Source organism: Schistocerca nitens, chromosome 4, assembly GCF_023898315.1.
Source record: "Schistocerca nitens isolate TAMUIC-IGC-003100 chromosome 4, iqSchNite1.1, whole genome shotgun sequence".
Taxonomy (NCBI): Eukaryota; Metazoa; Arthropoda; class Insecta; order Orthoptera; family Acrididae; genus Schistocerca; species Schistocerca nitens.
In genome coordinates this window covers 605310636-606464068 of record NC_064617.1, presented here as the reverse complement: position 1 = coordinate 606464068, position 1153433 = coordinate 605310636, and the positions used below count along the sequence as shown (strand labels likewise).

General features: G+C 43.6%; 1 non-coding gene and 2 pseudogenes across 1 annotated transcript; all 3 read right to left on the bottom strand.

Moving 5' to 3' along the window:
- Window positions 1-230824: 230824 nt before the first annotated feature.
- On the bottom strand, window positions 230825-230942 carry LOC126254215 (5S ribosomal RNA; annotated as a pseudogene).
- Window positions 230943-674458: 443516 nt separating this feature from the next.
- LOC126253801 (5S ribosomal RNA) lies at window positions 674459-674576 on the bottom strand (annotated as a pseudogene).
- Window positions 674577-699895: 25319 nt separating this feature from the next.
- Trnap-cgg (transfer RNA proline (anticodon CGG)) lies at window positions 699896-699969 on the bottom strand. The gene has a single exon. It is a non-coding gene; the product is annotated as a tRNA-Pro (tRNA).
- Window positions 699970-1153433: the final 453464 nt, after the last annotated feature.

The window sequence follows — 1153433 nt, the reverse complement described above, 5'->3', positions numbered from 1 at the left end:
TCTCACGCGGTCTGCACGTCCAGCACGAACGCTGGTCCAACTGAGGCGCCAGGTGGAAATGGCATGGCAAGCCGTTCCACAGGACTACATCCAGCATCTCTACGATCGTCTCCATGGGAGAATAGCAGCCTGCATTGCTGCGAAAGGTGGATATACACTGTACTAGTGCCGACATTGTGCATGCTCTGTTGCCTGTGTCTATGTGCCTGTGGTTCTGTCAGTGTGATCATGTGATGTATCTGACCCCAGGAATGTGTCAATAAAGTTTCCCCTTCCTGGGACAATGAATTCACGGTGTTCTTATTTCAATTTCCAGGAGTGTACATAAATGTGACCATCTGTCAAAATCCTGAACGACCACCTTTTGCAGCACGAACGTGCAGCAAGAGAGTCAGTGGGTTCTGGATGGTACCGCCAGGGATGTGGAGCCGAGTGGACTCCAGAGCCGTGGCCAGCTGCGCAACGTTTCTCGGTTGTGGAATCTTGGCGTGAGAAGCCCGACCGAGGTGGTCCGACAGATTACAGATTTTGCTTACATCCTGTGGGTCTGGTGGCCAGGGAAATATGGGAAACTTGTCCTGGTGCTCTTCGAACCGCGCACGTACAATGCGTCTTGTGGAACACGTGCATTGTCCTGCTGGTAAATATGCCATCGTGCCGAAGAAAAACAAAATGCATACGGGCGTGGACATAAGTTTCCGATGCATACTTGTGTTGATCCGTTGCGCTTTCCAGAATGAGATTATCCAGGGAATGCCTGCGGTCTGGACCCCTCCGACGACTGTTGTAGGGGTTGTTTGCTTTTAGACGTTTCACACTGTACACGCCAACGAGCATCTGTCCGATGGAGCATAAAACGTGATTCATCTGAAAAGGCCATTTGTCGCCACACATTTGACGTCCACTTGCAGTACTGGCTTGCAAGTTCCAGCCTTTGTCGTCAATGAACAGTAGCCGTCACGCCAGCATGGACGCATGAACTAGGCACATGGTACGGGCACCCACATCTAGAAACGTTCGTTGAACAGTAATTGAGGAGACACTGTTGGTAGCTCCTTGATTCATCTGGTGGTCAGTTGCTCATTAGTTGCTCTTCTATTCGCCCGAACACACCTGCGCAGCAGTCGTTCACCAGTATCATCTAGGCCCGTGGTGCCCCACGGTTCCTTCGGCGCCGGTTTTGGATAGCGCTGTTGTGCCTTGCACGGTATAGTTCAACAATGGCAGCGAGGGAACAGTTTACGAACTTAGCTGTTTACGACATGCTTCCAGCCTTGGTCCGAAAGCCAATGAGCATGCCCTTTTTGAAGTCAGACAGATCGCACCGGTTGAGCATTACGACGACGACTGCACTGTTTTCCGCATCCCCCGATACGCTTTGTTTACTCCACTATTAGTGCTGCCACGTGCTGTCTGTGAGTGGTCATTACACGTTGGAGCACAGGGGGTGGTCACATTAATGTGTCTGGACTGTGTATAAACGGATTTGTAAGTGAAAAACGGTTTGAGTACAGAGATGAAGGCCGGCCGAAGTGGCCGTGCGGTTAAAGGCGCTGCAGTCTGGAACCGCACGACCGCTACGGTCGCAGGTTCAAATCCTGCCTCGGGCATGGATGTTTGTGATGTCCTTAGGTTAGTTAGGTTTAACTAGTTCTAAGTTCTAGGGGACTAATGACCTCAGCAGTTGAGTCCCATAGTGCTCAGAGCCATTTGAACAGAGATGAAGTACCCGTGCGTTGTGTACTTCGGGGAAGTAATCTACTTACTAGGAAATAATTGGAGGAAGTAAAGTCACATCTGTATCTAGCGAGCAGATTTACACAGTGTGATGGAGAGTACTAGTGGAACACTCACCCCATCTCTCCCCCTCCCCCCTCGCCTGCCCCCTCCCCTTACCGTATCAGTCTCGAATGACGTGTGGGATGAACAAGTGCCTTAAGCCTCTGAATGAGCCCACGTTTCTCTGACTTCCCTGTCGTGGTCATTTCGCGAGCTGTGTGTGTGGAAAGAAGTAATATCTTATATAACATATTCACTTTTCTCTTCTTGTAATTTTCGTTTAATTAATTCCCAGTAAATAATTTCTTTAACTCTGTTGACTCCCTCTCGACTTCAGGGTATGGAACGTTGTGTGATAAACAGTTAATTTTGTCCACGACTATGGTCTGGAAATAGAACGCTCATACTTTTATTAATATAATTCAAAAGACAATGAAAACAGCTTGATATTTACCTTTTTTAAAAAGACTTTGACCGGTTAAAAATGTATGTCTGCGACTCGAACCTGCCACGAAGTTTCAGATCAGCGCACACTCCACTGCAGAGTGAAAATTTATCCTGATTACTTTTGATTCATTTGATACCTTTTTCCTCGCAGCAGTTCACTGGTCCGCGACACTGAATAACAGATCATGTCTCCCTCATATTTGTATTAAAACTGCATATTCCGCCATATATGTAGACTTGTATGTAACGGCGGATTAAAGCATGTTTACATCCGATTATGGTTAATGGTGTTTCGACACTTCGGCGGTGCACTAAAAGGGAACTCTGTGTTCATCGTCTTTTTCTTCAGAGAGCGATGGGCTGTGGTCTGAGTCATCTTTGACTAAATTTAGTCACTGTCATTCTCTTTAATGTTTATTTGAAAATTACCGATCTAATTCCTAGTTACGATAGAAGCTGAAAATAAAGAAATGACCTGTCTCTTCTTGAAACGTTCGCTCAGGAATTTTACTTAATTGAAGAAGACAAATCTCTTACAAACACTATGGAGGTGCTCAGACGATTTGATTGACGTCATGTGGCGCTGCATTATGAGGAGCCGGCCGAAGTGGCCGTGCGGTTAAAGGCGCTGCAGTCTGGAACCGCAAGACCGCTACGGTCGCAGGTTCGAATCCTGCCTCGGGCATGGATGTTTGTGATGTCCTTAGGTTAGTTAGGTTTAACTAGTTCTAAGTTCTAGGGGACTAATGACCTCAGCAGTTGAGTCCCATAGTGCTCAGAGCCATTTTGCATTATGAGGAGGATTGTGTTTTACAAGCTGGAACTGCACGCCGCTACCTCTTCTTAAGCTGTTACTGGCGCTCTTCTCGCTTCAGAATATCTTGTAACAATTTAATTGATAACTAAAAATATTTCATAGAAGTTTATTGGTCTCCAAGCTTGTACGTCAAGTGAGAGTAACCAGTTTGGGTCCATTCGACCATCGTCCCATCTGCTGTGATCACAAAGTAATCTGTCACAGGTTTGACAGTTTAATAGCCGGAAAGCGGTTATCTTATAATTGATGCGCAACCGTGACGGAAAATGAACTATTTTAATATGGAAGGTTGCTAATCTTATTGGTCAACAGCTGTCCCCGTAATCAGCTGACTGCTTATTAAACCGAAATCTGATATACACTTACACACACAAACCAACGCAGCACTCTTATTCCAGCTCCTGAAACGACAAAAATTCAGTTGTAGCGTGAGCATTTGTACCATGTAACTTCGCTCCTGACTTTCGACTTAAACCGGGGGCTTACGGAGGGCCATCGTCTGTTTGTGTTCCGAAACATAGCGGTCGTTGCCACATCTGCGTATCCGCTTCTACTGCTGCTGCTTGGATGGAACAGGAAGCAATGGCAACGGCATCTAGTTGCGAAACGAACGGATTTCCTGCGAAAAGTGGGGCGCAACTTATCGGAATACCGAGAAACGAGCTCGTTTTCATTTTACATGTGATGAATAATGTCTGACCGAAGTCTAACCGTGCATCAGTGCCCCGAAAAACAGGAAGGTTAATGGATTATCACCCACGGACTGTTAACTCTTTCGGGTAGTCGTCGTCCTTCCTCTGACATATTGATTTTATGATTGTTTTTGTATCTATGTCTCTGCCATAAACAGAATACTGCTGTTGTGAAAAACTGAATAGTACAAGCAGTAGGAGTTTTATTTTGGTGTCTGAGAACATGAAGTCAAAAGTACCGAGTCGTTATAATTGGAGTGCAGCTACTCATGGAGTTCAAGCGTGGGATGTAATTATCGTACGGCAGCGAAACTTGGCAGATATGCTGGTGCGTTAATGCGGAACCGATTTACGCTGGAAAAGAAATTAGTTTAGTTTTGGCCACCAGGTGGAAGTCTGGCGCCGTACACTGTATGACGGTATGACATCGATGATGCCATTTGACACGCCATAATGTGAGTGAACAGTGCGGCTATCGAGAAGAGGGAGCGAGCACTGTTAGTGAAAGTGTTTTATGTGAATGGCAGCAATTACAGTGCTCCACTGGGAGAGCGTCGCCGACTGGAAAGTATGAGGAGCGGCCCGATGTCATTAAATGGTTTAAAGAAGATGATAATGAAATTCGGATACACGAGGGAGCTTGGTGTAGCATCCGGAAGAGGATGGCGTCCCACCCCGGTGAAAATTATTGAGTTTGCTATTGCTGTAACTGACCATGCATCACGTGCATCGGGTAGTGCTAGTGCTCGTCCAATGTCACGAGAATTGTCCGTCCCATGGTCAGCAGTATGAAAAGTTTTGCGGTCTGTTTTACTCTGGCACACATACACGATCCAGATGGTGCAGCACCTGAAACCTCATGATCCGCAGCAACGTTCTGAATTTGCTCTCCGGTTTCCCGTACGGATCGAAGATGACGACATGAGACCGGACCATATTCTATGGAATGAGGAGGCACATTTTACACTACAAATCGCAGTGAAAATACAGAACTACCGAATTTGGAGTACTGTTAAACCAAGTGGTGTGCACGATGAGCCATTGCACTCGCCGTATGTGACTGTGTGATGTGAATTCACAAGTCTCGGTCCGTTGTTCATTAAAGAGAATGCACCAGAGGGCTTGACAGGTGCACCGCGAGGTCGATACCTCCTTGTACAGCGTGTTATTTCTGCTTTGGGAAAGGGCAACTGTGTGGAAACCTCTGACTTCGTGCAAGATGGGGCAACACCTTGTTAATATGTGTACATTTCTATTGTCTATTGTCGAACCACAATTTATGAAAGATGTTTATATTTTATTAATAGGATTAATTAGGAATAATTAATATTTGTCATGTTGGAAATAATTGTGGTAGTACTGTTGACAAGAGAGACCGCAAATTGATATAATTTTAAAAAGGGCAGGAGAGACCGCGTATGGATACATTTTAAGAAAAGTGCGGGAAAGACCGCGCATTGATACATTTTGTAATGGTAGCAAGGATTGTCTGCACCAGAAAGCATTGTTGGCAGGAGAGACCGCATTTTAGCGTTCGTAGGAAGTCAGTAGTAAGCGAGATGTGAAGCGAGTCGGTAGCAGGTCTGAAGCGAGAGGTTGAGAGGAGTGGTGTGCCTGCCAGCCACTAGCTATGATTTGTAAGAGATTATAAACGGATGTACAGAGACATCAGCTATTATCATAAGATAAACTAATATTATTGAATTAATTTTTTGAGAAACTCATGACTACTGAAGGTATATTTGCGCATTGCTAGTTGTAAGATTATTGTAAAAAAAATAAGTCCCATTTGAACGTTTGTAAAATCATTTCATTCAGAATATAATTAATTTTTGCCAGCAATATTGCATTACTGTTTATAATCCATCCCAAAAACCATCAACGTAAAACTTTGCAAAGTTTTATTGTTGTCAATAAAAAGTGTAACTATGAATTACGTAACTTCAGTCAAATTAATTAAAGAATAACGTCAGCTTTGCTATTAAAGAATAATGTCAGCTTTGGTAATAAATACTGCCACTTATTATGAAAGCCCAACAGCAGCTAATAGAGTATAGTAAAACAGAGTAAGTATATTCATGTCGCAGTTCGATGTAGCAGTCAGATGACGATCCAATAACAGTAAAAAAGGTAAGGAACAGTTGTGGGTTATTGCAGATAACGACTGAGGGCCACGACGACGACACATTCTATGTTTCGTCGAAATAATCAGAAAATCACTTTTAATAAGCGCCAATTAAATTTGTATGCGAAGATTGAGAAAGAGAATAAATTTCAAAGGGAAGATTTCATTTGCTGTTATTAAGCAAGAGATAGAAATCCTAAGGAAAGGTTTCATAGGATATTGTTGAAGGGAAGGTTGCGTAACAAAAGAGATATAGAGGAGACGGGAAGGTTTCAACGTCATGTCGCTTGCCCAGTGAGTGCTCTGCTTAATGCAACCTTCCACGAACGTGTTATCCGCAGAGCTTTCCCAGATGAATGGCCTGCAAAATCACCTACCCTGAATACATGTGACTTTGGCTGTAGAGATATCTGAAAGACCACGTTTACCAAGAACACGTTCGGTCTTTACCTGTTTTGAAACCCAGTATACAGGAACACATCGTTCAGATTCCATCGGAACTGCTGTGAGCAACTGTTGATCACGTCGTTTTTCGGATGCAACAACTCGTCGACGTCTCCGGTGCTAATACTGAACAAATTGTGCAAGCGCCAGTAATAATAATATCAACATAATGCCTTTATGACTTGCTTGACTTTTCTGCCCACGCTCCGTTAATAAACCATTACATATGGAAACATTTCTATATGCCTTTCTTGCCTTCACAGCGTCAGATTTGCATCAGGTGGCCAAAATTGGAATTAATTTTTTTTTCCAGCGTAAATCGGTTTTGCATTGATGCATTAGAATATCTATCGAATTTTGCTGCCGTACTGTAATTACAGCCCATACTGGACCCTTCTGAGTAGCTGCAATTCATTTATAACCACTCGGTAGGTGTCTGCCATAAAAAGAATACGGGTGTAGTCAGAACCCGAATAGTATAAACAGTAGAAGTGTTATTTTTATTTGTGAGGACAGGAAGTTAGAAGTAGATGCAGCCGCTAGAGCGGCGATCCTCAGACAACTGTCGGAGAATGGTATTTACCTGTGGTATTTACAGGTAATCACGCAGTAACAGCATGCGTTCTCAGAAATGATAAGTTCACAAAGGTACACGTATCACATTTCTTTTTTTTTTCTTTATTGTAATTTTAAGCACCTCATACAGGCGGACTGAGTATCACATTGGAACAACCGAAAAAAATTGTTCAAATGGTTCTGAGCACTATGGGACTCAACTGCTGAGGTCATAAGTCCCCTAGAACTTAGAACTACTTAAACCTAACTAACCTAAGGACAACACAAACATCCATGCCCGAGGCAGGATTCGAACCTGCGACCGTAGCGGTCGCGCGGTTCCAGACTGTAGCGCCAGAACCGCTCGGCCACCATCGGCCGGCGGAACAGCCGAAATAAAATGTTCAAACGTACCTATGTTCGTCTAAAATTGTGAGCCATATGTTTGTGACTATTACAGCGCCATCTATCACTAAGCGAAAAAAGTGGTCCAACTAAAAGATTCATATTTCTTTACGTACTACACGAATATGTAATAAAAATTGGGGGTTCCTATTTTTAAAAAACGCAGTTGATATCCATTTGACCTATGGCAGCGCCATCTAGCGGGCCAACCATAGCGCCATCTGGTTTCCCCCTTCAAGCTAGACGAGTTTCGTTCTTTGTACTTTTTCGTTTGATGCTTTTAGGACCGTTGCTATTCACAATATACATAAATGACCTTGTGGATGACATCGGAAGTTCACTGAGGCTTTTTGCAGATGATACTGTGGTGTATCGAGAGGTTGTAAGAATGGAAAATTGTACTGAAATGCAGGAGGATCTGCAGTGAATTGACGCATGGTGCAGGGAATGGCAATTGAATCTCAATGTAGACAAGTGTAATGTGTTGCGAATACATAGAAAGATAGATCCCTTATCATTTAGCTACAAAATAGCAGGTCAGCAACTGGAAGCAGTTAATTCCATAAATTATCTGGGAGTATACATTAGGAGTGATTTAAAATGGAATGATCATATAAAGTTGATCGTCGGTAAAGCAGATGCCAGACTGAGATTCATTGGAAGAATCCTAAGGAAATGCAATCCGAAAACAAAGGAAGTAGGTTACACTACGCTAGTTCGCCCACTGCTTGAATACTGCTCAGCAGTGTGGGATCCGTACCAGATAGGGTTGATAGAAGAGAGAGAGAATATCCAATGGAGAGCAGCGCGCTTCGTTACAGGATCATTTAGTAATCGCGAAAGCGTTACGGAGATGATAGATAAACTCCAGTGGAAGACTCTGCAGGAGAGACGCTCAGTAACTCGGTACGGGCTTTTGTTAAAGTTTCGAGAACATACCTTCACCGAAGAGTCAAGCAGTATATTGCTCCCTCCTACATATATCTCGCGAAGAGACCATGAGGATAAAATCAGAGAGATTAGAGCCCACACAGAAGCATACCGACAATCCTTCTTTCCACGAACAATACGAGACTGGAATAGAAGGGAGAACCGATAGAGGTACTCAGGGTACCCTCCGCCACACACCGTCAGGTGGCTTGCGGAGTATGGATGTAGATGTAGATGTTATTTCGTGAGATATTTGGCCCGGTCACTATCAATGTACCACCCTGTATATATATATTATGACTTTTGAGCAGTATTAAGGTAAATACATTGTTTGTTCTTTATCAAAATCTTTCATTTGCTAACTAAGCCTATCAGTAGTTAGTGCCTTCAGTAGTTAGTGCCTTCAGTAGTTAGAATGTTTTATTTAGCTGGCAGTATTGGCGCTCGCTGTATTGCAGTAGTTCGAATAACGAAGCTTTTTGTGAGGTAAGTGATTCATGAAAGGTATAGTTTTTTGTTAGTCAGGGCCATTCTTTTGTAGGGATTATTGAAAGTCAGATTGCGTTGCGCTAAAAAATATTGTGTGTCAGTTTAGTGATGATCAGAATAAGTAAAGAGAGAACTGTCTGAGTACGTTCAGTTCTGCTCAGCTGTTTGAAAATCAGGTAACGTAGACGTTTACCAACACAGTCGTTCTTAATTTTTGAAGGGGAAGTTTCAGTGTGCCTTGCCCTCCCTTGAATATCCAAAGTTTTTCTTAGGCACTACAAGGCCATACTACTGCGGACTTATATGCTGCAAATTTTTATGGGTTTCTTTCAGACGAAATGTCACTTCGGCAACTGTTGTTGTAAACATAATGCAATGAAATTATTTTGAGTTGTAGACTGCGTCATATTGTGAAATGATGAGCAACTAGTACAGGAAACTTTCATCTTGGTGTAGGGTGGTTGTAATTAAACGTTCGCTACCTGAGCTGGTGTAGACGGAAAACTATTTACAGTATGGGTACCCAACTTTATAGGATTGACGATCAGGCCTTGCGCTGCAGGATTTGCGTTGTTGGTAGTGTTAGTGTGATGACTTGCCTTAGGCGACGATCGATACTGGCACGGCGACGCAGGGTTGAAACACAAGCAGCAGTGTGCATTGCAGTTGCAAACGGTCTTCAAGGATCTGGACGGGGCGAGCAGGACTTTACTCTTACAGATGTTTTACCAAAACAACCGCAACAGTACTGCTACTCTTCGCGACTATCGATGCATTAAGGGAAAACGGAGAGGTTCTCTTTCCGCACCGGGGTTAAAGAACATGTTTGGGAAGTTCGAATTAAGTTATGATTTGGGAATTGCTTCTGGGAGAGGCCGACGGCCAACTGCACCACAAACTATTGAAGAATTATTGTCGCCATGGTGGAGAATGCTGGTGAACGCAATGTGCGATCTTCAAGTAGTGCTCGAAAGCTGAACATTCCGTGGTCCACCGTTCAAAAAGTGCTGCGAATAGTGGTGAAGTGGTGCCTCTAGTGTGGTTGCGGGCTGCCGTGGATGCAGATGGCTGTCACACTGAGCAACGTTTGCGACCTAGAACATGTATAGGGTATGGTACGCAGTTTACAAATATTACCCTCTCGTATGGAAATTAAAATGTGTTTCTTTCAATGGCTTATTCGTTATTTCCCTTCCGCATATCTTTACTAATGTTTTCATGAAGTTTCATTGCCTTAACATTATTCGTTTTAATGGGAGCCCTCTCAAGTAGCGAAAGTTCAATTATAACTATCCTGTAAGTAATACCCCTAATACTATGCAACTTTAACGTATTTCTTAACGCCTGTCCCCACAATTTGTTGAAATAAATATGAATTAGATTTTTCGGGAGCATAGGGAAACAGAACTAATATTCTTCATAGATTGTTATTCAGGATGGAATTTTATACCACTACTTCGGCGTATCGGGAAGGAGGTGCCTTTGTGAAGTGGTCCTGATTCCTGCTGTGTATTTTAGTGTTTACGACGGTGCCTGATAGCATATTAACAACTACCTAGATCCCTAGGACTATTGCTAAAAGACTATGAGTAACCTGCAAAGGGCTCAAATCGTACACACAACAATAAAAGTTTTGCATCACCTCGGTTCCTAGAGTTCCGGAACCTGTACAGTAAATTGGAATAGAGATCAACACAAACATCATTTCTGCCCTTGTTATTGCTCATGAAAACCACACATAGCACGTTGTTCCACCATACAGCGAGAGCTTCAGACGTGGTGGTCCAGACTGCTGTACACACCAGTATCTTTAATACCCAGTAGCACGTCCTCTTGCATTGATGCATGCCTGTATTCGTCGTGGTATACTATTTACAAGTTAATCAAGGCACTGTTGGTCCAGATTGTCCCACTCAACGGCGATTCGGAGTAGACCCGTCAGAGTGGTTGGTGGGTCACGTCGTCCACAAACAGTCCTTTTCAATTTATCCTAGGCACGTTCGCTAGGGTTCACGTCTGGAGAACATGCTGGCCACTCTAGTAGAGCGATATCGTCATTCACAAGATGTGCACGATGGGGGCGCGAATTTTCGTCCATGAAGACGAACGCCACGCCAATATGCTGCCGATATGGTTGTACTATCGGTCGGAGGATGGCATTCACGTATCGTACAGCCGTTACGGCGCCTTCCATGACCACCAGTGGCGTTCGCCGGCCTCTCATAACGCCACCCCAAAACATCAGGGAACCTCCACCTTGCTGCACTCCCTGGACAGTGTGTCTAAGGCGTTCAGCCTGACCTGGTCGTCTCCAAACACGTTTCCAACGATTGTCTGGTTGAAGGCATATGCGACACTCGTCGGTGAAGAGAACGTGATGCCAATCCTGAGCTATCCATTCGGCATGTTGTTGAGCCCATCTGTACCGCGCCAATGACGTTGGGAGAGAAGTTGCGCGTCATGCAGCCTATTCCGTAGTGTTTGAGTCGTAACACGACGTCCTGTGGCTGCACAAAAAGCATTACTCAACTTGGTGGTGTTGCTGTCAGGGTTCTTTCGAGCCATAATCCTTAGGTAGCGGCCATCCACTGCAGTCGTAGCCCTTGGGCGGCCTGAGCGAGGCATGTCATGGACAGTTCCTGTCTCTCTGTATCTCCTCCATGTCCGAACAACACCGCTTTGGCTCACTCCGAGATGACTGGACACTTGCCTTGTTAGAGAGCCCTTCCTGGCGAAAAGTAACAATGCGGACGCGATCGAACCGCGGTATTGACCGTCTAGGCATGGCTGAACTACTGACGACACGAGTCGTGTACCTCCTTCCTGGTGGAATGACTGGACTGATCGACTGTCGGACCCCCTCCGTCTAATAGGTGCTGTTCATGCGTGGTTGTTTACGTCTTTGTTCGGGTTTAGTGACATCTCTGAACAGTCAAAGGGACTGTGTCTGTGATACAATATGCACACTAAACGTCTATCTTCGGAAGTTTGGGAACCAGGATGATGCAAAACATTTTGATGTGTGTAGAAATGAAGTACATATTTTTATAGTAATAATAATGATAATAATAATCATAATAGCAGTAATAATGTAGCCTAGGTTTTAAAAGACTTTGAAATCACAACAGAACAAAATACAAAATAATGTGCTGAAAGAAGTAACGTACCAAATAGACTTGCAAATATGCAAACATGAAATAATATGAAACATAGAGGACAATAAAACCCGAATACGGGTCAACAAATATGTGAATAGGTTTAGATACGTGGGTGACTGGATTGAAGCTAAAGAATGAGATAAAAATTTCTTGAGAGTGAGAGCCAGGAAAATGATAATAGCGGATTTTTAAACTCAAAACATTTTCAACCACGAACCCTTACTTAAACCTTGTTTTTTCAACTTTCTAAGTAAGTTTTCACGGGATAGTTTCGTCTATCATCAAACGCCTGCCAGTTCAGTTTCTTCAGCATCTGCGCAACAATCTTACATGGCTCAGATAAACCTGGGAACATTTTCAAAATATTTCATCTGAAACTAAAATAATCTAGAGGAAATGAGTGTGAAGCCAGAAGACGCACAAAAGTGAAACATCTTCAGGACAGCTATAGAGAAGTTTTGGACTTTCCAAGATGAGGAACACCATACTTGAGACAGTAAAGGGATGAACAATTGGCTCCAACGAAAGAAATAAGAAATGACAACATTTGGTGTAATTGCCGTAAGGTTATCGTAGTTCGTAGATGGTCGAATAAGGGAATAAAAAAAGAACCTATCTCTTGTCTACTCTTTAATGATTTGTTTTGCGTTGTTTCCACATAACAGGAGTCAGGAAATGTGAGTGGAGGCTATTCTTTTGACGTCAGTAAATTATCAGCAACTCTTCAGCTCTCTATAAATCCAACCTGACGTACTACTGTTGTTGTTGTTATTGTTGTGGTATTCAGTCTGAAGACTAGTTTGATGCAGCTTTACCTGCTGCTCTATCTTGTGCGAGCCTATTTATCTCCACGTAACTTCTGCACCTTACATCCTCCTGAATCTGCTGACTGTATTCACCTCTTGGTCTCCTTCTACGATTTTAAGACCATACACTTCCCTCCAGTACTAAACTGGCGATCGCTTCATGTCTCAGAATGTGTCCTATTAACCGATCCCTTCTTTTAGTTAAGTTGTGTCCCACATCTCTTGTCTCCTCAATTCTATTCATACATCATTAGTTACGCGATTTACTCATCTAATCTTTGGCATTCTTCTGTAGCACCACAAGTGAAAAGCATCTATTCTCTTCTTGTCTAAATTGTTTACTTGCCATGCATGACTACACTCCAGACAAATACCTTCAGGAAAGATTTCCTAACACTTGAGTCTATATTCCATGTTAACAAAATTCTCTTCTTCAGAAACGATTTTCTTGCCATTGCCAGTCTAAATTTATACCCTCTCTAGTTCGGCTATCGCCCGTTATTTTGTTGTTCAAATAGCGAAACTCCTCTACTACTTTACGTGCCTCTTTTCGTAATCTAACTCCCTCAACATCATCTGATTTAATTAGACTACATTCCCTATACCGTTGTTTTGCTTTTGCTGATATTCATCTTATATCCAACGCTGAAGACACTGTCCTTTCCGCCGGCCGGTGTGGCCGAGCGTTTCTAGGCGCTACAGTCTGGAACCGCGCGACCGCTACGGTCGCAGTTTCGAATCCTGCCTCGGGCATGGATGTGTGTGATGTGCTTAGGTTAGTTAGATTTAAGTAGTTCTAAGTCTAGGGGACTGATGACCTCAGCAGTTAAGTCCCATAGTGCTCAGAGTCATTTTTTTGAACTGTCCTTTCCGTTAAACTGTTCTTCTGAGCCGCTTGCTGCCTTTGACAGAATTATAATGTTACCAACGAATCTCAAATTTTATCTCCTCTCCCTGAACTTTAAATCATGCTCCAAATTTTTCTTTGTCTTTGTTTGTTGCTTGCTGAATGTGCAGATTAATACACTATACCACGCATTTTACACTCGAAAAAGAGAAAGAAAAGCTGTACCCCTGTCAACTGACACGAACCTTTGAACTTCACCAGACCGCTAGGGCGATCGGGCAAACATTGAGGGGTGGGTCCAGATGGGCCAGATGGATTCAGGCTGGACGTGCAACGCGAATCCGCCAGTACAAGACCACTGCGAGCAGCTGGTAAACTACGTATTCCGACGATTCTAATTAGCAACGCGCCGCACCTGCAGCGGCGAATCTGCATTTCGGAGCAAGCGAGGCGTGTCGTAGCCAAACAATGCATACAGCGCCAGTCAAAGAGCCGCCCGGGGCCGGCGGCCGACGCGTGCTTCGCGCGATGCAATCGAAGCAGCGCGCGGCACGACGGGGCGGGGCGTGGTCCCCGAGCACCCGATCTGCGACCGCTGCCAACCTCTCCCCCCACCGACTCCCGCGCAAGTATTCCGCTTGCCTGCAGTTGCATCTCCGCTGCGCTATCCCCCGTACATGTGATGCGCTGCGCACCAGTAACGTTGTATTCCCTTCCTTCTACATTCGCCCGTGCTGGGAGTATCGCTCTACCTACATCTACATCTACTACATCTACATTTATACTCCGCAAGCCACCCAACGGTGTGTGGCGGAGGGCACTTTGCGTACCACTGTCATTACCTCCCTTTCCTGTTCTAGTCGCGTATGGTTCGCGGGAAGAACGACTGCCGGAAAGCCTCCTTGCGCGCTCGAATCCCTCTAATTTTACATTCTTGATCTCCTCGGGAGGTACAAGTAGGGGGAAGCAATATATTCGATACCTCATCCAGAAACGCACTCTCTCGAGACCTGGACAGCAAGCTACACCGCGATGCAGAGCGCCTCTATTGCAGAGTCTACCACTTGAGTTTGCTAAACATCTCCGTAACGCTATCACGCTTACCAAATAACCCTGTGACGAAACGCGCGGCTCTTCTTTGGATCTTCTCTATCTCCTCTGTCAACCCGATCTGGTACGGATCCCACACTGATGAGCAATACTCAAGTACAGGTCGAACGAGTGTTTTGCAAGCCACCTCCTTTGTTGATGGACTACATTTTCTAAGCACTCTCCCAATGAATCTCAACCTGGCGCTCACCTTACCAACAACTAATTTTATATGATCATTCCACTTCAAATCGTTCCGCACGCATACTCCCAGATATTTTACAGAAGTAAGTGCTACCAGTGTTTGTTCCGCTATCATATAATCATACAATAAAGGATCCTTCATTCTATGTATTCGCAATACAATACATTTGTGTATGTTAAGGGTCAGTTGTCACTCCCTGCACCAAGTGCCTATCCGCTGCAGATCTTCCTGCATTTCGCTACAATTTTCTAATGCTGCAACTTCTCTGTATACTACAGCATCATCCACGAAAAGCCGCATGGAACTTCCGACACTACCTACTAGGTCATTTATATATATTGTGAAAAGCAATGGTCCCATAACACTCCCCTGTGGCACGCCAGAGGTTACTTTAACGTCTGTAGACGTCTCTCCATTGATAATAACATGCTGTGTTATGTTTGCTAAAAACTATTCAATCCAGCCACACAGCTGGTCTGATATTCCGTAGGCACTTACTTTGTTTATCAGGCGACAGTGCGGAACTGTATCGAACGCCTTCCGGATGTCAAGGAAAATGGCATCTACCTGGGAGCCTGCACCTAATACTTTCTGGGTCTCATGAACAAATAAAGCGATTTGGTTCTCACACGATCGCTGTTTCCGGAATGCATGTTGATCACCACAGAGCAGATTCTGGGTTTCCAGATACGACATGATATGCGAGCAAAAAACATGTTCTAAAATTCTACAACAGATCGATGTCAGAGATATAGGTCTATAGTTTTGCGCACTGCTCGACGACCCATCTTGAAAACTGGAACTTTCTGTGCTCTTTTCCAATCATTTGGAACCTACCATTCCTCTAGAGACTTGCGGTACACGGCTGTTAGAAGGGGGGCAAGTTCTTTCTCGTACTCTGTGTAGATTCGAATTGGTATCCCATCAGGTCCAGTGGACTTTCCTCTGTTGAGTGATTTCAGTTGCTTTTCTATTCCTTGCACCTCCGTGTACTTAGGAGAGTATCTCTAGCTTGTCTTAGTTACTACGCAAGACGAACGTCATATAAAGTGAAATGATAATAAGAGTGTAGGAAGTCTTCTCCCTGATGTAAGAGTACGTTTATACACTGCTGGACACCCAAAATGGAACACCCTAAGGGAAGCATCCAAATCAGGTGAAATTTGCTGCATGCGTTCGCGGCGACGAGATATGCACGTGATCGGCATTTCAGCACATCACGAGCACCAGTAGCGCCATATGCAAACGCTATATAAAGACGGAACAAACGGCCTTGTGGGCGTATTGTAATTATTCTTTCGTGCGGTTGTTTAAAGCAAGCAGCTTCAGTATGCCTCATAGAAGAAAATGGTTCAAATGGCTCTGAGCACTATGGGACTTAACATCTGAGGGCATCAGTCCCCTGGAACTTAGAACTACTTAAACCTATCTAACCTAAGGACATCACACACATCCATGCCCGAGGCAGGATTCGAACCTCCGACCGTAGCAGTCGCGCGGTTCCGGACTGAAGCGCCTAGAACCGTTCGGCCACAGCGGCTGGCTGCTAGGTGGAGAATGCTATGAAAGTATATTTCTTCCCATCGAAACACAAACATGTTCCACGCGTGACAAATTAAAAGATCGACAGAGCAGTCAAGGATACATACATTCCTCAAGGCATTCATGGAGTCTTGCTTTACCCTGCTGGAATATGCAGTTTGGTACTCTAGTCGTGAAGGGTATGACTAAAGGGATTACCACTCTAGCCAAATGCTGCCCAGCATTCAGCCTACTTTCAAAAAATACTAAGTGAGACTTTTTATCCCAACCAATTGCCCAACACACAATGATACCACGAGTTCTCGAGGTATGGGTCTCGAAAACCTCTTCTTCCTGTGATCTTTTACCCGGTTATCTGACCTCCACAGATCGATGCGAGTCCAATCATGGAACACGACAGAATACCTCTCAATGTCCGAATTGACTCTGGCGTCACACCAAGCAAGTCTCTGTTGTCTGCCGCTCGGTCTCGGGCGTCTTGTCACGGTTCGCGCGGCTCCCCTCGTCGGAGGTTCCAGTCCTCCCTCGGGAATGAGTGTGTGTGATGTCCTTACCGTAAGTTAGTTTAAGTAGTGCGTGGGCCTAGGGGCCGATGACTCAGCAGTTTGGTCCCATAGGAACTTACCAAAAGTTTCAAAATTCTCTGTTGTCTGTGGTATGTTGTGAGCTGTAATGGGCGCACAGCAAACTGAGATCTCAACCCAGCTACCAGTAATCGGTTCCCGACAGTTCATTGTGAAACTCTGCCTACATTTCACCTTTTATCATCGACCTATTTGTCAGAGTCAGCTGGAGAATGCTACCGATCTGCTCACCACACTGTTGCCCTGACTCCACGACGTCACCAGTCGCTATGCAGTCAGTTGCAGTAATGACTCCATGCTGTTCTACGAAGCCTCTTCCTTCCGAGCGTATGAACACTCATCAAACCACAACACTCACAGAGAAAACCGGAGGATTAATCAGGTCCATATACACATAAATACTATCGAACTCTTTCAAAACTTTACGTGATGGAAAAACACTGAAAGTTGTTGTATTTATTCATTGTTTTAGGAATAGTCTATCAGTGCAGGAACTTCATAACAATTGTATGATGTGAAGGCACCTGAATTAACATGATGCAAATGTTTGCAATAAACGAATAAATGGAAGTTTTTATCTGAAGAGCATTATGCCATTCATCGTCATGCACCGCTTTAAATTTTTATTGCGTTTCTGAGATCAGTTCTTTCGTTAACTCTCTTACATCGTGCGAACCAGTGGCGGAAGACACTGATGAAGGTGATCGGCACGGGAGATGTTGTCGTCGATCAGGATATGTGTCTAGAGTGGCGTCCAGGAGTCTATTCTCGTCGTAAATGCTGTGCCTCACCCATACATGCACTAACCGGTCGCCCATGCTGCGATATAGCAGTTATTCCGCATTGAAAACTACTAGGTCACGGAGTGAAAAATTGATGTTGGTAAGAAGGAAGACGATTAGCGTTTAAGGTCCCATCACTGACGAGGTAATCAGAGGCAAAGGACAGTTTGGAAGTGAGGGAGGATGGGGAAGGAAATATCTCATCTCCTTTGCAAAGGAACTATCTAAGTATTTACCATAAGCGATTTAGAAAAATCATGAAAAATCTAAATCTGGTTGTCTGGACAGGGATCTGAGCAGCCATCGTCCCAAAAGAGAGTCGGGTGTGCTAACCACTGCGCTACTTTTCTTGACGCCAGAGGACACCAATAACACGAAAGCTGCCACTTAGTAAGCTGAACTACTTCTGCGGGGGTCTCAAGGAAAATTACTTGTGGCTCTAAATTTACTTCGCCCACGCCATTCAGTTACTCTCTCTATACTACTAATTGGGCATCACACTTTCGTGACTCTCCCACTTTAATTAAATGAAAGCGCAAAAACTGTCAAACGATCTTTGCAGAGCAGAATCTGAACGTCGGTTAAAAGCCAGTACTGAAGCGTCCTTCAATCAGACGACTGGCTTGTAGCATCTCTCCACGATAGTCTATTTATACAGTAATTAAAGCAGTCCGAATCTGAAGTTAAAGAAAATTGCAGACATTTTATGAAGGGAGGGGACTGCCAAGGGGGAGGTTACCATGAGAAAAACATTGGACAATCAACAAAAGGATAACGTTCTACGAGTCAGGGCGTGGAATGTCAGAAGCTTGAACGTGGTAGGAAAACTAGAAAATCTGAAAAGGGAAATGCAAAGGCTCAATCTAGATATAGTAGGGGTCAGTGAAGTGAAGTGGAAAGAAGACAAGGATTTCTGGTCAGATGAGTATCGGGTAATATCAACAGCAGCAGAAAATGGTATAACAGGTGTAGGATTCGTTATGAATAGGAAGGTAGGGCAGAGGGTGTGTTACTGTGAACAGTTCAGTGACCGGGTTGTTCTAATCAGAATCGACAGCAGACCAACACCGACAACGATAGTTCAGGTATACATGCCGACGTCGCAAGCAGAAGATGAACAGATAGAGAAAGTGTATGAGGATATTGAAAGGGTAATGCAGTATGTAAAGGGGGACGAAAATCTAATAGTCATGGGCGACTGGAATGCAGTTGTAGGGGAAGGAGTAGAAGAAAAGGTTACAGGAGAATATGGGCTTGGGACAAGGAATGAAAGAGGAGAAAGACTAATTGAGTTCTGTAACAAGTTTCAGCTAGTAATTGCTAATACCCTGTTCAAGAATCACAAGAGGAGGAGGTATACTTGGAAAAGGCCGGGAGATACGGGAAGATTTCAATTAGATTACATCATGGTCAGACAGAGATTCCGAAATCAGATACTGGATTGTAAGGCGTACCCAGGAGCAGATATAGACTCAGATCACAATATAGTAGTGATGAAGAGTAGGCTGAAGTTCAAGACATTAGTCAGGAAGAATCAATACGCAAAGAAGTGGGATACGGAAGTACTAAGGAATGACGAGATACGTTTGAAGTTCTCTAACGCTATAGATACAGCAATAAGGAATAGCGCAGTAGGCAGTACAGTTGAAGAGGAATGGACGTCTCTAAAAAGGGCCATCACAGAAGTTGGGAAGGAAAACATAGGTACAAAGAAGGTAGCTGCGAAGAAACCATGGGTAACAGAAGAAATACTTCAGTTGATTGATGAAAGGAGGAAGTACAAACATGTTCCGGGGAAATCTGGAATACAGAAATACAAGTCGCTGAGGAATGAAATAAACAGGAAGTGCAGGGAAGCTAAGACGAAATGGCTGCAGGAAAAATGTAAAGACATCGAAAAAGATATGATTGTCGGAAGGACAGACTCGGCATACAGGAAAGTCAAAGCAACCTTTGGTGACATTAAAAGCAACGGTGGTAACATTAAGAGTGCAATGGGAATTCCACTGTTAAATGCAGAGGAGAGAGCAGATAGGTGGAAAGAATACATTGAAAGCCTCTATGAGGGTGAAGATTTGTCTGATGTGATAGAAGAAGAAACAGGAGTCGATTTAGAAGAGATAGGGGATCCAGTATTAGAATCGGAATTTAAAAGAGCTTTGGAGGACTTACGGTCAAATAAGGCAGAAGGGATAGATAACATTCCATCAGAATTTCTAAAATCATTGGGGGAAGTGGCAACAAAACGACTGTTCACGTTGGTGTGTAGAATATATGAATCTGGCGACATACCATCTGACTTTCGGAAAAGCATCATCCACACAATTCCGAAGACGGCAAGAGCTGACAAGTGCGAGAATTATCGCACAATCAGCTTAACAGCTCATGCATCGAAGCTGCTTACAAGAATAATATACAGAAGAATGGAAAAGAAAATTGAGAATGCGCTAGGTGACGATCAGTTTGGCTTTAGGAAAAGTAAAGGTACGAGAGAGGCAATTCTGACGCTACGGCTAATAATGGAAGCAAGGCTAAAGAAAAATCAAGACACTTTCATAGGATTTGTCGACCTGGAAAAAGCGTTCGACAATATAAAATGGTGCAAGCTGTTCGAGATTCTGAAAAAAGTAGGGGTAAGCTATAGGGAGAGACGGGTCATATACAATATGTACAACAACCAAGAGGGAATAATAAGAGTGGACGATCAAGAACGAAGTGCTCGTATTAAGAAGGGTGTAAGACAAGGCTGTAGCCTTTCGCCCCTACTCTTTAATCTGACATGTTCCACATCCTAGAGGACCTCCTCACTACGGATCAATTGGAATGAAAGTAAATCTAATCTAATCTAATCTAATGTACATCGAGGAAGCAATGATGTAAATAAAAGAAAGGTTCAGGAGTGGAATTAAAATACAAGGTGATAGGATATCAATGATACGATTCGCTGATGACATTGCTATCCTGAGTGAAAGTGAAGAAGAATTAAATGATCTGCTGAACGGAATGAACAGTCTAATGAGTACACAGTATGGTTTGAGAGTAAATCGGAGAAAGACGAAGGTAATGAGAAGTAGTAGAAATGGGAACAGCGAGAAACGTAACATCAGGATTGATGGTCACGAAGTCAATGAAGTTAAGGAATTCTGCTACCTAGGCAGTAAAATAACCAATGACGGACGGAGCAAGGAGGACATCAAAAGCAGACTCGCTATGGCCTTAATTTGAGGAAGAAATTTCTGAGGATGTACGTCTGGAGTACAGCATTGTATGGTAGTGAAACATGGACTGTGGGAAAACCGGAACAGAAGAGAATCGAAGCATTTGAGATGTGGTGCTATAGACGAATGTTGAAAATTAGATGGACTGATAAGGTAAGGAATGAGGAGGTTCTACGCAGAATCGGAGAGGAAAGGAATATGTGGAAAACACTGATAAGGAGAAGGGACAGGATGATAGGACATCTGCTAAGACATGAGGGAATGACTTCCATGGTACTAGAGGGAGCTGTAGAGGGCAAAAACTGTAGAGGAAGACAGAGATTGGAATATGTCAAGCAAATAATTGAGGACGTAGGTTGCAAGTGCTACTCTGAGATGAAGAGGTTAGCACAGGAAAGGAATTCGTGGCGGGCCGCATCAAACCAGTCAGTAGACTGATGACAAAAAAAAAAAAAAAAAAAAAAAAAAAAAAAAAAAAAAAAGTAGCTGTCAACACACAAACCTGTCATAAAGGAGTAATATCGTCATTTAAGTAATACACTCATACAGTAGCCGGACAACGTCAGAAGATGTCTCCCGCAGATGGAGACGAAACGTCAGGTGGAAATTTTATACATCGACCACGACCTCTCATCCCGGAAGTTCCAAATAAGTAATAAACTACTAAAAAGCAGCTTAGAAATAAGACGAAGTATCATGAGAGTAAATGTTACCTGCCTATTACTACAGTGGTCATTTAGTTTTAAAAATTTTTCGTACAGTACTTCCGTTTTGCAGTGACAGTAAAAATTAAAAATGAAAATAATTAAAAAAATGTTTGTTGGACTGCTTTTAAATCCTATAACTATGAAAGTACATTGCAGAATACAATTTTATTAGCGGTGTATTACTTAAATGACGATATTACTCCTTTATGGAAGCTTGCATATCCGCAGCTATTGCTACTGTATAATGTTTATAAAATATCTGTAATTTTCTTTAACATCAGATGTGGACTACTTTAACTACTGTAAAAATTTCTGATAAGCGAACTGTATAATTTTTGTAATGTAAATGCAAACAGTAACATCTGTTACCACGCTGCCACCTAGCGGCCGTAAGAGGTAGCTTGCCTGTCACATTGCCAGATTCAGCACAGCTCCAGATGAGCATGTGTGTGGTCGCTCGTAATCCGCCACAGCTGCATGGCAACACGATTGTAAATACTGATTATATTGATTACATACTGACTGTTTGTCACCTACCTTCTGGGAGAGCTTGCATTTCTAAACTATTTAAATTTTCAACATTGTCAAAATATATGACGTAATTATGAAAAATGTGAGGTATGTTACCTATATGTAAAATACTGTACTTAGGTACTTAATTGCTACTGGCACGCAGAGAATGTTTACAAATGCAATATGTACTATGTCATATTTCAGATCGAAAGATGACGGCAAAATACCGGGTGATCAAAAAGTCAGTATAAATTTGAAAACTTAATAAACCACGGAATAATTTAGATAGAGAGGTAAAAATTGACACACATGCTAAGAATGACATGGGGTTTTGTTAGAACAAAAAAAAAAGTTCAGAAAATGTCCGACAGATGGGACTGGACAGCAAAACTTCAGTGACTGCGCATGACAATCGTGTTACAGAATCGCATCATCCCCAGCCTGGCTGATAAACACCTGCTGGAACGTACGATGTTTATGCAGGATGGTGCTCCACCCCATATTGCTAGACGCGTGAAAGATCTCTTGAGCGCGTCGTTTGGTGATGATCGCGTGCTCAGCCGTCACTTTCGCCATGCTTGGCCTCCCAGGTCCCCAGACCTCATTACTTGCGATTATTGGCTTTGGGGTTACCTGAAGTCGCAAGTGTATCGTGATCGACCGACATGTCTAGGGACGCTGAAAGACAACATCCGACGCCAATGCTTCACCATAACTCCGGACATGCTTTACAGTCCTATTCACAACATTATTCCTCGACTACAGCTATTGTTGAGGAATGATGGTGGACATATTGACCATCTCCTGTAAAGAACATCATCTTTGCTTTGTCTTACTTTGTTATGCTAATTGTTGCTATTCTGATCAGATGAAGCGCCATCTTTCGGACATTTTTGAATGTTTGTATTTTTCTGGTTCTAATAAAACCTCATGTCATTCCAAGCATGTGTGTCAATTTGTACCTCTCTATCTACATTACTCCGTGATTTATTTAGTTTTCAAATTTATACTGACTTTTTGATCACCCAGTACTGTTGAAACCGGCCATCAATTCAAAATAAATATTTAAATGCGCTCTTGGCTCTGAAGTATTTCTTAAAATATTATCTCTCTTTCTGTCATAGGTCCCATCTAGCTGAGGCTTCGTTTATAAGCTTGCCAGCTGCTACAGAACTCGTACCGTGTTTTACACGTAGCGGAGACAAGGTTAGAGTCGCGCTGGCAGGCGATGGTGGTCGATACGGCGAGGGCGAGAGGTGCAGCCTCCGGCGACGCAAGTGGTGGATGACGAGACCCCGATACGAGTGCCCTCATACCCGCGGGCGAGATGCTTCGTCCCGATATCGTTAATCGAGGTTGGCTGCGCGGCAGATATTGGTTGGTGGGTGGGTGGGGGGGGTGGAGGGCGTTGGCCACGTCGTGTGGCTCTGGTCGGGGTGTGGAGGCACGTGATTCTCATTAGCACCCTAATATCTCATCCCCTGAAGCGTCCCTATGTTTTTAACGCACGGGGCCGCCGTGTTGCGGGGGAAGAATCTCACTTTTTTTTTTGTTTCAGCTAAAGCATCCATCACGAAGGGCTGGGCTCGCTTTGTCGTCTACCCTAGGAGGGGTACGCTGCTGCCGGACGTATGGGCGCAGTTGTTGCCGATATTAACATCCTAGTATGGAATAAATCACAGCCGCTGGCGTTTTTCTCTCTCGGCTTTATGTTTTGTTTTCCTCAGCAGATTGCATCATTTTCCGAGTAATTTTACGAGTTTTCATGTTGGAGAAACGCTGCGGGCTTAATGACTGCATATTTCTAACATGAAAAATTGTTCAGGCTGACATGACGCGAGTCGACATTTATCAGATCAAATATGTGCAATTTTTCGTCATCCTGTGCTACCGAGGGCAAATACGAGTTTTTTTTTAAAGACGTCCGATCGGTCGTGGAATTAAAACTACAGTTTAAATCTGATGAATATTTGTGCAAATGTGTTGCATAATGTCTCTAGTATGCCCAACCATCACGTCACGTCGGACTTTTCAGCTTTAATGCACAGAGAGCACGTAAAGATGACTACAACAATAAAATCTCCCGCCAAGTATGAAGTGCGTGATGTCATTAAATTTATTCATGCTGAGGGGTTCCGTCTGATTACATGCAGCTAAACTAACATACACTACTGGCCATTACAATTGCTACACCACGAAGGTAACGTGCTACAGGCGCGAAATTTAACCGACAGGAAGAAGATGCTGTGATATGCAAATGATTGGCTTTTCAGAGCATTCACACAAGGTTGGCGCCGGTGGCGACACCTACAACGTGCTGGCACGAGGAAAATTTCCAACCGATTTCTCATACACAAACAGCAGTTGATCGGCGTTGCCTGGTGAAACGTTGTTGTGATGCCTCGTGTAAGGAGGAGGTATGCGTACCATCACGTTTCCGACTTTGATAAATGTCGGATTGTAGCCTATCGCGATTGTGGTTTATCGTATCGCGACATTGCTGCTCGCGTTGGTCGAGTCGAATGAGTTAGCAGAATATGGAATCGGTGGGTTCAGGACGGTAATACGGAACGCCTTGCTGGATACCAACTGCCTCGTATCACTAGCAGTCGAGATGACAGGCTTGCGTCACAGACAGGAACGCCTGCGATGGTGAACTCAACGACGAACCTGGGTGCACGAATGGCAAAACGTCATGTTTTCGGATGAATCCAGGTTCTGTTTACAGCATCATGATGGTCGCATCCGTGTTTGGCGACATCTCGGTGAACGCACATTCGAAGCGTGTATTCGTCATCGCCATACTGGCGTATCATCCGGCGTGATGGTATACGGTGCCATTGGTTACACGTCTAGGTCACCTCTTGTTCGCATTGACGGCACCTTGAACATGGACGTTACATTTTAGATGTCTTACGACCCGTGGCTCTACCCTTCATTCGATCCCTGCGAAACCCTACATTTCAGCAGGATAATGCACGACCGCATGTTGCAGGTCCTGTACTGACCTTTCTGGTTACAGAAAATGTTCGACTGCTCCCTTAGCCAGCACATTCTCCAGATCTCTCACCAACTGAAAACGTCTGTTCAATGGTGGCCGAGCAACTGGCTCGTCACGATACGCCAGTCACTACTCTTGATGAACTGAGGTATCGTGTTGAAGCTGCATGGGCAGCTGTACATGTACACGCCATCCAAGCTATGTTTGACTCAATGCCCAGGCGTATCAAGGCCGTTATTACGGCCAGAGGTGGTTGTTCTGGGTACTGATTTCTCAGGATCTATGCACCGAAATTTCGTGAAAATGTAATCACATGTCAGTTCTAGTGTAATATATTTGTCCAATGAATACCCGTTTATGATCTGCATCTCTTCTTGGTGTAGCATTTTTAATGCTCAGTAGTGTAACTGTCATGAATGACACCAAAGTGCGGCACTGGTGCAGGAACTTTGAAGCAGGACGTACAGACGTTCATGACGCATACGGTCAGGGAAGTGAGCACCTGTCAAGTGATGAGCTTGACCTAAAAGTTTTCTGAGTATCATACCGCGTTATAATGTAAGAAACTGTACTGGAGAACCTAACATTACGGCCACGGTTACAGTCGCCTTCTTCTGGGTCTACTGCTGACCCTTTAGACCCAGTAGGCCCAGATGAAGGGCGAAACGTTGGTTTCTCCAGTACAGTTTTTTACATAGCGGTATAATACTCAGAAAACCTTTATGTCAATTGACTCTGGCCAGGTAAGTCTACGCAGATATAGACCGATGATCTTTTTCCGCAAGTGGATCGGGTGATCCGTGAGTACCGTCTACGAAGTGCAGTTCAGTACAAGCGAAGAAGAATGTTCTCACCAGACATTGTCAGACTTCATGACGATGCACGGTCGCGCACTGCAGCAGCAACAAAGACGCTCCGGCTGATTTTTCGAAAGGAAGTGGCTGATCGCCCACCGTACAGCTCTGACATGACTGCTTCTGACTTTCAGCTTTTTGGTCACTCGAAACGCTAGCTATGAGGACAGAATTTTGGCACACAGACAACGAGCTGCAGAACAGCGTAGAGCACTGGCAGAAAGCACATACAATTGTCTTCTGTAATGATGATATTGGGAAGCTGGTACAAGACTACGACAAATGTCTAAATCGGAGCAGCGACTATTCATGGAAGTAGCTGGAAAGTGCAGCTAAATGTTGCAAATAAAATGTTTTTTTCATTTTCGCCGTGGTTTTCATTTTGCGGACCTCGGAAAAAATTGGTTCAAATGGCTCTGAGCACTATGGGACTTATCTGCTGAGGTCATCAGTCCCCTAGAACTTAGAACTGCTTAAACCTAAGTAACAAAAGGACAGCACACACTTCCATGCCCGAGGCAGGATTCGAACCTGCGACCGTAGCGGTCACGCGGTTCCAGACTGTAGCGCCTAGAACCGCTCGGCCACACCGGCCGGCTAACCTCGGAAAAAAATAGCCCTCGAACATTTGATTACCAACAAGTGTGCGTGTACTGTCTTACTTGTTTCGAAACCTACAGGATAATGTTCCTGCAAAAAAGTACTTATATAACCACTGAAAAACATAAATTATGAAATCAAAAGAAAACATTTTCATTCAAAGCGAACAGTGTACTAGAAAACCTCGTGTTGTTACGCTATCTGTGACAAAATGATGAATCATAGCGAGCTCAGTATTATACTGAATTTCCCTTTCATTTTAATCTTGGACCAGTGGTAGACTTCTCAAAAATTCCATCTGCACATTCGGTGGCAGTCGACCCTGAAAACTTCTAATGAGTGTTTCTCTATTAACGTCATCTTCCTTATTTATTAGTTCCACACTTTTACATTCCTTAAATTCTGTTTCTTTTTCAGGGTAGAGTGACTACGTATTCTCTGTTACACTGTAACTAGTTATCAGTTTTGCTCGCACAAGGTAAAAAAAGAGAAATGTATTATCTTGTACAGACGTGATAGGCAGATGTTGGTAACTTTTTTGGACTGTCTTGTCCTTTTTAAATTTCAGCACTACCATATGTCAGTATACGATCAAACGGAGTAATGTTGCAGATGTCTGATTGGTTTGAGAAATGACTGACCAACAGAACCCACTATGTTATAATGGACAGAGAATGTTCCACAGAAGCGAAAGTAACGGACGGGGTACACTGTCGACTTTGATGAGGACGTTCTCCGTGAAACAGAAGAAAACCCAACGACTAACACTCGAAACACTGCCTATGCCCATGCTATAAAGTGATTCTGGGGAAACAATACTACACGTTCAGTTTCATCGCGAGTTAATGGCAGTGCAGTCCCGTGTGATAAGGCCTTTCGTGCCGTCGGGGATCATCGGTGTTTCCTAACAGACCTCTTGTTTTAATTTTCGCCTCAGATGAAAGTATGAACGACCATTCCAGCGGTGCTCTCCAGATGTTCTCTTAATAGGGTCTGTTATTACACTACAGCATTTGAGGGACACCCATCATGTTGATACCACAATGTTTGCCTTATGTCCAGTGAAACGTCTTCCAATAACAGCGACAGTATCATAGCTTAATAACTCGAGATAATTAAATGTATTTGGATTTCTATCAATAGAACAGGGGTCAATGATACGGGACTGAAAAAGACGCACGACACGTTGGTAGACCAAGTGCCTTGGTTTTATCCAGTTCTTTGAGTCAACGTAGATTGCCAGTTGACGACGAGTGCATATTGCAAAAATTGTCGTGCCAATGGTTGATAAACGATGGTTCTTCCTTCAAATGGTTCTAATGGCTCTGAGCACTATGGGACTTAACATCTTAGGTCATCAATCCCCTGGTATTTAGAAATACTTAAACATAACTAACCTAAAGACATCACAAACATCCACACCCGAGGCAGGATTCGAACCTGCGACAGTAGCGGTCGCGCGTTCCAGACTGAAGCGCCTGGAACCGCTCAGCCACACCGGCCGGCGGTTCTTCGTTAAACAAAGTTTTGCATAGAAATGCCGCATCACTCAGCACTATTGCTAGATAACATTCGGAGAACTGTAACCAATTTTGGAAGTCATTGCCATCAAGCTGTACATGCAGCGAAATGTGAGAAGGATGAAATGCGATGAAACGTAATGTTCGCAAGGGGCTTGTTTGTTTGATCTCTCTCGTACTTCATAGATGCCTCTTAGCGACATTTGTTTTGTGAGTTACTGCTGCTAAAATGTTAGTTTCATTTCTTTCATCAGCTGCTCTTCCTTTTTCCGTGGCGGATTTTGCCCCGCACACTTCCAGTTTCTAGAATTATCTTTTTAAAATGTTTAGAAAGACAGATCGTGAGTGCGTGGCACGATCTGGATGCTCTGCAGCATACAACCGCACCGCTTCTCTAATAGTCTGGCAACATTCGCCATAAACGAAATTTACTTTTTGACTGTCGTATATATTGTGAATGTCTTAACAGGCCTACGAGCAAGTTATCTAATTGTTACAACAGCAGAACTCAGACTGCTAGGCTTCAAGCGCTCACATAAACACAAGAACAATACCATAGTTCCGTGTCTGCTTGCATTTGCTATAACAGGGCTGAAGTTTGTGGCACCTCTTCTCCTGACGACGGGAGACTGGTTTGAGGCACTGTTATCTTGATAGTACTTGATCACGTCCCATACACGTTACGTCGTTGAAATTCTCTTAGAAGTTTCTTTCAAATGCCACAGAAAAAAATATGTAGTTCCATTAGGAAAAAAATAAAGTCTGTTTCGTAATTCGTCGAGTATAAACGATAAAAAATACTCGAGAACTTTAGGAAATTTGTCAGGTTGTGCATCATAACTTGGCAAAAAGCGCACCTCGATATATTTATTAATTCCGAATATATCTGGAGTGGCGCGTCTTAGCTGCCTAACTGTATACCGGATGTCTTTCCCAAGAGTGGTCAGTCGCTATTTCTCTGGTGGTTAGAGAGAGGTATCTGTAATTTCGCTTTTCAAATGTGTCGTTGGAGCCAGCGCAAACAAATATTGCTCATCATGTCTTTCATGCGACGCTCAGTGTCGACGGAAAGCGATGATTTGTTTCACGTTATAAACAAAACGATTTTTTAAGTGGAATTTCACTTGGAGAAGGCCGTAACGTAGTAGTCTCGTGCAATATTTGTTTACTCCGTGTGTGTTAACAGGGCAGTAAAGCACGACGAATAACCAGTACTCAAGCACTCCCTGCTGATAGCTATTGCCTCGCAACAGCTTTGCTCAGACGCTGCTGGTATACTTAATACATCGATAAAACAAATATCGTACTAGACTAGTTTGGGACAGCTTTTTCGAATGGAAGCGTAAAATTCTGGTGTAAGAATAATTTTATTTGTGACGGGAAAAAAACCGACGGTTTCTGTTGACTTTGAGTGTCGCACGAAAGACGTAATGAGAGATTTTTGCTTGGGCTGAGTTCAGGTACACAGTGCTAACACAAAATCGCAGATATCCGCTGAAACACCAGAGGAAATGCGCTTGACGACGACTCTTAGGTACACAGACACGTGTGAATGCGTAGAACATTGGACCTCACAACACTATTTCTTGACGACAGGGGCACTCTAATTTTCAGGTTGTCCATCAGGCGTACTTGCGTTTGGAAATGCGTGCCAGTCCGAGATTGATTCCCGCGAAAGTTCACGGCCGGCTGAGGCGAGAGCCACGTGAAAGGCGCTCGGCCGAGGGAAACCGAACAGCCGCGGGCGGAGCTCGCCTGATGGCTGCGGCCGTAGCCGCGAGTTTCCAGTCGCCAGCCGCGCCTGACACGGCCCTGTCGTCCCCATTCTCACCTCCAGACTTCAGCGCACAGCCAGACGCCGTCTCTCCGGGCTCTAGGGAGGAACTCGACACGGCGCCCACCAACAACCATATCCACGACTACGCGGGACATCCTGCTACATTGCAAACAGAATTAAAGAATCACTTTTTGGAAACCCCTTGACTGCCTTCCATAAGTTTGAAATTTGGCTCAAAAGTGCCTACAACGCGCTTCCGTAATGGTGGAAAAGCGTCACCCACGGCTAGACGACACTTGAAACAGCAAGGTGTCGACACATGCAGAAAAAAGACCAGAGCTTAGGACATGTGCCGTGTAAACTGATTTAGTTATGTCACATTGGCACCAAATTTCACCATAGTTCTGCCCAACACAATTGTGGATGTGTAACAGACTGGGAAAGTCTTCACATCCCCTCTTAACCACATTTGACCCCGCCTTTAGAAGCCTCTGTGCTGAAGGTCAGAAATCACGCAGTTTTCTTATGAGTGGCTAAGGAAGCCATTTCAGACCCACCGTCGCTCAGAATCGACACGACAAAGCCTCAGGGGGTGGCATAAATACCGTCAATGAAACCACCCCTTTCTCCGGGGCGTTGATCCTTATCCATTTCGCGGTTGAAACGACGATTCGCAGTGTGGTGAGCATAAGGAAGACGTTCTTCACAACCACTGATACTGCTAACACCCGCGGACGTTTCAAACTTTCTCTAAGGGCTGCATCCCCAAGGAACGTGATCGCTTTCATCTGGAGTGTAGCGCGACCTCAACTTTCTTCTCCTGTACAGGTTGGAACCGCAGGAGAACGCTCAAAGCCGTTCGACGAAATTTGAACGTGATCCGGAGCAGCAAAGGGTACTCACCCTTCGACACCCCTTAGGAGTAGTTCGCCTACTATCAAGTGCAAGAGCAGCCGCCAGGCTGAGCTGCTGTCGAAGTTTCTGACTCATCCATCTGTAACGTGCTCAACAAACTTGTTTGGATTGCACCCAGGGTGTGGCCTAACTGGGGAGTCTTAAAAGGACTCCATGCCGTTTTATTCACGCACATGTTAATGTTGCACTCCAGCGTGACGACGCCACAGGAGGGCGGCAATCAGCAAGGCTGAAAAAGCAAAAGTACCCTCTACTGCTTCGGATCATGTTCAAATTTCGTGGAATGATTTTGAGCGGTGTACAGAAGACCAGAGTTGCGGTGGCGCTGCACTTCAAAGTGGTGCAACGACGTTCAGTGGCGATGCAGCACCACAATATACTTAGAGAAAGGCTCTAGCGTCCGAGGGCGACAGCAGTGTCAAAGTTTGTCACGAACATCTTCTTATTGCTTATCGCACTGAGAATGGTGCAAGTTGTGTGAAAGGTACAAATACAACGTCTCTAAAGAAAAGGGTTGTCTGCAGCGGCGGCTAGCCAAGCTCCAGGCAGTCACAACAGCACTCTGACTCGCACCCACTTGCTTTCTTGGACGAGCCTGAGAGTTCAGCGACACTAAAACCTATAAAACTTGTAGAAATCGTTGAAGAATTTATAAATATGAGGGGCAGGCAAAAAAAAAGAAACGAACACCCGGCTCAACTGGACAATCCATTCAAAAGTAGTCACCACGTATGTTATCAGTCGGACGAAGGCTCTACGCTTCAGCGATTTGGTTGGGAAATAATGCAACGTCATCCATACAGCCGGATCGTTCACCGCAACCAGGAGAAAGACTTGCGTGGACGTTGGTTTCAGTCGGACGAGGAAGCGCAAGAGTGGATGCGGTTGAGGATTCGTCAGCGGTTGACGGCGTTCTGCGAAACAGGTCTCCCAGTGGCATAAATTTACATGTAATTCAATAATTCACTACACTACTTATATGAATGCGGTAAGACTGCCGATAAACCGATAGCGAAGAGTGTTTATCATTAAGCAGGCAAGAAGAAAACAGGAACCGGCTTACAGTTCCTTGTTAGCGGATAGTTTACCACTGGCCTCGTATAAACACCAAATCATTCGTAAAGTGAGGGTAAGGCGTTATTGTTGGTGTTCCGTCGGGCGTATCTAGTCGCTGAACCTTGTGGCCCAGTGAGTATTTTTCCATAGGTATATGATGTTTGCTAACAAATTGTTTTAGCCCCACGGATAACACACTATAAACTATACGTTCATCAGTCATCTGCTCCGCGTATGTACACAGCGCTGAAAGGATTCAATGAGTCCAAATCAATACCTGTTGCAACATACGTTCTTTTATTGAAACCAAAAATTGTAAACGAATTCATGTTATTGGATCACTCATTTAATATCAAGGAAGTAAGGATAACTACGGTATATATGCTCGTCGACGACTGCGTTATTACAGATGGTGCATAAGTTCAGATTCGGGAATAGCAGGTAACAAAATCGCCCAAGCCACTTCTAAGGAACCATCCCTGCATTCGCCTTAAGCTATCTGAGAAATTACGGAAAACGTAAGTCTGAATGGTTAACGAGAATGTGAAACGCCCTCCTTACAAGCAGGAGTCCGCTAAGCCACCTTGCTCTGTCATTTAATGCAATCAGCAGTTAAAGAGAAGGCACATAAGAGGTCCAGCTTCAAAAAAGGTCGTTAAAGCTTATCGTATGAGTAATGTACTTGATATAATGACTACCATGAAATGATGCTTACGAAATAATTATGACAAAATCATGGAACTAGTTCCCACAAGGAATATATGCATGTTGTTGGTGCCTAATGACCCGTGGTGCTTTGGAAGCTTAGTACGTCGCTGGCATGAGTGAAACCACGAAGAATTCTCCTTCGCCAGTTGGAACACGATTCAGTATTATCCACGAGGAAAAAGCGTGTGTAGGTAGTCATACGTTATTGGGAACGTTTTCGGAATACGCTTCTATTTCTATGCATAGCGGGTTGCTAAGAAACCAGGGTGCTGACTTCATAAGTAAACTCATTTCTGCCACTAGCGTTTTGAAATGATGATGACATTATACAAAGCAGCGTGAGATACTCTAAATGCTTTCGTTTGAACGCATTTTTTCTCATTCCAAGTCATGGATAATGAAGTTACCCAATAGTTCCTTTGTAATACAGATAGCCTGAAGATTCGCCAATATAGACTCAAACAGGGTGCTGAGTAATAAATAAAAAACAATAGCAGCTCTTGTATATAGAATAGAATTCCTGAAATGTAGTTGAATCAGAAAATACGAATAATTACATAATTACTTCTTCGCTGGCCTTACAGTTATACTGCTCCTATATACATAAAATCATGTCAGATGGATGTTGAAATTTTATTATCACATTAGAAGATTTTAGCTTAGTTGAGCGTTAAATATTGGTATCACTCATATTTGTGCGTTTTCATACATTCGCGCAATTGTTAAGACACAGGACCGCTATGCGGGAAGTATGTGGTTAAAGTTCTGTAGTGATTTCACAGGTGGTAGTTAGGTAGGTAGAACGTAAGAGCACAGCTTAAGTTGTTGCGACTGGAACGAACAACAGTGACTCTTAGAACCATTATGGTCTCGTAAATTTGGCGCTTCTTTCAGAGTATGTTGCAATTTCTGAGCGGTGGATAGGTTGGGACCAAAGAGCACATTTAAATTTATTCCACATTCCGCTCTACATCGTATCGTACGTATTTATGTATGATTGTGTCATCGTACATCTTACTACAGATAGCGTCATTGGTTCCCCCATTTTATGTAATCAATTAACATACCCTGTTGCCATCTGCTATCCCCTGGTTATCAATTTTTTCTTAAAATTTCATTTTCAGCTTACGGTATGACAAATTTTGTGATTATTGGTAGTAGATATACCTCTTGTTTATAGTTGAACATCATTAACATGTACTGGGAAACCCAAAGTCCACTAACACTTGAAAATTCAGTACTTCAAGGAATAATGTAAACTGAGAGGGAAAAACTGACGCACATCTTGAAATGAGATAGTACTGAAACAAAAATGGTACACAAAAATACCAGCAGTTGGCGCTTCATATGATATAAAAGCAATAATTAGCATAACAATTAATTTCCAGTGAAGACGATGTTCTTTATAACAAATGTACAACATGTCGGCCGTCAATCGTCAAAAATACCTGCAGTCGAGGAACAATCTGTCAACAGCAACGTACAGTAAATCAATAGTTATGGTGAGAAATTGCCGTCGGATGTTGTCTTTTAGCATCCCTAATGAGGTCGGACGGTCACGTTAGACTTGTGCAACTTTAGGTAATCGCACAACCAATCAGTACAGAGATTGAGGTCTGGGGACCTGGGACACCAAGCATGACGGACGTGGCGGCTCAGCATGCGATCCTCACCAACTGATGTACGCAAGACTTCTTTCACACACATGGCAATATGCGGTGGAGCGCCATTCTGCATAAAATTCGTACCATCCAGCAGGCGTTTGTCAGCAAGGCTACGGATGATGCTACACCCTCTCTCACTACGGTTCACTTTATTCCCGATTCTCATGCGGCGTCACTGACCTGTTGCTGTCCAGCGCCATCTGTTGACCACTAGTTGCACCCATTTCTGGTTTCAATAAAACGCCATGTCATTTCTGGCATATGTGTCAATTTTTAAGTTTCTTCCTATATTATTCCGAGAATTAGAGACACTTTCAAATGTTAACGGACTTTTGGGTCACTCTGTATATAAAAAAATGCCTACGTCTTTTAACAAGTTTATGGAATCTACCAGTTTTACCCCGTTTGCTTAATCAAGCAATAGATCTTTCCGCATATAACAGCACGTTACAAGTATGATTACTCCCCTGTTTTCTCCCCACTAAACCTCTCCCTACCTCCCTTCTCCCCCCCCCCCAAGTCCTTTTGTATTCCCCTCCTCTGCCTCCCCCACTCCCTGTCGCGTCTGCCCCCCACCCCTCTTATGGGTCCTCATCCTCCATCAGCTCCTTTCCCGGTTCCCCCCTTCGCTTTTACTCTCCTTTCCCCCCTTTTTTGTTTTCCCATCATCTGTCCAGTTTCCCCCCACCTGCTCTCGGCTGTGGTATGTCACATTTGCCAACTTCTTAGTGCAGTATTCCAGTGACTAGTCAGTGTTGTTCGTCTTTCTCGTGTTGCGAACAGAAACCATGCTGTCGCTAGGTGTGAATTTTATGTCTTTTGCGAACAGAATCCAGACTGTCGCCGTGTTTTTTAATTGTCTGTCTATTGTTTTACCTGTCTGCTTCGTATGTATTTTATTAGCATCATCATCCCTCTGTTCTTTGTTTTAAGTTCCACGATTTCTTTTCGCCATGTTACTCTTTAAGTCTCCGATTTTATCGCCTGTTTTTCTTATTTATTCTCTTCATCTTTCTCACAAAGTCTGTAGGCTGAAGAGCGGCATACTAAGCTGCTGCCAGCCCGCCCCCTTGGGGGGGAATTGAAATTCAATAAAGAAAAAAAAATGATTACTCCTTCATACTACAACCAAATATGGAGAAAAAGTAATCATAGTTCATAGAAGAAAGGGGTCCCAAAATTTTCAGTCAGCTGATGACTGGTAGCTTAGGCGTTCACAAGAGGAAGCGTTTGCAGTTTAACGGAACTACTCTTGAAAACAATGTTAGAAAATACGCTTAGAAAGTAATAGATCGAACGATTGTTTGAAGGAAATATGATAACTTCACACCTGTAGTTTTGCAGGAAGAGGAAGAGGAAATAAATTGATTAGGGAACTAAAGGCCACAGAGAAGGGAGAGGTAATGTGGGAAAGTGTGTGTGGGGAGGCATCGCGCGGGGAGCACAGCGGGGCTCCCTGCGCCGTATTTATGACGCGCGATAATTCCCGAGCCGAGCCGAGCCGCCCCCCGCCGTGCCCCATCAGGAATTATCACCGAAAACCCGCATAAAGTGCCCGCCCGCGCCCTCCCACGTAGAGCCGGCACGAACTCCCTCTCCTATGCAACAGCTCGCGTGCCAGCCTCGAGTTGTATGGAGGTGCTATGTACAATAGTGGAATTCGAGCGCTGCGACCATTGCGTGTATGAGAAAACGCAAAAACATCCCACCAGCTCTGGCGCGCTTGCTGGTGTTTGTTAACGTTGTCGAACGCTCTACCTCGCCTCTTCCCTTCTGCCTCAGCATTTTTTTTTAAAAAATCAGGTTGACTGAGTATAATTTCCTACGCAATCACAATGCGTTATTGTAAACGGCGAACTACTTAGGTCGAGGTTTCCTAAGACATCTTAAGAGGTCAAAAAATCTTCGTAAATCGATCTGTTTCCTGGAGATACGCGTAAGATGACAATACAAGTGCTGGCCGCCTTACCAAAAACGTGTTACAGCCCGCATTCCCTCTAGTATCCCTTTCGGCTTGTAGTCAAGGAAAAGAAGAATTGTCACCGTTATGTAAGGAACTTGGTACTGGACTATCAAACACTACATTCCCAATAATTTCTTAATTGTGATCATAAGCGGAACACCTGTTAAACTTAATGCTCTCTCCGAAATGCGATTAGTGCACAGTTGAAGCTGAAATCCTAATTTTTTATTTGAATATTAAAATATAAAAACAAAGGGTAAAACCATAACACAAAGAACTGAAAATTGTTGATTATCTTTCATTCCCATCAGTTCCAAATACAAGATGGTCATAATTAAAGTGCAGGTGCTTACGGAGGTTCAGTGTGGGCTGCACTTATCGTATGGCAGCGAAATTTCGTAGACGTGCTACAGCGTTAATGCGGAGCCGATTTCCGCTAGCAAATCAGTTCCAGTTGTGGCCACCAGGTGGAAATCTGGCGCCGTACACTGTTTGTACGACATCCACGCTGTCATTTGACAAGTCGTAACGTGAGAGATTAAGAGAGCTTCGGACGACTCAAGCTCAAGTAATGCAGAAGGGATCGATAACGTTCCATCAGAATTTGTAAAATAGTCAGGGCAAATGATAACAAAACGATTATTCTCGTTTGTGCGTAGAATGTATAAGGCTGGCAATATACCGTCTGACTTCCGGAAAAAATATCATCCACACAATTCCGAAGACTGCAAAAGCTGATAAGTGCGAGAATTATCGCACAATCAGCTTAACAACTCATGCATCCAAGTTGCTGAAAAGAATGGTATATAGAAGAACGGAAAAGAAAATTGAGGATGCTATAGATGACGATCAGTTTGGGTTTAGGAAAGGTAAAGGCACCGGAGAGGCAATTCTGACGTTGCGGTTGATGATGGAAGCAAGGCTAAAGAAAAATTAAGATACTTTCATAGGATTTGTCGACTTGGAAAAAGTGTTCGACAATGTAAAATGGTGCAAGATATTCGTAATTCTGAGAAAAAATAATGGTAAGCTGTAGGGAGAGACGGGTAATATACAATATGTACAAGAACTAAGAGAGAATAATAAGAATGGACGGCCAAGAACGAAATGTTCGGATTAAAAAGAGTGTAAGATAGGAATGTAGTCTTTCGCCTCTGCTGTTCGATCTGTACATCGAAAAAGCAATGATGCAAATAAAAAAAGGTTCATGAGTTGTGTTAAAATTCAAGGTGAAAGGAAATCAACGATACGATTCGCTGATGACATTGCTATCCTGAGTGAAACTGAAAAAGAATTACATGATCTGCAGAATGGAATGGAAAATCTAATGAGTACAGAATACGGACTGAGAGTAAATCGATAAAAGACGAATGTAGTACGAACTAGTAGAAATGAGAACAGCAAGAAACTTAACATCGGGATTGATGGTCAGGAAGTAGTGGAAGTTAAGGAATTCTGCTCACTAGGCAGCAAAATAACAAATGACGGACGGAGCAAGGAGGACCTCAAAAGCAGACTCATAAAGGGCATTCGTGCCCAAGAGAAGTCTACTAGTATCAAACATTGGCCTTAATTTGAGGAAGAAATTTCTGAGAAAAGACGTTTGGAACACAGCATTGTGTGGTAGTGAAACATGGGCTCTGAGAAAACCGGAGCAGCAGAGAATGGAAGCATTTGAGATGTGGCGCTACAGACGAAAGTTGAAAATTAGGGGGACTGATAAGATAAGGAATGAAGAGATTCTGCACAGAATCTGAGGGGAAAGTAATGTGTGGAAAACACAGGGACAGGATGATAGGACATCTGTTAAGACGTCAGGCGCTGACTTCCATGGTACTAGAGGGAGCTGTTGAGCGGAAAAACCGTAGAGGAAGACACAGATTGGAATACATGCAGCAGATAATTGAGAACGTAGGTTGCAAGTGCTACTCTGGCATGAAGAGGTTGGCAGACTAGAGGAATTCGTGGCGGGCCGCATCAAACCCGTCAGAAGACTGATGACTAAAATGGAACGTGAGGCTATCGAAAAGAGAGACCGTACACTGTTAGTGGAACTGTTTTAAGTGAGCGGCGGCGACTGCACTGCAGCCTTCAGAAGGCATCGCCGAATGAAAGGTCTGAGGAGAAGTCCGATGTCATTAAATGGTTTATAGAAGATCATAACGGATAATATATCAGGACAGCTTTTATGTTTTAGAACCCCACAGTCTAATTAAAAGCTCAAGAAAAGAACTTCCTAGGACTGTAAAATGTTTAGTTGACAATATGATGAGGTTTCTGAACATTTGTGCTTGCAGAAATTCCACGCCCAAGAAAGATTGCTGCCAACTGCCAGAGTTCCAAAAGAGGAGTCTCTTGATTGGAGATCTTTAAGATTCTAACAGTTCGTGCTTGAATATGAATTTACTGAATCTGTCCCAAACCGCCGGTTAGAGTGGCCGAGCGGTTCTAGGCGCTTCAGTCTGGAGCCGCGAGACCGCTACGGTCGCAGGTTCGAATCCTGCCTCGGGCATGGATGTGTGTGATGTCCTTAGGTTAGTTAGATCCAAGTAGTTCTACGTTCTAGGGGCCTGATGACCTCAGAACTTAAGTCCCATAGTGCTCAGAGCCATTTGAACCATTTGTCCCCAACCTCATTTTGGCGTTAGAATTTTTCTTAGTTTCCTGTGTTTCGGTATTGTCATGTGACAGAATTTTTTCTAAACTGAAACTTATAACAATTATCTTACGTCTATTACGAGTCAAACTCGATTGTGTAGTTTGGCAATTTAGTCAATCGAAATTACTGAAGGTGAAGGTATCAATTTTGAGGACACAATTTCAAAATTTGCGCCTATCAGCCTATCAGCAAGAAGATCTTTGGTTGTTTCTACTGCTTCATTAATAATGGATTAAACATTTTTTATAAAAAATTCCTTTCTACTCATTTTTAACATTATACTTTGCTTGTTTAACAATGTTTATCAAAAAACTGCTTTCCCCTAAAAAATTCTAATTCTTCTTTCTTATATGGAGTGTGTCGGTGAGGGATGCGGATGAGAGTGACCACACTGGATGCCAAACTACTTAGCTTCGTCACTGCTGAGAGTGAGGGTACCGGTGGGGGGGTGGCGGGGGGAGGGGGGGAGGCGAACTGGAACGGAAATGCCGGCCGGGGTGGCCGAGCGGTTCTAGGCGCTACAGTTTGGAACCGTGCGACCGCTACGGTCGCAGGTTCGAATCCTGCCTCGGGCATGGATGTGAGTGATGTCCTTAGGTTAGTTAGGTTTAAGTAGTTCTAAGTTCTAGGGGACTGATGACCTCAGCAGTTAAGTCTCACAGTGCTCAGAGCCATTCGAACCATTTGGAACGGAAATCCAGTTACATACGGATGTCAAGAAAGGGAGATAAAGGTAGGCTCGGGGGAGCATTAAATCGAAGGAAAGATATTCTACGGACGACGCGACGGGGAAAGTGGTGGCGGCTCGCAGTCTCATAATGGGGAGCGTTGTGGCGCGGCCGGCGGGCACCGCGCGACCAAAGGTCAAGGCGGCACGCGCCGCATTCCGCAGCGGCAGCCGCGGCCGGCCGCGGAGGCCGCTGTGCCCGCCCCCGCACTCGAGCGGTAGGCGTGCCTGCCGAGCTTGGGATAACTCGCTGCACAGGCGGCCCCGCCGATTTCTGTGGAGCAGCCGAGGCAGACCGCTCTAAGTACACTGGTGTGGAAAACCTGAGGACCAAAGTAACTCTCGCACGATCTGTCACTGCCAAGTGACATAGCTCGATGAAACTTGGACCATACATATACTGAAGAAACTGGTATAGCCATGCGAATTCAAATACAGAGATATGTAAACGGCAGAACAAGATGCTGCGAACGCCTATGAAAGACAACAAGTGTCTGGTGCAGTGGCAAGATCGGTTACTGCTGCTACAATGGCAAGTTATCAAGATTTAAGTGAGTTTGAACGTGGTTTTATACTCGGCGCAAGAGTGATGGGACACAGCATCTCCGTAGCGATGAAGTGGGGATTTTACCGTACCACCATTTCAAATGGTTCAAATGGATCTGAGCACTATGGGACTTAACATCTATGGTCATCAGTCCCCTAGAACTTAGAACTACTTAAACCTAACTAACCTAAGGACATCACACAACACCCAGCCATCACGAGGCAGAGAAAATCCCTAACCCCGCCGGGAATCGAACCCGGGAACCCGGGCGTGGGAAGCGAGAACGCTACCGCACGACCACGAGATGCGGGCGTACCACCATTTCACAAGTGTACCGTGAATATCAGGAACCCGGTTTTAACAAATCTCCGACATCGCTGCGGCCGGAAAAAGATCCTTCAAGAACGGGACCAATGACAACTGACGAGAATCGTTCAACGTGACTGAAATGCAACCCTTCCGCAAGTTGTTGCAGATTTCAGTGCTGGGCCATCAACAAGTGCCAGCGTGCGAACCATTCAACGAAACATCATCGATATGGGCTTTCGGAGCCGAAGGCCCACTCGAATACCTTTAATACCTCTGAGCACTATGGTTGGGGGGGTTGGGTTGTTTGGGAAAGGAGACCGGACAGTGAGGTCATCGGTCTCATCGGATTAGGGAAGGATGGGGAAGGAAGTCGGCCGTGCTCTTTGAAAGGAACCATCCCGGAATTTGCCTGGAAATCACGGAAAACCTAAATCAGGATGGCCGGACGCGGGATTGAACCGTCGTCCTCCCGAATACGAGTCCAGTGTGAGCACTATGGGACTTAACTTCTGAGGCCATCAGTCCCCTTAGAACTTAGAACTACTTAAACCTAACTAACCTAAGGAGATCACACACATCCATGCCTGAGGCAGGATTCGAACCTGCGACCGTAGCGGTCGCGCGGTTCCAGACTGAAGCGCCTAGAACCCCTCGGTCACTCCGGCCGGCGAATCTACACCTACATCTACATCCATACTCCGTAAGCCACCTGACAGTATGTGGCGGAGGGTACTTTGAGTACCTCTATCGGTTCTCCCTTCTATTCCAGTCTCGTACTGTTCGTGGAAAGAAAGTCTGTCGGTATGCCTCTGCGTGGGCTCTGATCTCTCTGATTTTATCCTCATGGTCTCTTCGCGAGATATACGTAGGAGGGAGCAATACACTGCTTGACTCCTCGGTGAAGGTATGTTCTCGAAACTTCAACAAAAGCCCGTACCGAGCTACTGAGCGTCTCTCTTGCAGAGTCTTCCACTGGAGTTTATCTATCATCTCCGTAACGCTTTCGCGATTACTAAATGATCCTGTAACGAAGCGCGCTGCTCTCCGTTGGATCTTCTCTATCTCTTCTATCAACCCTATCTGGTACGGATCCCACACCAGTGAGCAGTATTCAAGCAGTGGGCGAACAAGTGTACTGTAACCTACTTCCTTCATTTTCGGATTGCATTTCCTAAGGATTCTTCCAATGAATCTCAGTCTGGCATCTGCTTTACCGACGATTAATTTTATATGGTCATTCCATTTTAAATCACTCCTAACGCCTACTCCCAGATAATTTATGGAATTAACTGCTTCCAGTTGCTGACCTGCTATATTGTAGCTAAATGATAAAGGATCTAACGACCTTCGCTGACTGCACGACATAAAGCTCTACCCCTCGCCTGAACCCGTCAATAGCGACATTGGACTGCGAACATGTTACCTGGTCGGACGAGTCTCGTTTCAAATTGTATCGATCGGATGGACGCGTACGGTTATAGAGACAACCTGCATGTAAGTAGGGGACTGTTCAAGCTTAGGGTGGCTCTGTAATAGTGTGGGGCGTGTGCAGTTGGAGTGATATGGGACCCCTGATACGTCTAGATACGACTCTGACATGTGACACGTACGCAAGCATTCTGTCTGATCACCTGAATCCATTCATGTCCACTGTGCATTCCTACGGACTTGGGTAATTCCAGCAGGACAAAGTGACACCTCACACGTCCACAATTTCTACAGAGTGGCTCCAGCAACACACTTCTGAATTTAAACACTTCCGCTGGCCACGAAACTCCCCAGACATGAACATTATTGAGCATATCTGGGCTGCCTTGCGAAGTGCTGTTCAGAAGACATCTGTACCACATCGTACTCTTCCGGACATTTTGACAATTCCCTCCAGCACTACTTCAGACATTAGTCGAGACCATGTCACGCCGTGTTGGGGCACTTCTGAGTGCTCGCGGGGGCCCTACACGATATTAGGCCAGTGTACCAGTTTCTTTGGCTCTTCAGTGTATAAGGAACTGCTTTGGTCTAGTCCAGAAGGTAACTGAAAGGAATACGCAGTGAGACGAACAGAAATGACACTTTTATTCAAAGAAAATAATTGCACTTAAGTCATCTCGATTTATGATGGTGCCCTGGACATTACAAAAGGCGGGACACGGATCTTAATAGGGCGTATGATTACCGCAGACAGCAATGTATGCTCTGCTACGTCCTCCCGTACTCGAAACAAGGTTGGCAAAGAGTTCTTTGGATAGGACACAATGTCTTTTTCCGTTGCTTCAACTGCCTCGTATTGCGGGGCCCGCCCTATGACATCACGCTATGTGACGTCCAACTTTCTGTATCCGACTGGAAAACATCTGGAAAGGTGCTCCCGCACTTCCATTCATTTTCACCTTGTTGGTAATATGCTATATTACTTCACCTAGCTCACCCTCATGTTCTTGAGAATGGTGTAGATGCCGCATTTTACTTTTTCGTGCAGTTTATATCCAGAACGAGTTACTGTGCCGAGCTGCGCTTTTCGCTGCGTTGTGACGAACATTGGATACCGTGTCATTCCCTGACAGTCGCTGTGTTCGTCATGATCGATTATTCAACCTGACGATGATGGAGTCCTCCTAAATGGGTACTGGTGTACGTATACTAGGCTGATGTCAAAGGCGAGTTATTTTCCCGTGACAGCCGATGTTTTCCAATACGCACTGGGAAGAAGTTTTTGAAAGTGGTCACAGGAAGCAGCACCATACATAAGCTGCATTACCGGGAAAGAGCCAATAAGAATGCCTACATTGTCCTTCCTGTTTCTGACTGTCTCGGTGTCAGCTAGAGACGATACGCCAGGTGGTTATAATTAAAGTGCAGCAACTCTCGGAGGTCCAGCGTGCCCTGCTATTATCACATGGCAGCGAAACTTGGTAGAATACTGATGCGTTGATGTGTAACCGATTTACACTGGAAAACGATTAGTTGCAATTTCGGTCACCAGTTGCAAATCTGGCGCTGTGCAGCATCTCGTCAACGTCTCCAGCGCACGTATTGAACACATTGTGTACGCACGAGTTAATAATAAAATCAACATCATGCGTTTCTCACTTCTTTGACCTTATACTTTTTTTTTGTGTTTGACCTTTTCTGCCCACGCGACGTTCCTAATTCATTACAAATGAAAACATTCCTGTAAGTCTTTCTTGCATCCACAGCGCCAGAGTTGTACCTGCTGGCCAAAATTGGAATTAAATTTTCCCAGCGTAGGCCGCTTACGCAATAACGAATTAGAATATGTACCGTGTTTCATTACTATACCAGAATTACAGCCCAGACTGGACGTCTGTGAGCACCGGCACTTCAGTTATAACCACCCTGTATTAACTATTAGCGTTGCACACATTCCAGTCCAGTCTTCGAATGTTGGAATCTTTCTGAGTGTTATTAGTTTGCTATAGGACTTTAATTATAGAGTTTGGAGTAGTGAGAGGTTAAACTCTGTCTCGAGGATCAAAGCGAGGTTGGCGCTCCTTATTTAAACTTGGAGTATAAACGTAACACGGCAGACAATTAATCCAAGCGTTTCAATAAGAGTTTCCGACCGAATATACGGAACAGTATGTCGCGTAATTCGTCTCCCGCGCTACACGTCCCCTAGTGTGCACGGATTATAGGCGCGGCCGCGAGCGGGACTTTGCGCGAGGACACGAGAGCTCCGAGGGCGAATGAAAACACCATTTCAAAGGTGGCGAATTGTCTGACGTACGCAATTGTTTTTAACGTCTGTATCTGCGAAATTATGACACCGACCTTGATTTCTGTGTATATATCATGAAAAGGTCGTGATGTGAAATAAAAGGGGCATTCAAATGAAAACGAGACACACGAAAAAAGTAAGTAAACTGTTAATATTTCAAAAGTAATCATCAAAATTGTTAAAACATTTATCCTACTGTGAGACAAGACAGTCAGTGCCATCATGGAAAGATATATGCGGTTGCCTACTGTGAGGTCTTGCCCACTCGTTGCTTATAGGGTGCCCATAGGATGCTGCGATCTCGGAATGCTCTACAATAATTCAAACAAATAACATTAGTAGTTTTATTTCTATAACATTTGAAGTCATCAGTCCCCTAGAACTCAGAACTACTTAAACCTAACTAATCTAAGGACATCGCACATATCCATGCCCGAGGCAGGATTCGAACCTGCGGCCGTGGCAGTCGCGCGGGTCCGGACTGAAGCGCCTAGAACCGCTCGGCCACCGCGGCCGGCTAGTAAAGTTCTTGCTATACACAAAGTCCGAGTAAGCACTTGGTACGGATCACGACAATCTGATAGCGTAGCCGGCTAGTAAAGTTCTTGCTATACACAAAGTCCGAGTAAGCACTTGGTACGGATCACGACAATCTGATAGCGTAGCCGGCTAGTAAAGTTCTTGCTATACACAAAGTCCGAGTAAGCACTTGGTACGGATCACGACAATCTGATAGCGTAGCCGGCTAGTAAAGTTCTTGCTATACACAAAGTCCGAGTAAGCACTTGGTACGGATCACGACAATCTGATAGCGTAGCGCTGATGTCCTTTGCACACTGGGCCGATCTGAGCGGCCGAGGCAAACAGGAGCGGCGTTTATATTCACTTCTTCTAGGTGTCGCTCTTGGCGCGGCGCGGTCCAATTCCGCGCACCACTGGCGTTTCCTCACCGCCTTCTCTGCTCTTGCGTTCCGCATCTTCGTTCCGTCGCTTGTGGTTACGCCACAACACCCACGCAACCATGAATGTACTCAGTTGTACACCTCTTCATCCGTAGCAAATGGATGTCCACGAACGTTTCTCTTCAGGACTCCAAAAAAGTGGAAATCGCATTGAGTGAGATCGGGACTGTATGGAGGATGTGTAGCCGTACTAGAAGCAACCTCAGCAACATATGGGCGGGTCCATATATTATTAAAGTTGTTTCGACAATGACGCCGAAGTTTTGCTGGGAAGCCTTTTACACATCCTCCATACAGTCTCGATCTCTCACCATGTCATTTCCATATTTGTGGTATCCCGAAAAAAGACATTCGTGGCCGTCGATTTGTTTTGGACGAAGAAGTGCACGCCTGGTACAAACTTGGTTACGTAGGCAATGGCAAACGGTTATGCATGAGGGCATTGACTATCTTGTCTCACAGTGCGATAAACCTGTTAACACTTGGCCGTTCGCACGTCTCGTACAACCTTATTCGCTTGGCGCCGGCAGTGCTAATTCGGATTCCTTGGCTTGTCGGCGGCCGTTCTTGACATTATCAGGAGTTTATAAATTGTTCAAAAAATGGTTCAAATGGCTCTGAGCACTATGGGACTTAACTTCTAAGGTCATCAGTCCCCTAGAACTTAGAACTACTTAAACCTAACTAACCTAAGGACATCACTCACATCCATGCCTGAGGCAGGATTCGAACCTGCGACCGTAGCGGTCACGCGGTTCCAGACTGAAGCGCCTAGAACCGCACGGCCACACCGGCCGGCCTATAAATTGTTACGTTTTACTAATATCATCCTTAGTTCTCATACGTAAATAAATACAAAATTTGTTTGTTTCATATATGTGTTTATTTGCATTGTCTTTGGCACTTAGTATTTCTCTTTCATATGATATGCAGCAAAACAGTCTCCAAGATCCAACGCAACTCCACAAGACTTCCATACTAAGTTTGTTGTTGTTTTGTTTTTGTTTTTGGAAAATACATGGCAGTTTCTTCGTTTTCTTTTATTCGTTTCGGAAATACGTAGGCTGATTAGTTGGTGTTGCTTTATGTGACCGGGAAGTCTGTCAACCGCATCATGACGAGATGTACGCGATGTAGTGGCAACCTCCAAGTTTTGCTCCGCCCATTCATTGTAAATAATCGTATCATCTCTTTCTTCTGCTTCACCTGTCCCGAGATGGCTGGGTGTTTGTGTTATCTTCCTCATTTCATCTTCATTCATGAAAGTGGCGGGACTTGACTGAGCAAAAGTTGGAAATTTGTACGGGCGCTGATAACCGCGCAGTTAAGCGCTCCACAAACCAAACATCATCATCATCATCTTTCGTCTGCCATGATGAAAGTTCACAAGTACTTATAAAAACAAAAAACTTATTGACGTGTGTAGCTTATTGTTACCTAAAAAAAACACCAACACATGCCAAAAGATACTAAAGTGCTGTCGCCGGCCACTGTGCGATACTATGCTGACGACACCACTGTGGTGTCGCCGGCCGTTGACCGCTATTACGCGCACGACACTACTGTGGTGTCGTCGGACAGCAGAGTGTTAACAGTTGTGGCAATTACTTTCGCAAAACTGTAAACACTTTATTTACTTGTTTTCCATTTGTCTCGCTTTCATTTGACTGCTCCTTACAGATCGGAAGTTCAGCAAATGTCATGCTTTCCGTGCACCTTCGTGATTGGACAGGAAAGGGGGAAAAGTGACAGTGGATATGACGTATCTTCCGCTACACAGCCTAAGGTGACTGGCTCTGAGCACTATGGGACTTAACTTCTGAGGTCATCAGTCCCCTAGAACTTAGAACTACTTAAACCTAACTAACCTAAGGACGTAACACACATCCATGCCCGAGGCAGGATTCGAACCTGCGACTGTAGCGTTCGCGCGGTTCCAGACTGTAGCGCCTAGAACCTAAGGTGACTTGCTGAGTGCCGGCGTAGGTGCAGAAACATGGAAAATCTAAATCTGCATCTCAGGACAGCCCTATGTGAATCCTAGTTAGGTAGTTAATTACTTGTTCCGTAGATCAAATTCACGATAAAAGATGATGTGGAACGTGTCAACAAGTATAGAACACTTATAAATGTGGGGTGTTCTAAAGGAAAAGTACGAAACAACAGAGTGGGTATAACTGAAATCTTTATTGCAAAATAATCACCAGAGGCCTGAGGATAATTATCCCACTGTATCACGAGCGTAAGGATTCCGTGTTTCCAGAGTTCCTGTGGCTATGACAGGAGCCAGTCCTCCAACATGTCCTTCAGTTCATCGTCCGATCTGAAGCGCTTCCCTTTGAGCTGTCTTTTCAGCGGATCAAATACATGGAAGTCGCAGGACGATATGACTGGGTTGTATGGCGGATGCTCTGGCTCATTCACTTGAACTTGGCCACTGCGCTTTGTGTGACCTTTTAGACATGTGAATGCGTGTTATAGTGGAGCAGAATCACACCCTCCACGAGCAGCCCAAGCCGTTTGCTGTTTATAGATTTGCTTGGGTTACGGAGAATCTCACAGTCCACACTCTGTTAATCGTTCTGCCCTACTCCAGGAATGTGATGAGCATCGGACTTAGGACGTCTAAAAAGACGGTGAGCGGCATCTTACCTTCTGAGAGCACAGCTTACAATTTTATTGGGGTACGTGACGGTGCTACATTCGCGTCCGTAGATCTCTCACACCACGTTATCCCAAAGTCGCATAGGCAAATTTCAACCGGTTTGGTTGTTATGCGTTTCGTAATTTTTCATTTGAACAATCCTTATACATCTAAATAAAAAATAACATTTGTGGGGCTGCATGCTGGCCATTTACAGTTTTTTAAATGAATACTTTTTCTATTAAAAAATTCACGTTTGGTATAGAAGGAGCTGTTCACGACAAAGCTCTTTAATCTACTTTTGAAAACATTTCGGCTATGTCAGAAATTTTATTCCCGTGGGTAGATTGTCAAAAATAATTTTATAGCTGCATATTTTACCAATTTCTGTGCCGAAATTAGATTTATTAAAAGGTAAAGCAGATTATTTTTCTTTCCAGTATTGTGCTAGTGAATATCTCTGTTCTTCTCAAACTTGTATGTCTATTGAGAAACCTGGCCTGGTGCGTTTCCGATTCGCATCGTCATGTCGATTACCACATAAGTACAGTCAAATTCATCAGATGTCTTCCTTATCGCGTCATTTCTGCTGCAGACAGTTAAAACTACTCGTGCTTCGTGCCCGCTCATGTCATTTAAATTGTATGAACCACCTGTGGATCATAGCATACGATGTAGCGTAGCTGCCTTTAAAGCTGTCCAGCAAGTACTCCGTTTCTCTCGAAATTTTTCTACGCGGGAAATAATTCTTTACAAACAGTTGGAATCCTTTTAGTAGGGAAACATTTATTCTTTCAGAGAGTCTCAGAGAAGTTGTTTTTATAACCCTACTAAAGCTAGTATCTAAGCAAAAAGACTGTCGGCGCCGGAGATTCCAAGACGATTTCACGTCTAGTTAGTGACTTAGTAAATGTCATTTCATGTTTACGAGCACAAAGCTATTTAACTGGGATTTCTGGTCGAAGCTCGAAATGGAATACTCAGTTGCTTGTGCTTCTGTGTGTGTTAGATGTGGGGCATTGTCTTTAATTGTTCTAGTAGTAGGATTTTCAGTGCTAGAAGCGATTTCTGCAGAGGAAGACGACGGCAGTCTCACCTGCCATAGAAAGATCACGGAGAAATTAAAAATTATGACTTTTTTTATATATTTGGCATATTTCACTGCACACAGTATTCTACTGAAATTTTTCTCGGATTGTACATTTAATAACTTTGCGTCGACTGCTTCTACAGCGCGCGCGCGCGCGCACACACACACACACACACACACACACACACACAGACAGAGTCCATATAACATGCAAACATCCTTTTGATACTGTCGTCTAGTTTTTTCTCTGTGTAAGATGTTTTTTGCACTGCAGCATTGTACAAGGCACGTAGTTAATTTAGGTTTACTGTTTCAAAGCATTTATTTCTTCGATGTTACGAGTTTAGAGGATGCACCTTCGCCATTAGATGGTGTACATTCTTTCCTACTGAAGAGAACCATATTCTTAGAATTTGCGCAATGTGCACTGTGGAGCGACGCTCACCCGGTGATAACCTGTTTGTTGAGCGCCCGTAAACTCCTTGCTTCCGCGGAACTGACACCGAACGAAAAGCCAAACGTTGTGAAATTCAGTGCATGACATTATCTAACAAACGTAAGTAAAAGATACGCTTACGATGATCTATGCAGCTAAGTGACTTTACTGACTATTTTTTTGTTGAAGCACGCCAGAGTCAATGGCATGCGTTGCATAAAGGACAAATATCCAGTAAACGGAAACGACAATATTTGTACATCACGCGGAAGTGGAAAATCTGATTCCAGACTGTTCGTGAATACTGCACAACCGTTTCTCACGCAACTCCGACATAGCTTGCTTCAATGATAAGATCAGGAGGTAAACAGAATGAAACGTGCAATTATCGCTTCTCACATAGGCGTGGAAATACTGTCTGTAAAACACAGCCTTGCTGACAGGTAATTTTGTTACGCAACACAACCTCATCCCGACGCAATTCACTTGTGGAGAGTATAGCTTCTACGGGAAGGAAGGAAGATCATGGTTCAACGTTCCGTCGACAACGGGATTGTGATTCAAGGATGGCGAAGGAAATCAGCCATGCCCCTTCAAGGAAACCATCCCCGTATATTCCTGGAGCGATTTAGGGCAATCAAAGAAAACCTATATAAGGATGGCCAGACGAGGTTGTTTTCCTCCTGAATACGAGTCTAGTCTGCCAACCACTACGCCACTTGCTCGGTGATTCTGTGTAAAAGACAAACGACCCGTAACAGAAGTATCTTCTTGTAGATGATTATGTTGGATTGTGGGGCTCTCAACTCCGCGGTTATCAGCGCCCGTAAAAACTCCCAACCTTTACTCAGTCCAATGTCGCCACTTTCATGAATGCAGGTGAAAATCCCTGACCCCGCCGGGAATCGAACCCGGGACCCCGTGCTTGGGAAGCGAGAACGCGACAGCGAGACCACGAGCTGCGGACTCTTCTTGTAGATGTCACTCATTGGGAACCATGAACTTTGCCCAGGAGGTGGATTTTTGTTATCGTTTCAAGCAGTTTCATTTCTCTCTTTTTTACCCATTCTGTGCGTAATCTGCAAGATTCTATGAATGTATATGGATTCCGAAATTTCTCCAGTATATCAGAAGATGACTGTCATCTATTTCCTGAAGCGTACAGTTCAAGATTAATTTCAATTGTCTGTGTGGTGGTCTCCCTCAGATCAGCTAAATGCATTTAGGTTATGAAGCTTGTCTCAGAGTAAGCCCAGTACTATCCATTCACAAGATTGGGCCACATTGAAGTATACCTCATACTGGTTAAACATTACTTTCTTAAACCAAAATTGACTTTATACGCTCATTTGTAGCCTGTTGTACCACATGGGTGTTCAGGATGAGAAACCCGACAAAAAACCTTTATTTCAGGTGAATACCCGTTTATACAAGATGTATCAGGTTTCAGTGCAAATATTTTTATAACTGGTATGTTAGTATGTACACTCATCAGAGTATTGGTTGTTTTTCCTCTGAGTCGAACTGTTTTCTCACACATACCTCACAAACTTTCCGAGCCAATGTTTTTTGCATGGGCTGTAACAGCGCCACTAAGTGGACTACGCCTGTCAGTGTCGACTAACTGTGTTGCATCCACACCTCCACATTTCAACACTTGACCTCCTGCCCAGAGTAAAATAAGCATTAATGTCTTGTTCTTGCGACATGTACTTGGAGATACTAACCAACCTAAAACAAACACAACTTTAGATATAATTATTAGTCTACAAATGACGTAAACACTAGTGTAATGTGGTTCAGTACGCTATCGTCAGATATCAATAAAAATATCTTCACTTCCACCCATTATACCCTGTATACACTACAGAAATGTATGAGTATGCCAAGGTATTTTACAAATTTCAGTACAAATAGTAGTAGTAATAATAATAACAAACACCTCGCGCCTCTTCGGTGATAACCAACGTAACACTGCATACAAAAGACAATGGCTGTCTGGATATAAGCTCAAATTTGTCTTACTTTCTGCTTCGTCTTTCCACCGGTGGTTTGTACAATATTCTATGGTGTGTCTTTTTACTCATTTGTGAGTAGGCTTATTAATTTCGTAATGAGTTTTTTCATTCGCATGCTATTCAACATAAGCATGTTGTTATATGCATATTAGTTGTTGACGCTGCATTCGCCTTGTACAGTTGAGGAAAACTGCTGCAGCTTTATTACTCCACTGATCTTTATCTGTAAGAACACCTATTTGTTTTCTGTTTAATACGAGTCTGAGAACAAAGACCAATGAGGTCATTGTAAGTGAATCTTTCGAAGACTTATATCACCTCTGTACTATGTAAGACTCATTCGCTTTGTGTCCAGCAACTATCGTTGAGCTGGACTGTGCAACGAAGGAAGAAGTGAAAAACAGATCAAACAAGTTGAATAGGCTGAAAACCACCAAAAAATCTTTATTTTTTATCTGACCTTTTGTAGCGTTGTGACTGTTGCCAACGAATAAATCTCAATATCATCGTTAATTGAGGCAACTGCTGCTTCGATTTTATCTGACTTGTGGCCCTTGCTCTATCAGTCAATATAGTAACATATAATTTTTTAAAGTCCTGAGCAAATAAGCAATAAGGAAAGTTGTTGCACATGGATAAATGAACGACGGAAGGTCCAAGCATTCGTCATTGACATTGCAGGAAAACCACCCACGATATCATTTACATTTTCTGATATTCATTCTCTTTGAGGAACATGTTGGGTCGATCTGCTCGCCTTTTATGATTAAGGAAAATAACTATGTAAGAACTTCCAGCATGTTGAAATAATTGCAGGTCAGCAACTTCTGTACTGAAAATGACCGTATTGCTCCTAAATATGTACTCGAAACTTTGCACTACGAGAAAAGTGACACAGTTGTCAACACTTGTCTTCAAATGATATTTCGAAAATGAGACTCACGATTGGCGAGCCGAAGAGTAGCCGTCTCGAAAAGACTTTGTAGAAACAGACGACTGTTTGGAAGTTCTGCTTGTATTACGACGTCAGTCTAAAATTAAATTCATAACAAACGTTAAAGTTTTCATAAAGGAAAAGGGCGACAAAATAGGTTATTTTTTCCAAAGGAGGCCCCAGAAATTAGTGCGAGGAGCTACCAATGAACTTTAGTTGGTTCAAATGGCTCTGAGCACTATGTGACTTAACATCTGAGGTCATCAGTCCCCTAGAACTTAGAACTACTTAAACCTAACCAACCTAAGGCCATCACACACATCCATGTCCGAGACAGGATTCGAACCTGCGACCGTAGCAGTTGCGCGGTTCCGGACTGAAGCACCTAGAAACGCTTGGCCACCGCGGCCGGCGAAATTTAGTTGTCGACCGTAAGAGTGAGAAATATTTTAAGAAAGCGGTTGTAGCAGATCGCGCTGTATGGAAAGTCGTTCAGAAACTCAAGCCAGTGACACGGTAAAAAAAAAAAAAGGATGCGTCTTGTGGGCTATTTAATCATTTAGTAAAAATGATGTGGATTTGCGGGGAATGAATCTTTATGAATTACGAAGCGCCCTTAAATTTATCAGGAAAAGTCAAGAGCTGCGGTAGTGATTTACGAATCCGTAAACGCCCACCTTGTCTCTGAAATCGAAAACGATAGTCCCATAATAAAGAAGGGTCTCGGCGTTTCTAAAACGCTTGTATCTGGTTAATTTTTCTACGGAAAGAGAAGAATAATAGGGCGTGTGTACAGAACCCGTGCACCTAAGAGCACAGATTAATACGATAACTTGCACCATTCTAGCTGTATCAGAGATCCATCGTACAACGAAACAGGGCTCCAGAATGTCTGCATGTGAACCTCCAGGAGCATATAAAGAGACGTCTGTCATTTCAGTGGATTGGGCCCACACCGACAGCAGAGAACGTCTTTTGCGCAGGGTAGCCCACTCGCAGGAGTACTCGTGTAAACGTCAATGCAAATTTTTGTCTGTCCACTTCCACCAATGTTACCGGAATGAGAAGGCGATGACACAGTCAACGAAAAGAGTGAGAAATTGTGGTGACGAAAATCTTTAAAACAACTGCCTGTATCACCGACGTCAATAGTTAACGTATTAATGCAGTTAACAGTGGAGTTAACCTTGGCATCTTGTTTACATAGGTGTTCCACACTCCTTTGTAGAATTCATTCTGCATTTCACTGTTGTCGGCCTGGTTTTCATCTTTTTACATCACCATGAAGGCGGATGTAAATAATTTTATGTTGCCTAGTGACGATCGGTTGAGTAAAGGTTTTATGTCGTCAGTGCTTCTTACATATGTCGTTCTTCACGTATACAGGTGTTACAAAACTGTTCGCTATATATTTGTGAATCGTAATCTATCTCTGTACTTGGAAAGTCACTGCACAGTGCATAGCGCAGTGTACAAAGGCGTGCTGGTAGGTAATGCCTCAGAATTTTTTATGTGAAAACTCTGAAAGCTTTTCTACATCTTTCCTCTTCATGTCTACATGTTTGAAACCCTCTAACGCTAGAGGTCCCCGAATTGTAGCGCGCAACATGGCGGTGTGGAGTGTAACTGTGTCGGTCAGCGAGAAACAGCGTATTGTAGTCGAGTTTCGAATTCAAAGTGTGTGTCCAGCCCCCTCTACTTCAGAATGACAATGCCAGACCACACACGAGCGTTGTGACACCTACAACAGTCCGACGCCTTGGGTTCACTGTCATCGATCATCTTCCATACAATCCCTGCTTGGCCCCATCCGATTTTCATTTGTTTCCAAAACTTAAAAAAAAAAAAAAATGGTTCGAATGGCTCTGAGAACTATGGGACTTAACATCTATGGTCACCAGTCCCCTAGAACTTAGAACTACTTAAACCTAACTAACCTAAGGACATCACACTACACCCAGTCATCACGAGGCAGAGAAAATCCCTGACCCCGCCGGAATTCGAACCCGGGAACCTGGGCGCGGGAAGCGAGAACGCTACCGCACGACCACGAGCTGCGGACCCAAAACTTAAAAAAACACCTTAGAGAAGTTAGCTTTGTAGTGATGAAGCGGTGCAAGTAGGAATTATGTTGTGGCTTCCTCAACAAAGTCAAAAATTGTACAGTGATTTATCAACTAACTGGTCTCTCGTAGGGAGAAATGTGTTCGTCAGCAAGTTGACTTCGTTGAGAAATAAATATGTAGAGATGAATGACAAATATATAGAATTTTAACGCTTGTTTTATTTAAAAAGCTTTGAGTTTTCACATAAAAATTTGGAGGCATTACAACAATAGCGATTTTATGTCGTGTTCGACTCTCGAAACTCACGAGAGAAAAATTACTATCTATATCCCTTGGTTAGCACGCTAACCTCTCTCATCGTTTTCTTACTAGCCTGTTCGAAAATTTTAATGGCAGCAGAACTGATGCAGGCTTTAAGAGAACAACGTCACCTCTTTTCCAGAAGGTTAAATGACCCATCAAGTTTTTCTTCTCACCTCAACGGACGCAGCTATTATGCATTCCTTCTGAAGATCTCACCCGTGCCACCCATCTCTAACAGCGGTATGAGGTGTCATCTTGACAGCAACTTTGCGGTCGTGTAGAATTGACCACTAAGAGCGCCTGTCCTCACGTGTCTTGATATCTTCCTTTGAAGGCATATCAAGAAAAATGGTTTTAGACAGACAACATATTCAAAGAGTACCTCGACGTACGAATTGCCACGGCTGCCAATACCAATCAGGATACACTTGGAGCTTTCAAACGCACACGACTCTCTAGAGCTTCCTCTGAAACCAGTGATCGTACATTCGAACACTATCTCCAAATTCCACAACTGGTAATGGCATGTTGTCTAATCTGGTAAGATACCTACGTAAATGATCCAAGTAATCACAGATTGAGCAATCGACCATTCACTGCGTCCTCTGGTAATCTGAACCAATAGTGCCCGCCGGTGTGTCCGAGCGGTTCTAGGTGCTTCAGTCTGGAACCGAGCGACCGCTACGGTCGCAGGTTCGAATCCTCCGTCGGACATGGATGTGTGTGGTGTCCTTAGGTTAGTTCGGTTTAAGTAGTTCTAAGTTCTAGGGGACTGATGACCTCAGATGTTAAGTCCCATAGTGCTTGCTCAGAGCCATTTGAAGCATTTTGAACCAATAGCCAACCAAAACTTCGAAGAGTTGTTTCAAATTATCGGGCAGTTACAGAAAAAAATATACGATCACCAGGAACTTCCAAAAATAAAAAATAAAATAAAACAAAAAATTTGAAAGTAAAACAAAATAAAAATAACGAAGTCTGAAAATTTTACGTCATCCCCTTTACGAGATGTGCGGCAGCACTTGCAAAAAATAACCCTGCGTAGGCACTCTGCATTGTGTTCGTGAGTCTCTTACAGTTAACACAAGCGAGTACAAGCTCCTAATTCATGTATGATTTGTTTTGTAATATCCTGAAGAGAGGAAGGACGTACACCTTTCTTAGCCAAAACGCGCAATAGAAGGAGTATCTTTCCAAAATGGATGTTCACTCTGCAGCGAAGTGAGCGCTCGTCTGAAACATTCTGCCAGATTAAAACTGTGTGCCCCCGCCGGAACCTATGCGTTTCTCGTGGCTGGAATGAGTAGAAAGGCAAAGGTTCCGGGTTCGGATTCTGGGGGCCACACTGTTTTGGAGGAGGCTGTGCTTCGCCAGACAACCACCTTACCAGGACTGGGGGCCTGCTGCGATCAGAGGAGCTCCCGCGGTGCCGCATCGGAGTCGTCAGCGTGGCTGCCCGTGGAGGTTAACATCACTCACTCCAGATGCACTGCACTCATCTCGCGAACCGATACGCTCGACTGCGCATTAACTGAGGCACCGCTTCTCATGTCCAGCACCGATACAGGGCCAAACTGTCCGTCCGCGCGTACCGTCCGGCCACTTGGGTTCGTGCTGAGGGGCTGACTGCGGCAGCGGCGGCGGCAGTCAAGAGGAGAAGCGAGGGAGAAAGTGGACGCGGAGGTGAAGGTGGGAAGGGAACGACGCGACGCTCAAAAACACGGCGCTCGGCTCTGCGCCGCGCCTTTCTCCGCTCGCCCGGACGGTCCCGTCGGGGCACTTTTCATTTCCAATCTGCATCATCCGGCCGTTCCTTCGTTCCGTCCAGACCGCCCCTGGATTGACGCCGGTTATTCGTTTTTGTCCAGAACCACTGCGCGTGCAATGCGACTGCGCTTTCTCCCCACCTGTGACACCTGCTCCCTCCACCCCCGTGTCGCAGCCTCTCGATGGCGTGTCATTAGTGTCCGCCGTACTTTTTAGCTCTTGCCGCGACAGCCACAAATGAGCTGCGGTTTGTGACGCCGCTGGCAAAGATCGAACGGTCACTGGAGGACAGTGTCCCACTTCTGAAAAGAGCGTTGAAATGTCTAACACCATCTGCAGATCTGCTGTTCGTGTTGTGGCCGAAGAACACGTTTTGCTTAGGAGGTAAAATCTTCTATGTTGTAGGCCATTTCAAGAATATTTTGTCTGTACAAAACGACAATATGGAGGCTGCGACTGTTGTTAATACAAATAAAACGATTTTCAGCATCAGTCATTCATTCATTTTGCCATTATGCGTTTCGATGATTCGCACATCATCTTCAGTTGTAGAGTTTCTTAGTTAATAGCTAGCGTTAGTGAACATTGACGGTTTCTTCACAACAGTAAACCAAAGGCAATGTAGGTTATGGAGCGTCTTGTGCTGGTGACAAAAATTAGTTTTTACAAAAGGTACTTTTAAAAACATGAATATATGAGAGTAAATTGTACTTGGAGGAGCAGTGGAGCCGTAAAAAGTCTGCAAACTGCTACTTGTTTTGTGTCCTCTCTACTGTACAAACTTCAAAGATGATGTGCTTGCTTACATTGGATATAAAAGTAACTAGAGATGCAATAACTGTGGCTCGGTGATTCGTTACTCTACACCATAACTCAACTATTATATTAAATGTTTATGTATGCAAAAATGTTTTCCTTTTATCTTACAAGTGTGAAGGTTCTGCAACAGAATATGGACAAGTATATAACTCAGTTATTACATTAAATGTCTATTTATAAAAGGTTACGATTGTCGAGATGTACACCAAGCTCGACGAGTGATAACTGGCGTTAAAAAAAATAATTTTTTCAACTGTCTGATGATGAGTATTCATCCACGAAACCATATTGTTTCAAAGTACGTACTCAGAACTAACTGTCAATTCAACGTATTAGCGCTAAAAGGGTAAGTTTAACACAGGGCTTTAAAGGACAAACCGTCATCTAAAACTCCCCAAGACGGCGGACAGGCTTCCACTGACGTCTGTATCGGCATACATAATGCCATACGTCTGTGTTTTGTCTTCGGCCTCTGACGGACATTAAAAGAAGTGGACAGAAAAAATGTACTGATAATATTAAATTACTCAATAAGTCTATGGGTAAAAATGGCGGAGGTTTAATCTGAAATAGGTTTTTCTTCGTTATTTAAATGAAAGTGATGTATCTGCTCTCTCTGGTTATTGATGGGGTTGTAAACACGCATTAATCTACGTGGTGCAAACAAACTAAAATTTAATTAATTGTTTTTGTGTCTGGAAATGTTTATGTGTCGTCTATTACCATGGCAGGTGACGTCTGATGCAGTCTCTAAGTATTAATCACGAAATGTTTACAAAGAGTTTAAGAATTTTTCTCATGTCAATTTACGGAATACAGTTATGACTGTGAGGAATATCTCAAGTGTTCGATCACACTGCACGTCGTAGTTGAGCGTACGTAGGATAGTTTCAGTATTATAACACCTGTTGTAAATATATACTGTATTAAGATTATAATTTTTTTTACTGACTTCTGATGGATTTTGAGTGCTGGAACCGTGATATTCAGCTCACATGTTACAGTATCGGCAACTGAGGCTGTGTTTTAGAAGAAGTTTGTTTTCATCTTGATCGACAGCGCAGTCACAAATACACGCATCACACGCACTAACAGGGACTGTATCAAATGGTTCAAATGGCTCTGAGCACTATGGGACCTAACTCCTGAGGTCATCAGTCCCCTAGAACTTAGAACTACTTAAACCTAACTAACCTAAGGACATCACACACATCCATGCCCAAGGCAGGATTCGAACCTGCGACCGTAGCGGTCGCGCGGTTCCAGACTGTAGCGCCTAGAACCGCTCGGCCACCCCGGCCGGCGGGACTGTATCTCTTTGATTTATGTTTCTAGCGGCAAGCATCAAGATGTTCTACCAACACTGTTCATTTGACGATGATGGTTATGCGTGTTGTGTAACATTACGACTTTTCCGCAGAGACACGACAGCGAGACATTAAACGCTAATTTTCCTTTCTTTTTAACATGGATGCGTCCAATACAACGAAAACAAGCCAAAGTTGCAAACTACACTTTTTTTAAATTAACTAGCGACTAGTTTAGGACCGGGACCCATTTTCAAATCTTCGTAACATAATCATGCATTTCCGAAAATGTACAAAAACACGTCAAAAATGTGCAAACGAACAGTTACAGCGCATTCAGATAATTGTAATTTTAGGTGGTTTACCGTTGCACTGATTAACAGAAGTTGATGACCCGCAATTATTCCGGCATGCTGGAAGTTCGTATGGATGCATCCAGATTCTGTTCACGTCAACTTAAGTACGAAGCCAGCACTCCATCCACAATATGTTCAGTGACGGCAGGGCATTGATCTCAAAACAGCACAAGACCTCCCGACCACTCGGTAACGAGATTGTCGTCTGTGGTTTCTTTCTGAAGTACGGGCTGGTAGACCGCAGGTACCGAGTGCGAAAGTGAAACAGGTATGCAGGAAAGCTTATTAACACCCGAGAGCAGTGAAACCCACTTGAACGAGCTTGTGGGACGTGAGAGGAAGTCACTACACTGTAAACTCTGATATCGCTAGTGAAACTAAAATCGCAAAAAAGTCGTTCACTTTGGAAGATTCTGTAGCCCAGCTTTGGGGTGGGGGGGGGGGGGAGGCGGAGGGCGGGATAGGGGCGGGGGAACTAGCATGGCGACACGACGCATCTATAGAGGGTCATTCAGCTGCCCATCCGGAAGCCGTTTTATGTAAACCATAATGTCATATTTCTCCTTCATAAACCATATGCGAGATTATCATAGCCTCTCGCTCGCTATATGCAATTTATTAGAGCTACAGAAAAAAATGAACAGGACTTTTTTGTAGGAAATTCGATGTATTTAAATTTTATACTGGGAATATTTTAGCTCTAGGCCATAATTTTTGAGTGATTTAAGAAAAACGTACGAAAGTGACCTTCAAGATCACCTCCACTCCCACACTCAGCCCCCAACGGTGTAGATTTCTTCTTGTATGTTGTTCATGGCACATCCTCCTACCACTTTGCGAAAATTTACGACTGCACGAATTATGTGGCAAAAACGACCTTTTTTCGGCTTTTGACTGGCCTTATTACGCCATCGGCTTAGTGAAGCACTCACAAATTGTAAAAAACTAAGATTTGTATAAATTTTAGCTAACAATTTTGTGAATTTTAACAACATAAAATCAACAATTATATCGTTGTAATCGTCAGGCATTCTGACTACGAAATTACAGTGTTTATAAAGGGTGAAGTTTGGAACGAATTGTGAATGTAATTAGTTTTAGCGTCACGTTTATAAAAGTCGTTCCTCTACTTGTCTGTCCGTCCCGATAGCTGATTGGTCAGCGACACGGATTGCCGTCCTACGGGCCCGGGTTTGATTCCCGGCTGGATCGGAGATTTTCTCCGGTCAGGGACTGGGTGTTGTGTTATCTTCATCATCATTTCATCCGCATTCGGCGCGCAGGTCGCCCAACGTGGCGTCGAATGTACCTGCACCAAGGCGGCCGGACCTCCCCCGTAAGGGGCCTCCCGGGCAATGACGCCAAACGCTCATTTCCATTTCTACTTCTGACCAACTAAAACATCTGGTCATGGGTTCACGAGAGACTGGCTTACCACCAGTCGCCAATCACTGCGATTGGTAAACTCTGACATACGAGTTTAAGCATCATGGAATGTGCTGTGGGTAGGCGGAAGGCCTTCCCAACCAGACATTACATCCGAGGGAAGCGGTTGTATAACTCATGGGGGGCCAGCCTTCTTCAGGACAAACACAACTGGGCAACTATCCACCCGGCCACCAGGTGGCATCCCAGGTGCCGATATAGGCCGCTGGCCCCACGGACCTATTCTCCTCCGTGGGCCACGTGACTGAAAGTAGTGTCTAAGGAATCCTAGCGCTTGGGCTGCATTTAAACCCACTCTGAGTGGGCCGGGCACCGAACACAGTCGCATTCCATCAATCGGGAACTCACGTTGGAGCCACCCTAACTACGACGCCATGTTTCGTGTTAGTGATCAGCTACTGGACTTCTAAGATTTCTTGTCTTTCCCTCTGTCATACTGGAACTTTGAAACTGAACTGTCCTTATAGGACTTTAACTCGTACTGTGTCTAAGTGTACAAAACTTTAATTTTGGGTTTCTCGTTTTGGCTTGAATTCTGGCTAGTGTAGAGCTTTGTGAATTTTCTAATTAGTGATATTTTCTAACTGTGTCTGTTTTCTTCGTACAGGTTTTCAACCTTCAGACAACATTGTTGCTTATTCATTCTCCCAAGAAGGTACTGTTTTCGTTAAGGCTTTTGGCCACCTAAAGATATTACTACTGTTTTACTACTTGAGAAGAGACTTTCTTTTCAATACTGTTTATTCCTCATTCACGAAGTAACTGTTTTTGTCAAGTGATTAATTTTTACGTTTTACTTTAACACACGTCGGAGACGACGTATTTTTTCTCGCTAAATAAACTTCGTTCTATCAAATTTATGTGAACATTTCCCGACGCTCAAACCAGGCAGACAGAACAGAACGATGTGCCCTTATCTGTCTTCCAAGTTCAGATCGATCCGATACCCAGCTGGGTGAGCTCCAGTCATTGCTGCCAGAGTTGGCAGCTCTCAGTACTGAACTACGCACCCAGTATACTGTCAAATCACCTACAAATTCAATCTAACATTCTTTTTAGTATATTGCAACCGGTCAGCAAGTAAAATGTCGTTACTTGCTATCTTTGCTGGTACTGCAGTTTTAATGCCCAATATGTAATAAATCAAGGCTGCAGCTGGCTGTGAGCCACACGAGGTTGTTTATGATCCTAGAAGAATATGTACTTACCTTACGCGACCGTTTTTCCAGAAACAGTCAACTAATGCATGAAAATTCATATTGAAAGACCCATTTGATTGGAATATTTAATCGACATTAAGGAATATGGTAAACGACAGTGTTAGTGGTTGTCAGCACTCGACAGATGGAACATTGCTCTTCATTTACCCTTGGCGCAGATTTGCATTCCTTATATAAATGAAAGGACGTTGAAAGCATTCTGGACAGTGCAGGAGCACAAGGGCTGTCAAGGGAGTAAAGATAGGCTATCTCGCTCTGAACCCTTTCGTTGATGGGCACCGGAGGGAGAGGTACAGGTCAATAGCCCACTTGCTGGACAGCTCTTTGTATTTGCCGCACTGGGGTGCACAAGCATCGTGGACGAACATAGAGAGGATCTCCAGTGGTGTACGAGCCCTATGCAGCAAAACATTTTAGAACCCCAAAGAGTGGGAGGAGGAGAAATGTTTTAAATGGAGGCACTACGGTGCACAAAAGTAGAAAGCTAAGTTTTTACCTGTAAAGCACAGACGTCACTCACAGACATTTCGAAAATAGGATGAGGACCCACAGTTTTGGGCCTCTGAAAGAATGAGCTGCTGCTGGACATGTTGTCTTGACAAAAACTAAATGTTTACGCGGTAGAAGAATCGCAGGGAATGGCTCACATAAAAAAAAAAAAAAACGAGAGCTCAGACAGGGAAGTTCGGCTGTGCTGACAATGACCACCCCATTGGTTGAAGACAGAGACGGAGAGAGAATGAGGCGACATTTTTTTGCATAAAATTTTATAACGCACTTTACCGGTTAACTGGAGAGAGGATACAAATCTGGATACACTAAGCGACGTGAAATGCGGCAACGCGAGGTACCTCGTAGAAAACATTCGATCAAACATCACATCTTCTTGTTCTACACCTACTTCACCGGCTACTTCATCTGTCGAGAGAAGCCGCCGGGCTGTCACCAACGGAGCTGATGTAGCGGCTTAGAGAAAATTCGAGCTGATTTGCGTTTTTCCAATGGAGAGGGTCGTTGGTGCCGCCAATGATTGGTGTGCAACTGTTAGAACCTTACCTCCAACCCTTCTGTCAGATATACCAAGGTATTTTAGGTCCTATTGTCATTGTCTGTCAACTGTTTATACATAAATTTATCGGAATAAATCAAAGTTTGAGGCGTGTTTTTTAAATAAGTACCGTTTTGAAATTAAAAAAAAAGACGTGCTAAGATATCTTAATAATTTTATTTTTGCATGACAGCCTGTACCTTAATCTACGCACTGACGCCATTACAGTCTGATTCTTCCTTGTTTACGTTGTGTACTGAGTGGTTAAGATGCCTCCGATAATCGTGAGTCCCGCCGACTGTGAAGTACGGGCGGTTATAAGGTTTCTTAGTGCTAAAGGCCTAAAAGCGATCGATATTCATCGTGAGATCTGTGCAGTTTACGGTTCAAATGGCTCCGAGCACTATGGGACTCAACTGCTGTGGTCATCAGTCCCCTAGAACTTAGAACTACTTAAACCTAACTAACCTAAGGACATCACACACATCCATGCCCGAGGCAGGATTCGAACCTGCGACCGTAGCAGTCGCACGGTTCCGGACTGCGCGCCTAGAACCGCGAGACCACCGCGGCCGGCCTGTGCAGTTTACGGAGAAAACATTATGGGTGATGGAATGTTAAGAAAGTGGGTGAGAGCATTTAAAGACCGTCGCACAAATGTGCATGATCAACAACGGAGTGAGGCCTTGCAGTCATGGACTGTGCGGCTGCTCCTGGCGGAGGTTCGAGTCTTCCCTCGGGCATGGGTATGTGTGTTTGTCCGTAGGATAATTTAGGTTAAGTAGTGTGTAAGCTTAGGGACTGATGACCTTAGCGGTTAAGTCCCATAAGATTTCACACACATTTGAACATTTTTGAACAACGGAGTGGGCCTCCTTCGGTCGTTAAGGAAAGTTTGGTGCAGGAAATTGACAATAAGGTGAGGGAAAACAGACGCTTTACGATTTCCTCCTTGCGGAATGACTTTCCTAATGTTTCTCGTAGTGTTTTGTATGGCATTGTGACCGAGTACTTGAATTACCGAAAATTGTGCGCACGTGGGTACCGAAAATGTTGACGAATGTGCACAAAACCAAACGTTTAGACAGTGCATTGACTTTTCTTGAGCGGTACCACAACGACTGTGATGATTTCTTAAGCCAAATTGTTACCGGCGATGAAACATGGGTGACCTACGTCACACCAGAATCAAAGCAACATTCCATGGAAGTTGAGCAAGGGCATCGTTTTGCTGCAAGACAATGCCCGTCTGCATGTGGCGAATCAGACCAAAGATCTCATCACATATTTTCGATGGGAAACTCTAGATCATCCTCCGTGCAGCCCCGATCTTGCGCCCAGTGACTACCATCTGTTCAAAAATGGTTCAAATGACTCTGAGCACTATGGGACTTAACATCTGAGGTCATCAGTCCCCTAGAACGTAGAACTACTTAAACCTAACCAACCTAAAGACATCACACACACCCATGCCCGAGGCAGGATTCGAACCTGCGACTGTAGCAGTCTCGTGGTTCCGGAATGAAGCGCCTAGAACCGCTACCATCTGTTCCTGCACTTGAAGAAACACCTGGGCGGTCAGCGGCTTCAAGACGATGACGAAGTCAAAACAGTGGTGATGCAGTGTTTAACAAGTCAGGCGGCAGACTTCTATGAGGAGGGTATTCAAAAACTGGAACAACGTTATGACAAGTACCTCAACAGTGAGGGAAATTATGTATGCATCCAGATTTGTATCCTCCTTCCAGTTAACCAGTAAAGTGCGTGTTGTGTACATAGTTCCGCGTAGTCAGTGCGTACACAACTTTCCCACTAGAACGCGCCCCGCTAAGCACAACAGCGCAGGCGCAGCGCTCGTCCGTCTCCGCACTACGAGATGGCGCTGCCTTAGAGACGGACCAAATTCTGCTTCCGCCGATCCGCGTATTAATATGTAACGCAGCCAATGAGATTGCTGCTAATGTAGAACCTTTTTTCCTCGCGTATCACACTCGCGCAGTGATACCTGAACGCGTGAGGTATTATAACAAGTGTACAGACCTCCGATTAGTCAGACTGCATTAGTCTGCATTTGTCTGCACCAATCTGTACCAGTCTGCACCAGTCTGTACCAGTCTATAGTCAAGTTTCAGTCTGTGCGTAATAAGATTACCATATTCCTATACATAGCCATGAAGATAAATGAATAGACACTTTGTCAAGTATCAGAGATATGTGAGAATAAGATTAATGTACCAAGACCAAAGGAACTTCAGATTGTCAGTTGTAAACAGCATCCAGAATCAAGTTACGTAATGTCTATGCTTTTTATTATTTTAATAAATGTGTGTGAAAGTTAATCAAGTTCTGTTTAAAATTGGTCACCGTCAATCTGCTACTCTAAGCGTGCAGGTGGCATTTCTATCGTCTGACCTAATGGCAGAAGATAAACACGCCACGATAAGACCACGAGACATATTGCTGACACTCGCCTACTTCGGTAGAGCGACAAGTCAAATAATCTGATGGTGTGTGTACCGAAGGTCTTACAGAACGAACACCACAGTGCGTTATAAAATTTTATGCAGAAAAATGTCGCCTCATTCTCTCTCCGTCTCTGTCTTCAACCAATGGGATGGTCACTGTCAGCACAGCCGAACCTTCCAGTCTGGCCTCTTGGTTTTTTTTTTTTTTTTTTTTTGAGGCATTTCCTGCGATTCTTCTATAGCAATTCTTTAGTAGTTGTAGGGTTCCTAGCCCATTATTTTCGGAGGGTGATCGGTTAACAGATGTCGGAGGCAGGGCCCACTATCATATTTTGACATAAAATTAACAGCCACTCCCGAGTGATCTCGAGCACTTACCCAGTGAGAGGTGCTGCGTGTCGCGGAAGACGTTGGCTTCGCTGACGCCCCTGGCGAGCTGCAGGCGCAGCTGCGCCCTGGCGGCGGACGCGGCCGTCTGCGGGGGCGGCGGCGGGGGCGGCGGGGCGGGCGCGTCACCGGCGCTGACGCTGGAGCTGGGCGCGCTGAGCGTGGCGCTGTCGTTGTCGCCGTCGCCGTCGCCGCCGGCCGTGCTGCCGCTGTTGCTGGCGCTCTGGTCGCCGGCGCTCGCGCTGCTGCTGCTCACGGCCGCGCTCTCCTCGCCCTCGTCGCCGCTCGTCGACGGCGACGTCACCGGCTGGTCCTCGTCCTCGTCGTCCTCGGCCGCAGTGCGCTCCGTTTCGTCCTCGTCGGCGTCCTCGTCCTTGACCACCACGGACACCACCTCGGGCACCGTGTGGTCCTCCTCGGGCGTCACGCACACGAACTGCACCTGCTTCTTCTTGCGGTGCTGCTGGTGGTGCTGGTGGTACTGCTGGTTCTGCTGCTGCTGTTGCTGCTGCTTGAACTCCTGGAAGGTGGGCAGGTAGAAGTCTCCGCCGACCACCTGGCTCTGCGAGTGCTGCAGCTGGTGCTGGCCGCGGTGCCTGTGCTGGTGCCTCGAGTGCGGCACGGGGGACCGGGAGCCCGAGGTGGACGCGGAGCGGCTCATCGTCGCCCGGTCCAGCGAGGCGGGCTTCTTCAGGATGGACTTGATGGCCGACGGCGACGGCAGCGACCCCGGGCCGGCGTTCACGCCCGCCGCCACCGCCGCCGCCGCCAGCAGCTCGCTGTCCGTCACGTCGCTGTCCGATGTCACGGCTGCCGACTCCTGGCGGCAGAACACACAATCGTTGCAGTCCTCGTAACACTTCTACTGTTTGATACTGCCTGAATCGGCATCTAGGAGGCAGCATCCGTACCTAATATATTTCAAAAAACCGCGCATAAAAACGGGATTTTACGGTGCTCGTACCCCGCGTTCTATTGGTGATAAAACGGTAAGGTCAAGTGTTTTGGATAGCATTTCGTCTAGGATGGCAGTTATAAGAGTGAAAGGGAAGCAGTGGTTGGGAAGGGAGTGAGACAGGGTTGTAGCCTCTCCCCGATGTTATTCAATCTGTGTATTGAGCAAACAGTAAAGGAAACAAAAGAAAAATTCGGAGTAGGTATTAAAATCCATGGAGAAGAAAGAAAAACTTTGAGGTTCGCCGATGACATTGTAATTCTGTCAGAGACAGCAAAGGACTTGGAAGAGCAGTTGAACGGAATGGACAGTGTCTTGAAAGGAGGATATAAGATGAACATCAACAAAAGCAAAACGAGGATAATGGAATGTAGTCGAATTAAGTCGGGTGATGATGAGGGAATTAGATTAGGAAATGAGACACTTAAAGTAGTAAAGGAGTTTTGCTATTTGGGGAGCAAAATAACTGATGATTGTCGAAGTAGAAAGGATATAAAATGTAGACTGGCAATGGCAAGGAAAGCGTTTCTGAAGAAGAGAAATTTGTTAACATCGAGTATAGATTTAAGTGTCAGGAAGTCGTTTCTGAAAATATTTGTATGGAGTGTAGCCATGTATGGAAGTGAAACATGGACGATAAATAGTTTGGACAAGAAGTGAATAGAAGCTTTCGAAATGTGGTGCTACAGAAGAATGCTGAAGATTAGATGGGTAGATCACGTAACTAATGAGGAGGTATTGAATAGAATCGGGGAGAAGAGGAGTTTGTGGCACAACTTGACAAGAAGAAGGGACCGGTTGGTAGGAAACGTTCTGAGGCATCAAGGGATCACAAATTTAGTATTGGAGGGCAGCGTGGAGGGTAAAAATCGTAGAGGGAGACCAAGAGATGAATACACTAAGCAGATTCAGAAGGATGTAGGTTGCAGCAAGTACTGGGAGATGAAGAAGCTTGCACAGGATAGAGTATCATGGAGAGCTGCATCAAACCAAGCTCAGGACTGAAAACCACAACAACAAACAACTTCGACTAGGAACGATTTCTATACCCAACAATCGTCTTAGTATTACTATCCCACAGTACAGGGTCAAAGTATCAATATTACACGCTTCTTGCTGCTTAGACCGCTTTTTGTTTCTTGCAAGAGGACATGAGGTAGGTTGGTTGGTATGGGGTAGGGGACCAAACAGCTATGTCATCTGTCCCATCGGATTAGGCAAGGATGTGGAAGGAAGTCGGCCGTGCCCTTTCAAATAAACCATGCCAGCATTTGCCTGGAGCGATTTAGGGAAACCAGGGAAAACCTGTGTCAGGATGGCTGTATGCGGGTTTGACGTGTTTAGTCAAATGGAGAAAACTGGTTGATTATTTTTGCACTCGATGTGGCCTACTGAGTGCTTGATGAGACTTGTGGAGGCACCGCTAGTACATGCGCGGTTACTCCGAAAACAGCACAGAAACGGTCTTTTTTCTATATTTTCGCCGTCACCAGCAGACCAAAAGCCAGACGAGGATTGCAAGACGGCTAGGCAGAGTAAATGGTTGAAATTTTTATGATGTGTTTCTAAGCCCCCGATCTCTGTTAACCTTGAAAATTTTCTTGATATCTTCGTCCATTTCGAAGATAATAAGGTTCAAAGTTAGCCTAATTCTACAGGTAAAATACCTGTGTTGTTTGTGTCAGATTCCTTATAATTCAGAAGAAACTTCTTTTGTGTGTATTCATATCCAGTGCAGCGCTTATATTCGCACGTAGCATGTTACTGCCACTTAACGACAATCTCAAACATTTGTCAGAAAATGCCTGTGAATGGGATTTCACATTCAGAGAAGCATAACAAACTGTTCCAAAGAATTTGTGGAAACGTGTGTCAACGTCCGGTATGTTAAATTTATTTTTATACAGGCGTTACATGTGGTCTTATTGCATGGCTTGAGATCTTCGTTTTCGATGTAGAAAACAATTAAAATCATTTGCCACCTATTGGCTGTGTTGTGCATAACAGCGTCAGGTGACCCCAAAAAGAAGGAAGTAAGCATCGGTGTCTCAGCGTTTTCTAGTGAGATAGACAGATGGCAGTTGTCATTTGTGGACGTTGTATTCAACCAAGCACATACAATGCGACATATTAATGCAATTCAGGTTGCAAGGGCGGTCTGTTTGATCCAAGAAGGATGGACTTTCGATCGTGTTGTTGTAGATACCAACGCCTCTCCATGTGTCATCCGTAGGCTGCGGACACGCTGCTAGGAGACAGATCAGTACACAAGGCGAGTTGGACTAGGTCGCCTAAGTATTACGACCCACTGTGAAGACCGATATCTGGCCATCTCTGCGTTGCTGCATCGTACTGATACCGCCAAAGCACTGCAACACGATCTCAGATGGGCCACTGGAGGTGCTGTGTCTGTTCAGACTATAATGAACAGGTTGCGAGAAATGTTGGGAGAGGCTTCAGTGTTGACAGCCATACAGATCTTGTCGTCGTCCATGGTTACCTTACCTCCATGCAGTACATCGAACCGATCCTGTTGGACCATGTGGTGACTGCTGCATACGTGGGTGGCGCTGAATTCCTTCTAATGCCAGGGGCTATGTGGCGGGTGTTAGCAGGGACGTCTTGCATGCCTGGACATCGAAGCAGTGGAACGGCCTGCTGCGAGTCCCGACCGAAACTCCACTGTGCTGATGTGGGACATGCTTGGCTCAGGTGTTCGTGGTCCTCCTGTTCCTTCGCAGACTTCCCAAGAACTCTCGCGGCCTCTTACTGAGGAATGGGAACGGATACCACAGGATGACATCTGTATACTTACACGGAGCACGCGACGTAGGTGTCAGGCAGTGATAAATGCTCACGGAGGGCATACACGTTTCTGAAGCTGTCAAAGTCCGACGGAAAGAACCGAGGATGACGGGATGAATTATTGGTGCTACTTTGTTTTCGACACTTGTCGGACATATCAGTTCTTTTTATGCAAATGATCGAGGATGTAATGATGTTTTGTTGTGTACTTAATTTGTGAAAGATGAAGGTTTAATTTGGTCACATTCCCAGTCCTCAATTATAGCTCATGGAGTATGGCAGACGCCCAAAGTCATGTTACCCTAACTCTTTTGAGCAGTGTATTTAAAGGCAGCACTAAAACTACAACTGAAGAGAAATAAACTTAATAGTTCTCAATAACCAATCGGTAGCTGCAACTCTTGCTAACGAAATGAGTAAACATACTTCGTTCATACATCATTCAGAATAAAAGTCGAAAACGAATGCAATAATGTCTGAGCCGGTCACAGGCACGTAATGTGCATACGATGACTTATGTGTGTCAGTCACCTTACAAGGTGTGGAAAGCGTTCTCTAGTAGGCCGAAAATGGTCTATCTGCTCATAATGACCTACCGCAGGCCCACATTTCCGACGCGACTTTCATCAGAGCTCCGATAGAAAGCTGATTGCCATCAAATCGGTCAAAGCGTGAGAAATTTATGCCTCACGAATTCAGGCCGACTAATATCGGCGATACGATAAGCGTGTAATTTTTATTAACAAACGTCCGACCAAGTTTAGATCGTTCGCTAGTTTCTCTCGGGCTGCTCTTCCTGGTCTTTAGTATCTGATTAGGAAGATACGTTATCCGGAACGAAATCCAGCTTTCTTCTGTTTTATCGCTAAGTGCAATAGAATAATGTAAACAATGCGGTCCCTTATTAGAATAATTCAGAGATAACCATCAACCTTTGTGGGCCTCAGAGCCGCCACAGGGATCCCACTTCTCGTCCTCAGAATCCAGAAACAGCGTGTATGGATTATTCCGTCATTAGTATTTCAGCATATCGCTTAGAATGTCTGTTATATGTCCCCGAATTAGTACTCTTTGCATATCCTTCCCCTTCATTGCTTCTGTCCTAAGTAGGACACAGCAAACCGAATGGTGCAAATTTCCTCAAAGAAGTCTTTTTGAGAAATAAACAGTCGTATTGACATTATGCTAAAGGTGAGTTCTCGCTCAAGAAAATTGGTCGCTCAGCTCTCCTCACACTAATTCAGTCTATTCTACTGTCGGGGCAAAAACATTAGACACTTACATCTCTTCTCCAACCGTATACACCTGAGTTCTTTGCACCACAGTAGGATTCTAAACGTGTTACAACGCTTACCTTACCGAATCACTGACGCCATTGTTTGTAAATGTTTGTCAATTACAAAGCTTAATCAGTGCTGATTCAAATACTTTTCAATTTTGTTTCTTTGTATGTGCTCATTATTTTTGTTCCTCACTTTTGTGCGCAGGTTGATTCACGAAATACACTCATTATTGCTTATGAGATAAAAGGAGTAAAGGTGTAAACAAAAACTATTTTAGTACAAAACGTTTGACTTAACATCAAACAATGCAGTTCTTCTCAAAAGGGCACTGCAAAAACTCTGCAATCACTATGCAAAAAATGGTTTTCATACTTAGCTTTTTCCAAATCACATAGCATTTTTTTCTCCTCTAAGTTTCCAGACACATACTTCGGCACCCCTCCCCCCATTCCCCCTCCGCCTCCTCCCCCAAATATAACTTGCTGACACCTCCTAATTTTAACTTGCCACAGATGCCAACGATATTCACAATAATAACAATCATAAAATACGTAAAATGATTTAATTTAATTACAGTTATGCAGTTCAGAGGAATACAGCACTTGAAGAGCACACGTCGGAAAATTGGAGAAGCGCTTGTGTCACGTAACTGATTTAACAATTATAATACAATAAATTCACAATTTTGACGCCAATATTTACACATTATCAAATCTAAGCGTGTATTCGCCATTATCAGCACTACACCTGGCGTTGCTGTTGTGAACACAGACGCGGTTGTAAATGCATGGAATACACTTTCTTCCAGTTGTTTCCATCCACATTCGAGAAAGTCAGTATTTCTGTAATTGCTACTTAGTGGAGGGTATTTCCCCTCCTTTTGTTTGCTGGTCCGGTACCTATAGATTCACGAACTGTGTCGGGTTAGTTGTTTTTAGTTGGTGCAGTCGGCCTGCGAATGTGCGTCCTTACCTCGCCGGAATATCAGTTGGTCAGCCTAAATGGGCAGGAAACTGATGAGCATCCTGCGTTAAACGTACTTGTAATTTTCTACGATTCCTTCCTATTTCGAGACTGTTTCTTTTCATGCTACTTTACTCTCCATATCTCAGGCCAGAATTTAGAAACTAATATATCGAAAATATAATTTTTTGGGTTGCAAAACAAACTGCGATTTTGATCTTTTAATTTTCATTTAAATATTTGTTTATATCGAACCGGTATTCGGGTTATTGGGCCATCGTCAATAAACAACTGACTAGGGCCCACATGATATAGTAATGTGTAGGAAACCAAGCATTAGGAACAAAGACGCTACAACGTAAGCAGTATCTTTGGTCATAACACTAGTTGAAAAACGTCAGTCGAGCGTTTATCACTCATGTTATGCAACTAACATGTTAAATTACAATTTACAAAATGGACAGTATCAAACCCAGAGCATAACGAAAACATACAATATTAAAATATACAAATGGTGTGACTATAATACTAAACGTTGATGGACCGTTATACTGTTTGCTGCAGTTAACAGGCAAAGGTGTAACAGATAGACTGGCGGAGTTTTACTTAGCTGGAGGTTACACGAGTCTGATTGCACTTTTACTGAACATGTGGTGAAGAAGAGCCGTAGATACAAAGTCAACACAGAAGTGCTATATAAGCCAATAGAGGAAAAATATGTAGCCTGTCGGAAGTACTTGAGGTAAAGAAGCATTTAGCACAAAAACCCCACCTGGTTCCAAATGATCTTTCACAGCTGAGCACATCCCCACTTTTAAGCTTGAGGTGATTCAATCAACCACCACGCACTTTCTGTCTTCAATCCAAAACATTCACTTGCACAGACTTGTACAACATATCTGTCATTATGCCTTAGATTCCACAATGAGTTTTTCACTCTGCAGCGGAATGCGCGCTGATATGAAACTTCCAAGCAGATTAAAAATGTGTGCCGGACCAAGACTCGAACTTCTTTTTCGCAAAAGGCAACGGTCCCGAGTTCGAGTCTCGGTCCGACACACAGTTTTAATATGCCAGTAAGTTTCATGCCTTACATTGTTTTTCAGAAAGGTTCAAATGGCTCTGAGCACTATGGGACTTAACATCTGAGGGCGACAGTCCCCTAGAACGTAAAACTACTTAAACCTAACTAACCTAAAGACATCACACACATCCATGCCCGAGGCAGGATTCGAACCTGCGACTGCAGCGGTCGCTCGGTTCCAGACTGAAGCGCCTAGAACCGCTCAGCTGCAACGGTCGGCCATTGTGTTTCCTTAAGACCTCTAGTATTAAATTCATAGGACTTGTATATGTTAACAATATTTTTTGTTGTATACTGTGTTTGATATATCCGCCACGTATACTGTAATTTAACGTGTTTGTTGCATAACACTCGTGACGAACTCTCGATTTGCACCTAATGTCACCACCAAAGGTGCTTTGTTGATAATACATTTTTGGTTTCCTACACACTAGTAAGTTTAGTCCTAAATGTGACATCAAAAGAAAAACCGATTAAAAATAACCAAAAATCAGTAAAATTAATACGCAGGTTGACATCGAAGTTTTCGCGATGACATGCTTGGATAAAATCTCCTTGGTTATCAGACTGGTCACATCGGGGTTAAAACTCGAGCTTTCGGAATGTGATACCATCTTTTTCATGAGGAGACGAACTCTGCTTCCTTTACGGTGGCTTTACAGCATGTGACTGGTTGGATAATATATAATATCGCTAAGAATTGTAAAGCCTACACACGCCATGGTCGACTGCACTGAAGGTTTACAACGCCTCCCTGTTGCTGAGATTTGTGTATCTGAAGTTAATTGAGGTTATGTTCTATGATATTCCACTTGGTTCTACACAGAAAAAAGAGAGTTTTCCGTGGCTGGTTTAGAGGTAAAAAGGACAAAAAGAACCTAGAGAAAACTGTGGGCAAAGAAGTGACTAATGCAAGGAAAGTAATTCACTCACATTTTTTTACTTAAGGAGCTGGAAGCCCATGATTTTCGTAATTATCTAAGAATCGATGAAACATGTATTTTGGAGCAGCTGAATATCATCAAACAGTTCTTAATGAAAAAGAACATAGTCGTGAGAGAAGCTGTAAGCTGCAAGGAGAGGCTGTTGGCTACATTACGATTTTTAAGCACGGGTAGAACTTAAGAGGAGCTCAAATTCAGTCCTGTGGTAGCCCCACAATTATTAACTAAAATGATTTCTGAAACCTTCAAGGAGATTTATAGTTGTCTGAGGAAATAGATCACGGTAAAGCAAAATAAATAAAATAAAAGGCGTTCATTTTAACGTCATTAATTACTTTATTTATGAAGCATAGAAGATCATGTGTAAGTTTAAGAAACTCGTATCAAATTCAGGTAAGAAAGACTAGACCTGGTGGCGGCGAGCATCATCTAATAAATACGACACACACGTGAGAAGTAAAGTAACGGTCAGAATTGTAAAAAAAAGAAAAAAAATCCCACACCCTGCTCTTCATAGCTAAGGTCTTGGATATAGGCTAGACTTTTTTAACACTTGTAACCATGAAGGAAGTATGTTTTACGATTTAACTTCCATTAAATGTCGATAATTCTGTTTTTAGATTTGATTTCCGATAAGTCAACGGACTCTTATTCTCTCTATGTGGCACAAGAAAGCGTAATGGATTTTTTAAATAATGAAAAAATGTTCAAATGTGTATGAAATTTTATGGGACTTAACTGCTAAGGTCATCAGTCCCTGAGCTTACACACTACTTAACCTAAATTATCCTAAGGACAAACACACACTCCATGCCCGAGGCAGGACTCGAACCTCCGCCAGGACCAGCCGCACAGTCCATGACTGCAGCGCCTTAGACCGCTCGGCTAAAAAAATAATGAAAAAAAGTGCATAATTGCTTGAGTGTCTATTGCTATACTCCTCGCAAGACGTGTCGCACAAACGGCTGCAGTCTTTAACTTTCTCCAGACAGACTGTCCTTACAGTTTCCTCCGTCTCTCATCCTGTCGTATCTATTATATCAGCATTGAATCCTCGACACAGTGACAGAAGAGGAACTTCCGTCGGGTTGTTGGCATGAGAGCACTACCGACGGCACAGTTTATTGCGTGGAGTGCTGGAGGAGGGGGTAGGGGGTAGCGGGTAGGGGAGAGGTCGGCTGCCGAGTGGTACTACACGCGTGACATCCCGACAGAGAAAGTTCGTCGGTCGGTCCGTCAAAACGCCTACACACATCCAGTTTGTCGGTCGGTCGATCGATCGGATGGTGCGTGTGTAGGTTCATTGACGCCTTCCGGATGACGTCACGCCAATAGAAACTCCACCGATCAACCACAAGCTTGAACACCACTATGAAGTAAACGCACTTTGCTCCTGGCAGAATCAGTCCTCAGACCTCATCACTACCACTCTTCCATCTCCCTCCATACCCACCCTTCTTTTCGTCTAAAATCCACCGTCCACACGACAGATCTTTTCCAGTTTCAGTGAAAGTGCACAGTGCTCGTTTTTAATCGCCAGTGTATCTTCCGTCATGTTTAGTGTCTTTTCAAGGTTTTTTCCCACGTTATTTGTGTTCTTAAAGTGTTTCTCAGTTGTTCTTAATTGCGCTGTCTGTCCATATTTTTCACTGTTCCTAAACAGTTATCAGTAACTATTACAATATTTATATTCTCCCACTCACGTCACCTTTTCGAATAATTTTAAATTCATTGCATATATGTCTCCTTGTTGTTGTTGTTGCCGGCCGGAGTGGCCGTGCGGTTCTAGGCGCTACAGTCTGGAGCCGAGCGACCGGTACGGTCGCAGGTTCGAATCCTGCCTCGGGAATGGATGTGTGTGATGTCCTTAGGTTAGTTAGGTTTAATTAGTTCTAAGTTCTAGGCGACTGATGACCTCAGAAGTTAAGTCACATAGTGCTCAGAGCCATTTGAACCATTTGTTGTTGTTGTTGTGGTCTTCAGTCCTGAGACTGGTTTGATGCAGCTCTCCATGTTACCCTATCCTGTGCAAGCTTCTTCATTTCCCAGTAACTACTGCAACCTACATCCTTCTGAATCTGCTTAGTGTATTCATCTCTTGGTCTCCCTCTACGATTTTTACCCTCCACGCTGCTCTCCAATGCTAAATTTGTGATCGCTTGATACCTCAGAACATGTCCTACCAACAGGTCCCTTCTTCTAGTCTAGTTGTGCCACAAACTCCTCTTCTCCCCAATTCTACTCAATACCTCCTCATTAGTTACGTGATCTACCCATCTAATCTTCAGCATTCTTCTGTAGCACCACATTTCGAAAGCTTCTATTGTCTTCTTGTCCAAACTATTTATCGTCCATGTTTCACTTCCATACATGGCTACACTCCATACAAATACTTTCAGAAACGACTTGCTGACGGTTAAATCTATACTCCTTGTTGTTTTGTTTTAGCATTTAACTGGGCGTTGAGCTCTATGGTTTAGGAGCGGGTTATTTGTAGCGGCCGGCCGGTGTGGCCGAGTGGTTCTAGGCGCTTCAGTGTGGAACCGCCCAACCGCTACGGTCACAGGTTCGAATCCTGCCTCGGGCATGGATGTGTGTGATGTCCTTAGGTTAGTTAGGTTTAAGTAGTTCTAGACTCTAGGGGACTGATGACCTCAGATGTTAGGTCCCATAGTGCTCAGAGCCATTTGAACCATTTTATTTGTAGCGCTACCACCCCCACTCCCCCTCCCTCACCCCGCCCGCAGGATGTGAGGGGCGGATGAAATAACAATAAAGGAAAAAAAAAGAGAAACGGCCGGCAGACAGTCATCTCCTGAAGAAGGGGATGTTAATGTTCGAAAATTCGAGTTTTAACTGCAATCTGACGCGGTCTGAACACCGAGAAAATTTTAAACAAAAACGCAATTTGTTTGTATTTCAAACTTAAATACGAAGAGGTGAAGGGGAAAAGTAGTAACTATGAGAAGTGACCCTTTGATTCGCTGTTTACTCTTGTGAATGTTGACCTCGAGTGCTGCAGAATTATAAAGTGACTAAAAGCAGTAGAGCGTAGGAATAGGTGGGTTGGAAGACGGAATGAAACCGGTAGGATGAGCGACGGCTCGTTGTGACTGACCTGCCGGGGAGGCTGCTGCGGCTCCGGAGCGGACTTCTGGCGGCGCGGCGGCCTCCTGGGCCGCGGAATGAGCGACGCCTGCTCTGTGCTCCTGGCAGTCTGTAGGGTGCCCCGCGGCGGCTGCAGCAGCTGCTGCTGGTGGTGGTGGCCGTGCTGGAACAGGTGGTACTGCGTCGCCGCCGGCTGCGGCGGAGGGGAGCTGCGGCCGAAGTTGAGGTTGGTGAAGCGGAAGTCGCCCCTGTTGGGCTCGTCCTCTTCGGCGTCCTCGTCGCTGACGAACTCCCCGTCGTGGCGCTCCTGCGACGAGCGCGGGGAGTACGCCGGAGAGGAGCCGTTGAAGAGGCGGATGCGCTGGCCCGCGATGGTCACCCCGCCCGCCGCGGCCGCCGGCGACCGGCCCGACCTCGTCGGCCTGTCGGCGCGGCCCACGTTGCTGTTGATGTCAGTCTTGTTGCGGTTGTGGTTAGTGTTGCGGTTGTTATTGAAGCGCGCGCCGGACGCCGCCGGCGAGTCTTCGTCGAGCGCGTTGTCGCTGAGTCGGTCGCTCAGGTCGTCGTCGTCGACGAGCAGGTCCTCGACGGACCCCGCCGCCGACAGCGACGGCGCCATCCGCCGCCGGTCGGGCCCGCCCTTCAGGTACTTGGCGATCAGCTCGTACGCCGTCACGTCGCACTCCAGGATCGACTTGCGCTTGTCGCTCGAGGGCTGCGTCAGTCTGCGAGGAGAGAAGACAGTCATTCTCAGCGGTGGGGCACGTCTTGTGAAGGTATCACTAGTTCTCTAATTCTATGTATTATTAAGGATCGCTGCTACATGTATAACCTCTGTTTTTTTTCCAATCGTATGAAGATTAACAACTTCGCTCACTGTTGAGAGTTTTGTTTTGGTATCTATTTCAGTATATTTTCTTAATATTGCTAGATATTTTTCTTCTTTTACTTAAATGTACGTGGGCGAGTCAAATAAAACCTTAAATAGTTTTTTAAATATTATTTATTGGGCAGAAGCAGCACAAAACTGTATCACTTTTCAACATAATCTCCCCCACGCTCAATGCAAGTCCTCCAGCGCTTACAAAGTGCATGAATTCCCTTAGAAAAAAATTCTTTTGGTAGTCCGTGCAACCAATCATGCACCGCGTGGCGTACCTCTTCATCAGAACGAAACTTCTTTCCTCCCATTGCGTCTTTCAGTGGTTCAGACATATGGAAATCACTTGGGGCAAGGTCTGGTGAGTATGATGGATGAGGAAGACACTCAAAATGCAGATCTGCTATTGTTGCATCTGTTGTACGGGCAGTGTCGGACCTTGCATTGTCATGTTGCAAAAGGACACCTGCTGACAGCAATCCACGTCGCTTTGTTTGATTGCAGGGCGCAGATGGCTTTTTAGGAGATCAGTGTATGATGCACTGGTGACAGTGGTCGCTCTAGGCATGTAATGCTCCAAAAATGACGCCTTTTTCGTCCCAAAAGAGAGTCGGCATAACCTTCCCTGCCGATGGTTCTGTTCGAAACTTCTTTGGTTTTGGTGATGAGGAATGGCGCCATTCCTTGCTCGCTCCCTTGTTTCCGGTTGGTGGAAGTGAACCCAGGTCCCGTCCCCAGTAACGATTCAAAGCTCCGAAGAAGTTCTTCACAAGCATCAGCACGTCGTTCTCTCATTTCAGGAGTCAGCTGCCGTGGCACCCATCTTGCAGACACTGTTAAACTGGAGCACATCATACACACAATGTGGTGTGCTGACCCATGACTAATCTGTAAACATGCTGCAGTGTCATTCAGTGTCACTCGCCGGTTTTCCTTCACTATGGCTTCAACTGCTGCAATGTTCTGTGGAGTCACAACTCGTTGTGCCTGACCTGGACGAGGAGCATCTTCCATTGAAGTCACTCCATTTACGAACTTCCTACTCCATTCGTAGACTTGCTCCTGTGCCAAACATGCATCACCGTACTGAATCTTCATTCGTCGATGAATTTCGATAGGTTTCACACCTTCAGTACGCTAAAACCGAATAACAGAACGCTGTTCTTCCCTGGTGCAAGTCGCACGTGGGGCGGCCATCTTTATGCTGATACTGCGACGGTATGTGTGCATCTGCACTATGCTGCCACCTACAGGCCATTCTGCACGCTGTTTGTAGCATGCTTGCCAACTTACAGGATAACGGCGCGAAATTTCGATTTGTTATTACAAATTTAAGGTTTTCATTTGACTCACCGTCGTGTTTCCGTACTTCTGACGTTCCTTTAGTCCGTACTCGGAACTTCCGTGACATCGCGAGAACTCCCGTTCACGGCCACGGCAAGAACCAACGAGCTCTTGCGACGAGCGCCTTGCGAGATAAATTTCGCGTGCAGCTTCGATCGGAAACGTTTATTGCCCAGCACGCTTTCTCCTGTTGAGCCTAATTCCAAAATTTCCTTCTTTACAGTGGCACAAATTATTCTAAGTTTGTGTCACATAAGCTTCAGTTGTTTCTATACTGACTGGTCTTCCGCATTCGCCATAAAAGTAACGGTGCAGTCGCTCTAAATAAGGGCCGCCGCTATAAGACTGATCCGTGAGGCTGAGTTACACTTCTCATTATTCTAAAGCCAACAATCAAAGCTCTGTAGCAACCCATCCTTCCAACCCATCCTTCCAACGTCAGATCAATGAAGTTAAGCGCTGTCGGCTCGGCCAGCTCTTGGATGTGTGACCGTCTGGGTCTGGCGAGTGCCGTTGGCAAGCGTGTTGCACTCAGCGCCTATAAGGCATCTGCCCGAAGAGCTACTTGACTGAGAACTAACAGCTCCGCTCACGAAAACTGACAACGGGCGGGAGGGCGGTGTGCTGACCACAACTCCTCCGTTTCCACACCCAGCAACGCCTATTGGTTAAGGATGAAACGGTGGTCGCTCGGTACCGTTGGGGCGTCCCGCCTGTTCGAAAGGAGTGCAGTTTAGTTTTAGAAATCCAGTTTCTGTCAGAAACATTCCGAGAGCCACCACTAGATATGAGTAGGTGCACTGCTCAAGGTTGAAACACTGTCTCCAGACGGCTGCTAACAACTTCCGGCAGTAATGATGCAAACCTCCAACCACGTCGCACAACTTAATGCACGATCCCACTGAGCTACGACTAATTCTAAGAAGCGCCACTCATCTGTATCTAATGAACCCTCCCGATATGCAGATCCCCCCCCCCCCCCACATCCAACTATTCACATATCAAGTGATAAACTGGGCACAACGGAAACGATTTAAGGATTAATTGCTCTAACAAATGAGTCGAGGATGTGATCATTGGGAAAATCAATCGGAGTAAACCGAGTGGGGTTCTTCTATCTACTGAAAACTTTACTTTGACTATAACTTCTTGTTAAAAAATGCAAAAAGGGAAACACAAACATGATCAAGAAATAATACTATAAATTGTCCAAACCAACGGCGATAAGGGAACATTGGAACACAAAATCCTTGCAATAAGTTCAATTAAATGTAACCACTGAAAGGAGAGGCTGACGGGGAAGAAGTAGTGAAAAGAATCTTGTACTTAATACGCGCTCCACAAAAGTAAATCTAAGATACAGCACTGCATTATGGTGGTATCGATCTACTGTGCGGTACATGGAAATCCCATGCAGGAACCGCAACAGCCTGAATCATAAGTGATCTATCAAACATCAAGCTAAATTCCATCAAGATCCCCTCATCTTTCGAAAAAAACTGTCTGGTCACTCTCATCTCACATTCCCCTTGGCAGCGTGCACTTAAAACTGATTCTTCGTCACGAGAAGGGAGACTGTGTCCACTGGCCGCAGGATCGAACGCCAATATCAAAATCTCAGAACGAAGATACCCTCCCGTGCACACTTCTCTAATATGAAAGTGAAATGCTCGTGTAGAAGACGGAGTCCCAAGTAGGAGAGGGTCTCTTTCGCCAGTAACACTCAAAACCTCGGCCAGTAAGTATCTCTTATATAACTCTCCTCGTAGCTCTGTAGAAAAGCCTCCAAAAATACTTAATTGGCAGTCATAAAGTTTGTTAGGTGGGCTTCCAGTGGGATGGTATGTAACTTTCCTTGCCCTCTCTCCTCCGAAAACTTTATCTGCCCGCTAGCAAACCTCTCATTTTTCCTGCTTAAACAAATTTTCACTATTTGATAACAAAATCCTGCTCTCGTCAAATGCTGCTGCTCAGCCGAAGGCAGCAAGCCCACAATTCCTTTTCGTGGGAAACGGTTACGAAGTCCGTCTTCTTTTTTAGACCAGTTCTCGGCTTCAGAAACCGGGTCAACAACCTCCGTGCCCCGGCGAGAGAAAGTTTCACCGGCTTTTTTCAAAGCAGGCTCAGCATTCCGCAAGTTTTACACTCTCACGGAACTGACAAGCTGTTATCTGCCCTTCCGACCGACCGCACTGTCCTTTTATTACTAGTGTCCGGCCTGCGGCCAGTAAACACTGCGGCGGCGTAACGCACCGGTCTCCTTCAGTCCCAGTTGCTTCTTTATTCCACTTTGCTGCAAGATATTCCACGCAGTCCATCCGATGGGCGCTTGCCCAATTTCAGCGTAAAAGTCAACCTGCTCCACCAACACAGCGGCGCCTACGGTACGGTGGTTGGCAGAACGTCAGCTGACCACTGGGACTGGGCGCGCCAAGGGTCGGGGAGGTGCCCTGTGGCCGCGGCAAGGCTCTTAGAAGTCGAGTTAGGCAGTCCGTATGGTGTCTCCACCTACCAGTTAACAGGACCCCCGTTGCTGCGATAGCTCGCCGAGACTCGGCTGATTTACCAGCTTAGTGCAACATGCGGACCAAATACTCATTAAACGGATACACAGGGTGGTTCATTGATAATGACCGGGCCAAATATCTCACGAAATAAGCATCAAACGAAAAAAACTACAAAGAACGAAACTCGTCTAGCTTGAAGGGGCAAACCAGATGGCGCTATGGTTGGCCCGCTAGATGGCGCTGCCATAGGTCAAACGGATATCAACTGCGTTTTTTAAAATAGGAACCCCCATTTCTTATTACATATTAGTGTAGTACGTAAGGAAATATCAATGTTTTAGTTGGACCACTTTTTTCGCTTTGTGATAGATTGCGCTGTAATAGTCACAAACATATAAGTACGTGGTGCCTAGTAACATTCCGCCAGTGCGGACGTTATTTGCTTCGTGATACATTACCCGTGCTAAAGTGGACCGTTTACCAATTGCGGAAAAGGTCGATATCGTGTTGATGTATGGCTATTGTGATCAAAATGCCCAACGCGCGTGTGCTATGTACGCGCTCGGTATCCTGGACGACATCATCCGAGTGTTCGGACCGTCCGCCGGATATTTAAGGAAACAGGAAGTGTTCAGCCACATGTGAAACGTCAACCACGACCTGCAATAAATGATGATGCCCAAGTAGGTGTTTTAGCTGCTGTCGCGGCTAATCCGCACATCAGTAACAGACAAACTGCGCGAGAACCGTGAATCTCAAAAACGTCGGTGTTGAGAATGCTACATCAACATCGATTGCACTCGTACCAAATTTCTATGCACCAGGAATTGCATGGCGACAACTTTGAACGTCGTGTACAGTTCTGCCACTGGGCACAAGAGAAATTACGGGATGATGACAGATTTTTTGCAAGCGTTCTATTCAGCGACGAAGAGTCATTCACCAACAGCGGTAACGTAAACCGGCATAATATGCACTATTGGGCAACGGAAAATCCATGATGGCTGCGACAAGTGGAACATCAGCGACCTTGGCGGGTTAATGTATGGTGTTGCATTATTGTAGGAAGGATAATTGGCCCCCATTTTATCGATGGCAATCTAAATGGTGCAATGTATGCTGATTTCCTACGTAATGTTCTACCGATGTTACTACAAGATGTTTCACTGCATAACAGAATGGCGATATACTTCCAACATGACGAATTTCCGGCACATAGCTCGCGTGCGGTTGAAGCGGTATTGAATAGCATATATCCTGACAGGTGGATTGGTCGTCGAAGCACCATACCGTGGCCCGCGCGTTCACCGGATCTGACGTCCCCGGATTTCTTTCTGTGGGGAAAGTTGAAGGATATTTGCTATTGTGATCCACCGACAACACCTGACAACATGCGTCAGCGCATTGTCAATACATGTGCGAACATTACGGAAGAGGAACTACTCGCAGTTTAGAGGAATGTCGTTACACGTACTGCCAAATGCATTGTGGTTGACGGACATCATTTTGAGCATTTATTGCATTAATGTGGTATTTACAGGTAATCACGCTGTAACAGCATGCGTTCTCAGAAATGATAAGTTCACAAAGGTACATGTATCACATTGGAACAACCGAAATAAAATGTTAAAATGTACCTACGTTCTGTATTTTAATTTAAAAAACCTACCTGTTACCAACTGTTCGTCTAAAATTGTGAGCCATATGTTTGTGACTATTACAGCGCCATATATCACAAAGCGAAAAAAGTGGTCCCACTAAAACATTAATATTCCTTTACGTACTACACGAATATATAATAAAAAATAGGGGTTCCTATTTAAAAAAAACCGCTGTTGATATCCGTTTGACCTATGGCAGCACCATCTCCCTTCAAGCTAGACAAGTTTCGTTCTTTGTAATTTTTTTCGTTTGATGCTTATTTCGTGAGATATTTGGCCCGGTCATTATCAATGAACCACCCTGTGTATCCGTTTAATGAGTATTTGGTCCGCATGTTGCACTAAGCTGGTAAATCAGCCGAGTCTCGGCGAGCTATCGCAACAACGGGGGTCCTGTTAACTGGTAGGTGGAGACACCATACGGACTGCCTAACTCGACTTCTAAGAGCCTTTTTTCGTTTGACGCTTATTTCGTGAGATATTTGGCCCGGTCGCGATCAATGTACCACCCTGTATATGAATGCGTAGTTTCTGTCCTTTCGGACATATGCGAAAGAACGGACACCACGAATTCGTATAATTGATGAGTTTTATTCGCCTCGATGGGCAATGAATCCACCACCTTCAGTGCAGATGCACATTTACGTTCGACCTCCTGCGGGAATCTCAAAGTAGAGAGCGTCAAGGACTTGGACGGGAACTGCGGGTAGATGGCTCTCGGTGGGAGTGTGTCCGGATGACGCAGTGGTTAACGGAAATTTGGAAATTTGTGGAAAGGTCTTATGGGACCAAACTGCTGAGGTCATCGGTCGCTAATCGTACTCACTATTTAATCTAACTTAAACTAACTTTGGCTAAGGACGACACTCACACCCATGCCCGAGGGAGGACTCGAACCTCCGACGGGGGGAGCCGCGCGGACCGTGCAAGACGCCTCATACCACGCGGCTACCCAGCGTGGCAGTGGTTAACTGAAAAGCCCAATAATCAGGAGATCCCTGTTTCGAATCATGATCCGGCACACATTTTCACTCGTCGCCATTGATTTCGCATAAGGTTCCGATGCAGATGACGTTAAATATTACCTTTCCTTTCCTTTCTGCAACCCTCCCCTCCCCCCTCTTCCAACGCCTTCAATTTTCATAAACGGATATACAGTACTGAAGTCATGTTCTGACCTCTGGAATAATCAGTGTCCCATTTGAATATAAAATCTAACTTAAGCGTGACTGAGGAGTGAAACACTGTAATAAGAAGAATGAAACGACAGACTGGCTCCACTATACGGAGCAAGAATGCAGTTCTACGTCGGTAAGTCAAAAGGCTTGTAAAAGCACTAAACGTAAATGAAATTTATTTGCCTCAATTAAACACTGACAAATTTTGTCCACGAGGAGAACACGGTAAGTGCCATAACCTGATTTCCCAGAAACTTCGACCCTTGAAAGGAGAGTAAAAATAAGCGGACACGTGTCTCGACTTATCCGTAGATGCTAAACCGTTCCTGAGAAAACGGCAGTCAAAGTTTACGAGGTACTTTACGTGCCGTTCTCTAACAGCTTCAACCGTAGCGTTGCACCGTCGATAACATCGCGGCTTCACGCTTTTGCGTTCTGTGTTCGAAACCCGATTACCTTTAATTTTTTTCATTTTTTTCATCTGTCTACCCATGTCCGCTGAAAATTACTACACGAACTTGTAAAACAATAAATACTTGGGAAAAATTTCAGACTTTTGTGTGCCTTGTGAATAATGTTGGTAGTGCTGCGTACTTGTTCTCGGGAAGCAAGTGTAATCGTTTATTCCTTAACCCTGCAAGGAGGGTCTTGTATTCAATCAATTCTGACTTACCCTGCTAATTTTCTCCACTTGAGGTTTTCGGTAAGGGAAATACATCATTCCCAAATTAGTTTTCAAAGCAAACAGACACCAATGGACCACACAAACATATATAATAAGTGTATGTCTCTGATTGTGAAACCCAGTTGTAATTTTACAATTAACATAACGCCTTTGTATCCCATAACTTGTTGGGAAACATTCGTGTAATGATCCTTTAAGGAGATGGCTAGATAAATGAGAAAGAAAAAAAAATTAAAACAATAATTGGGTTTCGAACACAGTCTAAAAAATTTACAACTAGCTGCGTTGCGACTTCACAAACCTTAAGTTGAACTTACTGTACGATAAAATGGCGTCGAAAAGCTTGGCCGTAATTGTATCAGAATTGGTCGAATATTTACAAATGAGCTGAGGCACATGTTCGCTTATTCTGATCCCTGTTTTTTCTGAACGAAGTTTCTGGAAAATCGGGTTATGGCACTTGCTGAGTCCTTGTCAGTGGAGCACTTCCCCCAGTTAGCTAACGGTTCCGCGCTCGGTATTAACACACTTCTTTTTACTGAGTACTTGGCCTGACACTGAAAGGCGACAGTCACCCAGAAAACCGCAAAAAATACTAAACAGAATTCCATGCACATCCCATACTTGTAGTCTTTTCGTACTTGAAATCTAACTTTGATGATCACAGAAAACACTAAATCCCAACTTCATTTAAACACATTAACACATCTCAACACCACAAGGATTGACAGCGAACTACCAGATTTCGCGAGCTCCAAACCATTCCAAGAAAATTTAACGGTTAGTCCTTTCAGCCTATATTGTCGGTCTAGCAAATAGCTTGGAGAGAGAAAGAGGTTGTCTTAGATTTTTGGCGTGCTTTGATATCGAAGTAATTTAAAAATACTGTGACATGCGGCTTTCTAGGTGATATTGCTACACGTTTATTTGTGCTTTTGCTTTTTCTGAAACCGCGTTGGCCCTCTAAATTTAAATTCAATTTTCCCTTCCACTGTTCGATAAAGTGCTCTTGTGAGCTGTTTTGATTATGTGATATGAGAGTGATAGTGTGGCATTTTTCACCTCTGTCCTGACTTGCTTTCTTTGGAAGCGTTCTAATTACATTAAAAAAAGCAATTCAACGGGAAGTAAATGTATGTATGTTAATAAATAACTTATCTATTGTCGAATAATTTGATTAGTACTGTTCATATTGGTAGCAAACATAATTCAAGTTGCATTACCTCAGTAAAATTAACGGCTACCCTTATCTATTTCTTTGAGCACCATGACAAGATTTTAATAAAGATCCAAAGCTATGCACCAGGTTAAAAGTTGTCTGTGCTACCTTTAATTTTTACTAAACTTTTGTTTGCTGCTAGTGCTAGAGCGACCATCAAAAGTTAAATTAATCTTATTGCAAGAATACTCCCGCGCGAATATATCAACTTTCGTAAGGGACAAAAAGCATCCTTTCCATAAAACTCAGCTGTGACGAAAAAATACCGTTCGACAATTCGCTTCGTTCTCTGATGCAATTTATTTTACGTGGAGATACGTTGCAGGACAGGTACTGAACCTTGTGTTTGTTAGATACTGAAAGCGAAGATACTGATATTACATTATGTAACTGAAGGAACGACCAAACTATCAAGATATATTCCTCGCCCACTGAGAAAAGAATATATAGACTTTGGTCAGGAACCGATTAATTTCGATGTTAGAAGTCATATCCTACAACTGTTTGTAGTACGTTAATCATGGGAAAAAAAGAAACAGAAAGTACCAGTGTACCACATGAAACTCTCCGTTAGGCCTCGTTGTTACTTTTCGGTTCATAGTCAGTGTTTTGAGTTTCACTACGTCGACTCTGATGTTGACATGCAGCATTAAATGAGTAACTGATCTTTACAGACTTGGGGTTTACTTAACTGTTTACTAGTGTTTGTTGCGGTGCAGTGAAATGGCAGGGTATAATAACGTAAACAGTAATTCCGTACGTCTCAGTGTTTGTGTTGGGAGAGATTTCCATAACGAAGATGCTCTGATAGGTGTACATATAAGCCAATTAGTCCTCGTCTTAGGGAACGAGGAGTGTTTAAGCCTACTGCTGGATATTAGGAGAAGCCTAGCAGAACCAGGGCACCGCAACTGGAGGAGACGGTTCTTCATGCAGTTGACGATGAGTCTAGTACATAAGAGAAGCAGCTGTAACGTTGAACGTATTGGCGAGTGTTACACGATAACGTTATGAATCCATACAATTTGCAGCGTGTGTAGACATTGTTAGCAGCTGGTACAGCTACACATATACACTGTTGCAAATGTTTAATCAACAATGGGTCAACTCTCATTTTAGTACAGCTGTGCTTCTGACGAATGGGTTACCGTTTCAAGTTTATCAGATTGTAATTTTTTGTAATCATTACTTATGGGCTGTTATAAACTTCACGCAGTTGTTGAAGCAGTTCATCAACGATGACTTTTTGTCAATGTTCAGGGCGACATTGTGGGTAATGTTATGGCCTTTACAGTGCTTGAATAGAGAATACGAAATCATACCCAATACTACACGGATACATCAGTTCAGTCGGGATTTAATGCGACGATGGATTAATCCTTGTACCATTTTCTTCTTTTCCACCATTTTTCCGATTTGGTTAAAACAGTCCGCCACGATTTCCTCTCGTGGCAATCTCTTCATCTCAGACTAGCACTTACACCCAGCGGCGTTAGTTGTTCGATTTATTTATTATCTCCACCTTTCCTCTAAGCTTTTTGGTATCCCTGTTTATGCTTATAGACGAAATATTGAAAATTCATGTAAGAAAGAGTTTCACGTGGGACGCTGGTATGTTCTTTCAGTCTTCTGGCTCTCTTCAGTAGCGAGGTGGACAAGTGTGGCTCCCTAAATCACTGTAAGGAATGTATCTTGACCACTATTTCCACCCCCCCCCCTCCCCCAATGACGGATATTCCTATGCGTCAACAGCGAACCCACTATATGTTGAGGGACTGAAGGTAATGGGAGGTGTACGAACAAGAAGGTTATCTGTGTTGGTGACTAAATCTATGAGTTATTATCAGATTCTGGAAAAGGCCTACAGTATCACAAAGACCCATTCAGATTAATGTAAAAAAAAATATCGGACGACTTATCTGATAAGACACGGTTGTAAGATGCTGAGCAAAAATATACACAAACGAATAGGACAAAAATTGAAGGTCAAAGCACAAGCGATAAAGACTAGATGTAAGGGATAAGGGAGACTAAAAAGAACTGAAGAAAGGAATGGACACGTCGTTAGCACGGGATGTTGCTTACAGATAAATAAAAGTTAAGAAAAGGCAAAAGTAGAAATAACGACTTGCTTAACATAAAATCGTGGAATGGCATAGTAGTGGTAGAACTGGAAGAATTAACCTATCTAGGAAGCAAGCTTGCACAGGATGGCCGAGACAAGAAAGATGTCAAGCTAAGAATATTTAATAAAAAGAACTCTGATGGTATTAGATATTAATGTGCAACCAAGGAAGAAATTTCTGTAAGTGTATGTATACGACACACTATCGCATGGAAGTGAAATGTTAACGATCAGAAATTAGGACAGTAAGGAAAAGAAGCATGTGAAATGAGTTGTTACTAAGAATGTTGAAAATTAAGTAGACGAAATAATGATAAAAAATGACAGACGAGGAAAGAAGTCTACGGATCACACTTACCATGATCATAGACACATTTTTGGGACATCTGTGACGATCGAGTGTAATTAACTTGGTACTGGAAGGAGCAATACACAAATAGTAGAAGCATAGGATGGCTAGAATATGGAAAGCAGATTTTAGTGGATTTGCGTGTAGCAGTTACGTAGAGATGAATAGATTAGCATAAGTTGGAGGCAGCAGTGAACCTGATGAAAGACTGATAGATTAAAAATAAAATTATTGCTGAGGCCTACCTGCCTCTTGCAACTGCTAGTTTGTTGTCCCGAATTCCCACTTACAATTGTAGCCGGCAAAATACGACCACCTGCCGTAGGCAGTTTAAGCTAAACTACGTACTCTGAAAGGAGTGGAGTGGTTTCTCTGCTCTACACATTCACTGGACGCTCGGTGAGTTAGAAACGACGAAATAATTCACTGATTTGAATATGTCTTGTTTCCTTCAACGCTATGGAAACCTTATGTGACTCCGTATCTTAGGCAACAAGCAGAGCTTGAGAACAAGGCTGAGCGACTAAGGCTTTTCCTCTCCTTACGAGAATCAGAATACAGCGTCTAGGCCTGGTAGGGTATAAAAGAGGCGTGAAAAGAAAGCGTCACACATGCTGAGTGATCCCTGTGGAGGACACGGAGATTTCACGTACTTGTGTGAGACAGCGTTATCAGCACTTGACAGGGTTTGAAAAGGACGTCAGGGTGGGTTTCCATTTGGCCGGTTGGTCGGACTGTGTAATATCCAGATACGTGAGACATTAGATTGTGGCAGTGGCTCGATTTTGGTCTGGACTGGAACCTGAGGGCTGGCATGCTCGTCGTCGATGTTCTGGTCGAATATGTCTGAGCACTACATCGCCTCATTGTGCACCAAGCACATCATAGCCCCTTCACATATGCGTTTGCCATCTGAAAGCAAGTAATGCAATCCCTACAATAATTTGTGTCGTCTCGCTCCACTGGTCGGAGACTAGCAGCACCTGAACCAGCAAATTACCGTCCCATTCGTTGGCATGTACTGACGGTGAGTAGCGTAACGAGTATCGCGGTGACCTGGGAAGAAGTCCCTTTCTTTCACTGTTTTGGAGAGGCACAGCGGTTTTACATCTCGTGTCGCGGCGTGGGGCGCCATCGAATGACTTCAGATTATTGCTGGTAGTGATTGAGAAACTCCCATGGCAGAACCGTGTCACAGACATCCTGCGTCTTCAGGTGTTACCTCTCATGTGACATTATGGTGGTGCTATTTTTCAGCAGGATAATGCTCGCCCATATCATGTGTCCCCAAAAAATGTCTGCGTAAACCTGAGGTCTTGCACGTGATCAACAAGATCACCGATAGAACAGGTGTGAGCCCAATTTGGATGTGATGTCAACTCCATTCCACTGAGCCAGTACCTAGGATATGAATGACCAGTTACAAAAGTTGTGGGTCAACTTGCCCCAGGAGAGGTCACAACGGCTTTATCCAATCCTTCCCAACCGGACCACTCCAGAGGAGGCGCAACGTCATACAAATAGGTCAGCTCATACTGCCAAGCCCTTTAAAAATTTGACTCGATATTGTAAGTACTGAAATAAAATTAGATATACTCTCAGCACGTGAAATTTCGTTTCATTTCCTCCTCACTTTATGGTTGTTTCACTTTTCTTGTCAGCAGCGTGAACTCTCTGTATAATGGCTGCAAAACATCATGTGTAATTTTTTATTTTGCTTTTTCTCGGAGCGTCGGCAAAACAGTGCACACACTTATATCTGCTGTGTTTCGTAAACAAAGGAAATCGCTGGGCGGAAGCGCCTGGCCGAATGTCAACCGCAAAACGTTGCGTCAGGCAACAAACGTCAAATTCACGCTTGAAAACTCTCCGTCAGATTACGTCAGAGTCTTGCATCCCTTGGCTCTGACACAGGCGCCACCCTAATGATTTTCTGTCAGAGCGTAAGAGGCCTATAGGGAAAGCTTGCTGGCTGCCGACAGCGGGAGGGAAGAGGCCCACAGGACCGACTGCAAGGTGGTAACGGTCGCCTTAGGTGGTGCTTCGACCACCGTGAAGTCTGCCAACCTCCCTCTTTCATTCCTTTTTAACTCAGGATTCTACATTACCTTAGTCTGGTGTCACTGTTATTTGACAACTCTTTCAAAACCGACCAGAATAAGCTGCGCAGATTCTCGGTGTTAGGTATTGAAGCACTTGACTCTGTCGTCCTCCGGAGAAGGCTAAAATGATCTTTTAGCAGCCAGTTACAGCTCAAGTTTCGGCATGGTCGACTTTGGTGGCTCCGTCGAAACACGAATCAGCTTGGTACCCTCCCCCTGGTCGGATCGGACCTGCGATGCTGCATCTTGTATGCTCCGGTAAGACTGGGTGCGCTTATTCCAGCATCGGTGGTATTTGCTGCTAATGTGCGATCAGAGAGGCTGTAGCACAAATGACATCAGCGTATCCTAAGCTTAGGTATCCTGACAACAGCTGGCATAGTGATGTGGTTATCTATACCACATCCAAGTAACGGCCTTAGCAGAGGGTGACACGGCGAACTGAAGGCTTCGCGTAATCCTTAGGATTTGAACTGCGAATTTTCTTCTTAATTATATTCGAAGAACAGTAGTTCACTATAGAAACTTATTTTGTTCCGCCCTATCCCATTTTTAATATTCACAATTTTAAAAACGGGTAAGACCTGAAACTTGTTTCGATATTACATTTCTGTTGTAATATTGTTTAATGATTGTATTGTTTTACGCATGGCAGTACGTTCCCTGAAAATTAAGACATCTTTCATATACGTTACTAAACTCTAACATTTCACATTATTACATCTCTTGTGCAGGATTTTCAGGTACAATTTTGCTTAGTTTCATGGTGGTAACATTTATTGTTTTGCATGAAGCATATTGAAAATGTCAGCTGCGAGAAGGTAACTTCTAAGATGATATCGAATCAACATAACGTGAAAAGAAGTCCAAACAAAAAACCTTCAGTTTTGAGAGCTCCGGTTAAGGACAGCGATGCTGGGTCATTTTTCCGCACGAAGTTAGATGAGTTGTTTTCCTTCAGTTTCGAGCTTACTCACAAGGGAACCTCCCCATCGCACCCCCCTCAGATTTAGTTATAAGTTGGCACAGTGGATATGCCTTGATAAACTGAACACAGATCAATTGAGAAAACAGGAAGAAGTTGCGTGGAACTGTGAAAAAATAAGCAAAATATACAGACTGAGTAGTCCATGGGCCACATAGGCAACATCATGGACAATGTGAGCTCAGGAGCGCCGTGGTCTCGTGGTAGCGTGAGCAGCTGCAGAACGAAAGGTCCTTGGTTCAAGTATTCCCTCCAGTGAGAATTTTACTTTCTTTATTTTTACATCGTTATTATCTGTCCGTTCGTTCACTGACGTCTCTGTTCACTGTAATAAGTTTAGTGTCTGTGTCTTGCGACCGCATCGCAAAACCGTGCGATTAGTAGACGAAAGGACGTGCCTCTCCAATGGGAACCGAAAACATTTGATCGCAAGGTCATAGGTCAACCGATTCCTCCACAGGAAAACACATCTGATATATTCTATACGACTCTGGTGACGGCATGTGCGTCACATGACAGGAATATGTTGTCGACCCACCTAACTTGTACACTTGGCGAATGGGTAAAAAGATTCTTCTACCTTGCCCGATTTAGGTTTTCTTGTGGATGTGATAATCACTCCCAAAAAAGTGATGAAAACACAATAGTTTGTCACATAAACTGAAAATAAAAAAAAATTAAACTTTTCACTCGATGTAGGATTTGAACCAAGGACCTCTCGTTCCGCAGCTGCTCACGTTACCACGAGACCACGGCGCTCCTGTGTTCTTAGAGTCCTTGATGTCGCCTATCTTCCCATGAACTACTCAGTTTGTATATTTTGCTTATTTTTTCACAGTTCCACACATCTTCTTCCTGTTTTCTCAATTGATCTGTGTTCAGTTTTTCAAGGCCTATCCACTGTGCCAACTTATAACTAAATCTGAGGGGGTTGCGATGGGGAGGTTCCCTTGTCAGACGACACTTTGTGTAAAATATGAACTGCATCAAAAAGTCTCACAAAAAAGAAAAGGCCAGGTGCAGTAAGACTTGCACCAGGTGATCAGGTCTACCTGTCGTGAGTCCCTCGCCACGCGACACTTCATTTGATTTCAGGTCTGGGACACGTAAAATTTTTAGGGGCATTAAATACCTACTCCTTCAAGATGGGAAAAATTGTTTCTTCCCTTCTTATTTCTATATCCAGACAATTATATACGGCGTAACAGGTATAAGTGCAGATAGTTTTATATGTGATACCTTAATACGTTCACACATCAATGTATTGGTTGTTTTTCCTCACACTGAACAGTGTTTTCACAATACGTCACCAATTTTACGAACTGATCTTTTCTACACAGTTACACTGCACCCTAAGTGGACTACGTCTGGCGGTATAGACAAACCATTTTGCGTCTACGCATCCACACTTCAACACCTTTCTTACTGGCCAGCGGAAAATAAACATTAATGGCCTGCCCTTGCCACATGTACTTGGAGCTATTGCACAACACAAGAACATACGACTTGTAATAGGTATAATTGTTATTCTAAAAATGACGTAAATACTGATGTAGTATTGTTCAGTACACCGTCCTCAGCCACCAGAACAAATATGTGGAGTTATACCCTGTAAGTAGGCTGTCTAGGTTTTTATGTTGGTAACGCCACGTAGCGCTCTATATGAAAATCACTGACTGTGCTGTGTGAAGTCTGTGTTTGGTTTGCATTGTTAGAATATTTGCTATTGTAGTGTTGGGCAGTTGGATGTGGACAGCGCGTAGTGTTGCGCAGTTGGAGCTGAGCCGCTAGCAGTGGTGGATGTGGGAAGAGAGATGGCAGAATTTTGAGAGAGGACGACCTGGACGTGTTTCCATCAGAAAGAGTAAATTTGTAATATTGCATATCATGAACTGATATATATATATATATATATATATATATATATATATATATATATATATATATGTGTGTGTGTGTGTGTGTAAAGAGAGAAATGTCTGAGTACGTTCAGTTCTGCTCAGCTGTTTGAAAATCAAATAACGTAGGGGGTTTACCAGTACAGTAATTCATAAATTTTTCTAGGGGGACGTTTCAACCCGTCATGCCCTGTATGTGTACGTTTTCAATGCAATCTAATTGCAGTCGATTTCCAAGCTGAAAGTTCTATCTCCGGGCACAGAAATCAGATATCGGTATCGATGTACAGTACATCTGTAGGTATGAAACGTTCTTTTCGTCCATCCTCGAAGTTTGCAGGACGTCACAAGAAGTTCTATGGGGCGGCGGTCAGAATTCTTGTGCTCTTTAACATATCACGTGACGTACTGCTCCGCTGATTCGATTGAAAACGTTTACTGGCTGATATGAATTAACTGTCTGCTCTGTTACAGGTATACTAACAGTGTAAATAAGGGTCCTCAATCTTTCTCAGACCCTTGAGACGGGATTAAAGTTCTCACTATTCCAAAGGCAGTAATTAAGATACTAGATATATTTTAAATTTTCTGTTTATCTTGTATTTTTAATTGTTTTGTAATTATTCGTATTCAATAGCAATTTTGCGTATTGCTCTTTTCTAGATTTTTAGCTCTGACGATGATTCAGTAGAGTCAAAAACGGTTAGCTGTAATTTATCTACCAAATGCGATTACGAGATTTGTAAACAAAAGGCGTACACCTCGATCACAGGATGAGCTGCAGACATTGCCAGATAAAATGGGGCATCTCATCCACAAATCAACGTATATGAAAACACTTTGAGGGTAGATATAGGAAGTAATAATTCTATTTCTTTACCATCATCAAAATACGAGGTAATGTTTTCGAATTTTATTCTGTTCTCAATATCGGCTGAGGTATTACATGTCATGCAGTCGAGAATATTACTAACCCGCCAGGGTAGCCGAGAGCGCTAACGCGCTGCTTCCTGGGCTCGGGCAGACGCGCAGGCCCCGGATCGAATCCGCCCGGCGGATTAACGACGACGGCCGGTGTGCCGCCCAGCCTGGATGTGGGTTTTAGGCGGTTTTCCACATCCCACTACGTGAATACCGGGCTGGTCCCCACGTCCCGCCTCAGTTACACGACTCGCAGACATTTGAAACCAATTCACACTGTTTCACGATTTACACTAGACGCAGACAGCTGGGGTACACTAATTCCGTACCGGGTGGGGGGGGGGGGGTATGGGATGGCGGCAGGAAGGGCATCCGGCCACCCCTTAAACATAACCGTGCCAAATCCGTACTTGACCCTGCGCACAAGGCGGTAGCAAAAGAAAGAAAGCAGTCGAGAATATTACTCTGTCGCCTTACCCGTTTCGTTGACGCAAGTTTCAACCCTCTGCCGCTAGAGGGCTCCGAATTCTAGTTTGTAACATAGCAGTGTAACTGTTAGCGTAATTTGCCACGCGCGGCGCTCATCGCTAAGAGTGCGAGCTACGGCCGGGAGTGAGGTTTCGCGCGAGCAGTTTTACAAAGCACGGACGTAGGAAAGGTCTGAAAGACTGCTTACTTCCTAGCTGGAGAGGCAGTGTGGAGAGTGGAGTACGCACCTGAGGTTGATGTTGGGCGACGGGCTGCGGCTGGAGCGCGCCCGCCGCGACGGCGAGGAGCTCTTGGCCCTCGCGCGGTGCCTCCTGGTGGCGCCGGGCGACGCCGCCGACGCCGGGGACAGCTTGTGCGGCGCCTGGGGCGAGCCCAGCAGCGCGTCGCCCAGCCGGTTGCGGCGCACCAGGTCGTACGGGTCGGGGGTCACCACCAGCTGCGGCCGCACGCGCGCGCCCCGCACGGCCGTCGTGCCTGCCGGCGCAAAGCGAGCGTCACAAAACACTCATCGTGTCGGCACCTCCGCCTTCCAAGTGGTACCTCTTCGAGACTGCAAGTCGAACGATAATACGAAAGTAACTTAGCGTTGTAACTTCTCACCTCCTTCTGGGGCTGACGACGACGATTTGAGTCTTTCCGAGTGTTCAGCCTGATGATCGTTTCTGACTAGCCCTATATCCCCAGAGGTGGCTAATCTGTGGTAACTCTGAACAAACAGCCTCTGAATCATAGATTAAAACCGTGTGCCGGACCGAGACTCGAACTCGGGACCTTTGCCTTTCGCGGGCAAGTGCTCTACCAATTGAGCTACCCAAGCACGACTCACGCCCCGTCCTCACAGCTTTACTTCTGGCGGTACCTCGTCTCCTACCTTCCAGACTTTACACAAGCTCTCCTGCGAATCGAGTCTCGGTCCGGCACACAGTTTTAACCTGCCAGGAAGTTTCACATCAGTGCACACTCCGCTGCAGAGTGAAAATCTCATTCTGGAAGCCTCTGACTCATCCTCTCACAAACCGATCTGTTTCTTTCGGTACGTAGATCACACATTTGTGATAACGCACCACGGAATGAAGAAGCCCAATGAGTTCCTTCTTCATCTGAACTGACGCCACCCTGACGCCATAATTCACCATAGAACTGGAGAAAGGTGGACAGAAGCTCTTGTTTGATGTCACAGTGAGACGGCAGGTAGATACTTCACTTGGGCACAGGTCTACTGGCTCTGAGCACTATGGGACTTAAGATCTGAGGTCATCAGTTCCCTAGAACTTAGAACTACTTAAAACTAACTAAGCACATCACACACATCCATGCCCGAGGCAGGATTCGAACCTGCGCTCGTGCGGTTCCAGAACCGCTCGGCCACACTGGCCGGCACAGGTCTACTGCAAGCCGACCGACACTGACCAGTAACCTCCAGGCTGACAGCTACCGCCATCCTGATTAGAACATTGGCGTCTTCAAGACTTGATCCACAGGGTCCACACACTATCAGAGGAACGGAACTTCAACATCTACGAGACATACTGTGCAAAGGAGGCTAATCTGAAAACCAAATTAAGAGTCCAGTAGCCTGTCAACTTCAGAGCAAAAAGAAGAAATAGAAGAGAACAAACCAAAGACATTAGCGGAGTACACCCTATGAAGGTGCTATCACTGCGAATATCAGCAGAGTTCAAATGGCTCTGAGCACTATGGGACTCAACTGCTGTGGTCATAAGTCCCCTAGAACTTAGAACTACTTAAACCTAACTAACCTAAGGACAGCACACAACACCCAGCCATCACGAGGCAGAGAAAATCCCTGACCCCGCCGGGAATCGAACCCGGGAACCCGGGCGTGGGAAGCGAGAACGCTACCGCACGACCACGAGATGCGGGCATCAGCAGAGTTATGAAGAAATTTGGCATCGAATGTGTGGAATGTTCAGTCAGTAAGACAAGTGGCCTACTTGTAATGCAACATCCCTTGTGAGTGTAGGTAGTCGTACGTTGGTCAAACAATCAGAACATTGGATCGAACACCGTGGAACACCGACCACCGACGCCTCATTAGGCTCGGATAACCCAGTAAATCTGCGGTAGTGGAACACTGACTGGAATACAGGCTCTAATAAATATTTTATTTACAGGTTGCTAACGTTGGCATGTTGAGATGTGTAGCTGTAGTTCGTGCTTGGTTCAGCAGAAGGCATCACTCGCCAATATCATGCATGTGTGTTGCAAAACGGAGGACAAAGTCCTGCTGACGTCAGAGCAGAGAGTGAAGACTGTATTGTTTGACACGAAAACAAAGAGTACAGCAGAGACTCGGCGAAGTCTTCGTGCTCATTTTCGTACGTGGTGGACTCGCTGCAGACAGACAATGTATAGACTAGCCACAAGACGAAAATCATGGAGCAGATTCGCAGGATCTGGGACAGAATCAGTAACGAAGCGACTGAAATCAAGGTCAGGGAAAACATGATCAATAGGGTCGCTGGACACGAACTCAGCAAGGCATGGAACGACATGCACCAATCACTGAGGAGCGACGGCATCTACACAGAGTGAAAAGAGAGTCCGTTCCAGCCGCTTGAATCCTGATCGATTTTCAACCATCCATACAGCTGTGTGCATGCCAACAATGTGCACTAGTGTTCAGGCAAACTTCAATTGCTAGCCAGTCTTCATAGCGACAATATGTCGACTGAAGTGAAACGAAAACCAGTCACAAATTACTGCAAACGTTTATTCGAGTACTCGCCTTTTCCCCACAGCTTCACACTTGTATATGTTCGACATATATACGGAACACATCTTCTCCGACCCCTCTCTATGTCCGCCGGCCGGAGTGGTCGTGCGGTTCTAGGCGCTACAGTCTGGAACCGCGAGACCGCTGCGGTCGCAGGTTCGAATTCTGCCTCGGGCATGGATGTGTGTGATGTCCTTAGGTTAGTTAGGTTTAAGTATTTCTAAGTTCTAGGGGACTGATGACCTCAGAAGTTAAGTCCCATAGTGCTCAGAGACATTTGAACCAACCCTCTCTATGTCCACCTCCTCCTCAAAATGGTTCAAATGGCTCTGAGCACTATGGGACTTAACTTCTGAGGTCATCAGTCCCCTAGAACTTAGAACTACTTAAACCTAACTAACCTAAGGACATCACACACATCCAAGCCCGAGGCAGGATTCGAACCTGCGACCGTAGTGGTCACGCGGTTCCAGACTGTAGCGCTTAGAACCGCTCGGCCACTTCGGCCGGCTCCACCTCCTCCTCTGTCCACCTCATTTTTCCACTCTATGTTTCTATCTCCTCCTCCCCACTATTTTTGTCTCTTCATCTGCTCCTCACCCAGACTTTGTTCACTTCCTCAATCCCATCGCTTTGACCATACCTTCATCCCCCTCTCTCCGACCATAACCTCCTTCCTTCTCTCTTTTCAGCTCTGTCTCCCCTTCATCCTTTTACACCTGCTTACTACCCCTCTACACCTTCCACCTCCCATATGCATCTCTCTCTCCTCCCCTCTCTCCGTCTCTCTGTCCATTTCCTTCTCCCACTCGCTCTGTTCATCCTCTTCTCTATCTAGCTCAACCTGTCTTGAGCCATCCTCGTCAGTCTATGTAGCCCCAGCAATTCAGTTCAATAAAGGAGGCTAATACTATTCCCAAAACATGCCTGTCTTGCATGTTGTTGGGCCCTGGAAAATCGTTTCTGCCTCTGACATATAGGATGCCGTGCAAAGCATGTCGATTTAGAAGGCTGATACTTTTCCCACACAACGTGCCATTCTTGCAGGACAGCCTCTACAACAAGTACTGGAAAAAACACGATTTTGAGAGTATCTCTAACCCTATTGTGGCTAGGGATTTATAAACCTCACAGTGCTGATACCTAAGACCCCTGCCGGCCGGTGTGGCCGTGCTGTTCTGGACGCTTCAGTCTGGAACAGCGTGACCGCTACGGTCGCAGGTTCGAATCCTGCCTCGGGCATGGATGTGTGTGATGTCCTTAGGTTAGTTAGGTTTAAGTAGTTCTAAGTTCTAGGGGACTGATGACCACAGATGTTAAGTCCCATAGTGCTCAGAGCCATTTTAACCTAAGAGCCCTGCTGTTACTGTCCTAGATTTGGTTGAAATCGACCCATAAGTTTTGGAGGTGATTCTGGACATGTACACACACAGTCTGCTCTATAAAACATAAGATATGGAAGCTAGTCTTGCATTAGGTGTATTAAATCGAAATTTGATAAGGTAAAGAGGGATGTTGCATATTTTACGCTTTTAATAAAATGAAAAGCACTTGATGCTTTTACAGACACACATGTCATCATTAAAACGATAAATTATCCAAAAGCAGATATGGGATAAAAATCAGTGTTTGAGAGAGAGGTGTTTCACCAACTCCTTTTAACATTTATGTTGACAGAGTTATTAAGAATTCGAAAGCAGGTAAATATCCAGGTCTTAAGTTAGGTAATTCAATAATCTTAGTGTATTGTTGTTTGCAGATGATAAAGTACTAATACAGGAAAGTGAAGATGACTGCTGCCTTACGCAATGTAAAGGCTGCATTATGTAGGGATGGCAGCTGGCACACTATGTAAGGAACCACCCAGGCCACAGTCAAACTTGTGGAGCGACTTTTGGGACATTTAAATGCCAGCCACGAATACCTGTAGAAGAAGATGGGCTATGATGCAATGGCACTACGCTAGTAGATGCAAAGAGAGAATAGCATTTCTGAAACACCTTGCTCACACTGCAAACTTACATGGCAAGAAACTTAGAGGCTGGAACCCACCACTGTAGCTGAGGTCACAAATGCACACCCTTGCAGTAGTGCTCGATTCGAAACTTGGTGGTGGAAAACCTCATTGTTTGAATTTGGCCAACGAAGAAATGAGAAGTGGTGCCGTAAGGTTTCTGATTACTAGTCTTTGTGGCATTCTCCTGGGTTAATTTCTAAACCTATCTGCAGTGTTGCTTGAAGTGAGGGCATGTGACACTATTGACATATATCTGTCCATAGAATGGGACGTTAAGCTTGGTGCACATTTAGCGCTGTTCAAGAGTAGTAGGCTATGGATTAGGCTATGCGCCAGCACTGGACTTAAGCATCCCCGTTTCCTTCATTGATAACAACACAAACCCAACACTCTTCACAGTCACCCACAGTCAAACACTACTGGCCATTAAAATTGCTACACCAAGAAGAAATGCCGATGATAATGGGTATTCATTGGACAAATATATTATACCAGAACTGACATGTGATTACATTATCACGCAATTTGGGTGCATAGATCCTAAGAAATCAGTACCCAGAACAACCACCTCTGGCCGTAATAACGGCCTTGATACGCCTGATGATTGAGTCAGACAGAGATTGCATGGCGTGTACAGGTACAGCTGTCCATGCAGCTTCAACACGATACCTCAGTTCATCAAGAGTAGTGACTGGCGTATTGTGACGAGCGAGTTGCTCGGCCACCATTGACCAGACGTTTTGAATTTGTGAGAGATCTGGAGAATGTGCTGGCCAGGGCACCAGTCGAACATTTTCTGGATCCAGAAAGGCCCGTACAGGACCTTCAACATGCGGTCGTGCATTATCCTGCTGAAATGTAGGGTTTCGCAGCGCTCGAATCAAAGGTAGAGCCACGGGTCGTAACACATGTGAAATGTAATGTCCGCTGTTCAAGGTGCCGTCAATGCGAACAAGAGGTGACGGAGACGTGTAACCAGTGGCACCCCATATCATCATGCTGGGTGATACGCCAGTATGGCGATGACGAATACACGCTTCCAATGTGCGTTCACCGCGATGTCGCCAAACACGGATGCGACCATCATGATGCTGTAAACAGAACCTGGATTGAATAAAAATCTCTCGGTGTACATGCCGCGTCACAGTTTTAGCCCTGACGACGACCATGGAGGTAGTGGTCGAAAGCTTGGAGTTTTATCCAGAATTGACGCGGCATGTACACCGAGAGATTTTTATTCAAGAAATTCGTCGCGAAAGACTTCGTAGAACCTGGATTCATCCGAAAAAATGACGTTTTGCCATCCGTGCACCCAGGTTCGTCGTTGAGTACACCATTGCAGGCGCTCCTGTCTGCGACGCAAGCGTCAAGGGTAACCGCAGCCATGGTCTCCGAGCTGACAGTCCATGCTGCTGCAAACGTCGTCGAAATGTTCGTGCAGATGGTTGTTGTCTTGCAAACGGAGACATCTGTTGACTCAGAGATCGAGACGTGGCTGCACGATCCGTTACAGTCATGCGGATAAGATGCCTGTGATCTCGACTGCTAGTGATACGAGGCCGTTTGGACCCAGCACGGCGTTCCGTATTACCCTCCTGAGCCCACCGATTCCATATTCTGCTAACAGTCATTGGATCTTGAACAACGCGAGCAGCAATGTCGCGATACGATACACCGCAATCGCTATAGGCTACAATCCGACCTTTATCAAAGTCGGAAACGTGATGGTACGCATTTCTCCTCCTCACACGAGGCATCACGACAACTTTTCACCAGGCAACGCTGGTCAACTGCTGTTTGTGTACGAGAAATCGGTTGGAAACTTTCCTCATGTCAGCACGTTGTAGGTGTCGCCACCGGCGCCACCCTTGTGTGATTGCTCTGAAAAGCTAATATTTGCATATCACAGCATCTTCTTCTTGTCGGTTTAATTTCGCGTCTGTAGCACGTCCTCTTCGTTGTGTAGCAGTTTTAATGGCCAGTAGTGTATCTTGTAGTGACGGTTAGTGAAGGCGCCACAAGCTGGCAGCGGTACGCACCTGCGTGTGGCGGGAAGAGCGGGCGAGCGCCGCCGCACTTCTTGCAGACAGCGGGCAGCCCCCTGCGCGACGCGTGGCCGGTGCCGGCGTCCGGACAGCAGCAGGTGCCGTGGCGGCCCTGCGGGGGCGGCGGCGCGGCGCGCACCGATCCGCCGCCCCCGCCGGCGTACACCCAGGGGTCCGCGTAGCGCATCGAGCGCGACAGAGCGCTGCCGCCCCCCGCGGAGAGCGTGCCGTACTTGTGGCGGTACTCGTTGAGCAGGTAGCCGCCGCCGCTGGGGTCGGCGCCGGGGTCGCTCAGCTGGCGCGTGGGCGGCGGCTGCGAATGGTGGTGCGGAGGACCGGGGCCCGCCAGCGAAGGGCTGCGGCCCCCGGCGCCCCACCACCGGCCGCTGCGGCCGCTCTTCTCTCCGGACACCACCTACAATACGCCAACAGCAAACCACACCTTTAGCCTGACGCAGTCGTCCCAAAAGATACAGGGTGGCGCACCAAATGTCATACGTTGATATTTTCTAATAACTACTTTATTTACAGGATGACAATGCTGGAATGTTGAGACGTGTAGCCGTAGTTCGTGCATGTTGCACCAGAATGCAGCACTTGCCAATACCACGCATTCGTGTTGCCACCCCTTCAGTTTCGTAAAATGACGGACAGAGTCCGGTTGACGCTAGAACAGAAAGTGAAGACCGTGTTGTTTGGCGCGGAAAGGAAGAGTGTAGCAGAGACTCAGCGAAGTTTTCGTGTTCATTTTCGTACGAGGTGGGCCTCGTCAGACAGACTGTATATAGACTAGCCACGAAATTTGAAACTGACATTTGGAGCAAAAGCATCCTCGTGCCGACACAGAGAATATCGAGACTCCGTGAGTGGCTTTAACACAAAGTCCTGAGAAATCCACGAGCTAAGCTTCAGCTGAACTGGGCATCTCACGTAGTTCTCTTCAGAGAATAATTCATGCCAACGTGAATTACTCCTGTAGAAAATGATAGTGTTGAACAAACTGACGGAGAAGTACAGGATACGTCGATTACAGTGACTTCGGCTTTTGGAAATGATGAACTCTTGATTCACAGCATATGGTTCTCTGACACGGTATACTTTCAAATGAACGGTAGCGTCAATTGGCAGGCTATCAGATTTTGGGCACGAAAAGCTCCTGTGTTGTACACGAAACTGAAAATTATGGAGGAAATCTGAGTGTATGGGGAGCGATTTCCAGCGATGGAATCATTGTTCTCGTCTTTTTCAACGGAACAGTTAACACTGCAGGCTACATGGACTTATTGTAAACAAATTTTCTGCCACAACTTAATGCCACAGGATTACTATTGTGTCTCTCTGTTTAGAGGCACAAAACGCGTGGGTGTTTTCAGCTCGTTACTAAATGCAAATAAGTAGGAGGCCGAGTTGATAGGAGCTGAAGGAGTCCAGGTTGCAATAATATGCGGTACGGCACACTGTTAGAGAGAAGGATTATTATTCAAGAAACACATAGTACAATGAAATTACTTATCTTCATTAGTTTGTAGGACTACAGCTGCGGCTATGAACTGACAATCTCTTAACATGGAATACCATGAACTAATACAACATAAAATGGTTCAAATGGCTCTGAGCACTATGGGACTTAACTTCTAAGGTCATCAGTCCCCTAGAACTTAGAACTACTTAAACCTAACTAACCTAAGGACATCACACACATCCATGCCCGAGGCAGGATTAGAACCTGCGACCGTAGCAGTCGCGCGGTTCCAGACTGTAGCGCCTTTAACCGCTTGGCTACTCCGGCCGGCAAATACAACATATTCTCGGGGACTAAGCCTGATGGGCATTCCTCAGAGAATCAATGCAAACAATGCAAACTGGCTGAGGGCCGATTATGAAAGTGCGTCTGCCTAGGTTGAAATCTAGCGAAGAAGTCAACGAGGCACACTCCAGTTCCGTCGAGCTGCACAGCCCGCTAGAGTGCGCTCTGCTCGGCAGACGACGGGTTGCCAACCTTGTGTTGGCGCGGCGTTGTAGTAGTATCTGTGGCAATGATACTACAATTACCAATGGTTAACGAAAGACAGAGCTCGTCCTTATACAGAAAAAGTTATTCTGAATTTCCTGCACGAACGTTTCGAGCATCCTGTGATGTCCCCTCGATATCCAGAACGTTTTAAGGGTATTTCAGTATTGCCACCAACAGCCCGGAATTAATCCCTGTGGTTATTTTTTATGGGGACATCTGAAGGAGACAGCCTAACGTACGAAACCACGTTATCTCATGCAACTGCACGCGGCTATCACTACTGCCTTCTAGGGAACCAAGACGACTTGTGTCGTAGAGTGTGCGATACATCGAAGAGGTAGGACGTCAACAAAGTGGACATACTGAGTATGTACTGCACGCCCACTGAACATACACATTCTCATCGTTAACTTAAAAAAGAAAAAAAATTACATGATTTACTCGTTAAACGTTAAAGAAACAATTTTCAGTGTATGATATTTCTCGTGCCGTCCTGTAGAATAAAACAGAGTGTGTGTCTTTAAAACCTCCCACATTTGAAACGCCCGCGACAACACTGCAGTACATATATTAATGAAATTGCGCCATTTGCTAGAGCGTTTAAAATAATTTAAATTCCGCAACAACGTGTCAACTGTTGTCGCCAGTGTACAGCATGATCGCATGAAGTGAAAACCGTGATGTCATAGAAGCGCGCACAAGCGTTAATGTGATTTTCAAAAACAAAATCACCGATTACTGTCCAAAGAAATTATCATAGGTGATAAGGATGTGATTCAACTGATGTGAGAACAATTAAGGAATGGTATCGCAAGTTTCTCTCAGCTGGAAGTGTTATGAAACATTCTGCCCGTACACGACGCAGTGTAGCTAGTAGAGTTAGTGGATGACATCTGACAAGCGTTTCTGACAAACTCACGTAAGTGAACTGGGCAGGCATCTAGGTGACTTAATGTACCCCGAGTAACACTGCATCGTATAGTACGCCAGAGGCTTCGCTTGTATACTTACAAAGTGCAAATTCTGCAACATCTGCTGCCGAACAGCAAATCATGCTGACAATAATTTGCTACGGACATACTGCAGCCTGTTGATATGAATGCCAGCTTCTCAGATGAGGCAACCTTTAATGTATTTGGAACGGTTAGCCGGTATAATGTTCGGATTTGGGGTTCGCAATACGCGTACGCTATCACTGAAAATTTTCGTGATTAGCCCTAAACTGAATGTCCGGTGTGGAATAATGCCACATAGAACTGTTGGACCAGTCTTCTTTGCAGAAAACACAGCGAATGGATGAGTGTATCTGGACATGTTGGAGCACATACAAGACTTGCAATAGAACATCGTCTATCAGCAAGGTGGAGCTCAGCTGCATTTGTCAATGGCTGTTCGCAAGTTCCTGAATACGAAATTTCCCACTCGCTGGAGGGTACGTGGAGGTGCCATTGTCTGCCCTCTAACGTGACTGAGACGTCATCCCGCTGAATTTCTACTTGTGGGGATTCGTGAAGAACCACGTGTATGCGACCATAGTGGACGATATACCCGTGTTAAGACGTCGAATCACTGACGCCAAAGGACTACTGAAGCTGACGTGTAGAATCTATGAATATGGAGGCATCCTATCATCCACACAGTCCCGAAAATGGCGAGAGCAAGTAAGTGCGGGAACTATGGCACATTCAGCTTAACAGCTCATGCATCCAAGTTCCTGACAAGGATAATATAGAGAAGAACAGAATAGAAACTTGAACGTTTGTTAGATGACGATCAGTTCGGGTTTATGAAAGGTTTATTAACCAGAAAGCCAATTCTGACGTTGCACCTCATAGTTGAAACAAGACTTAAGAAAAATCAAAAGACGCTCATCGAATTTTTCGATCGTCAAAAGCGTTCGACAGTGTTAAATGGTGTAAGGTGATCAAATTTCTCAGAAAAATTGGAGTAAGCTGTAAGGAAAGACGTGTAATGTATAATACGTACAAGAACTAAAAGAGAACAATAAGTCTGGAAAGACTGTAACGGATGGCTCGGTTTAAAAAGTGTGTAACACCGGGCTGCAGCCTTTCGCGCTTACTGTTTAATCTGTACATCGAAGAGGCGATTGCGAAAATAAAAGAGTGGTTTAGCGGTGGGATTAAAATTCAGGATGAAAGGATATCAATGATAAGATTCACTGATGACATTGCTATCCTCAGTGAAAGTGAAAAAGAATTATAATGGTTCAAATGGCTCTGAGCACTATGGGACTCAACTGCTGAGGTCATTAGTCCCCTAGAACTTAGAACTAGTTAAACCTAACTAACCTAAGGACATCACAAACATCCATGCCCGAGGCAGGATTCGAACCTGCGACCGTAGCGGTCCTGCGGTTCCAGACTGCAGCGCCTTTAACCGCACGGCCACTTCGGCCGGCGAAAAAGAATTATAGGATGTGCTGAATGAAATGAAGAGTCTAATGAGTACAAAACACGTACTGAAAGTAAGCCGAAGAAAGACGAAAGTAATGAGCAGCAGAGAAATGATATTAGCGATAAACTTACCATAAAAATTGGTAACCACGAAGAGAGGAAGTAATTATGCTAATAGGGAAGCAAAATAACCCATGACGGAAGAAGCATGCAGGGCATAAAGAAGACATAGCACAGTCAGAAAGCGCACTCCTGGCCAAGACAAGTCTACTACTATCAATTTAATTTGTGGAAGAAATTTCTGACAATGTAAGTTTGGAGCACAGAATTGTATGGTCATGAAACATGGACCATAGGAAAATCAGAGAAGACGAGAGTCGAAGATTTAGCGATGTGTGCTACAGAAATATATTGAAATTTGTGTGGAATGATACGATAAATAATGAAGAGATTATTCTCAGAATCGGCGAAGAAATCAACATACGGAAAAGAAGAAGGATCAGGATTATACGTTTTAACACATCAGGAGGTAACTTCCATCTCACTAGAGGGAGGTGTAGAGGATAAAAACTGTTGAGTGCAAGTGCTTTCCTGAGACGAGGAGGTTGGTACGGGGGAGGACTGCGTCACGGGCAGCATAAAACCATCAGAAGAGCGACGTCTCAAAAACGAATGTACTCTTCAGGCTACGCTTTGACATGCGAGTTAAGTGCACGTTCCGGAAGGTTTTGGTAGGCTGCTCCTACGGAACACAGCTCTTATGTGCACGTAGAAGGTTGATGGTACTGAACCTAAGTTCATAAGTATCTCGTCAGGGTGTACTAAAAACGACAACATAAGTGCCACAGAGTTCCTCGAATGATTACACCGATGAGACAAAAGTCATGGGACAGCGATATGTACGCATACAGATGGCGGTAGTATTGCGTACAGAAGGTATAAAAAGCGGAGCTGTCATTTTCACTCAGGTGCTGTACGTGAAACGCTTGTCCGACTGTATATAGCCGCACGATGGAAATTAGCGAAGTCAGGAGGCGGAATGGTAGTTGGAGCTAGACACGTGGGGCATTCTATTTCGGATGCCGTTAGGGAATTCAGTACTGCGAGATCCACAGTGTCAAGGGTCTACCGAGGATGCCACATTTCAGGCATTACCTCTCACCACGGACAGCGCAGTGGTCGACGCTTTTGACTTAACGACCGAGAGCTGCGACATCTGTGTAGAGTTGTCAGTGCTAACAGACAAGCAACTCTGCGTGAAATAACCGCGGAAATCAAATGACCTGCGTGGATACCTTTGCTAACATCACACATCGCCTACGGTGCCTCACCTGGGCTCTTGATCATATCGGCTGGATCCTAGGCGACTGGAAAACCGTTGCCTGGTCAGACGAGTTCTCATTTCAGTTGGTAAGAGCTGATGAGACGGTTCGATTGTGGCGCAGACCACACGAAGTCATGGACCCAAGTTGTCAACAAGCCACTGTGCAATCTCGTGTTGGCTTCATAATGGTGCGGTCTGCTTTCAGCAGGTCCAACTGAATCGATCATTGACTGGAAATGGTTATGTTCGGCTACTTGGAGACCATTTACTGCCATTCATGGACCTCATGTTCCCATGACAATACGATGTGTCATCTGGCTACAGCTGTTCGTGAATGGTTTGAGGAATATTCTGGACAGTTCGAGCGAATGATTTGGCCATCCAGCCCCCCCCCCCCAAAATGAAACGTATTGGACACTTATGGAACATAATCAAGAGGTCAGTTCGTGCACAAAACCCTGCACAGACAGCACTTTCCGGTTGTGGACGGCTATAGAGGCAGCAAGGCTCAATATTTCTGCAGGGGACTTGCAACGACTTGTTAAGTCCATGCCACGTCGAGTCGCTGGACTATGTCAGGGTAAAGGAGGTCCGACACTGTATTAGGAGGTACCCCTTGATTTTTGTCACCTCAGTATACATGGAATAAGAGAGTGTCGTTACATTAATTTGGTAACAAATTCCAGGCGTTTTAGGGGCGTTTGCTTGGTAATGTGCAGCATCTGTAAGTTAGTTCTTTTTCATTGAGGTCCAGTTTATCGGTTTTCGCAACACGTTTTTTACGTTAGACAGCACTGCAAAAACACCTATTCCGAGATATAAATGGACGTGACGGGAGATCGGTAGTTGTCTCCGACACTCGAAAATCTGACGACATTGCTAACAGTTTCAGTATCAGAAAAGCGAATTTCCACCATTTACTTCGTTTTTGCATAGCAATGAGAAACTGTTCGGTTTTTTTATTTCATTGCTGATCGTTGTTGTTCAGACTAATCTAATTTGTCGGCATACACGGTCCAACAGGTCGGACTTATCGTAATTCGAGCAGAGCCTGTTTTCGAGAAACTTCTCAGTGCATGCTTCAAAAATGGTTCAAATGGCTCTGAGCACTATGGGACTTAACATCTATGGTCATCAGTCCCCTAGAACTTAGAACTACTTAAACCTAACTAACCTAAGGACGTCATACAACACCCAGTCATCACGAGGAAGAGAAAATCCCTGACCCCGCCGGGAAACGAACCCGGGAACCCGGGCGCGGGAAGCGAGAACGCTACCGCACGACCACGAGCTGCGGACCAGTGCATGCTAAATGCTTTTGCAGGGTTTTGTAAGGCTGGCCTAGTTTTTCAGAAGGTCTGCCATAAAATCTCGAGATATTTTATTGAAATGAGTGTGGTAAACGATAGTAGACACATTCTGCCCTGAGGCAAATCCAAACAGAGGAATGAGATTAGCAAAAGAATGTGCACAAGTAGTTGCAATACCTGTGAATGAAGAAAAAGCCGAAATGGTTAAGCTATTCTTTGTGATAGTTCTGAAACTGGTAAATCATGGAGTCGGTCGTGAACTCACTTTTAGTTTAGAGGAGCACTTAGGACACAGAACGCGGTTATCATACCGCGCGTCACTTCATTAAGGCAGAAGATGTGATCAGCAAAGTTATGTTTGATGTGCGGAGAGCTATTCTGAAAATGCAGTCAAATGTTATTTCGCGGACGCGAAGTAATATCGTTACTTCCGCTGTTCGTGTGCGAGAGTGCTGTGATATAGCATACGCTCACGCCACTACCCTGCAACGACGATCTGCTAGACAGTGGAACTAGTAACCAGCTGCAGGAGACGTTGGTCGAGGAAGGTACCTTAGTAACGTTTGTCGAAAAGAAAATAATTTTTAGTTACCGTGGAAACTCAAATATTAGGTTCTATGTGTCCCATTCTTACGACATTCCTCGTGGTTCGCAAAGGTGGGTGTTACGCGTGCGCTTAAAATCGAATTAATTGTGACGAAACGACAAATAAAAAAATATTGTTGTATAGAAACAATGATGGATAAATTAAACATTGTGCCAGTTGCCCACAGATTTAAAATCTGTCGCTGGTTCTATAGTCAGAAGGTAAGCGCGCGACCGCGCCATCTCTTATAAAATGACTGTATGAGCCGGCCCCGTACAGGAGCGGCGCGCGCAGACTGTCGTGGTCTGTTTGTAAAGCTTGCGGGTCAACGACGGTGTTGTAGACTAGAGATATTTGTCACCGGTTTGAGAAGAAGGAGATCTTGCTGCTGACCGTTAAAATGAAGTGACAAAAGTCACGCCATACCGATATGCATATATACAGATGGCGACAGTATTGCGTACACAGGGTATAAAAGGACTGTGCATTGACAGAGATGTCATTTGTACTCAGGTGATTCATGTGAAAAGGTTTCCGGTATGATTATTGCCCCACGGTGGGAATTAACAGACTTGTAACGCCTAATGGTAGTTGGAACTAGACACATAGGGCAATCCATTACGGAAATTGTAAGGGGATCCAATATTCCGAGCTCCACAGTGTAAACAGTGTGCCAAGAAGCCAGCCGCTGTGGCCGAGCGGTTCTAGGTGCTTCAGTCTGGAATCGCGCTGCCGCTACGGTGTCAGGTTCGAGTCCTGCCTCGGGCATGGATGTGTGTGATGTCCTTAGGTTAGTTAGGTTGCAGTAGTTCCAAGTCTAGGGGACTGATGACCTCAGATGTTAAATCCCATAGTGCTTAGAGCCATTTGAACCTTTCTTTGTGCCGAGAATACCACATTTCAGGGCATTATCTCTCACCACAGACAAATCAGTGGCCAAGGCAACCAACTGCAGCGGCTTTAGAGTAGAGCTGTCAGTGCTTACACAAAAACACTGCGCGAAATAGTCGCAGTAATCAATGTGTTAATTACGATCGTATCCGTTGGGACAGTGTGGTGAAATTTGGCGTTAATGGACTATGTCAGCAGACGACCGACGCGAGTGCCTTTGCTAACAGCACAACATCACCTGCAGTACATATCCAGGGCGCGCGACCCTATAGGTTGGACCCTAGAGACTGGAAAACCGTGCTGTGGTCAAATGAGTCCCGATTTCGGTTGGTAAGAGCTGATGATAGGATAGGACTGTGGCACAGGCCCCACGAAGTCATGCACCCCAGTTGTCGACAAGGCACTGTGCAAGCTGGCGGTGGCTTCGTAATGGCGGGGGCTGTGTTTACATGGAATTGACTGCGTCCTTTGGTCAAACTGAACCGATCATTGATGGAAAATGGTTATGTTCGGCTACTTGGCGGCGACAGTTTGCAGCCATTCATGGACTTGATGTTCCCGAAGAATGATGGTATCGTCACAGGGGCGCAATTATTCGCGATTAGTTTGAAGAATATGGTGAACAATTCGACCGAATGATTTGGCCAAACTGGCTCAAATGGCTCTGAGCACTATGGGACTTAACATCTATGGTCATCAGTCCCCTAGAACTTAGAACTACTTAAACCCAACTAACCTAAGGACATCACACAACACCCAGTCATCACGAGGCAGAGAAAATCCCTGACCCCGCCGGGAATCCAACCCGGGAACCCGGGCGCGGGAAGCGAGAACGCTACCGCACGACCACGAGCTGCGGACATTTGGCCATCGACATGAATCCCATCGAACATTTATAGGACAGTTTGTGCACAAAATCTTGCACTGGCAACGCTTTCGCAGTTATGGATAGCTATAGAGATACTATGGCTCAATATTTCTGCTTGGAACTTCCAATGATTTGCTCGAACAGTCCACGGGTATACTGCCGGTTCATAGTGTCCAACGGGCACAATATTTCGGCGATCAGACATAACGCCATCGTCAGGTGCGCTGACGAACTGAGCTCAGTTTGACCAAAGGACGCAGTCAATTCCATGTAAACACAGCGACATGTCTGATCGCCGAAATATTGTGCCCGTTGGGCACTATGAACCGGCAGTATACCCGTGGACTGTTCGAGCAACAAATACGCCGGGAGAAACTTAAGAATCATACCAATGATTTGTTCAGTCCAGGCCACGATGAGATGATGAACTGCGCTGGAAAAAGGAGATCCGACGCAATATTAGAAGGTATCCCATGATTTTTGTCACCTCAGTGTGTTTTACTTGGTTTTGAGGACAGAAAGTGAACCACTGTTGGTACCGGAGTTGATGAGAGTGGTCGGAATGTGTGGAGAGATTTGATGTTTGCTGCTGCTGGCTATTCGGAGCTTTTGGTTTCCTTCCCTGACATATCTTAAGACACAAGAGTGATTTCTGAATGGTTTTAATTTGTATAACACCCTCTCTATTTACTTTACCACATTGTCAACTGTTTTTAACGGCATGTGAGCGCAGTGCTCACCATAGCTGTGTGCTATCGTGTTGAGGGGATTTAACTTGTTCTTAGTGGCCTAAATGTTACTGCATGGTATTAATACCAGTTCATTTTCAGACTGCCGTCTAACTATTAAACTGCTTAACCTTTGTTATGGATGGATAATAAAACCGAATACTCCTGAAAGGAGTATAACATATGTGCTGCGACCAAAATTTCTTTATATTTATTTATGTGGAGACTACAGTGAAGATAGAGCATGTACGGAATTTTTGGAATGGTTTCATAGCCCACAATTGTTTAAAAATTTGAATGATTGTATTTAACAAGATATTTTCAGTTTTTTGTGTTAAAGGTCCAAACTATTAAATGTTAGCTGATGTTATGTTTAAATGAGCTAGTGTCTGATAACTGTCTGCCAGTTGATTTTAATTGTGGCTAGCAGAGCAAAAGAAAAAATTGTCAGTAAAGCGTGTATTCAGACTGATGTAATTTGTGCATTTGAGGACAGATGTATAATGAAAGATACAGCCTGTATGTAATTTAGTCCGGCCTACCACACCATTCCTCTGTAGTAAGTTCGTGATTTACACTGGTTTTGTGTTTCGTTGTCCACCGCAAAGGGGATCAACACAGACATCGAAGCATTTGTTGGTATGATGTCGAGCTCTGTAATACACGTTCGGATCAAGAGGAACTTGCGATACTAACTATAAGTTTTGACCAATGACGTAGTGGAACGTCACTTCTTGGTGTGCGTTCTGAATTGCATTTCCACACAGCGCTAGTTTAGTCACATTTTCGTTATACTCGAGATATATTATCTTTCCAATCTCTGCTGTAAATGACAAACGAAATACTGTCTCTTCTCTTTCGGAGTGAATTACAATATTCAGTCAATATATCAGTCCTTTCTTCTTTATAATAAATAAAAAATTCGTATGATTTTTGGCGTTCGCTAGTACAGCTTTAGTGGTTTATTAACGAAACTCAATTCGTTTCAGGCCGGCCGGTGTGGCCGAGCGGTTCTAGGCGCTACAGTCTGGAACCGCGTGACCGCTACGGTCGCAGGTTCGAATCCTGCCTCGGACATGGATGTGTGTGATGTCCTTAGGTTAGTTAGGTTTAAGTAGTTGTAAGTTCTAGCGGACTCATGACCTCAGAAGTTAAGTCCCATAGTGCTCAGAGCCATTTGAACCATTTGATTCGTTTCATTTCCAAGAGTTTAAAATTTCACGATGTTTGGTTTATTTATTAGTGATTGATCATATCAGTTGTAGCTCAGACTATTTTTTCCTGATAAAGAAAATTCTAGCAGTCAACATTGTATTGTTTATGTTTCAAAATACCGCCAGTGATACGACGTTGTAGTCACCATGTTCTTTACGTCGCTTGTCGCATGTTCACTACGCCACAGGTCAAAGCCTGTGGCTATGTCAGTTTCATTTAGATCTCTGTAAGATTGTCACAACACATTGGAATCCGCAAGACGGCGAACCCTACAGCCTAAGAAAATAACTGTCATCGCTGGTTTCCGCATCACATATTCATGTAACTTTCTCCTGCGTATCGCGCGCATGTTTCATTTCTACCGTAGCGCCGGCCCTTCTCTGAGCCCGTGACCCCTGCGAGGTCGTGCTGGAGTCTGCGGGTAGCGGCGCACCTCCAGTGAAAGCGGCCACTCTGCCTTCGACGAGGAGGAGCGGCAGGTTGCATCGGGAAGCGCAGGTGCCTCATGAAGCGGATGCTGTGGGTTCGTGGGGCACCTCGGGCGTAGGCAGGAAATTTAAACGTGCCGTTAGTGTGTGTGTGTGCGTGTGCGTGTGCGTGTGTGTATGTGTATGTGTCAAAGCTATCTTTTTCCTCAAAACGAAGCGCGGACTACCCAGATTACTCTCATCTATATGGTGAAAGGGTACAGTACCGCCCGACATTGAAAATAGGTACAACATTCTTCGTTATTCTTGTCAGAACAACATATTTTTTCTAATAATAACTCAATTTCAATTAATACAGTGAAGCCGGATACCAGTGTGGGAAAGAATGACAATTTATTTATTTAATTGATCACATGTGCACTCCCACAAAATAAATCCCTACATCCAGTTTGGTGAGATCTGTGAAATGAATGAATGTATGGTCGTCTGCTAACCGCAGATAGTGAATGTGAATAGATGATCATCTTTGAGACGATCCTTTGGCTACCTTTGGTGGGACCAAAGAGATGAAATTTACCTGAGCTTTGAGCGCCTGAAATGTGGCTGACCAATACGGTAGCAAGGTGCTCCCCCACTTCGGCAGAGGTGTGAGTGGACCTGAAGAACGGCCATGTTTCAGCACTCTGCCGCTGGATCTTGTGTTGTTAAGACCTGTCTTAGGTGTGCTCCGTAAAGACAAAAGAGTGGAGACATGGTATGCATGTGGAATATTTAAGAGTAGTTTGAAATAATAATTTCTCTATTTCAGGAACTTTTGTGGGGAGAATTAAATGTCAGGCAGGTAATATTAATGGGATCGTAGTAATCTTCGGAAGTGACCAACGGTCACAATGAAACCACGTGTAGCAATAAGTTGAAATACTTCCGTGTGCTTAAGTTAAGCTGAATTACTGGCGTGTGTACTATAAGTTGAAATATTTAAGAAATAGCGTGTGCAGGACTTGAAATTAGAGGCGAGTACTTCCACGTGGTGAGTACTGTGTGAGTCTCAATCTGTGTATGAGACAAAGGATAAAGAGAAGTACTCGTCCATGGTATCAGTTGAGGACTCGTGTGTGTGATGAATATGTTCTTAATATTACTTTGCGTGATATGTTTCCGTGTGATGCTTGATTCAAACTATAATACTCTGAGAGAGAAGCAAGGTGAGTCAGCCGTCTATCCAGCAACGCCACTTGGCTTGCATTGCACAGGAAGACGTGCATATATCTCCAGAGTTCATAGTAGGAAAGTAGAATTATGAAGTGGGGCAGTGTCGTGATAATGTTATATTTCATGTTGTAGTGTGGTGTATGTCATGTAATTTAAGTATGTGTGGTTTGCATGGGAGAGTAGCAAGGTAGTTTCAGAGGTAGTGGGTTATGCGTGTTCCTTTTGTACCGCTCGGTCTGAAGGAAAGTTTCGTGATGATGATTGTGAGAGTCGAAGTGTGAGATATAATAAAAGATCCACCATCCTATCCAGAAAGTGCACTGTAGCGTTAAATAATTACGAGACCATAAGATAGAGATTCACCAATGTAAAGCCATGCCCACTGGGCAGAATTTCTCATGTGTTATTGTTGTAGGTTATAGAATTTGTGTGTTTAGGTTATAGAATTTATCGGAATAAATAAGATAGTGAAAAGAAAAAAATTGGTGGCCTTTTCCTTCGAATTGTATGTTGTCACGATATCCAGAATTTATAATGTGTGCGCCACTCATATTCAGTGCGATGGCCACGTGTTGATAAAAGCCGTTAAATAAAAAAAAAAGAAAATGTGGTATTGCCAGTGCGTAGTGAACAGTCAGAGTTCTGTAAATTACTGATAGTCAGATGTGCGTTTCCGTTGCGTATTATTCATACAGGAGGATAATTTGTAACTTAATTGTGAGTACGAGAGTTCATGTTACTCGATAAATAAGAATGAATCCACTCGCTTGGCAGACCACTCATCTTGCAGGCCTGACTGCTTGATGCCACAGTATGAGCAAGGCATGTGGGTGCCTCTCAATGGATACTCTGCAAGTGACATTTAAGTGCATGGCAGAGGGTTCATCGAACCACCTTAACAATTCCCTGATATTCCAATCTCGTATAGCGCGCGGGAAGAATGAACACCTATATCTTTCCGTACGAGCTCTGATTTACCTTATTTTATCATGCTGATCGTTCCTCCCTATGTAGGTGGGTGTCAACAAACTATTTTCGCATTCGGAAGATAAAGTTGGTGATTGGAATTTCGTGAGAAGGTTCCGTCGCAACGAAAAACGCCTTTCTTTCAATGATGTCCAGCCCAAATCCTGTATCATTTCTGTGACACCCTCTCCCATATTTCGCGATAATACAAAACGTGCAGCCTTTCTTTGAACTTTTTAGATGTACTCCGTCAGTCCTATCCGGTAAGGATCCCACACCGCGCAGTATTCTAAAAGAGGACGGACAAGCGTAGTGTAGGCAGTCTCCTTAGTAGCTCTGTTACATTTTCTAAGTGTCCTGCCAATAAAACGCAGTCTTTGGTTAGCCTTCCCCGCAACATTTTCTATGTGTTCCTTCCAATTTAAGTTGTTCGTAATTGTAATACCTAGGTATTTAGTTGAATTTACGGCTTTTAGATTAGGCCGAAGTTTAACGAGCTACTTTTACCAGTCACACTTTTCGTTATTTAGGGTCAGCTGCCACTTTTCGCACCATTCAGATATTTTTTTCCAAATCGTTTTGCAATTTGTTTTGATCTTGTGATGACTTTATTAGTCGATAAATGACAGCGTCATCTGCAAACAACCGAAGACGGCTGCTCAGATTGTCTCCCAAATCGCTTGTATAGACAAGGAACAGCAAAGTGCCTGTAACACTACCTTGGGGAACGCGAGAAATCACTTCTGTTTCACTCGATGACATTCCGTCAGTTACTGCGAACTGAGACCTCTCTGCTGACAGGAAATTACAAATCCAGTCACATAACTGAGACGATATTCCTGAAGCACGCAATTTCACTACGAGCCGCTTGTGTGGTATAGTGTCAAAAGCCTTCCGGAAATCCAGAAACATGGAATCGATCTGAAACACCTTGCCAATAGCACTCAACACTTCATGTGAATAAAGAGCTACGAACACAATATATGTTCCAAAATCCTGCTGCATATCAACGTTAACGATATGGGCCTGTAATTTAGTGGATTGCTCCTACTACCTCTCTCTGACTTAGTGTTTAATAATGAGAGCACTTAGCGACACCTAACAAGCTTTAGACATAATTTCAAAGTCTTTCTAAACTTGTTCTCATTTACGTGCTTAACATCAAATAGTTTTACACATTAACTCATTTGTAAAGTAATCAGACCTTTGAAGCTGTTTTATACATGACTGGACAAAAATACCGAAACGCTAAAAGCACAACACATTACGGTGTAGGAAAACCGTCGGCATTCAAAAGAGCTTCCATTCGTTTCGGAATGGATAAATAAAAGTTCTGTATGGTTTTTAATGGAATATTATACCATTCTTCCTGCACAAAAGTGGCAATTTGAGGTAAGAATAATGTAGATGGATAGCATTCGGGCACCCTTCTCTCCAAAGTAGACGGCAAACGGTCATACTATTGAGACCTGACGACTGTAGGGGCCAGGGCAGATGCGACGATTCTTCCTCGTGCCCACAAAAACTGTGGAAGACGATGCGGCCTGTGTGAACAGCGGCCCTGTCGTCCTGGAACACAACATCGCCGTTAGGGAACAAACATTGTACTATGGGACACACCTGGCAGCTAGCTCCAAACGTAGAGAAATGTAAGTTACTGCAGATGAGTAGAAAAAACAGACCCGTAATGTTGGAGTACAGCATTAGCAGTGTGCTCTCTGACACGGTTACGTTGTTTAAATATCTGGACGTAACACTGCAGGGCGATATGGATTGGAACATATGACGATTGTGGTAGGGAAGTCGAATGGTCGACTTCGGTTTATTGGGACAATTGAAGGGAAGTGTGGTTTAATCGGTAAAGGAGACCGCATATAGGACACTAGTATGACCCACTCTTGAGTACTGATCGAATGTTTGGGATCCGTGCCAGCTCGGAGAACAGGAAGCCATCGAAGCAATTCAGAAGCGGGCTGTCAGATTTCTCACTGGTGGGTTCGAACAAGGAGCAAGTATGACAGAGATTCTTCGCGAACTCAAATGGGAATCCCTGGAAGGAAGGCGACGTTCTTTTCAAGGAGCGCTACCGAGAAAAAATTAGAGAATCGGCATTTGAAGCTCCCTGCGGAACTATTCTACTGCCACCAACGTATATTTTGCGTAAGTACCACAAAGATACAAGAAATTAGGGCTCATACGGAAACCTATAGACAGTCGTCTTTCCCTCGCTCTACTTGTGAGTGGAACAGGAAATGAGATGACTAGTAGCGGTACAGGGTACTCTCCGCAACTCACCGTACGGTGGCTTGCGGAGTATCTTTGTAGATCTAGATGTAAAAGTAATCAGCGAAATGATCACATAATCCTTGGCAGTAATTCGATCTTTCAGACTAACCCCGGGGCCCATGGAATGTCAGGCTACAGCTGTTCGAATCATTATCGAAGCCCCGCTATGTTTCTCTCTTGCGACGTAAATTTCGCCAGAAGATCGATGTCAAACGAGATTCATCCGACCAAGTGAATTACCTTCACTGTTCTATAGTCCAGGTCTTATGGTTTCGGTGCCACTTTTTCCTGTTACGGGCATTTGCATCACTGATGAGTGGTGCCGGCCGATGTGACCGAGCGGTTCTAGGCGCTTCAGTCCGGAACTGCGCTGCTGCTACGGTCGCAGGTTCGAATCCTGTCTCGGGCATGGATGTGTTGTGATGTCCTTAGGTTAGTTAGGTTTAAGTAGTTCTAAGTCTAGGGGACTTATGACCTCAGATGTTTAGTCCCACAGTGCTCAGAGCCATTTGAACCATTTGTAATGACAACAAGCATAGAGGCTACTTTCAGCAATGTCATATAAAACTGAGACCATTTTAAAAAGATGTAATAAGACCACGTAGTATCATTGCAGCAATAACGGAAGTTTAATTATGTCTATAACGATTATAAGTATTGTCAAAGTTCATCAAGCCAGAAGTTTAATAAGAATTAACGATATGTACGTAAGACTGTGATCACATGACTCCAGTACCCTCTGGCGATAACTTTGTCTCTGTAGAATGACGGGTCTTAGCATGGTCTTTGGTTGCGATTTGTAACAATTATGTGTCAGTGCTGAAAAGTACGTAGTATGCTGCTTAACGAATGTGCAAGGGTTAGGAAGCTACCTATTAGTAAGGTTTTTGCCTACATGACGCATTGCGAAAATTGTTCTTGTAAGCTTATTGGTGTGCGCAAGACCATATCTGTAACATTTGACTTGTGTATCTGTGGGAACGTGTCTGTCCCCACATAATACGAAACAAACATGTTTAAGTGTGGCACACACATTACCAATATCATGTAAGTAATTTAAACAACTATTGTAAAACGCAAGCGTGATGTTATCCGTTAATATGTCTTAGCTATTTACGGTACTTTTGGTTTTATTTTACAGACATGTGGTAATTTTGCAAACATGCCGAAACTGACCAGTAATGTAATTCATAAGCATAGTGTATAAAAGAAATAAAACTGACAGCCTAACTGGTTAAAATGGTTCTATCATTGTTTATTCCGTTGCGCATAGCTTTTTCATGAATAATAAGAGTATGAAGAGTAGCAGACCAGTTCCCAGCCCATCAACGTGAAACAGAATGTGTTACTTGCATTTGGCGTCCCTTGTCCCACGATTTTCGAAGTCTGGAATCTTCTGATGTCCCCCTCGCTATTCCGTTTTACTGTCCTAGTACAGCGAGCGATTCTGTCGGTTAAAGAGGACGACGTTATTCAGCAGTGGATATCGAATGGCAGATAAAGTGTAGCGTACGATTCGACCCGTCAGATTTGACCTGCGACGTTATACTGGATCCGAAGATGCAACATACACAACATTTTAAAATGGCGACAGTACTCTTAAACGTTTCCATGGCGGTGAAGTGTGATGGCGAATTATAGAAACGAGAAAATAACTAAAAATAAATGTACAAACTAACGGGACAACCACGGGAAAATGGGGTGCTCGGTGGGGAGAAGCTAACATGTAACGTAACAACCGCAGAATCACAGTAACAGTGAAATGTAGGAAACGCGACAGAGCCTGTATCATTTATAGGAAACTAGGTATTCTGATTATAGTCTAAGCTGTAAATACATCAGATTTAATTCGTAAGTTGACTGTTCAGGCGATATTTTCTTGTACAAATATGAATTTTAGTTGCGCTGGTGGTTTTACTTCAATAATTTGACTTTGGATTTACTGTCAGCGTAGGTCGAAGAGCTTTCTGATTGAACGATGTGAGAAGGAAATATTGCAAACAGTCCAGACTTACTAAATATGTTCTCAGCATTTCTGGGAAGAGGACACAAACGGAACATTGGTTTCGTGACTCCGTATCAAGAAAAATGCTCAATTACGAAAGCAGCTTTTTCACATCCCACACCTCGCTTCGAGGTTATTGGAAACACCTAACAAAAAGAAGATTACATTAACGAGGCCACATACGTTGTATTACTGGATAAAATGTGCCTTTAGGATAACGTGTCCATTCGTCCCGTTTTTCCGGGATAGTTCTGCTTTTCTATTTTTTCCCAAAATGTCTCCCTGTCCCGAAAGTCTTTTGGGGACGCTGAAACGTCCCACTTTTCTGTGATTCCGCTTGGCTAAAGTATTTTATGCTTCTGGATGTTTGATTTGCAATTTACTGCTCATTGTGCAAGCATATACGCTAGGACGCACCACTTTTACAACTTGCTGTACAATCTCTGTTTATTTACTCTTAGTGTTTTGCTCTGTCGATAGTATCGATTCATGTTTACTGTTTCATGAAGAAAATACGAAAGTGTAATCTTAACAGAAATATAAAAAGTGAATCTACTTTTACCACTGGCAGTGGAGAAACTGCACAATGCATGTTGTGCGAACCAAACTTTGCTATTGGACACAGTGGAAGTGTTTTAAAACAAAAATGCACTGCTTGGCAAAATACCCAAAAGTGTAAAGTACGGTGACAGTGCAGCAGAAAGATTGTTAACGGTCTTTTTGATCATCTGAATGCATGAAGAAAAAATTAACTTCTGTGTCCATTAAATATGGTCAATACAATTTGTGTCCCGTTTCCTTCATTAACTGTCACAAAATTTTTTAAAAACTTTTAAAATGCGCCGTTTTTTAATAAAACTGAAATGGACATCGTACTTTAAGAGTAGAAAAACGTGAAAATACATTCCTGACACTGTGTTATTCACGAAGACACTGTAACATTTTCTATTTAGGACAACTGTTGAATACACAAGACAGAAATTAAGAACAAGGAAGATTTGTAAACAGTAGTCTGCTAATGTTTAGGGACTGCTGATACGGCGGCGGTGGCTTCAAAGCAATGTACAGCGTAAGTCTGTTGCGCCACCTCCCCTTGTTACACCTCCTTGATGAAGGTATATGACCTCCGTGTTCCAATGGTTCAAATGGCTCTGAGCACTATAGGACTTAACATCTGAGGTCACACATATCCATGCCCGAGGCAGGATTCGAACTTGCGACCGTAGCGGTCGCGCGGTTCCAGACTGAAGCGCCTAGAACCGCTCGGTCACAGCGGCTGGTGACCTCCATGTCTAGACCGCATACATCCTTCACAATATAAACTCGTGACGTCATGCACGGTGCGGTGAATCGAAGCCGACAACTGGAATCGCACACTAGAATTGATTCCAAATGGCTGATGGTGACAGAGTTAAACGATACCGTACCAATCGGACGTTAACTCATACTCGCACTGCAGAAATCAGCAGCAGACGGGACGGGTAGTTGTTTCAGATGTGGGAGCTGCTTTTTTGTCCGCGGCGATGTCGCGGCATCTCCATTACTGTGGCAGGCCATTCGCGGTTGCTCAGTCGGCTGCCCGAGTCTCAGGCTAGCAGGCTGTGTCGGCCTCTAAATCTTAATTAGGCGACTGTTATGCAAATTTAAGCCCAATGTGCCGCCAGCTACCGCGGAGCCATGGCGACACGGACGTACTTTAATTGCATTTCACCGTGCGTCCGTAAATCTGTTTACCCAGAGGCAAGAAAGAAAAAGGTTGCTTCTGACACTTTGCAGAAGTGGCGACGATAATTATTGCCGAGAACAAAACTTTCCAAACCTGGCTTATGAAAAAATTTCGAAAAAAAGAAAACAAAATAAATTTTGAGTTTTATTCATGCTCCTAGTTCCACTAGAGGACGGGGTCAACATTAAGAATTGAACGAGAGACGGAATGTGTGGCTGCGCAATACGAGTTCTATTTCACGTTGTGGCGCATTCCTCTGCGAATTCCGGCACGAGTTTCAACTGCGGAACGAAATCTGCGCATGCCGTAATATCTATCCGTTCTGTCGGAATGCCGTGCTAGCGATCAGATAATCCGTACCCATCTCATACACGAGGACACTGGCACGTAATACATACTCTTCCACGCGCACGCTTGTGTGAATGATGCCCGCAGCTAGCACGAGGTTCGCACACCCGTTCTCATTCCAAATCGACTAATTTCTATGCGTGAACCACAACCCTGCTGTATAGGTCCTTTTAGTGGTTGCTGCACAACCAACGCCCTGCTCTGTCCTAGTGTTTTCATCATTCGAGTTGGAATTTTCGTGACACATGCCGGCAGCTGCAGTTTGCATTTAAAAAATCTCGAGTATTTCTAGCCAGTTAAAATAAAAACTACATACGTGTTTGTGGTAAACCTTTTTCATTTTTCGACATAGTCTCCTTTTAGACTTACACACTTCGTCCAACGCTATTCTAACTTGTTGATCCCTTCCGAATAATAGGAATTGTCCAAGTCTGCAAAATAGCTATTAGTTGATGCAATCACCTTCTCGTTTGAATGAAATCTTTGTCCCGCCAGCCATTTCTTCAAATTGGGGAACAAATAGTAGTCCGAGGAAGCCAAGTCTGGAGAACAGGGGGGATGTGAAACGAGTTGGAATCGTATTTCCACAAATTTTGCGACCATAACTGCTGGTATGTGTGCTGGTGCATTGTCGTGTTGGAAAAGGACTTTTTTGCGGTCCAATCGCCGGCTTTTTTCTTGCAGCTCGGTTTTCAAACGGTGCAATAACGATGAATAATATGCGCCTGTAATATTTTTTTCCCTTTTCCAGATAGTCAATGAGGTTTATCCCTTGCGAATCCCAAAAGACAGTCGCCATAACCTTTCCGGCCGAAGGAATGGTCTTCGCCTTTTTTGGTGCATATTCTCCTTTGGTAACCCATTGTTTGGATTGTTGTTTAGTCTCAGGAGTATAGTAACTTATCCATATTTCATCCGCAGTGACGAAACGACGCTTGAACAGTTGCAAACCATCCTTGCAACACTTCACACGATTCAGTTTTGGTCAAGCGTGAGCAATCGCGGAACCCATCTTGCGGATAGTTTTCTCATGTCCAAATGTTTATGCAAAATACTATGCACTCATTCATTCGAGATGCCCACGGCACTATCAATCTCACGCACCTTAACTTTTCTGTCATCCATCACCATATCATGGATTTTATCAATGATTTCTGGAGTCGTAACCTCCACAGGGCATCCAGAACGTTCAGCATCACTTGTATGGCCATTCCGAAAATTTTGAAACCACTCATAAACAGTTCTAATCGAAGGTACAGAGTTACCGTAATGTTTATCAAGCTTCTCTTTAGTCTCATGAGGCGTTTTTCCTTTCATAAGGAATGTTTAATCACCACACGAAATTCTTTTGCGTCGATTTTTTGACAATCACTCGACTTCCTTGGTTCACACGAATGCCAAACACAAAGAAACAGACCAATATGGCTGAAACTTGGTGTGCGTTCTTTCCAAAGAAGCTACTAACTAAACATGACCTCGATATGCGCTGGCAGTGCCATTTCTTGTACTTCGCACGGACTTTTCAAACGCCCCTCGTATAAAGCGTATTGGGGATGGGGGTTGGGCGGTGACGAGGCGGGAAGGGAGAGGGGGCACGCGGGGAACAGTCCAGTCGTTGTCGTAATGCGGAAACGGATCGATTTATCTGACGTCCAGACGAGCATGATCATTGATTTTCGGGCCAAGAGTGGAAGCATTCCCAACGGCAAAGTCTGTAAACCATTTGCACATCGTCGTGGTTAAGGTTTACCGTGTGTGGCAAATGAGGCTATCCAAAACAGGCGCCGAGGCACTCGTGGTGCACCACGAGCCACAGATGGCAGGCGTGAACGACAGATGGGGAGATGTGTACGGGCGGACAAACGTGCAACTGTTGAGCAACAAACCGCCCAGATGAACCAATGGGGTGTGTCCCCTCAACGACCGATTGGCGAAAATTGCGGCGTATGGGCCTACGTATCAAGTACCTTGTTTATATACCCATGTTGACAGCTGCTCATCGGGGACGAAGTCTGGCATTTACACGCGAATACCGCAACAGGACTTCCATTGACTGGCGACATGTGGCCTTTTCAGATGAATCACGTTTTACGCTCCACCAGACAGATGGCCTTTGGCATATGCAGCGTGACATGTCTGAGAGCAAACACCTTGAAACAATCGTCGGTAGATTTCAGGCCGCAGGAGGGAGCGTTGTAGTCTGGGAAATGTTTTCGTGGCGTTCCCTGGGTGAACTCGTTATTCTGGGAGTCACAATGGGCCAACACAAATATGCATTTATTCTTGGGGACAATATCCACCCTACAGGCAGTTCGTTTTCCTCGGCACGACAGCGTCTATCAGCAGGACTATGCAAAGTATCACACAAGTCGCTTCGAAGAGCACCACGATGAGTTTGCCTTATTCCGCTGGCCACCAAACTCCCCGGATTAAAACCCAGTCGAGAATACGTGGTATCACCTCCATCCGGTTGTTCGCGCCGTGGATCCTTTACCGAGCAACCTAGCGCAGGTGGCTTCGAAATTGGAGTCGCAATGGCTCCACATCCCTGTCGGTATCTTTCAGAATCTCATTGACTTTCTTCCTGCACCTCTCGCAGCGGCCCGCGCTGCAAACGGTGGCTATTCAGTCTTCTGACAGGTGGTCACATTAATGTGACTGGGCGGTGTACTATGAAAGGATTATCGTCTATTCAATACTAACTACAGAGCGACTTCAGACTTCTCCATGCTCATGAGCTTCACGCATCCACTTCGCTCGTGCTCCACTCTCATATATTCATCCTTATCACGGTCTCCTTTTTCCCCTTTGAACACAGCAAAATCAACTTCCTTAGTCCATCTACCAGTAATTGGTCTGGCTACGTCTCCTGCTATCTTATGTTCGTTTTCTTTACAGTCATGACTCCGACTCACAGCCCAGTCTCTTTCCTGATCCATTTCTTAGTTATGTCTCTCGTCGAGATTCCCTAGTTGCATCTGTCTATTGTATCCATCAAGTCTGTGCGGTAAGTTCAAATTGGTAACAAACACTGATGGAAAGATTTCTATTCCAGACACAAGGGAGGTTTAGTTTAAATAACTGTGCTTAGTTTAATACAATCGTTCCTCATCATTTTCATTCTTCTGTTAATTTCCTTAGCTGTCCATGTAGTCGCTGTCTCCAGCGGCTCTAAACACAAAAACCCATCAACGGATTCTGTGCCTAAATTGCTAATTTGTATAACTTGCTTTTGAACGTCCTGATTACGTATTATTTAAGCATTATGACAACTGATTTTCAGAAGTTTATTCTATGAAGCCCCTGCATTAGTTGTTGTTTGTATGCACTGGAAAGAAACAGTGCAAAATCGTGAACAAAACGAAGGTATTTCAGATATGGTCCATAAACACGCATTCCTCCTCCTACCTTTTCATTTCAGCGATCTGCAGACTTCCTTTAGCACTCGATTTTTGTAAAACTTTTCTAAAAGGATAATCTGTTGAACTGTAGGAATTGAGAGAATATTCTTGCGCATGAACCAGCCTTACTGTTTATATCTCTATTGACGAAGACACTACTGCGGTGGATATGCGGTGCTGTTATGAGATTTCTCAGCGTTTTAGATCTATACAGTGACATGTTATCTAAGCGGACCGGTGTTGGACGTGCTCCATGAAACTATGGTACGAATTCTGCAATTTAGGACGTACAAAACTTTATTCGATAACGTCGGTAAGTTTTAAGAGGTTTCGTGGACGGGTTTGCCGTTTTTAGAAAGTTGAGCTCACCAAATACTAATGACACGTTTAGACCAGCATTTGGCGTACCTACTGCCAATCATCTGTAACCATAAAAAATGTAAGATAATCCGGGAAAGTATACAAAGCTCCTCCCTCTCCCCGCCCGTATTATCCGAATATTGCATCAGGGGACATACATTGTTGTTGTTGTGGTCTTCAGTCCAGAGACTGGTTTGATGCAGCTCTCCATGCTACTGTATCATGAGCAAGCTTCTTCATCTCCCAGTGCCTACTGCAACCTACATCCTTCTGAATCTGTTTAGTGTATTCATCTCTTGGTCTCCCTCTACGATTTTTACCCTCCACGCTGCCCTCCAATGCTAAATTTGTGATCCCTTGATGCCTCAGAACATGTCCTACCAACCGGTCCCTTCTTCTCGTCAAGTTGTGCCACAAACTCCTCCCCAATTCTATACAATACCTCCTGATTAGTTACGTGATCTACCCATCTAATCTTCAGCATTCTTCTGTAGCACCACATTTCGAAAGCTTTTATTCTCTTCTTGTCCAAACTAGTTATCGTCCATGTTTCACTTCCATACATGGCTACATTCCATACAAATACTTTCAGAATTACATGCATTGCCCAAATTACACTCATGTACAGAAAAAACAGAACACCTTGAAGGATTAGAGACAGGACATTCATATTTACGGGACATGTACGTTGTTACTTTGTGCAGAAATGATTAGCATTTCAGTCACCTCGGTTCAGCATGTGTCCTGTTGCCTAATAAGCACAGGGTCCTTCGAGGGCCGTGTTTCATGTATGATGGTGTCGATGCCTGTAAGGTGCGAATGACGTCCTGTGGCATAGCCATCGATGCTGCCTGATGTTCCTAATTCCAAAGTTCGTCTGTGGTGATTGGCACTGGGTCATAGCGCGACACCCGTCGTTTCACACATTTTCGATTGGCGACAAGTGTGGTGATCTGGTGGGCCAAGACAAAAAGCTGACATTCTCTGACACTAGGAAGGCAGTGTTCGTGCAGCAACATGTGGTCAGCCATTGTCTTGCTGAAACGTGGCGTCTGGGATATTGCGCAGAAAGGGTATGGTTAAGGGTCGCGGGATGTCATTCGCGTATGTCACACTGGTCACAGTGCTCTGGACAAGCACCAACTGTCATTTGTACCCAAAAGCACTCCACACCATAAGGCCTTGAGTTGGCGCTATATGCCTTGTGTGATGCAGTCACTGAGATGCCGCTTCCCTGTCTGTTACAAATCAAAATGCGGCCATCATTTTCAAACAGACAGAACCTGAATTCGTCCGAAAACACTATCTGATGCCATTCCTGTCCTCTGTGACGTCGTTCCGTACACCATTGCCGTCTTGCATGTTACTGCACATTCGTCAAAGGTAGACAGAGAAATGAACGACGCGCGCGTAAGCCATGCCACAATAAACGGCGGCGGCCTGGTACCGTTACACTGTTGAGCTAGAGCCGACGAGGACCCACATCTGTCCTGAAATGCCATTCGGATGAGGTGTCGATCTTCTTGGAGTGGTGGTCTGGGTGGTGCGACCTGACGGTCTCGTCGTGTTCTGCGTCCTTCCCTGAACCATTCGGCACACACCCGTTGCACTGCCGAAACACTTCGCCCCACACGAGTAGCAATTTCCCGGATGGTTGCATTATATTCTCTTATGCCAGTAATACGCCCCCTTTCAAACTCACTGATTTGAAGGTACGGTTCGTGCATAAGCCCGCGACACATCTGCTCAATGCACACTGATCCATTACCTTTGGTTTATAGTAAGAAGGAGAGCCGCAGGCACATTTTACCCGCAGGTGGTATTGCGCCGCGATACCGATACTGGCACTGAACCTGACGGCCAACATGGTTCAAATGCTAATAACTTCTGCAAACAAACAAAAAAATAAAAAATAAATAAAAAAAAGGTTCAAATGGCTCTGAGCACTATGGGACTTAACATCTTAGGTCACAGAACTTAGAACTGCCTAAACCTAACTAACCTAAGGACATCACACACATCCAAGTCCGAGGCAGGATTGGAACCTGCGATCGTAGCAGCAGCGCGGTTCCGGACTGAAGCGCCTAGAACCGCTCGGCCACAACGGCCGGCCAAATCAGTCGCTCGAATTGTCTAGAATTTTCTTCAAATCAGTCGCGAACAATTGTGGCCCGGTGGCACGGCACATTTCCATCCACAAAAAATCTATCGTTGTTCGGGAACATGACGTCCATGAACTGCTGCTAATGGCCTCCGGGTAACCGAACATCCAGAGGACCCACTCCATTCCATGTAAACAGAGCCCACACCAATATGGAACATCCGTCAGCTTGCACCTGGTTTCGGGGGGTCTGCGCCACTCTCTAACCCTACCATCAGCTCTTACCAACTGAAATCGGGACTCACCTGACCAGCCCACGGTTTTCCAGTCATCTAGCGTCCAACCGATATGTTCGCGAGCCCGTGAGAGGCGCTGCAGGCGATGTCGTGTTGTTAGCACAGGCATTCGCGTGGTTCATCTGCTGCCAAAACCCATTAACGGCAAATTTCGCCGCACTGTCCTAACGGGTATTTTCGTCAAGCGTTCCACGTTGATTTCGGAGATTATTTCACGCAGTGTTGCTTGTTAGAACAGACGACTCTAAGCAAACGCCGCCGCTCTCAACCGTTAAGTGAAGACCGACAGCCACTGCGTTGTCCGTGGTGAGAAGTAACGCCTGAAATGTGGTATTGGTATTCTCGGCACACTTTTGACATTGTGGAGCACGGAATGTTGAATTCCCTAACGATTTCCGATATGGAATCTCCCATGCGTCTAGCTCCAGCTACATTCCGCGTTCAAAATCTGCCAATGCCCGTCGCGCAGCCGTAATTGCACTGGAAAGCTTTCCACATGAATCACTTCTGCAGAACATACTAATGTACATGTTCTATGAATATGAACCTCCAACCACTAGTCGTTCAAAGTGTTCTGTTTTTTTTTTTCTGAACATGAGTATATCATGGGGAGGCACGTCATAGACTAGGAATATATCTGTGATGCCATCTATGACGCTATGATGCAGCATTTCGTGATGCGGAGTAATACGACAGACTGTTCATACCGTACAGCAGTAGCGATTCATAATGTTTACCTCTATGAAAAACCAGTGTTACCGGGTTCGAACATACGTTCATCATTGTCTTTCAGCAATGATTACTATTCATATTGTTGTTATGATTGTTGTTGTTGATGCACTAACAGTGGCCATTATTATTCAAATTCTTTGGGCCGTAGGACAAATCGTCCAGATGCCCCATCTGTTTGACTGCCTTATCCATAATATTATAAAAGTTGATGTATGTACGTTTGTGTGTTCCAAATCTTCTCCTAAGCCACTTCACCGATTTCATCCCAATTTGGTACACGTATCACTTATTGTCTCGTAAGAGTCACTGTGCGGGTAAGAACCACATCCCTCTCAGATGAGTCGAAGTGTGGGTGAAAAAGAAGCTTAGCTCTCGACGCGCAAATAGCCAGACTAAATTCACCCAGTATTGGTGAATGAGAGCACTTAGTGACTTGCTACCAAATTTACACATAATTTCAACCCTTTACAAGACTTTTCCTCGCTGGCGCTCACCACAAAATGATGAAAGGAAAAAAACTTACTTTACTAGATTTTTATTGTTCATGTAGTAAAACTGTCACATCAGGTGTGACGTTTGGGTTTATTACTTCTTTCCTAATAACTCAATTCTCAACACATTTTGCGGGCAGTATTCACATTTACCACTGAATTTACTTGCAAAAATATATCATTCTACGACAAATAGTGAGATGACGTCATAAACATTGAGCTGTGTGAAAATGAAACAGCAGAGCGTAATTCGCTGTACAGATTAGAGATGTGTACAAACATAAGTGAAATTTGTTAAACATATGTGAAATATGTATGACAAGTGCGTATGAGGGCAAAGCTGCGGGTAAAATGCTCTCCCTAAACCTCTAGATCGCTTTATACCAGACTTGGTAGACATGCTACTTATTGTGCGGAAAGACGCGCTGTGGAGGTAAGAACCAGCACCCTCCTATCGGGGTGGAGGTGATAATGTGAAGAGAGACGGGGGAGGAAGATGTGGACAGACAGAGGAGGGGGGGGGGGTGTAGGAGGAGATGGGCACAGATAGGCGTGAGGGGGAGATGGACAGAGAAAGAAAGAGAGAGAGGCGGGAGGAATAGATGGATTCAGGGGGAAGAAGGAGACGGATTAATAGAAGATTGGAATAAATACATACTCTGGAAACACCGGCTTCTCGACAAGTATTAAACAGAAAAATCAAATACATAGACGCAATGGTGTAGAGATGTGGTGTAAACATATGTCATTTCAAGAAATGGAAGCGAGTTATTGCTGCGTTATACAGAAGCAGTTGAAAAAGAAAAGAAAAAGAATTCACGATAAGATTACGGAGATTAATGCCATTGCGTTTTTACTTGTATTTTGAAGAAATAATAAAGAAGTTGAAAACAATGTTGGCAAAAACAAAACGCAAGGGGAACAGGTAGGACAACAATGCGAAGTTCGACTAGTATAACCGTTGGGTGGGTAACTTAGCGTACAATTTGAGTTCAAAATAAAATAAGCCCAAACGAAACTGATAGGGCAGAAAGGAGAAAGGACACAGATGTTCAAAAGTGGCTCACTAAGGAAACAGGATTATTCAAGACGTCGAAAGCAGTGAGGACAGCAGAAAGGAAATGTCCATGTTTGGTTAAGAGCTCTCTGTTGGCGCCCATCTCGAAGACCAGAGCTGCCGGTATCCTTCCGTTCTCAGAAGGCAGTGCCTTGACAGTGACCTCGATTCGGAACGCGATGAGAATCGATTGCATCGTAAGGCAGGAAGGAAGGAAGCGAGTGAGTCTTGCCGGCGGAAGGAAAAGCCTATCTGTTGTGACGTGAAAGTGTCCCCAATATCGTGGCACACATCGGATGACTGGCGCGGAGGCGAGGCCTGTGCGGCGTCTCTGCTGCAGCAGTAGTCAGGAGAAACTGGCAGCGGGCAGCGGCGGCGACGCAACAGGTGTATGTCCTGCGCTGTTAGCCGTCTCCAGCCTGGAGGGCGTAATCCACCTCTTTCTGTGACGTAGAAGCGTATCCGCCTAGTCTGAAGAGCAACTGAGCTACAACAGTTTGCGATCAGACTTGTCTACACCATTCGCTGATTTAACAAAAAGTCATCGGACAGCGAGATCCACTTATACAGATGGCAGTAGTATTGCGTACACAAGGAATAAGAGGGCAGTGAGTTGCTGGACCTGTCATTTGTACTCAAGTGATTCATGTGAAAAGGTTTCCGACGTGGTGGTGGCCGCATGATAGGAATTAACAGATTTTGAAGTGAAATGGTAACTGGAGCTAGGCGCATGGGACATTCCATTTCGGAGATCGTTAGGGCATTCAGTACTTCGAGATCCACTGTGTCAAGAGTGTGCCGAGAATAGCAAATTTTAGGTGTTATCTCTCACCGCAGACAACACAGTGATCGAGGGCCTTTACTTAACGACTGAGAGCAGCGGGGTTGGCGTTGAATTGCCAGTGCTAACAGACAAGCAACTCTGTGTGAAATAACCAGAGAAATCAATGCATGACGTACGACGAAAGTATCCGTTAGGACAGTGCTGATAAATCTGGCGTTACCGGGCTATGGCAACGCCCGAGAGTGTCTATGCTAACCATAGAGTAAATATCTCTGGAGTGAGCATTGCGTTCTGCGCATGTTGTCAACATTAAACCAGGATTGCCACGTGTTTTCGGGACTTCGCTGTGCGTGTGTGCTTTCTGCAGCGTTTGAAGTTTATAATATCAAGAGTTTTTGTTGTGTTTCACCGTTTGTTGATAGTGTAATAGCGAGGATGAATTACTGTTGTTGCTACGGATGCAAAGAAAAATATGTGAAAGGAGGGATAGTAACTTTTCATGGGTACATACCATGTAGCTCTAATTATAGTTATCATATTAGTAAGAGACACTGTATATGTTTAAAAATTTCGAGACGCCTTATAATTAAGGCTTGATTCTGTAGACCTATTTTTCTACGATTTTATGACTATAAAACAGATATTGCGGCTCGTACAAAAGCTTAAAAACAATCGCTTCCCCTCGTAAATTTGCTAGTGGAACAGGAAAGCGAAAGGTTAGTTGTTTCAGTAAATACTATCCTCCATGCATTTATCAGTGACTTGTCAATTATGTATATAGATTACTCAGCCAACTATTTATTTAATAAACTGGGAGCAAGTAATTAAAATGCGTTAAATAAATACCTCAAACTGCCACCAGTAAGAAAAATTGTGCTTCAGGTCGCAAAAACGAGAAAATAAATACGCAGAAATACAAGAAAAAAGGACGAATTAGCAGGGATATAATCGCTAATGTGTGGCAAATTCGGTGTTTTTCGGACGCTTGCAAAAGTACTAACGTACTGACAAATCGTTTTGTAGGACTATCACTGCAAAAATGTATGTCAGGCTCTGTAATACTATAAAGTGCCGTTGTTGTTGTGGTCTTTAGTCCTGAGACTGGTTTGATGCAGCTCTCCATGCTAATCTATCCTGTGCAAGCTCCTTCATCTCCCAGTACCTACTGCAACCTACATCCTTCTGAATCTGCTTAGTGTATTCATCTCTTGGTCTCCCTCTACGATTTTTACCCTCCACTCTGCCCTCCAATGCTAAATTTGTGATCCCTTGATGCCTCAGAACATGTCCTACCAACCGGTCCCTTCTTCTCGTCAAGTTGTGCCACAAACTCCTCCCCAATTCTATACAATACCTCCTGATTAGTTACGTGATCTACCCATCTAATCTTCAGCATTCTTCTGTAGCACCACATTTCGAAAGCTTCTATTCTCTTCTTGTCTAAACTATTTCTCGTCCATGTTTCACTTCCATACATGGCTACACTCCATACAAATACTTTCAGAAACGACTTCCTGACACTTAAATCTATACTCGATGTTAACAAATTTCTCTTCTTCAGAAACCCTTTCCTTGCCATTGCCAGTCTACATTTTATATCCTCTCTACTTCGACCATCATCAGTTATTTTGCTCCCCAAATAGCAAAACTCCTTTACTACTTTAAATGTCTCATTTCCTAATCTAATTCCCTCAGCATCACCCGACTTAATTCGACTACATTCCATTATCCTCGCTTTGCTTTTGTTGATGTTCATCTTATATCCTCCTTTCAAGAGACTGTCCATTCCATTCAACTGCTCTTCCAAGTCCTTTGCTGTCTCTGACAGAATTACAATGTCATCGGCGAACCTCAAAGTTTTTATTTCTTCTCCATGGATTTTAATACCTACTCCGAATTTTTCTTTTGTTTCCTTTACTGTTTTCTCAATATACAGATTGAATAACATCGGGGAGAGGCTACAACCCTGTCTTACTCCCTTCTCAACCACTGCTTCCCTTTCATGTCCCTCGACTCTTATAACTGCCATCTGGTTTCTGTACAAATTCTAAATAGCCTTTCGCTCCCTGTATTTTACCCCTGCCACCTTTAGAATTTGAAAGAGAGTATTCCAGTCAACATTGTCAAAAGCTTTCTCTAAGTCTACAAATGCTAGAAACGTAGGTTTGCCTTTCCTTAATCTTTCTTCTAAGATAAGTCGTAGGGTCAGTATTGCCTCACGTGTTCCAATATTTCTACGGAATCCAAACTGATCTTCCCCGAGGTCGCCTTCTATCAGTTTTTCCATTCGCCTGTAAAGAATTCGCGTTAGTATTTTGCACCTGTGGCTTATTAAAGTGATAGTTCCGTAATTTTCACATCTGTCAACACTTGCTTTCTTTGGGATTGGAATTATTATATTCTTCTTGAAGTCTGTGGGCATTTCGCCTGTCTCATACATCTTGCTCACCCGATGGTAGAGTTTTGTCAGGACTGGCTCTCCCAAGGCCGTCAGTAGTTCCAATGGAATGTTGCCTACTCCCGGTGCCTTGTTTCGACTCAGGTCTTCCAGTGCTCTGTCAAACTCTTCACGCAGTATCGTATCTCCCATTCATCTTCATCTACATCCTCTTCCATTTCCATAATATTGTCCTCAAGTCATCGCCCTTGTATAGACCCTATATATACTCCTTCCACCTTTCTGCTTTCCCTTCTTTGCTTAGAACTGGGTTTCCATCTGAGCTCTTGATGTTCATACAAGTGGCTCTCTCTTCTCCAAAGGTATCTTTAATTTTCCTGTAGGCTGTATCTATCTTACCCCTAGTGAGATAAGCCTCTACATCCTTACATTTGTCCTCTAGCCATGCCTGCTTAGCCATTTTGCACTTCCTGTCGATCTCATTTTTGAGACGTTTATATTCCTTTTTGCCTGCTTCATTTTTATATTTTCTCCTTTCATCAATTAAATTCAATATTTCTTCTGTTTCCCAAGGATTTCTAATAGCCCTCGTCTTTTTACCTACTTGATCCTCTGCTGCCTTCACTACTTCATCCCTCAGAGCTACCCATTCGTCTTCTACTGTATTTCTTTCCCCCATTCCTGTCAATTGTTCCCTTATGCTCTCCCTGAAACTCTGTACAACCTCTGGTTTAGTTAGTTCATCCAGGTCCCATCTCCTTAAATTCCCACCTTTTTGCAATTTCTTCAGTTTTAATCTGCAGTTCATAACCAATAGATTGAGGACAGAGTCCACATCTGCCCCTGGAAATGTCCTACAATTTAATACCTGGTTCCTAAATCTCTGTCTTACCATTCCATAATATATCTGATACCTTTTAGTATCTCCAGGATTCTTCCATGTATACAATCTTCTTTTATGACTCATGAACCAAGTGTTAGCTATGATTAAGTTATGCTCTGTGCAAAATTCTACCAGGTGGCTTCCTCTTTCATTTCTTAGCCCCAATCCATATTCACCTACTACGTTTCCTTGTCTCTCTTTTCATACTGTCGAATTCCAGTCACCCATGACTATTAAATTTTCGTCTCCCTTCACTACCTGAATAATTTCTTTTATCTCATGATACATTTCTTCAATTTCTTCGTCATCTGCAGAGCTAGTTGGCATATAAACTTGTACTACTGTAGTAGGCATGGGCTTCGTGTCTGTCTTGGCCACTATAATACGTTCACTATGCTGTTTGTAGTAGCTCAGCCGCACTCCTATTTTCCTATTCATTATTAAACCTACTCCCGCATTACCCCTATTTGATTTTATATTTATAACCCTGTATTCACCTGACCAGAAGTCTTGTTCCTCCTGCCACCGAACTTCACTAATTCCCACTATATCTAACTTTAACCTATCCATTTCCCTTTTTAAATTTTCTAACCTACCTGCCAGATTAAGGGATCTGACATTCCACGCTCCGATCCGTAGAATGCCAGTTTTCTTTCTCCTGATAACGACGTCCTCTTGAGTAGTCCCCGCCCGGAGATCCGAATGGGGGACTGTTTTACCTCCGGAATATTTTACCCAATAGGACGCCATCATCATTTAACCATACAGTAAAGCTGCATGCCCTCGGGAAAAATTATGGCTGTAGTTTCCCCTTGCTTTCAGCCGTTCGCAGTACCACAACAGCAAGGTCGTTTTGGTTAATGTTACAAGGCCAGATCAGTCAATCATCCAGACTGTTGCCCCTGCAACTACTGAAAAGGCTGCTGCCCCTCTTCAGGAACCACACGTTTGTCTGGCCTCTCAACAGATACCCCTCCGTTGTGGTTGCACCTACGGTACGGCTATCTGTATCGTTGAGGCACGCAAGCCTCCCCACCAACGGCAAGGTCCATGGTTCATGGACCGAAAACTACCAAAAATCGAGTGCATCTGAACTATGACACCTATCGCAAAGAAGCGGAATGTAATATCACTTGCCCTTAAAAGTTACGTAGCTGGTTTATTCCCGGTATCAAATGGATACTGTTAAAATGTCTGCACAACATATATAAATAATCCACGACACGTACGAAAAGAATCCGTCTGTACTAGGGATGTAGTGACATTCTAAATATACAGGGCGCTATACGGCCAAAACACACGACGTCCCGAGATCACGTGACCGGGCCGGCAATGTATGTTGACAACACAAAATCTGTTCTGCGCATGTGAATGCTCACTCCAGAGATATTTACTCTATGATGCTAACAGCACATCATCTGCAGCGCCTCTCTTGGGCTCCTGAACATATCGGCTGGACCCTAGACGACTGGGTCGGATGAGTCCTGATTTCAGTTGATAAGAGCTAATGCTAACTTTCGAGTGTGGCGCAGACATGACGAAGTCATGGATCCAAGTTGTCGACAAGGCATTGTGCAAGCTGGTGGCTCTATAATAGTGTGGGCTGTGCTTACAGGGAATAGCTTGGGTCCTCTCGTCAAACTGAACCGATCATTTACTGAAAATGGTTATGTTCGGCTACTTCGAGACAATTTGCAGCCATTCATGGATTTCATGTTCCCAGACAACGATGTAATGTCACATGACCACGATTTTTCGGGGCTGGTTTGACGAACATCCTGGACAATTCACGCGAATGATTTGGCTACCCAAATCGACCTACGTGAACCCCATTACACATTTATGGGATATAATCGTGAGATCAGTTCCTGCCCAGCATCCTGTACCGGCAACATTTCCGCAGTTATGGATGGCTGTGGAAGCAGCATGGCAGGGGATTTCCACCACCTTGTTGAGTCCATGCCACGTCGAGTTCCTGAATTACGCCAGGCAAAAGGAGGTCCGACACGATATTAGGAGGTATCCCATGACTTTTGTCACCTCAGTGCACACTCACAATGAGCGGGACATAGGATGGGCACAAAACTAAAATCCCTCGTAACTGTTAACTGGCAGATCATACAATACGGGTTGTGTTGGGCGTGTGGATTTGCATCAGTTACGCAACAGGTCCTGTGTTGCCCTGTAGATATACACTACTGGCCATTAAAATTGCTACACCACGAAGATGACGTGCTACAGACGCGAAATTTAACCGACAGGAAGAAGATGCTGTGTGATGCAAATGAATAGCTTTTCAGAGTATTCACACAAGGTTGGCGCCGGTGGCGACACCTACAACGTGCTGACATGAGGGAAGTTTCCAACCGATTTCTCATACACAAACAGCAGTTCACCGGCGTTGCCTGGTGAAACGTTGTTGTGATGCCTCGTGTAAGGAGGAGAAATGCGTACCATCACGTTTCCGACTTTGATAAAGGTCGTATTGTAGCCTATCGCGATTGTGGTTTATCATATCGCGACACTGCTGCTCGCGTTGGTCGAGATCCAATGACTGTTAGCAGAATATGGAATCGGTGGGTTCAGGAGGGTAATACGGAACGCCGTGCTGGATACCAGCGGCCTCGTATCACTAGCAGTCGAGATGATAGGCATCTAATCCACTTGGCTGTAACGGATCGTGCAGCCACGTCTCGATTCCTGAGATAACAGATGGGGACGTTTGCAAGACAACAACCATCTGCACGAACAGTTCGACGGCGTTTGCAGCAGCATGGAGTATCAGCTCGGAGAATATGGCTGCGGTTACCCTTGACGCTGCATCACAGACAGGAGCGCCTACGATGGTGTACTCAACGACGAGCCTGGGTGCACGAATGGCAAAACGTCGTTTTTTCGGATGAATCCAGGTTCTGTTTACAGCGTCATGATGGTCGCATCCGCGTTTGGCGACATCGCGGTGAACGCACATTGGAAGCGTGTATTCGTCATCGCCATACTGGCGTATCACCCGGCGTGATAGTATGGGGTGCCTTTGGTTACACGTCTCGGTCACCTCTTGTTCGCATTGACGGCACTTTGAACAGTGGACGTTACATTTCAGATGTGTTACGACCCGTGGCTCTACCCTTCATTCGATCCCTGCGAAACCCTACATTTCAGCAGGGTAATGCACGACCGCATGTTGCAGATCACTACTCTTGATGAACTGTGGTATCGTGTTGAGGCTGCATGGGCAGCTGTACCTGTACACGCCATCCAAGCTCTGTTTGATTCAATGCCCAGGCGTATCAAGGCCGTTATTACGGCCAGAGGTGGTTGTTCTGGGTACTGATTTCTCAGGATCTATGCACCCAAATTGCGTGAAAATGTAATCACATGTCAGTTCTAGTATAATATATTTGTCCAATGAATACCTGTTTATCATCTGCATTTCTTCTTGGTGTAGCAATTTTAATGGCCAGTAGTGTACATTTGCATTAAGGGAGAACTTTTTCCAAATCCATAACTGTCTCCCATTGCGACGCTAAGTTCGCAAATCGGCACATAGCTGCCTACAACATTTCGTGTAATGATGCAAAAGTGTTGTGCCCTGCGGCGTCATGCTCGGGCTCCACAACGCATCAGACAGCAAGGCGTTGACACATGCGAAAGAAAGCTCAGGGGTCATGTGAGGTGCAAGGTGGGTTAATAATGTCATATGGTAGCAAATTTCATCAAAATCCAACCCAACACCACCGATCGTGTGCCACTCACATTTCACCCCTGCGTTTGACGCCTACGCGATGGAGGTCAGAAAGGCGGCGCCCTGCGTTGAAATCACGTTGTTTTCGTATGGGTGGCCGAGAAAAGCATTCTAGTCACACTGCCGTTCAGAATCGAGTCGAAATGGCCTTATGGGATGGCCCTTCCCCTGGGGCGTTCATTGACACATATTTCGCTGTCGAAAACGACAGCTAGCAGTGCAACGTCCTAGACACATATGACCCTGCTGACGCCCTTGGAGGATTCAACTCTTCGCTAAGAACGCCGCAAGCCAGCAACCTCCTTGAACATGATGATACCCCTTTGGAATGTAGTGCGATGCTGTGGTATGCAGGGTGGAACCTCTAAGGACCATACAAAACCATCACTCGAAATCAGAAGGCAATCCGAAGCAGCAAGTTTGCTACTTTTTTTTTTCAGCCCTCCCGTTTCGCTCCCTCTCGTGGCGTGGTCACAGAGGGGTTCGACACTTACTCAACAGCAAAGTGTCCCTCAAAGACCACCCAGTTCGGTAACATTCTTGGTACCACCGGCGCACCTTTGTCGAGAGTCTTAAAAATGTGCCTGCACTGACAGAATCCGTTCTGAACGACGCCTGCAGGCAGGTAACCTGCTGCTCTGTACCCTAGTAGCAGGCCATCCGGAATTGGGGGGGTGTCGAAGGCAACAACCTGTAAAGAACGTCTTTCCATGGAAGTCCTGAATGAAATGTTTCCAGGCACAGTTACTTCTCGCTTTGGGGACTTCAAATGACAGCAAACTATTACTTTTTGTGAGGATATCTTCAACAGAAAGTTTATGAGCAACGCTCAACCAGCATCGGCGAGCTAAAAGACAAAATTCGAGAGTGCATTCGGGAGATTCCAAACTACACTTGAGGCTAGTTATGTTGTCTCTTCTCGAAAGAGTACATGAATGTGTTATTGAGAATGATGGACACCTGTGAAATGTTATTTTCAAGAAATAGCGATACACACTAATTCTACACAAAACTGAGAATGTATCCTTAACAAAAAAATAAGTGTGTACACTTACTTTCAAAACCGTCAGGTGTTCCTGGGGAACCCTGTATTAATACTCGCTGATGACAGGGGACGTACAGTCGCTACTAGAAGCACTGTACCCCTCAGCAGGCCTTTAGATATAGTGTTACTTGGGAAAGTTATATAAGGATGGAACTGGGATTCAATTACGTCTGACATCTTCTATCTGCAATAGATTGTCTTTGAACTGTGACGGTTCAACTCCGTTACGGCCGCGAGCAGATTTGATCGCCCGACTAACCGCAACTTATCAAGGAAGTGTTTCCGTTGGTTACACCCGTCGAGAGAGCGTTCCTCGGCCGCTTCGACGCTGCTGCCATCTCGTGTGGTGTCAGTTGCTGTGTGGCGACCAGCAGTGAACACGGCAGAAACAACATAGTCTGCATGGGCATGTTTTGTTGGATGTCCCAACCTGACGGGAGCTGGGAATCGTCAACGGATCCCCCACGCGGGATATGACGACGTGACATTAACCTGCTCTTGTCTAGACGCAAGATGTTGCTTGCTGGGAAGTGCAAAGTGGCAAGCTAAGCCGCACTGGGGGGACTCATTTATCATTAGTTAACATTAAGAGACTCGTTTCATCTTGTGCTGCCTGTTGCTTGGCCGTCACTGGGCGTTAGGTCAAGAACATTCAGCAGCTTCAGTTGCTTTTGACATTTAATTTGATCGTTTTATTTTTTGGTGGGCCCTGTTATGAAAATGGGGTTCTATCACACTTTATGTTGCGGTAGTTTTGCAGTGATTAGTGTGATCGTTAATGATCGTTAACTTGATATTTATACTGTTGTGTATTGTTTTTGTTTTAATGGAGGATGGGCGTCAGGTTATTTCTTTAATTTTGTTCTTGCCTTAAATATTTGAAAAGTTTGCTGAAGTTCCTAAGTAACGGTATTTTGTATCATTTAAATTACTGTAGCTTTTAGGTTACTATAAAATTACTAAGGGATGCTAAATATATTGTTTTTATAGACTGTACATTTTGGGGGTCTTTCATAATGCTTGTTGTAAAACAATGATTCTGTGACTCACCTCTTGGTTAGATATTCACTTTAATGCATGGGTTTTTGTGCCATTTAACCCTTTCATAGTTAAAATATTTTTTTATGTATTTGTAAAATAAAAGGTGAAAAATTATCTTCTTTTGCGATAAATAATACATTTTCACTACCCACAAAATTTTTAAGTTGGCCGATTTTGAAAACCGGTGTAGTGGGAGGCAAGTTTCCCACGGACCTAACTAGATGCATGTTTTCGTGTGAGTATAAGATTTATCAGAGTTAAATTTTTAATTGAGAATGATTTTATCAGGATGGCTGTTATGGAAAGATCTGTAACAAATTAGTACCGTACCAAAATAAGTTTATTCTCCTGGCAATGAAAAACAGGAAATACTGCACACAAGTTTTCAACATAGCCTTTGATAACGGCTTTGACATACCACACGAATGTTTTCTATATTCTACGAAGTTTTCTGAAATATATACGTCCCACGGCATACAAATTACGTACAGATCAGCAGAATTACTGAGGTGTGTAATGATGTTTCAAAACAACGTCTGTGGTGTGTAAGAAAACGCAATTAGTTACGTGAGATTTTCTTGGAATGGAGAATATGGTGATTCGATCTGATTTTCGTCAAAGAAACGCACTGTACTGCCTATAAACCTACAACGCTTCATTTAATCGCTTCACCCCATACTCCGTAGTTAATTTCTCTAAGTTACGAAGGGCATCTCGCTAGATGATAACAGTAGACAGATATGAGTATAGACTTCCCAACGGTCAAAACTGCATATCAGTTTAGTGGGACATATGTATCCGTTCAATCACGAAAGGGCTAATAAAAACTGTTTCATTGCGGAATGTTGTTAAGCACACCTCTCGAACACAGCACCACCACTCGCTCCACCGTCACAAAAACAGTTCATCAATAATCGCTCAAGAACTGACCCAGCGTGTTTTTGTGAGCTCCAGCCGGGCACGATGACAGTAGTGCAGAATCCAGAGGTGTACAAATTCTCCTTCCAGCTAGCTTGCCCCTGTCTCCGCCTCAACCAGCTAAGCCTACCGCAACGGAGGCAAAGGAGTATGTGTGTACCCAAGCACAGCGGTTAAATGAGGCCAGCCTGAGTTTCTGATAGCCTGACAAGTTTCACGGGACTCGTTCATCCTGCTGCACCTGACAACAGGTTGCGCCATCAATCTGAAGTGACTGGCTGAGTATATGACTGCGTGGGAATTTACACTGCAGCTCTTTTATCACAAGGGCGGGATCAGCAAAATGAACAAACCAAACTTATAGGAAACTGAGGATAAATTAAGAATTAGGGAATATATATCAGTCACAGAACAGAAGGCAAGTCCAGCCGGGGAAAAGTTGTATGTTTAAGAGGTAGCTCCAAATAAATCGGTAAGCGTCTCGCTATGCAAATTGTGTAAACAGTTACTAAACACTGTTCCGGGAGCCTCGAGAATGTGACATGTTTGTAAATTTGACCAGGAGTTTCCTCATTCCATAAATATTTTGAAAGACGACAAAGTCTTGATGGCTGAGAAGTGTGTGGAAATGTGTGCCAAGGACTTGACCCATTTAGCAGTGTAAGGACTTTCAAAATTTAGGGCAGTGGATATTAAAAACCATTTTCTGGTGGTATGCAGTGTAGTGCGAAGAAATCTTAGTATGAAAGAAAAGCTTCTTCTCTCAGACGTGTACTTTTTAGATTAACATAATAAGAAAAACGAATTTGGTGTTTGCTAAAATTCGTTTGCGGAATTTAGAATAAATTATTTTGGCCACTTAGAATGAATTCAGCAAACGCACAATGCACATCCTGGAAAAATTAATTAAAATTGGTATAACTGGAATCATATATGGCTGGAACACATTAAGGTTACTGCAACTAGACTTTCAAGACCTTAACTTAGCCTGCGTTATGGCACTTTCAGGTTTTTAGGTACGAAGGATCTCTAGTTTCAGAGGTGGTTGTCACTACTACAGAAAACATGGGTTAGAGGTGACCTGATAATAGTTCGAACTGAGAATAGCCAGTGCTAGAAGAAAGGAGGTGAAGTTTCAGAGAGAACCGCTCGTATCGAAATAAATAAATAAGTCCGAAATACGTCGAAAAGGAAAAGAAGGACAAACAAAATCCACCATATTCTTGCTTAGAACGACCCAGAATGAATATACAGTTCATTGAGCCTCGAGTATTTTCATTAACTTCCGAACCCTGCTGATAACACTACAATGAAAGCGCACAGATAGAGAGCACAGCAGGAAGAGGTGCGGACAGGTGAGACTCCTTTCACATGCTTGGGTTGGGCACAGCTCGGCTTGAATGGGAGTAAAGCATCATGTCCCTTCTGCTGACGAAAGTGCGGTACCTTTCCTGCCTCGCTAACAAGCAAGCACGGGCAGGTTAAAAGCGGAGTGTGTACACCTCTGGGGCAATCACAGCCTGCCGAAACGCAGGGCGGCTGCTCACAGTTCTTTGTAGTGTGCGAGGCGTTGACCGTGAAAGCGCTGCGCCTTGTTCGGCAACAGGTTGTGGCGGGAGGGAGCAGGGAGGGCACCGGGAGTGGCGGTCCGGGCGTCGAGCCCCTCCTCGTAACTTTCGTTTTCGCCGCTGCGCGGCCGTGCCTGGCGCACCTGCCGCCAGTTCCAGTTCCAGTTCGGCGGCTCCAGAAACTGGGCCACGCCGGTGCAGTCACCCGCCACGCCCATCCGCGGCTTTCCTCTCGCTGCCACCACGTCTGCGTCGCTCTGAGCTGTAATTTCGCTTCGGCGATAAATTCATTTCTCCTGTCTTTTTGCTGCATTACACACTCATCGAGTCTCACTTTCTTTAATAAAGTACGTGATCAAGCGATTTATTTATTGCAGTGCTGATCAGAGGTGGGTAGTTCCTGGGTGTTGAGGTAGTGTTGACTTTGTAAAATCTCGTTTGTAATTACTAGATCTATCCAGAAAGTAACAGACAATTTGAAATAAAAATTAACAAAACGGAAAAACCAAATTTTATTATTTACAGTTTTAGGTACACTCTTAAACTATTTTTCTGCATAATCACCATTCAAATCGAGGCACTTATCACATCGTGGCGCACGTTTTTCAAGACCGTCTCTGTAGATATCTGTCGCCTACGCTTGCAACCACTGCTTTATACCGGCATGCAGTTCGGCGTCAGTATCAAAGGGTTGGGTAGCGAGCCATGTCTTTATTGCTGGGAAGAGGTGATAGTCGATAGCCACGGAATCCGGGCTATATGAAGGGTATCAGACGGATGCCATATTCCTTCACTTCCGGAAAGCGTTTGACTCGGTGTCCCACTGCAGACTCCTAACTATGGGACTCCTAACATATGGGATTGGTTCCCAAATATGTGAGTGGCTCGAAGACTTCTTAAGTAATATAACCCAGTACGTTGTTCTCGATAGTGAGTGTTCATCGGAGGTGAGGGTATCATCTGGAGTGCCACAGGGAAGTGTGGTAGGTCCGCTGTTGTTTTCTATCTACATAAATGATCTCTTGGATATGGTGGATAGCAATGTGCGGCTGTTTGCTGATGATGCTGTGGTGTACGGGAAGGTGTCGTCGTTGAGTGACTGTAGGAGGGTACGAGACGACTTGGACAGGCTTTGTGATTGGTGTAAAGAGTGGCAGCTAACTCTAAATATAGATAAATGTAAATTAATGTAGATGAATAGGAAAAAATCCCGTAATGTTTGAAAACTCCATTAGTAGTGTAGCGCTTGACACAGTCACGTCGATTAAATATTTGGGTGTAACATTGCAGAGCGATATGAAGTGGGAGAAGCATGTAATGGCAGTTGAGGGGAAGGCGGACTGTCATCTTCGGTTCATTGGTAGAATTTTGGAAAGATGTGGTTCATCTGTAAAGGAGACCGGTTATAAAACACTAATGCGACCTATTCTTGATTACTGCTCGAGCGTTTGGGATCCCTATCAGGTCGGATTGAGGGGAGGACATAGAAGCAATTCAGAGGCGGGCTGCTAGAATTGTTACTGGTAGGTTTGATCTTCACGCGAGTGTTACGGAAATGCTTCAGGAACTAGGGTGGGAGTCTCTGGAGGAAAGGAGGCGTTCTTTTCGTGAATCGCTACTGAGGAAATTTAGAGAACCAGCATTTGAGGCTGACTGCAGTACAATTTTACTGCCGCCAACTTATATTTCGCGGAAAGACCACAAAGATAAGATAAGAGAGATTAGGGCTCGTACAGAGGTATATAGGCAGTCATTTTTCCCTCGTTCTGTTTGGGAGTTAAACCGGGAGAGAAGATGCTAGTTGTGGTACGAGGTACCCTCCGCCACGCACCGTATGGTGGATTGCGGAGTATGTATGTAGATGTAGATGTAGATGGAACACCTCCTATCCGAAACCTCGTAGGAGCTCCCGCGATAAGATTGGCTGTATATGGAGGCTCGATGTCGTGATAAAGAAAACTTTTGACTTAAATTTTCCCTGACACTTGTTTTGTATCGCCCACCTGGTCACAGTTTGACAATGCCTCTCTCAGTTAACTGTTGTGCCACGTTCAAGGAAATTAACCAGAATCACTCCCTTAGAGTATAAAGAAACAGTAACCATGATCTTTCTTACTAACAGCGTTTGCAAACACTTTTCTTATTTCCTCCATTTTGTTTCACTACACTTAAGATACTATCGATAACTTTACCATTTTTCTCGCAATCTTCGCGGCAGGTCAGTCTCTGTTTTTTTGTGATATTTCACTAGGATTTTGGGAGCCACCTATCTGAAAATTTGTCGTAACCAAGCATCTCTGCACATTTTCATGCTCGAAACTCCTTGAAATTTGGGGGAAATGTTGCGAAAGTTCTGTAGTCGTGAAACAACCATTTCACGAATTTCGTCGCTGAATTTCATTACCAGTGTGTCAGTCGCAAGGCCTCGCCTTGAAAAGTGGTACGGCCATTTTTGAAATCAGTGCACCTTCGCCTCGCTCGGTTTTCATTCATTATTCCTTTCCCGTACACATCACACAGGTCACTACAAATTTCAGGTGGTTTGCAGTTTTTTGCCATCAAAAACCTAAGCGCAGAACCCACCTCAAAAGTGGCAGGATTTGCTATTTCAGCGCACATTTTAACAAGTCGCAGAAAGCAAAGTAGCAGAGACCCATACCTCACGCTATCACCGCTGGATGTATACTGAGTGTAGGAATGTTACGGCATATGGCGGCTGTAGCCCCACCCTCCGCCGCGACAGACCAAAATATCTGTTGCTTTTTGGATAGCTCTCATGCACATAGGTGTTTAAAAAAAGTGTCACGTATTTCTACAGGAGGTATTATTGATCAAAACTACAAGAAAAGTTCCTATATAATTATGTGTCCGGTAAACTAGTGCCTGTTGAAATATGGGCCGTTGGTGTTGCTTTATTCATCAGCTCTTCCGTCAGCAAACCTCCGTGCCCCATTACAGGTCTGAAGATTGCTTCTACGACAGATTGTTGATGATCCTCAGATCGCAGCCTCCATTTTATTTACAGACGAGACAGAATTCAAAAGAGATGGAGTACTAAAGGATCAAAATTCCCATGTGTGGTTCAAATGGCTCTGAGCACTATGGGACTTAATTCTTAGGTCATCAGTCCCCTAGAACTTAGAACTACTTCAACCTAACTAACCTAAGGACAGCACACACATCCATGCCCGAGGTAGAATTCGAACCTGCGGCCGTGGCGGTCACGCGGTTCCAGACTGTAGCGCCTAGAACCGCTCGGACACAGCGGCCGGCTCGCATGTGTGAACCGATGGAAATCTTCGAACAATCTTGGAGATGAGGCACCATGACAGCTTCGGTATCAGAGTATAGGCAGGAATTGTAGGTGAATCATAGGGCCATACACTTTTATCAAACAGAGTAACAGGTGCTACGGACCATCGATTTTTGCGCGATGACTTACCAACACTATTGGAGAGAGACAAGACTAAGGTTTATGCCTCAAACTCTGAGAGCTGTTTCAGCATTGCTTATAGTGGAAAACTGATATAGGTCTTGACCACTGTATTTCCTGATTTTATACTGCCATATGCGTTTCGGTGTGAAAGGCTCAGAATATCTTTAACACATTCTTACGTAAAACGAAACAGAATTTGTCAAACATGGATATAGAGTATCTGGTCTACATTACTTGATGACATCTCCGTGTGGAGGCTTTCAAAGAGGAGAGATAACAGCTCAGGAGAGAAGCAAATAACAGATTCCATTAATGTGCATTTTCAACTTCTCCCCGCGAATTGAGTAATCCATTAAATTTCGGACATGCAGCTGCGATAATAATACTTCTTCAACTGATATTTCGGCCGGCCATCCTCAGAGTGAGTCGCAAGACTGGCGAAGAGGTTCCCAGCGCGGCCTTACATGGTCCACGGGAGCGATACTTGTTAAGGTGATCTTCCGGCGTGCTGCGAAGTTTGCAGCCTTACCCGGTCCTGTGAAGGATGATTTATTGCTGCTTAAGGCGGTTGTATATCGGATTTCTTGCGGAAATTGTGATTTTCAGACAATACGTACCGTTCATGATAGCTGCGTGGAACACTGAAAATATAGAAGATACAGATGATTGCAATAATCAGACAAGTCAGATGTCGTAGAACCTTGTATCGATAAAGGTCATTCGATTAACTATAGTGACGTGAAGACTGTAACATCCACGGCTTCATTTAGGATTCTGTTTTGAACAAAGCCATAGAAATTAGGTTAACTGATAACTTAATAAATAGAAATAATTGTTTTAGTTTGGATAAGGCTTGGATTCCGGATCTTGATGTAATCAAATTGCAGAGAAGTCTTCATGGTATAAGCAGTATATACATCGATAAGCGAATCTAATGTCTGAACGCTTTCACCACAGGTGGCGCGAGTGTAATTGTACATCTTTGCCGCCGGCCAGCATCTGTGACCTGCGTGCGCAGTACCGCCGCGGTGGAATATATAAGGCCGCGCTGGCACCTCGTTCCAGTGTTGCTACTCGCTCTGAGGATGGCGAAGAAAGCAGCAGTCAGGTGACCAGGGCGTAGCGCCGTCGCACTAGTACTCACCATGTGCTGCTGCGCCGGGTAGTATAGCTGGGGTGCGGGTGGCGGTGCGGGGGCGGTGGCTGAGTCGTGGCGCCTCATGGCGGCGGCTGCCCGCCCTCGCTCATGCCGCGCTATCCCCTGCAACACGACCACACCGTTTACTGCACTCACACCGCCCACTCCACTCGACAGTTCAAATGTGTGTGAATTCCTATGGGACCAAACTGCTGAGGTCATCGGTCCCTAGACTTACACACTACTTAAACTTGCTTATGCTAAGAACAACACACACACACACACACACACACACACACACACCCATGCCCGAGGGATGAATCGAACCTCCGGCGGAAGGGGCCGCGCAATCAGTTCATGGCGCCTGTAACCGCGCGGCCACTCCGCGCGGGACAAAGACGACACAAGCGAGCAAAGAGTCGGTCAGTAAAATACCCTGATTCGGTGTGGGAATTCCGCAGTCATATTCGTGGCCTTATGCTAACATCATCATCTACTTTCAAACGAATCCGCCGAGCCTGACGTCCCCGTTCCACGAACGGATAACAATAGCCAAATCAGTTTGTCCCACTATACGTAAGCTTCCGTCCCCTTCTTTCTGTGTTTCAATTGTAATTGGCAGTTGCAAATTTAATTATAGGTAATCGCAGATTGTTTAACAGGGAATGAACAACACATAAATGGGTGACGTAGAGATAGTCACGAGCTGTGATCGAGTGCCTGTGCCAATTCCTCTTTCGATTATAATGCAAACTTCTTCAAGAAGAATGTAGTACTTCCAAATCCAAAGAAATAAGGTGCAGACAGGTGTGTAAATTAGCGAACTATCAGTTTGGTAAACGATGGTTGCAAAACAGAAACACAAATTCTTTACAGAAGAATGGAAAAACTGGTAAAAGCCGACCTTGAGCAAGAGCAGTTTGGATTCCGGAAAAATGTAGGAAACGCCAGGCAGTTCAGACCCTACCATTTCTCTCAGAAGATGGGTTAAGGAGAGACAAACATACGTTTATAGCATTTTTAGACTTAAAGACTGCCTTTGAAATTCTGAAGGTAAGCAGGGCTAAAATAAAGGGAACGAAAGGCTACTTACTTTTTGTACAGAAACCAGACGGCAGTTATAAGAGTCGAGGGGCACGAAATGGAAACTGCGGTTGATAAGGGAGTGACACAGAGTTGCACCCTATCCCCGACGTTATTCAGTCTGTACACAGAACAAGCACTAAAGGAAACGAAAGAAAAATCTGGAGAAGGAATTAAAGCTCAGGGAGAATAAATAAAAACTTTCAGGTTTGCCGATGACATTGTAATTCTGTCAGAGACGTGAAAGGACTTCGTAGAGCAGCTGAATGGAATGGACAGTGTCTTGAAAGAAGGATGTAAGATGAATATCAACAAAAGCAAAACAAGGATAATGGAATCTAGTCGAGTTAAATCAGGTGATGCTGAGAGAATTAGGGGCCAAACTGCTGAGGTCCTCGGTCCCTAGGCTTACACACTTCTTAATCTAACTTAAACTAACGTATGCTAAGGACAACACCCAAGGAAGGACTCGAACCTCTGACGGGGGGAGCCGCGCGAACCATGGCAAGGCGCACTTGACCGCGCGACTACCCCGCGACACTTAAATTAGTAGGTGATTATTACTATTTGGACAGCAAAGTAACTGACGATGGCCGAAGTAGAGAGTACATAAAACGTAGACTGGCAATGGCAAAAAAAGCGTTCCTGAACAAGTGAAGTTTAGTAACATCGAATACAGATTGAAGCGTTAGTAAGTCTTTTCTGAAAGTATCTGTATGGAGAGTAGCCATCTATGGAAATGAAACATGGACGATAAACAGTTTATAGAAGAAGAGAATAGAAGCTTTTGATATGTGGTGCTACAGAAGAATGCTGAAGATTAGATTGGTATCTCATGTAACTAACGAGGAGGTACTGAATGCCGCACGGAGTGGCCGCGCGGTTACAGGGGCCATGTCACTGACTTCGCGGCCACTCCCGTCGGAGGTTCGAATCCTCAAAAATGGTTCAGGATTCGAACCTGCGACCGTAGCGGTCTTGCGATTCCAGACTGCAGCGCCTTTAACCGCACGGCCACTTCGGCCGGCTCCGAATCCTCCCTTGGGCATGGGTGTGTGTGTTGTTCTTAGCGTAAGTTAGTTTAAGTAGTGTGTAAGTCTAGGGACCGATGACCTCCGCAGTTTGGTCCCTTAGATATTCACACACATTTGAACATTTGAACAGGTATTGAATAGAATTGGAGAGATAAAATATAGTGACATGCCGGACCCAGTCTGCACTGGTGATATTTATGAGAGTGCCTCTTTTTTCACTGCAAGCATGATCGAAACTAGCTACATTTTAGGAAGCGAATATTTGGGCCTTGTAGAAGTTTTCCACGTTTTAGTATACCCTATTTTTAGAGTTCGAATCACTTGAAAGTAATTAAAGCGAGACGACTTTAAGAGAACAAGAGGGGAAAATACGTAACATTGAAAGTTTATACAGACTTTTCGAGGCTACACTGTAAAAGGTATTACGTAAAAGTAGAATGTGAATTACGCATGCCACAAATTATTAACTATTGGATTAGAACTTATCATCAAGATAGCATGAAATGTATAAAAAGTCTATATTAGACGGTGCGGGAGACCTCCTTCATATTGGAATTTCAGGTATGAGTTGTGCAATCGAATGGACTCTCTTAGTTATGCGACCAATATCTCATATTCCATCGAGCGATTGTATGAATCTGTCACAAACAGTAATTTTATTCTTTTGTGACCAATACTGTCTAGAGTGTTGTAGCGCCAGTGTAATTCAAGTTTAGGATTTGAGCGCGAGTGCGTTTTGTAGTGGTCAAGTACGAGCCAAGTGTGTCAGTGAGTCGCGTAGGGAGTGGGAGTAGACAAAATCTTGAGCGAAACAGAGTTATATTGGGTACAAGTGAATAAAAAAGGTGAAATAATGTTGACGATAGGTAAGAAGCGGAACTGACGTGAGAAGAAGAATATAAACCGGAGAATTGAGAGGAAAAGATGGGACTGATAAGATACTAAGTAACTTACGCTTTGGTTTGATAGTTCAAGTGTTTAAGGTAAACAACTGTGTGTGTACCGATGAGAAACATTAACTTTCTTATGCTACGTTTAATCTAAACTTCAGTAGTTTCCAGGATGGCACTAACTAGACTGAAAATTGTATTGTAAAAGCAGTGACAGTAACTGTAATTACAAACGTTGTTCATCAAAGTTATTGAAAGTAAATAATGTTCACCCTTATAAAATATTAAAGTGCAATGGACCATAATAAAATGTTTTTGTTATTGCTGTGTCCTTCAATCAGAAGAAAGACCGGTTTTATGCAGTTCTCCGCTCTACCCAGTCCTGGGCAAGCGCCTTCATCTTCGAATAACTATTGCAATCTACAGTCTTCTGAATCTCTTCTCTGTACTCTTCTATTGGTTTCCATCTATTATTTTAACCCTACCCCCACTTCCCTCCAGAACTAAATTGGTGATCCCTTGATATCTCAGAATGTGTGTTATCAACGGATCCCTTATTTTACTCGTGTCATTTAATACACAGTAAAAGTGAAAAAAAATTGAGTATTTCTTTGGAGCAACTACTGAACCAATTCCAGATGGCTGAGAGTCTATTCATAAATTACTTCAGAAATGAGGGACAAATGGAGTTAACTGAGAAGTGACCTGACATCCACCCTCTTCGTGAAACTTTTTTTTATCGTTATAGCAGCGTATGACACCACTATTTCCTTCTCTGTGGCTCTGACCTCTTCTGCTTACAAACCCTGACGTACCAAACATCGACCGGCAAGCGGAGCAAATCAAAGAACACGCTGTTAACGTCGTAACAAACAAAACGCTCAGTGAGTAGAGTAAGTAGAACCGATTTTTGAGACAAAGAAAAGTCCTGTCATTAGTACTAATACAATTCCAAGACTCAAATTAGATTTCATTTCATTTAACTGTCATTACAGTATTAACATGTGAGCCAAATTAACAAAGAAACTATGGAACAATTAAAAAACAAGTGTGTGTTCCGGTTCGCATATTCTGATAAAAATTCAGCACTATTGTTACAAGATAGAATAAAAAATAAGTAAGTGCACGGAATTCAAGATAGTTTATGAAGTTCTTTGACTGTCTTTATTTCAGTTTTCCATATATATTTCAGAGCGAAAACTGTCGTCAGGGTTTCCATTATTTATTGGAGGTTTTTCAATATGACTTTGCGAAGCAGACGAATCCGAAGGAAGTTTTGTTATAAAATGGCTCTGAGCACTATGCGACTTAACTTCTGAGGTCATTAGTCGCCTAGAACTTAGAACTAATTAAACCTAACTAACCTATGGACATCACACACATTCATGCCCGAGGCAGGATTCGAACCTGCGACCGTAGCGGTCACGCGGTTCCAGACTGAAGCGCCTAGAGCCGCACGGCCACAACGGCCGGCGGAAGTTTTGTTATAACACAATTCGGAACACACATTAACGCTAGCAAAAAAGGAAGCTACAGTGCTATAAAGTACATACGTAAAGTACATGCGTATTGAGAGAACCTGCTTCACTTGTGGTCTATGCTGAAATTTCTCAGAGATTATTGGTTTTCGTTTCACAAATATATCGTTAACAAACAGAAGTATGAAAACACTGAAGATAAACACCCCATGTGATCAAAGGTAATCGCTTACAGTAGATCCATTTTAAAGATATAATAATGTCTGAGAGATTATTGTAGCCTATTAGATTCACCAGGCAAATATACGTATTAGAATACGTTTTTATTCGAGTTATAGACAACAGTGATTGTATTGGAAAGGATTTTGTGGTGATTTTGCGATCCAATTAAAGTTTAAGACACTTTTTCCGTAAGGAACTGCGTGGTAGGGTTTAGAAAGCGAGATTCACAGGTGCAACGATTGCACCGAACAATGGGGCAGCTCCGGATGTGGCACAAGAGTTTCTTCATTGTGGACGGAAAGGAAAGGAAGAAGCGGCTGGAGGCCAGGAATGGCGAGAAACCATTCCGGCATTGAGCAACTGGGGAAGCCAGTAGCACCAACACTGCCTCCGCACTACTGCTCCGTCGGGTCTGTCATTTCTTATGATCCTCAGCTATGCTCTGAGCTTAAAGCGATTTGATGCTTTTAGATAAGAGTGTTATCGCGGTCCATCCAAGTCGTGACATTAAATGTCTGCAAGGTGTTTTGGAATTCATCTCACATATTGTTATGTACGAACTCCGGTATTAGGGGTGCCGTGGGAATTTCTTCTCGTTCAGGAGGGCTAAATGGCTGAGCACTATGGGACTTAACTTCCGAGGTCATCAGTCCCCTAGAACTACTTAAACCTAACTAACCTAAGGACATCACACACATCCAAGCCCGAGGCAGGATTCGAACCTGCGACCGTAGCGGTCGCGCGGTTCCGGACTGTAGCGCCTAGAACCGTTCGGCCACTGCGGCCGGCGTTCAGGAGGGACTTCTTGCTATTAACGTAAGACGTACTGAAGTTGATAAGGATAAGAAAGCGACAGTGGTGACGAAGAAAGCAGAATTCTACAGTTTGACTGATAGTGCCCAAATTACCGATGGAAGCGCACGACGCCGAAGGGAGTGTGACAGGAGCGTTATACCCTAAGAGGAAGAAGCGATGTAGCAAGAATAAGTATTTTATTGACAGTTTGCATAAACGTGCTATACTAGTGAGAGTAGAAAGTGATAAGTAACACGAAGTCTTTTCAGACTATATTCCACTGAACTATATATCATTGTTAGTAATGAAACAATCACAAAAATTGTTCCCTCTAGGAAAGGTGCATGTTTATACGAAAAGGAAGAAGATTACGATTTAACGTACCGTCGACAATGACGCCATTGGAGACGGAACAAGCTTGGGTTGGAGAAGGAATTCAGCCTTGCCCTTTCAACGGAATCATGCCGCCGTTCGCCTTAAAAGATTTAGGAAAACAAAGGAAACCGTAAATCTGGATGGCCGGGCGGCTTATTGAGCCGCAAAGTGTTGTGTCTTCTCACAGCGCCAGCCCGCTCGGTTGTTTAAACGAAAGTACCGTGTGGACAACAAAACGTATCTGCGAAGAGCGCGGACTATATTTACATTCCATTTGTATGACAAAACGGAGCGTCGGAGTTCAAACCGTCTGTGCTTTACCACAAAAGACTCGGACTGAAGAAAGATACAGTGTGAAGATATGCTGAGAAAATACAATAACCAAAAGTGTCGATCAACATTTAAGTGTTAGCAGACGTTTAAGTGGGGGACTTACATAAAATTGACCGAAAATATAAATTTTCAATTTTTTATTTATTTCTTAGTAGGACTCGTGGGCAATACGTTCCCAAAATTTTAATGAAAGTGCCTAAAAATAATTAAATATGTAACCGCGCCTTCCTGCCACGCACACTTCTAGAAGCAACACTTCAATACTAGCTCGGTGAACAACGATTCCGTGGATTACTTCCAAGCAAACTTGCAAAGGATAATCTAAGAGGCTCTGATACATACTCTTTGGTTTTACAGATCTTCTGTGACGGTTCCATATCTTAGAAACAATTACAAATCAACTACGTGGAAACGGTGCTCTGAAACCAGATTTTCAACTGCTACAGTTGTCAGAATTGCCAATTTATGATGCAATTCTTGTATTTAATGTTGGGTATGTAGGAATAATGAAGGCATTAGAGAGAACAGGCTTTAAAATAGTAAATGTCACGCAGTTGAAGACCTGGTAAAGGAAAGTAGGCAGAAAACAAGAAAGGAAAGGGGACCCTGAGTACAAATCTGGGACCTTCTGAAGTGATGAAATAAGAATTTACGTTATACTGAACTTTAAATTGCATTTCGTGAAAATTACGTTTTTAAAGTCTATGTACCATTTTTCAAGAATTTATGACGGCTAGAATCACGAAATGTTGTACACTTATTTCTATAAGCCAAATATATATATATATATATATATATATATATATAGTCTCAAAGGTAAATGTTGAAATTATGAATGTAAGCTGAGATATGGGGCAAAGTGTTTCGAATTTTGGATGGATTTTATGTTATACTTACGTGTCATTAAAAAGTTATTAAATTTCCCTTATTCGCTATGTTAAAAAACGCTAATGAGGGATGCTCTTATATGCAAAGAGATTAAATAGAGAAAATTTTTTACTAATCTCTGGAACAGTTTCTGCGTAAGAGGTACATATATTACATTCCGAAAACAAAATTTTTAAATTCCACAAAAAAGTTGACTGTATAATCCATGGAATTTAACAATAAATGTGTTAATTTCGCGTAAAGAATGGTATAAAATTTCATTGACGTATCTTAAGAATTGTGGATTTAGTGCATCCTTTAAATAGTATGTATTTTTCATTAACGTCTCAGCGTGAGTTCGTGAAAGCGCCTTCTTACAACAGAAGACGCTCTTGCTGTCTCTATATCCCTCTTTCTCGCGGGTGCTGCGATTTCGGTTCTTCAGTTTCCTTGTCGTAAGATACACAAAAAATAATGATCAATAACACCATTGTACTGATGGTGCTCCTTCGTAATGACATCTCAGAAATGAGACGAAGGAAAAGATCGGCCAGAAACTCAAGGACGAGGAGGGGGAGGTGACAGGATATGTTAAGTTTTCTTTTACAGAGATATGATAAGGTCCTGTAAGAGCTTCTCTGACAGGACTGTCAGATTTAATTGTTTGCATTATAAGCCTCATACTACCATTTCCTCCACGTACGGACAACCGTAAATAGTGCTCATAATATGTAGACGAGTAAAATAAAAGTAGCGCTGTCATTAACACAATGTTCGTTTGGAAACCACAGTGCTTTGCTAGAGGTGGTCCTATTGGAGACGGTGTGCTGTTGTCTTCTTCCGACCTTTGAACGCACTTATCCAGCCAGCCGTAGGGGATCTACAGCTAACGCTGACTGCGAGTCACAGTGCACGTTAACAATTCGGCCAGGAAACAAGTGGTAAGTGACACATGAAAATCCTAAAACTTATTCGGGGATCGAACGCGAGAACTATGAAGTCGCGTAATCTGGCATTTTATGACGGAGCCACAGAGTTGTTATGCAGAAAAGCATGGACATGTAACTCAGGGTCCTTGGAATAGTAATGGGGTCATCTGCGTTTTCTATTTTTCAGCCCTAAATGGCTTTTATTTCACTTCGCAAATCAATAATAAAAGTTTTCGAAACTCGGTGAGCGCTATTTGTTTTTTAAAGACTCAACTCCGCGAAAACTGATGCATTATTTGCCCAGTCCTATCTGTAGTCCCAAATGGCAAAATACTTGCACAACACGACACCCAGCTCGTGCTAACCACTGTCACGCACAGCAAACAAACTTGGACATAGAAGTCACACTTTGCAATGAAAGAGATTAAGCTGGCGAGTTATGAGCGCTTTCCTGATTAAGACAGCGAATATAAATCTCAGTGTATCACCATACAACAAAGGCAAAGGAAATTAACTCACATTATTGAAAAAAGTATCAAACAAATGTAATTTTATTTAATTTTATTACGTCGTAATAATTAATCTTTTGATATAATCCCCAAATTACTTTTCACCAAGAGTTATGTAGTAGTTAAAGGATATTTTTCTGTCACTGATTACAGCAAATGATTGAAAATGCGCGTCCGCAGCTCGTGGTCTCGCGGTAGCGTTCTCGCTTCCCGAGCACGGGGTCCCGGGTTCGATTCCCGGCAGGGTCAGGGATTTTCTCTGCCTCGTGATGACTGGGTGTTGTGTGATGTCCTTAGGTTAGTTAGGTTTAAGTAGTTCTATGTTCTAGGGGACTGATGACCATAGATGTTAAGTCCCATAGTACTCACAAGGGAACCTCCCCGTCGCACCCCCCTCAGATTTAGCTATAAGTTGGCACAGTGGATAGGCCTTGAAAAACTGAACACAGATCAGTCGAGAAAACAGGAAGAAGTTGTGTGGAACTATGAAAAAAATAAGCAAAATATACAAACTGAGTAGTCCATGCGAAGATAGGCAACATCAAGGACAATGTGAGGTAAGGAGCGCCGTGGTCCCGTGGTTAGCGAGAGCAGCTATGGAAGAAGAGGTCCTAGGTTCAAGTCTTCCCACGCCTGAAAAATTTAATTTTTTATCTTCAGTTTATGTGACAAACTCTTACGTTTTCATCACTTTTTTGGGAGTGATTATCACATCCACAAGAAAACCTAAATCGGGCAAGGTAGAAGAATCTTTTTACCCATTCGCCAAGTGTAAAAGTTAGGTGAGTCGACAACATATTCCTGTCATGTGACGCACATGCCGTCACCAGTGTCTTATAGAATATATCAGACGTGTTTTCCTGTGGAGGAATCGGTTGATGACCTATGACCTTGTAATCAAATGTTTTCGGTTCCCATTGGAGAGGCACGTCCTTTCGTCTATTAATCGCACGGTTTAGCGGTGCGGTCGCAAAACACAGACACTAAATTTATTGCAGTGAACAGAGACGTCAATGAACGAACGGACAGATCATAACTTTACGAAAATAAAGAAAGTAAAATTTTGAGCTGAGGGAAGACTTGAACCAAGAACCACTCGCTCCGCAGCTACTCCGCTAACCACTGGACCACGGCGGTCCTGACGTCATATTCGCCTTGATTTTGCATATCTTGCACATGGACTACTCAGTTTGTATATTTTGCTTATTTTTTCATAGTTGCACACAACTTCTTCCTGTTTTCTCGATTGATGTGTGTTCAGTTTTTCAAGGACCATCCACTGTGCCAACTTATAACTAAATCTGAGGGGGGTGCGATTGGGAGGACCCTTGTCAGAGCCATTTGAACCATTTGATTGAAAATGCGATTAAACTCTTGAGTTGGATCGCGTTTAGAATTAACGCTCGGCGAACGCAAATGTTATTTTCAGAGAGAAAAAAGCAGCCTCCTCGTTGGAGGTGGAAATTTAAATTAAATTTCGCACCGCCTGTGCAGCAGTACTTTTACGGCTTACACTTCTGCCCAGTATCCATTACAGCAGAAGAGCGAGCCTCGGCCAAAATGAACGCTTTTGTAATGTTTCTGTGCTCCGTGTTCAGTGCAAAAATAAACGAAGCTAAGAGCATATGAGTGGGAAATATGAAATGAAATATATTGGTTTACTGGACTGACCTTAGGACAACTGTCGTGAATGACTTTCCAGACACAGCTTTTTTTTCCTCGTGACGTCTGTATACTCACACATTACTTCTGTTTGATATTGACACTAAGTGTTGATAAAAATCGCGTTTGTTATAAACGAGTGTGAATGTATGTGGCAAACGACATTTCTGAAGCTCTGACCACTCGACGGTAAACATAAACTAAATACTATGGTCCTTCAAAATTATGTCAGTGTAATGAATCTCAGAGAGGGCTGCGTAACAGTGGCGATCGCTTAAAAAGTCAAGTATTACAATTTTCAGAGAAAAATAATAAAATTGCATTACGAGACCTGATAATGTGCTTCGTTTTTAAAACGTTTAATTGAAATATGAAAGAGTTTCATTTGGCCTTAAATGTTTTTTTCCGACGGCTGGGAACAGCCTCCTCAATTTAAGGGTGTTCGAGCATCTTCCGTTGACCAGGAAGTGAAACAGTCCGAACGACCGACGAGTTTGTGGCAGAACTTCAGGATACCATATTTACCAAACAAGCACGCTCGATAGTGTATTATCTCGACTCTGACTGCCACATTTTTATCACAAGTTTTGGTGATAGCTTTTCGGTCCATGACCGCCATGTCTATATATCCATTGCACAAAGTCGCATTTTCACGAGTCTTCAGACTTGTACATATAGAGTTCCATTAAGTTTCTCTGACGTCGCTTTAACAAACGCTGAATTGTGCAATCATCATTTTAAGAACTGCCGAAAAATTCTGTGACAAAAGAGAAAAGTGCACCGAAAGATAAAAAACGAAAAGTCGAGACAACAGTTTTCTAGAAACGTAGCAAACCACATTCAAATTTGGCAGACTCGTTGGTAAAGAATAATTCAGCTCACCTCTGGACAGACGAAAACATCCGAAGAGGGCTAAACGTGTACATATTGCACCGAGCGAGATGGCGCTCTCTAGGAGGCGGTGGTTCCAATTCCAATCCTATCGTCTAGATTTAAGTTTTGGATTGTTTTCCTAAACTGGTTTACCCAAACGCCGGGATGTTTCCTAAGAAATCGATAAGGCCAGTTTCCTTAAACGCTTTTACCCGAATCCGATCTTAACTTCTTCTCTATTGCCCTCAGCGTCGACGGGACGCCAACTCTTTATCTCCCTTTGCTTTTCACATATTACGTAGAAGAAAGTACTATTCCTTCATAATAACGAACATACACATAGACTACGTATCGGATCTTCGTGTGTTTTGTTTCCATATCTATGCAAACGACCTGGTTATTGAAGACGTTTAAGCTGGGATAGATCTTCATTTTACACTGTCTAACAAATATTATATTACTGTGGGAATTAAAGAAGTGAAATATAATTGTATTAAATTGATGTCCTAATGGAAAACCAGAATTCTCTTAAATTTTGTATTTGCTTCATTAGTCCTTTAACTTTTGAATGCCGCACCCCCCACCCCCTTCGTACACTGTAATTCAGAAATAACTTCCAGTTTCTTGGTTGATAACATTTACACCTACATATATATTCCGAAAACCACTGCACATTTCATGGTAGTGTGATGTATACGTCAGTGTTGGGGATTTGCTTTGCTGCACCAGTCATCGGTTGAGGCTCTGTCGCGCCCTTATCTCCCTCATCTCATTCTCATTGTCACTGTGTACATATCAAGCTATTCTTAACCAACTGTTTTTCGACCTAAAAAACAAATCAAAATGTAAATAAACTTAATTACAGACCACTGATGATGCTTTACCTCAATAAAGCGAAATGTGTCTGGTGAAAAAAATCACACATTTTTGTAGTTGCAACGACAGATCAAAAATACTCTCATGAAAGTTATGCTACACTGCAAGGGTTTGATACAGGTTTAGATGCAAAGCATGCTGATAAAGCAGACTGGAAAACCTTTTATTGCCCCAGACATGTAGGCTGCACTGCAAAGCGGGTTGATTTGGCAGAATGATACTGGTCTCACACAATGTGCCCGTTGTGCAGGGCAGCCTATACGCTTGGTGCTGCAGAAAACATGTTTTTGCCCGTGTGTCCACTCATACTAGAATTAGGAGTTTATAAATCCCACAGTGGTGATATTTGTGAGGCCTGTTATTTTTGTGCCAAATTTGATAGAAATCGATACAGTGGTTTGGGAGGAGATCCAGAAGCATTGATCCAATAATTTTAGAAGTACATGTGTCATGTAATTGATTTGAGAACTATGATATCAACAAGCTCTCAAACCTTTGACAGCTTAATAATTTAGACAACATAAAATCATAATTCAGACTTACTGTTATTAGTATTTCACTTAATACTACGACTGTGAACACGGATCTGGAGTTTACGGCTATGAGGGAAATACTGTGTCTTTGAATCGCTTGCCGCCTACATTAAGCAATGTCAGTATTTCGATGATTTTTTTTTCACCTAGAAGAGGGTGTTTTCCTCCCTTTCATCCTTTGCTAAATTTCCTGTTGTTTACAGATTCTATCTGCGCACACACGAACCATGCCGAATTTGATGTTGATGGCAGGCATGGTCACTATGTGAATGTGTACGTCTCCTGCTTGCATGCACTTACGTCAAATACCCTCTCTCGTTGGCAGTACACCCCGCAAGCTACTCGAAAATATCCTGTGTAATTTCTAAAAAATTTTGACATTTTAGCTAATCGAAGTTTCCACTCTAATTTTTTCTCCAAAAACTAGCTAAGAAACTTGGAAATATTATGTTACAAAAAAGGTAAACGGTTTTGGATTTTTTTTTTTAGGGTTGGGTCACGATTCTCACACCCTGTTTCATGGATAGGCGCTTGTCTACTAGGCAAGGATTATAAATTCTGCAATAATAATCTAGAATTGATCGCACTACCGTCGTAAAAATAATCTGCATCTCTACTCCACAACCTACCTTAAAACATGTGGTGGACTTTCCCCCATTTTCTGTTCCAGTTATGTACGGTTCGCTGAAAGAATAGTTGCTGACAAGCCGCCGTGTGGGCTGAAATCTCTGTAGTACTATACTTACGGTCATTTCGTGAGATATACGTAAGAAAAGTAATATATTTGTTGACTATTCTAGGAAAGTACGTTGTGGGAACTTTAACAGTAATCCAAATCGTAATGCAGAACGGCTCTCTTGCAGCGCCTGTCACTGAAGTTCGTTGATCACCTCTGTGATGTTTTCGTGCTTACTAAATGAACCTGTAACGAAACATACTGCTTTTATTTGGGTCTTATCTATTCCCTCTATCAGTTCTCTCTGTACAGATACCATACTGACGAGCGATGTTCATCTACTGGTCGAACGAATGTTTTGTAAGCTGCATTCTTTGTTGATGGACTAAATTGCCAGAGGATTCTTCCAAAGAATCTCAGTCTGCGATCTGCCTTAATCTCTATTAACTTTATGTGCTCGTTCCACTTAAGATCGCTCCATACGCATATTTCTAGATATTTCACGGGATTAACTGCTTCCAGTGATCCTCCTGAAATTTTTTAATCATACAATGAAGAGTCTTTTTAAGTATACATAATGCGTTAACTTTTTTTGTTGAGGGTTAATGGCCACTTCGCGTACCAAGCATCGGTCTTTTACAAAATTCAAAAGGCTCAAATGGCTCTGAACACTATGGGACGTAACAGCTGGGCTGGTCAGTCCCCTAGAACTTAGAACTACTTAAACCTAACTAACCTAATGACATCACACACATCCATGCCCGAGGCAGGATTCGAACCTGCGACCGTAACGGTCGCGCGGTTCCAGACTCTAGCGCCTAGAAACGCTCGGCCACCCCGGCCGGCGGTCTTTATAGTTCTTCCTGAATTTCGCTATAATTTTCTAGCCTTGCGACTGATCTGTATACAAGAGCATCATAAGCGTCAAGCCTCACGAAACTTCCGACATTATCTACTAGTTTGTTTATATATACTGTGAAAAGTTATGGTCCCTTAGCACTCAACTGGGACATGCCTGAAGTTACTTTTACCTCTGAAGGCTTGTCTCCGTTCAGAGCGACATGCTGTATTCTGTTTGCTAGATACTCTTCAGTCCACTCATACAGTTTGTCCCATATTCCGTACGTTTTTATTTTGTTCATTAGCCTGCAGTACGGAACTGTATCGAATGCCTTTCAGAAGTCAAGGAACATGGTATCCACCCGAGCGCCTGTATCTACTGCTTAGTGTGTCTCGTATACAGAGCGGGCTGGGTTTCACACGATGGTTGTTTACGGAACCCATATTGTATGCTATTTCCCTTGCAGATACCCTGTATCTTCCCAGAACTGCAGATACGCTGTATCTTCTCAGAACCCTTCCAGCAAATCTGAGGCTGGGTTTACACTAGCAAGTCGCTTGCAGAAGTTACTGCTGCAAGTTAGTGCTAGCCGCTTGTAGCTATGTTTACACAGCAGCGCAAGAATTAAGAAAGATTCTTCCGCAAGTTCTTTGGCAAGAAACTTGCGTTAACAACTTGCTGATACTGTTTACATATGCTTTCAGTACCACTACGAGTGTCAGCCGAAGTGTAAAATGACAAGTAGGCGGGTGAGATATGCTGCATCTCTTCTAATTGTAATGCAAAACGTGAAAAAGAAAAAGAGAGGTATTTGGGTTACAGAGTAGATAATGAGAAGATCGCAAAATGGTGCCTATGATAACCTTTTGCAAGAACTTAGTATGGAGAGCATGGGTACTTTCGAAAACTGTTGCAGAATGTCCTCAAATGATCTGGAGTATTTGTTGATGTTAATAGTGCCCATCAAATCAAAACGAGACACAAATTTCCGTACTGCTATTTCAGCAAAGGAACGTTTGCTAGTCACTCTACAATTTATAGCTACCGGTTAGCTACGAATAAAATAGGCATTTCATTTATTTATGTGAAACATACAACCAAAAAAGTTTGAATTTTGAAATATTTGAGCCGGCCGAAGTGGCCGTGCGGTTAAAGGCGCTGCAGTCTGGAACCGCAAGACCGCTACGGTCGCAGGTTCGAATTCTGCTTCGGGCATGGATGTTTGTGATGTCCTTAGGTTAGTTAGGTTTAACTAGTTCTAAGTTCTAGGGGACTAATGACCTCAGGAGTTGAGTCCCATAGTGCTCAGAGCCATTTTTTGAAATATTTTCTTTGTAGGAGACTCATACAATTCCCTAATGTACTTGTTTCATATTCCCGTTAGCACGATTCCTCTGACCGTACCCGATGTATGTACAGCCATTTTCCCTTGAAAAGGGAATATTATTTGAAGGTATGTGAAAACACAACAATGAAATAAAATTTTTATTGAAATAAACTGAATTTTACAGAATTATATGCTTATAAAAATGTTTTTTCTAATCCTCATAAAATGGAAAGTGACAAGCTAATTAAATAGAACATGTAATAGTTACACATCGTCTTTTTCTAGACTCCTAAAACAACAAACGAGTGGATGCAGATGGCAAAGGGGTTGTGTCTTCAAGTTACGCGACTTTCTCTGTACTTCTTTCACAGATGTGTCGAATATCGACGATTTCATTTAATGCGCTCATCTTCTTCACTCTATCCTTAAAGTCTCGGTTACGCACGTTCAATATTTCGGGTTAGCTTCGGCTTCAATAAAATGTTCTGTATCCTGCTTCTTTCATTCCCGTTTCTCCTCCATTCCTGAAATTTGTTTGCATATAATACGTAAGATGGTTGTATAAAATTAAGTCACCACTTCAAGTAAAATGTTAAATATGAGTGTTATGCAGACGACATACTATAACTTGCGCTTCCTACTTGCAGGAAATATAAATCCTAAAAGCTGCAAGTTACTTGCGGATACTTCTTGCGTGGTGTTCACACTGGAAGAGGAAAACGTGCAGCAAGTCACTTCCGCAATAAATTGCTACGGTCGCAAGTCGACTTGGCGATATGTTTACACTCGCAAATCGCGCGGCAAGTTCCTCCGCGCAAGTAAATTGCTGCAATAACTTGCTAGTGTAAACCGAGCATAAGTCTTGCACTCGCCTACTCGTATCACGCGTCCGTCCCATTTCGTATCACTTCTTAGTATTACCTCTAAATACTTGCACGCTATGACGTGACAAACATGTTCTCAACTAATGTAATGCGGTAACGCCGGATTCTTCCTCTTTTTTACATGCATAACACGCTGCGTTCTTCGTTGAAAAGAACCGAACAGGCTTTCAGACAATAGTGCACAAGATTTCTCTCTCTCTCTCGCTCGCTCTATGTGTGTGTGTGTGTGTGTTTTAGAGGAGATACACAGTAGACACTCCGCGTCCGAACAACAACGCAGTTAGCGGAGTGGCTAGGGAGCAGGTGAGGAACGCAACGCCGGCAAATTCCCGCTGATTAGCCGGCGGTATGCAGCAGACGTCGGGTAGGCCCGTTAACAAGGGACGGCGGCTGGCGGAATACCTCATTAGACTCTGGCCATAGACGGGGTCTCGCCGGTTCCTCGCCATCTCCATTACACGTCGCATTCCTCCGGGGCAGGCGCTGAACGTGTCCGGTCACCTGGCAGCCGCGTGGCTTATTCAGTACCGGCGTCAAGCTTGTCACGTACCCTCGCCATACCCAACTATTGCACTTGAAAACAAAGAAAAATGTTGCTACTCAATCACATTCCGCAGCGCTCACAAAATTCCTACGCGGCCTGTAAGAGAAAATGAGGGAAATACCGGGAGGTAATAACAACGGCCGGCCGGTGTGGCCGAGCGGTTCTAGGCGCTTCCGTCCGGAACCGCGCTGCTGCTACGGTCGCAGGTTCGAATCCTGCCTCGGGCATGGATGTGTGTGATGTCCTTAGGTTAGTTAGGTTTAAGTACTAAGTCTAGGGGACTGATGACCTCAGATGTTAAGTCCCATAGTGCTTACAGCCATATGAACCATAATAACTACCGTAAAATTTCCGGCAATAGAAGCAACTTGCGGGAGATCCCTGATCTGATCGGACTGGAGTAAATTTAGATGCAACACGACTTACAGTTAAAGAGAAGAACTGTGATACTTCATGAGTGTAGTGAAATATCAGTGCCGGAACACCGATCTCTCACCAAGTTTACCTCGACAAAAAGTAACTTACATCGCTAGGCTATTGAACACCTTGTCCTCTCATTTCGCGATCTTTACTGTCATTTTTGTTGTGCCTAACTGTTTTCAGTTACGTGGGTTTTCCGACCATGGTGCTTCCGACTGTTCTGCAGGGGTCGCAGGTACCGTGGGACTTCCAACCAAGCAGGTGGCACCGTGGGTTTTCCGACCGATCAGAACCTCCCCACTGCTGATTTACGCGTCGTTCGCCAGTAACTGATGTGTTGTCACCGCCAGCCCTCGCCGACAGCCTTCGTTTCCGCGTATTTTCGTACGATACACTGTGATTAATGGAAATACGTAATTAGAACGACGAAAGGGAAGCCGTGTCTCTTCTCAAGAATGTCCATCGCTATCGGGTGTACAAAAACTGTGGCGAGTGTACGAACTGGCTGAAATTCCGAACGTAGTAAGTGCGGAGGTCGAATAAAAATTTCAAATTGCAGAATTACGGCTGAGCGACTACATTATTACTCATCTGACGAAGCAGGTGAGCAGATTAAGAATCGAACGTGTAACTGCAGGAAAAGAGACTTCAAGAGACAGTGGCTGTTTTACCAAAATTTTAAAGAGGACTCTCAAGATTTGAAAGATAAAGTTTTAGATTTCGTCGGAAACGTGTCAGATTATGCGAACTCCAAGATTGCATTGCGTAAAGCAGGAAGGGAAGCTATGGGGAAGACTCAGAAGTCTGGCATTAGCTCCGAGCTTCAACTGAGCGAAGACAATTTGAAATTAACAGAAAGGAACAGTTTTTTGAAAATTGTCAATGGGTCCGTTGCTGACAAAAGAATCCTGGTTGTGAAGAAGCGGAGAAAACAGTGTGTGAAAATGGAACTGTTGTTATGCATGGGACATTCGACAACTGTTCGAAACAGTTGAAGCAACTGTACTACATACACTCTGACATCGGAAGCACAGCTTAGCTCGCAGACGAAAGATCTTTTTTCGGGTTGGAAAGAAGATGCCTGTGAGGTCACGAAAAAGTGCAGAATTAGACTTTGAAATGGTACAATTAAAACTACGAAAACAGTGTTCCCCGAAACGTACCTTTCCGGTTGCAAGTTTCACTTCAGCAAAAGTCTGTGGAAAAAACCACAAGAACTGGGTGTAACACAGGAATACAAAATTGTTGAGGCTTTCGTGGCCACTTGTTGACAAACTGCCTATTGGCTTCTGTCTCGGGTTCTTCGGCCGACGTTCATCTAATGATTTTTCTGACGTTTCGCCAGCACGAGTGGCTGGCATTGTCAAAGCTTCACCCTCCATTGCCGGTGGTGAACTGGCAATGGAGGGAGAAGCTTTGACAATGCCAGCCACTAGTGCTGGCGAAACGTCAGAAAAATCATTAGATGAACGTCGGCCGAAGAACCCGAGACAGAAGCCAATAGGCAGTTTGTTAACACAGGAATATACGGACGAGAAGAAGTCCTATTATTTTGTCGCATGTTTGCTGCAGTGGCACGTCTTCCACCAAGCGGTTTTGTGAAGCGTGGATAGTAATGGTATGGATCATCCTCAGACTACATCATCAATCATTGGATGAAAAATCCTAGTGTACAACTGAAATGTTGAACGTTTTTAACCAGCGGCAGAGGACCACGAATGCCGGCGAAGGTTGTCACAGAAAACAATTCCTCAATAACTCAGAAGCATCCGAACGTGTACTATTATGATAAATAAGCCGAAGGAGAAACCAGTAAATGATGTATTAGAAATTGAAAAAGATTCCATTGGTCTCTTTACCAAAGGAGAAAAAGCTACATAGATCCTGACGAAAGGTTAACGGACATTATAAGAATACATAATGATTCAGAGATTCAAAAAGAGGTCTACAATCTCTGGCTTTCTTACAAAGAATTGATTAAAAAATTAAAATTCATACAGTAAGATAAGAAATTTAATAATTTAAATGATAATTAATTGAAACCACAGGTGCCGTCAGGTGTTGTTGATATACCTCAATGGGGACGGCCGAAAATGTGTGCCCCGACCGGGACTCGAACCCGGGATCTCCTACTGAGGGTTTCAATTAATTATCATTTATTCTAGAGAAGCTGCCCGGTCATCAATGGTATCTGTTCTTTCGATAAACAGTTACTATCTTCATTATATGTTTAATAATTTGTTGGGGTAACGTTGAAGAAAGAAATAGCAGATAAAAATAGAAAAATAAGAAGTTAAAAATAAAAATATCATTTAAACATGTGTATGTTCTATGTGTATGGAGAGTCCTAAGCCTCGATAAAATACGAAGAGATGTTCTTATTACAATGCGGTAAACAGTGCTTCCCCCCCCCCCCCCCCCCTGATGCGGCTTTCTTTCGTGGTCGGGAAACCCACGGCTAAAATATTACTGATTGTTAGGGACAGCTCGGCCCAAAACATTATTAGTCAACAGTATTTCATGGTAGCGAGAGCCAACAGGATTGCATCGGAAGTACCACGGCGTGGGTCTGGTATTCGGGTCACGTGGTGTCCCTCCCTCACTATGAATGAGACGCCATATTAGGTACATCGTATTTGGGTGTAATTCACCTGTCATGACAGTATGCCGTTCCAAGGCAACGGGTCAATGATGAGATGTGTGGTGTCACCGCCAGACACCACACTTGCTAGTTGGTAGCCTTTAAATCGGCCGCGGTCTGTTAGTATACGTCGGACCCGCGTGTCGCCACTATCAGTGATTGCAGACCGCGCTTCGCCACACGGCAGGTCTAGTCTACAGAGACTCCCTAGTACTCGCCCCAGTTGTACAGCCGACTTTGATAGCGATGGTTGATTGCCTACATACGCTCTCATTTGCAGAGACGACAGCTTAGCATAGCCTTCAGCTACGTCATTTGCTGCGACCTAGCAAGGCGCCATATTCAGTTACTACGTATCCTGAATAGATAATATTGTGAATCATGTACCGTCAAGAGCGACGTTCATCATTAATGGATTAAAGTTAAGTATCATACTAATTACGTCCGATTTCTGAATTCTAATTCCATCTCATGTTCCAGACCTCACGTCAGTATAGTCCTTCCCTCCTCACGCCAGCCTGCGTGAACCTAAACGCGTGCATTTCGGCCTCCACTAGTAACACGGTGTTGGCTCTTCTGCCAAAACAACAAGATGTATCACAGACAAGTCACTCCTGGTACGATTTGTTATGATTAAATGTCAGTTAATGTCACTTCGGCTGCGAAAGTTCTAAGGAGATTTGGACATGAACAGTGTAATAAAGCCAAAGATTATTAGCTAGCGCTGTAGATCTGTGGTTAGAGACATGCAGTAGTAGAACAGATGAATGTAGGTTCTCGTTCTGGATTGTACAATTTTTTTTCTTCGCGTTTGTAAGACATTCCGAGACTTTCTTATTCATGAAACAGAAGTACGTTCTGCAATATTTGATCTCATTTAAATAAAAGAGCGTACACTCACAATAACGAGTTTCTTCCATTTCGTAATATCAGACAGATTAAAAAACGAAAGATGAAATTTCTGCGAATGAAACAACTAGCAATGACGTTTATATTGCTCCTTGTCACAAATACGTGACGTTTCTTCCGAGTATGTCGCGAAATTCGAGGGTGTGGTTAGCCGGAGTTCTAAGACTACAGCTTATATGACATTATTATGTAAACTGGAGGTGGATGGGAAGGGGGAGAAAGGAAAGAAATAGTAGGGAAAGGAATTAACAACGCCATCTGCATAGGGACTTTATGCGGAGTCAGCGCGACGAGTGAAAATGTGTGCCGAACGGGATTCGCACCCAGGCAGTAGCATTTACGACTGCGCCATTGGAACAGTGTCCATTGCAAATGCGCTTACCATCTTGGTACGCCCCTCGGCCGACTCACATTCCCACCTAGTGCCATCTATCCGCAGTTCCCTCCAAGTCCTCCTTGCTCGCTACTTTGAGATTCCCGCAGCGAACGCGATTGTACGTTCGCACTGAACGTGGTGGTTCATTGCCCATCGAGGCGAATCAGTTATATGAATGCGTGGTGTCTGTTCCTTCAGATATGTCCGAAGGAACAGAAACCATGCATTGATACAGTATAATTAAATGACACTTCCATTCCTGCCTGTCACAAATATTTGCTGTTTATTTCCGAATATGTCACGATTTGTTGACGGTGTGGATAGGTAGGAACGTAAGCATAGCTTAAACTGCTGCGAACGAAACGAGTAGAAATTGTTATATTGCTAGAGAAGGCCGAAATGCACGCTATAAGCTCACGCAGGATGGCGTGAGGTCTGAAACAGGATACGTAATGAATGCTATAAAGAAAAGTACGTAGCTTCTGGAATACTTAACTTTAATCCATCATTAGTATACATCGTTCTTGATGAGACATGCTTCATACGATAACTATCAATTGCTATGGCGCCTTGCTAGGTCGTAGCCATTGACTTAGCTGAAGGCTATTCTAACTATCTGCTCTGCACATGAGCGAGGCTTCGTCAGTGTGCATCGCTAGCTAAGTCGTCCGTACAACTGGGGCGAGTGCTAGTCCGTCTCTCGAGACCTGCCGTGTGGTGGCGCTCGGTCTGCGATCACTGACAGTGGCGACACGCGGGTCCAACATGTACTAATGGACCGCGGCCGATTTAAAGCTACCACATAGCAAGTGTGGTGTCTGGCGGTGACACCACAGAAATCATATTTATAGCTTTTCTTGTCACAAATATTTTGCTGCGATTGAATCCGTCGTAGATTTGGCGGTCATGACAAAGCGAACACCACACAGCGATTGAGGTGCGTCACGTGACCGACTTTCCGATTTCAGCTATTGTTATTCTCGCTTCGGGTCAACCTGTCCCTGACGATACGTGAAATATTTGTGGTAGAAAACACGACGTTACGTTACAGGTCGCACAAGCACACAGCCGGAAGGCTCACGACACCCTGTTCTCGAAATCAATCAGAGGAGGAAGAAAGGAAGCTTAAGTGTTTGCGTCCTGTAGCATCGAGTTCATTAGAGACCAATTAGAGAAGGTTGAGAAATGAAATCGGACGCGCCATTTCGAACGAACCATCCCAATATTTGCCTCAAGCGATTTAGGGAAATCAGGGAAAACCTAAATCTGAATGGCCGGGCGGGGTTTTGAACCTCCGTATCCATTTCCAGTGTGCTGACCACTGCGGCAATTCGCTCGGTCATTACTCACACAAACTGCTGCATTACAATGAAGTTAGAATTACTCTCCTCAAAGCAATGCGTGTAAAGTAATTAACACTCGTAAAAGAACTTTCCTCGCAGAAGGCAAGGTTACAGATTACAGGGAACTTTCAAATTGCCAGAAAATTTCAAATGAGTCCATACCCCCACACAAAAAAGCGAAAAATTCATTCTGATTCGAAAACTATGAATATACAGAGTGATTCACGAAGATATTAAAATATTTGCATATGTTATTCTACAAGTAAAACTAAAGAAAAAAGTTCATGTAAACATAGGACCGCAAATGTTTAGTAACGGAGTTACGGATAGTAAAAGATTTTGCCTGAAATTTATCATCGCTAATATGAAGCCATCGCAAAACTTCACGAGTATAAAACATGACCCAGACGTGTATCTGTGTAGTTTTCCAGAACATCCAGAGAAGCAAAGACGTAATTTCGTAAAATTTTTGATTTATTAACCACTAGGCCCATTTTTTTTAAAAGTCCAGACAATTTCACAAAGTTTTCAACAGAAGTTACAGAGAATTTATTTTTGGAAAGATGGTAATAACGTTAACTGAAACCGTATGAATGTGTCAGATAATCTGCTTTTATTAGTACCATAGCAAACGTGAATTCATGTTAAATCGGAAAAGACAAAGCTCAGTGTTGAAGAAATTGAACAGTGTACATAAAATTTCACAATACATTCACAACAAATGTTCAAAAATGTCTCCACCGAGTTCAATGCATTTAGCTGCAGATGTATGAACACATTTTATTGCTCGTTTCAGTTTCACGGGGTTGTTCTCAATTACTTCTTTGTTTCTCTAGATGTTCTGGAAAACTACTGCAGATACACGTCTGGGTCATGTTTTATTAGATTCACCAGACCAATAACAACAAACAGATGGAAATTGTGGTTTACTTTAACCTCATACAGTTTTGCGATGGGTTTATACTAGCGAAGTTGCGAAATTTCAGGCAAAATCTTTTATTAGCCGCAACTCTGTAACTAAACATTTGAGAACCTATGTTCATATGAACTTTTTTCTTTAGTTTCACTTGTAGAATAACATATTAAAATATTTGCATATCTTCGTGGATCACTCTATATAGTGAATATACATCCATCACCAGAAAGGCAGTTTTGACGTTGCGGTTGATAATGGAAGCAGTATTGAAGAAATATCGGGGCACGTACATTGGATTTGTCGATACAGAAAAAGCGTTCGAAAATGTAAAATAGCGTTCGAAATTCTGAGAAAAATATGGGAAGGTATAGGAAAAGAAGGGTAATACACAATATATTCAAGAACCAACAGGGAACAATAAGGCCGGAAGAGCAAGAACAAAGTGCTCGTATTAAAAAGGGTGTGAGGCATGGATGTAGTCTATCGCCGCAACTTTTCAATCTAGACATTGAAGAAAAAATGACGGAAATAAAAGAAAAGTTTAATTAAAATTCAAGTAAATAAATATCAGTGATAAGATTCACTGATGACATTGCTATCCTCAGTGAAAGTGAGAAAGGGTTATAGGATCTGCTGAATGGAATGAATAGTCTACTGAAAACAGAATATAGATGGAGAGTAAATCAAAGAAAGACGAAAATGTTGAGAAGTAACAGACATGAGAACAAGGGGAAACCTAACATAAGGATTGATGACCGCGAAGAAGATGAAGTCAGGGAATTCTGCTACCTAGGCAGCAAAATAACCTATGACGGATGGAGCTAGGAGATCATAAAAGGAAGACTAGCGCTCGCAAAAATGGCATTCCTGACCAAGAGAAGTCTACGAGTATCAAACATAGGCCTTAATTTGAGGAAGAAATTTCTGAGAATGTACGTTTGGAGTGCAGCATTGTATGGTAGTGAAACATGGACTATGGGAAAACCGGAACTGAAGAGAATCGAAGCACCTGAGATGTAGTACTACAGAAGATTGTTGAAAATTAGGTGGACTGATAAGGTAAAGAATGTGGAGGTTCTCCGCAGAATCGGTGAGGAAAGGGATATATGGGAAACATTGACAAGGAGAAGGCATAGGGTGACAGGACATTTGTTAAGACATCAGGAAATAACTACCATGGTACTAGAGGGAGTTGTAGACGGTAAAAACTATAGAGGAAGATAGAGATTGGAATACAGCCAGCAAATATTTAAGGATGTAGGTTGCAAGTGATACTCTGAGATGGAGAAGTTGTCACAGGGGAGGTATTCGCGCACGCCGATTCAAACCAGTTAGAAGGCTGTTGACTAAAAAAAATATTTTCAGTGTGTCGGTTTCTAAAGATGCTGTCAATATCCACACAAAGTAAATATCCACTTCAGTGCTATGCATCATGGATGACATTATATCTCTGAGAATAAAATTTACATTTCAGTTATCGTATTTTACACATTCGTAAATTATTCTACCAGTTCCCAGTGGTACTATAAAATTTGCACGACTCGTGTAAGCTCCATTAAAATATTAATATTGTTTCCAACTATTTTACTTAACCGGTACATTACAACTACAAAATTTTAAACTATTCATTAAAAGGCATGAACGGCTGAAAATACGATGTACTCTATGTATTTCAACCATGTCAGTTTCATATGTCTAGTAGTTTTAAAAGAATACTACGCACTTCTGTACTTTTTCTCATTTCTGGATCTGCTTTGCAAACAAACAAGTTTTCCCGTTGCAGAGAGGTCTGTAATCATGTTACTGTTACGATTTTTTTCACCACAGTCTCCCATTATGATAAAATATTTATGAGAAGAATGTAATACACTATGTAATAGACGCAAACCTGAAGTAGCGCTATCAATGTTGACAATAACGTAGAAGATTTATATTTGCCGGCATAAAAATTAAACACGATTGTCATGATGATTTTGGGATCTATGTTACCAATAAAACTAGATTTTTGAGCAGATATCAGTAACTATCATGTAATGAAGATGATTTTTGACGCGTAAGTGCCGGCCGTTGTAGCCGAGCGGTTCTAGGCGCTTCAGTCCCGAACCGCGCTGCTGCTACGGTCGCAGGTTCGAATCCTGCCTCGGACTTGGATGTGTGTGATGTCCTTAGGTTAGTTAGATTTAAGTAGTTGTAAGTCTAGGGGACTGAGGACCTCAGATGTTAAGTCCCATGGTGCTCAGAGCCATTTGAACCATTTTTGAACATTTCGGCCCTTCTGATGTTGCCGAAGTCAGCTATTGGAGATGTTAGTGTGAAGCAGTAACGGCAAGGAAGAACCGCAGCTACACCAAGACCAGCACACCTCATGTACTGACGGAGAGGAACCATCGAGCATTGCAGTGGGAGATAGTAAAAAAACTACAGCTGAAGGAAACATTCGTGCTTCCAGCAGTCTGAGCAGAACAATGATTGTGCGTAGGGAGTTACAAAGAACGAAGGTACAAAGGTCGAGCAGCTGCTCATAAGCCATATATATAGTCAATGCTAAGCGAAGTGTGAGATTGTGTAAAGAGCGACGATACTCTACAGTAAATGACTGGAACCGAGTGATTGGAGTGATGAATCATGCTGTAGCCTTTGGAAATGAGATGGGACGATTTCACATTGGTGAATTTCTTGAGAACGTTACTTGCCATCACGTGCAGCGCTAACAGTAAAGTGCGGAAGAGGTGATGGTAACTTTTTGATGGTCAGGGTGTCGTGCTTAGGAAAACGCTAAATACAGGAGGAAATGAACACATGTTACAGGACTGTGTACTACTACAGCCTGTCGCGGTGGTCTAGCGGTTCTAGGCCGGCCGAAGTGGCCGTGCGGTTAAAGGCGCTGCAGTCTGGAACCGCAAGACCGCTACGGTCGCAGGTTCGAATCCTGCCTCGGGCATGGATGTTTGTGATGTCCTTAGGTTAGTTAGGTTTAACTAGTTCTAAGTTCTAGGGGACTAATGACCTCAGCAGTTGAGTCCCATAGTGCTCAGAGCCATTTGAACCATTGATCTAGCGGTTCTAGGCGCTCAGTCCGGAACCGCGCGACTGCTACGGTCGCAGGTTCGAATCCTGTCTCGGGCATGGATGTGTGTGATGTCCTTAGGTTAGTTAGGTTTAAGTAGTTCTAAGTTCTAGGGGACTGATGACCACAGATGTTAAGTCCCATAGTGCTCAGAGCCATTTGAACCAATTTTGTACTACTACACACACACACAAAGAGAGGAGATAAGAGATATGTACAAATAGCAAAACTTGAAACTGACCAGCAATACAAGTGGCAAACCTGGCACAGTTACATGCATGTCTGACTGCTGTCACAGTACACAGTGAAAGTATCCTGTACGTTGCAAAAATGTTTGTTGAGCCAAAATTGTTATAATGTCGAAGACGAAATAGAAATAACAGTCAAATGGTGCGAACATTATAGTTTATGCAATTCTACATGGCTGTGACTCAATAGGAATTGTCATCTCAAGGTGTGGAAAGACGAAGACTTCGTAAGGGATCTCCTCGATAATTTCGTAGCTGCTAAAGTCGTTGAGATTATTGTACAAGATGTTTCCCGAACACTGAGCCTTCTCCCGTCAAGAATTTAATAAAAATCCAACAGCTTTCCTGTAAAGAACCATTGTCACGCTCGGCCGATAGAGTGAAGTAATATAAATTTGTTTAATTTTGGCGTCGGAGGGCGAGACTCTTTGGACTTGTGACTCGGGGAAACAATTTCGCCCAGTGGCGCTAAAGGGCCTCAGACGCGAGCGGAAGAATGCAATAAAGGCGCCGGTCCGAGGCCCGGTGGTCCGCGCCACTGTCCCGCCGTATTGTAGCTGCGGTCGGCAGGCAGGCGCAAGCCGCTGTGTGGTGGGGTGGCAAATAAACCGGCCGCAGTGGCCGCGCAGGGCAGGGCAGGGCACGGCGGATGAATATTTATAGGGCCGGCAGAGGGCGAGCGGCGCGTGAAAAGGTTGCGGGTAAATCCGGCCCGGGGCCCTTTGAGCAGCCGCCGGGTCGGTTCGAAAAAAAAAATGGCTCTGAGCACTATGGGACTTAACATCTGAGGTCATCAGTCCCCTAGAACTTAGAACTACTTAAACCTAACTAACCTAAGGACATCACACACATCCATGCCCGAGGCAGGATTCGAACCTGCGACCGTAGCAGTCGCGCGGTTCCGGACTGAGCGCCTTAACCGCGAGACCACCGCGGCCGGCGGTCGGTTCGTGTCGGATCGCGGTGGGCTGGGTTGGGTTTGGGGGGCGGAGCCGGTCGGGGATTTGCAACCCTGCTAATGCTCTCGCGCCGCGGTTCATTAGCTGCGTTTTCGTTTCCCTGCCGCCGCGATGGAATTAATTGCATGAAAGCGATCCCTCCCCGGCGCCGAGAGCAGAAAATCGCCTCTCCTGAAAAACGCGTATTCGTCGTTTACGGAAACCTTTACTGTTTCACGCGAAAGACTACAGACTTTCTCGTGATGAAATTTATTGATGATAATTATTTATACAAAATACACGGTAGGTTTAGGAATATGCATTTTGTAAACCTATGGATCTGTACGCAATAAAAGCAATCTCCACAAAATACGGAATATTCGGCGTGTAAGTGCAAATATTTCAATTGATGACTGCAGGCAGTGTACTGATCAACAATACATTAGAATTTACTTCATTTGCGGTCTAATGATTGTAGCTATTACGAGTAGTATGTTTTTAGGTTTTTAGGGCCTGAAAGTACGCATTGCACAGCAGGGCCATTGATGTTTATTTTCCCATGGGCAGCAGGCCAGGTATTTAAGTGTGGACATTGGACGTTGAACAGATGCTTTATACTGACACGCATAGTCCACTGCACAGCCCAGTTACGACCATGCAAAAAAACATCAGGTTGTAGATTACGTGATGAATTTTTGGGAAGACAGTTACAGACAGAGAAAAAAATACCTAACATACTGACGTAGGTACATATTAAGGCACCAGTTATCATAATACCTGTACCTGTGTCCCTACACCCTGTATGATATTCCTTATATTTACCGTAACATTATAACGCCACAACCTAATACGAGGTTGATAAGAGACAACACTTTGCTATCAGGCACTCTATATGTATCAAAAACTATAATCATACTTACGATACAAAATCGATTTAGAAGAAGCCGAATCTATAATGTTTCAAAACATTATTTAAAAAACCTAACTGGATAATCAGAAAAACAGGAAATTTTATTCTCTTATAATTGTAATCCTAGAGTATAACAGGTCAATAGCAAGAAAAAATTTCTGAAATAAAAAAGAAATATATTAAGATCTAATATCAATTTATTAGGAAGTCTTTTTCCGTTAGTACCTGTCTAGAGTGTAACTTTATTCGGTAGTGAAACGTAGATGATAAAAAGTACAGACAAGAAGTGTGGTGCTACACATGAATGCTGAATACTGGGTAGATCGGGTAGCTAAAGACAGTTACTGAATCGAATCAGGGAGAAAGTCGTTTTTGGAAAAACCTGATTAAAAGAAGTGATCAGTTGATAGGATAAACGCTGAGGCGTCAAGGAATAGTTAATTTAGTAATTTTCTTTACTTTATTGAATTTCAGGAGGTGCCTATACAGACATCTCGACAGTTGGATGTATTTAAGACGATACGAACGTGAGGATAACACAACACCCAGTCCCCGAGCGGAGAAACCTCCGACACGGCCGGGAAAAGAACACGGGCCCCTTTGCTTAGCAACCCGCCGCGCTGACCGCGCAGCTACAGAAGTGGACGTTAATGCAGTAATGGAGAGAAGAGTGGACGTAAAAATCGTAGAGGAGATAAAGTATTGCCTACAGCAAGCAGGGTCAAGCGGGAAGGTTGCAAGAGTTACGTACAGGTGAAGCGCTTTTCAGAGGATAGCTAGCCTGGAGAGGTCCATTAAACCAGTTTTCGGACTGAAGACCATAGTAACGACGACAACATGAAATTAGCTGTTATGACAAGTTCTTGTAAAACCGTACCTCATACGGTGCTGTTCTTTTAGGAATATCTAAATCTCAGAGTTGGTACTGACTTCGTCTGTAAGAATTCTGTTTTGTGGACTCAAGCCTCCATAAATACTACTGCCGCGTCATCTTTTTCAGCGTGTGAAGAGCAGTAGCATCCTCAACGCTCGGTTTCTGCAAAGCGTCTGTTTTGCTGTCAGGCCTTTACAGCCCTTCATTTTATTCAGTTGGTTTAGTATGGCAACTAAAGATGGCTCTGTGTTGATCGTGTGCGGTTGTGGAAGCAGCTGACAGTCCGTAAACTGTTAGCAGCTGTATTGGGCACTTTGGCTCCTTTTGGCGGCTGAATTTGCGAAGACCGCTATCTTCGTTCAACAGGTGAAAGTGCAGCTTGAGGTCTGCAGTTTTGTATCCAGAGCCGACAACATTAACTCTGGTCAGGACCCAGCGCTTTGCCTCCGATAACTTTGTGACGACGTCAGGGCTGATGTTTTACTCTGCGCTGTTTAGGCGGGAGTTGTAGGACGCCTGAGTAGGTCAGACGTGCACTGCACTTAGGAAGCAGCCATTCGGTTAACAAAGCGCATGTCGCATGCTTGTGAGGATCTGTAGCGCGGATGTTAAGCATGCAGCGGAGAAGGGGTAACTGCTTTTATTACAGAGCGGAACACACGTCCTTGTAAGGCAGAAAAAATGCAAACCTAATTCGAGCGATTCAGAGTAAGTTATTATGATTACTATTATTAATGGAGATAATGTGATGTATTTGTAACAGAAAGCTGGCTGAAAGTAAAAATAAACACCAGTGAAATTTCACATTTCGATCGGTATACCAAATGCATAGGTTGCACACCAATTACTGGCTGCAGATTCCTTGACTTGCGCCATAGTGTGGTGGGGTTTCGGGTTCCGCTGAATAGGTCAGGAGTTCACTACACTCAGCTGACGGCTACACGGGTAGCGGAGGCTGTGTGGCATGGACTGGGCGGTTTTTTAGGTTAGAAGGCCTCGGGAAAGTACGGGGTGGGCTGCAATCTCAAAGGGTGCATGGCAAATACAGGACGTGCTTGGATCAAGGAACAGTCGGAATTGTAGTTGTAAATTGTTGTAGTTGTGCTGGGGAAGTCCCTGAGCTTCAAGCGCTAATAGAAAGCAGAGAAGCTGAAATCGTTATAGGTACAGAAAGCTTGCTAAAGCCTGAAATAAGTTCTGTAGAAATTTTTACGGAGTCTCAGACGGTGTTCAGGAAAGATAGATTAGGCAGAATTGGTGGTGGAGTGTTTGTGTCTGTCAGTAGTTTTTTATCTTGTAGTGAAGTCGAAGTAGATACTCCGTGCGAATTTCTATGGGTGGAGGTTATACTTAACAGCCGAACTAAGTTAATAATTGGCTTCTTCTACCGACCCCCAGACTCCGATGATATAGTTGCTGAACAGTTCAGAGAAAATTTGAGTCTCGTAACAAATAAATACCCCACTCATACGATTATAGTTGGTGGGGACTTCAACCTTCCCTCGATATGTTGGCAAAAATACTTGTTCAAAACCGGTGGTAGGCAGAAAATATGTTCCGAGATTGTCCTAAATGCTTTCTCCGAAAATTATTTCGAGCAGTTAGTCCACAAACCCACGCGAATTGTAAATGGTTGCGGAAACACACTTGACCTCTTAGCCACAAACAATCCAGAGCTAATAGAGAGCATCATGACTGATACAGGGATTAGTGATCACAAGGTCGTTGTAGCTAGGCTCAATACCGTTTCTTCCAAATCTACCAGAAACAAACGCAAAATAATTTTATTCAAAAAAGCGGATAAAGTGTCATTAGAAGCCTTCCTAAGAGACAATCTCCATTCCTTCCGCACTGACTATGCAAATGTAGACGAGATGTGGCTCAAATTCAAAGATATAGTAGCAACAGCAATTGAGAGGTTCGTACCTCATAAACTGGAAAGAGATGGTACACAAAACAGGTCCGAACGCTGTTGCAGAGGCAACGGAAAAAGCACGCAAAGTTCAGAAGAACGCGAAATCCCGAAGATTGGCTAAAATTTACGCGCGAAATTTGGCACGGACTTCAATGCGAGATGCCTTTAATAGGTTCCACAACGAAAAATTGTCTCGAAATTTGGTAGAAAATCCGAAGAAATTCTGGTCGTATGTAAAGTATACAAGCGGCAAGACGCAGTCAATACCTTCGCTGCGCAGTTCCCGAGGGTCTGTTACCGACGACTGTGCCACTAAAGCGGAGTTATTGAACGCAGTTTTCCGAAATTCCTTCAGCAGGGAAGACGAATGGAATATTCCAGAATTTGAAACACGAACAGCTGCTAGCATGAGTTTCTTAAAAGTAGATACCTTAGGGGTTGCGAAACAACTCAAATCGCTTGATACGGGCAAGTCTCCAGGTCCAGATTGTATACCGATTAGGTTCCTTTCAGATTACGCTGATACAATAGCTCCCTACTTAGCAATCATATACAACCGCTCGCTCACCGATAGATCTGTACCTACAGACTGGAAAATTGCGCAGGTCGCACCAGTGTTTAAGAAGGGTAGTAGGACTAATCCATCGAACTACAGACCTATATCATTGACGTCGTTTTGCAGTGGGTTTTGGAGCATATACTGTATTCAAACATTATGAATCACCTCGAAGGGAACGATCTATTGATACGTAATCAGCATGGTTTCAGAAAACATCGTTCTTGTGCAACGCAACTAGCTCTTTATTCGTACGAAGTAATGGCCGCTATCGACAGGGGATCTCAAGTTGATTCCGTATTTCTAGATTTCCGGAAGGCTTTTGACACCGTTCCTCACAAGCGACTTCTAATGAAGCTGCGGGCCTACGGGGTATCGTCTCAGTTGTGCGACTGGATTCGTGATTTCCTGTCAGGAAGGTCGCAGTTCGTGGTAATAGATGCAAATCATCGAGTAAAACTGAAGTGATATCAGGTGTTCCCCAGGGAAGCGTTCTGGGACCTCTGCTGTTCCTGATCTATATAAATTACCTGGGTGTCAATCTGAGTAGTTCTCTTAGGTTGTTCGCAGATGATGCTGTAATTTACCGTCTAGTAAGGTCATCCGAAGACCAGTATCAGTTGTAAAGCGATTTAGAAAAGATTGCTGTATGGTGTGGCAGGTGGCAGTTGACGCTAAATAACGAAAGGTGTGAGGTGATCCACATGAGTTCCAAAAGAAATCCGTTGGAATTCGATTACTCGATAAATAGTACAATTCTCAAGGCTGTCAATTCAACTAAGTACCTGGGTGTTAAAATTACGAACAACTTCAGTTGGAAAGACCACATAGAAAATATTGTGAGGAAGGGGAGCCAAAGGTTGCGTTTCATTGGCAGGACACTTAGAAGATGCAACAAGTCCACTAAAGAGACAGCTTACACTACACTCGTTCGTCCTCTGTTAGCAAATTGCTGCGCGGTGTGGGATCCTTACCAGGTGGGATTGACGGAGGACATCGAAAGGGTGCAAAAAAGGGCAGCTCGTTTTGTATTATCACGTAATAGGGGAGAGAGTGTGGCAGATATGATACGCGAGTTAGGATGGAAGTCATTAAGGCAAAGACGTTTTTCGTCGCGGCGAGATCTATTCACCAACTTTCTCTTCCGATTGCGAAAATATTTTGTTGAGCCCAACCTACATAGGTAGGAATGATCATCAAAATAAAATAAGAGAAATCAGAGCTCGAACAGAAAAGTTTAGGTGTTCGTTTTTCCCGCGCGGTGTTCGGGAGTGGAATGGTAGAGAGATACTATGATTGTGGTTCGGTGAACCCTCTGCCAAGCACTTTAATGTGAATTGCAGAGTAATCATGTAGATGTAGATGTAGATGCAAAGAAATCAACAAGGTAAGATAAGATAATGGTCAGAATGGATAAAGATAAGCGCCAACGGTGAGAAAAGAAATAGTAATGGGGTGTTTTTATCGACCAGCGACAAGAGGTAAATTTGAAACACTTACTGCGGTACTCTAGAGCACAGTATCTACAGGAGTTGGACAGAAATATGGGAACCCCTAAAACAACACATTATCAAACTTATACTTTGCAGGAAATTCGCTGGCATTCGAAAGAGCTTTCAGTCGCTTCGGAATGGAATAATACAGTCCCTGTATGTTGTCCAAGGGAATATTATACCATTCTTCCTGCAAAATAGTGGCAAGTTCAGGTAACGATGAAGGAGGTGTATAGAGATCAAGCATTCTTTTGTTCAAAGTAGACCATAAAGGCTCAGTAATATTGGAGTGTGGTGGAAGTGGTGACCAGGGGAGAGGTAGAAATTCATTCTCGTGCTCACAAAACCAGACATGGACGATGCGAGCTGTGTGAATAGAGGCCTCGTGGTCTATGAATACAGCATCACAACTGGGGAACAAACGTAGCATTTGATAGACCCGATCAGCCAAAATAGTCACACAATGCTTGACAGTAATAATACCTTGCAGAGTAATAATGGGACGATACGGCTACCCAAATCATCACCGAATCCCCGTCATGTTCAACCTTGGAACGTAAACTCGAACAGAAGTTGAAAACAGTGTGAAACAAGACTCATCTGACCAAATGACGTCCTGCCATCGGTTCATAATGCAGGTTTTATAGCTTCTGCGCCACGTTTTCATGTTACGAGCATTTTCATTACTAATGTGTGGTTTCGGAATTCGGTTTCGCCCTAAAATTGCCTGCTTATGGAGCTTCCTCCGTGTTGTTTCGATGCTGACAGGGTTCGCGAGTGCGACATTGAGTTCTGGAGTGACTTTGGCAGCTGTCACCGCCTTACCTTTTCGTCACAATCCTCTTCAATGAGCGTCTGTCCAGATCACTCAGCACACATTTTCGTCCGCCTTGTGACTTATCGGATGATGACTTTCGGCTTTCCCTGTATGCGGTGTAAATCTTCCACGCGATGCCTCTTGAAACACCGAACACTTCGGCTCCCCATCACGAGAGCAACAGCAATTTTCCGGAATTCGAGTTCATTTAGGTCCGACGTAAGGCTCTGAACACTATGGGACTTAACTTCTGAGGTCATCAGTCCCCTAGAACTCAGAACTACTTAAACCTAACTAACCTAACGACATCACACACATCCATGCCCGAGGCAGGATTCGAAACTGCGACCGTAGCGGTCGCGCGGTTCCAGGATATAGCGCCTAGAACCGCTCGGCCACCCCGGCCGGCTCCGACGTAAGGCACCAACAATTACACAGAACGCCTTCCTGACCAAGACTGACCCTTGCAACGTATTGAGAACACTGCAGACGTGTCTGTCGTTCGTGTTCAGATAAAAGAGAGCTACATGCAGACTTGGCTAGTCTCTGCATTTATGTTCAGGCATGCATTTCTCGGTCATTTACATTTTTTTGTCCAATTCGTGTACATCTACAACTACGTCCGCTGTACGGTGCGTGGGAAAGTGTATCTTGTGTACCACAGCCGTTCACCAAGTTTCCTGTTACAGCCGCAAATGAAACACGGGAAGAAAGGCTGTTCGTACGCCTTCCTATGTGCACGAATCCCTCTAATTGTATCCACATGGTTTTTAGTGAAATATATGTGGGAGGCAGCAGTATGTTAGTTCAAATTTCCTAGCTGTTTAAAACTGTGCGCTAGACCAAGACTGGAACTCGGTAGGGCATTTGCCCGTGAACGGAAACGGTCGTGAGTTCGAGTCTCCGACCGGCATACAATTTTAATCTGTTAGGATGTTCCATAGCAGCGCACAGATCGCTGCAGAGTGAAAATCTTATTCTGATATATCTTGCTTGAGTGTTCTAAAAACGAAAACATTCGAAATTTTAAGTTTTAGCAACTTTGTAATAGGCATGCATATTCATAGTATATTTTTAAATGTAGTTTTCAGTGTAATGCTGTGTTGAAATAAAACTAAGCGAAGGTACGAAACGCTGTGGGCCGGACGAAACCTCGTTCATACTGATACAATGTGACGTGCAAGACTGACTCCTTAGGCAACCCGCGCAGCGCAATGTCTGCGTGGGTAGCGGCACAAGGCTTTGAAGGCATTCACGATCGAGTTTAACACTGTAGCCTATGTTCGTGTACTGCAGATCACTGTAATAGAGGAAGTACGGAAATTCCCCATACAAACCTCTAGGTCTTGTAGAGGGAGTGAGTAGATCGGACATAAGTTCCTGTTCAAAATATTATGTATTAACGCCGCTCTACAAGTCCTAGAAGTGTGTAACTGGAATTTGCGAACATCTTGTACAGGTGTCCTGCAGATGCTTTTTCACTGTATCGTAATTTTGGACTTCAGAAAAGTATGGAACTACAGTTCAACACAATGCGTCTTTCGTGTAGTTTAATGGCACGAAATAACACTTTATTTGTGAATTGTACTTTGAAGTCAGAGCTTCAAACTTCCGACATTTAGAGATAAATATCTACATTCTGTTAAAAAAGGATAATACTTGTGAAACAGCAGGAAGAGACGTATTTGGAATATGTGGCTGTAAATTTTTTTTAAATAAGTGAGAAAAAACAGAAAAAGGGACTAAATGTATAATAAACCCCAAAGAGAGGCAGGTCTCTCTCTTTCTCTCATATATGCACTCACGAGAGATTGCCTCTGTTTAGCAACCACGGTACGATTTCAATTAATATAAAGTGAGAGCGCAAAAGGAGTACCGTGTATGAAAATAAAACCGTATAATTGAAAACCTGCAATCAGACTCAGAGATTGGCACAGTTTTCTACGTTTTATTTCCCTCATTACCCTAGTTGATATGATGGGAACCTCTGCGAACATGTCTGCCAATAATAGGCAAAATTAACTTTGCGTTGGCTGCATCAGGAACACATGTTCACTGTATCGTCTAGATTATTAAAGTAACGAGATTTAGAAATGATTGCAGTTTTTTTCCTGTCCACCTTTACAACGTTTGTGTACATCTTACTGAGAATAATTGTTTGGCGTATTAATGTTCCAACATTAGTATGTCCGGAGATTGTAAAATGACATACATGTATTACTTTTACTTACGAAAATCATTCAAGTATATAATACAATCTTTTCACTGTAAAGCTTTGTATTTTGAGACCTATTTCATCTCAATAATCAGGACTATTAACGTTTAACTAACGGCCGTTAAATGATGCTGACTTGCGTAACGAACCAATCTTGTCAGTAAATGCTGTGACGGAAGTCTTTGTAGTCCCGCTTACCGGTACAAGACGTATACTTCCTGAAAAACTAAAGTGAATTTGTGGGATGAAAGAGCGACTTAAGCACCGTAGCTTTGGAGATATCTACAGTTATTGCGTGTAATTCAAAAGAGACACATATATCACCTTCACTGACTCGGAAGCTACGCCTTGCCGCTTCGGTGTACATTTGTTTAGATTAGATTAGATTTACTTTCATTCCAATTGATCCGTAGTGAGGAGGTCCTCCAGGATGTAGATAACATACAAAGCACCAAGACCACTGACTCATTACGGATTAACTCGGTGAATGGGAACACAGAGTATCATCTCACAGCCATCTAAGTAACTAGATAATGAGATAAAAAATGAATATTGTTATCAAAATAAAGTCATTTTTATAAAACTTATCAATTGATACATTGTCTTGTAATTTCATATTTATATACATATGTTAGATAAAATCCTATGTTATTCTTGTGTAGAGGTGATTATCAGTGCTCATATGAAGCAGAAAATAGTTTGTAGTAAGATATTTACAGCATTTGCATCGACAAGGAACAAGGAATTCAGCTTACAAGGCAAAGGGAGTCAACAGCTGAAGATTGTGATTCCAGAGTTCATTATTTGAAAGTGCTTCGAAGAACTGTTTTCCCTAAACAAGTCGTTCTCGTCGGAATGTTTTGTGCTTCATCCTCCATTCACTAGCTTCATTTTGGCGCGAGAAAAAGAGGTTGAGTTAATTGTATTTCCGGTGAAAGCAGTTTAAAATAGATTTTTACTTCTATAAAAAATATCTTTCATACAATTTTAACTCGATGGAAAGCAAAAGTGCCAGAACTAAAGATTTAAGTATATCTCGAGTATTTTAGACTAATTATTCATTGAAATTGTTTGCAAAAGCTCATGAAGAGTATTAGATTTGTTTATAGCCATTCTTTATGAGAAAAACAGTGGTGGAAATACAACACATTCTGTGTTTGGATAGCAATAATAACGTTACGTAGAAAGCAGGCTTTTAGCAGACTATGATGAATTCTGGAACAAAAAAATACACTTAACGTTTGCCTTGAAAAACTGTCGAATATCAGCACTAAAGGAGAAACTAATCTCATAAGAAACATGAAATCTGAGTGAGTTGGAAATTTATTCTTTTCTCTGCCGGATGAATAATGTCCCCCTTAACGCAGGAAGACACAAGATCTATTACACGGAGCGACTGTCAGTGTGAATTTCAGAGAATTGTCTCAATACCCCTTATTAAGTGACATACGAGTATCTTTCGTACAGTGGGCGGTACTCGAATGGAATATACCTTCTGAAAATGGTTAGTATTCTCGTAAACAATAAACTGAACGTTCATTGAAGTAAGCAACAATTATCAGATCATATAAAACAGTTTTCACAACGTTATACCTTCGTGCATTTCTTGTGTTTTGGTCTATTTTTTGCGAATTGTCTTTTGTTTGCTGCGAATGCGTGATGAAAATACTACAAGACAATTTGAACTTGTCCCTAACACGGCAGCATTTATTTGTTCCTGAAAAATGACTGCCTTGATGTAAAGCGGGGAGACAGAGCTAGGGAGCGTAGTGAATGTGGCATTGTGTGACACAACGAAGTAGATTCGTCTGGCCAGATTATAGATCTGAATCAGTGGACCACCTTGCAGGGAAGTTAGAGCCTCGACTTCTTTCCAGACCAACGTCAGACATCACTACCTTCTCTGGTTTCGGTTTCTGAAGAAGCATTGGGTGCCGCTCCTCCACAGACATTCAGATAACTCACTTAAAATGTTTCCAGCATTCAAGCTGTCATAAACGCGAAGAGTGGGCACATCCCATATCGATGTCCACTAAAATGTGTCCCTATACTTTTGATCAGACAGTGCACCTGCACAAGAAGTTAATAGTATTTGCTCCATAACCACGCCAGTCATTATCAGAAAATGCACAATCGCAAAGTACTGTTATGGGAGACTCTTAACTAAATAAGCCACCAGAGATAATTATATATTCCTCGCGGCAAACGGGGGGGGGGGGAGGGGGGGGTGATGAGTGCAATCGGTAAATAAACAAGGAATCCACAGATATTCTAAAAGCTGTATATATCCCAAATTTCCTCCCAGACCACCGCATCGATTTCATCTATACTTGGTGGTAATCACTTACTGTCTGTGAAGAGCTACCTACCTCTCATAGGGGTGTGGCTGTAGGTGAAAAACAGGCGTAAATCACAACGCGCAAATAGCGAGATTATATTTATCCAGTAGTAGAGAATAAGAGCATTTAATTTCAAATCTTTACGACTTTTTCCACTCACGCCCCTACAAAATGATGACAGGAGAAAAAGGTTATCGCTTACTACATTTTTGCTGTTCGTGCAGTAAGGCTGCCGCATCAAGCGTGACGTTTTAACTCCTTACCTCTTTACTACAAACTCTATTCGCAATACGTTTTCTAGGCAGTATTCACACATACCATTAAATGTATCTGCGAACATATATCATTGCAAGACACATAGTTTAGGAGGTGTGACATCATAAAGACTGAGGTGCGTGTAAAAATGACACATTATGCATGACATTTGAATTTATTCCTTTTTTACTACTGACTCTATTCGCAACAATTTCGCAGACAGTATGCGAATAGACCACCAGATGCACCTGTAAAATTTTGTCATTATACGACAGATACGTCACGAGATACAATGTCACAAACATTGAACTGCATGAAAACGAAAGTGCGGGACGAAATCCGCTAGAGACATAGGTAAAATATGTGTACCAATATGTGCGAAATTTGTTAAATATGTGTGAAATATATGTGACATGCTTGTGTGCGGGAGGAAAGCACCTCCTCAAACTCTGGATTGATTTCAGCCAGACTTGTTACATATACTACTTACTATTTGGGAATAAATGCTATGGAGGTAAGAATCAGCGATCTCCTATTATTGGGGAGGAGGTGATATTGTGGAGACGGAAGAAGAGATGGACGGCAGAGAGTGGTAAGGACGAAAGATACACAGACAGGGCGGAGGAGGAGATGGACGGAGAGAGGGGTAGGCGAAAATAGACAGAGAGAGGGAAGAGGAGGGGATGAACACATAAAAGAAAAGGGTGGTGGTGAATAGACAGAGGGAGGGAGAAGGAGGAGGGGGTAGACGGAGAGACAAAAGTGGGGGGGGGAGGAGATTGGCAGAGAGGGTGGAGGAGCAGATGAGTTATCAGAAAAGCTGGAATGAATGCATATCTTGGCAACGCCGGGTACTCACAAAGTACCGGGTGATCAAAAAGTCAGTATAAATTGGAAAACTTAATAAAACACGGAATAATGTAGACAGAGAGGTAAAAATTGCCTCACATGCTTGGAATGACATGGGGTTTTATTAGAACAAAAAAAAAACACCACGTATTGCTAGACGTGTGAAAGATCTCTTGCGCGCATCGTTTGGTGATGATCGTGTGCTCATCAGCCGCCACTTTCGTCATGCTTGGCCTCCCTGGTCCCCAGACCTCAGTCCGTGCGATTATTGGCTTTGGGGTTACCTGAAGTCGCAAGTGTATCGTGATCGACCGACATCTCTAGGGATGCTGAAAGACAACATCCGACGCCAATGCCTCATCGTAATCCCGGACATGATTTACAGTGCTGTTCACAACATTATTTCTCGACTACAGGTATTGTTGAGGAATGATGGTGGACATATTGAGCATTTCCTGTAAAGAACATCATCTTTGCTTTGTCTTACTTTGTTATGCTAATTATTGCTATTCTGATAAGATGAAGCGCCATCTGTCGGACATTTCTTGAACGTTTGTATTTTTGTGATTCTAATAAAACCCCATGTCATTCCAAGCATGTGTGTCAATTTGTACCTCTCTATCTACATTATTCCGTGATTTATTCAGTTTTCAAATTCATACTGACTTTTTGATCACCCGGTATAACAAGAATCTAGCGTGTAGGGTGCTCTCCCTTTATGGCGGGTTGCAGGAATTTCTAAACTAGCGGACTTGCTGGAAGCTAGAGGAGCCCTCACAGAGCTGGCAGTCCTTGACCAGGAAGCCGCTGCTGCCTGCTGCTGGCTTATTTGCATACCAGGTGTCGGCACTGGGGTTCAAGGATAGCACGAGACGGAGCCGCTATTTCTAAAGTACATCTACTTGTTGCCAATCGCTACCGCACGTGCATAACGTAAGACTCGCCTTTTCAGGGAGTTTCCGATGAAGTGGCTTCTGACATCTTCGAGGTTTCTTGCAGCAGAGCTTGCGTCCTTTCTTTTACATGACTGGCCAGATGCTTGTGAGAGGTCTCAGTAAGTGTGCAGGACTTCCGGAATGTTGTTACAACAAACCCATGGCTTCGAATCGCCCCTCTCAATTCAATGCCCCAGGAGTACAGATCTCTTTTACTGGCTCAATCCATCTCTTCATAGACATTGTAAGTAGACAAGATCTTTTAAAGCCAATACATTCCCTTTGTTTCCTTGGAAACTGTAAGTATGGTGTTTTTGTATGCCACATGACAAATAGATTTTAACTGTACTGTTGTTTTGTTATTGTGGAAATTATCGGCAGAAACTGACAGGGGCAGTTGGAGACGGTGTACTAAACGTTTAGCGACGAACATTTTCTGGTTCTGCGGTCGTATCTCTGATTTTTTTGAAAGATAACTACAAAGATTTTTAAGATAATTCCCACTTATTGTTCCGTGTCAGTTGCACATTTTTAATTAGATTACATGTTTTGATCACTAAGGTCATCTTCAGATCTAAGAAGTTGCGTCAGCAACCGGTCTTGTCTAATTAGAACCACACACCGCACTACTGTAGGTTTTTTAAATTTTTTGATCGCCCCTCATAATATGTTACATCGTGAGTAGTATGGTATAAAAGGTTTTGTATTATTTGAGGCGACTGGTTTTACATCATCTTGTATGCTGTTGTAAATTTTTATGATATCTGTTGAAGGTCCGTGGACAGAAACCGGTTGTAACTTGTAATGAAGAGCTCTTTATCAGTCGTTCTTGGCGGGGAAAAGTGACGTTTTTTAAAACCTTAACAAGCTGTGGGATACTATCTGATAAAAAAAATTGTTGGTCGATGAAATGGGAGAGGCGGACTTTAATTAGAGAAGTGTGATAGCAACGTTATTCTTCTCTATAGCCGGCCGAAGTGGCCGTGCGGTTAAAGGCGCTGCAGTCTGGAACCGCAAGACGGCTACGGTCGCAGGTTCGAATCCTGCCTCGGGCATGGATGTTTGTGATGTCCTTAGGTTAGTTAGGTTTAACTAGTTCTAAGTTCTAGGGGACTAATGACCTCAGCAGTTGAGTCCCATAGTGCTCAGAGCCATTTGAACCATCTTCTCTCTATATATAAATGATTGGGCGAACTGCGTGGGCAGCAATCTGCGGTTGTTTGCTGATGATGGTGAGGTGTACGGTAAGCTGAGTGACTGCAGGAGCGTACAAGATGACTTAGACTAAATATCTAGTTGGTGTGATGAATGGCAGCTGCCTCTAAATGTAGAAAAATGTAAGTTAATGCGGAGGAGTAGGAAAAACAAACCCGTAATGTTCGGACACAGCATTATTTGTGTCCTGCTTGACACAGATACGGCGTTTAAATATCTGGGCGTAACGTTGTAATGCGATATGAAATAAAACGAGCATGTGAGAACTGTGGTAGGGAAGGCAAATAGTCGACCTCTATTTTTTGGGAGAATTATATGAAAGTGTGGTTCTACTGTAAAGGTCACCGCATATAGGGCGCTGGGGTGACCTATTCTTCAGTACTGCTCGAGTATCTGGGATCCGTACCATGTCGGATTAAAGGAACATGTCGAAGCAATTCAGAGGCGGGCTCTAGATTTGTTACTGGTAGGATCGAATAACACGAAAACGTTACGGACATGATTTGAGAACTGAAATGAGAATCGCTGTAGGGAAGGCGGCGTTCTTTTCGAGGAACACTAATGATAAAATTTATAGAATCGGCATTTGAAGCTGACTGCAGAACAATTCCTCTGCCTCCAAAATACATTGCGCATAAGGACCACGAAGATGAGAGAAATTAGGGTTCATACGGAGGCATATAGACAGGCATTTTCCTCGCTCTGTTCTCGAGTGGAACAGGAAAGGCTCAAAATTGGCTCTGAGTACTATGGGACTCAACTTCTGAGGTCATTAGTCCCCTAGTACTTAGAACTAGTTAAACCTAACTAACCTAAGGACATCACACACATCCATGACCGAGGCAGGATTCGAACCTGCGACCGTAGCGGTCTCGCGGTTCCAGACTGCAGCGCCTAGAACCGCACGGCCACTTCGGCCGGCAACAGGAAAGGCAATGAATAGTAGTGGTGCAGGGTACGCTCCACCACGCACCGTACGGTGGATTGCGAACTATCTATGTAGATGTAGTCCGCAGCTCGTGGTCTAGTGGCTAGCGTTGCTGGCTCTTGTTCACTTAATTCCAGGTTCGACTCCCAGTCGTGTCGGGGAGTCTCCGCCCAGGAACTGGGTGTTTGTGTTATCCTTGTGGTGTCACCGCCAGCACCACACTTGCTTGGTAGTAGCCTTTAAATCGGCCGCGGTCCGTTGGTATACGTCGGACCCGCGTGTCGCCACCATCAGTGATTGCAGACCGAGCGCCGCCACACAGCAGGTCTAGTCTAGAGAGACTCCCTAGCATTCGCCCCAGTTGTACAGCCGACTTTGCTAGCGATGGTTCATTGTATACAGACGCTCTCATTTGCAGAGACGACAGTTTAGCATAGCCTTCAGCTACGTCATTTGCTACGACCTAGCAAGGCGCCATATTCAGTTACTGTGTCTTCTGAACAGATAATATTGTGACTCATGTACCGTCAAGAGCGATGTTCATCATTAATGGATTAAAGTTAAGTATTCAACTAATTACGTCCGCTTTCTGAATTATAATTCCTTGTCATGTTCCAGACCTCACGTCAGTATAGTCCTTCCCTCCTCACGCCAGCCTGCGTGAGCTAAAACGCGAGCATTTCGGCCTCCTCTAGTAACACAGTGTTGGCTCTTCTAGCAACACAACAGTCCTCATCATCATTCGCGAAGTGCCGAGACTGGAAATAGAAATATCTGGAACTTGTATGGGCGCTGATGATCCCGATGCTGAGCGTCCCACAAACCAACATCATCATCATCTAAGTAGATGTAGATATTTGGCGTTGATTGGCTATGTTGTGTATCTTATTGGGTCTGATCTTGTAATTCCCCCAGAACGAGGACTGTATGTTTTGGTGTTCCTAATTCCTCCTACGTCCAATTTTATGTCTTATTTATTGTAGATCCATGCGGTTTAACTACATGGGACAAGGCCCGTGCCCAATTAAGAAGTGCACCATGTTGCGGCTTGGATTGACATGTTTGATTCTCAACTGTTTCTAGATGCCGGGGACAAACGCACAGACTCTTCCTCCCTCGTCACTGACTTCCGATTCGCCTTTCCAGGTGTCCGTTCGGCAGAGTTTTTAAGTTGATGCGTTCGCACAGCTCGGTCTAATTTTTCGAGGACCTCTTGCAGTAGAGCTGTGGGTGAAGGACAGCCGGCGAGCCGCGAGGCGGAAGTCGGGTGCCGTAGCGAGGCGCCGGCACGCGGTTTTCTCCCACGGAGGCCGCGGGCCGTTTGCCGACGGCACCCCGCCGAACCGGCAGCCCATTGTGTGGTCCGCCGGCACTCGTTCTCATGGCCGGTCGGATTGTTCTGCGGCCCGGCGGACTACGGCAGCACGTATTGTCTTTGGCTTCCGCTGCCTGCGCGGCGCAGAGCGGGGACGGAACTGTCGCGGCAGGCGGCTTTAGGCCCCGCACGCTGACGTAGCACTTGCCGGCGAAGCTGTGAATGGGGTCGTCCACGGGAGGAAACGTAGAATTCAGCCAGCTCTGAAAGGAGTGTCGTGCATTGTCCACCGTGTTCCAGAACTTGCTGGGCAAACCGCTGCCTCCTCGTCCGCGCAGATTTTTCTGTAATTGGAATGATACTTGTGTGAACGATGGTAAATTTCGGGATAAACATTCTTTTATTAAGAAGGTTTACAAATAATAAGGGTTTTCTTCTGCATTTAAATCTGTGTTCTGCAAGTCGTCTTACAGTGCTTGATGCAGTGAGCTTCGTATACCATCTACCTCTACATCCATACTCCTCAAGCCACCTGACGGTGAGTGGCGGAGGGTACCTTGAGCACCTCTATCGGTTCTCCCTTCTATTCCCGTCTCGTATTGTTCGTGGAAAGAAAGATTGTCGGTATGCCTCTGGGTGGGCTCTAATCTCTCTGATTTTATCCTCATGGTCTCTTCGCGAGATATACGTAGGAGGGAGCAATATACTGCTTGACTCCTCGGTGAAGGTATGTTCTCGAAACTTCAACAAAAGCCCGTACCGAGCTACTGGAGTTTATCTATCATCTCCGTAACGCTTTCGCGATTACTAACTGATCTTGTAACGAAGCGCGCTGCTCTCCGTTCGATCTTCTCTATCTCTTCTATCAACCCTATCTGCTACGGATCCCACACTGCTGAGCAGTATTCAAGCAGTGGGCGAACAAGTGTACTGTAAACTACTTCCTTTGTTTTCGGATTCCATTTCCTTAGGATTCTTCCAATGAATCTCAGTCTGGCATCTGCTTTACCGAAGATCAACTTTATATGATCATTCCATTTTAAATCACTCCTAATGCGTACTCCCAGATAATTTATGGAATTAACTGCTTCCAGTTGCTGACCTGCTATATTGTAGCTAAATGATAAAGGATCTTTCTTTCTATGTATTCGCAGCACATTACACTTGTCTACATTGAGATTCAATTGCCATTCCCTGCACCATGCGTCAATTCGTTGCAGATCCTCCTGCATTTCTGTACAATTTTCCATTGTTACAACCTCTCGATATATCACAGCATCATCCGAAAAAAGCCTCAGTGAACTTCAGATGTTATCCACAAGGTCATTTATGTATATTGTGAATAGCAACGGTCCTACGACACTCCCCTGCGGCACACCTGAAATCACTCTTACTTCAGAAGACTTCTCTCGATTGAGAATGACACTGCGTTCTGTTATCTAGGAACTCTTCAATCCAATCACACAATTGGTCTGATAGTCCATATGCTCTTACTTTGTTCGTTAAACGACTGGGGGAACTGCATCGAACGCCTTACGGAAGTCAAGAAACACGGCATCTACCTGGGAACCCTTGTCTATGGCCCTCTGAGTCTCGTGGACGAATAGCGCGAGCTGGGTTTCACACGATCGTCTTTTTCGAAACCCATGCTGATGCCTACAGAGTAGATTTCTAGTCTCCAGAAAAGTCATTATACTCGAACATAATACGTGTTCCAAAATTCTACAACTGATCGACGTTAGAGATATAGGTCTATAGTTCTGCACATCTGTTCGACGTCCCTTCTTAAAAACGGGGATGAGCTGTGCCCTTTTCCAATCCTTTGCGACGCTACGCTCTTCCAGAGACCTACGGTACACCGCTGCAAGAAGGGGGCAAGTTCCTTCGCGTACTCTGTGTAAAATCGAACTGGTATCCCATCAGGTCCAGTGGCCTTTCCTCTTTTGAGCGACTTTAATTGTTTCTCTATCCCTCTGTCTCGTAACTTCCCTCATTTCCTTTCTCAGCCGTGAACGGTGCGCAGAAAGAAAGAGCGTCAGTAGTCTTCTGTACGAGCTCAAATCTCTCCAGTTTACCTTCACGGTCTTTTCGCGAGATGCACAGTGTGATTCCGTGATGATGTTACAAAATTTCAAGGATCATGGAGAAGGGTAAATGTATCATTTTGAAGTAAGTGACCTTGGTGAGGAAACGACAGAGTTGAAAGTTATAATCGTAAATCGTTTGATACCTCTGGCAGTGGAATACATGTACCGGTACTGCTGTTGCTGAGATTGTTTGGTAGGAAACTTTTAGAGATGGTAATAAGGACCAAAACAAGGAAACGATATCTAGTAAACACGGGCTCTAAAACGCGTATCATAAAAACTACGAGTACTTATTTAACTTAGCTAGTGTGAAACACATCTCTTCTACTGAACAAGTGCTCAAAGCTGTGGTATGAATTTTAGAGCCCATGTTTGCTATGCTTTTTTCCTTGTTTTGGTCCATACTACCTGCTATAGGGCTCTGATTAGTGAGTTTGCGAGTATCAAAAAATGGTTCAAATAGCTCTGAGCACTATGGGACTTAACATCTGAGGTCATCAGTCCCCTAGAACTTACAACTACTTAAACCTAACTAACTTAAGGACATCACACACATCCATGCCCGAAGCAGGATTCGAACCTGCGACAGCAGCAGTCGCTCGGTTCCGGACTGAAGCGCCTAGAACCGCTCGGCCACAGCGGCCGGGCGAATATCAAAATATGTGACATAAATGGCCAAATGTTTTGATTATATTGGCTTAGAAGCTTAAATTTTTTACACCGCCAAAGGACCGTAGGCAATATGTGACACAAATGTGAGTTTTGTACGTTTCCGCGTTCCTGAGAAAAAGAATTCGTAACAGACCGACAGACAGACGGAAAACAAAGTGATCCTGTAAGTGTTCCGTTTTTACCGATGAGGTACAGAACCATAGATTTCCAACAGTTATTTTGTGATGGATAAAGTAAAAAATCTGTAACTACTACTGTGAACAGTCAGTGAGTTGGACTTCCTTCGCAGCAGCCTATACGCTTCGGAAGCAAAGACGCCACAGCTTCTGCGAGGTGCGATACAACGAGGCGGCGCATGCCTAGCTGCAGTTAAAATCCCGTTACTGCATGCAAAGCGGTGCAGGTGTGGGCTGCGCCGCCAATCCAGTCTGTCGATAGCTTCCCGGCACCGGCGGCAGACTTCCAAATCGGATTTCAGACAGCGTGTCCGGCAACGTGGGCGAGGTCTTCCCGTGACAAGTAGAGTTTTGTCCAGCATCAGGTAAACCGCAGAAAGTAAAAGCCTAGGGTGGTTCATATTGCTTTCGCAAGTCCACATGGATTACGGGATACTGTGCGACATGACGCAAGTCCATAGGTATAGTCTTGTACCGGCATCTATACAAATACTCCGCAAGCCACCATACGGTGGAAGAAACTTCTAGTGACATAGCCATTTCCCCTTCCTCTGTTGCATTGCGAATGGTTTACGGGAAGAACGACTGTCTAAGAAATCCCGTTTCACCTTTAATTTACACTACTGACCATTAAAATCGCTACACCAAGAAGAAATGCAGATGATAAACGGGTACTCATTGGACAAATATATTATACTAGAACTGACATGTGATTGCATTTTCTCGCAATTTGGGTGCATAGATCCTGAGAAATCAGTACCCAGAACAACCACCTCTGGTCGTAATAACGGCCTTGATACGCCTGAGCATTGACTCAAACAGAGCTTGGATGGCGTGTACAGATACAGCTGCCCATGCAGATTCAACACGATACCACAGTTCATCAAGAGTAGTGACTGGCGTATTGTGACGAGCCAACCGCTCGGTCACCATTGACCAGACGTTTTCAGTTGGTGAGAGATCTCGAGAATCTGCTGGCCAGGGCAGCAGTCGAACATTTTCTGTATCCAGAAAGGCCCGTACAGGACCTGTAACATGCGGCCGTGCATTATCCTGCTGATATGTAGGGTTTCCCAGGGATCGAATGAAGGGTAGAGCGACGGGTCGTAACACATCTGAAATGTAACGTCCACCGTTCAAAGTGCCGTCAGTGCGAACAAGAGGTGACCGAGACGTGTAAGCAGTGGCACCCCATGCCATCACGCCGGGTGATACGCCATTATGACGATGACGAATACACTCTTCCAATGTGCGTTCACCGCGATTTCGCCAAACACGGAAGCGAACATCATGATGCTGTAAACAGAATCTGGATTCATCCGAAAAAATGACGTTTTTCCATTCGTGCACCCAGGTTCGTCATTGAGTACACCATCGCAGGCGCTCCTGTCTGTGATGCAGCGTCAAGGGTAACCGCAGCCATGGTCTCCGAGCTGATAGTCCATGCTGCTGCAAACGTCGTCGAATTGTTCATGCCTGTCATCTTGACTGCTAGTGATACGAGGCCGTTGGGATCCAGCATGGCGTTCCTTATTACCCTCCTGAACCCACCAATTCCATATTCTGGTAACAGTCATTGGATCTCGACGAACGCGAGCAGTACTGTCGGGATACGATAAACCGCAATCGCGATAGACTACAATCCGACCTTTATCAAAGTCGGAAACGCGATGGTATGCATTTCTCCTCCTTACACGAGGCATCACAACAACGTTTCACCAGGCAACGCTGGTGAACTGCTGTTTGTGTGTGAGAAATCGGTTGGAAACCTTCCTCATGCAGCACGTTGTAGACGTCGCCACGGGCGCCAACCTTGTGTGAATGCTCTGAAAAACTAATCATGTGCATATCACAGCATCTTTTTCCTGTCGGTTAAATTTCGCGTCTGTAGCACGTCATCTTCGTGGTGTAGCAATTTTAATCGCCAGTAATGTATTTGTTTTTTTTTTTTTTTTTTTGGGTCGTGGTCTTTTCGTGAGACACACGTGGTGGGAAGTAATTTGTTGCTAGACTTCACTTAGAACGTATGCTCTCGGAATTGGAATAGTAACCCTGACCGTGATACACTGACCTCTCTTGTAGCGTCTGCTACAGAAGCTGTCGAACATCTCCATAACGCTCTAGCGCCGACGAAACGACCTGTTGAAATGGCTCTGAGCACTATGGGACTCAACTGCTGAGGTTATTAGTCCCCTAGAACTTAGAACTAGTTAAACCTAACTAACCTAAGGACATCACAAACAGCCATGCCCGAGGCAGGATTCGAACCTGCGACCGTAGCGGTCTTGCGGTTCCAGACTGCAGCGCCTTTAACCGCACGGCCACTTCGGCCGGCTCGACCTGTTGATGAAAAGTGCTAGTCCCGTTAATCGTACTTGGAAAGCATCTGAGAATCACGAACAGTTGTCAAGAATCGGTCCAGTGTTTCGTCAGCTACTTCTTTCATACTTGCATATGGCTTTGACGATCAGCAGCTGTAAGAATTATTATTCTAAATTATTCACTGAACGCGAATTTCGTGACACTAGCTGCAATGGGCATATATGTATCACCCAACTGTGACATATTATGAAAATTTGTGCTGAGCCTGGACTCTCACCTTGTCTTCCGTTTATCGCGAGCGGTCGCCTTAACAGTTTCAGCTATCCACGCATTCTTCCCGGCCCGATCCAAACCTTCACATCTCACTGTTCACATTCTTATATCGTATTTTAGAATAATATTTCATACAGCTTCTGATCGTCGAGTCATGTGTACTATATGCCGAGACGGGGCATTCGACGATAAATACTCTCGATTCTTTGTGGCAGTGTCATTCTCCCTGAGAGGGATCCATCTAATGAAGCGAAGTTAAAGGCAGACACACAAAGACTACGGTATAAGGAAGTGTACCTAGCCGATACGCTTAAGGGGGGTAGGACGTCAAAGGGGCCGACTTGGAGCAGGAGAGGCACCACATTACATTTTATTTTCTACTGTCTATACTTTTACATATAAATTCATAAAACTTTGTCAGCATGACCAGGAAGGATTCAGGATTCACACTCATAGCAGTGGAAGTGAAAAAAAAAATAACAAAATAATTTTTTTTTAGGTATGAAATTTCATCAGTTTTTCAATTACTGTTGGCTGCATTTGTTGCTATAGGTACATTTTTCTTCACAAGTAAGAGAGATTCTTTGATGAATTTTGCACAGCATACAAACCATACTTACAGGCGTATGAAACTCTAGAATTTTCCAAATCTATTCAAAACTGTGGTAAAAATTGAGATGATTAACTACAAAATTTGATTTTTTTTCTAAGCATCAAGTTTAAAACGTAACAGCTCATTCATTTTTTCATAAATTAAATAGATTCTAGAGTTTCAGACACCTGTAAGTATGGTTTGTATGCTGTGCAAAATTCATCGAACAGTCTCTCTTACTTATGAAGGAAAGTGTACCTATAGCAACAAATGCAGCCAATAGTAAGTGAAAAATGATGAAATTTCACATGTAAAAAAAAATTTGTTATGTTTTTGAACTTCGGCTGCTACGAGTGTGAATCCTGAATCCTTCCTGGTCATGCCGACACAGTTTTATGAATTTACTTAAAGTATAGACAGTGGAAATTAAAATGTCCTGTGGCGCCTCTCCTGCTCCAAGTCGGCCCGTTTGACGTCCTACCCCCCTTAAGGTGACTGCTAGCGATAAGCTGGAGTCCTGGTCTGGCACTAATTCTCATATGTCACATTTGGCTAATACCGATTACAGCTGATCTTATGAAATTTTTCTTTCAGCGAATATCTTAGAACTTCTTTCATGGATGACCTACATTTCCTTTTCTTCCAAGGTATACCAGTCTGACGTCTGCTTTTCCTTTAATTCCAGTTTAAGTCCCTTCAGGCTGTTACTCCTAGACATTTTACGGCTGTTACTGTTCCACAGAGCCTTAACCAATGACGTAATTGAACAATAATGGCTCTCTTCGCCTATTTATGAGCAACATGCTACATTTATTGATGTCCAGGGCCAGCTGCCAGCCGCTGCACCAATCGTCGATCCCCAGCAAGCCTTCCGACAGTTATCTGGAGTTGCTACCTTCCTGCTGACAACAGCATCGTTTTCGAAAAGTTTCGGACAGCTGCCGATGGTACCCACTAGATAATTTATGCACAGGCTGTAAAGGGTATAAGTGCAGATATTTCTGTATATGCTACCTTAAGATGTACGCCAATCAGTGTGTCGGTTGTTTTTTCTCTGCGTCGAACAGTGTTCCCACAAACACATCACCAACTTTACGACCTGATATTTTCTGCACAGTCGTAACTGTATCATTAAATGAACCACGCGTATCAGTACAGACTAACTGTTTTGCGTCCCCGTGTCCACTCTTCAACAACTGACATGCTGGCCAAGGGAAAATAAGCATAACTGGCTTGCTCTTGCCACATGCACTTGGAGGTACTAACCAACCTAAAAACATACTACTCCCAAGAGTTATAATTATTAGTCTGTACATGACAAATACTCATGTAATGTTGTTCAGAACACCGTCCTCAAGTCACCGATAGAAGCCCGCATCTCGTGGTCGTGCGGTAGCGTTCTCGCTTCCCACGCCCGGGTTCCCGGGTTCGATTCCCGGCGGGGTCAGGGATTTTCTCTGCCTCGTGATGGCTGGGTGTTGTGTGATGTCCTTAGGTTAGTTAGGTTTAAGTAGTTCTAAGTTCTAGGGGACTGATGACCATAGCTGTTAAGTCCCATAGTGCTCAGAGCCATTTTTTCACCGATACAAATATCTGCACTTATAACCCTGTTAACGTAAACAGTAACGATCTGCAACACTTTCTTGGGGTCCTCCAGAAACTGGCTCTGCATCTGTCGATTTCGTCCCACTGAGCTTCTGTCTCATTAGAAAGCCCTGAATCAAGCCACAAATCTGGTTCGATAATTAGTAAGCTAGTATTCAGTTCACTAAACGACAGTGCGGAGTTGCATCCAGTGCGTTGCGGAAGGCAAGGAACACGGCATCGACGTGGGTGCCTTTCTCTACGGCGCTCTGGTTTTCATGAACGAATAGAGCGAGTTTACGGGGTTCATGCTGGCTCTCATTCAAGAGATTTTCGCCCTCCAGAATCATCATGATGTGTCAGTATAGAACACGTTCGATAATTCTGATTGACGTCAGCGATATCCACGCATATTACAAAAATGTAAGTGTATATGTACGTTTCACATATCCTCCTAAACCACTGGACCGATTTCAATCAAAATTGATACATACATCCCTTACTAGTAGGCAAAAATCGCTATGGGGCTGAGAACCAACTACCTATCACAGCTCAGGAGATCCTAAAAATGAGATACATGACAAACTACTGCATCATGTATGACATTTAAATTTATTACTTTTTTGGTACTAACTGATAACATATTTAGATATTTCGCAGGCAGTAGCCGCAAATGCTGCTGAATGTACCTACATAAATATATCATTGTACTATACATATTGCTACTGATATGACGTCATACACACTGAGATATGTGGAAAAAATGCTGCATCATGCTTGAGGTTTTAATACATTTCTTATTTGTTACTACTAAGACACTCTTACAGTTGAGTCGTCTTAAGGAAATCCCCGACACTGTGCAGTCCTTTTGATCGCTTTCAACTACGAAGGGCAGACGGCTGTAGGTGAAAACAACAGCCGTCTGTAGAGTTATGAAGTGATATGTAAAACATTCTCGGTATTCTTGCCGCGTCAGTTCTGGATAAAATCTCGAACTTTCGACGATTACCTCCATCATCATCGTCAGGAGCTGACTGTCTTCACTGCTGCTGTGGTAGCCTTTTTATAGCCCGTGGACGGACATATAAGTGCCGTCGCAAAAAACTTCGTTCCCTTATGAAGAGATGTTGCCATGGAGACCTTTACAAAATAGCGTTGTAGACACGCGAAGCGGCTGTGCTCAGTACATAAACTGTCCCGGATCATCTCAACCGAGTTACTGCAGGAGTACGTATAAGGTTTCGGTTCAACTGACTTGCTTCATTACTGCGTGAGCTTGCACTTGCGAATCTGAGCTGGCTGGTGAGTTGGCCGTGCTGAAGATGATGGACTGCCAAGATCCGTCTGACATCTCTCGATTGTCGAACGATTCCCTCCCCCAAATTCAGAATCCGAAGAGAATCAAAATGAGATTGAGACTCCAGAACATGTATGAAACAGCGTACAGAGTGCGAATCCCCAAACTTGTGTTCTGCTGCTTCTGCCCTCGCGCTGCCGCCAAAAATACATGTAAGCCAAACTGAGGGACTGTCTCTACCCTGACCAGCGGGGACCCTCGTCTCAAAATGTGGTGATCATTATGCAGAATTTCATGACTATTTTCGGAAAGTTACGAGTTCCGGCAAACGGTAAGGCACAGATCCTAGTGTTTTCGAACGCCAACCAATAGGAAACCGGCTTGGTTTTCTCCTCAAATCTCCACGTGGACTGTCTTTTTTAATAGCGGCGCCAGCAAGCCGTCGGCATTCTACAAAGTTGGTCCTTAAAGGTGCTGTTATGCACTCTCCATGTTATGAACAGATCGTATTGTGCTGGGTCGCCCGGAGTCGCTCGCTGTCCAAAGCCTGACGTCTGGTAGCCCCCAAACGACTACGCGTGTGGTCACCGACAGTCGCGAGGCGCGCTGTAGAAAGCTGTCGCTGCCTTGCGGATGTGCTACGGGCTGCAAGGTGGGCCACGTCGGCCAAGCACCCCCAGTTCGCGGAAACGTTAATCCTCTCACACGGCACCAGCCGTCAGCCCACCTGAATGAGCGGGACGAAACGGCGCTCAGCCACGGCCACACAAAAGTTAGGCGTCCGGGCGGTTTCTGGAGCCAAGTCCTGTCCTTGTCTCCCGTCGAGTCGTTATGGAACCCTTGGCCACGGCTCGGCTGTTCTGCTCCCTAACTACGGATAGTTTCACTGCCAAAAGACACATTAAAAATAGGGATGGATCACCTCAGCAATCATCTGTGACTCTTTACGCATAAAAAAAGAAAATCTGCACATCGCTTTATTGAATCAATATACGGGGTGAGTCATATTATCGACCAAAAACCTCCGAAGCGACGTAGATGACGCTGCGACAAGTAGTTTGACACACATGGGGCCACAAATGTCAGGAAATACAGTAATAGTGAGTGACGTATGTATAACATGTGGCATCACCAGATGAAGTACTTCATCGTAGTCAAGTATTCACGTCGGTGTGGCTCCGGGTCTATGCATGCGACCTCAGCGCGTGGAGCACAGTGTTTGAGTCTTGCTTCTAGCAGGCAGTACTTTATCCATTTTTTTCGAGTCATCAGTCTTCTATGAATTTTATCCATAGTGGATGCTGTTGAACTCCGTTACCGTTCCTTTATAGGGTGTAGAAAAATTTCCGCTATCAGCCACTGTGACTGGTAGGAGAAATTTTTATACATCCCATCAGTCTTCTGATTGGCTTGGAGCAGCCCGCCACGAATTTTTCTTCCGTGCCAACTTCTCCACCTCAGGGCAGCACTTGCAGCCTACGTCCTCAATTATTTGCTGGATGTATTTCAGTCTCTGTCTTCCTCTACAGTCTTTCCCCTCTGCAGCTCCCTCTAATTCCAAGGAAGTTATTCCCTCATACCTTAATAGACGTCCTGTCATCCGATCCCTACTTCTTGACAGTGTTTTCCGTATTTTTCTTAGCTCTCCGATTCTGCGCAGAACCTCCTCATTCCTTATCTTATCAGCCCACCTGATTTCCAAATCCGTATGTAGCACCACATCTGAAGTGTTTCGATTCTCTTTGTTCCGGTTTTCCCAAAGTACATGTTTCACTGTCATACAACGCAGTGCTTCAAACTTAGATTTCCAGAAATTTCTTTCTGAAAATAAGGCCTACGTTTGATACTATGTTGGCCAGGGATACCTTTTTTGCTAGTGCTTGTCTGCTTTTCATGCCCTCCCTGCTCCAACCATCGTGGGTTATTTTGCTGCCTAGAGAGAAGAATTTCTTAACTTCATCTACTGCGTGACCGTCAATCCTGACGTTAAGTTGCTCGCTGTCTGCATTTCTGCTACTTCTCGTTACTTTCGTCTTTCTCCGATTCACTCTCAAGCCATGTTCTGTACTCATTATACTCTCCATTCCATTCAGCACATCATGAGCTAAGATTTATTGCTGTGTTTACCAATCTCGAGGTCGCTGCTGATTTATTGCAATGTACAAAATGTTCAAATGTGCGTGAAATCTTATGGGACATAACTGCTAAGGTCATCAGTCCCTAAGCTTACACACTACTTAACCTAAATTATCCTAAGGACAAACACACGCACCCATGCCCGAGGGAGGACTCGAACCTCCGCCGAGATGCAAAGTACAGTACAACAAAAACTTACCGTATTGCGTCACAAGTAAACGAGAATAAGCTTCCCAATCTCGTCGTCGCCAGTAAGTGACATACGTACTCTGTACTAAATAATGTCTGTAAACAAGGAAAAAGAAACAAACAAAAAACGATGGGACAAAAGGAAAGAAACACAAAATAAAAACAGCTTTTGCTTGGTTGCAGCCAGTACAGTAATTTTGTAACTTCTTCGTCTACAACGGACCACATTTATGAAAGGTGTTCGAAATATTCAGCGTTGTGCAGCAATGTGTAGCACTAACCCCTACAGGCGACTGTACGATCTTCAAGCCCAACCGCAGTACGTGCGGCGAGGATACCTCATCTGGTGCCGTCGCCTGTTCAACATTTTTGAGATCTTTCTCAAAATTTGCTGTCGCAAGGAAATAAAATAAAATTACTTGGCGGAGCGGTGTCTACGTCCCTTCAGTCGTTTTTAAACGTTTATAAGAATCACGCTGTATGTGCTGAATAAGAAATAAACGTCAAACTGGCTGCAGTCGGACGCATTTCCTAAGTAACAACTAAGTAAAAATCGTAAGAGCAACGAAAGGTGCTCTTCGTTAGTATAAGTAAAGCCTCTGGCAACAAATCCCCTACCATATTCGGGAAACGTCCACTACAGTAGCAACATCGTGTTAAGAACAAGCCGCCAGGCGCATTTGTGTTAAGTTGTGACACCAAAGAGTCTATTGCCACTTACCGTTCGGTGTCTGCTCCATTACTCCGTATCCTGTCTACATAACCAATACAGCAATGGATAGCTTTGATTGAAATGCGGCAAAGCTTCCGCACAAACCGCGTACACTGTCTTTAGACAACTGCATTTGTTAGGAACCGCATCATGTGAGTGTGTCATTGCGCGATTCAGAGTAGTCGAGATTACAGTCCACAGTGTCATATTACGTAATCACCTGCTACCATCCTACAATTTTTACAATACTTTGAGAGCTGACACTAACTATAATTGAGTTGCCGGGCTACATACAACTGCGCCTTGCTCGTTCTATTGCAAGCGACCAACGCGGAAATGTGAACGAGACTTTTTCTTAAACAACGACTCCCGTTCGTTCCCAAAATCAGTATAGTCCTTATGACGTCAAACTGATGTTCGCACACCTCGTAAACGTTCGTGAATAATCAGTTGACAGTACGATCCCCTCTTGTTTCTATGAACCCGGATATTTCGGTATTACCTTATCGTAGAAGCAATTTTAGAAAACAAAGATACTTTCCTTTGCCGGCCGGAGTGGCCGTGCGGTTCTAGGCGCTCCAGCCTGGAGCCGAGCGACCGCTCCGGTCGCAGGTTCGAATCCTGCCTCGGGCATGGATGTGTGTTATGTCCTTAGGTTAGTTAGGTTTAATTAGTTCTAAGTTCTAGGCGACTGATGACCTCAGAAGTTAAGTCGCATAGTGCTCAGAGCCATTTGAACCATACTTTCCTTCAGATGTTCACTTATTTCTGTAATTGGGTGAATCATTAATTATAAAACATTTAGCGAGCGCAGGCGTTTGCCTGCATAGGAGCCATGACCATTAGAAATTAGAAATGTAGAGCAGCCAGAAATCACATGTATATTTTCTTTGTTTTTGTATGTTTCATTTTATGTATGACGTACGCACTATACGCAGCCCGATATTTGTAAAGTGCAGCCCTCGGGTGCATAATTTTTTAATATGCTCGCGTTGGTCGAGTGAAACATGTATAATTAAAGAAAAAGGTACATGGAACTTGTGGGTAGTCTACAGTTTTAATTATAAAACAATCTGAAGCCTACAACGGCCTCATCACCGTTTCCAGTACGTGTCGGTCCGGCGTTTGTTCTCACACTGAATCTGCCACCTGCCGCTATGGCACGCCGATGGCTCTTAGCTCTGCTTCGTAATTCACGAAGCGTGCCTTCTTACAGCAAGTCTCTTACGCGTCGTTAAATAAAACTTTTCTATGGTGCCAAGAGTGACTTGTTCCAGTGCAAAATAAATAAAGTAGCGGGGAAAGGAGAGTGCTAGTTCTGAACGAAACGCCAAATATACAGGATGTTAAGAAATTCTGCTTTCAAACCGACAGATACGATGACGAAAATTTCGTTATGCAACCAGATGTCGGGAAAGCGTACTGAATACGGAATACCCAAGAAGTCACTGGGGTGACTGAGAATAAAACGGTGGTCAATGTGCTTCAGCCCTTTATTGTTCTGATCAATATTACCATAAATATTCAAAACAAGCGTTGTTAACTTCATCACAAACCGGGTGTGGATGTAGAAAAGCGTTCCATGTCAAACGGAAAATATGTGGCATTTTCTGTATGTTTGTGGTCGGTGCAGGAATTCTTGTGATTAATTTTTCCTCTGAGTTCACAAGGGTAGAACATACCTCGGTTTTAATGTAGCACCAGAGACCTTGCATGCCATGCGTAGTGCTCCATGTCGTGTACTACGACCATAATACACTACAGTGCTACATGTTGTTTACTGGCTCACTCAATACGAACGTCAATATGTCACAACGGTGCTTACGAGCACCTCAGTGTCTTTCGCCACGGGTGTACCTACGCTTGCCTAGTGTTCACTCAATATGCGGTTCCGACACCTGGTTACACACACACACACACACACACACACACACACACACACACATATATATATATATATATATATATATATATATATATATATATATATATATATATATTGCCGCAGCCAGTTGTGCTAGGTTTCTTGTGCATGACGCGAACATCACGATCGCATTGGTCGTACAGAGTCTCTACTGGGTTTAAATCCGGGACGCTTTGGTGGGCAGGAGAGTACGCTATAGTCATCCTGGAGCTCTGCGAACCCCGCACGTATATGGCGAGCTGTGTGATTTTGACAGGTGGTGACTTTAACGTGACTGGACAGAGTATATATATGTCCAGTCACGTTAAAGTCACTACCTGTCAAAGCCGACCGGAGTGGCCGAGCGGTTAAAGGCGCTACAGTCTGGAACCGCACGACCGCTACGGTCGCAGGTTCGAATCCTGCCTCGGGCATGGATGTGTGTGATGTCCTTAGGTTAGTTAGGTTTAAGTAGTTCTAAGTTCTAGGGGACTTATGACCACAGCAGTTGAGTCCCATAGTGCTCAGAGCCATTTGAACCATTTGAACCACTACCTGTCAAAATCCTGAATAACCATCTTTTGCAGCGCGGGGAACTGCAAGACGTGCAGGAAGAGTCAGTGAGGTTCTAGAAGGTCCCAACGGGAATGTAGGACCATACCAACTCCATTTCCGTGGCCAGTTACGCTAGATTTCTTGACTGAGGTGCATGACGCGAACATCACGATCGCATTGGCTGCACAGATTCTCTGTTGGGTTTAAATCCGGGGCGTTTGGTGGAAGGAGAGTACGCTTAGTCATCCTGGAGCTCTGTAAACCCCACACGTATATGGCGAGTTGTGTGAAACGCTAGATTGCTGGTATATGCCACAGTGCCGCGGAAGCACCAACTGCATGTTGGGATGGACACGGTTCTCAAGGGCAGAAGCATACGTGTGTTGATCCATTGTGCCTTTCAGAATGGCCAGATTACCCAGGGACTGCCACGAAAACGTTCCCCATAGCATAACGCTACCACCTCCGCCCTGGACACGTCCGACGATTGCTGCAGTGTGTCTGCTTTTAGGCGTTTCACGCCGTAAACACCAAGAGCAATTTCTCGGATGGAGCACAAAACGTGATTCATCTGAAAAGGTCACCTGCCGCCACTTAAGGGACGTCCTGTTGCGGTATTAGCGTGCGATTTCCAGCCTTTGTCAACGGTTAACAGCAGTCAACATGGGTGCATGAACCAGGCTTCTGCTCCGGAGACTCATACGCAGCAACGTTCGTTGCGTGGTCGTCGCGGAGACATTATCGGTAGACCCTTGGTTCACCTGGGCAGTCAGTTTCTTAACAGTTGCACGGCCGTTGGCCAGTACAAATTTCCTCAGCCGTCGTTCACTCCTGCATCTGTGGTTGCTGGTGCATCAGAGTTGCCTCGGCGACGGTTTTGGATAGCGTCTTACCATGCACGGATTGTTTTAACCACGGCGGCACACGAACAGTTTACAGACTTAGCCATTTCGGAAATACTTCCATCCTTGGCCCGACAGCCAATGATCATGCCCAATTGGATATCAGGTAAATCGTTGCGTTTCCGCGTTACGACAAGGACTGCGCTGTTACTATATCCCCCTACTAACCCCCGACTCACTTTTTATATCCTCCGCTGCTAGTGACGTCACCTGCCGTCTATGAGTGGTTATTGCACACTGACGTCGAACCTAGTCGGTTGTTAGATTAATGTCACTGGATGTATATAGTGTAGTCATTGTGCAAGGTGGCTATAATTTCGCACCTTACAAGCGCTCATCCACATGCTTTCCCGTGAACTACAACCACAATTAGGTATCATTTGATAGGTTGTACATCGTATATATGAATATTTAAAGGAGACTGACATTGTCACCTACGCCTTGTAAATAATTGTTAACGCCTATTGCATGAAAGGTGACGGAGTGTCTTTATTATAAAAACGGTGTAATGAACGATTGCCTATACTAGAACGCCAGTGGATATGAAACGGCAGGCAGAACTCAAGCTCAACGGGCAAGTCTTCAGGTCCAGATTGTATACCGATTAGGTTCCTTTCAGATTACGCTGATACAATAGCTCCCTACTTAGCAATCATATACAACCGCTCGCTCACCGATAGATCTGTACCTACATGTTGGAAATTGCGCAGGTCGCACCAGTGTTTAAGAAGGGTAGTAGGAGTAATCCATCTAACTACAGACCTTTATCATTGACGTCGCTTTGCAGTAGGGTTTTGGAGCATATATTGTATTCAATTATTATGAATCACCTCGAAGAGAACGATGTATTGATACGTAATCAGCATGGTTTCAGAAAAAATCGTTCTTGTGCAACGCAACTAGCTCTTTATTCGCACGAAGTAATGGCCGCTGTCGACAGGGAATCTCAAGTTGATTCCGTATTTCTAGATTTCCGGAAAGCTTTTGACACCGTTCCTCACAAGCGACTTCTAATCAAGCTGCGGGCCTATGGGGTATCGTCTCAGTTGTGCGACTGGATTCGTGATTTCCTGTCAGGAAGGTCGCAGTTCGTAGTAATAGACGGCAAATCATCGAGAAAAATTGAAGTGATATCAGGTGTTCTCCAGGGAAGCGTCCTGGGACCTCTGCTGTTCCTGATCTATATAAATGACCTGGGTGACAATCTGAGCAGTTCTCTTAGGTTGTTCGCAGATGATGCTGTAATTTACCGTCTAGTAAGGTCATCCGAAGACCAGTATCAGTTGCAAAGCGATTTAGAAAAGATTGCTGTATGTTGTGGCAGGTGGCAGTTGACGCTAAATAACGAAAGGTGTGAGGTGATCCACATGAGTTCCAAAAGAAATCCGTTGGAATTCGATTACTCATTAAATAGTACAATTCTCAACGCTGTCAATTCAACTAAGTACCTGGGTGTTAAAATTACGAACAACTTCAGTTGGAAAGACCACATAGATAATATTGTGGGGAAGGCGAGCCAAAGGTTGCGTTTCATTGGCAGGACACTTAGAAGATGCAACAAGTCCACTAAAGAGACAGCTTACACTACACTCGTTCGTCCTTTGTTAGAATATTGCTGCGCGGTGTGGGATCCTTACCAAGTGGGATTGACGGAGGACATCGAAAGGGTGCAAAAAAGGGCAGCTCGTTTTGTATTACCACGTATAGGGGAGAGAGTGTGGCAGATATGATACGCGAGTTGGGATGGAAGTCATTAAAACAAAGACGTTTTTCGTCACGGCGAGATCTATTTACTAAATTTCAGTCACCAACTTTCTCTTCCGAATGCGAAAATATTTTGTTGAGCCCAACCTACATAGGTAGGAAGTTCATCAAAATAAAATAAGAGAAATCAGAGCTAGAACAGAAAGGTTTAGGTGTTCGTTTTTCCCGCGTGCTGTTCGGGAGTGGAATGGTAGAGAGATAGTATGATTGTGTTTCGATGAAACCTCTGCCAAGCACTTAAATGTGAATTGCAGAGTAATGATGTAGATGTAGATGTAGAAGGAACGTACATGTGTTGGTCCTGCTTAAAAACAGGAGTAGCTAGACGGACGTCGTGGTACCTGAACTCTGGAGCACAATAGGGTGACGGCCTGCCGCTATAGTAGCAGGACCAGAAGGACAACCGGGAACTCTCCAATTCTTGGACGCAGGTGAGAGGAACGAAGAAACGGCACATGTACAAATGTTTTCAAATGTGTGGGAAATCTTATGGGACTTAACTGCTAAGGTTATCAGTCCCTATGCTTACGCACTACTTAACGTAGATTATCCCAAGGACAAACACACCCACCCATGCCCGAGGGAGGACTCGAACCTCCGCCGGGACCAGCCGCACAGTCCATGACTGCAGCGCTCGAGACCGCTCGGCTAATCCCGCACGGCGGCACATCTACATCTACATTTATACTCCGCAAGCCACCCAACGGTGTGTGGCGGAGGGCACTTTACGTGCCACTGTCATTACCTCCCTTTCCTGTTCCAGTCGCGTATGGTTCGCGGGAGAACGACTGCCGGAAAGCCTCTGTGCGCGCTCGAATCTCTCTAATTTTACATTCGTGATCTCCTCGGGAGGTATAAGTAGGAGGAAGCAATATATTCGACAGCTGATCCAGAAACGCACCCACTCGAAACCTGGACAGCAAGCAACATCGCGAGGCAGAGCGCCTCTCTTGCAGAGTCTGCCACTTGAGTTTGCTAAATATCTCCGTAACGCTATCAAGCTTACCAAATAACCCTGTGACGAAACGCGCCGCTCTTCTTTGGATCTTCTCTATCTCCTCTGTCAACCCGACCTGATACTGATCCCACACTGATGAGCAATACTCAAGTATAGGTCGACCGAGTGTTTTGTAAGCCACCTCCTTTGTTGATGGACTACATTTTCTAAGGACTCTCCCAATGAATCTCAACCTGGCACCCGCCTTACCAACAATTAATTTTATATGATCATTCCACTTCAAATCGTTCCGTACGCATACTCTCAGATAATTTACCGAAGTAACTGCTACCAGTGTTTGTTCCGCTATCATATAATCATACAATAAAGGATCCTTCTTTCTATGTTTTCGCAATACATTACATTTGTCTATGTTAAGGGTCAGTTGCCACTTCCTACTAATGCTACTGAATGATAAACGTTGTTGTTCAATATATATTTATTAAAGTCAACCCTTTTAATACAATTGTCTATATTTCCTGACTAAAATTATTAATCCATTGCCCAATTCTGCCCCTTATTATGACCGCGCTGTCTAATATCACTAACACGAAATTACTGACATCATCTACGTACCAAACACTAGAAGACACAACTTTCAAAGATGATCTACGGCGGTGTGGAACCTCAGTGGAAATAAACTTACGTGATCACAGCTGTTTAGCTTTATAGCCCTACAATCTGCACCTTGGAAACCCAAGGTTTTTTACTCAGAAACGTACCATTGTACGATTATAGGTTTTCCCTCGCAAACTTTCCGCGCTGGACGACAAAAGACTAAAATATGGTTGGTCGAAGTTCGGAAGAATCTGTAGAGAGGGAGAATATTCCGTGGTTTCGGGAATATGATTAGCTTTCGAAATTACGAGGGTGGGGAGTCGAGCCTTGCTGGGAAGCCAGCGGAGGAGAGACGAGGTCTTCCGTTGTGAGCCCCCGTGTGTGAGCGCTGTCTTTGTCTTTGCTCTCAGGAGAGTTTATAGTTAGAACAGTTAGGCACTGTACTGTTGCGAACCTATACGATTCTGGACTTCACCTCCGGGTTGGAAGTCGTCGTTGAGTACGCAGCGTTCAGTAATTGAGAGCACTTCTTCTACCTATACTTCCGTTGAGACGTTATCTGAACTCAATCCTTGTGGCTGGGAGTTCGCGTTTCTCGTCTGTAGAACACAGAGAGGAGAAGACAGTATTAGAGTATATTAGTCAGAGGACCGCCTTCTGCCGTCCTAGTGTTTGAAAGACTATATTTAGGGCTGGAGTTCTTCCATCGTCGCAGACGAGTACGAGAACCATCACTTCGACGCACCGGACGCAGTACACACGGTGATATCGGAGATTTTAGGGCTATAAAGCTAAACAGCTGTGATCACGTAAGTTTATTTCCACTGAGTTCCCACACCACCGTAGATAATTTTTGAAAGTAGTGTCTTCTAGTGTTTGGTACGTAGATGATGTCAGTCATTTCTCGTTAGTGATATTAGACCGCGTAGTCATAATAAGGGGCAGAGTTGGACAATTGATTAATAATTTTGGTTAGGAAATATAGGCAATTGTACTTGAAGGGTTGATTGTAATCTATAATTGTATATTTAACAACAACGTTTATCATTTAGTAGTATTAGTTGCCTTTTATCATTAATTTATGTTTAGATTGTAATTTATATGTAAAAATGAGCATTAAGAGAGCCTAAGATCTGCTTCAGGGGGTAGTGAGACAGGGCCAAATCATCATTTTAGCGTTTATTATTTTCCGTTGCGCACATTCATTTTTACATCCGCCTGGAGAAGCATCTTGGATCTGCAATATCTATCCGCAATGCTATATGCAAATTAGTAAATTGATATTAAAAGAAATGATCAAAGGAAGTATCAGGATCAAAGGAGAGCTTGATGAATGGTTTGTTATTTTCAACAGTTCTCGCTTGAATGCGCTCGTGCCTGTATCTCTTTGTGGCACGCGTACGTTGAAGGCTCAAGCAGCAGATCTGTACGTACACGATAATGGAAGCAGCCGGCCGTGACATTTCTGGAGCGACCGTCCTGGAACTTGTCTGGAATGATTCACTGTGTGTGCCGTGGCAACTGAAGTCACGCCTTTCGTACTCAGTAATTTAGGTTCTCCGCCATACCTCTGCTTCTGCCCTTTAAGGGACCAACCCCACATTCTTTCCCCGAAACTTGCGAGCTGAGATCGTACAATACCTTTAGTGGCGTTACCTCACAAACGCCCTGCGTTCCTTCTGTACGTGAACAACGTTAGAATTTCATAATTTTGCGATAAGAGCAAGTAAAGTAAAAGAGCTTCGTATCCAGAAGAAAAGAGGGGTGGATAAGGATTGAGAGACAACTTGTGTATGAAAGGTGGGAATGTGTGGCACCGATATAACGGAACGTTTCTTGTGATAAGTTCACTACCATCTCTATAGCTGAGTGTCAGACCACAAATGAATAGGTCTTAGGATGCTTTACTGCAACATACAGCTTACTTTACCTCCGCCAATGGTTTACATGTGAACAAATAACAAGTGGCTCGGTCGTCGATAGTCCACGTTAAACTGTGGTAGGTCTCCCTACAGCTGTGTGGATAAGCTGGTTCACAGGTCGGAGGAAGGGACGGCTTCCCATCTCCGATAGGCTGGCAAAACACGGTGGTGGTTAAATCTACTTCACAATTGTGGACAGCGTTAATTTCATTCATCCTACACTTTTCAAGTGCTGCAGGCAGAACGGGTTGAGGTGTGTAGATAGGAATACTATCTGCTGTAGAAGTTAACATACAACTGCTGTTCACAAAAAAATCAGTATGATAGTTTTTGTAACTGATGCCTGCCGTCGCTTATGTTTTCAGCATCCTAGTGACACCCGCATACATTTCGTGATACCTTCACGATCCTTGGATGTCATTTAGCCACGAGACGTATGTTAAGTGAACGAGAGGGTCGACTTGTGGCATATATAATAATATTCTAAAATCTAAATTTATCGTCTGAAACTCCTTTCCATATCTTTAAATTTTATCTTAGTTATGCGACAATGAACAAGGGTGTGCCTAACATATCGGACACGATTGAAAGAAAAACAGCCCTCGGTCACTATTTTTAACGAATTTACCAGGTTTCAACACTGCTAGGAGTGTCTTCCTCAGAATTTAAATCAAAGAATGGTCTATATTCTATAACATGGTCACAGAATTATGACTAAAAACGTATGATTGAGTATAAGTACGGAATCACTGTCAAAGACTGGCAGTACTTATATGTCATTTATAAAATAATAAATATGCCAAAAGGGCATTAGTCACAAAGATATTTAAGATAAAGAAAACTGTGATGGCGAGCTACTAAGGATTGCTCGTTACTTGCGTGGTGCAGGTTGCAAAACGGACTCATACTCTATCATACGTTTATAGCCAAAATTATGTGACCATGTTATAGAATATAGACCATTCTTTGATTTAAATTCTGAGGAAGACACTCCAAGCCGTGTTGAAACCCGGTAAATTCGTTAAAAATAGTGACCGAGAGTTGTTTTTCTTTCAGTTGTAACTATTCACGGTCTCTCAACGTGCAGCCATGTACAAAATTTTTTGATATCGTACACGCATTTTATAATTAATTTATTTTTGTGCTTCTGTGGCTCACCTCGTATTTGTATACCATCATAGGTGCAACAAGCCTTTACCGAATTCCGAATGTTATTTCTCTATATTTTCAGCCAAATAGTGGTATTTACGCTACAAGGGCGAGATGAAAAAGACTGAAGCTACCTTGTTTTTAGGTAATAAATGCGCTTTAGTGTAGCCATTCTTTCCTTTTGCCTCTGTGAACAACTCAGATTCAGGAAGATCCGCAATTAATCAGTGGTTGGCGTATCCTCTTCACTGGAGTCGGAAAGTTTTCCAGCCGCAATTTTTTTAGACGTTGATGTAGGAGGAAGTCAGTGAATGCCAAATATGACTACAAAGATTCGACATTTAGTACTCCAAATCTTTCTGTTTCCCCGTAGCCAAACAACAATTCGGGTAGCTACATTGTTCTAACGAAATGTGATTTTATTTCTTTTGAAACACATGCTTATTCTCACATATACTTTTCCTCAACGAGTAGGCCGAGAAGTTTACTTTAACACTTGTCAGTTGTCATTAAACACTTTCAAAGGTACTCAGTAACGGAAGATTCCTGTTGCAGCCTGTAAAACACTACCCATAACCTTAGCGGTATATGAAGCCGATTTCCGCCGTTGTTCTGAGTGATGTTCAATCTCATGAGTCCTCATCTAGTTCACAGCTACAAATCAGCACTAGAATCACTTGCATTCTTTTTAAAACGGTCCAAACATTACTGAAACATTTGTTTTGGTTTTGTCCAATGTTTAACTAACCCGGCAGCCACCTTGCGCAAAGCTTTCACGCAGTTATTTCTTAATGTCAGATGTACCGTTTTCTTCCTTCTTACACACATAAGGCGTCTACTATTTTACACACATTTAATCGCCAATCTCCAATATCACAGTCTAGTTCAAAAATGGTTCAAATGGCTCTTAGCACTATGGGACTTAACATCTGAGGTCATCAGTCCCCTAGAACTTAGAACTACTTAAACCTAACTAACCTAAGGACATCACACACATCCATGCCCGAGGCAGGATTCGAACCTGCGACCGTAGCGGTCGCGCGGCTCCAGACTGTAGCGCCTAGAACCGCTCGGCCACCCCGGCCGCCTAGTCTGGTCTTTCATCAAGTTTTATTTATATTTGCAACTTCAAGGCATTCTGCATGAGAACCGCAGTCAAAAGAGATACACGCAAGTTTGAATTCAGTTGCTCATAACTCAACTGTTGGAAATGAAGGAGCAGATTACTCATAAATATTTAACATGTTGCCAATCATTTCCTTCTGTTACAAACTGTACAAAAGTGTCACGACGGCTTGGTACATGGCTTGTCCATTTAAAAGCACGCACACGTATTTGACTTCATTAAGAAGACGTGCAAGCAAAAATGCCCCGCAATACGTAGCCTCCACAAGGGAAACAAAATTTCATTGATATCTTCTTCCTGTACTTACTAATGCGAGAACCTTCAAGTTTATCATTGTACATTATTTTCTTCGTTACCTCCCCTTTCTTTGTATTTCAGTAACTCTTATCTCCGCCGGCCGAAGTGGCCGCGCGGTTCTGGCGCTGCAGTCTGGAACCGCGAGACCGCTACGGTCGCAGGTTCGAATCCTGCCTCGGGCATGGATGCGTGTGATGTCCTTAGGTTAGTTAGGTTTAACTAGTTCTAAGTTCTAGGGGACTAATGACCTCAGCAGTTGAGTCCCATAGTGCTCAGAGCCATTTGAACCATTTTTGAACTCTTATCTCCCTAGAAAGTGTCCGCAAGAGTCTCCATCTTTCTCTAACGTGACTAAATTATGAAACGCAAGAGGTGTTCGGTGTTTACTGCTATAAACTGTATGAATAATACTGTGAAGCTTACGTGCGGAGGTACCGGGTGGTTATAATTTAAGTGCAGCCACTCGCAGAGGACCAGTGTGGGCTGCAGTTATCGCATGGCGGCGGAACTTCGTATATATTCTAATGCGGCAATGCGGAACAGATTTACGCTGGAAAAAACATATTTCCAACTTTGGGCACCAGGAGCAAATCTAGCGCTGTGAAGACAAGAAAAAAGTGTAGAAATGTTTCCGTGTGTTATGAATTAAGAATGAGACATGGGTAGGAAGTGTCAAACAAGTGAGAAAGGTATGATGTTGATGTTGTTATTAGCAACCATTCACACAATTTGTTCAGTATGAGCACTGGAGACGTCGAGGAAGTGCTGTATAGCGGCAGATTTGTACCTGGTGGCCAAAATTAGAACTAACTTTTTTACAGCGTAAAGCGGGTCCCCATTAACGCATTAGAGTATCTACCAAGTTTCGCCCACACTGGGCCTCTGTGAGCAGCTCCAATTTAATTACACTACTGGCCATTAAAATTGCTACACCGCGAAGATGACGTGTTACAGACGCGAAATTTAACCGACAGGAAGAAGATGCTGTGATATGCAAATGATTAGCTTTTAAGAGCATTCACACAAGATTGGTGCCCGTGGCGACACCTACAACGTGCTGATATGAGGAAAGTTTCCAACCGATTTCTCATACACAAACAGCAGTTGACCGGCGTTGCCTGGTGAAACGTTGTTGTGATGCCTCGTGTGAGGAGGAGAAATGCGTACCATCACGTTTCCGACTTTGATAAAGGTCGGATTGTAACCTATCGCGATTGCGGTTTATCGTATCGCGACATTGCTGCTCGCGTTGGTCGAGATCCAATGACTGTTAGCAGAATATAGAATCGGTGGGTTCAGAAGGGTAATACGGAACGCCGTGCTGGATCCCAATGGATCCCAACGGCCTCGTATCACTAGCAGTCGAGATGACAGGCATCTTATCCGCACGGCTGTAATGGATCGTGCAACCACGTCTCGATCCCTGACTCAACAGATGGGGACGTTTCCAAGACAACAACCATCTGCACGAACAATTCGACGACGTTTGCAGCAGCATGGACTATCAGCTCGGAGACCATGGCTGCGGTTACCCTTGACGCTGAATCACAGACAGGAGCGCCTGCGATGGTGTACTCAATGACGAACCTGGGTGCACGAATGGCAAAACATCATTTTTCGGATGAATCCAGGTTCTGTTTACAGCATCACGACGGTCGCATCCATGTTTGGCGAAATCGCGGTGAACGCACATTGGAAGCGTGTATTCGTCATCGCCGTACTGGCGTATCATCGGGCGTGATGGTATGGGATGCCATTGGTTACACGTCTCGGTCACCTCTTGTTCGCATTGACGGCACTTTGAACAGCGGACATTACATTTCACATGTGTTACGACCCGTGGCTCTACCTTTGATTCGATCGCTGCGGAACCCCAAATTTCAGCAGGATTATGCACGACCGCATTTTGCAGGTCCTGTACGGGTATTTCTGGATACAGTACTGGCCAGCACATTCTCCAGATCTCTCATCAATTGAAAACGTCTGGTCAATGGTGGCCGAGCAACTGGCTCGTCACAATACGCCAGTCACTACTCTTGATGAAGTGTGGTATCGTGTTGAAGCTGCATGGGCAGCTGTACCTGTACACGCCATCCAAGCTCTGTTTCACTCAATGCCCAGGCGTATCAAGGCCGTTAGTACGGCCGGAGGTGGTTGTTCTGGGTACTGATTTCTCAGGATCTATGCACCCAAATTGCGTGAAAATGTAATCACATGTCAGTTCTAGTATAATATATTTGTCCAATGAATACTCGTTTATCATCTGCATTTCTTCTAGGTGTAGCAATTTTAATGGTCAGCAGTGTATAACAACGCAGGATGTTGTCGTCTGAGCCAACTGCGCGCCGCCGTGTGGAGTATCTGGCAGTCGGCTCGTGCGCTGGACTGCAGCGACAGAGCGGTACCGGGCCGCAGGGCAAGAAGTGGAGCGGACTGCGGGCTGCCGGGCACTCCCTGACGAAAGGAAACTTGGAGCGCCGTACTTGGCGAGCGTCGGCCATTTACAGATTCCGGTTCCGTGACTCAGAGATGCGGCCGCTACCGGCCCCTACCCGCCGGCCTTGACTGAGCCGATCTACAGGGAACTACCAATCCTGCCAGCAGAAGGACCCAACCGTGCTGCTGGCTAACGAGGGCGTACTCCAACCCGTCATATCGAAATCTAGCTCCAGTCTTTTACTCAGTGGCAGTCACATCTCTCAGAATTTTAGCTTCAGTTTATCCATGTTATACGGAAACAGTGGTTGAGAAGCAAGTGAGATTGGGTCGTAGACTGAGCGAGCAGTAAAGGAAGGCAAAGAAAAATTTGGAATAGGAATTAAAGTTCGGCGAAAGAAAGAAAAACCTTGTAGTTTGTTGATGACATCGTAATTCTCTCTGAGACAGCAAAGGACTTGGAAGAGCAACTGAAAGAATGGATAGCGCCTTGAAAGTTGAATATAAGAAGAACATCAATAAGAGGAAAAATTGTATTGTTGTTTTTGTGGTCTTCAGTCCTGAGACTGGTTTGATGCAGCTCTCCATGCTACTCTATCCAGTGCAAGCTTCTTCATCTCCCAGTACCTACTGCAGCCTACATCCTTCTGAATCTGCTTAGTGTATTCATTTCTTGGTCTCCCTCTACGATTTTTACCCTCCACGCTGCCCTCCAATACTAAATTGGTGATCCCTCGATGTCTCAGAACATGTCCTACCAACCGATCCCTTCTTCTAGTCAAGTTGTGCCACAAGCTCCTCTTCTCCCCAATTCTATTCAATACCTCCTAATTAGTTATGTGATCTACCCATCCAATCTTCAGTATTCTTCTGTAGCACCACATTTCTAAATCTTCTATTCTCTTCTTGTCTAAACTATTTATCGTACACGTTTCACTTCCATACATGGCTACACTCCATACAAATACTTTCAGAAACGACTTCCTGACATTTAAATCTATACTCGATGTTAACAAATTTTTCTTCTTCACAAACGCTTTCCTTGCCACTGCCAGTCTACATTTTATATCCTCTCTACGTCGATCATCATCAGTTATTTTGCTCCCCAAATAGCAAAACACCTTTACTACTTTAAGTGTCTCATTTCCTAATCTAATTCCCTCAGCATCACCCGACTTAATTCGACTACATTCCATTACCCCCGTTTTGCTCTTGTTGATGTTCATCTTATACCCTCCTTTCAGGACCCTGTCCATTCCGTTCAACTGCTCTTCCAAGTACTTTGCTGTCTCTGACAGAATTACAATGTCACTGGCGAGCCTCAAGGTTTTTAAAATTGTATTGCAGTCGAATTAAATCTGGTGACGCCGCGCGATGTAGCCACGCGGTCAGAGGCGTCTTGTCACGGTTCGTGCGACTCCTCACGACGGAGTTTCGAGTCCTCCTTCGTGCATGGGTGCGTGTGTTGTCCTTAGCGTAAGTTAGTTTAAGTTAGACTAAGTAATGTGTAAGCCTAGAGACCGATGACCTCAGCAGTTTAGCCCACAAGATCTTACCATAAATTTCCACATTTCCAAAACCTGGTGAGGCTTAGGAAATTCGATAAATAATCGAGACACTAAAAGTAGTAGATGAGCTTTGCAGAGATGAAATGTGATATTTGGGCATTAAATTAATATGATGGCCGACGTAGAGAGGATATGAAACGTAGACTGGCAATGGCGAGAAAACGTTTCTGAAGAAGAGAAGTGTGCCAACGTTGAATATAGATTTAAGTGTTTCTGTAGCACGTCCCCTTCGTGGTGTAGCAATTTTAATGCCCAGTAGTGTATAATATCCTACTGCCGGGCGACAATCGCTGACCGGGTAAGAACCACCTACCTAACAAGTCAGTGGGATTTGGGGTGAAACTGAAGCGTTGTCCACGAAGCGTGAAGTCCCAGACTTTGTTGATCCCCCCCCCCTTCCATCAGCCACCGTCCCGCCATTCTCTTGATTTGGGGCATCTTGTATTGATAGGGGCGGACTGGGAAGCTGACATTATAGTAATGGCATTGTGGGAAAAATGGCGCTCCACGAGGCGCCGCGTCAAACGGCATCGCAGGCTTTTAATTGTGCTTGTGACGGGCGACGGGTTTGACACGTCACTGCCAAGTGTACTGAACCCACTCGCTGCCTAAATACGGCCGCGGGGGGGGGGGGGGGGGGGAAGCTGATGCGGGAACCGTGCAGTTAATTAGCAGCCCATTACAGAGGCAGCGGATTATTACTGCGACGCGCAGGCGGTTTTCTCTCTGAGAGTCGCATAATTAATCCCATCGGTGGCCATCGCTTTCCTGAGTAGGGCGGAGGTCGCGCGCTGGTTTCCACACCTCTCCACCCCCCCCCCCCCCCCTAAACCCGCTCCATCTATCTATTTATGTCTGGCGTTCCTCAATATTCACGTGGGTGACTGTCGTGCAAAAGCCTTCTATATCACTTCACGCGAAACCGAATACTGCTCTGTGCGTGGAAAAAGGATCAGCTGGCCATTCCCCCTAGGTCCTCAAATAGAATAAAATTATTTTAAAGGGAAAAGACAGTTGTTCTCCCAGTTCGAGGGAACAGCTAGAGCCGGCTGTGCGCCGTCGCTCCAGCTTATGGATACGTAGTTGTCGTTTGTTGGCAGGGCCGTTTCTACCACTAGGAGAGACTTGGCGGCCGTCTAGGGCGACAAAATCTTTGGGGTAAAAAATTGCGAAAAAAATTAATTTCGAACCAAAAAGTGAAAAAAATTGAGCAAATGAAGACAAGAGATGGCAAACAGGAAAAATTAAAACACCGAATTATATTCTTTTGCTTACTTTGACGAAAGTAAACACACTGTCTCTACCAACTTCAAAACTAAAGCAGCTGCTGGCGAGTATGAAATGGAAACAACGGAAAGGGCTAGTGACTTTAGACAACCACAAAATCCATCAATCACCGAAATTCGAACCTGGACCCATGTCGGACGAATCATCAGAAGGCAATGGCTTAGACCACTGCGGCTAGTAAAAGTTGTAGAACTTAGGATTTATTCCTTATACTAAAAATGTTTCAATTAAAACAAGAACGGAATAACACCACGATTATTCAGACGATCTACCCTGATGCTTCTCAGTGTCTCCCATCAGTATAGGAAAGATTCAATGGTACCAGAATATAGTTCCTCACATTCACTTGTCTATTTCCTTGCAATTAAATACGTAATTAGTGTTAAATTTCAATTCACTGGTATGTGCAGCTCAACTCTAGTTTTAAATATTAACTACATTTTTCCTATTGCAATTATTTTGGGAAATTTCAAAAATTGAGGAAAAAGATAAGAAACTGAGGACATTTTTGAAGCAATTGAGGATATAGAATGAAAATGAAGACAATCTCGAGGCAATGAGGAGGACTGGCGACTTTAGTTTAATAATTAAAAGTGTTGTATTGCATTGTTGTGCCGTTGGTTGTTGAAGGTGATGGAGGGGGATCGGGGAGACCGATGCTAGTAAAAAAGAGGGGTCGTTATTTTCCAATTCTCTCATAAGGCGGTAAAACAGCTAGCAACAGCCCTGTTTGTTGATCGACACAGAGCACCTTGGAGGGGACCGGCCATGGTAGCCGTAGTGTACGGTTGCAGAATACGGTCCGCTAGCACAGGTGTTATCTGTGTGCGATCGGGCGGAACAGACGTAGCTGTTAGGCACTGCCTATACTAGTTGCTGATTGTAGATGCTTCCCAGCACATCACTGATGGATCTGCATGGCGGAAAACAAGCAATGCACGAAAAGGTAAGCGTTATGTTTGCATGGAAACAGTTTTGGTTTGCGTTGGGACAAGTGGCTCATTTACTTGCATGAATCTGCGGTTCGTGACTGTGTCATGAAGTTTTGTACATTCAGTGGCAACAAGGCGCCCGCACGCTTAGGAATTTTGTTTATGTTTTAAGAAGGACAAAAAATGGCTTCGTGTTTCATTATGTAGTTTGTTTAGTGTAATGTTATAAGTTCTTTATTTGCTAGCTCACTTATTCTGGTGGCGGTAATTTTTCTCTAACTCCCACTCAAGGCGATGAGTAATACATTATTTCTTCATGATTGTGTTTTGAACTAAGCAAAGATTTAAATAGGTTTTGAATTTGTTTAACCTTGGTATTCGAAGATCTGTTTCAAAGAAAGCTTCCTTAGGATTTTCCTGTTTAGAGAATTTTAATTTTCTTTTAAAAGTCATGCCACTTTTACCTGCAGTTCATTTAGTATAGATAATATGGTTAACTTACTGATTGCAAAGTTTTATTAATTATAGTTTTTCTATTGCGGCAAGATTCGCCGAGTAAGTTTTGATCCTTTTAAAGTGACTTTCTGGTTTTTGAATTCCGGCGTTACTACCTAATTCATCTGTTACTGCTACGTTCTGCAGACATTTTACATATGAGTTTGAGGTTTCTTCTGAGCCTTGAATTTGTCAGTGTATTTGTAAGGGCAGCTGTCAGGAAGGCTCTGGGCGCCGTTTGATTGTGAAGGCTACGTCATCCGTTGCATCTGCAGCGTCAGTGTCATTTGAATTTGTTGTAAAATGTGCAAGCTATGATATGGTATAGTTGTTTGTTTAACTTACATATTTATTTGTAATTTACTATTAAATAAATGTCTGCCATTTACTTGCGTTTCTTCTGGGTCTGTGTACACGAAACTTCGAAGTCCGAATTGAGCATAATTGCCAATTTTCTTCAATGGTATTTTAGCGACAGCTAATTTTTTATTTTCGAAGTTCAAGTTGTGAAGCTGAACTTGAGTTTACGTAACTGAATTTTTCAGCTGTGTTTGCGGATTCGTTAGCCAATTCTTCTGTATTGTTTTAGCACGGACGTATTTACAAATATTTATTATGTCAACATGGTATTTGTAATGAAACTCTGCTGCTTCTTATACAGAGTACGGTAGACCATTTCGCAAGTGAAGAGCACCAGATCCAAAATTGTTTACTTGGGTTTTCGCTAAACTACGTTTGACTGGTGCAATGTTCAGCAGTCATGTTTCAACTGAGCGTGCAAATGAACAGTGTGTGTATGCACTGGAGGACATCGTTCAGTTGGTTTAATGTAGTCCTTGAACAACCACACGAAAATCTACGTACAACAATATAGCGGACATTATGTATGCACGGCCTTTATCCTCGTGATTTATCGCCTTTTTATTGGTTTATTTCAGATCACCGCGTAATTCTGGTAATGGTGTTTACTGATACAGTGTCTTTCCACTCGTGACGGTATCAATAAGACCCGTGACTGACATCGATGGTTCAACGAAAACCCATGTGCCCAATTTGGAGACATCATCAAGAAAACTTCTCTATAAATGATTGGTGTGGTATGATAGGTGCTCAGTTGATTGGGGCTCTTGTGATCTTACAGGGTCACGTTATCTAGACTTTCTTGATAATGACCTTCCAGCGTTATAGGAAAAGGTTCCTTTGGTTACAAGGTTGCCTGTGTTCTTCCAGCATGACGGGAACGTGCATATTGCACTCGGCACATGACACATAATTTATTGTTTAAAACCAGGATTCCCCGGAGGGATCTGCAAATATGGTCACGTTTCTTGGCAACCAAGGTACACGGATACTGCCTCTTTAAATTTTTGCCTGTGGGGTCGGTTGAAAGGCGCTATCTACAAAGAAAAATTAATCACAAAAAACGAATTGATCGCTCGGGTTATGGCTAATACTGCCCTCGAAAAAGAGCACCAAGGCGACCTCAGAAAAGCACCATGTGGTATTGTCAAGAGAATTCGAAAGTGCGCTGAAGTCGGAGGTGGAATTCATGAAAATAAATTTTGAATTTAATAATTTGTCTTTGTTAACACGTGTGAGTCTTTGCTTGGGTTATGCCATAACAACTGAATCTCTGCAATCAATAAAAACTGACCAAACGTTATATGGAATGATTTATTATTTTATTCATGGCTGTGATTTTCACCAACTGTAGTATATATTTCAAAATAAAATTCAGTCGTCAGTTGTAAATCATATTATTTCGCTTTACCGGTTTCGACAGATCGACTTGTCATCTTCCGAAGCCTACAGAATTAGGGATATTGCAAATTTTCAAGCCTTGACTGTACATTTGTGTGTGGTATAAGAAGTATATTACAGAAATTTGCTTGGTATTGGTTTAGCATATGTCAGTATTTTCTTAATAGAAAAATGGTTCAAATGGCTCTGAGCAGTATGGGACTTACTTCTGAGGTCATCAGTCCAATAGAACTTAGAACTACTTTAACCTAACTAACCTAAGGACATCACACACACCCATGCCCGAGGCAGGATTCTAACCTGCGACCGTAGAGGTCGCGCGGTTCCAGACTGTAGCGCCTAGAACCGCTCGACCACACCGGCCGGCTCTTAATAGAATCATAATGGAATCATACGTCCAAAAATGTGCAAAATGTGCATATTGTGTGTGATTGTTGTAGATGGTCCGCAGCTCGTGGTCGTGCGGTAGCGTTCTCGTTTCCCGCACCCATGTTCCCGGGTTCGATTCCCGGCGGGGTCAGGGATTTTCTCTGCCTCGTGGTGACTGGGTGTTGTGTGATGACCTTAGGTTAGTTAGGTTTAAGTAGTTCTAAGTTCTAGGGGACTGATGACCATAGATGTTAAGTCCCATAGTGCTCAGAGCCATTTTTTTGTTGTAGATGAATAGCCATTGTCTATAGATATAGATCTAGGCTTCTGAAGATGACAAATTAAATTGTTGAAACCGATAAAGCGAAATAAAAACATATTTGCAACTGACGACGAAATTTTATTCTCAATTATTTGTACGATTTTAATCGCATTACTCTATACTACCACCATCTAAAATGTTTAGCAGACCACTTGGTGCTGCAGTGACAGCCGCTCTCGCTAGTCGGCTCGCCGCTCGCCGAGTGGCTGCCACCTGCGAGCCTCGCAACTCTCTGATACTTTTTGTAGACCGTCAGAAAAGCTAGAAGCTGCAACAGCCTAGGCTTCGGTGCTGGTGCCATGTAACGCCATACATAAAAATGATATATGCTTCTTCATCCTATTTACGTTCGCAGAACATTCATCTGGTTATGATGAGAAACTTTGATGAATTGGTTTCCTCACACCTGCGAAGGTTTCTGTGACGTGAAAGAAGATTAACACAGGAACATCTGGAGAAATTACACTCAGATTTTGTGTGTACATGACTAGGTATTTGTATAATCATATACTTAAATAAAGATGTGTGTGTGTGTGTGTGTGTGTGTGTTTATGGTAGACATACTACTTATTATCTGGGAAGAAGTACTGGGGAGGGAGGGGGATGGTAATAAGGACCCCATAAGGTTCAGGGTGGGGATGAAAAAATTTGGTGACGCCTGACATCTAGGCTGCACTGCACGACAGACATTATGCGGATAGTATATTCCGAGGCATTATTTTTCAGCACACTCTCGTACTTGTGGTATTAAAGCATGTGGCATGATATTTGGCCCCGAAACATGGTGTGGTTGATGTGTTGAACAACACAGATGAAAACACAGATCGCGCTTCATACATTCAAAGTATTACAGATCAACTAATTACAAGGAAAAAATACAAATAGGTCATTTTCGGATGTTTCTGCATGTCACCCTTCTCATAATCATCTCCATTCCAAGCAGTACCATGGGTATGCCGACCTGAGTGGCCGTGCTGTTCTAGGCGCTACAGTCTGGAGCCGAGCGACCGCTCCGGTCGCAGGTTCGAATCCTGCCTCGGGCATGGATGTGTGTGATGCCCTTAGGTTAGTTAGGTTTAATTAGTTTGAAGTTCTAGGCGACTAATGACCTCAGAAGTTAAGTCGCATAGTGCTCAGAGACATTTGAACCATGAGTATCTTACTCTCATAGTATTTTTTTATGTAAACAATGAGTCATGTATTTACCAAATTTGGTTGGAATTGCTCCAAGCGTCCCTGAGTTACGCTTTTACATCATGCCTTTTTCTTCAAAGCCCTCAGCCATAGGGGTGTTAAGGGTGTTTTACTGTAACAGTAAATCTTTCCAGGTTGCAAGTGGTATATCTGCAATGTTGGTAGAAATTAATTCAGACATTACAGAGATATGCTAACATATCTTTGCGCCCTCTCTGCCCTTTTCCTCAAAGTCTTGGGGTGAAAGACGTCATCGTGACTGTCACCAAGGAGTCTAGTGACCCTGAACAATATGGATTTGATACTTCTACTTGTCACATCTTTACACTCCCAACCCATTCCCAGGGCTGGTTAGGATATATTACCCCACAATATTTTCTAGAAGGAACTAGTCAAAAAATAGTTCAAATGGCTCTGAACACTATGGGACTTAACTTCTGAGGTCATCAGTCCCTTGGAACTTAGAAGTACTTAAACCTAACTAACCTAAGGACATCACATACATTCATTCCCGAGGCAGGATTCGAACCCGCGACCGTAGCGGTCTCGCGGTTCCAGACTGAAGCGCCTAGAACCGATTGGCCACTCCGGCCGGCAGGAACTAGTCATTTACTCGTGGCTTCAATCATGGACACAAACAGCACATGTATTGCAAACATCTCCTCCTCCTCTCTCTGTCCATCTCCTCCTATACCATCTCTGCCCATCTCCTCCTCCCCTTTCTCTGTCCACATGCTCCTGGTCACCCCCTGTCCATCTCTTCCTCCTCTCTCCTTATCCACCCTCTCATCCCCTCTGTGTATGTATGCATGTCTCCTTCCCCCATTCTCTGCCAACCTCCTCCTCTATCTGTCCATCTCATCCTCCCTCCTCTCACTCTCTATCTCTTTCTCCCTCCTTTCTCTATCTATCTCATCCTCCCCCTCTTACTGTCCATCTCCTCTTTCCCTTCTATTCATCTGTACACATTCGTACGTATAGCTCCTGGAAGGAATACCGATGCAGTTTATGTTTGTACCACTTACTATTATTACAAATGGCTGCGGCTCCACCTACTTTAATTTATACTAAAAGCAACCGTTTTATTACCTCTGTGGTTTCTGGTTAGTATTTTAGCTGTCTTTCCAGCTTCTTACAAGCTCCCAGGTTTGTGATTATCCTTTTACTACGTTGGCTGTGAAGACAGCTTCGGACAGTGATGTATGCTGAACAAGACCAGGCCTATACAAATATCCTGATATTACAAAGTAAACCTGCAACACCTTATGAACACTTTATTTGCTTGTGGCTTGGTCTGAATTTTCCCAAGGTTCAAAAAATGGTTCAAATGGCTCTGAGCACTATGGGACTTAACATCTGAGGTCAACAGTCCCCTAGAACTTAGAACTACTTAAACCTAACTAACCTAAGGACATCACAGACATCCATGCCCGAGGCAGGATTCGAACCTGCGACCGTAGCGGTCGCGCGGTTCCAGACTGACGCGCCTAGAACCGCTCAGCCGGCTTTCCAAAGGTATTAGATATATGAAAAATACTATTTTTCTTAAGATTGGTCTAAAGTTACCTCAAATGACTGCGTAACTTTTACCCTAACATGGCACAGTTAGTGTACCTTTTCACTTTCCCAAGCACTCCACTACTGTAAAGGTAACATGTTACAATGTCTGTTGTGATGTGTACTTTATTTTGTGTCCAGTATCTTCAAAAAATGAGAAAACGTGGTATAAAGTTAGTCACTTTTCACACTCACGACCAATTTCTTTTAAGTTCATAAACGTAAAATTATATGCGCCTCACCGCTGCAATCTAAGATACAGAAATAGCGATGTATAGGGAAGAGTGAGGGAGGATTAACGTCAGTCGCCGTACTGCCATTTGATAAACTAATATAGGAGAAGACCCTTTGGCTGTAGTTAGATCACTACGGCGGATGTTGCAGATTGGGCTGGAACCGAACAACCCGAAACGGATTTGCTCCAATAGCCATGCCGATACGGCTGGCGCAAAGCTGATTAGAGGGAAGAGTTTCGACACGAAAGTTTGAGTAGAAACTGCAAAGTCAGCGTATCTGATGACTGGCTCTCTCGCCACGAGATGGGAGACAGTCTTGCGCGCTCATGAATAATTAATGTGAGCGTGGCTGCTGCGACGGGAGACGGCACAACGCCAGTCGCGGAAGAGATCCGCCTCGCCTGCAACTTCCTGCTGGCATCTGCGAGCTACACTTGAGCTGCGCAGGAGCACTAGACTCAGGTGCCGAAGGAAACGCGCTGACTGTGTTTACGGCCATCTTTTCACTACTGTTCGCTATACACTTTCACTGCCAATGCGGCTTTCCTGACCTACTTAGCAAGGACAATCGTCTGTCGACTTAACTACCCTTTCAAGTTCGCCACTTTTGTCGACGCGGGAGATAAGCTGGTTGTTTAGCTGAACAATGGTTCAGTGCTTTGTCATTTCGCTTGCCTTCTGCTGGAGACTAGTTGTCACGATCGGAACGCGCCTCATGTGACACTAGTGAGGTAACTTCTTACTCTCGTTTTTCAAGCAGTCTGCTTTTCACCTCATTTTCTGTTCTTCGTCTCATCGTATCTTAGCTTAAACTCTTTTGTGTCTAGATATCGTAACACTTATGCACAATATCGACTATATTTCTTACGCGCAATTCTGTGTTTTCTTATGCTAATTTACACTGAAGCGGCAAAGAAGTGGGGATTTTCCCTTATTACTATTTCACAAGTGTACCGTGAATATCAGGAATCGCTATGGCCGAAAAAAATCCTGCAGGAACGGAACGAACGACGACTGAAGAGAATCGTTCAAGGTGGCAGAAGTGCAACCCTCCATCAAGTTGCTACAGATTTCAATACTGGGCCATCGACAAGTGTCAACGTGCGAACCATTCAACGAAACAATCGATATGCGTTTTCGGAGCCGAAGGTCTACTCGTGTACCCTTGATGACTCCACGACACAAGGCTGTACGCCTCACCTGGTCCCATCAACACTGACATTGGATTGTTGATGACTGGAAACATGTTGCCTGGTCGAACAATTCTCGTTTCAATCTGTATCGAGCGGACGGACGTGCACGGGTATGGAGAGAAACTCATGAACATGGACTCTGCATGTCAGCAGGGGACTGTTTAAGCTGGTGGAGGCTCTGTAAGGTGTGGAGCGTGTGCAGTTGGCGTAATATGGGAGCCCTGATATGTCTAGATACGACTGTGACAGGTGGCACGTACGTAAGCGTCCTATCTGATCACTTGCATCCATTCATGTCCATTGTGCATTCCGACGGACTTGGACAATTCCGGTAGGACAGTGCGACACCCCAAACGTCCAGAATTCCTACAGAGTGGCTCCAGGAACACTGTTCTGGGTTTAATCACTTCCGCTGGTCACCAAACTCGCCAGACATGAGCCGGCCGCGGTGGCCGAGTGGTTCTAGGCACTTCAATCTGTAACTGCGCGACCGCTATGGTCGCAGGTTCGAATCCTGCCTCGGGCACGGATGTGTGTGATGTCCTTAGGTTAGTTAGGTTTAAGTAGTTCTAAGTTCTAGGGGACTGATGACCTCAAAAGTTAAGTCCCATAGTGCTCAGAGCCATTTGAACCCCAGACATGAACATTATTGAGCATATCTGGGATGCCTTGAAACGTGCTGCTCAGAAGAGATCTCTACCCCCTCGTACTGTTACGGATTTATGGACAGCCCTGCAGAATTAATAGCATCGATTCCCTCCAGGACTACTTCAGACATTAGTCGAGTCCATGCCACGTCGTGTTGCGGCACTTCTGCGTGGTCGCGGGGGTCCTACAAGATATTAGGGAGGTGTATCAGTTCGTTTGGCTCTTCAGTGCAGTATTTGTGTTTCAATGTTCTTTGACTATCACATTTACAAATAACTGCTTTTATTTTCTCTAAAGTTATTTAACAAGAACTGATTTGTGAATTTATCTTTTGAAACTATGTTCTTTTATAACATTTACATCTTTAAGTAGTGTGTGCAAAATCTGTTCTTGGAGAAGGTACGTAGGGCCGTACCGAATGTAAAACCTGGGGGCAAGTTACTCCGCAGGGGAAAACAGTAGGCGGGAATAAATTGTTAAAGCCACCTCATGTCCAAATCAACTGTGTTTCTCCCTTATTAAGAGATACTGTGCAATGAACGTTATCTTTTTTGCTTTGGTACAGACAGTGCACGTTAGTGTGAGACATTTCGTTGCCAAAAAATTTTAAACTTTCATCTGTGCTGCTTACCAATACTTGCTAATCCCATTTATAAAATGGTAAAGTCACATACAGCAGTTAGTTTTCTTGATTACAGTATATTTGCTTGGAATCACTTGCTTAATTAGGCTGGCGATCATTTTTCATTTAGATGATTACAATTTTACTTTACAACTTTAATAACATTGGTTCAATCAACGCTACTACAACTGCCTCTCCCTGTTAATAAGTAATGTATCTGGTTACGAAACAAAGTCCTATTCCTTAACTCCTTTCGAGGGAGAAACATTGTCGGGGACTTAGTTTCGCGGTAGTAACCGGTAGTGTTATAATACCTACAGCACACAACATACTTGGTACTTTGCTTAAGCTACCATCAAGCTGAACGTTACTTTGAACATTGCTTTACTAGGCACGGCTCTGTTGTGTGTCCACATTCCGGGGTTTTCCGCCCACTGGTTCCTCCAGCACTAAGTCGAATATTCTGGGATGCTGTAGCAGATGAGCCACTGACCTGTTATCGCCAGAGGTAAGGGTTTCCCTGGGGGTCGCTCCTCTTCCATTATTTCCAACGCTTCAGTTCGCACTTCACCGTGGCACTTAAATCCTTCATGTCTTTAAAAAAAATCTATTGAACAGAGGCAATATTTACCCCTTTGCTTAGTACATTTGTAGAATCACGAAGGATCAACAACAAATGTTGTAGCTGAATATAGAAAAATGTAATTGGGGAATTCGTTTGGACGTCATAACCATAACTTTACGCTCTTCTATGGTTCCTAGTTTTGTGCAAGTCTATCGACCTGACCCCAGGTTCACTGTACATTTTCTCATTATTACGAGTAACAGTCATTTAGAATTGTGTAAATGGTAATCCATTCGCTATTTAACTGTCATTTTATTTGCTTCTGGATTAAATATCACAATTTCGGCTTGTAGCCATTAACATAAACTTTTCAGCATTAGTGTATTATTACAATATTACAGCTTTTATTTGTTCTCCTTGAACTTTAATCGCCTTTCCACATAACTCTACTGTTTGCTGAATGTACAGATTAAATAACATCGGGAGGAGGCGACGACACTGTTTCCCTCCCTTCTCAACTACCGTTTCCCCTTCATGTCCTTCGACTACTGCAATCACACTCTAAAACTGAACTCCGACCGAACAGGCCACGGAGGCCCAACGGTACCGATCGGCCGCCGTGTCATCCTCAGACCATAGGAGTCACTGGATGCGGATATGGAGGGGCGTGTGGTCAGCACACCGCTCTCCCGGCCGTTTTGTCATTTTACGAGATCAGAGCCGCTACTTCTCAATGAAGTAGCTCCTCAGTTTGCCTCACAAGGGCTGAGTGTACCCCGCATGCCAACAGCGCTCGGCAGACCGGATGGTCAGCCATCAAAGTTCTAGCCCAGCCCGACAGTGCTTAACTTCGAAGATCTGACGGGAACCGGTGTTACCACTGTGGCAAGGCCGTCGGCCCAATCACACTCTGGGCCTGTAAAATTGTACGTAATTTTTATAGCGGGGAGGAGGAAATTAGGCTTTAATATCCCGTCGACAATGAGAGGCGGTGCACAAGCTCTGATTAGGGAAGCATGGAGAAGGAAATCGGCCGTCGCCTTTCCAAGGAATCATCCCGGCATTTTCCTTACGCGATTTAGGGAAATCACGGAAAACCTTCATCGGAGTGGCCGGACGCTGTTCTGAACTGTCGTCCGTTCGAATGCGAGTCCAGTGCGGTAACCACTGGGCCACCTCACTCGGTGTAATAATAATAATTATTATAATGGGACGTTTTTCAAGGCTGTAACAGGCTCATTTTCTGCACTGTTAAAAAGGTTAAGTCGTTTGCAGCAGGACACAGCTTTATTCCTTTGTTTGCAGTGTACGTGGAAAGCTGGCCTGCCGTCAAAGGTGGCCAAAAAACAAGCGTTGCATGTAAACGCGCCGAAGTCTGGCTGGGATGTTCTGTTCTCCGTTTAACTTTCCGGTGTAAATAACTTTCTCGCGCCAGGCGTAAGGCTGCAGGGCGACGGCGGCGATGGACGTGGCTGTTTGTGGCAGCACCGAACCCTTAATGGACAGCGCGCGGCTGCCTGAAGTTGTACTGCGGGCACGGTCAACTTTCGATGAGCGGCCTGCAGGGGCGCTGCAGCAGAAGCCGCCGTTCCCGGCTCCCCGTCAGGGATCAGCACATAACGCGACGTACGCTCGGCCACGATATTCATCACATCACGAACCTGTTCTGGCGACATTTCCTTCTGACCTTTTGTGCCTCTTTTTTTATCGTTTGACGCCACTGTCTCCTTCTGATATACACTACAGGCCATTAAAATTGTTACACCAAGAAGAAATGCAGATGATAAACGGGTATTCATAGGACAAAAATATTAGGTATACTAGAACTAACACGTGATAACATATTCAGGCAATTTGGGTTCATACATCCTGAGAAATCAGTACCGAGAACAACCACCTCTGGCCGTAATAACGGCCTCGATACGCCTGGGCATAGAGTCAAATAGAGCTTGGATGGAGTGTACAGGTACAGCTGCCCATGCAGCTCCAACACGATACCACAGTTCATCATAAGTAGTGACTGGCGTATTGTGACGAGCCAGTAGGTCGGCCACCATTGACCAGACGTTTTAAATTGTTGAGAGATCTGGAGAATGGGCTGGCCAGGGCAGCAGTCGAACATTTTCTGTATCCAGAGAGGCCCGTACAGGACCTGCAACATGCGGTCGTGCATTATCCTGCTGAAATGTAGGCCTTCCCAGGGATCGAATGAAGGGTAGAGCCACGGGTCGTAACACATCTGAAATGTAACGTCCACTGTTCAAAGACGTGTAAGCAATGGCACCCCATACAATCACGCCGGGTGATACGCCAGTATGGCGATGACGAATACACGCTTCCATGTGCGTTGACCGAGATGTCACCAAACACGGATGCGACCATCAAGATGCTGTAAACAGAACCTGGAGTCATCCGAAAATGTACCGTTTTGCCATTCGTGCGTCCAGGTTCGTCGTTGAGTACACCATTGCAGGCGCTCCTGTCTGTGATGCAGCGTCAAGGGTAACCGCAGCCATGGTCTCCGAGCTGATAGTCCATGCTGCTGCAAACGTCGTCTCGTCGAACTGTTCGTGCAGATGGTTGTTGTATTGCAGACGTCTCCATCTGTTTACTCAGGGATCGAGACGTGGCTGCACGATCCGTTACAGCCATGCCGATAAGATGCCTGTCATCTCGACTGCTGGTGTTACGAGGCCGTAGCGATCCAGCACGGCGTTCCATATTACCCTCCTGAACCCACCGATTCCATATTGTGCTAACAGTCATTGGATCTCGACCAACGCGAGCAGCAGCGTCGCGATACGATAAACGGCAATCGCGATAGGCTACAATCTGACCTTTATCAAAGTCGGAAACGTGATGGTACGCATTTCTCCTCCTTACACGAGGCATCACAACAACGTTTCACCAGGCAACGCCGGTCAACTGCTGTTTGTGTATGAGAAATCGGTTGGAAACTTTCCTCATGTCAGCACGTTGTAGGTGTCGCCACCAGCGCCAGCTTGGTGTGAATGCTCTTAAAAGCTAACAATTTGCATATACAGCATCTTCTTCCTGTCGGTTAAATTTCGCGTCTGTAGCACGTCATCTTCGTGGTGTAGTAATTTTAATGGCCAGTAGTATGCTTGTAGCGGTTGTTGGCTGTTGTAGACGTTGGCTTGAATACTAATGAGGGTTAATTTTAAGAAAAATGCAATAACAATAACTTGCGCAGTTTCTCTGTTTCCCTGCAGGTGTCGTGGTTTGTCATTCACCTACCTGTCTCTTGCTGCCCCGATCGTGGCTGCCACGGAACTAATTCTCCTCTAGCAGGGATTCAGTTGATCGCTAATCAACATAATCATTAGGACAACAGAGGGAAGCTACAGACAAGAGAAAATGCGTCTGTTCGGATAAAATCTACTATATTGTTCCTCTATTAACATCTAATACATTGGTGAGGTAGTCTGATACACGGGTATAACTGTACATTTATGAAAGACGTGTCCTATTGCTCCATGCTGCGGGACATATACACTGAAGCACCAAAAAAACTGGTGTAGACATGCGTATTCAAATATGTAAACAGGCAGAATGCGGCGCTGCGATCCGCAACGCCTATTTAACACAAGTGGCTGGCACAGTTGTCAGATCGGTTACTGTTGCTACAATGGCAGGTTATCAAGATTTAAAAAAGTTTGAACGTGGTGTTACAGTCGGCGCACCAGCAATGGGACACAGCATCTCCGAGGTAGCGATGAAGTGGAGATTTTCTCGTACGACCATTCCACGAGCGTACGGTGAATATCAGGAATCCCGTAAAACATCAGATGCAAAACCCCACATGTGTAGATCTGTAGTAACCTGAATCAGAAAATTACTTATGAGACAGACACACCCTTAAGACCCAAGGTTAACAAGTGTATATGAACAGATTAATTAACGCAATGGAATATTAAGGTCCCATTGTGGATCCTAAAAGGGGGGGAACTGCATAATATCAAAAATGAAAGTAATCGTATTTAAGGTGCTAATAAAAACCAGATTTGAATGAGCACATTAATTTATTCAAACAAAGCACAAATACAGAAATGCGCCTACTACGTGACAATAACAAAGGTTAAAAAAACAAAAATGAACAATAAGCTTCAAATCAAGTGAATCTCACGGTTGTAAAGTTACTTCAAAAGTTTAAAATGGACACCCGTAACTGCGACTGATGTTATGAAATAACTCATGGTTTTCGTACTGACCGATTACAGTGACTGCTTACCTGTGTCTTAAGTCGGGAAAAACGCGTGCATGTACCAGTGCACTGATGGACGTCGAATAGTTGACTGCCAGTACTCATTACGGTATATTGATAATTTTTACTTATGGACCATCTGACAGCAACTGAATAAAACACAATTTTAGTGCCATACGCGTTTCGCCTTTATTTTCTGCAAGGCATCATCAGTGTCCTGGAATATGTACATATGTTTGCTATTTAATTTACATTTTTGTCACTCTACCTATAGGTTATAAACAATTCTGGTGGTTGGTATTTCCTATTATGTAATAATGTTGGAAATGTACTTACAGGTTGCGTGGACAATTTCTTACATATTACGATCCTGTTGCATTTTTGTTCTTCTTCTTATGAATGCAAATTTGCGGCTTTTTTTACCACATTCCACAGCACTATGAACTGAACGCTTGTTTCAATGCAGTGTTTTCGTTTCTGTTGCCGACTGTCAAATGTTTTTGCCAAAGATCGAATGTTTCGAGTGTAATTATTGAAGTATCTGTGATCTGTTCGTGTATGTACGAGGGCGGTTCAGAAAGTAACCTCCGATTGGTCACAGTGCGGGTTGTGGGGGGAGTAGCGACGCCATCTGTGCGTTCACGCACTCAACAGGTCAGTCGGCATCAAGCCGTGGTCGAGTGAACGTCGTACCTGCGCTAGTTTAGTTTTTGTGGCAGTTTGAAATGTGTGCTGCAATAGAAAACCCCGCCAAATGTGAAGTGCGTGCTGTCATAAGGTTTTTTACAGCCAAAGGATATTCTGCAGCAGCTATTCATCGTGAGCTTTGTGCCGTGTACGGACCAAGAGTTATGAGTGAAGGAGCTGTCCGTGAATGGGTACGTTTATTTAAAAGTGGACGAGAAAACGTTCATGATGAAGAGAGGAGTGGTAGACCATCATTGGTGACTGACGAACTCGTTCAGACAGTTGATGCAAAAGTTCGTGAAAATCGACGTTTCTCAATGTCGGAGTTGTCTACTGGTTTTCCACAGATTTCTAAGACTCTCTTGTACGAGATAGTGACAGCAAGATTGGGTTACCGTAAGTTCTGTGCACGATGGGTGCCCAAAATTCTTACCGACCACCACAAAACTCAAAGAATGGCCTCTGCATTAGACTTTCTGTCACGTTATGAGGACGAAGGAGAACCATTGTTAAACAGAATCGTGACCGGTGACGAAACCTGGATTAAGTACGTGAACCCTGAGACAAAAGAACAATCAAAGATGTGGGCACATTCAAATTCGCCTACCAAACCAAGAAAAGCCTCGCAAGATTTTTCTGCCAGAAAACTGATGGCAACGGTGTTTTGGGATGCCAAAGGGGTGTTGTTGGTTGAATTCATGGAACGTGGTACGACCATTAATCAAGACGTGTACTGTGAAAAGTTACGACGGGCTATACAGAACAAACGCCGTGGTATGCTGACTTCCGGTATCGTTTTTTTGCACGATAACGCCCGTCCTCACTCTGCTCGCAGAACAACGGCCCTTCTTGAGTCCTTCAAGTGGGACGTTATCAACCATCCACCTTACAGCCCAGACCTGGCGCCAAGTGATTATCACCTCTTCATGCATTTGAAGAAATGGCTCGGGTCACAGCGGTTTGATGACGACGAAGAGCTCAAAGATGCGGTCACAGGCTGGCTCCAGGCACAAGCGGGCGATTTTTATGCAGAAGGAATTTCAAAGCTTGTGAAGAGATACGATAAGTGCCTCAATCGCTATGGAGACTATGTAGAAAAATAGTGCAAAGATGTAGTTGTAAGATGTATATATTAAAATATTTTTATTTAACTTGGTGTATTTTTTTAAATCAACCGGAGGTTACTTTCTGAACGGCCCTCGTATTTGTGTGTGCGTTTGTGTATGTGTGCGTGTGTGTGTGTGTGTATGTGTGTGTGTGTGTGTGTGTGTGTGTGTGTGAGTTTTTTTTTTAGGTGTGATATAATTTTTTTGTTCTGTGCGTGTGTGTTTTGGTGTGGTACACGCAACCTGTAAGTACAGTTCAAACATTACTACTTAATAGGAAATACCAACCACCAGAACTGTTTGTAACCTATAGGTAGAGTGATAAAAATGTAAATTAAATAGCAAACATATGTACATATTCCAGGTCACTGATGATGCCCTGCAGAAAATAAAGGCGAAACGCGTATGACACTAAAATTGTGTTTTATTCAGTTGTTGTCAGACGGTCCATAAGTAAAAATTATCAATATACCGCAATATTGCACGCAACTGAGGAAGACAGGACTACAAAAGTTGAAGATGCCAGTACTCACATTAAATTCTGATCAGGGGTTGTCCTAACGTGCCAGTGCTGCTATTATTGCTCACCATGAATCCCAGCACAAGACGAACATTGTGCTGCCTCATTCTCTCGCGCTCTGAAGTATGAGTGTAGGATCGCACATCTACAGACTAGAATGTAGGAACCGCAGCCAGCCCCTCATGTAGTGACGGCAGCCTGACGAGATATGCTCTGCACCACAACCCTGTCAACGTTCCGTCTTCTCTATTTGATTCGAACAGCCGGCTCTTTCCTTCCTGCCAAGACAGCATGACAACCATTGATTTTACAACTACTCTCTGTGCACCAATGGCATAGCTGCTTCTTCAGCAAAATATCCCACTAAGAAAGCATGTCACGTTTAAAAACTCCAGTGACTTCTCTATCCTTCTGCCGTCTCTAAAAACTTCCCTCTACGTGATTGGACCTCATGATGTCACACGTGTTTTACCAATCGACGTTTTTTCATCCCGGTGCTGGGCTCACTTCTCAGGTCCTGGGAAAGTCAAGGAACTGTACCCAAGGCTAGCTGCTAATTCTGTGGCATCTTCATGTTTTATGGAAAGCTGGAGTGCTAAAGGCACTGTTCTTGGCACGGGCAATGTACTGGTCTCCTGCTGACAAAAGTTCTTCGTCCCATCCCAAAGCTCTGTGCTTGGCTGGCCAGAGTGGAAACGTGTCGCAAAACAAAACAATAGCTGCAGCCCACCAGGGAGTCAGCCTGACAACACTTCTCTTTAGTTCTGCAAGTTTCGCAGGAGAGCTTCTGTAAAGTTTGGAAGGTAGGAGACGAGGTACTGGCAGAAGTAAAGCTGTGAGTACCGGGCGTGAATCGTGCTTCGGTAGCTCAGTTGGCAGAGCACTTGCCCGCGAAAGGCAAAGGTCCCGAGTTCGAGTCTCGGTCGGGCACACAGTTTTAATCTGCCAGGAAGTTTCACTTCTCTCTATACCTGTTGTACTGCCCGACTCTGTTTCAATGATTACCTGTGTCCCAGCTGCACACCGATGATTGATTTTTTCTGCCTTGATGAATAGTTCATTTCTTCTTTTAATCTTTGCAAGTTTTCATGTTAATAGAGCTTGGTAAGTGTCCCCGACCAACGAACATTACAAAATGTTCAAATGTGTGTGTGGCCGGCCGGAGTGGCCGTGCGGTTCTGGGCGCTACAGTCTGGAGCTGCGTGACCGCTACGGTCGCAGGTTCGAATCCTGCCTCGGGCATGGATGTGTGTGATGTCCTTAGGTTAGTCAAGTTTAAGTAATTCTAAGTTCTAGGGGACTGATGACCACAACAGTTAAGTCCCATAGTGCTCAGAGCCATTTGAACCATCAAATGTGTGTGAAATCTTATGGGACTTGACTGCTAAGGTCCATCAGTCCTTAAGCCTACATACTACTTAAGCTAAATTATCCTAAGGACAAACACACAAACCCATGCCCGAGCGAGGACTCGAACCTCCGCCGGGACCGGCCGCACAGTCCATGACTGCAGCGCCTTAGACCGCTCGGCTAATCCCGCGGTGCTTCGAACACTACATCGGAGAATCTGAACGCCTCATTATTGTAAATTGGTAGCAGTAGATACGCAGAGATGAAAAGATTCGCTTTGTCGTGATATTACACGGACGAAAATGCGAATACTCAATAACTAGATTGTGTTGAGAAATGGAGAGGAAGATGGGAGGATTGGCAACGAACTGGTTGCAGCGCCAGGCCACAAACTACACTCTTACGGAAGAAAAGACGCATAACGAAGGTATTAACCTAATGTATCGGATATCAGTAGGTGTGTTGTACAAACAAATGATCACAATTTTCGTTTGTGAAGATATTTCTCTTTAATAAATTACCCATTTTTTCTGAAATTGAAATATTTGTCTGTCTGTACATGTGCACCACATTTATCAATTTCCTTCCCATTCTGATAATTCCTTCGTGGTGTGTCCTTTTTTTTTGCCTTAGTGTACATCAAAATAGCTTTCTCTTGGTTTACCGTCTATGCCTTATTTCTGTTAACAACGCAGTTTGTTGCCACGTTTGAGTTTTGCCTATCAACGTTGAACAAGAATAATAGGTACCTTTCACGTGCAGCCATTCGACTGCCTGAAAGACGTACGCATCCGAGAGAAGTCTTCCGGCGACGTGTCAGTTCCTCGTTACGCCCGCGTTACATCACGCATCCCGCTGCGCTCTCTTGTTTCGGACTCGGGCAGGCGTTACGTTCCGCGAGTAATTTGAAAATTGCGTCCGAGTCCATTACGACAGAGGGAACTCGCTTTGATCTGCGATGCTCCGGGCGCGGACAGAAAGAGCGAACGAGCGGAATAAAGGGTCCGTAATACTGCGCAGATTCGGACACCGTGACGTCATGCCGACCCGAGGGAGCGTGTGCGTCACTAGGAGAGGCTAGCGGGGTCGAAATGCAAAGAATTGCGCCAAACAGCGAATGCAGAAAAAGTGCCTCGGCAGCCCCTCATTCGCGCGAGCGGCATTGTTCCTCGGCTCGAATTCACCACGTGCGAACTGTACTGTGACTTGTCTCCGCGCTTTTTCCGCTGCTGGCATTAGCTTCAGTCTCGGCACCATCCCAGACTACACAAAACGCACTCATCAAATTATTCGGCAGATTATCTGGGGCGAGTCTGTTACATTTGAGTACTGGTAATCAAGAGCAGTTATACCGTTATGAAGCTGTGTGGGTAGCCCCTTAACAGTTTCGCATCGTTTTGTTTTACTTTAAGCCTCGTTTTTTGAGAGGGACGTCTTGTAGAAATTTTAACTTGCTACACTAACGAGCCGACTAGGCAGATGTGTATAATAGCCCGAGGTTCTTAACGGGGAAAGTGTACATAGCTACGAATACGTGATGGGCTGCGATCACAAAGACCCCGATATCGATGGATTCCGACGACGACTGACGTCAGCCGAAGACAGCTGATCTTTTCAAATCAGTATGCCACTACTTTCGCGGTCATACTGTAACGGATCTCATCGCCCAAACCTTCGTACTTCAGACGAAATTCAGTGAAACTGACCGACGTTCTCATACACGAAAGGTGGAAAGTGAGGAACTGAGAGGTTTAGTTGAAGAAAGTGTGACACACTGAGGATGAAAAAAAAATCGTAAGCGGGATATACGTCAGAATCTATGTACTGAAAGAGCAGGTTTACTGGAAACCACAAGTATGGAAAATCTTTATCGGAAATTTTAGACGTAAATTATAACCTCAAAAAAAATTTGTTCAAGTGAGAAGGGTGGCGTATATTGTGCTTAAATTCACTTGGTGGATCTTTTTGGATTGTGATAGGTGAGCATTAGCTGTCTGCAAATTATTAATACTGTTTATGCCAGTAGGATGGTGACTCTGTTCTCTGAAGCACTTTACAAATGTTGTGTATATTTCCATAATAAAAATTTCACTCCGTAGTGGAGTGTGTGCTGATATGAAACCTCCAGGCAGATTAAAACTGTGTGCCGGACCGAGATTCGAACTCGGGAATTCTGCATTTTAATCTGTCATGAAGTTTCATATTAACGCACACTCCGCTGCAGAGTGAAACTTTGATTCTGGAAATATCCGCCAAGCTTTGCCTAAGCCATGTGTCTACAATATCCTTTCTTTCTAGGAGTGCTAGTCTTTCAAGCTTCGCAGGAGAGTCTCTGTGAAGCTTGGAAGGTAGGAGACGAGGTACTGCCGGATGAGGTGAGGACGGGTCGTGAGTCGTACTTCGGTATGTCAGTCGGTAAAGCGCTTGCCTGAAGAAGGCAGAGGTCCCGAGCTCGAGTCTCGGTCCACCACACAGTTTTTGTCTGCCAGGAAGTTTCTTGGTGTGTTTCCATTTTCGACTGTTTTAGGTGTTCAGAGTATTTTATTCTAAAATTTATGATGCTCTTTCACACGTATGCTCGATGACAGTAATTGAAGGTTTACAGACGTATGTCTGCAAAACTACAAATAAATACAGCAGAACAGTGTGTTTGTACTCTAGCTTTTTTGAGGTCACCTTGAATCATCTCCAGTATGTAAGACAACGTTTCTCACTTCGTCTCACATTTTCGTAAAACCTGTCTTCTTATTCCATTGACTGAGGACAGAATGCATAGTACTCGTCACATCCTTTTCAAGGCAGATGCTCATTTACCTGTACTTGACGTCTTTTTAAGAGCAAAAGCCGCGTTGTCCATTACAGCTGTTGCAGGGGCAGGAAACTGTTTAAAAAGGTTCCTGAACAACGGAATAAATCGTGTGTGGTCCATGTCTTCATGGTAATCACTTGCCATTTTCGACCGGGAACCTAGAAGTGCATCGGGAACAAAACCACTGCCGGCCGTTGTGGCCGGGCGGTTCTAGGCGCATCAGCCCGGAACCGCGCTGCTGCTACGTTCGCAGGTTCGAATCCTGCCTCGGGCGTGGATGTGTGTGATGTCCTTAGGTTAGTTAGGTTTAAGTAGTTCTAAGTTCTAGGGGACTGATGACCTCAGCTGTTAAGTCCCATAGTGCTCCGAGCCATTTGAACCATTTTTGAACCACAGTGCTTAGAGCCATTTGAATCATTTTTTGAACAAAACCACTCGAGGAACCTGCATGGACCACAAGTGATCTTGCTCCTCTTCCCGTAGGCTCATGACCACTGCTGCTTAGAGTGTCATCCGTCTAGCATTTACTGACAGCTTCTCCGGCATTAATCCACGTTTCCTGTAGCCATATTATGGAAGGATTGTCCTTGCGCACAATTTGGTTCAAGAATACGCTTCGAGCCGTTACAGTATGTGCCTTTTCTGACAGGACTTTCCGTCCACTTAAAGCTTTGTAGCGGAAGCCCATACTTTCTAGAACAATTTTCGGTGAAGTTTTCCCAGCTCTCAAAATTCGCTATCTTTTAACGACACTAGCAATTTATCTACGGTAGGGTACTCTTTCCTGCTGTGGTAAGCTTAAATAAGCCTGGGAATAGCATCAGTCTGGAAAGAATCAAGTCAGTGACTGGATGAGGATGATTTTTTCCTTTCCAGCAGTCGCTAAAAATACATTATCTGATCCAGACGTCTGGGAATCATTACGACTCACTTCTACATCTCTCAACTCTTGCCGCAAGCCCTGGTCTAGGGTGCGGGGGTGGCGGGGGGGGGGGGGGCTTACGGCAAAGTGGGGTATCTGCACCGGGTAGTAATTTTGGGGGGAGGGGTGCCAATTCACATTCTTGAAGAGAAAAACCTTGTTTCACAAAGCACCTAGCACCCAGCGCACGTTGGTCCATCGATATTCATACGATTTTTAAACGCATGCCTGTTGGTTATTGAACATTTCTGAACACATTCTAAGTTGATTTCTGAACGAATCATAAGTAGATTTTTGAATGTGTGCACAGTGTACGTGATGCCTCTGCCAGGGGAATCTAAGTCGCATCTAGGAATAAGAAACTTTCCCGCAGACAAAAGGGAGCTGGGCTATACGAACCGAACCGAATAAACTCGAACGTGTGAATGCCAATTGGTGTGTGTTTATGAGGCTGATTGGGTGTGCGAATGATCAGCGCTGTTATAAGTATTAGCGAAATCCATAGATTCAGACTTCCATAGTGGAAATAAACGACTAACACGAATAACAGGTAAGAAATATTACATATTAATCTTCTCGGTGTATCCAAGAAAATGAAATTTTGATAGAAAATTTTTGCCATATCGCTACGCTACTATGAGCCAGCTGTACAGTCCCCGGTTAGCAGTCGCTTAACTTCTATTTTCGCAGTTGCGCGGAAAACGCGTTGTACGAACACATAATAAAGTCTAACCGGATAATAAACGCGGGATAACTAAACTGGTTATTCTGGCAGGCTGAGGTGATATTAACTGGAGAATAAGTTTTCACAATGGCAGGAATAGTTACAGAATTAATGATGACAATATTGATTGTCAGAACAAGGAAAGAGAAGAAATGGGGACATCACAGAAATTATATGGAAGAATATGACGATTCCAAATTTATACAAAAAATTCGTACTCTAGTTTTCGATCTCATGCTTGAGAGACTGGGGCATAAGAATGAAATGTGAAACTATTTCCTAACAAAAAAACGTTTTGCTTGTAGTAGGCCTAATAGGCATTTGCTATTGGTATTTCGTGAATTATACTCTGTCGCGTTATTTATGTAAGTAAGGTAGATAAAAATGGGCATTTGTGCTAAAACAGTATCGCTTATTTGTCCTGTGTTACACCTGCTGCAATATTAGAAAGGCTTATTTCGTTTCATCTAACAGACAGTGACAAAATAGACGTAATCAAATCGAGAAACCACACCAGTCTTGGTACTACTCGTATTAACAGCTTTTTCGGTATCAGGCAATGGCATTTCGTTTTTTCATATAGCAAAATGTTTAACGAACTTTGATGAGGTAATAGATTATTTTGCAGAAAGGAAAGCACGCGGTGTAAAGCTATAGGAGAAAATGCTGGGACCCAAGGACTGAAGAAATTACTGTATTAATTGTCTCTTGTCTTTACTGGTTTTATGTTTCCCATATTTAATTTTTTCACACAAAAGAGAAAGTTATTAGTTAATAGACAATGAAAAGTGCAAATTTTATAAAGAGTTCGTATTCTCCCTGTCACAAATAATCCCACTCAGTACTTTTTTCTTTTTTTTTTCAAAGGAAGGTAGTAGGTTAAACTGGCCCGCTGGGAGCAGGAGAGGCGCCACAGGACATTTGAATTTCCACTGTTCTGAATACAGATTTGACGGTTTCCACTGCTGCATTACAAAATACACTCCTGGAAATTGAAATAAGAACACCGTGAATTCATTGTCCCAGGAAGGGGAAACTTTATTGACACATTCCTGGGGTCAGATACATCACATGATCACACTGACAGAACCACAGGCACATAGACACAGGCAACAGAGCATGCACAATGTCGGCACTAGTACAGTGTATATCCACCTTTCGCAGCAATGCAGGCTGCTATTCTCCCATGGAGACGATCGTAGAGATGCTGGATGTAGTCCTGTGGAACGGCTTGCCATGCCATTTCCACCTGGCGCCTCAGTTGGACCAGCGTTCGTGCTGGACGTGCAGACCGCGTGAGACGACGCTTCATCCAGTCCCAAACATGCTCAATGGGGCACAGATCCGGAGATCTTGCTGGCCACGGTAGTTGACTTACACCTTCTAGAGCACGTTGGGTGGCACGGGATACATGCGGATGTGCATTGTCCTGTTGGAACAGCAAGTTCCCTTGCCGGTCTAGGAATGGTAGAACGATGGGTTCAATGAGGGTTTGGATGTACCGTGCACTATTCAGTGTCCCCTCGACGATCACCAGTGGTGTACGGCCAGTGTAGGAGATCGCTCCCCACACCATGATGCCGGGTGTTGGCCCTGTGTGCCTCCGTCGTATGCAGTCCTGATTGTGGCGCTCACCTGCACGGCGCCAAACACGCATACGACCATCATTGGCACCAAGGCAGAAGCGACTCTCATCGCTGAAGACGACACGTCTCCATTCGTCCCTCCATTCACGCCTGTCGCGACACCACTGGAGGCGGGCTGCACGATGTCGGGGCGTGAGCGGAAGACGGCCTAACGGTGTGCGGGACCGTAGCCCAGCTTCATGGAGACGGTTGCGAATGGTCCTCGCCGATACCCCAGGAGCAACAGTGTCCCTAATTTGCTGGGAAGTGGCGGTGCAGTCCCCTACGGCACTGCGTAGGATCCTACGGTCTTGGCGTGCATCCGTGCGTCGCTGCGGTCCGGTCCCAGGTCGACGGGCACGTGCACCTTCCGCCGACCACTGGCGACAACATCGATGTACTGTGGAGACCTCACGCCCCACGTGTTGAGCAATTCGGCGGTACGTCCACCCGGCCTCCTGCATGCCCACTATACGCCCTCGCTCAAAGTCCGTCAACTGCACATACGGTTCACGTCCACGCTGTCGCGGCATGCTACCAGTGTTAAAGACTGCGATGGAGCTCCGTATGCCACGGCAAACTGGCTGACACTGACGGCGGCGGTGCACAAATACTGCGCAGCTAGCGCCATTCGACGGCCAACACCGCGGTTCCTGGTGTGTCCGCTGTGGCGTGCGTGTGATCATTGCTTGTACAGCCCTCTCGCAGTGTCCGGAGCAAGTATGGTGGGTCTGACACACCGGTGTCAATGTGTTCTTTTTTCCATTTCCAGGAGTGTATACGCATTTGAATTCCACAGAGCGAACTACAGTGACATGCAAGTGAAGAATGTTGTGTGAAGAGGAGTGGCACTGCGCTTTGGAACACTTAAGACCAAGTAACATGTCTCACATTTCTTCGAATATATATATATATATATATATATTAGTGGCACACCTCGACGTAACAGATAGTTTTTGCCCCCGTTCGGAAAGATCGTAGATCCAGGGCTCTTTAGCAGTAATGTAACACTCCCTTACTTACTATTCCCTTGCACTAAGTCCATGAGTTTTTGCTGTGCGTTACACTACTTTATCGGGAGGAACCGACCGACGCCTGTCCATGAATACTTACACGTATTCTTTCTCCTGCTCGTAAAACTCACGAGTTCTTCTTAAGGATTCCAGTGCCTGGCTGTTTAGTGGCACACCTCGACGTAACAGATAGGCACTAGGCGAACGAACCGTTTTCTGTGGCATTTTTCATGTATCAAGATTTTCTAAAGAACAGACCAACACAATCACACGATAGAAACCAACTGCAACGCACATTGTTTATGGACACACAAAACACAACCGGCAACGCGGAGCTTTGAGGTCACGACCGGAAGCGATTACTGCGCTAGGTTGGTTCGTGCCGCATCTGTCACCTCGCGCTTCTGAGTCTTCACTTGTCAAACTGTTCTGCTGCCAATCTGAAACGCATAAGTCGAGTGGAAAGTTTCATCGGCCTCGGTTTAATTGGAAATGTTTTCTTTCTTCGCGCACGTTGGATCCATTTGTTCTGTCTTAATGGACCGTTGTCTGTGTGTGTGTGTGTGTGTGTGTGTGTGTGTGTGTGTGTAAGAGAGAGAGAGAGAGAGAGAGAGAGAGTGAGAGAGTAGTAGTGCACGTTTACGTATAGATTCCACAAGCCACCATGCCTTTGTACGTACCATTGCTAGTTATTCCCTTTCAGTTCCACTCACTCTCAAAGAGAACGAGGGAAAGGAAAGACCGACTCTCTATATGCTTCCTCATTTCACTTACTTTGTCTTCGCGGTTCTTACACGAGATGCATGCTGGCGACAGTAGGATCGTTCTGCAGTCTGTCGAAAATGCTGGTTCTCTAAACTTTCTCAACAGTATCGCTTCGCCGGCCGGAGTGGCCGAGCGGTTCTAGGCGCTACAGTCCGGAACCGCGCGACCGCTACAGTCGCAGGTTCGAATCCTGCCTCGGGCATGGATGTGTGTGATGTCTTTAGGTTAGTTAGGTTTAAGTAGTTCTAAGTTCTATGGCACTGATGACCACAGACGTTGAGTCCCATAGTGCTCAGAGCCATTTGAACCATTTTTTTGTAACCTGCTTCCTTTGTTTTCGGATCGCAATTCCTTAGGATTCATCCACTGGGTCTCACTCTAGCATCTGCTTTACCGACGATTAATTTAAATGGTCATTCAATTTTAAATCACTCCTAATGCCTACTCCCAGATAATTTATGGAATTAACTGCTTCCAGTTGCTGACCTGCTATATTGTAGCTAAATTACAAAGGAACTTTCTTTCTCTCTATTCGCAGCACATTACACTTGTCTACATTGAGATTCAATTGCCAATCCCTGCACCATGCGTCAATTCGTTGCAGATTCTCCTAAATTTCAGTACAATTTTCGATTGTTACAACCTCTCGATATACCACAGCATCATCCGCAAAAAGCCTCAGTGAACTTCCGATGTTATCCACAAGGTAATTTATCTATATTGTGAACAGCAACGGTCCTACGACACTCCCCTGCGGCACACCTGAAATCACTCTTACTTCGGAAGACTTCTCTCCATTGAGAATGACATGCTGCGTTCTGTTATCTATAAACTCTTCAATCCAATCACACAATTGGTCTGATAGTCCACATGCTCTTACTTTGTTCATTAAACGACTGTGGGGAACTGTATCAAACGCCTTGTGGAAGTCAAGAAACACTGCATCTACCTGGGAACCCGTGTTTATGGCCCTCTGAGTCTCGTGGACGAATAGCGCGACCTGGGTTTCACACGATCGTCTTTTTCGAAACCCATGCTGATTCCTACAGAAAAGATGTCTGAGGTCATCAGTCCCCTAGAACTAACTAACCTAAGGACATCACACACATCCACGCCCGAGGCAGGATTCGAACCTGCGACCGTAGCGGTCGCGCGGTTCCAGACTGAAGCGCTCAGAACCGCTCGGCCACACCGGCCGGCGCGAATTGATCGAATCTATCGGTAACAAACCTAGCACCATGCATCCATACAATGACTGCTCCAAAATTCACCGCGCCACGGAGACAGATCAGGAGAGTACCACCTGCGTTCCTTGATCCTTGACGTTTACTCCACTGACGATGTCATCTTTCAAAGGGTAACCGTCCTTGGGACAAGGTCACAATTGCGCTAGAGTAGTTTGAAGAGGATGAAAGTGAACTCACGTTGGCGTCTTGGCGACCAAATTTGCATGTCTTGAACACGATGGAACATATCTGGGGTGCCACAGGGCGCCCACTCCGCGCTCACAAACCACGGCACGGGAACAGCGTGGCCTGAAGTACTTCCGGAAACCTACCAAGGACTTGTCCTAGGCATAAACACTTAATACTCGGTGGACACAATTTCCGAGTTGGAAAAATCGTTTGAAAAACATGCAACAGAAAACACCATGGGGAAGGAAGAGAACAGTCGCGATAAGAAAAGAGGGCTAGAACAACTCCTTTGAAAACTTCGGCTCTGCATTACATACAAAAGCGGCAAATTGAAAGTCTTACAGTCTCATTAGAAGTAAAAGCATGCATTAAAATTTTAATGTCGCATCGACCTTCTCCGCTGTGAAGAAAGGTAAAAGTCTAAAAGAGAGGAATTCTTCCGCACGCTTTTCTGGAGTCTAAGTAAAACCTTTGAAGTTACGAGGTGCCGAATCTATTTCAGAAACGCTGTAAACAGCAGTGATATGACAATGGGAAGCTTAAATGGCTTCAAAGTATAGGAAAATAATACAAAACCAGCCGCAGATACAGTAAACTGTGACCATCTTCTTGAAAAATCAAGGATTAATATTAAAATTGTTGAAGTGACTGCGTAAAGTATAGGAAAATAATACAAAACCAGCCGCAGATACAGTAAACTGTGACCATCTTCTTGAAAAATCAAGGATTAATATTAAAATTGTTGAAGTGACTGCGTAAAGTATAGGAAAATAATACAAAACCAGCCGCAGATACAGTAAACTGTGACCATCTTCTTGAAAAATCAAGGATTAATATTAAAATTGTTGAAGTGACTGCGTAGCTCAGTCATCTAAAAGCCTTTGTATGGTGGATGAAACGTACACTTTTAAAATTTGTTCCACTTACAAAGTATTTGCCATCTCTTGAATGAAGCTTACATTTTGACGTTGTCGAATATACCCGTATTCTACGATCCATTAAAAAAATTTCTAGTTCCATTTACATACTGATCAATCCCAACTCTGACTGACATGGATAGCTTCACATTGCAGTTGCAGTTTTTTTCTGTACTGCGGTAAACAATAATATAATTCCTCCACAGTTATCATTCTCCACTATATAAAATCATTATCAAGAATTGAACCGTCTGTGGTTTTTGTGTACTGGAGTTTTTTGTTCTGTCCATCTTATTTCTTGTTTTGACTTTCGTTCAGTCAGGGGACTTTGTTGTTCTGCTTTGTCTTACTCTTGTCGCATTCCCTTTTCATTTGTTCCTGTGTTTCACCATTTCTTCGTTCAGATTAAATGTGTTTAATTCTTTCGTGATGTTCTAATTTCTCTAGTAAAGCTCGTCTCTTCCTTTCTATCCTGTTGATTATATACTCCTAAGTAAACAATTTATCTCTTCCAATACTTTTAAAATACCAGCAAGTCGATATGTGTTCCTGCCATCGCCAGAAATTTTTTTAAAATTTTTCTGTAGGTTAAAAGGGGAAACATGATAGATTAGAGTGTAATCTACCGTCGACATCGATGCCATAACGAGACTAGATCATCTGGACATGAGGGGAATGAAATAGGCCCGGTCTGTTCAGAACAGCTTTTTCCTCCTTTCGCCTAAGGCGGCTTAGGAGATAATAGAACTTTAAAAACTGAGTGGCCGAATGCTGCTCCTTCAACTTATAACGTAAATTTAAGGAAGTGCAGCATCGACTGCGTCACTAAAATTTTGGGTTGGTCCGTGAAGTCGGATAGTTTAATTGGTAGCGCTCTGTCGCGCGAGGCAGAGAACCAGATTTTAGACTCCGTCATCCCACGGATTTGTCACGTCATAGCAGCAAATGCGCTTTGTTAGTACTGAATTGCCGGCCGGTGTGGCCGAGCGGTTCTAGGCGCTTCAGTCTGAAACCGCGCGACCGCTGCGGTCGCAGGTTCGAATCCTGCCTCAAGCATGGATGTGTGCGATGTCCTTAGGTTAATTAGGTTTAAGTGGTTCTGAGTTCTAGGTGACTGATGACCTCAGATGTTAAGTCCCATGGTGATCAGAGCCATTTGAACCATTTAGTACTGAATTAGTGAATCGCTTTAAACAACCACGACCTATAAAGTATTAGTTAACATTAAACTGAAATTTAGGAACTACTGAGCAGTCACATCATGTAAACGTGGTGTAAACATGACACATAAATGAGCTTGCTGTCCAGGCCGTGAAGGCCTAGGGGATGTCGACCGACCGCCGTGTCATCCTCTGCCTTCTGGCGTCATGCGGATGCTGTATGGAGGGACGCCTCTCCCGGCCGTTTTGCCGACTTTCCAGCCCCGAGAGCTACTACTGTTCAGTCAGGCGGCTCCTCAATTGGTATTAAGATGTTAAGTGCACCTCGTACCACTCCTCCCACTAAGGAAAACTCCGTGGCAGTACCGGGAATCGAACACGGGTCCTCCGCATGGCAGCTACACCGACCACTCAGCTACGGATAGGGACAAAGATGGTTCATGAAATGGAAATGAAGTCCCATGCTTCTTTACAGAGCGTAGGGGAACGATGCGGGAAACCCACACCGCCTTACTAGGCAAGGTCCTAATGGAGGTGGTTTGCCGTTGCCTTCCTCCGACCGTAATGGGGATGAATGATGATGATGAAGACGACACAACAACACCCAGTCATCTCGAGGCAGGAAAAATCCCTGACCCCGCCGGGAATCGAACCCGGGACCCCGTGCTCGGGAAGCGAGAACGTTACCGCGAGACCACGAAGAGCGGACAACATGGTTCATAGTTCCCAATAATTTAATTTAGTGGTTATGCAGAGATACAAACGACACAGTGATGCAGAAATGAAATTGAAAATAACGGAAAAGTTTGCACCGTAGAACGAGAAACGAAGTTGTTTAAAGTCAGTGAAATGTACTGGAATGGTATAAAACGAAGTAAAAAGGTATTTTGTTTCCCAAAATTAACATTAAAAATGTAGAAATAAATCAGTAGACATGTGCAGCTTTCATTCATTTCCGGAATAAAGAGTTTTCACCCGTCTGATTGGGAAATTTAAATTTTATGAGACGTGAAATTTCTGTCACGTTCATCAGGAAAGTTATTAGTAGTTCCTTTCTCATGTTTACGGTAGCTTCCAGAAATCTTCTCCATTGTCATCTGCTTTTCACTGCCATCTTGTAGTACTAGGTTTTCGTCTGTGCTGCATCCTATTAACTGACTATTCTTTGTGACTGCCTACGCTGTAATGAGTGCTTTCGTCAACGACTCTTTACCCAAAGCCTTGGATTGTGCTTAGAGACGAAGAAAACATCTCTCGCTGTAGCTCAAATCTTCGCTTTGTCCCCTAGCATATATTCCCTTATCGTTTGGGACATTTAGAAGATGGAGGCATGACTCTTAGATTTTGTCTGAGGTATTACTAACGAGCAAGCTAAATGACAAATTAGACATGTGGGTAATTGGTTGCCTCAGACTATTACAGTTAGAGAGTTGTCGTAATAAGTACACAAATTAATCTTAAAAAAATAAATAGAAAGTTTTCTCGTAGCATAAGATATCGCGTCGACAAGGAGCTCAACCGACGTGAGTCGGAGGATGTGATGCTACATTTATTTACTTATAGAATTAAGTTATAAACTGAAATAAGGAAAACTTTTGCCTCCAGATTTACTATGTTCTTAGGCGAGAGAAAGACAGAAATTACATATATTTTACTCTGTACAGGAGTAACTTTGGGCTAGTTAATATTAATGAAGCTCCTTTCAAACTACAATTATTGATGATCACCAAGAGGATTGTGAACGTTAGAGAGGGCCCTTGGTTTGAAGAAACAACGCCAGAAGCAAAGGGATATCTTTGTCAAAGGTAGCTGGCAGTTCGGCAACGTAGCAGATCCTCTCAGAACTCGCTTGTAAGACGGGCATATTTTGTTTCAGCAACATCCGTTTAGGGTAGCAATACAAAAGTATGCCTATCCTGCTGGGTTGCTGATTTTTTTCTGCATAGTCAGAAAGGACTCGTGATGGGTGCCATGTTGGCGAAAGTAGGAGTCACGCACTTAAAGGAGCCCTTTTAAAAAAGTATGAAGTCTTACTACTCGCGAAACGTTAATGATCGACGTGATTTACTCGATTGTAAGACGACTGACTGCCACCGTCTGCATAAATCAGCGAAATGCTGTGACCTATAGGGTGGCTGGCACTCCATCAAGCTCCACTGTTATTTGTCGTTACCACTATTTATCTCTCTTTTAAGTCTCCACCCTGTAGTGACTTTCTTGATGTCTTCTGTAACTTTTCTTTTAACTGATGCTTGATCAGATGTGAAAACTGATATTGAATACTAGCACATCCTTTTCTCCCGATTTAAATTATTAATATTAGTTTACTTGCTTGTAAATCGCTTCTTCTTCTTCTTTTTTTCTTCTTTGGCGTTTCTCCCTTCCAGTTAGCAGCCTCCGACCTCCGCAGACCTCTTTCGTGCCATTCATCGATCTTAGATTTCTGTCTTCCATTGCTTCCAGTATGTATTGTTCCCGCTGGCCTTCCTCTCCTTCTTCTTTTGGTTGACTTCCAGTTTAAAATCTTCCTTGGCCATCTGTCGTGCCCGTATCTCTCAAGTATTCTTGTCTCTGAAGTTTTTGCTATGGAGCACGTTATCTTCATTCGTCTCCATATCTGCTCATTTCGTATCCTATCTTGCCTCGTTAAATGCACACATCTTCTCATATAGTCCATTGCCACTGTTCTAATTTTCTCCCTAACGTTCTTGTTACAGTTCACATCTCAGCTCCATATAAAACTTTTGCAAATGTTAAGAAAGCGAAATACATTGTCATGACTCGAATTTGGGCTCCTCTCATTGTTATGATTGGGGCATGGGCCTTCCTGTTCACCTACTTTCCCATGATGAGCTTTGTTTAATCCGCCGGATTGACAACTTGGTTCACGCTTGTAAGCAGGATCGTTAGATGCTGTAGTTCCACATGCTACGGCATCACAATCTTTGGATTCTACTTGTTAGAGAATGTGCCTGGGGGGGGGGGGGGGGGGGAGAGAGGGACTAGGTGAGGTCCCTAACACCACAAACATACGCTCGGCTTGAACGAAAATGGAGAAGGAAATAGGCCGTTTCCTTTTCAACGAATGTGCACAGCTTGTGGTCTACTTTTTGCAGGCAATGTGGCTCACCGTGTTCCGTGAGGGGACTGGCCATCCTCCGTAATAAAGAAAAAAAAAACAATAAAAAATGGAAACTAAAAAAAACTGAAGTTTTTATCGGTGGAATCTGAGAGGTGTTATGCGACAGCCGCACATAACCACTGGCGATTAACTACGAAGAAACAGATCGAAAGAATGACAATAAAAGAACGGTGATTAGTATGGCCGCCTCTAGATCGTGGGATCCTGGGTTCGGTTCCCAGATGGGTCACAGATATTTTTCGCTCGGAAGCTGGGTGTTTCTGTTGTTCTGATCATTTCATCTGATCTTCATGACAAAGACTCACAAGTCGCCGAAGTGAAAGAAGATTAATTTCTCCGTCAAGGTGCATACATGTACGTATTTATATGAGTGGTATCTGTTTTTTCGGACATGTCCGAATGTGCGGATACACTCGCTCGACTGAACCCTTGCGGGATTCAGCTGAATAGCTGCGAGCAAATAAGGGATAATGGACGGATCACACTACATCTATAGTGTGCGGCGTGCGGTAATTTGGACTGGATGGGAGGAATGCTCGGCTGGCAGAGGCGGTTCAGGCAAACGCTGTGGAGAAGCGGAGAGTCAGGGATTGAGTCCTGGTCCAACACAAATGTTCACACGTCATCGTTGCATTTAATGCAATGCTGAGCTCTTAAAATTTCTCTTTCATGCTTTAAAACTGTACGTACCACTCTCGAAAGGTGACGAAGCAGATCTTGTTACACAACACCCAGAGACGAGCCGCAGACTATGACTTCGCATAAAATGCAGGGCTATTCTTGCAGACAACGCCACAAAAAGCGACTTAAACGCAGCGTCTCAGTTGCCACAGAATTTCACTGGCGTAACCAACACATTTGTCACCCAAGACAGATACGGGGAGCCTGTCTCATGAATCCTCTCTAAAGCGTCAGTTTTCATCACTGACGATGGCGCAACAGCTTAGCAGAGGATGCGAGGTACTGAGGTCGTGCTCCATGCTGGACACACGAACGCGCGGCATATAGCGGCGCAGACCAGGGCAGAACGGCCCACAATGGAGCACAGTATTAGTAGGTGTGCACCAATGCTCCAGTGTGTGTGTGTGTGTGTGTGTGTGTGTGTGTGTGTGTGTGTGTTCGGGCGGGCGGGAGTCGATAAGAATGAGAAACGGGAACGTCGTTCAGGCAGAGCGCGCACGAACGAACCATTTCCTCTGATGTAGCGACACATCGCGAAACTTGTTCGTCGCTGCTGAGCGCAATTTGGCATCCACACGTGACCCGCAACGCTGCGCCTAACCTCTTTCCTCGGTTTCGTGCAGCGCGGCGCAGTCCGTGTGGGCGCAGCTTTAGGTGGGGGATCGCCTTCCCTTTGTCATCGATTCCGCGTCGACATCTACATCATAAGTCAAGAAGAGAGAAAGAGGTTTTATTGCGAAGTTGGAATGAGAGTTGGTGCAACAGGAAATAAAACCATGATCATCATCAAGTTTTATATTTGATTATTTTAAATATAAATCTGGATCCAGATCAAGTCTCCGAGGTGCTATAGTGATACGGATCCTTTCTCATACTCCTCACTCAAGAAATAAATACATACGTATGTTGGTAATTGCACTGTAAGGTTTTTATGTGAGAGCGAACTTCAAAGCTTCGAGTCTAGCAGAAGAAGCAACACATTTCCTAACAGCCAAAGAAGACATCGGCCCTTTTGCAAGATGCATTTAAGAGGAAAGACGATAGAGGGTGACCACTAACGATGACTTGATCTTCAAGGAAATTGAAACGAATAATTAAGTTATCTTCTAAATTGAAACATAAACATCCCCAAAACAAAGTAAATATATTACTGCATAAAAATACTGTATAACCAGATGGTGGTTTCTGAAATCTGACCTTTGTTTGGATTCCTGAATGAAATGAAATGATCACATGACACTGATGGCTTGGAGTTCCCACCTGGAGACATTCGGTCCCGCCGAGTTGCAAGTCTTTTCATTCGACGCCACGCTGGGTGACTTGCGTGTTGATAATGATAGAAGGATGACGAGGACAATGCAATATCCAGTCCCTCATGGGAAAGAACAGTCGATCTGTCTGCGAACCGAACCCGGGCCTGCTGCATGGCACTCAGACGCGCTGACCACTCAGCGAAGGAAACAGACTGGATTCTTCAATGAATTACTATCTAAGACAGGGACAGTTAAAAAGGCTGCATAGAGTTGCAGAAAGAAATATTTCGTGAAATATTTGTACAGTAAAAAATTACTTACTTCATATCAAGTATTAGCTAGTACGATGGCTTTCAAACACGAAGAAACTGTTCCGTCACAGTTATTCGACAAACTCACTGATAAGAATTAGATATGATGACCATCCATGGACGTAATTGGCAACATAAAAAATTTTTGTACGTTTGTTATTTATGAACATCTCTGATGAAAGAATCTCTTAATGCCAAAACTGATGAAGTGTTGTTTTCTTTGACACGCAGACATTTGAACAGTTTAACTGTCCATTCGGTAATACTGCGATTCGTTGTTATAAACTGCATACTTTCTTCTTTAATAAAAATTTTACCAAGGCTTATATTTCAAATAATAAATTAGCCTTCATAAGATGTATTTTGATCAGATTTAAAACATTGTTACAAGAAAATTTTAGTGAAGGCCCGTGATTAACTCCGTTCAGCAAACGCACTTCCACACTAGCAGTTATAGGGGGGAGAGCGGAGAACTGGATAATTTAGCGGCATTTGTAAGTTAAAACTACGACAGAGTAAGATTTTTTTTACTACGTAATTTATACAGCACAAAAGTTCTTTTCTTCTCGTTCTGTTGCAAGTACTACTATTGACTTCTTCAGTTGCAGATTTTTTAAATGATACCTTTAGTTGTGTGTGTGTGTTTTCCAAATCTCCTCCTCAACCACAGGAATACACATATCGCTTATTGTCTGCAAAAACTCGTTGTCGGGTTAAGAACCATCTTCCAGTCAAATTTCAGGAGATATGGATAATTTACCGGCATTTGTAAGTGAAAACTACGACAGAGTAAGATTTTTTTACCACGTAATTCGTACAGGGCAAAAGTCATAAACATTGAGATGAGTGAAAGACTGCCGCATCATGTATGGCGTTTAAATTTATTAAAGCTTTGCTACTAATTCTATTCGTAATAAATTTCGCAGACAGTGTCAACGTATATACCTAAATACACCTACAAAATTATATCATGGTACCACACCTGGTTCACTCGACTGACGTCATAAAACCTGAGACGAGTGAAAAACTTGCGCAGTGGGCATGACGTTTAAATTTATCACTTCTTTGCCACTAAATCTAACCGCAACACGTTTTGAAGACAGTATCCACATATGACGCTGAATCTAACTACACAAATATATCATTTTACAACACATAATTCTAGAGATATGATATCATAAACGTTGATATGGATGAAAAATTGCCGCATCATGCATGAAGTTTTAACACATTTATTCCTTACTGCTAAAGTCAGACAATCCTACAGTCGAGTCATATTAAGGAAATTCCTGAAACCTGGTAGCGAGCACTTTTGACAGCTTTCAACCACGAAGCGCAAACGGCTGTAGGCGAAAACAATCGCCATCTATAGAGCTATGAAGAGACGTTGCGATAGAGATATTCACAAAATAGCGTTATAGACACGAGAAGCAGCTACACCCAGCGTATTGAAGCTGTCCACGGTATTACACTAAAACAGTCATTTTTTTTTGTTTTCGTAGCTAACAGAAAATTAGCAAAACGAATATCCGGTTCATTGCTTGGTTGTTATCTAGCAGGAAGTAAAAGAGAGGAGGAAATGAAAACTAGGCCTGGAATAAGATTCGTTATATTATTGCGCCTCATTCATCTGTTTCAAATACGTCGTTGGGCGTCATTCATTTGTTTCAAATAACAACCAACGGCGGCAACACTAGCAGCTTCAACTGAAATTTTTTGGATGTTTTCCTTGGTCGTAAGGCGGAAGCCGCAGCTGTCCCCTTTAATTCTCTTCAAATACGTTCCTAATTAGAAGATATAAAACAAAATCTCCCCTCCCCCCTCCCCCATTCCACAACAAATAAATAAACAGTGCCAAAACACAATAAAGCAGTTAGAAGTTCAGGCCCCTATAAAGTGTTTCTCTCTGTGATCTACCCACCTCTCTTACAGTTGGGAATGAAAATATTAAAAAGAAGAAAAAAAACTGTTTCAAAGGTCCACAACGAGCATCATTATTAAAATGTCAGACAGGGAAAGGAACTGAGGACCGGCAATCGAGGTCTATTAGCGAAAGTTCTTAGGTCAGCCTCCGCCCGCAGCTACTGACTGCCTCTGACAGTACCAATTATCGTAATGGCCATTGCCCCGCGGAAACCACATATTAGATAGGAGTCAACCGTAATTAGAATTCTCAATTATTCTCTTCCACGTCTCTTTGAATTACATCACACTCGTTACTGCACTACCAACAACATAATATTTGAGGAAAAACCTCTTCTATCGCCATATTTCTCTACTCAGTAGTGTGTTCTGGGAAACTGTGGGCAAGCATCCCTATCTTCTACCACGCTGCACTCTTATTACGTAACAGAACTACTCTGCACTCACATCATTTCATAAACAGCATGACCCTGGCTGTTGCTTTTCTTTAGCGTACAGCTTTTTTAAAAGTGTTTGGCTCTATAAACAAAGGCATCACCTATCAAGTGTCTCTTCTTACTTATCTCGAACAAGAAAGCTTCAACTCATAGAACGAAGGGCCAAATCCGCATCTGACGCAGCAACATTTTATTCTTCGCATTAATGCTCATGTTTCAGTAAAATACGTTATAAGCTGAGGAAGAGCAATTACAAAACTATGAAATTTACGGTATGTCTACATATTTGTTGGTAGAAGGTGGGAAGATATAGAAAGACCTACATTTCGGACCTGTCCTCTTCGGAAAATGTCGGTAACTTAAGGCGCACTGCTGAACGGGAAGAGAGAACTGTTTCTAAATCAAGTATTTCTGGAATAGAAATGCTGCCAGTATTCTAGAAATTACTTTCTGAGCGCTACGAACAGGCGTCGTGCGACAAAATTATGCACAGGAAGGGCACGAACTTTCACCGTCAGCTTGCTTCGCGACCGCAGATTATTTCCGGTTTCAGCGTCTCACCTTTGTAGATAAATGGCGAAACTCGGTAACAGTCACGAAACAATTCTGTCATTGAAATCCCGCGCCAAGCGTATCCCGAAAGTGTCTGGCGCTACTTTCCATTTATCGTGCAACCAACACTTCGGGTGGGAAGCACCTTACATAGCAGCGTGCGGGAGAAGTTTCATCAATAGATATCCGCCAAACCTCAACAGTAGGTATTAGCTTATAATAACAAGCTGTACGTTACTTATGCTAATAAAAAATTAAACGTTTTAGATCATTATTCCCTTGCCAAAAAGTACTATAAACTTGTGTAACATTGACCATAGAAATGTGTGATAACCTGTAGAAGTGCAAATAACTCTTATACAGAATGTCTGCATAAACATGGGTCTTATATCATAAACCTATCTCAAATCAAATATTCAAATGAAATGTCCCATTCAAGCTGAGCCCCAAGCGGTTATTTTACATACCACGTATTTCAGAATTGGTAGCCCGTTTCTGTGAACTGTCGTTGTGCACAACGTTTCTTCCTTCTTGTCCCAATCGATAACTGTCAAAGGAATACAAGAAGTACTGTAACTAGAAAGCAATCATTGCAATACCTCTAAACTTCAAGTGCATTCTGAAAAATACAGAAGTCAACGACGTGAGATACATTTTATTATCATATCTACATCTACATCTATACTCCGCAAGCCACCTGACAGTGTGTGGTGGAGGGTACCTTGAGTACCTCTATCGGTTCTCCCTTCTATTCCAATCTCGTATTGTTCGTGGAAAGAAAGATTGTCGGTATGCCACTGTGTGGGCTCTAATCTCTGATTTTATGCTCATGGTCTCTTCGAGAGATATACGTAGGAGGGAGCAATATACTCCTCGAAACTTCAACAAAAGCCCGTACCGAGCTACTGAGCGTCTCTCTTGCAGAGTCTTCCACTGGAGACTGTAACGCTTTCGCGATTACTAAATGATCCTGTAACGAAGCGTGCTGCTCTCCGTTGGATCTTCTCTCTCTCTTCTATCAACCCTATCTGGCACAGATCCCACACCGGTGAGCAGTATTCAAGCATGGGCGAACAAGTGTACTGTAACCCACTTCCTTTGTTTTCGGACTGCATTTCCTTAGGATTCTTCCAATGAATCTCATTCTGGCATCTGCTTTACCGACGATTAATTTTATATGTACATTCCATTTTAAATCACCCCTAATCCCTACTCCCAGATAATTTATGAAATTAACTGCTTCCAGTTGCTCACCTGCTATATTGTAGCTAAATGATAAAGGATCTTTCTTTCTATGTATTGGCAGCACATTACACTTGTCTACATTGAGATTCAATTGCCATTCCCTGCACCATGCCTCAATTCGTTGCAGATCCTCCTGCATTTCAGTACAATTTTCCATTGTTACAACCTCCCGATATACTACAGCGTCGTCCACCAAAAGCCTCAGTGAACTTCCGATGTTATCCACAAGGTCATTTATGTATATTGTGAATAGCAACGGTCCTATGACACTCCCATGCTGCACACCTGAAATCACTCTTACTTCGGAAGACTTCTCTCCATCGAGGATGACATGCTGCGTTCTGGTATCTAGGAACTCTTCAATCCAATCACACAATTGGTCTGATACTCCATACTTTGTTCATTAAACGACTGTCTTAGTCAAGGCATTCAAAAGATAGAGCGATTTATGTCACGTGTTTTCATACTCGCATACTCATTCACCAGAACCTGTAGGGTACCTTTCGTTGATCTAGAATAATGAAATAAGGTAAGAAGAAAGGTTTCGCAGTATACGCAAAGAAAAAAATCGAAAACTTAATTTGTAACTGTATCACACGAAAAGATATTTCTTTTGTCTTTTGTTATCCGACGTCAAATTTGAAATTAAAACAAGCAGTAGGTCTGCATTCAGACTGACTGAGTCACAATGGTAAAAGTCAAACATGAGGCAAGAAATGACTTTGTTGATCACATGACGGGTTTAGGAGTTAACCCATCATCAGATATCCAGGAGCGATTACTGCACGTAGATAAGGTATTTAAAGTCCTGTGTGTAACAAACATTCGCAGACTAGTCTGCAATCGCTCCTGGATATCTCATGATGGATAAATTCTGAAACGCGTCTTGTGAGCAACAAAGTTATTTCTTGCCTGATGTTTGACTTTTACCACTGCGACTCAGTGAGACTGAATGCTGAACTGCTGATTATTGTAGTATTGGTCGCCTGCCTCCTTGCAGGACTTCGTCACATTTGTATTATTGAATACAAACATTTTCGAAAATTTTGGAATCCCTGGCACCGACATGTTGCCGGTATCAGTGTCGATAACAAGCAAACACGATGGCGTTCCCCATTCCCAGAATGGATGAACTGTCTATATAAATAATTAAGTTTGTGCTTAAACCTTAGTGCGCGAATACTGGTCGCACCTGGCCCGTTTTTTTCTTTGGATTCTGTACACTGTATCATTTACAAGATTATAGGTGTATAGCATCATTGGAAAATAGGGAGGTTTTATTTTTAAATTAAATAAAAAACTCCATTTATTCAAATAAAAACTGCGTCTGTTCTAAATGAAATAGAAGGAGCGCCCTGGGCTGTCGGCTGCGGCTCCTTGGATGGAAACTTAGTAATTCTTTTCCACAATCTCTTACATATTACATACTCATTCTTCTAGAGAACAAAAGGAGTTGTGAAGGAGAAAATTTTTTAGTTTGTCTACAGATTTCACTTTTCTTTCTGTAAAAAGTTCATATAATTCGATAGGGGTTGAATATTTTATTGGCAGCATCATCCACCCATTTTTGATCTGATGTCAACCTTAATGTGGAACAGCGAATGTAACTTTTCGTAATGGTGTTGTAATTGTGTACATCGTTGTTCCTTTTGAACTGTAGTGGGTTATTTGCATCAAGCTTCATGTGTTGTGGTTTTCACTACAAAGACAACTTTGATTCAGCTCTCCATGCTATTCTATCCTGTGCTAGCTTCTTCTTGTCTGAGTAACTACTGCAACCCACATCCTTCTCAATCTTCTTACTATATTCACCTCTTGGGCTTGCTCTACGATTTTTACCTCCCACGCTTCCTTCCAGTACTACATTGATGATGCCTTGATATCTCACAATGTGTCCTACCAACCGATCCTTTCTTCTAGTTAGGCTGTGCCATAAATTTCTTTTCTCCTCTATTCTATTCAGTAGCTTCTTATAAGTTAAGAGCTCTACCCATCTGTTCTTCAGAATTCTTCTGTAACACCACATTTCCAAAGCTTCTATTCTCTTCTTGTCTAAACTGTTTATCGTCCATGTTTCACTTCCATACATGGCCACTCCATATAAATACTTTCAGGACACTTAAATCTGTATTCGTTGTTAATAAATTTCTCTTCTTCAGGAAAGCTTTTCTTGTCATTGCCAGTCCACATTTTATACACGCTCTACTTCTGCCATCATCAGTTACTTTGCTGCCCAAATAGCAAATCTGATCTACTACTTCAAGTGTCTCATTTCCTAGTCTAATTCCCTCAGCATCACCTGATTTAATTCGACTACATTCTATTATCCTCGTTTTGCTTTTGTTGATGTTCATCTGATATTCTCCTTTCAAACACTATCCATTCCGTTTAGCTACCCTTCCAAGTCCTTTGCTGTCTCTGACAGAATAACAGTGTCATCGAAAAACCTCAAAGTTTTTATTTCTTATTCCTGAACTTAAATCCCTATTCCAATATTTGTTTGTTTCCGTCATTGCTTATTCAATATACACACTGAATAAGATCGGGGATAGGCTACAACCCTGCCTCACGCTCTTCTCAACGACTGCTTCCCTTTCATGCCCCTCGACTCTTATAACTGCCATCTGGTTCCCGTACAAGTTGCAAATAGCTTTTTGCTCCATCTATTTTACCCCTGACACCTTTATAACTTGAAAGAAAGTATTCCTGTCAACATTGTCAAAAGCTTTCTCTAGGTCTGCAAATGCTATAAACGTTAAGTTTGCCTTTCTTTAGCCTATCTTTTATGAGAAGTAGGGTCAGTATTGCCTCACGCGCTCCTTCGTTTCCACGGAATCCAAACTCGTCTTCCATGATGTCGGCTTCCACCAGTTTTTCCATTCTTCTGAAAAGAATTCGTGTCTGTATTTTGTAACAATGACATAAAACTGACAGTTCGGTAATTTTCACACTTGTCAGCACTAACTTTCCTTGGAGTAAGAATTATTATATTCTTCTTGAAGTCTGAGGGTATTTTGTCTGTCTCATACATCCCACTCACCAGATGGAAGGGTTTTCTCACGTCTGGCTCCCCCATGCTATCAGTAGTTCTAACGGAATATTGTCTACTCCCGGGGCCTTGTTCCGACTTAGACCTTTCAGTTCCCTGCCAGATTCTTCACGCAGTATTATGTCTCCCATGTCATCTTCACCAACGTACTCTTCTATTTCCATAAAATTCTCCTCAAGTACATCTCCCTTGTATAGACCCTTTATTTTCATCTGAGCTCTTGATATTCATACACGTGGTTCTCTTCTCCAAAGGTCTCTTTCATTTTCCTGTAGGCAGCATGTGTCTTTTCCCTAGTGATATATGCCTCTAAATCCATACATTTGTTCCCTAGCGATTCCCGCTTAGCCATTTTGCATTTCCAGTCAGTTTTATTTTTATACGTTTGTATACCCTTTCGCCTGCGTTTTTATATTTTTTCCTTTCATCGATTAAACTCAATATCTCTTTTCTTACCCAAGGATTTCTACTAGCCCTCGTCTTTTTACCTACTTGATCCTCTGCTGCCTTCACTATTTCGTCTCTCAAAGCTACCCCATTCTTTTTCTGCTGTATTCTTTTCCCCTGTTCTTGTCAATCTTTCCGTAATGCTCCCTCTGTTACACTCCACATCTTCTGGTTCTTTCAGTTGATCGAGGTCCTAACTCCTTAACTTCCTACTTTTTGCAGTTTCTCCATTTTTAATCTACACTTAATAACAAGCATCTGCCCCTGGAAATGTCTTACAGTTTAAAACCTGCTTCCGAAATCTCCATCTTCATGAGGGAATGCATATACATGTTGTGAAGCTGTGGTCGAAAAGCGTAACTCCTTATACAGATGTCTACAAGATGACCGTGGGTGAGCACCATATATTATTTCAGCATGTTCTTGAGCAATAAAACCTTTCTTTCTCGAATTTGTCGAAGATGAATTATCCCACGACATTATCCCATACTTGGGTGCCGTCGATTATCAGAGCAGGACCCGTCAGAGACAGACGGTTATTTTCGAATACGCAGTGAGCTATAGGATTCTGTGACATGCGTAATTACTTTGATCCTACATGGCCACCACCTACTGTTTGCAATCCATGCGCTGAGTAAGCAGGTGTAGGGAGAACTTGATGGCTGCAGCTGGGCGTGGATCTGCGAGTAAAATCTTCTCTTCTGCACCGCTTTCTGAAGGAGAAGACAAAAATTTTGCCTTTTTTTTCGCCGTTAGGGGGAAAGATTTATCACCGCCGCAGGCATGCATAGAGCTCCGTCAGGGAAGGAATGAAATATGGAAAATTACTCCCGGCCCGGCGTATCTCTGACGTGAGGCCGGCGTATATGCGCGCCGAGGCAGCCTACTCACCCGGATGGAGGTCTTTTCCTCTGAGAAACTCGGCACTCCAATGTGATACAATGGCGCTTTTTAGCGCGAGATATTCTACGGACCTGAAATTACAGCTGCGCGATTTTTCGATTTCCGAAGGACTTTGTTCATGCTTTGCTACTCTTTCCATGCTAGACGCTTTAATAAGAAATTTGCAGAGTGTACAGTGGCACTGGCATGTGATAAAATAGATGCTTTCCTTGTTACTGTTGTGGTCTTCAGTCCGAAGACTGGTTTGATGCAGTTTCCGATCTAGTACATTCTGTATAAGCCTTTTTATCTCTGCATCTTACATCCATTGAAACGTGCTAGCTATAAGCACGTCTTGGTCTCCATATACAGTTTTTAGCATCTAAGTCTCCCTCCATTAAAAAAAAAGATGATTTATTGACGCCTGTTAACCGATCCCTTCTTTTAGTGAAATTGTGCCACAAATTATTCTTTCTGCGGAAAGTACCTCCACGTTAGTTATTTATTCAACTCATGCAATCTTAAACGTTCTTCTCTAGCACAACATTTCGAAAGATTCCTTTCTATTCTTGTCTGAATTGTTTATCGTCCTCATTTCATTTCCGTACAAGGCAACATTTCAGACGAAAGATACTACTTAACACTCAGATTTATGTTCCGTGTTAATCTCTTTTTAATTTCAGAAATGCTCTTCTTACTATTGCCAGTCTGCATATTATTTTGCTGCCTAAATTTCAAAACACATGCACTTGGTGTGTCATTTCCTTACTTGATTCTCTCAACGACTCGTGTTTTAATTCGACCATTAAAAAATATTTGATCAAGTGAACATCCGCAACTGGGGAATATATTTGTAGAAGAAAAATCCGCTTCAATTGCCAGTAATTTCTTTATTTATTCAAAGAACGGTTTCGAAGCATAAAGCTTCATATGCAGGTGCCATCAGCTGCGAACAAGAGAAGAGGCAACTAGGGTACACGTACTACAGGGTTCACATACCAAAATTAAGCTACAGTTGTGAGAAGTGATGAACTCGCATAATTATGGGGACTTTTCACAACTGAAGCTTTCATTTTGGTATGTCTACCCCATAATCGTAGAGGGAGATCAAGAGATGAATACACTAAACAGATTCAGAAGGATGTAGGTTGCAGTAGGTACTGGGAGATGAAGAAGCTTGCACAGGATGGAGTAGTATGGAGAGCTGCATCAAACAAGGCTCTGGATTGAAGACCACAACAAAAACAACCCCATAATACATGTATGCTAGTAGACCACCTCTTGTTCGCAGTTGTTGACACCTGAAGATGAGGCTTTATGCCTCAAAACCGGTAGTGGAATAAATTAAGAAATTAGTTGCAACTGAAGTGGCCCTTTATTCTACAATTATATTCCGTTAGCCTAGTTTAACTTTCGTTGATGCTCATATTTAAAAACCGCTAAGCTGCTACTTATAAAGTAATACTCTGTTTTTTACAATTTCGATCATATAATCATCTTCAGGTATCATTAAATTGTTTACAACAACCAATACAGCTACATTCTTATTATAGCGTAAAATAAAATAAAACCCATCCTGTGCCAGTCCGGGCAAATATGACATAACCAGTAGTTCAGTATACTGATACATTTAATCAAGCCTCGTATGCTGTCATAATTATGAATGAACTCGCAAATTTCGATTATGGTTCAGCTGCAGCAGTAGAATATTTCAGAACAAATGAAAATCTGTGTCGGACCGGAACTCGAACCCGGATTTCCTGCTTGTCGCGAAAGGCAGCCTTAACGACATCGGCTATCCGGGCACGCAGCCAGGAGCGGACCAAATCTCTTTTTGTCCCAGTGTTACTCTTCTGCAGTGTGTTTTAATTAGGTTCCACTTTTTCGTATGTAATGCGTTCCACATACTGTCAGGATACATTTTTTGCAGAGAGAGAAAACTGCAATTGCAGTGACCGCCCAATATGTATCGCAGATACCCACCGAGGTTGAGACTCGTCAGTTTTCATTGGAGATAAGATGTTACTTAAATAAGCGCAGCTAAAAGTCTGTTGCGTCGATTCAGTCCCTATCAGCTGAGTAGACGGTCACCCTAAACAATTCAGTTTTCGTGGTGGCTAGACAGGAATTCGCCCTGTGATCTTTACATAAGCTCCGCAGGGAGCTGAACTTGCTTCCAAGGGGGTGTCGAGACCCTGTTACTCGTAATGAAGTGGGAGGCGAAGTGCTCTCCCGTAACTTTCCATTAGGGACACCTCCCACACGCCGGGGAGTTAACACGACACAGCCTGAAAATGAAAAGTATCCCGCCTCTCGGAGGCTTAAAGGAAATGCTGCTGATAATTATTCTAAAGCGCCCAATAAAAAGTAGGTGGCAGCGACGTTTAACTAGATGAGAGATACGAAGAGTTTTTACTTTTCGCATTTACCGTTGAACTCAATAACTTTTCTCTCCGCTGCATTTTAAAAGTTTGTTCTTGTTTTGTATTCTGATGTCGGTCGTTCTACAACCAGAAGTCATTGTAGCAACGTTACGTTTCAATGGACTTGTTACTGAAGGCACAAAATTCTCTAACTTACGAATGACTTCAGGAAATATTGAGACATCATCTCTTTGTACTCGGTGGTTATAATTTAAGTGTAGCTAATCACAGTATGGGCTGTAATGCGTTAATGCGGAACCGATTGACGCAGGAAAGAATTAATTCCAATTTAGGCCACCAGGTGCGAATCTGGGTCTGGTAATGCAAGAAAGGTGTTTAGAAATGTTTCCACATGTAATGGATTAGGAATGGGACGTGAGCAGAAAAGGTCAAACAAGTGAGAAAGACATACGTTGATTTTATTATTAACCGCCGGTTACACAGTTTGTTCACTATGAGCATCGGAGACGTCGACGAGATGCTGCAGTGCGTCAGATTTGCACCTGGTGGTCAAAATTGGAACTAAGTTCTTTTCCAGCGTAAATCGGTTTCGCATTAAGCGCATTAGTATATCTAATAAGTTTCGCCGCCATGCCCGAATTACAGCCCACACTTGATCTCGGTGAGTAGCGGCACTTTAATTATAACGACCCAGTATTGTGTTACTTTGTTTTTGATCTGGAATTCGAATTTTTCCATTTGCAATTGCCTTTAAACTGTTCTGGACGGAACTTCTTTCAATGAAGTCATTTAGCGAACCACATTTAAGAACATGCCGTCTTCTCATTGGAGTCTACTTCTTCTGTAGAGCTGTTTACGAATCATATTGTGCTGACTTTTTCTCGCTGGCTACATTATATAAAATTCAGTTACATCCTAATCTGTTAACGTAAAGTAAAAGACAAGATACTTTTCAGTGACGTAAAATATTTATATGTATGTACTACAGAGTTTGCCAACGGCCTTGTCGCAGTGGTAACACAGAAGTTAAGCGCTGTCGGTTTGGGCTAGCACTTGGATGGGTGACCTTCCTGTCTGCCGAGCGCTGTTGGCAAGCGGGGTGCACTCAGCCCTTGTGAGGCAAACTGAGGAGCTACTTGAAAAAGAAGTAGCGGCTCCGGTCTTGTAAACGATCATACGGCCGGGAGAACGGTGTGCTGATCACATGCCCCTCCTTATCCGCATCCAGTGACGCCTGTGGGCTGAGGATGACACGGCAGCGGGTCGGTACCGTTGGGCATTTCAAGGCTTGCTCGGAAGTCTATTTTTTTTTTTTTTACTACAGAGTTTAGTTGCTATGAAGTAGCACTTGACTTTTTACGCTTGCTAGATCTTATTAATCTTGTCACCTGGATGACTGAAGTTGAATATGCAAAGAACTAGGCAACCTGGAAAACTTAGATTTAAAACGAGTAAAAAATAATTGAAACAGACAGAAGGAGATACCTATTCCGTGTAATACTACACTACACGCAGCTATAATACCAAGTACGTGGAGTGCCTTAAGCTGCAAATAATTCGACAGCAAAGATCGAACTGAAAGGAGAAATCTCGACTGAAATAAATGTTGTACTTAAGAAACATACAGGCTTAACAGGCCAGAGGAAGCAAAGAGAGTGATGAAATAGTGAACCCGTTTGACCATGAAAATTACATAGTATAGAGCCGTTTGGAATCTTATGACTTTTTGTATCGTATACTTGACAAGCAATAATGTAATGGATTCATGAATTAACGTGCTTTGAAAGGACAGGGCTACATGGTGTTTTGCTACACAAACTTTGACAAACAAAAATGATAAGTACGATTGACCTATCCTTCTCAGTATTTATGTTCTCGTATCATTTGTGATGTATCCGCTTCTCGTTGAGCCTGTCTCTAGTACATACTTTATACCACGTACTCCCAAAAAATGGTTCAAATGGCTCTGAGCACTATGGGACTCAACTGCTGTGGTCATAAGTCCCCTAGAACTTAGAACTACTTAAACCTAACTAACCTAAGGACATCACACACATCCATGCCCGAGGCAGGATTCGAACCTGCGACCGTAGTGGTCGTGCGGTTCCAGACTGTAGCGCCTTTAACCGCTCGGCCACTCCGGCCGGCCCACGTACTCTCAGTGCGTCACTTGTTTTCGTGGTAGTGGTAGTATCTGCTGAAAGAAATCCTTTTATTGCAGTGTCAGCATGTCTTCGAGAAATAAAGGTAATTTTGTACTAGAATGTGTTCAGAATACAAATATTTTTCACTTTTAATATGTTGTAAAATTTTGCTGTTCTGACTCAAACCGATTTATTAAAATTTAGTATTTACTGTTGTACTGTCCCAGCACCTTGCATTAACCACCAATATGTATTCTTACTTAATATGGAAAGTCAGGATCGAGGAAGCTACCGCTACACTTAGGATGATGAATGGAAGACCTGTCAGCAGCAACTAGAAATTCTTTTAAGCGTTCCACATGCAAGTGAGGGCAGCACTTTGTCTGAAACTAACCATTTACCAAAAACTCTGCAGAAGAATAAAAATGTGCTTGTTTGTTTCGACAGATATTTCTAGTGCCCATGACCAGTTGCTAATTACACTTCAAATGGTGAACCATCACAAATGTCAACTAGGAAGGACAATTTTTCGTCGAGAGTAGATGAAGACAGCGTATAAAAGATGAAACATAAAAGTGTACACCACTCCATAAGCTCGCAGTAATATTTAGCGCAAATACGATAGTATAGCTAGCTATTTAGCACTACGTTAATGACATGTACGACAAGTATCTTCATTCAGTATTGCATAGGTATTCTGTCCAGTTAGGACAGAGTACCAGTTTTGTGACAGAATACTCCAGAGTTACATTCCGTGTCGAGGTGTATTTGCTTTTTCTTAGTTTTCTGATTTTAGATTAGATAGCATGGTATCTGACTTATTAATCGTTGTGTCGCAATTACAACAGGGCTTAAACAAAATATATCCAGTAATTCAGTAAAAGCACCGTCCACAAGCCCTGTCGCGCCCATCGACACCGTCAGACCGCCGTGTCATTCTGTGCCACATAGCGTCATTGGACGCGATATGGAGGGGCGAAGGGGTGAGCACACTGCTCTTCTGGTCGCTGTCAGTTTCTGTGACCTGGAGCCTGCTCTTCTGGTCCACAGCCTACGGCTGCATACTGCGAGACCCGTCCTCTACAGTAGAAATCATCAGTTTCGTAAATGAAGTGAGGTGTTGAAACTTGATGTTTCAGTAAAATCAGAAGCCATAATCCATCAGAGTTCTGCAGTCTTATCAGCTTGAGGAACTAACTGGCACAGGTGTTCTCGTAATGGTATCTCTCGCCCTTAGGCTCCACTGTAAGTTGCGCGTCACTCGATAAGCTCACACAGTTTAGCGGTCCGGTGACTTCCCAGAGGCAGCAGTCTGGCGTAATACCGGAGATCAACTGCTGACACTCTTGCAGATGGACGTCATCCGACTTGTCACGTACGACTCGAGTGATTCGCGATCGATATGCCTGATAACCCACTCAGGGGAATGGCTGGGCAGGGCTTAGACAGCCTGGCTACGCGACGGGATCTGAATGATTCAACGCATCGTACGCGCTGCGCCGAGGTCGAGAAATCGATACTAGGCGACACATCCGCTCCATCGGCCGCTGTTATTGCCTGGGGAGGGAAGGCAACGCAGGCGAGGGCTGCTAGATGGACTTAATAACGCCGGGGGAGCCACTGATATGAACAACAGGGCGGCGCCCGCTTCCTCTTCTCGCCTTTCCTCACACCACGGGCCAGCACGCCGTACACTGCACCAGGCAGCGGCCGCGAGGCACATTACGGTACCGGCACACGTAAAGGCGATTCCTCCACAGAACGCGTTGTCTCATTTTAAGTCCTTCCTTTCGTATCGCCGTACTTGTTAGTGCATATTGTTAAGAGATTACGGCCTAGCGTTAACAGACGATGATTTTTTTAGGGCCGATCGATCGCGAAGTGAAAACCACAGTGAAGATGAAACAAGTTTTGTTTGTAATATTTAACTACGTCTTCCGGTCGATAAGAGGCGAAAGCCCTCGAGATTCTCGATTCCTGGGTTGGACGAACTGTCTGTGTACATAATTAAGATTTTAAGGTACCATCATAGCACTTGTGTTACTTGCACATGGCCAATTGATTTACCTCCGCTCTGACTTTGATGTTTGTCATAGGACCGGCCGCGGTCGCCGAGCGGTTCTAGGCGCTTCAGTCCGGAACCGTGCTGCTGTTACGGTCGCAGGTTCGAATCCTGCCTCGGGCATGGATGTGTGGGATGTCCTTAGGTTAGTTAGGTTTATGTAGTTCTAAGTTCTAGGGGACTGATGACCTCAGATGTTATGTCCCATAGTACTCAGAGCCATTTGAACCTTCCTGACAGCTGCCGTTGTCATAGCGTTGTTCCAACTCTACAATATCCTCGCATACAAAGCAGCCGCCTGCCCTTTCCGCTAATTCTTTACACTTGTCTCCAGCTCGTTGTCTGTGGCAAAGTGTTATCCTCAGAGCCAGCGGTTCATATGAACAAAGAGAGAAATCAGACGGAGCCAAGTTCGGGCTGTATGGTGGGTGATCAGACACTTCTCCATCGAAAACTCTGTAGGAGCGTCTTTGTTGCAGCGGCAGTGTCCAGCCGAGCTTTGTCATGGAGGAGTACTATCCCTGACGACAACATTCCTCTTCGCTTGTTGTGAACTGCCCTTCGTAGACTATTTCCTCGAGTCGCCTGATCCACTCGCTGAACAATGTCATCGGTTGAGGCGCGCTTCCTACCGCGACTGCCTGCATCAAGAACGTCTGTACGTCTTGTTTCAAAGTTCCTGCACCATTGTCGCACTTTGCTGTCACGCGTGACTGTTACGTTACGTGGGCTGCATGAAATCAGGCGGAACCCCTCAGTATGAAGATATCGAATGACAGCTACACTTGGCGGGAGACACTAGTGTTCTAGGCACCTTTACGTTCTCACTGTCTGCTCAGGACTTAAAATTGTGATTTGGCGCGATCAGCGGCATACTAGAGGCACTGCGCAACACCTCTGTGCAAAGCTTCATAAGATTTTCATTGTGGTATTAATTTCGTGGCCGATGGGACCTTGACAAAAAATATTGCCCTCTCAACTCAGTGCGCTTCGTTTAATGTTTTTTCCATAGAACAAATTCTGTGGGTCCATGTTAGGTCACGTGATACAAAAATTAAAATCAGAAAAATTCTGAAATAAGTCTTTGGCATAGAGGTAGGTAGAGCAGAGATATGTATGCTGGCCACCAAGTCTTGATGCTGAATTCTCTCTCTCTCTCTCTCTCTCTCTCTCTCGCTCTCTCTCTGTCTCTATAATATGGATGTCACGACAAAAGATTGGAGCGGTGAACTCCGAAGTTCGATACTTTAAAAGTAGTGTGGTATCTGTACGTATCCACAAAGGTGGTAACATCTACGTAATAATAAATAAGGTAAAATAACTGGCGTGTGTTAATTAAGTTTCGCGCTCTCGTGGTCCCATACAAACCTAATTGAGTATGAGTATATAGACAGTTCATGCAACAAGGGAACAGAGAATCTGTAACACTTATGCCTCTTACCGACTTTGATATTGACAAGATGTCGGTCCCGGGAATTAAAAGACTTCTGAGAATTTTTTAAGTTTGAAGTCGGACTACAAACGACGAAAGAAACATCTTTTCGTGTGATATAATTACAAGTTAACGAATTTCTGATTTTTTCCTTTACTTGTACTGCGAAACCTTGCTTCTTACCAAATTTCATGATTGTAGGCCAAAGGGAAGTACCTTATAGAATTTGATGAGTGGGTGTTCTAATGGCTCTGAGCTTTATGGGACTTAGCAGCTGAGTTCATCAGTCCCTCAGAACTTAGAACTACTTAAACCTAACTAACCTAAGGACATCACACACATCCATGCTCGAGGCAGGATTCGAACCTGCGACCGTAGTAGTCGCGCGGTTCCGGACTGAAGCGTCTAGAACCGCTCGGCTACCACGGCCGGCGATGAGTGGGTGTGCGAGTATCTAAATTCAACAGACTCGCAGCAGTTCACGTCACCATACGTCCTTATAAGTGTACAGGCAGAAATGTCCTTCTGCCGATACACCTATAAGAACAAATAGCGGCGTGAAATGCTGCGAGTCTATTGAACTGCAACGAAAATGTACTGAAGAACGCTATTTATAGCCAAAATTTGCTATCATAACAAAAGCTAAAGGGATTGCGGCTGATTGCTGTGTGCCTGTCCTTCCTTATCAATTAACTTAACTTTGTAATCTAATGTAAAAAAATTGATTTAAATAAAACTTTAGTATAAACATCAGAAGAAAATCGCGTAATATATTTGTGTAAACAGCTCTTGTGTTCCTAAAAAACCAAAAAATAAAATAGAATAAATGAAGTATTTCATCTACTGTCCAGGAAACTTTCACGGTGCTCTCCATTTAGTGTTTTATTTATCAACGGCAGCCAATAAGGAGAAGCCCTTTCGAATCTCAAAAGGAAGTGGCCATGTACCGTTTACGGTAGCCGAAATCGGCTTCGCCTCTTTCAGTGCTGGGCTACTAGATTCCATCCCTAGCCCTCGCTGCTGTTTTGTCCATGCGTCCATTGTGTAAAATAGTGGACGCACATCTTAACAACAACAATACACTGGCGCATAAAATCGGTTGGACTGCTTCTAAATCAGTCAAAAGATGCAGAAAAATACCTTCTCGCGTTTGGACAAAACACACCTTCATGAAAGAAGTGAAGGTCTTGTATCTTGAAACATCAGAACTTAATTTATCCTAATTGGTTCTTGCAGGAGCTCTGACTGGTTTACATTTGTAAATTTATAAAACAAAGAACACAAGCCTTCGGCAGGAAACGTGATTCTAATTTAGATCACAATCCACTCGCGCCCTGAATGACCATAGTCAGATACTTAGCATCTTATTCTGACATTCTTACTTACTAGTTCCCAATGGTCCTATTAAATGAATAAATTTGAGTCTGATGAAAGATATTGCACTTGAACTTACAGTAACTACGGCTATTCTTTGACACGTTAATGCTTTCATGACGTACACAGTACTGAAAATGTTAACTTTTGAAGAATAATGAAATGCAGTGCGTAAATCCCTGTAAACTACCTGATTTTAAGTATCAGGACATGTATTAGCGGACGTTAATAAGGGATGTCTCTACTCTTTGCCTTTATTACAGCTTGAACTCTGCTGGGGCACTTTCAATGTGTCAACGTGGAGGAATGGCAAACCATTCTTTGTAAAGAGCCGAAACCAAAGATGTTGGTGACGTTGGACAGTTGATTCTGGAGCGAGGTGGACGTTCTAACTCGTCCCAAATGCGTTTCATTGCGTTCAAGTTGGGACTCTGTGTAGGCCAGTCCATTTCAAACCATTGCCTCGCAGATGCTCCTTAATGACAGGGAGCATAATCATGCTGATACATTCACTATGATGATGATGTGATGGGCCTCAACACCGTGGTTACCAGCACCCTGACGAAAAGTCAGCATGGCAGTCTCGCGGTTTGGGACGAAGGCTGTCTCTACATGCGGAGCAATTTATAATGAATTAACGTCTGCTTCTCTTTCCCACCAGTTTTTGGATTAGGCCTGACAGTTCACAAAATTTCACCGCCCTTGTAATACTGGAACCAGTATCGGCGAGAATGGTGGGCAGATCGCCATCGAGACTGAGGGCTGACCTGATATCAGTATATAAGACACATGCTGCCAAAATATGCTGAACTGAAAGTGCACACCACAAGCCCACAGAGTGGTGGATCCTCCAGCCAATGTTAAAAGGGTGTGTCCGATGCGCGGCCTGGTAAACAGAACCTCCTTCCAGCGGCTGACATGAAGCCCGCCATGCCTGTGTGGTCGATTTGAGCGACAGCAGTTTGATTTTGGTCGCCTTCAAACATTCAGTCTCTCACTGACAGAAAATGAGACGACGGTGTGCATCGAGATGGGACATTGACGGACACCGTCATCCCGGTATGCTTCCTTTTGCTGCTTTGTCGGCCATGTCGTTTCCCTGTATCCCAATGTGGCCAGGTACCCAGCAAACGGTCACCTCCTAGGCACGGTTCTGAAGCGGCTGTAAGGAGTCACGAATGAGCTGAATCAATTGGTCTACCGGATACCTCTGGAGAAGTGCTTGTAGTGCACTTAGCGATGCATTCACTGTCTCCGAACGATTCCTTTACTGCAGGCAGTTTACCATTTTGGGAAATGCAGTTTAGTGGCAGGGCATGATGTGACTCATCAGTCCAAATCACTCGTTTCCAGTCATCCACTGTTCATTGGCATCGCTCTTTCCTGTCCTATCCATTCCGGTGTTACTGCTTCTCTACTGATTTTCTACAGACTTGAGGAGAGCTTCTGTAAAGTTTGAAAGGTAGGGGACGAGATACTGGCAGAAGTAAAGCTGTGAGGACCGGCCGTGAGTCGTGCTTCGGTAGCTCAGATGGTAGAGCACTTGCCCGCGAAAGGCAAAGGTTCCGAGTTCGAGTCTCGGTCGGGCACACGGTTTTAATCTGCCAGGAAGTTTCTACACACTTCTTTTATGCTGGTGGTCTCGCCTCTCCTGACACCAAGTGACCAATTCCGCATTACATACGGGTGTCCACCTACTTTTGATCAGATATTGTACATTACCTTTACCGCAAGTCTGAACCTTTTCTGTCGGAGGAAGTAGGCTATTTTTAACAACTGTTTTATGTTAGCCAAACTTTTTGGTCGTCAGACTAAAATGTATTTAGTTGATAGTACCAATGGGAACTTTTAGGTAAGAATAATAACAGAAGAGTATGTTAAGCACGTGAAGATAAGCTACAGGACCAGAAATGATAAGGGCTTTAAATAAAAACCACGTATGCGATTCCTTTATAAAGAGGTTGTTGTAGTACAAGGAGTAAGAAAAAACAGCACATTCTAGACCTGTTCTGAACAGAGGCGTTGCCCAGCGTGTGTCTGAATTGTCGACTGTCTTCTAAATTTTTTTTCTGCTTCTGTCAAATTCTAAGCTTGGACTTGTGCCGTTAAGTAATTAAAAGATGATGCAGGCAAAATTACTTTACGCTTGTCTTTTTGCTTCCTGCCAAATCACATTGTATGAATTAAAGGCAACAGCGTCGGTGATTTTACGTATAAATATTCGCTTCTACGACCTGCGGTACTCCCCTTATTTGCACAGACAAACTCTCTGATTCGTGGGATAACTCTTCTCCGGACTTCTTCATTTACTAGATAAATATTTACACAAAATATGTCGAGATTAACGCCGTTAAATTGAGATTAAATCTGTAGACATATACTTCAGAGTTAGTGATGAGAAGGTCTCACGCTTCTAATGGAGATCAAAAGTAACGCGTGGACGTAATCTAAAGTTTAATTACATTTTTAAGGCCCTATTAAACCGAAAGCAACTGGAGGAAGCGACAAGGGGATTGAGCACTTATATTATTCGCAAATTACTTCCGACAGAAAACTAATTAAAGTCCTTTTCGGCGGTCATTATCTCGGGCGACATCCCTTCTGGGTTGAATGCATCAAGCGGAAAAAGAACTAACATTTGAAGAAGAGAACTTGACTGATGAAGCTACTCTGGGACGACACAATCCTTCTCTTTCAGCTCGTCGTACAAATGGAATGTACTGCCTAGAATCAAACGGACATTGACATAGCATCATTCAGTTAACTTGTAATGTGGAAAAATCGGAGGCTATGGACAAAACATCGTATGTATTGGTTGCGCGGTATGCGTATATTCGAACACTTGCGAATACTGTGTTAACAGAAACCGATTTGTGCTTATACTGTGTGGTACAATTGCTTGTCTTACGTAAGAAAAGTTCAAGAAATTGAATTGCCTACCATTTAAAAAAAAAATGAAACGGATGCACAAGCAGTTCATTTTTACCACGCTTAATATTTGAATAGAACTGAGAGTAATCTTTTTCGCTTACAAAGAGAGCTCTTCGCACTGGCCCTTACTTATCTTTCATTTATCACGAATCTCCCGTGCAAAGCCCCAAGCAACTGGACAAGAGAGCAGGTGAATTGTTCATGCAGACCCGTCAAATTACAGACAATATCTCTAACATCGCTTTGCTGCAGATTCTAGAAATATTCAGAATTCCATTATAACAAATTTCCTAGTGAGCGAGAATCTTCTGTCCACGAACTAGCACAGTTTTAGAAAGCATCGCTCGTGTGAAACTCAGCTTGCTCTTTTCTCACATGATATACTGCGAACTATGTATGAAGAGAAACAAAAGGATTCCATATTCCTAGATTTCCGAAAAGCATTTGACACGATACCCTAATGCAGGCTGTTAATGAAGGTACGGGTATACGGAGTAGGTTCCCAGATATCTGACTTCTTCAGTAATAGAACCCAATATGTTGTCCTCGACGCCAGTGTTCATCAGACACAAGTGAATCGTCAGAAATGCCCCATTGGAAGTGTGATAGGACCGCCATTATTTTCTACATACTTAAATGACATGGCGGACACAGTGGCCTGTTTGACACAGTCACGTCTTTTAAATATCTGGGTGTAACGTTGTAAAGGAGTATGGAATGGAACGAGCATGTAAGGAGTGTGGTATGGAAGCCTTAGGTTTATTGGGAAAATTTTAGGAAAGTGAGGTCAATCTGTAAAGGATACCGCATATAAGTCGCTAGTGCGACCTATTCTTGAGTACGACTCGAGTGGTTGGGATCCGCGTCAGGTCCGATTAAAGGGAGACATCGAAGCAATTCAGAACCGTCTGGCCAGATTTGTTACCGGTAGGTTCGAATAACACGCAAATGTTACGGAGATGCTATTATGATTCTGGTTCGATGAACCCTCTGCCAAGCACTTAAATGTGAATTGCAGAGTAATCATGTAGATGTAGATGTAGATGCTTCGGGAATTCAGATGGGAATCACTGGAGGGAAGGTGACATTCTTTTCGAGGAACACTACTGAGAATATTTAGAGAACCGGCATTTGAAACTGACTGCTGAGCGATCGTACTGCTGCCAACATGCACTTCGTGTAAGGACCACGAAGATATGATACGAGACATTAGGGCTCATAAGGAGGCATACAAACAGTCGTTTTTCCCTCGCTCTCTCTGCGAGTGGTTCTCTGCCTCGTGATGACTGGGTGTTGTGTGCTGTCCTTAGGTTAGTTAGGTTTAAGTAGTTCTAAGTTCTAGGGGACTGATGACCATAGATGTTAAGTCCCATAGTGCTCAGAGCCATTTGAACCATTTGAACCTCTGCGAGCGGAACGGAAAGGAAACGACTAGTGGTGATAATACTGTTTAGATTTTCAGGAGTATGTTTCAGTGTAAAAGTGGATGTGCGTATTTCAGAACTTTCCGACATCTGTTGGAGATTTAATTTAGTTTTATCAAATAGTTCAAATGGCTCTAAGCACTATGGGACTTAACATCTGAGGTCATCAGTCCCCTAGACTTAGTAATACTTAACCCTAACTAACCAAAGGACATCACACACATCCATGCCCGATGCAGGATTCGAACCTTCGACCGTAGCAGTAGCGCGGTTCCAGACTGAAGCGCCTAGAACCGCTCGGTCACAGCAGCCGGCTTAGTTTTATCAACAGCTCGTTAGAAGTACGACTGCTCTTAACTGTAATGGAAATGTTAGTCGTAGTGTGCTCTTGGGTGATCCTCATGCAGCTACTTCTGTTAGGGGTTTTGTCTTACACTAAACCTCACTGTAAATTTTAGCTGGCTCATTTACACTAGCGCTTATGTGAAATAATAGTGGTGAAGCGAAACGCATTATTTGCAAACAGTTCCGGTGGGTATGTACATAGATGTGAATTATTGTCGTTTAGTTGGAAGCTACAGCTCTTTTTGAATCACATCAGTATGAAAATACTAATCTGTTACTGGGTGTAAGGATGTCGTGAAATCGTCCCCCTAAAACAGCAGCATAAACAAATGCACAACGTTCTTCACGAACTGTTCTTCGACGGAAGACAATAAGTAAGTGGCAGAATATCCACGAAACCTGAACTATTCCGCACATTCTCCACATGTTACATAATGTACCGTGATGGAAACCCATTGAAGCACTTGTATGGCCCACATGTGTGATTAACGTTAGGTGACATTCGGTATTTGTGAGTATGCCAAGTAGATCATAATAATAGGAACGCATACATTCTGAAGCGTACATACCTTTGGTGAAAGGGGTAGTGTAGGGTTCTGACATTTTAGACAACATTTCAAAAGTTGCATTATCTGTCGTGATACAAGGTGTAATACTGCGTAGACGGTTAACCCCTTTCTGCGCCACGGACACTCAACCTCTTTTCTAATTCATTATGCAAGTAAGGAAGGCACACTACGGTATAAAGGCCCATTTACCACTAGTTCCTCTCCGTAGCTTCCAAACTTCAGTCACAATTATCAGTCGCAGTATACTGCGAGTCCTATTCAATCTTGGCCACCTCAAATAATTTGTTGTCCAGAAGCAAAATAAAAAAAAAAATATATCAAAAGAATATTGTTTAGCTGCTATGGGACACTAACTAACATGATTGCTTTTGTTGTAACAGTGTCCGTTACGAAGGTATGAACAGCAGTGCGTCTTTTTTTTAAAAAGCACCCCATATTTTTTATTCGGTAAATTATCCTCCTCAAGACCTGTTAGAAAATGTATTACAGTGTAGCATTCACGTAAACATTATATTAAAAAGTGACACAAAATTGGCTTTGATTCTCTAGTAACAGCACACAAAGCAGGTATCTGGGGCAACTTAACTCTTTCGCTTGCTAAAACTGACAGTAAATTTATGGAAACATAAGAAAATTCACGCCTGTCACAGTCAATCTTCTTTAGTTAAAGGTGTGTGTGTGTTTTGAGGGTAGAAACTCTACACACATATGGAGAACGTAAGTTAGCAGAACAGTAATTGTAAATAACGTTTTCTTTTATTTGTAATACAGGTACGCGCAGTACAGCACTGTAGTAGTTTTTAAATATATACAACAAATACAGTCCCTGATTGAAAATTGGATCATGATCACTTTTCTTTTATTGTGGTCGAAGGTAGGGGGCAGTGGCACTCAGGGAGAGAAACCCTGCAGGGAGGGTAATCTTGAAAAGAACCGACAGGTGTTTCCTCTCTTATTTTTGCGGTTCAGGATATGGAATCTTTCGACCCAGCGCACCGCTCTCCTCCTAGAATTCGCACGTGTGATGTCGTGGTTATTTTTAACCAAGTGCTGCTTTGGCGGTGATCGACATAAATGGAAAACACTATACGTACCACTGAAGAGCAAAAATTTGTCCATTCACTTTTAGTACTTTCTGTAAAATTACTGCCATTTTATACGGAACATATGCTCATTACAATATTGTTTCGTATATATAAGGGGTGATTAAAAAGTTTCAGTTCTAAGGCCATACAATCTACAATCGCTATGCCAACCAGGCAAAATCACGGTGTGGCCGAGCGGTTCTAGGCGCTACCGTCTGGAACCGCGCGGTCGCTACGGTCGCAGATTCGAATCCTGCCTCGGGCATGGATGTGTGTGATGTCCTTAGGTTAGTTAGGTTTACGTAGTTCTAAGTTCTAGGGGACTGAAGACCTCAGCAGTTGAGTCCCATAGCGCTCAGAGCCATTTTGAACCAGGCAAAATCACCGTGAGCACTGACGCAATCATCCCACCTACGCATCAGGTTGAAGATTCCAGTTTGCTGCGTGAAGAGGTCAATAACTGCCTGCTGCACATCCTCGTTCGACATGTATCGTCGGCCCTTCAAGCCTTTTGAAGGGACTGAAGGCGTGGTAATAGCATGGCGAGATATTAGGGGGGTGAACAGGACTAAAGGCGAGTGCTCGAGTGTCTCCCAGTTGAGTTAGCGTAACCTCTGTGTTACGACATTTGTGATATGGGGACGTGAGTTATCATAATTCAGCAGCACCCCTTGTTTCAGTTTTCCCCTGACAGTTCACCATAATTGCTTGCCATAGTTTCTCCAGCGATTGATGTCTAGGAGTGTTTGCCCTTCGGCAGTGATGAAAAGAATAACAGAACATTGGTTCTGTTTGGAAGCAACTGATAAAAACGTCACCATAGTTCACGTTTCTGCATTTACCGCGTGCACTTCGGGAAGACACGAATACGTCACAAATCCCTTACCTGTATGTCAGTGTTTATATACCTGGATCGGAGTCGCGGTACGCTGCATATACGCTACAGCAGCAACGCCTTCAATCGAAACCTTTTTGATCGATCCCTTATAATTCACCATCCGTCTTTTTCGTTTTTCTGTTTTAGTTGGTTAACTTGTACCTTTTGAGTCTGTCGTCATAAAAGCAAACACGAACTTCCTTGCCGACGTCGTCTCTCTGCAGAACACGTGAGAAACTTCTGAACGGAGCAGTCTAATTTCGAATACACCAACGGGACCGTGAGAACGCTTAATTAGCAAAGATGCGACAAAGCTCCCGGTGTAGTGGTCGGAAAATCCGACAGATAGTTACAGTCCCTGGGGTTCGTACTCCTCAAACTACCGTAGTTTAAATACAAAAGGTATTGGGAGCACACAGTTCCAAGTGAGGCACGGGGAAATCGTGCAGCACCAGTACCTGGAGCTGACACTAGACATTCGTTTCGTTGTTGACAACTGCCGTCCCTTGGGTTGGTTCTAGTAGCGTTTGTCGTGCAATTCGGAATGTACTCCGCGTATATTTGGTATGCCTGGGAATTCTGATGGAAGATTTTGGTATTAGACGTAAGGGATAGACCTTATATTTGACTACGTATCTGTGTGACAACACGATGAATTACACGCTTAGCAGCTATCTATTTTGTCTACATACGGCTAAAATCACAACATGTAGATACGAAACGAACTGGAGGCACACACGCATGCACGGAAAACAGTTGCACACTACATTTGCATTTAAATGTTTCCTCCGAAAACGAATTATGTCTAAATTCATAGAGAAGACGGAACATATGTTCTGTTTTATTTACTCTTAACAGATGATTCAAGAGACAAAGAGAAAACATTTCATACAATGAAGAATAACGAACTGTGATGAAGAAGATTTGCGCACAATGCAAGAAGCGTTACGAACACGCGTTTAGTCTGTGAAGATGGCAACATCGACAAACTTTTACACCAACGCGTTAAAAATTAGAAACAGGATCTACAAGTGTGCAACCTTTAACGAGTAGTTTAAATTTAATGGTATATCACGTCTGGTCAATTATGACCTATCAGGCCATTTTAAAGTCAAGGCACAGTATAGTCGTTTCATTCCGATCTTCGAAGAAAAGAAGCGAACAGAAAAACGCAACACGTACATCAAGGAGAAGATTTATCAATATCAATGAAATAATCCATCACATCTTTACATAATTATTGTAATACGGTTCTGCCTTGAACAAACACAAATTCTTCTTGTTCTACACCTAAAAAAAAAGTTACGGTGAAGTTTCACAATCAGTGGGCTCATTTATTTTGTGACACATAACTTGTATCGCTGAAATCAGCGTAATGCAACATAAGTGAGAGCTGTCTTTCCAAGCTCCGTCAAGGAATGGAACGGGTAGAAACCTTAACGTAGTGAAAAATTTAGTGTGCCTTCTCCCAAACTGTTCATGGTGATTGTCGTAACACTGATGTGTATTCAGATGTAGATGTTATTAAGGAAAGCGTCTGACACTGTCAGACAAATGGGTATAAGATGTATGGAAAAACGTTAATACATATGTCCAAAAACCAGGAGAGAACAATAAGATGGACTCTAAAAGAGAATTGTTCGGATTAAAAAGGACAGAAGACTTGGAAGCAGTTCAACAATGACGCGAATAAGGGAAAGATTTAGAGGTGGAATTAAAATTCAGGGTGAACGGATAGTAATCATAAGATACGCTGATGCCATTGATATCCTCAGTTAAAGCGAAAAAGGGATGCAGGACCTGGTGAATGGCAAGAACAGTACAATGAGCACAGAATACGGACCGAGAGTAGACCAGACGGAGAACAGCATTATGAGAACTAGCAGAAGTGAGATTAGCGAATAACTTAACATCAAAATTCGTAACCACGACCTAGACGTGATGAAGGAATTACGTTTACTTAAAATGAAAATAACGCATGACGGTCGGATGAAGCAGAATATAGAAAGCAGAGTAGCACATGCAGAGAGGGCAGTCCTCGCTAAAGGAGGTCTATCAGTATCGAACACAGAGCTTCGTCTGAGGAAGCACTGTGTGAAAACGAATAATAGACTATGGGAAACCCGGAAAGGAAGGGAACTGAAGAGCCTGAGATGGTGAAATTTGGTAAACTAAGAAGAAACGAGTCGTATCTCCGCAGAGTAGTCAAGGAAAGGAATGTATGAGATACACGAGCGAGACGAAGGTTCATGATGATGGGGCTGTGTTAAGACATCCAGAAATAAATTCGATGATAGTACACTGAAGTGCCAAAGGAGCTGGTATAGGCATGCGCATTTAGATACAGAGATATGTAAACAGGCAGAATACGGTGCTGCGGTCGGCAACGCCTATATAAGACAACAAGTGTCTGACGCAGTTGTTAGATCGGTTACTGCTGCTATAATGGCAGGTCATCAAGATTTAAGTGACTTTAAACGTGGTGTTATAGTCGGCGCACGAGCGATGGGACACACCACCTCCGAGGTAGCGATGAAGTGGAGATTTTCCCACACGACCATTTCACGAGTATACCGTGAATATCAGGAATCTGGTAAAACATCAAATCTCCGAAATCACTGCGGACGGATAAAGAACTTACGAGAACGAAACCAACGACGACTGAAGAGTTTCGTGCAACCCTTCCGCAAATTGCTGCAGATTTCAGTGCTGGGCCATCAACAAGTGTCAGCGTGTGAACTATTCAACGAAACATCATCGATATCGGCTTTCGGAGCCGAAGGCCCACTCGTATACCTTTGATGATTGCACGACACAAAGCTTTACGCCTCGCCTGGGCTCGTCAAAACCGACATTGGACTGTTGATGACTGGAACATGTTGCCTGGTCGGACGAGTCTCGTTTCAAATTCTACCAAGCACATGAACGTTTACGAATATGGAGACAATCTCATGAAGCCATAGACCCTGAGTGTCAGCAGGGGTCGGTTCAAGCTGGTGGAGGCTCTGTAATGGCGTGGGGCGTGTGAAGTTGGAGTGATATGAGACCCCTCTTACGTCTAGATACGACTGTGACAGGTGACATGTACGTAAGCATCATGTCCGATCACCTGCATCCATTCATGTTAATTGTGCATTCCGACTTGGGCAAATCCAGCAGGACGGTGTGACAGCCCATACGTCCAGTGCAACGTGCTGTCCAGACGCGATCTCCACCCCTCGTACTCTTACGGGTTTATGGACAACCCTGCGGGACTCATGGTGCCAATTGCCTCCAGCACTACTTCAGGCAATAGTCGAGTCCACGCCACGTCGTGATGCGACACTTCCGTGTGCTCACGTGGGGCCTACACGATATTAGGCTGCTGTACCAGTTTCTTTGTCCCTTCAGTGTAGAACAATATGAAGGGCGCAAAAACCATTGGGGTAGTCGGAAAGTAGAATAGGTCCAAATATAGAGCAAATAATCGAGGACGTCACTTGAAGTGCTTTTCTGAGACGAAGAAGTCGTGACGGCCTTCATCAGGCTTAAACGTACAGCTATCAAAGCACCTCTGTCAGCTTCAACGGGACGGAATTCTGGCGGCACAGCCTTCCATGTGCGATTCTCTCAGAGGAAAACGTTTCCGCTCAATGTTGGTGCAGGCGTCTCGGGCAATATGAAGTTGGCTGGCGCCGTGGAGGACGAGACGGTAGATCCGGATCTCTGAGAGGGCGCCCTGCAGTATGAATTAGTGATGACGCTCCGTCGCGACCGCCTCATTCCGACAACCGAGCCCTGTGGATTTCTTTCGAGTGCGCCGCCACTCTTTCCGCCTTTGAAGGGACCTACCAGGACTGAGGACAGATGGCTATGGCGTGTTCTACATTAAAACTGCCTGTTTGTCAAATTTATTTTCTTCTCTCTTTTTCTCTTCATGATAGGACACGTTAACATTTCTATCCGGATATAGAAAAGTGAAAAAAGGAAACGTGCTGAACACACTCAGTTTGTGTTGGACAAGTGCTGAGTAGCAAGAAGAACAGAATATTTTGTCACGATCCGAACGACAAACGGAGCGATGTGTGTACAAACTGTATCTGTAATTTTGCGATGGAATGTTGCTTCTCCACACCATTAATGGTAGCTGGGTAAACATGCGTAGATTTTTACTTAAGCTGGCTAGGGTGCACAAAAAGTCATGCAGCAGGTGAAGAACGACTTCATTGATACCAAAGTATGCAAGGCACGTTTCGGAATTATTTGCACGTTTAGAATCCAAGTGCAAAGGTAGCACATGGACAAGAGAGTTACCAGTTGTGTACGTAACTTGAGATGACAGACTACTCACACTTTACGTCACGCCTTCATTAACAGCTGAGAACCTGGTAACGTCTTCACATTCTGCAACCGTTTGGAATATGAAACAGTTCGCGCATTTTGCTTGCTTTCAATCTTTTCACATGCCAAATATTCTGGTGATTCGGTAATCATAATTCTGATGTCTGTAGTCTAAGAAAAATCTAGAGCAGGGGTTCCCAACAAAATTTTCTCGAGGACCACCTCATCGAGCATGACTGGTAACTTGTCATATCACAGTATCAAGTACCTAAAAAAGCCAAATTAAAACTCTTTTTATACGTTTTTTATTTTTGGTACTTAGAAAGAACATTGACATATTCGTTATAGGAAAAATATTGAGCTTAAAACTTTTTCAACTTAGCCATCATTGTTAGTGTTAAGTTTTTTATTATTGCTCAAAATCTTTGTCTTCAAATCTGGGTGTTTAGTATAACAAACTCCTAAAAAAAAATAAAAATTGAGTATAAACTGAAAATGACAGGAAAAAATTAAAACTGAGTGTATTCGTCTTTCAAGTGTACGACACTTGAGATTGCATTGAGTAGACATGTGTGAAAAATAAGAAAACACTAATTTCGTACAAGGTATTTTTTATTTGAAAAAATACAGTTACAACAGAGTACTCCATCATATACAGTTAGTATTAATTTTCAGTTATTAATGAAATGAGTTCAATCTGACCTTTGAGTCCATTACTTCTGTAAGCCTTTCTAGTTTTAACGAACCACTATTTAACTAACGGTCCATCTTTAACTACGCGAACTGTAGCTTCCGCGAAAAACAACGCTGTACAAACACTACTGTTTTAATACAGAATATTGAATATGTAAACAACACGGTCTGTGAAAGCACTGGCAATAAATTAACAATGGCCGATTGTCGTCTGAAACGGGAGTTTCTGTGTAAAGTGACTGTCAGTTGTCAGCTGCAAAGAGGCAGCGCGCGCAGTCTAACGGCATAGAGCAGAACTATTTGCCTCTATCTAATTCTAGTTTTGCGCTAGTGTGTGCTTATGTCCGTTGGCTCTAGGAAGACGCTAGACGCAGAAGTTAGCGTTCGCTAAAGCTCTGCTCATGCAGGAAGCGGCCAAAACAAAAAATCTGTTATCATACGAAATATATTTTATATATTTTTTTATTCTAATAGCATCTTGCGGACCCCTCTTTCATAGCTCGCGGACCCCTGGGGGTCCGCGGACCACCTGTTGGGAACCACTGATCTAGACTGTTGGTGATGTATCTTGACAGCATCAACATAAGGAAACATCGTAATAATTTCATTTAGGACCCCTTCTGCGGATTTTTGCAACTTACTCCCAGATTTATACTGAGTAACTTTAATGTATTGTGTGATTTGTTACATTTTCCGAAGCCTAAAAGTATTGTAAGTTCACGTCGTCTCAGAAATGTTGTGATAAGCTACGAGAGGTTCTAGAGGAAGAAATTGAGAATACGAACCCATGTCCGGAAACGTCATCTATCAACGCTGCTGAGCGCCGAAGTTACAGGTGCCGGGGCCAACCTCTACGCCATCCCTTCAGCAGGAAACGTGACTTTATACACTGATAGACCAGAGGCGGAACGTCTCGCAACGTTCTTTGTTATTTAGTGACCACGACTGGTTGCCACGATCTCTACTGAGAAGAAGGAGCTAGCTGCTGCGCAGAAATTCCTTATCTGCTATGAATGTGATGCTCTGTTGCCTCGGTGAAGGACGGTTTTAGACATAGGTTTCCATCTGCAGTTTATTTTTCTCCTCTGCGCCCCAAAACACTGAAACTTTTAGAGGTTTCCAGGAGAAAAATAAACTGTGGATGGAAACCTGTGTCCGAAAGAGTCCGAAGTTGCTGTCCATGCATCAGCACGGCTTTAGAAAGCATCGCTCCTGAGAAACGCAACTCGCCCTTTTTTCACATGATATCTTGCGAAACATGGATGAAGGGTATCAGACGGATTGCCATATTCCTTGACTTCCGGAAAGCGTTTGACTCGGTGCCCCATTGCAGACTCCTAACTAAGGTACGAGCATATGGGATTGGTTCCCAAGAATGTGAGTGGCTCGAAGACTTCTTAAGTAATAGAAGCCAGTACGTTGTCCTCGATGGTGAGTGTTCATCGGAAGTGAGGGTATCATCTGGAGTGCCCCAGGGAAGTGTGGTAGCTCCGTTGTGGTTTTCTATCTACATAAATATTCTTTGGGATAGGGTGGATAGCAATGTGCGGCTGTTTGCTGATGATGCTGTGGTGTACGGGAAGGTGTCGTCGTTGAGTGACTGTAGGAGGGTACAAGATGACTTGGACAGGATTTGTGATTGATGTAAAGAATGGCAGCTAACTCTAAATATAGATAAATGTAAATTAATGTAGAAAAAAGAATCCCGTAATGTTTGAATACTCCATTAGTAGTGTAGCGCTTGACACAGTCACGTCGATTTAATATTTGGGCGTAACATTGCAGAGCGATATGAAGTGAAAAAAAAAAAGGCAACAGAGCATCACACTGATACGAGACAAAGCCTTTCTACGCAGCAGCTACCGCAGAAGTTTTTTCTATTGTATTCACAGACTGGATCTCACAGATGATTAACAACGAATCACATGGAAATTACACTTCCTTCGGATTCCTTAAACGGATTTGTGTTAGCACCTGCCTTCTTAAAGGCTGGCTTTACGTCTTCGTTCCTTACATCACCGCAGACCGATATAATGGTTGTTATTGATCTCAGTAGTCGTACAGTCAACGATACCGTCAGATGTTTACGTCTATTTACGCACATAGCATCACATTTCCTGATGTTCAGTCAGATGCTAATCGTTTCAGAAGTCGTTGGCCATCTGCATGTCCCCCCACACTTCGTAGTACTTTTCTACCGATATCACTGGCCAGTCCACAACTGCGTCAACTGTGAACAGCATCACTGGTCTGCAGACGTTATCTGCCAGGTCGTATACATTGAACGTAGACACCTGTGATCCTATTCACAACCTCGAGGTATGCCAGACACAACCTCCTATTCCGACGCCACCTCCCCAGCAACACACCAGTTTTATTCGCCAGATTTTGAATATGAGATTGCCAGAATTGTTCACAATCAGTGTGTGGCCTAAGAATATTTGAAGTTATGCTTCATACATCACTGATACATTGTGTGCGAGTGCAAGGTCAGTTTAAATTGTAGTTTTTATGTTAGAACTCTTCCATTTGCTCCGTGAGTACACGAATAGCTAAGTAACAGCTCAGTACACACCAAATAACTGGATTCCACAACACTACCGCAACCCCAAGTGTATATCCCTGACATACAAAGTTCACCTTTTAGTATTTTGTTTACTAACAGCCGCTCACACAGAGCAGATGACACGATGTTCGCTGAGTAAAAACGGCAACAGAAAAAAAACCACAGAAAATATGTCACAAACAGCGACAATAATACCCAGAAACACGCTGTAACTTACAATAAATAAGGTAGTATGAAAGTATCCATAGAAAACTATATTTCAGAAAACGAACAGTAAAAATGTAATAATGTGCCACTGTGTTTGTATAGCCATGCTATTTTCTGCATGTTTTAGATTAACAAAACCCACTGATGATGGTGATATTTGTCGCCGAAACTAGTTTGGGAGAATAAAGAAATAAACGAATAATAAGGTGTTTTGCATCACGGCGGACTCAATTTCTGATATTGTTGTTTTTCTAAATTGTATTGCGTGTAAGAGACAGGGTTTTAGGGTATCAGTGCAAATATTGTGATCATTGGTACCTTGATATGTATCCACTTCAATGTGTAGTTGTTTTTTCTCTGTATCTAACAGTTTACCAGCAAACACGACACAATTTACTACCTGATGTTTTATGCAGGTCATAACTGCACCACTAAGTGAACTACGCCTATCGCTATAGACTCACCGTTTTCCTCCCACATGTCAACACGTCAACGCCTAACCTGCGCCCAGGGGAAAATACGCGTTAATGGCTTGCGCTTGGCACATGTGTTTGGAGGCACTAAACAACCTAAAACCATACCACTCCGAATAGCTGTAATTATCAGTCTGCAGATGATGTAAATACTGATGTAATGTTGTTCAGTATACTGTCCTCAGTAGCCTAAAAAAATGGTTCAAATGGCTCCGAGCACTATGGGACTTATCTTCTGAGGTCATCAGTCCCCCTAGAAGTTAGAACTACTTAAACCTAGCTAACCTAAGGACATCACACACATCCATGCCTGAGACAGGATTCGAACCTGCGACCGTAGCGGTCGCTCGGTTCCAGACTGTAGCGCCTAGAACCGCACGGCCACTCCGCCCGGCTCAGTAGCCTAACCATATATGCTTTTGTACTCTGGTATGCACTGAGTTCTGTCCCCAGATTCCTATGAACACTCTGTTTGTATCATTTATTAGCCTATTTGTCACGAAATTTAGAGAAGATTACTTTCGTCGTCCGCAATAGTAAAAATGAACTTGAAATATTGCATCTGATGACAGGCTATTCTCTTTTGTGCGGGAAATGAAGTGAGCGATTCATTTAATGTTGAAACGTTTTTAATTTTTGCAGAGCTTCATTATCTTCTAAACTGGGCACATGATACAAGCCTTGTGCGCACCCTCTTAATGGGCAAAACCCTCGCTCCGTCACTTCCTGTCTCCAACTCTACGGCATCCCTTATCATTATTTTGCAGACGCTGAGCATCGCGTATTTCCTGGGCGTCTGTGAATTTATGGCCACCTCATATGTATTTCATGCCTCGCTCCGCATCGAAGACGCCAGAGATGCCGCACTGGAAGCAGCTACTCTGCGTCGCCAGAGAAAAAACGAAAAGATTCGGAAAAAGTAGAATAATATGGGCCTCGAGGTGGAAAGACGTATTCTATTTCGAGATCTGTATGTACACTCAAGCTTTAAACGACTTCCTCTGTCATTGTAATCATCAGTTATCTGCAAGCCGTCTGGTACTACAATCAACTAGCGGAATTATGTGACGGAGAGGTCACGAAGTCACGGAACTTCAATATTCTACCAGAGACTACGTCGATATCTATTATGACGGAATATTATTAGTGATACTGATTTCGTTAGAGGGTGGATAGATCAGATACTCTCCAGTCATTCAGCATCAAGCGTCCGTATCCATGCACCACTAACGGTATAGCCTTTATCCCGGATAAGTTAATTTTACACACTATGATCCCAAACAGCTTCTCCGATAATAGAATCCCAGTAGTTATGCATTACACAACATTTTTTTTTTTGTGTCATCAGTCTTGTGACCGGTTTGATGCGGCCCGCCAAGAATTCCTCTCTTGTGCCAACCTCTTCATCTCAGAGTAGCACTTGCAACCTACGTCCTCAATTATTTAATGGATGTATTCCAGCCTCTGTCTTCCTCTACAGTTTTTGCCCTCTACAGCTCCCTCTAGAACCATGGAAGTCATTCATTCATGTCTTAACGGATGTCCTATCATCCTGTTCCTTCTCCTTGTCAGTGTTTTCCACGTATTCCTTTCCTCTCCGATTCTGGACAGAACCTCCTCATTCCTTACTTTATCGGTCAACCTAATTTTCAACATTCGTCTGTAGCATCACATCTCAAATGCTTCCATTCTCTTCTGTTCCGGTTTTCCCACAGTCCATGTTTCACTACCATAAAACGCTGTGCTCCAAACGTACATTCTCAGAAATCTCTTCCTCAAATTAAGGCCTATGTTTGATACTAGTATATTTCTCTTGGCCAGGAATGCCTGTTTTTCCAGTGCTAGTCTGCTTTTGATGTCCTCCTTGCTCCGTCAGTCATTGGTTATTTTGCTGCCTAGGTAACACAGTTCCTTAACTTTCAGCTACTTCGTGACCATCAATCCTGACCTTAAGTTTCTAGCTGTTTTCATTTCTGCTACTTCTCATTACTTTCGTCTTTCTTCGCTTTACTCTCAAACTATATTCTATAGTACAGAATGAGATTTTCACTCTGCAGCGGAGTGTGCGCTGATATGAAACTTCCTGGCAGATTAAAACTGTGTGCCCGACCGAGACTCGAACTCGTAAGTAAAGTTTGGAAGGTAGGAGACGAGATACTGGCAGAAGTAAAGCTGTGAGACCGGGCGTGAGTCGTGCTTCGGTAGCTCAGATGGTAGAGCACTTGCCCGCGAAAGGCAAAGGTCCCGAGTTCGAGTCTTGGTCGGGCACACAGTTTTAATCTGCCAGGAAGTTTTATATTCTATACTCATTAGACTGTTCATTCCATTCAGCAGATCATCTAATTCCTTTTCGCCTTCACTCAGGATAGCGATATCATCACCAATCGTTTCACTGATATCCTTTCACCTTGAATTTTAATCCGACTCCTGAACCTGTCTTATTTCCATAATTGCTTCTTCTATGTACAAATTGAACGATATGGTGAAAGACTCCATCCCTGTCTTACTTTTCAATCCGAGCACTTCTTTCTTGATCGTCCACTCTTCTTATTCCCTCTTGGCCCTTCTACATATTCTATATTACCTGTCTCTCCCTATAGCTTACACCTATTTCTCTCTTAATTTCGAATAACTTGCACCAGCAAACGTGTCGAAATCGCGATATTCAATGTAGCGTCGGTGCATTGCGTAGCGATCCGAAATCGTTCCTATTTGCTGACCAATATAATCGCTACCGCACTCACAAGTAATGTTATAAATTCCAATAACATGGAGACGAAGGCTATCAAATGGTTCAAATGGCACTGAGCACTATCCGACTTAACTTCTGAGGTCATCAGTCGCCTAGAACTTAGAACTAATAAAACCTAACTAACCTAAGGACACCACACACATCCATGCCCGAGGCAGGATTCGAACCTGCGACTGTAGCGGTCGCTCAGCTCCAGACTGTAGCGCCTAGAACCGCACGGCCACTCCGGCCGGCTTAAGAAGGCTATCTTTAACTGAGCTATACCCATAGTGGTGGATGGAAACGGGAGCTTGTTGCTGAAAAGCTATCCTCCGTTTAACGGCATCATTATCGCTGCTAATGTTCATCCACAATAAACACCGACATAATATCTAGTCAACATATGAAATTTCGCGGCTTCGTGAGGTATCCAGCTATATAAAATACCACAAAGTCTATAGGCAACTCCTGACAGTGACGACACATGAAGTCGTCGAAAGCTTTAGTTCACATACAAATATGACTCTGCAAAACGTCCATGAAACATTTATCCATGGATTCTGTCGTCTGAACTTGACGGGAAAGGCACAGAAGGTAATTGAAATAGGAGTAAATTTATGTTGAGTCTGTATGACTCAGGTATGTAGGAAAACAGTGTTTGAGAAAAAGTCTACGATGTGACATATACAAATTTATTTTTTTTATACTGTCTTAGCGCGGCCACTGCTTCGCTCGCTTAGACTGTATAGTTTGCAGGAGGGACTTTTCTGCTTTTTGTTAATCGAATTTGTCCGTTGTTACTCCCATTGCTCATGAGTAAATCTACACACTGTGTAAGTAGGCTGTTTGCTATGTAAGTAGGCTGTTTAGGTTTTTATGTTGGTAACGCGACGTAGCGCTCCGTATGAAAATCACTGACGGTGCTGTGTGCAGTCTGTGGCTGATTTGCATTGTTGGAATATTGCTATTGTAGTGTTGGGCAGTTGGATGTGAACAGCGCGCAGCGTTCGGTAGTTGGAGGTGAGGCGGCAGCATGTGGGGAGAGAGATGGCAGAATTTTCAGAGCGGACGATCTGGACGTGTGTCTATCAGAAAGAGTAAATTTGTAATACTGTATATCATGAACTGATATTTTTTTCTCTATTAAAATCTTTCATTTGCTAACTATGCCTATCAGTAGTTAGTGCCTTCAGTAGTTAGAATCTTTTTTTAGCTGGCAGTATTGGCGCTCGCTGTATTGCAGTAGTTCGAGTAACGAAGATTTTTGTGAGGTAAGTGATTCATGAAAGGTATAGGTTCTTGTTAGTCAGGGCCATTCTTTTGTAGGGATTATTGAAAGTCAGATTGCGCTGCCCTAAAGAATATTGTGTGTCAGTTTAGTGTTGATCAGAATAAGTAAAGAGAGAAATGTCTGAGTACGTTCAGTTCTGCTCAGCTGTTTGAAAATCAAATGACGTAAGAGGTTTATCAGCTCTGTAATACATTAATTTTTCAAAGGGGATGTTTCAACTGTGCAAACAGTCTAGTCTACGCAAAGTAAGCTGAAGAGAGCGTATCAGAATTTAATAAAGCAATTCTTCGCGTAAGATTTGCACAGTTAAGAAAAAAATTAATTGAATTTGTACATTCTTCTGCAAATTGATCGTGTAAAAATTAGCAATCAACAGTGTCATCTCAAACGGAATTGCTGTACTTGGAATCATATTTAAACGTATTAGCTATTTTGTCATCAGCAACGATTAATTTGTGTAGTAATTACAACAAAAATAATTTCACAAACATTATTAGGCATAATGAAAATTTAATATATTATAGATCCATTTCTTTTTCCATGTAATTTTTACAAAATCAATTTGTCGTGGCGACCATTAAATAACTTTCTCTGACTGAATTCACAAATTGCAACACATTCTAAACTTTTCACGCTAATTGAGGTCATAGGAGCGTAGTCTTTTCCAGATATACGTCTGACCAAAAAGCGATTATGGTATCTGGAATCGCAGATTTTTGTTAATCCTGTCTTTTGAGTTCTTGTAGTGGTATTTCCATAGTAGCTTCCATCCCCTAACATACGTGGTTTTTTTTTTCTAACCGCAAAGTCATATATCAGTTTCCATAGATTTAGCTTTAAAAATGTTTTAAAATAATGTAATATTTTCATAAAAGTTTACAACCCCTATTTTATCCCCTTACAGGTTGAATTTCCGAAAACAGTGAAAGATGTATTTTCTCTGTAACAGTTATCTGCCACACTGAAATCTGTGACGAGGAAACAGCTGTCAAAATTTGACCCTAAACATTAAATGCCCTCGAACCACATTCTTCGGAGACAGCATTAAGAGATTCCTATGGATGAGCGCCAACAGTTAATTTAGCTGCACATTTGTTACATAAATAGTTCTAAAAACGGAAGAAGCACACTGTTAAAGTGCTCTGAATAAAGCTTTTCACTAAACAGACAAAAGAATTGGATCGTCACTCATTAAAAGAGTTTTCAGCAAAGTTAAGTGCGATTCCCATCGCTTAAGTCGTCTAACTGAGGTGAAAAACAGTTGCTTCTACCTCGAGAGACTGTCTGCTAATTTTCCAGCCTCAACGTTCACAAAAACGCGCAGCTTTTCGCCGCTGTCGATGTGGCTTTTATGATGAAAAGGTAATGAGAGCGGACACAGAGATTGGCGTGGTTTTGTCACCTGTATTTCAGGAAGTACGAGTAGTCTGAAAAGGACTCTTTGATTCCTGCTTCCTGTAACAGGCTACAAAGAGAACTGCTTTTGGTAAGCTGTTTCTTTTTTTTTTTTTCATCGAGTGGGCGCCTCTCTCTCTGTCTCTCTCTCTCTCTCTCTCTCTCTCTCTCTCTGTGTGTGTGTGTGTGTGTGTGTGTGTGTGTGTGCAAGTGAGTTTGTCAAACGCGCAGTAATCCAACCTATGGAACACAATGAATATCGCCCACTGATAGGAGTCTGATGTGTTATGACGTGTTTATGAACGATGTGCTTCAAGCGTACCTTTCCAATTGGCGCATAATTTGCTCGAATGAGTGCGCAAAACCATCCACCGCCTTAACCAAATTAATCAACCGAGTAGCAGCTAGCTGTTCGCCTGAGGGTTATAGATTCGAACAGAGTAGTTAAAACCTACAGCTGTGCCTGGGGTGTTAGGCGATTGAATTATTTATGACGAGAATGCGTTCGTGTTTCCGTGGCTCTCGTGGCAGAGTGCAAACCAAGCGCGCGAGTGACCAACTAATGAAGTGTCCCGTCACGTGAAGATCCGTTATACAACGCGGCTTTCGGGTCAGCGGTCTTCCACTGCAGGTCATTAAGTAATTTAGCTCTGTTCCGCTGTATATAACACAGTCCGCAAGTAGAAACACGGCGACAAACATTAGCTTGTATCCGATATGGCAGGAGCCAGAGAGAATATCGTCGAACAGTGGACAATATCATTTTCAAAAAGCTACAGCATACACGTCGTATCCACATGTTCTTTCCGGGACTGGAACTCGAAAAGGCAACTGACGCTCCGAGGAGAGAGTATTTTGCTGGAGATGACAAATTTACTTATTCACTGGGTTCAAATGGCTCTGAGCACTATGGGACTTAACATCTGTGGTCATCAGTCCCCTAGAACTTAGAACTACTTAAACCTAACTAACCTAAGGACATCACACACATTCATGCCCGAGGCAGGATTCGAACCTGCGACCGTAGCGGTCACGCGGTTCCAGACTGAAGCGCCTAGAACCGCACGGCCACCCCGGCCGGCTAATCACTGTAGTTTCAAGGAAGTTTCTCATTTGTGTTTTTGTTCGGTGTTGAAAAGATGTTATTTTTTGATGTTTTTCGTGTCGGAGGGTTGGCAGAATATTGCCATTGCCTTGAAAACACTACTGATTTGACATTTCTTTGCAGCCTTCGTAGAGAACAAACACTGTGAGAGTACGTGAAGGAAGGTCATAGCACTGAACAACTTCCTCTGCAAAGCAGCCAGCTTTAAGTAGGGATCGCAAGCCATCTCCCTGTGGACAAGTGCTCTCGCGCTTTGCTTTTCAGTAGCATAATTTGTTGCCAAGCGTGAAATTCTATCGATGAAATATGTTGATACCGTAATATCTTAAACGTCTCGAATCATCATCGAGTGTCCAAATACGAGTACAACACCGTGGCCGGCAGGTGTGGCCGAGCGGTTCTAGGCGCTACAGTCTGGAACCGCGCGACCGCAACGGTCGCAGGTTCGAATCCTGCCTCGGGCATGGATGTGTGTGATGTCCTTAGGTTAGTTAGGTTTAAGTAGTTCTAAGTTCTAGGGGACTGATGACCTCAGAAGTTAAGTCCCATAGTGCTCAGAGCCATTTGAACACCGTGGACCACATGCGTATACAGGATGACCCAAAAGTCCGTTAACATTTGAAAATGTAGTAATCCTCGAAATAATGTGTAAAAATTGACACAAATGCCCGAAATGACATGGCGTTTTATTGAAACCTAACAGGAGTACAACAAGTGGCCAGACAGCAACAAGTCAGCGACACCGCGTGAGAATAGTGTATAAAATGAGCTATATTGAGATTGGGAGTCAGATCATTCATAGCCCGGCTGATAAATACCTGCTGGAAATTGCGAGTTTGTGCAGGATGGGGCTCCATCCCATACTGCTACACGTGTGAAACGTCTCTTGCGCACATCGTTTGGTGAGATCGCGTTCTGAGCTGGGACGGCCGTCACGCTTGGCCACTCATGTCCCCACACTTCAGTCTGTGTGATTATTGGTTGTGGGCGTGCATGAAGTCGCATGTCTACCGCAATCACACGACCTCATTATGGGTGCTAAAAGACGTCAGATGGCAATTTCTTACCATACCTACTTGTACACTGTGCAGCGCTGATCACAACATTTTTCCGCGACTCCAGTCTTTTTTATGAATGACGGCCGACATGTTGAGAATTTGCTATAAAGAACATCGCCTTTGCTTAAAATCAATTGTTACGCTGATGATTGCTTTTGTATCATATAAAGTGCCACCTCATTTCAAGCATGTGTGTCAACTTTATCTCTCTACCTAGATCATTCCGTGAAGTGCAGAATTTTCAAATGTTAACGGACTTTCGGGTTAGTCGGTGCGTTATCCCGAACAGTGACGTTGCAGCTAGATTTCAGCAGACTGAACCGGGATATTCGCTGTCCAATGCAAGGAAACCATCCGTCAAAGATCAGTCAATTACGAGGTTGGGGTCTCTTGGTAAGCCCTCCTCTAAAGACCTCGATGACGACGAAGTCTTTTGGCCATTGTAGAGCCGTTCACGTAGCCCCATCAACTGCCCAGCTGATGAAATGATGGATGCCGGCGCCTCTGGATAAAGATGAAGAATTCCGAGGAGTTACCTACCCGCTCAGAACTAGAGTGAAATACACGGTACTCTCTGAACCGCCTTCATATGTAGCAAGGACTAGACGCTGCTGTTACAGTGGAACGTCTGCTAGGACACATCGTGTTTGTGTGGGAAAGTACAGACCGTTGCCCAAAAACGAATTGCAGGACGAAGGGCGATGTAATTTTCACAAAACCATCTTACAGAGATATGAGTATTTTTCTCGTCTTCTATCATGAAACGCATATAAGATACATTTAATTACACAGCATGCTACGTGATTTAAATCCTCTTATTTGGTGACACTTTTGCAACTCTCTGACAAGCCAAAAATGTAGCTACGAAGTGGCTATTTTATGTGTTGGCCACATGCGGCTTGGCGTCGCAGCTGCCTGTCAAATTTGGACTTGTAGGAATGTTACTAAATGCGCAACGTTTAACTGCTGCATACTACAACGGACGAAAGTGATATTAGTAAGCCATCATATTTAATGAGCCATCTTGTTGGGGTCAGAGTTGAGCAAGGGACGCACTGTACATTATCCACTGTTTACATTCTGTCTTTACATTTTATCTGTCTCAGTGTTTGTACATAATACAGAAAATAAACGGAAGACACTAATAAGTGAAGTTTTGTTGTAACAGGTACCACTAGTGAAAAAATCTCTATGGGACATATTTTGTCAATATTATGACCGAATACTCCGTGCAGAAAGTAATATTTACAGCTTTCAAATGTTTTTTCTATCTCACTAGTGTCTTCGTGAATGTTAGTCAGGTCTTACCTATCTAACGTCTAATAAACTGAATACCTGTTTGTTGAAAACTATTTTACCCCTGAACTTTGAAATTATTCGATCACAAAAGAACGGAGAAGTTCACTAATTAAAACTATTTGACTAAATTGAGTGTTGCGAGTACAACTAACCAAACAGCTAATTATGCATCATCCATCAGTACAGTAGAAGACATGGAACGTGGGTATCAGCAATTTAACTTCACTTTGATAATCACTGAAGGCCCCCTGTTTAACATGCCAGTGGAAGAAATAACTCATGAAGCCATTTTATGAGGAAAAGTTGTCAACAACTACGTCACTGGAATAACTCAGAATTTTTCCTTGACTTTTGCTGTGCAGTGGTATCATTCATTATTCTCCGCATGATAAGACGTGTGGTCTAAGTTTTAAAACAGTGTGTTTTATTTACAATGCTCTTTTTTGACATTTGTGCTGAGGTCGCAGATTTAAAATATCGCTTGGAAAAGTGAGTTTTTTTACACACTGACATTATGGACATCGTGAAAAGCAATACAATCACGGAGAGGAGAACAAATGGGTCGCTACACTGTAAATGAATTTGAACTAAGTGTTTGTGACGTGAACGGGGTAGGGCTGGTTTAATTATGGTGTCGTTCAAAGGCGCACAAAAAGTCATTTAGCTCGAAAAAGTTAATGAAACAGTATGCAGTAATTAATTTTGAATCGATATTTCCAGACACTATATTCTGAAGAGTGATGCAGTATGAGTACCTTAGGAAGAATAATATGAACGTAATGTCTCACGTCGATGAACAGATTAACTAAATTCTTTAAAAATTGTCGCATATTACTTCTTCACAGATGCAAGGTTGTAAAGTGCACGTTAAATGTTTTGAGCTTATAATCTGATCTGTTAAAATCGACACTGGAATTTCAAGAGCACGCCCTAGCTTCTTAATTCTAGGTCGTAATTTAAGAGATTGAGGAGTAGATCCTAGACTTCACGGTAAAAGAGGTCGAAGTACTCTTTAGTTTGCCTTCCCGAATTGTGAGCACAATCCCAAAAGATAAAGATGCAGAAATACCTTTCATTATTAATGTTATCTGGCTAGTGCAGTGACACAACCCCTATGTTACTAAAATCAGTTATATAACAGAAAATGAGAGATTTATCGAGTGTTTTAAAAAAATTGATCCTATTTCGCAAGACTACATGTTTAAATGTTTACTTTGGCACCAGTTGTAAGTTTCCGGGTGAATGATTTCTCTAGTGCAGGTAACTTGCTCGTTCGTTACCAAGTATACGTCTAGTCAAAATGGAACGAGGGATCTTTGTCATGCATTCGGTGAAAGACATGGAACATTTGTGAAATGTGTATGGAAACTTAAATCCTAAAAGTAATTCTCAAACTTACTCCGAGGATACTACGCGTGTAAAACGTATACCATTTCAAAATTTGGTGGTTCTTTTAAAAATAAAATTATTCTAGTCGCAAGCACAAGATAAAATTTACTCAAGTTTCTATCTTAATTTGCATAGAAGAGAGAGACTTCTGAAATCAGATTTATATTTTCGAAACATTTGAAGAATCGTATATTATTCTATACGCTGTATAGTATACTATACACTGTATAGTATAATATACTGTATATTATACTGTACACTGCTTAAAACAAGGACTGGTTTCGGTAGGGTAAAGGCACCAGAGAAGCAGTTGTGACGTTGCACTTGTAAATGGAAGCAAGACTGAAGAAAAATCAAGGCACGCTCATAAGATTTGTCGACCTAGAAAATGCGTTTCACAATATCAGTTGGTACAAAATGTTCGAAATTATAAAAAGCTTTAGGGAATGGCGCGTGATATAGAATACGTACAGGATCCAAAAGCGAACAATAAGATTGGAACACCAAAAAAGAAGTGCTCCCATTAAAAAGGGTATAAGAAAAGGATGTAGTTTCTCGCCCCTACTGTTAAACCTATTCATCGAAAGTAAAGACAAATAAAGGTTAATGGGCAGTATTAAGATTAAGTGTGAAAGGGTGTCAGTGATAAGATTCACTGACGAGACTGCTATCCTCAGTGAAAGTGAATAGGAATTAGACGATCTGTTGAATGGAATGAACAGTCTAATGAGTAAAGAATATGGACTGAGAGTAAATCGAAAGAAGACAACAGTAATGAGAAATAGCTGAAATGCGAGCAGCGAGGCGCTTAACATCATAATTGGTGAGCATCACGGAGTATGCTAAATCAAGGAATCTACTACCTGGGCAGCAAAATAACCCATGATAGACGATGCAAGGAGAACATAAAAGACAGACTAGCATGGGCAAAGGGGGCATTCTTGCCCAAAAGAAATCAAAAATAGGCATTAATTTGAGGAAGAAATTTCTGTGAACGTATGTTTGGAGCAAAGCATTGTGGGTAGTGAATCAGGGGCTGTGGAAAGCCAACAGGAGAGAATCGAAGTATTCGAATGTGATGATACAGAAGAATGTTGTAAAGTGGGTGGACTGATAAAGTAGGGTAGAGGAGGTTCACCTGAGAATTGGCGAAGAAAGGAACATATGGAAAATACTGACAAGGAGAAGGTAAGGATGATATGCGTTAAAGCTTCAGCGAATAACCTCTTTGCTACTAGAGGGCGTGTAAAGGGTAAGAGGTATGAGGGAAGGCACAGACTGGGATACATCCAGCAAAAAATGGAAAAAGTCAAGGATTCTGTTTAGCGAGTCCAATACAAAACGATACAATTGTCATTTGATCGCTTTTCCGCTCTTCCGTTTCGGATGTTTGAAACTGTATGTGTTAAAAGTGCCGCCAGAAACAAGACAACTTCCGGCCTGCCCGGTCCTACACGTGTTCGCGAGGCCTAAGCGCCCCACCCTTGGGGCCGCCCGCCGCCAACCGCCCTCCGCCGTTGCCATGGCGACGGCACTTTACTAATGCAGGGCGGGGACGCCTGCTGGCTTATCGGCCCGCCGCCTTCGGAACTCACCAATTGTGGAGAATTTACTAGCCTGTGGGTGGGCTGAAACAGCCAGTCGTACAATGAGCTCGCGAGGAAGCGAAACTGGATGCAATCCGTTTTGTAGCAGGTGCAACGCCACTGTGCATTATGGGCAGAGCGGGTAAAGTTGGCTGCGGCGTTGCCAGATTTCTGCGCGCGCCTCGCTGCTGCTCGCTCAATGAATTCTGCACTAGCTGCAAGAGCTACCCAGTAGCTGGTTTCGGGACGGGTGAAGGGGGTGGAAGGTGCATATTAGTTACGTGACGAAATACTTTTGATTTTGCATGACAGGTGGCTCTGGGTACTTTTTCCACTACTTATTAACCATAACATGCACTGGATTTCTTCAGACTTCAAGCACGCTATTTTAGAAATCGGCAGTGTTGCTGAGGATACCTGTGCTGAGCTTTTCGTTGAAAAAGACAATTTATACTGAGAATGCGCCCATAACAGAATAACTTTAGAATATTTAATTTTATCCATTGTTTTTCAGTGTTTCGTCCGCGACTGTTTTACTTTCGTAAAATGAAGAAAAAACCGCCTTCAGTCACAAGCTGCGTTTATTTACTTTAGAAAATGTCCTCTTCCAATATTAGTGTTGACAGTCCTGTTGACGAGAGAATACAGGATATGCAAGGGACATTTTGCCTTCCTGTGTGCAGAAATATTACATATGTAATATAGTTATATGGAATCAGATGAATCACTGTTAAACTGAGACCGAAGAAACTTGCACATTTGAATTTTGCTGTTAATTTATCCAATTAAATGCAGTTAACTATAACCGACTCTTTTAGGACCAGTGCAGCATATATATTGGTAGTACTTCTACCAGTCATGTAAATGTATTAATTATCTAGCTATACAGTGTGTACCTTACAGCTTCCACTGTTTACTGTTTTTCAACTGACCTAATGCAATTCAACATACCGTCTAATTCCAAAACATTTTTTTTCTAACCACGAAACTGTGCTGAGAAGTAATGCCTCCCAATTCCACACATAAAAACTCTTGAAGGTTTTTAAATAAAACGAACGTTACTAACATTCTGCATCTTTATTCTTCAAGTCCACAAATTTGCAGCCCTCTGCTGCTAGAGGGCACCGAATTGTAACGTGTAACGTGGCGGTGTGTAACTTACATAACAGCGAGTTGTGATCGAATTTAGGATTCGAAGAATTCGTCCACACATGGAGCACGCTCTCCCTTACCTGTTTTTTCAAGTCCCTTGACCATATTCTTTAGCCCATTTATTACACACGTCTTCCTTGCAGCTGTTGATGTCGGCCATTTTCTCAAAATGCATCGCTGCCATTCACATTCTGGCAGCTTCAGTGCCATACTTTCACATAGCGGCAGAAAGTGGAACTAATTTTTTCTTTTCAATGTACTCCGCGATCGCGAGGATTGATGAACATACTTACGATGTTTCGCGTCCTGCGATGTATACAGCCTACATTGCTGCACTCGGAAAAGCGTCAATTAAATTGTAACCACCGAGTAGGATACCCCATTGGCATCTGTTCCACTTATACTCTTTCTTAACCTCGTCATTTGTCTTTGTCACCGCCATGCGGCATTCAATCTTGCAATGGACAGGGTCATAATGATTCGCTCATTATTGCGTACTTCGCGGAAAGAACTTGAAGGCAAAATAAGAAGGACTCGATTCGACGCGAAGGCCTGCTTTCAAGTGTTCTTCCCGCTCATCATTCGCGACTGGAACCGGACGGGGCAAAGTAGCATTAGTGCCTAATGTATGCTTCGTCACAGACCGTAACTGCTTGTGGAGTATAAATATAGAGAGGGGCGAGAGCGTTTTTCTTTTCCGCCCTTCATCCAGCAGAGCCATGTCCCTAACGACCTCGTCGACGGGACTGTAAGGTTAATCTTCCTTTTTCCCTTAGAGTTTTCAGAGCAGGACAGGACTAATGGAAAACGGCCGCCGATTGTAAGTCCTCGCCTGACAGCTCAGGTGTTTGGCAGCAACGCTGCGAGATGAAAGGGAGTTGGTTCGAGACCCGGTGTAGCCCACAGTTCCAATAAGTTTAGCAAAGGAGGGTAAGACGTACGTTTTTGCACAGGGGGAAAAAAGGTATTGGTACATATCTGTTGAGTTTACTGCAGCGAGGAACGTGGGGCTGCATAAAAGTGTCGTTGTGCGGCACCGAACTGCGGGCGGCAGCCGTGGACTGCTGCTCATTTGAATGAAGTGCGGCGCTGCCGGCAGGGCAGGGCGCACGGCGCTCGCATGCCGATGTAAATGGCTCGCGCTAACCTATCACGCCGGCAAAGCGCGCGCCAGGAATGTGGGTTAACGTCGGCGTTACCGCAGGTGCCTCGGGCGTGGCGCGGCGCAAGGGGCCCACGCGCCGACACACAGCAGTGCCGGCAACCTGCCGTCACGTGGCGGCGTCAGCCTTCCCTTTCCCACTGACAACGAAAACGTACATCCGGTGGCTCACCGATTTTACTTTCGCACGATTGTAGTACACAGGTACACTACTGCCCATTAAAATTGCTACACTACGAAGGTGACGTACTACAGACGCGAAATTTAACCGACAGGAAGAAGATGCTGTATATGCAAATGATTAGCTTTTCAGAGCATTCACACAAGGTTGGCGCCGGTGGCGACACCTACAACGTGCTGACATGAGGAAAGTTTCCAACCGATTGCTCATACACAAACAGCAGTTGACCCGCGTTGCCTCGTGAAACGTTGTTGTGATCACGTTTCCGACTTTGATAAAGGTCGGATTGTAGCCTATCGCGATTGCGGTTTATCGTATCGCGACATTGCTGCTCGCGTTGGTCGAGATCCAATGACTGTTAGCAGAATATGGAATCGGTGGGCTCGGGAGGGTAATACGGAACGCCGTGCTGGATCCCAACGGCCTCGTATCACTAGCAGTCGAGATGACAGGCATCTTATCCGCATGGCTGTAACGGATCGTGCAGCCACGTCTCGATCCCTGAGTCAATAGATGGGGACGTTTGCAAGACAACAACCATCTTCACGAACAGTTCGACGACGTTTGCAGCAGCTGCGGTTACCCTTGACGCTGCATCACAGACAGGAGCGCCTGCGATGGTGTACTCAACGACGAACCTGGGTGCACGAATGGCGTTCTCGCTTCCCACGCCCGGGTTCCCGGGTTCGATTCCCGGCGGGGTCAGGGATTTTCTCTGCCTCGTGATGGCTGGGTGTTGTGTGCTGTCCTTAGGTTAGTTAGGTTTAAGTAGTTCTAAGTTCTAGGGGACTTATAACCACAGCAGTTGAGTCCCATAGTGCTCAAAGCCATTTGAACCATTTTGCACGAATGGCAAAACGTCATTTTTTTGGATGAATTCAGGTTCTGTTTACAGCATCATAATGGTCGCATCCGTGTTTGGCGACATCGTGGTGAACGCACATTGGAAGCGTGTATTCGTCATCGCCATACTGGCGTATCACCCGGCGTGATGGTTTGGGGTGCCATTGGTTACACGTCTCGGTCACCTCTTGTTCACATTGAGGGCACTTTGAACAGTGGACGTTACATTTCAGATGTGTTACGACCCGTGGCTCTACCCGTCTACAGTAGCTTGCATTTTTCTACATTTAGAGCGAGCTGCCACTTACTAAACCAACTACGTTTTGTCTAAGTGATCTTCTATCGTTCTACTGTGACTCAACGAGGACACCTTCCCGTACACCAGAGCATCATCAGCAAACAGCCGCAGATTGATGCTAAACCTCTCCGCCGTATGATTTATACATATCGAAAACAGTAGCGGTCCTATCACACTAGGGCACTTGCGGTGAGCATTCTATATACGGTCCAAGCTTCATCAAGCTACATTTCTTGTGAGTGATACATCATTCGAAAGTCACTTTGGACCTTAAGTTTCTCTATAGTGCTCCTCGTGAAGAACGTCGCCTTCCGCCTAGAGATTTACGACAGGTGGTCCGTCGTAGCGATACAAATCAGGAAAATCTGTCGTCCTTCGAACACAGGCCTGACAGAACTAATCTTAGCTGAGTGTGTTACGGCCACAGCTCGACGCTTGATGCTCTCGTACTCCTGTGGGACTGTATTCAACTTGGTCGTAAAATTGTGAACGTCGATTTATCGGGAAAGCTTCAGAAGCGTATAGTACGAGTGCAGCCTTTGTTACATCTACAATGACGATGTAGGACACTACAACGACTGCCTACTGCGACACTAAATACGGCCTGGCGGCGATCCGGGCACTTGACAAGGTAAGGAAAGTACATAAGCGCAGCAAAGACGAATTATAATAGCGATAACGCGGGCTCAAAATGGGGAAATGACGACATAAACGACTTCTACAAATGGCGCCTGGGAACGAGCAACTTGGATACGGTGAAGTTGGTCTGCTCTAAGTGTCCTGTTGTCGCGAGAACCTATGGAGAGAGGACGGTGAAATCAAGAGTAGGCGATGAGGTGTTGAATGTCATCACAGAACTTGGAGGTCAGAGGTTTGCCTGCTCTGTGAAGAATGATAGTGTCGATATGTGGTAGATCTGACAGCATGTTGCAATGCTGGATCAAGCACTTAGTGTTTCGGAGAAAATCATACGGAGCACTTTGCTGAATGTGAGACTCTGGAGCAGACGAATTCTACGAGTTCCCATGTTGATCAAACGGCATCGTCAGTTCCGACTGCAGTGGTCACTGGATCAACGAGAGTGAACCGTGGGTAAATGAAACAGTTCGCCTTTTTGGAAGAATTACGTTCCTTCTTACACCAAGTTTGGTGCAGTATATATTTGGGGTGTGTGAATAGGACACATAGACATGTAAACAAGAAGAAACTCATCTCTGTAGCCGAGGTCGCTAACGCACGCTTGTGCTGTGGCTCTCGACTCTGAGGTAAATCGGTTCGAATCCTGGTAGTGGATGAAATGATCACCACGCCAATGTCCTAGATGAAACGATCACCAGACTTCACGCCAATGTCCTGGGTTAAATTCCAAACCTCTCTGCTGTGTCTCGTGAAGTTAAGACATATGACACTGTTGACGGTGGTCCGTCCGTCAGATGGGAGATTAAGGTCGGCGGCCCGCATGCTGCTATTCGAGAGGAATACCTATGTGCTGGCACTGGGTTTCACCTCTCCCTTCTCTCATCATCGCCAACACAGAGACATACAGACATGACAAGACATGACACTACACTGCACCACACCACCCACCTACACACACACACACACACACACACACACACACACACACCGTTAGTCATCTGCACTTAACAGTTACCCACTTACTTGCCGAAGGAAAGGTGAACGAAGGATAGGGACAATCTTCCCATTTGGGCGGTAAACCTGCCATTCGAGTTCTCTCGGCCATTAATGCCGTGCGACTTTAACTTTTTTTTTAACAAGGAGTGCAAGTATACTGAGAGCTGGAAATAGATTTATACGATTTGCCGCCGGATAATGTTATGTAAGTCCCGCAACATTTCATCGAAACAACTGTTCCTCATCTTCAGGTGGTGGCAGTTGCTGTTGTCGCTGCTGCAAGTTGCGACTGGCAATACTTCAAAGTCACGAACAGCTGTTTCGACGAAATATTTGTTGGAGTTGTCCAATGTTATCCGGCAGCAACTCGGGAAGTATATTTCCAACAGATTCGTCGGAGAAGCCTGAAAAGTCACGTACAGAAAGCTATTTGCTCTCAGCTTTCACACTTTCATGCAATTTATGTACCATAAAAAAAGTATCCCGGCAGGAGAATGAAGTCCCTTATTGGGAAGTATCTTTCAGTCAAACTGCCTTTGCTCCGAAGAGGATTTTGGAGAAAATCAGCAGCGTTATCACTTAGTTCACCACACATGAACTCAAACGAATTTTAATAAACATGTTGCATAAATAACTTCATCTCAGCTTCAGTCAAAATTTTTCACACATCACGTTATTGTACATCGGCTTTCTTTATTTTTTAAAATAAATGATTGTGCTCGAGAGTGTCTAGCGTTCAGGTATCATCATCTATCCAGAATTAAAACCACATGTGAAGTCGCTGATTCATACTGAAATTCTGTTTTGATGGTTCACTTTACTTCAGCGTTCTTACTTTACCAGTTTGGGAAAAGGTGTAACAAACAACATGTCACAAAGTCGTGCACTAAATTTTTTAATTAATAGCTGACCGGAAGCTGTGATCCCATAATTAATGAACAGCAGAATATAAATCTTTGACCCACGTGGCAGCCCGACAGATAATGGGATCGTTAGCGAACCTGGCTTTAATTATACGGGCGCTGATGGGGTGCAGTGCGGTACGGTCAAACGAGTCACGTGTTCTTTTGTTGCTATAATCCGCGAGAGTCTGGCGTATCGCGTTGCTCGTTCTCATGCACCCCCCCGGTAGATTACGTATAGCGCTTGTTAGCCGAGCTCTGCAGAAAGGTCTAGTTTCTATGCAAGTGATATGTGATTATGTGTGCCAGCCGCGGTGGCCGAGCGGTTCTAGGCGCTTCAGTCCGGAACCGCGCGACTGCTACGGTCGCAGGTTAGAATCCTGCCTCGGGCATGGATGTGCGTGATGTCCTCAGGTTAGTTAGGTTTAAGTAGTTCTAAGTTCTACTGAATCTGTCTGTTTACAGTAGGTAGTATTGCATTTGTTATGTGTGTGGATGTGTTATTATTGCTGCTGTTTTGTGTGTGTTTGTGTGTGGGTGTGTGTGTGTGTACACGAGGGAGAGGGAGAGAGGGAGAAAGAGAGAGAGAGAGAGAGAGAGAGAGACTTGGTTATCAATTACATTCTTGTTCACTTCAAGGGCTCTTATTATATGAAAGTTTTCCTGTAATGTCAGCAGTTGTATTGATGTGATTGTTCACTTTAATAATTTTCATGTTCCGTTCCACGTTAGATGGTTCATGTTTTATCAGCTATTCGTGAAAGGCAGAATGGGCATTTTCATACTTCCAGCTTCTTACGTGTTCTGTATACCTGGTTTTAAAATTCCTGCCTATGATTCCCAGGTACACTGTTTTGCATTTTAATTCTAACTGGTACACACCACCTCTATGGTATTTATGTGGTTTGTCTAATGCCGTTTGTAAACGTCACTGGAATATATTTCTTAGTCTGTGTGTCGTCCCAGCGACATTTGTGCCGTAAAGACATTTAAGATAAAAAAAAAAAAAACTTGGAACGAGAAGTGCATCTCACGACGGAATCATGTACATGAATCTTATGTGTCGACCACATAGGCGGCGTAAAATATCCATGTTTTATAGTAAATATTAAATTTTAATCTTAGTATCAAGGAGTAAATTATTTATGTAATAACCTCTATGATGAAACTGCCTGGCAGATTAAGACTGTGTTCCGGACCGAGACTCGAACTCAGGACCTTTGCAAAGGTCCCGAGTTCGAGTCTCGGTCCGGCACACAGTTTTAATCTGCCAGGAAGTTTCATATGAGCGCACACTCCGCTGCAGAGTGAAAATCTCTTTCTGGAAACCTCTATGATGTTAATAAGGGAGGAGAACGCTACTAGATTGTTCTTCTCTTCGTCTTTCTTCGCTTGTTTCTGGGGTTAAGGAGGCGACATCTTGTAGCACAAAAGTAATGTAAGCATTTATGCTGTTAACTTTGTCAATATAGTAGGTGAAAGTTTATGTGTGAGTTATTTCGATGTACATTGAGCCCTCTGTCATGTCCGTTGCATTGAATTAATTTTTCTTAAGACATTTGCAGCTCCACAATAATAGCGGCCGGTGCTTGAACGGACGCCATTACGCGTAGACCTAAAAAGCGAAATAATGGCGAAAGCAGGGAGACCGCCTGCTTTAACATTTAACAAACATTTTTTCACAGCAATGAGCCGCAGCGGAGAGCAACATTAGTTTTAAGATTTTACTTTTCAGGTTACGCCGAGAGCCAGGATTCGACTACCACAGCCCGAATATGATGGCAAGAGGAGTATTCTTCTAGTGTTGTGTGGGTCCACAATAACTTCAATCTTTGAGTCCATGCTCTTTAAAGTACGAATACGTGGAGGCTAATTTACATACTGCTGTACTTCCATTCTCACGTAATATTCGTGGAAGTAAAAATCAGTTAACAATTTTTTCATATTGGACCACACAATTACAGTTACGCGTGTTTTTACAGTCATCGAATAAATAAATAAGTATACTCCCCTCTCGAAGAACAGCCACTTCATCTGTAAGCAATGTGAAATCCTTTTTCTTTAGTATAGTTGGCTATTTCGGGTGTTGTTTTGGGTTTGTATGCTAAAGTGTACCACTTTTTCTGTTAGTTATGTATGATTGTTTCTGCTTTGTTTTTCTGAGTGTATTGTAATGTCTGTATTGTTCTGCGGTTTTGTGAGGTTTGTGTTTTCGGTTTGCTTTCATTTTTCTTTAGTTATGTTTTGCTTTTTGTAGCTGAGTCTGTTATATGGATGTTATTACCATTGCTTTTTGCTAAGAGTTATACTGTTCTTAATTTAGCAAGTAATTTACTAGTACACTAGATGTATAGATAACAAGCTTTATCGCTTCAGTCCGAAACCGCGCTGCTGCTACGGTCGCAGTTTCGAGTCCTGCCTCGGGCATGGCTGTGTGTGATGTCCTTAGGTTAGTTAGGTTTAAGTAGTTTTAAGTTCAAGGGGACTGATGGCCTCAGATGTTAAGTCCCATAGTGCTTAGAGCCATTTGACCCGTCTGAAAAAGCTTTATCAGGTTCACTGCATGTATGGCGCTGTTAATAGAACATTAAAAAACAGAGAAAGAAACAAAATAAACTCATAAAATTACTGCTGTGACGTCTGCTGTACTGAAGTGAAACTTGGGGTGCCACAAAGAGAGAAGAACAGAATAGAGACAGCTCAAATGAGACTTCTAAGAATAGAGAAAGGTTGCATCACCAAGACCAGATTAGAAATGAACAAATCGTTAAGAACTCAACGTAGAGGGGATAAACATTGTAACAGAAAATAACAGAAACGTTTGGAAAGAGTATGTGAGCAGAGTGCAGAAAAAGAGACAGACGAAACAGTTCTTGAGATACAGTCCGAGGGGAAACGAAACCCTGGTAAGTCCAAAATGAGATGAGCTCAACAATAACCTTTCCGAACGTAACACGTACATTGCCTCAGTGAAGATATGATGATATGACTATTGACCACCTTCAGATCTGCCATGAAAAGAAAAACCAAATACAACTAATGGACGATCTACCGATCACAAAAAATAAATTAAGAAATAATGAAAAGGTACTAATTTCATATAGGAATGCCTGCTGAAAAGAATTACATTCGATCTTTTATGTGAAAACTCTTAAGGCTTTTTAAATTAAACAAATGTTATTATGGTACTACATCTTTATTCTTCTTATCTACATATTTATTTCTCAGCATATTCACCCTGGCGATGAACAAATTTCTCCGAACGAGAGACTAGTTAATTGATACTACCATGTCGATGGAGCCACAACCTCACCTTTTCTAACACCGCTTCATCACTATCGAATTGAAATTGGCGAAGGTGTTTTTTACGTTTTAGAAACAGATGAAAATCATTTGGGACCAAGTCGGGACGGTGTGGTGGACGATCAATGACAGTAAACACAAGGCATCAGATTGATACAGATGTTGCAGCGCTCGTGTGTGGATGAACTCTTCGAATTAGGTTTATATATATATTTTGGGGGGGGGGGGGAAGTCTCTCACACACCGACATAATTACTTTACACACTGCCATGTTACACCTACAAATCTGAGCCCTGTAGCGGCAGAGGGCTGACAATAAGCAGAAACTAAGAATAAAGATGTAGGGTGTTAATAAATCTGTTTCATTTAAAAAGCGTAAAGAATATTCAAATAAAAAAATAGGATTTATTACTTTTCAGCACGGGTCCGTATGTATAGAAAATACGAGTTTAAAAATGTGGTAAAACAGACCGGTTTAAAACACACGAAGTCTTGTACTATCCAATTATAGTACAGCCAGAGCGGTATCATTATGAAAAATAATCAAAATTAGCCATTCGTCGACAAGCAGATTTAATAATATAGTGGAAACTGGGCGACAATGTCGGCAGTGTCAGAACGTGAGAGGTGCCCTTGTTGACAGCAAACTGTGGTGCAGTTGCGACACATCGAACATATCTGTGACGTAAACTCGTCAGGTACAGGCTACTGTACATATATGTGACATATGTACGGAAAATTAAAAAAAATACAATTAGTTAGTGTTCTGGAACTAAAATGTGTTAAAAGTTGTTAAAGAAATAAAACGAAATGCATTAGAAAAAGAAAATGAAATCAATGTTTTCAAATTATTGAAAAATGTAACGGCTAAGTGACAATATATTATCACGAAAAACTATGGCGGAATTTTTATGTAACTTCGATATTACACCCGTGCGTCAAATGTAAAGAGCTAAGAAATTACATAGATTATAAAAAGAAGCAAAGCGAACAAAACTTAAGACAAGCGTAAGTAATCAGCGACCTCCGTTGACGAAGCCGTTGGAATGCGGCGAAAGCAAGTACTGCCCGGAGTTTACCTGCTGACAAGATTGTCTAATCCTTTTGGCTACTCTGGTTTTATTTAAGTCTGAAACCGTATATTGTAATAGCGATGTCGACGGGTCGATAAAGCCTCTTTCAACTGATTGCCGTTGGAAACATGTTCGACTATAGCAAATTTTTCTGTGTGAATCATCTTATAAACCTAAGGAACCCTTCGATGTGAGGGCTTGTTTGCGTAATTGTGTAACGATGACCATGTCTGTGGCCTGTGTAGCTATGTCTAGTGTAATGCCTCCTCAGGGCAGTTTTTCTAATGCAACTGTAACCATTTATTTTGTGCTTTTTTTGGTTCGGCTCCGAAATTTGCAGCTATATTCAGTGAATTACCTAATTCGTGCTGCCGTTTTGTATGTTGACTTTTGAGTGCTAAATATTAAGCTGTAGATTAAAGCTTTCTGGACCGCTTTCTGTGTGCTGTCTTCGGAATCTATCCAATAGACTGCACCGTCATATATCGGGCTGCAGCGTATTGGCTGAAGGTGGAAAGACTTGACAGTATAACTATCACAGCAGGGGTAGAAATAACAAACGAAAGGCACTTTTAAGAGGTGACGGTCGGATACAGGCTACGGGAGTGGGACAACAGTGATAAAGGTCGAAGAGTTTATACTTTACTACACAACACCGGGAAACGCTTAGAATGAGACATACCGACCCAAGGAGACTGTCCTGACAGGTCATGGCCTATATACAATGCATTTACGCCGCAAGCATTGCAAAGAAAAGGAAAAATATACATGTGGGGAGAGAGGTTCCCCAGAGCACGTAGTAATATAGTTTCTCACATAGTCCAGACGAGCAGAGCACACTTACGAGGAGTTATAGAGTGCGATTAGAGACGAAACACCATTGAAGTAAGACAATTGCACGGAAGACTCGATCACAAAGGCTCAGCGCCCTCAGTACATAAAAATGATGACAGAATATATCTGACATGAGACCTAGGACACAACGAACAATCAACATAGCAGATACCTCAGAGGAGCATGGCCAAACTGACCAACTAATAGGGCAGATGACATTTTCTTTTACAAAATCTAAGCCTTTACAGGTTATTGTACCTGTAGAGTAGATATTGAGTTAATGCACGTAGCTTAGTAACAACAAGAATCTGTGGTGGGCACGGGGCTTGATGTCTTTCCGAAGTATCCCTGGCCCGACTGGACTTCGGTGGGAAGTATCTTAAACTTATCCCTAAGCTTTCCTACCATCTTTAAACCACTTCTGATTTCAAAAAATTACTAACAATATTACTCAACATCCACCGTTTCCCTTAATTTTTCTTTGTAACTCAGTATTATTATTTCGATTTTTATTGTCGAATACAATATTCCGTGACAGATGATAGCCAGGGAGGTACCGGCGAAAATAAAGCTGTGTGTTTGGTGGGGGGGGGGGGAGGGGCTCGTAATATCATTGTCTCCGAAATGCGAGGCTTCCAGGACTAGTCCCTATCCGGCACACAGTTTTAATCTGGACGGGACTGGAAAGTACAGGTAAATGAAAACCATGGGTGGTGAAAAGGAGAACTTGGCATCTATGTTGCTGCACTGAGTCAAAGGCACTGAAGGCTATGTAAGGATGTACGCACTTTCGCGATAACGTTGACAACAAGAACAGCGGTGTGTGTGACTTTACGATATCGCCGGCGGGTGATCGCTCAGCCTGCTGTGAAAGAGAGCGGCCGACACGCGTGCTCATCCGCTTAGCAGGTTGCCGAACCACGGAGCTCAAAGGGGCGAGGCAACCTTTGTAGAACCAGTTTTAAAAATACGGGCGTGCCATTTTTCATTGACGGTCAAGCGAAAACAAAAACTGCGCTGTGAGTGAGTTACCTTCTACCATGTAACACGCTGGACAGCCGTATTTGGCCCAGTTACTTTTAGTCGTGTGTAATGGAAGATGAAAATCTTTAATGTATTTGAATAACTGTGTTAGATGTTTGAGTATACAGAATAAACGTGAGGCACAATGGATATATGTCTCGCTTGTAAACATAAAAAGTGAGGTAAGATATTTTTCTACGATCCTGGATTACGCGTTTGCACGTACCCATGTGATACTACAAAAGTTGCCTACATTTAGTGAGGGATCTAGGAATATACCGTGTGGTTATAATTAAACTGCGGCTACTTATGGAGGTCCGGTGTGGGCTGTAACTATGGAATGGCTACGAAACTTGGCAGATATACAAAGGCGCTAATGCAGAACCGATTTATGCTGGAAAAAGTTGTTCCAATTTCAGTCACCAGGTGCAAGTTTTGTGCTGTAAGTCATCTCGTCGACGTCCCTCGTGCTCATATTGAACAAATTGTGAAAGCATCGGTTAATAATAAAATCAACACTGTGTTTTTCTCTCTTGTTTGAATTTTTCTTCCCGCTTCCCGTTCCTAATTCCTATATATGGATACATTTCTGTACGTCTTTCTTGAAGACACAGCGCCAGATTTGCACCTGGTGGTCAAAATTGGAACTAATTTGTATTCCAGCGTAATTCCGTTCTGCATTAAAACATTAGGATATCGACCAGGTTTCGCTGCCATTCTTTAATTACAGCCTGCCTTGGACCTCAGTGAGTAGGTGCACTTTCCTTACAAACATCTTGTACTAAACTACACCTGCATCGCTACCTCTCGGTCTGCGAAGACGGGATTAGACTAATTGCAATGTGTGCAGAGGATTTAAGCAAGGATTCTTCTTATGCTCAATGCGAGAATAGAGCAGTGAGAATACATAATACGTAGTACAATGGGAAGTAGCCCCTGCAATAACTTCACAGTTGTTGGCAAAGTATCAATGTAAATAGACAGATGTAGAAAGACTGTTCACAGCTGCTGCATACTGGTAAATATATTAAGTTGTTTCTGACTAGGTATAAATAAAAGGAGGGGTGGGTCTGCAGGTATGACCCCCAGGAGAGTATAACTGGAGTACTAACCACTGATGTAAAAGAATATTATGATTACCGAGTATTTTAAAATTTTTATATATTTTATTATTGTTAAATTCTAGGCTTCTGTGGCATCGTAAATGTGGTAATGATAGCAAATTACGTTTGGGAGGGAGGAGAGACAGTGTAAAATTGTGACACCCCCTCCACCCCTCCAAACCCAAGACCTGAATCCTTGAGTCATGCCTCTGCGCCTCCAATGATAGACATAAAAAATGCTATGATGTTTCTACATGATATGTGCGTTCCAGAGCGATGCCATGTTCCTTTGCCTTTGGATTACAACATGCGGCGTTTATACAAGTTATAAATAGATTTCTTACTGAACATCTTCCAAGCGTACTTACAGTTGGTCCAGTAGTGAGCTACGCTTCAGGGGATCTTTCCTTCTGAAAACAAAAGAGAGAAAACTTTGTTACTTTGAGATTAATACAGTTACGTTAGCTGCAAGCAAATATTAATGAAAGGAACTACATGCATTGCGATAACATTATGTGTTAATCAAGCGCATAGCATGAAAAACGTCACGATTCTATACATTGTTATTAATGAGCAGACAGCAGACTCAAAGAACACAAAGAGAATATTTTAATCGAAAGCATTTATCAATATATTGTTTCTGTGCTGTCCTCGTCACAGTTCGTAATCAAATTAAAGCTGTGAAACAAAAGAATACAAAATCCGCCAGTGCTCAAAAGAATCTCTCTCTCTCTCTCTCTCTCGTATCTTTTCGCACGTCTCCAAAAGAAATTATTCGAACGACAGTTGGACAAATTGAGAAATACTCAAGTATTAGGGAGTCATTAAAATTCGATTGATATTGCATTGTCACGTCTCGTAAAAATGTTTGCACGATCGGAAGTCTTTCAGAAATTTTACACGATGGCACACAAATGTTCTATACAGGATGTCTCAGATCCCACAGACAAGATCTCAGAGGTTATTGACGGATGCTTCCATAGTATTTTGCTATACGGGAGGCGTGGTCTTCGGTGGCTCGTTACAGGCAAATAATTAAGTTTGATTAATTCGTTTGGTTACTACGATTACTTATGTTTCTGAGAAAATACCTTCGTAACAGTGGAAAAAACAAGTAATATGTAATCACCAAAACTTAGAACACAAGAAAAGATATGCGATGGCGCTGGGACTGTTTACTGTGCTGTAGTAACAGTTTCACATATCGTCGACGTGCCGCTTTTCCGTTACGTTGAGTGAACTCGTTACGCGCGATACATATCAAAGCTAATTCTTCGTCAGTACACTTATCTACATTGCTGTTTATCACTGTTAATGAACAACTGATAGTGTCAGGATAACAAGCACGACACAGAGCCGAGCAGTTTTGAATGCAAACTTGATAGCAGAGAGTAGAGTGGACAGAAAGGAGACACTTTGTCGCGGGAGAAATTTTGTTAACAAAAGTCTAGATCACTTTTATATAACTGTTGTTATCGCTGTAGCCCATTTTCAGATTTAAAACGAGAATAAAAAGGAAAAGAAACATTAATTACTCCCTTTCGTCTAACTATAACCTATTTATAGTAATATATAAGATATATGTCCGCCCCTCGTGGTCTCGCGGTAGCGTTCTCGCTTCCCGAGCACGGGGTCACGGGTTCGATTCCCGGCGGGGTCAGGGATTTTTCCTGCCTCGAGATGACTGGGTGTTGTTGTGTCGTCTCCATCATCATCATTCATCCCCATTCCGGTCGGAGGAAGGCAATGGCAAACCACCTCCATTAGGACCTTGCCTAGTAAGGCGGTGCGTGTCTCCCGCATCGTTCCCCTACGCTCTGTAAAGAAGCATGGGACTTCATTTCATTCATAAGATATATACGAAGCCCACACCTACTACAGTAGTACAAGTTTATATGCCAACTAGCTCTGCAGATGACGAAGAAATTGAAGAAATGTATGATGAAATAAAAGAAATTATTCAGATAGTGAAGGGAGACGAAAATTTAATAGTCATGGGTGACTGGAATTCGAGTGTAGGAAAAGGGAGAGAAGGAAACGTAGTAGGTGAATATGGATTGGGGCTAAGAAATGAAAGAGGAAGCCACCTGGTAGAATTTTGCACAGAGCACAACATAATCATAGCTAACACTTGGTTTACGAATCATAAAAGAAGGTTGTATACATGGAAGAACCCTGGAGATACTAAAAGGTATCAGATAGATTATATAATGGTAAGACAGAGATTTAGGAACCAGGTTTTAAATTGTAAGACATTTCCAGGGGCAGATGTGGACTCTGGCCACAATTAATTGGTTATGACCTGTAGATTAAAACTGAAGAAACTGCAAAAAGGTGGGAATTTAAGGAGATGGGACCTGGATAAACTGAAAGAACCAGAGGTTGTACAGAGTTTCAGGGAGAGCATTAGGGAACAATTGACAGGAATGGGGGAAAGAAATACAGTAGAAGAAGAATGGGTAGCTTTGAGAGATGCAGTAGTGAAGGCAGCAGAGGATCAAGTAGGTAAAAAGACGAGGGCTATTAGAAATCCTTGGGTAACAGAAGAAATATTGAATTTAATTGATGAAAGGAGAAAATATAAAAATGCAGTAAATGAAGCAGGCAAAAAGGAATACAAACGTCTCAAAAATGAGATCGACAGGAAGTGCAGAATGGCTAAGCAGGGATGGCTAGAGGACAAATGTAAGGATGTAGAGGCTTATCTCACTGGGGGTAAGATAGATACAGCCTACAGGAAAATTAAAGAGACCTTTGGAGATAAGAGAACCACTTGTATGAACATCAAGAGCTCAGATGGAAAACCAGTTCTAAGCAAAGAAGAGAAAGCAGAAAGGTGGAAGGAGTATATAGAGGGTCTATACAAGGGCGATGTACTTGAGAACAATATTATGGAAATGGAAGAGGATGTAGATGAAGATGAAATGGGAGATACGATACTGCGTGAAGAGTTTGACAGAGCACTGAAAGACCTGAGTCGAAACAAGGCTCCCGGAGTAGACAACATTCCATTGGAACTACTGACGGCCTTGGGAGAGCCAGTCCTGACAAAACTCTACCATCTGGTGAGCAAGATATATGAAACAGGTGAAATACCCTCAGACTTCAGGAAGAATATAATAATTCCAATCCCAAAGAAAGCAGCTATTGACAGATGTGAAAATCACCGAACAATCAGCCACAACGATAAGCCACAGCTGCAAAATACTAACACGAATTCTTTACAGACGAATGGAAAAACTAGTAGAAGCCGACCTCGGGGAAGATCAGTTTGGATTCCGTAGAAACACTGGAACACGTGAGGCAATACTGACCCTACGACTTATCTTAGAAGAAAGATTAAGGAAAGGCAAACCTACGTTTCTAGCATTTGTAGACTTAGAGAAAGCTTTTGACAATATTGACTGGAATACTCTCTTTCAAATTCTAAAGGTGGCAGGGGTAAAATACAGGGAGCGAAAGGCTATTTACAATTTGTACAGAAACCAGATGGCAGTTATAAGAGTCGAGGGGCATGAAAGGGAAGCAGTGGTTGGGAAAGGAGTGAGACAGGGTTGTAGCCTCTCCCCGATGTTATTCAATCTGTATATTGAGCAAGCAGTAAAGGAAACAAAAGGTATTAAAATCCATGGAGAAGAAATAAAAACTTTGAGGTTCGCCGATGACATTGTAATTCTGTCAGAGACAGCAAAGGACTTGGAAGAGCAGTTGAATGGAATGGACAGTGTCTTGAAAGAAGGATATAAGATGAACATCAACAAAAGCAAAACGAGGATAATGGAATGTAGTCGAATTAAGTCGGGTGATGCTGAGGGAATTAGATTAGGAAATGAGACACTTAAAGTAGTAAAGGAGTTTTGCTATTTGGGGAGCAAAATAACTGATCATGGTCGAAGTAGAGAGGATATAAAATGTAGACTGGCAATGGGAAGGAAAGCGTTTCTGAAGAAGAGAAATTTGTTAACATCGAGTATAGATTTAATTGTCAGGAAGTCATTTCTGAAAGTATTTGTATGGAGTGTAGCCATGTATGGAAGTGAAACATAGACGATAAATAGTTTGGACAAGAAGACAATAGAAGCTTTCGAAATGTGGTGCTACAGAAGAATGCTGAAGATTAGATGGGTAGATTACATAACTAATGAGGAAGTATTGAATAGAATTGGGGAGAAGAGAAGTTTGTGGCACAACTTGACCAGAAGAAGTGATCGGTTGGTAGGACATGTTCTGAGGCATCAAGGGATCACCAATTTAGTATTAGAGGGCAGCGTGGAGGGTAAAAATCGTAGAGGGAGACCAAGAGATCAATACACTAAACAGATTCAGAAGGATGTAGGTTGCAGTAGGTACTGGGAGATGAAGAAGCTTGCACAGGATAGAGTAGCATGGAGAGCTGCATCAAACCAGTCTCAGGACTGAAGACCACAACAACAACAACATAAGAGAGATAAGTTAGTGGTATACCATGTTATGTAACATACACTGTCTCATCAGAAGTAACCGGACACCCATATTTAATACAGAACTGACCACAAAATTGTCACGAGAAGCGGACGCATCAGCGTAAAACGAGGAGCGAAGTACCTTGTTGTTAGTAGCGGAGCAGTAAAAGCGGAATGGCCTCGTCAGGAAGGCTCGGTGATTTCGAACGCAGACTAGTCACTGGAGGTGACCTGAGTAACAAATCCAATCAGGCACATTTCAACACTCCTAAAACGGGCCAAGTCGATTGCTCCGATTCTGAAGTGGGCACACAAAGGAACAACCGCAACTAAACACAATCCTGGCACACCGTATGAACCGACAGACACGGATCGTCGAGCACTTAGGAGGGCGGTTAAAAAAGTCACGTGAAATCAGCGGAAGGAATCAGTTGTTCCAAATGGCTACTAGCTAGCACTGCAGCTAACACAGTGTCTGTGCGTAGGGGGTTAAAAACAATCGGATACTATTGTCGAGCAGTTGCTGGTAAGCCATTCGTTTCAGGAATAAAAACTAAGCGAAGCTTGAGATTTTGTGAAGAGCAACGCCACTGAACAGTGGATGACTGGAAAAGAGTGGAGTCGCTAAAGACGATGAACCCTGAGACAATTCGATAGAAGGGTTTGGGTTTGGCGAATGTGTGGATAAAGTTACCTGACATCACATGCCATGTGAAGTGCGGAGGAGGTGGTCTTTCGGCATGGATGTGGTTTTTGTAGTTAGATCACTTACTGCGCTTAGAAAAACGCAGCTTTTCTCCGCCTGATTAATTAATGGTGTGAAAAGCGTCGGTAGAACACCCGGAAGCATACCATTAATGCTGTTCATAATGTCCGTACTAGATCATACTGTAGCTTGCCTAAACAATGGCACATACGGATTCACCATATTGTTGGCTGCTGTTACATTTTTTTAGAACAAGAATTTAGTGAAGTCGATAAGAGATGATGGTGTGGTCTACCATTTGTCGTGAAGAACACGTTATGATGGTGATGGTTAGTTAAGCAACGTCCGATGCCAAAGACAATGTGTCGCTACAGTTGAGGAAGTCGCCGGACCCAAGGCAGTCAGGTGAAAGAAAAGAGCGGACATCGCGCTGTGTAGCTGTTCTTCAAGTGCGGCCCACCGAGCTCTAAATTAAAAACAAACAGCTTCGTGCAATGTTCAGAGACGCCATTAAAATTTCTCGTTCTCTTGAAATGAGCTCTGTGCTTTTCTCTCACAGCAGAAACCACTGTGTGGGTGTACGTTCTCCGTTCTTATTGTGCGTCCGCGGCATACCTTTTCGCATATTTTCGGAAGAAGTAGCGAGGTATTATTGTTTCACGTTTGCGTTTAATTAATGACAGTCCTATTCCTATTTCATTTACAGCTGTGCGGACAGTCACCCCAGATGCTGAATAACGTTTGCCTGTTTCGTTAATTGAAACCACAATGAAATACAATGAGCTCCGCTACGATGACTGTCCTTTAGTGGATTTTGAAAGAAACAGAAGAACAGATCATCTCATCTCAGTAATCTGACGGAAGAGTATCCAAAGACTACACTGTTACTGGTCTCATACTCCGCCACTCCACCGACAAGGAGACGTAATTGGAGAATGGCAGGATGTGGGCACTTGGCGCCTGCGTAACCTGTTCGCGGCAAGCACATGGCATGCGATGGTAGCGGGTCCGTTCAGAAAATAAATACTCTTCCCGGCGAGTGGATCGGAAGTTCGTACACAGAGGAACCAAAACTTTATGGCCATAGCCCACCGCGAGATAGAATGCCACCTAGAGGTGTTGTGGGCACATGGCACTGTGTGGAATGCATAGAAGCGGAGCATAGACGAATGGGCAATCGTCCTAGCGAGAACAAAGACCACGAATCGGGAAATCAACTGATATGAATTATAGTGCAGACTGCTATACACTCTAAGGAAAAAACAGGAAGAAAAAAACAGTCGAACCACGAAGGAATTACCAAATATGCAGCAATCAGTCGCAAAATCATGTTTTATTTATTCACTTTTGCAAATCGATTTCAACTGATTAACAGCCATCGTCGGTGCTACAAATACAAGAATAAAAATAATTAATAACAGTGACCAAATGAATAAATGTACAAAAAGCAACGTAAACCAATTAAATGTAGGCGGACGCATTAAACCATTTAAAATGAACATACAACTTTACCTTTCAACCAATATGTGCCCTGAGTAGTAATACTGTCTTAAGCAGAGGTCAAACATAAAGTGATACATCGAGAATTGACTATGACAACGAGAAACCGTAAGGGGGCACTGCAAAGCAAACCTGCCATCTATGCGAAAAGACACAGCTAAAATAAAAATGAGAAGAAGAAAAAAGAGGTATGACATACCAAGTGAGGTAAAATGTAATGATATAATATTAAAATATTTACATGAAATGGATATATTGACAAAGATTTTGTCAGCCACATAGTACAGTTATATACGCCAAAAAGCGATTGTACAAATTAGTAAAAAGGAACAAATATAGATGAGAAGCACACCATTGAAAAAATTTTTTAAAAATTTAAAAAAAAATTATTTATCATATTTTTATCCAAGAACAAAAGTTAATCATAATGCCAAAACGTAAAACGGTGTTGGCATCCATCTAGCGTACAGTTAATGACATTTAGGAAAGTCGGACTTTTTTCCCCAGATGGCGCCACATTGCTGAATGCACATGTAATGTAAACTAAGTTAAGATAAGAGAATAACGGACACGAACGATACAAACGTATTAATGAAAGGCCAAATGCAAAAATAAAGTGCTAGTACACTTCATACATGGGAAAATTAACACTGGCTAGATAGGATGAATTGAGAACCTATGTAATGTATTCAAGAGGAAGAGCTTCACAACTTGAGCAAGTAAATAACGCATTTCTCCACCTCTGGACCCCTATCAGCTCGTTATTCAGCTTGTCATTGATAGAGGTGCTCTCCAATTAGCTCGTTAGATCGTCGAAATCGTGAGATGATTGGAGGGCACTTACCAAAGCTCCAAACGTTCTCAGTTGAGGAGAGATCCAGCGACATTGCTGGCTAAGGTAGGGATTGGCAAACACGAAGACAAACCGTAGAAACTCTCGCCTTTTGCGGGCAGGAATTATCTTGCTGAAATTTAAGCCCAGGATGACTTTCCATGAACGGCAACAAAACGGGACGTAGAATATCGTCGACATACCGCTATACTGTAAGGGTGGCGCGGACGACAACCCAAGGGGTTCTGTTACGAAAATAAATGCAGCCCCAGACATTACAGTTAGTCGGGCCGTTTGGCGGGGCGGCAGTCAGGTTGGTACTCCACCACTGTCCGGGGGATTGTCCAGACATGTATGAGACCTGGAATCTCATTGACTGGACTAGAATTGTCTTCTGTTATGTGTTCTACTTTGAACTGAGCTCCGATGAGCAGCAAAGACGCCACAGAGAGCGGTGGGATAATAATTTGACTGTCGCCCGCCATACACCCTGACAACAAGGAGTGAAGGTCTCGGATGCCATTTCTTTTCTTAGCATGGCCACTTCGGTTGACATCTGCGGCACCTTTACAGCACAGCGGTACGTCGGCGATGTTCCACGCTCACTTTGTTGCCCTTCACGGCAAGCCGCCTTGGGCTTACATTTCAGCAAGATAATTCCCGCCCGCACACAGTGAGAGTTTATAACGCTTTTCTTCGTGCCTGTTAAACCCCACCTTCACCAACAAGATCGCTGGATCTCTCTCCAACTGGAAAAGTTTGGAGCATTATGGGCAGAGCCCTCCAAGCAGCTCGGAATTCTGACTATTTAACTTGCCATTTGGATACAATTCGGAACCACATTCCTTAGGAGGACTTCCAACAACTCTATCAATCAAACGTAAGCCGAGTAACTGATTTCATAAGTGACGGAGGTGGACCAGCGCATTATTGACTTGCCCAATTTGTGAAAGTCTTTCTATTGAATAAATCAGCCTTTTTTTCTAAAATTGTAGTCATTGGTTTATGCATACATGTACATCACATCTCCCAATTTCCGTCCCATTCGGGTAGTTCCTTCCTGGTTTGTCTTTTTTTTTTGTGTTACAGTGTATAATAATCTGCACTTTGTCGAAGTCACTCGTAGAAGTGGATTTCCCCATTCGTGACCTGTATCGTAGCTCTAGAATGATTCCCCATTCGTCTCTGCTCAGCTTTCGTGCTTTTGTCTTAGAGTTCAATATGGTGTCTTGGAATGAGTATCTCAGAAATGGTGAAGCTAGTCGGCTGTTCACATGCTGCTGTCGTGAGCATCCATCAAAAGTAACTCAAGGATGATGAAACCATGAATAGTCGACAAGTTTTTGGACGTCAAAGCCTCACCACGGAACGTAGAGGTCGGAGGCTTAATCGCTCAGCAAAGCACGATAGGCGGCATTCTGTGACAAATCTGACAAGATAGTACATTGCTCGGTAGGCATAAATGTTGCGGAACACACCATGCAGTAAACATTGCTGAAAAAGGTTCTCTGAACCATTTACGTCGTCATTACCATTTCATTGGACAATGGATTATCACGATTGGACCGCAAATCAAAGGAAACATGTTTCGATAAGATCTCACCCGATATTGAGAACAGAATGAAACATTCAGAACCAGTATTTTCAGCACACCCTCGTACTTTGCTTTTGTGGACCTGGTCTTTGATTGAGAACTCTGACTGTGTGTTGTTGTCTAAGACAATTCTGGCTTTGTTCATCAATGCTGATTAGTCTTCTGTGTCTGGCCATCGCAGAGTTCGCTGTCTCCAGCACTTCGGTGTTCAACTTTGTGTCGACTTTGGTTTACACACATTACTTTTTTTTGACGTTATATTTTTGTTCCCTGGGAGTAACCACTTGCCTCGCAGTTGTCCAATTTCTGGATTGTTTATGTTGTTGTATCGTGTTTTGTGCAATCTAAAAATGAAAATGTTCATTTATCATGGCCCTCAGAGCTCTGTCTGCTGGAAGACGTTTGAACTGAAACTTTAAAAAGACAACTGCCCACATGCAGCAAACAAATATGTGATGCTATCCATCAGTCCACCTAAAGATGAGTGTGTAAGCCCTCGAACCGAGTCTTGCGAGAAAAAGAAATTGACTGACACGGGTAATGGCTTTAATTTATGTTATGTGTAATTGTCCTCCTCTGAATTACGTTGGGACACGGGGCTTGCTTTTAGCAAGAAGTCGATCTAAGAAAGCAAATCAAGTGGCCATTGATAACCAGTGATTTCGCTTAATCGCATAAGGCCTGTGTCAGCATTGTTTTTTTATCCGGACACTGCCGATTTTCTTCCCCACCCATCCGCAAACGCAATTCATTCTCTGTTTCTAGTACTTCATCGCTGAAGGGATGTTTAAACATCTTTTTTTCTTCCTGTCTTTCTACATTACGTCCTCTCTGTCATAAACACTACTAATTTCTTGTGGATTAAAGCAATGAATATATACACTACACTTTCTTCCATCATTCTTATTAAATAATAATTAGATTAACGGCTGAGAAGTTGAGAAACTGTGCTGGCATGCAAGACGACTGGAAAAAGAAGTCTTAAGTAAAAAAAGAAAATGTAGATCATGTGAGAGAGAAATTATTTTCGAAGTAAATGCAATGGATTCGTTGCATCGGCCACCAGCTGCATTGGCTGAGGTAAATGTCACTAACACGGTTGTACTTTTTGGTGACTGCCCAAGCTCTTCAATCTGAAATAGAGTTATTATCAGTGGATCAGTCAGCATACCGCCAGCTGATCAGCTGGTGATTTCTCGCATTCTTTAATTCCTTAAAGAAAACGCACTTCCTTCTCTGCCTCCCGTTCTTTGGAGTCTTGCAGTTAGGCGTCTCAAGATCCGTCTTCACTGGTCATCGGGGCTCATTTCGTAGCGGGACTCATAACTGAAGACAATGCTACTCCAGTCAACGGCCGGAGACGTGTCTGCAGACGCCACGGACCTCAATAGGGTACCAACCTAACCGTTGCCCACCATACGGCCTAACAATCAGGAGTGAAGGTCCGGAGTGCCATTTGTTTTCGTAAGAGGACCCCTTTGGTTTTCTTTCGTGGCACCCTTAGAGACCAGCGAAACGTCGACGATATTCTACGCCCCGATTTTTGTCTGCGAGCTTGCCAAACTCTAAGCTTGGCCAGCAAGGTCGCCGGATCTCTCCCCAGCTGAGAACCTCTGGAGCATTATGGGCAGGGCCCTCCAACCACCTCGGGATTTTGACGATCCTGCCCGCCAACTGGACAGATCTTGGCAGGATTTCCCTCAGGAGGACATCCAACATATCAGTCAACGCCAAGCCGAACAACTGAATGCATAAGGGCCAGAAGTGGTCCAACGCGTTATTGACATACATTACAAATGTAATGTATTGCGAATACATAGAAAGAAGTATCCTTTATTGTATGATTATGATAGCGGAACAAACACTGGTAGCAGTTACTTCTGTAAAATATCTGGGACGATTTGAAGTGGAATGATAATATAAAATTAATTGTTGGTAAGGCGGGTACCAGGTTGAGATCCACTGGGAGAGTCCTCAGAAAATGTAGTCCATCAACAAAGAAGGTGGCTTACAAAACACTCGTTCGACCTATACTTGAGTATTGTTCATCAGTGTGGGATCCGTACCAGATCGGGTTGACGGAGTAGATAGAGAAGATCCAAAGAAGAGCGGCGTGTTTCGTCACAGGGTTATTTGGTAACCGTGATAGCGTTACGGAGATGTTTAGCAAACTCAAGTGGCAGACTCTGCAAGAGAGGCGCTCTGCATCGCGGTGTAGCTTGCTCGCCAGGTTTCGAGAGGGTGCGTTTCTGGATGAGGTATCGAATGTATTGCTTCCCCCTACTTATACCTCCCGAGGAGATCACGAATGTAAAATTAGAGAGATTCGAGCGCGCACGGAGGCTTTCCGGGAGTCGTTCTTCCCGCGAACCACACGCGACTGGAACAAAAAAGGGAGGTAATGACAGTGGCACGTAAAGTGCCCTCCGCCACACACCGTTGGGTGGCTTGCGGAGTATAAATGTAGATGTGAACTTCTCTATCTGTGAAGCGCTTTCTCTTGAACAAATCATGCATTTTTTCTGAAATTGTAATGACCTGTTTGCCTATACACGTAAATCACGTCTACTATGTCCGTTCCATTAAGATAATTACTTCGTGATGACTGTTTTTTCTGAGATTGTATGTTGCTCTCAGGATTTGTTTTTAAAGGAAGGGTAGCATTCTCCGCTTGGAGTGTTGGTAAATGTATTTATTCACAACGATCGCTACTTCCGCCTGTTTTGCCATTTTCGAGTGGTAGCTTATGAAGTGCGTCAATGCACTTTTAAGACACTTTCCTCGAGTCATTCTCGTTTACATATTCCATGGGTAAATAAAAGAGTCTTTATAAAAGGACGTATCACTTCATTTAATAACGTTCTTTTAGGAGTAACGAATACTCCTGTCGTATTATACACAGATAAAAATGGTTGACACGGTAACAGTGTCCTCTTAAAAGGAACGATGTCTTGATACACTTCATAGTGAAATAGCAGTGGAAAATGGCCTTGTAAGCCGAAATCACGTGCGTGCTGACTAAGTACAGTTATTAACAACCAGACGCAAAATATTGTCCTTCATGAAATATTGCAGGATTGAGGGCACGAGTAAACAGGAAATATTTCTGTTTGCAAGCGCTGCATAGAGTTAGGTCGCTAATGTGCTGGAACTGTGCTGGAGTCTACCTGTGAGTCTGTGTGTACAGCGTCTGATTTTATTTCGGTCTGAACGGACTTTTGAAGACTTATGGAGAAGAATTTATGAAGCAGAGCAGTGAACAGGATAGAAAAGTTCAGGTTAGAAATCGGAACTACTCGAGTTTTATCGTTGTGGTCGACATGGCTGTTACCAGGCGACTAATGTAAAACGATTGAAGAGGACGGGTTGCGAAAGCGACTGTCAGGGCAGAGAACAGTGGCGTCGCTGCGTGGCGACGGTAGGCAGTGACCTGCAAGTGGGGCGTGACCCTAGCGGCGGTAGGGCGCGCCGTGGTTGCCCTGCACCTCCTTCCACAGGGTGTGCACAATTAACGAGGCTGCTCCACGGTAGCCTCCACGGTTCCGTCGCACAGTGCTCTACGGTTGTGAGACATAACCGCAAGTAACGAAACAGGAAATACGCAGGCACTTCATGAAGTAACTACACATGTCGTCCCTCGCTAAGACTACTGTGGCACAAGAGTAGCGCACTATCAGAAGATACATATTCCGGATTTCTTGCAAACACAGTTCTGCTACTGCGACAACAGGTGCACCAGTGAGCGACTGCCATAAATATTATTCAAATCACAATTAACAGTATAAAAGATCAGTGTTTAACAAAGAATTTATGTAACATTGAGAGTAATAGTGCAGCTACCTACGTGAGTCTATCGTCTCCGTCTGTCTGTCTGTCTCTCTCTCTCTCTGCAAAAATATGTATTTATCGGGCATTAACTCCTACAGTTTTAAACAAACCACGCGTATTTTTGAGCTACCTGTGTGTGTTGACAACATAAATTGTTACAACCGAACCTAGTATCTTTACTCAGATTTATGTACCTTCCTTACAACATTAATGACTGTTAGTGTATATTTTAGCTGCTAGTACGAGTGTCCGATTTATACCCGACGTCATAACTTACACATATTTTCATTCATTATTCCAAACGCTACACATAAAAAATGGGTTCAAATGGCTATGAGCACTATGGGACTTAACATTTGAGCTCAACTGTCCCCTAGACTTAGAACTATTTAAACCTAACATCACACACATCCATGCCCGAGGCAGGATTCGAACCTGCGACCGTAGCAGCAGCGCGGTTCCTGACTGAAGCGTCTAGAACCGCCCCTCAGCCACAGTCGCCGGCCTTTTATAAAAAAGGACAGAGAGAGAGAGAGAGAGAGAGAGAGAGAGAGAGAGAGAGAGAGAGAAAGACGGACAAAGACGGAGGCGGAGAAAGACGGAGACGGAGAGATATATTAGCTGTAAAAAATCTCATGAAATTAGCGGAAGAAATCATTCGTAATTTCCGAAGTGCTACCAGCGGTCCAGCTAGCAAAGTGACTGCGGCAAGGAGTTAAAAAGAAAAGTGTGCAGTGGTCGAGCAGCTTGTCTTAAGCCAGCCATTTCTGTTTGTCATTGTTAAGCGACGCCTTTTGTGATGTAAAGAGCTACATCACGGAAAAATAGATGATAAGAAACGATTGATTTGGAAGTGATGAATCACGCTATACCCTGTAGCAATCTGATGGAATGGTTTGTGTTTCACGAATGCCTGGAGGTCGTTAGCGGCCATCATGTGCAGTGCCATCAGTGAAGTGCAGAGGAATGTTCAAATGTGTGTGAATTCCTAAGGCACCAAACTACTGGGGTCATCGGCCCCTAGACTTACACACTACTTAAACTAAATTGTGCTATGAACAACACACACACCCAGGTCCGAGGCAGGACTCAAACCTCCGGCGGGAGGGGCCGCGCAATCTGTGACATCTCGCCTCTAACCGCGCGATAAAGTACAGAGGAGGTGGCGTTACCGAATAGGGAAATTTCCAACGATTAGGATATGTTCTCCTTTTTGCGCCGAAAAAAAAAAAAAAAACCTAAACGCGGAAGGATATGAATACATTTTACAGCACTGAGTTCTGCCTACAGTAGACAAACAGTTCTGAGATGACGATTGTTCTTATCAGCAGGACTACACACCCTGTCATAAAGCAGCATCTATGAGCGAATTCATTTATTTGTTTGTTTATTTTTTGTCATCAGTCTTCTGACTGGTTTGATGAGGCCCGCCACGAATTGCTCTCCTGTGCCAACCTCTTCATTTCAGAGTAACACCTGCAACTTCCGTCCTCAATTATTTGCTAGATGTAGTCCAAACTCTGTGTTCCTCTGCAGCTTTTACCCTCTAAAGCTCCCTCTAGTACCACAGAAGTTATTCCCTGAAGTCTTAACGCATGTACTGTCATCCTGTACTTTCTTCTTGTCAGTGTTTTCCATTAGTTCCTTACTTCGCCGATTCTACGCAGAACCTCATCATTCCTTATTGTTAATAAACAGTAACATTCCTAAAATGGACTGGCCTGCCCAGAGTCCTGACCTCGACCCAATGGAGCACCTTCGGAAGGAGTTAGAATGTCAACTTCGTTCCAGACCCGACAGTTCAAAATCACTACCTTCACTGATTTCAGCTTCTGAGGACGAATGGGCTCTCATTCCTGCACAGACATTCAGACAAAATGGTTCAAATGCCTCTGAGCACTATGGGACTTAACTTCTAAGGTCATCAGTCCCCTATAACTTAGAACTACTTAACCCTAAATAACCTAAGGACATCACACACATCCATGCCCGAGGCAGGATTCGAACCTGCGACCGTAGCGGTCGCGCGGTTCCAGACTGTAGCGCCTAGAACCGCTCGGCCAACCCGACCGGCACATTCAGACACCTCATTGAAAGTGTCCCTAGCAGAGTGTCCACTAATAGGTGTCCTGACAGATTTGATCAGATATTGGATGTTATGTGAATGATCAACATCAATCTAACGCAGACTGAAAAAGTCTGTAACCTTTCACCTAATTAAAAAAAAACTGTGTAGTTCCATGCTTGTGTTAAAATTGTGCCCAAGTTCCTCGCTTCATTCATGTAGAGGATATAGTCTTGCGATAGGGGAAGAATCTGTATGAAACCCGCAACACTGTCTTCCGCGTAGGAATGTTCAATGATCATCGTTATTTACATAATATTGAAGCTGTGAATGTAAACGTCGATGTTTCAATATAGCTTCTGAAGCGTTTGATACATCGTAGCATCGACAAATTCACTATTTTCGAAGTTGGAAAAGAATTAGGCTGCTTGTTACCAGGGGCAGCATTTTTTTCGTCATTTAAACTAATCTTTTTATGTACATATATTATAACGACACTACTGCAACACATTTGCGACTGATCAGACTTTGCTATGAGGGAGGAGTAGGAGGGGGGGTGGGGTGACAAGGAGGATTATGTTTCAGCAAACAAAGGCAAGAATCTTTGTTACTGTTGTAGCTAAGCGTCGGCTAATGCCTTTTAGCTGTGATTCAATCCATGCCTTCGTGGTGTCCAACACTACGTACCCGTATTGTTGGTGTGAATGTTAATTTTTCCTTTATGATACGTAGTATTTAATCTGAACAACGTAAATATATGTAAAGGAAACAAGTACAACCACAAATGAGATTTCTCAGATGCTTGTATTCTGTGAGATTTCTAATAATAATTTTACTCTTTCGGTTTGTTGCTTTGAAAGATAATTATTACTAACAATAAAAACTTTCAACTTCCTTTCATTTTCATTGATTCGGTGTTAACGGTACGGCAGTGTAGCGATGTTAAATTCGCCGACGACCGTTGTCAGTGGTTGTTGTTGCTTTTTTTTTTTTTTTGCACCTTTTATCATTAACGTTGTCACGAAAGGAATTATAACAATGGAGAAGAATTTCTCGTTGAGTTGAAAGTGGAGTGAGCTGTAAGATTCCGTTTACACCTGGATCATTACTGGAACCCCAAACAAGTAATAAAACAACGTTACAGTGTGTAGACAAGACGTTGTGCGACATGTTCGGTTGAGTATTGTTGTATATGTTGACTAATAAATACGGTGTTAGTTCTGCCAATAAAATTTTTCAGGGTTTGTGACCGCATTGTCAATATATAAAATCGTCCGACGTTTTGATCATGTTGCAATTGACCTTCCTCAGTGTGGTTTACTTACATCCTGAGGAAAGCCATTTGCAACAGTGGCCGAAATGTCAGAGAATTTTATGTATTGGCTATGCTGGCAAAAACGCTGAAAATCATTATCGATAGTGACAACGGCAGCGGAAGCCTACGCTTACACAATCATAGATATACTAGTATGCTGCTTCTTATGCCAGGCTATAAATTTGTAATTTAAATCGATGTTTAAGCCATTTATGTTTAAAACAACATCGCATAGGGTAGGGTTGGGCTTTCTGAATCATGGTGCTACGTGGATAGGAATAAGGAAATATTCTATGGCTCAGTTCGTGTGAGGAGCTCGGACGTCATTATGTTAGAGGACTGTTGCTTGCACAAGCGGCAAGAAGGTTTTTCGAAATATATTTCATCCGCACAGCAGTCATCCAGAGGCAAATAGAAGTAAGCCAGTATTACTTATAATAATCCGCCATGTAATATTAAGCCTGTTAAAATCAGGTCTATTATTGAAATACATGAATGATGGTTATAAACCTTTCCGCTACCCGTTGTATAACGTCCAGCAGGTCAGTTAACAGAACAAGTAGCGACATATGTTGTAAATTCGAGCAGGTGCTTGCATCTAAAAAATAAGGGAATAGAGCCCTGTGGATCAGTCTTCGTGGGGTTTTCTGAACCGGAATATAAAGTGTGTTATTTCTTCTGTATTAAAGTGTTTAAGTAGCCTAATTACACAGAATAATCCCTCAGCATCCATTACAAAATTTGTTTTTGGTAAAATTTTCGACGTCACCTGGAGATGTTGAGCTAATTTACGAAATGCTGTGATTTGAGTGCACGAGAATTTTCCCCTTCAGTCCCAACAAAATACTATCAGACAAGTTACATCTTACGCCCACATTCCTGAGTGATGAGCCCTGCTCCGTCACCACAGAATTAGAAGCAAACCCAGGCCTTGCGACTTCATCCAAGCAGCCAAGAAATTCGGAAACTCAGAGCTCGGCATCATCATCATCATATTCTTCTGTTTTGCCGGTCCAAACGTAAAACACCGTAACCACACGAGCGAGGACAGAGGGAAAAAAGAAGTCAGCTTACCATCTCACTAGATCAGTGTATCTCTTTCATACAAGAGGGAACAGAAAACTGCGTTATAAATACTCCCAAAGAAACAAAGTCACGGGATGCAAAAATGCGCTGGATTTTCAGGAGCAACCTTCAAATCCAGAATCATCACCTGAAGCTGCGTCGGAGGAATGAAATATACCTCGTGATTTCTGTAGCATAAAATATTACGATCCTAGATATGTGAAAAGAGGGGAACGGATAAAGTTGTTGTTGTCGTTGTTGTGGTCTTCATCCCTGAGACTGGTTTGATGCAGCTCTCCATGCTCTTCTACCATGTGCAAGCTGCTTCATCTCCCAGTACCTAATGCAACACACATCCTTCTGAATCTGTTTAGCGTATTCATCTCTTGGCCTCCCTCTACGTTTTTACGCTCCACACTGCCCTCCAATACTAAATTGGTGATCCCTTGATGCCTCAGAACATGTCCTATCAACAGATCCCTTCTTCTAGTCAAGTTGTGCCACAAACTCCTTCTCCCCAATTCTATTCGATACCTCCTCATTAGTTATGCGATCCACCCATCTAATTTTCAGTATTCTTCTCTAGCACCACATTTGGAAAGCCTCTATTCTCTTCTTGTCCAAACTATTCATCGTCCACGTTTCACTTTCATACAATGCTACACTCCATACAAATACTTTCAGAAACGACTTCCTGACACTTAAATCTATACTCGATATTAACAAATTTCTCTTCATCAGAAACGCTTTCCTTGCCATTGCCAGTCTACATTTTATATCCTCTCTATTTCGACCATCATCAGTTATTTCGCTCCCCAAATAGCAAAACTCCTTTACTACTTTAAGTGTCTCATTTCCTAATCTAATTCCCTCAGTATCACCCGACTTAATTCGACTACATTCGATTACCCTCGTTTTGCTTTCGTTGATGTTCATCTTATATCCTCCTTTCAAGACACTGTCCATTCCGTTCAACTACTCTTCCAAGTCCTTTGCCGTCTCTGGCAGGATTACAATGTCATCGGCGAACCTCAAAGTTTTTATTTCTTCTCCATGGATTTTAATACCTACTCCGAGTTTTTCTTTTGTTTCCTTTACTGCTTGCTCAATATACAGATTGAATAACATCGGGGAGAGGCTACAACCCTGTCTCACTCCCTTCCCAACCACTGCTTCCCCTACATGTCTCTCGACTCTTGTAACTGCCATCTGGTTTCTGTACAAATTGTAAATAGCTTTCACTCCCTGTATTTTACCCCTGCCACCTTCAGAATTTGAAAGAGAGTATTCCAATCAACACTGTCAAAAGCTTTTTCTAAGTCTACAAATGCTAGAAATGTACGTTAGCCTTTCCTTAATCTATCTTCTAAGATAAGTCGTAGGGTCAGTATTGCCTCACGTGTTCCAATATTTCTACGGAATCCACACTGATCTTACCCGTGGTCGGCTTCTACCAGTCTTTCCATTCGTCTGTAAAGAATTCGCGTTAGTATTTTGCCGCCGTGACTTATTAAATTGATAGTTCGGTAATTTTCACATCTGTCAACACCTGCTTTCAAAAAGTGGTTCAAATGGCTCTGATCACTATGGGACTTAACTGATGACGTCATCAGTCCCCTAGAACCTAGAACTGCTTGAACCTAAATAACCTAAGGACATCACACACATCCATGCCCGAGGCAGGATTCGTACCTGTGACAGTAGCAGCAGCGCGGTTCCGGACTGAAGCGTCTAGAACCGCACGGCCACAATGGGCGGCGTGGGGACTGTTGGTCGTAAGCAATTCCGCTGTGAGAAATGCACGTAACAAGCTCTGTAACAGTTAAAAATTGTAATATTCCATATTGTGTGTAATTGTATGACAGTTTGCAATGATTCACGTAGACTCATCGAAAAATCAGATATCCCCAAAAAATTTTAATTTTTTCGTTGTTTCATCATTTTAAATTTTGTTATTTGGGGTGAAGAAGAGCAGATCTTCAATCAATGCACCTTTATCGTAAAAAAACGTAAATCAGCATCTTATTTGCCATCACCGCACATCCCTATTTCCTCGTAGGGCTCACATTGGGGAGAGTTATGTGGCTAATGCGACCCACCTACAGCAGAGGGCGGCGAAGTTCTGTAGAGTGGGTACCGCCCGCGTCCTGGCGCGTCTGATCGGAGTGGCCCGGCCGTCTATTAAGAGAGAGGCGCTCAGCCGTTTGCCGCCGGTAGAGAGAAGGGGTCTCGAGGCGGCTGCGTGCTGAAGGTGAACGTGAACGTCTACGTGCAGCGCCGCTAACCGCCGTGAATGGGACTCTGCGGCCATGAAAGCCAGCCGGCTGCCTCGGCGCGCCCCGAGACACCACTCGAGCCACTCAGCTAATTAGGCGCCGAGTCGCTCCCTGGGGAGCGCGTGCTTTCCGCCGTAACACTGCCACCCATATCGCTATTCTCCACCGCTGCTGTCTGAACAGCCTCCTATTGTCACTAGACGAGTCAGCCACAAGCATCTCTGTAATGTCGAGTCAAACGGGAACGTTTAATTAATGAGCGAGCTGAAACGAGCAACGAAGGGTGTAGGACGTTCCAGAACATAAAAGGTATTTTAGTGAATGTTTTCGACCTCAGTTCTTAACTTAGGTGTGACGAAAAAAGAAATGCCACTTGAAGCTCTACTGTGGTCCAAAGCTGGAAATCGGGGAGAACAGCTGTTACATATTTTACTGTGGAGAAGAGAGACTTTCGACCAACTTTGTTGTATGGGAGCGAAAGCTGGGTGGATTCAGGTTACCTTATCAACAAGGTTGAGGTAACGGGTATCAAAGTAGCTAGGATGATTGGAGGTACTAGTAGATGGGAACAATGGCAGGAGGGTGTCCACAATGAGGAAATCAAAGAAAAACTGGGATTGAACTCTATAGATGTAGCAGTCAGGGCGAACCGGCTTAGATGGTGGGGTCATGTTACACGCATGGGAGAAGCAAGGTTACCCAAGAGACTCTTGGGTTCAGCAGTAGAGGGTAGGAGGAGTCGGGGCAGACCAAGGAGAAGGTACCAGGATTCGGTTAAGAATGATTTTGAAGTAATAGGTTTAACATCAGAAGAGGCACCAATGTTAGCACTGAATAGGGGATCATGGAGGAATTTTATAAGGGGGCTATGCTCCAGACTGAACGCTGAAAGGCATAATCAGTCTTAAATGATGATGATGATGATGATGATGATGATGATGATGATCATGATGATGATGAATAGAGACTTATTTATTCTCTTACTACAGGGTTATTACAAATGATTGAAGCGATTTCACAGCTCTACAATAACTTTATTATTTGAGTATTTTAAACATAGCTGCGCTACAGCAACGGTTCCACGTCAAAAGATTAAAAAACAGCCGACCAGTTGCAAAGGATAAAGTAATCTTTACCTAGGTTTCAATAGATATAAATCTATCTTCTTCAGAAGACGGCAATATTACATTAACATGGAGTGAAGTATCTTAGTCGTTTTTGCAAACATTTACATAACTCAGTTAATCCAAATAAAACATAGCCCGGAGAACAGGGTTTGTCAGACACATAAAAATTAAGAACATAGTAGTTGAGATATTTTCACAATGCTTTGCACACACATACAAAAACTCAAAAAGTTTTTTTAGGCATTCACAAATGTTCGATATGTGCCTCTTTAGTGATTTGGCAGACATCAAGCCGATAATCAAGTTCCTCCCACACTCGGCGCAGCATGTCCCCATCAATGAGTTCGAAAGCATCGTTGATGCGAGCTCGCAGTTCTGGCACGTTTCTTGGTAGAGGAGGTTTAAACACTGAATCTTTCACACAACCCCACAGAAAGAAATCGCATGGGGTTAAGTCGGGAGAGCGTGGAGGCCATGACATGAATTGCTGATCCTGATCTCCACCACGACTGATCCATCGGTTTTCCAATCTCCTGTTTAATAAATGCCTAACATCATGATGGAAGTGCGGTGGAGCACCATCCTGTTGAAAGATGAAGTCGGCGCTGTCGGTCTCCAGTTGTGGCATGAGCCAATTTTCCAGCATGCCCAGATACACGTGTCCTGTAACGTTTTTTTCGCAGAAGAAAAAGGGGCCGTAAACTTTAAACCGTGAGATTGCACAAAACACGTTAACTTTTGGTGAATTGCGAATTTGCTACACGAATGCGTGAGGATTCTCTACCGCCCAGATTCGCACATTGTGTCTGTTCACTTCACCATTAAGAAAAAATGTTGCTTCATCACTGAAAACAAGTTTCGCACTGAACGTATCCTCTTCCATGAGCTGTTGCAACCGCGCCAAAAATTGAAAGCGTTTGACTTTGTCATCGGGTGTCAGGGCTTGTAGCAACAGTAAACGGCAAGGCTTCTGCTTTAGCCTTTTCCGTAAGATTTTCCAAACCGTCGGCTGTGGTACGTTTAGCTCCCTGCTTGCTTTATTCGTCGACTTCCGCGGCTACGCGTGAAACTTGCCCGCACGCGTTCAACCGTTTCTTCACTCACTGCAGGCCGATCCATTGATTTCCCCTTACAGAGGCATCCAGAAGCTTTAAACTGCGCATACCATCGCCGAATGAAGTTAGCAGTTGGTGGATCTTTGTTGAACTTCGTCCTGAAGTGTCGTTGCACTGTTATGACTGACTGATGTGAGTGCATTTCAAGCACGACATACGCTTTCTCGGCTCTTGTCGCCATTTTGTCTCACTGCGCTCTCGAGCGTTCTGGCGGCAGAAACCTGAAGTGCGGCTTCAGCCGAACAAAACTTTATGAGTTTTTCTACGTATCTGTAGTGTGTCGTGACCATATGTCAATGAATGGAGCTACAGTGAATTTATGAAATCGCTTCAATCATTTGTAATAGCCCAGTATTTTATTTCCAATCTATTCTTCCACTGTTTGTCAACGATTACCAAGCTCTAAGGCTGAAGCTGGAAGAGCCTGGAGATGAAGCCTTCGTAGCTTCGAAAGCAATAGCAAATAATGTGAAACAATAAACACAGCTGGTGGTAACTGTATACACTGAGGTCACAAAAGTCATGGGATAGCGATATAAACAGGCAGTGAATTGGCGGAGCTGTCATTTGTACTTAGGTGGTCCATAAGAAAAGGTGTCCGGCGTGATGGTTGAAATTGCTCTAAGCACTATGGGACTTAACATCTGAGGTCATCAGTCCCCTAGACATAGAGCTACTTAAACCTACACTACTGGCCATTAAAAGTGCTACACAAAGAAGAAATGCAGATGATAAACGGGTATTCATTGAACAAATATATTATACTAGATGTGATTACATTTTCACGCAATAGATCCTGAGAAATCAGTACCCAGAACAACCACCACTGGCCGTAATAACGGCCTTGATACGCCTGGGCATTGAATCAAACAGAGCTTGGATGGCGTGTACAGGTACAGCTGCCCATGCAGCTTCAACACGATGCCACAGTTCATCAAGAGTAGTGACTGGCGTATTGTGACGAGCCAGTTGCTCGGCCACCATTGACGAGACGTTTTCAGTTGGTGAGAGATTTGGAGAATGTGCTGGCCAGGGCAGCAGTCGAACATTTTCCGCATCCAGAAAGGCCCGTACAGGACTTGCAACATGCGGCCGTGCATTATCCTGCTAAAATGTAGGGTTTCGCAGGGATCGAATGAAGGGTCGAGCCAGGGGTCGTAACACATCTGAAATGTAACGTCCACTGTTCAAAGGGCCGTCAAAGCGAACAAGAGGTACCCGAGACGTGTAACCAATGGCACCCCATACTGTCACGCCGGGTTATACGCCACTATGGCGATGACGAATACACCCTTCCAATATGCGTTCACTGCGATGTCGCCAAACACGGATGCGACCTTCATGATACTATAAACAGAACCTAGATTCATCCGAAAAAATGACGTTTAGACATTCGTGCACCCAGGTTCGTCGTTGAGTACACCATCGCAGGCGCTCCTGTCTGCGATGCAGCGTCAAGGGTAACCGCAGCCATGATCGAGCTGATAGTCCATGCTGCTGCAAGCGTCGTCGAACTGTTCGCGCAGATGGTTGTTGTCTTGAAAACGTCCCATCTGTTGAGTCACTGATCGAGACATGGCTGCACGATCCGTTACAGCCATGCGGATAAGATGCCTGTCATCTCGACTGCTTGTGATACGAGGCCGTTGGGATCCAGCACGGCGTTCCGTATTAGCCTCCTGAACCCACCGATTCCATATTCTGCTAACAGTCATTGGATCTCGACCAACGCGAGCAGCAATGTCGCGATACGATAAACCGCCGTCGCGATAGGCTACAATCCGACCTTTATCAAAGAAACGTGATCGTATGTATATCTCCTCCTTACATGAGGCATCACAACAACGTATCACCAGGCAACGCCAGTCAACTACTGTTTGTGTATGAGAAATCGGTTGGAAACTTTCCTCATGTCAGCACGCTGTAGGTGTCGCCACTTGCACCAACCTTGTGTGAATGCTCTGAAAAGCTAATCATTTACATATCACAGCATCTTCTTCCTGTCGGTTAAATTTTGCGTCTGTAGCACGTCATATTCGTGGTATAGCAATTTTAGTGGCCAGTGGTGTAACTATCCTAAGGACAGCATACACAGCCATGCCCGAAGCAGGATCCGAACCTGCGACCGTAGCAGCAGCGCGGTTCGGGACTGAAGCGCCTAGAACCGCTCTGCCACAGCGGCCGGCTGCCAGGCGTGATTATGGCCGTACAACGGCAGTTAATAGGCTCTGATCACTGAATGATAGTTGGAGCTAGTCTCATAGAATGTTCCATTTCGGAAATCGTTAGGGAATTCAGTATTCCGAGATCCACAGTGACAAATGCGCCGAAAAGAAAATATCACATTTCAAGCAGTATCTCCGACACACAAGGCACGGGCCCACAATCGAGAGCAGCAGCTTTTAAGCTGAGTTGTCAGTGCTGGGAGACAAGCAACGCTGCGTGAAATAACCGCACAAATCCAAGTTGGACGTTCGAAAAACGTATCCATTTGGACAGTGTGGCGTTATTTGGCGTTATGGGCTACGGTAGCAGACGACCGACGCGAATGCCTTTGCTAACAGCACGACATCGCCTGCAGCCCCTCGCCTCGGCTCGTGAACTTATTAGTTGCAATCTAGACGACTGGGAAACGTGGCCTGCTGAGATGAGCACCGATTTCAGTTGGTAAGAGCTGATGACAGTGTTCGAGTGTGGCACATACTGGATACGGTTATGTCTGGCTACTTGGAGACCGTATGCAGCCACTCGTTCCTAAACAACGACGGAATTTAAATGGACGACAATACGCCACGTCACTGAGCCACACAACTGTTGAGTGATTGGTTTAAACAACATACTGGGCAATTCGAACGAATGATTTGGCAACGAACATCCCTCATCATGAATCCCATCGAACGTTTATGGGACATAATCGAGAGGTCAGTTCGTGCACAAAATCCTGCAACGGCAACAGTTTCGCAATTATGGACTGCTATAGTGGCAACATGGGTCAGTACTTCTGCAGGTGCCTTCCAACGACTTGCTGCGTTCACTCTACGTCGAGTTGCTGCACTACACGACACCATATTAGGAGGTTCAGATGGTTCAAATGGCTCTGAGCACTATGGGACTTAACTTCTCAGTTCATCAGTCCCCTAGAACTTAGAACTACTTAAACCTAACTAACCTAAGGACTTCACACACATCCACGCCCGAGGCAGGATTCGAACCTGCGACCGTAGCGGTCGCGCGGTTCCAGACTGAAGCGCCTAGATGACTAGGATACTAACTACTGCTTCCCAATATATGTGTTCCTTATTCAATTTTGTCCTTGATGCATACATATATTTCTTCTTCAAACCTACAGCTCAATCCATGCAATCAATAGTAGAAATATAAATAATAATGACACTTGCTTTGGTCCAGAAAAATTCCCATTATTCGTGAATAACTTGGCAGAAGCAATATAAAATCTTGCTACTAATAGAGTTCAGTGTAGGAGGAGCCTAAAGGACGTACTTGTAGCCAACTCCCTCTACTCAACTGGGGAATTTCTTAAGAGAAACGTACGATATGTATATTTTAGGAATAATATCAAATAATGCATTACATATCTTGCGACTTCATTACAAATTCAGTGCGACAGTGCAATTCATGGTAAATAATTGTTGTAAATATCATTTTTCTGTAATAGACCAAGAATTACACTGAAGAGCCAAAGAAGCTAGTATACGTGCGTAATATCGTGTAGGGCTCTGCGAGCACGCGGAAGTACCGCAACACGACTTGGCACAGACTCGACTAATGTCTGAAGTAGTAGTCGAGGGAACTGATACTATGAATGCTGCAGGGATGTCAGTAAATCCGTAAGAGTACGAGAGCGTAGAGATCTCTCCTGAACAGCGCGTTTCAAGGCATCCCAGATATGCCCAATAACGTTCGTGTCTGGGGAGTTGGGTGACCAGTGGAAGTGATTAAACCCAGAAGAGTGTTCCAGGAGCCACTCTGTAGCAATTATGGACCTGTGGTGTGTCGCACTGTCCTGCCGGAATTGTTCAAGTCCGTCGGAATGCACAATAGACATGTATGGATGCAGGTGATCAGACATGATGCTTACGTACATGTCACCTGTCGGAGTCGTATCTAGACGTATCAGTGGTCCCACATCACTCCAACTGCACACGGCCCACACCACTACAGAGCCTCCACCAGTTTGAACAGTCCCCAGCTGACATGCAGGGTCCGTTCGATACAATTTAAAACGAGACTCGTTCGACCAGGCAACATGTTTCCAGTCATCAACAGTCCATATCTGGTGTTGGCGGGCCCAGGCGAGGCGTAAAACTTTATGTCGTGCAGTCATCAAGGTTACACGTGTGGGCCTTAAGCTCCGAAACCACATATCGATGGTGTTTCGTTAAATGATTCGCACGCTGACACTTGCTGATGACCCATCACTGAAATCTGCAGCAATTTGCCGAAGGATTGCACTTCTGTCACGCTGAACGATTATCTTCAGTCGTCGTTGGTTCCGTTCCTGCAGGATCTTTTGCCGGCTGCAGCAATGTCCGAGATCTGATGTTTTACCGGACTCCTCATATTCACGGTACACTCGTGAAATGGTCGTACAGGAAAAGCCCCACTTCGTCGCTACCTCGGAGATGCTGTGTACCATCGCTCGTGCGCCGACTATCACGTTGAAACTCACTTAAATCTTGATAACCTCCACTGTAGCAGCAATAACCGATATAACAGCTGCGCCATATACTTGTTGTTTTATATAAGTATTGCCACCGCAGCGCCGCATTCTGTCTCTTTACAGATCTCTGTATTCGAATACGCATGTCTATATCAGTGTCTTTAGCGCTTCAGTGTATATCATGTACGTCAGTGTATTGAACATTTAGATGTTCGTTACGAGTTCGTTATCTCCTTTTAAATGGAACATTTACTTGGGATCTGTGGAAAATACATTGGTACATCTATTTTTCTTTGCAAATATTCTTGTTTTCTTACATGTTCTACATCCTGGAGGACCCCGCACTATGGATATATTGGGACGAAAAGTTAGGCGACCGTACTCACGACTCCAGAGTGTACCGCACCACAGTCAATAAGCCGTGCGCAGTTGCTGCATGGGTTGACAGTATGAACTACACCGAGGTCCTCCAGGGGCCCCAGCTGTCAACCCATGGGCGCCACGTATGTGGACAGTGATTGGTCTCATTAAATACCGGACCACTGAGCTACGGTGGACAGTTCTCACCAGCGCGCCGAGTCGTGTACAGTATCTGGTCACTGCCGAGTCTAAGAGCTGCATCCCGAGTCTACAAGCCGCAGTGTTCTTTCGTCGTCTCCGAGACACAGGCATCGTAGGCCAGCTCTGGACTCTACGTAGGCATCACTCAGAGGAATCGTGACAGGACTTCAATATTTCAGAATAATACTTTGTAATCATTTCAAACGCCTAATTGTGCTGAACATTTCACAAGAAGATGCATCATTTAAGTTGAGCATTTCTTTATATTTAATAAATATCGTTTTATTACTAATTGTTGGGGATTTTTCTGGTTGAAGATAACCTACGCCGTCCTCCTGCAGTCCCAAAAAAGGTACGTCTAATCTGGTATAAGCCAACAGTTCTTGGTCACGTCAGTGGCAACTGAAAGCAGAACGGCGCCTGGAAGCAGAAACATTAACAATTTTCTCGTTTGGCCCGGTGCTTTACTGTGTGGCCACGGGCGCGAAATAAACAAAAGCAGCCGTGCGCAGCGTAATCTGTAACTCAGCGCTCGACGAACGGGTTAGCAAAAAGAGTCCAGGTTGAGAGGTAACTCTGTCTTTGTTCATACACAAAGGATATAGAGATAAAGAGACCTGTGGTGCAGACAAATGGGGAAATTAGCACCAGAAGCAGCACTTACTGGACTCCGGCATCCGCCGTCGTTACAGAAATTTACCAGGTATAACTTATCGATACGATTTAGAATATTTCTGCGGAAACCGTTTGAAAGCACGTTCATTTATATGTACAACCTCATCCACTTTTATTTTACGTAAACTGCTGCTTTGTTTACGATTCGTTTTATGGAGGTATCTCAACGCCATGAACAAACTTTCAGCGTGCGGCAGTTTACGACTGTTTTCACAAATCGGACGAAAATCCACTTATCAATTACTATTCTCCCTTATGTATAAACTCAAAAAATGACGGTTTGAAGAAATACAATCCGTATGGCGAAACATTAGCAGCGTGTTTACGAACGCTCGGCCAGTGAGTATGTAACGTAAGAACACTGTAATACACGTAGATAATACAGTTATATTTAGGGTCACAAGTGTTACGTAACCGAATGTGAAATAGATATTCTTTGAATATACAGGATAATATAAAACTAGGTGCCCTTCTTTGGACTTTTAGATGTCCACAGTCAATCCTACTGGTAAGGATCCCAAACCGAACAGAAGTACTCCAGCAGAGGACGAACATGTGTAGTGCAGGCCGTGTTTTGCAGGCAATTTGTTGCATCTTTTAAGCCATCTGCCAATAAAATGCAGTCTTTGGTTTGCCTTATCCACGGCGTTATCTATGTGATAGTTTAAATTTCAGCTGTTCGTAATAGTAATTCCCAGGCATTTAGTTGAATTGGCAGACTTTAAATTTGTGTGATTTATCGTGAAACCGAAATTTAACGCATTTCTTTTCCTACTCAACTGGACGACCTCACACTTTTCCTTATCTGAGAGAATTTCCACTTTTCGCATCATACAGACATTCTGTCTAACAAGGGGAGGCCGCCAATTGTGAAATTCAGATTCAATTCATAGTGCGCATAATAAAAGCTCATGGCCAGAGGTGTAATGTGGCAAAGCACCAAGATGCACTTCTCAGCCGTTGTCGAGAAAACCTACAGTTAAAAGAAACCGCTGCGGTGAAATACTCTCTACGATTAATGATTTTCTACAGCGTCGTGGCGCAGCGGTAAGCGCTCGGGTTCGTAATCCGAAGGTCGCCGTATCGAATCTCGCGGCATGCAATTTTTTTATTAGTTTTTTGTAATTCAAATATATATATATATATATATATATATATATATATATATATATATAAACTATTAATGAATTGCTTAAACTATTAATGAATTGCTTATGCATGTTGGTGAAGGCGGATCGCTCTCCAATTGTACCGCCTCCATTTTTCCGTTTCTTTAACAGGGTGTACCAAAGCTCTCCCGTCCGCACTGATTTTCGACGATGTTATAAGTTGCGCTAGGGACCGCATCTACCTTCTTACGAAGTTTGCAGGCAACTACACTGTTATGCGGCTGCTCGTTTCGGCCCATTCAACATCTGTCATTCAAGTGTAACGAGCGAGTAACGGAGTTTATATTTCATACCTGCCACAGCAAATTTGTGTTCGTGGGGTCTCTGTTCTAATTCGAACGTTTGACTTACGCTATACGTATTCGTTTCGGAATATCGTTTCTACGTCTTCCGTTAACTATACGTGGTTAACAGTATGAAGACAATTAATAACATTTGTGAAATACAACTTTGTTTGCGGAAAACATAATGATGTTCGAAGTCGCCAGTTTTTCCACGAGAAACGACTTTCAACAACTTATTATATGCATAACTGTTGCAACTGATTGCCGGGAATTATATATATATATATATATATATATATATATATATATATATATGTGTGTGTGTGTGTGTGTGTGTGTGTGTGTATAAACACATTTTAATTACAAAAAACAAATACTAAAAGAAAAAAAAGGTTACATGGCGCGAGATTCGATCCGGCGACCTTCGGATTACGAACCCGAGCGCTTACCGCTGCACCACTACGCTGTAGAAAACTATTAATCGTAGAGAGTATTTCACCGCAACGGTTTCTTTTGACTGTCGGTTTTCTCGACAACGGCTGAGAAGTGCATGTTGATGCTTTGCCACATTACACCTCTGGCCATGAGCTTTTATTATGCGCAGTATGAATCGAATCTGAATTTCACAATTGGCGGCCTCCCCTTGTAAGTCATTTTGCAGCTGATTTTGATCTATCACTATTACCACTCCGTCTACAGGCCGCAAGTGGCCCATCGGGAGCATTAGACCGCTGTGTCATCCTCCGAGGAGGATGCGGATAGGAGGGGCATGTGGTCAGCACACCGCTCTCCCGGTCGTTATGATGGTATTCTTGACCGAAGCCGCTACTATTCGGTCGAGTAGCTCCTCAATTGGCTTCACTAGGCTGAGTGCACCCCGAAAAATGGCAACCGCGCGTGGCGGCCTGGGTGGTCACCCACGCCCGACAGCGCTTAACTTCGGTGATCGCACGGGAACCGGTGTATCCACTGCGTCAAGGCCGTTGCCGATCTATCACTATACTAGGCGATAAATGACAGCATCATCTGCAAACGATCTAAGAGGACTGCTCACATTGTCTCCTAAATCGTTTATACAGATTAGGAACATGTCTTTGAGGAACGCTGGATATTAATTCTTGTGTAACCGATGATTTTGCATCAATTACTACGTACTGTGGTTGTCCTGACAGGAAATCACGAATCCAGTCGCACAACCGAAGCGATACTGCATAGGCTCAGTCTTATTTTAAGTCTCTTGTGAGGAATGGTGTTAAAAGCTTTCTGGGAATATAGAAATATAGAATAAATTTGAGATCCCCTGTCGATGGCACCCATTACTTCGAGGCACATATAAAAAGCTAGTTGTATCGCGACAGACTGCTAACCGAAGGGTCCCGGATTCGATTCCCGACAAGATTGGAGATTTTTTCGGCTCGGGGACGGGGTATCGATTGTATCTTCCTTACATTCGTATCGTCATTATTAACACGAAAGTCGTCTCATTCACATTGTGGCATCGTCTTTTCTCTATTGAGATGTCAGCATGGACAATAACCAAAAGCCAATAAGCTGGAATAAAAAAGGAGGTAGTTGTGTTTCGCAAGAATATGTTTTCTAATTCCGGTTATTTTCCTATTTTGGGACGTTAAGGTGATCCGATAATGCTGTATCTCAATTATCGGAAATTCTTCTCGTTATATTTTAGGGACAATGTAGATGCTCCCTTTCAATGAGGACAGTAAAATCGTGAGCGCTCACAGTCAAAGGGTGGTAAACTGAACGTTACGAACTGCGAAAGTTCTTGTGAGAGAAAAAGTGAAAGTGGGAAGCGGAATGTGGCTCTGTGGCACAGAGAGTGACGCGAGGTACGACAACGCTAGCGTAGGCGGTGCGTTTCTGCGGAGCGAAGCACTGCGTCTGTGCCACAAATGCAACGGCTTTGTGAGTGTCTCGCCGTCGTTGGGTAAGAAGCCTCTGCGCAGGTGTGCAGCGTCCTAAAAACCGCCAACCGAGCGCACAGTGGCCGACGGATCGCCAGCTACGTCAGAAGCAGCTTAGGGCGCCGCGGCCGTCTGTGTAGCGTGTAGTCGGACGTGTCCACGGCAACGCAAAGCAAGAGTGGCGCTGCCAGCAAAACAGGCCAGCGAGGGAGTTACCCGCTGCTCCTGTCACACGCGTAGTTCTGTTACTAGTGCACTCTTCTAGAGGGAGAGACGGCGAGTGGGCGGCATTTAAGCAGTTCCGTCTCGGGACCTGGAAACGCATATCGACGAGGTGCTGGTGACGTCACAGCGTGGAATTCCACGTTCAGCTACACCTCGGAGCGTGAAATAATGAGGCGGGCATGTCAGATTTTTGCCTCGTGCAGAGCAACGTGGCTACTGAGATGCGACATCGTTTTCAATTCAGAAGGACGACTCTGGAGCAGCCATATGATACAGGGTGCGACAAAAATGTTCGGCACAAATTGCAGACGCATTCCTCAGACGTAATTATGCTATGCGAACATGGGTCTGGAAACGCTTTCTTTCCATGTTATAACTCATTTTCTGCAACTTCCGGTAATTTACAAGACTGATTGCCTACCGAAGTCGCTGGATCCAAACGGTACATATCGAACGTGCGATTCTAAATCGGTCATGGGACTCTGGTGGCGGGCGTTATGGTCAATTATTCGTGACCGTCATTTTTATCTGTTTTCCGTCGTTCCCATAGTTGATCTAAGTTACATATCTCCGCGAATTAATGGCAAAAAAGGGAATTTTTCCCGTAGCGTACACATCACATGACGATAACACCGACGAGGAGTAAGGTAACTCATTTCCTTTGTAATTACAAGTATTTTTGTAACGGTCATCTTTAGTCATTGCTGTAGTGACCACCGTAAACATACTCATAACGCCCGCCACCCGAGTCGTCGCATGCGTCCACTTTTCCCTGCAAACGCACGTTGTGTAAGTCTAGGTACTGGAACAAGTACAGTTCGTCTCTTTGTCCTGGACGCCCTTCTCTTTTTATGGTAGGCTTGAAAGACTTCCACACCTGCTCAATATTCTGGGTGCGAACACTGGCGTCATCCGAAGAGACGAACTCCAGAGAATGGTTCACGAATTCGTGGTCGAACCTTCAGCTATTAGTCTTGTACGACTGAAACTCGTCTGTGATGACTTTTGTTCCAGGCAGTATGAAGTGTTTTACGAGACCCACTAAAGTCACCTTGTCTCGGGACAATACCCTCACAACGAAACACTCGCGGGACTCTCTTTCTATCCCACCGAATACCCAAATATGATCTATTTCACTTTTAGAAGGTCGTCTTCTCTGATTCTTTTGTCTAGCAATATGATATTCGTCTACTTTTACAATTTTATTCGCTCCACAAATTGGCACACTATCATTTGTCACTAACACGTAACAGACTTCTCGGCAAAACCCGAAATAATCACACACAGTATTTGCGGATAACTCATTCTGATGCTGTGGCTTGCAACGTGTAAGCTCGAATCCAGCACGACACAAGAATTACGCTCGTCTGAATGGATAATTTGGAGTGCTCGGACCATGTATTTTTCCTGATGCTGGTTTGCTTTCCGCAAAGTCCGAAATGAAATTGCAACGGTATCTCAGTGTCGACACTCCTCTTACGAAGTTTTACAGACTTCGCAGCACCACAGTCAACACTGTCCCTCCTTTCCTCGTCCGGCAGAAGTCCATATTTGCGGCAAAAAGTCAAACATGTGTCTATGCTGGATATGCATGGAATTAGAGTTTTCCATGTCAGTCCGCAGAAGATACGTGAGAAACAGCAGACATTACACTCGCTATCGACAGAAACCGTGAGGGTTTCCCAATCCAATCACAAATAATTACGGCGGGAATGTAATGTACACGAACTAAAGGAACAACGGAAAACTGATAAAAATGACGATCAAAAATAATTGATCATAACGCCCGCCACGACACTTCCATAATCGATTTACTATCGTACGTTCGACATGTATCGTTTGGACCCCTCCCACTTCGATAGGCAATCATTCTTGGAAATTACCACGCTTTCTTTCCATGTTATAACTTATTTTCTGCAACTCATTAATAAAGAGAAAGAGACACGAAATGACCTTACCAGCATACCACATGCAACTCTTTCTCACAGCAGATGTTCAATATGCCCCCCGCGGTCATTGATACATGCATCAAGCGCCGTCGTACTCACTCGCTGATGTATCCCTGGAGTAATGCTTACGGTTGAGCGCGACCGCCATTGCCGTCAGCTAATCCATACATCAAATTGGCATCTGCCATCTCTACGTTTGTGTACACTGCCACTGCACGAGCAAAGTCTGTGATGGACTCTACGAAGTAACCCCTGTGCTTGCAACGGTCGTACTGGTACCGTTGATGTTATTTGTAAACAAGCAATGACGTACGTCGCATGGCAACAGGGACATGCAAAACAAAACACTGGCGGTGTCCAAAGTAACCAGACGTCACTAAGAGTGCATGTTCTCCATGATTCTAATGTTGTGTTCTTGTGTGTTTCCTACGGTTAATGAGTTTGAGAAAATGAGCTGTAACATGGAAACAAAGCGTCTCCAGATCGATGTTCATGTAACATAATTTCTTCGTCTACGTGTGAGGAATGTGTCCTGCAATTTGTGCCGCACATTTTTGTTACACCCGGTATGGCGTTATGTGTCGTATTTGGTGTGTTCTGTTTATCATCTGTATGTGGTGTGAACGCAATGATCCGTACTTTCTCTCCAGGTGTACTATGGCCCCAGCTACTTGCATATCTTTGATTGCCGATCGATCGTCTAACACTGCATTGTCCGTTTTCTCAATACTTTGACCTGTTTCAGAGAATGTATTTTCTGGCGCGAGGTTGTCTTTTGTTTGGTTCACTCATTTCACAACCATTGCTTTCCTTTCATGCCCCTCGACGCTTGTAACTGCCGTCTGGTTTCAGTACAAGTTGTAAACAGCCTTTCGCTCCCTGTATTTCACGCCTGCTACCTTCAGAATATCAAATAGGTTGTTCCATTCAATGCTGTCTAAAGCTTTCTCTAAGTTTACAAATTCTATAAGTGTAGGTTTGGCTTTCCTTGACCTATCTTCTAAGGTAAGCCGCAGTGTCAATCCAAATTGATCTTCCCCGAGTCGCCTTCTACCGGTTTTTCCATTCTTCTGTAAATAATACGTGTTAGTATTCTGCAGCCATGACTTATTAAAGTGATAGTTCGGTAATTTTCACACTTCTCAGCAATTGCTTTCTTTAGAATTGGAATTTTACATTCTTCTTGAAGTCTGAGGCTATTTCGAAGGAAGGAAGATTACGGTTTAATGTCCTGACGTCATCGAGGTTATTAGAGTGGAGCAGAAGTTCCTATAGGTCCAAGGATGGGGGAGAAAATCGGAAATGTGCTTGAACCGTGTCGGCCGGGGTGGCCGAGCGGTTCTAGGCCCTACAGTCTGGAACCGCGCGACCGCTACGGTCGCGGGTTCGAATCCTGCCTCGGGCATGGATGTGTGTAATGTCCTTAGGTTAGTTAGGTTTAAGTAGTTCTACGTTCTAGGGGACTGATGACCACAGAAGTTAAGTCCCATAGTGCTCAGAGCCATTTGAACCATTTTTTTTTTTTGTATGAACCGTCGTCGTCCCGAATGCGAGTTCAGTGTGCTGACCACTGGATAAGAGTATTTTGCCTGTCTCATATATCCAGATGCAAGAGTTTTGTCATGGCTGGTTCTCCAAAGGCTATCAGTAGTTCTGATGGCATGTCGTCTAATCCCAGATTAGGCAACTGCCTAATTCCACCCTACTGCCATGTCAAAACCTTACGACGACTGAACACCGCGACACTGAATTCCTCCTGATGTCGTTACGGACACGTTATGTGTTGAGAAAAGCATGTAAGAGGAGAAAAGTCGAACGGGGTATCATCCTAGCAACAATTCGGGCCTCATGTGCAGAAACACGGTGACATAAACGACTTTTAGAAAAAGGTTTATTGTTATGTCCCGCCACCTGGGAAGGAGTATTTCGGAAACACCGAAGACGGTCGGCTATTCGTGGGCTACTGTCGTGAGCAACTGCAGAAACTGGTTGGCGGATCCCGAAACCACGAGTGGCGACAAGGTGTTGGACGCTCACGCCTCATCATAGCTCAGGGGCTTTCCCGCTCTACAAAGCAGTATGTGTGACAACTAACGACAGAGCACAATGCTGGTGCAGGAACAATGTGACGAGTACGACACTGGCTGCGTGCTGTTAAACGTGGGACTCCACAGAAGACGACCCCTGCGTGTTTCCATGTTGACCAAACGACGTCGTCAGTTACGATTACAGTGTGTACAGGATCATCGAAACTGGACCGTGAACCAATGGAAAGGCGCCGCCAAGTCGATGGTCGTCTCAGCATACGCAGTCGTCCGGGCGAAGGACTGGCTGCTCGAAACTGGCAACGGGTCACGGAGCAGGCCCCTGGGGACAATATTAACATTTTTGCGGACACCTGCATCTCTTCACGCTTGAAGTCTTCCCCGTTGGCGATAGCGTGCTTCAGCAGGATCATTGTTTGTGTCAAAAGGCCGGTAGCAGGTGACAGTGGTTTGAGGAGCACGAGCGTGAACTCGCAAACAACCGGCCCATAATTTACGGGAATTACCTGACCTGTTAGTAGATATGTGGTACCATGTACATCTGGTAACTTATCAAGACTTGTCGAATCCATGCCACTTAGAATCACTGCTGTTTTTTGTTTTAAGCAAGAAGTCATAATGTTTTGACGCATCATGCCATTTTCCGTACAGCAATGTGGAAAGATCAACAAGTGATGACGTCGCATATTGCTGTCGAATGGCGTAATACCTGAAAACCTCAGGGGTGAGGTTCTACAGCGTGATTGTAATTAAAGAGCAGCTAGTCACACAGGTCCAGTGTGGGCTGTAATTATCGTATGGCAGCGCAATTTTGTAGATGTTCTAATGCGTTAGATTTACGCTGGGAAGAAACTAGTTCCAATCTGACCACCAGGTGCAAATTCGGCAAGAAGAAAAGATGTATAGAAATGTTTCCATATGTAATGGATTAGAAACGGAGCATGGGCAGAAACCATCAAACAAGTGAGAACAGAATAATGTTAATTTTTTCATTAACTGCCGCTTGCACAGTTTGTTCATTATGAGCACCGGAGACGTCGGCGAGATGCTGTACGGAGCCAAATTTGCACCGGTGGCCAAAATTGGAACGATTTTTTCCAGCGTAAATTGGTTTCACAGTAACGGATTAGCATATCTACCAAGTTTCCCTGCCATACGATTATTACAGCCAACACTGGACCTCCGTGAGTAGTTGATCTTTAATTATAACCACACAGTGTTATAGCATACAAAAGTTCATATCGTGGACGTGGAACCTCACCTCTGCGATTGGAAAATTTTACGGCTTTCCACTGGAATGTGGCTCTACATAACATGTTGATCTTCCCACACTGCTGTGTGGATCTTAAAATGTCGACAAATGGAAGCTCGTTTTCTATGCTTGATAAGGCCCAAGAGGTTGAAACTAGATGACGTAATCGCAAATGAAATAATGTATGAGAGGCTATCAAGTGATGACCGAGAACCCGCCATAGCGGGACATGAAATAGTTCTATTCAAAAGTAATCATCACAAACGTTAAGCTATTTATTCCACTGGGAGACGAAATTATCAATTGTTACTTTAGAATGCGTTCCGCAGCTGACGGGTCCACAACGGCATCCACTCTTTCACTTTCCCGTGCGATTAAAACCGGCGTTCATGCACGTCATCCTTCATGTCACCAAATATGTTAAAATCAGACGATGAAATATCCGGGCTGTACAGAGGATGTCGCAGTGTTTCCCAATCAAATCGCTGCATTGTAGCCTTTATCCGATTGGCAGTGTGAGGACGGGTGTTATCGTGCAACAGGATGATTCTGTCCGACAGCATTCCGACATCCCAAGGTCAAACGGCAAACCCACCAGTGGAAATATCCCACATCTCGACCGCCAAATAAATCCAAAGTTGTTTACACAAGTTACGGTAAGATCATGATGACCTCCTCCGACAGAAAGGACCCTCTGCTCATCGAATTCCTCGAGAGTGGAACCACAATCATTGCGCAGCGCTTCGAAGACACTTTGTAGAAACTGCTATGCGATATAAAGTCAGAACGTCCGGGAATGCTGTCGTACGGAACCATCTTATTGCTAGATAACGCCCGCCCCCACACTGCCAATGGGACTAAGGTTACGCATCAGCTATTAGGTTGAGAAACACTGCGACATCCTCCGTACAGCCTGGACGCGTTACCGTGTGATTTTCACATCTTTGGTGACCTGAAGAAAGACATGCCTGGACGTAGGTTTCAATCGGACGAGGAAGTGCAAGGGTCGATGGGGTTGTGCATCCGTCTACTGCCGACCGCGTACTACGAAACAGGAACTGGTCGTCTCGTCCCCCAGTGGGATAATGTTTTAACGAATGTGGTGTTTACTTCTGAATGGAACCATTCCATGGTCCCGTTAGGATGGTTGTTTGGATTTCATTTGACTGCCTCTTATTTTTGAAATCAGAAACAGCTTCACGGAGAGAAATGACTATTTTCGAGATATTTAATGGGACTGTGGTTTCTAGCATAACTGTGTTTTCACCTATGGCTAGAGGTTTACAGAGTCCTATATGTTGATGGCACGTTTGAATCCAGCTGCTCTTTACTTTACTGTAGGAGAGGGCTACTTCTAAATCCTGACCAACGGTGGGCGTGGTTTCGTTGGTGACAGCAAGTACAAAACACAGGATTTATGGCAGTTATCAATCTGAAAGCAACGCACACTTTATAAAAAGCAGTATAATTTGGCACTTTTCGGATGGAGTGGTCGGAGTACAAGCACGCGTTCACCACCTAGGGCAAGGTCTGCTGCGGGAGGAGAAATGGGTGGAGGGGAACAACCGCCTACTGCTCGCAAACTGGAATCAACATTGCATTCATCAAGTCTACGACAATGCTACATGGCTCCGACGCGCTTTACTGTTTTGTAGCTAATGTTGGCAGCAGACAGAAACAGTCCGCACCGGCCCGGAGTCACCCGACTTACATTGATTCTACTGCTCCAAATGTTCAAATGTGTGTGAAATCTTATGGGACTTAACTGCTAAGGTCATGAGTCCCTAAGCTTACACACTACTTAACCTAAATTATCCTAAGGACAGTCACACACACCTATGCCCGAGGGAGGACTCGAACCTCCGCCGGGACCAGCCGCACAGTCCATGACTGCAGCGCCTCAGACCGCTCGGCTAATCCCGCGTGGCTACTGCTCCAAACAGTGCCAGTTTATACTGTGTGTATAGTACGTTACTGGACCTAATGTACCACTACAGTACTGACAAAATTGCACTGATATCAGTATCATCTCTGTGTCTCGTCGAGGAACTTTATCTTTGCTCTGAAATTTCGTTCATATCACGGAATTCGAAGTTTGTATAGTTGGAACACATTCAGTGAAGTGTAACAATCATAGCCGACCAAGGGAGGCCAATTGTAGCTCATACCTGACAATGACCAAACTGTACAGTGGAAAGTGTTTCTTTTGAAGTGCATTTGGCTGTGAACATTGTAATGGTTCCACCTGGGCATTTGCTCAGTTACAAGGATTTACTTCGTTCGCCTCGTAAGATTGGCCAATTTCGGCATTGCAGGCCATTCTCAAGCGGTCAACAACATTCAGCAGCGGGTAGTCGAATGTAGTGCATTTGTTGACACCTATAGCGATTCAGAATGGTCTGCAAGGCTAAAATTGGCCAATCCCACGAAACGAAATAAAGTAGATAAGTGCTAATTAAGCAAAAGACGAGGTGGGAGTATAACAATGTCTTTCAACTGTTTTGCGGGTGTGGTACCCCCACATAAAGGAGGTAATTGTTGCACGTGGCGAGCTAGCGACCTGGGACCTCTGTGTGATACCACGAGTCCGGCTCGCTTCTCCCCTCGTGGCCGCAGACACCCCCTTCCCCCCCCCCCCCATAATGCCTGACGTTGAGTAATCGCCCCGGGCTCAGCAGCATGGTGCAGGCAACCCCCTCGCAGGGCGTGGTCACCAGCGAGGACTAACCCGGTACACGCGCCTCTGCTATCGACTGCCTCCCCGTTAGGGTCCCCAGCCCTTTTATGGCTCTAGAACGCAATCTTTTACGACCGTAAGAAATTGGCTTTTAATCTCATCGCAGAGTCGAAGGGGCTCAGTCTCAAAACATTTCCGCAATCAGAAATAGTGCTTCACTGTTTCTCACTCAAATTTCTGTGATACAACAATATTACGAGAGGATGCAATTTATCCATCATTGCACAGAGCTTTGTTATCAATGAATTTCTTTTTATTCGATTCTTACTTTTTTAAATTCGTAAACACATTTTGCAACTTGTAGTTAACCAGGCGCTGGAACGAATAGAGGGGAAAAAATACAAAATGCAGCCCAAACCTAGAATATGCGAAACAGACTGTAGAGGCGATGGGTGTATTAGTTATGTAGAGATAAACAGATGAGCAAAGGAAAGGAAAAGGTGGAGAACAACATCAATCCTACTGCGAGATTGGTGACATGAAACCGAAAAGGGCTAAATGGATTGAATACATAAATTATGGGGAATGTCAGGATGTTCCCTTTGAAACGGGTAAGTATAATTAATAAACAACGTCCAAAAAGTTTAGTGTGCCATCCTGTCCGTGTCCGTATTGAGTTCGAGCCAGTGCTCCATCTAACCAGTTAGCAGGGCGGCCTCTCTAGAGAAACAACATATACCAATAGTAAAGCAAATGAATATCCTGAACGAGTCTGCGATCGTTTTGGATACGTTGTGAATAAAACTGCCACAACCGCTTAATTTATTTGTTTATTAATTACGCCGTTTCAGCTGCTGCTATCATCGCATAAACGACAGCATCAGAGCAGTCTATTCTGGAAGAAAACGATATTCCTTTTGCGGAGACGGTGATTGATTTATAATAAGGTACAGTATTGTGAGCGGCCACAGCAGTGATTGCTCAGAGGAAGGCTCAGAACAAGGACATGGACAAGGTCTCAGAATCTTCTCTGATAAGACCAAGATAATGACAAACACAAATAAAAAAACACAAAACATATTAAAGTGGGAGTGCAAACAATAGAGATCGTCAAAGAATTCAAATACCTTGGAAATGGATCAGCTAGAATGATTTCAAAAGTTGAACTGGCCTTCCAATTCACCAAAAAACACAAGTAACAAAAAATCCCTCTTATGGAATGCAAAAATCAGACACTATAAAATAGTAATGAAACCGAAAGCTCTATATGCAGCCGAAACCTCGTCCACTACCAACCATGGCCCAGTTGAAAGGCTGGAGATTAGAGAAACGACGATATTAAGAAAATTCTTTGGTTCCAGATTTCACAACAAACTAATTCTCATAAGAAATGAAATCTTTTATCAAACTACCCAAAGACTCTCAGACACAAGGAGTAAAAGAAGAATTGATTTTTATGGACACATCCTCAGAATGAACCCAAATAGATGTTTAAAATAATTTTGACTATTTCCACAAAAAAAAAACCCAACCAAATCGGTTTAACGAAACGGAAAAAGACTGAATAATAAAATAAAGCTGATGTAAACGGTTTTATTCACAAAAAACGCCAAACCCTAAAAAATAACCGAACTGATTTTAGCATCTCGTCTTACTATCTGAAATGGCCATCTATTCTGGCAAGGAGATGACGTAATTTCTTTCTTTAATCACAGCCAGTCATCATAAACAGACTGTCATGAGGCTATGGATTTCGGTCTTCAATGACTATCTGCAAATCTGATTAAAGTAGAAGTCATACATTCTTATGTTTTAATCAGATCTGAAGGTGTTATTACAGATCGAAATCGGAAGTCTGACCACGTTTCTTTGCGACCATTGGCTGAAATTAAAGAAATAAATTCTGTACGTCCTGGATCACTTTATTTGCGACTGTATCGCAGCTTGTAGGAAGTGACCTCACCTTTCCTGACTTCCCATTGGCGCATTGTGACTTCCGTAAATTGTCTACCTACCTTGCTACCGCCCGCCGTTGTGGCCGAGCGGTTCTAGGCGCTTCAGTCTGGAACCGCGCGAACGCTACGGTCGCAGGTTCGAATCCTGCCTCGGGCATGGATGTGTTCTGATATCCTTAGGTTAGTTAGGTGTAAGTAGTTCTAAGTTCTAGGGGACTGATGACCTCAGAAGTTAAGTCCCATAGTGCTCAGAGCCATTTGAACCATTTTTGAGCTACGCGTTTCGCCTTATTTAGGCATCTTCAGGTTGATCTTAATTTGGTATTTCTTAGAACGATCCTTCAGACAGTGTAGCCAAACGACATCGTCGAATACATCAGGCCAACATCGCCTTCGTTAAACTCAGAAAAACCTTTTCTAGATGGACGCGAGTGACTCCAAGACCTGCATAACGCGTTCCCGTCCACAGGAGCGAGTAACAGAATAAGATGGGGCTTATTCTGTTACTCGCTCCTGTGAACGGGAACGCGTTATGCAGGTCTTGGAGTCACTCGCGTCCATCTAGAAAAGGTTTTTCTGAGTTTAACGAAGGCGATGTTGGCCTGATGTATTCGACGATGTCCTTTGGCTACACTGTCTGAAGGATCGTTCTAAGAAATACCAAATTAAGATCAACCTGAAGATGCCTAAATAAGGCGAAACGCGTAGTTGAAAAAAGAAAAAAAAATTACAACCAAGACTGTTTTAACCAATACTGTTAAGCACTGGTTTGCTGTATGACACATATGGATTGGAAGAATTTCTATACTGAAACGCCTCCCTCCCTTCGCTGGCAATGGATAATAATCAGGTGAAGGAACTGCAAGTGGTTTCGGTCGCCGGGGACCCTGGAGACGTGTGGGGCGAGAGCGGACCGGTGACCCGCAGGGCACCGGGGAAATCTAGCGCGCCAACCCTTTAATACAGAATCATCTTAGCTGTGAGCAGGATCCGCCCGTCTCTTCGCACAGAGAGACCGAGGCCAGAAACAAAGAAAAAGACCGAATGGTACAGGCAGCTCAGTGTCCCAATTTATTTATTTATCGTATAGCAATACACATACAAAAATTAGAAAAACGTATATACACAGCTCTCCAGCACAAAGTAACACAAACAGGAGCAGCTATATAAGGATATCAATACGTTTTACGTTTGTTATCCCACCATTCGTAGCTGCCAGGAAAGCTTCGAAAGGAGCATTGTACGCACGTACGGGACATGTTGGTACAACATAAGCAACTGTCTGTCGTTCCGCAGCACGGTCACACGATGGTGATAACGACTTGTCCCGCTTGTGGAGAGAGTCAGCACAGCTTCCGGGCCCATTCGAATGCGGTTCAGCATAGTCCAAAGTACGCGATGCCCGTACAATCCAGGGGGTTTCTTCTGAATGCAGGGGAGTTTCAGGCACTGTGGAGGGCAGTTTTGTTGCCAGCAGCGTTTCCGTTCATGGGAGATACTGACTCAGATTCCGTGAGTTCTGGCTGTGATAAGAGTGGGATGTATTGATCTTAATACCTCTTTCGTTACCCAGGAAATACGTCGTTCAGCACTGAAAGGTCGGGGTTATCTGCAGTCTTCTGACATTCTCGAAGCAGCGCGCTCTTCCGTCTGTTATGAGGAAGTGGAATGTGGATCACGGTAGGTAAGCAGTATGTGGGAGTAGATCGTATTGATTCATTAACATTGTGCATGTATTCGTTAAGTTGTACGTCTACCTTTTCTACTTATCGACTATTAAGCCACACAGGCGCACAGAAATTTGCTACTGAGTATATACCTTTCCGGATGCCGATACTCGAGGAGTGTCTCCTGACGTTCCACAACTAGTTCTTCAGAGTTACTGAGGAGCGTCCCGTTACCCTATTGAGTTCGCCAATGTTAAGAAGTAGCGCAGCCCTGTATTGTAAGGATTTTAATTTTTTTCGCAGCCCGCATTTTGAGAACGACCAAGGTTCGTCGCTCACTGGTTACCGCCACAACTCAGACCCATTCAAAAGGTTGACGCTGCGCTGGAAATGTAGCAGGTGTGTCGGGCTAATTCAAATGACTTCTTTAGCCGCCTAATCATCACGGAAAGCTCGTTGAATGACCCTGAAACAAAGAAGGGAACCAAGCTGTGTCCGTAGGGAGCAAACCGTCGTGGAGCACTCTACCGGAATCTCCTGACGAGGCTGAAGGAAGCTAGCAATACGAAGCATTGCGGTAACTGTTCAAGGTGGTGTCTTTTCTCTACGACAACGCTCCAGCTTATTCTTCACAGGACACAGTCAAACATGCTGCTCCTTTGGGGCTATTAAATGTTACTTCCCCTTAATCCACCTCCTCTCCCCGTATTCTCCTGACATGACACGTGTCAGTCAGTTACTTCTCCCTCTTTCTTCGGATGAAGAAACCGTTGCATGGTAGGCATTTACGAAATGAGAAAGAGGTCATTTTCGAGAGAGAACGTTTCCTACGTAGATAAAATGCAGACTCCTACAAGTAAGGCATCCCTCAGGCATTTAAGACGACCGTTCGCCCTCAGGAGCTCACTTCGTCAGCGCACCTGACGATGGCGACATGTCTGATCGCCGAAATATTGTACCCGTTGGACACTATGGACCGGCCGTACACCCGTGTACTGTTCGAGCGATAATCCCTCATATAGTACGTCGCTCGAAAAAATATGTCGCATAAAAAAGCGTGAATGCATAGAGAAGCATCATGTAACGTTGCTGCTGTCATTGATCACGATCATATCCTACAAATCATAGGTGGAGTGCAACCGGCAGATTCGATATTGCTAGATTTTCGGAAAGCGTTTCCCACGGTGTCCCACTGCACACTGCTGGAGAAGGTCCGAGCATACGGTTTAGGTTCTCAGATACGTGACTGCTCCAAGTCTTTTTAAATAATACCAGTACGTTGTCCTCGACGACGAGTGTTCATCAGAGACAAGCGTATCGTCAAGAGTGCCCCAGGGAAGTGCGACAGGAGCGCTCTTATTCTCTCTGTACAGAAATGATCTGACGGACGCTGATAACGCGGTGGTCTACGGGAATGTGCTGTCGTCGTGTGGCTGTAGGACTATACAAGGCAGACAGAATATCTAGTGTGTGTAATGAATGGCAGCTTGCTCTAAATGAAGAAAATGTAAGTTAATACGGGTGAGTAGGGAAAACAATCCTATTACGTTCGAATACAACATTAGTAGTGTGCTGCAAGAGGCGACAAGTGCGAAAATTATCGAACAATCAGCTTAACAGCTCATGCATCAGAATTTATAACAAGAATGGCATACAGAAGAATGGAAAAGGAAATGAGGATGTGTTAGATGACGATCAGTTTGGCTTTAGGAAAGGTAAAGACAGCTGAGAGACAGTTCTGACGTTGCGGTTGATAATGTAAGGAAGACTGAAGAAAAATCAAGACAAATGCTCGGATTAAGCGGGGTGTAAGACAGGGATGTAGTCTTTCGTCCCTACTGTTCAATCCACGCATCGAAGATGCAGTGACGGAAATGGAGGAAAGGTTCAAGAGTGGAATTAAAATTCGAAGTGAGAGGATATCACTGGCAAGATTCGCTAATAACAATGTTTCTTCGGTGAAAGTAAATTACAGGATCTGTTCAATGGAATTAAGTCTGCCGGCCGGTGTGGCCGTGCGATTCAAGGCGCTTCAGTCTGGAACCGCGTGACCGCCACGGTCGCAGGTTCGAATCCTGCCTCGGGCATGGATGTGTGTGAGGTCCTTAGGTTAGTTAGGTTTAAGTAGTTCTAAGTTCTAGACGTCTGATGTTAAGTCCTATAGTGCTCAGAGCCATTTGAACCATTTGAATTAAGAGTCTAATGAGAGCAAAATAGGGGTTGAGAGTAAATCGAAGAACGACTAAAGGGACGATAAGTGTCGGAAATGAGAACAGCGAGAAACTGAACATCATGCTTGGTGATCACGAATTAGATGAAGTTAAGGATTTCTCCTCCATAGGCAGCAAAATAACGCATGGCGGGTGGAGCACGGAGGACAGAAAAAAACGCACTAACACTAGCAAAAACGGCTCAAACATAGGGCTTAAGTTGGGCAAATGCTACTCTGAGATGAAGAGGTTGGCACAGGAGAGGAATTCGTGGCGAGCCGCTTCAAACTAGTCAGAAACCTGATAAAAAGTGAGCCTCTTTGACACAGTCACATCGATTCGACTTCGTTTTTTTGCGAGAATTTTAAGGAATTGTGGCTCATCCATGAAGGACACGGCGGGTAGAACACTAGTACTACCCATTCTTGAGTGCTGTTCGAATGTTTGGGATCCCCAAGGTGTTGGGTTAAAGAAACACATCCAAGCAATTTAGAGGTGTGCTGGTAGATCTCCTACCGGTTGATTCGATTGGCACGCAAGTATTAGGGGCATGCCTCGGAAACTTAAATGGGAATTCCCGGAGGGAAGACAACGGTCTTTTCGAGGAACACTACTGAGAAAAATTAGAGAACCGGCATTTGCAACTGACTGCAGAACGATTCTATTGTTGCCGACGTACATTTCGCGTAAGGACCACGAAGAAAATATGCGAGAAATTGCGGCACGTATGGATGCTTTCAGACAGTCGTTTTTCGCTTGCTCTGTTTGCGAGTGGAACAGGAAAGGAAATGATTAGTATGCTACGTGGCACCCTCCGCCAAGCGACATTCGGTGGATTGAGGAGTACGTAAATACGAACACAAAGTTTAAATGTACAACAGTTTAGTCGAGACAGTTTTATTTAAAACTGTTCAAGATGCAATTTTGGAGCACAGCAGTGTATGGCAGTGAATCATGAACATTGAGAAAATTGGAAGAGAATCGAAGCGTTTGAGACGTGGTGCGACAGTAGAATGATAAAACTGGTTGGACGGATAAGATAAAGAATTTGGAGGTTCTCCACAAAATCGACGAAGAATGGAACATAAGGTAAACACTGACGAGAATAAGGGACACGATGATAGGATTTTTGTTAAGGTAAAAAGGAACAGCTTCCATGGTACTAGATTGAGCAAGAGAGGGCCAAAATTATAGGGGAAGACAGGGATTGGAATATATCCAGCAAATACGTCGACGGGAAAAAGCAGCACGAAGAAGGAGTTTTGAGACATAAAGCAAAGTTAGTAGAAGTGTTTTGACATCTGACAGATTTTTGACCAGTCACAAAAGAGTGATGCTATTTTAGCGCCACAATGAGGATAAAAATCAGGTATGCTTTAAATACACGAGGTAACGGCCGTGAGCGTTAGTTACCCTTGAGATTGGGAGCGGTTAGTTGATGTCAATCAAGAATGCTTTTAGGATGACACAAACGCCGTTATCAACACCTTACTGAGTTTGAACGCGGTCGTGTTAAAGAGTTACGAGAAACTGGCTGTTTCTTCTGCGATATTGAAGGAAGACATGGCAGGAATGTAACCACTGTACATGACTGCTGGCAGCGGTGTGCAGTCGCAAGATGACCAGACTCGGGGCGGTCACGTGACACTACCGAGAGCAAAGACCATAGTGTTCAGCGAATGGCTCTGGTGCATTGTACTGCATCTGCAGCAGCGATTTGAGCAGCATTTGGAACCACAGTGACACAAAAAACTGTTACAAATCGGTAACGTCAAGGACAGCTCCGTGCCAGACGCCCATTATCGTGCATTCCACTGACCACGAACCACCGCCATTTGCGATTTCAATGGTGTCAAGCGAGAGGTCATTGGAAGGCAGCTTGGAGATCTGTTGTGTTTTCTGATGAAATCTGGTTTTGCCTCGGTGCCAGTGATGGCCGTGTGTTGGTTAGAAAGAGGCCAGTTGAGGGCCTGCAACCAACCTGTCGACGTGTTAGACACGCTGGACCTATACCTGGAGTTATGGTCTGGGGGTGCAATTTTGTATGACAACATGGTTGTCCCACGCACCATCGCTGCGAATTTGTGCGTCAGTCTGGTGATTCGCCTGTCGTACTGCTATTCATGAGCAAAGTTCCTGGGTTTTTTTCCAACAGGATAACGCTCGCCTAAATACCGCTGTTGTAACCCAACATTTTCTACAGAATGTCGATATGTTGTCTTATTCTGTTGCACCATCAGATCTGTCTCCCGTAGAGAACATGTGGGGACATCATCAGACGACCGATCAAGTGCACTGGGCATGTAACTCCATCCCACAAAGTGGCATCCGGCGCTTGTACAACACAAAGCATGCACGTCTGCATGCTTGTATTCAACATTCTGGCGGTTACAAAAATGGTTCAAATGGCTCTGAGCGCTATGGGACTTAACATCGATGGTCATCAGTCCTCTAGAACTTAGAACTACTTAAACCTAACTAACCTAAGGACATCACACAACACCCAGTCATCACGAGGCAGAGAAAATCCCTGACCCCGCTGGGAATCGAACCCGGGAACCCGGGCGTGGGAAGCGAGAACGCTACCGCACGACCACTGGCGGTTACACCTGTTACTAATGTACGAGCATTTACATTTGCAATGACTTACTTCGCGATTGCGTTAGCCTTTGATCTTGCAAGGTTAATCACTTAAATATGTTATATAGACAAACGTGTTCCCGAAATTTCATTACTGTACGTTAATTATTTTTGGGGTGGCGATTTTTTTTCGTCAGTGTAATTGAGCACGTAGGGAGCAAGTGATACGCTGAGATGAAGTGCTTGGAATTCGTGGCGGGCCGCATCAATCCATGATTATCATAAAAATAAAATAAAAAACCCTTTTCTCAACAAACTAAATCATGTTGAAGCTGTGAGACACCCTGGGCGACTATGAGGGCTTTTTGCAGCATGCCCACGGTGTTAAACAGGTAGCAGCGCTGACGCTAGGAGCGAATGCTTGCAGACTGGTTCTCTGGCTGTCGTTACTGACCTAGCGTGGCGACGGGCACGCCGCCAGCAACTACGCGCGTGTCGTGGGTCGGGCTGGGCTGGGCTGGGCTGTGCTGGTCTGGCACCGTTAGGCGCCGAGCTGACGCAACTCCCACGTCCAGCCGCCTTCAAGTCGCGCTACAAGTAGCACTTCACGACTGGCAGTTGCCCGCCACTCGTGTGAAACCCCTACCGCTTCCTGGCCTACCATCTTATGATGTGAATCGCCTACGGTGATGAAAGAACTGCAGCGGACGAATGAACTTCCAACGCCCCTAACTGATTTTTACACGTGATAATTAAAGCCCAAAATGAATTTTCACTTTGGAGTGGGGTGTGCACTGCTTTTAAACTTACTGGCAGATGAAAACTGAGTGCCAGACTAAGACTCGAACCTGGAACCTTTGCCTTTCGCTAGGAGCTATCCAACCAGGACTCGAAACTGGGAATTTCGCAGGGAAGTACTCTACCGACTGAACTATTCAAGCATGGCTCACGACCATGCTGTTACAACTTAACTTTCGTTGCCGTTTTTAAGCCGTTTCTCCGAAATATCCTTTCTCCCAGGAGAACTTCTGTGAAGTGTGGAAGGCAGGAGAAGAGTTACTGGTGGAAGCAGAGCTATGAGGGCGGATCGTGTGTCATCCTTGGATAGTTCAGTCGGTAGAACACTTGCCCGCGAAAGGCAGAGATCCCACGTTCGAGTCCCAATCCGGTATAGAGTTTTAGTCTGTTCGGAGGTTTCAATAACTTAGGTATTTATTTTAGTCGTGAAAGAGCGTGTTCCCTTTGGATTAAAGGACTTGATGAGGCTCTGTTGGTGCCATTATAAGCAGATGGATGGAGAAATTTGAAAAACTACCACTCTGTATGGCTATTATTCGCAAGAATTCGATGTTTTCAAGCGATGCGTTAATAGTGTAAGTTTTGTTCCATTACGAAGACAGCATAGTGGCCTGAAACACGATAAACTATCGACACAGCCCTTAGAAAGTTTCCCGTTAGTCACTACAGTACTACGCTTTAAAACTACTGAGTCTTCTGCATCAATTCCTGTCTTACTGTCAAATTACTTCGATAATGAACTAAACTTAAGCATATGAAGTTAAGACAGATTCTCTTGGGTTAAGGTGGCTCACAATAACACCTCACTGCATACTTGAATTGTCAGACATAGCAACCCTTTTACAATGATGTTACAACAGCTTACTAAGAGAAAGCGCTAACTTGTCCACACAGCAATCTGCAATATGAAATTTGTATGTTGGTGAAAGAGTATGAAGTTTGTAAATTCTATTAATTAGATGTGTTAAAAACACTCATTTAAAATGTATAACCTGTGCTACGATGAGTCCGTTTTAAATTCAACGTTCAGTATTCTCTGCTCTGAATCGCGCTGTATCATATATCAACGCTCAAGGTAAGCATTTTGAGAGTTTGATCTGCCGTAATAACAGACACACGAACCATACCTGAGTTACGTGTTTGGTACACTTGGGTAGACGTTTTTGCGACTTCCGCTTCACACCACGGGATAATGGTATGCGATATTGTTATCTTATTACTATTTGATCAATCTCCACATGTTACGTCGTTGAAGTCCTCTTCGAAGGCGGTCTCCAAGACACAGAAGAAACTATACACGGTGTTAACTAATATGTGGAAACGTCTGGGGAATGGCTATAGGACTTAAAAAGAAGCAAAGAAGTTCATATATACGAGGGCAGTTCAATAAGTAATGCAACACATTTTTTTTCTCGGCCAATTTTGGTTGAAAAAACCGGAAATTTCTTGTGGAATATTTTCAAACATTCCCACTTCGTCTCGTATAGTTTCATTGATTTCCGACAGGTGGCAGCGCTGTACGGAGCTGTTAAAATGGCGTCTGTAACGGATGTGCGTTGCAAACAACGTGCAGTGATCGAGTTTCTTTTGGCGGAAAACCAGGGCATCTCAGATATTCATAGGCGCTTGCAGAATGTCTACGGTGATCTGGCAGTGGACAAAAGCACGGTGAGTCGTTGGGCAAAGCGTGTGTCATCATCGCCGCAAGGTCAAGAAAGACTGTCTGATCTCCCGCGTGCAGGCAGGCCGTGCACAGCTGCGACTCCTGCAATGGCGGAGCGTGCGAACACACTCGTTCGAGATGATCGACGGATCACCATCAAACAACTCAGTGCTCAACATGACATCTCTGTTGGTAGTGCTGTCACAATTGTTCACCAGTTGGGATATTCAAAGGTTTGTTCCCGTTGGGTCCCTCGTTGTCTAACCGAACACCATAAAGAGCAAAGGAGAACCATCTGTGCGGAATTGCTTGCTCGTCATGTGGCTGAGGGTGACAATTTCTTGTCAAAGATTGTTACAGACGATGAAACATGGGTTCATCACTTCGAACCTGAAACAAAACGGCAATCAATGGAGTGGCGCCACACCCACTCCCCTACCAAGAAAAAGTTTAAAGCCATACCCTCAGCTGGTAAAGTCATGGTTACAGTCTTCTGGGACGCTGAAGGGGTTATTCTGTTCGATGTCCTTCCCCATGGTCAAACGATCAACTCTGAAGTGTATTGTGCTACTCTTCAGAAATTGAAGAAACGACTTCAGCGTGTTCGTAGGCACAAAAATCAGAACGAACTTCTCCTTCTTCATGACAACGCAAGACCTCACACAAGTCTTCGCACCCGAGAGGAGCTCACAAAACTTCAGTGGACTGTTCTTCCTCATGCACCCTACAGCCCCGATCTCGCACCGTCGGATTTCCATATGTTTGGCCCAATGAAGGACGCAATCCGTGGGACGCACTACGCGGATGATGAAGAAGTTATTGATGCAGTACGACGTTGGCTCCGACATCGATCAGTGGCCGTAGCATTGAATGGAGATTACGTTGAAAAATAGTGTTGTGTAGCTAAAAGATTGAGGAATAACCTGGTGTATTTCAATGCTGAATAAAACAACCCCTGTTTCAGAAAAAAAAGTGTTGCATTACTTATTGAACTGCCCTCGTACATGTGGTCAATGATTACAGACAATTTTTTCTTGTCACATATTCGCTTCGTTTCTGTCTTTTTGATTTCAATTTTCCAGCTTGGCTCTACAGGTAGTTTCTGTTACCAAATTTTGGTTGCTTTCGCGTGTTAAGTAAAAACTTTACATTCATCTTAGTTGACATGGTACTAATAAATAAATAAATAATTTTATTTCTGAGAAAATACACAAAAAATTCAAACGCAAAACTTAAAATTAAAATAATCTAGAAAAATTATTGGTATTTCCTGCACTGCTATCGTGCAAGAATCGATATCGATGAGAGGTAAAACTTGTCGAGGTTCTCGACATTTATTTACAAAATTAAGTTTGTTCGAAACTCTCAGAGCGCAGGTCGTACTCGCACTTGGCGACTTTTTTTCTATAGGGGGTCTTGCGTTTCATTAAATACAATATTGCAAGTTCAGAAATTATTTTTCATCATTTTTTTCTTCTTCTTCTTCGTCCCCTGGCGTTGTCTTATCTTCACTGGATTCGCACACATGGGGGCACAATTGGTAGAAATGCATTCAGTGTAAAGCAGCCGACATTGTACCTATACAACCTGGACGTACAGATTAGGGACCTGCTGGTGAAATTTATGTATTAATAGGCAGTCGCAGAATCTTAATATTCTTTCATCCGTTCGTTCGTTAGGGCCAGTGATGTAAGCTCACGATTAAAGAGTGATCATTACACTCAGCTGCATGTTTCGCGTATAGTTCAGCCATCATCATCATCATCACCATCATCCGCTATTTCTGACATTACATGATGTTGCCTCTCCAAGTACTGGATTCAAACACGTCTGCAACTTCTTCTTCCATAAGAAATGGTCGTGGACAATATTCATCTTCTGCGGGTCTTCGTCTCATCGGTCTGGCGGTCTGCCTCTTGATTTGTCTGTCTCTGTCTCCTGGAGCCCATTCCAGCATCACCTCTGTCCATCTTGTGGAGGCGAGGCTGGCCCATTGGCATTTCATATTAGCTGTTCTTTCCAGGATGTCTATAACGTCGGTAACTGACTTGAAGTGTCTAGAATGAAATTTTCACTCTGCAGCGAAGTGTGTGCTGTTATGAAACTTCCTGGCAGTTTAAAACTGTATGCCGGACCGAGCAAGTGCTCTGCCGACTGAACTACCCAAGTAAAACTCACAGATTTACGAGTTACTGACGGAAATAAAGCTATGAGGGCGGTTCGTGAGTCGTGCTGGGCTAGCGGAGGCGGTAGAACACTTGCCCGCGAAAAGCAAAGGTCGCGAGTTTGAGTCTCGATCCGGCACACAGTTTTAATCTGCCAGGCAATCTGATGTGAAGTTTTCTGTCCTTTCTTGATCTTTCTTTGGAATCCGGAAGGTAGACTTTCGCATGCCTCGCTGTGTGGCCCTAACTTCCCGTCTTGTTCTCTTCTTGTATTTACAGGAAGTGTCAAGATCTCTCATCCGTAAGTCAACATGGGGAGGACACATTGATGATAAATAATTTCTTTTTTCCGTTTTGTTGCCGTGTTTGACATAAAGATAGTTCGGTGTCTTCCAAATGGCTGCAAGCCTAGGGTCGAAAAGATTTCCGATCGTACATCCATAATCATATTTACAAGCTGGTCGAGATAGGTGTATCCTGTGAGAGTGCCCAGTAATGTACTTTCGAGCTGTACGTTTCCTACCGGGTTCCATTTATTAGGCACAACTTTTGTCTTGGAAAGTTTTATGATCATTCCCAATGCCTGACATTCCGAGGCGAGATACGCTGCTACAGCTCTGGCCAGGAGTACTGGGTGATGCCTGATATGTGGCTAGTCTCGTGTAGCGCGCTCTCTCTTAACATTACAAAATGGCAACGCTGAGCGTACGTAGTTGCCTAGTCGAGCGCCAGTACAGCATCCCATTCCTTAATGAGTTACTGGTATCGGCAATTTGAGTAAGTAAAAAAGTGTATTTGATGGTATTTATTTACTGAGTGGAAGGGTCTGTATGAGTTGGAAAATGGAAGAACAGGAAGAAAGAGAGATGACCCCTGTGATATGTTTGACGGACTTACAAACAACTCCAACAAGACGCACTTTCTCAGCAGAAAGAATGCTACTGAAAAAGGCAACTGGGTTCCGGCGGCAAAGCAAATCCATAATCCGTAACATCTGTAATATTTAAAACATCTTGTAGACAATGATGGTGAAGTGTTAGCACCTACATACACGCTCGTTGGGAAAGATTTGTAGAAAGTAGACGTAATCCACGGCGATGAATCAAGAAATGAAATGATATATTACCGAAAAAAACGACCATTGTAAAGAAAAGCCCTTGCTAATGTACAGGCTATTTGTGCTGCAGCTTGCGGCGTTTGTTTAGAGACTATACAGCGCTTGTGTCGTGAGGGAAAGTCCACAACGTTAGCTTCTCCAGAAAAAAAAACAACACAGTTCTTTAACGAAACTAAACGATTTTGATAAAGACATTGTCAGGCAGAGAGTCTACGAATTTCACGTCGATGGTGACTATCCAACATCAGAAAAATTGAGAAAGAAGTTAATTCAAAAAATAAATTTTACGGGATCTGCTAGATCTATGAGACGCAAATTAACCAGTACAGCATTTAAATACAAGTGTTAGAATGTTGGAGGACAATTTTTATCTGAACGCAACGATATAGTGGCCTGCATAATTAAATTTTTGCGGACAATGAATTCGCTGCGTATTTCGAGTGACATACAACCTGTATTAAATTTGAATGAAACTTGGGTTACTCAAAACCGTTCACTAAAGTACATCTGGCAGAACTGGAGTCAAAGCGGGGTCCTTAAGGTACCTGTTGGGAAAGGGCCAGACTGATCGTCGTGCTCGGGATGTCAGCGTGAACTGAATTTCTTAAAGAAAGTAAATTAGTTTAAAAAAAGATGTAGCAAAGCAGACAAATCAGCAGATTATCATTCTGAAATGAACAGAACTAAGTAAAAAAGTTGGTTTGAGAATAGTTTTTTGAATTTATAGGAGGAAGGTTGCATTATCGTCAAGGACAATGCCAAGTATCATTCGATAATCATGAACCGAGCTCCTACAACGAAAACACAGAACGCTGACATAGCAGCTAAGTTGACAGCGAAAAATATTGCAGTCTTACCTACAGACATAAGAGCTTTGATGTTGGATAAGGTTCGCTTAAACAAAGAAGAACTTATTTATGGGCTAGATGTACTAGAAAATGAAAGGGGGCGCCATGTAGTACGCTCACCGCTCTATCATTTAACCCGACTGAGCGCACATGTGACCAAGTCGAGAGATAAGTAGCCCCAAAAAACAACACGTTTAAAATCTCAGGTGTTGAAAGATTACTTCAGGAGGCCTTTAAAAACGGCACATCGTACAGTGGTGGAAATGTGTTCAGCGCGCGGAAAATTTACAGAAAGAAGATTTTGAGATAAAAAAGGCTTTTGAGACACCGTAAGAGAGCCTAAAGTCAACTGCAATAGAAATCAACAACCACAGATGACGAGAGCAGGGAAGAAGAAGACGAATAAGAAAAATTGGATGACGAAGATGAACCAAGTGACGTCAATTGAGATGGGACATCTGAGATGTTTTCCACATTTATCTCAATTTACTGTGCTGTTGTAACATAAACATTTCCTAAGTAGCAATGTAATAAAACAGCGTATTGTAAACGAGTTGCATTGTCAATGTTTCGGATTAATTCATGTCCAAAACTAACGTATATCAGAGTGTATTCCATAGACAAATGGTGCGCTCTCAGCTACTGTACTTGGATTTGGGAAACAAGGTAGTACTTTGCAGCAGTTAGCGACGTAATAATCTGGTTTTATTGCAGATATAGATGTCAGCTATTTTACAGCTAACATCAATGTGTTTAGAATATGTCATATAGATAAATTACGCATTTTCGTTACCATGCTTATTTGCTTGGTATTCCAGTAGTTATATTTTTATCCCGACACGCGTTTGCGTCACAGATTTACGTACATTTCACCTTCATACAAATAATAATTAATGTTCCTAAAGTAATTTTACACATAATGTACAGCGAATAACGAATTGAATAACAAGGCTTTTAAAATGTTTTTAAGTTCAAATAGTATACATTTCCATTGCTTACATAACGATATGACTGACATACCCTAAATCCATATTTCACTGAAAAAAAAGGAATTGTATTGAATTTTACCAATGCAAAAACTATTACAACGAGTAATAGAGGTGCACTTTATTATGAAGTGCTTGTGACTCACAGTCTGGTAACAGCGCTCTAATAGTCACCCGCCATTACCGGAGTTGCAGCGTACAATAGTTCTTCAGAATCATTTTCCAATAGCTCAAAGTCATCTGCAAATCCCAGATTGTGAAGTCTCTTTCAGTTGATTCTAACTCATTTTCCTTCCCAGTTCAATTTTGACACTGCCGTTTCCTGGACGACGGAGAACAGCTAGGGATTGATGAGATTACTCTGCATCTCCCCTCTGTGAAATGTAAACTCTTGACGTGGTTCTCTGAGAATAACAAAAACTGTACAAGTTTCACATTTGTATGGGGTGGGATGTTAATATGGGCATAGAACACAGATATGTGCTATCACTCATGTATTTACAAAACGATTTTCTAGACTGCTCAAGCGGATGTGACGCACACAGTCTTGTGGTGCAGTAAACTGGACTCCAGATAAAGACGTGGCATTAAAAAATTATCTTCACCAATTATTGTTTGTATGTCGTTTATTCGTATATCAAGGTTGAAAAGGTCATCACGAACAAGCGCCTTCCAAAGGAAAGACTCCCGGCCGCGTGTTGTTGCTGTGCTGTTCTGGCTGGGGTGGGCAGTGCGCACCTTGTATTGAGCGCCAACAGGGCTTTTAGCTACCGCCCTTGCATTTCCCCCAAACAGTCGGTCGGTTCCTGCATGCGTGACGCAGGGCCGCGCCCATCCACACAACCGATGCCCTCTAACCAGAGTCGTCGGTGAGTTTTAGAAAGGTCTCCGTCCGAAGTGGACTAACCTTTAACTTCTTTTCGTTGCTGTATAATTCTTTCTCACAATAACGAGAGGAAGAAAGGTAACAGTGTGGACAATGAATAAAACCTCAGACTGGACAAAGATGAGGACGCATCATAAGCAACCATCCTGGTACACGCTTCAAGTGATTTAGGGAGAAGCCGGCCAGTGTGGTCGAGCGGTTCTACGCGCTTCAGCCTGGAACCGCGCGACCGCTACGGTCGCAGGTTCGACTCCTGCCTCGGGCATGGATGTGTGTGATGTCCTTGGTTAGGTTTAAGTAGTTCTAACTTCTAGGGGACTGATGACTTCAGAAAATAAGTCCCATAGTGCTCAGAGCCATCTTTTGATTTAGGGAAACAACGGAGCAACGGAAAATGTGTATGAGGACAGGTAGAGAGCGAAGCTGTTCCTTCCGATCATACAGCAGTACCTACAGCAAAGAAACTGCTCGCTCAGTGTCCATTTGATGTTTCACTTAGCGTTATCTGTCATTAAGATCATGTTTCTCACATACAAGTGTATGCCTTTATGTAGCGTCCAGCGAAGGAGTCCCTGGTTTCAGCACTAAACATCAAATGGTTCAAATGGCTCTAAGCACTATGGGACTTAACGTCTAAGGTCATCAGACCCTAGACTTAGAACTATTTAAACCTAACTAACCTAAGGACATCACACAAATCCATGCCCGAGGCAGGATTCGAACACGCGACCGTAGCAACAGCGCGGTTCCGGACTGAACCACCTAGAACCGCTCGGCCACAGTGGACGGCCACTAAATATCTGAAAAAATTAATGTCGATACACGAGTTCAACAAACGTTGTTTTTATTATGAAAGCTGTTGGAATTTTATACAGAAGTTTCGAAATAATTCGAAAAGCTACTACGAGATGGTGCTGTAGTCGTAATACGGACTGCCCACAAACAGTGCACCATAGTTCAGAGCGATAAGTTCCACGGTTGAAACGTAAAACGAAGTTAACCTACCGAAGGAAGGGGTGGAATGCCACAGGATAGAACAGAGTCCTACTGCAACAAGCAGCAGTTCTTGAACACGATTTAATGTTCCAAAATGACCCAATACAAAAGCAGTTCTCAAACTCTTCGTCAAATTGCAAAGGACAAGCTGATGATCCAGCGGAGAATGTTGGCTCCAGACAAACTGCAGTTACTCCTGAAAATGTCGCCACGGTTTCTGGAATTTTTCAGCAAATTCCAACGAAATCCGTTTGAAAAATTGCAGCAGAGACTGGTTTGAAGCGTTCCAGCACGCACAAAATAGTGAGACAGAGCCTACTCGTGTTTCCATTCAAAATACGAAGCCACCAAGCCGTACGTGTAGGAGCTATGCGACAAGGGCTGAATTTGCGAACCAGATTCTTACAATAATGGATAATGACGAATTTGATGTTGGCTGCATCTGGTTCACAGATGAAGCACACTTCCACCGGAATGCAATCATGAATAAGCAAGCTTGCGGTTTTGGGGTTCCGAAAATTCCCATTGGTCCGAAGTGAAACCACTGTATTCTCCAGAATTACAGTTTGTGCTGCGGTATGCAGCAGAGTCATTATTGGCCCTTTTTTAATGCGAGAAACGATCGCTACTGAATGTTACGTTGCAATTCTGGATGAATTTGTCGCCGTACAGCAAGCGTTACAGGATCGACCAGGTACCGAGTAGTTCATGCAAGATGGAGCCGGACCACATCCCACCGACCAGATACACTCCTGGAAATGGAAAAAAGAACACATTGACACCGGTGTGTCAGACCCACCATACTTGCTCCGGACACTGCGAGAGGGCTGTACAAGCAATGATCACACGCACGGCACAGCGGACACACCAGGAACCGCGGTGTTGGCCGTCGAATGGCGCTAGCTGCGCAGCATTTGTGCACCGCCGCCGTCAGTGTCAGCCAGTTTGCCGTGGCATACGGAGCTCCATCGCAGTCTTTAACACTGGTAGCATGCCGCGACAGCGTGGACGTGAACCGTATGTGCAGTTGACGGACTTTGAGCGAGGGCGTATAGTAGGCATGCGGGAGGCCGGGTGGACGTACCGCCGAATTGCTCAACACGTGGGGCGTGAGGTCTCCACAGTACATCGATGTTGTCGCCAGTGGTCGGCGGAAGGTGCACGTGCCCGTCGACCTGTGACCGGACCGCAGCGACGCACGGATGCACGCCAAGACCATAGGATCCTACGCAGTGCCGTAGGGGACCGCACCGCCACTTCCCAGCAAATTAGGGACACTGTTGCTCCTGGGGTATCGGCGAGGACCATTCGCAACCGTCTCCATGAAGCTGGGCTACGGTCCCGCACACCGTTAGGCCGTCTTCCGCTCACGCCCCAACATCGTGCAGCCCGCCTCCAGTGGTGTCGCGACAGGCGTGAATGGAGGGACGAATGGAGACGTGTCGTCTTCAGCGATGAGAGTCGCTTCTGCCTTGGTGCCAATGATGGTCGTATGCGTGTTTGGCGCCGTGCAGGTGAGCGCCACAATCAGGACTGCATACGACCGAGGCACACAGGGCCAACACCCGGCATCATGGTGTGGGGAGCGATCTCCTACACTGGCCGTACACCACTGGTGATCGTCGAGGGGACACTGAATAGTGCACGGTACATCCAAACCGTCATCGAACCCATCGTTCTACCATTCCTAGACCGGCAAGGGAACTTGCTGTTCCAACAGGACAATGCACGTCCGCATGTATCCCGTGCCACCCAACGTGCTCTAGAAGGTGTAAGTCAACTACCCTGGCCAGCAAGATCTCCGGATCTGTCCCCCATTGAGCATGTTTGGGACTGGATGAAGCGTCGTCTCACGCGGTCTGCACGTCCAGCACGAACGCTGGTCCAACTAAGGCGCCAGGTGGAAATGGCATGGCAAGCCGTTCCACAGGGCTACATCCAGCATCTCTACGATCGTCTCCATGGGAGAATAGCAGCCTGCATTGCTGCGAAAGGTGGATATACACTGTACTAGTGCCGACATTGTGCATGCTCTGTTGCCTGTGTGTATGTGCCTGTGGTTCTGTCAGTGTGATCATGTGATGTATCTGACCCCAGGAATGTGTCAATAAAGTTTCCCCTTCCTGGGACAATGAATTCACGGTGTTCTTATTTCAATTTCCAGGAGTGTATTTCCCTTTTTTCACGTATAATTCGAGAACAGAGTCACTGCATTGTTTTATTGCACTTTTACCGGCACAGGGATGGACTGGCCTCCATATTCGTCTGATCTGATATCTTGTGACTGCTTTTTGTGGGGCACATTGGAAGAAACTGGAATAACAAACCGAATAAGTAGTGATTACTTTACTGTATTTCTGAATTGTATTATTTGGCACAACATGACAACAATATTAAACACGAATTATTTTCCTAATAAAATTAAAACAACTTCAGTATGCCGTCGAGAAAATGAACTCCTTTTTACCTAGGTTTCGGTCACTTCTAAGAGTGCCTTAATTAGAAATAAAATACTTAAAACTGGCATGTCACGTATAAAATAAATATGAAGCGATAATGCTTTAGTCACAAAATATTAAAACAGAAAACATAGAGTCAGCCACTAAGGGATGCACCACATGTCGAGCTGCGGTAGCATCAGACTGAAAAATATTATGTATATCGTCACGAACCGGCTTTGGCTTGTTAGGTAATACTCCGATGACAACTGAATGTCGCAAACGCAGATAAAATGACGTGCGACTTACATATATATTACTTATGCACAAGATACAGAAAAATTCAACAAAATGATGACATACAGAGACTTCACAAAGGAAGTGTTACATACACTATGTGATCAAAAGTATCCGGACACCCCCAAAAACATACGTTTCTCATATTAGATACATTGTGCTGCCACCTACCGCCAGGTACTCCACATCAGCGAACTCAGTAGTCATTAGACATCATGAGAGGTAGAATGGTGCTCTAGCGGGTCTCACAGACTTCGAACGTGGTCACTTGTCATATGTCTGTGCGCGAGCGTTCCACATTCCTAAGCAACACTAGGTCCACTGTTTCCGATGTGATAATTAAGTGGAAACGTGAAGGGTACTGCACAAAAGCGTACAAGCCGACCTCGCCTGTTGACTTACACAGACCGCCGACAGTTGAAGAGCGTCGCAACGTGGAATAGGCAGACATCTATCCAGACCATCACACAGGAAATCCAAACTGCAGCCGGGTCCACTGCAAGTAGTATGACAATTAGGCGGGAGGTGAGAAGAATTTGGATTTCATGGTAGAGTGGCTGCTCATAATCCACACATCACGCCGGTAAATGCCAAACGACGGCTCGCTTGGTGTAAGGAGCGTAAACTCTGGACGACTGAAAAGTGGGAAAACGTTGTGTGGAGTGACGAATCACGGTACACTGTGTGGCGATCCGATGGCAGGGTGTGGGTATGGCGTCATCTGCCAGCGTGTGTAGTGCCCACAGTAAAATTCGGAGGTGGTAGTGTTACGGTGTGGTCGTGTTTTTCGTAGACGGGGCTTGCACCCCTTGTTGTTTTGCGTGGCACTATCACAGCACAGGCCTACATTGATGTTTTAAGTACCTTCTTGCTTCCCACTGTTGAAGAGCGATTCGGGGATGGCGATTGAATCTTTCAACACAATCGATCACCTGTTCATAATGCACGGCCTGTGGCGGAGTGGTTACACGACAGCAACATCCCTAAATGCACTGGCCTGCACAGAATTCCGACCTGAATCCTATAGAACACCTTTGGGATATTTCGGAACGCCGACTTCGTGCCAGGCTTCACCGATCGACATCGACACCTCTCCTGAGTGCAGCACTCCGTAAATAATGGGCTGCCATTCCCCAAGAAAACTTCCAGCACCTGATTGAACGTATGCCTGGGAGAGTGGTAGCTGTCGCCAAGGCTAAGGCCGGGCCCTCACCGTATTGAAGTCCAGCATTACCGATGGAGGGCGCCACGAAGTTTTAAGTCATTTTCAGCCAGATGTCCGTACACTTTTGATCACATAGTGTATTTACATTATGCAGAAATATTACATGTAACTGCGCAGTCTAAACACTCTAAATGTTTTCGTTTTCGTATCTTCTTCATAAATGATACTTACGTAGGGTGCAGGTAATTTATCCATGTTTGCGACATTCAGCTGTCATCTGTCGATGGTCAAAGAATTCGAAAGCAGGTTCGTCATCAAATAAAAAAATATTTTGCAGAACATCAGGAAACTGTTTCATATTCGATGTTAAATTTATACTCTGTAACGGGCCAGCGAAGACCACAGTCCCTTATATCAGAATATTCACGAAGTGTCGCTGAAAAGTCTGGTTTAGGCTGTATAGCGACGTGGAAAGTTTTTTCTTTTCGAATGAAGCGCAGGTATGTCGATTAAATGTGAATTAGTCTTTCTGCAATCCTTCCACTCCGACGATGTGTCTGTCTCCCACGTATTTACGAAGGAGCTGATTTTCGTATTGGCAATAGCTTTGTTGGACAATTGGTCACGAAGACTGTCACGCACAGCTGGAGGCCGCAGACACACAATTGCTGCACACTCGAAGTCCGACGATCGCCGGTGCATTGAAGTACAGCACGCGATGGTTAATTCCAAGTGTTTGAGGTTGCGGCGTTCTCATATCGATTGTGTGGCGCCTGAGGAGCTCACGCAGGGGCGCTCGCAGCTAATTAATGGGCTGGTCGTCGCACACCCACGCACGTCGCACGCACACGTGCACACACACACACACACACACACACACACACACACACACATCCTATGCTGGTACAGGCGTTGACACCTCCAGCCCCAGCAGCCGCGTCGCTTCGCAGTTATATGCTATTGTGCCTGAATTTGCAACATAATGAAGTCTTAGCATCATTGTACTCTTCCTTATTCCATTCTTCCCTGTACTGAAATTGTGGTAAAGTCCTCTATCCCCCTTTACGTTCCCGACGCCTATTCGCATCGTCAAACTTCCGCCCTGCCTCCAAACACGTATTCATTGCTAGGGGTACCCATCGAAGCTAAGAGCCGCTAATTGTCTGGTGCTGTTCTATGGCTCCTTTCTGTAAAATTATAGTAATTGTGCCTCAACAACTTTCTCGATCATCCGAATACAATCCCCGAGGCCCTTTCCCTTCCACTCTGTATGCCGTAACAAGGCGTCCACAAAAAGATGATTAAAGATGAGAATTTACACTGTGATTACATGCTGTTCCAAGGGCAGACAGTCTGTAATTTATTAAGGAGATTTTGTGGTACTATACATGGAGCTCTGGGAGAAAAAAAATGAGGAAATTTAATTGACCTTTTTAGCCGCGCATGTTAAACATTTGGTTGGGGAGTAAGTTTGAAACGTTCTTCCGTAAGTTTAATAAACACAGCAGATGACTTTAGTCATCAATAATACAGTCTCCTTCAGTATTTACAACAGTCTGCCAGCGCTGAAGTAACGTTTCGATTCCACGATTGTAAAAATCTCGTGGTTTCGTGGCGAAGATTTCGTCGAGCCATCTTCGGAGCGCATCTTCGTCCGGAAAGGAAGTTCATTCAAGGTTGTTCGATAGTGAGCGGAAAAAATGAAAATCTGATGGCGCAGGATCAGGTGAAAAAGGTGAGTGCAGAATGACTTGCCAACCCAATTCCTGTATGCAGTCTTGCAGTATGTGAGCGGGCGTTATCATGGAATAGCATCACCCTGGTCGTTTTTCTTGGATTCCGTCCGCAAGACGTCTCAGTTGTTGACTAAAAATGTGAATGGTGATGGTTACACCTCGGGAAAGTGATTCGTAGATGCATAACATTGTCTTATGTTGATGCGCCAGGTCTTTGTGCGGGAAGTTTGGTGCTTTGTTTGCGCTCAACCACTCCTTTCTTTCCCTTATGTCAGTATAAAGACACCATTTCTCATCACCAGTGACGATACAGGATAGCCATTTGATAACGAGCATACACAGATGCAAATATAGACACTAGCTGATTTTTGTAATTTGGCCTTAGAGCATGTGGTACACGTACACCCGATTTTTTAACCTTCCCCACTGCTTGCAAGTGTTACACGATGTTGGAATGATTACAGTTGATCACATTTGGCAGTTCTCGAGCTCACTGGTGCGGATCATTGTGGATTAATGTTTTTAAACGCTCTTCATCAAACCCAATCGAACGTGTAGAGTCACTAATGCCGAAACGATCTTCCTTAAAACGAGAAAACCATCTTTTTGCAGTGCCCTGTCCAGTGGGATTATTCCCATACACGGCACAAATGTTTCCGGCTGCCTCTGCTACTGTCACCCTCTACTGAACTCAAACAGAAGAATAGGTCGGAAATGTGAAGATTTCTTCTCTTAGCACACCATGTTCTAGCGACCACAACTCCACTCAGTACGACAAAATGACAATATGTAAAGTCAAATAGCAACAGTGAAGCACAAATGAAACATGACAATCGATAAATAAACCCGTAGCAAACGGAATACGAACATGCAAAACACATACGCTACGAACTTCTGCATCAGCATGATATATCAGCCAAAGAAAGTTTCATTGAGTATGTTTTGTTAACAGAAAATAGTTCAAAAGTGTAAGTTAATTCTTAGCATTGGTTGCCCAGTAACACTGCTGCCTCAATATTTATCACTCAAATCTCGAGCTGTTTAATAGTAAGCAATACATGGTTCAAAAACGTCTGAATGACATACGAGGTGCGGCTAGAAAAAAACCGGACTGATGCTGGAAAAAACATTTTTTTACAATTATTTACAATTTCATGTTATCTCCTTCAATGTACTCTCCTCCTCGGTCTCTACACCGCTCCATACGAATTTTCCACTGTTCATAGCAATGCTGCAGATCATTTTCGGTAAGTCTAGACATTACTTCCGTCGCTTTTTCTTTTACTGCTTCAACAGTCTCAAATCTAGTTCCTTTCAAAGCTGACTTGACTTTAGGGAAAAAAAAAGTCACAGGGGCCAAATCAGGTGAGTAGGGTGGATGATCTAAGATGGGAATGTTGTGTTTTGCCAAAAACGTCTTCACTGACAACGCACAGTGAGCTGGGGCATTGTCTTGGTGAAGGATCCATGACTTTTTTCTCCACAAATCGTTCCGTTTTCTCCGTACTCGCTCAAGTAGGGTAGCCAGGACGCTAATGTAGTAATGCTGATTCACTGTTTGGCCCTCTGGTACCCAATCAATGTGAACAATCCCTTTGATGTAAAAAAAAAAAAAAAAAAAAAAAAAACAATCATCATTGCTTTGAATTTCGATTTTGACATTCGTGCTTTTTTTTGTCGTGGAGAACCAGGAGTTTTCCAATGCACCGATTGGCGTTTAGTTTCGAGATCGTAAGTAAAAAACCACGATTCATCGCAAGTAATAACATTTTGTAAGAAGGTGGGATCACTTTCAATGTTTTCCAGGATGTCAGAACAAATCATTCTTCGGCGTTCCTTCTGTTCAATTGTGAGACACTTTGGAACCATTTTTGAACACACTTTGTTCATGTTGAAACTTTCATGAAGAATCTGCCTAACACTTTCCTTGTCAACTCCTGTTAACTCAGACACTGCTCTGATTGTTAAACGGTGATCTTGTCGAAGAAGTTTACCGATTTTTTCAATGTTTGCATCAGTTTTTGCTGACAATGGTCTGCCAGTGCGAGCGTCATCACTGGTGTCTTCGCGGCCATCTTTAAATCGTTTAAACCACCCAAACACTTGTGTTCGCGATAAACAATCATCGCCGTACACTTGTTGTAACATTACAAACGTTTCACTTGCAGATTTTGCTAGTTTGAAACAAAATTTGATGTTAACACGCTGTTCTTTCTGTACACTCAACATTTTCCGACGCACAGACAAAACGTCAACTACTTAAAACAGACGCCACGGGCAGACTGAGTGCAGGAGGCAGATGAAACTCGAGCAGTAGGCGGAGCGAGAGTCACGTGACAGGCCACGCGACTTTCAGCCTCATTGCATTCGTTTTATTGTTTCACCAGTACTAGTCCGGTTTTTTTCTAGCCACACCTCGTATATATCATGCTGTTTCTTCGTGAAACTTTATCATGTTTCGTAATTGTATACATACGGATGGTTAGCTTGTTACAGACGGTGAAATATATCTTCTGGTAGCCGACGCTTACAATTCTTGAATCTGATAACTACTCTAGTATATAGTAGTATAGACCCCGTCTCCAGGCCACAAGTGGTCCATCGGGACCATCCGACCGCCGTGTCATTCTCAGCTGAGGATGCGGATAGGAGGGGCGTGTGGTCAGCACACCGCTCTCCCAGTCGTTATGATGGTTTTCTTTGACCGGAGTCGCTACTATTCAGTCGAGTAGGTCCTCAATTGGCATCACGAGGCTGAGTGCACCCCGAAAAATGGCAACAGCGCATGGTGGCCCGGATGGTCACCCATCCAAGTGCCGGCCACACCCGACAGCGATCTGACGGGAACTGGTGTATCCACTGCGGCAAGGCTGTTGCCTTATAACTACTCTGGTAACCAATAATAAATTCTTTGTAGTGTTGAACAAGAACAGTGTCACTGATCTGGACTTGTACGTTTGGTTCAAGAGAAATAGCAGGATGTGTGTGTGTGTGTGTGTGTGAAAAAGAGAGGGAGGGGAGTAGCAGTCTGTTAAGGCACTGGACGGACGAGTCTTCGAAAATTCCCGTTTCTTCACATCTGTGTTGTTATCCTGCCCTAATATTTCAGCATTTCTCTAAATCACTTGAGCGAGTGATGGGACGGTTCCTTCGAAAAGACTGCCGGCGATTTCCTTTCCCAGGCTTGTAAGAATTGCGCATGAGTTCCGTGTCTATTTACTTCACTATCGGCTGGGTGTTGAAATATAAACTGCTTGTTTTGTAGGAGTGACATACACTACTACTGTTTTGTTCGCCGTTCAGGAGATATACTGTGTGCAGTATTTTGCAATAAGTTCAGCGGAGTCTTATATAACTTTAAAGATCGAGCATTTTAAGATTCGGAAAAAGTATTAAGAATCCTGGAAATTGGATTATTCTGTGAATAAAGTGGCTTTGCAATACCAGTAGGTGACGACTGAAATGTAATAGGGAGAGAATATGCGCGAATGTACTTTCAGAGCAGTGCAGCTCCTAAATACGAAGAGGTCGGATTATTATATTGTGGTTTCTTGTTTAGATAACTTAGCCTTGATCCAGATGGACTGTAGCAAGGCATTTCAGTTTCTCTGGAAATGTTTGACTATCGGAGTATAAAGTGCTGAGTCCATAATATCTGACGATATTCTACATTTGGTATCAGATTCCAATTTTTTTTTCTTTGGCTCTATGTCAATTTCTTGTTGCAGTCGCTTTTGCCCGTGTCATTACACCTATAAAAGAAACATTAGGTGATTATTTTTGTGTCTTACTAGCATCTGGACTTTCATTAACGTATTACTCATTTACGTTTTTCTATGAGAACACAGCACATTTGTTTGGTTCAATTGTTCTGGCATCCTGACGGCTCTTTGTCACTCTGCTTAGGCCTTAACTGGTCTGTCTTGCAGTTTCGAAGTTTAATTCTTTGACATCACACGCGGAAGTGTGATACGTGAGCCTACTGTATAGGGTACAGTGGTTGCTGTATATATCGACAAAGATAGTAAAAGCACATATATGTTCACATATTCAAATAAAGCCCGTTTCGATAATATTCTTCTCGGGTGTGCAGCCGGATCATAACGCCATCTTGACACAATATTTTAGCGGTCCATCTGGCCGGCGGCCAGATGGACCGCTAAAATATTGTGTCAAGATGGCGTTATGATCCGGCTGCACACTCGAGAAGAATATTATCAATTATGACGCCGAGAAAGCCTTCGTAGTCACAAAGCCTGTTTCCTTGTGGTCACTTTGAGCTACAGTTAGGTGACTCTTAGTCAATATAGATGATGATACGCCTGAGGGCTTTATAATCCTGGCACCATCGTAGACACTATTACACTGAAAGCCATCTTAACATGAGAAAACTTTGGAGTAGACCTTATTCTTTTGCAGACAACGCCAAGAGTACACTAACGAAGAGTGGAATTATTTATTGATTTTTTAGAAAATCTGTAGTTCTGTTGTGACTGAAATACAGTACTATTACGGAAATCTTCATACTGCATCCTGCAGGAAGCTGTGTAATTGATGATGTTATGTAGTGGATATCTATAACAGAATCTGCGAAGGAAATTTGCTGACAGTTGCAGGTTGCTTGACCCGACTTTTTCGCGCCTACAGCTCAGCAAATCAAGGAACGCGATTATTTACATATTGACCAGCCAGCGCATTATGACCACCTAATTAATAGCCGTTATGTCCACCTTTGGCACGGATAACAGCGGCGACGCATCGTGGCATGGAAGCAATGAGGGAGTTGGCACCAGATCTGCACACACGTCACCTAATTCCCGTAAATGCTGGGGAGGAGGGCGATGAACTCTCACGCCAATTTCACTCACATGCCAGATGTGTTCGATCGTTTTCCTATCTGGTAAGTTGGGGGCCAGCACATCAACTGAAACTCGCCGCTGTGTTCCTAGAACCAGTTCACCACACTCCTGGCTTTGTGACACGGAGCATTGTCTTGTTCAAAAACACCACTGCCTTCAGGAAACATGATCGTCATGAAGGGGTGTACGTGGTCTGCAACCGGTGTGCGGTACTTCTTGGTCGTTATGGAGCCTTGCTCGAGCTCCACTGGAGCCGTGGAAGCCCACGTGACTGTTCCTCGGAGCGTAATGGTGCCGCCGCCAGCTTCTCTCCGTCCAGCAGACCATTGCGCCAACGTTCAGTGCCGATGGTCACGTGCCCATTTTAGCGGCAGTTGCCGATGTCCTGATGTTAACATTGGCACACTAATGAGTCGTCGGTTGGGGAGGCCTCTGTGCGTTCGGACACAGTTGTGCTCTAGCCAGCATTAATGTCCGATGTTAGTTCCGTCACAGTTTGCCGCCTGTCCTGCTTGACCAGTGTGCTCAGCCTACGATGCCAGAGATCTGTAACGACGAGTGGCCGCCTCATCCTACGACATCTGGACGGGGTTTCACCTCGGTTTCGACACATTTTGATGTCACTCACCAGAGCACTCCTCGAACACCCGACAAGTCGTGCAGTTTCCGAAATGCGGTTCTAGTGTAGCAGGGGATACAACCCGTCGGCTTTGAACAATGACGTCATTCCTTAGTCATAGATAGTAATGTCTTCACTTCGAGGCATAGATAATAAAGCAGTTCTGTGTTCTAATAAGCGCTATCATTAAAATAATTGAATGTGAATCTAAAAGCGATCGCTTGATATTAGATACAGATGCTTCAGTAGCTGATAAGTGTTTTTTGGCTTAAAAAAAATCTCACGAGATAAAATAAACTGATCCTACTTTATTAAGCAATCAATAAAAAAACTAAACTAAAACATAACAGCAAAAGACAAGTGAAACACAAAGGTTAAATAAACAATCAAAACATATAAAATGAAACAGGTTGCAAATGTAACGTACGTGTATTTCCACCTATTCGTAAGTAGGATCAGTTTATTCTATCTCGTGAGATTTTTTTTTAAAGCCAAAAAACACTTATCAGCTACTGAAGCATCTGTATCTTCTAATGGGTGCGGGAGTTCCGACTCCTGGGGAGGTGGGTGGGTGTGAGTCGGAACTCCCGCACCCATTAGAAGATACAGATGCTTCAGTAGCTGATAAGTGTTTTTTGGCTTTTTAAAAAAAATATCACGAGATAGAATAAACTGATCCTAAGATACAGATGCTTCAGTAGTTAATATTTTTTTTGGCTTTAAAAAAAAATCTCACGAGATAGAATAAACTGATACTACTTTATGTTAGTAATAGCGGAGACGAAATAAACAGCACATCTACAATTTGTATCCCGTGTTCCACTTAGGGTTTACTGAAGCGGAGGATACATCGTTCAGGTGAAGAACAGGACAGTAATGCTAGTGAAAACGAAGAAATCGCCTTACGACAAACTCGTATTCCGGACTGTACTTAAGCAACACACTTCGAATGAGCTTTTAATTTGTATCGGGTGTTTCATTTGCGGTTTAGTGCAGCAGGGGATACATAGTTCAAGTGAACAACAGGACAGCAATGCTAGTTGAAACTAAGAAATCGACTACGCTGAACTTGTATCCCGTACTGCACTTAAGCAATACAGTTCAAAAGACTTTCGAGATACAACTGACATACATGTAACGTGATGTATTCTTTGCTAGTAATTTCATTCATTTCTTTCCATTGTATTTTGCGGAGAAATACTAAGATACAAACACGCGATATCGTTAACGTGAAAATACTACTGGCCCTTACATATGTGAAATAAAGTTTATCTCTCTCGCATTCCTTTGTTTCTCAACATTCTCCTCAGCTCTTTCATCTTTGTAATACATGCTCTCTGGCGACTTGTGACGTCATTGTTCAAAGCCGACGGGTTGTATCCCCTGCTACACTAGACCCCGAAATGCTCGTGCCGAGTCTCCGGGCCATCACAATCTGTCCTCGGTCAGATAGATTGCGCGCCTTCCTCAGCACGCTCGCTTACGCTACACGCACCGTGCGTGTGTCTGGCTGTCATTCCTCGCCAGGTGACGCTGCTATCGCCTGGACGGTTTTATATCGATGGTAGGTCGGTAGTCGTAATGTTCTGGCTGACACGTATACGTATCTATGGCAACGTCTCAGTGTTATCACAGATTCATACATGACTGTCCACACGCATCTTCAAATTTTGTTTCAGGCGTAAGTCATGAAAAGGAAAGTGCTGGATACAGAGACAAATATTTTTCTCAGATGTTATCGCTACCTATCGAGAAACGAAGTTATATAGCAGAAGATCTGGCGCTGTGGGATGTTTGCACCTAAATTAATTTATTCATCTGCCACCAATTGCAATCAATTGTGGTGTAGAGACAGCAGAGCATAGGGTTCGTTCAACGATTTAAAACAGATTTTGTTGACCTTCTAGACAGTTTTAATTTTTTATTTCAAATGAGCGGTTTCGTTTTACCTGAAGCGTCGTCAGATTTGACTGTATCGGTTACAGGTGTAAACCGTCCAACTTATCAGCAAAAATTTGCATGGTACTTCACTGGTTCTTCTCCGAGAACAGGTAGTCAGTTGTTTTTCTGCTAAGGCGCGAAAGGTCGTAACAGCGAATATTGAGCATGTGGTAAACAGGGAAAAGGTTCGCTGAAAGCACGATGTGGCTCCAGTTAAAATTAAAAATATATTTTCGGCCTGGTAAACATTTCACTGTTTGAGCGCCAGTCACCGAGTTTTCCAGTCCGTGGGAGGCGTGTATTTTCGTATGTGACCAGAAAGAAAACAAATCCTCTTCTCTAATTATTTACATACGTGCCCTCTGTGAGGCACCAAATGTATGTTTGCCAGCGTGACCATATCTACCGGCCTGATGAGTGGGTCTGCAGATAAATCAAAGTTTAACATGCGTTGTCCGGCTGCAGAAACCGATCAGTGTGTACGTTAATTCTGTAAACTAAAAATTATTATATTTCATGTTCATTTCAAGTGGAGCGCTTGTCATAACTGTGCGGGAGAAAAAGGTAAATCAGCTGTACTTCACATTTAATTCATTATAAACTCTGCTCTGGCAACCTATACATTTTTTCCCGATATTCCCTCCCTCCACCTCTCCGTTTTTCTCTGCCCCCATCCCCCCCCCACCTCCCGTCTCTCTCTCTCTCTCTCTCTCTCTCTCTCTCTCTGTGTGTGTGTGTGTGTGTGTGTCTGTGTGATTGTGCGTGCGCGAGGGGATATTGATGTGAAACACTACGGGAAATTTATGTGAAACAGTAACACTTATCAACAGACCATCTGCCGAACTTCAGTCAAAAGCAGTCATAACTATTATATTCGGCACTAGCGTGGGTTTTGTTTATTACCAACAACAAATTTCGCGTCAGGTTCGTCAAACACTTTCTCTAAGAAACATTCCCGGCACTTGGTGTTCACTTTCTGTGTATTTCAGAAAAATCCAGTGACCTCTGCAGAGGTAAGGACACTTCCGAAATTTGCTTGTTGCATGTGTTGAGAGCTTCCATGTTCCTCTAGTGTAACTCTACAAAAGCTGTTATCAAATACTGCGGTGTTAACTAAATGTAATCAAAAGATTTAGAGAAGAAGAGAGAAAATTCTGTCACACGAAAGTATCCTGCCAATGGATTACTAGGACAAACAGATAAAAGAAGTAGAGGAAGGGGATATAAAAACGCAGAAAATATTGGGATATTTCTGCTTCAAACAGATTACCAGTTCAGTGTTGTACGTACTCAGAATAAAGTGACAGGCGCCACAATTTTCGACAGACAGTACGTCCACAACTAACTAAAGTTGAACAAATTAGATGTTAGGGACGAATCCACAGGAGTACGTCAAAGGAATCCCTACTCGGAATGGTTTATCGAAAACAAAACGGAATCTCAACTCCTGAATTACAACACGAATGACTTGTGCCTACACACTCAAGACTTGAAATAGAGGTGTCGTGGCTGTTAAATTGCCTTCTTCCCGTACAGCAGTAAGGTTGCATCGCAAATAGTCTTGGTGCACAATGTGTTTGTTTCTGCTGCTACTTCCAAATGATGACGTTTTTGATATGCATTGTGAGGCCATAGCTGGTGCGTGTAGCCACTTACACAGTTGTCCGAAGGAGGTCAAATTGTCTTTACGACTGGTTCTTGTGCTGTGCGTATTTCGTATGAAGTTGAGTGCCGAGAGTAGACGTTGCCTTGACTGTTTACTGGTATATCTTTAGAGAGCGAAAGTACATGAAAATTTTATTTATCATTCTTCATGTTAATAATCGAAGCAGACGAAATGAATTAAAATTTGTGCTGTGGCCCCGACTCGAACAAGGGTCTTCTTGCTTATTGGGCAGAAATGCTAACCATTACGCTACCACAGCACGATGATCAACATCGCTGCACGAACTACCTAAGCTGAGTGCCCTCCCCAACACAAACTTCCATTCATTTTTCCCTTATATATTGTCACTACTGCCAGGGCTCTCCGATATTGGCAGGAAGACCCCGGTTCGAGTCCCGGCCGCAGCCCAAATTTTAATTCATTTAGTCTTCTTCGATTATTATCATAGATAATAAAAAGAGACTTAAATGTCCCAGGGAAATATTTAGTTACAAGATCTATTCTTCGTTTGTGATATACTGCAGCGAACAAACTATTTTCGTTTGATAAGTATTGTATGTCATTTATATACCGGGTGTCCCACCTTAGGGGCGTCAGGCGAATTTTGTTCGATGTTTCGGCAGATATTTGGAATTTCGCTTTTGCAACGTGCAGCTGAAGACACCCTGAACAAAAACTGCTCATCACGTCTTTGGTGAAACGTCCAGCATCGACGGAAAGCGTCGGTTAGTTGCCCGTTACACACAATGTGAATTTTAAAGCGGTGACCCGTTCGACAGGGAAGTTCCAGATTAGTTCTGTGCGATATTCGTTTTATCGATATGAATTAATACGATCGGTAAAACATAAGGAATAACCAGGACTGCAATATCGACTGAGCTGCGCTGTTGCACTGCGCTGGCAATCAGAGCGGATCCGCGCGGTACTGTAGCTGTTTGAGTACTGGTTATTCTTCATGTTTTATTGTCCCTGTTAAATCATATCGATAACATTAATATCGCAGTGGACTAATTTCCAATCGCCCTATCGAATGGAGACGCAAAATTCCTCTTTAAAAATAACGGGAAAGAAACCGATCCTTTCCGTCGCTACAGGGCGTCACATCACGAATCCGATGAGCAGTTTCTGCTTGGGATGACACCAGCTAGACACTGCAAGAAACCAATTGCAAAGACCTGCCGAAACACCAAAGGAAATGCGCCTTACGACCCTAAGGTGGGGCACCCTGTATAACTAAAAGCTGTTATCATCCTGAAGGTTGGTCGACCACGACCATGTCGTATTGGGCATGGTCCTATTGGAGATGGTGTGCCCCTGCCTTCCTCCGACCTTTGAAATGACTTAACCAATTACAGGGGGAGCTATAGCATGCTGTGGACTTAGAACCACAGTAGGCTACAACTCGGCACTTATCACATTAACATCGTCTGATGGGAGATCTAACTCCAGATCTTTGGATTTATAACCTGACACTTAACCACTCAGCCACATTTATGTACCCAAAAAAGTCCATTTTGACATATCAGTAGCGGCTTGTCTCCGGCTGGTAATCTCACGTAACTAGTACCCAGCGTTTCCCAAGTACACATTTATTCCAATCTATTAGTCCACCTGCCTCTTGTCCCTGTTCAACTCCTCCTCTTTCCTCTCTCTGTCCATCTCCTTTTCTCCCCTCCCCCTGCCCATTTTCTTTTCTCCCCTCTCCCTACCCACCTCCTTCTCTCTCCTCTTTCTGCCCTCTCCTCGCACATATGTGTGTCCATATCCTTCTTCTTCTTCGCTGTCTGTCCACTCCTCTCCTTTTCTCTCTCCAGGTTATCACGCTCACCCCAATAGGACGCTGATGTTTGTTACCCCCATAGGATATCTTTCCATATCGTATCTGATATGTGTATCAAATTTAATTGTTATCGTTCCAAGGCTTTAGTATGAGCTTTTTACCCTGGGTTTGCCCGCGTACGCACATGACAGATGTATTTAATACATTTCACACTTATTTGTAGACATATTTCAACTGCATCTCTAACGAATTTCGTCCTGCTGTTTCATTTGCACGCGACTTCATGCTTCTGAAGTTATATCTCCTGAGGTTTGTGCTGTACAATGATAACTTTGCAAGTACATCCAATGGTATATGTGGCTACTGTCTACAAAATGTGTTCTGAATAGATTTTGTAGTAAAGAAGTAATCAATTAAAAAGTCTTGCATGGTGAGGCAGTTATTCACGCTTCTCAGTGTATATGTCGTTATACACTCGAACTATGTGCTTTACAACGATATATTTTTGCAGGTACATTCAGTGGGGTTTATATGTGAATACTGTCTGCAAAATGTGTCAAGAATGCAGTTAGTAGTAAAGAAGTAATAAATGAAAACGTCATATTTCATGCGGCAGTTTTACTGTCTGAATAGCTAAAATGTAAGAGGTAATTTTTTTCCGTTCGCCATTTCGTGAGCTCTATCAGAGAGAAGAAGTTTCATAAAGATTTGAAATCATGTGTAATGTTTGTTGCAAGTTACCAAGGCTCTCGTTATGAAATATTAGATGCTAAAATGTAGGTATTTGCGCGTCGTGGGCTACTGCCTTTTCATACCCATCTCCAGCCCTTTGATAGGTAGGTGGTTCTTATCCCCACTGTCATTCTTTCCAGATAGCGAATGATATATGCACCAATTTTGGATGAACTCGGTCCAGTGGTTTAGGAGGTGATGTGAAAATGTTCATACATACACAGGGTGTTTCAGAAGTGATGCTCAATAATTCACATATGGAAAATACAGGCCAAAGGTAACTAAAAAGCTCCGATAAACATGGGCCCACAAATCAACAGCTGTCGAGGCGCATTTTCTGTTGCGGTTCATCAGTGTCTAGGAACAAATGATATCTCTAAACTTTAAAGTAGGTGTTCGAAATGTTGTCCATGCGTCTGAATGCAACATTGAACTCGTCTCTGAAATGAGTTGCGAATCCTCTCAGGCAGTCCCGAGGAATTCTGTAAATGGTGGAACGCTGCTTCAACCCGCAAGCGTAATTCCTCAAGTGTGTTGACTTTGGTTGCGTAGACCAGGCTTTTGACATGACCATACACACAGAAACCCATGGGATTTAAATTCGGGTACCTTGGAGGCCATGTTACAGGCCTTCCTCTACCTCGCTAATGTTGACCATAAATCCGAGTTAGAAGCCGACGCACTAGTAAATGAAAATGTGCTGGAGCACCGCCATACATGAACCACGTGTTCAAGCGTTGATTCAGTGGGGCATCATATCCATCTGGAAGTACAGTCCGCAGAAATTGCATGTACTGCTACCCTGTTAGTCTCTGTGATAGGAAGTGTGGTTCAGTTATGCAGTCTCCGAGGAGTCCTGCCCAAATTTTCAACGATTAACGCTGCTGACATCTTGATACTAATGTTACGTTAGGATTCACATCGGCCAAATGTGACAGTTTGCCGGTACAGCACAGTGCACGAATGGGGAAATGGAAGCGGTTGCGCAGGCGTAGAGATAGTCGATCCCAAACCTTGAGATGCCAATGTAAATACCGCGGAATCCAGGGGCGTTTACAATTGGTTCCCAACTCCAATTAATGCGATACCTCGGCAACGGTTGATTTGCGGACCCATGTTTATTGGAGTTTTTTTAGCTACTTTGGGCCTGTACTTTCCATGTGTGGGTTATTGGCCATCACTTCTGGAACACACTGTATACATACATACAAACATACATAACATGTAAATCCATTTTTCTAGTAGGTATGGATTACGCTTTTTAACTTACGACACGAAAGATTGTTACCAGAATACAAGATCTTTCCAGGACACTCACAAATCGAATCTATAGGTTGAAAGAAGTCTACACCCGCACTGGTTTGTTTCATAAGCGCCTCAGTCTTCTGTTTCCTTCGAAAGTATAGCAGCCGGCCGCTGTATCCGGTTCTAGGCGCTTCAGTCCGGAACCGCGCTGCTGCTACGGTCTCAGGTTCGAATCCTGCCTCGGGCATGGATGTGTGTGGCGTCCTTACGTTAGTTAGGTTTAAGTAGTTCTAAGTCTAGGGGACTGATGACCTCAGATGTTAAGTCCCATAGAGCTAAGAGCCATTTTTGAAAGTATAGCACGCACCACCGCCGACTGTGCGCTGAATTTATCTCTGAGTAGCAGCGCTTGGTATGTGTAGCGCAGCTCGAGGTCATTGCCTCTCAAGAGACGATCAGCGCGAATTTCAGTCAGAACTTGCATGATATCAGGAAGGGACATCATTCTACTTTTTAAGTTTTGGTACCGACTAGACACTGGTCTGATGTTTCGTCTTGTTTCTACATTTATTTGGATGAGATCATTATATGCTCCTGCCATAAATACAGTTTTCCACGTATGTTTAACTTACGTTGCGTGCAAGATGTAGTACTTTTGAATCATATTTTTTGCACCGCGTGTTTATTTCAATTAGAGCCCGCATCTCGTGGTCGTGCGGTAGCGTTCTCGCTTCCCACGCCCAGGTTCCCGGGTTCGATTCCCGGCGGGGTCAGGGATTTTCTCTGCCTCGTGATGGCTGGGTGTTGTGTGCTGTCCTTAGGTTAGTTAGGTTTAAGTAGTTCTAAGTTCTAGGGGACTTATGACCACAGCAGTTGAGTCCCATAGTGCTCAGAGCCATTTTTTTTATTTCAATTAGACGGTGAGTATGGCTGTTGCATTCTGACGACGGCTGCAGTTTCCGCCAGCAGTCACCTTTCAGATCAGTCTTCTACGTAATTTACTCGATAATTGTTGGGGTTTGAAAATTCTTATCCTCGTGTACTTAGATTCAGATTGTATAATTTGGAAAGGTATTAGCATTGCACAAGTCTCTGTCTCTAAGGTGAGAACCATTACACAAAGCATTCGCTTAACCATGCAGGATTAGTGAATCAGTATTCTGCAGAAAGACATCTATAAAACCTACGTTGCAATTGTAGTTAATATCCTCCACACCAGATCATCTTTACACAGGATTAAGCCTGAAAACTGGCCATGAATCAATTTAAAGTTCTTTCACAGCAAAGTTAGAAGACAACAGGTAGCTTTTAAGGATCCGCTGTCGATTCTTCGACCTAGGAAAAGGGGGAAAAGGACAGGTGACGAGGCTCCCACGCACTCTGAAAGGGCGCTACCACCGGCTGCGCGAGAAACTTCGAGTTTTCTTGCGCTGCCGCCCTTCCCTGGAAACGGCGATAAGCGCCTGCTTTGTTGGTCCCTGCAGAGGCTTGCCAACTGGAAGGGAAAGCGAGGCAGTTACGTCGGGCCAGGTGAAATGTCCGGCCGTCTGGAAATGTTGGCCCACGTGCAGGAATTCACGGTGACTTGCAGACCGTTTGGTACTTGTTTTTGATAGCGTCGCACTTTTATGGCTTTTCAACCGGCTGTAAGCCCCAGACTAGCACGAGCTAAGGGAGTATTACTCGATAAGAAAAAGTCTGCTAGTATCAAACATAGGTCTTGATGTGACGGAATACTTTCTAATTATATAGCTCTGCGAACAGCATTGTATGGAAGTGAATCACGAACTGTGTGGAAATCAGAAAAGAGGAGAGCGGAGAGTGTTTGAGATTTGTTACAGATGGACTAATAATGCAAAAATGACAACGTTCTTCATGGGATCGGCGAGGCAAAGAGTATTTGAAAAACGCTGACTAAACAAGGTGATGAGTTCATCAAGGGATAACTTTCGTGGTACTAGAGGATCCAATAGGTGACAAAAGTATTGAGTAGCGCTGCTTTAAATCAACAAACTGTTAAGAACATTTTGTTAGAGCTTAGTCCCGATACCAACTTAGTAAGCATACATCCTTTTTACTTCTTATGAGTCAATAATAATGCGATGTGCTACGGTAATATCAGATGTATAGTTATTTTTAGTTTAATTAAGCACCATGCAGCGGTGTACAGCTGAACCCTTTATTTACACAGGTGATATAATCTATGTCACGTGTCTCTGCAGCAAAAATGTTAAATATTTAAAGAAGCCTAACGATTGCGAAATTTATTTTTTGTCATAATTTATGCTACTGTAAGCTAAGACCAACTTTACCGCCAATTAAGCGATATAACTTAAATGTCGTCTCTGTTATTTAATAATCGTAAACACACATTTTTCTTTATTTGTTTTCTTAGTATAAAATTACTATCAACTCTTTCTTTTCCACCTTTCGCCTGTACAGATTTCTTAATTTTCAGTTTTTTAGTTATTTCCATCAAAAAGAGTTTAGCAGGTTACACCCATCTAGTAAGGCACAATACGAGTAAGATGCATTTCTGAACTGTTATGCTTTAAGGTAACTAACAGAAAAACTTAATATATTTGCTTTTCCTTTTTAATGTAATTTTAAGATACCTTTTCATTGGTGCTTCCTTTTTACATCCTTCGGCTCTCGTGGCTGCAGTCTGGTTTCTGTGCGTATGTTAGTCAACATTTCGCTCTCCGTTTAATACCCCTGATAGATTCAGATTTTCGAAGAGAAATAAATAATTGAATATGGAAAACCATTCAGTGTTCACACAACAAGGGAGTTCTTCGAACTACGTGTGATTTGAATGACACTTGTGCCACTCGCTGAATGTCTGAGAAACACATGCTTTGCGTCTTTTTTCAAATCACGACATCATCATGAGTAACGTATTCAATAAGATGAGTAAGGCTACTATAATGATTTAATAACCATAAAACGGTGTAAGCCGTATGTCAAAGCTAGGTGCAAGCTGTCTGTTGATCGTTTCATTATATGGGTTCAGTAGAAGGCATCTGCAGACGGAGCAGAAAACAGCGGGGACTTAAGTGATAACTCGGAGAAAGAATTTCTAATAAGCGATGTATACAGCCAACCAGTTGCAAAAAGCTTGCTGTAGTAAGTTTTGACCAGGTATCAGTACCACCGAGGATATTTCTTTCGGAAGGAATGGAGTCACATTACTTAAATTATGGACTAAAAGGCTCAAATTAAATAGCAGCAGTCATAGTTTAAGCCGTCCATGAAGAACAGCAAGATTAACTCCACAGGTACAGCTTCTTATAATAACAGACATTGAGTTCAACCAACTTTAAAACTATCGGAGAAAGAACGAGACGAGATGCTTACACGGAATAAAGAGACTGGCTCAGAGAAAATTGTTTTCTTTCTTTTATGGGTGGGAGGGTGGTGGTAGGTGTTTGGTTCTGATCATGACACTGGACTGATGCGGCTTGCCACGATTTTCTCGTCATTGCCAAACACTTCTTCTCGAAGTTTTCTGTCACCTATTGCTTCTTCTAGTGGCACGAAAGTAATCCCTTCATGAACTCGTCACCTTGTTTAGTCAGCGTTTTCCAAATACCCTTTGCCTCGCCGATCCCATGAATAACGTTGTCATTTTTGCATTATTAGTCTATTTAACTTTCATCGTCCATCTGCAACAAGTCTCAAAATCTCTCCACTCTCCTCTTTTCTTGTTTATACACTTGGTTATCTCAATTCCTATGAATAATTAGACTGGAAAACAGAGATTATTTGTATAAATTAATTTCAATAGTAATTGTTAGATTATATGTAGGCGTACATGAAGTACAAAAGAAAAAGACGATAATATCGGTAAGTCGTAATGTAGTCTACACTGAAAGAAATTCGCAGTTAAATGTTAGAAATTCAAACACGTACATGTAACATCCTAGCGATATCTGGATCATTGTACTACGTATACATCTGTCAATTGTGTAATCCTTTAAAGTTCCATGTACTCACATATTCGAAACGTGTGCTGGACAGGCGAATCGATACTAGCAAGTTTTTAACCCACCACTTACGCACGTAAACGTTTATTATTTACTGAAGCGCTCCAGATAGTAACATAGATGGGAGGTGTTCAGAACATGACATTGCAATCCTGCATTGGCCGGGACTGCCGTGGTATAGATAGTGAAGTAGCGATTCATGTTCACACAGTACAGGAAGTGGAATTTGTATTGTTAACATTGTCAGGAACTGTCATGAGTATCTATATAGACACTTTGCGTATAGAAGTTTTACTCTACTTATAGTAAAGCACATGAGGCACCGGTCATATTATTCCGTCATCATACGAGAACTATGGCAATTAATATGCGACTAGGGAAGACAAATTTAACTGCGGAACATCTTTTAACAAAAATCCACCCAAATGATGTACATCCCTAAGCTTTACAAACAACTAAGAAATGCAGAAAGACGACACTACTGGAAATATTTGAAATGAATAAACATACAACACAGAATGCCAGTTTAGTTTTAAGCGACAAAAACAATATTCCTTCATCCCCTCCACTCTCCTGTTAAACTGTTGAGCGTAACGATTTCTGCATAACATAACGAAATAATATTTTCCTTTGAAAACACTCCATCTTATGATTTTATGTATATGTGTCGTAATATCTATGTAAGTCGCGGCTCATTTTATCTGTGATTCCAAATTCCATTGTGTCCTGGTGATAGTCTAAAATGCTAGATGCTGGTTCGTGACGAAGTTAGAGGGCGTGCTGAAAATCAATGCCTCTGAATTTCCTATGTGAAAAGCTCTCATAGCTTTTCAAACAAAACTAAAGTTATAACATTACTATTACATCTTTATTCTTCATGTCTACGTACTTGCAGCATGTGCTGGCGTAAGCTGTCGCCAGAATACCAGGCAGCAAAAATGCTGCGAAAACATCGGTTGTAGGCGCAAGCAACGCGCCTATCAGGAGAGCGGCCAAAAACAGACTCGCAGGCAACGCGCCGACAACGCCCTCTCGCGCTGCGGACCGGAGGACCCAGTCAGTCAGCCATCCAATGAGTCATCGGGACAAAAAAAAAAAAAAATTCAAATGGCTCTGAGCACTATGGGACTTAATATCTGAGGTCATCAGTCCCCTAGAACTTAGAACTACTTAAACCTAACTAACCTAAGGACAGCACACACATCCATGCCCGAGGCAGGATTCGAACCTGCGACCGTAACGGTCGCGCGGTTCCAGACTGAAGCGCCTAGAACCGCTCGGCCACATTGGCCGGCTCGAGACAACAGTCACAGCCCACTGGGAGTCGCAGTCGCAGTCGCAGTCAGCTCAGCCTCTAGCTCAGAGTTACTCAGTACCTGGCGACCGGAGCAGTCTACATAGCGGACTTTTACTTCACCAGCAGTGAGGCTAACTTGGATGGTTACGGAAGAGCTTGTACCACAACAACTGGGCTATCTTAACTTAATAGAGAACCCTGTTAGTATAAGCGTGCAGCTGTGTTATAAAAAGAGGCTACCAGCCACCAAACAACATCCTCTCCATGATTCGCATGGTACAAGCCTACAGTGACAACGGGACGACACAAAACAGCACTCTGCCTCTAGAGGGCTCCAATTGTAGGGTGTACCGTTGGGGTGTGTAACGTAACTACGTCGGTGTGTGGGAAACAGAGCGCTTCAATCGAGTTTCGAATTTGGGCAGTTCGTCCACTCGTGTAGTACCGTCTCCTACACAGCATGACAAAGGGAGACCACACACGAGCGCTGCGACATGTTCAAAAACCCCGACGCCTTGGTTTCACTGTGATCGATCATCCTCCATACAGCCCCGACTTGGCCCCATCCGACTTTCATCTGTTTACAAAACTTAAAGAACGCCTTCAAGGACTTCTCTTTGATAGTGGTGAAGCGGTACAAGCAGAGGTGAAGCTGCGACTCCGTCAACAAAGTCAAACATTCTGCAGTGTGACGGTATCAACAAGCAGGTGTCTCGTTGGAGAAACGTGTGCGTCGCCAGGCTATGTTAAGAAGTAAATAGACACGAAGAATAAAGATGTACATTGTTCATAAAGTTTGTTTTTATTAAAAAAGCTCTTAAGAGGCATTACTTTTCAGCACGATCTCGCTAATAATATTTTCAGACATCAGGAAAGTGCTTCCTTTTTGATATTAGTCATTTTCTGCCAAGCACGACGAAAAATTGAGTTCACTTTCGTTGGAGAGGTAGAAGACGGCATGAAATTCCACATTACGGACGCAAGCACGCCAGATGCACATCTGAGAACGTGATGAGTACAGTCGATACTGTGTCGATCAGCAGCTAGACCGACTCGTAAAATTTCTCGGTTTTCTGAAGTGTATTCGATTTCTTTTGGTTCTAGAGAGCAGTTATCGTTTCCTTGAAATTTTTGATTCTGTTCGTTAGTGATCTCCGACAGTGCGACCTGTGCGCACATCTGGCACACCTGTTGTGTACCCAGAAGCCGGCAGAGGCTGCATCGTCCCTCACGGCCCGTGACTCCGGCTTGGTCGCGTCTCAGCCGACCCGACAGTGCTCGGCCAAACGGAACGCTGTCCACACTCCACTTGCGCCGTCTCAGCTTGGGAACGCAGTCGCCGGCGTGACGTCACAGTAGGCCAGCTCAGACACCGCCGTCCTGAGTTCTCACGGGCCACACGCGTTCAGGGTATCCTACCGGCGCGCGGTGGGCCAACTTGCTTCAAAACGTGAGCAGAACAGAAACGGAAGTATGTTCCGACATCAGCGCCGCGAAATCTCGTGTAGATTGGAATGTGTCATATTTATCCAGTGCTGCATGGCATACCAGCCTCAAGTCGATATGATATGTGCCTTAACAGTTGACGGCAAACAATCAATTGGACACCGCAACATTTTTCAGACAATGTTTGTGTGACCTGTTTAATATCTTACAGCGATTTTGTCCAGTTTTCAGGATAATATAAGATGGGTAACACTTCAGAACATGTTTTTAACAGGTGTAACGACGTATACCGACTTTAAACTAAACTGCTACCGATATTATCCAAAATCGCTGGCCACAAAATTTCCTCTGCTTGTCTCCACTTCTGTAAATGGCTCTTCTACTACCATAGTAGTACGGTTAACGAAGTCAGATATATCTGAGTGCACATATTTACGCATTTTTAGTGGACGATCATCTTTCTACCTTACGGCAGTGCCACACGGTAAAAATGGATTCCTCGTTATGGCAGTAGTCTCGAAAACTATTAATTGCACAAGAAAAGTCATCAGGGTTTTCCGTAGAATTCTTGCGGAGCTGCTCAGAATCATCAAATGGCTGGTGATGTGCATATGGAATGCATTTTGATGCTGTCTTCTGGAGTTGTGATTTCTTTTTCTCTAGATAAGAGCAATTTTGTCTCTTTTTCGATAAAATTCTTTGTCTGACGATAAAAGTAGATAAAGCATGGTTGAACTGCCCGAATGCGTACGGTGGCAACACTTTAGTACCACACTGTGGTAGTCCATCTTCCCTCTGTCCAAAAGAGTCAGTACGTAGATCGTTGGCAGTAAGTTTCCTGAAAGGGTTGTAACATACTGCGCTATGTACGAGTGAGTTACTTCGATCGTATTTCGGGTTATTTGCATTGTAAGTAAAGTAAAATTGAAAACGAAAAATAGTTTATCACTCTGTATCCTTTCCGCAGTGCCAATCGCTGCCTGCAACCTTCGCCAACATACGTAAATGGCTAACGCCTCCCCCGATCCTCGCTGAAAATCCGATATTCTCCAAACGCTCGGTCATTTGGAGCTTCCACTGTGATGGAAACCAAGCCGGCGGGCCGCTGTGGCCGAGCAGTACTAGGCACTTCAGTCCGGAACCACGCGGCTGCTACGGTCGCAGGTTCGAATCCTGCCTCCGACATGGATGTGTGTAATGTCCTTCGGTTAGTTAGGTTTAAGTAGTTCTAAGTCTAGGGGTTCAAATGGTTCAAATGGCTCTGACCACTATGGGACTTAACATCTATGGTCATCAGTCCCCTAGAACTTAGAACTACTTAAACCTAACTAACCTAAGGACAGCACACAACACCCAGTCATCACGAGGCAAAGAAAATCCCTGACTCCACCGGGAATCGAACCCGGGAACCCGGGCGTGGGAAGCGAGACAGTACCGCACGACCACGAGCTGCGGACTAAGTCTAGGGGACTGATACCTCAGATGTTTAGTCCCATAGTGCTTAGAGCCATTGGAACCATTTGAGCCCGCCTGCATACGGCGAAAGTTTCTAACGCTTGTCTTCGCGCTTGCCAGACCCGTCCTTGGCCAGCAAGGTCGCCGGATCTCTCCCCAAATGAAAATGTTTGGAGCATTTTGGGCAGGGGCCTCCAACCATTTCGGGATTTCGACGCTCCAAGCGCCATTTGGATAGAATTTGGCACTATACTCCTCACGAGGACTTCCAACAACACTATCAATGCCAAGCGGAATAACTGCGTAAGGGCCGGAGGTGGATCAAGGCACTATTGACTTGCTCAATTTATGAAGTTCTTTCTCTCGAATAAATCATTCAATTATTCTGAAATTATAGTCATTTGTTTGTCTGAACATGTACATCACATCTACCGATTTATGTCCCATTCCGATAATACCTTCGTGGTACTTTTTTTTTGCCTTAAAGTGTATATCTTGGTATTTACGAGTATAAATGATGAGAAATTCGGCGTCAATTTCGGTCGTGCTGCAAGGTGCAGAAAGTTTGTCAGTGTTGCAATGTGCTGTTAAAATCATTCGACTTTTTATTTTTTTGTCTAAGAAAAGAGTTGTTCGCATCAAAATTGTGATTAAAATACTCATGATATCAGCCGCATTTCAGTGAAGTTCTGTATGCAACTCACAATTCATCGTAAAGAATTCCTAATGCTATACTATCTATCCGTTAGCAGAAAACAATTTATTCTAGTTGAACTTACAATGGGAAAATGAAAGCGGGTGCTCAAAAATTTTCTTCACTTTCTATGACAGGCAGTGCTTGAGACTTTTATCCAAAGGCTTTTTTTTTCGTGAACTGCGAAGGATGCAGCTGGGGGTGGTTGCAGCACAGAAAGAAAACCCAGGAGAGCTCTATTTCCTTGCTTTATACTAGCTAGGTTTTTTAGACTTTGTTCGTGAACTGTTATTATCTTCAGCTCACCGAGCAAGATTCATATTCTCTATAAATGGGGTTAAAATACTTGTTCGTCGATCCAGATTTAGTCTTTCTATAGTTCCCCTAAATAACACTGCTTTGATGGTTCCTTCAAAAAGGTCACATCTGATATTCTTCTTCATCGTCGCCAATTTAATTAGTGGTCCGTCGTCGATAGAACATCAGATCCCAGTCTTTCTTCGTTTCCTATGTGGACTTCGTTTCTACTTTCTAAATATTCTGTGCCGTGAACAGTCCCTTATATTGTGATCGCACGTGATCCCATCAGAGACTAGTCACTTGTAATTTCTCTTTTGAATGAATGTCCGTTAAAAATTATGTACTCTCATCTTGAAACACTTTAATATACGAGAAATAAATGTCTCTCTGATAGGGGCATAATCTTCTACATCGTTAAATTGTGTTGTTTTGCAACGAAATTAATTTTAATTCAAATCGTGCATTTCCACGACACATTTCTTGCCGTCTCAATACAATACCACATTAAGAAAATTGAAACTGAAATACGCGCAGCATAATTGTTGAACTTCTGAGAAAAAATGACTGATAATACAGGGTGATTCAAAAAGAATACCACAACTTTAAAAATGTGTATTTAATGAAAGAAACATAATATAACCTTCTGTTATACATCATTACAAAGAGTATTTAAAAAGGTTTTTTTCACTCAAAAACAAGTTCAGAGATGTTCAATATGGCCCCCTCCAGACACACGAGCAATATCAACCCGATACTCCAACTCGTTCCACACTCTCTGTAGCATATCAGGCGTAACAGTTTGGATAGCTGCTATTATTTCTCGTTTCAAATCATCAATGGTGGCTGGGAGAGGTGGCCGAAACACCATATCCTTAACATACCCCCATAAGAAAAAATCGCAGGGGGTAAGATCAGGGCTTCTTGGAGGCCAGTGATGAAGTGCTCCGTCACGGGCTGCCTGGCGGCCGATCCATCGCCTCGGGTAGTTGACGTTCAGGTTTCATAACTAACCTTTTTCGTAGGACTCTCCATACAGTTGATTGTGGAATTTGCAGCTCTCTGCTAGCTCTGTGAGTCGATTTTCCTGGGCTGCGAACAAATGCTTGCTGGATGCGTGCTACATTTTCATCACTCGTTCTCGGCCGTCCAGAACTTTTCCCTTTGCACAAACACCCATTCTCTGTAAACTGTTTATACCAACGTTTAATACACCACCTATCAGGAGGTTTAACACCATACTTCGTTCGAAATGCACGCTGAACAACTGTCGTCGATTCACTTCTGCCGTACTCAATAACACAAAAAGCTTTCTGTTGAGCGGTCGCCATCTTAGCATCAACTGACGCTGACGCCTAGTCAACAGCGCCTCAAGCGAACAAATGTACAACTAAATGAAACTTTATAGCTCCCTTAATTCGCCGACAGATAGTGCTTAGCTCTGCCTTTTGTCGTTGCAGAGTTTTAAATTCCTAAAGTTGTGGTATTCTTTTTGAATCACCCTGTATAGTTCTGAGGATAGATATTTCCCATATTTTTGTGTTATTTAATTAATAAAACATAACTGATGAATGTCGATCTTAAAATATCAGTTATGTCTTAAAGGAGAACAAATGATAACACATGTGCCTCATTTATCTTCAAAGTAAAGCAAATTCCACACAAGTCAATTTTTATTGATAAAATGTTCCTCTATTGCAGGTCTGTTTCATAAAAATAAAAAACAATAAAAACAAAAGTTCTCAGGCCGCAGTGGAAAACTAAAGTATCTTTCCTGTAAGTTTATGTTAAATCTAGAGAAGATAAAACTGTTTTCAGACCTACGGAAAAGTAATTGTCAAGACGATCACAAAACTAGTGTACTGAGTGCATCAAGTAGCTTGTTGGAACCGGTACACGAATATTCAGACGAAAAACCAGTCATGTGTATACAAGTAACTCATGGAAACATTACCGTTTTGTCAGATATCCTACATATCACACTGTACACTTAAGACATGAAAGTCTTTTTCGTTTCAGATATATTTCAGTATTTATTTTAATGGAAATAAGTTTCCTTACAGCTAGAATTTTATTCATTTTTAGCGTTTGTCTCATGTGTGCACTATCGACTTCGAGACGATATCGTCTCATCTTCTTTTACCTGTTAAGCAAGCTTCACGAATCGGTTGTCGCAAGTAGTGTAAGGCATTCATTCGTGGTACGGCATTCGAATCATGAAGCATGCAAACAGATGCACGAAGATGAGACAATATTACTTCGAAATTCAAAATAAATAAGAGCTGAAAGTCCTTTGGATATTCGGTACGTAGCCGACTCCACAATAAATTTTCGGTATGGTAATCACTGGTTCTTTTACATAGAAAGGGGCAATGTTTTAACTAGACTCCAATAGCGTATAGTCCTGTGTTTGGTTATAATATTATTTTTGTAATTAAATAGCTAAGGGTTTTTATATGAATTCATTATCGCTTTGTTATTAATTCGTCCGCTATTTGTTTCATTCAGAAGGGGTTTTCACAATAGTGTAAAAAAACGCTCGGTGATGTTAATAAAATGGACACATTTCCAGCGGCTGCAAATATTCTAACTACACACGGTTGAAAAGAGCGGATATTCAACTTCTGATCTACGAAAGATAAGAAAAGGTCGAGCCTTTTAACGGTAAAAATCACTCAGATTACAACACTCTTCAGGTATAACTATCCGTTACACAACAGCTATAAGATATAAAAACTGTTACCGAGAACTAATGGATACTGAAGGATCTTTGGTGTATTTCAAATGGTATTAAATGTTCAATTTCTATTGCCAGTAAATTGAAGGCGATGTGACTGTCTTTCATTTAAATGATACGTAATGCTGAACGGCAACTGGAATAGAACTATTAAAAAAACACAACATAACAAACACAGCATAACAGTGCTGCTTCTTGAGCTACAATGTTCTATTTCCTATTCGAGCACATTTTACGAATATAATCAGCTTATGTTGTGCAACTACATTCGCTTCACGCACCCAACAGAAACCAATTACTTTGTCGCAAAGGGAAAGATTGAAATTTTGCCAGGAGTGACATCCCATTTCCGCACATCGCAAATATTTCGTCGCCTAAAAAGTCGGACGGCGGAAGTACACAGATTGCTCTTCTGAGTTCGACTGAAGATAAAAAGAATAACTCTTTCGGCATTGCTCGCTCGTTTATAACGTTTCTACCGATTTCAGTAGCTATGGTCGATATGTATTCGACATGAACGACGTGTATTTGTGCCGGAAAAGCGTAACGTATTAAGTAATTCTACTCGTCGTTCCAAAAGTTGTGATTTTGGTAACAACGTAGTGTAAACCCCATAGAATGTAGAATAGAATTTTCTAATCATTCTTTTGTTAATATGTAATGATCAACTGTTAATAGACAAAAAAATATGTTCATGCCTAAAGATCACAACAACATCAAATTTTATACGTGACATCCTCATTTCTTTCAAACTGCGGGAAACTTTCAGCACAATTTACTTGTGGAAGCTGTTATTTGCCGTATTATTAGAGTTATTAATAATTCATGTTTTTTCAGCAAGTAAATGTTATGTTTATAATTTATGTGCAAGAGTTACCTCGTAATTGTCAAATGTTTATATATGTGTTAGACACACTGTATCACACGTCATAAATACCTTCCTAATTTTATATTCAGAGATTTGTTTCACCGTTTCGCAAAATTATGATGCGCTTCTGAAATAAGACTGTTTTCTTTCCTGTTGAACAGAAATGACCTTTGCATACATTTGGCTGACACGTAACTGACAGCCTGCAATCTCTGGAACTGTAGTTCAGTTCATTACATAGAAGCTTTTATTGTTCAAAGTCATTGCGTAATTTCCTCTTGAGATAAAAAAAATGTATCCTTTGAGAGCAAAGACATCTACCACCGCCTCCCCCCCTTTCCCCTTCGACCCGCACCGGCACTACATCCCCACCAATCTGGCGCAGCTGTTATTTGGATAAGAAAACGTTTATACTTCCAAAACACAAAGGAAAATCGAAGATTGAATAAAGACAATATTATGAAACGCATAGATTACTACTCACCCATACAGAGGAGACGTGGACCTGCAGGCAGCCACAGCAAAAAGCCTGCTATACATTTGAACATTTGGCCAGAAGGACTTCTTTTAAAGTAGGAGATACACACATACAAGATCTCATTACAAAAACTGCGCACTGCTTTGTTTACTACAAGATTACTCTTATTATATACTAATACTCTTATTATATACTAATATTGAATCGGACAAAACTTGTTCACTTTGATTATTTCAGTTATGCTCTGTAGCATTAAATTTTTGCTCAACTTTGCGCACGAACGAGCCACGTTCTTGGCCCATAAAAAAATCACCACAACGATTTGCGTACCATCTCAGTGTTCTAGTTGTGCCATTCCTGTACGCACTGTTTCGCATGGCATTTTAGGTAGGGACGTGGACACTGAAAATAAATTACGCTTTATGCCCAGTGAACAGTTGACAGAAAAAGATTTACAACTAGATAACGCTTCCTTACCCATTGCGCAGAAAGGTAGCCACTATTCCACTGGTTCTTTCTTCAATAAGCTTTAGTTATAAAAGAAAAACGCGAGAGACAAGCTTCGGACATTGAAATGTATGTGACAGGCTCTCTCTCTCGGATAATAACTAGGTTTTCTCTCAGCTGTTTAGAACTGTATTGCGTAATTGTTCTTTCTTCAATAAGCTTTAGTTATAAAAGAAAAACGCGAGAGACAAGCTTCGGACATTGAAATGTATGTGACAGGCTCTCTCTCGGATAATAACTAGGTTTTCTCTCAGCTGTTTAGAACTGTATTGCGTAATTGTATTTAAATAACGTTGCAAATCTCTTTCCGTTTCATATATCAGATAAGTATTTTGAGAATTAAATGTATTGTAAATTATTCCGTGGCTGTGAGAGGAAACAAAAAAAAAAAAGTGTGCCAGGAAATAGTCTGTTACCTGTTACGGAAAGAGTGCCCCAGGGGCGCAAAAAACAGAGCTGCGTACCGTCACGTTGTCTTACCACGTGAGCTGCACACACATTCAATTACCCTTGCGTTGATGGTAATGTGAGCGCAAATTAGGTTGGAAAATTAAATTTACAGTTTGTTTTATTTTCCCCTGTAGCGAGTGAGCTCACGATTGCCGTACGAAAGTAACGACGCTCACATACAAGTATTTTTAAAGAGAACTGGACCGAAGCGCCCTATTGGTTTTCGCGGTGTAACGAGCATTCGAAATACGAGGGTAAGTCAATTATTATCCGCAATTTAGTTATATTTTTGTTTATTTTGGTAGTACTGTCATTTTGCGTTGATGACGCATGCTTTGTTTGTTTGTTGTTATATCTTTGCAATTTTCAAGCTGCTAGGTTAGTTTCGTTATCGTTGCCGTGCTGTTAATTACGGCTGCTCCGCTGTCTATTTGCACCAAAGAAGAGCAACGTTCAGTGATCCGTTTTTTGTGGTCGGAAGTCGTATCAGGAGCCGAAATTCATCAAAGACTCGGTATAGTACGGAAACAGTGTTATGCCACGACGGAGTGTCTACGAATGGATTGAAAAATTCCGAAATGGTCGTACAAGTGTTACGCACAATGAAGGAGCCGGACGACCGTTGACCGCCAGAAATGAAGAAACCATTGAGCGTTCACGTGAAATGATTCTCTTGGACAGACGATTAACTATTGACGAAGTGGCACATCGTCTGCAAATTAGTCACGGTTCTGCCTACGAAATTACCCACAACAGACTTCGGTTTCATACAGTTTGTGCAAGATGGGTCCCAAAACAAGTCACACAGTTGTATAAACAAACGCTCTTGGACATCTGCAAAAAACATTTGGATCGCAATGGTAACAAAGGGGACAACTTCTTAGACAGGACCATTACTGGTGACGAAACATGGATCCATCATTACGAGCCGGAGAGTAAACGACAGAGTATGAAATGGAAACATCCAAATTCGTTGTGAAAGAAAAAGTTCAAGACCCAACCGCACGCAGGAAAACTGATGCTTGCGGTGTTTTGGGACGCACAATGTCTAGCACTGGAACATTACGGGGAAAGGGGCACAACAATAAACAGTGTACGTTACAGCGAGATGCTTACTGCCAGGCTGAAGCCTGCAATTCGAAGTAAAGGCCGAAGTTGTTGTTCAAATGCGAAAATTTTAGGTTGGGCTTTGCTGTGACTGTTTTTGACGTTAAATGAAACAACAAGTTTACTGTTACCAGTCAAAGGAACTATGCGCACTGGAGGTACTCTATTTTACTTATTTTATGTTTATCCTTAGATATACGTTTAATTTTTTGTCAAAAGTAACGAAAAACTATGTTCTAAAATAGAGTTTTGTTTTCTCGACTAGACAGTGCCACACGTTACTCCAAAAAATCGTAATACAACACACACAAATGTCATACTAACAAATGTAAATCCACCTGATGATGGAGGCTTCAACCTCAGAAATGCGTCGTGGAGATAGTTAAACTGTGACTGGTAACAGTAAACTTGTTGTTTCATATAATAAAAGGTGAGTGTTGTTGCACGACAATGCCCGTCCGCATACTGCTGCCCACACTGCTGAAACGCTCCAGAAAATCAAATTTGAAATACTGGATCATCCTCCATATAGTCCCGATCTTGACCCTTCTGACTTTCACTTGTTTGGTCCACTCAAACAGGCATTAAGGGGCCGTCGATTTGCCTCAGACGAAAGCAGCGAAAGAAGCGGTGCATTTCTGGCTCGCAGCTCAACCGAGAACCTTCTTTTATGAGGGCATCAGGAAGCTTCTACAACGATGGACCAAGTGCGTTGAAACGCAAGGAAGCTATGTCGAAAAATGATGTTCTTGTAAGTTTCCTGTTTGATTTCAATAAAATTTTCTTACTACTTCGCGCATAATAATTGACTTATTCTCGTAGAAGTAGACATTGTGTAAACGGTAGTTTGCATCGAGGCATCTCACCGTAAAGAAAGCATTTATTGTCCGATTTCACTGTAACAGTCCGTAAAGTGATGCAACAGGATAACACAGCCTGTAACTATATGGAGGATACAGGATTTAAAATGCTGTTGATGTTATGTGTCGATATGTAACGTAGGTTTTTACTGACTGCTTCAGATAAAACGTGGAAATGTTTATTTATCTTGTCTGTACTATGTCTGAACACTGTGATTACATACTTTTTGGGATGATTCAGACAGAAATAATCTTTACTTACCTCGAGAAATAACGTTCCTTCTCTGCCAGACTTGAAACTTAACTTATGAGAGATAAAATATTTTAATGAGAGATAAAATATTTTAAGACAAAAAATGGCAATTGTTTTAAGTTTCTGCCGGAATCTAATTTACTGCTTAAGTAAATATGATCCGAATCGTGTCTCGAAAACCTAAAATACACCTGTTATCTGTAGGAAATAACGTAGTTAACATTGCATATAGAACAGTAAGGCTCGCTGAGGGATATTTTGAAGTGACATTTGTCAGTGCGGACAACAACAGTAGGTGAACAATGCCGTGGTGTGGGAACAACGGTCCGCCATTGGATAAGATGAGCAAACAGTGGCGAAGCTGAAACGTGGAAGGATCACAACACGCTAAACTCGATACGAGATGTCTTACGACGGCACCAAGAAACGTCTCTTGCCGTTTTCGTTTTCCAAAGAGAGCAAAAAAACTAGCGAAGGAGTATTTGTTACAGCAAAGCATACGTTTGTATTCGTATTTTTGACATCACAAGGCAATTATAAGCGGTCTCCATTTCTACCTAGCCGCATCATTCCAGCCCTACCCTGTCCCCCCCCCCCCCCCCCAATAGTTCACTTTCTTACTTCGTTGGTTATATAAAGGGTGAATCCGAATGGAGATATTTTCCAAGAATTTTGGTATCAGGGATCCGTGGTCTGCGATGCCTCTTAACGCAGTAGCAAAGGAACTATTCAAATCATAAGATCCTGGACTGAAACACCCGCACGGATAGGCACGCGCGTTAGCATGCTGCTTCCGGGATTTGTGGAGGCGCGCCGATCCCGGATCGGATTCGCCCCGAGGATTAACGATGTGGTTCTGCGTGCGGCCAGGCTGGATGTGATTTTTAAGAGGATCCCCATATCCAGCTAGGCGAATACTGGCTGGCACCACACGTTCCGTCCCAGGTACACGATTCGCAAACATTTTGAAGACGTTATCATGCTTTCATATGGGATAACACTAAACGCACACAGATGGAGTACACAAATTGCGTCCCAGGGCAGAAGACGTGGCGACAGGAAGCATATTTGGCCACCCTCTATCACTAACATTACCAAATCCAGATTAATAAGCCGACACCGGTAAGATAAGGATAAGTCCGCGAAAAAAAAAGATGTAGTGCTGGACTGAATCAGAAGATGTTGAGGGAAATACATTAGCAAATAAGACACGAAAAGTACGCTAATAGATGAGTTCCGTTATTTGGGGAGCAAAATAATTGATGATGGCCGAAGTAGAGAGGATATACAATGCATACTGGTGACAGGAATGACAGCATTACTGAGAAAGAAGTATTCGTTAACGTCGTATGCAAATTTAAGTGTTACAGAATCTTTTCGGAATGTTTTTGTCTGGAGTGTAGCATTATACGGAAGTGAAGAGTTTAGACGATAAGGAGAGAGAAGTTTTTAAAACGAGCAGCTGTAGAACTGTAGAAGAATGCTGAATTTTAGATGGGTAGATCGTGAACCTAATGAGGAAGTTACAAAAAGCTTCACGTTTCAAGCAGGCACAGCTGTGGAAGTACACCTTGAGAAATGAAGAACCGGAACAGCTAATAAATCTTTTGCTTCAATATAGGATCATTTAACAGTTATTGCGGTTGTTCACTTATGAGGATAACGAGGAGGTGCTAAATCTCATTGGGGAAGAAAGAAATTTTTGGCGCTGCTTGTCTAAAAGAAGATATTGGTTGAGAGAACACATCTGAAGCATCAAGAAATTCTCAGCTTGTTGTTTGAGGGAAGGTTGAGAGGAGAGGAGGAGGGGGAGGAGATAAAAAATGTAGACAAAGGGCTGAGTACAGTAAGCAAGTTCAAAACCACGTAGGTTTGCCGCAGTTATATGTATATGAAGAAGTTTCCACAGCAACAATATGGAGAGCTGCATCTTCTGACTGGACGCCACAACAACAAAACCGTAACTACGATTTATTCGGTTTGCTACCCCAATTACCTTGGTTTCTGTGAAACTGACTTGACAGCAGCGAAATAACGTCTCAAAATCATGTAGAAATTTTATAAATTACAGACGGTCACCATTTGTAAAATCATTTATTTCTACGACCCAAGACTGCAGTTTTGGTCATGTGGCCATTATGAAATGGAAATAGTTGCTTCTTAGCACATGTCAAAATCATATAACCTACATGCGTGTCATCGTCACTCCGTAAGTTGGATATTTAACCGTATGAACGCTAAATTTTTACAGTTACAGACGCAGCATCGGATGTGACGATGACAAGCATTTACGAGGTGCGACAATAAAGTAATGAAACTGATTTTCTTTGCAAGATGTGGGAACCATGCAGGCTTGCATAGGCACAATATCTTTGACCTTGGTCTATAAGCTGCTTCTAGTCCAAGCAGCACATCGATGCAACTGCTCAGTCGTGAGTTGTGCTGTAATAAGTTAACAAGTGTTTTTGTCACTCGTCACGGAAATGGAACCGCATAATATTGCGCAACGGTATGCCATTTCTTTTTGCGTTAAATTTGGTGAAAACGCGACAACAACATACGGTAAACTTCAGAAGGCTTTTGGAGAGAAGGTTATGTCAAGTGCTCAAGTTTTTCATTGGCATAAAATGTTTAGTGAAGACAGAACGAATGTCGAAGATGAAGATTGCAGTGGACGACCATCAACCACCACTTGCCCAGGGTGCGTGAACTCGTGCGATCTGATCGAAGATTATCCGTGAAAATGATTGCAGAAGAACTGAACATCAATCGAGAAACGGTTCGTCTAATAATAACTGAAGATCTTGGTATGAGAGCCGGCCGCTGGTGGGCGAGCGGTTCTGGCGCTGCAGTCTGGAACCGCGCGACCGCTACGGTCGCAGATTCGAATCCTGCCTCGGGCATGGATGTGTGTGTTGTCCTTAGGTTAGTTAGGTTTAATTAGTTCTAAGTTCTAGGGGACTTATGACCTCAGCAGTTGAGTCCCATAGTGCTCAGAGCCATTTGAACCATTTTTTTTGGTATGAGAAAGATTTGTGCAAAAATGGTTCCTTAAAATCTCAAACCACAACAGCGAGAAACACGGAAAAATGTGGCAGCCAATCGGTAAGAGCAAACGGAAATCAATCCAGAATTGTTGAGCCATGTTATCACTGGTGACGAAAGTTGGCTTTTTCGGTACGATCCAGAGGCAAAACGCCTAAGTTTGCAATAGTGCTCAAAGGGATCACGCAGACCAAAAAAAGCTCGCCTGTCAAAGTCAAAAGTGATATGCATGCTTGTGTGCTTCTTTGATTACAGCATTTACATAAACAGTGGGTGCCTCCTGGACAAACAGTTAACCAATATTACTACAAAGAAATTTTACAAAGACTTCGTAAAAGAGTTCTTTGTGTCCGTGCCAACATTGCTGATAATTGGATTCTGCATCACGATAATGCGCCATCCCATACTTCTGTCAGTACAGCAATTTTTAACCTCAAAACAAATTTCAGTACTACCACAGCCACCTTATTCACCAGATATCGCTCCGGGCGACTTTTTTCTATTTCCAAGAGTCAAAACGGCGGTCAAGGGAGACCTTTTTCAAACAACACAAAATGTCCAAAAAGCTGTGACGAGGATCTTGGAGGATATTACAGAAAATGAGTTCCAGAAATGTTACCATCAATGCTAGAAGCGCTGTAAAAAGTGTGTGCCATCAGAAGGGAACTACTTTGAAGGAGACAACACAAAACTTCACTAAAACGGCAAGCAACATTTTTTTCACATCAGTCTCATTACTATATTGTCGCGTTTTAACATGCGCTAAGGCACAATTCTTTCCACTCGATAATAGCCACATGGCCGAAACTGCAAAAGTGGGATGTACAAATAAATGATTTTACAGCCAAAAGGCGACCATGATGCTTTTTACAGAAGAAACACACAGAAATCACAAAAACGCACAACACGAAACTCAGAGCAACGTACAGACGAATAGATTCTGTCAAGTGACTGCCGTCGCTGTGAGAATAGGTCTGCTGCCACGGTACCGTTTTGCCGACTTTCCACCGCCTTCAGCGAACCAATACACGGCGTGCGTATCGGCGAACATGTTCGTCAGTAAACCTGCTTAGGCTGCTATGTATCACTGTTAAACGTAGAACAAATATTACCGGAAAACCAAACTCCGAGACAAAACCGAGTAGTACTGAACGCAAACTGGAAGACGCAGGGTAAAGTGGCTATTACTTTTGTCAGCACCAAATATCGTGAGTGAATACAGTAAGTTTGTTTCCAGACAAGGCTCACAGAGCGTCCCGTAGACATCTGCACTGCTGTGCAGATTTCTAGTGGAATACAGATACAAATGATGATGATGATGATGATGAGATACAAAGGGTAAACAGAGGTAAGAAGTTGAACGAAATGCAATTCCTCTGTAATGTTTGATCGGAGACCACGGAATCGTTATACAAAAATAGTCAAACATGTGTAAATAACTCTTGAAATTTAGTGGATGCAGTTTGGATGCATCTTGTATATCTTTTACTGTCAGTTTCAATTGAATCTCTCCTGTCGGTTAATATTCAAAGTGGAATTAAAGATCAGCTGACATCATTACTTATTCAACAAAAAACATGATCGCCGTTCGTGAAAGACATCCATCACTAAGAATTCCAACCACAAATCATTGTTGGTTCATAAATTCGAGAAAAATCGGTTCTAAAACTAGGGGATGATCGTTTTTTTTTTTTCAATATTACACAAGTTTTCTTTGTTTGGCAAAACCATCGCCAAGCGTATTCTGTTATAACACGTTCCAAATTAGTTTGATGATTATCAGGCCTGACAACAGTTCATGCGAAAATTACTAGCTTTTTTTTTTTGGATTCTGTTTCAGTGGTGGTTTCAAATCTGTAGTTTTCCTTTTTTTCTAATTCGCCCGAAAGCACTACGAGACATATGACAATTTCTATACTTATTGGTCAGTAAAGAGGTTTTTTACAGGAAAAGATAACACATCGAATCTAATAAACTTCTCTTGGAAAATAGCACCAAATACGGAAATATGAGAGCCTAACAATAAAAAATGATTTATGTAAAGAACCATAAAAAAAGCGCAGTCCGTAACTATGATTTATTTCCAGTATAATGACAATCATCAGAAGCAGATTTTTTGCACCTGAAAGGATCAACTGCGGGAAATGGATATACTCGTACGTACAATAATGTGTTAGTATTACAGAGCAGATGCTAAGAAATTTTTCTTGCGAGTAACCGCGAAATGCAGATATGTATGTACGGAAATATTGTTACTTTACTTAAGACAACACTTGCTAAGTAAGTGCATAATCATTACTCGTGCAACTATGGGATTGGAGACTTCGTCATCAATCAGTAGCACGTCCAGATGCATAATCTAAACTTTCTAATCCAAAGTCTTCACAGTTTCAATTGCAGCTCATATTTTGTGCATGAAATTTTCCGAGTTTTCCGGTGTAATTATTGGACGAAACGTAATGGACAACGCTATCTCCACGTCGAACATCCGAAGCACTCGTGTTGCTCAATAAGTTAACAAATTTTCATGGTTCTGTTTTGCATTCGAGCACAGTACGCAAGGGAATGGATTATTTGTAACAAGGAAAAATAGCCAATAGCTCTACAAGAGCTCGAGTGTTCTCTATACCAACGAAGAAAAATTATCGTGTATCTGGCTGAAGTGAATAGAATGCTAACAGTCCCACACAGGGTACACGTCATTGTCACAACAAACCTACTGCACAGATATTACTTCAACAGTTGTTACTATAAAATAAAAGACTTAGCCTAACTAGTGCAGCTCTCACACAAATACAATAAATATTTTACATAGTTTTTAAGCACACGTTCTACGTTTCAGTATAGTTTAACTTTCCAATTGATTATACAAATAATATTATCCACAAATACTAAAGTGCTCAGACAGTAATTACATAAACAGTTTCTTACGCTCCCAACAGATGGCGTTACTGGTTACAGTCCCAGAAAAGTGGCGCATATTTTGAAATATTCCAAATCCTATTATGGTTTGAGGTTAACAAACTAGCGAATAAACTTTATGCTGTGCTTCAATGCTTCGCAAGTGAGTGACTTTAAATGTATGTTACTGTCTTGATATAACTGTGTCGTTACACAGTGAGTTAGAAAATAGATACATCGATGTTGTGAATAAATACACGCACACTAATGTGCCTGCTTGCACTGTAGCATCCTTCGTACAAGCTTCCAGGAAAGACGGCATGGAGATCATTAGGCTGGAAAAAGAACTCAGATGGAGAACTGTCTCCACTAGCCTCGCTATAGCAAGGAAGGTAAACCATAACACTCCTTTATTTATTCAGTTAGAGTGGGTGAATCGTTTTAAGAATCAACTCCACGGTTTGCCTTAAATGATTTAGAGACAAATAGACAACTCAAATCACAAAAAAACTTCCCACTTTATTGCTTCCAAAGTGACACGTCTTTCCGTGCTTGGAGGATGGCTTTTTCATGAGTGTTTAAGGGTAAAGTAGATGCCACTAGAGAGCAGCACGAAAGATCTTTAGCAATATCTGCTCATTTGCGTCGCGTGTAACCTGCTCTGGCTAGTGGACGAGAGTTGCCCATTGCTTGCCGCCATTCTGTTAATAACGGTGAAACGCAGAGTTGGTGTGTGACTTGCTCTCTGCTCCACACTGCCCGCGTCTAATCGTCTGCTGTACCGTTTACGCCGTGTATGAGTACATCATGGCCGTATCCGGATGTTCCCACGACGCACACACACACGCACACACACACACACACACACACACACACACACACACACACACACACACACACACATTGCACTTCAAGAGCAAACAGCTCATTGCCTGATTTTACGTTGTATACTGAACGATGGTCCATAACTTCTAGAGTTTACTTTAGCTTTAGCCTAGAAGTCTTGAGGATCGCCGAGAAACACTTCACGAGCTCCGAAATAGAATGATACTACTTATCAGCACGATATGTTTCAACATAGCGAGAGATGGTCCACTTAAGCACAAAGAGGCTATGCTCATTATTATGACCATTCATTTCACAGAAGTAGCAAGTGTCTGAATATTCTGGCTGATCTACGATTATTATTAAGTGCAGTGCAGTAATTCTCATTTTCCTTCAAAATTTACGTTGAAATTATTTCTTATGCATAATGTCATAAAGGCATAATCTATGGAATACACCAAACAAATCGGAATTTAGTAGGAAAAATAATGTGGCCTCCAAAAGAAGCTGAGTCATCAGTGCAGCAACAGCACGGCACATAAAAAGTAACATCTGAAAAAGCTATGTGGACGCACAATAGCAGCCCAAGCTTTTACGTCGCCAGCCTCGGTTTGATTCCCAGTGTTTGTAATATTCAATTTGCGGATTGTGTTCTTACAGACGTATTTAGCTTTATCCAAACAGTGTAGTAGTTCTCATTTTCCTTCAAATTTTACGTTGAAATTATTTCTTATGCAGAATGTCAAAGGGATAATCTATGGAATACACAACAAATCGGAATTTTGTAGGAAAAATAATTTGGTCGCAAAAAGAAGCTGAGTCAACAGTGCAGCAACAGCACAGCACATAAAAAGTAACATCAGAAAAGAAACACCGTTATATGATACGAAGACGGTAGTATCCTCCCAAACTAATGACATGTATGGTTAATATATGCAATCATTTTCGTCAGTTGCTACTTCAGTTATGCTTATCACAGAGTTCGTTTCATCTGTCATTTACAACGAATTTTTATCAGTTAATACCAAAGATATTACAACTAATCACGTTAGGTAACTTCAGTGGTCTACAAAGAAATAAGAGATAAATGTTTAACAATGAATATGTTGTTATGAGGTATGCACCGCTTCCTGGCGGCACATCTTAATATTGTCGATTACAAAATGGTTCAAATGGTTCTGAGCACTATGGGACTTAACATCTGAGGTCATCAGTCTCCTAGAACTCAGAACTACTTAAACCTAACTAACCAAAGGATATAACACACATCCATGCCCGAGGCAGGATTCGAACCTGTGACCGTAGCGGTGGCGCGGTTCCAGACTGAAGCGCCTAGAACCGCTCGGTCACAAAGGCCGGCTGTCCATTACAGAATTCAGCACTTTACGTCTCTTATGCTTCGTGTGTGCCCATTGGGCTCTTGTTTAATCCTTTGAGTTCCAACAATATAAGAAAAAATCGATTTGAAAATTTTTCGCGACATTAACCTTTGTCATCTTGCCGTTATGGTTTCACTTTGGAACCACTGTGATATAAACTTTTCAACCACCCATCATTTCATGAGATATATTTGAAAACAATCTCGCATTTTTCCTAGACATTATCCCTCATCTCGAAATTTCATTGAGCTCACAATGCCTAAAACAAATTATAGTGCTAAACAACAAGCAAAAATGGGCCTAAATTTTATAAATTTATATCAAAAGCAGATCTTACTCCAATGGTTAAACTTCGACATTACTCATAACAACCGGCCGGAGTGGCCGAGCGGTTCTAGGCGCTACAGTCTGGAACCGCGTAACCGCTACGGTCGCAGGTTCGAATCCTGCCTCGGGCATGGATGTGTGTGATGTCCTTAGGTTAGTTCGGTTTAAGTAGTTCTAAGTTCTAGGGGACTGATGACCTCAGATGTTACATCCCATAGTGCTCAGAGCCATTTGAGCCATTTTTTTCTAGGGGACTGATGACCTCAAAAGTTAAGTCCCATAGTGCTCAGAGGCATTTGAACCAGTCATAACAGCATCAATACAAACTCAAATTCACGTTACAATAATTTTATTCAGAATTACTTCCACTGTCAATGATCTTCTTAGTGAGACAAAAATGTCACTATCTCCTGCAACCTCGTAGTACAATCTCCTACAAGCACGTAGCATAATCTGCCGCGCGGGATTAGCCGAGCGGTCTAGGGCGCTACAGCCATGGAGTGTGCGGCTGGTCACGGTGGAGGTTCGAGTCCTCCCTCGGGCATGGGTGTGTGTGTTTGTCCTTAGGATAATTTAGGTTAAGTAGTGTGTAAGCTTAGGGACTGATGACCTTAGCAGTTAAGTCCCATAGGATCACACACACACACACACACACACACACACACACACACACACACACACACCTCCGCGCCGACTACTGCTTTGAACGCAGTGAGTGACTTCTACAATACACCTACGTCCACAGAAGTACCTCTGCGTACGTGCGTGTTTGGCAAAATCATGGTCTTCTTGTATAAAGTATAATGTTACTCTCGAGCGTCTTATTCAACGAGTTCTTCTCAAGTATGTCCGTGGCTATATGACTGTGCACTACATAGAGTGACACAACGGGTTATAATATTATATGATTAAAATTCAGAAAATGCTCTTCTGCTGATGATTTCAGGTAACCATATGGATGTAGATGTTGACTTGGAAATAAAATCATCCCACACAAGGGATACGATCGACAGCAACGTTTATTACGCTGCTCGTGTCTTACGAAGAAAGCACAAGCCCTTCCTTGTTTATCCCGACCGGCCCGTCACGTGCAGCCGTCCTTCGCAGACACCTGCCTGCATAACGTGAGCCAGCACGCTACGGACCGCGCGCTGGTGCGCTGGCTTCCTCCTCGCCGCCACTTACTGGCAGCCGCTGCTCCGCCAACACCACGCAACTCGTTAGCCGCTCCCCAGACCGCAGCCACGCTCTTTACAGCCCCTCATGCAAAAAGCCGACATCGCTCTAACGGTCCTCAAGTGCGAACTGACGGCGTCACTTTACCACGGAATTTTCGCGTTTTTCTGTTCACCTAGAGCCGTTATATCTACAACGGTCCTAAATGCTACTCGCTGCAAAAGCCTATGCTTTTTGTCCTGTATACACTGATGAGCCAGAACTTTATGACCACCGACCTACCGTCGATATAAAACCGTCCAGGCGATAGCAGCATCACCTGGCGAGGAAGAATTGCTAATGAAACACACGGACTGCGCGTGTAGCATCAGTGAGCGTGCTGTCCGTGTGTAGAACGGGGAAGACGCGCGATCTACTGCATGTGAGTTTGACCGAGGGCATATTGTGATGGCCCGAAGGCTCGGCACGAGCATTTAGGAAACTGAATGACTTGTAGGGTGTTAGAGGGAGCTGTAGTGGCGAAACAAATGTGAAACCACGTCCAGACGTCGTGAGGTTGGGCGGACATCCCTCATTACAGATGTCGGACGTCATAGGCTGAGTAAAACAGGACAAAACAGGACAGGTGGTGATCTGAGGCGGAACTAGTATCAGACTTCGATGCTGGGCAGAGTACATGTGTCTGAACACACAGTGCACCAAACACTCCGAACGATGGGCCTCCGCAGCCGACAACCCATGCTGTAACAATGTTAACACCTCGACATCGGGTGAAATGGGGACGTGACCACCGGCATTGGACGTTGGTGCAGTGGCGGAGCGTTGCATGGTCTCATGAATCCCGATATCTTTCTCATCATGTCGATGGGACGGCGCGAATTCGTCATCCTCCAGATAAACAGCCCTTGACGCCTGTACTGCGGGACGGAGGCAAGCTGGCGGCTGCTCCATTACGCTCTGGGGAGCATTAACGTGGGCATCCATCTCTCCCGAGGAACTCGTGAAAGGCATCATGACGGCCAAGTAGCATCGTAAATTGGTTGTAGACCCCGTAGACCCCTTCATGACGATCATCTTTCCCGATGGCAGTGGCATTTTTCAACAATATAATGCGCCACGTCACTAGGCCCGGAGCGTGATGGAGTGGTTGCCCTCCCAACGCGCCAGAACTGAACCCGATCAAGCACATCTAGGATGTGGTTAAACGAAGCGTCAGAGATCGTCGTCCCACTCCCAGCATCTACAGGAATTATGTTACGTATATGTGGTGCCAACTTCCTCCAACGACCTACCAAGGCCTCATTGCTTCCACGCCACGAGGAGTCGCCGCAGTTATCCGTGCTAAACGTGGACATACCGGCTATAACGTAGGTGGTTATAATGTCTACATCTACATGATTACTCTGCAATTCACATTTAAGTGCTTGGCAGAGGGTTCATCGAACCACAATCATACTATCTCTCTACCATTCCATTCCCGAACAGCGCGCGGCAAAAACGAACACCTAAACATTTCTGTTCGAGCTCTGATTTCTCTTATTTTATTTTGATGATCATTCCTACCTATGTAGGTTGGGCTCAACAAAACATTTTCGCATTCGGAAGAGAAAGTTGGTGACTGAAATTTCGCAAATAGATCTCGCCGCGACGAAAAACATCTTTGCTTTAACGACTTCCATCCCAACACGCTTATCATATCTGCCACACTCTCTCCCCTATTACGTGATAATACAAAACGAGCTGCCCTTTTTTGCACCCTTTCGATGTCCTCCGTCAGTCCCACCTGGTAAGGATCCCACACCGCGCAGCAATATTCTAACGAAGGATGAACGAGTGTAGTGTAAGCTGTCTCTTTAGTGGACTTGTTGCATCTTCTAAGTGTCCTGCCAATGAAACGCAACCTTTGGCTCGCCTTCCCCACAATATTATCTATGTGGTCTTTCCAACTGAAATTGTTCGTAATTTTAACACCCAGGTACTTAGTTGAATTGACAGCCATGAGAATTGTACTATTTATCGAGTAATCGAATTCCAACGGATTTCTTTTGGAACTCATGTGGATTACCTCACACTTTTCGTTATTTAGCGTCAACTGCCACCTGCCACACCATACAGCAATCTTTTCTAAATCCCTTTGCAACTGACACTGGTCTTCGGATGACCTTACTAGACGATAAGTTACAGGATCATCTGTGGACAACCTAAGAGAACTGCTCAGATTGTCACCCAGGTCATTTATATAGATCAGGAACAGCAGAGGTCCCAGGACGCTTCCCTGGGGAACACCTGATATCACTTCAATTTTACTCGATGATTTGCCGTCTATTACAACGAACTGCGACCTTCCTGACAAGAAATCACGAATCCAGTCGCACAACTGAGACGATACCCCATAGGCCCGCAGCTTGATTAGAAGTCGCTTGTGAGGAACGGTGTCAAAAGCTTTCCGGAAAACTAGAAATACGGAATCAACTTGAGATCCCCTGTCGATAGCGGCCATTACTTCATGCGAATAAAGAGCTAACTGCGTTGCACAAGAACGATGTTTTCTGAAACCATGTTGCTTATGTATCAATAGATCGTTCCCTTCGAGGTGATTCATAATGTTTGAATACAATATATGCTCCAAAACCCTACTGCAAACCGACGTCAATGATATAGGTCTGTAGTTCGATGGATTACTCCTACTACCCTTCTTAAACACTGGTGCGACCTGCGCAATTTTCCAATATGTAGGTACAGATCTATCGGTGAGCGAGCGGTTGTATATGATTGCTAAGTAGGGAGCTATTGTATCAGCGTAATCTGAAAGGAACCTAATCGGCATACAATATGGACCTGAAGACTTGCCCGTATCAAGCGATTTGAGTTGCTTCACAGCCCCTAAGGTATCTACTTGTTCTGGGTGATCAGTGTAGAAAGTCGGACGTCGGAACATATCGTGGAGCCGACTTTGACATGGTGGCCGCGAGGGATGGCCACGCGGTCAGGGCGCCTTGTCACGGTTCGCGCGGCTTGCCCCCGTCGGGGGCATGGGTGTGTGTCTATGTTGTCGTTAGTTTAAGTTAGATTAAGTAGTGTAACACAAATTTCCAATTTTTTCGACATGTTGTGAACGCGCGGACGCGGCCGCCGATCAAAACATGGTGTTCAGAGTAGTTTCCAAAGGCTTCCTATCATATGTAGGAACATGTGAGAGCTCTATGGCGTTCTCAAATGAAATATATGGTTCGAGACTAGCATTACAAGCTTCTGTGAGGCCTGCGTGATGTATAGTAGCATTTTGGAGCAGAGTGTGCGCCGTTTAAAATATCGTGGCAGATCAAAAGAGCGTACTGGACTAGGACTGGAGTATGGGAGTTTGCTTGTCATGTAAAATTCTCTTAAAAATCTCAGCTACTCAGGCGCGACTCACGACAAGCCATCACAGCTTTACATCTGTCAGTAATTGGCTGCTAGTTTTCTTTAGACTTACTTGCGGGACTAGCACTGCATAAGAAAAGGTTGTTGTTGTTGCTGTGGTCTTCAGTCCTGAGACTGGTTTGATGCAGCTCTCCATGCTACTCTATCCTGTGCAAGCTTCTTCATCTCCCAGTACCTACTGCAGCCTACATCCTTCTGAATCTGCTTAGTGTATTCATCTCTTGGTCTCCCTCTACGATTTTTACCCTCCACGCTTCCTTCCAGTACCAAATTGGTGATCCCTTGATGCCTCAGAACATGTCCTACCAACCGATCCCTTCTTCTAGTCAAGTTGTGCCACAAACTCCTCTTCTCCCCAATTCTATTCAGTACCTCCTCATTAGTTATGTGATCTACCCATCTAATCTTCAGCATTCTTCTGTAGCACCACATTTCGAAAGCTTCTATTCTCTTCTTGTTTAAACTATTTATCGTCCATGTTTCACTTCCATACATGGCTACACTCCATACAAATACTTTCAGAAATGATTTCCTGACACTTAAATCTATACTCGATGTTAATAAATTTCTCTTCTTCAGAAACGCTTTCCTTGCCATTGCCAGTCTACATTTTATATCCTCTCTACTTCGACCATCATCAGTTATTTTGCTCCCCAAATAGCAAAACTCATTTACTACTTTAAGTGTCTCATTTCATAATCTAATTCCCTCAGCATCACCCGACTTAATTCGACTACATTCCATTATCCTCGTTTTGCTTTTGTTGATGTTCATCTTATACCCTCCTTTCAAGACACTGTCCATTCCGTTCAACTGCTCTTCCAAGTCCTTTGCTGTCTCTGACAGAATTACAATGTCATCGGCAAACCTCAAAGTTTTTATTTCCATGGGTTTTAGTACCTACTCCGAACTTTTCATTTGTTTCCTTTACTGCTTGCTCAATATACAGATTGAATAACATCGGGGAGAGGCTACAACCCTGTCTCACTCCCTTCCCAACCACTGCTTCCCATTCATGTCCCTCGACTCTTATAACTGCCATCTGGTTTCTGTACAAATTGTAAATAGCCTTTCGCTCCCTGTATTTTACCCCTGCCACCTTCAGAATTTGAAAGAGAGTATTCCAGTCAACATTGTCAAAAGCTTTCTCTAAGTCTACAAATGCTAGAAATGTAGGTTTGCCTTTTCTTAATCTTTCTTCTAAGATAAGTCGTAAGGTTAGTATTGCCTCACGTGTTCCAACATTTCTACGGAATCCAAACTGATCTTCCTCGAGGACAGCTTCTACCAGTTTTTCCATTCGTCTGTAAAGAATTCGCGTTAGTATTTTGCAGCTGTGACTTATTAAACTGATAGTTCGGTAATTTTCACATCTGTCAACACCTGCTTTCTTTGGGATTGGAATTACTACATTCTTCTTGAAGTCTGAGGGAATTTCGCCTGTCTCATACATCTTACTCACCAGATGGTAGAGTTTTGTTAGGCCTGGCTCTCCCAAGGCTGTCAGTAGTTCTAATGGAATGTTGTCTATTCCCGGAGCCTTGTTTCGACTTAGGTCTTTCAGTGCTCTGTCAAACTCTTCACGCAGTATCATATCTCCCATTTCATCTTCATCTACCTCCTCTTCCATTTCCATAATATTGTCCTCATGAACATCGCCCCTGTATAGACCCTCTATATACTCCTTCCACCTTTCAGCTTTCCCTTCTTTGCTTAGAACTGGGTTTCCATCTGAGCTCTTGATATTCATGCAAGTGGTTCTCTTTTCTCCAAAGGTCTCTTTTATTTTCCTATAGACAATATCTATCTTACCCCTCGTGAGATAAGCCTCTACATCATTACATTTGTCCTCTAGCCATCCCTGCTTAGCCTTTTTGCACTTCCTGTCGATCTCATTTTTGAGACGTTTGTATTCCTTTTTTCCTGCTTCACTCACTCTATTTTTGTATTTTCTCCTTTCATCAAGTAAATTCAGTATCTCTTCTGTTACCCAAGGATTTCTACTAGCCCTCGTCTTTATACCTACTTGATCCTCTGCTGCCTTCACTATTTCATTCCTCAAAGCTACCCATTCTTCTTCTACAGTATTTCTTTCCCCCATTCCTGTCAATTGTTCCCTTATGTTCTCCCTGAAACTCTGTAGAACCTCTGGGTCTTTCATTTTATCCAGGTCCCATCTCCTTAAATTCCCACCTTTCTGCAGTTTCTTCAGTTTTAATCTACAGGTCATAACCAATAGATTGTGGTCAGAGTCCACATCTGCCCCTGGAAATGTCTTACAATTTAAAATCTGGTTCCTAAATCTCTGTCTTACCATTATATAATCTATCTGAAACCTTTTAGAATCTCCAGGGTTCTTCCATGTATACAACCTTCTTTCATGACTCTTGAACCAAGTGTTAGCTATGATTAAGTTATGCTCTGTGCAAAATTCTACCAGGAGGCTTCCTCTTTCATTTCTCGGCCCCAATCCATATTCACCTACTACGTTTCCTTCTCTTCCTTTTCCTACTGTCATATTCCAGTCACCAATGACTTAAATTCTCGTCTCCCTTCACTACCTGAATAATATCTTTTATCTCATCATACATTTCCTCAATTTCTTCTTCATCTGCAGAGCTAGTTGGCATACTGTAGTAGGCGTGGGCTTCGTATCTATCTTGGCCACAATAATGCGTTCACTATGCTGTCTGTAGTATCTTACCCGCACTCCTATTTTTTTATTCATTATTAAACCTACTCCTGCATTACCCCTATTTGATTTTGTATTTATAACCCTGTATTCGCCTGACCAAACGTCTTGTTCCTCCTGCCACCGAACTTCGCTAATTCCCACTATATCTAACTTTAACCTATCCACTTCCCTTATTAAATTTTCTAACCTACCTGCCCGATTAAGGGATCTGACATTCCACGCTCCGATCCGTAGAACGCCAGTTTTCTTTCTCCTGATAACAACGTCCTCTCTAGTAGTCCCCGCCCGGAGATCCGAATGGGGGACTATTTTACCTCCGGAATATTTTATCCAAGAGGACGCCATCATCATTTAATCATACAGTACAGCTGCATGCCCTCGGGAAAAATTACGGCTGTAGTTTCCCCTTACTTTCAGCCGTTCGCAGTACCAAAACAGCAAGGCCGTTTTGGTTAGCGTTACAGGGCCAGATCAGTCAATCATCCAGACTGTTGCCCCTGCAATTACTGAAAAGGCTGCTGCTCCTCTTCAGGAACCACACGTTTGTCTGGCCTCTCAACAGATACCCCTCCGTTGTGGTTGCACCTACGGTACTGCTATCTCTCTCGTTGAGGCACGCAAGCCTCCCCACCAACGGCAAGGTCCATGGTTCAGGGGGGGGGGGGGGGTGAGGTATCGTGGAAAAAATGATTTAGCTACAGCACAGGGCAATGCTCGTCCAGCATCGTTAAGTATGGAAGGTAGGAGGGAGTTAAAGGAAAGCTTGTGGGACGGGTTGTAGCTTGTGGCTGAAGTAAGAATGTTTCCTGTGAAGGGCAAGGTTCCGAGTTCGAGTTCCGATCGGGTACATACCTTTAATGGGCTAGGAACTTCAATAGCTACGTTGTCATGAACAGTTTCGAAATTGGGCGATTCCTCGCCTCTTGTTGGTTCACACAGCGTGAGCTGATCAAGTAGGGACGCAGCTCCTTTATCTGTCGCTGGAGTGGGAGTGGGAGTGGGGGGGGGGGGGGCAGAGAGAGAAAGAGAAAGAGAGAGAGAGAGAGAGAGAGAGAGAGAGAGAGACTGCCAGGATGTGATGCATGCAGCCTCCACTCCCACTCATGCGGCCCACACGGCCACCGCTAAGGTGCGCGCCTTTCTGGAGAGGGTCCCTCGTTCCAGTTTTCTCCCTCTCTCTCTCTCCAGAGACAAGCAGTGACTCATTTCCGCGTTAGTTACCGGTACCTACACAATTCAAACACGCCCAACATCTTCCTACATGCGAGGCACCAGCATTTATGCCCACAGTTCCGCTATGCTCTCTCGATGTCTTGCATGCCCCTCCTCCCAACCACTTCCCCACCCCATTGAACTTCTTGTTTGGCTTAACCTTCCGTGTAAGATTTCAAAATAATTCTCTCTGTCAATTGCAATATCATACTTGTTTGATTCTGAAAATATGAATCTAGCTCACTGAAATACTGTAGTCCGCCCCCCCCCCCCCCCTCCCTTAACTGAGTGGTTAGCGAGTCTGACGGGCCCGGTTTCGATTCCCGGCCAGGTCGGAGATTTCCTCCGCTCGGGGACCGGTGCTGTGTTGTCGTCATAATCATTTCATCGCCATCGACGCACAAGTCGCTCAGTGTGGCGTCAAGTGAAAAGTCACGCAACTCTGCGGCCGAACTTCCTCAGGTAGGGTTCCCGGCCATCAATGCCATACGATCATTTGATTTCAAGTACTGTGGTCTGAAATCACCTCTCTGCGCTCAGAAAATGAATATGTATTAAAAAGATTCATACTATTTCATAAGACTATATTTTTTTCCCAGTCACTGCTTAAATTATGAATAAAAATTATTTACAATCACGGCCGAAGACTCACAATATAAATGTAAGTAGGCTGTTTAGGTTTTCTTATTGGTAACGCCACGTAGCGCTCTGTATGAAAATCACTGGCTGTGCTGTGTGCAGTCTGTGGCTAGTTTGCATTGTTGTCTGCCATTGTAGTGTTGGGCAGCGGCAGCTGGCTGTTAACAGCGCGTAGCGTTGCGCAGTTGGAGGTGAGCTGCCAGCAGTGGTGGATGTCGGGAGAGAGATGGCGGAGTTTTGAAATTTGTAATACTGGATATCTTGAACTGCTATGTATATTATGATTTTTCAACACTATTAAGGTAAATACATTGTTTGTTCTCTATAAAAATCTTTCATTTGCTAACTATCCCTATCAGTAGTTAGTGCCTTCCGTAGTTTGAATCTTTTATTTAGCTGGCAGTAGTGGCGCTCGCTGTATTGCAGTAGTTCGAGTAAACAAGATTTTGATGAGGTAAGCGATTTGTGAAACGTATAGGTTAATGTTAGTCAGGGCCATTCTTTTGTAGGGATTATTGAAAGTCAGATTGCGTTGCGCTAAAAATATTGTGTGTCAGTTTAAGCACAGTCATGTATAATTGTTCTAAGTAAGGGGACGTGTCATAAAGAGTCTGCCTCGATCTGTCAACAGCTTTGTCAAAGAGGTTGGAGGAGTTGACAGAGGTTCAGGGCACTCTCGTGCTCTTGGGATGGGAAACCGACCCCAAAATGCGGAAGGATCAGTAACGATCAACGATATGAAGACAACAGAAACCATTGCATTAAAGGAATAAAGTTTATGATGATCTGTCCGTTGGCAAAAGATTCCTGATTAGTCCCTCATTTGGACTTCGGGGAGAGCACTGCCAAATGGAGGTATCGTGAGAAAAATGAGTATCCAACGAGAAAGTAACATTCGACGGGCTGTGTGTGTAATGTTGTAAGTTCGAACTTCACAGGGAAGCTAGAAAATCTGAAACGGGAAATACAAAGGCTCAATTTAGATGTATTACGGGTCAGTGAAGCTAAATAGGAAGTAAGATTCGTTGTGAGTGGAAAGGCAGGGCATAGACTGAGACACTGAACAGTTCAGTGATGCGGTTGTTCTCAAAGCAGGACTACATACCGACGTCACATACCGAAGTCACAAGATGAAGAGAAAGTATGTACGAGTGTTTAATGGGTCAATCGGTATGTAAAGGGAGATGATGATTAATAAGCAATGGGGTTGGAATGCGGTTGTAGGCGAAGGAATATAAAGAATACAAGGAATAATTTGGGCAGGTAGTAGGAAAGAGAGAAGAAAGGAAGAAATAAGTAGGTAATGATGACTAGCAGAAATGAAATTTTGGAAATTTGTATTAAGGACTTATGGGACCAAACTGCTGAGGTCATCGGTCCCTAAGCTCACACACTGTTTAATCTAACTTAAACTAACTTACGCTAAGGACGACACACAACCATGCCCGTGGGAGGACTCGAACCCCCGACCGGGGGAGCCGCGCGGACCGTGACAGGATGCCTCAGAAATGAAATTAGTGATAAATTTAAAACTGGTGGCCAGAAAGCAGACCAAATGAAGGAATGATGTAGCCTTGGAAGTAAAATAACAGATGACGAACGAAGTAAAGAGGACATAAAAACCAGACTAGTACGGACAAAGCGGGCATTCCTGGCTGAAAGTAGTCACTTGGTATCAAACGTAAGCCTTCACCTAAGGAAGATGTTTCTGAGAATGTACGTTTAGAGCACAGTTTTGTATGGAAATGAATCCTGGGCTGTGGGCAAGTCATAAAAGAAGATATCCAGCCGTTTGAGACGTGGTGTTATAGAAGGCTGTTCAAAATTAAATGGACTGATAATGTAAGAAGTGAGAACTTACGAATCTAAATTGAAAGTTTAGCTTAGCTCCAGTTGTACGTCGGTGGTTTATGTGGCTACCACTACGGTTCTTCCTGACGCAGTTAGTTCGCGCATTCATCTGGCTTTTTCCACAATTGCGACAGGCTGCTAAAAATTTCATTTTAATGCAGGACGGAGCACCACCGTCATGTCACCTGCGTGTAAAACCATTTATTACCAATAAGCTGCCTGCATTGACCGTAATGGACGCACGGATTTCTCAATTCTCACCATTAGCCTCCTAGATCGTCTGATCTGACGGTGTATGAGGGTTCGTGAGAAACTCCCTCTACGTGCCTCCCATTCTACCAATTTTTCCAGCAAGAGCAGGGCATACGTTAACTCTCTACACGCTCACAAAAATAACGGACGAGCCTGACTATCGTCAAGATGTGTGAAATGCGTCCGTTGTAGGACACATTAAACATTTATAAAAGGTAAACGAAAGCTTTGAACCTAAAGTTAATTGTAAGAAATACTCCATGGTGCTAAGTGCATACTTGTTAAGTTACATCGCTAGAAATTCGGATGATTCTTTTCAAAGTAATAATTTAAAAAAATTGTTCTCCTGTGCGTAAGTTAAAGTTGACCCAAATTTTCTTCATGTGGACTTTTTTGGGAAATCGGATGAATCTTTCTAAAACACGCAGATTACTCTTCTGGCAGCTACAGCAATGCCTAACAGGGAAAGCACCCCAATTCGAATGGCTAAAACCGAATAATAATGATTTTAGAATACTTAGAGGTGTTGCCGTATCAAGAAACAAAGTCATTTACCTATATAACGCAGCATGTGTTAACAATCACAGTTAACGAATCTACAGAAGCAGAAAGCGCTGAAGCAGTAACAGAGTGTAACAGACTTACATTTCTAGCGGATTCACAGGAGTCATAAACTTGTTGTTATTTTAATAATGGATGATACTCTTATCCGAGAGGTTTTTAAAAATATTTATTATTAAAGTCTGCATTGCAAATATTAAGGGTTGATTATTAGCTTCGATGATAAGCAGCTATTATCGTCAGATCTAAAACTAAAATAAAAAAAACATTAGTAATTAACCATTTCTTTAGATGATAAAAATAGAAAAATATTACAAACAAAAACAATTGAATTTGTACCTGAATATTGAAATTACATAGCTCGATATTATTGAAACTATAAATAGTGCCTGATTAAACGTAGGCAAAGTTATACAATGAAGGTAACAGCACAAATGTACACTTGTGAGAAAATTTCGTGGCAAGATGCAGAAACACGCGACATGAGTGATGAGTAGGGCAGGAGAAAGGTAGGACGGAAGAGAAAAAAAATACTGATACTGCGCATTGTTAAAATATAACACGAATTGTCTAAAAGACATAATGCAATTAATTTGACATTAAGAAGCAAATTAGACTCTACACTTAACATTAATACAAATACGTCTTGTTAAAATTTATAATGGCATCAAATGCGAGAAAATGCTAAGTATTCATCTTCAGCCCAATACTTAAATGTGCTAAAATTCCACAAAGCAACAAGCAATACTAATGATTTCTCTATTAATGTTAAGATAAACCGCAACAGTTTGAGCATTATTCATTTTATTGCCAGTTTCGCTCTTTAGGTGACAACATTTTCAGGTATTCATTTCCCTGGTGGCAGCACGTTAAAAGATTCAAAGCTCCACTCACGACCCAGCGTCAGCAGAAAGGCGATTGCAGCGTTTGCTAATTATTTCAGCGTTACTCATTCGAGACCCGCAAATGACGATTTAAACTAGGGAGTTCTCCTGTCAAAAAAGGTGTCGTTTCAGGTAGCCGTGTAGCATAGATTCTGGTTTCTGTATCCAGGACACGTGATCCAGAACTTTCCCTCTCCGCCAGGCAAATAGCCAAGAATGCGAGTAGTCGGGCGGCGGACGTGCTTGGCTGCAAACAGGTCAGGCTAGGGCCGTCGAAATTTTTGTGACAAGTGAGAAAAGAGAGAGAGAGAGAGAGAGAGAGAGAGAGAGAGAGAGAGAGAGAGAGAATCTGCGACAAGTCGGCTGGCAGTGGAGACCGCTCCCGCGGCAAAAATCACAAGCGGAGCGAAATCACTGTCTGTAGAGCCTTATCTGAAAGTGGAGAATAGTGGACCTCTGGCGGTCGCTATGTACACTACACCAGCACGGTCTGCTGCCTCGTAGAGTACTTGGACAGAAGCCGGACGCTCCTAATATACTGCTGCATTTTGGTGGTTTCACAACATACCTGTACACCGCAGAGCTATTTATGCGACCACGAAGATGAGATTTAATCACGGCAGTTTTCCTTTTCCTTTATTTCGTCTACAACTTAGAAATTCTGACCCATGTGAGTGCAACAACTCAGATTTGGGAACATTAATCACTTAATCTTCGCCTTGCCGAAGTGAGAACAACACCGAGATCAGTTCCTCCCAGAACTTATCAATCTTAGGATTCCATTCCCAACAAGCATTATTAGTCTTCTAATACGGAATAAATTGAAGAAAGGCGAAAGTAATGAGTAATAGCAGAAATGAGAACGGCGAGAAACTTAACATCAGTATGGCCACAAAGTAGACGAAGTTAAGGGGTTGTGCTACCTAGGCAGCAAAATAACCAATGACGGGCCGCGCGGGTTAGCCGCGCGGTCTGGAGCGTCATGCACGGCTCGCGCGGCTCCCCCCGGTCGGAGGTTCGAGTCCTCCCCGCATGAATGTTGTCCTTAGTGTAGTTAGCTTAAGTTGGATTAAGTAGTCTGTAAGCCTAGGGACCGATGTTCTCAGCAGTTTGGTCCCATAGGAACCTACCACAAATTCCAGAAAACTAATGGCGGACGGAGCAATGACATCAAAAACAGACTATCACTGACAACAAGGGCATTCCTGGCCAAGAGAAGTCTACTAGTATCAAACATAGAGCTTAATTTGGAGAAGAAATTTCTGAGAATGCATGTCTGGAGCACAGCATTGTATGGTAGCGAAATACGGACTATGGGAAAACCGGAAAAGAAGAGAATCGAAGCATTTGTGATGTGGTGCTACAGCCGAAAGTTGAGAATTAGGTGGACTGATAAGGTAAGGAATGAGGAAGTTCTGGGAGGAATCGGAGAAGAAAGGAATATGTGGAAAACACAGACAAGGAGAAGGGATAGGATGATAGGACATCAGTTAAGACACCATGGAATGCCTTCTGTGGTAGTAGAGGGAACTGTAGAGGAAGACAGAGATTCGAATACATCCAGCAAATAATTGAGGACGTTGGTTGCGAGCAAGCGCTACTCTGAGATGAAGAGATTGGCACACAAGAGAAATTCGTGGCGGGCCGCAACAAACCAGCCAGAGGACCGATGACTCAAAAAAACCGGAATGATGGCGTAGTGCTTCGATGCCTAGCAAGATTTATTTTCGTGAGCAATTCCAAAATCTGACCACACAACTATAGACAAAATGCAGTCAGTATTTTTACTTAAAAAAATCGTTTACATCGTAAAGAATAGTGACGATTCGAACTTGATTTTTATTATTGCAGTGCTTAGACATTAAGCTTGCCTTTGTTTAGCCGGTAGCGAAGGAACAACGTTTAGTCAGGGTAAATATATGTTCCTGTCTAAGTTAAAGAAATTGAAATTTTAACTGTTAGTGGCTAAATAGTGTACTCACGCTGAAAGCCAAATAAATTGAAAAAATAGCCAAACAGTGGAGAGAGAGAGCCTCGTCCTGCGTGCAACTGGAATCCAGTTTAGTCATAACATTATTTCTTCCTTTCTTTTTCTGAGTATCGAGGCAATATCGATAATATTAAATGCAAAGTACTATCCGACTCCAACTTCTAAATGGCAAGAGAATGAGTTGCAGCTTGGTGAAGGATTGATCTAAGCAAGACCACGAACGCGGTCAGAAGACAGGTGAAGCCAAATGCGAATCTAGTACTTCAGCTCAAGACGAGCACGCTCGGCATTTACGAAGTGAATTTGCGGGTGATGAAGATACGGCGATCTGTATTATCAGCTAATTATTTTAATAGCCTTGATTGCAATAAAACATTATATTATAATTTTCTCATAACCGGCTCGGTTGATTGACAACCATCTTTAGAACATGCTTACTATGGAGTCTGTACCTGAGCACAATGTTGCACATATCATGGTTATTAAGTTTAACAACTCCATAATGAAAAGTTAGTCAAGCCCGGTTGTTAACGTTTAAAACCTGCAGAAGTCTTAAGCTTCCAGGATTTCACGCGAAAACTGTTTTTACCTTTGAATTTGGCACTGCTATAGTTGTTGCTTCAAGGAGTGCTCATTCGATGAATCAGTATCTGTAATTTGATCAGTCTTCACGAAGGCTAGTGATAACACTGAAATCTGTCCTCCTCAGTAGCTGTGCTGCCAGCACAGCAGTCTGCTAACCAAAGGGGCGGGGAATCGATTCCTGGCCTGGTGTTACGTACATCAATATTGCCAGGTATACATGCGCTTTATGGAGCTGATGAAGAGGTCTTCTATCAACAGGGCGGGGCGCCACCACAGTACCAGCTAGCCGTACGAGCTTTGCTGGATGGCAATTTTCCGGGGCATCGTACTGGACGAAGAGGGGCCATTGAGTTCGCTCCACGGTCGCCAGTTCTAACACCTATGTAGGCTTACTAGTGAGGAACTGTGAAAGATAACTATCGATGTAAGGAACTTCGCCAGAAGATTACAGCGACATGTGCAGCGATCTCCACTGTAACACTGACTGACGTAGTTGCGGCGACCGCTCGTCGTTCTGTTATGTGTATTGCCACCAATGGTGAACTGAACATTTAAAGTAACCATGTGCTAAACTGAAGGCTGTACAACTTGTGTGCTCAATTATTAAATGTAAAATAAGCACATAAGTAATACTTTTCGTGCCTTAAAGTGTGTATACATTTTTCTGGCGGATTCTGTATTGTGAGATTATGGCTCAATGAAAGTGTTCATCTGATAATATGACGTTCTTGTGTTCGGGCCGTGCTCCCGGTCCCGTACAGAACCGATTAGCGAAGTTCTACTGCAGTAAACCTCTCCGTGATGGACAACGCCCCTCTTGTAACGTCTTCTACTGTACTTAGTTGAGAGTCTCCGTAACGCTCTCGCACTGACTAAACTATCCCGTGACGAAACACGCCCCTCTTCGTTGGATCTTCTTCTTCTTCTTCTTCTTCCTCTCTCTCTCTCTCTCTCCCTCTCTCTCTCTCTCTCTCTCTCTCTCTCTCTCTCTTCTATCAGTCCAGATTGATGAACAATACTCAAGAATCGGTCGATAAAACGCCTCGTAATCCACTTCCTTCGTGGATGAGTTACATTTGCTCAAGATGAATCTCAGTCTGGCGTCTATTTTTCCTACTTTTCTTTTTATGAAGTCGTTCCTCAAGCAGGATGTCGCGGAGTGGTGTCCAGAGCGCGCCGTGACAGAGGCGCGGTGAAAGTGAGGCGAGGCCACAGTGCCCAGCCACGGGCCCAGCCAGCATCCGGCTCTGGGCAGCTCGACGGTTCACAGCTGGCGCGGCCGCGCGCGTCTGCGGCGCTACTCCCTCACTTCCTACTGGCGTCCGGGTCACACGGCACGGTAGGAGCGGAAGACGATACCTATAAAGCAATCCACCACGCGTATATTTCAGGGAGTTTGGTTTTCGAGTGGTTTTACACTTGTCGGGTAACGCTGTACTGGTTCTGATTCAAATGTTAGCATCTCGACACAGATTTCTCAGCTGTTTTCTTAACGGAATAGTTTCGTCATACAAAGTGATCGTCAATTCCTTCTCCTTCTTCTCCTCCTCCTCCGCTTGGCATACCTCTAACCAAAAAAATGAGTAAGGCTTATGGAATTTTCCAGGGTAAATTATTTGTTGATGCTGTCGTCAATCCATTCATCTATACACATTATAAAAACAGATGTACATACGTACGTACCTATGTGATGTGTTGGCAGAAGAGCCAACACCGTGTTGCTAGAGGAGGCCGAAATGCACGCGTTTAATTACACGCAGACTGGCGTGAGGTCTGGAACAGGTCAGAGAAATAAGACTAGCAAAACAGGAGGTACTGGTAGAATACTTAACTTTAATCCACAATCGGTGTACATCTCTCTTGACTGTACATAATTTCCATTTCAATATACACTGGTAATGGCGCCTTGCTAGATCGTAGCAAATGACGTAGCTGATGTCTATGCTAACTATCGTCTCGGCAAATGAGCGTAATTTGTCAGTGAACCACTGCTATGAACGTCGGCTGTACAACTGGGGCGAGTGCAAGGACGTCTCTCTAGACCTGCCGTGTGGTGGCGCTCTGTCTGCAATCACTGACAGTGGCGACACGCGGGTCCGACGTATACTACCGGACCGCGGCCGATTTAAAGGCTACCACCTAGCAAGTGTGGTGTCTGGCGGTGACACCACACTATGTATGCATGTATGTTTCGTATTTGCTCCTAAACCACTGGATAAATTCAACCAAACTTTGACATCTACATCCATATTCCGCAAGCCACCTGACGGTGTGTGGCGGAGCGTACCCTGAGTACCTCTATCGGTTCTCCCTTCTATTCCAGTCTCGTATTGTTCGTTGAAAGAAAGTTTGTCGGTATGCCTCTGTGTGGGCTCTAATCTCTCTGATTTTATCCTCATGGTCTCTTCGCGAGATGTACGTAGGAGGGAGCAATATACTGCTTGACTCATCGGTGAAGATATGTTCTCGAAACTTCAACAAAAGCCCGTACCGAGCTACTGAGCGTCTCTCTTGCAGATTCTCCCACTGGAGTTTATCATCTCCGTAACGCTTTCGCGATTACTAAATGATCCTGTAACGAAGCGCGCTGCTCTCCGTTGGATCTTCTCTATCTCTTCTGTCAACCCTAGATGGTACGGATCCCACACCAGTGAGCAGTATTTAAGCAGTGGCCGAACAAGCGTACTGTAACCTACTTCCTTTGTTTTCGGATTGCATTTCCTTAGGATTATTCCAATGATAGTCAGTCTGGCATTTGCTTTACCTACGAATAATTTTATATGGTCATTCCATTTTAAATCACTCCTAATGTCTACTCGCAAATGATTTATGGAATTAACTGCTTCCAGTTGCTGACCTGCTATATTGTAGCTAAATGATAAAGGACCTTTCTTTCTATGTATTCGCAGCACATTACACTTGTCTACATTGAGATTCAATTGCCATTCTCTGCACCATGCGTCAATTCGTTGCAGATACTCCTGCATTTCAGTACAATTTTCTATTGTTACAAACTCTCGATATACTACAGCATCATCCGCAAAAAGCCTCAGTGAACTTCCGATGTTATCCACAAGGTCATTTATATATATCGTGAATAGCAACGATCCTACGACACTCTGTGGCACACCTGAAATCACTCTTACTTCGGAAGACTTCTCTCCATTGAGAATGACATCCTGCGTTCTGTTATCTAGCAACTCTTCAATACAATCACACAATTGGTCTGATAGTCCATATGCTCTTACTTTGTTCATTACACGACTGTGGGGAACTGTATCAAACGCCTTGCGGAAGTCAAAAAACACGGCATCTACCTGGGAACCCGTGTCTAAGGCCCTCCGAGTCTCGTGGGCACTTCGCACTTGGTACACATATCACTCGCTGTCTGGAAATCATCGCTGTGAGGATAAAAACAACCTGCCTTTGGTGGGATAGGGGTGGGGGTGGAAAAGCAATGTAGCCCACGACGCGCGAACACCCACACTAGTCATCTCCTGTTTGAATTAGGGCACATCACTTTGGCCCAATGCACCTTGCAGGATGTGGATGAGGGGAGGTTAGTGATGCAGCAAGACGTTGGTTCCGACGTCGACCAGTAGAGTGGTACCTTGCGGGCGTATAGGTCCTCCAAGTAAGGTGGCGTAAGGCCGTCTCATTGATCGGAGGTATGTTGAAAAATAGAGTTTTGCAGTTAAAAGAGTGGGAAATAATGTGGTGTATTGCAATCATGAACAAAACCAGTCTGCTTTCGGAAGAGAAAATGTGTTGCATTTCTTATTGAACGCAACTCGTACTTCTTGAAATTCTGAAGCTAGCAGGGATAAAGCAGAGGGAAGGAAAGGTTATCTACAACTTGAGAAATCAGACTGCAGTTTTAAGAGATGAATGACTTGAAAAATACGTTAACCGAGGAGGAAGTGAGATAGGGAAGAAGAGAAAGACTAAGGTTCGACAACGGTAAGAAGGTTGGAGTCGATGTCGGTTGCAGTAATTGTGCAGAGAAAAGAAGGGAAGGAAGGAATTAAGGAAGGAAGGAAGTAAGGAAGGAAGGAGGGTGTAAGGTCTCATCGACGACAAGGTCATTAGAGATGGAACACAAGCTTGGACTGGAAAAGGATGAGAATGAAATTGGGCGTGCTCTTTCAAGGGAACCATCCCGTCGTTTAGGAACAGAGGACTCGCAGCAAATCTAAATTTGCATGGTTGCACTGGCGTACTCTTTAATAAGAGCCCAGGTTTCCAATTCGCTCTAGATTTATTGTTGCAACAGTGCATATGGAGTACACGAAATGATTACATGTACAGATCAATAGCACAAGCGGTTCTGACGTATCAGGTATCGAGACATGCTGAAACACCAATTTTAATATGTGCTGTAGCCTCCAAGACGACAATGTAGGCGCCGCCTGTGGCATGTAATTGATCATACAGATGGCGCATATTATCCTGGGATACGTTATGCCACGCCTGCTCGACCTGTAAGAGTTGTTGGCTGACGAGTCGTACGAGTCAATTCTCGTCCCAACATACCCCACAGTGTCGACTGGAGACACGTCCGGGGATGGTGCTGGCCGTGGAAGATGTTGCACGTCTTTCAGAGCACGCTTAGTTTTGCTGGCAGTATGTGGGCGAAGGTCATCCTGTTGGAACACCACATCACCTTCCTGTTGCAAGAACGGCAAAAGAACGGGTCTAACAACATTCTGCACGTACCGAGCACTGGTTAACCTCTCCTCCAGAAACACTATAGGCTTATAGCATCCCGGACCATAAGGCCTGGGGCGGGCAAGTGTATTTTGGAGGAATGCACTCTAAGAGAAAGCGCTCACTAGGTCTACGTTCTTTCTTGCAAACAACCATCACTTGCGTGTAGGCGGAATCAGGTTTCATCGCTGAAGACTACCGTGCGCCATTCCAAGTGGTCCTCTGACGGCACCAGTCGATGCTGTGGAAGACAGGCTACAGGTGTGTGTGCCTGCAGTCCCACTGCTAATAACCGGTTCACGATAGTCCGTTTTGACAGGTCTGAGCACACAAGCCTTCTTATATGTGCTGTGGTAGCTGTACGATCTGCCACTGCTGCCCTTACAATACGACAATCCTGGCGGGCGTCTGTGCTGCTCGGACGACCAGAACCTCGTCTACGGGTGTGAGAATGTTCACTTGACCACTGATATAAGCATCGCTGCACAGCTAAAGCAGCATGTCCACTTCATATGGCAATTCTCCGAAAGGACCATCCCACCACTCGGCTTCTCCGGGGTGAGGTTGCCTGCTTGCTTCACACGTTTGTACCATGCTGACACTTCTGGCTGTAACCATTCCCTATTAAAGGGTAGACACAGATGGCACTCTGACAGTTATGTCACTACTATCCCCCAGGAGGCACATGACGTCATCAGATGAAATCGACGGCGCACTAATTTTTTCCGCCAGTGTATACAATAACGGTCCGTTAAACTGATGCCTGTGATTGTGTACCTGCATACATACAGGGAGTGAGCAAAACCTGGCGTATTCACTGAGAATTGTGTGTGTGTGTGTGTGTGTGTGTGTGTGTGAGAGAGAGAGAGAGAGAGAGAGAGAGAGAGAGATTGCGGGGGGGGGGGGAGGACGGGGAAGGAGAGGGAGAGGTTCAAAATGGCTCTGAGCACTATGGGACTTAACATCTGTGGTCATCAGTCCTCTAGAACTTAGAAGTACTTAAACCTAACTAACCTAAGGACAACACACACATCCATGCCCGAGGCAGGATTCGAACCTGCGACCGTAGCAGTCGCGCAGTTCCGGACTGAGCGCCTAGAACCGCTAGACCACCGCGGCCGGCGAGAGGGAGAGAAAGGGAGAGAGACTGTGCTACAGGATGTGCATAAAAGCCGACGAACCTCTGGACTGAATTTAATTGCAGTATTGATTTCCAGTTTTCCTGTTAGGGAACTGCTATCGGACAAAACGGTCGATGGCGTTTGCGGGCGTTGTGGTACTTCTAGCGAAACAGTTCTCCAAAGTTTTTATTTTTTGTGGAACTGCGTGCGCTCCCCTTTAATCGGAATTCATTTCCCAGAGGGTCTTCCGAGAGTAATGTAACGGCTGCCATATAGAACCACCCCTACACCGCGACGGCTTGCAGTAGTGAGGGAACGCGACGAAGGATACAAAACAACTAGGCTATGCTGGGACACTGATATAGCAGCTCATCGTGGAATTATGGCATGGCTTTATGTAGCTTATTGTATTTCATTAACGTTCCAGGGTATTCAGTTAAATTGTCACGTTGTATGGTAGTATCTTACCATTTCTCTCTCTCGGGTGGCGATTCATCATTAGAAATATGATTCTGGGTGCTCGCTAAAACGATTTAATAGCATATACTGATCAGCTTTAATTTTGAAGTGCTATTTTAAAGTGGCGTCTAATGTTGCCCGGCCACGAAAGCTGTAAGAAAAATTTGAAAAAAATGCTGTATAACCCCCTTGATTGGTTCAAATGGCTCTAAGCACTATGGGACTCAACTGCTGAGGTCATCAGTCCCCTAGAACTTAGAACTATTTAAACCTAACTAACCTAAGGACAACACACACATCCATCCCCGAGGCAGGATTAGAACCTGCGACCGTAGCGGTCGCGCGGTTCCAGACTGTAGCGCCGAGAACCGCTCGGCCACTCCGGCCGGCTAACCCCCTTGAACTGCTGGAAAAATAATTTACTTATACAACCAGTTTCAGTCATTTGAGCATCTTCAGGTTCATAAAAGTACTCACAGCATCACGTTAGGTGAAATATAAAATGGATGTCTTCAGATGATAGAACTATGAATAACATGTTGTTATCATATCGTAATATCGCAATCACGCAGTCGATCTATAAAAACTGTGCTATGGAGTGTACTTATTCACCTTAAAACTGTGATCGACGTTAACTCTGAACAGATTCATACCACTCAGAGGCGACAAACCGCCCTACTTTGTAACTTCACTTTAGTGTTTGCATGTAAGACTTCCCATTGGCAAAACAGCCGAAAGCTGCGTTATTCCAGTGTCACTTTGGTTGTTGTTAAACATAACTTTTGCGCTTCCGCAAAAAGAAAAAAAAATCATGAAACGTAAATACAATTCCTCGAAATTTACTGCAGGTTTTTGTTGGAAGCAGTTCCTTTCGACAGTAGTAAACTTCGAGTGCTACTGAAAAATTTTAACAGTACAGTGCTAAGTAATACAATTGCGATATGATTACAGCCTCGATGCATTTCAAGAGTATGAGGTGGGGACCGTATAATTTCAATTTTGAACAGGAGCTCAAGCCGGGAATTTTATTTTTGCGTGCTAGAAGAACATTGAGTGAAATAAAGAAGTTCGCTTTACTGCATTTCATGTCTCTGGCAGTTACTATACGTGTAACCTACTAACTAAATCAGTAACAATGGTCAGTGCTCAAGCAATGTTTACTATGGGACTTTCATTTGTACATTACAGGTCTTTCCTCGCAGTGACGATCTGCTTCCACTTCCACTTCCACTTCCGTTTCCACTCTTACGCTGAGCATAGTACTGAACTTGACTAATTGAAATTCTGATAAAAGATATAAGCTTTAATTTTTAGGTTTTCGTTGAGGCATTAGGGCGCCGAAACAGAAATCTCTGAGATGCACTTAATGGTTTCAGGTATCAAGTTTTCTCCTGTCAAGAGGATATAGTCAAGGTCCAGTCACATTAATGTGCCGAGCGGCCTAAGGCGCTGCAGTCTTGGACTGTGCGGCTGATCCCGGCGGAGGTTCGAGTCCTCCCTTGGGCATGGGTGTGTGTGTTTGTCCTTGGATAATTTAGGTTAAGTAGGGTGTAAGCTTAGGGACTGATGACCTTAGCAGTTAAGTCCCATAAGATTTCACACACATTTTAACATTTTTGAACATTAATGTGACCACTGCCTGTGTTCGACGTCATCGTCAACAGCCACTCACAGACGACAGGTGGCAGCAGTAACAGTGTATGGTATATAAAGCGTGGCGGGGACATGCGGAAAACTGTGCAGTCGTTGTCGTAATGCCGAAACGATTTATCTTACGTCCAAAAGGGCATGATCACTGGCTTTCGCACCAAGGGTTTAAGCATTTCGAAACTGTTAAGCTTGCAAACTGTTCTCTTGCCGTCGTGGTTAAAGTATATTGTGCATGACAATATGGCGCTATCGAAAACCGGTACCAACACACCTGTTGTGCTCCACGGGCCATAGATGACGGAGGTGATGGCGACTGCGGACATGCGTACGAGCGAAAGACTTGGAACTGTTGAGTGACTGACCTTCCAGGTAAACCAAGGGGGCTACCAACAGTGTCTACTCAACAACCGTTCAGAGAAAGTTGCTGCATATGGGCCTCCGCAGCAGGCTCCTGATTCATGCACTCGTGCCGACAGGTGTTCATCGATGATCTAAGAAAGAAATTTGCAGGCCATTACGGCTACTGGACGTCCACTAAGTGGCGACAGATGGCCTTTTCATAAAAAAACACGTTTTATGCTCCACCTCACAAATGGCCGTTGGGGTGTACGGCCCTGATACAATCATCGGAAGGGCGGAGGAGGGACCGTTATGGTTTGGGGAATGTTTTAGTCGGTTTCCCTGGATGATCTTATCATTCTAGTAGGCCTAGCGGATCAACACAAATAGACATCTATATTAGCGGACCATGTTAGCCCCCGGCTGCAGTTCGTTTTCTCCTTGGCACGGTGGCATCCATCAGCAGGACAATGAAACGCGTCAGACAGTTCGCAGTGTACGTATGTGGTTCGAAGAGCGCTAGTATGAGTTTACTGTACTCTCCTGGCCACCAAACTGCCCGGATTTAAAGACAGTCAAGAATATATGGGTCCACATCCAAAATTCAAATGGCTCTAAGCTCTATGGGACTTAACGTCTGAGGTCATCAGTCCCCTATACTTAGAACTACTTAAACCTAAGGACCTCACACACATCCATGCCCGAGGCAGAGTTCGAATCTGCGAACGTAGCAGGCGCGCGGTTCCGGACTGAAGCGCCTAGAACCGCTCGGCCACTGCGGGCCGCCCGGTGTGGCCGAGCGGTTTTAGGCGCTTCAGTCTGGAAGTGCGCGAGCGCTATGGTCGCAGGTTCGAATCCTGCCTCGGGCATGGATGTGTGTGATGTCCTTAGGTTAGTTAGGTTTAAGTAGTTATAAGTTCTAGGGGACTGATGAACTAAGATGTTAAGTCCCATAGTGCTCAGAGCCATTTGAGCCACTGCGGCCGGGTGGGTCCACATCGATCGGAATTTTCGCGCCATGGATCCTCAAGCGAAAAACCTAGCGTAGCTGGTCACGGCACTGTATACGTATGGCTTCACATCCTTGTCGGTACCTTCCAGACCGTCATTGAAACTCTTCCTGCACTTCCTGCTGCAAAAGCTGGTTGTTCAGACTTTTGAATTCCCGGCGGAGTCAGGGATTTTCTCTGCCTCGTGATGATGGGTGTCGTGTGATGTCCTTAGGTTAGTTAGATTTAAGTAGTTCTAGGTTCTAGGGGACTGATGACAATAGATGTTAAGCCCCATAGGGCTAAGAGGCATTTGAACCATTTTTTGAACCAGACTTGTGACAGATGGTCACATTAATGTGACTGGACTGTGTATAATTCGAGTCAAGATGGCTAGAATGTTTATCATGTTTTGCACACTTGCGTGCCTTGTAATTTTAAGCAAGCAATTTTTTACATTCTACTTTTGCGGTAACGTGTATAAGTTAGTTACTGCAAAGTTTGGTGTCGCCTAAGCAGGCCACGCCAGAACTAGTTCAACCCAACGCAGAAGAGGCCTCATTGATAGCAATGAATGTGTGTGCTGAGTAGCGCATGAGACATAGGACCACACTGTTAACAATGCGCCAAGGGAAGATATCCTGGCAACCCTGGAATCTACAACTGAAGCTGGTAGTTAGATATCTAATGTTGATCGATTCATAAATGTGGAATGCTGTGTCAAAGCCATGTATCTTTTGCAGAGATGGTGATTTATATTTTGTTTGTTGGATTTTTTAAATTTGTAGCAATAGTTACAGAGAAAATACAAATTGTGATTTATAATTTGTACGAAACATGCCTTCCAAGCATGCCTCTCACTAGCAGATTTGTAGCATGTTGTATTCCAGACCCAACGTATGCAAAAATAAAATGTTGTCGCAAAAGTACTCTAATTTATACAGGAGTTCTGCACGTAGTACATGTCACATTGAAAGTGTACTAGCCTTGTAACTGACGGATACTGATAATATCTCATAAAATCACAGATTTTGTCCAATTATTTCTTCGCATAATGAAGGCAAATGGAATACAGGAACAAGGTTATCTGGGAATGAAACCTTCCAACATAAGATGAATTTCCAGTGACTGTCTGAGCTACTAATCAGTAATGTATAATTTCGCACTTTACCGCGAACACAACAGTTACGACGAATAGTCCCTTTGTGGACAGTAGTTAGAGGGAATTCCATTTTAACTCACTGTACTTTAACAGTTAACCTAACCCTCCACACCACGTGCCGCGAGTCATAACGAAGGTGACTTGATCGACTGTTAAAATGGTTGCATACCTGCAAGTGTAGCTTCTCTACCGAAAAAAAGTCTCAAAAGACTCACTTATTATGTCAATGCCCTTGTTATTTAGTTATATCTCTGCTGCTGCACTTGTAGCTCAACTTTAACCTAAGTTAATAGCATAATGAGGTGCGCACATCGTTATCATAGAAAGATGTCAATGTTTGAAGCCCGGACGCGTGTAGTCCGAAGTCCAGGTACTTCTCACCTAGTGAGATGACCATTGGAAATCATTGTGCACAATATGTCGTATTTCAATCAGAAACATGAATCTGTGGGTAAAAGTCGTAACAAATCGTGCAGTGAACGTAGCAAAACTGAACCTAGCTTCTGGATATTTGCGTAAACGACAACCGAAAGTACTGTGTGTACCAGTTTTCTTCGGGAAAACAGAACACTTGGGAAATTACAGTGTAGCGGGCTTTGTTTCGTTGAATATTGTTTGATGATATCAAAACATAAACGCTGAAAATCGAAGAACTCAGATAAGTTCTGCTGGAATGCACAGTACTGACAAGCTACCGCAACAAAAATTACTACCGAAAAAAAAACCACGGACTGCAAAAACAATCCGAGGCTAAAACATGAGCTATAATGACATTTACAGTGACAATGGACAACATTAGTCGTATACGAGTAAATTCAGACTGTGTCGCGCTAGATGTTACTTTTCCCTAACGGCTTTGACCAGCAGAGAAGGCAGAGAGACCAACTGCTGCACTCGTATCCTTCCTTTGTTATGGAGAACATAGACTATCCTTTTACTACTTTTCCGATGTGTTGTGTTTATCGTTTTAGTTTGTTTGCAGTCAGTTTCGAAGCAAATCACGGTATCATCAGGTATGGAACACAGCTATCGACGTGACATGCCACAGCAACTATATCCCGGTAATGTACCTCATCAACCTCTAACGTGATAACTATAAGAATACAAACACTTTTCTTTAGGACAATTAACTATCTACGTCAAGCTTAAACATAGCATACGGACAACACAATGTCGGCAATCCAATGTATCACAGCAAATCTGACTGGCACCGCCAGCTGAACTCATACGGCCTACGAACTAGCAACAGCAGGGAAACCGAACACATGTAAAACGCAAACCAACCCCACTTGACTCTGTACACCGAGTGGCCAGATGTATGACCAAATTAACTCCGAGATGACGTCTTTGGCATGTTACAGGTACGCTGACGTTGAAGCTGGCCCAGGAGGCATCGTTGATGCACAACTGCGACCTATCCTCTACCAGCATTTCGTAGAACTCGAGATACTCTTAAATCGCTTTCTGTCTACTATCCCCTGGGTGATCGCATGCAGACCTGCTGACATCACCTCACACCTACATCCTACGATTCCTCGCAGATATGACAATAGAACGTTTTTTGTTGGTCGCCACGTTAGTGTAAGCGTTCGGGTGCTCCACTTCTTTAAAAGTATGACTAAGAGTTGCAAATTAGGGACAGAATAACCTTTGTTCTCCTTAACAAAATATTTCACAGCTGACGTCCCCAACTTCTTACGCCATGGAAGCAACAAGAATAACCTTCCTTAGAGCTGCCTTTGATGTGTTTTCTTTTGCTTAGTTTTGAGTAGCATTAACAGCGAAGACTATACATTATTTAAATAATATGGAACTTTAATGAGAGAGCTATTGCTGCTTTGCTGCGCAAATGATCGACTGCTTGTTTAAAAATCTCTCTCTCTCTCTCTATCTATCTATCTATCTATCTTTCTCTCTCTCTCTCTCTCTCTTTATCCCCGATTCTCTCGTGGGCGCCGCTGTGGCCCGTGAGCTCAGCTGCCGCCCATTGTGTTAAATGCTTAATGCAGCGCAGCCTGGAACTTCGCGTCTCTGCGGGTTTGCACGGTATTTACCAAGTGAAGCAATATTTAGCTGGCCTCAAATTTCGGTGCAAGTACCCCTGTGGGAATCTAGCGTTTCGCACTGTGACCTTACCGCAATCATTTGGCGATGTTAGCCTTCTGTAGAATCAGGAAAAAGAACTTATTTATGAAGTTCCAACATGCTGATTAGAATAGGACCAGCAACTTGGGGTATTAAAATATTTGTTTTCCCTCAATATCCTCACATTTGCGAAATAGTCATTTCTTTGTGGTTACAAGTTTCAGACAAACACATCCATTTCCAAACCATGACTTACAAAAGATTTTATGGTGTTAACAAAGGCAGAATTACAACGTATCCACATGGCTGAACATAGAAGTTGAACGTTACATAGGCACTACAAAAATTTTACACCGGTTTGTGTTTTTTTTACGTACTATAGACGTAAGTGTAATCATACAGTTGCCACGAATGTACACGTGAGTAACCAAATACATATTACTCTTCACCATTAACCATTACACAGACACAACATAAAAAAATTCGTACGAGCATATAATGTGAATTCTATCCAATGAAACGCAGCTACTGTAGTCGCCTCTTAACCTCGGTAGAGGTCACTAACGTTGGTGTGCGCCAGCCTCACACGCAGTTGAAACATCACCTGCACTTTTAGTCAGTGGTAACAAACGACAGCACAAACCTTCACTACATATTTTCCAGTTAATAACAGTCATTTACATTTCTCTTACATATTTAACTGCGACACATCACGTGTTATAATAAAACTAAAGCAGCCCCACAATACGGTATTGCGTACTCATATTTCGCGCCAGTCGCATAAGAGTGGCGCAGGTAGCGCCGCAGTGGGGTCGTGTATCCGGTTTTGTATTAGACAGGTTTTGCAACTGTCGTGATTGTTAGTTACCTTTGAGATTTCGTATGGCATCAGGAGCACTCTTGTGGTTATCTCAGCCACCCCGACTGCAAATTTGTACGTCAATCTGATGATTCCACGTATTGTGCAGCCCTTCATGAACAGCACTCTAGAGGGTGCTTTCCAACAGGATAACGCTCACCTATATACCGCTGTCGTAACCAGACATGCTCTATAGAGTGGCGACATGTTACCTTGGCCTGCTCGATCACCAGAATTGACTCCAATCGAACAGATATGAGATATGATCGGTCAACACCAGCGTCATCCACAACCAACATTAACTGGCATATACTGACGAACCAAGTGCAACAGACATGGAATTACACCCCTCAAACTGACATCCGGCGCCTGTACGACACAATGCAGATAAGTTTGCATACTTCAATTCAACACGCTGGCAGCTACACCGGCAAATGTTCCAGCATTTCAAATTTGCAATGCCTTATCTCGCGATCACTTTAACCTGTGATTTTGCAAAGTTAATCACTTAAACATGTTACCTAGATAAATGTATTCCTTAAAGTTCACTACCGTACGTTATTTCTTGGTGGTGGGATTTTTTCAGTCGGTGTAATACCATGCAACTAGCATATCAATGTTGCAAGTGATGATAAAAAGAAAGAAAACTAATGGCATACAGGGCAAATAGTACAGGAAAAAGACCATTTCAAAAACGTGCACAGGTTGAAAACTGAGCAAGAGATGATGCAAACAGAATGCCCTTCACAGCAGTAGTGATCGACCCATTAATGAGAAGCAAAGTAGCTGTTGGCATTGTTACTTAGGAAGTTCCGAATCTGTAAAATGGGGTAAGCAATCCCTTCCAATACAGTGGGAGCAAGTGAGCACAGAGTGTTCATTATAATAGATCCATTAAAGGTGGATAATGATTTGCAGTGATTATTTGGTGTGTAGGCTGAAGGTCGTAGTATAGTTTTCCGTTGTGCGACATGTGCCGGAGGTTCGAGTCCTCCCTCGGGCATGGGTGCGTGTGGTGTTCTTAGCATAAGTTAGTTTAAGTAGTGTGAAAGTCTAGGGACAGATGACGTAAGCAGTATGGTCCCTTAGGAATTCACACACATTTGAACACTTGTTAGTTGCACTTTCGAGAGGGGCCCAGCTGAGGTGTTTGAAACTCGAACGCATGTCTGTCAGTTGCAGAAACGGAGTACAGAGATAGGGATTTCTTACCCTCCTCTGCCGACCTTCCAATAAAAAAAAAATAACGCTTTACAGAAGGAATCTGTGCAGTCTCAGTAACAGCCGAGTGCCAAAGCAGGAACGAGGTACAGGTTTTCCACTCACAGTTACAGATAAACGTTAGCAGCACTGGAAAGCTTCAATTTACGCTGATTCGATCTCCTGCGCTCACATTTAGATTCGTGCAGCTAAGCTAACGCAAAATTTCACATTCGAATCCAGTTAAATGTTCACTTCCTTACTTTTTTCACAACAAAAGGAATCGCGACTATATCCAAATGAAGAGAAGAATTGTAGCACGCATCCAGATATCCGTCACTAACCACTCTGTTTATATTGTTGTCAAAGTTAAATAATTTGCCCTTTAAAAGAATATATGTCCACTGACAGTCAGCATCAATTACGGTATTAACTAATATGAGAACAAAGTGCGTGATCAAAAGAGGGATAGTTAATGCCACAACAAGTTTGCAAATACTAACTGAAGAGGCTTAACTTACCTGAAACGCAGCTCATCGGAAGGAACTCCTATAGACGAGGCAATCTGAAAGAAAATGAGACAGGACGTTAATGACGGTACTCGCAAAAAAGTAATCGTATATTTAGAAAAAAAGTACTATTTTTTACAGAAAACGTTAATAATGATTGTATATTTTACCTTAAAATTTATTTAGTGAAGCTGTTGAGACACCGTTGTGTACTAATTGTATGTGCAAGTTTTTGTAAAACACTTATTACACTGTTTGAGCATATCATAACAAGTATAACAAGTGGGGCAATTTTTGTTTTCTTGCGTGGAAAGTTTTAGCACAGTTGTCAAATAATACTACTACTTTTATAGCAGCACAAAAGTGTTGTCTTTCCTATAGTAACGAAACAATGATTTTTATAGCAGTCCCTGTCACGAAAGATAATGTTACAGGCAACACAGTTTCGTTCGCTACAAATACCCTTGGGTGAAAAAATTTCAGTGTTGCGTCTTATTACATCTTCCTTCTGAAAGTGCTGGTATGGAAAGAAAAACGGTTATGGCTTAATAAATGCGCCTAAAATAGCAGCTTTAACCGGGGGTAGAATCACAACGTGATAAAGAGTCTTTACAAGTAAAAGTTTCAGTGTGATTTATCATGGAAAAATGCCAGAATACCAACAACTGTCGATAGGTCAATTTACTGCCGTTACCCCTCCCATTACCGACAGTTTCAATTAAACGCACCAGACAAAATATTAGTGAACCTGTAGCGACATTTTCTCCATTGCTAATTAACAAAATGTATTTTAATGAAACTTGTGTCAAATGAAACTTTCTTTGTTATATATATTTATGGGTGTATCGACGCAAATGTATAGAAAATGTTACGTAAGTAGAACGTGTAATTGAATTCCCTTTAGAGACTTAAGGGACTTATAGTGGGGACCAAGCCGTTTAAATGTAGCATAGGAACTCATGTCCATAGACGTACCGTTTTCCTGGTAGGCGCAAAATCATCACACATTGCTCTCTGATTCCTGCTGATTGTCCTCTGGGTCCGATTACAAGTCGTGTTCGATCTGACGACCGCCAAAGTCTCTACCATGTTCCGGTACACGATCACAGTCCCTAGTCCTCCAGTAACCACCTCAGCCATAAACCGCGCTAGTAGGTCTTCCGCGAATGCCACAGGAGTCTCGTAAATCATGCATGACATGTGAACTAACAGGTAGTAGTCTTGTGGATTAAAGTCGGGAGAAAGAGCTGTTGCCCACATCGTTGGTACAGATGATATTGGCCCGCAAGTGAAAAATAAAGTGATACGCCGTTGTATTGAAACCACATGTTTTGACTCGCATGGGTTGGCACATCTTCCAAGAGCCCATGCGGTACGCCACAGAGAAATCGGCAGAGGGAGGCCTTGTGGAAGAAGGCAGGCCCCACTCACACGTCTAGATATTCAGATCGTATCGCTTGCCGCTTCTGAAACACGTGGCTGAGCACGGCACGCACGCACCACGCGGGTTTGCATCAGCTCACATATGGCTGGTGTGAGAACTGAGAATACCTTGGTGCCACGAGATGTCACTCCAAATGCCAATTAAATAATGTAACGGATAATAATACATGTATTACACACACATAATTACTATAAATGACAAATTACATGCACAAATATTCCTCATGAATCAGTCAATCTATTGGTGAAACAAAAGAAAAATTCGGAGTAGGTATTAAAATCCATGGAAATAAAAACTTTGAGGTTCGCCGATGACATTGTAATTCTGTCAGAGACAGCAAAGGACTTGGAAGAGCAGTTGAACGGAATGGACAGTGTCTTGAAAGGAGGGTATAAGACGAACATCAACAAAAGCAAAACGAGGATAATGGAATGTAGTCGAATTAAGTCGGGTGATGCTGAGGGAATTAGATTATGAAATGAGACACTTAAAGTAGTAAATGAGTTTTGCTATTTGGGGAGCAAAATAACTGATGATGGTCGAAGTAGAGAGGATATAAAATGTAGACTGGCAATGGCAAGGGAAGCGTTTCTGAAGAAGAGAAATTTGTTAACATCTAGTATAGATTTAAGTGCAGAAAGTCGTTTCTGAAAGTATTTGTATGGAGTATAGCCATGTATGGAAGTGAAACATGAACGATAAATAGCTTAGATAAGAAGAGAATAGAAGCTTTCGAAATGTGGTGCTGAAGAAGAATGCTGAAGATTAGATGGGTAGATCACATAACTAATGAGGAGGTATTGAACAGAATTGGGGAATGGCTCTGAGCACTATGGGACTTAACATCTTAGGTCATCAGTCCCCTAGAACTTAGAACTACTTAAACCTAACTAACCTAAGGAAATCACACACATCCATGCCCGAGGCAGGATTCGAACCTGCGACCGCAGCAGTCGCGCGGTTCAGGACTGAAGCGCCTAGAACCGCTCGGCCACCGCGGCCAGCTATGGGGAGGAGTTTGTGGCACAACTTGACAAGAAAGAAGGGACTGGTTGGTAGGACATGTTCTGAGGCACCAAGGGATCACAAATTTAGCATCGGAGGGCAGCGTGGAGGGTAAAAATCGTAGAGTGAGACCAAGAGATGAATACACTAAGCAGATTCAGAAGGATGTAGGCTGCAGTAAGTACTGCGAGATGAAGATGCTTGCACAGGATAGAGTAGCATGGAGAGCTGTATCAAACCAGTCTCAGGGCTGAAGACCACAACAACATTGGTGAAAACGTTATCGAAAGTCCTACAATAGTTCCTGAGAAACAGGAAGAAACACGCACCGGAGGACTTAAATTTATTATTTAGATCTACAGTCTTCGAAAGCGACCATGCGCTTATTTAAAGGGGGTGACTAAAGTTTTTTGCGGTAAGATTAAATATACCTCGGAATCCATAGAGTATACGTCATGTAATGCTTCCATTCACGTCTGTTTATACTGCAACATCTTGAAGTATGTGCTACATCCTGAAACACGCTGCAGGCTGAAGTCATGTTTCTCGTGTAAACCAAAAATATCGTTCATAAGCAGCACTGTGAGTCACTTGGCGAACACCAAAACCGTGTCACATTTTAAGTTCGGACCGACATGTGCGCGGATTCCAGCACTGCGCCTAAAAACAGCTGTGGCGCAGGCTTGTCAGTTGCTAGAGCGGTATGAGCCAGGAGAGGTGCGGGGCGAGAGCCCAACACAAAGCCCGTTGTGACGCGTGAGCTGCGGCGCGTGTCTAACGCAGGTGCGCGAACACACACACACACACACACACACACACACAAGCACGCGCGCGCGCACGCGCCCAGTACTTGCCTGGAGGTGGGACTCACCCCTGGCCTTTGTACTCGGCTTCTTACTGTCGCGGTCAAGTCCAGCTGCGCTCTTAGCTAAGCAGCTTTCCCAACCGAGTGCTTAGGGACCGGCTGCGGGCTGGTTTAAGCCACAAGTGTGGCGAGATCTATACTCGGTGGGTAGAGCCCGCGCTCTCTGCAGACGCCGCGGCGAGGCTAAGTACAGCGAGCTTCCATTTGGCCCAAAGTTACTGCCTCTGTTGCTGCTTCGGTACGTTCCATACGTTCAGAACACCGAGAGTTAAATATTGGCATAGACGTGGAAAACTGTGAGCCAGCATTGTGGTCTTTGCATGTCAGAGGTCTGAACTACTGATACTTCGTGAATTCCCTTTTTGTTCTCTCCTTTAATTCTGCTTTGCAAGAAATTTATCATGAGATTTCCCAAAATGCACATTCCCTCTCCAGATTACGATCGCGTGGTTACATGATAAAGTTGTCGTAATATTAGAATCAAATACGATATTAAATTAGTCCTGCAGCATGTTCTATTCAAAACACACATTTGATGATGCTACTCTGACACATGATAACATCGGCAACGAGACGCCACGACCCGCAGAGAGTTGCACTGACATCATGACAGTGAGTCTCATACTGCGACTGCGGCCTAAGTATTTGAGCGTCTTACCGCGTGAGACAGTCATAAACCCAAAATAGTTTACTCAGCCTCAACTCTTTCGTGGAAGCCTACAGCAACCATCCTTGATAATGTGGAAGTCACCTGAGTGGGAAGAAACAAAACGAAATTGTGCACAGTAATCTAGAAAGAGTTGACTTTTGTAGGAACATTAGCCGTAACGCTGCACCACCTCTCTGCGGTTTCTCACCGAAAAATTACGCTCATTCTAAACATGTTTACTGTCTACCTGTTTTGAAGACTGTTTTCCTATCATGTTATACTTCTTATAAAACACTTATTTTTGACACTCTTGAGTTTTGTACTTAATCGCTTTTTTGAAGATACTGTTCTATCGAGTATTAAGTAACTGTTTAAATTGTTTTATGTAATTGGATGATTTTGTCTCAATACGTCAACTTAATTAGCAAACAAACATAGGAATCATACAGCCAACTGATTGCAAATAACTGTTTTGTACAATCACCTACGTTTCGACAACTCTAAGGATGTCTTCATTAGAATGAAATTTTGAGAAACCGTAAAATTACTTTGCGAGAAGGCAATGGTCAGAGTCTGGAATAGATATGCTCAAGCTAAATTAAAATAAAAGACGTTCAGCCTTTGGCACGTATACTCATATTGTTCCTAGCAAGGCATACGTGCCTAAGGCTGAACATGTTTTATTTTATTTTTGACTTGAGCACATCTGTTCCAAACTCTGACCATTGCCTTCTCGCAAAGTAATTTTACGGTTTCTCAAAATTTCATTCTGATGAAGACATCGTTAGAGGTGTCGAAACCTAGGTCAATGTGCCAGGCAGTTATTCACAACCGGTTGGCTATGTGATTCCTCTGTTTGAAACTTTTATACGGCTGCAGAGAAAGAGTCATGTTTAAAACTGTTAATTGTTTAAGTTACTTTTCCCGACGAGCCTCTTATACTGCACATTGCTAGCGCTACCTCCTGTGAGTGGTTGTTGCACGTTGACGTCCAGCATAGCGGTGGTCACATTAGTGTGACTGGGCCGTGTAACTATTAATCATTGTCTACTGTCTATGGATTTATTTTACGCCCCTTCAGCTGACGCTTTAACCTAATTCGGGTTTTAGAACCTTTACACATCCATGTTTGGGAAGATGGAGAAAATGAACTGAATTAATAACACAGTTTACATCGCTCACTTCCCGAAAAGGGGACTGTCACATGTCTTTCTTACTTTCCTTATTAATATTGACTTTCTAAGATACATTCAACGGTCTTGTTTCTGTTGTAGCCTATAATGACTCCCAAGATTAAAAATCTTTCACCTGTTAAATTTTATAGTGCCTAAATATAATCCCTGTCCCTTTCTCTCTCTGTCTCTCTATTAATTTGTAGGACGCCTGCTGCTATCACGATTTGGCAAACATATTTTAACTTCGTGGACGGATTCTCTTCCTGTCACTTGTCCTCAGTTAACCGAGGGGGCCGCGCGGAACTAGCCGAGCGGTCTCGGGCGCTGCAGTCGTGGCTGTGCGGCTGGTCCCGGCGGAGGTTCGAGTCCTCCCTCGGGCATGGGTGTGTGTGTTTGTCCTTAGGATAATTTAGGTTAAGTAGTGTGTAAGCTTAGGGACTGATGACCTTAGAAATTAAGTCCCATAAGATTTCACACACATTTGAATTTTTTAACCGAAGGGAGGGACGTTTTGTGCACTGTTTACCTCTAAATCGTTTAAACTCAGCTGTGTTATCGTATTTTAAGTGTTTGTGTATCGCCTCCCTTAGTAGAATCATAGCCCATAAAAAGTTAGATGGTACCAACGTTTTCTGGGATGAGCTGTGTGGCTGGCATACGGAGGACCAGGGATCGATAAGCGATATTGTGAAGAAGAGAAAAAAATTCCTCAGTTTAACGGCAAGATATACAACATTGATCCTCGTGAAGGTTATCGAGGACCCTTTTGCATTAAGGTATTAACGAACGGGATACAAATGTGCTGATTGTACGGTACTGCGACTCCGCCGTCCAGTGATGGCTAATGTGTAGAATACGCCATTCCAGTGATGCGGAGTGACAATTAACGTGCGAAGGGGCACTTGACGGCCGCCACAGGGATTATTCAACGTACGCTCCAACAGGGAGAGCAAACATTATTTGTCCGGCCGGGAGGGTTGCGAATGAGGACGTTACGCGCAATTTATCCCGGTCGTTATCTCGCACCGCCCCTGCTGGACGACGGGTTGCGGGTAGCTCTCCCCGACAGGGGGTGTCGTAATGGAAACGGTACACCGCCGCCGCCGCCCCTATCACTACTAATGCAATACTGGCCGGCTGTTTGCGTAGCTGGTCACGTGGCCACCGTGGGCGGAGAAGCAGCTCCACAAAAACCGGCCTTTCACACGTACAGTGTGGCAGGGCTCGAACTTGACGTGTTTAAAATCAACGCCGAAGAGGTAACGGCACACACTGCTGCAGTCGAGGGTGTGGTGAGCTTCGCTCGGACAGATACTGTGGTACCATTTGCACGTCGTTGATTTTTATCTTTTTCTCGGCGACGCGAAGGGACTAATGACCATGGTTTCCATTAGCAGCATTTGAAATTACGCTATTCAACCAAGTGCAGGGAGAGCATTTCGCAACAAAATGCGGTCTCGCCTCTCCACTGCTCAAAAGTAGTGAACAAATGCGAAAACCTATAGCTTCTATTGTGTCATTCTAAGAAGCAGAGAACTACACACGAAAATACGCTTCAGTTACAATTCAAGTAATCGCCAAGTGAACGTTCAGATGAATGTTTGGAGCATTGTGAACTCTGAAGTATAACGAACGTCTATGAAAGAGGACAACCACTGTGAAGTCTACTTGCGCAAGAGGCTGTACAGTTTGAGAGTCTCTAAGGTTGTAGATTCTACAGTAATGAATACTACTCGAGGCAGTTCAGGTGAAGAGGAATGTACGTCTCTGAATAGGACTATCCCGCAAGTTAGAAAGACAAATAAAGGTACATGGAAGGTAATTGTGAAAAGACCTTGGGTAATAATAGGAAGACTATAGATGAGTGACGACAGAAGAGAATAAAAAAATGTAGGAAAATAAACGAACACAGTAATATAAGCTGCTCAGGAATGGAATCAGTAGGAAGGACAGAGAAGCAAAAGAGAAATGGCTGCGGGAAAAGTATGAATAAATGGAAAATGTCGTAGAAAACTGTTTCAGCATATACAAAAGACAATAAATCTTTCAGTGACAGTAAAACTAAAGCCGTCAAAATTAAGAGCGAAAAAGGAATTCTACTCTTGAACACACGGGACGGATAGGTGAAAAGAGTATACTGAGGACCTCTACGAGTGGGAGAAACTGTCTGATTACGTGATACAAGGCGAAATGGTATTCAGTTGGATGATTTCCAGGATCCAGTATTAGAGTCGGAGTTAAAAAGAACTTACGAAAATTTATAATTAAACAAAACAAAAGGCATAGATAGTTTGTATTACAATCGTTTCCTCATAGTCACCTCCCCACTGACAGCTCTCTCCCGGATATAAAGATAAAGGGTTATCTGGAATCTTTTGCCACTGGAGGACGCATCTCGACCCTTTTTCAGTAACATGCCACATTTCCTGTGGGCACGTGTTATGTACCTTTAATGCTGTGAATTCCTCAGTCTGTTGCGTCCTCATACCGTGGACAAATGGTGGTGCTATGGATTTCTCAGGCAGCCATTACTAATGAAAATTTATGCATTGGCCGGAACAGAACCGATGCCGTGTATGATTAGTAATGAAAGACGTTACCTGCAGACCACGGTGAACTTCGGATAATTTATGGTAATTGAAAGCCAATGATAGCCGTTGTATGAAGCGAAGGATAATCGTTATATGAACATAGCTCCATTAATACTTCGTTTTCTAGTCACTGCAATGTGACGCACAAAATTTCATTTAAAGCAGATATTAGTTTGACTTATCATTTGCTGCATTTCGCAAATGGTCATCAGTTTTCCTGAACACTTAGCTTCCGTACCACTACGTTGCTGGATGTACGCGATGTACAAAGGGGACTCGGAGCATTTCACCGTCCTTAGAGCCACACATTGCTGCACGCTCTCAAGGTAAGTGGGTGGGTAAGAGGTGGGTCACCCTTTCCAAATAACTCACTGCACCTCTCGTTGCAGCCGGGTCACATTTACCGTTTACGTATCAACTGTCAGTCTTTATACAGAGTGCTACACGAGTAATAGCGAATATTTTACGAGGTGGTTGTGTAGACGAGTTCGAATAAAACATTCCCGGTAATGTGTCTTCGCAAAGAGATCAGATTAAGTTCAAAGCCAATTTTCATACATTTGCTCTTCGCGCGGAATGTACTGTGGAATGTTTTTGAAAACACCACGTGTAGCTTCTCAAGGGTTGCCTTCGAGTTACTTTAGGGGGACAGCACTATTAATAATCGGTACGTTTAACTGGCCTCTTGTTTTCACTTTTTCTTAGTAGACTTCACTTTTCAGCTCTCCCCACAGGCTAAAATAAAGGGGTAACGTCTGGGGAACATGGTGGCCAAGAAACATATCATTTCTGCCGACCCATATTCCGAGAATGTTAAGTTTAAATGATGACCACTAGAATGTGCCTCGTCATGCTAACAGAACATATCCAACCAATAACGCTGAAAGCTCGTTTTCAAGAAAGTCTAGATAACGGGGCTGTGTAAGACGATGCGGCAACACAAGCCCAGTCAACTAACTGATTGCATATCATATCACAACACCCATTTACAGATAAGTGTTCGCCTCTACCCGCGAAGGCATGTGAATTTTCGTCGAACCACCGAAGTGGTAGTGATATCGTCAAATGAGTGAAAGTGCATCAGTATATTACTGGGAGTACTCGGCGATTTGCATTTTCATCTCCTCCTCAGAGATGATGAATCTGCTGTAGATGAGAGAGGATGCGCATACATAATGTCCGCCAGATTCGTTTTGTTGAAAAAAACGTACTAGTAGAAGTTCTGTCAGTGTTTGTACAAGTACTGCGTTGTACTAGCTGAACAACGACTTCTATTTCTTCCACACACCGTTCATTCGCTCGTTCAGATACGTCTGCGGGGCACCGCACCGGACACTCACAGTTTGGCGAAAATACGAATAAACACTCCTGAATCTGCTCCTTTGCGCTTTGGAAATCGTCTACCGTAACCTCTACGAGCAGTACGATAGTTTCCATTACAGAATCCGTACACAAATACGTAGATATTTCAGAAAGTAAGTTACAGATGTCTCACGGTAAGACCATTGCTCAACAAAAATGGCGTAGTGTCATAAAAGAGTAAATGGTCCGGGTTTCCTGCAGAGACAGCTTCACTGCGGCACGGGTAACAGCTGCATCACAGCACCACAGTGTGAGACTGAAATGGCGCGGCAACTAGAAACCTCCTGCAAAGTATGCGGTACAGTACGAATCTACATCTACATCTACATGGTTACACTGCAAATGGTTCAAATGGCTCTGAGCACTATGGGACTCAACTGCTGTGGTTATCAGTCCCCTAGAACTTAGAACTACTTAAACCTAACTAACCTAAGGACATCACACACATCCATGCCCGAGGCAGGATTCGAACCTGCGACCGTAGCAGTCCCACGGTTCCGGACTGCGCGCCTAGAACCGCGAGACCACCGCGGCCGGCGGTTTACACTGCAATTCACGCTTAACTGCCTGGCAGAGGGTTCATCGAACCATTTTCATGTTACTTCTCTACCATTCCACACTCGAATGCCGCGTGGGAAAAATGAACACCTAAATCTTTCCGTTCGAGCTCATATTTCTCTTATTTTGTTATGATGATCATTTCTCCCTAAGTATGTAGGTGTCAACAAAATATTTTCGTATTCGGAAGAGAAAGTTGGTGATTGAAATTTCGTAAATATGTCTCGCCGCAAAGAAAATCGCCTTTGTTTCAGTGACTGCCACCCCAACTCGCGTATCATATCAGTGACACTCTCATCCCTATTGCGACAACACGAAATGGGCTGCCCTTCTTTGCACTTTTTCGATGTCCTCCATCAATTCTATCTGGTAAGGATCCAACACCGCGCAGCAGCATTCCAGAAGAGGAGGGACAAGTGTAATGTAGGCTGTCTCTTTAGTGGGTTTGTCGCATCTTCCAAGTGTTCTGCCAACGAAGCCCAGTCTTTGTTTCGCCTTCCCCACAATATTATCTATGTGGTCTTTCCAATTTAAGTTGCTCGTAATTGTAATTACTAGGTATTTAGTCGAATTGGCAACCCTTAGATTTGTGCTATTTATCGTATATTCTTGTGGGTGAAGCGTCTAAACCGCATACACTTTCACCGTGACATTCTGGCGGTGTATGGACCAAATGCAACGCCACGTACAGCCGTAAGGAAATGGTGTCAACAATTTGATCGTGGCCGTGCAGACTTGGATGACGCCGATCGGAGAGCGCAGATCTTAGATCATGAAATTTGCATCTTTTCGGCAGCTGAAACAATATCTGTGGGGAAGGGATTTCCCAACAATGAGGACGTTCACCCAGAGGTTCTCGGATGGCTTCGTGACCAAGAAGCGGATTTCTGTGGTCCAGGAATTGATCGACTGGCAAAACGTTCCGGCTGTTGCTTACAATGATTTCGTGACTATGTCGAAAATTAGTGTCATGTGTGAGTGTCATTGCAGTGTATTGCAGTATTCAGTGAACGTTACTCGGCCTGCCATAATAATGTGTAACTTACTTTTTTAAATCCTCTCGTACCAAAACGACGTACTCAGCATTTGCAAATAACGCTGCTTAAACGATACAACTGAATTGGCCAGCACATGGAAACCACATTTGGCAAATTCAAAGATATAAACTCGAGCACAAATTCACAAATTAAACTTTAAAATGAAAATGCCAGTCTACCAATAAGGCCGTGGGAACTAGAAAAACAACACGCGAGATGAAAAGATGAAATATTGTGCGTGTACAAAACGCGTCTGACTGCACAGCCGAGCATCATCGAATATTTAGTAAGCCGGGAAAAATTAAACAACGTGACCAGCGCCACAACTTTAACACTAAAATTGTGACCGGGTACTATCGGTATTGTCTTCCGCGTTTGATAAGTCCTCCCATTCATCACACCGAGCAGGAATTTAATGCATTTCCTTACGCTCGACCGACGGCGGAACGTTCTTGCAGACAGTGATGGAGCGCCTCGGCTCGCGCAAGTTGTAGAGGCGCGGGCGACGGTTCACTTGGCCAGCTGTACAGCCAAAGCCGGCACTCGAAACTTCAGCCTATTTGTGTGGTGTTCCGCACCGGCGTTCCTCTTCAGGGCAGTAGCTGCGGTGAAATGTGATTGCACCTGCGGAGCTGGTAGCGAGCCCGGGATTGCGGCCTGCGCCTAGCGCACTCAGTTACGCCGACGAACCGGAACAAGACGGAGCGCTGCCGGCCGCGACTCTCTCCGCCAGAATGCCAAGGCTGTGTGCACGCGCGGTGCCGTGCCGTGCCGAACCAGCCGCCGCCGTCCCACCAGCTGCTGCCCGTGCGGCTCACTCACCTCTCAGGTTCTCGCCGCAAAATCTGATGCTTGCAAAGAAGAGGGGGGGGGGGGGGGGAATGCCAGCACTTGAATGGATGTTCTTCACATTCTGTTTGCTTGCCAACATGGCAATATACAACAAACAGTTGTCGAGATATTCGAACTAAAGGTTACAGGCTATAATGGAATTAGTCAGTGATATAATTTTATCTTTAGTACACAAATCAAAACATTCAATAAAGTCACCACACAATCCAGTAACATTTTTCCCAGAACATTTTGATTTTCGTTTACATTCAACAGACGGTTAAGCACAATTTGGTCGTATTCAAATGCACAATCATTTAATGGAGAGCTGATTCAGGCGGAAGGTTGTAATACAAAAAAAAAGAAGAATATCGATAATGGTTTTTATTATTATAATTCTTACAATTCTGTATGACTACACACAACATTTACACTGAAGCGCCAAAGAAACAGGTATACGCATTCATATTCATATACAGAGATATGTAAACAGGCAGAATAAGGCGATGCGGTCGGTAACAAGTGTCTGGTGCAGTTGTTAGATCGGTTACTGCTGCTACGACGGCAGGTTATCAAGATTTAAATGAGTTTGAACGTGGGGTTATAATCGGTGCATGAGCGATGGGACATAGCATCTCCGAGCTACCGATGAACTGCGGGTTTTCCCATACGACCATTTCAGAGTGTACAGTGAATGTCAGGAACCCGGCAAACATCAAATCTCCGACATCGCTGCGGCCGGAAAAAGATCCTTCAAGAACAGCACCAACGACGACTCAAGAGAATTGTTCAACGTGACAGAAGTGCAACCCTTCCGCAAACTGCTGCAGATTTCACTGCTGGGGCATCAATCGATATTGGCTTTCGCAACCGACGTTGGACTGTTGACGACTGGAAACATTTTGCCTGTTCGGACGAGTCTCGTTTCAAATTGGAAGATGGACGTGGACGGGTGTTGAAACAACCTCATGAATCCATGGGTCCTGCATGTCAGCAGGGGACTTCGAAGTTGGTGGAGGCTCTGTAACATGTGGGGCGTGTGCAGTTGGAGTGATATGGGAGCCCGGATACGTCTAGATACGACTCTGATAGGTGACATGTACGTAAGCATCTCGTCCGATCACCTGCATCCATTCACGTCCATTGTGCATTCCGACGAGCTTGGAAAGTTCCAGCAGGGCAATGGGACACCCCTTACGTACAGAATTGCCACAGAGTGGCTCCAGAAACACTCTGCTGACTTTAAACATTTCCGGTGGCCACCAAGCTCTCCAGACGTGAACATTATTGATATCTGGGATGCCTTGCTACGTGCTGTCCAGAAGAAATCTCCAACCCCTTGTACTCTTACGGATTTATGGACAGGCCTGCGAGATTCATGGTGTCAATTCCCTTCAGCACTACTTCAGACATTAGTCGAGTCTATGCCACATAATGTTGCGGCACTTCTGCGTGCTCACTGGGGCCCTACACGATATTAGGCAGGTGTACCAAATGGTTCAAATGGTTCTGAGCACTATGGGACTTAACATCTGTGGTCATCAGTCCCCTAGAACTTAGAACTACTTAAACCTAACTAACCTAAGGACATCACACACATCCATGCCCGAGGCAGGATTCGAACCTGCGACCGTAGCAGTCGCGCGGTTCCGGACTGCGCGCCTAGAACCGCTAGACCACCGCGGCCGGCAGGTAGGTGTACCAGTTTCTTTGGCTCTTCAGTGAATAACGTCAGCCATCAGTGGTATTAATTACACACAAAAATGTCTTTGCTTGAATGGATCGAGTTTACAGAGCTTTGTATAGCAAAGTACATCGGTGATCTCTTTGTCTTTTAACGCGTTTTACGTAGTTGTTATTGAGAAGGGTGTGCTGATTGCCAATTTGGTGCTAAAATAGACATTTTTGATCGAATTTTCTCATACAGAAGGACTAGAAGGTGCGATATGTTTTATTTGGTAAGAACTTTCTAAAGCCAAGATGGCGCAAATGTTTCTTTGCTTAGAAACAACTCGTTTCGACAGTCTAGACTCTCATCTTCAGGTGTTCAAAAATTTGTGTAATGAAATCTGTTTATTTTGAGTTGGACCTCATTTCAATTTGTCGGGTAGATAAAATGTAGCACATAATATAAACTTTTGTCCTAATAAGACATTTAAAATCAAGAAGCTCATTTGCATATGGCCGTGTTCATGTACATAGCGGTCACAGATAATAGTTACGTCACAAAAACACAGTAAGCAATAAAATACACTGTAGCACATTTGTTAACGTTAGCAAGACGTGATCTAATTATCGAAGATCCACCCTAGACGGTGTATAAGGTACAACTCAATAAATAACTATTTAGAAAGTTTTTACAGTCATTTTTATAGAAAAGTTGTTTTGTAACTCAATAATTTGTGTGGTATGGTGTGTTCTTCAATGCAGAGTATTAAATGATGGAAATAGTCAAGAGAAAAAGCTTTGCAACAACTCATTTGAACTTGAAGCTTAACCACATTTACGATCGTGGATCTCTTCTTTTCAACAAGGAAATATACTTCTAGATATACGCCAACGATAACTCACCAATCTTTTTTACTGAGAACTATTTACTCATACCACACCAGTATTCGCCATTGAAGTTTACTGAAGAGCTTCAGTTATTACTTCTATTCCAAAAAAAAAAAAAGTAGGTTAGAAGGGAGACGTCATTTCTGCTGTTCTGTGGACGGAAGCTGTAAGTAGGCTGTTTAGGTTTTTTTATTGGTACCGCCACGTAGCGCTCTGTACAAAAATCACTGGCTGTGCTGCGTGCAGTCTGAGGCTAGTTTGCATTGTTGTCTGCCATTGTAGTGTTGGGCAGTTGGCTGTGAACAGCGCGTAGCGTTGCGCTGTTGGAGGTGAGCCGCCAGCAGTGGTGTATGTGGGGAGAGAGATGGCGGAGTTTTGAAATTTGTAAGACTGGATGTCATGAACTGCTATATATATTATGACTTTTGAACAATATTAAGGTAAATACATTGCTTGTTCTCTATTAAAATCTTTCATTTGCTAACTATGCCTATCAGTAGTTAGTGCCTTCCGTACTTTGAATCTTTTATTTAGCTAGCAGCAGTGCCGCTCGCTGTATTGCAGTAGTTCGAGGTTCGAGTAACCAAGATTTTTGTGAGGTAAGTGATTTGTGAAACGTATAGGTTAATGTTAGTCAGGGCCATTCTTTTGTAGGGATTACTGAAAGTCAGATTGCGTTGCGCCAAAAATATTGTGTGTCAGTTTAAGCACAGTCATGTATAATTTTTCAAAGGGGACGTTTCAAAGCTTCCGAAAATGTTTCCCTGAGGTAAGTGAATGGAATTGACAAAAGGAGAAAACATAAAAATACAGCAAGTAAATCAGAGAAAAGAGGATACAGACTTCTAAAAATGAGACTGACAGGAGCTGCAAAATGACACAGGACTCTTGTCCAGAGGAGAAAGGCAGAGCTATAGAAGCATACATGACTAGAAAAGACAAATGCTGCCCATAAGAAAATGGAGTGTGACCTTCGGAGAACAGAGAGGGAGCCGTATGAATGTCAAGAGCTCAGAAGTTAACCCAGTGTTAATCAAAGAAGGCTGAGAAGGGAAAGAAATATACACTAAGTCTACAGAAAGGAAGACTGTATTATGAAAAAGATAAGGTAAACGGAGATGGGAGTTAAGTTGCTGCGACAGGAATTCCCCAGAACACAGAAAGACCTGATTCAGCACAAGGCAGGCAGGGTAGACGACGTTCCATCAGAATTATTGATATCCTTGGTAGAAACAACCATGAGAAACTTACTCCTCGTGGAACGAAAGGTATAGAAGACAATCTTAAAATTCAAGAAGGTGTCAATATTACCGATCCATTACTTTAGTAAGACACGGTTGCAAATTAATCACGCTAACTGTTTTTGGAAGAATTGACAGACTGCTCGAATCTCAATTAGATGAAGATATTTGCGTTCCAGAAAAATGAACATGGAATCGATACTGATTTTACGACGTATTTTAGAAACAGATTGAAGAAGGGCAAACCTGCGTTTGTAACATTTGTGGATTTAGAGAAAGAGTCTGAAACGGTTTTCTGGAATACACTCTTTAAACCTCTGACGTTAGCAAGAATAAAAAATAGAGAACGTTAAGCACGGAGTGTGAAATCTGTGGAACCTCTCTGCAATGTTATTCAGTCTGCACATAAAACAATAAAAAATCAAGGAGGTATTTGTAGAGGAAATTAAAGTTCAGTGTATAGAAAATAAAAAAAATGCAGTTTGTTGACGACATTGTTTGTCTTGGGAGGTCAGCTGAACGTGTCTTGTTAAAACGTTACAAGGCGAACATCAACAAATGTTTGAATGTGGGACATGACCTCTCTGGGTATTTCGCTGTGAAGAAGGATGTATGGAAGGGGAAAAGGGTGTTGCGAGACGGGGCGGGGACGAAGAGGGCTGTCTTTGTACTTGAATAAACGTCCCTCACTTTCTCTTTGCTTGTCAACAGGGCAAGTAGCGTACACACTACTGCTTCCAAATACTTGGTAGTCGGTTCATTCTAGCTACAGGTTGACGTCGGTTCTGCTGTCCTGTCAATGGATGCCTTCGAAAATATTTTTTTCCTGTAGGTGCAAGCAGGTATAGGAATTTCCTCCACACAGAGGATTTCCGTTCAACAGAGTATACGATCTGCAGTGTTGCTTCGCAGTGACGGTGATGACCCTTCGTGCGCAGTCACGTTGCAAAATGGCTGCCACGGTTGTAAACCAACCTCAACTGTAGGCAGTCTTAGGGAATTCCGCTTGCACAAAATTCAGCATTTATTACCTCATTAGTTATGACGAGGTACATCTTATAGTCAGTGTTTGCAATGAGATTTGATGACTGGGTGTTGTGTGATGCCCTTAGGTTAGTTAGGTTTAAGTAGTTCTAAGATCTAGGGGACTGATGACCATAGATGTTAAGTCCCATAGTGCTCAGAGCCATTTGGACCATTTTTTGCAATGAGATTGCGACCGTGTTTGGCTCGTAAGTGAAGTCGCCAGCTTTGTAACTGCGCTACGTCTTGGTGTCTATGTACGTCATATGAAGAACTAGGTTTCATATCGATCCGTTAATGTTTCATGCACAGTAATTTTACTCTCTTCATCATTTCACTATTTGACTTTGCAGTCTGATTCATGCCTTTTTAAAAACTTTCATGTGAGCTGTATTATGATCTTGGTATTGACTATAAGCGTCATGTTGTATTTTGTCACTTTAAACAACGCCATCTATTGGTTTGTCATGTAACTAGTTACTCATTTTCTCCATAAGGAAAGCCCTTATCGCTTTCTGTTGTAACTCCACTTTATTCTTTTACATTACAATTCCTTGTTGGACATATCGTAAAAGACAATTTATTAGTCTTAAGTTTACTTCGTTAACTTCTACTATAGATCTACATTTTTTTAAATTTTTGGACACAAGTCTATAGGTAACATATCGCTGCGCTGGTGCCCCCTTGTGGATAACTTGAATAAAGACCATCTAGCATTACCATCAATTTTCACTTGGCTGGGGCATACAGCGAGGAACAATGGACCCGTGTGCCAGCGTTGTCAACAGTATTTTAGCATGAAGATTATTTATATTTTTAAAATTTATTAAGATTGCTCCATAAAATTAAGCAACGTGATTGTAACATTTATGTAAACATTACCTAATGATGATCCCTTGTAGCCTTCGAAAATGATGTAATATCGAAACGCGCAAGGCAATTTCTATCCCATAAAAAGTGTGGTTGAGACAAGAGAAGTTTCAAGTTATAATAGACTGTTGAAATCTATCTAGAGACGACGGGGCACTTAAATTAACCTCATGTCGATGTTCGCATCGACTGAGTTTATAAGGGACCAGTGTAGTGAAACGTTTCTTAGCGCCTGTCGGCCGCTGTGGCCGAGGGGTTCTAGGCGCTTCAGCCCAGAACCACGCTGCTGCTGCGGTCGCAGGTTCGAATCCTGCCTCGGGCACGGATGTGTGTGATGTCCTTAGGTACTTAGGTTTAAGTAGTTCTAAGTATAGGGGACTGATGACCTCAGTTGTTAAGTCCCATAGTGCTTAGAGCCATTTGAACCATTTCTTTCATAGCGCCTGATATAAGTGTCCGATCTGTGTTCAAAATGGTTCAAGTCTGGTGGTTCTCAGTTTTTCATTACAGAGGCCAACCGGCTCTCTGACCGAACACGCTGAGCTACCGTGCCGGCTATCAACTGAGCTACGCAAGCACGACTCACGCCCCGTCCTCACAGCTTTACTTCTGCCAGTACCTCGTCTCCTACCTTCCAAACTTTACAGAAGCTCTCCTGCGAACCCTGCAGAACTAGCACTCCTGAAAGAAAGGATGTTGCGGAGATATGTCTTAGTCACAGCCTGGGGGATGTTTCCAGATTGAACATCCCCCAGAAGTAAAGCTGTGAGGACGGGGCTTGAGTCGTGCTTGGATAGCTCAGATGGTAGAGCACTTGCCCGCGAAAGGCAAAGATCCCGAGTTCGAATTTCGGTTCCGCACACAGTTTTAATCTGCCAAGAAATTTCATTACCGAAAGTACTATTTCCAACGATCCATATCAACAAGATGTGTGCGTGGTCCGACTGGGGTCAAGGGTTTCATGCTTGGTAATGGGTGTTTACGGTATTTGGTTTTGTGCCTCGTTGTACGCAGCCTGAACCAGTCCATAATTTCCTTCACTTGTCCACACAGACGTTCTGACGCAGTTGCTGAATCCACAGAGGATCTACCGTTCTGTGAGTCCACATTCCACACGTTGTACGCAAATCCGAAAGAACGCCCTGCTAGGGACGCTACAGTTTTGACAGGCAGCAGTGTAGGACGTGGACGGAGGTGACTCGGAACGCCGCGGAACCGTTGCGTTACGTTGCGTTCCGTTACAGGCCGCTGACGCCCGATCACCTTGGCTCCGCTTTGACGTCAGCGCGGCCGCGCCGCCGGCCACGGCTCAACACACTGCGAAAAATCGCAGCAGCGGCGTCACGCTTTCCGTAGCGGGCAGGCCTGACATAGCTGCGCTATTCATATCCGCAAAAAATAGCGCTGACAGACGCCGACGGTGCTGCAATGACGCAGAGTGAAGTACTTTTATTTTAAGTCCCTTCAGGTAACTCTTCATGGCTGAAGTTTTATTGTTTTTGTTTGCCATCAATTCACATGCAAGATAATTACAAGATAATGTATTTTCGGTGAATTGCAGTTTCTTGCTATTATTTTCAGTCTTCCTCTGTTTTGTCTAAATCGCGTTCTAACTTTTACTCATTGCAGCATTCTTTACATTTTTCACACACTCTCATTCCACGACTTTTGTCACCTACTAGAACTGCCATTTTGATTCTTCTTCCGTCAGCTGATTGATGCATAATGCGTGTTAGATCTCCATTACTCTTGGATTTATCGGTGTTCTCTGTCCACTATTTGTGGCAAATACATACACTCCTGCGATTCATGAGTCCACTAACTACCCTCAGTGTTTCACTTCTTAGTAGATTTCTCGTAGCTCACACTTAATGTGTGCTTATTAAGTTTCCATAGTAGTGGAGAATTTGTTACTGTAAGGTCGTTTACCCAACGTGTTGTAGAAGAGGCACACATTTAGAATTCAAAAAAGGACAGCGAATGCAGTTAAATTCCGCAAATTTATTTCTCAAAAAAAAAAAAAAAAGTTTTCATTGGATATGCTTTCGTCACCACTGAAACACACTTCGAAATAGTTGTTTACAAAACACTGCTGATAAACACAGGTTGATATGCTCAAACCAAACGTATATGTGCGGGAGATCTCCTAGAGTAGTTATAAAAGACCTTTTCTGTTTCTCAAAGCTTTTTAATAATCCAAGCGATTCTTTCTTTCTCTTTCTTACTTTCTCGGGGCCTGTGTCCCGATTCAACGCGGGGTCGACCTTGTTACTATTGATTTGGCAGTGTTAGTTGCAGAGGGTGGCCAGATGTCCTTCCTGCCGCCACCCCGAACCCCTCGGGACGGAATAAGTGTACCCCAGCTGTTTTCCTTCTAGTCTAAGCCATGTAAGCGTGCGAACGTTTTCAAATGTATGCGAGGCGTGTAACTGAGGCATAACGTGGGGACCAGCCCGGTATTCACCTAGCGGGATGTGGAAAACCGCCTTAAAACCACATCCAGGCTGACCGGCATACCGACCCACATCGTTAATCCGCCGGGCGGATTCGATCCAGGGCCAGCGCGCCTACCCGAGTCCAGGAAGCAGCGCATTAGCGCTCTCGGCTACCCTGGCTGGTGATCCAAGCGATAATAGATCGTGAAATGTTTCCTGCCGGGATCCCAATCAACGCGTTAAGATACTTCTGCATGGTTTTATATTTAACACCATTGAAGACTTTTCGTATCGTCTATCACTTTCTTGGACTTACACATATTCATTAATTTACTTTTTCGTCAGTAACATTCAATAACGGTGTTATAGCCTGTGAATGATGCAAACCGTAACATAATACTATTGTTGCGTTAAAAATTTACGCAATAAGTTTAACTGGTGACATTGCTTCCTTCTGTGAAAATAAAGATGAATTATTGGACGTTACGAATGGAATGAAGGGTGTACTGAACACAAAATACGGCCCTAGAGAAAATAAAAGAAATACGAAAGAGGAATAGCAGAAATGAAATCTGATGTGTCGGCAGCTGGGCCAACACCTTGTAGATAGAGGTGGCTTAATGCACGCTAGACTAACACAGACGGGCGTGAAGTACTGGAACAGGATACGTAATTAATGCTATGAAGAAAAGTACGTAGCTGGTATCATACTTATCTTTAATAACTCATTGTGGTACATCGCACAAAGGAGACTTTAATTACAATCACTGTAAGGCTAATGGCGCCTTGCTAGTTCGTGGCCATTAACTTAGCTGAAGGCTATTCTGTCTCTCGGCTAATGAGAGAGAAAGGCTTCGTACGTCTAGTCGCTAGCTCTGTCGTCCGTACAACTGGGGTGAGTTCGAGTCAGTCTCTCGAGACCTGCCTTGTGGTGGCGCTAGGTTTGCGATCACACAGTGGCGACACGCGGGTCCGACATGTACTACAGGACCGCGGCCGATTTAAGCTACCACCTAGGACGTGTGGTGTCTGGCTGTGACACCACAAAATCAGTGACAACATTGACATCAAAACGTGATGACGAACTGAGAGAATTCTCTTAGGTTGGAACGGAAATAGCGCATGACAGGCGATGCTAGTAGGACGTAAGAAACGGGCTGGCACCAGCAAAGACAGGCCTCGCTAAAAGAAATCTAGTAATATCAGTATAGGCATTAAGCTGAGGAAGAAGTTTCTGCGAATCTACGTCTGGTTCTACAGCATTGAATCATGGACAGTGGACAATCCAGAAATAAAAGCGCTTGAGATCTAGTGTTACACAACGGTGGTCGTGCGGTAGCGTTCTCGCTTCTCACGCCCGGGTTCGATTCCCGGCGGGGTCAGGGAGTTTCTCTGCTCGTGATGACTGGGTGTTGTGTGCTGTCCTTAGGTTAGTTAGGTTTAAATAGTTCTAAGTTCTAGGGGACTGATGACCATAGATGTTAAGTCCCATAGTGCTCACAGCCATTTGAACCAACCATTCACACAACGTCATTTTATAGAGGTAGAAGATCAACCGAGCGCTACTATTTTTCTGTGAACTTTATTTACAGACCGGTTTGTGAAATTTATATTTCCGTTATGAGTGCTGCACGATGAAAGAAAAAGTTGTTAAATCAATAGTGAAATATAAAAAGTAAACACTGGCCATTGCTCTCCACGAGATTGAAGGTATATATCTGAATGTGAAATTGTTAAGTTGTGACATGATTATTGTTGTGCTTTCAGTGCCACCCAACCAAATTTTCAGCAAAATTGGTTATTTTTCGGTATATAACCTCAGTGGCACACCCAGAAAATGAACCTCATCACAATTCAGATTAATGTAATGCACACGTAACTGTAATACACCCGATGATGGGAGCATGCTGCCGAAACGGGTCATACTAATTAAATATTAGTTAAACGTAATTATAAATGTACGGTAACTTGCATACATAAATACACTGCATTTCATTCTATAAGGAAAATAAGTGGGAAATGTGGCGTAGTAAAAGGACATACCGACACCATTACGTGTGCATTTTCATTGCAGAATATGTTTTACTTTATTAGTTGTCGTCCGTTTACGTGAGTACATGAGGTGGAATTGATACAGTCAGGTTCTGAGTTGGTCTATTGAGCATCTTTACAAAGGCCGTCTTGGGAGACGCAACCCATCGGATGTGGACTTAACAGAGCGTACCGTTTGAAGGTTTAGTACAAGAGGTCAGGCGGAGCTCTTCTGCAACGTATACGTTCTCGTCTGTGGAGGGTAGAGCGCGCCCTGTGCTGTCGGGTTCACCGTCCGCTGTGGGGCGCTTTCCGCCGTGAAGTGAAGACGCAGCGTATTGAGTGTCGCGTCTTTTGTGCTGTCTGGCGTGGTGTGAGAGTCAGCGCCCTAGCATCTCGGGCTGGGGCTCCACTGTAGTCGCTTTTGTGAAACCCCCCCGCTGCCAACGCGAAGCTGGGTAACGCCCCTCCGTATGAGACTATCGAACTCTGCGTAGCGTATAAAGGGTGGTAATAGTTATAGATTCAAAACGCTCTAAGAAAGAAACCACTGGCCAGAACGACGTCAAATGAACGGAATATTATCAAAATGGTTCAAATGGCTCTGAGCACTATGGGACTTAACTGCTGAGGTCATCAGTCTCTTAGACTTAGAACTACTTAAACCTAACTAACCTAAGGACATCACATACATCCATGCCCGAGGCAGGATTCGAACCTGCGACCGTAGCGGTCACGCGGTTCCAGACTGCAGCGCCTAGAACCGCTCGGCCACTCCGGCCGGCACGGAATATTATCTACGAAGGGGAAAACGTTATCGGGCGCTCGGTATGACTGTCTCAAAGCAGGATCGCGCGTTGCTCGTAAAGCTCTTTTACAAGAACAATGACTGTGCGCCAGCAGCTCTGCAGAAGTCCCGGGCACTCACGGGTATGAAGAAAGGTATGGGTCGATGTCTGCCAAGGGTCTGGAAAAACTGGTTGCGAAGGACAGGTTCTTTTGAAATGTAATGTGGCAGGGGGAGGAAAATAACTGGTCCGACGTTAGTGGACGATGTGGCCACAGCATTGCAGGAGGGATAGAGCGGTGGTATGCAAACATTAGTGCATAGGCAACTGATCGTTTGGACATGCCTGGGAGCATCGTGAATAAAATCGTACCGTTCCCTAACCTAGAGAGAGTGGTCAAACTCGCCCCAGGCTGCTTGAAATTACAAACAACCCCGTGCTACAACGGGGACCAATGCACAGAGTGCAACCAAGCTTTTACAACAAACAGGGAAGTGAAATTAGCTAACTGAAATGACATATACTTCCGTAAGTGCACCTATTATCGGCTGCAAAGTGCCCAGTGGGCGATATATCTACACTACCAAAACAGCTTCTTTCTGAATTTCAAAACGTAGAAAAGAAATGTCCCCTTGACCATTTGAACCGCCCGAAAGTGAAAGTAACACTGTTAATTAGAATCTTGGAATGTTCAGAAGGACAGAAATTCAAAATTCAACGGCTGCAATGCAGGCACTGCATAACGTTCAAATGAGCAGAAATCCCAGGAGAGTCCCCCGCAGTTCAATGTTCCGGCTCACGATATTCGTCAAAATCTGCTACAGAACGCTCCGCACTTTCCATGTCACGGAAACAAGGCGTCTAGTCTATTGTAAGTAGGCTGTTTAGGTTTTTATGTTGGTAACGCCATGTAGCGCTCTATATGAAAATCACTGGCTGTGCTGTGTGCAGTCTGTGGCTGGTTAGCATTGTTGTAATATTCGCTATTGTAGTGTTGGGCAGTTGGATGTGAACAGTGCGTGGCGTTGCGCAGTTGGAGGTGAGCCGCCAGCAGTGGTGGATGTGGGGAGAAAAATGGCGGAGTTTTGAGAGCGGATGATCTGGACGTGTGTCCATCAGAGACAGTAAATTTGTAAGAATGGATGCCATGAACTGCTATATATATTATGACTTTTGAACACTATTAAGGTAAATACATTGTTTGTTCTCTATCAAAATCTTTCATTTGCTAACTATGCCTATCAGTAGTTAGTGCCTTCAGTAGTTTGAATCTTTTATTTAGCTGGCAGTAGTGGCGCTCGCTGCATTGCAGTAGTTCGAGTAACGAAGATTTTTGTGAGGTAAGTGATTTGTGAAACGTATAGGTTAATGTTAGTCAGGGCCATTCTTTTGTAGGGATTATTGAAAGTCAGATTGCGTTGCGCTAAAAAATATTGTGTGTCAGTTTAAGCACAGTCATTTATAATTTTTCTAAGGGGACGTTTCACTATCTAGCGCACAATGCTCGTTTAGGGGCCGTATGTCCCGCTTACTCTGCACTGCCACAGAGCCACTGCCGGCACTACAGTCTCCCGTGCAACTTCCAGCTTCGTTCGGCAACCTCCGCTCTCGATAACGCGCTGGTTAAGAAATACCTCCTCCACGTGGCGTGTATTCGCAAGTCACCTACCAGCGATTTCGATGGAATCGTTTGTGGCGAAGCAAAATCGATTGGGACACATCAGTTCTAGAGATCTTTTCAAGTCTCAAACATCTACGATGCATATATATGTAGACTGAAGTGACGAATGATAATTTTATACCAAGGGCAGGATTCGAACCAGAGTCTCCTGTTCACTAGACATATGCGCTAAACACTACACCATCCTGTCACAGTGGCTTTTCATATCTGCACCGACCACCGTAACACACCTCCCTCCTCAATCCAAATTACTATTCACACTTCAGCCCACTTTGGTATTCCCCCGAAACTCGAACAACATTAATCACATGAAACTGTATGGTTCCAGAGACCTTTTCAAGTATCAAACATCTTTGATGCGTATGTGCAGACAGACATGATGAATCAAAATTTGTACTAAGGCTTGGATTCGTACTGTGTCTCCTGCTCACTAGGGAGAGGTTTTAACTACCATGCCACTATGGCACAGTGGCTTGGCAGAACTGATTGGACTACCCTAGCATGCTTCTCGCTTCAACGCAAATTGCCATTCAAATCTCACCCGGAGCAGCATTGCAGAGTCTCGCCGACTGTATTGGAATAGCACCTCAGCATCGAACGAAGTGGGGGACTCTTCTTGAAACCCAGGCGTAGGTGCACTTCGTGTGTAACCGTACAGTTTCAGAGACTTTACAAGCCTGAAACATATGTGATGCATATATGCAGGCTGAAGCGATGGTTAAAGTATCTATGCCTGGGTTTCAGGCAGGGTCCCAGATTTTGTTGGATATTTAGGAGCTATTCCAGTACAGCTGGAGAGCCTCTGCAACGCTGCCAACAGTTTAGAGGGAATAGCAAGAGGACTGAGGTACGAATGGACTGAGAGAGGAGGGGGCGGGGGGGAAGCGTGCTAGGGTAGTCTGTACTGCTGTGCAAAGCCACTGTGCCAGGGTGGCGTTGTGGTTGGTGTATCTGCACAGTGATCAGTAGACTCAGGTTCGAATCCCGCCTTGGTACAAATCATTTTCATTCGTCGCGTCAGTCTGCATGTATACGTCAAATTAAATATAAATACAAAATGGCAGTCGGAGACTATTGGACGGCGGCGTCGAGCAGAGGGGAGGAGGGAAGGGAAGTCTGTGCAGCCCTGAGGCAGAGCAAGCAGACCGCGACGGCCTGGCCGCGCTTGGCCAGCTGTGGCGACTTCCGTGAGGACCGGCTGCGGCCGCACTCCACTCACATCCGCGGTCGTCACCCTGGACTGACATCTTCCACACGTATTCAGCGAGTAACCGCGCAGTGAACTACGTGAGGGTGACTGCCGAGCACCCTTGGTCTAAGAGTACAGTCTCTGACTCGTAATACCGGATTAAATACCAGCTACTGCTTCAAGTCTGAATAAAAATCGTCAGCAATGACAGCCGAGGGCGCCCGGTATAAGGAAGGACACATTCTCGTTCTGCTAAAACTTTACCGGAGAGACCAGAGACAGTTTCAGGTCAAACAGTGGGAAACTGCACTTGAAAGGTGTAAGAACCAACAATGATCAGCGGCATGACAATGAAAGCCACTGCGTTCAAAGACACTTTTTGTGTGTTCACAGGATATGTGCCTGTAATTGAAATAGTCTCATGGTCTCTCCATTGGAAAAGATTCCGGATTAGCGCCCGATTCGAAAGTCCAGGAGTAGACTGCCAAGAGGGTGGTGACCATGAGGAAAAAATGGAATACGAGTAGGAGCGTGGAATGTCACAAGTGTGAACGTAGTAGGAAAGCTAGAAAATCTGAAAAAGGAAATTAAATGTCTCATTCGCATGTAGTTGGCGTCAGTAAAGCGAAATGGAAAGGTGATAACGATTTCTGGTCAGACGAATGTAGGAGAGTATCGACAGATGCAGAAAATGGATTAGTTATGAAAAGAGAAATAGGGCGGAGAGTGTGCAACTGTGAACAGTTGAGTGATAGGCTTGTTCTCATCAGGTATGACAGCAAACCAACGCCGACAACGATATTTCAGGTACACACTCCAATGTCGCAAGCAACAGATGAAGAGATACAGAAAGTATATGAGGATACTGAACGAGTAATTCTGCATTTAAAGAGAGCTGAAACACAAATGGAAATGGAACGCCGTTGAAGGAGAAGAAATAGAAGTAGGGGTTGCGGGAGATTATGGGTTTGGCATAGCGAATGAGAGAGAACTTGTGCAATAAATTTTAGATAGTAATAACGAATACTCTGTTCAAGAATCACGAGAGGAGGAGGCACGACTGGAAGAGACCCGGAGGCGCGGGAAGATTCCAAATGGATTACATCGTGATCAGACAGACATTCTAAAATGAGATATTGGATTGTAAGGCGCACCCAGGAGCAAATGCTCATGTCACAATTTAGTAATGACGAAGAATAGACTAAAGCTTAAGAGAATTGTCTTGAAGAATAAATGCGGAAGCAAGTGGGACACCGCAGTACCGAGTAATGAGAGGCGACTGAAGTTCGCTGAGGATGTAGATAAAGCGATAAGGAATATCACAATAGGCAGTTCAGTAGAAGAAGAATGGTGATTTGTAAAAGGGAAATCACAGATGCCGGACAGACAAACAGAGGTACAAGGAAAGTACCTGCGAAGAAACAGTGGATAATAAATAAAACTTCAATTGATCGACGAAAGACGTAAGTACGAAAATGTTTAGGGAAAGGTAGGAAGACAGCAATATAAATGTCTCAGTAGTGAAGAAAATAGGAAGCACAGGGCAGCCGAGACGAAGAAATAAGGAAAAAAAGGTCATAGGAAGGACTGATTCAATACATACAAAGCCGACATTAAAAGCAAGAGTTTCAACATTAAAACTGCAGTGAGGATTCAACTGTTAAGTGAGCAGGACAGAACGGATAACCTGAAAGAGTACAGTGGAAGCCTTCGAGATTATCGGTCAGACACGCAGTTTTAATCTGCCAGGAAATTTCAAATCAGTGCACACTCCGCTGGAGGATGAAGATTCATTCTGGAAACAATACGTAACTTGAGTAAGTCCTTATCCATTAGTAGCTCAAGAAGGAAACCGCTGCGTCGTCGTGCCCTGTGCGACAGAGATGTGGAATCCTTGCAGACACACACTGTGTCATTTACACAATGACTCAGCATGTTTCGGAACGGATGAAGCAGTGTGCTCGATCAAGACAGGAGAGGTTGTCAGACTGTAGATATGAATAAACTTGTGCGAAAATTAGAAGAAACGCGGAAGAAACTACCATTGACACGTATACAATAAATAAAAATTTTCTTGATGCTTCATGAATAGATTTGCATGACGTTCTATAGCAAATGGAACGTACGTTTTGTAATTGCTGAGTTTCCAAATTTTCTTTTGCCAATATGCCACCAACAAGGGCATCGAGTAGTCCCGCGGAGGAAGGATTTGATTATCTCCTTTACAATGGAACCAACCCGTCATTCGACTTCACGGATTTAGAGAAATCCGGGAAAGAATAAATTCAGACGAACTGACGTAATTTTAACCCATCTTCCGTGCAATACGAGTCCAGTGCAACCTCCGTTAACGTTCTGAGGGGATTGCTAAGCGTACGCTGGATTCTGGCGGCATAGAAAGTAAATAAAAAAAACTAGACAACTTTGGGAAGTAGAAAGTATGGTTCGTGATGTCACTAGGGAACTTTCAGAACTTGACTGTACCTGATGTGTATGCTCCCAGTAATGTTCATATGCGATTTATAGCACGCTGTCGAAATATGACCCGACATTGTTGAGTGTGATTCTAACTACAGTTATAGTTTCAAAACGCTGTAACTAAAGAACTCCGCTCAGATAGACGTCAAATTTGAAAGGAATATTATCGAATAAGGGCGAAACGTTATGAAAACAAAAAGATAATTAAGGAAAATGTTCCTGCTAAAAGGTGCTGTAAGCGTCACAACACGAAAGGGCCGGCTACAAATGACAGGTGAACTGCAATACGCCGGCAATGGTGTGAGTTGCACATTAAACCAAGCGTATTGTGCATGTGCATGACCGCACAAGTTTCGCCTTCAGCGCCAGCCTGAAGTAAAAAACCGCAAAAATGCACCAATGACATCAATTTTTAATTATCCCGAAGATAAAAACCGAATAAAGCTACAAGGAAATCGATTTTTAAATGTCCCGAGGCCAAAAACCGCAAAAGGCAACAATGAAATCGGTTTCTAACTGTCGTGAGATTGGCACTAGACAGTTTCAATATGCTGTCCACCGTTTTCTGCCACAAGCTGAAATCATGAAACACCAAGTTCCACTACAGATCGAAGAGTCTCAGGGCTCACGTTCAGCTTGCGTTGCGCATTATGTGTGTTCACTTAAGCTACCTTTGTAATCGGACCACTGAACACAGAATCTTTCAGATAAGACCACAGCCACTAGTCACATGGAATAAGATCGGATGATCTGGACGGCCGGGCTGTAGGGAAATGACGGCTGGATATTGTAGCATTTCGAAAATACCTCTGCAACAGCTGCTTCAGTGGCTGGATAACGCTGGCCCTACCCACACGTCCACACCGATGAAGGGCTGGAATGTCTGAGCGCAAAAGACTCTCATAGGGTTTACCAGTGACTGTACACATAACAGGGCACAATTCCTCGAAAAAATATGGCCTATGACAAACGATGCCGTCAACCCACACCACACATTTGCCTTTCCAGATGAAGTGGCTCCGGTTGATGTGCGAGCGGATTTTCAGTTGCACACATCCTGAAAAAATGTGTACTGATATGTCCTTGGAGATGGAAATGGGCTTCATGTGCCCACAGAATGTTCCTTTGCCGTTCATTGTCCACTTTTATACGAGCAAGAAATGCTACAGAAAACGTTTGTCTTAATGACAGGTCAACATAAAGTAACTCCTAAACGTAGGTCATTTTGTATGGAGGAAAAGGTAGCCGAAGACTAATAGTTTGTCAGGGTTCGCGCAGCTACCCCCGTCGGGGTTCGAGTCCTTCCTCGGGCGTGGGTATGTGTGTTGTCCTTAGTGTAAGTTAGTTAAAGTTAAATTAAGTAGTGCGTAAGCCTAGGGACCGATGATCTCAGTAGTTTGGTCCCATAGTTCTTACCACAAACTTCCAAATTTCCGTGCTGTTGTGCAAAGTCATTGCGCCAGGGTGCCACAGTGGTTAGAACATCTGCCAAGGGAACAGGAGACCCCTGGTTCGAATCCTGGTATTGGCACAAACTATCATTTCTTCCTTCGGTCTGCATGTGTGTATCGCGGATGCTTGAGATTTGAAAAGGTTTCTGGAACTGTAGTACTACATAAATATTAGCAAAGATTTGCTAAACCTTGTAATTCAACATTCAATGCTGTCAAACGACAAGGATACTCCTGGTGGTGCTGCACGTGAAAACTGGACTCCCTCTCCCCCCCCCCCCCCCCCCCCTTGTTCTACGTGAGGGACCGACAGTTTTTAACGAGTGATACTACACAATACTGTGCTACTGGTATCTAACTCCTCTGCCTGCCCACCCACCACCCACATTCTTCTATAAAAAGTGAAACCCAAAGAAATTTGGATGCATCTGACTTGATCCTACCTTTTTTTGGTCACTAAGATGACATCAGCAGGGTTCTGCAGGACTGCACATGTACTTTCTTCTTTTAATGAAAACTCAGACTCTCTGTCGAACCTAGTCTGCCCCACAAAATCATCAGATTTTAATGTTTGGGTCTATCTGAAACAATGGATGAAATCCAGCAATCACCATCCTCACAATCTCATAGCTTTATGGTATCTAATCAGTAATGAGAAATTATTTGTTCGGTTTGTTTATCATCGAGTGGCAGCCGGTTGTAATGTGATACAGCACATTGTAAATATCACACTAAAAGTGTGCAATTTCCCTTCGAATGCGATCATGACGTTACACTAAAATTACGCCATGTAGTTTCGAATGCATGCTGGTATGCAAATAAAGTGGACGAAAATACGTTTTGTACCGCTGTCTCCAAGGTAACTAGTAATCAGTGTCTACTGCAGAAATGATGGTCAGTTGTACTACGATGAATACAGAGAAGTGACGCAGCTGTCTGTTTTCGACTGCGTAACACACTGATGAGACGTCATCCCTTCTGGCACTATGAGTGCTACGTTAGTCATAGCTCCAGGTCAGTATTTTTCTTTGAGATTGGGTGTGCAACGGTGTCGTGCAAACCTATGTAGTGCAATAGTGTTGTACCCGAATATTCTAATGCTTTGAGGGGGAGTTTACCAATATTTGTTTTTTTATTTTATTCCTCGCAATATTATAATTTTAAATACATTTAAACAATATAATTTATATATGCAAAATTAATATATTTAACTTAGTTACGTTTATTACCCAAGTCAAAAGGCTATAGGCCATCACATTGCAGCACACTGGTAAAATTTTGCATGAGCCGCCAGTGTTATCTTCTAAGATAAGTCGTATGGTCAGTATTGCTTCACGTGTAGCTGGAACATAGGGAATACATAGGAAAGGAGAGCGAGGTGAGAGGAAGAGACGTAGTCCGTAGGAACGGGGAAGTACCGATCGTTGGAGGTGCACCAGAGGTAGCTCGCTTTTCACACGAGACGTGAAAGTGTGCGGCCGCTGCTGCCAAAAGTAGCCAACCACAGGGCGAGGTGAGGTGAGGTGAGGTGAGGTGAGGTGAGGGAGATGGCGGTAACAATAACAAAAGCGGGCTGCACGGCCGCCAGGCTAGTGGCGTAACAAAAGCCTCTGTTTCCCTTCCGCCCTCAGCCACCGCGAAGGCGGGGTTCCCCCTGATAAAGAAGCGCCAGGAGGGGATGGCCCGCCTCGCCCCCACGACTTCCCGCTGATTAGGCGCGCTCCCTCCGGCCAAAGGAAGAGTGCTTGCTCGGTGGTCCCTCCGCCACGAGTCCCTTTCACTTCGCTGTTCTTGGAGTACTAGACGAGAGGAAAAGAAAAATCCATTCAAGACACACCCTCTCTCCCCGTCTGCTTTCCCTTTTCATGCGAAATGCTATCCACCCTAGGCTCGCGCCTCCCATTCTGTCGGCTCCGGGCAGAGGGGAGCAGCACAATAACTGAAAAACGTTCCGCCCACTACTGCTTACGGGATGTACATACACTCCCACGCACACACACACACACACACACACACACACACACACACACACACACACACACGCACGCAGGCAGAGGGGGAGAAAGAGAAAGAGAGAGAGAGAGAGAGAGAGAGAAAGAGCAGACTAAATGTAGGGTGACAGTACAAATGTATTGGGTTGATATACAGGGTGTTACAATTTCAGGAAAAAATTATTCACACACAAATAAAGAAAAGATCTTATGTGGACATATGTCCGGAAACACTTAATTTCCATGATAGAGCTCATTTTAGTTTCGTCAGTATGTACTGTACTTCCTCGATTCACCGCCAGTTGGCCCAACTGAAGGAAAGTAATGTTGACTTCGGTGCTTGTGTTGACATGCGACTCATTGCTCTACAGTACTAGCATCAAGCACATCAGTACGTAGCATCAACAGGTTAGTGTTCATCACGAACGTGGTTTTGCAGTCAGTGCAATGTTTACAAATGCGGAGTTGGCAGATGCCCATTCGATGAATGGATTAGCTCGGGGCAATAGCCGTGGCGCGGTGCGTTTGTATCGAGACAGATTTCCAGAACGAAGGTGTCCCGACAGGAAGACGTTCGAAGCAATTGATCGGAGTCTCAGGGAGCACGGAACATTCCAGCCTATGACTCGCGACTGGGGAAGACCTAGAACGACGAGGAAACCTGCAATGGACGAGGCAATTCTTCGTGCAGTTGACGATAACCCTAATGTCAGCGTGGTCAGCGTGAGAGAAGTTGCTGCTGTACAAGGTAACGTTGACCATGTCACTGTATGGAGAGTGCTACGGGAGAACCAGTTGTTTCCGTACCATGTACAGCGTGTGCAGGCACTATCAGCAGCTGATTGGCCTCCACGGGTACACTTCTGCGAATGGTTCATCCAACAATGTGTCAATCCTCATTTCAGTGCAAATGTTGTAAATTTTCACAAACAACATGTGTGGGCTGACGAGAATCCGCACGCAATTGTGCAATCACGTCATCAACACAGATCTTCTGTGAACGTTTGGGCAGGCATTGTTGGTGATGTCTTGATTGGGCCCCGTGTTCTTCCACCTACGCTCAATGGAGCACGTTATCATGATTTCATACGGGATAATCTACCTGTGCTGCTAGAACATGTGCCTTTACAAGTACGACACAACATGTGGTTCATGCACGATGGAGCTGCTGCACAATTCAGTCGAAGGGTTCGTACTCTTCTCAACAACAGATTCGGTGATCGATGGATTGGTAGAGGCGGACAAATTCCATGGCCTCCACGCTCTCCTGTCCTCAACCCCCTTGACTTTCATTTATGGGGGCATTTGAAAGCTCTTGTCTACGCAACCCCGGTACCAAATGTAGAGACTCTTCGTGCTCGTATTGTGGACGGCTGTGATACAATACGCCATTCTCCAGGGCTGCATCAGCGCATCAGGGATTCCATGCGACGGAGGGTGGATGCATGTATCCTCGCTAACAGAGGACATTTTGAACATTTCCTGTAACAAAGTGTTTGAAGTCACGCTGGTACGTTCTGTTGCTGTGTGTTTCCATTTCATGATTAATGTGATTTGAAGAGAAGTAATAAAATGCGCTCTAACATGGAAAGTAAGCGTTTCCGGACACATGTCCACATAACATATTTTCTTTATTTGTGTGTGAGGAATGTTTCCTGAAAGTTTGGCCGTACCTTTTTGGAACACCCTGTATAGGTTCTTAGCGTTTTTCCGTAAATGTAATAAACACAGCAGATAGACATTACAGAGACTTCAATTATTAAAAATATGTTGCCTTTCACTATTTACGTCTGTCAACGCTGTAACAACTTCTCGATTCCGCGACTGTAGTCGTGGAGCCATGTTCGGAGCGCATTTTCTTCCGGAAAGAAAATTCCATGATGGGTCTTGTATAGAGAGCCGAATAGCCGAAAATCTGAGGGCGCAAGATCACGTGAATAAGATGGGTACGGAATTACTTTTCAACCCAACTCCTGTATAGCGTGTTATGTCAATCCAGCAGAATGCGGGCGGGCTTTATCGAGGAGTAGCATCACTTTATGGGTCTCCCTGGTCGTTGTTCTTCGATTTCGTTTGCAGAAATTCTCAGTTGTTGACACCAAATGTCATCAGTTATGATTAAACCTCGGGAAAGCAATTCGTAGTGCAACACACTGTCGCTGTTCCACCTGATGTGGAATACAATCTTTTGGAGATGAACGGGGGTCTTTGTACAGGGAGTTGTTTCTTTGTTTGGGCTCAACCTCTCCTTTCTTTTCCTTATGCTAGCGTAAAGACACTATTTTTCGTCACCAGTAACGATAGAGCATAGGAATGGTCGGGGCTGTTCACGAGCCAGTTGATGAAGAACAAGCAGAGATGCAGTTACGGCAACCCGCTGATTTATGTGATTTTGGACTAGAGCATAGGTACCTATACCTCAGATATTTGAACCTTCCCGATTTCATGCAGTGGTGGACTGATAAGGCTTAATCACTTTTGGCTTTTTTCTTGTATACTAACGTTTTTGCATTTTTCGCGTATACTAACGTGGGTCATTATGGATTAATGTTTTTAAGTGATCTTGATTAAACACTGAAAATCTTCCAGGAAGTGGAGAGTCACTAATGTCAAAACGTTTCTCTTTAAAATGAGAAAACCATTTTCTTATCGTGCTCTGTCCAATGGCATCATCCAAATACACGGCGCAAATGTTTCTGACTGCCTCCGCTGCTGACATCCTCTACTGAACTCAACCAAAAGAATACGTCGGAAACGTTCTGATTTCTCCACTTGGCAATCCATTTTCTAACGTCCAAAGCTCCATTCACTATCACCAAATGGCAGTAAGTAAACTCAAATAGCAACAGTGAACTACAAATAAAAAAGTTACAATCGATAAATAAACCCACAGCAACTGGAATACCAACATGCAAAACAAAAACGCTACGAAATTATGTACCAACATAACAGAAATAGCAAACTAGCTCGCAGTTGGTATAACATGTGACCATCTGTCATATTAATATCGACAACGGTCTATTGACTGGCGACTACATTGAGTACTGTGTGCACAGCGACCATATTATAAATAAAATAAGAAAGAAGGTCAGCATTGGCAGTAATGTTGTTGATTTATTAACAGCAAAATCGATTTTCGGTCACATAATGATCATCTTCAGTGCTTTAGCGTACAAATTAAAGCTTGTAGGCACTGGTGTCTAGTTATTAGTAGTAGCAAAAGCTATGATCGTTTGATAGCTTCTGTTGCTGCTAACATTATTGGCCTTGAAGAATAAATTTCTGAGAATGTACTTCTGGAGCACAGCGCTGTATTGAATAGGAATCATGGACGATGGGAAACTTGGAAAAGAAGAAAATGAAACAGTTTGTGATGTATTGTTACAGAAATGTGCAAAAAATTAGGACTGAAAAGAACTGGTTGCATATTTTACAATAAGCGACGAAAGGAAGCTTACGAGTGTAAATATGGAAATGAATATGGTTAAAAAGGGCAAACTTCTATGAAGTAGGAATGTCGAATATTTAAACAAGCTTCTAAAGTGGAACGTAGTTTACACAAAGTTCCGTATGCATGATAATGGACTCATACTAATTTTTTCACTGTCGATATTATTCATTCGCATTAAATGACTACAAGGATCTTAACATCATGTTCAAATACATGGTACACCAAGACACCGCATAAACTCATAAAAAAGATAACCACTCTAATTAATTTTCTTTCAAAAGGCCAATCCTTGCTTCTAAAGCCACAGCTTCCTCTCTTCAGCAGTTCTCTTCATCTCCGTTCCATCTCACTTACCATATTTTTTTAAATAGGATGTTTTCGGTCCTCCTGTCGTTTCCTTCCCTACGATCTTGTCTTCGAAGACGTTTCTGAAAGAATATCATCTAATTAAGTGTCCAGTGAGTTTTCATTTGCAGTGGCCTATAACTTACATTAGCTCTTTCTGCTCTCTCATTTATCGTAGAACCATCTCATTCGTCTTTCTGCCAGTCAAGACAGTTATTGTAATTCTCGTCCAGTACCATATTTCCGCAGCTTTGAGACGAACTTTCTCCTGCTTTGCTAACGTCTATATTCCACATCCGTATGTCAGGACTCTCCATTCAAAGGTCTTTGCAAACTTTTTTTTTTCCTTAGTCTGGACGCTTACGGCTCTTGGCCTCCGATAGCCTTGTCTCAATTATCTTCAGACATCTGTTATTTTCCTCCACAATGCTACCGAGATAGTGAAAGTCGGTTATTTTCTCGAGTTCCTCACTGCCTGTTCTTACGTCAGTCTTATCTTCACTTCTTTTCTTGCCTATAATCATAATTTTTATGTTATTGTTGCTTATTTTTTAGTTTTGTTATCTCATGTTTAATACCTTAAGCATTTTATTTAGTTCCGTTTCCGAGACTGCCACTATTGCAATATCATCGGAAAATCTTATGCAGTGATCATGCATACCATTGAATTTGACTCCACTCGTCTTTTCGTCGTTGTTATTGTCTCCTCAATTAACATACTAAATACGAAAAGTGAGAGAGATCATCCCAGTCTTATTTCCCTACTGATATTTGCTTCTTTCTTGCTACCATTAATAACCAGTTCAGTACCGTGACTTTTGTATACTGTATACTCAAAATTAGTCTGCTCTCCTTCCATTTATGTTGTAGTTTGCGCATTGCTTTAAATAATAACTTTCAGTCAACCATGTCAAATACCTTTTCTAGGTCAGTAAATGCTATACGCTTTTCTGTTTACTTCTAGACTTCTTTCCAAAATTTGACTTAGTGCCAATATTGCTTCCCACGTTCTTTTTCCTGACCTGAAGCGAAATTGTTCCTGTCTGTAAATATTGACAGTAATAGTTCCGATGCGTGTGACGGAGGGGCTACTGTTCTCTAATTTGCAGTCCTTTGCATTTGTTCTCTGGGAAAAAGCAATAGTTCAACTTCTTATGAAGTTTGGTGGTATGATACCTACTTCATAGCATTTCGATGTCCCAGTAAATAATCTGCTTTTGATCTTACTAGTGTTATGTAGGAGCTTTGAAGAGATGTCATCTAAATACATTGCTTTATTTGATTTTAACCTGTTTAGTGCAAGAAAGACATGTTCTTTTGCTGTCGGTGGTCTTCTATTGTTTCAATCAATTAGGTTTTCGTCTTGCATATACTCATATAAATTTTCAATTTCAGCACCACTTTACAGGTCTTGTGTATACTCTTTCCGCCTGTCATATCTTTTATCTCAAACTGCAGCTTCCCATTTTCTTCTTTCACAATGTTACTCTTGGTTCTCTGACTGTGCTGCAACAATTTAATCTTGGAGTAACCTTCATCCTGTTGCCCATATTTAAAGTCATCTTCTATACATTTGCTAATTTTTCCAAGCCATTTTTCTTTCCCTGAACACCACATTGCTCCTATCTTGTTTTTGTCTGATTTTTATTCATAATAAAGTATAAAATATAAGCACCTTCATATGTAACTATTAACGAAATCTAAAACTCATCTCAGTATTAATATATGATTTATTCACTTAGTGGTCACTAAACGCACTCATTAGGTAAAACGATAAAAAACTGACGTAAATTTTTATATTATTCTGGTATAACGTAACGTCTTCTTTTTACAACGAAATTTCTTCCGAAGATACACGTAAAAATGCCAGCTGACAACAGTGTTTGTAAAAATTGTATTTATATTGGTCTGTGGTGGCAGCGAAATTACAGGCGACAACGGGGTAACTGTGTTACCGCCGTAAGTTCGCTGTGAATAATGGCTTGAATTTTATTCCTTAATTTTGATAGCATTGCGGTAATAAACCGCAACCTGAAACTTGAATTGGAATGGCGATTTCGTTAGCACTTCCGTGTGTACCATAATCTCTTCTAATCGCTATGGTTCTCGCGTGTTACTGGGAGAAAGTTCTTACACATTCATATAAGATGAAAAAACACGTGAATATAAAATACTGATATAAGCTCACAAAAATAAATCTTAATCGCCATTAGAACTGTAAATTCGTGCATAGCTGAGTGTGTTTTAAAAAAAAGTTGTCGAGCTCTTCAGAGACTGAAACGCCAGCAGTAAATAAACAATAGCTTTCTGGAGAAAATCTAAAGGTTTTACTCCATCTGAAGCAAGAAATTTCATTTCTGCAGAAAAGGCGTTTCATTTCGTTACAGGAACAAAAGACGCTGTCGGTCTGTTCTGTGGACTCTCACTTCCCGCAATTTCCCGTTGCAAACGACTACAGAAGCGAGTCAGCTTAACAGAAACGGCGCAAGTGAAGAGACAAAAGTATGCGAAGTGAGAAAAATGCTTTTAGAATGGCAAGAAGCTGCGCTACGGTGAAACAGGGAACAGCGGAAGTTATGAGACCGGAATCAAGGATATTTTAAATTGTAGCATGAAATTTGTATACAGTGCATAAAACATTCCTCTCTTTAAATCTGTTCTACAAGAGCGTCAATTGCGAAAGACTGAAAGAAAATATTCGTTTACCGCAGATATCAGTAAATCATATTATGAATCTTGCTGCCATTCTCATGTAAGTGAGATGCTTCGTAGAAAGAAATATCTGCGGTACAAGCTGTACTTAGTCGTCATTTTCAACCTGAATTACAGGTTTTGGAAAAGTATCAACGTCGGCTACAAGCGGCGTGGGATGGCGAGAACCAGCTGAAATAAAATCTCAGGACGTCTTCAGGTGCAATGATTTTATTTTACTTTACTAACGAGAATGACGTCATTGTCCGCAGCTCGCGGTCTCGCGGTAGCGTTCTCGCCTCCCGAACACGGGGTGCCGGGTTTGATTCCCGGCGGGGTCAGGGATTTTCACCTGCCCCGAGATGACTGGGTGGTGTTGTGTCGTCTTCATCGTCATCATTCATCCCCAGTACGGTCGGAGGGCGGCAACGGCAAACCACCTCTATTAGGACCTTGCCTAGTACGGCGGTGCGGGTCTTTCGCACCGTTCCCCTACGCTCTGTCAAGAAGCATGGGACTTCACTTCCAATACATAATATATTACATTATAGTATAGTATAGTTACCATACTCTTTTCGGGTTTGGAGACGGATCTTCCAATTCACACAATATTTGGGGAGTCTAACTGGCTTTCATCTTCAGGAAAAAAGCTCAAGTCCAAACTTAAGGCATTATTGGCTGGGAGACCCCTAGGGGTAGCTTCAATCGCCTACTTCGAAAGGTTTATGTGTTCGCTCACAATGCCACCTTTCCTTCGCCAAGTGTGAGCTGTGTGTGCAAGTGTATCTGGTAGGTGACTGTAATCGATGTATGCAGCGTGGTGTGATGATGATGATGATGACGATACGGGAGAGGGTGAAAACCTGTGCCGGCGCGTAGTCTATTCATCTCGAACAGCACCAAGGGTACCTCTGGAACGTCTCCGTCATAGAACGCATCAATATAAACAACGTCACATACCCTCACCTCATGTGGCACAGCGGAGATTGTCCTCACCTTTGTCGTAAAGGCTAACGGAAAACAACCAAAGCATGTGTCGTACCCACGCGGCTACCCATCATAGTATTGGTGACGCCCGACGTTGCGAAACTCCGGTTTATCTGACAAGAACAGGCGTATTCAACGAGGCAAGGCTGTTGTGTATCTTCAGCTGAGACGCAGCGCTTGGTTCTGGCCCACAGAGGGTGTTTCAAAACATCTATTAGTGGCTTCTAGGCGTGGTAGAAAAGAATGAGTAGCTAAAAGTTTGATAAGGAGTTCATGAACGGAAGTGTATCATCTGGATGTAAAATAAATTTGGAAATCCGATCACATTCAAATTACCCGCTTCACGGAACGATAAGTGATGACATAGCTGCATTATGCACGTATCAAGAATGTTTCCCGGATCGTCCAACTCATCACATTTTATTTTCGTCCTACTACTACAATGTGTGTGAGTAACTAGCACTTTCTCAACTAGGAATGCTGACTGTGGCTCTCCACGGACGCACAGCTGGGTTTGTGGATCGCGTGTGTGAAAGCATGTGTCGCAGATACACCTAGTGCAACGAACAACGTGCTCGCCGCCTGGAGCAGTTCCTGTAGAATACCGAAATCTAAGATAATTCACTCCGCTATGTGCGTGCCGTGAAGCCAGAGAATTGAAAGTCATCTGACCTTCGACATTCTTCAACATCCATCCTGTACATTACTGGACATGGGTTCCCAACCAAAATCTTGTCTACATCCTCTGTACAAATCTTAGAAGCCTGTAAGCGGTACAGATGAGACAGCGTGCGTTATCAGTGTTTTCAAAACGCCGCGCATAAAGAAAGAGATTTTTCCAGGGCTCATACCTAGAGTTCTATTGGTGATAGAAAGGTATGACAGGTGTTTTGCATAGCCCTTGGGATAGGGACCATTTGTATACCCACCAAAAGGATCTTATTACTGTTCAAATGGGTCTGAGCACTATGGGACTTAACATCTGAGGTCATCAGTCCCCTAGAACTTAGAACTACTTAAACCTAACTAACCTAAGGACATCACACACATCCATGCCCGAGACAGGATTCGAACCTGCGCGGTTCCAGACTGAAGCGCCTAGAACCGCTCGGCCACACCCGCCGGCCGTGTTACTGTAACTACCCTACAGTATACGGTCGATTTTTTAATATTACATGCTTCCTCTAGCGTAAGCAAAGGGAGCCATTCTGTTTATTCTTTTTGAATTGGATATGGTCTACGGTGGGCCTTAACTGGCTTATGTAGTTCATGAACGGTTCCTGTGGAAACCCGATAAAACCATTTTCACCATTTTCTCGACGTCGTCAGAGGATATCTAAAATAACTGCAGCAATTTGCTCACATTTTAACGGTATATTCTCTCTGCATTTATCTAGAATTCCATCTTCCCGTTTTCAAAATATATTTACGCGTTATCGAAAAACACCCCAAAAACTTGGTTGTTTGGTACCACAACTAACCTGCGGATTCCAAGATGAATTTTCCTAATATTCCGAACTGGAAAGTTCTTCAAAATTTTCTTGATATCTTCATCCGTTTCCGAGATGCAGAGGTTCAAAATTATCCTATTTGCACATGTAAAGTACCCACATTAAATCCTGTGTGAGGCGAAGACGAAGTTTATAAAGTGACATACACTATGTGATCAAAAGTATCCGGATACCCGTCTGAAAATGACTTACAAGTTCGTGGCACCCTCCATCAGTAATGTTGGAATTCAATATGGTGTTGGCCCACCCTTAGCCTTGATGACAGCTTCCACTCTCGCAGGCATTCGTTCAGTCAGGTGCTCGGAGGTCTATTGGCGAATGGCAGCCCATTCTTCACGGACTGCTGCACTGAGGAGAGGTATCATGTCAGTCGGTGAGGCCTAGCACGAAGTCGGCGTTCCAAAACATCGTAAAGGTGTTCTGTAGGATTCAGGCTAGGACTCTGTGCAGGCCAGTCCATTACAGGGATGTTACCGTCGTGTAACCACTCCCCCACAGGCCATACATTATGAACAGGTGCTCGATCGTGTTGAAAGATGCAATCGCCGTCCCCGAATTGCTCTTAAACAGTGGGAAGCAAGAAGGTGCTTAAAACATCAATGTACGCCTGTGTTGTGATAGTGGCACGCAAAGCCCCCGCCACGAAAAACATGAAAAACACGACCACACTATAACACCACCGCCTACGAATTTTACTGTTGGCATTTCACACGCTGGTAGATGACGTTCCTCGGGCATTCGCTATTCCCACACCCTGCCACCGGATCGCCACTCGTCACTCCACACAACGTTTTTTCCACTGTTCAGTCCTCCAATGTTTACGCTCTTTACACCAAGCGAGGCGTCGTTTGGCATTTACCGGCATGATGTGTGGATTATGAGCAGCCACTCTAGCATGAAATCCAAGTTCTTCTCACCTCCCGCCTAACTGTCATAGTACTTGCAGTGGATCCTGATGCAGTTTGGATTTCCTGTGTGATGGTCTGGATAGATGTTTGCCTATTACACATTACGACCTTCTTCAACTTTCGGCGGTCTCTGTCAGTCAACAGACGAGGTCGGCCTGTACGCTTTTGTGCTGTACGTGTCCCTTCACTTTTCCACATTACTATCATGTCGGAAACAATGGCCTAGGGATGTTTAGGAGTGTGGAAATCTTGTGTACAGACGTATGACACAAGCGACACCCAATCACCTGACCACTTTCGAAGTCTGTGAGTTCCGCGGAGCGCCCGATTCTGCTCTCTCACTATGTCTAGTGACTAGTGAGGTCGCTCATATGGAATACCTGGCAGCAGGTGGCATCACAATGCACCTAATATGAGAAACGTATGTTTCTGGGGGTGTCCGGATACTTTTGATCACATAGTGTAGTTCGGAGAAAAATGGTGTGAAGTGTCTCCGTTATCATCAGAAGGATTCTGAAAATCCCTTGTTGTAGTTGACGGTGATAATAAGAGAGAGATTGTATGACGATGACAAGGAGGAAGAGACAGATAGAGGTAGTGAGAAGAGCAATAGGCGTGGGAAGGAATGAGTGAGATAATAGCGTTAAGAGAGAACAAGGGGGAGAGAGTGACAGTGAGAGGAGAGAGTAGCAGTAGACAACGAAGGAGACTGTGGCTATGGGACAGGAGAGACAAAAAAATAATGACAATAAGTTAGGCTGAATGAGTGAGTGAGAACGGACTAGCGGCAGTGGGTGGTATGAGCGACTTACAGGGATGGGCTAGAGGGTGTGAGCGAGCTACGATTAGGGGAGCTTGTGGGAGTGACTGTGAGTTGCTTGTTAAAAAGAGCGCGAATATTTTCACATAACCTTGTAATGTTATTCCTGAATTAAATTTCACCCAAATTTCTATCTTCAGTCAGGCAGAAGATTGGTCTTTTTGAAACTCGTTGTATTTACTAAAAATTTATCGCAACATTATATTGTATCGTAAAGAGAAAATTATGCAAACAAAACTTTTATTGTGATCGCTTCAACAGTGTGGCAGACGGGGTGATCGCATTCTAAATAACTCGACCAACCCTTACAGGTTAAAAAAACAGCACAATAACAGCTGCGCATTGCGGATAATGCGATACGAAAGTCCGGAAAATTTTGTTTAAAACACAAAAGGATGTGGAAATCCTAAGCTCTGCGCTGTGCGAAAGAAGCGAGGGGTGGGTGGGGATGGGGGTGGGAAGGGGCGTTGGATGGGGAGCGCTGCTGGAAAACGACATGTGGGCGCTTTTCCAGCCCGCTGAATGCGGAACGCGTGCCGAGTCAGCACAATGCAGCCTCGTTTTGTTTCGGCGTATTTCGCGACTGCATTACGTGCTCGCAGCTCAACACCGCTGTAGGCCAGCGGGCACCGCCTGTTGCACGCGGCGCGCGCCAGTTGCCTGATGGGAATTCCGCCCAGGTCCGCGCCGTTTCAAGTGGGACCATCAGCACATGCGCGGTTTTCGACTACGGGGAAGCGCAGCTACTTAACGCGTAGGTCTGTACTAATTACAGGATTTGCTGCAAGCTTATTTGTTACTCCTCTCCGTCTGAGATCCCCCATGGACTATTGTCTACTCACTAAATTCATTTTATAACAACAGCTTTGAATACTCAGGAGGAAATACAGAAAAAATAAGTTTCGTGTAACGAACGGATCTTATTAAAAAAAATACCCCATCATATACACAGCAAAATGAGGCATGTCGTGCTGAACTCAAAACCTTAGAAATTAAGGAACATGACTTGTTTCGTTTTCCTTACTCTCCTACATGACCACTGTACGTACATTAAATGTAAAAACGCAATGGTAAAAGCCAAACATCATGAAAGGAATTAATGTATTACTAATATGATGCGCTTCCGAATTTATCCATCATCAGATATCTACAAAAAATCAGAGTAAAAAAAAATAGTAAAATCTAATAATGGATTGCTAATACTTTCCACTTTGAAAACAGCTAGCACAAAACTACACTACTGGCCATTAAAATTGCTACACCACGAAGATGACGTGATACAGACGCGAAATTTAACCGACAGGAAGAAGAAGCTGTGATAAGCAAATGATTAGCTTTGCAGAGCATTCACACAAGGCTGGCGCCGGTGGCGACACCTACAATGTGCTGACATGAGGAAAGTTTCCAACCGATTTCTCATACACAAACAGCAGTTGACCGGCGTTGCCTCGTGAAACGTTGTTATGATGCCTCGTGTAATGAGGAAGAAACGCGTACCATCACGTTTCCAACTTTGACAAAGGTCGGATTCTAGCCTATCGCGATTGCGGTTTATGGTATCTACATCTACATCTACATGACTACTCTGCAATTCACATTTAAGTGCTTGGCAGAGGGTTCGTCGAACCACAATCATACTATCTCTCTACCATTCCACTCCCTACATCTACATCTACATCTACATGACTACTCTGCAATTCACATTTAAGTGCTTGGCAGAGGGTTCGTCGAACCACAATCATACTATCTCTCTACCATTCCACTCCCGAACAGCGCGCGGGAAAAACGAACACCTAAACATTTCTGTTCGAGCTCTGATTTCTCTTATTTCATTTTGATGATCATTCCTACCTATGTAGGTCGGGCTCAACAAAATATTTTCGCATTCGGAAGAGAAAGTTGGTGACTGAAATTTCGTAAATAGATCTCTCCGCGACGAAAAACGTCTTTGCTGTAATGACTTCCATCCCAATTCGCGTATCATATCTTCCACACTCTCTCCCCTATTACGTGATAATACAAAACGAGCTGCCCTTTTTAGCACCCTTTCGATGTCCACCGTCAATCCCACCTGGTAAGGATACCACACCGCGCAGCAATATTCTAACAGAGGACGAACGAGTGTAGTGTAAGCTGTCTCTTGCATCTTCTAAGTGTCCTGCCAATGAAACGCAACCTTTGGCTCGCCTTCCCCACAATATTGTCTATGTGGTCCTTCCAACTGAAATTGTTCGTAATTTTAACACCCAGGTGCTTAGTTGAATTGACAGCCTTGAGAATTGTACTATTTATCGAGTAATCTAATTCCAACGGATTTCTTTTGCAACTCATGTAGATCACCTCACATTTTTCGTTATTTAGCGTCAACTGCCACCTGCCACACCATACAGCAATCTTTTCTAAATCCCTTTGCAACTGATACTGGTCTTCGGATGACCTTACTAGACGGTAAATTACAGCATCATCTGCGAACAACCTAAGAGAACTGCTCAGATTGTCACCCAGGTAATTTATATAGATCAGGAACAGCAGAGGTCCCAGGACGCTTCCCTGGGGAACACCTGATATCACTTCAGTTTTACTCGATGATTTCCCGTCTATTGCTACGAACTGCGACCTTCCTGACAGGAAATCACGAATCCAGTCGTACAACTGAGACGATACCCCATAAGCCCGCAGCTTGATTAGAAGTCGCTTGTGAGGAACGGTGTCAAAAGCTTTTCGGAAATCTAGAAATACGGAATCAACTTGAGATCCACTGTCGATAGCAGCCATTACATCGTGCGAATAAAGAGCTAGCTACGTTGCACAAGAACGATGTTTTCTGAAACCATGCTGATTACGTATCACGACATTGCTGCTCGCGTTGGTCGAGATCCAATAACTGTAAGCAGAATATGGAATCGGTGGGTTCAGGAGGGTAATAGGGAACGCCGTGCTGGATCCCAACGGCCTCGTATCACTAGCACTCGACATGACAGGCATCTTATCCACATGGTTGTAACGGACCGTGCAGCCACGTCTCGATCCCTGAGTCAACAGACGGGGACATTTGCAAGACAACAACCATCTGCACGAACAGTTCAACGACGTTTGCAGCAGCATGGACTATCAGCTCGGAGACCATGGCTGCTTTTACCCTTGAAGTTGCAACACAGACAGGAGCGCCTGCGATGGTGTACTCAACGACGAACCTGGGTGCACGAATGGCAAAACGTCATTTTTTCGGATGAATCCAGGTTCTGTTTACAGCATCATGATGGTCGCATCCGTGTTTGGCGACATCGCGGTGAACGCACATTGGAAGCGTGTATTCGTCATCGCCATACTGGCGTATCACCCGGCGTGATGGTATGGGGTGCCATTGGTTACACGTCTCGGTCACCGCTTGTTAGAATTGACGGCACTTTGAACAGTGAACGTTACATTTCAGATGTGTTACGACCCCTGGCTCGACCCCTCATTCGATCCCTGCGAAACCCTACATTTTAGCAGGATAATGCACGACCGCATGTTGCAGGTCCTGTACGGGTCTTTCAGGATACAGAAAATGTTCGACTGCTGCCCTGGCCAGCACATTATCGAGGTCTCTCACTAACTGAAAACGTCTGGTCAATGGTGGCCGAGCAACTGGCTCGTCACAATACGCCAGTCGCTACTCTTGATGAACTGTGGCATCGTGTTGAAGCTGCATGGGCAGCTGTCCCTGTACACGCCATCCAAGCTGTGTTTGACTCAATGCCCAGGCGTAGCAGGGCCGTTACTACGGCCAGAGGTGGTTGTTCTGGGTACTGATTTCTCAGTATCTATTCACCCAAATTGCGTGAAAATGTAATCACATGTCAGTTGTAGTATAATATATTTGTGCAATGAATACCCGTTTATCATGTGCATTTATTCTTGGTGTGGCAATTTTAGTGGCCAGTAGTGTACACACGAGCGTACATTAGCGTTTCCAGTTGTGTGTGAAACAAAATATTTGCAGACTAGTGACATAATTCTGCAGAGTCCGGACCAAGAAGACATTTCTGCCGCCAGGTGACATTGCAAAATGTGTAGTGGCGCCAAGGACCATCAAGTACTGTACATTTACTATACCGTGTGTTTGATGGCTGTGAAACAACTTATTGTAACAGAAAGACTTTCTTTATCCAATGGTAATGACTTTACAGTGATAAAATGTTACGCAAAACATTTGTTAAATTCTGGAGTGTTACGTGGCGTCACACATCGTCAAATGCTACAAACACAACTACTGTGCGATATGATAAGTTTTTGCCACTGCGTCTCAGTCAGGCTGAATGCAGAGTTGCTGATTATTAGAATAGTGGTCGCCTGTCTCGTGCATGACTCTGTCACATTCATATTGACATGAGATGTATCTCCACGCTTAACTACTTGACAGGCAAACATGATCCAACCTTCAGTGCTAGCACGTACAAATACCTTTCCAACCAATTCCAACCAAGATTGTATAACTATCAGATTGTGCTTCGAATTTGTGGAGCTTGGAGTACAAAGAGTTTCTCGTTTTGGCCAGCTCTGCCGCTGCGATGCGAAATAAAAAGAGGAAACGTGATACGACCTGGAAAGACTAGTTCATAACACGAAAAACGTATTTCATTAAGTTTTCATTAAGTTTACTTTGCCGAGGAGGGAACATATGTCCACAAGATTGGTCGAACTATTACAGAATCTAGAGATTAAAAAGGGAGAAACAATCACGAGGCAAGTTTTAACGCCACAGTGGCAACAATATTGCGAAATCTCACTTGTTGAAGGTGATATGAAGTCTTCTGTTTTTTCCTGCCTGATGTTAGAAGAAAATTTTTGGAAATTTGTGGTAAGTTCCTGTGGGACCGATCCCTTGGCTTACACACTACTTAATCTAACTTAAACTAACATACGCTAAGGACTCGAACCTCCGACATGGGAAGCCGCGTGAACCGTGGCAAGGCGTCATAGACCGCGCGGCGATTCTGGAAGATTTTACCTTTTTAGCAACGACACATTTGTCTATGACAAAGTTGACTGCTTTGTATTTTGTGAATAGTGTAACACACCGCGTAGTGACAAGCTTTCGGTTTAATGCTCATAAACAAGGCTAAATTTCATACACTCGAATAAACTTTTCTAGTAATAAGCGACTCATTTGCATCAGATTGCTCGGAAAATTGCTGGTTGAGAACCTTGCCTCTCAGGGCTGCACATTCCACCAACCCATGTCCACATTCATATTGCGCAAGCCACCATACGGTGCATAGCGGAAGACTACTACTAGTCAGTTCCTATGGTGTTCCACTGGTAGACAGAGGGAGGGAAATACGGCTGTCTCTATGCCTCCGTATCTTATCTTCGAGTTCCCTACGCGAAATGTCGGCTGACGGCAGTAGGCGCGATCTGCAGTCAGTTTCAAATGTGGCTTCTCTAAGTTTTATCAATGGTGTTCCCCGAGAAGAACGACGCCTTCCCTCCAGGGATTCTCATTTGAGTTCCCGTAACACTTACGTGTTGTTCAAACCTAGCGGTAACAAATCTAGCAGCCCAACTCTGAATTGCTTCGATGTCTTCCTTTGTTCCGAGCGGGTGCGGATCTCAACCAATCAAGTAGCACTCAAGAAGAGGTTGCACTGGCGTCTTACATGCTGTCTCGTTTACAGATCAACCACACTTTTCTAAAATTCTGCAAATAAACCGAAGTCGACCATTCGCCTTCTCTGTCACAATACTTCCATTTCATATCGCTTTGCAACGTTACGCCCAGATATTTAAACGATGCGACTGTGTGAAGCAGCACACCACTAATTCTGTATCAGAAATATTACAGGAATGCTTTTCCAATTCATCCGCATTAACTTAGATTTTTCCACATTTAGAATCAGCTGCCATTCATCATACCTGCTAGAAAACTTGTCTAAGTCATCTTGTATCATCCTAAAGTCGCTCATCTTCGCCACCTTCCCATAAACCACAGCCTTATTAGCAAACAAGCGCAGACTGTTGCTCATCCTCTTCGCCAGATCATTTATGTATAAACAGAATAACAGCGGTCGTATCATACTTCTGTAGGCACTCCTGACCATGCCCTTGTCTCTGATGCAATCCAAATGCTTCAGCATTATTAGGCCCAACCTACAGATGGTCAAACATGCTTGCATTAAGTGACTGATCATGCATGCATGAGAACCTTCCAGTTGTATGGCTCCCTTTATGCAAACGACATTCGCCTCCTTTGCGTTTTCGTCATTACCCTTCTCTTTTCCTCGACTTAGGTCGCTAACACACTATAAGCAGGAGCACTGTCTCGCTTGAATTTGGGACTGCTTAGGGCTATAGCTTTGTTGATGACTGAACAGAAAATTTCTTCTCAGTTTGTTACTGACAGAGAGCACGTAACACTGTTGGTGACCAATCCGTGGGATGGGGAGCCGCAGAGATACACTTCCATTTGATGTTCTATACCAGACTACTTTCCGGCGGCAATAGCTATTCGAGGCACCCTTCCTCCCGTGAAACTCACTAATAACCAATGGCCTGACAGCTTTGTGCTGCTCCGGGTGTGGACGTACATTAATGTTAACATGCTTTTAATCCGTGCCAATAAGAACTTGTCTGGACATCAGAAACGTACTTGGAGGAAATGATTTTATATTGTGGTCTAGGATTCCTGATGTTCAGATTGTATTCGTAACTTACGAAAGTAACAGAAAAAAGAAGAGAGTTTAAAGTACCCACTTATTACGAGTTAATAGAGCACAAGAAGGCATTTATTGCGGGAAGCTCTAGGAAACAGACGAATCCTAGAGCACATATCTCAGTTTTTCATTTCCTGTAGCCTACGTGAATAATAAGGATTCGTCCTACGAAACGTCTATCAGCATTAGCGTACATTTAGCCTGGTGAAACGGAAGGACGGCGGAGGAGGAGGGGAGGGGGAAGGCGATGGCTGGTGCTGCTGCCTTTTCTGGACAAATTTCAATTCATAACTTATTAATAAATTAATTATTAACTATCAATAAAAAGCTATACTCATAAAAATAAACGCGACTTCACTTTGGCTGGCCATAACAGTTTGATCTGAAAGTAAACTTCATCACATTTGGCCGTAAGATAAGAAATGTTAAAAACACAGCTTGAAGAACAGAAAACGAATATTTGGCCCTAAACTGACGGCAAAATATATGTAGCTGTAATGTTTCATGCACAGTATATGCAAAAAGTAACAAAGAAATGCGTACTATTAAGGTACAATGATTCACCACAGGTGATGACAAAACAGAACGGAAATGATAATCAGAAAAACGAAGACTGTAATGACAAATGTTAAAATTTACAGTTACTGCAACCACGCAAACAATTCTACTTTCAGCTTGTGATTCGCGAACGGTGATCACCAAATTCTTTACAATAAATGTCCACGAAAAACTTCACAGAATAAAAACATACATAACTCATGTACTCGTATATCAGTTAGATTAACCTCTGAGTAACTGGCGTCTTTATAAAACCAAATGGTGACGTATTTACAAGCAGATAACCAACACAAAACTCTACAAAAAGAAAATGCACATGACATGTACATCAGTTAACTTAACACACGCCGAAGCCTTCACACATCGTTGACGCAACTGGCGCCCCAAACCTTACAGAATCGAACAGTGGCCACCCGTGACCAGTAACTTCATCTGTTTGGAACCAGCTAACAGATTAATGGTATTGGAATGCGGGAAGCTTCACAATTTAACCTCTCAATAAAATGTGCATGTTCTTTGCTTCACAATACCCACATGGATATAGACAAACACTAGCTCAGGTGCGGCAAGCAACACTAACACAATGAAGTAGACAAACGTGATCTCAAGGACACCAGAAAAAAGAAACCACAACGCTGTACGAATCGCAATGGGCGACAAAACAACATGAGGTCCCAAATATGATGTATCTGTTGTAGAAGCAGGTTAACACCAAGATAATCTTATTCTGTCAGTTTATCATTCACACCGACAGGGTCTTGACAAGTGTTACATGTATCTGGTCGCCATACCCCACGCACACACATCAGCGAGAAAGTGGCAAGCCGACAGTTAACGTGCAGCATCCATCCGGGTGTCGTATTTGTGACACGACACCAAAGTAGTGACAGGCAGACAGCCTGCAGTCAATGCCGGTTACGCCACAACATATGTACGGGCGCCGTAGAGCGCGCACGCCGCCGAGAAGTGGCAGATAAACCGACAGGCTGCACCCGGCAGGCACGATTCAGGACTGCCCTCATCGCCCACGGTTGCAGCCACAACTCCAATACGCAAGCTGGCTGCCGCCCAAGGCACTGTAGCGGGCACTTGTTCCCTTCCTCGTTCGGAGGCTCTTCCATTATTGTATGGATGAGTAAGTTCGACGTTAGCTTCTGACCAAAAAAGACAAACTGAATCGTCTGAAACGAAGTTCCTCTGCTACGTAGCATGACACTGTCTCCGAGATAACGTCGAATATTAATATCAAGCAGGAATTCAATGTGGAGTCTCTTTGAGAGCCCGAACCAGCCAGTTGTGCTGCACTTCCCTCTCAGCCACAGACAACGAGCCCCACAGCGCATTTGCTGCGAGTGACGTGCTGGCACGGCACACAAGAACTTGGACGTTAGTGTTCACTTTCACCCACACTTATAATATTTACAACAAGATGGTCATAAAAATGGCCTAAAATTGTAAACAATACTTCTGTTATTACCTTCATAGATTACTCAACCAAACTATTTCCTGACGACTAGATCATAATAGGCAATTCTACAGAAATATAGCGAATTGGAAAGGTTTCCACTACGTATGGTATGCTAGTTTCCCTTGATAGCATGTAAAGGATTAGAACCAAGTGGACAAATACTCGAAAAAATATGTGAATATAAATATTTGCGGTATTATCTAAAGTTTACAAAATCAGACGATGCTGAAAAAAAGAAAAGAAAGCTTTTGTGGCACATTTAAACATAGCGTTCAAAAGGAAATCTCGCTCAAACTGTACAGTACTACAGCGCTTCCATTACTGTATGGGTGAGTAAGTTCAACAAACTGAATCGTCTCAAAAGAAGTTTCTTATTGTATAGCGTGATACTGCTTCCTAGATGATGTCGAATATTCATATTAGACAGAAATTCAATGTGGAGTCAGTTACAGACTTCATAAAGACATACCGAATAAACTGGCTTCTTCGTATGGACAACAGAATCATTAAGATTCCTTTGCGGTACATTGAGACATTCTTTAAAAAGGTGAGATGAACAGTTCCGAGGTGGAATAGGCCAATAGGTCTAAACCACGATGATAATGATGATTATTTAAAAACTACTTGTTAGGAATGATGGATGTGTTTCTTGATCAGCCCCTTTGGATGGTTCTCAAGACCCTATAGAAATAGATCAGTAACTCCGTTTCTATCAACCTTGGAGTCATCACTTGAGAAAGTGCGAAATAATACAGAACACAAAAATTGTTTGAGAATGGCATTTCTTTTGCTTGTTTTTGCATTCCGTTGCGGTAGTATCTCTCCCTTTTTTATGCACGCCACCTGAGTAGGCCGGCCTTCACGTCTCAACTTACAGAGGCAAGCTGGGAAAGGCGCACCACCATCTTGTTCTACAAACGTCTAACGGCAGCGGGCTACGTCGGCAACACGCTGATCCTTGAGACAATGTTCGTACTAAGGGGGATCAGTTTCCCCTTTTTTACACTTTTGATTCTCAATCTTAAGTGGGAATTGGATATCTGTTTCCTCATACGCATTATACACGTATATGTGTGTTGTTTATGTTCAGTTGCACGAGTGCTAAAGCTAGAAAGAATAATATCTGATTAAATTTAGAGAAATAGGCAGTTGAAGGAGAATAGAAAGGAAAGAAACAGAGGTTGACGTGAGATTATCTGGAGAATAAATGTATGAAAATGAGGATTTCAACGGTTAGTATGACAGTTAGTGAAAAAGGTGTGTATAGGTGGAGTAAAGAAGTAAAGAAAGTGTGACTTCAAACGATTACATTTGTTTAGATTTTGCAAGCGATATATGCTCGTAGAGGAACTAATGTGTGACATATAATTGACGGATGAATCTGGATTTCTTATGATATTTATAAGACTTGACATGGTCAAGTATATGGCAAATAGATCTAAATTTTCAATGAAAACTTTTTAATTGTCTAGATCGCAAATTTATACAGTGATATGACCTGTTTCTATTGTGCTAGCAATCATCTCAGGATCGTTAAAGACCGTTATCGCGTGTCACTAGTCACGTGCTGAACAATCAATTACTGATTCATTACAACTCAGTACTTGATTGTTCATCTGACAAGTTCTTGAGAGTAATGACATTTTTATGATCTGAAGGTGACTGCTGGCACATTCTAAATCAGGGATGTCATTGAAAAATTTGCGGTGAAGACAAATAAAATTACGGTGAGGAATGATGGATCGCTAAATATTATTTTTGCGAATGCATTTCACATCTAATTGTTTTGTGTGTCTTTTCTGTTATATGAAGGACTGTGCTCCTACAATAATATATCGGTCGTTGCGATTAAACATTGAAAATGGGCGATTGAGAGTAAATTAGAAATATTGGGTTCACCTGGATATTGCTTAATATGCTGGTCCGGGTTCATTTAACAAGATCTGTTTGATTAATCCAATTTGTTATGCAAGAGCTACAATAATCATTTTAGTATATATTCGTGGAAAATCAAGAAAGGAACTACGTCATCGTGGCAGAATTGACGAAGGTAGAGATTGCAACATCAGTAGCAGTCTTCATACTCTACGAAGAGGGAGAGACTTCTTCGAAATGTACTGATAGCAAAAGTGAACAAAATTAACTGTGTCACGTGTACATAGCAAGAAGCAATATAAAGTATAAATAAACACTTCCTTCTATTGTGTAGAAAAACTTAGACGCAAACTCGCAGGCAAAATTAGCTGAAAATTGACAGATTTCGCACCCCCAACTCTCAGATGTAATTAAAAATTACAACGTATATTGGTTCAAATGGCTCTGAGCCCTATGGGGCTTGACATCTGAGGTCATCAGTCCCCTAGATTTAGAACTACTTAAACCTAACTAACCTAAGGACATCACAAACATCCATGCCCGAGGCAGGATTCGAACCGTTCGGCCACAGCGGCCGGCACAACGTATATTCATTAGCGACATATTCAAAGATAAAGTTCTTTGCAACCAATAATAAACTAGTTAATGGAATGCAACATTACAATTTTAGGTAGCAAAAACTATAATATTTTGTAATACACACATCAAAAAAAGTTTTGTATAACCTCGGTTCTCAGAGCTCCGGAACCTATACAGAAAATTGGAAAAGAGATCAAAATAAAAATAATTTCCGTCCTTTTTACTGTTCATGAAAACCCTACATTGCATGTTGTACCACCACACAGCGAGACCTTCAGATGTGGTGGTCGAGATTGCTATACACACCAGTACCTCTAATACCCAGTAGCACGTCCTCTTGCATTGCTGCATGCCTGTATTCGTCGTGGCATACTATCCAAAATTAATTAAGGCACTGTTGGTCCAGATTGGCCCACTCCTCAAAGGCGATTCGGCGTGGATCCATCAGAGTAGTTGGTGGGTCACGTCGTACATAGGCAGCCCTTTTCAATCTATCTCAGGCATCTTCGATAGGGTTCAAGTCGGAGAACATCATGGCCACTCTATTCGAGCGATGTCGTTATCCTGAAGGAAGATATTCACAAGAAGTGCACGATGGGGGTGCGAGTTGTCGTCCATGAAGACGAATGCCTCGCCAATATGCTGCCGATATGGTTGCACTATCGGTTGGAGGATGGCATTCGCGTATAGTGCAGCCGTTTCGGCGCCTTCCATGAACACCAGCCGTGTACGTCGGCCCACATAATGCCTTCCCCCCCCCCCCCCCAAAAAAAAAAAAGTACATCAGGGAACCTCCACCTTGTTTCACTCACTGGACAGTATGTCTAAGACGTTCAATCTGACAGGGTTGCCTCCAAACGCGTCTCCGACGATTTTCTGGTTGACGACACATGCGACACTCACTGGTGAAGAGAAGATGATGCCAATCCTGAGCAATCCATTCGGCATGTTGTTGGGTCCATCTGTACCGCGCTGCATGGTGTCGTGGTGGCAAGGATGGACCTCACCATGGACGTCGGGAGTGAAGTTGCGCATCTTGCAGCCTATTGTGCACAGTTTGAGTTGTAGCACGACGTCATGTGGCTGCACGAAAAGCATTATTCAACACGGTGGCGTTGCTGTCAGGGTTCCATCGAGCAATAATCCGTAGGTAGCGGTCATCCACTAAAGTAGTAGGCCTTGGGCGGCAATAGCGAGGCATGTCATCGGCAGTTCCTGTCTCTGTATCTCCTCCATGTCCGAATAACATCGCTTTGGTTGACTCCGAGACGCCTGGACACTTCCCTTGTTAGGAGCCCTTCCTGCCACAACGTAACAATGCGGACGCGATCGAACAGCGGTATTGACCGTCTAGGCATGGTTGAACTACAGACAAGACGAGCCGTGTATCTCCTTCCTGGTGGATTGACTGGAACAGATCGGTTGTCGGAACCCTCCGTCTAATACGCGCTGCTGATGCATGGTTGTTTACAACTTTGGGCGGGTTTCGTGATATCTCTCAACAGTCAAATGGACTGTGTGTGTGATACAATTCCTACAGTCAACGTCTATCTTCAGGAGTTCTGGGAATCGGGTGATTCTAAACTTTTTTTGATATGTGTATATAACAAGTGCAGATGTTGTGTATTTGAATAAATATGTTGTACATGCGCTGTGAATGCAGTTTTGGACCGAACGAAATATAAGTAGCAGAGGACGTAAAAAAAAGTCAAGTAAAACGATAGCCGATACAGTTACAGCACTGTCACCGTAACGGTTGCCTGCTCTACTGAGAACTGACCTGCTATCATCATCCTGCATAATAATGGTTTGGAATAAAGGCAGCTCTCTCGAGCAAGTGTCAGTGAAACTCCAATAACCTTCATGTATGTTGCCTTCTGTCCATCAGTCACTTTGTCCACCACGAGTAAGATTTTTCGTCGAGACCTTTGCTTTTTGCTAGCATGTGCTCTACTAAGTGAGCTACCCAAGCACGACTGACGGACCGGGTTCCCACAAATGTTGTGGCAATACGGAATCGATGGGGTCTCAACGACTCCAAGGGACTATAGGTCGAGAGAATGTATTTTGCACGGAGATACACCCACTATTAAGTCTTAACTTGAGACGGAAGTAGGCAGAAGCACACAGTGAGTGGTCCATCCGACTGGTCAATACAAGGCACAGGAATAAGATCATGACACCTTTTCCATTTCTGCATACAGCATTACGAAGGACGTATCCGTTTATGGAGGCTCCGAGGAGATCGAACTTTGCTACTGTCGTAATATGGGCACAGTATCTAGCATGATGGTTTGGGGAACCTTTGGGTCCACAAGACTGTCACTTACGGTTCACACAGACGGTAGTTTGGAGTATATTCCTGACGTATTAAGAGCAGTGGCTTTGCCCCATCTTCGAGGTCTCTATGACGTTATCTTTCAACAAGATAACGCAGGACTGCATGTTGCCGATGCTGTCTTGACTGCCTCGACACGGATGGGGTACGACTATCGCCCTGCTTAGCATATTTTACATATTTTTCTCATTCTGGTCAAGAAACTGGCACGCCACCACTCGATAGCCACTACGATTGATGAGCTTTGGCACAGAGCTGAAGCAGTGTGGAGCATCGTTCACTCATCTGTCATCAAAGATCAGTTCGATACGATGGCCAGTCGGGTTAGAAACATCACTACTGCTTAGGGTACTAAATTTTGCACCATGTGTACGATGTCACCTACATATTTAATCTTTTCCTCGTAGTATACGTCTGTTATACGTATAGGAAAATTCCGCTATTTGCTATCTTTCCTGGTTTCGCAATGTTAATGACCACCGGTGTATAAACTAAGCATTTCAAGAGATTTTGCCGCGAGGGGTAGCCGCGTGGTCTAAGTCGTCTTGTCACGGTCCGCGCGGCACGCCCAGTCGGGGGTTCGAGTCCTCCATCGGGCGTGGGTGGGTGTGTCGTCCTTAGCGTAAGTTAGAGTTAGATTAAGTAGTATGTAAGTTTAGGGACCGATGACCTCAGCAGTTTGGTCCCATAAGACCTTACCACAAATTTCCAAATTGTAAGAGGTTGTAAACAAACTGAAGGAGCTAGCGGAGAATTCGGAATATAACAACTTTGGAACAGGAGCTTACGGCTGAGCGGTGGTGCGCCTTTTCTGGCACACCAGTTCTTTGGCACGACTATCGATTAGCCGGCTGTACTACGATCTTTGCGCCTGTTGTGATCTGGCGGCGGGTATTTGCGGTCGTGGAGTTGGTCGTCGGACTCGCTACGAGGCGCTAGGGTGTGCTTGAGGGGACGAAGGAGCAAAACACGCGGGATCGGCCAGCAGCGGCGCGGCCGGTCTACCTTGCAGGACGGTCGCGAGCTTGTGTTGCACCTGCCTGATGTCAACTCCGGGCGTTGCTCGTCGCATTGCTTTTGTGCCTCTTTTCTCGGACAGACCCATTCCTCGAGACCATCTCGAACAACGCTCTCCATCGAAGGTGTAAGTGGCTTTGGTGCCTTCGTTTCGTGGAACCATTTGCGTTGTAGCGACTGTCACTTGTTGGTTTGTTTCCCTAATGTATGTGTTCTTGAAGTGAGAGCAGCCGGCAAGGTGTGTGATCGCATGGAGACCAGCAGTCACTACTTCCTTTAAGGAAATAAGCGTCCCCAAAAGATGTAGTAACTGTAAGGTATTGAAGATATTAGCTCATAGTCTAGTTGTGATTTTCTGCATACCAGGCTTACACAATTGGCAGTTACACTGCAGACCTATGCAACGAAATTAAGGTGCACAAACCTAGTTTTGTTGTGAAGTTGTGCATTTGAATGACGTGATATTATCTGGAAACTGTTTCCATTTCATCTTTGTACACATTGTCGGCCTTAATCATATGTGTAAATATTGTTGGGTATACTATGAGAATGTAAAGATCTGATATAATTTTACAGCACTGATATTGCTGCAAAATTTAAGTAGTTTCTATTGAAAGCACTTACCGGTTTTTAAACTTATATTGTTTATTGATCTCTTAACTTATATTAATTGATGTTTGCTTGGTGTTTGCCGTGTTTTCTGCGGTCCGTTTGCGTTCCAGTTTTCTGAGAGTTGGGGTGTGTGGGAGCGGCGCCACGTTCCGCTTCGGTGCACAGAAGTTGTGACGTGTCGCCTAATGGGAAGTGACTCGCGGTTGGGCCCCGGAGTTTAGGTGTTGTTTTGGACGGTTGGTCTCCTGCTTCCGGCATTTTAGGTTAAGCCCCCTTTTCCCCAGGGCAGCCTGGCGTCACTCCCCATTTGATAAACATTTAACATCTCTCATGTATTTTTAAATTTTTTTTAAATTTGCTTGCCAATGAATTATATTAGGTGTAAGGTATTGTGCTGGTTGCGTTACTGCTAAGAAAAATTTATCTGAGCCACCTTTTTAAATTACTTCAGATTTATTGTTCATTAAGTGATTCTAATTTGCTGCTTGCTTGAGAAGGAAACTATTGGTCATTGTTTTTAAGACGGCCACGTGTTGATTCTATGTTAACTGTTTTATAAATGTGGTCTTGAACAAATTATTGATCTACTAATTGTTGTGTTTAAGGAGTGACATAGGGGCCTTGACCTTCCATGCTAATCCCGACTTCTTAAGCCACGACGGCCTTGATAGTAGTCCCGAGTCATCGAAAGATTCGGAATAACAGGACCAACAACGGCATCTTGAATCACCCTGCATAAAGTGCAGACCTCTACAGCGACACTACCCGAAGACCTTGCAGGCGAATAAATATGAGAAGCCACAGAAGCAAATGTGTCGTCGAGACCTGCTCGTTTACGGCAGCTGTCAGTGAGACGTGAGCAGCTGATGTCTAGCAGAGAGCTCCCTGCCGCCGGGCGACCTCTCGGCTTGGATGACGTCGCCGGTCGCTGACAGGCCGACCTCCGGCTGCCCGCTCTCCTTACGCCCGGACAGCGTAAACACGGACGCCGAGACGCCGCCACGGCGACCCACACACGCACTGGGGCCGGCCGCGACGCAACCACACGAACTGATGGCGGTACTGCGGAATGCTGCACGACAGCACCCCGGTACACCAGCTGGCAGATACAGGTCGATACATTACAGGTACAACTACACTCGAAATGGATGTGGGCATTACTAATTAGTAGGTCAGGCATAAAACTGATCAGCACGTTGAGAACTGTAAAATGTGGTATGTGAATGGTCTTTCGCTTTCGAGCACCCTGTCGTGAAGAGCATACACTGATAAGCTAAGACATTATGGCCACAAGTCCGAGAGTGCTCAGAGCCACTGTCCACTGCGAGACTGAATGTCACCTGGAAAAGTTCCGGGTACGCGACGCGGTAAGGAATGTATATAAGCGGAGCAGAGAAGAATGGGGAATCGTTCAAGCGTAAATGGGGGAATTCATTGACGTCAGCAAATTAAGAATGGGGAAGTTTGTCGGCATCTAGTTCCGATCATCTTGGAAACGGCTAACGTTGTTGTCTTACCACGTGTTCCTATCATGACCACGTCTGAAAAATGGTAGACGGAATGTGAAACTACGAGTAGGCCACAAGGTATTGGACATCCACATTTCGTAGCAGAACCTGGAAGTCAGAGGCTGCCCATTCTGTAAGACAGGAGAGGCAGCGATCTGTCGCAGATCTAATGACAGAGTGCTAGGCTGATGCATGAAAGATTTTCGGATCACGCAGTTCAAGGCACATTTTTTAATTTGGGGCTCTGCAGCAGCCAAACCCAGCGTGTTCCTGCACGCAATCACGATTGCAGAGGCAACAAGATAACGATATTCGATCGTGGATCAACGGCACCTGGTCGAAAGAATCGCTGCAGCAAGTCGATTCGTCGTGTCTGGATACCCCATCATCCAGGGGAATGGATGCTCGGAAAATGCACCGCGCCGTGGACGCAGGCCGTTTAAGGCACTATTATGGTGTGGGCGAGACTCGCCTGATCTTCCATGGGACCTGTGTTAGTAAGGCACTATGACATCCGTGCACTAAAAACCGCTTGCAACCCTCCACGCTTGGTCTTTCAGCAGGATAACTGTCCCAGTCACAAAGTCAGAGTCGTGCTATTGTGGTTTGAGTAGCATGAATGTACACATGTTCACGACTTCGCCACCAAATTCGCCTGATTTGAATTCGATGGATCTCATCATCGGGCGCCATGTTCGCGTTCACAAATCACAGCTCCAGTAATTTACGAGAGTTACGTAGCTGTTCAAATGGTTCAAATGGCTCTGAGCACTATGGGACTTAACATCTGAGGTCATCAGTCCTCTAGAATTTAGAACTTAGAACTACTTAAACCTAACTAACCTAAGGACATCACACACATCCATGCCCGAGGCAGGATTCGAACCTTCGACCGTTGCGGTCGCGCGGTTCCAGACTGGAGCGCCTAGAACCGCTCAGCCACACCGGCCGGCTACGTAGCTGTGTGTAGACATGCTACATACCTACGAATATCTACTCGGGGCTTGTCGAAGCCTTTCTACGCAGAATCGCAGCTGTAACGCGTTCCAAATGTGGTCAAACTCACTACAAAGCTGGTGGTAAAAATGTCTTAGCTCGTCAGTTAAGTTTTGGATGCGAAAGTAATGAGTCCTGAATAGTGAGCTCAACCGTATCGTCGCTCGGCCGATTGTCATCGGTACAATCTCTCGGTGTCTTAGAGGCGTTCTGGTGTGGCTCGAGTAATAAAAGGCCTCTGTAGGATACTAACGGCCGTTTCCTCTCCGTAGATATGAGAATAAAAAATTAAATCACAGATACAGTTACTCATACATGGGCTGGCAACGCCATACGACATGAAGAGAATAAGATAAGAAATCGGTTGGAGGAGCTTCGTCGTTCGGCAACGTGACTTACCTTAGTTTTATAAAACTAGCCCTAACATACAAGTGTGATTCCTCGTAGACATCGTACGGAGTTAATAATCCATACTAACATTAATCACAAAATATTTATTGTTTATTACTGTAGAAAAAGCATGAGATGGAGGCGTTAGTCTGACTAACGTAAATAAATTGGAAAATTCAAATAAACTTCAAATGTTCAGATGTGTGTGAATTCCTAAGGGACCAAACTGCTGAGGTCATCGGTCCCTAGACTTACAAGCTACTTTAACTTATGCAAAGAACAACAAACACGCCCATGACCGAGGGAGGACTCGAACCTCCGACGGGAGGGGCCGCGCTATCCGTGACGTAGCGCCTCAAACCGATTGGCTACTCCGCGACAAAATTAGAATAATTACAATAACAAACTCTCGCATATATTAATATCACGTGTAGCATCTGTTGCACTTAATACAGCTACATATGACTCTAGGTCTGGATCGGAAATATTGAGAAAATAAAGAAATATTTGCCCTTGTTAGGTGAATGAAAAAGCTAATTTACTAACTCCTGATCGCGTGTTAAATATTGAACGTCCTCTTGTCCTAGCATGTCGCCATCGTTAAATGTCATCTCCGAGAAACAATACTTCCACCTCTTAAAAGAATTTTTCTCCTCATCTAATCTTACACATCAGTGTGGTTAACTGGAACTACATTTCGATTCGAGAATTCCGCTCGGTGGAATTTTTTCTGGGCGGGAATATTGTCAGTTTTGCCACTGGGTTAAACTGATCGTCACGTGTATTTGAATGCGGCGGCTTATGACATTTCCACACGCGTCCAGCCCAAGGTTAGCCACTCACTCAGCGCTCAAATGTCAGCCAGGCAGCTGGCGGAGGGTTTCGAAACGATTGACCGTAGCAGTGGGGCGGAAGCGGCGCCGAGGCCGCAGCCGCCTCGGAAGTCACTATTCTGGCTTCCGTCCCGCTGGCCCCGCCACCTAGCGACCGCGCGCGGAAGCTGCGGTGGTACCACCGCCAGCGCGCGGATGTGGGAAAACCAACGCTGGAATGCAGTATTACCTGCTTGCGTCGGTTCGGTAAGGGACGCCCTCGGCCTGCGACATGAAATCGCTCCACTAGTCAGCTTTACGGACCTACAACACTCTCGACTTCAATGTCTGCGTTCGTTTTGAGAGTTCCATAATTCTACTACTACTGCTACTACTAAGTGATCAGGCCCAGTGGACCGCACGCATCTACAAGTTTCCTCCTCCACTGTAGTCTGTCCATTGCTGCTATCCGCCATCCGTTCACATCTATTGACACTTGGTTTAAATCGTCATGGAGTCCATCCCTCCAACGCTTCTTGGGTCTCCCTGGCGGTCTCTTTCCTGTAGGTGTGAAATCCAGGAGCTTCCGAGGCCATCTGTGATTCTCCATCCAGGCCACATGGCCGGCCCACTGCATTCGTTTGGCTTTGACAGTTCCTGCTGTGTTGGGCTGCTGGTATAGTTCCTCAAGCTCTTGGTTGTATCTGATCCTCCATTCCCCTGTATCTGCATCCAGAACCAGACCGAAGATCTTCCGAAGCACTTTTCTCACAAAGACAAGGAGCTTATGGAAGTCCTGCTTCCGGATACTCCATGTCTCACAGCCATATAGAACAACAGGCTGGATCAGGGTTTTGTACAGTCGAATCTTGAACTGTGTAGAGAGATATTTCCGTAACTCAATCGATAAAAACGGAACCCGTATGGGATCTCTTCTCCTCCCTTCACCCGGTGGTAGGTCCCCTTCGGTGCAGTGATTTTGAACGTTTTCGTTGGGGTGTCAGTGTTACTCCAGTTCCGTGTGCAGTGCTACGTTCCGCCAGCACCACCAGCGTCGCCAGCATCATTCATTTGTGTCCCCACTGTGGTGTTTCTTTGTTTTCGTGTCGACTCACAGTGTTCATTTTCCGCATGTGTGTGTGGCTCTCGTCTATGTTGTTTTTAAATCTAGCGTTTATACTCCTCTATTTTTGTTCTTGTTTATTCATCAATTTATACCATTCTATGTTATGTGTTCTTTTCTCATTTGACTATGTTTTTTTTTCTGTGACTCTCTTGGATGAAGAGCGGCGTACTGTGCCGCTCCCACCCCGCCCCATTTTGGGGAATCAAATAACAACAAAGAAACACACAAAAAAGGGATCTCTCTGTTGTCCATCTGTCTGCCTATCTGTCAGTCGGACTGTCCAAAACTCTTTCTCTCAGGAACGGTAAACGTATCAAGTTGAAATGTATGAAATTTATATCACATATTAAGGTCTACAGTCCTTTGGCGATGTAAGAAATTGAAGTATTTAAGTCGATGCGATCAAAAGATACAGCCATTTATGTCACATATTTTAATACTTGAAAACTCACTCATCAAAAACTACAGGGTACTTCCCATTCACTGAGAACCATGTAATTTGCCAGTAAGTTAGGTTTCACACTATAACAGAAGGAAAAAATCCAAAAATCGTTAATTTGTAGTGATATGAGATGGAAAAAAAAATTGTCATTTGTTACCCGACTCTTGTCTGTCTGTCTGTCTGTTAAGATCAATTTTTCTCAGGATCGGGTAGTCGTATGAAGTTGAAATTTGTATCACATACTAAGGCTTGAAGTCCCTTGAAGGTGCAAAAGATGTGTGCTTCTAAGTCAATGCCACCAAGAAATAGAAGCATTTATGTCGCTTATTTCGATACTCGCAAAGTCACCCATCAAAACCTATAGGGTACTCCCATTGGTCTAGAATCATGAAATCTGGCAAGAAGAAATGTTTCACAGTGCAAGTAAAGGAAATAAATCTGAAAATTGTTAGTTTATGATTGTATCAAACGCAAACGCAAAGAATATTACTTTTGTTGATTGTTATGGGACTTCAAATGTGAAATTAAAACCTTCTCGAAAGTCTTGGAATCCGTGAGACTGATGTCTTGCTAATATCAGTGTCTATAACAGGCAAAATCATCGAGATACTCGATTCCCGGAATTGATGAAATTTCTACATTATTATTAACTTTGTGTGAAACCCTCAGTGCGCGAGTGTTTCGGCAGTTTACCAACAGTGTAGATTACGAATGATCTGAATCATAAGCGAAATACCCTAATGTTACTTTTACGAAGTTACTAAGGTCTACAACTTCATTAACATCTCTAATGTATTGTACTCTGACAGTAACAGGCAAACTATTGTTTAATGTTTTAAGCGCTTAACATATCTAAGCAAAACCACACCTGTGACGTGGAAGTAGTGTACTGTTAGCGCACAAGGGGCATCGATTTTCTCAATGAGGTGCTTGTTGCCGTTAATATAATAGCGAACTTAAGTTGCGGATCTATTGCTTGTTTAAAAATTTTGATGGATTTCACAATTTTACGGAAAAATATTGTCCTCGTATTACTGTTTACGCTGTGGTTTGGCCTCTGTCAGCTGCAGTGCTCCAGTGCGAGTCATTGTTAAGATTTATGTCTTTTTTAGTCTCTCGAATTACATATTTCTTTTTATTGTTTAAGAAGACGGTGAAGAGGAAATCTTGTTCTGTCTATTCGATCATCCGTTTTGGCAGAATACGAGCGCTGGTTAAAAGTAAGAGCAAGAAGAAATCACTTCCTGGCTATTTGATCATTCCGTTTCAGCAGAATAAGAGTGGTGATGCAAATAAGGGCAAACGAATCATTTGTTGATACACTACTTTTGCTCCAGTTTCTTTTGTCTCCAGTCTTCTGACTGGTTTTTAGTGCTCCTTGTGATTACGACTTTCGAGCGATTTTTTTCACTGAACTACAAACTAAACCTAGACAGCGCCAAGTAGGATCAGTAAAGAGTAATTTCATTTCTCCTGTTCGGTAGAACGATTTTCCAGTTACCCCTCACCTGTCATGGCGACAGGTCACGGCTTGGCTTCTTGGAATGTTCTCTCGAATTTTGTATTCAGCTGACTGCTGATTCTATGCTGAGACCGTTTCAGCAGTTTGTTATATCTACTACCAAAGAGTAATGTTTTTTTAAAGGAAAATGGGTTCCACACTAAATATAGAACCTGTAATGCATCAGATGAAGGATGGAAGTTGAAAGCTTCATTTAGTATACGGAAGGATAAAAATTCGTGTCAGTGGATGGGGGAAAACTGAAGTTCCATCTTGGACGCAGTTAATGTTACTCAGGTATCACTAAAATTTTTATTCTGGAATATGGCCCTTACGGCGCTAATAATGTTCGTGTGAACATTTAAGAAAGAGGGAATTCAAATGTTTCAAATGGCTCTAAGCACTATGAGACTTAACATCTGAGGTCATCAGTGCCCTAGACTTAGAACTACTTAAACAGAACTAACCTAAGGATATCACACACATCCATATCAAAGGCAGGATTCGAACCTGCGACCGTAGCAGCAGGGCGGTTCCGGGTGAAGCGCCTAGAAGCGCACGGTCACAGTGGCTGACCAAGAGGGAATAAATAGCTGTACTAATTTCGTGGATCGTCACCAGGCCCTCGGCTCGGGTTGAGCTCTTCATGATATTCTACTTGGAAAAACAGTAAAGATAACATTAAAAGTTTTTGGATATGGTTCCACGCCGTACTATGAGAAAACTATCAATGAATAAAAACCGACGTTTCGGTTACGGTTGAGTGATCTTCTCTTGCGCCTACGGTACACCGAGAGGAATCCCACTGCAACGTCGGTTTTTATTCACGGATAGTTATTCCACAGTATGACGTGGCACTACATTCATTTATTTTATTTATTAACGTTACAGAGAGGCCACAGCCCTGGAAACTATGGTGGGTCGTTTGCTACTAAAAAATCTGGTGACAAACTGCAGAGAAAGGCTCTTCGTCTTTTTTGCAGCTTCTCGCAGTGCTATTATTTTTTTGTCTTTTATGTAACAAAAACTGTGCGTTTATGTGCTGCTTAGTGTTGCTGATATACCATCGGTGATACGGCTAAACATACTCCATTTATCTTTTTTTTTTTATCGTATGGGACCAGACTGCTGAGGTCATCGGTCCATAAGCTTACACACTACTTAATCTAACTTAAATTAACTTATGCTATGGGCAATACACGCACCCAGGCACGAGAGAGGACTCGAACCTCTGACGGGGGGAGCCGCGCGGACCGTGACACGACGCCCTAGACCTCACGGCTACATTTATCTGACTCTTAAAACTTCCACGAGACTTCGATTTGTCATACGTGTGCGAGTGTGCCGCATTGTAGCGTTACGTGTTCGGGAGGCCCATGTTCCCCACATTCACAAGTATCACTTCGGCTAAAGCCAAAGCGGTGCAGATGCGTAGGGTTGTGGTCATGGTCCACAGTAAGTGTACCATACCGCGACTTGGATCAGCGTGCCTGAATCTTGGCCGTTCCCAGATGTTCGGAAAGGAGAAAACCCGAAGGTTCCTATTCCGTCTCAACACTCCAAAGATTTAACTGGCGGTTTTCTGTAATATGATCCCCTGTTATATCATGTACTTTGACCTGTCTGCCCCTTTTGCGCCAGTATACTGCTGCTCTGTGTCTAATGGCTATGTCAATGGGGCATGTTCCAAGTGCAACGCACAGGGCTTCCACGGACGTGGCGCCAGTACACCTCTTTGCCCACGCCCCATAACGGTTTTTTGGAACTTCATTGTAGATGACCAGCAGCTGTTTATTATTTTTTATGTTTTATGCATAAAAATAAACAACTGATGGTCATCTACAATGAAGTTTCACAAATATTCGACAGGTGTAAATTCCCACCTCGTCACAAATCTAAACAGGTTTGTGCATTGTGAGAGGCAGTCGATGTGCCCAGGCGCTTGTTGTGAAGCACGTAATATACTCAAAGAGGGCCCTATGACACGTTCGTATCATGGCACGACACTCAGCAAAAATCTGTGTGAACTCAGTGTGACTTACATCGAAGAGTTTCACAGTGCAGTTCAACCAGTCAAATGGGGAAAGAAATGCCGCCGTCTTACTGGAGTGGTTACCGCAAATGGACGCGGCTACTGGGGCACACTTCGAGTGCGGAGAGCGTGATTAGCTCTGCTGCAGATTGCCTTCTTCCGGTATTTAGCGACCTATCCAGCGATTGGCGAATCGTGCCGGCGGCATCTTCTCATTAAACAACGAACGGACAGCTTGGGGTGGGGTGGAGGGTGGGGGGGGGGTAATCATCCTTCTCGCTCGCCTTTAAACTCTCCCGTATCTCTTCCTCAGCTCCTACGCCTACCCATCAAGTCTTCCTAGTTGCTAATTCCGATAGCGAGGTTACCAAAGCACACGGAGGATGGAGAGCTTGATTTTCATCAGACCCGGCGTCTCACTTAATGGTTCGGTGCTTCGATGGTAGCACGGAGCCCTTAATTACAGGAAGGGGTAAATATGGCAACCACGGTAAACGTTGCAAGAGAAGCTCTTCCCAAAGTTCACGTATTTCTTGTCGCAGCTTTGTCGTATTCGTTCGCGGAATGAAATTATGGTCCCCAGATGAGTCACCCGCGCTTCAGACGCAGTTCTGTACTAAACATTTCTACGGCTTGTGTAAGGTGTAAGGGTGCAATGATAAATGAATAGCTTGCCAGACTAGAAAGCACATAGAGAAGTGAAAAGTTGTAACGACAATTACACTCGTTTTTTTATTCACACCTAAAGTATTAATTTAAAATGTTTTAACGGAGATAATGAATCTTAATCGGTTCGTTGAGTAGTGAGAATGGGGCACAGAGTGGGAAAAGTTCTATTTCTTAATACGTTTATAAAAATTGTTGTATGCCTACTGCAAAGACTAGATTTGTTAGTTTGCAGTTTTTAAATCGTTCGCAGTGTTACAATCATTTACTCCGTGGGTTAAAGTTTCCTGTTAAATTGTTTTGTTAGTCTGTGGACGTGAAACATTTTATTGCAGTCATATGCTCAATCTAGGGCCTCAGTTATGACTGTTATACTGATAATTTTCTCTGGGGATGTTTATTTAGGCTCCTTATGGCGGTGCTTCGCCTGAGCCAAATTGTGAGACCAGCACACGTCTAGGTTCAACTTTAACCCTCAGACTGGAGCCTATGAAATAACTTAAATAAAATCCGCCACGAGATTGCGACTACGAGTTATGTGGTCGATGTATCGTCTATCTCTCCATTCATCTTTCTAAACCTCCTTCAGACGCCGGCCGCTGTGGCCGAGCGTTTCTAGGCACTTCAGTCCGGAACCACGCTGCTGCTACGGTCGCAGGTTCGAATCTTTCCTCGGGCATGGATGTGTGTGATGTCCTTAGGTTAGTTAGGTTTAAGTAGTTCTAAATTCTAGGGGACTGATGACCTAAAATGTTAAGTCCCATAGTGCTCAGAGCCATTTGAACCATTTGAACCCCTTCAGACGATACATTGGCGCCGTAGTTAAGACGACAGAAAACAATGTCTCAACGATTATCAGTGATATGACAATTTACTTTAGTACAGTTGAATCGTACTGGGCTGTATTTTCGTTTATGCTGCTTCTTTTAAAATGTTTTTTGTCCAACTGTAACATATGAGTATTTGCCATATGTTTTCCGTCCGCCCGCCATACTCTAGTGGCTGCACTACTTCGCAGCCTCTCCTCCTGCAAGTTCAAAATGATTCAAATGGCTCTGAGCACTATGGGACTCAACTGCTGTGGTCATCAGTCCCCTAGAATTTAGAACTACTTAAACCTAACTAACCTAAGGACATCACACACATCCATGCCCGAGGCAGGATTCGAACCTGCGACTGTAGCGGTCGCGCGGTTCCAGACTGACGCGCCTAGAACCGCTCGGCCACACTGGCCGGCCTCTTGCAAGTCAGCCACCGCTTGACAACGGCATTTGATCGAAACAGGCCAGTAGTGAAAAATACACAATCATTACAGTCGACGGCAGAAATGTAATGTCAGAGATGTCAGTTACATGACAGAGTAACAACGTGAGTTTAACTCTAGTCATTGTTTGTGTTCAGCATTTTGATTTCTTATCACGTTCTCATTATTGTTGTAGTAGTACTGCTATTTCTTTATTTTAGTGTCATAGATCACAGTATGGCACACAAGGGATATACAATACGCTCTATTATATATGACGCCGCGGCTACTGTACTTGTTTGAAGACGGTTTACTTACTGGCACCGGAAGATGGAAAGTAGCTCAGCGTGTCACGGCTTCCAGACGGCTAATTGATTCAGGTAAGCGGTGTCGGTACACGGCGTGCCGCATAAAACACGGCCGTATTGTTTCCCCCCAGTAGGAGGGACTGCGGAAGGAGAAGTAGATCAGAAGAGCGGCCTGCTGGCATTGTGTGGCCGGCACGCGACCCGCGTGACCGCCCGCTGTCAGCCACGGATCGAGGAGTGGCGCTCCAGAAGAACCGCTGGGCGGCTGAGCGAAACAGAGCGCTGGATCTCCAGCCCAGCTCCTCCGGGACACGCTCACTTGCCCCATGGTTTCCAGCGCTGCGTCTCTATCTTCTGATCTACTTTATTCTGCAGATTCAGCTATCGAAGGATATAGCAGGGTGTAAACAATTTCCAGCCAAGTGCACCCAGAAATGACTCCCCGTGCTAATTAAAGCTCTGTGCAAGACTGGGCATGTAATCTAGGCCCGAACGTGTGGTTGCAGTGGTTTAGCCAGTACATCTTACTACGAGGGTCTGACTTCGTATCCGTGAATTCAGATTTAGTTTTTATGCGCATGGAGCCGTTACAGAATGGGAGGAAAAAACCACATGCAACCGCCATTTGGAATTGACTTCCTCGTAAAAGGTCATTGCTCGGGTTGTTGTTGTTGTTGTGGTCTTCAAGTCAAATACTGGATTGAAACAGCTCTCCTTGCTACTCTATCCTGTGCAAGCCTTTTCACCTCTGAATAACTACTGCAACCTACATCCCTCAGAATCTCCTTAAAGTATTCATCACTTGGTCTCGCTCTATAATTTGTCCCCCACCACACACACATCCCTCCATTACTAATCTGATCACCAGTTGATGTCTCAGAATGTGTCCCATAAACAAATCCCTTCTTTTGATCAAATTGTGCCACATATTTCTTGCCTCCCCAATCCTACTTAGTACCTCCTCATTAGTTCATGATCTACCCACCTAATCTTAGGCATTCTTCTGTGGCATCATATTTCAAAAGCTTCTATTATGTTCTTGTCTAAACAGTTTCTTGCCGTCGGTGTTTCACTTCCATACATGGCTACACTCCAGACGAATACCTTCAGAGAAGACTTAATAAGATTGAAATCTGTATTCGATGTTAATAAATTTCTCTTCTTCAGAAACGCTTTTCTCGCCATTGCCAGTCTACATTTTGCATCCCCTCCACTTTGGCCATTATTATTTTGCTGCCCTAATAGCAAAGTATATCTACTACTTTGTTTCGTTTCCTAAACTAATTCCTTAAGCGACAGCTGATTTAATTCGGCTACACTCCGTTATCCTCGTTTTCCTTTGTCGATGTTCATCTTATATCGTCCTTTCAACACCCTGTCCCTTCTGCTAAACTGCTCTTTCAAGTCATTTTCAGTCTGACAGAATTACAGTGCAATCGGCAAACCTAAAGGTTTTTCTTTTTTCTCGCTGAACTTAAATTCATTTACTGCTTGTTCAATGTACAAATTGAATTACATCGGGGTAGTCTACACCCCTGTCTCACTCCCTTCTCAACCGTTGCTTCTCTTTCATGCCCATCGACTCTTATAAGTGTTGTCTGGTTTCTGTACAAGTTGTAAAGAGCCTTTCGCTCCCTGTGTTTTATCCCTACTACCTCAGAATTTGAAAGAGAGATTCCTGTCAACATTGTCAAAAGCTTTCTCTAAGTCTATAAATGCTGTAGAAGTAGGTTTGTCTTACCTTAATGGCCGGCCGCGGTGGCCGTGCGGTTCTAGGCGCTGCAGTCCGGAACCGCGGGACTGCTACGGTCGCAGGTTCGAATCCTGCCTCGGGCGTGGATGTGTGTGATGTCCTTAGGTTAGTTAGGTTTAAGTAGTTCTAAGTTCTAGGGGACTGATGACCTAAGATGTTAAGTCCCATAGTGCTCAGAGCCATTTGAACCATTTAGCCATCTTACCTTAATCTATCTTCTAAGGAAAGTCGTAGGGTGAGTATTGCCTCACGTGTCCCTGAATTTCTCTGAAAACCAAACTGATCTTCCTGGAAGTCGGCTTCTATCTGTTTTTCTTTTCTTCTGCAAACATGACGTATTAAATTGACAGTTCGGTAATTTTCATTCATGTCAGCAACAGCTTTCTTTGGCATTAGAATTATTAAATTCTTCTTGAAGTCGGAGGTTATTTCTTCTGTATCATAAATATTGTACTCCAGATGGAAGAGTTTTGTCATGGCTGGCTCTCCCAAGACTGTCAGTAATTCTGACGGAATGTCGTCTACTCCGGGGACCTTGTTCGGAGTTAGGTCTGTCAGTGTTCAGTCAAATTCTTCTCGCAGTATCATATCTCCCATCTCATCTTCATCTACGCCCTCTTCGATTTCTGTAACACTGTCTTCATCTCTCTTGTATACACGTTCTATATACTGCTTTCATCTTTCAGCCTTGAGCTTTCCCTTCTTTGCTTAGTACTGGTTTTCCATCTGAGCTCTTGATAGTCATCCGGCTGCGTCTCTTTCATCCAAAAGTTCTTTAATTTTCCTAGTGAAACATGCTTCCCGTGAAACATGCTGCCCCTCTTCAGGAATCAGGCCTTTTTCTGGCCTCTCAAGAGATACCCCTCCGTTGCTCACAGCAGTACGTAAAGCTGCAGAGCTTGAGTGAACCATGTCCATCCCTACATGCAGTTTGTTTCTCCTCTGCACGATGGCATCTGGCAGCAGGACGATGCAATGTGTCACACAGCACACAGTTTACGCGCGTCGTTATAACAGAACAACGTGAGTTTACCCTACTCCAGTGGCCACCAGACACTCCGGATTTAAATCCAGTCGAGGACCTGTGGGGCCATCTCGATCGGGCTGTTCGTCAAACGGATCCTCAACGGAGAAACCTAACGTAGCTGGTCGCGGCACGTGAGTCGACATGGCTCCACATTCCTGCCATTACCTTCGCCAACCTCATTCACTCTTTTCCTCCACATCTCGCGGCAGTCAGCCCTGCAAGAGGTTGTTTTTCAGGCTTTTGACAGGTAAACGTTAATGTTATAGGACAGTGTGCGTTTGCCTAATTCACGTAATATTCTACAAATCAACAGGTATCTCGTACTACACAGTTTCTAGAGTAGCCTACGTTCTTCCTCAGTTTTCAGGCTCCACACCAAATTTTATCGAAATCGGTTCAGCAGGTTAGTCACTAAAACGTAACAGACAGAGTTACATTCCCTTTTATAATATTAGTGTGAATTAAAATTTCAGTTACGAAAGTTTTTACGTGATCCGATTTTGATGAATATAAAGCCTATACGGTGCCGCAAGCTATGCTCGAGTTACCTATGGAATCTCTATGAAAATTCGTCCAGCAGTTTTGCAGATGCATGTTCAAACACACTGACACGACAGTTTTACCGATTTGTTATTAGCACAGATTTAGTCTATAGTATTACATGCAGAGGTATAGACGTAATAGACATAAACTGAAAGTTAAAAGAATTAATAATTTCGCAAACGTTATAGACGTAAAATAAATTATATGTCAACGTCAATGTTCAATCCATTCCACCGCCAATGCAGAACCCTCCAGGAAGTCCGTCCAGTTTCCCTTATAAGAGCGGAAAGGATATATGCTGCGAAAATGGATTTTCTCGGTGAGCCTAACTCACAATCCAGAGAGATTATTTTTCCCCATTTTTGTAGTGAATGTGTGCACTTGCCACGTTCATTGTCCATCTTATTCTGTGGCGAGCACAGGAATAAAATTATGTGCGATTAGTACATCATAGAGAAAGTTTTAGGAATTAATAATGAAGTAGCCGATGACTCGTCGTATTTAGGTAAATTGAAGATGACCACTGGATGAAGAGCAGAAGAAGTAAACAAACGAACAAAAAATCGCCTGATATGCTTATTCTAAAATTCAAGAAGGTTTTTATCTGATGACCCGTGCAGTTTCCTACCTGACGGTAAAGGAGATTCTCTGAGTGGATGGAGTGTTGGCAGGGCAAGAAACGATGAATTAATGAAGTAGTTGTACGAAGGGGTTACTGTTTTTAATAAATTAATCAAAGGAATTTAAATTGAACTATTTAGTCGTCAGTACAAAAAAAAATACAAAAATCTAACAAACCCAAATCTAAAGACATAAAAAACCCTATTTTATCCACTTGGTACGATTTTTTTTAACGAGTTTTTCTCAACCCTGAAACAAATGGCGTGGGCTTTTGCCCAGTGGCACTATGGCCCTTCACGATAACTCTCGTCGCCAGTGTTGCGCTGGCGAACGGTTTTCTTCTTCACTTTACGTGAGATATTTTGTAACATTCTTCTTATAGTTCGGACTTGGTCCCAAGTGATAACAATGTTTCTTTCACAAACTGAAGAATTTTTTGGTCGGAAAGCACTATGAAAATGAGAACAAACTAACACAGGATATCAGTGCATGTTTCAACTACTTGGTGGCAACTGAGTACGCAGACAGCATAGGAACGTTTGTGGAGCGCCACTACAGATGTTTGAATCTGAACGGCGACTACATAAAAAAAAGAGACAAGAGATCAAAATATGTTGTAAAATAACTTTTCTTTCATTATACTGAATACAAATCTCTGGAGATACTGGTGTTCTTCGCTTTCAGAATAACCTTCGTAGGTTATTAAAAACCAGTCTCCGATGTGCCTAAAAAATTACACAATTATCGGAGTTCACTAGTGACAATGGCATATGGGCTTTCTACGCTCAGCAGGCGACGGACAAACGTACAGCGCCCAGGAAAATGAACTGATCACTGAACAGAGTGGAGTGAAAGACGTATTTATGACTGTAATGAAAATCAGGTGGAATTGTGCGAGACGCGCACCTAGGTGAATAGATGGTAAATAGACCAAGTTTTCGCTGGCTGATAAAGAAAGGGAACACACCGAAGCGAGGTGTTAGTGGAAGGTAGACAGACGACTTTACAGAACATGCGGCAGCGACGAAGTTGTATGCAGAATAGTTGAAGACTACAGATCAGAGGTGACTAACTCTATAGAGTTGTTTCAAACTTTTCACAATGTATATAAATGACCTAGTAGATAGTGTCGGAAGTTCCATGCGGCTTTTCGCGGATGATGCTGTAGTATACAGAGAAGTTGCAGCATTAGAAAATTGTAGCGAAATGCAGGAAGATCTGCAGCGGATAGGCACTTGGTGCAGGGGGTGGCAACTGACCCTTAACATAGACAAATGTAATGTATTGCGAATACATAGAAAGAAGGATCCTTTATTGTATGATTATATGATACCGGAACAAACACTGGTAGCAGTTAATTCTGTAAAATATCTGGGAGTATAAGTGCGGAACGATTTGAAGTGGAATGATCATATAAAATTAATTGTTGGTAAGGCGGGTACCAGGTTGAGATTCATTGGGAGAGTCCTCAGAAAATGTAGTCCACCAACAAAGGAGGTGGCTTACAAAACACTCGTTCAACCTATACTTGAGTATTGCTCATCAGTGTGGGATCCGTACCAGGTCGGGTTGACGGAGGAGATAGAGAAGATCCAAAGAAGAGCGGCGCGTTTCGTCACAGGGTTATTTGGTAACCATGATAGCGTTACGGAGATGTTTAGCAAACTCAAGTGGCAGACTCTGCAAGAGAGGCGCTCTGCAACGTGGTGTAGCTTGCTCGCCAGGTTTCGAGAGGGTGCGTTTCTGGAAGAGGTATAGAAAATATTGCTTCCCCCTACTTGTACCTCACGAGGAGATCACGAATGTAAAATTAGAGGGATTCGAGCGCGCACGGAGGCTTTCAGACAGTCGTTCTTCCCGCGAACCATACTGGACTGGAACAGAAAAGGGAGGTAATGACAGTGGCACGTAAAGTGCCCTCCGCCACACACCGTTGGGTGGCTTGCGGCGTATAAATGTAGATGTAGATGTAGTTTACGGTGCTTGCGATTGTTGGAGAACAGTCTTTACAGTTAAATTTGTAAAATGTATCGCTGTTTCATACGTATTTGCAATGCAAAGTGATTGCTACTGAACAAACGTATGTAACGACATGGAGGAACATGTAGCATATCAGTGGCCCAGCGACGAGAGAGACTGGTGTAGCGTTTGTCCGACGAAAAATATTATGTTGCGGGTGCACAAAGTGTTTCACATGTGTAAAGAAAAAATTGTACCGAGAATCATCCGGAACACCAACACAGCTATCGTGAAGTGTTTCTGCAACCAATTTATGTTACGCAGCGCTGCTAAATGAAAGATGCAGCGAAAAACTGGAATTTGCCGAAAAACTTTACCTAGGCTAAAGCAGAATTACATATCAGAATTTGTCGCTTCATTTTAAAATGGTTCAAATGGCTCTGAGCACTATGGGACTCAACTGCTGTGGTCATAAGTCCCCTAGAACTTAGAACTACTTAAACCTAACTAACCTAAGGACAGCACACAACACCCAGCCATCACGAGGCAGAGAAAATCCCTGACCCCGCCGGGAATCGAACCCGGGATCGCTTCATTTTAAAATGTATCTGATTCACTGTAAATAAAGAAGGAAGATAATTAATTGTACTGGAGCCACGATTTTCAAATATTGGCTCGGCTATTTCATTTGATTTATTACTGTATTGTGTGCTCTACAGATCTCATTGTTTCCGAAGTAAAATGGATGTTTGCTAATGAAACAAGAGCTCTAAAGAGGACACTGGAGGAAGCACGACGCTGAAAGCTGTGTTTCACCATGATAAGGAAACACCAAGAATAAAAGGAACGTGAGAATTGGAAACAACAGCAAGAGACCAGGTTTTGCCCGTAAAGGTCATCTGAAGGCTGTAGGGTATTGGTTAATAGTCATGTATGACCACTCGAAAATAGACGGCTGTAGTGTTCGAAACATTATGTGCGTACAAGCAATACTTAAAGTAATGTGTATACTTTCTACAGTATTAAGGGAATAATACGAAAATACGTTTTAGTAAAGTAACGTGACGAAGGATAATAATTTTTTGAACTGAATGGCCTATGTTGTAGTAGTATCGCCGCTGAGTGTATTTTTCTCATTATGTAAACTTGTAGCGTGCAAATGAAGTGTGGGAACTGCTGGCACTCAGTATTCATTATCAAGTATTCCTTCACACAGTTGGCATATTCGCAAATTAACGTGTTACTCTTTACGGGATGTAAGAATGCCTTTTGCATAACATAAAATATAAGCGATGTAAGTGATACTTTCCTGCGGATGAATTCAATTTTGCAGGTTTTGGTTTTCACTCTTCGCTTTGATTGTTTCTTTCTTTCTGGAATGAAGGGGTAGAAACACAAGCATTTCTGAGAGATACGTTTTTACAATTTCTTGTGGGTAGCAATAGAGAATGCGGAACGTAAGTTGCATTATGGTTTCTCATAATTAATGTACATAAGATACACCGTACTCGTTTTTCCTGCTATGCCTCTGATATCATTTATTTCGCCAATGCTATATTGTACATTTGCTCAACTGTCTGATTCTTGGATGCAAACCGTGTTCAAATGTATCTGGTCATTTCTGAACTACTTAAAACGAAGTAGACTTGTTATAAACTTTCACGCAGTTGGAGTAAACCTCCGGTGGTGTTAAACCGTTCACAACCAAGAATTCTAAGACGGTATTCTAGTTTAACCATTAGTACAAAACACACGCAACAAGACTACTTGAAAGAGTCATTTGAACAAAACAATTCAGCTGAAAAAAAAAAAAAGCTTCACACAGGACTTCCGTCATCAAGTAACATAACAAAAGAGAAATTCTTTGATATCAGGATCGTCTATGTTTACAGTATGGGCAAAATAAACCGCATGGGAAATGTGGGATGCTCCTTAAGATAGGCAGCCGAGCAAATCTACACACACGGCTGGTGCCGTAATTCGGGTTATCTATCTAAAGGTGCTCGACGTACTTTCCAGGACAATTTTACTTTGTCCTCTATGTGCAGATACTCTGCAAGCCATTCACCAGTGCATAACGGAGGGCATATCATAATAGTAGTATCGATGTTTTTTGCTATTTCATTGGGGTATAGAGCGAGAGGAAAAATAACTGTCTGTCTGTACGTACCCTAAACTCTTATTGTTTTCTTATCATTCATATACATCGTCCAGCATAGTGGTCACACGGTTATCTTCGGATAAAGAAATTTCGCTAGAACTACGTAGCTTTTCTTGCAAGAATGATCATTTACGTTCTGTGAAGAGTTTATTACATTTTGAGCTGTCACCGCGAAACACGCCGGATATCGTGGTTGCTGCACAATTTCAAACGACCTGCTACATCCCACGGAACGTGATCCTCATCGTGATTTGTGACCTTAGCACTCTCCAGCGACAGTTCTAAGATGCATTTGGCGCAAAAACCACACAGTTTCTTTGCGAAAACAGACATGGGTAAATAGCTGTATAAACTTTATTGGTGAATGTTGAAGAACAGCGGAGAAAATCGCAAAGAAGATTCAGGACTTGTCTATGGCTTGAACACCGAATTGCTGGTCGAGGAGTGCTACATAATGCTGTGTAACGATCTGAGATCCATACGAGAAGAAGTTATTCATTAACTCAATTTAGTCTTCATCCCACTTTCGATACCAAACTGAATATACCGCGTACAGTGTCTATTTTATCAGTTTGCGCATGCGTGATATCCGTATTCTCTATGTTGCATTGACTACTAGCACTCTGAAGTAACGTATTTGGTCACATAGATCTCAATATCGGAATTCGTTTCGTAATTTGATTTGAGTGGAAGAAGAGATTATTTCGAAGCTGTTCACCATCATTGTAAAAGGTACTCCCCGGCAAGATACAAGCATAGAGAATACATGAAACCACGATACAAGCGTTTATATTTAACAGAGAGTTTACCACTGCAAAAACTTCCATTGCGTAACTGGTGTTACTTTCTCACACGCACTGGAGGTCACGTTAAGCTTCTCTGGCGGAACATTTCAGTTGTTTCCTTTGCAACAATAATTTCAGCAAATACCTTATTTACAATAAATCACATCCACTTTTGAGACAATACTTCTATTAAATTTATAATGAAGACCCAGAATCACATAGAAAGCGAAAGATGGAAAAATATGTTTCGTAGGAGATGGACATGAACTGGATACCTTTGTTTTGACAGCTCACAGCTCATGACGCTATCAACTGTACTGTAGCTTCGACATGGCAGCTAGCCCTCCGGATTGGTGCATACTCGTTAAAGATTGCACACTGGTCAGACAAACCATTATGACCACCTGCTTAATAGCTTGTTTATTTGTCTTTAGAAAGAAATGCATCACTGATTCTGTGTATCAGGTTCAAAATTGTTCAAATGGCTCTGAGCACTATGGGACTTAACATCTGTGGTCAGCAGTCCCCTAGAAGTTAGAACTACTTAAACCTAACTAACCTAAGGACATCACACACATCCATGCCCGAGGCAGCATTCGAACCTGCGACCGTAGCCGTCACACAGTTCCAGACTGTAGCGCCTAGAACCGCACGGCCACACCGGCCGGCTGTGTATCAGGAATTTGAAAGTTTCTTAGTACGCTTGTGGAGGTATGTGGCACTCGATGTCTACGCACAGGTCATGTAATCCGCGTAAATAAAGGGCCGCTGATTTGCGTACGTTGTGATGGGGCCCGATAGTTACCCGTAAGGGTCCCATAGCATTTACATCAGGCGAATTTGGTCGCTGAAACATCAACGTGAGTTCGCTATAATGCTCCTCAAACCGATTTAGCATGGTTCTGGCTCCCAGACAAGGACAATTATTCTGCTGAAAGATGACATCGCGGTCGGGGAGGACATCAAGCATGAAGGGATGCAGGTGGTTCGCAGCAGTCAGCGTGTCTTCGATTACTAACACAGGCCCCATGCAAGCTCAGGAGAACGTCTCCCATAGCATAATACTGCTCCAAACAGGCTGGTCCGTGGCGCTCTGCGCGTTTCGAGCAGCCATTCACCTCGATGACGGTGTTTGTGGAGACGACCATCGACAAGCTGTAGCGAACGTGTTATTCACCCGAAGATCCGACACGTTACCATTGATCGAAGGTCGAATCCCGATGGTCCCGTGCCCACTACAATCGTAATTGACGATGTCGTTCGGTCAACATGTGAACACGTAGGGGTGGTCTGCTGCGGAGGTCCATGTTCAATAACGTACGATGAACGGTGTGGTCCTAAACACTTGTTCGTACACAAGAGATGCCACAGATTGCCATATATCCTACTTTACACAGCAGACAAACTTACGAACCCCACGTCCTGTGAAGAGTCATGGACGTCCAATCATTAAGCACATATTGGTAGTTTCACTCTCCTTCTACCTCTTTCAGTACCGAGCGAGGTGGCGCAGTGGTTAGACACTGGACTCGTATTCGGGAGGACGACGGTTCAATCCCGCGTCCGGCCATCCTGATTTAGGTTTTCCGTGATTTCCCTAAATCACTCCAGGCAAATGCCGGGATGGTTCCTCTGAAAGGGCACGGCCGACTTCCTTCCCCATCCTTCCCTAATCCGATGAGACCGATGACCACGCTGTCTGGTCTCCTTCCCCAAACAACCAACCAACCAACCTACCTCTTTCAGTAGATGGCTGCGACAGCAGCATTTGTATATTCGATCAGCTTCGCCGTTTTCGAGGTACTCGTTCACTGCTTCTGCGTAATAACATTCTGCCCTTTGTCGAAATCGCTACTTTCAATGGATTTTCTTATTTGTAGCCTACATCTTCGCTAGGGTGATCCCCCTTCCGTGTCTGGTCCGCTTACATACTTTTGTTACCTTGTCAAGTTTCCGCAACGCCACGAGGTGGCACCCAACGTCGCGGTGGGCAATGGTCATAATGTTTTAACTTACCAGTGTATCTACACCGAAGAGCCCAAGGAACTGGTACACCTGCCTAATATCGTGCAGGGCCCCCACGAGCATGCAGAAGTGCCGCAACACGACACGGCGTGGCCTCCACTACTTTCTGAACTAGTGCTGGAGGGAACTAGCCCATGAATCCTGCAGGGCTGTCCATAAATCCGTATGAGTACGAGGGTGTGGAGATGTCTTCCAAATAGTACGTTGAAAGGCATCGCAGATATGCTCAATAATGTTCATGTCTGGGGAATTCGGTGGCCAGCGGAAGTGTTTCAGCTCAGAACAGCGTTCGTGGAACCATGTTCACGTGTGAGGAGTTCGGCCATCAGCGAAAGTGTTTAAACTCAGCAGAGTGTTTCTGGATTCACTCTGTAGCAATTCTGGACGTGTGCGGTATCGCATTGTCCTGCTGGAATTGCGCAAGTCCGTCGAAATGCAGTATGGACATGAATGGATGTAGGAAATCAGACAGGATGCTTACGTACGTGTCACCTTGTCAGAGTCGTATCTAGACGTATCAGGGGTCCCATATCACTCCAACTACACACACTCCACACCATTATAAAGCCTCTACCAGCTTGAACAGTACCCTGCTGACACGCAGGGTCCATGGATTCATGAGGCTGTCTCCGTACCTTTATATCGTACGAGTATATCGTGCTTACGGCAATACATTCTTGACAATGATTAAACATGTAATTTTCTCCATTTTGAAGCATGACAGAACTCTCAGCTGTCTCTTTATCAAACATCATATCCAAGTGAGCAGGTCGCAGGGTTGCCTACAAAAGTGTACCGAAAAGGAATATATCCGGATTTTTTATATGAAAATTCTTAAAGCTTTATACGTAAAACAAACGTTATTAACATTCTATATCTTTATTCTTCATCTCTACATGAGGCCTATCTATTTCTCAACGTAGTCACACTGGCGACGAATACAGTTCTCCGAAAGAGAGACCAGTTTGTTGATACCGTCATGTAGAATGTTTGACTCGGTTGACGGTGGCACATCACCACCTCTGCTTGCACCGCTTCGTCACTAGCAAAGAGAAGTCCTTGAAAGCGTTCTTTAAGTTTTGTAAGTAGATGAAAATCGTATGGTGCTAAGTCGAGACTGTATACGGGATGACAGTGAACCCAAAGCGTCAAATTGTTGCAGATGTGGCAGCAGCGCTCATGTGTGTTCTGGCATTGCCATTCTGAAAGAGAGGGTGCTTCATGTGTGGACGAACTCTTCGAATTCGATAGTCGGTTACAGCACGCTGTATCTCACGCACCGACATCGTTACGTTACACGTCTCCGTGTCACATGTTACAATTTGGAGCCCTCTGCAGGCAGACGACTGTAAATATGTAGATATGAAGAATAAAGATGAATAATGTTGATAACGTTTGTTTTATTGAAAAAGCTTTAAGAGTTACCACATGAAAAACTGGGAGACATCTCTTTACAGCACGCGCTCATAAATTATAACAGAAGCAATAATCGGTCCCTTACCAATTTTACCCAATTTTATCGCTATACCTGTAGATGTACGAGTACACTGTGGTATACCTCCTAATATCGTGTTTGACCTCTTTTATGCCCGGCATAGTGCAGCAGCTCGACGTAGTATACACTCAAGAAGTCGCTGGAAGTCCCGTGCACAAATATTGACTCATGCTGCCTCTATAGACGTCTATAATTGCGAAGGTGTTGACAATACAGCATTTTGTGCACGACCTGACTTGTCGATTATGTCCCATGAATGTTCGATGGGACTCATGTCGGGCGATCCGTCTCGCCAAATCATTCGCTCGTTTTTTCCACAATGTTCTTCAAACCAATTGCGAACTGGCCAGGTGACATGGCACACTGTTATCCGTAAAAATTCCATCGTTGTTTGGGAACATGAAATCCAAATGGTCTATTTCTAATCAATGATCGGTTCAGTTGGACCACAGGAACCAGTCCATTCCACGTAAAATCATCCCACACCATTATGGAGCCACCACCAGCCTGCAAAGTGCTTGGTGACAACTTTGACTTATGACTTCGCGGTGTTTGCGCTACACTCGAACCCTACCATCAGCTCTCACTAAATGAAATCTAGACTCATCTGAACAGGTCACTGTTTTCCATCCGTCTAGGGTCAAACCATTATGACCACGAGCCCAGAAGAGGCGCTGCAGGCGATGTCGTGCTGTTACCAAAGGCGCTCCCGTCTTTCTCTGCTGCCGGAGCCCATTAACGCCCTATTTCGTCGCGCTGTCCTAACAGATTCGTTCGTGTACGCCCACATTGATTTCTGCGGTTATTTCACGCTGTGTGGCTTGTCTGTTAACACTGACAACGCACCACAAATGCCGCTGCTCTCGGTCGTTCAGTGAGGGTCAGCAGCCACTGTGTTGTTCGTGGTGAAACGCAGTGCCAAAATTTCATATACCCGGCACACCCTTGACACTGTGGACCTCGTAATATTGTATTCCCTAACGATTTCCGAAATGGAATGTCCCACGTGTCTTGCTCCAGTCACCATTCCACGTTCAGTGTCTTAATTCCCGTCGCAGGGCATAATCGTATCGGAAACATTTTCACGTAAATCACCGGAGTACAAATGATAGCTCGGCCAGTGCACTGCCCATTTATACCTTGTGTAAGCGATACTACCGCCATCTGCCTATGTGTAGAGTGCTATCCCGTGACTGTTGTCACCTCAGTGCAGCGACCTAGTGCTAGAACGCAGCGAGTCCTTATTTACTTGATTACAAGTGATGAGTACAGTGTATGTGGGAATGGCTAAGCAGCACTAACAAGGGACCCTCACCATCGCACCCCCCTCAGATTTAGTTATAAGTTGGCACAGTGGATAGGTCTTGAAAAACTGAACACACATCAATCGAGAAAACAGGAAGAAGTTGTGTGGAACTATGAAAAAAATAAGCAAAATATACAAACTGAGTACTCCATGCGCAAGATAGGCAACATCAAGGAAAGCGTAAGCGCAGGGGCGCCGTGGTCCCGTGGTTAGCGTGAGCAGCTGCGGAACGAGAGGTCCTTGGTTCAAGTCTTCCCTCGAGTGAAAAGTATACGTTCTTTATTTTCGCAAAGTTATGATCTGTCCGTTCGTTCATTGACGTCTCTGTTCACTGTAATAAGTTTAGTGTCTGTGTTTTGCGACCGCACCGCAAAATCGTGCGATTGTTATTGAAGTCGCGAGCTACATTTGCTGGATTCATCTTGCCCACGTAATACATCTCACGTATTTAATGTACTCTCGTCCAAAGTAGCGAACAGACAACTGCCAGCCAGGGAGCCTCGGTAGCAGGAACACTCTCTCTTCCGTGCGCGGTAGTCGACTGACGTCGTGTGTTTCGATGTTTGTTTAGGTGTAGCGTCCCCATACTACGGCGCAGTTACCTCGCATCGGACGGACGGATGAACGGACAGATAATAATTGTCTGAAAATAAAAAATTAAACTTTGCGGTCGAGGGAAGACTTGAACAAAGGACCTTCCGTTCCGCAGCTGCTCCCGCTAACCACGGGACCACGGCGCTCCTGAGCTCACACTATCCTTGATGTTGCCTATCTTGCGCATGGACTACTCAGTTTGTATATTTTGCTTATTTTCTTCATAGTTCCACACAACTTCTTCCTGTTTTCTCGACTGATCTGTGTTCAATTTTTCAAGGCCTATCCACTGTGCCAACTTATAACTAAATCTGAGGGGGGTGCGGTGGGGATGTTCCCTTGTAAGCATACAATCGGGCCATGCCGCACCCCGCCCCTCGCCGCCGCCCGCTGCGGGCAGAGGTCGCGCAAGTCGACGACCTGAGCCCGCCCTAGCCTGCGGCGCCGCGTGCAGTCGCGGACAAGCTGGTCATTATTTCAGGTGGCACTCGTTACGTCCGGCAACCACCGCGCCGCTGTTTACGTACCTGAACCCACGCCTGCTGACTTCTCTTTTTTACGCCTGTTCCGTAGTGCCGGTCGCGAGCAACACGCCAACCGCTGACAGGTCGTAAGTCGACACATTCCGTGCGCCGCTGCAGAAACGCGACGCTGGTGTCTCTGCAGCCGAGTCTTACTTCGCTTATAACAAACACTCATTGCTGCTTCCGGCACTCTGTACTGCGCAGCTTGGAGGGGCAGAAAGTACTAAAGCAATGCACTGTCTTTACCTCCATTCCAGTCCCTGCTACACCGTCAAACCTTATATTCGGTTACATTATTGGTACTTTACGTCTTTTTCATTGTTCTCGTTCAACAATCATTTGAAATGAAGTTATGAGATATATTCTCTCTCTCTCTGTCTCCCTCCCTCAAACACACACACACATCAGCTTTTTACTCACAAAATTGCCCATGTATGCACATGTCAGAAATATTGCACACATCTGCTCCTTCCCCTCTCTCTTTCCCTCTCCTCATTCCCTACCTCTCATAAGCCTTGCCTATCCACTTGTATACCGTCTGGAATGCACTCTGATGCTACACTCACAAAATGCTGGTCCTGAAAACAGCTGAGATGTCAAGCATTACCAAACGTTTTCACCCTTACCCCAGCCACCACCGAACAGCCCGACAAGAAAGCGAGTTGATCTTGCATTGCCATCCAGTTCTAATCTGTAGCTCACTGGGAAGTTAATTCAAAATCTATTGCAAAAGGTATTGCTGAAAGTAGAATCCGTGTTCTTCATTGCCTCTGAACTGATACTGCTTTGCTATAAAATAGATTCTAGGTTATCTCCTATAAGGGCGAGCTGTGCTATATATCACGCTGGTAATCAGTAAATGAAATGACCCCACTCATATAGCTCGATGTTCTGCATGTTATACTGTGAGACTTGGAGGTGAGCCAGACCTGGTGTAATGGACGTTTCTCTGGTACAACGGCCAGGCCGAGTTTGATATGCAGTATTTTTACCCTCGTTTGGCCAAATGCTGTGCTGGCTCCGCCTCAGGAAATACCACACACAACCAGTTACAATACGATAACCCACAGAACAAAGCTAATGCACAACACAGACAGATCGCACACACTTCTCTTCCTTAGATTATCTGACGTCTGTGGCTACAGGAAGGGCGTCTGGGCAGCTCAAATTTAAAATGAAATGAAATTTGCCAAAGCATGACAACATAGTGGGCCAGTACAAAAGGAAACTCTAGGGAAGAGAGGTTGTCATTATTGTCTGAATTATAGTGAACGTAAAAACATAGTGAGCCACTTTATGAAAAATGAGTAGCTATAGCGAAGATCGAAGAACTTATTACTCTTAGGGCAGAAAAGAGATTTGAAATTCAAAACTTTCACTTGATCTGAACCGTCTGTTCGCGACCCTCCGCGAACCCCCGCAACCCTCTGCTTAGAAACTGCTTTTGGCGTCGCCGAGAGTGCTTTCACAAGCAGACGTCCTCCTGGGACCAACCATCAGTCATGAAGTAGGAGCAGCTGGTCGCACTTGCCACGCTTATGGCTCTGAGAAGAACGGTGGGACAGCCGCTCCATGACCCGTCTGGTGTCACGCTTTTGCTTGTGATATGCAGAAAGGAGATTAGGTGACTCGGCCAGGTTTTCTTTTTCCCTGACAAACTGACGGCGCGCTGTTTTTCTACTTGCCGCTGAAAGCTTATGAATTCTGTGAAAGCGCCATCCATCTTTCCGTTTTCCGCACCCTGACAAGAAGATAGATATCTACAATACTTCTGATTGTGAGCTACTGGTTTCGTATAGATGATTCGGCTGTCTCAGATGACTGATACCACGCCGGGCGCGGATACAAAGAGCAGTAGGGACGACGGGTAGATTTCTCATAGCAATACCACGCGGCTTTATTCACGGATCTATTGTATTTCACAGTGTTCATTTTTTATGCCAGCCAAAAGTTAACGTTGTGCACCGAACTCTTAAACTATACCGAACATGTAACAGCGTTTCTGTTCAAATGAATGGAATAGTCGCGTTGTTCCAAGGTAAACAAATTATTATTACTATTTTAAAAAGAGTTATTAACGTAGTTTATTATTACTAAACTTTTAAAGTCTGAAGAACTTTAAAAGAGAGTGTAAAAAGAAAAGTAGTGTTACATTACGAAATATATTCACATTATGCGACTATACATTGACGTCAATTGTTTGCGACAAATGAAAATTTGTGCCGGACCAGGATTCGAACCCGGGTTTCCCGCTTGTCGTCAGCTGTCGCCTTAACCACTTCGACTATCCCAGCACACCTCCAGAACCGATCCACGCTTTGTCACAACACTTATGCTCGATTACTTCTTGGTTCCCGCACAGAGAGACAAATATTATTTCGTCATTTCAGCCCCTTGAAACACTAATACATCGTTGGTAGTTACAGTGTTTGCTTTATACGATGTTTCTTCACAATACAATGTCCTTCAGACATGGATGTATGACACTGTAACCATCAACGATGTGCCTCGATGGGCTAAAATGAGGATGTAATAATATTTGTCTCCCTGTGGGATAAAAAAAAAACAAAAAACAAAAAAAAAACAGGTGAGTGAAGTATTCCACGATGCTCTTAAAAGAATGTCATCTGACGTCATCTCGGACCAAATGCCGAGAACAATGAGGAACAAAATGAAGGAAAGAGAAAGTGTTTAAGGTGACCGATCGCGAAAAATCTAGGTTCGAATCCCGGTCCGACACAAGTTTTCATGTGTCGCAAACAGCTGACAGCAATCATAATCACAAAATGCAAATCTATTTCGTAATGTTTACCGAGTTCGAATAGTCAGTGACGGTGTCTGTTCCTTCAGACATGCATGCATTTCTGAAGGTCGTTTTATTGTGAAGAAAGACACTGTAGAAACATAAACATTGATAGCCGTTAGTCATATGACATCGTTCTCGGGGATGTTCAGGAGGACAGATTCAGCCACCTAATGTGAAACGGTTTTTTGTGTCTTTTGCACACAGTGTCACCTACCTTTCGCGAAGAGTGAGAATGAGTGTGCGAGTGCATCTGATAAGTGAAGGTGATTGTAACGGGTGTGTGTAGTATGGTGTCATGTTCGTGTTGGATGATGATGATGATGATGATGATGATAATGATGATGATCATGGTGCGAGAAGCGAGAGGGTGAAACATGGTGCTGGCACATAGCCTACTCCTACCGGATAGCACCAAGTGGGGCTGTCGACCATAACGTCCCCGTCCGACAGACGGGTCACCGCCAACTGTGTCAAAGGCCCTCTCTTCATGCAGAGAGGTTTGGAGTTTACACAGATGTGACAAAAGTCGTTTGATACCTTCCAATATGGTATCGGACCTCCGTTTCCCTGGCGTAGTGAAGTAACTGTATGTGGCATGGACTCAATAAGTCGTTGGAAGTCCCCTGCACAAATATTGATCCATACTGCTTCTGAAGCCGTCCATAACTGCGAAAGTGTTGCCGGCGCAGGATTTTGTGCACGAAGTGACCTCCGAATTATCTGCAATAAATATTGGATGGGATTCATGTCGAGCGATCTGGGTAGCCAAATCATTCGCCTGAATTGTCCAGAATGTTCTTCAAACCAATCACGAACAATTGGGGGCTGGTGATATGGCGTATTGTCATCCATTAAAACTCCATTGTTGTTTGGGAACCTGAAGTTCATGATTGGCTGCAAGTGGTCTCCAAGAAGCCGAACGTAACCATTTCCAGCGATGATCGGTTCAGCTGGACCAGAAGACCCAGTCCATTCCGTGTAGACACAGCCACAGCCTTATGGAGTCAGCAGCAGCTTGAATAGTGACTTGTGTCCAAGGCCTCGTGCGGTCTGCGCCACACTCGAAGCCTGCATCAGCCCTTACCAACCGAGACGGGACTTATGCGACCAGGTCACTGTTTTGCAGTCGTCTAAGGTCCAACTGATATGGTCACAAGCCAATGAGTGGCTCGGTGGGCTACGTCATGCTGTTAGCAAAGTGCTGCCCACACCCCGTGTTGGTTCATTGACGGAACCGTTAACTTAACGAAGCAAGCCCACTGACAAAAGTGAGGGTGACACAAAGTATATTAGAGGGCGAGGGAAGTGATAGTAAGAAATTGTGACTCTTAGACTCCCCTCCACCCCCGCCCCACCCCCCACCACCTAAAGCAGCTTTTTTTGAAGTACCGGACGGTAGCGGCGTGGCGGTGCCTAGTAGCAGCTGCGGCGGACTGGTGCCGTAACGGCGCGCTAACGGTCCCCCAGGGCCAGCCGTGCCGTGCGCACGCCACAGCGGCTGCTGCTGCGGCACAGCTGCGACTAGCGCGCAGCTGTGAACGGCGCGGCTGCGCGCGAAAGTGACAACTGGCCGACACGACGCAGCTGCCGGGTTCGTGAGCGCCACGCTCGCTACAGTGCCCTGCTGTTTCGCAGATTGCCACTCACTGCATGCCCTGCAAATATGCAGTATGGGAAAAAAAAAGGACATCAGAATTTTGCGGTCTGCAGCCGAAGGTTTGATTTCATTCAGCACTCGATGCTACTAGATCCTGTGCAAGCCCCTTCACGCTCGTGCTGGCTAGGGCTGTGTTTGAGCGCGACTCTTAACTGTTCGAACAGTTTTCGTTACTGTTCGGAGATCTCGGGCTCTGTACCATCTCTCGCTTGGTCAGCGATCTAGCGACTGTTGTTTGGTATTACTCGCATGTCCTCGACCGGTCCTAGCCTCTTTAATGCACTGTGGATTTTAATAATAAAAAGAACTGAGAAATACTGACTAAAATATCTTCCAGGGTGCAGCTCACATGCAACAACGGGAACTAATACATAAATAAATAACAGATAGCAATCGATTCTGTCAAATTTTCCAACTTTCTCTCATGACGCGATCTAGTGACAACTGATGGCATTATTTTCAAGACTAGTCTTGGGTTGTAATTTACTATCGCGCTGGCAGTTACAGTCATTTTGCCACGATATACTTCATTTGTTACTCATTCACTTATTGATTAATTTTCATCCTTGTTTCATCTGGATCTTGTTTTCGAAACTGATTTGTAACGTTTTTAACCTTCTGTTGTAATGGTATGTATACAGAGATTGAAGCGCTAATTTGCAACCCGCTTCGTAAATTTTTAGTCTCTCATAAACAAATAAATAATAATTCTGGGTTCAGTCAAGTCATTTTTGTTTCGGAGGACAACATTGTCACCTTTACTTAACAATCAGCATAAATGTTTATACAGGATGCTCTGAAATTCCCCTCACAAACTTCTAGAACTTGTACAGGGGGTAGAGTACATAATATTTTGAACCGGAAGCCATGTCCGGAAACATACAGCTTGACTGCAAGAGTCATTTGAAAACAAGTTGGCGACACCACCACTTTTACAAGCACTTTATTAGACGTGAGCTAGTGCATCACATGTTTTACATTCGTTGCACGCTCAATTGCTCCTGTGCTCTTGACGTGTTCTCTTCAACCTGACGGAGTAGGGCCTCTTCCTGTTTGGGTGTTCGTCTTGTTCTTGGAGCACCACAGTCACGCCTGCTGGCGATGAAGGTACCCCTTCCCTCGAAGCCGTTGCATAATTGTGGCGAAAACAGAATGCGATGGAGTCGGACGTTGTGGATAACGATCCTGACATAAGCGACGACCAGCTCTTCCATTATCTTCAGCTTCGCCATTCAGATGGGTCATGTCGATGTATTCTGCAAACTTGTACCCAACCTCGTTGTTCTGACACTCACAGAGACATGAATGAGGCTCAAACCAGATCAGAGAGGTAGGGCAGACGTCAAATGACATCAGCCGATCCCACCTAAGTGCCCCCCCCCCCCGCCACCCCTCCCCCTCACCATCAAGTCTACCCTGTTACATACATACTTAACAAACATATTTCTAAACGGCTGTAGCAGGGAAACGCTACATCTCCGGAGATGAGTTCCAAACAAAAGTGTTGTCTACTCAGTCCCATCTACAATTACTAGATATTTGTAATGCCAATTTTAATGTCACCCTGTATCTGCGTATATACTTGTATTACATGAGAAGTCTTACTACAAATTTATTCAGATACTACATTAATTTCTGCAGTGGTACGATTAAATGTTATTTCCTTCGGAGTTTCACGAAATTTTCAAATTTTATACAGAGCCATAGTTTGTTGTTGTGGATAGTACGTAGTTTCTCGAGTATCCCTTGAACTCGCGCCAAGAGAGTCAAATGTCACGTGACTGTTTGAACAGGCTCGATATTGACCGAACGCTGATATGTATCGGGAAACCTCGAGCTTGTTCGAACGCAACTATCGGTTGCCCAGCCCTAATGCTCTCCCTCTCCCTCTCTCTCTCTCTCTCTCTCTCTCTCACTCTCTCTCTTTCTCTCTCTCACTCTCTCTCTCTCGCTCGCTCTCACACACACGCACAAAATGATTCCTTTACGGCTCAGAGTTTATCACATCAACCAATCTCCCCAATTAGATTTTCCAGTAGCTTTTTAACTTACTTCTCTGCGATAGGCTACATTTACTTACGCTAAGGTCAACTACAGGTCTTCTTGCACATAGCAATCAATATATGGCGTTGCAGTTTTCCTACATTCAACAGAATCGCACAAGAACAAATTTCTGGAGCTTCTGGCGTTATTCATCTAATGAACAGCAACGTCCCTGTAACACACCCTTTTGCTATGCCGTACGTTATTTTTAAAGCTGTCGATTTCGACCTGTTAAGAACGACTTGTTGAGTCAGTACTGAGAAAATTTCGCATCTTGTGATCTGTTTACCACAAAATCTTTCGGGACTACTTTATCTTATTGTGAAGCCGTTAATGTGCCATTAGGCACCGGTGAAAGTACAGAACAGGCATCAAATATTCGTTGTCAAACATATGAAACACATCTTCGAACACTCATGTTGTCAACATTTCATTGATGAGCTATTTGAGGAAGTATTTCCATGTTTGCTGGTTGCTTTTTACTTTTGACGGTGCCTAACGGCAAACGCGTATTAACTATAGTAACTTGACAATAGGATATGTAGTCCTGAAAGATGTTGTGATAAATAAATCACAAATTGTCGACAACTACTGCGGAATTACTGATTCGCGATGCACTTGTATAACGGCTTTACAACAGACGACTTTATCTCCATGTGTTAGGATGTCCTCATTCTAGGTAAACTATCAACTGTTCCGCCATAAAGATGGTAACCCATAGTTTATCGCCTCCGTGCTCCTTATACTTGAAGCAACATTCCGAAGATACGGTCGCAGACGTTTTCACAACTATGGGAAGGCGAGTGCCTATGTCGTATCATCCCAGGTAAACATCGGCAGCAGTTACACCTTAATGTATGAGGAAAACGTTGATGGCTATCTTGTATCAGCAGTCTTACAGGTAGGAGACTTCCTATTCAGTTTCTGAAAGCTCCTCTTCACATATCAAGCTTATGCACGATGGTTCTCCGGCTTATTTCAGCTAATATGTTCAACGACAGACATTTACCATCAAAGATAACTAAGGCGTTGGATAGTCGACAGATGAAATCATCAGATTTCTATATAGGGAGATATTTAAAGTCCTTAGAGTACGAAACAGCGAACAGTGGCAATTCACGACTGCTTCATGGATATAATTCACAATCAGCCCCTTTTACACGAAACGCTTTCTTCTGACAATCGACTACTCGTGCCAAGTGCGCCTAACGCAGCGTCACTGGTCGTTTGGTAAATTCTCCCCACTGCGTAGAAGCGGCAGAATAGGATAGGTGTCGTCCAAACATTTCAAGACATTAACATTTTTGGCTCCAGAAAATATGTACATACAAACAAACTGTATTTAGAAGATAGTACATACTGCCTTTTTATTTAATCTATTATTTTTTCTTTTCTTTCGAGGTGCCAAATAACTTCCAAAAATATTTTTCTCCTTCAATACCAGTATACCATTTTTCACCTGCTTACGTTCTTATTTTGACATAATGTACGTGTTTCCTTGTGAAGGTATTGTAAAATCTAAATAACCTTCTGTTATTTGGTCTCCCTTGAAGATGAATAAGAATACTTGCAGGAAAAATTTAAATTCCACGTGCAACCTCTGCAATGACTCGCTATAAGAAAAGAAACAATAAAATGTTGTTTAGAAAGACATAAAGGGTTGGGTTGTTTTGGGGGAAGAGACCAAACTGCGAGGTCATCAGTCTCATCGAATTAGGGAAAGATGGGTAAGGAAGTCAGCCGTGACCTTTTCAAAGGACCCATCCCGGCATTTGCCTGAGGAGATTTAGGGAAATCACGGAAAACCTGAATCAGGATGGCCGGAAGTAGGATTCAACCGTCGTCCTCCCGAATGCGAGTCCAGTGTGCTAACCACTGCGCCACCTCGCTCGGTAAAGACATAAAGGCACAAAATCATTGATGATAATATGAATGAGCAAAGCAAGAATTGGGTAACTTGGGATGTTACGAGACAATGCCCCCGATCCTTAGTTCTGAGAATGAACAGTATCCCTCTGAGTTTTAGAACTCGGAACAATCAAATGATAACTGATCTTTGCAACATGATTTGTGGCTGATTTACGTGCTGGCATTTGTCGTACACCGATCGCGAGCAACAGATTTTTACCATAAAGAAGATTGTGTAAAATGAGCTTACAGTTGCAATAGAGTAGACTAGGAACTCTTTGAACATCTGTTGTGATTCATTACAGAGCTGGCCACACCAGTTGGCCTCTGGTTAGTGTTTTAGAAGTACGAATAAACCCGTAACGTAAAATCTATAGCACTGTTATTGTAGCACGTTAATACACAAAGCTGGTAAGTCAGGCATTTCCAGAGCTGAGTTAATGCAACGTTAGCTTTGCCTTTAATTGACTCGCTGTAATAAGTTTGTATATAAATTGCAGACTCACTCTGTATATACAGTGGCGGTGATCATCGTATGCATTGCTCTTTGAAACTGTGACTACACTACGTCCATTTATGAATAAATTGTGTATGAATAACAGCGCGGCCTAATTACCCAGTGAATTTGATGGATGTCTGGTATCGTCGAAAAGAACGTACACGCATTCTGAAACGTCAGAGGCAAGCAGGATTTAAAATGGGAATTTTATAGCCTCTGTAATCACAGGAAATTGTTATTGAAAATCGTATGAATGAGATGGGTATGTTACCAATAAAATATACATGAAGACACAGCCCTCGTGGTGAGCGCGGATCCGATGCGACCCGTAGTGACCCGCTGCCCGAGGGCGCATGCGCACTCCGAGAAATCCGAGCGGGCGAACATAATTAGCCGTTACCGCGGCGCCGAGGGAAAGCAGGTATCCGGGCGACGGTTAATTCCCTCGTAAACAGCTAACACACGCTACCAGAGGCGCTCCTTTGTCGAACATAAGGATGTGTAGTTCTTGTGCGTCGTCTGACTGGGGGGGCATTTTTTTCAGTGGCAGGGCGCTGAAAACCATGCTAAAGGTGTAGCTAGCACCTCATACGTAGCGTTCACAAAACGAGGTGCACCATATCGCCATCACTTTCAAATCCACCTTTACATACTTAGCAAACACGTGAAAAGTGCATGGTGGAGACTATTTTGTACTAGTATCAGCCGTATTTTGTGTCATTCACGTACTAAATGAGGAAAAAAGTAACAACTGAATGCCTCCTTAAGCGCCCTAATCTACAAACGTACTCTGGAGGACATTTTATACAGAGTGTTACAAAAAGGTACGGCCAAACTTTCAGGAAACATTCCTCACACACAAAGAAAGAAAATGTGTTATGTGGACATGTGTCCGTAAACGCTTACTTTCCATGTTAGAGCTCATTTTATTACTTCTCTTCAAATCATATTAATCATGGAATGGAAACACACAGCAACAGAACGTACCAGCGTGACTTCAAACACTTTGTTACAGGAGATGTTCAAAATGTCCTCCGTTAGCGAGGATACATGCATCCACCCTCCGTCGCATGGAATCCCTGATGCGCTGATGCAGCCCTGGAGAATGGCGTATTGTATCACAGCCGTCCACAATACGAGCACGAAGAGTCTCTAAATTTGGTACTGGGGTTGAGTAGACAAGAGCTTTCAAATGCCCCCATAAATGAAAGTCAAGAGGGTTGAGGACAGGAGAGCGTGGAGGCCATGGAACTGGTCCGCCTCTACCAATCCGTCGGTCACCGAATCTGTTGTTGAGAAGCGTGCGAACACTTCGACTGAAATGTGCAGGAGCTCCACCGCGCATGAACCACATGTTGTGTCGTACTGGTAAAGGCACATGTTCTAGCAGCACAGGTAGAGTGTCCCGTATGAAATTATGATAACGTGCTCCATTGAGCGTAGGTGGAAGAACAAACTAAAATGAGCTCTAACATGGAAATTAAGCGTTTCCGGACACATGTCCACATAACATCTTTTCTTTATTTCTGTGTGAGGAACGTTTCCTGAAAGTTTGGCCGTACCTTTTTGTAACACCCTGTAGAGTGTGGCGAAAGGTACTTCTGGTACCACTATTATTTACGCCCTTCCCTGATCCATGTGAGACTGGTGCGTCGGAAAACCAACTGTCGATAAACTTCAGTATGAAGTCTGATTTCTCTTAGGGTCTCACGTTGGTCAATTAACGTCTGTGCAAGGGGCTTCTGTGGATAGTACTCCCTCTGGATTTCAACAGTGAACCTCTCCGTAACGTCTGTCACTGGAGTTTGTCCAGCATTACTGTGACGCTATCGCAACTTGCTAAACGATTCCGTGACGAAACGTGCCACTCTTTCGTTGTATTCTGTCAACTTGTGATGGTTCTCTGATGACGAATAATACTAAGGAATCGCTCGAATGACTATTTTATAAAGATTATTGCAATGAGTTTCAGCGTGACGTGTGCTTTTCCTTCAGTTTTAACTGGTCATTCCACATTAGGTCACTCCTGACGGTCACCCCTTGGTGTATTACGGTTGTCGTTATTTCCAGTGGCTTAACGCCAACAGTGTAATTGAACACTAATGGAGTTTTCGCTTATTTATGTGCAGTACGCTACATTTATTTCCGTTCTGGGCCAATTGTCAGTGCCTGCAGCCATCATTGATCTTATGCATGTATTCTCGCATTTCGCTACATTCAACTGGGTTTAATATTTCTATAGAGAACAGCGTCGTTTGTGAAAAGTCTCATGGAGCTTCCGACATCATCTACTAGATCATTTATATACACTATGTTCCAAAAATCCTTGCATCAGACATCTAGGAGTGATGATCACGTCTCGAGGAAAAACTTTCGTTAGAGACAAGACGTTCGATGACATTTCCAGGCGAAGCTAAGCTTCTTTTTACTGAATTCACTAGCCCTGGAACGACGAGATTTCACCTAACTACTAACCAGATGTGCTGCATCTGCATACTATAAGGGGCGATCAAAAAGTTTTCGTTCTAAAGTCACACCAACTCTCTGGTTACATGTCTGTACTTGTAATCCCACATCGGAGTCGTGCTGGCTTGCATATACGCTGCAACAACGTCTGCAAACGTAAACTTTTTGATCTCCCCTTATACTTACCCCAGTAAATTGCCAGACTGATTTTCAGAAAGAAACCACGATAAAGAGTGTCTTTTTAGAAGCGAATTTTCTTCGGCCTGCGACCTTTCACTCGGAGAGGAGTAGATGACTGTATCATATGCAACACGCAATGGCTGAGTGCCCACTCTGTGCCGCCTCTCAAGAGCACAACCAATGATGAAAGATGCCTAGCGTTGCCGCGATAGCCAACATTTTATCTCAAACAAGAGGTGTTCCCCATGACGTGATACATAACCGTTGGACGTTTGATGCGAATACTTTGAGACACCCCGCATACAACGGGTCTATAACGCCAGTTTGGTCCGTCTCTGCTGATGCGACAGGATATTAAACCCTAATCTTCCTTACTTTCCCTTTTCGTACTCTCGAAATTACCTTTACATTTGTCGAGTTTGTCCCGTTAAGAACAACGTGCTGATTTCTGTCCGCTAGGAAATCCTGAACCCGTTAATAAATCTGGTCCAGTACTAGATAAGCTTGTATCTTTGCACTAAACGGTATTTCAGAACTATCGAATGTATTCCGGAAGTTGAGGAACACGACATCCACGTATGTGCCTTTGTGTACGACAGTCTGGATTTCATGGCCGAACAGAGCGAACTGGGTTCCGAGAAATCCCTGTTTACGGAATTATCGCGTAACTTTTTTTCAAAAGAGAATGAAATAAATTATTCTGATAGTTGGAAATGAAAATGTTCTGTTAAAAATTCTCTTTTATGTTGGTTAAAAGCCACAGCTAATAGTTTCTCTGGGCGCTATCGCCAGGAACATCATACGTATTCCGACGTGAAGACATCCGTCTTACTCACGATGGATTTTTTAAAAAATCTTTTTTTTATGTTTCGCTATAAACCAGTTAAATAAACTGCTCACTTATTTCTTTTTCTGTGATGCTTGATGCTCCAGTATAGCTGCCTATGTGCAATGGCAGCGTATACACTAATAAAAATTATTATTCATAAAACTGTACCTCTGGTGTAAAAAATGAAATGTAAAATATTACAATATGCCGTTCTGTATTTATTAAGATTATTATCATTACTTCTTGCAAGAAATGACTATTAAAAGCGTGTTTATAATTTTATCATTAATGGCGTCGCTACACCAATTAACTTACACAAAATGGCCAGGGCAACATTTAATTATTACGTAAATGAATCATGGGTCGGAGAAGGTACTTTTTGCTACCAACAAAAAACACATTCTACCATAAATGATTGCATATATATTTCACAAAATTGATAATAACGCTACAGATAATTATATTAATTATTTACAGACCGTGATCTCTATGCGACCGTCAGATAGGACGTCAGAACCAACAAGACCACGAAGACAAAGAAGAAGAAAAAGAAACAAAATGTCCTTTTCTTGTACACTACGATACAGAGAGAGCAATTATTGCACATCTAAGGGCGGAGAGATCGGTTCCACTGTTTATGAATATCGATAAGTTAACTTACATTACTTTTTTCCGGAGGCTATGCTATAGAATCCATGTTGATTTTTATAGAGGAGGTTTTGGTTCCCCAGAAACGTAACAATGCGTGAACCTAAAACTTGTTCAATTGAAGACATTAAGTCTGAAAATGAGTCCATGATTTTGGCACTTTATTTTACAGATCTATCTTGATCACACAAACTTTTCCACTCCGCTGTTACTGATTTCGGCCACTGCCATCTTCAGATCTGTTTCAAACAAAAACAGGTTGTAAAAATTAAGTTCAGTTTGCTGACGCTAAATCTATAAAAGCCTGGTTCTACATAAGAAAGATAAAAACTGTTTACATGATTAACACCCATGTATACCAGCCATATATGCCATAACACCTTCTGATGTAGTATCAACTAACCATGTAAGTACATAGTAAATGCTGTTGATGATCAGAATGCGTCTGGTATTTATACAAAAAAACTGAGACCAGTAGAGGGCACTATAGCTAGGGTACATGATTAACCACTACCGCAAATGTAATGATTAAAATGCTAAATTCGTAATCATTAATTAAAATTACTTCACACGGCAAAACGAGCGTCTTACAATAAAACATGTACTGACCTACTATATGTGGAATTAGACCCATACTGAAAATCCACATTAAAAGTGCGATTACTGAAAATGTGAAGCTTCTAGCCTGGCAAACTAACACATACAACCGTATAAAACCCAGTATAAATATTTTAAGAATAAAATCACATCTATAAAACGCAATCTTCCAGCATGACAAAACGCTAACCGTAACCGTAAGTGTAAGGTTCCATAATTCTAATGCAGCATGACCGTCTTTGAAAACGGGATTGACCTGTTTTGTTTTTTTTCTTCTTTTTTTCCCAACCGTTTGGTGGCTTTCGTTGTCTCCAACGACCTATGATAAACTGCTGCTAGAATGGGCGTTAGTTCTTTCGCATGATCTCTGTATCTGTAGATCTCACAGAAATTTCGTCCGGTCCCGATACCGTTCGAAAGTCGAGCGACTGTAGTTTAGTATCCCACGACTCCAACATGCTTCTCACCTGGTTGTTGCAAGATGTACGATAGAGGCAGGATATTTGTTGCACAATCTAGCTTCAATGCCGGTTCTCTAAAGTTATCAGATTATGAACTTAAACAGGAATCTGTTGGAGGGAGGAGTAGTTTGTTTTGCGAAACTCTGAGTTTCACTGCTACTCCTCAGTTTGCGGCGTCACGATTGTGCAAGCAATTCACATTTCAAGAAAGCTTGAATTCAGTACACGGGAAATAGTGTCCAGGTCATCTACCCTGCCGTCATGCTGTGACGGTAATTTCCTGAAACAATCAGATTTTAACAGTGATAAATATAAAAGTGCTGCCACCACAGAAGCTAAATCGTTACTGCATATTGAGAACATGAACATCTCTATTCCACTTCATATCCATTTTGACTGATAACCGAAGAGTAATTATGTCTTATTTAGGAGGCAGTTCAAACAAAATAGCAAAGATGTTTAAAACGAGGATCACTTTAGCCACCAGCAACAACTTTAGGAAGGAAATAGTACATGACATTTCAAAACCAGCTGAGAAACTGAGCATATCAGGAATTTGCAAAGTAGCAGACAGCCATTGCAACAAATGTTACGTTGGCCCAACCGACAGATATTTTCAATGCCCATTTTAAAGAAAACAGACTTTTTAAGACTTAATAAAATCAACCAAGTCAGCTATAGCGAACAGTATGAACGAAGCAGGACACAGCTTTGCAAGAAATAACGATAACAAATTACTACATATTCAGAGAAGAGCTGGAAAATAAACGGAAATACTCATCCTTGACCACAAGTGGAAAATCGAGATCATAAACGAAATGACAGAGTTCAAGAATTCACATTTCTTCACCAACTTGTATTCAATACTGTTAAAATAGGAAACAAGTAAAAATTAAGGATATATATGAACTGTGTTCAAGCATTACCTTCGCAGTTCTTTAACATAATTTTTACACTCTCATTGTTAACAACAAATTATCATAGTCTCTCTTATTGTAATATGTTTCGTCAACCATCAGAGACGCTACAGCAAAACGTGCAGAAAACATTACAAGTGACTGACTACACCACGATCGACAAATTTGTTTTGATAGCCGTCTCGTTTCTAGGGCCCAGTAGAGTTAACTGTGATATCCTGTGTTAAGTATCGTTGGCAAGTTAAAGAACAGTTACTAAGAAATCATATCAATGAAGATGACTGAGCACGCCACAATAAGACAGCCACTTCATATAAAAATAATAAGTTTTTTTTTTAAATATGCGAACAGCAGAGTAACATAACGAAGTGAATATTTTCTCATATCTTGTTCCTCATCCACAAGATGACCACGGCACATAGCGAGACTGTGCAGAACAACTTTAGTATTTACGTGTACTTTTGCTATATGTTTTCGTAATGACATTGTAATCTGAAAATGAGTTTCATACCTCAAAATATGTTGCTCTACTAAATAATTTAAGTAGTCAACAGAACTTTGTAACTAGTAGCAGTCTCTGAAAAATCTAATCAGGTTCTACTCCATTTTATAGCAAAAATATCCAATGCGACATTCAGTGACCAGAATGAAGTATTGTGTTTTATGAGTCAAAACGTCTTTCAACCACTAGACTTGTTTCCATAAAATTCTGATTTTAAGCGATTACTAACTATACTGATTTATGTTTCGGATAGTTTCACAAAATAAGTCATGGTAGCGGCATTGATCCTTCTGAAAAGAAATAAAGAGTGCCCACAGGAAAGAGTTAAAATTAATCTTGTATATGGATCCTTCAGTTACTTCTTGGTAGAGCAACTGCATATTTAAGGTTGAATAGTAAGTACACTGTTTTTGTTCCACCGATTTTTATTTCTAGTTTTCGGCTTAAGGGCAATCTTCAGGTAACAATTGATTGGCGTCTGCAAGGGACCCTAGTTCTTAAGTAGCCAATCATTACAAGCAAAGATACATCAACTTGCACAGCCAAACTTTTTTAACAAAATTACTCTCTACGCAACGGGCAATATTAAGCGCAATAAATTGTTAAACTACACAGAGTTACATGTTATAAAGCTATAATGCTAAAGCTGGTGAGTTCTTGACATTGCTTGAAAAATGGTTCAAATGGCTCTGAGCACTATGGGACTTAACTTCTGAGGTCATCAGTTCCCTAGAACTTAGAACTACTTAAACCTAACTAACCTAAGGACAACACACACATCCATCCCCGAGGCAGAATTCGAACCTGCGACCGTAGCGGTCGCGCGGTTCCAGACTGTAGCGCCTAGAACCGCTCGGCCACTAGGGCCGGCTGACATTGCTTGAGAAATTTAAAATTAAGCTAGAAGTTCTCCCAGTGAATTCAGAACTCAGCATTTACATATAGCAGAAAGAGGCGAACGAAGCATAACCCATTAGGAATTTGTTTCATCTTGTGGGCTCAGATCCAGTCTCCACTCCGTAGCTTCTTCATAACACTGTGACAGATCGCTGCTCGAGCCAGAGGCATCATAGCTACAGAAGATATTTTGATTTACAGAATTGCACCGGCGAGCTAGGAAGACTTGGCTGCGTTTATTGAGAAATGACATAAGATAGTGTTGATGTAGATTCGACCTCCGTTTTCTATGCGGCGCACTCAGCTACAAAATTTACAAACACGCTAAAAACCTTCACCGTCGAGAGAGAGTTGCACGCTTGATAAATATCTACACAGCCAAAGGACGGCAGTGTCCAACTAATTACACCAACGCAGTACGATATTCTCACATACTGAGGTTACCAAAGTCATGGGATACCTTCTAATATCGTGTCAGACCCACTTTCACCCGGCGTAGGTACTCGACGACGCACGGGCTCAACAAGTCGTTGGAAGTTGCCTCTATAGCCATCTATCATTGAAGAAGTGTTGCCTGTGCAGGATTTCGTGCACGAAATGACTTCTCGATTATGTCCCATAAATGTTCGATGGGCTCCGTGTCGGGCGATCCGCGAGGCCAAACCATTCTCTCGAATTGGGGCGATCTGGCTGGCCAAACCATTCGCTCGATTTGTCCAGAATGTTCATCAAACCTATCGCGAACAATGGTGGCCCACAGACATGTGCATTGTCATCCATAAAATATCCATCGCAAATGGCTGCAAATGGTCTCCAAGTAGGCGAACGTACCCATTTCCAGTCAATGATTGATTCAGTTGAACCAGTGGACCCAGTCCACCATGTAAACATAGCCCAAGCACTATCGACCCACACCAGGTTGCACGATGCCTTGTTGACGACTTGGGTTCAGGGCTTCATGGGGTCTGCGCCACATTCGATCCCTGCCATCAGTTCTTACGAAATCGGGGCTCGTCCGACCAGGCCACTGATTTCCAGTCGTCTACGAATCCCGGAGGGGCTCTGTAGGCGTTGTCGCGGTGTTTGCAAAACGCTCGCGTCGGTCATCTGCTGCCATAGACCATTAACGCCAGATTTCACCACAATTTCCTAACGGATTCGTTCGTCGTATGTCCCACATTGACGTATGTGGTTATTGCACGCAGTTTCACTTGTATGTTAGCGCTGACTATGCAAACGCCGCTCCTGTCGGTCGTTAACTGCAAGCACCGGCCGCTGCGTTGTCCGTGGTGAGAAGTAATGCCTGAAATGTGGTATTCTCGGCGCACGATTGACACTTTGGATCTCAGAATACTGAATTCCCTGACGATTTCCGAAATAGAATGTCCCCTGCGTCTAACTCCAACTACTATTCCACGTTCAATGTCTGTCAGTTCCCGTCGTGCGGCCATAATTACGCCGGAAACCTTTTCACATAAACCACAGCTCCATAAATGCACTGCCCTTTTACTCTTTGTGTACGCGATACTACTGCCATCTGCATACCGATATCCCATGAATTTTGTCACCTAAGTGTTAAGTAAGACATTCCCATGTTGCCCCCAAGGAATACTGAGTCGGGGGATGAGTATTTGCGGGCGAACACAGATCTGACGGCTGCACTAGAGACGGCGGAGAGAAGCTGGACAACACAGCTCGGCTGGATTCTGGAGAGGCGGGAATGTAGCGCTGCAGGGAAGTGTTTACAGCGGCTACTGAAAGCGGGCCGTGACAGCGACAGCCCGTGTCTGACGCGGCACTTAGCCACGGCAGTTTGCGTTACAGATGGAGGCTAATAGGCAGATCTGCCTCGGCATTGGTCCCCTGCCAGCCGTGGGGCTCACAAACCGCTCGCTGGCGAGAAACGTGTCAGGGTTACGCACGCGGACCTCACGATTCACAGTTGTGGGCGCTGAGGCGTTCTGCGTGATGTGGCACTGTGGGACTGGAATACGGGTCTAGGTGAGTTGTAATAGGGTAACTTCTCTTTTATTACAGAGAAATCGGCCGAAATCGTTTGACTGAAGGAAACAATACTATGCATTTCCAGAATGAGATTTTCACTCTGCAGCGGAGTGTGTACTGATATGAAACTTCCTGGCAGATTAAAACTGTGTGCCGGGGCGAGACTCGAACTCGGGACCTTTGCCTTTCAGGGGCAAGTGCTCTACCGACTGAGCTACCTAATCACGACTCACGCCCCGTTCTCACAGCTTTACTTCCGCCAGTACCTCGTCTCCTACCTTCCAAACTTTACAGAAGCAAGCAAGGCAAAGGTCCCGAGTTCGAGTCTCGGTCCGGCACACAGTTTTAATCTGCCAGGAACTTTCATATCAGCGCACACTCCGCTGCAGAGTGAAAATCTCATTCTGGAAACATCCCCCAGACTGTGGCTAAGCCATGTCTCCGCAACATCCTTTCTTTCAGGAGTGCTACAAGGTTCGCAGGAGAGCTTCTGTAAAGTTTGGAAGGTAGGAGACGAGGTACTGGCGGAAGTAAAGCTGTGAGGACGGGGCGTGAGTCCTGCTTGGGTAGCTCAGTTGGTAGAGCACTTGCCCGCGAAAGGCAAAGGTCCCGAGTTCAAGTCTCGGTCCGGAACACAGTTTTAATCTGCCAGGAAGTTTCAATACTTTGCATTGTTCTACGGCGTAATGTAATTTTGACTCTGAGCTCAACCATGTGGTGGACCAAGATCGCGTTTCTCGGCGTCCCCATGAAGTGAATAACAGAAACTATCGGTATGCCATCTCTCTCGGTGCTCCTGCTATTACATAGTTAAAGAACACATTTCTGTAGGCTGTTAATAACGAAAATAAATTCTTGCTTTGAGTTCAAATGGTTCAAATAGCTCTGAGCACTATGGGCCTTAACTTCTGGGGTCATCAGTCCCCTAGAACTTAGAACTACTTAAACCTAACTAACCTAAGGACATCACACACATCCATGCCCGAGGCAGGATTCGAAACTACGACCGTAGTGGTCGCGTGGTTCCAGACTGTAGCGCCTAGAACCGCTCGGCCACCTTGGCCGGCGCTTTGAGTTCGCTGTCATTGTGAACTTCTGCTGATAATACTTTCTAGGTCACTTAGCGTTTTTCAGCTATGTGAGACTAGGTTCAGTGGCAGTTACAACGAAACTTACGCTGAAGAAGGATGTAAATTAAGATCGTGGTATGTATATTACGCACACAATTTGGGGCAATTTTTTACGCTTATGATATCAATACAAATGTGTGATAATAGCCTTTTTGCATTTTACGACAGATATGCTAAGATCAGGTTTAATTTGCGTAGATGTATCAATTTTCCTTCTAAGGAAGAATGCGAGCATGGTTAGCGTGTTGCGAATCGTACTGGTTTTTTACAAATTGTGTAATCTGATGCTTCTTGCCTATCAGTATGACGCTGAGCAATAGAAGTAGAAGTTAGTATGCTAAACACCTGACACAGAATTAGTTACGCTAACAAACATTGACACATTTACCCTCTGACACGCAAGAAAAGAAACGTCCGTAAACGAGTTAACACTTTCATGATTCTACATAACACTGGATTTTCTATTTACTATAAGAAAATTAATATGTATAAGCCGGAACTTTATTTCTAATCTCAATATTTTTATTGCTAAACAAATAATATTTTTTTAACTTTACTACAGCCGCTACTGGATATCTACAATCTCATGATTTTGGAGTCAACTGCTTAGCGTTGCTCTAAGTACTTAACTCTTTCTATAAAATTCCCATTTCACTCAACTTCATTCGGACAGCAACTGACGCCGGATACAAAGGAACGCAAACTGTCCAAGCTAAAGTCAGAACATCCCCCCCCCCCCCTCTCTCTCTCTTTGTGTGTGTGTGTGTGTGTGTGTGTGTGTGTGTGTGCGTGCGTGGTGTGTGTTCGGGGTGGGGATGGGGGCCTCTGTGTATCTTCGGTACGACTGTCTCATCAGTATAAATGAGAAGGTTACAAACTGAATCTCCTCATCTGCAGCAGAATGTCCGCCGTCCCACTTCTATGAACCTTGTACAGAGGCGATTTACCACAACTGAAGCTGTGAAGGCGGGTGGTATATTCTGCCCGGATAGCAGTCAGTAAGGACTTTGCGAGCAGTCGGCTAGGACCTGGATCCAAATAGCGTTCTGGAACACAGTTTCACTCTGCTGCAGAATACCGCCTTATCCAACAAGTGGAGTGATTCGGTTCAACAGTGTGAGTTGTTGGCTCACTGTGTGTTACAGACGATCTGCGAACGTTATACGTGCAGAGGTCAGTTCCTGTTGCTTTCGGCTGGCGCGGTGAAATCCGGCGCAGTGTAGCTAGGCGTCGCCCTCAGCTGGTGCTGGTATGTGCAGAATGCTGTCGTTACGTCACAACGGGCTGGAGTGATGGAAACCGGAGTCTTGGCGGCGTCTCACGACTGCGGACCGCAGAATAGTAAGCCGAGACACTTTGCGGTTGCTGACATCACCTCAGACTCGCCGTGCGACGTGAACATGAACGCGCCCGCAGTGCGCAGTTTCGGCTCGCTTTCTGCCCTAGCACCACTGACGTGGAAATTTTCGTCGCAGTAACCGAGTATAATTCCCTTTTCTTTCGCAGAAGATTCATTTGTAGGTTAGTCTGGCTAGCGCATTCCACGATGACAAACAGCATGGCAAACAATGCGGACACCCTCGGCAAAATGTCACGATCAATAGGTAGGCCGAAAACATCTGGAGGCTTAAGCTGTGATGTCGATGAAGATAATGATTTGCTCTTATGCTCCACGAATTCCTTGCTCAGCAAAAAGTGTCGTGTGGCTGGGGAAGACGGCAGGTCAGTCCTGTTGATAAAAAAAAAGATCGGATGTACAGAGTTACAGACCAATAATGCTGACGTCTGTCTTTTGTACGCTGGTAGACCAAATTCTAAGCTCAAACAGTGTTGCGTTCATGTGGAAAAACCAGCTTCTCTCAGAGAATCAGCACAATTTTAAAAATCACACTTGTGATACGCAGCTTGTTTTATTCAGTCACGACGATTTGCAAACAATAGATGCACGTGAACATGAATTCCGTTCCCAATGTTTCGTCAGGCGTTCGACAACGTGCTCCGTCGCCGACATCTGACCAACATACGACAGGCCTTCGCAAATATGTCATTGGTTCGATGAATATATTAATATAATCCTGTACGTTATAATGGGCGACTAAGTACAAGAAAAGTGTGGTATGCAGAACTGCACGCGCACTACCCTGATATGAAGAACATCCTACGCCCCTGCATGGCCCTCTAAACCAGCCGTTACAAACCTGTGGGACTGTTTGGAACAGTGAGTGAAGCGTAGTGATGACCATCCCCGCAGTTGGGAAACTCTACGGGATCTAGTCAACCATACGCTCTTCCTCGCCGAACTGGTACCATTATGAAGGATAAAGGCGGTGTTACAGCGTGACTTCTCCTGGGGTTAATTAATTTTTTGTCCCAAGTGATCACAAACCAGAACTAACAAAGCACGTCCCCTCACAGGTGGAGAAATTGCGTGACCAGAGCGTGGGCATATGCTTCAGGACACGCACCAAGGACTACCTATGCAGTCACGACACGCCTAACTGCTGCTGTATAGCATGTCAAAGAAAAAACAACACGCCATTAGGCAGATGGTCCCACCGTGCTGACTACCCGGCGTACTATTGGAAATGCTGTGCTGCGCTCGGTTGTAAACACCAGAGACACGTTGCTGAAACCAGTAGGCTAGTGCTCGACGCAATGAGATAGTCGTCTTGGCAGCCGCTGCTTCTGGTCAACAGTTATATTAAAAAAAAAAATCCCTTTTTCCATTTCGAATGTTCAGTTGCTTTCTCTGAACACTAAACATGAATAACAGAATTACTTCGATTGAAAGAACCATTGCTCAACGTAATGCGTTGATTAAAGATGACATAGGGTGCCTTAGTGCAATATCCGCCGAGAAGATCTGGAACATATTGCTCAGTGAAGAGATGAACAGGCAATCAAAACTTGCGACGACGATCCAAAACGTGGAGGAATCAGAGTCATTTGTATTTGTATTCTCTCTCTCTCTCTCTCTCTCTCTCTCTCTCTCTCTCTCTCTCTCTCTCTCACACACACACACACACACACACATGCACGACTCCACAAAATGATATGGAATGCCAATGCAGCCTGTGACAGTTCCGCCTTTCATCTCTAGAAATAATATGTAATCAAGAAGATCCCTTGGTAACAAAGGTTTAAGGGATTCTGAAGTGGACGATAATTAAGGTGCGCTGGCGTTTTTATTAAAATCAGTTGCAGTCATAAATAATTGTCAGTAATCAAAAGATGACTAACTTGCGACTGAATTGAAAGACTCGCTTGCTATTGCTCAGCACTGTTTGACGAGAAATTGTAACAAAAAAAAAAAGGTCAGAGTTAACATCCCGTCGATGAAGTTATTGGATCCTGAGGGTAAGGCTGGGAAGGAATTCGGTCGGGTTCAAGGGAATCAACCTGAAATTTTCCACAAGACTTTCGGGGAAAGATCACGGAAAACCTAAGTATGGATGACCGGAGGGGAAATTGAAGTCCATGTCTGCCGGATGCGAGTACCGTGCCTTAACCGCTCTCACGATTTCGTTTTCGTCTAAAAACAAGGAAGCAGTTAAATAATTATTGAAATGTTTGGCACACTTGAACTAGTGACAAAACTTCGGGAGGACGACTGTTCAATCCCGCGTCCGGCCGTCCTGATTTCGGTTTTCCGTGATTTCCCTAAATCGCTCCAGGCAAATGCCGGGATGGTACCTCTGAAATGGCACGGCCGACTTCCTTCCGTGCCTTTCCGTAATCCGATGAGACCGATGACCTCGCTGCCTGGTCTCCTCCCCCAAACAACCAAACCAAACCAACAAAACTTCGATAGTTGAAGATTAATTCTGGGACGAAGGGTAAATTAATCAAGTAATAAAAATATAGTTTTGACTAATTTTCGTTTGGTAACAGATTAATGAACGACATACTGCGCCCTGAATCTATATTTCAACTCAATTTTTATCTCGCACCTACAGTTTTGTCAGCATTTCTGAGTTCATTCTAACATAGAAAAATATCAAACAACATGTACGAGTACTTTGAATGAAAGTAAATTAATTTGTCAATATTAGCAAGGGTTTTACTGGAGTATAAACATGAAAACACTTGTTTATTCTATATCAGTTGTTTGTTAGTCTGCTATTGTTTCCTTTCTTTCTTCTTCTTATAGCTTTTTCTCTGATGACTTAAATATCGTACATCTTGGTGAAGTGACAAATAGCAGTGTCCCAACATATTTTATTCCAGCAGTTCAACTACAATCTTTCCATTGGATTGATATCGTAAGGAAAGCACTCATGACTTTCCTGATTTACATGACACAAATTTTAAGGGGAAGATGACCGTTCAGAAACTGAATCTTAAAGCTCACTAAACAACTCAACTTATTGAAAGTTTCCAGAATGTTGAGCACAACAGAAATATAATGCAAGTCCTTTTTGCTACGTAGGAGTTATCTTTCGGTCACAGTTAATGTTGATTCAGATTTGACACTGAATATCATTTTGATCCTCATAACCAAGTGTGAGAAATATACATCTTTTGCCAAATGGGCAATGTTCCCCTGATGTTTCTTAATCACAAACACCACGAACGTAATAAAAACTGCCAGTTGGTTTTATAACCGCCAACAACCTTCCATGACGAAAGCGTTTACATTACTAACTGTCGATGGCATTTTCATTACAGCTGAACCCTTCTTTTTCAGCGGTATGTTTAGGTGGACGCCTAAAAATCTTAGTGGTTACATGTGGCACAGGAAAATGTAAATGAGGTGAGGGGGAAAAGCATTCGTCTGAAAGAGATGGTGGTCACGTAACGGTTTGAAAGAAATCTGGTCACCGCAAGTAGAGGACATCGTGGCGCGTTGCACAACATGCAGCTACTCATGTTGCGTAACACACTGGATGGGACGGCCCAGTAAAATGTGTGGAGAGCGGCTGCCGCTGTCTGGCGCAGGGTTCGCTGCTCAGATGTGCGTACAGATCGAAGTCGTCATGCTGACAGGCAGTGGGGCGCATCCACAACAGAGGGAAGCAACGGGAGTGTATGATAGAGCTGGATTCTGCACGGGGCCAACCGTCATTTAAGTAAACGATTAATGTGCTAATCTCATTAGACGCTGACAGTTACGCCCCACGAGACTGATTAAATGAGTCAAGCGGAGCTCCTTGATATTTTTTCTTTTCTCTAGGAGAGCAGTACGTTATTGAAAATGAATGCATGTTGCTGTTAGGAATCCTCTGGCCACAATGCTAGACGTAACTTACTTGTCACCCGCTGCTGTACAACGTGTCGTTCTTCAGGGAAGGACTAGCGCTGTTTAACCTGAAACAAGCGGAAACAATAACGTAAGGGAACATTGAAGAAAGAGATGCTAGTAGTATGATTATAATACTAGCATTTTTCTAAAGTATATATTCCATAAAACTCTTTCGTACGACATAGGTATCGAACTACTGGCCATTTTATTACACAATATTTTCAACAAATGATGCGCTTGTGCTCTTGTAATATCGAAGTTCGTAATTAGACTCAGAGTTGAGCAGAAACTCCAAGTTAATCCTTACGTCTATAATGCAACTGGTTATTTTGCAGTCTGTGGATGAAGGAGAGGCTCATATTTTAATGATTTTTAGTGTACGGCGAAATATGGTTGTATTCATCGCCGCACAACAACTCGTAGAACAATCGACTTCTGAAAATTCTCATCAGGTACATCAACAGACTCTGCACGATGTGAAAATAGGAGTGTGATGTGCTTTTAGTGAAGCACAAATTACTAAAGCGAACTTTTTCCTCCAATCCATAGCTTCTGATTGGTGTGTCAACAATATATTGCAACCTTTGTCCAGAGAACTAACTAGTAATGAAAAGACCTACACTGTTATTTCACGCAAGGCAAAGCAAAATCAAAAACAGACAATGACTATGAAGCTGTCACGTGGTGTTCCTCAGTATTATCCTTGTTTTTTTGTTAGTTCTCTAAAAAATAGGGTGTAGTGCATTTTCCACAAACCAATCATAAGTTATCGTTTGGTGAACAAAGATAGGTCTAATAATTCTTGTTGCACACTGAACACCACGCTCATGTTTTCACATCTATCACACAATTTTTTTTCTCTCTCTCTTCTTTCTCAGTTCATTATACAATTTACTTTGAAACGTCTCAGTATATGCGGAAATCTGTTAGTTGTGCTTGGAAATATCTCTGTTTTATTTTTTATTATTTTTCAATTGCTCTGTTTAAGATCAAAAAATGTGCATATAGTAGAACATATAGTATGAAAGACAATATTTATACGTAAATATTTTGTGGACATTGGAAAGAGAGCTGTATGAGATAGGGAAAATACATTATTTGTTCTTGACTGAGTGGACGTAATCAATGGTCGCCAACGTCTGTGAACAATAATGGTAAGTAATGACTATGTGTTGCGGTAAGAGTAATACTGGTACAACTTTGGTGCTTAAAAAATATTCTAGTCACTTCATGGAAGTACTATGTGACAAATGAGACGATCCTGAATACTGCGAAGCTACCGAGCATCAGCGCCACTCATAGGGAACGGCCGACTGAGGTGGCTAGGATACTTGCATCGTATGGAATACACTTGTCTTTCTCGATGCACGCTACTTAGTGGGACAGCATTTACCAGGAGACTGCCTCGATGTCTTGCACTGCATTCTGAAGATCACACCAAGTGCGACGAATGGGAAGAGCTAGCCCAAGACCGCAGCAGATGGTGGGAACTCAAGGATGGCAGCAACTTCCCCAAAGGCACCTGCCTCAACAATTTGGCCGTGAAACGAGCGCGAAAACACGTGATTCCTACGAACCCATCTTTCACGACGATACACAATTGCCCTAGCTGTGGTTACCAAGTGGGCCTTCGCATTAGACTCCTGAATCGGCAACGAAAGCGCCCGAGCAATGCTACTTGAATCTACCACGACGAAGTATACGTCACTGATAGCTGCCCAGTATTTTCGATAGCGTATAATTTTCAAAAATTACAATACTATTCTCGTTCTTCGGGAATATATACAAATAGGAGGATCGAACAAGGCATCCAGCAAACAAAGAACAGAAAAACTTCAGAAAGCATACAAACCACAATAAAAGAAATGTTTTAGGGCAGACTAAACTCAGGTACTACAGTACAGTTGTACTACCAGATGCACTCTACACGTAAGAAAAGATCACAATCGGAGCAGCAGACATCAGAAAGATAGAAAAAAATAGAACGTAAAATCTAGAGAAAAATTTTTGGAGCAGTACACAGATTTGGTATATGTACGAAGAGACAGACACTTATATGAACACACAGACAGACACACAGACATGATCGCTGACTAACATTATATGGACTCTTATATAGAATCAACAAAAACAGACTCACAAAGCGGATTTTGATATAGAAAACAGTTCAATAAAAAAATCAATAGAAGAAACCAACTGGTTTCAAGAAACAGAAGAAGACCTAAAACAAGCAATGATCAGTATTGACATGATAAATGAAAGACACAAATTCAGAAACAAAATTATGAACTCGAAAACTTAAGTAAAATTAAGGAAGAAAACTGGCAAAATATGTACAGAGTAAAGGGAACAGCAACACAGGTTTTAGGAAGAAAGAATCAAGAAAAATGAATGATCATGTAACATTCAAGTTTATCTTTGTCCTGGAGGCAAAATTGCCGGCCGCGGTGGTCTCGCTGTTCTAGGCGCGCAGTCCGGAACCGTGCGACTGCTACGGTCGCAGGTTCGAATCCTGCCTCGGGCATGGATGTGTGTGATGTCCTTAGATTAGTTAGGTTTAAGTAGTTCTAAGTTCTAGGGGACTTATGACGACAGCAGTTGAGTCCCATAGTGCTCAGAGCCATATGAACCATTTGAGGCAAAATTGTGTAATAATAATAAAATTTGTGCTTGCTTAATGGTAGCGTAGTGTGCTTGAGTATGTGTGTGAATGCTGTTCTGTGGCTCTGTTAAGTAATTTAATGCTTAAGTGTAGGGCCGATAGTTCTTATTATACAATAAATCACTGACCACAACTGCGATTTAACTTGGTTATACACACATAAAAAAAGTTTTGCATCACCTCGGTTCTGAGAGTTCCGGAACCTGTACAGAGCCGGCCGCGGTGGCCGTGCGGTTCTAGGCGCTACAGTCCGGAACCACGGGACTTATACGGTCGCAGGTTCGAATCCTGCCTCGGCTATGGATGTGTGTGATGTCTTTAGGTTAGTTAGGTTTAAGTAGTTCTAAGTTATAGGAGACTGATGACCTAAGAGGTTAAGTCCCATAGTGCTCAGAGCCATTTGAACCATTTTTTTTTTTTGAACCTGTATAGAAAATTGGAATAGAGATCAACATAAACATCATTTCCGCCCTTTTTTATTGCTCATGAAAACCACACATTGTATCTTGTGCCACCATACAGCCAGACCTTCAGAGGTGCCGGTCCAGATTGCTGTTCACACCGTTACCTCTAATACCCAATAACACGTCCTCTTGCATTGATGAATGCCTGAATTCGTCGAGGCATTCTATCCACAAGTTCATCAAGGTATTGTTGGTCCACATTATCCCGCTCCTCAACGGCGATTCGGCGTAGATCCCTCAGAGTGGTTGGTGGGTCACGTCGTCCATAAACAGACCTTTTCAATCTATCTCACGCATATTTGATAGGGTTCATGTCTGGAGAACATGCTGGCCACTCTAGTCGAGCGATGTCGTTAAGCTGAAGGAAGTCATTCACAAATGTGCACGATGGGGGCGCGAATTGTCGTCCATGAAGACGAATGCCTCGCCAATATGCTGCCGATATGGTTGCACTATCGGTCGGAGGATGGCATTCAGTATCGTACAGCCGTAAGAGCGCCTTCCATGACCACCACCGGCGTACGTCGGTCCCACATAATGCTATCCCAAAACATCAGGGAGCCTCCACCTTGCTGCACTCGCTGGACAATATGTCTAAGGTGTTCAGCCTGACCGTGTTGCCTCCCACCGTCTCCGACGATTGTCTGGTTGAAGGCATATGCGACACTCATCGGTGAAGAGACCGTGATACCAATCGTGAGCCGTCCATTTGGCATGTTGCTGGGCCCATCTGTAACGCGCTGCATGGTGTCGTGGTTGCAAAGACGGACCTCGCCATGGACGTCGGGAGTGAAGTTGCCCATCATGCAGTCTATTGCGCACAGTTTGAGTTGTAACACAACGTCCTGTGGCTATACATGTCGCATTATTCAACATGGTGGTGTTACTGTCAAGGTCCCTCCGAGGCATAATCCATAGGTAGCCGTCATCCACTGCAGTAGTAGACCTTGGACGGCCTGAGCGAGGCATGTCATCGACAGTTCCTGTCTCTCTGTATCTCCTCCATGTCCAAACAACATCGCTTTGGTTTACTACGAGACGCCTGAACACTTCCCTTGTTGAGAGCGTCTCCTGGCACAAAGTAACAAAGCGGACGCGGTCGAACGGCGGTATTGACCGTCTAGGCAGGGTTGAACTACAGACAACGCGAGGCGTGTACCTCCTTCCTGGTGGAATGATTGGAGCCGGCCGAAGTGGCCGTGCGGTTCTAGGCGCTGCAGTCTGGAACCGCGAGACCGCTACGGCCACAGGTTCGAATCCTGCCTCGGGCATGGATGTGTGTGATGTCCTTCGGTTAGTTAGGTTTAACTATTTCTAAGTTCTAGGGGACTGATGACCTCAGAAGTTGAGTCCCATAGTGCTCAGAGCCATTTGAACCATTTTTTGGTATGACTCCCTCCGTCTAATAGGTGCTGCTCATGCATGGTTGTTTACCTCTTTGGGCGGGTTTAGTGACATCACTGAACAATATCCACAGTGATACAATATCCACAGTCAACGTCTGTCTTCAGGAGTTCTGGGAACCGGAGTGATGCAACACTTTTTTTGATGTGTTTGTTATATGCTTTCATCGAATTTTTTCATTTCACAAATACACAGATGAGGGCACGGTATACCTACTCGTGCTACATTGCCCCACTTCCGTTGTTGATGTTGTAACGCGATGTTTGGTGTCTCAGCAGCGTACGGTCAGTATTCCTACTACGAAAGCTGTGTAGTAAAACCCACCGGCGGCATCACAAGGTATGAGAGTTTATGGTGCTGTATCACCTTTCTGAAGTGCTAAGTGGCGTTAAGGATTTTTTTCTAACTGCCTTAATGTTATGTAGTTGTGTTATAATCCATATGCTCCCTGCCACAGTTCTTCTAAGGGACAGTAGCGAAGCTGTCGAGCGGAGCTTCCCTTTGTAGTATCGGTTTCCGTGCAACGCAGGACACAGTTCTGCCATCAAACGTGAAACACTCTCTGCTCGATGTAAATAACCCGCTGACTTCCAGCGGCGTTATTACCTCGTGAAATACAGCGATTCTCGTCAGGTCACCGCAGTTAAGCAACGTCGGGCGTGGCCAGTATATGGATGGGTAACGAGCTATTGGATGCTTTCCCTTGCCTTTGCGGCAAAAGGGTGGGAAGGATAGTGGTATAAAGCCCGTGATAATCAGTCTTTGTCCTGGATTAAATTCCAGACCTCTTCGCAGCGCATCATGAAGTGAGGGCAAGTGTCGCTGTTTTTAGCGCTCCGTCCGTCGGATGGGCCCCTTTGGTACTACTGCAGAGGAGCTGGCTATTTGATGGCACTGTGTTTCAACCTTCAACCTCTCGCTTTTCTCATCACACACACACACACACACACACACACACACACATTACAGTCACCAGATACACTCAGTTACAAAACTCTCACGCTTCGCGATGGGAAGATGCCACCCCGCGTGAAGGCGTCAGCACTTAGGCGCTGAACCTACATTTCGGTGTGTCCCAGCCAACCATGCAATACTACTTCACATTTTATGCGCTGATTGCCCATTACATTCGCCAGCAGTTGTATGCTTGCTCAGTTGTCAGTCAACCACAGCAAGTCGCAGATTTTCCAGACAATTAATGCGTCCACAGGTATGAGCAGCAGCCAGGACGAACGTGCCGAAAGCGGTGCCTGGAAGGTGAGGAACGCGCTTGGCTCGGGAACCTCCCTGTGGGAATAATTGGCGCAGCGGGCCGCCTACGGCAGCGGAGCCAACGCCGCGCTGCCAGCGACGCGGAAAGTGAAAGTGTGGAGCGGAGTGGTGCGGAGCTGGGCGGAAACCGCTTGCTGCCGCCACGACCCACACTCAGTTTTAACGTCTCATTCTACGCTCTGAGGAAAGTCATTACAACACAGCTGAAACCTCGGCCAGTTTAGTATTTTAGCATTTTATACACTCCTGGAAATTGAAATAAGAACACCGTGAATTCATTGTCCCAGGAAGGGGAAACTTTATTGACACATTCCTGGGGTCAGATACATCACATGATCAAACTGACAGAACCACAGGCACATCGACACAGACAACAGAGCATGCACAATGTCGGCACTAGTACAGTGTATATCCACCTTTCGCAGCAATGCAGGCTGCTATTCTCCCATAGAGACGATCGCAGAGATGCTGGATGTAGTCCTGTGGAACGGCTTGCCATGCCATTTCCACCTGGCGCCTCAGTTGGACCAGCGTTCGTGCTGGACGTGCAGACCGCGTGAGACGACGCTTCATCCAGTCCCAAACATGCTCAATGGGGGACAGATCCGGAGATCTTGCTGGCCAGGGTAGTTGACTTACACCTTCTAGAGCACGTTGGGTGGCACGGGATACATGCGGACGTGCATTGTCCTGTTGGAACAGCAAGTTCCCTTGCCGGTCTAGGAATGGTAGAACGATGGGTTCGATGACGGTTTGGATGTACCGTGCACTATTCAGTGTCCCCTCGACGATCACCAGTGGTGTACGGCCAGTGTAGGAGATCGCTCCCCACACCATGATGCCGGGTGTTGGCCCTGTGTGCCTCGGTCGTATGCAGTCCTGATTGTGGCGCTCACCTGCACGGTGCCAAACACGCATACGACCATCATTGGCACCAAGGCAGAAGCGACTCTCATCGCTGAAGACGACACGTCTCCATTCGTCCCTCCATTCACGCCTGTCGCGACACCACTGGAGGCGGGCTGCATGATGTTGGGGCGTGAGCGGAAGACGGCCTAACGGTGTGCGGGACCGTAGCCCAGCTTCATGGAGACGGTTGCGAATGGTCCTCGCCGATACCCCAGGAGCAACAGTGTCCCTAATTTGCTGGGAAGTGGCGGTGCGGTCCCCTACGGCACTGCGTAGGATCCTACGATCTTGGCGTGCATCCGTGCGTCGCTGCGGTCCGGTCCCAGGTCGACGGGCACGTGCACCTTCCGCCGACCACTGGCGACAACATCGACGTACTGTGGAGACCTCACGCCCCACGTGTTGAGCAATTCGGCGGTACGTCCACCCGGCCTCCCGCATGCCCACTATACGCCCTCGCTCAAAGTCCGTCAACTGCACATACGGTTCACGTCCACGCTGTCGCGGCACGCTACCAGTGTTAAACACTGCGATGGAGCTCCGTATGCCACGGCAAACTGGCTGACACTGACGGCGGCGGTGCACAAATGCTGCGCAGCTAGCGCCATTCGACGGCCAACACCGCGGTTCCTGGTGTGTCCGCTGTGCCGTGCGTGTGATCATTGCTTGTACAGCCCTCTCGCAGTGTCCGGAGCAAGTATGGTGGGTCTGACACACCGGTGTCAATGTGTTCTTTTTTCCATTTCCAGGAGTGTATATTTTTTGACATTATACGCAGAAGGATTGTAATGAGGTCGCGAAAGCCCACGTATTACTACATCTACCGGTCGCTGTGGTCGAGCGGGTTCTACGCGCTTCAGGTCGGAACCACGCGGTTGCTAGCGTCGCAGGTTCGAATCCTGCCTCGGGCAGTGATGTGTGTGGTCCCTTTAGCTTAGTTAGGTTTAAGTAGTTCTAAGTCTAGGGGACTGATGACCTCAGATGTTAAGTCCCATAGTGCTCAGAGCCATTTGAACCATTTTTGAGGGTACATTTGGTACCACTGTCTCTCCCCCCACCTCCTTCCTTGTTTCAGTCACAAGTGGTGCATGGGATAAGAAGTTGGTAAACCTCTGTCTTAGCTCTAATTTCTCAGATTTTTCTCGTTGTGGTCATTTCACGAGATGTTTGCAAGAGGATGTAATATGGGACATTCAGTACACAAGGGAATCGAGACACAATAAGAGAGTTTTGAGAAAAACACACAACATTTTTGCAGAATAATTAATTACAGGGAAAAGGTTACACTATTTCAGAATTTTCTGAATGATAGGAGATAGTACTTCTCTCGTTCGATACGAGAAAACATTATACAAACTATTACATGCTTATTTGAATAAAAAAGTAAAATTCTGGACGTGATTATTTTGTGCACCGAATGTATTGTACTTATACCTTCCTCTTTAGTCTAGTCTACAGGTTTTATTAGTGAAACATTAATTAAAATACATTTCTTGAAGATGTGATTATACTTTTATTTCCGCCGTGTGCTTGTAACTAAAATTTACAAACAGGTAATTTATGCAGTTAAGATTCAAAGGAAAATGTATGTACTTTATAATAATGTAATTTTATTTCTAGAGAAGTTTATTTCCTCATTGTACTGTTCTACGCAGTGCACGGTCCTTACATCAGGGACATACGAGCATTTGGGGACAGCTCTAATGTAACTTTATACGTTATAGGGAGATGGCTCTCCTTTTGACAGTGTTAGGTAACCAGAGTGTACTTTGGATTCTGATGAGGGAGCTCTTGTCGCAGTGGCAGTGTAGGTTCTCGAAAAACAATGATGCACACACAGTAGTAAATCCTCCATTTCCTTTTCCTTCACTTTTGTTACTGCTCGCCGAGGGGCATGTCACTAAAGTATGTCACGGGATAGTTGGGCTTCTTCCTTAAGTCATCTTTGTCAAATTGTACATCAGGGATCTGAATCTGCTTAACCATCAGTACAACAGGAGCTTCTAATGCATACTGTAAACATCTCATACTCAAGCAGTTTTTGCTACAACCATCAAAGGTTTTTTTCTGTTCGTTACTGAATTCTTCAAGTTTCCGGGGGATTGAAAGTCAGAATTTCATGCCACTGACTTCAAATCTTGGAGACATTTTCTATGCTTTTCTAACGATATCTGCCCAATCATTAGATGTGTAAATGTGTGAAATTTTCCTACTGGCGCTCTCCACTAAACCAAAATCACTATAGTTAGTTATAACTACGTAACAATAAAAAGTCTAGTCTGTGTAGAGCACCTGAATCTTCATTTGATTGGGGGGGGGGGGGGGGGGGGGAAAGGGCTCTGAGCACTATGGGACTTAACATCTATGGTCATCAGTCCCCTAGAACTTAGAACTACTTAAACCTAACTAACCTAAGGACATCACACAACACCCAGCCATCACGAGGCAGAGAAAATCCCTGACCCCGCCGGGAATCGAACCCGGGAACCCGGGCGTGGGGAGCGAGAACGCTACCGCACGACCACGAGATGCGGGCGGGGGGGGGGGAAGGGGGGAGGGGGCTTGCAAAAGGACTATAATTGTATTACATCTGTGTTACTGAAAGTGCGTTTTATCATAGATCACCGACGGTATGGCTCATGCGGTAAGCACGATATTAGCATTTACTTGTCGTTGATTGCTGTGGTGGCGTATATACACTGGCATTTGTTAAGCACGAATTAGAATGGGGAAAATAAAATGCTGAGTGACATTGAGGTGAGAAAAGCCATGGGACAGCGATTTGCAGATGTACAAATGGCGGTGGTATCGCGTTGGACCCTACACAACTGGAAAACCGTGGTCTTGTCAAGTTAGTCCCGACTTCAGTTGATGGCAGCCGATGGTTGGGTTCGAGTGTGGCGGGGACACCACGAAGCCTTGGACACAAGTTATCAACAAGGCACTGTGCAAGCTGGTGGTGGCTCCATAATGGTGTCGGTTGTGTGTACATGGAATGGACTGGTTCTTCTAGACCAGGTGAACTGATTATTGACTTAAATGGTTATGTTCGCCTACTTGGAAACTATTTGCAGTAAACAACCGTGATATTTTTTTATGGATGACATTGCGCCATATTACTGGGCCACAACTATTCGCGATTTTTTGAAGCACAAATCGAGCGAATGGTGTAGCCACACAGATAATCCGACATGAATTCCATCGAACATTACTGGAACATAATCGAGAAGTCAGTTCGTGCAAAAAAACCTTGCAGCGGTAACACTTTCGCAATTAGGACGGCTATGGAGGCAGCAGGGCTCAATATTTCTGCAGGGGACTTCCAACGACTTATTGAAACCATTCCTTGTCTAGCTGCTGCACTACACAGGGACAAGGGGAGCTCCGTCACGATATTAGAAGGTATTCTATGAATTTTGTCACCTCGGTGCGCGTCCATAAAATAATTTCCAGGACGGCATGCCGATATGCTTATAGTTTATGAAAACACCTATAAACACGTATGTAAAAAGCAATATGGTACTGTGTTAATAGTTCACGAGAGTGTTCTGCAAGACGGAACGTGCTAAATATAAGAATAGCAGGAGTGATTTCATTTTCAACAGTCCAAAAGGCTGGGACAGGTTGTCTATTTTAAGTTTAGAATAACGGCTGTCGTTTGGAAATTATGGAAGTAAAATATGCTCAGACACGTGGCCTTCTGCTGCTCGAAGGCACGAGGTAATATTAATCACCTCATCCGAGGAACAAATAGACAACAACAAACAGTTGCAATATATCTCCATGTTGTTCGTCGATAAGTAGCTGTACGTCTGTACTTCTTCGTCCTACATGGTCGGGTGATGAAAACGAAAATCGCCACCAGTCAGGAAGTAAAAACTAAGTTAAAAATGGAATAATAGCGGAAAAGACAATGGAAGCATCGTGATGAGCTGTTACAGAAAGATAGTGGAATGAAGTAAACTTATAAAATAAGGAATGTAGAGATTCTATACAGAAGGATTATATAGCTAACAATAAGAAGGTACAGTTGATGTGGCATCCGTTAAAACGTCAGAGAATAACTTGCATGGTACTAGAGTGAGACGCAGAAGCCAAAGCTGTAAAAGAAGGCTGGGTTTTGAATAAGTACGACAAATAGAGGTCGTGGAGTGTTAACTGCTACGCTGAGATGAAAAGTTGGCATAGGATAAGAAATTACAATAGGCTGCAACAAACTAGTCAGAAGACCGTTGACGCAAAATAAAAACAAGAAAACAAAAAAAAAGGAAAAAAAACTACGTGTTGCAGCTGTTTACTGTCCACAATCGATTCTGTTCCCGACACAAACAAATGCTCGGTGAGAACATACTGATGCACATCAGACTTTTCTTTTGGACAGTGCACGGATCTGATAGTGCTGTAGACGTTTGTGCTATATGTAATAACGTATGAAGAACGTTGCTTAGGAATTTGATCCGATGTATTCGCGATATTGATCACTCGCCAAATAAAATCATCAAAGGGGAGGTAAGATTGGAATTCACATGTGTCTTTATAGGAAAAGGCTACGGAATGAGCAACAAATGATTGGAGTGCACTGACTAAATCATCCACACAATGTGAAGTACGAAGCTACTTTGGCAAGACGCCAAGGATGGTTAGACGAAGATTTTAGGTACACACCCACAAAATATGGGTGCCGTATTGTTACCACTGAGAGAGAGAGAGAGAGAGAGAGAGAGAGAGAGAGAAGTCTCGCTTCTGGCTGCAGCTCGCTGGAACGCGCTCTCTAACGGACGTGAGGCCCGTGGGACAGTTCACACCATTGTGTGACCCCTCACTTCGCACCTTCGCTACAGTTTCTCCTCTGACAGCGATAACAACTTCTGTTCGGGCATGAGAACTTACTGTACTGTAAAACTACGGTACTTCAGACAATGCTTTCGCGTACGTCCATCACGCACACTCTAATGTCAACATGTGGGCCATCATCTACAATTTCATGCCATTGCAAAAAGTGGTATTAATACACTATATTTCACAACACTGCGACAACTGGACGTTACACGAGGGAATCGTTATTAGAATTCACAGGTGTTCTGGAAATAGAATCGGATGAGGCTTTTTATTCAAGAAACCTTTGCATTTCGAACTTAGATGACATTACATTTATCCTGGCTGTATCCGGTAAATATAACTGAAGAGTTCCCTCGTGGGTCACTCCTCCTATTCTGTTGAGGAGTCCCTTGAAAAATTAAGCTGATTCTTATGTTGTATTGTTCATTGCTTTTCGTAAACTTATGGCTTGACTTTTTTTGGGTTCATAAACATGTTATTTTATCTGTTATTACTTTTATGTTGTAATTTCACGTAGTGCCCCGTTCCATGACCTTGGAGATTTGAGCCTCAGTTGGGCCCTACAGAAATAGACGTGTAAATAAAAAAAAATGCAGGGTGACAAGGCTGTGACATGACACATAATATGCGTCACAGTTTTCGTTAATTCTCAGAGTACAATGTGGTCATTTTTTCTGACCTATGCAAGCAATTTCCAACATTATTAGCAGTCGAAATATGACACAAACTTTCTTTTTTTTCTTTCGTATTCAAATGTAGAGGAACATTTCGGTTGCTGTATGTCTTTTAGACTTTGGACTGTTAATCGATGAACTACATAGTAAAGTTATTACTGTTTTGAAAATAAACTGGATTAAATTTATATATTTCTAGAGATAATTTGCAACTTTCAACTAACTATTTATTTATGTTTAAATCATTATCGTTGAATTTTTGCCACGGGAGAAAGACAGGCAGTTTGAAATTCCTACGCTACTGGTAAATCAACGGATATGAAGCAGTCGCTTGTTTTCATACAAAATCATCGTATATGTGTCAGTGACATTTTAAAGTATATTAGCGGACGAGGTGTGATTTCTTCACTTGAGGGCACATAGTAAGAATTAGGAGAGATTGACTTCACAAATTAGCAATGGTTGTGTTAACAATGACAGCACTACTGAAGTTACTAAAGTTATTAAACACGGTTTTCCGAAATTCCTTCACCGAAGAAGATGCAGTAAATATTCCACAATTAGAATGAGGAACAGTTGCCAACAAGCTTAGTTTCGAATACGATGATACCCTCGGTGCAGCGAAGCAACTTAATTCAATAATGACAAGGGTTCTGGCCCTGACTGTTTACCAGTTAGGTAACAAATCCTGTCGATAGAGGATCTCCAGCTCCATATTTCTAAATCTCAAGAATATTTTTGATACTGTTCCTCACAAGCAAATTGCGTGTCGTCTCAGTTTAGCGACTGCATTCAGGATTTACTTTCAGAAAGGACACAGTTTTCAGTAATTGACGGTAAGTCATCGAGTGAAACAGAAGTGATATCTGGCGCTCCCTTAGAAAGTATTATAGGTCCTCTGCTGTTTCTAACAAACGATATGGGAGACAATGTGAGCACCCCTCTTAGATTGTTGGCAGATGATGCTGTCGTTTACAGTTTAGTAACGTCGTCAGAAGATCAAAACGAATTGCAAAATGTTTTTGGCAAGATATCTGTATGGTTCGAAAAGGTGGCAATTAACCCCGAACATTAAAAAACGTCAAGTCCTTCGCATGAGAACTAAAAAGAATCCGTGAAATTTCGGTTACATGGTAAATAATACAAATAAAAATTTTATGGACTCATCTAAAAACCTAGGTATTGCAATTAAACTGGAACCCCCACATAGAAAATATTGTGGGGAAAGTGGACTAGAAGCTGCATTTTATTGGCAGAACACTTAGATGTCACAGGTCTACTAAAGAGACTGTCTACACTGAGCTTATCCGTCCTCTACTAGAGTATTACTGCGCAGTATGGCACCATTAAATAGGACTGACGGTGGACATAGAAGAAGTTCAAAGAAGAGCAGCCCGTTTAGTACTATGGCGAAATATGGGAGAGAGTGTCACGGACGTGATGCAGAAGTTGGGATGGCAGTCATTAAAGCAAAGAAGTTTTTCGTTGCGGCAAGATTTTTAAAAAAATTTGTAACACCAACTTTTTCCTCCGAATGCTAAAGCGTCTTGTTGACTCTCATCTACTTAGTGAGTAAAGACCTTTGTATTAAAATAAGAGGAAAAAGAACTGGCACGGAACTTTATTTTTACCACGTACTGTTCGGGTAAGGAACAGTAGAGAGATAGTCTGAAACCGATTCTGTGAACCTTCTTCCACGCAACTGGAAGCGAACTGCGGAGTACTTATGTAAAAGCAGATGGCAAGTGTGGATGTAGAAAGTATTGTTAAATTGCCATAAATCTGAAATATTACTTAAGGCAACAGTTCTTTGTATAGTAATTGCTGCTTTAAGCTTTTGACAGGAAACGTTATTAATAATCATTATTACACATGACGCCCTGTAATCAAAATCATTGTGAATTACAACGAAAGTAGAATTTAGCACCGTAAGTAATTTTTTTTATTTCTTTACCATGGAGATGCTTGACGGGACATGTGTTGTGACATCAGGAAATAACTTCTGTGTTACCAGAGGGAGCGGTAAAGTGGACGACAGAAACTGAAGCATATACATAAGTAATTGAGGACTTTGGGTGTAAGTACTACTCCGAGTCAGAGAGACTGACGCAAGAGGAAAATGTTTCGTGCTGCATCTAGCCAATCAGTAGACTGATAAATAATGAAAGATAATAATAAAACTATGACAGATGTTCACTCCTACAACGATTCTGTTAGAACACCACAAAGCGCTCCTCGTTACAGATTTCCATCTGTTTCTGTGTTACTTATTACACAGTCACTATAGAAATAATCGTGAAATATCTTACAAAGACAATCTTACTTATTTAGCTTAGAAGTATTGAAAATTAACCGAACGGGCGACGTTACTCGGTTAGTTGTTTACCTGAAATTTCTATTAGACAGGAAAAGGAATCAAATTTATCTATTGTAAAAAGTGAAATTAATTTCGTTTACATGTTTTTAAGAGTATAAATACAATGTACAAGGTATATACAAGGTCCATGCGCAAAATTTATTTCACAAACTTATGCAAACATAAAACACGAGCCGCGCGGTCTCAGGCGTCTTGTCACGGTCCGCGGCTCCGCCCTCCCTCCCCCCCCCCCCCCCTCCTCGGAGGTTCGAGTCCTCCCTCGGGCATTGGTGTGTGTCGTCCTTAGCGCAAGTTAGTTTAAGTTAGATTAAGTAGTGTGTAAGCTTAGGGACCGCAGTTTGGTCCCGTAAGACCTTACCTCAAATTTCCAATTTTTCCATAAAACACGGATTATTTGCGGAGAGCAAACAAATTCTACTCCTTTCCTATTAATGTAGGAATTATAATGAAGACACTCCTTCCTGAAAAGACATTTTTCTGCAGACTTTAAACCCTAACAACATGTAGAACAAAACAGTATATGTTACCGTCCTTTGTATTCATTCGTAAGTAGTCCACAATATTATCTGCTTCGTATAAGACGGAACGGAATGACTGTCGATGTAGAGAAGTGGACCAAAGTATGATTTATAAACGATTAGTAATGATGCCAGTGTTACTTATTCACTGTCCAGTCACATTAATGTGACCATCTTTTGCAGCCTGGATTTGCAGGAAGAGAGTCAATGACGTTCCAGAAGATACGAAGAGGAATGTGGAGCCATGACGAATCCAATGCCGTGGCCAGCTGTGCTAGGTTTCTCGGTTGAGAATCCGTGGAGTGAACAGCCTAATCGAGGTGGTCCCACGGATTCTCGACTGGGTTTAAATGTGGTGAGTTCGATGGCCAGGGGAGTACGGTAAACTCATCCTGATGCTCTTCAAACCACGCAGGTACACTGCGAGCAGTGTGCCAAACCTAGGCTTCCAATGATCAAGCGATTTTGCGACTGCGCTTCTGCGTATGAACTGTAAAAGACTCTTACACACGGCCACTGAGGAACCACCACAGAACCAGGTTAGGTAGTATCCGGCGGCTCCAAATGGGACTGAATACATCGTGGAACCTGAACCGCATAAGAACAGAGGTGGCTCCGGTGGAAACATGACCAGGTGGGGTACGTAACGTGGACGATAACAAGTGCAATTTTGATTCTGTGCGATTTTGATTCTGTGAAATACATGGAAAACGTCCTGGCCTGTCCAAACTGTCCCTCCAGATTCAACCTCGACGATTTGCGACTCCGGATGTTGGTGTGTGGCTGGACCTGGCCCAGTACTGGTGCGAAAGATAATGACTGGTTTTCGGACACGAAAACGTAAAGTCTCGAGAATCCGGTCTGATCATAACAGGCAATCAGGAAAGATTTCCACGTGTAAAAACATGAACTACATTCCTATTGACGAAATTTAAAAACGTTATGATCTTAAATTTCATAACTACAACCTATTACTTGTACGAGTCACATCATAAAATGTTTGCAGGAATAACAAGATAATGCCAATGGAATTGTCATACAAACTTAGGTCAAATGACTGGAACTATCAGTAGAGTACACGAAATAGCTACTCAAAAATGTAAGTTGCCTTTTCTTGAATATCACCCGTTAACGATCTGCCCAATCGGAGCAGTGGGAATCATTAAGATGGGAAATTAACAAACCCTGAAGAAAGGACGACAACTACTTTACGAAAATCATCTACAAGATTTATCAGACTAGTAGTAGTAATGATAACAATAGAAACAATAAAGTGAATCACAGCCGGAAGTTTGTGTAGCGACGTAGCACAGTGGCAGGTACTGCAATCGCGGTTCCGGAAAGGCGGTCGGCCTGCTGTTGTTGTGAGCTCAACCACAACCTCGCGCAGATGGCTGGCGTTTAGTGGTTCTCGAGGTCGCATCCTTGAAGGGTCGGAGAAGCCGTAATTGCGTGGGCGGGGAAAACTGGCGCGTTCCATTATTAAGCCGCCGAACGACCTCTAGCATTTGAGAGCAGTGATTGCAGTCCGGCATTACTGGGACCCATAGCCGCAGTTCAGGGTTAAGTTTGCCAGCCGCAAGTCCAGATGCCTCCTGAATTACTTAATTTTTTATTTTCTTTTATTTTATTTTATATCTAGGTGAGCATTTGGCGTTCCAGTCTTCTATTAGTCCATCTCCTCTTTCCCCCTCTCTCTGCCCATCTTATACTTCAACCCCTCTCTGTCCAACTACTCCGCCCCCTCTCTGTCCAACTCCTCGTCTTCCCATTCTCTGTCTATTTCCTCCTCCACCCGTGTTCATTTCTACCTCTTTCGTTGTCCATCTCTTCCATTTTCCTTTCTCTCTCAACCTCCTCCTCCCGCCTCTTTCTGCACATTCCCCCTCCCCCTCACTCTGTCCATCTCCTTCTCCCCCCCCCCCCTTCTCTCTCCATGTTATCATGCTCACCCCATTCGAACGCTGTTTGTCCTTACTCCTACAATATTCTTTCCAGATTGTAACTAATATGTGTACCCAACTTGGTTGGAATCGTTCCAGGGGTTTAAGATGAACTTTTTACCCGTGGCTTTACCCGCTTACGGATTTTCACATATATTTAACATATTTCACACGCAATTTTACACGTATTTCGCCTATATTTCTAGCGAATTTCGCCCTGAAGTTTCGTTTTCGTGCCACTAATTTTACTGGTACATTCAGTGGTGAATGTAAATACTGTCTGAAAATTTCGCCTATATTTCTAGCGAATTTCGCCCTGAAGTTTCGTTTTCGTGCCACTAATTTTACTGGTACATTCAGTGGTGAATGTAAATACTGTCTGAAAAATATGTTGCGAAAAATGTTAGTAGTAAGAAAGTGATAAATTAAAACGATATGCTTCATGCAGCAGTTATACTGCATGAACAGCGAAAACGTAGTAAGAGATAAACCTTCTTCCTTGGGTCATTTTGTGGGGGTTTTCAGCGAGAAAAAGTTTCGCAAAGTTTTTTTCAAGGCACTAAGAGTTCTGATTCTCAGATACTGGGTGACTTAAATTGTAGTGATTCGCGTGCCGTGGGCTACACTGCTTTCTCACTCCCAACATTTTTGGTGGGTAGCTGGTTCTTACCCCCACAACGATGGTTTCCAGACAGCGATGCGTGTACAGAGTTTGGTTGAAATTGGTCTAGTGGTTTAGGAGAAGATGTGGAACATACGGGTATATGTACATCCATTTTTATGGCACGTATGGGTTTTGCTTCTGTTTTCTGCGGGCGAAGTTCCTTTGAGGCCTACTCTCAGAAGACACTCATGCCGTAGATATTTTTTCAGATAGTCATCATCCCTGTAGAATTGAAATGTCTATATTTTTCTGTAGTTGTAGAAGCGTTTCGTCACTGATGTGAAGATTTTTCGTGAGTGTTCCTATAAGCTACGCTTATATTAGCGAAGGGCTGTGTGGTGTGTATACGTCATAGTTTTTCCTGCTCTTCAGGCTTCTCAATCTAGGAGGCGCGAATAGCAGTAAATAAATGGTAATGAGTGGTTGCTGATCCACTTTTGTGTTCGATCCTGAAGTAACTAGACTGAATCCTGGTGATGATAATGATACAAATTACTGGAACGAGACCGTTAAGAATACGAGAAACGCTGGCAAACAGTTTTTGGTCAGCAGGTCGGGTTGAAAATGTTGGTCAGACCGTCGGCTGCTTAGTCTGGCAGCTGGCTTTACACCACTGATCTGTCCGTCAAAAGATTAGTCGTATTCGAGTGTTGGCTATTTTGTGGTACTGTGTGGTGTAATCTTAACTCAAGTGCATTGATGCGTCGCATAGCGAGGTGCTGAATTTCCTTGTTAGAGGCTCTGTGTACTTCTTCTATTACTGTTGTTGTTGTTGTTGTTGTCGTCGTCGTCGTGGTTGTTATTAGAAGTGGTGGTGGTGGTGGTTGCTCCTTTTCCCTATTACTATCGAAAAATCCCATGCAGACTGATTTAGCACCAACTCTGAGTAACTACACGGTACTTTCCTCTCTTCTGGTAAATATATTAGCAAGGTATGGATTTTACGTAGACTTATTTCTTCAACTGTTCGAGCAGCTATGTTTCTAACATTATTTGTCCCCATATCTTTTTATGTAGTCAGCAAATGCCTGTAATGCGCTGGTGACGAGGCGCTTGTCGACGTGACAGGGTGCAGAGGTCTATAACCAACGTCTCTGGCAAGTCATCCATCGTTGGGAAAAATGCGTCGCAGTGAAGGGGAAGCGTACAGACAAGGATTGCCATTATCAGCGAGTTTCTTGCTTGCAGCTTTATTTTTTCTACTTAATAATTAAATCCTTACGTCTGACCTGGCTGCTGCAGACAACACGAGCAGTGTTACGAGTGTGTCATCTACCGAAAGCTAAGCTCCCGGCAATATGAGCGCTGCGCGTTGTTTGTGGCTTACAGGCAGCGGTGCAGGCACACAGGACAGAGCAGACTGCACTGTTTGCCCGTACACTGTACTGTAGTGTACTGTGCTACTGCCAGCCATAGCCTCGGGCGGCCGCAGAATGTCATGGGGTACCGCACCAGCCCTCCATGAGGGTCAAAGTCGAGCCCTGCGCTCGCAACAGTTTTTATGACACTTCGGACCTAACTCAAGCTATAATCGCTACAGTTTTTCACTAAAACGTTAAAAATTGACGCACTGTCAAAAAACGTCCTAATCAAGACTCGATTCACTTATGTGCAAACAACTAGTGCCTCCTGATGGTGTCGCAAATTTCAAATGTCGACTGCAAATGGATCCTGATTCACAAGTGAAGGAAATGGAAAAATTAGGAATTCTATCATACAGAACGTTTTTATCCAGTCAGCTGTACAGGCCGAATAACTTTTTTGTTTGTTATTTTCTCCTTGCTTTTGTTTCAGATTCTGACGTGGGAAGGATGGGAGATTGATCACGGAAAAATTCAGCACCGTGCAACCAACCAAAATTATGGAGCTTTACTTGCAAAACAATGATAACCCCTCCATGGGGTGCTCGGTTCCTATTTGAGATCGGAACATGGGGAGGACATTTCTTTGGTTTAACTCGAACCAGCAGCCATTTGTATAGCCATTCCAATATCTGTCTTATTGTAGCTATGGTACAGTGTATTAAGCTGGCGCCCAGCAAAATTGTTCGAATCTATTAATTCCTTTATCAAAATATTTTAATTGGGCTGAAATTAATGCTCAGCTAATGGCAACATTTGCATGTACACTTTACGTATCAAAAATCATCTTCGGATTTTACGTGCAAAAATAATCACCCTTAAATAACGCCGGACTGGAGCGAGACTGGTTAACCGGTGTATCGGTCCTTAGTCTAAGATAATTTTCAACCGTTTGAAAAAATATTTATTCGTTTGAATTTTACGTACAAAAATCTCGTTTTTCTGGGAGGGTTTTGAAGCGTGGCACTTCTATGTTTAAAACTTGTGCGAATCGGTACAAATTTTGTACGAAGGTAGACAATACGTTTAATAAATGGTCGTCCTGTTGTTTTGTGAAATCTTTATCTGTTGCCACGATACAAGGAACATGTTTCCAAAGACAACAAAAGAAAAGACTATAGCGGGACAGTTGTCACCCATGTCAACAAAAATCTACATCGGTTGCCAAACTATGGCAGTCTATTGCCAAAGTTATGGTTGATTAGAAGTTTGTAACCAGAATGATAAATGCTCCTATCGTAGCACAATGCGAGTATGTGCTGGGCAGAGTTAGGGATGCAAAGAAAGGGAACTAGCTTTTAGTCTTATATGACAGCTTCATACACCTTTAAATCAAAACATATCTACATATTTGGGCTCTTTTACTAGTTAACCCTATTTCCTAAGAGCAGAGAGTTGTCTCAGACACACTGCCTGTTGTATGTATGGTGAGGGGTGTAAAAACAAGTGGATACAAATTTATGTGCTTCTAGAGAGTGGGATATATCTACAATACTAAGTATCCCAGAGAGAAAGCATGCATCCTAAACTTTAATGACACGTTATGTCATACTGAATGACATGAAAAATGCCAAGTAAGATGACATGATGGCATGTGTCATGTTATATACGACATGACATCACGTATCATGTTACTTTACTTGACACGCTGCATTACATTACCTGACGTGGGTAGTAAAAAAGTACAAATGCTTCAAGATGCTTTGATTTAAATGTCTTCAAAGCTACCAGATAAGTCGTTAAGTTGGTTCCATTCTTTTACATCCCACTCTATACCCTGGACATATTTGCCTTTTTTGTACTACGACAAAGTGCATTTTTCATTCTGGCACAGAAATTTGTCTAAATCATTTTGTAATTCGCGTTGGTCTTTGATGACTTTACTTGACGGTGAACGACAGAATTACCTGCAAACAATGTAATAGGGCTGCTCAGATAGTCTCCTAAGTCGTTTACATAGACGAAGAACGCCACAGGGCCCTAAGGCTTCCTTGAGGAACCCAATACATAAATTCTGTTTCGCCAGCCGGCTTCCCGTCACTTACTATGAACTCTGAAGTTCCTGATAGGGAATTGCGAATCCAGGCGTACAGCTGAGACGATACTCAGATACACCAGTCGATTAGAAGCCGTTGTGAGGAAGGAAGGCAGAAATCTAAAAGTATAGAATCAACTTATCCGCCCATTACTTCGTGCGAATAGGGCGCCAGTTCTGTTTGGAAAGAACGAGATTTTATCATTTCGTGCTGGTTATGTGACATTAATCGTTTTCTCCGCGTTGTTCCATAATGCTGGAACACTGCATATGTTCCCAAATCCTACTACAGTTTGATGTCAGTGATGTGTCTCAAGAACTTTGTCAAGATTAGTTTTTTACGATCATTTGCTAAAGTCCATGCTTCTGTTTTATTCAATTTCTATTTACCGATTTCGCTTATGCAATCTTTGGCCCAGCTGTAGATGAATGTAAATGAAAATAGAAAATAAACAATAGTTGAAAAATTAAGTAATTGTTGTAGAACAACGGGAAAGTGTTTTCAAAATGGTTCAAATGGCTCTAAGCACTATGGGACATAACATCTGAGGTCATCAGTCCCCTAGTTTAGAACTACTTAAACCTAACTAACCTAAAGACATCACACACTTCCATGCCCGAGGCAGGAGTCGAACCTGCGACCGTAGAAGTAGACTGAAGCGCCTACAACCGCTCGGCCACAGCGTCCGGCTGGAAAGTGTTTTCTTTTCGGTATTATAGTCATGTTTTTCTAGACACCGACGGAGAATTCAGTTAAAGTTATAACCTACTGCAATATGTAAACATTACACTTACAGAGACACCTGCCTAAAGGAAGGCGTCGCGACGCCACCACCTGAGCTTACTTCTGAGACTTGTTATCACTGCTGCGACAGCACTGAAACGCACGTGCTAATCTCCGCCCACACCTACTACGCCGTCACGTCGGTTCCTGGTACGAGACGTGCAAATCCCCAGCGTAGACCACATCTCCAGCGTTCCCATCAACATCGCTTGCGGTTAAAGCATATGGCCAAAACTTCAATGTAACCTAAGACACTATAGAAAATGGAGAACGGACTCTGTCGAACGTTCGCTTCCATTCAGCGTAGAGAAAAAAATTGCTCCTGCGGAAGTATCTGCAGGCAAAATTAAAATAACACTCAAAAATCCAGTTTCGAGTTACGCGAAAACGTAAGAGAGCAAAAAACAGGGAGCTATTCATCGTAGGTAAACAAAGTCTGCGCTCGAAACGTCTGCTGAATCCACCTTCATTTCGTTTATTTACACAATGAAGTCTGCTACCTGGACTAGTAAGGCGGGATAAATTTTATAACGATTGCGCCTCTATCACTTTTATTTATTTGCTATATTCGGTAGAATGCGTGAGGGTGCCTCCCTTTTTATTGCCCAAATAAAAACTACATTTTATTTTCTGAATATAGCGCAGATTACGTTCGTACGTACACGGCCAGCATGTTACTACAGAATTTAATTATTTTAGAGGGATTTAAATACGCAAGAGGACTTCAAGAAGAATTTATTTGTAATTTTATCTGTTTCAAGCTCAGTACTGATGTTAAAATGCTTTGGCATCAATAACATCAAAAATTACCTAGAAGATCACATTATAGCAGCAGTTCAGCTGTTCTGAGTAAATATGACTATCGTTATGTCATGTGTGAAGGCGCGCAGTGAAATACAGGAAAATGAGGAGATAGACCCTCTGGCCAAGGAAGCTGTGTACAACGATGAAGTGCCACATGACAATGTCCTTCATTCCACAAGGCCTAGAATTAGGACCCGGTGGGACGAAAACTTGCAGCGGTCTTAGAAAATTAAAGGCAGACGCTACGACCATTTGCACCTAATCTCTCATCACGTCCTTGGTAACAACATTGCAGATACAGCAGAAACCTGGGTAGTGACATTAGCATGCCTTCCATTTAATAATGGAAGATTCCGCCGGCCGGATTGGACGAGCGGTTCTAGGCGCTACAGTCTGGAACCGCGCGACCGCTACGGTCGCAGGTTCGAATCCTGCCTCGGGCATGAATGTGTGTGATGTCCTTAGGTTAATTAGGTTTAAGTAGTTCTAAGTTATAGGGGACTGATGACCTGAGAAGTTAAGTCCCATAGTGGTCAGAGCCATTTGAACCATGGAAGATTCCGGCAGCATCTCTAGCACCGCAACATGACACCATTTTTCTCATGTGAATGCAGTAGGCAGGAAGGTGTTAACCACATTTTCTTCGTTTATGAAGAAACACGACACTCTCACAGAGTGTGATGTCCTTCGGTAACGCGAACATTGAAAGCCCAAAAGACCAAAACGTGAGCAGTCTCCCATCCGATTTTATAGCAGGAAGATAAATAAAAATATAAGAAACGATTTACTTTTACAACACAGTAAAAGAATAAATATGCTTTATGCTAGCAACCCTTCTTTTATATTAACGAAATTATTTTATTTTTTAGATAATGGTATTAATTTCAGGTAAAAAAATGTTAGTTGTTGCTGTAATAGTACTTTTCACGTGCGTCATTTCAAAGGTTTCAACCTGCTAACAATTAAATGCTAAAATCGTCCTTTGTGGGTGATAACCAAAAGTCATTAAGAAAAATAAAAAAATAAAGACTTTAAACCTGGTCATGTACATTTTAGGCTATGATATTCAGAAGCAGTCAGAAATGGGCTAAAATGTCCATGAACCGGGTTCTGCAGTATTATCTCCGGCGTTAATGCTACGTGGCAAATCCCTGTCACTAGACTGGTCTCCGGTGAAGATTATGGGAAGTAGTGGACTAGTGAACTCTGCATTTTTGAGACGTGGAGCATCCACCTCCTGATACAGACACTGTTAGCGCATACTATCGTATACAGGTAAGGGCAACGCTAGAAGAATTATAGCCAAATACAATAAGCCTTACAGAGAAACGCTACTTTTTTTGTGAAGAGACTGGCAGTTGACGCTCAACATAAACAAATGTACTGCACATAAACAAGTGGAAAGAGCCGTTATTATAGGTTATGAGCACATGATTTACGACCAGTGACTGGATGCAGTAAGATTCATTATATAGTGTGTCCCAGAAATGTTGTGACAAACTTCGACGGGTTGTAGAGGACGTCCCGTGAAACAAATCGAGGATAAGAACCCGTGTCCGAAAACTCATCCAACAACGCTACAGAGCTTTGGAGTTACAGGGGCTGGTACCTATTATTGGGCCGCCTCTTCGGCGGCAAGCGTGACTTTGTGCGCTGACGGACCGTAGGCGGAAGTTCTCGCAATGATGACCGTTATTCGGTGATCGTGACTGATTGCCACGATCGCCAGTGGAGAGGATGAAGCTAACTGCTGCGCAGAATGGCCTTGTCTCCTACGAATGAGATGCTCTGTAGCCTTCATGGACGACCGCTTTGGACACGGGTTCCTATCTGCAATTTTTCTCCTGTCAGTCTCTAAAATCTCCAATATTTTTCTCGAGAAAAATAAGGCCTGGTCCATCGTCACCACTGGTGATCGTGGCAATCAGTCGCGATCACTGAATGACAGACAACATTGCGAGACGTTCCATCTACGGTCTGTCAGCGTACAACGTCACGTTTACTGCCGAAGGGGTTGCCTAGTGGCAGGCGCCTGCGCCTATAATTTCGACACTCTGTAGCATCGTCAGATGACGCGGTCACATACAAAAAGAAAAAGCGTCTTCAGGCCACGAGTGGCCTACCGGGACCATCCGACCGCCGTGTCATCCTCTTTGGAGGATGCGGATAGGAGGGGCGTGGGGTCAGCACACTGCTGTCCCGCTCGTAAGATGGTATTCTTGACCGAAGCCGCTACTATTCGGTCGAGTAGCTTCTCAATTGGCATCACGAGGCCGAGTGCACCCCGAAAAATGGCAACAGCGTATGGCGCCCCGGATAGTAACCCAGCCAAGTGCCGACCACGCCCGACAGCGCTAAACTTCGGTGATCTCACGGGAACCGGTGTATCCACTGAGGCAAGGCCGTTGCCGACACGGTCACATAGCGGTTCCTATTCTCGATTTGTTCCTCGAGACGCCCTCTACAACCCCCGAAATTTGTCGCAACATTTCTGGGACATCCTGTACATGTGGGACTACACATACACATCGACTTAAAGTGGAGCGACCACGTAACTATTTTGAGGAAAGGCAGATACTGTACAGATTTTTCGGAAGGGTTCTCAGAAAATGCTTACAAAATATTCGTTCGACCGAAACTTGAGTATTACTTATAAGTTTGGGACCATAGGACTGGTAGAGCAAATAGAGAAGATCCAAAGACTAGCAGCGCGTTTCGTCACAGGATAGTTCACTTAGCAAGAAAGCGTCCCCGAGACGATCAACCAACTGTACTGACAGGTGCTAAAAGAGACACGGTTTGTTTTATTGCTAAATTACAAGAGCATATCTTCTTGGCGGAATCAACTGACACATTGCTCCTCCTACGTTTATCTCACGGAAAGATCACGAACTGAAATGAGCACCGATCCAACTCGAACGCTCACCAACAATCGTTCTTCCAGCGCGCCATTCGAGACTGAAACAGGAAAAGGGGTGACGTGACGAAATGGACGAAATGGCTCTGAGCACTATGGGACTCAACTTCTGAGGTCATCAGTCCCCTAGAACTTAGAACTACTTAAACCTAACTAACCTAAGGACACCACACACATCAATGCCCGAGGCAGGATTCGAACCTGCGACCGTAGCGGCCGCGCGTCTCCAGACTGTAGAGCTTAGAACCGCTCGGCCACTCTGGCCGGCTGGGTGACATGACAGTGGTACATAAAGCACCCTCTGCCACTGGGTTCCCAGTGCAGATGTACCGGGTGATCAAAAAGTCAGTATAAATTTGAAAACTGAATAAATCACGGAATAGTGTAGATAGAGAGGTACAAATTGACACACATGCTTGGAATGACATGGGGTTTTACTAGAACCAAAAAACACAAAAGTTCAAAAAAATGTCCGTCAGATGGCGCTTCATCTGATCAGAATAGCAATAATTATGATAACAAAGTAAGACAAAGCAAAGATGATGTTCTTTGCAGGAAATGTTCAATATGTCCACCATCATTCCTCAACAATAGCTGTAGTCGGGGAATAATGTTGTGAACAGCACTGTAAAGCATGTCCGGAGTTATGGTGAGGCATTGGCGTCGGATGTACCGGGACATCTCTAGAGATGTCGGTCGATCACGATACACTTGCGACTTCAGGTAACCCCAAAGCCAGTAATCGCACGGACTGAGGTCTGGGGACCTGGGAGGCCAAGCATGACGAAAGTGTCGTCTGAGCACACGATGATCACCAAACGACCAGCGCAAGAGATCTTTCACGCATCTCGCAATACTTTTTTTTGTTCTAATAAAACCCCATGTCATTCCAAGCATGTGTGTCAATTTTTACCTCTCTATCTACGTTATTCCGTGGTTTATTAAGTTTTCAAATTTATACTGTCTTTTTGATCACCCGCTAGCAGTACGGCCTCAAGGTATGTTGCGGTTCGTGGAATCCGGTGATCGCTATTTTAGGCGTTTGATTCTTGACTCGCAATGCTTTTACGTGGCTTCATACCCGGATCCAGCTGAAATAAAAGGGGTGAGTGAGTGCAGCAGCAGCAGCGGCTGCGGACACTTCCTATGGGAACGCCGAGCGCGGGCGCCGCATTCTCTAGGTGGCGCTCAGTGACCGTGTCGGTACTGAAATGTGAGTCCAGCTGCAATGGCGGCAGCAGTGTGTGTGTGTGTGTGTGTGTGTGTGTGTGTGTGTGTGTCGCGGACACCCGACACACGGAGAGGCGGCGTCACGCCCTGCGCCCCGGCCGCCAGCCACCAGCGGAACCCGATCCGCGGCGACTGGGGTGTCTGGTTGCATCTGGTGTGCCTCTTACCGGAAAGCCAGCCGCCACGTGGCCCTCGCTGCAGGTGGCACACAACACACCGCCCAGGAGCCCAGTCCTCTGCCTTCATGTGCCTCGGTTCGTGCCGTCCGCACAGATGGCAATGACCTCAAGCTGGGCAGCTTGAAGGGTGTAGAACGTCTACTTCGAAAAAATAAAGTTACGTAATTAACTATGTGTGTCAGTTATTGCTTTTTTCCTCTCTTAAAATGGCTCTGAGCACTATGGGACTTAACTTCTGAGGTCATCAGTCCCCTAGAACTTAGAACTACTTAAACCTAACTAACCTAAGGACAGCACACACATCCATGCCCGAGGCAGGATTCGAACCTGAGACAGCAGCGGTCGCGCGGTTCGACTGTAGCGCCTAGAGCCGCTCGGCTACTCCGGCCGGCTCCTCTCTTAAGCTTGCACAGTTTAAGAAAAGTTGTTTCGCCAGACACGTTAGGCTGTTACAACGGTCCAGTCACATTAATGTGATCTATGCTGTATTTCGACGTGCAATAACCATTTACAGATGGCAGGTGCCAGCACTAGCAGTGGAGGGTATGTGAAGTTTTTCGGGTGTGGGGGGGAGGGGGGGGGGAGGACGCCGACAACGCGGATAGCTGTACAGTCGTCGTAATGCGGATGGTTCAAATGGCTCTAAGCACTATGTGACTTAACATCTGAGGTCATAAATTCCCTAGACTTAGAACTATTTAAACCTAACTAACCTTAGGACATCACACACATCCATGCCACTGCGCATTGATCTTGGTCTGCCATGTACTCTGGATGACATTTTAACCGATGACCCATGAGGAGCTGCTCGCGTTCTTCATTTTATCCACTTGACAAAACTGTCTAAGGAGATTTGATTATGCTGTTTTCTTGTAATCCCTGCCTGTTAATGTGCCTTTTATAGTGTTGTCCAATTAGTTGCTGTTTTAACCTTGTTCCTCGCAGTGCATTCATAACTAAGTCTGGGCGCTAATGACCACTGTAGTTGTGTGCCCTAAAACCACAAAAAAAAAAATGCTCAAGGCATGATTCGAACCTGCGACCGTAGCAGCAGCGCTTCCAGACTGAAGCGCCTAGAAGCGCTCGGCCACAGCGGCCAGCCGTAATGCGGAAATGTAACGATCTATCTGACGTCCAAATGGTCATGATCATTGGCTTTCGGGCCAAGGGCGAAACATTTCTGAAATGGCTGCGTTTGCAAACTGTTCACGTGCGCCGGCCCGTGTGGCCGAGCGGTTCTAGGCGCTTCAGTCTGGAACCGCGCGACCGCTACGGTCGCAGGTTCGAATCCTGCCTCGGGCATGGATGTCTGTGATGTCCTTATGTTAGTTAGGTTTAAGTAGTTCTAAGTTCTAGGGGACTGATGAGCTCAGATGTTACGCCCCATAGTGCTCAGAGCCATTTCAACCATTTGTTCACGTGCAGCAGTGGTTAAAGTATACTGTGCATAGCAAAATTGCGCTATCCAAAACCGGCAACGAGGTAACAGTGGTCCACCACTGGCACTAGATGACAGGGCTGAACGAAGACCACGTGGTGTTTGCGGTCGACTAAAAGCAGCCGGCACCTGTATCGTGCACCCGGGCTGACTGCCGTTCATCGACGAAGGCTGGAATTTGAATGACAATAGAGTAACTGGACGTACACTGAGTGGCGACCAGTGGCCTTTTCATATGAACCACGTTTAATGCTCCATCGAACAGGTGACCGTTGCCGTCATTGTAAAACGTATGAAAGCAAATATCCTGCATGAGGTATGTTCTCGTGGCATTCCCTATTTGAACTCGCCATTCTGTGAAGTACGATGGATCAACAAAAGTATGCTTGCATCCTTGTGGACCATGTCCACCTATATATGCAGTCTGTTTTTCTTTGGCACGAAGGCATCTACCAGCAGGACAATGCAACGCGTCACACAGCTCACAGTGTACGAGCGTGGTTCGAAGAGCACCAAGATAAGTTTACCTTACTACCCTGACCACCAAACTCTGGCCGGCCGCTGTGGCCGAGAGGTTATAGGCGCTTCGGTGCGGAACCGCGCAGCTGCTACGGTGGCAGGTTCGAATCCTGCCTCGGGTATGGATGTGTGTGATGTCCTTAGGTTAGTTAGGTTTAAGTATTTCTAAGTGTAGGGGACTGATGACCTCAGATGTTAAGTCCCATAGTGCTTGTAGCCATTTTGAACCAAACTCCCCCGTTTTAAACCGAGTCGAGAATCTCTTTGATCACCTCAATAGATCTGTTCGCGCCATGGATCCTCAATCCAGGAACATAGCGTAGCTGGCCGCTGAACTGGAGTCCACATTGCTCCAGACCCCTGTCGGTACCTCCTACACACTGACACTCTTTGAACACACCTCGCAGCGGCACGCGCTGCAAAAAGTGGTTGTTCAGACTCTTTACAGACGGTCACATTGATGTGACTGGATAGTGTATTTACAAAGAATCTCCTGAGGACATTCCGTAAAAATGTTATACTTGATTTCTGTGTATTTTGCGTGTCCTTCGTAAAAGTGGCGTACAGTTTACTTAACGCGTTTATTTCTCTCATTTACATGACCTGAAATCCACCGTTTTTTCCCTCGTTGTTATCAGAGGTTGAAGTAGAAAGAAACTCTTATTCACTTTCACCTTTTGCGATTTTCTCAGCTTTAACAAACACGCTTTTTCTTCTGAAAGTAATGAAAAAGCGGGTCTCACATTACGAAAAATCGTGAAAGTTTGGTGTGGAAACTTCTTCTCGACTTCACCCTCCGATAACGCTTGCTTGGGCACACGCGACGTTATTGCGTTTCTGTAGAACATTTTCCGTCCAGTACTACGTACTAGATTCTGCTAATCAACTATTATTTGCGAATATAGGCTGTATGGTAGTGCCTTATCTGTAGTCGGCGATTTGGTACATGTTTGAGCACCTTTTGGAAACCTACAAAGACTGAATTTTCCTGTTCACCAGCATCTGTTGTGCTAACATTCTTCTCCGTCTATGTTTGATAGGTATATTTTACTGTAGTCAAAATACGTAGAGACGTACAGTATCTCAGTACTTCTTTTATTTTTGTTGACGAAAACAAATTATCCGCCGGAGTTAATTCACTTCAGATGTGTTTCTTTTTGGATGGATATGCCTTGAGCAAACACAATTTTTTCTCGTCTTAGCCACACATGTTCCGCTGAAGTTACAGTATCATCACTGGGATTTTCTTTTATTTCCAGTCTATTAAACAACACGAAAAAAATGCCCTTTACTATCTGTAATGTGTTTTGAGGTAAAAATAAAATAAACTTATCAGTGATGTTGCTGTATCTTCAGCGGAACATTTCTGAGTAAATGAAGGAAAAATTGTCGAGACTAAACTTTTCACTATGCATCGAAGTGTGCGCCTGCCCGCGAAAGGCAAAGATCCCGAGTTCGAGTTTCTCTGCGGCACACAGTTTCAATCTGCCAGGACGTTTCAGAGAAAGTTGTGTTTACTGAAGGCAAATACCACCCAGAAACAAATTTATGTGCAAGAAAACATGCACATAAGAACTTACACCTCAAGAAGAATCATTTCAGACAGTTTCCTGTACATCGGCCATCTTGTGCGAACTTGTGATAAAATCTTCGCGGGTGATTAACCGAGGGCCTTGTCCCAAAGTTTCAATGATGACAGCTGAAGAAAACTCCACAGGCCAAGACCGTTTAAAAAGCATCTGATTGTCTGAGTGGTTTCGACAGAGCTTTAAAATGCAGTGAAGCGGCAAAGAAACTGATATAGGCATGCGTATTCAAATACAGAGATACGTAAACAGACAGAATACGGCACTATGGTCGGCAACGCCTATATAAGACAACAGGTGTCCGGCGCAGTCGTTATATCGGTTACTGCTGCTGCAATGGCAGGTTATCAAGATTTAAGTGAGTTTGAACGTGGTGTTATAGTCGGCGCGTGAGCGATGGGACGCACCACGTCCGAGGTAAAATGAAGTGGGGATTTTCCCTTACGACCATTTCACGAGTGTACCGTGAACATCAGGAATCCGGTAAAACATCAAATCTGCGACATCGCTGCGGCCGGAAAAGTTCCCGCAAGAACGGGACAACGACGACTGAAGAGAATCGCTCAGTGTGACAGAAGTGCAACCATTCCGCAAATTGCTGCAGATTTCAATGCTGAGCCATCAACTAGTGTCAGCGTGAGAACCATTCAACAAAACATCATCGATATGGGCTTTCGAAGCCGAGGGCCCACTCGTGTACCCTTGATGACTGCACAACATAAAGCTTTACGCTTCGCCTGGGCCCGTCAGCACTGACATTGGAGAATTGATGTCAGAAACATGTTGCCTGGTCGGACGAGTCTCGTTTCAAATTGTATCGAGCGGATGGACGTGTACGGGTATGGAGACAACCTCATGAATCAATGGACCCTGCATGTCAGCAGGGCACTGTTCAACCTGATGGAGGTTCTGTAATGGTGTGGGGCGTGCGCAGTTGGAGTGCTATTGGACCCCTGATACGCCTAGATACGACCCTAACAAGGTGACACGTATGTCAGTATCCTGTCTCATCACTGCATCCATCCATGTCTATTGCGTATTCCGACGGGCTTGGGCAATTCCAGCAGGACAATGCGACATCCCACACGTCCAGAATTTCTAGAGTGGCTCCACGAACGGTGTTCTGGGTTTAAACACTTCCGCTGGCCACCGTATTCCCCAGACATGAACATTATTGAGCATATCTGGGATGCCTTGCAACGTGCTGTCCAGAAGAGACCTCCAACACCTCGGATTTATGGACAGCCCTGCAGGATTCATGGTGTCAGTTCCCTCCAGCACTACTTCTTCGAGTCCATACCACTTCGTGTTGCGGCATTTCTGCGTGCTCTCTGGGGTCCTACACGACATTAGGCAATTGTACCAGTTTCTTTGGCTCTTCACTGTATTATTATATTGAAAAATGAATATGCAATGTGAAACGTTTTGCAGCACCGATGAACAATATGTTGTAATATTTTAAAGCTTAAGATCCGATGATGACAGCGCAGCTTTGTTGAATCCGGTGACATAATAAAGTGCTTTTTAGCGATCTTCGTTTGTGAAGTTTTCTTGATTTATCATCATTGAAACGTTGCAAGAAGACGACGCCACTACTCGGCTGATCACTCGAGACGATTTTATCATTGGAATACCTCGAGAAAGCCTGCAATCACATTGTGTGAACTTTTTTCCTACACAAAATTCTCTCATTTTCAAAGTATCTGCAGGCTTCACGTAACATTTTCACTCCGATATCCCCTGACTACGAGTGTCGTAAGAGGCTATTTATGGCTACAGGTGACACTTCCGCAGGTCCCGGCGGTCTGCTGGAACTGACATAGTGTCGGCCGGAAAGCAGCTCCAGGGATCGGTAGCCGCGGTAATTGGAGTCAGCCATAAGCACCGGGCGGGCCCAAACGACTCCCGGATGCCATTAACGCTCCTTTGATGGCGCGTAAATATCTGCCACCTGGGTGCCGACAGAGCAGCCGCACAGACGCTGGACCACTCCAGTCGCTGCTAAGACGGGAACGGCGAGTGGAGGGGGAACGTAGGTTGGCCCTCTGCAAAGCCATTTCGAGTTTCCAGTCCATAGGTCTGTACATTCTCTCTTAGCATTGATCCAGTTCCATTCAAAAGCGGGAGTCCAAAAAGGACAGAGTGATAGCCGGTATTGTTTAACGTGAGAGCAAGCATTCCACGGATTAAATGAGCCAATGGAGAAAATGTTTCACTAAACAATAACGAAGGATTTACATTCTGTTATTCAAAGTAGAGTAACAGTTTTTTATTGGTGTGCACGAACTTAAGAGTGAAAGCAAGGGGTCCCAGATTTAACTGAATCTCTCAATTATGATCTGATGAAGTGATTGCACTGTGCTGGTTATGTATCATTCCTGACCACGTCGCCAGTGTTGTCCTCTTGACTAATGTGATGCCAAGTTTGGTCTGGAATCGGGAGATGACACTTTTTCAGCGCGGAGGTAGCTGATTGGTCTTTCTATAAGCTTAAATAGGAGGGCGAGTAATTTCCACGTGGTGGTGGGTGTTTTCCAGCTCCTGTTGGAAACAAACTTTTGAAAGACCCCAGCGGAAGCATTATTTTATTAAGGAATGATATTAAGTGGATCAAAAATGGCAGTGGAAATGTTTGCAGTTTGCTCCTGAGGTGGATTGACAGAAAGGAGTGGATGCCAAAAGCTATCTCGTGTAGTGGTTTTGGAAATAGATAGAAGGCCGATGGACCAGGCGGCCGGTCCTTTGTAGCGAAGGTGATGCGTTTGGAACGTAGAGTATTTCAAGGGGGGGGGGGGGGGCTGCTTATCCTTCGTGGTCAACAAAGTTAATTTTTGAATACAAAAAGACAACAATCATTGGGAGTATGCTTCCGTGTGGGTGGGTGGAATTCTGTTCCTTTTCTGTTGTTGTTCTGGGTGGATGTCCCACTGTAGTGAACGTGCAAGTGCTGAGTATGAAGATACGGTATAGGAGAGCGTGGGGTTGAAAATTAAATTAAAAATAGTTGGCTGGAAAATGTCATGAGGTATTAGGTGAAGTTGTTTTTTCTCTGCGCAGGAAGGGGCCCCTTCCTGGCGGACATGTGAGAGTTGTATCTCAATTATAGAGTGACTATACAGGCTGCATGTATCGTGTAGTGATGGGTTTGTGTTGTGTGATGATGATGTTCAAATGCGTGTGAAATCTTATGGGACTTAACTGCTAAGGTCATCACTCCCTAAGCTTACACACTACTTAACCTAAATTATCCTAAAGACAAACACACACGCCCATGCCCGAGGGAGGACTCGAACCTCCGCCGGGACCAGCCGCACAGTTCATTACTGCAGCGCCTTAGACCGCTCGGCTAATCCCGCGCGGCGAGGATGATGAGGATGATGATACGGAAGAGGGTGAAAAGCCGGTGACAGTACATAGTCTGCTCCTCTCGAAATGCACCAAGTGTGTTTTCGAACTTAAGTACCAATCCGACGGACGGGTATCGCCATCAACAATGTCACAAGCCCTCACTTGGTCAGACATTGCAGAGAGGTCTGGAATTTAATCCAGAATCTTGCCACTCAGATTGGCGATCTGCCACAATCTTTTCTCTCCTTCCCCGCCAAATAATGGCAGTGAAAAAAACAGGAACATATCGAAGCTTCCTGCATATTAAAAATGTGTACCACAAGGGAACTCAAACCTTTGCTTTTCGCGGGCAAGTGCTTTACAAACTGACCTATCCAAACACGATTCACGACCCACCCCCACAGCCTCACTTCCACCAGTACCTCATCTCCTGGCTGCCATATTTCATTCTCTTGCATGCCATGGGGGACTATCACTCCCGGGAGAGGGATAAGACGGAGAAATGGTATAGCCGCAGCCTATGAGATTTTCCAGATAAGTTTTCATTCTGTAGTGGAGTGTGCACTGATTTCAAACTTCCTGGGAGATTGAAACTGTACGCCGAACAATAGGGGAGAGGCACTGGCGAAAGTGAGGCTGTGCTGGCTGCTCGTGACTCGTGCTTGGACAACTGCGAAGGTACAGCACTGGTCACAGAGAGACGAAAGTCCGAGATCGGATCGCGGCCCAGCACACTGTTTTAATCGGAGAGGAAGTTTCAGAATCGTGCACACTCCCCTACAGAGTGAAAAGTCATTCTCGGAATATATCAAGACTCTCTTTTCTTTCGTGTGAAAGCATTTAAAGGCTCTGGTTGTAGCAGACACAGACGTCTCAGTCGTAAGCAGTTTTCGGAATCAGAGATCATTTACAGTTCTGTAAACTCATAATTTGTATATTAGTTACATTCTTAATCTGTGCTGTAAAGTATATTTCAGTTCGTGTATCATCCTTGCTTCAGCTAAACTTCATTATTACTTTGTGAGCGCAACAATTTGGAGGTGGCATGCTACAAACGTCAGGGTACCCAGGCTAAGGTAATCCTGTTTTTTAAGTTGAGTAGCAATAGACAGCAATGCATAGAAATGAGTGATTGTAATATGCGACTATTGAAGTATAATATCGTATAGTTTAATTACCTTAGGATTAACTTATTTTAAGCAATTCAATTTTCACAAAGTGGAAAAATTGCCACTTCGACCGAATTGAAAGTGGCCATTTAGTTGTAACCTAAAAAATAAGGATGAAATTATTTTAACAAAGAACTAAATATACTTTATTGCAAAACATGATTCGAATTATTTAAATATTTATTTCACAAATAAAACTGAAACTGCATTCCTCAACCCCTGTACAGAGATGGTGGGCCCAGAGGGAGCAAAAATGGTACTAAATCCACAGCTCTTCTGGATTGTTATTTGGAAATTTCTCTTCGCAGTACATGCATTCTCTGTCTTCATTGTTTCTGTCAAAAAGCTCTTCTAGGTATGCGTTTCCAACACTTCGCAGTCTTCTTTTTACTGACCTTTTTTCCGGCTCCTTTCGTTTTCCCTTCTGTTTATTTTCATTTTATTCTCTTTCGTTACTTAACGCTCCTACGTCACTGTTATAAGGACTTGCTTAAGTATCACCGGGGAGCCCTTTTTACGGCCGTCGCTTCTACGTTTTCCCTCTCCACAAAGTGCCCAGAAACCATCGTCGAGATGGTCTCTTAGCCCGCATTGAAGCCATTACACAAAAGCTGTATAGTCCCTAATCGCAAAACTGATATTACAGTAACTAAAGTGAGGTTATAGGAAGAATCAGTTAAAGCATTTCCCGGGCGATCTCCACCTCGCCTCTCCCCTACTACATTATTCAGATGTAGGAATAATTATAATTAACGCAGCACCCCTGCACAAACTATCAGGTACCAACGCTATCTACAGTTTGTATAAAAGGGAATATTATGCAGCGTATGGAGGCTCCGAAAGGAACAATCGTTGCAAGATTGCATTCATCGTCATACAGACGCAGCATCTGATGCGAGGATGTGTGGTGCCATTGTGTAAACTACACGAACACTTCTGCTTCGGGTAGGTGGTACTTTAGACAGTAGCCATAGCATTTCTGACGTATTAAGATCATTGGGGGAAGTGGCGACAAAACGACTATTCACGTTGGTGTGTAGAATGTATGAATCTGGCGACATACCATCTGACTTTCGGAAAAATATCATAAACACAACTCCGAAGACTGCTAGAGCTGACGAGTGCGAGAATTATCGCACAATCAACTCATGCGTCCAAGTTACTAGCGAGAGAAATATACAGAAGAATGGAAAAGAAAATTGAGGCTATGTTAGATGAAAATCAGTTTGGCTTTAGGAAATATAAAGGCACCAGAGAGGCACTTCTGACTTTGCGGTTGATAATGGAGGAAAGACTAAAGAAAAATCGAGACACGTTCATAGGATTTGTCGGCCTGGAAAAAGAGTTCGACAATGTGAAACGGTGCAAGTGTTCGAAATTCTGAGAAAAACGGGGGTAAGCTATAGGAAGAGACGGGTAATATACAATATGTACAGGAGCAAAGAGGCAATAGGAAGAGTGGAAGACCAAGAACGAAGGGTTAGGATAAAAAAAGGGTGCAGGAGTGGAATTAAAATTCAAGGTGAAAGGGAATCAGTGAAACGATTCGCTGATGACATTGCTATCCTGAGTGAAAGTTAATAATTACATGATCTACCGAATGGAATGAACAGTCTAATGAGTACAGAATATGGACTGAGAGTAAATCAATGAAAGACGAAAGTAAAGGGAAGTAGCAGAAATGAGAACAACGAGAAACTTTACATAAGGATTGTTTTATCTATGAAGTTGAGGAATTCTGCTACGTAGGCAGCAAAATAACCAATGACGGACGGAGCAAGGAGAACTTCGAAAGCAGACTACTACTAGAAAAAAGGGCAGTCCTGGCCAAGAGAAGTCTACCAGTATCAAACATAAGCCTAAATCTGAAGAAAAAACTTCTGAGAATGAAATTTTGGAGCACAGCGTTGTATGGTAGTTAAATATGGACTGTGGGAAAATCGGAACAAAAGAAAATGGAAGCATTTGAGATGTGGTGCTACAGACGAATGTTGTAAATTAGATGTACTGATGAGGTAAGGAATGAGGAGGTTCCGCGCAGAATCGGAGAGGAAAGGAATATGTAGAAAGCACTGTCAAGGAGCAGTGACAGGATGATAACGCATCTCTTAAGACATTAGGGAATGACTTCCATGGTGCTAGAGTGAATTGCAGAGTGCTAAAACTGTAGAGAAAGACAGAGATGGAGTACATCCGCCGGCCGAAGTGGCCGTGCGGTTAAAGGCGCTGCAGTCTGGAACCGCAAGACCGCTACGGTCGCAGGTTCGAATCCTGCCTCGGGCATGGATGTTTGTGATGTCCTTAGGTTAGTTAGGTTTAACTAGTTCTAAGTTCTAGGGGACTAATGACCTCAGCAGTTGAGTCCCATAGTGCTCAGAGCCATTTGAACCATTTTTTTTGGAGTACATCCAGCAAATAACTTAACTGAGAACGTAGGTTGCGAGTGCTACTCTGAGACGAAGAGGTTGGCACAGGACAGGAATCCGAGGCGTATCGCATCAAACCAGTCAGAATACTGGCGACTGAAAAAAAAAAAAAGGTTGACAGATGTGGCCTGTCTTCGTGTCTCTGTGACGTTATATTTCAACAAGATAATGCAAGACCATATATCGCCGGTGGTGTCCTGACCTACCCCGATGCAGAGGGTGGTCGACTTGTTCAGTGCGTTCTACAGGTGTCTGACCCTTTGGAAACATCTATTACTGCGTTGCCGAGAAACTGACACGCCATTTCTTGCCAGTTTACTGCGATTGATTATCTCTATCAGAGAGCTGAAGCAGCAAAGCGTGACGAGTCCATAGCTGTCATCCAAGCTCAGTTCAACTCTATGGATAAACGGGTTAGAAGAATTTTTTCTGCCCAGACCGCAGTCCTGTATACGACACAAATCAAAAAAAGTTTTGCATCACCCTGGTTCCCAGAACTCCTGAAGATAGACGTGGACTGTGGATATTGTATCAGAGACACAGTCCCTTCGACCCTCCCAAAGATGTACACAACCATGCATGAGCTGCGCCTTTTAGACGGAGGGGGTCCCGACAGCCGATCAGTTGCAATCATTCCACGAGGAAGGAAGAACACGGCTCGTGTAGTCTGTAGTTCAAACATGCCAAGACGGTCAATACCGCTGTTCGATCGCGTCAGCATTGTTACGTTGTGCCAGGAAGAGCTCCCAACAAGGGAAGTCTCCAGGCGTCTCGGAGTGAACCAAAGCGATGTTGTTTGGACTTGGAGGAGATACAGAGAGACAGGAACTGTCGATGATATGCCTCGCTCAGGCTGCCCAAGGGCTGTTACTACAGTGGATGACAGCTACCTGCGGATTAGGGCTCGGAGGTACCCTGACAGCAACGCCACCATGTTGAATAATGCTTTTTGTGCAGCCACAAGACGTCGTGTTATGGCTCAAAATGTGCGCAATAGGCTGCATGATGCGCAACTTCACTTCCGACGTCCATGGCGAAGTCCATCTTTGCAACCACGACACAATGTAGCGCGGTACACACGAGACCAACAACATGCCGAATGGACCGCTCAGGATTGGCATCACATTCTCTTCACCGATGAGTGTCGCATGTCGGAGATGTGTTTGGAGGCAGCCTGGTCAGGCTGAACGCTTTAGACACACTGTCGAGCGAGTGCAGCAACGCGGAGCTTCCGTGATGTTTTGGGGTGGCATTATGTGGGGCTGACGTACGCCGCTGATGGTTATGGAATACGCCGTGGCCGCTGTACGATACGTGAATGCCATTCTACGAACAATACTGCCACCATATCGCAGCATATTGGCGAAGCATCCGTCTTCATGGACGCCAATTCGCGCCCCCATCGCGCACATCTTGTGAATGATTTCCTTCAGGATAACGACATCGCTCGACTACAGGGGCCAGCATGTTCTCCAGACATGAGCCCTATCGATCATGCCTGGGATAGATTGGGATAGATTATGGACGACGTGACCCACTAACCACTCTGACGGAACTACGCCGAATGGCCTTGAGGAGTGGGACAGTCTGGACCAACAGTGTCTTGACGAACTTGTGGATAGTATGCCACGACGAATACAGGCGTACATCAAAGCAAGAGGACGTGTTACTGGCTATTAGAGGTACCGGTGTGTACAACAATCTGGACCACTACCTCTGGAGGTCTCGCTGTATGGTGGCACAACAAGCAATGTGTGTTTTCATGAGCAATAAAAAGGGCGGAAATGATGTTTATGTTGATGTCTGTTCCAGTTTTCTGTACAGGTTCCGGAACTCTCGGAACCGAGGTGATGCAAAACTTTTTTCGATATGTGTATATTTCACAATCAACATACCGCCAAGTCAGAGATTTAATTACGTAGCCTATTCTTCCCACGCATGGTAAGCAAAATTTCACATTTGGCAATCCCTTTTCTAATTTTAATTACTAGCTGTGCGTGAAGGCCATTCTCTAACGTCGGTTCTTGAAAAGGCACTCGGCCTCTGCAGTTGCTTCAAGTTTTCCTGTCTACGTGGATCAAGCAAAGAAGCCAGTACGCTTGTTGTGAAAACTGTGAGGAGGCTGTCAGCTACTTTGCACCGGGGCGAGGAATTTGTCAGCCGGTGGCCGCCTTGCCGCGCCGTCCGCTAACAGATGAAAGCTGTCTCGCCGTCCAGGAGCGTGCACCTTCCACCGCATCTACGTGAATAATCTACTCAGCCACTACTGAAATTGACCTACATGACTCTAGGTGAAAGCTAGGATAATTCCTAGAACATGGACGCCGCTACTACCTTCCTGTAAATCGGACTGAGCTAGTGCAACGTAGCCGGCCGAGGTGGTCGACCGGTTCTAGGCGCGACCGTGACAGGTTCGAATCCTGCCTCGGGCATGGATGTGTGTGATGTCCTTAGGTTAGTTAGGTTTAAGTAGTTTTTAGCTCTAGGGGACTGATGACCTTAGAAGTTAAGTCCCATAGTGCTCAGAGCCATTTTTTTAGTGCAACTTATCTAATGATCGTGATTGGATGGTAACCGGAGGAAATATCGTTGGCAAAGCAGATATTGTTCACCGTATAGAAATTTCATTAAGTTTATAATGTCAGAAATTCCACCTGTCACCTATCCTGCCTACAGGCTTAACTCAAAGTACCAGTATCGGCTTTATGTGACGTTTCAGTTGGTTACTAACAAATTGTCGATTGAAATATCTCTTGCTACTCTTTATCGTTATGCGGAACACAATCTGCTGATTTCACCTCAGTTTTTTTAATTTGTTAAAGCGGTCTTTTATTTCCTTCTGCATTCCAAGTATGCAATGTCAGTTTCTCACTCCATATTTTGCACCGATTTCCTAATAACATTAAAATACCAACTTTAATCAGATTTGTAGACAGCCCTTATTGCTTTATTTTGGGTAATTTCGTGACAGTAGGTTCATTTTTTCTTTGTAACTTTATGAAGTCTCCGAGTATTGTGTGCCAAGTTTCGGATGGTGCACAGCACTTACTCTTTTCCGTTTTCCACACGATATTAATAAATGCATTGTGGCCGACAACTCTTTGGTCCAGTTATAAGGTACTTCGTTGACCATAGCCTACGAAGTAACATCCAGGAAGCACTAATTGGTTCTGTTAGCTTCCAATGACGCCACTGAGCCCTTACGAGCAGGTGGTAGGTAGTGCACAAGATGAAGTAGCTTTCAGGTTCTACGTCGCTCAGATTTCGCCGAGTAGGACCATAACGATAAAAGAGCTGTGGTGCAATACTAATCTGACAACGTTAGATAAATTTTCCTCGATTTCACTAAATCGTTTCCATGACTGATTTCTTTGAGAAATCGTTGGTGATTTGTCCTTCCTTTCCGCATCTACAGTAATGCAACTGACAACGATAAAATATGAAAAATGAATGCGACCATAACAAAGAAAAACTCAAGAAGGCAGTAGCACATAGCCCGAAGAAGTTACGTTCTGCAAATATAGTGTGCTTTTAAAACGTAGAAAAAGAGGCTAGAAACGTATGAATTAATGTTCTATGTTGAGTGCTAGCAGCTTTACTGGTTCTTCCGAGCGAGATCTGATTCTTACGCTTCATGTTCATTCTACGTTTAAACCAAAAGTGTCCTGCGTCAGTTAGTAAAGTCATATAGACATCGACAGGTGGAAGTAACACTTTCTACGTACCATACTCACGTATTCACTACTGATGACGCAGGAATTAATTTATGCTCATAATTCTGAGACGAATTTATATACAATCCAACGGATACCCATAGATTACGTCTGTATACTTCAATAGCTTCTTTGTTCATACTGAGTAGTCAGAAGTACTTTATAGGAAATGGTCATTTACCCACACCGCTATGGTTTTATTCTCTGCCGTAAGACGGAAACATTCTCTAGTTCCTCGTCGAATGTTCCCTCTTCAAATATTTTGTTGTAGGAGTAAATATAATTCTTTCATCAAATTTACTTATTAAAAAAATGGCTCTGAGCACTATGGGACTTAACTGCTGTGGTCATCAGTCCCCTAGAACTTAGAACTACTTAAACCTAACTAACCTAAGGACATCACACACATCCATGCCCGAGGCAGGATTCGAACCTGCGACCGTAGCGGTCACGCGGTTCCAGACTGTAGCGCCTAGAACCGCACGGCCACTCCGGCCGGCTTTACTCATTATTTATTTATTTATTTATTTTTGTAAAGGAGAATGATCTTGAGGAAGACGTACTTGATAACTGAAATGGCGCACCACTTTTATGCATTCGGATGGGAACGATGTGTCTTAGACAGTTTATCATGTTACAGAAAAACTAAAAAGACATAAAATAATAAAAGCCTCACTCTGAAGCTAATGTAAGTCATCACTATTGTGCAAAAACAGTCAAATTATTAACAACAGTTCACAATGAGAAACAGTTCTCTAAATCCGTTTTGAAAGTTAAAAATGTGATTTACGGCGGTACAGATTTTTTCGACCCTGTCTTGAAGATAGTCGTACGATGTCCAACAACGATTACGTAGTGGATACAGTGAAATTCACTCCAAAGTTAATAACAGACATTTCCGAAGGATCCTGGAAGCTGGGGTACAGGATTGCAGACGTCTGCAGTACACCTGTCTATTGTTAGAGCGCACACAGCGCTGCGGAGGTCTTACAAATGATTCCGGCATTCTACACCACTCGAAAGCTGAGGCTAATTACTTCCCGAGGTCATAAGCGGTGTTGGCAACTCTCACTTTTCAAGTCACAGAGAAGTCGTGCTTGAACACCGCGTAATTAATGAATTCTCACGCACGTAGCCATTAGCCTCCTTGATACCTGGAAGACAGCGTAACTAATCTTTTCTCTTCGTGAGGAAAGTGCAGCATCTGTAGTGAAAGAGTCTGATGCTTCAGATGAAGTTCGTGTCCTGCACTGAATAAGCCAGTGTCAGGAAAGATGCCTTCTCAAAGAAGCACACTAGGCCTTTTGAGAAAGAGATGTGATATTGGACTATTATTACTGACGAGGACGAGAAAAAACGAGTTTTGTCACAAGAGTTGCATACGTACAAGTATAATGCCAGGTAGAGAGCTGCACGAGTAAGAAAATGGTGTCCTCATGTGCTCTGCATTCACGACTCACTTGTTCACATTCACATCGCAAGTGCCTTATCCGCCTTCGCCAGTGTTAAAACTTTGTAAAACACTGTTGTCCGTTCAATGTGACAGTGCTCCGGAGGTAAACGGGTCCCTTTTCTCTGCTCAGCTGTACCCATCCGCTTTCATATGGTACATCCACAAACACACTGGTCCTGCAGGGCAGACGACATGTCACGCGTTACCAACCTTTTCCACTCCCACTCGCACCTCCATCCATGCAGCACAGACCGAGAAGAAAGCGAGTTGACACTGCATTGTCATCCAGTTCTGAGTTACTTGTCAAATTTCAAGTCTCTGGCTTATCGAGGAGTTACTTGGAAATCAGTTACAACATTTGTATCAAACAGAAAGACAGACAACAGAATGACATAATGAAAACCTTCTAAAACAGATGAAAATCCTACTATTGATACTGTCTGTCTTAACTCTTAACGACTGAATAATTATTATTGCAGATGTTGACATATACATCTATCAGTAACAGCATCGGTTCAGGCTTTTATTCACAAAATGTGTACTACTACGGATGCTCAGAAATCTTGGTATCTGAGCACATCCCTGCCTACAAATGAATGCAATCTTCTGATCGTTCAGGACGGTCGATGAGGATAAGATACCTTAAAAAAGACGTTAACTGGAGCTTTCCGACGGATTTCACCATCTGTCACAGTATGCCACCAAACAGATTAAAATCAACAACGAAGTGGGAAATCATTCATTTTTAATTCGTGGGGAAGCTTTCAGTTGTTTCAAGGGACGCAGCCCGGTATAAAAACGCAGAACTGGTTTCGGCAGGGAGTTTTATGGTAATGAAGATGTGCAAGAACAGAAGCATTAGATAACAGATATTTTAGAAACGAAGTCATATTCCCACTTCTAGCTAGACGCAACGTAATCAGACACAAGGGCAATTAGATCTTTTGCGCGGAAACTATAATTCTGAAGTAATGTCTGCTGTAGCAGAAGATATCGGAGAAGAAACTTCATATTTGCAATACGGTCGTAGCGTGTTGTCAGAGATGTGTCTTGTCCCAAAGCATGACGTTCTCCAATCAATTAAGGTGGAGAAATTAATTTATTGTTGTAGGCGCCAAATTACAGTAAACGACTTGAATGCATTTCATCACGACAGTTAAAAAATTTATTTTACACAGTTCGTCTATATTGCCATTATCAGGCCATTACCAAGTGGCAATTGCAATTGCAATTCGGCTTCCTCATTTTCAGTACTGCATATACACTGACCAGGCGATACATTCCGACCACCTGCTTAATAGTACGCTGGTCGCCCTCTGAAGAGCTGTAAGCAGCGATTCGGCGTGACACGGTTTCGACAAGTCCTTAGTAGGTTATCGGAGATAGGAGGCAGCAGACGTGACGCAATTTCCGTAAATTACACGACAGTGGTTTGTGGTCGTGGAGTTGGCACTCGGAAACGTCCAAGAACGTGTTTCATTGGTGTCAGACCAAGCGAATTTGGTGCCCAACACATCGGGAGTTCACAATTGCTCTCCTCAGAATACCGCAGTACGATTTTGGTTTAGTGACACTGCAGTGTCTTCGTGGCACACCGTTTCTGGACAGTTATCATGCCGCAGGACGTCATCCCCATAGGGGAAGACATCAGACGTGGAGAGATGGAAGGAACACAACCGGCCTGCATCCGTGGCGCAGTGCGTGTTTCTAGTAGCCGTTCGCGTAGATGACGGCGCATCCAAACGCGACTCTCGATCCGGTGTAACAAGAAACGTGTTTCATCCGACCACGTGACACGTCTCCAATCCCAATCGTGATGACCTCGTAACTTGTAAGTAGGCTGTTTAGGTTTTTATGTTGGTAACGCCCACGTAGCGCTCTGTATGAAAATCACTGACTGTGCTGTGTGCAGTCTGTGGCTGATTTGCATTGTTGGAATATTTGCTATTGTAGTGTTGGGCAGTTGGATGTGAACAGGGCATAGCGTTGCGCAGTTGGAGGTGAGCCGCCAGCAGTGGTGGATGTGGGGAGAGAGAGAGATGGCAGAGTTTTGAGAGCGGACGATATGGACGTGTGTCCGTCAGAAAAAGGAAATCTGTAAGACACGATGTCATGAACTGATATAGATGTATATATTACGACTTTTGAACACTATTAAGGTAAATACATTGTTTGTTCTCCATCAAAATCTTTCATTTGCTAACTATGCCTATCAGTAGTTAGTGCCTTCAGTAGTTAGAATCTTTTATTTAGCTGGGAGTATTGGCGCACGCTGTATTGCAGTAGTTTGAGTAACGAAGATTTTTGTGAAGTAAGTGATTGATGAAACGGTGTAACAAGAAACGTGTTTCATCCGACCACGTGACACGTCTCCAATCCCAGGCCATTCTTTTGTAGGGATTATTGAAGGTCAGGTCAGTTTACTGTTGATCAGAATAAGTAAAGAGAGAAATGTCTGAGTACGTTCAGTTTTGCTCAGCTGTTTGAAAGTCAAATAACGTAAGAGGTTCACCAGCACTGCCATTCATAATTTTTGTAAGGGGGTGTTTCAAACTCACTGCAAATATAAGTGACGATATCACTGGGTCAACTTGGGACACGCTCGGATCGTCTGCTGCAAACTGCGTGGTCAGCAATGTGCTCTGAAGAAATTTTTTATTGGTAATTGGGCTATGTGTGTCGAGTGTGAGAAGGTTCCGAGATATGTTTCATTCGTCATGTAAATGTAAACATTGGCATAAAAGTGCACTTTTACAACACAGTTTAGACTTTTAAGAACTGACAAACATATAAGGAGTGAAACTTCCTGGCAGGTTAAAACTGTGTGCCGGACCGAGACTCGAACTCGGGACCTTTGCCTTTCGCGCGCAAGTGCTCTACCATCCGAGCTACCCAAGCACGACTCACGCCCCGTCCTCACAGCTTTACTTCTGCCAGTACCTCGTTGTTGCTATGTAGGCATGCCAAGTTCCACAGGGCGAATTTTAGCCGTGTTTATTTTTACTTGTGACAAACCTGTTTGCAATTTTATTTTTGACAAACTTAAGTGGAATGCGTAATACACTCTCCACTAACATTTTAACTTGGCATGAGGAATGAAGGCACAATGGAACAGGACGTGCAACAGAAGAGTTTTACATGTCAAAACCGTCCAATAAAAAAGCAGCTTTGAACGCTGTCTCGACTATAAAATATTCTTTTACACTACATAATGACCACTCCTTCTAATTTCTCGTTACGAGTAATTTCAGTCAAATGCGCTCCGAAAAGAGAGCTCTGTCACAAGTAACCACCAATCTTGCTATACAGAGCGAATAGCTCTCAGACGTCCACGTTCTGTGAAGAGTCGTGGATAAACAATACCTTGTCGCCCACCCGTGCTTTCATCGTGCCTCAGCCACTTTTCACGGACGCTTACGGTAGCAGCACGCAAACAGCCGACTGGCTTCGCCTTTTCCGAGGTGCTCATTCTGAAGAGCCGGGCCGTAACAGTCTGCCCTTTCCGACAGTCGTTTACATTAATTATTTTCCCCATTTTTAGCTCTTATTTTCGCTAGAATCATTCCCAATTACTCTCAGGTTACATACTTTCCTTGCGGCGCCACATGCCCGCAAGTCACCGGGCGACATTCAGTATCGCTGTCGGCAGTGGTCGCAATGGTTTGATCATAAGTGTAGATGTGTGTTCAAATGTGTGTGAATTCTTAATGGACCAAACTGCTGGGGTCATCAGTTCCTAGGCTTACACACTACTTAAACTAAGAAAACACACACACCCATGCCCGAGAGAGGACTCGAACCTCCGGCGGGAGGGGCCGCGCAGTCTGGCGCCTCAAACCTCACGGCCACTCCGCGCGGCTCATAAGTGTAGCTTATGATGGTGTGTAATGAACAGCCTCGAGGAGCTTGACCCTGTGATCTACTGCGCAGGGGTACCCAAGATTCCTGAAAAAACTTTGGGAGGTACTTTATTTATCTGACGCGCACGAAATTTCAGATATTACTTTTAAATCAGGCTGTACTAATGTAATATTACGCTTTAGCGGTTTACATTTACTGTCTATTGTACTTTGGCTTATGAATTGTTCACAGCAGACTATGCACCTCACACAAGAAATGAAACATATGACTTATCGGTTTCTCTCTGTGCTTGGATCGCGCGCAGTCGCAATAGAGATGAGTTTTGCCAATGCCCTCCTTCTCTCTATGAATGGTCAGTTGTCGGTTAGCTGTTCACAAGACGTGAGTATATTAGTGTGTGCCTGATATTAGTCCTCTGTTTTACATAACCACTCACAGACGGCACGTAACAACACTAGCACTGGAGGGTATACAAAGTATTTCGGAAGGACGCGGTAAACTGTGCAGTTGTTGTCTCAATGCTGAAAAGGAGCGATTTACCTGACGTCCACAAGGACATCATCATTAGTTTCCGGGTCAGGGGTGGGAGCATTTTCGGAACGGCTACGTTAGTAAGCTGTTCGTATGCTGCCGTGATTAAAGTATACTGTGCATGGCAAAAATGCCGCTATCTACACTCATGCTCATAAATTAAGGACAATGTTGATACATGGTCAAACAACGCTCTGGTGGGCGGTTTGCGGGTTTAAATCACCTCGGGGTATGACCATGCGATGCATCTGACGTGCGGTCGTCGCACGGTGGCGCTAGCAGCAGTCCATATACGCAGAGGTGTGTTGGTGCATGTCAGAGTACGGTGCAGCGAGCAAGTGTGCAGACATTTTCAGACGTGGTAATGGTGACTGTGTGTTGAAAATGGCTCAAAGAACACATATTGATGACGTTATGAGGGGTAGAATACTAGGGCGACTGGAGGCTGGTCAAACACAGCAGGTCGTAGCACTGGCCCTCCGTGTGCCACAAGGTGTGATCTCAAGATTATGGCAACGATTCCAGCAGACGTGTCCAGGCGCTACAGTACGCGATGTCCACAGTGTACAACACCACAAGGAGACCGATGTCTTACCATCAGTGCCCGCAGGCGGCCACGGAGTACTGCAGGTAGCCTTGCTCGGGACCTTACCGCAGCCACTGGAACAGGTCTCCAGACACACAGCCTACAGACGACTGAACAGATATAGTTTTTTCGCCCGGAGATCTGCAAGGTGCATTCCAGTGACCCCTGGTCACAGGAGAGCCCGTAAAGCCTGATGTCAAGAACACAGTATATGGTCATTGGAACAGTGGTCCCAGGTTATGTTCACGAACGAGTCCAGCTATAGTCTGAACAGTGATTCTCGCCAGGTTTTCATCTGGCGTGAACGAGGAACCAGATATCAACCCCTTAATGTCCTTCAAAGGGACCTGTATGCAGCTGCTCGATCACCTGATCCAGAGTATGCCAACCCGTAGTGCGGCCTGTGTACGTGTGCATGGTGATCATATCCCATACTGATGTCGGGGTACATGCGCAGGAAACAGTGGCGTTTTGTAGCACTGTGTTTCGGGACGGTTTTCTCAACTTGTCACCAATAGCGAGGACTTACAGATCTTTGTCGTGTGTGTTCCCTATGTGCCTATGCTATTAGCGCCAGTTTTGTGTAGTGCCTCGTTGCGTGGCACCACATTCTGCAATTATCCTTAATTTATGAGCATGAGTGTAAAACCGGAGCCGAGGCGACAACGGTGCACCACAGGTCATAGATGACAGATGTGAACAACGACTGCGCAACTATTGAGCAACTGACTGCCTAGATGAACCAAGGGGCACCAGCAATGTCTCCACAATGACCGTTGAGCGAACACTGCTGTTCCTGGGCGACGTAGGCTGCAATTTGCACACCAGTACCGCAACTGGACATCCACTGAGTGTCGACAGGTGGCATTTTCAGGTTAATCACTTTGTATGCTCTGTAGCACAGACGGCCACTGGCGTGAATGGAGTGCAACGTCTGAAAGCAAACACTCTGCATGCAGTATGCCTGGGGAATGTTTTGGTGGCATTCCCTGGGTGATCTCGTCATTCTGGAAGGCACAAGGGATCAATACAAGTATGTATCTACCCTTGGGGACCAAGGGTGGATGCAGTTTATCTTTCCTCGGCATCACCATTAGCCGGCCGGGGTGGCCGAGCGGTTCTACAGTCTGGAACCGCGCGACCGCTACGGTCGCAGGTTCGAATCCTGCCTCGGGCATGGATGTGTGTGATGTCCTTAGGTTAGTTAGGTTTAAGTAGTTCTAAGTTCTATGGGACTGATGACCTCAGTAGTTAAGTCCCATAGTGCTCAGAGCCATTTGAACCAGCCATCACCGTTACACAGCTGGCGCTATACGTGCGTGGTTCAAAGAGCACCAGAACGACGTTAGCGTACTTCCTTGGTCACAGACCTACCCAGATTGAAACCCCCTAGAGAATCTGGGGGATCACCTCGATCGGGCCGTAGATCCATATCCAAGAAACCAAGAGGAGACGGCCACGCCACTTGAGTCGGCATGGTTCCACATCCCTATCGATCCAATCGATACCTTCTAGAACCTCACTGACTCTTTCTGCACGTTTCGCCGTGGTTCAGGCTGCAAATGGTGGTTATTCAGGTTTTTGACAGGTGGTCACCTTTCTGTGATTGGGCAGTGTAGCTGTTCCTATAATCCAGTCCAAACAATTGTGATTCTCATACTTACGTCGAATTTTCTTCCTGCTTATACGGTTCTGTATGTGAAATACGTGCATAGGCATGAAAGTTTTAGATGCATTTTTTTCCTATGACGAATACAGTATTTTCTCTCTTGTTTTTCCCACTTCTATATCAATTTGTTCCTTAAAGTTCGCCACATTTACGTAATTTTTTGTCTCTGATTACAATGATACTTGATATTTCTACCGAACTTGCCAACTGTGGAAAATAAACAGAAAAAAACAGTTGTGTCAAAATACAATCCTTCAAAAAGATAGAGAACTTCAATTACACTCATTAAAGCATTAATTTCATTTACATGATAACTGACATGAAGAATGGGACGAGAGTATGTATTACTTTTATTTTTGGAACAACGTTACCCACAGAAGAATTGGAATATTCCGTTAGAGGAGCTGAGCCGGCCGGTGTGGCCGTGCGGTTCTAGGCGCTTCAGTCTGGAACCGCGTGACCGCTACGGTCGCAGGTTCGAATCCTGCCTCGGGCATGGATGTGTGTGATGTCCTTAGGTTAGTTAGGTTCTAAGTTCTAGGGGACTGATGACCTCAGATGTTAAGTCCCATATTGCTCAGAGCCATTTGAACCACTCAGATGTTAAGTCCCATAGTGCTCAGAGCCATTTGAACCATTTGAGAGGAGCTGATTTGACCTTCAATTGTCTGAGCCTCAGTGGAGGCATCTGTGAAGTAAACCCAAGCTGGCTGTCAGAGCGGGGCAACGAGGCCGGCAGCGGATATTTGGGACGGTAACGGGCACCATTACCATAACACGTTTTGTCTCGCGCCACCTTTCACTGCTCCCATTCGCTGTGCGTCCGCCGAAAGGGGTCGGGAGAAAACTTTGTTATTCAGATCTCAGGGCAGGGACTTACCTCATCTTCCGCAAAACAACTGGGAAGCAGGAACAGTCGTGTGCAGAGAAACACTGAGCTGTGTGTATGGACAGTGGAAATACTTTTAGAGAAGACACGAGATATTCACTTGAGTACGTCGAAATTAGTTCCTCACTTTTTTGAATATGCGTCCTTTGTTACGACCCACTGCGAGCGAAACAGGTTGACAAACGCAAAATTAAAAACTGAAAAAAATCTGTAGCACGTACTGTTAAAGAAATCGTTGTAAGCAAAGGAACAAGCGAAGATAATTTTCCTCACAGCCTTCTAGGCTCACCTGCAGTTCGTTCCGATTATATGAAAGAAAAATTAATGCACAAAAAATTTCTAGAGTAGAGAAGGTGCGGAACACAGCATAGAAAGAGGGGACGTGGCAGGTGCAGACATCCGAACAAACGTTTTGATAGTATACTTCTAGCCAGAATTCGATTATGAAACTTGGCTATGTTACTGTTAAACAATCAGTCTAACAAATTACGCAATTTAAAAAATTAGAAGTTTTTCGCAATTTTGCCCTGCATGTATCGTGAGACAATTATGAAAACAAAATAATTATAGGTACGTTGAAGAAAAGCCGCCTTATGGTTCTCGAGAGAGAATAAGATTAATTATGAGTATTAATGTTGATTCACTAATAGAACAATCGCAGTTGTGACTCCGGTAGATTTTTTTTTCCTTTAACAATGTTACTGTTCTTAGTCTATGAGGGGTGATCAAAATGTTTCCGTTGAGGCCGCACAGTCCAGAATTTGTATGCCAATCAGGCAAAATCACCGTGAGCTAAGGCAATCATACCACCGACGAACTAGGTTGAAGATCCCCGTTCGATAATACACTGTGCCCTGCTACATGAATAAATGTCCATAGCTGCCTGCTGGGAATACTCGTCCGACAGGTATCGTAGACCCTAGAAGGCCTTCTTTTAGGGATCGAAAGCGTAGTAATCGTACGGTTAGATCCGAACTATAGGACGGGTGGTCTAGTGTCTCTCACTTGAGCTATCGTAACTTCTGCGTTAAGACAGTTGCGATACGGGGGCGTCTGTTATCACGAAGCAGCAGCATCCCTTATTGTAGTTTTCAGGGACGTTGCGCCTTAACTGAGCGCCGTAATTTCTCCAGCATTGAGCGTTACCGTTCCCCAGAGACGAGGTTTCTGAAATCAATAAGCAGTGGGCCCTTGTAACCAAAGAAGCGCATCACCTTTCCAGCAGATGATTGGTGCTTGACGCACCATTCCACAGAGATGGTTTTCGACAGGCATACTGCCCCACACACATTCCTTCATTCTCCGATGGATGGCTACCGATATTTGTCCTTCGGCAGCCAAGAAAAGAATATCAGCATGTTGGTGTGTTTGAACGCATTTGGTAATCACATCGCTGTAGTTTATGTTTCTACACTTACCGCACGCACGTCGGAAAGACGCGAATACCACGCTAATCCTTAGCATATATATCGCTGCTTGTATACCAGCATTGGGGTTGCATATACACTGCAACAACAGCTTTAAAAGGAAACTTTTTGATCGCCCCCGTATACTTCCGTTCGGAAAGATTCTGTACAGTCCACGTCGAAGCAGGAATTCGGTGTCTCTGCGCCACTGCTCTGTTCTAGGAATTCGTTGCAGAAGAAAAGACAATTTTTGGTGATGCGACCAGTTGTGTGCACGTAAAGAAGTCGAGGAGCACTTGGGAAGATCAGGACGGCTCGGAAGCCGGACAAAGGCAGGCACGGAGCCTGACAAAAGATTGGGTGGCGCACGTGTCTTGTAGTGCCGTAGAGGGGCGGGGGTGAGGCAAAGCGAGGCTTGGCTTGTGCAGAAGAAGGCTGGGCTTGAGTTTCAGCGGCGTCTTTGTGCGGCCTCCTTTCATGTCAGCCGCTGTGGCGCCACGGAGCGCCGCTGTAGATTTTCCGACACGAAGATGGCGGCTCTGTGCGCTGCTGCCCTCACACGCACGCACGCACGCACACACACACACACACACACACACACACACACACACAGTGTTATCCCTCACATCCCTTGGGGACTTAGTTCAGGGATGTAGTAAAGATCGATTCACTCTTGACGGAACGGAACGGGGCGTCAACATCAAGGTTTACGAGAACAAAGTTTTAACGTTGACTTTCGTGGGCGAAGGGATGAGGCTGCTTCGTTGTGCTTACAAAAAAAGTTAACCTATTCTCGCAGCGTTCACTCGTGTTACAGTACTCCGTTTCATGCTTTTGTTCAAATGGTTCAAATGGCTCTGAGCACTATGGGACTCAACTGCTGTGGTCATAAGTCCCCTATAACTTAGAACTACTTAAACCTAACTAACCTAAGGACAGCACACAACACCCAGCCATCACGAGGCAGAGAAAATCCCTGACCCCGCCGGGAATCGAACCCGGGAACCCGGGCGTGGGAAGCGAGAACGCTACCGCACGACCACGAGATGCGGGCCATGCTTTTGTGTCTTCTTAGTCTTTATTTTACTAGCTGTTGTGTTTTCGTGACGCTTTGAAATAGTTCTGTCATGACTTGGATATTTTTTTTTAAGAGCTTTCTTTAACGGAAGAAGCCAATATCTAAAAGCGATAATTATTTAGCTTTTACAAGTCCTGGACAAACAAAAAGCCCAGCCTGCGCATAAGTAATTTTCATTGAACTGTGAAAAAGTCATGCCTATCGAATGAGGAAAGAAACAGTTGTTGGTGCTTAAAAAAGTAGCCAGATGCTGGTAGGACTCATGCTCTGAGGGTTCCGTATAAACGTAATTATATATATAGACAGTCCATCAATTCCGGGGGCCGCGAATATCGACGATTTTTGCCGTTATCTGTATTGATACCGGCCAAGTATCAGTTTCGGCAATTCTAAAACTTTCTACAATCTTTTAAGGTTGAAGTCTTATAACTAATGGTAAAAGAAATATTATTTTCGTGTGATATAATTAAAATTTAACAATTTCTCGTTTTCTTCCTTTAGTTTCATTGTGAATCCTTGCTTCTTGCCAAATTTCATGATTTTGGGTAAACGTGAAATACCGTATAGGTATATATAAAAATATATGCATAAATGGCCGTATACGTTCACCACCAAGGGATCATAGGTCACAGAATGTGGTATAAAATTCAACTCGACACGTCTACCCGTTCCCGAGAAAATGGCATGTTAACAGGCGAACGGACAGTGGGATAAAAAATGCCAAAAAATATTTTTTTCGTGTGATATAGTTACACATTAAGACTTTTCTTATGTTCTACTTTCTTGTACATTTGAAACCTTGCTTCCTACCCAATTCTTGATCCTAGGCCAATAAATATTCTGATAAGTAAGTTTGCGTGCATCAAAATGTGTGACGTAAATGGCCATATCTTTTGATTGTACTGACTTAGAAGCTTAATTCTTTTACACCCCCCCCCCCCCCAGGGATCATAGACTATAGTACACTCCTTAGAAAAATGGCGTTTAATAGTCGAACCGACAGACAAACGGGGGGGAGGGGGGCGACAACAATGTGATCCTACCAGATTTCCGCTTTTACCGAATGGGGAACAGAATCCTGAAAAGCAACAACACAATAAATGAGGTGGAATGGCTCAATGTATTGCCTTCTAAATACTTTTTTGGTAAACTTTTACTCGCATATTTTATCTAACAACTGAATGTCGATATTTTGAAACTGTTTCGGTTCTCAGTAGTTTGTCATACAGACTTTGTCAAGATACGCCTGCTAAGATGTTCGTTTTGGCCATTCATAAACTTTATCGTTTCTAGTTCCATAATTCTGATACTGTATCTCATAATCTGTGCTAAGTGACTTTGTACTGACGTTCCGTCCATTGTGAACACACCAACATTTTAATGGGTCGTTGCCTTCCATATCATTCCGTTGACTTCCAGCTCGAATCGGCCTTGAGGCGATAAAATAGTTAGCGAGACTTTGTCTAGTTCTATTTTGCTGCGATCAGCCGGAACAATCGCTGGGTATCACGCAACACACACCCATGCTAGAGAGTAGAAATTTAATGTCGATCACCATATGTCTCAAGGACGAAAGAGCTGTTTTTCGTCGCATTGTATAGCCATTTGAGTCACGCAAGCTCCAAGTCAAATTGATTAGTCAATATAGTAAATGGTTCAAATGGCTCTGAGCACTATGGGACTTAACATCTGTGGTCATCAGTCCCCTAGAACTTAGAACTACTTAAACCTAACTAACCTAAGGACATCACACACATCCATGCCCGAGGCAGGATTCGAACCTGCGACCGTAGCGGTCACGCGGTTCCAGACTGAAGCGCCTAGAACCGCACGACCACAACGGCCGGCAGTCAATATAGTACACCATCATGCAGAGGATAATTATAGTTAAATTCGCTACTTGAGCCAGTCTAGACGGGAAACTATTTAACATGCGGGTACCCAATTGTGTAGGAATGATTTTCAGATTGGGCCCTACAGGATTTGCGTTGTCAGTAGTGTTAGTGTCGAGATTTGCTGTTAGGCTGGAGCGTACTTTTGTAAATGGTGAACATTGTGCCTTAACAGTTTGTTAATTAGTGCATCAAGTGACGCATTAATAGTACATGACAGTTGTAAATTATCAAGCACTCCTGCTGGAAAGGATTGTATCAAGTTAAGCAAATCTTTTTATTCATTCATATAATAAAGTGAACTAATATTTCGTGGGTTGCAGCTCCCACGTGCCAGATCACAGAACAATCAAAGAACCCACAGTCATGGCCGGAAGATTGTAGTTTCGTCTATTACTTATATCGGAGGAAACAAGTTCAGTGTTACCTAATCCCGCCCGTAGGACTCATATATGATTACAGACACTGTGCCTTTGCGAAGTGTTTATTACGTTTCCAGTAAACAAACACGCAACGCATGCAGGAAACATATTTCTGATAACACCAGACGAAAGACATTATATAGAGATTCGCTAGAAGGAAAACAAAGCAACGAATTGAAACCGGTATTATCCAAAGGATTTAGATAAGAACCATGGACTTTTTCCCTGAAGGCGGCATACGAATGATGTCGAATTCCCTACCTCGCTCCGGAATTCGTCAGAGCTAGCCAGCCGGGGGTGAGAATACAGATCACCTTGTGAAGTCACGCGCTCAAGTCCGCGAGCGGAGACCCATGCGTCTCGGTAGCAAGTCAGTGATGGCCAGTCACATAGCGCCCCTTGCTGGCGCCCGCTTTTTGCGCTCACCCCGCCACCGAGTGCGGCCGAGTGTGGTTTCCGGAGCAGTCCATTAAGCCGAAAGCTGGTGGCTATGATGTGATGCTTAGGAAGCGGCTATGAATCCGAAACAGCAACGATTACTCCATTTTGATATACGTGCCTGCAGTTACTGTCCGTTCATCCCGAACCCTCACCCTTTCCAAACAGAGAGAAATCGCTGTCGGCGTTTCCTTGTCATACATAACGTCCCATTTAAGCAACTGCTGATAAGAAAACGAATTCGTTAAACCAAAGAATGAATATAGTATTAGCTATACCAACTTCGCCGTAGTTGTGTAATGTTTAAATGACGATTAGCTTGCTCCTCTTCTGTGTTTCACCCATTAGGCAACTTACTGCCTGTTAAGTCTGTTAGGCTACCTAGGTCGTCACTTTTCTCTTTGTTTCGTGCTTCGACTGGCAGCCTTCTTCAATCTATTATTAGTAGACGTTCGCACCATATTATTCTGTTTTGTTTTCTTTTTTTTCAGTTTTTCCTGTAGGCTAGCTGCATTTAATTCTTTTTTAATATCAACATGTTAATTCTGTCCTTTCTGTTATGTGGTTTGGCAACTCTTAAAAATTTCACAACTGCACGTTGACTATGGTCCACTACCAGAATTAGTTGTGACTTCTTGGCGGAGGTTCAACGTTCAGAAACTGTCAACTTTCAGAAACTTCCAGAGAGATTTTAAATCGCCAAACAGCCATACGGCTCTGACATGTGTGTTTCATTTTGTCTGATTTTGCTATCATATACTCCTACAATGATAACTACATGTCACTTGACTTGTCAATATTATCTTTTCCCCTGTCGGTGTTATGTATTTTTCCGGCAGCGTATGACATATTAATTACTCATAGTCTTCTACGGTAAATGCTATTAACAAAGACATTGACAGGAAATTCTGCTTATAATTAGCAAACAAGAGACTAAATTATTAAACTAGTTCAGTACTTCATTTTATCCTTTTATGCTGATTCGTAACATCGAAATCATTCTGCTATATTCGTGTGTAATTTATTTGCTGTCAGTGTAAACGTTGCTACTCTCAATCCTTCCTTACATCTGTGCTACGAAGCAGATATTAGAGCAACTTTCTAAGAAAATTCCAAATAATTCTTATTGAACGAATTGTTGGTGAAATTTCATAGAACGCTTGACTATTTTGTCTATTTTCCTAGCAATCGGCTGGAAACCGGAAGATAAGTAAATACAATTCGAGATCTCATTCTCCTTTCTTCGTTTAGCTTCCATGCTTGCTGTGGCATTCATGCTTCCGTGTTGCCGCTCGTTCATTCAATATAGGTGATGCCTGGATGTAAAAATTTTTTTATTTACTTCAAACGTTGGTTCTGCAGATGGCATTAATGTACTAAGTGATTACGTCGTAAGATTCTATTATGAGAGCTAGTCTATTGTGACAGGCAAAAATTTATTTTGGAGAGGGGAATGAATTTTACACTGCCCCCCCCCCCCCCCCTTAGTTGTGGTTCTCATCATTATCGTGATGGTGACATTTTAACCGCACCTGCAGTTATGATATGCTAATTCCCAGTGAGTGAATTAGCTATTTCTAGACTCTCGCTTGAGGTAACCAAGAATAACCGAGGTACCGATGTAATTGGCACCTTCGCTTCGAAGGATACGCTAGCATTAACCATCCTAATGACTTCAAGCACTACTTTACACGCCGATGCGCTAGACTTTCTTTTATCTTTTTACTGTCATTTACGTACGCCGCAAGGGTTGTGTAGAGTGTGCGGCTTGTGAAAAGGAAATTGTTAGGAGACTTGGTTTTGATTTATGACAGCGTTTATGGTAATCGGACACGCATTAGCCTGCGCTCCCGCGATCGGCAGGGACCGTCGACAAAATGCTGACCAATTTCTGAAGACCTAACTCCCGCTAGTGATACAGTCATTAGTAAGATATCTGCACGGCAGAAGGAAGATCACAGTTGTCCTTCGTAGTGTTCGATAACGAGATTTATCATCTTAGATGTGTTTCGAACACAACGTGCGCATTAAATATTCAAACACGATGTAACTCACACCAGATTCGTAATTAACTTTTCAAAATTTCTGTGTCAGTATTTGATTATAACGCTGTATCAAAAATACACTATGTTGGTCTATCATACGGCGTAATACACCAGCGGAACGTCTAAATTTTCTCTACGGAACATTATGACGAACTTGGGTCTCTTCATTAAGTTTACCATTTCGCTTAAATATTCCCTGACTTGTTCCCATTCTCTTGTGTTTCTGGTCTCGTGTACCACGATTTAACTATGTTGAGGCACAGCCCACACCTGACAACTGTCGATTTTCTATTCTACACTTGACAGTCAAGAACGTCTTTGCTTTATGCAACACCTATGAAAATGGTCACTGAATAGCCCTAAGAGCCTTCTCACTACTTATGCCACATGAAAAGATAGTAAAAGGCTCTGAGCACTATGGGACTTAACATCTGTGGTCATCAGTCGATAGTAAAAGGGTCGACTCCTATCCTTCAAATGATCTCTCATGCATCTCTTGTTTTGCTTTCATTACTTTATAACCAAGGAAAATAAGAAAAACAAAATAACTTGGTTGGTGCTTACTCTTCCTCCTCTTCATCGCGTAATGCGTTCTCTCTCTCCGTACTTACCCCACATCAGATATGCTTAATAATCTGTGATTCACATTTCAGTTCTTGTCTGTCCCGCAGTTTCTTCCTCCTTTCCTCCGATTCGGACAGTCGCGTGCCCAATAAGACCTCTGATGTTCATTTAATTTTCAGCACACGAACTGTTATCCCATTACAGTGTTTTCCAGGTCTGTGTCAGCTGGGCAGTCAGTTGCTAACAGTTGCACGTCTATTCACCCGTAACTATCTCTGCAGCCGTGGTTCACCCCTGTCATCTATGGCCGTAACAGTAATGTCGGAAATTGAGTCCGCCTTGATGCAAAACACCTTGTTATTCGTTATTTCTTTATTATCCTAAACTAGTTTCGGCGACGAATATCACCATCATCAGTGGTTTTTTTTAATCTAAACATGCAGAAAATAGCATGGTTATACAAACACAGTAAAACGTTATTACATTTTTACTATTCGGCTTTTGAAATATAGTTTTCTATGTATACTTTCATACTACCTTATTTATTGTATGTTACAGCATGTTTTATGTAATTATTGGCGCTGTTTGCGACATATTTTCTGTGCTCTTTTTTTCTGTTGCCGTTTTTTACTTAGCGAACATCATGTCATCTGCAACCATATGAACGGCTGTTAGTAAACAAAATACTAAAAGGTGAACTTCGTACGTTAGCAATATGTACTTGGGGTTGTGGTAGTGTTGTGGAAACCAGTTATTTGCTGTGTACTGAGCTGTTACTTAGCTATTCGTGTACTCAAGTTGGATGGATGGTATGTGGCTGCTTTTATATACAGAAAAACAAAACTTTCGCACTTTGTTTCTGATCCAGAATAATACGTCATCTTGTTGTTCGCGTGTGTCGCGAGAGGTGTATCGCTTGTGGCGAGAAAGGCTATGAAAAACTGTAGCGCGAATTACGACGACTTCTGTTCATTATTTATGTCTCTGTGTGTGATGGGGAAGTGGTTTTTTTTGCGTGTGTGTGCTTTCTTTTTTGTGTCTTTGGTCAGTTCCCTCAGAGCGGTAAAGAGTGTGTTGTTACAAAGTCTTGTGTTTTCATTTATTACATTTTTCCCTTCGACTACAGCCTTTTGTATGTGGTAATTTTCTTTTATTGTTAGTTGTCGGTATAGACTGTTGCTGTTTCTCAGAATGTGTAGATCGTTTTCGATATTAGTGGGGTTATGGTTTTTGTTCATTAGATGTTCTGCAATAGTTGAATGTGTGATGTCACTTTTTAGAGCTCTCATGTGCTCTGTGTACCTCGTTCGGAAATTTCTGCTTGTTTGTCCTATGTATTGGGCCTGACAGGAGTTGCAACTGAGTTGATATATAGATTAAAAAACCCCACTGATGTTGGTGATATTTGTCGCCGAAACTAGTTTGGAATAATAAAGAAATAAACGTACAACAAGGTGTTTGGCATCAAGGCGGACTCAGTTTACCGTTCAAATGGTTCAAATGGCTCTGAGCACTATAGGACTTAACATCTGAGGTCATTAGTCCCCTAGAACTTATAACTACTTAAACCTAACTAACCTAAGGACATCACACACATCCATGCCCGAGGCAGGATTCGAACCTGCGACCGTAGCGGTCGCGCAGTTCCAGACTGTAGCGCCTAGAACCGCTCGGCCACACCGGCCGGCGACTCGGTTTACGATATTGCTGTTTTTCTATGGTTCAAAAATGGTTCAAATGGCTCTGAGCACTATGGGACTCAACTGCTGAGGTCATTAGTCCCCTAGAACTTAGAACTAGTTAAACCTAACTAACCCAAGGACATCACACACATCCACGCCCGAGGCAGGATTCGAACCTGCGACCGTAGCGGTCTCGCGTTTCCAGACTGCAGCGCCAGAACCGCGCGGCCACTTCGGCCGGCTGTTTTTCTATGAAAACACGGACCAAATGGAAGAGTTCCAAGATAAAACCATTATCTACGGCTGTATTGCACTAAAGTTGCCTCGCCTGGGTTTTACCAAATCATTATACTTTAACCAAGGCGGCACACAAACAGTTTACAAACTTTGCCCTTTCGGAAATGCTTACACCTTTGGTCCGAAAACCAGTGATCACTCCTGTTAAATTGCTCCGGTTCCGCATTACGACAACGATTACATTGTCACCTGCCGTCAGTGAGTGGTTATTGCACGTTCACGTCCAACACAGGCGGTGGTGACCTTAGTGTGACTGGACCTTGTACCTGCATAAATTGCCCAGAACGGGCGGGGTGGTCATCGAAATACCGTGCAGAGAAATGGGAATAAAAAAGACGGCAGAGCAGACGAAGCGTCTCCCTTGTTGTCTTCCGCGGCGGCCTGACGTCGGTAGCCAACAGCTGCCGGCGAGCCGCCTGCGACGCGGACCGACTCCACAGAGCTGCGCGACGTAATTACTGCGGATCCGCGGCGACTGGCCGACTCAGGCTGTGCTGGCCTAATTGCCGCGCACTGCGTGGGCCCCGGCACGCCTCGGCGCAGGGCAGCCTCCGTCTGCCGGCACACAGGCGAGGTCGTCCCGCTCTGTAATTGCCTCTGTCTCTCATTCGGCGCCCTCTGGCCGCGCTGGTACACAGCGCTGCCGCTCTCGTGATCCTCGGACTCACTCTCAACGCTGCAGACAGTTATTTGTCTTCTGCGGCTACCGTGTAGTCGGCAGTTTGCAAAATGATGGAGCGACAGATTTTGCGGGCCTCTTCGGGCCCTGCAAAGGCCTCGAATGTACAAAAAATGTCGCAGTTCAGTCCATGCTTGCGTGTCGTCTGGTCACGCCACAGAAGGAACTGCGACTCAACATTCGAATAATTATTACACATAAAATAATAAAAGCATCACGAATCTGAAGATGGCTCAAATACTGGCATTTATCGTTCGGTGTACAGTGTACGTTTCCACATACTGTACTTACAGCAGTTACTATCGCTAATACTGATATCCAGCGCCCCGAATCAGTGACATAACTTGGGTAAATGGTGCCCAGGGCAAACTTCGCACTCTTCCTACTCCGTCCCCACTATCACCAGTTGTCCTCTCCCCACTTTCTTTATGTTCAATCCCTTCTCCACCCCTTCTACCACCCGACTTTGCTAGTTCGCTATTATTATTATTTCTTTACTTTCTCAGACGTTAAGTCTGGTTGAGAATGGAAAGTGACGCGGACCTTGATCAAGCGTCACTTCCTATTAACTGTACGGTATGTGTTATATTGCATTTAGGAACTTTCGGGTAATTGAACATGTATCAATAATTACGGATTTCTGTAGTTGTATATATATGTTTGGATGTAGCTGTATTGCATTGATGTACTGGTGGATATTGTGTGGTATGACTCCTGTAGTTGATAGTATAATTGGTATGATGTCAACTTTATCCTGATGCCACATGTCTTTGACTTCCTCAGCCAGTTGGATGTATTTTTCAATTTTTTCTCCTGTTTTCTTTTGTATATTTGTTGTATTGGGTATGGATATTTCGATTAGTTGTGTTAATTTCTTCTTTTTATTGGTGAGTATGATGTCAGGTTTGTTATGTGGTGTTGTTTTATCTGTTATAATGGTTCTGTTCCAGTATAATTTGTATTCATCATTCTCCAGTACATTTTGTGGTGCATACTTGTATGTAGGAACTTGTTGTTTTAAAAGTTTATGTTGAAAGGCAAGCTGTTGATGTATTATTTTTGCGACATTGTCATGTCTTCTGGGGTATTCTGTATTTGCTAGTATTGTACATCCGCTTGTGATGTGATCTACTGTTTCTATTTGTTGTTTACAAAGTCTGCATTTATCTGTTGTGGTATTGGGATCTTTAATAATATGCTTGCTGTAATACCTAGTGTTTATTGTTTGATCCTGTATTGCAATCATGAATCCTTCTGTCTCACTGTATATATTGCCTTTTCTTAGCCATGTGTTGGATGCGTCTTGATCGATGTGTGGCTGTGTTAGATGATACGGGTGCTTGCCATGAAGTGTTTTCTTTTTCCAATTTACTTTCTTCGTATCTGTTGATGTTATGTGGTCTAAAGGGTTGTAGAGGTGGTTATGAAATTGTAGTGGTGTAGCCGATGTATTTATATGAGTGATTGCTTTGTGTATTTTGCTAGTTTCTGCTCGTTCTATAAAGAATTTTCTTAAATTGTCTACCTGTCCATAATGTAGGTTTTTTATATCGATAAATCCCCTTCCTCCTTCCTTTCTGCTTAATGTGAATCTTTCTGTTGCTGAATGTATGTGATGTATTCTATATTTGTGGCATTGTGATCGTGTAAGTGTATTGAGTGCTTCTAGGTCTGTGTTACTCCATTTCACTACTCCAAATGAGTAGGTCAATATTGGTATGGCATAAGTATTTATAGCTTTTGTCTTGTTTCTTGCTGTCAATTCTGTTTTCAGTATTTTTGTTAGTCTTTGTCTATATTTTTCTTTTAGTTCTTCTTTAATATTTGTATTATCTATTCCTATTTTTTGTCTGTATCCTAGATATTTATAGGCATCCGTTTTTTCCATCGCTTCTATGCAGTCGCTGTGGTTATCCAATATGTAATCTTCTTGTTTAGTGTGTTTTCCCTTGACTATGCTATTTTTCTTACATTTGTCTGTTCCAAAAGCCATACTTATATCATTGCTGAATACTTCTGTTATCTTTAGTAATTGGTTGAGTTGTTGATTTGTTGCTGCCAGTAGTTTTAGATCATTCATGTATAGCAAATGTGTGATTTTGTGTGGGTATGTTCCAGTAATATTGTATCCATAATTTGTATTATTTAGCATGTTGGATAGTGGGTTCAGAGCAAGGCAGAACCAGAAAGGACTTAATGCGTCTCCTTGGTATATTCCACGCTTAATCTGTATTGGCTGTGATGTGATATTATTTGAATTTGTTTGGATATTAAGTGTGGTTTTCCAATTTTTCATTACTATGTTTAGGAACTGTATCAATTTAGGATCTATTTTGTATATTTCCAATATTTGTAGTAACCATGAGTGGGGTACACTATCAAAAGCTTTTCGGTAATCAATGTATGCGTAGTGTAGCGACCTTTGTTTAGTTTTAGCTTGATATGTCACCTCTGCATCTATTATCAGTTGCTCTTTACATCCTCGTGCTCCTTTGCAACAGCCTTTTTGCTCTTCATTTATAATTTTGTTCTGTGTTGTATGTGTAATTAATTTCTGTTTAATGATTGAAGTTAATATTTTGTATATTGTTGGTAGGCATGTTATGGGGCGATATTTAGCTGGGTTCGCTGTGTCTGCTTGATCTTTAGGTTTCAGATAAGTTATTCCATGTGTAAGTGTATCAGGGAATGTGTATGGTTCTGCAATGTAACTGTTAAATAATTTAGTTAGATGTGAATGTGTTGAGGTGAACTTCTTTAACCAGAAATTTGCTATTTTATCATTTCCAGGGGCTTTCCAATTGTGAGTAGAATTAATTGCTTGGGTGACTTCATGTTGCAAAATTATCACTTCAGGCATTTGTGGTATCATCTTGTATGTGTCTGTTTCTCCTTGTATCCATCGTGCATGCCTGTTATGTTGTACCGGGTTTGACCATATGTTGCTCCAGAAGTGTTCCATGTCTGTTATGTTTGGTGGATTGTTTATTTTAATGTGTGTGTTATCTATTGTCTGGTAAAATTTCTTTTGGTTTGTGTTGAATGTTTGGTTTTGTTTCCTTCTATTTTCACTTTTTTTGTATCTTCTGAGTCGTTTGGCTAATGCTTGTAATTTCTGCTTCTTTTCGTCTAATTGCTCTGTCGCTTCTTGTTGTGAGATTTTACCTAACCTTTTTCGTTTTTTTCCGAGATTTCATTTCTTATAAATTGTGTTAGCTGTCCGATGTCTTTTCTCAGTTTTTCTATTCTGATCTGTAGCCTGTGTTGCCATGCTGGTTTTGTGGGTTTCTTCTGTGTGTTGGTTGGTTCTGATCTCTGTCTAGTGTGTATATTTAGTGTAGTGAGTGCTCCTATATAAACCAGTAGTTGTAACTCTTCCATAGTTGTGTTTTCATTTATTTTGTTGTGTATGATTGTGTTGATAGTTTTTATTGTTGTTTCGACTTGTGGGTTATTTGGTGGTCTATGCAAGAATGGTCTAATGTCTGTATTTGTGTCTTTGTATTCTATATATGTTAGCTGAAATTTTTCTTCTATATCTAGCATCTGTGTCACTTCGTGTTCTATTTGTGCTTGTTCTGGTGGCTGTCTTAAGATTTCGTTTTCCTCTGATTGTTTAATTGGTGTGTGTTGTTCTTTGTTTGTTTGCTCTGGGATGTTTGAGTCAATTACTGTGTTTTCTTCTTCTTCTTCTGATTGCACATTATTTTGTTCCAGTATTTGTTGTACTTGTTGTTTGATGTTTTCTAATTCTGACTGGGGTATCCTGTTATTTTTGATTATTACACGGATCTGATCAGCTAGTCGTTGTTCTGTTAAAAATTTTAATTCTGGGTATCTGGTAATAAATGTTGTGTATACTTGTGATCTGTATCCAGTTGTGTTGGTTCCTAGGTTTGTTGCTTGGTAATAACAGAACATGAGGTGTCGATTAACTTCATCTGACCATCTCATCCTCTGTCTTTGTTTTCCTTCTAGGGTGGTTGCAGGAAGCATATCCTGCAAAACACCTCTATTTGGATTTAAATCATTTTCCAGTTGGCCAGCAGTGTCGTTACCATTGTGGGCGGGCATAGGGTTCAAGCGTCGTCCCCGACCATGACGGCGCTTGTCCGAGGCTTCTTTAGTTCTGTCCTGAACCAACTAATCACACTAAAAGGGGGGTTAGCCCTATTAGTGGTTTGTTCTTTTCGTCGCCTTTTACGACTGGCAGAGCATACCGGAGGCCTATTCTTTTCCCGGGCCTTATTATTATTATTATTATTATTATTATTATTATTTTGAGTCATCAGTCTCCTACTGGCCTCATGCGCCCCTCCACTAATTACTCTCCTGTGCCAAACTTTTCATCACAGAATAACACTTGAACCTAAGGCCTCAATTATTTGCTGGATGTATTCCAATCTCCGTCTGCCTCTACAGTTTTTGCCTTCCACAACACCCTCTAGTACCGCTGAGGTTATTCCCTAATGTGTTAACATCCTATCCCTTCTTCTTGCTAGTTTCCCATATGTTCCTTTCTTCATCGATTCTGGAGAGAAATTCCTCACTCCTCATCTTATCAGTCCGCCTTATTTTCGGCATTCTTCTGTAGCACCACGTTCCAAACGCTTCGAGATTCTTTTCTGTTTCGGCTTTACCACTGTCGGTGATTCAATACCATACAGTGCAGTGCTCCAAACCTACATTCTCAGAAATTTCTTCCTCGAATTAGTCTGCGTTTGATACCAGTAGACCGATTTTGGCCAGGAATGCCCTCTTTGCTTGTACTCTGTTTTTTACATTCTACTTGCTACGTCAATCATAGCTTACTTTCCTTCCGAGGTCTACTTCGTGACCTTCAGTTTTAAGGTTATATTTTGTTGCTGTGTTCATTTCTGCTACTTCTAAATACTTTTATCTTTCTTCGATGTACTCTCAATCCATATTCTGCACTCATTAGACTATTCATTCAATGCAGCAGACCTTGTGATTCTTCTTCATTTTCACTGCGTATAGCAATGTCATCAGTGAATCTTATTGACGTCCTTTCACCCTCTATTTTAATCCCACCCCTGCACCTTTATTTATTTCTGTCATACCTTCTTCGATGTACAGACTGAACAGCAGAAGCGAAAGACTGAATCCCTGTCTCACGACCCTCTTTAACCGAGCACTTCGTTCTTTGTCGTCCAGTCTTTTTCATCTTTCTTAGTTCTTGTTCATACCGTATATCACCTCTTTTCCTATAGCTTACTCCTATTTTTTTCATTATTTCCAACGTGTTGCACCATTTGACATTGTCGAACGCTTTTTCTAGGTCGCCAAATGCTATGAGCGTGACTTGATTTCTGTTCCGTCTTGCTTCTATTATCAAACGCAACGCCAGAATCGCCCTCTGGTGTCTTTACCTTTCCTAAAGCTATTTTAGTGGGTCAATAAAGCAAATCACCATGAGCAGTGGAACCTCATTTATCTGACCGACTGAGATAGCGCAGTGCGCAGCACGTTGCCGTCGCATTAGTATGGTGACCGTTCAAATCCCCGTCTAGTCATCCAAATTTAAATTTTGCTTGAGTTCTCTAAGGCGCTTAAGGAAAATGCCGGGATGGTTCCTTTAAAAGGGCACGGCCGATTTCTTTCCCCAACCTTGCTAATTCCAGCTTGTGCTCCGTCTCTAATGACCTCGGTATCGACGAGACGTTAAACACTAATCTCCTCCTCCTCCGTTGCAGCGAGACCTTTTCACGAAATTCCGATCACCAAATTTCTCCGCCGATTGCGAAAATATTTTGTTGGGGCCCACTTACGTAGAGAGAAATGATCATCGAAATAAAATGGGAGAAATCGAACTCTTACGGAAAGACATGGGAACCTGTTTTTCCCGCGCGCAGTTCGAGAGTGGAGCGGTAGAGAAATGAGTCTGGAGGTGGATCGATGAACCCTATGCCAGGCACTTAAGTGTGATTGTAGAGTAGTCACGTAGATGTTGTAGATGCCAGCGAGATAATATGTGTCCGTATACTGAACCTCGTAGTTTTCGTATCGAGGAAATTTTTCTTTGTTCCGGTGTTCCTCATAGCAAGAAAACGAAATTTTCGGCAAGCACAGCGAGAGATAGAGTTTCTCGCAACGCGTTTGCCTCACAATGATGAAAGCAACCGCCCGGCTGTCAGAGATACAACTGAAGTCGGACTTGACATAATGACGGAGAGACTTGCAAAGTGACTCAAGCAGATGTGCGTAACCTCCCGGAACCGCGGCAATTTGCATAACTTTCGTCGGCGCGAGACCTCGACCTCCGTTCGTTTTCTTCCCCGACGTGACGTCACGCCTAATACGGGGACGCGGGCTGCGGGCAGCGTTGGCTGCAGGGGCCAGCGGCGTCCTGTCAACACGACTGCTAGAAAGCAGCGGCCGGCTCGCCGCTTCGGGAGGGAAATCGCTGTTTGCCTGTCCGGCACTGCGCTACTTCCGAGCGGCGCCGTTTCAAAAGTAGGCATTCGCCCTCAGTTCCGACGCGGAGTCACCAAAGTGTCTCATCCGGCTAGGAGGGGTCTCTCAGCTGAAGACACGTGTGACATCAGTAAAAAATAATTTCATGCGTGTTCTGCACTGTGCTTTCATCTCTGTCAATACTGTAACGTACGCTGAAACGCCAAAGAAACTGGTATAGACATGCGTATTCAAATACATAGATATGTAAACATCTACATCTACATCTACATCTATACTCCGCGAGCCACCTTACGGTGTGTGGCGGAGGGTACTTATTGTACCACTATCTGATCCCCCCTTCCCTGTTCCATTCACGAATTGTGCGTGGGAAGAACGACTGCTTGTAAGTCTCCGTATTTGCTCTAATTTCTCGGATCTTTTCGTTGTGATCATTACGCGAGATATATGTGGGCGGTAGTAATATGTTGCCCATCTCTTCCCGGAATGTGCTCTCTCGTAATTTCGATAATAAACCTCTCCGTATTGCGTAACGCCTTTCTTGAAGTGTCCGCCACTGGAGCTTGTTCAGCATCTCCGTAACGCTCTCGCGCTGACTAAATGTCCCCATGACGAATCGCGCTGCTTTTCGCTGGATCATGTCTATCTCTTCTATTAATCCAACCTGGTAAGGGTCCCATACTGATGAGCAATACTCAAGAATCGGACGAACAAGCGTTTTGTAAGCTACTTCTTTCGTCGATGAGTCACATTTTCTTAGAATTCTTCCTATGAATCTCAACCTGGCGCCTGCTTTTCCCACTATTTGTTTTATGTGATCATTCCACTTCAGATCGCTCCGGATAGTAACTCCTAAGTATTTTACGGTCGTTACCGCTTCCAATGATTTACCACCTATGGCATAATCGTACTGGAATGGATTTCTGCCCCTATGTATGCGCATTATATTACATTTATCTACGTTTAGGGAAAGCTGCCAGCTGTCGCACCATTCATTAATCCTCTGCAGGTCTTCCTGGAGTACGTACGAGTCTTCTGATGTTGCTACTTTCTTGTAGACAACCGTGTCATCTGCAAATAGCCTCACGGAGCTACCGATGTTGTCAACTAAGTCATTTATGTATATTGTAAACAATAAAGGTCCTATCACGCTTCCTTGCGGTACTCCCGAAATTACCTCTACATCTGCAGATTTTGAACCGTTAAGAATGACATGTTGTGTTCTTTCTTCTAGGAAATCCTGAATCCAATCACAAACCTGGTCCGATATTCCGTAAGCTCGTATTTTTTTCACTAAACGTAAGTGCGGAACTGTATCAAATGCCTTCCTGAAGTCCAGGAATACGGCATCAATCTGCTCGCCAGTGTCTACGGCACTGTGAATTTCTTGGACAAATAGGGCGAGCTGGGTTTCACATGATCTCTGTTTGCGGAATCCATGTTGGTTATGATGAAGGAGATTTGTATTATCTAAGAACGTCATAATACGAGAACACAAAACATGTTCCATTATTCTACAACAGATTGACGTAAGTGAAATAGGCCTATAATTATTCGCATCTGATTTATGACCCTTCTTGAAAATGGGAACGACCTGTGCTCTCTTCCAGTCGCTAGGTACTTTACGTTCTTCCAGAGATCTACGATAAATTGCTGATAGAAAGGGGGCAAGTTCTTTAGCATAATCACTGTAGAATCTTAAGGGTATCTCGTCTGGTCCGGATGCTTTTCCGCTACTAAGTGATAGCAGTTGTTTTTCAATTCCGATATCGTTTATTTCAATATTTTCCATTTTGGCGTCCGTGCGACGGCTGAAGTCAGGGACCGTGTTACGATTTTCCGCAGTGAAACAGTTTCGGAACACTGAATTCAGTATTTCTGCCTTTCTTCGGTCGTCCTCTGTTTCGGTGCCATCGTGGTCAACGAGTGACTGAATAGGGGATTTAGATCCGCTTACCGATTTTACATATGACCAAAACTTTTTAGGGTTCTTGTTTAGATTGTTTGCCAATGTTTTATGTTCGAATTCGTTGAATGCTTCTCTCATTGCTCTCTTTACGCTCTTTTTCGCTTCGTTCAGCTTTTCCTTATCAGCTATGATTCGACTACTCTTAAACCTATGGTGAAGCTTTCTTTGTTTCCGTAGTACCTTTCGTACATGATTGTTATACCACGGTGGATCTTTCCCCTCGCTTTGGACCTTAGTCGGTACGAACTTATCTAAGGCGTACTGGACGATGTTTCTGAATTTTTTCCATTTTTGTTCCACATCCTCTTCCTCAGAAATGAACGTTTGATGGTGGTCACTCAGATATTCTGCGATTTGTGCCCTATCACTCTTGTTAAGCAAATAGATTTTCCTTCCTTTCTTGGCATTTCTTATTACACTTGTAGTCATTGATGCAACCACTGACTTATGATCACTGATACCCTCTTCTACATTCACGGAGTCGAAAAGTTCCGGTCTATTTGTTGCTATGAGGTCTAAAACGTTAGCTTCACGAGTTGGTTCTCTAACTATCTGCTCGAAGTAATTCTCGGACAAGGCAGTCAGGATAATGTCACAAGAGTCTCTGTCCCTGGCTCCAGTTCTGATTGTATGACTATCCCATTCTATACCTGGTAGATTGAAGTCTCCCCCTATTACAATAGTATGATCACGAAACTTCTTCACGACGTTCTGCAGGTTCTCTCTGAGGCGCTCAACTACTACGGTTGCTGATGCAGGTGGCCTATAGAAGCATCCGACTATCATATCTGACCCACCTTTGATACTTAACTTAACCCAGATTATTTCACATTCGCATTCGCTAATAACTTCACTGGATATTATTGAATTCTTTACTGCTATAAATACTCCTCCACCATTGGCGATGCGGTAGGCAACCCCTACACAAGACAACAAGTGTTTGGCGCAGTTGCTGGATCGGTTACTGCTTCTACAATGTGCGGCGGCGCGGTTCCTTCCGTCCCTTTACGACCAACCTGTCAATATTGTCTCAGCAGATCATCAGTAGGGAAGCCGAGCGAAATCTACTGTACTTCGACGTGAACCAGGCTGCAATTAAAGTCACTAATCTACGTTTCAGGAGAAAGTTTTCACATGAAATGGAAGTTTGGAAATTTTGTCCTTAATTAATATATTCTGAAACTGCACGTGGTCTCGCTGCAGCGTTCTCGCTTCCCGAGCACGGGGTCCCGGGTTCGATTCCCCGCAGGGTCAGGGATTTTTCCTGCCTCGAGATGACTGGGTGTTGTTGTGTCGTCTTCATCATTATCATTCATCACCATTACGGTCGGAGGAAGGCAATGGCAAACCACCTCCACTAGGACCTTGCCTAGTACGGCGGTGCGGGTCTTCCGCATCGTTCCCCTACGCTCCGTCACGGAGTATGGGACTTCATCATCATGAGGTGAACAAGTATCACTGCCAAGCCCGTGCTAGTCATAACGCAGTGACTCACAATACCTTTCACTCACGTTAGCAAGTTTATGGTGTTGCATTTCCCGAAAACGTAATACCTACAAAAATACGGACTGTTTTTAATTGAGAATGCTCGACAAATATTAAGCCTGTAGGTACCTAATGCAGTCACAGTTTTTAGCCACCGACCTGCTCAATACGCCACGCGGAATTTATGTCTTTTCTCTTCACAAAATTCACTTAAAAATTCCGAAATGTCTACACACTCATCGGAATAACTATGCCGTCACTTTACAACACTTTTGATGTATGAAAGACTGCTAGATCCGGCAACATATCATTTCCATCGGAACTACTACTACTACACACGTCCGAACCGTTTCATGGCTACGCTCCGACTCCTCTCTAGAATACTCTGTCTTCTCTAACAGCAGTGAAAGGCGCGCGAAGAATATTGCTTTACCATTGGTCAGTTTACTCAACAGCCAATAGAAAAACAACATTCTCGCGCGTCAGTCCGCGCTTTTCATCAATAACCAATCGCAAAAAAGTAAACCTAACGACTACACTTTTTATCGACGTAATTATCTAATATGCTGAAGTTTTGTTTATGCAAGAAGGTATTTACTATTGTTATTTATACCTGAGTTAACTTTCCCTTTACCATAAACTTACTTTACAAATCTATTCTACAAAAAACCCCTTTGTCCAATCCATACTCCCTCGAAATGTTCCCACTCTAAATCCCACTACATAACTCGTTAAACAATTATCTTGGTATTAACCTTAAACCACACTCACGCACTATTCATACTGATAAAACACATTTATAACATCATACATACACAAAAAGACATAATAACACTTGCCGGCCGTTGTGGCCGTGCGGTTCTTGGCGCTTCAGTCCGGAACCGCGCTGCTGCTACGGTCGCAGGTTAGAATCCTGCCTCGGGCATGGGTGTGTGTGATGTCCTTAGGTTAGTTAGGTTTAAGTAGTTCTAAGTCTAGGGGACTGATGACCTCGGATGTTAAGTCCCATAGTTCTCAGAGCCATTTGAACCATAAAAACACTTTATGAAAATACTAGAACAGTTTATGAAAAACATACTATTACTTTAGTGCACTCTAGTGGGCACAATCGAAACTAAATCACAGTCCCCTATCCAATACTGTCCTCTATCGGCTCATACATAAACTACGTCTCGCCTCACCATCTGTCACTATCCAGCTCTGAGACACATCTCCGACTTAACCGCCTCCAAGGCAGGATCGGTATACGGCGCTACGCCTCAAATGGTAGGTTATCAAGACTGAAGTGAGAGTTTGAAAGTGGTGTTACAATAACGATGGGACACAGCATCTCTGAGGTAGCGATGAAGTGGGGATTTTCACGTACGACCATTTCACGAATGTACCGTGAATATCGGGAATCCGGTAAAACATCAAATCTCCGACATCGGTGCGGCCGGAAAAAGATGCTGAAAGAACGGAACCAACGGGGAGTGAAGGAATCGTTCACCGTGACAGAAGTGCAACTCTCCCGCAAATTGCTGCAGATTTCAATGCTGAGCAATCAACAAGTGTCAGCGTGCGAAACTTTCAGCGAAACATCGCTATGGGCTTTCGGAGGAGAAGGCCCCTCTTGTACCCTTGATGACTGCACGACACAAAGCTTCACCCAGACGTTAGATTATTCATGACTGGAAACATATTGCCTGGTCGGACGAGTTTCGTTTCAAATTTTATCGAGCGTCTAGGACTTCCTCTCAGCGACCACACCGACACCGAAACGGAAGATAACAGAGAGCAGGCCGAAATACTGAATTCGGTCTTCCGAATTTGTTTCACCGCGGAAGATCGTAACCCTGTCCCTCTTTTCAATCGTGCGAATGTCGAAGTGGTAGATATCGAGATAACCGATCGCGGAATTGAAAAGCTGCTGCAGTCGCTTAGTGGTGGAAAGGCTTAAGGACACTATACCTACACTGCTGGCCACCGTAAATGCAACACCAAGAAAGACAAGAGGTAGCACAACAAGATTTATTTTGTAGATAACATGTTGACTAAGTATCAAATGATTACGTTTACAGACGTCTGTGACATGTCGTTCCTGCCAGAATCAGTAGCCAGAGTAGCTGCCATTGTTGGAGATCACCGCTGCCACACGTCTCGGCATTGAGTCAAAGAGACGTTGGATGTGTTCCTGGGGTACAGTAGCCCAAGCAGCTTCCACACGTTGCCAAAGATCATCTGGTGTGGCAGCTGGGCATGTAATCTGGGTCACTCGTTGAGCAACCATGGACCACATGTTTTCTATCGGCGAAAGATCCGGAGAGTGAGCCGGCCAGGGAAGCACTTCAATCTGGTTATTGACGAAGAACCTTTGGACAATGCGTGCCACGTGTGGTCGCGCATTATCCTGTTGAAATATGGCTGTGGCCAAGCTCTGAAGGTAAGGAAGGACAACTGGCTCCAGCACCTCGGATATGTAGCGCCGGCTATTTAAAGTACCGGCAATGCGTACTAGAGGCGTGCGAGAGTAATATCCAATACCGCCCCATACCATAATACCCGGTGCAAGACCAGTGTGGCGGTGCATAATGCAGCTGTCCAGCATCCTCTCTCCACGGTGTCTCCACACTCGAATCCGACCATCGTGGTGCTGCAGACAGAAGCGTGCCTCGTCAGTAAAGACAACGTCATTCCATTCTGCCGTCCACATCCGTCTGACATCACACCATTGGCGACGGAAACGTCTGTGGTTCTGCGTCAATGGTAGACGAAGCAATGGACGTCTTGCGGACAGACCACTCTGCTGTAAACGGCGTCGAATGGTACACGCAGACACTGGATGATGCGTTACAGACGCAATGTGCTGTACTATGGTTCGGGATGTCACTGAGCGATCCGTCACTGCCATGCGCACAATTTGCCTATCAGCACGTGCAGTGGTGCACCGAGGTGAATGCGATCGACCACATCGGTCCGTCGTACCCTCCTGCATCCAACGGTCACATATCCGCATTACAGTTGTTTGGTTTCGTCCAACACTACTAGCGATTTCTCTGTATGATAATCCACAATCTCGGTAAGCCACTATCCTTCCTCTGTCGAACTCGGATACTTGATCAAACGATGTTCGCTGTTGTCTACGAGGCATAACTGATCGTCTTGTGAAACAACCACAAGGTAAACACACCTGCCGAACGTACACTCGTCTAAATCGCCAAGCCTTAAATGGCGCTATGAGGTGGCGCCACAGGCGCGCGTGATGTGCGTCTGCGCTGAAATTCTAATCAGTTGCATATCTCATCGCTGCAAACCCATGGTGTAAATTTCACTTGATTCGGATGCTTCCTTCAGGGTGTTGCATATACGGTGGCCAGCAGTGTATAAGATTCTATAAAGATTATGCGAAAGAACTTGCTCCGTTTCTAGCAGTAATTTATCGTAGACCGCTTGAGCAACGGAAAGTACCTAACGACTAGAAAAAAGAAGCGCAGGTCATTCCCGTTTTTAAGAAAGGCCGTAAGACAGATAGGCCTATATCGTTGACGTCAAACTCTTGCAGTATTATGGAACATATTTTACGCTCAAGAATTATGACGTTCTTGGAAAATGAACAGCTCCCCTATAAACATCAACATGGATTCCGCAAACAGAGATCCTGCGAAACTCAGTTCGCTCTGTTCCTCCATGAGCTCCACAACGCAGTGGACAACGGCGCTCAGGCTGATGTCGTGTTCCTTGATTTCAGTAGGGCATTTGACAGCGTCCCGCATCGCCGTTTAATGAAACAAATACGAGCTTACGGAGTATCGGAGCAGACCTGAGATTGCAGTCAAGACTTTCTTGCAGACAGAACTCGACACGTCGCTCTTAACGAAACTAAATCGACAGATGTTAAGGTAATATCCGGAGTACCACAGGGAAGTGTGATAGGACCGTTGCTGTTCATAATATATACAAATGATCTAGTAGAAAGCGTCGGATGCTCTTTGAGGCTATTCGCAGATGATGCAGTTGTTTATACCAAAGTAGCAACACCAGAAGATGGTAAGAATTTGCAGACCGACCTTTAGGGAATTGATCAATAGTGCTGACTCTGGCAGTTGACCCTGAAAGTAAATAACTGTAACATATTGCGCAAACATAGGAAAAGAAATCCACTACTGTACAGCTACACTATTGATGACAAACAGCTGGAGACAGCGTCTGCCGTAAAATATCTAGGCGTAACTATCCAGAGGGACCTTGAGTCGAATCACCATATAAAACAGATAGTGGGAAAAGCAGACACAAGACTCAGATTCATCGGAAGAATCTTAAGGAAATGTAACTCATCCACGAAGGAAGTAGCTTATAAAGCGCTTGTTCGCCCGATTCTTGAGTGTTGTTCATCCACCTGGGATCCCTATCAGGTAGGACTGATAGAGGAGATAGAGAAGATCCAGAGAAGGGCGGCGCGTTTCGTCACGGGATCATTTAGCTGGCGAGCGAGCGTTACGAAGCTAAACAAACTCCACTGGCAGACGTTACAAGAGAGACTGTGTGCATCACGGAGAGATTTATTGCTGAAATTTCGGCACAGCACTTTTCAGGAGGAGTCAGACAACATATTACTTCCCCCCACATACATCTCGCTTATTGACCACGAGGAGAAAATTCGAGAAATTAGAGACAATACAGGGGCTTACCGACAATCATTTTTCCCACGCACTATTCGCGACTGGAACGGGGTTGGAGGGATCAGATAGTGGTACCGAAAGTACCCTCCGCCACACACCAATAGGTGGCTTGAGGAGTGTGATGTAGATGTAGATTGGCGACTGCTTTGGTACACGTGAAAGTTTGATTTCGAAGATGAAGGAACCACTTCGTGGCATTCGCTTCAGAACTGTTCCACAGATTCGACAGGCAGTAGACCGCTCCATTCACACCATCAACAGAACAGGCTCTGCTAACGGTATACTTCGCCTTCCACATCGCTGGCAACGGGTTACACACAACGCTGGTGACTACTTTGAAGGACAGTAACAGGTGCAAACATGTAACTCTTTTGTATCAGCTGTGAATAAATAGTCGCCACTATTTAAGTTCCAACCTACTTATTATTATTATTAATACTAAAATTAAATACACGTCCTAAAAAATAGGACCAACAGGGATCGAGATGGAGACAATTCGTTTCAATTTATTCTGCGCAACACCATTACCAGTGCCACTCTTCACATCAGTGTTTGCAGTAGTCTTGGAAACCGGCAATGCTCCTCGACAACTGTAACGTGTTATCCCGTAGCGAGGCATCTCAGTCGTTTCGTTTAATACAATTACCTGCGCAGCAACCCGAATCAGACTGGCAGCGAGACCAGAAATCACAGAGCTTACATACCGCTGTTCGGTCTTCCTCAGGGCCGTAAGGAAGGCAGAGGTAATACGGTCGAAACGTTGATTGAACAAAGTATTTTATACAGTGATGCGGTACCACACGAAGTGTAAGTAGGCTGTTTAGGTTTTTATGTTGGTAACGCCGCGTAGCGCTCTACAGGGTGTTACAAAAAAGGTACGGCCAAACTTTCAGGAAACATTCTTCCCACACAAATAAAGAAAATTGTTATGAGGAGATGTGTCCGGAAACGCTTAATCTCCATGTTAGAGCTCATTTTAGTTTCGTCAGTATATACTGTACTTCCTCGATTCACTGCCATGATTTCATACGGGATACTCTACCTGTGCTGCTAGAACATGTGCCTTTACAAGTACGGCACAACATGTGGTTCATGCACGATGGAGCTCCTGCACATTTCAGTCGAAGTGTTCGTACGCTTCTCAACAGCAGATTCGGTGACCGATGGATTGGTAGAGGCGGACCAATTCCATGGCCTCCACGCTCTCCTGACCTCAACCCTCTTGACTTTCATTTATGGGGGCATTTGAAAGCTCTTGTCTACGCAACCCCGGTACCAAATGTAGAGACTCTTCGTGCTCGTATTGTGGACGGCTGTGATACAATACGCCATTCTCCAGGGCTGCATCAGCGCATCAGGGATTCCATGCGACGGAGGGTGGATGCATGTATCCTCGCTAACGGAGGACATTTTGAACATTTCCTGTAACAAAGTGTTTGAAGTCACGCTGGTACGTTCTATTGCTGTGTGTTTCCATTCCCTGATTAATGTGATTTGAAGAGAAGTAATAAAATGAGCTCTAACATGGAAAGTAAGCGTTTCCGGACACATGTCCACATAACATATTTTCTTTCTTTGTGTGTGAGGAATGTTTCCCGAAAGTTTGGCCGTACCTTTTTGTAACACCCTGTATATGAAAATCACTGGCTGTGCTGTGTGCAGTCTGTGGCTGGTTGGCATTGTTAGAACATTCGCTATTGTAGTGTAGGGCAGTTGAATGTGAACAGCGCATAGCGTTGCGCAGTTGGAGGTGAGCCGTCAGCAGTGGTGGATGTGGGGAGAGAGATGGCAGAATTTCAAGAGCGGACGATCTGGACGTGTGTCCGCCAGAAAGAGTAAATTTGTAACACTGGGCCGGCCGCGGTGGCCGAGCGGTTCTAGGCGCACAGTCCGGAACCGCGCTGCTGCTACGGTCGCAGGTTCGAATCCTGCCTCGGGCATGGGTGTGTGTGACGTCCTTAGGTTTAAGTAGTTCTAAGTCTAGGGGACTGATGGCCTCAGATGTCGAGTCCCATAGTGCTCAGAACCATTTGAACCGTTTTTTTTGTAATACTGGATAATATGAACTGAAATATGTATTATAACTTTTGAACACTCTTAAGGTAAATACATTGTTTGTTCTCTATCAAAATCTTTCATTTGCTAACTATGCCTATCAGTAGTTAGTGCCTTCAGCAGTTAGAATCTTTTATTCAGCTGGCAGTATTGGCGCACGCTGTATTGCAGTAGTTTGAGTAACGAAGATTTTTGTGAGGTAAATTATTCATGAAAGGTATAGGTTATTATTAATCAGGGCCATTCTTTTGTAGGGATTTTTGAAAGTCAGATTGCGTTGCGCTAAAAATATTGTGTGTCAGTTGAAGCACAGTCATTTATAATTTTTCTAAGGGGACGTTTCAGAAGAAGGATTTCAATTAGAATATTATTTCAACCATTGACGGTGTTCTTTTTTTCCGCCAGTAAGATGTTTTACGTCGCTGGTCATTTGCATGATGGCGGCGACGTCGTTCCGACAGAACAGCACGCAACCTCACTGTGTGCGTAGACAGCGTTTGCAGTGGAGGAGGACTATCAGGGTACATGCAGGTCGTGATTTCGTGAATACTGGACGCAGATTTCACAGGTTTTTGTACGAGTGGAAAACTGCCAGGTCGCACAGTTTTCATACGCCCCTGTCTCCTGAAAACAAGCGCGACACTTCTTTTGTAAGCGTACTGTGTAGAAACGAAGAACTCTGCTATCGAAACGAGGTTTGTAAATCCCGAAGCGCAGGGCGCCACCTTTCGGCAGGGAGCGGCGGCGCGGCCGCGGAGGCGGTACCCGGCGGCCCCGTCCCGTCCCGGCCGCCCCTGGCGCGGGTAATTACAGGGGAGCGTTTCACGGCGGAGCGGCGCGCTGCAATTTTCTCCGCGCCGCGAGTTACGGCGTGGGCTTCGCCGCGGCTCGCACCTGCGAGATGGCGGCGCTGCTTCTGTGGCGCTCTCACGGGGCGCTACCGTGCGGCCCCATCACAGCCAGCCGGCCGCACTGTTACGCACCTCATAAGCATAAACAAGTCGCCGCCCGCGCTGCGGTGGTGCCCCGTGTCGCCGTAATCCGTTTGTTCTGGTGCGACGCGACTCGCTGACGAGCAGCCGGCAGTTATTTACTGTCACACCCCTTACGAGCAAAAATGGGGCCATAATTCTCGCGATGGTGACTCCACTCGTAGCGATAGCGTGAAATTAGCACCTGGAAAGTTCGTTTCGTCCATCTTCGGAGATTCCGTACCGTCGTCCGAAGTCTTACAGGCCGCCAGAACCATAATTCAAACCTCGAGCCATCCTCTTGCCGGACGTGTTAAAAAATGTACGTCCACAAGGAGCTGGTGACGTCACAGCGTGGAATTCGGGGTCGGCGTGAAATACGGGTCCCGCAAGGAAATTCTCACGCTAGTTGCGAATTCTCGGCTACATTCTCGACCAAGCTGAGAATCAGAATATCAATAAAAAGGTGGAAGAGGAGGAGGAGGAGATCAGCGTTTAACGTCCCGTCGACAACGAGGTCATTAGAGACGGAGCACAAACTCGTATTAGGGAAGGAAGGGGAAGCAAATCGGCCGTGCCCTTTCAAAGGAACCATCCCGCATTTCCGTGGAGCGATTTAGGGAAATCACAGAAAAACTAAATCGGGACGGCACGACGCGGTTTTGAATCGTCGTCTTTCCGAATGAAAAGGTACCCAATCAAGTCTTGAACTTTGTCATACACTGAGGTGAGAAAGGTCATGGAAGACCCATACTGCCTGCCGGTGTGGCCGAGCGGTTCTAGGCGCTTCAGTCTGGAGCCGCGCGACCACTACGGTCGCAGGTTCGAATCCTGCCTGGGGCATGGATGTGTGTGATGTCCTTAGGTTAGTTAGGTGTAAGTAGTTCTAGGGGACTGATGACCTCAGATGTTAAGTCCCATAGTGCTCAGAGCCATTTGAGCCAAGACCCATCCGCACATTTACAGATGGCGGTACTAGTGCGTACTCTTCGGTATGAAAGGGCAGTGTATCAGCTGAGCTGTCATGCGTACTCAGGTGATTCAGGTGAAAAGGTGTCCGACATGATTATGGCCGCACTACGGGGATTAAAAAAACTTTGAACGCAGAATGTTAGTTGCAGCTAGACGCATGGGACATTTCATTTCAGAAATCGTTAGGGAATTGAATATTCCGAGATCCACAATATCACAAGTGTGCCGAGAATAGCAAATTTCAGGGAATTATCTCTCACCACGGACAACACAGTGGCCGACAGTTTTATCTTAACGGCCGAGAGCAGAGGTTTGCGTAGAGTTGTCAGTGCTAACAGACAATCAACGCTGCATGAAGTGACTGACGAAATCAATCAGGGACGAACGACGAACCTGTTCGTTAGGATAGTGATGCGAAATTTGGCGTTAATGTGCTATGGCAGCAGACTACCGACGAGACTGCCTTTGCTAAAACCACGACATCGCCTGCAGCGCCTCTCCAACTCAAATTGATAGTTGATGGTTGGAGAGACATCACTGTTAAAGGTAGTTAGCGAAAGCCAGTTATAGATGTTGGCCACTGATTCATCGTGAATACGGATCGTGTTAATTCCCTACCCCAGCCCCTCCACTCAGCTAGGTCCTGCAGACGGTGCACTGTAGCACAGAAACTGGCAGCCATACAATAAATGACACGATGAGGTTGGCTGTAGGTGTTTCATTTCCTTACATACGAAAATGGTTATGTTCGGCTAATTGGAGACCATTGGCAGTCATTGGTGAACTTAATTTATCCAAAAAACAATGGGATTTTCATGGATAACAATGCGCCATGTCACCAGGCCACAATTGTTGGCGACTGGTTTGACGAACATTGTGGACAGTTGAAGCGAACGTTTTGCACGCAAATCGCCCGACGTGGGACATAATCGACAGGACAGTTTGTGCACGAAATCCTGCACCGGCAACGCTTTCACTCTTATGGACAGCTGTAGAGGCAGCATGGCTTAATATTTCTGTACGAGACTTCCAACGACTTGTGGAGTCCATGCCACGTAGCATCCCTGCACTACCCCGATCAAAAGTAGGTCCGACACGATAATCGGAGGTTTCCCACGACTTTCGTCACCTCGGCGTGTGTTATCGAGAGCGTCTGTCTGTTTAAACTTACAGTTACGAAGTGTTAAAGTGATCTCCAATGGCAGCTCGCTACCCGCTGGAGACGGCCGCTGCAACTCTTAAGACCTGTACTGTCATGTGGTGTGGCGTGAGGCACAGGACTCGTACACCTCGTTGGCCCCGGTGGAATTTCACGTTCCGCCACACTGCGAAGCGTGAACTGAATTATCTGCAATGTCAGATTTCTGCCTTATGGAGCGGATCGTAGACAGTGAGATGCGTCCTGGTTTTAAGCCACAAGCGCAACTTAGGACACTCCACACTATATGGACTTTAACTCGGTATTTGGCCTTTACGTTTTTTTTTATAATAAAATGACAGGAAAGGCTATCATATTTTATGCTTTTAGTGTTGTAACTTGTGTGCTATGAAAGTTTACCATTTCAGAGCTACTGCACGATAATGATGAATCAAAAACAAATCGTCTCTGGTACAATTTGTCATAAAGAACATCTTAAACAATGAAAGTTGTAGATACAGCCGTTAGAAGTGTTTACCATATAACTGAGTCACTACAACCTTGTCCGAAGTCTTAGCGTAGTTGATACCATACTGCGAAGGAAAAGTAATACATTCGCAACTAGATACTTCAAGACTTTCTCACCTTTTGTTTTCTAAAAGATTCTGGCACTTTAATTTAACAGAAGTATTATCTGCAATAGTCGAGGTTATTTAGCCGGCCGAGGTAGCTGAGCGGTTCTAGGCGCTACAGTCTAGAGCCGCGCGACCGCTACGGTCGCAGGTTCGCCTCCTGCCTCGGGCATGGGTGTGTGTGATGTCCTTAGGTTAGTTGGGTTTCAGTAGTTCTAAGTTCTAGGGGACTGATGACCTTAGAAGTTAAGTCCCCTAGTGTTCAGAGCCATTTGAGACAAGTGATGTTATTAATTGCAAATAGTGTATTTGCTGCAATTCTTCTTGCACAGGGCAACGACTGATTTTTTTTTTCTCAGTGGCCAGAAATATTAACGTGACTGCCAGTCTATGGTAAAAATACACTGAAAGCTTTTCACGTTACGAAACTTTGTGAAAAATATATCTACGCTTCCCTTGGTTTTCTGGACTGCCTAATGTTTGTATCTAGCCGGTAAAGTTTTTTAGTGATGTTGAACAGCTTCGAAGAATGTCCTCTTCCATTCGAATTAAAGTACGAAACTAATCTCGATCTTGAGACCTATCTGATGAAGTATGTTTCTTCAGAGTGGTGGTAGTCAATACAAAAATGGTTCAAATGACTCTGAGCGCTGTGCGACTTAACTTCTGAAGTCATCAGTCGCCTAGAACTTAGAACTAATTAAACCTAACTAACCTAAGGACATCACACACATCCATGCCCGAGGCAGGATTCGAACTTGCGACCGGAGCGGTCGCTCGGCTCCAGACTGTAGCGCCTAGAACCGCACGGCCACTCCGGCCGTCGTTAGTCAATACAAAGTAGAGAATATGGACATTGTGCGTGCGCAAACTACAATATTGATATTATGATTAAGCAAACTGACTATACTTTCAATACATTCAATTTAAAACCGAAAATGAGATGGAAATTCAATTGCGTAAACCTCTGCTAGTATATATATTTCCGATGGTTGTACAGTATCCTGTATTATTGTTCTGCCACCAATTCGTTGTTCAAGCCAGCAACGAGTGTAGAATATTTTTCGCAATTTTTTGCGGTGCTCTTCGACAATTGCTGACAGAGTTAAGGCAGCTGTTTAATGCGCATCGAGCGGTTCTAGGCGCTTCAGCCTGGAACTGCGCGACCGCTACGGTCGCAGGTTCGAACCCTACCTCGGGCATGGGTGTGTGAGATGTCCTTACGTTAGTTAGGTTTAAGTAGATCTGAGTCTAGGGGACTGATGACCTCAGAAGTTAAGTGCCATAGTGCTCAGAGCCATTTGAACTTTTTTTTTTTTTTAATGCGGATCCGTTTTCGTAAATAAATTGTTTGCTTTGTCCATCAGATGCAGCCGGTCGCGAACCACGATGCGGACGACGTCTCGTGAGATGTAGAAGGTCATTTCCGAGCGTGCAGCAACCACGAGTGACACCACGTCTGGCGGGCTTCGCTATGAGAAACACGTCCCGTGTGAGGATGTTCGGCAGGCCGACACAGTGCTCCGCAGATTTACTAGTAAACGTTTATTGCGGACCCGTATTAATCCTTCGCATTGGCGGTCTATCAGAACAATCTACGAGTAAAACCCAGTTGCGCGCTGCACGTTGAACCGAAAACTTATCACTGCTCCAAAGTAAAGGCTCCAGACAGGCGTTTTGGAATTTGCGCTTCAGACACGTTCATAAGGTCTGTCGGTTCTAAAGAACTTTCGACAATGCGCAATCGTGCAAGATGTTCGAAACTCTTATGCAAATAGATGTAAGCTATAGGGAAAGCCGGCTTATGCGCAATACGTACAAGAACCGCAACGGAACAATAAGAATGGAAGATCGATAACGAAGTGCTCGGATTAAAATGGGTGTAAGACAGGGATGCAGTTTTCTGCTACTACTGTTCGAACTATAAGCCTAAGAAGTAATGACAGAAATAAAAGAAATAGCCAAGAGCGGGATTAAAATTCATGTTGAAAGAACATCTGTGATAAGGTTCGATGATGTCGTTGCTATCCTCAGAGAAACAAAGATGAATTATAGGATCGGCTGAATGGAATGAACAATCTAATGAGTACAGCATATGAATTGACAGTCAACCCAAGAAAGACACACGTAATGAAGATTACAGAAATGAGACCAACGTTGGTGACCTCGAGGCAGACGAAGTTAAGGAGTGCTGTTACCTTTCAAGTAAGCTTGTTCATACTGAGTACTAAGGGGCGATCTGTAAAGACAACTTCTAAGCCAACATCGCATTCGTAAAACATTTATTTACGAGGTCCGGTTTCGGTAAACAGAGTTACCGTTACCTTACCTGTGGTAAACAGGAATCCCATAACTCTATTTTGGGACGTAGTAATTCCGTATGAACGTCTTGATCGCAAAGAACTTTATGACGCGTTTCGAGTCGTCGTCATCAGATAACTAGGGAAAAAATTATACAAAGGACAAATTAGAGAAGCTAATACATAATAACTACAAGGCCAATGTAACATCAACAATGGAAGTACATACTAAGTACAAGTACTTACTGTAGGCTTAGGAAAGCTCATACTAGTGAGTAACAGAAGAGAAACATACAATCTAATGTGCAATTGCCGTTAGGCGTATTAGCAAAAGATGTTACTTGGTTCTTCGGTGGTCCTCCCATTACCAACCTCTGCCTGTTTTCCTACACACCTTCCCCTGTCCCTCCCCCGTTCACCATCTGCCCCCTACCCTGCCCTCGGTGCCTCCCCCATAGCCACTCCACCTTGTTCCTATCCATTACCGTTTTGTGACAGGGTTTGTTTTTGACATGACCCACCTATGGTATCATTAGGTTGACGCTTGATTGCTTTCTTTGGAAAACTGTAACTAAAAAATTGCAATGTCTTCCTTTATAACGGTGGCCTTTGCATTGCTTCCTCTTTCGATTGAATACTTGGACATTGTGCCAAGTTGCAAAATATGCTGTACGATCTTTGTGTATGTCCCATGACAGGTTTTGAATCATAACGTATTCTATTTTACCTGTTCATTGACTATATGACGCTTACAGAAAAAAGATGTAATGCGGTAGGAATAATTACGTTGTTTTGTGTATTATGAAAGTTGCCTTGGTTTCTCGATCTTTGGAATCAACGCCATCTCATGCCAAATTGACATAATACGGAATACAGTCTTCGAGTCTGCTGTCTTCAGTATGGCATGCGAACTCTCCAAATAACGTGTTTTGCAAATACGCATAACGGCAGCTGCACAGGGGTTGTACGTTTTTCTTGTATTGCTTATTGCTCACTTGTATGAGCTTTCCTAAGTATATTGTAAGTACTTGTACTTCGTATGTACATCCGTTCCTAATGTTACATTGGCCTTTTAATTGTTATGTATTAGCTTTTCTAATTTGTCTCTTGTGTAAATATTGCCACACGTATCTGACGATGATAACTCGAAACGCGTCACAAATAAAGTTTTTAGCCACCAAGATGTTTCCACGGAATTACTACATGCCAAGTGAGGTTGGTGGCATACCTTGCAAATGATAGTCAAATGGAAGGCAACTCTGTTTACCGAAACGGTTCATAGTAAATAAAGGTTTATTTGAAATAAAATGGCGGACGAAGGGAGGAGAACATACAAACAGACTACCGCAGGCAAATATGGTATTCCTGACCAAAATTAGTCCACTTGAGGAAGGGACAGGGACAGAGTTCGGAAATTTTCTGTTACTCTTCACTGCTCCTGCCATGTACAAGAGACTGCTTCCTGTCATGAGTTTCAGAAATTTCTTTCGAAAGGATGATAGAGTACCTACCGTCATGAAAAGTCGCAAGCCCAGGCTGCCTAGTGAGATAAGACCACAAACCATTTAGGGTTGCTATTCCACTGTTATACATTTCATCCAGGGCGTTGCAATACTGGCCCTCCATGTAACTGATAGCTCCGCAACTACTAGTAATACACTCCTGGAAATTGAAATAAGAACACCGTGAATTCATTGTCCCAGGAAGGGGAAACTTTATTGACACATTCCTGGGGTCAGATACATCACATGATCACACTGACAGAACCACAGGCACATAGACACAGGCAACAGAGCATGCACAATGTCGGCACTAGTACAGTGTATATCCACCTTTCGCAGCAATGCAGGCTGCTATTCTCCCATGGACACGATCGTAGAGATGCTGGATGTAGTCCTGTGGAACGGCTTGCCATGCCATTTCCACCTGGCGTCTCAGTTGGACCAGCGTTCGTGCCGGACGTGCAGACCACGTGAGACGACGCTTCATCCAGTCCCAAACATGCCCAATGGGGGACAGATCCGGAGATCTTGCTGGCCAGGTTAGTTGACTTACACCTTCTAGAGCACGTTGGGTGGCACGGGATACATGCGTACGCGCATTGTCCTGTTGGAACAGCAAGTTCCCCTGCCGGTCTAGGAATGGTAGAACGATGGGTTCGATGACGGTTTGGATGTACCGTGCACTATTCAGTGTCCCCTCGACGATCACCAGTGGTGTACGGCCAGTGTAGGAGATCGCTCCCCACACCATGATGCCGGGTGTTGGCCCTGTGTGCCTCGGTCGTATGCAGTCCTGATTGTGGCGCTCACCTGCACGGCGCCAAACACGCATACGACCATCATTGGCACCAAGGCAGAAGCGACTCTCATCGCTGAAGACGACACGTCTCCATTCGTCCCTCCATTCACGCCTGTCGCGACACCACTGGAGGCGGGCTGCACGATGTTGGGGCGTGAGCGGAAGACGGCCTAACGGTGTGCGGGACCGTAGCCCAGCTTCATGGAGACGGTTGCGAATGGTCCTCGCCGATACACCAGCAGCAACAGTGTCCCTAATTTGCTGGGAAGTGGCGGTGCGGTCCCCTACGGCACTGCGTAGGATCCTACGGTCTTGGCGTGCATCCGTGCGTCGCTGCGGTCCGGTCCCAGGTCGACGGGCACGTGCACCTTCCGCCGACCACTGGCGACAACATCGATGTACTGTGGAGACCTCACGCCCCACGTGTTGAGCAATTCGGCGGTACGTCCACCCGCCCTCCCGCATGCCCACTATACGCCCTCGCTCAAAGTCCGTCAACTGCACATACGGTTCACGTCCACGCTGTCGCGGCATGCTACCAGTGTTAAAGACTGCGATGGAGCTCCGTATGCCACGGCAAACTGGCTGACACTGACGGCGGCGGTGCACAAATGCTGCGCAGCTAGCGCCATTCGACGGCCAACACCGCGGTTCCTGGTGTGCCCGCTGTGCCGTGCGTGTGATCATTGCTTGTACAGCCCTCTCGCAGTGTCCGGAGCAAGTATGGTGGGTCTGACACACCGGTGTCAATGTGTTCTTTTTTCCATTTCCAGGAGTGTACAATCGCGGTAACGGGTACAGTCCGATTACCTCACGCGCACGGTTAATCGATCCTTATTGTATGTTATAGAATCACATTATATTACGTTACAAACTGGGAAAGGAACGGGGTGGGGATGGGGGTTGGGGTGGGGGTGGGGGGGAGGGACTCATATCTGAATTACGTCTATATTAATATCACTACACTGATGCTCCATATGTAACTGTCTTATCATGCATGGAAGCTGGTAACAATGTGGCTGAACCACGTAAGATTTGAACGTGCTGTTTGAACGTCTTCAATGACGTAGTTATGATCTTTTGTTTTGTGCAACACAGTGCTAATTTACGTTTCTACACCGAGACAATTCTACCTTTTAAGAAAATAGTCTGAAAATTACGAAGTCCTTTTTTTCTGTTAAAAATCTAAGAACATATGGGTTGCTATACCTTAAAATATTTCATACATCTTTGAATAATGTGGTTCACTGTGTAGGCAAGCACTATGTTGTTATTCATGCAAAATTTTGATTTTGTAACTTTAAAGTTGGATGAGATGCCTAAGTAGACAAAACGTTGATTATGGGAAATTGAAGCTAAATATTTGCGTATCATTTTCTTCGCAATGATAACACATTAAAACATTCCAGCCCCATAATCTTTTGGGCCTAAGTGGCCCTTTCATCTTCTTCAGTTTTCTTTCTTTTCTTTGTTACTCTGGCCTCCTTTGTCATGTTTTCAGCAGCTTTTTCAGCTTCAGTAGCACTTTGGCTGTCCACTCGTGGCAGCCGACTTTTCATGTTGTCCTCAGTTTTGATGCCCATTCTGCTCACGGTTTTTAATGGGCTTGTAACTTCATAATTAAAACATATTATGACGTCCATCACATCAATCTGAAAAGCTAAATTACCAAAAAAAGAGTTTTCGCCAAGTGTTCGCAAATGCAGCAACTGGGGCTATACACAGCAACAGACAAAAGAAATTCTGAATGCTTGCATTTACTAATTAAAATGTAACCACTATTTTCACTGTTCCAAAGCAACATCTCGTTCATTTTCGGTAAGATGCTTCAACTTGCGTTTTGAAGCACTGCTAGATGAAATTTTTGGCCTATCATCACTTCGCTGAGGCGTAAAAATTTCTTCATTTTTACGATTTCACGTTTGTTTTAATTGCCGTAGTAGTTGTGACTGCAATTAAACTTTGTTTTTGGCATTTTAGTTGTAAAATGGTCGAGTGCAACAAATTTACAACACGAACGTACACGAGGAACATAAGTAAACTCGAGCATACACTTGGACCGAGAGAAAGGTTGACTGCAGTAAATCCCTCCTTATAGTACAGTCGATATTTTCTTCAAGGATATTACGCAAACGAGCTGCCGTGGAAATAGCGGCGCCAAAATTAATTAACGCGTAGTGTGATAAATAAGCATTCACATGCCGCATCGGCTTTAGAAAGGCCTTTAAATACAAAAATGATGAGGTGCTATACTTAAAGTATATATTTTTAAAATCAGAAGGAATCAAAGAATTTTATTACATAAAAAAAATCAATTTTTGGCATTCATGACGTCCATGTCACCTTAACAAGCGTTAAAAACTGTGAATTTATCTTCGTCAGTTAGCGAGAGGGGGGGGGGGGGAGGCGTTGCAAATTATGAATTCAGACTATCTACAACAAAGTCAGAGGAAAGCTTTTATATTCGAAACGATTATAAATTTTTCTCACTAAATGAACATCCCTGTTGCTTGAGCTCTCAGAAGTTACGTGAAACATCGTTTAGCACAGTGAAGAAATCAATCTTCAGTCATTGCCCACCCACATTTTCTTAAGAGTGTTTCCTATGCGTTTCACAAGTGACTTCTTTGCCATTAAGAAGAGGTACTTCAATACCGAAAGGCACTGTTTCGTCTGCCCCATCCTACATATAAGAAGAGTAAACAAAGTGTATCTCCTCTGTACACCATGGCTGTGAAGTCCCTCAGTGGGACACCTAGCAATTTCATTTACGGAAATAGCTGAAACCCATTACAGGCTACAGCTGCGGCCAATAGCTGCCACCTACGTGGGGACTGCGTCACAGCGCTGATGGCACTCGGTCCGAACCTCGGCGAGAAAATGAGAACTATAAAAAGGAATAGCTTCTGCCTGTGGGAGACATTGTAGAAAAATCGATGCTACCTTTTCTCGCTTTCGTTAGCAGACAACCTGCTCACTGTTGAAAAGGAAGAAAGAAAGAAAGAAAGAAAGAAAGCGTGCAGGTCTTGAAAAGGCAACGGGTGTGCGGATGCCTCGCTTTCAGTAAACTCATCAGTACATCATGGGGGCAGGGTGCTAGCCACCTGATTCCCGCGTAGGGCGAACGTACTTAAAACTCAACGAGTTTTAGTCATGTAGTTAAATAGGACGCTTGATATTGCGAAATGTGGTCAATGCAAGCATCTGATCAAAAGTATCTGGACACTTACAAGTGGATGTTAATATCGGATGTGACTACCCTTGGCCTTTACGACAGCTTCAACTCTATTGGCGATACTTTCAGTAAAGTATCTATGGAGGAATGCCAGACATTGTTGCGCCAGAGCCGCAACTAGAAAAGATACTGATGTCGGACTCTGGTGTCTGGAAAGTTTGACGTTCTAACTCATCACCAAGGTATTCCGCTGAGTTTAGGCGGGCCTGTAGACAGGTATGTCCATTTTAGAAATTTTCATGTCCACATACCATTAACTCACGGATGCTGCTTTATGAAAAGTGCGGTGTCCGAGTTGGTCCTCTATTGTACGCCGAACACAACGCTGGTTTGGTTCAAATGGCTCTGAGCACTATGGGACTTAACTTCTGAGGTCATCAGTCCCCTAGAACTTAGAACTACTTAAACCTAACTAACCTAAGGACATCACACACATCCATGCCCGAGGCAGGATTCGAACCTGCGACCGTAGCGGTCGCGCGGTTCCAGACTGTAGCGCCTAGAATCACTCGGCCACTCCGTCCGGCGAACACAACGCTGAAAAACATTTTAATACGCTTCCGGATGCAATCGCTTCTTAAACACAAGCGCAGTAAGGGGACCACACTTTTCTTTTTTTCTTTTTTTGAGTCATCATCTTTTACTGGTTTGACGCGCCACGCCACAAATTTCTCTGCTGCGCCAAACTTTTCATCTCTCAGTAGTAATTGCACACTATGTCCCCAGTTATTTGCTGGATGTATTCCAATCTCTGTCTTCCTCTGCAGTTTCACCGTCTAGAGTTCCCTATAGTAATGAATGTGTAAGATATTCCCTGAAGCCTTGCCGGCCGCGGTGGTCTAGCGGCTCTAGGCGCTCAGTCCGGAACCGCGCGACTGCTACGGTCGCAGGTTCGAATCCTGCCTCGGGCATGGATGTGTGTGATGTCCTTAGGTTAGTTAGGTTTAAGTAGTTCTAAGTTCTAGGGGACTGATGACCACAGATGTTAAGTCCCATAGTGCTCAGAGCCATTTGAACCCTGAAGCCTTCTTACTGCCAGTGTTTTCCACAAGTTCCTCTCCTCGCCGATTCTGTGAAGAACCTCTCCATTTCGTGCCTTATTAGTCCACCCAATTTTCAACATTCTTCTGTAGCACCACATCTCTTCTGTTCTGATTTTCGCATAGTCCATGTCTCACTATCATTCACGTTGTGATCCAAACGTACATTCTCTGAAATTTATTCCGCAAGTTAAGACCTATGTTTGAGACTAGCAGACTTCTCTCGGCCAGGAATGTCTTTCTCGCCAGTGCTAGTCTGCTTTTGATGTCCTCCTTGCTCCGTCCGTCATAGATTATTTTACTGCCCGTTTAGCAGTATCCCTTAACTTAGCCTACTTCGTGATCCCCAACTGAAATGTCAAGTATCTCGCTGTTCTTATTTCTGCTACTTCTCATTACTTTCGTCTTTCTTCGATGTTTCTCAATCCATATTCTGTATTCATTAGACTGTTTATTCCATTCAACACATCCTGCAGCTCTTCCTATCTTTAATTGAAAACAGCAATGTCATCTAGCGAATCTTATCACTGATATCCTTTCACCTTGAATTTTAATTCCACTTTTGAACCCTTCTTTTATTTTCGTCATTATTTCTTCGTTGTATTGATTGAAGAGTAGGGGCGGAAGACAACATCCCTGTCTTACACCATTTCTAATCCGAGCCCTTCGTTCTTTGTCTTCCACTCTTATTGTTCTCCCTCTTGATTTTTGTACATATTGCATACTACCCGCCTTTCCGTAAAGTATCTCTATTTTTCTTAGAATTTCAAACATCTTGCCACTTTGCACACGCTTTTTCCGGGTAGACAAATACTATAAACGTGTCTCGATTTTTCTTCAGTCTTGTGTTCATTATCAACCGCAACGTCAGAATGGCCTCTCTGGTGCCTTTACTTTTCCTGAAGCCAAACTCGTCGTCACCTGACACTTCCTGAAGTTTCTTTCCATCCTTCTGTATGATATTCTTGTCAGAAACTTGGCCGCATAAGCTGTTAAGTTGATTGTGTGATAATTCTCGCATTTGTCGGCTCAAGAACTACAATATGTGATCAAAAGTATCCGGACACCCCGAAAACATACGTTTCTCATATTAGGTGCACTTTGCTGCCACCTACTGCCAGGTACTCCACATCAGCGAATTCAGTAGTCATTAGACATCGTGAGGCAACATAATGGGGCGCTCCGCGGAACTCAAGGACTTCGGACGAGGTCAGGTGATTGGATGTCACTTGTGTCATAAGTCTGTACGCGAGATTTCCACACTCCTAAACAACCCTAGGTCCACTGTCTCCGATGTGATATTTAAGTGGAAACGTGCGGGGATACGCACAGCACAAAAGCGTACAGGCCGACCTCATCTGTTGACTGACATAGACCGCCGGCAGTTGAAGAGGGTCGTAATGTGTAATAGGCAGACATCTATCCAGACCATCAGACAGGAATTCCAAACTGCATCGGGATCCACTGCAAGTACTATGATAGTTAGGCGGGAGGCGAGAAAACTTGGATTTCGTGGTCGATCAGCTGCTTATAAGCCACACATCGAGCCGGTAAATGCAAACGACGCCTCGCTTGGTGTAAGGAGCGTAAACATTGGACAATTGAACACTGGAAAAACCTTGTATGGAGTGACGAATTACGGTACACAATGTCGCGATCCGATGGCAGGGTGTGGATATGGCGCATACCCAGTGAACATCATCTGCCAGCGTGTGTAGTACCAGCAGTAAAATTCGGAGGCGGTGGTATTTTTCATGGAGGGGGCTTTCAGCCCTTGTTGTTTTGCGTAGCACTATCACAGCCCAGGCCTACATTGGTGTTTTAAGCAACTTCTTGCTTCAAACTGTTGAAGAGCAATTCGGCGATGGCGATCGCATCTTTCAACATGATCGAACACCTGTTCATAATGCACGGCCTGTGGCGAGGTGGTTACGTGACAATAACATCCCTGTAATGGACTGGCCTGCACAGAGTCCTAACCTGAATCCTGTGGAATACTTTTGGGATGTTGTGGAACGCCGACTTCGTGCCAGGCCTCATCGATCGACATCGATCGTCTCCTCAGTGCAGCACTCCGTGAAGAATGGGCTGCCATTCCCCAGGAAACCTTCCAGTACCTGATTGAACGTATGCCTGCGAGAGTGGAAGCTGTCATCAAGCCTAAGGGTGGGCCACCATCATATTTAATTCCAGCATTAACGATGGAGGGCGTCACGAACGTTTAAGTCATTTTCAGCCAGGTGTCCGTATACTTTTGATAACATAGTGTATCTTCGGAATTGTGTGGACAATGCTTTTGTTCCGAAAGGCCGTTGGTTTATCGCCAGAGTCATAAATTCTACACACCAACATGAATAGTCGTTTTGTTGCCACTTCCTCCAACCATTTTAGAAATTCCGACGGTATGTTATCTGTGCTTTCTAACTTATTTGATATTAAGTCTTCCAAAGCTCTTTTATATACTGATTCTAATACTGGCTACCCTACTTCTCCTAAATCATCTCCTGTTTCTTCTTCTATCATGTCACCACCACAAGTATTCCCCTCTGTATTCTTTCCGTCTATCCGCTCTGCCAAAACAGCGAGAATTCCCACTGAACTCTCAATGTTACCAACCTAGCTTTTAATTTCACCGAAGGTTGTTTTTACGTTCCTCTATGTTGAATCCGTCTTTCCGACAATCATTTCTTTTTCGATTTTTTCTAATTTTTCATGCTGCAATTTCGTCTTAGCTTCCTTGCACTTCGTATTTATTTCATCCATCAGCGACTTGTATTTCTGTATTCCTGGATTTCCTTGAACATTTTTGCTATCTATAGTTCCTTCGCAGTTTTCTTCCTTGTACCTACTGTTTTCTTTCCAAATTCTATGAGTGCCGTCTTTATAGATGTCCATTCTGCTTTAGCTGCACTGCCAACTGAGTCATTCGTTATCTCGGTGTCTATAGCCTAAGAGAATTTCAGACGTATCTCTTCATTTCTTAGTACTTCCATATCCAACTTCTTTGCGCACTAATTCTTCCTGACTAGTCTCTTAAACTTCAGCCTACTCTTCATCATTACTAGGTTGAGATTTTAGCCTACGTCTTCTCCTGCGTGCACCTTACAATCCAGTATCTGGTTTGGGAATCTCTGCTTGACCCAGATGCAATCTAATGGAATTCTTCCCGTATCTACCGCCCTTTCCCAAGTATGCCTCCTCCTCTTGGGATCCTCGAACAGAGTATTCGCTATTACTAACTGATATTTAATGTAGATCTCAATTAGTCTTTTTCCTCTCTCATTCCGACTAACAAGCGCACTTTCTCCCGCAATCCTTTCTTCTACTCTGTTTCCTACAACTGCATTCCAATCCCCCATGACCACGTCTTAAACACAAAGAACATCCCCAAACCGTAATATTACCTCCTCTGTAGCTCACTACTGGTCGCACTTTCGCCAAAATAAATCCCTGCCGTTGAATAGCCACATAGTTCAGCGTGATTCATCACTTCGTATCACTCGTTTCCAGTCGTACACTGTTCAGTGGCGTCACTCTTTATAAAACCTGAAGCGTCGATTACCACTGCTGACTCGTGAAGCTTCTCGACCGTTGTACATTATTCTTTTTAACTCCCCACGGTCAGTCAGTGTGCTAGCAGGACTGCTGGCAGCACTGTGAAACTGACGAGCGATTCCTTACCCTGATTTCATGCAATTTCTTAAAACCATACTCTGCAATGCTTCAGGACCTCTGTCCACCAGTACATGGGTTCTGACTGATATTGTTTCAGCTGTGGTCGGTCTCTCGTGTCTTCGTGTATCCATTTCATAATCGCACCACGAACAGTCGATTAGGGTTGAAATACACCTGACGGATTTCTTACACCCAAGGAAGATTTAACGTCCCGTCGACAGCAAGGTCATCAGAGATGGCCAAATGACTTGTCCGTGTTCTACTGTTTTTGCTTCTCTACCGACAAACAGTACTTCAAGTGCCCTTTGATACTGGCGGGTCCGCCTCTCATGTCAGCTCTATGTTACATAGGGATGCTCTGAGGCCTCCGACCAGATAATGTTTCTGCAATACGCGCTTGCGTGGCAGGTAAGTAAAGTTCCTTATTATACCTCACTAGGATCGTACTGCATTGATTACCATCATTACTGTGCCTTTCCGAAGAGACATGATTCGTTGTAGTGGTAGAAGATCAGAAAAAGAAAGAAAGAAAATGACTGAACTCCAACGCACTGCGGGCAGACTTCTACTGTGTCGCTTTAGCGCTTACGATGAGAACACTGCAAGTGCTATATCCCTATTTCCCAGAAATTTCGCGCAATGGAAGAGGACCCAAAATAAGCCAACATTTCTCTCCGCTTATCCGTATATACTCGACCATTTCTGAGAAAACAACCGTCAATTTCGACGTAATTCAGTTGCCTTTTAGCGCGCGCTAAGTTCAGACCTACTGGTGGCACAGTGGCTAGTCTCGCAACTTTTAACTTTTGCTTCCCATGTTCGAAACCGAATTATTGTTTTTATTTATTTTATTCATTTGTTTTTTCATTTATGTACCCGTGTCCGCAGAAGGTTACTACACAAATGTTTCTTATAAAGTTTGGGCATACAAGGTCGTTATATCAATTTATTAATTATTAATATCACAATAAGTGTCACACGTTTATGATATAATACTTTTAAATCCTTGTTTTCTTATACTTCATTCTTAATTCTCATATTACTTTCTTACGTCTATTCTCCAGGAAGATTTGGTGAATTCCCTTGAACGAGACCTGTCGTAGAAACATTCTAAACGTAGAAATCCCGAACAGCAAGAGCATCGAGCGAAGGCAGCTTTGCTACAGCGACATTTCTTCGTATGAATCTCACTCGGGAAGAAACGTCGTTAACATTACTGAAGATTTCAAGCATTGACAATACTTTCACGGGACTTGCTGTGTTATGAGAACGAGAAAATGACAATACATTCACAAGAGATAGAAGGAGATGTATTGGACACGAAGCTGTTAATCGCAGTTTCAAATGGTTCAAATGGCTCTGAGCACTATCGGACTTAACATCTATGGTCATCAGTCCCCTAGAACTTAGAACTACTTAAACCTAACTAACCTAAGGACATCACACAACACCCAGTCATCACGAGGCAGAGAAAATCCCTGACCCCGCCGGGAATCGAACCCGGGAACCCGGGCGCGGGAAGCGAGAACGCTACCGCACGACCACGAGCTGCGGACAAAATCGCAGTTTCAGTTAGTCGTTGGGTAAACTGAAACTGCTCGTAGCAATACTGGGAACCAGTCGCACAGCGGCAGACCAAGCATTGCACAGACTCCCGACATTTTGCAGCATACTCACAATTTGATTTTGGCTTACACACACGTAACAGCACACCCACCGTACAATCCTAGTCTGACACCCTGTGACTATAAGCTCCTCGGTATTCTGAAGGAATCCGTTCGCGGAACGAGATTTGAAGATTACTCAGTGGTGAAGGCTGCTAAACAGTGGCTCAAACGTCCTGGTGCTGACTTCTACCGAGCAGGTATACAGGCCTTGGTTCCACTGTGGGCTAAGGCAGCGGAAAGGGGGCACAGACTATATGGAAAATGACATTTTGCCTTTGAGGAAGGTATCACATATAGTGAAAATAACAGAGCTATGGAATATAAACTGGACTTTTTTTTTTTAAAAAAAAAGAAAAAAACATGTTGCATTTCTCTTAGAGTGACCCCATAATACTGGTATGAGACATATTTTGCGGCTGGTGAAACATTTTTGTTCGTTTTCTTTCACATACAACTTTTACGATCGTTTCCTTCGTTGAATTACAGCTTTGGTCCAAATATTACCTTATAAGCAATACACTTTTACTGGTCTGCTTGCAGTTTTTGTTGGATTTCTCGCTTCCTTAGAGAACTGCTGGTACACTTATTGCGTTATTAACCATGCTCTAAATGCACACTTTTCTGTTCCCTCTGGCCTCCTGCGCAGTTATCGCAGAATACGTTCAGCCTGAGTGTGTCGCAGTGACTTCTTACTACATGTTTATTCACACAGCTTTAATTGCCAATATAGATGAGATGTTTCAAACTAACGGCAATTATTTTTGACTGGATCACTATCAAAAATTGTTTTTAATCTGCATAGATATATACCTTGGAAAGTATTTATGTCGCTGTATTTCTTTGCAATTTATAAACTGAAACTGTGCCCTCTAGTAGATAAACTTAACTTGCATAAATCCCTTTTCTACTATTTAATTTCGCTTACATAATTCCTTAATGGTATCCATAAAAAATCAAATCTAAAAATGTACAATAAATTCTTCTTCTTCTTAAGACAAAGAGAAAGAACATAAGATGAACATTATGTTTTCTACAGCTGACTTATCGTAATGCCAGTGGCATGCCACTTTCAAGCACCCAGTTTTTGAAATATTCGTTTCCATGACAGCGGGCTACGGCAGATGAAGTATACAGTGCAGTGGAGATTCAAGTTCAAAAGCTGAAGAGGCCGCATTACATGTATGTCGCTAAGTTATTCTCGTCGAAAGCTCCTCAAGGCGGTTGCTTCTTAGTTCTCATTCAAGGGCGCTTATGTAGAGTCTCACATAAGGCCCAAGGCGACAGGAAGTCAGCTTACGTAGTGTAACAAAGAAATACAAGTAGTAAACCATAGTTTTACCACTACAGTGCATAGGTAGAATATCATTTAACTACATCGATACGAAATATGCCACCTACACGAAAAAAGGCGTATAGAGTGGAGCATCATCCAATCTCATACGTATACACACAACTAAAGGGATGTTACTATACACGAAACCATTAGACAATAAGTGAATTAGTGCAAGTGGCAACGACAATCACGTTTGGCATGTGCTATTATCGTATTAGGATTTTCCAGCACAATCAGCGATAGGTGGATTCAAAGACATTACGGATGGTGACAATGTGCTGTCGTAGAGGGAGTTGTTTGGATATGAGTTCTGTTCAATGTAAATCCAGAGTGGTTATTTCCTAGAGGTATAATTTAAGATATCCAGAGACGTCAACTATGTTACAAGTGAAAACTGTGTGATAGACTAGGATTCCAACACAAATCCGCGCCCTTCGCGGACTGTGAGCTACAAATTTTGTCACCTGGGCTCTCCTCACGCATGTGTTCGCCGTCGGCTCCTCTCTCTAGACTAACAAAATTCATTCTCACAGCTAATATCGCCATCTGCCACAGTTTCCTAGAGCTCAATTCGTCCAAGGATCTTGTTCATCTCGAAAATGAACCTGTATGTGCGTGATGTGGGTGATTAAAGTTGAAAAACTGGTAGAAAATTACTCGAAATCCGTAATGCCATCACTAGCAGCAGCAGCAGCAGCACTCCGTCTTCAGGCCACAAGTGGCCCATCGAGACCATCCGACCGCCGTATCATCCTTAGCTGAGGATGCGGATAGGAGGGGCGTGTGGTCAGCACACCGCTTTCCCGGTCGGTATGATCGTTTCTTTGACCGGAGCCGCTACTATTCGGTCGAGTAGCTCCTCAATTGGCATCACGAGGCTGAGTGAACCCCCAAAAAAGGCAACAGCGCATAGCGTCCCGGATGGTCACCCCTCCAAACGCAAGCTACGCCCCACAGCGCTTAACTTCGGCGATCTGACGGGAACCGGTGTATCCACTGCTGCAAGGCCGTTGCCCATGCCATCACTAGACAGTCATAAATAAACGAACTTATTTCCAAAATTCGACTCTGAGCTTCAAATGTCACAAAAGCTTTATGTTATTCTTGGTTGGTTAAACTTTAGCACGAAAAGCATCCACTGTTGACGCCACTTTACGCCATCTAGTCTATGGATAGCCTGTTGCAACAAACTCATGGAACAAGATGACTATACTATTTTGTCACGCCGCTGTGAAGACTCATTACGCATTTCGTTACGATGAAACGCGATTCTCAACGTTCGTAAAAGTTCTGCTCGCCCTGACGAACACTTTAAAGAGTACGAGCTTACGGCCTTGACTGGGAAATCAGGTCTCGGTGTGCGGAAACGGCTCGGAAAATTAGCTCCTGTGGCACGAGGTCACAAAACACACAGTTACGCAACGGTACGAAAGACTTATTACGACAGTCGACACTCTAGGGACGCAAAAGAGATGAGATCTCCAGGCAGCTGGTTCCCATCGTCGTACGCTACAATCATCATACAGAATCCTAAACGATATGTGTGAAGATAACGGCACCACTCTGCCAAATGAATGCTAGAGCAAAGATAGAAATTGAGAAGAGCGGTCGTTATGGACAAACCGCAAAACACTAGTGTTGTAATAAGTTATTTCTGTCAATTTTAGCCTGACACTTACTATGTTCGACATCATTGAAATTTGACCACCGACGGCACCCGTGCAATGTCCTCAATACGTTGCGCCAGTCGTGTTTTCCGCAATTGTGATTGCATTACGTCAGAGATAAGTGAATTCGGGTGTGAGAAAACTGTTGGTGCTCGTATGATGGGCTCATCCGTAACCAATGTAGCGGAAAGTGTTTGGTGTCTCAAGCGGCGCCGTATCGAAGATTTATACAGCGTTCAGGGAAAGCGTAAAACATCGTTTGCCAAATATAGCGTTGTGTGTTGATTGGTCGTGACAGACAGTCATAGCAGAAGATTGAGACGACAGCTGCAAATGCAAATGTCAGCAGCAAAACAATATGAAGGGAGCTCATGGAGCGAGTATTGCAGGGTGAATTCCAAACCCACACATCACTGATGCAAATGCCCACAACAGGAAAAAGTGGTGCCGAACCCATAATACCTGAACTACGACGCAATGGAGGAAAGTTATTTGGTTGGCTGAGTTTTGTTCCAAACTGTTTTCTAACTTCTACCCTAGTTTACGTCCCAAGAATAAAACATGACCTCCATGATTTGGGCAGCCACATCGTGGTATTACATGGGGCCCCATAGTTACTCTGCAAGGTGGCATTACTGCCAGGGATCATGTCAGCATCTACATTTACATCTACATCTATACTCCGCAAGGCACCTGACGGTGTGTGGAGGAGGGTACCTTGAGTACCTCTATCGGTTCTCCCTTCTATTCCAGCCTCGTATTGTTCGTGGAAAGAAAGATTGTCCGTATGTCTCTGTGTGCGCTCTAATCTCTCTGATTTTATCCTCATGGTCTCTTCGCGAGATATACGTAGGAGGGAGCAATATACTGCTTGACTCCTCGGTGAAGGTATGTTCTCGAAACTTCAACAAAAGCCCGTACCGAGCTACTGAGCGTCTCTCTTGCAGAGTCTTCCACTGCAGTTTATCTATCAACTCCGCAACGCTTTCGCGATTACTAAATGATCCTGTAACGAAGCGCGCTGCTCTCCGTTGGATCTTCTCTATCTCTTCTAACAACCCTATCTCGTACGTATCCCACACCGGTGAGCAGTATTCAAGCAGTGGACGAACAAGTGTACTGTAACCTACTTCCTTTGTTTTCGGACTGCATTTGCTATTTGGGGAGCAAAATAACTGATGATGGTCGAGGTAGAGAGGATATAAAATGTAGACTGGCAATGGCAAGGAAAGCGTTTCTGAAGAAGAGGAATTTGTTAACATCGAGTATTGATTTAAGTGTCAGGAAGTCGTTTCTGAAAGTATTTGTATGGAGTGTAGCCATGTATGGAAGTGAATCATGGACGATAAATAGTTTAGACAAGAAGAGAATAGAAGCTTTCGAAATGTGGTGCTACAGAAGAATGCTGAAGATTAGATGGGTAGATCACGCAACTAACGAGGAGGTATTGAATAGGGTTGGGGAGAAGAGGAGTTTGTGGCACAACTTGACTAGAAGAAGGGATCGGTTGGTAGGACATGTTCTGAGGCATCAAGGGATCACCAATTTAGTATTGGAGGGCAGCGTGGAGGCTAAAAATCGTAGAGGGAGACCAAGAGATGAATACACTAAGCAGATTCAGAAGGATGTAGGCTGCAGTACGTGTTCCAGCACAGCTCGTGTCCTCAAGGACTGCTTTGTGAGCACGAGGACGAATTGTCGGCTCTCTCCTGGGAGATGAAGAAGCTTGCACAGGACAGAGCAGCATGGGGAGCCGCATCAAACCAGTCTCAGGACTGAAGACCACAACAACATACCTTAGGTTTCTTCCAATGAATCTCAATCTGGCATTTGCTTTACCGACGATTAATTTTGGCTGATCGGATCCATCCACTTTGCAGTGTTCGTTCACTAGTGGCGTAGCTGTGTTCCAGCACAGCTCGTGTCCTCAAGGACTGCTTTGTGAGCACGAGGACGAATTGTCGGCTCTCTCCTGGCCATCACAGTAACCATTATTATTAAAACTGTCTATCTACCACCAATATCGTTACATCAACGATGGCTGGGTGTTGTGTGACGTCCTTAGGTCAGTTAGGTTTAAGTAGTTCTAAGTTCTAGGGGACTGGTGACCATAGATGTTAAGTCCCATAGTGCTCAGAGCCATTTACATCAACGTCATTTGACAAGAAGAATGGTGTAAGATTCTCTTGAAAACTATTCAGGACCTATCCGTTCTGAGACCACCGGAAGCTGATTTGAGGGCCAACGGGTTTTCTGTACCACATAAGGCATGGTGTTGTGTTTGAGGTGTTACCATATTTTTTGTCCAACCAGTTTACGAGGTACCCTACGGTGCAACACAGGCTCTAATGATGGCCGTAGGTTGCTGCTGAAGCAGTAAAAAGTAAAAACAGTGACTTTCGTGCGCTAAAATAAAAGAAGAAAAGAGAACTATTACGTCCATACGGTATTCTCCAAAACTACAGTAATGTATTTCAAAAAATATGCCTGGGTCGTTCGACTGTAGATTCCATAAATGCCGCCAGCACATTGATACAGCAAATGAGGGACGAACAAAATGTACGAATTACGTGAGAAACGCAATTTCTTACTCATTGTGGGAGTTGAAAGTGGGATGAGCATTAGTGACATTCTAGCACTGCGTGCTGGACTGGGAACGGATATCGTAACCATATTTTCGCTAGCGGGTGCTCTCCCATAGAAACATGCCTTGTGAACTATCTACTTGGCAACGAACTTGAAAGGAAACTCTACGGACTGCATAATGAAAGAAAACTGTTGACATTATTCACCGTGTGTAGTTGCAATCTTCATTCCGAGAATTATTTTAGGCAACTCTCCAGGCGAGTGAGCTATTTGGAGCTCTATTCACGTCTGCATTACATACTTCAATCCTGCATACTATAACATGCTGTGGTTGCTCCCCCCCCCCCCCCCCCCCCTCCACCCACTGTCTCCGCCGACATACGCGCGCACGGGCGCGCGCACGCACACACACACACGCACACACACACACACACACACACACACACACACACACACACACTCTTCTCTCTCCATTACGTCGCACTTGTTTAGTCATTTTTTATCATCACAGTAGGAGTCAGTTCATTGTCAATGATGACAAGTTGGAGAAGAAAGGAATAGGAAACTGAGGATTTGTTAATCGATGATCAGTTTCGCTTCAGGAAAAGTAAATGCACAAGCGCTTCACAATGGAAGCAAGACTTAAGAAAAATCAAGGCAACTTCATAGGGCTTGACAAACTAGTAAAAGTGTTCGACAAGATAAAGGATGCTAAAAGTTTGAAATAGATATGAGGTATAGGGAAAAGCAGGTAACACACAATACGTAGAAGAACCAAGAGGGAAGAATAAAGATGGAAGACGAAGGAGGAAGGTGTTCAGTCCTGCGCCACTGCTGTTAATCCATAAATCAAAGAAGGAATTATGGAAATAAAAGAAAGCTTCGTGAGTGGGTTTGAAAGGCAAAGGCAAAGGGTGTCAACAATAAGATTTTCTGATGGCATTGTAGTCCTCGGTGAAAGTGAAGAAGACTTAAAGGACGTGTTGAATGGAGTGGTCTAATCAATATAAATGGACTGCGAATAAACGAAAGAAAAACGATATTAATGAGGAGTGACAGAAATGAGAGTAGCGATAAACTTAAAATCTAAACTGGAGACCATGAAGTAGAAGACGTAAGGGATTTTGATACCTTGGAAACAGAATGGCGTATGACGGTTAAACCAAGTGGGACATAAGAAGCAGACTAGATCAGGCAAAGATGGCATTCCTGGCCGAAAGATATTTGCTACTATAAAGTATATTCATAGAGAGTATTCCGGGCCACACTGTCAAAAGCTTAGCTACAAATGAAATAATGTTTATTTCTTCTGACATAAGTGGTAGAGACAGTGTTTAGAATATTTCGTACGCCAGCTTCTGTCTAACAATTAGTTGCTACTATGATATACTCGAAGGGTCGGTATTGCCTCACCTGTTCCAGCATTTTTCCAAAATTCAAATCAGTCTTCCCCAAGGTCGGTTTTCACTAGCCTTTGCATTTTTCTTTACATAATATTTTGCAGTCGTGAGTTATAATTGTTCGTGAGTTATATTGTTCGGTAATATTCACTTTTGTCTAAAAATGATTTCTTTGTGTTTGGGATTGTCACATTCTTTTTTAATTTCTTACTAATTGGGTGAATTAGTTTTCTCATGGTGGGTCTCAGAAAGATGCTAGTAATTCTTAGACAAATTCATCGACACAAGGTTCTTTGTTTGACGGGTCTTTCAGTATTCTGTCAAATCCTCCTCGGATTACCACACCTAAAAATGACTTTTTGGCCTACTTTATCTATCCTTTTCTTAATATTCCCCGCGAGGACTGAGGAATTTTACCTCTGACCAGTGGATAAAGGTGGGTCTCTTTAGGGGATGACTATTTCTGTCCAGTTTCTGAAGTTTTGTGAATTGACGTCTTTGCTCAGTACTGACTTTTCATCAGAGATTTTTTCTGCGGTGGAGTTGACAAATGTCATGATCAGAGCAAAAGCAGCATCGTCTCGCGGGGCAGGTCCACTGCAGTATTCGCGTTCAACTGGCCAGATGGGCCGCGTGGAGTGTGTTGGTTGCTTGCGGTCGCGGTGACGTGTCGCGGGTCGGGCCGTCACGTTTCCAGGGATACGCCGGGCTGGGCAGGCTGGTCGCGCCCCGATCCAGGTGTTGTTGAACCTTCGGACGCCATAGCTGTTGCCACCGTCCGAAAGATTCAATGCGCAAAGCTGGAACTATTTGTGGCTTCCAGCATTCCTGTCACTTAAAAAAAACAGGTGATAATGTCATCCGTCGTACACGATGTTATTGGGAAACCTGCAGCTGTGTAATCATTTAAATTATAAAGTTAATGCAGCAGTTACACATTTTATGCATAAGGCAAAGCGTTTAGGGAATGTCAGTCTGGAACCGCGCGACTGCTACGGTCGCAGGTTGGAATCCTGCCTCGGGCATGGATGTGTGTGATGTCCTTAGGTTAGTTAGGTTTAAGTAGTTCTAAGTTCTAGGGGACTGATGACCTCAGATGTTAAGTCCCATAGTGCTCAGATCCATTTGAACCATTTTTTTGTTTAGAGAATGTATTGCAATTGTTATGTCCTCACTGACGGCTCATCATCAATCAGGCCAAACTGCAAGTGATAGAAACTTGAAATTAAGGGAGGATGTTGATCCTGTACTGTAGGGACTATTTCAGAAGAGATTTTTCGAAATTCCACCCTAAGAGGGTGAAATACGGGATGAAAGATTTTTCGAAGATATATCGCTGTTAAGGAAATTTTGAAGCTAGACCCACGAAATTTCGTATTTGTTTTCTCAGTCAGAAATAAAGAAAACATATGTTTTAGCATTTTTGCAAGTTCAACCACGGGGGGGGGGGGGAGGGGGGGTGGATAGCGGGCGAATGGTTAAATTTTTTAAATGAATCATTGTTAAAGAACTACTACAGTATTCTCGGATACAAATAAAAAATACGTGCATCAGTGTTTCTGGAAATTCAAGCCAAAGGGGGGGAGCATCAGTGTTTCTGGAAATTCAAGCCAAAGGGGGTGAAATAGAGGATGAAATGTCTTACGAAATATATGAAGATAGTAACTGTTCTCGAAAGAACAGATACCATTGATGACCATGCAGCCTCTCTAGAATAAATGATAATTAATTGAAACCCTCAGCTGCCGACAGGTGTTGTTGATGTACCTCGATGGGGACAGCTGAAAATGTATCCCCCGACAGGGTCTCGAACCCGGGATCTCCTGCTTACATGGTAGACGTTCTATCCATCTGAGCCACCGAGGACACAGTTGAATAGGGCGACTGCAGGGACTTATCCCTTGAACGCTCCCCGTGAGACCCACATTCCCAACTGTCCACAAACTATATACATAAAGTACCTAATAGATATTTGCCCATCCACTCATTACTCGCGCACACTAAGGTGACGATTCCCGTACGAGTTCGGGAAAGCTGTGCGAGTTCGGGCAATCTGTGCGCATTCGCACAGACGAAGGTCAATGGCTGGGTAGCCTTTAACTATATATATGAAGATAATAACTGTTCTTGAAAGACAGATACCATTGATGACCCTGCAGCTTCTCTAGAATAAATGATAATTAATTGAAACCCTGAGCTGCCAACAGGTGTCGTTGATATACATCGATGGGGACCTCCCGGTCGGGGCACACAGCTGTCCCACAGCTGTGACGTTTTGTAACACATCGTTAGCTACTCCAAGTCAACCTTCCTTTGTTTCATTCTGATTACTGGCCGCCAGAACATGTATACAAAAATAGGGTAATATTATGGCGCGTACAGAAATTTAGATGTTCGCCTTTGTGTTGTGTCAGATGCCTTCACGCTCATATTTTCAGTGATTTAACATTTTTAGTAGAAAAATCCCGACGGCGGCGATACCCACCCACTCCCCCTCCGCGCACCTGGTAGTGCAGCCGTGACGCTGGTCTGTGGCCTACAGTGCGGGCAGACCGAGAGCCACAGCGCCTGAGTCAGCGTCCGCGCATCTCGCCCGGAATGCTGCCTCGCTTCCCGCGCCGCGCCGCGCCGGACAAAGGTGACGCACCGCGGCCGAGCCACGCCACTGGCTAGCCCGTAGCCTACTGGCTCTGCCGCCTCCATCTGTGTGCGCGCGCTGTGCTGTGCTGTCTCATCTCGTGCCAAGTCGTTAAACCACAACTTCGTGCGGTTCAGGGAAATGGTGTATGTCAGACCCGTGCTCTACAAGCTCTTTAGCTAGCCGCATCTTTATTCTGCATACATATGCTAAGCTGGGACGAAATCTGATTCAAGACACACAGACCTGCACTTCGAGAGTACCTGCAATGTGCATAGCCTCAGGTAGAGTTCGCGTAAACTCGGTTCCTATTGCTAGAGCGCTCTCGCCGGACAATAATCCTATTGAACATCGTGATATGTTTTTCGTGAACGATTAACTAATTTCGAAGATCGATAACAAGTACCTGATCAACTATTTCTAACGAAAATTTACATGGAACTGAAGTCGGATCTGATGGAAGATGAAATTCAATTCCGACAACAGGACACGATTCCTTCAGATTTTCACTTATTTTGAATTCGAACATTTATATGGTAACGAAAAGTTACCGAAACACACTGAACAGCGAAAGAAACTGACGCAACTACATAGTAGCGTGTAGGGCCTCAGTGAGCACGCAGAAGTGCCGCAACACGCCGTGGCATGGACTCGATTAGCGTCTGAAGTAGTGGACGTGTGGGTGTCGCATTATCCTGCTGGAACTGCCGAAGTCCGTCGGAGTGCACAATGGACATGAATGGATGCATGTGATCAGACAGGACGCTTACGTACGTGTCACCTGTCAGAGTCGTATCTGAACGTGTCAGGGGTACCGTATCACACGATTACAGTGCCTCCACCGGCTAGAACAGTCACCGGCTGACATGCAGGGTCCATGGATTCATGACGTTGTCTCCATACACGCACACATCCAACCGATCGATACAATTTGAAACGAGTCTCGTCGACCAGGCAAAATGTTTCCTGTAATCAATCGTCCAATGTCGGTGCTGATGGGCCCAGGCGAGGCATAAAGCCTTATGTCGTGCAGTCATCAAGGGTAAACGAGTGGGCCTTCGCAAGCCCATATCGATGATGTTTTGTTGAATGGTTCTCACACTGACACTTTCTGATGGCTCAGCATTGAAATCTGCAGCAATTTGCGGAATGGTTGCACTTCTGTCACACTGAGCGATTCTCTTCAGTCGTAGTTGGTCCCGTTATTGCGGAATCTTTTCGGGCCGCAGCGATGTCGCAGATTTGATGTTTTACCGGATTTCTGATATCCACGGTACACTAGTGAAACTGTCGTACGCGAAAATCGCCACTTCATCACTACCTTGGAGATGTCGTGTCCCATCGCTACTGTAACACCACGTTCAAACTCACTTAAATCTTGATGACCTGTCATTGTAGCGCAGTAACCGACATAGCATCTGAGATAGACACTTGTCTGCCTTATATAGCCGTTGCCGACCGAAACGCCCTATCTTGGTTCAAATGCTTCAAATGGCTCTGAGCACTATGGGACTTAACTTCTAAGGTCATCAGTCCCCTAGAACTTAGAACTACTTAAACCTAACTAACCTAAGGACATCACACACATCCATGCCCGAGGCAGGATTCGAACCTTGTAGCGCCTTTAACCGCTTGGCCACCACGGCCGGCCCTATCTTGCCTGTACATATACCTCTGTATTTGAATACGCATATCTGTACCAGTTTTATTCCGCTTGTGTGTATATAAATTACTATTCTTATGTCTTAGCCGCGCGGGATTAGCCGAGTGGTCTGAGGCGCTGCAGTCATGGACTGTGCGGCTGGTCCCGGCGGAGGTTCGAGTCCTCACTCGGGGATGGGTGTGTGTGTTTGTCCTTAGGATAATTTAGGTTAAGTAGTGTGTAAGCGTAGGGACTGATGACCTTAGCAGTTAAGTCCCATAAGATTTCACACACATTTGAACATTTCTTATGTCCTACCCAGACGTTTTTTAAATTGTATTCATTGGCCTTCAGTTTACACCAAACAGCAAGCTCATACGTACAAAAAAGATATAGGTATCGACACATAATTATCGTTAAAATAGTTGTTAAAATCTGTTTGTTTACATGGACATACGCGTTGTAGACAAAAAATATAAGGGGCGATCAAAAAGTTTCCGTTCGAAGGCGTTACATTCCGGAATCGGTATTCCAATCAGGCAAAATTGCCTTGAGCATTGAGATAATCATCCCACCGACCCACTAGGTTGAAGATAGCCGTTTGGTAAAACACAGTTTGCTGTGGTGTGAAGAAATCCTAACTGCCGACTACACATCTTCGTTAGACAAGAATCATCGACCCGTCATGGCCTTTTTAAGGGACCGAAGGCGTTTGCTTGGGAAGAGATAAGAACTACAGAGCGGGTGCTCGAATGTCTCCCACCTGAGATGGCGTAACTTCTGCGTTGCGACGTTGGTGATATGGGGAAGTGTGCGGTTTCATGAAGCAGCACCACTCCACAACGCTGTGTACTGCACTAGGCGAACATGCTGGAAATCTGACAAGCTCCGTCAACTTATTTATAGCCTACGGTCTCGAAAAAGTATGGGGAGAAATTTATCTTTCTAAGCATTTCACACATCCGCTGTTTCATATGCCTTAATGAAGTAGGAATCCAAGGAACTGTCCACTTATCAAAAGTTATTAGTAGATAAAACATTTTCTCTTCCACAGACCACGTAGCGTTCAATATGTTCTGATGAATCGAAAGCATTCCAACGTACCCCGCAGCAAATATTCCTGCATCTCTTCTACCAGTACGAACGAGACAGCTTTCACGCCCAAGCTTTTACTCATCAGTTACACACTATGCTACTGACCGCTAGGAGCTTCCTCGCGGGGTTTGACGCCAACATAATTGGTGATAATGAAATGGTAATTAAATCAAGACCCTCAGCTGGCGACAGGCGTTGAAATACATCAACGGGGACAGTAGAAAATGTGTGCCCCGACCGGGGCTCGAACCCGGGATCTCTTGCATACATGGCAGACGCTCTATCCACCTGATCCACCAAGCCCGAAAGAACAGATACCATCTTCATATAATTAAGGCTAGCCAGCCATTGACCTCCTTCTGTGCCGATGCACACGCATTGCCCGAACTCTTACGGGACTCGGTAAGATTTTCTGCCGCGAGTAATGAATGTAACAGGCAGAGGCACTACGAATGTAGTGTGTGGACATTAAGTTGGGAATGTGAGTCTCACGGGGAGCATGCAAGGGATAAATCCCTTCAGTCGCACTATCCTCTGCGCCCTCGGTGGCTCTGACGGCTAGAGCGTCTGCCATGTAAGCAGGAGATCCATGGTTCGAGTCCCGATCGGAGCACACATTTTCGACTGTCCCCGTTGATGTACATCAACGCCTGTCGGCAGCTTAGGGGCTTGATTTAATTATCATTTCATTCTAGAGAGCTGCACGGTCACCGATGGTATCTGTTCTTTCGGACGTGTCCGAAAATACAGATACAATCTTCATATAATTGGTGAGAATTCGGCTCCACTCACTGGGAAGGAGGTTGGATGATCGAAAAATATCATATGGAACTAATGAACGTAACATTAAGCGTATTCCACTCTAGTTCGAGGCCCCTGAGACCACGCGGCTGGACGTGATTTTTCCTTGGTTTCGTCACGTGCTGAAGCCACTCACCACAGCAGTCGTGGAATACTCGACAAATCATTGTTTCCGAAATGCTCGTACCGCGTCTCCGAACCATCACAATCAGCCCTCGGTCAAACTGAAGTAGCCGCTCGCCTTTCCCGTTCTACACACGGACGGCATTCTCACTGATACTACATGCACCGTGCGTGTGTCTGACTAATTCATTCCTCGCCAGGTGACGCTGCTATCGTCCGGACAGTTTTATATCGATAGTAGGTCGTTGGTCATAATGTTCTGCATGATCAGTGTATACTCGCAGATGGATCATCTTTCCAGAAGTAGTAAATCTCAGTGGGGCGGAAGTGAGTGCTCCACATGTTTCTAAACGATCAGTCAGAACATCTCCTGCGAGCATACAGAGCCATAACTCTAGCCAACAGTGTCCGGAGCCTAGACCTAAAAAATCCCGCTGATTTCTGGCGAAAATTTAAGCAAATCACACATCAAAAGCATGAACAGGGGTCACCACTTGTTATAGACGGAATGATAACCACGTGTGAACAAACAAAAGCAAACGCATTCATAAACACTCTAAAAGGAATCTACACACACCCCGAAGACGACAAATTCAATAAGGAAAAGGGACAGGAAATAGAAACAGAGACAAAGAAAACACTAGAAGAAACAAGACCTACGACGAGGACCAAACATCACTCATCAACGAAATTTCGAATATCGAGGTACAGACTGTCATATCAAACGGAAAAATCACGGCCCCAGGAGCAGACGGGATTACACAACATCTCAGACTAATACCCCCACAAATCATCACTCCACCCCTTCATAAACTCTTCAACGCCGCCCTTAAACTCCAAAAAACACCAAAACAGTGGAAAGATCAAGTAGTAGTGATACCAAAACCGAACAAACCCAAACAGGACCCAAATTCTTATCGTCCCATAACCCTACTACCAGTAATAGGAAAGACATTCGAAGCCATCATCACCAACAGGATCCAAAAATTCATAGAAAAACGGAACATCCTACCTGATGAGCAAGCGGGTTCCAGAAAAAACAGGAGTACAATCGACCCCATATTCAGCCTGACTAGCAACTGTACAGAAGCGATAAATAACGGAAATGTAGCAGCGGCGTTACTGCTCGATATAGAAAGAGCATTTGATAAGGTCTGGCACTCGGGGCTACTAAACAACCTAATAAAATACCAATTTCCGATAGAGGTAGTGATTAATAAAAAATATGATAACAGATAGATACATAAAAGTAAGAGTTGGAGACGAAACATCGGAGAAATTCAGACCGCAAGCAGGTGTACCGCAAGGAGCGATCATATCACCACTGCTCTACACATCTACACCTCCGACATCCTTAAACAAACCGGCCTGAACGAGGAATTGGCACTATACGCCGATGATACGGCGTTCTGGTGCCACGCCCCAACGAGAAAACTGCTTTCAAGTAAAACTAGTAGATACATCAAGGCCCTGGAAGAATGGATGACAACGTGGAGGATACGCCCGAACCCGACCAAATCGCAATTACTTATAATACAGCATAGAAACCTTGTACAACGTTCGAATCCTGCCTCGGGCATGGATGTGTGTGATGTCCTTAGGTTAGTTAGGCTTAAGTAGTTCTAAGTTCTAGAGGACTGATGACCTCAGATGTTAAGTCCCATAGTGCTCAGAGCCATTTGAGCCATTTTGAGCCTTGTACAAAACAAACAGCAAAACCCTGACAATGTACAAACATCACTCTGGGAAGAAAACGTAGTACCAAAGAAAAATGCTAAATACCTGGGACTCGAGTTGGACTATTTGCTAAACTGGGAGAAGAATACCACACAAAAAATAGGCGTAGCAAGTGCAAAACTCGCAAAAATAAAAATGCTCCAACACAGCAACGGGGGAGCCGCTACTCCGATAGTCCTACACATCTACAAAATGTTTGTAAGACCAATTCTGGAATAAGCAGCTATAGCATGGAGCGGAAACACCACACAGTGTTGAAAAATGATTAGAACAATAACCAAGATACCATACGAACGAACATCGACACTACACACAACACTCGAAACCGACTCCATGGAAGAAAGGATAATAAAACAGCTGGCTTCATACGGCGACAACAGATTAAGAACAAATGAAAACATCAAAAAACTGATCTTGACAACACCATTCCAGCTGAACCTACAAAAAAAAAAATACCCTTATCCACCGGAAATAACAGCAATAGCAACAGAAAAAATCTACTCCAAAAACCACATTGAACTAAAACAAATCACAAGAGGTAAACGGCTGCCTCAACACCTAAATTAAAAATATAAAGAAGTAAAGTTAAACAGGAACAACACCCGACCCTAGCTGAGGTTTTAGGGGGTTTCCCTCAGCTGTAAGGCGAATGCCAGGGACGTGTGTTTCCCCCACCCAAGAATTATATATATACATACAAAAAAAGAAAAAAAACAAGTAGAAAAGTAGGCCTAGATAATAAGATATTTCATACCCAACCAATCAAATAAAGAGAGTCAAAAAAGCATAACGTAAGACTAAGCTAAGGCTCCAAAGGACATTAAGTCCTCCATGAGCCCGCCTACACCCACCTGGAGTAGGAATGAAAGTTAAAAAAAAAGGATACTTCCTGTGGCTCAGTACAAAAAACACGTGATTGGTTTCTTTTACAGCTTATCGCCTACCATCGGAAAGATGAAATGTGGGAGAAATATAAATAACAGAGTGATAAAATTGGAATGTACTTTTACTACGTTTGGTATATATGGGGATTGTATAGGTGAAATTAAAAACAACCAGCTGAAGCAAAACACGAGTAGATAAATGAGACGAGTTTATGCTGACGTGGTTTAGGAGGAAGCGTATTAGTCTTACACTACGCGTAGACGAAACTTTCAGTTAAAGCTCGTTTCAGTAAAAAAAAAGAGAGATAAAACCTATTAAAATAACAGTAGAACAAAAAATGATAAGATTGAAATTTTTAGCGCGTCGCATCCTCAATGAGCAACCTTTTCAGGTGGATGGGATAAACGGAAATAGAAACAAAAGTGACGCGACGCACAGAATGTAACGGTGTACGACGTGTGGCAGTCAGAGCAGCAAGAGAAAAATGTTACTGACAACGTGAATCCGATAAAATTTGTTGCGCTGTCTCTCTATGCAGCACGGAAGAAAAAACAAAACCTTATTTACACGCATATAAAGTGCATAGAGTGCCGTTGACGGCAGACTAATGGACATAAGCCGCATTTATTTTTTTTCCCTGCATATCTTATTCCCGTTTACTGACGCATCTTATAATACAGCAAAGAACGTGATCTGCTGGTTGTCTTGCTGTTGGTTCTGTTCCTGCACATAACACCACGTAATACCTTACGCGTACGTCTACCAAATCTGTTCCATGTTAGGCTCTTGACCGTACGATATATTTAATTTAAAAGCTAACTCACAATAATTTAAATCGCTGACTCACTTTCACAGTTCGTTTCGGCGGAATTTCTCTATATTTTGGCTGTTGTCGTTTAATATCGGTACATGATTGTTTGACATGTCTTCTCTCCTTACCAACTTTGTTTCTTCTACTCTCCGGTTTGCAAAGAATAATACGTCATACGTTTCAATATTCTTACTGAATCCTATCGCGTATTTAATATCACTAAGTAGTATTTAGTCTTCAGCATGGTGGTCGCATACTAACGTTTTATGCATAAATGAAGACACACATGATTTGTAACTCTTAACATTCCGTCACTCCTGCGATACGGAGGCGTTTACCGAGTGTTGCTTGTGATATTATTTGTACAGCCAATAGTTTCGCTTTCTGTAGATGATAATCTAGCAGTTGTGGCAAACTGATCACGTGGAGAGGGCCGCTACTACTCTACTGGAAACAAATACACAGTACGGAGGGTGGATCGAGCAGTTCTCAGTTCGTTCTGGAAGCGATACTGTTGTTATATACTACTTTATCAGAAATTAATCTGTAATACATTTAACATCTCATATCAACATGAAAGCGTTAATAACTTTATACCTAATTACTTTGGAAAAAATAATAAAAACAAGACATTGGTTGCAGAAAAGTTATAATTACAGTTTCTGGTGTCCCAGTACAATTTGCAGATGCACAGAATAACTGTGACAAGTAAATGTAATAATGAAACAAAGGTTGCAGAAAGTTGGAAAATATAATTTCTGGAGTCGCCGTATAATTTGGCTTCCTTCGGTGCTTTTACATCCAAGTCTGAGCATCTCAACAGATGGTCTGGATCCGTAACTTCGGTTTCGGTTTTGCAAATAGCACATTCGTTTTTAGGAGGTAATCCTACACCGCTTAGACGTTTGAATAGGCAGTCATGTCCCTTTGTCAGTGGAAAGTAGGCTACTGCTTGTTTCGTCGGTATACTTCTGAACAGTTCCCACTACTTTTTTGGGTTATCAGTCTTCTGACTGGTTTGATGTGGACCCCGTCAAGAATTCCTCTTCAGCGCCACAGTCTTTAGTTCAGAGCATCACTTGCAACCTACGTCCTCAATTGTTTGTTGGATGTATTCCAGTACCTGTCTTCCTCTACAATTTTACACACTACAGATCCTTTTGGTACTGTGAAGCTATCCCCTCACGTCTTAACAGCTGGTATCACCTGCCCCCTTCTTCTTGTCAGTATTTTCTTATGTCCCTTCCTTCACCAATTCTGAGCAGGACCTCCTTATTCCCTGACTTCTTGTGTATTTTCTCATATTGTACCTTTAAGTTATTTTTTATATATAATGTTATATGGGATCCGAATTTGTCTTGTGAATAAGTTTATTGTGTCAAGTGGAATAGGTTTTTTTTCTAAGCTTGTATACGTATTCCTTTTCTGGGCAAAAAGAACAGCAGTCTCCGTCGATTCCTACATGTGAAGGTATCCACTGAAAAGTTATTTCTTTATTTTTGTACACGTTATACATTATGGCTTGTCTTACTTCAGTTTCGATTGTTGTTTCTGTGGAGTGTTTTGCTGAGATAGCTAGAATGGTCTAGAATCAAACAGTACTAGAGTTTTTGTAAATAAACTGACTCTGTCTTTAATGTTCTAAACTGCTAGTTGGATTACATGGAGGTACCTTCGGATAAAAGTTCGTGACGTGTTTCACGACACAGGAGTAATGACTGAATAATTTGCAGTGCATACCGCGTCCAGTTGCATCATTAATCTCTGATTCGTCTGCATATACTCTAAACCATATTGGTTCTGGGTATTTTTTATTTACCAACTTTACTGAAGTAGTTTTCTACTAATCTTCCGGCTGTTTTACTTAGTGTCGATGTCCGCTTACACGCACTAGGCGGTCCTCAGTACTGAGCAGCTCCAGTTAGTATTACGCTATTAGACTCAAGTAATCACAGCAACTTCAGTTAAAACTTCCTGGGTGAGAGAGAGTGGGGTTCTCCCCATCTGCGGGAGACATCTTTGGAGAAAAATCGGCAACTGCCTCTCAGCCCTGAAGTTTTAACTGAGGAAAACAGAGGCTGTGGAACCTATATTACTAATGATTTACCTTCCCTTTACCGGATATAGTAAACGTATATGTACTGCGCAATTTCACCCAGAGCGTCAAGAATAATGAGATGTCTAAGCGAAACGGCTATCTGCCACCTTCACGTTGAGGTATTGGACGGTAAGTTCGGGAGATGAGAAAGCAAGTTGCGAGTGACGTGCAATCCCAGAAACTTGTCACTAATCGAAAGACTGTGACGACTCTCCTCCTGTTGCGCACGGATTACGTCACAGGAACGCATTTGTGGCTCTCGCCTGCGACACAGCCTGCAGCTCGCGCCTCCGCCGGCCACAAAGGAAGTCACTTGCGAGGGACCGCAGCACGGGCCCAACTGTTCAATTGGCAAGTCCTTCCTGGGATTCTGAGATGGATTCAATCAGTTTCGGAGGAGAGGAACTGGCTTCTCACGAGTATGATTCCAGCAGTGGTCGTGCGCAGCCATTCGCAACGCCCTCTGTCTGCGGTCAAAGGCCTCGTCAAGGGACATTGCTTCTGCTAGGGTGGCCGTCACACCACACACTGTAAGAGCACTACAGCAAGGCAAGACAAGGCAAGGCAAGGCAAGTCTGATACCTGTAACAGGATTCTTGAGGACCTATAACAGGACTGCTCACGCATTAAGACGGTGAACGATTATGTTTTATCAGAAAAATAAGAAAACTTCCGTCTTTTGAAACTGAAATTTTTGAGTACCATGAATGTTTCGCGTATTCATGTTACGCATGTTCAGTAGTCTATGATGTATATAAAATTATTTACTTGTTAAATGAATGTTAAGTAAAATCACAACCATATAACTGTAAATATAAATAAGCAGATATGAGCACAGTGTCAAAGAATCTCTTCAAATCTCGTATCAAAATACGTGTAATTAAATAATTTTACGTGTATTAACCATTGAAGATGTCTAACGTGAATAGGCGAAACATGTCTGGCATTCAAGAATAAATTTCAGTTGCAAAAGACGGAAGGTTGCTTATTCTTATGATAAAACACAATGATAGATTTAGTATGAAACCTCAAGTTCCTAGAACGTCTGCCATATAATTTTTGGGTCTTGTAGTGTGAAAGTATGTAACCGAACAGCACTAGTAATATCAGCAGTACAATAAACTTTCGATCTCTTATTCCTTTTGCTATTTCGTACCAAATAAGAGGGGAAAAAAAGAATACTTCATTCTTTCCGGAACTTCTTCCGCAGTAGTACTCAACCGTTATATTTAAACGTTTGCGATGCATGCTCAACGTTCACTGCATCTCCTTCCGTAAGACGCTTCGCAGTCACTTTGAATCTGACAGCAATATTCCACACTCAAATCGCCTTTTTCGTTCAGCAAACCTATGAAAGAAGTCATGTTGTGCACTATTCCACATTAGCTGAAGACCTACCCGTACAAATGTTGAGTAATCCAGTGTATGGTAGGAGATGGGAAAAAGCTACCTGTACCAATGCGTTGCTAGTACGGGCTGGCGGGAACGTAACCGACATACTATCTGATGACATATAAAAATTATTGGTACACTATTTGAGTCACTTTTATTTTTAACGTCACTGCGCGTTTCGATGGACATACCATCAACATTAAGTGGATTAAGAGTCTTTTACATAGTTAAATTTGCTTATGGCATACGCACGTGTTTTGTATTTGTCATAAATGGCTGTGGCAGGGAGTTTAAGTGCAGTATTGCAGTGGTGGACAAATATTAACGTTGTTTACAGTACTGAAAAGATTTATACTCTTTTCTATATATATGCGGAATTTCTACTTACTGCATATCTGGGAGAATATGTGCTGTATGCTGCCATAGCGAACCCCACGTGTTTTTCCACTACGCACTTTTGAGTATTACAATATTTTGCATAATTTTCAGTTCAGAGAAGTTCAGTCCAAAGATGTTAGCTGTTACAAAGATACTAAACATTTGACAAAAACTGCTTCACAGATATGGATGTATATTGATGTTATGAGTCATAGTACAGTAATGCGAAAACCATTGTAATTTAAAGAATGAAATTGTGACGGACATTTGTAGAATTAATAATCCATAACATTAATTATGCTAGCCATAACGCAATGACGAAGAACACCTAGCTTAAACGAGGAAAGGAAAACTAAGAGCAACTGTTATAATTCTTATAAGCTTGTCGTCGTCCTTAGATGGCCGATGAATTAAATACAATAATTAAGATAATAATAATAATAGTAATTAACTGCAGAAAGTTGAGTGTGCAGATTCGTCCAACTGGAAGGGATTAATATCTCCATTCTTCTCACAGAAAACTTCCACATCATTCAGCTTTAGCTGAAACAGAATGTATGGAACTACGTATAAAAGTGTAGCGAAGATGCTCAGAAAATTTAAACTGCATCTAGTAGTAAACGACAAATGCTCCTCGCAAAATTCTATTAAATTTACTAGGGAACCAATATTGCAGAATACTGTAAAACTATTCTCTTTCCTCAACAGCAATGAGAAAAAAGTAAGACATTAGGATGTGTACGGAGCCATAATTGTTTTATTCTCGATTCATACGTTAATATGGAAAGGAGGGACTGATGAACTATGTACATTAGGAAGAACACAGAAGCTCCCACAATATAAAAAGTATCTCGATTCAGATAAGATGGTCTCGCTGTGTTCTTTCCTTCTCTTTTCTCACTCCTCTAGCGCTCGTTTTCCTATTTCTTTCTTTTATGTAAACTACAGATTCATTACTGTACTGTAGCACAAGTAACATACAGTTCTCCGTTATTAAGACGCTTTAAAAACTGAAATAAAACAGCTACACGATATCAGTGTTGCTGTATACATGTACCGACAAAGCACGTAATGTATTTTCTTGTGCATCAGTGCTACAGACAAATAAGAGAAAACTGCAGTGTGCAAAATTTAATGCATATAATATGAGACCTCCTGCGCAGTGTTCGCAAAAAAGAGCACTCGAATAACGCGAAATAAATGCTCGGTAGCTGCTGATACGAGTACAGACGATCAAAGAAGAAAAGAGACTTACGGTCTTATATTTAAAACTGTTTTCTGAAGCTCCTCTCGCTGTCATGGAAAGAAGTTTAAGCGCAGTGGATTTTTGGCTTCTTACACAATACGGTCTTTTTGCTTTCCAGAAATTCAAAACGCGCTGGCAGACCCCAGGACTACAGTTTCTGATAAATATACGGCTATCGGGAAGAGTACCTATTTTATTGTCCCCGGATTTGAAATATTTTGACACTTTCCTCTCTTTTTATAGTTCAGCGAACAAAAGGGCCCTTAGAATTTGTCTCCGAGAAGATACTAGTACTGCCCTGTTTTATGTCACGTTGACTTTCAAAGAAAGGTTGGGGGGTGGGATAGTGAACATATTTTGTATCTCTGCTACTCCCTATCCCCTTCCTGTTCATCAAGGCATGTCCTCTAATGACCTCTTTGTCGACAGGAAGCTCAGTTCTGATCTCCTTCTTCCAGTTATTTGGAACAAGGAAGTAAAGAATACTTGGGTTTAACGCCCAACTGACGAACGGGTCATAACAGACCGAACACAATCTCGCGCTGTAGAAGACTGAGGAAGGGAAACAACCGAATGCTTTTCTAAGGAAGCATTCTGCGACATAGCTTAACGGAGTTAGCGAAACCGGTGAAAGCCTAAATCTGGTTGCTCAAAGAGATTTCGAATTCCCCACCACCTGACTGTAAATCTAGTGCTTTACCAAATACCGTGATATGAGACAGTTATGGCTGTATCAGTCTTTCCTCATAATCTTTTTCCAAGCTGCGTAGTACCGGTACTATTTATTTTATCTTATGTCTTGACTCGAGCCGCTTTTACCTTGGTTTGCCGCCAAATCTTTCTTGCAGTACCACATTTAAAAATCTCATTTTCATCTACACGTTGCCTTCAAGTTCCTCTTCTTCCGATAGTCTTCCAGTTTTCAGGCTTCCCTTCTTTGTTCAGCACTGGCTTGCCATCTGACCTCTTCTCTGCCGTAAAGTTGATGGTAATCAATAATTTGCCCCCTTCCCCCTTTCAATAAACCTGCCGGTAGATATTTGATTGTCTTTATTTTTGAAAGCAGTTCTTCTTCGTATTGTCCATCTCTTGATTCTAAGGATAAACACTGAACTATTAACATCGATGACGTTCATGAGTCGAACGGATATTTCCCCAAACAAATACCATGTCGTGGCTTCCAAAATCTACAATGAGAATGTCTCCTAATTCTTAGTTTCTTTCTGAGAGATTAATTCTTTGTACTGGGCCAGACATCAGACCTGTTGTCTTGCCGTGGAGAGAGAAAAGTTACTGAGACTCAGATCTTCACAAAGACTGATTCTCTCAGAAAGTTTCGTAATACTGGACAATCGGCTGCAGAGCGAGAAATTCAGTCTGAAAGGCTCACTTTGCTTACAACATTATTTATTGCTGAGTGACACAAACAGCCACATACACTTATTAAACGTTTTATTTTAGTGTCATAATCGGTTTCGGTCTACCATACCAATCTTCAGATGGGTAATATTTTTCGTTACACAGATGTTTTCATCATACTGCCTAACAATATTTGAATATTTAGTGTCATTTTATCAGTTGTTTCATCAGTAAAAATACGCAATTTTTTGGTATATGATGGAAAATAGTTGTGTTAATTTACAAACGTATGTAAGTGAAAACAAATATTTTGCACCAGATATAAAAAATGCAAGCACTTTAACCGAGCGAGGTGGCGCGGTGGTTAGCACACTGGACTCGCATTCGGGAGGACGACAGTCCAAACCCGCGTCCGCCCGTCCTGATTTAGGTTATCCGTGATTTCCCTAAACCGCATGTGCCAAATGCTGGGATGGTTCCTTTAAGAGGGCACCGCTTACTTCGTTATCTAATCCGATGGGGCCTATGACCCCGTTGTTTGGTACCCTCCCCACAAATCAGCCAACCACCAGGCAAGCACTTTAACATATTTTTTATTAATGAAACATCTGATAAAGTGGCACTAATTACTCACATATTCTTGTGCATTGTGGAACAGAAAACGTGCTGTTGATCAAAACATCCGTGTAACGAAAAATATTAGCCATCTGAAGATGGGCACGGTAGCTGGTTAACGCACTAAAATAAATCATTTAAAAGGTATATGTGGCTGCTTGCGTCACTCACCAACTACAATTAACAGCCGTTGAGTTCACGCGATCCAACATGGATAAGATAACAGTATTTGTGTCATTTATCCTATGTGATGCTCCAAGTTTCGACACGGAAGCTGAACTGAGTGACGAAAAACAGTTAAGGCGTGGAGTCTCTTTCGCCACATTTCTCATATAGATTCTACTACACACTGCACATTCATTCATTCGGTATGGGAGACGAAATTAGAAAAAAAAAAAAAGTGGATGTGTCGTATTTGAAGTTATGATGGTGACTGTGTACCATCTCCTTCTGACATACTAATCAATTACTTTCGCGATGCGGAAAAAGGACGAGCCGGCCGGTGTGGCCGTGCGGTTCTAGGCGCTTCAGTCTGGAACCGCGTGACCGCTACGGTCGCAGGTTCGAATCCTGCCTCGGTCATGGATGTGTGTGATGTCCTTAGGTTAGTTAGGTTTAAGTAGTTCTAAGTTCTAGGGAACTGATGACAACAGATGTTAAGTCCTGTAGTGCTCAGAGCCATTTTTTTTGGAAAAAGGACGGTTTCACGACAAAATATCAGTTGCTTCCTCCTGTAGACAAGGGACGAAATTTTCGAAAGCTTCAAATTTAACGCGATACGTACACCGTCATAAGATGGTACTGTGGCATTTCTAGAGCCTCAGTAACATTCTGCAGCCAGCAGTGCCATAGTAAGAGCGGCCTTCTTGCTCCTTGTGTTAGAGCTGCGTTAACGCTGATTCACACCGACGTCGAAGGAACGGAACCGAAGGCAACGTCACCGTCATACGGAAATGCTTACGCGGTAGATGCAACGTCTACACGGCGTCGCTTTGTTTTTCACAAGACCGAAAGGTGAAAGCGAGGTCGTGAACAGTAATCCGTGGTACAAAAGATCGAAATGGAGTACCCGAATTAATAAAGTGGCAATGTTAGATTTTATTAATGCCACGTTCTTGACAAAAGTTATATGGTATATTTTCCTCGCTTCTGGGTAGTTAAGGAATAGGAAAAGTGACGTACAAACATTTTAAAACATCGTCACTTATTTGGCCAGGAAAGTAGATACATACGAATATTTTTTAGAAGGAATACGACAGAGCCTTTTTCTAACGTCAAAAATATTCTTCTCCTCGAATAGACCCGACTTTCTCACTGTAAAAAGTTTTTAATGGAAGTTTTATTTATTTATTAGCTCTTATGTCCCTGTCCACACAGCCATCTACATGTTGTTGTGATCAACAGTCCGAAGATTGGTATGTTGGTTGATATGAGGGGAGGGGACCAAACAGCGAGGTCATCGGCCTCATCGGATTACGGAAGGAAGGGGAAGGAAGTCGGCCATCCCGGCATTTGCTTGAAGCCATCTGATGCTCCCTTGATGTTACAAAATGTGTGCTTTCAGCCAACTTGTGCCACAAGTTTATTTTCTCCCCAATTCAATTCAGTACCTCTTTCATTACTTACGCAATCTACCCATCTAATCTTCAGTGTTCTTCTGTAGCCCCATATTTCAAAAGCTTCTCTTTTTGTCTAAACTGTTTATCGTCTACGTTTCACTTGCACACAAGAGTGCACTCCAGAGAAATGCCTTCAGCCTATATTTTGACGTTAACAAATTTCTTTTCTTCAGGAACGCTTTTCTTGCCCTTGCCAGTCTATATTTTATATCCTCTCTAGTTCGATCATCGTCAGTTATTTTACAGCCCACTCATCTACTACTTTTGGTGTCTCATTTCCTACTCCAATTTCCTCTGCACCACCTGATTTAATCCGACTGCATTCCATAACCGTTTTCTTGCTTTTGTTGATATTCGTCCTTTATCCTTCTTTCAAGACGGTGCCCATTCCGTTCAACTGCTCTTTCAAGACCTTTGCTGTATCTGACAGAACTGCAATTTCATCGGAAAGTCTGAAAGTTTTTATTTCTTCACCGCGAAATTTACGAAATTCTCCTTTGGTTTCCCTTACTGCTTGCTCAATGTACAGATTAAATAACATCGGGAATAACCTGTAACTCCATCTCACTTCCTTCTCTACCACTGCTTCCCTCGCCTTTCAATGTCCTTCCAGTCCTATAACTACAGTTTCGTTTCTGTACAAAGTTGTAAATAGCCTTTCGTTCCGTGTATTTCACCAAAGCAACGTTCAGAATTTCAGAGACTGTTTTCCAGCCAACATTGTCAAAAGCTTTCTTTAAGTGTACAAATGATATAAATGTTGGTTTGCCTTTCCTTAACCTATCTTCTAAGAGAAGTCGAAGGGTCGGAATTCTCTTGCGCGCTGCTACGTTTCTCCGCAATCCAGGCTGATCTTCCTTCGGGGTTGACTTGTACCAGATTCCCATTCTTCTGTAAACAATTCGTGAGAGCATTATATAACCACGACTTATTAAACTGACAGTTCGGTAGTACGCACCCCTGTCAGCACTTGCTTTCTTTAGAATTTGAGTTGTTACATTCTTTTTTAAGTCTACGTCTACATCACCTTTAGTAGTCATTTCTTACAATTTATTTGGAAATTTTTAGCTGATTTAGGTAAATCAGATTAATGAAAGTTGCTGTATCGAATTAAGTTACGCACAGTGTAGCCTTTTCCTGTGTCCAGGTAACATAAAAGCTAAACCATATTTGGATTTCATTTCGGAATAAAAACAATCTTGTTTGCGAAATTATCTAAGTCAATGACGCGTTTCACCCTTTTGAGGCATCATCGGATTGTGTAAAATTAGTTGGATAAGAAAGCTATATGTCATAACACGATATAAAATGGAAAATGAGCGTAACAGTAAGTGATATATTTTTTATGTGGCTTTGTGACGTATGGGTTTCATATCAAGTTACTTAAACACAATCTGATAATACCCCAAAAGGGTGAAACGCGCCACTGATATTAGATAATTTTGCAAGAGGAACTTTCTTTTTAATAATTCGAAATTGGTTGCTGTAGCACCCTGCCACAACCACTACGTCTACAGGCCACAAGTGGCCCATCGGAACCATCCGACCGCCGTGTCAGAGGAGGATGCGGATAGGAGGGGCGTGTGGTCAGCACACCTCTCTCCCGGTCGTTATGATAGTATTCTTGACCGAAGCCGCTACTAGTCGGTCGAGTAGCTCCTCAATTGGCATCACAAGGCTTGAGTGCACCCCGAAAATTGGCAACAGCGCATGGCGGCCCGGATGGTCACCCATCCAAGTGCCGATCACGCCCGACAGCGCTTAACTTCGGTGATCTCACGGGAACCGGTGTATCCACTGCTGCACGGCCGTTGCACCCTGCCACAACGGAGTGTGGCCTCGCGGGCACAAACGTCAACGCGAAACTTTCTTCCCGAGAATCCTTGATGATCTACCGTTGGTGATCTGCACGAATGTTGCCATAGGAAAAGGACTGTGGAATGTTTTGACGTTCCGTGACGTCCAGACAGTATCGACCGTTACGCTAGACGTTCCGCGGAATTTTCAACGCCGAGCCGTTCGGGCGGCGGCGCGTTAAGCACCCAGCACCTCAGCCGTGCAGCACGAGTTTTTCGTCTGACAGGCGCAGCGCGAGGCTTTGTAGGACAGCGGGGGCCGGAGGTGGTCCCGTTACCGGCGCGGCGCAGCTCGGCTCAGTGGCCGACGCCCTGCGCCCCGCACCGCGACCACTCCAGCCCAGCGCGGCGTCTCGCTGCCGCCTCAGCAGCGCTGCGTACGACGCGCGTTCTGCGAACGCAGCCTCCGGGAGGTGGCCGCTTGCGCAACAGGTGGGAGGGGGCCGCCACTGAACACAGCCCAGCTCAGCTGTCTGAGTTTCGAGGCTGCGAACACCTTTATGGATCCTACAGATCGCACCAAAGTACTGTTACGCTCGTGAGATCGTCATGGGACGAAGTACGCGTGCTAATAGTCCCCTCACAGTGATAGTATGTTACTGGTAAGACACGGTTCAGGATATCCAAGTGAACTTCTAACCGTACTATTGGTCAGTCATCAGTCTCATGACTGGTTTGATGCGGTCCACCACAATCTCTCTCCTGTGCCAATCTCTTCATCATTCCTACCCATGTAGGTTGGGCTCAACAAAATATTTTCGCATTCGGAAGAGAAAGTTGGTGACTGAAATTTCGTAATAAATCTCGCCGCGACGAAAAACGTCTTTGCTGTAATGACTACCATCCCAATTCGCGTATCATATCTGCCACACTCTCTCCCCTACTACGTGATAATACAAAACGAGCTGCCCTTTTTTGCACCCTTTCGATGTCCTCCGTCAATCCCACCTTGTAAGGATCCCACACCGCGCAGCAATATTCTAACAGAGGACGAACGAGTGTAGTGTAAGCTGTCTCTTTAGTGGACTTGTTGCATCTTCTAAGTGTCCTGCCAATGAAACGCAACCTTTGGCTCGCCTTCCCCACAATATTATCTATGTGGTCTTTCCAACTGAAGTTATTCGTAATTTTAACACCCAGGTACTTAGTTGAATTGACAGCCTTGAGAATTGTACTATTTATCGAGTAATCGAATTCCAATGGATTTCTTTTGGAACTCATGTGGATCACATCAGACTTTTCGTTATTTAGCGTCAACTGCCACTTGCCACAACATACAGCAATCTTTTCTAAATCACTTTGCAACTGATACTGGTCTTCGGATGACCTTACTAGACGGTAAATTACAGCATCATCTGCGAACAACCTAAGAGAACTGCTCAGATTGTCACCCAGGTCATTTATATAGATCAGGAACAGCAGAGGTTCCAGGACGCTTCCCTGGGGAACACCTGATATCACTTCAATTTTACTCGATGATTTGCCGTCTATTACTACGAAGTGCGATCTTCCTGACAGGAAATCACGAATCCAGTCGCACAACTGAGACGATACCCCATAGGCCCGCAGCTTGATTAGAAGTCGCTTGTGAGGAACGGTGTCAAAAGCTTTCCGGAAATCTAGAAATACGGAATCAACTTGAGATCCCCTGTCGATAGCGGCCATTACTTCGTGCGAATAAAGGGATAGCTGCGTTGCACAAGAACGATGTTTTCTGAAACCATGCTGATTACGTATCAATAGATCGTTCCCTTCGAGGTGATTCATAATGTTTGAATACAGTATATGCTCCAAAACCTTACTGCAAACCGACGTCAATGATATAGGTCTGTAGTTAGACGGATTACTCCTACTACCCTTCTTAAACACTGGTGCGATCTGCGCAATTTTCCAATCTGTAGGTACAGATCTATCGGTGAGCGAGCGGTTGTATATGATTGATAAGTAGGGAGCTATTGTATCAGCGTAATCTGAAAGGAACCTAATCGGTATACAATCTGGACCTGAAGACTTGCCCGTATCAAGCGATTTGAGTTGCTTCGCAACCCCTAAGGTATCTACTTCTAAGAAACTCATGCTAGCAGCTGTTCGTGTTCCTCATTGTTTGCTGGATGTACACTACTGGCCATTAAAATTCCTACACTAAGAAGAAGTGCAGATGATAATCGGGTATTCATTGGACAAATATATTATACTAGAACTGACATGTGATTACATTTTCGCGCAATTTGGGTGCATAGATCCTGAGAAATCAGTATCCAACCACCTGTGGCCGTGATAACGGCCTTGAACGCCTGGGCATTGAATCAAACAGAGCTTGGATGGCGTGTACAGATACAGCTGCCCATGCAGCTTCAACAGGATAACACAGTTCATCAAGAGTAGTGACTGGCGTATTGGGACGACCCAGTTGCTCGGCCACCATTGACCAGACGTTTTCGATTGGTGAGAGCTATGGGGAATCTGCTGGCCAGGGCAGCAGTCGAACATTTACTGTATCAAGAAAGGCCCGTACAGGAACTGCAACATGCTGTCGTGCATTATCCTGCAGAAATGTAGGGTTTCGCAGGGATCGAATGAACGGTAGAGCCACGGGTCGTAACACATCTGAAATGTAACGTCCACTGTTCAAAGTGTCGTCAATGCGAAGAAGAGGTGACCGGGACGTGTAACCAATGGCACCCCACACCATCACGCTGGGTGATACCCCAGTATGGCGATGACGAATACACGCTTCCAATGTTCGTTCACCGCGATGCCGCCAAACACGGATGCGACCATCATTGATGCTGTAAACAGAACCTGGATTCATCCGAAAAAATGACGTTTTGCCATTCGTGCACCCAGGTTCGTCGCTGAGTACACCATCGCAGGCGCTCCTGTCTGTGATGCAGCGTAATGGGTAAACGCAGCCAAGGTCTCCGAGCTGATAGTCCATGCTGCTCCAAAAGTCGTCGAACTGTTCGTGCAGATGGTGGTTGTCTTGCAAGCAAACGTCCTCACTTGTTGACTCAGGGATTGAGACGTGGCTGCACGATCCGTTACAACCATGCGGATAAGATGCCTGTCATCTCGAATGCTAGTGATACGAGGCCGTTGGGAGCCAGCACGGCGTTCCGTATTACCCTCCTGAACCCACCGATTTCATATTCTGCTAACAGTCATCGGATCTCGACCAACGCGAGCAGCACTGTCGCGATACGGTAATCTGCAATCGCGATAGGTTACAATCCGACCTTTATCAAAGTAGGAAACGTGATGGTACGCATTTCTCCTCCTTACACGTGGCATCACAACAACGCTTCACCAGGAAACGCCAGTCAACTGCTGTTTGTGTATGAGAAATCGGCTGGAAACTTTCCTCATGTCAGCACGTTGTAGGTGTCGCCACCGGCGCCGGCCTTGTGTGAATGCTCTGAAAAGCTAATCATTTGCATATCACAGAATCTTCTTCCTGTCGGTTAAATTTCGCGTCTGTAGCACGTCATCTTCGTGGTGTAGCAATTTTATGGCTAGTAGTGTATTCAAATCTCTGTCTTCCTCTACAGTTTTTACTCTCTACAGCTCCTTCTAGTACCATGGAAGTTATTTCGTGATGTCTTAACAGATGTCCTACCAACCTGTCCCTTCTTCTTGTTAGTAAATATTCCTGAATTCCAATCAAGAACAACTACACATTGTATACCAGTCAGGTTCCTTTCTGGGTATCTTGATACAATAGCTCTATATTTAGCAGTTATATACAACTGCTTGCTCACAAGGATGATCCGTACATAAAGACTTGGAAAATTGCTTAAGTCTCACCAATAGTGTGAAAAGAAACTGCACTGTGTGAAAATTAGGACTTTGTATGGGCGCTGATGACAGCGCAGTTTACCGCCCCATAAACCAAACATCATCATCACACCAATGTTCAAAAAGGGAAATGGGAGTAATCCGCTGAATTACAGACCATATCATAACGTCGCTTTGCAGTAAGGTTTAGGAACATATACTGTGTTCGAACATTATGAATTACCTCGAAGAAAACGATCTATTCACACATAGTCGGGACGGATTCAGAAAATATCGTTCTTGTGAAACACAACTGGCTCTTTATACTCATGGAGTAATGATTGCTATCGACAGAGGCTGTCAAATTGATTCCATATTTTTAGATTTCCAGAAGGCTTTCGACACCGTTCCGCTCAAGCGTCTTCTAACCAAACTGCGAGCCTATGGAATATCGCCTCAGTTGTGCGACTGGATTCGTGATTTCTTGTCAGAAAGGTTATAATCCGTAGTAACAGACCGAAAGTCGTCGGATAAAACAGAAGTAGTACCCGGCGTTCCAAAAGGATGTGTTGTGGGTCCTCTGTTGTTCCTGATCTATATTAGTGACATAGGAGAGAATCTGAGTAACCCTCTTACATTGTTTGCAGATCATGCTGTCTTTTACCGTCTTGTAAAGTGCTCAAATGACCAAAACGAATTGCAAAATGATTTAGATATGTGTATGGTATGAAAAGTGGCAATTGACCTTGAATAAAGGAAAGTGATAATTTATTCTCAAGAGTAGGGCCTACTAAAAGAAATTACGCGATAAGTCACACAAATCTGAAGGCTGTAAATTCAACTAAATACTTACAATTACAACTAACCTAAATTGGAACGATTACACAGATAACGTTGTGGGTAGAGCAAACCAAAGACTACGATTCATTGGCAGAACACTTAGAAGGTGCAACAGGTCTACTAAAAGACTGCATGCACCACGCTTGTCCGCCCTGTTCTGGAGTATTGCTGTGCGGTGTGGGATCCGCATCAGTTGGGACTGACGGGTGATATCAAAAAAGTTCAAAGAAGGGCAGCTCGTTTTGCATTATCGCGAAATAGGGGAGATATTGCCACAGACATGATACGTGAATTGGAATGGCAATCATTAAAACAAAGACTTTTTTGTTGCGACGGGATCTTCTCATAAAATTTCAATAACCATTTTTCTCCTTTGTTAGTACCCACCTGCATAGGGATAAATGGTCAACAGGATAAAATAAGAGAAATCAGGGCTCGCACAGAAAAATTTTAGTGCTCGTTTTTTCCCGCGCGCCGTTCGAGAGTGTTACGGTAGAGAGACAGCTTGAAGGTGGTTCATTCAACCCTCTGCCAGGTACTTTATTGTTAATAGCAGAGTAATCACGTAGACGTAGATATTTGTTTCCTCTCAGATTATGCGCAGAACCTCCTTATTTCATACCTTACATAATTTTCAACATCCGTCTGTAGAACCAGATCTGAAAAGCTTCGATTCTCTTCTGTGCCGGTTATCTCACAGACCACGTTTCACTACCATGCAATTCTGTGCTCAAACCTACACTCTCAGAACCTTCTCCCACAAATTAAGGTCTTTGTTTGATATTAGTAGACTTCTCTTGGCCAGGAATGCCCTTTCTGCCAGCGCTAGTCTGCTTTCGATTGGTTATTTTGCTGCCTAGGTATCTACTTCGAGACCATCCATCCTGATGTGAAGTTTCTAACTATTCTCATTTCTGCTACTTCTCATTACTTTTCACTTTCTTAGACTTACTCTCAATTCACTTTCTGCACTCATTAGACTGTTCATTCCATTCAGTAGATCATATAATCCTTGTTCGCTTTCACCGAGGATAGCATTGTCATCATCGAATCGTATCATTGATGTCCTTTCACTCTGGATTTTAATTCCATTCCTGAACTTTCTCACAGACAGAAAAATTTCAGTCAGCTGGTGCACTGATAAAGAGCAATCGGGGAGATGTGCGAGATGCTGTTATTGACCAGTAATCCTTTATTTTCTTGTGACAACGAAAACGAAACCATTTCAAAAGGCAATTGCCAGTTTCGACGAGCCATGGTTATCATCAGACTGTCGAAAAAAAAAAAAAACATCCTGCAGACTGTGCCGGTGCGTTGTCAACATAAATTTATATGAAATACTCGTTTGTGTACAGGCTGTAAAAGATAACAGCTTACAACGTACTACCATGGTGCCACGCGGGATTAGCCGAGCGGTCTAGACGCTACAGTCGTAGACTGTGTGGCTGGTCCCGGCGGAGGTTCGAGTCCTCCCTCGGGCATGGGTGCGTGTGTTTGTCCATAGGATAATTTAGGTTAAATAGTGTGTAAGCTTAGGAACTGATGAATTTAGCATTTAAGACCCATAAGATTAAAAAAAACTACCATGGTGTAGGGGAAGTCGAGACAAACAACTCAGGTCTTTCAAGCCGCGAAATAGCCTCAAATTTGCCTCAAAAAGCTACCTAAGCTGCAACGTATGTACGTCGTGCTTGATGTTGAATCCTTTCGCCTCCTTAAGCCACCCGCTTAGAAGGTCTTAAGCTCATTCCTTTCTTTTTTTGCGATAAAATCGTCCTCGAACATTAAACAAACCTTGGCCTTGCAGTTAAAAAATTGTAAATTCGGTGTTTGTGTGAAATTTATCTCACAATGTTTCTGAATTTTAATAGCGCGAAGTTAGAAACTAACTCTTTGTTAGCGACATTATTCTATGAGATTACTTGTCTTGTCGGGGTTTAAGTTTCGGTCGGATTGTAAATGTAATTAAATTTTGGACAACATTTTCAAAGGTCTTTTTTCTTTCATTGTCCTCACGGGTAAGTTTATATTGCTACTGTTAACGACAACGAAGGTTTCAAAAGTTTCACCGACTAAGCCGGTGGCATAAGAGGGCGACAGAATATTCAGAATCTCGCGCGGTGATCATGCGATGTGGCTAAGACGGCTAATGTTGGCCAATTTGAGGTTACATTCCGGCTTGATAGACCACAAGTGTCCTACATCAAATTGTTCGTCTCGACGTCCCCTGCACCACTGTAGTACGCCGTAAACATTGCTTACATCATGTATATTTATGTGATGTGTTCATAACGCAACGGAAACCTCACTACACGTGCTATTTTAGATCCTGATGATGAGCGAAAGCATAACTGCACCTAGAAATGCTTTTGTCATTGTCGCTGCAAGAGAAGAGGAAGAATTAATTATGAAAAATCCGCCTTGATTACACAAACTACCTGGTGTTTACCTAGGTTTCCCACCTACTGTGTTGAGGGTTTGCTTAGCCAAGAAGAACACCATTTGTATTTTCTTATTGCTGCGCGCTTTTAGAAGGTATTTTATGTATCTACGTTGGCTTCTATGTAATCATAAGATCATGGAGCCAGGGTATGTTATAAATCCTTAACGTCTTCTGATTACGGCCCGGTCGGCCGCTTAGTATTATGGTGATATAGCGATAGTGGTTGTTACTGCTGCAGATATTATTAGTGCGGTTTTATCCGTTAACAATAACGTCCTTAGCATAGCTATCTATTTAGATTAGTTGTAATTTCTACCTAATTCTAGGGCCTCCATATTAGCTTGTGGCTGATTTACCATCCGTGCACAAAGTTTGTCGTGCGTTGCTATTAAATATGTCTTAATTCCCGCATCATTGCTTCTATCATTTGCTCAATTTGCTATTTGTGCGACAACTTTTGGCAATTCAGTTAGGTACCGACCCGTGTTAACTTTGTAATCCCGCTCCGGTGCATAAGAAGAGCGTTTCCTGGCCGCGCGCATGCGCAGTGATTTTGATAGCCGCGCATGTGAGCAGCCTGTGGTGCCTTTTTTCATAATTATTTCGATACTTACTATTGCTGACGCGCTGCAGTGCTGAAAGTAATTAAAAGAGGAAGAGCCTTACCACAAGTACATCTGGAAGAACTGAAATTTAAATCGATAACTCAAATACTATGTTCCAAGAACACATCTCTCCATAATATGTAGGTCCTCTTCCATCTGAAAGGCAAGTTTCGGAATTCGTAGCCCCTTCTTCGACCACTCCTGCCGCTCGAGACACTGGTTACTTCCACGGCACTGTGGGTGGCGACATGCATTAACGTTACGTCACTCCCTCAGCCCGTCGAGAGGCCGCTTCCACGAGACTGAGAGCTCCACAGAGGCAGCGACCTCGTTTAACAGCCAGGGTACTGTAAGACAAGTAGCGGAAGCTGTTGCTGCTGCGCGTGCAAAGTGACGGAACCCCGAGCCCCCAGGCGCCGAGGCAGAATGGGGTAGGCGAGACTGCCTCAAGGGGGGTTACGTCTGCGGCGGCGCAGCGGCCGCAAGGTCAACGCCACTTTCGCCGCCTGGTCCGGCCTGCTCTTACGAAACGCAGCCTCCTCACCCATGCACGCCTACTTGCCGCATTAGACGGCATATTTAGCTACTCCGCCTTTGGGCGAAAGCAGATTTGTCACCACCGTTGACAACAGAGTACGTTGCAATACGTTTTGCGCAATAAGCTCAGAGAAGGAGCTTTCATGTTGCTGTGGGATGATAGGCATTTCCGCAGTTGGAATCTTACGCAACAACAACCAGCGGAAAAATACTCCCATCCGAGCACAAGGAAGGCTAATATGCTCCTGTTTTAAAACTGAGAAGTGGGGTACCAGCTGCCCTATTCTACCTCCCTCAGCAACGTTAAATACACTACTGGCCATTAAAATTGCTAAACCACGTAGATGACGTGCTACAGACGCGAAATTTAACCGAAAGGAAGAAGATGCTGTGATATGCAAATGATTATCTTTTCAGAGCATTCACACAAGGTTGGCGCCGCTGGCGACACCTACAACGTGCTGCCATGAGGGAAGTTTCTAACCGATTTCTCATACACAAACAGCAGTTCACCGGCGTTGCCTGGTGAAACGTTGTTGTGATGCCTCGTGTTAGGAGGAGAAATGTGTACCATTACGTTTCAGACTTTGATAAAGGTCGGATTGTAGCCTATCGCGATTGAAGATTACCGTATCGCGACATTTCGCTCGCGTTGGTCAAGATCCGATGACTGTTAGCAGAATATGGAATCGGTGGATTCAGGAGGGTAATACGGAACGCCGTGCTGGATCCCGACGGCCTCGTATCACTAGCCGCATGGCTGTAACGGATCGTGCAGCCACGTCTCGATCCCTGAGTCAACAGATGGGGACGTTTGCAAGACAACAACCATCTGCACGAACAGTTCGCAGCGGCATGGACTATCAGCTCGGAGACCGTTGCTGCGGTTACCGTTGATGCTGCATCACAGACAGGAGCGCTTGCGATGGTGTACTCAACGACGAACCTGGGTGCGCGAATGGCAAAACGTCATTTTTTTGGATGAATCCAGGTTCTGTTAGCAGACAGCATCATGATGGTCGCATCCGTGTTTGGCGACATCGCGGTGAACGCCCATTGGAAGCGTGTATTCGTCATCGCCATACTGGTTTATCACCCAGCGTGATGGTGTGGGGTGCCATTGGTTACACGTCTCGGTCACCTCTTGTTCGCATGACGGCACTTTGAACAGTTGACTTTAATTTCAGATGTGTTACGACCCGTAAGTCTACCCTTCATTCGATCCCTGCGAAACCCTACATTTCGGCAAGATAATGCACGACCGCATGTTGCAGGTCCGGTACGGGCCTTTCTGGATACAGAAAATGTTCGACTGCTGCCCTGGCCAGCACATTCTCCAGATCTCTCACCAACTGGAAACGTCTGGTCAATGGTGGCCGAGCAACTGGCTCGTCACAATATGTCAGTCACTGCTGTTGATGAAGTGTGGTATCGTGTTGAAGCTGCATGGGCAGCTGTACCTGTACACGCCATCCGAGCTCTGTTTGACTCAATGCCCAGGCGTATCAAGGCCGGTATTACGGCCAGAGGTGGTTGTTGTGGGCACCGATTTCTCAGGATCTATGCATCCAAATTAAGTGAAAATGTAATCACATGTCAGTTCTAGTATAATATATTTGTCCAACGAATACTAGTTTATCATCTGCATTTCCTCTTGATGTAGCAATTTTAATGGCCAGTAGTGTATATTCCCAAAAATTTTGGTATGCGAATACACTCGCGCTCTGTTTAACATGAAATTCACCTTTCACTCACTCCCTCTAGCTCCCTTAAATTGTAACTAGCCTATATCCACTAGTCCATCGCTGTTAAGTCGCTAATACGAGCCCACTACTTCTTGCCATTTCTGACTTGCTCATTCGGCTCAGCTCCCTATTATCTGTTTGGGTCTCTCTATCATTGTCTCTTGTCTCACAGCTACAGTGTCCTTCGTTCTGTACTACTGCTATTGTCACTTCTCTCTGTCACTGTCTTCTTCTTGCTCTCTGTTACTGTTACTGTCACATTCGTTCCTTTCCACTGTTGGTGTGTCTACCCACTTTCTCTTCATCGTTGTAATTGTCTTAGACTCTGCCTGACATTATCTGTGGCTCTCACACACTTCCACTGTCTCCTTCTCGTTATTGCCTTCCACTGACACTGTCTCGTTCACTCTGCCACTCTGAACTATGTTCCACTTCCACAATACCTCTGTTTCTCTCACACTACCATAGTCTCCTTGTCCTTTTTACACAACGCCCACTATCTAGTATCTAGTACTACTTTTTTGTCTCTTTCCCACTGTCATTGTCTCCTATCAGCATAAAAAAGCTTTAATATGTTTGCATGTCAAATTGTTTGGGAACATTTTTGAAGTTCATTTGAAACAGGAGCATATTAGCCTTTCTTGTGCTCCGACAAGATCATTTCTCCTCTACTTCCCTTCTTTTCCCAGCTACAGCAGGGAAAGACACTCATTTAACGGGATCAGTAAAGTTTCGGAAGTTTATTTACGTGGAACAGTAATAAATCAAAACTAATTTTACATCTCAGACCAAATTATACTTGCACATAAATTTTGCATGTGCTTCAGTAGTAAAACGTTGGGTTCCCGAAAAGGAAACACTTTACAGCTACGTCATTTTATAAACTACGATTTTGCGTCACACCGGATATTATGTGCGTATTTTACGTGTACAAGTAGGGTTCAATAATGGTTCAAATGGCTCTGAGCACTATGGGACTCAACATCTTAGCCCTAGAACTTAGAACTACTTAAACCTAACTAACCTAAGGACATCACACACACCCATGCCCGAGGCAGGATTCGAACCTGCGACCGTAGCAGTCACGCGGTTCCGGACTGCAGCGCCAGAACCGCTAGACCACCGCGGCCGGCACAGGTAGAGTAGCTTTGAATCTCTTTACCTCGGAAATGGATAAAGATATCAAGAAAATTTTTGAGGTTGTTCGAGATCAGGATCTTAGGAATTATTGTATAAGTTTCAGCCATTAGTTGTGCATAGCCGTCTTGGAATTTGCGGCTTGGTGTTAGTACCCAAGAACTATGTTTTTCTAATTACCTCAGGAATCGCGCATGAACCGAATGTTGCCCGGTGCCTCCATATCCTCCTTAACGCGCACCATATGCCATAGACTTATACGTGGAAAAAGAACCAACCGATTTGCTCCATTTTCCTCAGCTGTAGGAAGTGTGTAATAATCTTTGACCCTCTACATAGGGGTAGTTACAGTAAGACGACACAAACGGTCCATAGCTCAAGGGCTCTCCAAAACATTTGACCTTACCTTTCTATCAACAATAAGACCCGACGCAAAATTCCCGTAAAAATCCCGTTTTTATGCGCTTCCTTTTGGAACACATCAGGTAGCGCATGCTGTCGTATGCGTACCGATCGCATTATTAGCGTCCAAACGTGAGATGTGTCTCGAAGTAAAAGGTTGATCACAGTTTGAAGCTCCGATGCGCTCTCGCACATAATGTACTTCGTTTTAATGGAATTACGTGATGAAGCTCCGTTTAAGGCATTGCACAAAAGTCGATCCACAAAGGAAGTCAACGTAACGGGAAAGAACGTCAGCGTCACATGGAGGTATTTTCATCATAGTCGAGCTGTTAACACAATGTCATGTTGCTCAGTCCGTTACCGAGCGTTGCAAGTGAGATTACGAGGTAGCATCCACGATACATAAAATAAGAATATATGTGGTGGATCAGAAGTCATAGTAAATATTTTAGGAGGTGGTAGTAGAGGCTAATTCAAATAAAGGTTTCCAGACAACAGTTGTCCAATGGTAGTACAAATTGGTACAATTGCGTGGTGACTATGTTGAACGGCAGTGTTGCACAGAGTACAGTTCATGATATTATCAGCACTAATTCCGCTGTTATATGTCCATTATTAAATACCTTTTTAATCCACCCTCGTCTGTTGAAAGAATACAAAACACCTCTCATACATATTTGTAGTTCATAAAATGTTGGTTTTGTGGCTACTTTTGTTAGGAATAATTCCTCACTTGTTGTTGGAAGCAGACCTACACAGTATCAGGTGCTAACTCGCACTGTACCGCTAACAAATGTTAACTGCAATTTACAAGCGACACGGCGACTGCGGTATGAATTGCAAGCTCTCTCACTGCCCAAACGAAATAATCCCCGCCGCAGGAAGGATGTCAACCGCTGACTAGCAGGTACTGCGAAATTGCATTCAATTGACTCGCTTGTTGCACGCATCAGTGCAAACGTTAATTAGTTAAGGTAAATCTTGTACACACTGGAAACAAACTGTGTGAAACACACACACACACACACGCACACAAGGAAGGAAGAGGCAGAAAGGGAAGCATAGCTTGTATTTGTGAGCAAAAATACTGTACTTTTATAACCGATATTAATTTTGTCTCATTTCCATGAAGATGTACTTCTCTTGATGCCATATTGAGTCACTTCTCTTGTGGCTACGCACCTTAACAACAAACTTTCTCTATCTGCTGTATTTCTTTTTTTTTTATTATTATTATCGAACAAGCATGCTGTTACAACTGTTGCGATACCAGATACTGCTTGGTAAATAACGATATTTTACAGGGTTTTGTGTCTAGGTACGTCCTTTGTTGATTCTCTACGTCTTATCTTTATTTCTCACAATGTTCATCGGCTGGTTGTGTTACTTTCAGCCTTACTGCCACAAACGCATCTCTCATTTTCCGCAGTTTTTGACGACAATCAAATTATTTTGTTCGTTGCATTTCTTCCAGCTTATACTGCCACCCGACTCTTGTAAAAAATAAATAAATAAGTAAATAAAAATAAAAAGGTCTTGATTAGAAATGTTCTCTTTTCAGCTCGATAAATTTTTTATAAAAGCAAAATCCTTGAGTGGACGAAGCCCTTATGCTATATATGGTCTAACACTGCAGGAAATTCTTGTGACAGCTCCGTAGGGACATGAACTGCACATCTTTAGTCAGATTTTTTGAATAACTCCGTAACTGACTTCAAACGACATCATGTTTAATGATCGAAGCGGTCGTGGATCAGGTCGACCATGAGCGCTTCGCTTTTGACCATACTGTGCGTCAACATGTTATCAAATGTCTACTGGAAATTGTATCGGTGTCGGGAAAACATGGGTGAGTGGAGTATTATCTTAAAACTACAGTTTTCATGTGGACATACAAGAAACTAGTTTGGTGTTAAATAACTAACAAATAGAAAACTAGTTTGGTGTTAAATAACGTAACAAATTGTAATTACTATATATTAAAATCCAAGAAACAACGTGCAGAAACACATAATAAAAGCTAATAGTTAGGGGGCAGGTTTGCTTTTTACACATTGATTTCATTCCAGTACATTGTTCTGATCAAGTTATGAAAATTACAGCTCTCCAGAATTTTCGGAAAATTGTAGAATCCGAAAAATACCGTCAATCGAAGCACTATTTTTCAAATTACAGTGAGATAACTTTGTTAATGGAGGTGAGGGGGGTAAGATTCGGCTTTAGCCTCGATGAATGATCACCGCCTTTAGTTGGGTGTACGGAAGCGGTAAGATCACAATAAAGATTGAGCTCTCGCTTTTAGCAGACATAACAGGGGACATTATCAATATTACAAACATAACTTCAGGTTTTACAAAATCTTTTCGTAAGTTGCCCAGTGTTGTACAGAACCATAAATTGGATGCAGGTCAGACATCCAGGATTCCTACTAGTACATTAATACGAGGTCAGTTCAATAAGTACTGCAACACATTTTTTTTCTGAAACAGGGGTTGTTTTATTCAGCATTGAAATACACCAGGTTATTCCCCAATCTTTTAGCTACACAACACTATTTTTCAACGTAATCTCCATTCAATGCTACGGCCTTACGCCACCTTGAAATGAGGGCCTGTATGCCTGCACGGTACCATTCCACTGGTCGATGTCGGAGCTGAAACGTCCCCTTTGAATAATTTTACACGACTGTGCTTAACCTGACACACAATATTTTTTAGCGCAACGCAATCTGACTTTCAACACACAATGTTTTGTTAGCGCAACGCAATCTGACTTTCAAAATTCTCTACAAGAGAATGGCCCTGACTAACATTAAACTATACCTTTCACAAATCACTTACCTCACAAAAATCTTCGCTGCTCAAGCTACTGCAATACAGCGAGCGCCACTACTGCCAGCTAAATAAAAGATTCAAACTATGGAAGGCACTAACTACTGATAGGGATAGTTAGCAAATGAAAGATATTAATAGAGAACAAACAATGTATTTACCTTGATATCATGACAAATTACAAAACTCCGCCATCTCTCTCCCCACATCCACGACTGCTGGCGGCTCACCTCCAACTGCCCAGCGCTACGCGCTGTTCACAGCCAGCTGCCTAACACTACAATGGTTGAGTATTACAACAATGCAAAGCAGCCACAGACTGCACACGGCACAGCCGGTGATTTTCATACTGAGGTGGCGTTATCAATAAAAAAACCTAAACAGCCTACTTACATAGCCCCCATGCTCCCCACAAAAAATTTTACAAATTTTGTTGGGCACTGGCCAATACATATTTGTTAAAATTTTTTTTCACAATTACAATAACAAAGAAATCAAATGCACACACTTATTGATACAATGTTGGTCAAAAGCTAAAATTTTCTCACAGTCCATAAAGACAGTCCTGATCATTCATCACATTGCAGTGTTTTTCTCAAAGTCTGAGCAGTAAAAGAAAATGCACACGGAAGTAGTGGATTTCCATGCAGTCTTGAAGAAGTATCGTTGTCCTTCCAACGGAAAGACAGTGCTGACTCTCGACATGCTGACAGGTAATGGGTCACAACAGAGCAAACCCACAGCGGAGTCAGTCGAAGTTTTGAAGACTAGTGGTAGGTAGGTCATCACAGAACAGACCCACTGCAGTCCTAGTAGAGATTACGGTATCGGTGGGCCGCCAGAGGCGCAGACCCACTGCAGTCCTTGTAGAAATAATGGTACTGGTGAGTCAGCAAAGACGCAGACCCACTGTAGTCCTTGTAGAGATGATGGTACTGGTGAGTCAGCAAAGACGCAGACCCACTGTAGTCCTGGTAGAGACGGCCAGCAGCCATCTGTTGCGACTGTGCAGGTGCACAATCACCATCGAAGAGTCTTGCGGATAATGTAGCAAGTCCATAACCACCACTTGTGCACTCACAAAGTTTTTGGAATTGTCCTCAGAACCAGCAATGCTGTTATCCAGTCCCTTGCTGAATTATTAACACACGTGCAAACACTAACAGTCCCTACTTCTCACATATTGTCCATATACTATGACCAATAGAAACGTGTGCAGTGAAATGTAACTTACAAGTTACTTAATTTGATGACCTGGTGTCAATTACAATTTTATAACATAAGAACACAATAACAAAGGTACAAAACACATCATTCAAGAACATAACAATACAAATAACAGTTGCGGTAATAGGGGCTTTACAAAAGAATAGAAATAAACATATACATCAGTGTTACAGGAATTATGACATAATTTCATACATAAAAGATCAGAATAACTTTTGAAACATCAACTTCACACCTAAGCATTAACACAGAACAGATAAATGTCTAAACATCTTTACAAAGTAAATAACATATTATCAATGCAAATTATATTTGAGGATCACAGTATTCCTCATCATAGTGAATGTAGCTTAGTATTAGAAAAATTCTACAACATAAGTATTATCAGATATACATATAAATACAGGAAAAACATAAATACACAAGGGAACACAAACACATAGTGGGATAACACAAGGAAAGGACAGGGTTTCTTTTACTGCAGTATGTTGCAAACAAAAACTTTCTTTACTTCTCGGAGATCTCCCTTCATTCCTCATTAATTCCAAAAGTCCTATCTATACCTGCTTTCTGTACTTTACTCGTATAGCTTCTCAATGCATTTTTTCCAATTCATCATAGTTAGTTTCTTATATAGTCTACCCCCTCTTAAGCTAACTTAAATCTACTGAGCTCAGATATATATACCAAGGGACGAGGCAATGCAGCATCACATAAAACAATAAACATCAATGACAAAAATTTCAAACTGGCAAAGCAAGCTACAGTAAATCTAAATTACCAAGCAATTCAACATTACAACTAATATGAGGCAATGCGCAGCAAACAATAAAATAATCATTAGTAAAACTGGCTTAACAGCGTAATACAAAGTCAAATTCAGTAACATTATGCCTGGCAAACAGCAGAAGCAAAAGCAATAAATTATATCTAAACATGACAACGCTCAAGCAGAAAAATATTACAGTAAAGACAACAATGCAGATAAGGGAAATGTATAATCACATCTTAATGTCTAAGTAATTAAAGTGGTGCACCACAAAAACTAATTCTACAAAAATTACTAAGTACTAGAAAAGAAAATTATGTATGCAGTTCCTGTGAAGGTAAATGATTTTTTGTTCTGCTCCCTCATTTTTTTTTTTATTATTTACTCGATCTGTAGACAGAAAATATTTACATTAATACATCTATAAAATTTTATTTTTACCAATGCTGCAGTGCAGCTAGAAACTCGATATTAAATGAAATAAGCAATTACGCAAACCAAAGCATAAAAATATCATTCAATAGTCATGTGACATTTCATAAGTTAGAAATTCTCTCAACTCTCGTAGAAAGACGCTTGTCATAATCAGGTGTGCAGATGTAAAAATATTTCTGTCATTTCATAAGGCATTTCTGTAAAAATCATAAATTAAGAGCTCCACTGTGTCAACATATGTTTTCAAGTTCGACCGTGTCGTTTTTGCGATGCTCGCTACAAAGGAACGGCAATAGCGATTATAATGGCCTCTTTTTTCTTCTACCTGTGCCGCTGGAAGGCTAATGGCCTTTTTTTTTTTGTTGGGGCGGCTGTCGCCCAGGTGTCTGACACAGCTGTGTGCCCACGACGTACGTGCAGGTGGTCACTTAACTTTCGTACGGAAATATTTACGACAGCAGTTTGCGCTACAGTGGCAGTCTGATATAAAAATGTTTCACAGGTCAAGAATTAGTGTTGCAAATCTGTAGAAACAAAATCCTATAAATGTAAGTGTCCAAAAAAAATATTCGTCAGCATTGTGATACATTCACGCATTTACACACATTTCATAACTCTTAAAGTACGATTCTTGGTTTCCAACAACCTTTTCCACAAATCAGAGTGCCCTAATCACTATTCATTACTCCTTACCTTATTACACATATACATATGCGTCGACGCTTCTTCAATATTTCCTGTTAATAAATACATAACATAATCAAATAACTCATATAGCATCAGCTCCTTGACCATAAACATACCTCAGCAGCATAATACACATTGTCGTCATAACATCATAAAACCTCAGCCAAATCACAAAATCGTCGTAGCTTCCTGAATATTTTAAAACCTAAAAAAAATTCTCTGCTCATTTCAAAAGTGTTATCTACCTCAAACGTACCTTAAAAATCATGATCTCATATCAAATACATCGTTCAAAGCTCTCATAGTATCACAATGGTTCCGAAAAAATATGAACAGTTCACAAAGTACAGACAAAATACAATTTCGTAAGTGTGAAGTTATCCAACTGTGTAATTGCGTAAACATCTGTCACTAATGTAGTAAAAAAAATGTTTGTCTCTCTCAGTTAAATGATCTGATAGCTGTGTAATACTGTGTTGGAGAAATATGGTACCGATGTGTAAAGTTGTATAAGCAAATACCATATTAGCTAGGGTTCCTTGTGGTTGCCACACACATGGTACACAAAGTAAGCGTGTACCCCCCTGAGGATAAATGTAATTATACCCTCAGGTGTTACAAATTACAGCAATGGAATGAAATGTATCACGGAAAAACTTCGTATCATTGTACTTCAAATATCTTTAAAAATAAATGTTTTAAGTACCAAATTAATCACTCAAATGCGTGTCCTGTAGCGCTAAACTGTGCGTCTTGCTGTAAGATAATTCTGTGGAACTGTCGTAGTTATCGTCCTCTGTAAGCAAAGTTCTGCTGAAGTCAATGTACTTACCTGATGATACACAAAAGTAAAATGCTTTACGTATAGATATCTTAGTTATTACGCTTATTGTTGTGATGAAGAAAGTACTGTGCTGTAACGTATTGTTGTGCTACGGAAAAGGCTGCCTCATTGTAGCTATACCACAAAAGTTAAGTACTAAAACATGTTTTACTCTCCAGAAAAATTCATAAAAATTGTGCAGATATAAAACAGATACACCGCAAAAGCAACATCGTAAATTGTCACTCATTAGTAGCGTCGTGATAAAATCGTGTAGTTGTCACATAAACTAACCTCTGTATCATCTGGTATCTCTCAGAAAGCACCTTGAATCCATAATGTATTTTCAAGTAAACCAAAATGTAGCATTAAAATCTCAAGTTAAAAAAAGCACATTATCTCTCAATAAACAGTTTTACGTGTGAAATGTGGTGTAAACCTTTGCTCTTCCTAGTACTCAGAGTTTGAACAATGCAATTATCATGCGGTATACGTCGTTAAAGAATACTGGAATTTTTCTCAAGGTTAGCGTCTATGTTATTTATCTCGGAGCCAGCCGGCGGACGCGGCTCCCTGCGGTGCGGGTCATTGTCTGTTGGCGCGCGTCGTTAATGGGATTCGGAGACCGAACCTCTAGAAATTCGCCTTGCCGAGAGGGCCCAGCTCTGTTATAATCCCGCCAGTTCTGATGAAATTCAGGTCTGTCGTTATATCGGTAGTTTACATAGTTTCTTGTTTGTCGGTCATGTGGTGGAGAATTTCTCCCGGAATCGTAACTGCGCGCCGAACTGTTGCGTCTGAAGTTATTCTGCCCCCTTTTTTTTTTTTTTTTTTTTTTTTTTACTTTTTAACAGCTTATAGTAAAAATCATTGTGTCGGCGAGTAGCATAACGGTCATTGTTAGGTCGTGTCGGCGGTTCCATCTTAAAATTCGGTGCACATTGCCAATTTCTTTCATAACTTCCGAAATGCCCTGTGTTATTATGTTGCGGCTTTTCCGTATCTCTATGTCCCTCTTCCCATGTTGGAGCGCGAGTGTCCTCTGAAATATGAAATTTTTGTATTACCTGTGTCAGCTGATCTTGTACTTCCCGGATTTCTCTTTGGTGTTGATTCAGATTTTGTTTCAGTTTCCTAATTTGTTCGCACTCTTCTGTGTCATTAAAGACTACCGGTTTTGTGTCGTTCAGATTATCATCTACCTTCGTAGATAAATTAGTGAACTGATCCGAAAGTTCGGCTACTTTCTCCGATAGTGTACTTATTTCCTCAGTGTATTTTTCTGAACCAAGTTTCAGAGTATCTACTGTGTCCTTTAAGTTTTCTTGAGTTTTTGCAAGTTGCGTAATCGAATCGGTAGATGCAACTGAGTCAAATTTAGCTTGTAAGGTCTCATGATTTTCATGAACAGTAGTTTGCAGTTCTTCTTCATGCCGCGAAAAAATAGGTTGGAAATGCTCACAAATTTGTGCTTTTACGTCATTACAGACTTTTGGACATTTCGATTCAATGTGATGTAACTCAGTAGTTAAATCTTCACGTGTTTGTTCAAGCTTATGTTCCACTGAGTCTAACTTTTGAAGATTTTCTTCCATTGTGTCTAACTTTTGAAGATTTTGTACCATTCTGTCTAACTGTTGCTGTATTTGTCTCTCATTTTGTTCCACTGTGTCTAACTTTTGAAGCTTTTGCTGTGTTTGTCCCATTTGTTGTATTAATTGTAATAACAATGCATTGGTGTCTGAAACATGTTCCTTAGTGGTTTTCGGCAGTGAATTTGCACCGGAAACATTCACATTTTGACAAGCAGAAAATGTGTCTTGACTTATTTGAGAAAACGGTGAGGACCCAAATCCTGAATCTACAGTATTTGCGAGATCGTGTCCTGTCATTTCGGATTCCTGAGGCGAGCTGTTGCCGACCGACCGATCGATAATGCTTCCCTGTTCTCTAATTGTTTCGCTGTCTACACCATTGTTTGCCGCCCGCTCCATTTCCCTATGCACAGTTACCAAGTTACTACTTTTAACATTAGTTAATTCATTACTCTGCGGCGCTAACATACTGCTTTCGTCTTCGCTGTCATTTCTCAATTTACTTTGGAGCCTAGTGTTACGTTTTTCACACGCCATTATTGTCACAGTATTTCACACGATAACACAGAAACACACAATTTCAAGAGCAAAAATAAGAGAACACATTAACATAACACTGAAAATAATATCTAGTTAATTGCAGCTGCGAAATACTTGCTGCAAATCTACATGCATGCCACAACTGTTTTACTGTACAACAATGAAAAACTACAACTACAAAGGAAATTCTCTCTATAATTACGCGCTAGCAATAAACAAAATCTACACTAATTACACAAACTACAAGAAAAAATCAGAAGATTCCAGTGAGGTATCCTGGCAGGGTCGCCATATGAAACGTCCCCTTTGAATAATTTTACACGACTGTGCTTAACCTGACACACAATATTTTTTAGCGCAACGCAATCTGACTTTCAACACACAATGTTTTGTTAGCGCAACGCAATCTGACTTTCAAAATTCTCTACAAGAGAATGGCCCTGACTAACATTAAACTATACCTTTCACAAATCACTTACCTCACAAAAATCTTCGCTGCTCAAGCTACTGCAATACAGCGAGCGCCACTACTGCCAGCTAAATAAAAGATTCAAACTATGGAAGGCACTAACTACTGATAGGGATAGTTAGCAAATGAAAGATATTAATAGAGAACAAACAATGTATTTACCTTGATATCATGACAAATTACAAAACTCCGCCATCTCTCTCCCCACATCCACGACTGCTGGCGGCTCACCTCCAACTGCCCAGCGCTACGCGCTGTTCACAGCCAGCTGCCTAACACTACAATGGTTGAGTATTACAACAATGCAAAGCAGCCACAGACTGCACACGGCACAGCCGGTGATTTTCATACTGAGGTGGCGTTATCAATAAAAAAACCTAAACAGCCTACTTACAGAGCCAACGTCGTACTGCATCAATAACTTCTTCATCATCCGCGTAGTGCCTCCCACGATTGCGTCCTTCATTGGGCCAAACATATGGAAATCCGACGGTGCGAGATCGGGGCTGTAGGGTGCATGAGGAAGAACAGTCCACTGAAGTTTTGTGAGCTCCTCTCGGGTGCGAAGACTTGTGTGAGGCCTTGCGTTGTCATGAAGAAGGAGAAGTTCGTTCAGATTTTTGTGCCTACGAACACGCTGAAGTCGTTTCTTCAATTTCTGAAGAGTAGCACAATACACTTCAGAGTTGATCGTTTGACCATGGGGAAGGACATCGAACAGAATAATCCCTTCAGCGTCCCAGAAGACTGTAACCATGACTTTACCGGCTGAGGGTATGGCTTTAAACTTTTTCTTGGTAGGGGAGTGGGTGTGGCGCCACTCCATTGATTGCCGTTTTGTTTCAGGTTCGAAGTGATGAACTCATGTTTCATCGCCTGTAACAATCTTTGACAAGAAATTGTCACCCTCAGCCACATGACGAGCAAGCAATTCCACACAGATGGTTCTCCTTTGCTCTTTATGGTGTTCGGTTAGACAACAAGGGACCCAGCGGGAACAAACCTTTGAATATCCCAACTGGTGAACAATTGTGACAGCCGGCCGAAGTGGCTGCGCGGTTCTGGCGCTGCAGTCTGCAACCGCGAGTCCGCTACGGTCGCAGGTTCGAATCCTGCTTCGGGCATGGATGTGTGTGATGTCCTTAGGTTAGTTAGGTTTAACTAGTTCTAAGTTCTAGGGGACTAATGACCTCAGCAGTTGAGTCCCATAGTGCTCAGAGCCATTTGAACAATTGTGACAGCACTACCAACAGAGATGTCAAGTTGAGCACTGAGTTGTTTGATGGTGATCCGTCGATCATCTCGAACGAGTGTGTTCGCACGCTCCGCCATTGCAGGAGTCACAGCTGTGCACGGCCGGCCCGCACGCGGGAGATCAGACAGTCTTGCTTGACCTTGCGGCGATGATGACACACGCTTTGCCCAACGACTCACCGTGCTTTTGTCCACTGCCAGATCACTATAGACATTCTGCAAGCGCCTATGAATATCTGAGATGCCCTGGTTTTCCGCCAAAAGAAACTCGATCACTGCCCGTTGTTTGCAACGCACATCCGTTACAGACGCCATTTTAACAGCTCCGTACAGCGCTGCCACCTGTCGGAAGTCAATGAAACTATACGAGACGAAGCGGGAATGTTTGAAAATATTCCACAAGAAATTTCCGGTTTTTTCAACCAAAATTGGCCGAGAAAAAAAATGTGTTGCATTACTTATTGAACTGCCCTCGTAGTTCCATAAATCCACTCAACACCAACCAATATTTCTCGTGAAACGTTAAAAGTTTATGTTTAAAAGCAGGAAAGGCATCCAGTATCACACGGTGATAGAGAAGACGATGTCTGAATATCTGAGCACGATATGGACCCAACAGCCCCTAGGCGTAACGGTGTAGCGGCAGCTCTATCGGTGCGCGCCGTCGATATACGCTTATTGGGAAACTTGCCCGTGTGAAGCGGGGTAATGAGGAATCCTGGTTCAGAGAAACCACAGGAATTCGTGCCGCCGGGTCCTTGCCCTCAGAGAAGTTCAGACTATGCGGCCGTGGACGAAGAGCATTATACCTCTACAGAACAGCACTTGTAGGCATTAAATTACAAAGTCTGACGGTCTGCACCATGGCGATAAATTACAACGATACCGAGGAGAATAAGTATAATGTTTTACTATATCTTCTTTCCATTCTTTCACGATTTGCAGTGAGTTCTGAATTAATTTTCTAATTTTATACTTCCTACTACCAAATGATGAGAATGGAAGATATGTGAATATTAATCTTAAACCATTACTATCGAATAAAATAAAAATAAAGACAATGCTTCATTTTAAGTTTCAAGTGAAGAATACACACATAAAAAACTTTATCAACGGAAACACGAGTGTAATTGCGCCTTGTCTTTTGGGCTGATAGATGAGAAATGCAGCGAGAAGTTGGAGTACTTTGAGAGCAGGAAGACTTTGGTGTTGTATGATTTCGACTGAATCTGCATACATCTAGATTGTGAGAAAAGATACAAAAGATAATTTGTTTTGGTAGTACCAGTATCGCGTCCTGTTGTTTACTGTTACGAGAAAATCACTCCCTACGGTGGCAGGTTCGAATCCTGCCTCGGGCATGGATGTGTGTGATGTCCTTAGGTTAGTTAGGTTTAAGTAGTTCTAAGTTCTAGGGAACTGATGACCTCAGCAGTTAAGTCCCATAGTGCTCAGAGCCATTTGAACAAAATGACTCTAAACTACACACCTTAGCGCACTTAACGTTTCTCTTCATTCCACTCACATGTCTGAGTGGACAATGTATAATCTGATCTCATGTTCATCATCCCGACGGAGATAGATGGCTGTCTCTAACATTACTACATTTGCAGTCCAAGTGTCTTACATTAAATTACTTGTCTCAGCATCACCTTTGTCGCTTCGGGGTTTTTAAACGTGAATAGGTATCACTCTGCAGATAGCGAAAATTAATGGCCCTATAACACTCCCTTGTGGTACGCACGTGGTTAACTTCCCCTCTGAAAATTTCTTTCCGTTGCCAATGACATGCTGTGTTTTTTTGCTTCTTCGATCCTTGGATCTAAAAGTGGACTAAACTGAAAAGTGCATTTTCAGCCAAACCGTAGTCTCTGCTTATCGTGCACAGAACGTTTCAGCATACACTAAAGTGCCCTTCACTTTCTCTTTAACATCTCTAATTTCTAATCTTCCTTATAAATACCGTGTGGATCTGTCACCACCTGCAACGTTTGGGGATTGTGCGCGAAACTGACGAGGTAATCAACACAAATTTGTTGGTTACACCTGATGACAGGCAGGAGGAATGCGCTGGAATCCGGACGGGCTAGTGTTGAATTTCTCCTGTGCGGGCGGCGCAGGCCGTGACTGGAATATTGGCGCCGCCTCTCTGGAGAGCTGCTGGAGCGGCGCGGCGGCGAGGAAAGTAGGCTGTCCGCCGGCTGCCAACACAGCACAGCACGGCACGGCACGGCACGGCACGGCACGGCACGGCACGGCTGGTCTGACGGTCCGCCCGCGCGGCCTTGGAACGGCCGGTCCACGCCGTCAGCTTTCCCACCGACAATGCTGCTCTCCGTTACATCTCTGTTTGCTCACATCATTCGACAGCCGCGACAGCATTTCAGCACATTAAACTCTTTTTGGATGGTTGTTTCATGTCGCTCCCAATCTCTTAGTGATCTGCAGGCTGCTTAGCAAACATTCCGACCAAAGAGCATAGTTCAGATGATCCAGGACATTGTCCACCTCCTGCACAGATAAAAGAAAGAGGAGACCTTCTCCCGAGTTCCTGGACACATTAGAACCGACGGGATTGAGGAAGCTGACGGAGTAGCGAAAGCGGTGGCAGGAAGCGGCTAACAAGAAGCTGCGGTCGGTCCAGTCAACAGCGGTGGCGCAGTTACTTTCCAAATCCACGAGGGGACGAAGTGGTCACCACTCATCTTCGTATCCGACACTAGTCAGTTGCGTATCTCCTGCGGCAAAAGGACCCGCCGTAATGCAGTGTTTGCGGCTTCACATTCACGGTGCACCATTTTCTACATCCTGTGCGGGTAGGTGGGAAGCCTTTGGTCTACCGAGGACTTAACCTCAACTTTAAGAGACAACGAAAAAATAGTAACAATATTTTGAAATTTTTTGTGACGTCAGGATTCATGCCAGACTCAACTGAACGAAGGTTTTAATATGCTTTAGTGCCTGGATCATCCTATTAGTTCCACGATCGCCCATCCTCTTTACGATTTCCAACGTTTTATTAATTCTTTTATCACGTGACGACGATACGACTGTGGCTAATGCAAATATTCTGACATTTTCTGTTACTGAACCCATCGGTACATGACTTTTGCTTTCTGTTTTAACAAGAGCACTACTGAAACTTCCTGGCAGATTAAAACTGTGTCCGGACCGAGACTCGAACTCGGGACCTTTGCCTTCCGCGGGCAAGTGCTCTACCAACTGAGCTACCCAAGCACGACTCACGCCCCGTCCTCACAGCTTTACTTCTGCCAGTACCTCGTCTCCTACAAAGTCCCCGAGTTCGAGTCTCGGTCCGCACACAGTTTTAATTTGCCAGGAAGTTTCATATCAGCGCACACTCTACTGTAGAGTGAAAATTTCATTCAAGAGCACTACTAGTTCAAGAGTAACACGCCCGTGTAAAAGTGCGCTGGTGAGCTCGCTGTATAGCGTCCACCAATTTCAATTCCATCTATCCATCCATCCATCCATGCCCCTTAAGACAGGCAACCCAACTTGCATTACCTGCATTAGAGGGAGATGGTCTAAGGCGCCTGCAGTCATGGACTGTGCGGCTGATTCCGGCGGAGGCTCGAATCCTCCCTCGGGCAGGGATGTGTGTGTTTGTCTTTAGGATAATTTAGGTTAAGTAGTATGTAAGCTTAGGGACTGATGACCTTAGCAGTTAAGTCCCATAACATTTCACACACAGAGGCAGATGAAAGTTGTGTTGCCTACCTTAAGGTACCGCAGTGGTTAGCAAACTGGACTCGCTTTCGGGATGACACCGGTTCAAATGTGGGTCCGACCATCCAGGTTTAGGTTTTCCACAATTTCCATAAATCGCTCCAGGGTGGTTGCTTTCAAACGGAAAAGTCGATACCGTTCCCCATCCTTCAAAAAGCCCGCGCTTGTTCTCAGACTCTGACCTCGTTTTCGACAGGACTAAACTTTTGTCTTCCTTCCTATCCTAACGTTCATGAAATATTTTCCGATCCTGTTTTATGTTCATCACTCTGTATATTCATATTAAATAAGGTCACGCGGAAGTAGATTAGGAAAGCAGATTCTAAAAGTGGTAGACGATTTTCATTGTTTGGACACCAAAAAAACTGACGATGGACGAAGTAGAGAGGATATAAAGTACAAAAAAATGGCTCTGAGCACTATGGGACTCAACTGCTGAGGTCATTAGTCCCCTAGAACTTAGAACTAGTTAAACCTAACTAACCTAAGGACATCACAAATATCCATGCCCGAGGCAGGATTCGAACCTGCGACCGTAGCGGTCTTGCGGTTCCAGACTGCAGCGCCTTTAACCGCACGGCCACTTCGGCCGGCGATATAAAGTACAGACTCGCAACAGCTAGAAAAGCACTGCTGAAAAAGGAAAATATACTTATACCCATTATAACTTTAAAGCGTTAGGAAATTCTTTAAAAGTATAGCCTTGGACGGATGCGAAATGTGGGCGATAGACAGATCAGACGTGAAGAGGCGTTCGATAGTTTGGGCGGTGCTGGAGTGCCGGGAGCAACAGTTAAGTTTAAGCGATTGGAGCAGTCGAAGTGGACATCTGATTTATTTGATTACACTTTTTGCTACTCCCATTGTTTTCTAGAAGATGGTTAACTTTGAACTGACTCAAGCTGACGAAGCACCTTCCTACAGACGCAGTTACTCTAATGGCACCCAATAGTAACCCTCCAGCACGTTCATTGCAGCTATTCCAGAGCTTCTTGTAGCCGCTGTGCACGAGTATGCACCAAAGTTCCGCTGATAAGGGCCGTAAAACGCCGACCGCTAGGCGGACAGCTTACCAGTACTGTCAACCAATGTTACCCTGCAGATTCATTACTACAACACACTGATGAACGTGAAAATCTTATCAATATCTGGTAATAATTTTCGACGAAGGTAACTTACAACTTCCTCCAATGAAACTTATTCTCGCCATGTTTTCTGTACGTTAGTAAATAACTTAAGTAATTTCCTAAAACAGTATCACGTGCTATACATTAAAGTGGTCTTCTACACCATTCGCTACTTTTCTCACCTTTGAAACAGTGGTATTAAAAGGGATACAACAACTGAACGGTACTGAGTGAGAGTTTTATCGCAGCAGAATGTATACCAGTGGTTCCCAATCTTTCTTAGATAGTTGTCCCTGAGTGCAATCAGATATTAGCTAGTATGCCCGCCCTCTCGCCTCTTCCCTGGCATCTATTGTTCCCTCCCCCCCTTCCCCACATTAACCCCAACTTTAGCACCTAACTAAACTGTAGAACGAAAGACTTTTCATTTTTAAAATGATGAAATACTCGTATGAATGGTATTTAGTGTGTGTGTGTGTGTGTGTGTGTGTGTGTGTGTGTGTGTGTGTGTGTGTGTGTGTATGAGTGTGGGTGTGTGTGTGTGTGCGCAGGAATTCTTTGTGCATTGCAAGTGCTACGCACAACTCCTCAGAAAGGAAAGCTAACAGTCCACAGTGAGGGCAGACACTTGTTACAAAATATGCTTCCTCTGCATTATTCCTCTCCATTGCGGCACTTGCTTGACCTGCACACTACAACCCCATTTAAAATTAAACAATTTCAGATGTGTATACTATACTTAGATGTTCGTAAACCACTTCGTTGCTGCACTCCTTACTTCTGAACTGGCAGAGATTGGACGACTTCAGGCTCTTAGTGCTTTGTATCTTACCGTAATAATAATAAAACTGTGCACAGCTATATAGTAGCCCTTACGTATTTACTGCTGTGTCTTGTCGTCAATTAATTCATTTATCTGTAGTGAAGCAATTTCTGGACTGCTGCATGTACTATCTACGACTTGGAGAAGATATTTTCGTAAGACATTTAGCATTTGTTACACACATTTCTCACTTTTATCATCAGCGATGTACGGGACAAATCACAACATGTGTGTAGTGGGTGGGCTATGTGAGGAACCTGTAACCTCCACGACATTAGTGCTACTAATTGGGAAAAATCAATTATTGATAACTTATTTAATAAATATTAGAGTCTTACAAAAATGAGATAATAGTAATGATCTTTTGAAAATACTTTAGTTTCGTGACTAGAATAGAATCGAATAGTTCTGTTTTTACCCCCAGAAAATTTCATTTTACCCCTCAGGTGTAGTTACCCCCAGGCTGGGAATCGCTGTTGCATACTGATTAACTTAGAAAATTAGCCTCGAAACTCAGTGCAATATACAGGAAAGCTTGCTCAGAGGTGCGTCTGACACATCAATGTTTATGTGATGATTCAATACGTAAAGGGATGTCCACTAGTTAGGGAAACTAGCTACAGTTCTCGTTTTTTGTAGAAACGCGTGAAAGTACGGACGAAAGCACGCCTAGGTGTAAAAAGGAATCTAGACGGGGAGAAAGCACGAGGAAGGAGCGCGCTCAATCAGGAGGAACGGAAGAACTCGCCTGCTGCGATCTCGCAGCGCTGGTCGCAGCTCTCTTGAGGCAATCACGTGCGCTCCCAGTGCAGTAGCGCGAGGGAGGTCCAGGCCAGCCGCGTGGAGTTTTCAAGTAATCACAAGACGCTAGTCGTGACTTCGTGTTCACTGCCTGCCGTTCCTCTAACTTTTCCAAATACCCGCAGGTGTCGTATTTTAGACGTGGATGAAAAGTTTGCAGACTGGGTGGTGAAATATGTATGTCAAACGAAGATTAAGAGTTTAACTTCCCCACTTCTATCATGCTTATTTGGGTAGATCGAATAGCTAATGAAGATGTACTGAATCGAATTTGGAAAATAGAAACTTTATGGCACAACGTGACTAAACAAAGGGAGTGTTTGAGGAGGAGGGGGGGGGGAGAGAGGGGACATCCTGAGGAGTCGAGGAATCACGGCTTGACTACAGCAAGCAGGTTGAGGTGGCTGTAGGTTGTAGCAGTTATGCAGAATTGAAGAGACTTACACAGGATAGAGCCCTTCTTCGGACGGAATACAACAACAAAAACAACAACAACAACGAGCCACATGCCCTCTATTGTTGTGAGCTGTCTCCCGTAACAGTCCTGTAGGCTGGGAAATCCCAAATGTGTTCCATGCTGCAATGTTTGTGTCTTCAAATACTTCTAAACCTCCATAGTCGGCATATGATGCAGCAACAAACTGCCGTAGTCATCCATTCTCGAAATACAGTTTTCAAAAGTATGGAGAAATCAAACTGATATCCTCTGAATATACTCGTAGCTGTAGCTGGAATATTTTGCTGTTTCTGAGGTGCACCAGAAACTTCAACTGTAACACTCTTCAAAATTTCTTGTATGGAGGAACGTTCTTATTAAGAAGTACTGCGCCTCGGTACTGACGTTCCCCAGTAAAACTTTTATTATTACTATCATTTTACTTTTTGAGTCACCAGTCTTATGACTGATTTGATGCAGACCGCCACGAATTTGTCTCCTATGCCAAACTCCTCGGAGTAACAGCCGTGAGGGGCAGCCGAGCGATCTGAAGCGCCTTGCCAAGGCTCGCGCGGCTTCACCCCGCCGGAGGTTCGAGTCCTCCCACGGGCATGGGTGTGTGTGTGTTGTCGTTAGCGTAAGTTAGTTTAAGTTAGATTAAGCAGTGTGTAAGCCTAGGGACTGATCACCTCAGCAGTTTGGTCCCACAGGAACTTAACACAAATTTCCAATTTTCGGAGTTGCATTTGTAACCTACTTCCTCAATTACTTGCTGGATGTATTCCAGGCTCTGTCTTTATTTACAGTTTTTCCCTCTACAGATCCCTCTAGTACCACGGAAGTTATTCACCGATGTCTTAACACACGTCCTATCAATATGAACCGTCATCTTATCAGCGTTTTCCATATAACACTTTCCTCGCCGATTCTGTGGACAAGTTCCTCAGCCCTTACCTTATCAGTCCACCAAATTTTCAACCTTCTCCTGCAGCACTACATCTCAAATCCTTCGATTCTCTTCTGCTTCGGTTTTCCCCACAGTTCGTGTTTCACTGCCATACAATGCTGTGCTCCAAACGTACACCCACAGAAATTTCTTCCTCAAATTAAGGTCTTTCTTTGCTACCAGTAGACTTCTCTTCTCCGGCAATGCCCTTTTTGTCTGGACTAGTCTGATTTTTATGTCCTCCTTGCTCCGTCCATCATGGATTATTTTGCTGTCTAGGCAGCAGAATTCCTTAACTTCATCTACACTACTGGCCATTAAAATTGCTACACCACGAAGATGACGTGCACGAGAAGCGACATTTAACCGACAGGAAGAAGATTCTGTGATATGCAAATGATTAACTTTTCAGAGCAATCACACAAGGTTGGCGTCGGTGGCGACACCCACAACGTGCTGACATGAGGAAAGTTTCCAGTCGATTTCTCATGCACAAACAGCAGTTGACCGGCGTTGCCTGGTGAAACGTTGTTGTGATGCCTCGTGTAAGGAGGAGAAATGTGTACCATCACGTTTCCGACTTTGATAAAGGTCGGATTGTAGCCTATCGCGATTGCGGTTTATCGTATCGCGACATTGCTGCTCGCGTTGGTCGAGATCCAATGACTGTTAGCAGAATATGGAATCGGTGGGTTCAGGAGGGTAATACGGAACGCCGTGCTGGATCCCGACGGCCTCGTATCACTAGCAGTCGAGATGACAGTCATGTTATCCGCATGGCTGTAACTTCCGTCTTTCTTCGGTGTATTTTGAATCCATATTCTGTACTCAGTAGACTGTTCATTCCATTCAGCACACCCTGTAATTCTTTTTCGCATTTACTGAGAATACCAATCCCATCAGCAAATCTTATTAGTGATGCCTTTCCACCCTCACTTTTAATACCACCGTTGTACCTACATCTTATTTTCGTCATTGTTTCCTCGATGTACAAACTGAACAGTAGGGTTAAGGCTGCATCCTTAGTGTCACAAAGTTGTCTATTCGTTCTTGTACATGGAAATAATGGGGAAAACGATACCGCATTCGTGTCAGAGGAGTCGAAACAGCGATGGTATCAGATTCATTGTGGTCCGCTGGGTGCCAGTGAGGGAGCAGTAAGCCATTGAAAGCGCCGCATGCATCGATAGGCGGGCCATTGATATTCCGGGCGCCGTGCCCGCCGCAATTGAGATGCAGGCGCGGCGCGCGTGCCGCAGACTGGCTGGTCGGGGGAAGCCAAGCGGAGCGAAGTTCCGTACTTCCCGAAACAGCCGGCTGCCAGGGAGATGCGTCTCACAGGGTGAGGAGGAGGGGGGGGGGGGCTGCGTCGCATACGAGCATGGCCGCCTGCCTGCCTCCTGCCTCTTCCATTTGGCTGATTGAAAGGCCGTACCGCCATGAAAACCAATCACGCACCGGAGCTGACGAGATGCCGGAAATCGAATCAGTGCCAGCTTAGGCTTTCCAGCGTGACGACGTTCAGCTTATAAGGGTTCTGCCCTGTGCGTGTCGCAGCCGATGGCGTCTTTTCTCGTGAACCTCATTCTGTATTACGTACAGAAACGCTCACTCGCTTCCACGTCGACCACAACCTAGGAAGTAATTCAGCCTCGACGAAATGTTAGTACTGTGTAATTAATCGTTCCCGTTTCTCTTCCTGTTCCTTCATTGTCTTCAGTGCTGAAGCATTTTTAGAAGTGATGCTTACAAGGTGGCACTCGAAATGATCTAACCGTTGTTTCTGTAAAAAAAGATATGTAATTCCGCCGAAATACATAAATGCAAAATCCAACGTGTTAAGAATGCACCTGAAGATTATGTTCTGCTTATGACACATTCAATACCACCATAATCACATTGTAAGTAGGCTGTTTAGGTTTTCTTATTGGTAACGCCACGTAGTGCTCTGTATGAAAATCACTGGCTGTGCTGTGTGCAGTCTGTGGCTAGTTTGCATTGTTGTCTGCCATTGTAGTGTTGGGCAGCTGGATGTGAACAGCGCGTAGCGTTGCGCAGTTAGAGGTGAGCCGCCAGCAGTGGTGGATGTGGGGAGTGAGATGGCGGAGTTTTGATAGCGGATGATCTGGACAGAGACAGTAAATTTGTAAGACTGGATATCAAGAACTGCTATATATATTATGACTTTTGAACGCTATTAAGGTAAATACATTGTTTGTTCTCTATCAAAATCTTTCATTTGCTAACTATGCCTATCAGTAGTTAGTGCCTTCAGTAGTTTGAATCTTTTATTTAGCTGGCAGTAGTGGCGCTCGCTGTATTGCAGTAGCTTGAGTAACGAAGATTTTTGTGAGGTAAGTGATTTATGAAAGGTATAGGGTAATGTTAGTCAGGGCCATTCTTTTGTAGGGATTATTGAAAGTCAGATTGCGTTGCGCTAAAAAAGTATTGTGTGTCAGTTTAAGCACAGTCATGTAAAATTTTTCTAAGGGGACGTTTCATATGTCGACCCTTAGCCGAGGATACCTCACTGGAATCTTCTGATTTTTTCTTGTAGTTTGTGTAATTAATGTAGCTATTGTTTATTGCTAGCACGTAATCATGGAGAGAATTTCCTTTGTAGTTGTAGTTTTTCATTGTTGAACAGTAAAACAGTTGTGTCATGCATGTAGATTTGCACCAAGTATTTCGCAGCTGCGCTTGCAATTAACTAGATATTATTTTCAGTGCTATGTTAATGTGTTTTCTTATTTTGCTCTTCAAATTGTGCTTTTATGTGTTGCCGTGTGAAATATTGTGACGATAATGGCGTGTGAAAATCGTAATACTAGGCTCCAAAGTAAACTGAGAAATGACAGTGATGACGAAAGCAGTGTGTTAGCGCCACCGTGTAATGAATTAACTAATGTTCAAACTAGTAATTTGGTAATTGTGCATAGGGAAATGGAGCGGGCTGCAAATAATGGTGTAGACTGTGAAACAATTAGTGAACAGGGAAGCATTATCAATCGATCTGTCGGCAACAGTTCGCCTCAGGAATCCGAAATGACAGGACACAATCTTGCAAATACTGTAGATTCAGGTTTTGTGTCTTCACTGTTTTCTCAAATAAGTCAAGACACATTTTCTGCTCGTCAAAATGTGAATGTTGCCGGTGCAAATGCACTGCCGGAAAGCATAGAGGAACAGATTCCAGACACTAATACATTATTATTGCAATTAATGCAACAAATGAAACAAAATCAGAGACAAACACAGCAACAGTTAGACACAATGGAACAAAATCTTCAAAAGTTAGACACAATGGAACAAAATCTTCAAAAGTTAGACACAATGGAACAAAATATTCAAAAGTTAGACACCATGGAACAACACCAGAGACAAACACAGCAACAGTTAGACACAATGGAACAAAATCTTCAAAAGTTAGACACCACACTTGAACAAACACGTGAAGATTTAACTACTGAGTTACACAAAATCGAATCGAAATGTCAAAAAGTCTGTAATGACGTAAAAACACAATTTTGTGAGCATTTCCAACCTATTGTTTCGCGTCATGAAAATGCATTACAGAATCACGAAGCAGCCATAAAGGAACTGCAAACTATTGTTCATTAAATCACGACACCTTGCAAGCTAAAATTGACTCAGTTGCATCTACCGATTCGGTTACGCAACTTGCAAAAACTCAGGAAAACTTAAAGGATACAGTAGATACGATTTCAACACAAATGGACACTCTGAAACTTGGTTCAGAAAAACACACTGAGGAAATAAGTTCACTATCGGAGAAAGTAGCCGAACTTTCGGATCAGTTCACTAACTTATCTACAAAGGTGGATGATGATCTGAGTGACACAAGACCTGTAGCCTTCACTGACACAGGAGAGTATGAAGAAATTAAGAAATTCAAACAAAAATCAGAATCAAATTAATACGCAACACAAAAGAGAAATCCGGGAAGTACAAGATCAGTTAGCCCAAGTAATACAAGAATTACAAATTTCAGAGGTCATTCGTGCTCCAACACGGGAAGAGGGACTTAGAAATACGGAAAAGCCACAAAATAATAACACAGCGCATTTCGGAAATTATGAAAGAAATTGGCAAGGTGCACCGAATTTTGAGATGGAACCGCCGAAACGACGTAACAATGACCGACATGCGACTCGCCGACCGATGATTTTGACTATAAGCTGTTCATTACTACACGTAAATTCGAAACATATAAGAATTCTGGCAACGACATTCATCCACAAGTGTGGCTTCATGAATTCTCTCATTGTTTTCCTCCCAACTGGTCATTAGAGCACCGATTAGAATTTATGTGTGGCTATTTAGAGAATGAACCAGCTGTAAGAATGCGATCGGTCATTCACGATTGCCACAGTGAAGGACAATTTTATCATGCCTTCCTCTCAGCATATTGGTCTCAAGCTACACAAGACCGAGTAAAACATAGCATCATAATGATGAAACATTTCGAACAATCTGAATTCTCCAGTCTTGTGAAATATTTTGAAGACATGTTGCACAAGAATCAGTACCTGTAAAACCCATACAGCCCCTCAGAACTCATCCGCATTTGCTTAATCAAATTGCCTGAACATTTACGACACATTATTTTGGCAGGACGTTGCAAAGACGACATTGTAGCTTTTCAGGGACTGTTACAAGAATTGGAAATTGACATTGACAATCGCGGAACGCGAAAACAGGAGCACAACAATTACAGGTCACATCCATCACAATTCCGCGATGACAGAAATAATAAATGGACACGACAAGGCTATTCTTACAACATAAATCGTGACCAAAACAAACACCACCCGTATGACAACCGTTGGCAGAGTAGTAATAATTACAGGGAAAGATCACCTCTCTGTAGTAATGACTATCACAGAGACAATCAGAGAAACAGACAATATGGGAACCAAAATAATTATTATCAAGGGAGACAGAATAACTTCAGACGCAACGGTCCAGCGTGCAGTTACGATTCAGGGAGAAATTCTCCACCACGTGACCGACAAGAAAGAAACTATGGAATCTACCGACATCACGACAGACGATATGATCGTAACGACAGACCTGAATTGCATCAGAACTGGTGGGATTCAAACAGGGTAGGGCCCTCTCGACAAGGTGAATTTGTAAAAGTTAGGTCTCCTAATCCCAATAACGACGCGCGCCAGCAAAGAGACAGACAATGACTCGCACCGCAGGTAGCCACTTGCGCCAGCTGGCTCAGAGGAAAATAACATAGAGGCTAACCTTGAAAAAAATTCCAGTATTCTTTTCCGACGTATACCGCATGATAATTGCGTTCAAGTTGTAACTCTGCGTACTAGGAAGAGTAAAGGTTTACACCACATTTCACATGTAAAACCGGTTATTGAAAGATAATCTGCTTTTTAAATTAGTCTTTGCCATAAAACTTTTCACTTCAAGCTACTAGTACAATTTGTCACACTGAGAAACTGTTAACATGCAACAATGTTTTGAAGTTAACTATCCAGTCTAGAACCTAGGGAACATATTTAGACAGTAATTACGAATGCATTGTTATAGTGAACGGACGACAAAGTGTTAATGTGTGTGTACATTCTTGCTTATTAGCTGCACGATTACATAACGACTATAAGGCTTACATACTTAGAACATATACCAGTATTGTTAATGAGATTTTACTGCAACATTTTGGTTTACTTGAAAATACATTATGGATTTAAAGTGCTATCTGAGAGATACCAGATGACACAGTGGTTAGTTTATTTGACAGCTACACGACTATATCACGACGCTACTAATGTATGACACAGTTTACATTGTTGCTTTTGATCTGTATTTGCTTTATATATGCACAGTTTTTCTGAATTCTTCTGGAAAGGAATACATGTTTTAATAGTAACTTTTGTGGTATAGCTACAATGAGACAGCCTTTTCTGTAGCACAACAATACGTTACAGTACAGTACTTACTTGATCATGGTACTGTACGTAATAACTACGATATCTGTACGCATAGCATTTCGCTTTTGTTTATTACTTGATAAGTACATTGACTTCTACAAAACTTTTCTTACGGACGACGATAATTACGACACTTGGCACATTTTTTACCCTCAACTAGTGACAGAGATTATGTTACAACAAGACGCACAATTTAGCGCCGCAGTACACGTATATGAGTGATTTATTTTGTACTTAAAACATTTATTTTTAAAGATTTTTGAATTACAAAGAAAGTTTTCCATGATACATTTCATTCCATTGCTGTAATTTGTAACACTTGATGGTATAATTACATTAATCCTCAGGGAGGTACACACTTACTTTTTGTACCATGTGTTTGGCAAGCACAAGAAGCCCTAGCTAACATGGTATTTGCTCATAAAACTTTACACATCGGTACCATATTTCTCTAACACATAAATTACACAGCTATCTGATCATTTAACTGAAAGAGACATTTATTTATTTTACTACATCAGTGACAGATGTTTACGTAATTACAGTGTTGGATAACTTCACACTTACTAAATTGTATTTTGTCTGTACTTTGTGAACTGTTCATATTTTTTCAGAACCATTGTGATACTATGAGAGCTTTGAATCATGTATTTGGTATGAGATCATGATTTTTAAAGTACATTTGAGGTAGATGACACTATTGAAATGAGCAGAGAATTTTCTTTATGTTTTGAAATTGTTGGAGGAAGCTACGACGATTTTGAGATTTGACTGAGGTGTTTTGATGTTATTATTACGATGACGATGTGTATTATGCTGTTGAGGTGTGTTTATGATCAATAAGCTAATGCTATATGAGGAACTTGATTATGCTATGTATTTAGTATGATGAAATATTGAAGAAGTGTCGACGAATATTTATATGTGTAATAAGGTAAGGAATAATGAGTAGTGGTTAGGGACTCAGACTTATGAAAAAGGATGCTGGAAACCGAGAATCGTACTTTAAGAGTTATGAAATGTGTGTATATGCGTGAATGTATCACAATGCCGGCGAAAATTTTTTGGATGCTGTTATAATTACAGGATTTTGTTTCTACACATTTGTAACGCAAATTCTCGACCTGTGAAATTTTATATAAGACTGTCACTCTAGCGGAAACTGCTGTCGTAAATATTTCGTTAAGAAAGGTAAGTGACCGTGACGTAATGCGTTGTGGTCGCCCAGCTGAGAGATAGTCGTCTGAAAAAAGAAAGCCATTAGGTAAAAAAACAAGCCATTATCCTCGCTAATGATATTTCTTTTTAGAAAGCATCGCAAATACGACACGCGCAAACTTGAAAACATATGATTACACTGTGGAGCTCTTAATATATGATATTTACTAAAATGCGTAATGAAATGATGAGAAACATTTCACATCTATTGTCTTTCTAGTTGAGAGATTGCTCATTTTTGTTTACAGATCCAGTAAATAATAACTTTATGATCCACTTAAAATAAACGAAGGAGCACAAAAAGACATTTCTCTTCACAGGAATTGCATACAGAATCTTCTTTTCAAGTACTTGGTAATTTCTGTTGTAGAATAAGTTGTGGTGCACCACTTTAATTACATAGACATTAAGATGTGAATATACATTTCCCTTATCTGCATTGTTGTCTTTAGTGTACTATTTTTTCTGCTTGTGCGTTTGTCATGTTTAGATATAAGTTATTGCATTTGCTACTGCTGTTTGCCAGGCATAGTGCTGCTGAATTTCGCTTTGTATTACTCTGTTAAGCGAGTTTTACTATTGATTTATTTTTCTTGTTGTTGCATATTGGCTTATATTAGTTGTAATATTGCAATTGCTTTGCTAATTTATATTTACTGCTGCTTGATTTGCCACTTCCATTTTTTTTGTCATTACTGTTTGTGTTAATTTGTTATATGCTGCTGCATTGCCTCGTCCCTTGGTATATATATCTGAGCTCAGTAGATGTAAGTTAGCTTAAGAGGGGGTAGACTATACATAAAACTAACTATGATGAATTGGAAGAAATGCATTGAGAAGCTGTAAGATAATGGTTTGGCCAAAAAAGCAGTGTAGAGTGGACAAAAACTATTTTTGAAAGAGGATGTGAACAGAATACAGAAAGCATGCTTGGATAGGATTTTTTTGGTGGAAACAAATGTTGAAATAAGAGGAAAGATCTACAGAATGAAGTTTTGGGTTGGACTGCAGTACCAAATGTCACACTGAAAACAAGCCCTGCCCTTTGCTGTTGTGTTATTCTGCTATGTGTTTGTGTACCCTTGTATATTTGTGTTTTTCTTTCTTTATATGTTTAGCTGATATGAGTTATGTTGTGGAATTTTTCTAATAATATGTTAGTTTCTTTGTAAAGATGTTTAGACATTATTTATTCTTTTCTGTTTTAATGCTCATATGTGAAGTTGATGTTTCAAAAGTTATTCTGATCTTTTATGTATGTACTTATGTCATAATTGTTGTAACACTGATGTACATGTTTATTTCTATTCTTTTGTAAAGCCTGTACTACTACAAATGTTATCTGTATTGTTATGTACTTTAATGATGTATTTTGTACCTTTGTTATTGTATTCTCATGTTATAATATTGTAATTGACACCAGTTCATCAAATTAAGTAACTTTTAAGCATTCATTTCACTGCACATATTTCTGTTGGTCATAGTATATGCACAATATGTGAAAAAAAGAGTACTGTTAGTGTTTGGATGTGCGTTAATAATTCAGCAAGGGACTGGTTAACAGCACTGCTGGTTCTAAGGACAATTCCAAAAACTTTGTGAGTGCACAAGTGGTGGTTTATGGACTTGCTATATTGTCCGCAAGACTCTTCAATGGTGATTGTGCACCTACACAGTCGCAACAGATGGCTGCTGGCCGTCTCTACCAGGACTGCAGTGGGTCTGCATCTTTGATGGCCCACCAATACCATAATTTCTACAAGGACTGCAGTGGGTCTGCACCTCTGGTGACCCACCACTACCATAATCTCTACCAGGACTACAGTGGGTCTGCTCTGTGATGACCTACCTACCAATATTCTTCAAAACTTCGACTGACTCTGCTGTGGGTTTGCTCTGTTGTGGCGCATTACCTGTCTGCATGTCAAAAGTCAGCACTGTCTTTCCGTTGGAAGGACAACACTACTTCTTCAAGACTGCATGGAAATCCACTACTTCCGTGTGCATTCTCTTTTACTGCTCAGACTTTGAGGAAAACACTGCTACTTTACTGTGATGAACGATCAGGACTGTCTTTATGGACTGTGAGAAAATTTTAGCTTTTGACCAACATTGTATCAATAAGTGTGTGCATTTGATTTCTTTGTTATTGTAATTGTGAAAAATTTTAACAAATATGTATTGGCCAGTGCCCAAAACAATTTGTAAAATTTTTTGTGGGGAGTATGGGGGCTATGTAAGTAGGCTGTTTAGGTTTTCTTATTGGTAACGCCACGTAGTGATCTGTATGAAAATCACTGGCTGTGCTGTGTGCAGTCTGTGGCTAGTTTGCATTGTTGTCTGCCATTGTAGTGTTGGGCAGCTGGATGTGAACAGCGCATAGCGTTGCGCAGTTAGAGGTGAGCCGCCAGCAGTGGTGGGTGTGGGGAGTGAGATGGCGGAGATTTGATAGCGGATGATCTGGGCAGAGACAGTAAATTTGTAAGACTGGATATCAAGAACTGCTATATATATATTATGACTTTTGAACACTATTAAGGTAAATACATTGTTTGTTCTCTATCAAAATTTTTCATTTGCTAACTATGCCTATCAGTAGTTAGTGCCTTCAGTAGTTTGAATCTTTTATTTAGCTGGCAGTAGTAGCGCTCGCTGTATTGCAGTAGCTTGAGTAACGAAGATTTTTGTGAGGTAAGTGATTTATGAAAGGTATAGGTTAATGTTAGTCAGGGCCATTCTTTTGTAGGGATTATTGAAAGTCAGATTGCGTTGCGCTAAAAAAGTATTGTGTGTCAGTTTAAGCACAGTCATGTAAAATTTTTCTAAGGGGACGTTTCAACACCAACCAGTTTCTTCTATGTTATCAATTACTCGGCGACAAACATACTCTGTTGCCTCGTTGCACGCCTCAGCTGTTGGTACTCGCAGTTCCTTTACTCTGCGAGGATGTTCAGGGAAATGTTTACATGTGAAATCCCCAAAGAAAAACGAAATCACGCGGGTTCAAATCAGGACTGTACGTGGAGCCAGTTTTATCCATATGCGAAACTATTAGGAAATGTGTCTGAAATGAGATTTGCCGTAAGATTTCCATGCAGGAAGCCTATGACATTATTAGCTGCGTGCGGTTTGGTTCCATCCTGGATGGCTGGCCGGAGTGGCCGAGCGGTTCTAGGCGCTACAGTCTGGAACCGCGCGACTGCTACGATCGCAGGTTCGAATCCTGCCTCAGGCATGGATGTGTGTGATGTCCTTAGGTTAGTTAGGTTTAAGTAGTTCTAAGTTCTAGGGGACTGATGACCTCAGATGTTACATCCAATAGTGCTCAGAGGCATTTGAGTCATCCTGGATGAAGAACTGGTTTTGTAATTCAGACCGTTTTGCAACAAGCTGAAGAACAAAATTATTATGCAGCAAGTTTAGATAACGTTTACTGTTCGTAGTGAGTTCAAAAAAGAATTGCTATATTATCCCACGATTTGCGATGGTGGCCCATACAGTGATGCATCTTTTCAAGACTCATATTTGGGTGTTCGGAAGCCGAGAAGCACACAATTTGTCTATTAATAACGGCATCAACGTGAAAGTGTGCCTCATCTGAAAATCATACATTGTTCAACAATAAACCTTGATTCACGTCCCATACAGCGAATGTCGTTATTCGATGAGCGTTGAACGTCGTTAATTTAGGCAACACTTTTACTCTGTGCGGATACAAATGCAAATCCGTTTTTAAAATTCGCTGAACGAATCGTCTAGAAACCGCAAGCGGCGCATCTGTTTTCGTTGTTGATTTGCTTCTCAGTAACGCTGCTCTTACGGTTTCATCATTCTGTGGGGAACGAACACTTGTAGGCCGTTCGCGCTTAAGTACTAATCCATCACTATTAAATGTTTCGGAAAATCTACGTATTCTTTAAAATGAGTGCGACCATAGAGTTCTCAAATCCGCACGAAATCGTTTCTGTGAAAGAATCACACTTTTCGTTCCGTGTGGTAAAAAAGTTTTAACTCGCTGTTCAACAGTCTTCCTTTGTCAATTATTTTGGAAAAAAATATGCAAACACTGCACTCGGAAATCAAAGAAACTAATCTCCATGAGCTACTCTTATCGTCCTGTGCCAACGTAACACATAATAACGACTGATAACCTGAGACATTAATGCCAAAACAAATGTTGGCTTATTTTAGGCGCCACCCTGTGCTTTAATTTTATTTGCCTTGCGTGACAAATTGCCTTTCGAGCAGATAATAATTCCGTTTACAGCCACACGGCTGTTATTCAATGCCAGCTGCTAAAATTTGTAAACGTTTTTTCACAGGCCGATGCCAGTCAGAGTGCTTCGTTAATTCCCTTAAATTATTTAAACACTGCATCGTGTTACGAGGTACGACCTTTCTATCTGGCAGAAAATCCTTAACGTATGGATTTGTTTTTACAATGTCTGTCATTGTATGACTCATCTTCAGGTCAAACGTCGCTTTTGTGTCCGTGTTAACTTTCAAACAAATATGTTTTGGGAAGCCAGTCCCCCTTGAGGAACGCAGTTGGCCTTTTTTTTTTTTTTACAGCTGTACATGTTTCAGAGCAGATTCACCATCATAAGTGATTCCGTGTTTTGTTTTCTTAATAGCAGATATTGTTGTTTATGTAGGGTCTGCTATCTGCAGTACGAAAATATCAGATGACTCAACTTTAGTATTCCGTCGTTTGCCACTGTAAATCTTTAGAGATTCTGCAAAATACGATGCTTTTATTTACACATTAAATACTACTGTCATCTTAGCACATCATCTCTTAAACTTTTTTTTTTCCTTTATTGATTTTTAATTCCCCCCCCCCCCCCCGAAGGGGGTGGGCTGGCAGCAGCTTAGTACGCTGCTCTACAGCCTACAGACTTTAATTGTAAAAAATGGAAGAAGAAAAAAAAACAAGAAAAACAGGCGATAAAACGGAAAAATGCGGAAAGTTAAAACAGAAAGCAAAAGGGGTTGGCAATGTTAATAAAAGACACAGGAATCAGACAAGTAACATAGTACACACACAATTAAAAAACACAGCGAAAGTCTGGTTTCTGTTCGCAAGAGATAAAAAGCACACCCAGCGACAGTATGATGGCCGTTCGCAACACTTCCCAAAAACACACAACACGGAACACTCACTGTAAAACACTCACTGTAAAACGCTGCACGAAAAGGGCGGCACAAAGATGACACTCCCGAGCCAAAGGCAGATGGTGGTGGGGGGGGGGGGGGAACTGGAGGAGGGAGAAGAACAAGGAGGGAGGAAGGAAAAAAAAACGAAAAGGGGGGGGGGAATCTCTTAAACAGATGACTCACGTACATATGTATCACTCCTCAAACAACAGTAGTGTGTGTTTTGTTGTAGTCAGTTACATTGTAAAGAAAGTAGACAGAAGAACACAAAAAATTATACACTACTGGCCATTAAAATTGCTACACCACGAAGATGACGTGCTACAGACGCGAAATTCAACAGACAGGAAGAAGATGCTGTGATATGCAAATGATTAGCTTTTCAGAGCATTCAGACAAGGTTTGCGCCGGTGGCGACACCTACAACGTGCTGACATGAGGAACGTTTCCAACCGATTTCTCATACACAAACAGCAGTTGACCGGCGTTGCCTGGTGAAACGTTGTTGCGATGCCTCGTGTCAGGAGTAGAAATGCCTACTATCACGTTTACGACTTTGATAAAGGTCGGATTGTAGCCTATCGCGATTTTGGTTTATCGTATCGCGACGTTGCTGCTCGCGTTGGTCGAGATCCAATGACTGTTAGCAGAATATGGAATCGGTGGGTTCAGGAGGGTAATACGGAACGCCGTGCTGGATCCCAACGGCCTCGTATCGCTAGCAGTCGAGATAACAGGCGTATCAAGGCCGTTATTACGGCCAGAGGTGGTTGTTCTGGGTACTGATTTCTCAGAATCTATGCACCCAAATTGCGTCAGAATGTAATCACATGTCAGATCTAGTATAATATATCTGTCCAATGAATACCCGTTTATCATCTGCGTTTCGTCTTGGTGTAGCAATTTTAATGGCCAGTAGTGTATTTCCCGAAACCATGCACTTTCAGATTATCGTAACGAAAGACTCCGCCATTTTTTTTCTATAAGTCAGACGTATACGAGGTGACAGAAAAGTAATGAAAGTGTTCGCACTGATAAGGAAATATTTATCATGTGTTTCGAGCTGGAACTGTGTCCATGCGCTGGGACAAGTCTCAACAGAACCGATTTGCTCAGCGGCAATGGAAAAGTAGTTTACTGCAGACATGTCTTGACCGGAAGACGAAAACGACTAGTGTGCTGCATGGAAAACGACATGCAGAAATGTTTAGATTAACAGATTGAACGAATAGAGTTGTTTGTGAACTTAAACGGGTCGTAGTTCGAAGGCGCTCACACGAACGACGTTTTTCTGCCGGGTGCAAGAAAGGTCTCTGGTAAATTGGCCATCCACTATCACTATGCTGATTGATTTTGAAGGAGGATGCCGCAGTTAAAATTTAAAAAAAAAAACATCTGCGTTAGCAATATGAACAGTAGTTCATCGTCAGAATTCGTACCACCACCTAGCTTCAAAAATTATGTACCAACAACTATGAAAAGCAAAGGTACACTGCGTCAAAAAAAAATACGAATTTGTTACAACAAAAACACCAAGAACGTATTCAAAAGCCGAAAGATTCAACTGGACCTTAAAAAATTCACGTCAGATATGTAAAATGAGGTCAGTGGTCGAAAAATAACACAACGTTTTTGTGATTTATAATTCGCCACCAGACTTTTCTTTAATCAGCAGTTAGTAGTCCTGCTTCTCTATTGTTATTACAGTTGTTGCTTCGTAGTCACCCCGAACTCTAGTAACACAGTGTACGATATCTAAATTACGTGATCATTTCTCGCTGACGTGATAGGGTTTTCATTCCCTTGTCACATAATTCATTCTTTCGATTATTTTGTTGTGATGTTGTCTTTCTTGAAGCAAATTAACACGCTCTCGCTTCAGCCTTTTAGGATGAGCTAAGAGCGTCGTTACAACCTATCGGCGAACAGATTTTGCGATGCTGCTTTCCGCTATTAAGTGCCTCTTTCAGCTTGATGTTTAGTTACGTAAGACAAATTTCATTCGCTCGTCTTATACCCGTGCCTGTTTATAAGTGGACGGTATTGAGATACTCCCCAGGAAAAGAATTTTACAATACTTGATGCAGCTTCTAATCTTAACGGATGTCGGTTTTCACAAGAATTAAAGTTCTAAGACGCTGACATCATATCTTCACGTTTGATAGCACTCAGATTTCAGAAACATTCTCAAACGGCCACTAGCGTCTCACGTTCTTCTCTGTTTGCTAACGTATCGTTTCACTTCTATGCGCCATTAACAGTGCCAAAAAAATTAAGGATTAAAGACGGGGCAGTCAGTTAGAAACATTGTTTTCATTTAATTCGTTCATTCTGTATCGCAGCGTTTCTACTTGATATAGAAGTAGACCTACTGTTCCGACGTGAATTTTTTATTTCTGTTAGAATATATGCCATTTTGTCTTTAGTAAACAGTTCTTATAAAAGGACAAATACAGAGCTATTCGTGATGCTATATTTGGCGACATCGTCGTACATCTCTAAACGTCAGACACAACCTCATTCGAGTGACCATTTTCATATTACGAGGGTGAAAAGTAATGCCTCCGAATTTTTATGTCGAAACTTGTGCGGCTCTGTAAATAAAGCAAACGTTATTAACATTTTACACTTTTATTCTTCATGCCTATGTAGCTGCAGCCCTCCGAAGTATAGCGTGTAACATGACGGCGTGAGAAACAGAGTGCTGTAATCGAGTTTCGAATTCGATGAGTTCTTCTAAACGTGGAGCACCCTCTCGTTCAGTGTAACAGACCACACACGAGCACAACGACATTCGCAACAATCTGGCGGCTTGGGTTCACTGTCATCGGTCATCCTCCATACATTCCCGATTGGGCCCCATCCGACTTTCAGCTGTTTCCAAAACTTCAAGAACACCTTCGACGACTTCTCTCTGATAGGGATGAAAGATGAGGTTGTAGCTCCATAAACAAAGTCAAACATTCTACAGTTTTTGTATCAACGAACTAGTCACTGTCTTCAGCAATGTGTTCTTCGCCAGGGTGACTATGTTGAGCAATAAATATGTAGACATGAAAAATATTATTAACGTTTGTTTTATTTTAAAATTTTTAAGAGTTTTCGCACAAAAAATTCCGAGGCATTACGTTTCAGCACGCCCTTATAGCTGTGGCTCGCTGTTGCAGTGACCAAGCGTCAGAACACAAGTCCTAAGGTTCGGGCTTCAAGCTTTTGTCGATCCGAGAACGGCACGTGTTACTTATCGCTTCAGTTCTGGCAGTGATATATGTATGTGAAAAACGCCGTGTTGGACACTGGTTGACAGTCCGCCGTAAACTGTGGTTCAAATGGCTCTGAGCACTATGGGACTCAACATCTTAGGTCATAAGTCCCCTAGAACTTAGAACTACTTAAACCTAACTAACCTAAGGACATCACACACACCCATGCCCGAGGCAGGATTCCAACCTGCGACCGTAGCAGTCCCGCGGTTCCGGACTGCAGCGCCAGAACCGCACGGCCACCGAAAGCGGATGGGTAATTCAGTTCAAAAATCGGACATACTTTCTATAACGCACTAGTGTGGCACTGCAATGTTGAGATCAACCTTCGAGTTGAGGACAGTTCTACCGCTTATACCGCATATTACAACGCGCCAAATTCCAGATGACAACGAACATATCCGAGCGGGAAAATGAAGTACACGGTATCTAGTGTCAGTTGCTGTAATGATGGGTTGCCTGAACCCAACGTGTTGCGGCAGGAACGGCAGCTGTCCACCGCCCAGCTAGTACAGCAGGTGCTTCCAGCACCTGCCGTCTGGTACTGCGCCGCGTCTGTTGTCATCGAGAACCGTTACTTCTGTAACTTCCCTGGCTATTTTTTCAGTTGCCATTTCTACTGCCGGTCTCTTTCGGATGTAGGGAGCTGGAATAAACCCACCTTTAGGTTTTGATGGGTTCCATAAACAGCTTTGCCCTGAACTGCCAATTTTTTTGAGTGAATGTGAGATCATTCTAATTATTTTCATTTCAGAAGCAACAATATGTGTAGTAGGCCGTCTGGTTTCCCAACTGGGGGAGGGCTGGAACATAAAATGATCTTCATAAGCACGTTCAAGGATTCAAAAGACGACTGTAAAATTACTACAAATCATACAGAAAACACACACACGCACACACGCACACACACACACACACACACACACACACACACACACACGCAAGAGGATACCGTATCTCTCCAAATTTGTAAGTTACATTATAGGTGCTCTGTAAGTGCACTGCTTAACAACTTTTAGGGAGCAACTGACAAATGGCAAGGCACAACTGCTAGCTGCTATCGAACAATCGACAATTGCTGCAGAACATGCGATCAATGATAGTAATAAGAAATATAGAAGGTGGGGCATATTAACTGCAGCGAATCCTGTGCACGAACGCACTGTATGCTTTCGACAGTTCATGCACAAAAATGGTTCAAATGGCTCTGAGCAATATGGGACTTAACTTCTGAGGTCATCAGTCCCCTAGAACTTAGAACTACTTAAACCTAACTAACCTAAGGACATCACACACATCCATGCCTGAGGCAGGATTCTAACCTGCGACCGTAGCGGTCGCTCGGTTACAGACTGAAGCGCCTAGAACCGCTCGGCCACACTGGCCGGCCAGTTCATGCAGTAAGACGTTTCACAAAGATCGGTGTGACACGGCAACATGTCTGCAAGGCATTGTTTGAGTGCTTATGATCGTGGACGAGCAGTTGGCTGGCTGGAAGCAGGTCAAAGTGTCACTGCTGCGGCCACAGTAATGGATGTGTCCAGTAGTGTCATCTCGCAATTAAAAAAGGCCACTGAAGGTGGAATGCTATGTGAAAGATTGCCGTTGGTCGTAATGGACCGCCACATCAGAAGAGGATCGATACGTAGCCCTAGTGAAGAGAAGCAACAGCCATCTCACTCCTAGGCAGATCTTTGAGACCTTGCAACGGCTATCGACAGAGGTGTTTCTGTCAGAACCATTTCGCGGCGAATGTATCAGGCTGGTTCATATGATCGGAAGCCAGTAAAATACATAAAATACATCGAACTTCAACCATGTCATCTGCGAAAATGAGTTCGTACCAACGAGCTTGTTGGTCGGGATCAGTAACAGTGGTCCAGAGTGATGTTTTCCGAGGAATCCCGCTTTACTGCAGCAAGTAATTCTGGCCACCAGTTAGTGTGGAGAGAAAGGGGATCGCGTTACACACCGCAGAATGTTCGTGAACTTTATCAGTCTGGCCTGGGCGGTGTGGTGCGGGCAGGCATTATCTACAATGATCGGACACCGCTGCATATCTCTGCGCGAGGTACCGCTACAACACAACAGTATTTCAGTGGGATTATTGTGGATCTCGTTTGTTTAGGGGTGCGGTAGGTCCTGAGTATCTATTTGTAGATGACAGTGACAGCTCGCACAGGACCGCTGAATTGTCGGACGCGTTAGAAAGCGAAGATATTGAACGTATGGAATGTCCTGCGTACTCTCCGGATCTAAACCCTATGTAACAAGCCTGAGATGCTTTTGGCAGGTGTTTTCTCAACGAAGACCCTCCTCCCCGAATCGCGCAATAACTAAAAAGGAGTGGGACAAATATTCCCCAAGGACTCCTCAGCAGTTTGGTTAATATGTGTAAAGGCTCTGATAACCTCGGAGTTGAGCGCCCGTAACCTCCAAACACAAACACAAACACACACACACACACACACACACACACACACACACACACCAGAACGTTCATTAGTGCTTGACAAGGGCATATTCCTTATTAAGAGTGCGGTATCAACCTTGACGTTAAAAGTCTGACCTATCCGTCAGGAGACCAGGAGATGGCGTAATATATCGCCGAAACGTGTAGCCCAATAAAATAACAGTTTGGAAATTTGAAAAATGTTTGATTTGACATTCTGAAATGAACAGCCGACGTCCCGCAATCATTTCTGAAAAGATGGACTTGCAAAGACTATCTTCGTATACCTTCTTTTCCATGTTTGACGAGACAAAGGAAAAAAATTTCGAATTTAAGTTTCTACTGAAAACAGGGTCACGTCGTTTAATACAGTTTACCTAAATCTACATTGAAAATAATTTTATTTACCTAAAGCTATTCTGAGAATATTTTTAGAAACGACTTCAGAAATAATAGTCGTGCGTACTGAATAAAATGTGCTTAATAGGCAGAGGAAAGCTGGAAATCCATCAATATTTAAAAATAGTGAAATTCATGTCTATAAACTGTATTTTATCTTGATGCTATGATAGAACAAGGAAATGGAATTCGTTCAGTATAGAGGTTTTTAAAAAATAGTACCTCAGTGCTATACTCCCCTTTCTGCTTCTTGTTTCAAGCGGGACACAGAGCTGCTATCTAGTTAACAGCCGTGTAGTTATACTTTAAGAATTTTTGTATTGCGTTTGTAACTAGGTTACAGCTGATAGAATTTTGTGGAGGCAATACATTCATACCGAGTGAGATTACCCATCAATGTCTTGAGAGTGTAGCTGGCCGTGGCAGACTGTAGCAGTACGATATCCTTAGTATAGCTCACTGTCTGATATCCATTAATGGTTGGTTAAAGGCTTATATAAACAAGCAAAGTGTTGCCACGTTAGTAATGGAGATTTTGGGGAGAGGGAGTCTTACGCCTGTAATTTGTGAGGCAGCGTTAGCAGCAAAGGTAACTGTCCTGAGACCGCTTACGTCATACAGGAAGTTGAAAGGTTCCGGTCCAACAGGAACCGTTGGACACATCACTTCTAGTTTCCTTACGGCAGACTTGGGAAAACACTGTAGCGCCCGAACGAAAGCGTTGCCTGTTACATAAGTTCATAAAACAATCAGAAGTACAGTGAACAATAAAGCTGCGTAATTGGAAGAGGGAAGCGTGTTGTTTCCGTAAATTAGTCAGCGCCTCTGGTCTAGAACAAGAGAGCCGGTGCTTCGTAGCGGTTACGTTATCAGGACGCACGCCGTCTTGCGAGTCGGGCGCCAGCCGGCAGGCGATGACGATGCTCCTCAAGACGCCGTAAACCTGCTGTCGGTAATAAAGCGGCGCTCGTTTCCTATTTACGAGGCTGGCCGATTGCGTAAGGCGGTGAGACACTGCCCGGGGCGAGAGCAGAGCCCAGGACTCCGCTCTCTTCAATACGAACTCGCCGAGGGGTCCGTGGTAGTTTCGTACAACATTGAGTCTAGAAAGCAATACCTATCGCCAAGATTAACAAATTTTTTTTTACATATCAGGTGTCTTGACTTCAGTTTTATACAGGGTGTTACAAAAAAGTACGGCCAAACTTTCGGGAAACATTCCTCACACACAAATAAAGAAAAGATGTTATGTGGACATGTGTCCGGAAACGCTTAATTTCCATGTTAGAGCTCATTTTAGTTTCGTCAGTATGTACTGTACTTCCTCGATTCACCGCCAGTTGGCTCAATCGAAGGAAGGTAATGTTGACTTCGGTGCTTGTGTTGACATGCGACTCATTGCTCTACAGTACTAGCATCAAGCACATCAGTACGTAGCATCAACAGGTTAGTGTTCATCACGAACGTGGTTTTGCAGTCAGTGTAATGTTTATAAATGCGGAGTTGGCAGTTGCCCATTTGATGTATGGATTAGCACGGGGCAATAGCCGAGGCGCGGTACGTTTGTATCGAGACAAATTTCCAGAACGAAGGTGTCCCGACAGGAACACGTTCGAAGCAATTGATCGGCGTCTTAGGGAGCACAGAACATTCCAGCCCATGACTCGCGACTGGGGAAGACCTAGAACGACGAGGAAACCTGCAATGGACGAGGCAATTCTTCGTGCAGTTGCCGATAACCCTAATGTCAGCGTCAGAGAAGTAGCTGCTGTACAAGGTAACGTTGACCACGTCACTGTATGGAGAGTGCTACGGGAGAACCAGTTGTTTCCGTACCATGTACAGCGTGTGCAGGCACTATCAGCAGCTGATTGGCCTCCACGGGTACACTTATGCGAATGGTTCATCCGTTCATCCAACAATGTGTCAATCCGCATTTCAGTGCAAATGTTCTCTTTACGGATGAGGCTTCATTCCAACTTGATCAAATTGTAAATTTTCACAATCAACATGTGTGGGCTCACGAGAATCCGCACGCAATTGTGCAATAACGTCATCAAGACAGATTTTCTGTGAATGTTTGGGCAGGCAATGTTGGTGATGTCTTGATTGGGCCCCATGTTCTTCCACCTACGCTCAATAGAGCACGTTATCATGATTTCATACGAGATACTCTACCTGTGCTGCTAGAACATGTGCCTTTACAAGTACGACACAACATGTGGTTCATGCACGATGGAGCTCCTGCACATTTCAGTCGAAGTGTTCGTACGCTTCTCAACAACAGATTTGGTGACCGATGGATTGGTAGAGGCGGACCAATCCATGGCCCCCACGCTCTCCTGACCTCAACCCTCTTGACTTTCATTTATGGGGGCATTTGAAAGCTGTTGTCTACGCAACCCCGGTACCAAATGTAGAGACTCTTCGTGCTCGTATTGTGGACGGCTGTGATACAATACGCCATTCTCCAGGGCTGCATCAGCGCATCAGGGATTCCATGCGACGGAGGGTGGTTGCATGTATCCTCGCTAACGGAGGACATTTTGAACATCTCCTGTAACAAAGTGTTTGAAGTCACGCTGGTACGTTCTGTTGCTGTGTGTTTCCATTCCATGATTAATGTGATTTGAAGAGAAGTATTAAAATGAGCTCTAACATGGAAAGTAAGCGTTTCCGGACACATGTCCACATAACATATTTTCTTTCTTTGTGTGTGAGGAATGTTTCCCGAAAGTTTGGCCGTACCTTTTTGTAACACCCTGTAGACTGGCCTACTCTATAAATAACGTAAGCCTGAACTAATATTATGCGAGGTAAAAGACGTATATCATGATAATGTTAAGCCGGCCGGAGAGGCCGAGCGGTTCTAGGCGCTACAGTTTCGAACCGCGCGACCGCTACGGTCGCAGGTTCGAATCCTGCCTCGGGCATGGATGTGTGTGTTGTCCTTACGTTAGTTAGGTTTAAGTAGTTCTAAGTTCTACGGGACTGATGACCTCAGCAGTTAAGTCCCATAGTGCTCAGAGCCATTTGAACCATTTGATAATGTTAAACTCCTCGGCTAAAGACATAATTAGACACCTTATACGCGGCACATATCAGTAGGTTCGATCAGCTGGGCTTCGGTGGCCGTTGCGTTATAGCGCCGAAGAAACTGGTATAGGTATGCGTATTCAGATACAGACATATGTAAACAGGCAGATTACGACGCTGCGGTCGGTAACACCTATGTAACACAGCAAGTGTCTGGCGCAGTGGTTAGATCGGTTACTGCTGCTACAATGGCAGGCTATCAAGATTTAATTGAGTTTGAACATGGTCTTACAGTCGGCGCACGTGCGACGGGACAGAGCAACTCCGAGGTAGAGATGAAGTGGGGATTCTACAGTACGACCATTTCACGAGTACACCGTGAATATCAGGAATCCGGTAAAACACCAAACCTCCGACATCGCTAAGTGCCGGAAAAAGATCCTGCAAGAACGGGACCAACGACAAATGAAGTGAATAGTTCAGTGTGACCGAAGTGCAACCTTTCCGCAAGTTGCGGCAGATTTCAATGCTGGGCCATCAAAAAGTGTCAGTGCATCAGTGCATTCAACGAAAAATCATAGATATGGACTTTCGGAGACGAAGGTCCACTCGTGTACCCTTGTTAACTACATGACACAAAGCTTTACGTCTCACCCGGGCCCGTCAACACCGACATTGGACTGTTGATGATTGGAAACATGTTGCCGGGTCGGACAAGTCTCGTTTCAATAGATGGACGTGTACAGGTATGCAGACAACCTCATGACTCCACGGACCATGCATGTCAGCAGGGGACTGTTCAAGCTGGTGGAGGCTCTGAATGGTGTGGGTCGTGTGCATTTGCAGTGAAATGGGATCCGTGATCCATCTAAATACGACTCTGACAGGTGACACTTACGTAAGTATCCTGTCTGATCACTATCTCCAAACCACAAAATGACAATATGTGTGCTCACATTTCAACAGTGAGGTACAAATAAAAAATTAAAATCGATACATTTACCCATAACAACCGAAATACCATCATAGAAAGCAAAAAAAAAAAAAAAAAAAAAAAAGCCACGTACTTACGCACCGGCCTAATATAAACATAATTAAATTTGCACGACAGTGGAGTCATTTAAATCGTTGAACGTTGTTTTCGCTCGAGTTTACTACGACTTCAGATGTATATTCACAAGACAGCCGTCACTGTATTCACCGACATAGGTAGACTACGTAATTTTTGAGAACATGAGTAAGCAAGTGAAAATGGCCAAGTTGGAAAACGGAATTGTCTTTCGTCATGAGTAAGTTTACGTACATTATTTATTTGTTATCGAACTATTCATATGCATGTATGTAGACCTTTATCAGCACTCCACAAGCCACAGTGGTGTGTGTGTGTGTGTGTGTGTGTGTGTGTGTGGTTTCAAATGACTCTAAGCACTATGGGACTTAACATCTGAGGTCATCTGTTCCCCAGACTTAGAACTACTTAAACCAAACTAACCTAAGGACATCACACACGTCCATGCCCGGGGCAGGATTCGACCCTGCAACCGTAGCAGCAGCGCGGTTCCGGACTGAAGCGCCTAGAACCGCTCGGCCATACCGACCGACTGTGTGGTTTAAGGGTGCTCAAGCACAGGGATATCAGCGCGGCCCTTTGGTGTCCTAGTCATTACGGAAAACATGTTTCGAAGGAAGTAGGACATTTCATATATTCGAACTTGGTCTCTCGTTACGTTGTAGGTGCTCTCTGCGATGAAAAAGACCGTTCTTGTAGTCTATCAATTTAACTTGCGGATCTTTTGTGTGTCTCAGTGACATGGAGGAGAGTCCGTGAGAAAGCACGCAATTCATTTTTGAATCTTGCCTGTCTTTTCCATTTATTCAGTTTAGTTACGGCTTTTGATTGTGTGAATCATGAAATTCTTCTAGATAAGTTTAAGTGTTGTGGTATGAGTGGGACAGTGCACAAATGGTTAAATTCATACTTAACTGGAAGAATGCAGAAGGTTGAAATTAACAGTACAGATAGTCTGCAAAAACCAGTAGAGTCCTCTAACTGGGGAGGTATCAAGAATGGTGTCCCACAGGAGTCAGTCTTGGGTCCCTTACTGTTCTTAATATATATTAACGACTAGCCACTCTATATTCATGAAGATGCAAAGCTAGTTATTTTTGCTGATGATACAAGTATAGCAATCACCCCAGAAGCAAGAATCAGCTGAGGAAATTGCAAATAAAGTCTTTCAGAAAATTATTAAGTGATTCTCTGCAAATAGACTCTCACTAAATTTTGAGAAAACACAGTTTATACAATTTGTACAGTAAATGGCGTAACACCATTGATAAATATAGACTATGAACGGAAGTCTGTTGCTAATGCATAATACTCAAAAATTTCTGGGTGTGTGCATTGATGAGAAACTGAATTGGACGAAACACATCGCTGATCTGCTGAAACGGTTAGATTCAGCTACTTATGCTATTAGAGTTGTATTAGGTTGTAGAGAGTTTCAGGGAGAGCATAAGGGAACAATTGACAGGAATGGGGGAAAGAAATACAGTAGAAGAAGAATGGGTAGCTTTGAGGGATGAAGTAGTGAAGGCAGCAGAGGATCAAGTAGGTAAAAAGACGAGGGCTAATAGAAATCCTTGGGTAACAGAAGAAATATTGAATTTAATTGATGAAAGGAGAAAATATAAAAATGCAGTAAATGAAGCAGGCACAAAGGAATACAAACGTCTCAAAAATGAGATCGACAGGAAGTGCAAAATGGCTAAGCTGGGATGGCTAGAGGACAAATGTAAGGATGCAGAGGCTTGTCTCACTAGGGGTAAGATAGATACTGCCTACAGGAAAATTAAAGAGAACTTTGGAGAGAAGAGAACCACTTGTATGAATATCAAGAGCTCAGATGGCAACCCAGTTCTAAGCAAAGAAGGGAAGGCAGAAAGGTGGAAGGAGTATATAGAGGGTTTATACAAGGGCGATGTACTTGAGGACAATATTATGGAAATGGAAGAGGATGTAGATGAAGATGAAATTGGAGATAAGATACTGCGTGATGAGTTTGACAGAGCACTGAAAGACCTGAGTCGAAACAAGGCCCCGGGAGTAGACAACATTCCATTAGAACTACTGATGGCCTTGGGAGAGCCAGTCATGACAAAAATGTACCATCTGGTGAGCAAGATGTATGAGACAGGCGAAATACCCACAGACTTCAAGAAGAATATAATAATTCCAATCCCAAAGAAAGTAGGTGTTGACAGATGTGAAAATTACCTAACTATCAGTTTAATAAGTCACAGCTGCAAAATACTAACGCGAATTCTTTACAGACGAATGGAAAAACTTGTAGAAGCGGACCTCGGGGAAGATTAGTTTGGATTCCGTAGAAATGTTGGAACACGTGAGGCAATACTAACCTTACGACTTATCTTAGAAGAAAGATTAAGAAAAGGCAAACCTACGTTTCTAGCATTTGTAGACTTAGAGAAAGCTTTTGACAACGTTAACTGGAATACTCTCTTTCAAATTCTGAAGGTGGCAGGGGTAAAATACAAGGAGCGGAAGGCTATTTACAATTTTTACAGAAACCAGATGGCAGTTATAAGAGTCGAGGGGCATGAAAGGGAAGCAGTGGTTGGGAAAGGAGTGAGACAGGGTTGTAGCCTCTCCCCGATGTTATTCAATCTGTATATTGAGCAAGCAGTAAAAGAAACAAAAGAAAAATTCGGAGTAGGTATTAAAATTCATGGAGAAGAAGTAAAAACTTTGAGGTTCGCCGATGACATTGTAATTCTGTCAGAGACAGCAAAGGACTTGGAAGAGCAGTTGAACGGAATGGTCAGTGTCTTGAAAGGAGGATATAAGATGAACATCAACAAAAGCAAAACGAGGATAATGGAATGTAGTCAAATTAAATCGGGTGATGCTGAAAGAATTAAATTAGGAAATGAGACACTTAAAGTAGTAAAGGAGTTTTGCTATTTAGGGAGTAAAGTAACTGATGATTGTCGAAGTAGAGAGGATATAAAATGTAGACTGGCAATGGCAAGGAAATCGTTTCTGAAGAAGAGAAATTTGTTAACATCTGGTATAGATTTAAGTGTCAGGAAGTCGTTTCTGAAAGTATTTGTATGGAGTGTAGCCTTGTATGGAAGTGAAACATGGACGATAACCAGTTTGGACAAGAAGAGAATAGAAGCTTTCGAAATGTGGTGCTACAGAAGAATGCTGAAGATAAGGTGGGTAGATCACGTAACTAATGAGGAGGTATTGAATAGGATTGGGGAGAAGAGAACTTTGTGGCACAACTTGACTAGAAGAAGGGATCGGTTGGTAGGACATGTTTTGAGGCATCAAGGGATCACAAATTTAGCATTGGAGGGCAGCGTGGAGGGTAAAATCGTAGAGGGAGACCAAGAGATCAATACACTAAGCAGATTCAGATGGATGTAGGTTGCAGTAGGTACTGGGAGATGAGGAAGCTTGCACAGGATAGAGTAGCATGGAGAGCTGCATCAAACCAGTCTCAGGACTGAAGACCACAACAACATGCTATTTGGGTTGTTGCAAATTTTGGTGATAAACATATTAACAAATTAGCATACTATGCCTATTTTCATTCACTGCTTTCATATGGTATCATATTTTGGGGCAATTAGTCATTAAGAGAGCACAAAAGCGTGTAATCAGAATATCAGCTGGAGCGCACCCAAGATCACCTTGCAGACATTTATTTAAGGAACTCGGGATATTCACAGTACCTTCGCATTACATAACTCCACTTCTGAAATTTGTCATTAATAACCATCCCAGTTCAAAAATAACAGCAAAGTGCACAGCTGGAACACTAGAAGAAAGGATGATATTCACTATTCTAGACTAAATCTCACTTTGGCACAGAAAAGGGGGAATTATGCTGCCAAAAAAACCCCGGTCATTTGCCAAATAGTATTAAAGGTCTGACAGATAGTCAACCAACATTTAAAAGCAAATTAAAAGAATTTCTGAATAACAACTCCTTCTACTCAACAGATGAATTCTTAGATATGAAGTAGCAACTGTAAAAAAAATTAATTAATTAATTATTTTGTTTAAAGACATTATGAAATGTCGTATTCATGATCTATGTAACAAGGATTAATGTATGTATGTTTGTATGTATGTATGTACGGTGCCAAATAGTCGAAAAATACTGAACAATTTCATGAAGTTTCGGGACGGCAGCTGGATGACGTTGACGTCATGCTACTCGTACATCCACGGCGAGCACGCGCATGCGTAAAAGTGGTCCAATACGCAAACCCTCTGTAGGAATGCGGGAGTTGTGGAGTTAAAATTCAGAAGTAAATTAATAAAATTTCCTGTCACTAGACGTTTAATTAGACATAATTCTTTCCGAAGATATTGAAGAAGGCATGGTTGGGCTACAGACAAAAAGAGCCGTATATCTCCTTCCTGGTGGAATGACGAACTGATCGGCTGTCGGACCCTCCCCCAATAGGCGCTGCTCATGCATGGTTGTCTACATCTTTGGGCGGGTTTAGTGACATCTCTGAACAGTCAAAGGGGCTGTATCTGTGATACAATATCCACAGTCAACGTCTATCTTCAGGAGTTCTGGGAACCGGGGTGATGCAAAACTTTTTTTGATGTGTGTAGAAAAGCCTGATCATGTTCGCTTCCTTTGTGTAGAAACGTGCCGTAAAGCTCAATCCACAATGAAACTGTCGAAGTCCCCACAGAATCCCGCCGACCGAAACCCTCTTTTAGAGTTGACTTCTTTCTGCAATAGATTTTACGATTTTGTCAGTGGCAGCTCAGAGGCTCAGAACAAACAATCCTGTAAAAGCAAAATACGCTTCAGCAGACCTCGAAAGGAGAATGACACAAAATACTCCGCCGTCACGACTACAGCGAACTGGCGCAAAGAAGCATGCACGAAGCGAGGGTCGAACAATGGTGACGAGGGAGAGCGCGACATGAGGTGCAGATAGCTCGCTTTGTCAGTCACGGTTATTCCCTTGCTTCACCGACACAATTCAGGATTTCAAAAGTTTCACAAAATGATCTCAAGGGAAAAGCAGAATTGTTTCGATGTAAAGCACCCAGTATTATAAGACCAGTGCTCTTTCATCTTTTTCGGTAAAATGAAAGGGCACAAGAATTGTGGAAATAAATTTTATCACCTTATAAAGTTCTTCCGCAGATTTGAAGCGACTATCATTTAATAAATGACTACGATCTATTCTCTAGCCCGCGATATCTGATTCTCTAGCGTGTGTATGAAAATATTTTACGAGACGAACGTGATTAACAGATATCCGTGAAAGTTTCAACATGAACCACAATCTCTCTCTCTCCCTCTGACACACACACACACACACACACACACACACACACACACACACACACACACTGGAAACAACACAGTCATCAGCATTAAAAGTACTGATTAAAAACGAGAACTCACAACGATACTGGACTAAGGCTAAAAAGGATTATCCAGCCACTCTGCAACACACTAGAACTTTCAACCTAAGAGATTAGGCTGGATTCTGGGAACATAACTCAAAAACGTGCACCACATTCGTTTTCTGTTAGAACAGAGGGCATGCCTCCACTTAAATCTATTGGTGCCCCCTAGTCAGAAAGAAAACTCAGGTAAAATATGACTTGCTGAAATGTCTAAGTCATAGGTGCTGCATACCGGCTGGACAAAAAGCTATGTGTGAGGAGGTTGCGTCCTATAAGGAGATGGACTGGAATGTGGAACGCCACGATCATTACTTTCCAGTGGCAGAATGAGTCATTAACTGACACGCAGGAAATGGCACGTCTACGGTATTTTACCTTCCGACCTGTACTTTTCCTTTAACGGATAATTTGGGCTTAGCCGGTTTCCTTCTTCACGCTTATCAACTTCGGCATGAGCCCGTGGAACATGGTCGTTTTTCTTAAAAAAATGTTCAAAATGTGTGTGAAATCTTATGGGACTTAACTGCTAAGGTCATCAGTCCCTAAGCTTACACACTACTTAACCTAATTTATCCTACGGACAAACACACACACCCATGCCCGAAGGACGACTCGAACTTCCGCCGGGACCAGCTGTTCAGTCCATGACTGCAGCGCCCTAGACCGCTCGGCTAATCCCGCGCGGCTGTTTTTCTTAATACGAAGCCAACCGGCTTGTAAGAAATAAAAATAAATGGCAACGTTTGGTAACTGATTGACTCGTTAAAAAGCAATTAATGATCAACAAATTCTAGCACCCAACCCAGAGCTCTCAAACCCGAACTTTCAATTTGTGCGAGAAGTCAACGTAGCTGGAGTGGTAAACGTAAGCGGTAGTTCCAGCTTTGCCTACCACTCCTGAGATGCCATCCAGCCCTTGAGAGACGAGCACGGCGCTAGGCCCGCAAAGCAGAGTTTGGGAACATCCTCGGTGGCCAGACGCCACTTCCTGCAGCCGCGTCGCGTGTCTGGGAAGTAGCTGCGTGTGTGCGTGCTCGGATGCGTCTGCGTGTGCGTGCACAGCATCCTCAGCACGGATCGCAGCGTCCCCACCCCAAGGCGAGGCAGAAAAAGTTTTTAAAAAACAAAATAAAGGGGGAAAGAACCTGCGGAACATACAGATAGCTTGGCCTATTCTTCTGCTTCGTCTGTTCCTAATGAATTTGGAAATACCAAAACGACATGTGTGGATTTCCGCGCATACTCGCTTTGCATGTGAACTAGATCCAGTGCCGATTGCTCTAACCTCGATTAAAGAACAAGATAACCGGCGGTCCCGTGATCGCTGTTAAAGCTTAATCTCGATCAAGTTCTTTGTGTGCTACACCAACGTTAAACGCATTCAGCTAACTGGAAATGTGACCGCGGTTATCTGCGTGCGTTACAAAGGTAAGCACCAATTATAAATTCAGATGCAATAATAATCGCTGTTTGTCTGTAGCAATGAGGTTAAAATACTGTATTGTATTGTCGTGCACAGAGCCGTACCAGCGAGCCACAGTAGCCCGTATTATTAAATTGTGGTCACTGATGGCTTGCTACTCAAATGAGAAATACGATTTACTGCAGTGGAAAAGTTCCGCGTTATGCCCTCCAGGAGACTGAATTCGTATGTGAGGACTCCAAGAAATCCAACGTAGTGTAATTCAAGGAACCTTTATGTGTTGAGGAGACATTGCTGCTATGATTCCCGATACCTCACTGACAATTCTGTTGTGTGTACATTACCACTGTCACCAATTACTGTAGTGAATGCGCCAGTTGCATATGCCTTTAATGTCGTTATAACTCTGTTCATTGGCCATACAGGGTTATTACGATAAGCAGGAAACTCCAATCTATCCCAGGTTTGACATGGACGATGAACTGAAAGTCACAGGGATGGACTGACTACTGTCACAACCACAGGAATTCTGGGAAACAGAGAATCTTTCAGCTCGTGAAACAGTGGTGCTGTGGCCTCTAGCGATTATTTTTGAATTGAGACTTCAGTTCTTTTGAACACCACTCGTAATAACCGACAGGGACTGGAGACGAGTGTGACGTTGTTGTCACACCTCGTCAGTGACGGTTAGTTTTAAACAGGGCCTGGTGCTGTCAGTGATTAAAGGTTCATCTCAAAATACAAACATCAAAAAAAGTTTTGCATCACCTCGGTTCCGCGAGTTCCGAAACCTGTACAGAAAATTGGAACAGAGATCGACATAAACATCATTTCCGCCCTTTTTATTGCTAATGAAAACCACACATTGCATGTTGTACCACCGTACAGCGAGACCTTCAGAGGTGGTGGTCCAGATTGCTGCACACATCGGTACCTCTAATATGCAGTAGCATGTCCTCTTGCACTGATGAATGCCTGTATTCGGCGTGGCATACTATCCACAAATTTATCAAGGCACTGTTGCTCCAGATTGTCCCACTCCTCAATGGCGATTCGGCGTAGATCACTCAGAGTGGTTGGTGGGTCACGTCGTCCATAAACAGCCCTTTTCAAACTATGCTAGGCATGTTCGATAGGGTTCATGTCTGGAGAACATGCTGGGCACTCTAGTCGAGCGATGTCGTTCTCCTGGAGTAAGTCATTCACAAGATGTGCACGATGGAGGCGCGAATTGTCGTCCATGAAGACGAATGCCTCGCCAATATGCTGCCGATATGATTGCACTATCAGTCGGAGGACGGCATTCACGTATCGCACAGCCGTTACGGTGCCTTCCATGACCACCAGCGGCGTACGTCGGCCCCACATAATGTCACCCCAAAACAGCAGGGAATCTCTATCTTGCTTCACTCGCTGGACAGTGGATCTAAGGCGTTTAGCCTGACCGGGTTGCCTCCAAACACGTCTCCGAAGATTGTCTGGTTGAAGGCATATGCGACACTCATCGGTAAAGAGAAAGTGATGCCATTCGTGAGCGGTCCATTCGGCATGTTGTTGGTCTCATCTGTACCGCGGTACATTGTGTCGTGGTTGCAAAGATGGACTTCGCCATGGACGTCGGGAGTGAAGTTGCGCATCATGCAGCCTATTGCGCACATTTTAAGTCATAACACGTCCTGTGCCTGCACAAAAAGCGTTATTCAACATGGTGGCATTACTGTCACGGTTCCTCCGAGCCATAATCCTTAGGTAGCCGTCATCCACTGCTGTAGTAGCCCTCGGGTGGCCTGAGCGAGGCATGTCATCGACAGTTCCTGTCTCTCTGTATCTCTTCCATGTCCGAACAACATCGCTTTGGTTCACTCCGAGACGCCTGGACACTTCCCTTGTTGAGAGCCCTTCCTGGCACCAAGTAACAATGCGGAAGCGATCGAAAATGACTCTGAGCACTATGGGACTAAACATCTATGGTCATCAGTCCCCTAGAACTTAGAACTACTTAAACCTAACCAACCTAAGGACAGCACACAACACCCAGCCATCACGAGGCAGAGAAAATCCCTGACCCCGCCGGGAATCGAACCCTGGAACCCGAGCGTGGAAAGCGAGAACGCTACCGCACGACCACGAGATGCGGGCGCGGAAGCGATCGAACCGCGATATTGACGTCTATGCATCGTTGAACTACAGACAACACGAGTCGTGTACCTACTTCCTAGTGGCATTACTGTTGGACACACTTATGCATGCTTGATTACATCTGTGATACAATATCCACAATCAACGATTATCTTCAGGAGTTCTGAGAACCGGGTTGATGCAAAACTTTTTTTTTTCTGTGTGTAGTTTCCAAGTGAAAGTATCTAAGAATTGCCGTGCAAAGGAAACGGTGTGCAAACGACAGTTCAAAAATCATTGCTTCCCTCTGGCTTCGTGGTCGCGTGTTTGTGTCTTTGGGATCGGCACATATCTCGTTTCTGCTGCCCTGATTATGGATGCCATGCTGTCTGTATTTACAAACCATGAAGTCCCTGAAGTGCTGTTGTTATTTGTAAAATCCCTTGTTCCTCGAACATAGTTTTGTGTTCTTGGATAAAATGTTTCTTAGCTTTTATCAGCGACCGTTATACGCTCACATTCAGAAAGGAAACAGATAATCTTGAACGAATATAGAGGATGTTTATATTCGCAGGACATTACTATGTTTTGCAGAATTATTAGCATTTAAATCATGTTGGCCCGCGTGTTCAGGGTCAACATCGATGTCGTGGCGCAACACTAACTAGTGGCAAAATGCGTCTGTGGCTTGAAGGTAATGGATCAATATGACTTGAGCAGACGTGCAGGATGCCTCGCAAACGTATGCGTGAACCATACCATCAAATCAGTGAGTTTGAAAGAGGGCGCATTATTGGCATGAGGGACTGTTGTAGTATATAAGATCAGTACCCAGCCACAGATCTACGGCTCGGAATGCGTAAACAATAATTGAACGAAATACAGACATTATTCCTGCAAATATTTTATATTTTTGCATATCTAGATAATGATTAAATTAACTCAAATATTTTAATGTATGTTGTACAATTTAAAACATTTAACCATTTTAAATGGTATGGAAAGTAGCTTTGGAGAATAGCTTGACCCATTTCCTCATTCCATGAAAGTCATGAATGTTTTACCTTTACCTTTCACCAGCTGTAACATAGATCTAATTAATGAGTACTTACCGCAGTGAAATATTGGAGCCCGCCGGAATTTCGTTGGGCTTAACTGTCAGTCATTGATACCTTGTGGCCGGCTAGAGAGAGCTCGTATGTCAATAACGTACCTGAAAAGAAAAAATTAAAATCTTAGATAAGCGTGAAAGTTAAGTGATTTAACACATATATACTGCGGTGTGTTGTAATCGGAAAGCGGTATAACAAAGCTGACGATCCAGTGAGTTTCGATGTCGATTAAATGTTCCACAGTTTACCGACGTCAGCTGCTCCTTGACGGCTGGCATGTATCCAGAAGCGTGATAGTAAACAGATTCGTTTTCGAGCGTCTCCACTAACTGGAAAAAACGACATAGCCAAAATTTCCGTATAAGTAAACTCCCGATACAGACGAATAATAGCGTGAAAGAAAGGGCGTAATCAAACACGAAATAATGTACCAATTCTTGGCTCCTAGCACACGTGGTATTTCAAAAATTGCTTTCGCTTAAGTGCTTAAATGAAAGTATGTAGCAAGAAAGGAGGGAGGGGTAGATCAAAAATCATAAGAGCTCGAAGTTCAAATTCAAATTTTTGCTAATGGAAGAGCTGTATCACTTGAAAATTACACACTGATAAACACACACACACACACACACACACACACACACACACACAAGGCTGATGTTCTGTCACTTATAATAGAACTATTGTTGTAGTCAGCGATGTGCCTGCTGAGATACAGAGGGAAGAGAAAATTACTTAAAGGGCAGTAAGTTTTAGAAAAAGGTATACTGCACAAAAGTTAAGGCATCTAAATGAAATATTTCAAACTTTTTGTATAACGTGATGGAATTCGTTTATGATGCTGGTATCACTTTACCCTCTTATCCTTGACTTCAGCTTACACAGATACCTGAAGTCTTTCGCGATGGCCGGCCGGAGTGGCCGAGCGGTTCTAGGCGCTGCAATCTGGAACCGCGCGACCGCTGCGGTCGCAGGTTCGAATCCTGCTTCGGGCATGGATGTGTGTGATGTCCCTAAGTCAGTTAGGATTAAGTAGTTCTAAGTTCTAAGGGACTGATGACCACAGAAGTTAAGTCCCATAGTGCTCAGAGCCATTTCCTTCTTTCGCTATTATACCTTGACGAAACCAAGCTACCGCGAACGTACAATAGCTGAATCAGACAAATAAAGTAGGACCCGAGAAGAATTAAATGAATAACTCTTTATAAAAAGTGATTGCTAATCTGATTTTTAAAAAAATTAAAAAGCATCACTATAATATGCGGGTCTGATGACGTGGCGGTGAATTATATCTGGTGTGATAGTGCATTCAATAACTGTCAAACTACTTACAAAAGTGCAGACGTGCTGATTTCGTAGCACTCGGTTTGCAACAGTAGAAGTCCTAAATGAAATAAGAGGCAATAGGTTCAAATGGTTCAAATGGCTCTGAGCACTATGGGACTTAACTTCGTTGGTCATCAGTCTCCTAGAACTTAGAACTACTTAAACCTAACTAACCTAAGGACATCACACACATCCATGCCCGAGGCAGGATTCGAACCTGCGACCGTAGCGGTCGCTCAGTTCCAGACTGAAGCGCCTAGAACCGCTCGGCCACACCGGCTGGCAGAGGCAAAAGAGCAAAAAGAGCTACTTGTTTACAACGATATTGAAGGATAATCGTGCCGAATATTCCATCAGGTGATAGCAGAGTGCATCGAAAGTGTGCGAGACGTAGTCTCTGCACTTAACTATTATTATGAGCGTTATGCAGTAAAGGACGAGTATGTACTACACTACTGGCTATTAAAATTGCTACACCAAGAAGAAATGCAGATGATAAACGGGTATTCATTGGACAAGTATATTATACTAGAACTGACATGTGATTACATTTTCACACAATTTGGGTGCATAGGTCCTGAGAAATCAGTACCCAGAACTACCAACTCTGGCCGTAATAACGACCTTGATTCGCCTGGGCATTGAGTGAAACAGAGCTTGGATGGCGTGTACATGTACAGCAGCCCATGCAGCTTCAACACGATACCACAGTTCATCAAGAGTAGTAACTCGCGTATTGTGACGAGCCAGTTGCTCGGCCATCATTGACAGACGTTTTCAATTGGTGAGAGATCTGGAGAATGTGCTGGCCAGGTCAGCAGTCGAACATTTTCTGTATCCGGAAAGGCCCGTACAGGACCTGCAACATGCGGTCGTGCATTGTTGTTGTTGTTGTGGTCTTCAGTCCTGAGACCGGTTTGATGCAGCTCTCCATGCTACTCTATCCTGTGCAAGCTTCTTCATCTCCCAGTACCTACTGCAACCTACATCCTTCTGAATCTGCTTAGTGTATTGATCTCTTGGTCTCCCTCTACGATTTTTACCCTCCACGCTGCCCTCCAATGCTAAATTTGTGATCCCTTGATGCCTCAAAACGTGTCCTACCAACCGATCCCTTCTTCTAGTCAAGTTGTGCCACAAAGTTCTCTTCTCCCCAATCCTATTCAATACCTCCTCATTAGTTACGTGATCTACCCACCTTATCTTCAGCATTCTTCTGTAGCACCACATTTCGAAAGCTTCTATTCTCTTCTTGTCCAAACTAGTTATCGTCCATGTTTCACTTCCATACATGGCTACACTCCATACAAATACTTTCAGAAACGACTTCCTGACACTTAAATCTATACTCGACGTTAACAAATTTCTCTTCTTCAGAAACGATTTCCTTGCCATTGCCAGTCTTCATTTTATATCCTCTCTACTTCGACCATCATCAGTTATTTTACTCCCTAAATAGCAAAACTCCTTTACTACTTTAACCCTTTGTTGTCTTTGACTCTCATTATTTTCTCGTGGTGCAGTTTCGTGATCTGAGAGCCTGTCGGTACGTAACAGTAACTCTGCTCTACTGTTTCATAGATGTTATTGTGCAATACATAGACCTCTCTGGCGGTCAGAAGAGCTTGAAATTGTTTTTTGCGCGCTGCTGTGAAAACAGAAGATTGTATGTGCTTGTTTCAATGGTGTTACCTGAGTTTGTGTGCAATTTATTGAAACTTCCGTTGTGTTTTCCATTGTACGTTCTTACCTTCTTTGTTTTTTTATAATAGTTTGAAGCATTACGTTACAAGTGAATGAGATAAAGTGGAAAATATAAGGCGGACTTATTAGTACCGTCAGGTTGTGCGAACACTTTATTGTAGCAACAATGCGTTACCTCTCACTAGTTGTTCTGTCCACTTTTTCTCACACAGAAATCCGTAAATACATTTGCCTGTGGAACAATTACAACAATCAGGAAAGGTTTGCTAGGGAATTTACCTAAAGAAAAATGTGTAAACCGTGGGGAATCAAATCACAGAGAGTCATCTTTAGACATAACAGTATTTCAATGGAGAGAAAATAAAGTAGTGTATTTTGCGTCAAACTTCCATGGCACTGAACAGAGCGTAGTGACAAGAAAACAGAAAGATGGAACTATTAAGGCTATACCATGACCAGTTATTGTATGTGATTACAATAAACACATGGGTGGTGTGGATCATGCAGACAGATTACGTTCAACTTATGGTCTTGACAGGCGATCAAAGAAATGGTGGCACCGTCTCTTCTGGGGAGCAATAGAAATTGCTTTTGTCAATGCTTACGTCATTTTCAGTGATCTACATGGGGCATTGCCACTGCTGGAATTCAGGGGTGCTGTGGCACTAGGGCTAATGAATGAACAGCAAGTGCCAAATCTCAAAAAGAGAAACTCTGGTAAAGATGAAATAACTCCCCCAAAGAGAAGAAAGGATAACTTTTCTGTTCCGAAGAATGTACATCTTGGCAACCGAGAAAACCATTTTGTTGTGTTCAGTTGTAAAAGAGGACGATGCGAAATGTGTGCGAAAAATAAAATTCAGTCGAGACCACATTCACAATGTAGTACATGTAAAGTGTATTTGTGCTACAATGAGAAAAAGAACTGTTTCCTACAATTTCATGAGCTATCACTAACACTAAATATGTGATATGTATAGCTAAGTTACTATGTATTGTGAAGTTGCTCTAGAATAAATTTATGCGAAATTTAAAAAAAAAATCAGAAATATCATAATCCTGTTCATTAATTTTCAAATGTAAAAATATTTCATGTTTATGTGGCATAAAGTACTAGTTATAAAAATTGGATCTTTTTCTGCGCATATTGTGATTCTGTCCACGGAGTCTGACGGTACTTCTGAGTACCAGGAGAGAAAAAAGTTGTGAAAAATAAAATAAAATTTTACAAAAATCCTACCGTCATATAAGGACACAATAGCATAAATTCTGCAAAGAAAATGTTAAAAAGTAAATTTTTTCTTACGTCGGGAAACAAAGGGTTAAGTGTCTCGTTTCCTAATTTAATTCCTTCAGCATCACCCGATTTAATTTGACTACATTCCATTATCCTCGTTTTGCTTTTGTTGATGTTCATCTTATATCCTCCTTTCAAGAAACTGTCCATTCCGTTCAACTGCTCTTCCAAGTCCTTTGCTGTCTCTGACAGAATATCAATGTCATCGGCGAACCTCAAAGTTTTTACTTCTTCTCCATGAATTTTAATACCTACTCCAAATTTTTCTTTTGTTTCCTTTACTGCTTGCTCAATATACATATTGAATAACATCGGGGAGAGGTTACAACCCTGTCTCACTCCTTTCCCAACCACTGCTTCCCTTTCATGCCCCTCGACTCTTATAACTGCCACCTGGTTTCTGTACAAATTGTAAATAGCCTTTCGCTCCCTGTATTTTACCCCTGCCACCTTCAGAATTTGAAAGAGAGTATTCCAGCTAACACTGTCAAAAGCTTTCTCTAAGTCTACAAATGCTAGAAACGTAGATTTGCCTTTTCTTACTCTTTCTTCTAAGATAAGTCGAAGGTTAGTATTGCCTCACGTATTGTAACATTTCTACGGAATCCAAACTGATCTTCCCCGAGGTCCGCTTCTACCAGTTTTTCCATTCGTCTGTAAAGAATTCGCGTTACTATTTTGCAGCTGTGACTTATTAAACTGATAGTTCGGTAATTTTCACATGTCAACACTTGCTTTCTTTGGGATTGGAATTATTATATTCTTCTTGAAGTCTGAGGGTATTTCGCCTGTCTCATTATCATTATCGTGCATTATCCTGCTGAAATGCAGGGTTTCGCAGGGATCGAATGAAGGGTAGAGCCACGGGTCGTAACACATCTGAAATGTAACGTCCACTGTTCAAAGTACCGTCAATGCGAACAAGAGGTGACCGAGACGTGTAAGCAATGGCAACCCGTGCCATCACGCTGGGTGATACGCCAGTATGGCGATGACGAATACACGATTCCAATGTGTGTTCACCCTGATGTCGCCAAACACGGATGCGACCATCGTGATGCTGTAAACAGAATCTGGATTCATCCTAAAAAAATGACGTTTTACCATTCGTGCACCCAGGTTCGTCGTTGAGAACACCATCGCAGGCTCTCCTGTCTGTGATGCAGTGTCAAGGGTAACTGCAGCCATGGTCTCCGAGCTGATAGTCCATTCTGCTGTAAACGTCGTCGAACTGTTCGTGCAGATGGTTGTTGTATTGCAAACGTCCCATCTGTTGACTCAGGGATCGAGACATGGCTACACGATCCGTTACAGCCATGAGGATAAGATGCCTTTCATTTCGACTGCTAGTGATACGAGGTCGTTGGTATCCAGCACGGCGTTCCGTATTACCCTCCTGAACCCACCGATTCCATATTACGCAAACAGTCATTGGATCTCGACCAACGCGAGCAGAAATGTCGCGATACGATAAACCAAAATCGCGATAGGCTACAATCCGATCTTTATCAAAGTCGGAAACGTGATGTTACGCATTTCACCTCCTTACACGAGGCATCACAACAACGTTTCACCAGGCAACGCCGGTCAACTGCTGTTTGTGTATGAGAAATCGGTTGGAAACTTCCCTCATGTCAGCACGTTGTAGGTGTCGCCACCGGCGCCAAACTTGTGTGAATGCTCTGAAAAGCTTATCATTTGCATATCACAGCATTTTCTTCCTGTCGGTTAAATTTCGCGTCTGTAGCACGTCATCTTCGTGGTGTAGCAATTCTAATGCCCAGTAGTGTAATACCTCAATAGGCAGTATACGGTTTTCTATGCAATCGTTTAAAACAAATGTGAGCAATTACTTCTTAAGGACCGGAGAAGGAATAATGAAAATTGGGGGACGTTCCCCTCAGGCCGGGGGTTCGAGTCCTCCCTAGGGCATGGGTGTGTGTGTTGTTCTTAGTATAAGTTAGCTTAAGTTAATTTAAATAGTGTGTAAGGTTAGGGACCGATGACCTCAGCAGTTCGGTTCCTTAGGGATTTACACACATTTGAACATTTTTTGAGGGACGCTTAAGTAGTCGAGAAAACTTTAATTGTTGGCCTTTCAGGCAGCACAAAAGCGGAAAGCGGAGAAAACAGCTCAGCGTGCTCCATAATTATTGCAATTTGCTTTCTTGCAGTTGTCTTTCGCTGCGGCGCGAGGCAGCTGCACCCCGGTGCATAATTTCCGATGAGAGCTCTGTAACTGCGCAGCGCAGGCGCTAGTTAGGGGACTTGCGGCGACAACTGCGTCGGAGATTCGGAGTGACGGGCGGAGGAAAGACAACTGGTTGGCGCAACCGTTCAGGTTCCTGGCGACGACCTCCGGACCACCTGCAGCGGCGCGCGCTCACTACCACTGCCATTGGACCGTCGCACCCAGCGACCACTGCACTGGCATCCGACAGCCGCAACCGCAGGCCAACAAAGACACGACGGCCAGGCAAATCTGCATTTACAAGGTGTCCTTTTAAGCTCAAAACAACACTGACGGAAACGGAAAGTTTCACGCCATTTTACCGAACGCTACCGAGTGTTTTAAATTATACAATTAATTAATTAATTATACAATTAATAAAGTTTTTCGTTTTAATTTCAAGTATGTTTCAATTACGAAAAGCATAGTGTTTCTTATCATTGTACAAATCGATACTATAATGTATTCACAACGTTCTATTTGTCTTTCAATTACTGACCTAGTAGATAGTGTCGGAAGTTCCATGCGGTTTTTCGCGGATGATGCTGTAGTATATAGAGAAGTTGCAGCATTAGAAAATTGCAGCGAAATGCAGGAAATGCAGGAAGATCTGCAGCGGTTATGCACTTGGTGTAGGGAGTGGCAACTGACACTTAACATAGACAAATATAATGTATTGCGAATACATAGAAAGAAGGATCCTTTATTGTATGATTATATGATAGCGGAACAAACACTGGTAGCAGCTACTTCCGTAAAAAATCTGGGAGTATGCGTACGGAACGATTTGAAGTGGAATGATAATATAAAATTAATTGTTGGTAAGGCGGGTACCAGGTTGAGATTCATTGGGAGAGTCCTTAGAAAATGTAGTCCATCAACAAAGGAGGTGACTTACAAAACACTCGCTGGACCTATACTTGAGTATTGCTCATCAGTGTGGGATCCGTACCAAATAGAGTTGACAGAGGAGATAGAGAAGATCCAAAGAAGAGCGGCGCGTTTCGTCACAGGGTTATTTGGTAAGCGTGATAGCGTTACGGAGATGTTTAGCAAACTCAAGTGGCAGACTCTGCAAGAGAGGCGCTCTGCATCGCGGTGTAGCTTGCTGTCCAGGTTTCGAGAGGGTGCGTTTCTGGATGAGGTATCGAATATATTGCTTCCCCCTACTTATACCTCCCGAGGAGATCACGAATGTAAAATTAGAGAGATTCGAGCGCGCACGGAGGCTTTCCGGCAGTCGTTCTTCCCGCGAACCATACGGGACTGGAACAGGAAAGGAAGGTAATGACAGTGGCACGTAAAGTGCCCTCCACCACACACCGTTGGATGGCTTGCGGAGTATAAATGTAGATGTAGATAGTAGTTTATTAAAACTGTTTATTGATTCTGTAACACTTTCAAGACTATGCTAGCTCTTTTTCAGAATTGAGTGTAACGTGTGGAGTTTGCTATTTAATAATCTGTCACTGCTGATGATGTGCCGTCTGCATTTCCTTCTCTTTTTTTGTTTTATATGCTGTAGGGATCATAGTTGGGCGTAGTATGAAGAGGTAGCACGACCGCTAACGCCTAATTGGAAATCTGTTTAGCAACTGACTGACTATATGAGCACCCTCCCAATTAAACAGTTCAGTCGAGATGAAATTGCAAGGCTCATCCATTTCGATTCGACAGTTCAGTCGATGTTACAATCGTGCTGTTGCTCTCAGGCTAGTAATCGGTACATTACAGGGGTATGTTACTATTCAACCACGATATTATTGCACTTGGCCGTTATTGGAAACACATGGTAACGCTACAGTAAACAAGTAAAGCGGTGACTAAGGAACACGCATCGCACTGTCATTGATTTGAGGTCAGTTGTGCATATTCTACCAACCACGATTACGCGCTGACTCATCATAGGTATTGTGGTCGACAAATACCAGTTTGTCACTTCGAGTTGTATCAGAACGTGCTGTCATTGTTTGAGCGGCGACCAGCGCTAGCACGTTAACGGCCCTAGACACCTCCAGTTTCACTGCGCAGTAACTGGCCTTCCATTGCAGTACTCATGATGATAGGGTGACTGTGGGTGTCAAAGAAAAAGAGAGCCGCATCTGTGTTGCTTATTTAATTCTTTCCCAACAGAAGCTTGTTTATTGTCTTCAATGTACAATTACAGCTTGTGTCAATGGCTAGAAATTTCACTTTTTTCTGTTAAAATATCCTATGCGACCGCTTTTCTTCATACACGAGCGGAGTATGAAGCATATTCTACATCTTAAAGTTCAGGAAGATTGCGGAGTACTTCAATACAAGCAGAGGAGCATTTTTTTTTCCCATGGAGGTCAAGACTGCAACAGGTTCAGATTCAGGTGACAAGCGACGATAAAACTGTGCAAACTGTATGATATAGAAAGAAGCGCGCAGCTTATCGTCGTAGAAGATTTTTTCGCTAAGGCGAATGGCCCACCTAGACTGCGCAGTTGCCTCCGGTAATCGTACAAGTATTTTCTCAGACGTGACGTCACACGTGATAACCTAGCAGTTGAACTGAATGTGTTTAGGCGCTCTTACAATAAATTTCAATGCAGTGCCAACATCGTCATCAGCCTGAACAGACAGTCGTGAATGAGTCGACCGCTACTGCAGCAGTGTTGCAATTAGCAGCACCAGCAGTCAGCGACAGGTAGGCGAGACACTATCTCGCCTATCCAGGTCGCGCACAGCGCACGCCAACAGGTGGCTCGCTATCGCAGTGCGCTCTGACGCGCCGACCCCTGCAGAACGGCACCACGCAACTGACCACATTATCAGCCTTGCTGTCGATGACAGATGGAGTGCAGCAGTACAGCCTAAGCGACATGAATATAAATACCGAACCGTGCGCTCGTAGACTCTAGAGTACGTTTCGACTCAGTATTACACTGACGTCTATTATACAAAATGCGGACTTGTGGATAGCTAACAAGACCGACAAGTGGCTTGGAAAGTCAACTGATAGGCATAAAGCACAAAATGCTCGAAGGACGGATAGCAGGTGTGTCCCAGAGAAGAGAGACAGAGCCACTCATGTTCCAGTAATACGGTAGCGCCGGCCGGAGTGGCCGAGCGGTTCTAGGCGCTACAGTCTGGAACCACGCGACCGCTACGGTCGCAGGTTCGAATCCTGCCTCGGGCATGGATGTGTCTGATGTCCTTATTAGTTAGGTTTAAGTAGTTCTAAGTTCTAGGGGACTGATGTCCTCAGAAGTTAAGTCCCATAGTGCTCAGAGCCAATACGGTAGCATACCTTTCAGATGTCGTTTTATGCAACCCAAACTATTATATCTGGTCTTAAAAAAACCACGCGCGAGGTTCGAGTTATCCAAGAAAAACGTACAAAAATAAACTTCAAACGCACCCTTTCTCCGACACTCAGCCCCAGCCGGTCAGGATTTCTAGTATGTTGCTCATGAAGCACCCTCCTACATCTTTACAAAACTTTCCTACTACACAAACTATTCCTGATATTAGATCATTTTTGGTCTCTATTGGTTGGGGTATTATTCCACCAGTATAGTCGGCTGTTCCGTATCATTGCAAATTTAAAGGTGCCTATGAAGCTTATGGCTGGCTGCTGTGACCGAGCGGTTCTAGGCGCTTCAGTCTGGAACCGTGCTGCTGCTACTGTCACAGGTTCGAATCCTGCCTCGGGTATGGATCTGTGTGATGTCCTTAGGTTAGTTAGGTTTAAGTAGTTCTAAGTATACGGGACAGATGACCTCAAATGTTAAGTCCCATAGTGCTTAGAGCCATTTGAACCATGAAGCTTATGAAAGAAAAACGGTTTTTGTAAATATTACGCTAATAGTAATTACGTTGACATTTCGATCCAGAAGTAACCCTTAAAAGCACAGTAGTTTCGTAGTCAGCAGGCCTGAGGAATAAAACGATTTTATATTCTTAAAATTCACAAAATTGTTAGGTAAAATTACACAAACGTCAGTCTTGCAATTTGCAGGTGCTCGACGAAGCCGGTTGCGTAATAAGTCCAGACAGCGAAGGCCAAAAACGGTCGAATGTGGGAAATAACTGGTGCAGTCCCAAATTTTCGTACAGAAGTAAGAGGAAGCGTCATTAACGACATATCAGAAATCCTGACCGGTGGGGGCTGAGTGTGACAATGGGGGTGTGGTCTTCAATATCTCGAAAACTACGGCCTCAAGCAAATATGTATCCCAGTAGAAAATTTAACTGCATTAAATTACTACACACAGTTTGCGCGTAGCGAACGAGAGAATATGAAAATTTCGCGCGTGGTTTTTGGAAGGCCAGAATGACGTTTCGTGTTGCGTAAAACGACATCTACAGGGGCAGGTGAATTACCTTGCATAGGTTCCGGAACGCGTCTGTTTTCTCGTTACTGTGGCTATTTTTTTCTTTTTCGTTTTTGGTCATCAGACTTTGACTGCGCTGGTGCGGATCGGTACCAATTTCTATCAGATTAGCACTTGCACTCAACGTCCACAATTATTTGTGGGATGTATAATAGTCCTCGCCTTCCCCTACAGCTGTTAGCCCCTAAAGCTTCGTCAAGTACCATGGAAATTATTCCTTGGTGTTTTAACACATGTTGTATTAGCCTGTCCCTTCTTCTTGTTAATTTTTCCCACGCATTCTTTCTTTCCACCCATTCTCCTCACTATTCATCTTATGAGACCATCTGATTATCAACATCCTCCCTTAGCATCACATCCGAAATGCTTCGATCTTCTTTACCGATTTTGCTTCAGTCCATGATTCACTGTCCATACAATGCTTTGCTGCAAATGCGTATTTTCGGAAATTTGTTTCTCAGGTTAAGGTCGATGTTTGGTACATCTCTTCGCCAGGAATGCCCTCTTTACCTGTTGTAGTCTGTTTATTATGTCATTAGTGCTTCGTCTCTCATGTGTCATTTTACTTCCAATGTAGCAGAAGCCTAATGCTTAGTGGGTGTATAAAAAAGATGTCACAGCGAGGTTCATACACTAAAATCGGTGAGCCAGTTTTGAGGAGGGGGCATCCGAGGGACACGCGTTATTAACCAGTAGGCCTCTTAGCTCCAGGGGGCGCGCTGCACGCGTGTGTGCATTATGCGAAGCGCTGCGGCGCCACGCCTAGTGCGCTTATGACTTTCGCCGGCGGCGGCCGCCCAGAGCCGGAGAAAGTGCAGCTGCAGCGCATCCCGGCACTCCGCCACTGTTCGCTTTCCACCTGCTGCCAACACCAGCAGCCGAGCCCTTCACGGTGTCCGCTCGCCCACGTATTGCGAGCTCAAGCGACACTTGTTTACACAAGTCAGTCGCACCGCAGTTCGCTACATTCCGCCTGCCCTCCTTTCTCTCTCTCTCTCTCTCTCTCTGCCCCCCCCCCCCCCCCCCCCAGTATTTATCATGTTTTGGGGTCCTGCAAGATGATGATGCCAGATTTTAAAACGTTGGCGAATAATTAAAAGGAACTTCGAAAAATTCTGGGACAGTATTAACTGCCTGAAAATGGAGGAAAGAGGTCCTGTGAACTGGAAATGTACGGTGTGCGCTAAATGACAACAGATTGTCCCGGAACATAGTATAGAGCTGCAGTGCATCCACGTCACATCAGGGGACTACAAGTAATAGTAGCGGTTGTCAGGGGCCGCGCGTTGTGGCCGCGTGGTTTAAGGCGCTTTGTCACGGATTGCGTGCCCCCCCCCCCCCCCCCCCCCCCACCGGAGGTTCGAGTCCTCCCTTGGGTGTGTGTGTGTGTGTGTGTGTGTGTGTGTGTGTGTGTGTGTGTGTGTGTGTGTGTGTGTGTGTGTGTTGTTCTTAGCATAAGTAAGTTTAATAGTGTATAAGTCTAGGAACTGATGGCCCCAGCAAATTGGTCCCTTAGTACTTCACACACATTTGAACGTTCGGTTGTCAGGCAGGATAGACATAATCTTACTTTGGCGTACACCGTGATGGCGGGTCATATGCCTGTATCTTGTACAAGGGTTCGTCTCAATATCCTGTAAAACCCTGTCCTCCAGATCTGGTGTACGCCGCCTCCCTGCACGTTCCTTTGTCTGAAAGGTCCCTTGATCTCACAGATTGCCCAAAAAGGGTTTTAGGTATTGTGTGATTTGTCTGGTGTGTGTGAGGGTACTTGTTTTGGAATAGCCGTGCTGCTTCTCTACCACTACCACCTGCTCAGCCGTAAACAAACATCATCTCGGCTTGTTCCCGAAATCAGTACCGGACCTCCCGGCCACTTACAGTACGCTCCGTCAATCACACGGGCTGCAACACACAATGAAAACGCGTCACGTGGACAGAGTGTCATCAACCCCATCTACCGTGGCAACGATGCATTTCCGGACTCATGTTGTAGGCTCTTTCTTCCTCCACTTCCAGTTAGGAATCCGTCTCTTCAGTTGTCGGTTTTATTGACGTTCACCCTGAATATGCTAACTCGTAAAAATATTATTCGCCCCCCTTAAAAGAGCGCACTAGTCGCTTGGGAGCGCCGCAGAGTTGTGTAAAAATGGTTACCAGGCGCTGACGTAAATAATAGGCAGGGAAGAGACGTTTATGTAGTGTTTTGGCTAAGTGATAAAGAACAGTCGGTACGTAATTGAAACAAAAATGCCTTTTATCCATTAGCTGTTTATTCAAAAAACCTATATATATCTACCGGTATCGATCACATACCATCGTTGCAGGACGTCTGTCAACATCGAAATTGAAGACATATAATGTGTATAAAAATAATATAGACAAGAATATATGTATAACATAATACATGTACTTACTTGTTTAAACCAGACCAGCTAAAAGCATATTTCACATTCCTTGTAGGCTATACAACCTCAAGGCTGTCATACTGAGAATCCGCAAATATGCTTACCTTGATTAGTTTGGTCTGAGTACTCTGAAACGACGATAACTTGTTACACAGGACCGTGGGCTAGCAGGAGGGTAGCGTACTGTCACAATCTGCAGAATATTTGAAAGCAGCCGAAGGTAATTTGAGTATTGGCGCCTTCAGGAAGAATATACAGAGTGGTCCATTGATAGTGACCGGGCCAAATATCTAATGAAATAAGCGTCAAACGAAAAAACTACAAAGAACGAAACTCTTTTAGCTTGAAGGGGGAAACCAGATGGCGCTATGGTTGGCCCGCTAGATGGCGCAGCCATAGGTCAAACGGATATCAACTGCGTTTTTTTAAATAGGAACCCCCATTTTTATTACATATTCGTGTAGTACGTAAAGAAATATGAATGTTCTAGTTGGACCACTTTTTTCCCTTTGTGGTAGATGGCGCCGTAATAGTCACAAAGGTATAAGTACGTGGTATCACGTAACATTACGCCAGTGCGGACGGTATTTGCTTCGTGATACATTACCCGTGTTAAAATGGACCGTTTACCAATTGCGGAAAAGGTCGATATAGTGATGATGTATGGCTATTGTGATCAAACTGCCCAACGGGCGTGTGCTATGTACGCGGCTCGGTATCCTGGACGACATCATCCAAGTGTAAGGACCGTTCGCCGGATAGTTACGTTATTTAAGGAAACAGGAAGTGTCAGCCACATGTGAAACGTCAACCACGACCTGCAACAAATGATGATGCCAAAGTAAGTGTTTAAGCTGCTCTCGCAGCTAATCCGCACTTCAGCAGCAGGCAAATTGGGCGAGAATCGGGAATCTCAAAAACGTCGGTGTTGAGAATGCTACATCAACATCGATTGCAGCCGTACCATACTTCTATACACCAGGAACTGCATGGCGACGACTTTGAACGTCGTGTATAGTTCTGCCACTGGGCACAAGAGAAATTACGGGACGATGACAGATTTTTTGCACGCGTTCTATTTAGCGACGAAGCGTCATTTACCAACAAAGATAACGCAAACCGGCATAATATGCACTATTGGCCAACGGAAAATCCACGATGGCTGCGACAATTGGAACATCAGCGACTTTGGCGGGTTAATGTATGGTGCGACATTATGGGAGGAAGGATAATTGGCCCCCATTTTATCGATGGCAATCTAAATGGTGCAATGTATGCTCATTTCCTACGTAATGTTCTACCGATGTTACTACAAAATGTTTCACTGCATAACAGAATGGCGATATACTTCCAACATGACGAATTTCCGGCACATAGCTCGCGTGCGGTTGAAGCGGTATTGAATAGCATATTTCATGACAGGTAGATTGGTCGTCGAAGCACCATACCATGGCCCGCATCTTCACCGGATCTGACGTCCCCGGATTTCTTTCTGTGGGGAAAGTTGAAGGATATTTCCTATCGTGATCCACCGGCAACGCCTGACAATATGCGTCAGCGCATTGTTAATGCATGTGCGAACATTACGGAAGGCGAACTACTCGCTGTTGAGAGGAATGTCGTTACACATATTGCGAAATGCATTGGGGTTGACGGACATCATTTTGCGCATTTATTGCATTAATGTTGTATTTACAGGTAATCACGCTGTAACAGCATGCATTCTCAGAAATGATAAGTTCACAAAGGTACATGTATCACATTGGAACAAACGAAATAAAATGTTCAAACGTACCTACGTTCTGTATTTTAATTCATAAAAACTACCTGTTACCAACCGTTCGTCTAAAATTGTGAGCCATATGTTTGTGACTATTACAGCGCCATCTATCACAAAGCGAAAAAAGTGGTCCAACTAAAACATTCATATTTCTTTACGTACTATACGAATATATAATAAAAAATGGGGGTCCTATTTAAAAAAAAAACGCAGTTGATATCCGTTTGACCTATGGCAGCGCCATCTAGCGGGTCAACCAAAGCGCCATCTGGTTTCCCCCTTCAAGCTAGACAAGTATTTTCGTTTGACGCTTATTTGGTGAGATATTTGGCCCTGTCACGATCAATGGATCACCCTGTAAATAGGGTGCCACAGAAACGTTGCGAAGACTTCCAGGTGTTGCATATTATTTCTACGCATCAGCTAGCTCAGTGTTTTTGACTGGCGATCGTGTCAGTCAGTTGCTATCACTGGATAACGAACAATATTGTGAGAAGTTCCGCCTGTGATCCGTCAGCGTACAAACTCACGTTTGCTGCCGAAGGGGTTGCCCAGTAACAGGCGCTGGCACTTGCACCTTCGATACTCTGCAGCGTCATTGAAAGACATTGACAGAGACGGTTTCGTAGCCCAGATTTGTTACTCAAGACACATTCTACAACCCCTCGGAGTTTGTCCCAACATTTCTGAGATACCCTGTACACAATGTGTGTTTCAAGGTCTTTGCTTCTTATGCCCTTAGAGGTAGTCAGGTGTAGGCACTCTGCAACGTGTGTATTGCCTATAATCCAGTAGTCTTCTGCACATGAATTGAACTGGCCTGAGCAACGTTTAAGTTTCTGATTCGCTTCTAAAATATCTTTCTCCGCTTAAAGGCACTTAAATTTTTAAGGTTTTCTTGTAGAAAACCATTCTACCGGTTTACTAGTGTAGGTAGTATTCACCACATCTCGTTAGCAGACACCGCTAGTTCGGTGAAATCTCGTCGTTTTAGGGCCGGCGGATACTAAAGGACGCCTTCCATCTTCGGGAAGCAATAGCGAATATTTTGTCTGCAGCAAAATTGTCCCCGATGACGTGATCTACCACATTTAGACGTTTGATGTTGATACTGATAAACGCTATATAGTAAGTGCTCACGTACACGCGGCCAGGGCTGTTTGTGAAGTGCGGTTGAGGTTCAGCGAACTCTGGCGAGACGGCCGGCGGCAGAGCGCGCACGTGCCCGCCGGAAGGGCCGGAAACTGCGAGCTCGCAGCACGACCACACGACCGCGTTATTGACGGCCCGCGGCGGCGATCGTGACCATCACGGCGGCGCCGTGTCGTTTGTCACGGGTCGCGGCGCATCGACTTCGTAGCCGGGCGTGCGTGGGCAGAGAGAGAAAAGCAAGGCGAGGCAGCTAGCTGGGCGCTCTGGCGAGAGCACTACCGAGTGGCGCAACGCTGGGAGACCGTCAGAAATTAACGAAATTACTCCTCACGTCGCATACAGCGGTGCGTTTTTCTTTTTTTGAAAGATCACACCTCGTCAGTGAAAATAAAATGCCCAGGAGACTTGAATTCTATAGTAATAATAACAAGAAGAGCTGCGTGCGTTTATAAAAACTGCGAAGACTCCTGTCATGGTATGCATATGTAATATGTAAATAAGAATGACCTGAGGACAGCGTCCGTGTAAAAGGAACGTTTACGCATTGACGCACTTCGTAGTGAGCTAGGACTGCAGAATGACGCATTAGGCCGAAATCGCGATTGTGAATAAATGCAAATGTTCACACGCGTCGTTGTGCGACCAAAATCGCCGGAATCGCGCAGCATGGTAAAACGTGCGGTTCAGAAGCTGATGACAAAATTTCTCTGCAGAGCCGCAGAAGGCCTTTTTTAAAAATAATAATGCCTACATTTTCTGATCATTGCACCGTGCCCGACGTTTCTCCAGCGAGTACTTACCATATCCGAAATATCGTTCTGCAAGGTATAATGTCATAAGACTCGGTTTCCAACATAAAATTACTTCAGAAATGGGTGCATGTGGCACTCAAGAAATGCTAAAACTCGTGAACTCATTACATCCAGTGGTAAACGAAACGTCATTATGCTTATGAAAAAAATCTTGTTTTCTTCGTCTGTCAATGAGGCCATTTTCGTCATACGTCTTCAGACTAGTTTGATGCGGCACGCCAAGATTTCCTCTCCTGCGCTAATCTCTTCCTCTCAGAATGCTACATGCACACTACACTTCCAATTTGCTGGATCTATTCCAGTCTCCATATTCCCCTCCAGTTCTTATCCTCTATAATTCCCTCTAGTACCACAGAGGTTATTCTCTGATGATTTAACGACTTAACACATCACCTGTCATGCTGTCCCTTCTTCCTGTCAGTGTTTTCCCTATGTCCCTTCCTTCGCCGATTCTGCGGTCAACATTCCCATTCCTTATTTCGTTTCCCTCGATCCCTTATTTCCATTTCCTCATTGGATTTTTCTTTCCTGCAGCTATTTCGCCCTAGATGCCCTACACTTCCTTTCTATATGACTCCTTGTGGATCTACAGGGTGTTACAAAAAGGTACGGCCAAACTTTCTGTGAACGTTTGCGCAGGCATTGTAGGTGATGTCTTGATTAGGCCCCATGTTCTTCCACCTACGCTCAATGGAGCACGTTATCATGATTTCATAGGGGGTACTCTACCTGTGCTGCTAGAACATGTGCCTTTACAAGTAGGACACAACATGTGGTTCATGCACGATGGAGCTCCTGCACATTTTAGTCGAAGTGTTCGTATGCCTCTCAACAACAGATTCGGTGACCGATGGATTGCTAGAGGCGCACCAATTCCGTGGCCTCCACGCTCTCCTGACCTCAACCCTCTTGTCTTTCATTTATGGGGGCATTTGAAAGCTCTTGTCTACGCAACCCCGGTACCAAATGTAGAGACTCTTCGTGCTCGTATTGTGGACGGCTGTGATACAATACGCCATTCTCCAGGGCTGCATCAGCGCATCAGGGATTCCATGCGACGGAGGGTGGATGTATGTATCCTCGCTAACATTTGAAGTCACGCTGGTACGTTCTGTTGCTGTGTGTTTCCATTCCATGATTAATGTGATTTGAAGAGAAGTAATAAAATGAGCTCTAACATTTAAAGTAAGCGTTTCCTGATACATGTCCACATAACATATTTTCTTTCTTTGCGTGTGAAGAATGTTTCCTGAAAGACTGGCCGTACCTTTTTGTAACACCCTGTATATTGCTGTATTGCTGAATTTACCTGAAAATTTTTGTTCCCTTTTCTCTCGCCGATAACGTGAAGTATTTCACTTGTTACCCAAGGTGCTTCACAGTTACCATCCTTGTACCTGTGTTTCTCTATCCATAATCTGTGAATGCCCTTTTTAGAGATTTCCACTACAACTGAGCTGCCGACGATGGTGTTCCTTATCGCAGTTTCCACATCCTTACCGAACTTCAAATGCGTCTCGTTATTCATCAGTACTTCAGTATCCCATTTCCTTTCACACTCATTCTTCCTGACTCGTCTCTAACTTCTGCCTGCTTTTCATCACTACTTTATTGCGATTTGAGTCTAAATCTGCACCTGGGTACTCCTTATAATCCAATACCTGATTTGGAAATCTTGGTTTGACCACGATGAAATCAGATGGTACTTTCCCGTGTCTCCCGGTCTTTTCCAAGTATACCTTCTCCTCTTGTAATTCTTGAACAGAGTACACCCTGTTTCTAGGTTCCCCAGGGAAGCGTCCTGGGACGTCTGCTGTTCCTGATCTATATAAATGACCTGGGTGACAATCTGAGCAGTTCTCTTAGATTGTTCGCAGATGATGCTGTAATTTACCGTCTAGTAAGATCATCCGAAGACCAGTATCAGTTGCAAAGCGATTTAGAAAAGATTGCTGTATGGTGTGGCAGGTGGCAGTTGACGCTAAATAACGAAATGTGTGAGATGATCCACATGAGTTCCAAAAGAAATCCGTTGGAATTCGATTACTCGATAAATAGTACAATTCTCAAAACTGTCAATTCAGCTAAGTACCTGGGTGTTAAAATTACGAACAACTTCAGTTGGAAAGACCACATAGATAATATTGTGGGGAAGGCGAGCCAAAGGTTGCGTTTCATTGGCAGGACACTTAGAAGATGCAACAAGTCCACTAAAGAGACAGCTTACACTACACTCGTTCGTCCTCTGTTAGAATATTGCTGCGCGGTGTGGGATCCTTACAAGGTGGGATTGACGGAGGACATCGAAAGGGTGCGAAAAAGGGCAGCTCGTTTTGTATTATCACGTAGTAGGGGAGAGAGTGTGGCAGATATGATACGCGAATTGGGATGGAAGTCATTACAGCAAAGACGTTTTTCGTCGCGGCGAGATTTATTTACGAAATTTCAGTCACCAACTTTCTCTTCCGAATGCGAAAATATTTTGTTGAGCCCAACCTACATAGGTAGGAATGATCATCTAAATAAAATAAGAGAAATCAGAGCTCGAACAGAAAGGTTTAGGTGTGCGTTTTTCCCGCGCGCTGTTCGGGAGTGGAATGGTAGAGAGATAGTATGAGTGTGGTTCGATGAACCCTCTGCCAAGCACTTAAATGTGAATTGCACAGTACTCATGTAGATGTAGATGTAGAAATTTATTGCAGAACCCAATTAATCTTTCTCCTCTCTCGCTCTTACTAACAAGCCCATTTTCTCCTACAAACTTTCTTCTGTTCCTTCCCCTACAATCGCGTCCCAATCCACCATGGCTATTAGACCTTCATCTTCCTTTTTTTACCCGTTAAATATCCTCATATACTTTCTCCACGTCTTAATCTGCTGCTTGCGACGTTGGCAGAAATACCTCAACTATCGTCATCGGCGTTAAGTTACTGTCGAATCTATCACTGAATTGTTCACAGTAGCTCACGCTCTGGGCTTCTTTTTTATTCAAAACGAATCCTGCTCCCATTACATCATCTTCTGCTGCTGTTGATATTACTCTATATTCGTCTGACCAAAAATCCTTGTCTTCTTTCCGTTTCACTTCACTGACCCGATCACATATACACTCCTGGAAATTGAAATAAGAACACCGTGAATTCATTGTCCCAGGAAGGGGAAACTTTATTGACACATTCCTGGGGTCAGATACATCACATGATCACACAGACAGAACCACAGGCACATAGACACAGGCAACAGAGCATGCACAATGTCGGCACTAGTACAGTGTATATCCACCTTTCGCAGCAATGCAGGCTGCTATTCTCCCATGGAGACGATCGTAGAGATGCTGGATGTAGTCCTGTGGAACGGCTTGCCATGCCATTTCCACCTGGCGCCTCAGTTGGACCAGCGTTCGTGCCGGACGTGCAGACCGCGTGAGACGACGCTTCATCCAGTCCCAAACATGCTCAATGGGGGACAGATCCGGAGATCTTGCTGGCAAGGGTAGTTGACTTACACCTTCTAGAGCACGTTGGGTGGCACGGGATACATGCGGACGTGCATTGTTCTGTTGGAACAGCAAGTTCCCTTGCCGGTCTAGGAATGGTAGAACGATGGGTTCGATGACGGTTTGGATGTACCGTGCACTATTCAGTGTCCCCTTGACGATCACCAGTGGTGTACGGCCAGTGTAGGAGATCGCTCCCCACACCATGATGCCGGGTGTTGGCCCTGTGTGCCTCGGTCGTATGCAGTCCTGATTGTGGCGCTCACCTGCACGGCGCCAAACACGCATACGACCATCATTGGCACCGAGGCAGAAGCGACTCTCATCGCTGAATACGACACGTCTCCATTCGTCCCTCCATTCACGCCTGTCGCGACACCACTGGAGGCGGGCTGCACGATGTTGGGGCGTGAGCGGAAGACGGCCTAACGGTGTGCGGGACCGTAGCCCAGCTTCATGGAGACGGTTGCGAATGGTCCTCGCCGATACCCCAGGAGCAACAGTGTCCCTAATTTGCTGGGAAGTGGCGGTGCGGTCCCCTACGGCACTGCGTAGGATCCTACGGTCTTGGCGTGCATCCGTGCGTCGCTGCGGTCCGGTCCCAGGTCGACGGGCACGTGCACCTTCCGCCGACCACTGGCGACAACATGGATGTACTGTGGAGACCTCACGCCCCACGTGTTGAGCAATTCGGTGGTACGTCCACCCGGCCTCCCGCATGCCCACTATACGCCCTCGCTCAAAGTCCGTCAACTGCACATACGGTTCACGTCCACGCTGTCGCGGCATGCTACCAGTGTTAAAGACTGCGATGGAGCTCCGTATGCCACGGCAAACTGGCTGACACTGACGGCGGCGGTGCACAAATGCTGCGCAGCTAGCGCCATTCGACGGCCAACACCGCGGTTCCTGGTGTGTCCGCTGTGCCGTGCGTGTGATCATTGCTTGTACAGCCCGCTCGCAGTGTCCGGAGCAAGTATGGTGGGTCTGACACACCGGTGTCAATGTGTTCTTTTTTCCATTTCCAGGAGTGTAGATTGAGCCTTTGTGTTTCCCTATTTAGGTTTTCTAGATTTTCTACTACGTTCTGGCATTCCATGCTGCCCCTACATGTAGAATGTTATACCGCCGTCTTTTCCTCATTGTCACCTTGCCCCGTGGTTTTCACTCCCCCCTCCCCCCGGAGACCGGTGATAAGAGAATGGGGGCTAATCCGTAATATTTTACCAATGGAGAGTTCATTCACAGTTTTTTTGAGATACGTGCTACGTGTCCCATGGACACATATTACGTGCCTTTAATTCAGTGGTTCCCCTTGCTTTCTGCATCCTCATGCCGTTGATCATAGCTGATTTTAGGGGCAGTTTTCCCCCTGAAAGCCGGCCGGAGAGTGCCCTGGACCTCCGTTCGCTTCTCCACCCCCTTTGACACGGCCGTTGTGGCAGGACGATGGTGACTTTCTATGTCAGAAGTCTTCGGCAGCCATTGATGACGATTTTTGTTCAAAATTTAAGCTGTGTCTAGTTCCGAACCGTTGACTGTGGATGTTTTGAGTAGTAGTCAAAGATGGTATTCCTAGACTACGGTTGTACATAATGTTAACCCTCAATTGTTTTACCACACCTAATAAATATTTGAGAAGAATTTCGCGTATATGGCGAAAACTAACATTATTTTCAACAAGCAGACCGGCGTAATAAGCAAAAAATCATCCACAAGGTCACCAATATTCTAACAAACCTTGAATTACGAAGTATATTCCGATAATACAGATTAAACAAGTTACAAATAAAATTATATAAAGCAGATCTAAAGTGCATCGCCCTTGCCAACTGCACAATACTGAAATTAAATGCTGGTTACTGCAGTCACATAATTTGATAATTAGACGAATGTGCAGCGCATTCGGTCCTTGGGTCCAAACTCACTATACGGATGACTGGGCAGCAGTGCCTCCACGTACGTCCCCAGTGATCGTTGGAGGTTGTCAGTGCTGATTGCATGTGGCTGAAGTTGCTTCTCGCCACTACCTCAGTGACATGACGATTCTCCTGGGATCTGTTTTCCACCGAGGGAGCTGGTTGCCCGAAACTTGACTAACGACACACTGGTTCACCGAAAGCTCACAAAGTCTTGTCGGCCTCCCATTTAGTCTAGGAATTGCCCGGTAGGAAATAAGACACTCTCAAAATTAAAACTATAAATTTACTGTCGTCTGCATTCAACGAATGCGGTTCTTATTTTTCGAGAAGATATCCCACAATTAATTCCTCGTGCACCTATACGGAAGCTTTTATTCTAGGGTGGCTGCTGAGTCACCCAAATGACTCTCTTGCAATATCACACTGTGCAGTTTCAAACGGGGTCTCCAACCGTGGCTATATTTTTGACATGTCCTCCATGAGGATCTTCTTCAAGATAACTACGGGTTTGTTATTCAGGTGACCGGAAAGAAGAAAAATTCGCCCCACAGGCGCTGAGTAACATGAGCTGTTGAATGGAATGGTCTAATGGGCACAGAATGAGGACTGAGAGTAAACCAAAGAAAGAGGAAAGCAATGAGGTGTTGCAGAAATGAGATCAGCGATAAGCTTCACGTCAAACTTGCGGACCACAAAGCAGACGGAGTTAAGGAATTCTGCTGCCTTGGAAGCAACGTAACACGTTACGGACGAAACAACGAGTTTACAAGTAGACTAGTACAGGATAAGTGGGCATTTATTGCAAAGAAAAGTCTACCAATATCAAATGTAGGTCTCCAATACAGGAAGAACTGTCTGTGAAAGTACGTTTGGAGGACAGCAGATGAATCATGGTCTGTGGGAAAATCGGAAAAGAAAAACATCGAAGCGTGTTTGATGTGGTTCTACGGAAGGATGCTGATAGTTACGTACACTGGTAGGATAAGAAACGAGAGATTCTCCGCAGAATCGGGGAGGAAAACACTAAACAAAAGAAGGGACAGAATGATTCGACACGTGTTAAGACATTAGGTAATAAGTCCGCTGGTGCTAGAGGGAGACTAAAAATGTAAACAACTGTACGGATAGACAGAGATGGAATATAACAAACAAATAATTGAGGTTGTAAACGTAGACTTCCGCAGCCGTTGTGACAGTCAATAAAATTCTACTGGGTTTGAGGTCGCATTGTCATTTGTAAAATACAGACGTTTTGGTGACTGTTGCAAGGCGCCTTCCTCAGGGTGTGAAAGGGAAGAAATCTAAATTCTGATCATTTAAAAATAGGCGCGATACACTTCTTAATGCAAACAAAAAAATTCTCGATAACTTCAGCCGCATGCTGTTAATGACTGATCTGAAATAACTTTTAAAGTTTAATCTCATCTCACTATATATTTAAACCATTAATTTTAATTTCATTTTCCATACTAACTTATTTCTTACTGTTTTTCAAACTTTCCTCACTACACACTTAGATACATAGTTACGGCATTAAAAGTGTTTATTCTTGGTTAGTTTCGTTCTGTATTGAAGGTAAATGTATTTAAAATTCGTTTACATTCTGTTCGTGCAGGTAATACAATATATTCTATTTTATACAGCATCACTTGAGAATGGCCTAGACGGCCGAAATTAGTTGTGAACAAATAAAATTAAGACAGCAAAAAATGGAAAATGCCACTTCCTTTTAATAAAATAATATGGCATTAAGAGAGTTATATTTTCTTATGAATTGATCCTGAATAAAGATTTCATTAAAAAAAAATGTAATATTTTAAAAATTGATTTCCTTTCGTAATTATCCAGTTGTCTTACATTATCATAAATTAAGCTTAATTCAACAAATGAAGGGAAAAAGTTAGATTGTGTATTGTTACTACAATAGCAACAGCTTGCGGTAGAAATCTTGTTTTTTCGTCATAAAATAAAACAAAATACGAATGTAACAAAATAATTTACAGCAAACGAAATGATCATTTTACTCGTCCAATAGAACTATAATGATAACGACTGCACCAGAAATCATGACAAGCTATATAAAATAACTAACAACCTAACGTCAGTCTTGGTGTATCTGATGTGAGCAGAGATAAAAAATTTTAAGCCTATTTCGTGGAAGCAATAGAAACCATGTCCGGCGAAGAACTGTGCATGCCATGCATTCTGTCGTAAGAGTCGGTCAACTGCAATCCACGGGAAGTTACAAAGACTGAACTCTTAGGCCCAAAGTTGCTTTTGTTGAAATCGCATATGTGGGACCACTTTTTCTTTTAATTTTTTTTTCTTTACCGAGAAGTGCGAATATTCGACTAGCTCCAGAGTTAGAGCAGCAAATGGATACGTGATTTACTAAGCGGAGCAGTGCACGGGCTTATCGCGGGCGTCTGGTGGTTTTACGGCGGACGCGCGAGTGCGTGCCAGATGGTATCACTGTTCGCCGGGAAAGTGCGGCGCAGCGCCCGTATCTGGCCCGTTAGCGCTGGCAAGAGGGCGCAGTGAAAGGGATTACTGCTGCCAAGCGGGCAGTTCAGCGGCTCCTTCAACCCTGTCTCCATAACAGCCAACTGGGACGTATACACTGCCGAGATCTCTCTAGGCTGCACGACGCAGAAGGTGGTTTCTTTCCGGTGTGGCAGTGGGGTGAGGAGAGGTGGGGTAGGAAGAGAGGGCTTACTCCTCGGTCGGAGTTGACCAGGATCCTAAATATTTGAGCAGCATTCGACAGTAAGTTTACCAGAAAGCCCTCAACAAATCCAAGTCGTCCCTTCCACTGATATTTAATAAATTTTCCCCTTAAGTAATTACTGACACCTACTGTCTTTTTAAATTTATCCTTCTTTCAAGGCGAATGTCTGTAAATTACGAGAAGAAAATATTTTAAGAATGAGATTTTCACTCCGCAGTGGAATGTGCCCTGATGTGAAACTAGCTGGCAGATTAAAACTGTGTGCCGGACCGAGACTCGAACTCGGGACCTTTGCCCTTCGTGGGCAAGTGCTCTACCAACTGAGCTACCCAAGCACGACTGACGACCCGTCCCCACAGCTTGAATTCTGCCAGAACCTCGTCTCCTATCTTCCAAACTTAACAGAACCTCTTTTGCGAAACTTGCAGTAATGCACTCCTGGAAAAAAGGATATTGCGGAGACATTGCTTAGCCACAGCCTGAGGGATGTTTCCAGAATGAGATTTTCACTCTGCAGCGGAGTGTGCACACAGTTTTAATCTGCCAGGAAGTTTCAGAAAAGATTCTGTCTGTCACGTGGGTTTCTGTTCAGTAATCTATCAAGCTTTCTTTAATGAGCACCTAACCCTGTTCAGATTGAAATTCTTGAAAATCTTTAGTGTTTGAAATAGTCATTGGTCGACAATAGTGAGTGGCGTTGAACGCATTTGTAAAACCTGAGATTTCCCGAAGTACCTGTTCACCGCTGTCCAATATATGCAAGGTTTGTGAAAAGAGAGTGAAAGAGAGCCACTGTGCTTTATTGCAAATGTTTCTTGCATAAAATCAAGATGCTGAAAGGACAACAGGAAAAAAAATCCTAGGCAGGCTGGAACATCCGCTTAGCTTACTGCAGCCTTTTGGGGGAAAAATACTTGTCAGAGATGTTATTACTTGTTCCATATCGTTTTACTTGCTGACGATGGTGCAAATCACGCAAAACAAGTAAAAGGAGGAATTCAACTGCCGCATCATACCAGGCGACGGCCATTGTCTTAATAGATTTCTTAGCAGCAGCTGCTAACTTCTGTGCTCGTTCCAACGAAGGTGATGTTAGGGTGTTCTGCACATGAAATAATTGCAACATTTCTACAGCCCATACTACATATACGTTTGCGCTTGCTGGAAGTAGTACAACAGTCGGTACGAGGCACTCAGCAGGATATGACAATCAATAATGTCTGAGGCAAAAATCAGTGATAGTGTCCCTATCAAACTCCAGTACTATCAAGGATGAGACTTCTGCCGCTAAATTATGTTTCACTTGTTTGCATACTTGTACATAAGCGACACTAATCGCTGATAGTCATTATCAAATACTTCTATCATATTTTGTCAAGATTTATAGTATCATGATTACGACAGCGCTGAAAGAAACTGACAAGTTCAGTATTGATATATCTTTCACGTGGAATCAAAATTATCTCCGCCAGAGCAGGTGTTGGATTTTTACTGGGAAATCTCTGAGAGGATCAATCTAAATAGTTACATGATCTGCTGCTAGTGCTATTAAAATGTTTTTCTCTGCAGCAGTTTGCTAGAAAGTGTCTTATAATTTTACTAAGATTTAATTATCCGCCTTTTTTCTATAACCTATGGGTATTCACGTTACTTCAGAGAGCACAGTTTTAAACGGCGCCATACCACACTGCCTTACTTATCACTGTCTTTAAAATTAACACAATTAATCGAGTTCCAGCAGATCTTTTGATTTCGGCTTAAAGAATCGTCAGATCAAGAAAAGCACTTATAATTCGTGTTATGATTCCCAAGCAATCAAAGAGTGATTTTCAACTACGGCAATCTTCCGTGTGTGTAGAACGCTGATCCTCACTTCTCTTTCATTTCATGAAACAACAACAATAGTTTAACCGTACGGCAAGGACAATAGGACCACAACGTAACCATAAGGCTTTCTAGCGACTGTGGCATCGAGTGTATGACTAGCGATGGTGTGTGTCGTACGGATAGTGCAACGATCCCTGGGGGCGTTGCAAATAATTAGCATTCATTTAAGTCCATCAATTTAATGCAAGAGTAGTATATTGATTTCCTGAGTTTTCACACCATTCCTGAGTGTATTGTAAATAATGCAACGAGCTAATCGAGGAATTCGTTTGAAGCAAGTACATTAGTTTAATGTGAAAAGTGATGTTTATCTGTGTCTGCCTTTCTGTCGAGAGCGATACCCTGTGGACTATGTAATATCATCCTAAGATTTCTCCAATTCTCTTTGTTGCAGCAAGGTGGAACGTTTTGAACTACTGTCATGAAAAGGACGCTTATTGAACAGACAGATGAGGTCGTATATCAATCGGAAATCTGTGTTCGCTGTTCGTAAGGAGTGCATTTCGAGTAATTAGCAGAGCGCCGGCGAATTACGCAACGGATGTAGCAGAAGCGCGCTGGCATTGTGACAAATTCCCCACATTAACAGCGAACTCGGCGCTGAATGCTCGGGAAGAGTGCTTCGAGGCGGTCTGTTTGTCGGGAAGAATGCACGCTACTCGAACCGAGTAGTGCCGTTAGACGCGTTTGCATCACCATTACGGAGAGTTGTGAGAATTGTTCGGAAGCAGTACTGTTACTGTAATTTCAAGCATGTACAGAAGATTACGAACGTTCGAAATCTGTCCCTCCCTCCGTCCGTCCCTCCCTCCCTCCCTCCCCCCCCCCTCTCTCTCTCTCTCTCTCTCTCTCTCTCTCTCTCTCTCTCTCTCTCTCTCTCTCTCTCTGTGTGTGTGTGTGTCTTATATACACTGCCGAAAAAAAATCGCAAAAAGAACAGTAATGAAATTTCGGGAATTCATTTGTCTAGGTAAAATATTTAAGTGATTAACATTGGTAGAGCACAGGTTAACATCGACGCGGGATAAGCCATCGCAGGAGTGAAATGCTGATATAGTAATAACCGGTATGATCGCCAGAATGTTGAACGCAAACATGTACGTGTTGTGTTGTAGAGATGCCAGTTGTCAGTTTGTGAGATGAAATTCCATGCCTGCTTCACTTGGTCTGTCTATAAGGGGACTGTATACTGCTTGCGGACGACTCTGCAGTTGTCATCCGATGATGTCCCGTGTGTGCTCGATTGTAAACAGATCTGGTGATCGTGCAGACCACGTCAACATGTCGACGCTCTGGAGAACTCGTTGTGTTACAACGGCGACATGTGGATGAGCGTTATCCTGTTGGAGAACATCCCCTGATATGCTGTTCATGAAGGGCAGCACAGCAGGTCGGATCACCAGAGTGACGTACAGAGTTGCTGTCAAGGTGCATGGGATAACCACGAGAGCCCAGATCACAACTCCAGGTGAGGTCTAGTGTATATAGCACGCTTCCAAGCAGGTTGCAGGCTCTCAACTGACTTCCTTGTAACGAGCACAGGCCCATCACTGGTACCGAGACAGAACCAGCTTTCATCGGAAAACACAACAGACCTCCATCCTGCCCTCCAATCAGCTCCCGCTTTTCAGCACTGAAGCTGAAAATGGCGGCGGTGTGGGGTCATTAGAATCCAACCTACATGGCTTCTCCCTCGGAGCTGTCCTTGAGCTGTCCTGTGGTACCAACTGCTGCTGAAATTGCTGCCAAAGATGCAGTACGATGCGCCAGAGCTATAGTACGCTGAACACGACGGTCTTCCCTCGGTAACGCCACGTGGCCGTTCGGAGCCTGGTCATGTTGCCACCGTACGTTCTCGTGATCATCGTTGCTAGCAGCCATATCCAGTGGCTACATTCCTGCCAAGTATTTCTGCAATTTCGCAGAAGGAACATCAGCCTCTCCTAGCCCTATTACACGACCTCGTTCAAACTCAGTGAGGTGGTCATAATGGCGTATTTGTCCTTAGAGGCATTCTTAACTAACATCAGCTCACCACGTCTAATCTCAAATGTAACTAGCTCTCACGACCGTTGCTGCGTGTGTTTAAAGCAAAAATGATTTGCATCCTCACAGTGGCGGTAATAGCGTCACTACTATGCGGGTGGTGCGAAATTTGAATGGATATCATCTGTCAGATGTAGAAACACAATAGATGTAGAAACACGGCTACGAACTGTCGTTTGTGTCGCACAACTTCTTGGTGCTGCAATTTTTTCCGTCAGTATACAAGGGTAGTTCAATCACTAATGCCCCCCCCCCCCTCCATTTTTTAAAAAAAGCCATTAATATACGAGGTGCATTCAAGTTCTAAGGCCTCCGATTTTTTTTCTCCGGACTGGAAAGAGATAGAAACATGCGCATTGTTTTAAAATGAGGCTGCGTTCATTGTCAATACGTCCCAGAGATGGCAGCACCGTACGGCAGATGGAATTTTACCGCCAGCGATGAGAATGAGAACTGTTTTAAATACTTAAAATGGCGACGTTTTCCTTACTTGAAAAGCGTGCAATCATTCGTTTTCTGAATTTGCGTGGTTTGAAACCAATTGAAATTCAACGACAGTTGAAGGAGACATGTGGTGATGGAGTTATGAATGTGTCGAAAGTGCGTTCGTGGGTGCGACAGTTTAATGAGGGCAGAACATCGTGTGACAACAAACCGAAACAACCTCGGGCTCGCACAAGCCGGTCTGACGACATGATCGAGAAAGTGGAGAGAATTGTTTTGGGGGATCGCCGAATGAATGTTGAACAGATCGCCTCCAGAGTTGGCATTTCTGTGGGTTCTGTGCACACAATCCTGCATGACGACCTGAAAATGGGAAAAGTGTCATCCAGGTGGGTGCCACGAATGCTGATGGACGACCACATGGCTGCCCGTGTGGCATGTTGCCAAGCAATGTTGACGCGCAACGACAGCATGAATGGGACTTTCTTTTCGTCGGTTGTGACAATGGATGAGACGTTGATGCCATTTTTCAATCCAAAAACAAAGCGCCAGTCAGCTCAATGGAAGCACACAGATTCACCGACACCAAAAAAATTTCGGGTAACCGCCAGTGCAGAAAAAATGATGGTGTCCATGTTCTGGGACAGCGAGGGCGTAATCTTTACCCATTGCGTTCCAAAGGGCACTACGGTAACAGGTGCATCCTACGAAAATGTTTTGAAGAACGAATTCCTTCCTGCACTGCAACAGAAACGTCCGGGAAGGGCTGCGCGTGTGCTGTTTCACCAAGACAACGCACCCGCACATCGAGCTAACGTTACGCAACAGTTTCTTCGTTATAACAACTTTGAAGTGATTCCTCATGCTCCCTACTCACCTGACCTGGCTCCTAGTGACTTTTGGCTTTTTCCAACAATGAAAGACACCCTCCGTGGCCACACATTCACTAGCCGTGCTGCTATTGCCTCAGCGATTTTCCAGTGGTCAAAACAGACTCCTAAAGAAGCCTTCGCCGCTGCCATGGAATCATGGCGTCAGCGTTGTGAAAAATGTGTACGCCTGCAGGGCGATTACGTCGAGAAGTAACGCCAGTTTCATCGATTTCGGGTGAGTAGTTAATTAGAAAAAAAAAATCGGAGGCCTTAGAACTTGAATGCACCTCGTCCTTGTTGGTGCTTTGCATTTGATGTTTGTTCTGTGCGCCGGTGAAGTTTCGGACCGTTGTGGCAGATGGCAGAGCCGTAGTATAACGCCAAAATGGCGTCTAGATACGACTCACGTTACAAGCAGCGTGCTGTTATTGAATTCTTGCGTGCAGAAAACAAACCGTGGTGGACATCCATAAACGTTTGCGAGCAGTGTACGTCGATGCTGCAGTTGATAAGAGTATAGATGGACGACGGGTAAAGAAAGTTACAGCCTCAGGAAACGCAGAAACAGAGCTTCATGATCAGCCACGCTCGGGACGCTCGGTCACATCCACTGCTCCAGACACGCTGAATCGTGCGGATGCCATTATTCATGCCATCCGGCGCATCACAACTCGACAATTGGCTCTACAGTTGTCGGTAAGAATTGGAAATGCGTTTGCTGATATTTAAAGAGGTGCTCACGACGGGTTTCACGAATGCTCACAGCGGACCACAAGATTCAAAGAAAGGCCATTTCATCTGAATTGTTGGAGCGTTTTGAGACGACAGAGTGACCTCGGTGAACACATTTTGCAGACGTCGAGAGTGTCAGTCATGCAGTGAAAACATGGCTACGCCTACAGGATAAGAGCCTTTACCAGTAGGGAATATATGCTTTTCCACAAAGTTTTCACTAGGGCGAGTCAAATGAAAACCTTAAATATTTTTGTAAACATTATTTATTGTGCAGAAGTGGTACAAAGCTGTATTACTTTTCAACATAATCTCCCCCACGCTCAATGCAAGTCCTCCAGCACTTACAAAGTGCATAAATTCCCTTAGAAAAAAATTCTTTTGGTAGTCCGCGCAACCATTCATGCACCGCGTGGCGTACCTCTTCATCTGAACGGAATTTCTTTCCTCCCATTGCGTCTTTCAGTGGTCGAAACACATGGAAATCACTTGGGGCAAGGTCTGGTGAGTATGGTAGATGAGGAAGACACTCAAAATGTAGGTCTGTGATTGTTGCAACTGTTGTACGGGCAGTGTGGGGACAGCAATCCACGTCTCTTTGATCTGATTGCAGGCCGCAGATGATTTTTTAGGAGATCTGTGTATGATGCACTGGTGACAGTGGTCCCTTTAGGCATCTAATGCTCCAAAATGACGCCTTTTTCGTCCCAAAAGAGAGTCAGAATAACCTTCCCTGCTGATGGTTCTGTTCGAAAGTTCTTTGGTTTTGGTGATGAGGAATGGCGCCATTCCTTGCTCGCTCTCTTCGTTTCCGATTGGTGGAAGTGAACCCAGGTTTCGTCCCCAGTAACGATTCTTGCCAGGAAGCCAACACCTTCTCGTTCAAAGTGCCGAACAAGTTCTTCACAAGCATCAACACGTCGTTCTCTCATTTCAGGAGCCAGCTGCTGTGGCACCCATCTTGCAGACACTTTGTGAAACTGGAGCACATCATGCACAATGTGGTGTGTAGACCCATGACTAATCTGTAAAAAATGCTGCAGTGTCATTCAGTGTCACTCGGCGGTTTTGCTTCACTATGGCTTCAACTGCTGCAATGTTCTTTGGAATCACAACTCGTTGTGATTGACCTGGACGAGGAGCATCTTCCACTGAAGTCCCACCATTTGCGAACTTACTAGTCCATTCGTAGACTTGCTTCAATAGGTTTCACACCTTCACTACGCAAAAACCGAATAACAGAACGGTGTTCTTCCCTGGTGCAAGTCGCTAGTGGGGCAGCCATCGTTATACTGATACTGCGACGGTATGTGTGCATCTGCACTATGCTGCCACCTACAGGCCATTATGCACGCTGTTTGTAGCACGCTTACCAACTTACAGAATAACGGCGCGAAATTTCGATTTGTTATTACAAATTTAAGGTTTTCATTTCCTCGTATATATATATACCATGAATATATGAGAGAGAGATGGGTAGTAGACCGAATGATGTACACACAGCTACTTCTCTTGCTGCGTTGTGATGATTCAGCCCACAGGGAAAATAAGATGCGCTTTCGCTCTCGTGTCGGGCACCGTGTCTTTTTAATGAGCTCACTTAGCCCTTTCGCTTTAGGCTCCTTATCTACGGTGGTAATGCACGGCGGGCGGAGGCGGCGTGGCGGCGGCAGCGCCAGCTAGACCGACCCTTCGGCAGCTGCCGCGTATGCACCCCTGGCACGTTTCCAATACCCCACGGCACCGACACCAGCCCCTCATCAGCAGGACGGCTCGTGCCTGCTAATTGGACATGATCCATCTTGAGCGTCGTCCCTAACGAAATTCAAGTGTCGGAGGAGTTGGGCTCCTGTAACACTTCAGCCTAACTGCAGTGCTGCCGGTCAGTCAGCCTGCACTTAATGAAGTATTGTTGGATGGTCTTTTTAATATAAAATATCAGGAGGAATACCTGGTACAGTTCACTGTAATTGCTTATCGTACTACCAGAAATAGCATAAATCCCGCGATATACATAAGGAATACGATTTTTTTTTTGAAGAAACTGGAAAAAATTTACTGTCAATTGAAAATAGAAGTTTACTGTTTCCTCGGAGTGCCTAAGCAAAATATTCTCGATTTTCAAGCCCTCACATATCGAATAAAACACTCAATATTCAAAGGCCGACTCCGCCTTCGTCAGGAGATCAGCGATTTTCGGGGCTGGCATCATTTTTCGCTTATACAGAGGGGTCCAAAAAAATGTATCCACTGTTTAAAAGTCCATAACTGGCAAACTAATTGAGGGAGTTGTCTCATCTTTGGTAGTGTAATAGTTTGTAGTTCCGACAATCGCCACACAAGCGTTGTATTGCGTTGTTTTCTTTTGTCAGATGACAGTCGCCAGATAGTCAGTGTTTTGTTCTTAGTTGCACCGAGTTACTCGAGTGAACACGGCTGACGCAAGGCTTACATTCGACGAAAGGAAGCCAGTTTTGAAGTGGTATTTTAAGTACTAAAACATTAATGAGGTTCACATGGTTCAAATGGCCCTGAGCACTATGGGACTTAACTGCTGAGGTCATCAGTCCCCTAGAACTTAGAACTACTTAAACCTAACTTACCTAAGGACATCACACAGCCGGCCGAAGTGGCCGTGCGGTTAAAGGCGCTGCAGTCTGGAACCGCAAGACCGCTGCGGTCGCAGGTTCGAATCCTGCCTCGGGCATGGATGTTTGTGATGTCCTTAGGTTAGTTAGGTTTAACTAGTTCTAAGTTCTAGGGGACTAATGACCTCAGCAGTTGAGTCCCATAGTGCTCAGAGCCATTTTTGACATCACACACATCCATGCCCGAGGCAGGATTCGAACCTGAGACCGTAGCGGTCGCGGGGTTCCAGACTGTAGCGCCTAGAACCACTCGGCCACTCCGGCCGGCCATTAATGAGGTTCAACGGCAATGGCGAAATGAGTATCAAACAGAGCCACCGACACGTTTAACGATTCGTCGCATTCGAGACAATTTTGAAGCCGAAAGCTGTGTTAAAGAGGTAAACAAACAACGATCTGGACGATCTGTAACAGTAACAAGTCCAGCTAACTCCCGTCGTGTGTATCAACAATTCACTCGCTCACCACAGAGGTCTGTGAGACAGTGTGCCCGTGAAACAGGAGTGAGTCGCTCAAGTGTTCGGCGAATTTTGAAGACAGCAAAGTGGAAGTGCTACATCCCACGATTGCTATACGCAATGAACGGGGACGACCCAGATCGTAGAACGGAGTACTGCGAGTGGTTTACTAACATGGTGCGCAACGATGAAGAGTTTGCAGAGATGATTGTGTGGTCTGATGAGGCACAGTTCAAACTCAATGGTAGGCCTACAGTAAATCGCCACAATTGCATCTACTGGGCCGCCGAAAATCCGAACGTCCATGCAGACAAAGCCGTGAATTTGCCAGGAGTAAATGTATAGTGTGGGTTCGCTTACCGGGGCTTGATTGGGCCATTCTTCTTTGACGGCACAGTTACCGGTGAGGTGTACCTTCAGAAGCTTCAGACATCCATTTTACCTGCCCTCCTAGACTTGTATGGAGACGGAAGAGTTTACTTTCTACAAGATGGTGCCCCAGCCCACTACCAAAACCGTGTTCGGGTGTATCTCGACGAAAATCTAATAGGAAGATGGATAGGCGGTAGAGGTGCTGTGGAGTATCCACCACGTTCCCCAGACCTAACTCCTCTGGACATTTACCTGTGGCGAACACTAAAGGACGTCGTTTATCGACAAAAGCCACGCACATTGGATGAACTTCGAGAATCCATCGTACATTTATGTGCAAATATCCAACTGAACACGTTGCAGTCAGTAGTTTGTGCTGCATTTCAGGGGCATAGTTTGTGTGTGGAAGTTAATGGTTACCATTTAGAACACCTACAGTGATATCTTTAAGTTGGACTTTAAGCTACACTTTCACCAAAAATGAGACAACTCCGTCACTTAGTTTGCAAGTTATGGACTTTTGAACAGTGGATACATTTCTTTGGACCGCTCTTATAGCCACGACTGTAATATCTGGCACCAATCAGAGAGGGCGCGGGGCCATCGGAATACAGGGTATTGTTTGTGTAAACAAATCCTTACATGGCCGGCCGCGGTGGTCTCGCGGTTCTAGGCGCTCAGTCCGGAACCGTGCGACTGCTACGGTCGCAGGTTCGAATCCTGCCTCGGGCATGGATGTGTGTGATGTCCTTGGGTTAGTTAAGTTTAAGTAGTTCTAAGTTCTAGGGGACTGATGACCTAAGATGTTAAGTCCCATAGTGCTCAGAACCATTTGAACCAAATCCTTACAACAAAAAAAATCGACATTTCATCTAGTTGGGTAAATATGAAGTGGGTAAAGACAGTCTACAGGATGATGAAATGGACCTTAAGAAACCGCAAGAAACCGCAAACAGCTATTAAGTGACGATGTAATCACGAATGGTTTCACTGCGTTAAAGCAGTATCTTCAGGTGGTTAGTACTGTCACATAGATTGGCACATGGAGACGCCGGCAACTATGAATGTTATTCAAGTTCAATTTACCATGAATTTCAACGACTGTGGGTGCCTCCCTCCCCCTTCGTTTTGAGTCGTCAGTCGTCTGACTGGTTTGTTGCGACCCACCACGAATTCCTATCCTGTGCCAGCCTCGGAGTAGCACTCGCAACCTAAGTCCTCAATTATTTGCTGGATGTGTTATATTCTCTGCCTTCGTCTACGATTTTTACCCTCTACAGATCCCTTCAGTATCATGGAAGTTATTCAGTGATGTCTTAACTGATGTCCTACCATCCTGTCCCATCTTCTTTTGTTTTCCCTATTTTCCTTTCCTCGCCGATTCTACGGAGAACCTTTACGTACCTTACCTTTTCAGTTCACCTAATTGTCAACATTCTTCTGAAGAAACACATCTCAAATTCTTCGATTGTCTTCTTTTCCGGCTTAGCCACAGCCCATGTTTCACTATCATATAATACTCTATTCCAAACGTACATTCTGAAAAATTTTTTTCCTCAAATTAGAGCCTATGTTTGATATTACTAGACTTCTCTTGGTCAGGAATGCCGCTATGCCATTGCTAGTCAGCTTTTTATATCGTCCTCACTCTGTCCGTCGTGGTTTATTTCGCTGCGTAGTAGTAGAATTCCTTAACTTCAGCTAATTCGTTATAGTCAATTCTGATGTTTAGTTTCTTACTGTTCTTATTTCTGCTACTTTCCTTACGTTCGTCTTTCTTCGACTTACTCTCAAGCCATATTTTGAACTTATTAGACTCTTCATTATATTCAGAAAATTCTGTAATTCTTCTTCACTTTAGCTGAGGATAGTAACGTCATCAGCGAATCTTATCATTGATATCCTTTTATCTTGAATTTTAATTCCACTCTTGAGCCTTTCTTGCAATTCACTCATTGCTTCTTCGATGTAAGGATTGAACAAAAGGGTCGAAAGACCATATCCCTGTCTTAAACCATTTCTAATTCGAACACCTCGTTCTGCCCATATTATAAAGCTGTATGTGGCCCTCCGAGATGTGATCCTCACGATTCCACGAACGGCGCGGAATTGTACAGCGCATGCGCGCCAGTATCTCCACATCTATGCAGTTCCACAGATACCTCCCCACGTCATTTTCCAGCAGGATGGTGCCCCATTCCAGTATCACGGGGATGTTACCACATGTTTTAACACATGGAGTAAGTTTCAAATAATATAAACACAAAGATATAGTCTTAAGTAGGGAGAGTGTGCAAAGTGCGGGTGTACAGGTGAATCTATGGCTCTGAGCACTATGGGACTTAACATATATGGCCATCAGTCCCCTAGAACTTAGAACTACTTAAACCTAACTAACCTAAGGACAGCACACAACACCCAGCCATCACGAGGCAGAGAAAATCCCTGACCCCGCCGGGAATCGAACCCGGGAACCCGGGCGTGGGAAGCGAGAACGCTACCGCACGACCACGAGATGCGGGCTACAGGTGAATCTATTAGGTTGTGAATCAGGCCAGTTAATTGCTTATTTACAGATTATCATGCAAACATGCAACAACTAATTAACTAATTCTAGAGAAATATGGAGAGGTCACGTAATTTGTGTTGTGTGTGTGTGTGTGTGTGTTCAAAAATGGTTCAAATGGCTCTGAGCACTATGGGACTCAACTGCTGAGGTCATTAGTCCCCTAGAACTTAGAACTAGTTAAACCTAACTAACCTAAGGACATCACAAACATCCATGCCCGAGGCAGGATTCGAACCTGCGACCGTAGCGGTCTTGCGGTTCCAGACTGCAGCGCCTTTAACCGCACGGCCACTTCGGCCGGCTGTGTGTGTGTGTGTGTGTGTGTGTGTGTGTGTGAGAGAGAGAGAGAGAGAGAGAGAGAGAGAGAGAGAGAGAGAGAGACAGAGACGGGGGGGAGGGGGTAGAGAGAAAGCGTAAATGATAATGTAGGCTCCTGTTAAAGACAGAGATGAACTATCGAAAATGTTGCCATTTAGGTTAGACTCAGGATGTTTTCTGTGGTGTTCGTATTTTTAGAGTGGTTCAAAGATGTCTGGTCTTTTTGTTCTTAGGTTACATAGGCCTACTACTGCTCTGTCGTATTTTTTGTTTATTAGTGCTACAATACTTTCCTTTAATCTGATCTAAAATGATCTGCCGACGATTAATAGATCCTAGCCGTTTGTGCTCGCCACCTCTTTACATGGGAGACAGCAGGTTTCTCGACGGGTGAGTCTCACTGGCCCAGTTTCGGTTTTAGTGGAAGACAGCACCTTCGTCGTTCGAATTGCCATCGCTCCTGGTGCCATTGCGGACATTCGAGGAATCTCCGAACGGATGCGACAGTCAATGAACCGACGATGTACTGCGCGCATACAGCAGAATGGTCGCAATTTCGAGCAATCCCTGTGAATGCCACTGCTTTAATTAGCATGCTACTTATATATTTCTGTGTAAATCGTCCCTAGCATCAGCAATTGCCGTCGGGGAACGTATCTACACTTAAGCGCCAAAGAAACTGGTATAGGCATACGTGTTCAAATGCTGAGGTATGCATACAGGCAGAATACGGCGCTGCGATCCGCAACACCTACATAAGACAACAAGTGTTTGGCGCAGTTGTAAGATTGGCTACTGCTGCTACAATGGTGGGTTACCAAGATTTAAGCGAGTTCGAACATGGTGTTGTAGTCGGCGCACGAGCATCTCCGAGATGGCGATGAAGTGGTGATTTTCCGGTACGACCATTCCGCGAGTGTATCGTGAAGATCAGGAATCTGGTAAAACATCGAATCTCCGACATCGCTGCGGCCGCGAAAAGATCCTGCGAGAACGGGATCAACGACGACTGGAGAGAATCATTCACCTTGACAGAAGTGCAGCCCTTCCGCACATTGGTTCAGATTTCAGTGCTGGGCTTCAACAAGTGTCAGCGTGCGAACCATTCAACGGAACATCATCGATATGGTATTTCGGAGCAGAAGGTCCATTCGTGTACCCTTGATGACTGCACGACACAAAGCTTTACGCCTCGCCTGGGCCCTTCGACACGTTCATTGGACTGTTGATGACTGGAAACGCTTTGTCTGGTCAGCCGAGTCTCGTCTCAAATTGTATCGAGCGGGTGGGCGCGTACGGGTATGGAGTCAACCTCATGGACCTTGCATATCAGCAGGGGACTGTTCTACCTGGTGGAGGCTCTGTAACGGTGTGGGGCGTGTGCAGTTGGAATGATATGGAATCCCTGATACGTCTAGATACGACTCTGACAGGTGACACGTACGTAAGGATCCTATCTTATCACCAGCATCCATTCATGTCCATTCCGACTGACTTGGGCAATTCCAGCAGGACAATGCGACACCCCACACGCCCAGAATTCCTACATAGTGGTTCTAGGAACACTCTTCTGAGTTTAAACACTTTCGCTGATGACCAAACTGCCCAGACATGAAAATTATCGAGGTTGTCTGTAATGCCTTGCAACGTGCTGTTCAGAAGAGCTCTTCACCCCGTCGTTGTCTTACGAATTTGTGGACAGCCCTGCAGAATTTATGGTGTCAGTTCCCTCCAGCACTACTTCAGAAATCAGTCGAGTCCATGCCACATTGTATGTTGCAGTTCTGCGTGCTCGCGGTGACCCTACACAGTATTAGGCAGGTGTACCAATTTCTTTTGCTCTTCAGTGTACCATGTCTAAATATATTTGTTTTAATGTTCTGTAACTTTTGTAATAATTTCAACGAATAGTTTCGGAACTCCATATGTATCGTACATGCGACTGTAGCAGAGAGGTAATGAGGAACTGTCAGCGCTCTGAACGACGCTTGCCACCATCAATAAGCGGGTGAGAACGTAGAAGCGCGTGTCGTGAATGCAAACTGTGTTTCTTTGAGAATGTAAATGCCCTGTCCTCGAAAACATGTGACTGCGTCCAAAGAAATGGCCTCCACCTGAACAGCCGCGGCACACTGGTGTTAGTGTTGCCCGTGGCGACAACACAAAACGCTGAGGAGCGCCCGCACGCAGTCAGCGCCGGCGGGAGGTCGACAACCCAACGGGCGCGCGCCGAGCTAATGTGATGAGGCGGGCGCCGGGTAACCCTCTACCCGGCTCCAACACCGGCAGCAACGGCTACGCGATGCAGGAGGAAACAATGACCGGAGAGAATGCTGCTCGCGCCCAGCGACGTTTCGGTAGCAGATTACGTACGTGGTTACTATGATACCTTTACACAGAAGTTTATATCTACGAGTTTAGTCTGCAATTAATACTTGTAAGACTGAAGGGACGGATGTATGGTTTAGTACGGAGGGGTGAGCGTATGTCTTACCTTACTGTCTCCCTACTCCCTTCCCTTGATACAGGGTGATTCTGTGAAGATGTCACAACATTTCAGGAACGTTTTTTTTTAATTATTTATTTCTTGTCATCAATGTTCTGTCTGGTTTAATGTGGCCCGCCACTCCTGTGCTAACTTCTTCATCTCAGAGTAGCATTTGCAACCTACGTCTTCATTTATTTGCTGGATATATTCCAATCTCTGTCTTCCTCTACAGTTTTTGCCCTCTACAGCTCCCTCTAGTAGCATGGAAGTCATTCCCTCATGTCTTAACAGATGTCCTATCATCCTGTCCCTTCTCCTTATCAGTGTTTTCCACATGTTCCTTTCCTCTCCGATTCTGCGCAGAACCTCCTCATTCCTTACCTTATCAGTCCACCTAATTTTCAACATTCGTCTGTAGCACCACACTCAAATGCTTGATTCTCTTCTGTTCCGGTTTCCCTACCGTCCATGTTTCACTACCATACAATGCTGTACTCTAGACGTAGATTCTCAGAAATTTCCTCCTCAAATTAAGGCCGATATTTGATATTAGGAGACTTCTCTTGACCAGGAATGCCCTTTTTTTCATTGCTAGTCTGCTTTTGATATCCTCCTTGCTCCGTCCCTCATTAGTTATTTTACTGCCTAGGTAGCAGAATTCCTTAACTTCATCTACTTCCTGACAATCAATCCTGATGTTAAGTTTCTCGCTATTCTCATTTCTGCTACTTCTCATTACCTTCGTGTTTCTTTGATTTACTCTGAATCGATACTCTGTACTCATTACACTGTTTTTTCCGTTCATCAGATCACGTAATCTTCTCCACTTTCACTGAGGAAAGCAATTTCATCAGCGAATCGTATCTTTGATATCCTTTCCCCTTGAATTTTAATTTCACTCCTGAACCTTTCTTTTATTTCTATCATTGCTTCCTCGATGTATAGATTGAACAGTGGGGGGCGAAAGGCTACATCCTTGTCTTACACCCTTTTTAATACGAGCACTTCGTTCTTGGTCGTCCACTCTTATTATTCCCTCTTGGCTCTTGTGCATATTATGTATGACCCGTCTCTCCCTATAGCTTACCCTTACTTTTTTCAGAATTTCGAACATGTTGCACCATTTTACATTGTGAAACGCTTTTTCCAGGTCGACAAATCCTATGAAAGTGTCTTGATATTTCTTTAGTCTTGCTTCCATTATTAACTGCAACGTCAAAATTGCCTCTCTGGTGTCTTCACCTTTCCTAAAGCCAAATTTATAGTCATCTAGTGCAGCCTCAATTTTCTTTTCCATTCTTCTGTATATCATTCTTGTATTTTTCTTGTAAGCATCTTGGAAACATGAGCTGCTAAGCTGATTGTGCGATATTTCTCGCTCTTGTCAGCTCTTGCCGTCTTCGGAATTGTGTGGATGGTTGATAAGGGTAAATGTATCACTTTGATATAAGGGATCCCGGTCTGGAAGCAACCGATTCTTAACTTGTAAGCGAAAACCGTTCTGATACCGCCAATAGTGCAACACATGCACCAGTATCGATTTCGGTGAGACTGTAGGGTAGCCAACTTTCAGAGGTGGTAGGATGAACCTTTGTGCAAGACATGTGGTTTAACAAAATTGGGGATTTATGTGTATTTACTGCATCCTATAGCGTAGAATGTGCCTCGTCAGTCCGCAAGTCATGAACTTCGATCCGCGACAGAAACCGAATAGCATATTCAGAGCGGTGCTGTTCATCATGATGTTTCTTTGTTCCATAGTCCGGATCTTGTACGGGTACAAGTGTAAAATAGACAGTAAAACTTTTCGTACTGTCGACCATGGGAAGAACAATTCTCGTGACACTGCACAAGCGTTAGAACTACCCAGGTCCATGACGCGTGGTCAGTTACAGCAACAGCAACCTCGTTAATAAATTCCACGGGGGTAGGAAGCCTTCCTCTTCCAGGTGCCTCTCATTTCATTATCATCTTCCTTAAATCACTTAATGGCGTCAGACCTCTCTCACACCTTTCAGTCGGTGATACTCCCTCAGTGGAGCAATCTTCATATAAAACAGTTTCATTGTCGACGCACGGTCTCTCTTCTCGATAGCACTCACGTTATGGCTCGACAAATGACAGCGCGAATGTCATACCGTCATACAGTCAGGGTACAGCGCCAGATTTGCACCTGTTGGCCAAAATTGGAACTAAAATTTTTCCATTGTAAATCGGTTCTACATTAACGCATTAGCATATCTACCAAGTTTCGCTTCCACACGTTAATTACAGTCCACACTTGACCTCCTTTAGCAGCTGTACCTTGATTATAACCACCTGGTACTTTCCTTGCCGTATTACGTGCCGGCAACGCCACCAAAGGCACTCGATCTCACGGCAGGCAGTGATCACAATGTTTTGTCTCATCACAGTATTACCTGAGGCGGTCCTGTGTAAGACGTGTATATTTCTATTGTCTATTGTCAAACCACAATTTATGAAAGATGTTTATATATTTTATTAATAGGATTAAGTAGGAATAATTAATATTTGTCATGTTGGAAATAATTGTGGTAGCAGGGAATGTCTGCACCAAAGTATTGTTGACAAGAGAGACCGCAGATTGGTATAATTTTAAAAAGGGCGGGAGAGACCTCGTATGGATACATTTTAAGAAAAGAGCGGGAAAGACCGCGCATTGATACATTTTGTAATGGTAGCAGGGATTGTCTGCACCAGACAGCTTTGTTGGCAGGAGAGACCGCACTTTAGCGCTCGTAGGATCTCAGTAGTAAGCGAGATGTGAAGCGAGATGGTAGCAGGTCTGAAGCGAGAGGTTGAGAGGAGCGGTGTGCCTGCCAGCCACCAGCTATAATTTACAAAAGATTATAAAAAGGTGTACAGAGACATCAACTAACTAATACCATAAGAGCAACTAATGTTATTGAATTATTTTCTTTGCGAAACTCAAGACTACTGAAGGTATGTTTGCGCAATGCTAGTTGTAAGATTATTGTAAAAAGTAAGTCCCATTTGAACGTTTGTAAAATCATTTCATTACCAACAGTAAATATTTGAAGCGTTTTCAGAATATAATTAATTTTTACCAGCAATGTTGCATTACTGATTATAATCCATCCCAAAAACCATCAACATAAAACTTTGCAAAAATTTTATTGTTGTCAAGAAAAATTGTAACTATGAATTACGTAACTTCAGTCAAATTAATTAAAGAATAACGTCAGCTTTGCTATTAAAGAATAACGTCAGCTTTGGTAATAAATACAGCCACTTATTATGACAGCCCACCAGCAGTTAATAGAGTATAGTAAACCAGAGTACGTATATTCATGTCGCAGTTCTATGTAGCAGTCAGATGGCAATCCAGTAACAGTAAAAAAAGGTAAGGAACAGTTTTGTGTTATTGCAGATAACGACTGAGGGCCACGACGACGACACATTCTATGTTTCGTCGAAATAATCATAAAATCACTTTTAATAAGCAGCAATTAAATTTGTATGCGAAGATTGAGAAAGAGAATAAATTTCAAAGGGAAGATTTCCTTTGTTATTATCAAGCAAGAGAAAGAAATCCTAAGGAAAGGTTTCATAGTTTATTGTAAAAGGGAAGGTTATCATTAACAAAAGAGGTATAGAGGAGACGGGAAGGTTTCAGCTGTTACGATCTATCGCTGGGTGTTAGTAAGTCCAGAGGTGTAAGCTGAAAGTAGCGTCGATATCTAAGTACAATTATCATGGCATTTCTTACAGCTATTGACTGACGCAACATCAATCTTGTAACTATGCAAGAATTGCCAGATGCCAGGTAAGCGGTCGAGTACACAATATCTTGAATTGGTAAACGCAATGAAGCGCGTGGATAACCAAGAGATTATTTCCCGCCGGCCGCGGTGGTCTAGCGGTTCTAGGCGCTCAGTCCGGAACCGCGCGACTGCTACGGTCGCAGGTTCGAATCCTGTCTCGGGCATGGATGTGTGTGATGTCCTTCGGTTAGTTAGGTTTAGGTAGTTCTAAGTTCTAGCGGACTGATGACCACAGATGTTAAGTCCCATAGTGCTCAGAGCCATTTGAACCATTATTTGATTATTTCCCGTCGCTTTCCTGGAAAAGTAAATCGCGCGATATTTGTGCTGAATAAAGGCTGCGGCGCAGCCCATGCGGGAAGAGGTGCAACACTTGAGGAATATCGGCAGAGAGAAAGAAGCAAAGAAAAATACAGAGCACTCGGCAGAAAGCTCCATGTTCTCTTCTCGCCTACTTGGCGGCACCTGACAGCCCGTGGCCCGTGGGTCGCCTCAGTCCACATTCGCTGGCAAATATTGACTCTCATCTGCCAGTCAGGTGCAAGGAGTCAGGCGAAAATGCGTCTAGGAGCGCTCTCCGGAGCATCCAGAGAAGCTACACACTGGCAGTTTCGACGTAAATTCGATAAAAGTACGTTTCCCGTTGCGTCTGGAAGTTACAGTAGTGCTGTCATGAGTAATTCTTCCTTGATATTCAAAAAGACTTCGAAACGGACCCTTACAGTCAGCTAATAAACGAACTATGTGTTTACGGAATATTGTAACAATTGTGCGAACCCAACACAGAACTTCGTTCTTGACTCAAACGTATCGTCTGCAGCGAATATAGCGTTTAGCGTGTCAAGTAAGAGGGATAACCATAAAATTATAATTCTCACCTCGAAAAAAATTAAGCTACGAAAATAAAAATATGGTTCAAATTGCTCTGAGCTCTATGGGACTTGACTGCTGAGGTCATCAGTATCCTAGAACTTAGAACTACTTAAACCTAACTAACCTAAGGACATCACACACATCCATGCCCGAGGCAGGATTCGAACTTGCGACCGTAACGGTCGCGCGGCTCCAGACTGTAGCGCCTAGAACCTCTCGGCCACTCCGGCCGGCGAAAATAAATTTTTATGTATTTTCCTGTAGATGTTTTCAGTCGTGGTACACATTGAAATCCCCGGGCCCTATTAGCACAACACGCCACTAGAGGAGCCAAAACACATTAATGAGACCACCTGCCAAAATCCTGAATATTCACTTTTTGCAGGGCGGACTGCTGCGAGACGCGCGGGAACATAGTCAGTGTAGTTCCAGAAGGTACAGACAAGTATGCGAAGCCTCGCCTACTCCTGGTCCTTGGCCAACTGTGATAGATTTCTCGGTTGAGGATCCACGGCGCAAACAGCTCGATAGAGGTGGTCTCACAGATTCTCGAGTGGGTGCAAATACGTGGAGTTTGGTGGCAAGGAGAGTACGGTAAAATCTTCCTGGTGCTCTTCAAATCACGCACGTACACTGCAGTTGTGTGACACTTTGCACTGTCTTGCTGGTAGATGACATCGCGCCGAGAAAAAAAAATGCATGTAGGGACGAACAGGGAGACGTCCAATTGCTGCAATAGCGTGGAAATTCCAGCCTTCATCACCGACGAACAGCAGTTAGCATGGATGCGTGAATCGGACGCCTGCTGCGGATGTCCAAACGCGGCAACGTTCGCTGAGCAGTCGTTAGACACAGTTGGTAGCCCCTTGGTTCATCTGGGCGGTTAGCTGCTCCATAGTTGCAGGTCCATTCGCCAGTACGCCTATCTACAGCCTTCATTCACTTCTGTTATTTATGACCCAAGGTGCACCACAGTTTACTCAGTGCCAATTTTGGATAGCGCCATTATGCCATGGGCGGTATACTTCAACAACGGCGGCAAGCGAACAGTTTTCAAACTTAGTCTTTTCGGAAAGGCTTCCGCCCTTTGCCCGAAAGCCAATGACCGTGTCGTTTCGGACGTCAGACATGCATTACGACAGCGACTGCACTGTTTTCCACGTCCTCCGGACACGCTTTATATACCCTCCACTTCCAGTGTTGCCACCTGCTCTCTGAGTGGCTATTGAACATCGACATCGAACATGGGCGGTGGACACTTTAACGTGACTGCGACGTGTATGAGCATCGTTGAGTACTTGGTTTTCTGCATTTGAAGGAGGACTTTGTATAAGGGTGTAACAGCAATGTACAATCAAATGACACAGTGGTTAGGTGATGCAGGCGCTTTCAGTGTGGTCAAACGATGTGAATCAACAACGAGTTGGCAGTCCATTCCTCTGTCAACAAACGCCTGTCACCAGAGAACTAGCAGTCCTTTTGCTCGATAACCGGCGTGTAACAATGGAGCCGATAGTGGGTGAAGCGAAAATCGGCCACGGATCAATTCTGAAAACCTTTCACGACATTCTGAATATGAGAAATGTCACCGCCCGCTGCTTTCCGCGACTGCTCAAACGGATTCAAAACTCCTTACTGTACTCCGCATGCCGTGTCTGCTCGCCATATTCCGGCCAGATGCTAGCAGAATTTTTATGACCATTGTTTCTGGATTTGGTCTTTTGCATTACATACGACGTCAGATCATTTATATCATGAGATTAGCACAACTCGGCAACCTGTAGGCGTTGTAAGAATGAAATATATCGTATCACAATAAGTTTGTAAATACACAGCTGAGGTGGTTTTCATGCACCATTAAAAATTTATCAGCTGTGGTACTCTGCATGATCAAAATTATTTTCGATTCAAGAGCTCGCCAGTCAGAGGTACCAGCGGAAATGAGCAGCTGAGCCATCTCGATCTACATCTACATATGTACTCCGCAAGCCAACGTACCCTGCGTGGCGGCCGGTATCCTGCACCCCCATTAATTTCCTGTCGTACTTGCAAATAGAGCAAGGGAAAAACGACTGGCTATATGCGTATGAGTCCTGATTTATCGTGGCTTATCTTCGTGGTCTTTACGCAAAATGTACTTTGGTGGCAGTAGATTCGTTCTGCAAGCAACTTCAAATAACAGTTCTCCAAATTTTCTCAGCAGTCTTCCTCGAAAAGAACGGAATTCCCATTTAAGTTCCGGAAGGATGGAAGATTAGTTAAAAGTCCCGTCGACATCTACACTCCTGGAAATGGAAAACAGAACACATTGACACCGGTGTGTCAGACCCACCATACTTGCTCCGGACACTACGAGAGGGCTGTACAAGCAATGATCACACGCACGGCACAGCGGACACACCAGGAACCGCGGTGTTGGCCGTCGAATGGCGCTAGCTGCGCAGCATTTGTGCACCGCCGACGTCAGTGTCAGCCAGTTTGCCGTGGCATACGGAGCTCCATCGCAGTCTTTAACACTGGTAGCATGCCGCGACAGCGTGGACGTGAACCGTATGTGCAGTTGACGGACTTTGAGCGAGGGCGTATAGTGGGCATGCGGGAGGCCGGGTGGACGTACCACCGAATTGCTCAACACGTGGGGCGTGAGGTCTCCACAGCACATCGATGTTGTCGCCAGTGGTCGGCGGAAGGTGCACGTGCCCGTAGAGCTGGGACCGGACCGCAGCGACGCACGGATGCACGCCAAGACCGTAGGATCCTACGCAGTGCCGTAGGGGACCGCACCGCCACTTCCCAGCAAATTAGGGACACTGTTGCTCCTGGGGTATCGGCGAGGACCATTCGCAACCGTCTCCATGAAGCTGGGCTACGGTCCCGCACACCGTTAGGCCGTCTTCCGCTCACGCCCCAACATCGTGCAGCCCGCCTCCAGTGGTGTCGCGACAGGCGTGAATGGAGGGACGAATGGAGACGTGTCGTCTTCAGCGATGAGAGTCGCTTCTGCCTTGGTGCCAATGATGGTCGTATGCGTGTTTGGCGCCGTGCAGGTGAGCGCCACAATCAGGACTGCATACGACCGAGGCACACAGGGCCAACACCCGGCATCATGGTGTGGGGAGCGATCTCCTACACTGGCCGTACACCACTGGTGATCGTCGAGGGGACACTGAATAGTGCACGGTACATCCAAACCGTCATCGAACCCATCGTTCTACCATTCCTAGACCGGCAAGGGAACTTGCTGTTCCAACAGGACAATGCACGTCCGCATGTATCCCGTGCCACCCAACGAGCTCTAGAAGGTGTAAGTCAACTACCCTGGCCAGCAAGATCTCCGGATCTGTCCCCCATTGAGCATGTTTGGGACTGGATGAAGCGTCGTCTCAGGCGGTCTGCACGTCCAGCACGAACGCTGGTCCAACTGAGGCGCCAGGTGGAAATGGCATGGCAAGCCGTTCCACAGGACTACATCCAGCATCTCTACGATCGTCTCCATGGGAGAATAGCAGCCTGCATTGCTGCGAAAGGTGGATATACACTGTACTAGTGCCGACATTGTGCATGCTCTGTTGCCTGTGTCTATGTGCCTGTGGTTCTGTCAGTGTGATCATGTGATGTATCTGACCCCAGGAATGTGTCAATAAAGTTTCCCCTTCCTGGGACAATGAATTCACGGTGTTCTTATTTCAATTTCCAGGAGTGTAGTTCATTAGAGATGGGGCACAAGCTCGGATTGTGTTAAGGGTAGGGAAGGAAATCGGCCGTGCTCTTTCAAAGGAACCATCACGACATTTCCCTGGAGCGATTTAGGGAAATCACGGAAAACCTAAATATGGATGGCAGGACGCGGATTTGAACCGTCGTCCTCCCGATGCGTGCTAACCAATAAGCCACCTCGCTTGTTCATTTGAGTTACGGAAGCATCTCCGTAATATCAGCGCGTGGTTCGAAACTACCGGTAACAAATCAAGCAGTTCGCCTCCAAACCGCTTCGATGTCTTCTTTTAATCCTACCTAGAGGGGTCCCAAACATTCGAGCAGTACTCAAGAAAGGATCGCACTAGTATCTTACCCGCGGTCTCCTTTATAGAAGAATCACACTTTCCTAAAATTCTCCCAGTAAACTGAAGTCGACCATTGGCCTTCCCTATAACAATCCTTACATGCTCGTTCCATTTCGTCTCGGCTTGCGACATTACGCCTAGACATTTAATCGAAGTGACTGCGTTAAGCAGAACACACTACTAATGCGGTAAGTGAACATTACGGGCTTGTTTTTCCTGCTCATCTTCATTAACTGAAATTTGTCTACATTTAAGGCCAGCTAACATTGATCATACCAACTACCAATTTTATCTAGGTCATCTTTTATCCTCCCACAACCACTCAATGACAGCTCTTCCCATACATCACAGCGTCCTCAGCAAACAGCAGCAGACGGTTGCTTACCCTGTTCCCAAGATTGTTTATGTGTATAGCAAATAACAGCGGTTCTGTCACACTTCCCAGGGGCACTCCTGACGATATACTTGTCTCTGATGAACAATTGCCGTCGAGGACAACATACTGGGTTCCATTATTTGAGAAGTTTCCGATCAACTTACATATCTGGAAACCTATTCCGTATGCTCGTACCTTTGTTGTCTGCAGTGGGACACCGTGTCATATACTTTTCGGAAACTAGGAATATTGAATCTGCTTGTTATCCTTCATTCATAATTCGCAGTATATCATGTGAGGAAAGGCTGAGCTAAATTTCGCACTGCTTTCTAAAACCGTGCTGATTCGTAGACAGTCGCATTACCTCTCAAAAAAATTTATGGCATTCGAACTGAGAATATGTTCAAGAATTCAGCAGCAAGTCTACGTTAAGAATGTCTGCAATTTTGTTGGTCCGTTCTTTTATCCTTCCTATATACAGGAGTCGGATACGCTTTTTTGCAGCCGCTTGGCACTGTGCGATAAATGGTAGGTAATGGGCCAATGACGTTAGTGCGCTTTTAAAACCGGACGTGGGAACTTACTTGTTTTCCCTCTTTCAGTTGTCCCTCTACGAGAGGGATGTCTATTACTGTTATGGCCTCCATACTGGAGTCTGTGCGATAGTCAAACGGCGGTATGTTTGTTCTCCTGTTTGAACGATTTTTTTCAGATGACATTTATCCAGCGAATAACCATGGAAGATTTCTCGATACACTACTGTGAACCAGTGGACAAGGGACAAAAGAAGCTGCGGAAACATGCTTCTCTACCACCGGAAATGCGAAGAATAAACCACCATCGGGGACAGTGATGGCATTTTTTTTTGGTGGTGGTGGGGGGGGGGGTGGGGTGGGGCGGGGGGCTGCCTCATGGTATGGGATAAACGGCTTACACTCTTGAGGGGCAAACCGTCACGGGAGCATAGTGCCGAAATCTTCTGACGAGGTCACGGAAGGCTTTTGAGACGACAGTAGTTTATAAATTTATGTTGTTTCCAATTAGATTTTAATGTTGTGCTGTCATTAGTTACAGCAAACTGAAAGTAAGAACCGTAAGTGATGCCCTAAATTTTCTTTTTTCTCCGAAAGAGATAATCTTCTCGATTACTCTGAAATGTGTTACACGACACATTATACACGGATTTAGAAACGGTTTTAGAAATCACAGTAGTAACCTTCAGCAGAAAAAAAAACGGTGAAGGAAAATCGTAATATGGTATTGATAGGATGCAGAAATCACGTATGGTGCTTACATGTTCCTTTTATTACAAAGTGTGTGATATCAGCATATCAATCTTCACAACTTACTGAATCAAACAATTGAAAGTAAAGTCCAAAGAAAACTGCGATTATTTAACTTTATGTCTATATATGCCTAGTTCCAGGAATTTAAAATAAAAATATTTCTCGCTGGAATTCGAAACTGTGCATATGTGGGACTCCTACTGTTAATCTGCGAATTCTTTTTAACGACATTTAAAAAAATCCTGTAATTTTTAACAGAATGCGAGGATGGGATCAATGTTACACACACGCATTCTTCTTCGCTACTCCCGTTAACGCTGGTTTATTAAAGCGGTGGAATGTTTCTGGTACAATATCTGTGAAAGGCAGTTTGTGATGGAGTCAGCTACCTGACCTCTGTACTCCATTTTGAAATTCAATAGTAGAATCCGGGTATTTCCTACTCAGACACCGTATATCAGATTTAAATTTCAATCATTCAACAAAAATATCTAGATCACTGTGCAACAAGTGTCGTTCGCTGAGACGTACTGGAAAACAGTCTTTTTGAGCTACATTTTTATAGATCAGGATCCATTGACAGGGGGCTTATTTTCGATAAGGAGAGTGGAAGTTTCATGCTCTTGCTTAACGAATCATCGAGACACTTTCATCAAGAACAAGAACTTTCTGATGTTCTGCACTGTTAACTATTATGTAAGCTTTCTTCTGTTCTTCTGTACGACGAGCACTGATCCCTGCGCACCTTGACTTCCAATAAGGGAGTTAGGATGAGTGGTAAAGGTATTCCCGCACTCTGAAATATGTTATTTGTACATGACTCAACTGGTAAACTGTAGCCTACATAATCTGGTTTGTCATTCTAACGCACTATATTGTAAACCAGAAGTACTGTACTATAGACCAGAACCTTATTTAACAAGGGTAATATAAAAACCATTCAATGAAATTTAATTCCGCTCTTGGGAGATACGAAGTTCTTCAAAAGTAACAATAATCAAAATAAAACGCGCAAGGAACGTCTGAAAAGATAACGACTCTGATAAAGTGTTATAATTTTCTTAAAAAAAAAAGAAAAGAGAGAGTCAGTTAATTGAAAATGTTCATCAGTGGAATGGACAAGTTGTTAGATCGCTTGATGCAGCCAGCAAACACTAGTGTGGCAATGGAAAAGCTAAGACCAGCAGAAATCTGGGGTTTCAGACTGAAAAGAGATTTAAATGAAATATTTCGCAGATCCGCAGTTGCGAATATGGAAAACCATCAGCTGTATGATGGACTAACAACGCTTATCGCGAGCGGTCGCTTTACCATTAGGCTATCCGAGTACAACTCACGGCCAGACCCAAATTTCCACGTGTCGTCAGTTGTGTATCAACAACCTGTACTCGTGTATTCATTATGTATATTCTCATATAGGGGAGACATTTTCATTGCTTGCCCGATTTGGCGGATGAATAAGATATTGCAGTGCCTGTGTTATTCAGAAATAGGATGCGAAGTTCCTTCGGATATGCATGCCTCCTGTGAGAGTAAACGTTGTTCGCACATGGTTGACGACGTAAGGAGAGTCGTGCTTGGATAGTCAAATGGTAAGGCGACCACTCGCGATAAGCAGGAAATCTGCGTTCGAGTCCCGATCCGGAACACATTTTCACTGTCGTCATTCGCAACTGCGAATACATTTCTTGTATATCATAAAGGCGGAAGTCACCGCAGTGCCTCTTCCTTCGAACATAAATGTATATCCGAAGAAACTTTGCATCGTATTTCTGAACAACACGGGCGTGCAATGTTGTAAGATTAGAGTATGCAACAAATATTAGCGAGTTCAAAGACGCCCTCTCAGCGGTAAAGTCACTGCGATTGTCTTCCGGGACTCTGAAGGGGTTATTCTGTGTCCTCTCTCACGGTGCAACGATCAACTCTGAAGCGTATTGTGCTACCCTCAATAACCTGAAGAAACGACGTCAGCATGTTCGTCCTCACAAGAATGTCAACGAACTTCTCCTTCTCCATGGCGACGCAAAGCCTCAAATAAGTATGCGTAACTGCGAGGAGCTCCCAAAACTTCAGTGGGCTGTTCTTCCTCGTCCACCCTACAGCCGGATCTCTCAATTTTCTACTTCCATCTGTTTGGCCCAATGAAGGATGCACACCGCGGGAAGCAGTACGTGGAAGATGGTGAGGTTACTGATGAGCAAAGCCGGCCGCGGTGGCCGAGCGGTTCTAGGCGCTTCAGTCGGGAACCACGCGATTGCTACGGTCACAGGTTCGAATCCTGCCTCGGGCGTGGATGTGTGTGATGTCCTTAGGTTAGTTAGGTTTACGTAGTTCTAAGTTCTAGGGGACTGCTGACCTCAGATGTTAAGTCCCATAGTGCTCAGAGCCATTTGAACTGATGAGTTAGGCGTTGGCTCCGACGTCGACCAGTAGAGTGGTACGATGCCTGGCATTCAGGCCCTCCCAGTAGGGGTGCTGTGAGGCCGTCGCACTGAACGGAGATTATGTTGAAAAACAGGTTTTTGTAACCAGAAGAGTGGGGAATAATATGGTGTATTGGAAATCCAACCTACCTACAGAAAAAAATTGTGGTTCATTACTTAATGAAATAAATGGTTCAATTGGCTCGGAGCACTGTGGGACTTAACATCTGAGGTCATCAGTCCCCTAGACTATACCACTTAAACGCAACTAATCAAAGGACATCACACACATCCATGCCCGAGGCAGGATTCGAACCCGCGACCGTAGCAATCGCGCGGTTCCGGACTGAAGTGCCTAGAACCGCTCGGTCACAACGGCCGGCTACTTACTGAACTCCCCTCGTACTTCAGAAGTGGTTTGGCGACAAAGCAAATAGAACTCAGTGCGGTATGCTGTTGTCAATCGATAGGCATCATCAGAATCGAAAGCAGCATTTTAAGGATACGTGATACAACCGTTCCTGTTCACTGCATACGTAGGGACTTCAGAACCTAAGTTGCACGTGTCGTACGCTAAGGCCATTGCGCAACAAATGGAACACTATATACGTAATCTTCCGCGGCCAATGTCTCGTTCAACAAAAATTTTCTGGGTTTGTGACCGCATTATCAATTTATAAATGGAATACTGTCAGAAGAGAGTACATGTTTTGGGTACCCTGTTGGCACAGTTCTGCTGCAATTTGGATAACGGGTACATAACAGTGTGCGGATGAAATGGTGCGGTAGCTTGGAACGGTCTCCAAAATTGAACTGGTGGGAAAGTTTGATTCTTGTGGGAAAATCGTCTACATTGCACGCACATTCACCGTGAAATTTTGGCACTATGTAGACCAAACAAGTGAAATGGTGTCTACAGTTTTACCAAGACCGCATAGACGTGGGTGATGCTTTTTGGAAAGGAAGGCCATCTACTCCGTCTCAGACTAAAGTCTGAACTGCGGAACTGCCTTGCAGCAATCGCAGAGTGAATATCATTGGCATTGCTTAGTCGATGTGAATCTCAATAGACAATACTCATGCCATCGTCCGACGGCGTCTGCCGTAACTGAAATTGTGCTCACTCTTGCTTCCGCGATCACTGTCGCCTGCACACAAAGGCGCGTTTATGACGTCCCTGGACTCGAGCGTTACTCCGTGAAAGGTAATGATCCTCTAAGCCGCATCATTACTCGACTGGGGTTCATCGCTTTAGACCTGCAATAAAGAGAGCGTCTACGTCTCTCTGGAATTGAGACACACCTCCTCGCGGAAGAAACGCGAAGTTGCGCCATCGATAGGGAAGGTCATGGACGTCGTTTTCTTCGGATGTGAAGGAGCTGTGCGCTCAGAGTTTATGGTAAGGGGAAGAGCTATTAACGGTGATTCGTACAGTGCGACACTATAAAGAACAAAAGGCGTGAAAAATTAAACAAAGGCGACAATATGGGAATTGTGAGTCCGCCTTGGTGCAAAAGACTTAGTTATTTTTTACTTATTTATTCCCCAAACTAGTTTCGGTGATAAATATTGCCATCATCAGTGGGTTCTTTAAATCTAAAACACGCAGAAAATAGCATAGCTATTCAAACACAGTAACACATTATTACATTTTTACTGTTCGTTTTTTGAAATATCGTTTTCTCTGGATATTTTCATACTGTCTTATTAATTGTATGTTATGGCATGTTTTTAAGAATTGTTGTCGCTGTTTGTGGCATATTTTCTCTGCTTTTTCTGTTGCCGTTTTTTCTCAGAGTAAGTCATGTCATCTGCAGCTGTGTGAGCGGCTGTTAGTAAACAAATACTAAAAGATGAACTTAGTATGCCAGCGTTATACACTTGGTGTTGCCGTAGTGCTGTGGAATCCAGTAAAAATGGAAACGAGCGTTTGGTGTCATTGGCCGGGAGGCCCCTTACGGGGCAGGTCCGGCCACGTGGGTGCAGGTCTTATTACATTCGGCACCACATTGGGTGACCTACGCGCCAGATGGGGAGAAGGCAACATAACACCCAGTACCTGAGCGGAGAAAATCCCCGACCCAGCCGGGAATCGAACCCGGGCCCGTAGGATTGCAATCCGTCACGCTGAACACTCAGCTATCGAGGCCCACGTGGAATCCAGTTATTTGGTGTATACTGTGCTGTTACCTAGTTATTCGTGTGCTCACGTTCGTTGGACGGCATGTAGCTCATTCTATACACAGAAAAACAAAACTTCCGCACTTCGTTTATGATCCAGAACATTACGCCATCCTGATGTTCGCGTGTGTCGCGAGAGATGTATTGCATGTTGTGAGAAGGTAAAGAGTGTATTGTTGCAAAGTGTTGTGCTTTCCTTTATTACATTTTTCACTTCCACCACAGCCTATTGTATGCACTAATTTTCTTGTATTTTCAGTTGTCGGTATAGGCTGCTGCTGTGTCACAGAATGTGTACATCGCTTTGATATTAGTGGGCTATGATTTATATTCATTAAGTGTTCTGCGAAAGTTGAATGTGTGCTGTCTCTCTTTAGAGCTCTCATGTGCTCTGTGTGCCTCGTTCGGAAATTTCTGCTTGTTTGTCCTATATATTGGGCCTGGCAGGAGTCACATGTGAGCTGATACATTACAGCGTTTCTGAGTTTGTCTGAGGTCTTTTTGTCTGGTCTTAGTCTTTTTTGAACTGTGTTACTTGTTCTGAATGTTATTGGGATCCCTTGCTTTTTCAAGAATTCATAGAATTGGAAACATCTTCTGGAGAGATACCGTTTAATCTGGATCATTTTGGCTGCTGGTCGTCTATGAGAGCCCTGAAGAAATCAGAGAACAAGAGAAAAGTTGTCCTGTTCAATCTAGCCTCATGTTCTCTGTTTTACCAGTTTTGTCTAGGGAAATCGTGGAAAAGCCAGTGTTCTCCTGCTTAGAACCGCCGGTAAAGGCATTTCAACAATTAAATACAGATTGGCACCTGAACGGCTAATATACTGTAACCAGCACTGTGCCATGTTTGATTGGTTAAGCAGCAGGGTATCCCTATCTGTCTGGCACTTCTAACTATACTTACAACCTGCGCTATTTGCTGCCATAGTCTTGTCGCAGAGAACAGCTTCCGACCAGCCACTGAAATTGCATTGACACCTAATCTCCATGGATGAACGCTGATCATTAAGAAGCCTAAACAAAGGAACAAAATAAGAGGTTGAATCACGTGGATCCATCAGCGGCGAAAGAACGCAAGATCAAATCGTCATCGGTGAAGGTGATATTGAGCTTTTTATATGACTGTCACGGTTGGTAGTTAACTGAATATGCTTGTAGGAGGAAAAACTCCTGAACAGATCGCAGGAGGCTGTGAAGTTACGGTAAGTGGTCGAACGGGATATTTTTGGTCCACGACAAAGCCCCAACTCATTTTCCACAGGGTATAGTCACACACGGTATCAAATTTTTCCTTACTAGAATATCACATACAGGTATTCTACAGATATGGCACCCAGCGAATTATTCATTCTCGGATGAAGAAACCTTTGCGTAGCATCCATTTTCAGAATTAAGACGAGCTGATTTTCGAGGTGCAACGTTTTCAGAACAGCAAAAATGTAGACTTTTACAACCAAGGTCTCTGCCAAGTAAACCACTCATAAGGAAAATGTGTCGCACGGAAACACAGTCAGCAAGTTCCATATGCACCGTTTGATTTTCTCGAGGTGATATCTGTTACTATTTACTGCTCCTTATAGTATCGCCGAACGTCAGTATCAACAATGCCACAGAGATTCGCAATGCGAGAAAATTTAGGAATCAGTCTAGAAAATTTACTTAGAGTATGGCGATAAATAACATTATGGTACTTGGCCGATTAGCGACAATAATGTTTCTGTGGTATTGTCCAGAGGTCGCGGTGCCACACCAAAGTCGGCAAAGCGAATCGATACCACATACATTAGCGAGGGCTTGCTGCAACTAGTAACAACCAGCGGGAGGCACTCCCAAAGAACACGGCTCTTTCTCAGAATAGCAAACCCCCTTACACTGAGGTCAACGTAGTATCGAGCATGCAAGAGCTATGCCCCAATTCGTGACCTCAGCTACAGCAGTCAGCGTCATCTTGTAGTGCAGTAACAGTTTTTTAAGCCTAAGACGAAATGTACTTTCATAAATGTCGCATTCTGTACTGCAAGTGAACAGTTTATTAATAAGTGCATCGAGCGAAGCTTTGCTAATCAGTGACAGCTTAAATTATCCAGTATCCCTGTGGCAAAGAAGTGTGTCAAAGTTAAACTTTTATTCATTTACATAATAAAGTGAGCGAATATTTCATGTGTGCTACCTTGCTGAGTCTACTTCCATCGCAATCAAAGGACCCAAAGCTATGACCCGACTGGTCACAACAGTTTCCACCCTTATAATTCGAGCCAGCTACCTCAGGGTCGTTCGTCGTCGCAGATGCGTGGGTTGGCGACCTCGCCTGCTTAAATGTGGCTAGTCTTGGTCAAAAGGACAAGACAGTGACAGTCAGCAAACGAGACGGCCTACAGGAATGTGCCGGAGAGCGCAGCGGGCGTGGGGGAACGGCAGGAAGAGGCGGCGGCTGATAGTAAGAGTCGTCCGGCTCGGCGCGGCGGGCTGCCGGTACAGTTAGCCAGCCGGCTCGCGGACACTCAAGGTTGAACGGCCGAGCGGCTGTTGACCGCCGCGGTGCCGCCATCTTGACACGTCAGCGACGCCTGGCACGCGACGCGCGTCTATATGGGTCAGAGGCCGGCCCGGACCCCAACTGGGTTACGCCGCCGGGCAGCCCTGCCAGCATGTGGACGCTCGTGCGTCACTACCAACAGTCCACAGGTAAACGGCTCCGCTACTGCCGGTTGAGGACTATTGACTACTGGACTTAAAAGATGCCATCGATAGTGTTCCTGATTAGCAGCGCTGTCTGTGCGTTTTCTTTCATAACGCTCCTCTTTCTCCAGCGGAATGAGACGTTGTGCCACTGTTGATCATATATATGTAAAGGATACGGGCGTTTCACTGACTTCGCCTCGTGGTGCTCCTCGACACACCAGAGAACCCCCATATGTATGTTTATTTGGGTGCTGTAACAAATGCATAATTAAATTATCATTAAAAATGTAATGCATCTCTATGAACAAAATAGTGCGCAACAGAAGAACTATTCGATATCTAACTCAATTTGACCCGTAAATGAAAAATAAGTCGTTTCTCTGAATTAAGGCGCTGTCTAACTTTCGCTCTCGTAAGCATTCTGCATAGTAGTACCCTAGAACGCTACAAGCTTTCTTTATACGTTGATCAAAATTGGCTACATTTGTTCAAATGGGTCAAACGGCTCTGAGCACTATGGGAACGGCCATCAGAGTGCGTCAATGTTGTTGCCAGTCTTGGAACGGTATGAACATAGCGTAGGATGCTAACACTGAAGGACACAGAGATACCGCGTACACGTGTGAGATAGCGCTATAAGCATCTGAGAGAGTTTGAAAGGGGACTCATTGCGCTCCACCATTTGGCTCGCTAGTCAAATGGTGCAATATCCATATTGACGAGGGATTCGGGTGTGACAGTAGCAAGATGTTAGACTAATGGGAACGTGAAGGCAGCCATACATACTGACAAAACTCCGGACGACCATGCCTGACCACCACAAACAGAAATTGCATAATGTGTGACCACCACAAAAAGAAATTGCCATATTGTGTACAAGAACACTGCAGTCCTCCACATCTGCGGTAGCCATCGAAGAGCAGGTAGTGCACTCACTAACCTAAGGACATCACCCACATCCATGCCTTACGCAGGATTCGAACCTGCGACCGTAGCTGTCGCGCGGTTCCGGACTGAAGCGCCTAGAACCGCGCGGCCACAGCGGACGGCTATATGTGTGTCATCCCGAACCATTGCTGAGGGGTTAGTTGCAGCCGAACTAGGGTATTACCTTCCCATGCGTAGGCAGCTGTCAATACAAGTGGCTGTGTTTGGAGTGGTGACGCAACCGAGAAGCATGTTCTACTGACCAATGGCGCCGCATTGTGTTCAATGAAAAACCGCGGTGCTCCACTGTCACGAATGACCATTGCAGGCATCGAGTGAGGTGACACAGTGGTTAGCGCACTGGACTCGCATTAGGGAGAACGACGGTTCAAACCCGCGTCCGCCCACCCTGATTTAGGTTTTCCGTGATTTCCCTAAATCGCTTCAGGCAAATGCCGGGATGGTTCCTTTGAAAGGGCACGGCCGACTTCCTTCCCCACCCTTCCCTAATCCGATTGGACAGATGACCTCGCTGTTTGGCCACTCCACCAAATCAACCAATCAACCATTGCAGGTGAGTATACCACAGACATCCTGATTCCTTCATGTTTTATCTCTCAAGTGATATTATTGTGGTGTCATTTTTCAACAGGAGATGTTCGTGCACGCATTGCATATATGTCTATGAACTCTCTGCGTGATCTTTTTGTTCTCCCTGCGAGCTAACATCCCAAAGATGTCCGGGCTCAGATGCGGTTCCTCTTCGTAGAAATGTTTTGGCTCAAACTCATCTAGGGATTGAACCACACTTGTCGCATTACACACCCTAAATTACACACTTGTTAAAATTTGGTTAAATTGTCTGGCTGATGGCAAGTTAGCGAAATACAAAGTTAACGTAACGTAATAACAGCAATTATAATATCGGAACTAAATTAACGACCCATAAATGATGTAGGCCGCACATCTGCAATTTGGTTAGAATAATGTTTATGCCGAAAGCAAACTAATAGCGAAAGTGGTCGTATTTAGAGTTATTGTTACACTCGAGCGCATATCCATTTGACACAGTTTGATCATTGACAATCTCATCGCGAATTACCAGTCCAGTACTCCACCTTGTTCACTGTGCTAAAAGGTAGAATTCACACCAGGCGCTCGGCTGCTCACCGCTCAGAGACGAAGTCCTGCAACACCACACAACGAGAAATTTTCTAAGTCATTTCACTTCCTAGCTACCTGAAGACCGACCGTCCGCTTTCGCGTCTCAATCCGAACTGTCCCCTTTGGTGACTCGACCAGAAATGTCCGCTTTCGCGTCTGCACCCGCACTCCCTCTACCCGTACCCAGCCGTGTTTCCCGCGCGCCGAATATCCTCGCTCAACTGACTATGGCAGTTCCCTTTCCTGAAGCCGTCCATCTGATTGGCTGCAGCTTATTCTACATTATTTTACATTATAACACATTTAAAAAATCAATGCTTGACCACTTCCACGTTCAAAATAAAGTAACAATAATAAGCATTACATAATAAACGTTACATTATTTTACATAAAACCAGTACAAATCCTTAGATTTGAATGCCACGACCAGTAGCCTTGCATCCATGTGCTTTCTGATAATTAAATAAAGAACAAAATTAACTATTATGCATTAGACTTTACAACAAATATTCTATTACCTAATAATTCAATAAGGTGTAATGCTCTCATCGTTAAATGTGTTTTGTATGATCTGATGCTTAACCGAAAATACTGATAATTTAAATTCACTATATCTTTTAAACAAATAAAGTTACAGAATTGATATTTACACCATTTGTCATTTTAATGATGCGCTTCTGTATGAAATGTCGATCGTTAAGAGCGACCAAAGCGTTCAGAATTTAGCATTCAGGTCTTTGTTACAAAACTTGTGAATTTCACTTTAACAGTAAATCCTAAACTATTATGGATATGATCAATATTCAAGTTTTATTGGGATCACCGTGACATTTTATGGAGGATGGCAGATTAAAATTACTGTGGGTTGATTCCCTGCATTATTACAGAATTAAATAGATTTCATAAATGTTTCCCTTTATGGCCGACCCTAGGTCCGCCATATTTAACACTGCTACGTCTCCTTGGCCACAAAAGGATTCTACTGGGTTTCCCTATGACGTAGGTTCTCGTCTGTCTCGCTAGCACACTACAACTTTTAGGCCTCAATTGACAATAGACGCCTGTGAGTTTCCCCATCTCGTGGTGAATCTGCGCCCTTTGTGGTACGCGGTCCTGGACGACAGGGTTCGTTTCACAGTTCCTGCAGGCTGACTCTTTCGACCATATACTTAAATGAGAGCGAAATTCTCGTTAACTCACATCCCGTGGCTAGTAAGTTCCCCAGATGTGTCTCCGATAGACCGTGTGTGTGACCAGCTCGGACGTCGACTCCATCCCAGTGTCATTGTCCAGGATATGCAGGGCGAGTTAAGGCAACTGTGGACTAGCTTGTCCAACAACGGTTTTACGATTCATTTCCCAGTCGAATAAGAGCATGCATCCAGGACAGAGGGGGGGGGGGGGGGGGGGGGCAATGTCGTACTGGTAAGTAGGCTCATACTGCAAAGTTTTTTGTAATCACCGAAATAACATCACACACACTCTCAACCCCCGTAGTTGCTGTTCATTTCCAACTTCCCTTCTGTGTGCTTACACTTTTCGGTACGGCAGTGAAATTCCGTGGAACGGCTTGGGCTAGCAAGATCGAAGAGATTGCTGGCGGCCCTCTCAATGCTTGGTGGAGATGTCTTATGCCCTCTGGAGCAGAAATCGTATTTTACAATGTTTAAACTTTCTGAAGTTGGCAGTCAGTAATCCTTTGTCCTCAACAAAGTTACTTTTCAGATACGGGTAGATTGTAAGAATCGACAGCGCGCTCCCCTGTTTAGTCTTGACTACTGTTTGTCCCTTTTCTCGTTCTTCTAGGTGAATGATTCACTGTAGTGAGGTTGCACTTAAAATGAAGGCACAGGTCTTCTATCACATAGTGGGTCCAGTATCTAGCAGTGATCGAAGTGAAGATTTTAATTCAAACCAATAGCTTTCATTTGTCCATGTAGAAATTTGAGTGCCGTTTTATGGTACGAATTTTACCTTTGACTTTGGACTGCTATCCTGTCGAGACTATTGTAGAGATCATCGGTGAAAGTTGGTAGAAGCCAGCTGGACGCAGTGTATGAAGTGATTTCTGCGGAGAACATTCTCATTCCTTAAATTCTTCTTTTCTCTTCTGTGCCACAGTCCATGCCACGCTGCCATACACTGCTGTGATCCAAACATACGTTCTCAGAAATTTCTTCTCAAATTAAGGCCAAAGTTTCGTCCCCCCTGCTCCGTCCATCATGGGTCATTTTGCTGTCTAGGTAGCGGAATTCCTTAAGTGTGTATACTTCGTTATCACCAATCCGGATGTTAAGTTTCTCGCTGTTCTCATTTCTGCTACTTCTGATTACTTTCCTCTTTCTTTGATTTGCTTTGAATCCGTATTTTGTACTAACTAGACTGTTGATTCCATTCAACAGATCTTTTAATTCTTCTTCGCTTTCGCTGAGAATAGCAATATCATCAGAAGATTTTACCATTGATATCCTTATACCTTGGATTTCAATCCCACTCTTGAACCTTCCTTTCATTTCCGCCTTTGCTTCTTCGACGTATAGGTTGAACAGTAGAGCCGATAGACTACATTAATGTCTTACAACCTTTTTAATCCGAGCACTTCGTTGTTAGTTTTCCACTCCTATTATTCTCTCTCGCTTCTTGTAAATATTGTACACTACTGGCCATTGAAATTGCTACACCACGAAGATGACGTGCTACAGACGCGAAATTTAACCGACAGGAAGAAGATGCTGTAATATGCAAATGATTAGCTTTTCAGAGCATTCCCACAATGATGGCGCCGGTGACGACACCTACAACGTGCTGACACGTGGAAAGTTTCCAACCGATTTCTCATACACAAACAGCAGTTAACCGGGGTTGCCTGGTGAAACGTTGTAGTGATGCCTCGTGCAAGGAAGAGAAATGTTTACCATCACGTTTACGACTTTGATAAAGGTCGGATTGTAGCCTATCGCGATGGCGGTTTATCGTATCGCGACATTGCTGCTCGCGTTGGTCGAGATCCAATGACTGTTAGCAGAATATGGAATCGGTGGGTTCAGGAGGGTAATACGGAACGCCCTGCTGGATCCCAAAGGCCTCATATCACTAGCAGTGGAGATGACAGGCATCTTATCCGCATGGCTGTAACGGATCGTGCAGCCACGTATCGATCCCTGATCCAACAGATGGGGAAGTTTGCAAGACACAACCATCTGCACGAACAGTTCGACGACGTTTGCAGCAGCATGGACTATTAGCTCGGAGACCATGCCTGCGGTTACCCTTGACGCTGCAGCACAGACAGGAGCGCCTGCGATGGTGTACTCAACGACGAATCTGGGTGCACGAATGGTAAAACGTTATTTTTTTAGGATGAATCCAGATTCTGTTTACAGCATCACGATGGTCGCATCCGTGTTTGGCGACATCAGGGTGAACACACATTGGAATCGTGTATTCGTCATCGCCATACTGGCGTATCAACCGGCGTGATGGTATGGGGTGCCCTTGGTTACACGTCTCGGGCACCTCTTGTTCGCATTGACGGCACTTTGAACAGTGGACGTTACATTTCAGCTGTGTTATGACCCGTGGCTCTCCCCTCATCCGATTCCTGCGAAACCCTACATTTCCGCAGGATAATGCACGACCGCATGTTGCAGTTCCTGTGCGAGCCTTTCTGGATACAGAAATCGTTCGACTGCTGCCCTGGCCAGCACATTCTCCAGATCTCTCACCAATTGAAAACGTCTGGTCAATGGTGGCCGAGCAACTGGCTCGCACAATACGCGAGTCACTACTCTTGATGAACTATGGTCTTTTGTTGAAGCTGCATGGGCAGCTGTACCTGTACTCGCCATCCAAGCTCTGTTAGACTCAATGCCCAGGCGTATCAAGACCGTTATTACGGCCAGAGGTGGTTGTTCTGGGTACTGATTTCTCAGGATATGTTGTTATTGTTGTGGTCTTCAGTCCTGAGACAGGTTTGATGCAGCTCTCCATGCTACTCTATCTTGTGCAAGCTTCTTCATCTCCCAGTACCTACTGCAACCTACATCCTTCTGAATCTGCTTAGTGTATTCATCTCTTGGTCTCCCTCTACGATTTTTACCCTCCACGCTGCCCTCCAATACTAAATTGGTGATCCCCTGATGCCTCAGAACATGTCCTACCAACCGGTCCCGTCTTCTGGTCAAGTTGTGCCACAAATTTCTCTTCTCCCCAATCCTATTCAGTACTTCCTCATTAGTTATGTGATCTACCCATCTAATCTTCAGCATTCTTCTGTAGCACCACATTTCGAAAGCTTCTATTCTCTTCTTGTCCTAACTATTTATCGTCCATGTTTCACTTCCATACATGCCTACACTCCATACAAATACTTTCAGAAATGACTTCCTGACACTTAAATCTATACTCGATGTTAACAAATTTCTCTTCTTTAGAAACGCTTTCCTTGCCATTGCCAGTCTACATTTTATATCCTCTCTACCTCGACCATCATCAGTTATTTTGCTCCCAAAATAGCAAAACTCCTTACTACTTTAAGTGTCTCATTTCCTAATCTAATTCCCTCAGCATCACCCGATTTAATTCGAATACATGCCATTATCCTCGTTTTGCTTTTGTTGATGTTCATCTTACATCCTCCTTTCAAGACACTGTCCATTCCATTCAACTGCTCTTCCAAGTCCTTTGCTGTCTCTGACAGAATTACAATGTCATCGGCGAACCTCAAAGTTTTTATTTCTTCTCTATGGATTTTAATACCTACTCCGAATTTTTCTTTTGTTTCCTTTACTGCTTGCTCAATATACAGATTGAATAACATCGGGGATAGGCTACAACCCTGTCTCACTCCCTTCCCAACCACTGCTTCCCTTTCATGCCCCTCGACTCTTATAACTGCCATGTGGTTTCTGTACAAATTGTAAATAGCCTTTCGCTCCCTGTATTTTACCCCTGCCACCTTTAGAATTTGAAAGAGAGTATTCCAGTCAACATTGTCAAAAGCTTTCTCTAAGTCTACAAATGCTAGAAACGTTGGTTTGCCTTCCCTTAATCTTTCTTCTAAGATAAGTCGTAAGGTCAGTATTGCCTCACGTGTTCCAGTGTTTCTACGGAATCCAAACTGATCTTCCCCGAGGTTGGCTTCTATTAGTTTTTCCATTCGTCTGTAAATAATTCGTGTTAGTATTTTGCAGCTGTGACTTATTAAACTGATAGTTCGGCAATTTTCACATCTGTCGACACTTGCTTTCTTTGGGATTGGAATTATTATATTCTTCTTGAAGTCTGAGGGTATTTCGCCTGTTTCATACATCTTGCTCACCAGATGGTAGAGTTTTGTCAGGACTGGCTCTCCCAAGGCCGTCAGTAGTTCCAATGGAATGTTGTCTACTCCGGGGGCCTTGTTTCGACTCAGGTCTTTCTGTGCTCTGTCAAACTCTTCACGCAGTATCGTATCTCCCATTTCATAATCATCTACATCCTCTTCCATTTCCATAATATTGTCCTCAAGTACATCGCCCTTGTATAGACCCTCTATATACTCCTTCCACCTTTCTGCTTTCCCTTCTTTGCTTAGAACTGGGTTTCCATCTGAGCTCTTGATGTTCATACAAGTGGTTCTCTTATCTCCAAAGGTCTCTTTAATTTTTCTGTAGGCAGTATCTATCTTACCCCTAGTGAGATAAGCTTCTACATCCTTACATTTGTCCTCCAGCCATCCCTGCTTAGCCATTTTGCACTTCCTGTCGATCTCATTTTTGAGACGTTTATATTCCTTGTTGCCTGCTTCATTTACTGCATTTTTATATTTTCTCCTTTCATCAATTAAATTCAATATTTCTTCTGTTACCCAAGGATTTCTACTAGACCTCGTCTTTTTACCTACTTGATCCTCTGCTGCCTTCACTACTTCATCCCTCAAAGCTACCCATTCTTCTTCTACTGTATTTCTTTCCCCCATTCCTGTCAATTGTTCCCTTATGCTCTCCCTGAAACTCTGTGCAACCTCTGGTTCTTTCAGTTTATCCAGGTCCCATCTCATTAAATTCCCACCTTTTTGCAGTTTCTTCAGTTTTAATCTACGGGTCATAACCAATAGATTGTGGTCAGAGTCCACATCTGCCCCTGGAAATGTCTTACAAATTAAAACCTGGTTCCTAAATCTCTGTCTTACCATTATATAATCTATCTGATACCTTTTAGTATCTCCAGGGTTCTTCCATGTATACAACCTTCTTTCATGATTCTTAAACCAAGTGTTAGATATGATTAAGTTATGCTCTGTGCAAAATTCTACCAGGCGGCTTCCTCTTTCATTTCTTAGCCCCAATCCATATTCACCTACTATGTTTCCTTCTCTCCCTTTTCCTACACTCGAATTCCAGTCACCCATGACTATTAAATTTTCGTCTCCCTTCACTATCTGAATAATTTCTTTTATTTCATCATACATTTCTTCAATTTCTTGGTCATCTGCAGAGCTAGTTGGCATATAAACTTTTACTACTGTAGTAGGTGTGGGCTTCGTATCTATCTTGGCCACAATAATGCGTTCACTATGCTGTTTGTAGTAGTTTACCCGCATTCCTATTTTCCTATTCATTATTAAACCTACTCCTGCATTACCCCTATTTGATTTTGTATTTATAACCCTGTAGTCACCTGACCAGAAGTCTTGTTCCTCCTGCCACCGAACTTCACTAATTCCCACTATATCTAACTTTAACCTATCCATTTCCCTTTTTAAATTTTGTAACCTACCTGCCCGATTAAGGGATCTGACATTCCACGCTCCGAGCCGTAGAACGCCAGTTTTCTTTCTCCTGATAACGACATCCTCTTGAGTAGTCCCCGCCCGGAGATCCGAATGGGGGACTATTTTACCTCCGGAATATTTTACCCAAGAGGACGCCATCATCATTTAATCATACAGTAAAGCTGCATGCCCTCGGAAAAAATTACGGCCGTAGTTTCCCCTTGCTTTCAGCCGTTCGCAGTACCAGCACAGCAAGGCCGTTTTGGTTATTGTTCCAAGGCCAGATCAGTCAATTATCCAGACTGTTGCCCTTGCAACTACTGAAAAGGCTGCTGCCCCTCTTCAGGAACCACACGTTTGTCTGCCCTCTCAACAGATACCCCTCCGTTGTGGTTGCACCTACGGTACGGCTATCTGTATCGCTGAGGCACGCAAGCCTCCCCACCAACAGCAAGGTCCATGGTTCATGGGGGGGTCTCAGGATATATGCACCCAAATTGCGTGAAAATGTAATCAAATGTCAGTTCTAGTATAATACATTCGTCTAATGAATACCCGTTTATCATCTGCATTTGTTCTTGGTGTAGCAATTTTAATGGCCATATATTAGCCGTCTTTCTCAGAATCAAACATCTTGCACCATTTTACATTGTTGAACGCTTTTTCCATGCCTAGAATCTTATGAACGTGTCCTATATTTTTTCCATCTTGCTTACACTATCAACCGCAGCATTGTAACTGCCACTCCGCAGCCTTCATCTTTCCTAAAGCCATCTATGATGTACTCACTTTTCTTTCCCAGTCTTCTGTACGTTATTCTTGTCAGCAGGTTTAATGTATGAGCTGTTAAGCTCATTGTGCGATAATTCTCGTACTGTAGGCTACTGCAGTCTCAGGAATTGTGTGGATGATGTTTCTACGGAAGTCTGATGGTACATCGCCAGTCTCAACGTTCTACACATCAGAGTTACTGATTGGCAGCCGGTGTGGGTGAGCGGTTCTAGGCGCTTCAGTCTGGAACCGCGCGACCGCTACGGTCACAGGTTCGAATCCTGCCTCGAGCATGGATGTTTGTGATGTCCTTAGGTTAGTTAGGTTTAAGTAGTTCTAAGTTATAGGGGGGACTGATGACCTCAGATGTTAAGTCCCATAGTGCTCACAGCCTTTTTAACCATTTTGAAGAGTTACTGATTTCCCTGAAGTTCGTTTTGGGGATGTGTCGGGCGTGACGCCATTAAGAGGTGTGAGAACGACGACGTGCTCGTAGCGGCCGCTGAGACAGTGTGTCGGGGGGTTTATCTGGAGAGAGATGCCAGCGGCCACCTGCCGGCCTAGATGGCGCGGCCCGGAAGTGGCGGTGTCGGTGCTGGCTGCAGCTTCCGCTTCGATACGTGGCGCGGCTGCCAAGTGGAGCCGGCGCCCAGCTCCATTATTCTGCCTTCCCAGGCCTGCTCTGGAAACCCGGCGGAAACACGCGCCCTCACGCTGCTACGCGTGCATGATTAATTGCCGCATTGTTCGCTCCTCCAATACGAGGAGGTGCTTTGCTCCAGTTGGTTCATTCGTACTGTCCGCTGCAGGTCGTGGCCTCAATCTGACCTTGCTCTACAACCATCCACTCTGGCCAGTTACGCTCCAGGCAACGGGAACACACGTGAGAAGAAAAGAGACGAACCACTAAGGAAGTTGATTCCCTGATGTAAGTAAATGTTCAGTTTCCTTTTTGGAGACGTAGGAGATATTGAAGATGATTTACATTTATTGTTTAGTTTCAGTTGCACATGTTTAATTAGATTACATATGTCGATCCCTCTGGATCATGTTCAGATCTAAGTAATTGCCTTAATATTGCGTCTGGTCTACTCAGAGCCACATATCAGAGTAAGTATTCTTACCAAAATAAAACTCCTGTATATCCCATTTGCTGTAACCGCATTAAACTTTCAAATATTATGTAAGTCAATATTAACCCTTGCTACTTATTTATTTCATTTACATGTCTAGTTCCTTATGACCAAATTGAGGAGCAAATCTCCAAGTTGATGGAAGTCAGTACATGAAATTACAACATAAAAGTAGTGACCGATAAAATAAAATGTTAATGAATTTAAAAAAAGGCAAGCCATAAGTTAAAGTAAACGCAATCAACAATATAACGTAACAGTCAGCTTATTTTTCAAGGAGCTCCTCAACAGGAGTGTCCCAAGAGGAAAATCTTCAGTTTCGATTTGAAAGCGCGTGGATTACTGCTAAGATTTTTGATTTCTTGTGGTAGATTATTGAAAATGGATGCAGCAGTATACTGCACACATTTTTGCGCAAGAGTCAAGGAAGTGCGATCCAAAAACACGTTCGATTTCTGCCGAGTATTAACTCAGTGAAAGCTGCTATTTCTTGGTAATAAATTGATATTGTTAACAAGAAATGACAGTAAAGAACATATATACAGAGAGGCCAATGTCAGAATACCCAGACTTGTGAACAGGGGTCGACAAGAGATTCGTGAACTTACACCATTTATTGCCCGAACTGCCCGTCTCTGAGCCAAAAATATCCTTTTAGAACGGGAAGAGTTACCCCAAAATGTAATACCATACAACACAAGCGAATGAAAATAAGCAAAGTAGACTAATTTTGGTGTCGAACGATCACCTACTTCAGCTACCATTCGAATAGTAAAAATGGCAGCATTAAGTCTTTGAACAAGATCCTGAACGTGGGCTTTCCACGACAGTTTATTATCTTCTAAACACCAAGAAATTTGAACTGTTCAATTTCAGTAATCATATGCCCATTATGTGAAATTAAAACGTTGGGTTTTGTTGTATTGTGTGTTAGAAACTGTAAAAACTTAGTCTTACTATGCTTTAGCGTTAGTTTATGTTCTACAAGCCATGAACTTATGTCATGAACTGCACTATTTGAAACAGAGCCAATGTTGCACACAACATCCTTTACTACCAAGTAAACAGAAATATTTTACAATTATCAGTAAGACTAGACAGCATATAATTTATATAAATGAGGAACAGGACCGGCTCCAATACTGATCTCTGGGGCACACCCCGTTTGAAAGTACCCCCAGGATTTATCGGGTATAGGGGTAGCGTCTTTGATTAGTAATCAAAACTACCTCGGTCCCGGGTTCGAACAACAGCACCACTTATATTTTGAATAAAACGGATCAGCAATGGCGGCCGAGGACTTCCGGTATAAGAAGTAACCCTCACTCCTTCAACGGCCTTGTCAAAGAGGGCGGAGGAGCGGCCAGAGTTTCAGGACACTCTCTTGGCCTCGGGACTGGAAACTGCCGCTAAAGGCGGAAGAATCAGCAATGATCAACGGCATGAGGAAGCAGAAAGCAATGGAAACTACTGCGTTAAAGATATGGAATGCGTATCCGCAGGACATGTGGCCCGTATCTGAAAAAGTGTCGTGATGATCTCTCCACTGCAAAAGATTCCGCACTAGTCCCCCGAGTCGGATCTCCGGGTCCGCAGCTCGTGGTCTCGCGGTAGCGTTCTCGCTTCCCGGGCACGGGGTCCCGGGTTCGATTCCCGGCGGGGTCAGGGATTTTCTCTGCCTCGTGATGACTGGGTGTTGTGTGATGTCCTTAGATTAGTTAGGTTTAAGTAGTCCTAAGTTCTATGGGACTGATGACCATAGATGTTAAGTCCCATAGTGCTCAGAGCCATTTGCACCATTTTTTTTTCGGATCTCCGGCAGGGAACTGCCAAGGCTGGATGTGACAACAGAAAAAGACTCGCGCTGCGAGTCGAGACACGGAATGTCAGAAGTTTGAATGTGGTAGAGAAGCTAGAAAATCTGAAAAGGAAAATGCCAAGACTCAGTATACATTTAGTGGAGTTCAGTGAAATGAAATGCAAAGAAGATAAGGATTTCTGGTCGGATGAGGGTAGGATAATATCGACAGCAGCAGAATATGGTATAACGGGGGCAGGATTCGTTATGAATAGGAAGATAGGGCAGCGAGTGTGTTAATGCATACAGTTCAGTGGTAGGGTGGTTGTAGTCAGAAACGACAGCAAACCAACAGCGACAACGATAGTTCAGGTATACATGTCGACGTGGCAGGCTGAAATGAAGAGGTAGAGGAAGTATAAGAGGATACTGAAAGAGTAATATAGTACATAAAGGGAGATGAAAATCTAATAGTCATGAGGGACTGAAATGCGGTTGTAGGGGAATCAGTACAAGGAAGAGTTACACGAGGATACAGGGTTGATACGAGGAACGAGAGAGGAGAAAAACTAATTGAATTCTGTTGGTAATAGCGAATACTCTTTTCAAGAATCACAAGAGGAAGGGGGTACACTTGGAAGAAGCTAGGAGGTAACTGAATATTTCAGTTAGATTACATCATTGACAGGCAAAGATTCTGAAATACTGTATTTTAAGGCATACCCTGGAGCAGATGTAGACTGAGATCACAATATAGTAGTGACGGAGAGTAGGCTGAAGTTTAAGAGCTTAGTTAGGCAGAGTCAATACATAACGAAGTGGTATTCGGAAGTGCTAAGGAATGACGAGATACGCTTGAAGTTCTCTGAGGCTGTAGATACAGCAGTAATGAAGAGCTCAGTAGGCAGTACAGTTGAACAGGAATGGACATCTCTAAAAAGGGAAATCACAGAAGTTGGAAAGAAAAACATAGGTACAATAAAGGTAACTGCAAAGAAACCATAAGTAACAGAAGAAATACTTCAGTTGATCGACGAAAGAATGATGCACAAATATGTTCAGAGAAATTAAGGAACTACTCTTTCGGAGTGAAGGAAGCGGTCCAGTATTAGAATATTAGAACCAGAATTTAAAAAATCTTATCTTTGGAGGACTTAAGACTGAGTAAGGAAGTCGGGATAGGTAGCATTCCATCAGAATATCTAAAATCATTGGGGGAAATGGCAACAAAATGACTTTTCACGTTAATGCGTAGACTCTGCGAGTCTGGCGATATAGCACCTGAGTTCCGGAAAACATCATCCACACAATTCAGAAGGTTGCAATGGCTGACAAGTGCGAAAATTATCTCACGATCAGCTTAACGGCTCATGCATCCAAGTTGCTGACAAGAATAACATCCAGAAGAATGGATGAGAACATTGAGGACCTGCTAGATGAAGATCAGGTTGGCTTTAGGAAAGGTAAATGCGCCAGAGAGGCAGTTCTGACGTTACTGTTGATAACGGAAGTAAGACTAAAGAAAAATCACGACATTCATAGGAATTGTCGACTTGGAAATAACGTTGGACAATGTACGATGCTTGACTGAAAAGTAATGCCTCCACCTTCGTAACTCTCTAACAGTTGGCAGCATTGGTATGCGGCAGGTACTGGCTTGTTCCGTAGCCTCTTTTCTACAGCTCCATCCTTAGCACTGAACGGTTGTGTTGTTACAGTGTAAAGTATGGAACCCTGCGCAAATCGGCGGTCAGTGCGATTTAAGGAACGTGCAGTCATTGGATTCTTGACAAAGGGGATTCGTCAGAGAATGAAAGCAGTTTATGGTGGTTGTGTTGATGTGAGTACTGTGCGTCGTTGGGCGAGTAAGTTTAAAGACGTTGAGGCGGGAACATCTGACCTGCGTGACAGAGTTGGACGTCCTGTGACAGCAACCACCGAGTTTCACAAGCAAAATGTTGACAAATTGATTCTGGACGATCTTTGTATCATTCAGAGAGAAATTTCAAGCACAATCCGCATTTCACAAGAATGTGTGGGTCACAGTATTGCTTTGCTTGGCTATCGGAAGATCTGTGCACGATGGGTACCCCGGATGCTGACTCCTGAAATGAAAGCGCACAGACTTGAAATTTGCCAGGAACTCCTCTCGCGTTACGAGAATGAAGGTGGCGCCTTTCTCCATTCAGTCGTCACAGGAGACGAAACGTGGGTGTACCATTACGACTCGGAAACGAAACGTCAGTCTATGGAATATCGACACAAAGACTCGCCCCAGAAAAAGAAATTCAAGACGCAGCCCTCAGCTGGAAAAATCATGGCTACAGTATTCTGGGACGCAGATGGTGTTATCTATGTTAATTTCCTTGATCTTGGAACAACAATAAATTCAGAGCGTTACATCACAAGGCTACTAACTCTGAAACGACGGCTAACAAGGGTCCGAAAGGAAAATATTTTCCTGCAGCATGACAATGCCAAACCACACACTTTACGTTCCACCACAGCTGGACTCCAGAGACTGAATCTCATCACCGTACGGCATCCTCCATACAGTCTAGAGTTCGCACCGTCTGACTTCCATCTGTTGATGAAAGATGATCTACGGGGACATCATTATACTTCTGATGAAGACAGCGAGAGAACTGTGAGACTGTAGTTGCGGAAACAGAGTGTCGACTTCTTCCGTGACGGCTTCAGAAAACTTGTTCGTCGTTGGTAGAAATATATCCCATTGGCTGGTGATTATGTGGAAAATGCCGGCCGAAGTGGCCGTGCGGTTAAAGGCGCAAGACCGCTATGGTCGCAGGTTCGAATCCTGCCTCGGGCATGGATGTTTGTGATGTCCTTAGGTTAGTTAGGTTTAACTAGTTCTAAGTTCTAGGGGACTAATGACCTCAGCAGTTGAGTCCCATAGTGCTCAGAGCCATTTGAACCATTTTTTTATGTGAAAAATGAATATTGGTAATTAAATATCACATTATAAGGATTATTTCTGCGTTTGATTTCTTAAAATATTCCCATCCAAACCCAATTAACGAAGGTGGAGGCATTACTTTTGATTCAACTCTCGTAAAATGGTGCAAGATGTTCCAAATTCTAAGAAAAATAGTAGTACGTTATCGGGAAATACGCGTAATATACAAAATGTACAAGAACCAAGAGGGAGCAGTACGAGTGGAAGACCATGAACGAAGTGCTCGGATTAAAAAGGATGTACGACAGAAATGTAGCCTTTTGCCCAAACTGTTCAGTCCATACATCGAAGAAGCAGTGATACAAGTAAAACGAAAGTGTCATCCATAAAATCGAAATCATGAGCGAATACACCACTGAAAATACGCACGTGGGAAAGGAGTACATTGTTAAATAACGCTGTCCAAAAATTTGGAGGGCAGTACGCCTATGCAACATTATTCTTTTCCGCATCTTACACCTGTTCAAACGGAACGATCATGTTCAACAATATTTCTGGATGCATTACGTAGTGACATCTCGCCTTATGAGGGTACGTCCAGAATCGGTACTCGAACTGAGTCTGCTCTCATCCGACACAAGAAGGCGACACCGCTCCTCGTTGATCAAGTCCCTATGCCTTTGGGGTACCGTGGGTGCGCGGCTGTCGGGGGAACAGAACCTGCTGGTCATCGGGCGAAAAGACCAACCCATGCAATCGCCGTGCCGCTGTGGAGCATGAGGTTGCGTGTCTCTGTGTCCTGTTCAAATGGTTCAAATGGCTCTGAGCACTATGGGACTCAACTGCTGAGGTCATTAGTCCCCTAGAACTTAGAACTAGTTAAACCTAACTAACCTAAGGACATCACACACATCCATGCCCGAGGCAGGATTCGAACCTGCGACCGTAGCGGTCTCGCGGTTCCAGACTGCAGCGCCAGAACCGCGCGGCCACTTCGGCCGGCTCTGTGTCCTGTTAAATGAAGTTGTAAATGCTCCCGCCGTCTGGTATGCATGCCATCCTGTGGTTGCCAATGTAGCTGTGATGTGCTGCTGTAGCTGGCTGAGGTCGACACCCTCCTCTCCTTCGGGCAGCAGTACCTGTGATTGGAAAAGCTCCTCACGAACGTGAAACAATGCTGTGCGCAATACCAAACTCTTGGGCAACACTCGTCACGCTTCGTCCTCCTTCCAGTTTCTCGATGACTCTTCCCCTTATGAAGTGATCGAAATGCTGTCTTTTGGCCATGTTGGAACGAGAAACCACACTACAGTCCATCGCATCTGCTCGCTGATATGACACACAATGGCTTTTCAAGCTCCAACTGCCTTATGTTGAGGGGCCAGGCGCTATAACCACGTCGACCTCACGCCATGTGACGTCCAGATTTCTATGAACGACTGGGAGACCTGTGGCAACATGCTTCCGCACTTTCACTCATTTCCACTGAGTTGTTATTATATTAACTTACTTTGTCCACCTCGTTCTTAAGTTTTGCAGAGCATCATACAAACATCAAAAAAAGTTTTGAATCACCCCGGCTCCCAGAACAACAGAACATGGACGTTGACTGTGGATATTGTTTCACAGACACAGTCCCTTTCACTGTTCAGAGATGACACTAGACCCGCCCAAAGATGTAAACAACCATGCATCAGCAGCGCCCATTCGATGGAGGGGGTCAGACAGGCGATCAGTACCAGTCGTTCCACCAGGAAGGAGGTTGTCTGTAGTTCAACCATGCCTAGACGATCAGTATCGCGGTCCGATGGCGTCCGCAATGTTACTTTGTGCTAGGAAGGGCTCTCAACGAGGAAAGTGTCCAGGCGTCTCAGAGTGAACCAAAGCAGTGTTTTTCGGACATGGAGGAGATACACAGAGACAGGTACTGTCGATGACATGCCCCACACAGGCCGCCCAAGGGCTACCACTGCAGTGGATGAACGCTAACTACGTATTATGGCCCGGAGGAACGCTGACATCAACGCCACCATGCCGAATAATGCTTTTCGTGCAGCCACAGGACGTCGTGTCACGACTCAAACTGTGCGCAATATGCTGCATGATGCGCAGCTTCACCCCCGACGTCTATGGCGAGGTCCATATTAGTAACCACGACACCATGCAGCGTGGTACAGATGGGCCCAACAACATGCCGAATGGACCGCTCAAGATTGGCATCACGCTCTCTTCACCGATGAGTGTTTCATATGCCTTCAACCATACAATCGTCGGAGACATGTTTGGAGGCAACCCGGTCAGGCTGAACGCCTTAGACACACTGTCCAGCGAGTGCAGCAAGGTGGAGGTTCCCTGTTGTTTTGGGGTCGCATTACGTGTGGCCGATGTACGCCGTTGGTGGTCATGGAAGGCATCATAACGGCAGCACGATACGTGAAAGCCATCCTCTGACCGATAGTGCAATCAAATCGGCAGCACATTGTCGAGGCATTCGTCTTCGTGGACGACAATTCGCACCACCATCGTGTACATCTTGTGGATGACTTTCTTCAGAATAACGACATCGCACGACCAGAGTGGCCAGCATGTTCTCCAGACATGAACCCTATCCAAAATGCTTAAGATAGATTAAAAAGGGCTGTTCATGGATGACGTGACCCACCAACCACTCAGAGATCCACGCCAAATCGCCGTTGAGGAGTGGGACAATCTGGACCAACAGTGAATCGCCGTTGAGGAGTGGGGCAATCTGGACCAACAGTGTCTTGATGAACTTGTGGATAGTATGCCACGACGAATACAGGCATGCATCAATGCAAGAGGAGTTGCTACTGGGTATTAGAGGTACCGGTGTGTATAGGATTCTTCACCACCACCTACCACCATACAGCGATACCTTCAGAGAACATGCAATGTGTGGTTTTCTTGAGCGACAAAAATGGCGGAAATGATGTTTATGTTGATCTCTATTCCAATTTTCAGTGCAAGTTCGGAACCGAGGTGATGTAAAACTCTTTTGATGTGTGTAGGATCTATGATGCCAGTAACAGAAAAAGTAATGACACCTAGTGGAACATGACTGTTTCGAAAATCTTATATCGACACCCATAAATCGAAGAATAGTTTCCACGCATGATCTGAGGTAATTATAACAATAAAGCCGATTGTGAAAGAAACGCTCAGAGGCCAACTTATGTACAGCGTTCACTATTGTCCTTGCTGCAATTCCTTAGGTATTAGCTTTTTTGTCCGTTTCTTGTCCTAAACATATATTGCATAGTTCTTCAATTACTGCAAGCCTAAGCAAGAAGCTTGCTGGCGAAACTGATCTGCTTTTACTGAAGTAATTCGAATCTTTTGAATTAAAATTACAGCTAAACCTAAGATGGTGTTTTTATCCATGTGTGACCTCAGAGCTGGATAAGAGCTTGTTGCTTCTGATAAACCTCATTCACGGAAACTCCGGATTTTAGATTCATCTCATTGCAGACATTACAATTCGTAAAGCTTGCGGTGCGTTCGAATATAAATTGTGTATTTGTAATTGATGCTCTTGGCCCTGTAAGTCACCAACAGCTACTTAATGCGGACATGATCAAGTCTAAGAAGAATGTTTTCACATTCAGTGAAGACTTTGACTCCACAGGAGCTCTGAAATCCATGAGGAAGGCAGACACGGACATTTTCTGGGCGTTGATGTTTACGGAAGTGGACACTTTAGGTCATTCGGAGCGAAAGTGGCCGCACGGGTCTACGTATTCAAAGTCGCTGAGTGCTCACTGGAAGAGCAAAACCTAGACTTCGGCAGCTTAGTTATACATGAACATAGCGGAGAAAACTTTTCTTCGTGCACAGGAGAATTCTTTCACTTTCATGTGGATACCACAGATGATACATACGTAATATAGGGTGTCCCACGTAAAGCAGATATTTCTATTATTTCATAAATTTTTCAAACTATGAAAGTACAATTTCAACGGAAAGGGTTAAGTAAATTGATGTATTGTTCTTATTTGAAGTTGTTATCCGTCCAATTGTGGAGACGATTGTACTGAGAAAAAAGTATAATGGTTTTGTTTTTCTAATGGCATTCGAAATATTTTGCAAAAATGCCCGTCGTTACTGTGTGTATCCTGAATACGTATTAGATTGTAACTCATTACGTTGGGTTATTTATATATTACAGAATAAAAAGGAAATTCACAACGAGGAAAGGTATCAGAATATCATTGTATTATATATGTGGCCATTTTATTAAATTCCATACAAAAAATAAATTTCGGTTCAGTCTCTGTCCGTCATGCTGTTTGCAGTAAATATTTCTCTTTTCAAGAGTTCTAAAACACAGTTAAGAAAATGTTTCATTTACAAATAAATGAATAAACAATGGTTGCTTTACTTCCTCGATTTATAACAAGCAGAAGCTATTAACTGGGCAAAGGATACTCGCCCCTTTATGTAATATTACTTGCTGCAAGATGTGATTCGCTAATTTAAATCGTGTGTAAAATATGAGATGCTTTCATCTGTGTCTACTTGTACAGGAAGGATTTAAATTGTGTAACGAAATTTTGACCGTGGATAGCTGATGCCAGTAGGAACCAAAATCACTAATGTTGTGTAGGTCGGCAACACACCATTTTGAAACTGTGGGAAGTTGGCGCCACACGCTCCGATTGGCTGCGGGATTGTTCTGTTGCCGGATGCTCTGGACAACGCATGACCGCGGCCAATAGGAGCGCGTGGTGCCAAACTTCCGTGGTTTAAAAATGGTGCGTTGTCGACCTACACAACATCAGTAATTTTGGTTCCTATAGACATCAGCTATTCAGGATTAAAATTTCGCGACACAATTTTTATCCACCCCCTTATAATCTGTAAGCCACCTTTCGATGTGTGGCGGAGCCAACTTTTTGTATCGCTCTTATTTCCCCTTTTCCTGATCCAGTATAGAAAGGTTCGCGGGAGGAAAGATACCTGATAAGCCTGTATATGGGGTTGAATCTTTCTCATTTTATCTTCATGGGCTTTTCGTTAGACATACGTAGATGGAAGTATCATACTTGTTGACTTTTCTAGAAACGGCCGCTCTCGGAACTTTAACGGAAAACCACACAGTGGTGCTCCGGCAGTTGACCCTGAATGTAAATAAATGTAACATATTGCACATACATTGGAAAAGAAATCCACTATTGTACAACTACACTATTGACGGCAGACTGCTGGAAACAGTATTTATCGTAAAATATCTAGGAGTAATTATCCAGAGCGGCCTTAAGTCGAATTACCACCTAAAACAAATAGTAGGAAGCACAAATGCCAGACTGCGATTCATGTGAAGAATCTGAAGGAAATGTGACTCATCGACGAGGGAAGTGGCATACAAGGCGATTTTTCCACCGATTCTTGAGTATTGTTCATCAATCTGGAGTTCTTACCAGATAGGACTGATACAAGAGATAGAGGAGATCCAAATAAGACTGGCGCGTTTTGTCTCGGGATGCAAAAGTCGGCGCTTTACCGAGATGCTCAACAAACTCTAGTGGCCGTCGTTACGTTGTGCATCTCGGAGAGATTTACTGTTGAAATTTCGAGCGATCACTTTCCGGAAAGAGTCAAACAGCATATACTTCCTCCCACACACATCTCGTGTAATGACCATGACGAGAAAATTCAAGAAATTAGAGCTAATACAGAGGCTCACATTCTTCCAGCGCGCCATTCGCGACGGGAGGAGGGAAGGGAGGACGAGTTAGAAATACCAGAAGTACTCTCCACCATTCACAGTTAGGTGGCTTGTGGAGTATGATGTAGGTGTGCGTGTGTGCGCGTGCGTGCGTGTGTGTGTGTTTTAGATAATTAGCAAGGGTTAATATTGACTTCCATAATATTTGAGAGTTTAATGCGGTTACAGCAATTCCGATTTACGGTCGGGTAATCGGTATTTGGTACCCCGTCCTTGGTAGTTCGTCGTTTCTCTTCTCACGTGTGTTTCCGTTACTCGCAACGTAATCTGGGAGAGTGGACAGCTGTAGAGCAAAGTCTCAGCATTCATTGGGGTCGTGAGCTGTAGCGGACACTGTGAACCAAGTGGAGCAAAAGCATCTCCCCGTATTGGAGGAGCGAACAATGCTGCAATTAATCAGGCACAGCTATCAGCGTGAGGGCTCGTGTTTCCACCATGATTTCCAGAGCAGGCCTGAGCACTTCGCTCTTACTTAATGAACCTGCAACATAATGCGCTTCTCTTCTTTGGATCTCCTCTATTTTATCTACCAATCTAATCTGGTACAGATACCAGACTGCCGAGCAATAGTCAATTATTAGTGGAGGGACGGTTTTGTTAGCTATCTCCTTTGTTGATAGACTTAGTTTACTGAGGTTTCTCACTATGAATCTCAGTCTGGCATCTGCCACTCCAGCGATTAATTTTATGTAGTCATTCAGCTTCAAATCCCTCCGCTCGCATACTCCTCCTTTCGCATGTTTAATGAAGTAATTGCTTCCAGCAATTGTTCTGTAATCGTGTATTCATCTGTTTAAACGCAGTACGTTACATTTGTTTACGTTGAGGGTCAACTGCCACTTCCCGCAGCAATCGTAGATCCTCTGCAGGTCTTTGCACATTTCGCTAAATTTTCAAGGGTTTTGACTCCTCTGTTTCCAAAAGCATCACCCGTGAGAAGCTTCATGGAACCTTCGAGATTATATACTTTTCTTTTTCATATAGTGAAAAATAATGGTCCTAAATACTCCTCTGGGGCACGCTCGAAGTTACTTTTACATCCGAAGACCCAAGCCCTTACAGAATGACGTTCTGTTTTCTGTTAAATGGTTCAAATGGCTCTGAGCACTATGGGACTTAATATCTGAGATCATCAGTCCCCTAGAACTTAGAACTATTTAAGCCTATCTAACCTAAGGACACCACACACAGCCATGCCCGAGGCAGGATTCGAATCTGCGATCGTAGCGGTCGCGCGGTTCCTGACTGAAGCGCCTAGAACCGCTCGGCCACACAGCCCGGCGTCTGTTAAATACTTACCATAGAGGCCAAAGAAAATGGCAGTATTAGGAGCATCTGTTGTGTATTTTTTAAAAATATATGGTTTCTAGTGTTAAGGTCTGATTGTGTAGACACTGTATTTATTCGTCGCTGCATTCACATGATAGTCATTTTTTGACGACGATATTCTTACACTCCCATCAGCTGTAAATGCTGCCGCGTAATACGAAAAAGCAGTTCTTTATAGTATATATTCATCGAATATATTTGTGCACTTTTAAGCTATTCTAATTTTTAGAGTATTATTTGTTTCGAATAAACGCCCGCTTTATAAAAATTGTCGGCCTGGCACGTACTTGGTATGAAGAGGACCCAAACCGTGTGATCTTTCGGTAGCATGACTCTTTAGACGGTGCAGTGTCAATGTCATAGGTGTTTCTAGCGATCTAGCGATAGGTACTTACACTGTTAACTTTTTATGTACCTGGGAAGATAAATTAAGGAGGTAACAAAGCGAATTAATATAGAAGAGTTATAAGGGACGGTCAAATGAAAACTGAACACCAGCCACAACGGGACCATGGAATGGTTGCACTCAAAAGTAAGAAATTTAAAAAGTTTATCGCACTGGAAGACGAGATGATGAATTTCCATTTCCTAGAAATCCGCTGACGGACTCACAACCGCACCCACTCTTGCACTTCCTCGTCCAACTGAGACCGACGTCCGCGCAGGTCTTTATTCAGGTCGCCAAAGATGTGAAAACCATACGGTGAAAGATCCGGGCTGTGCTGAGGATGTCGCAGTAGTTCCCAGCCAAATAGCTTAAGTTTAATCTTTGTACGATCGACAGACTGTGCAACCGTTCTCCAGCAACTGAATGGTTCCGCCCAACAGCAGTCCAGGGCATAGTTCTCGAGAAACCCTGCTCGATAATTTTAGAAAATCCGTATCCGAAGACTGTTAGTCAATCTGCCAATGCCGTACATTTCACGCAGGGATTATAAGAATAAGAAGAGATCAGGGAACGTAAGAGGCATTCGTCCAGTGTTTTGGTACCTTATCAAGAAGGCATGTCAAAAGATATCGGAATACTTCCACACTGCTCAATACTTTAATGCAATAGGAAAGAAAATCGATAGCATTGGTACGATGAAATCTCTTCCATTCACTGTACGGTGGCTTGTGGAGTATTTACGTAGATGTAAAACAGCGCATGAAACAGGAAATAACTCCGCCTATCCTGAAAGGAAAATTAGTAGCTGCTGTTGCATGTTCCCGGTGGTGCGGTGGCTCCCCGACCACGAGAACGCCGCGCCAGCAGCAGAGAGTTGCTGTCCTGGCCCAGCGTCGCACTCTCCGCATCCGCTGCCGGCCTTGCGGAGCTCGGCTGCAGTCTGTGGTAATCTCTAGTGGCGCTCATTGCACAATTCTCCGAAAGGTCGCGCGAACCTCGCCTTCACGCGGTACCGCTAACTCGGCGGGGGCCGCGCCGAGTCTTTACCTTGGAGAACTTGCCGCAGCCAGTTCTGTGACACGTGATTAAAACTAGCTTCGCTTCCCGCACGTTATCAGGCTGGTAATGTGCTAGTCTTCTACCATGGACACACGTGACCCGCGGCTGTTTCATCCTGTTTCCTCGTTAACATGGCTGCGTGCTTAAGGAGCCACAGGAAACAAGCAAGCTATTTTTAACCTTACTCCCTTCATAAAACTTCAGAAGTCTCTTCTTTCTCTTCATTAGTCCTTCAATATCCGTCAGAAGCAAAATTAAAACCCTCACCACGTCAGCTTGACTTATGTTTTCCGTTGTTTCCCTAAATTAACAGGCGATGTTAATGAGCTAGTTCCCCGTCTCTATGTCTATATTTCCATTTATGATCACCAAGCCACCCAAATGGAGGGAACATGTTTTACCAACATCATTCCACACCTCACTCATTTTCCGTGACATGCCGGAAGAAAAATGGTTGATATCCCTTTGTGCGAACACAATTTTTTTCTAAATTTAGCGTCACGGAAGTTATGTGAGATGTACGTTGAAGGAAGTAAGAAGAATGTTGAGTAAGTAGTGCAACACAGTTTTTTTCTGAAAGCAGTCTGGTCTTATTCACCGATCCATTACACTGTATATTCCCCACTTTTCTGTCTACAAAACCCCAGTTTTCAACGTAATCTTAGTTCGGTGCGTCCGCACCTCGTTGTCTAGTGGCTAGCGTTGCTGCCTCTGTGATACGGAGTCCCGGGTTCGATTGCCGGTCGGGTTGGGGATTTTCTCTGCCCGGAGACTGGGTGTTTGTGTTGTCCTCATCATTTCATCATCATCATCATCATCAATCGTGACAGTGGCTAGATTGGACTGTGTAAAAATTGGACAGTGTTAAAATTAGGACTTTGTACGGGCGCTGAAGAACGGGCAGTTGAGCGCCCTACAACCACATATCATCATCATCATCATCATCATCATCATCATCGTTGTCGTCGTCACCTTACTGGGAGGGCCTGTATGCCCGCATGGTACCACCCTACTGGTCGACGTTGTAGCCAACGTGTTGCTGCATCAATAAACTCCTCATCACCCATACACAGCTTCCCGCGGAGTGCATCCTTCATAGGGCCAAACGGATGGAAGTCGGAAGGTGCGAGATAAGGACTGTAAGATGGACAAGGAAGAACAGTCCAATGAAGATTTTTGAGCTCGTCTTGTGGTAGATCTTGGGTTGTCATGGACAATGAGAAGTTCATTTACGTTTTTGTAGCGACGAACACGCTAAAGTCGTTTCTTCATCTGAGGCTAGCACAGCTGTGTGCGGTCGGCCGGCCCGCGGAGATCGAATAGGTTTACGATACCTTGTTCCGATGATGACAGGCGCCTCGCCCAACGACTGACCGAGCTTTTGTTCACTGCCAGATTTCCGTAGGCATTCTGCAAACGCCTATGAATATCTGTGGTGCTCTGGTTTCCGCTAAAAGAAACTCGGTGACATCTCTCTGCTTGGAACTAACCTCCGTTGCAGACGCCATTTTGATCGCTATGTATAGCGCCGCCACCTGTCGGTACTTCAAGAAACTAGAGGGGCTTAATCGGCAATATTCCATGATGTACCACAACAAATTCCGAATTTTTCAGTTGCAACTGGGCGAGAAAAAAAAAAATGTATTGCTTTACTTACTGAACGTCCCTCATAGTAAGTTTCTCTGTTCCTTACCAAACATGGGCTCTTGGACCAATTCCTAGTTTCAACTTGTCATTGGCTGGCTACCTTGCTCACCGAGGTATACCGGTCACCTCTAGTGTCGTGAGATCTAGGATCTCTGAGAGAAATGTTGCGTTCAGGATTGGATATTCTGTACGGAGCACAGTCCCAACTTGCCACGCATAAGCTTTGCACATAGTAAAAGAATTCATCCTGTCATAATATACTTTTAGACATGAGGGTGTACAACGAATTAGTGAGGAGAGTGCTACACATCGATTCTTTTTTTGCACATTCTGAGAGAAACAGCAACCTACTGATATGCATCGCTCCGAGAGTTCGATTTTGTTTTTGTGAATGCTTCTTAGGTGAGCTTGGTGTCAAAGGGTGAAGAATCTTAGCTGAACAGACTAATACGGCTCATCGTTCTTGCAATTTTAACTCATCTTTTGACGCGACTCGTATTTGTCATTTCAGTGACTAATAAAAACTTTGAAAGTGCCTTGTAGCTTGTTGACTATGGGATACATCAAATGGTTCAAATGGCTCTGAGCACTATGGGACTTAACTTCTGAGGTCATCAGTCCCTAAACCTAACTAACCTAAGGACACCACACACATCCATGCCCGAGGCAGGATTCGAACCTGCGACCGTAGCCGTCGCGCGGTTCCAGACTGTAGCGCCTAGAACCGCTCGGCCACCCCGGTCGGCTGGGATACATCAGGTCAGAAGTAGACTGATACGAGGGAACTTGAATAAGTAAGTTACACGGTATTAAGGTAGCACAGGTAGCTTTTACTGAGTGCTGTACTGCACTTAACAGTGACACAAACACGCGACACTATGATCCAACAATCACCAAGTCTCTGTAAACAACGGTCGAAAGGTTCCACCAATCGTTCAGTTCCTCGACGATAGAAATCCACTCCGTGTTCAGGGAGTCATCCCAGAAGGAATGCGTGAACGTCCTCATCGTTGGAAAATCTCTCTTCCCCCTATTTATTCCTGCCGAAAAGATGGCTGTCGCATGGTGTACGGTCTAGACTTCCCGGTCAGCATTACCCACTTCTATTCGGCCTTAGTCCAATATTTGGCACCATTTCTACATCTACATCATACTCCGCCAGCCACAGTAAACTGCATGGCGGAGGGTACCCTGTATCAGAACTAGTCGTTTGCTTTTACATTCCACTCGTAGATAGAGCGATGGGAAAACGGCTAGTTTCTCATATCTTATCTTCGTAGTCCCTAAGCGAAATGATGTTGCCTGCAGTAGGGTCGTTCTGCAATCCAGCCTCAAATAGCGGATTTATAACCTTTCTCAATTGTGTTCGTCTTCCTCCAGGGATTCCCAACTGAGCTCTCGAAGCATATCCGTACCACTTGCTTGAACATCGAACCTACCAGTAGCAAATCTACCAATTTCAGTACGACTAGGCATGACGCTGCATTTGGTCCTGAATTTCACAGTTCAAAAGGTTCAAATGGCTCTGAGCACTATGGGACTTAACTTCTGAGGTCATCAGTCCCCTAGAACTTAGAACTACTTAAACCTAACTAACCTAAGGACATCACACACATCCATGCCCGAGGCAGGATTCGAACCTGCGACCGTAGCGGTCACGCGGTTCCAGACTGAAGCGTCTAGAACCGCACGGCCACATCGGCCGGCTATTTCACAGTGACTCTTGTGAAACTCACACGTTTTTCACACAGGAATCTTACTGTCCCGCGTACTTCAAATCTGCAATACGTTTCCAGTTGCGCCATTTCACTCGCACCAGTCATCTGTACCGCAGTAGAACTACGTCGGCAGGGAAGTATCATGTACTTTCTTGTGACAATGCGCCACCCCTGTTGCGCTATGGTCTTAGCGTAGCAAGACATGGGTAACTTACTTTTTGAAGTCCCTAAGTAATTGTCACTCACAACAATACTACACTACGTTGCACGTTATTTTCATGCATCGAGGCATCGTCTGACAGGTTAGTTACGAGAAATGAGTAGGCAGTGTAGTAGTAGGTGTTAACATTATTGCTTGAACTCACTCACTCTTCCTTCCGTGTTCGCTGGCTGGTTCGCTTATCGCGCATATTTGAATAATTAGGATGACAGCGGACAAAGTAACTTCAGAGAATTTATTAAACAGACAAGGGGAATATTTAAATATCAGTTTTGTCACAGGTGCATCGGCTGAAGGCTGTCGTAAATTGATACCCATTTTCCATAAACTAAAACACGAGTCTCACTGAAATAATACCAGAGCGTGACTGTGTCGCGTATCCGAACTGGCAGTAAGATTGATATCGTAATTGCAACAGTAATGAGTGCAATTAAGTTACACATGCGAGACGATGAGGGATGTTACACTCTAAAACTGTTTTAAATCGGGAAACACGCATCGACTGTAGCAATCTGTGAGTTTGGGCTTGTTGAGAAATAAATGGGCCACGGCATCTACATACATCAAAAAAAGATTTGCATCACCTCGGTTCCGAGAGTTCCAGAACCTGTACAGAAAATTGGAATAGAGATCGACATAAACATCATTTCTCCCCTTTTTATTGGTTATGAAAACCACACATTGCATGTAGTACCACCATACACCGAGACCTTCAGAGGTCCAGATTGCTGTTCACACCGGTACCTCTAATACCCTGTAGCACGTCCTCTTGCACTGATGCATATCTGTATTCGTCGTGGCATACTATCCAAAAGTTCATCAAGGCACTGTTGGTCCAGATTGTCCCACTGCTCAACGGCGATTTTGCATAGATCCCTCAGAGTGGTCGGTGTGTCACGTCGTCCCTAAACAGCCCTTTTCAATCTATCCCAGGCATGTTGGATAGGGTTCGTGTCTGGAGAACATGCTGGCCACACTAGTCGAGTGATGTCGTTATCCTGAAGGAAGTCATTCACAAGATATGCACGATGGGGGCGAGAATTGTAATCCATGAAGACGAATGCCTCGCCAATATGCTGGCGATGTGGTTGCACCGTTGGTCAGAGGACGGCATTCACGTATCGTACAGCCGTTACGGCGCCTTCCATGACCACCAGTGTTGTATGTCGGCCACACATAATGCCACCTCAAAACAGCAGGTTACCTCTACCTTGCTGCTCTCGCTGGACTGTGTGTCTAAGGCGTTCAGCCTGACCGGGTTGCCTCCAAACACGTCTCTGACGATTGTCTGGTTGCAGGCATAAGTGACACTCATCGGTGAAGAGAGCCAATCCTGAGCAGTCCATTCGGCATGTTGTTGGATCCATCTGTATGTCGCTGCGTGGCGTCTTGGTTGCAAGAATGGACCTCGCCATAGACGTCGGTAGTGAAGTTGCGCATCATGCAGCCTATCGCGCACTGTTAGAGTCGTAACACGACGTTCTGTGGCTGCACGAAAAGCATTATTCAACAAGGTGGCATTGCTGTCAGGATTCCTCCGAGCCATAATCCGTAGGTAGCGGTCATCCACTGCAGTAGCAACCCTTGTGCGGCCTGAGCGAGGCATGTCATCGACAGGTCCTGTCCCTGTGTATCTCCTCCATGTCCGAACGACATCGCTTTGGTTCACTCCGAGACGCCTGGGCACCTTCCCTTGTTGAGAGCCCTTCCTGGCACAAAGTAACAATGCGGACGCGGTCGAACCGCTGTATTGACCATCTAGGCATGGTTGAAAAACAGAGAACACTAGCCGTTTACCTTCGTCCTGATGGACTGACTGGAACTGATCGGATGTCGGAACCCCTTCGTCAAATAGGCGCTGCTCATGCATGGTTGTTTACATAATTGGGCGGGTTTAGTAACATATCTGAACAGGCAAAGGGACTGTATCTGTGATACAATATCCACAGTCAACGTCTGTCTTCAGGAGTTCTGGGAACCGGGGTGATGCAAAACTTTTTTTGATCTGTGTAAATACTAGCAGGCACCGCGGCAATCAGTCTGCTACTTTGCAATAAACCCAATTCACTCACAGAATCTAATTGGTTTCTCTTGTCTACACAAATTGTATTTGGAAATTATTTTTTGTTTAGTGTCATTCCTCTGCTAGATCATCTCTAGATGAAGCAACAGAGAAATCAATTATATCTTCGTGGAGGTATGTACCGTCTACGAAACTAATTGAACGCGGTTTGTTTATAGCTATAAGGGTTTCGCTTCTTTTATTTGGGAAGCATCATCAGTGGCTTGAAGTACATGTTTCCTTTTATACGTACGAAAAACGTTGTATGTGGTAGATGTAATATGCTGCTGTATTACATTTTGTCGTGTTTTTCTCTTATGTAATATAGCAACATGTTATATCTACCACATAATACGTTTATTGTACGTATAAAATGAAACGTGTACTTCAGGCCACTGATGATGCTTCCCAAATAAAAGAAGCGATACGCATATGGCAATAAACAAACTGCCTTCAACTAGTTGCGTAGATGGTAGATACCTCCACGAATTTAGAGCAACTAAGGGAAAGACGGAAAACAGATAAAAATTACAATTGTATCTTTTTGCATAATTTACAAGCCTGTTGAATTAGATCAGATTAATTGTTGTGTTGACTATTATGTCAGCATGAAACACTGTTCTTTCAACACACAGCTGAGCAACAAGCTGCAGTTTTACATTAGTTACAGCAAGCATTTCGTAAGAAGACAGATTACAGCAGATGTAAGAAGTTCATGTCATGTTTGACACGTTACGGAGTGCGGGATCTTGTTCCACTAACGAGTCCCTAGTTTCCACGGAAGCTCGAAAACGTCAGCAATTTCGTAATGTGAAGTGGCCGCGTGGAAACATTCGCTTTCTTCCCACGAGAGTACAGCTTCGTCGCGCAACAGGTCCTTCTGGAGAGCTGCGACAGTAGTTAGCTTTCAAACCAATCCGCTGCAGTTCTTTCCTTGGCAGCTAAACAAGTCCCTCCCACGTGCTTTTAACAAGAATCCTGTTGCTCAACACACTCGAAAAATTTACATTTATTATTTTCGCCGGTCTCATAAGCTTAATGTCTGATCTGTATCGGCGTCATTAGAAATGGGCTGATCGAAGAGCAGGCAGATACGGTCGTTATACTTTAATGTAACGCCACAGTGGACTGCTAATAGAAGACCGAACGACATTTGATTCTCGGATAACTTTCAATCTCTTCGGTACTCTCATTCGAGAAGGGGCTGACATGGCTCTCATAACATATGAGAGGTTCTATCATGTTCTCAACTGCTTTGGTAGTAGTTTCTCAGTAGATGACAGTTGACACAACTTTAGTTCTCTATCGAAAATATTTACAGTTTTCTTCTTTGTGTACCCAGGGCGTAAGGTAATTATTATTTTGTCTGTTTTGGGTCTTCCGATTGGTTTGATGCGGTTCGCCAGGAATTCCTCTCCTGTGCCAACTTCCTCATCTCAGAATAGCACTTTTCACAACGTTCTCAGCTATTACTGGATATACCGAATCTCTGTCTTCCTCTACAGAGTTTATCCTTTACAGATCACCTAGCTATCATGGAAGTTATTCCTTGACATCTTAACGCATGTCCCATCATCCGATCTCTTCTTTTTGTCAATGTTTTCCACACTTCCTGCTGATTCTCCTGAGAACCTGCTCATATCTTATCAGTCCACCTAATTTTAAACATCCTTCTGTCTCTGAGGTACAGGCAGGGATCTTTTCGTGGATGATGCATTTACAGTATAGTGTAGGCCATCATTCGATTTATGGATGGTTATTTTGGACAAGAATGGAAGTAATGAGAAAATAAAGCTCAGAATAGGAGAGCGAAAAGTGACAATCAAGCAGCTGCACTCCATTATTTGCTATAAAAATACATCAAAAAATTTGAAAAGGAGGATATGCAAAACTATATTTGAGAGTATTCCTCCGTATGGTGCTAAACTGGGGGAAGTCTACAGGGCGAATGAGAAAAAAATTAAAAGCAGTGAAGTTAGTTTTGTAGACGAAGTTGTGAAGTAATGAGAAGACAAAAATAAGAAGCGAAGCACTACGAGTAAAGATAGAATCTACCAAAGATACAGTAGGCGCAACAGAAAACAAACACCTAATGTTTTATTGACGTCTTAAAGAATTCCAGAGTAAAGGCGGCCCTCTAAAATATGGCACTGGAGACCTCCACGGCACAGAAAAACGAGGAGTGTCCAACTTCATTGGAACGATTGACTGAGGCGTGCGATGCACAACAAAAACATGCAAGAAGAGGCCTGGGAAGATAGGAGGGGATAAAACTTGGCTGCGGGAGATGCCATACGGTGCAGAAAACTTGCAGAAAGCAGTTTTCTCTACAGATTTCTGTCACCCATGGCAGTCTGTAACTGTTTAATACCCTTATATAGCTGTACCCTCAAATAGTATCGATCATACGCTCTATGTGGCGATCTTAAACTAAAACAAAGACTGCAGTGGAGTCAACAATGTGCGAGTGGGTGAGCGGGAGTCGAGTGTTGGAGACCGTGAGTGGAGGTCGAGTGTGCGAGAGGACAGAGACGGTTTCTCGGTAGCGAGGCCGGAGATTAGTGGCAGGGTATAGGCGTAATGGCACACACTATTTGAATTCTGTTGAGTGTTTATAAATGTTGGTTTACAAAAAGGTGTTGTAATTAATAAAATCCAGTGTTTCAGAAAGGACATGTTATCATTTAGTAGTTTTCCTCAGATTTCACAGTAACAGAAGAGCACGAGAATGAGTTTGATACAAAATTAATTAAATATAACTTCATCTTCAGTGTAAGCGAATATTAAAGTCGTTGCGAAGTTGGGGGGGGGGGGGGGGGGGGAGGTTGGACGTACTATGTCACCGACGGTCAAAGGGCTATTTCTAAATACAGTTGTTTCGGACAATACGATATGTAACACATTCCCAAGATTATTTTCATTATATATCTAACAGTTTCATGTATACCAATGCATTTAATCTTCAAGAAACATGAATTAATGGCTGTGAGCACTATGCGACTTAACTTCTGAGGTCATCAATCGCCTAGAACTTAGAACTAATTAAACCTAACTAACCTAAGGACATCACACACATCCATGCCCGAGGCAGGATTCGAATCTGCGACCATAGCGGTCGCTCGGCTCCAGTCTGTAGCGCCTAGAACCGCACGGCCACTCCGGCCGGCAAACATGAATTAATACCTAAACATTTCGTGCTATGAAAAATTATAGGGTACCTGTCCAAGGACTAAAAAGATTCGGTTTCTCTGTATATTTTAGAACATATAAGCGTCTTTAGTTATGCTGCAGCAGACAGAATAGGCACCGAATATACAGATTAATATTTGAAACAACGCCAAAAGATTTCTCTTACAGCTTGAATCAGTCACGCGAAACAGGAATTAATCTTCATACTGAGAAATTATTGGAACTAGTTCTTTAATAAACAACCAAACGCACTAACAGGGCGACGTAACATCAAAACCAGTTCGTACAACGTAATTCATTCGGATTGTTTCAGAATGAGCACTCACTTGTGATACGTAAGGAAGTTTATTTTTTTGTTGAAAGTAAGATCATTACAGACTAATCTGTTGACTGTAAGCTAAAGCAAGACATTATTCGATATATAATCAAGAAAAATGTTAATGGGAACCAGTGGCTTAGATTTAGAAGGAAGTGAAAAGCGGTGTATTTCGCTTGACAATAAAGGCAAACGTACGCTCCAAGAGTTTCCTCTACGCAGCGGAGATAGCAAGCTGCACCTTCTCCGGTAGACCTCTTCGGGTAACTACACTACCGTTGGCTTTTCAGACCAAGTATCAACTTCTCTGACCGTGAATCACGAGTGAGTAGTAGAAAGCAAAGTCGGAGTCTTCTGTTTCACGGTGAGACTCATTTTACGCCACCGAAGCGAACAGGCATTCAGGTTATAAAACCCGTAGCAAATGCGTTCCACAAGTCTGATGTGATCTTCCTCGACGTACATTAGCGACTGATTATTTCGAGCGCAAATTGTAAACTTTCATCAAGAAGATAGTTTCAAAGGTGTCTATACAGGACATTGTAGACATAAGTTTACAGGTGAACTCCAAAATCAAATGCGTACGTAAAGAATCCATAATTTGTTGTGACTGGGCCAGATGACGCGATAAAAGCCTACTTCCTTTGATATCACAATTAGTTTCTTAAAGGAAGAAAGATTCTACTAATTTCTACAGGAATTTTGTTTGATATAAAAAGAACGCAACGTCAAATATACTACTTTAACCAAGTAAGTTTTGAAATATTTTTACAGCTTCTTTATGCGATCAGCATCTTTAGATACCTCTTTGCGTTCTTTAAAATAAAATTTTCTCTAATTTCTGCAGTACAATCAACAGCTCTCAATTCGCAATATCAGGCACACGTAAAGATCTTCACAAGAAAAAATAAATTAATGATTTGACGAGGTACTTCGACGTTTTACGATTCTAACTATTAGAAATGGCTTCGTGTATAACAACAAAACGAATTCCTGCTACCAATGTAATTATGAAAAATAAAAATTTAATTTTTTCACTACATATTTCTGGAATTAATTCCAACTTAAAATTCTTTTACTATAACACATGTCCTAGAGATATACAGGGTGAAGCAAAATGATGATAACATTAAATCGGTTTTTAATAAAGTGAAATTAAAAGGAAGGGATTTGGTTACAGTGTATCAGTTTTGGCGCCCTTTCTGCTGGATGCACTTATGGAGTCGGTCCATCATTGATTTCAAGGTCCACTGGGCCACAATTTGCATGAAATTGCTATGAGACAACGAGGCTATTTGGATGCACTTTAGTAACTTCTTCACCATACTTTTTATTACTTCCAAAATCACCTCATGCATTTCGACAATCCGTCATTTTCAAAGGCAGTGCTATGTCAACCATATAAAATTGTTAAATTGTTCATTAGATACATTGTATCCTGTCAATATTCTCAAACACGAGACAAGTGCGGGGACAGAAGTGATGACTTCAGTGACGCGGTGCTTCTGGTCGTCCAAGTTGCTAATTTTGCTGGCAATGACACGATCCTTGACCATGCTCCATAGCCAAAAATCGCATGGCATCGGGTCTGGTGAACGTGCTAACCATGCGAGCGGACCACACCTACCAATCCTACGTTTACCAAAAGTGTCGTTCAGTTAATGGCGAACCATCTGACTGTAATAGGGAGGGGCACCGACTTGCTGAAAGTACCGTCGCTGGAGAATGTCAAATGGCACGTTTTTCTCCATGAACGTGCTGAGCATGGCTAGGTAATTGTCTCCCCCTGCCGGCCTGCTCTTCAAAACAGAAGGGTCCAGTCACGCCAAATTTGCTTACTGAACACCAAATGTACACCTTGGGAGAAACCCGCATGTGCTCTCGAACTTCCGCGGGGCGCTCGGTCGCTCAGATGACACAGTTGTTCTAGCTGACGTGGAATGTCGCCTGATCAGAAAACATGATGTCAGGTTCCAGGTGCGCCATTTCCAACATAATTTGTGCAGCACCCACACGGGCTGTCTTGTCCGCATTTGTGAGCTGCTGCACAATCTGCGAGTGGTATGGCTTCATTCTTAATTCATGGTGAAAAATTCTAACCACTGGCCTTTGAGAAACGCTAGTCTCTTGATAAAGTCTGCGCAAGAATTTGGTTGAGATCGCCACCGTTGCTCCCTGGACGAGGAAGACATCTTCAGTTCGGACAGTTGTCTCCCTTGCAGTCTTCTTGAACGTATCACGTCCTTACAACTTCTCGTAGATCCTACCAATTGTCAGGCGCGATGGCGCATCCCGTTCGGGGTCCAGGCATTGACTTTCGTATACGATGCATAGGCACTGAAAGATCTCCATCAAGACAGCTGTCTTCCTTCGTTCGTCAATTGATATCCATTTTATGTTAACATCTTTTTGGCTCTCCCTGTGTTAGCAACAAATGCTTTTGATGATCTAAATCATTACTTTTTCACAATTGGTTCTTTTTCAAAAACGTTTTGTTAAAATGGATGAAATCGAAGCTGAGGCAAAAAGCTCAATTCACGGCTCGACTTTTAAACGGTCGAGTGTGTTAAAATCGTGTGCATTGCCACGGATATGAAGAGACATTTATGAAAAGCGTCGTGTACCGTCTACCACTCGAAGCTGGAGAAGATTTATCTGCTGCGACCAGTAGAACGTGTTAAGTGCGTAGGTCCGTGTTAGAAAGCACTGATAGAAGGAATAAATACGTTTTGTTACAAATTATTCAAAATAGCGATTTTAGTGTAAGCACACTGCCCATATAGCGTAAAGGCAGTTCGCTAGCTTGCCAGACTTGGAGGTAAGCGAGACCGATCAGCTTGACGGAATAACGACCGTGGGCTGGTAGACTGACGAGGCTGAGCATGGTATTTAGGCCGTTTCCCACACTAATTTAGGCGAATAATGCACTGGTCTCCATACTCGATTACAAAAGTTAAAATATAGTAACACACTGAACAAAGTTTATACGATACACACAGAAATGACGCACACGTCTTCTTTCTCTCAGGTTACATTGACTACTATGGCGTCATGGAGAGCATCTGGCCAAAGTTAAATAATAAAATGGAGTTCGCCAAATTCTGAAACATCCGATCCTGTATTAAATCCCCTAAGGAGAAGGAAGAAGAAAGAAAGCGATGTTAGTGAAAGGGTACAGAGCAGAAGCCGTGACCAGAAATGTACACTCCTGGAAATTGAAATAAGAACACCGTGAATTCATTGTCCCAGGAAGGGGAAACTTTATTGACACATTCCTGGGGTCAGATACATCACATGATCACACTGACAGAACCACAGGCACATACACACAGGCAACAGAGCATGCACAATGTCGGCACTAGTACAGTGTATATCCACCTTTCGCAGCAATGCAGACTGCTATTCTCCCATGGAGACGGTCGTAGAGATGCTGGATGTAGTCCTGTGGAACGGCTTGCCATGCCATTTCCACCTGGCGCCTCAGTTGGTCCAGCGTTCGTGCTGGACGTGCAGACCGCGTGAGACGACGCTTCATCCAGTCCCAAACATGCTCAATGGGGGACAGATCCGGAGATCTTGCTGGCCAGGGTAGTTGACTTACACCTTCTAGAGCACGTTGGGTGGCACGGGATACATGCGGACGTGCATTGTCCTGTTGGAACAGCAAGTTCCCTTGCCGGTCTAGGAATGGTAGAACGATGGGTTCGATGACGGTTTGGATGTACCGTGCACTATTCAGTGTCCCCTCGACGATCACCAGTGGTGTACGGCCAGTGTAGGAGATCGCTCCCCACACCATGATGCCGGGTGTTGGCCCTGTGTGCCTCGGTCGTATGCAGTCCTGATTGTGGCGCTCACCTGCACGGCGCCAAACACGCATACGACCATCATTGGCACCAAGGCAGAAGCGACTCTCATCGCTGAAGACGACACGTCTCCATTCGTCCCTCCATTCACGCCTGTCGCGACACCACTGGAGGCGGGCTGCACGATGTTGGGGCGTGAGCGGAAGACGGCCTAACGGTGTGCGGGACCGTAGCCCAGCTTCATGGAGACGGTTGCGAATGGTCCTCGCCGATACCCCAGGAGCAACAGTGTCCCTAATTTGCTGGGAAGTGGCGGTGCGGTCCCCTACGGCACTGCGTAGGATCCTACGGTCTTGGCGTGCATCCGTGCGTCGCTGCGGTCCGGTCCCAGGTCGACGGGCACGTGCACCTTCCGCCGACCACTGGCGACAACATCGATGTACTGTGGAGACCTCACGCCCCACGTGTTGAGCAATTCGGCGGTACGTCCACCCGGCCTCCCGCATGCCCACTATACGCCCTCGCTCAAAGTCCGTCAACTGCACATACGGTTCACGTCCACACTGTCGCGGCATGCTACCAGTGTTAAAAGACTGCGATGGAGCTCCGTATGCCACGGCAAACTGGCTGACACTGACGGCGGCGGTGCACAAATGCTGCGCAGCTAGCGCCATTCGACGGCCAACACCGCGGTTCCTGGTGTGTCCGCTGTGCCGTGCGTGTGATCATTGCTTGTACAGCCCTCTCGCAGTGTCCGGAGCAAGTATGGTGGGTCTGACACACCGGTGTCAATGTGTTCTTTTTTCCATATCCAGGAGTGTATTTACGGGCGCTGGTTCCAGAGCGAAAAGGAAACTGTTAATCGTTTGCCTCGTTCGGATCCACCGTGAGGTGACAAGCAGAAACAAACAAGCATTACCACTAGATATTTTTGCACTGCTAGTATGAAAGGAATCGCCCTGTGGCGTCAGAGTGAGCCACGTTTGTTTCACCCTGTATATGAAATTGAAATTTATTCAATGTGGTGAAGTGAACGAGTAAGTGGAGGTGTTTTCAGTACAAATGCAGTATCAGGAAACTATATCCTTACAAACATACAGATATTTTGAAGGCTGGAGGCGTCCTCGGATAGCCTAAGGTTGTCGGCATACAGACCCTGATTTCGAACGTCAACGTTGAGCCGCCGAGTTTAACTTCCTGCTGAACGCTCGGAAACGATGCTACCTCTGCGTACTGTAGGTGTACCTCAGCGTTATAGCAGTGCGCTCCAGTGGCAGTTTTCGGCTCTATCTGGCTCGCAAATGACACAGTTTACGAAGTATATGGGCGTAAATACCTACGTTAGCTCTACTAAAATGCACAATTCCTCCCTTGTTCATATGCTAGTCATGTAGTTCTGTCTGTAGCATCCATAAGTAAACGATTTTGGAAGATAAAAAGGGAAGTACCGTGTTCAGCCAAAGAGGACATCGTCTCATGAAAGTTACATTAGAAATAGTGCTATAAAAATGCTCAAATGTGTGTGTAATCTTATGGGACTTAACTACTAAGGTCATCAGTCCCTAAGCTTACGCACTACTTAACCAAAATTATGCTAAGGACAAAACACACACCCATGCCCGAGGGAGGACTCGAACCTCCGCCGGGACCAGCCGCGCAGAATAGTGCGATACAAATTTATAATTGTTCTTCACATAAGATACAAAATAATTATCATTATCGCTTTTTAGTAAAGCGCTCAGGTCATTCTTACTTGACCACTATTCTTAGTCAATAGCAGAATCTTTAAAACACGTAAAATACAAGACTTGAAACAAGAAAGAGCAAAATATTTTACTGCAAATAGTGAAAGCTGTCGTGTAGATAAAGCCAATCGAAAAAAGCAAACTTCTCAGAAAGAGCAAACCTATATTTTCACAACATCAAATATTTACAATATACTTCTGTTAAAATGATAAGGTATCAGAACTTATCAGAAAACGCGATAGTTATTAAAAGACACATTTGGAATCCAGTGAGACGTGAACCAGCAACACATCACCCGCTACATTACTGATCTGCACCTCTAGTCATTACGTAACACCTACCACACACGATATACTAGCAAACTTTGCGTCTTACAATCTCCGTAAAGCTTAAATTGCAGGTATGTTATTAACTGATATTTAATTATAACAAACTGTACCAATAAAAATGCGTTTTTGATGAATCCTCAACGTACCGTCGCCTTACAACGCCATACTATCATAATACGCAAGTTATAATAATTCTTTAACCACCAATATAACGTTTCCCATCATTTTATTACAACAAATAGTACAGTTAATGAGGTTTTCGAGAGATTCTCAATTTGATGGTGCTTAGACAGGTGTCTACAGGATGGTTAGAAACAGTCTGTAAGGGTGTTGCGGGTTGATTGTGGTGAGAAATAATTGTTAGGCAAAATAATCGATAAGTTGCGCTGTTTCCGAATTAATTAGCGTTGCCAATTAGGCCGTTACGCGCACAAATTCAAGCGGCCCGCCAGATACAATCAGGTTTTAGATGATCCATCATTGAAGTGGATGTGGAATTCAGTTACTGTCAGTTGTTCTCATAGATGACAGCGCACGGCTCTGCTCGACCTTTGGTTCGGATTCGATCTTTACTACCGTCCGCTGTCCAATTTCTTGCATCTCTCCCTTATTCGGTTTTAGAAAACCAATCTTGAATCTGCGCGTACAACGGTATAACGGCCTGATTGGGGTAGCTTTCCAAACATAATTAACTCAGAAACGGCGCTACGTATGAATTTTTTTCTTAACGGTTGTTTCTCAGCAAAACCTATTTTGCAACATTCTAACAAGCTCCTCATGCAGTTTCTGATCAACCTGTGTACATATGGGATTCAACTGAAAGCCAATATGGCGTCTTGCGACTCTATACTGAAGAGAAATGGCGTCATATGACGTAGCTGGCGTTCTTCCATCTGACTGGTATATGTTCAAAGGCACGCTACAAATTTACAGCTTCAGCAGGATTTATTCCCTATAGAACAGTCCATTTAATTCCAGTATATTTAATTCATTTGTTGCGTAGCTATTACATTTTCTGAACTGCACATGCCGCAGTCGGAAACCACGGAAGCGCCTCGTAGAGAGCGACTCCTGTAATACAGCGTCTTCGTAGCAGTACGCGGCAGAGGCTAAAGCCGTCGGCACACGGACCGTGATGTCGAACGTTAACGTTGAACGTGCCAAGTTCAACGTGCTGTTGAAAGCTCAGGAACGATGCCACTTGTGCATACCCCAACGTGGTATACGCGATCGCAACCCACTCCAGCGGCAGTTGAGGGATGTTCCTAGTACGTAAATCACACTGTTTACTCAACGGGCGCGCGTAAAACTCCCACGTTAGCTCTATTAAAACGCACATTTCCTCCATCGTCCACGAAAAGGTAAGTACCATGTCCAATCAATAAGGACACAGGCTTATAAAACTTCCATTACAAACAGTGCAGTACAAATTTGGTATACTTCTCCGCATAAGATAAACATTATTTCATCTTTCCCACATTTTAGTAAAACCCCAAGGTCAGTCTTACTTGATCACTGTTCCTACCCAGTAGCAGAATCTTTGCAACATGTGAATTACGAAACGTAAAAGAAAAAGGAGCAATATATCTTTATACAAGTAGCGCAAGCTGTCCTGTAAATTGAGCCAGTCGAACAAAGTCAGCCATAAAAAAGGTGAACTTATATGTACATAACATCAAATATTACAGCAAATACTTATATTAAACTAATAACAAAGTATCAGAACCTAATAAAAACGCGAATTTTTAGGAAACAAAATTTGAGTGTTTGGACGCGAATCACCGCCTCTATGAAGAATCTGTTAGCAATCAGTGACGCTACTCATTACGTTATACCAACAACACACGCTTGTTATCTAAGCTTATTATATTAAGCCATGCTAAAAGCGTTAATCGTAGATAATTATGTTATTAATTGAAATTTAATTACAACAAATTGTACCAAGAACAATGCGTTTTGAGTGGATCTTCAATGTGTCGCTGCCTTCAAATAGCCTACTCTCGTAATACGCAAGTTACAATAATTCTTATGCCACGAATATGATGTTTCTCATTATTTTATTGAAACGAATCACACAGTTAACAACGCGTTTTCCAATGATTCTCAATTTACTGGTGCTCAGAAACGGCATATGTACATATAGTCTGGAAATGAATGCCAATATGGCGCCTCACAACTCTGTACTGAAGGGAGACGGTGTGCGTGTGACGTAGGTGGCGTTGTGCCATCTCATTGGTCAACGCTCAGACGCACGCTCAGAATATCTGACATGCCAGATATTGCTCTGCAAGTTCGGAAAGACTCCCGAACGTGCTATTCCACGCTATGACGTCAGAAAGTCGGCACGCTCAACGCTCGGATGCACGGTCCGTGTGCCGACGGCTTAAGGCTGGGAACGGTGGGTCTGTCGTGTGTCGGCGAGCCGCGACGGGGAAAAACTGGCCGTCGGGACGGCGGCAGCGGCAGCGGCAGCGTCAGGATGTGGCTCAGGGGAAAGCCGGACACGCCGTGAGGTGCGGTTCGCCCTCCAGTGCGGTACCGGCTGCCTGCCGGCTGCCGGTCGCTGCGGGACCAGGGCTCCTCGGGGAGCTCTCACACCGCAACGACGCTTCGTCTCATGGGAGAATGTCTCAAAGGATACATCACCACCATCGGCAGGATTTCAATGTTCAATACAGTGCAAAAAAATGGTTCAAATGGCTCTGAGCACTTTGGGACTTAACTTCTGAGGTCATCAGTACCCTAGAACTTAAAACTACTTAAACCTAGCTAACCTAAGGACTCACACACATCCATGCCCGAGGCAGGATTCCAATCTGCGACCGCAGCGGTCGCGCGGTTCCAGACTGTAGCGCCTAGAACCGCTCGGCCACCCCGGCCGGCTCAATACAGTGCATTCGTAGCCTTTTCTTCTTTGGGCCATCAATATTTGTATGATTTAAATATTAAAACCTGCAGTAGGTATGGTTTCCAAGAATGTATTCCCGTTTTCAAGAGCTGCACAAGCTTTCGATCAGCCCTTCTCCTTGATGACTGCTTATCTGCATAGGGCCGTCTCCCTACTGTAACAGGAACGTGCTTCGCCTAATCACGTGACACCTTCCCACTCATCCACGGCCCATCTCTAAGAACCCGTGCACACTGCACTGACTTCATTGGATCAACACGGGGACACGTAGAGGTTGTCTGCTGCGGAGCCACTTGTTACTCAGTGTGCGCCTGAACGGTATGCCTTGAAACACTTGGGCCTTTACCAGTATTGTGCTCAGATGTGTTACAAACAACCAAATGCAGTGTGTAACGTTAATATTCAGCCATTATGACATTTTCACTTTGCAGCATCTTCATTTTATTCATAACAAAACAAACAAAAAACATAACCAAGTATTGTTCTAACTGATATGTCTTGCAAATAATAGAATAACGTTTATTAACATAACTTAAAAAAATTTCTTTACTTCAGTAATACGATTTAAATAAAACTCGGTTTTCATGTTCTTTTTACCGGGTTCGATTCCCGTCGGTGTCAGGGATTTTCTCTGCCTCGTGATGACTGGGTGTTGTGTGATGTCCTTAGGTTAGTTAGGTTTAAGTAGTTCTAAGTTCTAGGGGACTGATGACCATAGATGTTACGTCCCGTAGTGCTCAGAGCCATTTGAACCAACCATGTTCTTTAAGACACACATCAAAAAAAGTTTTACATCACCTCGGTTCCCAGAACTCCTGAAGATAGACGTTGACAGTGGATACTGTATCAGAGACACAGTCCCTTTGACTGTTGAGAGATGTCATTAAACACGGCCACAGATGTAAACAACCATGCATTAGCAGCATATACTAGACAGAGGTGGTCCGACAGCCGATCAGTCCCAGTCATTCCACCAGGAAGGAGGTACACGGCTCTTGTTGTCTGTGGTTCAACCAAGCCTAGACGGTCAATACCGCGTTTCGATCGCATCCGTATTGTATCTTTGTGCCAGGGAGGCCTCTCCACAAAGGAAGTGTCCAGGCTTCTTGGAGTGAACCAAAGTGATGTTATTCGGACATGGAGGAGATACACAGACAGGAACTGTCGATGACATGCCTCGCTCAGGCCACCCCAAGGGCTACTACTGCAGTGGATGACCGCTACCTACGGATTATGACAGGGAGGATCCCTGACAGCAACGCCACCATGTTTAATAATGCTTTTCGTGCAGCCACAGGACATCGTGTTACGACTCAAACTGTGCGCGATAGGCTGCATGATGCACAACTTCACTCCCGACGTCTATGGCGAGGTCCATCTTTGCAACCACGACACCAAGCAGCGCGGCACAGATAGGCCCAACAACATGCCGAATGTACCACTCAAGATTGGCATCACGTTCTCTTCACCGATGGGTGTCGCATATGCCTCCAACCGGACAATCGTCGGAGGCGTGTTTGGAAGCAACCAGGTCAGGCTGAACGCCTTAGACACACTGTCCAGCGAGTGCAGCAAGGTGGAGCTTCCATCCCGTTTTGGGGTCACATTATGTGGGGCTGACGTATGCTGCTGGTGGTCATGGAAGGCACCGTAACGGCTGTACGATACGTGCATGCCATCCTCCGACGAACAGTGCAACCATATCGGCAGCATATTGGCGAGGCATTCGTCTTCATGGACGACAATTCGCGCCCCCATAGTGCACACCTTCCTTCAGGATAACTACATCGCTCGACTAGAGTGGTCAGCATGTTCTCCAAACCAGCAGCGCTTTGGTGAACTTGTGGATAGTATGCTACCACGAATACAGGCACGCATCAATGCAAGAGGACGTGCTACTGGGTATTAGAGGTACCGGTGTGTACAGCAATCTGGACTACCACCTCTGAAGGTCTCGCTGTATGTTGTACATGAAATGTGTGTTTTTCATGAGCAATAAAAAGGGCGGAAATGACGTTTATGTTGATCTCTATTCCAATTTTCTGTACCGTTTCCGGAACTGTCGGAACCGAGATGATGCAAAACCATTTTTGATATGTGTATTAGGGTATTTTACAGAACTAATTACTTCAAGACCAATTTCCGTGGAAGGCGTATATTTTAACACCTTGTCGGGTGTCCATTCTGTTGTATCACTTCTTTCAAACGCTGCAGCTTACTGCTAATGATCTTTGTTAAACAGTCTGTACATACACCATCCCGTTACTCTCTTAACTGACACTTCAAAATTCCTTTGGAATATATTGGTGTTTTCCTAATACGTCGCTCTAGTTCTCCTCACACATTCTCAGTAGGGCTGAGTTCTGGTTATTGAGGTGATGGTTATAAGACTTTCGGTCAGTTGTACAAGCAATATTCCCGCACAGTACGAAGCTTATGTTTCGGGTCATTTTCCTGGAGGAACTTGAACATGTTTGCTTGCTGCAAAAGATGAAAACAAGTGCTTCACTACCAACTGTTCGAATATTTCAGTAATGTGAAAATCGAACAATGTTTTCATTTAATCGTATTTAACAACTGTTGTAAGTTGCGTTAAAACGTTCATACTATTATTTATTGGACATCTACGTTAACCTGATGTTTTATTATGTTTAATTTTTGTTTTGTTAAATGTAAAGTTATGGTGATACAAAGTAAAAATCTCAGTGCTCAAATATTAACGTTACTTACTGTATCCTGCGTTAGAGAGCAGGCAAGCTTACGATCCCCATATTCTGTGACGAGAAGTGGGTATCCAACACCTTGTTTTCTACTCATAGATTCACCATCCTTCAATCACTTTCCACTGATGCTTACAGCAGTAGCACGCCAACAGCGGACCAGCTCCGCCATTTCCCAAATGCTCAATCCCGGGCCGAAATAACCTGACCTTTGTTAAAGTCGCTTATGTCAGCGGATTTTCCCACTTACGGCCGCTAGAATGATTCCCCATTCGTCTCTGCTCTACTTACACACTTTCCTTACTGCGTCACGTGCCTGCAACGTCACCAGGTGGTATCCAGCCTCGTGGTGTGCAGTGATGTTAATGTAATGGTTAGAGTTGTAAAACTACCGTAGGCTACAGTAGACAAGTAAACGTAGACTACGGGAGCTTTGCTAGCGGCTTTGGTCAGTTAAGGTCGTAACCTCGTTACTGTATGTTAGGTGTATTGCCTACCCATCGGGCTTTACGCCATTCCGATCGCTTTGTTTGCGTATGCCATCAATGTTTTACTAGATTCCCCCAGAAACTGGAAGCGGTCAACCGTCTAGAAACTGAGTGAGGATATACGAGTTCGCCAAGAAAAAAGGGACTCCGTGTTATACTGAACGTGATATTTATGAGCTATTTGAAAGTTGTAATTTTAAACGTTATGGCGGGGTGACGTGATGTCAAGCGGCGATTTAGTGATCAGTGCTGCGTTGTCAGTAGTCAGTTTGAAGCTTGTTGTGAATACAGTTCTGGAGAATGCCTTTTTCAGTGTTTATTGTTGAAACTTTTTTTATATAAATCGTTTGAAACGTTAAATGAAATCACGATAAATATCCAGAGATAACTACTTCTGGAAAAAGTGTTGTGTAGAAATTGATCACTAAATTTAGAGCAACAGGTTCAGTCGCTAACGCCAAAGGTAACCGTGTAAAGAAAGTTTATTCGCCAGAAAATACTGAACGTGTTCACGAGAGTATGCTAACAAGTCCACGGGAATCAATTAGACATCTATCCTCTCATCTCAACATCAAACAAACGTCATGCCGGAACAAGTGAAGCTGTTAAATATTCGAGCATACAAAGTAAGAGTGATGCAAGCATTAAAACCTACTACTGCGAGTGGTTACTCACCCATGTCACTGATGGTTATCTGCATCCAGATCATTGGCTTCAAATGGTTCAAATGGCTCTGAGCACTATGGGACTCAACTGCTGTGGTCATTAGTCCCCTAGAACTTAGAACTACTTAAACCTAACTAACCTAAGGACATCACAAACATCCATGCCCGAGGCAGGATTCGAACCTGCGACCGTAGCAGTCGCACGGTTCCGGACTGCGCGCCTAGAACCGCGAGACCACCGCGGCCGGCGCATCCAGATCATTACTTGCACCCAAGTCCTTACTTCAGCTCATACAAGCACGGTTCCTCCTTAGCGGGTCCGTGAACTCTCAAATCACATGCTATTGATCAACAGACAGTCCCAGTGAACTCTCTGATGTGCCTCTGCATGATTTCAAAGGAGAAGTTTGACGTGCAGTTTCAGGCCAACGGATTGTAGGCCCCATTTCCTTTAACAACACCGTGAACCCTCAAGTGATGTAACGGAATTGTTGCAACCATTGATAGCGCAGCTAACGGGGGGAACAACGTGAGTACGAGCCTTTCCAGCAAGGTGGTGCTACGGAGCATACTTCACGGTTTTCATCGTCAGACGTCCACGAAACTATCGGCGAAGAACGTACAGTTTTCAGAGATTTATGGCCTCCCAGATCGCCCGATACATCTACCACGATTTTTACTTGTAGGGTAATTTATAGGGTACAGCAGTAAGAACCCGCGTGCTATGGAACGGTTGAAAACAAACACTCGCATTGCGATTGCGGAAATCACATAAAGCGAATTGGCAAAAGTTCGTATAAAGATGTTGAGACGTGCTGAGTTGTGTATCGAAGCTTATGGTGAACATTTTCAGCACCTCCTGTGAACTACTGATCTACTAAATGTTAATTACTTGTTTTTCATAATGATAACTTACTACTCTGTATACTATATTTACAATAAACCAGTAAATTTTCTGTATGTTGTTTATAAGACATGGGACCTCTTTTTTTGGTCACACTGTATGAAGGGACACGTAAGGTACAGAACATTGTTATTCTACATAGTTATCCTCCTGTCCGCTACTTAAAAAGAAACAGTATAACAAAATTGAAATTGTCAATATACAAATCAGGTTTCATTCGAAAACTATTTATTTGTAACATGAAACAAAGGGTCGTTGTAGCAAAAATAAAAACTACGCAGATTTATCGTACAGTGCTACAACACGCAACTTCCTAGAAAGAAGGTAAAATTTAAAAAAAAGAAACAAACAAACGCAAAGCTAAACCGTATCAAACATCGCTTCAGTACCCCGTCGAAATTATATAAAACATACGTCTGTTATTCACAAACAACTGTCGCATTTACCAATAATAACAGGAAACGCTTGCCTCTGATCATGATGAAAGAACGTTCTCTTGAGTACAAAAAACCACAATAACAATACAGGTCTTTTATGTCTGTGCATATAAACTTTACTTGCATTAAAGTTAATTGCTTTGTTTACATAAAAACGCAGCAGTTATGCGTTCAACTAATTTCATCTACTAATAAAATGCAATTTATGTTTTTTAAGAATATATAATGCACAATGGACTCACAGTGAGCGATGTGCTGTTCTAATTATGCCAAAAGAAACGAACAAAGAAGTCGTCAGCAGCCAGTCTCTGTCTCTCTCTCTCTCTCTCTCTCTCTCTCTCTCTCTCTCACACACACACACACACACATCCATTTATGTCTCTTTCTTACTGTAGCTTAATACTATCGGTAATCCTACCATTTACTACGTCATTTATGCGTTGTACCAAAAACGAACGAACCGCAGTTATGGTAAAGAACAACTCTAGTTATGGCAGCTCACCGTATACCTAATTTAGACGTGCTTGGTAGTGCGATCAAAATTCAAGCATTTACTATGGACAGTATCGGTAATCCTCATTTTATGCCAACAGTGTAAACGGTCACCCAGCGCAGGAGGCTGTGTTACTGAAGCAAAGCTACTATAATGTAATAGAAAACGCTGACATGTGCTCTGAATTTCAAAAAGAAAACTTTGTGGAGTTTATGTAAATGAACACCTGCGCATGTGCGCATGTACGGTAGAAGCTGCAAATGGCAAACAATAAACACGTTTGGGGGAATCGCGATTTTAATCTTCAACAAACTCAATTCATTACTTTTGTATGCCACAACACGATAAACCAAACGCACGCGGTTGTTACGGGTTCTGGAACGTCGCAGACCTAACGCGTATTAGCGGAGTAAGTCTGTGAGCGGATCCTCGGTACTGCGCAGACATTGCACGTTTACCACGAACATTCAGCCAGCCCAGACGAGCTGCGTCGGTGCTTTGCAGCAGCACAGTGAACGTCAAACACGTCATTCGGTTGTACCGGAGCAGGAGCCGCTCTTGTCGATAACCAACAGAGACAGACTCCCTGTTCCTGTCTGCCGGACGTTCGATACACGCGGCTTCCATTCTCTACTCAACCGGTGTCACTCACAGGCGAACACTGGAGGCCTGTTCTGATAGTCACATTGCCACGGGAATATCCGCTGCAAACGTGGAAGCTGTTCGTAAGGTCTTTGTGTGGCATCAACGTCGTTGCCAATGCATCCGATTTTCTACTCAGGTTTGTGTCAGGTAGCGAAATGACGCAATAGTCGAATGAAATTTTTGGATATCTCTACAAAAACCCATAACATCTGTTTCTAGACACCAAGATGCTGCCTAGTTCCGACTAATGCTTCATTCATCATTCAACTATCAAAACTAGGCGACTAGTAAATTTCTTCAATTTTATATTAGTGTCACTAATAACCTAGAAAACATGAATTTCAACAATGCAAGACAATTTTGCTTCAGATCCGTTCGGCGTCCAAATTGTCTTATCATTCTTCTTTTCTTGGAAACACTTACGGGAAAGAAATTTAAGAACAAGATAAAAAGAAAAGGTAACAGTCCTGTGCGTGAGTAAATGAGGTGCATGTTTACATTATAGACGGCTATTACAGTTTTATAAAAAAATTTTAAAATACTGATAGAAAATCCAAAACGTTCTGAGATTCCACCATTTCATTCAACGCTGCAACACAGTGTACAAGTCGTTCCTCCTCGAAAATGTAGTCTATCTTCATCGGTAGTTGTTACTGGTTGGTTTGTTGGGGGGGGGGGGGGGGGGTTGAAGGGACCAGACTACAAAGGCCATCGGTCCCGTAGTAAAAGGCTAAGTAAAAGGCTGTAGCTACCTGGTGGAACAATGTTCATAATATGCAGTTACTACTGAAAGATCCACACACAACTCAAATATTTCTTTGAAGGTAAAAGGACAATCGCAACTGAACCGAGATGTCTGTAATCAATACACGTGGTTGTTTTTCCCAATAGGGCAAAAAAGAATCTGAGTTTTCGGTCGGGATTACTGCAGTGGATGAGATGTCGAGGATTTTTCTGGAGGTCAGCTGTTCAACAGAAACAGTCTCATTTTGAAAGTGACGTTTTAACGTTACACTGCCTCCAGAAAATGCGAAATAATAACTTTGTCATGAACTACAATCGTTGATCGAATCCATAACAATATTTCTCATCGTTTACGCTGTGCCCCTCTCTCCAACCATCCCCACCGTCGCTTTTAATACTTATAAAATTATTGAGCTTGTCTAAATATACTGAGTGAGCTTCGCCTAAGGAAACACGACGATTTCAAGAAATCAATTGTTACCGTTATTTAGTCAGTCAATAACAGGAAAACCACGAAACAGCCTGGTCCGAAAGGCAATCCAGCTGTCCCTAAGGCAGAGTCCATAATTTTACTGATGGTACACTTCATTATATAACCGTCTCTCGGTTGAAAGGTGAAAGGAAGGCGGGCTCATTTCAATTCTGACAGAAAGTATCTCCGGAATGTCAACCAGGTTGAAATGAAACTCTGTCCTAAATGGAAGTGGCCTGAAACCGGAACACAGGTGGCCTCATACCGAAAATGGATGACTAAAATGGAAGCCTCTTTTATGTTAACGGTAAACGTTAAAACGGCTTGCTCAGAAAAACACGAACGTCCTCTGAATTCACATAAAAAAAAGGTTGCCTACTGCCGTAAAACCATTAAAGAGCTTCATGGAATGGAGATTTCGAGTGAAAACAGGTGGTGGAGTAAGAGAATGAGAGAATTTGTATCATTTACGGATCGCAGTGCAGTAGTCGTGTGCGTTATTTCATTCTGTCCGGCGCCATTTACTTTGATCGGCGGTCCACCTAGCGAAGAGAAATGGTCGATAAGTTAGAGAGAGAAAAGGGAAGTACTGGCAGGCGACAGCGATTTCGGGCTATGTATAACAAAAATAAAAAAGCAAAAAAAGAACAAAAAAGCTCTCCAATCGTGAGGATGGCCTGAAAGCGGAGCGAAGGCGATTCGTCTGCTGTCATGCGCATGGCCGTACAACGCGGCGCTGCAGCAGTCTATTATTTCCTGCAGCACGCGGCGTTAATCAAAATTAAATGTGCCGTCGTCAACTGAATATAGTGTTCTGCAGACAGATGTTGTCAGAAGTGAGGCGTTTTGTCCATGAACAAGTCGCATCACCGGCAACTGCCACTGCGACGAATAATTCGAACGTCGATAACTCTAATTTCTTGATAAGTCGAACTAGTATTCCTGTCTTTTGAGACAACCTCGTTAAGTCTAAGGAATCTTGTGTGTTTAGGTACAATCGATAAATCGAAGCGTTTATTATGACATATCGCACACAACCCTGTGTAATTCGAAGCCAGCGGCTTTCTAACATCGGTAAATCGAATGTTTCGTTAGTTGTTTTGTGACACTTCTGATTTCTCGAAATTGAATAGGACAGCAGTTATTTCAGCGTTATTTCATTCTGTCCGGCGCCATTTACTTTGATCGCCGGTCCACCTAGCGAAGAGAAATGGTCGATAAGTTAGAGAGAAAAAAGGGAGGTACTGGCAGGCGACAGCGATTTCGGGCCATGTATAACAAAAATCCAGGAACGTTACGGGCGCAGGGCGTGGAAGTCGGACATCAAAATAATGTGAGCAATCAAAAGCACACCGTCACCAGTGACAGCATGGCAAGAAACGGGTGTCGTTTACGGAAAGAATCTGTTGAGGAAGAAACTTGTTTGGGGGGCGTAAATTAACTTTACTACTAACGAGTGCACGACACTGTTGTTTTTCACACTGACATGGTGTCTGCCGAGAGAGAGGAGAAAAATTTGAGGAACCTATAGCAAAAACTTAAAGCTGTTCCTAAACTTAATATGTATAAGTTTATGAGTAAACAGTCGGTGATCACTTCGAAAGAGTTTTCTGTGTGTGCTTGCTAATGAACATGCATATAGGCTTGCAGTCAGAACGAATCAGAAGTATAGGATACTTTCAACATTGCTTCACGCGTAAAGTTTGGTCGGCGCGTAATTGCTTGTGTACAAATTAGGTACTCTATATGTTACTACAGATCTTTCTCTGGTTGAAGTATGTGTGGAGTTGTCACAATGTTTGAAGGCAGTTACATCACTTAGAGACGTCTTCGGTTCTTCTCCCTACCAAGAGTGATATTAATGTATTTTATGGGCCGGCCGAAGTGGCCGTGCGGTTCTAGGCGCTGCAGTCTGGAACCGCGAGACCGCTACGGTCGCAGGTTCGAATCCTGCCTCGGGCATGAATGTGTCTGATGTCCTTAGGTTAGTTAGGTTTAACTAGTTCTAAGTTCTATGGGACTAATGACCTGAGAAGTTGAGTCCCATAGTGCTCAGAGCCATTTGAACCATTTTGTATTTTATGTAACTAATCGACAGTTTCCATGACCATAAAAATCCTTAAACAAACCTAATCATATTCCAGAATAAATATGCATCGTACATAACATTTTTCAAATTACATTTAGTAATGCGCCCTCATCCGCGATGGCACAATACTTCCACAAAACCACGAAATTTTGCAGAGGGTCTTAAATATGGCGAAAATTACATTATCATTCAAAATAAATAGCAGACAAATTGCGTGTTCTAAATTTTGATTTTCTCGCCTCGTGATTGCGCGGTTTTCACGTGGCCCGAACGTCGGTGATTGGGGTACTTGAATTTTCAAAACTCTGTCACAGTGTAGCAGCCCGATAAGACATCGTTTATATAGGATAAAACAGGTGCCTAAAGTATCAAGATAGTTGCTAAGTTTGTAACTGTTTACGGGCCAGTTCCGCGTAACCGACTGATTTATTCCCAGTGGAAACCGAGATCAAGTGAACAATACCTACCAGTTTCTTCATGTACAGAATCTTGTTCAAATATTTTAATGATCTTTACTTTGTTGAAGATAAGGCTGTTCAGTAAATCACTGTACGGTACGTTTAATACTGTGTTATTTCCGGCTGCGAGGACGTAATAGTTGAAGATTTCCAGTTAAAAAACGGGGTTATATGTAATATGTAACAGAACTGCAGAGTCGAAACCGGATGGCTGTTGGTGAAAGCACTTATCTATCGTCAGTGAAAACTTAGGAAACAGTGTCTTTATTCGAATTCTGGAAATAAGCTAGTTTCTGCTACGTACGCTTCAGTTGTTTCCAGCAAGCAGCTGTATTCTGCGGGACTAAAAAGTTGATCACATAACCTCATCCTGTTGGTATAGTAATAATCAATCTACCACAGTTTCACATTTCATACGCCTGCAAGAAATTCATAAAATACATTCAGGTATATTTATCACAATACTTCCTTGCCGTTGATGTGTGGAATAAGATTTTTTCTTTTTTTGCTGCGTGTCACGCATTGCAGAAATGATGAGAAAATAGTAAATACCGTCTGATTAAGAGGGAAGAGATTGATGTATGGAACACGCTGTAGAGGTCAACAAAATTCTGACTAACATTTGACTGAGGGCCTTGAACTGCAAGAAAAACTGTTATTTTCTTCGCCTTTCCGGACACATAGTTAGCAGTAATGCTGATGGGAACTTACATCATAGCAGAAGGTGATAATAAAACACCCATAACAACGTTTCGCCACAAATGTGGGTAAGGTCTGGTGGCACGAGTCAGTTGAAAGCCGTTGCTTTTGGGGTGATGTGAACGTCCAAACACAAACATAAATGGAGGCATTTCACGTGTTATGTTCCTTCTGCGTGGAATAAAAGACCCGAGGACAAAATCAGATGACATTGCTCGTCAAGAAAGAAAAGAATCGTTTCCTATACGAAGCTGTTCGTACTTAACACTATTTGCAAAGGACAATAAATCCAATCATTTTCACCGTTATCCTTACTAACTCAATAGAAGTAAATGTAATATGATGGCACCCATCATTACTCTTCCTGGAGTGTCAGCACCACAAAATATGTAAGTAAACTGTTTGCACCGATTTCTTCGCCCTAACGCAGCAGTTGTCAGTAACGCTTCCTCGTGTTGCGGTGGACTTGTCGTACCAGTTCATAACCTGCACTATGATCCCGTACTTTTCTTTCTCAAGTACGTTTTGTTGCTAATTTAAAGAGCATATTAATTTACGCATGTGGCTTCAGAAGTGTGGATGTACAAATAATGTGTTTCAACTGCAAGTTAATGGCCGGCGTCTGCGCCCCTGAATGATACGCTAGCCCGCTACACGTTGTGAAACAACTTGACCCGTGGCCTTTACAGTGAAATCGCAGCTCTCCGCTGTCGTGAAGTGCTACATGCTTAAGAGCGCCGCAGTTTCGCGCCCGTAAGCCCTGTGGAACATGAATCACCCTTTCCACTCCCTCAAGTTACATATAGCTCCGCAGGTGACTAGAAGAGCCCATTCCAGGGTCTGGAATCACACGAAACTACGCCAAGTGACGAAACTAACAACAAGAGCGTGCCAAACATTGTCGTTTAAATGGTTGCAAGGTTTTCTACATTTTGTGACATTGGTTTTACAGCCCCTAGGCACTGGTTCAGTTTATAATTCTATGCCTATTTTTCCGTCCCTTACTACGAGATACATCCTCAGGCACTACAATATAGTAATTGCGAAACGGTCGATTTCTGATATCATCCGACCGCTGCGAAACACCAAGGAGACGCGCCGACGAATGCTGCGGAACTTCTACAGTAGATAATTCGATGACGACCACTTTGGCCTAAGGAAAGAGACGCAGCCCTGACTATGCAACTGATAAAAGAAATGAGGTTTAAGAAAAATCAATACACGTTCCCAAACTATTACAAGCGATCGAAAAAATAAAATGATGCAAGATGTTCGAAATTCTTACGGAAATAAGTGTAAACTGTAGGAAAGGACTGGTAGTGAGTATGTAAAAGAACCGAGAGGGAACAATAAGAATGGAAGAAAGAACAACAGATGTGCTCGGATGTAGTCTCCCGCCCCAGCTGTTCAATGCATATATCGAAGAAGCAATGACGGAAATAAAACAACAATTAAGTACTTCGAGTAAAGTTCAAGTTGAAAGAACATCGATGATAAGATTCACTGATGACAGTGAAAGTGGAGAAGGATCGCAGGGGCTGTTAAATGGAATGCACAGTCAAGCGGACACAGACGATGCATTCAGAGTAAACGTATGAAAGGTGAAATTGACGAGAAGATACAGAAATGAAATGAGTGATAATCTTGAGATCAAAATTGGTGAACATGAAGTAGATAAAGCGAGCTATATTGGAAGCAAAATGATACACCACAGAGAGTATAGGAAGGACATAAAATGCAGATTGTCACAGGTGTAGAGGGCATTCCTGATCAAAGAAGTCGACTAGTGTCATACATCGAAATTAATGTGAGGAAGAAATTTCTGGGAATGTACGTTTGGAGCACAGCATTTTATGGAAGTGGATGATGGCCTTTGGGAGAATTGTAAAATAAGAGAATGGAAGCATTTGAGATGAGGTGCTGTAAAAGTATAGTGAAAGTTAAATGAACTGATAAGAAATGAGGGGGTTCTCCACAGAGTCTATGACGAGACAAACATGTGGAAAACATTGAAAAGACGAGGGACAGGATGATAGGACACTTGTTGAGATATCAGAAAATAACTCCACGGTACTTTAGGGAGCTGTAGATTGTAAAACTTACCTCAACGCGCAGATCGGAACGCGCCCAACAAAACATTGCGGACGTTAGCTGCAAAAATTCAGAATGCAGAAGGGAAAAAAAAGACATAAGAGTTGGCAATGTGTGTTTTATTTAGCACTAAGGCTCACAAATTGTCGAATTTCATTGCTCCTCCTCTTCTGTCAAAGCTTGTTTTTTGTTTTCTCTTCGATTTATATGGTACCTCTGTATACACTAGCACAGAAAAATTCAACTTTGATAGACATTTAGCATCAGAGGAGCGATGAAAATTCCGACCCAACCATGCCTTGTGTTCACTGTCTTGAGCATCCTCTTTAGTACAGTCCCGACTTGACCCCATCCAATTTTCATGTTTTTCCAAACCTTAAAGAACACTTCCCATGGATTCACCTTGATAGCGATGAAGTGGTGCAGGTCACACATTCTATAGCGACGGTATCAACAAACTAGTTTCTCGTCGGGAGAAGTGTGGGCGTGGCTAAGATGACGTAGTTGAGAAATAAATATTTAGACGTCAAGACTAAAGATGTAGAATGTTAATAAAGTTCGTTTTATTTAGAAAGCTTTCCGACTTTTCACATTAAAAAATTCGGAGCCATTACTTTTCAACATGCCCTCGTATTTGTCAGAAGATCTGAGCGTGGAGCTTCGAACTGGCGTGCACTAATATTAGGCATGGAGGCACACAATTAATGAAAGATCTTGCACTAGGACCGATGCACACTTGTATACAAAACGTGACACAACAGGGCAGGTTCCTCATGGCGTTAGAGCCTCTTACATTGTTTTCCAGAAGGCAGTTTAATTTTGAACTGATTCCGGCTCTCACCTGTCAGTGCCAATGAGATTTAGTCTTCCTCTTGCCCCTTGTCTTGAGTTATTCTGGACAACTGAAACTCCTAGACTGCGTCAGAAGAAAGGGCGACACAGCTTCCTGCATTGATGGCTTTCCTGTCACCGTGCTTAAGCAGACCCCTTCCCCTCCCTGCTATCCTCCCTCTTCTGAGCATACACACAAGAGCTACAACATTACGACCACCTGCTTAACAGCGTGTTGCCAAAGGCCTTGCACCTGTGATAACGCCGGTTCCCATTGGGCTTGGCTAGCATGGTCGAGCTTGGCTAGCACTTGGAGGTGACCGTCCGGATCTGCTACGCGCCATTGGCAAACGGGATGCACCCAGTCCTTGTGAGGACAATCAAGGAGCTACTTGATTGAGAAGTAGCATCTCCGGTCACGAAAACTGACGACGGCCGGTAGAGCGGAGTGCTGACCACGTGCCCCACCATATTCACTCACATCCAGTGACGCGTATCGGCTGAGAATAACTCAGTGGCTCTAGGAGAGGAGTAACAGCGCGTTGCTCTACCTTTCAAACGCAGTACGATCCTGCGTAGCTTGGATTCAACAATATCCGATTTGATTTCCGGAGGTATGCGGCACCAGAGGTCTACGCACAGCTCACGCTGTTCCCCTAATTATGGGCCGGTGGTTTGCGGGTGCGCCGAACTGGCGCCCAGTGAGTCCCAAATGAGTTACCTCGGGTTCAAATCAGTTGACTTTTGTGGCCCATACCTCTTGCTTTCCAATCCATCGTAGCAAAATTATGGTAACATCCTGGTGGCTGAGCCACTGCCGTAGGGAAAGATACAAAGCATGAAAGGATGCATCTATTCCACAGTAAAGTTGAAGTAGTCCGCCGGTGTCATAGTGGCTTCAACTAGTACTGCAGGTACCATGCAAGCCCAGATAAATGGCTGCCATAGCATAATAGTGCCCCACCGGCTTGTCTTCGTGGTGCAGTGGATGCTTCAAGCTACCATTCGCCGGTATGACAGCGCATCCGGCCTCGACCATCGGTCTGGTGTAACGAGAAATGTGATTCATCCGATCAGGGCATACCATTCCACTGACACATGGCCCAACCATACGATCAGGTGACATGTTTCCGTTGATCCACAGTCCGATGACGTCCGATTCGCCTGCATGACAGCGTATCCGGCCTCGACCATAGACCTGGTGTAACGAGAAATGTGATTCATCCAATCAGGTCATACCATTCTACTGACACATGGCCCAACCATACGATCAGGTGACATGTTTCCATTGATCCACAGACCGATGATCGAATGAGTGACGTATTTTCATTGACCCACTGCCCAATGATCTGGTCAAGAGACACATTTATATGGGTCCATGGTATCAATCTCGATGATCCGGTGCCCACTACCTTCGTAACTGACTTTGTCGTTGAGTCGACATGGCAACACGTAGCGGTCGTCTGCTGTGGAAAACCATATCCAACAAACTGCTCTGAAGTGTGTACAATGAAACACTTGTGCATGCACCAGCATTACAGTTTTCGTCAGATCTGCCACAAATCGCCGCCTGTCTTGCATTAGAGGGTGGGCAAGTCTCCGAACCCGTGTTCTGTGATAATCCAAATGGTTCAAATGGTTCTGAGCTCTATAGAACTTAACATTTGAGGTCATTAGTCCCCTAGAACTTAGAACTACTTAAACCTAACTAACCTAAGGACATCACACGCACCTACGCCCGAGGCAGGATTCGAACCATGGACGTCCAGAATTTCGCCCCCAATTAGTTGTTTCACCGTCATTCAGTCACCTTCCATAGGTGCTCACGACAGCAGTACGCTATTTCTCTCCACCGTGTTGCGTACCCGCAAAGCTACCACGCGACATTCACTCTCTCGGTGGACAGTGGACATCATGTTTATACATTTTATTTTGGATGTGGATCATGACATCCAAATTAATTGCAGACACAGTTCCGTTTTGTTTGTTAACTAACAAAATGAAGTACTCAGCAGGGTGGTCAAGAGACCACTTTCGGTAAAAAGTAATGAAGTTTCATCAAAGGGATTCATACACAAGAATGGTTTCTTAATACGGATTAGCGCGTTGCACCACTTAGGCTGACTACAATGACTGTTACAGAAATCATCAATTAGCTGTGAAGACGTACACTACTAATCGGTCTTTAAGCTCATACGTTCCAGGGGTGAAGCACGCAGTGGTTATCGGCTACCCTAGAGCAGATCCTATTTAGTTCATAGAGTTTACGAACTTGGGCATATTCGCTTCGTACTGCTATGATGAAGTTGCAGAGACTGAAGACGAATACCACCACCTGTTCTCTAATAATTGCAGTCGCAGTTACCTTCACATTCTCATCGTAAATAGCCCGTATGTGATTTTATCACTTTCCGACGTGCGAACAAGATTAGCCGAATTGAAATAGAATCTTCATTAAATCAAGGACATCATAAACTGTTATATAATTTGAATAGAAAGCAATTTTCAGCGACGGACTGGTTAAGGCGGTGGTAACTTTTGCATATTGTTTAATCTTTCTTTCCTGTGGTAACGACGCCTGTGGCTCCACGTCTGAGCGAGGAGAGACGGAATACTATTGAGCGGAAATGACAAAATACGAGATGGCGTTCTCAGGTTACGCTAATGGGTAAAAAAATCTGGTGAGGGGGCCTCCCAGCCGCACACGAGGGGTAATTAAGCAGACGAAGCAGTCTGCCCATTTCACTGAAAGTCTATCTTTACGTAGCATTTTCTGTGCAGGATGCTAATGGACTTTCCACAGCTAATTAAAGAAAAATAGGAATGGTTTTTAGTGAAACAGCATTGTTATTTTAAAAGTGTATGACACCTTTAATTCAAATATCAGGCATTAAACTATTTCCGTAAATAGCTTTGTTTGCCACAAGCAGCATCATCTACCACTATCACTTTTATTTCAAGGATAATCTTTTTTGTGCCCGCATCTCGTGGTCGTGCGGTAGCGTTCTCGCTTCCCACGCCCGGGTTCCCGGGTTCGATTCCCGGCGGGGTCAGGGATTTTCTCTGCCTCGTGATGGCTGGGTGTTGTGTGATGTCCTTAGGTTAGTTAGGTTTAAGTAGTTCTAAGTTCTAGGGGACTGATGACCATAGATGTTAAGTCCCATAGTGCTCAGAGCCATTTTTTTTAATCTTTTTTGTACGTATTCCCAAAACTTATATGCAAATGGTTGCACTGTGAAGGAGTTTAAAATTAGAACATGTTGTGCAAAACGCCTACGCTGCAAAACGAGAGAAATGAGAAAACAGCTAAAATCGTCGTAGTTTCCTTCTGTCACTCACCGGCCAACGCCGAAAAATATGTGTATAGTTTTACTGAAAGTGAACCAAATAGTTTTTTACACATCCGCTTTCACAGGTGGGCCGTAAACATTTTCAAAAACTCAAATTCAACACTGTTGCGATACATGGCTGGTTCTACCATTTGGAAAAGTAATCCCCTGCAGTACCTACGTAATTGTAATTTTATATCTGATAAATCACCGTGAACTTCTGTTGTTGTCGTCGTCAGTTCGGTGACGTGCCGATTGGACCCGCCACTTTCTCTGCTGCCTTGAACAGCCGCTAGTGGCTTCTGCAGGCCCGGACATGTAGCGAGCTGTTGCTGCAACGCCTGCAGTGTAACCTGTGTTAAACGAGGCTCTTTAACATGACACACCGTAAACTCACTGAAGAACGCGGTGTTGACTATGAAGTCTTTCGTGACGGAGTGCCTGGATAAAACGTCACCTATAAAGCAGTCACATCAAATTCCAATGAAATCCCAAGCTTTCCATGTCCACATCGGGGTCTATCCCCGACAGGACTTTTTTTCGAATTTGACGCGGCAAGTTTACCGAGTACTTTCTGTCCATTACTTCACGTCGTATTCGACAGCATTATCAGAGTTCATTAGATTAGGTACGATGTACTGGCTCGTTTGTGAAGAAGAAAGGAAGAATGGGTGAGGATCCTTCGAGCACAGCTAGTAACATCGTTACGACATTCCCCCTGTATTTTATAGTAAAAAAATCATATAATTATATTAAGATTACAATTTTGGCGATTTGAAAGAAGACATATGCCAGTCGAATTACCCGTAAAAGAAAGTACACCGCTATTGCGTAATCAGGCCAACAAGTAGAACAAATCTTACAAGAAATATTACAACACCATCGGAAAATTACTATCTGCGAAGAGTGTGTTTTCTTCTTCGCTTCTGGCATCGTAGCCAAAGTGTACGCCATGCGTCCTTGACCAACTGCAGGAAGAAGAAACCTTGAGAAACAGAATGAACTCTGCTTAACTCCACGAGCACATCCCACAGTGTTTGAACTGAAAGTAGCTCGTAATTTAATCGCAATATCCGCAGAGCTTCCGCACTTTTTGCAATGCGATCCAATTCATATCTTTTAATTCAGCATCTTACACCATATTTCGTCAATTATCGCGACTCTTCCTAAGAAGATAGTACTTTGGGAGTTAATTTGACAAGATATGGCGCCTTACGCAAATATTCAGCAAAATATGATCTCCATTTATGGGAATTTAGATCTGTTTATTTCGTAGAAGAAACTAATATTTTGACGGTCCAAATGTGTTTGTACAATCATCACTGCTCATTTTTATTCAGTTCTTATTCTCTAGAAATATTAGGCTTTATTTACCTTTACAGTATTAAAAAGCTTGTCATAGTTTTCCTTCTGATTCTGGTCTTCATTTACATGCATGCCCATTTGTGGCAGAAATACGAAAAGGAACAAAGTTGATGTTTTTAACTAACATCATTCGGAAACTAAAACGTCGATCTCCAAAAAACATTTTATACTGCAAGAGATCTTAAACCAAACGATCATTATTTTCAGTACCACTACACGATTCGGAATAGTGGTCGGATTCGCCCTGGATTTCCTTACTGAAGTGCAATCTATAGCTATGTAGAAAAATAGAATGTTAATTAATAGGCAGCCAATATGGTGGTACACATGGAATGATCACTGATGGTTTCCTTTTTTTTTTCTTTTTAGTAAATTGACTTCACATTCTCAAAAACAGACTTTAAATATTTAATTTTCTGTGCTTGTCGAAATGAACAAGCGATGTCCGAAAGTGAACAAATTATAGATGTTACCACATCAGGAATGTAGATGAGACGGAAGTAGATGCTGAGTCGTTGAGGATGAAAAACACGAGAAGTGACAACAGTAAAAAAACACCTGCGGTCAGTTTAAATCAGGCCTTTGCATGAAAGCTACAAATTCCACATTGCATTACATGTAAGCATTGCCTTACTTACGAGTAATATTGCTGTGCGCCTACATACTATGCTGTGTATTTGATTTATCATTCGCGAGGATATAGATACTTTCAGACGTTGACACATTCCCAGTTCTTCAATAAGTTAACATTGTAGTCTCCGAATGACTATCACAAGATTATTAATACAACTTGAAATACTGTTTATATTCACAGAGCCAATCTCTTTTTTTTACGTAATAAGCGTACGCCCTTAAGTGAAACGAAACACTTCGTACACGAAACCAGAGAAATTTTACGCCAGTCAGTGGCAACTAGTTTACATTTAATGAAAAAGCATCATAAATGCCTCAGTACGTAAATAATAGCTCCCGTCCTCCACATTTCGCCGTAGTCCACAGAAACAACGGATCCTCGTGAATACTTAATTTGTATTGAAGTAGTTACATTACTGCGATGTTGTATGGCTTTCGACACTACTGGAGTGGCCTACGGCAGAGGTAATAAGCAGAATACTTCCTGAATTCACACGAATCTCAGGTTGTTTTAATTTGGATCGCTAATAAATTGTGGAATCAGGAGAAAAATGTAAATCCTTATGAATACATTGACACACTGTCGAAATATAAGATAACAGATGTTTATCAGTTTTATTTCTGAATGTAGTAATTACTAATTCTGCTCCACAGCCCATAACAATCAACATGACCAACAATTCTACACAAATAACAAATTCAGTTAAGCTACTCTACAAATAGAATTCCAGGCGAGACAACTACTCACTTTCAGCTAGCAGACACTCTGCTGCTTATATTGCAGCAGTCTTGACAGTCTTAACAGACTGGTAACTCGGATTTTTTTGGGTGCTAAGCAGAATTACTAACATGTGCATCTTGGATATAAATTTTTTTGTTTTAAGAAAACTGACGCAAGCACATAGCGACGAGCGTCTTGTGGAAATGGGATCATTGAAATATGAGTGGCAAGGAAATACAGCGATTCGATGGAAATGGCAAACAGTAACTTGAAGTCAGTAAGGCAAAGTATGAACACTTCACGTTGGTGGACACTTAACGCTTGTTCCTACTGAACTCTTCAGTGAAAAGATTGATAGAGATAAAAAATAAACCTTATGACACCGGCGCTACAGGAGCTAGCGAGATAGTGTCGGTTTCGCCACCGTTATGTCCTACTTCAGCATCACAGAGTATTGTGCTTAATATAGGTGGTTATGCATCAGTTTCATACGATGGTTATGTCTTGCAGGTTCAGAAATGAAAATTCGGTTGGGTTACCCTATGCAGGCGCATCCTTTGTTAGACGAGCCTCATCAACAAAGCAAGTCCTAACCTAACCATGAGCTCCAGCAGCTGCCGGTCATATCCAGTTTAGCACACAGCTTGCTGGGATCGTTTTCCCCTTCTGTTCTCAGACGAAGCCACCTTCGATTGAGCTATGTACCTACTGTCTCGATATAACAGTTGTACGTTCCCACTTTACCTGTGACGAAGTCACTGATACTCTGTATCACGCCCTATATGAAATCTAATTCCCCTTTTTTATATAGAACAACAGAACAAACTGTTACTTCTGGGCTCATATATAAATGTTGCGATAAAGCACCTGTAGCTCCTCTTGACCATAATTCCTACCATTCTCTTAATTAAATATGAGAAATACGAGGGAATTTAAAAGCAAAATTGGAAGTTCATGGTCGACTTTCAAATATTTTAAGCTGACATCTGATTATTATGAAGAAGTTCAAAGGAAACATTCTTTCCACTGGAAAGGGCGGAGAAAGGAACTCTGAAGGCACAGAGACGTTAGGAATGCGGACTGGGCGCTCCGTGTCCTAGGCTTTGCGGTTCTCCATCCCCGCTGCCAACTTACGTAACGTCATACCGGTTTCGCTTGGTTATTCCGAGCGAGTTGTCTCGAGCACACATATCCAAGAACCCGTTAGCTTTCTCGCATTTACAAAAGAACGCGAATTTCAAATCCAAATTATCGTTGGCTGTTAGTGATGGCGTCGTAAATGAGTATGCTATTTGTAGCGTTTTATTTTGGCAATTTATTTTCAACAAACGTGAGCTACTTTGGAAAGGACTACACAATAAGATGATGGCGTGTAACTACAAAGGGGATGACAGCTACGAACAGTACTTGGTACATTCCTTAAATGCCTTGCCATGATTCGCGCTGCTTCCCCCGTCGGAGGTTCGAGTCCTCCCTCGGGCATTGGTGTGTGTGTGTGTATGTGTGTGTGTGTATGCGTGTTGTCCTTATTTTAAGTTAGATTATGTAGTGTGTAAGCCTAGGACCGATGACCTCGGCAGTTTGGTCACATAGATACTTACCACAAATTTCCAATTTCTACATTCCTTAAACATCACGAACAACCAATAAGCATTATAACGTAGCCCATTTTCTGTTTAAAAATATCATTTTGATGAACACTTTTGGCAAAAATACTGGAACATCAAATCAACATTAGTTTGAGAGACGGTTATAAATCCTTTGTTATGCGCTCCAGCCTGAAGGTAGTGGTGCTCTTAGTTCGGAATAACAATAAATGGCCGATTGGAACAAACTGTCCTCTTTATTTGTTCTGGTAGGAGATTAATGAAAATTGCGCCTGTTGTAACAGAAGATAGACTACTTCACGGCAAAATGAAGGGGGTTTTCTTTCCTGCAGAATGAACAGTCTGTGACTATTATAGTCTGAGACTATTGGAACATCAAGAACGATAGGTAGCTACTGTTACTTTATAATTCATCGTGTACTTGTTTGCACGACGAAAATGAAAGAAATTCCACATCTGCGCTGAACTCATTTCAAGGGAAAGAAGAGATCAAAGGTGGAGAGTCAACATACGTGAAAAGCTGAGCTATGGAGAATGAGGAATTCACATGCGATAGTTCTACTGTGACAAAAACGATATTTCTTACAAACGACTATGTAGAAAACACACTTAGTTTCGAGTAATGACACGTGATAAGATTTACCTCGAATGACTGCTTAAGGAGTACTCGTCGACGCGTTCGGGATACTCCAGTAACCTCCACGACGGGGGTAGAAACACTTGTCAAACGGTCAGCACTGACGGTGAAGCTTTTTGGCTGAAATGAATTCACCACAATCTCGTCCACTTGGGAGTTTTCAAAAACGGAAATTTCACACAACAATGCTCTTCGCTTTGAGCAGAATCCACAAATTATGACGCCAGTCAGCTGGTAACACAACTGGCGCCGTTCACTGGCACACTTCTGATGCAGGAGATGCGGCGGTCAGTGGCAGGCGGCCGCGTGCTCGGCTGGCGACAGTCCAGAGCGCGCGGCGTTGGCGTGCTGCTGCGGTCGACTGCCACCGCTCCCTGCTGGGTCACCAGGCGGACTGGCGGTCGCTCTTCCAGGCGCGGCGCGGCGCCTCGGCAGCGCGCCGCCGCGGGCGCCACCTGCGAACGGCCGGCCAATGACAGCGCGCGCCCCGGTCACGTGGCCCAGCCCCGGCAAATGTCATAACAGCGGGCGTGGGACAGGCGAGCTCGCCGCTCTGCGCCTGACCGGCCGCTCAGGCTCTGGTGCTGACCTTTCGGCCCCTGCGTGCCGTTGATCTGCACCTCATCTCGGCTCTGTTGCTTGAGGAACAAGAATGTCGGGTGCTGCTGGATACTATTTCCAACCGGCGAAGGGGCTTCAACATTTCCTTTTTCGATCTTGTTTATCCTGTTGGCAGCTACGAGTGACAATAACATTTTTACCCGTTTACTGACGAAGCTAGTTACTTGTCGGTCCACGTCTGGCCCCTACGCAAGCACTTATTCGACTTGGCAGTGATTGATACAGTTGCTGGATATCCTCCTGAGCGATATCGTGCCAAAAGGAAGTAAGAGCCTACGGAATATCAGACCAGCTGTGTGGCTGGACTGAAGAGTTTTTAGCAAACAGAACACAGCGTGTTGTTCTCAATGGAGAGACGTCTACAGAAGTTAAAGTAACCTCTGGCGTGCCACAGGGGAGTGTTATGGGACCATTGCTTTCCAAAATATATATATAAACGACCTATTAGATAGTGTCGGAAGTTCCATGCGAGCAGTTACTTTTGTAAAATATCTGGGAGTATGCGTAAGGAACGATTTGAAGCGGAACTATCATATAAAATTAATTGTTGGTAAGGCGGGTGCCAGGTTGAGATACATTGGGAGAGTTCTTAGAAAATGTAGTCCATCAACAAAGGAAGTGGCTTACAAAACACTCGTTCGACCTATACTTGAGTATTGCTCATCAGTGTGGGATCCGTACCAGGTCGGGTTGACAGAGGAGATAGGGAAGATCCAAAGAAGAGCGGCGCGTTTCGTCACAGGGTTATTTGGTAAGCGTGATAGCGTTACGGAGATGTTTAGCAAACTCAAGTGGCAGACTCTGCAAGAGAGGCGCTCTGCATCGCGGTGTAGCTTGCTCGCCAGGTTTCGAGAGGGTGCATTTCTCGATCACGAATGTAAAATTAGAGAGATTCGAGCGCGCACGAAGGCTTTCCGGCAGTCGTTCTTCCCGCGAACCATACGCGACTGGAACAGGAAAGGGAGGTAAAGACAGTGGCACGTAAAGTGCCCTCCGCCACACACCGTTGGGTGGCTTGCGGAGTATAAATGTAGATGTAGATGTTAAGTATTTCTACTGGACTCTGTGACTTATTACATTTTAAGGTTCATTATTATGATTGAAACTAATCACTTTGTTTCTAATACTTGTTTATTTAAACACTGAAAGAAATTTCCTTGACTAAATGAAGATAATGAAGACAAAAAAAAAGACGCACCACAAAGGAATTATCCGAATTGGACCAAATGTGATGTAAATGTAGAGACAAACAAATGCTTTGCAAAAAAAAAAAAAATTGGATTATTTATGAGAGAGCTTCACATACTGACGAAGCGAGTTACTTGTCGGTCCACATCTGGCCCCTACGCAAGCAGTTATTCGACTTGGCAGTGATTGATACAGTTGCTGGATATCCTCCTGAGCCATATCGTACCAAATTCTGTCCAATTAGCACGTTACTTCGTCAAAATTCCGAGCTTGTTGGGGGGCCCTAACCATAATGCTCCAAACGTTCCCAATTGGGGACAGATCCAGCAACCTTGCTGACCAAGGAAGCGTTTGGCAAAACCGAAGACAAGCGATAGGAACTCTCGCGGCGTATGGGCGGACATTAGCTTGCTGAAACGTAAGCCCAGGATGGTTTGCGACGGAAGACAACAAAACAGGCCGTACTGCTGTGCTTTAAGGGTGCTGCGGATGACAATCAAAGAGGTCCTGCTATGAAAAGAAACAACACCCGAGAACATTACTTTTGGTGCGTTAATGTATTCGCATTTGCGAATATGGGCAACCATCAGCTGTATAATGGAATAACGACAATGAAAATAGGCGCCGGGCCTGGTCTCGAGCCTGCATTTTCCGCTTATCACAAGCGGTCACCTTACCATTAGATTATTCGAGAACGACTCAAGGCCACATCCAAACTTCCATTATGTAGACAACCATGTGTCTGGTCGGATTGCCTAATGTTACCCAGCTCGCGCTATTCGTCCACGAGACTCAGGTTGCGATAGACACGGGTTCCCCGGTAGATGCCGTGTTTCTTGACTTCCGCAAGGCGTTCGATACAGTTCCTCACAGTCGTTTAATGAACAAAGTAAGAGCATATAGACTATCAGACCAATTGTGTGATTCGATTAGAGAGTTCCTAGATAACAGAACGCAGCATGTCATTCTCAATGGAGAGAAGTCTTCCGAAGTAAGAGTGATTTCAGGTGTGCCGCAGGGGAGTGTCGTAGGACCGTTGCTATTCACAATATACATAAATGACCTTGTGGATAACATCTGAAGTCCACTGAGGTCCACTGAGTTGATCGTCGGTAAAGCAGATGCCAGAGTGAGATTCATTGGAAGAATCCTATGGAAATGCAATCCGGAAACAAAGGAAGTAGGTTACAGTGCACTTGTTCGCGCACTGCTTGAATACTGTTCACCAGTGGGGGATCCGTACCAGATAGGGTTGATAGAAGAGATAGAGAAGATCCAACGGAGAGCAGCGCGCTTCGTTGCAGGATCATTTAGTAATCGTGAAAGCGTTACGAAGATGATATATAAACTCCAGTGGAAGACTCTGCAAGAGAGACGCTCAGTAGCTAGGTACGGGCTTGGTTGAAGTTTCGAGAACATAACTTCACCGAGGAGTCAAGTAGTATATTGCTCCGTCCTACGTATATTTCGCGAAGAGACCATGAGGATAAAATCAGAGAGACTAGAGCCCACACAGAGGTATACCGACAATCCTTCTTTCCACGAACAATACGAAACTGGAATAGACGGGAGAACCGATAGAGGTACTCAAGGTACCCTCCGCCACACACCGTCAGGTGGCTTGCGGAGTATGGATGTAGATGTAGATGTAGAATGAGACGGTCCGCGATAAGCGGGAAATACAGAGTCGTGTTCAGGTCCGATACAAATTTTCACTGTCGTCATTCCTTTATAAAGTTGATGCTCATCCATATTTGCAAATGTGAATACATTTCACTTATTTCATGACGGCTGTAGTCTCCTCAGTGCCTTGTCCTTCGTACAGGCACGCATTTCTTTGCTGGTCATTGCGGCTCACTTCGAAGCAGGACTCATCACTGAAGACAATTCTAGTCAATGAAATTCCAGGCCGAAGAAGTAAATGGATACGCCCTGGAGAGCAATGCGATACTGACTTTCGCCCTCCATACGACCCGACAGCCGGGAGTGATGGTCTGGGGTGCCACTTCTTTTCATAGCAGGACTCCTTTGGTTGTCATCCGAGGCACCCATGCAACACTGAGCTACGCCGATAATATTGTATGCCCCGTTTTGTTTCCCAAACGTATATTTCAGCAAGATAATGCCTGCCCACACACGGTGAGAATTTCTACTGCTTGTCTTCTTACTTGCTAGTTGCCACACCTTACCTTTCTCAGCAAGGTCACCGATTCTCTCTCCAAATGAGAACCTTTGGGGCATTACGGACAGTGCCCACCAACCATCACGGGATTCTGACGATCTAATGCGACGATTGGACAGAATCTGGCATGACATCCCTCAGGAAGACATCCAACAACTCTATCAATCAACAGCAAACCTAATAACTGCTCGCATAAGCGTCAGAGGTGGACCAACGCAATATTGACTTGCTCAGTTTGTAATGATCTTTCTCCTGAAGATATCACCTACCGATTTGCTTCCGTTTCGGATAATTCCTTTCGCGGTGTTTTTTTCTTTTTTTTTATTTCCTTACAGAGTAGTCACTTGCTGTTATTGGTAGCCCTCTACTGTTGCGTACGTCATGACGGCGGTGTGTATCTGCCAGTCGGTTGTATGGAATCAGCGCAGTAAGATTGATCGGCGTACACTATGTAATGAAAAGTATCCAGACACCTGGCTGAAAATGACTGGACAGCAGTTGACTGAAAGCGTATAGTGTTTTCCGACGTGTCGTGATGCTACCCATTTTCGGACAATGCAAGGCGTAAATTTATTTATTTTTATTTTTTTAAAAGTAAACAAGCTTAAGTATGGATACCCGAACGGTGATTTAAATAGCGTATTCCTTAAACGCAAGTGAATGCCTTAACCATCTCTATCAACAGTTGTAGCTCTGTGCCCCTTATTCGTGGTTAAAGTTCAAAGAAGCTTTGGGTCTGAAGCCAACATATATTTGAAGGATCAATTGCAGTTTATATTTACAGAATCAACGAACAGAATCGCTGCAACTCGTCGTAGATTCTCATTATAGAAGAAGTAAAACTTGGATGTAAAATAATGATGATACACTTACCGTGCACTAGGAAAAGAATAAAATCGTCGATACCGAGTAACGTCTTAGTACCCACTGGAAGCGCCGGGATGCCGCCTATCTGCTCTTGACTGCAATGCTTCCCGTGCCGAAATATGCACTTCCTTGACGTTGTCATGCCTATCGCCGGGTACTTACTATGATTCGCCTTCCGGCCACTTACTTCAAAAGCCCGCATCTCGTGGTCGTGCGGTAGCGTTCTCGCTTCCCACGCCCGGGTTCCCGGGTTCGATTCCCGGCGGGGTCAGGGATTTTCTCTGCCTCGTGATGGCTGGGTGTTGTGTGATGTCCTTAGGTTAGTTAGGTTTAAGTAGTTCTCAGTTCTAGGGGACTGATGACCATAGATGTTAAGTCCCATAGTGCCCAGAGCCAGCCACTTACTTCAAAAATTACAACAGACTTTCTAGCAATAATAGCAAGCCAAATGCACACAGGGGGTGTTAGCAGTATAAGTGCAGATATTGTGATCATTGGTATCTTAAGTTGTATCGAATTGTGTTAGTTGTTTTTCCTCTGCGTCTAAGAGTCTTCCCACAAGTACGTCACACAACTTACCACCTGATGTTTTCTGCACGGTCATAATTGCACTATGCCTCTCAGTATAGATTAAACGATTTGTGTCAAACCCTACACACCTGACTTGCCACCCTGGGGAAAGTAAGCATTAATGGTTTGCTCTTGCAACATGTACTTGGATGTAGTAATCAACCGAAAAATATACTACTCCTAGTAGCTATAATTATTAATTTGGAAATGAAGTAAATATGAAGTAAATACTGTTGTAATTGTTTTTATGTATGCTGAAATTAAAATGTCTGCACTTTTACCCCCCACCCCCCCCACCCCCAAGACAGCAGCGACTATGTCTAGCTCTGCTCTCCCACATCACAGGGTGTCAAAAGCATGGGCACAAGTACCTTCCAAACCTTACATATGTAAACAATGATAAGGGGACGTACTTTGCTGTAAGGGCCCCATGGCTACCAGTGACTCTTCATAGAGTAATTGCATTTCGTCTGGTTTCTTATCTTCTTGTCTTTGTCTCCGTATTCCACTAATGACATCTGCACAACAGTGAAAATGTCTACGCTGTGCGCTGTTTGTGTTGTTGGAAAGAAACCTGTTCCAAGCGTTGTCGTGTGAGTGAGGTGATCTGAACTTTAGCATGATCCATTATCACCTCATGGGCAGGAGAAAATGCCATTGAAGTGCTGTCATGTAGGATCGCATAATAAAAGTTCATTGTGCTCGTATCCAAATCTTGACGTCTTTTCCACATCCAATCACTGCCCTGCAAGGACCCAATTTTGGGCATGATAGCCACCAGGATAGGTGGATGTGTAGGCGGGTCGACATCGACGACAGAGAGTCCACACATTATCAGTGATTCTTCTGCAGTCAGGGACAGTGAGATGGGAAACGTTTGATTTCTACAAAGCACAACTATGCCACACCTGTTGGCGGGAGAGGGCGATATTGCAGATGTAGGCCTGATGGTCGGAGAAAGCCACAGGCGAAACTTAAATATGTCGAATGACGTCGGCAAGGGAACGTGTGAGAAATACACGGTCGAGGCGTCTGGACAAGTGCTCCATATAGTATGTGAAACTGTGCAGTTGCTATGAACCTTCGTCCAAGATGAAGTCGGTCGATGATGACAGAGAGTGCTGCACAAGGGAATGTCGTGGAAGTTCATAAGTAGGTCCTTGTGTGGGACTGAAGTCGACACCAAGGGCTATTTTATCCAGAGGACCCTCAAAAACTATCAACAAAGGTTTTGTGTCGTTAGCGACGTCGACTGGAGCATAGACATTTAGGATGCGGGCGCCAGACAGCGTGAGAACCATACCAAGAATACTGGGAAGGTACACTACATCTTCAGTGGGGAGCTGTACTTGGAGGAGGATGGACACTCCATTACTGTTGTCAGACGCATTTGAGAAATAAGCGACGATCAATTCTTGGAGGAGGGCCATGTCGACGTCAGTAGCATAAATGGTGTCTCGGAAATTGCCAGTATATGTGGGGCCTGAATGGTGGTCAGATTCATTGTCGTGGTGTGGTAGAATTGTGCTCCCACTGTTGGCAAGAAGGGTCCTGCAGAGATGTCTGGCTGGCGTTAAACATCTGGCGCAGCCATAGTGGCAGCAGTCACTGGGTGAAAGCTGGGCGGGAGCTACCGTGGGGCACTCCCCAACGGATCGACCAGTATCCCAATCTGCTCCGTCGCTGACATCGTCATCCCAGGAGATCGGAACCGGTGGGAGGCGACTGTTGCGCCCATCAAGGACTAGGGGTTTTGGCGCTTCCACAGCCCGACTCAGGGAACCTCCTTCCATGGGGTCAATCGTTGTTGGGTGGAATCGCAGGTGGCGTGAAGGACGCTCCTTGGATGGGACATCAGGAGCGGCTACTCCTATCGTCGGGACACTCGAAGGGAGCTCATTTTCTGGTATCCGGTCCACTGCCTGTGATTCCACATGAAAAAGTGTGTCGGAGGACGATCTTCTACTCTTGTTTCTTTTTCGGGGCGACTGCTGCTTTCGTAGGTGCTGTTCCATGTCAGAGTGTGGAGCTCGTTGTCCGAAGTCGTTCCCATCTGAAGGAAAGCGGAGGCAGGCACCGCACTCGGTTCGATGTTCATCGTAGTAGGCGCGCCGTTCATCGAGCTCTGGAGATATGATGGCGTCGTCGCCATCAGAGAAGATGACGCCAGTGAGGTCTCGGCCGCTCCGTCGTTCCCGTGGGTGAGTGCAGGAGAGTGAACAGGCGCTTCCTCAACTGACACATCTGAATTGCGCGCGGGCGAGGGGTAAGTGTCTGGTAAAGAAGTGACTGTCACCTTGGGACCTCCGTCACTAGTTGGGATCTGTAGCAAACGGCGATGGAGACTATCTGACCTAACTGACTTGTGGAGATAACATCTTGGACCTACTGATAACAAACAGACCCGAACTTTTCGACTCTGTATGTGCAGAACAGGGAATCAGTGGTCATAAGGCCGTTGCAGCATCCCTGAATATGGAAGTTAATAGGAATATAAAAAAGGGAGGAAAGTTTATCTGTTTAGCAAGAGTAATAGAAGGCAGATTTCAGACTACCTAACAGATCAAAACAAAAATTTCTGTTCCGACACTGACAATGTTGAGTGTTTATGGAAAAAGTTCAAGGCAATCGTAAAATGCGTTTTAGACAGGTACGTGCCGAGTAAAACTGTGAGGGACGGGAAAAACCCACCGTGGTACAACAACAAAGTTAGGAAACTACTGCGAAAGCAAAGAGAGCTTCACTCGAAGTTTAAACACAGCCAAAACCTCTCAGACAAACAGAAGCTAAACGATGTCAAAGTTAGCGTAAGGAGGGCTATGCGTGAAGCCTTCAGTGAATTCGAAAGTAAAATTCTATGTACTGACTTGACAGAAAATCCTAGGAAGTTCTGGTCTTACGTTAAATCAGTAAGTGGCTCGAAACAGCATATCCAGACACTCCGGGATGATGATGGCATTGAAGCAGAGGGTGACACGCATAAAGCTGAAATACTAAACACCTTTTTCCAAAGCTGTTTAACAGAGGAAGACCGCACTGCAGTTCCTTCTCTAAATCCTCGCACAAACGAAAAAATGGCTGACATCGAAATAAGTGTCCAAGGAATAGAAAAGCAACTGGAATCACTCAACAGAGGAAAGTCCATTGGACCTGACGGGATACCAATTCGATTCTACACAGAGTACGCGAAACTACTTGCCCCCCTTCTAACAGCCGTGTACCGCAAGTCTCTAGAGGAACGGAAGGTTCCAAATGATTGGAAAAGAGCACAGGTATTCCCAGTCTTCAAGAAGGGTCGTCGAGCAGATACGCAAAACTATAGACCTATATCTCTGAAGTCGATCTGTTGTAGAATTTTAGAACATGTTTTTTGCTCGAGTATCATGTCGTTTTTGGAAACCCAGAATCTACTATGTAGGAATCAACATGGATTCCGGAAACAGTGATCGTGTGAGACCCAACTCGCTTTATTTGTTCATGAGACCCAGAAAATATTAGATACAGGCTCCCAGGTAGATGCTATTTTTCTTGACTTCCGGAAGGCGTTCGATACAGTTGCGCACTGTCGCCTGATAAACAAAGTAAGAGCCTACGGAATATCAGACCAGCTGTGTGGCTGGATTGAAGAGTTTTTAGCAAACAGAACACAGCATGTTGTTCTCAATGGAGAGACGTCTACAGACGTTAAAGTAACCTCTGACGTGCCACAGGGGAGTGTTATGGGACCATTGCTTTTCACAATATATATAAATGACCTGGTAGATAGTGTCAGAAGTTCCATGCGGCTTTTCGCGGATGACGCTGTAGTATACAGAGAAGTTGCAGCATTAGAAAATTGTAGCGAAATGCAGGAAGATCTGCAGCGGATAGGCACTTGGTGCAGGGAGTGGCAACTGTCCCTTAACATAGACAAATGTAATGTATTGCGAATACATAGAATGAAGGATCCTTTATTGTATGATTATATGATAGCGGAACAAACACTGGTAGCAGTTACTTCTGTAAAATATCTGGGAGTATTCGTAGGGAACGATTTGAAGTGGAATGATCATATAAAATTAATTGTTGGTAAGGCGGGTACCAGGTTGAGATTCACTGGAAGAGTGCATAGAAAATGTAGTCCATCAACAAAGGAGGTGGCTTACAAAACACTCGTTCGACCTATACTTGAGTATTGCTCATCAGTGTGGGATCCGTACCAGATCGGGTTGACGGAGGAGATAGAGAAGATCCAAAGAAGAGCGGCGCGTTTCGTCACAGGGTTATTTGGTAACCGTGATAGCGTTACGGAGATGTTTAATAAACTCAAGTGGCAGACTCTGCAAGAGAGGCGCTCTGCATCGCGGTGTAGCTTGCTCGCCAGGTTTCGAGAGGGTGCGTTTCTGGATGAGGTATCGAATATTGCTTCCCCCTACTTATACATCCCGAGGAGATCACGAATGCAAAATTAGAGAGATTAGAGCGCGCACGGAGGCTTTCAGACAGTCGTTCTTCCCGCGAACCATACGCGATTGGAACAGGAAAGGGAGGTAATGACAGTGGCACTTAAAAGGCCATCCGCCACACACCGTTGGGTGGCTTGCGGAGTATAAATGTAGTAGATGTAGAACATCAGTAAACACTTCCGGGCTAAATTGCCGTGGTCGATCTGTAGAACTTCTTCTCCCTGACGTTTCGTTCTCAACTACGGATAACATCTTCCGAGGTGAGTCGACGACTGGCTGCTAGGAGTTTTTTTTTTTTTTCCTTTATTGAATTTCAGTTGCCCCCGAAGGGTGCGGGCCGGCAGCAGCTTAGTATGCCGCTCGTCAGCCTACAGACTTTGTTAGAAAGATGAAGAAAATAAATAATAAAAACAGGCGATAAAAACGGAGACATAAAGAGTAACATGGCGAAAAGAAATCGTGGAACTTAAAACAAAGAACAGAGGGATGATGACGCTAAGAAAATACATACAAAGCAGACAGGTAAATGCTGCTAGGAGCTGGGGCCGCCGCTTATATGGAGATCGTAGAGGGCGCCACCGCATGTCACGTGGCGTCTCTGGCTATCGTCTCTTCTCTCGATTGCAGGCAATCGATTGTCACGTGATTGATGCAACGTCGACCGCCATATCTTGTCCAATTTTAATCCTTCTTCTTTACGATTAAAATTGTATTGATGTTTGTGGATTTCAATTTCCTCTCTATTCATACGTGTATAATAATGCGACGTCCTCGCTAGCACGCTTGTCTCACCAAATTTTGTTTTGTGATCTCTATCCTTAAGAACATGTTCCGCTACTGCCGATTTGTCGATATGTTACAAGCGACAGTTTCTTTTGTGCTCCGTCAAACGTGTATTGATGCTTCTTTTTGTAGTTCCTATGTAAACCCTGCCACCACTACACGGAATTTTATATACCCCTGCGTTAGTGAATGCCTAAGATCAACAAAAGATGCTCGTCACCCCCTAGCCACCCCAGGGGTGGAATGTTAATAACGTTCCTTTTATTTAAAAAAAAACAAACATTAAGGGTTTTCACACAAAAAATTGTGAGGCTTTACGTTTCAGCACGCCGTGCGTAATGTGTGTGGCGGGGAGCGATATATCGAAAATACTTTTAAACATTTTAAAAATTAGAGTATATTGTGTACTTCACTAGAAGCGTGTTTCGTCTAGTCCTTTGTGAATTTGCTTCGGGGATTTCATTAACCAGCTGTCTCGCTAACCCAGTTGCTTTTCAGAATCTCATTACTAGATCGAGAAATACATCCATGGTAAATTGATAACACCTCTACTGTTGTTACAGTCTAATACAATACCATTAAGTTTCTTAAAAATTTTAACGATCCTCTTAATCTTAAAATTAGCTTCATTTTATTTCATGTTGTTCCCTTTAATCTAGGTTTACCTAAATCATTCTGATGTACGTCATTTATTATGTGTTCAGCTATTGTATTATGACTACATTTGATGATACGTAATATTTTAGTTTGTGATGGTTGTAAACTTATTCTTTCACAAATGGTTCAGATGGCTCTGAGCACTATGGGACTTAACATCTGAGGTTATCAGTCCCCTAGTAGAACTACTTAAATCTAACGAACCTAAGGACATCACACACATCCTTGCCCGAGGCAGGATTCGAAACTGCGACCGTAGCAGTCGCGCGGTTCCGGACTGAAGCGCCTAGAACCGCTCGCCCACCGCGGCCGGCTATTCTTTCACAGCGTATGCTTTATTGTATTCGAGATCTGTACCGGTTTTATTTTTACATTGTAGTGCATCAGTTAATGGTTGCATTAATGGTTTGCAAACGTGTCTTTCGTTTTGATTACTGACTAACGAATATCTGTGTTACGTAGTTCACGAAGTTATCTAATGTCGCACATTTCTGGCTGTGTAAATTTTACCCTTTATCAGTAAGGGTCGGTACTCCATAATAATAGCATAAATGTATATTTTTCACGTTGTTCATGATGTTATGACATGTAATTCATCGCAGTGTATAGTTTCTGTGTGATGTCTGAATTAATTTCTATGCTCAATATTAACGCCACGTACCGAACTTCGATTACTTCTTAAGTAGCTTGATCACCAAAGTCAGGTTGGCACTGGTACTATTCGAATAGACAACGGCACTGCCAAATATACCTATGTGACATCTGTATAATATGCAGTCTATGTGCTCACTTTCGTGAGCTTTTTTTTTACTAAAGTTTAATTTATATGTAAATACGATATTCACTGAAAATGCTGTGTTTGCATCACTAAGACGAATGACCTAGAAAACTTATTAAAGGTGAACGTGAAATCATCAGAAAGATACTAGGGCCAAAGAAAACAGAAGAGGGCTATAGACTACAATCTCGTCAAACAACTTAGAAATTGTCGAATCTTGCAGGAGACATTATAAAAAGGCGATTAAAATGTCATGGGCACGTCTCTGGGCTTCCCAAAACAAGACTTAAGCAAAAAAGTCTTAAATACATGGAATGAATTAAAACTATACCCTGGATACAAGCGGTTCAAAAAGGACCTACAAGAAGCTCAGATAAATTATTCAGATATTTTGAACAGAAAGGTATTTTAGCAGAAAGTTGACAAATGGGAAGTTAAGGCAAAGAATGAAGCTCCGTTGAAAGCAGGAACAAAATGGGCAGAAGAATGGAAGAGAGCCCATGCAGAAAAAATGACAGCAGTGTTGGAAAAAAGGAAAAAGAATCAAGAAGCTTTGCGTGATCCAACAGGGTCTAATTGCAGATAATAATAAAAATATTAATATTATATCTGTATCGTTGATTTCTTTGTACACTTCATTCCGCAGCTTCAGCCGGTGATGAAATTTTGAAACGTGTAAAGCTTAATAAAGAATTTTACGATACGTTGTGTCACATCTCAAGAACCACCTTACGGCCTGGTATCAGATCTAGATCTCGTAAAAGCGGTCAGTGTGCTCCTTTAAGGAATGGATGACAAATATTGTGTCCTGTGTTCGTACCAACATAAAAGAAATCATGAATGGCATCAACATCGTCTCTGTGAAATGCCGAGAGCTTTCCCATTCCTATTAAGACCATGTAAAATGTCTCAGTGGAGTATAGTGAATATCTCTTCGATTTTGGGGCACCCACTAGATGTTAGTAAACGGCTAGACCATTTGTACGAGAACTGGGATTCCAGTTGGCGACGTTTGTTGTCGTCGCTGTGCCACTAAGTTGCGTGTCGCGAAGCAAGGCAGACGGGACCGGCGACGCGCTGGAATGCGGCCGGGAATGCGCCTGCCGGCCGCTGCAGCAGACAGCGGGCAGCGGGCAGCGGTACCCGCCACACCCGCCGTGGCGGCCGCGGAGTCCCGCCTCAGGCGGAGGTCACTCCAGGGGAAGCCGCGGTCTGCTGCAGCCAGCGAGCACCCAAGAAACTAATAACGTTCCTAGCGTTGTTCCTCGGCACTCAGAGTCTACCACTGGACACCAGTAATAGCAATGAATCCAGAAAATCCTTGTGTTTTTGCCACATACACCTACTCGTCGTGAGCCTGGAGCTTCCGCGGCGTCTCTCTGGCGGAAGTGGCTGGAATCTACGCAGTTCAGGCACGCGGGGTAAACTACGCGTCTTACTGCTCCGTACATTTAATCAGAACAGTTTACAAGCGGTAGACATGGAGTATTAATTATTACTTCTACCGCTGTCAAGATTCGTTGATGACAATTATTAGTGAAACAAAGGAAGAATCACAGGAGCTGTTGCATGGAATGAAGGGTGTAATGACCACATACCAAACCGAAGGAAGCCGGAAGTAGTGAGACGTGATGATGGTGGTGATGGTAAGTTCCCATGGGACCAATCTCTCGAGGTCATCAGTCCCTAGGGTTACACACCACTTGATCTAACTTAAACTAACTTACGCTAAGGACGACCCACTCACCCATGCCCGAGGGAGGAATCGAACCTCCGACGGGCGGAGCCGCGCAAACCGTGCCAATGCGCCTCAGACAACGCGGCTGCCCAGCGCGGCGTAATGAGGAGTAGCAGAAATGAAATTAACGATAAGATTATCATAAAAGTTGAAGACCACGAAATAGACGAAGGAATTCTGCTACCCTGGAAGCAAAATATCCTGTGACGGACGAAGCAGGAGGACATAAAAGTAGACTATCACAAGTAAAGAGATTATTCCGGGCAAAAATAAGTCTACTAATATAAAAAATCAGCGTTAATTTGAGGAAGAAACTTATGAGAATGCCAGTTTGGAGCACAGCGCTGGGTGGAAGTGAGCCATGCACTGTGGGAAAAACAGAAGAAGAGAATGGAACCGTTTGAGATGTGGTTTTACAGATGTTGACGAATACGTGGACTGTTAAGAAGTGAGTAAGTTAGCCGCATGTTCGGAAATGAGAGCAACACGCGGAAAAGATGGGCCAGGATGATAGAATAAGCGTTAAGAAGGTAACAAATAGATTCAACTGTATTTGACAGAGACGTGCAAGGGAAAGACAGAGATTGGAATTTATACAACAAACCATGGGTAACGCTGAGTGCAAATGCTACTCTTAGACGAAGAGGTTGGCACAGGAAAGAAATTCGTGGATGACCGCAGCAAACCAGTCAGCAGACTGATGACAAAATACAAGGAAAACGGAAAGAGACGGAGAGGAACGTCGGGGACAACGATTCCGAAAAACCAAGAAGCAGACTGGAATTTCAGGCCAGGGGTCGCAAACAGTGAGAAACAAAGACTCATTCGACCAAATGACTTCCTTCCATTGCTGCATAGACCAGGTTTTTTACTGGCTTCCGCACCACGGTTTCCTGTTACAGGCATTTGCATCAGTGATGAATGGTTTTGGAATTCCATCTTGCCCTGCAATTCCCTGCTTATGGAGCTCCCTTCGTGTTGTTTTAGTGCTGACAGTGTTCCCGAGTGCGACATTCACTACTGCAGCGACTTTTGCAGCTGTAATACTTTTATTTTCTGTCACAATCCTCTGCGGTGACCGTCTCTCAAGATCGCTCAACACACTTTCGTCCTTGTTGTGACTTAGTGGATATGCGTATAGATCTTCGATACGGTGCCTCCTCAAACACGAAACACTCTGGCTCCTTTGGTTATGGAACAATCTATCATACGAACACTAACATTTTGCTCATGTTAGAATACATATAGTTTCGACATAATACTCACACAGCTACACAGAACACTGTTCTCATCTCGACTGACAATTGCAAAGTGTTGAGAACATCGCACAGAGGCCGTTCGTGATCAAATATAACAGCCCAACCTGCAGATTTGGTCAGTATCTGAATTTATATTCAAGCATGCATTTATTACGTAGTTTTCATATTTTTGTTCACCGCCTTTAAGTGTACATCTAGGAGGGCGTGCTCAAAAGTAGTGCCTCTGAAGCTTTTATGTGTACGTGAAAACTCTAAAATCTGTTTAAATAAAACAAACGTTATCAGCGGAAAAATACTCCTGCCAGAGCACGAAAAGGGCGTATAAACTACTGTTTAAAAGGCGATGACTAAAAAGTTGAGCTCCCAATTCTACCTTCCTCAGCACCTTTTAAAATTTTCCTAAAAAGTTTTAGCATACGAACATATTCGAGCTCTTTTTAACGTACAACTCACCTCCCTCTCCCACAAGCTCCCCTAACTGTAACCACCCACTAATCTATCACAGTAAACAGCTCTACGCATTCACTCGCACTTACACATTCTCACTCACTCACTGAACCCAACTCAGTCATTATCTTTTTGTGTCTACCTACCTGTCAGTCACTATGCCCTGTCTCACAGCCACAGTATCCTTCGTTATGTCCTAGTACAGTTGTCACCATCTTACTCTTACTGCTACTACCACATTCCATCCTTCCCACTGCTCCTTTCTCTTCTTATTGTCACCATCTCTTCCCTCCATCTTTATCATTGTCATTGTCATGGACACTCTAAATCATGATCACTGGTTCTCATCCAAATCCACTTTCTCCTTCTCTTTATTCCTCTCGCACTGGAACTGTCTCCTTCACTTTTTTCCTAGCACTGTTCTTTCACTGCCAACTATATTCCACTGCCACTGTCTCCGTCTCTTTCTCTGACGTTGCCATTGTGTCCTTCAATGTTTCTACAGGACAACCACTGTCTGCTAACCATATTTATAACTTTTCCGTCTCTTTCCTACGGCCACTGCCTCCTTCTCTCTCAGTACAAAAAAAACCCGAATATGTACGTATGCCAAAATTTTTGGGAACTTTTCTAAAGGTGCTGAGGAAGGTAGAATGAGACAGCTGCTGTCCTATTTTTCAATCAAATCTTACTGATTTAAAGAGGAGCATATTTGTCTTTTGTGTAGGAGAATTTTTCTACTGGTTCCCTTCTTTTCCCTGCTAAAACACTCACGCGAAAAGAACTTTATGGGTCAGTAAAAGTTGGTAATTTACTTAAGAGAAATTAAAATAACACAAAAGTAATTTTACAGTTCAGACCAGAATTTACGTGCAGCAAAAATTTTGCATGTACTTCGGTATTACAACATGGGATTTTCAGAATACTTCTGATGATAAAAGAGATACTCTGCAGCATATTTCTCAGTGCTACGCCGCTTTGTGAAATACATTTCCGCACCGGATTTTATTTGCGTATTTGCAAATGGGTAACTTTGAATCTCTGTATCTCGGAAAAGGATAAAGATGTCAAGGAAATTTTCAAGAATGTTTGAAATCAAGATCTTAGAAATGTATCGTAAAAATTTCAGCCATTTGTTGTCTACAGCCGTCTTGGAATACGCGGCTCGGGTTTGGTTCCCAAAACCATTTTTTTGGGTTTTCTCAGGAACCGCCCATGCACTGAATAATGCCTCCATAAACTCCTTAAGGCGCATAATGGACAGCATCTAATGCAAAAAAATGCCTAAGCTGAAGAAAGAGAGTAATATTCAAACTTTAACCGTGAACTCAGGGATAGTGACACTAAGACGAGACTTTTGTTTGGTACAAATGGTCCCTAGCCCAAGGGCCATCCAAAACACCTGACTCTACTTTGCATCACCAATGGAAACCGAGGTATGAGTCCCGTAAGAATGCTGTTTTTATGCGCAGCGTTTTGCAACACGGCGACGCATGCGTGCCGATTAACATTCTACATCATTATTCTTCATATCTACCTGTTTGCAGCACTCTGCAGTTATAGGGCTCCGAATTGTAGCGTGTGAAATGGCGGTGTCTCACTTTGTTCTTCACATCTAGAAGTTTTCAGAGCTCTGCAGGTAGATGGCACCGAAATGTAGAGTGTAAAATGGCGGTGTCTCACTTATCTACTTCGGAGCATGAGGAACAGCCTGCTGTAATCGATAATGACCTCGAGGTCGACAGGACGTTAAACTTTAATCTTCCTGCATTTCCTTTACTTTCGTATTCCTCCCACGAATGATGATGGAAGGACGACTATTGATTATCTGTTGCCGAAGCTCGAATTTCTCTGTGCAGTCAGAGTATTGATATGAGTGCTTGAGAGATGGAAGGTCGACGCGGCTGGACGCTCGATGGTCTGACAGGTGACGAGGCGCGCAACGGCGACGAGGTGGCGCGTGGAGCTGTCTGATCAACGTCTTCAGTGCTGAACTACGAGTGCCACGGGTAAAGCCGGTTGTTGTGAGAGCAGCCCCTAGTCTGAAGAGTTACGGCGAGTGGGTTTCCCCGGGCCAGTGGCAATTGCTGGCCAGCGCTTGAGCTTCGGATGCAACCATTGTGTAAACTAAGAGACCGCAAATTATTTCGCTTCCCTCGAATACGTCAAACCCATATTAGCAAAGAATAGACAATGGCATCACGTGAAAGAAACAAACGAGGCGATGAAGCCGGTCGTAAGTACCATTCTGTAGATATGAACAACAGTATATTGACGAGGAGAGGTATGAGTATCTCAGAGGTGATCAAAAAGTTTCCGTTCTAAGGCCGTACAGTCCAGAATCGGTATTCCAATCAGGCAAACTTACCGTGAGCATTGAGGGTATCATCCAACCGATACATCACACTGAAGATAAAATGGTTCAAATGGCTCTGAGCACTATGGGACTTAACATCTGTGGTCATTAGTCCCCTAGAACGTAGAACTACGTAAACCTAACTAACCTAAGGACATCACACACATCCATGCCCGAGGCAGGATTCGAACCTGCGACCGTAGCAGTCGCGCGGTTCCGGACTGCGCGCCTAGAACCGCTAGACCACCGTGGCCGGCCACTGAAGATACCAGGTTGGTAAAATACCATGTGGTGCTGCACAAAGAAGTTCGTAACTGCCTGCTGCACATCCTCATCCGACAGGAATCGTCGACTTTCAATGGCCTTTTTTTAAGGGGCTGAAGATGTGATAATCACGTGGGGAGATATCAGGACTTACGGCGGATGCTCGAGTTTCTCCCAGTTGATCTGTCCGTAATGGATGAGGCTGGCCTCCCAGATCGATTGGGGTCTTGTGTTGAATTTGACCAGCGCGAACATGGTGCACCCTTCCACAACGGCGTTCTTCGGCTGACACGCTGTCCCATACACATTCTTCACCACGATAAGAATAACAACACATTGGTCCATTTTGGACACATTTGGTTATAACGTCGCCATAGTGCACGTTTCCGCATTTGCCGCATGTCCGTCACAAAGGCAGGAAAGCCACATTAGTTCCTTGCCTACATGTCGGAGCTTACATATCCGCAATGGAGACGCGGTACGTTTCATACATTCTACAGCAACGTCCTCAAACGGAAACTTTTTAATTGCCCCTTATAGCTGTTAGCTTAAATAATTATTAACTTCTAAACGTGCTGGCGATCTTAGAGAAGTGTGAACTGAACAGCACAACTGGAAAACAGCATCAGAATTTCTTTTAAAGCAGTGCAGTTTTAGTTATAAACCGGAATGCTGATTCGGAGGTTTATAAAACACGTTTTAGTGAAAAAGAAACTGTATAGAAATAAACGTGGCTGCAGACTATCTGCAGACGTCTATCATTAGTTTATTTCTTTACACAGATAATCATCTCACTGAGCAGAAAGTAAAAAGGAAGTAAATAACTCCCAAAAAAGGGACCCCGGTAGAAAACTTCAAAAAATATTCAAATGTGTGTGAATTATTAAGGGGCCAAACTGCTGCGGTTATCGGTCCTTAAACTTACACACTACTTAAACTATATTAAACTAACTTATGCTAAGAAACACGCACACACCCATCATCGAGGGAGGACTCGAACCTCCGGCGGGAGGAGCTGCGCTATCCGTGACATGACGCCTTTAATAACGCGGCCACTCCGCGCCGTAATCAAAAACAGTCGCTGTGGCAAAACTGGTGCAATGCTGGTCATAACTCCGGTATAATACTTAGGAACTGATATTTATTAACAGCTAAAAATCAGCATGCTTATGCGAGTCATATAAAAGGATTTGTATGCGTAGTTTGTAACGCGGGTGGTACAGATCGCTTCACGACACTGTATCCGTTCAGTTACATTTATTTCATGTATTAAGCGGGCGTTACAACTGCTGGGTCGTGGTTGAAACGTTCTCACGCAAGGAAACGGATTGCGAAACTATCCATTTATTTAAGATAAATAATTCATTTGGACGAGAGTTGTGCCAGACAGGCTTTGTCAATACAAAAGTTTAGATGGATTAATCAGATTACAGTGATTGTATGAGCTGACTATTTTCTCTTGTTTAACATTCTTTAATTCAATCTGGCGTTGGCTAAGTCCACTAAAATCAGAAATTTAACCTTTTTCGTTTTGTTTTAATGAGTCAGTAAATGTAAATATTTAGAAGCGAGGTAGTGCATGTAACGATTGCTGGCGCAATTATCTAACACATGTACCTTGTTTTCAGCTTCTTTTCTATATTTTCGTGGATTATGTTCCATGATTGACTGGTCATCAGCGTCATCATGACGCGTTGTTAATTTTGGAAGAGTTAATACGACCACAGCCTATGTTCAACATCAATGTACAATATCCACTCACAGACAGCAGGTAAAAGGCGATTCCAAAACTGGCCCACAGGCAAATGTGGTGCACCAGGAGTCATAGATGATAGTGATGAACGACGAATGTGGAGTTGTGCATGGAGAATAGACGTGCTACTGTAGGACAAGTGATGGACCATGTGAACCAAAGGGCTGCCAACAGTGTCATCTCAACGATCGGTCAGCGAATGTTGCTGCGTATGGGCCTCTGCAGCAGGCACCTTGTTCATGCATCCATGCTGACGGATGTTAACCGGCTACAGAGGCTAGAGTTTGCACGGCAAGATAGCAACTGGACGTCCAATGAAACGATGGGTGGCCTGTTCACATGAATCACATTTTGTACTCCATCGGCGTGAAACGTCTCAAAGCAAACACCTGCAGCAATAGACGGAGAGATCCAGATCGGAGGAGGGAGGGTCGTAGTGTGGGGAATATTTTCGTGGCATTTTATGGGTGCTCTCGTCATTCTGGAACGCACAATGGGTCAGCAGAAGCATGCACCCATACATGCAGTCTGTTTTTCCTGGGCACGATGGCATCTCCCAGCAGGACAGAGCAATGTGTCACAGAGCTCGCAGTGTGCGTGCGTCGTTCGAAGGACAACAGGACGAGTTTACCGCACCCCACTGGCCACTAAACTTTCCGGGTCTGAACCCAATCGACCATCTGTGGGACCAACTCGATCAGGCAGTTCGCGCCAAGGATCCTCAGCAGAGAAACATAGCGAAACTGTTTCCACATCTCTGACGGTACCTTCAAGAACCTTACTGACTCTCTTGCTGCACGTCTGCGCTGCAAAAGGTGGTTATTAAAGGTTCTGTCACGTGGACGCATTAACGTGACTGGACTACGGAAATGGGATTTGTTGCGTGATGTGATACGAGGGTCACTCCAAAAGAAATGCACACTATTTTTGTAAAAATACAGTTTTCATTCTGCATGTGTGAAAGTTTTACAGTGTGTAGATACATCCTTCCCACTTGTTTTCAAACATAGTTCAACCTGTTCCCGTGAGCGGCGCCGTCACAGCATGTCTTCAAGATGGCTGCTACACTTGACGTTCGTCAGAAGCAACGTACTGTCATAGAATTCCTGTGCTGTGAAAACGATACAGTGGGAAACATCCACAAGAGGTTGAAAAAGATGTACGGAGATGCTGCTGTCGATCGCAGTACAGTTGGTCGGGGGGCAAGCAGGTTACGTGATGAAAGCGGGCATGGCAATATTGAGGATTGTCCTCGCAGCGGCAGGCTTCGTACTGCACACACTCCAGACAATGTGCAGAGAGTTAACGAACTGGTGACTGCTGACAGACGCATCACAGTGAACGAATTGTCACGCTACGTTGGGATAGGGGAAGGAAGTGTTTGCAGAATACTGAAAGTGCTGGCGTTAAAAAGGATTTGTGCCAGGTGGCTTCCCAGGATGTTGACAGTGGCTCACAAAGAAACAAGAAAAACGGTATGCAGTGAACTTTTGGAACAGTACGAGAATGGTGGAGATGAATTTCTTGGAAGAATTGTGATAGGTGATGAAACATGGCTCCCTCATTTTTCACCAGAGACGAAGAGGCAATCAATGGAGTGGCATCATACAAATTCACCCAAGAAAAAAAAAAAAAACATTTCAAACCACACCTTCTGCTGGAAAAGTTATGGCTACGGTGTTTTTCGATTCCGAAAGACTCTTGCTTGTGGACATCATGCCAAGTAGAACCACCATAATTCTGATGCATATGTGACGACACTGAGGAAACTTCAAGCTCGACTGAGTCTTGTTCGACCACATCGGCAAAAGCAGAATGTTTTGCTGTTGTACGACAATGCACGGCCACATGTCAGTTAAAAAACCATGGAAGCGATCACAAAACTCGGATGGACAACACTGGAACACCCGCCTTACAGTCCTGACCTGGTTCCATGTGACTATCATCTCTCTGGGAAACTGAAAGACTCTCTTCGTGGAATAACGTTTGAAGATGATGACTCCCTTGTGCATACTGCCAAACAGTGGCTCCAACAGGCTGGTCCAGAATTTTACCGTGCGGGTATACAGGCACTGGTTCGAAGATGGCGTAAGGCAGTCGAGAGGGATGGAAATTATGTGGAGAAATGAAAATATTGTTCCTAAAGGATGTATCTACACACTGTAAAAGTTTCAAACATGTAGAATAAAAGATGGATTTAAAAAAAAATAGTGAGCATTTCTTTTGAAGTGACCCTCGTATGTGCAATTTTAACGATGATATTCTTTTTTGTTGTGTTATCCATTGTGTTCGGTGTCTACTTTGAATGCGCACGAAAAGTAAGATGCATGTAGAAGAACAACAGTCAAGAAAGAGTCTACAGCTATCTTGGAGCAAAGTGAAGACAAGGTTGATAGTGGCTGAGGAGAGGAACAGTTGGTGTTTCCCACGCAACAATCAAGTTCGAACGTTAGCGATAATGAAGTTATTGCCACAGACAGTGTAAAAGTGGTAGTAACATCGAGAAAGGAGACGAAGTCGGTTCACGATGCGTCTAATCCATTGCAAAAATTAGAAATTAATAGGTAAAAGATAGCGACAGGTCGGACACACCAAAGAGGTAAGATGCTCAAACGAATCGCGTGCCTCTTTACCAAATAGATGGACTGCAACTGGATAGAAGATTCTGAAATACCAGAAATGGATGCATAAGCATAGAAGAGGGAAGATGAAATACTGAAGAAACTAAAGAAAATAGGAAAGGAAATAAAGGCGAGGATAGTAACAGAGAAGGACATTGTATAGGCTACAGTGTTACTAAGAACGCTTGCGCTGTGTATGTTCTAATACAGGAGGCTGGAACGGACCTTGACCTTGCTGTCATCCCAGCCCAGCAGACAGGTTAGGATATGGTAGATGATACATCTCCAGCCTGTATCTGTGAGTAGGTGGGTGTTAGCAATGTTCAAGGGAGACCGTAACAGATTCTGCAGGGCAAACCTCACATATAGAAACACAGTTGGAAGTCGGATCAATATAAGATTACTAAAAATAAACATTGGAGACGACTTGTGTGCAAATGTCATTATGGGGGAATGAAAAGCTAGACATAAGAGTCCGCATATGCTCAAATCTGGGTCTATGAACCTGACAGAAGTAACACAGAAGGATGTAATGTACATGTAGTGAAAGTATTGCCTGGTGGAGATTATGAAATTCCAGATGCCCCAGTAATTGATACCAGTGATTTGATGGTCCAAAGAGGCTTAGTCAGACCCAAATTCCGAGTGTGTTTGGTGCCATGCGGTCGTGAAATGAATTCTCTGTGCAGGGCAGACTTTTCAATGAAGCAAAGAGAGGAGTGAAACACAGATGGCAGCGTAAATAGTGCAAAGAAGAAGAAAGGAATGAATGCACTGTACACTTAGACACAGGCCAAGTTTTTGCAAAATGTCGCAATATCGATCACCTGATGTATGGGGAGCAAGCGTTGTAGGTTAGACACTTGGCCGAGAATGAACTAGCGCCTCCGCTGCGAAAAGATATGATTTGGCTGCACCAGACATAGTTAGGTTTTAAAGAATTGTCAGCCCATGGACAGAATGAGAGAAGTTGCAGATTCCTCATCACAGAATTGGTCGACAAGGCGTTGCGCAGAAAGCAAAACGCAGGCCCCTGGAGGAAGGAATATGAGAACGAGAAGGCTAGGGTGCGAGAATATCGTATGGATCAGAAAGTTATAATAAAACCCTTCCCACTTTTGAACAAACAAAAAAGATTATGTCACAAATTCTTTTCTGTGTGTAATGGACCGGTGAGGATAAGAAGAACTGTTCATGCAAACGGATTCAAGCTGTATATGATTAAATGAAAGAAATCTGTTGATGTGGACCACATTAGCCACTTCAAACCCCTCTTGAAGTAAAATACGTGGCAAGGATGCAGACCAAGCAGCTAATGTAAATCAAGATTTTTTGTTCACATGAAATACTTGTGTGACTTAAATTGGAGAGTTACAGGTCATAGCATTGATCTATGGTGTACGATTTCAATATATTCTCTGAGAGCGAGAACTGAGAAGGAGTTTAATGTCTAGAATTACACTTAAATCAGACATTGTCCTGGCCAATCAGCTCCTCATGAGCTACACATTTTTGTAGTCACTGTTAAGAGGCGCTTGAGGGGGAGTAAATGATGATGCCATTGGACAACAGATGATTGGAAACGAGAGATTTGGAGTGATGAAGTACACTATACTCTGAGACAATCAGATGGATGTGTTTGGTGAATGCCTATAGAACGTTACCCGCCACGTTACTGCCAATAGTGAAGTACATAGGAGGTGTTACGGTATCGCAACGTGTTTCTCCTTTATGATGTGGTCACCTTATTACAGTTTAGCAAACATTAATTGGAGAGAGATATGAACACATTCTACAGCACTTTTAACTGCATACAGTAGAGGAAAATTTGGAGAATATGAATGAGCTGTTACATTTTACACTTCCTGTGTTTTTTTTAAACTCACATTTATAGTTAATTATCTCAATTCTTACCACAGTTTGTAACAGATTTGGAAAATTCTAGAGTTTCATACACCTGTAGGTGTGGTTTGTATGATGTGCAAATTTCATCGAAGAATCTCTCTTATTATGAAGGAAAGTGTACCTGTAGCAACCTTTTGCAGCCAATACGAAGTGAAAAAATGATGAAATGTCACATGTAAAAAAATTATTTTGTTATGTTTTTGAACTTCCACTGCTATGAGTGTGAAGCCTGAATCCTTCCTGACTATGCTGAAAAAGTTTTATGAATTTATTTGTAAAAGTATAGACAGTGGAAATTAAAATGTCCTATGGTGCCTCTTCTGATCCAAGTCGGCCCGTTTGACGTCCTACCTCTCAAGTGTGTTCCTATATTCTGGAAAGTCCGGAGCTCGTTATGTAGCTGGTTTCTTAAGCTCATATTTTGTCACTGAAAGGCCGCGTGGACCTCTGTCCAATGCCTTCCGGTATTCATAGAGCATGACATCAGCCTCATCGTTCTCCATGATTCTCTGGACCTCACGGGTAAGCAGTGCGAGCTGACGGTCACGCGATCTCTGTTTGCAGAGCCAGTCTTTTTTCCTATAGACCATCCGTATTGCTGTAGAAGGATACTGGAAATGAGGACTGATAAAAAGAGGTTCTCTGCAGAATAGGGCAGGATAGGAACACTATCAAAACATCGACAAGAAGAAGAGACAGGAAGATAAGACATGTGCTAAGACATCAAGGTATAACTTCTATGTTACCAGAGGGAGTTGTAGAGGGTAAAAACTGCACCGGAAAACAGAGACTTGAATATGCGAAACAAATAAATTGAGGACTTGCTGGCAAGATCTGCAAGATCTACTGTGTGATGAATTTTTAGCGTAGAACGCAGTAAACATGTGGATGACTGTTCTGTCCTGTTATTTTTACACGATGCGGCTCCTCTCGCTTGCAAGTTTCTATCTCCTTCTGTCCTGCAGTCCTATTCTTGCATGGTTCTGTCCTGCATCTGACGCCTGACTCCATCGTTCCACTGTATCTGGGCTCTTTCTCTATTTCTGTGTCGTGAAGGTCTCCAGAGCCATGTTTTAGAAGGCCATATTTCGTCTGGCATTCTTCTAAGAAGTCCACACCATGTTAGTACGTTTCTTTTCAGTTGTGTCTACAATATCACTGATAACTCCTTTCTGTTCACTTCTTATTTTGTATCGTCTTGTTACTTCAGAATTTAGTCTCCAAAACTCCATTTCCATTGAGTTTAATTTCTCCTCATTCATCCTGGAGACTTGCCACAGTTCAGTACCATACAGAGCAATGGTCTCAACTACAGCTTTTTATATCCTCCTTTTCAAACATTTTGACGTATTTTTATTCCAAATAACGGAGTGTAATTGCTTAATTGTCAAACTTTCCATTCGTTTTCTTGCTTTATTTCCTCCTTGCTTCCATCTTTGTTCGAAATGATTGTCACTAAATATTTATATGGTCAACTACACTTTAATTTATGCCTGGCCCATAACAAGATCCATTCCCACATTTCCGACAACCAAATATTCAGTCTTAGTAAGGTTTATTTTCATACCCCACTGTTCATATCCTTTTTTAAGTTTTCTTAGTACATAATTCACATCCTCTTCTTCGTCAGAAAAAATGACCTGATTGCCGGTGAAGTTAAGGGAGAACGCGATGTCTTTAACTATTCTAATTCCCAAGTTTTTGCACTTCCTTTCCCAATTCTTTAGTGCTTCTTTCAAAAATATTTCAAAGAGGGTAGGATCTAAGCTGCACCCTTGTCTCAGTCCTTTACTAACATGAAGTTTCTGTGAGAGTGTCTTGTCAACTTTAACACTGAGTGTTATCTGAATACAGATTTGTAACGACTTGCACATAAAATTTACGTATATTCTGATTAGTTATTGCTTCACATGTCCTGGGCCTTAGGGAAGCCCACAAAATTCACGTGTGTCTCCAAGCTATGAGCCATTCTTCTGTCAGTCACCTGTCTAATGCTGCGAATGTTATCAACGTAAGACGTCCCCCACCCTGCCCGGAAGCCACTCTGTTCTTTTACTTCCTCAATTTCTCTCTCAGTTCTTGTTTTAAATATCTTACCATATAGTCTCGAGGTACAACTGAGAGGTGTGATGCTTTGATAATTTGCGCAGTCATTCTTGCTTCCCCTTTTTCTGTAAGTTTGTAATGAACCCTTCTTTAAACTCTACACGGACTTCCTCTCCACTAAGACAGATGAAATATCTTCGCGAGATGTTCAAATAATATGTTTGGCCCAGACTTCAAAACTCCGTATACACGGCCCCAAGCCCTAGTGCTTTGCCATTTTTGAAATGTTTGCGTCTTCTCTACCCTTGCTGTTGCAATCTCCTGCATTTCTGTGTCACTTTCGTGCCTGCAAAGGAACATATATCTTGAAATTCGATCGACCTTTAAACGGTTCTTCATAGTATGTCCTTCATCAATCTAGGCTTATCAGCTCTGAGTTAAGTTAGACAACTGATGACCCATAAAAAGAAAGATAATTTTCGTCCCAAGGATTCGTTTTCCAAAAACCTCATAGGAAAAAGTTTCTATAAAATCGGTAAGTAGTCTAGAACCTGATGACGCAGATGTGGGATTGGACGCGTCAGTAACTTAACGGCAGGATTGTAACATTAGAACTCTTGCTATGCCGAAAGCTCCATTGTCGGTTTCGCTCAAAACCTATGCAGTATTGAATTAAATACCCAAATGTGCGAAATTTCGTGAAAATTCTTGACCTGATCTTGTAATATATGGAGTAAATCGTGGCACGGTAACATTTCTGGGTTTGGGAGCCATAAGATCTTTTTCCGAGACTTCAGATCTCATTTACGTGAAGACGCATGGCTTTATAAAGTGGAGTGAGGTATGAACGACAGTGGTACTGCGAGTACACCTATTGTGATGAATTGTAATCTGATAGGCTGCTGCAATACAATGGAACCTAGCGAGCCACAACTCATACTTTCATTCAATAATTAGTACTGAAGAATAAATCGGATTTTGTTTACTATGAACTTTCGAGAGATTACTACGGCGTTAACGTATAGTCAGACTTCATTTTGGTATAAAGTTTCGAAGAATAATTGAGTAACGAAATAGCGTCGACTCACTTCATGTGCCTGCGGCTTCGGGCCAATGACGGCCCAGAGAAGTGGTTCGTTCTATCCACTACGGTCGTTAAGGGTGGGCCGAATAGTAATTTTGGTAAGATTTCAGTGCGAGTCCAAGATCGCGACTATGCGACCAAGGCAGAGGGTAACTGAGATCAGGAGTGATATTTGATTTTTGAAATACTAACAGTACTTTCTGTCACGTCCATTAGGGTACAATGATCGTATTTATGAATAATAAGAATGTTAATGACTTAACGTGTGAGTCTTGTAGGAGGAACGCAGTTTGTGTAATTATATTTCGGCTTTATCTTACGAAACATAGAAAATAAAAGTCGATGGCATTCCAACAATCTTTTGGATTTGAATTCCAGTAGCAGTGAGGCGTAGCCAGTTTATGGGTAGTTCCATTTACAGCCTTACAGCAACAGCAGCGGTCTTACCATCTACGTGATACCTCTGTGCGCTGACGAGGACGTCACTTGAAGACCTTGAAACCACGACGCTGGTGAACATTCTCAGAGTTGATGCAGAAAGACACAACTAGCCCCTTACACGTCCTGCGACTGCTGTACAAATGGAGAGAGTTACGTACCGTCTTTGATAATGTGGAGAAGGGAACCGCAAACGCACTCGCTGTTGAGTGTCTGACGTCATAGTATCGACAAAAGAAAATATACTGATTACACACGCGTTTTATAGTGAAGAATCGCCGTAAGTGTGTCAGAAAAAAATCTACACTTTTTTCTGCTTTTGACTCTGCATTCCGTTGCTTTTGAGAAAACAATGCAAATTTTCTTCATCACCTGCGCCGTGACGAATTTAAGACACCAGGTAGTTGCTACAGTGGAAGAGATGTGAGCGCGAGCCATACCCTACACACGCGGACGACGGTAGGCCTATCTCGTGATAGCCTTTACAGCTAGAGGAAACTGTTTTCGCTGCGGAAATCACGTTTTTTTCCCATGAAACAATCAGAATTTCAATAATCTAAGCAGATCAGTTCATTTGATGCGGAAGAGTTTCCAATGTGGGTAACGTTCTTTCTTTGCTACACTTGCTGTACTCTTCCAAGCTCCACTCGTACGCTTGAGGAATGAAGCAAGTGTGGGCTAAATTGGTTTAATGTGATACGATAAATCAGTTTAGGTTTGTTATTTTATGGTAAAAGTATATTATAGTAAGAAGAAAGTTTCTCCAAAATCTGGAAGTGAACTGGAATTATAATACGCGAAAAAGGATGTGGAGCGTTCATGTTTCGACCATCGATATGGATCAAAATAGTTCAAATGGCTCCGAACACTATGGGACTTAACATGTGAGATCATCAGTCACCTAGAACTTAGAACTACTTAAACCTAACTAACCTAAGGTCATCACACACATTCATGCCCGAGGCAGGATTCGAACCTGTGACCGGAGCAGTCGGGCGGTTCCGGACTGAAGCGCCTAGAACCGCTCGGCCACCACGGCCGTCCTCATCAATATGGAGTGAACTTATTGTCACTAGTACTAATCCGATACCGAAAACTTCTACATTGCTTCTATTTCCAAACTTAAATAGTGTTGCGGTAAAAGCTGAAAAACTACCGTTTTTGTTGATTAAATGACGAACAGCTTCGCGAAATAAAGGTATCTGCGCCTGCTGCATCTCTATGTGAGTTCAACGTGTGACTCTTCTACAACATGACAGCTGTGCTCATCTCACGTGATATGTTGTGCGCGTCTTGAATTACCTAAATGACAACCTGTTGGTTAAATGCTCAAAATTATTCGTTTTGTTGTAACAACTAGCACATACAATTTATTAATTTACTAGAAAACAGTGGAAACCACTCGTGCTTTTGAAATGAATTTGTTAAAAGATATTCGGTTTTTGTTAAGGTCAGAGGATCTTCACCGAATAAGTAGATAACATAGCATTCTTTCACTATTGTCATATGTGTATTGTTGCTGTGGTCTTCAGTCCGAAGGCAGGTTTGATGCAGCTCTCCGTGCAACTGCTCCGCGCAGCTCTTCATCGACATAGTCGCGTATATGAACAATGATCCAATACTGGAAATATTTTTTATTCCAGTCTTTGATCACGATATCAATTCTTTTGACTATGACTGGTTTCAGTCAGTAATGACCGTCCTCAGATCTTTTTCTACACCATGTCCTAAAGTGATAAGCCCGTGATGACATCGTCAAAACATATAAATATACTCAGCACAACATCGTCACATAGATCTAAAATATGATTAGAATAGGCCACGTCTGTGGTGACGATGTGGCATATTCTACACCTTATTTTAGATCTATGTGACGATGCTGTGCTGAGTATATTTACATGTTTTGAAGATGCCATCAAGGCCTTATCACTTTAGGACACGGTGTAGAAGAAGATCTGAAGATGGTCAATACTGACTGAAACCAGTCATAGTCAAAAGAATTGATATCGTGATCAAAGACTGGAATAAAAAATATTTCCAGTATTGGATCATTGTTCATATACGCGACTATGTCGCAGCTGCTAAACCCTGTTTGCTTAAGACAATTAGGTACTAGGTCTATTTATTCGTAAAAACAATCTACACACATGAAGACAGTTTTGCACCACCTCGGTTCCCAGAGTTCCGGAACTTGCACAGAAAATTGGAATCGACATCAACATAAACATCATTTCCACCCTTTTCAATGCTCATGAAAATGAATTGATTTGTGATCAAATACTGGAATAAAAATCGTTAAACAAGGTTTATCCATGAGAAATTATCTTCAGCTTTGGAATTGGATATCTGTAACTGAATGAAAGAATGTGAGCGATATTTTGATAGGTAGGTCGTTTCACTTCGTATTTCTGTACATGGTGCGGTTCTGAAGCATATTGCCCAATACATGGACGTCGATCGCTCATTTCGACAAAAATTGTAAAATGCTTGAGACACAACTCAGAACTTTCGTACTTATAGTTTAGACGCTGTAGCACGTAAGGAAGTTAGAATTGTAAAATTACGGTAGGCTACCGTATACTGTCATATGTGTAGGGAACTGTATGAAACGCCCGTTAACCCGCTGGGCAGAACAGGTAATTAGGATTGTGGAAAGGGCCAAATAAGGTTGGGGTCAGTATCACCTTCTAATTGTAATTTAATAACACATTTACAACCAAAGCGGCACATAGCCGAACCTTTACCAAATGTAACTCTTTCACGGCCGAAGGCCTTCAAACAAATCTTAAAAAATCAACAAGATAAAAATTCAATTAAAACAGCAATGAAATAATTAAAAATCATCTATCACAACTAGGTGGAAAACCTGAAGGCAAAGTAGATAGAACAAACATGTGCAAGATGCAATACCAATGGCTGAAGGCCACAATTAAGTTTCAAAATTTTAAAATATATTACCATAATCTTTTAAAGGTAGAAGGCCGCAATGTTTAAGCTTGGAAGATAATTTTAAGAATAAGGTTCCAAGACTAAATACCCACAATGAACTTTGCAAAATTTTTAAGAAAAAAAGAATAAATAACCATAAGTCTTAAATTTTAAGTAGCTGAAAACATAATTCAACACCGGTGGGAAGGACAATAACAACAACGTCACTCAGAAGCCTCTAGGGAGGTCGGTCTGCCCTCGTTCACTTAGGCGAGACAGGTGGTGAGACCAACTACACTTGATCCATTGGAACCCAACCAGGGGACAGCCACGGACCGACCGACACAACGACTTGCTTCCCATCAATCAGTACATGAGAACTCAAACACAAAAGGTTACAAACGTGATACTCCACAATGGAGTATACATTAGCTGTCAAAATTACCCACCATGTTGGACAGAGGCAACAGGTGAGGAAAAGACGCTGCTTGAAATTACGTTAGTGGCTAGGGCAGGTAACCGGAACACTAACGGCCACAAGGAAGACAATTCCACTATTGCACTCGAACTGTAGTAAACCAAAATAGTTAATTGCACCGCATGGCGGTTAAATTTCAGCAGTAGAAACACTCGTGTTGCTCACAGGAAAACCTCTCCAACAGCAAACCACCGAAACGAACAGCCACAACATGAATGGACGTGGCTTGGGTAATTGAAACTAATACTCAACTTTGACGTCCTGGGTCGGCGAACCACGAAGTTCGTAGCGATCGGACAGCTCCACGCACGCTCCGACACTGCGCAGGGACCGCCAGCGGACCCAGCCGACTGCACTACGCGCAGATAACTTCCCTCGTCCGCAACAACAGACCGACTCCCCGCAGAATGCCGACAACATCTAAAATAGTCGTCAGTAGAAATAACGCCAACCACACACACAACCTGACAAACACTGCACGAAGACCTGAACGATACCCAACAGTAACTAAGCACACATGAAGACAAATCGGTAGTCTATGCACCCACACACACACACACACACACACACACGCAGCCGACTCATGAACGATCGGCGAGTGAAAACGAGTCGTCCGGTAGGACGACCGACCGACGATCCACCAAGACCGTGGCCCGGCTCAAGTGATGCGCGGCGGCAATGGTCGGGCGATCCATGTCGATGCAGACCTCACAGCTCCAACCCGACTGCACTAGTGCCGCATTGCATTCCCCGACTGGCAGGTCCAGACTGCGCTCTAGATGCGTTCCAACTGACTGGTATACCCGAACTCGCAACTCAAACTCCCTTACGACAGACAACGACATGGAAGTAATAGCAGTCGAGCAAAGATACTACCTGAGGAGATATATCGATACGCGCTGCTAGCGCCGGTCACGGTCAGGCAAAGCAACAACTCAGTGACAGTAGTAACTTAAACTAACGTAGTGAGGTGGAAGTACGTTAAAAAAAGGGTGTAAAGTACATGATGGCGGGAACACGAGCCACACACGGCTCACTGTAGTTCTGCTATTACCTTTGCTCAGTTAAGGTCGTGCCTGCGCTGCCTGTACGTTAGGTGTGTTGCGCACCAGTCGGGCCTAACTCATAACGATATTTTTCTTTGCGTATGCAGTCAGTGTCTGAAGCGGTCAACTGTCTAGAAACTAAGTAAGGATATATAAAGGGCCGTGTAGCCTACGGAACATGTTTGTTCTACATGGGTATCTTCCTGTCTGTTTCTCAAAAATAAATAGTATTTAGAGCAAAATTAAAATGGTGAACTTTTAATTCAGGTCTTATTAAAAAAATTGTTGATGTCTAGCGTGAAAAAGAGTGATGTTGTAGTAAAAGTAAAGAAAACAATACAGATTTATCATACAGCGCTGGAAAGCTCAGTTTCCTCAACGGAAGGTAAAATAAAAATAAGCCGCAAAACAATATTTCGTTGAACTTACACAAAACATGTTTCTGTTACTCATAAACAACTTTTACGTTTAGCAATAATAACAGAAAACTCTTGCCTTTGATCATGATGAAAAATGTTCTATTAAGTACAAAATAACAACAATAATTATACACATTTTTTATGTTTGTGCTTCTAAACTGTACTTGCATAAAAAGTAATTGCTTTGGTCACATCAAAACTCAGAAATTACGCTATCAACTAATTTTTGTCGCTATAAAATACACAACTGACTAACACTGGATGATGTGTGGTTCTAATTATTTGAAAAACAAGCAAGCAAACGAATAAAAGAACAAAGAGCAGTCCTCGGCTCCCAGCTCCTCTGTTACACATTCATTTATGTTTTTTTTTTTTCTCTACTAATGCAACCAATAACTCAGGTAATCCTATCATTTACTACGTCATCTATGTAATGTACCAAAATTACCGAACCGTGTGTTTCATAGAGCGCAACTCCAATTGAAGTACAATACATAACTGTCCGAAAAGGCCTCCTTACACGGAGCTAAACCAGAGATTTTTTACAGTTTTTGTGGTTTCTAATATTGCATCAATTGTATATCTGTGATCAGATCAGATCAAACTTCAATAAGTAAGAAGCTGTCCTGCCATTCACTGAAGAGTGTCCCCGATATTCCACTCCATGTGATTTAGATCACTGCCATCTTCCCTAGTGAGCGAAGTGGCAGAGTTTGTGAAGCCCTGAACTCGTACATGGGAGAAGCAGCATTAAAATACTCATGTGACCATCCTTCATTTTCTTCAATCAGGTAAAGCGAATGTCGCCATGATCCTTTCGGAAAAGTTGTGGATGACCTTATCGTGCAGTCACTCGTCACTAACGATTTCGATAACGAGAGGGGAAACTCCAAGCTTTCAACTGGCACTAGGTCGATATGAATTCCCGATTGCGAAGTATATGGAGTCAGTCTCTTGTATCACTCACTTTCGTAACTTGTTTTCGGACTACATATATGGTAGCGTCGTTCATATATATTGATAGCTAACAGTGTAGTAAAGGTACCACATACTGAATAAATATTTTTCAAGATCTCAGTAAACAAAGAAATGATGCTCCATGAAGTGGATGTTCCGAAAATTGCAGCAGTACTTCTACTAGCACGTAAACTGTGCAGCTAAAGAGAGAATGCACTTGTGCTGAAGACATGGCTTTCAGAGTCGGGTGGTAAGTCGTTACTGGCTTGAAGAATACTGAATCCGTGGGTGTCAGTCCAAAGACACTGGGTCCAAGGTTCGGTTCCAGACGCTGATTGGATTTCAATTTAAAATGATCAGGCTTCTCGTATAAGCTGTCACCATCTTTCTGCAAACGACCTTGTCGGAAGAAGGTGGTGTGGAGAAAGGTTCAGGGAGTCCTCTTGTCCTTCGGGTGAGAAACTGATACTAAAGGCGGAAGAATCAGCAATGATCAACGTCATGAGGGTGCAGAAGGCACTGGAAAGCACGGCACGAAAGATATATAAAGTCTATCCAGAGGACATGCAGCGTTCCAAAAGCAATTTTATGATTACTAGTTCCTTCACGAGGTATTCCTGAAGTAAACTAGCTGCACCGTCTTTATCTTAAAGTAGTCCTAAACCACCTTCCACTATCCTGAACTAGTTAACATGTTTCTGACAAATTTTAATAAGCTCGAAGATATTTTCCATATGTCAGAAAACGAGTCGCAGAAACTGGTAACGTCAACTAACCACAGATTTGTCCCCTCACTGTCTATAACAAACTACGTAAGTTTAACGTCCTGTTATATACAGTTTGCACGCCATTACCATTCAATACAACCGAACACTCCGAACTGTGACTTGAGGCTTGAAAGTAAACAGTTTCAAAATAATGCAGGTTGTAGTAATTATCCTGAGACCTACAGCTACGTACATACTTCGCAAGCCATCATATGGTGCATGGCGGAGGATACCTTGTACTACTACTGTCGTCCGCTTTGCCTGTTCCAGTCATAACGGAGCGAGAGAATATGACTGTCTATACGCCTGAATACGAACCCTAAGTTTTCCTACATCTTCGGGGTCCTTACGCGAAATTTAAGTTGACAGCAATAGAAAGATTCTGAAATCAGCCGCGAACGCCAGTTCTCTAAATTTTTTCGATAATTTTACGCGGAACACCGCCGTCTTCCCTAGAAGAGTTCCCATTTGAGTTCACGAAGTATCTGCATGATACTTGCGGATTGATCTAACCTAGCTCTAGCAAATCTAGCAGCAAGCCTCTGAATTTCTTCAGTGTCTGTCTTTTATCCGACCTCTAGTGGATCCCAAGCACTCTCGCTGAACTCAAGAATTCGTCGCATACATACATAACCCTTCCTCTTTTCTTTTTGTCTGTTTTTGAATCATCAGTCTTCTGACTGGTTTGATGCAGCCCGCCACGAATTCCTCTCCTGCGCTAACCTCTTCATCTCAGAACAGCACCTGCCACTTACGTCCTCAATTATTTGCTGATCTATTCCAGTCCCTGTCTTCCTCTACAGTTTTTTCCCTCTACAGTTACCTCTAGCACTGTGGAAGTTATATCCTGATGTCTTAACAGATGTCCTATCGGCCTGTCCCTTTTTCTTGCCAGCGTTTCCCACATATTCCTTTTCGATTCTGGGCTGAACCTCCTCATTCCTCACCTTATGAGTCCACCAAGTTTTCGACATTCGTCTGGACAGCCACATCTCAAACGCTTCGATTCTCTTCTGTTCCGGTTTCCCCACAGTCCTTGTTTCACTGCCGCACAAACGTGCTGTGTTGTAAACGTAAATCTCAGAAATTTGTTCCTCAAATTGAGGCCTATGTTTGATACTAGTAGACTTCTCTTAGCTAGTTCTAGACTGCCTTTGATGTCCACTTTGCTCCGTCCGTCACTGTTTATTTTGCTTCTTACGTAATACATTTCCTTTAGTTCATCTAATTCGTGCCATCAATTCTGATGTTAAGGTTTTCGCTTATATCATTTCCGCTACTTCTCATTACTTTCGTCTTTTTACCATTTATTCTCAATCCATATTCTGTATTCATTAGACTGTTCATTCCATTCAGCAGATCATGTAATTCTTCTTCACATTCATTCAGGAAAACAGTGAATCGTATCGTTGATATCCTTTCACCTTGAATTTTAATTCCACTCCTGAACCTTTCTTTTATTTCCATCACTGCTTCTTCGATGTATGGTTTGAACAGTAGGGCCAATACTACATGCCTGTGTCACTCTTTTTAATCCAAGCACTTCGTTCTTCGTTCTCGGTCCTCCACTCTTACTATTCCCTCTTGGATCTTGTACATTTTGTATATTACCAGACTCTCCCTGTAGCTTACCCCTATTTTCCTCGGAATTTGGAACATCGTGCATCCAGTTTACATTGTCGAAAGCTTTTTTCTGGTCGACAATTCCTATGAATTTTTTTTTTTGTTATGCTTCCATTGTCAACTCCAAGATCAGAATTGTCTCACTGGTGCCTTTACCTTACCTAATGGCAAGATGATCTTCATCTAACACATCCTCAATTTTCTTTCCCATTCTTCTGTATATTATTCTTGTCAACAGCTTGTTTGTGTGAGCTGTAAGCTTATTGCGCTGTAAGTCTTGCATTTGTCAGCTCTTGCAGTATTCAGCATTGTACCAATGATATTTTTGCGAAAGTCAGATGGTGTATCGCCAGACTCAAACGTTCTACACATCAACGGCAATAGTTTTATTACTACTTCTCACAATGGTTTTAGAAATTCTAAAGGGATGTTATCTATCCCTTTTGCCGCTTTTGTTCTTAAGTCTTCCGATGTTCTTTTAGATTCTGATTCCAATACTTGATCCCCGATATCTTCTAAATCGACTTCCCTTTCTTCTTCTATCATATCAGACGCATGTTTCCCCTCATATAGGCCTTCAATGCATTCTTTCCATCTACCCGCTCTCTCCTTTGCATTGAAAAGTGAAATTCTCGTTGCACTCTAATGTTACCACCACTGCTTTTTATTTCACCGCAGGTTGTTTTGACTTATCCATATGCTGAATCTGTCTTTCTGAGAATCATATCTCTTTCGATTTCTTCACATTCTTCATGTAGCCATTTCGTATTCGCACCCATATACTTCCTATTTATTTCATTATTTAGCGACTTGTGTTTCGGTACTCCTGAATTTCACTCAACATTTTTACTCCTGAATTTCCCTGAATATTTTTGTACTTCCTTCTTGCATCGATCAACTGAAGTAGTTCTCCTGTTACCCATGGTTTCTTCGCAGTTACCTTCTTTATACCTATGGTTTTCTTTGCAGCTTGTATGATTGCTCTTTCTAGAGCTATCCGTTCCTCTTCAACTGAACAGCCTTCTGAACTATTTCTTATTGTAATATCCATAACTTTAGAGACCTTCAAGCGTATCTCTTCATTCCTTAGAACTTGGTTTTGCGTCTTCGTGTCTGATCTCTTAAACTTCAGCCTAGTCTTCCATCACTACTACATTGTGATCTAAGTCTATATCTGCTCCTCGGTACGCCTTGCAATCCAGTATCTGATTTCGGAATCTCTGTCTGACCATGATCTAATCTAACTGAAATCCTCCCGTGCCTGCCGGCCTTTTCCAAGTATACCTCCTCCTCTTGTTATTGTTGAATAGAGTATTCGTTATTACTAGCTGAAATTTATTACAGAACTCAATTTGTCTTTCTCCTCCGTCATTCCTAGTACCAAGCCCGTATTCTCCTGTATCCTCTTCTTGTTCTCCTTCCCCTACAACCACAATTCAGTCCCTCATGACTATTAGATTTTCATCTTCTTTTACGTACTGCATCACACGTTCAGTATCCTCATATACATTCTCTATCTCTTCAGCTTCAGCTCCTGACGTTGACACGTATACCTGAACTGTCGCTGTCGGTGTTGATTTGCTGTCGATTCTGATGAGAGCCCTGTCACTAAACTGTTCATAGTAACTCACTCTCTGACTTACCTTCTTGTTCATAACGTATCCCACTACCATTTCCAGCTGCTTTTGATATTACCCTATACTCTTCTGACCAGAAGTCCTTGTCTTCTTTCCATTTCACTTTACTGACCCGCACCATATCCAGTCTGAGCCTTTGCATTTCCCTTTTCAGATTTTCTCGATTCCCTACCACGTTCAAATTTCTGACATTCCACGCCCCGTCTCGTAGAACGTTCCTTTTCTTTGGTTACTCAGTCTTCTTCTCATGGTCAGCTCCCCATTTGCAGTCCTCTCCCGGACATCCGAATGGCGGACTATTCCGGAATCTTTTGCCAACGGAGAGTCATCATGACACTCTTTTCAGTCACAGGCTGTGGATATTCATTATGTGTCTTTAATTCAGTGGCTTCCATCGATTTTTGCATCCTCATGCCGTTGATCATTGCTGATTCTTCCACCTTGAGGGGAATTTTACACACCAAGAAGGGCGAGAGAGTGCCCTGAATCTCTGTCCGCTCTTCTGCTCTTTTTGACATTTATGTAAATCTAGATTAATCTCTTCAATTGTATATAAATTTTTATTATTGTTCGCTGTAGTTTCAGTCACTACCTTACCGCTTGTTTCTTAATGTAAGATAAGAATTAAAAGCAAATAATTATTTTTAAGTTTCTTCATTCCTTTATATCTCAAGTTAATATTTATAAAAAATTGAAGATCCAAATTAGTAATTATTTTTGAATATCTAGTAACTAAATTAATTTTAAATAAAGAATGAGGCAGAATGTGGACGTCTTCGGCCGCTATTGCTGATGATTTTTATTCAAAATGTAAGCAGTGGCAAGATTCGAACCAAGGTTCGACGACCTTTTGATTACTGATCAAAGAGACTACAATTTTCTTTTGTTAATCCTCCCCTGGGAATAGGAAAGTGAGTCAAGGAAATGAAGGAAAATTGCCACTGCCAGTTCTACTATAAATTTAAAAAAAGAAGACACCACTGCAGTCGTTGACCCCTATCTAATCCTACTTCCAGTACGACTAACCTAGAGCTATGAGGGGGAGAGAGAGGTAGCATTAAAGGGAAGGATAAAAGGGAAGGAAACCGCAGGGAAGCCATGAAAATTTAGTATATTTAGCTTTTTTTGAGAGCCTTGATTAGCAGGTCTTTCGTCGGCCGGTATGTCCAAACGTGTCTTCTCGTTGAGTGGGCGTAAATTCCGTTATGGGTTCTGTTGGATCCGGGTAGGTTATATCAGTTCTCATGGATCATAGAAGGTGCTCCCTAAGAACTTGGGGAATGTTTCTTATAGAGGGAGTTGCTTGTTAGGATGCAATGTTGTTCTTTGAGATAATTCCAATATCATGGCACCGAATTACTGCCAGAATTAAAAAGATAACGGATCGTTTGGCCACAGATACAGTTCACAGAGTGAGTTTTGGGGTGGGTAAAAAGTGCCCTCCAGGAATAAGTGGTTGTGGATTGCTATCTGAAGGAGGAAATTGGCTCGTAGAAACCACCAAAATACGCCGTGCTAGCGTTCAGACATCGGACGCTGGACCATAGTGGAACCGGTGGTTATCTGTGTAGTCCACTCCACAGAGGGGTGAATCGGTTAGATGAATGTCATGCAGTCGATGTGGGTTAACATGTTTGCCATTCACTGTGATATACCACGCTGATGGGACGTCTGATTGGAGAAAACATCCGTGGACCGCTTTCCATGCGTGCCGCCACATGTATGGGGTTGGGCGGGAGGCACTGTTATATTACCTTGTAAACTGTTTTCCTCTGGCACAAATTTGTAAGCCGTAAAGACCAGTAGACATCACTGAAGCCCAGGAAAAATCGTCGGATATATGAGAACGGGGCTGGAATGGTCGAGGCCAAAACTGCGGCAGACGAAGTGATCGGTGCAAAGTCTTGGAATAGGAGTTTAGTTGTGAGGCTCTGCGGGCAACGATGCCAGAGTTTGAATTGGGAGCTGATGTACTGGGCTGTGACTCTGATCAGTATATGTTTTAGTCCCACATCGCAACGGTCCCATGGGAGCGCAAGGGAGTCATATTGCACTTTGAAAACATCCCTAAGCTGACGAAAGTGCCCAATGACATCAACAGACGTCGGATCAGGAGAGTTGGTGGTGGTAGTATCTGAGCCGTTTGTGGTACCCGGGAGGCATGATAAATGTTCCCATATTACGCTCATTGGATCATTGGATAATGTCGATGGCTCGTAGCCTTTGACCTGCAAGGCTTGCTCCACCTGTTGCGGACGCCTACCGTTGATAGCCGATGAGCGACGGAGATCGGCTGTAAATTCAATGCCAAGACATTGAACGATGGTGGCGACGCTAAGGGGGCTGACGCTTCTCTCCGGTAGGCCCTCACAATGAGCAAGACCTTGGATTTGAATACATTGAGAGAGCTGCCCAAAGCTTCGCCGTAGATCGCCACCCATGTGAGGAATGCTCGAACTTCATCCTCACTGCGCAGATAAAGGACTAATCCTCTGCATAGGCCATGCAACAGAAATGATGCCTGTGCAACATCATACCTTCCAGACATTGCCGCAGTCCCTGGAGCAGGGGTTCAAAAGCGAAAGCATATAAAATCGTGGAAAGGAGGCAGCCTTGCCGGACAGATCGTGCTATGACCGGGGAAGGCGTGGGGCGACCGTTGTACATGATTCTGGAGGTCTCACCCCTCGAAAGGTGCAAAACCACTGAGACAGTACCGCTAGAGAGACCCATATGCTAAAGAACTATCCACAGAAAAAGAGTGGTCCACACGGTCAAAGGCCTGGCTAAAGTCCAGCGAAGCCAAAGCACCAGGGAGACGTTGGTAACTAGCAAATTCTATCATGTCTCTGTAATGGCAAAGGGAAATCTGGTCGCAGGATGTGATACAACACGCGACCTTCTTGAGTCGCAACGCCAGCAGCCGTCTAAATATTTTCATACCGCTGTTGAGCAACGAGACTGGTCGTTAATCATGGACCCTCGATCGTCCGTGCAGTTTGTGAATGGTGTGATGATGCCATCGAGAAAGCTGTTAGGGACCACTGTCGCCGGAGGCATTAGCTCCTGTGCGTAGGTCGTCCATATGGAAGCCAACAAAAAGTCAAAGCCTTTGTAAAATTCGATAGGGATACCATTGGGTCCAGAGGATCTGTTAGCAGATCCCACCATGATAGCATCGAGTACTTGATCTGTGGTCACATCTTTTCGGAGTTCATGCACTATCTTCACCAGGCTTGTAGCAAGCCATGCGATCTCAGTTATCACTTCTGTGGAATGCGGTACAGCTGCATAGAATCAAGCCAAATGACTGTAGAAAACACGAAAGATGGTTTGTTGGGTTTCATGCTGGTGACCTTCCATATCAGTGAGGATGTGGATCAGAGTCCTGCATCGTCGTTGTCTTTCCTGGAGGAGGTGACACATTATTTGATGTCCTTATCTGATTAGAGGGTCCAGATCAGACTACAGTTCCTTCCAGGTGGCAGTGCATGATCAAGGAGATCTGCACCTTCGTTCGATGTACCATCATCTGCTGCGCTGGCGAGAAAGGCATCGCCTCACAGCTACAGAGAATGAAGTAGTAAACGTGCAAGGTATTAGTTCGCCATGTGTTGACTTCTTTACCATAACTCAACAATGTTATATGGAGGGTCAGCTTTGGACACGAGGGCCACAAAGATAAAGTGGAGTAATGGGCGTCGTGACGACGCCACCATCGTGCCACACGTCCTCGACCAATCGGCGACAGTCTGGAGAGATCAGGTGGGAGACATTGAATTTCCACAGACCACAAGTATGCCACACACATTGTCGGGCGAGAGTGACGTTGCAGATGAAAGCGTCTTGGTCTGAAAAGGTTAAGGGCCAGACTTCTGCATGGCGGCTGCCATCAGCACGGGGGCCAGGTGGGGTAGATGCGGTCTATGTAGCTTGACGAGTTAACGGTGTAAAATGTGTATATTGTTTGCATTCTGTGGAGCTTTGTCCAGATACCAATGAGTTGCACGCAGTCGATGATCACCGAGAGAGCTGCACAAGATGACTGCCATGGAAGTTGGTCAGTTGGTCGAGTTGAACTACACACTGAGCACCAAATCGTCTTTTGGGCATGTGAAAAGCAGTGTGACCTCCATGGCGAAGAATGTATGTCGGTCAAGACGGTGGCTAGAGCCAGCCAGTGAGTAGGTATTAGTGATGAGCACATAAAATAGGGTGAGGGCCATCCCCTTGCTGTGGGAGGTATACGATGTCCTCTGCAGGGAGTGCAGGGAGCCTGTCATGTAGGAGGATGGCGACGCCGAAACCGGTGTTGGAGACATGAGAAATATGGGCATTGTACCTGGTGGGCACTTAGAAGTCAGCAATGAACACCTGCTGTAAGAGAACAATATCAACATCTGCAGAGTGATAGTGCCTCGGAACATTGTCAGTTTGTGGGGAGCTCGCATGGTGTCAAGATTCATTGTGACAACACGACATTGCTGCATACAGTCGTTTGCAGTTGATGCAAAATGCCTTAGGTAAGCATCCGGCAGGTGTAGATCCGCCAGGGCTGCCGCGGTGGCCATAATTACTGGCGGGGCGCCGGATAAGGCACCTCTGTGGGGTGAACCAGCTTAGACACGCTGGTGGTCTGATATGCTGCTTCTTCAATATCATCGGCCGAGGATACAGTACTTTTGGAGTGGGTGAAGCGGGTGCTTCGGCAAAAACTGTGGGGGGTCAGTCGTCCTCATATACTGGCAACATTGGGATATAAGCAGATGTCGGCACGACATGTAGTTAAAACAGGGTCATCCATCACGCCCTGAGATTGGATGGGCCTGGTGCGAGCACTGGAGGTGACCCCATGCTGGTCTCGTCGGTACACTGTGCTGTGTTGGGTGGCGTTGGCTAGGCTTCAGGCGTGTCCCGGGGTGGCGTGGCAGGGTTCTGTGCAACCGTTGGGTAGGTGACATGTAGGGCTGTGAGCGTCAATGCCAGGGTCACTTCACTCAGCCGTCTGTATCAAACGTCGGTGTAAAAATTCTGATTGGATATGTCCTTCCTGGCCACATACTGCGAACGTTCGTGGTAGGCCATCGTACATAACGATGGCTCACAAGCCGTCATCATCAAGTACGTTGGAACATGTTTCGTCAGCTCAATTTTGATACATCGGACACCACGGGCTAGGTCGTAGATGTTTGCCAGTTCTCCGCGAGGCGACCCAAGACGTTGCCATATGGTCAGAAAGCGGTAATGACCAGTTCTTGAAGCGCCTCGAACAGGAGCTCATGCACCCGCTACGTCCGGAAACTAAATACCGCATGGTCCACCATCACCACACCTATATTTCCATCAGAGTCCTGTGGCATGTCGTTGGACAACTTCAACGCACAGCACCTCCGTTTGCAACATTTCTATTCCAATCACTTCCAGGGATTCAAATGCAGATCCTGTCGTATTAAGTGTTGAACTTCAAAGGCTCTTGGTCGTGGATGTCCGACCTGAAACGTTACTTTCAGCGTCGCATGGCGGTAAGAGCGCACCATGAGGTACGTTATTAGTAGACTCTATATACACAGATACTGCGACGCGGAAGTAAACGGAGCACTGGACGGCGTGAGGAGCAGTTCCGCACGCTATCAAAGCTTATAGCCGACGCCCCTTGGTCACTGGTGAAAGCCTCGGTCTCCTTTACAGATGAGCAACATTTTCCTAAAATTCTCGTAATAACCCCAAGCCGCACATTCGCCTTCACTGTTGCCGACTTTACGCCTCATCCAATATCGTATGATTGTGCAACGTTATGCCTAGATATTTAGTTAACGTGACTGAGTCAAGCAGCACAGCACTAATGCCGTATTCAAGAGAATTCCACTGGATGTTCTAGCGTGGATGTTCTAGCGTGGACCACAAGAAACACAGATGCCAATATAACTAACCAATGTTGCCAACATTCTGCCGTCTATTAAAGGGTTCTTGTGCAGCTCGAAAATTTGCGAAATTTCCAGAAATAAAACATAGATCGGTAAGCATGCGACAGCATGCACTAAGAATATGATCCAAGACGCCACGCATAAAGGCGGAATTTTTCGGTGCTCATACCTTGGTTTCTGTTGGGATAAAAAGATAGGTCAAGTGTTTTTGATTGCCCTTGGGCTAGGAACCTTTTATATACTCAACAGAAGGATCATCTTACTGTAACTATCCTACAGTACAGCGTCAGTTTTGAATATTAGACTCTCCTTCTAGCTTAAGCAAATGGAGCCAGTCGCTTGATTCTTTTTGCATTGGATGTGGTCTACGGTGGACATTAATGGGCTTATGGAGGCAACATTAAGTTCATGGGCAGTTTCTGGCAAAACCCGAAAACAGCGTTTTCACCGCTTTCTTGCCGTCAGCAACGGGTATCTAAATAACTAATCACAGCAAATTGCTTGGATTTTAAATACATTTTGTAGAAATTGTCTAGAAGTGCTATCTTCCTATTTTCAAGAATTTTTATCCGTTATCGAGAAAAATCCCAAAAGCAGGCTTTTTGGGTACTAAAACCAAGCCGCGAGTACCAAGACGGCTATGTGCAGCAAATGGGTGTAATTATGATGTATTTCTAAGATCAAAATCTCGAGAAACATTGAACATTTTCTTGATATCTTTATCAGTTTCCTGAATACAGATGTTCAAATTTACCCTACTTGTACATTTAAAACAGACACGTAAAATTCGTTGTGAAGCGAAAATGTATTTTAAGAAGTGACGTAGCACTGAGAAATGCTATAAAGTGTCTCCATTATCATCAGAAAAGTTCTATGAAACCCATATTATGGTACTGAAGCACATGCAAAATTTTTATGCACTTAGAATCCGGGAGGCGTAAAATTAGCTTTGCCTTATTTCCGTTTCGTATAACTGAACTATGAAAATTTTACTGACCCGTTAAGTTCTTTTCATATGAGTGAAATACCTCAGTATGCCAGAGAAAAGAATGGAATCAGCGAAAAAATGCTCCTATCGGAACACAAGAAAAGCTAATATGCTCCTGATTTAAAAGACTCTGACTGAAAAGTAGGGTACCAGCTGCCTCATTCTGCGTTCCACAGTACCTTTAAAAATTTTTCGAGAAATTTTGGTATGCGAATATATTCGCACTTCGTTATGCTGAGAGAAGCGGAAAAATAATACATATTGGAAGATAATAGTTGTGCAGAAAGAGCAAAATAGACTATGACAGTGTGAGAGAAAGAGAGGGACGCAGTAGTAGTGGGGCATAGTTGACAGGGACAGAATAGTGCTATGAAAAGAGTGAAGGAGACAGCGCCAGTGGGAAAGGAATAAAGAAAAGGTGAAAATAGAAGTGGGTGAGAGCCATTCATAATGGGATGAGAGACAGAGACTATGGCAATGACAACGAGTAAGAGAGAATAGTGACAGTGAGAAGAGACAGCAGCAGTGGGTGGGAATCAACGTGATAGTAGTAGTAAGACAGAGCAAGAGAGAGACAGTGACACTGAGACGAGACAGTAGTAGTACAGGACAGAACCAAGAAGACTATGACCGTGAGACAGGGATCAGCGAAAGACGCAAATAGGTTACGACTGCTGCGTGAGTGACTGAGAATGGGGATGTGGGAGTGAATAGGTATGAGCGCCATAGAGCGATGGCCTATTAGGTGTGTGAGTTACAGTTAGGGGAAACTTCCTAGAAGATTAAAACTGCGTGACAGACAGAGACTCGAACCTGGGCCTTTGCCTTCCGCCGGCAAGTGCTCTACCGACTGAGCTACTCAGGCACGACTCACGACCCCTCCTCACAGCCTCACTTCGACCAGTACCTCTGACTGAGCGCCTAGAACCGCTAGACCACCGCGGCCGGCCCGACGGGAACACCTAAGAGCAAGAGAGAGAGAGAGAGAGAGAGAGAGAGAGAAACCAATGAAACTGGCCGTACAGTTGGATTCGTCGTTCATCACCACAGCGGACCGAAGCTGAATGGAACAGGTTCCTCGGAAGGAGGTCGGGGCAGATTCGGGACGACCTTGCGCGTGGCCATAAAGTGAATTCCGGCCGTGAGAGGCGCGCGCAGTAAGAGCCTATTGCTCTCTTCCGAAAGTGATGCGTTTTCACTGGGCCGTGCGCCCGGTTCACATTCCTTTCACGGCGCGTCTGCAAGACAATGGAAAGGGAAACGCCGCTTGTGGGAGCCGCCCTACGCGGTGACAGCCCGGGGAACCAGGTCTGCGCAGCCACTGTTGTTAGCTGGTACACATCTGTCCTCAACTACCACCCGTCATTACATCGCTACCCTTGCACGGAATATGCATGTTTCCACGAAACAAACACTGAAATTAACACGAAGGTTCAATTTGTTGACACCAGAGTAGTCCGACTGAAAACTACAGCGATGTGGTCGTTGCTAAACAGAGAAGTGAACATATATACTTCTCTGCAAAATTTAAGGACGATATATAAAGTAACGAAACATTTTAACTACTCTTTGGAAATCAATGACGGCGTGGAAACATGCTGCCAGAGGACTCCCAATCGTGCACTGGAATTTGGACGCCACATGGCGTGAGGGTGAGCGTGACTATAGCTTCAAATATGGCTACTAATATCAAATATCGGCCTTAATTTGAGGAAGAAATTTCTGAGACTGTACGTCTGGAGTTAGCATTGTATGGTAGTGAGACATGGGCTGTGGGAAAACCGGAACACAAGAGAATCGAAGCATTGAGATGTGGTGCTACAGACGAATGTTGAAAATTAAGTGGACTGATAAGGTAAGGAATGAGGAGGTTCTACGCAGAATCGGGGAAGAAAGGAATATGTGGAAGTAACTTACAAGGAGAAGGGACAGGATGATAGGATATCTGGTAAGACATGAGGGAATGACTTCCATGTTGCTAGAGGAAGCTGTTAAGGGCAAAAACTGTTGAGGAAGGCAGAGGTTGGAATACATCCAGCAAATAATTGAGAACGTAGGTTGCAAGTGCTACTCTGAGATGAAGAGGTAACACAGGAGAGGAATTCGTGGCCGGCCGCATCAAACCCGTTAGAAAACTAATGGCTTGCCCCGTGACACGAGGCAGTTGAAGGAACGTGTGAGACGGTGTGTGTCAGTCAGCGAGGACTTATGATCGGCTGTGATGATATTCTTCACTACAACATGGCCTAGACGCAAAATTTGGGTGAGTTCACAAGGTGGAGAACCACTGGGAAACTGGAAGAAGGACAGAGTGTGACGAGTGAATTCCAGGAGTAGTTGGGGAGGGTTCTGAACCACAGGAGCTGCTGCCCGAAGAGCATGAACTGGCCGACCATGGCCAACTACAGCAAGAGATGACTGATACATTGTACAACAGCCAAGAAGGTGCAATTGCAACCACAGTTAACATGATTTCAATGAACGCAATGTGACATTCCACACTGGGACGACGACTGTATGCTGGTGTTCTCTCTGCCCGATGACAAATGTGTTGTGTTCCTTTGATACCCCTATACCAGGGGCACCATTTGCAATGGTCCCAAGAGCACATGGCCCAAACCAACGAAAGGTTGGGTCGCATACTCTTCTTGTATGAGTGCAGATTCAGTCTGAGTCGTGTTCTGAACATGCCTTCTTATGGCGAGAAGAGGGAACATATAATGCAGCCCGGAAGATAGTCGAAATTTATAGGGTTGGTGGTTCAGGTGTTATCATGTGGGAGAACATAATGCCTTCCATGTCAGGCACAATCACTGTTCAACGTTATTTGAAAGTGTACTCCTTCCCCGTTTGCGTCTTTTTCAGGGGTTCTTGAGCCTGACTTCATTCTCATGGATGTTGGTGCGTGACCACGTCGAACAGTGCTCTTGGAGGAGCTCTTGTTTGGAACGAGAGAATAGCCGGCGAATGGACTGGCCCGCGCGTTCCCCTGACTTAAATTCCACGTAGCATGTATGGAATCCCCTGGGGAGATATATGGAGCATCTCCACATGCACCAACGATCACCCAGAATTTGTCAAGCGCTGTGGGGGCAGGAATGGGACGTCTTAGCAAAAAATGGTTAAAATGACTCTAAGCACTATGGGACTTAACATCTGAGGTCATCAGTACCCTAGAACCTAGAACTACTTAAACCTAACTAACCTAAAGACATCACATACATCCATACCCGAGGGAGGATTCGAACCTGCGACTGTAGCATCCGCGTGGTTCCGGATTGAAGCGCCTAGAACCGCTCGGTCACAGCGGCCGGCGGATGTCTTAACACAACATCTGTTTACCAACCTTGTGGCCAGCTTGAGAGTATGTTGGAAAAAATGCATTGCTTCCCTTGGTGGTCACACATCCTGTTAATAACCATTTCCCGCCATTTTTAACGTTTAAGAAATAATAACAAACCGCGGTGACAGTGCGGTTACTGCTTTGAATTGTGAGTTCTGTTCGTCTCACTGCGTACTTGTTCCAGTTATCTTCAGTGCTATACTCTAGCAGATCTTTTTACTTCGCAGCAGCACATCACGTGTAACCTACTTCCGTCCTTAAGTTTAGCACATCAGTGTACGTTGTGGAACAGGAGTTACTGGGCGTGGCTCGGGGTTGGGTTGGCGTAACATCGTGGGAAAAAGCAATCATAAACAATTAAGATCGCATACACCATAAGCAACGACGAAATAACTCGGCGCTCAGGAAAACATGTGTTACTTACGAACTAATGCTGATAAAAATCTTTTGATTAATTAACTCTTATAGAATCAAACAACGCTACAACGAAGGAGCAGAAATGAATGGTTGGTTGGTTGATTTGAGGGGAGGGGACCAAACAAGAAGTCATCGGGCGTATCGGATTAAGGAAGGGGAAGTCGGCCGTGCCCTTTCATAGAAATCATCCCGGCATTTGCCTGAACCGGTTTAGAGAAATCACGGGAAACCTAAATCAGGGAGGTCGGAAGCTGTTTTAAACCGTCGTCCTCACGAATGCGAGTCCAGTGAGCTAACCACTGCGCTACCTCGCTCGGTACAAACGAATGTATAACTTAACTAAATTGTAGTACCTAATAGACAACCGCGTGGTGTAGCCGTGCGGTTTGAGGCACATTGTCACGGTGCGTGCCGCTCCCCCCGTCGGCGGTTCGAGTCCTCTTTCGGGAATGGGTGCGTGTGTTGTCCATAGAGTAAGTTAGTTTAAGTTAGATTAAGTAATGTGTAGGCGTAGGGACCGATGACCACAGCAGTTTGGTCCCAAAGACCTTACCACAAATTTCTAATTTCCTAATGGACACAGTATTAGTAATCAGACGCTCTGAGCTTGTCAGATTACAAGAGCACGAATAAAAATACACAAATAAGAACGCACAGTCAAAGAAAACGAGACATTCAATACCAGATCTTACCACGAAAAGAAAAGACAAAAGTACCAAACTAACTTAATACTAAACAGACGAAACAAGAGAGTCAAAAAATACGAGTGAGCCAATGAGATATACATTCCGCGGCACATAGAGTATCAGAAAGGTAGAGCAATGAAATCCAACAGCAACGGCAATATAATTCTGGCTAGGCATATTTCCTTCAGTTGTTATACCAGGCCCAACAGCGGCCTCCTTGTGTTCCATATTATAATCAATAGATAACTCAAAATAGGCCAGCAGACACTGTCTGCCTCCTTCGCACTGCAGGCAGCACTTACCACAGCTACACACACTGCTGTAACTGCCGTGCATAGAGATAGAAAAATATAATAAAAAAACACGCAGCTGTTGTCAGATCTTCACTCCCGGCTGCGCTGTATTCCTTAGATTCGCTAAACTCAGCACCGTTGGCTGCTGCAGCCGAACGGTAAAATGAAATGATCGTATGGCACTGTTGGCCGTAAGGCCCCTTGCGGCCGCCGAGTGCAAGTCTTATTTTAGTCAACACCACGTTGGTCGACTTTCGTACCCGTGATCAGGGTGAAATTATGATGAGAACAACACAACACCCAGTTAACGACCGAAGAAAATCCGCATTCCTGCAGGCAATCGAACCCCGGTCAGTTGCACGGGAGGCAAGCAGGTAACCACCCAGCTAAGAAGGCGGACAGCCGAACGGTGCCCCGTGTTGACAGCAAACGCCTTCCAGCCTCGTCCGACCGTCCTCCAGGCTGGCTCGCCGCTCGGCCGCGCGCTTCCTGCTTCGCCTCTTCAGGAGGCGCCCTCGCCCTCCAAACTTCTGGTTGATTCCCATCTGCTTCCGCTCCACCGCGGCTTCCTGTCGCTGAACGGTGGCGGCGCTGCGAGCACTTTTAGTGCTCTCCTCGCAGCCTCTCGTTTATTTCGCCACCAACCAATCTGGTGATGGCCAGTACTGGGGGAAACGAACGTACAATTCTCGAGAACATTTCTTGTACAAAATATCAGTGGCCCTGATGAAATGTTTTAAAACTGGTTGGCAATAATAATAGATTTCAGTCAAAATGTGGCCATCTTCAAGCCATACACACTGAAATTTAAGTATAGAATGGAGAAGATATCATGAATGCACGAATGTCAGCAGCTGAAGAGGGATTACTTTTTTTGTGGTTCTCTTCAGCCAAGTATCAGACACGCTATTAGTGGGGCAAATCGGGAATCCCAATTGAGAACAAAGAGGAGGACTTTGCCAGTTCTGGCACACACCTTACAACCAAGGGAAACCTCCCGAAAACCTTGGTCGGAACCGAGGGATTGGAAGCAAGCTACATAATTTCTGAGACAACGTCCTTGGATGAAACGTTGTTATAGCCAAAAATTAAAGAACATTTATTGGGAAAAAGAGGCACTAAGGTACATAATTCCACTTTTGCTGACAATCTGCTAATTTCCGGTCAAAAAGCGAAAAGTGTTGAAGAAATTTCCTTTTCACAGGGAGAAAACTAATGTAAAATATTGGACGTACTCGAAGGGCTGGACATTATGAAGCATACTTCTAAGGACGATTCCCTCATCTTCAATAAATAGTTACAATTAAGTAACAAACATTTTTTCAATGCTTTTAATCCACTACTCGCAGAATTTTTATTCCTATATTTTTTACTGCATTTTTCTGCCTCTAGCTCCGAAACAACATTTTATTAGAATGTCACTGATGTGTACAACTACAGTTACCTTCACGTAGATATTTTTTGGACTTTACAGCTGTTTGTATAAATTTTCTATATTGTTCTGTCCTTTATGTAATAGTAATTTCTGTAAAGCCTAATAGATGACTCCTATACTTCATCTGACCGACTGCTCTGTAATTGCAAAAATACATTAAGCTCTCTTGCCTTCTAATTGGTTTTATAATTATCTGTCGTTTTTTCAATTATTTCTGTTACAATGTTTCAATTGCAGACATGTCACCGTCCACGCCCTATATGCAGCGCTATTTGTATTGTTTTCGCGGTAGCAACATACGCCACTGGGCCGATCAGTCAGATGCTATTACGAGATAGGTATACGTGGAACGTGTTTATTTTTTAATTGAGCATAGGTGCTCTTTATTCTGACCATTGCTTTCCTCTATATTCTGACCATTGGTTTCTCACAATGTAATTTTACGTAAGTAACCTTTGTACGTCATGACAACTCTCGTCTTTGTTAACGTGTTTTTTGTCATACTTGATTTTTTTTTGCATTATATTATAAAGTTCCTCAAAATTTCGTTCTGATAAAGAAACCCTTCGTAGGTGTGTAAATCTAGCTCAATTGTGCCAAACAGTTATTTGCTACCGGTTGTTTGTATACTTCCTATGCTTGAAAACATTATGATAATCGGCGGTCAGAATGTAAATTGCCATTTGGGGTTATTTACAGGAAACTCGTAGATCGTATGCAAGCAAAGACAGAGCTTAAGTGACGTGGCTGGTACCCATGGAGACGGCGTGGAAGTATGGATATGCACCATTCAACGGAAGACGCTTGCATAGCTCCGACAGTGACTGGCGTTAAAATGTACTGGCATGTATACAGGGACTAGAGGTTATTGCAAACTGCTCGTGTATCGTGGTGTTGCCAACAAATACATTCTTGTAGTCAACACTGTTTTTAGTTCAATTTTAAAAGACGAATGTACAGCAGTTCACGTCACGATGTAGAAACCCATCAGCCCACGGGAACATTCAAGAGGGAGACCAATGAAAAATGAAACTGACGATATGCTGATGACACATTCGTAGTTGGGCTGCGCGGTGAAGACAACTTCGTGGAGTTTGTTGAACGTCTTAACTCCATTCATAAGAATATGAGGTTCATCATAGGGCAGGAGATGAATGTTTGTCTACCGTTACCGGATGTATTCGTTCGACGTTTAGAGCATTTCGTGTACCATCAGCCCATCCGTACTGATTCATGCTTGCTGGTGTCCATCTGTCGCCAACCTTCGCAAGCTGTGAGTGTGCTTAAAACTTTAGTACACTGAATCCTTGGTAGTGTTCACCACTGGCAACCTGCAGGACGATCAAGCACACTTGGGACAGGTATTCAGTAAAAATGGATATACTAAACATCACAGTAAAGAAGAGCTAAAAGCGAAAACGCCAGACCAAGCGAAGGAAGAGCAAGAGGAACGAGAAGTAGTCTACGGTCTTTCTACCGTATGTGGGAAACATATCTTCAAAAATTGCCGGATCAACGGAGAAGCATAAAGTGAATGTCATCTTCCACCCACCGGTCAGATTAGCAACTCTTCTGGGATATGTGCAAAATAATCTGCTTTTAAGAACTGTGGGTATTTATGAAATTCCCAGACAGAGTGGTAAATGTTACATAGGACAAACAGGTCGCACTGTGCAGAACCTTGCATCGAACATCGGAGACAAGCCCACCATCTGCAGCTCAACAACTCTGCAGTGGCTGAACATTGTATTTCCATCAGTCATCCCACGGATTACGGGCAAGTTGAGATATTGGCCACAAACTCAGCGTATAGCGAATTAATGGTCAAGGGAACTGAGGACAAAGAGCTCAACCGAGATGAGGGTTTGCAGCTCGACGGATCAGGGAGTACTTCCCGTCTACGCTCTTGTAGTAATTATTGTTCTGAGTGTTCGCTGTCTGGCATTCCAATACACGCCTCCCGTTTTAATAATCAAATGTTCAAATGTGTGTGAAATCTTATGGGACTCAACTGCTAAGGTCATCAGTCCCTAAGCTTATACACTACTTAACCTAAATTATCTTAATGACAAACACACACACCCATGCCCGAGGGAGGACTCGAGCCTCCGCCGGGAACAGCCGTTTAATAATCAACCACATAAGTCGTAAGCACTACAGATTTAGTGGTTTGCACAAGTAAGAGTGTGCTGACAGAATGTTGCACTGACAGTATATACGATAGTTATATGATGATATGTTTGATGAAGAGTCTTCTAGGGTTGACAGCGCATGCTTGCTGCTTGCTTATTTTTGGCTGTCCATAACGGCCTAACACATGTAAGAAATTGATAATGCTACCTTGTCTTCCCGGCACATTTTGCGGTTTTCAAATTAAATAAAGCACATATTTGAACAAATGGTGCGTCATAATCTGCGTATTAATATCATGGTAGAGGTATGTATGCTTTCACAGCCGATCTGATTCCCAAAAGATCTGCTTATGAAAGAGCTGTTTTATGACGTGTTATGAAGGTATGCTGCTGTTCGCAGTCCTTGTCCACAGATCTTCGCCGTCTGAGAAAAGGTTACCAAGAAGCATCGCATTCTTGTCGCATGGAGCTCATGCCGGTATATCACTACTGCTCGCGTTAATCACACACCTTGCTAACGTTTCCCGGGGTATACCAAACAGCACCATTAATTTTCTAAACATCAAACGTGTTCTAAATTAGAGTAAAAAATATACTTTTGTCACGTGTTCTGCACTTGCAGTAATTTTATTTAGCGTTTTATAATTTTTGTGCTTTGGTATTGGAACTAGCGTATTATTGCGATAATTTCATCTATACGTATCTATAATTTCTTTGCCAGTTTGTACTTCTTGTTCACGGATATCTTTCATCGACAGCAGGAAGACAAGGTAGAGTGTAGGAGGAGATAAAAATTTCTATCCATTCAGTATCTGTCGTGAGAGGTAACTAATGTGACAATACCGCATCAACTGTGCACTGCACAGCTCATTATGTATTTTTGTTGATAGTTTAATGCTCAAATGCTACATTTTTTACTGTACAATAACAGTACTTGGTAAACTGTGTCATTCTCTTCAAATTCGTAAATGCAGAGTGAATTCGGGAGAAAGGTACATGCTTTGGGGGATGATACATGCTTTTGGGGATGATAGTATTAGTGAATCTCAACATGAACATGTCCTAATCCGAAAGGTTCTTGAGATAGAACACATTTAATGTACATTGTTATTTATTTTCCTTATTTATCAAACATTTTCATCGTTTACAATGTATCACAGTAGTGTAGAGGAAGTTGAGAAAAATAATTTGATTCACGACACTTATAGTCCATCAAGTCGGGAAACTACCTCAAACTGGCCTATAAAAAGTGCCTAAACTACAGCGACGCACGTTCCGCGACATGTTCTATAGTTTCTCGCTGTCTTAGCGTAAGCGGTTAGTCAGAGGAAAACTGAATACGAACTTTTTTGTATGAAATGTAACATGGTTTAATTTGGTACTGGAACAATTTATAGCTGTGTGTGTGTGTGTGTGTGTGTGTGTGTGTGTGTGTGTGGTGTGTGTGTGTGTGTGTGTGTGTGTGTGTATGTATGGGGAGGGGGTTGTGATATCCGAGTTTTTCAAGAGAAACGCACGAAAGTGATATTAAATGTATTCCATCTTGGAAATAATTCGGAATAGGGCCTATTTACCTATTGTAATATTAGTATCTGTTTCGATAGCTTAAAAAAACTTACATTCGACAATCTAACAATGCAGGTTCGATAATCCCATCTGTGTAAAAAATTTCTTAGATCGTCGCTGAGCAGCGACCACCTGATATTTCAAAGTCTACCTTACGCGCCAAGGCGTGGAATACGAATTGTACATAATTTGTATCGATAGAGTTATTTTGTGTTTCTTATTTTTTGACAGATGAAGAATTGTAATCCTCTTCTGTTAACACAGTCGTGATATTTTTTAAAGACTGCGGATGCGTATATGGCGTGGTCCGCAATCACTAATTAGTTATTATAAAATATTACTATTGTGCAGTGCTGTGTAAGAATCTGTGTGTGCAGCTAAGATGAAATGTCGAAAATGTTAAAGGAATTTATTTAAAGAAACAGCCAGCAAGGTATAAAATTGAAATGTACGGAGCCTATTGTTAGAAATACTGACTAAGGTAATTAAATTGGTTATTGTGCTCTCAAATGCTGTAGTGCCTACTTATTACTTAAAGTATTTCTATACTATCCATCTCCTATTAATGGCAACAGAAATCACGGTGTTTTTATAGTTTTCATACAGCTACCAGGGACCGACTGCACGTCGGCAAACGTCATAGTTACGGCAGAAGGCGCATTGCTATTTACCTTGTTTGTGATTTAAATACAACTTCTTTTAATGTGTGGTGTAGTACAGCAAAGAAAATTTCCAGCTCTGTCTGGTCCCTTAGGTTTCTCTGTTCGTAGTTGCTATGTCTCATATCCGGTCGTGATCGAACATGATCACGACACAAATAACTTACGTGGCAATGCGAACTCTGTTCTTGATCTTGAGAACGCTACGCCTTCTGCAAACGATTTCAGGTGAAATACAGATAAACTATAACTTACAGTACTTAAGTTTTTTGAAAAGTCTTTGCTCTTCCCGCCAAGAAGTGGTGCAAAACTCAACAGATTTCTGTATCTTCACAAGAGAACAATAATTTGATCAAAATATTAAAAAAAGCCACAGTATGAAGTTCTTTGGTTCAGACACACTAACACTACCACTCCTCAAGGTACGTACCTCTCTTCCTGACTCGCCCTGTATATTTGTATTAACGACGGAATGTACTTTTTAAATTTGCTACGTACATAGAAATCCACTACATCACTTGTGGTGTCACCGCTAGACACCACACTTGCTAGGTGGTAACTTAAATCGGCCGCGGTCCTGTAGTACATGTCGGACCCGCGTGTCGCCACTGTGTAATCGCAATCCTAGCGCCACCACATGGCAGGTCACAAGACACGGACATGACCTCGCCCCAGTTGTACGGACGACATAGCTTGCGACCAGACCTACCAAGTCTCCCTCTCATTTGCCGAGAGACTGATAGAATAGCCTTCAGCTTATTCCATAGCTACTACCTAGCAAGGCGCCATTTGTATCAGTGCTTATAGCTTACTACTATTCAAGAGATGTATTCCAACAAGAGAATAAAGTTAAGTATATTATTCCAGCTACGTACTGTTCTTCTTATTCATTAATAAGTCTCATGTTCCAGTACTTCACGCCCGTCTGCGTTAGTTTAGCGTGCACTTTCAACACTTCGATCTACAAGGTGTTGGCCCCGCTGCCGACACATTATCACTAGCTTTATTCCCGCTTGTGACAGTGAATTTCGTATTAGACACTATAATAATAAGGCATTTATAATTTACAGACTATCATGTCCAAAAAATCTCAACAACTGCGAGATTAATATTACGGAAACACTTTTTATAACACCAATCGATAAAAACACTATCTCTAATAATTAAATTTTTGTTGACTATTCGATAACAATTTGGAAAGCGATCTGTAACGAACCGTAACATTACTGAATACTCACAAAAATTTACATGCATTTTTGACACAAACGTGACTGAAAAATAGTAAGTTATTTGAAGGGGATAAAAACGCGTGACAGAATTTATATACTTGAAGGGACACTGCCACGGCTATTGTTTCACCCGAGGCAGTGAGCATAGCAGAAATTCCATCCTGTTCGATAGGTACAAGCAACTGCAAACTATCGAAGAAAGCTAACAACATCGATTGCACCGCTGACAAATATGCAGTTCAGCCAGCTGAGATACGAAGAAACAGAAGGGGTGGTGAGGGGGGAGCAGAGTTTGTAGGATGTTACGGCACACAGGAAAAAAGAAATTCGCAATGCGGAAAAGAGAACCACAGGTCAGCACCGCCTGTAGGTGGGAGAACGAGGTAAGTCAATCGAGAAATAATATTCTGTTTAAAGGTAAGAACTAACTCGGATATAAAAAAAGACTGTACTTTTCGATACTAAAACAGATGCTCTGTAATTCTTTTCTTTCTTATGACCAGACAGTACAGTTTTGCAGCAATATACAGGGTGAGTCACCTAACATTACCGCTGGATATATTTCGTAAACCACATCAAATACTGACGAATCGATTCCACAGACCGAACGTGAGGAGATGGGCTAGTGTAATTGGTTACTACAAACCATAAAAAAATGCACGGAAGTATGTTTTTTAACACAAACCTACGTTTTTTTAATGGAACCCCGTTAGTTTTGTTAGGAAATCTGAACATATAAACAATTACGTAATCAGTGCCCTTTGTTGCATTGTAAAATGTTAATTACATCCGGAGATATTGTAACCTAAAGTTGACGCTTGAGTACCACTCCTCCGCTGTTCGATCGTGTGTATCGAAGAGCACCGAATTACGTATGGGTCCAAAGGGAACGGTGATGGTGCTTAGGTACAGAAGAGACTGGAACAGCACATTACGTCCACATGCTAACACCTTTTTATTGGTCTTTTTCACTGACGCACATGTACATTACCATCAGGGGTGAGGTACACGTACACACGTGGTTTCCGTTTTCAATTACGGAGTGGAACAGAGTGTGTCCCGACATGTCAGGCCAATTGATGTTGAATGTGGTGGCCATCATTTGCTGCACACAATTGGAATCTCTGGCGTAATGAATGTCGTACACGCCGCAGTACATCTGGTGTAATGTCGCCGCAGGCTGCCACATTACGTTGTTTCATATCCTCTGGGTTTGTAGGCACATCATACATAATACAAAAGTTTTGAGATGCATCTATTGTCTGGCTGTCTATTAAACTGAAATGAACAAAACGTCGCAGAAGTTACCCCTTTTTCCACATAAGACTGTTTTGGGTTGAGAAGTGAATGAAATTATGTTACAAGTTCTAGTAGATTGATAATTTTAGCAGACACCAGAATTTTGTTTGAAAAATGTAGCAGTGAATGTACTCGAACTCGCGACATCTTATCTACCGTGCGCGATACTTACCATTACGCCACTAGCTGACACGTAGCTATAATGGCTCCTGACGTCACAACAATTCCTCCAGAACTTCTGCATTCCACAGCGCTGTGGGATAATGCATATCGCCAGGTCAATACTTATGAGAGACAAACAGTTATACCTTTTTGTTTGCACTTCACGACGTTTTCAACAAACAGATAGCGCAATAGAGTAACTGAAGTGGAAAGGAACACTTCCTATTTAAATTTCTGCATCCTACACTGTTGGCAGTTCTGTGTTGGTAGCAGTTACGTCATTCTATTTTGGTGATTACAAAATAAAGTTGAATGCATGCACTGGGTAGCCGATGCAGCTAGTTCATGGTGATTCGGTCAACCAAGTAAATGAAGTTACTAACATGCTGCAAATTGATACAGGGAGCCTTTGTGTCAGAATTCTCAGCCAGTGTGGTACAACGGTGTTATGATAGAAAATTGAGCCACTGAGAAAAGGATTTGGTGGTCTGTTGGGCTGATGATAGGTTCATTCATTTATGGTCTGGGTTCGATTCCAACTTCGGTCAATGATTTTAGACAGGGAGAGACAGATTCCATTCTCTGCTGGCTACACCAGGTGAAGAAGATATAATGACATTGTGGTCTGAAATTCACATTAAAAATGATATTCCTTCTCTACCAAGTAGACGTTAGGTTGAGCCGCAATAAAGTCTGGAGTGGCGACATGTAGACACTCTATCACCAGTAATCTTTCTTATACTAGTTATTTATTTTTAGTGACGAAACAAACGCTATGTAGACTCACAGGACACTTATTCCATCTTTTATCTGAGCTTCTGTATGTCGATTAAATTGGTTATGAACTGGGAATGCAACTCAGACAGCCCTTAACGCGGAATTTGATCCCTTCGTGACAGTACAGCTCGGCTACAGTTTGTTGTTTGTTCAAAACTGCAGATTCCTCAACATCTCCACATACTGCACGTGAATGGGTTCGAATCTTGGCCCCGCACTAATGATTTCATTATGTATTATCAAGCTCTAGCATGAGAACACCCATCTGCTTGTGGATAATAACTTTCATTTTTAATGTATTTTCATTCGTTGTCAACATTACGATATTTGACGTTTTTGACTCCCAGTGAGACACAGAACTATTCGCGAGATCACTGTAAGTTCAAGATGTTATTCCGCGCTGCTGGTGGAGAAAAATTCGGTAGCTGACGTCTCTTTGTGTGTAGTCAACAACGATATGTGTGGAGCTCTATTCCCAGTCAGCACTGAACTCTTCGTCATATTATTTCTAGTTCAAACACGCTCACATGTTGCTGCTGGTACAACAAACCCATATTTAACGTTCGTTTTCTCTAGAATATAACAGCGATAGGTGCCGGGTTGGAGTCCTGGGAAGGAAAAAATTAATGTTTCAACTCGTCATTTCAGTTAAAACATCCAGCTACTGTCGAGAAAATCCGTTATGTCACTATTGATTGTGCTTCGATATCTATCTTATTAGGTTCTGGATTCGAATCCCTGTCCAACACAAAGCTTTACCTCACGGAATTTCAAATACTTTACTTGTCAAGAAGCAATCTTTTACATCTCTCGTAGTTCATTAACAGGGATAATAGGTGCTGGGTAGGAATTCGCGTCCGTTAAAAATGTTTGCGTTATGTAATTTAAAGTTGGTATTTGATAATTGATACTGTCTAAAATCGTGGTATATCACTCTCTGTATGGCTAATCAGGAATGACTGTTAGTTTCCGTCAGTCACGAAATCTTTGCTTAGTCTGCATGACCTGGGTTTGAATCCATATGCAGAACGAGACGGGTCGTCGTGTCATTTGAAGTTCATAGATATTCTCAACTAGATGCTCGTGAATAACTTAAATTTTTGATGTCATTTTGTGTTAAATAATAAGTACGGTGTGTTACTTTGAAGAGGAAATCATGAATACGACGAACTTACTACGCGCATTACCTATCTGACGTAATAATGAGAGTGGTAACATTTCAGGTATGTCATTTATTGTAATAAATGTGAGCTTACAGGCCTTAAGGACAGTCTTACGTGTGATAAGGTGTTCCCTGATATTTGTAGTATCGTAGTATTACTTTACATCTTGAGTTATTTTGATACAGAGTAGTGTTTTCTAGTGGTGACTTGTTGGAACCATTTTCAATAGTCACACGACTGTACAAAGGAGCGATTAGAGGACCTGCTAGACAGCTGCGTTATGTGGATTGCATGCGAATCAGGCAAAATGCAATTCAGGTCGTTCGGATAGTTTTGAGCATGACTGTACCAGCCGAAACTTTTTGAAAAATATAAGGGCTCTGTGATCAGTATGTATGATAGTTTTATTTCCCCCCATAGGTAATCTCTAAACTTTTGAAATCCTCAAACTATTGCCAATGCTTCACACTCAGTCACAGTGTAATTTCTGTCATACCTGGTCAATGACCTACTTGCAAAGGATATGGTCCTATGATATTTTGAAACAATTCCACTCCAATACCGTACCCATTCGAATCAGTCCCCAAACAAAATGGTTTACTAAGATCAGGATGGTGTAAAATCTTTTCCTCTTTCAAAGCTTCCTTTAGTTCATTAAACACTTTCTGACATTCTTCTGTCAAAACATAGCTCAGTTTACGACTCAATAACTTATTCAAATATGGGTTGTTAAAAACTTGCCCTGACACAAAATTAAGGTAGAAATTACACATACCCAAAAATGATTTCAACTCTTTTCTATTCCTCAGAGATGGACACTCTTTAATTGCTTTCATTTTGTCTGGATCGACTTTAATACCAGTAGTTGACAGAATTCTACCCAAAAACTTTATCTCCTTGCGAACAAACTCACTCTTAAGTCTCGGGGTCATGCCCCCTTTTCCTAAGGCTTGAAACAACTCATTTAATAAACAACAATGTTCTTCCCATGACTCAATGGCAACTAATAAAATGGTTCAAATGGCTCTGAGCACTATGGGACTTAACATCTAAGGTCATAAGTACCCTAGAATTTAGAACTACTTAAACCTATCTAACCTAAGGACATCACACACATCCATGCCCGAGGCAGTATTCGAACCTGCGACTGTTCCAGACTGAAGCGCCTGGAACCGCTTGGCCACTCCGGCCGGCGGAAACTAATAGGTCATCCACATATATTGTTAGTTTTGAACTCAACTCTGGTGCTAATACTTGATCAAGGGCTCGTATAAAAACAGATATACTAATATTCAGACCGAATGGGACAACAGTGTACTGATAACACTTCCCAGTTACCAAAAATGCTGTATACTTCCTATATTCCTTGGCAAGTCGCACCTGCCAATATCCGGAGGTCATATCGAGACTACTAAGATAGTTTACTTTGTGATATCTCTGTAACATCCCCTCCATACTCTCTGGCCCATCAGTCTCTCTCCTTACTACTTCATTTAACATTCTGGCATCCATAACTAGTCTCACACTACCATCTTTCTTGCCCACAACGACCAAAGGTGAATTATATTCACTCTTCCCTCGCTCTATAACACCACAATCCTACATCCTCTCAATCTCTTTATTCACTGCCTCCCTCTGCGCGAACAGTATGGAGTAAGGTTTTTTCGAAAAAGATTCATGCAGTTTGATATCCAACTTACATTCAAAATTCTTTACTCTTCGCGGATTGTCAGAAAAAACTTCTCTATTTACCCACAAAACGTCTTTCAGGACTCCTTTCTGGCATTCATCTAACCCTTCAACTTTAGACATTTGGTTCTCCAGTTCGTCTATAAGTCCATTTGTATCCTTCTCACTTCTATAATCCAAGTTCAGCTTAACATCACCCAAACTAGTCCCCACAGGCATCATCTTCACTTTCAAATGCCATAATAAGTGGTCCTTGTCTATGATCAATCCATCAAACTGCACACTGAGCCTTGATCCTCACCATCAAAATTAACTAAACTTTTCCCACAATTTATCTCTGCTTTGCACTCTGTCAACCAATCCATGCCCAATATAATATTCACTGTTAACCCAGGTACAACAAAAAAATTATGTACTAGACCTATGTCCCCAATCTCAAATTCCAGAATTATTTGATATTTAATAATCTTGCTTAATTTCCCTGTGGATCTTCAAACCTACTACTGTACATTCATCACTTCATTATGCTCCTTTATGTTATTAAATAAACTTTCAGCAATAGCACTAATTTCACTACCTGTATCCAAAAGAGCTTTTTCTTCCCCACCATACATTCCTATTCTAACAAAAGGTTGCTTAATCCTATCATCCTCATCACTACTTTCTTCATGTAACAAATCCTGCTCAATTTCACTATGAACCCAGTCATCGCAATTCAACTTTGAACTTTTATTCCCTTCTAAACATTTCTGAGGAGCACAAACATCTACTTCCTCCTTATCATCAGCTGCTATTCCTACATCTCTATGAATAATAAAAACATTAAGTTCTTCCTCATTAATTAGTCTCTCTTTATGGTTCAAAGCATGTGTATTCATCACTTCTCCATTGACCTCAGAAATTGACCCTTCTCCTAGCTTAACATCTTTTCTTAAATCTTCACATTCATGGAAAGCACCCTTTTCACTACTTTCTTTCTCTCCTCCCCTACTGCAACCGTTACTCAATTCTTCCCTTCACTATTATCACTAGCATTTTGCAATATGTTCTGTTCCTTTATCACCCTCTTTGGCTGCCCTTCATATTCTTTAACTCTTTCATACATCTGGGAAAATCTTTCCATACATGATTCCCCTAATTACTTACCACCTTCACCATTAACTTCACGTCCAATTTCTTCAATCACCAGACCATGATGACTACACACCGTATCACCATAATCATTACTAATACTATTACACATCACTGTATCCCTTACATTACCATGGTAATTTGAAAATTCAATAGGCCTTAACCTATGACCCGCCCCAGCACGGGCCATCACTGTAGCGGGGCTCTGTTTACCTCTCGTGACTCCCCTACTGTCTGATAACCTTGGCTATTTCCTCTCAAATATCCTCGGCCTCGGCCTCTTCCTCTACCTTTAACATTTACTTGGTACACTCTTACTATTCTATCCTGATTCTCATGATGACCATCTACATGCCTGTTTTCATTAAATAAACAGACCACTTGCCACCTATCTACATCGCTCACTATGTTCAGAATATCTTTAATAGTATTAACATTTCCTATCAACCCACATCTTCTATTAGGAGGCAACTTCCCTATCAATACTTCTATAGTGTCTTTGTCACTCCATGGGCTGTCCAAATGTTTCAGTTTACTGATCCACTTCTCACAATATTCTCTCATATTCTCCCTACTCCTCCTATTAACCCATGGGGCCCTCTTAAAAGCTTATATGACATCACTTTGTTTTTCTTTCGACCAGTACTCTTTCAAAAACGCTGACACAAATTCCTCAAATGTTTCATATTTTTCTGGTGCATCAGCTCCCCAATCTAAACCTTCTCCCTTTAAACAAGCACTTGCCCTCCTTAGCTTATCTTTTTCTGTCCAATCTGTAGTAAACTGACCCTTCAAACTATTCACAAAGGACACAGGATGTACGCCTCCATTAGGATCAAAATTTATATTTTTGAAACTACTTCCATCCTTTATCTGCACTACTACTGGTGATACAGTAAAATGCTTATCCTGTACCGTCGTTTCTAAACTCCCTACTCTATTCTCAATCTTAGAAGTGGTCTCTTTAATATCTTCCACTTCTGTCTTAGTCTTTTGCCTATATTTACAGAAAATTCCGTTGCAATAATCTTTAATTTCCTCCTTCCCTTTCATACATTCGGTAGCTTGGGCTTTAATGTTTTTATCCAATTCTTCTACACTTTCCTTTACACTATTTTCAAATTTCTCTTGCTTCTTATTTAACTCAAACTCTGTCTCTTTAAAAGCCTCTTTAACATCATCTTTAAACTTCTCAAAATCTTTATATTAACATCTGACTTAAAATCCACAATTTTCTTTTCCAATCCCTCTTCCAATTCCTCTTTAAATCCCTTCAGACGTTGTTCAAACTTTTCATCTAGCCTTTTAATTTCCGTAGCGGTCACGCGGTTCCAGACTGAAGTGCCTAGAACCGCAAGACCACACCGGTCGGCTCCATTTTCCATTTCCTTCATATTCGTTAGCAGCAATGCTAACAAACTTTCTACTCCTCCCTTCTCATCTACTTCTCTTTTGACACCCGATTCTAAGTTAAAGGCTGTCCCCGGTCTACTTTTTTCATAACAAATTTCGTGTCTTTTTCCTCATTTTCTTTACCTTCCCACATCTGAAAGCTAGCTACTCTTTCTTCCCCTTTGATCGTCATATTGCCCACAAAATTATATACAGTTAACCTAAGCCGGCCGAAGTGGCCGAGCGGTTCTAGGCGCTACAGTCTGGAACCGCGCGGCCGCTACGGTCGCAGGTTCGAATCGTGCCTCGGGCATGGATGTGTGTGATGTCCTTAGGTTAATTAGGTTTAAATAGTTCTAAGTTCTAGGGGAGTGATGACCTCAGAAGTTAAGTCCCATAATACTCACAGCCAGTTAACCTAAGAAAAACACAAAATTACTCTATCAAACTCTGAACTCGTAACCGAAGACTGCAAAAATTCGACAAGACAGCATTGAAACTATACTGTCCTGTCACTAAACGGTCGCCATCTGTAAAGAAACTGGTTCTCTAATTCTATTAAAAAAAACCCTCTTAAATAATAAAACATGACCTATACAAGGAATCTGATTACCCCTGTTAGTCATGAACGAAAGAAAAAAAATAATAAATTAGGTAATTCAGTACAATTACTATATAGATGCGATAAATCACTTTAACGGGGGCCAAATGAACAGTTAGTCACTATAATTCCAGTAAACCTGCAAAAGTAAGAACAAATGATTGTAGGGGCCTACATAGACATCATGCATCTCCTAGGTGCCCACGAAATACGTAATTTTGTTTTGAAGCTGACAGACAATGAGAAAATAGGTGCAGTTTTCAAGCAGTAATGGCGGACAGCATCAGCTGGTAATATACGTAATTTTATGGTACCTAATTTTACTACACAAAAAATAAAATATGTACTCTCTGCAAAAGAAGTTACAAACAAACATTAAAATAATATTATAATGAGCAGCAAACTGTCTGAGAAGAATTTTGAAAGAAAATTATTAATTGAACTTTAATTTGGCGGGTTTTCAACACTGTCAACAAGACGAAATAATGGAAAGAATATTTACTGTAACTAAACAAAATTGAGATATTGAGACAGTATTTTAAAATAGTTAATTTAACTGCAATTGTCTTTAATTTTGAAATGAGAGAGTATGTAATAATTTTCTTTTAATGTCGTAACTGTTGCTGCAGGCAGTGCGATGACGTCAGCGGTGGTCCGCGCGGACGATGTGTGAAGTGAATCCTGGTTCGTGGCGTGAAGATAATGATGGATGATCCTGTTTCATTAATATTCCAGTTACGGCTGTGGTCCACGTCTCCGTTGTAGTCGAATCAGCTGGCAGCACTGGCGCGATAATAATAGTTCCAGTATGTGCGTTGTCATTACGCGCGACGTTTTATTATTAAATGTTTATTAATCACGCGGTGCGGGTAGGTAGGAATTATGCAATGTCTTCAGTATTTACGATATATATTCGTTTAATGCCAATACTTCGCACAGTTCTTTCACCGTGTTGTCACAGGAAAACACATTTGTTCATCACTATAACCGTCTATTAAACATCGGTTCGATTTACGTCCTCGTCTTTAAGACAGTTTGGACGATATAATAAATGTTTCTTGATCAAATCAAAGCAGTGTTCTTTTACTTAACATTTTGGTTTGTTCTACTTTCACAGTTAGTGTCTCCACATAACAATGGTGTCTGATTCGTGTCTAATTGTTACAAGTTCACACAATTTGTAAAATCGTCACCGCAAACACTCGGTATACTTTTCAGGTTTTACTGTTCATTTAATAATTCACGATCTCCTGTTAACACAGCGGACGCACTATAATTAATTGTTCCTCCGCGTATCACCGTCTTTCACGCCGAAATTTGCAACGTTTTCCACCCGCGAACCGACCACGATCCCACAACTCGCACGCTCTCTTTCTGACACGGTACTTATCCTAGCCTAACCAAAGATTTACAAAGCATATAAAACCGGAACATTCATATTCGTACAATATAAAATGTAAAACAGTATCAAAATGAATGAAGAAACAATGTGACGTATTAACAAATAAAGAATAGTTGAAATAAATGATACATACTTACTATGACAAGGTAATGCACAAAAAAAATATATTATGGACTTTCGGGGAAAGCAATGTCTTTACAGACTGATGGAATGTAATGGTATGCAACCGAATGCAGGACAGTCTGACGTGGAGCTGATCGTAAAACTGGCTATCCTTTAAGGCGTAGTTGTAGGTAGTTTTATAGGTACGGAAGAAACAAACATACAGAGGCTGAATTTGTCCAGTGGTTCCTGGTGATATGAATTGCAATGTCAGGAGGTATAGTTTGCTTCAAAGGAGTATGATATTTAGAAGCATACCAGGAATGAAACAAAATTTATTTTGTGAAACTATCGGTCAAGAGCAGTGGTCACACGAGATAGAATCGTACGACGCAGAGCACCTCCAACCTCTCGTAACACAATAAACAACTTTTCAACCAATTTACCATCCAGATTAACAGTCTGCATAATTGTATACGAATGCATTAAGGCATTGATGTTAGCTGATCTCCATACAACTGTTTTGGTACCTTTAAATTCCAGGACTCGTTTCATAAGTACTTCCTCTTCAAATCCAGATTAGTTGGAGCAGAAAACAAATTCCCTGTGGAACGATGGGATAAGTTTGTTTACCTGATCTACAAATTTTCGGGACGATTCCGCAGTTTGTTTTTCTTATGCACTGCATGGTCATATTGCTGCGGATTTGCGTGAAATTCTGAGTATGTGGGATGGAGGTATGGAGTTGCACTTGGTCAATACAGGGACGGGTAATGCTGTTTGTAGATGACGCTGCAGTTGTCGTCTGATTACGACCCGTGTGTGTTCAATTGGAGACAGGTCTGGTCACCGAGCCGCCCAAGGCAACATGTCGACACGTAAGGCTACAACTGCAGTATGTGGGGGAGCTTTATCTTGTTGGAAAAGACCACTGGAATGCTGTGCATGAATGGCAGCATGATGGCGTACAGATTTACACTCAGTGTGCGTGGTATAACCACGAGAGTGTTCCTGCCGTCATACGAAATCGCACCCCAGACAATAGGTACGGGTAGAGGTCCAGTGCGTCTGCACTCAGACATATGTTCCAGGTCCTCAACTAGCCTCCTTCTAACCAGCGCACCGAGGTAGAACCAGCTTTCATCAGAACACTTAACAGACCTCCACCTTTCGCTCCAGTGTGCTCTCGCTTGGCACCACTGAAGTCGCAAATGACGGTGGAGTGGCGTCTGTGGAAAGCATGTTACAGGGCGTCTAGCACGGAACTGTCCTTGTAGCAATTCTTCGTGTCTCTGCGGTGTCATCAGCTGCTCAGATCGCTGCTGCAGATGCGGTACGAATGGCCAGAGACGTACGCCGAACACGATGGTCTTCCGTCTCGGCAGTGCCACGTGGCTGTCTGGAGCCCGTTCTTCTTGCGACCGTACCTTTCCCTGATACCGCTGCTAGCAACCACGTACAGTGGCTACATTTCTGCCAAGTCTCTCCGCAATTTCCCGAAAAACGAACATCCACCTTCTTGTACCCCAATTAAACGATCTCGTTCAAAATCGGTGAGATTTTGATAATTGCGTCTGTGTCGCCTTGAAAGCGTTCTTCACTAACAACTGACAACGTCCCATCTCAAATGTAATTAACTGTCACGACTGTTACAGCGTATGACTTGTATCGTCATAGTGGCGATACTAGCGCCATTCTTAGGCACCGGCGCGAGTCTGAACAGACGTCGTGTTTCAGATGTAGAAGCACACCTACCGACTTTATGTCGCACGAATCCTCGGTGTTGCGATTTTTTTCCGACAGTATATGTAGGGTGTCCCAGAAGTGTTGCTACAAACTAGTAGGGGGGGGGGGGGATGAGGTCGTGTAGAGGGTGTCTTAAGGAACAAATTAAGAGTAGGGAGGACAGGAACCCATGTCCGGAAGCGTCACAGAACGAAGATCCAGAGCGTTAAGCCTTAGGTGCCGGCCCCTGGCATCAGTCCACTCCTTCGTGAGCAAACGTGACTTAGTACGTTCAGGGATCGTAGGCTGAACGTCTCGCAGTGTTGTTCCTTATTTAATGATTGTAGCTGATTGCCGCGATCGTCAGTGAAGAAGGTGGAGATACCTGCCGTATAGAAAGGTCTTTTCTCCTATGAATAAGATGCTCTGTCGCCCAGTGGATGACAATTTCGGAACCGGGTTTCCACCCACAGTTTATTTTTCTCCTGGAACTCTACAAAAATATCCAATATTTTTCCGTGAACAGGTGAAAAATGAACAGGACATGGAAAGAGGTGTCTGAAACCGTCATCCTCCAGGCAACAGAGCATCGCATTCATAGGAGACAAGGCCTTTCCATGCAGCAGCTAGCTCCACTCCACCTTCTCCACTGGCGATCGTGGCATTCAGTTACTGTCACTGAATAACATTGTGAGACGTTCCTCGTACGGACCGACAGCGTACAAAGTCACGTTTGCTGTCAATGGGTGACCTAGTGGTAGCCACCAGCGCCGGCGCCTATAACTTCGGTGGTCTGAGCGTCGTTGGGTTTGACATTTTTTGGGACACCCTATACATGTATTTTGATATTGTCTCTCCTGTGGGTTGTCAGGCACATTTTCTTTGGAGTTTCAGCATCGGCAGAAATTTGTAATTTCAGTTTTGCTGGAGTCAGCCCAAACACATGCTGTCCATCACTACACTCTTGGACGTCTAGTGTCAACGGATAACGTCGGTTTGTTCCCCGTTACAAACAAAATAATTTTAAAATGGAACTAAACGAGCCCATTCGATACAGATGTCCTAAATTAGTCTAGTGTGATATTCGATTTATCGATATGTATTAAGAGGGTCAGCAAAACACGAAAGATAACCAGTAGTCCAGCAGCAGCAGAGCAGCGCTGCTGCATGCCGGTAGCAGTAATCGTGTGCTGTGGTACGCCAGATGGGGCAAGTTGGGCTTACCAATGTTTCGGTGCCTGTAGTCACAACAGCAAACAGTCCAACACCATGTCATTCGCTCGACGATTTCACAGAACTGTGCTGGCTTTCTAATATAAAATGTGACGAATGGTGGCCATAAACTACGTACCCTCAGACTCAGAGTTCAAATATTAAAAGTTTTGGCTGGTTTCGTTGTCTAGGGGCTGGATACGTAGTTGCTGCCTTACAAGCCAAATATTGCTGAGTCTACAGTAGACAATATGAATATACAGATGAATCGAATCGTCAAAGGCTCCTATCAGTCGGAAATTGCGAATTTTTGAATGTTACGTAGTCCCGGCGGAGGTTCGAGTCCTCCCTCGGGCACGGGTGTGTGTGTTTGTCCTTAGGATAATTTGGGTTAAGTAGTGCGTAAGCTTAGGGACTGATGACCTTAGCAGTTAAGTCCCATAAGATTTCACACACATTTGAATATTTGAACAACAACATAGCTCGCGAGATATTCACTTCTAAACACGTACTACGTCTTCACTGCAGAAGCCACAGAAATCTCACAAGTACACGACCACGCGCAAACTCCACTCTCCAAGTATTTTCTGCGACTGGCCGTCCAGTACTCCCTCTCGTGTCCTCTGTGCGACCCGATCGTCGCGCCGTCCAGTTCAGTACACCATTCACGAGCACTGTGATTGGCTAGAGCGCTCCCGCCGTGTCTCCAAGACAACGCACACTCACAAACATATGGAAACACATACGAAATACTGGACTTACGTTTAAATAACTTGAAATTAAATAATTATTCCTACGGCTGGACCATAAACCCACTCTAACACACATTATTAAATACATAAACAAATCATATAAACATATATAAAAGGAATAGATACAAAAGCAGGTTAGAAGCCTAATGTCTCCGTGCTTTCTAAAACACAGTAAATATTTGACCAAGTTCTTCATGAGTAGTATATATCGGATATATACAAAGACATAGATGAATAAATATATTTATAAGCATGCTGCAACCGTTTTTTCGTGTAACTGTGTAGTACTTATGGCCCGATGCGATCAGTAGTAATCGGCCACATTGACCTCCAATAACTCATGTAATATTCAAGTTACATGTCTGTAATTCATATCAGTTTAGTTTTACACAAACAACTTTCTAAAGACACACCGATCGACAAAATCGGATGAACCGTTTAGATTTTGGAAATTCGTTGCTGGATGTTACTTGTATGATTTACTGTCAGATACTAATTTTTAAACTAATAAAATATTGAAAATCCGATTACACCATCAGAATCGTCTTGCAAATAATGGTAATGTACATGTCTCTTTTTAAGGTATCAGGATTCCTCTGGAAGACTTATTCATTCTACACACCAATGGAAATAGCCGTTTTGTTGCTACTTCCCCCAATGATTTTAGAAATTCTGATACAATGTTATCTATCCCTTCTGCATTAAGTCTTCCAAAGTTCTTTTAAATTCTGATTCTAACACTGGATCTCCTATCTCTTCTAAATCAACCTCTCTTTTTTCTTCTATCACATGAGACAAATGCTCCTCCTTGCACAGGTCTTCAGTGTACTCTTTCCACATATCCGCTCTCTCCTCTGCATTCAACAGTCGATTTCCTGTTGCATTCTTGATGTGGCCACCCTTGCTTTTAATTTCACCGAAGGTTTTTTTGACTTTTCCATATGATAAGTCAGTCCTTCCCACAATCACTTCTTTTTCGATTTCTTCACAATTTTCATCCAGCCATTTTGTCTTAGCTTCCCTGCACTTCCTATTTATCCCATTCCTCAGCGACTTCTATTTATGTATTCCTGAATTTCCCTGAACATTTGTGTACTTTCGTTTTTCATCGATCAACTGAAGGAGTTCTTTTGTTACCCATAATATCATTACAGTTACCTTCCTCGTGCCTATATTGTTCTTTCCAACTTGTGTGATTGTCCTTTTTAGAGCAGTCTATTCCTTTTCAACTGTACTGCCTACTGAGCTATTCCTTATTGATGCATCTATAGGCTTAGAGAACTTCAAGCGTATGTCGTCATTCCTTAGAACTTCGGTATTCCATTTCTTTGGGTTTTGATTTCTCCTGACTAGTCTCTTGAACTTCAGCCTACTCACACATTGTGATCTGAGTCTATATCTGCTCCTGTGTACGCCTTACAATCCAGTATCTGATTTCGGAACCTCTGTCTGACCATGATGTAATGGAAGTGAAATATTCCCGTATATCCAGACCTTTTCCAAAAATACCTCCTCCAATTGTGATTCTTGACCAGAGTATTCGCTATTACTAGTTGAAATTTACAACAGAACGCAATTAATCTTTCTCCTCTCTCATTCCTTGCCCATTTCCTCCTGTAATCTTTTGTTCCATTCCTTCCCCTGCAGCTGCGTTGCAGTCCTCCATGACTGTTACATTTTCATCTCCCTTTACGTACTGTATTAACTTCTTAATATCGTCATATACTTTAGCTATCTCTTCATATTCAGCTTACAACGTCGGCATGTACACCTGAACTACCTTTGTCGATGTTAGTTTGATGTCGATTCTGGTAAGAACAACGCTATCACTGAACTGTTCACTGTAACACACTCTCTGCCCTACCTACGAACCCTACTCCCGTTATACCATTTCCTGCTACTGTTGATATCACATTATACAAATATGAACAGAAATCCTTGTCGTCTATCCATTTCACTTTACTTACTCTTACTTTCTACAGACTGAGCCTTAGTATTTCCCGTTTCAGATTTTCTTGCTTCGCTACCACGTTTAGACACCCGACATTCCACGCCGCGACTCGTAGAAAATTATCCTTTCATTGGTTATTCAATCTTTTTCTAACGGATACCTCACTTTGGTAGTCCCTTCCCGGAATCCGGAATGGGGGACTAGTGCGGAATCGTTTCCCAATGGAGATATCATCAAGACACTTTTCAATTATTGGCCACAGGGCCTTGGACTACACGTAATTTTTCTTTAATACAGTGGTTTCCATTGCCTTTTGCATCCTCATGCCGTTGATAGTTGCTGATTCTTCCGCTATTAGACGCAGTTTCCAACCCCAAGGGCAAGATAGTGCCATGAACCTCTGTCCGCTCCTCCACCTTCTTTGACAAGGTAGTTGGGAGATTGAGGTTGACTTGCAATACCGGAAGTCTTCGGCCGCCAATGCTGATTATTAATCGAAATTTAAGCAGTGGTGGGTTTCGAACCCGGTACCGATGAGAGTTTCTAATCGAAGACGCTACCCCCTTTTTAATGGAAAATGGATCAGGTCGTTGGGGTGGCGGAGGCAAGGTGGGCCGGCCGAAGTGGCCGTGCGGTTAAAGGCGCTGCAGTCTGGGACCGCAAGACCGCTACGGTCGCAGGTTCGAATCCTGCCTCAGGCATAGATGTTTGTGATGTCCTTAGGTTAGTTAGGTTTACGTAGTTCTAAGTTCTAGGGGACTAATGACCTCTGCAGTTGAGTCCCATAGTGCTCAGAGCCATTTGAACCATTTTTTTAGGCAAGGTGGGCAGGGATCGCAACCCGAGGCCTGGCCACAATGTCTCCTCCCTCCCATTCCTGGGGATGTGGAACAAGGGACGCAATGGTTTTATTGTTTTGAATGTTCTTTTTGTTTGTTATTTTCAATTATTTTTATTTGTTTACTTGTTTTTACTTAATTAATTAATTTGTTTTTAAGCAGTAGGTAACTGAAACTAGCAGGTACACTCGTTGCGTCGAATTGGTGACGCACATAACTGTAAACATACTTACAGTTACAGCAAAGAGCAAAAAGAATGAGAACAATGTGTGAGTCTAAGGAAGCCATTAAATAAAAGCTGAGAGTGGAATTCGTACCACCATTAACCGGTACTACATCTTGCAACGGATGGGAAACAAAAACTGCGAAGAACCTTTCGCACTGGGGACAAAAAGAGGAAAAAGGGCAAATACTGCTACACAGTGCGAGGGGTGACGACGAAACTCTCCATCTGCTTTATCATCCAGTTACGACTTCTCGCAATGACCAAGGTAGATCCCACGTTCCACCGTGTAGTGTTCTATCATCGTCTTATAACTGTATCCTCTTTTACCCGTGATGATCCAGCTGTGTGGAGTTCTGCAACAGATTGCAGATATTAAAAGCAATACTCGGTTTAAGAATGACAAAGAGATGAGACATATTTGAAAAAGGCCGTGGCATACGGGAAGTTTCTAGTTCTTTTACATCATTGTCAGCAGAGATCCCGAAATGAGATATTGGATTGCAAGGCGTAAGCAGTGGTACATATAGACTCAGATCACAATTTAGTGATGATAAAGATAAGGTTCAAATGGTTCAAATGGCTCTGAGCACTATGGGACTTAACATCTCAGGTCATCAGTCCCCTAGAACTTAGAACTACTTAAACCTAACTAACCTAAGGACATCACACACATCCATGCCCGAGGCAGGATTCGAACCTGCGACCGTAGCAGTCCCGCGGTTCCGGACTGCAGCACCTAGAACCGCACGGCCACCGCGGCAGGCGATAAAGATAAGGCTGAAGTTTAAGAGACTATTTAGGAAGAATAAATGCGTGAAAAGGCGAGATACTGAAGTTATAAGGAATGAAGAGATGCACTTGAAGTTTTCTGTGGCTATAGATACTGTGATAGTGAGTAGCTTAACAGGCATTTCAACTCAAGAGGAATGGGCGTCTCTGAAAAGTGCAATCACAGAAGTTGGAAAGAAAACCGTATGTAAATTTTAGGTAACTGCGAAGAAACCGTGAGTAACAGGACAAATACTGCAGTGTATCGACGAAAGAAGGAAGTACGAAAATATTCACGGAAATTCAGGAATACAGAAATACATATCACTTAGGAATGAAACAAATAGGAAGTGCCTGAAAACTAAGGCAAAATGGCTGTACAAACAATGTGAAGAAATAGAGAAAGAAATGTTTGTCGGAAGGACTTAGTCAGCATATAGACAAGTCAAAACAACCTTGGGTGAAATTAAAAGCAACAGTATTAATATTAAGAGCGCAATAGGAATCTCACTATTAAATGTAGAGGAGGCAGCGAACAGGTGGAAAGAGTACAATGAAAGCCTGCATGAAGTGGCGAAATTGTCTGATGACGTGTTTCAAGAAGAAACAGAAGACGATATAGAAGAGACAGGGGATCCAGCATTAGAATCAGAATTTAAAAGAGCTTTGGAAGACTTAAGATCAAAGAAGGCAAAAGGGACAAACAAATTCCGTTGGACTTTTTTATATCATTTGGGGAAGTGGCAACAAAACGACTATTCAGGATGGTCTGTAGAATGTATGAGACTGGCGACATGCCATATGATTTTAGGAAAAACATCATTCTAACAATTCCGAAGATAGTATGAGCCGACAAGTGCGAGAATTATCACACAATCAGCTGAACAACTCATGCATCCAAGCAGCTGATAAGATTAAAATACAAAATAATGGAAAAGAAAACTGAGGATCTGTTAGATGACGATCGCTTTGGCTTTCAGAAATGTAAAGGCACCAGAGAGGCAGTTCTGACGTTGCGGTTTTTAATGGAAGCAAGGTTGAAGAAAAATCAACATACTTTCATAAGATATCTCACCCTGGAAAAAGCGTTCGACAATGTCAAATGGTGCAACATGTTCGAAAACCTGAGAAAAGTAGGGGTAAGCTACAGGGAAAGACGGCTAGCATACAATACACACAAGAACCAAGATGGAAAATTAAGAGTGGAAGACCGAGAACAAAATTCTCAGACAAAAAAGTGTGAAGGAAGACAAAAGTAATAAGAAGTATCAGTAATGAGTACAGCGACGAACTTAACATCTGAATTGGTTTTCACGAAGCAGACGAAATTAAGGAATTCTACTACGTAGGCAGCAAAATAACCCATGAAGGACGAAGCAAAGACGACATTAACAGTAGATAAGCACTGGCAAAAAGGGCGTTCTACTGGAATCAAAAATAGGCCGTAATTTGAGAAAGAAATTTCTGAGAATGTATGTTTAGAGCACAGCATTGTATGTTAGCGAAAACTGGGCGTGAGAAAACCGCAACGGAAGAGAACTGAAGCATTTGAGATGTGATGCAACAGGAGAGTAATAAAAATGAAATGACAAGGTAGAGAATGAAAAGGTTTCCTGCAGAAACGGCGATGAAAGGGATGGCTCTGAGAACTATGCGACTTAAGTTCTGAGGTCATCAGTCGCCTAGAACTTAGAACTAATTAAACCTAACTAACCCAAGGACATCACACACGATCATGCCCGAGGCAGGATTCGAACCTGCGACCGTAACGGTCGCTCGGTTCCAGACTGTAGCGCCTAGAACCGCACGGCCACTCCGGCCGGCGAGGAAAGGGATATATGGTAAACAATGACAAGAAGAAGGGACAGGTTGATAGGGCACTTGCAAAGAAGACGGAGATTGGAATGCATCCAGCAAATAATTGAGGAAATCGTGGCCGGGCGCATCAAATCCGTCAGAAGACTGATAAAAAAGAAGAAACAAATGGTCATGACTGCACTTGTGAATATCTCGTTTAGGGTAAACCATTAGAGTCGGGACCAGTGTTTATTGTGATTATTTGCTTGTTTCTCTTTTCTCTACTACCCCATTTCGTTTGTGCTTTTAATACTCAAAATGTTCAAATGTGTGTGAAATCTTATGGGACTTAACTGCTAAGATCATCAGTCCCTAAGCTTACGCACTACTTAACCTAAATTATCCTAAGGACAAACACACGCACCCATGCCCGAGGGAGGGCTCGAACCTCCGCGCGGGCATCAACCGCACAGTCCATGACTGCAGCGCTTTAGACCGCTCGGCTAATAATACTCAAACACCCAATATTCGAGCCTATGCTACACCTCTAATGATCTCGTCGTTGACGGAACCCTAGACGTTACTTCTTCTCTTCCCACTTCACGTGGAAACGCCGCTTGTTTTCTGTATCTGATCTGTTATCGTATGATTTCATGTTCCTGTTTTCTAATCGCAGCATGACTTTGTAAAGCTAAAAACTGAATGTTGCTGTTTAATGTCTCGCGCATAAGAAATTAACGACAATGTACGGTCACGGACTGGACTCTGTCACCAGGCAGGAAGAAACGGCGCGGTCAAGGTGAGCAGCCAGGGTCGTATAACTTGTATGTGTGACGTCACGCGTTGCACAGTCGCGTCTATTTACGTCAAGGTAATAGCTAACGAAGTTGCAGGATTTCTTCTTCAAGCATTTTACTGCGCTTTCGTGATTCACGACATTGTAATACTACCTGTAAAAAACGATTTTTTACGCGGAAGAAGAGACATTACGTTCTTTAGTTTTAACAAACGAAAGAACCGCTACTGGGATAGACTCATCGACAAATTGTCTGCAACACACCAGGCAGCCAGCGGACAGAGCAAAACTCGACAAACTCATTGCCTTTTTTTACAAATATATAATAATAATGAACATAAGTTACTTAGTGAACCCTAGACTGCCTGCCGCTGTTTTCGCATATCATTAGTGGTTGCAGATAGAAAGTGTATTATGTAGGTAAGAGTTTAATCATATTCTAGTCTGCAGTTAGAAATAAAGAAATAGTTTTACTAGAAGCAATAGGGATTTATCTAACAAGGGAACCTCCCCATCGCACCCACTTCAGATTTAGTTATAAGTTGGCACAGGGATAGGCCTTGAAAAACTGAACACAGATCAATCGAGAAAACAGGAAGAAGTTGTGTGGAACTATGAAAAAAATAAGCAAAATATACAAACTGAGTAGTCCATGCGCAAGGTAGGCAACAACAAGGACTTTGTTAGCTCATGAGCGCCGTGGTCCCGTGGTTAGCGTGAGCAGCTGTCAAACGAGAGCTCCTTGGTTCAAATCTTCTCTCGGATGAAAATTTTAATTTTTTATTTTCAGATAATTATCAAAGTTCAGGCACTCACACATAATCAACTTCGCTTTCCAAAATTCCAGGACATGTTCAGATTTGCTGGGACGTATACAGAATTTGACGGTCTACGCACGGAAACATTTGAAAACAGGAGTGCCCCAGGGAAGTGTGATATGTCGGCTGTTGTTCTCTATATACGTAAATGATTTGGCGGACGGGGTTGGCAGATATTTGCTGTATTTTTCTTGTGATGTCGTATTGTACGGTAAGGTGTCGATGTTTAGTGACTGTAGGAAGATACAAGAGCCGGCCGGAGTGGCCGTGCGGTTCTAGGCGCTTCAGTCTGGAACCGCGCGACCACTACGGTCACAGGTTCGAATCCTACCTCGGGCATTGATGTGTGTGATGTCCTTAGGTTAGTTAGGTTTACGTAGTTCTAAGTTCTAAGGGACTGATGACCTCCAATGTTAAGTCTCATAGTGTTCAGAGCCATTTGAACCATCTAAAGATACAAGACGACTTAAAGAAAATTACAAGTTGGTGTAATGAATGGCAGATAACTCTAGATGTGGGAAAAATATAAGTGAATGCCGATGAGTTTAGGAAGATCAAACCTGTAAAGTTTGCATACAGAATTACTGGTGTCCTGCTTGACACAATAGAGTCGTTTAAATATCTGGGAGTAACTTTGCAAAGCGATATGACATGGAACGAGCATCTGAAGGCGAATGGTCGACTTCGGTTTATTGGAATAATTTTAGGAAAGAGTGATTCACCTGTAAAAGAGACGGGTTATAGGGCGCTGGTGCGACCTATTCTTGAGTACTGCTCGAGTGTTTGGGAACGGTACGAGGCCGGACTGAAGGAAGACATCGAAGCAATTGAGAGGACGGCTGCTGGATTTTTTACCGGTCGCTCGAACAACACCTAAGTATTACGGAGATGCTTCGGGAACTCAAATGGGAATACCAGGAGGGAAGGCGACGTTTTTTTCGAGTAACACTGTTGAGAGAATTTAGAGAACCCGCATTTGAAGGTGGCTGCAGAACTATTCCACTGCCGCGACATACACTGCGCGTAAGGACCACAAAGATAAGATAGGAGAAATTAGTTCTTATACGGAGGCATATAGACAGCAGTTTTTCCCTCACTCTATTTGTGAGTGGAAAAGGAAAGGAAATGACTAGTAGTGATACAGGGTACCCTCTGCAACTCACCGTGCAATGACTTGCGGGATATCTACGGAGATGTAGATGTAGAAATTTCGTTAAATGACGTTCATCAGCTTCCATAATTTCCTACAACTTCACCGACATATTGCCCAAATTTTCAAACTGTTTGCGCTCTTTGAGGTTGAAAGAACAAATAACTGAATTGCGAAATCGAGTACGGTTTTTGTTGCTGAGGGTTCGAGGCATTCGTTTCGTTGCTAGTGCACTTCTTCGGTAATAACTGAAGCATTTGAGATGTGATGCAACAGAAGAGTAATAAAAATGAAATGACAAGGTAGAGAATGAAAAGGTTTCCTGCAGAAACGGCGATGAAAGGCATGGCTCTGAGCACTATGCGACTTAACTTCTGAGGTCATCAGTCGCCTAGAACTTAGAACTAATTAAACCTAACTAACCTAAGGACATCACACACATCCATGCCCGAGGCAGGATTCGAACCTGCGACCGTAGAGATCGCTCGGTTCCAGACTGTAGCGCCTAGAAGCGCACGGCCACTCCGGCCGGCCACGAAGGTCAAAAAGATGGCATGAACGCCCATTTACAGAAGGTGTTCGAAATGAGGACCATTGGTATCAATGCATTGCTGCAATCTTCTAATCTGGATTGAGTGCTATCCCTTATCACTTCGGCACTTATCGAAGCACCTGCTCTGACAATTGTCTTTCGGATATCGTGCGAGTAGTAAATATTCGCCGAGTCTAACATGCCATTAACGCTATTAGGAACGGTAAGACTAGATCGTCGAATCAAGCGAATGTGAAGATGTATTCCTTCGAAAAAGTCGATATGCTTCTCATTTGCGGAGAATGCCAACGAAATTCAGTGAGAGCTAGAGGTTTATGCGCTGAAAGATATCCTCAGTGTATTCATCCTACACCTCGTGCATTTAACTATATGTATTATAAATTAACCCTATGCAACGAACGGACCACCATCTGCATTGACACATGTGCTCAGTTAATGAAACATTGGCGAGAAGCTTGGAATTCAGTCAAGATTATTATAGCAAAGACTGTTGATAAAGAATTTTACACCACTACCTCTTCTCTTGCCCTATCTACATCACGAAGTGTCTGCACTAACCAATCGGAAGTATCGGGTTGGTTGATTTGGAGGAGGGGACCAAACAGCGAGATAATCGGTACTATCACTTTCCTGTATAATAGGTCAGTCCTTCCGACAGTCATTTCTTTTTCGATATCTTCATATTTTTCATTCAGCCATTTCGTTTTACATTCCCTGAACTTACTATTTATTTCATTCCTCACAACTTCTATTTCTGTATTTCTGAATTTCCCCGACAATTTTTGTACTTTCGTCTTTCATTGACCAACTGAAGTATTTCTTCTGTTAACCTTGGATTCTTCGCAGTTACCTACTTTGTACCCTATATTTTTCTTTCCAAATTCTGTGATTTCCCTTTTTAGAGATATCCATTCCTCTTCAACTGCACTGCCCACTGAGCTATTCCTTATTGCTGTATCTATACCCTTCGAGAACTTCAAGCTTATGCCCGACATTCCTTAATATTTTCGTACTTCTTTGCGCAATGGTTCTTCGTGAGTGATCCCTTAAACTGCAGCATACTCTTCGTCACTACTACATTATGATCTGAATCTATATCTGCTCCTGGGTACGCCTTAAAATCCGGTATCCGATTTCGGAATCTCTGTCTAACCATGATGTAATCTAACTGAAATCTTCCCGAATCACCCAGTCTTTTCCAAGTACAGCTATTCCTCTTGTGGTTCTTGAACAGAGTATTCCCTTTTACATTCTAAAATTTATTACAGAACGCAATTAGTTTTCCTCATCTCTCATTTCTTATCCTAAGCCTACATTCTCTTGTTACCTTTTCTTCTATTCGTTCCATTACAACTGCATTGCAGTTCCCCATCACTATTAGGTTTTCATCTCCCTTGATGTACTGTATTACCATTTCAATATCCTCATATACTTTCTCTAGCTCTTCATCTTCAGCTTGCGACATCGGCATGTATACCTGAACTATCGTTGTCGGTGTTGGTTTGCCGTCGGTTCCAATAAGAATAACCGCATCACTGAACTGTTTACAGTAACACACTCTCAGCCTTACCTTGCTATTCAGAACGAACCATACTCCCGTTATACCATTTTCTGTTACTGCTGCTATTGTCCTGTACTCATCTGATCTTAAATACTTGTCTTCTTTTCGTTTCACTTCACTGTGCCCTATTACTCTACTGGCCATTAAAATTGCTACACCACGAAGAAATGCAGATGATAAACGGGTATTCATTGGACAAATATATTATACTAGAACTGATTTGTGATTACATTTTCACGCAATTTAGGTGCATAGATCCTGAGAAATCAGTACCCAGAACAACCACCTCTGGCCGTAATAACGGCCTTGATACGCCTGGGCATAGAGTCAAACAGAGTTTGGATGGCGTGTACAGGTACAGCTGCCCCTGCAGCTTCAACACGATACCACAGTTCATCAAGAGTAGTGATTGGCGTATTGTGACGAGCCAGTTGCTCGGCCACCATTGACCAGACGTTTTCAATTGGTCAGAGATGTGGAGAATGTGTTGGCCAGGGCAGCAGTCCATTTTCTGTATCCAGAAAGGCCCGTACACGACCTGCAACATGCGGTCGTGCATCATCCTGCTGAAATGTGGGGTTTCTCAGGGATCGAATGAAGGGTAGAGCCACGGGTCGTAACACATCTGAAATGTAACGTCCACTGTTCAAAGTGTCGTCAATGCGAACAAGAGTTGACCGAGACGTGTAACCAATGGCACCCCATATCATCACGCCGGGTGATCCGCCAGTATGGCGATGACGAATACACGCTTCCAATGTGCGTTCACCGAGATGTCGCCAAGCACGGATGCGACCGTTATGATGCTGTAAACAGAACCTGGATTCATCCGGAAAAATGACGTTTTGCCATTCGTGCACCCAGGTTCGTCGTTGAGTACACCATTGCAGGCGCTCCTGTCTGTGATGCAGCGTCAAGGGTAACCGCATCCATGGTGTCCGAGCTGTTGGTCCATGCTGCTACAAACGTCGTCGAACTGTTCGTGCAAATGGTTGTTGTCTTGCAAACGTCCCCATCTGTTGGCTCAGGGATCAGACGTGGCTGCACGATCCGTTACAGCTATGCGGATACGATGCCTGTCATCTCGACTGCTAGTGATACGAGGCCGTTGGGATCGAGCACGGCGTTCCGTATTACCCTTCTGAACCCACCAATTCCATATTCTACTGACAGTCATTGGATCTCGACCAACGCGAGCGAAATGTCGCGATACGATAAACATCAATCACGATAGGCTTCAATCCGACCTTTATCAAAGTCGGAAACGTGATGGTACGCATTTATCCTCCTTACACGAGGCATCACAACAACGTTTCACCAGGCAACGCTGGTCAACTGCTGTTTGTGTATGAAAAGTCGGTTGGAAGCTTTCCTCATGTCAGCAAGTAGTGGGTGTCGCCACCGGCGCCAACATTGTGTGAATGCTCTGAAAAGCTAATCATTTGCACATCACAGCATCTTCTTCCTGTCGGTTAAATTTCTCGTCTGTAGTACGTCATCTTCGTGGTGTAGCAATTTTAATGGGCAGTAGTGTATATCATGCTCAAAATTAATTATAATTCTGATACATGGTGAAGCAACGCTCTGGTGGGCGGTTTGCAGGTTTAAATCACCTCGGGGTATGACAGTGCGGTGCATCTGACGTGCGGTCGTCGCACGGTGGCGCTGGCAGCAGTCCATATACGCAGAGGTGTGTTGGTGCATGTCAGAGTACGGTGCAGCGAATAAGTGTACAGACGTTTTCGGACGTGCTAATGATGACTGTGTGCTGAAAATGGCTCAAAGAACACATATTCATGACGTTATGAGGGGTAGAATACTAGAGCGACTGGAGGCTGGTCAAACACAGCAGGTCGTAGCACGGGCCCTCCGTGTGGCACAAAGTGTGATCTCAAGATTATGGCAACGATACGAGCAGAGAGGAAACGTGGCCAGGCGCTACAGTACGGGGCGTCCACAGTGTACAACACCACAAGAAGACCGATATCTCACCATTAGTGCCCGCAGACGGCCACGGCGTACGGCAGGTAGCCTTGCTCGGGACCTTACCGCAGCCACTGGAACAGTTGTCCCCAGAAGAGACATAGTTTATTCGCCTGGAGAACTGCAAGGTGCATTCCACTGACCACTGGTCACAGGGGAACCTGTAAAGACTGGTGTCAAGAACACAGCACATGGTCATTGGAACAGTGGTCCCTTGTTATGTACACAGATGACTCCAGGTACAGTCTGAACTGTGATTCTCGCCGGGTTTTCATCTGGCGTGAACCAGGAACCAGATAACAACCCCTTAATGTCCTTCAAAGGGACCTGTATGGAGGTCGTGGTTTGGTGCGGGGTGGGATTATGGTTGGTGCACGTACACCCTTGCATGTCTTTGACAGAGGAACTGTAACAGGTCAGGTGTATCGGTAGGTCATTTTGTACCGCCTTTTCAGGGGTCCAGTGGGTCCCATCTTCCTCCTGATGGATTATAACTCACGGCCCCACCGAGCTGCCATCGTGGAGGAGTACCTTGAAACAGAAGATATCAGGCGAATGGAGTGGCCTCCAGACCTAAACCCCATCGAGCACGTCTGGGATGCTCTCGGTCGACGTATCGCTGCACGTCTTCTAACCCCTACGACACTTCAGGAGCTCAACAGGCACTGGTGCAAGAGTGGGAGGCTTTACCCCAGCAGCTGCTCGACCACCTGATCCAGAGTATGCCAACCCGTTTTGTGGCCTGTGTACGTTTGCATGGTGATCAAATCCCATATTGATGTCGGGGTACATGCGCAGGAAACGGTGGTGTTTTGTAGCTCATGTGCTTCGGGACTGTTTTCTCAACTTATCTCCAATACCGTAGACTTACAGATCTGTGTCGCGTGTGTTCCCTATGTGCCTATGCTATTAGCGCCAGTTTTGTGTAGTGCCACGTTGTCTGGCACCACATTCTGCAATTATCCTTAATTTATGAGCATGAGTGTAGATTGAGCCTTAGCCTTTCCGTCTTCAGATTTTCTAGCTTCCCTACCACGTTCAGGCCTCCGAAGTTCCACGTTCCGACTTGTAGAACGTTGTCATTTCGTCGGTTATTCAGTCTTTTTCTCGTGGTCACCTCCCCCTTGGCGGTCCGTCTTCTGTACGTAGTACACAGTGCTGAATAGTGTGTTCATATTCTTCCACATTTTTGTTAAGTGCAATAACAGGACCGGAATCTAACCACGTAAAACTCCTCCAAAAGTAACACCATCTCCTCTGTTCTGTTGGCACTACACATGATGGCGGGTAACGTTCTCCATTCAATCGCTAACCCCAAACTCTTCCATCAGATTGCCACAGGGTATAGCGTAAACCGTCAATCCAAATCACTCGGTTACAGTCATCCATTCTCAGTGGCGTAGCTCTTTACAACACCTAAAGCGCCGTTTTAGCACTGGCTGCAAGAACGTGTGGTTTCTGAGGACAGCTCCACATCGTATCACATTCTTTTTAACTCTCTACGCACAGTAACTGTGCTAACTGGGCTGGCAGCACTCTGAATCTCACGAGTGATTCTATCTGCTTATTACAAGCTACGTTTTAGAGCCACCCTCCACAATGCTCGACGGTCCCTGCCTTTCAGTACACTAGGTCTCCCTGGTATTGATCTAGCTGTAGCTGCTCCCACGGGTTTCCACTTCGCAGTCACATAACCAACAGTCGACGTGGGCAGGTTTACAAGGGTTTGCTACTCTGCTGACGTCTACTGAGTAGTCCAAGTTCGAAGTTGCTGAGTTCTCCTGACCGCCTCATTCTACTATTAATGAGTATCTACTGACAATTCCATACTCTCCGCTTACTGTTTTACAGGTGGGTCCGGCTCTACAGCCCAAATGCTTTTGAGCTGACAGCGTATCCATATAGATCAAACTACGCCATTGTGAGAAATCTTTGTAAGAGAAGTATCAGGACAGACAAAAATGACTCTAGACTCGATTAATTTTTATTTTCCCATCTAACGTACCTCTACCTCTTATACTACTGGCTATTGGTGATGGAGACTTGCCACGAGAAGGTACAAGTGATAATTTGACGCGACTGAAGTCGCCCTGTAACATATACGTTCCCCAGTACGAGTACGTTATTCTCATTAGTTAAGTCAATTGTTATGTGAAAGCCTAATTGTTTCCTAATCGTAACCTGTGGATGCGACTGAATGTCAGGATAAGCCGACAAAATTCAGTTCTCTTTTAAATAAATGTACACAAGTGACAAGATTAATTTGCACAGGAAAATACTATCTACTTGAACCGTAAATTTACATTCAAAATCTTTTCTTAAAGAATTTACTTTATTTACTAGCGATTCATCAAGAACATTAACACATTTACTCACACTAGGTGAACGTGGAAGTAGTTGCCAGGAAGTAACTGATGGAAAATGAAATTACTTTTAACAAATGTGAATTTCATTCCTAAAAGCTTTTTCAAAAACAGATTTAAAATTATAAGCAGGAAAGCACCCTCGAAATATAAAGTTACAGTTTTATTTAGAGGCAGAAAGAACAATATTAACAGTATGAGCCTTCGGGCTGATAAGCTTGCCCGCTCGCTTTCAACACTGCCGTAGTCGTGATCGCTCACAACAACCTCTGAAAGAGTACACTGGTGAAAATCTGCAACACACCAGATTAAACAAAAAAATTTTTAACAACTCACACAAACACGTAAACTAAGCACCTCGTTGGATGGGATGGAAATGGTACAACACTCAAATTATTTGCCACCGAAAGTGTAATTTTTTTAAAAGGACTTTTACTGTGGAAGTGTGGCAACCTTATAACCTAAAATGACTATTTAAATAAAACCCATAAAATGCAAACTTACATAAAATGTACAACATGCTCTACATTACACATATACCACCTCGCAAGATGATAGGCAAAATAAATACATATTTCAAGAATTCGGCCTTTAAGCAATAAATTCGTTAACACCGAATCCGACAAACATGATAAAGGCAGCAGCTATTAACGTACGGCAGACCGACAGACAGACAGACACTAACTACCTAACAAATATGGACGAAAGACAGGCGAGCAATCTGGGGGCAAGAGACTGACAAAGAAAACTAGTAGAATTCAACAAGTAAATGAAACAACATATCAGCAGTCACTTAACTTCTAATAAACGGCAATGTCTGGCGAAGACCTGGCGCAGCACCCCCAAAACACTCTCCAGAACCGTCCGCCGCCAGCCGCTTCAACGGACGCAGGAAGGAGCGCCGATCTCCCGTCTCACGGCGTCGCAGCTCGCGCCGGCCAGACCGATGTCGTGGGTTGACTCCTGTTGCTCTCGTGTCTGCCGCGAAGCCACTACTCCTCGCTAAACGGCGCGGCCCACTGGCTGCCACGTGGCGACCTCACTTGCACCGACGCTCAAGGCGGACAAGACATCTAGTGACTGAGTGCACGACCGACCAACCGATCGATCCAACCGGCATTAAAGGTCGATCCGAACGACAGACATTCTGGCACTCCAGACGGCAGACCGACATTGACTAAGCGATCACTCGGTCGGACTCACCCCTGGAGAGGAAGCATGCCCTCAGGCTACCCGACATCCCTGCCCCGGGAAGAGACCGACCTACCGATCAATCCAACCGCCAATGTCCATTTCCTTAACAAACTCGAGCAGACTGGAGGCCTAACACATACAAGCACTCCGGACGACAGACAGACACTGACTGCCCCACACTGACCCGGCTGACCAACTGACCAACTCGCCGAGACTGACAGACTGCCCCAGACTCACTCCGACTGACCGACTCAGACTGACCGACTGACCAACTCCGAGTTTTTTTTTTCTTTATTGATTTTCAATTCCCCCCGAATGGGGCGGGCTGGCAGCAGCTTACTACGCTGCTCTACAGCCTACAGACTTTTTTTAAATAAAGGAAGAAGAAAGAAACAAGGTAAAACAGGTGATAAAATGGTGATTTAAAGTGTAAAATGGCGTAAAAATTCGGAAAGTTAAAACAGAAAGCAAAAGGGGTTGGCAATGTAGATAAAATACACAGGAATCAGACAAGTAACATAGTAGACACACAATTAAAAAACACGGCGACAGTCTGGTTTCTGTTCGCAAGAGAAGAAAGGCACACCCAGCGACAGTATGATGGCCGTTCGCAACAAGTCCCAAAAAACACAACACAGAACACTCACTGTAAAACACGCACTATAGAACACTTACTGGAGAACACTGCACGAAAGTGGCAGCACAAAGATGACACTCCCGAGCCAAAGGCAGATGGGGGGGGGGGGGGGGGACCTGCAGGAGGAAGAAAAACAAGGAGGGAGGAGAGGGGAAAAAAACGAAAAGGGGGGGGGGGACCAAGGAGGGAGAAGACTAATAAAGGGGGAGAAGGGCAGACACGAGAGGGAATGAGAGGAGGGAAATGTAAAAGGACACGGGGGAGAGAAGGGGGCAAAGAGAGGGGAGGTGGGGAAGAAAGAGGATGGAAGGGGGGGAGAGGGAGCCCGGGAAAAGGACAGAGGAAAGGAGGGGGAGTGAGGATCAGAGTTGATACGAGCGATAAATGGAGGGAGACAGGGCATCATCCGGGAGGGGGAGTTGATGGAAGCCACCTTGGGAAAGGAGATGTAGGGTGTAGAGATGGAGGGTAGGGGGGACACAACGGTGAAGACGTGGCAGGGGGTGGGGATCGGAGAGGAGAGGAGCAACCAGGGGGTGAGGGGGTTCAAGACGGCGGGAGGTGTAGAGGACAACTCCGAGCTCATAGCACCCCTTAAATGCACGTGAACAGGCTACCTCTCCCCTTTCACACCAGAGGGAGACACCAAAGCTGCGATTGATACAGTGGCGCCACCGCCAGCAACGGAGGGCGACTGCTTTACACTACGTGCTGCAGCGCGCTTTTCAAAACAGCAGTTTTTACTACGGCTCACTACTAAAGGATAAATGACGTGATTTTAACATATTTATTTATCATAAACAAAATTCAAAGACACTAAGCAATAATTACAACTCTCAGGTTCTCCCTGAATTAATATTGGTCCTTAAACTGTTTGGCTCTGCCCTATAATGCACTTGTGATCTGTGATTAGGCGTGGACTAACTGACGTCCCGCGTTGTACTAAATAGCAAGAAGGAACTACTATCTATATGAGCAGTGTGAAACCTCAGTGCAGATCGGAGTAGAACACGTGACTCAGCAATGTAAATTTACTTTCCTACACGCTGATGCATTAGCAAGATCACCGTAGTGATCAGACGCTATAGCCGCAGAACTTCTCGCCTCAGCGAGATAAAAGTAAAATTTTACTTCACCAAACTTACAGCCGAAGACGTCCGTCGACTGCCGTAGACCCAACACGACCCTCTAGCTCTACGACCCGGCAACGACTCTGTAGCTCCACGCCCAAGGAACGACTTCTCAGCTCCACTCCCCAGTGACGACAGCCCTCTCACTTTCCTCCACTTTTTTCCCGCTCGAAGTCCTTTCTACCCCCTTAAATTTGGGTGACAAATGATCTTTCCGGGGGTCGCTCGTCAGTGAACGCCGACCAATCTCAGTTTAGAATGCAGACCGAAGTTTCTCGAAGTTCTTTCTACGTCCGCAGGAAAGTCCGCGAATACTTGCTGCCACATGTTTTTGACGGACCCGCTGCCTTCTCACGCCTGCCCGCCGGACACGTGTTCCCGTTTTGAAGGTGGTCCAGCTCCCGAGCATCCCCTCCCGAGATTAGCACCGGAAGCGGCTGCTCCGACATAAATGGTTCAAATGGCTCTAAGTACTATGGGCCTTAACATCTGAACTACTTAAACCTAACTAACCTAAGGACATCACACACATCCATGCCTGAGGCAGGATTTCAATCTGCGACTGTAGCAGCAGCGCGGCTCGGGACTGCAGCGCCTAGAACCGCTCGGTCACAACGGCCGGCTGCTCCGTCCTATTGTCCAATGGAATGTGTGAGCTCCCTGTGTGCTTTCGTTCTACCACGAGTTTCACAGCTCTGTTTGTTCCCCAGTCACCCAACACGCAGACGTACTACAATAAATAAAGTGTACTAGGCGATGTCAGTCACATACATGTTTTTAATGAATGAGCACAAACCTGTCTTTTGTATCAGTAAATGGCTTACTTCTGTCGTATTGCATGTAAACGTGGCATGTAAAATAACGCCACCTTACACCCTCATAAAAAGGTCATATGCTTAAGAACTGTTTAGGATACCTACATATATGGATGGGGACATGGTTTATAATACTGACACATAACTTTGTGTTGCAAATTCTAAGTTTTTAAATATCTGATGATGGCATTAGCCGAAACGGAGCAATACGTAAGAGAAATTATTAAGCGATCTAGGCAGTATTATTTTCAAATATTTACGATCACTGCTGACTCATACAGGAAATTTATTTCCTTTATTAATATTCTGAGTCAGTGTCAATTAGGATTCCACTGACCGTGATCTTTTCTCCTTTATAGTTATGAATATTGTGACTGGTTTGGGGCGGCCCGCCACGAATTCCTGCCCTATGCCAATCCCTTCATATCAGAGTAGCACTTGCAATCTACGAGTGTCCTCGACTATTCGTGATGTTCCCTGACGTCTTATCCGTTCTTCATGTCAGTACTTTACATACATCTATTTTTTGTGGTGCACCTAAAGGTATGGTTCGTAAAATGCAAGAGATGGGTGCGATGATCGCAGAGTGTCTGAGGTTTACGGAGGACGCGTTAACAAGTGATTCACACTAAGCGGATGTGGCTGATAAGTGCATAACGGGCGGCCAAGAAGCATCCGTTTGATAGCGTTGCACCAGCATATACGCAGTGTAGCGTCACTCTGACGCGGGTCACCGAAATGTAGGCAATGGATTAGTGTGGCATTTGTGTCTTTCCCACGTCCGTCCGGTAAATGTGTTGACGTGAACTGAGGCGACATTGTTACTAAATGCATCCAAACAGCACACACTTGCTGATATTTTGTTGGCTGCCGAGGGACAAACATCCGTCGACATCCATTGCAGAACGGGGATTCTGTTTGAGGTAGTACGCCTGGGAAGCCAACCTCATCCATTAGGTATAAGTGGACGACACGCCCTATACTCCTGATCTTTCACCGTGGGATTATCACACTTTCCGTACCCTAAAGAATTAATTCAAGGGCCGACATTTCCCGTTGGATGAGAATGTGCATCAGGCAGTTACGGACTTCATGACGCAGCAGCACACGGTGTTTTACCGAACGGTGTATCTTCACCTGTTGCGCCAGTGGGGTGATTGTGTCAATGCTCACGGCTATTATACTTGATTGGAATACCGATTCTGGACAATACAGCCTTCTTATGGACACTGTTTGATCCCTCTTTGTGCTCCCCCCTTATGTATAAAAGAATGTTCCAATTCTGTTGCCGTAAAAGCGTCTCTGGGTGACTGAAGAAAATCTACATCAATTTCTGGATTTAGTTTAGCAGTTTCAGTTCGTAAACGGAAACGAAGTATATCCATGATTTCGATCTTGTGTTTGTTTTGAGCAAACGAATCGATAAAAAAAGGTCGAATCTTCTACAAACATTAGTGGAACGGCAGCTTTGTGACGAAATAAATAGTGGTAGCGATGGTAGGCTGGTAGTACTGCATGTGGCAACAGTGAGTTTTGGGAAGCACACATTGAAACGAGGCGTCATCTTGAAGCTAAGACTCACACCTTAAACACACAGCATATTTACACCATTACAGCTACTATAATTCCTAGATAAACGACGACAGTCTGGACGAAAACTTTTTATTTACCGAAAACGATTTGAGTTTGCGCTACAGATCATCTCAAGGTCTAGTTTGGAAGAGAAAGGCAGTTACGATAATGATTTTACACGAGTGTGATATTACGAACACTTGATCCATGGATAGTAGATAAAACCAACAAAATATTGCGAACTCACACATAGTATTCCGTAATATTTTTTTGTTTAGTTGTCATTCCTACTATCTATGGGGCAAGTGTTCTTAATACTGCACTTCTGTAAATTCGTTGTTGTTATTGCCTTTTTATTCCAACCTAGACCTGAAGAAGATCCGTAGCGCAGAATGAAACCGATTCTCGGTAAATAAAGCGTTGTGATCCAGACGGTGTTTTTTTATTCATTATAACAAAACATTCACGGTTCCTACGAACAATTATGAAGTGCTATAATGCCATCAGCCATTTTCTTTACTATTTATACTGAAATAGCCCTGTAGTACACTACTGGACATTAAAATTGCTACACCAAGAAGAATTGCAGATGATAAACGGGTATTCTTGGACAAATATATTGAACTAGAACTGACATGTGATTACATTTTCACACAATTTGGGTGCATAGATCCTGAGAAGTCAGCACCCACAACAACCACCTCTGGCCGTAATAACGGCTTTCATACGCCTGGGCATTGAGTCAAACAGAGCTTGGATGGCGTGTACAGGTACAGCTGCCCACGCAGCTTCAACACGATACCACAGTTCATCAAGAGTAGTGACTGGCGAATTGTGATGAGCCAGTTGATCGGCCACCATTGCCAGACGTTTTCAGTTGGTGAGAGATCTGGAGAATGTGGTGGCTATGGCAGCAGTCGAACACTTTCTGTGTCCAGAAAGGCCCATACAGGACACATCTGAAATGTAACGTCCACTGTTCAAAGTGCCGTCAATGCGAAGAAGACGTGACCGAGACGTGTAACCAATGGCACCCCATACCATCAGGCCGGGTGATACGCCAGTATGGCGATGACGAATACACGTTTCCAATGTGCGTTCACCGCGATGTCGCCAAACACGGATGCGACCATCATGATGCTGTTAACAGAACGTGAATTCATGCGAAAAAATGACGTTTTGCCATTCGTGCACCCAGGTTCGTCGCTGAGTACACCATCGCAGGCGCTCCTGCCTGTGATGCAGCGTCAAGGGTAATCGCAGCCATGGTGTCCGAGCTGATAGTCCATGCTGCTGCAAACATCTTAGAACTGTTCGTGCAAATGGTTGTTGTCTTGCAAACGTCCCCATCTGTTGACTCAGGGGGCGAGACGTGGCTGCACGATCTGTTACAGCCATGCGGATAAGATGCCTGTCATCTCGACTGCTAGTGATACGAGGCCGTTGGGATGCAGCACGGCGTTCCGTATTACCCTCCTGAAGCCACCGATTGCATAGTCTGCTAACAGTCATTGGATCTCGACCAATGCGAGCAGCAATGTCGCGATACGATAAACCGCAATCGCGATAGGCTACAATCCGACCTTTATAAAGTCGGAAACGTGATGTTACGCATTTATCCTCCTTACAGGAGGCATCACAACATCGTTTCACCAGGCAACGCCGTTCAACTGCTGTTTGTGTATGAGAAATCGGTTGGAAACTTTCCTCAGCACGTTGTAGGTGTCGGCACCGGCGCCAGCCTTGTGTGAATGCTCTGAAAAGCTAATCATTTGCATATCACAGCATCTTCTTCGTGTCGGTTAAATTTCGCGTCTGTAGCACGTCAGCTTCGTGGTGTATGAATTTTAATGGCAAGTAGTGTACTTCTCAGTGTTAAAAATGCCGTGCAGCATTTAAGTAGTGTTTGTAGAGGCCTGTGGTTGCACCTCCGACGGCTCATTATGCGATTTACGCGCGAGCGGCGGGTGGTGTGTGTGCGCCCCCCCGCCCCTGTAGCGTGGTGTGGCTCGCAGGCGGGCGAGTCGACGTGGCGCGCCGGCCGGTCGATGTGTGCGGCGCTGCGCCGCTCCTCGCCTCGCGCCTCCTGAACTTTGATCTACGACGTGGCGAGCGGGTCAGCCTGCCGGCCCTGCCGAACGCCGCTGTCCCCCAACACACACCCTACAGGACTATTTGTGGCGCAACAAAATGGTTCAAATGGCTCTGAGCACTATGGGACTTAGCTTCTGCGGTCATCAGTCCCCTAGAATTTAGAACTCCTTAAACCTAACTAAGCTAAGGACGTCACACACATCCATGCCCGAGGCAGGATTCGAACCTGCGACCATAGCGGTCACGCGCCTCCAGACTGTAGCGCCTAGAACCGCTCGGCCACCCCGGCAGGTGCTTGTGGCGGAAGTCGTTCCTTTCGCGGCCACGAGTGTGGGCTGTGTTAAAAGTTGTAACGAATCACTTCCGAGCCGGTGGAGACGGACTTTCACTGCAGCAAATTATTCAATTGACGGAAACTGTGCAAAATTTACACACACATGGCAATAGAAACGGCAACAGCATGAAGGATAGCAACTAATGAAATTTACGTGTTGTGCGTGTACTGCCTAGTGAAAGAATACATGATTATACGGTGTCCAGTCGCATTAACATTCCATTGTTAACGTGGTATTATTTTACACAAATGGTCACGTGGAGTCCAGTGGTTCCCTTGATATGTTAATTTTGTTACATACACTATATGATCAAAAGTATCCGGACACCCGCAAAAGCCGGCCGCGGTGGTCTAGCGGTTCTGGCGCTGCAGTCCGGAACCGCGGGACTGCTACGGTTGCAGGTTCGAATCCTGCCTCGGGCATGGGTGTGTGTGATGTCCTTAGGTTAGTTAGGTTTAAGTAGTTCTAAGTTCTAGGGGACTTATGACCTACGATGTTGAGTCCCATAGTGCTCAGAGCCATTTTTTTGAACCACACCCGCAAAAACATCTTGTAGTACTGTTAGCCATACACTGTGCTAATACATTCAATTTTGGGTGTGCAGCAGCATAAATTCCGCTTCTCTTTCTAATATTTCATATGTATAGGCACTATCGTTCAGCCATCTTTAGAGTGAGCCAAAAGACGCCCGAAATTTAATGGAGCAGTCACAGTCAAAGTTCTACGAAAACGTAAAGACGCACATTCTATCTGCTGTTCCGCTCGCAAATCCAACGAGGGAAACACGATTGTTCATGTGCTTCCGCGTGAGTCCTGATTTCTCTTTTCTTCGCGCTCCTTCCACGATGTCCGCAGCTCGTGGTCGTGCGGTAGCGTTCTCGCTTCCCACGCCCGGGTTCCCGGGTTCGATTCTCGGCGGTGTCAGGGATTTTCTCTGCCTCGTGATGACTGGGTGTTGTGTGCTGTCCTTAGGGTAGTTAGGTTTAAGTAGTTCTAAGTTCTAGGGGACTGATGACCATAGATGTTAAGTCCCATAGTGCTCAGAGCCATTTGAACCATTTTTTTCCTTCCACGAAATGTTCGTTAGTAGAATCGTTCTGCAGACACGGATACCAGTTCTCTAAAGTATCTCAACAAATTTTCACGAAAAGAACATCTTCTTCCCTCCATGGATTATCATCTAAGTTCACAGAACATACCCATAGCATTTGCTTAATCTTTATACGACCACTGCTCTGGCGCAGTGTTACATGGCTTAGAGTGCGCACCATTCCTTTGTGACGCGTGGGTCAGTCCCCACTGATGCGCCAAGCACGACTTCATTCACGGTTCGGTCATGAGAACGTCAAAAGACGATTTTGTCAAGGCTGTACACTATGTGATCAAAAATATCCGGACACACCCAAAAACATACGTTTTTCATATTAGGTGCATTGTGCTGCCACCTACTGCCAGGTACACCGTATCAGCGAATTCAGTAGCCATCAGACATCGTGAGGGACCAGAATGAGGTCCTCCGCGGAACTCGCGGACTTAGAACGCTGTCAGGTGATTGGGTATCACTTGTGTCATACATCTGTAAGCGAGATTTCCACACTCCTAACCATATCTAGGTCCACTGCTTCCGATGTTATAGTGAAGTGGAAACGTGAAGGGACACGTACAGCACAAAAGCGTACAGGCCGACCTCGTCTGTTGACTGACAGACACCGCCGACAGTTGAAGAGGGTCGTAATGTGTAATAGGCCGAGATGTATCCAGACCATCACACAGGTATCCAAACTGCATCAGTATCCACTGCAGGTACTATGAAGTTAGGCGGGAGGTGAGAAAACTTGGATTTCATGGTCGAGCGGCTGCTCATGAGCCACACATCTCGCCGCTAAATGTCAAACGACGCCTCGCTTGGTGTAAGGAGCGGAAACACTGGACCATTGAACAGTGGAGAAACGTTGTGTGGAGGGACGAATCACGCTACACATTGTGGCGATCGGATGGCAGGGTGTTGGTATGGCGAATGCCAGCTTGTGTAGTGCTGACAGTAAAATTCGGAGGCGGTGGTGTTATGGTGTGGTCGTGTTTTTCAAAATGGCTCTGAGCACTTAACATCTGAGGTCATCAGTCCCCTAGACTTAGAACTACTTAGACCTAACTAACCTAAGGACATCACACACATCCATGCCCGAGGCAGAATTCGAACCTGCGACCATAGCAGCAGCGCGGTTCCAGACTGAAGCGCCTAGAACCTCTCGGCTGGTCATGTTTTTCATGGAGGGGGTTTGCACCCCTTATTGTTTTGCGTGGCACTATCACAGCACAGACCTACATTGAGATTTTATGCACCTTCTTGCTTACCTTTGTTGAAGAGCAATTCGGGAATGGCAATTGCATCTTTCAGCACCATCGAGCACCTGTTCATATTGCATGGTCTGTCACGGAGTGGTTACACGACAATACCATCCCTGTAATGGACTGGCCTGCACAAAGTTCTGATCTTTGGGGTGTTTTGGATCGCCGACTTCGTGCCAGGCCTCACCGACTGACATCGATACCTCTCCTTAGAGCAGCACTCGGTGAAGAATGAGCTGCCATTCCCCAAGAAACCTTCCAACACCTTATTGAAATTGTGTGTATGAGAGTCGAAGCTGCCATCAAGGCTAAGGATGGGCCACCATCATATTGAATTCCAGCTTTACCGATGGAGGGTGCCACGAACTTGTAAGTAATTTTCAGGCAGATGTCCGAATACTTTTGATCACACAGTGTACGTATAAAGTTAATAACGAGGTTATTTAATACAAGTTAATGTAGAGGCAACCATATTAATTAATAATAACACTTATAATTACTATAATTAACACTTATTTGAGGAAATAATGCAGTTTATTACATTAGATGAAAGATAAAACCTACAGTTATGTTTACACAATATAAACTGAATATTCAGTGATCCAACAGTCTTCTTCTGATGACTCATTACAATTAGCATTTAGACATTGATCACAGACAGTAAGGAAATGATTCATTCATGATGTTTTCCACACTGAAGAAAAGTTACTTGAGTTTTTACATTCTTATTTCTAGGCCAGGTGATCCAAGTCCTTTTCGCAGCTGGCACTACTTCTTGTGCTGCTCTGTCATTAACAGCAGATGTTGATCCACTCACTGTTGCTGCCCTTTGGCGAACTTCTCTGCGTAAGCACTCCAATATTGCTCTCTTCTTTAGCTGGTTTTGCACCAAGCCGCATCCAATTCCCCGAAGAAAATCCTTCCTCGCTATTTTAAGCATAAGCACGCGAATTTACACCTACTTCTTCGGCTCTAGCTTGTAACGAAAGTGTAAACTTGCGGGTCTAGTAACTCCCCAACTACTAAATAACTGTCAAATGATAATAACAATGAGCAGCATAGGAAAAAAACTGGTACCCGCAAATAAACAGATGTGGGAGAGGATTGTTACATGGCAAGCAGTGTTGCCAACTTTGTACATATAAGTTTAGATAAGCTAAATGTGCTGTGGATCTGTCGGATCCCATGTTAACAATTAAAATTTAATGACACCACCGTCGATGTTCGACGTCAATGAGCAACAACTACTCCCAGACGGCAGGTGGCAGCATTAACAGTGGAGGGCATATAAAGCGAAAGAGGAAGGGGGGTGTGGGGCGGGGGTGGAAGCAGGAAACGGGGCAATCGTTGTCCTAATGCAGAAACGGAGCGATTTATCTGACTTCCGAAAGGGCATGATCATTGGCTTTCGAATGAAGGCTGGTAGGAATTTCCGAAACGGCTAAGTCTTTAAACTCTTCGCGTGGTGCTGTGATTAAAGTATACCATCCATGGCACAAGGACGCTAGCCAAAAATGGCGCTGAGCAACTATGGTGCACCACGGGTCGTACATAACAGGAATGAAAGATGGTTGCAGAGATGTGTACGGGCGAAAAGACGTGCAACTGTTGAGAAACTGACCACCCACATGAATCGAGGGTTTACCGACGGTGTCTCCTCAACAACCGTCCGGCAAACTTTGCTGCTTATGGGCCTCCAAAGCAGACGCATGGTTCATACAGCAATGCTGACTGCTGTCCATCTGGACTTTGTACGCCAATAAGGGAATTTGACGTCCACTGAATTGCGGCATGTGGCTTTTTCAGATGAATTAACTTTTATACTCCATCGGACAGATGGCCACTGGCGCGTAGTTAATTAATCCTAGTTTTTCCTGCCATCTAAAGTCAATTTTAATAACTGCTACTTTAATCAATTTTAATTTTTGATTAGTGGGATTTATACAAAAACTAACAAAAGGACGCAGACAACACAGGTTTATTCCGTTGCGTTAAAAGCGCTGGTAATGTTACCAACGACCAGTAAACCCACTGTCATTGTGTTATTTATTTTCAGCGCTCAGTTTCATTTGAAAAACGACAGTCAACCTTTGAAAAGTGAAATTATTACGGTCTTGTACGGCTCTCAAACATCTGCTAGCACTCGTGCGGTATATACGCCCAACTGCCAGTGCCAGTTTCCATTCCGATTTACTAGTGGCAGCGTTTGCATACGATGTTATCATCTCTTCATTCCAGCCGAGATAGCTCTTTTTGTACCAGGAGCTCAGCACTTATAAGCTGTTACCGTACTATATTTAAGGGATTATAACGCCACACTTTCGTCTTATGTCGCTTGTCCCCACTGGTTTTCCGGTCCAAATTAGAATGTCCCTCGATGAAGATAATTATCTAAGATTATTGAATAATCTTTCAACATCCATTGTATTTGACGATGCCGATGCCATGGTGTGTGCCTTGTAGAACGTTGAGAGATCGTATTGAATTAATGGCTTACTGAAATCCAGTCAAGCAAATATTTGTTCTGTCTCCTTAATAGTAGCCACTATTAGTTTTTTTCTTCTTATGCGTTTGTATGTTATTTTAGATGTAACCTGAAGATGCGATTTATTATCGCGAAACCGCTTGCACCCTGACTCCATAATAAACGAGGATCAGCATCTACAAGGGGAAGACAGCAAACCAACGACAACAACGATAGTTCAGGTATACATGCCGGCGTCGGTCGCAAGCCTAAATGAAGAGATAGAGTATATGAGGATGGTGAAAGAGTAATACAGAACGTAAGCGAGATGAAAACTTGATAGTCATGGGGGACTGGAATGTAGTTGTAGGGTAAGGATTAGAAAAAGAGGTTGTAGGAAAATATGGGCTTGGAATAAGGGATGAGAGAGAGGAGAAACACTAATTGAGTTCTGTAATAAACTTCAGCTAGTAATAGCGTAAACTCAGATCAAGAATCACAAGACGAGGAGGTATACTTGGAAAAGGCTGTGTGACACAGGAGATTTCAGTTACATTACATCATGGTCCGACACGGATTAGGAAATCAGATACAGGGTTACATATAGACTTACATGTAACGAAGAGTAGGCTGAAGTCTAAGAGATTAGTCAGAAGGAATAAACAAGCAAAGAAGTGGGATACAGAAACACTAAGGAATCAGGAGATGTGCTTGAAGTTCTCTACGGCTGTAGATACAGCAATAAGGATTAGCGGTGTATGCAGTACTGCTGAAGAAGAATGGACATCTCTAAAAAGGGCAATCATGGAAGATGGAAAGAAAAATATAGTTACAAAGAACGTAACTGCGAAGAAACCATAGGTAACAGAAGATACACTTCAGTTGATCGATGAAAGGAGGAAGTCCAAAAATGTTGAGTAAAATTCAGGAATACAGAAATTCAAGTCGCTGAGAAATGAAATAAGTAGAAAGTGCAAGGAAGCTAAGACTAAATGGCTGCATGAAAAATATGAAGATATCGAAAAAGAAAAGATAGTCGGAAGGGCTGACTCAGCATACAGAATGTCAAAATAATATTCGGTGAAATTAAAAGCAAGGGTAATAACATTAAGAGTGCAACGGGAATTACACTGTTAAATGCAGAAGAGAGAGCGGATAGGTGGAAAGAGTACATTGAAGGAATCTATGAGGGGTAAGATTTGTCTGATGTGTTAGAAGAAGAAACAGGAGTCGATTTAGAAGAGATAGTGAATCCAGTATTAAAATCAGAATTTAAGAGAGCTTTAGAGGACTCAAGATCAAATAAGGAAGAAGGGATCGATAACATTCAATCAGATATTCTAAAACCATTGGAAAAACTGGCAACAAAACGACTATTAATTTTGGTCTGTAGAATGTAGGGGTCTGGTGCCGTACCATCTGACTTTTGAGAAAAAATCATCCACACAATTCCGAAGACTGCAAGAGCTGACGAGAGCGAGAATTATCGCACAATCAGCTTAACAGCTCATGCATCCAAGTTGCTGACACGAATAATATACAGAACAAAGGAAAAAGAAACATGATTTGTTGGATAACGATCAGTTTGGCTTTAGTAAAGGTAACGGCACCAGAGGCAGTTCTGACATTGCTGTTGATAATGGAAGCAGGGCTAAAGAAAAATAAAGATACGTTCATCGGATTTGTCGACCTGGAAAAAGCGTTCGACAGCGTAAAGTGGTGCAAGATATTCGAAATCCTGAGAAAAATATAGGTGAGCTCTAACGACAGATGCGTAATACGCAACATGTACAAGAGCCAAGAGGAAATAATAAGAGTGGACGATAAAGAACGAAGTGCTCGGATTAAAAAGGGTGTAAAAGAAGGATTTAGTATTTCGCCCCTACTGTTCAATCCGTACATTGAAGAAGCAATGAAAATAAAAGATTGGGTCAGTAGTGGAAGGATTCAAGGATAAAGGATATCAATGATACGATTCGCTGTTGACATTGCTATACTCTGTGAAAATAAAAAAGAATTACATGATCTGCTGAATGGAACGAACAGTCTAACGAGTACAGAATATGGATTGGGAGTAAATCGAAGAAAATCAAAAGTGATGAGTAGTAGCAGAAATGAGAAGAGCGAGAGACTTAACATCAGGATTTATTGTCACGAAGTAGATGAAGCTAAGGAATTCTACTGCCTAGGCAGCAAAATAACCAATGACGGACGTAGCAAGGAGGCCATCAAAATCAGACTATCACTGGGAAAAAGGGCATTCCTGGCCAAGAGAAGTTTACTATTATCAAACATAGGCCTTAATTTGAGGGAGAAATTTCTGAGAATGTATATTTGGAGCACAGCATTGTATGGTACTGAAACATATACAGATGTGTTGCAACAGACGAATGTTGAAAATTAGGTGCACTGATAAGGTAAGGAACGAGGAGGTTCTGCTCAGAATCGGAGAGGTATTGAATATGTGGAAAACACTGACAAGGTGAAGGGACAGGACGATAGATCATCTGTTAAGACATGAGGGGTGACTTCGTGGTTCTAGTGGGAGCTGTAGAGGGCAAAAACGGTAGAGGAAGACATAGATTGGAATACATCCAGCAAATAAGTGAGGACGTAGGCTGCAAGTGACTATCACTCCAGGTGCTGCACCCCTGTCAATGATGAATGTATTCTGGCAACTTTCGATATTTTCCGGGCTTTCTTACATGGATAGGTCCATTGTGAAGTGACTTTTTTGCGGAACTGGGGTCTTGGTGCCACGCCTATGTCAATGTTGCAGTTGAAGCATCACTGCCATTGTGCCCCTCTCTGATGTCGCATCATGGGGACCGCTGTGTTAACAGCCCGTGTTGCTTCAGGCGCTTCTTGCATTCCCGTGTAGACATGAGTCTTGCAGTAATTAAGCCCGTTTTCTAACTCCATGTATGTGACGTGACTGTATGGACCTGTCCATCTGAGCGAAGATTCATCTATCCTCCCGAGTGCCAGTTTTGTGGAACCGTTGTGATGCTCATTCCGTTGAGTATGCCCCCCTGAATACGTAGGTTCCACACTCGCATGACAGTCAGGGGATCACAACCACAGCCAGCAGAAATGTTGCAAACTCGATAGCCCACTATTTAGCAACTACAAATTTCGACACGTTCTGTTAGACATTTCTCGTTACTTTCTTTCTTTGCCATCAGTCTTCTGACTAGTTTGAGGCAAACCGCCACCAATTCTTCTTCTCTGCCTCATCTCTGGCAAACTATTCATCTCACAGTAGCCAGTGGAATCCCCGTCCCTCAATTATTTGCTGGATGCGTCCCAACTTCTGCCTTCCGCTGCAGGTTTTACCTCCATGCAGCTCCCTCTAGTAACATGGAAGTTATTCTCTGACGTCATGACAGATGCCCTAGCATCCAGTCCCTTCTTATTGTCAGTGTTTTCCATATTTTCCTTTCCTCAGCGACTCTCCGGAGGGTCTTCGCCGGCCGTTGTGGCAGAGCGGTTCTAGCCGCTTCAGTCCGTAACCGCGCTGCTGCTACGGTCGCAGGTTCGAATCCTGCCTCGGGCATGGATGTGTATGATGTCCTTGGGTTAGTTAGGTTTTAGGTAGTTCTAAGTCTAGGGGACTGATGACCTCAGATGTTAAATTCCATAGTGCTCAGAGCCATTCGAACCATTTTGAATTTGAGGATCTTCTCATTACTTACGTCATAGGTCCACCTAATTTTCAACATTATTCTCTAGCACCACTTCTCGAATTCTTCTGTTCTCTACTGCTTCGGTTTTGCCACAGTCCATGTCTCAATGCTGCGTTCTAAGCATACGTTCTCAGAAACATGTTCCTCAATTTAAGGATTTCGTTTGTTATTAAGAGATTTCTCTTGGCCAGGAATGCCCTTCTCGCCAGCGTTTTTCTGTATTTTTTTTAATGTCCACCTTGCTTCGTCCGTGATAGACTGTTTGCTGCCTTAATAGCAGAAATCCTTAACTTCACCTACTTCGTGATCACCAATTCTGACGTTAAGTCTTCCCATGCTCCCACTTTTGCTACGTCTCATTACTTTCGTCTGTCTTCCATTTACTCTTGATCTACATTCTGTATTCAGTAGGCTGTTCACTACATTCAACAGATCCCTATAATTCATCATTTTCACTGAGGATAGCAATGTAATCAGCGAATCTTATCATTGATACCTTTTCACCTTGCATTCAAATTCCACACATGAAACTTTTATATTCTGCATTATTTCTTCCATGTATAGATTGGACTAAAGGCCAAGAGACTGCATGCCTTGCACCCTTTTTAATCCTAGCACTTCGTTCTTGGTCTTCCACTCTTATTGTTTCCTCTTGGCTATTGTACGTATCGACTCCAGTTCCTTCGTCAATCACTGTGGAATTCCCATTTCAAACTTCATGTTAACACCATTCCTTGTAATTTCATAGAAGGTTGTTTTGAGTTTTCTATATGCCATGTCAGTCATTCCGACAGTCACTTCTTTTTACACTTCTCGCCTTCCTTATATGGCCATTTTGCCTTAGCTTCTCTGCCTTTCCTATTTATTTCATTCCTAAGTGATGTTTGTTATTGTATTCCTGGACCTCCCTAAGCATTCTTTTACTTCCTTCTTTCATCGATCAACTGTACCACTTCTCCTGTTACCATGCTTTCTTCGTAGTTACCTTCTTTGTACCTATGTTTTTCTTTCCAACTTCTGTGATGGTCCGTTTTAGAGATGTCCATTGCTCTTCGACTGAAATGCCCACTGAGGTATTACTTATCGCAGCATTTATAGCCTCAGAGAACTTCATACGTATCTCCTCATAACTTCATAATAGTTGCGCATCGCACTTCTTTGCACATTGTTTCTTTCTGACTGGTGTTTGAAACTTCAGCCTGCTCTTCAACGCTGCTAACTAGTGATCTGTCTTTATATATGCTCCTGGGTACGTCCCTGGGCATGTCTTACAATCCAGTATCTGACTGCGGAATTTCTGCCCGACCATGATGTAATCTAACTGAAATTTACCCGTACCTGTACCTTTCCTGCGTTTTGTAAGTATACTTCTTCCTTTTGTGTTTCTTGAACGAGTTTTCACTATTACTAGCTCAAATTTATTGCAGTATTCTATTAGCCTTTATCTTTTCTCATTCCTAGTACCAAGCCCATATTCTGCCGTAACTCTTTCTTCTATTCCTTCCTCTATAACCGCATTCTAGTCCCGCATGACAATAAGATTTTCGTCTCCCTTTACGTACTGAATTACCCATTCAATGATCCCATATAATCTCTCTGTTTCTTCGTCTTCAGCTTGCGACGTTGACATGTATACCAGAAACTATCAACGTCGGTGCTCGTTTGCTATCGATTCTGATGAAGACAACCTTATCACTGAACTGTTCACAGTAACTCATTATCTGCCCTACCTTCACGTTCATAACGAATCCAATTCTGCTGCTACTGACATTATCCGGTACCCATCTGACGAGATCTCATTTCACTGGTGCCCACTATATCTATATTGGGCCTTAGCGTTTCTCTTGTCACATGTTTTAGCTCCCATGTCAAGATCAAACTTCTCACACTCATCTCCCTGAGGCGTAGACAGTTCTCTTTCTTTGGTTATTCGATCTTTCTTTCTTTCATCACCTCACACTGGGCAACCCCCTCCCAGAGATACGAATGGGAGATTAGTTCGGAATCTTTGGCCAATGGAGAGATTATCTTTTTCTATTATAGGTCACATCTCCCGTGTATACACGGTATGTGTCGCTGATGCAGAGGTTTCCATTGCTTTCTGCATTCTCATGCAGTTGATTATTGCTGATTGTTCCTCCATTTAAGGGCTTTTTCCCACACCAAGAGTAAAAGAATGCCCTGAAGCTCTGTCCGCCCCTCCACCCTCTTTCACAAGGCCGTTGGCAGAATGAGAGTGACTTCTTATGCGAGAAGTCTTGGGCAGCCGTTGCTGCCAATTTTTATTCGAAATTTCGGCGGTGGCGAGCTTCGAAACTGGGACCGAGGACGTTGTGAATGCTAATCAAGGACGCCACCCCTATACCACGGGTACGAAAGTATCAAGGAATGAAGGTTTTCTATAGATCCAAAGATATTATGAAGGCTGAGTTTTCTTTATTTCTATTTTTTTTTTTTAATTTCTAAGCACAAAGGTTCTGTTTTTAATACGCCTAGTAGTAGTATTACATTACTTGGAACTGGAGAGGAAGAGAAACTAAATGTATGCGTCGCAGAATTTTTCAATGAAATGCGTAACTTAGAAATGATGTAGTACAGAAAAGTCTTAAAAATAAAATGGACACGAGAATTACGAAATTTCATTTAATTGCATTTCATTTATTTATTGGTCCATTTGATTCATTACATATTTAATCAGTACACTGAATATAGGACAAGTCAAAATTGCAAAAGGAGCAGAAACACACACACACGCACACACACGAACACACACACACACACACACACACACACACACACACACACACACACACACACACACACAGAGAGAGAGAGAGAGAGAGCATAACAAAATTAATTACAAATAACAATCAGAAATTACAAGTGACACATATAGCAATTTGAATTTAAGCATTATTACATAATCATTGTTTACAAGGCTATTTTTTGTAATTTAAAAATTCTTTTACAGAGTAAAAACATCTTTCCACTAGAAATGGCTTAAGATTATGTTTAAAAAAATTTTTATGTTGCTGCGATTTTAAATCACTGGGTAGGCTGTTATATAGCTGAACTGTTGTCTGTGATACACTTTTTTGGTACAGAGCTGTTCTACACTGTGACATGTGGATATTATTTGTGTTTCTTGTGTTATGACTGTGTATATGCTTATTTTGTTGAAGATGTCCTGTTTGGTTTAAAAGATACTCATTTGCGAACAGGATACACTCATATATGTAAAGGCTCGGTAGGCTCATTATTTTCATCTGGATGAAATGTTGTCTACATATTTCCAGTTTTCATAGGTTGCAGATAGCCCTGATTCCTCTTTTCTGCATCCTAAATATCTTTATGCTGGTGGCTGAATTTGCCCAGAAGATTAGCCCATATCGAAGTAGTGCATGGAAGTATGCAGGCATATTTGCCTGAATAGCTGTTGACTTGCTTGCACTTTTATTTAACACATGCAGAGCATAACAAGCTTTTGAAAGTTTTTTCTCAAGTTCTTTTATATGACAGTCCCATTCTAAATTATTTTGTACCCATAGGCCTAGAACCTTAGTGTCAGTAACAGAGTTCAGTAACGTATTTTCAAGGTATGGTACTGTAACAAAGTTTTGCACATGTGGAGAAAAGTGGACATTCATAGACAGTTTTTTCTTTATTTATTATTATTTTATTTTTTTGAAACCAGCTAGTAATTTGGGACATTACAGTATCTATTGCTACTTCCAATGAGATTTTGTCAGCAGCTGTTATTAATATGCTGGTGTCATCAGCAAATAAGATTAGTTTTCCCAATTTAATAAAGTCATTTATATCATCAATATAAAGGAGGAACAGTAGAGGTCCTAGGACAGAACCTTGTGGCACTCCGTACTTTATTGTTGATTTACTGGAGACATGTGTTGTTGTGATAATATTTCCTTGTACTGAAATGTCATCATGCCTTAAAACCACCACTTGCTGCCTGTTTTCTAGGTAAGATCCTATCCACTGATTTGGGATTCCTCGGACACCTTTCTGATCTAATTTGTGAATGAGGAAGTCATGGTCAATTATGTCGAAAGCTTTTCAAAGGTCCAAAAAGATACCAGTAGCATCTTTTCTGTCATCCAGTGCTTTAAGCACAGCTTCTGTGTACTCATACATTGCTGTTGTTGTAGATTTTGATTTACTGAATCCATGTTGATTTGCTGAAAGTAATGAATTTTTTGTAATGTAGCTTAGTAGTCAATTGTAGAAAATTTTCTCAAATATTTTGGAGAAAACACTGAGTTGGGATGCTGGACGATAATTATTTACATTTTCAGAGTCCCCTTTTTTGAACAGTGGTGGAAAGGAACGTTATAGAAAGCAGTCTACCAACGAACGCACACATTTGTTAGAGAACTTCTAGCACAGTCCAGTCACTAGATGGAACAGTAGAAGGAAAAAAATTATAAAACTTACAAAGAGATGAATAGGTGCTACAATTTACTGAACAGGAACCGACAACAGGAGGTAATTTACTTTTAAAAGAAAGTCTTTGTGTACTGGCACTAATAACTACTTTTTTCGTATAGTCCTATGTCACCCGTCGTACAACTCTTGACACTAGTATAGTTGACAGGTGGTTAGGTAATACGTAACCTGTTATGACTACACTGCCAATTCTCCGTAGTTGTTGGCTCCTGAACCTGACAGGAATAATAATGCCATTAGCCAACCCTGTTTCTGAGCAGTTTACGTCAGTAGTCGTGCGATATCGAGCAGCTAGCGAAACTTGAGATTGGTGTGGATTTTGAGTGACGGCGGTGGATTTAACAGGTCAGAGGCCTTCGTAAGCTGGTAGAGGAGCAGGGGGGCTAATTATAGGCTTTATTCGAGGATTATCGAATTAACTCTAGTAGATTTTGAATATCAAGCAAGACCGACGTAACTGTCATTGGCTAGACTCTCCTACAGCTGAATTTATAGCATAGCAAAAATGAGCCGTGAGCAACAATCCTTATCTGAAGACTGATACGGCAATTCATTGTTTAGTTGTGACGGGAATTCAATCATGCGGTGTCTATTGTTCTTGCTGTGTGTTCGTGATGTACCATTTAATCAGCAGGCAGAAGTAGAGTTTCTTCCAGACGGTGTAAGTAGCGTTCTCATACCACCTAAGTAAGTATAAATTGAGCAAAAACGAGCAGAAAAACAGCTACCCAGTTCTGATCTGTCAAAGTTGCACTTCCTCCTATTAATACAGAGTGCAACAAGAAATAAGAATAAGGTTAAAGATTTTTAAGTGAATGGCACAGAAAGAAGACAAACACACAGTTGTAAACTTCTCTGACAATCTAAGCATTTAAATAAACTATCTGACAGACAGAAACAGTGTTTTCAAATTTAGATTAAAGATTATTCGTACCATTAAGGAAATCTTGTACAAAAGTTACAAATCTGTTCAATCAACATATTAACAAAAATAAATTGCTCCTTTTTTTGGCAGCAACTGCAAAATTTGCGATCGTATATGGGGTTTAGATTCGAGGGAAGCAGGTAACGAAAGCATAAGCCTTTGACACGAAAGAAAAAAAAAGTATGAAATAAAAACAAAACAGCAATAAAATTAAAACAGTCTGTTCGACAGTCCCCATCTTCGCACAGTTGTAATATAAAAATCCGCTAATGGATAACATTCAAAATCGTATTCATCCACTGCGCTGTCGACTAGGTGGTTGAGAACGCCACGGTCAAGCGAGCATACTGAGGTCATACAGTGTGTGAGGTGATTTCCTGCACTGACACAAAGTAAGTTTCCACTTGAACTAAGCGTGCACAGTCCGGTTTATTGTAGCACGTACTGCAGGCCAATCCATCTGTTTCATCGCCGCGAACCGTAGGGTGGTTTTCATGTCTTGGGTATGTAGTGCTCATGCATTGTGTTGAAATACGAACCCAGCGCCGAAATGTTGACTATACGGACGGACAGTTGGTTTGTTATAGCCCGTACCGTTACTGCACAGACCTCAAATTAGCCTCGATAGTGATATGATCGAATTGTGTACCCTGACACAGACCCAAAACATGACTGACGGTCTCCCTGTTGAACCCGCGTGTCTGAGACGAGCCGCTATGCTCTTCAGAAAGAAAAAAAAATCTTGCTGTCGCCGATGACGACAACCCGATGTCACTGATCCAGAATCGATTCCAGCTGCCGGCCGGGGTGGCCTAAAGGTTCTAGGCACTTCAGTCTTGAACCGCGCGAACGCTACGGTCGCAGGTTCGAATCCTGCCATGGGAATGGATGTGTGTGATGTCCCTAGGTTAGTTAGGTTTAAATAGTTCTAAGTTCTCGGGGACTGATGACCTCAGATGTTAAGTCCGATAGTGCTCAGAGCCATTTGAACCATTTGATTCCAGCTCTTCCAGTGTTCACGACCGTATCTCAGTGATTAAAGTGTAGTGGTATTTGTTGAGTAAGTTCATTACTCAATTAAAAACGTTCGGAATGGCTATCGTATGTAGCAAGTGAAGTGGCATGTGTGAAGTAGTAACTGAATGGTTGCGTTCGAATCTTTTTGTTCATGTAAGCGTGTCGTAATTACGCTGTGCCGGAAGAATCACATTAATGTTATGTTTAACTCCAATATTTTTGAATAGAGAAAGGAAATCCAGTACCACCATGACTGCAGGCTAGTTAGAAAGTTTTCTTTAGCAATCCAGGTGGTGGGGCCGAGACTAAGAGGAATACGACTAGTGCCGCGCTTGCCTGAGAGTATATGAAATAATTAATCAGTTCCCCCCTCCCCATTAACTACTGTGCTCTATTGCAAAGCAATAGTGATATAAGTACCTAATGAGATTTCTTACAGTCTATCAATATGACTGCAATCACATTTAGTCTATTTGTTTAGATAAGTAGGTCCCCTCACGATAAAACAACGCGAAATAGACCCCATTAGAACAGAATTTAGCAACGAAGTACCTGAGCTCGATAACAGATTAGTAAGGTGCAATAATTATTCGACGTTCGTTAGCATCAGGATAGTGGTGTCGGCACATTCACAGAACACATAATATAATATAATATTTGAGGAAGTGTGTTTGTCTGTTACCTTTTCACGACTAAATCGCCGAACCTATTTTGATGAAATTTGATACTTAACGCTGAGGAAGAACATACGTTACGTTAGAAAATATGTATTGCGAGAGATTTGCTGATTTAAAGAATTGGGGAAACATATTCACTGTTTGAAAAAGCTGTTTACTTTTGAACTTCGTCATATTTGTGAAAACACTTTTATTTGTTGCTACATACTATGTCCTACTATTCAACGAAGTGAATATAATGCTTATACAATCCTCAAAGTGTTTCATCCATACTTAGTTTTCAAACCCAAAGAGGGTGAAATAGGAAATGGAATGCCGTTTTCACTTCAGTGATCATAAAGCACGTTAAAAAATTAGTAAATTTGTTGCTAGCCGCGCGGTCTAACGCGCTGCTTCCGGAGTGGGAAGGCGTGCCGGTTCCGCATTTGTGTCAAGATCCGGTGTGCCGGCCAGCCTGTGGATGGTTTTTAAGGCGGCTTTCCATCTGCCTTGGAGAGTACGGGCTGGTTCCCCTTATTCCGTTATGTCGGCGATTGCTGAGCAAACACTGTCTCCACGTACGCGAACACCATAATTACTCTACCATGCAAACATTCGGGGCTCCACTCGTCTGGTATGAGATGTTCCCGGAGAGGGGGGGGGGGGTGTCCACTGGAGGTTGAACCGCAAAATAACCCTGGGTTCGGTGTGGGCCGGCGGTGGGGTGGGTGAACTGCTGTGGCCTGTTGTGAGGTTATGAACCACTAAGGGCTACGGCGGGACGAAGCTTCTACGTCGTTTCTAGGTCCCCGGTTCAATACACAATACAATGTAGACGTTGTCTAATGTTTAGCTACTTCAATAGCAGGAGCACAAATTTGTGTTCCTGCCCACGCCCTACTCATGCACCGCACAACAGCCTTCCGCGGTGTCTTGCATTGGGGCAGTTGGCGGCGCACGTCACGAGCTGTGCTTACCCGAACAGGCAGACACGTGAGGGCAGCTGCCGTTGTTGCACATAAAACAGCTTACTTATTCACCATCACTCATCATAACAAAACTATTGATATGCGAGCACAGCTGTTGGTAACAGCTAGTACATAACAAAATACAAATTCTCTGTTATAGAACAACGCCTGTCGACGATGTGAAATATTAATATGGAAATGAACCTGTTGTCCAAATGTGTGATTTATTCGACAAACACGTTTCAGGAAGATATGACCTCATTAAGAAGTTCTAAAATTAGTGTGCCATTAGGCGGCGTCAAAAGGCAAGCCGTTTTGCTTCAAGGCATTGTAGTTTTAAGAAACTGATAATGCGATCATTTCTTCTCGAAACATGGTGTGTTAAATTAATCAGACATTTGGACAACTGGTGCATTTCAATCTCTTTACTGATATAGTAAAACAGTAAGTTGTACTGCGATTTCATAACAAATAATACGGAACGTCGTTAGTAAAATTCGTTTAAAACGGGTAAGCAGATGTCACAGATAGCAAGTTACAGAAAAGGTACTGAAAACTCCTTAATGATTTGTGTGGTTACAGGAAACGTACTGAGAACTCCTTAATGATTTTTGTGGTCTCTTGGGGATTACTAACGGTTTACACAGGAAAAGGCAATATTTAAAGGAGTTGATAACCAAAATCGGAAGGGCAGAATAAACGGACGAAAACATAGAAATTACTATTACAATTTTTAACTGACTGTATTTAAATCCAAAGTTCTTTGGATGACAAGAGTTGATAAACTGAAATTGTTCTGACATCATTGGGAGCTACAACGCGACACAAAAGCATTTCATGATAGTGGGCTCGATCGAGATTTTCAGCGCAAAATGAACCCCATTTCAGCTTTATAGGATCCTTTAGATCATTGCCTACAGGAAAATGATAACACACGGCCATCTTGTAGCTATCCGAACTTCCAGCTACAGTCGTTACGTTTAGCTATAGATTTCGCATGAACTGTGTCCAGCTGTTAGTGTGGCTTTCACATGTTACTGGAGTGCGGCTAACAATAGCGTTTACTTCAATCATTATTCCGAGAAACTGTCTTATACTATTTTATTTGTCTTGCCCGCTGCCTTTCAGTACTAGCGGGACTCCTATTAAAATAAATGCGTGTTCTATTACAAGCTCGAAGGAGACGTTAAAAACTCAAAAATCTTATTTCGTCACAAAAGGAGTTTGGCGCAGGACAGTAAGAAACAAAATAGCAAGATGAGTGATTCGAAACAATTTTGAACATTTGACAAAAATGCAGGGAAACATAAAAATGTGTCGCGTGTGTGGTGCACAGTGGGAATGCCACCCTCACATGGTAGAACCCGTTGGCTGCCGGCTGCTCATAGAGTGCGTTTGCCAGGAGCCTTGGCGCTGCACTGCCGATCTGTGGTTCAAATGGCTCTGAGCACTATGGGACTCAACTGCTGTGGTCATAAATCCCCTAGAACTCAGAACTACTTAAACCTAACTAACCTAAGGACATCACACACATCCATGCTCGAGGTAGGATTCGAACCTGCGACCGTAGCGGTCGCGCGGTTCCAGACTGAAGCGCCTAGAACCGCTTGGCCACACCGGCCGACTGCCGATTTGTCTCGCAGTCTGTACCGATACCGTACTTGGCCTACGTATGCTCACAGCGATGCGCTTGCACTTCCTTCTCAATGAAATTCCCTTTAAACGTTAAATTTTTTTACACCAAATAATAAAGTACAGAAGAATGGAAAAGAAAATTGAGGATCTGTTAGATGAGGATCAATTTGGCTTTAGGAAAGGTAAAGCCACATGAAAGCCAGTTCTGACGTTGAGGTTGACAGTGGAAGCAAAACTAAAGAAAACTCAAGACACGTTCACTGGGTTTGTTGACGTGGAAAAAGAATAATTATGCAGGCAATATTACTTTAAGATTATAAATAAGTTACTTAGTTACATGTTCCATAGATCATTCGAACTACTTTTTTAAAAATAGAAATGATGTGGAACGAGACACGTTACAAGATATGTACACGTGTATCAACACTAACGAACACATAATTGTTTTTAGTCCTACTCATGCAATCATACAATGTTTATAGCATTTGTAGACAGAGAAAGCTTGCCCACTGTTCACTGGAGAACTGTCTTTGGAATTCTGAAAGTAGCAGAGATAACATACAGGGAGCGAAAGGCTCTTTACAACCTGTACAGAAACCAGACTGCGGTATTAAGAGTCGATGGGCATGAAAGGAAATTAGTGACTGAGAAGGAAATGAGACAGGGTTCTAGCCCACCCCGATGTGATTAATTAAGCACTCTGAACAAGCAGTAAAGGAAACCAAAGAGAAATTTGCAGTAGGAGTTAAAGTTCAGGGAGAACATAGAATTTTGAGGTTTGCCGATGACATTTTAAGTCTGTCACAGACAGCAAAGGATTTGGAAGAGCAGTGAATGAAATGGACAGCGTCTTGAAAGGATGGATATAAAAAAAAGCAAAACAAGGATAATGGAATGTAGTCGAATTAAAGCAGGTGACTTAGCGGGAATTAGATCTAGAAGCGAGACACTAAAAGTAGTAGACGAGTTCTGATATTTTATCAGCTAACTAACTGATGATGGGTGAAAGAGAGAGGATATAAAATGTAGATTGTCAATGGCAAGAAAAGTGTTACTGAATAAGAGGTATTTGTCAATATCAAATTTCAATGTAAGTGTTACGTTCTGTAGGCATTTGTCTGGAGTGGAAGGAAGTGATACGTGGACAATAAACAGTTTAGACAGGAAGGAAACAGAAGCTTTTGAAATGTGGTGCTTCAGAAGAATTCTGGAGATTAGATGGGTAGATCGCGTAACTACTGAGGAGGTACTGAGTAGACTGGGGAGACAAGAAATCTGTGGCACAATTTGACTAGAAGAAGGGACAGGTTGAGAGGACACATTCTGGAACATCAGTGGATTACGTGTTTAGTTAAGGACGCTGGATACCAAAGCTGCAATGAGAATCGAGTGAACCTGGCGCATCTTGGACAAAACTGCAGCCCGTGGCCGGCCACAGAAATTTTTCCTGTGTTGGAGGAGAGCCAAGATTGTCGTTTTTCATGTAAATTAGCTGGTCAGTCCAGAAACATTACATGACGTAAGAACTAAATATTTTATGTCACATAAAAAAGCTTACTACATCCCATGGAAATGGAGACCAGAAAGGGGGGAGTTGACGCGGGCAAGCGCCTCTTCTCCAATCCCCTTCACCCGCCCACTCCCACATCCACCCGCCCACACACGCCTATACTGTAGCAAAACTAACCTCGAAGGTCGAGGTGCACTTCAAGAGCCATTCATCATCACGCCAGCATTCTAACATCTTTGTAAGTCAAGATTCCGAACAGATGGAATGAAGACAATTGAAAAGGAAACACTTTAGGACTGTACGTCGCATGAATGTAAATGATTACTGAAATTTGTATTCTAAGAAATTGCTGCGAAACGTGGACTCGATTGCCAAGTTTTCCTCTAAGGGAAGTAGTAGGGTCAGTATCCCCTCACGTGTTCCTACATTTCTCTACAATCTAAACTGAAGTTCCCCAAGTCGGCTTCTATAAGTTTCTCCATACTTCTGCAAAGAAAACGTGATAGGGTGAGCATCACAGACTGCATCTTTATAGAGCGCGTAGTCCCGCAACATGTACTCTTGGGTTCTCAGACTGCTGCAGAAGCAATTGGTATAACATCTCTTCTGATTTTATATAGGTGCGCAATATAAGGGCTGCCACCGGTCAGGTAGTACATCAGTCAGTTTGACAGGTGAAGAAATTTCAGTTTTAATTTCTCCTTGTTGTTACGGAAAAATTCATACGTTTTCCTGCTTGTGTCTGAAATGTTCCACAATTTCTATCACATTTGTATAATGCGATTTTATATTAATGTTTTCATACTGTCCTCACTTCCAAGTATTTCATACTTCCATTCGATCATCTTTTCCTGAGTTCTTAATCTAACGGGCATATTCCTAGAATTACTAAGACTGCGTGATTCGTGACGGCACAGTAGGCGGCTGTTAACATCAGGACATCTCGTTAATCTTAGTGAGAACTGAAGCTGACTTCACAAGCTATAGTAGGGGCCCGTACGCTCACACCATATCCTACAACTGACGTTAATATACGAAGGTGTGCTAAAGTAATGCCGCCGAATTATTTTATGTGAAAACTAAACGATTTTAAAATAAAACAAACTTTATTAGCATTATGCATCGTTGTTCTTCCTGTCTACGTGTTTATTTCTTAAGACAGTCACCCTGGCGACGAAGACTTTTTTCCCAACGACCAATCAGTGTTTTGATACCATCACTTTACATTGTCTGACCTTGCCGACACAGCTTCAAGCCAACCTCTGCTTGCAAGGCTTCATCACAATAAGTTTTGGAAACAGATGAATATGGGATGGGGCCAAATCGGGACTCTATGGGGAAGATCGTTGACAGTGAACCCAAGGCGTCAGGTTGTTGCAGATGTCGCAGCACTCTTCTGTACCCTGGGACTGTCACGCTGAAGGAGAGGCTGCTTCATGTATGCACGTTCGAATTCGTGCTTTCAGTTTTCTGAGGGGTACTCACACGCTGACATACGTACCTTATACGCCGCCGCGTTGCACGCTGCAATTTGGAACCCTCTAGCGGTATAAGCGTGTAACTTACATCAGGGAAGATGGGAAGACGACCAAGTAATATGTAATAATCTCCTCCTCTTTCTCGCTCCATTTCCTTCTCTCCCTGTCTCTGTCCACCTCTTCCTCTCTCCTCTCCCTGCCCACCTCTTTCTCCGACGTTCCTCTGTCCATCCCCTCCTTCCTTTCTCTGTCCATCTCCTTCTTTCCCCTTTGTCCATGTCCCCTTCCCCTCCCTCTCTCTGTCCTTAACCCCCATCCCATCGGCGTCCATATCCTCCTTTCCCTACTGCATGTGCGTCCCCTCATGACCCCTTTCTCTCTCGACCTTATCACACCTTCCGTAATAGGAGGTTGGTGGCTCTTACTCCAAAATATTTCTTTCCAGATCGTAACTAATGTGTGTGTACCAAATGTGGCTCTAATCGTTCCAGAGGTTTAGGATGTTACTTACATTTAAAATCTTTCAAACGCATTGTTACAGCTATTTCACCTGTACCTCTAGTGAATTTGGTCCTACGATTTGATTTTCAAGCTGCTCAATGTTTATGAAGTCGTATCTCCTGAAACATGTCGTACAGTGATATAATTTTGCATGTGAAAGCAAAGGTGTTTGTGTCTACAGTTGTTGAAAATAGAATTGGCGATAAAAAAGTAATAAATTAAAATGCCATGCTTGATGCGGTAGTTTTTCAGTAATGTCAGTGTTTATAAGATCATATCTGCTGAGCTATGTGATGTATAATGATCTATTTTTGTAGGTACATTCAGTGGCATATGTGAATACTGTCTGCAAAATGTGTCCCGAATACAGTTAGTAGCGAAAAAATGATAAGTTATAACGTCGTGCTTTATGCGGCAGTTTCGTTGTGTTAGCAGAGAAAATGTAGTAAGGGATAAACGTTTCGCTTTTCATCATTTTGTGCGGATTCTGAGCGAGAAAAAGATTCGTAAAGGGTTGAAATTACATGTAATGTTTGTTTCGAGTCACTAAGTGCTCTCATTCTCAAATACTGGTCGAATAAGATATGTGTATTCGCACGTTGTGGGCTACACTGCTTTTTCAGCCCCGCTCCTTTGAAAGGGCACGTGGATCGTACCTCCACAGCGGTTATTTCCAGACGGTAAGTGACGTGTGTGCCAAATTCAGTGCTTTAGTAGATGTGGAACATACATACACATGTACATCCATTTTTATAATACGGGTTTCTTACTAGATTCGAATTAAGTAGGACATATGTAGTTTTTCGAGGTGATAGAGTTTCATACTTAGATACCATCCTTCATGAAGTGTAGCATTACACTTGTTTCGTATAGTTATAACGACGCACACCAGGTCATATGCAAATTCTAACCAGTCCTCTTATGTTATCGTTGTCACGTAATTTCTGTAGTATGAGCTCCACTACGGATCTTTGTTTGAGACAGACATAGGACACAACCATAGTCTTTCCAGTTAGGTGGCTGAAGTTATTCATCAGGATTCACAACCAACAATAATCTTTCAACACAGATCTATGCAAAGCAGGGGTCAGAATAAAAGAACAACCACTGTTCACTTTTTCCGGAAAAATGAGGGTTCGACCACATTTACACGAAATGCGTTTATGGCAATGTGCAATGTTCAACATTTCTCCAGTGAGCAGCATCTAAGGTTATATACTCTCCACTCAACCCAAAACATTTAGAAACCAACAATTTCTTCAGACTTCAAAAAAATGGTCAAAATGGCTCTGAGAACTATTGGACTTAACTTCTGGCGTCATCAGCCCCCTAGAACTTAGAACTACTCAAACCTAACTAACCTAAGGACATCACATACATCCATACCCGAGGCAGGATTCGAACCTGCGACCGTAGCGGTCGCGCGGTTCCAGACTGTAGCGCCTAGAACCGCTCGGCCACCCCGGCTGCTTCAGACTTCAGATCTGTAAGTCAGTGGCTGCCACATGTGGTGAATAGAGTGGATATTCTTAGAATTAGTATTCCAAATCTCGATTTCCCCATTGCCAAAGTACCTTTAGTGGGCAACAGGGGGAAAACATCTTTGTCCAGAAGAAAGGTAAAACTTCTAATACACTTATGGCGTCTTGCATGAGAAGAGGCCATCCAGGGAGTTCAGAACAACTATGCAATACATGTTCTTTTAGTTTTTGGGTTCCGCACCTCATCCTGTGAAAGCGGAATGCTTATAGAATCACTGTATCCATCTGTCTGTCGAACTGTTTGTCCGTTAAGAACTCTTATCCTCCGGAACGGATAGACGTATGAAGTTCAAATGGTTCAAATGGCTCTGAGCACTATGCGACTTAACTTCTGAGGTCATCAGTCGCCTAGAACTTAGAACTAATTAAACCTAACTAACCTAAGGACATCACACACATCCATGCCCGAGGCAGGATTCGAACCTGCGACCGTAGCGGTCACGCGGTTCCAGACTGAAGCGCCTTTAACCGCACGGCCACACCGGCTGGCCTATGAAGTTCAAATTCATTTCACATACTAAGGTGTAAAACATTTAAGCTTGTATGTCAATGCAATAAAACGATACGGCAATTTACGTCACGCCTAGGGTTCTTACCTTTGAACTAAAATCATGAGTTTTGTAAGAATCATAGTTTTATAGTACAGGTCAAAGAGAAATCCGAAGAACTGTTGAATTGTAGCTAAAGTCTTGGAATTCATTAGATCAATATCTTGCCAATATCGATAACAGGCAAAAATCGTCGAGGTTCTCAGTTTCCAGTTAACTGCGTACGGTACCTTCAGAGCGTGAGACCTATTCGCACTTGGCAAAGTTTTCTGGTACTTACGGTGTGGGACAGAAAAACGAAGAAAGAAAATTAGAGTTCCGTTCACGCTGGAGTTATTAGAGGAGGAACACTAGCTCAGGAAGGTGATGGATGACGAATGAAATCAATCCTGTCAATTGCGGAGCAACCGTCCCACTGATCTAGGAAAAATGTTTGCGGTCAGGAGTGCGATAGCGGATGTACCTGAATGAGGATGAGGTTGCTCATGAAGAGCAACCTACGTCCTCAATTATTTGCTGGATGTATTTTAATTTCTGCCTTCCTCTACAGTTTTTACACTCTACGGCTCCCTATAGTACTATGAAACCTATTTCGTGATGTCTCAAGAGATGTCCTATCATTCTGTTCCTTCTTCTTGTCAGCGTTTTCCATATGTTCCTTTCCTCGAAGATTCTGTGGAGAAGCTCCTCATTCCTTACCTTATCGGTCCACCTAATTTTCAGCATACTTCTACACCATCACGTCTCAAAGGCTTCGGTTCTCTTCTGTTCCGCCCACGGACTATGTTTCACTGCCATACAATACTGTTCTCTAAGCACACATTCTCGGAAATTTCTTCCTCAGAGACTTACGTTTCATTCTAACTGACTTCGCTTGGCCAGGAATGCCTTATTTGTCAGTACAAGTCTGATTATTATTTCCTCCTTGTTCCATCAGTCATTTGTTATTTTCCTGCCTAGGTAACTGAATTCCTTCATTTACTACGTGATCCCTAATTGTAATGTTAAGCTTCTCGCTGTTGTTATTTCCGTTATTTGTCATTAATTTCGTCTTTCTTCTATTTAATCTCAGTCCATATTGTCTAGTCATTAGAATGTTCATTCTGTTCAACAAAAACTAATACTTCTTCACTTTCACTGGGGATAGCAATCTCATCAACGAATCTTACCCTTGATATCCTTCCACTCTGACCATCAATCACAATCTTGAACTTTTTTTTTTTTTTTTTTTTTTTAGTTTTCTTTCGGTACAACTCTCTTCAGTTCGGCAGAATCGGGGTGTCAGCGTTGTTAAACCTTTTCTATTAATTAGTGGTATGAAGGACGTTAAGAGGTCCAATGAGTATTTGTGCAAAAAGAGGCAGTTTAGTGATTTATCATCACAGGCCTTTAAAATCAAATTTGAATGACAGAAGAGAGAGAGATGAGAGTTCTCAGTATATATTCTGCAGACGCACAAGGGACGGGTACTGCAGATTTTGCTGTAAAATGATATTATAACTCTATGCAGAAAGAATTTAAAGAATTGACAACGAAAGACCAAAAAGTTGCAACGATCGACAGATCAGATTCATTGTTCAGTACATAAAAAAGCATTTTTTGCTAAATTTGTAAGCATGCAGCACGTGAAGAAATAAGTGGTGTGAACTGTAAAATTACTGAAGTCGGGCATATTATTCCATTGTCAGTTAGCAACGGAACTAAACGAAGAGTCTGCATACTTTATTTATTACTAGAAAATACGTTGGGTAAGTCAGGGGGCATACCAGAACGATTTTTCGATGTAAAACTGGAAATAGTTGAGTTTATGAAGGAAAGAGGAGTGCAGGAACGAAAATTAGAACACTGGGTTGGACTGCAGACCTCGCATTTTAAGGAAACCACAAGGTCTGAAGAATTCACTATGGCCATGAAAAAATTAGAAGGATTGTTTCCTAAACATTTTGAGGACACTTTCAGTTTACATATATTTTCGTACCGGTTTGGAGACAGTTTACCGTTTCAGTTCCAAAAATGTTTCATATGGCTCTGAACACTATAGGACTTAACATCTAAGGTCATCAGTCCCCTAGAACTTAGAACTACTGAAACCTAACTAACCTAAGGACATCACAAACATCCATGCCCGAGGCAGGATTCGAACCTGCGACCGCAGCGGTCGCGCGGTTCCAGACTGAAGCGCCTAGAACCGCTCTGCCACAGCGTACGGCTCAGTTCCAAGCGCTCCTGTGCAAGTGCAGATTGTCATGCAAGGTAATGACTTTTTAATGACAAACTCTTATACCTTCAAACTGTCCAGGAAGTCTACTTTGTTTTCCTCAGGTAGTTTCCAGGTCTCGATAACGAGATTGCAAAAGTGGTACAATATTTCTATCGACATAATTTGTGAAAGATCTATTTCGATTACGAAATTAATAAAACACGAATACGTGGCAGCTTCAATGCAAAAATCTGTGATATTGTCTGCGTCTATCCACATGCCAACAGTTTGTACGAGATAAAAATTGAATTATATCTTCAGCACTCCAAAAATAAATAATAGTGAAAATTTCTTTTGGTAATGATGTATGTTGCAGAGAAATTTAAAATATAAAACCAAGTCGTATACAGCAGACAGCACTGCCATTTAAATGTAACGCGTTCGCATTTTCCCACTCTTCTCCCCTCCACACGCTCAGAGAGCGCGGCGCGGTGGTAGTGAAAATATGAAGCGGGGCTGAGTGCTAAGGCACTCACACCTGGGCAAGGCCAGCGAACTAAAATCGTGATCGCCCCTGTTGTACATATTGTGTATTACCCGTCTTTCCCTGTAGCTGATCCCTATTTTTCCCAGAATCCAATGAAAGTGTCTTGGTTTTTCTTCAGTCTTGCTTCCATTATCAAACCCAACATGAGAACTTCCTCCCTGTTGCCTCTACCTTTCCTAAAGCCAAACTGATCGTCATCTAACAGATCGTCAATTTTCTTTTCCGTTCTTTTGTATATTATTCTTGTCAGTAACTTGGGTGCGTTACCGATTAAGCTGATGGTGAGATAATTCTCGGAGCTCTCACCTCTAGGTGTCTTCGGAATTGTCTGAAAGTCTGATGGATATCGCCAGACTCATATATTCTACACTCCACAGTGAATAGTCGTTTTGTTGCCACTTCCCCCAGTGATGGAATGTCGTCTGTCGCTTCTGCCTTATTCGATCTTAAGTCTTTCAAAGCTCTTTTAAATTCTAATTCTAATACTGGATCGCTTCCCTGTTGACTCCTGTTGCTTCTTCTATCACGTCGCCAAACTAGTCTTCTCCTCGTAGAGGCCTTCAGTTTACTCTTTCCACCCATCCGCTCTCTTCTCTGCATTTAACGATGGAATTCCCATTACACTCTTAAAGTAGCAGCCCTTGTTTTTAATTCCACCGAAGGTTCTTTTGCTTTTTCTATACACTGAGTCCGTCCTTCCCAAAATCATTTCTTTTTCGAGTTTTTCACATATTTCATGTAGCCCTTTCGCCTTAGCTACCTTGCACTTCCTATGTATTTAGCTCCTAAGTGACTTGTATTTTTGCATTCTTGAGTTTTCTTGAACATTTCTGCACTGCTTTCTTTCGTCCATCAATTCAAGAATTTCTTCAGTTACCCACGATTACTTTGGTGTTACCTTCTTTGTGCCTACGGATTTCTTTCAGTTTTCTGTGGTTTCCCTTTGTAGATGTGTCCGTTCTTCTTCATCTGAACTGTCTAATGAGGTAGTCATTATCACTATATCTATAGCCTCAGAGAACTTCAAGAATGTCTCTTCATTCCTTAGTATTTCCATATTCCACTTTTTTGCGCATTGGTTCCTCCTGAATCATCTCTTCAGCCTACACGTCATCAATACTTGATTGTGATCTGAGTCTGTATCTACTCTTGGGTACGCCTTACCATACAATATCTGATTTCGGAATCTCTGGCTGATCATGTTATAGTCTAACTGCAATCTTCCCGTACCTCCCAGCCTTTTCCAAGTACACCTCCTGTCCTTGTAATTCTTGAAGAAAGTATTCGCTATCACTAACTGATATTTGCTGCAGAACTCAAGTAGTCTTTCTCCTATCTCGTTTCTACTACCAAGCTCACATTCTCCCACAACCCTTTCTTTTATTTCATCACCTACAACCGCAGTATTAGATTTTCATCTCCATTTTCATACCGATATACGCGTTCAAAATGCTCATATAGTTTCTTTACATCTTTTATACCTGAACAATTGTTGTCAGTTGCTGATAATAACAACCCTGTCACTCAGCTGTTCACAATGACACACTCTCTGCCCCACCTTCCTTTTGGTTACCTACTCCCTTTATACCATCTTCTGATGGTGTTGTTGTTACTCTTTACTCCTCTTCCCAGAAATCGTTGTCTTCTTTGCATTCCACTTCAGTGAGCCGCACTATATCTAGACTGAGCCTCTGCATTTCCGTTTCCATATTTTCTAGCTTCCGTACCACGTTCAAGCTTTTGACACTCCACGCCCCAACTTGTAGAACGTTACTCTCTAGTTGGTTATTCAATCTTTTTCCCATGGTCACCTTCCTCTTGTCAGTTCCCTCCCAGAAATCCGAATGGTGGACTGGTCCGTAATCTTTTGCCAATGGAGAGCTCATCATGACACTTTTGTCGATTACAGACCACAACTCTTGTGTATATAAACTATGTGTCTTTGATGCAGTGGTTTCCTTTGCCTTCTGCAGCCTCGTGTCGTTAATCACTGCTAATTATTTCACCTCCAAGGGGCAGTGCTCGACTACCAGGGGAAGAGAGTGCTCTCCTACCGCGTCCATTAGTGGACTTTACTGCCATAACGCTCAGTCGCCTACTAACGAATCCGTGGCAAAATGAGCCGCTTTTCTTTGGATATTCTTTGTTCCCCTACTTACTTTTCCTGGTAATGGTCTCAGACTGACCAGCGATATTAAATAACTTGGATCTTGCAGTTTACACCTGTCGAAGGTGTATTGGATGTGTCAGATATCATTAGCTTTCTTGCAATGAAACTTAATCTGGCATGCACTTTGCTACAACTTGTTTCACGTGGTCCTTCTTTTGCAATTGTGTACTCGAATAATGATGTGTTTCCACTTGTTTATAATTAAAACTTAATGTTGAGAATGAAATGTCAGTTCCTACATCAAACGCTGAATCTTTCACAGATCTTCCTGCATTTTGCTACAGTTTCACGGAGCTGGAGCTTCCTATATACAACATAAATATCCTCGAAACGACTTTAGAATGTTGATGAGCATTGAAGAAATGCAGCATCAATCCTGCACAAATCTCATTGATAGTCAATACTTCATGTGTAATGTACCGTACTTTTCTTTTTACCTTTTTTTATCATGTAATTGCCAATTCTGGACTGCTTAGAACCTAGGACTATTGTACAGTCGTTTTTACTAGCGATATGTTTTTAGCGTCGGATACTCCACACTTTTTTAATCATCATCGTGAAATATCATATTTTTTAATTTTACGGTGGTTTAGTCTACGGATTGCACTTTTGGAGATCCTTCACGGGAATCATTTTCAAAACAAGTACAGCAACGGCTGAGTTTAGCTTCCCGTTTCTTAAGAAAATGTATGAATAAACTCCTTTCAGAATTCAAAGACATATAATCTCTTTTGATTAAGGCCCTATGTTCCGGTCTATTCATTTGTTCTAAACAGAGAAACACCACTTCTTTAGAAAGATCACACTGGTTCTCAATTCACATATGTATATAAAATTTACCAACATAAATGAAAGAAAATTTCATTTATACGTCATTTACCTTTTGCTTACCTCAGTATAGAGGAAATTGATTCTTCGTAGAATCACTCTGAGAATTAGAAAGTTTTCTTTGTCTTCCGCTCACTGTGGTATCTTTCTTTCGTGAAGGGTGAGAGTTGCATGTTAAACCTAACTGTCTCAAATAGGAACCAGTATCCTTCCACTCAACAGACAAGCAGTCTGACCAGACCAGTTCCGTTATCACAACTCAGTGACTGCGTAACAGGCACACGTGTGTTTATCTCGACTCCTTCCGCAGGCCTTTTGCGCAGTGGCACAGGATTTGTGGAATTAAGGAAAAGGTTCTTGGAAGTGTAATTTGGTGCACAGTATTGTACGTTCGTGAAATACGGACCATGAAAAATAAATACGAATACTGAAAGACTTACGTTATATTAATCAATTGCCAAAACAATAATCAAACTACTGGGACATACGGAAATAATTAACGTGGCGCTAAACTGATCACTAGACGGAAAACAGTGAACGAGGAGGCGACGACTTGTTAAAACAGTTTACAGAAGATGTTGGGTATAGCATTTGAGACGGAAAACATAAGCACAAAACAGAAAGAGATGGTGGAAGCCTTTGATTTAATCCAAAACTAATAACCTAGGTAAACAACTAGTAATATTATATACTAATTTGCAATGTTAAAATTCCTCATAATTCACATTTACGGAGATTCTAGGATTCGATCTCTACTGCTGAAAAACAAATATTGACGAGTGTAGTTATTAGAGGTGATGCGATAGATCGTATTGTATATTCTACTGCACATACGAGATGGTGTTTCAAAGCATAATTTTTACAGGTTTTCCCCTTCAGCAGTTAATAAACACCGAAAATCCACAAACAAAAGAATGAGACATAAACGCCAATAGAGTTATTATATAAAAAACCTGGAACTATGGTTCTCCTAACACCAGTGATGTATCAGTGTCCGTACGGAGAGCAAAGGAATGTAACCTCCTTGACTGTGCGTTCGAAAGGCATACTTCAACAAAAACAGATTTCAAGCCTACGAAATGCACCGATGTGTATCGCATGGCAGCGAATCGTGACCGTCCGCCAGTAACAACATGGCACGGGATAGCATCTCTGTAGATATCATAATTCCGCGGGTCTGCGGACGAATTGTGCGGGAGCCGCAGTATGAATAACAACGAGAATATGGGAAGGTTTTGCGACGGAGAGCGTAGACCTTCACCTCCTAGTGGATACTAGATACTGTGCTATATGTGTTACAGGTTTGTGAAATATGTTTACTAAATCTCAGTGTATAATGAACGACAATTAGACACTGCATTATTTTACTAAGGTCAGAATATTTATACTTCTTCCGTTAGAGGTATAAACTTTGTTCTTTATTCCAAATGTTGAGTAGTTGAGGGCTAAAAGTTTATGTTACGTATTTATATTTGAAAGAAATTCAAACAATTGTTTCGAGGTCTAAGCAAGAATCCTCTATAAGATAAATTCGTTGTTTACACTGTTCGGAAGTCTCTTTTTTCTGTCCCCTCGCAGTTTTCGTACAGCAAAAAGTGTAATTCACCGTGCAATGTCGTAGTAACAAACTTATCTATTAACATAATTGGAAAAGAAACAATTTAGAGAATCAAGATAATAATTTTAAAAAAATTATGTACTCTTATAACAAGAAAGAGATTTTGAATTTAAGGTGAGGCAAACATGGAAAAGACACTACAGCCAAAGAAAGTTCTTGAAGTGCAGATTGTGAATAATAAGTAAATTACTAGCGGAAAGAATGGTTAAGAGAGAAATGGATGTACACTGTTTTCTGTCTCTTCGCCTTATCTATGATAAAAAGAAAGACGATTAGCCATGAAATTCAGTTTAATTAGGATGTTGTAAACAGATACCAGAAATTTTACTGACAGATTGTTTTCACAGTCTAAATGAAAAAGTAATGTGAAACGTATAAAACTAGGCTAGCTGTCAGAAATGAGTCAGTAATTAATCTGCGAATGTCCCATTCTAAACTTCAGCAATGAGTCAGAAGAAATTGACGTAAAGATAACGCATTGCTGCAAGCTTAATTTGAATTGTTCCAGTAACGTTAGGAAGGCGATAAGTCAATATAAGTTTTCTGCAACGAAATATGTTTTTAGAACATCTGTAAAATTTGCTTTTATTGGTGACATGTGTATCGGTGACCGTTCACAAGCTAGTATGGAAAAAGTAGATTCACTGAACATGCCTGAAGTTAAAATAAGAAAAAAGGGAAACACACTTAAGTAATATTCACTGTTATAAAAAAACCTGAAACTACAGACGTTATCAATGTGTGCTCTGAAAGTTCCAGTGATACTGCTCTTGGTGTAATGTTCTACCCAGCATTCTGTTAACATCCCTTTATAGGTTGCTTTATGTGACACATTGCTCTTTGCTTTATTACAAAAAATATTGTTTCTGGACAACATTTTAATTCACGTCTTTTGGTAACACTCTCATTCATCACCATCTGCCGGATAAACGTCGTTGATGTTTTAAACAACAGTAAATGGCTCTGAAACTTCCTGGCGGATTAAAACTGTATGCCGGTTCGAGACTCGAACTCGGGACCTTTGCCTTTCGCAGGCAAGTGCTCTACCATCTGCGCTACCCAAGCACGACTCACGGCCATTCCTCACAGCTTTACTTCCGACAGTTCCTCGTCTCCTACCTTCCAAACTTTACAGAAGCTCTCCTGTGAACCTTGCAGGACTAACACTCCTGAAAGAAAGGATATTGTGGAGACATGGCTTAGCCACAGCCTGGGGGATGTTTCCAGAATGATATTTTCACTCTGCAGCGGAGTGTACGCTGATACGAAACTTCCTGGCAGATTAAAACTGTGTGACGGACCGAGACTCGAATTCGGGACCTTTGACTTTCGCGACCAAGTTCAAAATGGTTCAAATAGCTCTGAGCACTATGAGACTTGACTTCTGAGGTCATCAGTCCCCTAGAACTTAGAACTACTTAAACCTAACTAACCTAAGGACATCACACACATCCATGCCCGAGGCAGGATTCGAACTGCGACCGTAGCGGTCGATCGGTTCCAGACTGTAGTGCCTAGAGCCGCACGGCCACTCCGGCCGGCGCGACCAAGTGCTCTACCATCTGAGCTACACAGCCGTGTTTCCGCAATATCCTTTCTTTCAGGAGTGCTAGTCCTGCAAGGTTCGTAGGAGAGCTTCTGTAAAGTTTGGATGGTAGGAGATGAGGTACTGGCGGAAGTAAAGCTGTGAGTACGGGGCTAGAGTCGTGCTTGGGTAGCTCAGATGGACAGTCCGCCTTCGGGGCTGCAGCGGCTCGGACGTACCTCGCACATCGGCCGCGCCCCGTTCAACGCGAGCTTTGTTTACATCCGTGAGGCTTCGCATATCGGTATATTTATTACTACAGATCACGATGGCTCTTTCTTACCAAAAGGCGACTATCAGGTTCACGTCCGACGCATAACACACAAGACCAAAAGCACACGAAATCGAACGTTTCATTCGCGAAGTGGTAAAACTAGATCCCTTGGAGCTGATAGGAATTCACCTATCAATAGTGGCCAGCGTCGTATACGTAAAACTCACAGACGAGGCAGTGTGCGACAGACTTATCCGTCGATCCACCGAAGGTTACCGCTTTTCTCACGCCGACGGAAACGTGGGTGTGGTCTCTGTTGATCATGCCGGTCTCCGAGTGAGAACGGTACGCGTATTCGAACTTCCGTTTGAAGTTTCTGCGGACATGATTATCGCAGCACTTCGTCCTTACGGCGTGGTCCTTAATCACGCTGCGGAGAAATGGACAAGCCTCGAGACGTATCCCGTACTCAACGGAATGCGCCAAATAAGAATTGAACTCAAGAAACACATACCATCTTATATACGATGGTCAACCGAAAACCTGTTCTGGCTGCGGGCAGGAAGGCCATGTCCGAACTGACAGTCTTCAGCGACGTCTAGTACCGCTACCTCGGGACACCCAGCAACCACCACAGCAGATGATGTCGCTGCCTATTACGTGCGTGGAAGCGCTACGGAACGACGTGGGCGACGCGCATGACAAGCCGTTGCCCGTAGACTCTGAGAGTATCGCCCCCGATCCCACGTCACTGACGGCGCAAATGGCCTTGTCACACCAACAGCCAGACGCCCCACAACAGCTGCGGAGCTGCGGTCCTACCACGCTCCAGTCGAACCCATCATCAGATATGGAAGCGTATGCGCAAGAGAATCGCAATGAACATCATCCCTCAGCAGATGTGGAAGCTCCACCACGAAAACAGCATTCGAAGAAACGAAAGAAGAGACAGCTGTCCACAGAAGACGAGCAACACAACCGAGGCGACGAACAAGACAATGGGAACGATCAAGATTCGTTTCCACCACCAGGCCAGGACGATGTCACAACCACATCGTCGGTGCTACACTCCGTGGAGAAGCTGCCACGTCAACGAGACGCGACGGATACAGTTATGCAACAGGATGAGGTCCCACCTGCAGATGAACGTCCGTCAAGAGCGGGAGTCCTCATCAATGCATTAGGAGATTGGGCACAAGAAATGGAACAAACTGATATGCAAGAGGACGACGTTCAATCGTTGGCTCCCACCGACAACGAGTCGGGAGGGAACCTTGCCCATGGCGGCTAATGAGGCCGTGTCGTGTGGTCCCGGTCCAGGAAGAACGCTCCGTCGACGGCCGATCAGTAGATGCGTAAACTCCCAGCAGTGCGCAACCGATAAGATGTCACACGTCTACCGTATTGGCACAGTTAATATCAATGCTATCATCTGTACCTCAGTAAAGATACAAATGCTGCAAGATATGCTGCGGGCAGCGGACGTCGACAAAGTTTTTCTGCAGGAGGTACGAAACGATGCCCCAGTTGATTTTTACGGTTATGACGTCTATCGTTTAACAGGTTACGACGGTAGCGGTGGCACAGCCATACTGTTACGAGAAGGAATAGTGGCGGAAGATGTGGAATACTTACCATCGACCCGTGGTGTTGCCCTGACTGTAGGGGATGTACGTTTGGTGAACGTTTACGCACCGTCTGGTTCGACCAAGAGACACGAACGCACAACCTTTTACACAGAAGAAGTGTCGCCGCTATTTCGAGGACCTCAGGAGTATTATATTGTCGGCGGCGACTTCAACAGCGTTCTGCGGCCCGAGGACCAACAACCACACTTCGTTCCTTGCCCGGCGTTACTGACGCTGGTCCGGAATCTTGCACTGCATGACACCTGGGAAATGCTGCACGGGGACAGCCGCGGATATACGTACTTCACAAGCCACTCAGCTAGTCCACTCAACAGGTTGTATGTGTCACGTGGGCTACGCAAGGCGACGATTGACGCCGAGGTGTGGCCTACGGCCTTTACAGACCACCAGGCTTACATCTGCACCATCGCTCTGTCACGGCAGAAGATACGGCGCAGTAGGGGCCCATGGAAGCTCAACGTTTCCCACGTGCAGGATGAAAACTGTTTACAGGAGGTTGAAGTCACATGGCGACAATGTACCATTCAACGCTTAAATGGTGGCTCTGCTGCGTCAAACCGGCTTTACGCAGAACGTTCACACGATATGGCCAAGATAAGTCACATTAGCAACGAGTGACTTCCGAATTTTATTTCACAGCCCTACGCATGCTGTCCAATGTATCAAAGCACAACTGCCGCGTCTAACGGCAGTGAAGATGGAAGGAGCTAAAGTACGTGCGACGATGCTCGACGTATTACGCAATGAACGGCTGTCGTTCCACTATATACTGAGAGAAATTAGGCAGCGACGACGCACACTTATACGGGATGTCGAAATGGCCGACGGATTGCGGGCCACGTTACAGAAGGATATTGCACCTGCTTTTGCTAATTACTGCCGCATTTTCTATGCGGAGGACAAGCTGGACAGAGCAGGACTGACGGACGTGTTTCGCGAAATGCCAGCGGACGAGCATCCCACTGAAGTTGGTGGCCTTATGGCTGAAATCACCGTAGATGATCTGGACACTGCCCTAAAGTGTGGTGCGTTAAACGAATCTCCTGGACCGGATGGGCTCCCTCTTGAGTTCTACCGCACCTTCGCTCCTCTGATGGGACCGACGTGGGTACAGATGTACAATGAACTCTTAACACCTACCGTACGCGTCCCTACCGAGTTCATAGAGGGTATCATGATACCCGTTCCAAAAGCAAGTGGTGGTCGTAGACCACAAGACTACCGGCCTTTGACATTATTGAATGGAGACTATAAAATCTTGGCACGTATCCTCCGTACTCGCCTTCAAGCGGCGATAAAGGACAAAATACATTTAGATCAAACGTGTCGAAGTGGAAAGAGCACTATGCACACAGCGTAGGGATGTCATAGCATTGACGTCGATTACGAGGAGCCCTTGTGGCAGTGGATTTGAATCACGCTTTCGACCGAGTTGACCATGTGTTCCTCCGAGGGGTCATGGAACGGATGGGAATCCCCCTCCAGTTTGTGGACACGACCATGAGGTTGATTAATGGCGCGAACTCGAGAGTCTTGGTGAACGGTGTTAGCTCCGAACCTTTCACCATCCAGCGCTCAGTGCGACAAGGTTGCCCCCTTTCGGCCATCTTATTTGCAGTCGCTCTTGAACCTGCACTACACGGCCTCCGACGACGACTTGAAAGTGTCCAACTACGGACGGCATCCTTCCAATGCGGCGCATACGCCGACGACGTCGTTCTTTTGGTCAAGTCAGAAGACGAAGTCCAGGCGGCGCTGGAATGGTTCCAGCAATGGAGCGGTAGCGGGTAGTGTCATCAATCTACGGAAGACCCGATGTACGGAAGTGGGCAGAGGGCTGCCACCAAGGACAGTAGTACCCATCACCAAGGTCCCCACACTCAAGTGTTTGGAAGTGGTATTCCATGGAAACATACGACGTATAGCGGTGGATAATTATAGACTGAGACTGCTACAGATTCGCGCATTGGTACGTCAACATGCACTGCGCGCTTTAGATATGTTCCAGCGCGCACGTTATGTCAACGTCTACTTGTCACACATACTGCCGTTGCCCACCACGATCGCGTCACGACTACAATCAGCCTTCGGACATTTCGTAAGTGCTGATCTTCTCTTCAAAATCCGCTACGATACATTGACGCTGCCACCGAGAGGAGGAGACATCGGACTCGTAACCGTGAAGAACAGTGCGCGTGCGCTATTTTTTAGTACGATGCAACGCTATTGGGAAACCAAGCACGTCACCTTAATGGGCACCGTGATCAACGAAGTGGCTCCCCATTCACTCTGTCCACCTGTCAATGTAGGCCGCATCACGGCACCGCTCGCGCACCTTCGGGACTTCTTCGTCGATTACAGTTACGTTCCGGACAGTTTGCCGGAGACAAGGCTGCCCACAACGAAAGACATATATCGAAGCTTTCTTCAGCAACAATCTCGCAATGTGGCCGAAATGAAGAACCCGGCGATACAATAGCAGAGAATATGCTGAGGGGTCCATCTTCCCTCTCTCCCTACAAGGATACGCGCATTGTGGTATGAAGTGGTGAACGGCAAATTCCCGAACCGTCAACGTATGCACTCTATTCATCTGGTTGACATGCTGATATGCACCCACTGCGCGATCGTCGACTCGGACGAGCACCGTTTGGTTTGTTGCACGGCAATTAACTGTTGGCTTCCAACGAGGAAAATGCTGGCCCTTTTACTGCGTATGGCGCACACGGCGATCAAAGCTGACGACCTACTGTTCCCGGACAAAGTGTACTTTGCCACCGCCAGGACAAACGCCGTAAACTGGATGAAATGGATGGCGACGTATTATCTGTATCGCACCGATGACAAGAACGTCATAGACTTCTGGTACGTACTGCAAGAGCAACATGATATCTTTCGGCGACACGGGAAATATAGAACATGTTTTTCCAATTACTTGGGTTCCTTATTCACGGAACCCTCCGGCTAGTTGGGATGTTCCGGGTATGAGAAGTGAAATGGGGATATCGCTCAACGTGCAGAAACTAACGTTCAAGCCTGATGTAATTCAGGGGACTATACGTAATTTTTAAGTTAACGAGAAGCCGACCTGGACAAACGTCAACAGGGCCTTTGCAGGGTCCTGTTTCCTTTTCTAGTGAATTCTTTAAATTTAGACGGCGTTAGGAGCCGTTTACCTTTTACGATGTGTTGAATGGCACCTTTACTTTCTGTATATTGTGATTTCCACATATAGAAAAAAAAAGATATTAGAGCACTTGCCCATGAAAGGCAAAAGTCCCGATTTCGAGTCTCGGTCCGGCACACAGTTTGTAACCTCCCCCTCACTTATCGACCTTAATGACAGTGAAAATTTAAACCGCGTGTACCTAATGGAAATTTGGGAAAAGCAATCGTCACCGAAGTTAATTTGTCGGTAAAGAAGGAGGAAAGGGTTACATCTAAATGAAAGGAAAAATGCAAATGAAACTGGTGGAAATTAATTTTGAAAAGGGGTTAAGTTAATAAAGAAAGTAAATGTGCGGCCGTTACGTCAACAATTAACCAGCGGTAATTAGATATTTGAGATTTGGGGGAAATTACGGTCGCCAGTCCTAAGGACAATTACTATAGTAACTGAAAAAGAAAGGTTATTACACATATAATTAGCACTAGAAGCGTGGCAACTGAAGGTTGACACATGTAGTGTGAAAACTGAAAGTTTGTCAGAAGTAATAAATTTCGCTACACTCTGACTTAATTTAGCAACAGAATTAATAAAACCAGAAAATTGAAAGTTAATTTAGTGACTGAAATTAATAGTGGACTTTGTTTCTGAAGCATATTGAAATTCAGTAAAATACAGTTAGTCTTGGGCTACCTCAACAATCATTTCAAAAGCTACTTGAATCTACGCAATTTAGAAATAAGAGATTTAACTTCGAACTTGAATTAAATGATTCTGAACAATTAACAATAGTAAAATTTAGTACGTACCAAGCTGAGCTGCAGTCACAGGTAAGCTAAAATAAGTTAACAAAACTCGCACTCTTAATTTATGCTCGTGTAATCTAAATATTGTAGCCAGCTATGAATAATTTAACTGAACTTTGAAATTAAGGCAGTGAAATTGAATTATATTATTTTAATGCTGGCGTTTGAATTTCAACGACACTCGGGTTCATTTCGGAAAAGGAAGGGACCCTGCTTGGCAATGCAATCGGGACAATGAGCAACAAAGGTTCATGCTACGTTGCTGTAATTTTGTGATTCGAACAGTTTGAAAAGCTGAGGTCTGCCCTACAGTTCTGAAACTTTACGTGCTTTTAGTCTTCCTTGTTGGTTGATTGAAGGTTTGAAGTCGCCGATCGAGGAGGTAGCGACAGTCACTCATTGTCGGCCGTCGCTGTTGCAGAAGCTGGATGCTGGCGCGCCTTCTTCTAGACACGGTCTCCAGGCGAAACGGGCTCTTGATGTGTGCCAGCTAATGCTTCCCGTCCGCGACACCGTGCTAGAAACTACCATAGCCAGTCGATCGCAATTACATGCTGTCAAACCCCGAAAGCCCAGCAACTTGCGGGAGCGTCACACAACACACCTGCTCAATCGCACTACTCCAACCAGACTCTTTCTGCTCGGCCCGCGCTCCACGCGGCAGAGTTAACACTACCAAAGATTCTACACACTTTCGTTCTTCACACGACCTATCGATGTATTCGTTCGATAGCATAGTTTTCCCTAGGCAAGACCCAGCGTAAAATACAAATAATATTTACAAATCAAACCAATTATACATCGACATAAATGCATAAATATATATACACTCCTGGAAATTGAAATAAGAACACCGTGAATTCATTGCCCCAGGAAGGGGAAACTTTATTGACACATTCCTGGGGTCAGATACATGACATGATCACACTGACAGAACCACAGGCACATAGACACAGGCAACAGAGCATGCACAATGTCGGCACTAGTACAGTGTATATCCACCTTTCGCAGCAATGCAGGCTGCTATTCTCCCATGGAGACGATCGTAGAGATGCTGGATGTAGTCCTGTGGAACGGCTTGCCATGCCATTTCCACCTGGCGCCTCAGTTGGACCAGCGTTCATGATGGACGTGCAGACCGCGTGAGACGACGCTTCATCCAGTCCCAAACATGCTCAATGGGAGACAGATCCGGAGATCTTGCTGGCCAGGGTAGTTGACTTACACCTTCTAGAGCACGTTGGGTGGCACGGATACATGCGGACGTGCATTGTCCTGTTGGAACAGCAAGTTCCCTTGCCGGTCTAGGAATGGTAGAACGATGGGTTCGATGACGGTTTGGATGTACCGTGCACTATTCAGTGTCCCCTCGACGATCACCAGTGGTGTACGGCCAGTGTAGGAGATCGCTCCCCACACCATGATGCCGGGTGATGGCCCTGTGTGCCTCGGTCGTATGCAGTCCTGATTATGGCGCTCACCTGCACGGCGCCAAACACGCATACGACCATCATTGGCACCAAGGCAGAAGCGACTCTCATCGCTGAAGACGACACGTCTCCATTCGTCCCTCCATTCACGCCTGTCGCGACACCACTGGAGGCGGGCTGCACGATGTTGGGGCGTGAGCGGAAGACGGCCTAACGGTGTGCGGGACCGTAGCCCAGCTTCATGGAGACGGTTGCGAATGGTCCTCGCCGATACCCCAGGAGCAACAGTGTCCCTAATTTGCTGGGAAGTGGCGGTGCGGTCCCCTACGGCACTGCGTAGGATCCTACGGTCTTGGCGTGCATCCGTGCGTCGCTACGGTCCGGTCCCAGGTCGACGGGCACGTGCACCTTCCGCCGATCACTGGCGACAACATCGATGTACTGTGGAGACCTCACGTCCCAAGTGTTGAGCAATTCGGCGGTACGTCCACCCGGCCTCCCGCATGCCCACTATACGCCCTCGCTCAAAGTCCGTCAACTGCACATACGGTTCACGTCCACGCTGTCGCGGCATGCTACCAGTGTTAAAGACTGCGATGGAGCTCCGTATGCCACGGCAAACTGGCTGACACTGACGGCGGCGGTGCACAAATGCTGCGCAGCTAGCGCCATTCGACGGCCAACACCGCGGTTCCTGGTGTGTCCGCTGTGCCGTGCGTGTGATCATTGCTTGTACAGCCCTCTCTCAGTGTCCGGAGCAAGTATGGTGGGTCTGACACACCGGTGTCAATGTGTTCTTTTTTCCATTTCCAGGAGTGTATATACAAATATTAAAACAATTACAATATATAAAGGCACAGAAATTTTATATCTTCAGGTAACAAAATAAGGAAAAAATTGTGGTACAATAGATGGAAATAGGAGGATATGCATTTCCGGCGTTACAAGTTTTAATCTGCCAGAAAGTTTCATATCAGCGCCCACTCCGCTGCAGAGCGAAAATCTCATTCTGGAGTAAATGGCTCTGTTAAATGAGAATAATTCATTATTCCATGCGAATATATTATGTACAGAGGACAAAATATTACGAGATAAGCATTTTTTAATTGGGTAGCATGCAAGCTGAGTACCGCGTATCGAGGAGATATTAAGTTAGAGCGGATATAATGTCGTATTTAACGAGAGCCTGCACATGAATCTGAACCATATCGTACAAGAAGAATAAACCAGCTCTCCGTCAAAGGGAGAAAGAAGCGATAAAAACGTTCCAGAAAAGTAAATGTTGAAATAATTCCATTTCTTTGCACCAATCATTCAGCTGAAATAAATGTCTTGAGCCTGTTCTTGTCTCAAACAGAAATCTCTGAAAAATAAAGTAGATCCATGACTTCGTTAATGAAGCGAAAAAATTCTGCGCCACCATTATCTATAAGATATGGACCACAGGTTCAATGCAATTATGAAAGTTGTATTGATGAAACTAGGTCAGAATAACGTTTTCATACTAATTTGAAATAAGTTTAACGCATAACGTTGTTTATGTTCATGAGAAAATGTTTTCAAGGTAAACGTTACTCTTTATTACATCTACATCTACGTCTATACTCCGCAAGCCACCTGACGGTGTGTGGCGGAGGGTACCCTGAGTACCTCTATCGGTTCTCTCTTCTATTCCAGTCTCGCATTGTTCGTGGAAAGAAGGATTGTCGGTATGCTTCTGTGTGGGCTCTAATCTCTCTGATTTTATTCTCATGGTCTCTTCGCGAGATATACGTAGGAGGGAGTAATATACTGCTTGACTCCTCGGTGAAGGTATGTTCTCGAAACTTTAACATAAGCCCGTAGCGAGCTACTGAGCGTCTCTCCTGCAGAGTCTTCCACTGGAGTTTATCTAACATCTCCGTAACGATTTCGCGATTACTAAATGATCCTGTAACGAAGCGCGCTGCTCTCCGTTCGATCTTCTCTATCTCTTCTATCAACCCTATCTGGTACGGATCCCACACTGCTGAGCAGCATTCAAGCAGTGGGCGAACTAGCGTACTGTAACCTACTTCCTTTGTTTTCGGATTGCATTTCCTTAGGATTCTTCCAATGAATCTCAGTCTGGTATCTGCTTTACCGACGATCAACTTTATATGATCATTCCATTTTAAATCACTCCTAATGCGTACTCCCAGATAATTTATGGAATTAACTGCTTCAAGTTTCTGACCTGCTATTTTGTAGCTAAATGATAAGGGATCTATCTTCCTATGTATTCTCAGCACATTACACTTGTCTACATTGAGATTGAATTGCCATTCCCCGCACCATGCGTCAATTCGCTGCAGATCCTCCTGCATTTCAGTACAATTTCCCATTGTTACACCCTCTCGATACACCACAGCATCATCTGCAAAAAGCCGCAGTGAACTTCGGATGTCATCCACAAGGTCATTTATGTATATTGTGAATAGCAACGGTCCTATGACACTCCCCTGCGGCACACCTGAAATCACTCATACTTCGGATGACTTCTCTCCATTGAGAATGACATGCTGCGTTCTGTTATCTAGGAACTCTTCAATCCAATCACACAATTGGTCTGATAGTCCATATGCTCTTACTTTGTTCATTAAAAGACTGTGGGGAACTGTATCGAACGCCTTGCGGAAGTCAAGAAACACGGCATCTACCTGTGAACCCGTGTCTATGACCCTCTAAGTCTCGAGGACGAATAGCGCGAGCTGGGTTTCACACGACCGTCTTTTTCGAAACCCATGCTGATTCCTACAGAGTAGATTTCTAGTCTCCAGAAAAGTCATTATTCTCGAACATAATACGTGTTCCAAAATTGTACAACTGATCGACGTTAGAGATATAGGTCTATAGTTCTGCACATCCGTTCGACGTCCCTTCTTGAAAACGGGGATGACCTGTGCGCTTTTCCAATCCTTTGGAACGCTACGCTCTTCTAGAGACCTACGGTACACCGCTGCCAGAAGGGGGGCAAGTTCCTTCGCGTACTCTGTGTAAAATCGAACTGGTATCCCATCAGGTCCAGGGGCCTTTCCTCTTTTGAGCGATTTTAATTGTTTCTCTATCCCTCTGTCATCTATTTTGATATCTACCATTTTGTCATCTATACGACAATCTAGAGAAGGAACTACAGTGCAGTCTTCCTCTGTGAAACAGCTTTGGAAAAAGACATTTAGTATTTCGGCCTTTAGTCTGTCATCCTCTGTTTCAGTACCATTTTGGTCACAGAGTGTCTGGACATTTTGTTTTGATCCACCTACCGCTTTGACATAAGACCAAAATTTCTTAGGATTTTCTGCCAAGTCAGTACATAGAACTTTACTTTCGAATTCGTTGAACGCCTCTCGCATAGCCCTCCTCACACTACATTTCGCTTCGCGTAATTTTTGTTTGTCTGCAAGGCTTTGGCTATGTTTATGTTTGCTGTGAAGTTCCCTTTGCTTCCGCAGCAGTTTTCTAACTCGGTTGTTGTACCACAGTGGCTCTTTTCCATGTCTTACGATCTTGCTTGGCACATACTCATCTAACGCATATTGTACGATGGTTTTTAACTTTGTCCACTGATCCTCAACAGTATCTGTACTTGAGAAAAAACTTTTGTGTTGAGCCGTCAGGTACTCTGTAATCTGCTTTTTGTCACTTTTGCTAAACAGAAAAATCTTCCTACCTTTTTTAATATTTCTATTTACGGCTGAAATCATCGATGCCGTAACCGCTTTATGATCGCTGATTCCCTGTTCTGCGTTAACTGTTTCAAATAGTTCGGGTCTGTTTGTCACCAGAAGGTCTAATATGTTATCGCCACGAGTCGGTTCTCTGTTTAACTGCTCAAGGTAGTTTTCAGATAAAGCACTTAAAAAAACTTCACTGGAATCTTTGTCCCTGCCACCCGTTATGAACGTTTGAGTCTCCCAGTCTATATGCGGCAAATTAAAATCTCCACCTAGAACTATAACATGGTGGGGAAATCTAATCGAAATATTTTCCAAATTATCCTTCAGGTGCTCAGCCATAACAGCTGCTGAACCAGGGGGCCTATAGAGACATCCAATTACCATGTCTGAGCCTGCTTTAACCGTGACCTTCACCCAAATTATTTCACATTTCGGATCTCCGTCAATTTCCTTCGATACTATTGCACTTCTTATCGCTATAAACACGCCTCCCCCTTCACTGTCCAGCCTGTCTCTGCGGTATACATTCCAATCTGAGTTTAGGATTTCATTACTGTTTACGTCTGGTTTCAGCCAACTTTCTGTCCCTAGTCCTAGTGAGAGCAGTTCTGGGACCTTTACATAGACGCTCCTGCAGTTTATATTAATATTGTTATTCCCCGTTGCATATTGCCTACTCCTACCCTGCCGCGTCTCAGAAGGCGTCTTGTCGTGCCTAGGGTGGGAATTCTCTAACCTAAAAAACCCCCATGTGCACTCCACTGGTTATTACTATGGCTTTGTTCGTCATTATACATTTTAAGGTCATGACGCCATTATCAGGTATTTTTACATTAAATTAGGATTAAACTGTTAATGTTTCTGTAGTCCCTTTCGTTCTTAAGACAGAACTATTCAGAGAAATGAACTAAATAAACCGAGAAGCGTTCCACTTATATCTGTGTGCCACAGACCAGGAAAAAGAACTAAGCTTGTACACATATTACAATTCAGAAACGAGAACGGCGCCCATGTAGTATATAGGTACGGGAAAACTAAGGATAACTATCGTAAAAGAATATAAATGGACAAATAAACAGCAACACAGATATGAGCATGTACGAAGACCACAGATTATGCACACAAGTTATGAATCATTGCTCTAGCTCGGTAACAATGTGTTACACGAGAATTATTCTTCCTTAGAGACTATTAATTCCGTAACATTACATTCGATAACCTTGGAGAAGATGTAATCAACAACATTTCTTTTGACATTTGTGGATCTATTGTCTAATAACAGTTTAGAACTGACAAATGAACTATCGATACACTTTCTTTCCAATATCAACTGCGTTAAATCTATTCACAAGTTGGTCTTTCGCAAAATCGTAGTATCCGCACTCTGCTCTTTGTCCAACGGATAGTACTGACTTACACTACTGGCCATTAAAATTGCTACACCAAGAAGAAATGCAGATGATAAACGGGTATTCATTGGACAAATATATTATACTAGAACTGAAGTGTGATTACATTTTCACGCAATTTGGGTGCGTAGATCCTGAGAAATCAGTACCAGAACAACCACCTCTGGCCGTAAAAACGGCCTTGATACGCCTGGGCATTGAGTCAAACAGAGCTTGGATGGCGTGTACAGGTACAGCTGCCCATGCAGCTTCAACAAGATACCACAGTTCATCAAGAGTTGTGAATGGCGTGTTGTGACGAGCCGGTTGCTCGGCCACCATTGACCAGACGATTTCAATTGGTGAGAGATCTGGAGAATGTGTGGCCAGGACAGCAGTCTAACATTTTCTATATCAAAAAAGGCCCGTACAGGACCTGCAACATGCGGTCGTGCATTATCCTGCTGAAATGTAGGGTTTCGCAGGAATCGAATGAAGGGTAGAGCCACGGGTCGTACCACATCTGAAATGTAATGTCCACTGTTCAAAGTGCCGTCCATGCGAACAAGAGGTGACCGAGACGTGTAACCAATGGCACCCCATACCATGACGCCGGGTGATACGCCAGTATGGCGACGACGAATACACGCTTCCAATGCGCGTTCAACGCGATATCACGAAACACGGATGCGACCATCATGATTCTGTAAACAGAGCCTAGATTCATCCGAAAAAATGACGTTTTGCCATTCGTGCACCCAGGTTTGTCGTTGAGTACACCATCGAAGGCGCTCCTGTCTGTGATGCAGCGTCAAGGGTAACCGCAGCCATGGTCTCCGAGCTGATAGTCCATGCTGCTGCAAACGGCTTCGAACTGTTCGTGGAGATGGTTGTTGTCTTGCAAACGTCCTCATCTGTTGACTCAGGGATGGAGACGTGGCTGCACGATCCGTTACAGCCATGCGGATAGATGCCTGTCATCTCGACTGCTAGTGATACGAGGCGGTTGGGATCCAGCACGGCGTTCCGTATTACCCTCCTGAACCTACCGATTCCATATTGTGCTAACAGTCATTGGATCTCGAGCAACGCGAGCAGCAATGTCGCGATACGGTAAACCGCAATCGCGATAGGCTACAATCCGACCTTTATCAAAGTCGGAAACGTGACGGTACACATTTCTCCTTCTTACACGAGGCATCAGAACAACTTTTCACCAGGCAACACCCGTCAACTGCTGTTTGTGTATGAGAAATCGGTTGGAAACTTACCTCATGTCAGCAGGTTGTCGGTGTCGCCACCGGCGTCAACCTTGTGTGAATGCTCTGAAAAGCTAATAATTTGCATATCACAGCATCTTCTTCCGGTCGGTTAAATTTCGCGTCTGTAGCACGTCATCTTCGTGGTATAACAATTGAAATGGCCAGTAGTGTAATATCGAATCTAAAGCAATAACTGCAACAATTGATGTGCTTCTTATGAATAACTACATTAATATGCATAACGAAAGAATTACAAGATTGAATTCAAAGGAAATATACAAGACGTCATAACGTAAGGAAGCATGCGGGAAGCGATTTTTGTCTTCTTCTCCAGCAGTGGGACTAGAGTCCAGAGTATAACGTAAGAGTCTCATACTTGGTGGTGGGAAAGGCATGTTGTCAACGCGCGACCTCACAGTGGCCACGTGAAAGGTCTATTCAGGTTTGGAGAACGTTCTAGAACATTCCGGATAAGTGAACTACATGTCCAGAGGAGTTTTAAGATGCAGGGAACCAAAAAAGATACGTGTCAGCTAAGAGGATGGACTCGGCTGGGGATTGAATAGAACTTGTAGAATTATTGGCTAATAACAGTTGAGAACTGACAAATGAACTATCAATACACTTTTTTCCAGTATCTACCTTAGTTGAGAGAGATCTCTGCCTGACGTGATAATGTGGACTGACGGGAGACGTAACAGTGGATGGTCCGAGGTGCGAGGAGAGGGTCATGAAACACTCAGGAGTGCAGGTCAGCAGACGTCATGGTGGACCGCCAGCGAAGATTACGCGGCAGTTGTTTTAGAGTGCGCGTAGTGTGGTTATCAACGTGAAGAGGACGAACAACAGTTAGCATTAAAATTCACTTCAGGAGTTATGTTTTGTTTAAAGACTGAAAAACGTGGATAGAAATGGAACTATGTACAGAAGACTTCGTTTACATCCTAATCAACTAAGTAAGCACATCTGTGCTTTGGCTTAGCTTTCGTCGTTTCGTTTTCCAATCTCATTGTTTTTACCGCTGCTAACCGAATGGTCACGTTATAGTGTACGCTGAGGATGTTTAATATGCGGTAAAGTTGTGTGCTGAACCTTTTCGTTGTAGTTGCAGTTTTCTAACATTTCAAGACACGCGCGTCAGGAATCTGTACAGAGTGCTAGCGGTACTATCTGTTTTTAAGCTCTCATTGCCTGTAAAGTCAAATTGTACATAGGTTCCACACCTACACGTAAATAACTTACGGAAAGCGTGTTCTGATTTTAAGGTTTTACGCGTTGGATCTTTGCTATATGGCGCTTGGCACAAACCACGTCGACGTGGTGATGTCAATTGTATTTTCATGCCACAGCGTTAGAGGCCGCCGAGTCTTACAACATATTTGGTTCTGTTCTCGTTCCCAAGCCTAACTTCTCTTAAGCACTTCGACGTGATGCAGTTACGCTGAGCAGAGAGCGACCTATCTTGGAGTGTTCCTGTAATGAAGCGTCGGCCAGAGTGGCCGAGCGGTTCTAGGCGCTTCAGTCTGGAACCGCGCGACCGCTACGGTCGCAGGTTCGAATCCTGCCTCGGGCATGGATGTGTGTGATGTCCTTAGGTTGGTTAGGTTTAAGTAGTTGTAAGTTCTAGGGGACTGATGACCTCAGATGTTAAGTCCCATAGTTCTCAGAGCTATTTGAACCATTTGTAATGAAGTAAGCAGGTGGGACTGCAGTGTAAGGCGCACTACAGAATGGCACCCGGAAACTATGATATTAAGATGAGTTGCCGCACATTCTGAGTTTGTTTCTCAACCTTACCTCAGGCAGAAACAGTATGGACACGCGAGCAAAGACAGCATTCCATGTTTACTCTCACAATTAAGCCGCCGGATAAGTTACGTAGACATGTGTGAACGACATGTATAGCGACTTAGCTACACGAAGAAAACAATATAATGAATACAGTCAAATAATTTTCTTCTCTGCGTTAATCCATCGTGCTACGTGGTCCATTATGCTGTAGATTTCAAGTATCACTTTATTTACGGTTTCGTGCGTCAATCTTTAAAAACAGAATCCTTGTAGGATCACTTTGTTGTCCGTCTGTCCTTCTGTTGAGAGACCTTTTTTCGCAGGAACGGGTGTACGTATCAAGATGAAATTATGTCATATACTAAGGACTATTCTCCCTAGAAGGTATAAAACACTAAAGCCTCTAGATCAATGCAATCGAACGGTGTGGCCATTTATGTCACATGTATTGATACTTGCAACCTAACTTGTCAAAACGTACAGGGTACAACGAACAGCGTACTTCTTGTTCCCTATAATCATGGAATTTGGCCAGGAAGCAAGGTTCCACAGTAGAAGTAAAGGAAAAAAATCCGAAAATTCTTCATTTTTAATTACATCACACCAGAAAATATGCTGACTGAAAAAAGATCGCAACAAAATGGTTCAAATGGCTCTGAGCACTATGGGACTTAACATCTTAGGTCATCAGTCCCCTAGAACTTAGAACTACTGAAACCTAACTAACCTAAGGACATCACACACATCCATGCCCGAGGCAGGATTCGAACCTGCGACCGTAGCAGTCCTGCGGTTCCGGACTGTAGCGCCTAGAACCGCACGGCCACCACGGCCGGCAGATCGCAACACCAAGAAAGAGTCGTGCGACATAAATAAAAGTCGGTAGGCGTGTTTCTACATATGAAATATATGTCTGTTTCAGTTTCACGCCAGTCGCATAACAGTAGCGCTAGTACGGGATTGGAATAATAGTGAATTGTGAAGGTTGTTCGATGAACCCTCTGCTAGGCACTTAAATGTGATTTGCGGAGTATCGATGGAGATGTAGATGTAGATGAGGATCCTAATCAGATTTGCTTTACATACACACTTTAACGAATGTGAACTTTAGTTACCGTTGAGATTGGGCGTTGTGAGTTGGCGTCAGTCAAGAATACCTTAGATGTCATTATCAGCACTTCATTGAGTATAAACGAGTACATGTAATAGGGTTACGAGAAGCTGGATGTTCGTTCTGGGATACTGGAAAAAAGACCTGGTAGAAATGTAGCCACTGTACACTACTGTGGCAGCGGTGGTTACTAGAATATACGGTCGCAAGAGGAAGGGGCTCAAGGGGGACATGTGGCACTACGGAGAGGGAAGACTGCCGTGTTCGGCGTATGGCTCTGGCGCATCGTACTGCATCTGCAGCAGCAATCTTAGCAGCAGTTACCATCACAGTGACACAACGAAACGTTACATGTCGGTTAAGTCAAGGACAGCCGCTACCCAAACGCCATGTAGCGTGCGTTCCACTGACCCAGAACCACCGTCATTTCGACTTCAGTAGTCTGAAGCCACAGCTCATTCTGATGAAAGCTGGCTCTGCCTCGATGCCAGTGATGACCGTGCGTGGTTAGGAGGAGGCCAGTTCAGGCCTGCAACCAACCTGTCTGCTCCTACACACGATTGACATACACAGCTGGAGCTGTGGTCTGGAGTTATGGTCTGGGGTGCTATTTTATACGACAGCAGGAGCACTCTCGTGGCTATCCCACGTAAACTGACTGCAAATTTGTACATCCGTCTTATGACTCGACCTATTGTGCTGCCGTTCATGAATAGGACTACAGCGGTCGTTTTCCAGCAGGATAACTCTCGCCCACCTACCGCTGTTACAATGAAACATGCTCTACACAGTGTCGACATGTTGCCTTGTCCTATTCTATCACCAGATTTGTCTCTAATCGAGCACGTATGTGACATCTTCCGGGGGACAACTCCAACATGCCGGCCGGGGTGGCCTAGCGTTTCTAGGAGCTACAGTCTGGAACAGCGCGACCACTACGGTCGCAGGTTCGAATCCTGCCTCGGGCATGGATGTGTGTGATGTCCTTAGGATAGTTAGGTTTAAGCAGTTCTAAGTTCTAGGGGACTGGTGACCTCAGAAGTTAAGTCCCATAGTGCTCAGAGCCATTTGAACCATTGAACTCCAGCGTCATCCACAACCAGCATTAATCGTCTCTATATTGACCGACCAAGTGCAACAGGCATGTAACTCCAACCCACAAACTGACATCCGACACATGTACAAGACAATGCATGCACATCTGCATGATTGCCTTCAACATTCTGGCGGTTACACCGGTTATTAATGTACATTCAACTGGCAGCTACACCCGTTACCAGCATTTAGCATTTGCAGTGGCTTATCTCACGCTTACGTTAACCGGTGATCTTGCAATGTTCATCACTTAAATCTGCTTCCTACAGAGACGAATTCCCGAAATTGCATTACACGACATTAATTAAATTCTGGTGTTGCGATTTTTTCCATTACCTTTCTTCCGTTGAGATTCCTTTTTCTCAGGAAAGGATAGACGTTTGAAGTTGAAATTGGGCTCACATACAAAAGTGTACAGTCGCTTGGTGGAGTAAAATATTTAAACTTCTACATCAATGCAATCAAAAGATACGGGCATTTATGTCAGATGCTTTGATATCTCTCCAGCATTGTTATAGAAAATAGGAAAAAAATCGATTCCCAGAATGAATCAACTATCTAATTAATTTTGAACGGACGCCTCGATTCGCGGATCATACTCGCAGTTACCCGGATTTTTAACTTTTGTTATTTAACTTTGAATGACCTTACTGTCGGTGCAGTCGTCACTTACCTAAGGGAGGTAGTCTGTGCGCCAGCTGCCTGTGATTTGTGTAAACTTAGTTCTGTCAGTGATCTATTTTACTTGTTTGTGTATCGTATTTTCATAGGGGGAAATTGGGGACCAGACAAGCATTTGTGTAAACAAACACGGAAAACCGCTTAAAAACAACAGCCACACTAGATGGTAGGTGCTCTAGCCACGGTCGTTAATCCACCTTGAGTATTCGATCTGCGTATAGCGCGCTGGTCATTACGCTATCCTATCAGGTCGAAGGCCATCAAATGATACCACCTATAAATACTGACATTTAGTGTGTGTAGTAATTCTGTGTACATTTACTGTGTAAGTAAGTATGAGCGAGCAGCACGTATCAGAAAACGCAAAGGATGTGTCATGAAAGAAAGCATCGTATAATAGCTGTCTCAAACCTTTAAGGTGAACATCGCACAGATAGTAGAAGACACTAAACAGAATACTAATGATGCCTAATACTGATGGTCATCAATGAGTTTTTAGACATCGTTTTCGGAAGTTCTTGAAAAGATGATGCGTTCTAGGATACTGTAGTATCTCACCACTGTAACAGCAATATCCTCGGCAAATCACAATTTGGATTTCAGAAAACTTGCTCTAACGAGTATGCCATTTACAAGTTCAGTATCCAGATTAAGCCTTTTGAAAGTATTTTTTGGTAACTGCCTAAGGCATTTGACAATGTGAATGACTGTATTCTCATAGATAAACTGAAGCTCTATGGGATTGTTGGTATGGCCAACCATTGGAAAATGTCATATCCGACCAATAGACTGTAGAAAGATGTACTTGGTAATTCTACCAGTGTCGTCCGGGGACATTTTTCTGACTGGAGAGAAAACGTTTATGGCATTCCCGAAGCCTCAGTCTGTCGCGGTACTCCGGATTGGTAGTTTTGCTAAATTCTATATATGCAGTGATTAATCAAAAAACTAAATACTGAATACTGCAAATAGTTTTGTTAAATTCTATATATGCAGTGATTAATCAAAAAATAAATACTGAATACTGCAATATTATTTACTCTGTTAAATATTGTGGGCTAGTATGAAACTCTGAAATAACCCAATACCACGATAACATACGCACGGACATCGGATATTCCGACGTACGCACGAAATAATATTTTATACACAGCGCGCGACTCACCGCCTTCTAACAGATAGCGTGAGCGCTGATATTACAGAGAGAAAATATGTTTGCTTTTACGCAAACTGTAACGATTAAATTGGTTCTCAGGGGCTACTGGTCATTTATGTACCAAATTTCACAAAGAAACAGAGATATTTTTTATGCTTATTAAACGGAATATTTTTCTGTATTTACTGTTCGTTATCTGCAAGGCAAAAACTGTGGAGCATCTCATCTGCCTTTAAGCGGCCAATCTTAAACCTACTGAACTCATTCAGTACGAAAACATTAAAGAATGGAAATTGTCATTACTTTACTAGCTTAGAAACTATTAAAAGATCAAGATAGAGAAGTCTCCCGCATTTACATTTAATATTACAGACTGAATTTCTAACTAAAAAGATATCGTCAGCGTAATGGACGACCGAACGCTGCTACGGAAAGAGAGCTCCTCGCAACACGAAGTTCTTAAACATCAGACTTGGTACAATGGCGGCCTTCCGCTAGACGAAAAACAAACTAGAGGAAAAAAAAAGTCTAATCCCAAAAAACATTATCTCTCTTCTTCTTCATCTACTTTACACAGATACTTTATACAAAAAGGCTATTTGTTAAACGCATCGCTGTTTGCGAGCTTTAGAGATAATAAACTATACTTTTTTAGTATTTGATATTCATCGCGCATACGGACGTAGTCTTTCATATTTTTTAACACACAAAAAACCCTTTTAATTTTTCTCAAAATGTCAATTTATGTGATGTTCCATCACTAGTCTCAGATTCATTACTGTTCCTCACATATGTAAATGATCTTCCATCTAATATACAACAAGCAGAATTAGTTCGTTTTTCAGATGACATTCGTATTGTAATCAATTGAAGCATACATGCAGAAACAGAAGAAATGGTAAACAAAGTTCTTAAAAGTATAATTAATTGGTTTTCTGTAGATTCACTCACACTAAATTTTAAAAAGACGTAACACATTCAGTTCTGCACATCTAGGGGTACTGCACCAGTGATAAGTGTAACACATGCTGAGAAAATAATAAATAGAGTGAAAACTTCAAAATTCTTCGTGTCGATATTGATGAGAATTTAAACTGGAAAAAGCACGTTTTGAAACTCCTAAAACAATTCAGCCACATTTGCACCTAGAATCATTGCAGATTTTTGGGACAGACAAATCAGTAAGTTGAGACATTTTGCAGATTTTCACTTAATAGTGTGGTATGGTATAATGTACTGGGGTAGCCCATCTTTAATAAGGAAAGTCTATACCGCTCAAAAACGTACTGTAAGAATAATATATGGTGCTCACCCTAGATCACCTTTTAGATATCTATTTAAGAAGTTGGGCATTTTTATTACTGCTTCACATACGTTTATGCCCTCACGAAGTTTTTTACAAATTACCCACTGCAGTTCAAAAGGAACAATGATGTGCATAATTACAATACCAGGAGGAAAAATGACATTCATTACCCCACAAAGGTTGTCTTCAGCACAAACAGGAGTATACAATGATACAACGAAGATTTTTGATCACTTAACCAGTGATATAAAATGTCTGACAAACGTAAAAGTAAAATTTGAAAACAAACTGAAAAAGTTTACCCTTGAAAACTGCTTTTATTCCTTAGAAGAATTTATGTTATTGTAATATGTGAAAGTTGGTGGGTACGATTCACTAATTGAAATCTTATAAATATTCATCATGTAGCCATATTTACAAATTAAATTACTACGTGAATGTAAAATGAAATGTTATACATGATTACGATTTATCGTAGAAAATGGTCCATGCGACGTGGAACTAACGAACTAACCAACTAACTAAGTTTTTATCTTATAGCGCAAACTGACCCTAAGTGCTCAACGTGCCAGTCAATGCAAGCATAAAATTTTGCCACCCTGTCTCAAGTATCCTACTGCCCATAGGACACAGAGACAAGTATCAGTTACTTTTTCCAGTAATTTTTGCAAGAATTTTTTAGAGGAACGCCTTTGTATTACCCAATAGCAAAATATATACGATGGACACATCTTGGATAATTGCGTTTTATTCCACATACTAACGCCACAAATATCACCACAAAAACACGATAAGTTATCCACCTGATTAGTCAATCAAGACCTCGCGTCATCCAGAATGCTCATTTCCTATCATCGGTTCTGATCTCGAGTTATTCATTTTAAGATACTCTACGCCCATGTAATTTTGACTGTAAACTTATGGGACGCTGTATATATGTAAAATAAATCACCGGCGTAAACGTGAATGCATCAGAACGTCCTTGTTGATGTTTTAACTTATAATATCAAATTATGAACTGATACAGCTACTACAGGTAATGTAAAGGAATCTTCGAGATGTGAAACAACGTGTCAGCTATTTTTCTACATTCACCTATCGAGAAAGGCTTTTTTAAGTATCACAGAAGGTAAACTGGTAAGCGTAAATTGGTCAGTCATATGAAGCCTGCACGAAAACGAATATTCGCTAACATGCTAGGTTCCTCAAATGGTGAAGAAATTAAAGCAATGACAGTAATATATTAAAATTGTGATCTGACGATTTTAAGGATACGAAGGAGCAATTAAACTACAGGATTTGTTGCTACACGACATGTTCCGGCGGCAGTCAATTTCACCACAGACACCATTAAATCATGAAACACAAGCTTATTGTACATCAAGCACTGATTTAGTATCTGCACAAAGCATTGCAGTTGTGTCGAGCAAAACATGTTTAATGAAGATATCGGCGAGTGAGGTACTTGTAAGACCCACTGCAGACTGTTAACGGAAGTACGAGCGTACAGAATAGGTGCCCAGATATGCGAGTGGCTCGAGGACTTAGCATCCAGTACGTTGCCCTCGGCGGCGAGTGTGCATCAGAGACAAGGGTGTCGTCTGCAATACCACAGTCACGTGGGATAGGACCGCTCTTATTCTTATTCAATCTCTCTCTCTCCTCTCCTCTCCCCTCCCCTCCCCTCGTGTGTGTGTGTGTGTAATCTGACGTTCAGGGGTAGCAGCAGTCCGCAGCTGTTTGCTAATGTTAACTGTGGTGCATGGGAAGATGTGCTCATTGAGTGGCTGTAGGAGGATACAATATGTCTTAAACAAAATTTCTGGTTGGTGTGATGAATGGCAGCTTGCTCTAAATGTAGATAAATGGAAGTTAATACAGATAAGTGGGGAAAACAATCCCATAATGTTCGAATACAGTAATAGTAGTGTGCTGTCTGACACAGTCACGTACCGTTGCAAGGCAAAATAAAATGGATTGAACAAGTAAGGACGGCAGTAGGAAAAGAGAATGGTCAACTTCGGTTTAATTGCAAAATTTTAGGGGAATGTGATTCATCTGTAGTCTGCGCGCATAGAACACTAGTGTGACCCATTCTAGAGTACTGCTCGAGTGTTTGGGATCCCCACCAGGGCAGATTAAAGGAAGAATCGAAGCAATTCAGAGGGGTACTGCCAGATTTATAACCAGCAGCTTCAATCGACAAGCAAGAATTATGGAGATGCTTCGACACTTCAGATGGGAATCACTAGAGGGGAGGTGACATTCTTTTCGAGAAGCACTATCGAGAAAATTTAGAGAACCGGCATCTGAAGCTGGATACAGAACGATCCTACTGTCACTAGAGCACATTTCGGGTAAGAAGCATAAATATAACATAAAAGAAATTAGGGTTCACAGTACAAGGTACCATCCGTCATTCATCATACGGTATCTTGGGAAGTATGAATGTAGATGTAGACTTGAAATCGTTATTTACTGACGTCACAGGAGGAGATACTATGGAGTCAAGGCGGATAGAGTTGCTGCAGATGTGTGTGACCTGATCGAATTATGTCTACGATCGAGCTATTTTAAATATGAAGGTGTGTTTTATGAACACTCTGACGGTGTTGTTATCGGGTTACGCTTGTCGTCAGCAGAAGCTGACATTTTTATGGAAGATTTTGAACTAAAAGCATTAAGTAATTCGCTACTAATGCTGTCTTGTTGGCTCCGCTATGTAGATGACACGTTAGTAATTTGGCCACGCAGTAAAGAAAAGCCTCACGGATTGCAAAATGGCTTAAATGACGTTCACATAAAATAACTTTTATTTTGGAGGTGGAGAGTGAAACCGGCCTCCTGTTCCTGGATGTTTGTGTCTACAGAAGATCAGACAATCCCCTAGGGCAAAGGCTACAAACATAAATAGGTACTTAGATGTCACTACACACAGTCACACAGCCCAGAAGCAAGCAGTGCTCAACAATGCCTTCAACTGTTTTCCATAGCAAAGACAATGACTGCTTGGAATCGATGTTAGGTTTCCTAAGGAAATTAAATATCTTCAACATTTCGCGGCCCTGTCAGCAACTGTATAAATATTAATTTTAATTTTAATAATGAGCAGCCTCAGTTACACCGGTTACCTAGAATTTACCTAGGTTTCAGTCGGGATAACCCAACCTTCTTCAGAATAACAATATCTATCGTTTGCCCACAGTGGACATTGTCAAGCTAAAACTACAAATCTAGTTTTACAGTCTGACGATAATTTATGGATTTGTAGTTTTAGCTTGACGATGTCCACTATGGGCAAACGATAGATATTGTTATTCTGAAGAAGGTTGGGTTATACCGACTGAAACCTAGGTAAATTATAGGTAAACGTTGCAACTGAGGCTGCGCATTATTAAAATTAAAATTAATTTCTTAAGGAAGGCAATAAAGGCCAACGATTACGAAATAGTAATTATGGTAATAAGGACGACGAGGAACCGCTTTCTCACTGTCAGCTTACGATTCGTTTGTAGATTTACTGACCACATCAGTAAAATTCTATCGAAAAATCGTATGAAGACCACATTTTTCAGAGCAAAATAAAATTTTTCCAACGAAAATCGGCCGCACCTGACTAATTCCTCACTGCAGGAGTCCACGAAGTACGTGTGGCTATGGTAAAGTGTTTATAGGCGAAACGGGAAGGACAGTAAAGGAACGTATTAAATAGCACGAACGTCACACACGGTTAAAATAAAATGTGAAATCTGCGGTAGTGTAACATTAGGAGTGCTGCGGCAACGACCTCATTTCAACAAGGTGCGTATGCTGCGACGAAATCAACGTTTATAGAAGGGAAGTCGGAGAAGCGATTGAGGTTCCCAAGAACGTAAGTAGGTTGAATAGAGAAGGACTCTATACACTTCCCGCTTCTTGGTTTCCTCCTATCAAAGTATTAAACACGCAACTGGGTTGCACAGGAATGCAAAGGAAGCTACCTCTGCCGTACCACAATAGTATTTTGATAAATATTACTCTTCTTTCGATCTGCCTGTTCCGTTTTCTGTCCAATGACGGTGGCCCATCAATAGGAACAGGAAGTTTACTAGAGGAACCCACTTCTTCCGCATAGGCTCGGGGAAAATCCCTTTTATAAGTGAACGTGAACCTGGTCTGTCGCTGTGTTCAGGTAAACGTGAACATCAGAAGCTCCCGAAGAAGACCACAGAATATGGGTCGGAACGTCGACTGTGTTCAAATATGATGCGGCCTAACATCCTACAAGGTTCTACCTTCAGTGACGATGGCCACAAAAACTGGTAGACTCGCGTAATCTACTTTTACCCCGCCATACTTACATCTGATGTACAAATGCTAAAGTGACAATATGTGATTAAAGTCATTCACTATCCAACTGAGTGTGGGCTGAACGTATCGTCCTCCATCTTGATATCACCAGAAGTTACATACCCTTTCGAGAACTACGAATCTTGTAGCACTGGTTTTCCGTTGATGGGAGATCCAGTGTATTGGCTGTATTGCCTATAGGTAATTTGAACCTTTTTGGTCTTGTCAGGATTGGCACCTCCGCGTCACCCTACACGCAGTGTTTCCCGAATGGGTCCACTGCGTTCCCTTGTACTTAGTCTACAAGGTAATATGTAACTGCAGCATGTTTTGCATGTCTGTCGCTCCGACTAGCTGAAAATGAAATCGCTCATTGTCGCAAATCTCTTGTACTTTGTCTTTCGTGTGCGGCGCGGCCTTGAGTGCCACTAGAACTTTATTCTACGTCTGTATGAGGTAATCACGTGCTGATTCAGGTTACAGATACACTTTCTTCCCCGTGGGAATCCAGATTTCTTTTTCTCTTCTCCACCTAGATCACGTTATGCGCCTTTAAATTGTCGTTCTCTGAACTGAATTTTCATATGCTTCTACACGTTCTTACACCCTGTTTTTATCCTGACGTACTATGACCTCTGATTTTCCTTTTTTTATTATGATCATAGTTTCTCCCTATACAGTTCGGCCCAACAAAATATTTTCTCATTCGAAGGAGAAAGATGGTGACTGAAATTTCGTAAGAAGATTCCGCCGCATAGAGAAACACCTTTGTTTGAATTATGTCCACCCCAAATGCCGTATCATCTCCTTGCTACTTTCTCCTCTATTTCTCGATAGTATAAAATGTGTTGCTCTTCTTTGAACTCTCTCGATGTACTCCGTTAATCCTGTCTGGTAAGGATTCAACACTTCGCAGCAGTAGTCCAAAAGAGAACGGACAAGCGTATTGTAGGCAATCTGTTTAATAGATCTGTTGCATCTTCTAAGTGCTCTGGCAATAAATCGCCGCCGCGCGGGATTAGCCGAGCGGTCTAGGGCGCTGCAGTCGTGGACTGTGCGGCTGGTCCCGGCGGAGGTTCGAGTCCTCCCTCGGACATGGGTTTTTGTGTTTGTCCTTAGGATAATTTAGGTTAAGTAGTGTGTAAGCTTAGGGACTGATGACCTTAGCAGTTATGTCCCATAGGATTTCACACACATTTGAACATTTTGAAATCGGCCTCCCAACAACATTTTCTATGTGTTCTTTCCAATGTTAAGTTGTTTGTAATTGTAATTACTTGGTATTTAGTTCAATTTATGGTCTTTAGATTTGACTGATTTAACCTGTAACCGATGTTTGACGGATTTCGTTTAACACTCAGGTGGATAATCTCACATTTTTCATTATTTGGGATCAAAAGCCAATTTTCGCACCATATAGATACCTTTTCTAAATCATTTTGCAATTTGTTTTGAGCTTCTGATGACTTTACTAGCCGATAAACGAGAGCATCATGTGCAAACAACTTTAACGGCTGCTCAGATTGTCTCCTAAATCGTTTATATAAATAAGGAACAGCAGGTGGCCTATAACACTACCTTGGAAAAACACCTCCTTGGGGAAACACTATCTTTACCAAAACTCAGCCTTTTCCAGCTCGTCCATCAGGTCCAGAGCGTGCTAGACATCAGCGATCAGGCTACTGCTGTGTTGTTTGACTTCAGGAAGGCGTTTCATACAGTTTCGCAGTGTTGTTTAGTGAACAAAATACGAAATTCTCAAGTTTCGGACCAGATTTGTGCAGGCGGAACTCAAAATTATCTATTGGATAACATGGGAGGCTTCATAAGGCTGTTCAATAATGATGCGGTTGTCTATATGACAGTATCAGCATCAGGAGTCTCTAACGAATTGCACGAAAACCTACAGAGGACTGAAGATTCTTGCAGGGGCTGGAAGTTGACGATGTACGCAAATAAATATAAGTTAGTGCGCACAAGTAAGCGAAGAAATCCAGAACTACACGATAACAAAATTGACGACATCAGCCTCGACGGCTAAAATGACGATATAATATTTGTCTCGCTGTGCAGGACTCACAAATTGTACGAGCATAAGGGTTATGGCTACTTGACATATGGAACTTTGGAGTGGTCCTGGAGGTGAGCTGCGATAGTGGTTAATGTGACCGATCGTGATATTGGGAAATCCGGGACCGAGTCCCTCTCTGACACAGATCTTAAAGTGTCACAAGCAGCTGACGTCAATGTATAGTCGCAGAATGATAACGTATTTTGTAATGTTTATTGAGAATCATTCTTCCCGACCGCCAATCACGAGTAGAACAGGGTAAGGGAGAAAAGTATACTGGTACCACAAATACCCTCCGCCACACATCTAAAAGTGGCTTGTAGACTATAGATGTAGATGACGTGTCCTCTTTCATGGAATACTTGAGAACGCGCTTATGCTCGAACTCGATATTACTGGCTGACGAAGTACTTTCTTTTTGCTAAGAGTCCCATGGAAACGATGTCATTAAGAGTTTATATCTGAATTAATGGGAAGTTAATTCAGAGAAGGACCATACTTCTCGATAGGGGTCTGCGTATTCGGACAGGATGCTCATCATCATTGTCGGCAATTCTTCCGTCATCTGTCAGAATAATCACCATCTAAGTATAGACTTCCGTGCAAGGCAGTACCATAAGATGCGTTTACGTGGGCATAAAAGTGGCCTACATCCCGAGAAAGTTGTCCTGCAACATTGCGGCTACACGAATCGCAACCACACGTACTGTAACAGTACAGGCCACTATTGCCCTCCAGAGTTAGCGGCGATATATTTTTGAGCCGGAAGAAATCACAAAAGAAGATACAATTGCCACAAAACGGAAAACGTGAGCCAGTGGAAGTGAGTGCAGTCGTACTGCTTGTTACATCATGCAAGGAATCAAGTTATAAAGAACAAGGGAAATCGGCCTTTGTGTATGCGTTCTTTTTTTAAGTAATCTAAACGCTTAAAAGAAATTACTAGTGAACTGTTGATGGACGCACACCTGTTTCAGAACTTTACCAGAATGTCGCAACACGATTTCGAATATCTGGTACAAGCAAATTGTCCGAGAAATGGTAAAACTGATACAAATACAACCAGACTGGCAATCATTCTTTGGTTTTCAAGTACTGGTGATCCGTACGGAAGTTTAATGCATCTCTTTACATCAGAAGTATGCAATGCCTTGGCACACGGACCGAAAGATTTCATTCACCCTAGGAAAACCACGTTATTTTAGATTACATGGACAGGACAAAAGTTGGCTGTGTTTCAATAGGCTATAGATATTGTAATACGTGTTTCTTTAAATGATTGTGTTTTGGTTGTGAGGTCAGTTTAAAAATGCTCAGCGACATTATAGCAAAAAACGTAATGGTTGGAACATATAGGGTGTCCAAAAATGCATAAGTTAACATCCAAGCAAATGCGGTCAAAGCTTGGTCAGTGAAAGCTTTTATAAAGTCCTTTCTTGAATATACTGGCGGCCCAAACCTTCTGTTCACTCTTTTATCTAATAACTGAATAATACATTTTTGTCCTTGACGAAAAGTTTCAAAAAATCATAAACAAAACTTTTCCCGTGGATTACGGTATACTCAAAGCTTTCAAGAAACACTCTTCAATTGGAGAGAATTCTGTCATTTACAGATGACATTTATCCCCTGTGCACGAAAAGGTTGATTCTGAATTACTCTTAGGCCGGTATTACACTATCAAATTTCTTTGTCCAATATCTTTGTCCAATATCTTTGTCAAACATATTTGATAGTGTAATAGGGACTTTGTCAAATGTCGTACAATATTTGATCAAATCTAGGGCCTCGCTGTATATTTGATCAAAGAAACCGCTTGTCTTCTGTTCACTGCAATGTGACATGTTACCACATGGAGCGCTAGCATCGCTGCAGCGTTCTATCGTCTGTAGTGTTTTTACAACTATTGCCGGTAAATACAATTGGTGTGTTGCGACAACTACAAAATTAATAGAGATGTCTGAAGCTGATGAGGCGCTTTACAACGTGAGGCACCCTGAATACAAAAATAGATTAAGAAAATTGGAGACCTGACCTGACCTAACCTAACCTAACCTAACCGAACCTAACCTAACATATCCCTCTCCTGTAGCAAGGAATCGGAGTGTTACAGTGAGCCTGTCTTCTGAAGATGTAGCAGTTCTTAAGTGAATATTGTGCTTTGTGATATGAGGATACACTTCATTGCGCACATACAGAAATGTATGCTCATCCATTCTTAAGTAATTGATGTACGACTTGACGTCTTCCACTGTAAGCTCACGTAACAAGTTTTGTTGAATGCTTTTATCGTGTCGTCGTAAAACCCACGGCTTCACCCAGATTAGATTAGTTTTTCGTTCCATAGATCCGTGCTGAGGAGATCCTCGTGGATGTGGAACATGTCGATTTCTTTTAAGCTGAAATAACAATACTAATATTATGAATAAATACAATACATCATTTGTTTCTATTAAAAATTTCGCCAATGGAGTAGAAGGAGTTGGCCAGTAGTAAGTCTTTCAGACTCCTTTTAAACTGATCTTTCTTTCTAACTAAATTTTTTATCTTTCCTGGCAAATTATTGAAGATGAGTGTTCCTGAGTAGTGGACCCCTTTTTGAACTAAAGTAAGTGCTTTTAAGTCCTTGTGCAGATCGTTTTTGTTCCTGGTATTGTATGTATGAACTGAGTTGTTTGTTGGAAAAAGAGATATATTATTTACGACAAATTTCATTAAGAAGTAAATATACTGAGAGGCAGTAGTTAGTATATCCAGTTCTTTGAAGAGGTTTCTGTAGGACGTCCGTCAATTTACTCCACAAATAATACGTATTACACGCTTTTGGACTCTGAAAACTTTTGTTTGACTTCAAGATTTACCCCAAAATATTATCCCATATGACATTATGAAAGTAGGCAAAGTATGCAAGCTTTTGCATTTTTATGTTGCCTATGTCTGCTAACACTCGAATTGCAAATACAGATTTGTTAAGGCCTTTCTGCAGTTCTGTGGTGTGCTCCTCCCAACTGAATTTATTATCAATTTGTAATCCCAGGACTTTTATGACTGTCAACCTCGTATTTATGGTTCCATTTTTCCCCCACTTCTTTTCCGCATGTGCACACAATGCAATTGGGGTACGTACAACTGCTGCGGTTAATAACAAGTTGTTGTCAGCCATCTTGAACTTTGACGAAAAATTTGATGACAGTGTAATACCCCTTCTAGCGCTACGTCAAAGATCTTTGTCAAATATATTTGACGGAATATTGGATCACATCTTTGATCAAATCTTTGACAAAGAAATTTGATAGTGTAATACTGGCCTTACACAGATGGCGTCAAACCGCACAGCCGGATGAGTTTGTGTGTATGAATAAACAAATGGAGATCGAAAGTGTACGTAAAGATGATAAATAAGTAACCATCAATTTACTTGAAGAAACAGCAGTTTTCTGAACACATCGCTGCAGTTACTGTATTCCAAGGTTGCTAAACGAAATTTACATGCAGTTTGAATTATGGTCACAGCTGGTACCAAAACAGGGCAAATTTTGCCCTTGAGCATAAAAACTGTATTTTTCGTTTCGAATTTATTATATTCTAACCATATAAATATATAGTATAGTACTTTATTAACTGAAAAACAAATACAGAAAAGCCCATAAACATAGGATTTTTCTTGCGATCTTTTTAATAAAAGAAAAAGGCACTGGCAATTTTTGCACGTGATTGGTGGTTCTAGGATTAGAGGAGGTGTGAAACACGAATAAAATTTTCATTTTTGTTCACCAGCACATACCACAGTTTACACTATCAATTCCTGCTTGAAGTAAGTCTCAAGGTAATACGAAACTCATGGCATAAAAAGCAAACCATGTGGACAAAGAGCCGCCTGTTCTCCCACTGTTTCTATGAAACTTCTTTGTCTCGCCTTTCGCATAGATTTGAGGACTTCGGAGTTTTTTTGTACTCTGCATCAACCTGGTTCCAAGCTCATCGGAAACAGTTTGCTAACTTTTTTTAGGGTGCTATCTTTTTATAATTTCGAAGTCGAACAGATCTCGTTGTAGATGAATCGCATTTATAAAATTCATAGATCTCTCATTTGACGACATCGCGATATATTTTATTTATTTATCTGGTTCTAGGTGCTATCCACCAACTGACCACCTCCATTTTTTTAAAGGTGACTTTCAAGACTTACAAGTTAGTCGTAAATACACTGATATAAGGGGCAATCAAAAAGTTTCCGTTTGAAGGGCCTTCAGTCAGAATTGGTATACCAAACAGGCAAAATCGCCGTGATCAGTCAGGCGAAAAATGTTTCAAATGGCTCTGAGCACTATGGCACTTAACATCTGAGGTCATCAGTCCCCTAAAACTTAGAACTACTTAAACCTAACTAACCTAAGGACATCACTCACATCCATGCCCGAGGCAGGATTAGAACCTGTGACCGTAGCAGCAGCGTGGTTCCGGACTGAAGCGCCTAGAACCGCTCGGCTACAGCAGTCAGGCAACCATCCCACTGACGCACCAGTTTAAAGATAACAGTTTGGTAAAACATCGTGTCCTGCTGTGCGAAGAAATCCGTAAGTGCCCGCTGCACATCCTCTTCCGACAGGAATCGTATACTGAAGGCATGATATCGATACTATAGCACGGGTGGTTGAGTGTCTGCCAGTTGAGTTGGCGAAACTTCTGCGTTATGTCATTTGCGATATGGGGACGTGCGTTTTCATCTATCAGCAGTACCCCTTGTCGCACCATTCCGCAACGCTGGTTTTCCACAGACATGCTGGCCCACAGAAATTCTTCATCTTGCGATGGAAGTTTACCAGCATTTATCCTTCGGCAGCCAAGAAAATAATAACAGCACACCGGTCCTGTTTGGTTGCATTCGGTAATAACGTCGCCGTAGTTCACGTTTCCACACTTATCCCGAGCACCTCGGAAAGACATGAATGCCACACAATTTCCTTGGCTGCATGTTGCTGCTTAAATATCTGTATCGGATTCGCGTTACGTTGCATATACTCTGCAGTGACTACCTCAAACAGAAACTTTTTGATCGCCCCTTATATAATCACGTAGATCAAAACTAAAATTAAACAGTAAGATCAAAAACATTGTGAGCCACAAGCTGTGTGTGTACTGGTTCTGTACCACTGTCTGGCTGGTTGGAAAATTAAGTCAGTTTTGGAGGGCGATCTTAGTCCGAGGGTGACTGTGAGCCTACGGCGCATGCCCTATCTATTCCCCCACAATGTCCTACACTTCATTTCCTTCCAAAATATTCTGATAATAATAAAGAGGTTGCCATAATATGTTACCACTTCTGTACGACAAAGTTACATTATTCCACTTTAAAATTAAGTATCACGTTCCTGTTTGTTCTGATCGAAAAATGTTCAAATGTGTGTAAATTCATAAGGGACCAAACTGCAGAGGTCATCGGTCCCTAGACTTACAGACTAATTAAATTAGCTTATGCTAAGAACCAGACACATACCCGTGCCCGAGGGAGGATTCGAACCTCCGGCGGGAGGGGCCACGCAATCTGTGACATGGCGCCTCTAACCGCGCGGTTTCTGATCGAAATCACACTACAATTACGGTCACTCACCTACCAAGTGCTTACGCGAGTTGCTATTGCTGAACGCTGTAAAATTGCATAACAATTCTACCGATAAAAAAAAAAAATTACTCCTGAGCTTAAAGTTCTCACTTTGCTCACATATGCGACGTACTCGCGTGATAGCTCTGGCCCGCCTCTGCGTAATATTTCCACAAAATATACTTTTATGTGAGATCGCGGTAAGTGTGAACACTAGGGATATCCCTGGAGGCTTGCTCAGGCTCGGCTGACTCACTCTTAACCCGCCAACCGATTCCAGGCGCCAATCTCTCACTTCTAGAACTGCGAGGCATCCCCACCATCGACGCCGCTACGCTGTAGCAAAGAAGCGTAAGGGCAGGTTCGATCTGCACATAATATGCAATTATAGCCGTTCGTGACAAAATGTTTCTATAAAACGCGTGCAAGCTGAGAGCGCTGAGAGCGAGAAAGAAGCATTTACAGACAATGACAGCGACAGATATTATCCTGCATTACGAAATATTCTTTAATCCTTGGTGAACAATACCGGCAATTCCTCGGCAGCTACCTGCAACAGCCTGCAACATTAGCAGTATTGCCCAGCCGGCAACTATTTGCAACAGCCTGCAGCATTAGCAGTATTGCCCAGCCATACAGTATATTGCCGTCTATTGCAGTCATATTTCAGCAATGTTGTCGACAATGCTATTGCACCCAAATACTGTTGTAAACTATGGCTCATTTAAACGCACCTGTACCAACCCTTCGAAGATATCACCTTCCCCAGGATCGACCAATGAATCGGCTGACCCGGCTTGTTGCACTGCAGGACGTAGAGTTCAAAGCGGAATGTGGAAAAGAGCAAGCTGGCCTGATAAGAGTCTCCAGGGCTGGAACAGAGCGGTCGCTTTTTACCTTGGTTGCAGGAAACGGCCGCCCACGCAGGTTTCGGAATCCGGTGCAGCGCAGTTCGGGAAGCGGCGGTGCGAGCGCCGCTAGCTGACGCTGACGCTGACGGAGACGGTGTCGCCGGCTCCGCCAGACAGAGTGGCGTCGCAGGCCGCCGGAAGCCGCGGTCCCGCGCCGGAAGCTGCGCAACAAAGTGGCGGAAGGAACGGCCGCACCGGGACCAGCCGCTGATAAGATGAATCTGCCGTCGGCACTGCACAAATCACAAACAACCACGTGTGTGTGTGTGTGTGTGTGTGTGTGTGTGTGTGTGTGTGTGTGTGTGCGCGTGCGTGCGTGTGTGCTCGGACACGCATATTCACCTGCGAGGAGAACATTACCCTATTAACTGCCGTAATCCCCATTTAGGGATATGTCTTCGTAATGGAAATTTTGTGTTTGTATTAGAGGGGATGAGAGTACAAGCGGTGCAAGTGACATTTCACAAGAAAACGATCTAAATGCACTTTTGGTAAGCTAAGGTGTAGATCTCTTTTGCGTAAAAGAAGTACAAGCTACTACTTGCTTAGTGTCTCACAATGTGATGATGAAGTTAAAACCCTAAGCCAGTGCTGGGACTGCATTTGAAATCCAACCAGAACAAGTGAAATGACAGACAGAAGGAGTATTGCATCTACCTGTAGGGATTCATTCTCCGCAGTCAGCCTATAAAAATGGGGACTTTTTCCGATTTTTTGCCTGCCGGAGTGGCCAAGCGGTTCTAGGCGCTACAGTCTGGAACCGCGCGGTCGCAGGTTCGAATTCTGTCTCGGGCATCGATGTGTGTGATGTCCTTCGGTTAGCTAGGCTTAAGTAGTTCTAAGTTCTAGGGGACTGATGACGTCACCAGTTAAGTCCCACAGTGCTCAGAGCCATTTGAACCATTTTTTACGATTTTTTTGGTAAACTAACGAATTAATCAAGGTAAATCGTTTTGCACATGGTTTATTCATTCTTGCACAACATTTTCTTTCTTAAGGAATTCAGTCGTTACTAACCACTCCATCCGAGGGGTGGTCAGTCAGTCCAAAATGAGGTGTGTTATTGACAAGTATTGCAGTTAATGTACAGGATATTTCGCACGGAGAAATAGCACACTGTTTTGAAAACTGACAAAATAATAGAATAGCGGACGCTTGAAACAAAGATGTACTTTTGTGTGTTTTGGTTACGTGTTTATGATAACTAATAAATAAATGAAAATAAAAAATTATTCTATTACTCCTAGCGGACGATTCCGATAAAAAAAATAATAATAATAAAATAAAAATAAAATAAAAATAAAAAATAAAAGTCGTAAAAGTCGCTTATTTTATGGGGTGACTGAGGAGGATGAACCCTTAAAGGAGGTTCAGGTGTATATATGAAAGTAATAGCCTGATGTAGCGTAATGTGTACGCTTTTAAGGATACTGTACTTTTAGTAATATCTACTGCATGCTTAAATAAGCCACATTTCCAAATACCGTTTGGACATCTTGAGCCAAAATAAGCATAGTGACACAACAGATCATAACGTCCTTTAACATGGCCATACGTACTGTATATGGAATATGACAAAGATTTTTATCTATCTGAAAAGGCAAAGAAACATTTCAAACGGGTGTTTGGTCCACATGACAATGTGAAATCAGAGATGCAGGTCAGCGGAAAGTTTTCTGTAGTCGAAAGAAAAACAAATAATTTTCAGTCAAGGCCATGAATGCCATAGCAAATTATATAGTTACTAAGACACAGAAGGAAACAAAATACAACGAGGAATACCAGGTGGATGTCAAACATCAAAGAAACCACGTTAAAAATGAGGTTCAAGCATTCAATAAATCGTAATCTTGAGTTTATAGAAGTAGACGTTACGAGACCCAATATTGGTCCCCATGAAGACCTCTTCTGCTGTCTTTTCATCGAGAGAAGTTTGAAGTAAAATTTGAGAAATGGAAAAATCTTCAGGAGATGAGTAACTAAATCCCTCCACTTTATCGTGAGTTATACAACAGTACAGGCCATTCGCAGGCAGCAGTTACCATGGGTGTAAGAAGAGAGAGTGGAGCAAGAAGAGAACGTCGTCGAATACAAAGGGGACGAGGAAGCCTGAAAAATGCACAAAACTATGGTGAAGCACCACAAGTGTTTCCCAGGAAGTACATTCATCAAGAAGAAAATGATTATGATTCTGTAGACACTATGAGAGGTTTGTAGAAACTGACTATGAATAATTTCTGGTAAATAATCACTCGTATGCATTGAAACATGTTTTCGATTTGGTGTTTTAATTTTCTTTGATATTTACCTACTGCTTTTCAGTTTGTTATATTAATTTCGGTTTAATCCTTACCTTATAGTGAACATGTATTGCTCTATGTATGTCATGTTGCGTTGTACCAAATGATCTTCAAATTATAAAACAGTATATAAAATTTTTTCGCTCTTCCATCCGTTTTACTCCAAAAAGTTTTAAGATGCTAGGAATAGAAGTAGGGAAAACATTTCTGGTGGTTCGCTAATAACTCACATAATTTATAAACAGCCATTCAACTTTGCCAGTCATTTACACTGTTTGATTCAGCAGGCACTTGTACCATTTGTACTCTCAACCCCTCAATTATTTGGCACCAGTTGTTACTATTGTGCACTGTTGTCTAAACTTTTGTCAGTCTTGTTATTGTTAAACGAGTGAAATGCACAGGATTTCTTGTGTGTGTGATGAGGTACAGGTTTTCAAAGTTGCAACAGTGAGCACTTTCAAAGCAGTGTAAGTTATATTATTATGTAAATACCTTCCAACACCTCTGTAATATATGTTGTGCAATGGATTTAGAATATGTTTATCAGTTATTTATTTCCAAGGCTTATCTTATTATCCCATGAGGGCTCTCTAAATTTCGCCCCATTTGGGACCCATGGCAGATTACTTCCAAAACAACATTTTGCTTTTTGTTTTTTTTCTCCTAGGCACAATGAATCGCTATAAAGCACTTTCTATAAGACAAACCAAAGAAATCGTGAACGACTGCAATTTCATGGCTTCTTCTGACGATGGTGAAGTGAATGAGACCATAGATATTGTCGAACTCCCTCCAGATCCCGTAGATGAGGTGTCTAACTCTGATAATATCCAGGAAAAGGTTCTGGAAGATACTCTTCCACGTGATGTATCAGGTACTTTGGATGTTCTTACTAATGGATAAAGGGAAAACGAGATAAATGCTGGCCATCGCAAGTAGAAGATGAAAGCTAATATCGCTTCTATTTAGACAACAGATGATGTAACTTACAGTGAAATCTACCCCGATCTAACGTAAACTGAACAGCGCAAATACAATCGGCAGCAGCACTGAAAGAAAAGTCTGCAGGTGAGTGCTTTTCAGAATTTTTTTATGAATAGAAACTGAAGTTGATCACCAATGAGAGTGTCTGATATGCTACACACAAGAGTAATCACAGTTTTGGGATAGCAAGTGAAAGCATAAGGAAGTTGTTAGGTATACTGCTCTTAACTATTCTGCCACAGGAAAAGTTCTATCGGAATAAAGACGAGGTGCGTATGAAAGTTTACGACCCGCAACAGATATCTAGAAATCGAGCACCACCTTCACTTCAGTGATAACACACATCTGAACAGAATCTCTGCTGACGAAAGAGACAAAATTTTTCAAATTCTTCCCTTAACGGAGTTTTGGACTTGTTGAATAGTAATTTCATGAAATTTCAAGGTTTTGGCTGGTTGCCTGAGCACCGACGAGAAAATGATTCGAAATTACGGACACCATTACCGAAAACAGTTCATTCACTGGAAACCAGAGAGATTGGGCTTCAAATAGTGGGCCTTGTGCTGTTCCTAAAGCTTTAACGTTTGTCAAATCTTGTTTATGAAAGGAAATCGAACGGTTCAAATGTTTTGGTTTTGATACTTGGCGGATCAGTTTTACTGAAAACGATTTCTACTCTGCACTCGCCTGAACTTGGCAAACTTATTTTGACAACATTTTTACGAGTTTCCGTTTCACAAAGAGCTCTCAGAAATGAAAGGACGACTGTAATTGCCCCAATGCACCTAAAGAATAAGTGTCCCGTAGTGAGAACAGCATGGAAAACAAAGAGGAACTATAACTATAGATTTGACAAAGAACCGAGATAATGGCATTAACGTGGGAACAAACAGTTGTGTAAAACTCTGTTAAACTCCGAGACAGTGCATCCAATAAACGAAGGAAAGAGACGGAGCAAAGCTGAGAATCAGGCGGTACAAGTTCCACAGTCAGGAATTATAGCAGATTGCAACAAGTATATGGGAGGTGTGGACAAAGTGGACTGGAATGTGTAGAAATACCGTGTGAGATTTCGAGGTAAGAAATGATACTTTCGATTGTTCACCATCGCAATAGATGTAACATTGGTGAACGCCCGCATCATCTATTGCCTCACGAATGAAAATATTCCACTGCTCCAATTCAGAAGGATGGTGACAAGTATATATCTTGCTCAATTTTTTCGCTGATTTTGGTCCAAAAAAAGGGCAGGACGTCCATCGTACTCGAAGACTTCCACTTCACATCCAGTTGAACCAAGCCTTTTGGAACCGGACGCGTTACTGAACGCACGACGTCGGAGAAGCAAAGAAAATGTAGAATTACAAGAAAAATGCAAGAAAGCAGTGCCCTATGTACAATGTGGAACTCCATATTGAATGATCTGTCGTCTTGAACAACAAAAATATTAGGAAATGTAAAAAGAGAGTGGCATATGCCATGATCCTCATCTGGTGATCGTTTAAGATATATCGTACATTTCAAAGTTATTTCGTTGGGTTTTTTTATTTCACATTACTTTTCTATGTCTCTCTGTCTATCAGGCAATTCAAAAATAAGTGTAATGAAGAAACAAATTGGCAGTTGATGGGTTAAGACAGCATCAATTTAGCCTTTGATGTTGGATCGTGGCCTTGTTTTTTACGATGACGCATCTACGTGATTCCACAGCTTACTTTCCTCCTTTGTCCTGAGGTCGTAGAGATAAATCTAGCTCTAATCCATGTTGATTAGATGGTACTGGATTGGTGACACAGAGAGGCAACATTTTCGCTGCTGCCTTCCTTGAATGGATATGGGAAGTCTCAGAAACCTGCCAGCAGCATGTTCAAAATGTCGTTCAATACGTTGGTAACTGATCCGTGCTTATTTTTCACTTTTTCCACTCTCGCAGCTGATATACAGCGATTTTATATTATCAGGGCGTCCTCTTACGTTTCTTGGTTCTTCACGCAGGAATGTCCTGACTCTTTGTACTTTGTCATTCAGGTATATCTCACCACATTGCAAGCATTTGCGTCATCTAACCACTGTGTCATATGGTGGTGCGTTGTCGCCGTTGACGTACGCCTAATTACCAAGGTTTGTTGCACCCATGTTTGCTTTCAAGGAGGTCAGGGTAGAAATTTTTAAGCCTAATTTTTATTGGCTACCATCCGGGATTAGCCGAGTGGTCTTAGGCGCTGCAGTCGTGGACTGTGCGGCTGGTCCCGACGGAGGTTCGAGTCCTCCCTCGGGCATGGGTGTGTGTGTTTGTCCTTAGGATAATTTAGGTTAAGTAGTGTGTAAGCTTAGGGACTGATGACCTTAGCAGTTAAATCCCATAAGATTTCACACACATTTGAACATTTTTATCGGCTTAAAATGTTCCTTAGAGAGTCTATTTTTAAGATTCATTCATATAAAGTGTGCCATAAATGTTAATGTATGTTAAAACAGCGATCCATTGCGTGGGGGTCTGGCTATCTGAGCGCTGGAATGCAACCGGTATATAGTCTGAAAGCATGTGCTTGTCTCGCGTCTACTTACTTGTTACTCCGATTGCTTTTTATATGAATTAAAACATGAGAGACTGAAAATGACAAACAAACATGATTATGCGGTTAGAAAAGCACGAAAAGTAATACCGATCGTGGAAAAAACGCTGCGATTGGTAAACGGAAACCAGTTAATCGATATAATTTCGTCAAAATGGGTTTCGACATCGGCGAAAGAAAGGCCAACTGTACTGTGCTGGCATTGCCGATTGAAGTTTTGTTCAATGTCAGTATTAAAAAACACAGGTTGTAACTTTAACCAATTGTTTCTTCCAGATAAAAACATTCAAGTTGGAGGGAGCTACAGCTCATGAAATATACGTGCAATTACAATTTTTTTGTAAGTTATAACTCAGCGTTTTATCTGATGTAGTAGATTTTTACGATATATTTTTATTTCGATTTTTGGTGCACATCTTTAGAAGGACTTTTTTGTCCAAAAAACTGGATTTTATTTCAAAGTACCGCCATTTTATTAAAAACCATTTTTAAAATACCCTACATACTACGTCAGACAATACGAGTATCTCTAGTTTCTAAGCAGTTTTTGAAATTTTGTCCCAGGTTGAAAATTGTGGCGTTTAGAGTCGCCCTCGCACTCCGCGGAGGCCTTTTGTCAGTGTGGTGTAGAGTTTTTTTATTTAAAAAGATACGTAATACTGTCGTAAGTGTATACAATGAAGGCGTAAAGTCATTTTTGTGATGTGTTACTTATCATGAATATGGGTTCCAAAATCGAACGTCACCCTAGTCTACCCCCAAAATGCACCATTTATTTGGCTCCTCTACCTTTGTGACATGGAACCGCGGCGGGACATTTCACAGTGTAGCAAGTTGGCCGACATGTGCTTAAAGCAAACAAAGTTTATTATGTAGGTTTATTCCTTTAGGTAATAATAAAACTATAATGCCACCCTAATTAGTTTATACAGACTCTATAGCAGGAAACAATGAAAAGCAGAATACAGTAAATGAATAAAAGGACAAAGAGCAAACGTTCTGCATCAAGTAATATATAGATTGCATCATGCCGATAAGAGAAAATTTCGGCTTCGAAAGTTACGGCAAGCGGACAGCGTTTCATTTTCAGCGTAAAGCACGTCGGTAATTAATCACGAGCAAAGAGCGCTGGTTCCATGTATCGATCAACGTGCATGAATGGGGAAGGGCAATCTGTTTGTTTCAGAGTAAACTTTTCAAGACAAAAGACTGTACATTACCTTCCGCAGTGTATGAAAGACACGACGTCCCAAAGGGCATTTCAAAGGACAGTCAAAGCAGGGACACTGCTGCGCACAATTAATTATCATAGCGGGATGCTTGAAAGACTGGACCCCTCATAAGGAGGAGAGGTATTCACGTTACCGCCTGACGATCCTTATTTAGCTTTTTCACGGCTTTTTTAAATGTTTTCCTAAATCGCCTAAGATGAATACTAGGAAAATTTCTGAAGAACTGGTTTCCTACCCGTTTCTCCAGCTCCCGATAAGTCTTTAATGATCTTGGAGTGGACAGGACGCATAATCTTCCGTTCTTACTGCTTAGTTATCAGTTACAATCGGTTTGCATCCACATAAAATGAAAAAAAGATACGTGAGTTAATTGGAAATTATATACAACATACTCTCGTTGTATACTGCTGTTTCCTATCAGCAACAAACAAAAGAAATACGAAAGTCTTGCTCATTTCTAGTCCGTGCTTGGAGGTTCACTACGAAAATGGCTGATCTATCTACGATAGATGAGATAAAGGACTTTTTGATAATACAGACTGAACTATTACGGAGTGAAGTTAAGCGAAAATGGGATAAATGGTGCAATGTCACAGCATTAGCAAAACGTTGTCTACTCCGGGTTTTCACACCTGGCTCATACCGCTAAGCGTTTATGCAGTAAGAAAATGTGGTTGATTTACTTCGTACTGGTAACGGGCCGCTGACTATAGGTAGTGCTGTGCATTTGCTGACAAGAATTTAGCTTGTATTTTGTAATTCTTCTTGCTGGTTTCTGAACGACGTTTCAATGCCTAAGAGTTCCTCTGCCTCGCCTGTATGTCTTGAGCTGAGGCTGCCAGCGCACGTTTTCTGGACTGAATTCAGCTGTTAGCGACCTTGAAAATACATGCCATGGCCAAAGTAAACATTACTCTACTTGAAAGAAAGCAACAACACAGAAACATGCCTGAAATTCTTGTTTCTTTATCGTTTAACAAACTATTGTGTCACTGTTTGTGTATTCACTTCGATGTAAGTGTTCCGTCGTTATTTGAATATTACTCGCTACTTAAGGAAATTTGCTATGAAGGCAACGCTAGTTTTGTGGCATTAATTTCATTGAACTGTCTAATTCTAACGTTTACCGTAATTTTAAAGTTCTGTGCAGTGTTTTTTTTTTCTTTTTTTGGGGTCATCAGTCTTCTGACTGGTTTGATTTGGTCCGCTACGAATTTATTTCCTACGCCAACCTCTTCATTTCAGAGTAGCTCTTACAACCTATGTCCTCAATTATTTGCTGAATGTATTCCAATCTCTGTGTTACATCGGCGAAAAAAAGTGATACCACTTTTTAATACGGTACTTGTCAAAGTTAAAGTTTTTTTTTAAATTTTGCATTTTTTATTTAGCCTTCAATGCAGCCACACTATCCAACCATTCCACTGTAATACACTAAATTAAATTTATGCAGACACTGACACCGATACCCAACCATGTCTCATACAATAGTTTATTAAATTGACATCGCTTAATGATGAGCGTTTTTATCGCTGATTATCATCTTCAGACGAGCTTAATCCACTAATACGAATAGATTAGTCGTGATATGTAACAGCTATACACTCTGAACGTTGTGAAATCGTGTTAAGTATGTCAATGAATTGCACACCATGGCGTCGTATGTGTGTTGTTGTGGTCTTCAATCAGAAGATTTGTTTTGATGCAGCTCTACATGCTACTCTATCCTGCACAAGCCTGTTCATCTCCGAATAACTATGTATTACAAGATATATCCTCCTGAATCTGCTTACCGTATTCATCTCTAGGTCTCCTACAAATTTACCCCCCCCCCTCCCCACACTTCCCTCCAAAGCTAAATTGGTCATCCATTGATGTCTCAAAATGTTTGCCTTTCAATCGAGCCCTTCTTCCAGTCAGGTTGTGCCACTTATTTCTTTTCTCCCCAATTGTATTCAGTGCATCCTCATTACTTACGTAATCTACTCACATAATTTTCAGCATTCTTCTGTAGGACTACATTTCGAAACCTTCCATACTCTGGTTGTCTAAACGGTTTATCGTCCAAGTTTCACTTCCATATATAGCTACTCTCCAGACAAATACTTCCAGAAAATGCTTCCATCAGTTAAATCTATATTTGCTTTTAAGAAATTTGTATTCTTCAGAAAAGCTTTTCTTGCCATTGCCAATCTCCATTTTATATCCTCTCTGCTTTGGCCATCACCAGTTATTTTGCTGTCCAACCAAGAAAACTCATCAGTACTTTAAGCGTTCCGGTTCTTAATCTATTTCCACCAGTTTCACCTGATTTAATTCGACTACATTCCATTATCCTTGTTTTGCGTTTGTTGATGGACTCTAATATCCTCCTTTCAAGACGGTGTCCATTCCGTTCAACTGCTTCCCCTAGTCTCTTGCTGTCTCTGACACAATTGCAGTATCATCGGCAACCTCAAAGTTTTTATTTCTTCCCTCTGAACTTTAACACCTACTACAAATTTTTCTTTTGTTACCCTTGCTCAATGCATAACATCGGGTTCAAATGGCTCTGAGCACTATGGGACTTAACATCTGTGGTCAGCAGTCCCCTAGAACTTAAAACTACTTAAACCTAACTAACCTAAGGACATCACACACATCCATGCCCGAAACAGGATTTGAACCTGCGACCGTAGCGGTCGCGCGGTTCCAGACTGTAGCGCCTAGAACCGCTCGGCCACTCCGGCCGGCCATAACATCGGGGCTAGGCCACAACCCTGTCTCAGTCCCTTCTGAATCAGTGCTTCCCTTTCATGCCCCTTTTATAACTGCTATCTGGTTTCTGTACAAGCTGTAAATACTCGTAGTCTTTCGTTCCCTACAACCTTCAGAATTTCGAAGAAACTACTCAAGTTCTCTAAGACTACAAATGCTATAGATGTAGGTTTACCGTTCCTTACCCTATGTTCTAAGATAAGTCGTAGGGTCAGTATTGCCTCGGGTGTTCCTACATTTCTCCGGAATCCAAACTGATCTTGTCGTTCTTCTGTTAAGAATTCGCGTTAGTATTTTGCAGCCATTGCTTACTAAACTGATAGCCCAGTAATATTCATAGCTGTCAACACATGCTTTCTTTTGGAATTTAAATTATTGCATTATTTTTGAAATCTGAGGGTGTTTCGCCTGTGTCATACATCTTGCACACAAGATGGAAGAGTTTTGGTCATGGCTGGGCTCTCAGTGGTTCAGATTGTATAGCGTTTTTTTTTTTTCAGTTTAGCAGAATACGAACGGATGGTTAACGTGAAGTAGAATCACTTCACGTAGTATTCCTGGTCTTTGTTCTTGCATTGCGCCTGCAAGACGATTGAGCTGTTGACAATAAATGTCAGTAGTTATAGTTACACCTCGGGGAAACAATTCGTAATACAACACGCCATCGTTGTTCCAGCAGATGCAATATACAAACTAAACAACACATTGACGCCGACACTGATGACTTGTCCTAACCGTCAAAGAAGTTCCGAGATTCATTTTATTCGCGGATTATAAGCAATGTCAGTGCAGTAATACGGCGGCGGCTTGAACTAGCAACTGTAAACAACAGATGTCGACCAGTCAGTTGTGACAGAGTTTCGCGTTGGACGTGCGGCACTTGCTTGTCAAAATGTCGTGTCAAAAATGGCAAAGGAGCAACGTCTTAAAATGAAGAAATCCGCCAACACGTTTTGCAGAAGGGAAAAGAGTGTCGATGGTATCATCACCACATACCCGACACCTTTGAAAGCCGCGCGCAGCCTTCCTGCGCCGGTACTACAGTGGGGCGCGACCAGCTGTCGCCCCCTGCCGACTGCCACGAGAGACGGCCGGGGAACGGTTGCGATCAGGGAGCAAGACGGAAGAGCGGAGCCGCGGACTGCGTCAACCTACTACACGACGTTTTCCGGACAGAAGATTCCTTTGGTCGGTATCGATGACACCATAGATGGAACCGATCATGAACCTTTTTGAGTATTAGTGAGCTGTGGTGATTGGAATGGTCGTCGCCCAGGGGTCTGAATACCGGGCGTGTTCTATGTGGCTCCGCTGTGCCGTATAACTAAGAGAACTCTGCAGGAGGGGGAGTCCGAAAACATGTCATGCTACTTATATGTACCGTATTCAGATGGTTATTTTTGTGTCCCAGAGACAATTCTGAGAGTTGTGTTTTCTTTGGTAACTGTTTGCATTGAGCAAACATAGACGAATGAGGAACTTCAGTAATTTTGATAGGATGAGCGCGTGTGTCATATTCACTTCTGGTTGTAAAGTTTTTCTTGACCAAGGTACCACATTAAATTAAATTAAACGTTTCATTGTAAAGTTTTTTTTTGTCATATTGTTTTAAATGAATTATTTCACGTTGTTTTTAAAAGTATGGTTTTAAGAGTATCAGTGGATTTTACTGGATGTTTATTTGCAATAAAATTATGCTTAGAACTGTTGCATTACGCCTACCTCCTCACCCCCAGCCCTTCCACTTAAAGCTGTGTTACAAAAAAGTATGTGCATAGTTTGTTCCGCTCACCTTGACTTCCGAATAAAAATAACCATATATGAATGAGAGCAGCGACTTGATTGAAATGTAAGGCACAGACAGTTCTTTCCTGAAAAAAAAAATCATCACCTGTGATGAGACTTGGCGTTATAAATACAAACTTACCGCAAAACTACGAAGTGCAGAAATTCACATGAAGCGTCAACGCATTGACTACACAACCGACATTCAAACCACTGTGACGCGTGAGTTGACAAGCATCTAAAATAAGAGCTTCTCTGTTAGTTTTACATGGTTTTGTTAATGTTTTGAACGTTGTGTTCAAGTGAGGGAGACTACGTGGAACACCTGCAGCGTCAAATCTTCTTAAAATTTATTTTATATGAATCCAGGCTCAAAGCATTTTTAGACTGGATGTATGTGTTAAATGATTCAGATTGCATAAGGGATCGACAGTAGCCAGATTATAAGAAGTTAAGAAAAATGTCCGCACTGAAGGCAAATAACAAAAAATGTGTAGCTACAGACTCAACAATGCAGCGTGAATCAAAATTTTTGAGCCGCTTTCTGAAACAAATATCATTCAACAATCTCAGATGCAAAATACAACGAATATTAACAAAAGACTGTATTCTAGAAGAATTTGTGGTACTAACCTTTGCCTTTGACAAGTGACAATGTAAATGACAATGATGAATTGCTTTCATATTTTCAATGGCTTAGAGACAAATTAAAGTTTTGATATCGGCTGCCTACGAGAAAATACTGAATTATAATGTTTAGTCGAGTTATCATTCTTTTCTTTCTTACGATTGTACTGGATTGGTGCATAAGTTCGTAGCGTTTTCTCATAAGTTTAATAAACGTAACAAATACACATAACAGAGAGTTTAGTCATCAATAATACATTCTCCTTCGCTATTTACAAAAGCGTGCCAACGTTGTGGTAACTTTTAGATTCCGCGACTGTAGAAACCATGTGATTTTTAGGCGAAGAACTGTCGAGCCGAGTTCGGAGCGCATATTCATCCGAAAAGGAAGCTTCTCGAAAGCTGTTCGGTAGAGAGGAGACAGGGTGAAAATGCGAGAGCGAAAGATCAAGTGAATAACATGGGTGCGGAATAACTTCACAACCCAACTCCGGTATAGCGTTTTTTGTCAGCAGAATGCGATCGGTCGTTATCGTGGAGAAGCATCACTTCACGCAGTCTTTCAGCTCGTTGTTCTCGCATTGCGTCTGCAAGATGACTCAGTTGTTGACGATAAATGTTAGTAGTGACAGTTCCATCTTGAATAAGCAATATGATTGTAGGAAGGACAGACTCAGCATACAGGAAAGTCAAAACAACCTTTGGTGACATTAAAAGCAACGGTGGTAACATTAAGAGTGCAACGGGAATTCCACTGTTAAATGCAGAGGAGAGAGCAGATAGGTGGAAAGAATACATTGAAAGCCTCTATGAGGATGAAGATTTGTCCGATGTGATAGCAGAAGAAACAGGAGTCGATTTAGAAGAGATAGGGGATCCAGTATTAGAATCGGAATTTAAAAGAGCTTTGGAGGACTTACGGTCAAAGAAGGCAGAAGGGATAGATGACATTCCATCAGAACTTCTAAAATCATTGGGGGAAGTGGCAACAAAACGACTATTCACGTTGGTGTTTTCACGTCTCTCTTAAAAAAACTACTATAGCTGTTGCCGACTGCCCTTTCGTTAATTGTTGCTTTTATAAAAATTGTTTTTGCTCCTTCTGGTTTATTTAATTATTTTTAATTATTATTGGCGTAACAACGCATATATGGAAAGAGTGACGTGAAATTCTTTTAACAATGCTGTGCTTTTAATTGCTTTATCATCGTTACCTTTTTTTAGCAAAATAAAATGATGGAAGTATTATTGTTCTGAATCTGGCCTACAATTTAAAGAACGATTTTTAGTAACTGCAACTCATGCTAAGTATCAATATATCTTTCCTACTTCATAATTATTCAAAGTTGAAATTAATGTCCTATGATCACTGATGTTACAGTTCGTACGATCGTTCACAAATACAAGTTTGCAGTGGATTTTATTTCTTACTAAATGCTATTTCATACCACGGCTAGCCCAAGAACATGAGACTCTCATTAAAGAAAATTACGTATTCACTATAAAATTTAGCCAGATCAGAACGGAGCACAGCAAGTTTCCTATCAGATTCTTTAGGTACATAAAGTTATTTGCACTGAAAATTATATCCTATCAGCAGCCCGCGTCAACCTGCAACACATCATAAAATCTGCTGATCTTCACTGCCAGCCTGGGAGCTAAAAGAAATAATATTATTTTTTACTATTATTTTACCGCTTCCTTGCGGTATACTCGACTATATTGTAAGTCGTTTAAATACGCCGCGGCAGCGGCTCTTCTTTCTCCACACAGCTCAGCTCCACAGATAATATTTTTATATGGCTGAAAAATATCTTAACAGGATGGGATAATAGGCAGGCACACTTTAACATTTAAGTAATACAAGTTTTCATTTAAACAACTCTATTTAAACATTTAAATATCTTAATAATTACAGACCTGTGTACATTCACGCGCAATGGCGTCCAATTCACAATCTCGACAAAAGAATGCTACCTCCGCGCTCTCGACAATAACAGGAGATCTTTCTCTCACAGCTTTCAGATTAAGAAGACAAAGACATTGCTTTACATCATGCCTTATATACAAATTCATTTGGTGATCTTTGTACAACATTTATCTTCTGTGTCGGTCTTATTATTCGCCGACACAGACGTTCTCAAAAATAAAAAATAAAGAAAATAATACATAATTTTACATAATGACACAATATGACACATCTAATATTTTAATTATTACATAATATATTGTCTTTGTTTATTACAAGACGTTACAGTGTGTAGAATATAGAGTCTGGCGACATACCATCTGACTTTCGGAAAAGCATCATCCACACAATTCCGAAGACGGCAAGGGCTGACAAGTGCGAGAATTATCGCACAATCAGCTTAACAGCTCATGCATCGAAGCTGCTTACAAGAATAATATACAGAAGAATGGAAAAGAAAATTGAGAATGCGCTAGGTGACGATCAGTTTGGCTTTAGGCAAAGTAAAGGGACGAGAGAGGCAATTCTGACGTTACGGCTAATAACGGAAGCAAGGCTAAAGAAAAATCAGGACACTTTCATAGGATTTGTCGACCTGAAAAAAGCGTTGGACAATATAAAATGGTGCAAGCTGTTCGAGATTCTGAAAAAAGTAGGAGTAAGCTATAGGGAGAGGCGGGTCATATACAATATGTACAACAACCAAGAGGGAATAATAAGAGTGGACGATCAAGAACGAAGTGCTCGTATTAAGAAGGGTGTAAGACAAGGCTGTAGCCTTTCGCCACTACTCTTCCATCTGTACATCGAGGAAGCAATGATGGAAATAAAAGAAAGGTTCCGGAGTGGAATTGAAATACAAGGTGATAGGATATCAATGATACGATTCGCTGATGACATTGCTATCCTGAATGAAAGTGAAGAAGAATTAAATGATCTGCTGAACGGAATGAACAGTCTAATGAGTACACAGTATGGTTTGAGAGTAAATCGGAGAAAGACGAAGGTAATGAGAAGTAGTAGAAATGAGAACAGCGAGAAACTTAACATCAGGATTGATGGTCACGAAATTAATGAAGTTAAGGAATTCTGCTACCTAGGCAGTAAAATAACCAATGACGGACGGAGCAAGGAGGACATCAAAAGCAAACTCGCTATGGCAAAAAAGGCATTTCTGGCCAATAGAAGTCTACTAATATCAAATACCGGCCTCAATTTGAGGAAGAAATTTCTGAGGATGTACGTCTGGAGTACAGCATTGTATGGTTGTGAAACATGGACTGTGGGAAAACCGGAACAGAAGAGAATCGAAGCATTTGAGATGTGGTGCTATAGACGAATGTTGAAAATTAGGTGGACTGATAAGGTAAGGAATGAGGAGGTTCTACGCTGAATCGGAGAGGAAATGAATGTGTGGAAAACACTGATAAGGAGAAGGGACAGGATGATAGGACATCTGCTAAGACATGAGGGAATGACTTCCATGGTACTAGAGGGAGCTGTAGAGGGCAAAAACTGTAGAGGAAGACAGAGATTGGAATACGTCAAGCAAATAATTGAGGACGTAGGTTGCAAGTGCTACTCTGAGATGAAGAGGTTAGCACAGGGAAGGAATTCGTGGCGGGCCGCTTCAAACCAGTCAGCAGACTGATGACAAAAAAAAAAAAAAGTACACTATACCATCACTGTTCCAGAAGATGCACAACATTATCTATTGTGGATGCACGCAGATCTTTTTGTACGGGGAGATATTTCTTTGTTTTTTCTCACCCTCCTTTCTTTTCCTTTTGTTAGCATAGAGACACCATTTATCGCCACCAGTAATGATACAGGATATGAATGGTCGGAGTTCTTCGCCGCTCGGAGTAGCCACGTGGTTTGAGGCGCCATGTCACGGATTGCGCCGCCCTTCCCGCCGGAGGTTCGCGTCCTCCCTCGGGAATGGGGTGTGTGTGTTACTAGCGCAAGTTAGTGTAAGTTAGTTTAAGTAGTGTGTAAGTCAAGGGACCGATGACCTCAGCAGTTTCTCCCCTTAGGTCCTCACATGTATTTGAACATTTTTTCGGAGTTCTTGACGAGCCAATTGATGACGAGCAAGCAGACATGCACTGATGGTCACCTGCTGATTCTTGTGATTTTGGGTTAGATCATAGGTATCCATAAACCCGATTTTTGAACCTTCCCCATTACAAGCAGTGGTGGATTGATCACTTTTCTCAGTTCTACTCTCGTATACTGACGTGACGTGAATGATTGTGAATTAATGCGCTTAAGCGATCTTCATTAAATCTTGAAGATCTCCCTGAACGTGGAGTGCAACTAATGTTAAAACGATTCTCCTTAAAACGAGAAAATGGCTCAAAAATGGCTCTGAGCACTATGGGACTCAACTTCTGAGGTCATCAGTCCCCTAGAACTTAGAACTACTTAAACCTAACTAACCTAAGGACATCACACACATCCATACCCGAGGCAGGATTCGAACCTGCGACCGTAGCGGTCGCATGGTCCCAGACTGTAGCGCCTAGAACCGAGAAAATGGTTTTTCTTGCCGTACTCTGTCCAGTGGCATTATTCTTTCACAAGGCGCAAATGTTTCTGGTTGCCTCCGCTACTGTCAACCCTCTATTGAAGCCAGACAGAAGAATACGTAGGAAATGTTCCGATTTCTCCACTTGGCAGTCCATTTTCCAGTGTCCACAGCTGCACTGACTATTTCCAGATTACAAAATGACAATATGTAAACTCAGATGGCAGAAGTGAACTACAAATAAAAAAAAGTCAATAAGTCAATCAATAAATAAACCCATAGCAATCGAACACCAACATGCAAAACAAAACAAAAAACACTATGAATTTCTCTACCAAATTAGTATACTGTATATTGTGGTGGCGGTTGGCACTGTTGCAGACGACCGCGACCGTTTCAAAGACATTGCAGGGTCAGGGGATTCTGCGACATTACGTGAAGAGTAGGGAATAACGAGCAGAGAGTGAACTTTGATTGTAGCTACAGTATTGTGTTTAGGACGGAAATGGTGCCCAGTGTAGGCTGTTATCTCTCGGGGAATGACGCATGGTTTCTGCACCGTCGAACACTACCGAGTTTAGCTGCACGGACTCCTGGTTAATATTCGCTCGCAGGTGTTGTTGTACTACACGAATGCTTCCCGAGCGGAAGCAAGCCTTTTCAGACACGTATTATGGTGCACAGCGGAGCGCGCCTGTTCGTGTGTGTTCACAAGGAAGTAACAGCCACACTCGAGAAGCTGTGCTAAGCTGGGACAGCGGCGAATGGTCGCCCACGTTTGGTGCTTGTCGGGTCACCTTTAAATTGCATGACGTTGCGATGATGGTACTTTGGTTTGGACGCTGTTTCACGATACCTTGTGGTCACGCATCACTGAAATTTACCGTGTAGGCTTGCGTTAGCGCGTCTAGTCAAAGGGTTAATGCAGCCGTTACAAATGTAATCGGAATAGTAAGTATTTCTGCTTGATTTAAGATATACAAGGATTACAGTGGTTCCTCTGACTTGATTTCGAGAATATTGTAATGCTTGTCTTGATCAATATTACTGATTATTAATCTGTCTTAGATACGAAGTAAACTTTTGTTCTATGTGTTAAAGCAGAGGTTTCACTTTGTATTTTTTAGGCGGGGTTAGAAGTGGTTTCCATGTCTCACTGGACCTTATGATGATTTATTGGAACTATTGAGATGAGCATTGAAAAACTGATGTTGTCATTTTTCTGGACGAGATTTAAAAGGGTCACCGTCGAGCAGCAAGCATTGCTATCAGCGTCTTGCTTGTGTGTGATCTACCGTTATCCTGATTAAACTATGATTGTTTCAGGAAACAGACTGCATTATATTCAGAGGTATACCCTGAAACTGGTTTATGTTGTAAAGAAAACGGTCTTTAAGAAATGTCCGGCATATGTCGAATATACGACGAGAAGATGAAGTTACCTTCCACTCTGCCTGCCATTTTTTGTAAATTTTATAGACCGAGGAGGAAGAAACTGCAACACCAAAAAATAACTAAGGTAGAATAATGAATTTTCGTGAATACCTTTGTGTAGGTACCATACTTAGGTGATTAACATTCAAGATTACACTTTAATGTAAGTGCAAGATAAGCTATTACAAATGTAAAATGTTGGTACATTAGTACGGAGACAGATCTGGTGACCAAGCAGGCTATAGCGATATGTCGGCACTCTGTAGAGCATGTTGGGCTACAACAACAGCGGTATGTTGGGCGAGCGTTATCCTGTTGGAACCCCCACCCTCCCCCCCGCAAAGCTGTTCATAAATGGCAGCACAACAGGTCGAATCACCAGACTGTCTTACAGATTTTCAGTCAGGGTAAACGGGGGTTAACCACGAGAGTGGACCTGCTGTCATACAAAGTCGCACCCCAGATATTACTCCAGGTGTAGGTCCAGTACGTCTAGCACATAGACAAGTTGGTTGCAGGGCCTCAACTGGCCTCATTCTAACCAACAGAGGGCCATCATTGGTACCGAGACTGAACCAGCTTTCATCAGAGAACACAACAGACCTCCACCCTTGTCCTTCAACAAGCTCTCTCTTGACACCTCTGAAGTCGTAAATGGTGGTTGTTTGGGATCAGTGGAATGCACGCTACAGGGCGTCTGGCTCGTAACTGTCATTGAAGTAACCGATCTATGGTAGTTCGTTGTGTCACTATGGTGCCAACTGCCGCTCAGACTTCCGCTGGAGATGCTGTAGATTTGCAGGACCATACGCCAAAAATGGTGGTCCTCCTGCTCGGTAGCGCCAAATGGCCGTCGAAAGCCCTGTTTTCTTGCGACCATACACTCTCGTGACCACTGCTGTCAGCAGTAATGTACAGTGGATACATTCCTGAACATCCAGCTTCTCGTAACCCTATTACACGACCTCATTCAAACTCACTGAGGTGTTGATAATGGCGTCTTTGTCGCTTTTAAGGCACTCTTGACTGACATCAGCTCACCACATCCTTTCTCAAAGGTAACAAACGCTCACGGCCATTATAGCTCGTATTTAAAGCAAACCTGGTTGGCATCCTCATACCGGCGGTAATAGTGCCAGTCTCAAGCGACTGGCGCCTACCAACTTTTGTTTATGTCGAACAACTCCCTAGTGTTGCGACCTTTTTTACCCGTCAGTGTAATTCGTCTATTGAATGGTGCTATATTTTATTTCACAAACTTTGCCTAATGTTTAACAGTTTTACATAATGTCTTATGACTGTTGTTTTATAACTTATTTTGGGATTTTACTTTAATTAACAGTTGAGGGAAATTGTTTTAAGGTTGCTCAGACATTGTGGGAAGATTTTCCGAATTTGGGTAAGATGTGTGTTATCAGAAATATTGGACCATATCTGTGAATCGTAAGCTACACTCATGTTAAGACCTTCTTGGTTTGGTATTTTCTGATTAACGGCTTCTTATTCTGAAGAATAAAAAAGCACTCCGTCTTCAGGCCACAAGCGGCCCATCGCGACCATCCGACCGCCGTATCATCTTCAGCTGAGGATGCGGATAGGAGGGGCGTGTGGTCAGCACACCGCGCTCCAGGTCGTTATGATGGTTTTCTTTGACCGGAGCCGCTACTATTCGGTCGAGTAGCTCCTCAATTGGCATCACGAGGCTGAGTGCACCCCGAAAAATGGCAACAGCGCATGGCGGCTTGATGGTCACCCATCCAAGTGCCGGCCACGCCCGACAGCGCTTAACTTCGGTGATCTCACGGGAACCGGTGTATCCACTGTGACAAGGCCGTTGCCGTTCTGAAGAATAGATGTGTGTTAATTTTGGAGGGATAATTGTGTTTTTGAATGGATAAACTGTTTTATATGCATATTTAATAAAATGGACGCTGTGAGTGAACCTTGGGTTATACTCTCGTCCTACCGTCTCAATCAACAACGGGAATTTGGGTTGGCTACCTACATTAACTGGTACGATCTAATCTGTAAGAGAGGTCAGTCTCATTTTCTCTGGTGTTTTAGCAGAGTTTGCAATTTGGTTTTTGCAACGTGTAACGGGAGTAAGCCCAAACAAATACCGCCCATCGCCATTTTCCTACGACGTCTAGTGTCAACGGAAAACAGCGGTTTTCTTACTGTCACAAACAGAATGAGCTTCAAACTAAAATTTAAGGAGTCCATTTCATAGTGCGCTTTCAAATTAGATTAGTTTGATATTGGATTTATCAATATGTATTAAAAGGGTCAGTATAATACGAAGAGTAATCAGTGCTACAGCAGCGGCTGAGTAGCGCTGCTGCATGGCGGTAGCAGACAGTGTGCTGCATGGCGGCACACGAGATGTGGCAAGTCGGACAAAGAAGACGTGGCGAACAGATGTTTACAATCATGACAAGGGCAACAAGACTCTGGAGCTGGGTGCGGACGCATCTCAGTTTACTGTCCACCACGTCACTCTGCAGAATACGTCTACACTTCAGAAGTAACAGCTATGACTTTGGTAAAGGGTAAGTGATGCTAAGATTTTCATTTATAAGCATCCTGTTTAATCATTGTTACTGTAGTGGATCTTTCTGATAAGATTCTGTACTACGAATTTTATTTCTTTAGGCGTGGGTAATGAGGTTGTTAGGGAGGCAGCTCGGGCGTCCGCTGAAAGATATTCGCAACGAGAAGGGAAACATCCTTGCTCAGAGACGTTTCGGGCTATAGTACAACGAGCTTGAGACACTCGGGATTTCCTCCCGGGGAAACGCCAGCGAAGCAGGCCTGTGTAAAATCATTACGATGGCATGCGTTGGATGTGATACACCAAGTCTACACATCCTACAAGGACGCTCGCTAAGGAGTTACAAATCTCACGCTGCACAGTGCTTCGCATTTTGAAAGACTCAAACATTCACCAGTAGCGCCGGCATGCACACCAAAGCCTTTCAATGTATGGCAAGGCCAATAACTTGATTTTTTGTGAGGTACATTGAGTTTTTCTAAAGAGACTCTATTCACAGACGAGTCAACGTTAAAAAAAAATGGTTCAAATGGCTCTGAGCACTATGGGACTTAACATATGTGGTCATCAGCCCCATAGAACTTAGAACTACTTAAATCTAACTAACCTAAGGACATCACACACATCCATGCCCGAGGCAGGACTCGAACCTGCGACCGTAGCGGTCGCGCGGTTCCTGACTGAAGCGCCTAGAACCGCTCGGCCACTCCGGCCGGCTTAACTAAGATAAATTTAAGGAGTATCGTCTGCTTTTTGCTCCTTTTTACTTATCTGAAAAGTTCGTAAAATTAAGTAGACATTAATTTGTTAGGGATATGGAAATTGAAACCGTTCCGTGAAATTGTCTTGAAAAATGACACCCTTCTCCGATGTATTACTACGTGCCTACGTATATTGCTCCCAACCGGTCTGTAATGCGGGTGATATCAATAACAGAGACGGAAGTATTGGTAAACATTCGTTCGCCACGATTTCCTTGCCTGGTCTGCTCCGTTTCGTATGCCACCATACAACGCAGTCCGTGCTGCCGCCAAGCAGCGGGGCAGTTCAGCGCCTGCTCTAAAACTCGTTATTCTTCTTGTTTTACTGATCCTGGTAAGACATCGATAAACCGAATATTTGTCTAGACTAACACGGGAGCGTTTTATCGAAGGAATCGTTAAACTGCACTTTAAAAAAATATCCTTCTTTATTGTAACGTGAAATAAAACGAAATTTTCCGTTGACACTAGACGTCGCAGGAAAGCGGTGGTGGGCAGCATTTCTTTTGGCTGACTCCAGCTGCACACTCAAAAAAGGAAACTGTAAATATCTGCTGAAACATCGGAGAAAATGTGCCCAACATTTTTTTTCCGATAAACAGCTGAAATCCGATAAACATCGTTCTTCTAAAGACGAAGAATAGAATTTACAACTGATAAATAGTGTCCACTGGAGCTGTATAAGTAAAGTGCACATGTCAAAACTTACAATAATAAATGAAATATTATTGGATATTACTTTACAGCATTATGGTGAAGTAAAATAGTAGATTTGAAGAAACACGGTAAAACACAGCTGAATAACGGCCTCCCATTTAATTAATTCTACCATCGCAACATTTTTTCCCCATAGAGCTACTGTTGATACCCTGTTTTGTGTATTTTATTGTTTATCAAGTCACTATCTTCAATACCACATCACCTTCATATCTACCTCACAAGGGAACCTCCCCACCGCACCCCCCTCAAATTTAGTTATAAATTGACACAATGGATAGGCCTTGAAAAACTGAACACAGATCAATCGAGAAAACAGGAAGAAGTTGTGTGGAACTACGAAAACATAAGCAAATTATACAAACTGAGTAGTCCATGTGCAAGATATGCAACATCAAGTACAATGTGAGCTGATGAGCGCCGTGGTCCCGTGGTTAGGGTGAGCACCTGCGGAACGAGAAGTCTTTGGTTCGAGTCCTCCCTCGAGTGAAAATTTTACTTTCTTTACTTTCGCAAAGTTACGATCTGTCCGTTCATTCATTGACGTCTCTATTCACTGTAATAAGTTTAGTGTCTGTGTTTTTGCGACCGCACCGCAAAACCGTGCGATTAGTAGACGAAAGGACGTGCCTCTCCAATAGGAACCGAAAACATTTGATCGCAAGGTCATAGGTCAACCGATTCCTCCACAGGAACACACGTCTGATATTTTCTTTACGACACTGGTGACGGCATGTGCGTCACATGACAGGAATATGTTGTCGACCCACCTAACTTGCACACTTGGCGAATGGGTAAAAAGATTCTTCTACCTTGCCCGATTTAGGTTTTCTTGTGGATGTGATAATCACTCCCAAAAAAGTGTTGAAAATGTGGTGTCACCGCCAGACACCACACTTGCTAGGTGGTAGCTTAAATCGGCCGCGGTCCATTAGTACATGTCGGACCCGCGTGTCGCCACTGTCAGGATCGCAGACCGAGCGCCACCACAAGGCACGTCTCGAGAGACGTACTAGCACTCGCCCCAGTTGTACGACGACTTTGCTAGCGACTACACTGACGAAGCCTTTCTCTCATTTACCGAGAGACAGTTAGAATAGCCTTCAGCTAAGTTAATGGCTACGACCTAGCAAGGCGCCATTAACCATTTGTAACGTTGCATGTACCTCACGATAGAGTCTCACTTGTATCATCAAGAATGCTGTATACCAAAGGACAATATAAAAGTTAAGTGTTCTAGTAGCTACGTTCTTTTCTTTATCACATTCATTACGAATCCTGTTCCAGACTTCGCGCCAGACGGCGTGAGTTGACGCGTGCCCTTTCGGCTCCTTCACTGTGGACTGGCTGCCTTAACAGTCCACTACATTGGCGACGAGTCTCATAAGGGACTTTAGCGTTCGTATTGCACTAATTTGCTTGTGTCATGGCTTCGCCACATTCTCCAGATGTACTGTCCGAATTTTATCGCTTGCAGAATCAGCAGACGCAGGCGTTATTGGATGCCCTTGGACAGCTCGTCCAGGGTCAACGTGCGCTGCAAAACGATGCGGCCGCCGCCGCTTCATCGCTACCGCAGCCACACCATGCTGTTGCACCTCAATTTAGGCCCTACGAGGCGGCCAACGAGACATGGCCGGAGTGGTCCCGACAATTTGGATTTCATCTCGCCGCATACGGAATTCAAGGTAATGAGCGGCAGCCGTTTTTGCTTTCGTGTGTAGGTGTGTCCACCTACCGTGTGATAGTGAAATTGTTTCCCCGACGCGACGTAGCAACTCTGTCATACGAAGAAATTTTGTCTGCTTTAGATGCTTATTTCAAAGAAACAGTAAATGTCGTTGCAAAAAGGTATACGTTCTTTCGTACAAAACGTACGGCCGGTCAGACTAATAGGGAGTGGGTTGCAACTTTGCAAGGACTTACTAGGGAGTGTGCATTTGAATGTGACTGTGGACTCCCTTATTCAGATACTATGGTGCGTGATGCAATAGCACAGAACGTTTCTGATGTTCGCATAAGGGAACAGAGTTTGAAACTAGTTAATCCCTCCCTTCAACAAGTGATAGACATATTGGATAGGCAAGACACACTTGACTTTGCTCAGGAATCATTTGCAACTTCGCCAGCACATTAACCGGCCTGCCGGGCCCGCTGCACGGAACGCTAACCTGCCCTCACACACGTCCGCGCAGCTGCAGCCTAGCTCACAAACACGTGTGCCGCGTAAGCATGCAAATGCAGTTCTGCAATCATGCCCGCGGTGTGCAACTCGACATTCGCGTGACAATTGCCCGTCACGCCAAGCTATTTGCTTTTACTGTCATAAGAAAGGACATGTGCAAAGTGTTTGCTAGAAAAAGCTCCGATCAGGCAATCACCACCATTCCAGGCCCTTTGCTTCGCGCCGGAATCGAACCAAGGACACTCGGACTCGGGAACCTTCGCCCATGGACATTCATGTCGTTACTGCCACTCCACCCAGTGTTCCTCTCGCTAACAGTGACTGTGTTCGTCCCACAAGAAGTGTGCGTCGACGTCGACGGAACTCCCGTCACGTCGCGCGTGATTCTGTTCCAGTGTCTGTTCAAGTTGCACAAAACAGTCGCTCTTGTCGTCAGCAGGACAGTAAACTTTTTGTAGATTTGGACTTTGCCGGACAAGTGACGCCGTTCCAGCTTGATACCGGAGCTGCAGTTTCATTGCTCAATCACGCCACGTACAAACAACTGGGCGCACCTCCGTTGCATGCCGCAAATGTTCAGCTCAAGAGTTATTCCAGACAAGCTATCCCTGTGTTAGGACAGTGCACTCTTCTTGCTACATACAAGGAACAGACAAAATTTGTGTCATTTTACGTTCTTCGTTCTTCTTCGGCAGTGAACTTGTTTGGTTTAGATTTATTTCAGTTGTTTCACTTGTCTATAGTCAATCAGGTCCTATCAGTGAATCAGACTGTGCCTTCAGCCAGTGTTTCTAGGCTATGTGAAGAATTTGCAGACATTTTTGCACCGGGCCTTGGTTGCGCTAAGAACTATGAAGCACATTTGGAGCTACAAGTCCACGCGCAACCGAAATTTTTCCGAGAGCGCAATGTTCCCCACGCATTGCGTGATGAGGTCGCCAACCGCTACGATATCTTGTATCGGTCCACTGCTAAGCACGGCATCGCTGATGCGTTGTCCCGTTTGCCTGTTGCTGAGGATAAAGCATTCGATTCTTCTGAACTTGCTTGCATGTCCATTGATTCGGAAACCGATGACGTGGTCGAATCGTTTCCGATTGATTTTCGTCGTGTAGCTACAGCCACAGCTGCTGACCCTGTCCTTGTTACTGTTTTGCGATTTGTTGCTACGCAATGGCCCTTGTCGACGTCACGGATCGAGGATCCGCTGGTTCGCCGCTTTTTTGCTCACAAGGAGAGACTTTTTGTACGACGTGGTGTTTTGTTGTTGCGTTCTGATAATGATCAGTACCGAGTCGTGGTCGCACGTTCGTTACAGTCCTCTGTCTTACGGCTTCTTCACCAAGGACATTGGGGTATAGTGCGTACGAAACAACTTGCTCGTCAGCACTGTACTTGGTTCGGAATCTATGCTGCGATTACGAATATGTGCTCTTCTTGCATGGCGTGTGCCGAACAACAATCCGCCCCACTGTGGAAATTCTTTGCATGGCCAAAAGCCACTTCCCCTTGGCAACGCTTGCACATAGATTTTGCCGGTCCCTTCTGGAATGCTCGATGGTTGGTTGTGGTCGATTCTTTCAGTAATTTTCCATTTTTTGTCCGGATGTCTTCCACAACGTCTGCTGCCACCATCCAAGCGTTGTCTGCTATCTTTTGCATTGAAGGTCTACCGCAGACTATTGTTTCCGACAATGGCCCACAATTCATGTCCGCAGAATTTCAGTCATTCTGCAAGGCCAATGGTATTCAACATCTGACATCCGCGCCGTTTTTGTCTCAGTCAAACGGTGCCGCTGAACGATTGGTCCGGACTTTCAAGTCACAGATGTTGAAGTTGAAAGAGTCGCATTCTTGGGAGGACGCATTGTTGCTCTTTTTGTCTTCGTATCGCTCTCAGCCCCGCGATGGTCGCTCGCCGGCTGAGTTGCTCCACGGTCGTCCTCATCGAACCTTGATGTCTTTGCTGCATCCGCCGCATCCGGTTCCTGTGCAGCGGCAGACTCCTGCTTTTGCTCCTGGCGACGTTGTCTATTATCGCACCTGTCGCGGTTCACGGCGTTGGCTTGCAGGGCGCATTCTTCGCTGCCTCGGCCGCGCGATGTATTTGGTATTGGGGGCCTCTGGTGAGGTGCGTCGGCATCTCAATCAGCTGCGCCTCTGTCGTCGCCTGGGTTCCGCCGCTCCCCGTCTGCTTTCAGCGACGGTGCCGTCCGGTCAGCGCCCTGGGGACCCATCTACTGGCTCGCCTCATCCCCAGGTGTTACCGACGATGCCTTCCCTTTTGACCCATGGCGACGCGCCGCTGCCGCCGCCGCCGCCGCCGCCTGTTCTCCCGCCGGCGCCGCTCGCAGTGGCCGCCTCGCTGCAGCCGCCCAGTGCCTCCCTGGGTCGCGCGCCGCCGATCGCTTCCCGTGACCAGCTGTCCTCCGCCATGGACCTCTTGCCCGCTCCGGCCCAGATGTCGTCATCGCGCGTCGGATCCCCCGACGCAATGGAGGTCGACCCTTCGGCCCCTCCTGTCTCATTACGGGCGCATACACCGCATGTTGACGTGCACCCTGGACTAGGTTTTCAGGCGTTTCCTAGCTCCCCTCGGACCGAATGGCAGGGTGCGGGTGGCACAGCCTCGCCTGTTGTTAGGCTCCCCACCTCATCGCATACGTCAACATGGGGTCCTCCCCACGGCGGGCGGAAGCCTTATCACACGACCGTTCGCAGATTTGCGGGGGAGGAATGTGGTGTCACCGCCAGACACCACACTTGCTAGGTGGTAGCTTAAATCGGCCACGGTCCATTAGTACATGTCGGACCCACGTGTCGCCACTGTCAGGATCGCAGACCGAGCGCCACCACAAGGCACGTCTCGAGAGACGTACTAGCACTCGCCCCAGTTGTACGACGACTTTGCTAGCGACTACACTGACGAAGCCTTTCTCTCATTTGCCGAGAGACAGTTGGAATAGCCTTCAGCTAAGTTAATGGCTACGACCTAGCAAGGCGCCATTAACCATTTGTAACGTTGCATGTACCTCACGATAGAGTCTCACTTGTATCATCAAGAATGCTGTATACCAAAGGACAATATAAAAGTTAAGTGTTCTAGTAGCTACGTTCTTTTCTTTATCACATTCATTACGAATCCTGTTCCAGACTTCGCGCCAGACTGCGTGAGCTGACGCGTGCCCTTTCGGCTACTTCACTGTGGACTAGCTGCCTTAACACTCCACTACAGAAAACATAAGAGTTTGTCACATAAACTGCAACAAATGAATGCAAGTTTCACAGTCGCACAGTTTTATCTGTGCTCTGTCAAAACAAATGTTTTTTACGTTTTCAAATGTTTCCGTGCGTAGACCGTCAAATCCTGTATATGTCCAAGCAAATCTGAACATGTCCTGGAATTTTGGAGAGCGAAGTTGATTATGTGTGAGTGACTGAACTTTGATAATTATCTGAAAATAAAAAATTAAACTTTTCACTCGAGAGAAGATTTGAACCAAGGACCTCTCGTTCCGCAGCTGCTCACGATTACCACGGGACCACGGCGCTCGTAAGCTGATACTGTCCTTGATGTTGCCTACCTTGCGCATGGACTACTCAGTTTGTATATTTTGCTTATTTTTTTCATGGTTCCACACAACTTCTTCCTGTTTTCTCGATTGATCTGTGTTCAGTTTTTCAAGGCCTATCCCTGTGTCAACTTATAACTAAATCTGAGGGGGGTGCGATTGGGAGGTTCCCTTGTCAGAAGGGCTTAATATTCCGTTTGACTAAGCAGTTACGGTTTTCTTTATAGTTTCCTTTATTTTTGAGCAGAAGAGCTATATTGCATGGAGCTATGTTGTCTGTTCCCCTTTTTTCTTGCTCATATTCTCCTCCTAACTGCTGTATAGAGAAAGGCTCACTCTGCAAACGAGTTTGGCAGTCTGTGGGACGTATTTTTATGTTATCCCTTATATTATATATAGTCCACAGATTCAGCAAGCAAACTAGTTCTCATACGCTCAGGTTCGTGCAGCAGCAGCTGCTCCTTTCTTTTGAAGGTCTTTTTTTTGTAAATATATCTCCTCAACATGTCTATTAAACATAGGGCCTCAGGATTTCGTACTATGTGTTCAATATTTTTATGTGGTTGCAAGAAAACTGGACAGTGAAAGGATAAGACAGTGAATTTGTATCAAAAGAGGAAAAATGGTTCAAACGGCTCTGAGCACTATGGGACTTAACTTCTAAGGTCATCAGTCCCCTAGAACTTAGAATTACTTAAACCTTACTAACCTAAGGACATCACACACATCCATGCCCGAGGCAAGATTAGAACCTGCGACCGTAGCGGTCGCGTAGTTCCAGACCTTAGCGCCTAGAACCGCTTGGCCACTACGGCCGGCTCAAAAGAGGAGCAATGCAAATTTCGGTTTAGTTTTCCTGATTAAGGTTCTCTTTTATTTCGATGGCTCACTTAGGCTGAATGGTCTAAAATCTAACACACTATTTATGATTCTGTATGGGCCCTCTCTAAATGAAAAAGTTTCTGTTTCCTGATTTATCAATATGTTTTTGTCTCCTTGGAAAATATTCTGCCAGCCACTGTGGCTGAGCGGTTCTAGGCACTTCAGTCCAGCACTACGCTGCTGCTACAGTCGCAGGTTTAAATCATGCCTCGGGCATGGATGTGTGTGATTTCCTTAGGTTAGTTAGATTTAAGTAGTTATATCTAAGTCTACTGGACTGATGACCTCCAATTTTAAGTCCCATAGTGCTTAAAGCCATTTTTGAAAATGGTCTTTTCAATTCTTTTGTATTTCGTCGTGTTTGATACCGCCTCCATTTTTTTTCTCATCTCGTAGTGTTAGGTGGCAGCTTGAATGAATATCAATTTCACACCTTACATGAGAGATTATACAGTGTAACAAGAAGATGAACATGTCACCTGACATACCTCAGCGATAATGAACAGATTTGCCTATCAAAATGTATAGTATGTAATGCAAAGGGATGACACTCAACTCGATGGTATTAACACATCGAACCCAAATCCTGCATGTCAGTAAGAAAAAGGTGAAAAAAGCTGCTGGAGGAAAAGTTTTAGTTTGGGGCATACACAAGTTGTACTGCCATGGCCCAAGTACAATGGAACGCTTCTAAAAAGGGATTGGTGACCCGCGGTGAGAGGGACAACGAACATGCCAGGCGATACATCGAGGGGAGCAGGTAGCGCAGCAGTGCTGCTTGCTATGGAGAAATTCTTTAGAATACTGCATTGGACAATTTCCAGATGGATACAAACATACCAGTGATGCAGCTGATCACGTGAAATGCCCATGGTACACTCATGATGTACGTGTGTAACTTTTAGGTGTCAGGAGCGGGCACAAAATGTCCTATTGGCTGAAATAAACTCTGATGGAGTAGAAAGGACAATATTTTGATGCAGTTTAAAGGTAGACCCTTTGTGATTGGCAGAGGTAGTTTCTACAAGATGAAAGGAATGATCCGATTGGTTTGAAAAAGCCATGATGTGAAGAACGAAAGGGCACTGCTGTGGGACAGTTTTCTACAAAAGACACAAGACAGAAAACTTCAAGGACTCTCCTCTGAACCAGCGTCAAGTGTAGAACAGGATACATCACACTCTGTACTACGTCACTTTGGCTGACATCCAGCTAGAAAGTAGCTGAAGAGTCGTTGAGCTCTTATAGCGGGGAAACGAAACAGCCACATAGTTAATTGTTCTTGCAAGAACTGAGAGGGCATTGAAGTATACATGCTGCTCCTTCTATGCACGTGTACATCGCCATATTTTCCAGATTAGGCATGACTGCATGTTTTCTCGCCTAACGAAAAACATAGAACAGTTCCAGCTGATAAAATCAGTAAGGATTTTGATTACCTTTTTGTAGGATTTTCAGAGGGCGAGAGCAGCCATGCAGCCGACGGAACATCGCAGCTAAAAGGCAATTTCCCCTGGCAGAGGGATAAACTTGTTGGTTCACCAGCTAGCGTCCACTGTGAACTCGAGCAACCTTGAGTAACGCTGGCAGAGGTGTAACCTTGTTGGTTCACCAGCTAGCGTCCACTGTCAACTCGAGCAACCTTGAGTAACCTTTTGCTCATCTTGTCACAAAAACTAACCGTCCTCTGTAGATTTGATTGTGATCCTAAGTAGTACCGAACTTAGAACCAGAATCGGTTGATTTGACGTTATATTACCCAACTTCACGGTGTAGTAGTAAGAATAATCTTGTAGAGAACCTTCTATTTAAATTCGATATCGCTGTGTTCCCCCCCCCCCCCCCCCCTCCCGCCATGTACCATGTACCTTGCCGTTGGTGGGGAGGCTTGCGTGCCTCAACGATACAGATAGCCGTACCGTAGGTGGAACCACAGCGGAAGGGTATCTGTTGAGAGGCCAGACAAACGTGTGGTTCCTGAAGAGGGGCAGCAGCCTTTTCAGTAGTTGCAGGGGCAACAGTCTGGATGATTGACTGTTATGGCCCTGTAACAATAACCAAAACGGCATTGCTGTTGTGGTACTGTGAACGGCTGAAAGCAAGGGGAAACAATAGCCTTAATTTTTCCCGAGGGCATGCAGCTTTACTGTATGATTAAATGATGATGGTTTCCCCTTGGGTAAAATATTCCGGAGGTAAAATAGCCCCCCATTCGGATCTCCGGGCGGGGACTACTCAAGAGGACGTCGTTATCAAGAGAAAGAAAACTGGCGTTCTACTGATCGGACAGTGGAATGTAAGATCCCTTAATCGGGCAGGTAGGTTAGAAAATTTAAAAAGGGAAATCGATAGGTTAAAGTTAGATATAGTGGGAATTAGTGAAGATCGGTGGCAGGAGGAACAAGATTTTTGGTGAGGTGAATACAGGATTATAAATACAAAATACAAAATCAAAGAAAAGTAATGCAGGAGTAGGTTTAATAATGAATAAAAAAATAGGAGTGCGGGTAAGCTACCACAAACAGCATAGTAAACGCATTATTGTTGCCAAGATAGACACGAAGCCAACGCCTACTACAGTAGTACAAGTTTATATGCCAACTAGCTCCGCAGATGATGAAGAAATTGATGAAATGTATGATGAGATAAAAGAAATTATTCAGGTAGTGAAGGGAGACGAAAATTTAATAGTCATGGGTGACTGGAATTCGACAGTAGGAAAAGGAAGAGAAGCAAACATAGTAGGTGAATATGGATTAGGGCTAAGAAATGAAAGAGGAAGCCGCCTGGTAGAATTTTGCACAGAGCATAACTTAATCATAGCTAACATTTGGTTCAAGAATCATGAAAGAAGGTTGTATACATGGAAGAACCCTGGAGATACTAAAAGGTTTCAGATAGATTATATAATGGTAAGACAGAGATTTAGGAACCAGATTTTAAATTATAAGATTTCCAGGGGCAGATGTGGACTCTGACCACAATCTATTGGTTATGACCTGTAGATTAAAACTGAAGAAACTGCAAAAAGGTGGGAATTTAAGGAGATGGGACCTAGATAAACTGAAAGAACCAGAGGTTGTACAGAGTTTCAGGGAGAGCATAAGGGAACAATCGACAGGAATGGGGGAAGGAAATACAGTAGAAGAAGAATGGGTAGCTTTGAGGAATGAAATAATGAAGGCAGCAGAAGCTTAAGTAGGTAAAAAGACGAGGGCTAGTAGAAATCCTTGCGTAACAGAAGATATACTGAATTTACTTGATGAAAGGAGAAAATACAAAAATACAGTAAGTGAAGCAGGAAAAAGGAATACAAACGTCTCAAAAATGAGATCGACAGGAAGTGCAAAATGGCTAAGCAGGGATGGCTAGAGGACAAATGTAAGGATGTAGAGGCTTATCTCACGAGGGGTAAGATAGATGCTGCCTACAGGAAAATTAGAGACCTTTGGACAAAAGAGAACCACTTGCATGAATATCAAGAGTTCAGACGGAAACCCAGTTCTAAGCAAAGAAGGGAAAGCAGAAAGGTAGAAGGAGTATATAGAGGGTCTATACAGGGGCGATGTTCTTGAGGACAATATTATGGAAATGGAAGAGGATGTAGATGAAGATGAAATGGGAGATATAATACTGCGTGAAGAGTTTGACAGAGCACTGAAACACCTAAGCCGAAACAAGGCCTCGGGAGTAGACAACATTCCATTAGAACTACTGACAGCCTTGGGAGAGCCAGTCATGACAAAACTCTACCATCTGGTGAGCAAGATGTATGAGACAGGCGAAATTCCCTCAGACTTAAAGAAGAATATACTAATTCCAATCCCAAAGAAAGCAGGTGTTGACAGAAGTGAAAATTACCGAACTACCAGTTTAATAAGTCACAGCTGCAAAATACTAATGCGAATTCTTTACAGACGAATGGAAAAACTGGTAGACGCTGATCTGGGGAAGATCAGTTTGGATTCCGTAGAAATTTTGGAACACGTGAGGCAATACTGACCCTACGACGTATCTTAGAAGAAAGATTAAGGAAAGGCAAACCTACGTTTCTAGCATTTGTAGACTTAGAAAAAGCTTTTGACAATGTTGACTGGAATACTCTCTTTCAAATTCTGAAGGTGGCAGGGGTAAAATACAGGGAGCGAAAGGCTATTTACAATTTGTACAGAAACCAGATGGCAGTTATAAGAGTCGAGGGACATGAATGGGAAGCAGTGGTTGGGAAGGGAGTGAGACAGGGTTGTAGCCTCTCCCCGATGTTATTCAATCTGTATATTGAGCAAGCAGTAAAGGAAACAAAAGAAAAGTTCGGAGTAGGTACTAAAATCCATGGAGAAGAAATAAAAACTTTGAGGTTTGCCGATGACATTGTAATTCTGTCAGAGACAGCAAAAGACTTGGAAGAGCAGTTGAACGGAATGGACAGTGTCTTGAAAGGAGGGTATAAGATGAACATCAACAAAATCAAAACGAGGATAATGGAATGTAGTCGAATTAAATCGGGTGATGTTGAGGGAATTAGATTAGGAAATGAGTCACTTAAAGTAGTAAAGAAGTTTTGCTATTTGGGGAGCAAAATAACTGATGATGGTCGAAGTAGAGAGGATATAAAATGTAGACTGGCAATGACAATGAAAGCGTTTTTGAAGAAGAGAAATTTGTTAACATCGAGTATAGATTTAAGTGTCAGGAAGTCTTTTTTGAAAGTATTTGTATGGAGTGTAGCCATGTATGGAAGTGAAACATGGACGATAAATAGTTTGGACAAGAAGAGAATAGATGCTTTCGAAATGTGGTGCTACAGAAGAATGCTGCAGATTAGATGGGTGGGTCACATAACTAATGAGGAGGTATTGAATAGAATTGGGGAGAAGAGTAGTTTGTGGCACAACTTGACTAGAAGAAGGGATCGGTTGGTAGGACATATTCTGAGGCATCAAGGGATCACCAATTTGGTACTGGAGGGCAGCGTGGAGGGTAAAAATCGTAGAGGGAGTCCAAGAGATGAATACGCTAAGCAGATTCAGAAGGATGTAGGCTGCAGTAGGTACTGGGAGTTGAAAAAGCTTGCACAGGATAAAGCAGCATGGAGAGCTGCATCAAACCAGTCTCATGACTGAAGACCACAACAACAACAACATTGCTGTGTTCAGGGTTATTTCTGCTAAACAGGTCGTAATGCGTTATCTTGACAACTGTGCTGTAAGTGTCGTGTCACAACCTATGTAAACTCGTGTGCTTCTTTAACAATAAAACAGGAATAAACCAGTTTTACAGCTTAACACCAGTATGCTCCGTCCTATAATAAGGGTCCACTCCTAACATTAGTAACTGATTCTAGCAACGTTAATGCATTCACAGGGTGTTTTTGGTGATGTCTGTCAAACGTGAAAAGGAGTGGAGTGTCAGAGCAGTAATCGTTCTGATCCACATAACTACTATGTCCAACAACCTTTACAATCTGTGCCCCATATTCTAGTCTCTCGCCTGTACTTCAGCTTCTAGCTTCATTGTAGATACACCGGAATGATGTATCAGAGTTATTGTAGTCCTGCATTTCGTATTTTAATTGTCCAGTTACTTTTAACATCCCCTTATTACAACACACATCAGATGCTTACAGTTTCTTCTTCACTTATATGCAATATAGCACTACAGACGTTCACATCCAGAATTTCTTACTCACGTCTGCACCAGTATCTGATAGCAGTTGAAGGCATTCTCCGTTCGCACGACAGGATTGCGTGTGTGTTGTGGCTGGCGTAGGATTCTATTTGCGTACGATTTGGTTTCGTACATTGACGGAGGGAATGTGTGCGTTTCATCTCACAATAGCGGGCGCTGCAAACTCAAAGCATACCGCTGCGACAAGGAAAGGTTAACCCGAAAACGTGCCATTAGTAATTAGACGGCAGTAGGATTGGCATGCCGCTTTCTAAGACCTGATGCACTAGGAGTTTGCCTTACACTAGGAGGTAGGAAACGCCCATCCCTGGAAAACTATTGCGGCATGGCAGAATAATTACCGGTATATCACAGACATAACTAGAAAATGTGAACCTGGTCATCATAGGGTCTGTCAGGTAAATCACGACGAGAATCTTTCAGCAGCTGGTACATATTTCTTTTTTTTTCAGTCAATGATTCGTATGTAAGGCTGTAAAACTCTGCCTGTGTGAAAGTGAAAAATGGTTCAAATGGTTCTGAGCATTATGGGACTTAACTTTTGAGGTCATCAGTTCCCTAGAACTTAGAACTACTTAAACCTAACTAACCTAAGGACATCACACACATCCATGCCCGAGGCAGGATTCGAGTCTGCGATCGTAGCGGTCGCGCTGTTCCAGCCTGTAGCGCCTAGAACCGCTCGGCCACTCCGGCCGGTTGTGTGAAAGTGAAATTTAACTGTATCTGAATTAATCATGAAGCAGGCACACCCTTCGAATTCAGTGCTAAATTTAACGTATGCAATTGGTTTACCAACCCTAGCAGTGAATTTGAAGATGAGGAAATTGACATAACATTTATCATTGAAACGGAATGACTGTGACAAAGTCAAGACTTAAGTTTACTCTATGGTTTATTACAAAAGAGAGTTGGAGTTGTAAAGCATTAAAAATAATTACAGGAATTACAGGAATTTAAATTTTGCAAAAATATACTTCCCTATTGAAATTGCTAACTAAAGCTTCGAGGTGGCAAAATTAATGAATGAGGTGGAGTTGCTGGTGGAGTTGCTTAATAATTACGCGTCTGACACTATGAACGGATCCGCACCCTGACTATGGCGATCGCACTCACTGTTTTTCTCCAACAAGAACATAGAACGCCAAAGGCTGGAGGAAGCACTGCCTACTATCTGACAGTGAAACGCATATTGAATTTGAACTGCAGTACTTTCGATTTTCTTAATATGCCATAGCTGTGAGCGACACTTACCGTAATCTGCAATTTAACGCGAACAGAGTGGAGACAGCTTTGCTCCCTAGTCTGAAGTTCAGCTCTACGGTCAGGCAACTGAGAGCTTGAATATTGGACCCCAGAAGACGCCGCCATTAGAGATTTTATCTGGCTTGTAATGACCAGCCTGGCTGCGAGCTAGGGGAATTAGTTGAACCAACCAAGGATAAACAAATCCTGGAAATACTGCTTGTTCTATAATTTGTACTTTATTTAATTAGAGTATACTTGTCAAGCGTAACAGTTTCATATTCAAAGGAGGGCGGGATATGAAACAGTAGAGAATTTTCATTACAGCAGCTAAGCTTCTCCTGGGCAAATCTATTTCTGACATATTTCTTGCTTCTATCATCATTCATATTCGTATTTCCTGAGCAGAAATGTTCTTATTTACATTGTCTATGTCTTTCAAATAACTTCCAGGAATTCAGCCAGGTAACACTTTCAGCGACCTTGAAAATGGCGGTGTGTTCTCCCGCCGAAATATCGGCGGTCGCTGAAAGTGTTACCTGGCTGAATTCCCGGAAGTTATTTGAAAGTTGTATACGCCAGGAGAAACTCAGGTCTCACATTGTCTATGTCTGTTCTCGCAAACTGAAAACTGTATTGTTGCAAAGGAATGACCAAAATACTATAAACATTCCTGCCGGATTAGCTGTAAAATGTCCTCTTTTAATAGAAGTCTGTATATTTTAATTTTTTTTATGCTATGACTACGGCGCATTATTGTGCGTCATTATCTGTGTACTCATGACTGTGGCGCGTTATTGCACGTCGCCATATATGTCCTCACTTAACTAAAAATTGCATGTCACTCGCGAACAGGGAAAAATTTTCACTGTTTTTTACGATCTATACATAAATTTTATGTCTCCGGCTTCCAGTTATTTTTACTACTGTTCTGTACTGAGCCTGTTCAGTATGTTCCTTCACTATTCATAGAGTAATCTTAACGCTTTTCATGCAACTTACTTTTATTTTTTTCTCCTTTTGCATGTAAATAACTAATTGAAATTGTGAATGGCCGAACTAGTTGGCCTCGAGTTGTTCTTCCTGTCAATAGATGGCAGTACTTTTGCCACAATGATTTACCAGTTTGCTTTCCACTTCATGTACGCTACTCCGTGTTCTGCACTCGCTGCTGATACACCGCATCCTGTACCGATCCACCGCGGTGCTCGGGGTCACAGCACAACGTGAAGTGTCCTGGTATTCATTGCATATTTCTTTACCCAGGCGTCCATCCGTAGTAATGTCTGGTGAGACTTGGCCATTGACTGATGTTTTACCGCGCCTAGCCCGACCGCTGTTTTCTAAAATGTTATATGCAACTTCGTTTTTGCTTTGAACTTCTGCGTGTAAAAACTATTATTAGCCCTGGTCTTTTGTTTAGTTTCAGTGTAGCATCTGAGGATGAGCATGTAGGAGCCAGAAGCGGCAGTGTTTTAGGTATTCAAAAATAATAGGGACCTTACAACTGAAGCGGTATTTTCAACTTCTGCTAAAATACTATAAATTATTTCATGATGAGCAGATTACCAATGACTCTCTACTTTCTGGTGGCGTCAATAATGTACCGGTAGTTGTTACGCCATGCCGCAGTAGTTCTCCAGGGGTGGACGTTTCCTGTGTCCAAGTGGACGGCCTGGACTTAGTGCAGCGAAAGCGGCATTTTTTTCCATGCCATCTGCCGACTAACAGCTAACGGGCCTTTTCAGGGTAACCTTTTCTTGATATGGCGATAGCTTTTTGTTTTCCAGAACTTGCTATTGTCAGATGAATTGCACAAATTTCCTCCACCAGTGTATGGAATCATATCACACGAAAATACAATCACCCTCATAGGAATTTATTTTTATCCTACATTTACCATAACATTCACAAAATGCTGTTGCGTGAACAGAGAATTCTTGGAACCGCTGTCAGACACATGCACACGTTAGTAATAAAGTTCTGAAAGTGTACTTCTGGAACTCAATATTATATATAAATGAAAAAGAAACTGAACGAATTTGCTATATGTTACCATCGGAGTAGGTTAAATTTTATTGGACAGCTATAATACGAAATGCAAGAACACTAAAACGTCTGCTACTGCATTTGGGTAAAGTTAACTTGAAGCTGCGCTGCAGTCATGGACTGTGCGGCTGATCCCGGCGGAGGTTCGAGTCCTCCCTCGGGCATGGGTGTGTGTGTGTGTGTGTTTGTCCTTAGGATAATTTAGGTTAAGTAGTGTGTAAGCTTAGGGACAGATGACCTTAGCAGTTAAGTCCCATAAGATTTCACACACATTTGAACATTTTTTTTAACTTGAAGCTGAACGGTGCAGAACAGGGGAAAAATATTATGGGAGTCAAACACTAGAATACACGGCACAGATTCAGAAGGATGTTGAGCATAGTACCTAAACAGATATCAAAAGATTACTACACGATGGAAAAGGATGGAGACACTATCAACGAAAAGCAGAAAAATTAAAAAGAATATTTTTCAGGGAGACAAAAACATATTATTAAATCAGGAAACACAGCGATATAAGAACCAATTCACTTGACATCAGAATATCAGTGCAGGATAACAAACAGTGTGTGAGACTGTACACGATTCACTCGTAAGTGAGACGTGTAAAGCAAGGAAAAGTCCAAACTGGATGACTAGAAGGAGATCTGAATTACTCTTCTCTCGATACAAATTCAGTGTCGTACCCATTCACAGTCCGATTTTTTGCTGCCACACGAAAGTATTAAATAGTGCGAAATGCTAAGTCCCTACAGTAAATAGATAAGGTGAGGGAATATGCCTATCCTCTCACTGTACAAAGTCGAGAATGCTTTACTTAAACTTCCACACAGCTTTAAAATAGCAAAATACAGGCAACAACTAAGGGTCAAGTACTAAAGGGTGAGTGGGTGGCTTTCTTTAGTGCTAAAGACGCATCAAGAACCAATATGGCAGTAAGCTTTAAATGTGACTCTATGATAAAACACGTATCATTAAATGTAAGTCACAACATTGAAACCGTTTACACATAGTGACAGCTCCAAATGGAATGCTCGCTGACGTCGCTGTTTATAGTTAGAACGTAACTGGATTCATTACACCAATCTACAGCGCCTTATTTACGTGTATGGTGCGTTGATAACATGTTTTAATTTTATTTCTCAATTCATTTTTTTATTTTATTTATTAATTTATACTTTTTAAAAACTTATGTACATAAAAGAAACTAGGTGATTGTAACCAAAACACTGACTAATGTCTTACAGTTAAACATAGTTGAAATTGTGTGAACTAACCAGTGACATCCCTTATTGCTGCACACTTTGTAACTGAACATAGTTTTAAAGAATACAAAACATCTTCTTCAAAATACCTTTAATAAAATTTATCAAAACCATATTACATACTAAGCACCGTTGAAGCAATTGGAACAGTCAAGAGTGTTACCGTATGAGCAGTGGTATGTGAAAAGTGCGAAAAATATTTATGCTTTAAAACGCCCTCTCTCATGAGTTGAAAAAGTATTAAATGATGAAATATGCGAATTGCAAAATAAATTTAATAAATATTATCAGTACATCATATATTTAAGATTTATATAATGTCCACTAAAGCCAGCTGTGTTTCAATTCTAAATAGTGACCTCAGAGTGAACTGAACCTTCGATATGAATAGTCCATTTTTATGTGTAGAGTTTTAATGTTTACGGACATGTTTTTATGATCGGTTCTCATTTACAACTTACACAACGGTACATTTGAATAAGGCATGCATGTTACCACACTGTAACAGGTTCTTTGTATATTCTTTAGTAATGAAAAAGGCCACACACTGACCGAAATCCGGAAATGCAATGAACATTATTTGTAACTGAGTTCTGCATCCTTTAACTACTTGAAGTAAATACTGTCGCTGGACACAACTGCTTTCCATGATATCAAACCTTATTAACAGTGTTTTCGGAAGATACAGCTCATCAGGTCGAAAATAAATAAAAGTAAGAATTGTTCAGTCAAATGGAAGTTTCAAGTACCAGCTTTAAATGATGACTAGAGGTACATACTACGCCCCCCCCCCCCCCCAAAAAAAAGAAATTATTGCTTGCGTAGAGATCGTGACGACAAGATTAGAGTAATTACTGAATGCACAGAGGCATTTAAACAGTCATTCTGCCCGCGCTCCATACATGAAGGCGCCCGCATCTCGTGGTCGTGCGGTAGCGTTCTCGCTTCCCACGCCCGGGTTCCCGGGTTCGATTCCCGGCGGGGTCAGGAATTTTCTCTGCCTCGTGATGGCTGGGTGTTGTGTGCTGTCCTTAGGTTAGGTTTAAGTAGTTCTAAGTTCTAGGGGACTGATGACCATAGATGTTAAGTCCCATAGTGCTCAGAGCCATTTGAACCATACATGAAGGAAAAGGGAAAAAGTTCAAATGTACCATGGGACCTACCCTCTGCGATGCACTTCACAGTATGACCTTAGATGTAGATATAACTGTGTCACTGACGGTCAATGAAATGAATATGCTTGACAATACACAAGTTTGTTTACGTGTTTAGACAGTTCAAAGTACAATTTGCTTCGAATCATGTCCACTTACGTCATGGAGGATGTGTAAGAGATACAGACATGTGATTTAAAACGTTTTTGAGGTACTACAAAACTTTTTTTGATGTCAACATACGGGTAAACTGCCTCTGTTTGCACGTGAAAAGCCAGCACTTCGAGTCACTTTGTTCTCGTTCGGCCAGCGGCAGCGCGACAACAGCAGGCGTGTTTACGCTCTGTCGGGCTGGACGTGTGGCTGGCGGGGCCAGGCCGACATTTTGCGGTGAACGTCCTGCGGTGCCGATACTGCCGCTTCCTGCGACGCCGCGATAAGCGGGACTGCGCTTGTCACCCCGTGGCTCGGGCTGCACTGCAGGCTGCCGTCCGGCGTGTAGCGGGTAGCCGCTATCGCAGCGGCGTCGGGGGCCGACACACCGCCAGTTCCGGGTCTCGGCACCTTGACATACAGATTGTTGGTGCTATCCATCTACTGAATTACGAAACCGAAGATTACCGCGCCTTCTCAGTCAGTTGAATTATTGTACACTATCTGATTAGATGGCACCTATGATGTAGGTAGCTGGCACAGTAGCTCAGCGTGTTTCGTCAGAGAGCTGGCTGCTCTGTGTAACAAAAAATACTGGATAATGTGTTCAACGATGAGTTTGAAGAGGTGTCCCGTGACGTCAGCCCAGTACAAATTACGAGAGCAATGACGAACAAAATAATAAAAAAAAGAAAAGTATGTCAAGTCCCGGCACAGCCTCACAATACCAGAATGAAGTAAGTGCGAACTGCGTAACGCAATCGGGACGTTAAAGACATTGGGTTGGTTATAAATTGCTGTCAACCATTATATCGGAGATGAGAGGGAGAGAATCCCCTTGGTTTGAAGCAAATAAGTTTCCTGAAAATAGGTTACATAATTACAATAGGCAGAAAAGATTGGTTAGTTTCTGTCAATTTTATTCCCACACATACTTATGAGAGGAGTTGGACCATAAACCCCTTATAAGATTCAGTCTATTTATTTGGACTTGCTACTTCAAAGCTAATTGCCGGTACATATAAGAAATAAGTACACTAAGTTATTTGATCAACAAGCCATACTTGGCAGCCTCCGCTGCTTATCTTGTCACTACGTCCTGGTGGACTATTTCTTAATGTCGGCTGGCTGTTTGCCTATGGAGCCCGGACTCTCATTATGGTCACAAAAGCAAGAATAAAAATTAAAATTTTCTATGGTCACAACAAACAGAGGGAAAGAAGGTGGGGTTGGTGGGAGCGGAGCGTCTTTAACTTGTAGTCAAAATGTCCTGGCTCCGGTTTTAGAATGCAGCTACTGCTAAAATTTTGAATAAACACCATCACCAGATGTGGCAAAAGACTTCCGGCATAAGAAAGCACCCTCGTTCTACCAACAGCCTTGTCAAGTATGGCAGAGCCACGTGGGGTAGCCGCGCGGTCTTAGGCGTCTTGTCACGGTTCGCGCGGCTTCCCCTGGCGGGGGTTCGAGTCATCTCACGGGCATGGGTGTGTGTGTCGTCCTTAGCGTAAGTTAGTTTAAGTTAGATTAAGTAGAGTGTAAGGTTAGGAATCGATTGCAGTTTGGTCCCATAAGAACTTACCCCAAATTTCCAAACATAGCAGAGGAGTGGACAGTTTCAAGGTACTCTCTTGCCCCTGGGTTGGAAAACGGCCGTAAAAGGCAGAAAAATCAGCAATAATCAACATCGTGAGGGTACAGAAGGCAGTGGTAACCGCTGCATTAAAGACACATAATGTGTATCAGCAGGAAATGTGATCTGTAGCTCAGAAAGTGTGAGGATGATCTCTCCACTGGAAAAAGATTCCGGATTAGTCCCCCGTTCGGATCTCCGAGGGGCGACTGGCAAGGAGGACGTGGCTATGAGAAGAAGACTGAACAATCAGAGGCGGTATAAGTTTCTACAAGTTGGAACATGCAAAGTCAGAAGTCTAAACGTGGTAGAGAAGCTAGCCAACACAATGACTCAGTTTACACATAATGGCGGTCTGTGGAATGAAACGGAAAAAGAGAAGGGCTCTTGGTCAGTCGAGTATAGCGTAATATCAACAGTAGCTGAAAATGGTATAATGGGGACAGGATTCATTATGAATAGGATGGTAGGGCAGAAATAGAGTATTACTGTAAACAGTTAGGTGACAGATTTGTTTTCATCAGGATCGCCAGGAAACCAACACCGACAACAATAGTTCAGGTATGCGTTCCGACGTTACAAGTAGAAGATGAAGAGAGAGAAAAAGTATATGAAGATACTGAACGAGTAACTCAGTACGTAAAAGAAGATGGTAACCTAGCAGCCGTAGGGGATTGGAATGCGAGTCTAGGGGAAGATGTAGGAGAAAGGGTTACGGGCGCTTATGGGCTTTGTGTCAGGAATGGCAGGAGAGAGACTAATTGAGTTTTGCAATAAATTTCAGTTAGTAATAGCGAATACTCTATTCAAGAGCCACAAGAAGAGAAGGTATCCTTACAAGGGAACCTCCCCATCGCACCCCCCTCAGATTTAGTTATAAGTTGGCACAGTGGATAGGCCTTGAAAAACTGAACACAGATTAATCGAGAAAACAGGAAGAAGTTGTGTGGAACTATGAAAAAAATAAGCAAAATATACAAACTGAGTAGTCCATGCGCAAGATAGGCAACATCAAGGATAACGTGAGCTCAGGAGCGCCGTGGTCCCGTGGTTAGCGTGAGCACCTGGGAAACGAGAGGTTCTTGGTTCAAGTCTTCCTTCGAGTCAAAATTTAATTTCTTTATTTTCGCAAAGTTATGATCTGTCCGTTCGTTCATTGACGTCTCTGTTCACTGTAATAAGTTTAGTGTCTGTGTTTTGCGACCGCACTGCAAAACCGTGCGATTAGTAGACGAAAGGACGTGCCTCTCCAATGGGAACCGAAAACATTTGATTGCAAGGTCATAGGTCAACCGATTCCTCCAGATGAAAACACGTCTGATATATTCTATACGACACTGGTGACGGCATGTGCTTCACATGACAGGAATATGTTGTGGTCCCACCTAACTTGTACACTTGGCGAACGGATAAAAAGATTCTTCTACCTTGCCCGATTTAGGTTTTCTTGTGGATGTGATAATCACTTCCAAAAAAGTGACGAAAAGATAAGAGTTTGTCACATAACCTGCAACAAATGAATGCAACAGTTTCACAGTCGCACAGTTTTGCCTGTGCTCTATCAAAACATATGTTTTTAACGTTTTCAAATTTTTCCGTGTGTAGACCGTCAAATCCTGCATATGTCCAAGCAAATCTGAACATGTCCTGGAATTTTGGAGAGCGAAGTTGATTATGTGTGAGTGCCTGAACTTTGATAGTTGTCTGAAAACAAAAAATTAAAATTTTCACTCGAGGGTAGACTTGAACCAAGGACCTTTCATTCCGCAGGTGCTCACGCTAACCACGAGACCACAGCGCTCCTGAGCTCACACTCTCGTTGATGTTGCGTATCCTCCGCATGGACTACTCAGTTTGTATATTTTGCTTATTTTTTTCATAGTTCCACACAACTTCTTCCTGTTTTCTCGATTGATCTGTGTTCAGTTTTTCAAGGCCTATCCACTGTGCCAACGTATAACTAAATCTGAGGGGGGTGCGATGGGGAGGTTCCCTTGTTAGAAAAGGCCAGGATATACGGGAAGATTTCCGAAATCAGATATTGGATAGTAAGGCTTACCCAGGAGTAGATATAGAGTCATATCACAGTTTAGTAATGATGAAGAGCAGACCGAAGTTTCACAGATTAGTCAGGAAAAATCAATGCCCAAAGAAGTGGGACACGGAAATACTAAGGAATGAAGAGAAACACTTTAGGTTCTCTAAGGGTATAGATACTGCGATAATGAATAGCTCAGCAAGCATTTCAGTTGAAGAGGAATCTCTAAAAAGTGCGGTCACAGAAGTTGGAAAGAAAACCGTGGGTGCAAGGAAGGTGACTGTGACGAAACCATGGATGAGAGAAGAAATTCTTCAGGTGATAGACTAAAAAAAGGAAATACAAAAATGATATTCAAGAATACGGAAATAAGTCACTTAGGAACGAAATAAATAGGGATTGCAGGGAAGCTAAGGCGAAATGGCTGCATGAAAAATGTGAATAAGTCGAAAAAAGAAATGATTGACGGAAGGAGTGACTCAGCATACAGTAACGTCAAAACAACCTTCGTTGACATTAAAAGCAAAGGCGGTAACATTATGAGTGTAATGGGAATTCCACTGTTCAATGCAGTGGAGAGAGCGGATAGTTGGAAAGAGTACAGTGGAAGCCACTGTGAGGGGAAGGACTTGTCTGACGACGTGACAGAGGAAGAAACAGGAGTCGTTACAGAAGAGATAGGGGATCCACTATTAGAAATTAAGACCTTCGCAAGACTTAAAAATCAATAAGGCAGAAGGGACAGATAACAATGTGTCGGAATTTCTAAAATCATCACGGGAAGTGCAAACAAAAGGACTATTCAAGTTGCTGTGTAGAATGTATGAGACTGAATTTCGAAGATAGCAAGAGATGACAAGTGCGAAAATTACTGCACAATCAGCTTAACAGCTCTTACATCCAAGTTTCTAGGAAGAATAATATACAGAAAAATGGAAAAGAAAATTGAGGATGTGTGAGATGCGAGCAGTTTGACTTTAGGAAAGATAAAGGCACCAGAGAGGCAATTTTGACATTGGGGTTGATAAGGGAAACAAAACTAAAGAAAAATTAAGACACCTTCAAATGATTTGTAGACCCGGAAAAAGCGTTCGACATTGTCAAATGGTGCAATATCTTCGAAATTCTGAGAAAAACAGGGGTATGCTAAAGGGAAAGGTGGGTAGTACACAATATCTACAAGAACCAAGAGGAAACAATAAGAGTGGAAAAGCAACAAGGAAGTGTAAGGATTAAAAAGTGTGTAAGACATGGATGTAGTCTGTCGCCCCCGATGTTCAATTTATACGTGGAAGAAGCAATGACGGAAATAAAAGAAGGGTCGAATGTGGGTTTAAAATTCAAGATGAGGAGATTTCATTGTTAAGATTCGCTGATGGCATTGCAATCCTCAGTGAAATTGAAGAAGAATTACAGAATTTTTAGAATGGAATGAACAGTCGAATGCCGGCCGTGGTGGCCGAGCGGTTCTAGGCGCCCAGCCGGAACCGCGCGACTGCTACGGTCGCAGGTTCGAATCCTCCCTCGGGCATGGATGTGTGTGATGTCCTTAGGTTAGTTAGGTTTAAGTAGTTCTAAGTTCTAGGGGACTGATGATCAGAGCTGTTAAGTCCCATAGTGCTCAGAGCCATTTGAACCCTTTGAACAGTCTAATGAGTACACAATTTGGACTGAGAGTGAATCGGGGGAAGACGCAAGTAGTGAGAAGTAACGAGAAACTTCACATCATAATTGGTGACCACGAAAACGATCTGGCGAGTTGGGCGGACATAGCAACTTCTCCGACGCTGCCACAAATGTCGATCCGTGCGACTTCGCGACTGCCGACGCGCGTCCGCGGGTGCGAACTGCGGAGGGAACGGCCCGTGAGGGGATATAAGGTAATCGTCTGCCTTCAGAAGCTCAGTTCCTCAGCGCACCTGACGATGGCGACATGTCTGATAGCCGAAATATTGTGCCCATAGGACACTATGAACTGGCAATACACCCTTGCACTCTTCGATCAGAACGACAGTACATTTATTTAGACATCAGGGAATAAATTCTATGATACTACACGGACCTATTGAGGTCAAAACTCTGTAGAGAAAGACAGAGACAGAGATTGGGATACAGCCAGCAAATAAGTGAGAATATACACTACTGGCCATTAAAATTGCTGCCCCACGAATATGACGTGCTACAGACGCGAAATTTAACTGATAGGAAGAATACGCTGTGATATGCAAATGATTAGTTTTTCAGGGCATTCACACAAGGTTGACGCCGGTGGCGATACCTAAACGCGTTGACACGAGGAAAGTTTCCAACCGGTTTCTCATGCACAAACAGCAGTTGACCGGCGTTGACTGGTGAAACGTTGTTGTGATGCCTCGTGCAAGGAGGAGAAATGTGTACCATCACGTTTCAGACTTTGATAAAGGTCGAATTGTAGCCTATCGCGATTGCGGTTTATCGTATCGCGGCATTGCTGCTCGCGTTGGTCGACATCCAATGCCTGTTAGCATAATATGGAATCGGTGGGTTCAGGAGGGTAACACGGAACGCTGTGCTGGATCCCAACGGCATCGTATCACTAGCAGTCGAGATGACAAGTATCTTATCCGCTTGGCTGTAATGGATCGTGCAGCCACGTCTCGATCCCTGAGTCAACAGATGCGAACATTTTCAAGACAACAACCATCTGCACGAACAGTTCGACGACGTTTGCAGCAGCATGGACTATCAGCTCGGAGACCATGCCTGCGGTTACCCTTGACGCTGCATCACAGACAGGAGCGCCTGCGATCGTGTACTCAACGACGAACCTGGGTGCACGAATAGCAGAACTTCCTTTTTTCAGATGAATCCAGGTTCTGTTTACAGCATCATGATGGTCGCATCCGTGTTTGGCAACATCGCGGTTAAGGCACATTGGAAGCGTGTATTCGTCGTCGCCATACTGGCGCATCACCCGGCGTGATGGTATGGGGTGCCATTGGTTACACGTCTCGGTCACCTCTTGTTCGCATTGACGGCACTTTGAGCAGTGGACGTTACATTTCAGATGTGTTACGAGCCGTGGCTCTACCCTTCATTCGATTCCTGCGAAACCCTATATTTCATCAGGATAATGCACGACCGCATGTTGTAGGTCCTGTACGGGCCTTTCTGGATACAGAAAATGTTCGACTGCTGCCCTGGCCAGCACATTCTCCAGATCTCTCACCAACTGAAAACGTCTGGTTAATGGTGGCCGAGCATGTGGCTCGTTACAATACGCCAGTCACTACTCCTGATGAACTGTGGTATCGTGTTGAAGCTATTGGGCAGCTGTTCCTGTACACGCCATCCGAGCTCTGTTTGACTCAATGCCCAGGCGTATCAAGGCCGTTATTACGGCCAGAGGTGGTTGGTCTGGGTACTGATTTCTCAGGATGTATGCACCCAAATTGCGTGAAAATGTAATCACATGTCAGTTCTAGTATAATATATTTGTCCAATGAATTCCCGTTTATCATCTGCATTTCTTCTTGGTGTAGCAATTTTAATGGCCAGTAGTGTAGGTTGAAAATCCTACTGTGAGACGAAATGGTTGGAACAGGTGAGGAATTCGTGGCGGGCCGCATCAAAGCAGTCACAATACTGATGACTCAAAAAACATCCTATCAAATTATTTGGACACCCTCATACGGAATTGGTGGCTAATCGCATACCCACCAGTACATAAGAAGTCGGAGAGTGTTGCGTTGTCAGAGGAGAAGCAGTAATAGCAAAAGTGGTGGGTCAGAACAGCTCATTGATATCGAGCTTTTCGCTGGTTGTTACCTGAGTAACAAGTCCATCAGGGACATTTCAACGCTTCTGAGGGTGCCGAAGTCGAGTGTTGGTGACATGAGTGTGAGCTGGAAACTCGAAAGAGCAGTCACAGACAAAGCACCACCAGACCAACTTCTGTATACTGGACAGGGACCGCCGAGCACTGTGCTGAGTGGTTGTAGAAAAGCTCACGAAATCAGCGGGTAAATCACTCGCGAGTTCCAAAGTGCTACCATCAGTCTAACTAGCAGTAAGGCTGAGTACTTTCACTTAAGAGAGTAGTGTAAAGTGGTAGTAGCAGCTCCTCACAAAAAACACAATTCTATAATCAATGCTAAGCGGCGCACCCTGTGGAATAAAGAGCGACACCACATGGCAGAGAACGAGTGGACCGATTTGGAGTGACGAAGAACGCCTTACCCTGTGGAATTTAAGATGTGCCAAAGGATTGCGTGGTCGGCACCACGACAAAAATTCGTCGCCCAACCTTCGTTGTGAGTCAGTTGTATGCTAAGTTTAAATTAGAACATGGTTACTGACATGAAGCCTCGTTTTTCTTTCTTGTAATTGCCGTCTGCAATATGTTGTACTGAACGAAGAGCAGTGGTCTGTGGGAGTGGATACCGTGACAAGTAGAACTGCACGCAGAAACTCCATGGCGCCCCAAGGAATGAGCAAGCAGAAGCTGGCCACTTCGTGTGGCACGAAAGTCAAATTATAACTATAAGTCTGTTATTCAAGTTCTATTATCTCTTCGAGCAGCACTCATTTCACAAGATTTCGTGCACATGTCGCGTCCCACGCAGTATCGAATACTGCATGAACTGCTATCGACTTCCTGTAGGGTCCGATTTGGGTGCTTGGGAATCTACGTATTGCGTTTTATAAAAGTATGCAGTTTCAAAACCAAGGCACATAGAAAATTTATATAAAAAAACACGTCGTTCTTGGTAAGGTTAGTAAAGTTAAACGTTATATAATGACATATCGGAAGATAAATCTTTCATGAGCTCTAACTTCTACGTTTACATCTACGTGATAACTCTGCTAATCACAATTAAGTGTCTGGCAGAGGGTTCAGTGAACTACCTTCAAGTTGTCTCTCTACCGTTCCACTCTCGAACTTAAATTTTTCTGTGCTAGCCCTGATTTATCTTATTTTATCGTGATGATCATTTCTCCCTATGTAGGTGGGTGCCAACAGAACGTTTTTGCAATCGGAGGATAAAACTGGTGATTGAAATTTCATGAGAAGATCCCGTCGCAACCAAAAACGTCTTTGTTTTAATGATTGACACTCCAATTCACGTATCATGTCTGTGGCACTATCTCCCCTATTTCGTGATAATACAAAACGAGCTGCCCTTCTTTGAACTTTCCAGTATCATCCGTCAGTCCCACCTGATACGGATCCCACGCCGCACAGCAATACTCCAGAACAGGGCGGACAACGTATAACACTACTAGGACTGCGTGGTGGCGCAATGTTTACGTAGCTTGCGTAATCAAATACCAAGTTTGGTATATTACTTATTATGTCCTAACAGAAAAAGTAATCCTGTCAAAGAAAAGCCACGTATAACACTACACTCTGCTACTATTACACCATAACCCCAAAGTAGGAGTCAGTTTACAAAACAAAATTATTTTGTTATAGTAATTATGGTATAACGCACTCAGAACAGTGTTACCCTCTGAGAGGAATTTTGTTGTTTGACCATGTTGTACCTAACGAAAGTGGCTTATCGGAAATGAAAGTCAGAATTGCGTAACTAATTAAACAGTGACTAACGAAGAAATTGCCTTCCTGCACTGTTAAACTGATAATGGTAAAACGGCCGCCAGCCTAACTAGGCAAAAGAATGATCAACATTCTCGTTGAAGAAAATAGTAATTAATAATTTTAACAGATAAACACAACCTATACTTGACCACAAGCGAGTGCAATTAACTCTGATACATACATATACATATGATAAAGTTGAAACCAACAATTAGAGCAGCAGAAGCAATTTGCAAAATTATAACAGCTACCAAAACACACTATTACTTTACACAAAGTGACTTGTCTTTATAACGTTATTATTAATATGCATTTCTAATACACGAGAGAGAGAGAGAGAGTAAACCTGAATATATAATTTCCTACTATTGCAGTTTTCCACTTTTACTGCAGTGAGACACAAAATTAACATATATGTAAGACACTGACTCACCTTCTGCGATTTGCAATAATAAGCAGTAATGTAATCATTTACTAAGCAAGAAACATTATAAGCCTCAGTCTTAAGAACTTTTACTTGAAGTTGGCAACAACACGTTAATAAGCAGTTTTCACTAGGAAAATTATTTTTCAGTTCAAGAGGCTTTAATTAATAAAATCACTCTAGGCTCCAATGTACTTTCAGTAAGGACACTCGGTAATCAGTATAGTCCAAACGGTGAGGATCCTAAGAGGTTATGATGAGGAGAAAAGTCAAGGTAGATACACAAATTCAGATTTAAATTACCTTATATTTCAGCACATTAGCACATCCTTTAAGCTGATCCTTCACCGTACATCATAATGTCACTATGAAGCAATGATTGCGCAATGTGGTGGCAACTGCATGCAGGTAGGTGGAATTGCAGGCCGATTTCTTGATGGCGATGATAGAGACAAATTCCAGAATATTTCCAACTATTCGAGCCCTTGGAGAGAAACATGAAAATCCTCTCTTGGAAATCAGCACAATATGCGTCTTTCCCATGGAATAGCACGGACTCGTAACTCGTGTCCGTCTGGTGGCTCGTCTCCGACGGCTTCCGTCTCCGTCTCCGTGTGCTTTCCGACTTGCTCCGTCTCCATGCGCTCTCCGACTGACTTCCTCGTCTACTTCCGTGTCCGTCTCCGACCGGTGGCTACCAGTCCCACCTTTTTCCGCAAGGCCAAACACAATTTGCGCATTCTGATGCAATACCGTTCCCGTGGGGAACCACTACACCTTATGGTGCAATAATTGCTAAGATTCCTAAGTGAGGATCAGCAGTTTACATAACAACAAACAAACGCAATGGATAACACAGAACATTTACACATATTAACAAATAAAGAAATATACAGTTATGTGTTACCCATTCAATCACACACATTTACAGAAGTAACATTAATTAAATAAAAGCAAAATAAATCAGTAGATCATTAGAGCTATGGTGTTACAAACGGTTGTGTAAGCCGTCTCTTTAGTGGATCTGTTGCACCTTCTAAGTGTTCTGCCAATGAATCGCAGTCTTTGGTTTGCTCTACCCACAACATTATCTGTGTGATCGTTCCCATTTAGGTTATTTGTAGTTGTAATCTCTAAGTATTTAGTTGAATTTACATACTACAAATTTTTGTGACTTAGCGATTAATCAAAATTTTGCGGATTTCTTTTAGTACCGGTACTTATGTGAATAACGTCACACTTTTCTTTATTCAGGGTCAATTTCCACTTTTCGCACCACACAGATATCTTATCTAAACCATTTTGCAATTCATTTTGGTCATTTGATGACTTTACAAGACGGTAAATGACAGAATCATCTGCAAATAATCTAATAGGGCTACTCAGATTATCTCCTATGTCGTTAATATAGATCAGGAACAACAGAGGGCCTATAACACTTCCTTGGGGAACGCCGGATATTACTTCTGTTTTACTCGATGACTTTCCGTCTATTACTGCGAACAGCGACCTTTCCGACAGGATATCACGAATCCAGTCGCACAACTGAGGCGATATTCCATTAGAAGACGCTTGTGAGGATCGGTGTCGAAAGCCTTCTGAAAATCTAAAAATATGTAGTCAATTTGACATCTCCTGTCCATAGCACTCATCACTTCATGAGTACAAACATCTAGTTGTGTTCCGCAAGAACGAAATTTTCTGAATCCGTGCTGACTATGTGTCAGTAAAAAGTTTACTTCATTATGTTCGAATACAGTATATGTTCCAAAACCCTTCTGTAAATCGATGTTAGTGATACGGGTCTGTAATTCAGCGGATTACTCCTATTTCCCTATTTGGGAATTGGTTTGACTTGAGCAACTTTCCAGTCTTTAGGTGCGGAACTTTCTGGGAGCGAGCGGTTGTATATAATTGCTAAATATGGAGCTATTGCATCTGCATACTCTGAAAGGAACCTGACTGGTATACTATCTGGACCGGAAGCCTTGCCTTTATTAAATGATTTAAGCTGCTTTCCTACACCGAGGATTTCTACTTCTATGTTTCTCATGTTGGCAGTTGTTTTGACTGGAATTCAGGAATATTTACTTCGTCTTCTTTGGTGAAGTAGTTTCGGAAAACCGTGTTCAACTGCTTTGGTGGCACTGTTACCAGTGACTTCACCGTTGTTATCGCGCAGTGAAAGCATTGGTTGGTTGGTTGGATTAAAAGAGGGGGAAAGGGATCAAACTACGAGATCATCAGTCAATTGCTCCGAAAAAACAATGCCACGAGTGTGAGAATAAGACAAACGAGACTGGCAACTAAAAACGGAATGAAAGGAAAAAGAACGATAAAGGGCAACCAACATGTAAATGGACAAAAGGTGACAAGAAAACCGCAGAAACGCAAGGAACGGGATGAAGAGATTAAAACAACGAAGCAAATTACCATAGCTGGCTGACCATGAGAATAAAAAAGAAGCCAGCCACTCTGCAACACATTAGAACCTCCACCCTAGAAGCACTAGGGTGGAGGACACAGAGGCACAATGGAGATGAACTAATACTTAGATCAAATGATAAAACCCACCCTCAGGAATAAAACGTTAAACTAAATCAGACGATGAGGCGTTATCAGATAAAATTAGCGGCAACGAGTCCGGTAACCCATGGTTTCGTCTCTGGGCAGTCAAAGCGGGACAGAGCACCAGAATATTGGCCACTGTCAACGGGCGTCGCCCCGACACTCAGGCGAATCTGCACGGCGCAGGAGGTAATCGTGGGTCGCACAAGCGTGGCCAATGCGGAGCCTGCAGAAGACAACTCATTCCCCGCGAGAGACCTGGATGGAAGTCTTCCACACATTCGTAGTTACCTTAACGACACGCAGTTTGTTGTGTGTACTGTTATGCCATTCCGACTCTCAAAGCCGAAAAACCATACGGCTTAAATCAGAATGGAGGTCAGGTTCAGGGATGCCCATCTCCAGAAGCGGTTTCCGCGTGGCCTGATTGGCCAGCCTGTCGGCAGTTTTGTTGCCTGGGATGCCGACATGTTCTGGAGTCCACACAAACACTACTGAACGACGGGACCGATCCACAGCATAGATGGACTCCTGGATGGACGCTACCAAAGGATGGTGAGGGCAGCACTGGTCGATAGCTTGTAGGCTTGTCAAGGAGTCAGTACACAGAAGAAACTATTCCCCAGGGCGTGAATGAGAGATGGCCACCAGCTCTGCAGTGAATACACTGCAGCCATTGGGGAATGAATGCTGTTCAAAATGGCCTCTGTGGATGTAGGCGAAGCCAACATGGCCATCAGCTATCGAGTCGCCGGTGTAAACCAATTAAAAGACCCGGAACACGTCAAGAATCTAGAGGAAGTGACAGCGGAGAGCTGGAGGAGTAACTGAGTCCTTAGGAGGGTCATGCGAAAGGTCCAGACGAATCTGCGGCCTAGGTGTACACCATGGAGGTGTATGCGGACGGACCTGGATGGAAGGTGGTAAAGGGAAGGACTCCAGTTCATAGAGAAGGGATCGCACGCAAACCGCTATCGTTAGCCCTGATCGGGGCCGCCGATACGGGAGATGAACGGGCGTGGGTGGAAAAAAGGAGATGGTAATTCAGATGCTCAGGAGAACTACGAATGTGTGCAATGTAACTAGCGACCAGTTGTGCACGTCGGATCCGCAATGGACACTGGTCACTGGACGCTCTGAAAGCTCCCGTCGCTAGGCGAACGCCACAGTTGTGCACTGGGTCGAGTACACTCAACGCTGAGGGCACCGCCGAATCATAAACCAGATTCCCATAGTCAAGGCGGGATTGAACAAGGGCTTTATAGAGCTGTAGCAGAGTAGAGCGATCTGCACCCTAGTTGGTGTTGCATAGGTAGCGGAGGGCATTGAGCTGCTGCCAGCACTTCCGCTTAAGCTGACGAAGGTGAGGTAGCCAAGTCAATCGGACATCGAAAACCAGTCCTAAGAATCGATATGTCATGAAGGTAAAGTTCTGGTTCGGATGAATGGTTCGACGCCGACAGAAGTGCATGCCACACGACTTAGTGGCGAAAACTGGAAGCCCTGGGCGAGAGGCCATGACTGTGCCTTGTGGATGGCTCCCTGTAGGCGCCGCTCAGCAACACCAGTACTGGTGGAGCAGTAAAAAATGCAGAAGCCGTCTGCATATAGAGAGGGTAAGACGGACGGCCCAATAGCTGTTGCTAGACTGTTAATGGCCACTAAAAATAGTGATACACCAATTCAGAGCCCTGCGGGATCACTTTCTCCTGAATACGGGGGAACTATAGGAGGCACCAACTTGGTCACGGAAAGTACGGAGCAACAGGAAACTCTGGACAAAAATCTGGAGCGACCACAGAAACCCCAGCCGTATAATGTGGTAAGAATATGATGTCGCCAGGTGATGTCATACGCTTTGCGTAAATCAGACGGCAAAAAGGTGTTGGCGTCTGGAAAAGGCTGTTCGGATGGCAGACTCGAAGGACACAAGATTATCAGTTGTAGAGCACCCCTGGCGGAAGCCGCCCTAACATGGAGCCATACATTCCAGCAGCTTACAAACAACTTTGGTGAGGCTGATGGGCCGATAGCTATCCACTTCAAGCGGGTTTTTACCGTGTTTGAGCACCGGAACGATGATGCTCTACCACCATTAACATGGAAAGACACCGTCACACCAGATCCGCTTGAAGATGACGAGGAGATGGCATTTGCAGTCAGATGAGAGCTGTTTAATCGTCTGACTGTGGGTCTGATCCGGAACAGGAGCTGTGTCGGGGCAATGTGCAAGTGCGCTGAGGAGCTCCAACTCCGTAAATGAGGCGTTATAGGGTTCTCTGTGGCGTGTAGTGAACGAGAAGACTTTCCATCTGCCGTTTGAGGGTGCGAATGGCCGGTGGTTAGTTCTCCGACGCAGAGTCTCGAGCATGGTGCCCAGCAAAGTGCACGGCAATCTCTTTTGCGTTGGTACATAGCACGCCATTGATGGTAACGCCAGGGACACCTGTTGGCGTCTGGTACCCAAAAAGATGTCTGATTTTCGTCCAGATTTGGGAAGGAGATGTAAGGCACCCAAAGGTCGACACGTACCTCTCCCAACACTCTTGTTTCTGTCGTTTTGTGAGCTGGCGTAAACGGCCAAGGAGCCTCTTAAAGGCTATCAGATACTTTAGGGAAGGGTGCCGCTTATGTCGCTGTAGAGCTCGCCGATGCTCCTTAATTGCCTCAGCGACTTCCGGCGACCACCAAGTGACTATCTTTCGCCGGGGGCACCCTATAGAGCGAGGTATAGCGTTTCCTGCCGCAGAAACGATAGTTGTAGTCACCTGCTCAACCATCACATCGATGTTACCATGTGGGGGAGAGTCATCGGTGAAGGCTTCCCAGTCTGCCTTGTTTAAAGCCTACTTGAGCAGGCGTCCGTGGGCCTGACGCCGGGGCAGTGACAGGAAGATGGGGAATTTCTCACTACCACACAGGTCGTCATGTGCTCTCCAGTCAATAGATGGGAGAAGCCCTGTGCTGCATATTGATATATCACTGACCGAGTTACTGCGTCGAGGGACGCAGAAATGTATGGCGGCCCCAGTATTTAAGAGGCAGAGGTCGAGTTGTGACAGTAAATTTTCTCCATTTCTGCTTCAGCCAGTAGGCATGGTGCCACCTCACAAGGGGTTACAGGCATTAAAATCTCTGAAAAGTAGGAAAGGTTTAGGGAAATGATCGATCAGTGCAGCCAATATGTTCAAGGGTACTGCACCATCTGGAGGGAGATATACATTGCAGACAGCTATGGCCTGCGTCGTCCATATTCTGACAGCCACAACTTCAAGAGGGGTTTGAAGGAGCACTGTTTCACAACTGACTGAGTTTAGGACATAAACGGAAACTCCACCTGACACTCGATTATAGTCGCTACGGTTCCTATAATATCCCTTACAGCAGTGGAGGGCAGTGGTCCACATTGCCGGGAACCAGATTTCCTGGAGAGCAATGCAGAAAACATGTATGAAGCTTAACAGTTGCCGTAGCTCATCCAGGCGATGGAAAAAACCGTCGCAACTCCACTGGACGATGACATCATCGTGAGACTGGGAAGTCATGGAACACTCAATGAGGCAGAGTTTACGCCTCAGGGTCACCTGCTGCCACCGACTTTTTGCCTGAGCAGTCTGTATCCATTGCGTCTGAGGGTCTGGTGAGATCCAGGTCCTCAGCGGAGGCCGGAATCTCCACCCCCATCCTCAGACGCAGAGCTTGTAGGTAGTGGCGGTGTGGGTGCCACCACAAGTTCCTTGTTATTGGGGGTCTTCTTTTTCGATTTCTCACGCTGTTCCTTGGGTTTTCCTGGCTGGGAGGGCTTCACTGAATGAGTCTCCAGGACTGAGGATGAGCGTGAAGCCCTATGACCAGTTGCTTTTGGGCTCTTCAGCCACTGGTGGGTGTCATCTTTCCCACTATCAGAAACCTGAGAAGGGAATGACCCAAGGGACCCCTTCCTAGCGAGAGGAGCTGAAGAAGCCTTACGCTTCTCTGGCTCAGAAGTGGGGACTGAAATCTCCGCTGGTTAGGGAAGGGAGTGGGGGGTGGGGCGGAAACCCCCACTGTCGAAGGGTCAGGTGTAGTCTTCTGGTTCTGGTTTCGGCTGAACTTATTTCCGGCTTTAGCCAGCTTTCTGTACCTATAACTATTCGAGCTTCAGTGCTCTCTATTAGGGCTTGGATATCTGGTTCTTTCCCAAGACAGCTACGACAATTTACAGCTACAAGACCTATCGTTTCTACAGCTACCTTACGGTGTTTTACCTGCAGCTTTTAGACGGACGCCCTTTCTGTGGTTTCCTGAGACCCTCTAACCTAAAAAACCGCCCATTTCCTTCCACACAGCCCTCGCTACCCGTGTAGCCGTTCCTGTGTTTAGTGGGCTCCTGACCTATTAAGCGGAACCTGGAAACCCACCACCCGATGGTACACGTCAAGGAATCTGCAGCCTACACAGTCACAGAACCGTCTGAACCTCTGACTCAGATCCTCCACACGGCTCTGTCGACGATGGTGCAGATGGTTAGCTCCGTCTTAATCTCGGAAGCAAGACTGGCAGTCTTTACCATTTCCGCTAGTCACCCGAAACCAGAGAGAATCTCCTCCGATACAAAGCGACACACGTCATTGGTACCGACATGGGCTACCACCCGCAGTTGGTTGCACTCTGGACTCTTCATGGCATCCGGAAGCACCCTTTCCACATACGGAATGACTCCCCCCGGTATGCACACGGAGTGCACACTGGCTTCCTTCCCCTCCTTGGCAGCCATGTTCCTAAGGGGCCGCATTACGTGACTATGTTGGAGCTTCCAACTACCAGCAGACTCACCATCTGTGAATGCCCAGACCATAGAGGCTGTGAAGCTTCCTCTGTAACAGGGTAGACGACTGCATCCGGCTCAGAGACTTCGTCAGCCACACATAACGCCCGAAACCTGTTCGTCAAACGAACCAGGGAGGACTACGACGGTCGGTCACTGCGGCCGAGCGGATCTAGGTGCTTCAGTCCGGAATCACGCGTACCTGATCGAGCCCAAGAAGAGTTAGAACCTAAAGTTGGTGAATACCAGGCAGGCTGTAGACCAAACAGAATCTGTCCGGAACAAATTCTTAATTTAAAACTAATCCTTGGTCACCAAAGAATTTCTAGCAACAACATTGTACGTACATCTGCGGATTTTAAAAAGGCCTCCGACTCAGTTGATCATGAATTTCTTTCCCAAAAAAATTAATGGAACAAGAGACGGATAGTAAAATTCTAACACTGATAAGGAAATTTTAACCGACACTAGCTCTTAAGTTAAATTCGCGGGAGAAATTTCTGACCCATTTGATACACTGAAGTGACAAATACAGCGTATTCAAATACAGACAGAATACAGGCAGAATACGGCGCGGCGGTCGGCAACACCTATATAAGACAACAAGTGCCTGGACCAGTTGTTAGATCGATTACTACATCTAAAATGGCAGGTTATCAAGATTTAAGTGAGTGTGAGCGTGGTGTTATAGTCGGCGAATGACTGTTGAACGTTAGCTGTCATCAGGATTGAATGGTCCAGCACTCTAGAATGGAGGAGGAGTATAGCATGAAATGTACCTTGTCATAAACAAACGTCGTGAGGCAATAGTTTGTGAGGAATAGCATTCCTCAAATGGACTGGTTCGCCCATAGTCCCGACCTGAACCCAAAAAAATATGTTTGGGGTGAGTTCGAACGCAGACCGCTCGGGAAACCAGCGTTCAAAATCACTACCCCCTCTGGCTTCAGCAGTTGAGGTGGCGCGGGCTGTCATTTCTTCACAGACATTCAGGCTCCTCACTGAAACTGTCCCGAGCAGAGTTCAAGCTGTCAGATTGGTGAAGTCCACCAAAAGGTGTCTGGCGATTTTCTGTCAACTGCCGTACAACACCAAGCTTTGAGAGTAAGCTTTTCCACAATAAAAAAGGAATCTATGGCGTAGGACGTAGGTAAAACATAAAAGCCGTTCCACAGACAGCCAAGGTCATCTCCAGAGTTAGGCTGCCACTGTGCTGTGAAGGGTATGCTTTATTCAAACTTTCTGATCGATTAAAGTGAGGGGGTATTTGCAGGGGTAATAGGCAAGGGAAAGAGACATTATTTTCAGATGTAATGTGTGTAACTTCTTTTTACTCCTTTGTCTTTCACTTTCTAGATAGCAAAATTCGCCCATCTCTTCATCCCTTACAAAGTATAACATTTAGCTATGAATGTTCACTGTTACTTCAGTGCGTATTTTACTCATGAGCTGGCACGAGTTACATTTCTTTAAGCATCCAATTCAGTTCCTGTTCACACTCGCCATCCACTGCTGTCATCAGCTATCCGTATCGCGCTGACTTTATGTCTGTGACGTACTCGTATAACATTTAAGTGGTGACTACTCCAATCTGCCTCGCATAAAGAAAATGGATTACCCTTATTCTTACATCCTTGTAGTTGATGTGACACTGCCTAAGAATAAAAATTATTTCATGCCATATCATTAAACGCCGTATCCAAGAAACAAAACGCATTTAGACAGAGTTACACCACCACATCCAGATGAAGTACAAGCAGCGATTAACTCACTTCGGAATTATAAAGCAGTAGGTGAGAACCAACTAGTGGCAGAACTTTGGAAATATGCAAACGTACAAATTATTCTGAACTTACACAAATATGTTATTGACATTTGGAATACTAAGAAGTTACCATAGGAATGGAATGTTGCAATAACCCATCCACTACACAAAAAAGGAGGTAGATTGGATTCAAATAATTATAGGGGTATATCCCTGCTGGATATTATTTATAAAAATTTTTCCAAGGTTCTGTGTTTCAGAATTCATGAACAGCTTTACGGTGAACTAGACGAATGTCAAGGAGGCTTTCGTCCATGACGAAGCTGTCCTGATCAAAGTATTAGTCTCAAATGGAGAATGAAACATCAAAGGGTCAGGGACAAGAAACTAGTGATAACGTTAGTCGATTTTTAAAAACCCTACGATAGTGTCCATCGTGAATTTATACTGTCAATTCTTAAAGAATCTGGTTTACATCATAAACTTGGCAACCTCGTTGCAGTCTCCCTTCGAAATACTAAAGCTAGAATAAGATTCAGAAATGAATTTTCTGAACCTTTTGAGATTCATACTGGCCTTCGACAAGGCGATGGATTGTCTCTATTATTGTTCAGTTGTGTGCTGGAGAAAATCATGCGTGAATGGAACAAGATATGCCCATCATATGTTAAGATTGGAAGAAAGATTCGACTTAACTGCCTTGCATTTCCAGATGATTTGACGCTGTTAGCAAACAATATTGATGTAGCAAAGGTTCAGATAGACAACTAGGACGATTACCGGCAAAAGTCGGATTGCAAATTTCGTTTGAGAAAACAGAAACGGTGCCCAGCTTCCCAGTTGACACATCCCATATCATACTCCACAATGATCAAAAAATTAAAATAGTAAAATGTTTAAATATCTTGGTGAAATTATTACCTGGGATGTTAATGAAAGAGCATCAATAGATAGTAGAACATTAAAATTTCAGCGAGCGCAGAGAACCACGTGGCCAACCTACAAAATACGATCTTTCTTGATAAATGCTAAATTTCGACATTACTCCTCCGTCGTTACACCGGGAGCAACATATGCACGTGAAACACTATTCAGAATAAATACTCAAGCAACAACTGACAAACTGCAGAAAGCTGATAGAAGAATACTCCGGACAACTGTCAGTAAGAAACATCAAGTTTATGGGCAGTGGAGACTTTTGCCCAATTCCGTAGTGTGTAAAGGAAGTGAATCCGTTATTGATACAATGCGGAAAAGAAGGATTGCATTCTTTGGCCACATATCTCGCCTACCAAATACTACAATCCTGATTCAACTTTTTGACTACTTCTGGAACAGTAAAACCAAAAACACCTGGTTTAAAGAAGTACAAAGTGATCTGGATGAACTGAAAATCACCACACACCAAATTCAACACAGAGAATAGAAACTGCTTCTAAAGAACAAATACACACGGCTGACATTCATACCAACAGAGCGGAAGAAGTATGTCATATCTGCAGAAGAACGAGCAGCCATATCACAGCGAATGAAGAAGTTTTGGGAAACGAAGAAATTGTTGACTACTAAGACCTAAACTTAATCACTGTATATTCTGTTGTATTATGTTTGATTTTAGTGCTCCAATGTTGGCGCAAACTATGTAAATAAATAAATAAAGCGCCATCTCCAAAGATACAAATACAAAGTATTCCATTAAGTTCCCTAAGTATCTGCAATCTATTATTTAACGTACGGTGTAACCTCCCTCTTCCTAATAGACTTTTGGATTGAGATATAAACGACATTTTACAGTGAGTAAGGCTGTCGTTACCGAAGGAAAATAATGCCGGTTAGTAGGAGAAAATGTACAGGAGACCCATCTGAAGGAAGAATCTATTCTAAACCTAATCTAACTAATGATAACCATTTTGGAATGGATGAAATTTAGTGCAGTCTCTCACGAACCACACGGGAGGGGGCGGGGGGGTGGGGGGAGAGAAAGTACCACGTAATATTTAATACAAAAAATACTGATTGCCAAAGGAAAAGGATAATTAAACGGTCGACAGCCTACTAGGGCAACGAATATCCAAAATCCTAGGAAAGGTAATGCTAAAGAACTTTAATCAAATAATCACTGGCATGCAACAGAAGTTTGTCAGGCTTTTCTACAACACAAATTTTCACGAGAAAGTAAATGAATCAGACGTCGCTGAGTTTGCAGTTCCTTATTCTGAATGACTAAATTTTGACAGCAAAGTTATATTAAGTTGCTGGTTAAAAGAAAAGACTGACTAACTGAAAGTTTGTGACGTAAAAAAATGACTTTCACTACCTTCAGCGTAACGTAAAACAAAATTTGGAAAAGGACAAGCAATTTACTTTTAATTATTCAAAGATTGAATTGAATTTACTTCAAGCAACTGAGCAACTGATTTGCTTTTAACATAGGAACAACAAGATATGTACCAAGCCAGCAGAAGTCACTCGCCAATCTAAATACAGAATAAATGAAATCATTCTTAATTTGTCCTGTATCTTTAGTTATTAGTTTTGCCAGCGAAATTTTACGTTACTTTAAGTGAGTGAAGTTAATACTGAAAATTGGATATTAGTTAAACCTCTGTTATAGAATACATGAACGAATAGTTACAGAGGCAGCAAAATTTAGACAAACTGTCCATAACAAACAAACAAAACTGGTAGTAAGTAGTAAATTTTCACATTTTTACGACACTCGGTGATTCCATGGAAAGGAAAGAGACCCTACTTGGTAATAATGTCTGAGAACAGTGACAACACAGGAACCATTGCAGGTTATTCATGAAAGTTAGTTATTAAAGTTTGTGAAAGAAATGCCACGGGGTAATGCCCGTACAGTCTTAGCTGTACTTCGTCAGTTAAGAGTCTAACGATGTTGTAGCTGTACAGACATGACTGGGTGTTGTGTGCTGTCCTTAGGTTAGTTAGGTTTAAGTAGTTCTAAGTTCTAGGGGACTGATGACCATAGCTGTTAAGTCCCATAGTGCTCAGATCCATTTTGAAGCTGTACAGACAATGGAGGATGTAGCCGAAGACAATGCTGAGCCGCTGTTGACTGCGAACGACGGGTCAGCTCCAGAGCCACGGATAATTGTGAGACAGGCAATAGTTAGAATTGCAGCTTCCTCCGCCTGTCCACTCCGACCGTGCTCCCAATACTCGCGTGTTAACGAAGTAGGTGGGCCTACACTGGCTCGATCATAGCTGCACACTGCGTCTGCGGGAGCGTCCAACAAACACTTCCGCACTCTTTCAGGACTCAAGCTGCTCTGCCTTCTCTCCTCTCGCAGCATGACATAAACTCTACATACGCAAAGATAAACAATGGCACAGCTACTGCCACTTAGTTGTTCCTATCGATATATTTCAATAAAATTCCCTTGGCTATTACCCAGCAATTTACAATATTTACGTTATATTTACAATCACTTATATATATTCACAAATAAACATTCTAATACATCCGTTACATATTAAATATACACATATATAAATTAAGGATAATGCTGCTACATGGTGAAACAACGCTGTGGTGGGCGGTTTGCAGGTATAAATCATCTCGGGGTATGACCATGCTGTGCATTTGACCTGCGGTCGTCGCACAGTGGCGCTGGCAGCAGTCCACATATGCAGAGGTGTGTTGGTGCATGTCAGAGTACGGTGCAGCACGTAAGTGTGCAGACGATTTCAGACGTGGTAATGGTGAATGTGTGTTGAAAATAGCTCAAAGAACACATATTGATGACGTTATGAGGGGTAGAATACTATGGCGACTGGAGGCTGGTCAAACACAGCAGGTCGTAGCACGGCCCTCCGTGTGCCACAAAGTGTGATCTCAAGATTATGGCAAGGGCTCCAGCAGACAGGAAACGTGTCCAGGCGCTACAGTACGGGACGTCCACAGTGTACAGTACCACAAGAAGTCAAATATCTCACCATCAGTCCCCGCAGACGGCCAGGGAGTACTGCAGGTAGCCTTGCTCGGGTCCTTTCCGCAGCCACTGGAACAGTTGTCTCCAGACCCACAGTCTACAGACAACTGAAAAGACATGGTTTTTTCACCCGTAGACCTGCAAGGTTCATCCCACTGACTCCTGGTCAAAGGAGAGCCCGTAAAGCCTGGTGTCAGGAACACAGTATGTGGTCATTGGAAAAGTGGTCCCAGGTTATGTTTACGGACGAGTCCAGCTACAGTGTGAACATTGATTCTCGCTGGGTTTTCATCTGGCGTGAACCAGGAATCAAATACCAACCCCTTAATGTCCTTGAAAGGGACCTGTATGGAGGTCTTAGTTTGATGGTGTGGCGTGGGATTATGATTAGTGCACGTACACCCCTACAGGTCTTTGACAAAGGAACTATAACATGTCAGGTGTATCGGGACGTCATTTTGCACCAGTATGTCCGTCTTTTCAGGGGTGCAGTGGGTCCCACCTTCCTTCTGATGGATGATGACATGGCAGTCTTTTTAGACCCTTGCAGGGTCAAGATAGAAAGAAAGTACAGGAATTATTCACGAATATGGTCAATCCAATTAAAGAAAAAGTAAACGTTAATACAGTAAAACCAACTAAAAATGTAGTGATTGTTAAGGTAGTAACAGAAGGGGAAAAAACCGAGCTGCCATCGTGGTGGAGTACCTTGAAACAGAAGATATCAGGCGAATGGAGTGGCCTGCCTGTTCTCCAGGCCTAAACCCCATCGAGCACGTCTGGGATGCTCTCGGTCGACGTATCGCTGCAAGTCTTCAAACCACTACGACACTTCAGGAGCTCCGACAGGCACTGGTGCAAGAATGGGAGGCTATACCCCAGCATATCTTCAACCACCTGATCCAGAGTATGCCAACCCGTTGTGCGGCCTGTGTAGGTGTGCTTGGTGATCATATCCCATATTGATGTCGGGATACATGTTCAGGAAAGTGGCGTTTTGTAGCACGTGTTTCGGGACGGTTTTCTCAACTTATCACGAATACCGTGGACTTACAGATCTGTGTCGTGTGTGTTCCCCATGTGCGTATGCTATTAGCGCCAGTTTTGTGTAGTGCCACGTTGTGTGGCACCACATTCTGCAATTATCCTTAATTTATGAGCATGAGTGTAGTTTCTGTAATAAATGTTACAGATTCAGAATCAGCAGTATATTGGAATTTATCACCAGATATTAAACGGCAAAAAATTTTAGATAGTGCAGAAGGTATTTTATCTGAATTTTCGGTGTTGCAAGGGCTAAACTCATTCATCCAGTCTTCATGCGACCTCTAAAACCAAACCGGTCTTCTCCTATTATACCGGATGCGGTGTAAGTTAGTGAACCGCTGTGGATTTCCACCATGGGCAGCTTTTAGCTAATTAATTAATTGATATACCCCACATAGAAAAATCGCGAAACCTGTGCGCAGGTCAATTTGTTTAAATAGTGATGGCATTACTGGTGATTGGTCTGTGACAAGTGATAGTCCGAGTCTTTGTGCCATCTGTGCATTCACTGTAAGCGTGAGAAGTATACATTGCGAACATAAAATCATCTACAGAACAGCGCCTGTTTGCTTTACATACGTGGTGGAAATTAGATCGAAACTATGAAGAGGTAAGACAATCTTTCATTGTAAAGAACACCCATATACAGCCACCATGTAGCTTGCTTTTTGCAAATTAAACCGAAGGCACGCGGTGAAAACTTTTGTAGCTGACTTATCACGCAGTGTTCCCCTCATCCCCCAAAGTTATTAACTACTGAAGAAGATTTGTGGCTGTTTGCACACACATTCGCTCAATTACCTAAGAAAGCTACAAGAAAAGTTTGTAAGGAGCTATAATATCCTGGCAGAAATTTAACCCTGTGGTGCAGGTGTCCACTGCAGTGGGCAGCTTTTCCTGTCGCTTCTTCGGCGTTCTTAATCAGTCCTGAGACTGCAAATGAACGCAGTCCACTCCTGTGGATACTCCATACTGGTGCTGTGCCTTGTGTGCATTTTCAGCCCCAGGATTAATTAAACACGCCAAAGAAGAGACACTAACAGCTGTCACTGCAATGGACAACAGCACCATATAGCTAAGGAGAATGTTAAAGACATTACATCTAAAGCCTTATAAGCCCACACTACTACAGGCCCTAAACGAGGATAATCATGGTCGAAGACTTGAGTTATGTGAGTGGTATATGATCAGTCCTGTAGTGTGATGAAGCAAGTTTTAATTTAAGGATTAAGACACACAGCTGTGTGTACTGGTGTCCTGGAAACCCACAGTTTGTCTTTCAGAAGGATTTAAAATGTTCGTGGAGTTTTGGTATATGCAGCAAATGAGTGATGGGTCCTTATACAGTACTTTCCAAGGAGCCGTGACTGCGGAAAGTTATCTTGAAACGTTAAAAATTATTATTGTATGAGACAGTACCCCCGTATTTGAAGCGACGAAACAAAATCGTATGGCAGCAAGACGGTGCTCCATCGCACTACGGACTACACGTTTCTGCATTTTTGGATGACAATTTTCAGGAGTGGAGAGAAAGGCAGGGTGAAGTCCATTAGATTGTTAAATCAGCGGACCTCACAAAGTGTGATTTTTCAATTTGGGGAATAGTGAAAGACAATATTTTTACAACAATCCCAATAAACGTACAGAACAAGAATTTGAAAACATTTTTAGCGATATTGAGCAGTTGCGTGACAACATACGTAATACAGTGTTTAAACGATGTGCTAAATGTTGTGTCTAGACAAGACAGCCTAGACACAATGAGAGGAAGCCGAAAGGCACGCGCTTAAACTCACGCAGGATGGCGTGAGGTCTGAAACAGGATACGTAATTAATGCTATAAAGAAAAGTACGTAGCTTCTGGAATACTTAACTTTAATCCACATTTGTAGAACATCGCTCTTGATGATACATTAATAGAATCTCAATATCAATTGAATACGGCGCTTTGCTAGGTCGTAGCAAATGTAGCTGAAGGCTATGATAACTATCGTCTCGGCAAATGAGAGCGTATTTGTCAGTAATCCATCTCAGGCAAAGTCGGCTGTACAACTGGGGCAAGTGCCAGGACGTCTCTCTAGACCTGCCGTGTGGTGGCGCTCGGTCTGCAATTACTGACAGTGGCGACACGCGGGTCCGACGTATACTAATGGACCGCGGCCGATTTAAAAGCTACCACCTAGCAAGTGTGGTGTCTGGCGGTGACACCACACTAAATGTGTAGATAGCCCTGGAGGACACGAAGAACTATTTCAGTAAGACGTATTACATTGCATAAACCAATGAAGTTACTGTACTGCATTTCCGGTTAACGGACTTTTGCCGCACTCTGAAGTTTCAATTTTTCCTTTGATTTTTAAAGCATGTGGTACTAGATTAACTGTGCGGCGATTTTCACGTGTGTCTGATCTTGCTCTTCCGGATGTAACATAGTTACGTTATCGGTCAATGTCTGACGGAATTTCACTGGTTACTTAAATTTCATTCATGTACTTGTATAAGTCTTTCTCCTTCCTTTGACGTGATGTAGCAGTTCCGTTACTATTTCGTCAATACCTAGGAATCTGCTCTTTGCGTTATGCAAAACGTTCTGAGTTTCAAATAGTAGCTTTCAATCTTCCTTATTGTTTACTTCACGGTATACTCATTGAACTAATTTATTCTTGGAAGTCATAATGTTTGTTTTAGGACTGTTCTGCCTTGTTTTCCATTTACTGCATCCAATCACCTTTTTCATCTGTTATCATTCTGTGCCTTGTTCAGAGCTCCCAAATCTGGGAGACTGGTCTAAATCTAGCATCTAAATTATCGTATTTCAGTTTCGCAACTATCTCATGATACTACTTTTTCTGCAGCATTTATTGCTCTTCTTCAACACTCTTCCATCCACCAGTAACTCTTAGAAGTGTTAGTTTTCCTTTGCTAAACGTTATCTCAAGACAGTCTGAATTTTGTGTTCCTACAACACATTCTGTTCCTAACATTTTAGCTGACTTCTCACTAACCATACCAGCATCTGCATAATTATTTTAGTCAATTCTTCCTTAATCCTCCTAAATAGGTTGTGGGTGGAGATAGTTTAGCTGGTTCCCGAGATGCTGAATTTCCCATTTCAAGTCAGGAGGGCATGTTCCTTCATCATCCGCAATGTCATTTTTTCCCACTGTGGAAAGCTTGTTAGTGTACTTTTGTGCATTGATATAGAATCCTAATTAATTAGTTTTTTTGTTACCTAGGCATGAATTGCAGAGGCATCGTATCAGATCGCAAGACAAGCAGCTAGTAGGAGGAGCTGCACTCGTCTGTACGATTACTCCGCGGTTCACACTTTGGGTTCTTACAAGGGAAGGATATAATGCGATATGTCAAACCTTGTACTGAAGTTTTTTTGGACGGGAGGAATACACCGAACGAAAGACCCTGTCAGAATTTAAGCTATTAACACACACTGCAAGAATTTGAAAACATGTTGAAAATTGCCAAATTCGCAGCTCGACAGACAGCTGGGGAAATGAATACCGGAGCTGTAGCGGACTGCGTATGCGCACCATGGCAGGCACATATCCTAGGTTGACGACGTGTCGGTAAACAGCTAACACGACTCAGAACGATAGTAATTTGTAAAGCGAACTTTAGTTTTCGTTGATATTTTCTCTGAAAGAGTTGCCAGCTGTTACTGTTCACTCAAAGTTGCAACTCATTTAATATTGATATGATAAATATGTGACAAAATGAAACTCACAGAAATGTGAAAGAGAAAAAGTATCTGAAAGCTTAACTCAACTGTTCGAGAAATACGATAGAGATCTACAAGGCTGGGCCCTCCGAATCGCAGTTGAGACAAACACTGATGATTTCAAGTCTTCTTGGACGACTTAACCAGATTCAAGAAATCATACAGTAGAGAAAGTTGCAAAACAACAAAGTTTATTTCAAGTAAAGGTGTTAAGGAGATGCTATTAGTTCGTAGGTGATACGAAGGTAAAGCTTGCTGTTATTACCGCATCTGATGTGTCTGTCAGATTTTCTGAAAGAACTGCGAACAAATCGTACTTTATCATTTCGGGGTGAAAAAGAGAGTCTGCTGTGCAATCGATTAATGATATGACACTTTCATATACAACAATGACAGCGATAAGCATAAGTGGATTACTGTTTCCAGATTTTCAAAGACCTCAAGGCATGTTAGAACAAACATAAGAAAAGGGCTTTTTAGTGGCAAAAATCTTATAATGGACCTATCAAGATCTGGAAAATCAGTGGAGAACCATTTTTGACATTTCATTCGAAGAGGTTTCTAAACAGTTGCAGAAATTAATTAATTTTTTTTGTTGGACTCATGGCTTTGACACAATGACACCTCTGACGTTCAGGAGGACGACGAAAAGATTTTATATAATTCACATTCAACACAGAACAACGAGTGTGACTCTCGATAGAGAATTTTTTCGACTGTCGAATGTATTTTTAAGAGGTTGTCGGACAATATAATTTCAGGTTTTTCCGTGTCATCTGAGACAGGAGAACAGTATCTCTATAATTCAGTAACTTGCGCTTTATCTGTCAGTATGGACACATTTTACCAATTGCTTGAAGTTTTTATTCTAGGTATGCAGCACAGTAAGCAGAGCAATGGCCTGAGCCATTTCTCACGACGTTGCAGTTACGAACATACAAAACTAATAACTACTATGACGTGCGTGAATGCATATTTTTTTTTTTCCTCAGGTGTGCTTGGCGTAAGGAAAATGTTTGTTTTCGTCATTCAATTGACACTTCGCTTTATTGCGACGACTGTGGGGAATAAACAAGGAACTGTTTCATTGTTTCTAAAATATATCTTATTCAAAAATTATCATAAGAACTGTGCTATAAGAATTATTATAAAATTATTTATGTTTAAGAAATATTTCATTTCAACAAATTAAAGACATGATTGATGGAAAGTAACGTCTATCACTGCCTTGGTTTATAGTTTTCCTTTCCTAGTCACCTTTGTAAGAATTACATATCCAACAATTTAGCTGTCAATACGAACCGCCTCTCATTCAAAACTTTAATGATACATGACATTTTTTGTGTGGTTTAGGTGCTTCAAATTCGCTAGTGTCACTGTAGATATTAGCACTATATGGCGCTACGCTCTCTTGTCGCGCACTAGGTAGGAAGGGTTGTACAAATCGCTGCCATAAGCAGTTTTTGTGCGACAAAAACTAGTAAATTCAACAGTTAAAAAAATACTTGCACTCCGTCTTAGCAGTTAATTTTACTTTTCTTATAAATGTGTAACTGAACCGGCTTTTGTGCACCCCATTTTGGGTGAATTGTGAGGACCTAGTTTGTCCATTTATAAAAATCTTAGTTGTGTTTAATTGTTGAGCTGCACATCTGTTGTTTCCATGATTTGAATGAGTTATACAAAGAGCGTTCAAAAAGTTTTGCACAGTCGTCTCTAATTTTTTTTTTCAGGAGGAGAATGAAATTTTTTGAGAACATATATGAAACTATACATTGAGCCTACTCAATGTAGCCTCTATCAGCTGTATCGCATCTCGCCCAACGTTCTTTCCATGATGTAAATGCACTTTGGTAAAATTCTGGGGATTGACTTTTACACCAACTCTTGACACAGGAAATAAGGTCTTTCTCACTATCAAATGATTTACCGCGCAGGTGGGCCTTAAGGCGACCAAAGAGGTAAAAATCGGACGGAGCCAAGTCTGGGCTCTACGGAAGATAAAAGAACAATTTTCCAACCAGTTTTCGTGATTTTCTCCTGCGTCATAAGGGCTGTACGGGGTGTGGCATTGTTATGGTGTAGTCTGATGAGCTGACCCTGAACTATGGTCTGTAGGTCTTGATGGCACGTCGCAGCTTGTCCAATGACAAACAGTAACGGGCCCGGTTAATTGTGGAGCCAGGTTCCAAAAAGTCAATGAAAACGACATCACACTGATCCCAGAAGAAGGAGGCCATCACCTTTCGACCCGCTGTTCGTTAAAGTCTTGGTTTCTTCTTCCGAGGAGAATCCGGATGACGCCACTCCATGGATTGGGTTTTGCTCTCATGTTTGGAAAAAAACAACCGTGTTTCATCCTGGGTAATGACGCCGTCAAAACACTGTTTCCACTCTTCAGTAAAGGTGTTCATAAGACCCTCGCACACGTTCTTCCTCATCGTTTTCATTTGTCTTGTCAATAATCTAGGCACCCAACGTGCACAGATTTTTCTGTACCTTAGTTCAGATGGTTCAAATGGCTCTGAGCACTATGGGACTTAATTTCTAAGGTCATCAATCCCCTAGAACTTAGAACTACTTAAACCTAACTAACCTAAGGACATCACATCCATCCATGCCGAGGCAGGATTGGAACCTGCGACCGTAGCGGTCACGCGGTTCCAGACTGTAGCGCCTAGAACCACTCGGCCACCGCGCCCGACTGTGCCCTAGTGACTGTACCAGTAATACCACACTACCTAATAACAAACGAGTCATTTCAGCAAGCTGTCGTGTCGTCACACATCTGTCATTTTGGATGATTTGATCAATGGTCTCCTTATTCACATCACCCACTGCCGTTGATGGTATATCCCATCGTGGATTGTCCAGTAGAGAGAAATCACCTTGTTTAGGCCTCTGCAACCACCGCTGGATACTGCTGCGATCAACTGTGTCCTCCCCATAACCAGGGAGCAACTTCCTGTGAATCGATGTGGCAGACTGATCGCCGGTCTTGAAGAGGTACTCCATCACCGACCGTCGTCGCAACCTGACGTCTACTTCACGGTCCATTATGGCTCACATGTAAATAAAATACTTTTATATACCAACGCATAGCTAAATCTCCCAAGTATGTTCACAAAACATTTCATTCCCCTCCTGCAAAAATAAAAAAATTAGAGGCGACTGTGCAAAACTTTTTGAACGCTCCTTGTACTATGGTAATGCGTTTGTTTTGTAACATAGGATTATAATGTAATAAAACCTACTTTGTTACAATTATTTTGCTGCAGCTCAGGAGTAAATTCAGTGGAACATTAGCGCTTATTGTCGTTATGTTGGATACTGTGCATATGTTTGAGAACCGGTTTGTAGGATCAGTTTTGGTGGATGGATTGTGCGGGCGCGATGCGTGCGCTCGGAAGCAGAGGATTTCACTTTAACGATCGATTACATTGTATCATGACGGTGAGTAATTTGTAACGCAGCTAGTGTTTTGTATAAAGCCTCTTCCATTATTATAGTTTATTTTATGACATGTAAGTAAAGTAAACTGCATTTTGAGATCTATTTTCGACAGTCTGTAGAAAATATTTTGGACAATTACTTGGAAAGTATGTGAACTGACGTGTAGCAGCGACATTTTGCGAGCCATCATCGAAGCACGTCACTCGTCAGTGCACGACACTATACCTCTTGTCTGTTAAGTGTAAGCCGGCCCGAGTGGCCGAGCGGTTCTAGGCCCTACAGTCTGGAACCACACGACCGCTACGGTCGCAGGTTTGAATCCTGCCTCGGGCATGGATTTGTTTGATGTACTTAGGTTAGTTAGGTTTAAGTAGTTCTAAGTTCCAGGGGACTGATGACCTCAGAAATTAAGTCCCATAGTGCTCACAGCCATTTGAAGCATTTGTTAAGTGTAAACATATGTGATGTATTTGTGTCCATGGTACTCAGAAAAATTTTCACGTTTTGTGACGAAGCTTGTGTGGCTCATCAGTGTGACTGTACCGTCTATATACGCAATGACACGTTGTGAAATGTTCTGGATTCACTCAACTGGGGAAATATTGTCATATTTCATTATTATTATTCACGTATGGTCCCAAGAGGACCATGCGAGGTACAATCCATCAATGTCACTTCTGATGGTTGGCCTTCCTTTGTGTCCAAATTTGTTCATCCTTTCAGAATGAAGTACCTTTCTCTCATCAGACCACGATGTTCCAGTAAGCTTTCTAATTTATCGCTGACCAACTCTCTAATCAAATATCTTTTGTCTGAATGTTTTTCTATCTGTAAAGTCTGCCTGAGTTATATCGCATGCTTTAAGATCCTCCTTAGTGGCAGCGATCCATTTAATCGGCTCACTTTTGGCCTTACTCCTGTTTTCGTAGAATTCTACTATTTGTTTTGTCATCCTATTGGGGAGCCATTCTTTTAACGTGCCCATAAAATTAAGGTCTTAGTTTTCTCATGTTGCCTTGTATGTCTGTGTATTCTTCTATTTCCTTATTGCTTCTCAGTCGGTTCCTTCATCAGTAATTTTGGGGCCTAATATTTTTCTAATAATCTTTCTTTCTTTCATTTGAATTTCTTCAGTATCTCTCTTTCTATGTAAAATTAATGTTTCCGCTCCATAAAGACATTCAGGTTTCACTACAGTGCTGTGATGCCTAAGCTTACTGATTTTAGAAAGTGATTTCGTATTACAAACATTTTGTGTTAATCTGAACGCAGTTGCCATTTTTTGACAGCCATCTTCGTTAGCAACTTTCTCCAGAACGTTTTCTTGTATGATTTCCCATAAATATTTAAACTGAGCATCCCTTTCTATTTTTCCACGTTTTGCTTTCAAACACTTTGGTGCTTATTTGTTGCATGTCATATATTCCGTTTTTTCAAATGATATTTGTAGTCTTTTTAACCAATTTCTTTAAGAATTTCAATTAGTATTTGAGCTGTGGTAATATCCCCAATTAAAATTTCCAGATCATCAACAACGGTGAGGCAATCTAATGTATTATTAGTTCTACCTAACTTGATCGATTGATCTATATTTTGACTCGACATTTGCTCTCGCCTTCTGTAATCACCTTTGCCAAAACTCAGTTAAGCAGTAATGAGAAGAGTCCATCTCCCTAATTAACACCAGTCTTTATATTAAATGGATCAGAAATTTCTCCCGTGAATTTAACTTTAGAGTTAGTGTCAGTTAACGTTTCGTTCGTGTTTACTAATAAAGATGATTTCTGATACTGTATTTTGGAGACATTGAAAATCAAGCTACATTTATATATAATTTTTTTATGTATGAAGACGATCATAGCTGACAGAAATTAATTACCTGGTTAATAAAACTTTTGTGATCCGTGACTGAACTTAGAGCAAAAGAAATGTTTCGTGGATCGCTGTGAAACGTTATTCCGAATATGTCGCATCTGGTGAATAAAGATAGGAGAGTATATGGCATATATTGCTGAGCGGCAGGACGAAATAACAGGTACGGGATTCACCTTGTGCTAGATCGTTACAAAACTGTAACAGGAAGAACATTTGACGCGTAATGCAGTATTTGGAAGTGCTGGGGGTGATATACGACCAGACCAGGACTGAACAGGCGGCGACGGCGTAGTATATCGTTTTAGATTCTGTGAAGGAACCACACGCTTTGCGCCGGAGATAATAAATTTCCTGCGCTGCCTGCAATCATACAATGTAATTAGAGTTTCGAGATCTTCTCGGAAAGACAGGAAAAGGAAGATCTCTTGGTTGATAGCCATCTTGTGATATAGACGAGAAAGCAATTTGCTCTTTTGTAATATTACGCAAAAGGAATTGCAGTTATTCTAAACTGATCGAATTGTGGACGATAATTATATCATTCACAACATCGCTAGGCAAGGCAACAGATTTGTTGCGTTTTCTCCAAAATAAACTTAAAAATGACATCGTTATTTCAATGACTTCCTACTGCAATTATCTTGTTATCTCGATCCATTTTCATAAGTAAATGCGTATTGTGGGTCGGAGGGGTCATTGGAAAGTGGATCAGTGGCTAGAACCTGCTCTTGTGATCAAGCCATGTGTGGTGAAATCACTCCTCCCCCCTCCCGCAAAGCTCACACACACACACACACACACACACACACACACACACACACACACACACAAACACATGCGCCCGCGCACGCGCGCGTAATTCTGAAGAGCTGTATCCTTTATAAATGATTGAAATTCCAACATTTTATACAGATCCTGGAATATAACTAACATTTTAAGCAACGCACCACATAAGCTCACGAAGGATCTAACGTTAGTAAAAAATATCAACAAATTTGCCAAAACAAAAATATTAATATCATAATTAATAATAATAATAATAATAATAACAACAATAATAATAACAGTAAAACGTGATTCTTTCAAAATGCATAAACTAAATTCTAATGGAGCCCAAAAGAAACTTTGTTTTCCTTTGGCCGACCGGCTGAGTTGTGTTTCCCTCTTTAGTTTTGGCTTTAATATTTTTGACAGTTGTCTATTTACCCGTGACAGTTTACATATAATCAAAAAATAAATAGTTATTTCTCGATGTTCTGGGGAATTTTGTATTTGTAGACTACATCACGATCAATACTTATAAAAGAAAAATACAATTAAACTCTGTATAATCAGTCTTGCGTTTGTAGAACTGATTGAGTGACGTAATACTATTATGTTGATCCAGGCCAAGCTATTATTGCGTCTAATGTTGAACTGGAATTAAACTGAAATATTTAAAGAATAGACAGGGAACTCCGAGAGGCAGTGCTTGTATTTTCCTCTTGAAAAATATATGGGACTTGCATTACAGCATTTATCCTCTTTATGATTCCTATTTGTTGGTTGTGTGAAAGTAAGTGCACGTGATAATTCTTGGAAGTCTCCTCGGGTTTGCTGCCAGATCCTGAAATCAACTTCATTCAGTATTCGTCGATCCATTTGCCCACCCTCTTCAGGAGACGCTGCTGCTGCTGCTACTGTTCAGTCCCGCTGAAACAGTTTCCAGCGGGACTCAGTCATATTTGTTTGAAGAATAGTTTTCTGTACAATATTTTACATGAAGGAGAGTATTACGAGGAATGAGAAGAATATTGACCCTTAGAAATTTATAAAATCTCTGTGAGAGCTTGAACTTCAGAATTCGTGTAGGGAAGAACTCTAACTACAACGCAGTATTAACATTCTTATACAGGGTGGTCCATTGATAGTGACCGGGCCAAATACCTCACCAGATAAGCATCAAACGAAAAAACCACAAAGAACGAAACTCGTCTATCTTGAAGGGGGAAACTAGATGGCGTAATGGTTGGCCCGCTAGATGGCGCTGCCACAGGTCAAACGGATATCAACTGCATTTTTTAAAATAGGAACGCCCATTTTTTATTACATATTCGTGTAGTACGTAAAGAAATATGAATGTTTTAGTTGGACCACTTTTTTCGCTTTATGATCGATTGCGCTGTAATAGTCACAAACGTATAAGTACGTGATATCACGTAACATTCCGCCATTGCGGACGGTATTTGCTTCGTGATACATTACCCCTGTTAAAATGGACCGTTTACCAATTGTGGAAAAGGTTGATATCGTGTTGATGTATGGCTACTGTGATCGAAGTGCCCAACGGGAGTGTGCTATGTATGCTGCTCGGTATCCTAGACGATATCATCCAAGTGTCCGAACCGTTCGCCGGATAGTTACGTTATTTAAGGAAACAGGAAGTGTTCAGCCACATGTGAAACGTCAACCACGACCTGCTACAAATGATGATGCCCAAGTAGGTGTTTTAACTGCTGTCGCGGCTAATCCGCACATCAGTAGCACACAAACTGAGCGAGAATCGGGAATCTCAAAAACGGCGCTGTTGAGAATGCTACATCAACATCGATTGCACCCTACCATATTTCTATGCACCAGGAATTGCATGGCGACGACTTTGAACGTCGTGTACAGTTATGACACTGGGCACAAGGGAAATTACGGGACGATGACAGATTATGTTGCACGCGCTCTATTTAGCGACGAAGCGTCATTCACCAAAAGCCGTAGCGTAAACCGGTATAATATGCACTATTGGGCAACGGAAAATCCACGAAGGCTGCGACAAGTGGAACATCAGCGACCTTGGCGGGTTAATGTATGGTGGGGCATTATGGGAGGAAGGATAATTGGCCCTCATTTTATCGATGGCAATCTAAATGATGCAAAGTATGCTGATTTCCTACGTAATGTTCTACCGATGTTACTACAAGATGTTTCACTGCATGACAGAATGGCGATTTACTTCCAACATGATGGATGTCCGGCACATAGCTCGCGTGCGGTTGAAGCGGTATTGAATAGCATATTTCATGACAGGTGGATTGGTCGTCGAAGGATCATACCATGGACCGCACGTTCACCGGATCTGACGTCCCCGTATTTCCTACTTTTGGGAAAGTTGAAGGATATTTGATATCGTGATCCATCGACTACGCCTGAAACATGCGTCAGCGCATTGTCAATGCATGTGCGAACATTACGGAAGGCGAACTACTCGCTGTTGAGAGGAATGTCGGTACACGTATTGCCAAATGCATTGAGGTTGACGGACATAATTTTGAGCATTTATTGCATTAATGTGGTATTTACAGGAAATGACGCTGTATCAGCATGCGTTCTCAGAAATGATAAGTTCACAAAGGTATATGTATCACATTAGAACAACCGAAATAAAATGTTAACACTTACCTACGTTCTGTATTTAATTTAAAAAACCTACCTGTTACCTACTCATCGTCTAAAATTGTGAGCCATATATTTGTGACTCTTACAGCGCCATCTGTCAAAAAGCGAAAAAAGTGGTCCAACTGAAACATTCATATTTCTTTACGTACTACACGAATATGTAATAAAAAATGGGCGTTCCTATTTAAAAAAATGCAGTTGATATCCGCTTGACCTGTGGCAGCGCCATCTAGCGGGCCAGACATAGCGCCATCTGGTATCCCCTTCAAGCTAGACAAGTTTCGTTCTTTGTAGTTTTTTCGTTTGACGCTTATTTCGTAAGATATTTGGCCCGGTCACGATCAGTGGACCACCCTGTATATTAAACCGTTGTGCAAGTACTGGGATTTAATATTAGGCGGGTGTTGTGGCTGGTCTCATTTGAATGGGAATTTAGTATTCTTTGAGCATTCAAGATCGGTATTTTCATCAAATAGACTTTAAAAATAAGTTCTTCATAATCTCCCGACTGAAGTCACACCACATTGTTCGAGGATGAACATCCCATCCAGATCCAGTTAGCTTAAGAAGCAGACAGTTACATCCCGACATTCCTTGGGCAAAGATGTATAAATGCTGGGATATCCTCTCAAGGATCCCATATCGCACAGTAATACTCCAGAAGCGACTGGACAAGCATGGTGTAGGCAGTCACTTTAGTACATTTATTGCTCTTAAGTGTTCTCCCGATAAAATACAATGGTTCCAAATTAAGTTGGTTGTAGCTGTAATCTCTAATTATTTAGGTAATATCTGGGAATGTTTATGAAAGTAGTTAAATTACTACAGGTAACGTATCAGTGGTATAGGAGTACTATTAATTTTAGGCTTTCATTTAATGAATAACAATCGTTCGCTCATTGGAAAATCTGCACCTAAAGACTCGAATGTTGCACGAGTCCCACTTAGACCCAAGAAAGGAAATATGAATAAAACGCTGAATTACAGACCCGTATCGCTACTAAAGTCGATAAGTAGTTGAATGTTGGAACGTCTACTCTGTTCGAATATTATGGGTTGCCTCGAAAAAAAACGATTTATTGACGAACAGCCAATCCGGATTCCGAAAATATCATTGTTGTGAAACACAAATAGTTCTTTATTCTCACAAAAAATGAGTGCCAGCGACATGGGAGGCCAATTCTTTCATATTTTTATATTTCCAGAAGGCTTTTGACACCTTTCCTCACGAACGTCTTCTGACCGGTTGCCTATGGAGTATTGTCTTAGTTGTGCAACTGGATTTGAGTGTTCCTGACAAGAAAGGTCACAGTCTACAGTAACTGACGGAAAGTCATCAATGGAAAAAGTTCAAGGAAATGGTAAAATGCGTTTTAGACAGGTACGTGCCGAGTAAAGCTGTGAGGGACGGAAAAACCCACCGTGGTTCAACAACAAAGTTAGGAAATTACTGCGAAAGGAAAGAGAGCTTCACTGCAAGTTTAAACGCAGCCAAAACCTCTCAGACAAACAGAAGCTGAACGATGTCAAAGTTAGCGTAAGGAGGGCTATACGTGAAGCGTTCAGTGAATTCGAAAGTAAAAATTCTATGTACCGACTTGACAGAAAATCCTAGGAAGTTCTGGTCTTACGTTAAATCAGTAAGTGGCTCGAAACAGCATATCCAGACACTCCGAGATGATGATGGCATTGAAACAGAGGATGACACCCGTAAAGCTGAAATACTAAACACCTTTTTCCAAAATTGTTTCAGAGAGGACGACCGCACTGCAGTTTCTTCTCTAAATCCTCGCACAAACGAAAGAATGGATGACATCGAAATAAGTGTCCAAGGAATAGAAAAGCAACTGAAATCACTTAACAGAGGAAAGTCCACTGGACCTGACGGGATACCAATTCGAATCCAGACAGAGTACGCGAAAGAACTTGCACCCCTCCTACAGCCGTGTACCGCAAGTGTCTAGAGGAACGGAAGGTTCCAAATGATTGGAAAAGAGCACAGGTAGTCCCAGTCTTCAAGAAGGGTCGTCGAGCAGATGCGCAAAACTATAGACCTATATCTCTGACATCGATCTGTTGTAGAATTTTAGAACATGTTTTTTGCTCGCGTATCATGTCGTTTCTGGAAACCCAGAATCCACTCTGTAGGAATCAACATGGATTCCGGAAACAGCGGTTGTGTGAGACCCAACTCGCTTTATTTGTTCATGAGACCCAGAAAATATTAGATACAGGCTCCCAGGTAGATGCCATTTTCCTTGACTTCCGGAAGGAGTTCGATACAGTTCAGCACTGTCGCCTGATAAACAAAGTTAGAGCCTTCAGAATATCAGACCAGCTGTGTGGCTGGATTGAAGAGTTTTTAGCAAACAGAACACAGCATGTTGACCTCAATGGAGAGACGTCTACAGAAGTTAAAGTAACCTCTGGCGTGCCACAGGTGAGTGTTATGGGACCAGTGCTTTTCACAATATATATAAATGACCTAGTAGATAGTGTCGGAAGTTCCATGCGGCTTTTTGCGGATGATGCTGTAGTATACAGAGAAGTTGCAGCATTAGAAAATTGCAGCGAAATGCAGGAAGATCTGCAGCGGATAGGCACTTGGTGCAGGAAGTGGCAACTGACCCTTAACATAGACAAATGTAATGTATTGCGAATACATAGAAAGAAGGATCCTTTATTGTATGATTATATGGTAGCGGAACAAACACTGGTAGCAGTTACTACTGTAAAATAACTGGTAGTATGCGTGCGGAACGATTTGAAATGGAATGATCATATAAAATTAATTGTTGGTAAGGCAGGTGACAGGTTGAGATTCATTGGGAGAGTCCTTAGAAAATGTAGTCCCTCAACAAAGGAGGTGGCTTCGACCTATACTTGAGTATTGCTCATCAGTGTGGGATCCGTACCAGGTCGGGTTGACAGAGGAGATAGGGAAGATACAAAGAAGAGCGGCGCGTTCCGTCACAGGGTTATTTGGTAAGCGTGATAGCGTTACGGAGATGTTAAGCAAACTCAAGTGGCAGACTCTGCAAGAGAGGCGCTCTGCATCGCGGTGTTGCTTGCTGTCCAGGTTTCGAGAGGGTGCGTTTCTGGATGAGGTATCGAATATATTGCTTCCCCCTACTTATACCACCCGTGGAGATCACGAATGTAAAATTAGAGAGATTCGAGCGCGCACGGAGGCTTTCAGACAGTCGTTCTTCCCGCGAACCATACGCGACTGGAACAGGAAATGGAGGTAATGACAGTGGCACGTAAAGTGCCCTCCGCCACACACCGTTGGGTGGCTTGCGGAGTATAAATGTAGATGTAGATGTAGAAGCGAAACATAAGTAATAACTGGCGTTGCGCAAGGACGTGTTATAGGCCCTCTGCTGTTCCATATTATCATAAACGATTTAGTAGATAATCTGAGCAGCCCTCTTAAATTGTTTTAAGATGTTTCTATCGTTTACCGTCTTATTAAGTCGTCAGATGACAAAAAAAATTGGATAACGATTTAGATAAGGTATGTATGGTGCGAACTGATAAATTTCGATTACACGATGAATCACACGAATCCAAAAGTTGTGTATTTAAGGATTACAATTACGAATAACTTAAACTGGAACGATCACGTAGACAGTCTTGTAAGGAAAGCAAACCAAACACTGAGATTTATTAGCAGAACACTTACAAAGTGCAAGAGGTCTACTAAAAGACTACTTACACCATGCTTGTCCACCCTCTTCTTGAGTATTGCTTTGTGGTGCGGGATCCGCGTCATATGGGATTGACGGAGGACATGGGAAAAGTTGAAAGAAATGCAACTTTTTTGGAGATAATGCCATGGATGTGATATGCGAATTGAGATAGTAATTATTAAAACACAAGCGCATTTCGGAAATTTGCGTCACCAACTTTGTCCTCAGAATGTGAAAATACTTTGTTGGCGCCCACTTACATGGGGATAAATGGTCATCATAATAAAATAAGAGGAATCACAGCTCGCACGAAAAGATTTAAGTGTTCGTTTTTCCCGCGACATGTTCGAGATTGGAACGGAAGTGAAATAGCTTGGTGGTTCGAAAAAAAGTGGTTCAAATGGCTCTGAGCACTATGGGACTTAACATCTATGGTCATCAGTCCCCTAGAACTTAGAACTACTTAAACCTAACTACCCTAAGGACAGCACACAACACCCAGTCATGACGAGGCAGAGAAAATCCCTGACCCCGCCGGGAATCGAACCCGGGAACCCGGGCGTGGGAAGCGAGAACGCTACCGCACGACCACGAGCTGCGGACTGGTGGTTCGAAAAACTCTCTGCTGGCCTCTTAATCGCGAATTGTAATCATGTAACTGTAGATACAAATTTAATAAACGCTCCAGTTGCTAAAAAGTTCTTTATTTTATTCTACGAAAGGTTTCTAGTGCAACCTGAATACTGTGCTCTTGTAAAGCAAAGGCAAAATCATCGTTTGACGTTGCTTCTCGACTGCACATTTTTCAGGTTTCACTGGTCTCAGTACAAACGCAAAACCAGTCGTGGAGTAAAATAAACAATATTTTAGCAAGTAGAGCGGTTATCCATTAATTCGGCACATAGTTACGCAGCAGCAGCTTTCTCCAAACACGGAGAAACCAATATATTTTTTTTTTTTTTTTTGCCCTTGTCTGTCAGATTAAAATGAGGCTGTTGTTACAGGTGTCCAGTGTAGAGAACTGATTCAGGTTGGTTGGTTGGTTGGTTTCGGGGAAGGAGACCAGACAGCGAGGTCATCGGTCTCATCGGATTAGGGAAGGATGGGGAAGGAATTCGGCCGTGCCCTTTCAGAGGAACCATCCCGGCATTTGCCTGGAGTGATTTAGGGAAATCACGGAAAACCTAAATCAGGATGGCCGGACGCGGGATTGAACCGTCGTCCTCCCGAATGCGAGTCCAGTGTCTAACCACTGCGCCACCTCGCTCGGTATAACTGATTCAGGCTCGCCAGTAAACGTCTCCGAATGTGCCTGTCGAGCAGTACGTCGCGATATTTGTGTTGCGCCTCGTACGTCGCTAGTACCCCTCTGTACGTGAGCTATCTGATGCCAACACGGCTTCCGAGTTCCAATCATTCAACGCCAAGCGGTGCGATTCATTCCGTCTGTCCTACGTGTGCAGGGCAGCTGTATTTTACACTGATTGTCGGCAACAGCGGTAGAGTAGACGCCATGGGAGCTATGCAACACTTATGGTCCGATTTTAAGCTCCTGCGGGCGCTCTGGCGTATAAAGTACACCAAATGCGAATTAAGCTTAATCTTAGCCAATTTATATAGTTTGTTGCGTCCGAGCAGATAGCATTTCCTCCATTATTGTCTCGTCTACCGTGCTCACAGGTTTAGGCCATTGTCGAAAACATGTAGAGCGTCTGTGGGAATTTTAGAAGTGGATGTGTCACATTTGGGGTACAAAACACACTGCGCGCCTGGTGTTGCAAGTAAAATTGTTCCTGTTCAGTTTTCCTGCTTTCACTACTACAGCTACTGTTCTGTTTCTGGCTGGCTCTGAGCACTATGCAACTTAACTTCTGAGGTCATCAGTCGCCTATAACTTAGAACTAATTAAACCTAATGAACCTAAGGACATCACACAAATTATGCCCGAGGCAGGATTCGAACCTGCGACCGTAGCGGTCGCTCGGTTCCAGACTGTAGCGCTTAGAGCCGCACGGCCACTCCGGCCAGCGTTCTGATTTTGTATGCAATTGGTCTGTAAAGAAAAAAAGGCCTTTTTCTCGTTCAGGCTGCGTAAAAAGTCACTACTGACAAATTTTACGAGCTATCCAATGTGAATTCCGACGTTGAAATAGAATGTTCAGATGGAGGGGATATGGGGTTACAAACGGGATGTTTTTCAAAGGAAGAGATAAACAGAGTAAGTGAAAGAAAATTTGAAACGACAGTAAAAGCAAAAGTGAACAAAAAACAGCGTGAATACATTTTTGGTTGTTATTATAAAGTTAGAAATTGCGATACTTAACAAAAAGAAACCATTTAATTAAAATAATAAGACATAAATACTATATCTCATAAAAGTAGCAGACGTTTTTGGACCCTTTGTACTAGAAGCATGGGATCTGTAGCAAAGATTGCCAACTACACAAGTTGAAATAATAATAAAATACTGATGAGTGAAGAAATTTTTAAATGCAACTCCACTAAAGTGATGTATGTGAGGTAGATTGGTACAGAGTACGAAGTATGCCGTGTACTCAATAACGTTAAGAAGAATACACGCACCCATTGGAGGGTTAAGAAAACTACGCGCTGAAAAAATTTGGTTTTTCTCAATTTACAGCCTGGTGGCCTACTGTCTTTGCACGCTAAAGGATCGAATATCCTTTCGTTATTCATCGCAGTTACAGTACTGCGTGAAATCCAGTAAATCGGTGCACGAGACATTAAGGTTTTGGAGAAATAAAAATGCATTGCATGAACATTATGAACAGTTCATTTTGGGTAGTACATTGCTGCAAATGAAATGTAGCTAAAATATCGAAATTATATTTAAAGTTGAGAGCAGATTGATATCGACCTCTGTTCTTGAGGTAACACTTTGCATGTTTACGGAAGGGTCACAAGCAATGCATGTGCAACGTGAGTCATGTGTGAGCCGGATCGTTGATCGCCGTCTGCGATCGGCTAGTTTATCTTTCCTATTTACGGCTAGTGATCTTTGTCAGAGAGGTTAGTGAGGGCAGGGGGAGAGTAGAGCCTTAGTTGTCAATGCGAACGGTGAAAATTTTTGAAAACATTATCAGCGATCTTTAAAATTTAAATGTTAAAAACAGTTTTGATTATTTTTATTGGAGTGACCGGTTTCGATTCTATTTAAGAACCATCTTCTGACTCCAGAACGGTGGATGGACTCCGTGGAGCAAGTTGCGCTGACCCTCGACGCTGCAGTTTTAATGCGAACGGTCTTGCGTTGAGTTCTGCATCGGCTTGGCTCGTGATAGCGTGCAGGTTGCACGGTGTATGCTTTTAGCGGGATGTAGTGTCCTGTATGAGGAAGTAAACACGCCAAGCCTTGCTGGAGGGAGACGAGCACGCCGTGCGCCGCTGATTGTGGAAGTTTCAGTGCGGGCTGTTGGCACGGTGCAACGTGCTGGTTGCAACCCGTAATGAATTATGGAATGACGGCCTCGGTGTTTGTGTGAGACGCGCAGGCGACGTTTGTTTGAGGCTATCCGTTCCGGTTTTGCTATATCTGCGTTGGAATCAGCAGCCTGATGCTACGGTGAGCATAATTATTATTTGCTCCTGCAGACCACTCCGAAAGTGTGTGGCACCTCCTCAAGATTCTTCAGCTGTCGTTACGGAATTTGAATTGCCTGACTACTTATTGATCTGATCTGTGTCGGCTCAATCTGCGCCTCCCTATATTAAGATATTTTATGCTCTGTTTTTGTAACAGCTTCACGGAGAGACTGTTTGCTGCGTACAATTTGTCTGGCGTGTTGGTGTCTACGTATGTTTGTTTAATTGGCGGCTGGGGCCGCTAACTTGTATTTCAGTAACAAAATGTTTCCTTGCGGCGCCAACATATTAACATGGGACCATCATATTTCAGTTTTGGTTCTCATTTCTGTTGTTATTGTATCTCTCAGTACTGCCTGTTGTTGTTTGTCTGTTGTAGACTTCTGGACGCTCCCACGCCAAACTGGAAAATTGCGAGCCGGCTGCAGCGTATGGGCCAGGCCAGGTCATGTATGAAAGAAATTAGAAGCAGCTCGCAATAATTTAAAGTTGAGAACCAAATGTTCAGTTATTTTATGCCGATTGTAATTATGTTCTGTGGGAATTCTAAAGTCTACCTGTTACTGTGATTCCATTGTGAAGCATTTTTCTTCTGCTTAAAATATCTTGTTAATTATTCAGACAAATACCTTGTTGTAAAATGGCGTGTGTTTAAGACAGCCCTTCAGGCCTGTTTGAAAATTAACTTTTAAGTAGTAGTTAATTGAGTTTTTGATTGCATTTCTTTAACTAGCCCTTCAGGCATCATTGGTTATTGATTGTAGTTGCTATTTCTTAAAATCAGCCCATCAGATGTTAATGGTTGCAGTATGCTATTTTTTGTTGGAATCAGCCCTTCAGGCATTATTGAACGGTCAATAACCATTCAAAATATCACAAACATTATAACAATTAGAGTCAAGAATGATGAGGCATTTGCAAACGCTGCATAGCTGTAAGAAAGTTCTTTATTCGCAACTACCTGTTTCACGTCAGTGTAGACGCGTCTTCAGCTTTCGTGGATATCTTCCTGAAAGCTTGAGTTCCGTAACTGCCCATCTACATTATGGAAATATAGCAGCATAAGCCTGAAGATGCGTCTATATTGACGTGAAACCGTTGGTTGAATAAAGAACCTTCTTAAAACTGTGCAGCTTATGGAAATTGTTAATTTTTATGATAATTTGAATAGTTATTGATTGTTTATTGTTGCTATTGTTATGCTCAACTTTAACTGAAATCTTTATACTTATATGGATATGGTGTCTGTTCTTTCGGACATATCCATATAAGTATATACACTCCTGGAAATTGAAATAAGAACACCGTGAATTCATTGTCCCAGGAAGGGGAAACTTTATTGACAAATTCCTGGGGTCAGATACATCACATGATCACACTGACAGAACCACAGGCACATAGACACAGGCAACAGAGCATGCAAATGTCGGCACTAGTACAGTGTATATCCACCTTTCGCAGCAATGCAGGCTGCTATTCTCCCATGGAGACGATCGTAGAGATGCTGGATGTAGTCCTGTGGAACGGCTTGCCATGCCATTTCCACCTGGCGCCTCAATTGGACCAGCTTTCGTGCTGGACGTGCAGACCGCGTGAGACGACGCTTCATCCAGTCCCAAACATGCTCAATGGGGGACAGATCCGGAGATCTTGCTGGCCAGGGTAGTTGACTTACACCTTCTAGAGCACGTTGGGTGGCACGGGATACATGCGGACGTGCATTGTCCTGTTGGAACAGCAGGTTCCCTTGCCGGTCTAGGAATGGTAGAACGATGGGTTCGATGACGGTTTGGATGTACCGTGCACTATTCAGTGTCCCCTCGACGATCACCAGTGGTGTACGGCCAGTGTAGGAGATCGCTCCCCACACCATGATGCCGGGTGTTGGCCCTGTGTGCCTCGGTCGTATGCAGTCCTGATTGTGGCGCTCACCTGCACGGCGCCAAACACGCATACGACCATCATTCGCACCAAGGCAGAAGCGACTCTCATCGCTGAAGACGACACGTCTCCATTCGTCCCTCCATTCACGCCTGTCGCGACACCACTGGAGGCGGGCTGCACGATGTTGGGGCGTGAGCGGAAGACGGCCTAACGGTGTGCGGGACCGTAGCCCAGCTTCATGGAGACGGTTGCGAATGGTCCTCGCCGATACCCCAGGAGCAACAGTGTCCCTAATTTGCTGGGAAGTGGCGGTGCGGTCCCCTACGGCACTGCGTAGGATCCTACGGTCTTGGCGTGCATCCGTGCGTCGCTGCGGTCCGGTCCCAGGTCGACGGGCACGTGCACCTTCCGCCGACCACTGGCGACAACATCGATGTACTGTGGAGACCTCACGCCCCACGTGTTGAGCAATTCGGCGGTATGTCCACCCGGCCGCCCGCATGCCCACTATACGCCCTCGCTCAAAGTCCGTCAACTGCACATACGGTTCACGTCCACGCTGTCGCGGCATGCTACCAGTGTTAAAGACTGCGATGGAGCTCCGTATGCCACGGCAAACTGGCTGACACTGACGGCGGCGGTGCACAAATGCTGCGCAGCTAGCGCCATTCGACGGCCAACACCGCGGTTCCTGGTGTGTCCGCTGTGCCGTGCGTGTGATCATTGCTTGTACAGCCCTCTCGCAGTGTCCGGAGCAAGTATGGTGGGTCTGACACACCGGTGTCAATGTGTTCTTTTTTCCATTTCCAGGAGTGTAGTTCTGACGATACCGGCCATGACCTCCTTCTGTGAGGATGCACACACATTCCCCGAAAACTAACCGGACTTGGTAAGAACGTCTTCCACGAGTAATGAGTGTGTTGGGTAGGAACACTACGAATGTAATGTGTGGACATATAAGGTGAGAATGTGGTTCTGACGGGAAGCGTGCGCCAAGCAGTCCCTGCAGTCGCACTATACACTGTGCCCTCGGTGGCTCAGATGGATTAGCCGGCACGGTAGCTCAGCGTGTTCGGTCAGACGGCTGCTCGCCCTCTGTAATAAAAAACTAAGTAAAGGAATCAATGATCAACTTGAACGGATGTCTTGTGATGTCCGCCCAGACCAAACGCAACGAACAATACCGAACACAAAAAGGTGGACAGAGCGTCTGTCATGTAAGCAGGATATTCCGGGTTCGAGTCCGGGTCAGGGCACACATTTTCACCTGTCCCAGTTGATATATATCAACGCCCGTCAGCAGCTGAAGGTATTAATATATAATTCTAATTAACTGAAATCAGTCACAACATGGAATCGCTAAGTATCTACATGTATGAATTATTTCAGTTTGTATCAAGACTTTTGGCCATTTTCTACCTTTAGTCTGTTTCACAGGCACACGTAATTACGAGTATATTAGCTTGCCAGATGGTCTCTCCAGCAGCGCTACTAAAATATACTTGTATGAGGTGTCTGACACTCTTCTTCAAATTTCTTTGTATTCTGACGTACCAGGTATAATTGCCTGTCACCATCTTCAGAATTCACACGTACTGTGGAACAATACAGTGTACTATGTGTGTTCCCTCCGACTGAAGGCGGTTGGGTAGTTAATTAGGACCACAAGTATCTTTAACAAAATGGTTCAAACGGCTCTGAGCACTATGGGACTTAACATCTGAGGTCATCAGTCCCATAGAACTTAGAACTACGTAAACCTAACTAACCTAAGGACATCACAAACATCCATGCCCGAGGCAGGATTCGAAGCTGCGACTATACCGGTCGCGCGGTTCCAGACTGAAGGGCCTAGAACCGCTCGGCAGTACCTTTAACAGATCGACTTTAACTGTAATGATACAACGCTAGATTCGCAACTTGACTGGAAAATAAAGTATATGCATTTGATTGACCTATATGACCAGGACAGATGACTGAATATAGTTTCATAGTGCCATTATGATCGACGTGCGTATGAATGTGTGATACGTGGAGTCGGTAGAAAATGCTCCCCTTTTCAGATTACTAGACGTGGTTGGGGAAAAGGCTCTTCAGTGGTTTACAGGGCGTTGATGTAGATGAACACAATTACTTGAGCAGAACCGATTAAAATTTGAGACATTTCAGCTTGAAAAATCAACCGCAAATCGGGTCTACTTTTCTTGAAAACATACAACCAACCGATAGCGTTCGCTTCGTTGCAGTGCACGACACATGATGACCCATACGTGTGCGCTCGCGTAGGGCAGTTCAGCCACTCGCGACTGTCTGATATTTTCGCGTAGTCACGATATCACGCCACATTCGCAACATTCCGGTCACGCAGGACGACGCCTTTGGTCTCGGCTACGATATGAGCGCTAGAGCGCTGAGTAACAAACAGGTGGAGGAGCGGCAGAGCAGTAGCGCAGTGTGGGAGGGCGCCGGCTACTGTAAGAGCGGGAGAGGGGCATTTTACATCCGTTCCTCACATGAAGTCATCGCGTGAAATCAGTGAACGAGAGCAGGAATTATGGTCTTCTTCCCATTAATAGGAGTAGAAAAGTCTATGGAAAGAACCACCATTTGTTTCATGATTGAAGAAATGACGAAACTATGTTTTGTGCTTATAAAAAATACCTATCCGAACATTAGATTAGATGCTCTAGAATATAATTCCTCGCTTGAAGAAAACAGCAGACCTTTGACTGCAAGTGACATCAGAAGAGAAACTCGTAATTCTGCCATATGCAAAAAATTCATTTACTAAATTAAACTTCGTTTGACAACTGTGTGAAAAAGTAATAAAAAATAAGCAATTTCTTTCCAATTTCCATTGTATATTTATTGCTTTGAAATTGACAAATAGATGACCTTGTTTTACAAACACAGAAAATGTCCAAGCTATTTTATTGGATACTTAAACACATGAAATTTTCATTTGGTTCATGAGGTGGTTTCGTTCATGAGAGGTGTCTTCTAATTCAGTGAAACTACTGGCAGTTGATGACAGTGTGTGGAAGAGCTATTTTGATGTCCTCGTTTTATTTTCTCTTACAGCTTCCAATACGAAATTTTGAATTTTAAAGCGAGTTCGAGCTTTTCCAGATCATTCAAATGACTCAGATGTGGAAGTACACTTAAAGTTTTCCTACCATCGTTTCCTACCATTGGACTCAGAAGAACAACGTCTCGGATGTACTCCATTAGTGTTGCAAATTTCCACTTTTTGTGTCGAGGAGTGGAGGCAGAAAGAGATTTAGATTCTGAAGTTTGCGTATTATCATTTAGGTTCATCCGATTTCTTTCTACCTTCGTTCCTTAGAACAAAGAGAATTTATCTTTGTTAAATCACAAATTATTATTGGTGATAACTGTACTTAAATGTACAAACAAAATAATACATTTCAGCTATATTTTAATTGTTTGAAATGAAAAGACATAAATAAACATGATTGTCTCCTACATTGCTAGTAAGTGCCAAAATTGTTTAATTCAGTATTTCCATTATAATTGAAATATTAACTACATCTGTAAGTATACAATTGTTAATTAGTTTTAACTAATTAAATTACTTGATACCAAAATATTCTATCGTCTTTTATTTCCGGGGTTTGGTGACAGGGGCGCCTTTTAGACACCGAGCATTCGAATCTGTACTGTTAGCTTGAGAATTTTGACATATGTTCAGTTACTGTGCTATACTTAGTACCTGAAGTAACGCTGCGACCCTCTGAAGAAAATCTCAGGAACTTAGCAGAAAGATATTTCCTGTTATGGAAATTTCGGAACTGCATTGGAGTAATAGGCGGCCGACAAATTGAATTTAAATGTCTACCGAATTATTTCAACTGTATGAAGTACTTTTCTGTACTTCTAATGAGTGTTGCTGATGCTAATAAAAAGTTTTTGGTTACTAATGTAAATGTTAGAGGAAAACAGTGTGATGGCGGAGTTTTTGCCGCCAGCAAATTATTTCGAGGGCTGGAAAACAACGAATTCAACGTACCTTTGCTAAAAAGCTTACAAATAACAATATTTCAGCCCCACACGTTTTCATTCCAGGTGAAGCCTTTCCATTCAAATTGTATCTTCTGCGCCCATTTTCACTAAAAGATATGACGGCAAATCACGAAAACTTTAACAATAATCTATCAAAATCTAGAAAAACCATTCAATTTACTTTTGGGATCTTACGTATAGTATTATCAGAGACAAAGATTGCATCAACGATGCAGGCTACATATTACTTCTTCGTGAAGAGACTACGATTAAAGTGAGTAGTTCATCGAATCCTATTCCAAATCAGTATCGAAGGCGAACCGCAGAAGGAGTAGAAGTAAGGAATAAATTAATGACCTATTTTAATGCATATGCTTCATTATTTGGCAATTATTGCCCACCATATTCTAAGATTGCAATAATATTTTTACTAGTTATTAGTTGAAATATATTTTGTTCATATCTGGTATGCAATAATGGAAAACATTTTTCGTTGGGGGATGAAAGTGCTTTTATGAGAATTCTTAACGTAATGAGTAAATACTATCTTACCAGTTTATTGTATTTCCTATTTCCTCCCACAGTTTCTTTGTCGCAACAGCATTTTTGAAATTGAAATGTCTGTCGTTGCACAAACACGTCCTGAACTGAATATCCAAGATCAAAGTCTCACACTCGAGGTCTGTCAGTTTTCTCCTTTGTCATCTTACTGCACGAGAACTTCTAAACTGGAAAATACTATGAGAGGTAAGCGAAAATTAGCCCTCCGTTAGAAATGTGGGATCTAGTGCAATGCATTGGTCTCACTTTCGATTACAACACCTAGATGGAGCCACCGGTATTGCTGAGGTTCTGAATAGCTATCAATGGAGCTACCGAGGTGCTCTCAGAGTTTGCCTCATTCGCGGGCTAGAGCTTCACGGGTAAACATCTGTATCATCTCCGTTGGGATTTACTCTACCCCATCATTTCGTGCTTGTCGTTGGAGTGGGTTTAACCACACTCCACCTTTCTAAGCGTGTAGTTTTTCATCAGTCGTAAGTGAGTGGGTTTAACCACACTCCAACTTTCTAAGCGTGTAGTTTTTCATCAGTCGTAAGTGAGTGGGTTTAACCACACCCCACCTTTCTAAGCGTGTAGTTTTTCATCAGTAGTAAGTGAGGCTTGGTTTTTATATCTGTACTATTATATCGTAATACATTCAAACTCGCGTCCGGCCATCTCAAATTAGATTTTCCGCGATTTCCCTAAACCGCTTCAGGAAAACGCCGGGATGGTTCCTTTGAATGGGTACGGCTGAGTTTCTTCCCCATCCTTCACTACTCCGATGGGACCGATGACTTCGCTGTTTGGTCCCCTCCGCACAAATCAACCAATCAACCAACCGTAATATATTATTACAGTATTATAATAATCTCAGATATAAATAACATTTGTTGCTTATATCTGGGCTGCTGGTATTTGTATATTCTATTAAAATTATTGTGTTATGGTTATGTAACGTCCTCTTAGAAAAATTAATGAATTACTGTGCTGGTAAGCCCCTATGTTATTTGATTTTCAAACAGCTGAGCAGAACTGAACGGACTCAGACATTTAGCATTTCGCTCTTTACCTATTCTGATCAACACTAAAATGACACACAATATTTTTAGCGCAGCGCAATCTGACTTTCAATAGTCCCTACAAAAGAATGGCCCTGACTAACATTAAACTATACCTTTCACAAATCACTTACCTCACAAAAATCTTCGTTACTCAAGCTACTGAAATACAGCGAGCGCCACTACTGCCAGCTAAATAAAAGATTCAAACTACTGAAGGCACTAACTACTGATAGGCATAGTTAGCAAATGAAAGATTTTGATAGAGAAAAAACAATATAATTACCTTAATATTGTTCAAAAGTCATATTATATATATCAGTTCATGGCATTCAGTCTTACAAGTTTACTGTCTCTGTCCAGATCATCCGCTCTCAAAACTCCGCCATCTCACTTCCCACATCCACCACTGCTGGCGGCTCACCTCCAGCTGCCCAACACTACAATGGCAGACAACAATGCAAACTAGCCACAGACTGCACACAGCACAGCCAGTGATTTTCATACAGAGCGCTAGTGGCAATACCAATAAGAAAACCTAAACAGCCTACTTACATGGTGTATTATAATTAATGTATTGTATTGTATTATATTACAGATGTTGTAATACAAATATGAAACAGCGAGGCTGATGGAGCTAAAGCAAAGAGTGGAGGAAGAGGACGAGGCTGCCGAGGGTGGCCAAGAGGAAGAACTACTTCCTGACGATGATGGTTGGGGGCGAGGAGTCTGATGGGCAAATTCAGAGAGCGAATGCGACGCCGACTCAGGTGAGGTTGTCAGCAACGATGAAACCGACGGCCAAATCAGATGCAGAGACTTCCAACTCGAAAAGGTTGGGTCAGCAAGTGGATGAAGTAACAACCAGGCCTGCAGAAGGTCCAGACTGAATGGTGGATCATCATCAAAGAGGCTCCTGAATGCGAAGACTCCGGAGGATAGTCCCAGTCTTTTCATTACCCCGAGATTGTATACATCATTCTAAATGATTTCAACAAGAAGACTGAGAAACATGCTGAAAACTACAAGATCGAGACGAAAAGCATGTACCGAAAGACGAACAAGTCTGAAGTGAAGTCCCCGCCATTGAATCGAAGGAGTTTGTGAAGGATGAACTAAGGTACCAGCAAAGAACATGTACATTTTTTGTAAGTTTGGTTCTTATACAAGCAGTAATGTTTTCATTGTAATGTGTTATGAAGGTACAATAAAGCGTAAGAAAGAAAAAAAAATAACAATGAAACATAGTAGTACGATTAGAAGTCTTACACTAAAAACAAGTAACGCGGGAGAATTGTTGTTATTGGGATACACACCACCCCACCTTCTAAGGCAGGGGTCTAGGGTGAGTGGTGGGGACGAACCAGCAGAATGTTTTTCCCGGAGACTCGTCCTTATCCCAGCCGGCAGCTCCCATACTTCCGTTCAGTTCAGAAACATACACGTGAGGGGCGCCGCTCTGCCGCTCCACCGCTCGTAGCCGAGGCCACAGAACACGGATTGTTGGCACGACTGCGCTTGGGACTTACACGCAGCGCCGCAGAATATCCGAGGACGAGTGGAAGGGAACGCAGTGAAATGTTGGCTGAAAACACGTAACACATGAGGCGTGTTCTTAACCTCTTCAGTCCAGGTGAGAAAATAAGTGAAGAAATGTACTTTATTATTGTTACACATAGTTACACTATAAATTACACTGTTTGTAAGTAGGCTGTTTAGGTTTTTATCTTGGTAACGCCACGTAGCGCTCTGTATGAAAATCACTGGCTGTGCTGTGCGCAGTCTGAGTTTGGTCGGCATTGTTGCAATAGTCGCTATTGTAGCGTTGGGCAGTTGGATGTGAACAGCGCGTAGCGTTGCGCAGTTGGAGGTGAGCCTCCAGCAGTGGTGGATGTGGGGAGTGAGATGGCGGAGTTCTGATAGCGGATTGTCTGGACAGAGACAGTAAATTTGTAAGACTGGGTATCATGAACTGATGAACTGATATATATATATATATATATATATATATATATATATATATATATATATATATATATATTGACTTTTGAACACTATTAAGGTAAATACATTGTTTGTTCTGTATCAAAATCTTTCATTTGCGAACTATGCCTATCAGTAGTTAGTGCCTTCAGTAGTTTGATTCTTTTATTTAGCTGGCAGTAGTGGCGCTCGCTGTATTGCAGTAGTTCAAGTAACGAAGATTTTTGTGAGGTAAGTGATTTGTGAAAAGTTTAGGTTAATGTTAGTCAGGGACATTCTTTTGTAGGGATTATTGAAAGTCAGATTGTGATGAGCTGAAAATATTGTGTGTCAGTTTAAGCACAGTCATGTATAATTTTTCAAAGGGGACGTTTCATGTTTTAATTTTTACTTCTTATATTTTCTAAAATATTTAAGGTACACATATCGCACTCTTCCTACAAAATTGACACATCGTAAACTGCCAGGTTTTCCATAAATCAGGATTTAACGCCTTTGGCAATAACTAAACATTATTAAGGCAAGCCAATTTATCAGCACTAACGAGAATGGACGTAACATCGGCATCTAGTGATGTTCCAGCAAGTTTTAGCAGTAACATATTAGTTATGTAATTTTTAGTGTCTTTATCAGAGGTATAGTTATTGATTAGAGTTCGAACATTTCGCTTGAATAAAACATAGTCAAATGTCACTTTTGATGTTCTGTTTGTGCTTATTAGTAATGTTTTATTTGTAATTAAGTCGCAAATCGTGTAGGATAGATTTTGACTAGGCTTTTGGTTTCCGATACTACAAACACATTACGTTTATGGAAATGACATGTGTTCAACAAAGCCTTTCAGAGACTCAGAAGTATAACTGAAATGAAATGATCGTATGGCATTTATTGGACGGGATATCCCCTTTAGGGTTCGGCATCCGTATTCCAAGTCTTTTCAGTTGACGCCACTTCGGTGACTTGCGCGCAAATGATGATGAAAATGATCGACACACAACACTCAGTCCCCTGCCGGGAATCGAACCCGGACCCATCTGGGTGGCGGGCGGTAACGCTACCGCTGCACTATGGAGGCGGACAGAAGTAGAACTCAAATGACAGTAGTATTTAGCAGTATACATGTCTGTTATCAAACACTAAAATGGTGTAATGATAATAAACAGTTCAAATATTCAACTAATACTGAAAATGTCTTTGTAATATGAATTATAAAAATTCTTTGGAATTATATTTTTGTAGAGCTGTGGAATAGGCTTCTTCTTGCTCTGAGACAGAGAAACTGGTGAGAGTAAGATGTAAACAATCTGCTTTATAACCTACAAGCTACGGTATGAATGTCATTTCAGTCTCCACCACAACTGGTAGTAGCAATAATTGGTAATATTTCATTACGGAATTCCGTTACGGGTCATACATTTCTATGAAAATTTTGTCCACGAAGTATTTTACTACTTTCTTACATTTTGGATTTGATTCACGGGCTTCCTTACAGATTCGTAGTATGTCCATCCTCCACATTATCCCGCAATATGACAGGTGAACGCCCTGATGACATCACAATTCAGCATTAAAAAGGAACACAAAAAATTGAGTATATTCTCGAAAAATGACGAAGCTGAAAAGATCCTAATCCAGTTTCTCAAAACCGACATGACTGACACCGTTAAAAATAATTATTCTATAGAGAAGAAATTCAAAATGATCAAAATAAAAATACATAATCGCAATTAATACAGTTTACACTATAAACAGGGGATGTAGTGTTTATTTTGAGAAGCTGGTAATGGTTAAATTAGAAAATAACGAACTTTGTGTGACAAAAGCACAGAAATCAAACATTTCAGTTTGTTCATTAAAACTGACGTAACACAAAATTCCCTATAATGAATCTTCAGAACTGTAGTAATCCATATTATGGAAGTGTTGTACGCTTACTTTGGTTGATAAAAGTGACACAAACAGAAATGTGACGCTCCTCTTGTTGTGACCTCAATCCAAAAGAATGTCACAAGTCAAAGCTACAGAATTTTCATCTTCTTAACAAATATCCATTATCGAACGGAACGATTTCATTGCTCGACTAACAATGCAAAGCGTTTACTCCCATGAACACGTTCCTATTCCATACAATTCAAGCGACGTAACTGCTCTGTAACGGCCAAATTATGACATTATAGAAACACACTTTTGATGTTTGGTAAAGTACCATTTCTCGACTCTGTCATTGCAACAACTCCAAAACGAAGATTTTTGATTTGTGTCATTTTTGTAGAGTCACATTTGTGTACTTAAGGTCTCAACCACTACAGGAAAACATTTTTATGACGCATATTGAGATTTTTGTTAGTGGAATTTCCAAAAGCAGCTGTTTTTAAGTAAACACAGATGTTATACTTCTTGCATGCGGTTCAGCGCTCTTCACAGCAACACTTAGACACGTTTTTCGTCTCTATGTACTGGGGAAGGTGGTGATCTTGGTTATATCGATTTAGATTTCTTAGCTGGGGGACTACGTTTCTTCTCTTTGGTGTATCAGAATGAGAGCCAAGACTGTGACAGCTCTCCCATTCATCCTCAGATATTTATCTGGAAAGCTGTGCCGAACTTCTCACATGAGAAGTCTTTATCAGCTCATTAAGAAAACTCACTCTAAATTTTATTAGGATCCATCTGTTAGATTTTGGTACTTCTTTTCTCTTGTTTAAGATACTTCTTAAATAATCCAACAATTAACAATAGTTAAATCAGTAAAATGGTTCAACAGTGTAACTGGAAATTATTTGTTCTAGTATTTGAACTATTTTTTTTAGAGCACTTGACCATCACTTTCAAGTAATTAGTGACACAGAATGAGATTTTCACTCTGCAGCGGAGTGTGCGCTGATATGAAACTTCCTGGCAGATGTTAGAGCACTTGCCCGCGAAAGGCAAAGGTCCCGAGTTCGAGTCTCGGTCGGGCACACAGTTTTAATCTGCCAGGAAGTTTCAATTAGTGACACACTTGCAACGCAGGAGAATAGCCCAATAACAGACAGAAATCACTCTCCTCCAGAAAGTGAAGTATTTCTTCAGCGTTGATAAATCAAAAGAATGACACATATTAAGTATTGGCATTATAATAAGCTGTTTCCAAACAGTCAAGTTATATACAGTGTGTAATTTCTTAGACTTTCCCGGCGATTTGATGGCATCTCTTGGAAATCGGGTTTTCTGCCGGATATCAGCGTCTTCCAAACACGATATTTCGACGTCATTACTTGACGTCTTCTTCAGGTCACACCTGAAGAAGACGTCCAGTAATGACGTCGAAATATCGTGTTTGGAAGACGCTGATATCCGGCAGAAAACCCGATTTCCACGAGATATATACAGTGTGTTCAGAAATTCCTCTTACAGACTTCTAGGACTTTAAGAGAGGAATGAGTACATAATATTTAGAAAAGGAGCACTTGTCCGGAAATGTCATAAAGCGATGCCACAGAGCGTCGAAATTATAGACACTGGCGCCTATAAATGCGCACTGATCAGCAAGAACATCGTGACCACTCACCTGCTACCGATGTGAACCCATCCAGGTGAAAGCAGTTCACCTGAAGAGGAATGACTGCTAATCTGACACACACACGGTGCTATGTCAGTGAGCGTGCTGTCCATGTGCAGAAAGCGGAAGGCGCGCGATCTGTCTCAGTTTGACCGAGGGCAGATTGTGATGGCCCATAGGCTGGGCACAAGCATCTCGGAAACTGCACGACTTTTCGGGTGTTCGAGGAGTGCTATGGTGAGTATCTTCCACATGTGGTGAAACCAAGGTGAAACCATGTCCAGACGCCGTGGAGTTGGGCAGCCACACCTCATTATAAATGTTGTTCGTTGTAGGCTGGGCAGACGGTTAAAACAGGATAGGCGGCGAACTGTGGCGGAACTAACATCAGAATTTCATGCTAAGCAGAGTATAAGTGTGTCTGAACATACAGTGCACCGAACACTCATATCGATTGGCCTCCGCAGCCGACGACCCATGCACGTGTTAATGTTAACATCACGACATATGCAACTACGGCTCATTTGGGCTCTTGACAATCGGCACTGGACGTTGGCGCAGTGGCAGAGCGTTGCATGGTCTGCAGGTTCTTCATCGTGCAGATGGGAGGGTGCGAATCTGTCGTCTTCAAGGGGAAGAGCTCATTGACATCTGTACGATGGGACGGAGACAGTGGCGGTGGCTCCATTATGATCTGGGGAACATTCACGTGGGCATCCGAGACCAATGGAATTCGTGCAAGGCACTATGATGGTTTCATATCACGTACATCCCTTCATGACGATGTTATTTCCCATACTTTTCAACAATATAATGCGCCATGTCACAAGGCCAGGAGTGTGACGGAGTGTTTCGAGGCACACAATGGTGAGTTGCAATTGATGTAGTTCCCCCCCCCCCCCCCCACCCCACCCTCTCCCCGTACATTCCCCAGATTGAACCCGATCGCATCCATCTGGGATGAAACTTGTACTACTATCCGAACTGTATGATGTTTTTGTCAATGTTCGTGTAGCACAATAAATAATTAAGATAACTTAGTATCATTGGTAAATGCAGTTGTAAATGCAGAATACTGAATTCTAGTGACACGTAATGATGTTCTCTGATATGAAAGGTTGCAAATTAGAAAGTGCAACACCGTTAAAGTCCCTTTAATGAAGCTTTACTATTTTAAATAAAAAGAAATGTACTTTTCCTGGGCGCCTTGGCCCCACACACATTAGCTTTCTGAGGGACTATCGTTATTAGAATATTATGTTGCACGTACCTTTCGTCGTTTGCAGACGCGCAGTGTCGCTGTGCAACATGAAGCTGAAATGCTGTGCTGAAGTGCACCAAAATCTTGATGGTTACGTTGAAGGCGTTGATTGTTTTGCCAGTAATGTTAATTTCTTTTCAACTGCAAGTTTAAGCAGTCTAGCATGTTTGTGTTTAACGTATTAGACATGAAATGTAGCAAAGCTAAATGTCGCGCACATTAAAATCCGACCAGCTTCATTGTTCTGTTAGTGAGAAGAGACTCTGGGCTTTCTGTGAGGTTCGCATTGAAATCTGGTTATAGAAATGATTAAAATTCTTTTAAAGCTATTTTCTATTTACATTTTAATTACAATTATCTTTTTGCACTGTATCGTGTGAGACCTAATCCGTACTGACTGGTCCAGGCTACCAGAAAAATTTTTTCTGCAATTATATTAACTCACTCTCAAGTGAAACACTTAATCAGTTAGGTGTCAGCGAGTGAGTTTCAATTTTTAAGCCGTGTGGCGTAATAAAAAACTTAAAATTATTTTCTCGCCCGTAATGGCATCTTTGAAACAAAATCAGCTCAGTATATGAAAACTGCAAATTATCCAGTAATAATTATGGGATGCCATTCCCTACACTATTGAAAGGAAAACACAAGTTTACACATTTGTAGGATTAGTTATTATTATCATACGAATTTTTTTCTTACGGTATTAGTAACAAACACATACCATTCTAAACATGAATCGTCAATGGCGTCCTTCTACAATCAAGAACAAAAAGAAGAGTAGTTAGTTTATCTCTTTCTTCCTCGTTAGAGGACTGTCTATTCATTTTTATCTTTGTTAACAATTATCCTCGAAATACATAGTTTTCGTATTAATAGTAATTTTCATTCTTCTTTTTCTATATTATTTTACAATATTTCACTGCAATAATCACAACACATCGTCTTTATGGCTTTTACCGATATTTTCGTTATTCCGATTGTTTTTATATCGTCGCACTAGTTTCGTAAATTTTCACAACAACGTCATGGGGATGGCACAAAGTGGAGTCAGAGCTCATAGCCCTCTTACCCGGAATTTGCGGGAGTCAAGTGACTTGTGTGTGCAGTTATGGTGCCAACTTCCTCCAGAGACCTACTGAGACGTCTTTCCTTCCCTGTCACGACCGGTCTGCGCTATTGGCCGTGCAAAAGGTGGACCTACCGGCTTTGACGTTGATGGTCATAGTGTTCTGTATATGAAGCGTGATTCCGTGAAGATGTTACAAACTTTCTAGGATGATGGAGACGGATAAATGTATCAGTCTGATACCTCTGACAGTGGAATACCTACACCGCTCCCGTTGTTGCTAACAATGTAGGGTATGCAACTTTCAGAGGTGGTATTATGGACCAAAACAAGAAATAATGTCTAATAAACATGGGCGCTAGAAAGATGCATACCTTAAGAGCTATGAGCACATGTCCATCCTCAGTACTGTGAAACACCACAACTGAACAAGTGTCCATAGCTGAGTAAGTATTTCATAGTTTGAAGCTGAGAAATCTTTTTCTAAACGATACTGAACGATGTTCATTCTTCTTTGAAAATAAACTCCAAGAGCAGATGAATGTGCATATGAACACTAAAGCACAATAAATAACTGAATACACTGTTAAGCTTCTTTAATTCACGTCTATGGTCACAATCTTTTTATTTAACAGATTACCGGTGTCGGTCTTTAATGAACATCATCAGATCTGTTTCATAAAAACAAAGGCCACTATGGCTGCAGTACATTAGGACTTTGTTTTTATGAAACAGATCTGATGATGGTCATTAAAGACCGAAACCGGTAATCTGTTAAATAAAAAAGATTGTGACCATAGACGCAAATTAAAGAAACTCATTACATATACGGGTCACTGTGTTTTTCGCGACGGTGTCGCAGCGTGTGACACTTTTAAGCAATGGTAAGAAATTCAGTCGATTACGATGAAGGTACACCTGCTAACCGCATGAGCTGAGGGCTGCAGTCTACCACTTCGGGTCGATTCGTGCCTTTCCTTCAGAACCCCACTCACGTCTGAGATGGTCCTATTACTAGCGACGTTTCCTGTTTCCCTTCTCTCCCTTAGTCACCGAGGTTCATAAGAGCAACTGAACACCGGAAGTGCCAGGGCAACGCTTTGGCCTGTATACATGCTGTCTGAGCGACTGAAGTTTTTCATGTGATGAAAATACTTCAAAAATTCAAATGAAATGCTGTAATACAAGAAAGAAAGGAAGAATTATGTTTAAACATATACGTTTATAGAATGAGATTTTCACTCTGCAGCGGAGTGTGCGTTGATATGAAACTTCCTGGCAGATTAAAACTGTGTGTCCGACCGAGACTCGAACTCGGGACCTTTGCCTTTCGCGGGCAAGTGCTCTACCATCTTAGCTACCGAAGCACGACTCACGCCCGGTACTCACAGCTTTACTTCTGCCATATGTCGTCTCCTACCTTCCAAACATTACAGAAGCTCTCCTGCGAACCTTGCAGAACTAACACTTCTGAGCCGGCCGAAGTGGCCGTGCGGTTAAAGGCGCTGCAGTCTGGAACCGCAGGACCGCTACGGTCGCAGGTTCGAATCCTGCCTCGGGCATGGATGTTTGTGATGTCCTTAGTTAGGTTTAACTAGTTCTAAGTTCTAGGGGACTAATGACCTCAGCAGTTGAGTCCCATAGTGCTCAGAGCCATTAACACTTCTGAAAGAAAGGATATAGCGGAGACATGGCTTAGCCACAGCCTGGGGGATGCTTCCAGAATGAGATTTTCACTCTGCAGCGGAGTGTGCGCTGATATGAAACTTCCTGGCAGATTAAAACTGTGTGCCCGACCGAGACTCGAACTCGGGACCTTTGCCTTTCGCGGGCAAGTGCTGTACCATCTGAATTCTGCAAGGTTCGCAGGAGAGCTTCTGTAAAGTTTGGAAGGTAGGAGACGAGATACTGGCAGAAGTAAAGCTGTGAGTACCGGGCGTGAGTCGTGCTTCGGTAGCTCAGATGGTAGAGCACTTGCCCGCGAAAGGCAAAGGTCCCGAGTTCGAGTCTCGGTCGGGCACACAGTTTTAATCTGCCAGGAAGTTTCATATACGTTTATAATTTGCACAATCAGCATTTTTCCAGGGGTTCACTGAACAATTGAAGACAGGACAAGCCGCCTCTCCCAGGCGGCAGTTTTCTACGGGGGCGGATTTCAAAAGCTGGAGTACCATAAAATAATAGGTTTTATATACATAGGTGGAAATGAAGAAGAAGCCCGCGGGGCCGCTAGCAGAACTTACACTGCGGCAGCAGACGATATGAGCGCGCGGGCACGCCCGCCGCGGCAGCTATGCAGCAGAAAGTGTGGCCCGCCCTTGACCCAGAGAGACGGCCGGTTCCCGGCTCCCAGGTTCGCTCTCTCTGCGCCAGCCGAGACCGGCAGCCCAGGGAAGAGCGGAGCCCGGCGCACCCAGGAAGGCGAGCGCGCCTGCCCCGCCGCCACTGCTGTCAGCTAACGAGCCGGCGCCGCCGTGACACATGGGGCGACCGCGCAGGGCCGGCTTTCCCCCGCGTTGTGCTGGAGCGGCGCGGAAATGACATCGGAACGCCACTCAGCCACTCAGGAGGAACATACGTGTCACACTGCAGCACTGATTCAGCGTCTGTAACTTACCCTACAGCCTCTTAGGCGCTAAAAAGTCGTCGTACGTGGATAAATTGATGTAGTAATTAGGTAGACAGGGGTATATTAATATGAGTCATTTGCTGTCACGAGACATCTACATCTGCATCTACATCCACAGTCCGCAAGCCACCTGACGCTGTGTGGCGGAGGGTACATTGAGTACCTCTATCGGTTCTCCCTTCTATTATAGTCTCGTATTGTTCGTGGAAAGAAAGATTGTCGGCATGCCTCTGTTTGCGCTCTAATCTCTCTCATTTTATACTCATGGTCTCTTCGCGAGGTATACGTACTAGGGAGCTTGACTCCTCGGTGAATGTATGTTCTCGAAACTTCAACAAAAGCCCGTACCGAGTTACTGAGCGTCTCTCTTGCAGAGTATTCCACTCGAGTTTATCTATCATCTCCGTAAGGCTTTCGCGATTACTAAATGATCCTGTAACGAAGCGTGCTGTTCTCCGTCGGATCTTCTCTATCTCTTCTACCAACCCTATCTGGCACGTATCCCACACCAGTGAGCAGTGTTCAAGCAGTGGACGAACTTCCACTTCCTTTGTTTTCGGACTGCATTTCCTTAGGATTCTTCCAATGAATCTCAGTCTCGCATCTGCTTTACCGACGATTAATTTTATATGGCCATTCCATTTTAAATCACTCCTAATGCCTACTCCTACATAATTTATGGAATTAACTGCTTCCAATTGCTGACCCGCTGTATTGTAGCTAAATGATGAACGATCTTTCTTTCTACTTATTCGCAGCACATTACATTTGTCTACACTGAGATTCAATTGCCATTTCCTGCACCAAGCGTCAATTCGTTGCAGATCCTCCTGCATTTCAGTACAATTTTCCTTTGTTACAATCTCTCGATATACTACAGCATCATCCGCAAAAAGCCTCAGTGAACTTCCGATGTTAACCACAAGATCATTTATATACACTCCTGGAAATTGAAATAAGAACACCGTGAATTCGTTGTCCCAGGAAGGGGAAACTTTATTGACACATTCCTGGGGTCAGATACATCACATGATCACACTGACAGAACCACAGGCACATAGACACAGGCAACAGAGCATGCACAATGTCGGCACTAGTACAGTGTATATCCACCTTTCGCAGCAATGCAGGCTGCTATTCTCCCATGGAGACGATCGTAGAGATGCTGGATGTAGTCCTGTGGAACGGCTTGCCATGCCATTTCCACCTGGCGCCTCAGTTGGACCAGCGTTCGTGCTGGACGTGCAGACCGCGTGAGACGACGCTTCATCCAGTCCCAAACATGCTCAATGGGGGACAGATCCGGAGATCTTGCTGGCCAGGGTAGTTGACTTACACCTTCTAGAGCACGTTGGGTGGCACGGGATACATGCGGACGTGCATTGTCCTGTTGGAACAGCAAGTTCCCTTGCCGGTCTAGGAATGGTAGAACGATGGGTTCGATGACGGTTTGGATGTACCGTGCACTATTCAGTGTCCCCTCGACGATCACCAGTGGTGTACGGCCAGTGTAGGAGATCGCTCCCCACACCATGATGCCGGGTGTTGGCCCTGTGTGCCTCGGTCGTATGCAGTCCTGATTGTGGCGCTCACCTGCACGGCGCCAAACACGCATACGACCATCATTCGCACCAAGGCAGAAGCGACTCTCATCGCTGAAGACGACACGTCTCCATTCGTCCCTCCATTCACGCCTGTCGCGACACCACTGGAGGCGGGCTTCACGATGTTGGGGCGTGAGCGGAAGACGGCCTAACGGTGTGCGGGACCGTAGCCCAGCTTCATGGAGACGGTTGCGAATGGTCCTCGCCGATACCCCAGGAGCAACAGTGTCCCTAATTTGCTGGGAAGTGGCGGTGCGGTCCCCTACGGCACTGCGTAGGATCCTACGGTCTTGGCGTGCATCCGTGCGTCGCTGCGGTCCGGTCCCAGGTCGACGGGCACGTGCACCTTCCGCCGACCACTGGCGACAACATCGATGTACTGTGGAGACCTCACGCCCCACGTGTTGAGCAATTCGGCGGTACGTCCACCCGGCCTCCCGCATGCCCACTATACGCCCTCGCTCAAAGTCCGTCAACTGCACATACGGTTCACGTCCATGCTGTCGCGGCATGCTACCAGTATTAAAGACTGCGATGGAGCTCCGTATGCCACGGCAAACTGGCTGACACTGACGGCAGCGGTGCACAAATGCTGCGCAGCTAGCGCCATTCGACGGCCAACACCGCGGTTCCTGGTGTGTCCGCTGTGCCGTGCGTGTGATCATTGCTTGTACAGCCCTCTCGCAGTGTCCGGAGCAAGTATGGTGGGTCTGACACACCGGTGTCAATGTGTTCTTTTTTCCATTTCCAGGAGTGTACATTGTGAATAGCAAGGTCCTACGACACACCCCTGTGGCACACCTGAAATCACTCTTACTTCGGAAGACTTCTCTCCATTGAGAATAACATGCTGCGTTCTGTTATCTAGGAACCCTTCAATCCAATCACACAATTGGTCTGATGGTCCATATGTTCTTACTTCGTTCACTAAACGACTGTGGGGAACTGTATCAATCGCCTTGCGGAAGTCAAGAAACACGGTATCTACCTGGGAACCCGTGTCTATGGCCCTCTGAGTCTCGTGGACGGATGGCGCGAGCTAGGTTTCACACGATCGTCCTTTTCCAAACCCATGCTGATTCCTACAGAGTAGATTTATAGTCTCCAGAAAAGTCATTATAATCGAACATGTTCCAAAATTGTACAGCTGATCGACGTTAGAGATATAGGTCTACAGTTTTGCACATCTGTTCGACGTCCCTTCTTGAAAACGGGGATAACCTGTGCCCTTTTCCAATCATTTGGAATGCTACGCTCTTCTACAGACCTACGATATACTGCTGGAAGAAGGGGCAATTTAAATACCGCCCAAAGGCGACGCGCATACTGCGACAGTGGAGTACGCCGAACAGTTTGACAGTGCGGCGGCGTAGACGGAGCTCCGAAAAACTGAGCTTCTCTGTGCACGAGGAACGTAAGCTAAGTCAGTGAGAGGACGATGGTTCTATGGGCACTGCATGTAGTGGACTGATCTCTTGGACCTGGGATTACTGTACTCTCTGGATATCGGTCCGTGCGCGTACCAATATGTTCCAAAAATTCGCGAGCGAAAACCCAAATTTTCAGGGGGTCATGTCACAGAGATCAAATGTTTTGGATAGCCCTTGGCTCAGAGACTATTTGTATACCTATCGGAAGACGGGGAATATTGTAGCTATATAAAAATACAGGGTCAAAATTTAAACATTACGCAGCTCCTACAGCCCAGGAGAAACGAGCAAATCGGTTAGTCCTTTTGCATCAGGTGTAGTCCAGGGTGGAACTCAGATGGCTTTAAAAGCAACATTTTTCATTGGCAGTTCCTGAGAGACTTCCGGAAAGCGTTCGATACAGTTCCGCACTGTCGCCTGATAAGCAAAGTAAGAGCTTACGGAATATCAGACCAGCTGTGTGGCTGGAATGAAGAGTTTTTAGCAAACAGAACACAGCATGTTGACCTCAATGGAGAGACGTCTACAGACGTTAATGTAACCTCTGGCGTGCCACAGGTGAGTGTTATGGGACCATTGCTTTTCACAATATATATAAATGACCTAGTAGATAGTGTCGGAAGTTCCATGCAGCTTTTCGCGAATGGTGCTGTAGTATTCAGAGAAGTTGCAGCATTAGAAAATTGCAGCGAAATGCAGGAAGATCTGCAGCGGATAGGCACTTGGTGCAGGGAGTGGCAACTCACACTTAACATAGACAAATGTAATGTATTGCGAATACAGAGAAAGAAGGATCCTTTATTGTATGATTATATGGTAGCGGAACAAACACTGGTAGCAGTTACTACTGTAAAATAACTGGTAGTATGCGTGCGGAACGATTTGAAGTGGAATGATCATATAAAATTAATTGTTGGTAAGGCAGGTGACTGGTTGAGATTCATTGGGAGAGTCCTTAGAAAATGTAGTCCATCACAAAGGAGGTGGCTTACAAAATACTCGTTCGAATTATACTTGGGTATTGCTCATCAGTGTGGGATCCGTACCAGGTCGGGTTGACAGAGGAGATAGAGAAGATCCTAAGAAGAGCGGCGCGTTTCGTCACCGGGTTATTTGGTAAGCGTGATAGCGTTACGGAGATGTTAAGCAAACTCAAGTGGCAGACTCTGCAAGAGAGGCGCTCTGCATCGCGGTGTAGCTTGCTCGCCAGGTTTCGAGAGGGTGCGTTTCTGGATGAGGTATCGAATATATTGCTTCCCCCTATTTATACCTACCGAGGAGATCACGAATGTAAAATTAGAGAGATTCGAGCGCGCACGGAGGCTTTCCGGCAGTCGTTCTTCCCGCAAACCATACGCAACTGGAACAGGAAAGGGAGGTAATGACAGTGGCGCCTAAAGTGCCCTCCACCACACACCGTTGGGTGGCTTGCGGAGTATAAATGTAGATGTTGATCTTTGGGTACGCAAGGTACTAATTGTCGGGACAGCCACTTCTATGATTTCTATTCGTGGGAAATTATCCAAATTTTTACCATACCTTCTTAAGATGATGTATTGGGGGACACTGAAACTTTTCGATACTCATCCGCAACGGTGGTCCAGTGGTTCAAAGTTACCGTATGTTGTCACGTAAAATACGCAAGTAATTTCCGTTCTGAGGCTTAAATGTAATTTTGACTGACGTAACGAACATATGGCAAGGTTTTTAGGGTAATCGCAAGGGTTCTCAATGAACAACCTGTTTTTAGTCAGCTTTTTTTTTACCAACAAAACTTTAAGATGCATTGTCCCTGTATAATGGACACTTCACGTCTGTAAAACATGCCCGAAGTGGTACTGTGACAGAAATGGGCTAAAAAGGTTTTTAAATTCCTGAAAATAACTTAATATGACTACCAAAAATTACATGAAATTGGAAAGACTGCCAATTCAATAAACTATTTCTAATAACATTTCTGCTCTTTATAGATGCAAATCATAAGCCAGCTGTTTTCAATGAATTACGATCAATGAGCCAAGTATTCAGAAGAAAATGTAAAGCAAACGATTTTGTGTGAACCTTACATTGTGTGTACTTAATTAGGGTTTATATGAGTCAAAACTTTACAGACTCATAGAAATTCCTCCTGCAGGCCCGGGGGTTAGAATAGGCCCCGAGGTATTCCTGCCTGTCCCAGGAGACGACTAAAAGAATTGTCTTCAAAATTTTCCCGAAGAGCGAGCCAACTGGGAAAGGCACCTTACATGGTGCATCGTGTCCGACGTGCATTGAGATATTTAGCCCACTTTCTCGTCGTGGCACTGCAATCCCCCTCATCCTCCATCTCTTGGGCGAGGACATCTTCCTTTGTGCGTTTTCCTCCACCCGCTATGCAGTGTCGTTTCCTATGCCGACGATGACTATGGAATTCTTTGCAGTCCGCAGCTCGTGGTCGTGCGGTAGCGTTCTCGCTTCCTGCTCCCGGGTTCCCGGGTTCGATTCCCGGCGGGATTAGGGATTTTCTCTGCCTCGTGATGACTGGGTGTTGTGTGCTGTCCTTAGGTTAGTTAGGTTTAAGTAGTTCTAAGTTCTAGGTATTAAGTCCCATAGTGCTCAGAGCCATTTGAACCATTTTTGAATTCTTTGCAGCTCACATGAGCACGTTAGTCAGTCCATTGTTGTGGGGCCACCGTGTACCCTGTTGGTTGTAAACTCCTGACTACACAGGGATCACTCTGCTGACGCCTGCGCTGTTAACTCCCCACGTATGCCAAGGAGTAGATGCCCATCACCCTGAGCCAGGTGGCCATTGCTGCGCCTGGGTGGACCAGTGGGGAGGTCCCCTGTTTGGAGTGGGTGGCATCAGGGCGGAGGGGTGGAGGGCTTGTCCAAAATGCGGTCAGGGTCAGTCTTGGTAAAAACGACATCCTCTGCCTCATAAGAGCTAAAATGTGGTCCAGGGTATTATATTCCACAGGGATCTTCTTTTGCGGTCTGACGATGAGTTGCATGCCAACTTAGAGCGACGAGGAGTTCATTTTTTCTGGCGCGTCCATCAGGGTCCGAGGGATAATCACGTTGCCACCAGTGCCTTCATGTTGGCCTTCGATGGTGACACATTTCCCGAGAAGGTCAAGGTGATGGTCTACCTCTGTGACGTAAGGCCATATATCCCTCCCCTAATGCAGTGCTTTAAGTGCTCGAAGTTCAGCCATATGTCTATCCACTGTACTTCCAGCATCACATGTCGATATTGCGGATGTCTATCCCATCCCAATACTCAATATGCCCCACTTCCCATCTGTGTCAATTGCGGAGAGCATCACTGGCCGGGGTGGCCGAGCGGTCCTAGGTGCTACAGTCTGGAACCGCGCGACCGCTACGGTCGCAGGTTCGAATCCTGCTGTGGGCATGGATGTGTGTGATGTCCTTAGGTTAGTTAGGTTTAAGTAGTTCTAAGTTCTAGGGAACTGATGACCTTAGAAGTTAAGTCCCATAGTGCTCAGAGCCATTTGAACTTTTTTTTTTTTTTTTTTTTTTTTTGCGGAGAGCATCATTCCCCTTGCTCAACAGACTGCTGTATTTTACAGCGAGGAAGGAAAATCATGGAATACAAGACCATGGAATGACTGACCTACACTGAGGCTAAGAGGAAATTTGAGCACCTACATCCTGTGGATATGACCTCCTCTTATACCACCACTACGAGATCAGGTGTAGTCCCTTCAGTACCGCGAGTTCCAGTTGGTTCTCAGAGACAGAAGACTACGTCTGCCCCCTTGATGGTAAGGGGAACTTCCCTCCCTGTTGCTCTGGCACCACCTACCTCGGGAACACTGTCCCTCCAACTATCAGGGACACCAGTCCCGACTTCTCAGCTGGAAAAGCTTAAATCTTCTTCGGCTCCTCTCGCTACAAAGGTGTCCCTTGGGTCACTTCCTTCCCAGGTTTCTGCTAGTGGGAACGATGGTACCTGCCAGTGGCTGAAGTGCCCAAAAGCAGCTGGTTGTAGGGCTTCACGATCGTCTTCAGTCCCAAATACATAATCAGTGAAGCTCTCACAGCCAGAGAAACCCAAGGATCAGCGAGAGAAATCCAGAAAGAAGACCCCCCAAGACCATGCAAACTGTGGTGTCACCCACACCACCACTGCCTACAAGCACTGTGTCTGAGGATGAGGTGAAGATTCTGGCATCTGCTGAGGACCTAGATCTCGCCTGACCCTCAGACACAATGGATATAGTCGGTTCAGGAAATAAGTCAGTGGCATCTGGTGACAGGCATAGACTGCCTCATTGATTGTTTCATGCCTTTCCAGTCTCACGATCACGTCAGCCTACATTGGAATTGCTGTGGTTTTTTCCACCGCATGGCTGAGCTATGGCATCTGTTAAGCTTTACACCAGCTTTCTGTATTGCCTTCCAGGAAACCTGGTTCCTGGCAATGTGGACCCCTGCCCTTTGTGCCTACAGGCGTATTAAGAACTATAGCGAATATAGTCGACTGTCAGGTGGAGTTTGCGTCTATGTCCTGAACTTAGTATGTAGTGAATCTGTGCCCCTTCAAATTCCTCTTCAGGCTGTGGCTGTCAGGATACGGACGATGCAGGCAATAACTGTCTGCAATGTATATCTTCCTCCAGATGGTGCAGTACCCTTGAACATATTGGCTGCACTGATTGATCAACTCCCTAAACCTTTCCTAATTTTGGGAGATTTTAATGCCCATAATCCCATGTGGGGTAGCACCATGCTTACTGCCGTGGCAGAGATGTCGAAAATTTACTGTCCCAACTTGACCTCTGCCTCTTAAATACTGGGGCCGCCACACATTTCAGTGGGGCTCATAGTAGTTACTCTGGCATTGATGTATCAATTTGCAGCCCAGGACTTCTCCCATCTATCCACTGGAGAGCACATGACGACCTGTGTGGTAGTGACCACTTCCCCATCTTCCTGTCACTCCCCTTGCGTCATGCTCACGGACGCCTACCCAGATGGGCTTTAAACAAGGCAGACTGGGAAGCCTTCACCTCTTCTGTCACCGCTGAATCTCCCCCATATGGTGCCATCGATGATGTCGTTGAGCAGGTCACTACAACTATGGTTTCTGCAACGGAAAACGCGATCCCTCGTTCTCTACGGTGCCCCCGCAAAAGACAGTCCCTTGGTTGTCACTGGAAGTCGCTGAGGCAATTACAGACCGTCGGCGAGCTCTACAGCGACATAAGCGGCATCCTTCCCTAGAGCACCTAACAGCGTTTAAGCAGCTCCGTGCCCACGTTCGCCTGCTTATATAATGATGGAAACACTGTTGGGAGAGGTACATGTCGACCATTGGGTGCCATACGTCACCTTCCCAAGTCTGGACAAAGATCAGACGTCTTTTTGGGTACCAGACATCCACAGGTGTCCCTGGTATTAACATCAATGGCGTGCTCTCTACCGACGCAAACGCAATTGCCGAGCACTTTGCTGAGCACTATGCTCGAACCTCTGCGTCGGAGACCTACCCCGAGCCTTTGGCACCCTCAAATGGCGGATGGAAAAGAAAGTAATCTCGTTCACTACACGCCACGGCGAACTCTATAACGCCTCATTTACAGAGTGGGAGCTCTTCAGCTCCCTTGCACACTGCCCCAACGCAGCTCCTGGGCAGGATCGGTTCCACAGTCTGATGAGTAAACATCTCTCATCTGACTAGAAGCGATATCTTCCCGTCATCTTCAACCGGATCTGGTGCAATGGCGTCTTACCATCGCAGTGGCGGGAGAGCACATCATTCTAGTACTCAAATCCGGTAAACACCCGGTTGATGAGGGTAGCTATCAACCCATCAGCCTCAGCAACATTTTCTGTAAGCTGCTGGAATGTATGGTGTGTTGGCATTTGGGTTAGGTCCTGGAGTCACGTTTCCTACTGGCTCCATGTCAGGGCTTCTTCCGCCAGAGTCGCTCTACCACTGATAATCTTGTGTCCCTCAAGTCTTCCATCCAAACAGCCTTTTACAGACGCCAACACCTGGTTGCCATCTTTTTGACTTTTCTAAAGCATACGACATGACCTGGCGACGTCATATCCTTGCCACATTGTATGAGTGGGGTCTCCGGGGCCCACTCCCAATTTTTATCCAAAACTTCCTGTTTCTCCGTACTTTCCAAGTTGGTGCCTCCCATAGTTCCCCCCATATCCAGTACAATGGCATTCTGCAGGGCTCCGTATTGAATTTATCACTGTTTTTAGTGACCATTAACGACCTATCAGCAGCTGTGGGGCCATTGATTAGCCCTTTTCTGTATGCGGATGACTTTTGCATTTTGTATTGCTCCTCCAGTACTGGTGTTGGTGTGCGGCGCCTACAGGGAGCCATTCACAAGCCTAATTCATGGGCTCTATCCCACAGCTTCCAGTTTTCAGCCACGAAGTTGTGTGTCATGTACTTCTGTCGATGTCGTACCGTTCATCCAGAATCAGAACTTTATCTTAATGACGATCCACTCACTGTAGTGGTGACATGTCGATTCTTAGGACTGGTTTTGGACGCCCGATTGACTTGGCTCCCTCACCTTCGTCAGCTTAAGCGGAAGTGCTGGCAGCACCTCAATGCCCTCCACTGCCTGAGCAACACCGACTGGGGTGCAGATCAGTCTAAGCTGCTGCAGCTCTACAGATGCCTTGTTCAATCCTGCCTTGACTATGGGAGTATGGTTTACGGTTCGGCTGCGCCCTCGGCGTTGCGTTTACTCAACTAGGGCACCATTGTGGCGTTCGCCTAGCGACGGGAGCTTTTAGAACTAGTCCAGTGACCAGTGTCCTCGTGGAGGCCAAAGGCCCTCCATTGCGGATCCGACGTACAAAACTGCTCGCCCGTTATGTTGCATACATTCGTAGTTCTCCTGCGCAGCTGAATTACCGTCTCCTTGCCCACCCATGGCAGTTCATCTTCCGCAAAGGCGGCCCAGGTCAGGGCACACGATTGCACTTCGCTTGCGATCCCTCCTCTCTGAACTCCCTTTACCACCTCTACTTGACGTCCATTCATGTACACCTCCATGGTGTACACCTCGGCCAAAGCTTCCTCTGGACCTTTTGCATGGCCCCGCCACTCTCCGCTGTCACTCCTCTCGATTCTTGACGTGTTCCGGGGCTCTGAAGTTGTTTACACGGGCGGCTCGATGGCTGATGGTGATGTTGGCTTCTTCTGTTGAGCCGTGGAGGGACTGCTGCCAGGGCTATCTTTGGTTAGGCACTATCGATTCCCTCTGGCAGAAGTTTGGAGCCTGGGCCGGCTCAGGATATAACTGGCAGTCCGGAGTGGAAAGGGACAACAAGGATGGGCACGGCAAGCTGAGGTGCGCGTATTGGCGGGACGTTGGAGAGACGACAGCGAGCACGGTGTGCCTGAGTACGGGCGGCAGTTAGCGCTTTATCGTACTGGGGCCAGTAACAGCGGGCCGGGGCTGTGGCTTCTTGGCAACCTCGTGAAGCTATGCATGTGCTCGCTTCAGTGAAGGAACACGCTGTTACTATCAGACTAAGCAACGTCTGGTGTCTTCGCCACATCGACCCAGCAGCTGGCATCAAGTTAAGTAATTCAAGTCCTACCAACGATTAGTGAAATAAATGATGATTGCTCTTGTGGCAGCAAAGCGTTGCAAGGACTATGATGTGATATTTCATGCCTCTTATTAAGTGTGTGCTTCTCTCCTTAATAGTATTGTTCTTACTTCAGCTGACAAGTGTCTGAAACATTGATACTTGTGCGCAGCCTTACCGAATGATCTATATTCCGTGTCTAAAGATTGCCGTGTGGTACCTTACAGGCCCACATAAGGTGCTCCAGGTGATGCTTTTAATGAGCCAGTGGTTCTGCTTAAAGGAATGAAATCGGTTTTATCAATGTCAATTTTATCGAAGTAGTTTTCTGTATAAGTCTGAGTATTAAGGTGAAGGAAGGGTTGTTTGGTTCCCTGTTGTCGCTTCTGATTTATGTTTCAGAGATCGGAAGCAGTGGGCCACCGAAGTGCAGAGCCTCCCCTTTTAAATTACTAGCGGGCGTACGGGCGGTGGACTTCGCCTGAGCTCGTGTGTGCCGTTTGGTTCCGATTTCGGTGTTCTGAACTGGGTGGAAGTACAAACGGAGTCCACATCTTAATTCGTAGATTTTAACTCAGTCGCCTCCACCGTTCGTGGCCAAGTCGCGGCCTCACAGTCTTGGGCCTCAGTTATTGCACGAGCTGTAGTTTTCTAAAACTTGTGGTGGCTCTGCAAGGTTGCCTGGGTTAAATGTTTTAAATATTTGTCTTAAGAATTTTGAGGGATTTCTAGAAGAATGTGTCTTAATTGAAACCGTTTTCTAAAATTGCGGTGCAATTCAGCCTTAGTGGCGTATGTCAATTTTAATGGGGACATAACTGGGATATTATTGATCAAACTTTCTATAACCTTGTAAAGTTGTTTGGTAATATCTCGCCCGGGAGGGGCGGTTTTCAATCTATGTGGAAATAATAATTGATTTCCTGGTTATTTGAAGTAAACTTTATTTTAAATGATTTACTTGGCCCGAGAGGCGGTTTTTTAAACGTTTGCAAAGAGATCAGTTAGCCTGTGCTCTCGTATAATAAGCTGTTTGTAAAATTGGCCTGAGTGGCGGGTTTTTAAATGTTTTTAAAGAGATTAATTCATTTGTGGTTTTATATAGCAAGCAGTTTGTAAAGTTTGCCTGAATGGCGTTTCTTAAAGAAATTATTATCTGATTTATGATTGTAATTCTCTTATTGATTTATCTATGATGCAAATAAATATGTTGAAATTAAATGGTCACTGTATGGGTCAAGTCCTTCCACACCCTTTATATTAAAGATTAAGGAAATTGCAGTTGAAAATACAAATAACGTACCACCTATGTCCACAGAGGCCATATTGAACAGCATTCCTTGCCCGCTGGCTGCAGCGTATTCACTGCAGAGCTTGTGGCCATATCTCGAGTACTTCAGTACATCCGCTCCTGTTCTGGTGAGTCGTTTCTTTTCTGTTCTAACTCCCTGAGCAGCTTACAAGCTATCGACCAGTGCTACCCTCGCCATCCTTTGGTAGCGAACATCCAGGAGTCCATCTCTGCCCTGGAACAGTCCATTCGTTCAGTGGTGTTTGTGAGGACCTCTGGGCACGTCGGAATCCCAGGCAACGAACTTGCTCACAGGTTGGCCAAACAGGTTACGCGGAAACCGCTCCTGGAGATGGGCATCTCCGAAATGACCGGCGTTTGTCTTACGCCACAAGGTTTTTCGATTCTGGGAGGCGGAGTGTGGTGTGGCGATTGCACACTCTAACCTTGTATACCAGTAACACAACCAGTTTGTAGTTGCAAAACTTCTTTATTGATTACACATACACATGAATTCATCAGCAGTAATAATCAATTAACAATATTTGCATATCAAGGCCCTATCCACAATTAGTATTTACAATATTAACCGTCACACTTGTGACAACGGCCCCTTTATGTGCCGGTAACAACAACCAAAATAATAGATGAAATAGGTAACCAAATGTTTACAATGTCGGCTATTGCTTTTCTCACTCAGTTTTACTGAAAAGGTAAAATTAATTTGATGCTATCTGACCTGAAGGGTACTATTAATTGTTCTGTTTACACTTAGGATTCTACTACACTCAACGCCCGGAAGAGTCTAGACCTTATGCAAGCTTCAGGCAAAACGTCAATATGATGAATATATGATGGACGCGAGGAAACGTTAATCTATTACGATTTCACAAACACACGATCCAAAGGGTGAACTTATACTCAACTTTGGGCAGTAGGAAATCTTATGCATAAAACAAGCCTCTCGTTGAATGTAATAGAGAAATCGCGCGTTAATGGGGTCCGGACGGCCCTGAGTTCAAATCCTGAGATTTCCGTCACACTGCAAGCTTGCGGGGCGAGGTTTGCTCGCGTCGACCACTATACACGTTTCTTAAAACGGGAAAACATGAGTGGCAGACACACTGTAGTATATACAAGTTACACAGATATATATATAGAAAAGCAATACCTTAATATAAACATATTACAAGTTAACCAATGAACAGAATTAAGGAGCTTAGTTTCCTTTGATCCAAAAAAGTATCTAGATGTGTCAGTCCACACCCAATGACTTAAGGTCCACCTTACAACATGATCTGTCTTCGCTGAATGGCTGAAACCACATAAATCAAATGTGCAGTACCTAACGTGACAATCAACCTTCAGATAGGTATTTGAAATTGCAATAGAAAACGTATGTCACTTCAATAGGTCGCTAATGCAATAAGCACGGCCCCTATGGACACAGACCAAAATACACACGGTCCCTATCCGACCATAAAACACAATGTGACCTATATTTATCATACACGAGAAATTATTAAGAAACAACAACTACCACTAATTCGTAAAACCAAAAAATTCTAAATCTATAACTAAATTAAGAAATAAGTTCAAGTGAACCAGCTATCTTCAGCGTGCCACTAAGCACCAAATCCAAACTTACAAATGCGTGGCGCTATTTCTAGCCACTTAAGTAACATATTTTCATGGGCGTTCCAGAACAGTACTCGCCACGCCACCACTGCAGTGAATGTTTTGCTGGCCTCTAGCACGAACAACTGCAACAGTCAACAGTCCTTAAGTACACAATAATATTCAATATATATAGAAGGAGGAATCCACCACAAAAGCTTGGCGATTAATTTTTTTTTCTTCACGTGAAATTCACACACCATCCATCCACATAGCTCTCGAGGTATTAGCAAATCCTGGTCGCCACTGGCCAGCCATGTCAATACATCTTTAATACTTTCCGGCAGCGGCCCATGCTTCTTCGTTGCTCCAACTCAACTGGTCCTCGCGGCATACGGCCGTGCCACGTGACATGGTGTCGCCAACTCCCCACAACGACAACATCGAAAGCACGTCACGTCACAGACTGACTCGGCCCATGCGCGGACCCACTCTCCTCGACTTGCCCACACACGCCACCATAAACAGCCTGCCTCAAAGACGCAAAGAGAACAAGGCACAGGGACAACAATCAAATATGGAAGTAAGATTCGATATCGCCTGGCGCCAGAAACCCACCGGCTCAGAGTGGCAATAACAGTATGCACAACAAACTGCGTCTCATAAAGGAGACAGCAAACGTGTGGAAGTCTTCCCTGCGGGCTTCTCGCAGGGAAGACTTTGTTGCCACCGCACTGGGCACATGTGGCACACACGTGTTTACCTCCTCTGTTGCGAAGATGCACCTCATTGTCACTGTGGCTCCCAAATAATAGTTGTCCACCTCTTGCTGGACTGCCCAATTTTAGCCGCTCTGCGGCGGACTTTTAACTTTCCCAGCACCCTACCTTCGGTGTTGGGCGACAATGCCTCAACAGCAGCTTTAGTTTTACCTTTTGTTTGTGAGGGTGAGTTTTATCATTTGATCTGAGTTTTAGCGCATGTCCTTTGTTCCACTAAGTCCTCCACCCTGGGGCTTTTAGGGTGGAGGTTTTAATGTGTTGCAGAATGGCTGGCTTCTCCTTTTTATTCTCACGGTCAGCCAGCTTTCTTGTTTTTAATCTCTTCTCCCTGTTCGTTGCGTCTCTCTGTGGTTTTCTTGTCCTGTTTTGTCCATTGCATTGTTGTCCTTCTGTCGTTCTTCTGGTTCTTCCTTTCTCCTGTTATTGTGCCATACGTCTTCTTTATTTTCTTCTTTCCCTTGGGTAATTGTTTTACTGGGACCACGGGACCGATGACCTCGCAGTTTGGTCCCTTCGCCCCCTCCCCCTTTTCAACCAACCAAGCAGAATTTGTTTCGAGTAAGCAGTACATCTTGCTGTAGCAGTACAAAGTGATGTGGACGTCCTGTATCGGGCTGATTTCTTGTACCTGGCATTACTATACTCTCTGGATAACTTACATGCTCGGTAATTTCACAAACGAGCGAATAATTATGAATTATGTTCGTATTTTGAAAGATTTTTGTATTTAATGTTTAAGATCACTGGTAGTCAGTCTGTCTGGTGCGTGGCTTTAGCTGGAGCCAGGACAAGCACAGTGGTCATGTTTTAATCTAACATCACTGTCCTGATTATGAGAATGATTATAAAGTTACTACAAGCTGGTAAAGCTGAGTCTATCCGATTATCATTTTAATGCTTCTGATCTGTAACTGTGGGAGTTTTCATTTCTACTTCCTCTCACTTCCTTTGTCCTTTTCCTATTCAATCTCAGTCCATACGTGTATTCTATGGGTATTAGACAGTTCATTCCATCCAAGACATACTGTAATTCTTCTTCACTTGCACTGAGGATAGCAATGTCATCAGTGAATCTTATCATTGATATACTTTCAATATGAATTTAATTCCACTATTAACCACTCTTTTACTTCCTTCATTTCTTCTTCGATATTTAGGTAGAACAGTGTGGGCGAAAGACTGCTTCCCCTTCTTACACCATTTTTAATCCGAGCACTTTCTTTCTTTGCCTTGCATTCTTATTATTCCCTATTGGTTCTTGTACATATTATATCTTACCTGTCTTTTGCTGTAGCTTACTCCTATTCTGCTCAGAATTCCCAACATTTTGCACCATTTTATGTTGTCGAATGCTTCTTCTAGGTCGACGAATGCTTGTCTTGATTTTTCTTCAGCCTTGCTTCCGTTATCCAGCGCAACGTCAAATGTGTTGCCTTTACCTTTCCTAAAGTCAAATGATCGTCTTCTAACGGATCTCCTGTTTTCTTTGCCATTCTTCTTTATTGTCAGCAACTTAGATGCGTAAGATGTTAAGCTGACTGTGGAATAGTTTTTGTATTGATCTGCCCATGCTGTCTTCATAATTTCCGAAAGCCTGGTGGTACGTCACCAATCTCATAGATTTCACACACCAACTCGAATAGTTGTTTAGCTGCCATTTCTCCCACTGAATTTGCATATTTGATGGAATGTTATCCATCTCTTCTGTATTATTTGATATTAAGTTTTCTAGAGTTCTTTTAAATTTTGAGTCTATTATTGGATCCTCTATGTCATCTCTGTGGCCTTCTACGTATCATCATACGTCCTCCCCCTCATGAGACCTTCAGTGTATTCTTCCCATCTACCTGCTCTTCTCTCTGCGTTTAACAATGGAATTTCCATTTCAGCCTTGCTTTTAATTTCACCAAAGGGTGTTTTGACTTTTCTGAATGTAATATCAGTTTTACCGACACCCATTCGACACCCATTGTTTTTTTTTTTTTTTTAGATTTATTCACATCTTTCCTCCGACCATTTCGCCTTGGCTGCTCTGCATCTGGTGTTTATTTCATTCCTATGGGGTTTACATTGCTGGAATTCCTGTCTTTCTCTGAGCATTTCCTATCCAACACCTGTGGTTGCCCTTTCTAGAGATGTTCACCCTTCTTCGACTGAGCTGCGAACGTACGTGTTCCTTATCACAGTATCCACATACTTATCGAGTTTCAAAAGCTTCTCATCATTCCTCAGTATTTCATTATTCCACTTCCTTCCACACTGATTTTTTCTGATCGTTCTCTTAAACTTCAGTCATTCTTCATCATTATTCAATTGGGATCTGAGTCTATTTCCTCCTGGGTACGCCTTGCAATCCAATATCTGATTTCGAAATCTCTGCCTGAGCATGGAGGTAATCCATCTGGAATCTTCCCGGGTCTGCAGGACTTTTCCAGGTATACTTCCCCCTTCTCTTGTGATTCTTGTGTTACAATCTAAAATTTATGGCAGAACTCAGTTAGTCTTTCTCACTTCTTCCGCCAAACCAATATTCTCCCGTAACCCTTTCCCTACTACCACTTTCCAACCTCCCTTGATGATTATATTTTAATTTACGTTTCCATATTCAATTATTCGTTCAACACTTTCATATACTTTCTGTGTTTCATCTTCTGCTTTGACGTCGGCATGTATACGTGAACTATCGTTGTCGGCGTTCGTTTGCTACCGAGTCTGATGAGAACAGCCCTAACACTGAACTGTTCGTAGTAGCTCACTCTCTGCCCTACTTTTCAGTTCATAACGAATCCTACTCCCGTTATACGATTATCTACTGCTGTTGGTACTACCCTACATTCGTCGAACCAGAAGTTCTTTTCTTCTTCCCATTTCGCCTCATTGACCCTCCAATGCATCTAGTACTCCGAAATTCAGATTTTCTAGTTTTCCTACCACGTTCAAACTTCTGATATTCCACATCCTGAACAGTAGAACGTTATCCTTTCGTTGGTTATTCAATTTTTTTCTTATGTCACTTACTCCTTTGAAGTCTCCTCCCGGAGTTCCGATGGGGGGGACTGGTCCCGAATCTTTTGCCCTGGAGGGATCACCACGATACTTTTTTCCATTTCAGGCCACATGTCTTGTGCATACACGTTATGTGTCTTTAATGCAGTGGTTTGCATTGCCTCCTGCATCCTCATGCCATTGATCATTGCAGATTTCTCCGCCTTTTAGGGCAGGTTCCCACAGCAAGTGCAAGAGACTGCTGTGAACCTTTGTTCTCTTCTCCGCTCTCTTTGCCAAGGCCAGTGGTAGAACGAGCGTGACTTTTCACGCCAGTAGTCTGTGGCTGCCATTGCTGGTGGCTTAATTCGAAATTTAAGGAGTGGCTGGTTTCGAACACGGGACTCAGGACGTTTTGAATATTAGTAAAAAACGCTAACCCTAGAAATGCAGATATGACTGTTATGTGACTAGTCACAGCTCCTCAGGAATTCACTTGTGATATTGAAGGAAGTGCTTGGGGAAGTCGTTTCTATCTGTATTTCAAAACATTACTGCTGTCTGCCAGAAATTGCCATGTAACGGGAAAAAATGAAAAGTTATGAAAGGCATTTGAAAATCCGTTTTTGTAACTAATTTTAGATACTTTTAATGTAAAAATTTACAGATACTATGGCCACAAAAAGAAGAAATTTTCGAAGGACCATAACTGTGTACTTCATTCCTGTCTATGGTCAAGACTGATCAGACGTTAGGTATTTATTCGGTATGCTATTTATTAACACCGTAATCTGATAGTCTTAAACGTGTTACCTTGAATACAGTGTACGAAGAGTACACCATAAAAGTTAAATCATCCTCTTTTACAATGTACAGCTAATAGCGTTTAAAGGCTGAAAATACTAAGGAAATACAAAAACAAAATAAATAATTCCCTAACTAGACAACACAAACTAAACTACTCTATGGAAGAAAACGAAAGTCACATCCATGACGTATTTACAAGCACGTGTACATAACAATAAATAATACCAAAGACAGATGCTACACTGAGATTCACTGTAAGAATTCTCAGGAATCGTAGTCCGCCCACGAAGTACACAGCTTCGTCACGTTTAGTATCTGCGTAAGTGTTATAGAGATGTTCAGCCAACTCCCGCGGCAAGCGCTACAAGAGAGGCGTTGTACATCAAGGCACGATTTGCTGTTTAAATCCCGTGAACGGTAATTCCTAGTAGTTGAATTTCTGCCTTCTACGTATGTGAATACTAAATTTTAGGGATTCGAGCTCACAGACAGGTTTACTCGCGGTCGTTCTTCCTGCACATAATCCGCGACTGGAACAAAAAATACGGGGGTGGGGGTGGAGGAGGCGATGATATTGGTACACAATGAATCCTCCGCACACAACGCAGGATGGATTTCAGAGTGTAAATTTAAGTGTAGATATAGATGCAGATAAAAAGCTAGTTACAATGTGAGACCTTAACTTTTCCTGGCGAATTGAATGTTCAAATAACTTACGGGTTTGCTGCCGGGTGACGTCGTCGACCACCGCCAATATTTCGACAGGAGCACACCCTGCCATTCTAAAGGCACAACTGCAAAGAGGAAGCAATGTGCAAGGGAATTTAAGACCTCGGTTCACACAGGAAAAACAAGGAAGATATCACACACAGAACAAGTAACCGCAGAGTCAACGCACAAAGGAAACCAACATCAGAAAAGTCGATAGTGACTACTAATCACCAGGTGAGGTAGCACTAATTCTGTCCATGTGTTTTTGATGAGAGACAGAGCCGGATTCCAAGCAGCATTTAAACAAAATCCACCATCTCTGTTTATAACGTTGCTTGATAGTTTGAATTCAACAGCTTCCTTAATAACACTATCCCAATAGCTGGCCGTGCAAGCCAGAATCTCCGTGTTGTATTCCATAGGAGGGTTCAAATGGCTCTGAGCACTATGGGACTTAACATCTGAGGTCATCAGTCCCCTAGAACGTAGAACTACTTAAACCTAACTAACCTAAGGACATCACACACATCCATGCCCGAGGCAGGATTCGAATTCGCGACCGTAGCGGTCGCGCCGTTCCAGACTGGAGCGCCTAGAACCGCTCTCCATAGGATGAGCGGTGTCAAGTCAATGTTCTGCAATAGCGGATTTGCTCCGCTGTTGTAGGCGTATGTGACGCTTGTGTTCAATACACCGGTCTTCCACAGTCCTGATTGACCAATATATGACATGCCACAACTGCAAGGAATACGATAGACACGAGCCTTACGCAAACCAAGATCATCTTTTACGGATGCCAACAGGGCCTTAATCTTAGAAGGTGGTCGAAAAACACATTTCACATTATATTTACGCAAAATACGGCCAATCCTGTTGGAAATGCTTCCTGCGTAAGGCAAAAATGCCGTAGACTTAGGTGCCACTTCGTTGCTAACATCACTCACCCATTGCACAGAAGGCTAATAGCGTAACGCATTTTTGATCTGCCTCTCACTATAACCATTCTGACGAAAGGTGACTTCGAGATGTGATAGCTCAGCTGCCAAACTTTCAGGGTCTGAGATAACGTGTGCCCTGTGAACCAAGGTACGAAGTACTCCTTCACACTGAGCTGGATGGTGACAACTATCAGTTCGCAGATACAAGTCAGTGTGAGTAGGCTTCCTATAAACAGAATGTCCCAACGTACCATGTCCTCCTTCTGACCAACACATCAAAGAAGGGAAGGCATCCATTCTTTTCCACCTCCATAGTGAACTGAATATTCGGATGGATTGAATTCAGATGTTCCAAAAACCGATTTAAATTCTCACTACCGTGAGGCCAAACAACAAAAGTATCGTCTACATATCTGAAAAAACACGCAGGTTTCAAGGTCGCTGACTCCAGTGCAAGTTCCTCAAAGTCCTCCATAAACAAATTGGCCACAGTAGGTGACAACGGGCTTCCGATTGCAACTCCATCAGTCTGTTCGTAGTACTGACCATTGAATAAAATTGTTGAGAGAAAGACTAATAAACTCCTGAAGAAAAGTTCTTTGTCACAGGAGACTATCAAGAGTCTTAATTCTTACTTTGCTGTACCACCTAGATTATATGGCCTCCCTAAGGTCCATAAAGAGGCTGTCCCGTTGAGGCCTATTGTTTCTAATATTGGTGCTCCGACATATCGTGTAGCTAAACATCTTGCTACTTTGTTGAGCCCACTAGTAGGTAGGTGTGAACACCACATTAAGAACTCTGCAGATTTCTTACGTCGATTGCGAGGATTACGTTTGAATGACTGATATTTTAGTCAGTTTTTCTGTGGTTTCTCTTTTCACTCGCGTTTCTCTCTCTGATTCGTTGCAGCTAATTGAGGTTAAGTTTGGTGTCGAGTTAACAAATTTGTTTCGACATGTGCTGACTTCCACTTACTTTTTATTCAGTGATCAGTACTACGAACAGACTGATGGAGTTGCAATGGGAAGCCCGTTGTCACCTATTGTGGCCAATTTGTTTATGGAGGACTTTGAGGAACGGGCATTGGAGTCAGCGACCTAGAAACCTGCGTGTTTTTTAAGATATGTAGACGATACTTTTGTTGTTTGGCCTCACGGTAGTGAGAATTTAAACCGTTTTTCGGAACACCTGAATCCAATCCACCCGAATATTCAGTTCACTATGGAGGTGGAAAAGAATGGATGCCTTCCCTTCCTTGATCTGTTGTTCAGAAGTAGAGTGGGGATCGGCCGTGAGGCGTGCCGAAATCGTCCGTGCGGTTGTGATTACGCTGCGTCCGGGATGGCGCAGTGGTTACAGCACCTGCCTAGTAAGCAGGTTTCGAATCCCGGTCTGATACACATTTTCGTTCGTCACCACTGGTTCCGCTTCATTTCCCGCTGCAGCTGACAGCAGTGATCCGCCTTCAGTTTACAAATAATGCGTCAGAATTGTTCGAACTTCAGTGGGTACTTGTTCCCAGTGTTAGCAGCAGCGACTACACCTACATCTGCGTTCTGGAATTCCCCAATGGTTCCTACTTAAGTAGCGCACAATCCACACTGGTATGTTCTAAGTAAACAGAGCCATTACATGCATAAAAATACAGTCCACTGCCTACCATTTGTGTGTCATCAGTTACGCTGCCTGTGGCTGTTGACACCTCAGCGGACGAAAGTTGCTCCAGGAAATGTTAATGCCGATGTGGCTGACGCAGCAATATGCGACAGTCTACCACGACGATGTCAATGCTGGTCTTTTTCCTTTTAGTATTACATACAAAAATAGGTGAAATATATTTTTATTTTGAAAAGCAAAATGTAAAGAGGAGACGATTATGATCATAGTCATAAAGGCACATGGAAACAGGCATAAATGTCACAAAATCTTGTAGCATATTGAAAGAGGACTGTTTAATTTCCTAAGCTTGGGTGTCCAGATGAATGGTAGCAGTAATTCATTGTTATGTTCACGCTACTTGCGAGAAACTATCTTACTTTCCGTGCTTTTTTTTTTATCATCGGTCTTCTGAATGGTCTGATGCGGCCCGCACGAATTTCTCTCCTGTGCTAACCTCTTCATCTCAGAGTCATACGTCAGCAATTATTTGCTGGATGTATTCCAATCCCTGTCTTCCTCTACACTTTGTGCCCTCTACAGCTCCCTCTAGGACCATGGAAATCATTCCCTCATGTCTTAACAGATGTCCTATCATCTGTCCCTTCTCCTTACCAGTGTTTTCCACATATTCCTTTCCTCTCAGATTCTGCGTAGAACCTCCTCCTTCCTTTCACAAACTGCGACATTGTCGCTAATAAAACAGTGACGCGTATATGGAACAGATTTCCTTTAATTTATGTCTATAGTTACAAACCTTTTGTTCACAGATTACCGGTTTCGTTCTATAATGATCATCTTCAGATCTGCAGCAAAAAATATTGGAACAACATAAATACGCTCGCAGATTGTCTAGAGCTTAAAAACAATAAATAGAACATAATGAAAAGTACTACTGACATATATATGCATTTGTGTGCTTTACCTGTGTTTTATAAAAACACTGTTCTTCATATGTACGCTCTCGGAATTTCAAACTTCTCCGTGACGCATAACGCTTCTTTCGTAGCTTCTTTGCTGGGCGTTTCCGTAACGTTCTCGAGCATACTAAACCATCCTATGACGAAATGTACCACTCATTGCTGGATCTTATATCTCTTATATTAATCCATCCTGATTAATGTCTCAAACTAATGATGAGCAATACTGAAGAATTTCTTACAAGCGTTTCGTAAGCTACATCTTTCGTGGATGAATTAAATTTCCTTAAGGTTCCCCCAATATCTCCAGCCTGGCATCTGTTTTTCCTACGGTTGGTTTCACATGTTGATTTTACATTGCGCAACACAAAGGACCCCTTTTCCGAATCGCCCTAATTGTCTCCCTGTCCGACATATGAGTTTGAAATTTAGCTCAAAAGGCGCCCACAGCCTTCCTGCGTAATGGTGCCAAAGCTAGACCACATCAGCCTCGGCGACGTTTCAAATAGCAATGTGTCGATATATGCCTAGAAAAGGTCACACCTCAGAAGTTCATGTGAAGTGTAAGGTGGGTTCATGATGTCACTTTGGCACCAAATGTCACCAAAATTATATCCAACGACACCGTTGTCGTCCCATGCGATGGGAAGGTCGTCACAGCGCCCTTCCGTTCGACGCCTCAGTAATGGCATCGTTGAAATCGGGCGGTTTTCTTATGGGTCGCCGAGGAAAGCATTTCATACACACTCACGCTCAGAATCGACACGAAACGGCCTCAGGGGGTGACGCAATGAGCGTCAAGGAATCCGCTTCCTCCGCTGGAGCCTAGATTCCCACATATTTCGAGGCAGAAAACGACGTCCGCAGTATAATGAGCAACAGCACAAAGTTCGTTACAACCTTTGACACTACTGACACCCCTAGGACGACTCAGTCCTTCTCTAAGGACATCGTGGTTCAGTAAGCCCAATGATCGTGATCGCTCCCTCAGGAATGTAGCGCGACCGTAATTTTTGCTCTGGTGTACAGGGTGGAACAACTAGCGACCATTCAAAACCATTCAACTAATTCTAAACGCGATCCGAAGCAGCAAAGGGTGTTGGCGCTTTTTCAGCCCTCCTGTTTCTCGCAATCCTGAGGCGTGATTACGGGGGGATGTGGCACTGACATGTGTGTAAATAAAATGGCAAAGAGTCCCTCTAAAAAACCCCAGTTCGACAGTAACCTAGGTGGTACCCGCCCAACTTTGTTTATGCAAATGCGTAATATCATCATCTACTTTCCGTCTTTATTTAGTCAGCAGTTTTTATTGATTAACGTCGTATATTTTTTCAAATATTAACAAACTGTGAGACACATCTTCCCGAAATTAAAGCGATTAAGGCGTTTCGTTTACAGTGCACCATTCACGACAGAACAGAGTAAATTAGACAATTGTTCGGTTGGAGTGAAAAAATACGTTGTAGTTGTGTGGAAAGCAAGGGAGTGGCTGTGACAAACCACTCGTGGTGCTCGTTTATTTATTTATTTTTTTCTGGTTTACATATAGGTCTGAAATTAAAGCATGCTGTAGCATTTTATGGTATTTCTACTACACTACAACTTCATTTGGTAGGTATTTGAATGAAATAATTTTCAGTTCAAGCATTACTTACTAAGATAACAGTACTTATTAACTAAATTTAGTAACATACTGACTACTTAGTCATTGATAATTAAGATCTCGGATCTTCCGCACCTGCACTTACTTCAAAAAGATATACCACTACGATTATAGCCTCAGGCATCAACATAGTGTTTTTGGAATCTCGGAGAGGTTTACCACTTTTTGCCGCTATCATTACCACGCAAATCCTCCTAATGTGAAGTTGTCTCAGTGACTCCACTAAGGACATGTTCTGCGACAAACCGCAAATCTACAGTCTTCTGATTTTCTCTCGTCGCTGTACAACAACATGACATTGATGATTGTCCTGGCCACATGCAGGTCAACACAAGTCTTTGTCGTGATATTCACTTACAATTATTTCTTTAAGATTAACTACTTTTAACCGGCCGGGGTGGCCGAGCGGTTCTAGGCGCTACGATCTGGAACCGCGCGACCGCTACGGTCGGAGGTTGGAATCCTGCCTCTGGCATGGATGTGTGTGATGTCCTCAGGTTAGTTAGGTTTAAGTAGTTCTATGTTCTAGAGGACTGATTACTTCAGAAGTTAAGTCCCTTAGTGCTCAGAGCCATTTGAACCATTTTTGAACTACTTTTAATCTTCTGCTGTCTTTGAAAATAAGTCTCCAGGTATTTTCTCGATAACTTATCGGTTATTTTTTCTTTTACGTTTGTCACTTTACTTCGTTGCGTACGATGTTGTGTACTGTTTCATACTCTAGTTTAGCTCTTTCGTATTAGGCGGTCTTTATGAAAGAACAGAGTGCCGAACAATATGAGCCGTTGCCCAAATCTCTTCCCAGTCACCGTTCAGTCGATGTACTTCTGTTGAAATACGTACGGCAAGATCCATGTCCTTTAAGAAACGGATCATGCCTCTCATGTGTAGCACGCACTTCCTTTGAAGTCTTTCTCGCACAATGTGAAAGAACTGAGACGCATCGTCCTGTTGTTCCTGCATCCCAATCCTCCAGCAATTCTCGCATTAAACACAGTGATTTCTTACATTCACATGAATACTATGCAAATCACATTGAAGTGCCTGGCAGAGGGTTCATCGAACTACCTTCACAATCCTCTATTATTCCACTCTCGTTTAGCGCGCGGAAAAAACGAACACCTCTATCTTTCTGTGCGAACTTTGATTTTCCTCATTTTATTATGATGATCGTTTCTCCCTATGTAGGCTGGCGTCAACAAAATATTTTCGCATTCGTAGGAGAAAGTTGGTGATTGAAATTTCGTGAGAAGGTTCCGCCCAACGAAAAACGGCTTTGTTTGAATGATGTCCACACCAAATAATGTATCGTTTCAGTGATACTCTGCCCCGATTTCATGATAATACAAAACGTACTCCCCTTCTTTGAACTTTCTGGATGCACTCAGTCAATCCTATATGGTAAGGATCCCACACTGCGCAGCAGGATTCTAAAAGAGGACGCACAACCGTAGTGTAGGCAGTCTCTTTCGTAGATATGTCACAATTTCTAAGTGTCCTGCCAATAAAACGCAGTCTTTGGATAGCTGTTCGTAATTGGTTAGTTGTTCGTAATTGTAATTCCTAGGTCTTTAGTTGAATTTACGGCCTTTAGATCTGACAGATTTTTCGTGTAACCGAAGTTTAACGGATGCCTTTTAGCACTTATGTGAATGACCTCACACTTTTCGTTTTTAGGGTCAACTGCCAATTTTCGCACTATACATGTATCTTTTCTAATATGTTTTGCAATTTGTTTTGATCTTCTGATGACTCAACTAATCGATAAACGACAGCGTCATCTGCAAACAACCGAAGACTGCTTCTCAGATTGTCTCCCAAATCGTTTATATAGATAAGGAAGAGCAAAAGGCCTATAACACTACCTTGCGGAACGCCAGAAATCACTTCTGTTTTACTCTATGACTTAACGTCAATTACTAGGAACTGTGACATCTCTGAGAGGAAATCACACATCCAGTCACCTAACTGAGACGATATTCCATAAGCAAGCAATTTCACTACAAGCCGCTGTGTGGTACAGTGTCAAAAGCCTTCCGGAAATCCAGAAATACGGAATCAATCCCTTGTCAATAGCACCCGACACTTGGTGCGATTAAAGAGTATTTGTTCTTTGCTCTAATATTTCTGACACTTTTTCTGCGTAACATCTATTTAACTACTACCTTGCTCCCATATTTCTTGTTACTAGGTCTAAGGGGTTATTCGTAATATTATCAAAAGAGCTTCCGTAAAGTTGGTCCTGTATGCAACTGTACGTCTTATTAATACGATTTTTTGCGCTGTGGGTACAGCCCGCGCCCTTCCTTACTGAAGGTGAGGTACTGACGTAACAGTGCCAGTATTTTTAAAGCAGCGCCGACGGCGCTTCGCTCTCTTCGACCCACTGCGTCCGCCTTGCTGCCGTATTTGCACAAGTAGGCTGATCGGCGCGGCTGCAGACTGCAGCGGCAGGTAGCAGCGGCCGGTACTTTCTCCGCCACACTCGCCACTAGGCCGCTGGTCTGGAGCCGGACTGTTGATTGCTCCACAGCACGCGTCGGCTCCTAAGAACCTCCCGCACAAAAGGCTTACGGTTTTCTCCGGCGCTGGCGGATTCTCCGGATCGCCTCCTTTCTAATCGAGGTCTATTACAATAACAAAGCGTCGGAGGGATAGCTGGACCGCGCAGCTGGAGAAATCGCGCAGTGAGCGTATCGTCGTTCCTCGGCTCGGCCTTCAGGTGTTTAGGGTCAGTTATCAAGGCCTGATTTCGTGTGGCGTCGTGGCGACTGGCGATTGGCGCGAAGTGGAGCTGATCACGATGCCGTTGCAACGTGGAGAAGCAGAGCGGGTGAACAAGTACGACGTTCTGCCTGCAGGAACCATTCAGATCCAACGCAGAAGCCACCGGTATAATACGTAACAAAGCTACGTTCAAAGGGATGACCTAAAAGTTTCTATTTAAGATCATTGCTGCAGAGTAAATGCCACTTAGCGCGACTCCGAGGCTGTGATACAAACGACGCCATGTAGGCAAGGGATTAGGGTGGCATTCGGGTCTTTTAGACGTACGTGCGGTAAACGCGGAAACGTGAGCTATGACGACGTTATGTGACCAAATAGGACCAACGGGCTGTTATGTTCTTCTTGGCAGCCGAAGAACTAATACCGGTAGAGTGATAACACACGTCCCCAACCATAAATGTCGTAACTGCTCGAGCGTTTGGGATCTCTGATGGCCAGATTGAGGGAGGACATAGAAGCAATTCAGAGGCGGGCTGCTAGATTTGTTGCTGGTAGGTTGGATCATCACGCGAGTGTTACGTAAATGCTTCGGGAACTCGGGTGGGAGTCTCTGGAGGAAAGGGGGCGTTCTTTCCGTGAATCGCTACTCAGGAAATTTAAAGAACCAGCATTTGTGGCTTTCGCGGAAAGACAACAAAGATAAGAGAGATTAGGGCTCGTACAGAGGCATATAGGCAGTTATATTTCCCTCATTCTGTTTGGGAGTGGAACAGGGAGAGAAGATGCTAGTTGTGGTACGACGTCCCCTCCGCCACGCACCGTACAGTGGATTACGGAGTATGTATGTAGATGTAGATGTAGATGTAAACATAAAAGTTACGCCAACTCAAGTGGGAGACACACCTGCCATGTAGTCCTGATCCTTCATGCTACTATCGGGTCTTTAGATGCTTAAAAAAGTCCTTGACGGGTCGAAGATTCCTGTCGGACGAGGATATTCAACTAACAGCAGAACACGGTGTTTTATCAAATGACTGTCTTCAGCCTGGTGGGACGATAGCCCGAATGCTCCGACGAGTTTGCTGTTTGCCATGCCGATTCTGGACTGTGCGGCCTTCGAACGGAAACTTTTGATCGCCCCTCACACATCCAAACCTACATATACAGGTTATTTGTTTTAACTTGAGGCAACTAAGGCTATCGAAAACAACGCTTCGTAAACAAAAAAAACGTTTCTACGGGAAAGTTAATATTAGAAAACGGGACATCTATCTGTGCTAAATATGGTCACCTCCTAACCACTCCTGCATAGGCTGGGTCAGATTTGTATTTTCAAATTCTAAACCCAATTTTATTGCTTATTCGGATTCTACGCCAAAAGAAAATATATTGCTTACACGAATCATTGTTTTCTATTCGTGGTAGACGGCGCTGCAACCCCAGATATCGAGACTGACTTTTGTGCTATTAAGAGGCGACGTATTTGATTCTACATATTTTTATTTACGACGTAAATGTAAAGGTCAACCGCCTTGCCGCGCTGGTAACACCGGTTACCTTCAGAACGCAAGAAGTTAAGTGCTGTCGGGCTGCGCTAGCGCTTGGATGGGTGACCATCCGGTCTGCCGAGCGCTGTTGGCAAGGAGGCAGCACTCAGCCCTTGTGAGGCAAACTGAGGAGCTGCTTGATTGAGAAGTAGCGGCTCCGGTCTCGGAAACTGACATACGGCCGGGAGAGCTGCGTGCTGACCACACGCCCCTCCATATCCGCATCCAGTGACGCTTGTAGGCAGAGGGTGACACGGCGGCCTGTCGGTACCGTTGGGCCTTCATGGCCTGTTCGGGCAGAGCTTTTATTTAGTTGACAGTTGATATTTATGTTCGAAATTTACTTTATTGTTGCAAATTTGATTTTACATCATGGTTAGCTGTTTCATTGTCTGGTTGAAAACTACATTTAGCGTGATCCAGGAACAACGACATTGGTGTAATAGTGTTCTGTTCCCATACTGATGCTTGATGTCGGTGAGTCCCTTTGCCTCTCGCAGTTGTACTCCATTTCGGTGAATATCCATGGCACGTGCGCCTATCAGTTTCACGTTATGGTTGTGATTTATATACTGCCGGTAGCCGCGTAGCGATCAGCGTGAGAGTTACGGCAGTTGGATGGAGACACACACACATAGTTCATCCCCCTGTTTTGGGATTTGAGGGCATCTACCGAACTACGTTGCCGGCCGCAGTGGCCGTGCGGTTCTGGGCGCTACAGTCTGGAGCCGAGCGACCGTTACGGTCGCAGGTTCGAATCCTGCCTCGGGCATGGATGTGTGTGATGTCCTTAGGTTAGTTAGGTTTAATTAGTTCTAAGTTCTAGGCGACTGATGACCTCAGAAGTTGTCGCATAATGCTCAGAGCCATTTGAACCATTTTGAACCGAACTACGTTACGAGTAGCTTATTTGGCAGAAATGTCAATGTCTAGTAATATTATTTGTACTGTACAAACACATTTGCAACATTCACGTAACGTCTGAACCTCAGTATTAACCATTATAACACAAAGGCTTACATTTTCAACCTTAAATGAAATGTAGAATAAAATGCGTCGGTTCTCAGTGGCAAAACCAGGCACTCTTCATGTTTGTCGATTACAGCGCCATCTAGCACGAATTACAAACAATGGTGTGAATGAACTGTACGCACTGTTTTGGCGGAGAGTCCAAATATGTAATAAAAATGGGGGGGGGCTTTTGAAACTGCAAAATTCACCCCGACCACTTGGAAGAGGTGGTTAGTGGTGGCCTCTTGTAGCACAGACACAATAAGTCCCCTGTATCAATATTAACTTTTCACCTAAAACATTCTTTTGTTCGATACGTCGTTTTCAAGATTTCAGTTGCCTCAAGTTAAAACAAACACACTGTATATGCACCGCAAACCGTATTATGAGTTATGACGGAGAGTACTTTTTATACCACTGTGAATTACCCCATTTCCTGTACCACTCACGAATGGTTCACTAGAAGTACTATTGTTGGTCAGCCACTGTGTGAAGTCGGAACTCTCTAGTTTTACTATCGTGCCTTTTCATGAGATCTGTGTGGGAGGAAGCAGTACAGAATAGGGACGTATTTTGTCGGTATTTCAACAATATATCACATTCTGAAGCACAACGTTTCTCTTGTAGCGTCTGTCAATGGAGTTGGCTGAGCACCTTTGTGACACTTTAGCGGTTGCTGAAACAACCTGTAACGGAACGCCCTGGTATTCTTTGGATCTTGTCTATTCCCTTTATCGATCCTTTCTGGAACGTATCCCAGACACACGATTAATACTAATGGATTAGCTCGACGAGGGTTTTGCAGGCTACCTCCTATGTGGGTAGGCAATGGCTAACTACCTCCGCTAGGACCTTGCCGTGCGGGTCTCCCGCCTCGTACCCTACGCTCCTCGGAGCTTGGGACCTCATCTTCATTACCCTTTGTAGTTGGACTGCGCTTACTGGGGATTCTTCCAGTCAAGCTGAGTTTGGCGTCTGCGTTCCCAGCGATTAATTTCGTGAGGTCGTTGCGCTTTACAACGCTCCGTACGCGAGCTCCTAGATGGTTAATATATGTGATTACTTCATGTGATTATTTTACGAAAGTGTAATCGTACATTGGCGGCTCTTTCTGTGAATTTATGTACAAAATGTTAGATTTATTTGTTGGCTCCGTGCCGACGAAATGCCGTAAAACAGTTTAGGCATCATACATTTATTTGGTAGAACACTTGCCCGCCAAAGGCAAAGGTCCCGAGTTCGAGTCTCGGACCGGCATTGCCTTTTTAATCTGCCAGGAAAGTTTCATATCAGCGAACACTCAGCTGCAGAGTGAAAATCTCATTCTGACATTTTAGTAACAGTCACGTAACATCGTAACAGTCATAACCAGTACAGACAATATATTAAATCTACAGAGTCTACACGATCTCCACAGACAACATTTCACTGTTTGATTAGGGATTTTTATGGCTAGTTACAAATTAATTGCAATTAGTTTGATTTTCCCTCCCCTCCCCCCTCCATATTTAGCTGCTTTTATCGGTATTGGATTGAAAATATTTGCACGACAATGCAAATGTCAATAGTATGCCATCTGTATCTTGTATGTAAACACACTTGTTCCATTAATTCGCGGTAACTGCTGTTGACAAGAGCGATGTTTGCTTACTCTTCGCTCTCAAGCTTGCGTCCAGCACCGCTGGATTGTGCCTCTGGTCTGTTTCTCCGGCAGTGCTGAACGTGCGTTACACTGTGGATGCGGGTTACAAATAAAGAGTTGGGTTCACTGTCTGCCGAGTTGTTCACACAGCGATAGCAGTCACACCCCAGTGCAGTGTTCCGTCTGAGCCTTGTTGCATTACTCCGTATTTCTGTTACACGTTTTGCTGATGGCACATTACAGACTCTTTCTCTACTGTGAAAGTATTTTCACAGAAGCGAAGGAAATGGCGGTACGAAAATGAATTTATAAAAATTAATTTTTACTCTGTAACGAGCCCATATACCAAAATAAATAGCAAATATTGGTAAACAGGCTCGAAATTTTCTCGTAGACAATGGAGTTTGGGCTTCTTAACGATGACTTGCATATATCGAAAGATTATTATCAGATCAACCGAAACTTACAAATCAATTGTTCACGAGTTATCTGGTCGAATTCTGAAACTGAGTCAGTTTTGAGACACCCCTTTAGTATTAACGTGAGTTCGACCTATTTTTAATTTTCTTTCCCTTCCTCCTTGAAGAGAGGTGAGAACCTGACTGGGATTACTTACTCAAATATGAGAGGAGAAAGTCCGTATTATTTTCTGAGCATTCTGATGAACGGTCTTCAGTGGTTCCTCGACGAGACTTGATTCAAATGTCTGATTTCTCTCCTTGTCGTTGCGCTGTAGCGCTCATTCAGTGAAAGATATGTTCTGTCATTGGAAATAACATACGTGCTCCTTATTTTATAAAGTATATTACAGCTTGATGTAAATTAAAACGAAAGGAAATTTTTCGTCCGGGACCATTTCTGATGGCGATAAAAATATTTCAAATCTCAAACAACATCGGAAATCACTATAATTCCCAGGATATCATACACAAACTAGACTATTTGGAACATGAAACCACCTAATTGTAAGGCAGAGAAAGCCGATGGCTCAAAGCTGTAGTTTTGACGTGGAAACAAACAAATTAAATTTCTGTAAGATTCCTGAACTTTCGGTCACTGCTGATGGTGGCTGCACCGCGTGCCTAAGGACTCACTTCAGTAGTCAGGCACGCTGGCTGAGAGCTGTGTCGTAAGCCGCAGTGTGCCCGAGCAGTTGCTGCAACAGGGCACAGCGGTCGTCTTCAAGGAAAAACCGAAGTTGAGGCAGCGTCATCGTCACATGCAGAGCCGCCCGGCGTCTTCCACTGAGAGTTGTCACATCAAGTAAGGTTTCTGTAGGTTCTATTGTCGTGTGTTGCCTCCACTGGGTGGTGGTCAGTGCAGTGTAACGAAAACTGGTTCGACATGATAAGGAAAAGGGGGGGGGGGGGGGGCGGGGGGTAAAGAGCGAGCTATTGTGAACAATTTTGCAACAGAATTATTCTCGTAACGAACGAAAGCAAACCAGCGCCAATGACAAAACTTGAGGAATACATGCCTACGTAACAAGCAGAGATTAAAGGGGTGGAAAAAGTATGAGGATACGGAACATACAATTCAGTAAGTAAAACCGGATAATTTATTATAGTCATTATAAAATGGCTCTGAGCACTATGGGACTCAACTGCTGAGGTCATAAGTCCCCTAGAACTTAGAACTACTTAAACCTAACTAACCTAAGGACAACACACACATCCATGCCCGAGGCAGGATTCGAACCTGCGACCGTAGCGGTCGCGTGGTTCCAGACTGTAGCGCCAGAACCGCTCGGCCACCAGCGGCCGGCTATAGTCATTATATCATTGCGGTAAAATAGGTGCTCACTAGTAGTGTAGTAGGAATGAGAGAGGAAAGACGAGTTCTGCTGTGGTAGATTTCTACTAGTACTAGCGAGTACACTTTCCAAAAGTCCTGGCGGATGCTGTATACTTGGAAAGGACCCCGAGACCGGAAGATTCTAGCTGCAATACATGTATCACTGAGATTCCGAAACTAAATATTGAATTGTAAGGCACCTCCAAGAGCAAGATATAGACTCCCATCACAATTTAGTAATGACGAAGCGCAGGCTTCAGTTTAAGAGACACGTCCGAAAGAAATAATTTGCAAAAAAAAAAAGTAGGATAGTGAGGTACAGAGGAATGGTAAGATGCATCTGAAGCTCTCTGAGGCTATATATGCTGCGGTAATATTTGCCACAGTAGGTAGTTCAATTAGAATTCATGGAAATTTCTAAAGAGGGCAGTCAGAGAAGTAGAACAGACAAATGAAGATACAAGACACGTAATGGGAAAGAAACATTGAGTACTATTTACTTAAATTCATTGTCGAAAGAAGGAAGTATAAGAAAGTAGGATTACTGCAAGATAAGTCACTTACGAATGAAAAAAATGGGAAGTACATTATCTGTAGCAACTTGCCAAGCATGGCTAGAAGGGCATTTTACGAGTTTTTAAATTTTTGTGAGATGTTATGGTAAACAGTTATGAATATCTGATTCAACAGTTCATGTTTAGTGGAGCACATTTTTCCAAATTATTCTGTGAACAGACTGAATAAGCGTTCTCATATGTCAGAAGGTTCACCCAAGCGCATTATGGCTTTTTGTTTACGTGTAGATATCTGCGAGTTTTATACGAGAAAATACAGAACTAATAAGGCGCTGTTTATGACGCACTTGAAGTTAGCTGGCCGTTGTGGCCGAGC